The sequence below is a fragment of the Penicillium taxi genome, assembly GCF_028828555.1.
Source record: "Penicillium taxi strain IBT 34144 chromosome Unknown utg000001l_segment0_segment0, whole genome shotgun sequence".
Classification (NCBI taxonomy): Eukaryota; Fungi; Ascomycota; class Eurotiomycetes; order Eurotiales; family Aspergillaceae; genus Penicillium; species Penicillium taxi.
The window spans coordinates 3,195,628-4,133,001 of record NW_026643203.1 but is presented as its reverse complement, the minus strand read 5'-3'; the positions used below and the strand labels follow the sequence as shown (position 1 = coordinate 4,133,001).

The 937,374-nt window shown below is 46.2% G+C and overlaps 318 protein-coding genes across 318 annotated transcripts; 151 read left to right on the top strand and 167 right to left on the bottom strand.

The window, feature by feature from the left end:
* Positions 1–1,734: 1,734 nt before the first annotated feature.
* On the bottom strand, positions 1,735–3,058 carry N7495_001476 (uncharacterized protein; the record flags this gene model as incomplete). Its single annotated transcript, XM_057204146.1, has 4 exons — positions 1,735–2,150; positions 2,207–2,563; positions 2,634–2,835; positions 2,888–3,058. The coding sequence occupies 4 exons, from the start codon at positions 3,056–3,058 to the stop codon at positions 1,735–1,737; spliced, it is 1,146 nt and encodes a 381-aa protein (XP_057068219.1).
* Positions 3,059–5,488: 2,430 nt separating this feature from the next.
* Positions 5,489–6,169, top strand: N7495_001475 (uncharacterized protein; the record flags this gene model as incomplete). Its single annotated transcript, XM_057204145.1, has 1 exon — positions 5,489–6,169. The coding sequence occupies one exon, from the start codon at positions 5,489–5,491 to the stop codon at positions 6,167–6,169; it is 681 nt and encodes a 226-aa protein (XP_057068218.1).
* A 2,485-nt stretch (positions 6,170–8,654) lies between these two features.
* On the top strand, positions 8,655–10,766 carry N7495_001474 (arginine--tRNA ligase; the record flags this gene model as incomplete). The annotated part of the gene is made up of 4 exons (XM_057204144.1): positions 8,655–8,870; positions 8,937–10,231; positions 10,290–10,703; positions 10,760–10,766. 4 exons carry the CDS (start codon positions 8,655–8,657, stop codon positions 10,764–10,766), a joined length of 1,932 nt encoding a protein of 643 aa, XP_057068217.1.
* Positions 10,767–11,582: 816 nt separating this feature from the next.
* N7495_001473 (putative ABC transporter) lies at positions 11,583–13,953 on the top strand (the record flags this gene model as incomplete). The annotated part of the gene is made up of 8 exons (XM_057204143.1): positions 11,583–11,775; positions 11,855–12,092; positions 12,151–12,409; positions 12,484–12,937; positions 13,002–13,081; positions 13,141–13,294; positions 13,357–13,634; positions 13,711–13,953. 8 exons carry the CDS (start codon positions 11,583–11,585, stop codon positions 13,951–13,953), a joined length of 1,899 nt encoding a protein of 632 aa, XP_057068216.1.
* Positions 13,954–16,668: 2,715 nt separating this feature from the next.
* Positions 16,669–18,498, top strand: N7495_001472 (uncharacterized protein; the record flags this gene model as incomplete). The annotated part of the gene is made up of 1 exon (XM_057204142.1): positions 16,669–18,498. One exon carries the CDS (start codon positions 16,669–16,671, stop codon positions 18,496–18,498), a length of 1,830 nt encoding a protein of 609 aa, XP_057068215.1.
* A 1,239-nt stretch (positions 18,499–19,737) lies between these two features.
* Positions 19,738–20,865, top strand: N7495_001471 (uncharacterized protein; the record flags this gene model as incomplete). Its single annotated transcript, XM_057204141.1, has 1 exon — positions 19,738–20,865. One exon carries the CDS (start codon positions 19,738–19,740, stop codon positions 20,863–20,865), a length of 1,128 nt encoding a protein of 375 aa, XP_057068214.1.
* Positions 20,866–21,244: 379 nt separating this feature from the next.
* On the top strand, positions 21,245–23,023 carry N7495_001470 (putative methionine permease; the record flags this gene model as incomplete). The annotated part of the gene is made up of 4 exons (XM_057204140.1): positions 21,245–21,577; positions 21,639–22,364; positions 22,432–22,832; positions 22,885–23,023. 4 exons carry the CDS (start codon positions 21,245–21,247, stop codon positions 23,021–23,023), a joined length of 1,599 nt encoding a protein of 532 aa, XP_057068213.1.
* Positions 23,024–25,986: 2,963 nt separating this feature from the next.
* Positions 25,987–26,503, bottom strand: N7495_001469 (NADH dehydrogenase [ubiquinone] 1 alpha subcomplex subunit 1; the record flags this gene model as incomplete). The annotated part of the gene is made up of 5 exons (XM_057204139.1): positions 25,987–26,007; positions 26,063–26,157; positions 26,234–26,237; positions 26,311–26,403; positions 26,456–26,503. 5 exons carry the CDS (start codon positions 26,501–26,503, stop codon positions 25,987–25,989), a joined length of 261 nt encoding a protein of 86 aa, XP_057068212.1.
* A 641-nt stretch (positions 26,504–27,144) lies between these two features.
* Positions 27,145–30,511, top strand: N7495_001468 (uncharacterized protein; the record flags this gene model as incomplete). The annotated part of the gene is made up of 3 exons (XM_057204138.1): positions 27,145–27,626; positions 27,687–27,766; positions 27,861–30,511. The coding sequence occupies 3 exons, from the start codon at positions 27,145–27,147 to the stop codon at positions 30,509–30,511; spliced, it is 3,213 nt and encodes a 1,070-aa protein (XP_057068211.1).
* A 3,631-nt stretch (positions 30,512–34,142) lies between these two features.
* vosA lies at positions 34,143–36,078 on the top strand (the record flags this gene model as incomplete). Its single annotated transcript, XM_057204137.1, has 9 exons — positions 34,143–34,186; positions 34,260–34,397; positions 34,580–34,725; positions 34,816–34,900; positions 34,971–35,017; positions 35,068–35,176; positions 35,228–35,552; positions 35,606–35,728; positions 35,809–36,078. The coding sequence occupies 9 exons, from the start codon at positions 34,143–34,145 to the stop codon at positions 36,076–36,078; spliced, it is 1,287 nt and encodes a 428-aa protein (XP_057068210.1).
* Positions 36,079–36,989: 911 nt separating this feature from the next.
* N7495_001466 (uncharacterized protein) lies at positions 36,990–40,459 on the top strand (the record flags this gene model as incomplete). The annotated part of the gene is made up of 2 exons (XM_057204136.1): positions 36,990–37,115; positions 37,169–40,459. 2 exons carry the CDS (start codon positions 36,990–36,992, stop codon positions 40,457–40,459), a joined length of 3,417 nt encoding a protein of 1,138 aa, XP_057068209.1.
* Positions 40,460–42,914: 2,455 nt separating this feature from the next.
* N7495_001465 (uncharacterized protein) lies at positions 42,915–43,537 on the top strand (the record flags this gene model as incomplete). The annotated part of the gene is made up of 2 exons (XM_057204135.1): positions 42,915–42,954; positions 43,104–43,537. The coding sequence occupies 2 exons, from the start codon at positions 42,915–42,917 to the stop codon at positions 43,535–43,537; spliced, it is 474 nt and encodes a 157-aa protein (XP_057068208.1).
* Positions 43,538–46,694: 3,157 nt separating this feature from the next.
* On the bottom strand, positions 46,695–50,537 carry N7495_001464 (putative ubiquitin-specific protease UBP12; the record flags this gene model as incomplete). Its single annotated transcript, XM_057204134.1, has 2 exons — positions 46,695–47,197; positions 47,252–50,537. 2 exons carry the CDS (start codon positions 50,535–50,537, stop codon positions 46,695–46,697), a joined length of 3,789 nt encoding a protein of 1,262 aa, XP_057068207.1.
* A 2,596-nt stretch (positions 50,538–53,133) lies between these two features.
* Positions 53,134–54,386, bottom strand: N7495_001463 (putative endo-arabinanase; the record flags this gene model as incomplete). The annotated part of the gene is made up of 4 exons (XM_057204133.1): positions 53,134–53,196; positions 53,301–53,329; positions 53,392–53,570; positions 53,626–54,386. The coding sequence occupies 4 exons, from the start codon at positions 54,384–54,386 to the stop codon at positions 53,134–53,136; spliced, it is 1,032 nt and encodes a 343-aa protein (XP_057068206.1).
* A 1,116-nt stretch (positions 54,387–55,502) lies between these two features.
* N7495_001462 (PX and BAR domain-containing protein) lies at positions 55,503–57,622 on the bottom strand (the record flags this gene model as incomplete). The annotated part of the gene is made up of 5 exons (XM_057204132.1): positions 55,503–55,598; positions 55,652–56,827; positions 56,883–57,149; positions 57,205–57,482; positions 57,529–57,622. 5 exons carry the CDS (start codon positions 57,620–57,622, stop codon positions 55,503–55,505), a joined length of 1,911 nt encoding a protein of 636 aa, XP_057068205.1.
* A 1,145-nt stretch (positions 57,623–58,767) lies between these two features.
* On the bottom strand, positions 58,768–59,862 carry N7495_001461 (uncharacterized protein; the record flags this gene model as incomplete). Its single annotated transcript, XM_057204131.1, has 1 exon — positions 58,768–59,862. The coding sequence occupies one exon, from the start codon at positions 59,860–59,862 to the stop codon at positions 58,768–58,770; it is 1,095 nt and encodes a 364-aa protein (XP_057068204.1).
* Positions 59,863–62,275: 2,413 nt separating this feature from the next.
* On the bottom strand, positions 62,276–67,655 carry N7495_001460 (Armadillo-like helical; the record flags this gene model as incomplete). Its single annotated transcript, XM_057204130.1, has 9 exons — positions 62,276–63,109; positions 63,167–63,801; positions 63,855–63,995; positions 64,048–64,568; positions 64,623–65,162; positions 65,214–65,444; positions 65,497–66,469; positions 66,519–67,447; positions 67,504–67,655. 9 exons carry the CDS (start codon positions 67,653–67,655, stop codon positions 62,276–62,278), a joined length of 4,956 nt encoding a protein of 1,651 aa, XP_057068203.1.
* A 326-nt stretch (positions 67,656–67,981) lies between these two features.
* Positions 67,982–68,654, top strand: N7495_001459 (protein transporter TIM23; the record flags this gene model as incomplete). Its single annotated transcript, XM_057204129.1, has 2 exons — positions 67,982–68,572; positions 68,631–68,654. 2 exons carry the CDS (start codon positions 67,982–67,984, stop codon positions 68,652–68,654), a joined length of 615 nt encoding a protein of 204 aa, XP_057068202.1.
* A 1,027-nt stretch (positions 68,655–69,681) lies between these two features.
* On the top strand, positions 69,682–71,340 carry N7495_001458 (flavin-containing monooxygenase; the record flags this gene model as incomplete). The annotated part of the gene is made up of 1 exon (XM_057204128.1): positions 69,682–71,340. One exon carries the CDS (start codon positions 69,682–69,684, stop codon positions 71,338–71,340), a length of 1,659 nt encoding a protein of 552 aa, XP_057068201.1.
* Positions 71,341–72,665: 1,325 nt separating this feature from the next.
* On the bottom strand, positions 72,666–73,181 carry N7495_001457 (uncharacterized protein; the record flags this gene model as incomplete). Its single annotated transcript, XM_057204127.1, has 1 exon — positions 72,666–73,181. One exon carries the CDS (start codon positions 73,179–73,181, stop codon positions 72,666–72,668), a length of 516 nt encoding a protein of 171 aa, XP_057068200.1.
* Positions 73,182–79,678: 6,497 nt separating this feature from the next.
* N7495_001456 (putative protein kinase) lies at positions 79,679–81,687 on the top strand (the record flags this gene model as incomplete). The annotated part of the gene is made up of 2 exons (XM_057204126.1): positions 79,679–80,568; positions 81,486–81,687. 2 exons carry the CDS (start codon positions 79,679–79,681, stop codon positions 81,685–81,687), a joined length of 1,092 nt encoding a protein of 363 aa, XP_057068199.1.
* A 1,130-nt stretch (positions 81,688–82,817) lies between these two features.
* N7495_001455 (lipase family protein) lies at positions 82,818–84,611 on the top strand (the record flags this gene model as incomplete). The annotated part of the gene is made up of 3 exons (XM_057204125.1): positions 82,818–83,337; positions 83,396–83,525; positions 83,576–84,611. The coding sequence occupies 3 exons, from the start codon at positions 82,818–82,820 to the stop codon at positions 84,609–84,611; spliced, it is 1,686 nt and encodes a 561-aa protein (XP_057068198.1).
* A 695-nt stretch (positions 84,612–85,306) lies between these two features.
* Positions 85,307–86,427, bottom strand: N7495_001454 (lysophosphatidic acid acyltransferase LOA1; the record flags this gene model as incomplete). The annotated part of the gene is made up of 2 exons (XM_057204124.1): positions 85,307–86,021; positions 86,105–86,427. 2 exons carry the CDS (start codon positions 86,425–86,427, stop codon positions 85,307–85,309), a joined length of 1,038 nt encoding a protein of 345 aa, XP_057068197.1.
* Positions 86,428–86,781: 354 nt separating this feature from the next.
* Positions 86,782–88,656, bottom strand: N7495_001453 (putative MFS transporter; the record flags this gene model as incomplete). Its single annotated transcript, XM_057204123.1, has 4 exons — positions 86,782–87,841; positions 87,896–88,142; positions 88,208–88,373; positions 88,435–88,656. 4 exons carry the CDS (start codon positions 88,654–88,656, stop codon positions 86,782–86,784), a joined length of 1,695 nt encoding a protein of 564 aa, XP_057068196.1.
* Positions 88,657–88,931: 275 nt separating this feature from the next.
* Positions 88,932–91,538, bottom strand: N7495_001452 (uncharacterized protein; the record flags this gene model as incomplete). The annotated part of the gene is made up of 6 exons (XM_057204122.1): positions 88,932–90,092; positions 90,147–90,315; positions 90,369–90,587; positions 90,636–91,321; positions 91,375–91,479; positions 91,530–91,538. The coding sequence occupies 6 exons, from the start codon at positions 91,536–91,538 to the stop codon at positions 88,932–88,934; spliced, it is 2,349 nt and encodes a 782-aa protein (XP_057068195.1).
* Positions 91,539–91,937: 399 nt separating this feature from the next.
* Positions 91,938–92,711, bottom strand: nctA (negative cofactor 2 transcription regulator complex subunit BUR6; the record flags this gene model as incomplete). Its single annotated transcript, XM_057204121.1, has 2 exons — positions 91,938–92,191; positions 92,249–92,711. The coding sequence occupies 2 exons, from the start codon at positions 92,709–92,711 to the stop codon at positions 91,938–91,940; spliced, it is 717 nt and encodes a 238-aa protein (XP_057068194.1).
* A 795-nt stretch (positions 92,712–93,506) lies between these two features.
* Positions 93,507–96,288, top strand: N7495_001450 (RING finger protein; the record flags this gene model as incomplete). Its single annotated transcript, XM_057204120.1, has 5 exons — positions 93,507–93,699; positions 93,752–94,092; positions 94,182–94,413; positions 94,508–95,273; positions 95,325–96,288. The coding sequence occupies 5 exons, from the start codon at positions 93,507–93,509 to the stop codon at positions 96,286–96,288; spliced, it is 2,496 nt and encodes an 831-aa protein (XP_057068193.1).
* Positions 96,289–96,873: 585 nt separating this feature from the next.
* Positions 96,874–99,841, bottom strand: N7495_001449 (putative kinesin family protein (KlpA); the record flags this gene model as incomplete). The annotated part of the gene is made up of 4 exons (XM_057204119.1): positions 96,874–97,047; positions 97,105–98,669; positions 98,720–99,767; positions 99,824–99,841. 4 exons carry the CDS (start codon positions 99,839–99,841, stop codon positions 96,874–96,876), a joined length of 2,805 nt encoding a protein of 934 aa, XP_057068192.1.
* Positions 99,842–100,452: 611 nt separating this feature from the next.
* Positions 100,453–102,698, top strand: N7495_001448 (coronin; the record flags this gene model as incomplete). Its single annotated transcript, XM_057204118.1, has 9 exons — positions 100,453–100,486; positions 100,541–100,569; positions 100,624–100,683; positions 100,754–100,896; positions 100,948–100,996; positions 101,073–101,176; positions 101,234–101,695; positions 101,749–102,478; positions 102,528–102,698. 9 exons carry the CDS (start codon positions 100,453–100,455, stop codon positions 102,696–102,698), a joined length of 1,782 nt encoding a protein of 593 aa, XP_057068191.1.
* Positions 102,699–104,275: 1,577 nt separating this feature from the next.
* On the top strand, positions 104,276–104,608 carry N7495_001447 (uncharacterized protein; the record flags this gene model as incomplete). Its single annotated transcript, XM_057204117.1, has 2 exons — positions 104,276–104,393; positions 104,478–104,608. The coding sequence occupies 2 exons, from the start codon at positions 104,276–104,278 to the stop codon at positions 104,606–104,608; spliced, it is 249 nt and encodes an 82-aa protein (XP_057068190.1).
* A 1,022-nt stretch (positions 104,609–105,630) lies between these two features.
* On the top strand, positions 105,631–107,466 carry eng2 (putative GPI anchored endo-1,3(4)-beta-glucanase; the record flags this gene model as incomplete). Its single annotated transcript, XM_057204116.1, has 1 exon — positions 105,631–107,466. One exon carries the CDS (start codon positions 105,631–105,633, stop codon positions 107,464–107,466), a length of 1,836 nt encoding a protein of 611 aa, XP_057068189.1.
* Positions 107,467–107,912: 446 nt separating this feature from the next.
* N7495_001445 (putative glucokinase regulator family protein) lies at positions 107,913–110,076 on the bottom strand (the record flags this gene model as incomplete). Its single annotated transcript, XM_057204115.1, has 4 exons — positions 107,913–108,849; positions 108,903–109,273; positions 109,330–109,783; positions 109,844–110,076. The coding sequence occupies 4 exons, from the start codon at positions 110,074–110,076 to the stop codon at positions 107,913–107,915; spliced, it is 1,995 nt and encodes a 664-aa protein (XP_057068188.1).
* A 1,163-nt stretch (positions 110,077–111,239) lies between these two features.
* Positions 111,240–112,759, top strand: N7495_001444 (putative MFS transporter; the record flags this gene model as incomplete). The annotated part of the gene is made up of 3 exons (XM_057204114.1): positions 111,240–111,365; positions 111,418–111,625; positions 111,681–112,759. 3 exons carry the CDS (start codon positions 111,240–111,242, stop codon positions 112,757–112,759), a joined length of 1,413 nt encoding a protein of 470 aa, XP_057068187.1.
* Positions 112,760–112,911: 152 nt separating this feature from the next.
* Positions 112,912–113,656, bottom strand: N7495_001443 (uncharacterized protein; the record flags this gene model as incomplete). The annotated part of the gene is made up of 2 exons (XM_057204113.1): positions 112,912–113,309; positions 113,377–113,656. 2 exons carry the CDS (start codon positions 113,654–113,656, stop codon positions 112,912–112,914), a joined length of 678 nt encoding a protein of 225 aa, XP_057068186.1.
* A 219-nt stretch (positions 113,657–113,875) lies between these two features.
* On the bottom strand, positions 113,876–114,441 carry N7495_001442 (uncharacterized protein; the record flags this gene model as incomplete). The annotated part of the gene is made up of 2 exons (XM_057204112.1): positions 113,876–114,115; positions 114,202–114,441. The coding sequence occupies 2 exons, from the start codon at positions 114,439–114,441 to the stop codon at positions 113,876–113,878; spliced, it is 480 nt and encodes a 159-aa protein (XP_057068185.1).
* Positions 114,442–116,898: 2,457 nt separating this feature from the next.
* Positions 116,899–117,562, top strand: N7495_001441 (uncharacterized protein; the record flags this gene model as incomplete). The annotated part of the gene is made up of 3 exons (XM_057204111.1): positions 116,899–117,029; positions 117,083–117,181; positions 117,256–117,562. The coding sequence occupies 3 exons, from the start codon at positions 116,899–116,901 to the stop codon at positions 117,560–117,562; spliced, it is 537 nt and encodes a 178-aa protein (XP_057068184.1).
* A 413-nt stretch (positions 117,563–117,975) lies between these two features.
* On the bottom strand, positions 117,976–121,723 carry N7495_001440 (DUF3433 domain-containing protein; the record flags this gene model as incomplete). The annotated part of the gene is made up of 2 exons (XM_057204110.1): positions 117,976–121,619; positions 121,675–121,723. 2 exons carry the CDS (start codon positions 121,721–121,723, stop codon positions 117,976–117,978), a joined length of 3,693 nt encoding a protein of 1,230 aa, XP_057068183.1.
* A 595-nt stretch (positions 121,724–122,318) lies between these two features.
* Positions 122,319–124,285, bottom strand: N7495_001439 (sugar porter family MFS transporter; the record flags this gene model as incomplete). The annotated part of the gene is made up of 6 exons (XM_057204109.1): positions 122,319–122,781; positions 122,833–123,145; positions 123,205–123,590; positions 123,658–123,858; positions 123,921–123,944; positions 124,005–124,285. The coding sequence occupies 6 exons, from the start codon at positions 124,283–124,285 to the stop codon at positions 122,319–122,321; spliced, it is 1,668 nt and encodes a 555-aa protein (XP_057068182.1).
* Positions 124,286–124,837: 552 nt separating this feature from the next.
* N7495_001438 (uncharacterized protein) lies at positions 124,838–125,155 on the bottom strand (the record flags this gene model as incomplete). Its single annotated transcript, XM_057204108.1, has 1 exon — positions 124,838–125,155. One exon carries the CDS (start codon positions 125,153–125,155, stop codon positions 124,838–124,840), a length of 318 nt encoding a protein of 105 aa, XP_057068181.1.
* Positions 125,156–126,288: 1,133 nt separating this feature from the next.
* N7495_001437 (uncharacterized protein) lies at positions 126,289–127,499 on the top strand (the record flags this gene model as incomplete). The annotated part of the gene is made up of 2 exons (XM_057204107.1): positions 126,289–126,985; positions 127,045–127,499. 2 exons carry the CDS (start codon positions 126,289–126,291, stop codon positions 127,497–127,499), a joined length of 1,152 nt encoding a protein of 383 aa, XP_057068180.1.
* A 96-nt stretch (positions 127,500–127,595) lies between these two features.
* Positions 127,596–128,051, bottom strand: N7495_001436 (uncharacterized protein; the record flags this gene model as incomplete). Its single annotated transcript, XM_057204106.1, has 1 exon — positions 127,596–128,051. One exon carries the CDS (start codon positions 128,049–128,051, stop codon positions 127,596–127,598), a length of 456 nt encoding a protein of 151 aa, XP_057068179.1.
* A 7,927-nt stretch (positions 128,052–135,978) lies between these two features.
* Positions 135,979–136,748, top strand: N7495_001435 (putative GPI anchored protein; the record flags this gene model as incomplete). The annotated part of the gene is made up of 3 exons (XM_057204105.1): positions 135,979–136,101; positions 136,167–136,303; positions 136,361–136,748. 3 exons carry the CDS (start codon positions 135,979–135,981, stop codon positions 136,746–136,748), a joined length of 648 nt encoding a protein of 215 aa, XP_057068178.1.
* A 9,364-nt stretch (positions 136,749–146,112) lies between these two features.
* Positions 146,113–146,989, bottom strand: N7495_001434 (uncharacterized protein; the record flags this gene model as incomplete). The annotated part of the gene is made up of 2 exons (XM_057204104.1): positions 146,113–146,139; positions 146,210–146,989. 2 exons carry the CDS (start codon positions 146,987–146,989, stop codon positions 146,113–146,115), a joined length of 807 nt encoding a protein of 268 aa, XP_057068177.1.
* A 3,891-nt stretch (positions 146,990–150,880) lies between these two features.
* N7495_001433 (uncharacterized protein) lies at positions 150,881–151,306 on the top strand (the record flags this gene model as incomplete). Its single annotated transcript, XM_057204103.1, has 1 exon — positions 150,881–151,306. The coding sequence occupies one exon, from the start codon at positions 150,881–150,883 to the stop codon at positions 151,304–151,306; it is 426 nt and encodes a 141-aa protein (XP_057068176.1).
* A 745-nt stretch (positions 151,307–152,051) lies between these two features.
* Positions 152,052–154,313, top strand: N7495_001432 (DUF4246 domain-containing protein; the record flags this gene model as incomplete). The annotated part of the gene is made up of 1 exon (XM_057204102.1): positions 152,052–154,313. One exon carries the CDS (start codon positions 152,052–152,054, stop codon positions 154,311–154,313), a length of 2,262 nt encoding a protein of 753 aa, XP_057068175.1.
* A 1,012-nt stretch (positions 154,314–155,325) lies between these two features.
* On the bottom strand, positions 155,326–159,299 carry N7495_001431 (uncharacterized protein; the record flags this gene model as incomplete). The annotated part of the gene is made up of 5 exons (XM_057204101.1): positions 155,326–155,862; positions 156,141–158,106; positions 158,159–158,208; positions 158,286–158,888; positions 158,973–159,299. 5 exons carry the CDS (start codon positions 159,297–159,299, stop codon positions 155,326–155,328), a joined length of 3,483 nt encoding a protein of 1,160 aa, XP_057068174.1.
* A 909-nt stretch (positions 159,300–160,208) lies between these two features.
* On the bottom strand, positions 160,209–160,784 carry N7495_001430 (uncharacterized protein; the record flags this gene model as incomplete). Its single annotated transcript, XM_057204100.1, has 1 exon — positions 160,209–160,784. One exon carries the CDS (start codon positions 160,782–160,784, stop codon positions 160,209–160,211), a length of 576 nt encoding a protein of 191 aa, XP_057068173.1.
* A 787-nt stretch (positions 160,785–161,571) lies between these two features.
* Positions 161,572–162,609, top strand: N7495_001429 (uncharacterized protein; the record flags this gene model as incomplete). The annotated part of the gene is made up of 1 exon (XM_057204099.1): positions 161,572–162,609. One exon carries the CDS (start codon positions 161,572–161,574, stop codon positions 162,607–162,609), a length of 1,038 nt encoding a protein of 345 aa, XP_057068172.1.
* Positions 162,610–163,580: 971 nt separating this feature from the next.
* N7495_001428 (uncharacterized protein) lies at positions 163,581–164,168 on the top strand (the record flags this gene model as incomplete). The annotated part of the gene is made up of 1 exon (XM_057204098.1): positions 163,581–164,168. The coding sequence occupies one exon, from the start codon at positions 163,581–163,583 to the stop codon at positions 164,166–164,168; it is 588 nt and encodes a 195-aa protein (XP_057068171.1).
* Positions 164,169–164,582: 414 nt separating this feature from the next.
* N7495_001427 (uncharacterized protein) lies at positions 164,583–165,218 on the top strand (the record flags this gene model as incomplete). The annotated part of the gene is made up of 1 exon (XM_057204097.1): positions 164,583–165,218. One exon carries the CDS (start codon positions 164,583–164,585, stop codon positions 165,216–165,218), a length of 636 nt encoding a protein of 211 aa, XP_057068170.1.
* A 774-nt stretch (positions 165,219–165,992) lies between these two features.
* On the bottom strand, positions 165,993–166,675 carry N7495_001426 (uncharacterized protein; the record flags this gene model as incomplete). The annotated part of the gene is made up of 2 exons (XM_057204096.1): positions 165,993–166,164; positions 166,299–166,675. The coding sequence occupies 2 exons, from the start codon at positions 166,673–166,675 to the stop codon at positions 165,993–165,995; spliced, it is 549 nt and encodes a 182-aa protein (XP_057068169.1).
* Positions 166,676–168,218: 1,543 nt separating this feature from the next.
* On the top strand, positions 168,219–169,172 carry N7495_001425 (uncharacterized protein; the record flags this gene model as incomplete). The annotated part of the gene is made up of 1 exon (XM_057204095.1): positions 168,219–169,172. One exon carries the CDS (start codon positions 168,219–168,221, stop codon positions 169,170–169,172), a length of 954 nt encoding a protein of 317 aa, XP_057068168.1.
* Positions 169,173–170,382: 1,210 nt separating this feature from the next.
* On the top strand, positions 170,383–171,078 carry N7495_001424 (uncharacterized protein; the record flags this gene model as incomplete). Its single annotated transcript, XM_057204094.1, has 1 exon — positions 170,383–171,078. The coding sequence occupies one exon, from the start codon at positions 170,383–170,385 to the stop codon at positions 171,076–171,078; it is 696 nt and encodes a 231-aa protein (XP_057068167.1).
* A 2,042-nt stretch (positions 171,079–173,120) lies between these two features.
* N7495_001423 (ankyrin repeat domain-containing protein) lies at positions 173,121–175,562 on the top strand (the record flags this gene model as incomplete). The annotated part of the gene is made up of 1 exon (XM_057204093.1): positions 173,121–175,562. One exon carries the CDS (start codon positions 173,121–173,123, stop codon positions 175,560–175,562), a length of 2,442 nt encoding a protein of 813 aa, XP_057068166.1.
* Positions 175,563–176,581: 1,019 nt separating this feature from the next.
* On the bottom strand, positions 176,582–177,130 carry N7495_001422 (uncharacterized protein; the record flags this gene model as incomplete). Its single annotated transcript, XM_057204092.1, has 1 exon — positions 176,582–177,130. One exon carries the CDS (start codon positions 177,128–177,130, stop codon positions 176,582–176,584), a length of 549 nt encoding a protein of 182 aa, XP_057068165.1.
* An 11,781-nt stretch (positions 177,131–188,911) lies between these two features.
* Positions 188,912–190,066, top strand: N7495_001421 (uncharacterized protein; the record flags this gene model as incomplete). Its single annotated transcript, XM_057204091.1, has 4 exons — positions 188,912–189,060; positions 189,119–189,399; positions 189,457–189,534; positions 189,588–190,066. The coding sequence occupies 4 exons, from the start codon at positions 188,912–188,914 to the stop codon at positions 190,064–190,066; spliced, it is 987 nt and encodes a 328-aa protein (XP_057068164.1).
* Positions 190,067–190,876: 810 nt separating this feature from the next.
* Positions 190,877–191,306, top strand: N7495_001420 (uncharacterized protein; the record flags this gene model as incomplete). The annotated part of the gene is made up of 2 exons (XM_057204090.1): positions 190,877–191,106; positions 191,153–191,306. Coding segments are annotated over 2 exons (384 nt in total), but the record flags the coding sequence as incomplete, so codon positions are not given.
* A 2,303-nt stretch (positions 191,307–193,609) lies between these two features.
* Positions 193,610–194,602, bottom strand: N7495_001419 (uncharacterized protein; the record flags this gene model as incomplete). The annotated part of the gene is made up of 3 exons (XM_057204089.1): positions 193,610–193,775; positions 193,828–194,453; positions 194,588–194,602. The coding sequence occupies 3 exons, from the start codon at positions 194,600–194,602 to the stop codon at positions 193,610–193,612; spliced, it is 807 nt and encodes a 268-aa protein (XP_057068162.1).
* A 1,076-nt stretch (positions 194,603–195,678) lies between these two features.
* N7495_001418 (GNAT family N-acetyltransferase) lies at positions 195,679–196,317 on the bottom strand (the record flags this gene model as incomplete). Its single annotated transcript, XM_057204088.1, has 1 exon — positions 195,679–196,317. The coding sequence occupies one exon, from the start codon at positions 196,315–196,317 to the stop codon at positions 195,679–195,681; it is 639 nt and encodes a 212-aa protein (XP_057068161.1).
* Positions 196,318–196,549: 232 nt separating this feature from the next.
* N7495_001417 (uncharacterized protein) lies at positions 196,550–198,949 on the top strand (the record flags this gene model as incomplete). Its single annotated transcript, XM_057204087.1, has 1 exon — positions 196,550–198,949. One exon carries the CDS (start codon positions 196,550–196,552, stop codon positions 198,947–198,949), a length of 2,400 nt encoding a protein of 799 aa, XP_057068160.1.
* Positions 198,950–199,039: 90 nt separating this feature from the next.
* Positions 199,040–199,252, bottom strand: N7495_001416 (uncharacterized protein; the record flags this gene model as incomplete). The annotated part of the gene is made up of 1 exon (XM_057204086.1): positions 199,040–199,252. The coding sequence occupies one exon, from the start codon at positions 199,250–199,252 to the stop codon at positions 199,040–199,042; it is 213 nt and encodes a 70-aa protein (XP_057068159.1).
* Positions 199,253–204,012: 4,760 nt separating this feature from the next.
* Positions 204,013–206,270, bottom strand: N7495_001415 (glycoside hydrolase family 71 protein; the record flags this gene model as incomplete). The annotated part of the gene is made up of 5 exons (XM_057204085.1): positions 204,013–204,641; positions 204,697–205,154; positions 205,210–205,435; positions 205,500–206,031; positions 206,142–206,270. 5 exons carry the CDS (start codon positions 206,268–206,270, stop codon positions 204,013–204,015), a joined length of 1,974 nt encoding a protein of 657 aa, XP_057068158.1.
* Positions 206,271–207,281: 1,011 nt separating this feature from the next.
* On the bottom strand, positions 207,282–207,802 carry N7495_001414 (uncharacterized protein; the record flags this gene model as incomplete). Its single annotated transcript, XM_057204084.1, has 2 exons — positions 207,282–207,372; positions 207,471–207,802. The coding sequence occupies 2 exons, from the start codon at positions 207,800–207,802 to the stop codon at positions 207,282–207,284; spliced, it is 423 nt and encodes a 140-aa protein (XP_057068157.1).
* A 2,007-nt stretch (positions 207,803–209,809) lies between these two features.
* Positions 209,810–210,655, top strand: N7495_001413 (uncharacterized protein; the record flags this gene model as incomplete). Its single annotated transcript, XM_057204083.1, has 1 exon — positions 209,810–210,655. One exon carries the CDS (start codon positions 209,810–209,812, stop codon positions 210,653–210,655), a length of 846 nt encoding a protein of 281 aa, XP_057068156.1.
* A 237-nt stretch (positions 210,656–210,892) lies between these two features.
* Positions 210,893–212,819, bottom strand: N7495_001412 (uncharacterized protein; the record flags this gene model as incomplete). The annotated part of the gene is made up of 8 exons (XM_057204082.1): positions 210,893–211,281; positions 211,343–211,484; positions 211,552–211,716; positions 211,774–211,840; positions 211,912–212,026; positions 212,086–212,178; positions 212,236–212,734; positions 212,787–212,819. 8 exons carry the CDS (start codon positions 212,817–212,819, stop codon positions 210,893–210,895), a joined length of 1,503 nt encoding a protein of 500 aa, XP_057068155.1.
* A 1,215-nt stretch (positions 212,820–214,034) lies between these two features.
* On the bottom strand, positions 214,035–215,346 carry N7495_001411 (uncharacterized protein; the record flags this gene model as incomplete). The annotated part of the gene is made up of 5 exons (XM_057204081.1): positions 214,035–214,348; positions 214,410–214,464; positions 214,544–214,897; positions 214,959–215,029; positions 215,157–215,346. 5 exons carry the CDS (start codon positions 215,344–215,346, stop codon positions 214,035–214,037), a joined length of 984 nt encoding a protein of 327 aa, XP_057068154.1.
* Positions 215,347–216,620: 1,274 nt separating this feature from the next.
* Positions 216,621–217,987, top strand: N7495_001410 (SDR family oxidoreductase; the record flags this gene model as incomplete). Its single annotated transcript, XM_057204080.1, has 4 exons — positions 216,621–216,927; positions 216,983–217,110; positions 217,166–217,348; positions 217,409–217,987. 4 exons carry the CDS (start codon positions 216,621–216,623, stop codon positions 217,985–217,987), a joined length of 1,197 nt encoding a protein of 398 aa, XP_057068153.1.
* Positions 217,988–218,737: 750 nt separating this feature from the next.
* N7495_001409 (Pyridoxal phosphate-dependent transferase major region subdomain 1) lies at positions 218,738–220,095 on the bottom strand (the record flags this gene model as incomplete). Its single annotated transcript, XM_057204079.1, has 2 exons — positions 218,738–219,954; positions 220,002–220,095. 2 exons carry the CDS (start codon positions 220,093–220,095, stop codon positions 218,738–218,740), a joined length of 1,311 nt encoding a protein of 436 aa, XP_057068152.1.
* Positions 220,096–220,509: 414 nt separating this feature from the next.
* N7495_001408 (Amino acid/polyamine transporter I) lies at positions 220,510–222,220 on the top strand (the record flags this gene model as incomplete). Its single annotated transcript, XM_057204078.1, has 2 exons — positions 220,510–222,142; positions 222,195–222,220. The coding sequence occupies 2 exons, from the start codon at positions 220,510–220,512 to the stop codon at positions 222,218–222,220; spliced, it is 1,659 nt and encodes a 552-aa protein (XP_057068151.1).
* Positions 222,221–223,146: 926 nt separating this feature from the next.
* On the top strand, positions 223,147–223,748 carry N7495_001407 (uncharacterized protein; the record flags this gene model as incomplete). The annotated part of the gene is made up of 2 exons (XM_057204077.1): positions 223,147–223,259; positions 223,634–223,748. 2 exons carry the CDS (start codon positions 223,147–223,149, stop codon positions 223,746–223,748), a joined length of 228 nt encoding a protein of 75 aa, XP_057068150.1.
* A 552-nt stretch (positions 223,749–224,300) lies between these two features.
* Positions 224,301–226,001, top strand: N7495_001406 (uncharacterized protein; the record flags this gene model as incomplete). Its single annotated transcript, XM_057204076.1, has 1 exon — positions 224,301–226,001. The coding sequence occupies one exon, from the start codon at positions 224,301–224,303 to the stop codon at positions 225,999–226,001; it is 1,701 nt and encodes a 566-aa protein (XP_057068149.1).
* A 502-nt stretch (positions 226,002–226,503) lies between these two features.
* N7495_001405 (uncharacterized protein) lies at positions 226,504–229,056 on the bottom strand (the record flags this gene model as incomplete). Its single annotated transcript, XM_057204075.1, has 4 exons — positions 226,504–226,841; positions 227,829–228,182; positions 228,264–228,620; positions 228,684–229,056. The coding sequence occupies 4 exons, from the start codon at positions 229,054–229,056 to the stop codon at positions 226,504–226,506; spliced, it is 1,422 nt and encodes a 473-aa protein (XP_057068148.1).
* A 3,054-nt stretch (positions 229,057–232,110) lies between these two features.
* N7495_001404 (uncharacterized protein) lies at positions 232,111–232,440 on the bottom strand (the record flags this gene model as incomplete). The annotated part of the gene is made up of 1 exon (XM_057204074.1): positions 232,111–232,440. One exon carries the CDS (start codon positions 232,438–232,440, stop codon positions 232,111–232,113), a length of 330 nt encoding a protein of 109 aa, XP_057068147.1.
* Positions 232,441–233,714: 1,274 nt separating this feature from the next.
* N7495_001403 (uncharacterized protein) lies at positions 233,715–234,874 on the top strand (the record flags this gene model as incomplete). The annotated part of the gene is made up of 2 exons (XM_057204073.1): positions 233,715–233,997; positions 234,084–234,874. 2 exons carry the CDS (start codon positions 233,715–233,717, stop codon positions 234,872–234,874), a joined length of 1,074 nt encoding a protein of 357 aa, XP_057068146.1.
* A 200-nt stretch (positions 234,875–235,074) lies between these two features.
* On the bottom strand, positions 235,075–236,733 carry N7495_001402 (uncharacterized protein; the record flags this gene model as incomplete). The annotated part of the gene is made up of 4 exons (XM_057204072.1): positions 235,075–235,506; positions 235,567–235,969; positions 236,022–236,445; positions 236,508–236,733. 4 exons carry the CDS (start codon positions 236,731–236,733, stop codon positions 235,075–235,077), a joined length of 1,485 nt encoding a protein of 494 aa, XP_057068145.1.
* A 2,269-nt stretch (positions 236,734–239,002) lies between these two features.
* Positions 239,003–239,209, top strand: N7495_001401 (uncharacterized protein; the record flags this gene model as incomplete). Its single annotated transcript, XM_057204071.1, has 1 exon — positions 239,003–239,209. One exon carries the CDS (start codon positions 239,003–239,005, stop codon positions 239,207–239,209), a length of 207 nt encoding a protein of 68 aa, XP_057068144.1.
* Positions 239,210–239,813: 604 nt separating this feature from the next.
* On the bottom strand, positions 239,814–241,520 carry N7495_001400 (cytochrome P450; the record flags this gene model as incomplete). Its single annotated transcript, XM_057204070.1, has 4 exons — positions 239,814–240,188; positions 240,243–240,565; positions 240,617–241,250; positions 241,302–241,520. The coding sequence occupies 4 exons, from the start codon at positions 241,518–241,520 to the stop codon at positions 239,814–239,816; spliced, it is 1,551 nt and encodes a 516-aa protein (XP_057068143.1).
* A 558-nt stretch (positions 241,521–242,078) lies between these two features.
* Positions 242,079–242,356, bottom strand: N7495_001399 (uncharacterized protein; the record flags this gene model as incomplete). Its single annotated transcript, XM_057204069.1, has 2 exons — positions 242,079–242,278; positions 242,317–242,356. 2 exons carry the CDS (start codon positions 242,354–242,356, stop codon positions 242,079–242,081), a joined length of 240 nt encoding a protein of 79 aa, XP_057068142.1.
* Positions 242,357–243,820: 1,464 nt separating this feature from the next.
* On the bottom strand, positions 243,821–244,375 carry N7495_001398 (uncharacterized protein; the record flags this gene model as incomplete). Its single annotated transcript, XM_057204068.1, has 1 exon — positions 243,821–244,375. One exon carries the CDS (start codon positions 244,373–244,375, stop codon positions 243,821–243,823), a length of 555 nt encoding a protein of 184 aa, XP_057068141.1.
* Positions 244,376–244,741: 366 nt separating this feature from the next.
* Positions 244,742–246,346, top strand: N7495_001397 (cation diffusion facilitator family transporter; the record flags this gene model as incomplete). Its single annotated transcript, XM_057204067.1, has 2 exons — positions 244,742–244,990; positions 245,159–246,346. The coding sequence occupies 2 exons, from the start codon at positions 244,742–244,744 to the stop codon at positions 246,344–246,346; spliced, it is 1,437 nt and encodes a 478-aa protein (XP_057068140.1).
* Positions 246,347–246,830: 484 nt separating this feature from the next.
* Positions 246,831–252,959, bottom strand: N7495_001396 (MYB DNA-binding domain protein; the record flags this gene model as incomplete). The annotated part of the gene is made up of 2 exons (XM_057204066.1): positions 246,831–248,774; positions 248,832–252,959. 2 exons carry the CDS (start codon positions 252,957–252,959, stop codon positions 246,831–246,833), a joined length of 6,072 nt encoding a protein of 2,023 aa, XP_057068139.1.
* Positions 252,960–253,936: 977 nt separating this feature from the next.
* N7495_001395 (deoxyhypusine synthase) lies at positions 253,937–255,090 on the top strand (the record flags this gene model as incomplete). The annotated part of the gene is made up of 2 exons (XM_057204065.1): positions 253,937–254,152; positions 254,209–255,090. 2 exons carry the CDS (start codon positions 253,937–253,939, stop codon positions 255,088–255,090), a joined length of 1,098 nt encoding a protein of 365 aa, XP_057068138.1.
* A 1,043-nt stretch (positions 255,091–256,133) lies between these two features.
* N7495_001394 (putative MATH and UCH domain protein) lies at positions 256,134–259,754 on the top strand (the record flags this gene model as incomplete). The annotated part of the gene is made up of 2 exons (XM_057204064.1): positions 256,134–256,389; positions 256,453–259,754. The coding sequence occupies 2 exons, from the start codon at positions 256,134–256,136 to the stop codon at positions 259,752–259,754; spliced, it is 3,558 nt and encodes a 1,185-aa protein (XP_057068137.1).
* A 431-nt stretch (positions 259,755–260,185) lies between these two features.
* N7495_001393 (rRNA (cytosine-C5-)-methyltransferase NOP2) lies at positions 260,186–262,468 on the bottom strand (the record flags this gene model as incomplete). Its single annotated transcript, XM_057204063.1, has 1 exon — positions 260,186–262,468. The coding sequence occupies one exon, from the start codon at positions 262,466–262,468 to the stop codon at positions 260,186–260,188; it is 2,283 nt and encodes a 760-aa protein (XP_057068136.1).
* Positions 262,469–262,758: 290 nt separating this feature from the next.
* On the top strand, positions 262,759–263,523 carry N7495_001392 (uncharacterized protein; the record flags this gene model as incomplete). Its single annotated transcript, XM_057204062.1, has 2 exons — positions 262,759–262,869; positions 262,942–263,523. The coding sequence occupies 2 exons, from the start codon at positions 262,759–262,761 to the stop codon at positions 263,521–263,523; spliced, it is 693 nt and encodes a 230-aa protein (XP_057068135.1).
* Positions 263,524–264,141: 618 nt separating this feature from the next.
* On the bottom strand, positions 264,142–266,884 carry N7495_001391 (cell differentiation and development protein Fsr1; the record flags this gene model as incomplete). The annotated part of the gene is made up of 4 exons (XM_057204061.1): positions 264,142–264,401; positions 264,460–266,370; positions 266,439–266,717; positions 266,773–266,884. The coding sequence occupies 4 exons, from the start codon at positions 266,882–266,884 to the stop codon at positions 264,142–264,144; spliced, it is 2,562 nt and encodes an 853-aa protein (XP_057068134.1).
* Positions 266,885–268,114: 1,230 nt separating this feature from the next.
* On the bottom strand, positions 268,115–269,136 carry rad14 (DNA repair protein RAD14; the record flags this gene model as incomplete). The annotated part of the gene is made up of 2 exons (XM_057204060.1): positions 268,115–268,457; positions 268,574–269,136. 2 exons carry the CDS (start codon positions 269,134–269,136, stop codon positions 268,115–268,117), a joined length of 906 nt encoding a protein of 301 aa, XP_057068133.1.
* Positions 269,137–269,485: 349 nt separating this feature from the next.
* Positions 269,486–270,561, bottom strand: N7495_001389 (uncharacterized protein; the record flags this gene model as incomplete). Its single annotated transcript, XM_057204059.1, has 2 exons — positions 269,486–269,878; positions 269,974–270,561. 2 exons carry the CDS (start codon positions 270,559–270,561, stop codon positions 269,486–269,488), a joined length of 981 nt encoding a protein of 326 aa, XP_057068132.1.
* Positions 270,562–271,613: 1,052 nt separating this feature from the next.
* On the bottom strand, positions 271,614–272,869 carry N7495_001388 (uncharacterized protein; the record flags this gene model as incomplete). The annotated part of the gene is made up of 2 exons (XM_057204058.1): positions 271,614–272,402; positions 272,516–272,869. 2 exons carry the CDS (start codon positions 272,867–272,869, stop codon positions 271,614–271,616), a joined length of 1,143 nt encoding a protein of 380 aa, XP_057068131.1.
* Positions 272,870–273,247: 378 nt separating this feature from the next.
* Positions 273,248–275,298, bottom strand: N7495_001387 (fungal specific transcription factor domain-containing protein; the record flags this gene model as incomplete). The annotated part of the gene is given in 5 exon segments (XM_057204057.1): positions 273,248–273,937; positions 273,989–274,035; positions 274,292–274,340; positions 274,356–275,218; positions 275,265–275,298. 5 exon segments carry the CDS (start codon positions 275,296–275,298, stop codon positions 273,248–273,250), a joined length of 1,683 nt encoding a protein of 560 aa, XP_057068130.1.
* A 930-nt stretch (positions 275,299–276,228) lies between these two features.
* On the top strand, positions 276,229–276,684 carry N7495_001386 (RidA family protein; the record flags this gene model as incomplete). Its single annotated transcript, XM_057204056.1, has 1 exon — positions 276,229–276,684. The coding sequence occupies one exon, from the start codon at positions 276,229–276,231 to the stop codon at positions 276,682–276,684; it is 456 nt and encodes a 151-aa protein (XP_057068129.1).
* Positions 276,685–276,925: 241 nt separating this feature from the next.
* On the top strand, positions 276,926–277,927 carry N7495_001385 (uncharacterized protein; the record flags this gene model as incomplete). The annotated part of the gene is made up of 1 exon (XM_057204055.1): positions 276,926–277,927. The coding sequence occupies one exon, from the start codon at positions 276,926–276,928 to the stop codon at positions 277,925–277,927; it is 1,002 nt and encodes a 333-aa protein (XP_057068128.1).
* A 396-nt stretch (positions 277,928–278,323) lies between these two features.
* Positions 278,324–280,082, top strand: N7495_001384 (putative amidase; the record flags this gene model as incomplete). Its single annotated transcript, XM_057204054.1, has 2 exons — positions 278,324–278,355; positions 278,399–280,082. 2 exons carry the CDS (start codon positions 278,324–278,326, stop codon positions 280,080–280,082), a joined length of 1,716 nt encoding a protein of 571 aa, XP_057068127.1.
* Positions 280,083–282,040: 1,958 nt separating this feature from the next.
* On the top strand, positions 282,041–284,833 carry N7495_001383 (uncharacterized protein; the record flags this gene model as incomplete). Its single annotated transcript, XM_057204053.1, has 5 exons — positions 282,041–282,064; positions 282,115–282,643; positions 282,697–283,602; positions 283,663–284,061; positions 284,112–284,833. 5 exons carry the CDS (start codon positions 282,041–282,043, stop codon positions 284,831–284,833), a joined length of 2,580 nt encoding a protein of 859 aa, XP_057068126.1.
* A 1,122-nt stretch (positions 284,834–285,955) lies between these two features.
* N7495_001382 (MINDY family deubiquitinase) lies at positions 285,956–288,650 on the bottom strand (the record flags this gene model as incomplete). Its single annotated transcript, XM_057204052.1, has 3 exons — positions 285,956–287,134; positions 287,189–288,087; positions 288,137–288,650. 3 exons carry the CDS (start codon positions 288,648–288,650, stop codon positions 285,956–285,958), a joined length of 2,592 nt encoding a protein of 863 aa, XP_057068125.1.
* A 499-nt stretch (positions 288,651–289,149) lies between these two features.
* Positions 289,150–290,938, top strand: trm6 (tRNA 1-methyladenosine methyltransferase subunit GCD10; the record flags this gene model as incomplete). Its single annotated transcript, XM_057204051.1, has 2 exons — positions 289,150–289,235; positions 289,291–290,938. 2 exons carry the CDS (start codon positions 289,150–289,152, stop codon positions 290,936–290,938), a joined length of 1,734 nt encoding a protein of 577 aa, XP_057068124.1.
* Positions 290,939–291,236: 298 nt separating this feature from the next.
* Positions 291,237–292,073, bottom strand: N7495_001380 (actin-related protein 2/3 complex subunit 3; the record flags this gene model as incomplete). The annotated part of the gene is made up of 5 exons (XM_057204050.1): positions 291,237–291,284; positions 291,339–291,530; positions 291,600–291,874; positions 291,972–292,017; positions 292,068–292,073. 5 exons carry the CDS (start codon positions 292,071–292,073, stop codon positions 291,237–291,239), a joined length of 567 nt encoding a protein of 188 aa, XP_057068123.1.
* A 204-nt stretch (positions 292,074–292,277) lies between these two features.
* N7495_001379 (replication factor C subunit 3) lies at positions 292,278–293,690 on the top strand (the record flags this gene model as incomplete). The annotated part of the gene is made up of 5 exons (XM_057204049.1): positions 292,278–292,408; positions 292,468–292,555; positions 292,655–292,784; positions 292,846–293,229; positions 293,290–293,690. The coding sequence occupies 5 exons, from the start codon at positions 292,278–292,280 to the stop codon at positions 293,688–293,690; spliced, it is 1,134 nt and encodes a 377-aa protein (XP_057068122.1).
* Positions 293,691–294,121: 431 nt separating this feature from the next.
* On the top strand, positions 294,122–295,552 carry N7495_001378 (uncharacterized protein; the record flags this gene model as incomplete). The annotated part of the gene is made up of 1 exon (XM_057204048.1): positions 294,122–295,552. One exon carries the CDS (start codon positions 294,122–294,124, stop codon positions 295,550–295,552), a length of 1,431 nt encoding a protein of 476 aa, XP_057068121.1.
* A 350-nt stretch (positions 295,553–295,902) lies between these two features.
* On the top strand, positions 295,903–296,328 carry N7495_001377 (Clr5 domain-containing protein; the record flags this gene model as incomplete). The annotated part of the gene is made up of 1 exon (XM_057204047.1): positions 295,903–296,328. One exon carries the CDS (start codon positions 295,903–295,905, stop codon positions 296,326–296,328), a length of 426 nt encoding a protein of 141 aa, XP_057068120.1.
* Positions 296,329–297,071: 743 nt separating this feature from the next.
* Positions 297,072–299,468, bottom strand: N7495_001376 (uncharacterized protein; the record flags this gene model as incomplete). Its single annotated transcript, XM_057204046.1, has 2 exons — positions 297,072–298,926; positions 298,993–299,468. 2 exons carry the CDS (start codon positions 299,466–299,468, stop codon positions 297,072–297,074), a joined length of 2,331 nt encoding a protein of 776 aa, XP_057068119.1.
* A 314-nt stretch (positions 299,469–299,782) lies between these two features.
* On the bottom strand, positions 299,783–300,028 carry N7495_001375 (uncharacterized protein; the record flags this gene model as incomplete). Its single annotated transcript, XM_057204045.1, has 1 exon — positions 299,783–300,028. One exon carries the CDS (start codon positions 300,026–300,028, stop codon positions 299,783–299,785), a length of 246 nt encoding a protein of 81 aa, XP_057068118.1.
* A 127-nt stretch (positions 300,029–300,155) lies between these two features.
* On the bottom strand, positions 300,156–301,276 carry N7495_001374 (putative aldo-keto reductase (AKR); the record flags this gene model as incomplete). The annotated part of the gene is made up of 2 exons (XM_057204044.1): positions 300,156–300,851; positions 300,923–301,276. Coding segments are annotated over 2 exons (1,050 nt in total), but the record flags the coding sequence as incomplete, so codon positions are not given.
* Positions 301,277–301,704: 428 nt separating this feature from the next.
* N7495_001373 (DUF3431 domain-containing protein) lies at positions 301,705–303,143 on the bottom strand (the record flags this gene model as incomplete). Its single annotated transcript, XM_057204043.1, has 3 exons — positions 301,705–301,921; positions 301,999–302,584; positions 302,636–303,143. The coding sequence occupies 3 exons, from the start codon at positions 303,141–303,143 to the stop codon at positions 301,705–301,707; spliced, it is 1,311 nt and encodes a 436-aa protein (XP_057068116.1).
* Positions 303,144–306,058: 2,915 nt separating this feature from the next.
* On the top strand, positions 306,059–307,987 carry N7495_001372 (uncharacterized protein; the record flags this gene model as incomplete). Its single annotated transcript, XM_057204042.1, has 2 exons — positions 306,059–306,379; positions 306,458–307,987. The coding sequence occupies 2 exons, from the start codon at positions 306,059–306,061 to the stop codon at positions 307,985–307,987; spliced, it is 1,851 nt and encodes a 616-aa protein (XP_057068115.1).
* Positions 307,988–310,871: 2,884 nt separating this feature from the next.
* On the top strand, positions 310,872–312,596 carry N7495_001371 (uncharacterized protein; the record flags this gene model as incomplete). Its single annotated transcript, XM_057204041.1, has 2 exons — positions 310,872–311,926; positions 311,984–312,596. The coding sequence occupies 2 exons, from the start codon at positions 310,872–310,874 to the stop codon at positions 312,594–312,596; spliced, it is 1,668 nt and encodes a 555-aa protein (XP_057068114.1).
* A 1,417-nt stretch (positions 312,597–314,013) lies between these two features.
* Positions 314,014–314,770, bottom strand: htz1 (histone H2AZ; the record flags this gene model as incomplete). The annotated part of the gene is made up of 3 exons (XM_057204040.1): positions 314,014–314,261; positions 314,328–314,397; positions 314,672–314,770. 3 exons carry the CDS (start codon positions 314,768–314,770, stop codon positions 314,014–314,016), a joined length of 417 nt encoding a protein of 138 aa, XP_057068113.1.
* A 733-nt stretch (positions 314,771–315,503) lies between these two features.
* N7495_001369 (PHO88 family protein) lies at positions 315,504–316,205 on the top strand (the record flags this gene model as incomplete). Its single annotated transcript, XM_057204039.1, has 3 exons — positions 315,504–315,520; positions 315,588–315,748; positions 315,820–316,205. 3 exons carry the CDS (start codon positions 315,504–315,506, stop codon positions 316,203–316,205), a joined length of 564 nt encoding a protein of 187 aa, XP_057068112.1.
* A 1,402-nt stretch (positions 316,206–317,607) lies between these two features.
* On the top strand, positions 317,608–318,624 carry gpdA (glyceraldehyde 3-phosphate dehydrogenase GpdA; the record flags this gene model as incomplete). Its single annotated transcript, XM_057204038.1, has 1 exon — positions 317,608–318,624. The coding sequence occupies one exon, from the start codon at positions 317,608–317,610 to the stop codon at positions 318,622–318,624; it is 1,017 nt and encodes a 338-aa protein (XP_057068111.1).
* A 1,042-nt stretch (positions 318,625–319,666) lies between these two features.
* N7495_001367 (uncharacterized protein) lies at positions 319,667–320,671 on the bottom strand (the record flags this gene model as incomplete). The annotated part of the gene is made up of 3 exons (XM_057204037.1): positions 319,667–319,986; positions 320,188–320,587; positions 320,621–320,671. The coding sequence occupies 3 exons, from the start codon at positions 320,669–320,671 to the stop codon at positions 319,667–319,669; spliced, it is 771 nt and encodes a 256-aa protein (XP_057068110.1).
* A 2,146-nt stretch (positions 320,672–322,817) lies between these two features.
* Positions 322,818–326,092, top strand: hdaA (histone deacetylase hdaA; the record flags this gene model as incomplete). Its single annotated transcript, XM_057204036.1, has 15 exons — positions 322,818–323,550; positions 323,613–323,901; positions 323,955–323,968; positions 324,028–324,166; positions 324,241–324,353; positions 324,402–324,529; positions 324,597–324,804; positions 324,855–324,966; positions 325,024–325,071; positions 325,124–325,187; positions 325,241–325,333; positions 325,394–325,479; positions 325,599–325,678; positions 325,728–325,834; positions 325,886–326,092. 15 exons carry the CDS (start codon positions 322,818–322,820, stop codon positions 326,090–326,092), a joined length of 2,421 nt encoding a protein of 806 aa, XP_057068109.1.
* A 1,138-nt stretch (positions 326,093–327,230) lies between these two features.
* Positions 327,231–330,600, top strand: N7495_001365 (uncharacterized protein; the record flags this gene model as incomplete). The annotated part of the gene is made up of 3 exons (XM_057204035.1): positions 327,231–327,461; positions 327,537–329,636; positions 329,710–330,600. The coding sequence occupies 3 exons, from the start codon at positions 327,231–327,233 to the stop codon at positions 330,598–330,600; spliced, it is 3,222 nt and encodes a 1,073-aa protein (XP_057068108.1).
* Positions 330,601–330,864: 264 nt separating this feature from the next.
* On the top strand, positions 330,865–331,892 carry N7495_001364 (cleavage and polyadenylation specificity factor subunit 5; the record flags this gene model as incomplete). Its single annotated transcript, XM_057204034.1, has 3 exons — positions 330,865–330,905; positions 330,965–331,216; positions 331,295–331,892. 3 exons carry the CDS (start codon positions 330,865–330,867, stop codon positions 331,890–331,892), a joined length of 891 nt encoding a protein of 296 aa, XP_057068107.1.
* Positions 331,893–333,255: 1,363 nt separating this feature from the next.
* N7495_001363 (triacylglycerol lipase B) lies at positions 333,256–333,626 on the top strand (the record flags this gene model as incomplete). The annotated part of the gene is made up of 2 exons (XM_057204033.1): positions 333,256–333,358; positions 333,451–333,626. The coding sequence occupies 2 exons, from the start codon at positions 333,256–333,258 to the stop codon at positions 333,624–333,626; spliced, it is 279 nt and encodes a 92-aa protein (XP_057068106.1).
* A 761-nt stretch (positions 333,627–334,387) lies between these two features.
* Positions 334,388–335,530, top strand: N7495_001362 (DUF3431 domain-containing protein; the record flags this gene model as incomplete). The annotated part of the gene is made up of 3 exons (XM_057204032.1): positions 334,388–334,761; positions 334,827–335,269; positions 335,322–335,530. 3 exons carry the CDS (start codon positions 334,388–334,390, stop codon positions 335,528–335,530), a joined length of 1,026 nt encoding a protein of 341 aa, XP_057068105.1.
* Positions 335,531–336,035: 505 nt separating this feature from the next.
* N7495_001361 (putative dephospho-CoA kinase) lies at positions 336,036–336,851 on the top strand (the record flags this gene model as incomplete). Its single annotated transcript, XM_057204031.1, has 1 exon — positions 336,036–336,851. One exon carries the CDS (start codon positions 336,036–336,038, stop codon positions 336,849–336,851), a length of 816 nt encoding a protein of 271 aa, XP_057068104.1.
* A 251-nt stretch (positions 336,852–337,102) lies between these two features.
* On the bottom strand, positions 337,103–337,795 carry N7495_001360 (uncharacterized protein; the record flags this gene model as incomplete). The annotated part of the gene is made up of 2 exons (XM_057204030.1): positions 337,103–337,675; positions 337,727–337,795. The coding sequence occupies 2 exons, from the start codon at positions 337,793–337,795 to the stop codon at positions 337,103–337,105; spliced, it is 642 nt and encodes a 213-aa protein (XP_057068103.1).
* Positions 337,796–338,809: 1,014 nt separating this feature from the next.
* Positions 338,810–339,110, bottom strand: N7495_001359 (uncharacterized protein; the record flags this gene model as incomplete). Its single annotated transcript, XM_057204029.1, has 2 exons — positions 338,810–339,039; positions 339,092–339,110. 2 exons carry the CDS (start codon positions 339,108–339,110, stop codon positions 338,810–338,812), a joined length of 249 nt encoding a protein of 82 aa, XP_057068102.1.
* A 1,153-nt stretch (positions 339,111–340,263) lies between these two features.
* Positions 340,264–341,001, top strand: N7495_001358 (zinc-finger domain-containing protein; the record flags this gene model as incomplete). Its single annotated transcript, XM_057204028.1, has 3 exons — positions 340,264–340,602; positions 340,697–340,864; positions 340,924–341,001. 3 exons carry the CDS (start codon positions 340,264–340,266, stop codon positions 340,999–341,001), a joined length of 585 nt encoding a protein of 194 aa, XP_057068101.1.
* Positions 341,002–341,251: 250 nt separating this feature from the next.
* N7495_001357 (YjbQ family protein) lies at positions 341,252–341,805 on the bottom strand (the record flags this gene model as incomplete). Its single annotated transcript, XM_057204027.1, has 2 exons — positions 341,252–341,410; positions 341,530–341,805. 2 exons carry the CDS (start codon positions 341,803–341,805, stop codon positions 341,252–341,254), a joined length of 435 nt encoding a protein of 144 aa, XP_057068100.1.
* Positions 341,806–342,509: 704 nt separating this feature from the next.
* N7495_001356 (uncharacterized protein) lies at positions 342,510–343,378 on the top strand (the record flags this gene model as incomplete). Its single annotated transcript, XM_057204026.1, has 2 exons — positions 342,510–342,528; positions 342,720–343,378. The coding sequence occupies 2 exons, from the start codon at positions 342,510–342,512 to the stop codon at positions 343,376–343,378; spliced, it is 678 nt and encodes a 225-aa protein (XP_057068099.1).
* Positions 343,379–343,894: 516 nt separating this feature from the next.
* N7495_001355 (GFA family protein) lies at positions 343,895–344,574 on the bottom strand (the record flags this gene model as incomplete). The annotated part of the gene is made up of 2 exons (XM_057204025.1): positions 343,895–344,006; positions 344,066–344,574. 2 exons carry the CDS (start codon positions 344,572–344,574, stop codon positions 343,895–343,897), a joined length of 621 nt encoding a protein of 206 aa, XP_057068098.1.
* Positions 344,575–347,009: 2,435 nt separating this feature from the next.
* N7495_001354 (F-box domain protein) lies at positions 347,010–348,670 on the top strand (the record flags this gene model as incomplete). The annotated part of the gene is made up of 2 exons (XM_057204024.1): positions 347,010–347,302; positions 347,356–348,670. The coding sequence occupies 2 exons, from the start codon at positions 347,010–347,012 to the stop codon at positions 348,668–348,670; spliced, it is 1,608 nt and encodes a 535-aa protein (XP_057068097.1).
* Positions 348,671–348,751: 81 nt separating this feature from the next.
* N7495_001353 (DUF3431 domain-containing protein) lies at positions 348,752–349,917 on the bottom strand (the record flags this gene model as incomplete). The annotated part of the gene is made up of 4 exons (XM_057204023.1): positions 348,752–348,915; positions 348,976–349,338; positions 349,406–349,497; positions 349,556–349,917. 4 exons carry the CDS (start codon positions 349,915–349,917, stop codon positions 348,752–348,754), a joined length of 981 nt encoding a protein of 326 aa, XP_057068096.1.
* Positions 349,918–351,144: 1,227 nt separating this feature from the next.
* On the bottom strand, positions 351,145–352,768 carry N7495_001352 (glycoside hydrolase family 27 protein; the record flags this gene model as incomplete). Its single annotated transcript, XM_057204022.1, has 6 exons — positions 351,145–351,528; positions 351,586–351,770; positions 351,823–352,119; positions 352,174–352,464; positions 352,529–352,661; positions 352,727–352,768. Coding segments are annotated over 6 exons (1,332 nt in total), but the record flags the coding sequence as incomplete, so codon positions are not given.
* Positions 352,769–353,270: 502 nt separating this feature from the next.
* On the bottom strand, positions 353,271–357,114 carry N7495_001351 (putative inositol polyphosphate phosphatase; the record flags this gene model as incomplete). The annotated part of the gene is made up of 5 exons (XM_057204021.1): positions 353,271–353,346; positions 353,411–354,078; positions 354,131–354,390; positions 354,443–354,652; positions 354,714–357,114. The coding sequence occupies 5 exons, from the start codon at positions 357,112–357,114 to the stop codon at positions 353,271–353,273; spliced, it is 3,615 nt and encodes a 1,204-aa protein (XP_057068094.1).
* Positions 357,115–357,253: 139 nt separating this feature from the next.
* On the bottom strand, positions 357,254–357,541 carry N7495_001350 (uncharacterized protein; the record flags this gene model as incomplete). The annotated part of the gene is made up of 1 exon (XM_057204020.1): positions 357,254–357,541. The coding sequence occupies one exon, from the start codon at positions 357,539–357,541 to the stop codon at positions 357,254–357,256; it is 288 nt and encodes a 95-aa protein (XP_057068093.1).
* A 1-nt stretch (position 357,542) lies between these two features.
* N7495_001349 (CHY zinc finger protein) lies at positions 357,543–358,263 on the top strand (the record flags this gene model as incomplete). The annotated part of the gene is made up of 6 exons (XM_057204019.1): positions 357,543–357,547; positions 357,673–357,716; positions 357,773–357,846; positions 357,904–357,965; positions 358,022–358,123; positions 358,182–358,263. 6 exons carry the CDS (start codon positions 357,543–357,545, stop codon positions 358,261–358,263), a joined length of 369 nt encoding a protein of 122 aa, XP_057068092.1.
* Positions 358,264–358,528: 265 nt separating this feature from the next.
* pre6 (proteasome core particle subunit alpha 4) lies at positions 358,529–359,635 on the bottom strand (the record flags this gene model as incomplete). The annotated part of the gene is made up of 5 exons (XM_057204018.1): positions 358,529–358,853; positions 358,921–359,308; positions 359,413–359,465; positions 359,523–359,529; positions 359,608–359,635. The coding sequence occupies 5 exons, from the start codon at positions 359,633–359,635 to the stop codon at positions 358,529–358,531; spliced, it is 801 nt and encodes a 266-aa protein (XP_057068091.1).
* A 1,286-nt stretch (positions 359,636–360,921) lies between these two features.
* Positions 360,922–362,984, bottom strand: N7495_001347 (putative RNA binding protein (Arp); the record flags this gene model as incomplete). Its single annotated transcript, XM_057204017.1, has 3 exons — positions 360,922–362,555; positions 362,643–362,700; positions 362,829–362,984. The coding sequence occupies 3 exons, from the start codon at positions 362,982–362,984 to the stop codon at positions 360,922–360,924; spliced, it is 1,848 nt and encodes a 615-aa protein (XP_057068090.1).
* Positions 362,985–363,921: 937 nt separating this feature from the next.
* N7495_001346 (condensin subunit YCG1) lies at positions 363,922–367,412 on the bottom strand (the record flags this gene model as incomplete). Its single annotated transcript, XM_057204016.1, has 2 exons — positions 363,922–365,307; positions 365,361–367,412. 2 exons carry the CDS (start codon positions 367,410–367,412, stop codon positions 363,922–363,924), a joined length of 3,438 nt encoding a protein of 1,145 aa, XP_057068089.1.
* A 250-nt stretch (positions 367,413–367,662) lies between these two features.
* Positions 367,663–368,832, top strand: N7495_001345 (cysteine synthase A; the record flags this gene model as incomplete). The annotated part of the gene is made up of 2 exons (XM_057204015.1): positions 367,663–367,777; positions 367,838–368,832. The coding sequence occupies 2 exons, from the start codon at positions 367,663–367,665 to the stop codon at positions 368,830–368,832; spliced, it is 1,110 nt and encodes a 369-aa protein (XP_057068088.1).
* Positions 368,833–369,099: 267 nt separating this feature from the next.
* N7495_001344 (translocation channel protein TIM22) lies at positions 369,100–369,746 on the bottom strand (the record flags this gene model as incomplete). Its single annotated transcript, XM_057204014.1, has 3 exons — positions 369,100–369,438; positions 369,505–369,600; positions 369,654–369,746. The coding sequence occupies 3 exons, from the start codon at positions 369,744–369,746 to the stop codon at positions 369,100–369,102; spliced, it is 528 nt and encodes a 175-aa protein (XP_057068087.1).
* Positions 369,747–370,318: 572 nt separating this feature from the next.
* N7495_001343 (DUF4048 domain-containing protein) lies at positions 370,319–372,213 on the bottom strand (the record flags this gene model as incomplete). The annotated part of the gene is made up of 2 exons (XM_057204013.1): positions 370,319–370,511; positions 370,577–372,213. The coding sequence occupies 2 exons, from the start codon at positions 372,211–372,213 to the stop codon at positions 370,319–370,321; spliced, it is 1,830 nt and encodes a 609-aa protein (XP_057068086.1).
* Positions 372,214–374,045: 1,832 nt separating this feature from the next.
* On the bottom strand, positions 374,046–376,136 carry N7495_001342 (STE20 family serine/threonine-protein kinase; the record flags this gene model as incomplete). The annotated part of the gene is made up of 6 exons (XM_057204012.1): positions 374,046–374,298; positions 374,354–374,998; positions 375,056–375,657; positions 375,717–375,884; positions 375,949–376,016; positions 376,088–376,136. 6 exons carry the CDS (start codon positions 376,134–376,136, stop codon positions 374,046–374,048), a joined length of 1,785 nt encoding a protein of 594 aa, XP_057068085.1.
* A 432-nt stretch (positions 376,137–376,568) lies between these two features.
* N7495_001341 (FAD-binding oxidoreductase) lies at positions 376,569–378,351 on the bottom strand (the record flags this gene model as incomplete). Its single annotated transcript, XM_057204011.1, has 2 exons — positions 376,569–376,601; positions 376,759–378,351. The coding sequence occupies 2 exons, from the start codon at positions 378,349–378,351 to the stop codon at positions 376,569–376,571; spliced, it is 1,626 nt and encodes a 541-aa protein (XP_057068084.1).
* Positions 378,352–381,249: 2,898 nt separating this feature from the next.
* N7495_001340 (uncharacterized protein) lies at positions 381,250–382,019 on the bottom strand (the record flags this gene model as incomplete). Its single annotated transcript, XM_057204010.1, has 3 exons — positions 381,250–381,746; positions 381,810–381,849; positions 381,909–382,019. 3 exons carry the CDS (start codon positions 382,017–382,019, stop codon positions 381,250–381,252), a joined length of 648 nt encoding a protein of 215 aa, XP_057068083.1.
* Positions 382,020–383,342: 1,323 nt separating this feature from the next.
* N7495_001339 (uncharacterized protein) lies at positions 383,343–385,254 on the top strand (the record flags this gene model as incomplete). Its single annotated transcript, XM_057204009.1, has 3 exons — positions 383,343–383,757; positions 383,815–384,796; positions 385,221–385,254. The coding sequence occupies 3 exons, from the start codon at positions 383,343–383,345 to the stop codon at positions 385,252–385,254; spliced, it is 1,431 nt and encodes a 476-aa protein (XP_057068082.1).
* Positions 385,255–385,939: 685 nt separating this feature from the next.
* N7495_001338 (uncharacterized protein) lies at positions 385,940–386,959 on the top strand (the record flags this gene model as incomplete). Its single annotated transcript, XM_057204008.1, has 1 exon — positions 385,940–386,959. The coding sequence occupies one exon, from the start codon at positions 385,940–385,942 to the stop codon at positions 386,957–386,959; it is 1,020 nt and encodes a 339-aa protein (XP_057068081.1).
* Positions 386,960–387,232: 273 nt separating this feature from the next.
* On the bottom strand, positions 387,233–387,685 carry N7495_001337 (uncharacterized protein; the record flags this gene model as incomplete). Its single annotated transcript, XM_057204007.1, has 1 exon — positions 387,233–387,685. The coding sequence occupies one exon, from the start codon at positions 387,683–387,685 to the stop codon at positions 387,233–387,235; it is 453 nt and encodes a 150-aa protein (XP_057068080.1).
* A 3,468-nt stretch (positions 387,686–391,153) lies between these two features.
* Positions 391,154–394,489, bottom strand: N7495_001336 (non-ribosomal peptide synthetase; the record flags this gene model as incomplete). Its single annotated transcript, XM_057204006.1, has 1 exon — positions 391,154–394,489. One exon carries the CDS (start codon positions 394,487–394,489, stop codon positions 391,154–391,156), a length of 3,336 nt encoding a protein of 1,111 aa, XP_057068079.1.
* An 886-nt stretch (positions 394,490–395,375) lies between these two features.
* N7495_001335 (fungal specific transcription factor domain-containing protein) lies at positions 395,376–396,263 on the bottom strand (the record flags this gene model as incomplete). Its single annotated transcript, XM_057204005.1, has 1 exon — positions 395,376–396,263. The coding sequence occupies one exon, from the start codon at positions 396,261–396,263 to the stop codon at positions 395,376–395,378; it is 888 nt and encodes a 295-aa protein (XP_057068078.1).
* Positions 396,264–396,847, top strand: N7495_001334 (uncharacterized protein; the record flags this gene model as incomplete). Its single annotated transcript, XM_057204004.1, has 2 exons — positions 396,264–396,483; positions 396,540–396,847. 2 exons carry the CDS (start codon positions 396,264–396,266, stop codon positions 396,845–396,847), a joined length of 528 nt encoding a protein of 175 aa, XP_057068077.1.
* Positions 396,848–397,627: 780 nt separating this feature from the next.
* On the bottom strand, positions 397,628–398,761 carry N7495_001333 (dTDP-4-dehydrorhamnose reductase family protein; the record flags this gene model as incomplete). Its single annotated transcript, XM_057204003.1, has 4 exons — positions 397,628–397,658; positions 397,709–398,417; positions 398,470–398,489; positions 398,580–398,761. 4 exons carry the CDS (start codon positions 398,759–398,761, stop codon positions 397,628–397,630), a joined length of 942 nt encoding a protein of 313 aa, XP_057068076.1.
* A 1,717-nt stretch (positions 398,762–400,478) lies between these two features.
* On the top strand, positions 400,479–402,803 carry N7495_001332 (uncharacterized protein; the record flags this gene model as incomplete). Its single annotated transcript, XM_057204002.1, has 1 exon — positions 400,479–402,803. One exon carries the CDS (start codon positions 400,479–400,481, stop codon positions 402,801–402,803), a length of 2,325 nt encoding a protein of 774 aa, XP_057068075.1.
* Positions 402,804–403,373: 570 nt separating this feature from the next.
* N7495_001331 (potassium ion transporter) lies at positions 403,374–405,924 on the bottom strand (the record flags this gene model as incomplete). Its single annotated transcript, XM_057204001.1, has 2 exons — positions 403,374–404,189; positions 404,254–405,924. The coding sequence occupies 2 exons, from the start codon at positions 405,922–405,924 to the stop codon at positions 403,374–403,376; spliced, it is 2,487 nt and encodes an 828-aa protein (XP_057068074.1).
* Positions 405,925–408,318: 2,394 nt separating this feature from the next.
* Positions 408,319–409,362, top strand: N7495_001330 (carbon-nitrogen hydrolase family protein; the record flags this gene model as incomplete). The annotated part of the gene is made up of 4 exons (XM_057204000.1): positions 408,319–408,363; positions 408,431–408,519; positions 408,580–408,983; positions 409,034–409,362. The coding sequence occupies 4 exons, from the start codon at positions 408,319–408,321 to the stop codon at positions 409,360–409,362; spliced, it is 867 nt and encodes a 288-aa protein (XP_057068073.1).
* A 1,547-nt stretch (positions 409,363–410,909) lies between these two features.
* Positions 410,910–411,228, bottom strand: N7495_001329 (uncharacterized protein; the record flags this gene model as incomplete). Its single annotated transcript, XM_057203999.1, has 2 exons — positions 410,910–411,074; positions 411,136–411,228. 2 exons carry the CDS (start codon positions 411,226–411,228, stop codon positions 410,910–410,912), a joined length of 258 nt encoding a protein of 85 aa, XP_057068072.1.
* A 4,374-nt stretch (positions 411,229–415,602) lies between these two features.
* On the top strand, positions 415,603–417,946 carry N7495_001328 (glycogen [starch] synthase; the record flags this gene model as incomplete). The annotated part of the gene is made up of 4 exons (XM_057203998.1): positions 415,603–416,064; positions 416,127–417,489; positions 417,552–417,747; positions 417,811–417,946. 4 exons carry the CDS (start codon positions 415,603–415,605, stop codon positions 417,944–417,946), a joined length of 2,157 nt encoding a protein of 718 aa, XP_057068071.1.
* Positions 417,947–418,632: 686 nt separating this feature from the next.
* Positions 418,633–420,694, bottom strand: N7495_001327 (arylsulfotransferase family protein; the record flags this gene model as incomplete). The annotated part of the gene is made up of 2 exons (XM_057203997.1): positions 418,633–420,192; positions 420,260–420,694. The coding sequence occupies 2 exons, from the start codon at positions 420,692–420,694 to the stop codon at positions 418,633–418,635; spliced, it is 1,995 nt and encodes a 664-aa protein (XP_057068070.1).
* A 1,362-nt stretch (positions 420,695–422,056) lies between these two features.
* On the bottom strand, positions 422,057–423,172 carry erg20 (bifunctional (2E,6E)-farnesyl diphosphate synthase/dimethylallyltranstransferase; the record flags this gene model as incomplete). The annotated part of the gene is made up of 2 exons (XM_057203996.1): positions 422,057–422,980; positions 423,056–423,172. The coding sequence occupies 2 exons, from the start codon at positions 423,170–423,172 to the stop codon at positions 422,057–422,059; spliced, it is 1,041 nt and encodes a 346-aa protein (XP_057068069.1).
* Positions 423,173–423,694: 522 nt separating this feature from the next.
* N7495_001325 (anaphase promoting complex subunit CDC23) lies at positions 423,695–425,977 on the top strand (the record flags this gene model as incomplete). The annotated part of the gene is made up of 3 exons (XM_057203995.1): positions 423,695–423,792; positions 423,857–424,559; positions 424,619–425,977. The coding sequence occupies 3 exons, from the start codon at positions 423,695–423,697 to the stop codon at positions 425,975–425,977; spliced, it is 2,160 nt and encodes a 719-aa protein (XP_057068068.1).
* A 569-nt stretch (positions 425,978–426,546) lies between these two features.
* N7495_001324 (ATP dependent DNA ligase domain protein) lies at positions 426,547–429,240 on the bottom strand (the record flags this gene model as incomplete). The annotated part of the gene is made up of 2 exons (XM_057203994.1): positions 426,547–428,044; positions 428,096–429,240. 2 exons carry the CDS (start codon positions 429,238–429,240, stop codon positions 426,547–426,549), a joined length of 2,643 nt encoding a protein of 880 aa, XP_057068067.1.
* A 362-nt stretch (positions 429,241–429,602) lies between these two features.
* Positions 429,603–431,207, bottom strand: N7495_001323 (SF3a splicing factor complex subunit PRP9; the record flags this gene model as incomplete). The annotated part of the gene is made up of 3 exons (XM_057203993.1): positions 429,603–429,627; positions 429,681–431,053; positions 431,118–431,207. The coding sequence occupies 3 exons, from the start codon at positions 431,205–431,207 to the stop codon at positions 429,603–429,605; spliced, it is 1,488 nt and encodes a 495-aa protein (XP_057068066.1).
* A 268-nt stretch (positions 431,208–431,475) lies between these two features.
* N7495_001322 (ATP-dependent RNA helicase eIF4A) lies at positions 431,476–432,836 on the top strand (the record flags this gene model as incomplete). Its single annotated transcript, XM_057203992.1, has 4 exons — positions 431,476–431,506; positions 431,559–431,813; positions 431,872–432,765; positions 432,817–432,836. 4 exons carry the CDS (start codon positions 431,476–431,478, stop codon positions 432,834–432,836), a joined length of 1,200 nt encoding a protein of 399 aa, XP_057068065.1.
* A 2,336-nt stretch (positions 432,837–435,172) lies between these two features.
* On the bottom strand, positions 435,173–437,632 carry N7495_001321 (uncharacterized protein; the record flags this gene model as incomplete). The annotated part of the gene is given in 5 exon segments (XM_057203991.1): positions 435,173–435,310; positions 435,363–435,422; positions 435,483–435,526; positions 435,540–437,069; positions 437,122–437,632. The coding sequence occupies 5 exon segments, from the start codon at positions 437,630–437,632 to the stop codon at positions 435,173–435,175; spliced, it is 2,283 nt and encodes a 760-aa protein (XP_057068064.1).
* A 1,453-nt stretch (positions 437,633–439,085) lies between these two features.
* N7495_001320 (WD40 repeat domain-containing protein) lies at positions 439,086–442,060 on the bottom strand (the record flags this gene model as incomplete). The annotated part of the gene is made up of 8 exons (XM_057203990.1): positions 439,086–439,195; positions 439,282–439,407; positions 439,459–439,939; positions 440,004–440,407; positions 440,472–440,566; positions 440,627–440,812; positions 440,869–441,501; positions 442,056–442,060. The coding sequence occupies 8 exons, from the start codon at positions 442,058–442,060 to the stop codon at positions 439,086–439,088; spliced, it is 2,040 nt and encodes a 679-aa protein (XP_057068063.1).
* A 644-nt stretch (positions 442,061–442,704) lies between these two features.
* Positions 442,705–444,957, top strand: N7495_001319 (H(+)-transporting V1 sector ATPase subunit A; the record flags this gene model as incomplete). Its single annotated transcript, XM_057203989.1, has 4 exons — positions 442,705–442,980; positions 443,036–443,120; positions 443,275–443,942; positions 444,004–444,957. 4 exons carry the CDS (start codon positions 442,705–442,707, stop codon positions 444,955–444,957), a joined length of 1,983 nt encoding a protein of 660 aa, XP_057068062.1.
* A 422-nt stretch (positions 444,958–445,379) lies between these two features.
* Positions 445,380–447,941, top strand: N7495_001318 (dynamin-like GTPase vpsA; the record flags this gene model as incomplete). Its single annotated transcript, XM_057203988.1, has 8 exons — positions 445,380–445,405; positions 445,460–445,529; positions 445,609–445,703; positions 445,803–446,544; positions 446,611–447,252; positions 447,318–447,576; positions 447,632–447,716; positions 447,773–447,941. 8 exons carry the CDS (start codon positions 445,380–445,382, stop codon positions 447,939–447,941), a joined length of 2,088 nt encoding a protein of 695 aa, XP_057068061.1.
* A 2,556-nt stretch (positions 447,942–450,497) lies between these two features.
* Positions 450,498–451,154, top strand: N7495_001317 (uncharacterized protein; the record flags this gene model as incomplete). The annotated part of the gene is made up of 1 exon (XM_057203987.1): positions 450,498–451,154. The coding sequence occupies one exon, from the start codon at positions 450,498–450,500 to the stop codon at positions 451,152–451,154; it is 657 nt and encodes a 218-aa protein (XP_057068060.1).
* Positions 451,155–451,458: 304 nt separating this feature from the next.
* On the bottom strand, positions 451,459–453,729 carry N7495_001316 (MCM DNA helicase complex subunit MCM5; the record flags this gene model as incomplete). The annotated part of the gene is made up of 3 exons (XM_057203986.1): positions 451,459–453,354; positions 453,403–453,529; positions 453,593–453,729. The coding sequence occupies 3 exons, from the start codon at positions 453,727–453,729 to the stop codon at positions 451,459–451,461; spliced, it is 2,160 nt and encodes a 719-aa protein (XP_057068059.1).
* A 1,060-nt stretch (positions 453,730–454,789) lies between these two features.
* Positions 454,790–458,197, top strand: N7495_001315 (vacuolar protein sorting-associated protein 54; the record flags this gene model as incomplete). Its single annotated transcript, XM_057203985.1, has 3 exons — positions 454,790–455,015; positions 455,075–457,928; positions 457,984–458,197. 3 exons carry the CDS (start codon positions 454,790–454,792, stop codon positions 458,195–458,197), a joined length of 3,294 nt encoding a protein of 1,097 aa, XP_057068058.1.
* Positions 458,198–458,746: 549 nt separating this feature from the next.
* N7495_001314 (cytochrome P450) lies at positions 458,747–460,443 on the bottom strand (the record flags this gene model as incomplete). The annotated part of the gene is made up of 4 exons (XM_057203984.1): positions 458,747–458,903; positions 458,962–459,134; positions 459,185–460,288; positions 460,375–460,443. 4 exons carry the CDS (start codon positions 460,441–460,443, stop codon positions 458,747–458,749), a joined length of 1,503 nt encoding a protein of 500 aa, XP_057068057.1.
* Positions 460,444–462,171: 1,728 nt separating this feature from the next.
* N7495_001313 (protein phosphatase 2A regulatory subunit RTS1) lies at positions 462,172–464,617 on the bottom strand (the record flags this gene model as incomplete). Its single annotated transcript, XM_057203983.1, has 6 exons — positions 462,172–462,213; positions 462,390–462,717; positions 462,776–463,074; positions 463,131–464,084; positions 464,149–464,475; positions 464,594–464,617. The coding sequence occupies 6 exons, from the start codon at positions 464,615–464,617 to the stop codon at positions 462,172–462,174; spliced, it is 1,974 nt and encodes a 657-aa protein (XP_057068056.1).
* Positions 464,618–466,219: 1,602 nt separating this feature from the next.
* On the top strand, positions 466,220–468,265 carry N7495_001312 (transcription factor TFIIIC subunit TFC1; the record flags this gene model as incomplete). The annotated part of the gene is made up of 5 exons (XM_057203982.1): positions 466,220–466,348; positions 466,398–466,704; positions 466,765–466,842; positions 466,899–467,007; positions 467,089–468,265. 5 exons carry the CDS (start codon positions 466,220–466,222, stop codon positions 468,263–468,265), a joined length of 1,800 nt encoding a protein of 599 aa, XP_057068055.1.
* A 510-nt stretch (positions 468,266–468,775) lies between these two features.
* On the bottom strand, positions 468,776–469,915 carry N7495_001311 (uncharacterized protein; the record flags this gene model as incomplete). The annotated part of the gene is made up of 2 exons (XM_057203981.1): positions 468,776–469,737; positions 469,807–469,915. 2 exons carry the CDS (start codon positions 469,913–469,915, stop codon positions 468,776–468,778), a joined length of 1,071 nt encoding a protein of 356 aa, XP_057068054.1.
* Positions 469,916–471,327: 1,412 nt separating this feature from the next.
* On the bottom strand, positions 471,328–472,473 carry N7495_001310 (ribokinase; the record flags this gene model as incomplete). The annotated part of the gene is made up of 1 exon (XM_057203980.1): positions 471,328–472,473. The coding sequence occupies one exon, from the start codon at positions 472,471–472,473 to the stop codon at positions 471,328–471,330; it is 1,146 nt and encodes a 381-aa protein (XP_057068053.1).
* A 1,072-nt stretch (positions 472,474–473,545) lies between these two features.
* On the top strand, positions 473,546–485,262 carry N7495_001309 (histone acetyltransferase TRA1; the record flags this gene model as incomplete). Its single annotated transcript, XM_057203979.1, has 4 exons — positions 473,546–473,597; positions 473,669–473,826; positions 473,908–484,524; positions 484,579–485,262. The coding sequence occupies 4 exons, from the start codon at positions 473,546–473,548 to the stop codon at positions 485,260–485,262; spliced, it is 11,511 nt and encodes a 3,836-aa protein (XP_057068052.1).
* Positions 485,263–485,789: 527 nt separating this feature from the next.
* Positions 485,790–486,712, bottom strand: N7495_001308 (Saf4/Yju2 family protein; the record flags this gene model as incomplete). Its single annotated transcript, XM_057203978.1, has 3 exons — positions 485,790–486,304; positions 486,367–486,507; positions 486,562–486,712. 3 exons carry the CDS (start codon positions 486,710–486,712, stop codon positions 485,790–485,792), a joined length of 807 nt encoding a protein of 268 aa, XP_057068051.1.
* A 433-nt stretch (positions 486,713–487,145) lies between these two features.
* Positions 487,146–489,359, top strand: N7495_001307 (anaphase promoting complex subunit CDC16; the record flags this gene model as incomplete). The annotated part of the gene is made up of 1 exon (XM_057203977.1): positions 487,146–489,359. The coding sequence occupies one exon, from the start codon at positions 487,146–487,148 to the stop codon at positions 489,357–489,359; it is 2,214 nt and encodes a 737-aa protein (XP_057068050.1).
* Positions 489,360–490,100: 741 nt separating this feature from the next.
* Positions 490,101–491,518, top strand: N7495_001306 (uncharacterized protein; the record flags this gene model as incomplete). The annotated part of the gene is made up of 2 exons (XM_057203976.1): positions 490,101–491,055; positions 491,112–491,518. 2 exons carry the CDS (start codon positions 490,101–490,103, stop codon positions 491,516–491,518), a joined length of 1,362 nt encoding a protein of 453 aa, XP_057068049.1.
* A 6,016-nt stretch (positions 491,519–497,534) lies between these two features.
* Positions 497,535–498,935, bottom strand: N7495_001305 (uncharacterized protein; the record flags this gene model as incomplete). Its single annotated transcript, XM_057203975.1, has 1 exon — positions 497,535–498,935. The coding sequence occupies one exon, from the start codon at positions 498,933–498,935 to the stop codon at positions 497,535–497,537; it is 1,401 nt and encodes a 466-aa protein (XP_057068048.1).
* A 690-nt stretch (positions 498,936–499,625) lies between these two features.
* N7495_001304 (uncharacterized protein) lies at positions 499,626–501,388 on the top strand (the record flags this gene model as incomplete). The annotated part of the gene is made up of 2 exons (XM_057203974.1): positions 499,626–500,262; positions 500,334–501,388. The coding sequence occupies 2 exons, from the start codon at positions 499,626–499,628 to the stop codon at positions 501,386–501,388; spliced, it is 1,692 nt and encodes a 563-aa protein (XP_057068047.1).
* Positions 501,389–504,141: 2,753 nt separating this feature from the next.
* Positions 504,142–504,397, top strand: N7495_001303 (uncharacterized protein; the record flags this gene model as incomplete). The annotated part of the gene is made up of 2 exons (XM_057203973.1): positions 504,142–504,254; positions 504,298–504,397. The coding sequence occupies 2 exons, from the start codon at positions 504,142–504,144 to the stop codon at positions 504,395–504,397; spliced, it is 213 nt and encodes a 70-aa protein (XP_057068046.1).
* Positions 504,398–505,484: 1,087 nt separating this feature from the next.
* Positions 505,485–507,554, top strand: N7495_001302 (MDR family MFS transporter; the record flags this gene model as incomplete). The annotated part of the gene is made up of 9 exons (XM_057203972.1): positions 505,485–505,577; positions 505,638–505,807; positions 505,866–506,004; positions 506,058–506,148; positions 506,199–506,229; positions 506,278–506,704; positions 506,777–506,978; positions 507,035–507,459; positions 507,516–507,554. The coding sequence occupies 9 exons, from the start codon at positions 505,485–505,487 to the stop codon at positions 507,552–507,554; spliced, it is 1,617 nt and encodes a 538-aa protein (XP_057068045.1).
* Positions 507,555–507,988: 434 nt separating this feature from the next.
* xanC (transcription factor xanC) lies at positions 507,989–509,040 on the bottom strand (the record flags this gene model as incomplete). The annotated part of the gene is made up of 3 exons (XM_057203971.1): positions 507,989–508,311; positions 508,368–508,859; positions 508,920–509,040. 3 exons carry the CDS (start codon positions 509,038–509,040, stop codon positions 507,989–507,991), a joined length of 936 nt encoding a protein of 311 aa, XP_057068044.1.
* A 1,631-nt stretch (positions 509,041–510,671) lies between these two features.
* Positions 510,672–511,314, top strand: N7495_001300 (DUF4149 domain-containing protein; the record flags this gene model as incomplete). The annotated part of the gene is made up of 3 exons (XM_057203970.1): positions 510,672–510,758; positions 510,818–511,088; positions 511,154–511,314. 3 exons carry the CDS (start codon positions 510,672–510,674, stop codon positions 511,312–511,314), a joined length of 519 nt encoding a protein of 172 aa, XP_057068043.1.
* Positions 511,315–512,043: 729 nt separating this feature from the next.
* On the bottom strand, positions 512,044–514,207 carry xanB (isocyanide synthase xanB; the record flags this gene model as incomplete). The annotated part of the gene is made up of 2 exons (XM_057203969.1): positions 512,044–513,566; positions 513,619–514,207. 2 exons carry the CDS (start codon positions 514,205–514,207, stop codon positions 512,044–512,046), a joined length of 2,112 nt encoding a protein of 703 aa, XP_057068042.1.
* Positions 514,208–515,336: 1,129 nt separating this feature from the next.
* On the bottom strand, positions 515,337–516,044 carry xanA (isonitrile hydratase-like protein xanA; the record flags this gene model as incomplete). The annotated part of the gene is made up of 1 exon (XM_057203968.1): positions 515,337–516,044. The coding sequence occupies one exon, from the start codon at positions 516,042–516,044 to the stop codon at positions 515,337–515,339; it is 708 nt and encodes a 235-aa protein (XP_057068041.1).
* A 606-nt stretch (positions 516,045–516,650) lies between these two features.
* N7495_001297 (fumarylacetoacetate hydrolase family protein) lies at positions 516,651–518,004 on the top strand (the record flags this gene model as incomplete). The annotated part of the gene is made up of 3 exons (XM_057203967.1): positions 516,651–516,996; positions 517,055–517,393; positions 517,460–518,004. The coding sequence occupies 3 exons, from the start codon at positions 516,651–516,653 to the stop codon at positions 518,002–518,004; spliced, it is 1,230 nt and encodes a 409-aa protein (XP_057068040.1).
* A 349-nt stretch (positions 518,005–518,353) lies between these two features.
* Positions 518,354–520,927, bottom strand: N7495_001296 (putative C6 transcription factor; the record flags this gene model as incomplete). Its single annotated transcript, XM_057203966.1, has 4 exons — positions 518,354–519,416; positions 519,490–519,698; positions 519,782–520,034; positions 520,089–520,927. 4 exons carry the CDS (start codon positions 520,925–520,927, stop codon positions 518,354–518,356), a joined length of 2,364 nt encoding a protein of 787 aa, XP_057068039.1.
* Positions 520,928–521,601: 674 nt separating this feature from the next.
* Positions 521,602–523,258, bottom strand: N7495_001295 (MFS transporter; the record flags this gene model as incomplete). The annotated part of the gene is made up of 2 exons (XM_057203965.1): positions 521,602–522,794; positions 522,850–523,258. 2 exons carry the CDS (start codon positions 523,256–523,258, stop codon positions 521,602–521,604), a joined length of 1,602 nt encoding a protein of 533 aa, XP_057068038.1.
* A 2,071-nt stretch (positions 523,259–525,329) lies between these two features.
* Positions 525,330–526,709, bottom strand: N7495_001294 (uncharacterized protein; the record flags this gene model as incomplete). Its single annotated transcript, XM_057203964.1, has 1 exon — positions 525,330–526,709. One exon carries the CDS (start codon positions 526,707–526,709, stop codon positions 525,330–525,332), a length of 1,380 nt encoding a protein of 459 aa, XP_057068037.1.
* Positions 526,710–530,231: 3,522 nt separating this feature from the next.
* Positions 530,232–534,305, top strand: N7495_001293 (phosphoribosylformylglycinamidine synthase; the record flags this gene model as incomplete). The annotated part of the gene is made up of 1 exon (XM_057203963.1): positions 530,232–534,305. The coding sequence occupies one exon, from the start codon at positions 530,232–530,234 to the stop codon at positions 534,303–534,305; it is 4,074 nt and encodes a 1,357-aa protein (XP_057068036.1).
* Positions 534,306–534,748: 443 nt separating this feature from the next.
* On the bottom strand, positions 534,749–537,442 carry N7495_001292 (uncharacterized protein; the record flags this gene model as incomplete). The annotated part of the gene is made up of 2 exons (XM_057203962.1): positions 534,749–537,316; positions 537,371–537,442. The coding sequence occupies 2 exons, from the start codon at positions 537,440–537,442 to the stop codon at positions 534,749–534,751; spliced, it is 2,640 nt and encodes an 879-aa protein (XP_057068035.1).
* A 161-nt stretch (positions 537,443–537,603) lies between these two features.
* On the top strand, positions 537,604–538,966 carry N7495_001291 (glycosyltransferase family 15 protein; the record flags this gene model as incomplete). Its single annotated transcript, XM_057203961.1, has 4 exons — positions 537,604–537,745; positions 537,804–538,067; positions 538,129–538,747; positions 538,810–538,966. The coding sequence occupies 4 exons, from the start codon at positions 537,604–537,606 to the stop codon at positions 538,964–538,966; spliced, it is 1,182 nt and encodes a 393-aa protein (XP_057068034.1).
* Positions 538,967–539,769: 803 nt separating this feature from the next.
* On the bottom strand, positions 539,770–540,570 carry N7495_001290 (cytochrome c oxidase subunit VI; the record flags this gene model as incomplete). Its single annotated transcript, XM_057203960.1, has 4 exons — positions 539,770–539,888; positions 539,968–540,085; positions 540,191–540,236; positions 540,386–540,570. The coding sequence occupies 4 exons, from the start codon at positions 540,568–540,570 to the stop codon at positions 539,770–539,772; spliced, it is 468 nt and encodes a 155-aa protein (XP_057068033.1).
* A 2,319-nt stretch (positions 540,571–542,889) lies between these two features.
* Positions 542,890–543,968, top strand: N7495_001289 (elongation of very long chain fatty acids protein; the record flags this gene model as incomplete). Its single annotated transcript, XM_057203959.1, has 2 exons — positions 542,890–543,300; positions 543,366–543,968. 2 exons carry the CDS (start codon positions 542,890–542,892, stop codon positions 543,966–543,968), a joined length of 1,014 nt encoding a protein of 337 aa, XP_057068032.1.
* Positions 543,969–546,875: 2,907 nt separating this feature from the next.
* Positions 546,876–548,315, top strand: N7495_001288 (uncharacterized protein; the record flags this gene model as incomplete). Its single annotated transcript, XM_057203958.1, has 1 exon — positions 546,876–548,315. The coding sequence occupies one exon, from the start codon at positions 546,876–546,878 to the stop codon at positions 548,313–548,315; it is 1,440 nt and encodes a 479-aa protein (XP_057068031.1).
* A 1,489-nt stretch (positions 548,316–549,804) lies between these two features.
* Positions 549,805–553,277, bottom strand: N7495_001287 (putative nicotinamide nucleotide transhydrogenase; the record flags this gene model as incomplete). Its single annotated transcript, XM_057203957.1, has 6 exons — positions 549,805–549,836; positions 549,892–549,966; positions 550,019–550,207; positions 550,264–552,468; positions 552,519–553,124; positions 553,181–553,277. 6 exons carry the CDS (start codon positions 553,275–553,277, stop codon positions 549,805–549,807), a joined length of 3,204 nt encoding a protein of 1,067 aa, XP_057068030.1.
* An 838-nt stretch (positions 553,278–554,115) lies between these two features.
* Positions 554,116–555,040, top strand: N7495_001286 (uncharacterized protein; the record flags this gene model as incomplete). The annotated part of the gene is made up of 4 exons (XM_057203956.1): positions 554,116–554,161; positions 554,212–554,456; positions 554,509–554,712; positions 554,774–555,040. The coding sequence occupies 4 exons, from the start codon at positions 554,116–554,118 to the stop codon at positions 555,038–555,040; spliced, it is 762 nt and encodes a 253-aa protein (XP_057068029.1).
* Positions 555,041–557,229: 2,189 nt separating this feature from the next.
* N7495_001285 (uncharacterized protein) lies at positions 557,230–558,386 on the top strand (the record flags this gene model as incomplete). Its single annotated transcript, XM_057203955.1, has 3 exons — positions 557,230–557,341; positions 557,391–557,545; positions 557,604–558,386. The coding sequence occupies 3 exons, from the start codon at positions 557,230–557,232 to the stop codon at positions 558,384–558,386; spliced, it is 1,050 nt and encodes a 349-aa protein (XP_057068028.1).
* Positions 558,387–559,581: 1,195 nt separating this feature from the next.
* On the bottom strand, positions 559,582–560,366 carry N7495_001284 (uncharacterized protein; the record flags this gene model as incomplete). The annotated part of the gene is made up of 2 exons (XM_057203954.1): positions 559,582–559,889; positions 559,943–560,366. 2 exons carry the CDS (start codon positions 560,364–560,366, stop codon positions 559,582–559,584), a joined length of 732 nt encoding a protein of 243 aa, XP_057068027.1.
* Positions 560,367–561,788: 1,422 nt separating this feature from the next.
* Positions 561,789–563,360, bottom strand: N7495_001283 (DUF1996 domain-containing protein; the record flags this gene model as incomplete). The annotated part of the gene is made up of 3 exons (XM_057203953.1): positions 561,789–562,920; positions 562,974–563,130; positions 563,186–563,360. 3 exons carry the CDS (start codon positions 563,358–563,360, stop codon positions 561,789–561,791), a joined length of 1,464 nt encoding a protein of 487 aa, XP_057068026.1.
* A 1,686-nt stretch (positions 563,361–565,046) lies between these two features.
* Positions 565,047–567,071, bottom strand: N7495_001282 (uncharacterized protein; the record flags this gene model as incomplete). The annotated part of the gene is made up of 3 exons (XM_057203952.1): positions 565,047–566,388; positions 566,448–566,583; positions 566,654–567,071. Coding segments are annotated over 3 exons (1,896 nt in total), but the record flags the coding sequence as incomplete, so codon positions are not given.
* Positions 567,072–567,877: 806 nt separating this feature from the next.
* N7495_001281 (serine/threonine-protein phosphatase 2B catalytic subunit) lies at positions 567,878–569,803 on the bottom strand (the record flags this gene model as incomplete). The annotated part of the gene is made up of 5 exons (XM_057203951.1): positions 567,878–567,938; positions 568,005–568,912; positions 568,965–569,222; positions 569,283–569,614; positions 569,686–569,803. The coding sequence occupies 5 exons, from the start codon at positions 569,801–569,803 to the stop codon at positions 567,878–567,880; spliced, it is 1,677 nt and encodes a 558-aa protein (XP_057068024.1).
* An 883-nt stretch (positions 569,804–570,686) lies between these two features.
* On the top strand, positions 570,687–573,457 carry nscR (Zn(II)2Cys6 domain-containing transcription factor nscR; the record flags this gene model as incomplete). The annotated part of the gene is made up of 6 exons (XM_057203950.1): positions 570,687–570,811; positions 570,881–571,000; positions 571,050–571,310; positions 571,382–571,829; positions 571,918–572,256; positions 572,321–573,457. The coding sequence occupies 6 exons, from the start codon at positions 570,687–570,689 to the stop codon at positions 573,455–573,457; spliced, it is 2,430 nt and encodes an 809-aa protein (XP_057068023.1).
* Positions 573,458–574,565: 1,108 nt separating this feature from the next.
* N7495_001279 (uncharacterized protein) lies at positions 574,566–577,031 on the top strand (the record flags this gene model as incomplete). Its single annotated transcript, XM_057203949.1, is given in 5 exon segments — positions 574,566–574,608; positions 574,666–575,507; positions 575,635–576,415; positions 576,443–576,722; positions 576,737–577,031. 5 exon segments carry the CDS (start codon positions 574,566–574,568, stop codon positions 577,029–577,031), a joined length of 2,241 nt encoding a protein of 746 aa, XP_057068022.1.
* Positions 577,032–577,824: 793 nt separating this feature from the next.
* N7495_001278 (uncharacterized protein) lies at positions 577,825–578,628 on the top strand (the record flags this gene model as incomplete). The annotated part of the gene is made up of 1 exon (XM_057203948.1): positions 577,825–578,628. The coding sequence occupies one exon, from the start codon at positions 577,825–577,827 to the stop codon at positions 578,626–578,628; it is 804 nt and encodes a 267-aa protein (XP_057068021.1).
* Positions 578,629–578,700: 72 nt separating this feature from the next.
* Positions 578,701–579,231, top strand: N7495_001277 (uncharacterized protein; the record flags this gene model as incomplete). The annotated part of the gene is made up of 1 exon (XM_057203947.1): positions 578,701–579,231. One exon carries the CDS (start codon positions 578,701–578,703, stop codon positions 579,229–579,231), a length of 531 nt encoding a protein of 176 aa, XP_057068020.1.
* A 1,662-nt stretch (positions 579,232–580,893) lies between these two features.
* Positions 580,894–582,199, top strand: N7495_001276 (putative protein N-terminal asparagine amidohydrolase; the record flags this gene model as incomplete). Its single annotated transcript, XM_057203946.1, has 2 exons — positions 580,894–581,089; positions 581,205–582,199. The coding sequence occupies 2 exons, from the start codon at positions 580,894–580,896 to the stop codon at positions 582,197–582,199; spliced, it is 1,191 nt and encodes a 396-aa protein (XP_057068019.1).
* A 2,164-nt stretch (positions 582,200–584,363) lies between these two features.
* On the top strand, positions 584,364–585,278 carry N7495_001275 (basic helix-loop-helix domain-containing protein; the record flags this gene model as incomplete). The annotated part of the gene is made up of 2 exons (XM_057203945.1): positions 584,364–584,865; positions 584,935–585,278. The coding sequence occupies 2 exons, from the start codon at positions 584,364–584,366 to the stop codon at positions 585,276–585,278; spliced, it is 846 nt and encodes a 281-aa protein (XP_057068018.1).
* A 641-nt stretch (positions 585,279–585,919) lies between these two features.
* Positions 585,920–587,221, bottom strand: N7495_001274 (putative extracellular cellulase CelA/allergen Asp F7-like; the record flags this gene model as incomplete). The annotated part of the gene is made up of 3 exons (XM_057203944.1): positions 585,920–586,330; positions 586,409–586,449; positions 586,513–587,221. The coding sequence occupies 3 exons, from the start codon at positions 587,219–587,221 to the stop codon at positions 585,920–585,922; spliced, it is 1,161 nt and encodes a 386-aa protein (XP_057068017.1).
* Positions 587,222–588,148: 927 nt separating this feature from the next.
* On the bottom strand, positions 588,149–591,981 carry N7495_001273 (exocyst subunit SEC8; the record flags this gene model as incomplete). Its single annotated transcript, XM_057203943.1, has 6 exons — positions 588,149–589,117; positions 589,180–589,287; positions 589,336–589,620; positions 589,676–591,219; positions 591,275–591,448; positions 591,522–591,981. The coding sequence occupies 6 exons, from the start codon at positions 591,979–591,981 to the stop codon at positions 588,149–588,151; spliced, it is 3,540 nt and encodes a 1,179-aa protein (XP_057068016.1).
* A 761-nt stretch (positions 591,982–592,742) lies between these two features.
* ampp (aminopeptidase P) lies at positions 592,743–595,085 on the bottom strand (the record flags this gene model as incomplete). The annotated part of the gene is made up of 10 exons (XM_057203942.1): positions 592,743–592,984; positions 593,043–593,087; positions 593,142–593,226; positions 593,281–594,100; positions 594,158–594,203; positions 594,261–594,488; positions 594,546–594,607; positions 594,668–594,833; positions 594,897–594,956; positions 595,010–595,085. The coding sequence occupies 10 exons, from the start codon at positions 595,083–595,085 to the stop codon at positions 592,743–592,745; spliced, it is 1,830 nt and encodes a 609-aa protein (XP_057068015.1).
* A 385-nt stretch (positions 595,086–595,470) lies between these two features.
* Positions 595,471–597,890, bottom strand: N7495_001271 (uncharacterized protein; the record flags this gene model as incomplete). The annotated part of the gene is made up of 3 exons (XM_057203941.1): positions 595,471–596,091; positions 596,152–596,895; positions 597,612–597,890. 3 exons carry the CDS (start codon positions 597,888–597,890, stop codon positions 595,471–595,473), a joined length of 1,644 nt encoding a protein of 547 aa, XP_057068014.1.
* A 728-nt stretch (positions 597,891–598,618) lies between these two features.
* On the top strand, positions 598,619–599,912 carry N7495_001270 (protein phosphatase regulator SHP1; the record flags this gene model as incomplete). The annotated part of the gene is made up of 3 exons (XM_057203940.1): positions 598,619–598,690; positions 598,754–599,136; positions 599,192–599,912. 3 exons carry the CDS (start codon positions 598,619–598,621, stop codon positions 599,910–599,912), a joined length of 1,176 nt encoding a protein of 391 aa, XP_057068013.1.
* Positions 599,913–600,267: 355 nt separating this feature from the next.
* On the top strand, positions 600,268–601,391 carry N7495_001269 (Mrp/NBP35 family ATP-binding protein; the record flags this gene model as incomplete). The annotated part of the gene is made up of 2 exons (XM_057203939.1): positions 600,268–600,300; positions 600,453–601,391. 2 exons carry the CDS (start codon positions 600,268–600,270, stop codon positions 601,389–601,391), a joined length of 972 nt encoding a protein of 323 aa, XP_057068012.1.
* Positions 601,392–601,623: 232 nt separating this feature from the next.
* N7495_001268 (uncharacterized protein) lies at positions 601,624–602,856 on the bottom strand (the record flags this gene model as incomplete). The annotated part of the gene is made up of 1 exon (XM_057203938.1): positions 601,624–602,856. One exon carries the CDS (start codon positions 602,854–602,856, stop codon positions 601,624–601,626), a length of 1,233 nt encoding a protein of 410 aa, XP_057068011.1.
* Positions 602,857–603,190: 334 nt separating this feature from the next.
* On the top strand, positions 603,191–604,126 carry N7495_001267 (COG2 family protein; the record flags this gene model as incomplete). Its single annotated transcript, XM_057203937.1, has 2 exons — positions 603,191–603,205; positions 603,260–604,126. 2 exons carry the CDS (start codon positions 603,191–603,193, stop codon positions 604,124–604,126), a joined length of 882 nt encoding a protein of 293 aa, XP_057068010.1.
* A 192-nt stretch (positions 604,127–604,318) lies between these two features.
* N7495_001266 (mitochondrial 54S ribosomal protein uL1m) lies at positions 604,319–605,337 on the bottom strand (the record flags this gene model as incomplete). The annotated part of the gene is made up of 3 exons (XM_057203936.1): positions 604,319–604,411; positions 604,466–605,030; positions 605,102–605,337. 3 exons carry the CDS (start codon positions 605,335–605,337, stop codon positions 604,319–604,321), a joined length of 894 nt encoding a protein of 297 aa, XP_057068009.1.
* Positions 605,338–605,489: 152 nt separating this feature from the next.
* On the top strand, positions 605,490–607,741 carry N7495_001265 (glutamate--tRNA ligase GUS1; the record flags this gene model as incomplete). The annotated part of the gene is made up of 3 exons (XM_057203935.1): positions 605,490–605,750; positions 605,808–606,193; positions 606,247–607,741. The coding sequence occupies 3 exons, from the start codon at positions 605,490–605,492 to the stop codon at positions 607,739–607,741; spliced, it is 2,142 nt and encodes a 713-aa protein (XP_057068008.1).
* A 500-nt stretch (positions 607,742–608,241) lies between these two features.
* On the bottom strand, positions 608,242–610,082 carry N7495_001264 (glycoside hydrolase family 18 protein; the record flags this gene model as incomplete). The annotated part of the gene is made up of 5 exons (XM_057203934.1): positions 608,242–609,544; positions 609,594–609,721; positions 609,782–609,795; positions 609,852–609,914; positions 609,977–610,082. The coding sequence occupies 5 exons, from the start codon at positions 610,080–610,082 to the stop codon at positions 608,242–608,244; spliced, it is 1,614 nt and encodes a 537-aa protein (XP_057068007.1).
* Positions 610,083–610,840: 758 nt separating this feature from the next.
* Positions 610,841–613,214, bottom strand: N7495_001263 (uncharacterized protein; the record flags this gene model as incomplete). Its single annotated transcript, XM_057203933.1, has 7 exons — positions 610,841–611,423; positions 611,490–611,826; positions 611,924–611,947; positions 612,334–612,620; positions 612,683–612,895; positions 612,975–613,094; positions 613,171–613,214. 7 exons carry the CDS (start codon positions 613,212–613,214, stop codon positions 610,841–610,843), a joined length of 1,608 nt encoding a protein of 535 aa, XP_057068006.1.
* Positions 613,215–613,818: 604 nt separating this feature from the next.
* N7495_001262 (glucan 1,3-alpha-glucosidase ROT2) lies at positions 613,819–616,806 on the bottom strand (the record flags this gene model as incomplete). Its single annotated transcript, XM_057203932.1, has 3 exons — positions 613,819–615,883; positions 615,938–616,667; positions 616,725–616,806. The coding sequence occupies 3 exons, from the start codon at positions 616,804–616,806 to the stop codon at positions 613,819–613,821; spliced, it is 2,877 nt and encodes a 958-aa protein (XP_057068005.1).
* Positions 616,807–617,148: 342 nt separating this feature from the next.
* Positions 617,149–617,874, top strand: N7495_001261 (uncharacterized protein; the record flags this gene model as incomplete). The annotated part of the gene is made up of 4 exons (XM_057203931.1): positions 617,149–617,165; positions 617,270–617,300; positions 617,394–617,541; positions 617,612–617,874. 4 exons carry the CDS (start codon positions 617,149–617,151, stop codon positions 617,872–617,874), a joined length of 459 nt encoding a protein of 152 aa, XP_057068004.1.
* Positions 617,875–618,098: 224 nt separating this feature from the next.
* Positions 618,099–618,698, bottom strand: N7495_001260 (uncharacterized protein; the record flags this gene model as incomplete). The annotated part of the gene is made up of 1 exon (XM_057203930.1): positions 618,099–618,698. The coding sequence occupies one exon, from the start codon at positions 618,696–618,698 to the stop codon at positions 618,099–618,101; it is 600 nt and encodes a 199-aa protein (XP_057068003.1).
* A 195-nt stretch (positions 618,699–618,893) lies between these two features.
* On the top strand, positions 618,894–621,028 carry N7495_001259 (methylenetetrahydrofolate reductase (NAD(P)H) MET12; the record flags this gene model as incomplete). The annotated part of the gene is made up of 2 exons (XM_057203929.1): positions 618,894–618,980; positions 619,043–621,028. 2 exons carry the CDS (start codon positions 618,894–618,896, stop codon positions 621,026–621,028), a joined length of 2,073 nt encoding a protein of 690 aa, XP_057068002.1.
* A 303-nt stretch (positions 621,029–621,331) lies between these two features.
* N7495_001258 (tRNA-ribosyltransferase family protein) lies at positions 621,332–622,791 on the bottom strand (the record flags this gene model as incomplete). The annotated part of the gene is made up of 2 exons (XM_057203928.1): positions 621,332–622,497; positions 622,569–622,791. 2 exons carry the CDS (start codon positions 622,789–622,791, stop codon positions 621,332–621,334), a joined length of 1,389 nt encoding a protein of 462 aa, XP_057068001.1.
* Positions 622,792–622,957: 166 nt separating this feature from the next.
* On the top strand, positions 622,958–623,709 carry N7495_001257 (bifunctional thymidylate/uridylate kinase; the record flags this gene model as incomplete). The annotated part of the gene is made up of 2 exons (XM_057203927.1): positions 622,958–623,126; positions 623,192–623,709. The coding sequence occupies 2 exons, from the start codon at positions 622,958–622,960 to the stop codon at positions 623,707–623,709; spliced, it is 687 nt and encodes a 228-aa protein (XP_057068000.1).
* A 45-nt stretch (positions 623,710–623,754) lies between these two features.
* N7495_001256 (structure-specific endonuclease subunit SLX1) lies at positions 623,755–624,999 on the bottom strand (the record flags this gene model as incomplete). The annotated part of the gene is made up of 2 exons (XM_057203926.1): positions 623,755–624,697; positions 624,749–624,999. 2 exons carry the CDS (start codon positions 624,997–624,999, stop codon positions 623,755–623,757), a joined length of 1,194 nt encoding a protein of 397 aa, XP_057067999.1.
* A 1,287-nt stretch (positions 625,000–626,286) lies between these two features.
* On the top strand, positions 626,287–631,747 carry N7495_001255 (uncharacterized protein; the record flags this gene model as incomplete). Its single annotated transcript, XM_057203925.1, has 6 exons — positions 626,287–626,745; positions 626,783–626,831; positions 626,887–627,693; positions 627,756–627,847; positions 627,899–630,558; positions 630,619–631,747. 6 exons carry the CDS (start codon positions 626,287–626,289, stop codon positions 631,745–631,747), a joined length of 5,196 nt encoding a protein of 1,731 aa, XP_057067998.1.
* A 338-nt stretch (positions 631,748–632,085) lies between these two features.
* On the bottom strand, positions 632,086–633,246 carry N7495_001254 (1-aminocyclopropane-1-carboxylate deaminase/D-cysteine desulfhydrase; the record flags this gene model as incomplete). Its single annotated transcript, XM_057203924.1, has 1 exon — positions 632,086–633,246. The coding sequence occupies one exon, from the start codon at positions 633,244–633,246 to the stop codon at positions 632,086–632,088; it is 1,161 nt and encodes a 386-aa protein (XP_057067997.1).
* A 1,386-nt stretch (positions 633,247–634,632) lies between these two features.
* N7495_001253 (uncharacterized protein) lies at positions 634,633–635,631 on the top strand (the record flags this gene model as incomplete). The annotated part of the gene is made up of 4 exons (XM_057203923.1): positions 634,633–634,891; positions 634,944–635,282; positions 635,335–635,444; positions 635,497–635,631. The coding sequence occupies 4 exons, from the start codon at positions 634,633–634,635 to the stop codon at positions 635,629–635,631; spliced, it is 843 nt and encodes a 280-aa protein (XP_057067996.1).
* An 882-nt stretch (positions 635,632–636,513) lies between these two features.
* N7495_001252 (putative exopolyphosphatase) lies at positions 636,514–637,905 on the top strand (the record flags this gene model as incomplete). The annotated part of the gene is made up of 1 exon (XM_057203922.1): positions 636,514–637,905. The coding sequence occupies one exon, from the start codon at positions 636,514–636,516 to the stop codon at positions 637,903–637,905; it is 1,392 nt and encodes a 463-aa protein (XP_057067995.1).
* Positions 637,906–638,191: 286 nt separating this feature from the next.
* Positions 638,192–642,436, bottom strand: N7495_001251 (putative SH3 domain protein (Cyk3); the record flags this gene model as incomplete). The annotated part of the gene is made up of 1 exon (XM_057203921.1): positions 638,192–642,436. One exon carries the CDS (start codon positions 642,434–642,436, stop codon positions 638,192–638,194), a length of 4,245 nt encoding a protein of 1,414 aa, XP_057067994.1.
* Positions 642,437–648,183: 5,747 nt separating this feature from the next.
* Positions 648,184–654,860, top strand: N7495_001250 (type I polyketide synthase; the record flags this gene model as incomplete). Its single annotated transcript, XM_057203920.1, is given in 6 exon segments — positions 648,184–648,470; positions 648,502–648,823; positions 648,879–652,310; positions 652,372–653,127; positions 653,188–654,012; positions 654,024–654,860. 6 exon segments carry the CDS (start codon positions 648,184–648,186, stop codon positions 654,858–654,860), a joined length of 6,459 nt encoding a protein of 2,152 aa, XP_057067993.1.
* Positions 654,861–655,346: 486 nt separating this feature from the next.
* On the bottom strand, positions 655,347–657,643 carry N7495_001249 (uncharacterized protein; the record flags this gene model as incomplete). Its single annotated transcript, XM_057203919.1, has 3 exons — positions 655,347–656,264; positions 656,315–657,103; positions 657,158–657,643. 3 exons carry the CDS (start codon positions 657,641–657,643, stop codon positions 655,347–655,349), a joined length of 2,193 nt encoding a protein of 730 aa, XP_057067992.1.
* Positions 657,644–658,337: 694 nt separating this feature from the next.
* On the bottom strand, positions 658,338–659,865 carry N7495_001248 (putative flavin dependent monooxygenase; the record flags this gene model as incomplete). The annotated part of the gene is made up of 2 exons (XM_057203918.1): positions 658,338–659,733; positions 659,795–659,865. 2 exons carry the CDS (start codon positions 659,863–659,865, stop codon positions 658,338–658,340), a joined length of 1,467 nt encoding a protein of 488 aa, XP_057067991.1.
* Positions 659,866–660,347: 482 nt separating this feature from the next.
* Positions 660,348–664,151, top strand: N7495_001247 (uncharacterized protein; the record flags this gene model as incomplete). Its single annotated transcript, XM_057203917.1, has 2 exons — positions 660,348–660,737; positions 660,837–664,151. 2 exons carry the CDS (start codon positions 660,348–660,350, stop codon positions 664,149–664,151), a joined length of 3,705 nt encoding a protein of 1,234 aa, XP_057067990.1.
* Positions 664,152–664,306: 155 nt separating this feature from the next.
* Positions 664,307–665,657, bottom strand: N7495_001246 (NAD(+) diphosphatase; the record flags this gene model as incomplete). Its single annotated transcript, XM_057203916.1, has 3 exons — positions 664,307–665,013; positions 665,067–665,510; positions 665,564–665,657. 3 exons carry the CDS (start codon positions 665,655–665,657, stop codon positions 664,307–664,309), a joined length of 1,245 nt encoding a protein of 414 aa, XP_057067989.1.
* Positions 665,658–665,937: 280 nt separating this feature from the next.
* Positions 665,938–668,901, top strand: N7495_001245 (glutamine-dependent NAD(+) synthetase; the record flags this gene model as incomplete). The annotated part of the gene is made up of 15 exons (XM_057203915.1): positions 665,938–665,966; positions 666,016–666,134; positions 666,188–666,338; positions 666,399–666,457; positions 666,525–666,714; positions 666,767–666,792; positions 666,842–666,933; positions 666,987–667,151; positions 667,200–667,612; positions 667,668–668,002; positions 668,061–668,064; positions 668,132–668,174; positions 668,259–668,454; positions 668,519–668,740; positions 668,792–668,901. 15 exons carry the CDS (start codon positions 665,938–665,940, stop codon positions 668,899–668,901), a joined length of 2,154 nt encoding a protein of 717 aa, XP_057067988.1.
* A 993-nt stretch (positions 668,902–669,894) lies between these two features.
* Positions 669,895–671,310, bottom strand: N7495_001244 (uncharacterized protein; the record flags this gene model as incomplete). Its single annotated transcript, XM_057203914.1, has 1 exon — positions 669,895–671,310. One exon carries the CDS (start codon positions 671,308–671,310, stop codon positions 669,895–669,897), a length of 1,416 nt encoding a protein of 471 aa, XP_057067987.1.
* A 405-nt stretch (positions 671,311–671,715) lies between these two features.
* Positions 671,716–673,259, bottom strand: N7495_001243 (questin oxidase family protein; the record flags this gene model as incomplete). Its single annotated transcript, XM_057203913.1, has 5 exons — positions 671,716–671,810; positions 671,863–672,261; positions 672,319–672,675; positions 672,731–673,033; positions 673,106–673,259. 5 exons carry the CDS (start codon positions 673,257–673,259, stop codon positions 671,716–671,718), a joined length of 1,308 nt encoding a protein of 435 aa, XP_057067986.1.
* Positions 673,260–673,995: 736 nt separating this feature from the next.
* N7495_001242 (TFIIH/NER complex ATPase/helicase subunit SSL2) lies at positions 673,996–676,565 on the bottom strand (the record flags this gene model as incomplete). Its single annotated transcript, XM_057203912.1, has 3 exons — positions 673,996–676,307; positions 676,362–676,484; positions 676,538–676,565. 3 exons carry the CDS (start codon positions 676,563–676,565, stop codon positions 673,996–673,998), a joined length of 2,463 nt encoding a protein of 820 aa, XP_057067985.1.
* Positions 676,566–677,005: 440 nt separating this feature from the next.
* N7495_001241 (uncharacterized protein) lies at positions 677,006–677,659 on the top strand (the record flags this gene model as incomplete). The annotated part of the gene is made up of 4 exons (XM_057203911.1): positions 677,006–677,014; positions 677,076–677,089; positions 677,202–677,227; positions 677,301–677,659. The coding sequence occupies 4 exons, from the start codon at positions 677,006–677,008 to the stop codon at positions 677,657–677,659; spliced, it is 408 nt and encodes a 135-aa protein (XP_057067984.1).
* A 700-nt stretch (positions 677,660–678,359) lies between these two features.
* On the bottom strand, positions 678,360–678,548 carry N7495_001240 (uncharacterized protein; the record flags this gene model as incomplete). The annotated part of the gene is made up of 1 exon (XM_057203910.1): positions 678,360–678,548. One exon carries the CDS (start codon positions 678,546–678,548, stop codon positions 678,360–678,362), a length of 189 nt encoding a protein of 62 aa, XP_057067983.1.
* A 2,616-nt stretch (positions 678,549–681,164) lies between these two features.
* Positions 681,165–682,242, top strand: N7495_001239 (RNA polymerase II-binding domain-containing protein; the record flags this gene model as incomplete). The annotated part of the gene is made up of 2 exons (XM_057203909.1): positions 681,165–681,314; positions 681,379–682,242. The coding sequence occupies 2 exons, from the start codon at positions 681,165–681,167 to the stop codon at positions 682,240–682,242; spliced, it is 1,014 nt and encodes a 337-aa protein (XP_057067982.1).
* An 840-nt stretch (positions 682,243–683,082) lies between these two features.
* Positions 683,083–683,780, bottom strand: N7495_001238 (uncharacterized protein; the record flags this gene model as incomplete). Its single annotated transcript, XM_057203908.1, has 3 exons — positions 683,083–683,214; positions 683,279–683,361; positions 683,447–683,780. 3 exons carry the CDS (start codon positions 683,778–683,780, stop codon positions 683,083–683,085), a joined length of 549 nt encoding a protein of 182 aa, XP_057067981.1.
* Positions 683,781–685,507: 1,727 nt separating this feature from the next.
* N7495_001237 (uncharacterized protein) lies at positions 685,508–685,837 on the bottom strand (the record flags this gene model as incomplete). The annotated part of the gene is made up of 1 exon (XM_057203907.1): positions 685,508–685,837. One exon carries the CDS (start codon positions 685,835–685,837, stop codon positions 685,508–685,510), a length of 330 nt encoding a protein of 109 aa, XP_057067980.1.
* A 3,174-nt stretch (positions 685,838–689,011) lies between these two features.
* Positions 689,012–689,834, bottom strand: N7495_001236 (p24 family protein; the record flags this gene model as incomplete). Its single annotated transcript, XM_057203906.1, has 3 exons — positions 689,012–689,302; positions 689,411–689,599; positions 689,688–689,834. 3 exons carry the CDS (start codon positions 689,832–689,834, stop codon positions 689,012–689,014), a joined length of 627 nt encoding a protein of 208 aa, XP_057067979.1.
* Positions 689,835–690,247: 413 nt separating this feature from the next.
* Positions 690,248–694,247, bottom strand: N7495_001235 (ubiquitin-specific protease UBP15; the record flags this gene model as incomplete). The annotated part of the gene is made up of 9 exons (XM_057203905.1): positions 690,248–690,354; positions 690,407–690,536; positions 690,588–692,987; positions 693,050–693,158; positions 693,231–693,420; positions 693,484–693,638; positions 693,694–693,838; positions 694,051–694,171; positions 694,239–694,247. The coding sequence occupies 9 exons, from the start codon at positions 694,245–694,247 to the stop codon at positions 690,248–690,250; spliced, it is 3,366 nt and encodes a 1,121-aa protein (XP_057067978.1).
* Positions 694,248–695,028: 781 nt separating this feature from the next.
* N7495_001234 (protein kinase PKP2) lies at positions 695,029–696,511 on the top strand (the record flags this gene model as incomplete). The annotated part of the gene is made up of 4 exons (XM_057203904.1): positions 695,029–695,138; positions 695,189–695,308; positions 695,386–695,668; positions 695,729–696,511. The coding sequence occupies 4 exons, from the start codon at positions 695,029–695,031 to the stop codon at positions 696,509–696,511; spliced, it is 1,296 nt and encodes a 431-aa protein (XP_057067977.1).
* Positions 696,512–697,589: 1,078 nt separating this feature from the next.
* On the bottom strand, positions 697,590–698,483 carry N7495_001233 (signal peptidase complex subunit SPC3; the record flags this gene model as incomplete). Its single annotated transcript, XM_057203903.1, has 2 exons — positions 697,590–698,205; positions 698,338–698,483. The coding sequence occupies 2 exons, from the start codon at positions 698,481–698,483 to the stop codon at positions 697,590–697,592; spliced, it is 762 nt and encodes a 253-aa protein (XP_057067976.1).
* Positions 698,484–698,709: 226 nt separating this feature from the next.
* On the top strand, positions 698,710–699,358 carry N7495_001232 (gamma-glutamylcyclotransferase family protein; the record flags this gene model as incomplete). The annotated part of the gene is made up of 2 exons (XM_057203902.1): positions 698,710–698,737; positions 698,796–699,358. 2 exons carry the CDS (start codon positions 698,710–698,712, stop codon positions 699,356–699,358), a joined length of 591 nt encoding a protein of 196 aa, XP_057067975.1.
* A 213-nt stretch (positions 699,359–699,571) lies between these two features.
* On the bottom strand, positions 699,572–702,485 carry N7495_001231 (uncharacterized protein; the record flags this gene model as incomplete). The annotated part of the gene is made up of 2 exons (XM_057203901.1): positions 699,572–702,080; positions 702,331–702,485. The coding sequence occupies 2 exons, from the start codon at positions 702,483–702,485 to the stop codon at positions 699,572–699,574; spliced, it is 2,664 nt and encodes an 887-aa protein (XP_057067974.1).
* A 1,221-nt stretch (positions 702,486–703,706) lies between these two features.
* N7495_001230 (eukaryotic translation initiation factor 4E) lies at positions 703,707–704,830 on the bottom strand (the record flags this gene model as incomplete). Its single annotated transcript, XM_057203900.1, has 3 exons — positions 703,707–703,914; positions 703,970–704,731; positions 704,796–704,830. 3 exons carry the CDS (start codon positions 704,828–704,830, stop codon positions 703,707–703,709), a joined length of 1,005 nt encoding a protein of 334 aa, XP_057067973.1.
* A 1,427-nt stretch (positions 704,831–706,257) lies between these two features.
* N7495_001229 (putative protein kinase) lies at positions 706,258–709,321 on the bottom strand (the record flags this gene model as incomplete). The annotated part of the gene is made up of 2 exons (XM_057203899.1): positions 706,258–708,193; positions 708,270–709,321. The coding sequence occupies 2 exons, from the start codon at positions 709,319–709,321 to the stop codon at positions 706,258–706,260; spliced, it is 2,988 nt and encodes a 995-aa protein (XP_057067972.1).
* A 2,914-nt stretch (positions 709,322–712,235) lies between these two features.
* Positions 712,236–712,685, top strand: N7495_001228 (uncharacterized protein; the record flags this gene model as incomplete). Its single annotated transcript, XM_057203898.1, has 1 exon — positions 712,236–712,685. One exon carries the CDS (start codon positions 712,236–712,238, stop codon positions 712,683–712,685), a length of 450 nt encoding a protein of 149 aa, XP_057067971.1.
* A 2,305-nt stretch (positions 712,686–714,990) lies between these two features.
* N7495_001227 (GTP cyclohydrolase I) lies at positions 714,991–716,203 on the bottom strand (the record flags this gene model as incomplete). Its single annotated transcript, XM_057203897.1, is given in 4 exon segments — positions 714,991–715,293; positions 715,346–715,650; positions 715,706–715,916; positions 715,928–716,203. 4 exon segments carry the CDS (start codon positions 716,201–716,203, stop codon positions 714,991–714,993), a joined length of 1,095 nt encoding a protein of 364 aa, XP_057067970.1.
* A 418-nt stretch (positions 716,204–716,621) lies between these two features.
* On the bottom strand, positions 716,622–718,249 carry N7495_001226 (WD repeat RBAP46/RBAP48/MSI1 family protein; the record flags this gene model as incomplete). Its single annotated transcript, XM_057203896.1, has 6 exons — positions 716,622–716,796; positions 716,861–717,346; positions 717,409–717,870; positions 717,942–718,047; positions 718,119–718,172; positions 718,225–718,249. 6 exons carry the CDS (start codon positions 718,247–718,249, stop codon positions 716,622–716,624), a joined length of 1,308 nt encoding a protein of 435 aa, XP_057067969.1.
* A 421-nt stretch (positions 718,250–718,670) lies between these two features.
* Positions 718,671–722,909, top strand: N7495_001225 (chromatin-binding exonuclease XRN1; the record flags this gene model as incomplete). The annotated part of the gene is made up of 2 exons (XM_057203895.1): positions 718,671–720,378; positions 720,430–722,909. The coding sequence occupies 2 exons, from the start codon at positions 718,671–718,673 to the stop codon at positions 722,907–722,909; spliced, it is 4,188 nt and encodes a 1,395-aa protein (XP_057067968.1).
* A 745-nt stretch (positions 722,910–723,654) lies between these two features.
* On the bottom strand, positions 723,655–726,591 carry N7495_001224 (snoRNA-binding rRNA-processing protein PWP2; the record flags this gene model as incomplete). Its single annotated transcript, XM_057203894.1, has 5 exons — positions 723,655–725,473; positions 725,529–725,776; positions 725,848–726,343; positions 726,410–726,522; positions 726,574–726,591. 5 exons carry the CDS (start codon positions 726,589–726,591, stop codon positions 723,655–723,657), a joined length of 2,694 nt encoding a protein of 897 aa, XP_057067967.1.
* Positions 726,592–726,914: 323 nt separating this feature from the next.
* aspC (septin CDC12) lies at positions 726,915–730,342 on the top strand (the record flags this gene model as incomplete). Its single annotated transcript, XM_057203893.1, has 10 exons — positions 726,915–726,956; positions 727,024–727,037; positions 727,102–727,144; positions 727,205–727,367; positions 727,430–727,740; positions 727,804–728,312; positions 728,366–728,394; positions 729,211–729,606; positions 729,668–730,264; positions 730,320–730,342. The coding sequence occupies 10 exons, from the start codon at positions 726,915–726,917 to the stop codon at positions 730,340–730,342; spliced, it is 2,127 nt and encodes a 708-aa protein (XP_057067966.1).
* Positions 730,343–731,993: 1,651 nt separating this feature from the next.
* N7495_001222 (ACT domain-containing protein) lies at positions 731,994–733,574 on the bottom strand (the record flags this gene model as incomplete). Its single annotated transcript, XM_057203892.1, has 3 exons — positions 731,994–732,945; positions 733,012–733,412; positions 733,530–733,574. 3 exons carry the CDS (start codon positions 733,572–733,574, stop codon positions 731,994–731,996), a joined length of 1,398 nt encoding a protein of 465 aa, XP_057067965.1.
* A 1,645-nt stretch (positions 733,575–735,219) lies between these two features.
* N7495_001221 (uncharacterized protein) lies at positions 735,220–737,810 on the top strand (the record flags this gene model as incomplete). The annotated part of the gene is made up of 2 exons (XM_057203891.1): positions 735,220–735,555; positions 735,606–737,810. The coding sequence occupies 2 exons, from the start codon at positions 735,220–735,222 to the stop codon at positions 737,808–737,810; spliced, it is 2,541 nt and encodes an 846-aa protein (XP_057067964.1).
* An 893-nt stretch (positions 737,811–738,703) lies between these two features.
* ayg1 (heptaketide hydrolyase ayg1) lies at positions 738,704–740,190 on the top strand (the record flags this gene model as incomplete). Its single annotated transcript, XM_057203890.1, has 5 exons — positions 738,704–738,796; positions 738,858–738,932; positions 739,007–739,755; positions 739,819–739,951; positions 740,011–740,190. 5 exons carry the CDS (start codon positions 738,704–738,706, stop codon positions 740,188–740,190), a joined length of 1,230 nt encoding a protein of 409 aa, XP_057067963.1.
* A 316-nt stretch (positions 740,191–740,506) lies between these two features.
* Positions 740,507–742,358, bottom strand: N7495_001219 (SKIP/SNW domain-containing protein; the record flags this gene model as incomplete). The annotated part of the gene is made up of 3 exons (XM_057203889.1): positions 740,507–740,662; positions 740,723–742,150; positions 742,212–742,358. The coding sequence occupies 3 exons, from the start codon at positions 742,356–742,358 to the stop codon at positions 740,507–740,509; spliced, it is 1,731 nt and encodes a 576-aa protein (XP_057067962.1).
* A 380-nt stretch (positions 742,359–742,738) lies between these two features.
* N7495_001218 (J domain-containing protein) lies at positions 742,739–745,244 on the bottom strand (the record flags this gene model as incomplete). The annotated part of the gene is made up of 4 exons (XM_057203888.1): positions 742,739–742,888; positions 742,943–744,268; positions 744,321–744,635; positions 744,708–745,244. The coding sequence occupies 4 exons, from the start codon at positions 745,242–745,244 to the stop codon at positions 742,739–742,741; spliced, it is 2,328 nt and encodes a 775-aa protein (XP_057067961.1).
* Positions 745,245–745,741: 497 nt separating this feature from the next.
* On the top strand, positions 745,742–746,234 carry N7495_001217 (Dabb family protein; the record flags this gene model as incomplete). Its single annotated transcript, XM_057203887.1, has 3 exons — positions 745,742–745,834; positions 745,897–746,007; positions 746,079–746,234. Coding segments are annotated over 3 exons (360 nt in total), but the record flags the coding sequence as incomplete, so codon positions are not given.
* Positions 746,235–746,635: 401 nt separating this feature from the next.
* N7495_001216 (Zn(II)2Cys6 transcription factor) lies at positions 746,636–749,574 on the bottom strand (the record flags this gene model as incomplete). Its single annotated transcript, XM_057203886.1, has 4 exons — positions 746,636–747,670; positions 747,732–748,617; positions 748,688–749,513; positions 749,544–749,574. 4 exons carry the CDS (start codon positions 749,572–749,574, stop codon positions 746,636–746,638), a joined length of 2,778 nt encoding a protein of 925 aa, XP_057067959.1.
* Positions 749,575–754,967: 5,393 nt separating this feature from the next.
* Positions 754,968–756,284, bottom strand: N7495_001215 (60S ribosomal protein uL4; the record flags this gene model as incomplete). Its single annotated transcript, XM_057203885.1, has 3 exons — positions 754,968–755,881; positions 756,025–756,119; positions 756,175–756,284. 3 exons carry the CDS (start codon positions 756,282–756,284, stop codon positions 754,968–754,970), a joined length of 1,119 nt encoding a protein of 372 aa, XP_057067958.1.
* Positions 756,285–756,825: 541 nt separating this feature from the next.
* On the bottom strand, positions 756,826–758,040 carry N7495_001214 (lytic polysaccharide monooxygenase AA11 family protein; the record flags this gene model as incomplete). Its single annotated transcript, XM_057203884.1, has 1 exon — positions 756,826–758,040. The coding sequence occupies one exon, from the start codon at positions 758,038–758,040 to the stop codon at positions 756,826–756,828; it is 1,215 nt and encodes a 404-aa protein (XP_057067957.1).
* Positions 758,041–765,361: 7,321 nt separating this feature from the next.
* N7495_001213 (fungal specific transcription factor domain-containing protein) lies at positions 765,362–767,708 on the top strand (the record flags this gene model as incomplete). The annotated part of the gene is made up of 5 exons (XM_057203883.1): positions 765,362–765,381; positions 765,449–765,529; positions 765,581–766,317; positions 766,382–766,526; positions 766,823–767,708. The coding sequence occupies 5 exons, from the start codon at positions 765,362–765,364 to the stop codon at positions 767,706–767,708; spliced, it is 1,869 nt and encodes a 622-aa protein (XP_057067956.1).
* A 929-nt stretch (positions 767,709–768,637) lies between these two features.
* On the top strand, positions 768,638–770,009 carry N7495_001212 (uncharacterized protein; the record flags this gene model as incomplete). The annotated part of the gene is made up of 5 exons (XM_057203882.1): positions 768,638–768,807; positions 768,862–768,996; positions 769,049–769,372; positions 769,424–769,619; positions 769,800–770,009. The coding sequence occupies 5 exons, from the start codon at positions 768,638–768,640 to the stop codon at positions 770,007–770,009; spliced, it is 1,035 nt and encodes a 344-aa protein (XP_057067955.1).
* A 2,849-nt stretch (positions 770,010–772,858) lies between these two features.
* On the top strand, positions 772,859–775,627 carry N7495_001211 (uncharacterized protein; the record flags this gene model as incomplete). The annotated part of the gene is made up of 2 exons (XM_057203881.1): positions 772,859–773,179; positions 773,243–775,627. The coding sequence occupies 2 exons, from the start codon at positions 772,859–772,861 to the stop codon at positions 775,625–775,627; spliced, it is 2,706 nt and encodes a 901-aa protein (XP_057067954.1).
* A 1,020-nt stretch (positions 775,628–776,647) lies between these two features.
* On the bottom strand, positions 776,648–778,067 carry N7495_001210 (adenosine kinase; the record flags this gene model as incomplete). Its single annotated transcript, XM_057203880.1, has 7 exons — positions 776,648–776,684; positions 776,765–776,878; positions 776,938–777,275; positions 777,339–777,680; positions 777,736–777,886; positions 777,938–777,953; positions 778,016–778,067. The coding sequence occupies 7 exons, from the start codon at positions 778,065–778,067 to the stop codon at positions 776,648–776,650; spliced, it is 1,050 nt and encodes a 349-aa protein (XP_057067953.1).
* A 208-nt stretch (positions 778,068–778,275) lies between these two features.
* N7495_001209 (DUF1770 domain-containing protein) lies at positions 778,276–778,893 on the top strand (the record flags this gene model as incomplete). The annotated part of the gene is made up of 2 exons (XM_057203879.1): positions 778,276–778,584; positions 778,681–778,893. 2 exons carry the CDS (start codon positions 778,276–778,278, stop codon positions 778,891–778,893), a joined length of 522 nt encoding a protein of 173 aa, XP_057067952.1.
* Positions 778,894–779,576: 683 nt separating this feature from the next.
* On the bottom strand, positions 779,577–781,601 carry N7495_001208 (uncharacterized protein; the record flags this gene model as incomplete). Its single annotated transcript, XM_057203878.1, has 5 exons — positions 779,577–780,383; positions 780,446–780,814; positions 780,871–781,000; positions 781,126–781,295; positions 781,407–781,601. The coding sequence occupies 5 exons, from the start codon at positions 781,599–781,601 to the stop codon at positions 779,577–779,579; spliced, it is 1,671 nt and encodes a 556-aa protein (XP_057067951.1).
* A 975-nt stretch (positions 781,602–782,576) lies between these two features.
* Positions 782,577–783,557, top strand: N7495_001207 (60S ribosomal protein uL2; the record flags this gene model as incomplete). The annotated part of the gene is made up of 3 exons (XM_057203877.1): positions 782,577–782,625; positions 782,783–783,360; positions 783,420–783,557. 3 exons carry the CDS (start codon positions 782,577–782,579, stop codon positions 783,555–783,557), a joined length of 765 nt encoding a protein of 254 aa, XP_057067950.1.
* A 990-nt stretch (positions 783,558–784,547) lies between these two features.
* N7495_001206 (uncharacterized protein) lies at positions 784,548–785,484 on the top strand (the record flags this gene model as incomplete). The annotated part of the gene is made up of 2 exons (XM_057203876.1): positions 784,548–784,913; positions 784,981–785,484. The coding sequence occupies 2 exons, from the start codon at positions 784,548–784,550 to the stop codon at positions 785,482–785,484; spliced, it is 870 nt and encodes a 289-aa protein (XP_057067949.1).
* Positions 785,485–786,028: 544 nt separating this feature from the next.
* On the top strand, positions 786,029–786,715 carry mpt (putative DNA repair and transcription factor Ada; the record flags this gene model as incomplete). Its single annotated transcript, XM_057203875.1, has 1 exon — positions 786,029–786,715. One exon carries the CDS (start codon positions 786,029–786,031, stop codon positions 786,713–786,715), a length of 687 nt encoding a protein of 228 aa, XP_057067948.1.
* Positions 786,716–787,814: 1,099 nt separating this feature from the next.
* On the top strand, positions 787,815–789,376 carry N7495_001204 (uncharacterized protein; the record flags this gene model as incomplete). Its single annotated transcript, XM_057203874.1, has 5 exons — positions 787,815–787,941; positions 787,999–788,166; positions 788,219–788,334; positions 788,398–789,249; positions 789,317–789,376. 5 exons carry the CDS (start codon positions 787,815–787,817, stop codon positions 789,374–789,376), a joined length of 1,323 nt encoding a protein of 440 aa, XP_057067947.1.
* Positions 789,377–789,783: 407 nt separating this feature from the next.
* On the top strand, positions 789,784–791,199 carry N7495_001203 (transposase; the record flags this gene model as incomplete). The annotated part of the gene is made up of 3 exons (XM_057203873.1): positions 789,784–790,588; positions 790,655–790,987; positions 791,096–791,199. The coding sequence occupies 3 exons, from the start codon at positions 789,784–789,786 to the stop codon at positions 791,197–791,199; spliced, it is 1,242 nt and encodes a 413-aa protein (XP_057067946.1).
* A 790-nt stretch (positions 791,200–791,989) lies between these two features.
* On the top strand, positions 791,990–796,417 carry N7495_001202 (putative RSC complex subunit (Sth1); the record flags this gene model as incomplete). The annotated part of the gene is made up of 4 exons (XM_057203872.1): positions 791,990–792,097; positions 792,252–792,435; positions 792,497–796,173; positions 796,229–796,417. The coding sequence occupies 4 exons, from the start codon at positions 791,990–791,992 to the stop codon at positions 796,415–796,417; spliced, it is 4,158 nt and encodes a 1,385-aa protein (XP_057067945.1).
* Positions 796,418–797,265: 848 nt separating this feature from the next.
* Positions 797,266–798,162, top strand: N7495_001201 (uncharacterized protein; the record flags this gene model as incomplete). The annotated part of the gene is made up of 3 exons (XM_057203871.1): positions 797,266–797,302; positions 797,356–797,762; positions 797,821–798,162. The coding sequence occupies 3 exons, from the start codon at positions 797,266–797,268 to the stop codon at positions 798,160–798,162; spliced, it is 786 nt and encodes a 261-aa protein (XP_057067944.1).
* Positions 798,163–798,397: 235 nt separating this feature from the next.
* N7495_001200 (sterol esterase) lies at positions 798,398–799,984 on the bottom strand (the record flags this gene model as incomplete). Its single annotated transcript, XM_057203870.1, has 3 exons — positions 798,398–799,752; positions 799,808–799,887; positions 799,953–799,984. 3 exons carry the CDS (start codon positions 799,982–799,984, stop codon positions 798,398–798,400), a joined length of 1,467 nt encoding a protein of 488 aa, XP_057067943.1.
* Positions 799,985–800,222: 238 nt separating this feature from the next.
* On the top strand, positions 800,223–800,763 carry N7495_001199 (PET191 family protein; the record flags this gene model as incomplete). Its single annotated transcript, XM_057203869.1, has 3 exons — positions 800,223–800,247; positions 800,331–800,490; positions 800,577–800,763. 3 exons carry the CDS (start codon positions 800,223–800,225, stop codon positions 800,761–800,763), a joined length of 372 nt encoding a protein of 123 aa, XP_057067942.1.
* Positions 800,764–801,029: 266 nt separating this feature from the next.
* On the bottom strand, positions 801,030–802,581 carry N7495_001198 (dolichyl-diphosphooligosaccharide-protein glycotransferase; the record flags this gene model as incomplete). The annotated part of the gene is made up of 4 exons (XM_057203868.1): positions 801,030–801,449; positions 801,514–802,220; positions 802,274–802,384; positions 802,443–802,581. 4 exons carry the CDS (start codon positions 802,579–802,581, stop codon positions 801,030–801,032), a joined length of 1,377 nt encoding a protein of 458 aa, XP_057067941.1.
* Positions 802,582–802,944: 363 nt separating this feature from the next.
* N7495_001197 (NADH:ubiquinone oxidoreductase subunit NDUFA3) lies at positions 802,945–803,258 on the top strand (the record flags this gene model as incomplete). The annotated part of the gene is made up of 2 exons (XM_057203867.1): positions 802,945–803,128; positions 803,212–803,258. The coding sequence occupies 2 exons, from the start codon at positions 802,945–802,947 to the stop codon at positions 803,256–803,258; spliced, it is 231 nt and encodes a 76-aa protein (XP_057067940.1).
* Positions 803,259–804,400: 1,142 nt separating this feature from the next.
* Positions 804,401–804,718, top strand: N7495_001196 (uncharacterized protein; the record flags this gene model as incomplete). Its single annotated transcript, XM_057203866.1, has 1 exon — positions 804,401–804,718. One exon carries the CDS (start codon positions 804,401–804,403, stop codon positions 804,716–804,718), a length of 318 nt encoding a protein of 105 aa, XP_057067939.1.
* Positions 804,719–806,922: 2,204 nt separating this feature from the next.
* N7495_001195 (putative transcription factor RfeG) lies at positions 806,923–807,891 on the bottom strand (the record flags this gene model as incomplete). The annotated part of the gene is made up of 3 exons (XM_057203865.1): positions 806,923–807,564; positions 807,647–807,691; positions 807,772–807,891. The coding sequence occupies 3 exons, from the start codon at positions 807,889–807,891 to the stop codon at positions 806,923–806,925; spliced, it is 807 nt and encodes a 268-aa protein (XP_057067938.1).
* A 1,791-nt stretch (positions 807,892–809,682) lies between these two features.
* Positions 809,683–811,686, top strand: N7495_001194 (DNA-directed DNA polymerase eta; the record flags this gene model as incomplete). The annotated part of the gene is made up of 1 exon (XM_057203864.1): positions 809,683–811,686. The coding sequence occupies one exon, from the start codon at positions 809,683–809,685 to the stop codon at positions 811,684–811,686; it is 2,004 nt and encodes a 667-aa protein (XP_057067937.1).
* Positions 811,687–812,274: 588 nt separating this feature from the next.
* N7495_001193 (uncharacterized protein) lies at positions 812,275–814,373 on the top strand (the record flags this gene model as incomplete). The annotated part of the gene is made up of 4 exons (XM_057203863.1): positions 812,275–813,427; positions 813,482–813,539; positions 813,600–814,113; positions 814,176–814,373. The coding sequence occupies 4 exons, from the start codon at positions 812,275–812,277 to the stop codon at positions 814,371–814,373; spliced, it is 1,923 nt and encodes a 640-aa protein (XP_057067936.1).
* A 5,189-nt stretch (positions 814,374–819,562) lies between these two features.
* Positions 819,563–820,783, top strand: N7495_001192 (uncharacterized protein; the record flags this gene model as incomplete). The annotated part of the gene is made up of 4 exons (XM_057203862.1): positions 819,563–819,674; positions 819,732–820,033; positions 820,249–820,710; positions 820,766–820,783. The coding sequence occupies 4 exons, from the start codon at positions 819,563–819,565 to the stop codon at positions 820,781–820,783; spliced, it is 894 nt and encodes a 297-aa protein (XP_057067935.1).
* Positions 820,784–827,008: 6,225 nt separating this feature from the next.
* On the bottom strand, positions 827,009–827,440 carry N7495_001191 (uncharacterized protein; the record flags this gene model as incomplete). The annotated part of the gene is made up of 1 exon (XM_057203861.1): positions 827,009–827,440. One exon carries the CDS (start codon positions 827,438–827,440, stop codon positions 827,009–827,011), a length of 432 nt encoding a protein of 143 aa, XP_057067934.1.
* Positions 827,441–831,222: 3,782 nt separating this feature from the next.
* On the bottom strand, positions 831,223–835,388 carry N7495_001190 (uncharacterized protein; the record flags this gene model as incomplete). Its single annotated transcript, XM_057203860.1, has 3 exons — positions 831,223–834,526; positions 834,588–834,946; positions 835,023–835,388. The coding sequence occupies 3 exons, from the start codon at positions 835,386–835,388 to the stop codon at positions 831,223–831,225; spliced, it is 4,029 nt and encodes a 1,342-aa protein (XP_057067933.1).
* Positions 835,389–836,470: 1,082 nt separating this feature from the next.
* N7495_001189 (WD40 repeat domain-containing protein) lies at positions 836,471–838,808 on the top strand (the record flags this gene model as incomplete). The annotated part of the gene is made up of 3 exons (XM_057203859.1): positions 836,471–836,510; positions 836,589–838,536; positions 838,592–838,808. Coding segments are annotated over 3 exons (2,205 nt in total), but the record flags the coding sequence as incomplete, so codon positions are not given.
* A 321-nt stretch (positions 838,809–839,129) lies between these two features.
* Positions 839,130–840,089, bottom strand: N7495_001188 (uncharacterized protein; the record flags this gene model as incomplete). The annotated part of the gene is made up of 1 exon (XM_057203858.1): positions 839,130–840,089. One exon carries the CDS (start codon positions 840,087–840,089, stop codon positions 839,130–839,132), a length of 960 nt encoding a protein of 319 aa, XP_057067931.1.
* A 308-nt stretch (positions 840,090–840,397) lies between these two features.
* Positions 840,398–841,162, top strand: N7495_001187 (PRP38 family protein; the record flags this gene model as incomplete). Its single annotated transcript, XM_057203857.1, has 1 exon — positions 840,398–841,162. The coding sequence occupies one exon, from the start codon at positions 840,398–840,400 to the stop codon at positions 841,160–841,162; it is 765 nt and encodes a 254-aa protein (XP_057067930.1).
* Positions 841,163–842,784: 1,622 nt separating this feature from the next.
* On the bottom strand, positions 842,785–843,717 carry N7495_001186 (uncharacterized protein; the record flags this gene model as incomplete). The annotated part of the gene is made up of 1 exon (XM_057203856.1): positions 842,785–843,717. One exon carries the CDS (start codon positions 843,715–843,717, stop codon positions 842,785–842,787), a length of 933 nt encoding a protein of 310 aa, XP_057067929.1.
* A 2,990-nt stretch (positions 843,718–846,707) lies between these two features.
* N7495_001185 (sugar porter family MFS transporter) lies at positions 846,708–848,511 on the top strand (the record flags this gene model as incomplete). The annotated part of the gene is made up of 2 exons (XM_057203855.1): positions 846,708–848,037; positions 848,096–848,511. The coding sequence occupies 2 exons, from the start codon at positions 846,708–846,710 to the stop codon at positions 848,509–848,511; spliced, it is 1,746 nt and encodes a 581-aa protein (XP_057067928.1).
* A 1,869-nt stretch (positions 848,512–850,380) lies between these two features.
* Positions 850,381–851,064, bottom strand: N7495_001184 (M24 family metallopeptidase; the record flags this gene model as incomplete). Its single annotated transcript, XM_057203854.1, has 1 exon — positions 850,381–851,064. The coding sequence occupies one exon, from the start codon at positions 851,062–851,064 to the stop codon at positions 850,381–850,383; it is 684 nt and encodes a 227-aa protein (XP_057067927.1).
* A 1,485-nt stretch (positions 851,065–852,549) lies between these two features.
* Positions 852,550–854,685, bottom strand: N7495_001183 (uncharacterized protein; the record flags this gene model as incomplete). Its single annotated transcript, XM_057203853.1, has 3 exons — positions 852,550–854,180; positions 854,229–854,441; positions 854,643–854,685. 3 exons carry the CDS (start codon positions 854,683–854,685, stop codon positions 852,550–852,552), a joined length of 1,887 nt encoding a protein of 628 aa, XP_057067926.1.
* Positions 854,686–867,426: 12,741 nt separating this feature from the next.
* On the bottom strand, positions 867,427–867,991 carry N7495_001182 (uncharacterized protein; the record flags this gene model as incomplete). Its single annotated transcript, XM_057203852.1, is given in 3 exon segments — positions 867,427–867,439; positions 867,451–867,736; positions 867,802–867,991. The coding sequence occupies 3 exon segments, from the start codon at positions 867,989–867,991 to the stop codon at positions 867,427–867,429; spliced, it is 489 nt and encodes a 162-aa protein (XP_057067925.1).
* Positions 867,992–876,760: 8,769 nt separating this feature from the next.
* On the bottom strand, positions 876,761–878,692 carry N7495_001181 (uncharacterized protein; the record flags this gene model as incomplete). Its single annotated transcript, XM_057203851.1, has 4 exons — positions 876,761–876,811; positions 877,340–877,641; positions 877,695–878,047; positions 878,100–878,692. The coding sequence occupies 4 exons, from the start codon at positions 878,690–878,692 to the stop codon at positions 876,761–876,763; spliced, it is 1,299 nt and encodes a 432-aa protein (XP_057067924.1).
* Positions 878,693–879,874: 1,182 nt separating this feature from the next.
* N7495_001180 (uncharacterized protein) lies at positions 879,875–880,848 on the bottom strand (the record flags this gene model as incomplete). The annotated part of the gene is made up of 2 exons (XM_057203850.1): positions 879,875–880,756; positions 880,837–880,848. 2 exons carry the CDS (start codon positions 880,846–880,848, stop codon positions 879,875–879,877), a joined length of 894 nt encoding a protein of 297 aa, XP_057067923.1.
* Positions 880,849–881,542: 694 nt separating this feature from the next.
* N7495_001179 (uncharacterized protein) lies at positions 881,543–886,587 on the bottom strand (the record flags this gene model as incomplete). The annotated part of the gene is made up of 2 exons (XM_057203849.1): positions 881,543–886,439; positions 886,523–886,587. 2 exons carry the CDS (start codon positions 886,585–886,587, stop codon positions 881,543–881,545), a joined length of 4,962 nt encoding a protein of 1,653 aa, XP_057067922.1.
* Positions 886,588–891,838: 5,251 nt separating this feature from the next.
* On the top strand, positions 891,839–893,626 carry N7495_001178 (Zn(II)2Cys6 transcription factor domain-containing protein; the record flags this gene model as incomplete). Its single annotated transcript, XM_057203848.1, has 3 exons — positions 891,839–891,941; positions 892,004–893,142; positions 893,210–893,626. The coding sequence occupies 3 exons, from the start codon at positions 891,839–891,841 to the stop codon at positions 893,624–893,626; spliced, it is 1,659 nt and encodes a 552-aa protein (XP_057067921.1).
* A 2,057-nt stretch (positions 893,627–895,683) lies between these two features.
* Positions 895,684–900,283, top strand: N7495_001177 (uncharacterized protein; the record flags this gene model as incomplete). Its single annotated transcript, XM_057203847.1, has 8 exons — positions 895,684–897,385; positions 897,439–897,569; positions 897,628–898,273; positions 898,348–898,565; positions 898,636–899,282; positions 899,342–899,621; positions 899,690–899,833; positions 899,912–900,283. 8 exons carry the CDS (start codon positions 895,684–895,686, stop codon positions 900,281–900,283), a joined length of 4,140 nt encoding a protein of 1,379 aa, XP_057067920.1.
* Positions 900,284–900,936: 653 nt separating this feature from the next.
* On the bottom strand, positions 900,937–902,265 carry N7495_001176 (class II DAHP synthetase family protein; the record flags this gene model as incomplete). Its single annotated transcript, XM_057203846.1, has 1 exon — positions 900,937–902,265. The coding sequence occupies one exon, from the start codon at positions 902,263–902,265 to the stop codon at positions 900,937–900,939; it is 1,329 nt and encodes a 442-aa protein (XP_057067919.1).
* A 2,102-nt stretch (positions 902,266–904,367) lies between these two features.
* N7495_001175 (AMP-binding enzyme domain protein) lies at positions 904,368–906,059 on the top strand (the record flags this gene model as incomplete). Its single annotated transcript, XM_057203845.1, has 2 exons — positions 904,368–904,607; positions 904,671–906,059. 2 exons carry the CDS (start codon positions 904,368–904,370, stop codon positions 906,057–906,059), a joined length of 1,629 nt encoding a protein of 542 aa, XP_057067918.1.
* A 497-nt stretch (positions 906,060–906,556) lies between these two features.
* On the bottom strand, positions 906,557–907,388 carry N7495_001174 (class I SAM-dependent methyltransferase; the record flags this gene model as incomplete). The annotated part of the gene is made up of 2 exons (XM_057203844.1): positions 906,557–907,119; positions 907,178–907,388. The coding sequence occupies 2 exons, from the start codon at positions 907,386–907,388 to the stop codon at positions 906,557–906,559; spliced, it is 774 nt and encodes a 257-aa protein (XP_057067917.1).
* Positions 907,389–907,799: 411 nt separating this feature from the next.
* Positions 907,800–909,296, top strand: N7495_001173 (uncharacterized protein; the record flags this gene model as incomplete). Its single annotated transcript, XM_057203843.1, has 1 exon — positions 907,800–909,296. One exon carries the CDS (start codon positions 907,800–907,802, stop codon positions 909,294–909,296), a length of 1,497 nt encoding a protein of 498 aa, XP_057067916.1.
* Positions 909,297–909,736: 440 nt separating this feature from the next.
* On the bottom strand, positions 909,737–910,750 carry N7495_001172 (isopenicillin N synthase family dioxygenase; the record flags this gene model as incomplete). The annotated part of the gene is made up of 1 exon (XM_057203842.1): positions 909,737–910,750. One exon carries the CDS (start codon positions 910,748–910,750, stop codon positions 909,737–909,739), a length of 1,014 nt encoding a protein of 337 aa, XP_057067915.1.
* Positions 910,751–911,400: 650 nt separating this feature from the next.
* N7495_001171 (uncharacterized protein) lies at positions 911,401–912,746 on the bottom strand (the record flags this gene model as incomplete). The annotated part of the gene is made up of 2 exons (XM_057203841.1): positions 911,401–911,505; positions 911,568–912,746. 2 exons carry the CDS (start codon positions 912,744–912,746, stop codon positions 911,401–911,403), a joined length of 1,284 nt encoding a protein of 427 aa, XP_057067914.1.
* A 1,158-nt stretch (positions 912,747–913,904) lies between these two features.
* N7495_001170 (uncharacterized protein) lies at positions 913,905–914,633 on the bottom strand (the record flags this gene model as incomplete). Its single annotated transcript, XM_057203840.1, has 2 exons — positions 913,905–914,132; positions 914,304–914,633. 2 exons carry the CDS (start codon positions 914,631–914,633, stop codon positions 913,905–913,907), a joined length of 558 nt encoding a protein of 185 aa, XP_057067913.1.
* A 490-nt stretch (positions 914,634–915,123) lies between these two features.
* On the bottom strand, positions 915,124–916,234 carry N7495_001169 (uncharacterized protein; the record flags this gene model as incomplete). Its single annotated transcript, XM_057203839.1, has 3 exons — positions 915,124–915,532; positions 915,590–915,905; positions 915,985–916,234. 3 exons carry the CDS (start codon positions 916,232–916,234, stop codon positions 915,124–915,126), a joined length of 975 nt encoding a protein of 324 aa, XP_057067912.1.
* Positions 916,235–916,791: 557 nt separating this feature from the next.
* On the bottom strand, positions 916,792–917,533 carry N7495_001168 (uncharacterized protein; the record flags this gene model as incomplete). Its single annotated transcript, XM_057203838.1, has 2 exons — positions 916,792–917,332; positions 917,358–917,533. 2 exons carry the CDS (start codon positions 917,531–917,533, stop codon positions 916,792–916,794), a joined length of 717 nt encoding a protein of 238 aa, XP_057067911.1.
* Positions 917,534–918,565: 1,032 nt separating this feature from the next.
* N7495_001167 (uncharacterized protein) lies at positions 918,566–919,067 on the top strand (the record flags this gene model as incomplete). The annotated part of the gene is made up of 2 exons (XM_057203837.1): positions 918,566–918,944; positions 919,012–919,067. 2 exons carry the CDS (start codon positions 918,566–918,568, stop codon positions 919,065–919,067), a joined length of 435 nt encoding a protein of 144 aa, XP_057067910.1.
* Positions 919,068–920,759: 1,692 nt separating this feature from the next.
* On the top strand, positions 920,760–921,710 carry N7495_001166 (ankyrin repeat domain-containing protein; the record flags this gene model as incomplete). The annotated part of the gene is made up of 1 exon (XM_057203836.1): positions 920,760–921,710. One exon carries the CDS (start codon positions 920,760–920,762, stop codon positions 921,708–921,710), a length of 951 nt encoding a protein of 316 aa, XP_057067909.1.
* Positions 921,711–922,348: 638 nt separating this feature from the next.
* N7495_001165 (allantoate permease family MFS transporter) lies at positions 922,349–924,077 on the bottom strand (the record flags this gene model as incomplete). The annotated part of the gene is made up of 5 exons (XM_057203835.1): positions 922,349–922,581; positions 922,632–923,606; positions 923,672–923,767; positions 923,824–923,860; positions 923,925–924,077. 5 exons carry the CDS (start codon positions 924,075–924,077, stop codon positions 922,349–922,351), a joined length of 1,494 nt encoding a protein of 497 aa, XP_057067908.1.
* A 630-nt stretch (positions 924,078–924,707) lies between these two features.
* N7495_001164 (uncharacterized protein) lies at positions 924,708–926,109 on the bottom strand (the record flags this gene model as incomplete). Its single annotated transcript, XM_057203834.1, has 3 exons — positions 924,708–925,459; positions 925,528–925,901; positions 925,970–926,109. 3 exons carry the CDS (start codon positions 926,107–926,109, stop codon positions 924,708–924,710), a joined length of 1,266 nt encoding a protein of 421 aa, XP_057067907.1.
* Positions 926,110–927,114: 1,005 nt separating this feature from the next.
* N7495_001163 (uncharacterized protein) lies at positions 927,115–927,351 on the bottom strand (the record flags this gene model as incomplete). The annotated part of the gene is given in 2 exon segments (XM_057203833.1): positions 927,115–927,239; positions 927,258–927,351. 2 exon segments carry the CDS (start codon positions 927,349–927,351, stop codon positions 927,115–927,117), a joined length of 219 nt encoding a protein of 72 aa, XP_057067906.1.
* A 1,656-nt stretch (positions 927,352–929,007) lies between these two features.
* N7495_001162 (aminoacyl transferase sphA) lies at positions 929,008–930,649 on the bottom strand (the record flags this gene model as incomplete). Its single annotated transcript, XM_057203832.1, has 4 exons — positions 929,008–929,493; positions 929,562–929,704; positions 929,760–930,382; positions 930,444–930,649. 4 exons carry the CDS (start codon positions 930,647–930,649, stop codon positions 929,008–929,010), a joined length of 1,458 nt encoding a protein of 485 aa, XP_057067905.1.
* A 320-nt stretch (positions 930,650–930,969) lies between these two features.
* On the top strand, positions 930,970–932,082 carry N7495_001161 (short chain dehydrogenase/reductase family oxidoreductase; the record flags this gene model as incomplete). Its single annotated transcript, XM_057203831.1, has 4 exons — positions 930,970–930,987; positions 931,035–931,232; positions 931,285–931,576; positions 931,643–932,082. 4 exons carry the CDS (start codon positions 930,970–930,972, stop codon positions 932,080–932,082), a joined length of 948 nt encoding a protein of 315 aa, XP_057067904.1.
* Positions 932,083–932,338: 256 nt separating this feature from the next.
* N7495_001160 (NADPH cytochrome P450) lies at positions 932,339–934,780 on the bottom strand (the record flags this gene model as incomplete). Its single annotated transcript, XM_057203830.1, has 3 exons — positions 932,339–933,196; positions 933,249–934,376; positions 934,445–934,780. Coding segments are annotated over 3 exons (2,322 nt in total), but the record flags the coding sequence as incomplete, so codon positions are not given.
* Positions 934,781–935,954: 1,174 nt separating this feature from the next.
* N7495_001159 (uncharacterized protein) lies at positions 935,955–936,861 on the top strand (the record flags this gene model as incomplete). The annotated part of the gene is made up of 2 exons (XM_057203829.1): positions 935,955–936,222; positions 936,308–936,861. 2 exons carry the CDS (start codon positions 935,955–935,957, stop codon positions 936,859–936,861), a joined length of 822 nt encoding a protein of 273 aa, XP_057067902.1.
* Between the last annotated feature and the right edge of the window lie 513 nt (positions 936,862–937,374).

Sequence of the window (937,374 nt, the reverse complement as noted above, 5' to 3'; positions counted from 1 at the left end):
TCCTTTGGCATCAACAATTGCAACGGGCCAGACTGGGTCTGGCGCTTATCAACGCCCATAGCCGAGTCATTTGTAATGACTGGGTCCCTTCACCTTCGAGAGGGCGTTCTTGGCCCTTTGTAGAGTCGTTCTTCCTAGCAAGAGCTTCTTTCGCATTCTTTTCGATAGGCGCCTCCTGCTCACCTAGCAACGGGAGTGGGCTCGGTCATCTCTTCACGACACGAGTCAATCACTGTGTTTTAGAAAGAGTCAGAACATTTTTTGACAAAAATTTTCCAAGTGAAATACCAGGTGGTGTTCAGCGTAGTGGTCAGAAGAGTCCGCGTAATATAAGCTCGCCAAGTTGCAATGATCATAAAATAGAGATCTGCAGCGTGGTTTAAAAGAAGACGGACGACCCTGTCAGGTAGCAGTAAACTGTAATGCCAAGGTACGCTTATGATACCTGTCGGAAGAAGGAGATATATAAACAATCTATGAGCTTCTCTTCCAAGTTTGAAAGTCTGTAGTTTTCTTACGGAGAGTAGAGTAGGCGTCTTGGTCTATTAAACGTCCATGCCTCATGATAGGAGACCGGAGTGTTTCATTCCTCCCAGGATCAAACTGAGCCGCATGCTCAGCTCATCGGGTGGGATTAAGAGCCGATTTCAATGGGTGTTCATTAAGGTCTTTCTCGCCAACCTTGGAATCAACAAGTCCACAGTATGGAGTGACCTAGCCTGAGTAGCTGTTGAGAGGGTTTGATCGTGTGCTGTACGAAAAAGATCAGGATTATTTTCCAAAGGAAGCTGGCATGATGTGTATTTGCAACTTACAAGCTTGGATAAATGGCTTCTATTGTACTAGTCCTCTCTACCTATGTGTCTGGGTAAGCTCCAGGCATTTAAGTACCTCCGAGGAGTCCACGGGTTTTACACACATCAATGTATGTATGCATGTAGATAGGCCCCCGTGATTGAAAGAGCTAGTCACTCCCGGTAAAGGAACTGTATAGGTATGAAGCATTTAGTCGCACGAGCCAACGAGAAAGCGGAAGGATAGAGATTGGAATTCTCACATTCAGCTGTGAATTGGGGATGCGAACAATCAAACCATAGATCTGCCAGCTTTGTTTGCGAAAGCTGCGGAATGTTACCTGGGTACAATCTCAAGAAGGATCTTTACTGCCTGTAAACTTTGTGACGACGATCATAAGTACCTAGGTAGTAGCCCATTTGGAAGATTGAGAATATAACTCTCTATTTCAAGGTTGAAGTAGTTGACTTGAGTTGGATCTAAGGAGTAAAGAGTGGAGAGGGAAGATATAACCTTGGAAGAATCCACGGGTGTTCACGGCTAAAGACTTCGGGGCATCGACATGATGACGGACCTCGATGAAATGAGAAGAAGTGAAAGTGAAAGTGAAAGTGAAAGTGAAAGTATTGGACTGTGTTTTTACCACATGCAAAATTGCCCGGCGTAAGATATGTAAGAGCCTACCAGATACCTACGTGGACTGGTAGGTCCAGATTTACCCTTCAGTCACCCTTTCATTCCCGTTGATCTATTCCAAGGTTGAAATTCTGATAACAGGTTGTCATTTAATTCCTATGTAGATTGAAAGAGCCTTGTAACATCGAAAAGAGAGAATAAGTGTATGTTATTGGAGCATTAATCATAAAGATTAAGTATCAAAGAGTGTAAGATACTTGTACGAGTCAAGGTATAAGTCGTTCCAGAAGTATTGGAGCAAGTTTATGGAGACACTCGCGGTTGCTCTTCTAGATCTGACATCGCAACCAAGTCCATATGCTCAGTATCACTTCCAATCAGAGTATGTTGGGATAACTGAGGCGTTGAGCTTCTTGAACTAATCTCTGACGGCACAGCGGTAGTATTCTTTAGTGAGGGACGACTCGCTGATGAGACATTAATAGTAGTGGTGACCATAGTCGGCGGAAAAGACTGTGAATAGAAATCGTTCACATCTGTAATAGTGGGATTTGTAGACAGGTATTTCTTATACATGTCTTGGCTGCGCCGGGATAGCGACGAGTTGATGAAGTTGTGGGTAAGGGGGCGAAAAAGAGGCCACACTGGTGGGATGGACATGGTGATCAGCACGATCCATTCTTCGGCCTCGCCCCAGCGGAAGAGGATTCCAACTCCATCTACGAAAGCATATTAGTGTGAGTTTAGCATCTTGAAGATTGAAGATTGTTCTTACAGGAAGAGTCATCAGTGAGAATGAAACTGGCAGCCCATGTTCGGATTATAGCTGCCACGCCGGCAAACACACCTAATCCCATGAGGAAACAGAGACCCAATTTAAGCTTTCGATCGATCCGGAGTGGGATTAGTATGTGAATTGGAACAATGGCGAGATAAAAGTCTGACAGGACTGCAACAGCCCCGACGAAGTATGTGTAATGAACACTTTTCCAGTGCGCACATTGATCCTGGAGCAAGGGGTCCCATAATGCATGTGGAGGACTGCACTGGAGCCAATTCAAAAGTATCTGAGGAATGTTTACAACGATATTGAATACGGCAAGAGCCATCAGACTGCGGCGGATTTTGGGATCTGATAGACAGCTATGTGGTTAGTTTTGTTACTCCAAAGCTTCTTTTGATATTGATTTGGCTAGACTTACTGCTTGGCCCGATCATTTCAATTAAGAAGAAACAGACGGCTACCTTGCCGGTGGGAATAGCCATATTGAAGAAAAAGACAGTCATCCAGGTGAAGAACAGGAAATTCCTTAATTCTCCAACCTCTTCAATTGCGATAATGTGGTTTCCCAAGCCATGAAGTACAGCAATCACACCAAAACATTGAGTGACAGCTGTCAGTGTCTAAAATGTTGTTACTAAAGTTCATTTGGAGTAAATCAGACCAAGATCATACCCAAGCAACGAGAAAGCATATCAATGCAGCAGTTCCGAAATTGTTAACCTTCAACCGTACATATACACGGAGTATCATAAAGATCGTGGCGATGGCACCCAGAGTAAGACCCACGACCAGATCGCTGGGCCCCCGGCCACCATATGCAGGGTAGTGTTCATGCAGCGACATTATTCAAAGGAGTGACAAGGGTGAGAAGGAGCCATTATTTCCAGATATGAGAATCCAAAGGGTCGATCCAGCGTGTTAGAGTGGCACACATCCTTTATAAAAAATCTCTCCAAGTGCAAAGATGCAAGGCAAGTGAGGCCGTCATTGTTGCACACGACCCACAATGGGACCGCATTGCAAATTGCAAATTGCATAGTGGAGATGATGGGATCAACTTGTGCGGTATCTAGTGGGCCACTATTGAATTGATTCTTACAGTGGGCTCGCATGTTCCGTCGACCGCCGTAATTGGTGTCATGTTTACTGACCCGATATTCCGCTTAGCTATTGACTGGTATCAATTTGAATTTAACAGTCGACTGAGACCTTGCTGAAATCACTAGATCAGAGTAATTTTGTATTATTCCAGAGTCTTGAACCCTGGACCTGGATTTAAGTCCACGTGGATATGGGGATATATACCTTTTTAGTGATGAGATAAAAGAAAAAGCAAAAAAGAACTGTGCTCACTATAAATCTGCCCGGTAGTAAGACAGGAACAGCTGAACTGGTCAACCCAATTCCATGGTTAACTATGTGGGGTGTAGATTTTTGCATCATGAAACACACCTTGATTCGATTGACGAGCTTATTTAGGAAGGCAATGGGTTAAATCAAGTTATTTGAGTGCTATTGGCCATTTTTCGCCCCTAAGGAAAGTCATTGAAATAATTCGAGGGCGAAAGCTGAGGTATATGCTAAGTAGTTAAAATGAAGAAAACCTCAGAATGAGACGATCTTGTCGATCAACTCTAAATTTGGTAATTATGGACTCATTATTAGACTATCCAATTAAAATACTTCGTATTTTTCAGCTTAAGCCACTTTAAGCCTTCAGAATCAACAAGAATCCACTTCAAATTACGATGCTAAGTAGTCACACGATACACTAATTATGCTAATGCCGCGCTACTGCCCGGCTTTAGCTTAGCTTCTATAGTATGCCTCAGCTGCGATACGGTGAATTCTATCCAATTCTCGTGTCTGTACGGATTTAACGACTCTTGAGAACATCAGGCCATGGACAATAGAATTCAAAGTTTAGTGTCAAAGTGTTGATTCTTTGTAGATCTTCTCATAGATCAGAGTTACGTGACGCTGATCGGTAAGCTCCTTCCGCCGATCTAAACCTCGGTTCCTTCAAATGTTCCAGGGTTCCTTTGGATCGGACTCTCCACCTAACTATTTGGGTAGGACCTACACAGTAATAGATTTTAAACAATCTGAAAGATGAAGCACACTTCCAAGGTTGACTGCTCATATCGTAAGTAGTTGCTAACTGCAGGTGAACTCTTCCGCTATTCGTTCGAATAACCTATCACTTTGTCTTACCTGCAGTGGTAGTGCACATATGCATGCAGGCAAGTCAATCACACATGTCTTAGTACAGTCAGGTGCAGGTCAAGACTCGAGAATGTTTTTGAATACGATTTTTCCGACGCCGTCAGATACAAGGTTCTTCAAGGTTGCACTGTGAATCGCCACAACTATCATTTACACCTGCTTCAGAGAGACCGCGGAGTAACTGTTTGTCCGATAGCCCTAACGTACTACACAACCTCGGAGTTTTTCAATCGTGTGTCGTATAACTTAACATGTCATTATGGGTTCATGAGGTAAGTCAAATTAGTTAATTGACTAACAAATAGTCGGAAGTCAACTACGAAAAAGTTTTCCGTTCATGACTTCGATATTGCATAACTGTAACTAGATAATGCAGTCTCAGGGTCTCCTGAGGTGGCAAGTCTGAAACCCCCTAAAAACACCAAAATAGAAGATTTTGAGACAATAAAAGCTGGCATCACTTATTGTGTACTTCTATTGTTTTGACATGAATCACCCCAAGTTTGGTAACTGATTAAAATCTGACTTGCATCACTAAGACTGGTTACCTAGGTAATAAGTACTATCAGCTGCCACGCCACTTCGGCTTCCCACTACTCCGTAGATGCCAAAAATTTCCAAGTTTTGCTGTTCGCTGTCATTACTGTCTACAGAGGAACTATGGAGTAAATATCAAGTGAACTGTCTTTTAGTCAGGTAACTGGTGTCTCAGTCTTTTCCATAAGGGTCTACGTCATAGTTTATAGATCGATTGGAAGCTTCGATACGATCATGGTTACTTCCAGGGTTCAAAGGTCTCGGACCCTTTTTGAATCTGTATAAATCATTGGCTCTCTCTTTTGGAAGCAGCGGGTGGTCCTGCATTACGGAGTACGACTCAATCCGATCTTAAAATAAGATCCACACAAAACTCAATTGCCCATGTGCTATTTTGGTCCACCTTGGCAGCTTATGACTGAATATAAAGTACAGAGTACATCCGATTCAATTCATCATTTTCATTTCAATCTACTCCCTGAAATTTACACAGCGAGCAAAATAATAACCATGGCTTCAATTCGGAATATTTTGTTCACCGGTTTTTTGGCCCTGTCAGTTCCCGTGAGCGCTGCCTCAAGACGAGGAATCCTAAACTCCCGCTCATCAATCACTCCTCCACTTGGCTGTCCCATCCCCACATGGACAGTCAGCTACTTCAACTGGTACAACGGTTCTCACAGTCTAGACTGCATCCACAACCAAAAAGACATCAACGCAAAAGGCTGTCGATGTGGTGATAACTGGTGCGACCCCAATCCAGCTACATGCAACGGATCATTGGTCCCAGTATGCTACACTGGCATGCCAGATTACCAGCCATGGGGTTACGGCCCACCGGAGACCCTGGACATTGATTTTGCAGATGGACTAGAATGCCATGATCAATATGAGGGATTCCGTATCAAAGACATTGGCAACGGTGAAAGCAATTGCGGCTATGCTGATCGTAGCGAGGGACGCATCGTTGCTTTCTATGGATCCTCTAACTTGGCCAATTCTACTGGTCATATGGATTACACTCTTGGTGACGGGCATGCGCTCAAGTGTGATAATGGTAGCTCTATCACTTATTCTGGTAGTGTGGATTTCCCGCTGTCGTGTAAGCATGATGCGGAATTTAACGCTACTTGCACCGCGCCTGTGTTCACTATTCCTGTACTGAGCTATTCTTGGGTTGATGTTGAGTGAGGCGAAAATCATGAAGGTCCGCCGCCATTGGCACACGGGCTCGTACGGCCCTGTCAAACCGTTGTGCGAACGCTAGGATTCTACCAGTATGAGCCTGGGCCTCTTCAAATTAATCAGTACCCCAGGGCCAGGTGGTGGCTAGGATCTGGAGCGTTTAACCATGTAATAGTTTGCCTATCTAATAATATCAGTCAAAAAATCCGGAATTATCATGAACACGGAGTTGCCAACGAAAAGCTGGCTCCGAATGCCGACCATTCAAGTTACTTTCCACACAAGTAAACTGCCCATGTAAAGACACTGCCCGTAGTTCCAGAAGTGCCTAATATAGGCAAAGATAAATGGTGCGTGTCCGATTGTGGAACCTACTAAGTGGCTCCTTCCAAGGTTTGAAATATGCTATTGATTGTCATGGTACCCCAGTGTACTTTTATGTGGTATCCTGAGCATACGATGCTGAAGAATGACCTATAATCTGTCAACTGTCATTAGTAACCAACCCAAAACATCGTTGATGTGTGGTAAATGCGAGATGTCCATAGTACTGAGTCTTGTGGAAAGCTTTTGAGACTTTTTGCTTGATTTTCGAAATATTGATGGATTCATAATCGTATTAGGCCAATTTCTCATTCACATTCGAGAACCAAATCACGGGTATATCATCAATAGTTCCCTGATAGCATGTAGGGCTGAGAAAACTGTAGAATAGGAATCGCTCCTGCTGGCGTGTGCGCAGCTGGGGACAGTGATAAACGCTTCGAGTTCTGTGGGGATAATGAGACCAGTAATCTAAGGACGTCCTGTTAATCCCTTAATATTATGGTGACTGAGCTGAGTGCTTAGACTACTACCTAGGTAGTTAATGTTAGAATGAAAAACTCACTAAGTTTTATTGTTGACAATTGTCAAAGTTGTAGGCCAAGAATACGCTCGGCTATTTGGCTTAGACTACGACACTTATACTCACGAACATTCATTGTTTCCGTGGCAAATAGTGACTCGATTACCCTAGGAGAACTTGTGGTCCAGACCCCAGATAACACATGTCGCCTGATCTCGGCATGCTTCGTTCTGATCGAAACTTTGGTTGTGTTGCAATTGCAATGTGAGTCAGAGGCATGTCTTCATTGTATCTTCTGATATCGTTTATCTCGTCGAGTTCGTTCAGACATGACAAGTTTAACTTATGACTCTATCATTTTTGGCTAATCGATGATTGTTCAAATCACAGGAAAGATACGAATATACAGTAGTACATAACGAGCTGTATGCGATAATCCACACATTAGTTAAGATATGGGATAACTATATTTTCTGACTTCTTAATCACAGATGCTTTGTCTTCAGCCCATAGTGACCTTTTTCCAACTCCATCATGGTGAAGACGCGGAAAGTGAGAAGAAGATACCCTCCTGTCTTCTTTCAAGCTCACCGACAAAGATATTCATTGATGGTCATCATAGTCATAAGGACATGATAGGCATAATTATAAAACTCCATCCGACACATCATCCGTTTACACTAAAACTACCTCATGACGAACACCATAGGCTCAATTCAGCTAGCGACGGCGTTCAGAGGGGTATCGTCGGACACTGCCTCTTCCAGCTCTGCCAAAATTAAATTGATATTATGGACTAAGAACGACGGATATTAGTAATTCCTATCATTATATGAGGAAAAGTAACTTACGGTTGATTCCTCCCCAACACCTGCGAGGTCTGAGGCTGTCTTGGGATCACCAGCCCAGTAAGCACGCCGTAGAGGTGGTGGAGAGGGTGATCGCGGTAGACGATGCTATTCTCGATGCGAATGGTGGAGTTGAGAATCCTTTAATTAATATTAGCTGCTAATACTTGAAGCTCTAGACTCACTCACATCGCATTTTGTGTGGCGTGCAGAGCATCAAAACGCGCATCAAACTCTCATCCAAACGCCGATTCATGCGTTCTTCACTTTGTGCAAGCACGAGGCCCATCTACTGAATGATGCCTTAGCCTTGGTCATCCATGCTTCGCTTATTTCATGGCTCTATACCGTAATTTAGATGAACTTCTATAATCTTAGTCCTTCTTTAACTTATAGAGGATGATTGGCGCCTAGTACGAGAAGCCAAGAACACTCCCCCACTACTGGGCCTGGGAGACATCGCCTTTCGTTTCCCACGACCAAGCTTTGAAGTTTGAAGTATTCATGGAGCCATAAATTATGGATAAGAACCTAAGCTCCCTTAATCATTAATATTTACGTAGTCTGTAGTCAATAGTTGAGTGAGAACAATGAAAGCACGTGACTCACCGCCCTACGAGGAGTCATCGCAGAAAAAAAAGTTTCCAAGAGCGCAACCCCCTCTATGGGTCGTAGTTTACTTAGCGGGGCTACATTGTCACGTCTCTTTTTTTCTCGAATAAATCGCTTCTCTCCCCCGCGTGCTTTCCTTACAACAACTCTCTCTCCCCGTTCATTCCATCCCCTACCATCCAAAATGGACGCTACTGCCGCCTCTCTACAGGCGTTAACGCTCACATCAACTGAGCGTTTGTCCCAGTTCCCAGATTGCTACCCTGATCTTAACGTTATGGATTCTTATCGTGAGCATATCGCTCAAAACCTGTCCAAGGTCTCCGGTATCGATGCTGAATTGATTTATACCCGCCTTGCTTGGACCAGCACTCTTGACAAGGGTGATCTCAGTCTCCCGGTGTGTAGACACAAACTTCAATGCTTTGTTATTCACCTTGAACCCATCTAACTCCCACATCATCAGGTCCCTGCCCTGCGCCAGAAGACAAAACCTGCCGAGCTGGTCAAGGAACTCGCAGAAAAGTTCCCGGAGTCCGATCTCGTGCTCCCTCCTACCGTTTTTGGCACCCACCTTCAATTCTTTTGCAAGCCCGGTCCATTGAACCAAACCGTGCTCAGCCGTATCCTTAGCCAGAAGGCATCCTATGGCACAAACGGAAACCAGGGTCTCAAGGACCCAGCCGACCCCTCCAAGGGCCGGAAGCGTATCATTATCGAATTCTCATCTCCCAACATCGCTAAAGCGTTCCACGCCGGACACCTCCGCAGTACCATTATTGGTGGATTCCTGGCAAACCTTTACACCGTTTTGGGATGGGATGTTATTAAAATGAACTACCTCGGTGACTGGGGTAAGCAGTATGGTGTGCTTGCTATGGGATTCGCGAAGTACGGAAGCGAAGATGCCTTGGCCCAGAACCCCATCGGCCATCTGTTTGATGTCTACGTTAAAATCAACAAGTTGATCACCGAGCAGGCGGATCACATCAAGTCGCAACAACAATTGATTGCGGATCTTACAAATAAAGGCGAAGATACCTCCAATATTAAGGCTGAACTTGATGAGTACGTTGCTGCCAGCGAGGATGAGAAGGCTCGTCGTTACTTCAAGAGCATGGAGGATGGTGACCCATCGGCAGTCGCTCTCTGGCGCCGTTTCCGTGACTTGAGTATCATCAAGTACAAAGAGACTTACGCCCGCCTGAACATTGACTTCGATGTCTACTCCGGCGAGTCGCAGGTTAAGAGCGAGAGTATGAACGCGGCCCACAAGGCTCTGAAGGAGGCCGGCGTGGTCGAGGAGTCGGAAGGTGCTACCATTGTCGACTTCAAGAAGCACGGTGACAAGAATCTTGGCACGGCTGTCATCGTGCGTAAGGACGGCACCCCCTTGTACCTCACTCGTGACATTGGTGCGATCGTTGAGCGTGATGAGGAGTATCATTTCGATCGAATGATCTATGTTGTGGCCTCCCAGCAGGAGCTTCACTTGAAGCAACTCTTCAAACTCACTAAGCTTATGGGTCGTGAAGACTTGGCATCGCGTTGCAAGCACATTCAGTTTGGTATGGTCCACGGTATGAGCACTCGCAAGGGAACTGTTAAGTTCCTCGACGATATCCTTCGGGATGTCGGTGATAAGATGCACGATGTGATGCGTGCCAACGAAGCCAAGTATGCTCAGGTGCCAAACCCTGAGCAGGTATCTGATATTCTGGGTATCACTTCGGTGATGGTCCAGGACCAGACCGGAAAGCGGTAAGTAATAAAATGCGAAATATCCCATCTTTGACTTGAATTCTGACTTTTTTTTCAGCGGAAATGGATATGAGTTCAATCTCAATGCCATGACATCGTTTGAGGGTGACACTGGTCCCTACCTTCAGTATGCACACGCTCGCCTGTGCTCAATGGGCCGCAAATCAGGCCTCGACCTCACCAAGTTGGGTGAGGCTGATTTCAGCCTACTGACCGAGCCTCATGCCCTGAACCTCATTCGCTTGCTTGCCCAGTGGTCCGACGTGCTTGTTAACACAGCTAAGACTGAGGAACCTGTCACCATCCTCAGTTATCTGTTTAAGATGACCCACATGCTGAGCTCCAGCTATGACGTTCTGAAGGTGGTCGGTAGCGAGCCTGATGTGGCCCTTGCCCGCATGGCTTTGTACTATTCCGCACGCCAAGTCTTGCACAACGGCATGCGCCTGCTTGGCCTCAACCCTGTTGAGCGGTAAGTCTATCCCCTTTTCATCTCAATCTACAAGCCAAACTAATATCTCTTCACAGTATGTAAATCCAGTCAATTTTATGAGTTTCGAAGCTTAGGCTACTATTACCCTTTTTCATTAAAAAGCCCACGTTGACAAGAAGCTCACGTGACACATCGACCTTATTTAGGTGATTAAAATTCAAATGTTCTCAAGTATTTTCCAACGTGATTCCTAGTATAATCAGCATGAATATGCAGCTATATCGGCTTTCACATAAGCGATCGAGTAAGCGAGAAATTGCATGGACAGGGGTTGTAGGATGGTGGGCGCTCTGCTCCGTTATCTTCGACAATAATAACAATGAAGGTCCTAGCACGACGGAAATGAATCATGCACACGATGATATCTGGAAGCTTCAAATGATTACCTACTACATATATTCTGACAGAAACTGGTAGAAACTGACAGAAACTAACCCTGAAGTAATCACGGTCGTACGAACCTACTTTGTAGATCATGATCACCGACGGGGACCATCAAGTCTTAGTGTTCCCAGCTGGGCCACACTACTATACGAGCTGCATGAGCTGCCTCCTCATTGAATACCTAATGTACTAAGGTCAAGTCCCACCTTACGCCCCAATCTAAGATACAGCAACATGTTCCACTTGGCATGGAATTCAAGTCTGACCCCCCTTTCTCCAACTCCGCAGATGCAACCGATGGGTTTGAAATTCTTATATAACAAGGCGGGCGCTTCCCCGGGCTCCCCCGCCCTGTGTCGTGGCTTCTCCAGATACCAATTATCCATTTGTTTGCCTTACCCCTAGGCAATCCTTCTTACCGGGGCTGAGGTTGTGGTGATCGATTTGCACTAGAGTTGTGTTTTTGACTAGAAAATGGAGTCTGTTGAGCTAGATTCTCGTACCCCGGACCTGGAGGGTGTCGATCTCGAAAGAAATGAGAATGGTTTTCTGATGAATACCTCTGTGCGCAATTTTTCGTGGTCTGGACTTACTGTTACTGTCAAGGATCGGCAGACGAAGAAGGCGAGAGACTTGATCAACGGTATCAGTGGTGATGTGCTGCAAGGTTTGCTGGTCCTGGAATATGTCTATGGGTGTTCTTGGATGAGGATATGGCACCAACTAATTGCATTTGATCTATACAGGAGAAGTTGTGGCTTTGATGGGTCCTTCAGGATGTGGAAAGACAACACTGCTTAATGTCTTGGCTCGTCGACCTACCACATCCAGTAAGGTTAGCGGTGATAGCTTTGCAAATGGTCAGCATATCAATTCCGCCTCATTTGGACGCATGACTTCCTACGTTGAGCAGGAAGATGCCCTGATTGGATCCTTGACTGTTCGGGAGACATTGAAGTTTGCTGCAGATCTCTCATTACCGAGGTATGATTTCATTCTACGCTTCTATGTTGATATAGCTAATGCTTGGTAAATTCTTTAGCTCAGTGTTAAAGAGACAGCGTATGGATCGTATTCAAATGCTGCTTCAGGCTTTTGGGATTCAGAATCAGGAAGATATACTCGTTGGTACGCCGATTCGGAAGGGGATTAGTGGTGGTCAGAAACGTAGGGTCAGTGTGGCTAGCCAGCTTATCACCTGCCCGAAGATCTTGTTTATGGATGAACCCACCAGTGGACTCGACTCGACAGCAAGCTTTGAAGTCATCTCGTACGTGAAGGAGTTGGCGAGGGCGAATCGTGTATGTCTGAATGGAATGGATGACCTGAGGCGAATACATTAAAAAGTTTCAAGGCTGATATTGTTCCACGACAGATCATCGTCATCGCAAGTATCCACCAGCCCTCGACGAACATATTTCGTCTGTTTGATAAGTTGCTTCTTCTTTCGGCTGGGCGCTCGTGTTACTTTGGACCTGTTGCCAGTGTCGAAAACTACTTTCGCCAGATAGGTCATCCTATTCCAGGGCATACCAACCCTGCAGAGTTTCTTCTTGACATTGTCAGCTCGGACTTTGACATTGTCAAGGAGGATGCCCTAGCACGGGTGCAGGGGATCCTGAATGCCTGGACAAACTCAACAGAGTCTCATGCACTCACTGCACTAGTTTCCGAGCGAGATCGGAATATAGAGAAGGCTATGGATAAGCTGGTAGATGACGTGTCTCGACCGGGGGCAATCAGTATCACCTCAACTCTCCTTCATCGGTCTTTCATCAAAAGCTACCGTGATGTGGTGGCGTACGGGATCCGGATTGTGATGTATCTTGGTATGGAACCTTGGAAGGCAGGAACGCTTGCTGAAGATGGATGAATAGCTGACCTCGCATACAGGACTTGCAATCATGATGGGAACTGTCTGGCTCCGCCTTCATCCATCACAAGAGTACATCCAATCATTTGTGAATGCCATCGTGTGTACTCACTACCCTTCCAGGAACGACATTAAGAAGCAAACCTGACGCGCATCTAGTTCTTCGGATCAGCGTTCATGTCATTTATGGCAGTTGCATATGTTCCGGCATTCCTAGAAGACCGAGCCACCTTCGTCAAAGAGCGAGCAAACGGCCTGTATGGTGCAACCCCATTCGTGATCGCTAACTTACTCATCGGTCTTCCCTTCCTCTGTGTGTCACCCCCCATTGTCTCACAAGATCTAGACTTCGGACCCCTGCTAATCCCACCCCAGTCCTCATATCCATTTTGTTCTCCATTGTCTCATACTGGCTCTCCAACTTTCGCCCCACAGCCGATGCATTCTTCACCTGGGTGATGTGGATCTTCCTTGATCTCATCGCCGCCGAATCCCTTGTAGTATTTGTGACGGCGATATTCCCCAATTTCATAATCTCTCTGACATTAGTGGCCTTTGCGAACGGGCTCTGGATGAGCGTGGGTGGGTTCTTGGTGACTCCGAAGATCCTTAATCCGTTTTGGAAATACGTGTTCCACTACATCGACTATCAGGTGGGCATAGCCGTTTTTCCTTTTCACTCTTCGCTATTCGCTGCTTTAATCTACTGATCTAACCTGGACCCCGCAGGCGTATGTGTTCCAAGGTATGATGGTGAATGAGTTCTCTGAACGGACGTATTCGTGTGCCGCTGGGTGCCAGTGCATGTACACGACGGACTTGGCGTCTGAGTGTCAGATTCGCGGCACCGACGTGTTGGAGTCATATGGCTATGCTGCAGGCAGGACTGGTAAGTGGGTTGGGATTCTCATCGGTATTATTACCGTGTATCGGTTATTAGGCTGGATTGCGCTTCACCTGCACAGGACCTGACCAACATGACCTCAGTAGTGAACTGTGAGTCAATGTTGATATAGATCATCGGGGAAGACCAATCAAGAAGCTCTCAAGTGCTTGATCTCGTCTATCAGTCTGCCTGTTTAGTTTTGAAGGAATACTTCCATGTCTCCCCTCGAAGGGAATGCATATGCTGTCAAACGTCAACCTTCACCAGCCACGTAACCCTGGCAGGGCTCCTGTCACAACTATAGTTTCCCTGTACAACACTGGTGTAGATGCTATCTCGTTTTCACATTACTGAGTATAATAATCGTAAGGTCAGGATAAGATGATCACATCCTATTTGTCACTTCGGAATGATGTCTCCGAGAATCTACTCTGTAGAGAACCCTAAGTCGCGGTAAAGTTGGAAGATCCCAATTCCAAGACAATTTTCTCAGCTTTCCTCCCACACGATCCTTCGCACGTACCACATATAGCAAATAGCGGTGTAGGTCATGTCGAAATCTGATGTTATCGCGCAGTAGCGAAGACGCAAGGGGGACGCCATCTTTGGACTTTAAGCCGGAAAATAAAGGAACAAAGGGAAAAAAAGACTGGGGAATCTGGAGAATGAAGTCAGAATAGTCCTCCCATTCTTCTCTATTCATGATCTAGCCAGATGACATGCGTGTGAAGAGCTTATTAGCCCGGAGCCATGAGACTAGACTACGGCGTAAAATACACGTCGGCCCACCGAATCCATACGCCCCTCTTTTATCTGGGCCCGATCTTCATAGATCTTTCGATCAGTGGTCGAGAACAAAACAGTAGTACTTGGAGCCGCATGGGCATTGCTAGAGGGTTTACTCCGTGGGTCTAGCCTCATTGTTTTTGCCTCCTTTGCTCAGATCCCTTCCTGTTTTTTTTTCTTCCTCTTTCCTCTTTCTCTGATGTCTGAGATGTCTGAGATGTCCTTTTCCAAGGTAGTTTCTTCAACCCTCGCATTGACCTCGTGCCCATGTATTCTTATCATGATCCCACACGTGCGGGGTTGTCATCATCGAAGGCAGCAAGACGCAAGGAGGAAGGCTTAGATGTACATTATCGATATAATGGGAAATGAATGACCTGCAAGTCATTATTTCAACCAGACCAGGGTCATGGATCATTCCGGGGGCGAGGAACGTATAGTTCCCCGATATTGGCCTATACGAACGATCCACAATACCCCAATGTGGATAATATGGAGCCCTAGAGAACACCCGGGCAAAGATTCTCTGATAACTCAGCCACGGCCCGGTCTGCACTCGGGCGCAGAGTAATTCCAGCTTACGAACAACACACGGTGAAATTACATAGGATAGGAAATGGTCCCATGTACACAACTCCATAGATGGCTTGCCACATGGCAAGCTTCATTGGATAATTACCCTTTTTCTACATGCTAGCGTTATTCAATGTGGGGATTTGATGCATCAGTGGCGAGTTTCTATCTTTTTTTCCATTCATTTTTCCTATTCCTATGTATATGATGACAATTGATATCGGTTGCTACAGGTTGACATCTCCACCGACTTTTCCCAGGTACCAGGTACATAGTTATTGTATTTTCTAGAACATTCAAGATTGGAGAGACAGAAACACCAGCATGGAGCCCGAGAGATGACGTTTAATTTAAGAATTTCTTGATGGCATAGTTCCCTTAAACTATTCTCCATAGTTCACCCTTTCTGATAACTGATTGGGCCGCAATGGGATTAGTTTGGATCGGATCGGATGTGAGGAAGGATATAGACGGACTTAAGATACAAGAGTATAGTCTACTTGACTTACTATAGTTACCTAGGTACTAAAATTATTTAACTAGGTGACTACTAATTACTACTTAGCTTCTAGGTACCAAGGTAACTATCTAGGTATACTATCTAGGTAGAAGCCTAGAAGTACCTAGATAGAAGAGTATAAGGAAGTAAACAAGCCGAGGTTAAGCCAAGTAAACAGATTCTTCTTGTTGGGTACCGATTTAGAGCCTCTTTCGTGAAACACTAGGCTATTTCTTCTTTTCTTCTTTTCTTTATTTTTCTTATTTTTTTCCTATTTTTTCCTTTCTTTTTTTTTTTTTTTTCTCTCTACAATTGAAGTCCCGGCTCTTAACTTCTTCGCTTCCCCTTCCATCTCTTCTCTTCCCCATAATTGATCTCCCCTTATCATTTATCTTATTTCCACCCCTCTCTCTCACAGTATTGCTGCCCATCTTACTCCACGTCAGGCACATATAACTTATTTCTATTAGGCCATCTGCAGCTGCAGGCCTTTCCGACCACTCACGATTTCCCTCAAAACCCAACCGCTTTTCTGCGCCCGATTTCTGACTCTTGCCCAATCTCTCATGGAGACTTTGCCGTCAAGAAAGTACCACAGTCTCTTTTCCCGACAGATCTCAAACCTTTAGCCTGCCATCGCCATCGCGATCGGCAGGTCTGGTTGGTCTTGGGGTCTAGTACCGCCACAAAAATATTATTGAAATCGAAGCAGAACAGGAGCCCGGCATCGAAAGGGCCTGGTTTCCCTAGACTTCTGAGTCATCGTTACTTCTTTTTTTCTCAATTTTTTAATTTTAATTTTTTTTTCCCTGTGTGTCTACCTCACGGGTGGCTTGCTGTAAGTCGGGCAGATCTCCTTCCCTCCTGTGGGTTGCTTCGTGGACCAACCTGTTTCCTCCTAGAGACCACACCGTTCCCACCCCTTCAAAACGTGCAGCAGGCCATGTCTGGCCGAACTGGCAAGCCGGCCTATTTTGAGGAATTTGACGAGAGCTCGCAGGGAGTGGTACCCGACACCCGACAGTCGGCCACTTCCAATACTGCTGCAAAAATGACCAGGTTGGATCACAGATTCCATGAGCCGCTCATCGACGGCGCCAGTGACTCAGGTTATTCTAGTCGTACTGCCGCCACTGCCATCAGCTCCCAATCTGATCCGTCAGGCGGAAAATACCCGGGCCCTCATAAGCGAGACCTGCCCAAGCAGGCCGATCTCGTCAGGACAAGCTCCCTTCGCAAAGACCGCAGGGATCGGCCTCGAACAGCGCACGACGAGACGATGCCATACGGTCCCTACCAAGCTCCCGCTCCTCATTATGCTCCAGTGCCTCCCGCGTCATCCAAATCCCGCCGACGTGAACAACCCCATCGAAGGCCGTACCAAGGGCTCTACTACGACGAGCATTATCAACCCGCAGCCCAGGTAGATGGTCCATCGGACTACCCTCACACCTACTTCCCACCTCCTCCCCTTCCACACTCGCGCCAACGCTACGCTTCAGAGGCCATTGCCGAATACCAATCTTCAGGTAGACCCCGCTCGATGTATCAACGCTACTACAATGAGCCATCGCGGTCGGTGGGCTGGGCTCAGTATATACCCCACCCATCGTATGGCTACGAACACGCTCCTCCACCCTTCTCTGCGGCTTGGAATCATATCTCGGATCCATATGGGCCTCCTGGACCTTCGCATCACTATGCAGCGTCGGATTATGGCGCTCCTCCCCAGGAATATCCACGTGAGCGGTCGCAGTCCCATGCCAGGGAACCGACCCGCCCGCGCCGTGGTTCATACGCCCCAGTGGAATCACCAGATGTGTCCCCCGACGACTACTACGATGAGGATGACCCAGAGCAATACTACCAAGAGAGGCCAGCTCCCCGTAGAGCAAAAGATGACGAATATGACGAGGATCGACGAGAAATACCACCACCGCCCCCACCAGCTCCTTCCAAGCCCAGCAAGTCAGCTACAAAGGTCCACCAAGTGAAACGACCCGATGCGCTCCGAAAGGCCCAAACAACCAGTGCCATGCCTTCTCAGCGCCGGTCCTCCAGAGCGGCGGATACTGGCAGGCCATTGGATATGTCAGATGTGCAAGATGCATTGCCCGATTACAAAACTCGCCGTGTATCACGAGAGCCTAGACCGGAACGAGTCAACAGTCTTCGGGAAAGTCGAAGATCACAATCGTACCACGATGGCTCACGGGGTGCCCAGGTTGTTGTGGAGAACTCCGGACGGCGTCGCCAGCAGCAGCAATATCATCCCGAAAGTCGAGCCAGTATGGACCTAGAATATCGCGAGCGTATGGTCGAAAACTATCAGGCTTCCAGGAATAATCATTCCACTGCTGTGACACCTCTGTCGAGTGAGACGTTCCTCACCAAGGGGGCCGGTTCCGGCAGTGACTTTGGTAGCCAGAAGAGTCGATCTAACAGCAGCCGCGCCAGTGGTGGAACTTCCAAGGCCGAAAAGGACATGAAATTGATGGTTGGAGGAGTTGCCATGTCATTCATGGAAAGCGAGTTGCAGGGCAAGTCGATCAGCATTACCGCCGATGATACCGGTGACATGCGATTGGACATTTCCAAAGGCCACGGTCGCCGTGCTCCTAAGAAGTACGTTCCAGGTTCTTCTTACTCTGATTATACAGACGTTGCAAGCCGCCGGGAAGAAGATCCACGGCGTACTGTACGCCGCGAAGCCCGTTCTGAGCGATCTAGTCACCGGTCCGCCGGGTCCCGTTATGGACAGCGATACAATTAAGTGTGTGAACATGCTTCAATGTTTCAACCGATACGAGATTTATCCATATTCATGCCATTTATTATCTTCATTTGGATGCTGAGTGTTCTTTCTTGTTTATTTTTCTCTTTTCTCTTTTCGTTCTGCATTAGCGCTAGCTTGGCAGGTCTATCTAGATCTGCCAAAAGTTTTCTCATATTGGGTTTTCGGCATGGTTTACTCGGCGGTTTCTTTGGTTGGATTCTTGGAAAGGAAAAAAAAATTATGGGTTTCCAGCGAAGCGCCACTGGGGGCTTTAGTTGATGACTCCATAATTTTTTCTTCGGACTTGGGATGGATGGGATTTTTTATGATTTACTTGCAATTGGTCTGCGTTTGGAGCAAGCCTACACAGTGAAGACTTCCCTTCTGATGGAAAATCGATACTGTGCAAGCTCACTCCGTTACGGGTGATATGATTGTATGATTCTGATGACCTGCGATGACAATATCCGTCCTATGTTTGGTGGATTTGATACACACGTTTTTGTCATGTCAGCGTTTGTGTATAGCTTTATTTTGTGCTTGATTCCTGAACCATTCATGTTTATGTTGGATGTCTTGATGTCCTGGGCCTTTGGTCTCTTCCTGGTTACTGGTTTGTTCGCGCGACTCGTTGATGGAGAGAGATTATACCCATGTCTTTATTGTTATTCATTTACTCGTCCACGCTTCTATGTGTGGCGTTTTTTTGATACAAGTATCTGTTCTGAAGTTCCGCGGATTCCACGTCAAGGTCGAACAAGTTTAGCCTCTGTGATCAAGTTCCATCTCATTATTTTGGGAGTTTATGTAGTTCAACTTCATAGTGGGGAAAGCGGCCCCGCTACGGAGTTTTAGGGTCTTAAAATTCATGGCCTTGGAGACTGTAGGTTAGTGGATCCGTTTTAAGATGATCTGGATCTTTCCTATTTCGAGACTTGAAGAGTGTGGATCTTATTGGGTGAAATCATAGGGTATCGTTGCCGCAGCAACATTATCCCATAAACATAGCCCCCCAGCCTCCTCTATGTTCCAACCTCCCCATTTCCTATGAGATTACATTTTGCATATCTCCCATTCTTGTCTTGCCCATATGCAAGTAAATCTGAGGTGGACTTGAAAAAAATCTTTGTTCGCTTTCCAACATTCCAGTGATCGAATATCCCTTCTCACTATCTACCATCCCAGCATTCCGTCGCGTCTCGAGCCACGTGCTCTTGACTGGTTGATCCGCCCACCATGGCTCCAATTCTATCAACCAGGCTATTTTCGTACATCTCACGTATCTCAGTCGAGACTCACGATGTCAGCAATGAATCGACTCCAGACCCCACCCCGTCACCAACACTGAACAAGGTCGCTGCTCGAGCCGCCACAAACACCCATGTCTACGGCGCAGGAACTATCGACCCGCACAGCATCAAAATGCAAGGTCTGCTGGCCCTCTTTGCTCTGATCGGTCTAGGCTTCGTCCTCGGAGCCATCTGGTTCTTCTTCTGGGCCAAGAATGGTGGATTCCAGTGGCGCAAAGGCGACTGGGACGACTACAAGTCTACAGTTCTACGTCGCAAGGGCCCCGATGGCCGTACTCTAAGTAACGCAACGAAGAGCACCAAGCTAGGAGGTGGCAGTATAGTTGGATACAGTGACACTGGCTACACCTACGACGACGAAACAGCAACAATGATAACCGAGAAGGAAAAGCCCAAGCAGAAGAAAAAGAAGTTCACTGAAACAGCCAAGGAGCGCCTTCTCCGTCGAAATAAAGACGAGTCCTGGGAGGGCGAGGGTGACGACGACATGCGTGCGTATCGGGAGGAGAAGCCCGCCCAAATTGGCGGCATGAACCGTGAAGCAGACGGCACATACCACGGCAGCGACTATGACTCTTCCACCGCGCCGTCGCACTACAACCGAAGCGACATGACCGAATCACGCTACGAGCAGCCGCGCCGTGCGAAGACGAAGAACAAGAAGCGTGATCCCTCTGGCTTTTCTTTTACTGCTGGCAGTGAAGATGTTCTCAGCCAAACGAGTGATGAGCGCTACGAACGCCACGAGCGTCGCGAGCGCCGCGAGACTCGTCGCCGTGAGCGTGAGCGTGCTACTGCGCCTAAGACCGCTTCGACTTCACGTACCAGATCTCCCCCTAAGAATGACACTCGTAAGATGCCCGGTCACTTTACCGAGCCTCTTGATTTGTCGTCGAATGGGTCGCGCTCTGAGTACCAGTACTCAAATGTTGATACCGAGGACTCGGGTACTAAGAGCTACAGTCACCCCATCCCGGGCTTAACTAAGGGTTATCGTCGTGATAAGAGAGATAAGCGCAGTCGTCGCCGTGATAGTCTGGATGACAGTGATTGAGCTTACTCATCAGCCGACGAGGACGACGAGTATTTTTTTTTGTATTTGATTTTACGGATATGGATCTGGGCGGAATAGGGACATGGGTTAGGAATGTAAATAACGAACTCAGTAGATGAATAAATTTTATGATTATTATTCTTTTCTTTCTTCTCTTTTCTTTAGCATCTCGTGCGTGTGACCTTGTCAACTCCAAGTTGTGAATATGGCCGTGTGACGCGGTGACCACAAACACCTCACATTGGAGCCAAATGGCGTGCCAGCACACAATATACCTTGATTTCCAAGCAGCTGACAATTCACATTCTTCTTAATACACGACTCTAGTCCTTCATCCTTCCAAATCTACCAATGCCTCATACTAACTGAAACTGCGACCATGTCTAGCGAAAGACAGCCTTTGTTACACACAGATGAAGGAGTGGAGAACATCCAGATCGTCTCGGATCTACCCGAAGAATATTTAGAATATCCAGATGCTCTTCCGGGGGTGAACCATGGAAAAAATCTCAACTGGACCAGTGCATACATTCTGTCTGTGTCGCGAGTAATCGGCTCAGGCATTTTCGCCACGCCAGGTTCTATAGTCAAGTCTGCCGGAAGTGTCGGGTTGACATTGCTGGTATGGGTCTTCGGCTCCATTTTATCAGCTTGTGGACTAGCTGTGTCGATGGAATATGGCTGTATGCTGCCTAAGTCTGGCGGCGATAAGGTAGAAAGAAACCAAACTGTCGAATTAATAAATTGGCCCTGCTGACGGTGGCTGTGAATAGGTATACCTGGAGTATACCTACCCCCGACCGAGATTTCTCGCGTCAACTCTGATAGCAGTGCATGCCGTTGTGCTAGGCTTCACGGCTAGCAACTGTATAATATTCGCGAAATACACGCTCTTCGCCACTATCGATCATCCGACCGATTTCCAGCATAAAGCCCTTGCAGTCGGTCTGTTGACTGCCATCACAATTGTGCATGGTTGCTTTTTGAAAACGGGTATCGCGATCCAAAATGCACTGGGCTGGGTCAAGATCTTCTTGATAAGCGCCATGTCGCTAACGGGGCTCTGGGTTATTCTACTCCATTTCTTCGGCGGCGATACCGATATCTCACCGGGCGTATCAACAATCAGTTACTCCTGGAATTCGATGTGGGAGGGCTCGAACTGGAGCTGGAGCTTGCTGTCGACATCTTTGTTCAAGGTCATCTATTCCTATTCTGGGCTGAGTAATATCAATAACGTGCTGAGTGAGGTGCATAACCCTGTGAAAACGTTGAAGACTGTCGGGCCGGCGGCACTGTTCACGGCCGGTGGTCTGTATCTGCTTGCTAATATCTCTTACCTTCTTGTGATTCCGCTGGAGGAAATCAAGAGTAGCGGGGAGTTGGTTGGCGCGCTACTGTTTGAACGCTTGTTTGGGAGCCATGTCGGCCGGATAATTTTCCCTCTTGCCATCGCGGTGTCTGCAGCTGGAAATGTCATGGTCGTGACATTTGCCTTAGTATGTTCCGTCATCCGGCATTCCAATATCATCCAAAGAAGTGAAATAGAAGTTAACCGCAATATAGGCACGAGTGAATCAGGAAATAGCCCGACAGGGCTTCCTACCATACCAAAATATTCTCTCGTCTTCACGGCCCTTTGGAACTCCTCTCGGCGGACTGATAGTGCACTATGTACCATCCATCCTAGTGATAACCCTACCCCCAGGGCAGGACGTATACAACTTCATCCTGGATGTGGAAGGATATCCAGGCAATATATTCGCTCTAGCCGTGACAGCCGGCCTACTGGTCCTGCGGTATCAGGAACCAGGTCGATTCAGACCATTCAAAGCGTGGCTGCCAGCTGTCTGGCTGCGAGTCGTGGTATGTGTGACGCTCCTGATTGCGCCGTGGGTTCCGCCTCCGAACTGGCAAGGTGATGTTCACTTCTTTTATGCAACCTATGCAATCGTGGGTATTGCTATGTGAGTACAGTCGAGTCCAAGTTGAGTTGTCGCTGCTAATGACGTCATATAGTCTTGCTTTCGGGGTTGCTTATTGGTATATTTGGACTCAACTTCTTCCGAAATGGGGAGGATATGTATTGGAGGAGGCAGAAGAAACATTAGATGATGGCACGACTATAAAGAAGCTGGTTCATTCTGGACGATACTGAGAATACGTTATCCAAATACGGATACGATGATAATACATTGATATATATATATATATCATAACTGCTTACGTAGATTATATCCCTGCTGCAAGAGTAGAATGAGGACAGGAAAGTCCAGATGCCAACACGAACCGCCAGGACATTAAAAAAGCTTGATCTTCCAAGGTTGGAAACAGCATCAACCTCAGTAACATTAATCACTATCACTGGATCTGGTGAATGTATCCGGATGTCCTATTTGCATTCAAGGTAGAAGGGAAGACAACTCCCAAATGCCTCACTGAAAGCGCCAGATTGCCCACATTATATGTTGCTGTAGTCAACATGACCTCGTCCATTCGCTCACTCTAGATGTGGTCTACTCAAGTTCTACGGGCTGCTCGAGTTATGAGCTATCGAAGGGCGATAGACCCTAGCGGTGTATTTAAAAGAACCGGGTATCTCTCAGTAACGAAAACCTAGGTAAGTGGTAAGCTCTTCCACTCTACACATTTCACACAATTTTATGGCATACATCGGTATTAGATCGAGATACTCGGGTTCTTATCTAGAATTTTATTGACTGTTCCAGTTTGTGGGCTACTGGGGCAGGAGAAAAATATTGATATCATAGACGATAAAGATATGGAGGAAAAACATGAAAGATGATAAAAGATGAAAAAGAGAAAAGGAGTGACGATGAATAGAATGATGAAGAAGAGAAGGGAAATGGGAATGGGAAACGGGAAATGGGAAATGGGGGTACCATCAGAAGAGAATATGGAGTGCTCTCCACCTCAGTTCGTCACATGGGTAATGAGAAGAGGAAAGCGAAGTAATACTGAGACGTCAGAGCTGTGGTGATCAATTCTAGCTTAGGTACGTGAGTCTTGCTCTCGTCCTGTCCAGTATGGCTCTCATCATATTCATCTCGAAGAGCTAGCTTTCCTGCCCGGTCCAAGGGGCGATGAGGACAAAATACAATATAAAAGACCCGTTCTAATGGGCGGCGATAGGACAAATTAAAATAAGAAAGTGTTGAGAAAGAAGAAAATAAAAGGAAAAATAAATGAGGGGAGGGGGATTTATAGGACGTTTTTCTGCCTTGGTCACCAGAGTTCGTTGCCTAGTTTACTTCCAGATTACCTACTCGTCCAAATTAGGAAGTGTGTATGTATCAGATCATTTGGGCATGAATCACTAAGTCAGCAACTAAGTCAGCATAGGATAGTATTCTAATAGAACTTTGGAAGTTCAAGGTAGATCATCAATGCTGTTTTCTCGGAATTCTAGAATTCAAGGGCTGCTAGGCTGCAGAGAAATGTATGGTTACTGTGAAATTGTAGAGAAGTCCCAAAAGCTCAAATCACAATAGGGTCCACGGGTGCCAAAGGTTCGCAGAATACCTAGGTATTCCACCTACATATGTATGTAGATCTATTACCTACCTAGACTTACTGACATACGGAGGAAACAGTAATGTAAATAACTATGTGTGTGGTTCAAACACTTCATGTGAATAATACTCCTGCCTCAGTCATGACTCAACAAAGACACGTATTGTGATGACGTTATTTCGTGATGTTTTTAAAAGCCTCAACTGTTTTCTTCTCTACCCGCGACCACGAGGGTCACCAAGCAATGAAAAAAAAGATTGAATACTGCAGATGAGAAGTAATCTTGTTGGTAAAAAAATTCCCTGACCACGAAGGCCAGGAGCAGTCAGGTTGATAGTTTTCAACCAGCAAAAACATAATCTCGGATTCCTCCTCATTGATATACGTAATACCCATGCACTTGGATGGTTGAAGAAGAAAGAAAAATTATTTTAGGATCAGAGAGGAGACGGGACTTATACTTCCTGTCGCGCTAGTGAAGCCGCTAATCCGTATTGAGTGAATGGTCATCAAGTCACGGGATCGAGGCCAAGGGACGATAAGGACGATAAGGTAGTAGGGTCACTCAGTCAACTGAGCGATTGGCTTGGATCACGTCTCCTTCTGGAAAAGTGTAACAGTTTCTTTAAAAATAGTGGCATAAATGGATCTTCGAAAGAAAACCTTGATTGAATCTAGAAGTGGCTGTCAGAATTGGCTGTTTCATATCTATGTCCAGGGCTGCATAAGAGGTTGGTGCAGGAAGAAAAAGAGAAGGTGAGAATGAGCATTAAATAGTCCAGAAAAGTCTTGACAGAGCACAGAGTAATTACCAAGCCGGTGATAGTGTCGGTGGTGGCACCATGAGAGCGAAGTTGATGGAGAGGGCAGGGCTATTACTAGGACAGAGGGCTGGAGTTATGGGATGAACTATGTAAAGTGGCATGTATGGAGATTTCATGATTAGGGCAGTGCACGACTCCTTCTATATAAGCCCTTGGAAGGGATATCTAATTTTTCCGACTCAGTGGTCTAGACTTTTAGCCGCACAGACTTTGCATAGTATTCAATGTTTCGATGAGATATCTATATTTCATCCATATCTTTCATTCATGGATGTCATATGGATATGTCGGACGCTCCAACCTGGGCAGGGCTCCTGAGCGACTTTTTGATTGGGAATTAGGTGCATGTCTCCTCACACTTCTGCGGTAAACCCAAGCTAAATTATAGAGCGATGAGATATCGATCATAGGATACCAAGATCATGTGAATTCACGTATATAGATGTTTGAAAATGCTTGGGTGATAACTTTGAGGCCTTCCAAGGATGTGAGCTTGAAAGTGATTTGGGACTCTGGGATATCTGAATCTCAAAGGAGTCAAAGTCTCATCACAAAATCTCTGTTGATGAGATATCTATTTGCTAACGAGCATCCACTCTATCTTCCAACACTGGATTCAAAGATTTTGAGTAGGTATAGTCAAGAGAAGTAATTCATTGATATTTTACAGCACTGTTCTCTATAAATTTCGCGGTGGATATGTATTGGAATGGAAAGGAAGGATAAACGGACGAGACATTGAACGACGTTGGATTTTGAGGACTTAGTAAATCCGCTTCTCGACCTATCAAAATGGTCAGTACATCCAGGAACAGTTAGCAGAAAGCAATTGTCCCTACCTTCCAGGGGTTGCTGAGCTCGAATCCCTTTGGTGCCTGGTGGTTGCTGGACTGTCCTCTGTGTACACCAGTGATCCGGTAGTCCCGCTGCATCACTGTGTTTGCGCAACGCATGGTTAGTAACCCGGGTTTCCTGCCGAAGATAATCGTGCGGTTGAATCAGAAACTTACTTTGCTGTGAGTGAGTTAGCTAATATATTCTGCAATAGTTCCGACCGCAACCGATTACGGCCAAGGAATAAACTTACACGATCCCAGAGATCCGTGTTCCAACGGGTCTTCTTGCCGTCGTTGACGTAGCGCTTAGTGAAGTGAAGACCAACACCAGTCACGCCGAACATCTAGAGGGAATGGTCAGTCGTAGCTCTCTCGACGAATTGACGAATGACGAACGCCGATAATGATCCCATAGGGAATCAGAGCCTCGAAGGGGACACCCATGTTGTATATTCTTTAAAGACGTGGAAAAGGGCGAAAGGTGAGAGGGAATGATATATTCAATTGACCGAGTCGAGCTCGTAGCGCAGGCTAATATCGGGTGGAGGAGGGAGAGAAAGGCCGTCGGCTCAAGTCTGGAGGTCTGTGATACCCGATATGGTTTAGCGCGCCTGACTCAGCCCGACAGCGACGACAACTCCATGGCCAAGGGGGAAGCGCATCGCATTTGATTGCAATAGGGATCGCCCCCGACCGATTAGATTGCAAGTCTACGCGTCTCGTATCTATTTACCCTTTGTATTGAGCTAGTTTTTTTCTGGAGTAAGTCCTCTTCCTCCCGCGACACGTGTTTGCGAAACTCCATTCAACTCACACCTTTGTTCACCTCCAGCTAGTCCGCGCGCCGAATACTTTCTTTTCTTGATAAAGCGCACATCCACTGCTTTCAAAGCTAAGCTCACGAATACCCTTCTACTCAAATTGCGTGGGCATCCAGATGCCCCCTCAGAATCCTTACCGACGCGAGCGGGGTGGCCCTCAAGTTTAAATTGGCCGAGCCCTTCTTTGAACAACAAAAGCTTCTCGACACACGCGCGCAACCCTTCTGAGCCTCTTTCGCCCTGGCGACTGCCGTGACATTCACTATGGCGGCGACAGTGCCGCCAGTGAATGATGACCCCGGTCAACTCGATCCACATCTCGATCCACTTGCCGATCAGGTGGATAGTGACCTGGACGCCGAAGGGGAGGAAGAAACAGATATGTATGGAATGGATCAACAACTTCAGGATGCCGTTCATCGAGCCTACACTGGCGAATTGGGCGAGGAAGTAGGTCAGAGCTGGACCAATGGAGAAGTGCACTCAGTAAATGCTCAGCCAGATGGTGACAATGATGAGACCGAACCTGTTGGTGCCGTGAAGCTTCCAGATGATGCAGCATTGTCAGATGACGAAGATGAAGAGTCAGCGGACTCTGATCCCCCATTCGAAGACGATGATAATGAGAACGACCGCGACGTTTCAGAGCACAGTGAACCAGAGTCAGAGGCAGAAGAAGACTGGGAAGATGAAAGCAATGGACAAGAAGACGGAGACCTCGACATCCCAAGCCGCGCAACTTGCCTGTATGATGATCGAAAAAGACCGCCTCCAGGCCCGTGCGTATCAAAGCTGACTTGTAGTAGGTTTTGTAGCCAAGACGAGGAACACGACCCCGGTGAAGACTTTGAAGAATGGCTTTCATGTATTGTTTGTGGTGATCATTGTACGTTTTGAAAGTTTTTGAAAGTTTTGGTTTTGACGGCTTTGCGGCCCGCGAAGCTTAACCAAACTCAATAACTCTTGCTGACTCTTCTTAGCCCATCGACAATGCGCCCGTGATCAGGATGCGTTTAATGACAGTGATGACCCCTGGAGATGTCCTACTTGTGCAGGGAATGGCTTTGAACCTGACCCTGCAGAGACCTCTGAAACACAACCAAAGTCTGGGACAACACATCTTCCTAAAGAACTCTTACCTGCTCACACGGGAGCTTCAAACTCTGGATTCCACTCCATTTTTGACACCAAAATCAACGAGGATGTACTGAATAGCTCACGTTCGCTACGAAAGCGAAAAGCGTCGGACGTGGAAGAGCATGTGCCCGTTCTTCGGAAACGACGACGTCAAACAGAATTCTCCCTTTTAACCGATGGAGCAATCGATGGTGCAGATGTAAATGCAAATGCAGGCGCAGGCGAGACCTCCCCTGCTCAGCGTCCTACGCGTTCTCGTCGGGCCCGTGGTCTTGATCAAAACTGCCGAATAGTTTCAAGAGGATTTAGCAAACTCATTCTTGGATTTCGGATCGGCGGCGGCAACGCGGAAAGAGCTATCATCGCTCAAAGTCGACCGCAGCGTCGGAGAAAGAAAGCATCAAAACCCCCACCTGTACCTCAACCACCCCAAGCTCATTTTGCCCCTATCCCCCCTGTACCCTACAACTACATTACTCCCTTTCATGACCGTGATGGTGATGACTCCAAATCCAAGCCGTATGGAGGTATTTTGACCGACACCGAGGCAGACACCTCAAAGACTCTCCCTACGCAGCTTGACCGCGAAAAGTTCGAACACGCGCGCCAAAAAGCCGAAGATGAATGGCAACAGAAAGTCCGAGAAGCTGAGCTTAATGGCGAGGCTCCACCGTCAGCATCACAAAAAGTTTCAGGGCCACCTTCAAAGATCAAGTGCATTAACTTTGGTGGCTATGAGATCGAGACCTGGTATGCAGCCCCTTACCCAGAGGAGTACAGCCGGAACCGCGTGCTCTACATTTGTGAATTTTGTCTAAAGTACATGAACTCCGACTATGTCGCTTGGAGGCACAAACTCAAATGTCCGGCCAAACACCCTCCAGGAGACGAAATTTACCGCGACGGCTCCGTGTCAATCTTTGAGGTTGACGGACGGAAGAACCCAGTCTACTGTCAGAATTTGTGTCTCCTAGCCAAGCTTTTCCTCGGCTCCAAGACTCTTTACTATGATGTGGAACCTTTCCTGTTCTACGTGATGAGTGAGTACGATGATCTTGGCTGTCATTTTGTTGGATATTTCAGCAAGGAAAAGCGACCAAGCTCCGCCAATAACGTTTCATGTATTCTCACCCTTCCCATTCATCAACGAAAGGGGTACGGCAATCTCCTGATTGATTTTTCATACCTCCTCACCCGCATCGAGGGTAAGAATGGATCACCCGAAAAACCACTTTCTGATATGGGTCTTGTATCATATCGCAACTACTGGCGGTTAATTCTTTCATATCAGCTGCGAGATTTGAAAACGCCTATCAGCATTGCTGATCTCTCTGACCGGACGGGGATGACAGCAGATGATTTAGTATCAGCCCTGGAAGGACTTCGGGCTCTCGTACGGGACCCGATTACGAAAACCTACGCGATCCGCTTGGATACCAAGTACTTTGAAGAAGTCATCAGTGGTTGGGAGAACAAGGGTTACGTTCAGCTCAATCCTGATGCTTTGCAATGGACCCCGTACGTTATGGGTCGCAACAACCAGTCACACTTTGAACATGCTCCCATGCATGCCGTTGCTGCTCGGGACGACGAGGACGAAGACGAGACTGATGAAAGCCCCATGATGAATGGCGGATTTGGAGAAACAGCTGGACCACCTTCTACTGCTCATCTCTTAACCAACGGGGTGCATCCACACCGCGAACCATCTCCTATTCCAAATCCGGCTGCCGGGATTCCTCCCTCTCGCTTTGAACTGTGGCCTCCCGTTCATGTTCCCGCATCGAGGGGGCGTAAACCTGGTCGTCCTCCATCAGGCAGAAAAACCAGCCACCGGGGATCGATTATGCCAAGCACTCCGCGCACCAGCGGTCGCAACACACCGCGTCGGGGATCTGCTCTGCCAGCTTTTACCCCGATGACCAATTCACCAATGCGGCGAGGTCGTAGCGCCCTACTCACCGGCTCCCCGGCAGTGGAGGACACTACAGAAGACACTCCTCAAGAGGACACTCCTCAGCCTCAGCCCAAGGGTGTTGATACCGAGGAAGCCGTCGAAGAGAACGCAGATCCCACTCCTTCTGTTGGTTTGGATGGGGCGTTCGACAGCAGAGACGAAACGGCAAATGTGAACGGAGAAGCTGAGACGAACGGAGTCCACTCGGAAAGTCCTGTAAAAAGCCCGGTGCCCAGAACACCACAAAAGAAAACACATTTGTCGCGATCACCCGGAACCGCAACATCCCACCGATCAAAGCGATTCGAGAATCAGCAGAGCCAGAACCAGAATCCCACCAAGACACCCCAATCTGTCGGCCGCAAGGCGCTGATTGAAAAAGTGCAAGTGATGATTCCGGCCGAGATAGATTCACCTTCTCGGCGCGGCAAAAAGGCTGTGACCAAGACCAACGGGATCAGTGAGCATGCCTCGACAGCCGATGATGACGCAGATGCCGAATACGAGGCCGACGGAGACGTGGTAATGGAGACATGAGTAACCAATATCCAATAACCAATATCGCATTGCAATATTCAATTTCGCATAGGAATGGGAATGGGAAGGAAAACCAATACATACAGGGCGCTTAGTTTGAGCTTATCTTTCAATCTTTTGGCAGTAGGGCTTGGGAATGGAATCAGATTCCCATGTCTATTGCTTTTGAGCGTTTGGCATGTTTATGCCGCTCATTCATTCGCTCGGTTGAGTGTTTTTTTTTTTTTTTATCATGATTAGGATTATTAGGATTAGGATTTTTTTGATTTCTAGCCAGGAGTGTGGGTTGCTTCACTTGTGGGTTTACTTTTATTTCTTAATCGACTTCGATTTTTCTAAACCAAGTGAACAGTAAGTCTAGAAGTAGAATATAGAGTAAAGAGTAAAGAGTCCAGCTAAAACAGCCAAGTAGAAGTATAATGTATCATTACTCTGTATTCCTATAGTACTCGATCGGCAAGATCGGCCCCCAAGCTGTCAGTTCAAATGGAGTCAAGCTTGGACCTGAACCAACCCATGGATCCAAACACCGTTTAAGCATAACATTCGGCCGTGGTTCGGTACAAATTAGTGATATGACAGCGGTAGCTAAGACCCTGAAGATCTTCAATTGTACTTTCTAGTACACGCTACTGCATGGACAAGGAATTCTATGGGTCTGGTTGGCCGTATAAAGCCCTAATATTAATCCAGCGGAGACATAATGTGTTGTTCATTCCCCACGTCACTTTTCCCCTCTTAAACTTGGCTTCTGCTTTTTGAAGAAGAGTTTTCTCGTTTCATTTCATTTCTTTTTCTCCATTCCTTTTAGTCTCGGACCACTTTTTTTTTCCTTTTTTCCTTTTCCTTCACTTTGCGCCCTATCCTCCTTTCCCATTCTGCGGCTAACACGTACAATCCAAACTGATCTAGCCTATATTCTGGGATTTGTACTCTGACTTATCTTACTGGTACTAACTTAGTAGCTTGAAACTGGAAGGGAAGAATATCCATGGTGATGACCAATCATCATAGCTCGGAGTATATGATGTCGCATGTGGCCTGCACGGGATCAGTCTAGGACAGTCATAGCACATCAAAGCCCCCCCTTAATTCCTTTTCTTCCTTCTCCTTCTACTACTTACACCCCTCACTCTCGGCTCGGATAATGGTTTTCGTTGTCTTCCTTGGCCTATTAACGCACACAGCTCATCATTGTACCTGTGTGGGTTAAACCCCTCGAAGCGGGGCCCACCAGCTGAAGAATGCGAAATCATTTGGCCCCAACGCTTTACCGGTGGTAACCATAGGCATTAGATCTGACCTGAAGAGTTCACAGTTATTTGAAGTCTCTCGGTATTTGACCTCGGGAGTCTCATGGGCTCGTAGCCAGCTCGCTGTCAGCTCGCCCTAGGGAATGACACCGTCACCCGTCACATTCATGCAGGATGCAGCAAGGCAGCGCGTACCACTGTGTCTCTCAACTCCAGGCTTTCGTCACCACCTATTTAACCCCAATGAGCCCATAAGCTGACAGGTTGGCTAAGGGGGAAAATAACCCTTCTTTATAGGTCCTCGTTCGCATATTCTGATCTGCCGGTGGCTGTGATTTATGCGTACTTTTGATGAAGAGTACTTCATCAGGCAACAGGACAGCTCAATATTGCAGAATCTAGATTCTGTCGAGTATTGACGAATACTGACGAACAAGATTCGCAGGATTTCATCTAGAGTGTATATCCGATCACCCAGTCAGAGAAGCATGAGATTATACTCTCGGACCAAGGCCTCTCCACTTGAATTCTTCGCTAGATCTGATAGACAGATCCAAGATTCAAGATCGATCAATGCAGCCAACCGGCGCACCCTCACCAGCGCACGTACCCTCGTACATGCTCTCGTATCGATGGAGTTACGAGTTGAGATACCTGCATGACACAGGAAATGTGATGTGTCCAATTCTCATCTTTCATAGTCTGTACTATTGCAGTACAAAGTAGGGTTTTCGACTCCCACATACTTTTTTTCATTCCCCTCTTCTCGGACTATGTCCTTTTAGGCTCTTTTGCTTCTTCTCTCCCTTGCGCCTATACCATTACCCCTCATCGAAAGATGTCTTTTTGATTTCGCTAATATACAGGAATGCAAGGGGATTGCTCCCTGTCCTTGATATTTTGCATTCTGACATTTTGACATTTTGACATTTTGACATTTTGGCATCTTGGCATTTCTGGGGTGGGATCTCGAGATCACTTTCTCAGTGTTGAACTTTCTCTGTTGAACTTTCTCAGTGTTGAACTTTCTCAGCGTTGAACTTTCTCAGTGTTGAATTCACTCAGGGTTGTACGATATACTGTGTTTGACACTGGAACACCAGACCTGAAACTGACCTGGGGATCTTCGGATTGTGCACATTCCAACTGATACATTGATACAGGGTTTTTAGCCCCAGGATCGAGCATTGGCCTCTCTGTTGACTCCGAAACAAAGCGAAGAATTGGTATGTCTCACATACTCTCAGAACTGTCAAAGAAAGTCTCGACTCCGAAAGGAACGGATGACATAAGGAAAGCTGAAATTTGGGGTTAAAAATTGGGTTTGGAATTATTGGAATTATTACTTGATAACCGTGGAATTTACTAAAAGATTTACTAATGCTCTATTCAGTTTAGTATATCAGACATTGGGGTCGGATCTCAATATCCGGGAACCCACTTTTGACTGGAATGTTTAGACGCCGGACCAGGGACCGAGTCCACTTTTGGCGTTTAGAATTCACTTCGACGGGAAACACCTGCATTAGTCGGCTATTCTAATAGGAAAGGAAGAGGGAGGGAAACGGAAAAAGAAAAAAAGGAAGACAAAAAAGAAGGAGAATTGAGTATAAGAATCCGAGATCAACTCTCATCTTATAACCCTTTTCGGCTATCAATACAATTTCGGATCAACTGCGGACTTACTACTTGGACCTCGAACTTGGTCGATACCAGCTGAACCCTTTTCTCTAACACCCACTTTTTTTGGCCGTCCTAACCGCTTAAACCTTGCAACGGTTCGATTGGGGGTTTCTTCTTACGGAGTACCCAGGCTATCATCCAATCAACTTGCAAAGAAAAACTCTTCTAATGTTCTGTGCGCCTAAACAGGTCTTACTCTTCTTCTGATTTGTTGCAGAAAGTTGAATTTTAATAGCCGGAAGAAGAAGAAAACCTTTTTTTTTTTTTTTTTTTAATATTCGGCTGATACAGATACTGGCGGTCATTGATTACTACTCAGATCGACATCTTTGTTCGGCCGCTTGCGAACTAAAGACCAAAAAAAAAAAAAAAAAAAAAAAAGAGGAAAAAGAGGAAAAAGAGAAAATCCAACCTGACGACACCACAAGCCGTTTTCAGTTGACGCAGAACATACTAAATTGGATCCATGGGAATTCATCGCTCCTACCGTGAATCCCGCACCTTCACATCTTAACTTTCCCCCACTACAGCTTCCCCCTCCACGACATCGTGACCATCTCTCATTCTTTCCTTCTTTTTTTCAGACCCATTCTTTCTTCTATTCTTCTCGGTCCCTTTCTTCCACTATTCACTGTTCCTCGGATCCGCAGTAATCTTATACTGCGGTCTTATCATTTCATTTCCCGGTCGTCTTGATGAGTGCCGTTTACGACGCTCCTTACAGTCGCGAAGCCCAGAGGTATATATCTCTGTTTTACCGTCAGCTCTTAACTTCGACTGACTTTCCAACTGACCATGTTGATCAATTCTAGTTCTGACTTTGATCTGGCCATTCGCCAGCAGCCCGACCGGGCGCGCGTGGCCGGGGGGAAGGAGAAGGAACGCAAACCTATCGATCCGCCTCCGATCGTTCAGCTTCGCGTTCGAGAGGAGGGCTCTTATCTCGCACAGTACGTGGATTCATCCCTATCCTTTCCTCTGCTCTGTTCTTTGTCTTTTCTCTCTTTCTCTCTCTCCGGTTTTAGGTTTACGGCAGTACCCTCCATCTCTCAGCCTTCCATGTCTTGTAGAGCAAAAGAGAATGAACAAAATATGTATCTATGGATCTGTACTGACTAATGCTCCCTTTCAGACACTACCTTCAAAGTCCTTATTTTTTCATGTGCTGCAGCTTGTACGATGCCTCAGAAGATCGCCCAGTGCCTGTTTCGCCTTCAACCGCGTTAGCTGGAACCCTGGTTTCGTCTCTTCATCGGTTGAAGGACATAGACAACAGTGGTGAGTTGGACTCAAGAACATACAGTGAATCAGGACTTGAGAGATTTATACGGTCACAAAAAGCGGAATTGGAGGCTAATACTGGAGTAGATGGAGGTTTTTTCGTTTTCGGCGACCTCTCCGTGAAGATTGAGGGCGAGTTTCGACTCAAATTCACCTTGTTTGAGATGAGAAAGTAAGTGCTGGGTTTTTGGATCTAGGATGGGCCGGAAACGGGAAACGGGAAATACTGACGTGTAGTTCAGAGACCAAGTCACGTACCTGAAAACCATCATCTCGGACAGATTCACAGGTAAGGATTTCAATACATTGCAATTTATGGGTCGTGCTAACAGACAGCAGTTTCCCCTCCCAAAAGTTTCCCAGGTATGATGGAGTCCACGTTCCTCTCTCGGTCGTTTGCGGACCAGGGCGTCAAACTTCGCATTCGCAAGGAACCTCGGAACATCATGTGAGTGAATTTACAGTGAATCTAAGAGGACTTCTCTGACAGCAAGTACAGGAAACGCTCACGTCAGGATGACTTTCCACAACCAATCCCCACTCGGTCTCCAGATCGACAGTCGATCCAGATCCCTCCAGCGGCCACTGGCTACACTGGGTATCCGGCAGCGAGTCGGGATTATTCTTATTACGGGGCTCAGCCTGTGAAAAGGCATAGGACCTCCATCGACTTTGGCCGCCAAGGCATCTACGACCCGGACCAGCGGATGGCTCGGCCCATGGATGCATATGGTCAACCAGCCAATCTGTACAGCCAGCCGGGGGCATACCAGACTCCAACGATGCAGACTTATGCCACGGGCCAGGTGGTGCCTGACTATGGGGTTCGTTCGAACTACATCTCCACCCCAAATTTCTCTCAGTCTAACCATTTCAGATGTCCTACGGTCTACCGCCGTCAGCCCCAATGTCCCAGATGCCAGATCCTTCTGGTCAGGCTCGGACAAGCCAACAGGCCGCCGTGGGTCAGCTGATGACGATGAACCAGCCAGGCACTCCTGTACGGCACCCCTCCTCAAATCAGTGAACCCTCAATAAGGAGATCCTTGCTAAGTATTTTCTTTTCTCATCGCTATACAGACCCCAGATTCGACAGGAGCGATGATGGCACAGGGATATGCCCGGTCACGATACTCAAACTCGAACTCGACTAGTCCTTCTATTCTTCCTCCATTGCAACGGAACCGCTACTCAGGTCCCAACGGGAACATGCGTGGCTATTATGATCAACCCTCTCCATCGGCCACTCCAATTATTCATTCCCAGATGGTACTCGAAGGTGATCGGTATGGCACCGCGGCCGGCCCGACGGTTTTTGATCCTCAGGGGTCTCCGGACACGCCTCAGTGATGAAACTTGGTTCTTTTTTTTTTTTTTTTTCGTTCTTCTTCTTGCTTTCTTCTTCGCTCCTTTCGTTCAGGGCCTCGACGGTCCTGACCTCCCCTTTTACTTTTATGATGTTACTTTTTTTGTATTCACGTGTTTTTGGTTCCCTAACTGTCTGGATAGACTGGGGTGTTGGATATCTCGATTTTGGGTTTATATCACGGGTGGCTTGGGGGTTTTTTTCAGGCGCTGGTGGGTAGAAACAGGGGAGGTTTTGGTCTGTGATCTTGAAAAGTGAGGCTATAAAAATATCCCCTTGATGTAAATACTGGACCCGTCTGGCAGACTTAATCAACGCAATGGCTCATGCTTGTTCTTACTTCCACTCGATTTATAGCTCTACGTCCAATTGATCTCCATCTCTACACTTTTCTACTTTGGCTCACTTCAACTTTCAAATCTACTTTTACCGACTTTGAGTTTACTTCCACTTCCACCTTCATATCCACTATTATACTCTTCTCTCTCCTTATTCTTTTCCCTTCCATATCTCTCTTGCTTTCTGAATCTCTGAACTTCATCACGATTTTCATCTTCTGAGCTGAAACCCTCTCAACAACCTTGATGACTTTTATCACTTTCTTGAATCACTTTCTTGAGTCACCTTCTTGAATCAGCTTTCTCTTCTTTGCAAGAACCTGATATCTTTCCACTTCCTTTTCACGTGTCTGATATTTACTCCAACTTTGTTGTCTTTCCAGAATACCTGCTTTCCTGTTCCCAACTTGAATTTATTTTACTTTCTGATCTTCACCACTCTTGTTGTCTTTCACGAAGGAGCTGCTTCCTTGTTAACAACTTGATTCCTTGTCACCATCGTGATCCTGTATCTCTTTCTCTCTTTCTTGCTGTTTCATCGGCAACTGAGTCACATCATGGATCCTTCAGACCCCGATTTCCTTTTCACGATGCCGAAACTCGGCGATCACAATGAGACCGAAGTGACCTGCAGCTGGTCCGGCAACCTTGCCGACCCCGTCGAAGCCAAAGTCACCATCAACGTACGTATACCGCTCCCACGATTGACTCCCCCATAGCTAATTTCCTCTTCCAGTTCTGGTCCGAGCCCGACAATGAGGTCCTTATTCTAGATGCCAGCTCATCCAACATTGAAGTCGTGTCCCGCGAACTTGTCGAGCATTACATTCTCCAGAGTGACGGGGACTTTGCTGCAGAGCTTGAGGAATACTGCGCCCGCGAGCAAGAAAATGACGCTATTAAGCTTTCGCAGAAACGCTCCAGAGCTAAGAAGAGCATGGCTTCAGTTGATATTGAATCGAAGTCGGCCACCGATGAGCACGACCTGTTTATTTCCAACTCCGACACCAACTGTACCGAGCCCAAGGCTATAGCTACCGAGATCAAACCTCGTGTATCTACCTTCAGCTTTGACTCCACCGTTACCAAGCCCAGTTCTACAGTTGTTGAGATTGTTTCCAAGTCGGCCACCGATGAGCACGAGCTGTCTACTTCCAACTCCGACACCAACGGTACCGAGCCCAAGACTGAAGTCGTTGCGATTGATTCCAAGTCAGTCACCGATGAGCACGACTATTCTACTTGTAACGTTGACTCCACCGTGACCAATCGACGAATTGCCCCTATACGCAGACCTATCGAGGCTGCATTTGTCGAGAATGACCCTCGTGTATCTACCACTAACTCCAACACCACTGATACCAAGCCCAAGGCTACATTTGTCGAGATTGAACCTCGTGTATCTACCTCCAACGTTGACTCCACTGTGACCGGTCGAAGAATTGCCCCTATGCGCAGATCAGCCAAGGCTACATTTGTCGAGAATGACCCTCGTGTATCTACCACCAACTCCAAAACCACTGGTACCAAGCCCAAGGCTACAGTTGTCGAGATTGAATCTCGTGTAGCTACCTCCAATGTTGACTCCGCCGTGACCAACCGACGAATTGCCCCTATGCGCAAACCGATCAAGCCTGCATTTGTCGAGAATGAACCTCGTGTATCTACCTCCAATGTTGACTCCACCGTGACCAATCGAAGAATTGCCCCCATGCGCAAATCAACCAAGGCCACATTTGTCGAGAATGACCCTCGTGTATCTACCACCAACTCCAACACCACTAGTACTAAGCCCAAGGCTACAGTTGTCGAGATTGAATCTCGTGTATCTCCCTTCAACTTTCAATTCCAAAATTCTCAGAGTGACGAGTCTGATCAACCCATCCACCCCCGCGTAGTGTTCTTTGACGTCGCTTCCGAGTGTCTATCAGACCTCAAAACCTCCAGCAGCAGTTATGCTCCCCAACCCACCAATATCTCTCCCCTGGCCAGGTTCTCTACAAACTGTCAGCCAAGCTACTGTGGTTCACACACACCTGACCCCTCCCCTGTTCAAGAATCAGCCGATGAGGACGATACCATCTTGAAGAAAGCCGGGGAAGGCGATTCTCTTGGATCTCTCTTTGAAGAGCGAGATGCTGACACCGACGAGGGTGATTCTCTCGATTCTCTCTTTGAGGATAGAAATGCTAAAAATGATGCCCCATTTGAGGAAGCCGAGGAAGGCGATTCACTTGGTTCTCTCTTTGAAGAACAGGATAATTCCTGTGGTTTTTTCTTTGAAGACCATAAGGAGCAATCAACTGTAGTGAGCTCGAGCCGCCTTGAGAGACTCATTGATGAACACGAAGCCGAGAAGCGCAAAGCCAAGGCCGCATCCCATGCCAGTTCTAACGCCCTGGCTGTCCCAACTGGACGCCGTATTCTGACTCCCGCTCAAGATAGTGCCCGCCGTGGTGCCCCTATAAACGCAAGCCCTCCATACCTTTCCAATACAGAGCGGTGCACTGGCTCGTTCGATGATGAGAGCGACTTCGGAGATTCGCCCCCTCCTGGCCTATTTGACGGCCCAATCTCAAAGTCACTCCCCGGAAGCCTTTCTTTTGACAGCCCATCACCTCGCGGTCTTTGTGAAGATGATCAAGTTGCCTCAGTTGGCGAGTCGGGCAGCGTGGCATCTTTTGATCCACACTCTGCGACTGGACCCGTTTACACGCCCTGTCACAATGCGCTCCTGTTCGAAAACACCTCGACCGAGGTTTCTTTGGATGGGGAGGAATGGACCGATGATGATCCCGAACTCGATATCCTCGCAAAAGCCGAGTATAACTGGGAGCTGGAGGAGCTCAAATGGCCGAAGTGGACCTTCGAAAACGGTTTGCTTAAGGTCCGTACCATTGCGATCACCGAGCGTGCCCAGTGGCGCGCCGTCATCAGGCTTCGTGTGAAGATTGAGCTTGGTGATGACGGCCTTTTGGAAATTAAAATTCCAAAACTGGGCCGCTTCGTTGCCGATAGAGATAACTGCGGACTCATTTTCAACCAGGATAAAGGTCGAGGATTTCTGTACGACTCCTCTAACTTCAATGATGCCCACCTAGTTGGAAATGGGTTCGCAGGTGCGTGGACTGGTAGCGAAGGGTTGCTTCTTCGCTTCCGTGAAGTGAACAAAGATTTCCACACTCTGAAGGATTTCAAACTCATTTCTACCATTGTGGAAGAAGCCATTCCGGGTGATGGAAAGTCGCAGGCCCTTCGATACACGGCCTACTGCGCGGTCAAGCTAGGCTATCTCTTCTCGAGTGATAATTGTGTGATGACACTGTTTGTCCAGGGTGGCCCAGATGGCCGCCAGAGCTTCTTTTTGGAGGGTAGTGACGTCGGGCAACAAATCAGCCTCGCTGCTTTTGGGCTGATGTCAAAGCCCGGCGTCACGGAGCTCAAGGTAGTGTGCACTGCCGGCAATCTGGCAGGTTTCAGCATCACCTGGGACTTCAAAGAACATCAGGCCGAGCGCCACCGTATTTTCCCTCAAATAACCATGGACTGTGACCTCACTGCCGTCAATAACCACTTTGGTCTGGTCCGAGGCTTTCCTCCAGGACACACCCCAGAGTCAGTGCCCACAGAGCTTCCGGAGGAGGAATTGATTCCAGAGAAGCCTCTTCTGCACGCATCTGCAGACTGGAAGATCCCCTGGGAGTTCATCATCCAGGGGGTCATTGTCGTAATGATGATGGTACTCTGCGCAGGGCTAGGTGGTAGAGAGTATATTAACTCTCGCCCGGCCCTGCGCAAAGCCCTGGGCGAGGCCCTGATCCATGTCATTCGTGTCCTATTTGGAATTGCCTCTCCGAGGTGTGCATGCCCGGAGAGGGTCTTTGCAGACCCTGTCTTTATGGTCCCGGATGGACCGCTCTCCTTCCGGGACCGGGTGGATTATGCGCTCGGGTGGAAGGGAGGTGTGGATGGGCCGTATCATGCGGCCTACTACGCCTCTTATTTCTCCCCGGCCGCCAGGGTGTAGGGGTCGGTGACCTGAGAAGGGTTACTTGGGAAGTAGGAGGCGTAGATGGCCTACATCATAGAGCTATGTACGCCTTGCTGGTCTTATAAACACAAAAAACTTAAAATTTATTTGTATTTATTTCTATATGTCATAGGCCGAGGCCACAAAAAACATTTCGATGACTGGAGGGAGTCGTAGATGGCCCATATAATTTAGTCATCTACGCCTCATAAACCTCTTCTCAACCCCCGAGGTCGCAAATAACAGACCTCGGGTTGTTCAATACATAGTCAGTATTAATCCTTGGTATCTATTTTAGCAGAATTTCGATATTATCCAATAGTTATTATCAATTTAATGTGTATTTCGAAGTAAACACCAGGGTATAAATACCGGTCAATGCCAACTATAGTATTCCAAGGGGCCTCCTATGATCCATCCTTGGAGCCTTGGAGCGTACCAACTTGCCTAGGTAGAGTTCCTCAAGAAAATACCAAGTGTGCTCCCCCACATTCCAACCTTGTAAGCATGAATATCTTCCGGAGGCAGGATTTGATCCAGAGTGTTACCCATGCATCGGATCTCAGAAGCTCCCACCAGAGACCAACTTTGGAATCAAGTCTTATATACAGGTGGTTAAGGTCCTAGAGCTGTGCCAGAAATATGAAACTTTAGGACCTCAACCTTGGAATTAACCCAATCTCACTTCACTATCCAGTATCAGTTCGACATTGCTCTCGCTTTACCTAGATACACTTACAAATTCCAGTCTCTCATTCTCAAAATGGAATAAGAGAACTTCTCTCGATACTCTTCCTAGTTAACCTCCTCTTATTGATATTTCCACGGCCGTATCATCATTCCTGTCCGAGCTAGTGCTCACTGTGGCTCCAACATGAGCGCAAGCCATCCATACCTTTCGAATCCGAAGTGATACACTCGAAATGATGTCGGGGATTCTCTCCTGCCTAGCCTATTCGACGGCCCTATCCCCAATTCACTACCCGGCGCCACAAACACTCGTCAGAAATTGGCCTGCAACGGTCCATTGGCTCATTAGTCAGTCATATGCGCAATGTCGTTACAGACCATTCGGGTTTGATACCTTCTACATTGGAATCGGGGCCACTGTCTCCTTTGAACACTCACTCTCCTCAACAAAATCTATTTATTTAGCTTAGTCCTGGCACCTGAGGGAGTGGGACATCTTTTCCAAAACATTTGGATCTGTTAGAGGACGAATATGGTGACGAGCTGTCGGTGATTGAGCGCGGCATGGACTAGTACTATGTTAATGATTTTTCTTATTTATTTCCATATATTCAAGTATTTGTATTTTCTTGTTTCATTTCTTCTTTGATTTTTATCTAACTAATTGGGTAGGTTCCAAAATATCAATTGATGCCCAGGCGTAGATACCTACTTAGGTGTTCATCCATACAAACTAGTTGCCGAAGATCATCATGAGGTCTTCTCACATTATTTCTTATCTCATTGTATTCATGGATCTAAGATGAGATGACATTAATCAATTATTATAGATATTTGTCACTATTGCGTTCATATATTGCGGTCACGCAAGCGTAGAGCATGGAATACTTTGAAACGCCATTGCCATATGTTCATGCCTTCCTAATCGATTCCCATATTTGTTGACCTCTCTAGACTTTACATCTATTTTTCTTCTTCGCATTTTGCTTGAATTTCTTTGCAACCAGTTTTTCACTGTACCCTGATCTGCTGTTTTGTTTTCAAAATGCCTCCCGTTCGTTCGAAACGTCGCAACATCAACTATTCAGCTGCCTTCACAGTTTGGATTCCTCCCAAAGCAGGTTTGAATCTTGAGCACGAAAATTCTCGGACTGAAAAGCGGAATCGACTTCTTTCACGTTTAACCACGCGTAAGTGTTTTCCTTGTTTGTTTGTTCTTGCCATGTACTCAATGCTGATATTGCCGTTCACACATCAGATCATTCACTTGTTGGGTCAGTGGTCCTTTCAGAACCAGTTCCAAAAGATGGCTCAGATTCCCTCACACATCCTTCCCTGGATGGTAAGTCACAGACTAACTCTGAAGCACGATCTTCGGAAGACAGTTCTAGTCATCAGGCCGCTTCAATCACGTCGTTCAAACCCACACTTAAACAGCCAAATAAACCCAATCGTGACAGACTGATGATTGAGTCGAGACACTCAAAGATTCAAAGATCGAAAAATGCTTTCACTGCCGGGGAGAATCTCTCGTCTAAGCAGTCTGGGCACCTTATCCATGATGCACCTGTTGATATCCGGGGACAAAATTCACTCGGTCTAGGAATTGGTCATATTCCCATTGCCAGTTTTAGTCTTTCTGTTGAGAATCTCCAGCGCTACAGTGAGATAAATCCCCAGCTTCTTTCCATCGAGCGGAGAGGACAACGGCGATCTCGGCAACGACAGACATTTCAGCAACAATATGAGTTATATTCAAATCATGGTGGACTTCGTGGAATCCGCGTTCAGGATCTCCAACGGTATGTATATGCACCTCATATTCTGGCTCCAGCTATCAGACTTCTACGACCTGCTCCTATTTTTCGATCAATAAAGAGTGAGTCTTCTGTCAAACACTCAATTCACGCTTCTCGAATCCACTCGATCCCAAAGTCTAACCTCCTTTCAGACACAGATGATGTATTCATTGCAGGAAGTGTTGGAGAACAACCTTCTCGACAGCGTGTTGTGGCCTCTGCAGTCAAATCTCCTCCTCGTCAGAAGACTCGACTTGACACTTGGAATTGTGGTGACCTCCATGGAGTGGGGTATGGATATGGATACGCAGGATATGGAGGAAACCATTTTCATCTAAATGAAGAACCCAACTTGCCACGCTCTCTTACCACCTATGAGATGCTGACTGACATGCAACGTGAAGAGATTATTCGTTCTTTCCATGCCATGAGTCAGAAGGATATGACCCTGCTATCTGTGGTCAGTACTGAAGATCTTGCTGAGCAGAATGCACTGTTGGCAGGCTTGGAGCAGAGCCTGGATCTTTTCCCGGGTGTGAAAATTAGTGCTGAGGTGGAAGATGATTCTGATGTTACAATTATTTGAATGGAGTAAGATGATGAGATGTTTGTTGGAATATCCATGAGCTCTGTGGTTGGTCTGATGAGGATTCTGATGAATGTTGACGTTGTTGTTGCCTTTTATCTCGGCGTCTGCTGTCGTTTGGCTTTGTGTCTCAGCGTTTGGGAGATTAGGGTTCTCTTTTCACTATGCAATTATTTGCATTTATTCTAAATCTGCCAGGACACTTGGATATTGTTTAATGATATTAAAAAGTCCCCGATGGAAGACTTCCGTGTTCTGATAGACATAGTTTCTCAAAAAAGAGTTTGAATACTGTGGTACTTGGTAAGGATTAACATGCCTGACCATGATCTGATTTCACTCTTACTCTTATTCTAGGAGTCTCACTAACTTGTAAATCTTGAATCGATATGTATTATAGCCTCAAGTTTTTCTACTTAAATAATTTCTCTTCATTTCTCTGCTCTTCACCCTTTCAATGGAGAAAAAATGGTCGGCTATCCATGGATAGAACTTGGAACATTCTGCACCGATATAGCTAAGTAGCTCATGAAACAACCATAGGACCAACGAAGAAATCAATGACTCTTTCTAGAGGGCGTTTCTCATTATCAAGACCTTCTATCTGCTGAAAATAGCATTGAGGACGTCACCTCCCTATATACCAGGACGAGCGAATTGGACAGGAGAGCAGTGGGCCAAATCACTTGTTTGGACCTTTGCACCTTAGATCAAGTGAAGGAAGAGGTTACAAATTGCGAAGATAACCTTGGAAGTCTCGTGGATTCAGATAACCAACTAGTTGGCAGTAGAGGTCGGCACGGTTTTACCGATATCCGTATCCGTAACCATAACTGTAACCGTAGAATTTCTACGGTTACGGTTACGAAGAAATGCCCTCTATCCATAGCTTATATCACGTGTCTAGAACGACCTGCAGTTCTAATATATATTTCCACATTTATAGAGGTGTAAATCTCATATAATTCTCAAGTAAAAGAATTTTCAATTAGGAATCAAAACCATATACATCTCTTAACAAAACTAACTCTCTATAGTCTTACTGTTCAGAGATTGTCGACGAACACCTAGGATATCCCTTACAAAACTGAAAAGACTTTCTACTGAAACCTCAGCTGCTGGGATACCAAGGTAGTCCCTTGCAACTGCTGCCATCCTGGGGTATTGATCCTTATAAGCGTTCCACCATGAAAGCAGCCACTTAGAGTCATCTTGGTCTTCTATTAATCCTTCTACTTAAATAGGAGGTTCATCAAAATAGCGATCAAGATCAGAAGACCGAGATACTTCTTGAATGTACCTTTTCTAGAAGACGAGCCCTCATACCTGGTCGAGCAGGATGATCCATAGTTATAGAAGTAGAACTAGAGATGGAGGTAGCCAAATGGGGATATTTCTTATGAAGAAAGACCTTAATGTTCTGAATGATTCTTTGGATAACCCCATCTTTAAGCTCTTGTTCTAAAAGAGCAAATTTGACACGTGGATCAAGAGTAAGAGCTATATAATAGATATCTTGCATATCCATAAGATCATAGTATTTCCTATACTTTTGCATTTCAACGAAGATAGTAGAAGATATATCAGGACTAAGCCCTGCAAAATCGCCTTTAAAAGAAGCTGTTTCTATAAGGAGGTCATGCAATTCATAGTAAATAGGAGTTACTAGACTTATATGAAGTTGCCACTGAGAGATAAGTTGGATAAACTCATAGAATCTTGAAAGAACCATAGCAAGCTCACGAAGATTAGACCAATCATCATTTACAAACGATATCAGCTGATTCTGAACCTTATTCCAATGTTTAATATGCTCTTGAGCAAGGATAGCATCTTGAATCTTAAGATATGTCGAGTTCCAACGTGTCTCGATATCATACCTGGAACTATAAGTATATATAGGAAAGAGAGAAAGGAATCTTGCTTACCGAATGAGCTTATCAGGTAATCCATGCGTCTGATAAATGATTTGCCAATGCTGCTGTCTTTGATGACTCCTAGATACCCAAAGGGCTAGGATTCGTACATGAGCTAACGCAGAATGCCCAGCTGGTAAGCTCTTATGGTCCGTTAGAATACCACAGACATCTAAAGAAGATTGATAGTCGCCAGACCCGGCGTGGTAGGAGACTCATTCTATGAATGAATAACTATTTAGATATCAAATTAGGGACTTGGGATGATAAGTTTCTATCGCAGTATAGTATGATTTATTTAGGCGGTGGCATAATATCACGAATATCCGTAATCCGTATCCGTAACCGTAGAAATTCTACGGTTACGGATACGGATATAAGCTCTCGACTACGGTTACGGATACGAATAATCCAAAATCTTACGGATATGTATCCGTGCCGACCTCTAGTTGGCAGCAGGCATATTATGAGATAAAGATATCGTTTCGACTCGTTTCGGAATGAGAATTTCATACTTCGAGCTCAGTTGTGCCGTTTCAGATGACATTTTGACTGTCTTTGGACGTGTTGAAAGTCTTCTGCGGCATTTACAGCCGATATCTCGGCACGTGACTGTCATACTGAATGCGGTCAATTTTATGAGTGTTGAATTATTCGAACGTGCCTATTAGAAAACTTATGGCATCGCTCTTATGTATTAATAGCTCTTTTATATTCTACCGTCTTAGTCTACAGGATCCGCTGATAAGAGATAAGAAGCGATAAGTTCTTATCGCGATTCCGACTTCCATGTATGGTTTGTAATGATCTACAACCCTCCAGGTCCAGGGCTCCCTGAGTTTCCTCCCACACTTTCCAGTTTCTATAGGCAGAGATAATAGATCTAGTTGTGTATCCAGGGCAGCTAAAATTAAGTTGTAGTATGATCCATAGGTGGCGCCCACTGCGACCTCGGGATATTGTTCGTAATTTGGACAGTGTAGTACCACGTACCACTGGTATAACCTCTATACCATAGTCTTTACTTTCCAATGGTAGTACCCGTGGTCCTACATAGGTGCCTAAATAGGTACATAGGTGTATAAGATCCTTCCAAGTCTGGAAATATTAAATAGAAATGAAATGAGATGCATACCTATCCTATGGCGTTGAAAGTGCCTTGTTGGAACCAGAAATGAAACTAAGATATTTTGACGATATGGAAATTCAAAAAAATATGTCATTAACTGGTATGCCCAGATCTAATCAACCCGCAACTCCACAACAGAAAGCTCATCGCTAGAGGCATCTTCCAGCAGAGCCGGGACATCTTCAAATGAGACGTCCCCCTCCGACGCCAAAACCGAGCTATCCAACTCTTCAAGATGGTCACCAGGTTCGGAATTGTTATCTCCGACGGCGATGTTGCTGTCGTCATCTTCGAAAAGGTTATCAGTCATGGACTGGCTACCATCCGGGGAAACAGGACGGTTGAAGGTCCAGCTAGGCTGGCTGAACGCGATATCCAGAGGGTTGGAATCGGAGGCGTCTTCCCCAGGGGTCGATGGTGAGGACGAAGCTGATTCGGGTTGTTCGGGCTGTTCAGGCTGCTGGGGCTCTGGGGCTTCCTCCTGTCGGTATGCAGCAACAATTCGCTGCAACTCGGGGCCACCCAGCGGGGCGGCGGATTGGCGTCGGTAGAATAATAGGTATGCGCTTGAAGAAAACATACGCGTGGTGTCCTTCATGATCGATGCGCTGGAGTCTATAAGGTATGGTCAGAAAGTGCGTACCAAATTAAAGAAGAAAAGAAACTTACCATTGAAGTCACACCAATCACCTGTAACCCAATTCTTGGCATACGCGAAGTAGTGACCGCCACTCATGGTTCCAGAGTGGCAGTCGACGCCAATCAGGTCATATTTGGATCCCTTTTCATGGGGACCTTCAATGTATTCAGACAGATCAAGATCATTCAAGGGGAAATCGACCACTGTGCTAAGTTTTGATCGTCCTCCGCGGCCATGTCCCGACTGGGTGAAACGCTTCAGATGGATCACTAGAATATCGGGAGCATACCAAATCTCAAACTGCTTCTTGGCCTGTCGGTGCTCCTTGCATCGAGGACAGTACCAAGCATCGTCTTTAGAAAGAATCTCGTCCTTGCGAAACTCGTTCAAGCACTGGTCAAGGCTAATTCCCTGGTCTCGCTTGGCATCACGCTCAGCGCGGAGCTTGATGATTTCTGGGTCGTGAATGTACTCGATTGTAGACCAAGTAGAATTGCCCTGGCTGCTTGGGCGCTTGCTTTTGTCTCCACCAAACAATTCGTGACGAGCCTCCTCTTTCCATTCAAGAACGATCGAATCACCCTGAGATAAAATAGACTTTTGGTGAGCAGTGGCCCCAAACTCAGACTCATCGGAGTCACTGCCGTTGTGTTCATCGATGCAGTCCTCTGGAGAATCATCGATTTTGGGGGTTGGAAGGCGCGAAGCAATAAGGGGGTATTGCTCAAAAGCATTGAAGTTGCGACCATGAGGAATTGTTGAGTTCAAGTTGCGACGACGAGTGCTCCCTGCTGGGTATGACGCCATACGAGCAGCCTGTTCTTGAACAGTGACATCGAACAAATTCAGCAGTTTGGCTGGAAAAACGCTGGCCAAGGACCGAGGTAGAGTATTATCAGTCACCTCAGTTGCGTCGGTATCTTCAGTTCCCGCATTGCTGGACGGGGACATTTGCTGCACTGAAATGTTCACTAGACTATCTTCGCCATCGACAGAATCAGTCTTCACACGAGGGTCGGAGTCAGAATCTTCCGCGTTCATTATAACGGTATCCGATCCTTCCGGTGTCTGAACATCCTCGATCTGATCGTTCGTCTCGTTAAGAATGTCACGAGTTGTCATGGTGGCCACATGCTTGAAGATCTTGCGATAGATGGATTCAAGATCTTTGGCTTCTGCCTGAGACAGTGTAATGATAAATGGAAGTGCGAATACATCGCGTTTCATCTGGCTTTTCTTACCGCCACCGGCCTTTCGTCGATGGAAGATAGGAATTAGAACGGTGTCCTCCACGATAGGAGAATCTAACTCGACAATGACCACGGAGTCTTTGGCATCCACGTTGAGGTCGACAAGAGATGCAGTCTCTCTGTCCATTATCTGCCAGAACGCTCCATCGCTCAGTTCGGCACAAAGGAGCAGTTCAGGATCAACCTGTCTCTTGGAGGCAACCCAGTTTTTGAGTTCGCTGATAGGAGCCAATTTGTCGACTTCAACGGTGAAGCGCTTCGGAGCCGAAGAAAGAGGCATGTAGATAATCTCTCGGTATATCACGTTGCGCTTCTCCACGGGGATTGGCAGCGTGAGATTGCTGAAAGGATCGAACATTATGCTGACTTTGTCACACTCCGGGCAGGTCAGCGTCGACTTGTACATTCCAGCAAACAAGTCAATGATGACGGAATCGTTGCGAGCCTTGTAGTCGGTCCACGACTTGGCAGCAAACTCCTCCAATAACTTGCGATGAATGACCATGTCATCGGTGGAATCTGTTTTCTCAATATACGGCTTTTTTTGAATCCGGTTGAGGTCTTCGGAGAGACTGTCCAATGTGAACATGAGAAACTCCTGGCTGTCCTGTTGATCCCATCCCGCCATCATTGGGTTGCATCGTCCGACCTGTTCACGGAAGCGTCGAGGATTAACGGTAGGAGACGGGGAGCGGTACACATTGTGGAGCAAATGGGCGTATGCTGATGCAAAGTTGCCATTGAATCCAAGAACGTTCGTATGGTTGAGGTCCGCCTTGTGAGCGTTCTGAAGGAAATAAACGCTTAATTCTTCAACAGCTCTGAGACACTGAGTGGCGGCGTTTTGATAGCAGGTATTGCCGAGATTGTTCAAACCGGTCACACCTAAACGATTGCCACTGGGCTTGTGGCCTCCTGGGAGGTTCAGGACAGGGCTTGATTTGCCACTGCTGGCGGTGCTCTTGATCGATGGGACAATATCCTTCTTTTGATCGATGGGGATTCCCATGCGTTTCAAAGCCAAAGCCGACACCTCGCTAGTCCATTCACCACCACCTGGACCGCCAATCTGTTCCTCTAGAACCACTGCATTCGTTTCGACCAGACCTGCCATGATCAGCGTCATACGGCCGTTGTAGTTCTGATTGGATGTCTGATCCTTCACGCCCTGCAGCAGTTCGCGGTCTGTAGTTTCAGCCAAAGATAGAAATGTGTTCACGTCAACAGAAATGGTCTGGTGGGTAGACGAAAGAAGGGAAGAAGCCTTTGTGGGCGAAGTAGCCCGAGATACGGACGGAGTGCCGCTGGGACGACTACCGAGAATCTTCCACACGCGGACTTTTGTCGACATGTCAATACCAGCCAACTCCTTGACCTTTTTCAACCATTTTTGGAAATTTGTCTGGCGACCTGCCAGTGCTCTCGCGGGCGGAAGAGACTTCTCCTTCAAAGCTTGAGGAGTAAGAAGGGCGGAGGGATTTGACAACTTGTAGATACTGACAACAGGGGGATTCAATTCGTAGAGAACGTTGGAGTGGTTTCCAGTTTGGATTGTTTCATGGGCATATCGGACAATCACAGAGGATGGGCTCACCAGGCCGTACCAATTGATGATCAGGTCCCAACCTTCCTGTGGAATGATCTCGTAATCAACACCCAACTGTAAATCTGGACGCAAAGGAACGAAAATCTGGTCATGTTCATCATGGAGGTTGATATTGGTGGGATCGTCCAAGATGACGTCTGTGTTGTCGACAGGACCAAGTTCGTGGCTCAATGAATCCTTGTCAGCGAGGTGCGAATGGGTGGTGCTCCGTGCAAACACTCTGTTCAGCCACACTTTGGAGATGACGAAACCTTTTTGGCCATCCTTGAGAGGTTGTTGGCTCAAAGTAAGCACCTGAGCGACCTGTTCGTCGATGACATTAGGGGAATCCTCAACGGCGGTTTCGGCCATAACAGTATCCTTCTGCTCGCTGTCGTCGATCTCAGATGCCGGTCGCTTGGAGTTCTGCTCCGAAGACTGGCCATCTCCATTCGCAGGAGTGGCTTGTGAATCGGACATAACGAAAGAGAGCGCAATGTCTGCAGTGGCGCCCGCGGGGATAGGCGAGCGACCACTGGAAGAAGCGGGTTCAGCGCTGGGAGGACGTGACCGCAGATGAGCCGGAACGTATCGGTTCGGAGAATTGTCACGCTTTCTGCGGGGGTGGGAGGCCGAATATCGCTGTCTAGAGTAAAATCGAGGCAGACAGGGCGGCGGCGCAGAGCGGCCGTTACGTCCGCCTTCAGGGCTAATTGGTCGGGCTTCAGGCGAAATTTTACGACGCTTGGTGGGAGACGTCGTGGCGGGGAGCTGCGCGTGATGCGACAGCTCAGGGCACCGAGGTAGGAAAAAAGAAAAAAAGAAAGAAAAGAAGAGAGAATCCGTAGGGATCCTTGTTGTAAAGCGAAGAGGCTGAGGCAGAAAAAGCGGTCCCGATTAGTTTTTTTTTTATCCTATTTTTCCGAGCCGGGGATAAACCGATAAACTCCTATGTCACTTACGAGCACAGTTCGATAAAATCAAAAAAACAAAGTCGAAATTGGTAGTAGTGTGTTCGAATATTCTTGAATAGTAGAGCAAAGATATCAAAAGGGAAGAGCAATTACGGGGAGTGAATGGCTGCTACTTAAACAACATTATTTAGTATGAGAGGCCCAAAGAGGATGTAAGTTGAAGTCGAAGTAAACTCGAAGTACATATAGCCCTGAGCCCTAAATGCTCGCGGTAGAAGTGATGCGGTAGTCATTCACTTCTGGGGTTTTCATCTCAATACAGTACATATCAGAACCTTTTCGAAGTAGACGCAGATGTCAATATATCCTCAGTCCTATTGTTCATCTGTCTCATTTGATCATGTCGACACCCTTACTCCGAGAAATAATAGATCTAGGATCCTGGAGGTTGTTAATTGTCTCTATAGACTTTTGTTCGTAGATCCTTCCTTTAACTATTGACACTTGCCCAACGCAGAAAAGTACATATACTTGAATGATGAAAGGTGGAGAGCTTACAGCAAAATCATCACCACAGCACAAATCTCAAGTGTTTTAGTTCCCAATCATAGTCCCAAACATCTGGATCAGATGATATCAAAGCATAACCTTTGTTCTTCCAGGGTTATTGCTTGTCGTACTCTAGCAGAGCCCCGGTTAGACCTCGGATCCTGTGCACCAATTATAGTGGCAATTTCGAGTAATTCCAAGGTTTACTGATGCATAGGTACGGTACATGGGTACTGGAAGCCTAAGATTTCTTCTCGGTGTAAAAGATTCATATTTTACAAGACTCGAAGTCTAACACGGCATTATCCCAAGATAGATACTGCTTTCATATTCAGTCCTAATAGCTATACAAGCTTTCACTTTCATAACTCTATACATTCACGATGGAGCACCGAAGCATCCATGAATCTTTTCGAGTGAAGTCTATAAGAGAGGTATCCAGGGAAGATGCTCGTGCTGAATTGAATATGATCACTCAACCAACTGGCGATGAATTGAACTACTAATTGAATAAACGTTTCTGAGCGATGCCGTCCCAGGAGTGACAGTATATGTGCATGACACGACGAGTTCTAAGGTTCTCAATCCCCGGTATATACAAGAGTATGGTAGCAAAAATACTGCCCGGTTAAATGGGTCAGATCAGGGCTTGACTGTGGTAAAATTTAGCCACGAAGTTGGATAAACACGAGTATGTAGTGGCCTTACGATCTCTGTATCAGTAACTCGAGAGATTAATGATTTAAAGTTAGCTTCTGCGATAGCTGACGAAAAGTATGGCTGAAGTAAATCAGACATGTTTCCAGCTACCTTTGTTAAATCGCATTTCAAGGTTATTGTTGGCCCTGCTGATCTTAATGATTCCATCTTCGCTCACGAGGGATGAAAGATAGATTAATATTTCGGCCCCAGAGATAATCTTCTGTGCAAATGGCCAGAGGTCTTGAAATTCTGGCATTGAATGCTTTTCTGGTACTTGCATGTCGGCGCCAGATGTTTCTAGACTTGCGGCATACTTGTTGTCGACTGAGCCTGAATTACGAACTAACTACATAAGGGATCTGTAGCTGACTTTTAACTAGGTTATATACGTCCCAGATCAAGAAAGCGTGAAGTCTACCTAGGTATGCGTTTTATATGGAACAGACTTGGAAGGAAAGCCAGCGGATTACTTGGGAAAAGATCGAGGTTTAGGCTCGATATTTGTCTATCACGAAAATAGTCCCAGGTGGGCGGCACCCCCAGCCTCCGGGGGCCGTCTGAGCAGAGATATCAGATGATAAATCCATGGATGTGCTGTAGCTATCAATCTATACAACATCCAGGGTTTGATTCGATGTTCCTTATCTATGTACTCCAAATAACTCCAATCCATTTATGGCAATCTTTATGTACAGACAGAACGCCAATGATGAGCGAAAACGCGGGGTGACCAGATTATGTTTCCCAAGAAACTTCATGATATGCAATTAAAATATGTCAAATGAAGACTCAGATGCGGGATAGGGTTGATTAAAAAGTCGATATATGTATATTGAGCGAAAAGCTTAACATCCCAAGTTGTGGTGTTAAGGTTGATGATGTTCGAATCATTATATGTGTTTATGATGCAATCAAGCCTGTGCAACAGGCCAGCCATTGACGTACTTCAATGGGTTAAAACCAAGTACAGCATCCTGGAATATGTTAGATACTTCTAATTGCGATTTGCGAAATATTTGGCTGTAAAGGGGGGATCGACATAATTGACTCCGCAACCCAGCACAGAGTTCAAACTTACCGCGAATGCATAGCTCACTGTCCGGTTTTCTGTCGTTGGCGATTAGATGATGTCTGGGAATGTCGTGGGTGAAAACCGGGATTGAACTTACGATAGTGGTAGTAGAGGATATCGGTATCGCCACTTCTGAGCACACCTTGCCCACCTGGGGCATAGGTTTCACCATTAGAGCCGTAGACGGTGGTGCCGCCACCTTTGACGAGATCTTTCCCTGACTTGTCGAAGAAAGGGCCTCGGGGGTTCTTGGAGCGACCGACACGAATACTATATCTGAAGAGAATAGAGTGTTAGCTGAGAGAGAAACAAAGGCTATAGTCAAACTTACTCGTTTCCAGCCTCTGGAAGCTTGCCGCGATCCAGATCACAGCATCGTCCATGACTGAACCACAAGTAGTAGTATTCACCGTTGTGGGAGATAAAAGCACCCTCGATAGCATGTGCTCCAGTCTTGTCGCCGCATAGAGCAGTTGCCCTTTTATTAGGTGGGCTGAGTTTGACTGGTTCGTAGGCCAAGTGATGGGCATCGGGTGAAGTAGTGCTCAATGGGGATAGGAGGTCTTTGCTAAGTGGGACCTGGTAGATACCTGTCCAGTAGCTTCCAAAGGTCAGGTAGCCTTGACCATTGGGAAGGACCAATACGCTTGGATCGATGGCATTGGAGAAGGTGTAGGGCGCTATTTCGGAACCTATGCCTGTGCCTGTCTGGATAACCGCTCCATGGTCATACCAATTTCCTGGACCGGGCGAACTGGACGTTGCCACGCCGATAGCACTGTCTCGACATCCGGCCTTGCTCACACTGTAGTAGCAATAGTATGTTCCATCTACCTCAACAACAGTCGGTGCCCAGGGCACAGCACGATCACCCTTCGGAATAATCGAATTGGCATCAAGAACGCTGCCAACATGTCTCCATGGTCCAGCTAGGGCGGGTGCCGTATGAATGAATATATGCTCGCCGACAGTATAGAGATAGAAAGTATCGCCGACATGAATGATGTTCGGATCATGAGTATGCTGCTGAGACTGGCGTGGCGGAGGGAAATAATTGACCAACTCCCCCTTTTCTTCACTGATATCCCTCATCTGATGTAGATTCAAGTGAGAAGCGAAACTAAATGAGAAGAGACATATAAAAGCGAATAAACAGAGCATCCTGACCCAGCGACGAGGAGTCAAATGATTCCAAAAAGACTTTAAAGACTGTAAAGACTGAAGTGACTGAAAAGATTGAAAAGATTGAAATAACTGTAAAGACCGTATCGACCACACTTGTCGAGAATCATTGATTGACAGGGGAAGGGCATCATCGACTATCATAAGTGGTCCCTCTTGGCAATCATACTGGCGATGACGGTTCCAGACCCACATCTTTTTTTTCAGTTGTGACGCACGGCGTGCCACCTCGGAGAGCTGGGGTCCCTTTGTGATGCGGGGATGAAGGTCCTTGAGGCAACACAGTCCACTAGATAGCACAGCTGAGATCCGCTGGCGAGGTATTCTGCAAGGCACGGAATGCAGAGTAAAGCCTGCTGCACGTTTCTTCAAGGTGGGACGAATGTGGAGGGATCTGTAATACTAAAGATCCAACAGGATTCCGATGCGTTAAAACGTTGAATAGTTCACGTAGTATTACTCCAAGGCTGCAGACTGCAGACTGCATACTGCGTAGCTCGTGAAGTAAACCTTCAAGCTCGTAGTACAAGCACTGTAAACGGACTGGAGCAAGGGCGAGTTGAAGTATTTTGTTGAGGTCAAGATAGTCAAGGCCGATCCTTAGCTCCTAGACCCACTAGTTAAATAGACCAACGAACTTGTCTGAATCTAACCCTTTCAAGTATATATTCCTGGAATGCTATTAACCAGTTAATCTAGGTACTACCGTCGGTATCATTTACTACTTAGGTATGCTCCTTTTAGGCCGTGTTAGGTTGCAACGTGTAAGACAAAGAATAGTGCCCTGTATCGCAAGAGACAGAATCACTGGGATCTGGAGGGTAATGTCTCTAAACGATTGATAGTATCAAGCTTGAAACTATGGAAGGAGTTTAGGTTGAAATGAAGTTGAGCCCAACGGTCAGGGCCGTAGAAAAGCTACAGCGCTAGTCTCGCCAAAGAAGATGTTATACGAAAATGCCCTCCCAATAGAAGAAGATTGAAAAAAAACAGCTCAACGCCATCCCAAAGGATCTAACGAGGCCACTAACGGGCAACGATCTTATCTACCTCGTCTTTGGCCTCGGTCCAAGTCTCCAAGTTCTTCCGCGCCCAATCCAAGTGACAGCGAGCATAGGCAACCTACAAAAAGCATAGTTAGCACATAACTGGGAAACAGAGGGAGATGGGCTTACCATGTATCGCCGGAGATCGGCTTCTTTGTCCTTCTGGAAACGTCGGAGATCCTGCAACACGCCCGCGCTGGCATCCTTGACATCCTTCTCTGATACTCCCAATGCTTGTTCGAGCTGAATCAGACTTTCTTTAGTCTTTCCGATCTGATCCCGACGTGTTCGTTCAGGATCTACGTCAACAAAGCCGTGGACGGCATGGCTTATGCGACCGAAAATCTTATTCGCCACGAAAGTTCCACTGGACGTCTTTCGGTGTGCTGGAGATGTGGGTTCTGGTCGCCTGTATGCCATATTCTGAGAGGGTGACGGAGAGTTAATTGACTCGCCGTGAGTAGGCGGGAACTCTGAATCTATAGAAGAATCCCCAATGCTTCCACTTTCCCTGCTGACTGCTGATGAAGTGGACAGGGAACGCTGCGGCTTAGTACCTCGGGAGGAAGAACCCGTGCGATTGAGATACTGCTCAATGCGCTGGGCCTCCAGCTCACTTTTCTCGAGGGATTCCAGCAGCACATTTTTCTTTGCCATCTCGTCACGGGTCATTTCCTCTTGCACTCTCTTCAGGACTCTGTAACGTAGTACCCCTCGGACTACGCTAGCGAACTGGGCGCTTTCCCGCATAGGTTCGGCAAAGCTTGAGCTCAAAGAGTTGGAAAGTTCCTCGGTCTCAATGTAAGAAGTATCGGCTGCTTGACCGATGCGCTCAATCGCCGCAGCTACCGATGGCGACTGTTCAGAAAGCGAGAAGCCGTTGTAGCGAGCTCCAAGCTCCATCAAGTCTGCGGATAGAGAAGACAGGTGCGCCAAAGTTCTGCGATTCACCTTTTCAATGTTTCCTTGCAAAAGCAGTTCCAGTTCCCGAGTGGAAGCCTCAAAGTTTAGAAAGTATGGATCTAACTCTTGTTCGCTCAGTTTACGCGATTCTGGTGGGAAGCGCCCAAGAGAATCAGACGCTTGATACAGTGTTGGTGGCCCTTCTGTATTATCTCCTGGCGATGTGGGCGATGCTGCAGTCCCAGGGGAGGTGACTGCACCACCGCCAGACTTCAGCTTCGCTGACGAGGAGGGAATGGGTAGCCAGCCATGAGCTTGGGTTGGGTTTGCTGGATCGAGAGGTGGAGCTTTAAGATTGTTCTTCGGCACGGATGATGCGGGATGTGAGTGTAGGACCTCGTTCTAGATATGGATTAGCCATGCTTCGGTGGGTCGCAGGGTCATTTGCAGCACTCACCCAGCTAACATTAGGGTCGAGGAATCGCCACCATACTCCATCCTCACGAATTTCATTCATCTGGCGACACCGATTTAGAAATACGGCCAGCATACGTTTCCGAAGGTCGATAATAGCGGTATCTTCTTTGGCCTTGGTTGGTTTGGCCGCGTAGTCTGCCATGCTGTGCTTCTCTGGAATCGGGGGCACAATTAAAGTAGGGTGCAGGTTGACGAGTGTCTGTCGCAGCGATGCGAATTCCGAATAACGTCGGCGAACTTCAAGGTCCTAGTTGAAATTCGGTCAGCTTAAGTGCGGCTGGGATTATTCTCACGAAGCCTACCCCAGTTCTGATAGTGTAGACAATAAAGCTTCCCCCTCCTTCATGGTTCTTGCCGGCATCAGTAATTAAGATCTGCATATCTGGGTTCTCATATAAGATCTGCTCGATGCGACTGTCGTAAACATTCTTTCGGGGATATTCCTGGCTTTCAACACCATACTCGGCCTCCTCGGGGTCACTCAGATCATCAGAGTGAGTGATATAATCAGGAGGGTCGTTATTTGACCCACGGCTAGAGGGCGGAGTAGAATCGTGCTCATCATCATGCTCGTACAAGGCTGCCGAATGTTAGAGACATCGCTGCAGCAAGCCGGAGAAACGTACGAGGAGAAAGAGCAGCGGAGTGAAGTGAGTCCGAAATATGAGGTTCGTGATTCTCAAAGGCCCCGTAGGGATTATTATCCTCGTCGTTCCACATTCTAAGGTATTACCTAGGTATGGGTTAGGCGACACCTTAAAAAAGTGCCTGAGTGAGGTTGAAAGCTGAGAAGCTGTGGATCTTTGCGGGGGCCACAACGTCACTACTGTGTACAGTGGGCGGTAAAAACCATAGGTATAGATTGCAATCACGTGATATCAGCTGGAGAAATCGTGGAATGAATCTACTTGTTTGGAACTATCTTCAAATAAAGATTAGTCTGTTGATATGAGTCAACTAGCCACTGCTTGAGATAAGTGTCTACCTATATATTTGGTCTAATGGATACATATATTCCAAAATTAGAAGACCTCACTCATCTACCTGGTTTTAAACGTCTGGAAAACATTAACCTATAATTAAATTTGATTGAACCTTGTAGTCTTTGACCATATTGCAGGCGGCCCTAAGAAACAGGATGAAAATTTGTAGAAGAGACAAATTAAACGTCTACCTAGGTATGGAATCTGATCAAAACTTCAGCTTCAACTTTCAAGGCTAGATCTTGCTATCATAATTATGAAGCGACCAAAGATGAAACTATCAGCACTAAGTAATAGCAATGGAGTCATATCAGATGTTTTGAAATTTTTGGCATTGAAATAGGCATATAGCCAACAAAAAGCTTCAAGTATCTACTCCTAAGCGACGTGAGTGTATATGGATAGAGCACCACCTACCAATGATTATGCTAGATGCTAGACTAATGTGGGATTGATTCTCTCCAGGTTCATTATTTAAAATTGTGCTCTCAAATATGTGGATCAAGAGGTTGTAGTCCGTTTCTTGCTCGGGAAGCAACGGCGCACCTAAAAATCTAGCTCTTCATAGGTGTTGTAGGATAGGTTTCTCCGAATCTTTGCTACTTTTTTTTCAAAAGTTTCATCACATCATCAGATGAGGGTTTCAAGATCATCATCTCCATATCCAAGACCGGGTTTCCAAAATTAAAACACCAACTACGTATATCATTGCTACGTCGAATAATACCACAGAGAATTTGGAAAATGACACAATTTACTCAGAGATCCTCTCAAAATTTGGGCAGATGAACGAATTGACAAGTTTGCATTCTCTCCGTCGTGATCTAGATGTCTATTTGTAAAAGAACTCCACCAGAAGCAATGCAATGTAGATCGCCGCCCTTACCATGCTTGCTTGAAAGTTGGCCGGTTAGGGGATCCAGGCCATTCTCCGGGAACGGTTGTATCTCCATACTGGCCATGCTGAATTTCAGCTTGATGACCATTTGAGTAGTGGTTTGTGTCAATATTCCATGAATCGCCATGGCCTTGGTTATCATTTGAGTGGTGGTTCGTGTTGGTATTCCATGTATCGCCATGGCCCTGGCTATCATTTGAGTGGTGGTTCGTGTCGGTATTCCATGTATCACCATAGCCCTGCTGATCATTCGAGTGGTAGTTGGTGTCGGTAGTCCATTCACCATATCCTTGGTGATCATTCGAGTGATTTGTATCATGTCCTTGGTGGTTGTTCGAGTGGTGATTCGTGTCGTGTTCCCATTCATTTGAGTAGTTGTTTGTACCATTTCCTAGGTCATCATTCGAGTGGGTGTGTGAGCTGCTCTGCTTCGATTGTCGTGGACTCGATTGGTTACTCTCCTTCGCTTGAACCAAGATACTAACTGGGCGGCTGTTATCATTCTGCAACTGTGAAAACTGACTACTCTTTTTCTGCTTCTCATATTCCTTCTTTTTATTTTCCTCTTGGTGTCTCCATTTATTGTCCCGCTTTTGCTGGCTCTTCGTTTGTTTTTGCTCACCTCGCTTTTTGTTTGGTTGCTTTGGGGGTTGCTTGTGGCTCTGGATCTGGCCCTGGCCCTGGCTCTGGTTATTATTCATGTTCATATTACTGTTCTGGCTCTGGTTCTGGTTGCTTGTCTGGTTGTTGTTAGCTTCATTGCGCTTAGAATCACCACCATTTACAGGGCGATGAATAGTTGCCAGGAGCGGAGGCCTAGATCGATGTTTCACCTTTCTGACCAGAACCCATTGATCTCCCTCAATATGTGGTACCTTTGGACGAGCTAGGCTACCTTTGACCGTGCGTAAAGGTGGCTCAACACCAGCTTCCAGATTATCAGCACAGTTTCGAAGATGAATTTGATGTCCTAGGATAGCCCGCTTGACATATTGTCGATACCAGACGCTCGATCCAACTGCGAAGCAAATAAGAAATGCCATCGCCAGAACGACGCCAATGAGTGTATCACCCTGCATTTTGCAAGTGTACGATCGTTGAAGTGAATTTTATTCTTGTCGCTCGTCAAAACTGGATGACAGTCTCCAAGAGTAGGAAACAAGTCACTATGGGACCAGAGAATGAATAAAAAATAAACCCTGACTCGAGGAACGAGCAAAAAATTCCTGATTCAGGCTGTGGTTGAAATGATAGCTTGTTGAAATAAAAGAGGGTCACAAACAAGTGAAAGTGAAGGAAGACTGAGATTGAAAAGGTTGAGTTCCCAAAATTATGTGAGGAAAGTAGAGATTCACAAGTCGTCTCTTTACGCTAGCTTGAGAGAAATTTAGATTGAAGTGCGTGAATGAATAAGGGAATGAGAAGAAGCGCGTTCTCCAAGCATTTACAATCCAGCCCTATAAACAATATCTTGATACTATCAACAATGATGTCAAATACAGTGACATTTTTCAAGCCTCACATCTGCATTCACCTCCACTGGAGTCATCAAGCAATTAAAAAATTGAACATTACAGATGAGAAGTAATCTTTTGGGTAAAACAATTCCCTGGCCACGCGAGTCAGTAGCTGTCAGGTTGATAGTTTTCAACTACCAAAAAGTTGATCTCGGATCCCTCCTCACTGATTCACTGATTTACGTAATACCCATGTACTAGGACGGTTGAAGAAAAAAAGAAAGAAAATAAAAGAAGACGAAATGCGATTTTGATGTTCTAGTGAAGCCACCACCCACTAGTCCGTATTGGGTGGTCTGTCAAAATAGCCAAGATTGGTCTGTTTGCATGACCCACTCTTATGTACAGATTCTGTTAGGAAATCCAGTTTCATTCATTTGTGGCATTTGAATGATTGGTCAGGTTAGATTCTCAAAGTTGACAGTTATGAGCCCGGATCGCCAATAAATCTGTTTCTGGCCAGCTATACTCGACTGTGCCTGTTGAATCATATGCCTGCCATCACCCCTCCGTTACCCCTGAATCGAGCCAACTACACCAATAAGATCTGGGATCTTAAACTCCGCGATGTCAGGCGATATAAGACTAAAGGATGCTGCTCAATGGCAGCATTGGTATAAAAGTGTGAAAGACCTTGCGATATCTAAAAATGTCTGGGATTACTGTAATCCAGAGCTAGGAGGAGAGCGACTGGAGCTAGGGCCAAAACTAAAGAATTACCCTTTAAAGCCAGTCTTATCTACAGCCACAGACAACGAATCGCGAAAGAATAATGAAGCTCTCCGCCGAGACTGGAGAGGTGATGTGAAGAAGTTCAAATCCCTCACCGCTGACCGGGCCAAGACCCTGAAGGCGATTGGCAGTGTAAATGAGTTTATACTGAAGCATTTGGACTCTTCTCTAGCTGAATTAGTCCTTCACTATGAGCAGCCACATGAGCGTCTCCAATTCTTAAAGGATCGCTTTGGAAACTCCTTGTCGTATAAGTTTGAGATTTTTATGCAGTGGAGAAGAGCGACGATTACACTGCCAAACAAGGATATTGATGCTTGGTTAGAAGCATGGGAAAGCCGACGTCAGAAGGCAGAAGCAGAAGAGATAGCTTCAGCTAAGGGCAAAGAAGCAACTTGGATATTCCTAGAGCTTGTACGCGAGATTCTGCCAGTTTGGTGGCAGAATTGGCATGGCCAAATCGTCGTTGATAATAAAGATGTGTCGATCAAAACCTTGATTGATAGCTTTAAGAAGACATACCATGCCCAGAATCAAGCCAGATATAAAAGGAGCATTTACCACGCTCCAGGCACACCTTTTGAGCTAAAGGGGTGTCCCTGTGGAAAATCCCATTCTATTGAGAAATGCTATACTCTAAATCCAGAGTTAAGGCCGAAGGGGTGGGAAAACTGGGAGAAGTCAGAAGCGAAGGTTCAGGCTGCATTTGAAGCAGAACCAGAGTGGAGGAAGTGGGTTGAAAAGAGGATAAAGGCTAAAACTAAGGCTCACGCCTATTCAGTGTTAGGATATAGACCTGTGTACTAGCGTGTGTTTACGTGGTTGTTGTCCAGTAGCTGAAGGGGTGTGTCAAAATAGGCAAGATTGGTCTGTTTGCATGACCCACTCTTATGTGTATTTAGGGCAGATTCTGCACTAGTTATGAAATTCAGTTTTCATTCATTTGTGGCATTTGAATGATTGGTCAGGTTGGATTCTCAAAGTTGACATGGTCATCAGGTCACATGAACAGGATGAAGTGTAATTTAGCTGTCTAATCGTCAAATGTTGATAAAACTGAATTTTCTATCCAGGGGTGAGAATCTGCTGGATATACGCCCATTTTGGATTCTGCAAACAGTACAGACACCACCTCGTCTGTTTTCCAGGATCACATGAAGGGATGATAACACGTGATTATTGAGGTAGAGCTTCAAAACTGATATTCAATTTCTATTATTTTTTGTTGGATCTAAATCTCACTCTAGCTTCGAACCCCACAATTCAACCCCAACTCAATCCTTCTCAGCCACTCATCATGCAATGAAACCGACTTGCCAACTTGCGATAAAGATTGAAGTTGGCTTTGTAGTGTTGACTGCTCGACATCCATGATATTGGGGGCAGGGAAATCTTCAGACACTAGTGCTGAAGCAATGCTAAATATCCGTATTCCGAGGATAAATGTTTCAGGTTTTGAAGTCCAGCCGATGAGACCATCTCCTCCATCACGCTGAGCCACTGAGTTCGAGATATGGGATAGGCCCTCGGAAACCCAGCTCGAAATCTGACGAAGAAGAGTTTCCGGGTATGCACTTCTTTTCATGCGTAAGAGTGCTTGATACCAGACATCGACCTCACGCACATCATCAATAAACAGGTTCTGTTTCTCTTCGACAAAGAGAACTGTGCTGTCTTGGTCATACTCGGCAATAAGATCTGCTACCGAGATGAGATGAGTTTGTTTATCAGAGCCACTGATACGAGGCTCTTGACCAGTGAGATACTTGATCAGTCGCCTGGATAAGTGCAGAGAATCCGAGTAGTGGTCGATAATGAAGCGAGAAAGCTGCAGACTAGCATTCAGCGGACCAAGCGCGATTGCTGTGGTGGGCGAAACAGAGGAATATGATAGCACCCAGGATGCAGTATCCGCAGCGATGTCGCGTAGGTCTTCATCGTCATCATTGAGCATATCATACATGATCAAATAGATATCCAAAAGAATGGGATCGACCTTAGGAGAAGCACCTTCGGGACGAAGGCCTCGCTGGAAGCTGTGAAGTGATGTCACCGCAGCATAGCGAGTTGTGAACTCCTAGAGCAAAGTATTAGTACTAAATTAAATACGGAAAAGTTGGACGCAGTAACTCACTGTTTCCTCGGTAAGTGCCGACCGAAGCTTGATAGCCCAACTGTAAAGGTCTACTTTGAGGGATTCGAGTGATTGCCCTTCGATTGATGAGACTCGAGTAGCAAGCAAACATCCCTGAAGACGAAGCTCTGCGTCAGTTGCTTGTCTGTTCCACTGTTCAAAATGGAGCTCAGGCTGGAAGCTCTTTCCAAGATGTTCCCATGGGAGTGCGAGTTGGGAAACAGCACTGGTTTCAGAAGAAAGAAGATCTTCCAAGACGGAGGTCAGATTTGAGGCGGCCATTGTTTTCACATCCTCGGGGTACTTATTCAATAGAATAGAACTGTACAAGTCAACCAAGGGTTTTCTGTACTTCTCATTGGTGCCGAATTTCTCATGGACCTGTTCGGAGATCCAAGTAGCAACATTGACGTCCAACAATGCAACCCCATGATAAAACTCAGGAATACCGCTCCATTGAGACAATGAAAGCATCCTAAGTAGTGTACACCAAGCAACTGCTCTGCGTAGGAGAGAAGAAGCACGCGTCGTGCTAGTAAGATTCCAGCCTGCTTTGGAGGCGTCAAAGAGATAATTCAGCACTCCGTTAAGATCGTATTCCTGGACCATAGACTCAACAAATATGGCAGCCTTGTCTGTGGGTAAAGTTAGGACTATGACAAGGACTTGGACTAGGTGGCTGATTTACCTTCAATGCCCGCGTTGATACTTCGCTCCAACATATCATTCAAAATTTCAACGAGATCAGTTGCAACATAGGGAGACTTAGCGACAGGGAAGACCACTCCCAAGACATAACGTATAGTAGCCATAAGGTCATCGACATGAGCTAGTATTATTAGTGGATGCGTTTTTGTAGAATATTAGGGGAAACTGCTTACAAGCCCAGAAGACATTCGTTGTGGCCGCAAATCGACGAAGAGAATATTGAACACAAAAGACTGTTCCATGTGCGTAGTTTTCGGTACACTCTACTTTGAATTTATCAACCAAATGACGGACATCCCCGAGGATGTTTGTGCGGGTCAGTAAAGACGCATACACACGGGCTGCATGCTCCCTGATACCCCAGACAGGACTCTTTAAATGCTCCAAGACAAGGGCACAAAGTATGGTATCGTAGTTGTCAGAGAAAGATGGAATTTTCTCTCCGATTAGTTCAAGGGCTGGGAAAATGCGCTCTGTCATAATCTCAGTTCCCTCATGAGCTGCCGCCCCCTCGGAGGATGCAAGAAGCTGAGATAGCAACTCAATCAGACCTGTATACTTGGGGAAAGAAATTTTAGATCCTGGTTCTGACCCAGATTCGCCACCAAAACCTGTTCCATTTCCAGGGACTAGACGACACATCCGAATCAGCAAAGCGCGGAAGAGCATCAGTCCTGAATTTCGAAGAGTCCAGCTATTGAAATGTCAGATATAAGAGGTAATAGTTGACGAGGATCAATGAGCTTACATTGGCGATCCGAGTCGTTCAGCTGAAAGGATAAGAGCAGGCATGATAAACGACTCAGTGAATTGACCCAGTTTTGTGTTTGTGAAAATGTCCTTCAAGCAATTCATGGCGTGAACTTGCGGTAGTTCCAAATATTGTTGGTCTTTGTCATATTCGACAGGCAAGCGTGAAATATCATGAAGCTCGTTTAAGGCTTGGTTGAAAAAGGGCGAGCCGGGACTAGAGGAAAGAATGCCTGTCATTAAAGCGGGCAATCCAGCAGATCGTCGAGTAAGTTTGGCGGCGGATTCAAAGATGGTATTTTTGGCTTCTTGATACCAAAAGCGAGGTAGTTCTTGAACAGCAGGATCATTAAATGTACTACATCGCGTACAGCACGTAGCGAATGTCTGCGAGACAGTCGAGAAGGCACCTCGGTGGCGCAGTTCAGCCAGTTGGGTGAAGCTTGTTCGTCCAACATGTTCAAAATCTGAAAGCTGAAGCCCGATCTTTCCAGCTGGGGCGTATTGCTGATTGAACATTGTCGCATGAAGCAGCAAACTATGTCCATTAGTAATCATCAACAGTCACTTTGAAAAAAAGGATACTTACCTTGACTCGCGCAAAGATCTCCAGGAATATGAAAGAATATCTTTTGGTCCAACTGAAAGCTCCTCATTCAGGTCATCTGAGTTCCCCTCGGGGGAATCATCACATAGGAAAGGCTTCACTTGTTGCCAGACCTTATCGCATATGGCAACTATCCGGTCATGTACAGAACGCCAGGCGATGGAGCCTTCCTGGGTAAGGTATGAATGAAAACTTGGCATGAGAACGATTTGTCTATCGGGACAGTCAATATGATAGCTCTCAGAGCGAGCAGAAAATGTCTTACCTGAGACCGGACATATGTCCATGCAGGGGTGCCTCTTGCATAGAAGAGTTGAACAAGCCCTTGGGGCTCAAAAGTCTTTCCTCTAGCTTCTCCAAAATGGCATTGACTACCGACGCCTTCGTTTCCCACCAGCCTGAGCCAGCTTCGGGGGAATCGCTTGAAAGAGCAGCGGTGAATAAAACGTGATATAATCGAGCAACCGTGTCTGCATGATCTGCTCGACTAGTTTTACTCGCGATGCTCTCAGCTCGAGCTAAAGCATCTGTGAGACGTAGTCCAGGTGTTGGGTGCTGATCAGTTCCATCACGAAGACCTCTCATCATTATTTGTTGAGGGAAAAGGTTGATGATTGTCAGGGAGGCTTGTCGAACTTCATCAAATGGATCAAGGAGCAAATCCACCAAAAGCCGAAGAAGACGGGGCTCAAAAACATCCATTTGTAGCTGCCATCGAGTTTGAACTTCCGACTTGGGAGGGATAATACCTGCCCTTGGGTCAAGCCCGGAGTCTAGTAATAGCTTGATAGCCTTCAATGCACTGATATGGCGCGGATATGAGGCTGTGATAGATAAATCGCTTTCAAGGAAATCAAGGTATTCTCGGAGAAAGAATTTGGTCTCAGAGTCATTCATTGTCGAGGCGGGCTGTTTTTTGTCTGCTGCTGACTCCAAGACAGGCCCTTCTCCGAGAATTCCACCTTTTAGGCGGATGATAAACTTGCGCGTAAGGCTCATAATCTCCCCTCGACTATATGAATCAGAGTCGGCATGCATGGAGGGAAGTCCATTCAGAATGGCCCTAGTTGCAGCTTTGGTGAACGGCTTGGCCCTTGAGAAGGCAGTGATCAACAATGCCAGAGCTGCAACTCGAATTGTTGATTCTCGATGTAGGAGAAACTTGCCGATAATTTCGCTCTTCAAGATTATGTGACAGGAGGCACTGCCCTTTGCTAAACCAGATTTTGAAGAGTCATCTATAATTGTCAGAGTCCATTGAGTTGGAAATTGCAGAACAAAACTTACAGTCGTCGTGAACCAGATTGGCGTTCTTGCCCATTTGTAGAGAAGTGAAAAGAAGTAGATACTCCGAGTGTGCAGTATCAATCATGTCACCAGCCAGAAGACTCTTTAATGGAAGACGTTCCACAAAACAATTAAATCCTGCCGGGTCTGCAATGAATATCGGTTGAAGAATTTGGTTTGAAAGAATTTCCAAATAATCCATGTTCTGCAGCATCATATGTCTCACTGGGGACACCCAGATAAGAGACACGTTCTGGTCCGGAGTTTCCAGCTTCATCTTTTGCAAAATCGAGGCAAGAGTAGTTCCAGATGTACCGGCCATTCCTCGGTCATTTGTGTGAGTCAACAAGCCTAGGAACAAGACCCTTGCTGCAAGTTCATAAGATGGCTCGCCTGTCATATTAGCTGACTCGGGATTATGCTGTCCATAGTAGAGAGCTTCTCGGTCCTTCTCATACACAGGTACCCATTTGTTCTGGTGATCAAGTAGCCATTTCTGAACAATCAATATCAATTCGGAAGCTGTCATAGCTTTCTTTCGAATGAACATTTCAAGACACACGAGCGAGCCCTTTAGTCGAGATCGAAGCTCGCCAAGGATGAAACTTGGAAGTATGGCATTAGCAATAGCTCTTTGGACAGAAGCTCTTGTCTCCCCTCGGTAATGCTTGAGCATAATGTTGGTGAGAGAGGCCAGTAGCTGCTTCAAAGGTTTCGGCGTGACATCCTCGTACCGGGTCAAAAACACATTGAAGATTGCCAGCCACGTCTCTGAAGATAGAACAATCTGCCTTGTCTGCTCATTCTTAGAATTTACAGCAGCATCGATAAATGCAGAAACGGCATTGCACGCGGCATATGTATGCTGATGAGAGAAAGATGGTGACGACAGTGTCTTACTGAGTGACTCCCATACTCGGCTCACTTTCCTTTCGCCCAAAGTTAGCCCCATGTACCTATACAGTGCAGACACGAAAATTCTTACTCATTGTCAGTGCATGTCAGCGTGAACTTGACTAATGGGCCTTTGGCAATCTCTTGCAAGGTCTTTTCGGGCAAAATTTGTATGTTGAGGGCAATTTCCTCCATACTGGGAATACCGATACTTTGAGCGCCGTAAGTTGAATCAGCTTCCATGATTAAAACAGTCACACATGTCTTGTTTCTTATTTATCAAAAAAAAAAAAAAAAACAGTAATTGAGTGCAAATTCAGAAATATCGAATTTGATAAGCTCCCCCGCGCTGCCTGAGGCTGAAAATTCGATAAGTGGGTTTCCAAATCAGTACTAGCCTCCGGAATGGTTCAACAATTCTCCGTACCCGGACAGTCACGGGATCGAAGTTTTTGCTGTTGCCGACTGTGGAGCTGCGATCAAGGGACCATCAACTTCGCTTTCTTTCGTCGTTGTAATTTAATAATCAAGGATTTTATATCCGTTTCCTTCATCCCAAATCCTTCATAATGGCTATTTGGGACTCTATCACCGGTCACAAACAAGGCCAAACTGATTCTTTCGACTCATCCGCTGCGCCAGATGCCACTTCTTTCCTTTCCGAAGTCGCTATCCCAGATCCCTCCAGGCTTCATCCCCTGGCTGGTTTGAATCAAGATACTCTCGATTACCTGACACTCGAAGACTCCGCCCTCGATGAACTACCAGGGTCTCGATCCGTTCTCCCGTCTCGCGGCTGGTCCGACGACCTTTGCTACGGTGCTGGCACAACATATCTGGCTGGATTGACTATCGGAGGCGCGTGGGGTCTAGCAGAAGGTTTGAGAAAGACTCCGGCAAATGCGCCACCAAGAATTCGCCTCAACGGCGCCTTGAACTCGATCACCCGACGCGGTCCGTTCCTTGGAAACTCCGCTGGTGTGGTTGCTATGGTTTATAACGGATTTAACTCTGCAATTGGATACGCACGCGGCAAGCATGATGCCACCAACAGTGTTATTGCAGGTGCTTTGAGCGGTGCGATCTTCAAGAGCACACGTGGCGTGAAGCCAATGATGATTTCGGGTGGTATTGTAGCAGCTATTGCTGGTGCTTGGACTGTATGTTTTTCTCCTCACCTTAGCGTGATTGAACCCCACTAACCTAAGTCGTCATTAGGTGACTCGCAAGACCTTCTTCTAAAGAGCACTGGAATACCCTACCTTTAAATCCATCTTCCTCCGGTGTTTCCCTGGTGAAACAACCTTCCATACATACCCTTACTGATCTCCACCATCGACATTGGCGGTAACCCACAATCGCCAACCTTCTGTCTTCTACGCACGATGTATTAAAAACGGCTTTTTCTTTTCTTCTCTCCTACTGATCTTCACTCCGGCGCTCAGAGCATCCATGTTTCGCATTTCTGCATGGGTAGGGAAACGGGGTGTGCAACTGGGTTTGTACTTTTATTGCTTCTGTCTGTGTAAATAGAGAAAAGTCTCTTGCATTTTCAGGGCTGTCTCTTCGGGTAACCTTGATGCTACGTGCAAGTGACTTCAATAGAGAACTATTTCCGCATACCGATACCTTTTGGCAACCGCTTCGATACTACTGGTTTTGTATTAGTATCCCGAGTACAGAGGAACGTGGGCTAATACTGGTGACGGTCTTTGGCAGACGGACATTCGTGTAAGGCCAAATTACTGCAATCATTCTCCGGTAGATACCGTAGTCGCCGATCTTATACTTAAAACGCAACATGCCTCTCATAGCAGCTTCATGCCCACATGCAGGTGTGAAGCCAATTGACACGATATCATAGGAATAATTCCGCTGTGCTTGGTGGCACCCAGTTGCAGGTGGCTTCTCATTTTCTTACCAGTGAGAGATCAAACATTCTGCTTTGAAAGTTGTCTCCGCTACAAAGTGCATATGGCTTGTGTAACCTCACTCATTAGTATTGATGCGGGGTCTTCAGGGGCATCCTCATAGATTTCCTGTTTCCGAGGCAGATCTCATGCATAACCACGTATGCACTCGTGGCATCGATCAAGGATCTCCTCACATCGTAGTGACCCGCCTCAACTGCTGACCGCTGAAATATTGAAACTTAGCCATGACATGCTGCATATGACACAGCCCTTGTCCACAATACGAATTAATAAGATACCGACACCCCCAGTTCACAGCATTATACTTCCATCAAACATACCCCTTCACACGCAAAATGACTGTAGGCGCACACATCGAGACTGATGTTATTGTCATTGGAGGTGGCTTTGGAGGCTGCAACTCCCTCTACAAACTCCGTCAACTCGGCCTCTCTGTCAAACTGATCGAGGCAGGTGGTGCCTTCGGTGGGGTATGGTATTGGAATCGGTACCCCGGAGCCCGTGTTGACTCTGAGATGATCTCGTATCAATTCAACATCCCTGCTATCTACGAAAGCTGGGCCTGGTCAGAACGATTCCCAGGTGATGATGAGCTGCGCCGCTACTTTCAACACGTTAGTTCAGTACTAGAACTAAACAAGGATACCTTTTTCAATACAATTGTCACTGGAGTTACGTATGACCCCATTACTCAACGTTGGGCAATCAGAACCAACACCGGACTGTCTGCAACCTGCCAATACGTTATTGCTGCCACAGGGTCTTCCTACAAGAAATACTACCCAGAGTTCAAGGGGCTGCAGCAATTCACGGGAAAGATGGTCCATGCAGCCGACTATCCCAAGTCTCTAAATGTGAAAGGCAAGCGTGTGGGTGTTATCGGTAATGGTAACTCGGGCGTTCAAATCGTCCAGACTTTGGCACAAGAGGATTGCCAATTGAAGGTTTTCATTCGCACTCCTACCTTCGCACTTCCCATGAGGCAACGCGATATTCAGCCAGACGAAGTAAACATGCTCAGAGGTTACTATGAGGCGATTTTTAATCAGTGCTACCAATCCAATATTGGCCTTCCGTGCAAGAAAAACCTCCAATCAGCTCACCAGGCCACACCAGAAGAAAGGAAGGCACTTTTTGACGAATTGTGGGAGAAAGGAGGATTCGGCTTCATGATCTCCAACTACGTAGACACTTTAGTTGATGAAAAGGCGAACGGCTTCATCTACGACTACTGGGTGCAACGAGTGCGGGCCCGTATGACTGATCCTGAGAAGATGGATTTAGTTGCTCCTTTGAAACAAAAAATGCCTGTTGCAACTAAGCGGCCCAGCCTAGAGCAGAACTATTACGAGATGATCGACCGGGACAATGTAACCCTCCACGATGTAAATCGGGCGCCTATCTTGGAGTTCAATGAAACCGGGCTGATGACCGGAGACGATGCCGAAAAGCAACATCACGAGCTAGATATCATTATCTTGGCTACAGGCTATGATGCAGTTACTGGAAGTCTGCTCGACCTCTCTATCCGGGACATGAACCAAGTCTCACTATCAGAGAAATGGAAGCATGGCATCATTACTCATTTGGGAATGATGGTTCCCGATATGCCCAATCTGTTTATGGTCTACGGGCCACAAGCTCCGACATCTCTCACAAACGGTCCAGTATTCATCGATATGCAAGTCGATTGGATTTGTAAAGTGATTACAAAAATGCAACGGGATAATCTAGTGTTTATAGTACCTACGCAAAAGGCTGCCGAGGAATGGCGAGATCACGTTCATCTGGTGAGCCGGTTTACTTTGCATCACAAAACCCCGGGCTGGTATTTCGGAGTCAATATTCCTGGCAAGATTCAGGAGCCTCTGATTTACTTTGGCGGAATCCAGCTGTGGTGGAAGAGCTGTACAGAGGCACTGGAACATTTCAAGGGTTTCTCTACTCTAAGCAGGGATGTTAAACCTTTCTGTCCAATTTCTGCAAGTACTTAAAGGATTAAGTAGCCTATTACTCTACATAACCAATGTCTTCGCACTTCGCAAATGAACCCTTGGAATTGAGGCACCACCTCGTAAAGTGGGGCATGCTCCTCGAAAGAATATTCAAATGTTTTTGTTCTTCAAAAAATGAGAACTAGATAAATGGCTCCATTTTATTTGTAGAATTTGTTCGGTATTGTTAATTGCATCAAATGAGATTTGAAGATTTCAGCAAAAATTCAGTCTCCAGTCGTACCTCAGATCTGGGGCTGATCCTGGGGGGCGAGGCTTTTATGGACTAGAGACTTATAAAACTTGTATGACAGTTTTGGTTTTACCGAGCACCGGTCTCGAACCCTCACTAGTTAATGGTTGGCAGATTTACTGACTTAACCACTAGAGTATAGTGTCTTGGGGATATAATAGTAGCCAATTTTTGTCCTGATAAGCTTGATCTGTAATATCACGTGGCAGTAATTTGTCAGTTATAGAGCCCCACTTAAGGTCCACGGCCTGGCCCACTTTAATAATAGCAGTCATTGGCCGAGTAATCTATACGTTTGTATCTCTTCACACCCTTTTTTTTTCTTCTATTCTCACCCTGTTTTCCCTTTGAAATAAAAATGACACGTGACTTTTTGTTCACCAAAACGGTTCGCGGTAAATATGACAGCAATCTTTCGAGCCGAAGTATGTTATTGTCTGCCGTTACTGAATCGGCCGCTATTGGCCCCGCAGCGACTAGCCCTGGTATTAGCGCTACCTCAGCTGATGCGGATATTCCCAAGCTCTACGTCAATCTAAGTAGACCTCTATCCGATATTGAACTGTTATGCAACCTTTTACCATCGATTCTTAGGCTCAGCTTTATTTCGCTCGCTTCTTTTTAATATTTTATTTTCTCGGAATCTCTCGTCGCTTCTGTTGTGAGGTTCGTGAAGTTTCTTCCCTGAGCAGAAAATATCAAGATAAATCAATGATATATACACCTGAAATACTTAAATTATCTGTAGTAATACCCACCTGGACAGTCTTGAAGGGACCATACCCCGAGAAAGAGAACCTTGAAAGTAAGTACATACGATGAAAGTATCATCTGCCTAGCTACGAGGTAGCCTTTGAATCAATTCTGTCCTCTAGTTCAACGGCTCAATTTCTTGAATAGTGCAATTTAAAGTTAAATATGAAAATACCAGTAACGAAGAAATTTTGATTTCTTGCATGTTGAATGCAGAAGGTTCCCAGGGTTTCGTGCCACAAAATGAATATTCCTTATCAGATACGTTTCTGCTCCATTTCATCCAGACTCAGCAGTCAAGAGTCAATAGTCCTCACGCCTAGCGACACCACTTTTGCCACAAACAGCCCTGTCGAACAGCGTAGCAGTGAGGGCAGCCATTGTTGTTTCGACAGTTAGCGATAGTGCCACAGAACTGGTAGCAGCGAGAGTTTTGGTTCTCGATACCCGCAATGTCTCTCTCCTGCACGCTGTCGAGCGAAGAGCAGCCAGCTCTCTTCACAACAGAACCAGAGGCTGAATCGCTAGAAGTTTCGGCAAGTGGGAATTTCTCATCGGCTAAGGCTGAGGTCTGGCGGAAGTACTCTGTTGCGTTGTGGCTTGGGGTGAAAGAAGCAGTGATGGCGATTTCGTTTGTTGGGTTCTCGTAGACGTCGATCTTGACGTGGCTGTCCTCGAGGTACATGTCCAGAAATTGGGAGTCGGTTAGGTTGGACAGGAAGACATCGTAGTTGTCGAGGTCGTCCAAGTGGATCGCATCGCGAGCTTTGAGCGCCATGGTGAGGGTAGCCCAGAAGAAGGCGAGGATGAGGAAGCGAAGATTCAACACCGACATGTGTGTTGACAATTTATTATGAGGTAGCGATGATCTAATATTTCTCTGTGAACTTTAGATTAGAAAATAAAATTATGATATAGTAGCAACGCGTGGACTGACTTAAAGACAAGATTTGTGCTGAAGGGAGGAGATGAATCGAGTAAAGTGGGATTGTTGATGAGACCAGAGATATTTTCATTTTAGCAAGAAGGAAATGGGTTTAAATATTAATTGGGACGCGAAATCGAAGGAAATAGCAATCAAAAAACCTATCTAGTATCTGCAAGGCTCTTGATTGCGCTGACTATAGTAGGTTGTACATGTTTGAGTCAACACTCGTGTAGTACCTAAGTAGCTTTACGTACCGTTTTTTACAACGGGGTTAGCCGCCGCCGCTTTTATAAGGGCGATCAGGGTCAGACTCGCTGAGTAAATTTCAGTCTGAGCTCTCTAACGTCGAATCCGATTTCATAACACCGTTGCGATTCACTCGTAGAACGTAGGTCTGTTACAGGGTCTTGTTGGCTATCCAAGCCTATAAGAATGGTGATATCTCTTTAGTTCGTAAATCATGGAGTTTCTCTTTTATTTTTTCTTACAGGTGGCAGTTTACAATTAATACGTAGTTGCAACGTCCATTACGAGGCTCAGGAATAACGTTGACTTTAAACAATTTTCACGAAACATGAGCCAAATAAAAGCTTCTTTGAATGTAGGAAATGGCAGTCGACAATTTGAGCAAATAATGGTATATTTTATACCTCACGTGATTCCACTACAAGGAACTCGATCACTCAAACCTCGGTGAATAAACATTCTTGTGCGCTGAAGTTCAGAGATCTTGACTCCACGCCTGATATATCTCCATCAGCCAGTCGGTCAAAGTAGAGGAAAACCACACTGCGCCACAGTCATGAGGCTAATTCCATGTGATACTACATAGAAAATTAGATATAGTAGATATGATTTCTTTGAAATATGTATTTATTTATTCCCTTTATATCTGACTCATAATTTCTTATTCAACTCATTATTTCTTAAGAAATGAGGAGAATATGTCATATCTAAAAGGATAGATAGTCCACTATGAGCTATTAATTAGATAACACCACCTTCAGGTTTACTTGATACTGCCTCCCCACAGGTTTCTCTCATTCTTACTTATTTCAAAAAAAATAACATCTTCAAAATGAACTCGCAATCTCCATCCCCTCCTCAAATCGCCATTCATCTCGCGTGATTCCCTCGAAACGCTCTAACTCCCCTTCAAAACCTCTATTACAGAAGGAGATCTCTGTCTCTAAGTTCCTTACTCACGATGACCTCTGTCAATTCCTGATCACTTCTATTAATAATAGTGAGGAGATCTCAACTTTTTTTTTCAAAGACGTGGATTCTCTTTTAGGATCCTCCGCGGCTAATTTCCAAGAATCTCAACAAGAATCTCTACAAAAGAGGACGTGGTAAGTTGAGAATCCCTCTTGATTATAGACCTTTGCCTAATTTGTTGAATTAGTGTCACATGGAACTCAGTCACCCGAATCCTACAGGTCAAAATGTCCACCTGGCCTTATGACTGTGGCGCAATGTAGTTTGCCTCTACTTTGACCGACTGGCTGGCTGATGGAGATATATCGGGCGTGGAGTCAAAATGTCTGAACTTCAGTGTGGGCACAAGTATGTTTATTCACCGAGGTTTAAATGGACTCTATTAATAAATTATAGGTGTGAAATTTACGCAGGGCCCCTACCGAGGAGACGTGAAACAGCCTGATGGCTTCTTTGTGCCTTTCAATAGGGCTACCAATCAATTTTACAACTGGTATGGCCAGATTGCGCACATACCAACAGTGGTCCTCGAGTCTGGATGGTCAGAATTCTACAATCATTTATTAGAGGATCTGAATCTGAATCTTATAGGAGGGAATGGAGCTGTTCGGGTCGTGTTTTTGGCGGTATGGACTATTCGGGTCGCGGGAGTATTCTGTCGGATTGAGAAATGGGGACTAGATCGTAATGGTATCCCGTAGATGTCTGCCTCAGAAGTTGTTTTTCCTGCATCCGACCCGGCAGTTCCACAAACATTCAACATTTCATTCGGAGACCTCTTTGGCTCGAATATTACCTGGCTGCCCAACCGGCAGCCTCGAGACATATTGACCATGGATGTATCTCTATTCCGGTCTTTTGCGATTGGGGGTCTTGTACAAGTTCAGCTGCAAGCAGCCACTTAGGTCTCTGGGCTAGTACTATTAAATGAGCTACCAAATACATCATTGTTGCTCAAATTGACGCCCGCCATTTCCTACATCCAAAGAAGCTTTTATATGGCTCATATTTCGGCGTACTCCATCCTCAACCTTGCTCAATTCAATATCCTTATGAAGCCCGTCCATGAAAGTCTCGTTTAAGTAAGGGGCGATTCAATTATTTATTCTTAGATTGCTTGTATATGAAACGCTTTTGAGTCCCATGAGAAGCCAGAAATGTTAGCTGATTTAAACCGAAAGCAAAAGATATAATTGTGTAGACGTAAAATGAGGCTATAATAGCTGATGGAACATACACAATGTATTCCCCGAGCTTGCGGCCAACCATCTCAGTAATTTGGATCTCTTGGTATGTCTTTCCACTATGGACGGCAAAGCGCAAGCCAATGAAGTTAGTTCGACCTATTATAATTCTGTTCAAGAAAGGAGTCGAAGGCACTTTGAAACGTTTCATAACTATCCGCGATACTTCGAATTATCCCTACAAGATAATGCTAGACTTCAATGCTAAGGTTGTAAGAATTTGTATATGCCAATACCAATGCCAAGGTCCCAAGTTCATTCTTGACGGAAAACAATCGATGACAGAGCATTTCTGAGGCATTACTCCCAAGCTGAGTCGCTATAAGGTATATACGCTATACTTTCCCAATTGGGCAGTTCTTGCACTAGAAGCATTGAGATTTGCAGGTGTAGTCATCGCGAGCGAATGGCTTAGCGTAGGATCAATTGATATGTCTCGAAAAAAAAATATCAGAGTAAACTTAGTTTAGAGTGGAGATCATTCCTCTCCTCTACATTGCTGAGAAAGATTTTTGATGTACAGAGAATGGTGAACACAATTTTTGACTGGGGAAGCATTTAAATATGTCATATCTATATTAAAACCCCTCACGTTCTCTAAAAAATGTTCAATAGTAATCTCAGGGATTTATAAAACGATCTGGGATCCTAGGACTCCATAATTCCTGGATAATTGGCTCACTAAAAGAAATTAATCTCTCCAGGAAGTTATCGTAGTAGGTCAAGTCTAGCTCCTAAGAACAAGCTCTGTGGAAGCCAATGGTTTCCGCATTATAGTATTTTCCAAGTACCAGCGTACATTAATTGCTGATAGTAACATTAGGTCTTTGCACTCTTATTGGCGGGGCAACTTGTCATTCGCCCTCCCTCTCGTCTGATGTCTGGGCTAAGTGAAGTGCTTCCTAGGAGCTTACATCTAGGGATAAGAATTGATAGACCAATCGAATAAAATGCGCAGTAAGATTGTCTCCTGAACAGGAGTGAGGCTCTAGGATGAACGACCATTCTAGTGAGATCCGACATTTATTGATTGGATAATGTAAACAACCTACGTAGGAAGGGACGGGACTAGCGTGTTGCATTTTGTTGAGATACTTACCCAGCTCGCTTAGTGAGCTAATCATGGCGCCCACTGAGCAATCGCCGAGTGCTCCCTGAATAAATCGCTCACTGTTTGCTTCCTGAGTGTTACCTGATACTCAGTGAGCAGATGAGTGAGCTTGTAATGCTCAGACACGTGCTCAGTTGTACTCGGGAAGCAAAAGCAGCGAGGGGGTGAGCACTAAGTACGGAAGGGGATCGCCTGAAAAGCAACCTCATCGAAATATTGACCTACCTAGGTATCTGACCACTATTATGTACCGGGCAGCTGAGTTTCAAGGCTTATGCTCTATTTCGAAGGCTCCCTGCAGCTTCATAGAAAGTTACTCTGATACTCCCTAGCTAGTCCCTTTAGAGGACGTGCCTGGATACCAGCATTGGATTTTTTGGTTGGGTTGAAGCTAAGAATTGACAATCAACCTCTAGAACTTGAATGCTCCCAAAGCATAGGTCAATAATAACCCAGAGCTATCATTTGTGCCAAAGAAGCCAACGACGAATACAGAGCACCCAGGTATTCTTGGACTGAGACACATCCGGGGCTATCAAACGGGGTGAATTTTGAAGACACTTGATAGGAGGTAAACCTAGCAGCCGGCTTACTGAGTTCGCCTCTTGGCTTCAACTCTTGGCTTCTTGTTGATAATGCGTGCAAGCGTCCAGGTATGCTATGATACAAGAATGAATGTCAATGATGTCCATAGATAGCCTAGAGGTAGTCGAGTAGGGACCACGATGCTGACAGTGTTACCTAGTACCTACCATAGAGTGAATTGAAATGCGTACTATGAGGCTTGGAAGATAAGTGGCCAATTGAATCAGAGACCTCGGAATCTTATGTTATGTACCAAGCAACCTACCTAGATATCATTCATCATGCAACGGCGTAATCCACGGGTACTTCTGGATAGCAAGTGTTTCAAGGAGTAATGTGGCTGAGCGTGTTGCATCCCGACTGCTATGGTGCATTTCATGTTGTCTGCTACACCTGACTATTCTAGCTTACCATCTTTCACTTCATCTGGTGTTCTCTTATACGAGGCTCCAGAAATTCTTTCAGGTCTCCATTTGAGCCTCAATGAGGGATTACCATCGATGATTTTGCGCATTTGCATCCACGGACCCTCAAATGGAGGTGGTCATAAGACTTATCAATTGACTTTTGCGCAGGGACATCACTGATCGGGTCGTACTAACCTTGGAACATGCTGACGGCCCAAGGTCTGAGTTTTAAGTATTTTGAATGATAACTAACAGTCTGATTCGACCCAACATTCGTTTCACATATTATGAAAGTCCAAGGCTCGGAACTTAAAGACAAAGATTTCAAGGTTTTTCATGATAAAAACCTTGGAAAAGTGTGGCGTTGTAATTTAAAGGTATGAGAATAGCATCAAAAAGATATAATATGAACACTGGGATGCCCGAGAAGATGCTTCATTTCAGAGCCTTTCATTCAGGACCCTTGATTTCAGCCTTCGCTGATACAGCAGATTATTTGCATAAATAAGCTGCCAATTGCGACCAACCTTCAACGTTGAGCAGATGGAGTTTACACAGCGTGAGGCGACATCCGGGGCTGAGCGGAAGTTACTTCTTCATCATCCAAGACTGAAGGGGACGACGTGGTAGATCCGTTCCCATGTTTGGTTACATATCAACACACATGCGACATTAGCCAAGGTTCCAAGGTTCATCTCAAGCCAACCTCGCCGTGGTATCTCCGCTATTGACCCCGACGCTGTACACCAATCTCCCCCTTTATTATGGTGGTTTATTCAAGTATTTAGTACACACTGCCCAGGTGCATCTTACACAACATGGCAACCGCGTGGTTTCTCACAGATCTGGACGAAATCGAGCGAGAGAGTGTTTAACCATGAGCGGCTACACAACAGGGTTAGATCTGCGACGTTAGTCGCCAACATCCAACAAATCAGTCTTAACCAAAGTACGCTTTCTCGTACTGTCCAATGAAATCGATCAAACTGAGTGCGAGGTTGGGGGCCGCAATTTGGTTCGTGCTTGAATTATTACATAGTAGCTAGTGGATCGCAGTTCGAGAAGTCTTACCCCGGGGCCAATAGGTTAACCACGGTACTGCTTGAAGGGGTCTTACTAAGTATTGACGTCTTTTCCTTTTCTTGACCCCTAAAACAATCGACGTACTTCCAGTAGTAGACACGGTCAATTTGCCCCTTTTAAAAGTCACGGTAAGGGCGGCTTCTCAGCAGAAATTAAGATATGCAGGATATCTGGTTTAGCCCCTGCGTCATTGATTCCTCCACAATCCTTGTTTAATGATAATCCTAATTCTTTCCTTATGGGGAACCGGGATTCCTGTTCCAGATGGATTACATTCTGACTTCGGATTCTTTGAGATGTCTTGACAAGGTGAGAGTGGATTTGATCATGGTATTTACTGTGTACGCGTACCATGTATTGTTCTAGAACGTCTCATTTCCCGATCTTAACAAATAGAAATCCTGCAGGCTAGCCTAAATATAGTAAGTAATGGGAATACAATTCCAAATCTGGCGCTTCCGAATGCGGGGTGGCCCATATCAGCTGACCATCACTTCCCGTGTTTTTTCGATCGTAAACTCCTCTTTCTTAATCCCTCTCTTTCTCTCTCTATGACTACTACCTGCAATAAGAGGGATACGTTCGATCGTTGACCCTTAGAGGGGTCTTTTCACTAACCTTGAACCCTCATCCTTAACTCCTCTGGGCCATTTATCTCTTAAGTCTGAATATTTTAGAAGGTTTTTGCCCTTATCTATAGAGGGTTAAGCCGTCGCGGAATCTTCCGTTTGCAGTTTTGAACCACCCCCGGGTTCAATGGTTTCTCCTGTTTTAGAGACCAACAGGTCCAAAGATCATTGTCATTCCAGCCAGGGGCTTGTTTACAATGATGCTTGCCTCCAATCTTCCGAGTCTATTCGGACTCAGCCAATAGACATCGCTGTTTCCGAATCGAAACCCATAACGTCGCAATTGCCCTCGCTTCAGATTCGTACTGATTTCCAAATTCGTACTGATCGTCCGAATTCCCGTGAATCCGATACGCCATCCTTTGGTTTATTATCTGGCAGCTATCCTAGACGTACTCCAAGTCTTCGCGCTCTTATCGCACCGCCCATCTCGAATGCAGGCTCTTTTTCTCCCGCATCGTTTATATCATCCCCGCAGTTGAACGCAATGGCTGACATCACTCCTTTACCCTCTCCAATCGGTGGGGCTTCTCCGTGGCAACCAGCCGGCCTGCCGTCGTTGTCACGTACGTCGTCTACCGCATCCCGAAGCGCATCGAGCTTGCGGTTGAGTGAATCATCGCAAATGATTGTCCCGCCCGTCGCACGCTCTCATACCAAATCATATGCGCCGCTGGAAGAACACGGAGAACATGGAGAAAACTCTTCATCTGCAAACCAGATCCGTTATGATTCACCTTCCAATCATGCCCGGAATCGCAGTTTGAGTGATTATGCGCCATCCGGCCGCGTATCTGTTCCCCGACCAATCGCTGTTTCTGGGTCCGGCCCGAGCATGGCCCAGTCATCTAGTATTGACTCCAAGTCTGGATTACAACGCGAACAATACCTAGCTGTGCACCGTGGTATCGCCCTACCCGTAGTACGTCCTCCCAGCCCTCCTCGTAGTAGTGGCAGTGGGTATGGGGACAGTGACTCAGAGCCAATGCTTCATCGCCCAGTCATATATTCGGTCTCGTCATCAGATGAAATATACACCGTCAAGTCTATCCGTACCAAGCAGGCCCGGATATATCGCAAAATCCGAGTTTTAGGCCAGGGTACCTTCAGCCAGGTGAGCCTGGCAGCGCGTATTGAGAATGTCGTTCAAACTCCGCTCTCGCCCATGGATGAACCCAGTGATATCGTGGGCCTGGCAGCCAACCAGCAGAAGCTAGTAGCTGTCAAGGTCATCGAACTTGGGCCCGCCGGAGGTGCAGATGAGGAGCGCGTAGAAGTGTCTTTGAAGCGTGAGGTGGAAATATTGAAATCAGTCAATCACCCATCATTGGTTCAGCTGAAGGCATTTGGAAGTGATGAGAAGCGCGCACTGCTCGTACTTGACTACTGCCCCGGTGGTGACCTCTTTGAATTCGCAACATCAGCTGAATCTCGTCACATGTCACCACCTCTAATCCAGCGCATTTTCTCAGAATTGGTCAGTGCAGTCCGCTACCTGCATTCAAACTACATCGTCCATCGTGACATCAAACTTGAGAGTGAGTGTTTTCTGTTATCCATTGCTCCCTCTTTTTCTTACACGCGACAGATGTTCTTCTCACGATGCCTATCCACATCATGGAGACCATCCCTGACTGGCAGACTTACGATCGTGCAGTTATCACACTAAGCGATTTGGGTTTGTCACGACGTATCCCAGAGCCTCCGCAGAGCCCTCTTCTCCAGACTCGCTGTGGTAGCGAAGACTATGCAGCCCCTGAGATCCTGATGGGCCAGCCTTATGATGGCCGCTCCACTGATGCTTGGGCCCTCGGTGTACTCCTATATGCCATCATGGAAAACCGTCTTCCATTTGACGTTCTTCCCGGTACTCGTGGAGACCCTGCAAAGCTCCGGGCCCGGACCCCCCATCGCATTGCCCGTTGCGAATGGAGCTGGTACCGGTTTGCCAATGAAGATGAAGAATGGGATCCTGTTAAGGGCAAGGGTCTAGAAGGTGCCCGTGAGTGCGTGGAAGGTTTGCTTAAACGCAACACTAAGCGTAAAACACTCGATGAAATAGCCGCCATGCCGTGGGTGCAAGAAGGCATCAAAGTCATCAATGAACTCAAACGAGGCGACAAAGAAGTGCCATAGCGCTTCACTTCATTCACATTCAACATCTGTCTTTAATTTCTTACTGCCCTTTTTCCAGGATCCATTTTCCCACATACTTGACTTACCTTCTTTTGCACCAACGAGGTTGTTTTGCCCCTGAAATTCACCGTGGCTTACTTTATTTGGCCAAACATTTATTATACCCCATTATATACACCGGACGGAGATTCCGAAGAGCAGCCTGAAATAAGATTTGTTTCACTCAATTTAATCTGACGAGCATATTTATTTGAAAACTTGGTTTCTGTAGCATCAGCTCTAGAAATAGACTCAATGTGGAACATTTGATGATATAAGCTTTATACCTCATGAACTACTAATATGCAGGCTTTAAGAAAAGACGACATTTCTTATTATGAATGAACTATGGAGTACCCAGGTACTGTACAGTATTGATTATGATTGGTGCCATGTCATTATTATTACGGAGTAGAGTTTTCGCATAGCGAGACTAAAGTGGTAATATATCATATCCACTTGACGAGATTTTTAAATTGAGGGGCTTACAGGTCATAGCTGGAGTATCAAAATTGAAGATTCGCGATCCTACTCGCCATCAAAGGTGGACTGAAGCTATTAAAGATTTCCTTGAAACCAAGACTTAAATAATCAGTCATCCTGCCATCTATAAGATATCAATACAGCAGATCTCGGTAGTTGAGATAGAGCTACATAACTTCAATTGGCTGATTCATATAAATTATACCAGATGGATATTATGCATATTAACCTACTAATAATAGTCAATATGCGATTCAATATTCGGCAGTGTTGGAAATTTACCATTGTGGATCTAAGGTCCAGTATTCCTTCGCCCCTGATTTGTGGAGGCTATAAAACACGGGACTAAGTTCGCTAGGTTCCGGCGTATCAACGGTCTGAACTGCTTTGGACTTTGGATATGTGGCGCTTGCCTGATACGAAAGTGGGTGGACACAGTGGGCAAAGTGGGCCTGAGCTGTTGTCCTTCCATATAGCTGCTGGAAGAATGTTTCGTTATTAAGACGACATCTCCGAGAAGAAGAAAAAGCCCTGCTACACCATCTGCTTCTGCTTCAGATTCAGCTTCAGCTTCAGCTTCATCCTATGTGTAGTGCCTCCCATTTGTCATGGCTACAACTTACGATGAACGACGCCGGCAAGTCGGTCGGTCTGAAAGTATGCCCACTGCTTCTCAAAGTGCGCGGAGATCCTCTCTATACCTTAACCCAGCACATTCATCTACTGTGAATGCTCAGGGCACACAACGCCCACCATCACTCCCACCTCGCCATTCGAGTTCGACCGGATCTACGATTCATCTGCCTCGGCCGAAGGCACAGCTTTCATTAGCCCCGCAGCCAACCAGCAGAACACGAGGGCATCGACCGCTATCCGCGCAATATTTTCAGCCTAATTCGGCCTCGTCCGAGCTCGCGAGATGGAAGGCTATCACCCAGATGCATCCAGTCACAAATGTGCTTTCTCATACTACTGGTAAAGCCAATTCCACTATTCAGGAGCTGGAGGATCTGATACGGCAAAGCCTAAGTGGGGGCCCACATATTCGTGAGATCACTTCTAGAATTCTGGATAAAGTTGTTACTTTAATTGATGGCGGCTCGTTCTGTGGCAGGGAAAACGACCTTGGTGAGTTATGTTTTGATGTTGAATATCCTTCTCCGAGCCATTAACTGATATATAACAGTCGCCGCATGTTCGCTACCATTCCAATCTAATAGACATGGACGAACCATATCTGGATCAATTGACTATTTCTCTAAAGTATACTCCTATGCCAATTCTCGCATGCCTTCTCAACTACCAAACCTGAGATTGTAAGTATACAAACAGTACAAGTTGGATGACAATATTGACGACTATCCAGTTATCCCGAAATTTACCCCCTACTCCGTCTAGCAGCGCATTACTCACGCTACGTGTATGAAAAGTCAAAAGGCCAAGAACGAAACTCCTACGTGGAGTCTGATTGGCGCCAATGCACCAAAGCAATGGTGATAAAGTCGGTACCAGTAGACAACATGAACACAATCGTCTTCGCAATCCGCGGAACCCAAAGCTTCATGGACTGGGCCGTGAACGTGACAACAGCACCCGTATCACCCACCGGCTTCCTCGATGACTCGTCCAACTACGTGCATCACGGATTCCTGTCCGTAGCGCGCAAGATGGTCACATCAGTCGCTGCTCGTCTTCGCACACTTCTCCAAGAAGACCCCAGTCGCATGTCCTACAACCTCTTGATAACCGGCCACTCTGCAGGCGGGGCTGTTGCAAGCTTGATCTACCTGCATCTCATGGCTGAGTCTCCAGCCGTGAGATCGGAACTAACTTATCTGCGAGGCTGTTTCGCGCATATTCACTGCGTCACATTTGGTGCTCCGCCCATCTCACTCTGTCCGCTACCCCGCCCTTCAACATCGGTAGCATCAAAGTCTATATTCTTCGCATTCATCAACGAAGGTGACCCCGTCGCCCGTGCGGATAAGAGTTACTTTATCTCTTTGATGGATCTTTATATTTCCTCAGCTCCTAGCTCGAATTATGATTCTAGCTCTGGATCTAATTCTGGATCTAGTTCTGGATCAAGTTCTGGTTCTAGTTCTGGTGACTCCTTCGTTAATACACGCCGCAACTCCAGACAGGCCGCTTACTGGAAAGTCCCACAAGCCATGCTCTCAAACGCAGGCCAACTCGTTCTCCTCCGTTCTCACAGCCAGCCAGATTCTCGCTCGTCAAGGGTTCAAGCACTCAATCCAGGGCCTCCTCTCCCACCACGGGAAAGTGTAGAAGCATGCGGAACGACAGATACAGAGCTGCGCGGCTTCATGTTCGGTGATCCTCTTATGCACTCGATGGATCTTTACACTCGTCGAATTGAGACATTAGCTATGAAGGCTTAATTCAATCTAATCCGATCCGCATTCACCGGCACCTAGCAATTCCGAAATCATGAGGCATATTTACAAGTCTAATTAATACCCACTTTTACTCTACGACGACCAAAGAGTATATAGTTTTTACAGTTCTTAGCGAATAATGACTATGCATTTTTATTTTCATTCTCATTACAAGTGGCTTCGTCTGTAAGCTTGTCATTCATCTCTGCTCTCCATTTCTCAATCTGTGTTATTCGAAAAAGCCCTATCTCGCGATTCAGCGCTACAGAGCAATCAACACACATGCCTGCAACGAGTTTCCGGTTCTTGCCTGGAATAACGTGGCAGAAGTCCCAGTCCAAGAGCTCTTGGTGGTGGCATTTTTGTCGTTTGTAGATCGGTATGTCTATTTCAGAGCATTTTATTAGCTTGTTGCGGAGAGTGTGGCCGCATTGGAATGTTGAGTAGAGTTGGCGGCACATTTTGATTGTTCCAAGGATTGGGACTTGTCTCTTTAAGGGATAAGAAAATGAGCTACGTTTTATTGTAACGAGAAGTCTACATCTTGAGAAAGAACAATGGCTTTGTTCATAGGCAAAAGACAATGGCGGTTGCCGTCAAAGAGGGTATTATCTTGAAAGAATTAATACAGGATTCATTCTTTTAGGGATTTATCCACTAACAATAAGGAAGTGGAAAGGGTCGATTTCCCAAATCGATCACCAAATCCGACGGTTCTTACTCCACATGCGAATGAAGTCCAACTTCTCCTTAACACCCAGGCCAACCCGTTTAACGCGACCCAGTCTCGCAAGCGACTCGCCAACCTGATCAAGAAGCGCCTTCTGCGCCTCGGTGGCTCCATCCAGCATATCAATGATATTGGTGTTATAGGACGAGCCTGAGGATAGAGAGGCAGGGGCATCGAAGGCACCGGCATTGTTGACAATGCACTCGGCGATTCGAACTCGGATACAGTGTGTCGGACGGCTGAGCAGGGCCCAGAGGAAACTGATGTAGCAACCTGGGAGCGGGGTCACGACGTCGACAGGGGTGTAGCGGAGGGATACGGGGAAGATCTTTGTCTTGGTTGGAACATCTAGGAGCGAGGGGCTTAGTGGTAGGATGCCACGGCTGTTCGTTGTCGTGCATTCTGGGAAGACGACGATGGGCCGGTTTGGGTATTTTGCAACAAGCGTGTGCAGCTCTACCAGCTTTGTGTCAGGTGTAGGCTGGGTCGATGGTTGGGCGAAGGCGCGGAGAATTGCCTGGAGCAGAGAAATGCGGGCTACTTTGCGAGTGTTTGGGTACGAAGCAGTGAAAACCGGATCAAAAATTGCAGCCAAGTACACCGGGTCGATGGGAGAAGTGAATGACGATGCGATCACAGAGCCAGGCTGAGGGAGACGAGCTTTCAGGTGCTTAGAGAGGGAGCTGTAAGTTGTGTTTTATTTAGTAATTGCCCATCTAGATCAGTTACGCTTTTTTTCTTTTTTTTTTTTTTTTGTTGTGCTTACCCTCTGCGTACGCCATCAACTTGAAGGTCGATCCACCAGATACTAGGCACACCCAAGATACACCACAAAGCTGCTTTCTTGCCCAGAGCTCCTAGGGGAAGCCATTGCAGTACCAAAAAGTAGGCTAATGTTAAGAAAAGGAATAAAGGCAGGCGGAAGCAGAACAGGAAGATGCGGATAGGGGCCTGCAACCCAAGAGACTCCGTTGGAATAGGTAGGAAAGGAGCAATGCCCGATCCTAGAAGCTTTGTTAGCTGGAGTTGGGAGTGAATGATAGGATAATTCCACTCGCCTCGATCCCTGAACTGGGAAAATTTCTCCATTGCGTGTGCTATGGGGGTGTTTATGGAGGTTTTGGTTTCTAATAACATGTGGCGGCCTTTGCATGTGAGAGCCACGTGACATTATTTTATCTTATCGGGTTATCGGGTTATCGGGTTATCGGGGGGATTTCTATAGCGATCGGATCCTGCTTATTGTGGATAGCTTACTGTGGTTGTGGTCACTACTTGGAGGTAGAGCTGGAGGAGTTCAAAATGATGAATAAAAAGAGAAATGAAAGTAAGATGAAATCAAAATGCAGCCACCTAATTGCCAAATTCACCAAAAACACCCTAAAATGAACTAGTTTGGTAAGATTTACTATACAGGCTTATACTCTATCAACGCATATGCATTCAAACATCATCATCCTCAAACTCCCCTACCACAAACTCAGGACTGGTAGGTAGAGCTGGGGGTAGTTGAAACAAGAAAATTGAGACACCAACCATACAGAATAAAGTACTTGTCATCATCCAAGCAAGTCCAATCCAGAACCCACCAAGACGAAGACCAAGCTGAAAGACAGTGGTGATGGACAAGCTGGCAACCACATTACCTATAGATTGAATGATCTCGACCACAGTATATAATCGTGCTGTCTCATCCCGTTCCACGAGGGTAGTGATAATTGAGCGGGTCAGGAACACAAAGCCGGACCCCGAGGCTTGAACAATCATACTCGGGATCAGAGTGCTGATGGTGGGTGAGAGTCCTATTCCAAGCGTACCCAATGTGAGACAGAAGATACTTGCGCGAGCAAGATATAGATCTTTCTGTGTTGCTGAATGTCGTGGAGTAAAATAATGCTTCTTCAGCATGGGAAGGACGAACAGGAAGAGTGGAATCGAGATCGTGGGTCGACATGATACTAGCAGATTGGCCTGTGCCAGAGTCCAGCTGTACCGAGTCGATATATACTGAGTCAAAAACCATGACGAGCCACGGCTGAGTCGGTAAACCAAAAATGCCGTTAACAGAAGCAGCACCGACTTTCGATTCAAGATGAAGAGGTAGGGCTTCACGTAGAAGTGGAGACTAGCACAGAATTTGGCCCACAGGGATGAATGCTGTCGAGATGGATAGCTCCAAGTCATATGGCTTTCATGGTCCTGAGCGCCCTCCACATCGCTTTCGCTATGGTGCGGTTCGGGCAAGTGGGGCTTGGGAAGATCATCTTTAGGTTCCATATTTGACAGCTCAGAAAGCTCCACATTCGAAGGCTCCGGTGAGCGGGGTGGCATAACATGCTTCGTTTCAGGTAATACCAAAATGAAGCCTAGCCCGCCCAAAACAATGGCAAATCCTACTAGGAAGGGGATCCAAGGGTTCAAGGTCATCAAGTATGAACTGAAAGCGCTCGTCACAAAGTCGGCACCCATTGAGACGATGGCAAACTGAAAAAAGAGGGTTGCTCTGGGTAGAAAGATTAATTGCTGTTCAAGATCATCGCAGAAGGGGGTTATCTACCTTTCCGAATCAGTTGTCACGTCCGCCATCATCGTCCAGATGATTGCGAACGCAACAACGGGACCACCGCCAATCAGCCAGCCCAAACAAGACAGCCAGATTGCACGTAATGGAAATATATCAGAGAACCACAAGACAACAATTGTGATGATCGCATTGACGGCGAAGCCGGGTAAGCCAAGAATCAACGTGGACCTACGACCGACACGGTCTGCCAGCAGACCAAATGGAAATGCAAGAATTGCGCCTATTCAGAAACGTCCTGTTAGAACCAAAGCACAGCTCCAATGGTATTGTCCGACGAGTCCATACTCAATAAACCATCAAAAAACATATGATAGCCCTTAACAGCCGCCAGCTCAGCTTGTACTTCGGCAATCTTGCATTGATCCTCCGGCACCTGGCCAGTGGCATCAATTTTGGTCGGATCTGCTATAGCAAAGTACTGGCGACAGGCAATGTCCTCCATGATGCGTACCTTCGGCATACGTCAGCAATCATATCTATATTCAGATGCCTGAATTGCACCGTAGACACACCATAGGACCCTCAAGGAACGCAAAGCCAACCTCCACCGCTAGGATCATTAAGAATAGGGCGAGCTTCAACCGGAAGCTAATCTGCTTGGCGGTGACATTGGCTTTCTCTGGCTGGCGAGGTGGCTTCGCTTCACGAGCTACAGGGGCGGATGCGGGTTCGGGGGCGAGGAAGGGGGCATCCTCGCGGTCCTGGTCGAGCTCATGTAAGTGTTCCGGGGCCATCATGGCCGGGCATGCCGTTTATATATATATATAAGGAATAGAGAGTTGAAAAGAGGTGAGAAAGAAGGAGTATAGTTGTCCTGAAAATGTTCCGTGATAATGCGATAATGCGATAACGCGGCCAGTGTCTTGGCGCCAGATCAACTTATCAAGATCCACATTCAGGGGAAAAGAGGCCAAATTACGCGTGGATATTCTTCATGAGCTTATTGGTGTGAACGCGCTTTATATAATTCCCTTGACTCCGGACTTACTCCGTAAATTCTATGTACAACTCAAGTGTATCCCGCTTCTTCAAAGAGACTTCCTCGTGTTTGCACCACGGCTGCGAGCTCTAATAAAAACTCGTAGAGGATCACCACGTTTGTCAGGACGTGGCCAAGGGTTACGACTGAGGGCACTTCGGTCTCGCTATCAACTGCGTCGGCATCATCATTGTCCGTTACATCCGTGGATGGCAGTGCGACCGGGGGGAAGGGCGTGGCCAGTCGCTGCCGTAGAGCCTCGGCTGCTGCGGCACGGGATTCAGATGAGCCACGCGATATGTTTGGGCGGAATGATTCGCTTGTCAAACCTGAATAGTTGGCGGAATGAGGAGATCGGCCCCGGGAGACCGGAGACGTTGGCTCGGAAGATCCGGGGTATGACTGGTCCTTTGGTGTAGGTGGCTGAGATGAATCTCGGGACCGTGGCGGGCTTTGAGAAACGTCCGTTTGATGCAGCACGTCTCGTCGCGCAGCGACTAGGACATTAAAATCGGGGATGTCGTCCTGCCACTGACGCACCTGGTCAACAAGCCGCTGTAGCGCCGAGGTTAGAGTCGGTGCTGCATTGCTCGGCCATGTCGGTGCCTTGTAAGCATTGCGGATTCTGTCCAGCTCATTTGGCGGTTCTTCTGGAGCAGGAGAAGTATTGTAGAGGTTAGGATCAACCAATACCCATCCGTCCAGCGAGAAGAGATGAGACGAAGCTAGGCTCATCAGCATACCGGTGAGGGCAAGGTTCACTATGACACTGTTGGTGAAGAATGTGTCAACGCAGCTAAGAAGCCCCTCGACGATCGGATCGTCCTGCTGAATTTGTTGTGGAAGGGGAATGGCATCATCGCCTTCATCTTCCGAAACTGGAAGACTGAGACGGGATTCAAGTATGAATGTCGCGTCTGCCACGTAGTTGTCATAAGACTCGTTCAGAGTGGGCTCATTGATAATAGTCGTAGCAAGGCCCAGAAGTTGCTCAAGCTCGGCATTGAACGCACCAACGGACCGCTGCTGTGTCGGTTGACCGCGCACTGTATGGATCAGCGCACGCGAAAAATTATGGTGTCGTTGTAAAACAATGTTCAATAGCCGTATTGTGGCCAGCACCGTCTGGCGGTTTGTTGACTGAATTCCGAGCAACGCCAAGTCACGCAGATTGAACAGGGAAGGTGATGGCTGGACTTCTGAAGCCATCGCAGCCAGTACATGGAGCGATCTGCGTCGGCTTACTGACATATCCATTTGCTCCTCAGGGTGTGGAGAGGAAGCCAGCAAGAAGAGTAGGATCCGATGTACCAACTCGCCTTGCTGGATTGAGTCTAAGATTCGATAGAGATAGGTCAATACTGCTGCAGTGGAGCCTCCCGCAACATCAGACGATTCCAACAAGGAAGGATATCTGCAAAAATTCATCAGTTATGGGATCTGATCAAAGGAAGCGGGTTTCATTACAGGAGTTGTTCAAGAAAGAGTACTTGGAAGTGATCCAGAAGAGTGTCATTAACCTCGGCAGATTTGCAATGGTTGATGGTATCCTGCCAGAACAGTAGGTATGACATGAAAGCATCCATAGCTTCGCCCAAGTCGGGTATAAGGGCCGTCTCCTCTTCGGCATGATCCGAAAGTGCAATGATTCGCGGCACATTTTCGTTCGTAGACGCAAAGAACAGGCTCAAATAAATCAGTATTCTGCTTCAAATTTGATCTGACCAAACTCACCTGCCCAGCTGACTATAAAGAGCACCAAGACCAGTAGCCATCAAAGTAGCCAAGTCACTCTCGATAAGCCACTTCTCAAGGATCTTGGAGCGTGACGCCGTCTCGATAAGATATAGGAGGCCGGTGCGTGCAAAGTCACCCGCTCGGCCGTCATTGTGAACATAATCGACAAGGAGATAGAACAATGGGAATTCATCCTTGCGAGTTGCACCTGCAAACTCGGTGCCGCTTGGGGTTGCCGACTCTGATCCATCCTCGCCCAATGGGGTCACCCGCGGAACAAACCATGCGGGCAAGATGACAGGCTGCAGCCGAATATTATTAGCGATACCAAACAGCAGCTCTACCAATCTGCTTTCGGTCTCATCTGATGACTTGTCAGCCCGACGGACCAGGTCCACCAATGCACGGGCGAAAAGCCGGTTATCTACGACTCCGTCCACCTCGGCGTCAATGAGGGTGTTGAAGAAGGCCGTGGCAGCTCGAAGGATCCCATCATCGTAGTATGATAGGGCCAATTTGGTTACGGTGACAAAAATTTGGGAAGAAGCCGCGTATGCTACGCAGGGGTGTGGTGCTGGTCCTCGGGATTCATCGCTCAAGATCGAGTTGAGTCGTTCAAGGTATGTGCGCGCGTGGACGATGGACTGTTCGCCTGAAGGAGCATTGGTGGAGCGCCAAATTTGCTATATTCCCATCATGTCAGCCAGGGTCAACATTATTTGCCTGAGATCCTTACCTGAAGAGAATTACAGGCGCGCTTAAAGGTCGTTAGGCGCTCGGTGGGCGAGGAGGCCCGGGAGGTCTTTGGCAGTGAGCGTGAACCGCCGATGAGACGAGACCACTGCAATGAATTAGAAATCAGATTGATCTCGACGATGAAGGATCACGTACAAAGTCCATTCTGTGACAGCATGACCTCACGACCTTGGCGGGACGTGGAATGTGATGGGGTTGAAGATGTGGGTGGAGTCGGTGGGAACTTGGTGCTATCGTGTTGATCGCCTCCACTATTGACTAGTTACAGATTACGCAACGCTTCGACAAGAAAAAAAAGAATAAAAATAGAAAACAGAAAATATTACGTCCGAATGTGTTTCATTTGGACTTCCGTTAATTCAAGGCCTTGCCGCCTTAAGAAGTAAAGTATTCACATGAAATAGTGCTGCTAAAAGAAATTCCAAACCATCCAACGCCCCAGAAATCATGACTGAGAATACTCCGTATCTCTGTTCATCAATGCACCAGATGCCTTATCCCATCTAGGATATCGTCAATCATTTCCTTTTTGAAGAGAGATATTTATTCGCTCTCCTCCTTAGGCTTGCGTCCACCGCGCTTCTTGCGACCGTCGTTCTGGTCGCTGCTCTCATCTTCATTCTTGCGAGCGGGTTGATCGGGGACCTTAGCCATGATATCGGCGAGGAAATCAAGGGTCTCATCCTTGCTGACAGCGAGCTTGAGGTGGGAAGCTGTGATGCGCTTGGAGTTGCGCTCTTGCGCCTCATACGCAGCTTTGGTAACAAGGGAAATCATGAAAAGTTCGAGCGCCTTGGCTATCTGGGGGTCAGTAAATAATATTACAAGGATTCTGTCAATTAGTCTACACTCACAAACTGCGATCGGGGTCACTTGCGCAACTTTGCCGACATCTTCATCTGCCTGCATGATGCGTTTGATGCGCGCGACGGGGAATTTGGTCTTGACCTCAATTCCAGCGCCAGCAGGCGCAGGCTTCTCTTCGGGAATTTCAGGCGCGAAAGTCATGGTCTTGCTTTGGGGTTCTGGTACTTGTTCAGTTTCGGCCTCGATTTCAAGGTCGTCAGACGCGTTTTGGTATTGGGGCGCGTCTTGGTACTGTAGGCGGGATGAGCGACGAGCCATATCCTCAAAAGACGAAGGTGGCACGTACGATTGAGGAACGCGTTGGGGGCGTGGGGATGAAAAAAAAGGCGAAGAGTCGTAGTCGCAAGAAGCACGATGAGTCAGGGGACTCAAAGGAGTGTAGGTAGTAGTGGGTGGAAATGGGAGAGAGGAGAGATCGGGGGATTTAGGACGATAATTCTCTTCTGTCATGCTGTGGAAAATATAGACATGGAGTATAGAAGTGGTCCAAGCTCCCTGAGAAGTGATAAAGGTAGAAAACGGAGGGCGGTGGCGCCCTTTTTAAAGAAAAACGATAAATGGACCGCATAAAATACAGAATTGAACGCAAATGTCCTAATTGGGTTTAGTGTCGTGTATGAAATATAGCAGGATGTGGTAATTTGCTTGTACATTAAATACGGCGCTAAGCCTAATCAAGCATCGGGGGTACAAATATTATCGTTTGCGGTGGAAATTCTTTTTTCTCTCCTTTCTACACGCCGATGAAGTTTGATGACTTGACTATTTTGCTTTCAATTCTTTTCAATCTATCTTAATTTTGATTTTCGATTTTTAATTAAAATAGATTGAAAAGCATCGAACAATGTTATTTTAATTCTTCGTCTTTAGTATTATTCGTCCATCTTATTCCCACTCTATGATGATAGAGCTAGTCCGGAGAGAAGGAAGCTGATGAAACTTTTGAGTATCGCAGCTTCATCGATGATGGACCATAAATTACTTGATCTAATCTGAGAGTAGACCACTAGCATATTGTTATTAGTTAAATGAGATAAAGAAATATGTAATTAAAACAGACAATAATAGGATATCTTGGACTTCTACTATGGTTCCTTACCTACGTCGGCAGAACTGTTTCTCCGACCAAATTCTATATGTTGTTTGAGTGCATAATATGTACTTTCATCTCCCATCTCCTACTACTCTCCGGATTGTTCCTTCCTTTTGCATCCAAATTGAAGTCCGCTGACATGGCCGTGGCGGATGCGCCAGCTGGTCTTATGGACATTGCAAGGTATATTCGGCTCTATCGCAACTTATCTCCAACCTTCTAACCCAATTGCTAGCACGCTATCTCCGGACGACATCCCATTTAAGCTGCGATGTGCCATGTGCAGCAAGCTGGCGGTCAACGCCTTCCGCTTGCCTTGCTGCGATCAGTCAATTTGCGAATCTTGTATAGTGTAGCCCAGAACCAGTTTATCGGCGATTGCTGACTTCCTCTCCAGGTCATGAATCCCTACCAGACACCTGCCCTGTCTGCACACACAATCCCCTCACCCCCGATCTCTGTAAGCCGCATAAAGCGCTTCGTACCACCCTCAAAGCTTTCTTGCGAACCGCGGAGAAAAAGCGAAAGGACCAACTGGCAGCTGCTCCTCCACCTGCTTCAATCCCTACACCCGCAGAAGACACCGAACCCCCCACGGAGGCGCCCGTCGATACTCAAGTTGCAGCATCTGCAGAACCTGTAGCTCCTGATGTACAAAATGAGCCCCCGGTGTCTGAGTTGACGAACTTCGATGAGATAAACCCTGTGCAGGAGGGAATTGAAGGCAACGTTGAGTCAGTAGAGGCTCTCAAAGAGGTAATTACTGGTTTAAACATTGACCATTGGCCATCCTTCTTATAATATCTTGCTTATTCGATTTCACACAGGCAACCAACCCTGCTACTGAGCCGCCCGTGGAAGCTCCTACAGAGTCAAATGCGCAGTCCGAAAGCAATACGCCGAATGAACCTACCCAGCCTTCTATGCCAGAACAAGAACAACCCAGTACTAACATGATGAATGTGGGCCCTGGTGGCTGGAACGGTATGGGTTGGAATGGCAACTTTAACGGCATGAACCCGTACATGGGCAATCCTTTTAATTTTCAGAATCAAATGGGTATGTAACTGCCTGAGCAGTGATATATTTGACACTTTTTACTCACATATTATAATAGGGATGCCGACGACCGCAAATCCGGGAATGTTTGGAGGAATGAACATGGCTGCTGGTATGGGCATGAACAACATGGGCAACTTCAATGGACAGGGCATGTATGGATCTGTAGGATGGGATGAATCTCAACTGAGCATGTGGCCAGGCGCCCAAGATAATTTCAATCCAAATGCATTCGCAAATGGCTCTGGACCTCCATACGGAGGAGCGTTCGGCGGGTCTAATATGTCTTACCATTCTAACCACGGTTATCAGTCTGGTAACTACGGAACTGAGTATGGACGTGGAGGTTATCGTGGACGCGGACGTGGCTACTACAACGGCGGTCGAGGCGGTTATGGAGGCCACGTACCGGCGTACTCTTCCCACGCTCCCGATGGTGGATATTCTAACACTCAGGTCCCAAGTACGGATTTATCAACAACTGCCAATACTGAAATCTCCGTTCAAGCCGGAAATCCTACGGATGAAGAAGGTGTACCGACAAGTTCAGACTTGACGGAGGTCGGCAACCAGCAGTTGCAAGTAATCCCAACGATTGATAGCCTAGATGAGTCCACGGGCCAAGGGCCATACCATGGATACCTGGGTCAGGGTTATGGACGAGGTGGGTATGGAGGTATGGGTGGGTATCGGAATGGACATATGTCTCAAGCCCATATTAACCCTGGAGTGGAAGGTGCTCCTGCCGCACCACGCGCCATGCGACAAGGCCTACCAAATACTAGTGTCCTTCGACAGCGTGCGTTCCAGAACAAATCACGGGCCTCGGCAGGCATTAATGGACCCGGACAATCGACAAAGTAATTACAAGATGTCGATCTATCTTGGAATGTTTACTGACAAATCTGCAGCGCGGACTCTGGAACTCCACCAGACTCGACTGGAGCGCGATCTCCTTCCAAAGCCCCATCTCTGCCCCAGCGCGCAGAATCACCACCCCATTCACCCTCACAGGCCGCAACCCCCCGACCTCAATCACCAGCTCCCCAAAATATAGCGACTAATTATGATATCCGAGATCATCGTGATGAAGAAGCGGCGCGGATTGATGGTCACCTCTCTCGCTCTCGCTCTCGTTCTCGATCTCGCTCTGCATCTCAAGCTTCTTCGCGTCGAAAATCTTACCGAGATAGTGATATAACTCGCCGCAAGGACAGGGACCGCCACAGTGACCGTCGTGATAATCGGTCTGAACGCTATCGGCCTCAGGGCGGTAGTCGCAGCAAGAGCCCATCTCGAGCTAGTGAACTTCGCCGGTCTGATCGCCAGATTCTGGATGAGAACCGGCGTAATGGCCACAAAAGAGCATCCCCAGAAGCCGTTGAGCGTGATTCAGGTCGAGGCGGCAGAAGCCGTCGAATAAGTCGCGACCGATCTGTGCGTCGTGACGAAAATCGGGAACGCACTCGAGCCCGAGAGAGTGACCGATACACTCGCGATCGCCGTGACCGAGATCGAGGTGATCGAGATCGAGATCGTCCCTCAGAGCGAGACCGCCGTAAGGATCGAGGTAGAGATCGCGAGCATGGTCGTGACCGTCGCGAGCGAGACCGAGGCAGAAGAGACGATAAAGATCGCAAGCGATCCCGACGTGATCGTTCCGAGTCGCCCAATGGCGGTGATCGTTCCCGGGCCCGACGTATCAAGCGCAGCGATTCCATTGACCGGGATGGTTTAAAGACTGTTCCCTCGGAGACTGCGCCTGCTCCCGAGAAAGACCCAATCACCTTGGAACGTGAGGCACGCAACAACGAACGTATGGCGCGCGAAAAACAGCGCCGCCAACAGATATCGAACCATGGTCGCCACTATTAAACGAATATGAAAGATAGTTCTGAGAATTTGAGAAATCGTCATATCCGATGATTCAAAGCAAAAAGTAAATGTTAGGACGGATATGCCTTCACTATTTGCTTCCATATCTACGATTACCTCCCGGACATCTACCTGGTAGATAGGAGTTGGTCAAGCCTTAGCTTCCCCAGCTGCCTCAATCAACTGGGAGATTTTAACATATCTATTATCTATGATCTTTGTCGTAATTCATAATGGTCTATCATTCGAACGGGGCACGGCTTCAACAAAAACATGGTAGTTAAGAAGTTTACTAAACTTGAATCTCTTTCTTGCCATTGCACTCTTGAAACACCATTCAAATAGGAAATTAGCCTGTAGCTATGTGATGAATAAGAAAAAAGATCAATATTCATAAGTTCCATAATAAATAACACGCCAGGCAAAGGTCAACCGACCCCCCAAAGCTCACTTGTTAAACGGAGGGAATCATCCCATAACTCCGCCGGAGGTAGAGGACAGGGTCGTTAAAGACCTCTACGCCCCTTAACAAAAAAAAATCCAAACCATATGCAAAGACAACGGCAGACCAAAGAGGTATCATATTCAATCGCGGACTCGTGATTGACGCTTAGCAGTGCCAATGTGTGTGTTGTGAACTTTCGTGGCGAACTTCAAGCTTGTCAATGTCTCCGACAGGTGAGCCTGTAGCGGACTGGCCATGACAAACATGAGCGTTTTGGAGTTACCTCCGAGCGAGAATTGGAGGAGGTAGGTTAGCTAGAATAGAAGGGTTAGCTCGTTGCATGAGAAGGATTCTTTTTTATGGAAACTTACCTTGCTGTTTCTGTAGGGGATGTGTCCACCTTCCTTGCCTTGCCCAAGGGCAGAAATCACATCGCCGAGGGAACTGAGACTACGGTTGATGTTTTGAGTCTCTTTGAGACGCTCCCCTGTTGCTTGACTGTGACTAAGGCGCTCACTACCTGCCAGATCCACCAGATTGAGCGTGCCCTCGCTACGCTCTCCTGTCATGTGATTTTCGCCAATCAGCTTGAGAATGAAGACGGAGTGTGATCGGGAAGAGCGCTCGTTAGCCTTGGTGGCAGCAACGGAGCGGTTTGAATCTGCACGGCTGAGGATAGACTGGACCATCTCTGGCGATTCCAGGGTAACAGTAGTGATGTCGGTAATGAAGGTCTTTCCGCGCTGCATATCGTGGCGGATCTCATGCTTTGACTTATCAAGCTCGTCTGGGTTACCGAGAAGATCGTTCAGGTTCTCATTGTATACTTCAACGAAATTGCCTTCCATCTTGTACCGCCAACCCTTCTCCTCCAGGCCTTGGGCAGTCTCGTAGATTTGATGGACAGCGCGAGGAATCATACCATCTTGTGAACTCATCGTGTGAGTCTTACCGCTGCCAGTCTGGCCGTAGCAGAATATGCATACGTTGTAGCCATCGAGCGCACTCTGAACCAGCTGGCTGATCTCATCAAAGACCTCGGCGTTTTGGGTCGAAGGTCCAAAGACACGGTCAAAGGAGAAGGTATTATTCTTGCGGGAGATAGTACCGAGACTACTCTTCTCCTCTGGACCCAGGACATTGATCTCCTTGGCATCATCAGACGCGTCAGGGTATTGCATCGGGGTGATCACAGAGGCAGGCTCATTGTTGAGAGTTGGGCGAACACGACAGAAAACACGGATGTTGCCCTTAAGCTCTTGCACCTGATTGTGAAGCTTTCGACGAAGTGTTTCTTCCTTGCGAAGCTTTTCCTTTGTCACCTCGGTCTCGGCAAGCGCATCCATCATCCGACTATTGCATTGCTCGAAGGCTAGAGACTGTTCTTCCCGCCCACCCTCAAGGAACTCAATGCGAGCCTTGAGGGCTCGGATGTTAGATTCTAAAGTCACGCTGTTGGTGTTGGCAGTGTCAAGATTCTGGCGAACGGCGTGGAAAGTCTTTCTTTCTCGATCCAGCTCGACCTTGAAGGTGTTTATCTCGGCTTTAAGCGAAGCGATCTCGCGGGTTTTGTTATCTAGTTCGACCTGTGATCTCTGAATGTCTATGGTGGACTGCGATGTGAGCTGGTCAAGCTCTCGGACCCGCTTGAACTTCTCGTCTTCAATATCGACCTCGAATTTTCGCCGTTGTTCTTGAATTTCGCGAGCATGTTGAACAATCAGTGCCTCTCGTTCTTTCTGACTCTGATGTCGGATAGATTCCATCTCGATGCGTTGACGTCTATCCAGATCATCCATTGTTATTTCGTGCTCTCGTTGTGCGTTTTTCAAGACGGTTTCGGCGTTATTCAATTGACCCTTCAATGATTCAGTCGCAACACGGAGATCGACATTGGCTTCTAATAGTTCCTTCTGGTACCGTTCGAGCTCGGTCGCTAGGTTGAAAGGTCAGCTATTGCATATCGTATGGTTCTTTTAGACTTACTTCGACTCCTGAGAGTTTCTATAGTATCTTTGAGGACAGAGGATTCAGACCGGTCTTGTTGCATATTCAACACGACTGTATCCATCATATCCTGCATTGCTTTCTCCTTGGATGCATGGTCCCAATCGGTTCCTACATAATTGTTAAAAACTGAATAGGAAGAATCTTTCGTGAGAAACGACGCCATTGATGGAACTTTTGGTGTCCGTTCCGGAATTTTGAATGGAGGCTGACAGGGCTTTGGTGGGCTGACCAAAGGGATCCTGGCGGCTTGACACAGTCTTGCGACTGGCAAGATGGCATGTTCTGGCATCTCGACGCTCCCAGGGGACGAGGTTTGGAGTAGAGAAGGGTTTCGACTTCGGCTGAAGCTGTCTTTCGAGATCTCGAAATCCTTTTCACCAGTACCCCGGGAAGGAGTTAAGCGCCGAGCATCACGCCACAGTTTATCCGGATCCGGTTTCGGGGGAGCTCCAACGGGAGGGGAACAACAATGATCGCGAGGAATTGGGGAAAATGGCCTACCCTTTCGTTTTCCCAAGACGCTTGTGGCGCTATCTTCTGGGTGTGTATTTAATGAGGTCGCACAGCGGGGGAGCGATGTGGGATTGAGCTTGCGATTACCAATAGTCGAGTGAAGGCGGGACATTGCAGACGCAGGGCGAGCGCCATATCCGGAGGTGGCCGAAAATGAGGGATTAGTACTGCGTGAGATTGTCGAATTGGCTCTGTTCATCGTGGATGATGTGAACGAGTTACCGCGGGTGTGTGTCTTGGGTGCAGTGGCGACTGAGCGGGTAAAATGTGCTGGCTTCTTCGGCTCTGGTGATGAGGGAGCTTTGATACGAGTCGCTTCAAGTTGTGTTAGTATAAGCCCTGTCTCAGTAGTACTCCTTGCTGATGCGCTATCGTCCTTACGTGAAAGGGAAGGGTTTGCGCCAGAACCCAGCGTCGGAATGGCTGATCGAGCATTGGTCTTTGCCGAATTCAACTCCTTGAGGCCTTTTGTCGGTATGCGCGACTGAGTCAACGCTCGCGACCGAGTTTGCTGCGACAAGTCAATATGCGATGAAACCACTTGCGATGGAAGAATATTTAATTTACAATGTTTTCGTTCTCCATGTTGGAATTGCTAGGACGCCAGGTCACCGGAGAGTAAAGAATCCGGGCGAGAATGAGAAACTCACGTCCAGCCACGGTATCAATGGCCTGTTTGGGCGAATCGATAAGATGCGCAAGAAGAGGGATGGAAGGGACTTGCTGCGGAGAATAAATGAGCTCCGGTTTCTCCAACGACAAATGTATAAACAAACGCTGAGTCAGCCCGTCATATTGGACCAACTTGGGACTAGTGGTATCATATGGGTTGGTTATGGTATTGTTGTAATATTACGCTTTGTATACCTGCACGTGAGTTGGTTGGGTTGAGATGGACACGAGACCGTTGGAACATGCCATTTCTATATCAATTTCAATATCTCAACTCTTTCTTGTCAATCGGCTGAATCTTCAGGTTGACCATTCAATACAAGTTGTCATTGTATCAGAGCAGTTTACTACTAAAACACTCCAAACTCCAAGCGCGGACTCCACTCGGCCCGCTCGAACAGCAAAGGACCCAGTTCCCGCATTCTGGTTGTTCGCGGGCAGCTGCCGGATCCCCTCCTTCATCATCAACTCCTAGCTTCGTTTCTAGCACTCAATTCTGAACCCCCTTGCCCTTGGCACCAATCATGTCCGGGCGTTTTGTGCGTTCTTCCAAATATCGTAAGTGTGATGATCTGCTCATACTACTGAAGGCACCCGCTAACCGTTGAGAAGGCCACGTCTTCGGGCGTTCGACGAAAAAGGTACGCTCGACATGAAATACTATAACTCCGGGCGAATATTCACCATGAATACAGGAACAATGCTACGATAATCTTCGTGTATCGAGAAATGCGTGGGATACCAACCTCGTCAAGGTTCGTTCTTTGCGCCACTCCCCCTGACATTTTGCCGCCGTATCCCAATCTAACAATCGAACGAAAATAGGTTAACCCGAAGCACCTCGCCGTCAATTGGGAAGCTGGTGGTGGTGGCGCATTTGCTGTCATTCCCCTCGAAGAACGGGGCAAGTTGCCAGACCGTATCCCTCTGTTCCGAGGACACACTGCAGTCGTGCTTGACACCGACTGGTAAGTGGCGCTGGTCGATGAATTGGAACTTCACATTGCTCACGCTAGTAGGAATCCCTTCAATGATGATCTGATTGCATCCGGCTCGGACGACGGAAAGGTACCGTGATAACCACAAAGAAAAAGAAAACATGAACGGCAACGCAATAGGACTGCTGCTGACTTAAAGGGCCTAGGTCTTCCTTTGGCGAGTTCCGGATAACTTTACCGTCCGCCCCGATGTCGAAGTGGATGATATCCAGGACATTGCCCCTGTTGGTAAACTGAGCGGCCACTCCAAGTGAGACATCCCATGCGGTAATAGACGCTAATGCGGAAAGCTGACACCTCCCTATAGGAAGGTTGGGCACGTGCTCTTTAACCCCGCCGCTGAAAATGTGCTGGCCACGGCCTCCGGCGACTACACCGTGAAGATCTGGGATATTGAGGCTGGTGCTCCCAAATTGACCCTTGACATCGGCGACATCGTACAGTCGCAGTCATGGAGTGCCAACGGTTCTCTGTTGGTTACCACTTCGCGAGACAAGAAGCTTCGCATTTGGGATGTGCGCCAGGAACGCCCTGCACACGAGACTAATGGTCACTCTGGAGCCAAGAACAGCCGTGCTGTTTGGCTGGGAGAGCGCGACCGGATCGCGACCACCGGTTTCTCTAAGATGAGTGACCGCCAGCTGGCCCTTTGGGATATCCGTGCAGTTCGTGAACCCATCAATGGCTTCAAGACCCTGGACTCGATTTCAGGTGTCTGCATGCCCTTCTGGGACGACGGTACCAACTGCCTGTACCTTGCCGGACGAGGGTGAGTGATTGCTGGACTCTGATCAAAATTTACCATATCTAACCCCTTCACAGTGATGGAAACATCCGCTACTTCGAGCTGGAGAATGATAAGTTTGAGTTCCTATCTGAACATAAGTCCGCGGACCCCCAGCGAGGCATTGCATTCATGCCCAAGCGCGGTGTGAACATGCACGAGAACGAGGTGGCTCGCGCCTTCAAGACCGTGAACGACGGCTACATTGAGCCTGTTTCATTCATTGTTCCCCGTCGCTCTGAAACCTTCCAGGACGACATCTACTTGCCCACCGTCGGTCTTACTCCTGCTATGAGCCCCTCTGAGTGGCTGAGTGGTAAGGAGGCAATTCCTCCTAAGATCTCCATGGCCAGTCTTTTTGATGGCAAGGGATTGAAGGAGGTCGAGGGTGTACAGGATAAGCCCACTGGCACCTTCGATGCCCCTGCTCCCAAGCCTGCCGAGCCCGATATCAAGAAGACTCTTGATCCTATTGTCACCAAGGCACCCGAGCCTACCCCTGTGGCTCGTCCGACCCCATCTATGAAGGAGCAAGGTGCCTCCATGGCATCTATGGTGTCGAAGTTTGCTGATAACAAGGAAGCGGAGCCTGAGGATGACGATGACTCCAGCTTCGAGGAGGTTTCTAAGCCAGTCGAGCGCCACACACGCTCTCCCGTACAACCTTCTTCTCCTGCAATTAGCAGTTCTCCTCGCGTGAAGGAGCCCGAGACAAAGGCCCAACCCGCTGCTGCTAAGCGCGACCCCACCCCAGCTCCCGCCATCTCTGTAGGTCAATCGGAACCCCGTCATACTGTCAAGATACTAACTTTCCTAGACTCCCACCACCCCCAAGATCGAAATCACCGAGCCCACCAACAGTGTCGGCGAGGATATTGAAGAGATCAGGAAACTGATCTCCGAGCAAACCAAGTTGATTTCCTCTCAGGCCCAGCAGATGCAGAACCTCACCTCTGAGATTGAAGCACTGAAGAGCAAACTGAACTAATATATACCTAGACTTGCTCGCTCGGCATTTTCTGGTATCTCGTGGCGGATTAAGGGAAAGGGAGAGGTTTACACTCGGCAACACTGTAGGCGTGACACTATTGGTGTCTTGACTCAACGTGAAGAAAAACTACTGCGGTCTTCTGTGTTTTAGCGCATTTTTTTCAGAAAATTAGCCATTCAAAGCTGATTTTGTGGTGTTTATCCGTAATTTTCCTAGTAGCCCAAGATAACCTGGAAATAAACGCTAAAGTACTCCCGAGATCTCAAATTTCATCCCGAGGTACTTGGGCTTAGCGTCAATTTGTGAGCCTCATCAAACAGCCTTATATCGCAGATAAGCACACAAAGAACGTCATGATTATTCTATAAAAATATCCACGGGTTGACAAAGACAGAGATCAACCCTTGTTTCGAGTAGCAACGCTATCTGTACACTTCCTCCCACTTGTCCATTTATATCTGCTCAGACATCGCCGACAATGGGCCGTATTACCAAAGCCATCTACGCTAAAAATCAAGAACTCAAGTCAATATATGACCTTATTCTCTACGCCAAAGATGCAGAGTAACAGACTCGTTTTCAGAACCGGCTCTCATGGGAACTAGCTCGACATGTTGTAGACGAGTCATCTACCCAGCTCTAGAGAGCTATTGCCATGACAGGGACAAGAACGGGGATTCCATACATGGCTATCCCTTCGAACTATAAGATTTTACAACCATCACAAGGTCTACCATGAATTATCTACCTAGGTATGCAAAGCTCTGAGAGATTCGGAAGTTACTTGGATCCAAGGTTGACTATTATATATCAACTTTGGAAAATGAGCAGTAATCCCAAGGACTATTTTTCCCATTGGTCTCTTACTATTATTGATACGAAATACATCAGAGAGAAATTGATCACCTTCCAAAGCTTCCCAACATTTGATCCACAATTTCTTCCTAGCATGACAATCCTTGTGGAAGATCTAGCCAATCTCGAAAACGCCATTTCAGCAGAGGATTTAGCATTTTCTTTTCGCCGGGCAAAAATACCAGAATGCTGATATGCTGATGACGTTGCCATTAGATAGTTTGTCTCGTGCGTGAGAAGGATTAAACATGGCAAACTAGGCCATGTGTTTTAAAAGGGGTTTAGTTCGGAAAGTATGGCCCGAAGAGCTTAATTTTATTCTTTGTGCGGCTTATCTCAAATTACTGTTTCAGCCTTATTGTGTCTATATAGATGGCTAAGGGAGGAAAACATCAAAATTAAATATAATCTATTCGATATCTTTCGGGGCAAAAGGCCGACGTCAAGTTCATGTTGGGCGCCACCGGATTGGAGAGTCAAATTGTGGCGTAAATTGCCCAGGTGTGCTCCGGATTACACTTCACACAGCTTGAAGGCCTGGATGATGAATTCTGAGTTCATGGTAACCTTGGAATTCTTGCCGTACGGAGTATAGAAAAGGGCTTGGAATTTCTGCACTTATAACCCCTTCCACACAGCCCAAGCACTAATCCATACATTCAATGTTGGATTTATGATTGTTGATTCCCTCCTATTTGAACAAGATTTCTGAAATCAATATGTCCAGCCATGTGAATAGACAATCTCAAGCAAACAACCAGAATAGCAAGCTGGGTACCAACAGTCGACAGAAGGCAACCGACATGGAAGCAACACATGCCGACGGCAAGAAACAAGGTAAGCCACCATACTTCTGAGTAAAAGTTTTCTTAGCTTGAAAGACAAGTCATATGTACGAGCTAACGTTGAACTATGATTTAGTACAAGAGGGGGTGGATCAGACTCAAATTCTGCCAGACCAGATCCACTACATCCCATTGTTGGATCCCGAGACGGAGTATGAAGAGGAATATGAAGAGCCGTTAGAAATGAGCCACCACGGCCTAGCTTAATAGACAAAGAAAGATTGAATATGACAGATCTTAATCAAGAATTAGCAAAGTTTCAATTTGGCATTCTACACTATTAAAAGATCTAGATCAATTTGCCAAGACTCGGCTTGTTCACTCCACTGCGGTCCGGCATTGTTTTGATTTACCAGTATCCCGAGTCCTGCAACAACTGGAGTTTGAAGATTCCATGAAGATCTGAGGATCGGCAGATCTGAAAACCTGGGATTTGCAGATCTGTAATCTCCTTGCACTACAAGAATGTGAGGTGAAATGATCATCCTAGACAAGGAATACATTAACATTGTTCGGAGGGTACGGAGAATAGAGTATTCTAGACCGTCTTTTGTGTACAGATTGTAGCCCCTGAGTTAGTACACAGTAGTAACATGAAGTGCCTCCTGTTTCACCAATCCACTTCCGTCTTTCATGCCGAGGCGTGTTTCAAGTAGACCCACACTAAGTGCGTTTAGTGCCCGAACTAGACCAGTCACTTATACAGACAGGCCCCTCAGTTCATTGAAGGTTGAAGAATGGAGATGCATTCTGGTCTCTGATTGGATTATATTAAATTCTTCCTATGTAGAGACTAGGTTACCTGTCTCTTGCCCCAGAGGAACCATGCCACTCAAGTCCCAAGTCTAGACACAGTCGACTTCTGAATGGTCAATAGCGCTAAAAAGTACTCTAGCCTAACATTTGAGTCAACACCCAATTATGATTGGTGCGCTGTAAAGTGGAAGTAAAAAGTGGAAGTGGTTTACGACGTAAATACCTTTCAATGTCGCTGTTTGGCGCCCTTCGGTTTATTTTTTTTTCTCTTGCATTCCTCATTCCTTTCGCCTTTGTTGACAATCTGGGATTGTCCTGCCTTTCCTTTCTGAGGTAGCTTTTAGTATTTCATTCATTTACAAAGCTTCCATCCCTTCTTTTGCATCTGATCGGCTCTCTTGCCTTCAGTTGTCTGTTAATCTATCTATACCAAACACCCGGTCGTGTTTCGTTTTTTTTTTTTCTCGAAAAACATGGTTTTCTCGAAGTCTTCACGGAGCGCTGGATCGCTTTTGCTCTTGTCGCTGGCTGCACCCGCCATCGCTTCTTCATACTCGCTCGTCGAGACGTGGCAGGGAAAGAACTTCCTCGACTACTTTGGTTTCCACACCGGCGCTGACCCAACTAATGGTTTCGTGACCTATGTCAATCAAAGCACTGCCGAGAGCTCTGGCCTGTTGAAGATTACCGACTCCGGCAGTGTTTACATCGGTGTTGACCACACAACTACTCTCAGTCCTAGTGGAAAGGGTCGTGACTCTGTGCGCATCGGCACAACAAAATACTATGATCATTCTCTTGTCATTGCCGACCTTGCTCATATGCCTGGTAGCATCTGTGGTACTTGGCCCGCGTTCTGGTCGGTTGGTGAGTCGTGGCCCGGGGATGGCGAGATTGATATCATCGAGGGTGTCAACTTACAGGACCACAACGAAATTGTCATGCATACGTCTGGTACTTGTGCCTTGACCGATGAAGGTATGACAGGAGCTGTTAATGCTACCGGCTGTGGTGAGGATTTAGGCACAGTGGGATGTGTTGTGGAGGGTGCTGAGGGGAGCTATGGTACTTCCTTCAACAAGCAGGGCGGTGGTGTGTATGCCATGGAATGGACTTCTTCGTTCGTCAAGATCTGGTTCTTCCCGCGCTCTTCCATTCCAGCTTCAATCACTGCTGGTGCCCCTGATGTCACCAAATTTGGTACCCCCATGGCTCTTGTGCAGGATGGATGTGATGTCGCCTCCAGTTTCAAGGCTCAATCTTTCATCTTCGATGTCACCTTCTGTGGTGACTGGGCTGGTGGCGTTTTTGCCAAGTCCAGTTGCCCCATGGGCTCCAGCTCGGATCCTTCGCAGAGCTGCATCAATTACGTCGCCGAGAACCCCTCTGCATTTGAGGAGACTTACTGGGAAATCAACTCCGTGAAGATTTACCAGACTGGGGTGCACGCATCCCTTTCGTCGACTTCGTCTGCCTCTACTGTCTCATCCACCACTCAATCCATTAAGTCTGCTACCGCATCAGCTGTCAGTACTGAGCGCAGTGTCGCGTCTACGACACTTGAATCTTCTTCCTCTGCCTCTGAATCAACTGCCGCCGTTACCTTCAAGGTTTCCAAGACCGGTGCCCGCACTGTCACCGATTTTGTCACCGACTTCACGACTATCTGCCCCGAGACCGAGGCCGCCCACGCCACTCAGGCATCTGCGCAGTCCAGTGTTGTCCAGAGTGTAGCCACTACCCCCGTTTCCGGTGCTTACGCTCTCGGTACTTCCCCCGTTAGCACCGGTAGAATTGTTACCGATGTCGTTACCGATACAACAACCATCTGCCCTGAGACCGCCAGCGCATCCGCATCCATTCACTACCAATTCTCGCCAAATGTCGATTCAGATTCCGCCTGGGAGACCCCCAGTGTCGGCTCGGGAGCTGATGCCTATTCCAGCCGAGTTGGTGTCCCATCCTACCCAGCCGTAGTCGCACCCTCTGCAACCCCAACTGCCTGGGGTGGTGCGTCCGCAGACTACACAAAAAAACCATCCCAATCACCAAATGTGTCTCCCAGCACCGTAACAGGCCTACCAACAATAATCCCAGCCCCCGGTGTTGTTCTCGGCTCAGCCAACATCCCAACATTCTACCCATCTGCAACCTCAGCATCCGGCAATTCTGCCGCTTCAGTCTCATTTGATAGTCCCTCCAGTACTTCCAGCGCTGTTTTCAATGCAGTATTCACTGGCGTAGCGGATAAAAACTCTGCTAAGTATTCATTACTTGCTGCTGCTTTGGGTCTTGCTTTGGTTGCATAAATTGAGCATTTCTGGGTTTTTTGGCGGCTGTTTCTTTCTCGGTTTTGTCGGATATAGTCTTTCTTTCTTCATATTCATTGATCCCTGCATACTGGGCTTCGTTAGACGAGTAGACGTTTTGTGGTAGTTAGTCAATTCAATTCAAAAATGAATAGTACTTTTTCATCATTGAGATTCTTCAATTTTGTAGTCTTGTTCTCAGAGCCATCCTCATCATTCTGTCCGCAGTTTCCTCTTACTCAAATCCTATATCATGCTTGACTGAATCAACTATTCCACCGTACACTTCATGGAGTAGCTGATAGGTCTGCATGTAATCGGAGTCATCTTGATAGAAAGAAGCAGCAGATAAAGAGAGTTTTTTTTAACGATTTATTGCTAGTAAACAAAGGGCCTACATTTACCCCAAATTATACAGGGTGAGTAATATTCCATAATATTATTCTTTATAGACAAGTTTTTGCTGATCGATATGAGATGAGCGATTTCGCACCTGCCAACGCGACATCATCAACCACATGAACATTGCGGAATTCCAATCTTCTCTCTCGTAAGAAGTGCCTCAGAGCTTGTAGATATCCCTCGTTCTTCATCAAACCACCCGCCAGGACCAAGTCCGTTTCATCTGGGACAGCATAACCAGCACATCTAGGATTGGCTAGACGGCTCAATGTTTTGTTCACAAGATGTGATATTTGGCCGTTCACAATGCCATTTGCAGTCTTGTTGCAAGCTGTGAACCTCAGGACAGTCTCTGCAATACCGGCAATACAAGACTTGATGTTTCGTGACTGGCTTTGTGAAAGAATTTTGTTCAAAAGATCGATACTGCCATCGTCTACGACTTGACAACCAAGATTCTTGATGATTGCTTCTTCAAATTCGGTCAAGTCATTCTCTTTCACACCATGCATCTTGTTTTCTAGGACGGCTAGGGTGTGTTTGACTGCCTCCAGACCAATGGAGAATCCACCGCCCTCGTCGCCCAGAACATGTCCCCATCCGCCAGCACGAGCATTGCGGATATATTTTAGATCATCGGTCCAAGAGTACCGCATTACCACACTTCCTGTTCCTGCAATCAAGACAATAACGGAGTTTCCATCGCGTGGTGAGACAACGGCAGGTAATAAGTCCACGTCATTGGTCAGCTTTACGTCAACGCCAAAGGCTTCCCCAAGCTTAGGAACTAGTATTTCATACAGGTTAGTCCGATCCAGACCGGCTATTCCAACCCAGACAGAGCGAAAGGTGGCTTGAAGATATTCCTTCCAACGTGATTCCGATGGTTCCGTGCCACTCTGAATGTGCTCTCTCAGTGCATTTCTAGTGGCTGTAAGAAGGGTCACCACAACTGCGTCTACATTTGCAATAATATCAGTCCTGCAAGAAAATTGTCAGCAGGTGCTCCGGTATCAATGTATATTAAATCTCACAAATTGCATGGACCGGCATAACCATGACTCGCGGTGCCATTGGCATCAGTTACCACAGCTGCGCACTTGGTACCTCCACCATCGATACACAATACAAATTGTCTATCTGGCATTTGCGACTGAGTGAGTTTAGATCTTTTATCCAATGCTTTCGCCAGAACACCGCCAGCTAATACTAGTTGTTGCTCGCATGCCTGAACAGAATTACCCGTTTCAGCAACTAAGATAGCGAGCTTGACACTGTTGTTGCACTTGGTAAGGAGCGTAGTCAGTTCAGAGTCAGAAATGCCGTTGCACTTCATACTGAGTGTTCTCAGCATATTGCGAGATCGTTGCTCCAGTTTGAGATTTGAGGCTACCATATCAACCATCTGTGATAAACGATGTTAGTGTCACTCAGAATACCCCTGGAAATTTTGATTCGTACCATATTGCCGTAAGTTTTCCCAATTCGAATCATGGTGCCGGTACTTAGCATGTTCAGCACCATTTTCGTCGCGGTGCCAGCCTTTAGTCGTGTGCTACCAGTAACAACCTCTGACCCAGGCAGAGGCGCAATCAAGTAATCCACATTACCTGACAGGCTCATCACAGATGGAGCCGTACATAAAACACCAATAGTGAGGCATCCGAGACTTTTCGCGAAAGCAAGACCTCCGAGCACATACGGCGTGCGGCCGGAACTTGCAATCCCGATGAGACTGTCACGATCGGGGTTAAGAAAAAGACATTTCAAATCTTCAACGCAGGCTTTCTCATCATCCTCTGCGCCTTCCTGTGCTTGCCGGATAGCTTCATCGCCACCGGCAATGAGCCCGATGAACTGAGAGTGGGGAACAGCAAAAGTAGGCGGGATCTCTGAAGCATCCAGGATGCCAAGTCTATGTATTCCTGCTGTTGGTCATTGTCGGGATCTGACTATTGACTGCTGTTCAACTAACCTGCCACTGGTTCCTGCTCCGACATAGATTACTCTGCCGCCCTGAGCTACACGCAAAGCCAATGCATCAATTGCGCCCGCGATATCAGGCAGACAGGGCTCAACACTATCCGCGACTAGGTGATCATCGACATTGATCACCTTGCACATTTGCAGAGTTGATATGCGGTCGATGTTGCGAGTTCTAGGGTTCACGCCCTCTGTTTGCAGCGTGGCCAAAGTACTGAGATCCATGATGAAGATAACAATCTAAGATTCAACGACCGGAAAGGGTGGAAGATGAATAGATTCAGATTAGAAATTTAAGAGAAAATCTTCTAACATACCAGATAGACAATAGCCTCTAGCAACCACGCTAAGCAGCTAGGGTCCTAATCCCGAGTTATCGGCATTGTTCTAACCTTTGAACGGAAAAGCCGAGAAAAACATTGAAACGCGGGGAATGTTACTATAGAGTCGCATGGCAATAAAGCTGAACCATGGATCATGAGATTCACGTGGTTCAAAGTAAGGGAATGAACTTAATTTCCCCAGACGAAGGACACCTTCCCAATAAGGACATTCTGCTCTCTTGGCTATCAACCCTGGAAGATATCATGCAACTTCGACATTAGTCTGCCATTATAATGTTGCGGTAACTTCCTTCGACCCTCGCATCAGATTCCTGAATTTTTCGAGTGTGGATATCAGCTGCGTTGTCGATCAACTCTCCCGGAGTTCCGTCTTAGTGAAGCGATGGAAGCTGGCCTTGGGAATCAGACCTGTAACAGTGTAACAGTCATTGTGAATACATACCCATGGATACCATCGTCATCATAAGATCTCATGGGAACCTGTCCAAACCTGAGAAGTTAACACCTAGTCGATTCTATCTCGAATATCCCGTTCAGGATCTATGGATGAAACGGCAAACCCGAAAGAATCCAGAAAGGTCCAATAAATAAGCGTTATAGCTGGAAGAGGTGGAGAACTTTCTATCTAGATACACAGAAGCTCTGCATCTGTTATCGAAACTAGCTAACTAGATGTATACACTATGAGGGCAGATCGATACCTGGAATAGTCAATTCGCGATGGATACATTTCATAATCGAGTTGTGCCAAAGATGAAACTAGCACGATGCTACAATCTGCAGAGCACAGTGCCATTGCGGCTTGACCTAAGTTAAGAAGGAACCCTCATTTAAAGTCCCAACGTTGGATAGAGTTGTGGGAAAGCGGAGGTACTCCGCCATTTAATTGTGGCCGAAAATACAGGCATTAGCGTAGCCGAGGTCGCATGTATCTGATAACGTCGCATTTTATAAAGAGGCACAGATATTGTATATATCAAACAGCCCTCGAAAAACGAGTACTTGATCTCCATTTAGCATTTGCACTCTAGTTTCCTTTGCACTATGGAGTCGACAATCATGACTGGAGATGCTCCAGAGGACACCAAGCGGTCTACTGTATACCAGATCTGGACCCATAGCTGGTCTCAGATCATTTTGATCAGCTTCATCTGCTTCTGTTGCCCTGGAGTAAGTCTTGAAATATTTGATTCTTTTTGGTTCATATGCTGACTTCTCATAGATGTATAATGCTCTCTCTGGGATGGGAGGCTCTGGTCAAGTTGACTCTACCATCTCTGCAAATGCAACTGTTGCTCTTCTCTCTGCGACAGCTGGTACTGCTTTATTCATTGTCGGTCCAATCTTCAATCGTGTTGGTCCTCGCGTTTGTCTTCTTCTCGGAGGCTGGGCCTATCCATTATACGCAGGTAGCCTGCTATGCTACAACTGTATGTGATAATACCAGTTCCTCAAGCCCGGATCGTACTAATTGATAATACACAGCCACCAGCAACGGTACGTTCATCATCGCCTCCGGTGCATTGCTAGGTATCGGCGCATCCTTCCTATGGGTCGCCCAAGGAGCCATCATGACAACCTATGTACCTGAACATCAGAAAGGGCGCGCCATTGCCGCGTTCTGGGTTATCTTCAACCTCGGCGGTGGTGTAGGATCGCTAGCCAGCTTTGGACTCAACTATCATTCAAAAAGTGGAACCGTGAATAGTGGAACATATATCGCGCTGATGGTCATTATGGCATTTGGCTGGATCCTCGGCGTCTTTATCTGCCCACCCTTCGCCATTCGCGGGGCTCAGGTGGAAGTGAAGACAGAGGAAGAGAGGACCTGGCGCCAGACTCTAAGTCTTGCCATTTGCACAACCAGCGACTGGCGCGTGATATGCATGTTGCCTCTGTTCTTCTCGGCCAACGTGTTCTACTCCTATCAGCAGAACGTTGTGAACGGAGAGACCTTTAACATTCGTTCGCGCTCGCTCAATGGCGCGTTGTACTGGATTGCACAGATGCTGGGTGGTTTGATCATTGGTCTGATTCTTGATATGCCCCGGTTCGATCGTCGCATGCGAGCCCGTGTCGCCTGGATCTTTCTCTTCGTCACTGGCATGGCTATCTGGGGCGGTGGATACGCTTTCCAGAAGTGGTCTGATAGTCGCTTAGCCAAGGGACTAAAGCAGGATATTGACTACAAGGATGGTCACTTATCCTCAGGCCCGATCTTCCTGTACATCTTCTACGGCGCCTACGATGCGTTCTGGCAGTCCTTTTGCTACTGGCTTATGGGCGCTCGGTCGAACTCTCCCGCTGTGACGGCTATTCTGGTCGGTGCATATAAGACCTTTCAGAGTGTTGGCGGTGCGATGGCGTGGCGTGTGAATGCATTGGGGAAGCCTGCTATGACCCAGTTTGCCATGGACTGGGGTCTGTGTATGGGGTCACTCGTCGTTGCTATTCCCGCCGTTCTCGCCGTCACTTTGACTAGTGATGCCGAATCGGACCTGCCTGTCAGTATCGGCAAAGAGTCGGCTGAATCCGACGCGCCTCCAACCCCGCTGAAGAACTGACCGGTTAGGACTTTCAATGCAAAGTGAATATATCCGTAGTCGCGCGCTAATACACAAGAATGTTTAAATAACTAGTTAGTTCTATAATACACTTCGTTCTTTGTAATGCGCCATGGAAAATAAGTAGTATCTACACCATCTTCCGATGCTATTCAACGGACGCAGTTCTTCAACACAGCGGTCTCCATCCACAACTTAGTATACTGCTTATGCAGCCAGTCCATCATCGAATCAAAAGGAGGAGCGTCGGCCTTGCCCTCGCCTTGGAACAGACAGCTTTTCAGAGTAAACTCAGCCACGCCCTCCTCCTGCTTAATCACAGCACCTATCTCGAAAAGGCCGTCAGAGGGACGCACGTCACGGTGGAGAGGGGTGTCACCACAGCGCACGACGATGCGCTCCTCGTCTTTCTCAACAACCTCGAAGTGGTCGGTGATCAAAGTGCCGATCTCATAGCTGTTGGAGATGAGGTCCTTACGATCCCAAAGTTGATCGGCAGTTTCAGGGTTTTTGTTGTGCCACTGGAGAATAGCACGCTGGGGAATGTATCCTAGAAGCCGAAAGGAACATGGATGAGAAATAGAGAAGAATGATTCAACCGGTGACGGTAGACTTACCCATGCCTCCCCAAACACCAGCACAGAAAGCCTCTACCAACTTGCCCTTCTTCTCTAGAAGCTCGGGTCTGATCTTTCCTAACTCAATGCGGCGGACACACAGGTCATGGAAGGTCGGGTTTTGGTTCGGGTTGAGCTTTTTGAAGATGGGAGACTGGAAGATAGGATCGGAGGCGTCCATGGGCGTAAAGATGTCATTGCGCGTGGCACCGAAAAAGATACTTATGGATGCAGCGCTACCAGCAGCGCTGACTTTTAAGAAAGTCTTGAAGAGGCCCATTTTTGCGTGTGTACTATGTACGGAGTACAAGAGAATGAGGGGGGAGATGATTGGAAGCGGAGTTGCGAAGGAAATCGGAATAATGTCGGCAGGCTTATCGCCATCCTTATCTATGCTCGCGTGCGATTGAAATATATAAGTTTTTAGAGTCCTCTATTCATGTAGATATGAAAATACATAAAGAATTCCATAGTTATTCTGCTGACTAAAATTAAAGAATTAAAAGAAAAACAGCCTTGCCAGACTTTTCTCACTGCGCTTCAAAATGTGTATAATCTCTTGCTCATTGAAGGTTTCCTCAGACGGCTGAGCGTCAGTCATGTCGATCAGCCGCGCGGGCAGATAAACGAGGTGCTTAACACGAGGACCAGAGACAGTTGCCCTGGTATTGACCTTCACTTTGGCGTCGGCATCATCTGAACTATCAGACTTGGTCGGCAGTGCCGTCCATCTCAACCTCTATGAAGTAGCTGACAAGAAATCAATAATTCTTTATCTGCTCGGTGAAGGATTTGCTGGCTTGCTTTCGCGCATTCTTCTAAAACTTGTCCATGTCCTGAATCAATGCCTGAGTCGTGGAGCAGTGTAGTTGAGAAGCTTTGGCTTATTTTGGTGGTATGCGAAGGTCTGTCCTGAATAAACAGACCCGGGGGATTCGGATGAATTTTCTGCTGTATTTTGGGTCTCTCCTCCAATGGGGTTTCCGGGTTTCTAGTCTTCATCAGAGCTGCCGTATTTCGACGCTCTCTTTCAGAACTATGGCGCCATGTTAGGCGCAAGTTCATCATGGAATGTATTTTTGGTCCTCATATTCTGAACTGCAGCTTGGGTGCCGAGTCAATCATGTCGTCGCTGCCATCGTAAGCTCGTTGAGGCAGCTCAACATGTGTTGACTAAATTAAAAGATGCGTAAAGTGGAAGGAGGAAGGTATATATAGAAAGGAAAAAAGTATATACAGCGAGAAGCCACCTCATAGGAACACCTAGGCTCTTAATTGGAGCGACAGGAGAAATGATCGTTCGGGCCACTTTTGGCGACCAGAGTTGGTGGCTATTCAAGTAGTACAGTGAATGTAGCAGTGGGAAATTTGTCGGCCTGGCTAGAGATAGAGAGGCTGCAACTGGTAGGGCTGGAACCTCAGGAACTGAGACCTCAAAAGGGTTCAGATCTCTGCAGATGGGTATCGGGGAGAGTCCTCGTATTATTTGACAATGCTGTGCACCAATATGTAATAAGAATCTCATCTATTCAAAGGGTAAAAGGAGATAAGAAATTGATAACTTCGATGTACATACCTCGAGATATGACGTCATGAAGGCTACATGTATCAGGTGATCTTCACTAACAGGTCCGTGCGCACAATGGTTATAAACAAATCTTCTGCCGCTCCAGTTCATCTTTTTTCTTTCCTTTTTCAGCTCTCTTTGCCAATTGGCTTAGATCAAGTGTAGTATCTGTTCTTTTCAGTTTAATCTCTGAAAGTCTTCCATTGGAAGACACATTGATTATCCTTATTTTTGATAATAGCGACCAGCCTCTGTGCTTGCGCATGCTGGTCGCACTGTGTCACTGGGCTTACACTATCCCCGGTTGATGCGAACCCCTTTTTTCATCAACTGCTTCGGCTTGTCCGATCGCTTGGAGAAGAATTCGTTTTCAATCTGTCATTTTCTGTTTCAGTCTGTGAACTGATTGAACCAGTTGGCCTGAGGCGTCCTACATGTCACAGGAAACACTTAATGGGAGACAACAGGTATTTAAGCACTAGAATCACTAGTTTTATCTATTCTCAAGTCGACCACTCATGATCAGGCTCATTTTCGCAGCCTTCTAACAGTCCATGAACACCATCGCTAAGGGTGCGGTGATTCCATTATTGCCCAGTTATAATGATCAATCCAAGGCTACTCAACCGTAATCTACGATAGGTCTTGACCAGAGGCGACGAACATATGGTACAGATTCTATTAGATCAAGGTGCCAATGCCAATACTGGGCACCTAAATTGGGTACCCCACTTTATGCTGCATCGTTTGAAAGGCCTCGGACTGCACTACAGGCTGCGTTATCTCAGCGTTTCATATGGGGACCATATCTGGAGGGAGTTCTGAATAGGAGAGGTAATGCTACAAAGTAGCAGGAAAAGGATCGAGCATATGGAATAGTGGTAGACTTACTACCCGATCGAGGTGCTAGTATCGATATTCAAGATCACAATACAGGGTTGACTACATTTCCCACCCCTTTCTATCATCTCTTGGCATGGCCTATCAGAATTTTATTTTCTACCTAATCTATTATGCTGATATTCTCTCGGTAAGTGTAATGGGAGTAAATTAAGCACTTTACATCAGTGAATTACTGAAGCTAAAGTCCCCGGGACCCGCAGCTTCCTCCATACGACCAAGTCCAACACCCCAAGTCACAGATGCCATGGGAGTTCTTTCCTTGTACCAAGGTCCATAAAAGCGATACTGGTCGTCATTGTACATTGTGCTTCACTTCTTTGTTCATGAGAATCGTATTGAGACGGGTAGCTTCAAAAGGCTACCCCACATTCCTCAACCCTATCAAGACGATCTCTAATTGGAGAATTTTGGTATCGATTAAGGAATGTAACGCCAGCCGGCTCATACGACCTCAGAATTATCCTAAAACATAATCAGATCGCTATAAAGAGAAAGACAGGAGATCAATCTTAAAGAAGCTGACTCGTTACTTATTATCCTCTACAAGCAGCATTCTTCAAAACCAGAGCTCTATAATCTAGGCATCTAGGTAGGCAAAATGCCAACTACCAATTTAAATGAACCGACTATATGTTTAGTCATAAGCGGCTCAAATAACCTTGGAACCAACATCTGAGATCCATGGTACTTCTATAGGTAGTATCTGGTCTGTAGGACCTGGTACCTGTCAATTTATATCCCTAGTTGGGCTTCCAAGGTTCTCACAACATGAGGCGGTGCCGGATATAGACCTACCCACTCACAAAGAGCTCAAATACACCATTTAACTACCTGCCATCCATGGATCCGAAGATGTCATTGTAACATCTCATAATGCTCTTTTCTAAGAAACCGTATATAGTCAAAGACTCGGGTTGATTCTCCAGTCTACGGTGTCTTGCCAAAATTTGATTTCTAAATTTCATCTTCATCTACCTCCAGGACGTTTGGTACTCAAAATTGCAATATCGAATCAACAGTATCATTCGCATGGATAGTCGAAAGCCTACGTAATGCACTATCTCGCCCTAAACATTTCTTTCCTGTTGGTTGTCTCGGCTTCTTTTACCGCTGGTCAGAGTCCCACCCCAACTGCAAGCCCTACAAGCGCACCAGTAGTTGACGGAACATGTGCTTCCCAAGAGTAAGCCTCGCATTATATACACCTACCCAAACCTCAATCCTGATAAGAACTAGTCTGGTGGATGAATGTATAGCAGCAATGAAAATCGGACTCAACAAATGCGCAGAAGATAATTGGGATTGCAAATGCTCAGGCATCGCAAACATTTCCAAGTGAGTTTTTACTAACCCCGCCATACCTGATGAATAATTCCAATATGAAATGAAAAATACTTACTCGGCACAAGCTGTTATGCTGATTGCCCAGACGACCCAAGTCATTTCGCGGCCGAATTATCAAGCGAACAAATTTGTGCTACTGCGAATGCGTATGATAAAGGGTTGACGGCTGTTCCAACTACGTGGACTACACCCGGTCCTCGCGAAGCGACACCTACCGGTACTGTTGATTATGGAAGTGAAGTTACTACCACTACTGGGCCGACTCAGACAACTGTTGCAGACGAGGAAAAGAAATCAGGTGGGATTATCGCTATAAAAGTTACTGGTAGCTGGTTGGGACTTGTGGGGTTGGCAATCGGGGTAATACTATGAACCTTGGAAGGATTCAAGTGTTCTTAGGCGCAATACTGAGTAGACTTAGCATGTGTTGACCTAAATTTAACTTATTCGTATTGGAATGAACAACGTTGGAAGAGAATGGTAATAAAAACCTGTAAGAAACCCGAAATTATGAAGTGTAGTTCTCAAAAATACGAATGAACAACGTTGGAAGAGAATGGTAATAAAACCCTGTAAGAAGAAACCCGAAATTATGAAGTGTAGTTCTCAAATTTAACACGACAAGGTCAGTACCAGCAGACCCCATCTATTGATCTACATGCCCAAGCATCCCAGAGTCATAAACGTCAAATTGCAAAATATGTGCAAGAAACCAAACCGGCGGGGGGCGATCCACCCAAAAATCATCATCATCGTCATCATCGTATAAATGGCCTTAGAGCTGATTAGTTTTGATTGCATGAGTGAGGACCTGGAAGCTCATTCAATTCAATCGCGATGGTCTTGGCAGCGTCCGTATCCTGTACAGACTCCTCGAGTGGCTTTGACTCGGCTAGTTCCTCTTCCACGGCGAATCGCCAGCGATTGTCCGGACTCATAAACATGCGGAATCCATATCTCTTGTTCAAAGTTGAAAGATGGTCGCTGCGCTGAGTGTTTGTCCATGAATGCGTGCCTTCAAAGTCACGGAGCATCCGACTATGTACAATCCAGGGAATGATGCTACCGATTGACCGAGGCAGTCGGGGACCTTTGAATCGGCCTCGACGGGTCCCGAAGACGACCAAAACTACAAATGTGTCAAACACAATGATGACCAAGCCAATTATTAGTAGTGGCACTGACGAAACTAGGAACCAAGAGCTTTTGATTACAATCGCGTCGACTGCAGGGATAGGTTTGGCCAGAGGTTCGAGATAGACGTCGCGCCATAGCGAAAAGTAGGTACCGTACACCCATTGGTACACTTTTTGGCTTAATTTTATGAGACGGACAGGTTCCAGGGAGTCAAAGTCAGGATCTTCGCGCTCGTAAAGACGCGCAACGAGAAAACCCGCCCAATCGTAGGACGAGATGCTATATGAACCGTTGGAAGTCGTATTACCCACATACCTCTCTGGAATAGCGGAGAACACCTTGTTAAACTGACCGAGGCTCACAGTTGCATTGTTGTACAATTCACCCTCTGTGATGAGTGTGTTCGGAACATGATGGTGGGTGAGCACCTGTCCCCTCATGTCAAAAGTCAAAGAGTAGTTCTGCAATAGTACTTGCGGTTGACACTGCAATGCGACGGTATTATTGCTGGTAACTGGATCGGCATATAAATAGTTCCATCGAGCAACCATGAGAACAGAGGACGTACGACAAGCGTCGGTTTGATTTCCGTCCGGCGCAAGAAAGTGCATAGACAGCGAAATACCCGCGTCTTCGTTCTTGAGGACACTCATGCTAGCTCTGCACTCCGTGGAAGGGTCATTGAATAAAAAATATCGCCAGTGATGGGCGTTTGAGGTTTTATTATGGACGTAGTCCTGGCTAGGGGATAGCGAGCGGCACTCCAGATTGGATCCAATACCGAGAGTAGTAGACCTATAAGTAGCGCTGGAGTCTGGATTGTTCAGGTGAAGTGGAACGAAAGCGTGACTAGGACTCGACCAGGGCAGGATCGGAACCCCACTAGTGATACTTGTTTGGATCAAATCATACTCAGTGAATGCGGCGGCAAAGTTCGAATGTGACAAAACGGATTGGCTGTAGTTCATGGTCAAGTCATTCGTTGGGAGGGATGACGTGACTAATTTCTGAGTGAAAAGACCACCAGACACTACGGTGAGAGCCATGTTTAAAACACATGCGAAGGACACAAATACCAGTAACACATGTCTATCGCGGACAGATTTGAGAAAAACAGCGAACGGACTCTGTGAGGCGTAATTCAGTGACAGCGAGGTACGGGCTGAAGCCATTCCCCGCTGAAGATGAACCCAAGGCTCAAGGACACTGAGATTCCGGTGGATTGATGTACATAGAGAGCCAACAGTCGAGGCCACAATAGCAGGGAGGATGGAGAGGATGGCCTGAAGTGCACTGGAACTGGATTGATCAAGATGGCTGAATTTGCCATCGCGCGCAAGAGACGAAATGATCAGACACATGAGAATTGTCACTCCCGCCAGAGCCAAGAACTCGATAAGAAAGAATGGTACGAGGAGGAAATGTGGCATTGGATCAGCATGTACTCGCAGATCCTCTCCAAGCTGGACCGGTGAGCCGTCTTCCGCGATAATTTCTAGTCGATTTCCAGTAGGGTCTGAGACCCAACGACACCAGGCTTTTTTGAATATACGGCGCAGTTGACCTGTTGAAAATTGGTGGAATTCCACTTGCGGACGAGCCAAGATATTAGAAGGGTGGAAAACGTCGGCAGCAATGCTGGACATCGCACCGATAGAGCCAGGATCGCTCCGCAGAAACGTCTCCCTTGTACGGTATAGAAATAGCAGATATATGGTTGTGAAGACTGCCAAGAGCAAGATAGCCTCAGACCATAGCGCAGCAAATGTCACGATGCTGATGGCCACTTGGCTTTTAGAGCGGATTGCAGTGACATTAACTGAAGTGTGGTCAAACAGGCGGCCAACAGTCATTGAAAATGTTTGTTTCACCTCTAAATTGATCGTTTTTTCAAATTGAGCTGCTGTCATAAGGGAAGATATTTCTGACACAAGTAATGAGCTAAAATCGCCGGACTGTTCGCTAACTGCGGGTAGCTCGGTCTCGGTCAAGGTACCGGTGGAGGAGTTTGTTTGAAGAAAAATCATATCACTGGTATAAGGAGCCTGTTCAAAAAGAATTGCCTCGAAATAGTCGATGTTGAAATCATTAGATGTCAGACTGCGTTTTGTAGTTGGATGGATCTCAATAGAGAAGATAGAGCTGTTGGAATGCATGTTGACGAGAGCATCTGCTTTGTAGTAGTTGATTTCACATGCGAGGGCGGTTCCAGAGGCGATATATTTGGTATCGGATGAAGAGTTGCTCGAAGTCGCATTGACGCCAATTAACATTCCATAAATATCGTGCTGATCACACCCGGAGGAGGAGAATGCGTGTGATCGGTTGGGATACTCAATTTCCGTTGCGTGAGTGGCGGCAGGCTCCCAGTAGCGGACTTGGAGATAATCTGAACCCGGCAAAAAGACGCTCTCATAGCTGAAATCCAATCGGCAATTAGTCGCGTTACCATTACCGTACGTATCCCCAATATCAACACCACTGGTATTCCACGAGACTGTCGGATAGCCACCAGTCGACGAATTAACATTGACCAAGACTTCATCATGATTGATACTTTCGCAGGAGACTTCTGCCCAGAAGATGGTTGAATTCATCGACCAGAGAGTCTGATCGTTTGATCGAATGTCTGAATCGGGAAACTCAACAGGCACGATGGCATAATTAGAGGACCGTGTGCTTTGGACTGTTCGGGCGAAAACAGAATCAAGCTTGGCGTTTATTTGAGCTGACATCCAATTCGCTTGCGTGTCCAAACTGACCAAGTCAGGCCACGTTCTCAAGTCTTCATGCGAAAGCTGATTCACTTCACGAAGTTCAAACAGGGTGGCTTGGAGAGCGGGTAGAAGCATGCGAAGGGAAAGCGTGATCAGAGAGACCCATACGACGATCCAGTGGCGGCGACGGGCGGCATTAATGGGAGTGAGGACTGTCTGGCCAAAGTTATAATTGATGAATAAGATTATGGCTGGGGCTCCGCCCGGCTGCGACAATTGGAAATACGGCTCTAACCGGAGGATATCAAAATCAGTGACGGTCCAGATCATGTATAGGATGAGAGCGGCGATGATGGGCACATCATTGTATAGGAACGTTGCGAGGGCGGAGACATCGTCGGTATCGTCGTAGAAGGCCAGCCCTCCCATCCGGTCACTGTATCGCCGTAATCCTTCTAGCGTGAGAAATATTGTGAACATTAGACAAACGAGTGAAGCCAAGTAAGGCGGGCGCAAAGAGATCGGTCGCCATCCTTGCGATGGTCCACGGCCAGGAACAAAGGGAGCGATGAATGCTGAGAGTCAAGATGGTCAGCATCGATTCCGACGATCGAAAGAGGAGCCACTAACCCGCCCACTGTGTCTTTAAACCATTCAGCTTGGATCCATCGGCGGACATGCTAAACAGAAGGGGGCCGAGAGGCTAAAAAAAACAGAGTGCATAGTCAAGTCGCCGTTTAAGGTAGCATAACCATGATGAATCACGATGAGAGAAGTCTTTAGGATCGGCAAGCCAAGAAATCTCTGTACCCCCAGAAATTGGATAAGTTACATGACGCTGGATGTAGAGCGATTGGTTCGGAGGACGCGCGGTCTCTATGTGTGGGGCTGATCCTTGGTTTCCGACTCAAACAGTTTGAATAGAGAGAGAGAGAGAGAGAGAGGGTCATCCCTTACTTGAATTTCCTATATTATATGCTGAAATTGAGATAAATTAATCCCATGGTTGATTAAACCATAATGGGTTCCTGACCCGACTTCGGATTTTCACGGACGAGTCTTGGCATCAGGACCTGAACTATATAACTATACGAGGGCTTCAACTACGCATTCAACTTCGACTGTTTAAGGGTCAGAATGTCATTACTGTCTGCAATAGCCATACTCAAGAGTCAAATAATAAATAGCCCTGGGGAATATACGAGCATTTCAAATTTCGAGTTTGAACTGATGTTCACGGCTTCTGTCAATTTCACTAAGGGCTATCTGACTCGTCACTCATGAGTGGTTGTGCCTTTCTCTTCGGCGTCATCGCTCACTGGAGCTGCTGGAGCTGAAGATAGAACACTGGCCTCATGTATCTTACCAGCCTCAATATCGCCACGTTCAAGAGCAGTTGTCTGACTGGTCGACACATGGGTCTTCCAGGCTGGAGTTCCAATAAATCGAATACCGTTCGGATCTTCGAATATTGCCTCGGTTTCCTCTAATGTCTTACCTGCAGTCTCAGGAAACATGAAGAAGACGTGGATAAACATGGCAGCATTGAAAACACCAAACAGAATGTAAGTCTTCCAGGCGATGTCCGTGAATGCAGGTGGTGTGAATAGACCGAGCGCTGTGTTGAATGCCCAGTTGGCTGAGGTAGCCATGGCGACACCTTTACCACGTAGACGAAGGGGAAACAGCTCTGGAGGGTAAGTCCACGAGGCTGGACCCCACGTAGGCGCATAACTCCTATATGAGATATTAGCAAGCGGTTCTTCGCCTTTATTCATCAAAACTTACGCGACAAATAAGTAGGTACAGGCGATCAATCCTTTTGCAGCCGCGCCTGTCACCCTCATCGATTCCTCGGGGCTGGTACGATCAGCCATGGGCAGAACAACGCCTGAACCTCCCAGGATACCCGCGTTGGAGAACATGAATGCACACATGAAGAATGCACCAACAAGCATGGTCTTGCGACGTCCCCAGCGATCTTGCCAGATTAAGGCGGGCACTGTCATAACTACATTGATAATATATTGGATAGATGAGGCAAGTAGGTTGGCATTACCAGTATACCCTGCCATGCCGAACACATACCCGATATAGTACACTACCATATCATGTCAGCTAACATACCATCATCAGACTCTCAGGGAGAGGGTAGCTCACTCATGACATTCATGCCCGTCAATTGGGACCAGATCTGAGTGAAAATTCCGATAATGGTCCGGTTCAACATGCGTGGAGTGAAGAGATCCAAGTAGGTAACGTTTTTGAATTGTCGCTCCAACTCACACATATCTCGGATATCCTGCAACTCAATAGCAACGAAGGGGTGGTTGCGGTCGCCTTTTCCATGAACCAAGGCCAGGACTTCGTGGGCATCCTCCCAACGATCCATACGAGCCAGCCAGCGGGGGGACTCGGGGAGGAACATCATGGCGAAGAATAAAAGGACGGCCGGAATCATCTGCAGTCCCCAAGGAATGCGCCATGCTGCAGTAGAGTAGTCGTTTGACTTGTTGTTGCCAATGAATGAGCAGCCATACGAGATACTGTGCTAGATTAGCATATTTCACAACCCACCAAATCTAGCCCTGAAGATAAATTTGAGATACGTACTAGTACATTATCAGAATACCCCATGTGATTGCCCATTGCTGCATGCCCACGAATCGGCCTCGCTTCGATGGAGGCGAGATTTCACTAATATAAACCGGCACTTGTGCTGATTCAATACCAATAGAAAAGCCGTTGATGATACGACCGACGATAAGCATGCCGACATTTTGCGAAGCACAGCAGATCGTGGAACCAATCAGCCTGGACGAATAGTCAATAGCTAAAACCAAAGCATGCCCAAGTGGTGTAATGACTCAGCTTACCAGAAGATACAACCGAGCATAATGCTGTACAGGGGGCCTGGTTAGCATGGTATGTATCAAGTAATATGGGAAGGCTCTACTCACGAATACTTTCGACCAACCCTATCAGAGACAATACCCGAGACCAATGCGCCGAGCCAAGAGCCAGCAGCCATAGAAGCGGTGACACCACCCTGTCGAAGTGAAGTCAAGCCACTACAGTTCTCTTTATCATTGTATGGGTATCCATTAGGACCGTCATTAAAATAACACTTGAATGAGTTCTCTGTTAGTTGAGCCGATAAACTCGAGATATCAAACCCAAAGAGGCCTCCTCCAACGACTGAGACAGCCGCAATCACATAGATGTTCCCAATCAACACCATGGTAAGTCGGATTTGGGAAAGTAAGTCTTGTAAAAGAAAAAAGAAATGCTGAAATGCGAGTACTAGGAGGGGGATTATATAGGGTCAGCAAGGCTCTAATATTATGTTGAATATATCCGTGGACCTGGCAGGGTTACAACGCTATGCGCATAATGTGTTTCTTTGGTTTTCTTTTGATTTTGATAGGCTGGATTAACACCAGTTTAGTTCATGATGTAGTATTTAGAACTAGTAGTCTGACTCGCGACTTGCGACTCGGCTGGGGCCGAATTAATTCCTCCATTTAGCGTCTATAATCTGGGGGAAAAGTTGGGGTAATCGACCCACTTGTTCATTCCCCGCAATTTCTTTCTTAGTTCCTTTTTCCACACTGCCTTGCTTATTCTTTTTTCCTATTTTACATCTTTATTATAGTCTGGAGCGACATCAACGGATAGAGAAAATATGGGAAAATATGGCAAAAGTTTAGTACTGATAAATTGTGGCGTCGCCTGTTGCTTCAAAACACGAATTTGAAATCGCCTTCCATCCGCCATAACGGCACAAAGAGGCCTAAACCCCTCCGAATTTCAGTTTTGGGTGAGCCAGCTCAAATTCACTTCCCTTTGGCCTTGGCAAAAGAAGAAAATACGGGGAAACGACTCGAAAGGAATACGACCCCTGTCTAGCGCCGCCTGCATCATCCAATCCCCACCTGTGGTGGCGGCCGGGGGTGTGACTATGAACGGCTCGATCGACATGGACACTTACCATCTGCACAGTGCGTTGGTTCAAGTTCAGCACCAGCAGCGCTGAGCCCGAGTGCCTCTCTGAAGGGGGTGGTACGATGGCTTGAAGCTTGGAATCCTTTAAAGAGCCAAGAGAAATCATGTTGTCGTAAGGCATGAGGTACCTAAGTAGGTCCTTTGAATACGGTCTTAGATTCAATTTGTGGGGATCCCACCTCTTACCGAAAGCCCTGGGGCTTGTTTTGTAAGAGTCGACACGAAGAGTCTTTTAAGCATTTATATTGCCTTCTTGATTGCATAATAGGGACTCAACAACCACTCTCGATTTGGATTTTAATGCGGGGAGGTCGATCTTACCTGTGCTTTTCAGGGTATGCGCTTTGACGATGGAGCTTGGGGCCAACAGCCTGATGTGGCCTGAGCAACAAGCTCAATAACCCCGATGGGAAAAGGTTACCCGTGCGGTATACCGTATGTTGGTGCTCGGGTTTGTGGAATAATCACCTGCCATGTATTTGTAAAGCTATTAGGGCAATTCGGATTCAAAGAACTGGCTTAGGAATGGCTCTAAACGCGATGGCCAATGTCACACATTTCCACGTTCTACAAACTTTTCCTTCGTATTGATAGAAAATCCCGCTTGGTTAATTTTGAAAGTCTGAGAACATAGGAAATTATAGGTCCGTAGGCCCCGTAAAATACTAAGAAGCTTGAAATTTCAAACCTGAACTAAGTGAACTTAAGGGAAACCTATCGAATTGTCACTTGTCAGACTCTCCTTCCTGGGCCCAGTCGTGAGATATAGAGCGATGCCGTACTGCTAGTCGGAAAGTAAGATGGATAATGGAACAGTGGAACTAGTCCAAATATTGAATCCTGGAGGCTGGAAAGTTGATAGTTGATTTTCTCAATACTCACGAATCACTCACATTTCTAAAAGAACTGCAAACTAGTTAGTTATCAAAACCTCCGCATCGATTAGAGTTCCATAGAACCCTTCGGCACAATATTAACCCGCTTATCCGGATCCAGATTCCAGATGCTCGACTTGTCTCGTCTCTATAATTAATTTCAAGGTTGTTTCGAGGAAATTTCAATCGCTAGCTTACTTTTGAATTTTACGCCCTCACTCAGCGCTAAGCCTAAGCTCTGCAGAAATAAGGGGACTAGGGTCTACCGTCTTATGAATTACACTCGGAATTTCATATTCATTATCGACATAGGGGGTTACCAGCTATAAGTGTCCATTCCAAGATTAAGGCTATCAGAAAAGGCATGGCGAGCACTCATCCTCAAGATCGATCAATGCGGAAGATAGTCAAGTGGGGCCTGTTCGGGCTTGCATTATCTGCGCTCTATTACCTGCTGCACGACATTCTCTTCGTCTCAATAGGCATCGGCCGAAAAATCCAGACTATTGAAGAGTTTCCATGGACCTGTACCCGACTTCAACACCCTTTACTGGAGGGCTGCGAGGATATGTGGCTGGATCATCATGGCCGCAAGCTGTACGCGGCCTGCACGAGTATTGAGTCCCGCCAGGGATGGAGTCCCGGTGGCAACTTGTTCAATATCTCAGCTCGATCTCGCACAGATCATATTTCAGTGATTGATATTGACCGCCCTATGTCTGATGGGCTATATGGGCTACGTACGCTGAAATTAGATGGATTCCCGAGGGACATTGATCTTCACGGATTTGACGTCCATCGCACAGGAGACCGGCTTCGGTTCTGGCTCATCAATCACCAACCGGCCGTTAACGATGCTACTGGAGAATTTTTGGATCCAAAAACTGCTGGAGCAAATTCTACCATCGAGATATTTGACTTGGACAATTCTTCGGAAGTGCTCCAATATGTCAAGACTATTGCCAGTGACTCCATCGTTTCACCTAACAACGTCGCTGTGGATAGCGATGGGGTGGGAGCTGTCATAACTAACGATCACAACTCAAAGGTTGGCACTTTTCGTGATTTGGAAATGCTTACTGGAGGGGGAGTCTGACATATTGTCGAATCGATACTGGAGACTGCAATTTTGCTGCCAAAAATGGGTTTGCATTTCCCAATGGCATTATCAGGGGTCAGAACGGAATGTTCTATGTTGCCAATTCAATTTCCGGTGTAGTGGGCATCTATCGATTGAAAAATGGCCAATTGAACCAGGTTGACACCGTTTCTTTGGGATATCCCCTTGATAACATATCAGTTGATTCTCAGGGAAGTGTTATTGCAGCTGCAATTGCTGATTCAGTTCAATTTGTTAAATCTATGGGCAATCCATATAACGTTGTCGCACCGGCGGCGGTTTTCTCTATTCATGAAACAAGCGACGGGAAACACGAATTCAGAAAGATGGTCGAAGATAAGGCCGCCAAGGCACTTCCCAGCTCAACAATAGCGGTGCATGATGTGCAATCCCACCTTTTATTTCTCGCGGGAATTTTCTCACCATTTATCACCAGGTGTGAGAAGTACGATTAATTGTATTTCAAATAGATAGGCAATATTTTTATCATTTGGATGTATCATCGGTAATAAAAGAACTCCGCCGTGAATGAGCATTCTTCTTTCTCTCTTTTACTCTATCCATGTATCCCAATCGCCCTTGACGTTTTCGGTCCATGGATAAGACTCAACGGCCACATTCTCCAATGTCGGCAGCTGGCTTTTACTCTGTTTACACACAGTGCCTATACTGAGACCTCCATTATTCGAGTTCAACATCGCAGGCGGAATGACAATCTCCCACTCGAGCGTTGCTGCATCATCATTGACGATCCGAATAGCCGTTGTTGCATCCGCTCCCATGGCAGTGATATATTCATTGATCAGTTCATGATTATTTTTGAAATTTTCGTGGCCAGTGCCGCAATAATCATCATCATCATCATCACTGTCTTCTGCGCTATCGTCATCATCATCGTCATCGTCATCTTCCACTAATTTTGCCCCTGGCATTCTGAGTTTCTCGGCACTTGCGAAGGCAGCTGTATTGGCATAAACCATACAATACCTAATACACAGAATGAGCATTCGATATCAATATATACTAATGGAGTGGCACGCTTACCAATCTCCTGATGACGGGATCCAGTCTCCAAACTCGCGAAGCAAATAGACACCATTGCCATACCATCCCCAGTATCCTGCAGAAAGTGCTGCATCCCACGTTAAAGTGTTCCCTGCAGCTGCATATGATCTTTCTTGAGTCTGAAAAAAGTATTAGCATATCCTGCCGTGTTCCCCTGGTATGTGCCCAGGTGTATGTTTCTTACTGGATGGACAGAACGATATCCAAGCAGTGTTTTTTCACTCCAATCAAAGGCTGAGGCAAAGCTTATAAAAAGCCAAAGAGTTGATAGAAAGGCCATAATTTTCTAGAGATAATATTCCAGAGCTCAGCCCTGAAAATAAATACTGAAAACAAGATAAAACCTAGTGAGCAGTCTCACCAGGACATTTTTTGACTATATATATCCCCAAAGCAATGGGGCGATAATTCAATCTACCTAGGTAGTTTTGACATCTGGACTTGAATATTGACCTAGTTGACTGGATTGTTGAGATCAGCCTCACGTAAGCCTATCTTATTCCCGAGGCCTACAAGGTCATTACTAGCTGCAAGAACTAGATAACTATTATCTAGGTATCACATAAACAGATCATTGTTCAGTGATGTCAAGCCAGTAATATAGAGCTGACTAGTTGGTCCTTCACAGCCCTACTGCTAAAATTCAACTATTCAATTTACGCTAACAATATCCAAGAACCCTATCTTAGTTATCATCAATCCCACTAATAAGACCCATTTTTCCCATCCTGCAGGATTCACCTCGTTGTTTTACTTACTGTGTAGTAAAAGTGCTCCCATTAGTTAAGGTAAAGCTAGCAAGGCTTACAAGGCGACCCCTGTATATTACACATTATCATGTGAATTAGATTGTTATGGCTGATAAGAAGGTAAGCACTAACTGAGATGAATACCAACCCTCTAAGGCTGGAGGAACCTTGACACATATGGAGTAGATAGTGCTAGAGCTACTCCGTACAAGTAGCTATCAATCCCAAAGTTCCCCCACTCCTTGGTCATTCCAAGATTCAGGAAAGCCTCTCGAAGATTATGATTGTCGATCACTTATAGAGTATGTATAAACTGGTTGATCGTAAAATCACTCACTATGAGTGCTTAGTCATAGGTCCACTGGATCCACAAGGTTGAACCACATAAAAGCTTAGCCTCCTTTTTCAACCAATCTCCATTCTCTTCTTTCCTTCTTAGAAGATACGATTATGCTCATAAACTTTGATGTTGAAAAATACAATTCAGGTTCCTGGATATGTTTTCATTTGGTCAGCTATCATTCACTTTCTGGACAAATTTTTTCACAATAAAGCAGTTGGTGTAGAAATTGGTACTACGCCTCGCTCTCAAGCTAGAAGCTCCGGTTCTGAGACCAGTTACTTTGCTCTTTTCCCTTTTTTGGATCAGTAGAACACTTCCTTAGCCTTTTACCACTCGTTCACCTTTTTAATTCAAAGCCTTGACACTTGACTCGATGATCTAAGATTTTCTGAATATACACATACTGAATCGACATTCTTAGACTGTCTAATTTTTATCACTAGTTTTCGACTTAGGCGTTCAGTCCCTCATTCATAACAAATAATGCAAGTTGGTAGAGTGGTAGTGCAGCTCACATGCCGAAAATCCGCATGCTCCACAAGGATCCCCGGTATCTGAATTTCGGACCTTGATGTATTCTATTTAATTCTTTTTGCATTAAAGGAGATTTGATTAAGCCTTTCACAGCTTCTCTTTCGCTCTCACTCTTTTTCTTTGTTCCAAGGTTGATACAATATAGGTACATTCGTCCATTTTTTACTTAGCTCATAAAATCAAAATCCAATATATGAGATCCTCGGTCGCCAGCACCAAATTTAAATCCAAATCTGCCCAAAATCTCAAGAAAACCAAATTCAACATTGGAACATGTGGATTTAGTCTTGTGTCAAAGGCCCGATTCCATTTACAGTTAGTCTATTTTAGTCAGCATTGGAATCCCACAATGGGATTCCTCCATTCTACAATCTATACACATACACACTTTGGTACGCATACTGCGTTCTCATTTGCCCACTAGAATCCACTATTCCTTGGTAGTCGACCTCCATTTGACAGTTATGAGCCCGGTTCGCCGACAATTTACCTTGAAAAGCATATTTTAAGGGTAAACGAGACTGAAGACTGTGTCCGCGATGTCCGGCGATATAAGACTGAAAGATGCCTCTTAATGGCAGCAGTGGTATAGGCGAGTCAAAGCCGTAGCCACTGGCGGAGATGTATGGGAATACTGCGATCCAGAGCTTAGGACTGAACGACCAGTCCTAGGATCAGAACCACGCGACTACCCGATCAAACCAATGCTTAAACTCGATATGGATCGTAAAGAGTATGATCGGTTACGACAGGACTGGAAGGACGATGTAGAGGATTACAAGTTCCGTCTTTTATTCTACTAAACCAAGAAGCGAGCAATTGAATCTGTGAATGAATATATCCTAAAGCACTTGGATACATATGTTCAGAGTCTTGTTTTATAATATGACGAACCATTTATGCGACTTAAATTCTTGTATGACCGCTATGGAATCTCGTCAACAAACAGAGCCAGGGTATTCTACCATTGGCACAAATTTGCGGTTACTCCACCTGTAGCTGGCGCCGATATAGGCGCCTGGCTTGAAGAATGGGAGCATTCGCGCCTTGAAGCAGAGGTTGAGGGCGTCTCAGCTGCCAAGAATGATGATGCTGTGTGGCTCTTTTTAGAGCTGGTAAAGGATATACTGCCAAACTGGTGGCAGTCCTGGCATGGAAAGATTATAGTTGATCGCGAGCAGATCTCTATGCGTCGCCTTCTAGATCATTTCAAAACCACCTACCAGAATCAAAGACCAAAGCAGCCAGCCATCTCAAAGGGAGCGTTCACGACGTTCCAAGGACACCAGGAAACAGCTGGCTAAGCCAGTGCTCCTGCCCCTTATGCTCCTGGCCAACCTAGTGCCCCTGGTCAAGGGAAGAAAGCTCTGGCTAGAGCTCAATTCCTACAGGAGCAGAAAGCAAAACCATTTAAAGATAGGGCATTCCCATGTGGTTGTAGCTACCCTGTCGATAAGTGCTTCAACTTAAATGGTAAAGGCAGCAGAAAGCCAAATGCTGGCATGAAACAGAAGATAAAACAGGCCCTGGACGGGGATTTAGGCTGGAAACAGTGGATCGACACTAAACTGAAAGAATCCACCAACACCAGCAATACCCCAGCCGAGCCAGCCAGGCAATCTATAGCCGTAAACCACACTGCCAACTATACTACAAAACCAGTGTTTTTCGCATCTCAAACTACCTATGCTGCCGATTTAAGCGACAGTATACAGCTCGTAGGCACTGCCGAAGACCAGTTTCTCGGCCGAAATACTGCAATCTCAGATACTCTGGACATAGCTTTAGATACTCTGAACACTCTGGACATAGTTTTAGATACTCTGGACACCATTCCAGACCTCTCTAGTGCATTTATAGACTCTATATTTCTACAGAAATCAGCTTTCCTGACCTAGTCTGGTCAGGAGCTCTAGAAAGATAGCTGGGTGCTAGACATAGGCGCTAGTGCGCATGTCTGCAATAACTTAGGTGCATTCGTCAATTTCGAGCATAGAAGAGACACCCTTCAACTAGGATTAGGAGAGGTTGAAACCCTTGGTAAAGGACAATACGAAGTCAAAGGGATCCATCCAGTAACCAAGGAATCGACATCAATCATCCTGTCAAATGTCCTCTATAGCCCTGAGTTTAGATTGAATCTACTCTCTTACTGCGCCCTGAACGACAAAGGAGGCGATTGGGTGCCTTCGAAAGACTATCTTATTGATAGGGACGGGACACCTGTCCTAGCCATTCAAAGGATTCATAACCCAAATTTATTGATCGTGGAGCCATCATTAGCTAAACAAGATTCAGATAAAGAGATAGATAAAGAGACACCCGACGAGATTTTTTCGGCGGAAAAGCATGCATACATGGGCAAGGATTCCAGAAAACCACTAGAATCTAAGGCACCGACAGAGCTCTGGCATCGTTGTCTAGGTCATTTACACCATGATGCTATATAGCAGCTTCCTAAGCTCGTTGACGGAGTCGTTTTGAGCGATCAACCAGACTCAACTGAACCAGTCACTGACTATATAAATGGCCAAATACAGAGCCCATGCTCTATTTATAGTCTTACTAGAGCTCCTAGATAGATATCTAGACGTCATCTAGGACATAGGTATGGTCGATTCGGACAGATCTCTCTAGACCTGATCCAAATATCAATCGCGTATAATAAAGAGCGTTGGATTTGCTATTTTTACGTTGACGGAATCCACTTCCATTAGGTCTTCACCTATCATACAAAGAACCAGATAAATGATGCGATTCGACACTTCATTAAACTCCTGAAAAACTGGTGGAATTTACCTATTCGAGCATTCCACTACGACAATGAGAAAGCTGTAGGCCTTACTATAGAGCGGTTTCTGGCAGATCAAGGTATTATAGTAACGTATTCAATTCTAGGACATCCTGAGATGAATGGCCCAATTGAACGGGCAGGCGGTATCATAATTACACGCGCCAGGGCCCTCCTAGAGGAAGGAAAGCTCCCTATCAGCCTATGGCCAGAGGCGGTAAAGGCTGTGGTTTATATACTAAATCGTACGCCAACGAACGTAAATGGTTCCTGGATAGTGCACTAGGAAGAGGCGCGCAAATACGCTAATTCAGACCTATAGGACAAACAAACGACACTGCCAAAGTCGAATCTCGCGAACATACGTCTATACGGCAGTCTAGCTTACTACAGAATCCAAAAGATTCCGAAATCAGACAAGATGCTAAGAAGGGCAGAGATTGGATTCCTTGTTGGATATATGGCATCTAATGTCTAGAGAATCTGGTTTCCAGATTCAAGGGGTGGTCAAGTCAGGCCAGTTAGAGACATCGTTTTCGACGAGAATAGGCGATATACAGCTGATTTTATACCACATAAGCTGGTGGAGATGCCTGTTTTTTCTGGTCCTGAGCCAGTTATCCTGACTAAAGAAGAGGCTGACGACGTCCTCCAGAGGGAGATTGGAGTCCTACAAACCCACCTACAGACCAATTTATAGGAGATGTTACCTGAAACACAAGTAGTTGACCATTCATATCTATCTGATCAGGATACTAATAGTCCTGTCCTCTCTCTCGATGCTCGATCAGTTCAACAACCTGACGCATTTACTGGAAAAAGCAACCAGTCTGGTGTATCCATCAATGCCGAAAACCCATTTTTCGGCCGAAATCCTAGACCAAATACACCACGATACCCTACACCAACAGAACATAACTGGATTCCTAGGACATTCCTAGAAGACCCAATCAAGCCTGATATAACTGATGACACACCGAATTCACCAGATTCGCTAGACTTAGTGCCAAATCAAGGGGTGGGGGTGGCTCCTATAGAGCCAACTAAAGGGGATTCGCCCCTGTTTACTGCTCAAGATAGTGAACCACAATTCCGATAGATTGGTCTAGACTTAGACGAGTCGAACATTATCCCTGGTAAACATATTCGCCATCCAACCAAGAGAGATGATGCCTACTTTATATAGCTTATGCTGCGGCCAGACAAGGATCCAGATAAGCTTAAGACACAATCTAAAGCTTATTACCATATATTCTACACCAGAATGGTGCAGAAACCAGCGAGCCAGATGCATAGAGACGACCTTCCACCACCTCCGAACACATTCAAGGAGGTAAAAGGGCATGCGTTTAAAGATGCGTTTAATACTATAATATAAAAGGAGATCGATAGTCTTACTAAAAAGCACATATTCTCAGTCGTCCCAAGGCCAAACAATAGATCAAAGCAGATTCTGCCCTTGAAATGGGTATATGCTTACAAGTTTGATGAGAATGGTTTACTCCTGAAGTGTAAAGCTCGTATCTACATACGCGGAGATATGGAGTGGATATCTACTAAAGAGAAACGTTCAGCTATACTAGCCATCAAAACTATACGCATGCTATTCGCAATAATAGCTATATTCGATCTAGATATACATCAAAGAGATGCTGTCGCAGCTTTCCTGAACAGCTTCCTTGAAGATAAGGAGGTTTACATAGAGCTTCCCTCTGGCTTCAGGAGCACCAATGGCCAAGTTTGGCACCTCCATAAAGCACTATACAGATTACACATCTCACCAAAGCTCTGGCAGAAGGAGGCCTCTAGAGTCCTGTTAGGCCTAGGTCTTATACAGTTACTAGAGGATCCATGTGTCTTTATAGGCGACGGAGTCATAATATTCTTCTATGTTGATGACTTCCTGATTGCTAGCCATAAGACAAAAGCTTAATACGCAAGGCAGCTTGAATCGGAACTCGAAAAAGCATAGGAACTGACTGATCACGGCGACACAGAGTGGTTCCTGAACATACACATTATACGCGATCGTAAACAATATAAGCTCTGGCTATGCCAGGACAGCTATATTGATAGTATGGCTGCCCGTTTCGGCCTAAATAACCGACCATCAGTGGCTACACCAATGCCAATTGAAGAACTCTTATCGTATGAAGGAACTGCGTCGCCTGATGCGATCAAACTCTACCAGGAAAAGATTGGTTCAATACAGTATGCAGCTACTATAACCAGGCCTGATGTAGCTAAACCAGCCACTAAACTAGCCCAATTCCTGCAGAACCCAGGTCCACAGCATTCTGCTGCGGCAGATAGGACAATCACTTATCTGTTCCACACCAAGAACAGAGCACTTAGATATGGTTTAGGACACCATTCTGACCATTCAGAACATTCTGATGACACCTCTGACCCTGATTTCAGCCGAAATAAGGATCAGATCAACGACGCAACCCACCAATCTACAGGCACATCGGCATTAACCATCGCTAGTGACGCATCTTATGGTGACCATAAAGACCATAAGAGCTCTGCAGGCATGATATACATGCTCTTCGGCGGCCCTATAGATTAGAAGGCGTCTAAACAAAAGACGGTGACGACGTCCACTACCGAAGCAGAATTGCTTGGTTTATCGGACGCAGCCAAAACACTGGTATGGTGGAAGAGAGTACTAGTCCATGTTGGACTAGAAATGGAATACGACAATATAACTCTCGACTGCGACAACCAGAGAACAGTTGATCTGCTCACTAAAGAGGGAGCATTTGAGACCAAGCTACGTCACATAGACATACACCGCAGCTGGCTACGCCAGGAGGTGCAGGAAGGACGTATTAAGATCAGATGGGTCCCAACAAAGCTTATGGTGGCAGATGGCTTCACGAAAATCTTGCTAAAACAGAGATTTGACGCCTGGATTCGTCTTCTCAATTTGGAAGATATAAGTGAACTGCTCTAATCTAGGGTCTTACCCCTAGATTCAGAGGATTTAGAGCATCAACTGCCTAAATCAGAATATAGACTGCGTTTTTAGAGGGAATTGAGGCGATTCAACAGCCTAAATCGGCCCTGTGTTTAAGGCCAGTTTACACCTTGGAGGGGTGAAAACTGAAGGGGTGTGTCAAAGGCCCGATTCCATTTACAGTTAGTCTATTTTAGTCAGCATTGGAATCCCACAATGGGATTCCTCCATTCTACAATCTATACACATACACACTTTGGTACGCATACTGCGTTCTCATTTGCCCACTAGAATCCACTATTCCTTGGTAGTCGACCTCCATTTGACATCTTGGCATTATCACCAAATCGATACTAATCTAAATTAGGTTTAGCGTATCTGGACCCTGAGGGTCCAAAAGAAAAGGAGAAAATTCCCGTTCTCTCCGCAATGTTCTTGTTCATTTGAATTCCACCGTCCCTGTAATACCGTCTTCAATAATCCAATCATCATGATTCTGAAAACACTGGCTATATTAGCGACTCTCGGTCTCGCAACTGCACAGACCAGCGTCGTCTCGCTTTTTATCTACGATATCGACCCACAGCCTTTGGTCGCTTCTATTATTGCCGAGGTTCGTACCGAACCGACTATGACCAAGAAGATTAGAATTGACAAGAATCTGACTTTAATTGACAGGGCTCTGGAACTACCACCTTTAGCATCAATTGCCCACCTGGTACCGATGGCAGTGACTGTGGAATGGGGCCCGGGCTATACTATACCCTTGGCCCGTCAACGATTGAGATGTCGATGAGCGAGCCTCAAGAAGGATTGTAAGAAGGCCCATTTCTATTCAAAGTATTTCCCGCTGATTTTCTCATCTTTACCAGCTGGGATCACATAGGCTGCACTTCCAGTGGCACGACTGCCATCTGTACAGAGATTGCGAGTGGCACTGGCGCAAACTTCCCTGGCACATCAACAACAGCTATTCCAAAGGGAGAAGCCACTTTGTTCCCCGTTACCGTAACTGCCGGTCCCTCAGCAGGAGCCTCATTATCTACTACCGCAGACCGGACGACCCAGACACCGAGCAGCACCGATAGCTCCGAGAGGACCACTTCACAAACTTCGGATAAATCTTCAACACAGACCTCAGGAAAATCATCTGCCAGTGCCACCTCAGGAACTAGCACCGGTGGTCTCCCGCAGATTACTGGTAACCCTGGCCTTGCCTTGGGTAGCGCAGCAATTGCCTTGATGGCTGCTGCCCTTTAAAATACTCTTAACTAGTAGCTTTCCTACAAAGCTTAATTGATCGAATATGGGAAGACCTTACATTGGAGGGAAATCTTCTCTCGCCTTTATCATTGTTGTTGTCGCTCGCTTAGCGAGCGTAGATAGCTAGTCGCTCGTTACTGAGAACGGTGCTCGAGTCCTTACTGCAGTAAAAGGGAATTGGAGTTTACTGCAGTAGAAAGGAGTTGGTGAGCTTCAACAAACCACTACTCAACACCGTAGACAAACCACCAAGTGTAGTGGTCTCTACAGTACTGAATATTGTGGTTGTTGTGAAGTCTGCTTTTTCATTGATGAAAGAACTAGCTACTTATAGTATATGGGCGCCCCTCTGCTCTGGACGAATGTCAACATTCGTCCGAGACAGAAGAGACGGTGAAGACGGGACATTACTGTCGCGAATGCGCATCGCTCAAGGGTGTCGTTTACGATGAATGCATATCGTTCAAGGATGATGATATACTAATCCAGTTCCGGAGTCGCTGTCTCGGCAGAAGCTTTTTCGGCCGAAATACTTTCCGTCTGTTGATGGCCTTGTTTCTCGGCTGTCGCAACAATACCTGCTACTGCACGTACTAAAGGACGATATCGTCTCCTAATTCTAGATGGCCATGGTAGCCATTTAACACCTGATTTTGATAGGATTTGCCAAATCCATGATATCATACCAATCTGTATGCCGGCGCATGCATCACATCTCTTACAACCTCTTGATGTTGGGTGTTTTGCGGTGTTGAAACGCTCTTATAGACGGCTGGTTAGCTCTAGAATGGAGCTTGGTTTTAACCACATCGATAAAGGAGATTTCCTTGAAATTTATCCTACTGCGCATATAGAAGCTATTAGATCTGCATCTAATGCGTTCGCCGCGACTGGAATCGTGCCATTAGATCCTAATAGGGTGCTTGAAAAGATTACTATTAGGGATCATACGCCAACACCACCACCATCTAGAGATAGTGATTCTAGTCGAAATTGGACACCAAAAACACCAAAATCACAGAAGGATTTACATCGCCAACATCAAGCTCTACTCCGTACAGTTTCTCGAACACCACCATCACCCTCTAGGAGAGCATTAAATCAGATAATAAAGGGTGCTAATTCCCTATATCAGCAGAATGCTATCCTACGTCAGGAAAACACTGCTCTACGCGCCGCGCATGAAAAACAGATCAAAAAAAGGAAGCGTGCACGTCGAAGAATGGCTATAGAAGGGGGTCTTACTGTTCAGGAGGGTATGGAGCTTATTAACGCTTCAATAATTGCTCCTGAACCTGGCGATGCCAATTCTACACCCCGGAATCAGGCACCTTTTCAACAACACCACCGCCCACATCGATGCGGGATATGCAGGAATCCTGGTCATAGGAGAGAAACCTGTCCCAACCGACCGACTGGATAGTTTTTTTTTTTTAGTTTCATAGTTTCAATGGAGTTATTGGAAAAATAAATGTATAAGTGGGTCTAGGTGGCCAGCTCGCCCGGGTGGCCAACTCGCCCGGGATTTACTTTAGTCCAAAATTAGTTATATGCAAAAATAACAAACACCCACAGTTTGACAACTAGCCCTAGAGCTCGGCACGAATAATATTCGCACTCATTTCAGGTTATTCGTATTCGCAGTCGCGACCACTAGCCATTATTCGTATTCGCACTTACAGTTGATGCGAATATTCGCGAATATTCGCAGTTTTCTGCCACCGCCCAGTTATACTAGTATACATTTGTACTAGTTAGTTGAGTATATTTTTATCCTATGATAGTATTTTTTCTCTTACTGTAACAGGTTGAATCCTGGATGGGGGGTACTGGGCTCCTGAAAAATGTCGCACACGTGATATTTTTATCAGGCTTAGCGTCTTGGCGTAAATGTTTACAATCGCGTCTAGGTGTTCATCCCTATCTATACACGCGTCATTAAAAATTACCCTGCACCATGGATACCACTACCTTTTTTTGCTCGAAATGCCGTAATCCCCGTCCGACCGAGGATTTTGATCTTAATAAGCAAGGGAAGCGAAAAAGCCTTTGTAATCGTCATACGAAGAAGCGTTCTCTTCAGCGCGATGATTGGGATGAATTTACTATGCTTCTCTCCCAGCCTCAGCCTCTTAATCATGACTTTGAATTTGATCTTGATGCTTTGCCTATCAAATTTGGCTCTGAGTTTGATAAAGAGGAGATGGGAATAGCAATGCATAGTCTTTCAGATTTGATCTGGCAGGAAGGTGGATTCCGATTCCGCCATACCTCAACTGATTCCCAATATCATCGGTATAGATATCATTGCTCTCAGGATGAAGCGCATACCCGAAGCTATCAATCTAAGGTAGAAGTTGAAAAACAGAGAGATGGCCGCCGTATAGAGCGATTTCCTTGTGGAAGTAAGCTTATTATACAGCCATCCTTACTTGATCGGACCCTCCGTCTTTCTATTCAACATCACTGGCACCCGCCTTATAAAGATCTTCAAGTTCCGCAAGTCATACACGATCTTATTGACTCCCTTGTCTTGACCCATGCTCCTGCAGAGATTTCCCGCCAGGTTAGGGAGCATCCTAAAGGAAAGGAAGTGTCAAGGCACCAGGTCTATTATATCTGGCATAAGGCAAACTCAAAGAACTGGCGACGCCATGATGATCCTCTTACCTCAGCTCAAATGCTTCTAAATGAGGCAGATTTCCAGAATGGAAGGTATCAGGCCCACCAAGAGATCTTTCAAGCAGGCAACTTATCAGCATTAGGTAAGAGCAATATTCTTTTCAGCCACTAGCTTAGCTACTAGCTTAGTATTAGCTTCGGTATTGGTATTAGTATTAGTATATTAGTTTATATATTCACTGACATCGATATACTTTAGCCTTCTACCTCCCGGAGACTATTAAACCACGTCTTAATTGGGCTGAACAGGTTAACTCACAGCCTCAATTAGCCATAGATTCTACTTATGGCACAAATAATAGTGGGATGGAGCTATTTACTGTGTTAGCTGAGCTTGATGGCACTGGTATACCACTTGCCTATTGTTTAGTTGATAAGCAGAATGTTCAGCCTGATACTTATCAGAGAAGAAGAGCTGATCCAGGCGCAATGTTGTTTATCCTTTATGAGTTTCTTATAAAGCTTAAGGGGTTTGGGTTTGATCCCAGCTTTATTGCGACTGATAAAGATCCAGCAGAGATTGGAGCAGTCAGACTAGTCTGGCCAGAGGCTAAGCATCAGCTTTGTTACTGGCACGCGAAGCGCGCTATTAGTATGAAGTTGAAGGATTCTACTAAGACAGCGACGCTCAATCAGTATGATCCAGAGGCAGCTGCAAAGGTGGTTGGGAAGGATCATCTTGAGATTTGCTGGGGATCAATTCCACATAAACGGCCAAAGGTGTCACGGGGCGGGCAGGTGAATAGAATTATACTAGAACTGGACAGACAGTATTGCATTGACTGACAGGCTAAGACGAAGACATAGCTTGAAGAGCTACATTCAGACAAGGTTCTGAGTTTACATGAGGTTGCGGGTCACGTGGCCCGCACTATCTAATCAATCAGTAGTCGTCTGAGCTGGCACCGTGACAGTATCCCCCTCCTTAGAGCCGAGCTCCATAGAGGCGTAGACAGGACCTGGCTTAGACGGGTAGCGGAGGTGGAAGTTCTTCACTAACTATCCACAATTTTCTAGGTGAGCAGCAGGCTCTTCAGTTGGGTCATCGTAACCGGTCCACTTAACCACGTATTTTAGATGTGGTGTTCCCCGGCGACCATGTTTCTCCCAGCGGGAGTCTAGGATCTCCTCTACCTCCCACTCGTCGATTCCGTCGACTTCGACAGGTGGGGCAGGTTCTTGTTGCTGCGCGGGAAGCGGGTTATCGTCGGCAGGGCGTAATAAGGAGACGTTAAATACTAGGTGGATCATCATTCTAGGGGGAAGCTATAAACGGCAGGCGTACAGGCTTAGAACTTCGGTGATTTCGAAGGGGCCTAAGTTCTTCTAGTCTAATTTCTTCTAGGGGCGACGGGTCTTGATGTTCCGGGCGTCTAACCAGACTTTCTGTCCTTTAGTGAACGTTCAGGCAGGCTGGCGGTGATAGTTGGCGAATTCTTTATAGCGAGCTTAGGCGGCCAGGATCTGGGCTTATATAAAGTTCGTGATCTCCTCTATATAAGCCGCGAACCTCTCTGCATCGCGGGCGGCGGGGTGATTACTCAGGCGGACAGGCTCGAATCCAACGACTAGGTATTGGCCGTAATTAGCAAAGAACGGGGTGACGCTAGTCGACTCGCTTTATACAGAGTTAGAGGCGAATTCGGCTAGCGGAAGCCAGTTAGCCCAGTCGTCCTATAGGTAGTTTATATAGGCTCGGAGGTACTATTCCAGGATAGCATTGGCTCGCTCGGTCTGTCCATCTGTTTCCGGGTGAAAGGCAGTGGATAGCAGGCTCTTAGTCTTTAGGCGGGTCGTCAGGTGTTTCCAGAACTAGCTTATAAACTAGGGGCCTCTATCAGATACAATTATATAAGGGAGTCCATATAGCTTCTAGACGTGTTTCAAGAACAGGTAGGCGAGGTCTTCAGCGTTACAGGTCCTATGGCAGGCCAGGAAGTATTTCATTTTAGTCAAGCGGCAGACTACTACCAAGATTGCGTCAAATCCTTGGCTCTCGGGCAGGTGTGTGATAAAGTCTATTAATAGATCTAGCTAGGCGCGGGCAGGGATCGGGAGTGGTCGTAAGACTCCTTGACGGGCTTCTTAGGACGGGGTAATTCTGCGACAGGTATAACAGTTTTTGGTCCATTGCTCGACATAACAGTAGAGGTTCGGCTAGTAGTACTCGCGAGATATAAGCTTATATATCTTTATGCGACCTAGGTGTCCTATTACTAGGTTGTTATAGCAGAGTTAGGCTAGTTCAGCTTTAAGGTCGTCGTTGTCTAGGACATAAATACGTCCTTGGTATAGCAGGTTGTTCCTATCTCTCACGTAGTACGCGAGCGTGATATCTAGGTGCCGGGTTTTCTTTTCGTCTAGGGCGCTTAGGATTGACTATAATATCTAGTCTCTTTATAGGGCAGACTCGTATGCTTCCTTCACAGCGACTGGTAGTTCTAGCTATAGTTTGTCTGCGAAGCGTATACTTCTTACTATTTCTATATCAGGTGGAGGTGGGTTAGGTTCTAGGCCTATCAGGGCGTCTAGTTTCAGGGTTAGAGGGGAGTCAGGCGGTGGTAAGGCAGGCGGGGTTAGTATTCCTAGTTCTCCTTGGATCTGGCTGTCCAGGTTTTCGCGCTTCAGGATTATACGACTCTGGTGCTTTAGTCGTTCATCCCCTTCCTTAGGTAGATCTTCTGACCTCCTAGTCAGTGTATCAGGCTTCGCGCCCTATTTACCTAGGCGGTAGATAATCGTAAAATTAAAACGGGATAGGAACTTAGACCAGCGGGCTTGTCGGCGGTTTAGTAACTTAGTGCTCATAAAGTATTCTAGGTTTTGGTGGTCTATAATAACCTTGATCGGGGAGGTCGTGCCCTTAAGTTCAGGGCGCCATTCTTCGAAACAGCGTACGATAGCCATAAGTTCCTTATCATAGATTTCGTAATTATACTCAGCTGCTGAGTGCTTCTTAGAGAAGAATACAACGGGATATAGTATTCCTTTTTCGTCGTACTAGGAAATAACGCCTATAGATATATAATCAGACGCGTCGGTTTCCAGGATCACATCTTTAGTCTAGTCAAATGGTGCCAGGATCGGGGCGGATATAAAGGCTGTCTTTAGGGTCTTAAAGGCTTCTTCGTAGGCGGGAGTCCATTTAAAGGCAACATCCTTCTTTATGAGTTCGTTCATATAGGCAGTTAGTTTCGAGAAGTCTCTTATAAAGCGTCGGTAGAAGCCAGCAAATCCTAGGAATGCTCGGACATCAGTCGCGTTCGTCGGCGATTTCTAGTCCATGATCGTCCAGACCTTCTCAGGGTCCATACAGATTCCTTCGCCTCCTATAATCAGGCCTAGGAATTTGGTCTCAGAAACACAGAACTCGCATTTAGCTAGTTTCACGAATAGCCCTGCTTCGCGGAGGCGGGCGAGGACCTTACGGATGTGTCCGATATATTCCTCCCTTATACAACTATATATCAGTATATCGTCAAGGTATACGGTATAGAACAGGTCTAAGTAATCTCGCAGGGAATCGTTAATAAATCTCTGGAATATAGCAGGGGCGCCTATTAGGCCAAACGGCATTACTAGGCTCTCGTAGAGACCTAATCTCGTACGGAACGCTATCAGGTACTCCTGCCCCTCCTTCACCCAAAGGTTATTAAAGGCGGAGATGATATCTAGGCGAGTAAAGTATTTCATCCCCTTTAACTGGTTCAGGGTTTCTTTAGTCAGGGGCAGGGGATAGCGGTCCTTGACCGAGATCGTGTTAAGGGCTCGGTAGTCTACACAAAATCGGAGACCCCCTCTAGGTTTCTTCATAAATAGGACAGGCGAGGCAGTGGGCGAGGAGCTTGGGCGGATAAACCCTTTCCTTAGGTTCTCGGAGATCCATTCCTTCAGAGCTTCTAGCTCAGGGCGGGACATAGCATAGAGGGGCCCAAATAGCAGGGCCTTCCCCTCCATTAGTCGAATATCATGGTCGTAAGGTCGGTGCGGGGGAAGTCGTTCGGCTTCCTTAGGGGAGAACACATCTCCAAAGTCTTTAAATTCGTCAGGCAGGGCAGGGTCAGGTTTCGGTTATAGTATCTCGTCCAGTGTCTCTATAGATGCGGAGAACAAATGATAGCCCTTCTCGCTTCGGGCGTACGCGGCGCAGGCCCTTAGGCTTATAGACTATATATCTAGGCCTTCTAGGACAGAGGGGCGATCAGGCAGGTTTATAGGGCGGGTTTTCTTCGGGACATTATATAGGGCTCGGATCTTCGGGGCCCTACCAGGGGTGTTACAGAACTTCTGGCAGTATAGGCTATTTAGCTCGAGGGTATGGTTCGCGAAATGAATACTAGGATTGTGGATCTTAAGCCAAGGCAGGCCTAGTATAATAGGGTAGTGAGCGATTTTCGTGACAAGGAATAGGGCCTTCTTCTCGTAGTGGTTCTCTACCCTCATGTTCATTCGTACGAAATAGGTGATATAGCCCTTCTCGGGCTCTCGGCCGTCGAAGGCCTCTAGGCGGATAGGTTCTTTCAGGGTTTCGAATATAAGGCTCTGGTCTCGGGCCCAATCTTCATCGACGAACCTCTTCCCTTCTACACCACTATCTATTATAGCGTATATAGGGATCTAGGTCTCTTTCTGGGTCAGGGTTATAGGCAGGATAAAAGCGTCGGCGCGGAGGTTCTCTTCTTCGATAGAGTCTCCTAGTATAGCTACGGATAGGCGGAGCACGCGGTTAGGTTTCACCTAGTCGCGATTTAGGCCAGGCTTACTCCATTTATTGGCTGGAGTATAGAGTAGTCAGACTCAGCAGATTCAGCGTAGGCAGCGGAGTCAGCCTAGGCAGGGTTCTCTATTCGGCTAGAATATAGGCGGGCAGGGGAACGGGGGCGGGTGTCAGGTAGTAGGCAGTCCCGGACTAGATGATCCTTGGATCCGCATCTGAAGCACTCCCCCCGGTCACACCGGGTGAGCTTGGCCTTAGAGAGATCCATAGGTTCGCTAGGGCCTTGGGCGGGAGTCAGGGTCCTAGGTAGTATATTCGTTGTCGCGGCAGCTATATACAAGGTCCTTGCGATTTTCTCCCGGGGTGTACTACCTAAGGGCGTGGGTTGGCGGGCACGGTGTGTCTATTACTGGTGTTGGCGGAAGCGGTTATCGAGCGACTAAAGATAGGCTGTGTAGCTATGAAACTGGCGGGACGGAGCTGGGTTATGCAAGAGCATATCCTGGAGCTCGTTCAAGATAGCTTATGTCAGGAGGGGAGTCAGAGCTTCTTCGTGTAGTTCGCCCTCTAGGGCTAAACACTGGAATTCGGATAGGAAGGTGTTAAAGTTGTTATTCTTCTAGCGGAGCTGGTATAAGCGGTTCTAGGCATTCTGGACTCTATCAGGGTCGCCGAAGGCCTTCTCGAGATATTCAAGTATTTGCGGGTAGTCTATAAACTAGGGAACTCCGTACGAGATCTTTAGCAGTACTAGTTTATACACTTTACCAATAAGTCTCCCCGCGACATAAGTAAGTCTGATAGTGGCTATCGGGAAACGGTCCTGGTTCGCGTTCATCTTGCCATGGATCTACTGCGTAAAGCGGCGGAGGTCGCTGCGAGTTCCATCAAACTCTTTCGGGTCAGGGATTCTTTTACTAAGGGAGGTAGACCGGGGACCTAGGGTAGGAGTCGGTGCAAGTTCTCGCGTAGGGATATCTGCTAGGTTCTTAATACCTTGGGCAGGAGTGTTTTCGGTCGGGGGGTTCGTACGGCAGGCAGGGCGGAGTTCAGGATCTGATTTTTTTCGACTTCGAGCCCAACAATCTTGTTGTATAAGCTATTGATGCGCTCTTCCTGATATCTAATAACGCCCTCCCTGCGGTGCCGAGTCTCCTCGCTTTCAGTCGCGGCTTAGCGGAGGGTTTGGTTATCTTTCTCAATTTCTTGAGAGTAGCCCTCCATAGTCCGGAGGTACAGCACCCAGACGTCGGGGTGTTCTTGGACGTGAGCCAGGAATTCTTCAATAGAATCGGCGTTCAAAGGCGGTTCAGGGCGGGGCATGCTGGCGGGTGGCAGCTCTAGTATAGGGTAGAAGCTACGTAGTGTCACGGGGCGGGCAGGTGAATAGAATTATACTAGAACTGGACAGACAGTATTGCATTGACTGACAGGCTAAGACGAAGACGTAGCTTGAAGAGCTACATTCAGACAAGGTTCTGAGTTTACATGAGGTTGCGGGTCACGTGGCCCGCACTATCTAATCAATCAGTAGTCGTCTGAGCTGGCACCGTGACAAAAGGAGCATAAATTTGATGGTAAGTTGGTTTCTTTACTCTAATTATATTGGCTCTAGCTAGCTTGATTGTGAAGGGCTAATACTAATCTTGAATGCAGAACTAGTGATGCCGACAAACTGTCTTTATTAAGCTTGAAGAGAAGAGAGAGAGACTAGCTATGGACATGTGGCAATATAAGGGATGCGGGTGCGGGTGGCACGTGACGAGCATGAGTGGCACAGGCATGAATGCTAAAGCAGGCACCAGCCTGTTACAATAGCCCCCTCCTATGGGTCGTCGTCGTCGGAGGCGATGTAAGCTGGAGTTCTAGAGCGGGTTGGGGTTGGTGAACGGCTGGATCGTGGGCTAGTTAAATGGCAATCCTTTATATAATGTGTTTCGGAACCGCAATAATAACATAGACCTAGGAACTGTCGCGTATCGTGGCGTACTTGGGCACGTTCTTGGGCCTGTCTCTCGGGGACGATGTATGGTTGGATCTGAGCTGTTCTTATCCTTACTTGGTTGCTTGGTGAAATCGGGCGGGTCTTAGTAGTGTTGACTGATAAGTCCATTGGTTCGAGTTGGTTTATGAATTGACTAGAGGTAGGCTGGTTCTGGGACTGGTTCTGGGACTGGTTCTGGGGTTTCTTCTGGAAATTTGGCTGATTTCTGGGTTCTGGCTGGGTCTGGAATCTTGGCTGGCGACGGTCGTATCGTTGTAAAAACTCGATATAAGCTTCATACGAAAGGCTAAATAGCGAATCGCTAACTTGTTCGAGGGTCTCGCGAAGAGGGCGACGGAGTCCACGGTGAAGTGTGGTTATCGCGAAAAGCGCCTGGTCCACGAGACCTATACTTGCTTCATGCGAAAGGCGTTCAAATCTAGCTAGATAGGCGATGAGGCTTTCATCATCTCTCTGCCGGATATTGGCGAATCGAAGAATATTCTCTTGTTTCTCGCGGGGGTTATAGCATAGACGCTGAAAGTACTGGAAGATCTGATCGGGGTTGGCTTTATCTTGAAGATGTAACACTGATGCTTGTTGAGGTGGTTCTAGGCGATTATAGATATAGTTGAATGCTTGTCGTCCTGTAAGGCCATCGGCCTCTAACTTGGCTTGTATTGCTGGGAGCCATGTACGTAGTGTGAAGGGCTTGCCGTCAAATCGGGGTGGGTCAGGAAGATGGTAATGCTGGTTCTGGTTCTGTTGCGAAGCGATCGCTAATAACTGGTTTTGCTGGTCTGAAAGCTGCTGCTGCATCTGCTGCACAAGAGCTAAAAGGTTGGTCTGGTCCATCGTGGAAAACTGGCGGTTCGTGTACTTCTCGAAAAAGAACCGGAACCGAATCGAAAAGGAAGCTTAATAAATGTGAAGGGCTAATACTAATCTTGAATGCAGAACTAGTGATGCCGACAAACTGTCTTTATTAAGCTTGAAGAGAAGAGAGAGAGACTAGCTATGGACATGTGGCAATATAAGGGATGCGGGTGCGGGTGGCACGTGACGAGCATGAGTGGCACAGGCATGAATGCTAAAGCAGGCACCAGCCTGTTACATTGATTTCCAGATTATATATTTACTAAGATATTTGTAGGCTCCGGTCAATGTCAGTGTCTCTCTCGTGGCGTCAGGCCTGTTGAAAGCCGAAGGCTTGAGCCAACTAAAGAGGAACGGGATATTATTTTAGGCATATTCTGCCGACATTTCAATATCCACCCTCTGTTTCCTGATATCAATGGCACTCGATTTAAGCAGAATCTCCACCAGGAATGTGCCCGAGAAATGTATGATTGGTGCCGATCTCGCGATTATTACCATCTCTGGGCTTACCTCTTTGTCAACTGGTATAGAGATGATCAATGGATTCTCTGGGCTCGGGCAGCTAATCCTGAGAAGATCCCTATCCTGAAAACAACGATGATTGTAGAATCGCATTGGCGAAAGCTAAAGCATGATTATCTTCATCGTTTTAATCGGCCTAGAGTTGACCTAGTGGTATGGGTTCTACTAAGTCGTCTCGTCCCTGATATGGTCTATCAAATGAAGGCTATATTAGGTAGAGAGCAGCGGATCTTTAAAGGACGATGGAGAGAAGCCTTTAAAAGGCAATGGAAAAAGGATGCAAGAAAAACTGTTTGTCTAGATCAGATAAAACAGCATCATACAGATCCTTATCAATGGGTTTGTGCCTGTCCTGCCTTCTTACTTAGTCGATTCTTATGCTGTAAGCATATTATCTACTGTTTTAAGACGCCACCCCCTCAATTCTTTAATACTGTTTCCCGCCATGATACTTGTCCTTTTTGGCGGGATGAGCGATTAGAACTTAAACCAGAGTTCAAACGCAGTGGTAAAGAGCCTACTCCACTACCAGATTATGAAAGCGATACCTCTTCAGCATCAGATAGTGAGGAAGAAATAGAGGAGGATGAGGAAGAGGAGGAGGATATTCAAGCTCAATTAATAGCTTGGCGCCAATTCCAATTTGATACTATATCAATGGTTGATGATCAAGGAGAAAGGTTTGCAAAGAAGTGGCTTCAGTATATCAAAGGCCAAAGGGCTCAAACCCAGAAGCTGATTAATGAAGCTAAAACTATTCGGAGCATGCGGACGATGCCCAAAACTTGGCGGAAGCACGATCATCCACTAGGGGTTTATTTACAGTAGTTAGAATCGGACTTAGAAGAATTGAACTTGATTTGAATTAGTAATGCTATTGAGATTAGTAAGGCTTGGCAAATATCACGTGTGCGACAGTTTTTCGGCTGCCCATTACGCACACTTGAATCCTGGTGAACTATCACGTGGTTGTACCACGTGACCCACCAACCGCATACCTCACGATTCCATCCCGAATTGTTTACGTTCTTCGAGGATTTTGTAAACAGTATGTGCCTAGCTAGTTCTGAATCTAAGATTAGCTTTAGCCCTTCACACCTACTAGGTCTTGAGGCTCGTGTTTTAAAAAAACTACAAGTTGCTTAACCTAAATTTTCAGACATTGATCGGTATTTTGATGAAGCACCTATCCAGATTGATCCTACCATGACTAGTCAAAAGGATTGGCTATTTTTATGGTGGAATGCCCATAAAGGTGAATACCCAAGAATGGCAGCAGCTGCAAGAGACTATCTAGCTATTCCAGCAGCAGAAGTATCAGTAGAGAGACTATTTAGTAGTATCAGAGACCTACTTGGTGTTCGCCGACACTCTATGGCAGGAGAGACTATGCGAAAGATTGTGCTCCTTCGCAATGTCTATCAAGTCAAGTATCATGAATCTGATGATCAGTCTAAGTCTGTCGCTCGCTTAGCGAGTGTAGCTAGCTAGTCGCTCGTTACTGAGAACAGTGAGCTCCAACGAACCGCTACTCAACACCGTAGACAATCCACCGGTCTGGTAGTGGATTCCTACTAGTTGAATATTGCGGTTGTTGTGAAGTCTGCTTTTTCATTGATGAAAGAACTAGCTATTTATAGTATATGGGTGCCCCTCTGCCCTGGACGAATATCAACATTCGTCCGAGATAGAAGAGACGGTGAAGACGGGACATTACTGTCGCGGATGCACATCGCTCAAGGGTGTTGTTTGCGATGAATGCATATCGTTCAAGGATGCCGTGATATACTAATCTAGTTCCCGAGTCACTGTCTTGGCAGAAGCTTTTTCGGCCGAAATACTTTCTGTCTGTTGATGGCCTTGTTTCTCGGCTATCGTAACACTGGAGCAACTCTAAATGTTATTGAAAATAGAGAAACAAGCTTCATCATTTCGTGCAGAACGCGATGCTAATTGTACTAATTTAGGTGCATAAATATCATGTAGGCTGTAATTCGTAAAAGTTATAGTAGGAAAAAACTTAACGTTCGACCTAACTAAGGGTCTCTAAGTCGATTTGATTTATATCAATCAACTCCTTTAGTGCGTTTCTATACTTCTCCTTTATTATCGCATCGGCAGGATTTGATCCTCCTGCGATCCACTTAAGCTCTATCTAGCGTCGTTCATATGTTTAATATAGTGCCATGATATCGATCATAAGTCGTTTTTCTTATATAGTCCTAAGACATGTGACTATATTATATACTAAGCGTGTGTAACAGGTTGAATCCTGGTGAACTATCACGTGGTTGTACCACGTGACCCACCAACCGCATACCTCACGATTCCACCCCGAATTGTTCACGTTCTTCAAGGATTTTGTAAATAGCATGTGCCTAGCTAGTTCTGAATTCAAGATTAGCTTTAGCCCTTCACATACAAAATCCTTCCTCTAACGAGAGTAAAACCCACGACCGACGATAAGAAAAGCGCTCTCAGAAAGTATCTGATCGAGCCACATACGACAGACGAACGAATCGCTCTCGGAAAGAATCCGATCGAGCATACCAACGAATACGAAAAGCTCTTAGAAAGTATCTAATTGAGCGTCCTACGAATACGAAATCGCTCTTAGAAAGTATCTAGTTGAGCATCCGATAAACGAATTGAAGACGGAAAGCATCCGATTCAAACACGAGAAGAAAACGAATATCTTCATCATCATGACTATAAGCGAACCGTCGAGCCCACCCGAGTGGGCCAGGACGTTAATGCAGCACATCAGTCAGACAAGTATTAGTACCAATGAGAGAATTAGAAGTAGACATGTGCATGGGTTGGGTATGGGTCAAAATTCATACCCATACCCAACCCATCAGGGGTAAGGTAAACCCATACCCATACCCAACCCAACCCACGTGGGTATGGGTTGGGTATGGGTCCCATATGGGTATTTTTGATGCCTTAATGCCTGATTTTCGCCTCAACCTAAACTAAATTAGGGTAATTAGTGCCTTAGTGCCTAATTTTTGCCTCAATCTAGTACTAACTAGGTGACAAATATCACGTGAAATAAAAGTCTTGGCAAAAAGATGGGTTTATGGGCTGGGTGTGGGTTTTACTTCAAACCCATACCCAACCCATATGGGTTTTGGGTAAAATTTCTGACCCATACCCAGCCCATTGTGGGTTGGGTTGGGTTGGGTATGGGTTTACCCAACCCAATGAACATGTCTAGATAAATTGAAGGCCACTTTTATCTCGGAAGTATCGATGCCAGAAGTTTTTCAAGGAGTTCTACATTCAGCCAACACCGTTTTGAGTCACTATGATGAGGAGAATATAAACAAGGATGATCTCAAGATGATGCTAGACATGGCTATTACAGTTCTGCGCGTGCGATATAAAGATGTAGCTGGTTTTGAAACCGCTGCCTTATCAAAAGTTGCTGGATATGATCAGTTTGCAGATTATCTTGTCTTCGAAGAAAGTTTCATTAATTGGGACAAAACATTGGAAAGTATCGACGAAGCAGTTGGGTTTGACCTGACACAGAAACTGGCAAACGAGTACAAAGCCAGCATCATCAATTTTGCTCAAAATATTGAGAGTCGACTTGAGGCTGAAGAGTTCAAAACATCTGACATTATGCATCTCAACGTTGCGAGAGCTATGAGTACCACAATCACGCAGCTTAAAGAATTTGCGGATTCAGACTCGGACTCCTTCTCGCGATCAACTTGTTCATCTGATGATAACGTTGAATTCGGATACTCAGACTCAGACTGAAAAGACCTAGTTATAGATAGACAAGTTAGAGTTTCAGTTCGATATGAAGTTTTTGTCCTACATAATCCTCTCGCATTGTTATAGTCCATCAAAACTGCTACTTCATTCTTGTTTACCAAGCTCTATATCTGGTATTGGTTCAGAGATTCTGCAATGCGTGGTCTTTCGCAAGGAAAATCTGGCTATCTTAGACCATAATAATAGCGCAGACGAACGGAAGCAATCAACACATCCGGAGACCCTGTGGAGATGTTAAAAAAATACGCCGCTTTTCTGGCACCAAATACCGCTAATGGTATTAAAATGAATCTACATTAATATTACATATCTGTAATGTATAACAGCTATCCGACCCAAATGGAAGACCTACTTATTTCTCTATCAAAAATTTATTATAACTCATATTTATATCGGTCATGGCTTGACCCCCATGAGCCCAATCTGCTCTCTGAAAGGGGGTTTCAAGAATCTTTAGTACTAAGTTTTTATACGCAAAACTGGCTGTATTAAGCTAAGCTATATTAGGCTTATTTTATAAAGGCGGTAAGTAAAGCAATAAGCACTACGCGAAAAACTCCACAGGGTCCTACCGGAGTCCGTACCTAGGTAGGCGATGGAACGTACTTTGGATTTCGGACGGACTGCTCGATGATTACACTATTGCTAAGTGAAGGCATAAAACAAATGATAAATCTACCCTCTACTAAAATTTACTACTCATGCCTTTCCCCCCTCACTACCTACAATGGACAACAGCGGTAACGCCCCACTTCAAGTCCCTGGGTTTGGCAATATTCCATTATATTATGACCTCCCAGCTGAGGCACGCTTCGTGCACGGAATAGTGGATTGGATCCAAGCCCCGATTGTTACCGCCCGCGAGTTAGCAATGGTCGGCGTGATGGATCGGATAACCGATCATCCAACATGGTTTGTCGATATATTCAACCACCAAACCATCGCAAACTGGCGAAAAGAAGCCTTTGATACAACTCCCCTCATGAGTGAAATGGCATGGACCTGGTGTGTGAAGGAACTTCAAGATAAAGCGTTATTTTTCCGCGAGAATCAACATGTTCGAGTACTTGATACAGGATCATGCGTTTGTAAATCGGATACAACGACTTTAAGTGCTCTTAGCGGGCTCTTTCGACAATCTGTCCCTTCTGTGCTTATGCAGCAGCTAAATCAGGAGAGTCCCCAGTCAACAAATTTCGTCGATTCCCAGACAATCACAATCGTTGATCCATTTTTATTCCCCTTGGTGTACGGGAGAACTCTAGTCCTGGCAAATGGAGGGACTGTGGATTTAAAAAACATTATGGGCTCTTACAAAGATACTACAATTGCACCAAAGCATATCGACAGGCGAGTTCAGTCCCATAAGTTTCATGAATTTCTAGATGCCCACCCTCAACTTTCCACACAGAGGGGGTTCAAACCGTCAATTGTTGAAGAGCCATCCTGGAATTATCTTTGGAGTTCCAATTTTCAGTCTCTTCCATGCGAGGTGGGATTTATTGGGGATTCTGGAACAGACGTACGGATCACATCATACATCAATAACCTACATCCAAGTCACAAGGCCTTATACCATGCCATCGAAAAGCTTGTGTCTTTGGCAATTAAGCCGTTCAACAATTGTTTGATTCAAGGGCAGTCCGACCATTCCAAAAAAGGATATTTTGGTCAATTCGGACGCGTTCCACTCCGAATAATGACATTTGGTGTTGAATGGGAGAATGACCTTCTTGATTGGGCTGATGCTTTTGACTTGCCCTCAGAAGAGACGAAAAAGATGTACCACAAGGCCAAAAAGATAATACGCAAAAATAATGCCGAACCGTTACCCAGGAAGTATTGGTCGTTACTAAGGATCGCGGAATGGGATGTGCAAAGACTAGGCTTTGTTGCAGATAGAGAAAATGATGAGCCGCCTCCGGAAGACTCGGAACTATGGGACATGGCCAAGAAGTATCTTGAACTTCCGGAGGAATCAAATGATCCCATCAAGGTTCCAGATGACTGGGCAAAGGATGCAAAATCACTGTGGTATAGCCTCACCCAGAAAGTGGAGCGGGTGATTCGCTTTAAGCATCCTGAGCCAGGGGCCGCTTTTTCGTATGAGGACTGGAAGACCGGGCAGAATAACAAGCCAGTTATCGATGTCTGTCGCGCGAAAATGAATGATCTTGATAATCCATTTTACGGGATCTCTATTCCAAAACCCTATGATATCACTCTCGAGGAAACATTTCGAGAACAAGGTCTACAAATCATTGTTAAGATGGAGAATATTGAGCTCAGCCCTCAGAATTCTTCTTACCCTGGCAATGACTGGCAGCTTGATGGCCAGCTCAACGAGCATATTGTAGCTATTGCCACCTTTGCATATGATGTTGCGAATATTACTGAGCCTCGAATTGCATTTCGCCAGTATACTGATCTCGGAGGAAGATTCTATCACTATAATGAGGAGTCATGGGAAACTTCGAACTTCGACCTCAGAAACCTACCAGCCCGTCGACGTGGGAAGAAATTCCGAGAACGTGACGCACTGGCAGAAATCCTAGGGTTTACATGGGATGACCTCGACTATATCACTAACAGTGCGCCATTCCAGAATATTGGGTCTGTTGCGACACCGCAAGGGCGACTAGTCACATTTCCTCATGTCCTAGAGCACCAACTCGCACCTTTCCAACTAGCTGATCCGTCTCTTCCTGGGCATTATCGGTCAATCAAGCTATACTTAGTTGATCCGCACTATCGTATATGCTCTACCCGTAATGTGCCACCACAGCAGCATGACTGGTGGGCTGATGAAGTGGGAAAAGACCTTCCCTCAGTCGGTCTTCCCCAAGAATTAGTGAATGAAATTCTCCAGTATACAGATAGCTGGCCGATGGGGATGCAAGAAGCGACAGAGCACAGGCGAGAATTAATCAAGGAGCACCATTGGCGTGAGGTGGCTAAATTGATTAATCTAGGTGGTGTTGGTTTTTGATGACACTTCCATCTGTAAGTTAGAATGATTCATTTCTTTTGGAAGGGCTGGATGGGAAAAGAGTGGTCTAGCTGAAATCTCATCAAGATACTTCGATATTCACTCATACAGTCTCCTAGGTGCTTCCTAGCCTGAGATCTATACGAACAAGAGCAATGAGCATCTTTCTCAATTAACTATTAGTATCTAAGTCTTGGAACTAAATAGAATCTCATCCTCCAGTGATAACCAACCTTGGAAGCCCTAACTGCGGCTATCGTGCTTATGGGAAGATAAATACATATTTCCACCGAAATCTCTTCGATAACAACCTTGGGAAGCCCTGGAGGCTATTTGATTTGTGTTTGCAAATTCCGTCAGTAATGATATTTTAGAACGCATATTGAAAGAAAATTTATTCGCAAAGACCATAAGTTGTCGAGCTATCTTGATCCAACGTAGTGTCCCGAGGTCAGGGCCTATATACGGTTTTTTCCATGCCAGCTCTTGGCATTCCCCTTCCGTATTAGTGCTCACCCCTTCGCCGCTTTTGCTCCCTGAGTATAACTGAGCACGTGTCTGAGCATTACATAAGCTTCCTGATCTGCTCAATGTTGTCAAATAGGTGGTGGTTTAGGCTCGATTGGGCCTAGTTGGCCTGATTTGGCCTGGTTTGTAGGGTTTGCACTACCCACTTTGTATTATGTCAAGTATGGCTGAGTAAGGTGGATTCGAACAGATCAGGTGGGACTAATAGAAACAGAGTATTCAAGAAAGTTGTGTGTGTGTTTCAACTAATAGGAAATGGCGGTGTTGCCAACTATAGGATCTGACTAATAAGGCACTAGACTAGATTGGGAATCGGTCCCTTGACACACCCCTTCAGTTTTCACCCTTTCATGGTGAAAGCTGGCCCAAATTAGGGACGATTCAGGCTGTTGAAGCGCCTAGAACCCCCTACTCAACCATTCTAAATCCCTGATTTAAGGCGGTTGAATGCCAAATCTCTCAGTTCTAAGGGGGGTTATGCCCCTTAGAGCTCTATCATGTCTCCCACATCTTCCATATGCAGTAGTTTAAGCCATGCTTCAAACCTCTGACGTGGTAAGATCTTGGTGAAACCATCTGCTACCATCTGCGTGGTAGGCACCCATCTGATCCTAATTCGCCCTTCTTGGACTTCCTGGCGTAGCCAGCTGCGATGAATGTCCACATGGCGTAATTTAGTTTCAAATGAGCCTTCTTTAGTGAGCAGATCCACTGTCCTCTGGTTGTCGCAGTCCAGTGTGATCTTCTCATATTCCATCTCTAATCCAATATGGACCAGAATCCTTTTCCACCATATCAGAGTCTTAGCTGCATCAGACAGACCTAGGAGCTCTGCTTCAGTGGTGGACGTCGTCACAGTCTTCTGTTTAGACGCTTTCCAGTCGACCGGACCACCATAGAGCATACATATCATGCCAGCTGAGCTTTTACGGTCAGGGTGATCGCCAAATGACGCATCACTGGCCATGTTAAGGGCCATAGAGCCTGATTTCAAGCCAGAATCTGTGTAACAGGCTGGTGCCTGCTTTAGCATTCATGCCTGTGCCACTCATGCTCGTCACGTGCCACCCGCACCCGCATCCCTTATATTGCCACATGTCCATAGCTAGTCTCTCTCTCTTCTCTTCAAGCTTAATAAAGACAGTTTGTCGGCATCACTAGTTCTGCATTCAAGATTAGTATTAGCCCTTCGCAATCTGCGCCTGAATCTAGGCCGTCAAGGTCTATAGAGCTCTGATCTATAAGACTAGATCCATATCTAATTGCTAGATTTCTGGTATGAAACAGGTAAATCATGACTTGATCAGCTGCTGCATGGTGGTTTGGTCCTGGATTCAGGAGGAATTGGGCTAACTTGGTGGCTGGCTTGGCAATATCAGGCCTAGTAATGGTGGCAGCATATTGAATGGATCCCACTTTTTCCTGGTAAAACCGGATCGATTCAGGAGATGCAGTGCCCTCATATGGACTAAGCTCGTCAATTGGCATGGGTGTGACCACTGGTGGTCGACCAGATAACCTGAATCTGGCTGCGATACTTTCAATATAACTGTCCTGGCAGAGCCAGAGGCAGTGTAATTGACGATTCCTGATAATACGTATATTCAGGAACCATTCGGCATCCCCATGATCCGTCAGTTCCCAGGTGTTTTCAAGCTTACGCTCTAATTCTTGGGCATACTGAGAAGCAGTCTTATGGCTTGCAATCAGGAAGTCATCAACATAAAAGAATATTATGACTCCTTTGCCAATAAAGACGCATGGATCTTCGCAAAGCTGCTTTAAACCAAGTTCAGAAAGGACGCGTGACGCCTCTTTCTGCCAGAGCTTCGGTGAGATGCGCAAGCCATATAGAGCCTTATTCAGGTGCCATACCATTCCCTGTGTGCTCCTGAATCCGTCAGGAGTCTGCGTATAGATCTCCTTATCGTCTAAGGAGCTATTCAGGAACGCCGCTACCGCATCTCTTTGGCGTAGATCTAGGTCAAAGACAGCTACAATCGCAAAGATCATTCGAGCAGTTTTGAGAGCTAGTGTCGCCGACCGTTTCTCTTCTTGGGAGACCCTTTCTAGGTCTCCGCGGACACAGATTCGAGCTTTACATTTCTGCAGAACCCCATTTTCGTCGAATTTATAGGTATAAACCCACTTCAATGGTAAGACCTGCTTCGCGCGATCATTCGGACGAGATACTACTGAAAAGGTGCATTTTTCAGTAAGACCGTCAATCTCCTTCTGCATCGCGATGTTAAAGCCATCTTCGAATTCGTGTCCTTTAACCTCCCTAAAGCTCTTTGGCGGAGCAGGGAGATCATCTTTATGCCTATTTTTGGCATTCTGACTGTTCTGCACCATCCTGGTATAGAACGCCTGATCATAGACTGGTAGGTCTATATCTGGCTCGTCTGGTTGGAGCATAGCTTGTGTAAAGTATGCATCATCTCTCTTGGTTGAACGCCGTGTACGTTTACCAGGTATGATATTAGACTCGTCTAGATCTAATCCAACCTCTCGATATGGCGCTATTTCCCATTCGATTTGGGAATCAATGGCTGCCTGCATCTCTGCATCGTCGTCCTGAACGTCATTTAGGACGACATCTGGATCAGCTTGGCCAGGAATTAGGCTACCGCCCTGATCTGTATAAAGTGGCAAATCCACCTCCTGGTCCTGTGCTAGGACCTCCTCCACCCCTTGATTTGGCACTGATTCTGGTGAATTTGGCATCTGGGTGGGTAATTCTGGCTCGATTTGACCAGTTTGATCAGGATCTAGAGCCTCTGGAGCCTCTGGCGGCTCCTCTGGGAACGCCCCTGGCACCCAATCAGGTGCATTTGGGGTGGGATATCGTGTTTCCCGGGTCGTCTCTTCCCCTGTATTTGGCTCTAGTTGACTAGCTTTCTGCTGGAAACTAGCGGTGCTGCTGCTAGTTTCTGCATCGACGTCACCTAGGCTCTCCTGGGCATATATCTGCTCAGTTGGATCAGTTGGATCTAACTGAGGACCATCTTCACGTGGTGTCGGTGTCGGCTGGACACCTATTTCATCCTGCACCACCTTAGTGGCTTCTTCGTCTGTCAGGATTTCGCCTTTGCAGGAGGTTCGGCCGAGCATCGAGGTAAGTTGGTGTTCTAGCGAGTGAATAGCCCACCACAGTCGACATCTTGCCTCCTTTGATGCATCTTGAACTCTCGTATCAGTCAGACGATGATTGATACCTAGCAATATTGCAGAGTGTAGAGCCATGCAAGAAAATTTAGACGCCCTGATTATATGTGATGAGTAATAGATGTTCCGCTAGATAAGGCCTGGCGTACCTTTCGACTTGGCCTAGGCAAAGTAAATATATGGCAACTGAGAACTCTAGCTGAATTTGCCGCAGATCAGTGTTTCAAAAAGAACACTGTCCTGTATGCTCAACATCCGAGCTCTAGTAAAAAATACCCGGTCGTTATTGTGAACTTTATGAATAGTAGGGTTTGCCAACCGGCAGTAGTGACAACCAATGGCAAATATGAGATTAAGAATAGGCAGCCATTTCCGGTGTGGTTGTCGTGGTGTACCGAAGTAAAAGTTCTCGTATTGCGCGGTGAATGCTGAGTACCTTATTGCTTGGTATGTCGGATGAACAAATTCCATGTACGCATTGAAATACTCGTTAGCAATATTCCGTGGTGGGATTTCGAAAGGGTCAGTATTTTCGACAAGCAGGATATCTAAATTATCTATGTGATAGTCCATCATGGCAATAGAAGCTCCTCGACGCGAATTCTGGTAGGATTTCCGAGCATGAAAACCGAATTGCCCAAATTGGACACTCCAGTGCGTATTCTTGTCGAGACCATTGGTTGGTTCGCGATTGCTAGTTGCGATGTGATCTTCTAGATATTGCATCGAAGTAATTTCAGGACTCTCATCAAAGTGTCCGGTGTCGCGAGTGACTTTCTTTTGTTTCAAACCCTCGACAATATCGACAGCCGCTAAGGAGCCAACAGATAATGCCGAGTCAGAATCGCTGCTATCTTCTGCGAACTTCTTCTTGGTTGACTATCAGGTAAAGCCTCATTAATAGAAGTCAAATACGCTTTTCCAAGCCAAAGACTCATCCTTTTTAGGATGATCGATACATACTTTAAACAGTTTTTTGATCCGCCGCGCTATTGAGGCGTCGACCTTCCCCTCGATACCACGAAGTAGGGCTTCGTAGCATTCTGCATATTTTGACAGGAGGGCGAGATGCTTCTCGATACGAATGCGCTTGATATCTTTGTACACGCAGTCTTTGCCACAGTAAGCACATTGCCCACAGGTCGGTCTGTCACCGCTGCACTTGATCTTGCGCCGCCGACATGATTCACAAGCTCGGCCTAAGCGCCGTTGCCATTGTGAGGCCCTTGGTGTCGGTCCCCGGGGAATAGCGACTTTAGTACGAGGCGGTATTGAATCCAAGTTCTCCATGGGATTGGTACTAAGACTATGAAGTAGGCTGTATATTGTTCGGCCGCGAGTTTGAGTGAAAGTCGGATTTTAGAATATAAGGCAAACAGAGATTAACACAGATATTCAGGATGTCAAGGCCAAATAAATCGAAAGGGGGCTTTAGGTTTCATTAACGGTCTATGTTCACGTGTTTTCAAGCAGCTAGTCGTAGTATCTATCATGAAGGGCGAGTGCAAGGTGCTCAGTGCGAGGACTCGTTATTATGAAAAAAGTTCACCTTAAGCAGAGAGAGCTAGGTTCTACAGAAAGAACAGTTTTAACAATTTAACAACGGTGTCAATCTAGAAAAGAGGGGGTGTTGTTTGGACTGTTTGCAGGGTTTACAAAAATTTTCGATCAAAGGCACAGCAGCGAGATCTAGAGGTATTTGGAAACGATCAACTAAATATATATAAGTATTTTTCGTCATATTTCCAAAAGGAGAAAAAGACTGAAGAAGAAAATTTAAAGCCTCTCACCAGAGTCTGCTAGAGTATCTCGTGCTAGAGGGGTGTCATCAATCTGATTGATTGGAACCACTAAAAGCAGCTCTTTAGCATAGGCTGCCGCCGCTGCCGCCGCACACCCTTGCCATTGCTTATTCTTATGTGAGTCAGCATAGTCACATATGCCTCGAATGACCACACATGGAAAGTCATTCATAAGCCCTGCCGCTTCCATTTCTACATAGTATACACCTAAGTCCTGAGCCAGTTGATCTCGCCGTCTACCATCTTTCACCACCTGATTCGCAGATGTAATAAGTCCATAATGAATAACTGGCTCATCATGGCCTCTCGAGGGTCGAGGTATCAGTCCTGATTGGTCACAATTCGCACACGTATCATATGAATCATGATTATATTCCGCTTGGTATAAACAATCCTCTTAAATAGGCCGAGTGAAATTCGCGGCTTTACGCTGTGGTGTCTTAACATCGATGTTTGAAATAAATTCATGAACCCGGCTATCTTCTATAAGATGGTGGGCTTGTAGCGTGGCAAGAGCAGTCAGTAGAACCTTCGGAGGCCGGTTCAGCATTCCGGTCCGCTGAAATCCACCGTTGTGCAACATTGTCCCAAGATCGTATTGGATCACGCCTCCAGATGTGTCCCTTGGCTGGCTCACCACAATATCGCCGAGTCGAATATCTGCAGTGCTGCTTGGTACACCACCACCAATACCGACCATTAGACCGAAGCGGATAGAATGGAAGCTCGAAAGCAACTGCATCGCCACTGTTGCAGCTGATATAGTGCCATATGCGCCACCTGGTAGGCAGGCAATGACGATGTTGTGTTCCCCGATATTGCCAAGCATGTAGTTGTTCTGGTCGGTTGGTAGACTCGGCAGGCTTGGATGGATTACGTCCAACATCAGCTTCGCAGCGGCCATTTCCAGCGGCAGGGCGCATACCCATCCGACCGTGTAATCGTCATAAGATAGGGTGGTCCTAGCAGCCATGCTGGGTCATAATAATGATAAGTTCACGTGATACTGAAAGGCTGGTTTCGCATATGAGGGTTATCTATGTCTGTATTTGCGTCACCACGAAAACTTCGTCTTGGAATGAATCCGAAAGGTTGGGAGTAGCGGGGTTAGAAAGTGAGGCTAAGGAAGCATCATGATCTCACAGCCAATCACTTTCTCATAGTAGATAGAGATAGGCACGTTTTACATATCTCTAGCGATCAATAAGATCCGCAACGATGGACTGAGTATCGCACAGCAATCTGGTCTGTAGTCATGAAACCAAAGAAAAAAAGAGGGACTGTTGACAGATTGCCCGTTCAACTACTATGTTTGCCGTGTTTGCATGGAATCTGAAGTTCAGGGTAAAAAACTGTATATTTCATACCTGTATTTTAAAACTATGGTTTAAATTACGTGTTCAGCTACAAAACGGTATAATTACATGCTATCCATATCTGGATTAGCTGATCACATGACTAGGGTTTGAAACAGGTTCTTAATGTATTCGACATGGAAGGCAAAAGCGGTCGCTACTGTACTCGTTTAGGGAAGTACTGTATAGATCGGCGAAAGCGGTCACTACTGTATCAAAAGAAGCGGTCACTACTGTACAGTAAGATAGTCAATCGTCCCGTCCGATCAGGTGGTATCAAATCGCCAAGATAGTCGACTACTGTACAACTTGGAAAGCGGTCACTACTGTAAAAGTAGGCCGAAGAGAGACGGACGATTACTGTACTCAAAGACAGATGACCGACTCGATTTTGAGGAGCCCAATATGAGCAGCAAAAACCCGCTGCCTACTCGCCGCCACCCCTCCTCTACCTCTAAACACGCAAACCCCACCGCTCCACCCAAATCACCTACCTCACACCATCCCCACCGAGAAAAACACTTCATCGCGATCCCCTTCTATACCATCGAAGCACGAGCTCGGTCATTCCAAGGACAAGTACTCAAAGGCATTACACCGCTTCAATTGGCCCAAAACGGTTTCTACTATGAACCAATTGCACCTTTCAACGACATGGCCTGCTGCTTTGCTTGTGAAGCATTCGTACGACTGGGAAGCCTCCAGCGCGAACCTCTCCAAGGAAGACAACGACTACATGTTGACGACTGCGTATGGCAAGTTATCTACGGCGAGCTGAAACAAACTCTCGAACCTACCAATATTCTCCATCCTTCGATCAAAACATCTCCGCCTAGAAAACCAACGTCCTGCCACCATCCATCTGTAGGACAAGAACCACCCAAAAAGACAACCACCGACGCCAGCACACAGACGCTAGTCCAATCAACACCAACAGTACCCAATATAATACAAAAATCCCTCAAGATCGACCTCGAACCCCACTCTCAACCGCCACCAACCACAACCAACCTCGAAAGGCAGCAGACCCCGCCAATCGACAGTCCCCAGCTTCCTCAACCGACACCTCCCTTCGCCTCATCACCCAAAACCCAACACATAACCTATGCTTCCGTCCTCCAACGACCTGTCATATCCACAACAGAACTTTATCCTCCAACCCAAGAATCTTCCCTTCCTGTCAAACCCATACTCACAATTGAAGATCTTCACCGCCGTTTTCACAACAAACCGTCACCATTCCAGCTCGAGAATAAGCTAAGCCAACGCTCAGCTAAACGAACTCGGAACAAAACCGCATCCGCAACACAGTCACTCTCCAGATTTTTAGCTTCTGCTTTGCCCGCGTTCTCGCGGTTCCTAACAGAGATGCAGTCAAAATCGGATACTTGCTATCCGTCCCATCCGCAATTACACTATAGCCGCGCCATGAGGGCAGCCTAACAATGGGAGCGGCAAATGGCCACGATAGGCCGTGGCGAGGCTCAAAGTTCGTTTCAAGTAGTGGACCACTCTAAATGTACATACCCGGATCTATAGTTGTTGTATACTGCATATCGCGTTGGCGAGGGGTCAGTGTAAATGAATACTACTACTACTACTACTACTACTGTACTCGTTAGATTTTGAGGATTGAACTTGCGTCCATAGATGGCCTGTTTCCAAGTCAGGATTAATATTAAGAATCCACAGGATATGAATAATGAACTGACCCAGTTCACAAAGTAAGCCACTGAACGATATCCAGTGCTTTTATCACGAGCATCGAGCTCAGTAGAGTTAAGTGAAGAAACAGGCATGGCATTTGCAACCAATACAAAGCTGAAGACGAAATAGCTTAGCAAACGCATTTTGGGTTAAGATTTTACTCAGTGGTTTTAAGAAATCTGTTCAATCTGAATATAGAAATTTCAAGAGGTTCATCGTCATTTTGAAGACGTGTTACTTCGGCTTGGGGAATATCACACTGTAGCTGATATGAAATCACCTTCCACCCTGAGCATGGCATTTCTTTTTTACGGACCCACTGCCAAGACATAAGTGCGTAGCGGTGGTTGGCGAATGAAATTCGGGTTGCCCATAGCTTGTAAAGTGGAGATTTTGAGACTCCACCGCGCCGTTTTGGGTCCTTTTCATGGCTGTTAAGAGGAGATCTTGGAACTCTACCGCGCCGTTTTGGGTCCTTGCCATGGCCGTAAAGAGGAGTTTTTGGACTCCACCACGCCGTTTCAGGAACAACTTGGACATGGATTAGTCATACTACGGAGGTAGCCCTAGAGGCAGCTCTGTAGGCTTATAAACTCCCGGGTTAGTATATAAATAGGTATATCTAGGTTTATGACCGTCTAGAATCACCGAACCTTGGAATCACTGAACTACTCTTCTTATTCATTCTTCAATCTAGCATTTCAAATATGCCCCCGAATAAATCCTCAAAAGGCAAAAATTTAGGGAGAGGTGGACGGCTGCTAACACCTGAGCCCAGCGTTGAGCCTGATGCCATTGAAACCAAGTCGCCTATATATCCGACTTTACCTTCAATCAATGAAGATAATGGAAATTCTTCTCTTGAGGATGATGATACATCAATGGACGAAGCAACTGAAGAAAACGATGCCAGGCCTGCCGAGAGTGAACCAGATCCTCTCCCACAGCGGCTGATCACGATCATTCAAGAAGTATGCGTGAATTCGAGTCAGGTCTTTCAGGAAAAGTTTCTTCAGGATACACCAGATTATAACCACTGTCAGGATTTTTTTGATAACCTTAACAAAAGAATTGAAGAATCTAATCAGGAGAATGACGCCGATCTTACCGAAGGAACTATAGACACAAAAACTTTTCTTGTTAATATACGCACCTTTCGGGAGCACGCAGGCAGTTGCTATGATAAGAAAGATATCAAAGGCTGCTGGGCCGCATTCGATTCATGCTTTAGCATACTAGATGGGTTCAACAAGAGATATCATTTACCTGAGTCCTGGAACTTGACTGAGGGCTAGGCGGAGATATATTAGGGTCCTCGTCCTAGGACAAGTTCTAGCTCAATAAGAAAGAGAGCAGCGCCTTCAGAAGAAGACAAAACTCCTGGCCAGAACGATATTTCACCACTGGAATTGCTCGAATCCCGGGCAGCAGGGCAGTACAGTCGTCATAAAGGGGGAGAGGTCTTATATTGGTGGCCCAAGGGTACGGGATCACAAACTTTTGTCCGTTACGGAGACGACCCAGACACTTCAATCTTTCGTATTCGAGCTGGGTCTTACCAGCGCTACGATCCCTCAAAAGTTCCGCAGGTCTTGACCTCAGAATGCCGGGGCACAGCCAAGGTAGTGGATAAGACAAAAGCCCCGGCTCGAGAACTATGGAAGTATAATCGGGAGGATGTGATTAACATTCTTGGGGTTGCTTAGAAGATGAATGATGATGATGAGAGTGATATCGATCCTCTCTCACTTCTTCGACCTGGACGGGGTGTAATCTACCCACAAACCAAAGTTCTGGTTCTTTGGAAAGATGGCACGAAGACCCTTAAGGGAAGAGCCTTCGTTCGTCGTATTCTCCAAAAAGGCGACTACGCAATTTATCAAAAGGCCGAGGAAATGGAGAATGATTACCGGGAGCTAAATGGTGACTTTAATGAACAAGTGGTCAGTGAAGGAGATGAGAACAGTGAGAGTAGCAATACTAGCAACAACGAGAACAGTGGTAGCAATGACAGCGACGCTGATAGCGGTGCTGATAGCGACACTGAGGAGAAGAGAGACTATTATAGAAAGAAGAAACACAATTCATCGGATGAGCGGCCTCGACGCCATGGTTACAAGAAGGAAAAGCCCAAGAAGACATACAGCGAGCCACCTCCAAGCCATCATCGTACGAGGGAAAGATCCCAGAGAACGTATAGCGAGCCCCTTCCGAGCCGTCGTTCGAGCCAGGAAACCAAGGATCAGATTCTCATGCTTAAGCAACAACTCAAAAAGCTCAAGAATAAGGGGAAAGCTCCAAGACAAAAGAAAAGGCAGGCAGCAGGCCATGGTGATAGACACTAGAAGATATGATGGCCTGAAAATCAACACCATGGACACTTTCTAGGCTCATATACTGAGTATGATGCTCTACTGTTCTGCTTATGATGATCCTTTATGTTTGATATTTCTGAGATTTCACATATAAGCTGGCCTTATATATGTTTAAGTTTAGCTACTCTGCTCGAATTATCTCTTTACCACACCGTACCATAGAACACCGTTGCTATTTGAACTCCTTATATTATACGCAACTCTTCGATCAGAGTCAGATACGGCGAGTACAGTAGTTTAGAAATCATTTTAGATTCTAAATTTTCTTAGTTCATCTAATATTAGTTCATCTCACATACAGATGGATCGAAATCAGTTTCACCACTTTATATCGAACAGACTGTGGGCTTAAATTTGCGGCCTGAGGGGTTGCAAATAAACCATGAGTCTCAAGGCGCAAGCCGATTTTTATTATACTATATTCATCATATACAGTGGAAATTGTACATAAACTCCATGTAATAAAATTAAGGCAAAATGGATAATTTTGAGATCAGCGCCAAAGAAATGTTATTATATGTAATTGGCAGACTAAATACAGACCAGTCTCGTTACAGGCGATGGCCGCGAGAATCATATTCATAATTCTCCTACAGCGCGCTGTAATGTTTGTGATATATTTTGAAGTCCCTCTTTGAGCGGTGCAAGTTTGTCGTCAACCTTTTCATCGATTTCGTCAGAAACATTGATATCATAGACATCATATTTTTCTTCAATCTCATCTTGACGCCCCTCGATATCAGCTTAACGATCCTCGATGACAGCTTGGAGTTCCTCAAGGTCATCAAGACGCTTCTTGAGGTCGGCTAACTGGGAGTCTTGCTTGTCTTGCTTGTCTTGCTTTCTTATTGTGACAATCAATAAACGCTCAATTTGTTGTAATTTCGAAGAAAACTTGCTAGATGCAGAGAAAGGCCTGAGACTAGAAGGTTTATTGAAGTCGTCGTCAAATTCATTATGTCGTCTTCTTTTCCCTTAATAGAGGCGCAGATAATCGTCAGTAAATTAATTAAAGGTAAAGAAAATGCGACATCTGTAAAATGTATACACATACTTTTCGCGCCGGCTGCCTGATCCGAATCTTGTAGCGTACATGATTGGTAAGGCGGTGGACTAGCCGCGGATATCCCATCGCCGGAAGCTGATGCTTCCATATATGGTGGTGGAGTGTCTGTAGCAATCGTAGATTCCCCTGACTCAGAAGCCATGTCACCGATCTCTGGTATACTAGAGATGTGGGTGGTATATTTGTGACCCCCTTGACCACTATATAGAGTAGGAAGCCTGACATCGTCTTCCATTTTTTCTTTGTCCTGTTCATAGGGTGTGGAAGTAAGGACTTTCTGTAGCAGTCGTGTGTTTGATGAAGATAAGTGGCGGCATGACGCGATCACGCTAATTTTCTGTTGCTTGGCTAATAATGCCATAAAATCCATCTCGGTTTGAGAACGACGCTTGAAGGAGGGAGAGAATGAGATGAACTCTTTTGGTGTGATCAAATCACCAGGATTTTCGAGTTGTAACTCAATCAGCACAAGAGGGTGGCGTAGCTTCAATATCTTTTTTTGAGTCGATTACGGCGACGACAATGGGATCTTGATAGGATGGGGTAAGTGACATAATGTTTCGCCGAGAAAATTTTTGATAAACTGTTGTTTCTCGTTTTGTGTTATACTTCTTATAATGGACAATTATACTAAATCTCCATCTAACAAAATTAGGGGGACGAATGGAGATTTTTAATTTCAGCTCCAGAAAATGTCTTTTTTGGCGATCGTCAAAGAAAACGATAACGCTCTGTGCCCGAATCTGGCAATTATCAAAATAATCTTTTTCTTTCCTGACTCGACTTGTATCTTCTTCGGGCGGTGGCATGATCGACGTACTTGGTTGTTTTGAGGTTACTCTTACCATAGGATGGAAAGATAATCGGTCCAGCACCTATCTAGTATTCAGTCAGCTAGGTTTGCCGAGTTGACTCTCCCTCGCTTTTTCTCTGAGAGTTTGCTAGGGAGCCAACGAAAGACGCAATCCAGGCTCGCTACCGGTAGCCGGTAAGGGCTCCTTGCCCAAGATCCCAGGTTCTGATGGTGAGAGTGTTTGCCTGTTAGCACACACTTTCACTACACAGAAGTTGGTCAATAGATGATCAAGGGTGCGAGTGGCTAGTCAGTTGAAGCCATGAGCAGCGAGGCAAAATGAAGGGCGATCTTGGCAATATTGAAAGGTAGCAGCGACGTGGCTGGCCAGAGAGTTCCAGAGAGTCCCAGAAAGGGGGAAAGCAATGGGAATAAATGCAAACATTATAAACAAGGATGATCCTTGAATTATACGGGAAGACTCAGGTGAGTTCCCGGTACCCGATGGGGTATCTTCCCAACAGTGGCGCCTAATTTCTGAGGTGGTACTTTGGACTGGTAGATTATTATACGAGATGAGGCTGACAGCTGAAACTTATTTCAACCCTCGCTGCAAATCAGAATCCCGTTCCAAAAGCGGTCTGGGAGTGGAGTAGTATCACCTTTCTATATTAGGTTAGCGCACTTCTGTTTATAGGAGTAATGTCACCTCTAGCCCACTGAGTTGGTCATCCTTGGGCCCACTTGGGATCTATCATCACAGCTCCCGGAGGACTTGTAGTTAATTGGAAGTAGTTAATTGGAATAAAGAGCGTGGTCTTATCTTTAGACTAATCGTTGCTCCCGGTCTCTTTTGATAGAAACAAGACATGCGAGAAAGTGGCTTAACTTGGAAAATACCTTAGTAGAGAACAACGATGGACGGACGAATGAGTAGTCATCAACTCGGAAAGTCTATTTTAGTAACAGGAGACATTGATAATCAGTGATGGACTTGTGTTTACGACCTTAGAAACTACGTTCACCGCTTACGGCGGCTACTATAAAGCACCTGACATTGGCGCCTGACATTTTTGTTTACTCAACCCCTTCGAGTTGAAGATTAATCAACATGCCATTGGTTGACCTAGCTCAGCCATACCTTAACGATTCGATAAGGGAAGTTGATAAAGGCTCCTGGCTAGTCTCAAACAAACTCCTTCTTACTCATTCGTCGTCGCCACCCCCGGACAAGATACCAACCGACGAAGCATGCTGGAGCGATAGCAATGGGGGACATTTTGCCCTCTCCACTGCACCTGAGCCTCTTCCAAATTCCAAAGCCCTCACAGAAGGCTCCTCTTATATCTCAAGAGTCCACGCAGTCGACAATCAATCAGCCGTTTGGCGGGCAGGCGAAGCCTTCATCAAAGCGCATCACATGGACTATTCCCATGTTACCAGAGAGCATGCTACCCTACAGTTTCTCAAAGACCGACAGCCCCACGGTTTTGAATTCCCGGACGTATACCATCAATTTGAGACTGAGTCGCGATATTTCCTCGTTGTCTCGAGAATTTCCGGCCAGCTCCTTGAGGAGGCTTGGCCTAACATGGACGAGACTCTTCGCCAGTATTACATCGGCAAGGTAGCAAATATTTGCAAACAGTTAACGGCATGGAAGGGCGACATCATTAGTGGTGTGGACGGAAATCAACTGTTAGAGCGTTACCTGGTTAAAGGCAATAGCAAGATGGCGGATGCCCTTTCTCCACAGCAGCTTCTGAAGAATTGTACCGAGATGTCTATGGATGTCTCCCAACTTGTCTTCTATCATTGTGATCTCGGACCTACGAATCTTCTTGTCAATACCTCGACAGGCTCGCTTGGAATCATCGATTGGGAGCTTGCTGGCTACGTTCCTATTGAATGGATTAGAACAAAATTTCGACTATCGACCGGTATGGATTTCAACTATGAGGATGAGGACTTCAAAAAGGACTGGCGCCGTAGGGTTGCCCAGCATCTGGAAAAGATGGGCTACCGCGATGTCGTAGATGCATGGTGGAAGTTTCAGGACAGCTAGTAGATAACATTGTTAACTTTAGGCTCCCTTTCTCTTCATATTACGCTTTTCTGAATAACTGGCAGTGCTCTTGCATTCATCTGCGTCTCCCCAACAAGATATTAATCCAGACAAAAAGGGGATATGCAGCCTTATGAGGTGATCTGGAATGTGAAATACTTTCCATTTGTATTTATGAGATATATAACACTAATCATTGTACACACGCTTACAGCAGAAAGTCCTCGAATTCAAGACCTCAATATTCCGTGTGAGAAGTAGCAAATATCTTATCAAGGAAAAAGCAACAGGCAAGGGCAGTCCTATAACGTCAGTCAGTCCTTAAATGACTACCAAGAAAGGGGAGATCTTGAAGACTCTTAGGACACAGGTCCCAGTGTTTCAAGAAAACTTACATTTGCCATTTTACGCAGTCGTTGCGACGGGCTTGCCACAGTTGGTGCAGATCGATACACCAGTTATATTATGCGTACCACAGTGGCCACAATTGAGCTGGTTGATCAGTTCGTTCGGGATGGAGGTTGCCATTTTAAAAACAGGGGATCTACTTATCATTAGCTATGGATGCGTGGAGGATAAAGGAGCCTCTCACTTAAAAAGTACCCATGTAGAAAGAAAATATCCAAGATATGACTTGGAAGGCAGCAATGTAGTGGATCGGTCACTAAGGCAGTGGTTTAGTGAAAGGTCCATTGGGATAAGCAGGATTCCTAAGCAAATACACTCTCCTCTATATTCTCTGGGTGTTGTACCAAAAAAGCACTTTTGATCTTGACTTGGCCAGTAACGTTGAGCCGAGCGGGGAACCCTGTCAAGGAGACGCAAATACCACGACCAAAGGCGCTTCCACTATCCGGAGCTGCTGATCATTGGCTGCAGTGACGAAGGGCAAGTGAGATACCCTAGGTCACCCTGCGATAGCCAATCGATAAGATAAAAGTTGTAAGGCCACCATTCAAGATATCGCCTCGCGCTCATGCAGGGGTGAATAGATTATTACCCGATTCTGAATAGGTTTTCTGCGCAGAAAATTCAGAATCGGGTCAAGTTCGTGCATGTGATGGGATACATGTGGGAGGGGAATAGTGGACGGCCGCTAGACCCACATACCTGGACAGCTGTTAATTTACTGCCAGCGGAGATACCTATCATACATCAGTACCACCTCTTGACCTCGTTCGACTATTTACTTTCAACTCCAGCAACTACCATGGGCATCGTGGAAAGCAGACTATTGGCAGAACGCGTTCTTTTTGCTCGCGATAAAGCTGCAGAAGAGGGAAATAGCCGAATTGATATATCTCAATTCTGGAAAGACAATGTGAGCTTCCTTCATATTGATATTGATCCTCTATCCCTTCTCCGGCCTGTACGGGGTGTAGTCTATCCACAAACCAGAGCTCTGGTTCTTTGGAAAGATAAGACTACAACCCTTGAGGGAAGAGCCTTCATTCGTCGTATTCTTCAAAAAGGCGACTACGCAATCTATCAAAAGGCCGAGGAAATGGAAAGAGAATATCGGAAATTATATGGTGACTTTAGCGAACAGGTGGTTAGTGAAGGAGATAAAAGTAGTGAGAGTGACAATACCAGCGATAGCGAGAATGATGACAGCGACCCCAATAGCGACACTGATAGCGATAATGGGGAGAAAAGAGACTATTATAGAAAGAAGAAACACACTTCATCGAATGAGCGGCCTCGACGCCATGGTAACAAGAAGGAAAAGCCCAAGAAGACATACAGCGAGCCACCTCGAAGCCATCATGGTAAGAGGGAAAGATCCCAGAGAATGTATAGCGAGCCCCTTCCGAGCCGTCGTCAGAGCCAGGAAACCAAGGATCAGATTCTCATGCTTGAGCAACAACTTAAAAAGCTCAAGAATAAGGGGAAAGCTCCGAGATAAAAGAAAAGACAGGCAGCAGGCCAGCGTGATAGATACGAGAAGATATAGTGGATTGAAAACCAACACGATTGATACTTTCTAGGCCCATATACTGAGTATGATGCTCTACTGTTTTGCTTATTTTGATTCTTCATTTTGATATTTGTGATATTTCACACATAAGCCGGCCTTATATATGTCTAAGTATAGCTGCTCTACTCAAATTATCTCTTTATAGTAGTGATCGCTTTCGCCTTTCAGGTAGAATACATAGAGAAGCTGTTGCAGACCCTTATCATGTGATCCGCTAAACCTGTCAAAGGCCCGATTCTGTATTTGGCTTAGAGCATTTGAGTTAGATTATTAAACCTCTTTTCCTTATTATCCCAATAAGAGGCATGCTCAGTATTACACACATATGTAATCGCTTACTAGATTCTATTCTGATTCGCCCGTCTATATTACTGATTCAGCCCATAGTTGACAAAACCAGATAACTATGGATAGCATGTAATCATGGCCGTTTTGTAGCTGATCAGGAAATTTATACGATAGTCCTTGATATACTCTCGTTTACCCCCGAACTTTTAGACTAGAAGATTCCATGTAAACCCTGTGAACATAGCAGTCAATGAATGGGCAATCTGTCAACAGCCCCTATTTGTTTTTCGATTTCATTACTGCAGACTACCTCGGTAGGAGCCAGTAGTTGCAGGTCTGGGAAGCACCTAGAGAGGGGTGGGGGGCCTAAGCTTCGCCATGGCTGGCGGTGGTAGGCTTCACCACCAATAATATCAAGTACTTCATGCAGCTCAAGATTCTCGCATGCCCAATAGCTGGCCAAGTTGCTTCATTCGCTGACGCTGTGAGGCGGCTAGGCGGTGCACCTTATTCGCTCCTAATGACTTACTTTGGGCTGATTGCAACGTATTCCCGCGCTCTTTCCTCGTTTCCCCTCGCACATTACCCCTTCCTCTGGCTCTGTTGATAGCAGAGTTTACAGACGATCAATACTTTCGAAGCTAAGCGATATCATTTTATCTCTGCCTATTCACCTTGTCATTCACGGTACTAGCAGCGACAGCCTATGCCAGGCAGTCGTTTCTCAAATTAACATCGAAGGAACGGAGCCGGTCTTCATGGACAGAATGGCGTTCACAACATCGTTTGGTTCCTTAAATTCGGGGTCACAGATTGCTGTAAACTACGGCTCTGTCACCAATCACTTCCATCTGTTCGCTGAAGAAAGAAAGGAACTACAGAAGCAGGAGCGCGCGTCATGTCTTGCAGATCTGTTCATTGCGGAGCCCGAAGAGGATCTCAATATGCGGAGGCGGACTAAATGGCCTCGTACCTCGGGGACCTTCAACTGGTTCTTGGAATTGTATGAGCTCAAATCTTGGTTTCGACAAGCCAAGGCCATAAGCGATATAGATCAAAACATCTTATGGCTGCACGGTAATCCAGGAATTGGCAAATCCACGATGGCTATGATGCTTGCTGAAGAATTACCAAAGAAGGATTATTTTTCGAAAAGCGATAGCATTCTTTCATTCTTTTTCTGCGCTTCCGACTCTGAAGATCACAGAACGGCAACCTCTATACTACGAGGCTTTTTGTACCAAATTATCAAAAAAAACTCACATTTTATGGATCAGATGATGCCAAGATATAAAGATCAGGGAAAGCATCTTTTCACGTCGTTTGACGGACTTTGGGCGGTCCTTATGGATATAGGCCGAGCGTCCAGCAGTACCGAAATATATTGCATCGTCGACGCTCTCGACGAATGCGATACCGAATCACAAGATACATTCTTACGGCAAATTTACCAATCGTTCAAACAAGGGAACGAGACCAGTCCGGTCCCATGCAGCGTGCATTTTTTAATCATAAGTCGTCCGTACCCCGAGATCCAGAATTTTCTATCCATCTTTCAATGTGTCGATCTCGGCTCGTGCAAGGATATAGTCTATGACCTCAGAGCCGTGATCCAAGACAGAGTAGAGGATCTTGCAAGGCGGAAAAAATATACCGCATCTATCAAACAAAAAGTATCACAGATGCTCGAAGAGAAGGCAGATGGAACATTCCTATGGGTCGGCATTGTCTGTCGGCAATTGGATGATGTACCATCAAGGAAAGCGGTTGAGACGCTGCGAGCTCAACCTCAAGGACTGTATCGCTTATATCGAGCCCTGCTGAGTGCAGCGTTCGAAGACGATGATCCGCAATATGACTCAAAGTTAAAGATGTTGTTTATGTATGTCACATTTGCGCTTCGGCGCCTGACAGTGGCTGAAATAGCCGAGGCATGTCGACTATACTTAGACGAGGATATCGAAACTCGCATCCAGTTCACCCAAGAGATCATTGACTCTTCTCACTCGCTGATGTTTACCGATAAATCCTACGTGCGACTGTTACATGGGTCTGTAAAGGACTTTTTAATAACAGAGATGGATGATTTCACAGCTGTCAGATCTAATTCTGTCCTGTCACATCGTTGCATTGAGCTCATTTCTCAATACTGTCGGCCCGATCTGGACAGGTCAGTGCTAGAATCAACTTTTGGATTTCTGGGTTATTCAGTACTGCATTGGCCGGAGCATGCAAGCTTAGCCAATGGAGAATTGACTATTCAGAAAGAGCATGAAAGCTTCTTCCAAAACACTCTCGAGACATGGAAATGCTGGCTAGATAATTATAATTATGCGCAAAGAAGACGGCGTGGCTCATGGGATGTTCTAGGACTAGACACATCCGTAATTCACGTCGCAGCCCGATGGGGAATCATTCCGCTCATCTTAACCGCCCAACAAAAGGCATTAGAAGACAAAGACGACGACGGTTATTCACCGCTACTTCTCGCGACTGAACACACTCAAATTGAAGCCTTGCGTGTCTTGGTCAAGTCTAATGTGCGTTTCGACTCTCTGAACAACAAGCATCAAAATGTACTTCACGTTGCATGCAATAATTTTCGTTTCAATGATTGTACGCTGATAAGGTCCTTTCTCGACAACGGTGCCTCTCCGTATTACTGCGATGAGGAGAATATGACACCCTTCCTTTATGCACTTGGCAACCGACGAAAAAAAATTGTTCAAACTTTCATCCACAATGGCTTCAATATAGAATCTAGGATTGAGAGGCGTTCGTTGCCCGGAAGAACAACAGTGAGCAATTTGGTATACGGAATTTCTGAGCCCCGTGAAGGGAACATAGAGTCCGGACTGACCGCGCTTCACTTCTCTGCTATGAATGCATGTACAGAGATGGCCGCCATCTTACTTGGATGTGGGGCCAACCCCAATGTTCGTTCTGACTTAGGCGATACTGCACTACATCTTGGGATTAGGCCCCGACTTCTCGGCCGCAAAATTAACGATGCATGGGAGGCTGGTCAGTATGCCATTGAGTCATTGACTGACTTGATCGACGATCATGAGGGCTCAGAAGCTTCTAACATCTATGAAACCATCAGCAATCAGAGGTCACTCATCGTTGAGACTCTGTTGAAGAGCGATTCTATTAACGTGAACTTGGCTAACAATCATGGGGAGTACCCCCAACATGTGATTGACTTCTATAAACCTGAGTCAATATCTATCCTGAAAAAGCTTATAGAGAAAGGTGCTGATGCATCACAACCAAACCGCCTTTTTCAGACGTGTCTTCACCTCGCTAGTATGGCGGGAAACCTAGAAGTAGTTTGCAAGCTCGTGGAAGAAGGTCATGATATCATGCTGGAGGACTCTAACCGGCGGAGCCCATTCAATTATGCAGTCTCTGGAGTCTATCTTGATACCATGGCCTTCATGTCAAAAGCCTGCGATAATGTGCTTTCAGTGGTTTGGAGTTCCCTTGACCACTTTGGCAAAAGTCCGTTACATCATCATGTTGCGTCTGATATTTGCTCTGTTCGAGTTGTGGATTACCTTATACAGCTTGGTTGCGATGTCAATCTGCCTGACAGGGACGGGAACCCGACCTTAGGTCTATATCTAGAATCATTTCACCTAGGAATACAGAGTGATATATTTCATTCGCTTGTTCAGAAAGGTGCCGATCCTCTCTGGATCAATGAACAGGGACAAAATTTGGCACATCTCGTCATGCATCATCGGGGAGCAGATATCACGGTCCTTGATTATCTGATTACTGCTGGTGTGGATCCAACGACCAGAGATATTGATGGGAAAACATTGATGCATCATGGAGCGATTCATGGTGTTTTCACCAAGAAGCTGATGAACTTTCTTGCCTGTAAAGCTGTCTTGGATGTTTGTGCCACGGCCACAGACTTTACCTGCAAGACTCCTCTCGATTATGCGGAAGAACTGGCTCATTCGCAATCATTAAGCGAGGTGTATGATAATGAAAGATCGAAAGACTCGTTGAAGAGTCTGAACATAGCACTTCTGTCGCGGTATGATTTCTTTTCCAACGATAATTGGGAGTCAAAAGCTAACCAAAGCAGTTCCGGAGAAGCTTTTAAATGATAACTTTCGACGTACTTACGTGGAAAGCCCCCCTCAAAATCCTTTCGCAGCCTTCATTCCCGGTCAGCACGATATAACCCGCCTCAGGGTCCGAAGATGCCGTCATAATTGAGCCGGAAGATGCTGTGGACTTCGACCAGGATGATGTTCTACCTTTGCCGGCCGTAAATCTTGCCAAAGTCAGAGAATTGCTTCAGCTGACTCCATTTGATCATGACAAGGGCGAATACGCCAGAAACTGTGTCGCCTATTTCACGAGTTTTGCGAAATGTCTCACATCCTCGTCAATCTTCCAATAATGTCACTCAGGCAGACATGGACTGTGATAAATCAAGGGCATTCCGGGATCAGACAAGTCGATCATGAATTTCCATTACCGACTGAATGCGAAAAGTAAAGGGCCAATCTTGTATTTCTTCTTCCGACTGATTATCGATGCAAACAATTAGGCTATGTCAGCTTTACACGACTGGCTGTATTAGATTCTGAGCTACAATCATCCTCTTCAGGAAGAATTGCAACAGTATCTTGACCATGGTCGCGCTCTTCCTATTGTGTCTGAACACGACCTCTGGAAGCTTTTGTGACTGGCATTATCGACCTTTGATATGGTCTACTGCGCGATTGATAAAGTAGCAGAGATGGTAAAGACGTGGCTGGCTAGAGAGTTTCACAAAGGGAAAATCAATGAGAATAAATGCAAAAACTATAAATGAGGATGATCCTTGAATTATACGGGACTGTCAAGGGACCGATTCCCAATCTAGTCTAGTGCGTTATTAGTCAGATCCTATAGTTGGCAACACCGCCATTTCCTATTAGTTGAAACACACACACAACATTCTTGAATACTCTGTTTCTATTAGTCCCACCTGATCGGTTCGAATCCACCTTACTCAGCCATACTTGACAGGGACGAACCCCGTTCTAAAAGCGGTCTGCAAGTGGGGCATTAGATGAGCGCACTTGTTTCTATGAATTAATGTTTTGCGATGAATTCAATGTTTGGAGATCATGATCTAGATGGAACCGCGCCTGGCATGAGTACCTGAATCAAAGATCAGACATGCATTCCCATTAAAAAAGGGGTGCGCCAGACCCTGAGACAATGGCTTGAGTTTGTCGACTTCATTTTTCTGAGATACAGTATACTTAGTTCCCTGATCTTCGATCTTATCCATACACCGTTGCGCCAGTTCTTCCATTTCCTGCATACATTCGTCGGCTGTACTGCGGACCTCGGAATTGATATCCTCGACCCGTTCATAAAATTCGTCTTCGTGCATCTTGTAATCGGCATACAGCTTATCACGGTAATCGTCCGTGATGCCATCCAAATGCTCGTTCAAAAGTTCATTGACGCAGCAAGTTAGACTCTCCTCGATAAATTGATTTAAGCGGCACTCAATCATCTCACCGACTTCGGCAAAACTAACCTTCTCAGATTTAGTTGGCAGGTCACTATTGATATCTTCTGGAATGGCAAGTAAATGCTGGCGTCCTGATTCAACTAAAAGTTTCCGGACTAGTTCATCAGAAACACCATGAAGCTCACGTTTGAGACGCATAATTATATCATGCTTATTTCTGTCAGGAGAGAGACGATGTGTAAACTGCGAAGGGCAAATTGACCGCGGTGATAGAGAAGGGGTACTCGGGGTGTTGACTTCAGTAGGCGAGTCAAGCTTTTGATCTAGCTGTTCAAAGGATGGAAGGAGCGCCCGTTTTTTTGTTACATCATCAGGTGGAGATGGATCTGAATTTTATCAGTATGCGATTGAATGACGATAAAGTTTTGAGAAAATACCTCTGCGCCGTTTTCTAGAGGTATGACTACGGGTAGACTCGACGTAGCATGGGGGTAGGTCGAACGAGAGATCAAAGACACGACAGTGCCTCTCAAACAGATCAAGGCCTGTGTCATAAAAAGCCTTTGAATGTCGAAGATTGCGAGCTTTCAGGGCATAGGAGAAGTTGTAGAGAAGATCAAGCTGATTATCCACAAATTGTCGTCTACAAAGATGAAGATGCAAAACTTTTGATTGACATATCTTCGAGAATGAAAGGAAATTTGTGTCTTCTGGATTGGCTGGACGTATATAGTCTGTTTTAGATGGACAAAAAACGACTCCGGGCTCATCAAGGTGCAGAATCAGTGTCAAGGCTTCCGATGTATTAAGTACAGCTACGGGGAGCAAAGAAATCAAACTGGATGGAATGAGCCCATCGTTGCTTTTTGTGGCCACGCAATGATTGATTATTTCTGGACGGAGATTCAGATGCACCTGTGATCTATTGCTGAAGTCAGCGAGGTCTGCTATAATTGAAAGGGAGATGGATCCTTGTTTGGTAGTGTGATCATGGGCAACACGAAGTCGAACAAGACAGGACACATCAAATTCAGGTGCATGAACAAGGACTTTTTTTCAAGACCCATAGTGAGTTTTGGGAGGTAGTCGTCATATTGATTTGGAAAGAAGATATAAGAAAAGGATAACCCTCGATGAATCGAGTAGCCCTCCCACCCAGGCTTTTGAACAGCTTGAAGCAGCCCTGACTTGAGTTAGATATTGTGGATAAAATAGCAAGAAAGAATAGCGACTATTTAGTAAAAGTTCTTGTAGCCTGGCCACGAGTACCTGCCCAATCTAGAAATCATCAAGTGAAATCAGAGAGTCCTATGATAACACAGGAATGACAGGCCTGACGACTAGAGGTCGGCACGGTTTTACGGATATCCGTATCCGTAACCGTAACCGTAGAAATTCTACGGTTACGGATACGAATAAAATCTCTACGGTTACGGTTACGAATAAATGCCCTCTATCCGTACGGATATCCGTAATATCCGTAGCATATATCACGTGTCTAGAACCACCTACAGTTCTAATATATATTTCCACATCTATAGAGTTATAAATCTCATGTAATTCTCAAGTAAAAGAAATTTCAATAAGGAATCAATATTATATACATCTCTTAACAAAACTAACTCTCTCATGGTCTTACTGTTCAGAGATTGTCGACGAACACCCAGGATATCCCTTACAGAACTGAAAAGTCTTTCAACTGAAACCTCAGCTGCTGGAATACCAAGGTAGTCCCTTGCAACTGCTGCCATCCTGGGGTGTTGATCATTATGAGCGTTCCACCATGAAAGCAGCCACTTAGAGCCCTCCTGGTCTTCTATTAATCCTTTTACTTGAATAGGAGGTTCGTCAAAATAGCGATCAATATCAGAAGCCCAAGATACTTTTTGAGAATGTACTTTTTGTAGAAGACGAGCTCTCATACCTGGTCGAGCAGGAGGATCCATAGTTCTAGAAGTAAAACTAGAGATGGAGGTAGCCAAGGGGGAATATTTCTTATGAAGAAAGACCTTAATGCTCTGAATGATTCCTTGGATAACCCCATCTTCAAGCTCTTGTTCCATTTCCTATACTTTTGCATTCCAACCAAGACAGCAGAAGAGATATCAGGACTAAGCCCTGCAAAGTCGCCTTCAAAAGAAGCTGCTTCTATAAGGAAGATTGATAGTCGCCAGACTCGGCGTGGTAGGAGACTTATTCTATCAATGAATGAATAACTATTTAGATATCAAATTAGGGACTTGGGATGATAAGTTTCTATCGTGGTATCGTATGATCTATTTAGGCGGTGGCATAATATCACGGATATAAGTTCTCGACTACGGTTACGGATACAAATAATCCAAAATCTTACGGATATGTATCCGTGCCGACCTCTACTGACGACGAGTACCACATAGAATAAATACTGCAAAGAACGATAGGAATAATAAAGTCAAATGGGTAGGTGGTAGAGAAAGAGAATTATATAAGGGGCGGGAGCACGTGACGTAATGGATTTGTTGAATATGAGTCCTGGTTAGTTCGTATTAGTCTGAGCGTCTTGGCGTATGATACATAGAGATTCTGTGTACCTGAGCTATTGAGCGAGTGAGGATTTGTAAAGAGACTAAGATAATGCATGTGAGAAAATATCCCTTGAAAGTTGAAGGCTATTGGACAGTGATATCCCTCCTGAAACGTTAGCATACTGCATAAATCCTTGAATATTAGAAAATTATTAGGTGATGTTATCGCCTCGGCCACTGCGCAGACTTTGAGCACCGGCTCTTGTTTTCTCGTATTATGCTATGTCAAATCCAATTCCTGCTGCAGTAGAAATTTGCGGACGATGATATGAAATGACTAGAAATAATCTAAGCAGACCCAATTTGAAAGTGCAGCTTGAGCACGGGCTCCAGTTTTCTCGTATTATCACATACGCCACTGCCGCTAATGTAACAGGTATGGGATATAATCAGCATGGTTAATAGCGTTTCAGAGGAAAAATTTGCGGACGAATTAATTTCAGGGTAGAAAATTCTATTCCATAAACAGCAATGATATGGCCTCGCAGATACGGAGTCCGAAGCGAGGATAGTTATGTCGGATTCATTTCCCCATAAATTTACATATGTAAATAGGCCGCCGAAGGCCAAAAATGATGCAACACATTCAAGCTATTTCTGTTATTTTTAGATAAATAATTAAAATTCTCTGAGTAATTAATCCAAGTTTGTCTTACTGAGAAGGAAGCTAAGAACATAGAGTCTATTCAATATTTGTGAGAAGTAGAGTAAGTAGGAAGACCCTGAGCTGATGATTATTCAAACAGGGCTTGACCTCAGGTCATTTGATGAATTTCGAAAGAATGGATTCTCTCCTTGGTGTCTAGGCAAATTTGTTGTCTATTCTCATCTTATATTCTGGCTCGTTTTTGTGATTTTTCTCTTCTTAGCTATTGTGATCGCGCACAAAACTGATCATTATTAAAGGAGAGGAAACATATACCGTATTAATGTTAAGCAAGATTTGGCATCATGTCAAGCTAAGCTTAGTCAGTTTAACGGAAGATAATTGTGAGCTCGCGAGAACGATAAGCTAAGTATCAGTTCAATCGACGACGAAACGCTTCAGACGAAAAGCAAGATATGTTACTCAGATGGGAGTGGGAAAGACGATAAGATTGGCGCGACATCTAGGAACAAGTGATGAGTCATCAGTACACATGGCAGATATCAATGGGATAGAGATGGCCATCGCCAACCTCAGTAAAAGACATACCAAGACGATCATCAGGTCAATTCGCGATCGCAAGGATATATAAACATATCAGAGCACTTCAACCAGATACACTAGTGGATATCGAGATCCACTGGATCCCGGCCCACACGGGCGTACCAGGAAATGAAAGCGCAGACATCGAAGCAAAACTGGCCGCGGAGAATACTGATGGGACGGAACAGGGGTTTCCCGATCCAACAACCCAAGGAACCAGATTGATGTCAATCGCAAAGCGGGAAGTACGGGCGCAAATCAGAGCCCAGTGGGCGTGGGAGTGGGTCAAGGAGAGGACTGGAAGGCCTAACCATAGGCTTACCAAGATCCCCGCAAAGAAGAACCTCCGGATATTTGAGGGATTGCCGAAAGCTTACGCTTCGAGGCCAGCCGCTACGTGGCCAAATTCATGATCCAAACAGGGCTCCTCGGACAGTTCCGATAGATAGAAGCAGAGTCTGACTCTGACAAAACTCAACCGGATGAAGAAGAAGGAGACTACGATAACTAGCTACGAATGGCGTGACGTGGTGAAGACGGTGGGTAATAGGAACGCCAAAACCAAAGCCTGCCGAGAGGCCTAGGTTAACTACATCGAAAACATACAGAAAAACAAGAGGAAGGAAACAGGAGAGGGGAAGAACACGAGAAGTGAGAGAGGAAGACAGAGGAAGTGGGTTTACTAAAGACGTTACGGTTTAAGTGGGATTTAGGGTTGGCTCAACGACATATTTCTTTTGTATTTATCTTGACATTCTGGCATTCGGAAAGCTCTTGTTTCCGCTGAAGGAAACGCCTACATAGCCAGACGTCACTATTTAGGCTGCACTAGGTTAATAGAGTTATTGATTGATTGATTGATTGAGCTCGCGAGAACACCAATTAGAGAGGCTTTCTGCTAAGTAGAAGATTCATATTTCTATTATCGCATTACCCCCTCTATACACCTCTTCATCAAACTACCGGTATAGCCTGTTAAAAAGAGGACTAGATTCCGCAAAATACCTATAGTTTTGTCGTAAGCATATCTACTAAGAAGCAGTGGATACCATAGGGAAAGAGTTACTCACCTCACTCCTCATTTTTTAGGTGGATTACACTGAGGGCATTCCGTGGACGGTCTGATAATATTGATCCATGTCTGACCCGGACACTTCTCACCCGGTTTACACTGGCTGACAGGGCGATATCCCCCGACATGACCGCAAGCGTAGTTTAGATCTTCCCAGCGACACATCTATAGTATGTGAAGCTGTCAATGAGCAGGGTAACCTTTGAAGTTGAGCTATAGATAGCACTCAAAGGGGCCGAACCTTATTGGAGGAAGAGAATTGATAAATTTCTGAGGAAATCCGTTTTGGTAGGAAAGATTGTTGATTTCTTAGGGCTCGAGACCTGCTTTTAATATTAACCAGTCTTCTAGATCTACATGGCAATGGGGAGTAAGTATGACGGTCTATATGATCGGACGACGAGCCAAGTGGCTTGGAAAACGCCTGATAAGCTCGCATCAACAGGAAGAAGAGTCTTCTTCAAACCCCTCATAATATGAGGTGAATTTAGGATGATATGGATGCTTTCAACCAATTACTACTAGCCATCGCTGAAAATTGGAACGCAAAGATAAGGAGATATCAGGCGTGATACACAGTGGATTGATCTATTAGCTATCACAGAGTGATTTAATACGATAAAAGCTACCTAGGTACACACACACACTATGTTTCTGGGCCCGTAACTGAGAATAGATGCCTATCACCTAGCCCTATCTCGTCTTTAGATGTATTGCAATGCACTGCTCTATGAATCGTTGTAAATTATTGTAACTATCCCTTATAAAGATTTATATGAGCAAAGAGCTAGAGCTAGCTTAACCGAAGCGACATATTTCCTTTAGTTTCGAGAGAGCTAGTTTGAGACCTTATATTTCTGAACTAAGAGCGAGAACAGGGTGATGTATTACCGTTTAGAAGTACATCGATGTTCATAGGATTTCCTTTCACCATAAAAGGTGAAAAATCCTGCAGCAGAAATCCCAAAAGATATTTTTTGCTTCGACATAACAGGCAAATTCATGATATCTCCTAGTACTAGGATGAGTGAAACTAAGAGCACACTCGAAGCAGCGAAAATGTTTCTTGTTGGTGTGTGTGTGTGTGCTGAGGTGGTAACATAGATGATAAAAGCGTTGAATGTGTTTGCAGGGCAGATAGGACAGTGATATTTTCCTTGCCGGATTGTTAGCTTGCCAAGAGAAGCAGTTTGCTGTTCTAGTTTTTTTCTGTCTACTTGGCGGTGAAAACGCGGTAGGTGATGGATATGAGGATTTTATAGTGTTAGACTCCGTTGCTTCAAATAATATTGCCGGATCCTTAAATGCTAGAATGGAAACTCAGGACTGAGAGCAAAGAGTTCTAGCCAGATTTATTTTTTGTGCTAGCTCTATGCAATGAATAGTAACTGGCTGCAATGCTGTCGGATGGAGGTCTGACAAACCAATTCAGGTGGATACAAAAACGGCAAATAGGAATGGAGCAATTGTAGTGAAAGTAAGATGTGTGTGTACTACTGAATGAGGAATGGCCAAGTGGGCCATTTCAATGCTGACTAAAACGCACTAAACTATAAATGGAATCGGGCCTTTGACAAATGCCAAGGGTCAGATGACATATCAAGGTCACCTGATGACTATTGGTTCCAACAGTCAGGTACCTACCCAGGTATAAAGAACGAAGTATATGGAAAAAGAGAAGTATTCATAAGCGTCCTTAGATGATCGACAGGAACTTAAAAACAACCGGGTAGTAGAAGGATTTGTTCTCTTTAATTTCGGAATATCCAGTATGGATCGAGAGAAGTTGAAAAGGCTATCCATAATCCATATAAGTAAGAGACCCATTTCAGAGCTTCAAAATTTCTCAGCGATAAAGGCCTTATCGGGAGCGGGGTCTAGGAAGGTCTAGCAGTGATGATCCCTAGTTCCAACAGTACCAAACCTAGAACATCCCAAGATCTGATTGACTGAAAGTCTTAGAACTATCCCTCTCAAGGCCAATCCAGATATTTTCTCTATAAATATTCAAAAAAGGCCAATGAGTAGCGTAGGATTGAAACTTACTTGGAGCCTGAAAAAAGAATCCAACTCTGAATATGAGGAGGAAATGGTGGTGAAGGAAGAACAATGACTTCACTATTTGGTATCCACGTTTCGTCATTATGATTTTGGTGAGAAGTCCGAATTTGAGCCTGTAGAGGAGGAAACAGGGTAACTAAGGAATTTGGCACTGAAGAGTACATGCCGTGATGAGGACGATAAGGGAGAGGAATATCTTCTCCATGTTGACGTTCAAAACCGGTATTGGAGCTCAATCGGTCGGGAACTTCAAAAGAAGTCACTACAATAGCTTTTTATTAGCAAAGGCCCTCTTGATCAATATTCTCACTATCTTACAGTCGTCTGTGTCCTCTGCCGTAAAGCAGACCAAGCTTGACTTCATGAAATTCCAAATTTTTCCCAGCATTACCACGGGTAATTCTCTTAGAAGTCTTTACAAATATTAATTAATCTTTCATTTATAGGCAGATTATATCTTATATACCTCAAGTGCTTGTCACCTTTATTAGAATTCTAAGTCACACAGGCCACAATAGATTTGTATAGAGTAGATAGCTACTCCAAAAAAAGTCAAGGAATCTGTTCTTTCTGAAATGCTTGTTAAAATTCTCGGATTGAATCATCTCACTAGCGTCATTGGCTAACTAATAAAGAATACGAGGTGGGAAATAGCCATAGAGATGGGCATAAGTGGATAAGCGAAAGAACTGGATTCTTCGTGTGCTCTGAAATACTTCAAACTTGAATAGTAAACAAGGGCTTGAAGGGCCCGACCGAAAGAAGCATTGAGGCCCTTCTAATAAATCTAATTTCCATCAACTCCCTCCATGGCACTAGCCCCTTTGCTTGGCAAATTTTGAGGAAATACAAGAATAAGTTGGAATACACTCTACGGCCTTACATAGATCCATGAACCACCGTGCACAATCCCCCTCTTTCCACCATGATACACATCCGCAAATAGTAAATCAGAGGTTTCGACAGTATTATGATGGTACATTGTATTGTGCCTGCGAAATAAAAAAAATTTGTCACGTGCAGGATAGTAAAGTCTAAAACTTTGGCTGATAATGGTCAGAACGACCTATAAATCTTCATATCTATGACAGGCAAGTGAATCAAACATAGTTGACTATCTTTAGCATTTTCAATCGCTGGTCAAGAGGTGAAAGCACCAAAGGGTCTCTAGTAGTAAATCTCTGGTAAGGCAACTTCCTGTAGGGCACCTATAGACCAAAAATGTGAGACGAAAAGAAGCTAACTCGACAGAGAATCCTGAGAAGCGTTTTTCGGCTGTACTGCTGCAAAAACTTTCAAGACTTAGGAGGCAAATAGCACCGAATAACTTTAAGGGTTTATAGGAGGACCTAGTCAACAACCTTGAATAGAAATTTCGGAAATTGAAGACCGCAGAATCTAGAGTATCAGGTTTAATCTCCTGAATATTTGATTTCTAGATCATGAAGATATTTTCAGGAAAAAAGTGCTCTTTAACACCGACCTCTATGGATGGCTAGAACACATTGATAAGGGAAGTGTGTCATGTGCATATGAGATTATGCACTACTAAACAGGTGCTTTGCCAGAAATAAATTGCGCTTGACAGGGGTATGGGCTCTCAACCCATACCCCTGTCACCTCAAAATCTGACTATATTTTTCCCCGCTTTGTCTTTCTCGTGGACTAAACTATCACCCATCCCCATCAAACAGCCCTCCTTCCCTCTATAGAGCCATTTTGTATTAATAAAATGGAATCCAATGATGCTTTTCGATATATTGCTAGCTTAGAGACACGCATTCTTCACCTTCAAAAGATCCTGAAGCATTGGGTACATTACATCCCACAGGATGTTGTGTTGCAATATGAAATTCCACAAGAACTCGGTTCATCTCATACTCTCCAGATTCAAGCCCCTCAGGTCCTTCCGGCGGTTCATGGTCGAAAAAAAGCTCCATCAAACCCCCTCAATTCAGAAGAACTTTGGAGAAAGCCATTACGAACTTTGATCCAAACGATACCTTCTGCGGAAAAATGGTCAGTCACCATTTCCCCTCCACGAGTTTCTGTTCTGGACTTCTTATTTCAAATTGATGCTCCCCTAAATGAACGAGACTCTCCAGCAACTACTTTCCAAAATCGACACTCGGATATCCTGCAAACTCTTGGGAATTATGCCTCCATCACACAAAAATGCGTCAACGATGCGAAGTGGGCCATTTTTCTTGTGAAGTATCGGAAATTTATGCTGGCAGCGCTCTGCCATGTTGCATGCTGCATTGGTGTGGATCCTCAATTAGTGAATGATATGATGAAATTCATTTCAAAAGCAAAATCCGACCATCTTCAGGAACTTCGGCATGGGGCGGCTTGGGGGGCTGAGGCTATTGATCAGCTCCAAATGGAAAGCAATTGGGATATCAGAAGCGGTGATATCCTCTTTTATTGTCAGACTCTCTTACCTATTTGTCTTTTATGGAGCTAACAAGTCATATAGTCACACCGACCTTTACCTCTTTGAGGTATTGGGCCAAGGCAACCAAGTCGATATCAATATTCACCAACGAGCTTAAAGATGATCGATATGGTACAAGTAATGAAGTCTTGCATTCGAATAACCTCTCCGTTCCCTGCATTATCAAGTGTATATTTGGTAAAAGTGTTAAGTACGTGCAATGAAAATTTTCAACATCACTATCAACTAACAACTAGCCTCTAGACTTTCTGATGTTTGTAAATCTCTACACTGCAATCTTGACATTGCTCGGAGGTCATTTGCAAAATGGTATCTTGAGCTGTATGGATGGGATGCCATGGACGATTTAGAAAGACAACAGCTCTTTTTCCCCGTGACATACTCTCCATGTATTAGATTTGATATTGGTGCTGAAAGCCAAGGACAAAGGAATTCGGAGCCTACAAGAAACTTGACAAGCGAAGCGCGAAAAAAGGCGTTGTATCAGCAGCAGGTCCACTCCAGAACTCGCAGAGATGTCTTCATCTAATCTAGGCTGCCTATGTACCACTCCGAACTCACCCGCCAATGTGCGAATACAGATAACCCCCGACAGAGAGACCAGTCCGATCTTACTAGAATTTCCAAGTGGGCCCACCAGGACTGAGATCAATAATCATGCCGCTGACTCTCACAGACCATGAAATGGAGCCCTCGAGTAGAGATACTAACTCCGTGGATTTCCTACAACAAGAGAACCCGAGTAAGTTAAGAATGGTTGACTTGTTGATACGTCGAGGCTAATCAACACTCAGGTCAACACAATCTACATTTCACAGGAACCACTAGTATTTCAGATGCACTTTCATATTCCCTTCCGTCCTTCAATGCCATATCGGAGATTCCCTTTATACCATATTCTAACTTCACACATGCTCAACAAACGGCGTTACCCTCTGATACTCTTGACTTTTGCATACCATCATTCTCCCAAATCACAGGCATTCCATCTCCTTAAACATAAGCCTAATTCAAGGAATAATAAATTCATATTGTCTCTTTGCTCCATGTCACCACACAGATGCACGAGTTCAGAATCTCTATCAACCCACTCCATTCAACCGAGTCATCACTTATTAGTGAGATTTTGGAATCATGATTGACAAGAGATACTTGTACATTATTGTCGTGTAGATGGATTGCTGTGAGAGTACCATAGGGTTCCCGAGGGGATGCTCCGTTCGTAAATTGTATCAAACTAGTCTTCATATTCTGGCCTAAGGTCAGCTACACGCGAGCAAGAGCGAATATTGACACGATTTACATACCTCCTTTTGGAAAGGCTGAAGAAGATCTGCTGGAACGTTGCGACATAATCTCATGTTTGGCGCATCGTCCTTCGCCGAAAATTCTGCCTTCGGCAACCAGTTCCTCAATTTGTCGCAAGGGTCCTGCCCAGGTTTATTTGTAGCCGGTTGAAGGTAGGCCATGAGTCCGCTCACGAAACAGCCAATAGAGCTATAATGGAATGCGCATATGGAACGTTGCTTAATAGTGTGTGTTAGAAAGTCGAGATAATTCAGATGATCCGAATTTTTCTATTAGCACAGAAGGCGGGGTTGGGCACAACACCATGACGGAGCACGTGAACATTGAACCCCACCATGGGGCTCTCCAACTCGAAGACTTGGAACATTCATCGACAAGTATTTTTTTATGTGTTGTTTAAATATAATATCTTTGTTTTTCACGGAAGTCAACCCAGAACTATGAATTTTAACTGTGCTCAAATCATCATATACTTAGCCAGCCAATGTGCGAAGCACGTGACCCATATTTCTTCAAATCACAGGTCAGAGGACAACAGTCTGAGAGACCAGTGTCAATAACAACATAACTTTACCCCCTCCATATTTCAGTGATAAAGCTTATCACCTAGTTTTGTGTCCAAGGTCTTTCATCTACAGTTTTGAAGATGGCCGCATAGCCCTGGTTTATGGAATCTACGTGTAATTTTCCATAATTACCTATCGATTGTACCGCGTAGATATTTACGAATACAGCACAAGGGCCCCAGAAAGACACCAATATCAAATAACTAGAGCAAGTCAGGATTGACTAGAGCTACTAGGGTCTCTTCAATTGGATTTGATTTGATTCAACCTCCTCAGGGGTATGGGCAGGGGTATGGGCTAAGAGCCCATACCCCTGTCATTCCTAGTCATGTAGATGGATGAACTATTTCCTCACTCTAATCTACTCCACTTATTGTCTACATCTCATTTTACTTTTTGATCTTTGATTTTTGATAGCTCAACAAATTGAAAAAATTTGTTTCTATGCAGATTAATGTTAGAAAATACTTCAAGTCGGCTTTAGATTAATAAAACCTTTAGCCATTGAAGAGCGGCTTTTTATCAAGTGGTGTCGAGAGCCCTTTCCTGTTTAATTGAAAGTCTTAGAAAAGCTCCACATAGCCACACCGTCCGTGCGCCGGGATAAATTCTCCAACTATTTATCCCTATGATCTCCTTCTATCCACCGGGGTCTCCTCACAGTACTGACAGCTCAAATTCCCGCAATGTACCTCTTCAAGAATCCGGCTTTATCTACTATGAGGAACTTTCTATCTAGCACCGGAACCAGAACCACTATGTCGTCTCTTGCTCCTGGGAATATCCTTCAAGGTGCCTATTGGAAATACCGCATTCTCGATCCTATCAAGGGAGATAAAACGCATCTCTCTACTGTGTTCAAGGCTGAAGTAATAGCGGATGAGGACGCCCATAAAACACCTAAGTGGTTCGTTATATCATACAAATAATAAGTATGTTTTCAGGCTAATTTATCTATCATCTAGGGCGATCATCAAAGTAGTTTCGACTAGTGATCTAACTGCTATGGAGAATTTGGGCCGTGAAATTCAGGCTTATCGTCTTCCTGCTATCGCTTCTACTAAGTGCTTCCGGAAGATGTACGATATGGTCGGTAACAGCGTCATCGCATTGGAATGGCTTGAAACTACTCTTGCAGAAGTAAGATACGAGTCAACTCAATGTATCCCTTCTCTTGTTGTGCCTATTCTAGAAGCAGCGCTTAATTCCTGCGTTTTTCTCGAGGGCCATCAATACATAAATACTGGTAAAGTAGCCGTTACATATGTACATATTTTGAAGGATATATACTAATGGCTCCTAGACTATAAATCTGCTAACATCCTGCTTTCTGGTATTTGTTCTGGCTCTATTACAGCTAAAGTGGGAGACTTAGGACTCGGTAAGTAAAGATTGATGGATAGATGAAATTTACCTTTACTAAAATACACATAGTAGTTCCGATTGGTGATTTTTATAATGTCCAGCCATATGCTATGCGAGCCCCTGAAGTCTTCCTAGGCCAAGCATGCACAGGACCATCACAGGTCTGGGCAATTGCCGCAATGTTGCTTTGCTGGATTAAGCCTGGGGTGTTAGGCGCCCATGATTGCCCTGATTATTTTATCAACGATTCTTGGTGTGTGGCAAAAATCAAACAGCTCTTCCCCTCTTGGAAAATTCCAAGTTCCGACGAGCTCCATAGCCATGTCCTTAAAGCTACGGTAGAGTCTGCTCAACGTTTAAGTCAGAATATTCCAGAGCTACAGGCAATCTCACCTTTCAACGAAGAGATGAAAAATATCGATATACCACAACAGTTAAGGGATCTTCTTCGTTTCATGTTAGCGCCTAATCTAGTCGAAAGGCCCTCTGCCTCATGTGTGCTTTCATCGAGGGAGTTTCGAGAGTTAAAGAAATTATGTCTTAATTAAGCTATTATACCAGATTTTGTTCGTAGCCTGGGGGTATGGATATCCTATCAAATACACCTCACATCTCACCATTTATTAGCCCTCATGCTTAAAGTTTCTGTTGCACTTGCACTACCCGAAGTACACCTGCCGAAGCTTGCCGTTTCACTATACCGTCATGGTCTTTACTCTATAAACATATCACAATCCATTTCTAATCACAGGCTTGTTTTTTAAGCCAGATAATGAAAACAGTAATGGAAATTGAGCTTTATGGAAAACTTTTCAAGAAAAAGGATAAAAATTGAGCTCTTCCAACAAAACACCCAGCTCCCAGATAGATATCATGGATATATTTTGAACGTAAGATAAAAAAAAACGTGATAGGCTTTGTGTCTCCGCAGTATTGAGTCATTTTCAGGATCTAAATCCGGTTAGCTGTTCACAATTAGATCTGAAACTGATCAATGTGAGTGAGCTCAACAGATTTTATATATGCTTTTTTATTCAAAATTCCTTGTAAGTAATACACCAGAGCGATCCAGAATGTTATAGAATGTGAAAGGACTATTGGCCGTTTGTTCAAACAGTCTAGGTCCGACAATAAATTGATGGTTCATCTAGCTAGGAAAGATGGTTTTTTTAGGAAACCTCCCAAAGCCTTTATGCAATTATGGTTTAATTGTTCGCGAAAAAGAAGACACACAATTTTCATTCGCCTATATAAGGGAAGCCTGTCCTCTTGAGTTGTAAAAAAGCTTCTATTCATCGTGACTGGATCAACTTCATACTTGGGTATCTATTCAGAGTCTGTCTTCAACCCAACGCAGGAAGTCGGGCCTAATTGGACATACCTTCAATAAAGCTCTTAAGAAGATGATACCAGTCTTCATTGCTACCACCCTCCCAACCCGTTATCCCGATGTTATTCTCGTACGCCCAGTTGACGTCATTGCCGAGCAGGTGAAGGTAAGGGCTTTAGCCATGGTAAAGGATCGCGTTGAGAATGGCAAAGTGTTCAACGATAATGACCTCATGCGGATGGAGAGAGTTGTCATAACGTGAGCAATTATTCTGCTCCTTGTAGACTATTTTTCTGATCAAAAGGATTTCGAGCAGTCATATGCCTCACGCGAGCCCTAGCGATCCCAACATTCACTATTCTGTCCAGGGTGAGGATGAAAAAGGTGTCAAGGTCAAAAGTGGCCATATCTCTATTGATCCCACCAAGCAAACCGTATCACTCCATCACCTGACCTAGTAATGAAAGTTTGCTGACTTCAGTCTACAGCAAGCCAAGTAACCATCCCTTCGCAACCTTGGGCTATATTCTTGGGCCAGAGAAATACCGAATTTGATTGGCTCCTGTACGAAGATCTTTTTACCTAGGTATAACTGATTTCGCCGCATATTTATCCCACCTATGTCATTCTTTATCTGTACGCCAATCTGCTACTCATCTTGTTGATAAGTAGTAAGCTTGAATATGAACCAATGATTGAAAACTATTGCCTACTAGATAGAGCGGTGTATGTACGCATGTAACGGGAGATGTTCTAGTACATCATTTCAAGGTTTTAGATATAAAGTCTTATCAAACCAGATTTCTCTTGGTTTTATTATTTCCTCTTTATTATTTCCTATATCTTCTGTAATTGGATTACGATAATAATCGTTTGAACGAAGATCAGCTCATATGCCAAGAATTCTCGTTCATCTAAGCATTTTAGAATGACACTTCACTTTTACCCAATATGCTTACACCTATGATATACGTCCAGAAACAATATCAAAAGCTGTCTGCTGAGGTAATAACCTAGTTAATCGACAATAAAATTATGTCACTTCACTTTTCGGATGGAGGGATGCTATACTGCGAACTTCAAGTATGCAGCACTTAAGATGTTAGCTGACTTTGGTGTATAGGTCACAAAAATAAAACGCATAAAGAGTTATTTGATTAAAAATCATATATAGTACAGCATTTGAAACTAATAAACTACAGGGATTAAAGCAGGGTAAAACTTTCACTGTTTGTAGATATTCCAAGGTGAGGTACGATGAGGTATGGTGAGGTGGCAAGCTCCTCGAGGAAATTCATGTCATAGCCACACGACCTGGGCAGAGAACTTCAGATAGCGCGAGAAACACTATATGTGTCAGACTTCTCATAATTCTACGAATGAGGGGTCCTACCTCCTGTGTGCAGTAGTTGAACTACTTCTATTGGCTAAACTAGCCAGCTCAAGAAGGCTAACAGTGTAGACATCCATAGAAAGCTGGTCAAATTTTCGGTTGTGCTCATGGCTTCAACATGCCACCTGATTTATGAGCTATCGCTCAAAATTTTTTGTTGAGCTGCCAATCCAGGTTTAGGTATAAATATTGAAGCATGCCTAGTTTAAGAGTCAGACACTGGAAACAGAATATCAAGCTCTTCAACATCACTAAAGATATAATTCTTTGTGAGTTTAATCAATTCCCAGAATCTTCGAAATCTCTACACCTCTAAACTTAAATCCTGACCACCAGGCAGATTCCTAACCCGATTCTCTGAACCGCTACTCTTAAGTGTATAACTAATTACCAGAAGCATTCAGATACAGTACACTTGCCCTATTTTTTATATCGGTGGCCTCTGAATTAATACTTGTATAGTCTCCGCCTCCGTCATGACTTCTGCGTCCGAGATAACCGTTCCTGTAGACGCAGCCTTATGTGGAGGCTGCCAGGAAGAGAAGAACGCTTTCTGTGCATCCTGTGGTCAGTGTTTTAAATGCTGTGATTGCTCCTTCAAGAAATGAAAATAAATGATGGGAATAGGAGGCGAATAGCTGCAAGGTAATGGAGTGAGCAAGAGTTGGACTGCTTCGGCGTGGGTTTTCCCCTAGGGGGTTTTCCCCACGTTCACTTCGCGAATGCGGAAGCAGATGTATACACAAGGCAGGTTTAGCTGCATTTTTTGATCAAAGCTTTAATTATTTCAGTTGCACCCTTTAATAGAAACCTTGGAAGTTGATTTTTTTATGACCAGTTATAAATGATAACAGGCAATTTGAGATATTCTTAAATAGTTAAATTGCCTCTAGACAAGGCGACCTATTTAGTATGACTATTCTCATACATAAAGAAATATCAGTCTCCAATCCTCCAAAAAATCCGAGCGCATAAATCAAATAGACCAAGTCCACGCGAATACCTAGTTAGCGTTAGTGACCACATCGCGCTATCATCGTTAGTAGTTCTAGACCAGTCCGCAGGGAAAAGTTCAGTCCTTAGAAGAAATCAGCAACAAATCATTTCCCTGTTGTGGAGCCTTACTGAGGACTCTATGCGTGATGCCATCTAAGTTGATGAAGACGGTTATCTCTCTTTACAGAACACAAAAAGGACTGTTAAACCGTTATCATCCCTCCAAAATCATGTAATCATGTTATTGTCGATATGGAGAAGCAAGCATGCTTGGAAGCAAAAGCCGACTTGGATACTTATTATAAGGCCAGTTTGAGGTTGTTTTGCGATGTTTTTGTGATCCACAATCCCTAGATGTAAGGTTCTGTGAACTCAGGCTCCTTGCGAATCCAGAGATTGCTGGCGTCTCCGATACAAATTTAATCCCTTCAACGCACAGCGTATCTTAACATCATCAGAATGGCCTGGAAGGCAATAGGAATCATAATCAAGCCACATTTGCCTGGTTCTCGGAGATTCAGGATCTGCTGATGGTTTTCTGTGAAGTGCTTAAGTTAGACAGATTCGAGGGTCAACAAAAGCGGACTTACGCATCAATATTCAAGATATTAAAGCCGGTGGAAATAATGAGCACAGGCCGAGCAATATCAGCGATAATCTGCTTGACTGGAGCGGCAGGAAAGGGCGATATCACGATCGATTCTTCGTCGATTTCTGCGAATCCTCCTGCACCATGAGTTCCAACAATGTCAAATTTCTTCTCGGTCAAGATCTCTTCTGCGACCTTTGTATAGTCTGGGTCCTGAGTAAGTAATGGCACTGGTTCATTGCCACAGCAACGTTGAGCAATAGTGAGAGCCATCGAATGCTGGACTATACAGCCCATCACATCTTCTATATCTGAGGTTTCATCCCAATAGTCAAACTGTTTTTTTTGCCGTTCAGGGGCGGAGCGGCAAAAATCACCAAGCCCGAAGCAAAGAACTTTCTTCACAACGTTTGTACCAAGTAAATCTTGGATTAAGGCTACCAATTCCTTGCAGGTGGTGCTGTTTTGCCACATCAAGTCTTTCTCGTCAAAGACTTGCATAGGCTGTGCTATAAGCTCTCGAAAGTTTCGTGCAGTCTGATTTCTCCAATCCACAATGTAAGAGCATAGGTAGGTTTCGACTGGGCCGTCGGGTTGTGAGCTCACAAGTTTCCAATATTCTTGGTACTTGATATAGGGTTTCCTAAGAAGATTAGATTATAGGCTAAAACTGTTTCAGAATACCACACATACCAGATAGGATTCTGTACTTGGAACATAGGATTAGAAATTTGGATTATGCTTCCATCAATTCGACGGACTGAAAACCGTTCCATTGTATAGGATTGGCTTAATTGCTGTTCTATGTCTTTGAAATCCTCTTTTGTCCAAAGCTTGGTATCAGATATATACAGATCTGAAGCTCTTTGGCTACTAATCCGCCAATTCGAGCACCCGTAGTCAAGGGAGTCGGGTGAAGCGGACGTATGTCCTCGGGTTTGTGACATGGCCTCGTAGCTGTTGGTCCAGTGAGGTTGAGGAAGGAACCCACCGTGTGGTGAGTTTTCGGGAGGAAAAAATCAAGATTGTTTGGAAAAAGAGAAATTTTATCGTGCACGAGGGTCAGAAAAGGAAGGTTTGACCATCCAGCAAGCTCTGCTGCTGACTACTTTAATTAGTAAGTAAGGGATGCGATAACTAGTTGATCAGACAGAAGCGGGTAAAAGCGGTCAGACGGCAGAGACTTCGTTGCAGTCGAAAATAGGGAAAAGTTTCATTTTCTAAACACTACCCAATGGTATTTCAGAATCCAACAAAATGTGCAGTAATCATGCATTAGCTAGCTTTACTATGTGGTTATGTGCAGATACGAAGGCAGCACTGTTTCAGGAGGAATTACCATATCCAATTGTCTTGAAATATTCAAGGATCAGTACAGTAGTCATGCATTAGCTTACTCTCACCCCAATCTCACCCTGGCTCCCCCCAATCTCACCCTGGCTCACCCGATGCTCAACCTGACTCACCCGATTCTCACCCTGTTTATTGTGCACTCACCTTGCTCACCCCCGGTCGCGCGACGCTAAAGCAGCACTCACCCATTGCTCACCCCAGCGACACCCACCCGACTATTGAGCGCAGATAAGCCACACGCCGGTCAGTTAGTAGTATGGTGGGTGACCACATGCGAATCCTGACTGTTGTATGTTTTTTTTTTCTTTTTTTATATTCTGAGAGAAAAGTGCTGATGAGTGAGCTTACTTTAGGTAAGTATGGCCCTTATTTGCGTCCGTACATCTTACCCCGTCTGCTTGAGTTCTTGAGAAATACAGAAACTATTGGTTTATTCCTTATTTCTGACGGTTAAGATGATCTGATACGCGGAAGAGCCTAAAATAAAGGAGGTCGTTATCTAAGGCTGAACTGAACGCTGCATATAACGAAACGTATACCGGCCCCAGCCTCCTTCAAGGTCATACTCGCTGCTACCTATTTCTTGAAATCCGGCCTTTTTATTTAGATTATGACCGGCAGGCGATGCGTGAACCCAGCATGGAAGCTTCTCTACATCAGCTATATCGATGCCCCATTGGAGGAGCTGGGACCCTATTCCTCGACATTGGAAGCTTGGACTTGTTGCTAATGCTTGGAGCACAAGGTATCTGCCTTTCATCGAGTTTTCCTCCCATATCATAGAATCGCTGCGCATCAAAGAACTAAGGAGCTGAGCTGGCCTTTTTGGTTCTCCATTATTAGGCGTTGTGAGAGTTTTTGGCTTTCGTAATGCCTCACTTCTGTCCTGGTCGTCTTTATCCTTAGTCTGCCAGCACGCCCACCCGACTATTGTTCCCTCAGCTACGGCTTTCACTAGCTTCGATGTCGGATCAGAAAGCCAGATTTCGATCGATTTTTGCATCATTCTCTCATGCGTATTTTCTTCGCGACCATGAAGCATGAAATTTGAGAATTGATCCGTTTTGAATGCCGATGTGTGTACCCGGACAAGATCGGGGATATCATGGGTTGTCGCCAGAGAGATGGAAATCTCCATGGTTTCTTTCTTATCTTCTCGTGCGTAAATAGGAGATAATAGGATAAACGGGTTTGCAGTAGTCAATCGGAAAATGGAGGAGAGTAGAACAAAGAGTAGAAGGAGAGAAGAAGAGAGAGATAAAGGGGCTTGACTAGCCTATCTGCATAGTACTTTGTATTAAAATAGCCGATTTTTTTTCGCAAATTTCCCCGTTACTTGAATTGCGACGTAATAAAGAGCTACTAAATAGATGATTCATACTAGTATTGCATCAATTCCAATTGAAAAGCTTGAAAACTTTGAAAAATGCCTGCGAAACAAGTTGGATGTCTATAGTCGAAAGCTGGAGCTTGCCGATCTGTACTCGCGACTTTTGACTGAATGGATAAATTCATCTTCCGAGGAAGCTGCAGAGCCTGCAGAGATTCTCACCGACCAGGACACTCTGGAAGGTCAGAGATTGAGACTTGAGAAGCTCTGTGATAAGTTTGAGAGAGCAGTCTTTGAGCCTTACCAAACTGACCGAGTGGAGATCGATTCATTTCTGGATGATATTTTCCAAACGGAGCAGGCCAAGAGTTCTCTGGATCGCTTGCGCGACGATTTACGGAGGGGCCTCACTTGTATATGGAACCAGGAGGATCCTTTTGACATCGACACATTATCCAACTGCATCCAAGCTCTCAAGAGATCCGATGTGATTACAGAGGAGAAACGAGAAACTTTAAAGTACTTCCTCAACAACAATGTCGCCTTGGCCGAAATTGCCGACGTCTTGAACATGAGATACGCGGACTTGAAGAACTGGGACTGGAATGTCGGGGTCGATGGTATCCCTGTACTTCCCCGCCAACAACTCAATGGCAAATACCGGATATGTATGGATGATGATTTCCTGCAAATGATCTTTATGGAATATATCTGCGTCCAAATTTGCGATACTCTCAAAGACGCTCTGAAGAGATTCATGACTGGTTCGTGGTGGAAATTCAAGCAAGGGCCTCAGATGATGGATAGGGATACCATTAGACGAAAGTATTTCGTTGGCCCTGCAGAAGAGTATACTGTTGAGGAGCTCCGTGAAAATGATTTTCAATCCACATTCTTCATGTCATCTCTACCGGACAATTCAACAGAACATGGCTTTGGATACGACGAGGATGAGGAGACGTTCGAAGGGAAAAGTGTGAGGCAGGAGCTACTCAGAAAGGTTGCTACGGAGACCTTTTTTCGCCACCAGTTTCATGGTGAGGCTGCTATTCTACAGACGGATTTCCAGTGGTTTGGAACATCAATGCCACACAGCACCATCTACGCTATTTTGGAGTTCACCGGCTTTCCACAGGAATGGATAGAGCTTCTTCAAAAATATCTAGAAGCGCCATTGAATATGGATCAGTCATTTGAAGGGCATGAAAAGGTGGGGCCCCGAAAGCGCGGACGAGGAATACCGATCGGACACACTTCAGCAAAGTTGATTGGTGAATTAGTTCTCTTCATCATGGATTTTGCGGTCAACCAAAAGACTGGCTTACTTCTTTACCGTCTTCATGACGATATTTGGCTCACTGGCTCACCTGAAAAGTGTGCACAGGCATGGGAAGTCATGCAGGAGTTTGCCAAATTGATGGGTCTTGAATTCAACCGAAACAAGTCCGGATCTGTATGTCTCGGAGACTCAGTTGACGTTCAAGTGAGATCTCGAATGCCTCTAGGTCCAGTCAAGGTCGGCTTTTTGATGCTGAACACGGAGGGTATGTGGGTCATTGTTCAATCTCAAGTTGATGCACATATTCAGCAGCTTAAGCTTCAACTTGAGAGCTGCCAGAGTGTCATCTCATGGGTTCGCACCTGGAACAGCTGTATTGGAAGGTTCTTCAAGAGCACCTTTGGTACGCCAGCATGGTGTTTCGGACGTCCTCATGTTGACGCTATCCTTGAAACCTACAAGAAAATGTATGGGGTCATTTTTGAAACTGGGGATTGCAAAACTGGTGGGACTATCACAAAGCATCTGAAAAATATGATTGAGCTTAAATTTGGGCTCTCTGAAATTCCAGATGCGTTTTTCTTCCTGCCGGAGAAGCTTGGAGGTCTCAACTTGCGCAATCCATTTATTTCAATTTTCAGGTTCCGCGACGATTTGGATAGCTCTCCAGATGCGTACATGAAGGGATCCCTCATCCATGAACGTAAGAGCTATATCTCTGCGGCAAGTGACTTCGAGAAAATGAGTGCAAACGCTCGACGTCGCAGATGGGAATCCCTAGAGGAAGATCATGAACCGACTGAACTTACAGAAGCTTTTTTGCACACTGATAAGGAAAAATTCATTTCTTTTGATGAGTGGAGTAAGTTTCGGGAGAGTACAAGCTCCAAGTTGGCTGATCTATATCTTCAGTTCATGAGGGTCCCCTTATGTGGTTTGAAAAAGCCAAGGTCAGATCAAAACTTTCGCACAACATTGCAAAGTGTAAGAAGTGAATTTGGTCTTAGGAATACCGCAGAACTACATTGGACCCTTGCCTTCTTTGCTGATAGTCTTCTGGCAAACTTTGGTGGATTGAATCTTGTCGATAAACAATTCTTACCAATCGGCGTCTTGGAGATGATCAAAGAGAAGAAGGTGAGTTGGCAGATGGTACTTTAGTTGCATATATGTTCCAAAGATTTTACTTTTCGATCGCATTGAAATATTGAATTTGATGTTCTTCGCGCTAGGAAATTTTGCAGAAGATCTTTACAGAGTAGGCCACATGTGCATAGTGATTGATTGACCAACAGGGCTCCACAACTCTAGCCCACCTGGGTAAACCTGGGGTGGAATTAAATCGCCATTAGGCCCTACTTGATCATAGTGTCCCTCAGCAACGTGAGGTCCAATTACATCGAGATGAAGAAAGGCCTGAGCAGGTTGAAACATGAAGCTTTTGGCTCTTGTGATGGATCCCATGGTTAATGATCTATATGCGGTCAGCCAAGGTCATGTAGATCCCAAAGCCTCGGGACTACAGACTTACTGACAATTTTTTTCTCACACCCTTCTCGAAGAAATGGTAAGAGTGCCCTGGAAACAAGTTGAATACTGTTCACATTAATTGTCAAGTGCTCAGGCAAGTTGTCCCTTGTCTGTTGAGTCAAAATCTTGATATTCAAGTTTATACTCCAACCTACATGGCCTACGGGGCCATAGGCGCATGAAAAATCCCCTAAAACCGTATTTAGATAACGTATTTTACGGCAGAATGTTTCATTGGGATCCGCTTATTACTAATTGATCCCGTGATAGTACTCTCCTTATTGGTCTATCTTGATTCCTAATACATACATAAGTGGGTCAAAAGTGTTAATCTAGTTATAGGCGGTGAAGGTCCATTATTACATTACAATACTATACGTTTTTTCATGAATGTGTGGAGTTGGTTTGAAGTTTATTTTGTCGGTTTTTCTACAACATTGATTGTGAACCATTTGGATTGTTCTATTTCACATGAGTTCGATTATAATCTATAATGCTCGGACTCTCGACTCTCCACAAGGAGTTCGAAGCAAGCCCTGGAATTCCAGCATATTCGTTCAGAATTGCACTCCATAGTTAGTTTTAGCACTAATTTGCATGTGGACTCCATGAACGAAGCTTTTTCCCGTACTTTCAAAAGGCGTCAGCAAATTTTCATTTTCCGGTATATAGTAGTTACTCACTCTTTCCAGTATGAAAGGAAGGGGTACCATAGCTACAGAGATAAATCCCAGAACACTGCAAGCCCATCCAATTCCAAGTGATTCTAGCATTCGCGGAGCAGCTAGAGGCAAGGCTCCTCCAAACGAACTTCTGAAGAAAGTATTACCGGCGAATACGCCTGCCGAATATCTCGGATAAGATTCGCCAAGGTAGTTGAGGATTGATTGGAATGTCAGATAAAAGCCAGGTGCAAAGAATGCTGTGCCAATAATCGGAACAATCCACGGAGTGCTTATTAATATCATTAGCAATATGGATGAAACGAGTCATGAGAGGAAGAAATACGTTGCTCTTGAGCTCCATCCAAAGACGAATAGACATATTGGAATGCAGATAGCACCGATCTTTCCAGGAACTAGCCGTGCCTCAGGCTCTAAACACACACTGATATCACGCAATTTAGGCTGATACGAAAAGTAAAGCCAGAGGACATAAAGTGTCACCGAGATTATCGCGCCGACTAGGATACCAAAAAAGGCTACTGACAGAAATTAGCATGGAACATTTCTGGAGAATAATAAACATACTGGCCTGCTGGATAGCACTGAAGTGATAAATACCACCGAAAACTACAACTTCTGTTAGTGTTGACTGCTTTAAGCTCGGAAATTTGGAAGAATCTTAATACCAAATGGGAAAAATTCGAACCACAGGTATAGTATACCGTAGATTAGCATTGTGTGGAGATTCATAAATAAAATGACGGGATCCATGCAAGACAGCTTGAGATCATGCACAACTTGCCGAATAATCGTTGAGACGAAACTAGCTTTGGGTGCTGTCATCTCAGACTGGGTTTGGGCTGAAGGATTGCCTGTTGCTGCACGGATTCTATGTGCACGGCGACGTAAGATATTTGTGGATAGCGTTTCAGGTAGGAAGAAAAATATGAAGAGAGTGGTAAAGGCATTTGTACCGGTGATAAGCCAAAGGCTTGCTGTCCATATTTTCCAACGTTCGCTTTTATATTCGTAAGTAATGTGACTCAGAATTACCTATCCTATAAAACTTATAGTACAGCAGTACCCAAAAGCTTTATTTCTGTCGTTAGATATTATGAGTTGAGATCTCTCTACTGAATGCATATGCTTTTCTGTAGGTGTGTGTAGGTCTAATTCTTCTAAAGTAACTGAAGAACCATATTGACTGGAGCCCCACCATTCCCACTAGTCCCCTTTGGGCCTGAACTATCCTTCAGTCCGTTAGTCATCATGATACGAAAAAGACGTATTCAGACAATTTCAGACTAGTTAACATAGGAATTATCACCAAATAAGTGAGCTCTTAGAGAAAATAAACATACCGGTCCTAAGATTGGCCCACACACACCACTGACTGCATAGAGAGCAATAACATAAGGCACCTCATCTGAGTCGAAAACTTCTATCAATGTGGTGCCTCCGAGACTAATAGGAGCGCTGCCAAAAAGACCTCCAAAGAATCGAAGTATCAATACTGTCTGCATATTCTTTGCGAAAGATATACCAATATTGAACAAGCAAAATGTCAAGGAACCGGCTAAGTATATAGGCGTACGTCCAATTGAGGGTATGTTGGAAAATGGCGTGAGCTAGAAAATCAGAAAACACTGTAAGTCCAAGGGATTAGAGAACAAACTCACAATGAGAGGCCCAATACCATAGGCAATCACAAAAAGTGACAATCCAAGCGTTCCTTCGACAGTTGTAGCATTAAAGTATTTCTCAATTCCTGGAATGCTTGGAGTGAAAATTGCTGATGCCGCGTAAAAACTGAAATTCAGTAGCATGATATCAAGTATGACAAATGTTTTCACCAGCCTAGGCCAATTCTTCGGAATATCTAGGTCTTCGGGGCCTGAGAAATCAAAAAAATGCTCCAGATCAGACCTTAATATTATTTGGTCATCTATAAATTCTGATTCTGAGGGCTTTTCCCATTCCTTCATGTCGATTTCAGGATATGGAAAGCATCTGTCTTGAAATAAGTAGTTCAAACATCGCCCAAATGAGCTTTCGCGTAGAAGTGTTTCCATATTAATATGTGCAAGCTATCTGGGATCTCGGGTGATTTTAAATATGGTGATAGAATGTCCATAGCTAAATTGAAGATCGAGCGAACACTCTTATACTGTTATGTTATGGTCTCGGAATTCCGTTATGACTAGTTATTCTCGGAATTCCGTTATGACTAGTCATTCTCGGATCCCGCTGTATATGGTTAGTCATCTCATCTCTCGGAATTCCGAATATGAGCGAAGCAAGTTACAACCTTTATTCCCCTTCAACTTCTTTTTGAATTGTTCCATCTCAATCTCCCTTCTAGTTTATAATCAAATTAAATCAATATCTCAGCTCAGCAAAGAACTCTTCAATAAGGTTCAAATCGGGTGAATATGGTGGTAGAGGGATCAGTTTGACTCTAGCTTCTGAACACATCTTCTATATCTGACCAGAATGGTGAAATGATGCGTTTTCCATGACCAAATCAGCTATATAGCCCTGGAGCTCCTTATATGTCGCACAATTCCCCCCTTTCTGTTTCCTATGGCAATTTTAGATTCTAGAACTCAAGATCATCGCCGAAGATCAGCGACTTAAGACTGGTCCGCGGGGAAAAACATACAACATTCAGGATTCGCATAAGGTCACCCACCATACTACTAGCTGACCGACGTGGCTTAAGTACAACTAAGACGACGGGACGCCCTGTTTTCCACACCCTCGGGTGGTCGTATGTGATGGAATCTTAATAATTCAGGTACATATGCATATAAGCTTAGCTTAGGGAAAAAAGAAGAGACAGGTTCACTGGAATGGCTACTATGATCCGCTAAGGCGCCATACTGCATGGGCATCCGGGCAATATATCTCTAGAAGGATGTGAAGGGGCTTGATTGAGTATAAAAGTTGGAAGTCGATTCAGGCAAAATTGGAATAAATAAACGAAAGATTTCCGGGATCTTGATATATCTAGCCCGTAATTTATTTGAGAAAAGCAAAAATATGTAATTTTGAAGCCAGCACGACGATGAACCTCAAAACATCTATCCCACCAGTTGAAAACAACCTTGAGATGCTGATTCAAATTTTCTCACCATATTAATGGTCAAAACTACCTAGGTACTCAAAACGAGCTCACATCCGCTTGCAGCACCTTCTGGAAGTCCGTACCGAGGCGATTGAAGCCTTTGAAATATTAGAATAGAATGATAATCGAGGAAGGGTGTATACAAACCCCCAATAAAAGTTCGAACTGATAGCATGTTGCAATCCTCGGAGATAGAGATCAATATTTTGCTGGAGTTCTGAGTCAGATGAATGACAGTCCAGAAAATTCTTCGACAGCACTTCAAATTCGTCGGCATATCCGGTGATTAAATCAATAGTTTCACGAATGGCCGTTGGCAGACTGCCACTCCTAGAAAAAAGGATAGGTACTATGTTGTCTAAATTATCAGAGACCTAGACTTGTCAATTCTCTCTTCTTTATTTATGAGGTCTGGCACTCACTATCTCTTTCTGAAGTGAAAGGACATTGTCGGTTGACTAGGTTATTACCGAAGCAGACAGCTATTGATATCGTTTCTGTACGTATATAATAGGTGTATGCATATTGGGTAAAAGTGAAGTGTCATTCTAAAATGCTCAGATGAAGGAAGATATAGTAGCTGCCATGCCAAGATCACATGATCTTGGTATGTCAGCTGATATTCGTTCCAACAATAAGCTTACCCAAGACAATTTACAACAATATTCTGAAAGTATTTCCTAATCAACTCAAATTTCCTAAACTTTCTCAATGCCAATGGTATCACTAGACTATGTTGAATGAACAAGTAGTAAATACAGTAGTCCCCATATATGTCCGGTAGCATCATAAATACCTGTGGAAGATTTTGCAGGAAAGAAAATCAAAACACTTGGTGATAGGACACATGTATGACAGATGCAATATTTGACAAAAGTAGCAAAGCCGCAACTGAAATATAATCAAGCTTGCGCACATGCGGTCGAAGGACAGTATCCATGGCTACATGCAAAAGCACATAGACCAAGGTAAGAATTGTCCTCTGACTTGAGAGGTGTGCCATTTCCTCCAGATTTAGGTGGAACGGGAACTTGCGCTCCATACTGAATACATGTGCATGGACCAGAAGGACAATAGCCGTAGCGACAAGCAAAGGCGCATAGTCCAATAAAGTTACCTTGTCCTTGTCCTGCAATACACACATTGCCACCATTACTACCATCACCACTAGTGGGGGAAGTTGGTTGGATTGAACTGATTGTTGTTGTCACGGCAGAACAGCCTCCTGCTGGTTTAGTGGTTGGAGGAGTCAGAGCGTCAGGTGGTGTCGATGTTGGCGGAGGTGGTGTTGAAGAACCAGGAGGCGATGAGGTTTTAGAGGGAGATGAAGTAGTAGGAGGTGATGAAGTTGGAGGGGATGTGGAGCTGCCGGGTGTAGTGGGTATACTTGAAGTCGAAGTAGTTGGTGGCGTAGGAGGTTTAGTTCCAAGGGATGGAGTCGGACGACAAGTTGTAACACGTAATCCCTGGGTGAACGCACCCAGTCCTTCTGGCAGAAGTGGATCACTGGGTCCTGGTGGAAGAGTGCCAACTGCATATAGATTAGTCAACCTGTAGAATTCCTAGAATAAAAATGAATCTCTTACCGTAGGCGTTGAAGTTATAAAGACCACACTGGCAGCCATCAATGATTGGCTTCAAGCTGGTTCCCGAGAGAACGTCTTTGCCTCCACGACTGACGGAAAATACTTGAGTTCCAATATGCATCGGAACAGCTTGGGCATATGCTCCTGCTGGTGCATCAAAATTGTATACTGTGCCTCCACTATTGACTGTTACCGATGCAGGGGCCGTCAAAAGAGAAACCACGAATACAGAGTCAGACATTGACTGCCAGCCATCTGGGCGACCCTCAAAGTAGTTTCCACTACCATTATTCGCTGGCCCCATACATGTATCTGTTGCATCGCAGTTCACATCGCGTGGCGCTGGACGATACCAGTAGATTAACTCATCCTTTGTAATATACTTATCTGGGGAAGATGCACCGGCTTTAAAAGCGGCTATGAATGGCTTAGACATGTCTAACCATCCGGAATGAGGCCTATAAATTGTTAGTATCTCGTGAAGTGATGAAGTCAATATTTTTATTCTCTTACATATCATTAGCCCATCTTGATGCACCATCGTCTGTATGAGGAGAACTCAAGGGCCCAATATAGTGAGACTCGCCGTAGTCATTCCATGTTATAATCTCGATGAAACGTGATCCCAAAGACAATACCTCTCTCCATCGATTGTACCACAATAAGTCAGATGGGAATACCCAATTTTTGCTGTAAGAAACTTCTGCGCCGAAGTGGGTAAAAAACCAAGGTGAAACAGCTACCATAATATTTAGAAACTGAAACCTTGGAAAAACCCTTTCAAGGAACAAACTGAGACTCACGTGCAATATATGCTTTGCCAGACAAAGCCTTGATATAGACATCGTCACCATCTTTCACTGTGACATTTTGACTCGCTGTCGGAGCTTTATTCTCGCCATTATTGGGCCAGCCTATCCAATTCAAAAGGCCATCAACAGGCGCTATATTGGTCCCCTGAGATGGATGAAAGTTGGGCGCAAAGAAGATAGGTTTTCCAACAGCCGCACGTAATGCAGCAACATCTAATCCATCACCAGAAAACGATGAGACAAAGATCTTGTTATCGACCATCAATTGGCCTGGCTTGGAAGCGTATTTAACAATTCTCTGGCCAATTGTCGAAACCTGTTCAGGCTTCCACCAGTTGAAATCAAATGATAGAAAGACTTTCATAGAATTTGTGGCGGCAGATTCAAAAGCAAACTCAAGCTGTTGTTCAGTAAATGGGTCTGTCCCGATATTCAGTGCGAAGGCGTCAATTCCAAGTGCTTTTGCTCTTTTCATGTCGTCATCGTAATCTGCAGCGCTTTTTCTAGTGCTGGTGATTCCCATCTGTCTCTTTTGTTAGTAGATTTACATTTTGTCGACCTCAGGATCTCCAATGCTGAAAGGAGTTGAGAGCCTGGGGTGCTTCAAGACCAATTTGATGTAGATAGACTTACCATGAAATGAGAGAAGACCAGTCGATTTGGTGCATCCAAGATGGATTCATTTTTGTTCGTATGAGGAAGTACACTAGCTACTATACCCAATGCGAGCATAAAAGCCAGAAATAGTCGTTCCACAATCATTGTATCGGTTACTCCAGATGTTCCTTATTTCAGAGGTGTATGTTTCAATTTTCACTCCATCATAGAAGCGTGGGCATCGGAGATCTTAATAAAGCTCCAGCCGCTCGGAACTTTTCTTCTAGAGCATGGCAACTGATCTTCCGAGTGTAACTATATTTTGCGAGACTTTTTGGGAGGAGTCATCACATTCCTTCGAAAATCATATACCAGAAACCCCTACCGAAGTTGCTTACTCGGCGTGGCTCAAAATGACAATTTGCCTCTTAAAGCTTAAGGAAAAAGCCTTCGGAGGATCCAGGGGTCTCTAACAAGCAAGTTTGATTAAAGTAATTTCATACTTTGATTTGTAGACTTTATTCATTACATTCAGAGTGAACTGTACTTTAAATGATAAAGCAACGGCTATCAATGTACTTTGACGACATTTAGATTATCCATCTCACGACGGATACATATCAAAATATTGAATTATGATATTATACACGGACACGACACACATTCAGAGTTGTAGTGACCCGTGGGCATGGTCTATATGCTTGGCTGGTGATTGGAGACGACCCCGATTGTACTACAAGAATCTGCACATCAACGGCCACGCAAATTTGCTTGTCAGGCGGGAATGGGGTAACATCCCGAATGTAACCCAATCTGTTCGCTGACCGTCAATAATAAGCTTGGTGCCTATGACGAGCAGATTCCAAGGTAATTCCACAGTTGTTCTATGGTTGTAATCACAACAACGGAGGCGAGTCACCTCGTCACGTTCTCTACAACTCTTATTTGCTGATGACCAGCCAGAAATTGCCCAAATCACAAACTCAAATCTTCTCAGACTATGCTCATATCATACATTAAGTTAAGGAGAAAACAAGTTAAAGAACTGAATGACGTTCCGCTCAAGTATTCATGCCGGCATGAGATTACCTAGGGACTGTCACGAGGTCACTGTGTGACTATGGCTAGTTTAAACAACATGCCCTATTTACTCCGTCAATATCATTTTCATTATATTCAAAGCTCCAAGAAACACTTACGACCGAGTGGCCTTGCTCTCTTTGAGATCGTGGAGGCCTGGTCTTGCTTAATTTTGGCCAGTCGAGCCCTATTAAAACAGGAAAATCAGATCAATGTATCACATGGGGTTGAGCAGGCTTTGGATCAAATATGGGGTCAGTGAGATTTCAATAATCAAAAGCTTACTCTTCTGCTGCCTCCCGCTCAAGGTGCTTTACATGATCCCAAGCCTGCTTGACCGCTGATCTGGACGCCATGAGCGCTTTATCAGCTTCTCTCTCTGCTGCCTCAGCACGAATGACCTGCTCCCGAGCGGCTGTGATGGACGGGTCTTCTACCCTTCGATGAACAACAGTGCGATGGCCACTATGACCAACAGAAGAAGAGGATCTGGTTGACATAGATGAGTGAGATGAGTGACTTCCAGACGATCTCCGACTTCGGCTGCGATGTAGATGCTCACCGCCACTTCGACTAGACGATGAGCTAACAGTGGAATAACGATGAAATAAAGACATCATGAAGATAAAAACTTCTTAGTTGATAGATTTTGAAAAGTAGACCCAAATTATTACTAGCCTTCACTTGCTTTCTCAAGAACTTGCCAGAATTATATTACGACGTAACGGGTAACAACTCAGAGGCTTTAAGTAGGTATTTTCTATGAGATCTGTTTGAATCTGCGTAGAATCGACGTCAAGCAAGGTGTCAAAGCTTTTGGTAATCTTTTAAACTGAACCCTGCATATATTATATGATGACGTCAGTACATGGAACAATGCTCGTTATTCTATGTGTGATTTCAAGGCCTTCTGTCTATTGCATCAAATGAACCTTCGTCATTTTTTGAAATGTGAGCTTTACGCCTATAGTAAATTTGTGATTGGCTTTAATTTTATCGCGCCACTCGAGGGGTGTCAATGATTTGTACTCATATGACCAATCAAGTCGGTTCACCTGGCCGATTTTATGATCATACCCCAGTCAAGACACAGGTCAAAATTTACCGACATCATGGAGTGTAGATTCTCCAATAGAAACTTTGGAAGAATACGGTGATCTCAGGAGGCAAATACACTGACATAGTGCCCAGCTGTGTTCAAGCCGAATTTTAAATATTTCATGCTCAACCTCGGAGTAAGCTGCCAGTAAAATATAAATCAAATGGATTTTCTAAGGTAGAAACTGTCCTATTCTAGAATTCCAGCCTTGGAAATCGGTCCATCCTAGGATTGGCCAGGGTAGGGACCGAGAAGATCGGAACGAGGACCGTTGAAAAACAACGGCCTATTGTATCCGTCAAGGGCCTTAGAGGACAGAACTTTATATATTAACTTAGTTAGAATTGAACTAGTCATCTATACTTGAATAGGACATAAAAATTACCTAGGTAGTGGAATAAACTATAGGTAGTGTATCCTATAACCTTGCTTCAAATGTACGTCACACATTCAAAATTATTAGGCCTTTCTCTATTGTACCTGCAACCCTCTCTCTATCTCTCTCTCTCTCTCTCTCTCTCTCTCTCTCTCTTTTGTTTCTCAATTTAACTCAATTCTATCCATAGCAGCCGGAGTCATTCATGTATATTCCAAGTTTATGGTTTGGACTGATCCATACCTAACTTGTGGAGCGAGGCTTAGATCGGAGGGCCCTGGAAAGACATATTAGAATGGAGATTTTGACCTCGGGAGGTCCCCGAGATCTTTATATGTCGTCCACTTGCAACTTGTGGGAGTAATTTCTCATAGTTTCATATCAAAATAGTTCTTACGAAGCCTTGAAAGTTGTTTGTATGTATCAAATTACCCGTAGAATGGGCTAGCAACCATTCAAGATATACCAAAAACGAACGGGTTCAAATTTCAGAGCGCTAGTGATGTTCAGGGGTTAAAACTCTCATGGATAATTTGACTACCCAGGGGCTATGCATCTAGGAAAGTTACTAAGAAAAGAACAGTTGATATAATGTTAACTTTTAGCGTAAATATTCAACCCGCTGCACGCCAAGTCTGAAAATTTCAAATTCGGGTGGAAATGGTGGGGCCACATCTGATCGTCCACATAAACTATTTCCAAAACGGGCGCACGCGTTATTCAATTTTCAATAACCTTATTCTAGAAGGAATCAAGATAAACAATCGAATCTATTATCTCGTGTAACCAAGTGATTCTATTGGAAAACAAATTGAGTTACACCCCATACACTAAGCCATATTCTGGGTACATGTCGTGGGAGCCGCGCGGCATCTGCGTATACTACGAATCACCATTCCGGGCTTACAACCAAAATAGGATTTCAGCCCTGAATTATCAAACTAGGTACAATTTGGAATATCAAAAATCGTTAATACCAGACGAAAAAGGAAAAGTCAATTGCGGTGGGCCGGCAGCTAGTACAATGTCCACGTCAACCGACTCGTGGCCCACTGTCCTGAAAATCAAAGATTCACACTTTTAAATCTCTTCATCCCCTAGCCAATAAATACCAGATATCATTATTTAATATTCAGCGCACTAGACAAGATGAAGAATACCCTATTACTACTGCTGGCGGCGCAATGTTCGCTGGTGGTTTGCCACCCGTACGATGCCGCTGCTACAGCTATAATAGCTTTGCCTGAATCGCAGGTCACGGCTTCCATTCAATCATTGACACTCGATGACAACGAGGCCAGAAAATTTAAGATCGGGAAATACTGGGAACGAGATGTGGTAGTGGCACGAGCGACAGAATCAACTTCAAGTACAACGACCAGCTCGACTAGTACAACTTCCTCGACTAGTACAACTTCCACGACTAGTACAACTTCTTCGACGACTAGTACCTCCACTACCTCAACCACATCTTCCACTTCTACTACTTCTTCTACTACATCAACTGTCTCATCTACTACCTCGTCGTCTACTACTGCTACTACCTCTTCTTCTTCAACTTTCACTAGCTCTACGACGACAACAAATACCGCCACCACGACAACATCCACATCATCTGCGACAAGCACTGAAACTGAGAGTGCTGAGTTGAAAGAATGGAACCACAGAGGCAACATAGCAGCAATCGTTATAGGATGCTGCGTTATCATGTTGTTTGTAGGAGTTGGCTTGCTGTACTGCTACCGAGATCGAGCCAAGGCGAAGCGTATCGCAGCAAGAAAGCTTAGCGAGCAATCAGAAATCATGAAGCAGCCAATTGAGGACCCTTCAATGAAAGGTTCAGATACCTATCTCCTAGCCGACCGCCAACTACCCAGAGCGGAAAGCCCATTGTTGAATGCAGACTACAACAACCCTTCTCACCAGAGCATTCCAGGAGTCAGAGGCCATTCCTCGCCTTCTGATGTTACTGACCACGAGAATTGGCATCAATGATTGGTTTCAATGGTTGGTCGTGACTCATAGTCAGTTAATATCGATAAAATAATTCTTGTCATTACACCACTTATGATCTGTTTATCTTAATGTACATGTTTCTTCTTCCCAAGGTTCAATGTCATATACCTAGTCCCACCTCTCGACGTAGGCACAAACAATTTATACATAATAGCACTGGACAAGCCCTTATGCATAGGTATCTCTCGAATGCGTGAGCTTGTGTATGGATTCAAATTATTTCAACTCAAGCTCACCCGTAAGTATCTCATTGTGGCTATCCCAAGAGCAGGACAACTTTGCAGCGACCGAATTATCAAGCTTATCGTCCACAGAAGCAGAGGCCAAAGTAGCAATAACTGCGAGGCCACCAAATAGGATACTGACGAGAAACACAGTACTAAATGAATCAGCGTATGCAATCCTGGTTGCTGTGAAAACGGCTTGAACAATATGATCCGTAATTCCAGGAACGGCTCCAATCGCCATGGCATTGCCAGAGGATGTAGCCTCAAGAAGGGAATTAAGTGAACTTTGGGGAAGACCAGATTCCAAAGCCGCCGAAGAGATCTTTTCTGGCAAAACGACAACGACACGATTATTGAGAATTGCAACATAAATAGCCGCTGAATAACATAATTTAGTTTCATTCCGGGGGTTTTCATTACAAAGATTCGTAAAGCTTACCCGCTATAGTGCCTGCAACCTGCTTTGCTGATCCAAGAAACCCACTTGCGAGACCGATATCTTCAGGCTTGCAATATAAGGGACACATGATCAACGTTATAAGTTCTAAGTATCCTGTTGCAAGTCCGCCAAGCCCTGTGAACTATAGATTATCAGGTTAGGGAAATTAAACTTCGAGATACTAGGAATATGATTAAACTGGATCTTACCGCAATTCCACAAGCCAGTCTGGATGGATTTAGAGCAGCCATGGCCCCGGAAAAAGCCGTTATAACCACAGTAGAGATGATAAGCTGAAGTTTAGAATTCCCAAGAGGTTTCATCATGAAGCCGGCCAAGATCTCCCCCAATATAAGACCAGTTCCAGTAGATATCTAAAATTAATGGTCAGGTTTTTCGGCACATATTTTTGAAGACGGCTGTTTTCATACAGATAGCCAACCGGCCTCGATACCGTCTGTTGCGAATATTGAAGAAATTTCTTGGGGCCACAAAAGGCTACAAGTATGTCAGCTTGAAGTCTTGTGATTGACAGATCAGAAATAAGACCTTGGGAGATGTTCCATTACCTGAACGAGAAATATACCATGTTCCCAACCAGAGCAGCACATACAGTGGCACTGTATGTGCGTTGCTTGAGAAGAGACATTGGAAGTAGGGGTTGCTTGAGAGGCATAAAGAACTCTATAAGTTGAAATCAATGTCAGTTTCAAATGGAAAACAGGTAATATGGCTACACATACCATATGAAACAAAGAGAAGAAGCATCACAAGGCCAATAACAATAGCACATATAACGTGAGCTGAGCTCCATGAATAGGAAGACCCTCCCCATGCTTAAGTATTGTAAGTATGAACTTACTCATTGAGCTTTGGAAGAAATTGGAGCTTACAGAGTCCGAGCAGGAGTAAAACTAGACCTGCCCCATAGAGGGCAAGTCCAACGAAGTCAAAGCTTTTTAGCTCATCGAACTTATTGGAATTCCGCTTAGCCTCCCAGCCAGGTGGAAAGTAGCATAATATAAACAGTATCAAAGAGAGACCGCAAGTGATGATGTTCAAGTAATAGTTCCATCGCCAGGACATTTTCGTCCTGGTGATGAAAAGCTGGGCAATAAGGCCCCCAAACGCAGCAAAGGGAAAGGTCGTGATGAAGATACCACCATTGACGAGCGGCCGGACTCTATTGGGAACTAATTCTGCAATAACAAAGGTAAAAGTTAGTTGGACGGCAGCTGAAAGGCCACATAGTGAACTGCCAACGATGACAGTCGGGATATTTTTGGCAGTTGCGCACACTAAACTTCCAACAAGGCCGAGTAGCTGGCCTCCAATGAGGAAGTATCGGCGGCCAAAAATGTCTCCAAGACGTCCTACTAGAAGCACACCGACCTTGAAGATGTATTAGCAAGGCAATACTGCAGGGAAGTGAAAATATGCTTACGCCAGAGATTAAAGTGAACATTGTCGAGATCATACTATAACTTGGATGTGGGCCCAAATCAGCATTGATAGCAGTCAAACTGTTGACCTGATCTGAGTCTTAGTAATCGAGTGTATTAGTTAAATATGGAATAGAATTACCGGCAATACATAACCTAGGTACAAGCTTATTGCCATTAAGCAAACGGCGACCAAAGATCCCAAAAATTTGGTGCTGATGTAGTAGCCTTTAGGAAGCTTATGGAACTCGACCGAAGTATTCGTAGCTGTCAGCTTGGAATTTGATAAAGCACTATATGTCTCTGTTTCTGAAGACAAGTGGGGAGCTGCCATATTGTAGGGCTAAGAAATTTATTGAAGAGAGAAGCTTTTTCAGTGAATATAGAGATGAAATGAACGAGACTAGGATAAAGAGAGGGGAACTCCATATAGGTGGCTGATGCTCAAAGGAATGACTTGTTGATCATTGCAAGCTTCGATCTTTCGCAGCTTTCTTCGTACCTCCAAGTGATATATAACTCAAACCAAACCTTGGAACGAATTCTATTTGGAGGTCAGTGCATACGATCAAAAAAGCAAGCAACATACGGGCTGTAGCTGAAAATTCGAGAATTTCGGACTTTTCCGAAACCTGCAAGGAAGTTGTAGCTATTGGTGGTACTGCGAGGGAAGGCTTCACAAGGGATGAACATTGCCCAAAGCGGCTCAGGTCGGCTCTTGATTGAACATTGGAAGTATCTTTATAATTTGATGCACCCCATTTGCTCAATGAATATTACTGGATAGGTTTGGGGTATTGATTATCTCTTTATCATCAATCTGTTGATACACAAAGCACCTCGCTAGGCCGGGATCTGATACCGCAATCAGAGGACTTGAGGAATAGCGCAGCTATTCAAATTGCGGAATGTAGTTAATTAAATTAAGGCAGAAGGTTTTATCAAATTTCAATTACCACCAGAGCCAGTTATTGAAGTGGATTAGTTGGTCAGCTGGAGGTATTGATCTGTAAAAGAAAACCGAGTAAAGATTAGAATTGAATTCACCACCTGCATAGATCTTATACACGAATTGCCAAAATTTATAGTTACCTGGGTCGGTAGCTGATAGTCAATATGTATTGATTAATGAAGTTACATTACCAATGATAAATTAACATTTGATGCTAGGAATATGCAAATCTGTACGTTACATCTGCCGTGATCGATGCGGTTTTTCGTCATGTCTACTATCTACCCATGATTTACCCTCACATTCGTTGGCATGGTAAATTAGGCTCCTCAGATCCATTTTGGCTTGCCCCTACCTCGATATGTGTCCCAAATATCGCACCAGCCTTCTTTGACTCTGAACTGTGAAACAGTCCGCGGGAATGGTCTTCGTCTGGGTTTGAGTTATACAGCTCGTAACTTGCTCCATAGCTGTGTTCAGCTGATAACCCCAATTTTCGACGTAGTCCAGGATAGCGGAAGGAAACAAGAGCTTTAAAAGAAGGAAAGCAAGATATGAAAACTGCTAATTCGAGTTCAGCTGAGGACCAGTTGAGTGTTTCAACTAGATTGTCTAATAATGGTCAGTGTATTAGTTACTCAGAGCCTTGAGACTCCTCTTGGGCTACTTACACGTGCGATCCTTGAAAAATCTATTAAGATAAGTCGACCGGATGATGCTTGCCACAACTACGCTTCAATTTGTTAGTATAGAAAGTTTGTCTGACAGATTCAGTACTTACAATAGGCCCAGCCCAAACATGAATACGAGTCCTGCTCGTTTAACGAATGTCATCTTTAGTCTTATAAGTTGCGGTACCGGAAGCGTGAACAGCGCAAGATCTGTCACCAATCTTGCTGCAAAGGAGATGTAGAAAAAGGCTAGGAGCGGTAGGCATTTGCCACCCTCTTTCTCTGTTGGATCCCATGCCTTTCGAATTGGCCAGCACTGGAAAATCACAACGAATGTTTCTTCGGCGGTTTCTGAAATGACTAGCCCCAAAATGCACCATACTATTATCCTAAACCGGTTACCGGGAAAGATTTTTAAGTAGAACAGGCAGAATGAGATCTTTATTGCACAAAGTGCGTGCAAATACATTAGTTCCGTCGCAAAGTCAAGCTAAAGGCAACAAGGTAAGCGAGTCATTCTGGAAAATATTGAAAGGCACGTTCAATCTAACCTTCAGAAAAATCTCCAATTCTTTTTCACTATGAATTGTATCAATGTGTTTTCCATATCCGTATCCGGTCACTATAAATATATCAGTATGAGCAACGATTTCATGGTATTGCTGACTTTTTAGACCATACTCAATATGGAAATCAGACATTCGACAAGGGCAAATATCTGAGCAGTAAATATCAGTAACAAAGATCACTGGATCTTTCTTGAAAACACCTCACCCAGCCAACTACGCAAAAGACATCATCCAATTGTATTCCAGTCAGGTACTTCATTCGTACGAACAACCGTACAAAAAGAGCCAAGGTGGAAGCGATAATGAGACATCCATTGCAGAGAATGACTGAAAGGACTTTTGAATCATGTGAGTCTGAAGCTGTGGTCATTCTGGATGTTGTGAATTTAAAATGGCCACTGTCGGGGCTTCATCAAAAAAAGGGATCGAGATTGAAGATTAGGACACTTGATGAGCATAAACTTGTGGCATGGCCACGATTAATTGAAGAATTAAGATCAAAAGAGCCTTAGAAGCACCTTTACTGTGAAGATGTACTGGATTGTCAGGCACCTGAGCAGGTATACTTTACCGAGCCACCCACGACTCTGGGTCCTGGCAAAGCATTAATGCTCGTGTGGGAATTTCTGAAATGAAAATCCTTGCCGAGCAAGTCAGTTTACACATCCCTGGTATGTCCACTACAGCATTTTTTTAAGACTTACAAAAGTACGTATAAGAGGGATAATCATCTCTGCATCAATGTAAGGGAGTAAATTTAGACATATCTGAAACTTATGGGGGCCTCGGGACTGTGTTGGTGATGAGAAAAGAGTCCTGGAGAAAGAACATCTAGATAGACCATTTTCCAGAACCTGTAACAATTTGATCTAGTCGAGTAGGTCCACGGGTAATAATATTGGAAAGGTCCTACCTAGGTACATGACCGACAGGCTTGTCACAGGTAAACATTAAACCCCGAAGGCTGCTTCAACATAAACGTTTATTAACCCTCCATTGGATTAAAAATTAGTCATCGGATATAATGCCTATTTTTTTCAACGACTAGCCTGAAGAATAAATTGTTGTTTCAAGTGGCAATAATTGACGATTTTGGGAACAAGAGCGGAAACAAGGGTTGAGATAAGGGATAACATTCCTCTCAACGTTGACTAGAATGACACTTGAACGATAGAAGTAAGGCACTGTAACCGTGTTAGCGATGGTTGACATCACTATAAAGTAGGTAGTGATCTACTGTGTAGCTGGGGGAGATGTGGGGCTGTAAACAAGGAGGTTGGTTCTTTATACATGGTATAATTTGATGAGAAATCATGCACCCCTAACTTCGGACTGTATCCAATCATCTATATCAAACCCTGAAGGTGTATTCTGCTAGTGTATCCTGATTTGATGATTTATTTAGGCGTCAGTTTTGACAGTAATGCACTCAAACGTAGTCAGTCACCTGAAATCGGGTAGTCCGAACGTTCCGAATGAAGGAAGCTAAGTGAAGCGAATCAGATAATTGATTGCCAAACTTTTGAGCGGTCAAGAAAATTGGCCTTGCAGATGATTCAGCAGGTTTTGTACTACCTGGATACTTTATCCCAAAGCCTGATGAACAGGAGCCTAGTCAAGTTGTACAAATCATAAATTTTATCGATGGCATCGCTGCAAGATATCTACAGTGAACACCATGCTGTGGTTTTTGGAAGTTCCGGAATCAATGGATGGGCATTAGTCAACCAGTTGCTCTCTGGATATCCTTCAGCCAATACCTTCTCAAGGGTGACTGCCATTTCCAACAGACCATTCACTAACGATGAAGCCAAATGGCCCAACGACGTGCATTCTCGCTTACATATCCTCTCTGGGATTGATCTGATGAAAGGCGATGATAATGCTCTTTTAAAAGAATTGAGCGCCCAGATTCCCTCTGTCTCAACTATTACTCACATATATTATGCTGGTAAATCCCTCCTTGCGATTCATGCGGATAATAATAGCCTGCTCACAATTATCAGCATATCAATCCTGTGATGACCCATCGGAAGAATGTCGTCTCAACAAGGAGATGCTCCGGGCGGCTGTGAATGCACTTGAGATTCTTTCTCCCAAGTTGACGTTTGTTACCTTGATCACTGGAACGAAGGTAAGGGTAATCTGATTATCATAAGCTTTAGAAGATACCTGATGAAATTTGACAGGCATATGGCATTCAGATGCTAGATAATTTCCCATTTAAAGAACAAGTTCCACTGAAGGAGGATCTTCCTAGGATTCCAGCCGATTGGGCGAAAGACCTGTTTTACTATCACCAAGTTGATTTACTTCAAGAGCTATCTCTCGGAAAACCTTGGTCATGGTGTGAAGTCCGGCCTGATGTGATAGTAAGAAATTTTCAACCTCTATAAGTGAAAGAAAAATTGTTAATCTAGAGCAACTTACAGGTTGGTGTTGCACCATTTGGGAATGCAAACTGTATGGCGCAGACTATGGGTATATATCTTGGTTTATACCGAGCTCTTGAAGGCGAAGGTGCACGCATTCCATTTCCTGGAAACGAGACAACTTGGCAGCTCTTATCAACGGACTCTAACCAGGATATCATTGCTCGCTTTTGCATTTTTGCATCCTTACAGGATCGAAAGGATGTTCACACTCGGGCTTTCAACATAGCAGACAGTGAGACGCCAGCTTCATGGTCTCAGCGCTGGCCAGTCCTTGCAGCATTCTTTGGACTTGAAGGTGTCGGCCCGCAAGAGGCAAGTCCACATCCAACAGAGTACATAGATCGCCACTGGGATCAGTTCAAGGAGCTGTGTCATCAAAATGGTCTTCGCGAAGACGTTATACATAAGAGTGTACACAACACTGGATCCAGGATGGGGAGTCTGCGACTGATGAGCTTCAATCGCCCATTTGACCTTGGCAGGGCAAGAGCTCTTGGATTCACAGAGGTCATGGATGTTAGGACTTCGTGGTATACGGCCTTTAATCGTGTGCGACAAGCGAAGATCATGTTGTGATCAAGGCTCTTGGCTTATATTAGAAGTTCACTTCAGATGTATTTAACTTCACATCCATGAATATGTGCTTCAATGGGCAAAGTTGTCAGTATTGAGAAATCATTGTCTTTTTTGATTCCGGTTTCTGGAAAGGACGACCGAAAGATTTAGGACAACGGTAGTGAACTGTAAGTCTGATCTACCCACTTATAAGCTGCTCTGAAAACAACCTATCCCGCGATATGAATAGCTTTATTATACTTAGTGCGAGTCCAATATGTTACAGTTTTAAAATATCATGAAAACAACTACCTGCACACCTCATTCAACACATACTTTATCGTCATCCTAAATCCTCACCCATTTAATTGAGGTTCGTGAAGCTATTTTGTGAAGATGCCTATCTAAAAAAATTAGCAAATTATAGGCATATAACCAATAAAGGAGTATAATTATCTAAATCCCAACTGACTTAAATGTATTTAAATAGGAAAACACCTACCGATGATTAAACTAGACTATTGTGAGATCGAGTTGCCCTAGGGCCCATTCTTTAAAGTGGCGCATTTGAAATTTGGACCTAGAGGGGATCGGAGGGCCGTTTCCTGCTACTAACTACGTATATCATTAGTGACCTTGGCAATTTCGATTGATTATCTTTGAAGCTTTTTGCAGTCTTGGAAAAGGTCTGTGGACTTTTTAACAGTTATTCATTCGTCCATTCTATCTCGAAAACACCTAGGTAAATACTCTTCCATTCTCTCTATATTCCTAAACAAACTCCTGCTTTTCCAATAGTCCACATATACTCTTCAATGTCCAGCCTGCCCATTCAAAGTCACTGTCTTCGAGATATATCTGCCCGCTCAATCTAACCCACCAAGAGCCCTGGAAAGGGAAAACTGGCATGAAGGTATTATACTTGTCAATCATGATATGCTGCGTCCAATCTGTGACTGAAGTGCCAGAAGTCCCTTCCTGTTTGATTAGGCTACCTTTTCCAGAGGTTGGAATATTTACAGGGAGGAGAATATTGACCAAGAAACATTTTGTGAGCGTCTGCGCCGTATTGTCCAGTATTCGGGTTCCCAGAATATTCGCAACTTTCAATCCACCCCTGAGAGCCAATTGAGAGCAGTAGTTCTGAATGTTGGTTTCACCTCCACAAACTCTTTCTCGCCACCTGATGGCTTCAGGCACCGTTAAAAAGGCCAGGTTATCGGTAGTGCCCACGAATTCAAATTGAGAAACAAACTCGATATTTGTTTTTGATGGCTGATGATCTTCTTGAGGGACAAATCCATGACTTGTTGGTAAAGTGCTTCGCATCATTGCCTGGTTGCGTTCAGGAACATAGAGCAACGCACATCCACGCGGGGTATAAAGCCATTTGTGACAATTACTGATAAGAAAGTCTGGATCAAGAGATGGAAGATTCAAGTCAATCTGCCCAATTCCATGTGCAGCATCGATCAGACTCAATACTCCTTTTTCTCGGCAAAGTGCTGTAAGTTTCTCGAATGGAAGTCTTAGACCAGGATTGGATGCAATCGTGTCAAAAATGGCAATTCGTGGTCGATAGCCCTCCGATATGGAGCTTTTGATTGCTTCCTCAAACCCAGAAATGATCTTTGAGTCTTCAACCGGGTAGGAGAATCCGATTTCTCGCATGCGAACCTTGCCCTGGCTTGTCTCGCACATATACTTTGCAGTCTTTTCACATGCACCGTATATAATGTCCAAATAAAGAATCTCATCCCGATCATCAAATAAGATATTCCGGAATACAGTGTTGATTCCCGTGGTCGCATTCTGAACGAGGACGATAGTCGAGATAGGAATATCCAGAAAATTGCTGAGCGCCACACGGGATTCGTAAAGAAGATCGTTAAATTCATATTTGATAAAGGAGCATGGTCTCATCTCGCACTGTTCTCGGAACTCATTCGCTTTGTTGCGAATAGCAACAGGTGCAGTCCCAAATGAGCCTATGGGCTATTAGTATTGGAAAAGATAAGGAATTGACGATTCTCACCATGATTAAGGTTTCGCCATCCAGGCTTAAACGAAAAATGCTTTCGCATGTCATGGCCAAACTCAGTTGGCTCCCAAGCCGGAATAGATTCCATCTTTGATTCTCTCAGTGTGTTGAGAGAGGGAAGGAGAAGTTGAAAGGGAGATGTTTTCTATGTGATGTTCTTATCTCCCCCACATTACCAGGGTCTAGTGGCCCCCACATACCCCCACATTCAAGGACTGAATGCTACCAAACGATCCAACACCGGCGAAGTATACGAGGAGAAGACTTAGAAGTGGACCTTGTATATCAATAACAATTCCTTACATTGCCGACAAGCGACCTTCATAACCAGAAGACGCATCAAATTGACTTCGACTCGGCAATCAACCCCGCGTTTGCACCACGGAAACCCCGTGTACTGTAATGGGTCCGTGTACTGCTACTATAGAGATGTCTTTATATATTATTTATTGGCCTTCTATTTAAATTCTGATTCAATTACAGAAATATGAACAATTGAAACATGTCAGCTAGATCAGAACAGCCGCATAGATATGACATTGAAAGAGATGCTACACCATACGACTTTCAAGACGGACAGCTAGAATTCGACAAGAATTGTGCTACACGAGATACTATCGGTGGTCTACAGAGGCGACTCAAGTCACGACATGTTCAATTTCTAGCTCTCTCTGGAGCAATCGGGACTGGTCTCTTTGTCGGCACTGGTCAAGCTCTGTCACTGGCTGGGCCATTATCAGCAGTGCTTGCCTATCTCATTACTGGGCTCAATCTCTATGCTGTGATTAACAGCATGGGGGAGATGGCAACCTGGCTGCCACTCCCAGGCGCTGTTCCTGTATATGCATCTCGATTTGTTGATGAAGCGCTTGGATTCACGCTGGGCTGGAATTATTGGTACCAATTTGCCATCGGAGTGCCCATTGAGATCAGTGCAGCAGCTCTTGTTATAGACTACTGGGCCAATGATATCTCATCCGCAGTCTGGATCACTATTCTGTATGCGACTATCTTTGTCATAAATCTTCTCCCTGTCCGAGTATACGGTGAATTGGAGTTCGTGCTTGGATCGATCAAACTCACGACCATCATCGGATTGATGCTCCTCATGTTCATAATTACTCTTGGCGGAACCCCTACCCACGACCGGATCGGTTTCCGTTACTGGCAAACCCCGGGCCCCATGAACAAATATTTAAAGAATGGCTCCCTTGGTCGATTCTTGGCATTCTGGAAGGTCTTTATCCAAGCTACATTCAGTTACGGCGGGAGTGAGATGGTAGTTGTTGCAGCTGGCGAGACAGAAAACCCGCGGCGAAATATCCCAAAGGCTGTACGCCGTGTTTTCTGGCGAATTGCTATTTTCTACGTCGGTAGTATTTTCCTCGTTTGTCTCTGTGTCTCTTCGCGAGATCCCCGTCTTCTCAATGCCCTCGACTCGGGCGCTAATGGCGTTGGCGCAAGTCCGTTTGTGATTGCAATCGAGAATGGTAGAATCAAAGTACTCCCCTCCATCATCAATGCAGTCGTACTTACATCCGCGCTCTCCGCTGGAAATTCATTCTTTTACGCTTCAACTCGGATTCTCTACGCTACTGCGCTGGATGGCAAAGCACCTCGAATCCTTACATATGGAAGGTTTGGTGTGCCATATGCCTGTGTTGCTGTTTCGGCTGCACTGAGCTTACTGGTATATCTCAATGTCTCATCGAGCTCGGCTGAAGTGTTCTTCTGGATTAGTAACCTGAGCTCTGTTAGTACTCTGGTAGTTTGGTCGTCAGTTTCAATTACATACATCCGTTTTTACCATGGATTAAAGCACCATGGCATTCCAAGATCATCACTTCCTTTCCAATCGCCTTTCCAGCCTTACCTAGCATACTTTACTGTGATCTTTTCCTCAACTGTGGCATTTTTCAATGGCTTTGATGCCTTTTTCCCCGGCCATTTCAGCGCGAAGACTTTTATTCCTCCATATATCGATATCCCAATCTTTGCCTGTCTGTTTCTGGGCTATAAATTGACCAAGGGTACCAAATTTGTGAAAGTAGACGACATGGATCTATGGTCTGGGAAAGAAGAAGCTGACAGATTGGAGGCTACTTGGGAGGAACCCAGGCCTCATAACTTTCTGGGTATGTATTCTTTTGAGCCCTGGCTGCTGACTCAACATGCTAACTTTAACAGAAAGAATCTGGTTCTGGATTGCCTAAGCAAGTATTTAGGTATTTGTTTGCTAAGTTTACTTTACTATCGATTGACTACAACTTATCTGCATAAATCATCTATTAACTGATTTTAAATTTATTTTAAACTTCATCTATAGTTATTGGGGGCCTCAACGTAACTTTAAACCCAATATTAGAAGCCAAAGCGAGTGGGATCTGGAAAAGTGAAGAGAAGGAACTACGACAATGCGTATACTGGCTGACTTCCTAAGTATCCAAACAATGGCACCAGTAGAACAGAATCAATAGCAAAGCCCAATACATAAAGAGAAAATGCCAATGTAGTGACTTCAGATAAAACGCCAAATTCTTTCTAAATCTCTATCACGCCAGAGATGATACCTTCAGCGCACCGAGTTCTGTGACATTATTAGGTGAATTCCCTTTTTCCATATGATTTCATTAAAGTATGTTATCACATGAAACATACTCACCATGCAGAGAATATACCACTTTTTCTAATTCGGCCAATTGCGCGGGCTATCCCGATCATCGATACTTTTCAAGTAATGAGAATAGGCAGATCATCGTTCGGACTGGTTATCACATTCGCAAGAGTTTCACATTCAGACAAAAGCAACTGTGAATAAGAGTCTTCAGCTTTCTCCGAATCCGTTAACTGCCTGTCCATAATGGGAGCTTCCGTCTCAAGTAACGCTATATTTCAGGCCTGTAAAAAGCTTGAAGATGTATCGGCCAAAGACTCAAATTAAAAGGGCAGCTACGGCCGCAAATATGGGGACAGAAAAAGTTAGGCCGATCTGAGCCCAATACTTACATATAGCTTTCCCATGACTGATCTTGCGAGTGTCACCCATATAGGAAGATTGGTGGCTTGAGTGATATCACATTTATAAGATGGAGGAGTCTGGGACTACAGGCCTTACTAGATGGCAAAGTTTTTATCAATAATGGAATATTTTTCGGATACTCGCCCGGGCAATTACTTCTGGGGACCTAAGGAGGAAGATCATCCGAAGATGTTTCAAAAATTGACGAAATTTCAGACAGAGCCTTGGAAGACGTATGTATGCTCTTAGTTTTGAAATAGAATGACAAGCTCATTTTCAGAACCAACTAAACTATGAGCTAATTTGATATGGTAAGACGGGCAGCCACGGCAGAATATTTAGTGAGGTAAGCTGGGAAGCCAGAAGGAAATTAATAGACACCTCTACTTTTACTCGAGCCACTCCTAACTTACGTAAGTTAACAACGTATGTAAGTAAATAACCAAAGATTATTTAGGAGTATTCCTATCAATTCCCAGCCAAAACTTTACTTGACTAAAAACTAGCAAGTTTGCGTAAAAACACTCCTATTTTCTTGTTTCTGTTAGCTTAGGGATATAAAACTATTTCTTGCTGACCTATTATATCAAATGGTTCCATAACTCAGTTGGTTAGAGTGTGGTGCTAATAACGCCAAAGTCGAGGGTTCGACCCCCTCTGGGACCAAGTTTTTAGATTTTTTTTCGTCTCCACCAGAGAGCTACCAGAGCCAAGTCCAGTAAATAAATTTTCTACTTAAAATAAATTTAAATTTTTGTATTAACTATGCTCTATATAACCATCTAGGTATAATCGAGAGCTTCACGGCTGTAAAGGCCTCCAATTATCGTGCCTAGCTAGGTATATTCTTCCTGACTTTTTAGATTATACATACTGACAAAATATGAAAAGAATTAACTATAAAATTCTGATTCTTTCAGTACATATCACCTAGGCAGTCCTTTACAAGTCACTATCCTTCTCTCGTCCATCGATAGTGGACGCATCGCAGGTAATACTACCAATTTTTTTTTAATTTTCTCGGCATTTCTACTTGCAATCCAAGGTTCCAAGGGTTCTCAAGTGTATATAGTGCCCCGAGGTCCCTTTTACAGTCAACTCTCATGGCCTGCACACCCGTGAGTTGCACACATTTGTCAGCGACACACTTTTTTCCTGTCTAGACTAGTTTTGCCCCACTCTTACATATAAAACTCTCGTGGGCTGCACCATCTATGGTCTGCACACTTTTTTTCCCCTTCTGTTCGCTTACTCAGCATATCTGTCCAATCACAATGCAGGATTCTACCTCGCCGTCGCCGTCGCTCCCCTCCACCCCTTCGATCCGATCTTCGGTCGCCCTTTCAGCGAAATTACCCTATCCAAAACGATCAAATGCGACTATATCTGATGCTCAGAGAAAAGCCTTACGTATCTTTGCATTTGATACACGTCCTAAGCCTACCCAGAAAGCTTGTGCTGCATGGTTTCAAGAGAAATTCGGCCGAATAGTCGATCGTACGACAGTTTCTCGAACCCTTTCATCTCAATATAACTACCTAGATAATAGCGAAGCTGGGACTAAATCAAGAAAGTCTACCGCACACTGGCCGCTGTTAGATGAGGCTTTATTTCAGTGGCAACGACGTCATACAGAGAAGGGGTTTCCTATGACTGGACCTCTGATTCGGCTTAAAGCTGCAGAATATTGGAAGAAGATGCCGATGTACAAAGATCAGACTATGCCTGCATTTAGTGATGGCTGGTTGACTGGCTTTAAACGTCGATATTCAATCAGATGGCATACCTTCCATGGTGAAGCTGCCTCGGTCCCAGACTCGATACATCATGAGATGAAAGCGATCCAGATTATCTGTGATGAATATACACCTGAAGATATCTATAATATGGATGAGACTGGTCTTTACTGGCGTCGTATGCCTAATGGTGGGCTTGCATCTGAAGGTCGACCTGGCCAGAAAAGAGACAAGACTAGGATAACTATTGTCGTAGCATCGAATGCGACTGGTTCGGATCGATTACCTCTCTGGATTATTGGAACTGCAAAGACACCTCATGCATTAAGGGGTGTTAATATGGCTTCTATTAGATGTAAGTGGCGTCACAATAAGAAGGCTTGGATGCGACACGAAATTATGGAACAATGGTTACATACTTTTTACCTACGGATCGGTAGGCAAAGACGTGTACTTCTGTTAATAGATAATTTCAGTGCACATCTTGTAGCTCTTGAAAAGGCGCCACCGCCGTCTAATATAAGGATAGTCTTCTTCCCAGCGAACGCTACATCTATCTACCAGCCCCTTGATCAGGGTATTATCCAAAACCTCAAGCATTATTATCGCAAGAGCTGGATATATTGGATGATAGGTATGCTAGACCGTGGTATCGATCCACGTGAACGCATGAGTCTAAACTACACAGTACGGTGGTTAACACAAGCGTGGCGAACAAAGGTCAGTAATGAGACTATTCAGAACTGCTATATCAAGAGTACTGTTGTTCCCGGGTGCCGACCATCTAATCAAGATCTGACTGATCACGATCAGATAGAAAGTAACCCACTGGATCCTGAATTAAAGCCTCTTTATAATCAGGTTGTTGAAAAGCTTGCATTTCAACCAGATGCGGATGAAATATTACCATTTAATGAGTTTCTCAGCCTATCAGATGAAAATATTGATACCGCAGAGCCAGAATTAGAAGATATTATGTTTGACTTCAGTGGTGAGGATATCGACGATGATCTACCTGATCCTGACGAGGAATATATATTTGGGCCAAGACCAGAGATTCCTTCTGATGCGGTAATTCTACGACATCTATCAGATCTATCACTATGGGCTGCTCATAGAGAGGGATGCACAGAGGAGAATATGTCATCAATTGAGGCTTTAACCAAAGCTTTCAAGAAGCTTGAGGTAGATGGGAAGAGACAGAAGACATTGATGGAGATGGGATTTAAACCCAAATAGGAAAAGCTTCATGTATATATTATATAATCATCTCACGAGCTGCACACATTGGGTGTGTGCAAGAAAAAATCCAAGCCTCAGAGGGTGTGCAGCCCACGAGAGTTGACTGTACTTTCACTCCAGACTTCTCACTTCACTTTCCCATTCACTTCCACTTTTACTAACCATCCTTCATTACCTGGATACACACATGGGCAGCTTCTCACAACATCTTTTTCTTTTCTTCCACTTGCTCTTCTTCCAGCTTTTCTAATTAGTCTTCTATCTTCTAATCTGGCTAAGGACTATAGAGAGGCAGTGATTGACTAGTCGCTCGTACAATGTTAAATTCTCTTCATATTTTATGGATGACAAGTCTTGATAGTAGCTAACTGATAGCATACTATCTCAACCCATACCGCTCGAAATAAATATTGCACAAAGATACAGCAGCCAACCATGTGAATTTCTACACGGAACATCAGAAATTTGAGATCCACATGATAAATGAAAAGGATTACCGTTAAATAAAACGCATGGCTATGAGGGATGCTTCACCACCACTGCTGCCACCGACAGTGATATCTGTGCTATACGGATTCAGAATTCGGCCGAAAACATTGTTTTGAGAGTCTTCGTGTTTAATGTACAATACCGCACCAGACGCAATCAGAATCTCGACCATTTCTGAGTCGTGTGCAATAGGTAGCCTGTCAAGCATGGAGACAACCCCCAAACTTGTGTCGACACCAGTGACGCTGAAGGACTCCTTGATGCTGATAGGTAGGCCATGGAATGGCCCTACTAACTTTCCAGTGGCTGCGATGTGATCATCTGACTCCTTCTCACGAGAAAGTGCAGCTTCAAAAAGGGTTTCAGTCGGACAGCAGATCAGCTGCTAAGCTATGGCCGCTCGCTCTGCGAGTGTGGTAGTCACATCCAATGATGTATATTTTCTCTTTGCTAACTTTTTGACCATATCGGTTGCGTCATATAGTTCCGTGGCCTCAAGTTCTCTTTCTGTTAATATGCCTGATTTGTGCGGCACGTCAAAGGTCGAGTATTATTTTTCCAAGATGCAGGTATCGGTCATTCAGTAGGAATTTTGGCAGTTGCTTCAGATCGCTTAGCTTCGGCTCTCCCAATCTATAACTACCATTAAACAAATCTGTTAATTGTAAAAGGAAATGAGCCCTAATGAATGAGAAAATTTGTGTATTGAAAATCTTGGAGGAATTGTGGAATAGCAGGGATGAATTTATACAGCATTTTATTCAACCTTCAGAGGTCAACTGCTGTAGATGTCAATTGGTAGCTTCCAAGGTTTTAAGCAAATTTACCAATCACCTTCTACAACCCCGCTACCCCCTCAATCATCCCAGTTTTTTCCCCATGATAGTGTCAGTAGTACAACAATTTCTCGTGACTCAAACACCGCCTTTTGCGCGCTGATTCGGGCCTATCTTGACGTGAATCGAATTTTAAATGTTAATTAGTCAACTTATCATTTAGTTGCATAGTAATGTTCCAAGTTCTGCGGACTGTTAATCTCCGCTAATGGGAAGTAAATTTCTTTAGTGAAGAAATAAATCAAGAATTTTGGGACTAAATGGTTACCTATGTATTCAATTAGGTATTAATCTGTCATACCTGTTGTTGATAAATCAGCTCCGGAAGTTGCACAGCAAATACTAAATTCAACCACGACACCTGGGCATGCACGATGAGACTCCGTAAGGTCTTGTTCAAAAGCATCAATTAAAATTCTATATTTTATACATAAAGAATGAAATTTTCCTAACACTGCCAGTTATTGGCGTGGTGGGTAGTGGCCGAGCTCTAACCAACCCGCTGGGTCACCAGTTTGTCGCAAGACAGCCTCTTCTTGAGCATTATATTTGATGATAGAATCTGAGGATGATGCGGCACCTGTACTCTCCCCCTCGACCATCTTAGTCCCCTTGTTGCTCATGACCGAGATAGTAGTAGTGACAACAGGAGGATCGGCATTTGTAAGCTCTCGTCCAGTGGAAGCAAATTGGTCGTAGCCTTTGCCGGAATAAGGATCGTAAGGCCGTGAACTGGATGGGAAGAATTTCTTGGTCCATGGGCGAAAGAGAGGCCAGACTGGCGGGATAGACATGGAAATGAGAAGAACCCACTCTTCAACTTGACCCCATTGGAAAAGCACTCCGCTTCCGTCTGATTCGTCAATTGTCAGTAGATGCACATATTACTCGGAGAATTTCAAAAACGAATGAATGTTGAACGTGGATCGCTCACATGAAGGATCGGTGCCCAGCATGGACTTGGCTGCCCATGTTCGAATGATGGCTGCGATGGCTGCGAAAATTCCACAACCCATCAAGAAGCTCAAACCCCATTTCAGTCTGCGGTCGATTTTGAGCGGTACCAACATAGCGGCTGGGATGATGGCGAGATATAAGTCTGAGACTACTGCGACGGCACCGATGAAGTATGTATAGTATGTCGCTCGTTCTGGGTGACAATCTGCTTGTCGGAGAGGATCCCATAGTGCACTCGGGGGACTACATTGCGTCCAACAGATGATGACTTGAGGAATACTAAAAAGAACATTTAATCCGGCGACAACCATTAAACTCATGCGAATTTTGGGATCTGTAAAAGAAAAGCAATATTAGTCAATTGTATATTGCGGTACCAATTGTTCGTTTCACCTACTGCCTTGCGCATTCATTTCGATCAAGAATGAGCAGACTGCAACTTTTCCAATTGGGATTGCCATATTGAAAAAGAAGACAGTGATCCAAGTAAAGAGTAGGTAATTACCCAACTCATTTGTCTTCACTAGATCCCCAATATGGTTTCCGAGTCCATGTAGAATAGCAATGATACTCATGGTTTGAGTGACAATAGTAACAATCCAAGCTGCGATAGACCATATCAGAGCTGCTGTTCCAAATTTATTCACCCGAAGTCGAACATAGACTCGCAACACCATAAAGATAGTAGCTGTGGCTCCCAGGCCAAGACCCAGTCGTAGGTCACCTGGGCCACGACCACCATAAGCAGGATATTTCTCCTCTAGCCCCATAATGAACTTTTGACAGAGGAAATTGTAATAAAAGATGTGACATGAGACACCTGTATATAAGCGATTTGATGCAATCGGATCTGATTGAGAGTGGAGAAAAGCATCGGCAAATCTTGGATTTCTTGATGTCTCACAAAGTGGAGTTCTAGCCAGTTACAGGTCAGTGTATCACTGTGGAAGGCAAGATTCAATTGACTTGCCAATGACGTCCCACGAGGAAGTGGTCCTCGACTAAAGCTAGTGGAATCTGGGCTGAAAAATGGAGTGGAGAATATTGAAACAACTTTGGTCCGTACAGGACTTCTCCACTTCTGGGTTAATTCTATCACTTTTCAGCTGGTAGATGATAAATTTTTTAGTTATTATTAGTCACTATCTGAAGTTACCTGCCGCATATGGCCCTAATTTGCTCGCTAATTCTTTTCATAAGTCTCACACTATGTAAAATCAGCTAGTTTGAGGTATTTTCGATTAGTTGATCAAGGATTCTTCACAGGGCGGCGTTCTACTAGACTTGATCTTGGTCGGTAACCGGGAAGGATCATTAAGAATTTGAACTGCGATTGTGACGAAATTGAAAAGGAAAGGAAACATTTCACTCTTAGTCTTCTAAATTTTAGCCTTCCACGATCCTTGGACAACCATTAAGCGTCAAGGGGTTTCCACCATCTTCACAGGTTAAGCGCTGGTAGTCCCTGTCAAAATTATGTGATCGTACTTAAAACTGCCGTGACGATCGCGCGGATCGATCACGAGACAGATTATCATGTAAATCATTTTATGTCAAACGTTGATATCACCCGCTTGATCGCACCCTCTAATTCTTTAGTGATTATTTGAATGTCTCAATATTCACAATCGTTTTTGTGGTTTTACAAATGGCGTGAAGTGTAACAGAACAGGGAATACGAGAGGCATTGCCGCATACCCAGGCCGAGAATCAAAATATGTAATATTTAGAATTGGAGATTTCAAGGGTTATAGTTAAGTCTCGGCATCAAATGCATGGCAAAGCTTATTGTAAAAGCATGCCACTAAAGCTTATTGTAAGATCTTGAAGTGGGGACAACCATATGGTTAGGGTTATTGAACGGAAATTGATAACTAATTCTCAAAAGTCATTACATATTTACATAGTATGAGTAGCATGTAATTTCTATCATCAAAAAGAAGCAGAGAAATCCAAAATAAATACAAACAGATGACTAGTAGGACAGAACCATAACTATTGGCTTGACAGCACCCGTTCGTTATTCATGAACGCCCCATGAACGCCCCATGAACGCCCCACAAACCCCTCGATCGAGGTCTCGTATTACCCAAAAGAGTCAATGGGCAGAGTTTCAGCTCAGCGCCCAGAGCATCGTAGGTCGAGACAATGGACAGCCTCGGCAGCTAAATTTTTCCTAGTAGTCAGAGTAAACCCCCACCTAGCCACGCGTCAGTTACGTGTCTTACTTTTTCAACCACCATGCCACGAAATCAACCTCAAAACTGACAAATATTGGTCGAGCAGGAGGGTAGGATTTTATTAGCTATTAAGTCTCTCGGATATCATGAGAATACCTCTATTTGCAAAGCTGCTCCTAAGTTTAATTTACCCCGGGTTGCCCTCTCGCGACGAATCTCTGCACCCCGAATCGTATCAACACATGCGCCAACTCTCTTCTTTTAAATAAAACTCTTGGAGGTTTATCTCTCTAGACGCCCATAGAGCTGCTTCTAGACCATCTGATATCGGAAAAATTGCTCAGGTGCTAATTTACTACTCGCCGACTGCAAAATCCACCTCTCACAATCGGACGAGATTGGGGTTAACATATAACTGAATTGAAACTCACTACTAAAATTGTTGTAATTCTGGAATGGCAAAACGAGAGGATCCTAGTCGAAGTTATACATCAAAAGTCGCTAACTACGCAGAACTAGTTACGTCGGCAATATAAGGGTTTACTTTGTAAGATCTCATGAAGCCCTCCTACGCCGTTTAAAACAGCCCTAGAGCTAATTATCAAGGTGCTAATTCTCTTTTACAAGAGAATGCTATTCTTCACTTTTCAAGTTGTAGGGTTGGTAGGAGTTATTAGAAGCCGTTAGGCGGAATTTAGGGAAATCAGTTGTATTCTAGTAAGCAGGCTCTGGATGAAGACTTGGATTGAAGAGCTACATTTAGACAGAAGTGCTGTGTTTACATGAGGCTAAGGTCAGGTGCTACACCTTAGCATGCCAACCTTATCTAAACGGCTGACACTGTGACACCATCAGGAAACTAAGGCCATTCGCGCAGCGCATGAGGAACATACCCAAAAAGAACGCAGACAATTCTGCAATACACCATCAGTTGGTAAAATAGGGTACTATGGATGTTATATATGAGCGATAATGAAGCTTTGCATTGATCATTGTTGAGAAATTTTAAGACGAAATAAAAATTGACCTCAGTTTCAAAGTTTAAGCCTGAGTTGAATAGATCAAGTCTATTCAAACAACTTCTCTTGCTGTAATAAAATGAGCCAGGCTTGAGTTAGTTGAATCGTTGACCAAAGTGAGACGTCGGCGTTCTTGAGGTCCAAACCACCGTGGTTTAGGGATGAAGAGCTCATCCTTCTTAGTAAGAACCTTGGAAGCTTCCTCAATGGATGGACAACTTCCAGAGTTGTAGGGTCGGAGTCTTATTTGATACGCAGCATTCTTGTATCTTGGATTGTTATCCCTCTCTCGGAGTTGCCGAAATGATAGTTCAACTTGGCATCAAAGGCTTCAGATTAAGAAACCTAGGTGATACCTAAATAAAGGCATCTAGAAAAGTATATCTTATCCTTAATCAGGTGGACTTGGAGCTGGAAAAGGCGGTCTCTGATTCCAGGTAAAGTTGTACATCTCATACATCATACATATAATACTACATCTATCCATTGAAGGGTCATTTTGCATTGCAAATAAGAGTTCTCATATACCTAGATACATGAAGTGATCAATATCGGTATAATATGGAGGCATTTCAAGATTTGTTTAGCAAAGCAGCCTTGGAATCAACAATTCTATACATTATTTTCACCAGCGTCGACCTCCTCCATAGCCTCCACCACCCCCACATCCACCAGGCCGGCGACCTCCCATTCCAGAGCCGTAACGTGGTCCACCAAATCCACCACCGCCTCCCATTCTTCCACCATAGCCATATCCGCCGCCCATTGGCATTGGCACTCTTCCGCCATATCCACCGCCATATCCACTATAATATCCACCGCTGTAGTAGGTTCGACGAGGAACTGGGCCGAATGCACCCATGCCGCCCATTCCCATTCCACCCATTCCCCCGCCATAGCCCATTCCCATAGGTGGGTATCTTTGGCGGGGTGGCATTGACAAGCAGAGACCCATAGCGTATATATTTCACTTTCGGGTAGTGGAGCAAGTAGCGGTAGTTCCAAAAGTGGATTCGCGGGCCTTCGAATTCGTGTGGTTGTGTGGAGATCTTAGTTGAAAGGATGAAGGAATCACCGAAGTTTTCGGGATTATTGTCACTTCTACAGAGTAAATGATTAAGGTCTCATCTTTATAGTCGTTGTTGCGGTCATGTGCGTCATCAGTTTAGCTGATTCCATGGCTCAAGCGAACCGCTGATATGAAAGATCTCACATACTATCACCTACTCATAATGCAATGATTCAGAAAGGAGAATGGAATACACTTGGAAAGATGGTGACTGCGTCAAGCGTGACATCGAAGCTGCGGAAGGTGGGGAATGAAGATTACATACCTGATCTCACCTCTTCCACTTAATAAATCTACTTTGTAAGGAGATGCATACTATTTTTACTTAATTATATTTTATTCTAGGATTAGTTCTGGAGAAAAATATTTCGCTCTATAATTCATATTGGGGCGCAAGTTACAACGGCGACGAAAATATCGGAGGGCAAGGCTGAAGCCTTGTATCTAAGTGGACATACAGATTACACAGTGGTACGGAGTAAGTGGTCTGGCCCAACTTTTAATGAGTATCATAATCCATTTCATTCTAATGTTTTGTCGCGGATATTTACCATTCTCTCAGTTGATATATGAATCAAATCCACCCCCAAGTCAGACTTCTTTCTGATACATCATATCTAGAGGCAGACTAAAATAACCCAGTGGAAAAACTTCTCCAGACCTCGGTATTGTGTGGTATTGAAGTTTTCGCCAAGGCGCTCCTTCCATCAAAATTAATAGCGTAGGAAATACGTTAGTATACGCTACATCAGCACTAAGCACTGATGCCAACGCTATGAGCCGTGGTTTGATGATTGCATGCTGTACTTTAGCCAATCGACAGGGCTTTTTTGAGCCTCCAAAGCAGGAGTTGACGAGGCAAAATCTCAGCAGCTTTATTTACCGCTAACCTAGAACTAATTCTACGAAATACCTCTAGTTGTACAAAAATACTACTACTGTTTACAGATTCATTTCGAACCCCTTATAGATTTGTCATAGCCTTCGAATAACTAGGTGTAGCAGATTTCCTCACAATAATTCAACGCCGCTAAACCTCAGGACTTGTTAAACAAAAGATATCTTTCAAAATTCCTGAGCTTCTTATTCTATATACCAAGCTCATCATAGAACTCTTATCATCCCGAGATTCTGGAAACTGGTATTGGATCACAATTTCAATGCTCTCTTCATCCAGAATGCCCTTGCTGCTAGGAAGTGTGGTCGCCTTGGGTTACTTCTCCCAGCTGGTGGCTTCAGACTCTATCCAAAGTCATTGGACGACTCCAGATGGATCGGAATCGGATCTCTCGCAAACCTTCACTAATGGCGAAACAATTGCTGTTGCCTGGACTGGCTGGGATTCAGGCTGGACGGACGGATATATGGACGGTCAAACTGTGGCAGATCTATGGGTGACCTCATTTTCTTGGGATGCCCTCGAATATTCTTCCTTGCTCACGAGTACGTACAACTTCCCAAGAATGTAATCAGCGTTAACATCTGATTTTTCCAATGCCCTTCCAAGGTCCTAACTTCAGCTATCACAGCTAATCGAAATATTTCGAATGCCGGATCCTACTCTTGGACGATAGACATCAGTAGCTCAGCTTTGAGTAAATCAGCCAAATATGTTCTTCGATTCGGAGTCCCAGTGACAACCTTCAACATAAGTGCGGAGATGATCGATTCGCCCGGGTTTTTAGTGATTTCTGGATCAACAACTACCACTTCTTCGTCGACTTCATCTACTACCTCTACTACATCTTCCTCATCATCTACCTCTTCTTTATCGACTACCACTTCTTCCACCAACGCTGATTCGACTACGGCCACTTCGACAAATGGCACAATCACTACTTCACAAAAATCGACCAGTACTGGTCTTAGTACCGGTGCCAAAGCCGGAGCCGGTGTCGGAGGAGCGATTGCCGGTATTGCGCTAATTGGTGCTCTCGCATATTTCATAATACGCCGTATGCGAAAGGGCAATTCGTCATCTGATACTGTTCCCAATAAAGATCATGGCGATTTTACCAAGTCGGAGCTTATGCCAATGTATACACAGAGGCCTGATCAAGAATCAAATACGATGAACATGGCTACGCAAGAGCCACTCAAAGACTGCTCTGTTGGGCATCCGGAATCTGCTCCTATGTATACGCAGGGGGCCGTTCCGGAGACAGATAAAATCTATAAGTCGGAACTCGCTTCGACGGGGCCGCAGCAGACGCATCAGGAACTTTATTCAGAGCATGTTCCGCTTCCTGCTGAGTTGGGTTCGGAATATGCTGAGCTACCTGCTGAGCTGGATTCACAACATTATCCCAACCACCGATGATCTACCTATGTACAATTGGGGATCTAGCAGGGCTATAATAAAATCCTTAGAAAGGAAGATAGAGCTCTATTTTTCTTTTGTTAATTTTATAATTCCTATTACGACGTTTGGCCAGCATTTCCCATTCAACTCAAATTAAAGAGCAATTGATCTTCATGATTCTATTAATACTTTGCAACGGGGTCAAATTGTAGCCTCAATCAGTAAATGTACTTGAATTCCACGTCACCATCACCAGTACGAACTCGTCGGGTATCTTCCCTCTCCCCATTGAGTACCTGCTCCTTGATCTTATTCTGGTGCTTCAGATAAAACCAAAGTCCGATCACAAGGCACTGTGCAATGACCAACGCACCCAAGGAGAATGCGTTTCCAAGCACGTAGGGGTATGAACGATAAATCTGACCGGCAACGATTCCGGCCATATTCCCCATTGTCTGCTGGAGACCAATCTCCATCGCCCGTCTGTGTTGACCAGCCACATTGACGTTGATCCAGGTCACGTTCAGTCCCACTGATGAGTATACGGCTATACCACACAGATAAGTGGCGAAGTATTGGACACTTTTGTTCTTCACTGATAATAGCAGAATATAGCCGATGATGCCAGAAATGTTGACACCGAAGATGTACTGCGCCATTCATATCAGCTTCGATATGAGCATGATCAATTTTTCTTGTCACAAACTCACCGATGCAAACTTTGAGTACTTATCTGCGCAGAAGGCTACAGTGATGAAGACAATACCTGCCCAGATGTAAACTGGCACAGTCAGGACATTGCTCATGAGTGTGCTATATCCCATTCCCTTCAGAATAGTTGGGAGAAATGTGCTGAATCCGTAGAGTAGGATGTCCTGGCAGAATTGGATCAGTCCGGAGAGGTAAAGTTTCGGATCCGTCGCAGCGATGCGAATCTCCTCCCAGCTAAATTCTTCGCTACCCATATATCTGCGACGCTGCTCATTCCGTACACGCATCATCCATTGCTCTTCTTCCGTGAGGAAATATGCCTTTTCAGGATCATTTGGTAGTCCAAACCAGATGATAAAAGCACAGACAAAGCTGAATATCCCTTCGATCATATAAACCCATCTAGAGACTTGTCAGTGGGAATTTTGCTTTTCAAAAGACAGGTTATTCTTGCCTCCATCCTGCCTTGCCTGCAACACCATCCATCTGCAACAGGCCATATGCTAGAAGACCACCCACCGCACCTGAGATAGCGGTACTACTGAAGAGGTACGAGACACGCTTTGCCTGCTCCTCCCGACGATAGACAAGCGTGAGATACAAGTTCAAGCAGGGGAATAGTCCAGCCTCACAAACGCCCAGAATAAGTCGAGTCGCGTATAACGACCCTACTGACTGAATAAAACCAGTAAAAATAGTCGTCAGCGACCACACGATACATAAACCAGTCAGAATGTTTCGAGGCGTGAGCTTCTTCATGAGAACTGCCCAAGGTGCTTCGAATACGACATATGTCGCATAGAAGATAGAGACTGCGGTAGCAAACTGGGTGGTAGAAGCACCAATGTCTTCTGGCATATTGGCAACCTTGACATTCCCTTTTATGAATGAGCACGGGATGGACTTCAGCGGTCGGAAAGTGATGGATATCACGACATACCGATATTCGATCGATCCAGGAAACAGGTCATAAATGTGAACATGATAATTGGCACGAAGGCACAATCTAGCTTGAATAACAGCTTTGCTTCTTTCTTTGGGTCGAGTATGACATCAGTTTCGCCAGCTGATTTTTCGTCAATTGTCTCAGGATCGACTTCCTTTTCGACAGAAGGGCTCTGATTTAAGGCAGGCATGTTATTATTGAAAGCGGATGACATGGGCATGATCTTTGGAAAGATGCCAGCAACTATCAAATGAATTATCAAATGAATTTGTTGAATCTTTTCTCATAGAGCTAAGTGCTAAAATGAAGTGTAGTAAAACCATGAGATTGAAATGCTGATAATGAAAGATTTATCTTGAGATATATAGGAATGAGGTAATGAGGTATAGTGAATTATGTACTTCATGTTAGATAAAGAGGGTTGATCTTTTCTAATAATTGAATGTTATCTCCAACCAGTATCATCATTTCTTCAAAGATCTCCACCAATTTCGGGCCGACGAACCCTTGATAAGAAATCTCACCATGCATACTCTCAATCCTTTCGGTAAATACCGTCTTTTCTGGATTATTTCTATAGGCCTATCTACTTGATATCATTTCGATACTTTGGATTGGCAGTTTCCAGGGTTTCAGGATTGGCTTTGGTTGGGAAACAAGTTTCTACCCCAGACCTCTTCGGCATGTGGAGTCCGAAAGTACTAACCACGATAGGTATGTAAAGCAACACGCCACTCCAATAAGAACGGATGTTTGATTTAAAGATTGTGAAGATTATCTACAGAGTACGGAGTAGATATAACTGTTGGAATATCGGACAAACGACACATCACGAATCCCTGTTCAGAGTGCATCGCAAACGACAACCTTGAACAGTATGCATATAACTGTGATGTCCCGTCTTTACCGACTATTCTGTCTTAGACGATGGAACACATTCGTCTCAGACAGAAGAGCGACTTGTAGGATAAATAGCTAGTCCTCACCATGAATGAAAAACCAGACTTTACAACCACTTCAGAGACACAAGCTATTATAGGTGCGTAAAGCGCAACCTGTGATAGGTGTCAGAAGTGGGCGTTAGCCTATCGAATAGCTATTCCACACTTGATATAGGTGTACCGACAATAACTCATTTGAGGAAGAAGGGATATTAAAGCGGGGCATGAAAGGAAATATTTATCCCTTTCTAATCTTATTACAAAAGTGCCCCCACGACTGTCACATTTGGTCGGATTTCTCTATTGTTACCTGGAAGTCTAGGAGATAATAATATGGCAGTCACATCCTAAAAATCCCGATTACAGCCCTCTAATTTATGAGGTTATTCAGAAGTAAATAGGTGAGGTACATAGGTGGAATAAATACTGGGATGCACTGAATCCCATAGGTAGGTTCCGATGGGTTAAGGAAAATTGTTGAGGTGAGGATTGGCTTGTTTTTATTAGATGCATCGGAGCACATCATGCATCGTAAATATAGGATTCAACAACTTTGGGACTGAAGTCAAGCCTCTAGTGAATTTGGGGGCAAGGGGTTTGTTCCTCACCACTATTTGACGAATATTTCACCAACTCATAGCCAAGTAATATAGAACTCAACTGTCTATGATCTGCATATATCCTGCCTCTTGTACTGCATCAGAAATTCCGACCTATAAATCTAATTGCATTCAAGAGGTGGTTTTGAGCAACTCCTTTGGCTATTTATGGGGCAGGCTGTCTGGCATCTAAGCCTCGCGGCTAGCCCAGTTAAACTGAGGCAGACATTGTTGCAAAGACGAAGTTGGTCATTATAACAAGCCGAATAGCCGCCGGAGTAGGGACATCCAAGGTCTTTAGTTTTATCGCTCTCAGCGGGAGCGGGAGCAGCTGTTACGGCAGCGATGATGGTAAAGATGAACTTAAATCTAATTAATACAGAAAATAAAGTAAGCAAAATTGGATGTGAAGCATACAAGCTTAGATAGTTGCATTTTGAGTTTGCGTTTGAGGGCTAGGACTTCACAGTAGATTCAATTTTGGACGTTACAGATATGTGCAAAGAAGAACAAGTGAGAAAGAGAGATATATATACGTGTGTGTACATCTATGAATATATTCATACATATGGAATAGTGTAACGGCGTACAAGGGGACGTTTATCTAAGTGATATTTCCCGTTGAACGTTACGAGAACTCCAGCCGATTATGGGGAACGGACTAAGGAGTCTCTAGAATCATGGACCCACAAGGTGCAGGGGAGGCCTAGGGGGATAACTCAGATCTACATATTCTTGGTGGATAAGTTATATTCCACGCACACACTTATGTCTTCAAATAATAGCGTTTTTTCAGCTTAGTAGCAGTACCGGGCTCCATTCGGCATGTAATGTGTATCAATGGCGGGATATATGTGGCTAGCCTTTCAATCCTAGTATTGTCGTAGGTCGTTCAGTACAATCGGCGTTAGAATCTGGTGTCATGTTGTCACCATTGTGGCTACGTTATATGCTCAGTCATAGCCGGTCTTCTGGCCACAACCCACCTAATATCCCTGGCATCGCCCTATCGAATGTTGGTGCGAGACTGCATTTAGCACTGACTGCTGACACCTCCAACAGGACCTTGGCTGGGTATCATGTGCTATACGACATTGGTGTTGGACTAGGATTCGACCAGCTCAGCCATGTTGTGCAGACGGTTTTTCTGACATAGATATTGCAACTGATGTAACCTAAGTTGCACACTCTCAGCATCATATATCTTCATATCTATCCTTATCCTGCCTGGCTTACAATGTAGGTGGCGCATGGGGCCAGTTATGGTAATATTTAAAAGCTAAAACCAAACCAAACTAAGCAAACATGAATGAATTAGTCTGACCTCATCTTAGTGTGCGGAATGAGCTTGTCTAATGGCCAAGACCCTTCTATGTTGGAGACAGTCAGCAAGGGCAATTGAATAAAATTACCAATTTTAATAAAGTCTCTCATTAGAATGCTTTATGTGACGTCACTGAGACCTCGCTCTCTACTAACATACAAGGTTACCTTGAAACATCACACTTAGTAATGTCAATGGGTATTGCTCCAAGGTTACTAGATTCCAATTCCATGATTAGAGTATCTAGTGCGGAATAGAAATATCTAGCTAGGTTGATACATAGTTATATCTTATGACGCAATCTAAGGTCTTGCAACAATCTACCTAGACCCCCAAGGCAGGAAGGTTGGAATTTATTTCATTGAGTACCTGGGTATGCACTCATTGGTGCATCAATCCTGCCCTTCTGGGCGTATAAAGACTCCCGAGGTCATAACTATAAATCCTTCGTTCGGTAATCGCTTTCAGCAATCCACTGTGCCAACTTCTGAGGATCACGCGCAATAAAGCCAGCCTTGAAAGGCTTAGGTTCCGTAGTCAGCCCCGTAGGAATGGCGTTACAATCGATACTATTCAAAATAGGTCGATCACTCAGCTCTTTCGACGGGTGCATCTCAAAAGCTGTGATCAAACGGACAAATGCGGTGTAAAGCTCCCGATTCGCTAGATGCGAGCCAAGACACATGCGGGAACCTGCACCATATCCGTAGTGCGGAGTCCCAGAGCCCTCTCCGAGCTCAAGGAAGCGTTCAGGGATAAATTTGTGAGCTTCTTTGAAGTGGTCCTCGTCGTAGTCTGCGGCGTAGGCATTCTGTTATTCGGGCGTTAGTACGAGGATGAGCATCTGGGGATGGTAAGAATATACCATGAAGAAAGTGGTTCCGGCTGGGATTGTAGCCCCATTCCAAACGATGTCTTTGGTGCTCTCGCGAGGCAGGCATATGGGGATAACTGTCCAGAATCGCAGCACTTCTTTCACTAAAGCTGTCACGTAGGGCACTTTTTCCTCGATTAGACATTTTTCCCAGGCATCTCCGTCGGGATAAACCTTCAAGATCTCGTCAAGGGCTACCTTCTGGATTCGCTGTCCATCCTCTGATGCTAGGTATGCAATGGCCATTATCAAGTTCCCAGGCACTGTGTCGAGCCCAGCAGATACCATAGTCAAACAGATGGACTTCACCTCAGCTATCGATTATTGTTAAATTCGACTTCATAGCTGTACCCTTTTCAACATACCATCATTAAGCTTGGCCTCGGGGTCTTTGATAATATTCCCAGTAATGCAAGGCTTGTCTGTGCCCTTGGAAATTTCATCCTTCAGTACATCCAATAGAAATGTCAAATACTTATCGCGACGATCGCGGAACTCTTGAGCCTCATGATTCGCTTTAGGAAATATCCGCAGCAGAGAAATATAATCTTGCCAATTGTTTGACGTCGAGCGAAAGTTTGAAATACCACGCTCGACGTCGACAATTTCATGAAGAAGCTGATCATCGACATTGCCTTCGATTCTAAAGCCATAGTTGAGTGTCAGGCTGGTGTTGAGGGCATATCGCTGAAAGTACGCTGTTGGGTTGATATCAACAGTCCCATTCCTGCTGTCACGATACAATTCTTTGATACTAGTGTTAGACTCGAGATCTATAATCGGCATATACGATTGCACAGCAGTTCGGTTGAGTGCAGTAGCAGCCGCCTTGCGTCGACGCTTGCAAGACTCGTCCCACGGAGACGTGCCGATCGTATATCCCTGGGAACTGGAGACGACGCTGTGGAATGTGTGGAAAGTCGGTCGGGATATGAGGGCTGACTGATCCTTAATCCAAAGCTGTCGCACTGAGTCGAAGCTGTTTGCAAAGATGATTCGCTAACTCTGTCTCAGTAGGTTTGCAGAACGGAAATGAGGAATTTAATATACCTTATTGCCCATGCGCACTTGAAAAACTGGTCCAAACTTCTTTGCCCACTTTGCCGTCACCGTGGCATGCTGGACTCCTAGCTGAAGTAGATTGCCGAAGATGGGCACACCGGGGACTTCGGCTAAGCCTTTAATCTTGGGGACATCGGTTCGATTAAAATATCGAATGATAAAGTATGTAATCACGACCGTTGCGATGGCCAGTATTTGAAATCCCATGGTTAAAAGCAAAGAAAGAATAAAAGTTAGAGATCAAGAGTACAGGAAGGAGTGTCTATTATAGCTAGGAGTTCTGAACTTTGGAGAAGATGTGTGAAGGATGACTATGTATGGGTAGGAGTACTATTGACATGGGCAGAAGTACCATAACATACCTCGGTGAGTCGTTTTGACGGAATAAGGACCGCACCAACCAATGATTAATTAATTGCGAGCGGGGTAGAAAGTAGAACTACAAAGTACGGAATCTTCAGGTCAATTCAAGTATAAATGCGGGGAAATAAGGTTCTTACCCTAAACAAGATATGACGTTACATCTTACTTAATTTCAGTATATCCAAAACACATATCGTGAGATCAGCTCAGAGATGGCCAAGCAGTTCGGGTGCTGACAAGATTTGCCTTTTAACGAACATAAAACACCTCATTTGGAATAATATGTTGAGACTAGTCGAGATTTGCTACTTGCTCGCAGGCGTTTGAGCAATCAACCGATTCTGGGACCTGTTAAATAACGACTGTGGCTCTCTTTAGGTACTGAATACTGCTATTTAGTACTTATGTCAATGAAGAGATATCATCAGGTAAGGCAGAGAAGATGGCCTCAGGTCTGTTTGAAGTCGAGATAGCTTCATCCGAAGGAGTTTCTGGAATCTCCCCTAAATTGCTGGACTCAATGCCCTGGTACGCTGTTCCGTGATGAATATCATTAAACCGGCGGGGGATGTTATGATGAATTGGGAGGAGGGCAGCCTTCGCTGGAGGCCAAGAGAAGCAGGAATGATTTGATTCTTACCCACGTCAAAGTATCGTTCGTTCTCTTTGGCTTCCAACATTTATGATGTGATCTTTGTGTTGGCGGAGAAGGACCTGCCATAGTGCTCATTTGAAGATTGGTCAGGCTATCAAAAATGAAGGAATGGAAGGCAGTGAATTTATCGGAAATGGACCAAAAAGTGGTAATGGGTTGATCTCTAGCACTGGGTTCCCGAAAACGTTAGTCCTGATTCAATTTTCGGCATAGATAGAAGTTTGGAGGGAGGAAATTGCCGTTCAAAGAGGTGAGGAAAGGGGATGTTCAAAAAAAGAGTATAACGCTTTTAAAGATTATGGAAAATTTGTGAATTGCGGAATTGCAGGATTGCTAGCGAGAATTGTGAATAAAACGATGCTCCAATTATCTATCACTTATTATAAACAATTTCATGAAAGCAGGTGAAAGTAATCCAAGGCGCAAAAGAATTGTTGGAATGACGCTTTTTCCAAAATTTGTTCGAAACTCATAACTACCACAGACGCCTGGTAGTTATAGCTTTCGGGTTTTTACAGAGGAGTATAATCAGAGAATAGAAGGAAGACCACGTACACTACAAGGTCATAATATGGGATTTAACTATCAACCAACCTTGGTCCTTATACTAACCCTGATCTGCTCATACAAACTCCACTTATCTAACTAGTTACTTCTGAATACGTGTGTTGGAATATGGAACAAAGCAATTATGTGATCAAATCGTCACTTTATAATAGCTAGCAAACTAAGAATAAAACTGAGACTTTACAACCACTTCAAGAGAACACAAAGATATCATAGGGGCGTAAAGCGTTACCTGTGATAGGTGTCAGAAGTAGGCGTTAGCCTCTTGTCTACCATATCGAATAGCTATTCTACACTTGGTACTGGTGTACCGACAACGTGATTTTATGAAATTCATCAAAATAGACACAGTCAGGATTTGATGGGTCAAATTAAAATATATTAGCGACCTGAAAATACATAGGTAGTAAAACTTTATGTTTTCAAGCTTTCAACGGAAAAAAGAACAAATCCCCAAAGATCAGTACCAAGTCCTGAGTTAGATCCGTGCACCAAAATGGCTTACAACCTTGAAAGGTTATTATGAAAAATTGGTTCATCCTGAGGTCACCTATGAACGTACTCTGGCAGAACATTAGAAAATGACGATAGGAAATATTAGATGTTTAGGTCTCAAGGTCAGAAACTTGCAGAAATATCTCGAGATCTGAAAAACTTCAACAGTGAGAGGAACCTTGGAGATAAAAGGAGTAATAGAACTCTGCAAGCCCCGGTACTTACCTATCTATGCAGGTAAGATGGTATGTGTACGCTGAAAGTGTAAAATACCCGTGGACACAAAATTTGAAGGCTCCTACTAATGTTCACCTTCCAACCTTGGGGTTGGAATATCCGGGGACCATGGATCGGTGCAACCAAATATATGTTTGAGTAGATATCGCTTCTGTTAGATGACAACCTTGACAATCGATATTTCGGATACCTAAGGTCGATTCAATTTCGCAAGCCAGTTCCACAGAGCACCCTCTTTGGGGGATCCCTCTGGCATCCCAGATCGAATCGTCTTAGCATCGACTTTAATATCCTCTCCAATTCCCCTCCGACGCTTCCAATTGCGCTCAGTATTGGTGACATATCCATCACGCCACAAACGACCATAAAACTTCTTCGCCTCCTTCTTAGTGCGAACACGAAGAATATCATAAGTGCTAGCTTTTGTGAGAGCCGCATCGCGTTCCAGGCTCATTTGGCCCTCTGTTACTTGCACATTGACACCCAATGCACGAAATTTAGTGCCCCACATCCCATTTTCTGCTGGAGTCACGAATATTGTGATCCGAGTCGGTGCGACGGGATATGCAAGGAGATAAGCTAGTGCATCTGCGTCGACTCCACTTGGGATGGGTCCTATGACAAAGTCGTCGCCTCGTTTGATAGCTTGTTGTATTGGAGATGTGTAGTGGGTGTGGAAATAGGGACCTGGATCGATTGGTCCAGAGATGAATGCAATTTCATGACTCATGATTTCCGAAACCATGTGTGGTTCTGAGGTCATTGCGAATGTTAGATACCGGATCAGCACAGGTGATGCAGGGATTATGCCCCTTTTCACGTTGATATATGCTTATGGCGCTAGACCTTATTAAATTAGCTGCGTTGATATCATCTTATCTTCCCGAAAAAGGAAATATTAAAGGAACGCTTAGAAAACACTTTACAAAAGATAAAGAAACAAAGACATGATAACTCGACAATCGCATCTACGCAAATCACGTGACCGATAGAAACCATGTGGATCTAATATGTCGCTTACCCGTGGAACATTGAAAATCTTGAGTATCATTGAAGACCTCAATTGACACTGAGATAAAAGGAGAAAGTCAATGGCTACGACGGAAGCAACATGTCTTCCTACGTTTCTCATCATGCCCCCTCGTCGCCAATCTCACCTACACTGCGGCCCCGACAACCCACTCTGGACCTAGACCGCGATATCCTCACCACGCGCGGACAGCGAATACTAAGCTTGCTTCCTCGTCGTGGATCGAGCGTAGCATTGGTATATGACCCAGAAGATCTAGAAGCTCCACCAACGTTCCTTCGCCGTGGATCGGTCCTTATTGGACATGGGAATCGCCGCTATGAATGGTTCGTGCATCGCATGATCGGACTAAGCTCCTGAATGTCGGAAGCTAACCCCCGCTAGGCAACAATACTACCGGACCCCAGATTCGCTAAAGGGACTACGTAAACCAATGTACGCTCCGATACCGGGTCTGCTCTTTCAATTGACCTTATCTAACACACTCGCAGACGCCAGTACTACGAACGCAATAACTCGCTCATTTCTCAATATCTTTATATCGATCGTCTGTTGGACTCGTCACTTCCGCACAATCTGATTGAGGAATATAATGACGGCTCGCAACCCCACTCTCCTTCAGATAGCCCTCCTAATGGCGAGACTGGCAAGATAAAGCGCACTCCGCACAATCTCTATCGCATCCCCGATGAAACAGCTCCGCTTCTCGAGCATCTTTCGGATGAAGAACGTCCTGCTACTAATCACAGTGCAATGCTAGACATAGATTCCCATACTGGCATGTCTCCAGAGAAAGAAGAGAAGCTGATAAACTTAGCCATCCGCATCAACTTTGCCGCGAATGTCATTCTGCTCGGCTCTAAGATCGCTATCATGCTTTTGACAAGCTCCATGTCTGTCCTGGCAGGTCTGGTAGATGGAGTCCTCGACTTTCTGTCCACGGTTATCATTTGGATAACTGCTATTATGATCCGTCGACAGGACCGTAGTCGATACCCGATTACCCGGCGCCGACTGGAACCTATCAGTGTGCTCGTTTTTTCCGTGATAATGGTCACCTCCTTCTTCCAAGTAGGACTATCCTCATTGAACAGACTGATGGCCGATGACCACTCCATCGTAGAACTGACCACCCCATCCCTTGCCCTGATGGCCGGCACCGTCATCATGAAGCTAGGCTGCTGGCTCTGGTGCCGTCTAATCCCAAGTCCCAGCGTACAAGTCCTAGCGCAGGACGCGATGACAGATGTAATCTTCAACACATTCAGCATCATCTTCCCGCTCATCGGCACCTTTGCCCGCATCTGGTACATGGACAGTCTAGGTGGTCTGTTCCTCTCTATCTACATCATGTGGAACTGGGGCCAGACGGCAAGCGAGTACATCCGACGTCTAACGGGTGCTGCCGCCTCAGCTGACGACCACAATATCCTGCTATATATGACAATGCGGTTTTCGCATGTGATACAGAAGATTCAAGATCTGAAGGCTTATTATGCTGGTGATAAGCTGAATGTTGAGGTTGATATTGTCGTTGATGAGAAGACTAATCTTCGTGATGCGCATGATGTTGGTGAGAGTTTGCAGTATATACTGGAGAGCGTACCAACTGTCGATCGGGCTTTTGTTCATCTGGATTATTACGTGTGGAATTTGCCGAGTCATATGAATCAGATGGATCGGTGAGCGTTGCGTTGAAATTGAGTATGAGAGCTGTAATCTCAATTCACCCGTAGTGAATTGGAGAAAGCAACTGAGCATTACGAGGGTAAATAAGATTTTTCCTCCTTCGTCTCTTCCGGTCAAGACGATATTGATATCTTCTTATCAGGATGAAAAAAAAGGGAACACTGAGTAGTTAAACGGTTTACATGAGTTATTCATTTAGTAGTACATGCGTAGAAAAATATAGTCTCGAAACTAGCTACCTATCTTGCCAACATTATCGTTCCAAGGGATTTAAGAAACCCAATTTCCACTGCCCTCTAGAGAATGATCATACACTTGCTGACCTAGCTCAACAACTTCTGCACGAACAAACTCAAGAATGTGCTGAACATTTCCTGTAACGTACAACAACTGAACCACCTGGGCCCAGATCTTAACAATCGTTTCAAAATTGTTGACAATCATGTCTGATAAGAGACATGAGAAATAGAGCTCAGTTTGATCACTGTCGGGGTGGTTGAGAAGATGGGTTCAATGGACCCGGCAACCCCCCTTGCACTGAGCCTTGACTGTAAACACGGTGATGTCCCCGTGTGGAGCCAGGATCAGCCAGTGAACCTGGCCCTGGAGGTCGTTGATGGTGGGATGTCGATGGAGGTGCGTAAGCCATGGCTCCGGGGTGCATGGAGGCCGGCGGTGTGTAAGAGCGCCCGAGCGTCGCCAGCGAAGGCATAGATCTACCACTCTGGGTCTGGGGGAGGGGTGTGTTGTGTCCGTATTGGGAGGGAACACCTGGCAGCATCACGGGGCCGGAAATGCTCACGGGAGTGGATCGGCTCGAGTGATGCGAGCCGTTAACAAGGGTCTGGACGTGTTGCTGATAGCTCTGAGAACTAGGATGGTGAGATTTCAAACTATAGATGCTGGATGATGACTGGGTTGAGGTGGGCTCTGGTCGTGATAAAACACTGCTTGTCCGTGCAGTCGGGGAACCAGGTCGATACGCCGAGGGTTGAGGTGTCATGTCACGAGAGCCTGAAAGTGAATGTGCCTGGCTTTCAGGCGCTTGGTTGAAGACGCTGGAATATGAAAGGCGCTGTGAAGCAGATGGTGGAGGGGTTGCTGCTGCGGATGGTGGGGCAGAATGATTGCCCAAAGCAGCAGCCTGCTGTGACGGGGCAGAAGCGTAGTGCGAGAAGGGGCTCCGTGATGCCACCGATCCAGGCGAGTGTGCACTCTGTTGTGATGACCGTTCTGGAGGCTGCAACTGTTGTTGAGAGGCAGTTTGCTGTGCACGCGGGTCAAATCGAGCCATCCAGTCATTGCTCGCCCCATTCAATCTACCGGAAAGGTAAAGCTGTAATTCGGCTTCAGATGTCGTCTGGGTTCGGTGTGGGCGTCCGTCTTTTCGGGGTACAACATTAGGGTCTGCGTAATAGCCGCTGCGTCTTTTCTTTTCCTCCTCCGATGGTGGCGCATAATTGGTATAGCCGGACCGTGATTGAGGTGTAGACATGGGACCAGACGGTGGCTCGTTAGCAAAGCGCTTTCGAGGCTGAGGCTCCTCAGGCTCGTCATTTAGAATGCTCATAATGTTAGAGCGTTTAGCCGGCACTTGGCGAGGAGTCGACTCGGGGCCTGGGGTCGTACTTGGTCCTGTGTTATCCTTCACAGGAGATAAGACAGGTCGAGGTGATTGGGACGAAATACCGACGGGTTGAAGCTGACGATAGAATGCTCGTCCTGGAGCATCCCAGTGCATAGAAGCTCTCTCATCTGACCTCAGTAACTGTGAAGGGGAGCCAGGTACTTGAGTAAGACTAGGATGGCGTGAATGACCTGGCGGAATAGAGGGCTGTCCAGAGATGTACGAAGCCGTAGATAGGGAATCCATACGGGCTAAATCAGCCGCAGGGGTGTGCCGAGAGGGAATTTGCATATCTTGCACACGATTTGAATGCGGCAACATCACAGACTCCCGGCGATCATCATTGGTGAAGTATCCAAGACGAGGACCTGGCATGCGAGATGCGCCTGCGCCTCCAGGTGGGTGCATTCCAGACCGACGCAATTCATCATCGAGAGCGGCTGTCACTGTCGTGGACGAGACTGAGCCGGCTGCAGACATAGCAGAAGATGCCACAGACAGCGGCGGGTAGCGGTTACCACGTTCGCCATCGGACAGTGTACGACCGGGAAGAGAAACTGGCTGAGGGCCTTGGGAAGAAAACCGTGGCTCTTCCGCCTCGATCATCAAATCACCGTGGGGAGCAAGCGTACGGGGAACGATAGCTGATGGAGTCGCTTCGTAACGTCGTTTAGGGGCAACACTAAGCATAGGAAGGGGATCTGTTGGTTCACCACGCGTTTTCTTATCCTCAGCGACTGAAACCACCTCTTCAAAGTCTTTCTTTGCTTCAAGACCTCTCTGGTAGTAGTTTTTCACCTACAACAATTGTGTTAGTACATCAAGCTTCACATCACAGATTTTTGAAGTGCCCACCATAACCGTTGTCTTCGTTTTCATAAAATTGGAGATTCCTTCAAAGTCACGTCCGAAGTGTGCAAGCAAGCGAGGGAAATCACGCTGTTCCGGTACAGACCAATAACTGGTCGGCTGTAAAGACCCGTACCCAGACTCTGCTTGCTTTGGTGTCATGGAAATTTCGGCCTCTGTCGTATCGAACACATAAATCCCCTCTTTGCGTCCACGTCCAGCCCTTGAGCGCGGAGTTGGAACGTCCTTTTCAAGTAATTCTTTAGCAGGCGGAAGAAGACTTGTATCTACACCATCTAAGTTCAGGTCCGTCTTAGAAAATGGTGGAAGTGAAGAGTTAGGCTGCGGTTGTGGTCCCTGGGCTTTATGATCTGGTTGGGTGGCCTTGGTTTTTCCTTTGCCACGAGTACCACCACCTCTCCCACCACCACGTTTAAGGCCCGTAGGTCTCTCAACAACTTCGTTGTCCTTGGTCCGGCGACTACTGCTCATATTGTCACTTTCGGTTGTTGATTCGCCAAAAGTCGGCCCAAAGGTGGGCGCGGCAGCGCGACGTGGGCGTCCAGTGTCAGTAACTGGTGCAGGCTCATCCTCGCCTTGGAATTCTGGCTTAACCTCGCCCAGAGGAGCAATCAGAGCGTTAGACTTATTCGACTTGTTAGACTTAGCTCTCCTTTTACCGCCTGCTTTCTTGTTGACCTTCGCCTTGTACTTGATGTCTTCTTTGGTGAGATAGTAATGAAGAATGCATTGCTGGAAATTCCGGCCAGGTAAAGATTCAGCAATCTTGCCCCACTTCTTCGGATCCATCATGAAAGCATTGGTAAAGATCTTGTGCTCCTCTTCAGTAAAGTCGGTAGGTAATGGCTTGAAACCAAAGACCGCCATTGCGTTGTTGGCATCAACAACGTTGTTCACGTCTTTGAAAATACTAGCCTTCGCCACGTCCGGCTCCACCATATCGGGAATAATTGCTTCTCGAGATAAGTCAGGATAAACAGTTGCCTCTTGCATGCGCCTGCGTTCAAGCTCCTGTTGCGCAGTGATCTGAGATGCCTTGAGCGCATTTTCCAAGTCAAGCTGACTATTACCCTTGTAACGGCGGCCCTCGCGTCCTTCGGGAAGCGGTGCTGGAGTTACTGGGGTAATGGAAGGAGGAGGTGATGCAGGACCCGGGGTCATGCGAGCTTGGGCTTTTTGCTGATCCATTTCCCAGATGGCAAATCGCCAGGGTTTATAGATTGCCATGTACTTCTCCCTGAGTATCGCATTCTTCTTTGCAACTTCCTTTCGTCTCTTAGAAAGCTCTCCGAGAAATAAGTACTTCATGTCATGAGTGGAGTTGGTTTCATGACAAACATCCATATCAGAAAGGGGTGTAAGAGGCCCAGAGTTCAAGAAAGGCAATCTATCGATGGTAATTTCAGGAAGGACTGCAATAGGTGAAACTGCTGCTTGATCGACCTCCTGCGAAACAGATTCAGCAGACTCAGCAGAATCGACGATGTCTTCATCAATGACTGTCGGTGCAAACGTGACAACAGGGTCATTGCCCTGATTGATGCTTTCGTCTTTTTCCGCCGACGCAATTTGCTCCGGTACTGGTTCGAAATTCTTTTCGTTTGCGATTATTCCAAGCAGTTGAATTCTCATCAATAGAGACAGAATAGTAGGGTCTTCCAAGGGGGGTGGGGGCATCTCTGCACGAAGCTGTTGAATATCTTTCTCAAAGATTCGCTTGCGTTCGTCCATGTATTCTCCATTGAAAACCACATGCTCCTCCTCTTCGTCTTCGTCACTCATTTGTCCGAAATCAGGAATTGGAGCAGAATCTTGCTCTTTGCCATTTGGTTGAAGTTCTTTGAAAGGGGTGAATTCAATGGCAGGGATAGGAGGAGGACTACTACCAATAGGGAGCCTCCTAGATGGCGAGCCCGAAGTTTCATCTGCAGAATTAGGATTTTCAAGCGTTGAGCGTGTGATACCTAGTGCGGAGGCCATGCTAACATCCTTCTCCGTATGGTTGGCTTTGATGGTCTCATCGACAGTCTCCAGTGATGCACGTTGAGTTTCGTGTTGTATTTCTTTTGCGGGTGGAGCTGCAGGGGGAGGGGATTCTCTGTGATCATCGACTTCCTTCTTTGGCGGAGAACCAGTTAGAGAGGAAGCACGTCCGTAGTTAGAGCGAGGCCATGTCTTAATGACTTTCTTCAGGCCACGGGGTGATGAGCCGGGTCGTTGCTGTAATGCTCGTGGGCCAGTAGGAATATTTGAGTGTTGAATTTGGGGAGATATAGATGGGTCACGCGAGATAGCGCGAGGGGCAGGTGGAGATATTTGAGAACTGGGGAGAGAGGGATTGCGTGACCTTAGTTTTTCGGGAATAGGGCCCCCAATGGCAGATGAGACCGAGTGGCGCTTGATCATTGCAGCTGGAGCAGTTGGCGGAGAACGATCTGCTTGGATAAGGGCTCTTGAAGGATGAATATGTCCATCTTGGGCGTCATGCACCTCGAAACGGCTATGAAATTTTGAAGATTGTGACTGTTCAACTCCCTCTGACTTGGGCCCAGTAGCTCCCGGCTGAATCGAGGGCTCTTCGTGTTGATCCTTATCAGTAGAAAGAGACAAATCAATAGAAGGGCGCCCCTCGGAAGCGCCTTTATCAGATGGAGAATTTGCTGTGGGAGCAGGAACCGAACCAAAAGCAGGAACCTGAGGACCAGGTGGAGGGGGTGAATTTTGAACGGTGGATTCTGCATCCTTGGAGGGTTCAGAAAGGAGAGTGGTAGGCTCTGAGCGTTCGCTATTACGTCGAGTTTCGAAATTTGAGATGCTCGATATTATCGATGCCTTTCTGATCAGTTCGGGAGGGGCTTGGTCTGGTAAGCGATCAGGCATGGGAGGGCCCATGGGAGGGGTGGCACGCGGAATTGACGATTGGGGTGGTCCCAAAGGAATGCGATTTTCTGCTCGGCTCGCGGGTCGGTCTCGCTTCCAGATGTCACTAGGACGCTCACGGTCCTCTCGACCAGGCCGCCTTTGATCCCAATCTTCTCGTCTATCAAATCGATCACGTCGGTCGAAATCACGATCACGTTCCCTCTCGCGGGGATCACGGTCTCGATCTACTAGTCGATCACGATCTGGGAGGCGATCTCGGTCAACATCACGGTCTCTTTCCCGATCCGGCAAGCGTTCTGGCAGTCGTTCTGGAAGTCGTTCTGGGAGTCGCTCTGAGAGTCGCTCTGGTAGTCGTTCTGGAAGTCTTTCTGGCAGTCGTTCTGGAAGCCGTTCTACGCGATCTAGACGCTCCTGAAGGCGATCTTGTACGCGATCCTGCATGCGATCTGGCAAACGATCTGGCAAACGATCTGGCAAACGATCTGGCAAACGATCTGGCAAACGATCTGGCAAACGATCTAACATGCGATCTTGCATGCGATCTTGTATGCGATCTGGCAAGCGATCCAAACGATCCCGCCCCCGATCCCGCCAGCCATCGCGAGACCGACTCCGACGCCGAAACGACTCACGGTCATCGAAGTATGTGGGACGGCCTCGGCCTCGACCTCCTTCCCAATCTCCACGTCCACGGCCACGCATCCCACCGCCACGAGGGTGACCCGTATTAAGAGGTGGACCATCAGGGCCTCCAGAAGAAGCCGACAATATGCTGTCACGAGAATTACGTCGCATGCGGACCGGGTCAAAATCTCGGCCGAGCGGCTCTCTCATGTCGCGGAAGTCGCGTGCGGGTGACCTTGAGCGGCCTCGGCCAAAACTAATTCGTGCATCCCTAGGGTCAAAATCTCGGTCCCGGCGATTCCAGTCGCGATCCATGTCGCGGCGGAATGGCGGCCCATCGCGGGCATCTCTAAATTCGCGATCACGATCTCGAATGTCTCGGTCTCGATCTCTAAATTCACCACGGCCGTAGCCTCGGCCGCGGCCACCAAACCCTCCTCGAGGAGAGTCGACCAGAGCACGAGGGCCACGTGGAGGTTCCCTACCAAATGAAGGACTGCTGTCGTCGGGGCCGCGGGGACCTGCTGGTGGACGACGATCTCCAAAGCGTTGAGGAGAGCGGTCGCGGGAATTAAACCCAGACGATGGAGGGAATCGGGAAGACATTACCAGGTCATACTACTATGAGATGACCTGGGGTAAGAAAGATGGAAATCAGTGATTTGAAGTAGGTTGGGGAATGCAAGAATCCATACCAAATTGGGTGTTCACGTGATATTAAGCACGGGCCAATTAAGGACCCGATCGGGTTAGGGGTTTTTGGGGTTTGAAGGTGATGTTGTTGACCCGATATGATACTAATGGTGGAAAGGGGATTAGTTGTAAGTCAAAAGTACTAAGAGAAGGACTATATACGCGTTTTGTCACAAAAAGAGTTGGGAGTACAGATGAAGAGATGGAAGTTAAAGGTAAAAACAAGAGTCGGAAGTTCAATTCAGTGGAAAAGCAGAAAGTGGTCCGTGCACGACCCGTAGCCTGTGATGTGGGGGTCTAGGCTGCAGGCCGATATTGATGAAGCTTGATCTATGCATGACCTCGTCTATATATATGTATATTGTTGCTTAATTCATCATTTCAATCCCAATTTTAATAATGAAAATATGAAAATACGGAAATCTATGTCCTCTATACTCGTTGATAAAAGCAGAATGCAGGGTTAACTATAACTACGCCGAGCTTGATCTCCGATTGGCAGACTAAAGTACATTCAACCTTGGCTCCTTGACATATCAGTATATCAATTAGCTCGCTGATGGCACATGTGATATCAGAATTATAAGTTTTACCAGTAAAAATATATTTAATAATTTCAGTACCCTATTATATAATCTCACGTGGAACATTGAAGCCTTAGTTTCAATCGAACCCCTTGCAGCCTGAGGTGTCGATGTCTTACGATAACGCTTTCCCCGCCAAAAAAAAAGAACGAAAAAAAAAGATATCTCACCTTGCATGACGTGCCACTTAACAATACATCTTGGATCTTGGATGATAAAAACTCATCTATTTTTATAGATTCAATTTCTCAGTTGCACTCCGGCATTGCTTTATTTCCTTTCTCTACCTCTTCTATCCCATACAAAATGGCCCAATCTTCCACTGCAGTCCCCACGTCCGTCACGGACTCGGTCCTCCTCACCTCTGAGCCCATGCCAGAGGGAACCGCAGAAGTTCATGGAGTGGACTTTGATAAATTCCAGGGTCGTGATATTACTGTGGCTGAGCTTGTGGACAACATGACCCGTATGGGATTCCAAGGCAGTGCAGTCGCCGAGGCCGCCAGCATCATTAATGAAATGGTATTAATGTCTTTAAGCTTCACTCTTTCAAGACTGACTTAGTTTCCTTTTACCAGCGTGCTTTTCGTCACCCCGAAACCGGTGAAAAGGCCACCATCTTCCTTGGATATACCTCAAACTTGATCTCCTCCGGCCTGCGAGACACATTGCGTTATCTTGTCAAGCATAAACATGTATCGGCTATTGTGACCACGGCAGGCGGAGTAGAAGAAGATTTAATCAAATGTCTGGCCCCGACATATCTCGGCTCGTTTGCGACCCCAGGAGCCGGACTTCGTGCCAAAGGCCTCAACCGCATTGGCAACCTTGTCGTGCCCAATAACAACTACTGCGCCTTTGAAGACTGGCTGGTTCCTATTCTTAACCAGATGTTAGAGGAGCAAGAGGCTGCGAAGCTCAAGGCTCAACAAAGCGGCGATGTGGAGGATGAGCTACATTGGACTCCAAGCAAAATTACTGAGCGGCTAGGCCGAGAAATCAACAACGAAGACTCCGTGCTCTACTGGGCCGCCCGCAATAACATTCCCATTTTCTGCCCTGCTTTGACCGACGGGTCACTAGGCGACATGCTATACTTCCACACCTTCAAGTCATCACCGCAACAGCTGCGTGTGGATATTGTCGAGGATGTACGCCGCATCAACACCATGGCAGTCCGTGCGGCCTCTGCGGGTATGATCATCCTTGGCGGTGGTATTGTCAAGCACCACATTGCCAACGCGTGCCTTATGCGCAATGGGGCCGAACACGCTGTCTATGTTAATACGGCACAGGAGTTCGACGGTAGTGATGCCGGTGCACGGCCCGATGAGGCTGTCAGCTGGGGTAAGATCAAGGTCGGCGCTAGAGCGGTTAAAGTGTATGCGGAGGCAACTGTGGCATTCCCACTTATTGTTGCGGCCTCATTTGCGCGGGCAGAGCCATCGGTGAAGAACTAATGCTGACCCGAGTCACACCACGGCTTAGTCATTTGTTTCATCGCCTGATTCTTTCAGGCAGAAAACATAATGTCAGATGGACTAGCTTTCTTCGATTCTCCTCTCTATCATAGGGCAAGATTTGCTGATTGGCTTCGAAATAAAGACTTTTGCCAGTCATCTGTTTGTCTCTCCTTCCCCAAAAACCTTCGATGCATAACTAGCCATGTACTATTATTGGCGTGTTCCGGGGATCCACGGGTCCACCCCAGACAATCACAATCACGGGGAGTTTCAAGTGGCAAAAGGATATGCGGCATCGGCGATGTGGCAAACTGATAAAGGGAATATTTCAGAACATTTCGATGTGCAATTTTTAAGGTTGGATGCCCTGAACTCTTTGGTGGAGACTCGATCCACTGTCGATCAGACTCACCGCGAGTTCCAGAGCCTTTTTCATGATGGAGAAGTGATGCTAAATGATTAGGGAAAATGAACGGAAAAAGGCAGCAGAAGGATTAATCCATGGATATAATCTCAACAATTCAAAGGGGGTTCCAAGAGTGTAAGGGCTAAAAGCCGCGAATCCAATACCGTATTGAATATCCGGTCCACTCTATCGGGTAGACTCGAAGGGAGTCCGAATCCCCACTCAAAAAATGGCGAATCCCCGGACTCTTATCTTCCACTTCCTTTCTTCCTTTTTTTTTCTTCTCTTTTCTATTCATCCATCTTACTGCTCATGTGCTCTTTCTCTTTTTTTATCCTGTCTCTCTTTACCTCCCTGATCGTCTAAACTTATATACATATCATACTGCCCTTGTCTCTTAACTTCCCTTCTTTTTCCGATATAAAGGCCTTATCAGATAAGGCTTATCGCTCGTTCGTTGTATACAGTGAAATTAGCCTCGACTGCAATTCCTTATAGTTTCGTCCGGTCCTTTTCAATCCATCTCGACCGACTTTTGATTAGCAACAGGTTCGATTAGGTATAGCATTCATCGTTGGGAATCGGGGTATACTCCCTATACCGCGGTCATCTGAGACACGGGGCGAAAAACAACATGGATTCTGTCGATCAGCCTTCTCCTGCCTCTGAGACCGATACTCTGCCCGTTCAATCCCTCGAGACCTCGCGTACGTTAGAAAGCACTCCCATCGAACAAGCCACCGTCCAATCTCAAGCCCCTGGACCAGCCTCAATGAGCGAGGAAGTCGAGGATGCTTACTGGGCATCGTATCAGGAGGATACCTCTTCACCAAATGAAGAGGAATTGAAAGCATTTCAGCACACAGAATCAGACTACAGTGCCCGTGATCGTAAGTACGAGCTCAATATCAATATAGTAAAGCGGGATTCAAGGTAGCTAATGTGAACAATAGACACGTACTGGGAAAACAACTTCTTCCGGGACTTGGAGGATCCTGAATACACCCCCAAGGACAAGGTTCGTTTGACATGGAAGTTCAAGGGTGTTCGCGGCACACCAGATGCTCCGAACCGTGAAACTGTGATCCGTTCACCTGCTGCCTACGTTGGTGGATATTGGTGGCGAATAAAGTTCTACCCCCGGGGTAACAATGTCGGCTCATTGAGTGTTTATGTCGAGTGCTCTACTACTCTCCCCGAGCCTGATGAGAAGATTCCCGAGTGCGAGTTTACCGTCCGCCGAGGAACTCCAGAAGCCAACCTCAATGATAAGACTCCTGATACAGATTTTCGGACAGCGGCCACCACTGATTCAGCGGCTTGGATGGAAACTTTCAAGTCCCTATATCCCCGTGCGGCCTCGGCATCTCGCTGTACAGAAGAAACAACTTCAAGTTCTTGGCGGGTAGCGGCACAGATTGGCGTCATCGTATACAACCCCGATGAGCCTCGGACAGGTTGGATGCAGTCATCTTGTCATCAGTTCAACCCTCATAACTTGGATTGGGGTTGGACATACTTCCATGGCCCATGGGACGCGATTCACTGTCGTCGACGGGGCCAACACCGTGCGTTGTTGAACAACGACACGCTGGCATTTGATACATACATTCGAGTCGTCGACGATCCTACCAAGTCTCTGTGGTGGCATCCAAGTGACTCGGAACCAACCTGGGACAGTCTGGCATTGACCGGCTACCGCCCAATAGGAGATTCGGTCATCAACCACAGTGCCGAAGTTGCCGGACTTGCCTCATGGCTGCACATTGCCCCATTCTGCAAGATCATCCAAAGTGTTAATGTGCTCGAGCATCTCACCAATTGCGATATCAAGCCAAAGCCCTTGTGCGATGCACTACAGAAGCTGCTGTGGCGCCTCCGCTGTCGCACCCAGTCATTGCATTACGTGGATACAGACGGCATCACTTCCACCCTGCGCAATCTGGGCGAGTACTCAAGCGACGTCATTGAATTCTGGGAGCGTGTTCGCCGCACACTGGAGCTGGAACTCGCTGGAACAGAGGCAGGTGAAGCATTCGGCAAACTATTTGACAGCCCTTCACCGCACAGCGTTGCCGGGTCAGGAGACGCCCAAACAATCAAAACTTTACCAACAGACTTCAACTCCCGCATCCGCGTCCAAGCTAGCGAGGTCAAATCCACCAGAGAGGCGGTGCGCGGATACCTGAGTGACCATGAGGGTCTTTGGTCTCTTCCACCGGTTCTGCATGTGGAACTAGGTCGCCAGACCCTTGACAAGGCGCTGCGCTTGCAATTGCAGTTCAACAAAGTCGAGTTGGATGATGAGCTGGATTTGACACCGTTTGTGGCTGATACCGAAGGAAGTAAGTACATTCTGTACGGGTATGTGGTCCACCGTGGCCGCCGTACCTCTGGCAAATTCTTCAGCATCCTTCGCCCTGCCGGCCCTGGAACTCGCTGGCTGGCATTCGATGATGGCAGCGATAACCGGGTTGAGTGCCTGACACAGAAGACAGCAATGAGCTTGCACATTGGTCTCGATGAGTCCCAGACTCCAGATCATAAGAAGGGTCATGACATTCCAGTTGTCGCCATGTATGTCCGCAGTGATATGGTTTCGGAACTTCTACCTGGTCCTCAGGGACCGTGGGAGGTTCCCGAGTCATTGAAGGAATACTACGAGACTGGCAAATTTACTCAGACCCCAGAAGAGGATCTCACCGTGCACAAGGACGTTCAAGTTGAGGTGTATTCCGTCGCCAAGCACGATGAGATGAACAGCTTATTTGATACCTATGATCTCATGGCGCAGGCCAAATTGACCAACAGTGTCATGTACATGTCTGTTCCCGGATCTTGTCGGATTGCCGAACTGCGCAAGAAGATCTCTCTTGGCAAATCAACTGGTGACGAGAAAATTGGACCAGAGCGCGTTCGCCTCTGGCGCATCGGACAAACCCATGCGCAGTGCGGTCCCACCCTAGCTTTTGACCCTGTTGGAGATCTAAATGACACACTTGATCAATCCCAGGGTTTCTCTCGTTTTTGGATGGAAATAATTTCAGAGGACGATGCCCAGTTCTTCGCCATTCCCGATCCTCCGTCGGCTATCTTGGCTGATGACAAGGTTGAAGACCCTATTGTCGAGCGAGTCAGCTCGGAAACTCCCGAGCCAGTTCCAGCAGAGGCCGATGGAGATGCTGTAGCTAGCTCAAGTGTGGCTCATGACGTCTCCCTTCCCCCTGCTGTGACTTCGGCTCCTGAAATCGACGCCTTTTCCGAAGAGAGAGCCGAGCACGATGCCGTTCTCGCTGTGGTTGCAGCTCTCGGTCAAGAAACACCAAGCACTCCCCCTGTAGAGGCTTCAGCTGACACTCCCACGGTGCAACCGACAATCGAGGCACCGACCCAACCCGAAATTACCCTTCCTGTCGGGCATGCGTACTACTTCGTCCAAATCTTCGATGCAGACAAGCAGGTTCTCCGCACAGTCGGTTCATTCTTCTCCAAACTCGAAGAGAACGTTAAGGCATCAGTCCGAAAACATCTAAAACGTCCAATGCTACCCGATTTCCTCATGTGGCAACGAGTAGACGGAATAAGCATCACAGCCGTATCCCCAGCCGAAAGCTTCGGCGATGTCAGACTCGCGCATGGCTCCTGTATTATAATTGGCGACAAGATGAACAACGCAAGACGCTACAAGCTCGGCACAAGCGGACTATTCTCTAGCCCAGACCGCCTAGTCCAATACCTATGGGCCTCATCCCGCCGCCACCCAATTCGCGGATTTACCGGCCACAAGACGGTCGAAGCAAACTTCACCTGCGATTACTACAAAGGCGATTTCCTGAAAGGCCACTACCACGGGCAAGGCAAACACATATCAGGCACAGGAACCCTATACGACGGCAACTTTGTCTTCGGCCGACGCCACGGCGCAGGCAAGATGAATTATCCCGGCGGAGATGTCTACGACGGCGACTGGGTCGACGATGTGCGACACGGCCAGGGTTCCTTCACCGATAGTACGACTGGCAACAAGTATGTTGGCGGTTTTAAGGACGGGAAGCGGCATGGCAAGGGTATCACGTATTGGGAGGTTGCCGAGGATGAAGCGGATCTTTGTCAGATCTGTTTCTCGGAGGAGCAGGATGCTGTTATTGCTGATTGTGGACACGTCTGCTCTTGTGTTGGGTGTGCTAAGCAGGTTGATTTGTGTCCAATTTGTCGGAAAAAGATCACGAATGTTATCAAGATGTACCGGACATAAACTGCGTCCTTGGCACGGTGGAGTTATTTTTTGTTTTTGTTACTTTTTTGTCCTCTTATAGAGACACATATGGGCTTGGGCGAGCACGGCGGTTTGGGGGGGGGGGGGGGGGGGGGGGGGTGTGATACTATATTGATCTGAGGATCTATACTTTCATTTTATACACATTTGCATTACCACCCACTATCGGTGGATTATAGACCAATTTTATCTGCTCTTGAAATTTTGAGATTTTATGAAGCCTTGCAAAATGGCTAGCAGGTTGTGGAAGGGGTGAAAACAAGAATTGTAATAGATATTCAACATAAAAACACAGGGATATGTCCAATGCGCCAACCACCAACAAAAGAAGATGCTTTTTGACTTGACAATGCCAGAGCTAGAGATAAAAAAAATATAAAAGACGCTCGCATACCAATACCTAGGTAAGTTCATTTGCTCGACTTCTTGGATTTCTTTTCCTTCTTATCGCCCTTTGGAGCAGCCTTTTTCTCAGTCTTCTCCTCAGTAGAAGACTTCTTCACCACCTCAGGCTTCTTCTCTTTCTTTTCCTTCTTGTCTTTCTTCTCGGCTTTGGCTTCAGTGGACTTCTCCTCAACCTCAGCCTTCTTTTCCTTCTTTCCCTTCTTCTCGGCTTGGGCCTCAATCTTCTTCGCTTCAGTCTTCTTTTCTTCCTTCTCCTGGGATGGTTCGGTCGATTCAGACGCCTCATCCTTGTTCTTCTTTGGCTTATTCAAGACTCCCTTGGGGTTAAGACCCTTGCGACGGAGACGGTTACGCTCAGCACGGAGCATGCGCTCAGAGTCAGCCTCGGCATCGAAAGACTCGAAGGCGCCTCCCTCGAGGTCAACGGTGGTACCATCATCGTTAAGGATAGGAGTGCGGTCAATAACCTCGTCTTCAGTGGTACTAGCGCGGCGAGCGGAGTTGGATCCGGTGCTTGTAGCTGTCTTCTCACCTTCCTTAACAACAGGAGTGGGACCAGTCTTCTTCAGCTTGCAGACATAGAAACCGTCGACGTTCTCGCGGTGAGGGAAGTAGCGGCGAGTAAGGGCCATCTTGGCATCGAACTTCTTGCCCATGTAGCTAGTGAAACCGGGGCTACCGAAGCCACCCAGACCTGTGTCGACGATCTTGACGTTGGGACGCTTGCGCAGGACGTACTGCACAACGGCCTCGTTCTCCTCTACAGTCACACTGCAAGTGGAGTAGACGAGGTAGCCACCTGTCTTAGATGAGTGGTCCACTGAGTCGATGGCTGCGAGGAGCAGTTGGCGTTGCATGTGGGGAATGGCCAGGAAATCGCGTTCGTTCTTGGAAGTCTTGACACCTGCATCCTTGGAGATGACACCAGTACCGGTGCAAGGAGCATCGAGAAGTACGCGGTCAAATCCACCCATAGCCTTGGGGAAGGCGGTACGGGCGTCGAGGTGGGTGACAATGCAGTTCTTACAGCCGAGACGGTGAATGTTACCAATCAAACCCTTAGCACGGGGCTTGCTGGCATCGTTGGCGATAACGCATCCAGTATTACGCATCAGCGCAGACATGTAGGTTGTCTTACCACCGGGAGCAGCTGCCATATCAAGGACACGTTCGTTGGGCTGGGGAGCCAATGCCATGACGGGCAGGAAAGAAGAGGCTGCCTGCAGAATGTAGTGACCTGCAAGGTACTCGGGGGTGGCACCAAGAGGAACAGCAGACTCGAAGACCTGCAAACCAACCTTGGACCACTTGCCAACGGGCTCGAGCACAACACCGCGGTTGATGAGGGCTTGGGCGAGGGATCGACGGTTGGTTCGCAGGGTGTTGGTACGGATGACGACCGGACGCGGGGTTTCGTTAGCTTCGAAGAAAGCAAAGGCTTCCATGGGTGTGAACAGGTTCCACAACTTCTCGGCGAGGTATCGGGTATAACCATAGTAAGTGCAAATGTCGTTGAGAACAAGGTCAACGTAGTCGGTACGGGATTTTTCAGGCTGACCGAGACCCTTCAGGTCACCCAGGATACGGATAGTGTCGGTGATACGTTGGCGCAGCAATTGCAGGTCGGGAGCAAGGCCTGGTTGGCCAACCTCGTTGAAAACATCGGGACGATCACCGGAGATATTTGTCTGCATAGCATCCTGCATTTCTTGCTCGGCTTCCTCATCCTCCAGTTGCTTAGCGGCATCAAGCTTACGAGAAAGACCCTCAATGTTGGCAGCAGTAAGTCTCTCTTCGGCATCGGACAGATCCTCATCGTCAGAAAACATGGCCTCGCGCGGGTGATTCTCCTCGTCAGAGTCCATGACTGAATCTTCATCGTTCTCAAGTCCATCGATTTCATCTTGGCTATCGATTGATCCGTCACTAACTCCATCGAGATCGTCAAATTCGTCGTCCAGCATCTCTTCGTCTTCGTCCTCCGAGTCTGACATGGGCACTGGGACAGCCTTCTTCTTTTCCTTCTTTTCCTTCTTTTCAGGGGTCGCCTTCTTCTTCTCAGTCTTTGCAGGAGCACTTGCAGCAGCAGCATTAACCTTGGCCTTCTTGGAAGCGGCCTTCTTGGTTGCAACCTCTTCCTCGGCCTCAGCCCTCCTCCGCTTCTTAGCCTCGACGGCTTTGGCAGCCGATTCCGCCTCACCAGCCTTGCGCTTCTTCATTGCTGCAAACTTGGCCTCATCGAGAGGGGGCGGAGGGCCCTGTTTCTTCATACGACGTCCGACTCCCATTGTGAATGTGAATTTTGGGTGATTGGTTTTCTCTCAGCTTCATCCAACTTTTTTTTAATCTTTTTTCCTCGGCAGCGGTGAATGGCGGCAATAAATTCAAAGGCGGTAAAGCGGGAGCAACAGAATATATTCATGCCTGTTAACCAAGGCACCAATATCAACTGGCCGCTTTAACTAGAGACAAGAACAACGATACGACAAACGAACCCCATTGGAGTATCGATTTTGACGTTCTGTCTCCGCCAATATCTCTACCACCTATCTCTTTCCTATCAATTATTTTACCAAGAATGTCCGAAGTATCATTTGCCAAGTCGTTCTTGTCCGCACTGGACTCACGACCGATCAAGCTACGAGCTGATCATGTCTTCGACCCTCAGCAGGTTGGCCTTCATGTGCCTGTAAGCTAACCACCTGAAGAGCCTCTACAGCTCAATACGCATCCCATATATCCTAACCTCTATAATAAATAGTACACCCTGCCCCGCCTCCAAGCCCCACACCCGGCGATGCCCAAGAAAGTCAAGAAAGCACAAGCTCCAGGCTCATCAAAGTCAATCACCGTTCACATCAAATCAGCCCGAAACCCTGCTCTGGAATTCTCAATTATCAAGGCGCCCCTCTCTACAACAACCATCCAGGATTTGAAGGATGCGGTACGTGAGCGCATCGCCGATTCTCAAGGAAACCCTGTGGCGTTGGATAAGATCAAGATCCTATACCAGCGCAAACCTGTGGGAGGTACTGCAAAAACCATTGCTGAGATTTTGTCCGACGAGCCTGAAATGCTGGCTGGGGGTAAAGGTGTTGAGTTTGGAGTCATGATCATTGGAGGGGCCCAGGTAGTTGAGATTGCGGAGCCTCAACCGGAGGTACCACAGGCTGCAGATATATCGCCGCCCAAGCCTGCTGTTGGGCCTAGTGGTGCTGAGGTTCTACAGACTGAGGCTTTCTGGAATGATCTTCAGGGTTATCTGGAGCAGCGGTTGAAGGATCAAGAGGAAGCGGAGCGTTTGAGTATTCTCTTCAAGGGTGCTTGGAGCTCCAGTCAATAAATTGAGGGCTATAGTACTACAATAATGTATTAATTTACATATTTTATGTTACTTTAATCGTTCATAATTCCCGTGGGAAGTTTCTCAATGTTGTACACAAATATGGGGTCCTTAATAGTGAAAGTGGATATCTTGAAAACAACGCAACTCACGCTCAAAGTACCCATGAAGAAAGCCTCGTGAACCGATTTCGGGGGTCATTAAACCTGAAAATTACGAAGCAGGGGGGAAATGTCGGGTAGGGCTAGGGGATCAAGAACAAGACAAAGCTGAAGTAAAAAATCCGGGGTATGCACCAAGAAGAAATACAGCAAAGATGTGGAAATAAGAAAAGACTTGGTCAGAACGCAGGCCAAGGAATCGTCGCGAAGATGGGCATATTATCAGCGTCAGCGTCATAGAGACGCATGTAGAAGAAGTAAGAAAAACCACATAGAAGAATACATCGTATGCCAATCAGCTGGGACACCATTGCAAATGCTCGAAAAGAACTGGTCCGGCCAATCGCTCATCCGGTTCAATGGAAACATCATGATAAGAATACCCAAGGAATACATACTTTGAAAAGGGGGGAAAAGAATAGAAAAATCATACAGGGGTGTCATCTCATCATTTGGTTCATCGAGAGAAGACCTTAACCACGCCATCTCCGCCACCGCTGACAACCCAGCGGCCATCACGGCTCCAGACAACAGCGCAGACGCCTTCACCACGCATAAGTCGGTGGCTGGTCAATTCCTGACTACAGCTGCGCATCTCGAGATTCCAAAAGCGCAGGCTTGCATCATGACCAGCTGAGACAAGCTCGCGGCCATCCGGAGACAACGACAAAGCGGCAATCGCAGCCGGGTGGGCCAACATCGTGTAAGTGCATTGACCTGAGAAACGTAGTTAGCAAGAAGAATGTACAAATAAAACGAATCCACTTGTACTTACCACTGTTGGCATCGAAGAAGCGAATAAATCGATCTTCATAGCCGCTGATAATCACACCTTCAGCATTACTTGAACCAGTAGCTCCGTGAACCACTTCCTCGTCCGCCATTGTTCGGTTGGGGTCCAAATTAGCAGTTCCATCAAAGCCAATGGTTGAAGTGACGACTGAATTGACGCCGGTTGACGGAGTTCCATCATATGTTTCAAGGCTAGCCATGCCGACAATCTCTTCACCAGTCCTGGTATCATATACAAGGATAGAAGCATCTGTGAATGATACCACAAAGTTAACTCCAGATAATGACAGAGGGCTTATGCAAGTTGGCGAAGGAGAATCACCACCCCGCACAATTTGATGAACAAGGGTGTAGTGGAAGGGAGTTGATGTGGCGACACTTGGCTGGGGAGATGACGGGAAGTTGGACCCAGAAGATATCGAGTTTGCACGTCGGCTTCCACCCTGGCGACGCGATCCTGCTTGGGGTGATGAGACGAGCGGGGGCGCACTAACAGCCCAGATCAAGATGCGACCATCTGCCGCACCGGATGCCAGCAGGATACGGTCTGCACCGCCGTAGTGGCTACATGAGTCGCCAAAGACAGAGCCTGCGGTCCCTGGAAGGACGCAGAGACCCCACACGGCATCTGTGTGACCATCCAGGGTAGCCTTAGGATCAACCCGACCACGTTCCCAGACTCGCACACTAGCATCTTGTCCGCCGGAGAAGACCCATCCATCACCCAGAGCTCGACCGCCGTTAGATATGTTCTGAGAGGGAGAGCAGGCTGCCAATGAGGTGACTGCACCCACATGTCCACGATGAGTAAAGTAGCAAGTGATATCCAAATCATTGCTAGAACTCGGTCCATGGGCCCCGAATGTGCCGTAGGTCGCAGGGATGATCCATCGTTTAATTGTTCCGTCATCACTGCAAGTACAAATTTCGGGCTCCGAGGGACTGCCACCACCAGTGAATATCACTGATCGGATCACATCTAAGTGTCCACGGAGAGCAAATCGAACTTTGAAGTTACCATCTTGTTGACCAAAAGTAGAGGCAGAGTCTCGAGACTCGGATGCACTGTCGCTCTTGCGATATGATCCAGAGCTCTTTCGCCGGTGAGAGATAGATCCGCCTCGAGACGGCGACTTGGATCCTACAAAGTTGGCATTGGGAAAAGCATCAGTGTCGGGACGGTGAGATGGAATGGGTTCGAGAGCTGGTTGCTGCTGCTGCTCCTCAGGTTCATCAAAGTTCCAACCATCCATATCTTCCTTCTTCTCATCGTTCGTATTATGCGGAGAATTCTCTTTAAACCCCGCTTGAGGGCCCTGATTATCGTATGCTGAATGTTGAGTAGAGGCAGGATCATCTGAAAGCCCGTGTTCAAGTGTCTGCGCCTGCTTTCTGTGGTCGACGGCAGTTATGGGGGTTTGTTGGGGCTCCGTCTGTCGCCGATCAACAGTATTCTGGGAGATTGCTTGACCGAACTGATGCTGACCCATTACCATGCCTGGCTTTTCTGCGTACTGGCCGCCTTGTTGGCTGTTCTGTAAGGCCATCTCCCTCTCTTGCAATGCCCGCTCCCTCTCTTGGTATATTTTCTCATTAGCTTTGTGTCGATTGAAGTATGCTTCCTCCAAGTTATGCTGCTCAAGCTGCTGTGACATCTGTTGCGACATATGTTGCGACAGATGGGGGTTGCCATAACCATGGGCCAGATCCGGGTCACTGAGGTCCGGGAGTGGATGAGATGTAGGAATAACATGGTATGCGATTTCTTGCGCGCACTTAGACAAGTAGCCACGAGACTTTTCACGGCCGTCATCAGGGTCGACAGCTTGAGGATTGTGGTGTTCGGATTCTTCTGGGTTTGCACCGGCTCCTAAATTGAAAGAAGAACGTTGTTCTAGAAAAAGTAAAACAAAGATCAATTAGTAATGGTCAAGGGAACGAAGTATTCAGTACAACGCATACCCTTCAGGTAGTTGACACCATCGCGCGCAAGCTCTTTAGGGTCTTTTGGACCCTCGATCTCCTCATTATTAGAGAGCTTTTTCACATTCTCCCGCTCTCGCTTCAATGCAATTTCCATCAACCGAACATGTTTGCCAAGTGATTCGTGTAGACGTTTGCTTGTTCGTAAGTCTCCTTCAAGCCTGCCAATGCGAGATTTCATCTCGGCGCGTTCAATCTCCCAGGCATTACGATCGCGCTCGTGGCGATGCCATTCTGTCTGTAGAAAACGCATAACGCCTGTGAAGTGAGGTCAGTGAGTAATTGATATGAAAGAAACTTGAAAATAACTGACCCTGAAGCGTGTATTCAGTGCCCTGCGTGGGAACACCATTGGCGTGACCCTCGCCCATCGCCCCGGCGATTCCCCCCATACCGCCCATAGGCGATTGGGATGGCCATGACATATTAGCGAAGATAATTTAGTACTCAACTAAGACAGAGCAAGTGGCAGAATCTGTGAGTGTCAAAGCTTGAAACAGACTAAAGGCGACAAGTTTCTTTGGCTTTCTGGTTCTCCTGACCCTGGTAGTATCCACACCGCAGAAAGCGAATCCAGTCTCCCAGGGGGCGACAACAGCAGGGGAACTACGTTCCACGCTGTGTCAGCCAATAAGTAGGAGATATGAAGCCTACACAAAGTGTAAAGAGAAAAGGCCACTGATCTTCTGTAGGAAGTCCGAAGGTGTGTGTCGTTTGTTATGGGCAAGCTGGGTGGCTTTCGGGTGACTTCACTTTGGTTGGTACTCACCGCCTTCTTTATCTGGATGGTCCAGATCTAAATAGCCAACCTCATTTGACAACTTGATCATTTGACAACTTCCAAGTTTTCAGTAAACTGATATTTGATAAAATGATTGAATTTTCTAGGGTGACTGTACTGATCAATGACCATTGCTCAGCAGAACCAGGCTTTTGAGTTTGAACATTCAGTAAAATATATCTATCTGTCCAATTGCTTATTAGGGCACATTTTCGCATGGCGTCAAGTATTATTTACTTTATGAGTTTTTGGCGTTTCTTCAAAAAACTACTAATTCCATCATAGAAGAATAAATCACTGAACATCTTGTCTTTGAAGAAGCCATCCTGGCCGGGTTAATAATATTCCGGGATATGCATTAGTGAACTACATTGAATTCCTAAATCACAACTTCACTTCATAAGCCCCGTTTAACTACTGGAGATGATAATGAAAGGTGAAAGTTGAAGGTTGGAAATCGAAATGCAGTTTTATAAACTTTAGACTTTAAACTCTAAGCTTTAAAGAAAATACAGTATTTAACATTGAAGTGCCGCAGGTACAAGAATTCCATGTCAATTGAATAATAACCTTAGAATTGAAGACCTCCGAAATCCTTTCTACTGCGTTCACTAGGTAAGCAGGGAGATAAAATACCTCATATCATGGATGATGGAGCCCATAAAATAATAATTAAAGTGTAAAGCACTCAGGAAAGCCTTGCAAGCCATTCATCTTGGAAGCCATGATTCACTCTCGTTGCCCTCGATATATGCCAATTTTCATCCTTCAGATTGCCCAGCTGCCTGGCCGATCAATAAGAAATAGCCTCGGTATTTGTCAGTTCCTGCCACTGACAAAGCAAGAATATGGGCATTGCTTTCCTGTCACATACTCAGAACTCCAATTCTTCCACTTCCATACCACAGTCGACGCATGTCTTGACCGGCATACCAGTCTCTTCATTGTCCACTGCTCGGCCCCATTTGTGCACATGTTTTCGGTTACGACTCAGATCATCTCCGAAATTCCCAGAGGCGCCCTCTAGTCTACGTCGATACGCCTCTGTACGGGTACGCTTCTTCAGGTCCTTGAGTTTTCCCTGGAACTTGTCTTCTCGTCGCTTCTTTTTATCATTTTCGCGTTGCTCAAACTCAGCGTCTAGCGCCTCGGCTGAACCCCATTTTCTTTCTGAGAATGCGTATTCCTCGACTTGGTAGCGGAGGAATAGCATCATACTGTTCCATGTAGAGTTGTGCGGATTGGGTCTTTCAAGACGGGGTAAAAGTTCTTCATCACGTAGCTCGGCTGTCAAGTGTCAGTGAAAATTTTTAAAGATAGGTCGAAATATCACCCACGATCTGTTAACAAGTAATCTTCCTTCGCCTCAGTTTTAGTTAGTAGGTTGTACTTATCCGGAAACTTTTCCTTGCAGGAATTGCAAATACAACACTTGAGCTCTGCTTCCCATTTCCAATCAATGTCCACACTACCACATTCGCGACATTTTTTCTGGTTGTTTTTGTCGTCCAAGACACTCAATCCTGGCTCGTAAGGGCCCTGACGGTTCCGCCTGAGAAATTGGTCTAATTGATGTCGCTCCCATTCTTTCTGTGTCATGTGCGCCGGTTTTTTATCATCTTTCCCATCAGAAACATTTAAGGCCTTGTTGAATGGATCGTCCTCTTTTGTCAGGAACCCGCCCTTCGTATCAGTCATCTTACTGAAATCGAAATCCACATATTTTTTTGCGAAGTTACGGGCGGGCTGGATCGTATCCAAAGACCTGCTAGGATCTGGATTCTTGCGGGCATCTCGCAGGGTCGCTGGAGGATTGGAATTAGCGGCTGTCATCGAGTTGAAGGATCGCTTGACTCCTTGTGTGGATGGCGCGGCGGATGTTGAAGCTTTAGCCATTTTAGACTCTCGCTGGTCACGGATAGCTTTTGCTTTGAGGCGATTTAGTTCCTATACGGGAGTGTGAGTAAAAACATGACTGATGCCTGGCTGATTTTCTTAGGCACTTACTATCTTTCGTTTCATCTCAGGTGTAATTGGACCTCGAGGCAGTTTTCCAGGCTGAGCATCCTGCCGCGGAGGATTTGAAGGTCGGTCTGCCATTATTTCAGAAGTATAAAGTTGCTTGATGTGATGACGATTGTAAAAGAGAGAGCGAAAGAGATCATGGGCGATGTTGTCACGTGATCAGTTCACATCGACGTCATTGGTTCATGATAATCGAATTCAATTAGTTGTAAATCTGCGACTACGGCTCTGTAACAAAAGAGCCTGCATCATCGTCGCGTTCCTGACCATATAATATCTCACATACTCCTCCAACCGGAATATCCATGACCGCATCAGTGCCCTCATTCCAAATCTCCCGCCAATTAACCTTGCGATTTTGAGGGCCCATAATCTGGTATGAGGTTGCGCCTGGTTTCATTTTGGTGGCTCCACCTGGTCTTCGGCGGGCTTTTCCATCTATAACAGCGATGTTGGCAACCTCGTCGACAATATTCTCGATACTATTCATTGGGAGAGTCAGGTAGTCGGTGTTGTACGAGGCGAGCGCAATGTAGATGTAGACGATGAACATCACCAGCCAAGATGGAATGGCCAGTGACCACCAGCGATTAGGATAGTAATATATTCCGAGCTGGTGAAGGAACGGGGATGGGAGATACGACCAGAGCAGGTAGATTACTGACACAGCCTTAGATTAGTACAAATGAAGAACGCCGTGGAATGCACTGATCTATAGGTGCTGTATAAGGATGCTGGCAGAGAATTGTACTTACAGAATGCAAGCGAAGAAGCCAGGTAGAGGACAAATCCGTAATACTCATAGGTTGGGACTTTGGGACTGGCGCGGGGGACAGTAGTCGCGCGACGGGCCGACTTGGCCACGGCCGCCTCCGTATCATTTGGTGTTTCGACATCCGAGCTGTCAGGCGTCGTTGGGCGTGATGTAGTTGTAGAGAACGGGGGCCGAAGTAGAGATGTCAAGGAAGGAGATGGTGGCAAAGGCGTGGGTGGGCGATTGTAAAAGGGAGGCGCAAAGGCGTGTAGGGAGCCAGAGGATTGTCTAAATGGGTGATGCCTCTCAATTTCGTCGCCAGAGTCATCCGACTCGGAGTCAGACAGGGATGGGTCTAGAGAATAGTGTGACTGGAAATCGGCATCATCCTCAACTTCAATCTCGTTGTAGCGAGACATTATGCTCTCGTCGTAGCTTTCCGGTGCATCTTCGGGTGAGGCGAGGTGGTCGAGCAACGGGGGAAATGGCTGTTTAGGCTCTAATGGTTTCTCAAAGCTCGTCCGCTTGGTCGCACCTTTCATCCTGGTTATAACTGGTTATAATAGGAGACCTCCGAATGCTTGTTGCGACGCGCACCCTTTTCTGCCGCCCAAATCCTACATAGATCCCCACCGCTTTGTTTTGCATGACTTCCTACGATGTATCGGCTTGAAATTGTTGGAGATGTGGTATGATCATTTGAATTTGATGAACTGTGTATGCTCCAGATTAATCTTCAATCCAGAAGTTGGTTCAAGGTCGTAATCTGAATAGATATGGTTAGGAGGAGATAATGCTGAAATTCGATCCTTACCTAGTAGGCTAGGTAGGACCTGGGTACACTTTCAGTGTTGTGAAGACGTATTAAACCCGCCAAACTTCCTCATAGGAACTCGAATGAACGTGACTAATACATATTGCCCGATTGACCCTACTCAAGACACAATACATCTTTATTGGTCTACTAGACCGTAAAAATCTCCATACAAACTACCGCAGAATGTGGTGCAAAAACGGGTCTATTCGGTCTTCTTGGTGATACACTAATTCAGCTTGTTGATTTGAACATTGTCTGTGAAAAGAAACACGCTACTTCGATTAACTACAGGAAACACAGAAAAAAGGTCGTGTTACCTTTACCCAAAGCCTTCTCAGGAGACAAACTCGAAGCTGTGCAGCAAGCATTCAGAGATGATATAGAGAAGAGATATCCTAGGTTATATACCGATTCGCCCCTATTTGAACCACAATTTTTCGGATATGTACCGATTATGTGCAGTAATTCGGACGAGGCTGAACACGGCTTCGTCCGATTGGAACTTGTCTACATCACCACTGTCACCTGCAATGCAATTTCACCGTGGACGTGGACGGTTGGACAATGTGGAGATAATGACAGTAATTGAGTTCTGAGGAATATGAACAGAGCTAGAACACATCTTTTAATTGGCGCCAGCCACGGCAGTATACCTTTGTTGCCATGAGACAGCAAAGACTCGCTGTGTAGCTAGCCGCAGTGAAGGCAATTAAACCCCAGTACTTCCCATCACATCGGCTGATAATCTCTCCCGCAATAGGAGTTCCGGTAAGGACACTACACAGGATGTGTCAGCTTCACTATTATCTTTGAGAGGTCTGCTCCAGGCCTGGAGGGCTCAAACGAGATAAGGTCTATCAAATACCTTATACTAACGATAGCATATGCAGTTGCATAATATCGACCAAAAGCTTCCAGCTTACATAATTGTCCAATACAAACAGGAGCCAGGCTCACATTGCTCCCGCTAAAGAAGCCAAAGAGAAGCGCAAAGATAGCGATGATTGCCTTGCTAGACCCGGCAGGAAGCCAAAGGCAAACTGTACAAAGAAGGCAACCGAAGAGGGTGATGATCAAAGTGTTGAAGCGACCAATTCGATCAGCACAATAGCCAGGAATCCAACGACCGAATATTGATCCGGCGTTGATTAAAGATAGCAGTAGGAAGGAAAACTGTGACGATTGCCCGTGTGACAAGGCATATGAAATTAGATAGGTGAGCGGAACGAATAGCCCCCATTCCATGAAGAAAATACTCATACTTGCCAGCATGAGGGCCCTATCACAGAATATTGTGAGGTCCGGAAGGATATCTCCTATCGATGCTGTCTTGGAAGGTCTTCGTGCTCGGATGAGTAATATGGCAATGCTAAATGCCACCAAGACAACCAGTGCGATTATGCGAGTGGTCCATGCGAACCCCACTCGAACGACGACATGCTGAAAGAGTAATGGAAAAACCACGCCGCCGAAGGAAGCTCCAGACGATGCAATTCCCGTCGCTAACCCCCTTCTCTTGTTAAAGTAGTGTGCAATAATCGAGATGGCAGGATTAAACGCAAGAGACTGACTGATCCCCCCAGAAGTCCAAAAACAACCATGAAATGTGCATAGGTGGCGCAGAAGCCCAGTAATATCAGGAAAAATATTGTGCCAATACTTCCACATATGATTAAAACGCGTGGACCTTTCGCGTCGAAGATTGGGCCTATTTGAATGCCGCAGAAGAAGGCAAGGAAATTGTAAAGACCAAATATCCAGCCCACTTTTCCAGTAGAATCTTGTCGTAATTCATGGTTTTCCAAATATGCTTGGAAGATACCCACGCTGTTCATTAATCCCATTGTTCCGAAGCAGGCCATCCAGCTTCCGAGGACCACACTCCATGAGGCCCATCCACCTTCTGGATAGTCATCTTCGCTAAGCTCACTTTGATCTGGATTGCTCTGGTCTATCTCCTCTTCATAGGATGATGAGACTGTTCGAGCTGACCCTGTTTGAATTTGGGAACACTTTTTGGATGTATTGGCCATACTTAAAATCAGTGATTACCTATGTATGTATATGGGTTCGAACAGGGTCAGTGCCAATAGGCTTTGAACATTAATGAAAGCTTAAGAAGCCTTTAAAATATAACTAGTAACCTTGCGAAGCTAATCAAGCTTGCGAAGCAAAGTTGTGAAGGGGATATCCCCACTGAGTTGGTCTGTCGGACGACCCGATAATCCACTTTTGCTCCAGTTCTGTCTGATCTTCAAATGTTGAAATAGGGTTAAAATCTCCTGTTCAGGAGATCAATCCATACCTTGCCAAGACTCCCTCGAATATACATATTCTTGGACATAGTACTGATTGCTATGTGTAATATTTCTTTAGGCTACTATGACAAGTTTCAATGTCTGTTTGAATATTTAAAACTCAATATCAGAAGAAGTAGCATAAGTTTCAAGCTTTGTCGAAACCTTACGAATCATGCCTTGAATCTTCTTCGCAGAAGGAAACTTGTTCCCAAACGCCTCTAATATCTCCACAGCAAGCTCTAGATCAGTAGCAGCCCTAGGCTGGTCCAAAACAAGAGATAAATCCTCTTTCTGTGCAATAGAGGTATACATAAGAGAAAGAGAAGAGTTGAAAATAACAACTAGATTGAGCCAATTATATGCAAACCTGCGCTGGCGGTGCAGATTAGCTGCCTGTCGAATCGCCATGGCTGAGGCTTCCGCGAGAATTTTCATCCTGAATGGTTCCATGTTCGGACTGAGAGGCGATGGGCGGTATAATGTTATAATGTGGGTATAATAGTTGAGATCGAACCAGCTGGTGCATAGGTGCGGTACTTTCGATTGCAGGTCGGGTAGCGGGAATGGCATGCTCCGGCGCCAATCGAGAAGTCGTTTGTGAATGGCTTTTATTGTTTCTTCGCGTTGTTCTGCTGTCATATTTTGGCTGTATTTGGGGGAATGTACTTGGCTTCCAATATCACTGGCAATTCGTCGGAGGGCTAGGATGTGGAGGGGAACTGCCATTGTGGACGGCTCCATTGTAGACGAGGAAACGATGCCTTCTGGTTTTATATTGACATCTTCAGCATCGGAGAATGGCTATTATAGCAGTCAGAATCGAGAAACGTCACGGGAAGCGGTAAATCAGACCTCGACGGTGATATCACCATCTTGGATGGCAAAGGGCCTCCCGAGAGCTAAAGACACGACACGGTCCATCATGTAAAGCGAGAAGAAAATTCGTTTTTGCTGTTCAGCGGCATCCACCGCCATCGACTCGTACGATTCGGCTGCATGGAGACCCATGCCTGTTGCCATACGAGCTGCAACGCCCACCAAGAACCATGTATCTGCAAAATGTTTAATAAGGAAAATACTGTACACCGGGCCAGGCAGAAACTTACTGGGCCCAATCTTGTTGAAAAATGAGTAGGAAACTTGGAGCATCAATACCTCCAAGCCAGCCTGCTTTGAGTAAGTATTGTGAGCTCACAACAAGAATCTGTATAAATCTTACCAAGTCACCACACTCCATAGCTGCCTCGAAGTATGTCATAGCTTTATTAAAGAATCGCACAGGCTCCGTTTCATCCATTAGAGAAACCGAGCAGTACGTCGTTGAACCAATTGCCAAGACCATCCATATTCTGAATTGCCATAAAGATGACTGTGCAAGTGGATTCGAAGGATCGGCATACACTCTCCAAAGCACAGATTCAAATTCGCTTTTTCGAATGATCGGATAGAGTGTGTGGGAATGAGCGAAGTAGAAGCTGAGAATATAGTTGATGTGGGGGACTTCCAGCAAGGCGAGACCGATGGAATCTTCATAGTCTTCAACCGCTGGTGTTCCGAAGATGTTATTTATTGGTAAAGGACTGGTCACAGATGGGTTCATCTCGAAGAAAATGGGGCTGAAAGAAGTGTGATCGGCATCAGGTTCGTGATGGGGTTGGTGTTGGTTCCCATTGATCTCCTCGTCAAACATGAACCCATCTTGGTCCGGCGATAGACGCTGAAGAACCGTTTGAGTGAGCTTCGCTAGGGAAAGCCCTGAAGAAGGTCCTAAGTATCTCTCTGCTGCTGCCTCTAGGGACAGGAGCCTCAACTCCTCGGCCAAATCTTCAGATCTTGGCCCTGTAATGAGGTGCTTGGGAGAGGGTAGAGCAGCAAATTCTGAGACCGTATTCTTCCCATGTCGCAGGGACATGTGGTTTCCATTGCCATCAGAGTGAAGGAACTCATCTCCTAGAGGAATGTGCGTATCATCGCTCCAAGAATATACCAGATTGTCCTGTGAGGTTTGTGGAGTTAATGAAACGACAAGCTGCTCCTCAAGCTCCTTGACTCTTCGTTCCAAGCTGCGCACGTATCTACCAACTGTTAATTAAGAGGGAAAAAATGAAGTGGGTGGCTACGAACTTACGCGATCGGATATGATGCGACTTGAGTCTCGTCATCTAAAAAGCTGCATGTCACTTTGGCATGTTGGCAGGCTTGACATTGCGGAAGTGTCTTATCACAACGCTTCTTCCTCCTATGACAGCGTTTACAAGAATTCTCTGCTCTCGCAGCTGGTTCATGCATAGTAATACTAGATGATTGAACATTGAGGAGACAAAGTACAGAAGGGAATAGAGACAGAGATAAGCCTAACTGTTCTTGGCCATACTTATCGCGCTTATCTAAAGGATGATATTATGTCACGATTGACTTATTCAACCCGAGTTCATGCAACAGACCTTGAAGCTTCAATACATTTGATCCTTATGTTATTTTTTGTTCTTACTGTCACAACTTACGCTGAGACGATGGCTTCTCCTCAAGGAGAATGACATTCAGAGAGAAGAACTTGACTTGGCTGTGGGAGGCTGCGGGGAAGTACTAGACCCAACTAAGGGGCTAATTCAATCCTTTGTCTCCACTCCATGGTATTACTAAGTTATCTAGTGATTCAAGTGATTATCTACTGAGTGGGAGATCTTTGCCTGACTGAAGGTTTAAAAGCGTTGCGCCTTGTTCAGATCCCCGACTTAAGCAGCGTCATGCTCAGTGTCAACGATAGCCTTCGGGAATATCAAAGTATTGGTTCTGAACTCACTGAGCTTAAGACCGATGAAAACCAGTAAATTGAATTTCAATGACTAACATTAAAACCAAGATTAAAGACTGAAGATTGAGGATCAAATATGGAAGTTGGCAAGTCGATGATTTTCTAACTAATCGGTGTTGCCGCTAGGGGTCTGGACATATCGGAGAATCCGCCCTATTTTTGCATGGCATATTTTCTATATAAAGAGACTCAGGGAACAGATGGCATCCATTTCTCAGTTAACAGAACTGAGTCATATCACTCCAAAGACTGAAGTTCTATAATACCTACTTACATCATGTCCTCCAGCAGCCAATCCTTCCTCCTCGACCCCGAAAAGCCTACGGGAGCCATGCGATACAGCCATGCGCGAGTAGTGCAGCCTTCAACTCACCACACAATCTACGTCTCTGGCATTGCCGCAGTAAGCCCAGATGGAACCTATGAGGGAGTCATCGAGCATGCAGATGGAACCTTCACAGCCGATGTACGACAACAAACAGCGGCCGTCTTGCGTCGCATCGAAAGCATTATCAAAGGCGCGTCAAATGGCAAAGCAAATCTATACAACATTGTCGATGCGACCGTTTATATCTTGGATATGAAGACCCAATATGCCGGCATGAATGAGGAATGGAACAAGATCTGGTCCGATCGTGCAAGTGCTCCTAGTCGGGCTACTATTGGAGTTAGAGAACTCCCGGATCCTCGTTTTATGGTGGAAATTAAAGTGATTGCGATATTTGAAGCATGAATCAGGATGTATTGTTCAATTGATATGTGTATAGAAACTTTCAAGTATACGAGCACCTACTAGGGATCCAACTCCTAAATTTATTAGGAATCTTAGAACTTGCATGGACACCTTTGTCGGATGCCCCGAAACGAAGTATACTAAATGGGCCCACGCAGTACTAAAGTACCTTTGGATTTTGAAGAAGCCTAGAACAACTTTCTTACCTACATTTACTCTCATTGAACATCTCACCGGCAGAATGTCTTCTAGCCATGATAATACTGGCCTGCAATATTATGATCTGCAAAACTTCACCTTTCAAAACGGAGTGACTCTCCCAAATGTACGAATTGCCTATCGAGACTTCAACCCCACCAGCCAAAAGACAGCTGTGATACACACATGCTTCCTCGGCCGAATCAACAACACATTGAACTTTAAAACAGGAGTACTGAAGACCTACCGAGTAATTGTGATTGCACTGTTTGGTAATGGCGAATCCTCAAGTCCTTCCACCCAGACAGACTTCCCCAGTGTCCTAGACTACCAAGATTGCGTGAAAGCCCAGTATAAACTGATCACGGAGCACCTCAAACTCCTATCACTGGATGTAATGCTCGGATTCTCCATGGGAGGACAATGCACCTACCACTGGACAGCCATGTACCCGGAAGTGGTGAAGAACGCAGTGATTATATGCTCATCGGCCAAAACAAGTCTACATAACCGGCAATTCCTAGAGGGACCGAAAGCCGCACTTGAGAATTCAGTCGACTACAATAGTGAATCATGGACTGTTCACAAGCAACCTCCACTTAGAGGACTGCATGCATTTGCCAGGGCATACTCCGCATGGCTCACGAGTGCGGAATGGTTTGAAGAGCAGCTATTCCAGAAGGGGGGCTTCAACACTTTGGGCGAATGGTCTGAGAGTCGCGAGCTTATGTATGATAGTTGGCATCCCGAGAACCTACTTGTCATGGCTAGAATGTGGCAACGGTCGGATATCGGGTTATCTGTCCCAGATCGTGACGGCGTTCGTATCGATGAAGCTCTGAGCAGCTTGAAAAGTAGGGTTCTTCTCATGCCTTGTCAGACGGATCAATACTTCAAGTGGGAGGCTAGTGAGAAGGAGGCATCCTTCTTGAAATATGGGCAGTTGGCTGTGATACCCTCCATTTGGGGGCATGTTGCTGGAGGAGGTGGCAACCCAGGGGACATTGAATGGATGGATCGCAGGATTGACGAGTTCTTGAATTAATTCTAAGTATTATTCTAAGGATATCTTCTTATGTGCTTTGAACAATTGAGAACGTTATAACTACGAAAGAGGTCGACGAAGGCTTGATCTCATTAATCAAGTTGATCAAAACTTGAAAAGAGAACTAGCTAGGTTATCGAGGTAGATGCAAGTCAATGATAACGACTTAGATACCCTTACAAATTCCTAGTCAATTTTGTAGGTTATAAATAGTGATACAGCACTATCTATGAACTTGAGTCGTATCGGTGCCCCCGCACAGCAGTCGGCAGCCCCGAACTGGAACCAACCTAGATAATGAGCTCTTGTATCTTAGACTCAAAATATCCACCATAACAGTATACAATAGTATCATTAATCACTCGATCATTGCAAGTCCCAGCTCAACTTTCTACAATGTCGGTAGCATTCTTAGCGGATAAGACTCAGTATGTGCGAATCTCTAGAACATGACAATTGCTGACCGATAAGATCCAATATCTCAGTCAATGACCTGCAAGATGCAGCATCAAGTTTAGGGTTCAAGATTCCAGAAGAGGATGCCGAAGATTATCTGGTTCTGCTTCAATCCGTAGAAGCTATAATGAGACAAGTAAAGAGTGAAGACGATTACATCCATCCCGCGCTGTCACCTGTACCCACCATTAACCCGAGGGTATACTGGGAGCCCGAAGATGTCAGTAACCCTCTCAATGCATGGCGACACCGCTGTGAATTTGCAGCAGCGAGTCCGACAACCGACTTACTCCGCGGCAAGACTATCGCCATCAAAGACAATATCTCACTTGGGGGCATTCCCACAACAGTTGGGACCTTTACCGAGATTCTATGTAAAAATGGCAATCTTTCCATCTCGCCTATTGATGCTTCTGTAGTCTCGCGGGTGCTTCAAGCGGGAGCAATCATTAAAGGATCCTCCACTTGCGAGAATTATTGCGCTTCGCCGCTTTCTTACAGCGCAGCTAGTGGTCCTGTTCACAATGCCCGGATGAAAGGCTATACTTCAGGTGGGAGTAGTAGTGGCTCTGCTACCCTTGTAGCTGCCACTACTGTGCATCAGGAGAAAGGGACTTCGTTTGGAGAAACGGTTGATATCGCGATTGGCGGAGATCAGGCTGGTTCGGTGCGAATTCCTGCTTCATATAGCGGTATCTATGGCATGAAGCCAACGTACGGCCTCATTCCGTACACTGGAGCTGTACCTCTGGCGCCTATGATAGACCATCTGGGCCCGCTGGCTGCGACTCTGGAAGATATTGCATTGTTACTGCAAGTCATGGCAGGGTACGACGGGATCGACCCACGCATGACACCTGAATCACCGCTGCGACACCAAGTGGAAGACTATCCACAAATTCTCGCAGAATTTAAAAATCATAAGGAAGTTCGAAGACTAGGCTCTGGGTTGAAGATTGGGTTACTGACCGAGTCCTTTGACATCCTTGGGCTTTCAGATGAAGTTCGGGACACAGTGCGTCACTCAGCCAGAACGTATTTCGAAGCTGCAGGAGCAGAAGTAGTGGAAGTCTCTGTTCCAATGCATCGACAAGGAACTTCTATTTGGACCGCTTCTACCAGAATGTCAATGTCAGAATGGGCATGTCAAGGAAAGACGTCCGGATTTTTATCTTTTCTACCACCGCACATCCAAGCTCGATGGCCCCCAGATCAAAGGATGTATGAGTTACTCACAGCGACAAATCCAGCTGCAATGAATGTCATGCTCAGTGGACCCTTTCTCCAAAAGCACTTTGGTCCCAGCGTTGAGGCCAAAGCTCATCGTAAAGTATTTGAGCTCCGAGCCGCCTATGACCAAGTCTTTACGCAGGTAGATATTCTCGTCACGCCTTGTGCGCCAACTGTTGCGATGCCCCATCCAAAAATGAAGGCTGATGCCGATGGGCCCAGCTCTAGTATCATGGAAAAACTGTCTGTAGCAATCGGGGTCACCACCAATACTGCGCCGTTCAATGTTACTGGGCACCCAGCACTGAATGTACCATGTGGTTTCGGTTCTACTCTCAATGATTCAAGGAAACAATTGCCTATAGGGATGCAACTTGTTGGAAGACGTTGGGAGGATGCAATGGTTCTTAAAGCAGCCACGGTATTTGAAAGAGGACGAGAATTATCTCACAAAGTTGAAATTGAATGAGAAGCTCATGTATTGTATCAAAAGCAAAAGTATTAAGTAACCCCAAAGCCAAAGATAAACACCGCGCGACCTCCAAGAACCTTTTACCCTTCCAAGGTTGGTTTACAAATGTGGCTATAGTGGCCAGCTTTCATCTTATGTTTGTCCTCGAGGAAACTAGTATTTTCTAGGACTATAAAACTACCTAGGTACCTCTACGTAGCAGATTTCCCGACCATAGCCACTCTTTTTTTAGACAACCTAAGACTAGGGAAGAATAGAAAATTCAAATGACCAGTGAAATTAGAGCCAGTACTTAGATTAATTACAAGTCTTTGGGTCATACGCTAGGTTATATCAACGTAAGATCGTCATAGTGTTTAGCAAGGCCACCTTCAGTAGCAGTAATATCAGGTATCATATCCCATGGGCTAGGGAGCTTATCGAAGATATTATTAGTAATTACTATCCATAGGATAGATTCCGCGCTCTTTAAAAACATCTCAAATGATTCATGGAACAAAGATTTTCTGACGTATAGGATAGATTACCCTTAAAAGCTCAGACTTCGTCATAGGCGCGATCATCTATTAACCGATATTTTCTTCTGTTAATCTCTATTAGTATTGAGGAACCCGAGATGTTATCTCCTAAGTAAGGGACTGCGCGATTCCGAAAGTACTCCCAATTATTCACTATGCTTTCCCTTATAGTTTAGTGGTTTTCTTCCGCGCCGAATCAACCTACACGTTCTAACCGTGCTGCCTAGAGCGCGCCCCCTTCTAGTAGGTGAGTGACTTCACACATACGAAAATATCCATCTTAAGGGTAATGCTTGTACTCATCTCTAAATGCTTCGACTAAAAGGCCGTTATGACTTCGCTCTTACGGAGTCATGTGCGAGCTCAACTATATACCTTCAATTTCAATTCTACACTAAACATTGATACAAAGTTGTTGTATAGGGCTATTCACCCGTGACAATCCAATCATAAGGATTACCTGAGATATAACGCTTTCCAAGATCTCTTAAAATGGGTTATCTGATCTTTCAGGTACAGAGATCATTCTAAAATTCAACGTTGTAGAAGAGCCTCTAAACGTGGTCTCGATTCTCTATACTCCCAGTACAGACCTAGGTAATAAACAGCTCCAGAAATTGATCTTTAAGCTTGGAATATCACATCGTACGCGTCTCTGCGTCTGTGTGAAGCCTAAACTGACAGTTTAAGCCTAGTGCATGCGGCGTATGCGCTGTAACACAAGTCTCCAGCCTCCAAACACTACTCCCTTGCATCTTCCATCTTGAGAATCGAACCTCAGAGCGAGAAACTAATATCTTATACCTAGGCCTGGAGGAAGCTTTCAACATCAAACGCTTCCAAAACCTCCCATGAGTCTGTCCAGGTGTTCAGAAATTGATGTGTTGCTAAGTCGTGAGAAATCGGCAGAGATTATCATCAGTCCTTGTTCAGTCCCTGGATGAGTCTTCTGAAACAGATCATTGGTCCCAACCTCCTGGAACATGCAAGAACTAAGATCCATGCGGTCAGAGACAAGCTTGAACTTCCCACGATCATGTGTAGATCAATAGTGGGTAGTTTTGCTTTTTCGGAGGTTAGAACCTGAAAATTATGCCGATTCTTTTTACTGATTCCATTCCACGAATCAATTATCAATGACATGAAGCTTGAACAAGAAAGTTCGAATATTCGAATCAAATCTTCCTGGTACCTGACAAGTTCTTCAACCTTGTCGACTGCAGTCCGCTGTTGGATCAACAAACTGTGTATATTGCCAAGATACAGTGAACCTATCAACTTCAGGGCTGATGTATGTGTATCAAGCATGGAGTGACAGATCAACATCTGTATGATCCACTTTCCTCTTAAAGAAATTATCAATTACTTTTTAGGGTTTGCTTTCTTAGTATGCATTAATAGCCCCTCCTCCCAGTTCCTTTTAATTGAGAACTACCCATGGTCACTATGTCGAATATAACCGTACGTAGAAACGATTCATTCCAGATGGTCAACGCTCATTCAATTAATAGAATCCAAATGATGACCCGAACATCGGTTCTTCACGAGGTGACCCCTCGTCAACAACTAGTTCACTTCTCAGTGGTATCACCGGCTCCTCAGGCGGCTCCTCAGCTTCAGCATTGTATATGACTCTGCTCCCAGCATTGATCTATGCTGCATTCTGGGTCGCTCTCTTTCTCATCTTTCGACGAACTCAGCGCCGATGGTATGCGCCAAGATCTTACCTTCCTGAGCTACATGAGCATCAAAGGACTCCGGAATTGCCCGGTGGCTGGGTTGACTGGGTGGGAACGTTTTTGAAGATCGAAGACAGCCATGTCCTGCACCATTCCTCACTAGACGGCTATCTTTTCTTGAGGTTTTTGCGAGTTCTATGTGCTACGTGCTTCACCGGTTGCTTGATTACTTGGCCTATTCTGTTTCCTATTCATGCTACTGGCGGAAATGGGAACGTCCAGCTGGATATGCTAAGTTTTAGCAATATCAACAATCCCACTAAATACTATGCCAACGCCATTGTGGCACTGATATTTTTTAGTGAGTTGGGCAGATATCATTCTGCACTATCAGACTACTGATCAAACGAGTAGCTTTCGTTTTCTATGTCGTCGTTCGAGAGAGCATGTACTATGCAAACCTACGCCAGGCCTACCTCAACTCCCCATCATATGTGTCCCGCATGTCCTCCAGAACAGTCCTCTTCATGTCAGTTCCACCAGACTATAAAAATGAGAAGAAGCTGCGACAAATCTTTGGAGATACCATTAGTCGCATCTGGATCACCTCGAAATGCGACGAATTGGAGAAGAAAGTGGACCGTCGCGACAAGCTCTCTTACAGACTTGAAACAGCAGAAACAAAGCTCATTCGACGAGCAAACAAAGCGCGCAATAATGCCATAAAAAAATGTGAGTTCTATGCCGACTACTGTCTCCACTGCGAGTCATCTACCCTTACATGCATCCACAAGGTCAAACGACCTATGCACAGATTGAACTTCTTCGGCCAAAAGGTCGACTCCATTAATTGGTACCGAGAGGAGCTAGCCAGAGTGACCGAGGAAGTGAATAGTCTCCAGCAGAAACACCAAGACGGCGAAGCAAAACAGCTTTCAGCACTATTCATCGAGTTCCTGTCCCAGGCCGACGCCCAGATTGCGCTGCAGACACTATCTCACCATCAGCCCTTCCATATGACACCTCGTTTCATCGGAATATCTCCACATGAGATCGTGTGGTCTGCCCTCAATCTGAGCTGGTGGCAGCGCATTGTGCGAAAGTTTGCTGTGCAGGGATTTCTGGCGGCGCTGGTTATTTTCTGGTCTTTCCCAGCTGCATTAGTTGGTACAATTTCCAACATTTCCTATCTGACCAACCTCCTCCCTTTTCTCAAATTTATCGATCGTCTTCCAGATATTATCACTGGGGCTATCGAAGGACTGCTCCCTTCTGCGGCTCTTGTGATGCTGATGTCGCTGGTTCCTATTATCTGTCGAAGTATGTACTCATTTTGCTTTGACATAAACGAGTATACCTAAGTGCTAACCAGTTGCAAAGTTTGTGCCCGACGCGCAGGAGTGCCTTCAACAGCACGAGTCGAACTCTTTACGCAATCAGCCCATTTCGTCTTCCAGGTTGTGCAAGTATTTTTGGTGACTACCATCACATCAGCCGCCTCAGCAGCGACGTCGCAAATCATCAAGGATCCTCTCTCAGTGAAAGACTTGCTGGCCAAGAATCTGCCAAAGTCCTCAAACTTCTACATCTCATACTTCCTGCTGCAGGGGCTGAGTCTGAGCTCTATGGCTCTAGTGCAAATCGCCAGTGCCTTAGTATTTAAATTTGTGACCGCGTTCTTCACCTACTCCCCTCGCCGCTCGTTTCAAAAATGGGGACAGCTCGCTACCCTAAGCTGGGGCAACGTGTTCCCTGTCTTCACCAACATGGGCGTGATTGGTAAGTTTAATTTCTCTATATGGCGTTTACCTTTGGCTAACCTCAACTAGCACTAACTTATTCGTGCATCTCGCCGCTGATCCTGGGCTTTGCCTTCTTCGGCTTATACCTCGTCTACCAAGCATATCGATACAACTTCCTCTATGTCTACGACATCGAGATCGATACCAGGGGTCTAGTCTACCCACGAGCACTACAGCACTTACTAACAGGTCTTTACCTAGCTGAAGTGTGCATGATAGGCCTATTCGCAATAAAAGGAGCCGTGGGTCCGCTCATAATAATGTTGATATTTCTTATCGGCAACGTCCTAGCTCACATTTCCCTTAACGAAGCCCTCGCCCCGCTCAACACCTTCCTTCCTCGATCTCTAGATGCCGAAGAGGAGTATCAACAAGAGAAAGAATATTCCCGGAACGAGATGAACGAACAGCGCCGTCGCTCTAAACGCTTAGCGTTCTGGAGATGGTTCCATCCAAATGTTTACAAGGACTATGCATCACTGCGGCGGAAGGTGCGCCGTAATGGGAGCGGAGTTCAATATACAGCTGAGGAGATGAGAACGGCATACTGGGAGCCGTGTATCTCGTCTCCTGCGCCTACTCTTTGGATTCCACGTGATCAGTGGGGTATCAGTCAACATGAGATTATGAATACTGATCCTGTCATAAGGATAACGGATGAGGGTGCCCATCTTAATGGAAAAAATAATATCGAGTGGGATAGAGATGATCCTCATCTTCCGCTGCGGAATTTGAAGACGATCTACTGATAGCCCTGGCGGTTATCCTTTTGTTGCTTCTTCATACGGGGTTTATGCTGTTATGCGAGCAACGAGATTGAAATTTGATGATATAGATGAGAACTCAGAACATTGAACGAATCACATACATTTCATGGTTTTTTGCGATGATTTATGAAAACCTAAACTATTTCCAATGGTTTTCTGACCTTACCTTGAGTTAACGAGTAGCATACATGCCAATTGGAACCTTGTAATGAGACCAACGTTTCGATGTAAGTATCTGTCTACATCGTTATAACCCTAGCTGTGTTTGGTTTTATAAGGTCTGGTCAGGTTAATTCCCAGGTGCAAGAATAATGATTGTACTGATCAACCTTAGAACATCATCTACTTGCTGCTATACTGCCTTATCGTCCCTATCATCCCTTGGCCTCACCCCCGTGACATGAGTAGTCATCACTAGCGCGCTTTCAAAGTATAACTGCCGTCTCCTCCCAAATCTTGATATATTTTTTCTTTCTTCTTCAACCATCCTAGTGCATGGGTATTACGTATATCAGTGAGGAGGAATCCGAGATTATGTGATTGCTTGTTGAAAACTATCAACCTGACTGCTCCTTGCCTTCGTGGCCAGGGAATTTTTTTTACCCAAAAGATTACTTCTCATCTGCAGTATTCATTCATCTTTTCATTACTTGGTGACCCTTGTGGTCGCCATTAGAGAAGAGAGAGTTTACAGATGGGAAGATTTTGAAATTGCCGCAATATCACCGTACTTGTCTCAAATGTCAACCTTAGTTCTTTGCAACACTATTTACAAATTACTATACATTTCCCTAGGTGCCCATATGTGGTTACTTGTATAGAAGAGGTGTTACTATAGAATCCGGATGGATCCATGGATGTTAATACTTTGACTTAATCACAGCATACGCGTCTTTGTTGTGGTTGACGTAATAACTGACGTGAAATCTCTACATATGAGAATGAAGTGAAAGGGATTATACAGCGTGATAGTGGCTTCCAGAGAGGTTTGTCCGTAGTGAACGGTATTTGATCTATTTGGGTACTCCATAAATTGCATTATATCATGAAATTCGTTTCATCGTTCAAGCTGTAATCAGAAATATAGATTCACACTAGATGCGATCACATCACGATACAGTCTTTCGAGTTTCTGCGGTCGCGATCTGAATTTCGATCAGGATTGTCAGGTCGATTCTGATTCTGATATCGCTGCTGTTGCGGGTGTTGTTGTTGCGAGTGTCGGTTTCCATTTTCTGCATACTGATCTCGAGCTGCGTTGCCATATTGGGGCCGTCTGTCGGGAGGTGAATAACGTGGACCACTGGTAGCCTGTTCATAAGGAGGGGGCGGGGCATTATGATCATCATCTGGATTTATGTGCATTTGGGGTGCTGAATAGGAGCCAACGTTATTTGGAGTGCTTGAGGACCGAACATGAGGGCTGGTCATAGCAGGAGAGGGCTGATTGCGAGGGCGAGGAGGCATGGTAGGAGAGTGCTCATTACGAGGAGGGCGGGGAGGTCTAGTTGGTGGTGAAGCACGCGGACCAGATGTTTGCGGGCTTTCCTGGTTCCCGTTTCCATTTTCATTTTCTGTTCGCTCACGCTCCTCTTCCTCTTGGAATTGAAGCGATAGTGCATATGCATAATCTGCATCTGCCTGCTCTTGAGGCGATAAGCGTCCTTGTTCAGTCTCGGCAGCTGCCGCAACTGGGTCCAGCGTTGCCGCCACACTTGATGTTCGAGGGCCGGCGGGTGCATCTGAGCCTGATGGGCCGTGGCTAACGACACGGAAATCACCAGAAAGAAACTCAGCATTAAAGCCAGTGACATCTACGAGAGACTCCCATACAACTTCAGCGTGTTCAGCGTACCCAGCGTCTGTGACCAGCGTATAGAGTTGGTGAGATTGAGGATGCTTGTAGAGAGTAGAGAAATGATCATTCCGGAAAAGGATAGAGACTGAGCCCGGGGCCAGCCGCGTGCTCAGCTGTGTCAATCCGAACGGACTTAATTGAGTTGCATTCTCAAATTCGACGAAACCTTGGATTTCCTGAATGTCTGCCATCTGCTGCTCTTCCTCGGTTGTCAAAGACTCCCCTCTCATAATGCGATCTTCGAGTTCTTGCTTGCGAAAAGGTAAGAGTTGGATATCTTCATGAAAATTACCAGCTCGGGTCATTGCAGCGTGTGCAGGGCTTGACCATGAAGAAATCCATCCATGGATAATAGGTACGCCGAATGTACTGTACAGGCGAAGATCCGAGGTTTGAAGAAACGTGCCGAGAGAATCCGCAGACTCCTAGTCAAAAATTAGTTCTGAGAATTCACCCACATAGTGATTGATCATACGTACCAAAGTAAGACTGGGATTTACATTCATCCCCGTATGTAGCATGGTGAGAAATTGTGACAGGTCCTCAATATCAGGAAACTCCTGGTCAGGGCCAAGGCAAGTTATCAGTTCCTCAAAAAGAGCTTCAATCAGCAATCCCAAGGATATTTGTTCTCGTGTGCTCAGGGCTCTGACAATCGGCGACTGGGAGTTGGAGTCGGCACGCAGCACCAATGCATTAATGAGCGCAAGTAGTGGGCACGGTCCGTTTTCGTTTTGGACCAAGATGGGTGACTGAATCAGGTTTCCAGTCCGATCAGTCCAATTGATTTGCCGAATCGAATATGTTTCTGATCGTTGTTCTCGTTGCCTGGCTTCATCTGCGGGTGAGAGTTTCGGGCGCTGTATTGAAGGAGGTCGAAATTGTTGGTTATCAAGTAGTGATGAATGTGACAAAAGCCCAGATGATATATTTTGGCCATTTCTGCTAACACCATCTGATGAGAGTATTGACGGTACAACAATTTGAGTCCCTGTTTCCACGCCCAGGTTGCTATGAGTATCCAGGTCTATTAGCTCATGAGAAGTGGCTGAAGTCCCACTCGATACCGCTGAAACTGCACGACTTCCAGCCTCTGATCCTAATATATCATGACCGTATGATGGCAGCGGGCCATATGTATCCGATTGTTCAGAGGGCTGAACCACAACGGCTGGGGCATAAGTATTGGCTTGTCCCTCTAGATAAATTTCTCTGGGTGCTGAGATTTTAATCGAATGTTGCGATTCAGACGGGGATAGTTCATATGTTTGGTAATCTGGAATTGGGGGTTTAACCTGAGGTATAGAGCGCTCCCAAGAGGACTCTTCAGGCTCATCCAACAATGATAAACGGGCTGTCATGGGAATGAATCCCTCCGCTTCCAGGATATTAGCATGCGTATTCTCATGGGGATAGATGCTTCCTACATGGGCTCAGACCATCACCATTTGTGGTGATTTGTGAATTGCGATCCTTCCAATCATTCGTGTCTGACGAATTCGTTCTAGCGGCTACCGGCTTACGTTTCAAGAACGGATTTTTTGATTGAAACTGATCTCCCATTGTATTGTCATTGGTACTTCGTGATCTCAGCGGGCTCTTTTGAGGGAGCCATTCCTTCTTGGTTTCTGCCGTGCCAGCCGAGTATGGCCCGTCGAGGGTGGCTGGGTGGTCTTCTGCAGCCTCGGCCCAAGAGGTTGACATGTGGCTGGATGGCGATCCCACCGGGGACCTCTGTGCATCCTCGAGCGGCATAAGGTCGAAAGCTGGTGATGTGTTGAGGTCTGGGGAGTATATAGAATCCTCGGAGTGAATCGGATTCAGACGAGCCCGACGATGAAAGATTGGAGATTTGGAGGAAGTTGGTGAATTCGACTCAGAACGAGCATTCCACTTGCCAAGGTCGTCCAAGCGAGGAGGAGGCTGTTTCCGAAGCACCATGAATATGATGTTTAATGTGGGGGTTTCATGTATCTACGACGTAGAAGGTCTAGTCCGTTATCTGGTATGTAAGCCAGAAGGGAAAGTGGTAAAATAACTCAAGGCGGTTTCAAAAGGCAGGAGAGATCTGATAGTTTAAATCAATGCAAGAATCAAAAGAATCGAAACTAATGGGAAAAAAAAAAGCCAAGGATGGGGCAAAGCTAGTAAAATAAAGCGCCTTTGCGCTGAGACCTCAAGCTCCGCCTCGATATGATATCAGGGGATTGAGCTTGGCTACAACAGGCACCCAAATTCCGTCGATCATTCTGTCATCGTAAACAAAAAAGACTACCGAATGAGCACTAACCACGTCAAGCTGTACCGTATCATTACAATACCGGAACATTGGATGACCCGAGATCTCACCGCCACAGCTTATGATTGGCTGCTTTACATTCAAAAAAGTTGCGCATCTTTTCAGTTGAAACATTGGAGATGCAAGTTTAAACTCCAAGCCATGCATTCCTCCATTCGCCCTGACCAATATGTGGTCATACAGTTGCCTTCAGATCAGTCTCGCATTCTTAAGCTAGTCCCGAACACGTATGCTTCGCCACCACCGAATCATACATTCAAAAAGTACTAACTCGCTGAGCAGCATCGTTCAACTGGGCAAATTTGGCAGCTTCGCCGCGAATCAGGTCATCGGACGTCCTTTCTACCTAACATTCGAGATACTCGATGCCCCTGAGGCTGGTGGCTACCAGCTCCGCGTGGTCTCAGCGACAGAATTGCATGCGGAAAATTTAATCGAAGAGGCTGATGCAGACGAAGATGATGTCCAGGAATCGGGCGAGGGAATTCCCATGCGCACGAATCGCAACATCGTGGATGATGCTTCAACACAGAAAATGACGCTCCAGGAAATTGAGGAGCTGAAGAAAGAGGCAGGTGTCGCCGGCAAGGATATCGTCGCAAAGCTCTTGGAATCACACACAGCTTTGGATCAGAAGACGGCATTCTCAAAGGCTAAATATACACTCCGGAAGCGCAAGAAGTACATTCGCCGATTTTCTGTCCAGCCTTTGGACGTCAGTGTCCTCACCAATTACTTACTGTCGTCGCGGGATACTGGAAAAACGATGGAATTGCGAGACGAGCACATTGGCCTTATTGGATGCTTGGGTAACGTTCACCACGGTGGAAATGTTTCACTCGATGATATCAGGCCGAATGGTCGGTACTTTGTCGTTGATGAAACCGGTGGTCTCGTTATTGCCGCAATGGCTGAGCGAATGGGAATTTTGTACCCTCGCGAAGAGGATGATGAAATCTTGTCTGCTGTAGACGGCAATGAAGGGGAACAGACCACTGAAAATGTAGAGGTTGCTGCGAATGATGACGAAAATGCACAGTTTGCCGTTTCGGACGGCCGATTTCCTACAGAAAACACTGGAGAAGCAAAGCCAACATCTCATAATCCTCGGCGCAATCGTCCCCGCCCCATGTCAGCAACTGGGAACACATTGACTGTCGTCCACGCCAACCCCCAACCCAACCTTTCTCTCTTGAAGTACTTTGGCTACGATTTGAACAGCCCCGATGAAAATCACCCCCTCTACACTCACCTGAAGACCGTGTCCTGGTTACAGCTCGTGAACCCTTCCTTGGACCCTATAATAGCCAACCCACCCGCCGAACTTTCAGCGGAAGAACTAGCCGCACTCAAACCCAGCAAGCGTAGCTCATATAACTACAAGCGCTCACGATGGGAACGAGTGAAGACCGTGACCGAAGAAGCACGCCGGGGCGAACTTGATGGTCTCATCGTATCCACTCTTATGGAACCCTCCAGCGTCTTGAAACACCTGGTCCCGCTTCTTGCTGGATCAGCATCGGTTTCCATCTATTCCCCATACGTCGAGCCGCTCGTACAGCTCATGGATCTCTACTCTATTGCTCGAAGAACGGCCTTTATCAATCGTAAGCGGGAGTTAGAAGCTCAGCAAGCATCCGAAGATGACACTGTCGACTTATCCTCGCTATATGAGGAATTTGAAATCGATCCTACTCTACTGCTGACTCCATCACTGCAAACCTCACGTATCCGAGCATGGCAGGTGTTGCCCGGTCGGACACACCCTCTAATGACGAGCCGGGGTGGTGCTCAGGGATATCTTTTCCACGGCATCCGAGTCATTCCCATGTCAGAGAACATCCAAGCAGCAGGTACATTCCGGAAAAAGCGCAAGGTAGAAACGACATCTACGCCCGCTAGCGACCGGGACGTTGTGATGACATCCTAATACTAATCTGTACCTTTCAGGGAGTTACTCTCGAGTACCTAGATACTTGAACAGAAAGAATTGTATGAATATAACGATACAACCTGTCTTTGCTGCGTTCCATTTTCAGATTCAGAACTTTCGAATATTGTTAGAAATAATGACTGAGCATTCTTCATGCTTCAAGAACCAGAATTATCATTGAATCAGCAATGCAGGCCCGAAATCCGGCTCGGGCAGCTTTTAGCTTACAATACAGCTGATCACATCAAGGTCCATTCAGGCGCTGAATTTCAAGAAATAATATACACCGTTGCGTCTACAAGCTCTTTCCCATAAACTTTCTCTTAGTAAAGCTCAGCCAAAACTGCGGGAGTGTTAATAGTTGTACTATATCAGGAGTTACTTTGAGTCAACTTACCTTCGACGGCCCTTCTCCGCCGGGGTATAATCTAGCATGTAGCCGTGAGGCAATCTCCTGTCGAATCTGAGAGATGTACTGTCGCAAAGTCTCCGCATCCTGGCGGTCGCGGGGGGCTTCAAAGGCCTGGTTGAGTGGGAAGGACACATCACCAGGAATAGCAAAGCTTTCAAGTGAGACATTGATTAAAGCCTAGTAACGAGTTGTCAGTTTACCCCTTATATTTCCAACCATTTCCAACCATATGATGGGCAGAACTACCTTCTCGGCTTCGCGGGCATTCATAGTAGGCTTGACCTTCCCGAGGCACTCGCTGAGGAAGAGAGTTCCATAGATGAGCATACGGTCGGCAGGGCCGTTGATTTCAAAGTTACGGAACAGCACATTCGCGCGGAAGAGTGACAAGATCTCATCGACACAGTCGTAGGATTCGCTGTCGGGGGCGACGTCAATGTCGAGGGTATTGGGGGGAATTGCGGGAAGGGTGTATGCGGGACCACGGGTACGAGTACGCAACGGTAAGATAGGGAAGTTCCCTGTAGCAAAAAGAAGAGGAAAACAGTCAATCCAAAGTTGCGGGGGAAGGGGGGTGAAGAGGGGGAGTTATCGTTTGGGATGCGCGGGGCAGCGTACCAATTACGGGGGCATCTTTGTCCTCCAGGAAGATGGAGTGATATGCCTAATTAAAAGTCAGTATTGATTGATAGCGAAAAATGGCAGCAAACATACAGGCATTGTGGGTGGTATGCTAAAGAATAAGGATGCGGAGTTGGTTTAGGCAGGATGTCATTATTCGGTGGAGCACCTGGAACTCCAGCCCATTATGTACACACCGCCCGTCACTACGATTGAATCTCTTTACGCGCGGAACGCGTCAAGCTTTACTTTTCGCGATCACCTTTTTTCTACTGATCACCACCCTATCATTTGATATTTATCATGTCAGACTACGAAGATGAGATGGACGTTGATGCGCCCTCCAATGACGTGCAATTCTCTTCTGAAAATGCCAATGGGAAGAAGAGGACGGCAGCCGATCTTCCTGTCGAAGCTCTTGACAATCTACCATGGTATTCAATGATATCAACTCTGTTGAGCTATGTTAAGGGAGAAGCTGACAAAATTACAGGGTCGAGAAATATCGTCCAGATACTCTAGCTGATGTCTCCGGCCATCAAGACATTCTTGCAACCATCAACCGATTCGTTGAAGCTAATGTATTATTTCCTCTCGATTGACCAAATATATTATATGTTCTGACTAGAATCATAGCGTCTGCCCCATCTCCTTCTTTACGGACCCCCGGAACTGGAAAGACATCAACGGTCCTGGCGCTGGCTCGGCGGATATACGGCAGCAAGAATATGAGACAGATGGTGCTCGAACTGAACGCCAGTGATGACCGTGGCATTGATGTCGTGCGAGAACAGATTAAGACTTTTGCCAGTGCGCTGATCCAATAAAACATCTTGTTTGAGCGCGAACTGACTGGGGGACTTTTAAACAGGCACAAAACAGATCTTCTCCATGGCTCCGCAAGCCGCCAGTAATGAAAACCTCGCTGGGTTCAAGTTGATCATTCTCGACGAGGCAGATGCCATGACATCCACAGCTCAAATGGCTCTCCGCCGGATTATGGAGCGCTACACAGCCAACGCGCGGTTTTGCATCATCGCCAACTACACACACAAGCTTGCGCCGGCTTTGTTGTCACGGTGTACCCGATTCCGATTTAGTCCTCTCAAGGAGCAAGACATCCGGGTACTCGTGGATAAAGTCATCGAACAGGAGCAAGTTCAGATTCAACCCGAAGCTATTGATAGTCTAGTGAAATTGAGCAAAGGTGACATGCGCCGAGCGCTCAACGTTCTTCAAGCCTGTCACGCAAGCAGTATGTCTTTCGCCCTTTATTTACTCACTTCACGTGGGAGAGCGTATTAACATGAAATAGGTCAACCACTACCGCTGAGGAATGCACCAAAAGCTCCTCTTCCCGAACCTGAGACTATCACCAACGCCACTATTTACGACTGCATTGCGGCCCCACATCCAGCCGACATCCAAGAAATCATGACCACCATTCTCTCTACTAGCGATGTTACTTCCTGTCTAAACACCGTCAACACACTCAAGGCCACAAAGGGTCTAGCCCTAGCAGATATCTTATCCGCTCTAGCAGATCAATTGCAGCAGCTCGAAGTACCAGCTCAGACCCGTATCACCTGGCTAGAAGGCTTAGCTGAGATTGAATGGCGGCTGTCGGGAGGCGGTTCAGAGGCTGTGCAGACTGGAGGGCTAGTTGGTGTCGTGCGTAATGGCTGTGAGTTGATGGAGAATAAGGTTGTATCATGATTATGATCTGCTGGTTGAGTAATCTAGATTTTTTTTTTTGAAATACCATTTGCATAATATAAAACGAAAAATAGGATTGAGCCTGAGCTAGCCCTGCGCGGGGTAACATGCGATTCAAGTTCAGGGTCCATTTTCATTGACTATGCAACATCCGATCATTTATTACTTGCACTTGGGCCTTTCTTGGCCTACAGTAGTTTCCAAGTTGTGTATCACATAAGTTCTGTTCCAATGACACTGTGGCATTGACTTGAGGCGGAGAGAGGGAAACAACTCGACCGCACTTCAACCGAGGAGGCTTACTACCTTTTGCGTGGATCTTACGTTTGTCAAGGCGCATAAAAATAGGTGCAATCCCAAGCTGTGCTCTGGAATTTCCAGTTCTATACTTCATTCTGGTCCAGCTTCATCTCGCCTGGGCGCCCTTCACAATGCGCCTCTCTGAGTCCACCCTGCTTCTGGTCACTCTCTCAGTACCATTGGTAGCTGCAGAACGTATACTTGGTGCCTACATCTTCGCACGTCATGGAGATCGCACACCCAAGGTCTTTGGTAGTACCCAATTGACTGATCTGGGATATCGTGAGGTATTTCAAACCGGTACTTTCTATCACAACCGCTACATTCTGAACAGTTCAGACCATAAGATTGAGGGCATTAGCGAGTATGTAGTCAAGGCAAAGCAAGTCAACGCCAGTGCTCCCTCCGACGCAGTGCTGCAGAACTCAGCCACTGGCTTTCTGCAGGGTGTCTATCCACCAGTCGGCTCCAAGGCCATACAGACCCTGGGCAATGGAACAACTGTTGAATCACCACTGGGTGGCTACCAGCTCATCCAGATATCCTCCATCTCCTCCGGTTCTAACAGCGAGTCCTCTGCTTGGCTACAGGGATCCACGGGCTGTGATAAGGCCACCATCAGTAGTAACAACTACTATGATACCGCCTCGTATAAAGCACTGCTCAATTCCACAGAGCCTTTCTACAAGTCAATTTCGCCCACATTGAGCAAGGCCTTCACTTCCTCGCAAATGACTTTCGAGAATGCCTACTCCATCTTCGACTACCTGAACGTGGCCCGTATCCATAACGCGAGTTCGAATACTGCCAACATCACGGACGCAGATTGGCTGCAGTTAATCTCACTGGCCGGCGTTCACGAGTACAACCTCGCATACAATGCATCAGACAAGGTACGCGCCATCGCCGGTGCTGTATTATCTGGGCAGATGTGGACGAACCTCAATGCAAATATTGCTTCTAATGGCACTAAGAACAAGCTGAATGTTCAATTCGGCTCATACGGCACCTTTTTCTCATGGGTTGGATTGATGCAGCTGCCTGCTGCATTTACCAATTTCACCAGTATTCCAGACTATGCGTCATCCATGGTCTTGGAGCTGGTGACCAATGCTACAGGGACAACCTTCCCATCGAGCAATGATATCAATGTGCGGTTCTCCTTCCGCAATGGAAGTATGGGCAGCTCTGACGAGCTCACTGTTTATCCTCTATTCAACCAGTCTAGCACATCTCTTCCCTGGTCGAACTTCACAGCTCTGACCAAGGAGGTTGCTGTTCTATCTACTTCGGACTGGTGCAATCAGTGCGGTAATACGGATGGGAGCTGTGCCACAACATCTTCCGCCATATCTACCTCTTCTTCGAAATCATCTAGCTCAGGTGGTATGCCGCTTGCCGTGGCTGGTGTCATTGGTGCTATGGTGACGCTCGCTATACTCGTTGGCTTGGAGGCTCTGATCTTCTTAGTCTGTGGATTGCGGGTTGCTAAGCGGAGCAAAGCAGCCAGAGTTTGTCCTACAATCGGCAATCCTACTGATTTGAAAGTTACGAAATCGTAGATTGCTCCCGAAATTCAGCAATAATGAGTTACCAAGCCTTTTCAAGTTCCGAAAACTCAGAAAAACTGGTCCAAATCCGATATTTGCTATCCCAATTCGCTGTGATAACTCAATGATGATACACGAATCACTGTTCCCTTGCTTTTGGCCACGAGTTCCGCTTGGCATCTTCCAGGTTCTTATATGAAATCTAGAAATCAACAAGTAATTAAATCGAATTCAATATCCTTCCATTTCCTCAATGTTATGATCTAACCAATCAGAGTAGTCAGGCAGGCAAATTCACCGCCTTTTCTACATGATCAACATCAAGCCCACAATCTAAATCAACAAGTTAACCCACAGCCCTAATGGCCCGCCAACAAATCAACCTAGACCCCTACAGGGACGAAATAATCAATCTGTTTCAAAACGGTATAAGCAGTGACTCAATAAGCCGCACGCTCGAAAGCCGATATAATATACAAGTGAAAGAGCGCACAATCCAATCTCGACTTCGAAAGTGGGGTATTCGAAAGCGACACCGAACAACAACAGCAGACGAGACTCTTCACGCACGGATCAAAGTTCTTTTCGTTCAGGATAGACTTAGAGATAAAGCCATGCTGAAATTGCTTCAGCAGGATGGCTATGATATCTCCGAACGTACCCTTCGTCGACTACGCTTTCAGCTTGGGCTTTATGCTAGAGATTCGCTTGAATCTCTGCAGCTGCAGAATTCTAGTTCTAAGGCTGAGAGAGTTCTTATCATCGCCAAGCAGATCACGGCTTCTTGATCTTTTCAAGAGACTTGTGGCTGTTTTTTTAAAAGAAGAATTTCCTTATGCGCCACCACCTAATGCGACATGGTACCCTGTACTCCCCTATGCGACAAATCAATCTCCATATGCGACAACCCACATCTTCCCTTCGCGATACTTTCGACGATAATTCTCTCCACTAGTAATTCAAGACTTTTCTTGCCGCGGAATATACTTTCCACCTCCTTTTCACGACTTCTATCCGCCAATCTCTATCTCTTCTTGGAACAGAACGACCATACCCGCTCGCGACAACTTGGACATATTTGACAACCGTCTTTCCAAAATAATGCTGTGAATCCAGGGGATGAAATATTGCTTTGATCATGGACTTCGAGACCTCAGTTCTGTGAACGTTTGAATGTTTAATAGAAGATACCCGGGAATAGGCCTATTTTCCTACAAGCCTATCGCATCTCATAAACTGCTGATCCAAAGTCTACAGCATAACGCTGGATTCAACACCAAAATAATCTTTGAATTATATAGTGGCTATGTTCTATAGCTTCTCTGTTTGACGTAGACGTACTACAGAGATCAGAGGAAAGTTTCCAAAGCCGCTGGAAAAGATAAAACGCCTCGTTTAATTGGTCATAATGGATCTTAAATCCAGCCTTTCCACCCGACTTCAAAAGATACGAGAATAAGGTCTTATTAGGCTCTGCGCCCCCCACTCCCCAAAATCACATTTTCCAACGCTAAGCACTATAAAGAGCTAATCAAGTCCTCTTGCGTCGTTTGGCACTTCCCTCCACATCAGCAACCTCACTAGCATTCTCATCTGCGGTGTTTGGACTGGTAACGTCGCTATCCGTCAGCTGTTCAATGCGGCCGGCTTCTATATTTCTAGATCCCGCGTCACCGTATTCAGCGCCGTCGAAGCCGTAGTTGTATGCTGAATGATTTTGGCCCTGGCTGGGGGTATCAAAAAGGTCGGCTTCAGCTGGGATGTGGTCGAAGTCGAACAGATCGTTGGTATCCTCGTCCACGTGCGAAGTATCCATGGGATCGTCTACATTCGTGACAGGGTCGATGGAGCTGTCGCCTAGGTTCATATGTTTCTTGTCATGAATGTCTCCAATATCGGTGAAGTAGTCGTTATTGAAAAGCTGGTCGAGGTCAAGTGGCGGAGGTGGCACATTTCCATCACTGCCCAGGCCTGGAATGGTACCGTTTGGACTCAGAGGTTGGAGGAGATTGGTGAGGTTTTGGACAGAACGGTCTTGTTCGGCTTGCATTTTCACCAAGTTATCGATCTCTTGGCGAGTGTTTGCTAGGCGATTGGAGTAATTATGCGGCATTGGTGGTGGGGGTGGTGTGATTAGAGCATTGTTTGGAGAGTTTGCGGTGCTGGGATCCGCTGGGTTGGTCTCATTTGCCATGAGGCGGAGCATGTCGGCGCGTTGATTGGGAGTGAGGGGAACATTCCCATCAGATGTTTCAAGGGAAGAGAGAAGATTGGGGAACTCGGAAAAATTTGTTGGAATGCCGTTCCGCGCATTGGTATTCTGAATAACAGACATCATGTCCTGTCGGGGGAAGGCTTCGTCACCTTGTCGCTTTATGGGAGGAATTGAAGCGGTTTGCCGCGGGCTATTATCAAGAACCTCTTCCACATGACCAGACTGCGTAGCGCTTGGCTGACGAGTATGGCCACGAGAATGCATGTCATAACCGTTGCTAGCTGCAGGCGATAAAGTGTTGGCACGACTAGTCTCATCGACAACTGGTGGAGCCTTCAACAAAAGTGGTTGTTTCTTCATGGTCCTTTGTCCAGTCGGACTCGTCACGCCGTTCAATGAGCTTAATGAAAAATCATCACCCATATCAACAATGTTCCCTTGGAGATCCTGAGAAATGGCTCCAGCGAATGAGTTTGCAAGATTTTGATTTCCATCTTGCCCTTGCAGGCTGCGATTGTACACTGTTGCAAGGAATGTGAGGATAGCGTTGATGGAGTTTTCATGACGTGTGTGTTGCTCTTGGAAATTTGCCGCTTGCGCATAGAGCTGCTCGTGCTCTTTTCGTAGTCTGGTTATGGTGCCCGATATTATTGATTGCTGTTGCCGAATGGCTTGTAGTTCTCGATACACTCCAGCAAGTTGATCTTTGGGCATTGAAGAGTCGGTGAGGATAGACAACTGCTGGGGCCTAGGGCGGTTGTCCCGAGATGCAGCTGCCACGTCTTCACCATACTCCTCGAAATCAACATCATCCACATCCTCGGTCTTTACACGCGCACCGCTTTTACTCCCTTTGCTTGAATGGCCGGCTGCAGTCTTAGGTTTTTGAATCAACCAGAGCAGATCTGGATGGCCTCTTTTAAAGTATGGATTCGCGTATTCACTGGGGCTCTTATTCTTGCGCTCACTGGCACGCATGGAGTTGTCGGAAAGCCCCACCTTTTTGTGAAATCCGTACATATTAAGCTGTCGAACAAATGAGGCGTAGTTGTTATGCTTGAAAAGTTCGGGAATCAATGTCCTCGCAAACTCATCTTCATCAAGCACAATGAAAGAATTGCCATCGTCAGACCATCGAATCAATTCTGTGTTTTTTGATTCATCTAGGAAACTATACCAAGGTTAGCGATGAGTTTTGACCAAAATTTTTCATGTCAATAATTTCAAAAAAACATACCTGCTAAGCTTCTGCACAAATGGTGGAATCTGTTTGCGCTTCGCCTGCGCCTCTCGCTTCGCAATCAAGGCACGTCGGTAGAGCTCTTCCAAGCTTTCCCCCCAAGCGCCCGACTCTCCTGGTGCAAGATTCTGGCTGGGTTCATATGTTGCGGGCGCTTGCTCATATCCGCGGTTTCGCGTGACCAGCTGATTTGGCGGCTGCCGACGCGTAATTTGACTGGCGGAGGCAACTGGTTGCGCCGACAAATCCTGATTCGCTGCGTATGGTGTCGCACTGAATGCTGACGGTTCGACGTATGCGGCATTATTGACAGTGTTAGGGGCAGGATTTTGACCCCATTGCAAGAACTGGTCATTTGATAGTGTGGCGCCCGGGTTTGAGGTCTGGTAATTTGGGGCTGTGCCCATCTGTGGTAGAACTGCAGGCACTGTACCTGGGGCCGGCCTTTTGCGAGTCATGCCTTGAGAAGTCATCGTCAAAGTGACTGTGATAGGTTGGCGTAGAGAAATTTATTGCGGGGTGGAGGAATATGGGATAAATAGCTTTTCTGAGCACTACACGGAACGGGTTAGGGCACTGAAACAGCAAATTGGTAGAATAGATGATCACACATATAAAAATTCAAATGAAGTCGATCGTGATTGCCATAAAAGGATTTTTGAGTCAAAAAAGACTGGGTCGGTCCACCTAGCTCGGGCAAAAAACAGGCCGAAAGGCAGTGAGGAATCAACAACTTTTGTAGATTCTCACTCAAAGCGCAACTAGATGATGATTTTCGAGTGCAGTCCTAAGGAAACAGGAATGGGCACAGGACGAGTTGGCAAATCACGACAATGGGAGGGCGAAGGGAAGATCGTTCGGAACGACCCTGGAACGGCAGAAAACCGAGCTTGCCAAGTCGGCTGGCTGTTTGTGAGGAAACAGCAGGCGCGATCAGAGCCACAGGTGAACTTGAAAAGTCGAAGACTGTGAGAGCAAGAAATCTTGCGCTGAGTCGATTGGAGGCGATGAGGTCAATTTCAAGAAAACGCATGCTGATTGGCTGATGAGTCAGCGGCTAGACAACCAAGATCTTACATTGAGAATCAGATTAAGGATTCCATCATTTCATCATTCTTCGCTTAACTAAATGTAGTTGATACTATGAGATACTTATCCCTCTAGCTACTTGGCTCAGTCTCCCTAATTGATTCTTGGAATTCTGCTAGCAGTGCCTGCCATTGCTCTGAGTGCTCTCGTGTAAACGCCTCCACTTTCAACGGCGTGGCCAGATCCTCCACCATATGGACTTCATTCTTAGTTCCGTTTAACACCGTGATCCCTCCTAGTCCTATAACAAGCGCGTAAAAAGCCGATGCAGGGCTGATGCCAACTGAATCAGCGAGCTGCTGCACGGGTGTACTTCGAACCAGCTCGGGATTGGCTGTCAAAGTCCAGAAGCTCTGGTAAATTATCTGATTCTGACGACAAAAGGCCCGCACATCGGTATCAAACAAGGTATCGACGTAGAATCGATTCTGCACCACGGCGGGCTGGACAGTCACTTGTGGGGAGGTACATAGCTCACGAAGCACGGACAAATCACAGTTAGAAATCCCCAAGTTTCGGATTTGATGCGGCACATAGATCTCTAGTGCGCGCCATGCCTCCAAAGTGAGCTCAATTGTTGGAAGGGGTGAGTGGATGACGACAGTATCAATATATGCACCATCCACGCTGCCAGGGTCATCTAATGGACGGAGGTTGTGCAAAGATGATCTGATTGAAGCATGGACTTGCTCTGTCACTGACGTATTAGGATCATATGGCATATCATCCAGGTCCTGGGCCGAGATGGGGCTAAATTTTGTTTGCAACTGCGTCATTTCAGCGAGAATGCCACTTTCCAGGTTTCGCATCGTATGATCCGATGTGGAGCATTACTAACATATAAATCCTCTCGGCGTGTGATCCCGCCAGTAATAGCTCTACGGATTCCATCGCCCACCTGGGGCTCTTTATAATGGCGAGGTTGTGCTGCCGTGTCCACACCGCGGAAGCCGTTCTTAATCGCATTGTAGACGAGATCAGTTGTCCGATCTTTCTTCCAAGCTGTGCCGTAGAGAAAAACTGGAATGAAGGTTGGAGTGGACCCAGTGAGTCGTAGGCAATACTTTTCCCACATACTGTCCAGTGCGGGAACCATTGTCAATTCTATCTCAATTTTTGGAATTTGGTACAGAGTAGACGGCTGGAAGTTGATGGAAGTTTGGAGGTTGGAAGTTGCGGGGTTGCAACCCTTACTAAGTGATATAGGCACCACATAAATAAATACATGCCGTTATTTTCTCCACTCACCTGGGCACGTCTCATCTCAATTTTATGTTCAAATTGGAACTCCCAGGTTTGACACCACCTGAGAATTAGTGAATTGAATCATATTGATACTTGATTACTTCGTCATACACTTGTGTAGGTTGATAACCAGTAGACCACTGAGCGACTCGATATCGGCCTTGTACCCAGTGACTACCTTGGTAGAGTCTTAATTGATCCCTCGGTAGTAGTGGTATCCTCCAAGGCTGCTTCCACGGTCCATCGAAAATCGGCGTCTTCTTCAAAGTGTTAGCTTCGTTCAATGTACTCCCGAGGTCCTTCTCCTTGTTTGGTCACTGCAAGTGATCGAATGTTTTATGATCTAGTAGATTATAGTAGATGGCCCCGAGATATTCACAGTACCTGCACATGTCCAGCCAACCCAAGAGGATGCATAGCAGCCCTCTCAGCCCCTTTCATGGCAGATAGATCATCATCATAATCATCGTCGTCATCTTGGTTTTCATCATAGTCCTCCTTCAGGTCCTTCAAAAAGGCAGCCCACCTGTCAACAGGCTCGACATACTCCATATCATAAATATCCTTGTAGCATTGTGCCTTAGAAGGGCAACTATATAAACAAATCAGCTCTCCTCCCAAAAAAAAAAAAAAAAGAAAAAAGAAAAAAATCGGAGTTCAGCAACTTACGAGACAGGATCCTGCCCGAATATAATATGCCACAGATATTCAAAGACCCTCCCACTGGTCTCATCATCAAGTTCCGTCTCCATAATCCAGCGGAGAAAATTTTGATACTCGCTCAAAGGACGCGCATGCACCTGTTCCCTCGAGACAGCAAACTGCGCACAACAAGGCGCAGCAACGATTTCAGGAATATTGCTATTGTTGAAAATTTGCATCCAAGCACCCGCAAATGCGATTTCAGTCGTGCGAGCCTGATTCTGTCTGAACGGATGAACCTCATCGGGACATCCGGGACCCCAGTCGCAGCGTAGATTTGCATAGCCTGTTTTCTTGACGTAGTCTAACTGTAGGCGCTGCACTGTTAGGACGTTGTCTTGTTCCTCGAACTCGACGTGGTAGCTTTTGCGGTGTGAGTGGAGGAAGACTATGTATTGGGGAAGTTTGTTGTAGTGGTCCACTATGTACTGGAGATATATGTTGCTCTCCTTGCCTTTGTTCTGTTGGACGTGATATTCAGCTTCTTGGTCATTTACCACATAGACTGCACGTTGCCACCTATTATTCCGAGTCTGGTTAGTGAAATGCTTTTCTGTTACCTGGGTGTTGTGTACTTACTCGGGTAATTCAGTTTCTAACCAACTAGTGCTCTCCCAAGAAAACCTCCCAGTGACAATAATTCGGTCTGCAAGAGGCGAGACACTCGGTCTCGGTGGCAATGGTTTAGCACTTTCTTCACTTTTCGGAGGTGAGGGTTTCGGCTTCGGCTTGCTTTGCCTCCCAACAGGAATGCCGAAATCAAGATCTCGATCAAAATAGTCGTCCTCATCCTCATACTCATCATCCCACAGTTCCGCACCAGGAACCTGAACAGGAATCTGCTTAGATTGGAATTTGGTCGGTGATATGGGCGGATTGGTAGGTTGTAGATAAGTTTTAGTACTCTGGTAGGTGACGGCCTGTGAAGTAGTTGGGGATGAACTGCCGATGGGGACTAGTTCGATATGTGCGCCAGCGTCGTCCCGAACAAAACGTGGCACTGAATCCGCGGTGGCCTGCCGTTGCGAGTCAATTGATTCCAGATGTCCCTTCACCAGGAAGAGAAAGAAGGCAAGCGCAAAAGCAACAACAACACGGAAAGTACTCCGCATTTTCGCGCCTTGAGATCTGAGGAAGAAGGTTAAAAGATCTTGAGGAATGTTGAATTCACTTTTGAGGTTGTGCTGATGCCTTTATAGCCCCCACTTAACTACCTAGGTACGTTTGTAGAGTCCTGTCATTTTCTACTCGATTCCACTCGAACCACAAATAGGCTTAAAATTAATCTAATTTTTAGATCAAGTCACGGATGAACCATGTCTACTCCAATTTGTTCAATTTAGAGTGAAATTTGAACGCAATTAGTCAATCAGTATATTGACATGCGATTGTCATATACTCTGTACACATTTAAGTAGTCTTGGCTGTGGGTTTCATATCCGTTCCTGGGTTCTTGGCAGTCGATCTGTACTCTCCTACTGTAGTTCTACTTTTATATAACATGTACGCAGGTACCAACTGGGTAGGTCCTGTTGGATATTGAAATGTTCAGTTACTCAGCCCAACTTATCAAATTATCACCCTTGGAACAATACCCATAACCGGTGAATCTGATCTTAAAATTCAGACTAATTTATGAATCAACGGTGGCGTCAGATGAACGCGTACCTCTAGGCGACCTGTCTCCGCTTCGTTAGCGCTACTTGGATATACCTTGGTACATACATGCTTTAAAAATTGTGTCTTCTACCATCATGAACCTCGATAAGTCCATCTAGGTCACCTCGCCCTTCTCTCCGATGTATCAACCCCACATCCATTCTAATTAGTTTGGTTGATTCGTTTCGAATGAGCCAAACTAAGGTTGAGTCTCTGCAGTGTCAATCAGATTTAAATTGGTATGTCCGATGCCATAGTGTGCTCGTAAGTACACTGAACGTGTCCAAATCAATTCCTAGATTTTAGATTTTAGATTTTAGATTTTTGTAGGTTGCCTTCTAGAAAGTGTGAAGCTTCGCTCTTCTAACCTCCCTTGGTCGGATCCATCCAATTAGTAACCTCGCGAAGTACGCCACTGCGATCCACTTAGGTCGTAAGGATAGATAGTTAGTTTGAACCCAGTCTCTCAATTAATTTGTAATTTGCAATTTGCTCATTGAAATGCCCTGTCTTAAAGATGGAGCAGTCATCACGCATTTGACCTCGAAAAGGGGCTGATATCACAGATATTGTAACCCATATGGAGTACTCCGTATTTGTGATATCATGTGAACCTTCGCTTAGTTCGCTGCCGTCACTACTTTGTACATTCCTGTCGATCTTGATCAACATCATCAATTTACAGAGCTGAATTAAGATCAGAGCGAGCCGGACAAAAGACTAAAGGCTTTCCTGAAGCTTTAGCTTATATTAGTTTCTCTGAAGACCCATTTCCCAATATCCAGGCCCCTTAACCCCCACCAGTTGCAGACCGTCAGAATCTGACGTGCCCAGGGTTTTCTACCCCGTGGCTAGCGTATTCTAGCGAGCGGTGGGATCTTCCGAGCGAGTTCCGCGGTGCCGCTAGTTCAGGGAGTGCGCGGATCGTGGAGTTCCGGTGCAAGTTCCAGAATCCAAATGGAAGTGGGAGAAATCGATGGGCCGTCCCGTTCAACAAATATGGAACCTCGGACTAGAACGAGGTAATTATACTAATAAGCGATATTGGGATACCAGAGCCATCAATAATTACAAAGTAGACATGTCGGGGTGGCGAACCGAGATCAAAGTCGTTCTCCTGAGTACGCTAATACAAGAAGAGTAAAGAGAAGAAGCAAAAAGGAGGTCATAAGGGGGAGGGGTTACTTAGGTAAGATTAAGACCCATTGAAAGAACTAAAAAAAGGATAAAGAAAAAGTCAATGCAAAGAAGAAGGTTATAGATTATGTAAATATTGGAGTAAATATAGTAACTACTTAGGTACAGTAGGTCTACTGGGAGGACTTGAATCAAATTGTTTCGTGTATCAAGTAGAGTGAAGTAAAAGCCCTAGAGTGCACGAGGCGGTAAGTGGGAATATAGTAGACTCATTACATGTGACTTTGTTTCTCTCGTACAAAGACTTTCAAGGGTGAATATTCGATAGCTAAAGATAAAATTTGAGAAGCCTATCTATATTTACCTATACCTAGGTAATTACTACCTCGCAAGGGCGTAGGACCCGTAAAAGCATGACGGATAGGGGAGCCGAGTCACTGAAGCTTCCCCTACCCAGGGGTAAGTAAAGAGAAGAATCAGCATGTACTAGATAACTATCTAAGGACTGATTTGAGATTCCGAGGCTCAAAAATAAAATAAAAATGTTGACTAAATTACTTTCCTAGGTTGAAGTAAGAGCATCTAGAAGAATATATGTAGAAAATACGAATAAGAACCGGAGATCAAAACAGGGGGGAAAAGCTCGAAAAAAGTGTGGATTAAAGATTCCCTGAAGATCTCTATAAAATCTTCACCAACTCTCCATTTTTTAGATTTATTTTTTGACCTAATCTAACATTCTAAATACCTAGTATCTTACAAGTTCTTCTCTCTCAACTCCTTACTGCCCCGTTCTTGGCGATTTTGTGTGGACCGCCTCCCACTTCCGGCTTTCCAATTTCAATCCTTTTCTTCTTCCCCCCCCCCCGCTCCCTTAAGACCATTTCCTTCTTAACTGGTCTTCGAAAAGGAATATCTTCTTTAACAAGAAAAAAAAAGCAAAAAAAAAAAAGATACATCTTATCTAAACCCCTCTGCCCCCTTTTTCACGAGAGAACGTGCACGACTTTGCATCCGTGAGCGATTTTGAACTTGCGTTTTTCCCCTTTCGCCTCTCTCGCCTATTCCTCTTATTTTTATCCTGCTTCTACTCTCATGTCCCGATAGCCCCGGTATTTCGTTCGACCTTTCACGACCTACTTTTTGGTGTATTTGGATTTTTTGCATGTCCACATTCCTCGGTTCCTCGCCAAGGAATCCTCGTTCCTTAGCCATGAGTTATCAACAAGACATGTATCACGACCCTTCTGCGCGTTCCCCTGGCTCCCAGCGTCACCAACAACCCCTTCACCGTCAGCCCTCGCGCCAGTTTGACGCCTACGGTGCTATGCCTGTTAGCTTGTACGACGAACACCCCCAGATGGCCCGCTACGACACCCCCCGGCTGGAACGGTTGAATGCTCCGATGCACAACAATTCTTACGCCTATGACATTTCTGGTTCTCAGACCTGGAACCCGAACGGTTTCTCCAACTCCCAATCCCTGGGTGGTATCCGTTCGGCTTCCGCCAGCCTGAAGCCCACCTCCCGTGGTCGTGCCGGTCTCCCCACGGTGCGTTGCTAACCTGACTATTCTAATATGTTATTATCTTTTTAAGGCCCATATGCTGACGAGATTTTTTTTCAATAGACTTGGCTGGATCAGCAACCTGGTATGCCCGGCGCCTTTTCCAACCTCGGCCCTGGACCCATCCAGAGCACTGCGATGCGACCGGAACCATCGGCTTCGTCCGATGGAGATGACGAACTGATCCCAACCGCCATCGTCATCAAAAACATCCCTTTTGCCGTCAAGAAGGAGCAGTTGGTTCAGTTGATGACCGAACTAAGCCTGCCTCTTCCTTATGCGTTTAACTATCACTTTGATAACGGGGTTTTCCGTGGCTTGGCTTTTGCAAACTTTACCTCTGCCGAAGAGACTGCCACTGTGATTGAGGTTCTTAACCACTTTGAACTGCAAGGCCGGAAATTGCGCGTGGAATACAAGAAGATGTTGCCTTTGCAAGAGCGCGAGCGTATCGAGCGGGAGAAGCGTGAGCGCCGTGGCCAGCTTGAAGAGCAGCATCGTCCAATGGCTTCTGCTCAATTGCATACCCAGAGTTCGATGTCTTCGCTGACCTCGCATGTCCCGGCTACATCGCCTTCTCCTGTGTCCCAACGTGGTCAGAAACTAGGTGAGTGGGGCTGTTTACCCTGTCCGAACAGGTTGATCACTGACGACTTTTTCTCCCAAGATGTGGATTTGAATGATAGTACCACGTTGAATTTCTATTCCCAGCTCCTCTTGTTCAAGGAAGACACTGCCCGCGATTCCTTCATCTTCGCATCCAACTTGACCCCCTCTCAGCGCCGCACGGTTCACACTCTGGCTCACAACATGGGTTTGGCTCATGCCTCCCGTGGCAGTGGGGAACAACGCCAGGTTCAAGTATTCAAGGTTGCAGCAGGTTCCAATGTGAGCCCTCCCTTGTCGGCTATCCCCCCTGCTGGCCAATCCGACAATGGCCGGCGTGGATTGAACCGTGCCGCCACCATTGACTTTAGTGAGGCTCGCAACGAGGGTGCCCCCGGTGCCTTCAACACCCTCCGTGGCCAGACCTCGAGCTTCCTCGGTGTTATGGACTCTTCTAACAACTCCTACAACACCCAAAACCTCCGCGCAGCTAAGTCGTTCGCCGACTTGCGCTCCTACACCCCTTCCCCGGTGCCCTCTTCCGCGAGCTTCCCCGCTGCTATGCAGTCCAACGGAGCTCGCTTGCAGTACGACGGTACCTCCACTGGTACCTCGAACACCCCAACTCTTACTTCCGCGCCATCTGGTTCTTCTCTTGGTGTGCAGCGTGACGATGGACTGCTTGTCAACAGCCTAGGTGGACTTTCTTTGGGCACTGGTATCGGTGGCCCTAACGCGAGCCCCCGGAGACTGCGTGGTATGTTCTCCTGGGAGCAGGACAGCCAACCCTCTGCAGCTGGTACCATTGGCAGTAATCGCGGAATGGGTGTTGGATTTGACAACGCTCAGCAGGAGCGCATGCCCGTTCGTCAGCCGCGCGGTCCGACTCCTGACAAGGGTACCGGTTTCCGCCGTCAGAACGGACACCAGGCTCGTGGCAGCGATGAGCTGCGCGCCCAGTCCGGCGTTGAGATTATTGTGGAGTAGATGAATGATGCGACGATGGCGATACCACCCTGTTTATGCCAACATCTGATTTTGCCGCGAGACGAATACGACTTGTATCACGAGGCCCTTTTCTGCGAATTTAACCGGCTTACGAATTCGATGAGTCGATGAGGGATGATGTGAATGACCACCAAAAAAGACCGAGAAAACTCCATTGTTTCGCTCATCGAGCATATTTTAGACGTTTTATCTGGGGCAGCCCAGCTTGAACAACTTTTTGAATTTTTTATTTTTATTATTATTTTCGGTGGCAACCGTTGCTCTTTAACGCTCTGTGTTTTGGAACTTCTTTGCCCTGTTGATCAGTTTCTTACTCTTTACTCTTTTATTCTTTACCTTTTTTTTTATTTCCTCTACGATTGAAAGTTTCACTACTTTGCAAATGTTTCGTTCCTTGCAACACTGTCGGATCACGAATCCCGCCGCTTGGTGTATGTGAGGACATACGAAGAATGACCAAAAGACCCTGCCCCCGGGCAGGAAATACGACAACTCAGCATTTGCATATTCTTGCCTGTTTTAGTTCTGTACATGGGGGCGATATCTCTCGCATCTAATGTCTTGGCCCATTTTTTGAATTTCTGAACGCGCTAATTCCTCGAGTCGCACCTTCGCGCTCTAAGGTCCCGGCACCTGACGGTGACCTGCCCTTTTTTATGTCTTCTTCTCTTATTTTTCAACTTAAACAACACTCCTCCCCTCTTGTCTCTTTTCTTCACTTTCTTTCTGCGTCAATCTGAATGCGACCAAGATGACAAATGGCTAAAACTCTTTCGTCCGATATCTGCAGACTAATGGGGCTCATCATCGTCAATGTGAATTGATAGGTGACTCTTGAGTTCTGGTAGAGATGAGGACTGGTGGTTTGTGAAAATTCCATGGGTGCAACTTGTTTTTATTGGGAGGTGTTTCTGTTTTGTTCCTATGTCTTGATCGAGGATGGGCTTGTTCCTCGGTGCATTGTGGAGTGCGGCAGAGGGACCCGTGGACTTCTTGCAAGGTTTTTGTACTCGTTTTCTTGACTATTGTATCTTTTATTACTCTAAAATCAATTTACTAGATCTGTCAATCTTTGTACTTGCATACGTATACCCATACGGGCTGCACCTAGGCAGATATCCATGGACAATATATCCAGCTCTCCAGGGCTTATACGGTCCAGCAAGACCCCCTACCAAACCAAGATTAGAGCTACGAGTACCTAGGCATGGACAGATGGATATTATACCTAGTTATCTAGCCCTTATGTCCTTGTGTCCTTGTGGATACCTATTCATCTCAAGTGACCATGGCCAGCTCCACGGCTATCTAGGTCATCTCGCGTCCATAGGAACTTCGGACCCTGCAGCGCTGCTCCGTGTGCCGATCCCACTCGGGCACGTTTTGCCAAGTCCAAGTGGGCTGCATCTGATCTACTACTCACCTCCAGACCCCAGAAGCTGCATAGTTGGGCGTCGAACGAATAGAAACTCTTGGAACTTTTTAAACTAGTCTCGGCTTCGGTGACTAGGTACAATCTAGGTATCGTATTTTCTCTGACGGGTGGAGTTTTCTTATTTCAAGTGCCGCCACTTTCATGAGGGCACAGGCTCACTGCTCACTGAGTGCTCAGTGATTATGATTGGCTGCTCAGTGCTCATTGATTACTCATCTATTAAGCAGTCCTAAAGGAGCATTCGGCCCCACAATGCTTATTGTATGAACTACTTTTTGATGCCCTAATCATGTCGCTGTTTCTGAAGTTGCTCTATCTTTCAATTCACCCCCCTCAAAAATGGATTTAGGCATTACTCGCCATAGCCACCTCATCAAATTTGATAAACACAACAGACCGTTCAGCTTGTTGCGGAAGCATAGTCGCATATACCCACAATAATTTAACAGGAGCGCCTTGAGCTCCTCCTTAGACGTATTAGGTGGTAGGTTGCCTATATAAAGTGTGCTGTAATAGGGGCTAAGACAATTAGGAATGATCTCAAGCTCCTTAGTCTATACCCCTCCTAGGCGCCGAGAGCTGTATCATAATTTTCTTTAAGCTCATCGAGCTCTTTTGCGCGCATGCTATCAGCTTCTTTGATTGCTGTCTTTAACTTGGTCATACCCGCCTCAAGCCTACTTTTGCTCTAGGAAAGATCCTTGGTAGTCTTTTGGTGAGTTGATAAGTCGAATAGACGGATGGGACGATTTTCCTACGTATTTCCCAGCTCTGCTTGTAGTTCGATAATGATGTTCTTCAGCTTAGCATACTCCTCGGCAGTCTCATTTGCCCTCTTGTTCAACCAAGCTTGTAGGGCCTCGATATAGAAATTCTTTTACATGAGCGCTTACTTATTTTATGAAACTATATGCTTTGTTTCAAGGTCGTGGGTCGATAGCTTATCAAGTGCATCTAGAGGGCGATCTATATCAGATAAGGGGGCTTTAATTAGTTCAGGAAGTTCGAGATGCTCACTATCATTTCCCGGAGAGGACGAGGTCCTATTGTTTAGTCTTTTAATCTTAAGAAGTCGAAGAAGTATGGCTTCATTTGCTGGTCTTCGTATGCATAGGGAATCTTCATTGAGAATGTTGATCGTACTGGAATGAAGGAAAATGTAAGACGTAGAAGACCGACAAACTGCTGGATGCGTGTCACATGGATGGCGAGCTGCGATTAAACTTTCTTGTGCGAATATATCGAGGCCCCAGGCAGCGATAAAACGCTAGACATGGTTCTAGGTAATTTGGGGCAACTTCCCTCATTCAACGTTCCTTCCACGATGGCCTCCTTTTTGAGTCTATTATCTCTCATCATGGAGTTCCTTCGTAGGCTTTTTCACCAACCGGAGCCAAGTCTCCACACTGGCTGGAATATGTGTAAGTCATGCCTCTTGAAATACGCTCATTGTTTTCGACATTACTCGATTTTAATCAGTACTCTCTGGCCTCTCCTCTCACATGCTCACGGGCAGCGACTGTCCAAGAACTTGCAAGTATACTTGATGAAAACCGAGTCGTCAATGTCCGAGGGACACCCGCATCTGGAAAATCAGTCCTGGCGGGTCTCCTTCATCGGTATTACCTTGAACAGAACATCCCAGCTGTATTGATTATGGGCTGGCCGCAAAATCGAACCCACAATTACAAAGTAATCCTTGTTCACGAGGCCGCAAACGCGGGCCTTGCGTTGTCCTATCAATCGCTTCATGATGCTGATATTGTCTTTATCTTGGATGAGGCTCAGATGTCGTGGGGTGATTACGGCCTTTGGCTCGGCTTGATAAAATCTCAAAGTGGTCGTGCAGGCCGTGAAGGACCAAGAATCGCCCTGTTCTCCTCGTATGGAAGCCCCGAAGGAGGCCCGCCCGAAAACCAATACGGATCAGGAAGCCTACTTGGATTTTTCGGTGTCCCACAGCGCGTGGGTATCACTTCCTCAAGCCTCGAGGACTCTCCGAATATCTCGCTGTTCTACAGCCGGGAGGAGTTTCAGGATGTTGTCGCCCTCACGTGTCAAAATGAGCAGTATCTCAAGCTCGACCAGAGTGCTCAGGAATACCTGTTTAATCTCACCAGTGGACATCCGGGAGCCGTGGATGGTATTCTACGCATGCTGATGAAGTTATACCGATCTGAGTTAATATCGGGACGTCAACCATCGATCGAGGAGTCGCATATTAGGAAAACCTTTTGTGAAAGGCAGGTTGCATTTAAGCATTTGAAATACTCAGCAGTTCATCGCTCATTCGTGGATCCGACAAAGCTTACACCTGAGGCGAGGCATACCTTGAGGAAAGTTCTCTTCAATGGAAGTATTATTCGAGATATGAAAGACCCTGGAATAAGCACATGCTACAAGATAGGTTGGATCCATACCGAGGCCCTCGACTCTTCATCATCACATATAATTTGCGTGCTTCCTACAAACCTTCATGCCATGTGAGTACCATATTATTATAATTTCTTATCGAAGTTCTCCTTAACCAAATTGAATAGGTATATCGAGTTTGAACTCGCAGACCGACATTTCCAATTTCCGTGTGAACGATTCCCCGATATTGCGTCTCTGGCTGAAGCCACGATTAGAAGTTTCTCTCGTAGAAATCTACAAGCAACATCGCAGTCTTCGAGGACTGGCCCGGGTGCCATCAAACGTCCGCTCGAAGCTACGTACCAGGACGAGTTTTATCGGGCTATCCACCACGTTCTGGGATATTCAGCGGACATTACTAGTGAATGGTCTCCAGATGGACTGGGTCGTATTGATTTCAGACTGGGTAGCATGAGGTGGGGATTCGAGCTACTCAGAGAGGGCGATAGGCTTACCGAGCATTGCCAGAGGTTCGTAGTCAATGGCTCGTATTCGAAATGGATCACGAATGACCTACTTCGAGACTGGCTGATCATCGACTTTAGGACGTCTCGGCCGAAGCCATATATCAGTAAGTATCTCCAAGACACACCCACATTGGCTGAAATCGCTCATACAAGTATAGATCAGTCCAACACGAGACTATGGCATGTGCTCTTTGTTGACAACTTTTCAGAGGCTGAGATTTTAGACCAGGATAACAACACCATTGTAAGTCAGATTTGTCTGACCGGCTGAAAATTTCCGATGTGGTACCTGGGTACTACATATATTATTAGGTAAATTTGAATTTCTCGATTGCTCAGTCCTCTGCGTGATCATAGTAAAGTAGGCATCAAGGCACCAAGGCATCAAGGCACCAAAAAAATATTTAGGACCCAAAACCCAACGCCGCAACCCATATGTTGTCCACCCATTTGACCCAATCCATGAACATGTCTAATTGTTACTGAAGATGGCCTTACTAAATGCACTGAATACCGGACACCATCTCCGCCACCATCATCGTATAGTATTGAAAATGCTCCAAAAACGACGAAAACGTTTCAGAAGAACTAGGAGAAGTTACTCAAGCATATAGATCTTCTTACACCGAAGCTACAGAGGGCGCTTACACATCTCTGCCGCCTTTCCCGGTAACTCCAGGAAGAGCTTTAATTATGCAAAGATATAGTTGAGCATATTAGGGTTGCGCAAGAACCACTTCGCCGCCCAAAAACTAAACGACACCTTAAAAGGGCTTAGGATACTGGTGTATTATGTGCATGTGATGCAAATCGCGCAACTACAACTAGGAAAGCCAAAGAAGATGCGGCAAAAGAGAGGAAGTGGGTAAAAGAGTATATAAAAAAAGATATGGTTATGACCCATAACAGCAGGATCAGGAGGAGGTTGAGAGATAGAGGAGGAAAAGGTGGAAGATAGATCAAGAGACCATCCATCATTAGTGGCGGCGGTAGAGATATATATCTCTATATTTTGAACGGATACGGCGTGAATGCATAGAATAGGTGGAATTGATGGTTATAGTGTGGTTCTTTAAAATTGACGGCTACGATGTCTCACTGATAACCCCCCATGAGTGTCACCTGATACTCAGTGAGCAAAAGCGGCGAGATAGTGAGCACTAATACAGAAGAGCAACGCCAAGAAGTGTATGGTACATAGGTACAGAGCTGTCCAGTGGGAATACACCATGGCTATCAGAAATCAACTCGTGATATCATGCGACGCGCCTTCATGCCAGAGGTGAATGGTTGTGGAGTGTGATTTTGCCAATGACAAAGTATCTAGGTAGTAAAAAAAAGAATAATCCATGGATATCTACCTAGGTAGGTGCCGATAAGAGCCAATCTTGAAAATCGAAAACAAATCGCCATCATTGATACAAGAGGGAACTACAAGGATTAGAGACGGAATCAGAAGTAGAATTTCCCGGATATCCCCCATTTCCCATTACAGCGCCCTAAGACATAAGATAAACAAAAAAAGTGAAGCATAATAGCCAGGGGAATAGTCAGACACGCCGTGATAAAAGAGTTGAAAGAAACGGATCGGATAAGGTTATGCCTGGCATCAGCGACCATCAACGCCAGCGCATCATCTCCAGCCTTTGGCCAGTTTCCATTTCAAAGTTAATTTTCGTTTTACCCGTTTAAAGCTCGGGCTTGCCCTTTTTCTTCTGCTCGACCTTGAGAAGGAGAGCACGGTTGATGCGGGGCAGAACACCACCGAAGGCGATGGTGGCGCGGATGAGCGTGTCCAACTCCTCATCACCACGAATGGCCAGCTGCAAGTGGCGGGGGGTGATACGCTTGACCTTCAGGTCCTTGGCGGCGTTGCCGGCAAGTTCCAGGACTTCGGCAGTCAGGTACTCGAGGACAGCAGTAACGTAGACGGCGGCTATTTTGAAGGGTCCATCAGCTTATTGTTTCGACAAGGTATTGTAGGGTGATGGGTGAGTCATACCTTTGGCACCGACACGCATCTTGTTCTGGGTGTTGTTCTTGAGGAAACGCTTGACACGACCACAGGGGAACTAGAAAGAATAAATAATCCATGTTAGCATAATTCTTCATTGCCGGGAAGACAATAAATCGATGCGACCGTGAACTCATATCAGGTGAGACAGATATGCGATAAAGAAATCGTGATATTGAATTAGAATAGTTCGCATCATCTCAGCAATGAGGGGGATTCCTAAATAGACGCGTCACAAGTATCTGTAGATCGAGGGGATGGACCCATAATCGCACATCATCTCATCCACAATATAGGCAACGGTTGCGCGACGATAATTAGAAAGCACTGACCTGCAGACCAGCCTTTGCGCTGTGAGACTTCTGAGCCTTCCCCGCAGAGTCCTTGGAACCACCCTTTCCGCCAATGGACTTTCCCTTTCCACCAGGCATTTTTGAGATAATCTGAGTCGCGAGTTTGTGGAGTGTAGGTTGGATGAGGTCCGCAGGTGACCTAGTAAAAGACCTGATGGAGGGGGGATTAAATGGCGGGCGGGGACGCGTCTTGTTGATGGATGGAGAGGTGAGAAATGTCACAATCCGCTCTGTGCTAAAGTCTTGCGACCGCGGGCCGGCGCTAGTCCCAATTAGGCAACCATATCAAGGTCGCCCAGACTCCTGCAGCAGAGGCAGGCACAACGACTGGGAGAAGTAAGACCTCCAAGGTAGGACGAATCACTGGATCAGGGTTCTGTAATAATTTCAGACCATCAAATCTGCCTGAGTTAGTTCCATGAATATCAGTTATATTGTTTCTGGTGTGGAAGGTCCGTCAAGTAGAAAGCCCGTTTGCGGACCCTCCACCATAAGCTTGGTTCAATTTTGGGCCCGTATATTGGACTTAGGAATTAGTCTTGGGGTTCCATTCCATAGCTGAGAGTTCTGATAGTTAGTCCAGTGGATTGCACTGCCTATCAACTGGTTGTAGCAACCGATTCTGCTGAGGTCGAGTTGAAATGCAGTTTGATGAAAGCGCAGATGTCAGGTGGAGTAGTTTACACGTGACGGGAAGAATAATTGATCCGTTTCCATCACGCCAGGTGTTCTACAGAACATTCGAGATTTGCTATCTCTCTCCTATCTCCATCTCATTCCCTAGGCATTCACAAAGAGAATACTCGACAAAATGGTTTCCGCTCAAGTGTATGTATTCTGATCTATCGTTCGGATCCTAATAATCATGATTTCACCAACTGATCCCTCGGCGCAGTACAAACCTTGCCATCATCTTGGTGATGATGCAGTTGTCCAAGAAGATTCCATTCGAGGACCCGGATGTTCTTCTTCTTGTGCGCGGCATGTACATCTTGTCCAACGTGCTGATTCTGGGAATCTATCTCTACACGCAATCCAAGGTCAATGCGAAAAAGGGTATGTGGATACATCCCCATTAATTGAGACGTGGTCACATGTTCAAACGCTAATCTTTTTTTATATTGCAGATATGACGACCCTCAAGTACGTTGAGCCTGCGCAGATGGGCAGTGGTGAGGAGCCCAAGCCCGTGACCACCACTGTCATGGACTATGACAAGGCACAGCTCCGCCAGCTGATGCGCAGCCAGCTGATGGGTGTCGGCATGATGTGTGTGATGCACCTGTACATGAAGTACACCAACCCTCTGCTTATCCAGTCGATCATCCCTCTCAAGGGTGCAATTGAGGCCAACCTGGTCAAGATCCACATCTTTGGCAAGCCTGCCACTGGCGATCTGTCGCGTCCCTTCAAGAGCTCCGGCGGCTTCATGGCCCAGGGCCAGCCCAAGAGCGACAAGGCCTCTATCGAGGCTGCCGAGAAGAACTACCGTGGTGGTGTTAAGGAGGAATAATTGCAAAATGCATGGAGATCGAGATTCGAATCGTTATTCCTTTTTCTATATCCGCTGACTTCTTTTTGCTTCGCTGGGGTTACCTTTTCATGAAGAGAATGTCGAAGTGCTCTTGCGCTTGATTCGCTTCATCCATGCCTGAATGTACAATATCCTTAACTGTCACGCTCCGGATATCCTTAGAAGCGAAAGTTGTGTGTACATTGTAATACTTTCTTGACCCATCTTTCTTTTCAGAGTTCCTCCTAGTGTAATATGTCCGTTCAGATGTTGTTGAGTATGACTGATCGAGTGGTTCGACGAGGTTGAATATCCGAGATGCCGTAGATTTCATGACTTTGCCCAGGTGCAAAGCATGTCTCTCCATCAAACATAAGGCACGGAACTCGGCGATAGAATTCCTATCACACTTCCATCACCATCCAGTTTCTTGATTTCAAGGAAAATAGCATGTAATGAGATCTCGGTGACAACGACAAATGATCATGTAACTTCTTAGTAAAACTAAGCATTAGCTTATCCCGTGTAGTCCGGCGGATGAGATACCGGTGAATGTTTTTAGGGCGTGGACCACTTCTTATGCTGCTTTGGCCCACCGCAGCCTGTTTTCAGTTATGGAGCCACAACCTCAGAGATGTGGACTGATTTTTTCCTTTTAAAAAATAATAATAATTAGGCATCTCTAGTGTTTTCTAGTGATTCCCCAATGGCACAGATGAATATAGAATGATAGACCTTAACCAGATGTTACTAAATATGGCCCCAGTCATGTCATCATCGTTTGTGCCCCTCCTAATGCTAGTACAGCCCTAGAACTATCTAGACTTATCCTTCGTCATACCTGCCCATTATATTCTTACTTTGTCCCGATAGCTTCCCATGAAATTATCGTAGATATTATCGGAAGGCATAGATCTAGCAAAAGGATAACCTAAACAGCTCCGAGGCAATTGGGGACCTAGGATAAACCCGAGGTAAATACTGTACTCTTATTGGATAATATCACATGAGGGGTAAGTAAATATAAAAAGATTAAAAACTTCCTGAATTCCCCGGTGTATGAAACCGGAAAGGGTTGCTGGGGAAAGGTAAGCGGTAACTATCGGCAAAGCCTTCTATTTCTCCCCGATCTGGGGGTTGTGGTAGTGGTGTAGTTGTGGGTTGTTTAGCCCCATCCTGGTTGTTCGGTGTAGAAGGTGAGTGGCTCGTTGCGTCAGTCCACGGGTCTGCCCATTTCCCAAGGTTCATTCTTAACACCCCTCCTTCCTCTTTTTTCTTCCCTTCTTTCTCTCCATCATCCATCCATCAATAACAATCTTTCACTTTCAAAAGGTATTTTATCTTCATCTTCCTCTTCTTCCTTCCATCTACTCACACTTCTCTAGCATTCCTCATCTTCACAATGGCTGTCCCCAAGGTCGGTATCAACGGTTTCGGCCGTATTGGTCGCATTGTCTTCCGCAATGCCATCAACCACGGTGATGTTGACATCGTCGCTGTCAACGACCCCTTCATTGAGGTTCACTACGCTGCCTACATGCTCAAGTACGACAGCACCCACGGCCAGTTCAAGGGTACCATCGAGGTCGATGGCACCAACGGCCTGATTGTCAACGGCAAGAAGATCCGCTTCCACGCTGAGCGTGACCCCGCCAACATCCCCTGGTCCGAGACCGGTGCCACCTACGTTGTTGAGTCCACCGGTGTTTTCACCACCACCGAGAAGGCCTCCGCTCACTTGAAGGGTGGTGCCAAGAAGGTCATCATCTCCGCTCCCTCCGCTGATGCCCCCATGTTCGTTATGGGTGTCAACAACGAGGAGTACAAGAAGGACCTCACCGTCATCTCCAACGCATCTTGCACCACTAACTGCTTGGCTCCTCTCGCCAAGGTCATCAACGACAAGTTCGGTATCGTTGAGGGTCTCATGACCACCATCCACTCCTACACCGCCACCCAGAAGACCGTTGACGGTCCCTCCGCCAAGGACTGGCGTGGTGGCCGTACTGCGGCCCAGAACATCATCCCCTCTTCCACCGGTGCCGCCAAGGCTGTCGGCAAGGTCATCCCTGCCCTTAACGGCAAGCTGACCGGTATGTCCATGCGTGTCCCTACCGCCAACGTCTCCGTTGTCGACCTTACCTGCAAGCTTGAGAAGGCTGCCACCTACGAGGAGATCAAGGCTGTCGTCAAGGCTGCCTCTGAGAACGAGCTTAAGGGTGTCCTCGGATACACTGAGGATGATATTGTCTCCACTGATGTCATCGGTGACGACAACTCCTCCGTCTTCGATGCCAAGGCCGGTATTGCCCTCAACTCTACCTTCGTCAAGCTTGTTGCCTGGTACGACAATGAGTGGGGTTACTCCCGCCGTGTTGTTGACCTGATTGCCTACATCTCCAAGGTCGACGGCCAGTAGATTTCGGGACTGAGTCCAGGAGTCTTCCTTGAGGTACGGAGTTGAGGATAGTCGCTTATGTCATGCGGCTATTATGACTTACTGCCCTGATCGCAAAACCACCTGATAACGTCACAATAATGAACCATAAATTTCTTTCATGTTATAAAACATTTTCTCATTGCACTTCTAAAATTGTAGTCGATTATAGATAGTCTAGAGAAATGAGGTTAGAATAGAGTCAAAGCTCAGTCAGCTGATTTGGCACTAGTTTTTCCCCTCTCGTTATATTTCCACTGTATCGTACTTTTGTTGAATAGCTTCATCCATTCGTCCCTGCTTCAAAAGTCGTGCCACACTAAAATCTTAGGTAGTTGAAATCCTCACCTGGGCAATCGATGACCCAACTGATCAACCAAAAAAAAAAAAATAGTATGGAGCTGTGACAGTCGATAGGAGATAGGAGACAATTCTATTATTTCCTCTCTTTTTCTTCAGATAGAATCCCTAGACCCCATTCCAGGCTATTTTCTGATCAATTATAGATTCAATATTTATCAGTCTCGATGCACTCATAACCCTGATGTATTAGTATTTGCAAGGTAGTCAATATTTAGATGTTCCAACCTTGGAAGGTTGTATTGCTTCCAGGGACCTAATCTCCCCTCTGGGGGATGTTAGAAACAGACTCGTTATGGACGGTGGGGTAAACCATTTGAACAGTGACATATATATTTAACAACAACATGGAAGCAATATATAGAGTGAATAGAGGACTAAAAATTTAGGTTTAGAGTAGTAACACTGGGAAGATGTACTTCCAAGGGTTTCAAAGTTACTAGATCGAGGCGTAAATGAAATGCCTCGTGAAGCTTGAGCGGGGAATTTAGTCAAATCCGTTTTTAGATTTTGGAAATTTAGCCAAATCCGTATTTTTTACGTGATACATACTACAGATTGAATGCGTAGATATGAGATTCCGGGAAACGTTCACTATTTCTGCCCTAATTGTCCCACCGCCTGCTGCTTCCCTCCGGGGGCCACTGCCGTGGAGGCGGACAGTCTAGCCCGAGTCTGTATCCATAGGCTCTAAATCTGGTTCTATCTCTTCATATTTCATCCCTTCATCTTGAAAGCGTTGACTACGTTGCTGCTGGAGTGACCGGATAAGTGCTCCTGGAGATCCCTGTGATGTAGGCCAAGCATGAGCAACAGGAGGAGTCTGGACACGACCAAGGTGCTGAGATCGTCGGCGATAGACATCAGCCAACCGCATCTCGAGTGTTATACTATGCTTGAGTTTGAACCGCTCAAAGTCAAACGATTCCTTAAACATAACCCCTTCAAGGGACCGAACGCGTGATATCGCAACATATGTGAGGCCTAGACAGAAGTCAGGTTTCTTGATTCTCAATACTGCTTATAGTACTGTTAGCCCCTGCGCCTTATGGATGGTTATCGCGTAGGCAAGGGCCATTGGGAACTGCGATCGGCTACATGCAACCGAATTCAACGTGAAGTCCCGACGAGATGCTAGAATCGGGACAATCCTCCTCCTTTCAGGCTCGGAGTTAGGAAAAAAACCTGGGCCAGAGTAGGTGTCAAAATCAATTAGCAGAGCTAGAGGTTGAGTCAATCTAGGATCAGTAGTCGACGCCGGCCACACAATATCAGTAACAGTGCCAAATGCACCGTTTACTAAACCGTACGCAGTCCAAAGGTTCTTAGTTAGCATCACGCGGGATCCAATCGAGATGCTTAGGGTTTCTAGTAGATTCCCGGCATCATCACTTGAAGCAGTTTTTGCGGCTTGACCACCTATGCTTATAGCATCAATTCTGATCACTGGTGAACGTAACTCTTGTAGGCGTTGTATATTAAACTTGTTAACCTCATCATGGGTAGCAAAGATTCGAATTGCTGTATCAAACCAGTGAACCTCCTCTTCTGTAAGCATAGGCTGTGCACGAGTTGAAAATAAGGCCTAATCTTCTTTTATGATAACACTATTTCGTACGTGGTCTAAAGCCTGGCGGAATAGAAAGGTAGCATCACCTTGCTGGCGCATGATGGTAGTCAATTCAATTGTTTTGTTGAAGCTATGGTAAGCTTCCCGGCCAGCAATTAGGTCAATAGTAGCAAGCTCATGTGTATCGAATAGTGGTTTTGCCATAACTGGTGGTAGTTGGTAAAAGTCGCCGGCGAGGATAATATTGTAAGGGTTAGAGTCCAATGCGGTTGGGCTACCGTAAACAAGAGAAGAACTATTATGAGAAGGCTACCAGAGGACGGAGGTGTGGGTGTGGTATCCCATAGGGCTCAATTCCCCTAGGGTAAATTGGGGACAAGAACAACTCTTGAACTCCTTCAAGAGTCCAAAGACCTCAGAGAGTTAAATACATCAGGAAGTGGCAAATCTCTAACTAGCTTATCCGGGGAACCCCTACTTCCCTGACAGCTGGTTCAGCCAGCTTATGTAGAGAGTCCATTGCCTCTCTCAGCCTTCGTGCAACCCACGCCGTTACAAATATTCAGACCACCAAATGGTTCGTCGCGTATAAAGATCTCCCTACATCTTCGATTAATCCAAAACATGGTAGAAATACCAATCATAGATTTCTCGTCGATAATAAGATATCTAGTATGGCGGAAGTCAGACTATAATGATAATAAATGACTAGGTGAAAGCGGTTGATATTGCGATAGATAGACATGTTCATTGGGTTGGGTAAACCCATACCCAACCCAACCCAACCCACAATGGGCTGGGTATGGGTCAGAAATTTTACCCAAAACCCATATGGGTTGGGTATGGGTTTGAAGTAAAACCCACACCCAGCCCATAAACCCATCTTTTTGCCAAGACTTTTATTTCACGTGATATTTGTCACCTAGTTAGTACTAGATTGAGGCAAAAATTAGGCACTAAGGCACTAATTACCCTAATTTAGTTTAGGTTGAGGCGAAAATCAGGCATTAAGGCATCAAAAATACCCATATGGGACCCATACCCAACCCATGCACATGTCTAGTCGCATCTATGAAAGTGGATCTGATATACAATATTAGACGCTGATTGGTTAATCTAGGCGGTGAAATTATCACGGCAGAAAGAGTGAGCATTTCTTGGAGTCTTAAATATACGCGGGAAACCATAGCCTTGATTACGAAAATATGATTGGACAGAATATAGACCCACATCAGATCAGACATTATGATTGGACCAAATTACAATACTCAACTATCATTGGTCAGATTCTCCAACCTTGGAAGGGTGCTCCACAATTAGAGAATTTTAGCTACGGCTGGGAGAAATCGTCACGTGCAAGACCGGTAAGTAAATAGCTTGAGCGAAGCGATAAGCTATTATAATAACTTTAGAACTTCGGCAGCATTATACAGTAGATATGTAACCTCTCTTCTCTACAGGCAATAACATCCATGACTTACCCAGTAATGAAAAGAGTCAAGAGCAATTTCATCAACTCCTTTTGAGTTCAAAAATTCCTTACTATGAAACATTGAATAGAGAAGAGTAAGTGCTAATTTCAGAGGAAATTAGCATGTACTATAGTGAGCCCTAGATATCAAATTACCCTTAGATCGCCCCGGTACTGTACAAAGGATAACCGTTTGAGGAAGAAGAAAAGAAGGAAGGGAAAGAATTGGGTTTATCTAGCCCGAGTTGAAATGCATGTATTGACCTGAATCATCTGGTGTTCGTGATTGTTCGTGGCTATGGGCCTAGATAGCTAGGCTCGAGTCACGGTGGGAGACATCATGAATCTATGGATTTTTTTGAAGTAATAGTGGCTTCTCCGTACTTCAATTATAGCCTCGACGTTGATTATAGTTGTACGCTATACTTACTATAGTAGGCGGTCTGCTAGGCGGTGAGATAAAATTTGTCTGGCAGTAGGGATCGTCAACCCAAAAGGGATCCCCCAATGCTCATTGATGCATCTCACACACCACCAACTTGACGCCACTACTATATACCACACACAGTACAATCTTCAAATGCTTTAATCCTCCATAATTAGTGTTCTAATGACTTTTGACAGCTTCTGACCTTTATCTCATTCATAATTGAAGACGACTGAATAGCTGCTGGTGGCGCATCTTGTCATGAACTGTCAAAGCATCTAAACATCCTTTATAAAAAAAAAATTGTAAGACAGTTGGCGCTTGAAAACAAAGGCCCAGTTCTTACAATGGAAGGTGCCGAGGATGCCATCATGGGGGAGGATAATAATTCACACTCCCTGCCAATGATTGGGCCCCATGTTGCGCTTGAACAAACGCACGTTGAACACACAACTCGCCCTGTACTGGCGTCCTCAGCGGAGAATGAAATGAACTTTGACTCGACAATTTCTCATCCTGACTTGGAAACTCTACCTCGTCGCCATTCTAATTCCCCACTCCCTAGTTTGAAACTTGCTACGACAGTCAATCCTGCAGGCTTGACTTTTCAAGATCCACCTCAACAGTTGTTGACTATAGCAAATCCACCTCCTCACCATAACAATCGTTTGCTGCTGTCAGTTACACAAGAAGACAAACGGTACAATTTGTCAATTCCTTCCCGTGAAGAATCAGCCAGTGATAGCATGGAAGACCCGACCTCAGATTGGTCTGAAGATCATCAGCCTTCGGGGCCTCATAAAGCACTCGCGAACAAACCAACTGGTCTTTGCTACGATGTTCAGATGCGATTCCATTGCGAGCTGCGACCTTCCTCTGACGCCCACCCCGAGGATCCTCGTCGTATTGCCTCCATCTACGATGCTCTTTGCAAGGCAGGCTTAGTCAAAGACAGTTCTGTACCAGAGCAGTATTTGGCTTCTGTGCAACTTGTCGACATTCCTGTTCGTAAAGCTACCGAGAAGGAAATCATCAAAATCCATGACAAAGCTCATTTTGATTTCGTGAAAGATACCCCAAGTATGTTATCTAGCTTTCATATTGTTTGATTTTGGATGATGGATATGCTAACCGAGTCTCAGATATGTCCGAAAGCGAGCTTCTTCGGCTGGAACGAGATCGGGATTCGATTTATTTCAATCGATTCACTTATCAATCTGCTCTCCTGTCAGCTGGAGGTGCAATCGAGACATGCTTGGCCGTTGCTCGTGGTACTGTTAAAAATGCCATTGCTGTCATCCGTCCGCCTGGCCACCATGCAGAGCATGACACTGCCATGGGATTTTGCATCTTTAATAACGTTTGCATCGCTGCTCGTGCCTGCCAGGCTGAACTTGGAGACAAGTGTCGCAAGATTCTGATTTTGGATTGGTAAGTAGCCCACACCCATCGCTCATACCTCGCATTACTAACTTCAAGCCCAGGGATGTCCATCATGGTATGTCAGGGAAATATGTCGCTTGTTGAATGATTTCGTACTCACAGAATGATTTGAAGGAAATGGAATCCAGAAGGCGTTTTACGATGACCCGAATGTTCTATATATCTCCCTCCACGTCTACAAAAACGCAACATTCTATCCGAGCGATCCTATTGCAGATATGGATCACTGTGGCGAGGGACCTGGAGTTGGAAGGCACGTTTCCTTGGACGATTTGAGATCGATATTGTTTTTTGAAGGATGCATACTAACTGACTCCTAACTAATAGGAATGTTAACATCCCTTGGCCTGATCAGGGAATGGGTGATGGAGATTACATGCTGGCTTTCCAGAGAGTCGTAATGCCCATTGCAATGGAATTCAACCCGGATCTGGTTATCGGTAAGCAGCAATTGATTGCTCGAGCCTGAAATTCGCTAATTTTGATAGTTGCGGCCGGATTTGATGCTGCAGCAGGTGATCTTCTGGGTGGCTGTCACGTCAACCCTCCCTGCTACGCCCACATGACAAACATGCTAATGTCTCTGGCCAACGGAAAAGTTGCAGTGTGCCTCGAGGTAGGACTAGAAATATTTTACCTGCTCTCAAGCTTCACCAAAAACTAACCACGTGAGTATGTGATAGGGAGGCTACAATCTAAAGTCCATCGAAAAGGCTGCATTGTCAGTCACAAAGGCATTGATGGGTGACCCGCCGGACCGCTTGCGGACCACTAAGCCTACCGATGCTGCGGTGACCACAATAAACCGGGTCATGGCAGCCCAAGCTCCGTATTGGCAGTGCATGTATCCAAAGAGGTCAGACCCGCCTCCCTGGGCTGATCGCCTCCATGGTAAATAGAACCTTTGTCGGACAACATACAGAAACTAATTATTATTAAAGATGTCATTCGCCAGGCTCAGTCTAAGAGCCTGTTCAACAAGTTTAAACTTATTCCACTGCCTATCTACCGCGAGGATATTTCCACGTCGTTCAGCAACCAAGTCCTCGCGAGGTAAGTCTTGACAGGCTTCTAGCGGGCTTCAAACCACGTATCTTACCCAAATTACAGTCCCAACTACCGTGACGCTGTGCCAATTGTTGTCATCTTCCATGATCCGTAAGTGCATTGTTAAATTTTGGACCATTGGAACTGAGCTAATCTTGTATAGGCCCGAGATCATGGGGATTCCTGACCCGGCAAACAACAAACTGGAAGCGCATAACTGCTGGGTTGTATGTTTTTTTCAGTCCCTGAGAAGATATTCTTGCTAACTTATGTTACCTAGGCTGATCCCATCAGCGATTACATTGGGTGGATTGTGGGTAAGGGATACGCCGTGATCGATGTCAATATTCCCAAGCATATCACCCGTGAAAGAGTACGTTCTGTAGCACATGAATATCTTTCTCGATTTCATTGAACTGACAACGTGTTATAGTCTGCCAGCAAATACATGAGTGAGGACGAAGACCGACCCACTTCAACTGAATTGCTCGCTAGTTATTTGTGGGACAACTATATCGAGTATGTCTTCTCTCTCTCTCTCTCTCTCTCTCTCTCTCTCTCTCTCTCTCTCTCTCTCTTCAGCCGCCAAACATGCCCCAACTCTTCCTCTTCCAGACAGCTAATAAAATAACCAATAGATCCATGGACACACCGGAGATATTCTTCGTAGGAGTCGGAAATTCCTTTTATGGAGTTGCGAATCTGTTGATCAACAGAGGTATATCCAATGACGCCTTACACAGGAAAACTCATGCTAACTGGAACAGATAATCTGTATAAGCGTATTAACGGCGTCGTCTCATTCGTTGCCGAAAACCCCGTTCGTGCAATTGCGTCCCCCACCCAGACCTGGTTGTCGAAGTGGTATCGTGAGGTAAGAATATATCTAAATGGTGAATCATGACCATTGCTTACATCCTCATAGAACTCTCTCATTTTTGTTTCTCACGAGCATGGAATTTGGCACCAGGACCGGAAGGCACCCTCAAAACGCTATGGTTTGCTTCGACAGTCACCACAGGCTCTCCTCGGCAGCATGTTGAAAGAGCACAAGGAGGAGGTTTTTGCGTGGATTTCTGAGCGTGCGGATCCCGATGAGGATGGCTCTGGAGATGAAGACATGGAGGGTTAAGTCCACAATTCTTGGACCACGGGGAAACACTTCATCTTTTATTCCCCAGCCATTTGCAAGGTTGTAAAACACAATATTTTTACACAGCCTTTTCCCACTAGGTAGATAGCTATCTATTTAGCTAGTTGATGAGTAAGTTTAACTCGTTAGCCCTAAGATACGGGTGTAGAAGCCCAGCATACATATTTCATATTGCGCCGATTTATTCTATTCTAAAATATATTGATTGTCCAAGATGCAGTACTTTGATATCATACCTGGGTACTGGACACAGCCATTGTAGCCTTGAAAGTATTTGGGACTCTTCTAACCCGGGTGTACCAACTTAACTTTGACTCTAGTTGCCTTAAACTCCAGCTTTGACTATTACTCGGGGCTAAAAGCGTAATTACTATTTTTGGCTGATCTAGGTGGTTGGGGTCAGTGCCATATGAAGGGCGTCTATACCTACCTGAAAGAGTATAGTCTGCGTGGGGTGGTAGAGCCTCACTAGTATGGGGCAATAGCGGGGGATCGGACTGTGGAGAATGATTCTGCGTGTTAGTACTACATTTCTGGTCCAGTCATTTTACGGGTTCTAACTTCTATTATTAGAAATGACTCTGTCGTTTTCGCTCGGACTAAGTCGTTTGACCCAGGTGGCTGGCGCAGTCTCACATGGTTGAAGCAAAATAAGCGCTTTACGCACCGCCCTGCTTACACGGCAATATTTCAGCTCTCACCGCCCAAATCCTAGCTCGGCTGGGAGGGGAACTGCCCCAACGTTAAGACCCTTCGGATACCTTAGCAAAGGTATGCAAGGATCTCGCCACAAACATCACGCATCATCTCTGTGATAATATTTCCCTTTTTGATGCATTGTTGAGTTTAGCTGCACTAACACAACAAAGCTCTGCATCAATTGCTTTCCCCTGGCATTCTCTTGATGCCCGCAAGGTCCTCTACCGCAACAACACCGTGGTCGTGGTACAGGCGCCTTAGTTGCAATCCAACTGCCCAGCCACGTTTATTATCCCGTCTACCAGCTTCGACTTGGTGTCGCTTTTCCAGATCCCAGGCCCTCATTCTTTCCAGTCACCGCCAGTCCCGCCTATTCTCCCATTCATCCCACCATTCCTCCTCCACCAACCCTTCCATCATGTCCCAAATTCAGCGCATCACAGAAAACTTGGAGAGACCAGAGCTTGATGACCGGTCCTATCGTGTCATTCGCCTGCCGAACAAGCTCGAGGCATTGCTTGTGCATGATCCCGATACCGACAAGGCTAGTGCTGCTGTCAATGTCAACGTAGGCAATTTCTCAGATGAAGATGATATGCCAGGCATGGCACATGCTGTAGAGCACTTACTCTTTATGGGCACAAAGAAGGTGGGATCTTATTCTTGTAATCTGCTTAAATCAAGCTTAGATAGACAAGGCTGACGATGTCATCTTATGACTCAGTACCCCAAGGAGAATGCTTACAATCAGTACCTGACTGCTCACTCCGGTTCTTCCAATGCTTATACTGCTGCCACTGAAACAAACTACTTTTTTGAAGTCTCCGCCACCAATGACTCAAGTGCCCCGAAATCTTCTGGCGAGAACACACCTACCGACTCCATTGGCAGTGCTACTGAATCAGATGGAAAGTCTCCCCTGTATGGGGCCTTGGATCGATTTGCCCAATTTTTTGTTGCTCCTCTTTTCTTGGAGTCTACATTAGACCGTGAATTGCAGGCAGTGGATTCAGAGAACAAAAAGAACCTACAGAGTGACTTGTGGCGGCTGATGCAGCTAAACAAATCCCTTTCCAACCCTGCCCATCCTTACCACCACTTTTCGACCGGTAACTTGCAGACCCTCAAGGAAGACCCGCAGAAACGCGGTCTGGAGGTTCGCAGTGAGTTCATTCGGTTCTATGAGAAGCACTACTCCGCCAACCGTGCGAAGCTAGTGGTTCTTGGGCGGGAGAGCTTGGACACTCTGGAAGAATGGGTTGCTGAGCTTTTCGCCGATGTTCAGAACAAGGATCTAGAGCAGAACCGTTGGGATGATGTCCAGCCCTTCTCTGAGAAAGATATGTGCACTCAAGTATTTGCGAAACCGGTCATGGATTCACGCTCTATGGATTTGTACTTTCCCTTCTTGGATGAGGAAAATTTCACAGATGTTCAGCCGAGTCGTTACATCAGCCACTTGATTGGCCACGAGGGTCCTGGGAGCGTCCTATCGTACCTCAAGGCTAAGGGTTGGGCTAACGGCCTCTCTGCTGGTGCTATGCCTATTTGCCCTGGATCTGCATTCTTCACCGTCTCTGTGCGTCTAACTCCCGAGGGTTTGAAACAGTACCAAGAGGTTGCCAAGGTTATTTTCGAGTACATCGCCATGATCAAAGGCCGGGAGCCGGAGCAGTGGATTTTCGACGAAATGAAAAATTTGGCCGAGGTTGATTTCCGATTCAAGCAGAAGACCCCTGCTAGTCGCTTCACGAGCCGTCTGAGTAGTGTCATGCAGAAGTCTATGCCTCGTGAGTGGCTTCTCAGTCAATCCTTGATGCGCCGATTTGACTCTGAATTGATCAAGAAGGCCCTGTCATACCTGCGAGCTGATAACTTCCGTCTCGTCATTGTTTCCCAGGAGGTCCCTGGCGATTGGGACCAGAAGGAGAAGTGGTACGGGACTGAGTACAAAGTTGAGAAAATCCCACAGGACTTACTGAGTAGTATTCAGAACGCCTTAAAATCGACTGAAGCCACTCGTACCTCTGATGTGCATATGCCCCATAGGAACGAGTTTGTTCCGACTAGACTGTCTGTTGAGAAGAAGGAAGTGGTCGAGTCCACTAAGGTACCGAAGCTTATCCGTCACGATGATCGGGTGCGCCTTTGGTTCAAGAAGGACGACCGCTTCTGGGTCCCCAAGGGCAGTCTCCATGTGACGCTTCGCAACCCGGTTGTATGGGCGACACCTGCCAACCTTATTAAGACGAAGCTGTACTGTGAACTTGTCCGGGATTCACTTGACGAATATTCCTATGATGCGGAGCTCGCAGGCTTAGACTATCACCTTGCGGCGAACATTTTGGGTCTGGATATCTCCGTTGGTGGATATAACGACAAAATGTCCGTCTTGCTGGATAAGGTTTTAACCACCATGCGCGGGGTGTCCGTTAGTCAGGATCGATTCAATATTATCAAGGAGCGCCTGACTCGGGCGTTCCGTAACGCCGAGTACCAGCAGCCTTTCTACCAAGTCGGCGACTACACTCGCTACCTTCTTGCCGAAAGAAGTTGGGTGAATGAGCAATTCATCGAGGAATTGGCGCACATGGAAGCTGATGATGTTATCAACTTCTACCCCCAGCTTCTCGAGCAGACCCACATTGAAGTCCTGGCCCACGGTAACCTATACAAGGAGGATGCTCTACGTATGACAGACTCAGTTGAGTCAATTCTTAAAGGACGCGCCTTGCCTGCATCGCAGTGGTATCTTCGTCGAAACATGGTGTTCCCCCCAGGTAGCAACTTCCTCTACCCGCGGACACTCACGGACCCCGCGAACGTCAACCACTGTATCGAGTATTACCTATACATTGGTCTGTTCTCCGACGAGAGCCCTGCGATCCAAGTTGCAGCTGTTCTCCCAGCTGACCGATGAGCCTGCCTTCGACCAGCTGCGCAGCAAGGAGCAACTCGGATATGTGGTGTGGAGTGGTTCGCGTTACAACGCGACTACCATGGGTTACCGGGTCATCATTCAGAGCGAACGGCCCGCTCAGTACCTAGAATCTCGTATTGAGTCCTTTTTGCGCGAATTCGCAGCTACCCTGGAGAAGATGCCTGAAGACGAATTTGAAGGCCACAAGCGAAGTGTTGTCAACAAGCGCTTGGAGAAACTCAAGAACCTGGGCTCAGAAACTGGACGCTATTGGGCGCACATCGGGTCCGAGTATTTCGATTTCCTTCAGCACGAGACCGATGCAGCAGCCGTACGCACCCTTACTAAGGAGGACTTGATTTCCTTCTACCGACAGTACATTGACCCGTCCTCCATTACTCGGGCTAAGCTTAGCATCCACTTGAACGCAAAAGCTGGCAAGCATATTGGCGATATCACCGTGGAAGAAAAGAAGGCTAGTCTGATCGACATGCTTCAGAAACAGCTCGACATAGCTGGTATCACCGTGGAGAAAGCTACACTGGTCTCATCATTCCAAGAGCTAGACATTTCGATAATAGACCACGCACAAATTATCATTCTTGTGAAGAGCATACTACTCACAGAGCTGAACAGCTCGCAGGATAAGGTCAATCTGATTGTGGAGAAGCTCGAGAAGAGCCTTCCAGTGGAGATGAAGCAGTTGGGCTTGGAGCCGAAGTCGAACAGTGAAATCAACGGTACGACATCTTCGGAGCCTACCGTCATTACGGATGTGTCTATTTTCAAGGCCCGTCTTCCTGTTAGCACTGGGCCGGTTCCTGTGTCGGATATTACCGAGTATGAGGATTTTGATGCGAAGCTCTGAGCATGTCTTTCTATGTACGTGGGATATGGTGTTAATAATTATGGGGAACTATGGTAGAAGAGAGTAGATATTTATTCATTGGGTCATACCTCTGAGAGAAGGTAGACCATGAGTTATGATCAAATATTCTATACCAAATTACTCATTCAAGTGTTGCATATGTAGGCGGTGTAGATAGTGGAATTACTGATAACGATAAGACACGACCCCAAACATCGAAGCTTCGCGCCTCAGCTCTTCTCATCCAAAACCTCTTTATTTGTCATGGCATCATCAACCACGACAATGACTCAAAGCAGTCGACCGTGAGTCGAATGATCTCTACCCATGACTCACACTGCTGACATCTAATCTACTTTCATAGCCCCAAGTTGCCCAAGGATTTCTCTGCGCAGCAGCCAGAAACAATCCGTCTCTACCCTCTATCCAATTACACATTTGGCACCAAGGAGACCCAGCCAGAGGAAGACCCATCAGTTCTCGCTCGCCTCAAACGCTTAGAAGAGCACTATGATCTCCATGGCATGCGCCGTACCTGCGAGGGTATTCTCGTCTGCCATGAACATAACCACCCGCACGTCCTGATGTTGCAGATTGCTAACGCATTCTTCAAGCTGTAAGTAGGATTTATTTCTTAAAAAACATATCATACTGTGTGATAAGACTCCTACTAACCACTTCTTTTCGATTCTAGACCGGGTGATTATCTGCACCACGATGACGAGGAAATTGACGGTTTCAAAAAGCGATTGAATGAGAGACTCGCGCCGGTTGGAACCCAATTCACCGGTGAAGGCGTCAATGAGGATTGGGACATTGGCGACACACTAGCTCAGTGGTGGCGCCCCAACTTTGAGACCTTTATGTACCCTTTTCTCCCCGGACACGTCACTCGCCCTAAGGAGTGCAAGAAGCTGTACTTGATTCAGCTTCCCAAAAAGAGTACGCGCTCACCCAATTATCCTGAAATCCGGAGGAATCTTCTTTTTCTCCAGTGTATTGACCATTTTCTAACGTATATCTCTTCTCTAGAGGTCCTATCTGTGCCCAAGAACATGAAGCTTCTCGCCGTTCCTCTTTTCGAATTGTATGACAACACTGCCCGCTATGGCCCGCAGCTTTCCGCTATCCCTCACCTTCTGTCACGATACAACTTTGAATTTGTTGACGAGAACAACAATGTCGTCGCCATGACCCCGGGTGCACACGCAAACCTCCAGACTAAGGTCCTCGCTGGCGGCGACGATGGACAGGACACCGGTATGACCGATGTCGAGGGAGGAAAGGATTGAGTTCGTATTGTCCCTGACTCTTAACCCTGCACTCTTATCCTTGAACTCTTAACCCTGCACTCTCGACCCTGTACTCTTGACCCTGCACTCCTGAACTCTTCTCATATTTCTCGCTCATGACGATACTGTTTTACTATTTTGTTAAGCTTGAGGTTTCCAACCTCGGTTCACGGAGTTATGTTCTTACCCGATTTACTATTAGTCATCATAGCGCTAAATTCCAATACATCAATCACCACGGCATTATTTGTCCCGCAGGAGGTGACATAATTGTTCCCACTATCTGCCAGAAAGCATGTCTTACTCAGTACAACGGTTTTATAACACATTATACCTCGAATCATCCGAAGAGGGAATAAAAGGAGAACATCAGGAAATAGGAAATAAAAAACATAAAGAACAAACCAAGCACTGTGATCTGACCCTGGACGCCCCTAATTTGAAGAGGTCTAATATATCAAGTTCCAACCACCGGATCATTGGCGCGTGTGAAGAACTTATAATGGTTCTTAAGTTGAACCCGACGGAATCTCTCATCACCGAAAGCTTGAACTATTCAATCCCAAGGGCCTGGACCGGATATCAACCCTCAAATTCGAATAATGAAGGCTTGAAACTTATTGACCCAGCGTTCTTACACCTGACAGTAAAAGGTGACAGGCAGATGCAAGCTCCGCTCACATCTCAAAAAAGACAAGGGGAGGTTCCCGATATGTGCAATGTATCAAGGTTGAAACTGTTGAACTTCCAAGGTTTCCCGACAGAGTCGAAATCCCCAAAGTCGTGGCTGATAGAAAGAAAGATAGTAGTCAACATATACAATAACATATATGTCTGAAACGAGGCACGGTTTATCTATCTATAGCAAACCAGGGGCCAAGCTTGGGCGAACCTGAAAACCTTGTATAAAAAAGCCCCGGAGAGTCGTTATCCTTGGAATATGACGTGAACACGCGTGTAAAGCTGAGAATTTGTATAATGCAGGTCTCTCACTTACGAATCCTATTTTTATGTTAGGTTAGTGTCGGTACACCTATACCAAGTGTGGAATAGCTATTCGATAAAGGTGATGAGGCTAACGCCCACTTCTGACACCTATCACAGGTAACGCTTTACGCCCCTATGATATCTTTGTGTCCTCTTGAAGTGGTTGTTAAGTCTGGTTTTCATTCTTAGTTTGCTATCTATTATAAAGTAACAATTTGATCACATGACTGCTTTGTTCCATATTCCAACAGTTAGCTTAAGAGGCCGCATCGGCAACAGCCCTTTACGGGGTTGACGAGTGGGTACTGCGAAAGATGAATACCAGAGAAAAAGCCTTCTGATTGAATCACCATACAGAACCTACGAATTTGGAGACTTGGCTGGCTTCATAGCCGTCGACGACACTAATAAAGTTATTGTGCTTGCCTTTCGTAGCGCCGATATCTCTAACTGGATTGCAAATCTGGGCCTGATACTCGGTGTAAGCAGCCTTTGTGAAAGCTGTGAAGTCCATAAGGGATTCTGGAAGGAATAGGAGACTGTTATAGACCTCTTAACACTTAATATCAAGTCGCCATAGCGGTATACCCAGACTGTAAATTGGTCTTCACAGGCCGCAGTCTTGGTGTGGCTCTAGCTGCCTTGAGTGCAACAGCACTACGAAATGAAACATACACACTGGAATTGGAAGGTGTCAACACCTTGACCGACGTATACACTCAATTGGCGATGAATTCATTAGTATAATTACGGCCAACTTCTCTTTGGTAACCCCGCGTTGGCAATACATGACCGACCAAGGCAGCTTGTGGCGTGTCACTCACGTAAATGATCCTTTTCTAAAAGCACCTACCGTACTCCTTAGGTATTTATTACCACGCTAGTCCGGAATACTAGATCAAAACCAGTAGTGATGTGACCGCATCGAAGATCACAGTTGTTGAGGGCATTGGCTATACTGCTAGAAGTTCTGACTTGAATGATAAGAATATCTAGAACCATTAGTGCGGATAAACTCGTCGCGCCGGAAAGCACTCTTGAGCACAAAGCCCTGATAACTGGTAGCTAGGATGGATGTCGTCGGCCGAAATGTAGTATGACTGCCTGAGCGGCTAATTGGAGGTACCTTGCTCTTGCCAAAACAGTACATATTGAATAGTTGGGTGATTTTCATTTAATCGCAACTGTGAAGATGTGAATAAGTGGAATAATAATATGTGTCAGTATTTCTCGATTTCGTGGATAGTTTGTGTAGATAGATTAATCCACATTTATTCCCGAGCGGTAAGTAAACAGTGGTACGGTATGCCTCCAGGAATTTCTGGAGACACGTTTCAATTGCCTTTACTTGTTCAATTCTCTTTACAACCGCATTATATACTTCTTGCTCAAAAGATCCACGGCATAAAGGGCCAAATTCCCCTCCGCTTTGATCTTCACCCTTGCGACAGAATGTGCCGCTAAGCCACCGAGAATCGAACCTCTCGACTGTATCTACATTTACCACCATGTTATTCGCCCCGAGTGGTCTTCAAAGTCCACGCCGTCGCAACCGCATCAAGTCCATCTTCCTTACAATCTCCATTGTCCTCATACTCTATCTCCTTTTCTTCTCCTCATCCTCTAAGTCGACTATCCACAAGGACGAGCCCAGCTATGCACAGCGTTATGGCCCTACCCCGACACCCAAGACAGACGAACAGGCCCGTCCTATCATCCAAAAACACAAAGACCTTGTCGTAGCCAGCATGAAGAACGATGATACCTCATGGCTGGCCCAGTTTTTCCCAGACTGGTCGCGCAGCATTTACGTGGTGGACGATAAATCGGCCTCGTTGACAGTGTCGCGCAACAAGGGTCGTGAGTCAATGGTGTATTTGACGTGAGTGGGAAATTTCACATACTGCATTACCAGACTGGAATTCGCTAACAGTCCTTTCGCTATAGATACATTATCGACAACTACAATAACCTGCCGGATATCATGCTATTCATCCACTCTCAGCGATACCAATGGCACAATGACGACCCATACTATGACGGTGTCGCTATGCTAAGCAAATTTCAAGTCCCCTATCTACAGAAACAGGGATACGTGAATATACGCTGCGCTTGGACACTCGGCTGCCCAGCAGAGATTCACCCGCTAACAGATACACACCGCGACGATATACATGCTGGCGAGTATTTCAGAACTGGATTCATGGAGCTATTTCCTAGCATGGCCGTCCCAGAAAAGGTCGGCGTGTCGTGCTGTGCTCAGTTCGGCGTGACTCGTGCTAAAGTACTCGAGAGGCCGAAAAGTGACTATGAGCACTACCGCAAATGGCTTGCGGAGACGAAGCTGGGAGATGATTTGAGTGGCCGGATTATGGAATACTCATGGCACAGTAAGTTGGTCAGTCTTGCTGAAATCTAAATTTGATATTGACGGTTTTATAGTCATCTTTGGCAAGGAGCCCGTTCACTGTCCGTCCGCACAGGAGTGTTACTGTAATGTGTTTGGACTTTGTGATCTGAATTGCCCCGACAAGGGCTCTTGCGATGACCGCTATGCGCTTCCACCATTTTCAACACTGCCAGAAGGATGGCCCTTCCTTGGATGGAAGGGTCAGGCACAGGACCCGAGCCATGGTCTACCGGAATCATGAGAGCCATCTCCTAATAAAGACGCTACATATGACCATTCAAGATGCCCTTCACCGATATAACTTCGGCTGACTCACCAACACCGCCAACCTGGACAAACCCACGATTCATGAGCCCAGCAGATACAGTGTGCTGGAAAATACTCCTGTACTATAAACTGGATTGTGCTCTCGTATGAGGATATCATAGGAAATATGTTGGAAGGATCTAGCTCATGTTGAAATTTGAGCAATGAGGTCTATTTAATCATGTAAAAACAGGCATAATCTCGAGGAAATTGACGACTCGGGACATCCCAAACGTTATTGCACAATTCGCAAGATGTAATCAAATCTAAATTCCAACTTGTTACCAATATTACTTAAATAATAAATGGATCTACTTCAGTCTGATATGTTTTAACTGTGGAACCGAGGCTCTTTGTGGATGAAGGATCTCCCCGCATTTATCGGACCTTAAAATCAACTTCACGGAATTGCAAACACCAACCTTAATTCTAACTCCAAAATGCTTATAATCGGTCTTACCGGCTCTATAGCCACAGGCAAATCAACCGTCTCCTCCATTCTCTCCTCGCCTCCATACTCCGTCCCCATAATCGACGCCGACCTCCTCGCGCGTAAGGTCGTCGAGCCAGGCACAGCAGGCTACAAAGCTATCGTGAGCTACTTCGGCCCCAACACACCCGATCTTCTCCTCGATGATCCATCTACCTCAACATCACAAGGCCAGCCACTCAACAGGCCAGCTCTCGGTCGCCGCATATTCGGCGACACAGAAGAACGCAAACGCGACCGCCAAATTCTGAATGGCATCATCCACCCAGCCGTGCGGTGGGAAATATACAAAGCACTGATATACAACTACGTACGAGGGAAATGGGCCGTCGTGCTAGATGTACCCCTCCTCTTCGAAAGCGGCATGGATCTCATCTGCGGAACTGTCGTCGTGGTTGGGGTCCACGATCCGGCTGTTCAGATGGCACGACTTCGCGCCCGGGATGCGCATCTTACAGCCGAGGACGCGGAGAACAGGGTTCGTAGCCAGAGCGATGTACATGGTAAAGCTGTTCAGGCTGAGTTCCGTGGTACGACTAGTGCGCGCGGCGTGGTGGTTTGGAATGATACTGATAGGTCAGAGCTGGAGCTTGCTCTAAAGCAAGCTATGGAGAGCATCTCGGCCTCAAGTCCTAGGTGGTGGGCTTGGGCTTTGTTAGTTGCGCCGCCGGTGGGCTTTGGAGTTGCGGCGTGGAATTTGATAGTCAATTTTGCGACGAAGAGGGAGTGGGAGAAGAAGAAGAGGGAGGAAAAGGCACGGTTATGATTCTTCTTTTCTTCTTTTAATATCTGCTATCTAGATCTGAATTTACTTCGCTTGTTGTCGCCTCAATAGGCATCTATCATACCCGAGTTTAATTTGGTTTTGAGAGAACGTTTAAATAATCATGATGTGAATTCGTAATTTGAACTGCCAAGGGATCTTCATTAAACCCAAGATTGTATAAAATCGTACACTCGTAACGCCGATGGACATGCTAAAACACCAATTTCAAACAGTAGCAAAACGGGTATCTCCTAAACAGCATGCTTGCGCTTTTTCTTTTTCTTTTGGCTTGAGGGCGAAGGCATGGCTCGATTATTTGCACCTGAGATACCGACGAGATGAGCCATATGTTTCTTGTCTTTTTCTTTGGTTCTCTTGTGCCACGCCTCAAGTTCCTCCATATCCTCTGGAACTTCGTCAGTCTTGCCTGCTTCGGGGATCTTGGTGGAGTTAGTAACTATAGTGAGTGGCGAGGGTGCAGAATGGCCTACAGGTTCCTGCTTGCGCATGAAGTTACCAAAACCCCGACGACCGCCGTTCAAGACTTTGTCATCCGCATCAAGCGAGTCAGCTGCTACCACAAGGGGCTGGGATTGGGGCGCATCTGGAATATCTAGTACCCATTGGGTATCACCCGAATCAGCAGCCTGTCGCAAAGTAGCCTGGCGGCGCTTTTCCTCTTCCGTTGCAATTGCTGCTGTGATCGCATCGAGATCAGACTTTGAACCCGAAAGACTATCTTCCCCGATTTTCTTCTGGCGCTTGGATGATCCTTCAGCCTGAGCTTCTTTCTCGACTGCGGATGCTGCAGCGCGCTGCATGAACTGTGGAGGAAAAATTAATATTATTCTGGAATTAATATGGGATGCAGTTACCTTCATTGTGAGAAGGCGCGAAGACAGGCCCTTCCCTGGCTTTGCAGCCCCACCTGGAGAAGCCGGCATGGTGAAAATACGATGGTAATATTATACACGTAGAGAAGAAGCAAGAGTGACGCCCGAGGGGAAGTGAATAAGAAAATATATCGGCAGAAAAAGCCACTAAAGCTCCCCTTCCCGTCGGAATTTTTTGAATGCTCTACACCGCCTTAGGCATAATAAGTTCGAGAATCCAAAACAGAATTATGGAGTTGGGCCAATCATATTGTGGATCTTAAAGGCCTCTGTACCACGAGGCTTATGCTAATAGATACTAAACTGACGCCTCTTGATGGACTATGGAGTGTCTTTGTGCCTAAAGTAGAGCTTCTGATTAGTCGAGCCTAATTACCAATAGTAATGAAATTGGGTTTACCCATTTCAAAGCTATTCAGAGATTTCAAAAAGGCGTTCAAGAAGTTGGTGAGAGTTTAAAATAAAGATGCACATGAGTAACTATATTTTGAATGCTTCGAATTTATAACATTAAAACAGTGTCTAACCGAATTCGGTGAAAACATGTCATAGCGTCCTGATAGCAAGATATGATGTAGAAATTCCCAATTCATAATGACTATTATTTCACTCTCGTTTGAAGTTTCACTTTACTCTTACTCTCACTTCCGCCTTCTATGTTTGACTCACCTGACTTCAAGTCGACTCTTAGGGTATAAATAGATCTTCCTTTTATAACCAACTCTTGTTTATACATCCATATCTTCTACTAATTTAATCTGCAATTGCGACGAGATCACTGTGAGCTCTGACCTATCAACCGAAACCTTGATGTGTATACCAGATAGTCATATACAATGAACCGGATCCTCCGCCTATGCAACATCCATAGATTCTTCTTCACCCTTGGAAGGTTAACTATTACATCCCCTGCATTAGATCCCGCTGGAAATTTTAGCATCAGGTGACTTGGATTGCTTGAGAAACATTCATAGGTAACATCACCAGAGCACCTACCATCTACGGAGGATTTCGTAATATCAAGTCATCGGAATGGCATTGATTCTAGAGCTGCACGTTAAGGTTTTATTTGGAGGAAGCTTTAGAATTGTGAAGCGGGCGATACTCTAGCTTTGTGTTAGGTTCTGTGAGTTGCGCTTCGACTTTCTCTATCAGTATAATGCCAACGCTGGCCTTGTTGTTAGCGTAGGTGGTGTGGGTGGTGATCATTATTTCCTCCCGTCTAGACTTTGCGGCATGTGGGATAATATCCTTGCTCGGACCGTGATAATCGTCGATGTTCCACTGCCCTATCGCTAGAGTTCTGTAATTTAGTTCGAAATCAAAATGCCGGGACATATAATTAACGTCCGATGATACCAAACATTATTGCCAGCCCTTCGCATCTTACACATTCTTTGAACGTCTCTTTCATCCATCATCTTGCCATATATGGCCGTTAAAAATGAAATCACTTAGATCGTTTTGCCTAAACCTATATCATCTCCTTGAATACCGCAATTTTGATAAACAAACGGCTCGTGTAGAAAGGCGACGCCGTCCACCTGATACTATCGTAGCCACTGGGCGATCAGAGTGGGTATTAAGCCCAGAGAACAGGAAAAGTCAATATCCTCGTATTCACGAGCTGTTTGTCTACCTGAGAATGACGGTTTCTCCTGCAAGTTTTCCAGGCGTTCATCGTCCAAGAAGTCGATGCCACCGTAGGAAGGCGGTAGTTTAGTCCCCGGTCCTTGTGGCTCTCTTTTGGACTTCAAACTGATCTTGTCGCGGCACTAGGCGATTGGAGATCAAGCCCAGGTAGCAGTATAGCTTGATATCCTCGTATTCCCGAGCTGTTTCCCTACTTGGAAATGTCGGTTTGTCAAGTATTCCAGGCTTTTTTTGGGTAACTGATCGGCAACCATATTCGTCATTTGGCGAAGGAATAAATCTTACTGAGCTGGTTCAATGACATCGTGGGACTGTCTGATTTTGAGCAGCACTGCTATCTATGCTCTCATCCTCATATAAGTCCATTGTAGGAGGGCGGTACGTTTAATCCACCGTGCTTGTGGTGCTTCATGTAGAGCAGCGTATTCATTTCAATTGGAGACATTCAACTTTGGTAGAAGAGGTTATAGAAATATTAGTTAGGTATAAAAAGAAGATCTATTTATCCCAAGAGTCGACTTGAAATCAGGCGAGCAAAGCATAGAAGGCGGAAGTGATAGTAGGAGTAAAGTGGAATGAGAGTGAAACAAAAGTCATTGCGAATTGGGAATTGCTGGACATACATATTTTGCTATCGAGACGCTATTGGGACATGTTTTCGCCTAATCCGGAAATTTTTAAGTTGATTATGATTGGTTACCAGGAACTGGAATCTGATTCTATTGGCTAGAGATCACATGACATTGGTTTCTAAAACCACCTTTTGCGAGATCACAGCAGTAACATTTCCTTATTAGGGTACACCTTCCTTATCACCGCTGTCTACCATTGTACTACCTCCGTCCCCAGGACTCAATTTGCCCAGTATGATGTCCTGCAGCCGCCGCCTCTCCTCCCTGGCGTCGGTCCGCCCGCGCTTCACTGCCCGCGCCTATTCCTCGACCGTGCCCCGTCTGTCTGAGAACCGCATCCCAGCCAACGACCCGACCCCGCCTGTAGCCAAGCCCAATGTCTCCGAGACCAACGCTGTCCCTACAGACTCGCATGTGAAGTGGGATGGTCTTCAAAGCGAGGACCCCGTCAAGGCCGAGCAGATCCGTCGCATGCAGGCTCCCAACCGCGCTACCACCTGGGCTGCCAGCCAACAGCCCCGCGAGGTGGCCATGACTGGCATTCGATTTGAGCAGACTATCATGGAGACTCAGGTGGGTTGACCATAACTTATTCGACTTATGCCATTGGGCTCCGAACACTCGGAACCATATATAGGAATATAGGACTAACTCGCGCAACTTATAGCCCCGACCCATGGCCGCCATTGAGCTCATTCACAAGCAGCCTGTGAGTTGGACAAAGGAGAGGGCCGTCAGCTGTGACGGCGGCGGTGGCCCCCTTGGTCACCCCAAGATCTTTATCAACACCGACAAGCCCGAGATCGTGACCTGCGGATACTGTGGAGTCCCCTATGTATGCTTATACTTGTTAGATGAGTTAACCTGGACCGCCGCTGACTTATCTAAAAATAGGCTCACGAACACCACCGTACCTACCTCGAGTCTTTGCCGACTACCAGCTACCCCCTTAAGGCCGAAGCTGAGCAGTAGACGATTAGCATTAGATTCATTTTTTGGCGTTGATCATTCCCTTGCGTGTATTAGTTTTTTGGGCCCGAGGCTATGTACAGATATATTGATCAATGGATCTCTGCCATGCGCCTAATGTGATTGGCTTCCAATGTTGTAGTTGTATTCCTAGGGGTTGGGTCGCCTATATTGTAGCAGGCTGGGACTATACAAGTTGGACTATACAATCGACATGATCGTTCATTTTTTTTTTATCAATGACATAGAGCACCTACTCCTTCTGGCCCTGAATAGTAGCGACAACCTTGCGAGTGTGTCTGCTAGTGCGGAACTCCAGGTACCAAATGCCTTGCCAAGTACCAGTAGCCAAACGGCCGTTAGAGATAGGGATGTTCACAGAAGCACCAATAAGAGCAGATTTGATATGAGCCTAGAAAGAAGCGAGGCAGGAATAAGCAAAGATCCAACACAATATATACATGTATCAGGCAACATCTCGAGTTTGTCATGACGGTGGGGTACATGAAACATAAAAAGAAAATCACATACCGGCATATCATCATCCCCCTCGGCGGAGTGACGATAAAGATTACCCTTGCGATCAGTCGGCGCAATGCGATCCAGCGCATCACTCATATCGGCACGAACATCGTCATCCCAGTTCTCATTTAGCGAGAGTGCGCAGCTGGTGTGTTGCACGAATAGGTTTAGCATGCCGACTTTGTAGTCGCGGAGCTCAGGCAGTTCCGATAGGATTTGATCCGTGATGAGATAGGAGCCACGGCTGCGTGAAGGCAGCGTGAAGCTTTTTTGAAACCAAGACATGGTGTAGTCGCTGCAGTGGAATTGTTGTCTTGTATTTATTTTGGATGAAAATGTGACGATGAGGTGGGGAGGAAATAAGGTGGTTTTGATTGGGTGGATGATGTCATTTCAAGATATTCATACTTAGGGCTTCCTTTAGTCTTGTAATTAGTTCTTCAGGTCAAAACATAAAATTATATAATTCTAGAGCTTCTTGAAAATTTAAGACTGAGAGCTGAATGCATTTGGATTCTCATAATTAGGTGGTATTGAAGTGTGGAGTGAAAAAGATCAGCTTTTAGACGTCTATCAGGAAAGGCGTATCATGAAATGAGTTAGAGCTTTTATTGGGAAAATGGAAATATCTTTTACATCTTGAGTATATGTGTATGTATACTATACTATGGGATTAAGCTATTGCTAAGATCTAAATAATAAGGTATCTGAGATTCATACTTACGTGGTCATTTTTCATTCAATCTAGGTCACCATGAAGCAGTACGTTTCCACCTAGATGGTATAATCCTAAAAGTGATTTTCCTTGAAGTTCTATACGCATCCTCCATTTTCTGAAATTTCTAAGCTTCCAACTCCTTTTCATCTCCTTATCTCCCCAGTCCACGTTCCAAAGTACGGTATGCTACCTCCAAACACTTGATAATCAGGCTCACCACTAATATTATAATAGTATTGAAGAAAATACAGACTAAGCGATCAAGGAAATCATGGCGGACGAGCTTGATTGTGAGAAAGGTGACCTCCCCACCACCAATTCCCATCATCACAAATTCGTCAACGACGGTCCCCCTACAGTCAATACATTGACTTACAACAAGGCCAGTTCTTTGACTCTTTCACAAGAGCAGCTTAGCAAACTTCATGATATTGTACCTTTGAAATTTGCCACGACAATACAATTACAATCACCCGGAAAGTTCCAGCTAGAAGCGAAGCACCCTGTCCAATCCTGACCGTCAATTACCTCGAACCGGACACCAAAGTCTACAAGCTGCTACCTAACGACATTCTGGGTCTTTCCGGCATAGAAAGTGGTGAAAACAATACCAAGACTTCTAATCTTCTCGAAATTCCTTTTACAACAATCAACCCAAAACTCCTACTAAAGGACGTTGTGAAAGTGGTCTTGACAATCCAAGAAGTCAAGAAACTTAAGCTTCCTACTATCAAAGATAACAAAGATATCCGAGTCTGGTCTGGAAGCATCAAAGAGATGAACAACGCCGATAGAAATCTTGGTGATATCTCGAAATTGACCCCAGTTGCTGTTGGTAAGTCCCTGAACCATTTTATTGCGGACGTTGCATTTACGGAAGGACCCATCGTCCAACAATCGGATATCAAATTCATCAACAACAAGGACGAACAAGTGGGCTTTCTTTCGGGAATCCCCGAGAAAAACAATAAGCGGAAGGAGAGCGAGCTCACGAAACAGAAGGAAAACTCCAAGGGTGAGGATAGGGATACTGGCTTCGAGCATCTGTATGTGGATAAGGACAGAGACTACGCCGGTCCCTGTAAGACGTACGGTAACCTTCACCTTCCTAAACCCCCAAACAAAAAGCGAAGCAGGTAGTGGGGATCGATAGAATGTGTTGTATATTAGCAGTGTTTAGATAGGTGAGGGTAAACAAGTATTTTATGTACTCCCATTGGCCTAAAGCTGAGCTTTCTTATGTATAAGCCTTGGAATCACTGCATATACAAGCAACATGGGTTTAACAGTCTTCGCTAATCTAATCTCTATAGGGTGTCAGCGGGTTTCTTGATTAGTGAAAATATAACCAACTTCCAAGAAGAAAAAAATGAAATATAGATGACTTCATTTGCTCCTAATATGTCTGGTCTAGGTCTTACAAAAGCAACATGTACTTACAAACTAGAACTTATGAGAGGAAAGGAACTATCGGTTTTGGCAACTCTGGATCTACGCGTCACTTATGCAAGCCATTGAGTAGCATGATGAAGCATTCCAAGGTTATAATATGTAAATGGATGTTCCTTGGAAGTTGGAAATAGAACTGGACCTAGGTATACTCGCATTGTCTCGGAGTCTTTTATCCCACCTTTTAACCTCACCCCTTCGTTAAGATTATATCTTGTGGCCACCATCATTCAGGAGCCGACTGCTATTAGCCATCTCAGACCACTTAGGAAGACCATCAGAAATATCTAGCATGCGTTGTTCATAGAACACATGACAGCTAATCGAGAGTATTAGCCTTCGAGTTCATAATTAACTTAAAGAGAGAAGAAGGCATACCTGGGCTTGAAGTGATTCATCTGCTTTCGCCGGTCATCTGATGTCCCATCAAACTCAATCAATTGCGGAAAGAGCAAGCAAACTTCGTCATATTCGTCCATGATCAGAGTATGACAGAAGGAACACGAGACCTTCATGGGAAGCTCTGATTCCTGAGTATTATGAGAAGCAGAATAGAACAGCAGGCCACTACAGCCATGATCGAAAGAAATATCATCCTTGTTGAATATGGCTGCCCATTGGTATGGGGCTCCATGCATGACCTGGCAGGTGCGACAATGGCAGAATTTGGCATCTATTGGCGAATATTGTTTCAGAGAGTATGAGATTTTGCGACACTGGCAATGGGCGCTCCACTTGATTTCTCCAAACTCTCCAGGGAGATGGAGCTTATATGGGGAGCGGTGCTTCAGTTTTTCATCGGATAGAGTATGCTCGGAATGATTGTTGGTGAAGGCTGGAGTGGGCAATGGAGCACTTGTCTCTATAGCAGAGCTCATTTCAGCCATTTTGGAATTATGGATAGATATTTCGGTATTGAAGATGGGATGAGTTAAGGGATTAAATAGTATTCAAGAAGTACATCATTGTGGGAAACCAAGGAACAACGAATGATGTCAGTCCCCTTTTTCACTAAGACTGTCGTCGGGAAACCTTAAATTGACCTGTCATTCTTAGTTTCTGATCAATGGGCAAAAACATGTGAGGGCTTTTAGAATTGATCCCCCTGCTTTGATACATTATATACTGTAGAGCTTATCTAATTTACCCTGAAGAAACTATCCAGTTAACTAAATAAATAATAGTCTAACTTACTCCGTACTTACCGAGTTATTGTAGACGTCATGGGAGAGTTCAAGTGGATCCAGCGGGACGAAACTTGGTTCAACCAATCAACTGTAGATAAAAGACCCACTTGGTAAGAATCTAAAGTCACGTGACATCATAGATCGACTACCCCAGCTTTCAAGTAGTCCAAATCTTTTGCTGAACTTTTTGAATCTTAAAGATTTAATTATCTATGTATCCAGATCAAGCATCTCTCGTTCCAAGCAGAATGCGGCTATTTACCTTTATCATCTTTCTTTTTCAAGAACAAGAAGTATTCTTTTGAGGACCATACCTAGGTAGATCAAACAAAGTCACCGTGGTAGACTGGGAATTCGAGACTTCGCACCTCTTAGACAACCTTAGAGCCCTGAAAGGTTATAATATAGTGATGAAAGACTCTTAGTACAAGAGAGACCTCGAGAAGATTCCACATGAGGAAATGCGACTTGCAGTCACTTTCAAGGTTCTATTTCACTTTACTCACTTGCTTCCGTTCCGACTTTGCCTTTTCCTTATCTGACTTTTTACTTTATTACTCCACTATCACTTCATTGTCATTGACTTTTAACATCACGAAAAGAGGAGACATATATGACGAAACCCGAAGGTATATGAATTGAGTTCTCGGGACCTATTCTTCTTTACATATCTACCACTCCCACTCCCTCATCCCGAGGTCAAAGATGGCACTCTAGAAACATAAGGGTATAATTTAGTAATATACCTAGTTAGAAACTACCCCTATATCCACTATTGCTTCCATCATACATCATACGTACCACCCGTGGACCTGGATAATTCTTGGCATTCTGCCAAAAATGCCCGCCCTCAGACGGGCAGGATACCGGCAAAATCTCTGGAGTGAAAACAGCAGAGAAAATCCTCAGTTGTGGACGATCCCTCGAGCTAACCTTGTAACCTGAAATACCGAGAAGACAATCGCGCCAAGGCAAAAAAAAGCTCCTGAACTACTCGGTCGATTGTGATAGACTCCAAGTATCTTTTGCTCGGAAGATTCCACCCATTACTTGCCTAATGGCCAAAGAGTGATAGACATTGATTGTGACGATGACTATTCAGCAGCAATCTCAAGTGTTTGCAGTGCCCTCAAGGCACTTACTAGCCCAAGAAGCCTAGTAAAAAACCATTTCTACGGAATTTTTTGACGTGCTTGTTGTGAGAATCTACCAAGGACTTGGAGACTGATGAGGGGCGCAAAAGGCTGAAGAAAAAATGCCGTAACAACCTTTCTAGATCACCCACGTATGCACCAACAAAGCTAAGTGAGAGAGCCAGCAGATCCATCCTGGATTGATATAGTCGTAATTGAGGTCCGCTTGCAGAGGACCCTGAGACACCATGTCAAAGCCTTGGATGAGTAGCTGGAGGAGCAGAATAAGAAAAGTTGAATATCACTTAAAACTTTCCAGTGATGTAAAAGAGCCCACACAGTAACCGCCCAACGACTGGAAGGTTTTATCATACTAATACACTAGGTCAGTCGTGTTGAAGAAGGCTAGGCATTCAGAGGCAACCTCAGGCTTTGCTACAACATGCTTGAGGATATAAAGACTGATGTTGTGGCTAAGAAAGATCTTCAAAAATTGAGAGATGAAAATATACCAAAGACATTGAGGACGATATCACTAGCGGTCAGTACTGTATTCTAGCCTATAGCATAGAGAACTATATGGTACATGCATCGAATGCTCATCTATATCCTAGATCATTCGGCCTTCTACCTGTCAATGCAGCCTTTGGAGGCCTGATATCCGCTTTTCCCAGTTTATAGAATGCTTCTGAGGTAGAAAATTGAAGATTTATTGTATTCACAAGATAACCTTGGAAACAGTGAGTTACATACCCTTGAAACAGCTGAATTAATGTGTACTCAGGGTATTGAGTAAACATATTTCCATAATAAGCCTAGAGGATTTATGCTGTAAGTAGTGGCTTATACCAGGGTATCCCCGCTCGTGAAACATAAGAACGGTGTTTGGGCCTTGACGGCTATTGGATCAACATTTTCTTTATATGTGCTTACTCTTTCTTCCTCTTTCTTCATCCCCATTACCTGGGCAATTTTCCCTGAAGTTTGAACCACACTTTCTTCATGGGAATTCTGGAACGGCTTCGGTCCAGGCACAGTGGTAGGCATAGTGCGGGGAATGTCAGCGCGACCGAGCCTCCAACGCCGCCCCGCTTTCTCGGCCGTGATTATACCAGGGAGCTTCCACGATCTGTGTTGGCCAGGATCTTTACCTTTGTCTGTCCTCATACCAATGATTGCTCTTATGATACCTCAGAGGAGTCAATGAGTGATGGCTGTATGCTGTGTGACATGCGCGACCTCGCGTGCTGCACCCAGGTGTGCAAACGATGGTTCCTGGAGGCAAGAACACTCTTGTATGACTTCAATCAGCGGGATAGTTTATTTCACATCATTGCTAACTTGGCAGGTTTACCCATATTCGAATCGATCCTGTCCATTACTGTCAGCTCGAAGTGACTCTGGCCGCCAAGCGAAAAAGACGCTCTTTCTTCGATCGCAATGGGAATCCAATTGATGCACCCCAAGTCCGTCTGGAACTGTTGATGCGCTCTGTTCGGGAATCCCAAGGTCTGGGAAATATGGTGCTGTCCCTTCGCATGCCGTACATGACTCGTGAAGCGAACAAGGCCAATATCGCCCGCACCATCTCAGTACTGCCCCACCTTCGCTATGTCGATCTTCCGACTGGTCTGTATAGCGATGAACCATCTTGTATGGCCTTGAAACAGGAGCTGATGGTGCGATGTACCGATCTCCGTCACATGGCTTATCGCCACGGCTCAGAGGGAAGCTTTGCGCGGCTGCCAGGATCACAACTCTGGAACCAGCTAGAGAGATTAGAACTCTCCGGGCTGCAAATCGAACCTGCCATCCTTCGCAATAGCCTGGCAGCATTTCCCCATCTACGCGATCTGATTCTCGATGACATCCCAACGCTGGATGATTCCGCGCTTGCGGGGAACACTTCTTTCCCACCTCTACCCGCGCTAGAGAAGCTCACACTTCGGGATGTTCCCAATGTGACGGCGAGCGGGATTGCCTCATTTCTCTCATCGCCATACAGCCAGTCCACCCTGAACTCATTGACTCTTATTTCAACTGGTGTCCTAGCCTCGACACTGCATCAAATCCTGTCACTCTCCTCACATCTTGTGAGCCTTTCTATCGAACAAGAAGTATCACGATCGTTTCCGGACCAGAAAATCCCCGCACTCTCATCCAAATCACTGCGCCTTCTGCATTATGAAATCACAGCAGAAACTGGCTGCCCAGGACTGCCTCCAGCGACCGAGTCATATTACAAGTACCTCATAACATCGTTGCTATCTCGTTCATTACCCGCTCTTCGCGACTTGTACGTCCGAGACTCACAGTTCCCCGACACTCTTCTACTCACCCCTCCCCCACGACTCTTTGGCGAGGACGGAAGATCTCCTCGTGGACTTTCTCAGCCCCTGAATGTTTACAGCAAGGGTCTGGATGAACTGGAGTGGAATTTCACTCCATATGAACCAGATCCTATCATTGGGTCGCCTCCTGCCAAGACGCGCCCAGTGAGCTTCCAGGAAGCGCAGCTGAATAGATCCTGGGGCGGCGATTCGCGCAAGAGTGTATTGGTCGGTAATGGGTTTGGAGGCTTCCTCGCTGTGCCAGTAGATGAAGAAAGGCCCCAGAGCTCGGCTGGATACAAGCGATCGAGTCAACAGGATCTGTGGCGATAAATCAATACGGTCGGAACTTAAAAAAATGACCAACTGTCTTTATCAATTATGAATTATATTATTTAACTTTTGTATATCCAGTTAAGCCGTTTTGTTCCTAGATTCGACCATCCATTTATCAATATTCGTACCACGCCAAACCCACTGTTGGCGCAAATCTTCCTCGTTCATATTGCAGTACCCATACGTTTTACAATAGCATTCCGTCGCATTAGGACAGTGCTGCGGTGGTTTTCCAAACAAAACTTGTAATAAAGTCAGCATCAAACTTCAAATCCCAACTCTCAGAAGCCATGAATACATACTATGCCAGGCATACTCCATAATGCGTCCACTGGTAGCTGAATCCAGTTCTGAATCAAGCAACCACTGTCGAGCATGTTCATACTCCTTTCTCTCTCGTCGATGCACTTGATCCCTCGAGACGGCGAATTGGCTACAACACGGCGTGCCCACGACCTCAGGGACCTCCTCACCGGGGAATAATGCCATGAAACTATCAGGATACTGCACAGCCGTTGGATGTTGTGGATCATCAGGGCGATCGCGCAAGTATCTACCTGGTTCGAGCTCTGAAGGACAACCTATTGGCCAGGTGCAGCGTAGGTTTACGTAACCTGCCTCGCGGACGAAATTGAGATGTAGATCTTTGATTGAAATGAGGGAATCTACAAGAGACAGGTTAGATCATGACACTTGCTGGGTAGAAGTAATCGAGTGACATAGTTGGCATACCATATAGTGGGTTGTCGTTGTGCCATTGGTAACGACCACCATGGAGGAAGATCACTACATCTGGTAGCGTGGAGTAACGATCGATTAAGTAACTATCCGAATCCAATCAGAACGGCCTGAAACAGAGGATAAAAAAGATGAGATACATACGTGAGAAAGACCATCGCCTCATTCCCTTTGTTCATTGGGACCGTCAGATTGGCCTCAGTTTCTTCAGCAGCAGCCAAATCAGCACGATATATATTCGTTCTCCAGCCAGGCAGGTTGTCGTCAACCCAAGACATGTCGCTTTTAAGCATAGCAGCAAATACCAATTCCTTCTCAATCCCTTCGTGTCCATGCCCCAAGAGACTATGTCCCACGACCCGTGAGACTGAACTCAGAGACTCGCGGTTTAGAACGAACTGGTAGGAAAGAAGTAGGAAGCTAGCTGTTAATGCCAGGTAAACGAACAATCTGCCATGGCGAAACGACCCGGACTCGTTATGGTGAAAGCGGAATGGCCAATTCATGGCAGTGAAGGCATTTTTTTCAATTCAATTAGTTATGACCACAACCTTGGAAGGATATTTTTAAGTAGAAGTAGTGTTATAAGGCTGATAGATTAGAAAGGACAGAGGAAGGCTAGGAGGAAGGAGCAACGGTTATATCGTTTGATTGCTCATTTCCATGGAACCAGTGGCTTAGAAGTCCGAAAGCAGCGAACCACTCAACCATGGGAAGATCTTATCGCATTCGGTCACACGAGATCATACCCATTCATCTCAACGTTCCATGACTAATTATTGTCAATATTATAGACCAAATGTCTATGTCCAAATACGTTACGGTGCCTTGGGATTGACTATTACCCCAATCTTGTTCCTTGAAAAATGAAGTAAAGTCATAAAATTAAATCAACCATTATTTCCACGGTTTTTTAAAAAGATTCTTTACATAGCCATGAATCTTGAAATTCATGATTAAATAGTAACTAAATTTAGAACAACAAAGGCGTTTCGGGAAGGATGACATGAATCCGGGGTAAAAAGTGGACCATCACGTGATATGTAATGCTTGAGCAGAGGCAACTTCGCTAATTTCCTGCTATGTTATGAGCTGGTCAAGTAATTTTGTATGAGATACAGCGGAATTATTGTAGAATAAGACTGATTAATCAACCGCCGCTAGTTAGTTTAATGATGAGTATGTTAAAACAACTCGTACTCGAAGAGAGAGGGTCCCAATCCCGTGATCAAATGGATCTCTTAAGGTTTCAAAAATAGATGGCTTATGTAGCCGGGTCTGAATGGTCTACTTAGGTGTTCCAAGACCAAGTAGACCGGGTTTCGAGACCCCCAGAGCCATCGGCTTTTCAAACGTAACCAGCCGGCGGGTCTTGTTTATAGTCTAGGCTATAGTGGCTGCTAGTCACAGATAGTGGTTCTCTACGTTGGAATCTGGACCATATGCTAATACTAATTGTACTAGATACATTTCTAGGTATCGGGTGTAAAATGAGCGCCCATGCCAGTCTTATCAAGACATATATACCTAGGTACCTGGGCCCTGCTCATCTCTATACATCCATATCAACCTTCAGTGATCCCCACCCACGCCCTTGGAAATTTCGACACCTGGCTTCGATCGTCCTCTAAGAATCTTGAAATATCATCAAATAAGCAATAATTGGAAGGAAGCTGTTCATTCTCGTCTTTGCTTCTATCGAAAAGAGTAACTATAGACTAAAAGCTAGCTCATTAGCACTCCCCCTTCACAACTAAAACAGCAACATCATGACTTTCCAATGAGACACTATATTCATTCTTCACGCACCCCAGATCCTCATTAGACCATGCATCAACAACATCATACGCATCGCCACCAAGCTCTGGAACCTCGCTCCAGACCGCAGTCCGAGTTTCAGTCGAGTTCTCCGAATTGAGCATCAACACGAGCGTACCATTGAAGAGGGATGACGGGCCAGACCAGTACTCGGCTGGATGGTATGGGTCAAAGGTCCAGTCCGGGTTATACCCCCACTTGTATGGGCGGGCAGAGCGTCCGATTATGGGGTCTTGGTGGAAGTCTAGCAGATACTTGTTCTTCAGAATGGCGAGATTCTCATCGCTGATGCTATCCAGCTAATTCTCTTGTTAGTAGGTTTACACTGGCGGGGATATCAGATGGATTCAACGTACTGCCGTGCCTATGATCAATGGAGACTTCATGATCGCCCACAGAGCAAAGTGTGCTCGGTTCTCGGCCGTTGTGAGGTTGCCGTTGTTTACTTCTAGCATGTCTGGGTCTGGATGGCCCCAGAAGTCGACGTAATTCATCAGGAAGCTGTTCTCGTTGGCGATCTGGCCAATCCGAGTCCAGTTTGCTATTTTCAAAGGTCAGTAACTGTCTGCACTTGGATAAGAGATGGATCTCACCCGTGATATCGCCGGAAATGCGCCAGGAATTACCAGTCTTATTCCCCCAAGTATTCACATCTGCGTATCCCCAATCGCAGAGTGAGTACAAAATTGTTCGGTTCACGCTAAGAAGGGCATCCCGCATGTCCGCATAACGTGTGAAGGTCTTCGATGTCGTCCAGTCATAGCCATCAGGTGCTGGATTCGTGATATCGACACAAGTGCCATTGGTATTTATATCATTTCCATCAGGAACACAAGCGCTATATGTATCCTCCCAGTCACTGGGGACACCGCAATTGTCATATTTAAGATCTATGCGTCTTAGTATACTGGATGAAAGACTCGATCAGCTGAAGATACACTTACAGTCAATTCCCCACTCAGCAAATGCTTCGGCATCGACCTTCTCGTACCCCAGACTCGCAGGGTATCCAGCACAAGTCGTCAGTCCGGCACCTGAGAAAAGAACGATTAGTTGTTTATCCTCATGAGAGAGAATGACCAGTCTAAACTCACTGCTATAAATCCCAATCTTCAAGCCTAGATCGTGAATCTGATCTGCAAGCCCAGAAATTCCATCTGGAAAGTTAGTGATGTCAGGGATGATGCGCTGAGTTGTCGAATTGCGAACATCGATGACAGACCAGCAATCATCGACTAGAATGATATTCAAATATTAATGTCTGAACCAGCTAATTAAGATGAAGGACTCGGTACTTACTGTTGACATATTCATATCCGAGATCCTTCAGTCCGAGATTGACTATCTCATTGGCGGCTGTCAGAATAGCTGAGGAATTCACATTGCACGCGAAGGCATTCCACGAATTCCAACCCAGGGCTGGCAGTCTCCCCTAATCAAAAGTGATTTTTGTCAACTTTGGACCGATAACCATCATAAGGTCAAACAAAGACTCACCACTCCGTCCTCCCTCTCAAGTGCGCGTGTCGAGGGGAGGGCGGCTAAAAACGCCAAAGTCAAGAAATGATACATGATAATGGCTTGCTATTAGCTAAAGCTGGAAATAGGTTCTATAGGTTGCAAAATAGGTAGATAAATCTGATCCAACCCTTGAAAGTTGGGTATCAGAGACATATTAATGAGGGGAAATACCGGGGAAACCACCTAGCTTCACGGATAAATAAGCCCAGCAACTACGGAACCATGCAGATCTGCATAATTCATGCGGGGAATGTTCATAGCGTTAGACAGATCTATAGGTGGAGAAACAGAAGAACAAACAAGATACTTGGGTTACACTTCGAAGGCCCAAGTCATACGACTTGTACTCTTTTCTCCGCTCGAACAATAGTGCATTGTGGATAAATAACAGTAATGCACAGAGCTCTTAGCTCCGTCATGATGTATGTCTATCGTGAAATCGTTACTCGTACAATATGGATACATCGGCCCATAAAAAAGGGCAGATCGCATCGCTGATGCCCAAACTCAATGCCCATGCTTACTTTGCCTTTCCTAAGATCAGGGCGCGCGCTTGGCGGGGGTCAGTGCCGAGCACAGTGATGAGATACTCGATGCTAAAATAAAAGTTCGATTAGTTTTCGGGACATTCAAGAAAATTAACTAGTTAGATGAACCCACCTCGCCTCAGAAGCCAGACGGCGCTTTTCATCCTGAAATTCGAGTTGGCACGTCTCCCAAACCGCAGCCCGTTCCTTCTGGAGCACCGTCTTCGCGCGGATCTTGAAGCTCGCACTGACAGGCCGATGGTCCGAGGCATAAACCTCGTGTCGTCGGTAGTCGAGTTGTTTGATGCGGCCAAGACCTCGGTAAAGAACACGATCACACCAGGCCGGGGAGCGTTTCTTGTCACTTGTATCATATTCATCTGTACCAACGTCATACTTGTACGTCGGTGCAAATGTGATCGGCGCCTCAATAAAGCTGCGTAGCCGGAATCCCGGGTTCTTTCGTCGGGATGCTAGAAGCTGATCGCGTTCAAGGAGTTTAGAGAGGTTGTTTTGCTGGACGGCGTTGATGATGACATTTCTTGGAATAGAGTCAATTCGGTAGTTCAAATCTCCATTCAGAATGCAGATCTCGTGGTCCATAATCATAGAACCATCACCACCGCTGGCGTACTGATCAGCTCGTGATTTGAAATTGCTTTCCACGGGTAATGACTCGGCTTCCAGGATAGCTGCAATGTCATTATTTCGGTTAGCGGTCTGGGTCTGACCTGCTGCAAGATGGCAGTTGACAAAGCACATAGAACTGTCGTCCAAAACAAAGCGGAAGATCAGGGCACCCTAGGATGGCCAATTAGTATGCATAAATCATACAGAGCAACAGGCATCATACCTTGTTACCATGTAATCCACCCATTCCCCGCTTAATCTCCGATGCACTAAGGTTCTTGATATTGTGGCGTTCTTTGTGCTTTACAAAGGCACAGGTGAACAACCCGACCATATTGGAAGTGTGGATAAGAACATACGACTCATCGAGAGGCATGCATGCATTAAGAGTCTGAGTGAGATGTTCGATCCATACTCGGTACTGTCGACTCATATGCTCCTTCTCGCCATTCTCCTTCTTCTTGCTACCCATAAGTAAACTCTCTGGACAAGGATTAGTATAACATCGTAAACAGTGAGAATCATTTGTACGTACTTGCAGTGATCTTCTTATTCTCTAAGTCAACCAGCTCCTGGAAACCAAACACCACGATATCAGGCGGAAGATCCGGATTGACAGCATCTCTAATGAAATCTGACGTGCGAACACTACCGGGAGTAGAAGCTCCGGCATTCCAAGACACAATGACAGTTCGCAGTTCCCGAAAGGTGCAAAACTCCACATCTTTGGTTTGCATCCGAGCATCTGGCAGTAGTTAGAAAAAGAACTGTTTTAAAAATTAAAAGCCAGTGCACAAGGAACTTACCAAGCCAATCATCCTCCAACATACCATCCCAAAGACGAATGCACTGGTCAGTGCCAAGTGAAGTCACCTGGAGACGATTAATCGTCCAGACACTACTCGTATCCAGTACAAAAGCAGAGACGGGGCTATCATGAGCACGCCAATCTTTTTTTACAATCCAGGGATTTTTTCTGACATCGTAGACATAGATCATGCCCGTTTTGTATCCTGCCCATAGATAGTCGCCAACAAAACTAAGGCAGTTGATCTTGTAGAGGCTAACGTTGACCACGGACAAACATGAATAGTCAGTTGACGAATAAACGGTCACCTTCCCATCTGCATGGCCAAGATATACTCGGCCACCATCCTTGGTGGTATATACCCCCGATGTAACATCACCAGAATGCTGGGAGCCGAGTGGCCGCTTTAAAACTTTGAATGAGCCGTCATCGCGTGCACTAGGACGATATACATGTACATCTTTGCCGGTGGCCAGCCAAAGCGTATCATCTACAACCATGGAAAAAGTATGGCCTCGTGCAACGCGCTCATGCGGACTGTGAAAGCTGTACTGTAAATTGGGAGTGCCAGACTCATCTGGCATCCACACCAGTAGTCGACCTTCATCGTCAAGAGTCCACATATCTTTCTTATGACGCAATATTTGAATAACCTCTCGGCGAGAGGGATATGACCGCGTCGAAACGATAGAATTTGATAAAATATCAACTTCCACAAGCTCTCCAGCGCTGGTACCTAGCCAAATACGCTGACCCTCGTCTTCAAGTCCTTTTCCTGGCTTAAATGCTATTGCCAAGCTCTTTACGGTCTCACCATGACTGAGGCTCATGATTTGCTCCCCAGTTGTGAGATCCCACGCACGAGTCAAATATCCGGCTGTGCACACATATTTCCCACAAACGGCGAGCAGACGGGTATCATATCTAGTAGGAATTTCCCTAGGTCCAGTTTTGAGATAAGGAGGGCGTCTGTTAGCCTGTGAGGCGTCCGGGTAATCAGCCCGAATGGGATTCTCTTCTCCCGTGATGTCTTCTTCAGTATCTGTGCGTATGATTCGAGGCTCGACAAGGGTAGAAGGTCGGTAATATTCGCGCGGCAGAGAATGTTGGCGTAGAGGAATCCGCGGTGTCCGGCCCTCGCTCGCTTGAGGTTTTGAAGGGATTGATCGAGAAAGTGATCGAGAAATTGGCGTCATTGATGATGGGCTAGTTACAGGTTGTACTGGTCCACTCACGGACGAGAAGTCTCTCCGCCGAGGTGCTGCAGGCGACGGTCGTGGTGGAAGTCCAGGGCGCTCAATGGGGCTATCAGTTGTCGAAATCCTTTGAGTAGAAAAAGGTGGGGCTGTTGAAGTCTCTAACACCCAAGAGGATGTTAAAGGAATTTGCACCATCAAGGGTTTCGTAGCTCGAGAAGGCTCAGCAGGAGCAGGAGGGATCTTTGGGGAACCGATTGCTTGGACATCATTTCGAGTACTCGCACTCGCACTCGCCAATGCAGATCTACTATCGAACGAATGTCTAATAGGAGTGATAGGCCGTGCAGATAGGGGCGGAGGAGGAGCAGTTTTACTAGCAGATAAGACCTTGGCCGGTATCTTCTCTGGGCTGCTGGGAGGAGTACTGAAAGGCGATACGTGACCCTCAGATGAAACAGGATCTGCCTGGGGAGCCAAACAGTTTGAATCGTGAAAAGAAAGCATGGCTGGTTTGACTGGTATTTTCGGCTTATCTGCCCGGTTTACTGGCGGCGGTAACGAGATACTTTTCGATTTCCGATCCCCTGGACCCCCATGGCCGTTCAAAAACGGCGCAACTGGTGAAAGTCGCCCGATTGGACCCCCTTGCGCTCCCCGCAGAACAGGCGGACCATCATTTGGTGTTGTTGGCCGATTAGATGGATTGGGGGAGACGCCGGCCGAGACAGTCTCTCTAGAGGAATGCAGCGAGGGACTTCGAGTCAGTCGATCATTACTTTGGCGTAATGCCAGACGGTCTTGTTCCGAGATGCGCGGCGGCGAACGAGGTGACTGGACAGTCAAGGTAGGTGTGAGCTGCGGCGACGATTGATGGACACTCATAGAAATGGGCCTGCCATATCGCGTTCGAGAAGATCCATTTAACCTTCTCTGTCGTATGTTTTCCAGACCATGGTTTCGCCCCTGCCTATCCTCCGGGTCCCAGGGTGATTGTGGCCGGGGAAGATCTAGGGACGCGCGGCTGGATGATCGGAGCTCGTCGATGGGCTCAGGGGTTCTCAAAACTCGGCTGGAAGAGTCATTCGGGCTGGTACTCGAGGTAGATTGAGGATTGCGATGAGCGAGGTTCTCGAAATGGGATAGTAGGGAAGATACAGGTCTCTGGTATATGCGAGTCAGTTTAAATTCCACGTGCCACATTAAAACGGTTGCGCATTGCATACAATGGAGGCGCCATCAGCCTCTTCTGAGTCATTCTTCTCCATAACAATAACCGTAAATTCGTCGCCGAAACCGGTTGTGAGAATCGATCATAGGCCTCCTTGTTATTGCCGGGGATCTAGTGGGGGGACTGGCTTGAGGTAGGAGTGATAAGAAAGGTTTTGAGCACAACAAACAACGAAGCGAAGTTGTAAATCGTGAGCGGCACAAAGGCCGAGGAATAGGAGAAGTGAACCGTCCGAGCAACGCTATAGTGGACAGGAGAAGGTGAAGTTGGAATAAATGGCGGGGAGGAAAGTGGAGGACGATCACGGGAGAGGCTGATCAACAGGTTCCTGCGCAACGTTTCTTCAACTCCTTGAAGCCCCCATATATTAGTGAACAGTCTACGCATCTTCGTCAGCATCATGTGGTGAGTCTAATATATCCTCATTACTCAGCTTGACGCTCTTATGAGTGGAATCCCCATTACCCCTGGCCGCCCAAAAACAAAAAAAAAAAAAAAAAAAGACAAGCTAACAATCCCCCGCTTAACAGTAAACACGTCCTTAACGCGCAAGTGTCTATTCGATCCCCTTGCTGTATGATAAACGAGAGCCTTCATTTATATACAAGATAACTCATCAGTGATGAACAGGCCGCAAGTGGTTCGATTGTGCCGAATGCCACCAGGAACAAGAGTCACATCCATTGAAGAAGTCCCAAGAGATGGTATGACAGTAGATCTCTACACTCGTGTTAGTTTAAATCATGATGCTGACCATATAGGTCTTCGCGTGTAAAAAATGCAGGAAGCCCTTCCGTAAGGACGCCGCCGAGTTCGAGGAGAGGTACGACTGCTCCACCATCCACAGGGATGCGCGAGATACTAAACATTTTTGTGCAGTGACGAGTACTGTCCACACTGCGATAACCACTTTGTCCTCGAGGCCGTGACACCGAAAGCAACCCTACAGGTGGAAGGCGACGACGTGCGAATGGACAATCGGTATGAAGAAGATCCAATATTGCGGCCTTCAAAGCAGACACTAACGAAGTATTTCCAGTATGCTCAAGGATGACCGTGTTCGCGGCGATCAAGAAAAGTCCATCTTCAATTTCAAAGACCTGTCTGATCGCATGGGCTAGTGTCGTGAAGTTGCATTGGTTCTATTTTAATTTCATGATGTTGACGACCTGATGCTTCATTTTTCTTGCGCCTTCATCTGGGGTCAATTTGCTCATGGTATCAATACCCTCCCTTTTACATACTGTACAAATACGAGAGAACAAAGTCAAATGTGTAGAAACTTCGTCGTTGGATCCTCGTGAAAGGGAGAGACCAGCGCTATTGTAAATCGACACAGATAAGATACTAGTCATCCTTCACGGACCATAAGTCCTGATATCTTGCTTAATCAGTTGACTCGGCGCCGCCAGGCCGGGTGAGAATGGCGGCAGTGGTAGTCCCTGTTCGGGTCTTCTTCTTGGCCGCTTCCTCCTGCTTCTCGGTCTCGATGTTCTTGACATACGATTCGATTTGTTCGTCCGGCAGCATCTCAACACCCTTGCCCGGGGCCATGATGGCTACCTCAATGTTCTTGGCTCCCGTTTGCACAACTTCCAACAATGACTTGATGGTCAGCTGGATTGTCTGCTCACGGTCCATGTCATCTTGGTGGTTACGCTCAAGGAACTCGCGAACGGTCTTGCTGGAACGACCGATAGCATTGGCTTTCCTGTAATGGGGATAAAATCTCAGTCAGAAAACGATGTACACCAAAGTATAATGCAGAAAAACCTTACCAGGCGGAGTAGATACCAGACGGTTCGGTCTGGTACAGGCGTGGTGTAGAGTCATTCTTGTCGAAACCGACAATCAGAGTACTAATACCAAATGGACGCACACCACCACTCTGTGTGTATCTCTGCTGCACGCTCGCAATGTGCTTGGTAATATATTCAATGGTAACGGGGTCCTCGACGGTCAGACGGTGGGACTGGGCTTCTAACCGGGCCTTGTCAATCAAGATGCGAGCATCGGCGTTTAGACCAGCAAAGGCGAGGCACACATGGTCATCCACCATGGCGATCTTCGAGGGGGTAATGCGCGTATCTTGGAGCTTAAGGGCGGAACGCTTTTCGCAACCGAGGACGACGATATCCTTGCCTTTGACACCGACGGCGCAAGTTCCTACATTGTGACATCCGTCAGCATTTCATTCCACTTATCATTCCCCAGATTAATGGTAGATAAGGTGAGAAAGAGGTGCTTGATCTGTTGCAATATGCTCTTACCTCGCTTCACTGCCTCCATGGCATACTCAACCTGGAAGACGTGCCCATCAGGACTGGGGATGATTTTAGTAATTATATCCAGAGCTGGAGCTCAAAGTGTTAATGCGTACCTGAAAACTAGTCTGAGTTAGCATGATTGACTTGATGAGAACGAGGTGAAAGGGCTCTTATTGATGGAGGAGCTAGCTGGCTTACCTGAGAGAGCTCGGTCGTAGCCGGACATATTGATGCAATAGTACGAGAAAATAGACAGAAACAGTAAAAATGAATAGGCAAGGGTTTCTTGTAAATCGGAGTTGTGGAGAAAAGAGAGGAGCTGGGAAGGTAGTTGTTGCAGAGCGCGATGATGTGCCAGAGCAATGAATGGGGCCCGCGTCACCGCCCACGAAAGCCTACGGTTGCCTTGGCGCCATAGTTAAGGACAACGGCTCATAAGCTAATCAGTTCAGCAATGAAGCCACGACTTCTTTCTAATGGCTGAAAATATCAGATACTAGTCTGCTACGTCACAAAATCTGTGTTGATATTATAGGAAGGTTATCACGGTTTATCACTCATTTTGACCAAATATCAACCTCCCGAAGTTGATATGCTTGATCTATATAGTAGAACCTCGAGTGCAACTGGGCAGAGTCTACACCTACTAGGGGAAATAGGGTCTATTCCAACTGAATGAGACTGCCCACATAGGTAGAGATAGAGAGCCTGACATCAGTAACAAATGTGTCACTTATATATATATCTTGGCCAAGCCAGGCAGTAAACCACGGCAGATGTACTAGTACAACGAAATATAGATGCGAGTCACAAAAGTCAAAAATATAGACAGAACAATCTTTTTTCTTGCCCAATGCCATGTGGATGGCCTCCAAAGATGAATAACACCCTCGATCCGAAGCCCAAAGCCCAAAAGCCGGCGTAAGCGCAAAATTGAAACCCCCCAACACCCCCAACGGAGTCCGAACCAATGTGATATCCCACCCGTGAGATCAATACCGTGAATTCTCCGACGCTTGCCATGACCCAACGCAAAAAGGGAAGGACAAAAGATCTAAAATGCAGTGTAGGTCGAGTGCACAACCTAGGCTCACAATGCTTTCGCGTCCAAACCCATGACAATGGCCAAAATCCACGCCCCCGGCGGGCTCCAAATATGCCGCCATCCTGAACAAGACAAAAAGAAAAAAGAGAAAAATAAATATAAAAGCAGACCAGATCAGACCATATAGAGCTCAAGATGGAATCAAGGGGGCCAACAACCAAAATATCAAGAAGGAAAAAAAGGACCAAAGAGACAAGAAATCATCCAGAAATGAGGACGGCAGAAGAATAACCGGAATCGTCGACGCACGCTACCCGCCTGCTCCTTTCAACCCGATGCACCGGAACCGCAGAATCCCTTTTACAATGCGTATCAACCAATTTCAACCAATGCAATTTTGGTTTGCAGTATGGACAGTAAGTGTGACCGCCCGGTTCGGGCGAAAAAGTGGATAAGTCACCCTATATTTAGGCTGGCGACTTGTTAGAACCAGTACCGTTCCGACGAGAGTGAGGATCATCAGAAACGGTCAGACCACCGAGGCCAGTCGACAGGAATGCAAAAGGGTCGCTGGAGGCCTCGGAGCCGTAGAAAGCACCGTTGGAGGCGTTCGTGGAGGGGACGCCGTGGTCAGCGCCAGTGAATGCCGCCTGTGTTGCAGGGTTTGCAAAGGATGCAGCCGAATGAGAGTTGTTTGACGAGCCATATCCCGAGTTCACTTGGCCCATAGGAGGGTAAGCTCCCGGAGCATTACCCAGACCACCGGTGGGGAGGGCATAGTTGTTAGGTGGACCACCGAACTGTTGGCTGAAACCACCGAAGCTACCACCAGCGGTGGAAGCAAACGGACCGGGAGCCGGAGTGCTTGCCATTGAATTGGGACCCATGCCGAACTGAGATGGTGGATCCATCGGCGAGTTGAATGCGTTATCGGCCACAACTGCAGCGCCAGAACGAGGGGCACCGCAGCGAAGACAGTTGATGTTCTTCGCAAAGTTGTGGTAACCACAACCCTCCGAGCCACACTTCCAGTCACCAGCACGGAAGGGAACAACACCGCCGTTGCCTCCCATACCCCGAGAGTGACCCATGCCATGACCATGGCCCATGTGAGGGGGCATCATGGACGGAGGGCCGTATCCATAGCCGTAACCCATCGGGTCGGGGGCAGCAGCCATGGCCGGGAAGGAGCAGCGGAAGCATGCAGTGCGGCGCTGGAAGTTGGAGAACCCGCAAGACGGGCAAGTCCAATCACCAGGACGAGGACGGTTCTTCGAGGGAGGGAATGGTGTGAGGATCTCGGCCGCTCGGTCGAGGACTCGGCTTGAGGATGGAGAGACCTCAATTGCCTTCTCATTGAGAGCTCGGCCATTCATGCACAGGCTCTCGGCGGCTTCTTCATGGGATGAAAAAACGGCGAAGCCAGTTCCGGTAGGCTTGTGCTGGTCTGGAGTCCGCAGAGTCCAGAAAGCAATAGGCCGGCCGCCAAACTGGGTGAACCAGCTCTCCAGCTCCGATTGTGTGGTGTCGTGGGGCAGGCCACTCAAGTGAAGGACCTTGCTCCGCTCAGTGAGGAAGGCACGCACATCGGCGTGGGCATCCATCGGGCGGGTCAGGATCTCGGGGTGTTCGTGAGGAGGCTGTGACTTGCGAATCAGGCCTCGGAGAACGCGGGCGAGAGTAATGGCCTCCTCCATAGCACGGCGCGGGGAAGCTGGGGCCAATGCTTGCAGATGGAATGGAAGATTGTGCTTGATAGGGGCGGAAGACTGGACGGGCTCAACCTCGAGAGCGGCACAAATATTCGACAAAGAGCTGGGACCGAAGGGCAGCGACTCGGGATGATGAGTTTGCCAGCGCTGGTATTCGGTGCGCAGGTCAAAGGTTCGGGAGTGCTGCAGGTATGCAGGCAGCACAACGGCCTTATCACGGGCTTCACGGGGCAACTGCACGCGCAGATCCCACGAATCCAACGTCACAAAGGCAAATTCGAGTTGCTTGCTGGTGAGATGTTCCGCGGCGAAAGCGTCAAACCGCGAGATGGCATCACGGAATGTACCTGCTGAGCGGACGTGCTCCCAAGTCAAAGTAGTCAAGCTCGCTGTGGTACTAGGTTAGCTGAAACGTTTCCGGGAGGCCATGTACTTGTACGGGTATATCAATGGTCTTAGCTGATGGGAAGGCTCACTGCAGAGGGGTGTGATTGGAGTATTGACAGGCTTTACAAGGACACTTTCACGATGCAACTAGTAGAAAGAGGAAAAAAGGTAAGCTATATTAATTCGAGTTCAGTAATAGATGTTGGGGAGGGGCGAGATGTTGGCTAAAAAATGCTGAGGGGAAAAGAGGAAGATTGCGGATTGTGTGTAGGTACCTCATCACAAGTCTTGGTGTCCAACAGAATCCATCCCAATTCGATCACCTCAGCTGAATCCTTGGTGACATAGACTCCATGCTCATCACATGTGGTTGCAACGTGGATTACAACGTAGCGATCCAGCTTGGGAGTGGGAGCTGTGACGGCGGCCATAGCTTGGACGTTCCAACAGAACGACAGGAGAGAGAGCCGGGGGTAAAAGAAGGAAACGGTTGCCTCTGCAAGGAACAGCAAGAGACAAACACGACCGGGGGTGTCGTGGTGTATATAAAAAAAAGAAGGAAAAAAGAAACCCGGGGGAAGAGAGAAGAAGGAAAGGGAAAGGGGGGTGAGGAAGAAAAGAGCCAACTCGAAGGTGGAGTTTGGAAAAGAAAAGTTTCGGGTTCACGGGGGTCGGAGATTACTGATCCCAATAGAAGCAACAGCAAACAGTTTATTTAGTAGATACCACTGTAGGATAATAAGAGTCTGTGTTAAATTCCCCTGATTATTTTATTAATTTTTGCCTTCTTTGTTTTGCTGATTTTGCCTTCAAATGCCACTTCCGTGCAACCCCAGCCAGGCCAGAATCCCTGTTCCTATAGTCTTACTAAATTGGATACCGTGTTAATTTCTAGTCTAGCCCATGCTTCTTAATGTACTTTCTCTCGTTCAATGCGATGCTGGTAGAGTGGATCCCTGTCAAATTCCAGAGAAATGGGCCCATGCTTTAGAGTAGACGAGATAAGATATTATGAGCTATTAGGAGAGAAACACCTAAGTTTAGACCATAGCCCTAAAGTAGAAACTGTAACTGGCCTTTGACTCGAGATACTCAAAGGTATTAAATACGTAAAGAACTCTTGAAGGAACAAACAGTAATGGGAAAATCACGTGGCGTTGGGTATACATCGAAGCATACGTCGAAGCCCTAACTTATTCCATTCCAACGCAAGACTCATACTGCAAAATTGAAACTTCTGTACTCTTCATAATAATAATAATAATAAAAATAAGACCACATAGAGTTCGAACCCTACCCCCCACCCCAAATCCACGAAACTCGATAAACGCCATCATGAACACTGAACAACAGAAAATCATTTATTCATCAGTCAGTGACCTCATCCTTAATCACAGTACCTCTGCTAGTATCAAGATCATCTTCATCTTCCTCCATAATACTAGGCTCAATACGACGACCGACTTCAACGGAGGGACGAATCCTTCCTGTTTGAATACCGCTGTCTCCTTCATCTTCTTCCATGATGCTGGGTTCCACGGAGACATGACGACGACTTGCAGCACCAAAAGGCTCGACAGAGCGCCGAACACTCGCTGACCGAACGCTACCAGCGTCACTCTCTAGATCTTCGGTGCCTGCACGGGGCCGTACACTGGCGGCCCGGGCATCTTGGGCAACTGCAAGGATCTTGAGAACTGCATTCTTGGCCTTGACCAAGGCATTTCGACTGGATGCCTCACCAGCAAGACCCTCCTCAATCGTCTGGTCTAAGAGGTCCTTGACTTCATGAGCAAGCTGGACATTGTTGGGATCAATCTCGAGTGTCGCGGCACTTCGAACGCTAATACGGAGCTGGTCATCGCCACCCTCAGGAGCACGGGATCCAGCGCGGGTGGAAGTGGAAGGAAGTGTCGGGGCGGCAATGTAAAGTTTGCTCAAGAGTGAGAAAACTAGCTTGCGTTCATCTTTCGAGCAACGATTGCTACCAGCACTGATGCCCAGAACGCGCTCCAGGATGTCTTTGACTAGGGCCAAGTGTACCCACCCACAGGCAGTCGAGCTGGCAGTGCCACCAATCATAACACGCTCACCACCAAGACCAACAACGCGGCGCTCATCAGTCCATTCAGCTAGCATTCCAATAACACCTGTCATCAATGCCTTGACTTCGCGCTCGCCAACACTCGCGTCAATCTCACCGTCACTGTCCTCTTCAGCCTCAAGCGAATAGTGCTCCTCAGCCGCATTCATGACCCCGCGAATAATCGGTACAGACACCCGCCGCATTCGCTGAGTGTTTTCTAACCGTGAGTGACAGTAAACAGGGAAGAAATAAGCCAGGGACTGTCGGAATGCCGGATTCTCTCGTGTGCGAGGATGGAAGAATGATATCACGAGGGACTGCAGCAGTGTCTCAACAGCATTCTCGTTGTATTCTTGAATAGTGGATGGTATGTTGGGGTCTGAAGGAGTGAAGGTGTTGGTAAGGAGAAGCTTTGAGAGTGCTGTGGCGGCAGCCGACTGCACGCTGGGAGGAGCGTTGGCCTTCAAGGCACGTGAAAACACCTTGAGCAAGGGTTTGTGAACGGCTGACGGTGTCACTGTCTCGCCGTCAGATTGTGTGACGGGAGTGAGCAGCGACGGATGGGTTGTAACCATGTCACAGATGATCTGCAAGGCCGTTACCTGCAGACCGTCGTGTCCCTTGCTGTAGCAGTGGATGAAGAGTGTCATATTCTCCTCAGCGAGGTTCTATTAGTGCACGTTAGAAATGGCAATTCGCGTTCAGAGGGGCGGAAGCGGACCTTATCAAGTAGACAGCACAGGCCCAGACAGAGCAAGCCACGTTCCCGAATTGGTGCCTCGTGGCTTCGCACAGCAGGAACAACGAGATTGTTCAACATGGTCACCAAGTTAATGTTCTGCTGTAGGTGGCCTTGGACATTTTGAAGCATACACTGCGCAATGTGCAGACACTTCATGTTGACCACGATCTCACGGAGAATCTTGGCCTTAGCTTCTTCCTTATTGAAGGGTACATCATCTTCACTCGCTGGAGTCTCAGACCGGTGTCGGCTACTGGCATCATCACTGATCTCAGATTTGGCAGACACAAAGCTGTCGTCAGTGATAATTGTGTCGTGAACCTCAGCAATGGCTTCTAGAACCACACTGCAGAATTCACTCTCGGCTGCATTGTCAGGGCCGCATACGCACCTTAGCGTCTCAACTGCGAGCTTTGTACATTCCTCTGGCAATTCTGGAACGGCCAGTGACTCTCGGAGAAGGGAAAACATCTTCCGCCGGCCTACCTCATCGCTGTAATCAAGTGTGATTGCGATGTGCAGCAGTTGCTCGACGATAAATTCTTGCTCAACAGCATCGTCATCGTTGTCATCTCCCGTTTCCTTTGCGGTCTTCTTTCTTTGTAGTAAATCGGTCGTATATTTGGAAAGGTAGTATGCGAGCGCCGTAACTTCCGGCATTTTGTCATCTGCCAGGCTTTCGTACTTGCCATCATTTTCCACACGGCAAAAGTCATTGAATGACCGTAGGAGGAAAGCCGATTCTCCTGATAAAGACTCCCAGTAAGGTTCGTCGAAAACCACCGACTCCCGATAGTCAGGTCGACCCTCCCAGAAGCTGCGCATCGCCTCATGGGCAATGCCGCTCTCCATACCGGAGTTGACCACGTCAATTCTTTCCAAGAGTTCTAGCAAGGCATTTGTGTTGGGAGCCGAGCGTTGACCGGTTGCACCGTCCTCGCCACTATTGGTACCAGCGCAGTCTTCAACCCAGCGGTCGTAGAACAGCTTACCGGTAGCTTTGCGAACACTTTCATCGCGGTCTCTTAAGCCCCAGCGGAGGAGCTTTTCTCTCATAGATAGGGACAGGTGGCGAAAATCGCCAAGGGTTGGCAAAAGACGCGAATACAACGTGCGTCTTGTCGGGGCATCGAGATCGCGGGCACGTTCAAGGAGATACGGCAGGGTAACGGGGGCAAGCGGGAGATTAGTGAGAAGATTCTTACGAACATCGGCGCTAGTATCATTTTGCATAATTTCAATCAGCTTCTCCAGCAGAGCCGTAGTGTTGTCCTCGTTATCATCTTCGTCGTCATTGCCGGCCAATCGTGCAAGTCCCAGAACAGCTTGCACACGAACGGTTGATTCCTTGTCACGCATGCGCTTGAGCAAGCCCTGTCGAATTATGTGGTAGAGTTCGTCATCAATCGACTCGAGTGCATTGACAATATGGGCGACAATCTGAGTCGCACGGAACCGTACCATTTTATCTTTGGAGCTGAGAACAGGCACTATCAAGGACACGATACTGGAGGTTAGTCGCGAAGTGGGTGTCTCCGGTGCTGTGTGCATCTCCTCTTCATCCTCGGCCTTCGAAGCAAATAATTCTGCATCCTTCTCGGATGCATGGGTGAGGAAGGCATCCATAAAGCGAAGAATGCGATCACCGACAGGTTCAGATTTCTTGATAGGCAAAATTCGAAGCATGCAACGCCCAACCTCCACGTTGAACTCTCTCTCCGGAACCGATTCTTCCTCGGGAATCACCACATCCACCTGCTCCTGTCCTTTTTTCTTCTGGGCAATACCACAGCAAATTTCTTGAATTTTCCGCAAGCGCACCACCAGCTTACGGTGACCGGTAGTTGAGCGCTGCGCATCTGCAAAAATGGTACACACATCACGACGGAGGTTTGGCGATGTTTCAGGAAGCGCCGCCTCTTCGGGAATCGCAAATGATGGGGGCACTGAGGGGGCACGCCCCGCTGAAGGTTGTGCCGACGACCTACGCGTTGTCGCGGAGGTGGAACGTGCGGCGACTCGGCCGGGCATAGTGGGCGTTAGTTATCAAGGCGCAATTAGCAAAGAGAAAAAAGCATGAGCATTGCAGGACCGCATCCACAGATGAAAGCAAGGAGAGTGCGGGCGGTAAACAAACAGCCCAAACGGGGAAAGACGATAAGATATCACGTGCATGATGACTCAGCCCGTAATCGGAGTTAACTATGGATGATGTGATTGAGGCTCGATTTAAATTGTAGATTCACTTTTAAGAGGATTTTCGCGATTGATTTACTGTAGGATGTTCCGGCACAGTATCCGGCGCTTTGGTACCACGGCCATTCGTGCCGCCAATGCACCATCATACACGTCTAAAGTATCTACTGCTCAAGGTGTTGTAAATGGTCTCACAGAAGGTATGTCGACTTTCCATGCGATTGTGGAATCCTCTATTTAACGACAGCTCTTTGATCTAGCCATTGGTAACACACCACTCATTCGGCTTAAGAAACTTTCCGAGGAAACCGGATGTAATATTCTGGGTAAGGCGGAGTTCCAGAACCCTGGTGGAAGTGTGAAAGACCGTGCCGCGCTTTTTGTCGTCGAGGACGCCGAGAGAAAGGGACTTCGCCCTGGTGGTACCGTAGTTGAGGGTACTGCCGGCAACACTGGTATCGGTCTTGCGCATGTGTGTCGATCAAAAGGTTACAAGCTGGTGATCTACATGCCCAACACCCAGGCCCAGGGTAAAATCGATCTGCTTCGCCTGCTAGGTGCTGAGGTGTACCCGGTCCCTGCCGTCGCATTCGATAACCCCGAGAACTACAATCACCAGGCCCGTCGCCATGCTGAATCCTTGGAAAATGCCGTATGGACGAACCAATTCGACAACATTGCCAATCGCCAAGCGCACATCGAGACTACTGGCCCGGAGATTTGGGCTCAAACTAATGGCAAGCTTGACGCTTTCACCTGTGCTACTGGAACCGGTGGTACTCTGGCTGGTATCACTCGCTACCTTAAGGAGGTCAGTGACGGTCGAGTTAAGAGCTTCCTGGCCGATCCTCCAGGAAGCGTTCTCCACAGTTACATCCAGAGCGGTGGTAATTTGATCGACCGATCCGGTAGCAGCATCACCGAGGGCATTGGCCAAGGTCGTGTCACCGACAACCTGCAGCCTGATATTGACCTCTTGGATGGCTCGTTGAACATCAGTGACGAGAAGACCATTGAGATGATCTACCGTTGCCTGGATGAGGAGGGTTTGTACCTCGGTGCTAGTTCTGCCCTGAACGTGGTAGCTGCCAAGGAGGTCGCTGAGAAGCTGGGCCAGGGCAGCACCGTGGTAACAATTCTGTGCGACGGAGCGTACCGATACGCTGATCGGTTGTTCTCCAACACTTGGCTCGAGAGTAAAAACCTACGGGGTTCCATTCCTAAGCGCTTGGAAAAGTACATCGTGTTGCCTTAGACCTGTGTATATGTAACAAATATATATGTGAATAGTATATCAATTGAAATTTGTCTAGTCTTTTGCTTCTCGGGCGTTGATCAACCACCTGGGCAATAAATCATGACGAAGATTACCATATAATACAGATGAGTGGTGAATGAAAAAACGCCCCTTATGCTCCCATTTCACCCCAAAGATTCGCCCAGGAAAAGTGTCGTTTAAAATGTACAGATCGAAGAAACGTCGAAGTCGGACTTCGTGTAGGCTGATAAGCCATAGCAATATTTAGTCGTCAGACGCAGGCATTCGCATGTAAGCATCAATAGCAGCACTGAACGCCGCAAAGCCCGCGCAACCGAAAGCTGCCGCCTGCGGACCAGCCTTAGCACCCAGAATACCACCAGTGACACAACCAGCCGCGACGCTGTTAGTGAGATCGTTCTTCGCGCGCAGACCCTCGATACAGCACTCTGTTCCAGAGTAGAGGGCACCAACGATGCCAAAATTCTTAGCAGAAGACCATGAGCGCGCTCCCATATCCTTGAAGCCGATGCGCACTTGCTGGCGCCAGGGGAGGTTTGCGATTTCGCGACCTTGGGGTGTGAAGGATGAGTCGTAGGACATCTAGTGTGAGGTCGGGGTTAGTCATTATAACTGAAGATGTGATTTTGATTTTTTTGAATGACTTACACTAGCCATGAAGAGACCGAATGCACCGCCTAGAGCGAAACCCATTGTACCGGAGATGACGGTCTTAATAGGACACGATTCCATACCGCGTTGCATCTGCAAACAGAAGGTTAGGGCTAATTCAGGAGATCTGTTATAAATCCACATACCATCTTCACCATAGCAGCTTCCTGTTCACTCATTCCAGCCGTCTGGTTTCCTCCCATGCCCATGGGGCCTACCGGCATGCCTGATGTGTTCATATTGGCGGTAGTGATGATTCTGCTAGGATGATGGAAGGGTCAATGATTTTCGGATATTGATCGTTGTGACAAGATATCGATCCAATTCCGATATTTAGGGCCCGAGAGAAAAGGTGATAACCCTAAGAAGAGGTAAGTACTATCAATTTAGCCAACGCGGAGCTTTTGCGGAGCAAATTTATTTATTCGGGGAACCATAGAGGCCGGTTCCGCATTTATATCACGTGATATGTGAAATCTACAACGGCGATGCATAAATAACTAACGGGCATCTCATTCTCGATTGTAGAAAAAAAAGAGTCTGTATATTTGAAGTAATCTCAGTCTTTTATAAACAGCTTTTATAACAAGCCAGCAAAGATAGCCAGATGCCTTCAAAAAGACGCAATATAAAGAACAAAACGCTTTCGTGGGTTGAACAATCGTAGCCCTGCATAATACCGTTGATGCCGTGTCGTGCCAATTCACCCTCAACGGAGGCCCACGCAGACGGGGCCGAAGAAGGCAATGGAGTAAATATTTACATGAAATTGGGAAAGGGGAAGGGAAAAAAAACATTCGAGACTCAACATTTAGTCCTTCTTGCTGCTTTTACTAAGGGAAGATCGCTCCGGAGAGGGCGAAAGACTTCGCTCCCACTCAGCCATGAGATTGGAAGCGGTTCGCTGGAGCTTTGACGGAGCGAGCTTGGTGATGATAGGCCAAGGTATACCTTCAGTCACACTGGTGTCGGGAATAGAAGATATAGGGTTCCACTCGCCAAAGCTAGGGAGCGTGTTAGGAATAAAAGGGATGGGAGATGGAAACAAAGGTGAAATTTTTTAACGTACCTAGCACTTGTACGTGGACTACTACCTTGTGTTGTCGGAGAATGGTCTGGCTTGGATGACTCGAATGTCGATCTACTAGACGAAGGCGTATGTTTTGTCGGTACGGGCATTGGTGTATCCCACAAATCCCAGTTATCAGTAGTGTCGTCCTCTACTCTCGCGGAGGGTTCGGAGTGGTGATCGGGATTTTTGCGTTCTTTCGTGCCCTGCGGGGTCGTGGAGTTGCTGGGATTGCCGGAACTGCGGCGAGTGGCGAGAGGCTTCTGCGCTGGTGAATCAACACCAAATTCATGCCAGAAAGACGCGTCTATGGCCGCCGTCTCGGTTTCTTTACCAGATTTTGACTCGGCCAAAGCCCTGCCGCGTGATGATGAGGATGATCGGGAGTTGCTGGCTCCTGCGATTGATAGTCGCTCCCGACTCCGGGACACGAGGGAATCTCGTTTACGCGCATGAGGTGGTGCTAGAGAATTCGATGGTGAGGTTCGTGATTCGGTTGCGTTAATGCCTTCTTCGCCCACGGTGGCTTGTCGGATGTCCTCGAGGAATGTCCAAAGACCTTCGCGGAAATCGGAAGCCATTTGCTTGCCAGTGCGCATGAGTGCCTCGCGCGATGGGGGTGGCATGGTTTTTCGCCATTGCGCAAGTAAATGTTCGGGCACCTCACTCTCATCGACAGATACAGGCATATGGTTGGTATTCTTGCGCTCGACTGATGGTAACGTAGCTGAACGTGGGGTTCTTCCGATATGATGATCTCCATGATGTAGACTATGGCCAATATTCGAGGAGATGGACGGAGTGACCGGCGATAGAAGTGAAAGGGTACGTGTATGAGAGCCTGTGAATACACGCCGACCGTTGGAGGAAATGGTAGTGCCCGGTGTTGCTCCGGTGCGCCAAACTGATCGCCGGTCTAGCTCCCGGCTCATTCGCTCTTGTGAGCCGACTGAGCTGACACTTTGCTCTCGGCGATGCGAATTCGAGCTTGGGACTGGGCCTGAGCTTGAACCTGAGCCTGAACCTGAACCTGAGCCTGAACCTGAACCTGAGCCTGAAGCGTCTGTTCCACCAAGATCGGGGAACCGAAGCGATTGCATCGGCTCAGCGTGAAGTCTAATCTCAGCTCGTTTCTTCTTCTGCTCCGTTAGAGCCCACTGTCTTTTCAGTGCTTCGAGATCCACCTCGGCCCGCTGCAGCTCCTCCCGGAGGTCCATCACCCTTCGTTCCTGCGAAGCGATAGCTCGCAAAAAGTCGTAGCCATCGTCCTCGAGGTCAAAAGGCATCGGAAACCCAGGGGAAGGTCGGGATGAATTTGGGCCGGGAGTCATAGGTCCTGGAGAGCCAATACTTGGAGTAGCTGGCGTAGCTGGGATTTGATGCGGCACGTTGATGGGAAAGTTCAAAGTCAGACGTTTAGCATGGCGAGTAGCGGGACTGGATCGGGAAGACAGCGATGGTGGTTTCTGGTTGAGAAGTGATGGGGATCGCGAAATTCTGGACTTTGGAGTTTCCTCGGACAATGACTGCGGTTGCATTGGAATTGAGGTGTCGACTAAAGGTGTGGAAGTCTGGGACGCATCCGGCGATGAGCCTTGGGTGAGAACATCACCTGCCTGGGAACTAAAACTCTCCATGATGGGCCAGCCAACAAGGAGAGGATCAAATATTTTATTGAGAAAGGAGTATGAACATGGGAAAAACTAAAGAAGAGAAAGGAAGAAAACGAATGACAGGTGAGTCTGGACGGCTCTCTTCTCCTGAGCCCACAGCGGGCCTGGCCACGGGTGTTTCAGGGGGCGTCGACTTTAGCTGAGTTTATTTAAACCTTTTGGGGAATTTGAATGAAGATCCCACTAAGAAGGATCTCTCGTTTCTCATTAAATCAATTCTCACTGGAGAATAGAGAGACGGCTGAGGCTGGTGTGGTAAGTAAGTATTTGAGGAGTGACATCCAAGTACAATCTTTTGATGTACACCATATAGTAACATTAGGGCTAAACGATTGACATCGTTCCAAGGTTTCGCTAAAAGAACATTCTTTCCCAATGTACAGAACATGGAATTGAGGATGAAACTAGTAAATCGATCCTGATCACTCAGCATCGAAGATCGATCCCTGTCAGCGTCGACAAGTCAATCGGATCCAGAGGGTAGTTAGACTCCTATGTTTAGTCCTAATGCAAGAAACCTGAACCCACTTTCAAGGTTCCACGATGTTATTTAATCTACTCTAAATATACATAGGTAACTACCTTAATTAGGGGGTGGTAAAAATAGCCAGTGAAATCAAGGCCAAATAGTGAGATACCGGCTCAGGAGCCAATCTATCACGACTTCCATGTACTCCGTAGTACTATGCTTAATCTTAGGTTACATGTACACGTGGACAGGTACAACGTGGAAGAATCCTAGAAAGCTACTTACTAATCGACATGTACTTCAACACTTCAATCTTCCATTGCAAGACTCTAACATAGGGAATTTGAATCCATATTTCATACAGCCTTGGAACACGTACTCGGTTGTAAATCTAAAAACTACGCCGCATACTCTTACTCCATTACTCCGTACAACAACGGCCACGGTTGCCGCTACTTTCGACTCCACAAGAAACGAAGCCCCACCCGCGCCGCGTGGAGAGAGAAAAGACTCTATGTAATTACTGTGTAATAAGTTCTACTCTTGTTCAGGGGGAGCCCGATTTCCCTTATATTTTAGAGACCTCTAAACCATACTAGTCATATTTCGGAATCTACTCCGTGTATGTCTGAGCATACACATGCATAATCTCTTCAATGTTATGCTTCGCAGTTCACTATCCTTGAAGTAGAAGAGGGATTGACGTTGGCATCAGACATGGACAGATGCAAACATATTGTACATATTGTTACATGACATCTGAACATACACGACCAGCCGCTCTAAAGGCCCAGGTATTTAAGAAGTATGCGAAGGGTTACAGTGGAATTGACTGTCCAGAATTATCAAGAATAATTACATCATAGATGTGCATTCAACTCGCTCTTTGTGGACACCATAATACGTGGTATTGAAAAGCTCCCCCTTGCTGTACAAGGGCCAGGGGGCAAAGTATCTATTGAGAATGGAAAAAAAAGGCAAGGAGGCCATCCATAAATCCACCAAGCAAAAGACGTCAAGTCAGAACAGTATGTAAAAAGAGATCCAATACGGATCCAGAGATCATCAGCGGGATAAACAAAATCATTATTTCCTCCAGATTTTAACAGAAAACTCCAGAACCAGTCCAGCCCCAACAAAGGAAAATAAAATGACACGATTAATGATCGGACGTCATGAGCACAAATGTACTCAGACAATGAATGCGGGAATGAACACAAGGGGAGATTATAAACAGGCCGAAAACGCCAATATGGTCTATCCAACGATGAAGCAGGAGCATAAAAGAAGGGGGAAAGTATTGCACTTGGTCCGAGCGTGCATAGTATTAGTATCCCCAACGGTTGCGAAGTCCTTCTGCCCATCGTTGGTAGAGAACATCGGAGAGCTGTTTGGTGTGTTCCATGCCGGTCACATTTTGGCCGGGCAGATTGGCGGGAGGTGAAGTGGGAGATTCATTCGCTTGTGTCGGTTGACGGTGGCGTTTGAGGTGGGGGTTGCTTTGGGCTAGCACAAGGCGTTGTTGCTTGGGGGAGTCAGAGTCCCTTTCTGCAGGAAGCAAGGAGCAAAGGCGTGGATCACTTAGATGCTGTTAGTTTATGGCCATACAGTAGGGTTAGCTGACGAATGACTTACGATTGAAGTTTGTCATTCATGGACCGGATGATGTGGTAGAGCCCTTCAGGATCGACCATTTCCAGATCGCTGAAGGCCTCGGCTAGTCGAGATATAGCCTCACGCTTCTCGCCATCAGCAGTAGTAGAAAGTATTTCCTGACAAGAAAGTCCAACTGCTTTGCTGTATGCGCGACGTCCTAATTGTGCTTCTTTGCTGGATGTATCGATAGAAATAGGCTTAGGACTGATATTCTCATCAAATCCAGGTGGGGTCTTGATCACGGTGTTCTCATTAGGAGCTTTGTCTGACACACGGCGGAAGTGTCGAACGGTGGATGTGCTGTTTCCATAGCTTAGATCTACACCCAAAGGCTGTTTCACGCCACTGGATCGTCGCTTAGTGTTGGTACGACGAATTGAAGGTGAGCGTTCAGCACCCGGGGTTCGTCTGACGGTAGAGTTGGCCTGGTGCTTCGGAGGTGGCGGTGGTGGAGAAAGGTGCATGTCCTCCATCAGCTGGGCAGGGTCGGTATCGTATTCTTCATCATCCAATGTACTCCAGTCTCTACCCTTGGGAACCCACATACTTGGTGGTCCCTTGACGGTATCAAAGACCCAATCGTCATCATCCTCCTCATTAACCATTGACTTGGGCATATTTGTGCTAAAGATTCATTGTTAATTGATATGCCCCCTGCCCAAATGATATGAGTGTTCTTACAGGGTCTCCGCGTAGTATTTCATGTCCTTCGCAATTCCTCGACCAGCGTCCCAATCTTGCTTGCGGTGAATCAATTCCTGTAGGCCGTCGGTCTTTCCAGCACCCCGAATAAACTTATGTCGCAGCAGCTCCTTTGCACTAGGTCGGCGATCAGGGTCCTTCGTCAGACATAGGTGAATAAATTCTTTGAACGTGGCGCTGTACTGGTTACCCTCAAGTCGTGGAGCGGAATTCTTGGGAATTAGGAAGAGCACTTTCATCGGATGCGTGTTGGCGTGTGGAGGCTCGCCATTGATCATTTCGATCGCGGTGATACCCAAAGACCAGATGTCTGCCTTGAAGTCGTATCCAGCCTGCTGGATAACTTCAGGGGCCATCCAGAACGGAGTGCCGACGAATGTGTTGCGCTGTGATTTGATATTGACAAGCTGTGCCGCGACACCGAAATCTGCCAACTTCACTTTGCCTGTATTTGAGAGAAGAACGTTCGCAGCCTTCACATCGCGGTGGATTTTTCCTTCGCTATGTAGGTAGTCTAAGCCTTGCAGTAATTGTTGGCAGACAATCGCGACATGCGCTTCGTTGAATACTCCTGGTTTTAACTTTGGCTAGTCAGCAAACGCAACTCGCGCGAGAAACCGAGCAATGATCGCAGACGTACCAAATCCAGACAGGATCCTCCTCCTAGATATTCCATGACGATCCAGAGCTTGTGCCCCTTCAGGAAGCTCGCTTTGTATTGTGTAACATAGGGACTGGCGCAAGTAGCCAGGACGGAAATCTCCTGTTGTATCTCCTGGATATCATCTTCGCTGGATTCGAGATCGATCTGCAACGGCAAAAGAAGTTAACAGGGACTCTATTTCGGTTACCTGCACGTCGAGGATGCATACATGTTTCACCGCGACAATTTCTCCGGTGTGTTTATCAATAGCTTTGTACACGGTTCCAAAGCTTCCGCCTAGCAAACAATAGGGGTCGAAAGTTAGTTGTATATTACACGAAAAGAATCCAGGATTATCAAGCACTCACTTCCCAGCTCCTCCATCACTTGATAACGGCTCGCCATATCTTCTGCCATGTTTCCGGCAATAATCGGTCCCGACTAGTAGCTCCGATCAGACAAGGCGGGCAACTACTTGAACAGGACTCATCCACGGGGGCTGATGAGGTTCAAGTTAAGCTGCGAGCTGGCACTATAAACTGCGTAGCTTTTCAATCGTGCAAAAGAGTGAGATGGAAGGATAGGTCAAGGGGTGGAGCACATATAACACCAATCGTCGGCCTAAACAACTTTCTTTTGGTCTCGCATGGCAACCAGTTGACACCTGAGGAATAAAGTGGGGAACTCTAATCTGTATCGGGACTAGTGTATAATAGATGCAAGGGTCAGCGTTGAATCTATCCAAATACAGAACTAAATAATCTAATTAATGAGGAAATTATTGTCCATTCATCCAATACCTTTTTATTTGATATACTACACACTCCACTTAGATGCTTTAACGATATTTCAAATGTACTTGTAGGGGTTCATGATACCATTCTGTAGACCTTGTTAGTAAAAGTTGGAATCGAAACGCACGGAGCACACAAGGCACAAGGAGCCACTGTAAACAAGAAAAAAGAGAAATAAACACGGGAGAGAAACGGCTCAAACGGCAAAAAACAGAGAAGGAAGAAAATTTCATCATCGGACTTACCGGGTCATATACTGCTTTCAGCTGCTTCATCAACTTGAGCGTAGTGTCGTTCTGACTATACCCGATGAACTCCCGCTTGGCAAGTCCCAAGCCGTGCTCAGCGCTGATACTGCCCTTCTTCTTTTGAATCCACTCATATACCCAAGGCTCAATGGCCTTCTCCACTTCCTTGTTGTACTGGCGAACGGACACATTCAGGTGCAGGTTTGAGTCGCCCATGTGGCCGTAGCCAGTAACGGCGCGGACGGGGAAGGAGTCATCATCACCAACGAAACCCTTCTCATTCAACCGCACCTTGAGGTCGTCGACCAATTGGTACAAGTCGGCAAGGGGAATTGACACATCATACTTGTAGGTACCTCCCAGGTGGCTCAAAGCCTCAGTGATACCCTCACGCCAGCGCCAGATGGCATGGAATTGGGTCTCGTCCTGAGCAAGCACACCGTCGGCAACAATCTCCTCACCCAAGACATGCTCAAGGAATGACTCCAGCTTGGCCATATCATGCTCGGCGTTGGAGCCGCTGGTCTCAATCAAACAGTAGAAGGGGTACTCACCCTCGAGAGGGTACTTGTTACCAGTAGATTCATTTACCAACTTCTGGCTGCGGCCATCCATCAGCTCGAATGCAGAGAGAATCTCAGAGAGTTGGCTCTTAGCTTCAAGGAAGGCCTGCTGCACCTTGTCGAAGCTCTCGAGACCAAAGTAGGCAACGTTCACGGCCTTGGGTCGCGGCGGGCAAATGATAGAGACAGCAGTCACAATACCCAAAGTACCCTCAGATCCAATGAACAGCTGCTTCAGATCATAGCCGGTGTTGTTCTTTCGCAGAGTAGACAGGGCATCAACGATGGTCCCGTCAGGTAGGACCGCTTCGAGACCTAGCACAGTTCCATGAAGACTTCCGTAGCGCAGTAGACGCAGACCACCGGCGTTGGTCGAAACGTTACCTCCTATGTGGCAGGAGCCCTTAGCACCCAGATCCAATGGGAAGAGGTAGTCACGCTCTGCCAGGTACTGGTCTGCAATCTCCAAGATGACACCGGCGTCAGCAACAAGAACACCAGAAGCCGGATCAAAGGACTGGATCTTGTTTAGACGTGACATGTTGATCACTATCTCATCGAAGACAGGCACGGATCCACCGACCAGGCCGGTGTTTCCACCCTGCGGGACAACAGCCAATTTGCGATCGTTGCAGTACTTGAGCACCTTGCTCACCTCCTGAGTGCTCTGGGGCTTTAGGACCAGTCGTGTATGGCCACGGTACTTGCGCATCCAGTCGCTGTTAAAGGGCTCAATGTCGTCCGTCGCATCAGTAGTCACTCCATCAATGACAGCCGACTGGGATCCCAACAGGCCCTTGAAGAAAGTGACATCGTCCGCGGTAACCTCGGCAAAATTTGGGTCGCGCTTGACACTGGGGTATGCGTCACTGGTATACTTGACCTGTCCGGCTCGAATGATGATGGTGGCAGAGAAGTTGCGGACGGTTGCAAGTGGTGACGAGGGAAGGGCTGGGCGGAAGGAGAGGCAAGGACGAAGCACTCTAGTGCGCCGCAAAGCAGCTGAGAGGTTCCGAGCACCAGACATGGTGATGTGCGTGGCAATGGGAGTGAGCAGAAAGAGGCATTAAATTCTGCCTTAGCTTTGGAGTGCCCGCTCCGACCTCCGCTCTCCGCTCTCTACAATTCGATTGCGCAATCAGCAATTTTCGGCACTTACTACTTCATGGAAGTAGATATAATTCATGAGATTGTTTGAAACCAATATATTGAAGTCTTCAGTAACTATCAAACATTGATAACAATTATTCACGACCTTGGAACTTTATCGAGACAATCAACGGAGGCATAAGTAGATTACTCATGATCGATAATGGACATTAGGTAATTCAGTTGATGTCAAGTAACTAACCCTAATAACTACTATTTATATATTTCTATAACTAAATAACTAGGTAGATGTTATGTGTCACTTGCATTTGAAATGCAACCCCTTTTGAATGACCCGGAGAATAGGTAAGGTAGGGTTTAAAGCACAGATACTGGTTTTTTTTTTTAAGAATCAAATATCTCTCCAGGGCTCCACGTTCTAATATAGGGCTTGTAAAGACTAGACAATGGATATGGATGCAGAAACTTGAAGCCTAGATAGAGTTGGAATACAGAGGATAAGCCATCTGAGCACCAACATCAGCTGCAGCAAGCTATCCATGGATGTCCATCGGAATAATCCAATCCGTGGATGGATAAATTACTACTTGTGCTTCCAAGACTGAGCAATTAGCTCACAAATATCTTGCCGGAGGATCAAAGGGAACCAATATTTCACGCCACATTTCAACTACTCCTTCTCATCCTATATTATATTCATAATTTACACTTAAACTATCACGTACGATCACAGGGTGTGGAGAACAGAGCTTCCCATCCGCTTAGCCGTACTTAAGCCCCTGTAGAACGCGGGCAATGGTCCAAAAGCCCTTAGCACCCAGCTACTGGATCACCGATCAACCAAGTCTTCCCGTAGCCCCCGGCTATCTTGACGTTAGTTCTTCTCTTGTTTACGGTAGCTTATCCGTATTGGCTCCTAACCCTTACAATATTTGAAATATAAATGGGCATGGGATTGCTCTTGGAGTCTGAACGAATGCCCGAGTCCTTGCAAGATCTGGTAAAAAAGCATACTTCTATTAAATCACTATAGAATTGGGAATGGGTGTCAATTGCTGAGACGATTAGCCTAGTTGGTAAAGCCATTACACCTTTGATCATTTTTAAAGGAAAACTCCCCAAACTTTATGTTTTCAAAAGGATATACCAGACTGGATTTATTCTACGTCCGAAGTTGGCTTTCAACTGGGCTTGGATGGCTAAAAGCAATCTTTTGCCTGAAACATCTATATCAGACTGATATCGATTACTTACAAGGTTATGTTAAATGGCCATTACAGCCATCTTAGTATCAGTTTAATATGGATTTATAAGCAGAATAAGGTAGAATTGGTACTTCTACCTGCTCATAACAGCCATAATCTTCAGCAACTGGCTTTAGGTACCTTCTCATCTACAAAAGCTAGATATTGGAATCAGATTAATGAGCTTTCTTATGTCTGATGCTAGCAGAGTCCCGAATCTCATGTTCCCTCCAATCTGGGAAAGGGCAAAGCAAAGAAAGGCAGTGCTAACTACATTGAAGCGGAATGGCAAGTCATAGATTCTACTTAGAATGGAGTGCAACTTGACGTCGAAAGCGGCATAAATTTCATTAAAAATCCTCTAGCTACCTCATCAACTGCTTCGCAGAATTGCGTTCTGATACTACGAATAAGCTGGTATCTAGGTACATTAAATACATGGGCACTAAGGTGAAATTATTATTTGGATTCACTAGATTTCTTAGCGGAGAACTCCTTCCGAGTATGGTTCTAATTAGGAGTACCTATCACTGCAAGGTAGTGCAGAAGGTTCATTGGAGACTTGTAGCTTTGGCGAAGCGAAAAGCTATGAGTTTTAATGGAGATAAGCAAAAAACTCGGCGTACACTCAAAAAATACTGGTCCCCAGTATCCCGGCTTGGGACTATTTAGTGTTCTGTAAAATCTGTACCAATTCTTGTGCGTTAATCCCTATTAACTCTAGCATTGAATATACTTGTCATTCGCTATCAAATTAGGCTCACCAATTTTCAGTTGATGAAATAAAGAGGTTTTGGAACCTTCCGGAGCCACAGAAGGTTCAATTCTCTGTAATTAGATTATTTGGAAAGACATTGAATTGAGATTTGTCTAATGTCTAAAAAATCATAATCGTGAAGTCTTACCAGAATCATTGTTTATCTCAAAAGAATCTTCCTCCCAGCTATAAGACATAGGCCTCCTAGCATCTTTCGCCTTCAGCTTCATAAGAGAGCCTTTTCTGCCATCTTGCTCAATCTTGGGTAGGTCGAAAATGATATGCTATTTCCTCTTCAACCTCCTTATTCCATTCTTCTAGTGACCATGTTCCATCCATCAGCTTTGTAGGATCAGAATCCCAGGCAAAATTCCTCCCCGGCACATTTTTCTCATCAATCGTAATCAGTATTAGACATGTGCATGGGTTGGGTATGGGTCCCATATGGGTATTTTTGATGCCTTAATGCCTGATTTTCGCCTCAACCTAAACTAAATTAGGGTAATTAGTGCCTTAGTGCCTAATTTTTGCCTCAATCTAGTACTAACTAGGTGACAAATATCACGTGAAATAAAAGTCTTGGCAAAAAGATGGGTTTATGGGCTGGGTGTGGGTTTTACTTCAAACCCATACCCAACCCATATGGGTTTTGGGTAAAATTTCTGACCCATACCCAGCCCATTGTGGGTTGGGTTGGGTTGGGTATGGGTTTACCCAACCCAATGAACATGTCTATTTATAGGTATATAGGAAGGAAATGATTCCATCCGATCGTAACTGACAAGTTTCATATCCGTATAGGTAAATTTAGCACTTAATCGACCAACTCTACCATCTCAACTGCTCCATGGGATCGTAGGAAATCGATAATTTCTGGATTTCCTAGTTTTATGGCAAGCTGAAGAGCAGATCCTTCAGGTAATCTGTCTTCGCGTGGACTAGGATAATGATCCAATTCTATCTCTCCATAAAATGAAAATGAAATGTTCACATTTGCCCTATACTGCACCAATAATTGAACAAGAGAAAGATTGTTGTTCTTGATTGCCTGGAATAAGGGTTGTCTTAAGCGTCGGAACCAGAATATCATTTCCTCATCTGATCGCACAGAAACCTCTGGTGGAGTTTTATACTCTGCCAAAAGAATATGAGCAAAATGCCCATCCTGTTGATTCATACTTTCTGAGAGCGCAAGAATACGGAAGATACGATCTGTACCCTCGATACTGAATCTGAATAATTCCTCATCTCGTTTTTTGACCGCTATAACCAAGCAAGGATCAATGCCGGGGCTTGAATTAAAATCGGCGCCTTTATTAAGAAAAAGTTGTAATAATTCTAGATCTCTTCGATGAAATACCTCATGGAAAACACTATGATAGCATTTTCCTGCGCCCGATGGATGGTCGGGTTCCTAGATAAGTTAGATAAATATTTACATAGGATATTTTCTTCATCAAATTTTTGACTTACCATACAGTTTGATTTCTCTTCCGGGAATTTTCGACCTGCGTATCGAAGGCCCTTTCTTGGATCATTGCAATTATAAACAGCATTTGGATCAGCACCCTTTTCAAGGAGCATTTTAAGAATTACTCTTTGATCGTTCTCAGTCGCACATCTTAAGATACAATATGAGTAAATTATTCGCTAGACACTAGGTATATAGAGAGTACTTAACTTACCTTAATACAGCATTTATATCATCACGCCCTGGAACATGGTATGATAAGAGAAGCTTAACCATATCTAGATTCCCTTGGAACGTCGCAACCCAAAGAGCACTACATGGCTCAAATTTCGCTTTATTGATCGCGGCTCCTTTATCAAGTAACATTGTCATAAGCCGACTATGATTATGAATCACAGACAACGTCAGAAGAGAGAATTCAAACTCTAAAGTTTGCATATTGACATCGCATCCTAGGGAGAGGAGATACTCTACTATAGATTCGTGGCCGTACTGTACTGCTAGGCATAGCGGATGTTCGGGCGGACACTCATGAGGTAGTCGCTTCACCCTATAACGTGCCCCATATATATGTTTGATGATCCGGTCAGGTCTTCTTGGACCCTGTGATCGAGATAATGGTATATCTGCCCCAAAGAAGATACACTTCTCTAGGATATGCATCATACCATGGCGAGCAGCACAATTCAATCCACCATTAGGGTCCCTAGCGTAGAGGAGTGGGTCAAATATGATGTTAAACCAGCGGCTAACAGATGTTAGGACCCCAAGTGCTGAGACAGGTAGAAAAATTGCAATAGAATCTAAAAGCTCTGGTGGGAGTGATGAAAAAGACATAATCACTGGCACTAAGGGATAATGATGTGCTAGTGAAGATTTCGTTTCATGGAAGTCCAGAATAAGCTCTGTATTCAAAAGGAACAAGAGAAAAGAAATAAAACAAAAAGAAAAAAGGAGGAAATTACTCGTAGTTCATTTATTGTTTGGCCTCCACGTATGGGCCGATCCGGTATCCGCGCTAACCGAACACAGGGGACGTGCTGGGATGTAGAATATCCGCGAATGTGGGTTATACGAGATACGTTAGAAAGGCCTTGACTTAATGACTTCTAACTAGGCCGATAAGATCAATTTCGATTACCTACTTTAACACATATCAATTCTTCTCCCATAGAGCAGACTGAGATTGTACAATCACATGGCTGTGATCCAGGAGGTTATGGCAAAGTAGCGTAGTTTGAAACCCCTGTATTTGCCAATAGTTTATCGCCTCATTATGCATGAATTTGACCACGTGTTTACCTTGAGCGCCAGTGCTAGGCATAAAAATAAAGAGTACGTCGCGACTTCAAACTTGGTCTTCAAGCGGCACTCACATATCCATAATCTTTGTCTGATTTTACATCCCGATCGGCTTCAATTATATGAATGTGAATATGGTTCAAAAGGCTTCGAATCGGTTTTCCTGTCCTGGGTGTGAAAAAAACAACTTTCGGAGTCTGAATAGCGTCAAAACCCATTTTTTAAGTCAGCGGCACACTTTTCAGTGTCCTGTTTGCCAAAATCCTTTCAAGGATGAGATGAGTCTTATACAGCATTATCAGAAGTATAATAAGTCCACTTCACCGGGTATACGAAACTATGTCCCTCGGGTGCTGTCACCAATTATACCATCATCAAGTACAGCGTTGATACCAGTTATGCAGTCGAGAGCAGTACAAACAGATTACCAGAACAAAGCCTTGGAACTCTTCAAGCAGGGTCTAGAGCTTCCATATGGCCAAGCGTTGAACCAAGCTATTCCACTTGCTTATATTCCAGTAATAAACTCTGAAAATGGGCCTACACTAGGTAAGGGATATCGAGTATACTCATTGATTAATCTAAAACTGATTTACATTTAAACAGAAGCTCCACAGCATGTTACACCTGGAGCCACACTTTATCAAGTTATACACCCTTCAGAGTACAATCTCATCTTGCGATACCTACGTTCAAGGTGCCATTCACGAGCTCGTCTCCAGACAGAAGGATACATGCCAAACCTTGAATATGTGGAAAACAAGAAACTGCCATGGAAGGGGTCTATTAGAAGAGATGACTTTCGAGCAAGACCTCGCAGTGGATTTCAGGCAGCGGGCAGTGTTTGTGCTATTGCTATTGACTGCGAGATGGTTGGAGTCCGACATGGTCGCCAAACACTCGCTTTTCTCAGTGCTATTGATTTTTTGACTGGGAAGGTGCTCATAAGTCAATTTGTCAATCCAGAAGAGAAGGTGATTGATTGGAGATTTAAGTTTAGTGGTGTGACACAGGAGATCATGAGTGCGGCTGTTCAATCTGGTGCAGCACTTGAAAGCTGGCGAGAGGCACGCAATAAACTATGGAAGTTTATGGATGATTCAACCGTCTTAGTTGGTCATTCTCTCAACTATGATCTCGAAGTACTAGGCATATCTCATGCGAACGTTGTTGACAGTTCAGTCTTGATTGCTGAGACAGTCTTCCCTTCCATCATATCAACAAAGACATTTCCCCGTCATTGGGCGTTGAAAACAATTGCAAAGGATCTCTTAAGCTTGGCTATACAGAATGGAGAGTGCGGCCATATTGCTTTAGAAGATGCATTTGCAGCACGAGATGTCGTCATCTGGTGCATCAGAAACCCGGAGGAACTTAAATCATGGTCAGAAATCTCTCGATTGCAGGAAGAGCAGAAACTCACACAAAAAAGACAAAGACATGGTAAAGGAAAGGTCAAGGGGAAGCTACCTGTCAGCAATTCAACTCAAAACTGGAAATATGATACTGGACAAGACTATCATCCCGAAGATATTCGATTGTCGGACTACGCGGAGGAGCTTGGATGGCCTGAAGGATACGACCCTTGGTCCGATTGATGTTGAATAGCCTCGTGGATTTTCTGAATAGGAAACTTTGGAACACTATTGTCGATCAACTACGTTGAAAGGACAGGGTTCACACGTTGCACTATATACACTGGAAAAGGGCATGGTTCGTCCTAGATTCTTAGTATATACGTTGTGCAAAGTGGTGTGAAGTGTGTTCGATTCATGTAGCTACTTGAGTTCCTAATATAGTCGTTCCCCCGTGACTAGGGGGTCTGTTTGTTCCGTTCCGGGTTTATGGTATTGCGCGATTGCAATATCCATGTTCCGACAGTCAGGGACCTACTTGGTGTTCGTCGACACTCTATAACAGGTGAGACTATGCGAAAGAATGTGCTACTTCGCAATGTCTTTCAAGTCAATTATCATGAGTCTGATGATCAGTCTAAGTCTTATGTATTTAAGGATAGTGAGAAACTACTTTGATGCTAGAAATTGAAATTTGTTGGTTGTGAAACCTAGTTATCTGGAAGTAATTGATTGAATTGAATATGCATGCGTAGAAATATATATCTGAGAGATTGTGAGAATAGTCAGCTGACACCTATATTTGGCACTAATAATTACGCCTAATCAGGAATAGACTATTTTATTCGCGAATATTCGCTGTCGGTACACCTATACCAAGTGTGGAATAGCTATTCGATAAAGGTGATGAGGCTAACGCCCACTTCTGACACCTATCACAGGTAACGCTTTACGCCCCTATGATATCTTTGTGTCCTCTTGAAGTGGTTGTCAAGTCTGGTTTTCATTCTTAGTTTGCTATCTATTATAAAGTAACAATTTGATCACATGACTGCTTTGTTCCATATTCCAACATTCGCATATTCGTGCCGAGCTCTAACTAAAGTGTACTAGATTTGAACTTTAAGGATGAATTTCGAAGATCTCCAGAAAATTGCTCTTGAGCGTGCTATCGCACCTTAGACCTGCAAAATAGAACAAAAATGTGTCGACAAAGCCAATTATATTCCAGTATTTTTGCCCACAGGAACACCAAAGATAAGAGATGACTAATCTTAGTTATTCGTCATCTTCCGTTTAAATATTATAACTATTTAGTTAACTTAGTTCTACACACACACACAAAATTTCTCTTAATCACTTTGGAATTACTTGTCATGCCGCTCAGAAATTTTATCAAGCCTGCATACTCTCGTGGTGAAGAATTACCGATACCTCTCGTACCCTACGTGAGAGGCTGGAAATTTACAGTCCAGTCACATATTCCGCCCCCCCCGACGCCTGTGATCTCCAACAACCGCCTTTACACTCCCCAAGATGCTACTGAGTATGATCAGCTTGGTGGTGTGGAGTGGCTTCTCAAGAACGCCCCTCTTCCGGGCAAAAAAGGGGTACACAGTATTACTTTAGAGATTGTCGAAAATATACGGAACGGAGACAGACTTCGAGCGCAGGTGTTTGCTGTGATCGTACGAGATGCGACGACTGACACTCCTTCTGAAATACTTGAACCAGACCGAATCTTTGTTGCTAAAGTATATGATCCTCTTTATCATGCTGATGATGTTGATGTGGCTGGATTCATAAGTCCTATCAAGCTTACTGACCATGATTATACCCATGAGTGTGCTGTTTATGAGAAGCTTTCAGAGTATCAAGGAAAGCGGATTCCCAGGTTTTATGGATCCTTCTCCCTTGATATTCCATTCTTCGACAAAATACGCACCGTTCGCCTTATCTTAATCGAGTACATCCCTGGCACATCTATGGATCAAGCCAATGCAGCTGATTTTTCACAACACACTCGACAGCAAATGATAAAATCAATAATTAACTTCGAAAGCGATGTGTTTGGGTTTAAAGACATCAAACTTCTCGATCTACACCGCAGAAATATCTTGATAATGAAAGATACTCAACACAATCTCGTTTTCATTGATTTCGCAGATTGTCTATTCAATCGCAGACCTGATGAACCTCGGTTCGCCCGTTTAAATACTTTCCTCGGTCAATATATATCGCCGCTTCTTAGGTGCACGGGCAAAAGCTGGAAAGCTTTTAAATCCGACAAGAAAGAAGATAACTGGATTGACTGGGATATGGATGCATGGGTCAATAACCAGTGGGCCCACACGAAAGATACAATTACCCCAGAGATGGTAGCAAGATTTGGTTAGTATCACCAGCAATTGTGCCAAGCAAGAGCGAAGAACTTGATTGAAGAGCTACTCTACCCGAAAAGTGGGCCATGCAAACAGATCAAACAAGCCACTTCAACAGCCATGACAAGTCAGACCGCAGCTATATAGATTGGATAGCTGCAAGAATGTAATGAACTTCACATTATCAACTATCCATACGTAGGTTGACCGAGTCCACCGACATTAGCATATGGCCTGCATGTACAATCAGTGAGTGTTTTCTATAATAGATTTGGTTTCAGACCGAAATTAAATATTCACAATTGCTCGCTCATCTAGAAGATTGCTAGCTTTCCATTCCTCAACAGCGTCTGCGATCCATGCAAACAGTAATTTCCGGAAGGTCATATTCCCTCCTTCTCCGGTTTCTGAGAACAGAAATCCACGGTCGTATTGGTACCCATCGACATCGTCTGCCTTGAATTCCCACAAAAACAATGATAAGTAGTCAAACAAACCAACACGCTTCGCTGATTTACCATATTTTGCGCATTGCTTGCCCAGAATTACTGCATTATTGGAGAGAAGGGTAATTTCCCCATCGTCATTATCATATGCTCTTGCCTCCATTTCATCTGCTTCTTCTTCTGTTTCTGCCTTCGCGGTTTCGAAGTCCTTGGCATTTATCGTATGGGAGTTTTTATATTCCAATATAGCCAGGGCGTACTCATTACCGTCGGGTGTCATGACGGCCCACTTCATATCAAAGCGGGACGTCTTTTCTTTAAATTCGGAATTGCAGACAAGTCTATGACCGGCTGGAATAAGACACGCCAATGCGATATTAACTGGGTTCACAAGTACTAGGCTTGATAGCCGCACAACGTCTTCTTCAGTTGATATGAAGTGGGTATTTTCGAGGCGTGCCATCCATCCGCTCATGGGATCTTTTTTCCTCTTCCAACGGCCCGGGGAAAATGCTTCACGAAAAGCTTCTCGAAGTATTCGATTGTTCTTACGACATAAACAATGGCGGGATCTTGTGCCGCTGTTTCTCCTTGGCATGAACTCAGGTTACGATAGCCATCTGAGGTCCACTTGAAAAGGACGGGGTCCGTATCAGGCAAGTGAAGTTTGAATGAATCTCTGATTTTCGTCATCATGGAGCTGGAATCCCTATTAGCAACAAGCAAATTCATATATGGTTCATGAGTTTCACTTACAGGTTCGGATTCAAGCTTGTGTTGATGAGATTTGGATTGGTGTTCATGGATAAAAACAAGAGAACAAGTTCCCGCGACTTGAAAGTGAACGCGCTTCCTTCCCTTTTCTTCAAAAAAGTAGAGCTTTTTTACTTGAAATGCGAAAAATCTACTCTTTTCAAGCTCCAAAGTACATTATGCCTTGTAATTTAAGTATCAAAATACCTAAATTGAGACATGATCAAACTCCTTTGGGGCCTTTGATACCAGGCGAGAGAACTACCTCAACAGGCCCAGTTTTCACTGAACTCTCATCACAATACTATCAATTGTATAATATAAGTACTTAAGCTAAGAAGGAAAATGCGTAAGCATGATTATAGACGCCTATAAAGGGTTCATCACCAGCTTAAAGTGGCTCTGGGAACAGTCAAAGATAAAGCAACATATACTGCTCTATTGAATAGCAGTAAGATGCTAAAGAATAAGATAGATAAAGATATAGTACGTCATCCCTATAGGTAGCGTCGACCAAAAGTTACAGATATTCACCCGTGGTCACATAATGACCTAGCTATTAGCTCATCCTCCATAATATCAATAGATCATCTCTACCACTACCGTCTTCCCTCGCAGATTAAGAGCATGCAATTAGTCGCTATTCCGACTGATAATTGATTCTTCCCTTCTCAGAGTCCTGGGATTGTAGTCATCTTATCCTCAGTTTTTTGATCTCTATATCTTAAAGTAAACCATTTCAACTCTCATTTTGTTGCGACAGCCGAGAAACAAGGCCATCAACAGACGGAAAGTATTTCGGCCGAAAAAAAGCTTCTGCCAAGACAGTGACTCTGGAACTAGATTAGTATATCACGGCATCCTTGAACGATATGCATTCATCGCAAACGACACCCTTGAGCGATGTGCATTCGCGACAGTAATGTCTCGTCTTCACCGTCTCTTCTGTCTCGGACGAATGTTGACATTCGTCCAGGGCAGAGGGGCACCCATATACTATAAGTAGCTAGTTCTTTCATAATGAAAAAGCAGACTTCACAACAACTGCAATATTCAACTAGTAGGAGTCCACTACCAGATCGGTGGATTGTCTACGGTGTTGAGTAGCGGTTTGTTGGAGCTCACTGTTCTCAGTAACGAGCGACTAGCTAGCTACGCTCGCTAAGCGAGCGACACATTTGGCTTAAACAACCAGATGTTATATGAGTTACTCCTTTGCTAAGGCACTCTTAAATCGTTCATCAACAGTTATTTACTGTATTTAGTTTTTGGTGTTTATTCGCAATTGTTACTTTGGAGATACAGATTACTAGACAGAACGAATTCATCTCACTGTTACTCTTAATTGCTATTGATTAGATACTCTACCTTCTCAGATCATAGAAACAATATGACTAGGGGATTACTCCGGTATTGACCTAGTCAGCGCTCTTGATCCAAGGGACCTTTGACCGATTACTCTATAGACTTCGGGTTGCGAGTTTACCTCATCAGTAAGATACGTTGTTGTACTTATAGTTTAGGTCTACGGATCTACGGTGCGTAATACTAGTCCAATCTATAGATAAATACTCTGTACTCAATATTTTTATTCTAGCGCACATGTTAATAATGCATGTTCATAATGCGTAGTATAGATTCAGTTTTCTTATTGCTTGACTGTTGGAACCAATGGAATCTGGTTTACTGCAGTGAATGGACTCGGGAAGTGAATAGAACTAGTGGGATCGGGGCATATCCAATTCCATCGCGGGGACTTGGAATGAACATGCATCGAGATCCCTGTGAACCGACATCGACTTTTTGATGCTCATATGGTATAATGTCTTCTTTAAAACTCTTTACCACATACGACCATAGGGTGTGGAGAACAGGGCTTCCCGTCCGCTCAGCCGTACTTAAGCCACACGCCGGCTAGTTAGTAGTATGGTGGGTGACCACATGCGAATCCTAGCTGTTGTATGTTTTTTTTTTTGTTTTTGAATAGTTTTGCTATAATATATATACACTGAATGAATAGGAGGACCTCAGTAGATGTACGGGGTATAATGTATTTCATAAGGAGTATTCTGTACTCTGTACTCAATATCTTTATTTTAGCGCACATGTTAATAATGCATGGTCATAATGCGTAGTAGAGTTAGATTCAGTTTTCTTATTGCTCGAATTTTGATACATGTATGGTATGACTTCTTCTTTCAATCTATCTAGCACATACGACCAGGGCTTCCCGTCCGCTCAGCAGTACTGAAGCCACACGCCGGCGGTCAGTTAGTAGTATGGTGGGTCACCACATGCGAATCTTGACTGTTGTATCCATTGTGTCCTGCATTTTCAATGATAGCAGCAACTTGATTAGTGCCATAGCTTCTCTCTGCATCGAAGCTGCCTACAAATTGCACGACCTTCTTCCGGCGATCCAGGCTCAACCCCGTTCTATGGCCTTTCATCCTGGTGGTGCATGCTGCAACATTAAGTGCAGCTCGAAATGTGCTGTTGACCGAATATTTCACCACCACACAGACAGGAACGCCCAAAGAAAGTTCACTCGCGCTGAAAATTAAAAGGCCCACGAGCTTGCTACGCGCAATGTCTCCCTCGGACATCTCGCTCCAGCAAGCTTTGTATGTCTGCATAGCAATCCTTGAACGACATGGAGCTATCAGCATCAGCAATCTGGATTATGGCCAATTTTTTTTAAGATCGTATTGCGAATGAATCATTGAGTGGAAGATTGGAGGTGGGAAGCTATTACGTTGTGTATTTTGACTTAGGTGCTTTACAGACGCGCTCGGAACTAACTCACGATTTCAGTTTTTAATTGAATTTCCTACACCAAGTGCTTCGTTTGTACATAACTTGCCTGAAAGATTAGTACGAAGATCAGTACGAATATTACTTCAGAATTTGTCGTAGCATCTGTCACTCTAATTAATCGATAAATAAGTCAAATTTCACCTATATTTCCATGCTTCAATGACAAATAGACGAGATAAATTAAGAAAAGCAACTAAAATCCAAGGTTACACAGCCGTACCTCTGCATTCTCGGCCAGGAGAGGAATAAATCGGCTCAGTACCCGGAGAATCTCGTTCGCACGGTCCTGTCCCCAAATTATGTTTGGTGCTCCTAACCAAATCTCCAAGTCGTTATCACCGGGGAGAACCTCTAGTTCAACATGATTCCGGGTTCTCAGGGAGCCAATACTCAAAGGTACCCACGAGCATTTGGCCTGTCCAAGTTCAAAGCCCTTTTGTCGAAAACGGGTATTCTGGAAGGTCAGAACGCTTCCAAACATGGACTCTTTGGTGTCCTCCACAATGTTACAATACTCGACTAACTCAAAGGCCAGACTCTCTGCATATTGACGCTGGACAGACTCCATCAATTTTAGAACAGTCTGGTTGAGATCTGGTTGAATGCAAACTGCCACTCGGTTCATGCAAAGACCAACGATTTCATTGGTGGCAAGGGAGTCCAAGCTTCGCCCGCTGGTAGTTAAGCCAAATGCTACATTGTATATTCCAGTGAAGCGAGCAAGGGTCAATGCCCAAGCAACTTTCACAACGGTTGCCAGTGTGATACCCGCAGGAGGCTCGACGAATGGAATCTTGGTTTCCGCTTCTACCATATAAGAGTTGGTCAATGTAGCAGAAGCTGTGCGGGTAATATCTCCGATATGAGACATTCGAAACCCTGTCAAATATCTTTGCCAAAATTCCAAGGAATTCTTATCGACCTGGGCCCGAGCCCATTGCTCCATATGGACCGAGTATGGAACTGGTTCGCTTAATGCAAGGTTGTCATATAAGTGCTTCAAATCTTTGGAAATGATCCCCCAAGAATATCCATCGTACAGCGCGTGAGAGAGGCGAAGTATGAGAAAGGCGCTATCATCATGGCCTTGAACAAAAGAGAAATAGGCGAGCGGGACATCAAGTGGAGGGATTGCAATTTCATCTTCCTCGCAGATATCCTTAACAAAGGATAATAGGTCCCGATCAGCATCAGTTTTGTACCGCACGAGGTGTAGTTCAAGGTGCTTTAACACTATCTGTACCCACATAGAATTGTGGTTCCGGAAGACTGACCGCAAGATTTCGTGTCGTCTCAATAAAGCTTGGCATGTGGCATTCAGCTGATCTATATCGATATTGCCACAGATGCGGAGAATAAAATACTTGCAGGGTTCGTGAAGTCTAAGACGCTGACCATCAGTCACTGGAAGGATGCGGTGAACATTTTCGGGGTATAGTATATGGCGGGAAGATGCGGGAATGTTGGCTAAGACATCTTCTAGTGCGACTGGCATTATTAATGGAGCCTGTAGGGTAGTTTGTGGGTCAGGGCACCCCTGTAGGACTTGACTGTAGCATGCGATGTTCGATAGGTCAATAAGCCTTGGACTTTGGAAGATATCCATAACTTTGAATATAGTACCCTTCTGACGGGCCCTTGATGCAAGTTGAATGGCAAGGATTGAGTCACCACCAAGGTGGAAGAATGAATCATTCATCCCAATGCTCTCCGCAGGAAGCTTTAGGACTTCGGCACATACCTGCCACACCACCTCTTCTGCTGGCGTGGAAGGTAGCTGCCGTTGGTGTTGACTTCCGCTAGTGAACAGCGCAAGCTCTTCAAGGCTCAGAATCGACGCTTGCTCGCGTAATTTTCGACGATCTGTTTTACCGGATGCGGTTGAGGGTAAAAGCCGAACTATCAGTAATCGCGCCGGAATCATATAGACTGGGAGCCAATTTCGTAGCTTCTGCTCCAACATTACCAGAGATCGTTGAAGCTCGCCACAGGGAACAGCAAAAAGGCTTTTCTCGGAGCTTTGACAGGGGATATCACCACATCCATCATGTTTGACCTCAATGAAGGCCGTGAGAACTTTTGGAGAGCTCTCCTCCTGGCTTGACACTAGTTCGACAATCACACCCTTTGCTAGTGGAAATAATTGCTGAATAATGGTTTCAATTTCGCTGGTCTCCACTCGCTGCCCGCGGATCTTGATCTGAAGGTCCTTTCGACCAATAAAGCATAAAGAGCCATCTGCGGCATAGCTGACGAGATCACCGGTTTTATATAGACGAGTTCCATCTGTGTGCTCTCGGAACTGCTTCAACCATGGTGGGGGCTCAGTTATGAAGGACGCTGTGTTTGCGGCAGGGTTGTTGATATACCCCCGACCAATCCTTGGCCCTCCAAGAATCAACTCCCCAACTGCCCCAATTGGGACGAGCTTATTGTGGTCTGATGGATTAACAACCCAACAATCACCTGCCATAGGATAGCCGATATTGCGCAAATCAGATTGGGATGTAATAGAGGGTTGCAGAGTAAACTTCACACAGCCTTCTGCTGGGCCATAGACATTCATCAAGTGGACATTATCTTGCCAGACGCGTACCTCCCGTATCGACATAGGCTCGCCACTAAGAATAACGGTTTGTAGGGTTGGGAAATCCGGAGGCACCATTGTGCGAAAGACAGTTGGGGTCAAGTTTGCCCAGTTGACTTGCATGCGCGTTGCTGCATTCCCAAGATCTTCACGACGTTCCCTCTCTGACGGAACACAGACACAGCCGCCTGCTAGCAGGGTGGCTAGGATGTCGGTTATGCAAGCATCAAAAGCGAAGGATGCAAACTGTAAAACTCGTGAGTAGGGCGTTAAACGGGCTTTTTCGATATAAGTTGCCGTCAAAGAACAGAAAGCGACATGCTCAATGACCACTCCTTTTGGTCGGCCAGATGACCCTGATGTAAAAGCACACCATACCGCATTAGTTGACTGGACAGAGGAGGCTGGAGGTGTTCTGGGTGTAGAACTATGTCGCCATTTAGAACTTGGATCTGTGATGTCGATAATAGTGGCTGCCAAACGTTGAGTGGCCAATGGAATCTCTTGATGTGTTGATGTGATCATGACCCTGGCTTGGACATCTTTATACACTTCCTTCAAACGCTCAGTAGGATGAGAAGGATCCAGAAGGACAAATGCACCACCGGACTTGATGACACCCAGTACTGCCACTACTGCCAAGTGTGTCTTTTCCAAACAAATTGGGATGAAAATTTCTGGCCCTACGCCGAGTGCTTGGAGGTGCCATGCAAGTTGGGAGGATAGTTCATCCAGCTGACTATATGTCAACTCGCCATCCCAAGCACAAACAGCTGTCTTATCTCCATAGCGATTGGAGACAGAGCTAAACTGGCGGTGCACGAGATCATCGGAGCGCATCGGAGCATCTCCTGTCCACTGACATAGAAGAGACACATCTTGGGTACTGAGGCTATATTCCTCTATAATATCATTCACAGGGGATTCAAGTTCCTTCAGCATGGTTGGCAATAAGGGAAGGATTTGGGTGATTCAAGCCGCAGGTGGCAGATTTAAGAGGATTGCGTTCCGAGGTTTGATCGGCCACTTTATGCGTTTTGGGTTGACATAAATTAGCATTGAAGTGGCGAAGACCGTCACGCATAAAACGCCTTGCTTTAATTTTAATAAATATTACAGAAGGGTTTCACGTGGTAGAGTGGAAATTTGCGGCCCAAAAGCGCCCATATAGATCAAAACTAGAGAGACTAAGTGTCGGTACACCTGTACCAAGTGTGGAATAGCTATTCGATAAAGGTGATGAGGCTAACGCCCACTTCTGACACCTATCACAGGTAACGCTTTACGCCCCTATGATATCTTTGTGTCCTCTTGAAGTGGTTGTAAAGTCTGGTTTTCATTCTTAGTTTGCTATCTATTATAAAGTAACAATTTGATCACATGACTGCTTTGTTCCATATTCCAACAACTAGACATAGTATAAGACAAATCTACATCCTTCCACACATCTCTGACCCTACCCCTACATTCTCTAGACACCCTTACTGGTTCGCAGACAGTTTGGTTTTGTGTTCGTTCCTCATCTCTAGCTGAATCGACCTGTGCATTCTGACTACACTGCCTACGAGCTTTCCTCATATCACTAGGTATAGCAATCTCCACGGGTGGTGTGGCATACAACAGTCTACGGCCCGCGGAGTATAGTTGGCTGATCCACTCTGAGTAACTTCCGCGGATCTAACTCGCTCAGTTTCTACGACGATTGATGGCATCAAAAAATTTCTCGTCCCGCGGAATCAACCTCAGACATGTTTAATCAATATTATTTACAAGGATATAGTTCTAGTCGGGAGATAAAAATCAAAAGATATGAATGTTATTTTGTTCTTCACTCATAAATACTTGTTAAATTATCCCAAACACTGGGAAACATAGCGCCAATGAAATCCATATCTGGCATAAATGCCTGTTGATTGAGATTCGTTGCATCGCGAATCGGCGCTGAGCTCAACAATGTTTCAACAACTTCAGAGTGCTGGGCCAGGCATGTATCGGCTAGATCCCACCCCATCCTCTCCTTATGTGACCTTAGGGACGAAAGAAATTCGTGAGCCATCTGAAGAGACGAGTTATATGAAAGTTCAGAATGGCTGCCCGTTTCAAGAGCGCATCGCAAAAGGAATGTGGTTGTGGACGTAAATATAAACGCTGCGACAGGGCGCCAAAAATCCCCCAGATGCTCATCCTGCAGTTCCTGGACAAGAACTACAATCTCCTCAGCAGTTCTCCGAGGCAAAATGCTCTGATTTGCCAATTGCGCTGGATTTATTGAGTTAGAGCTTTGACGCCACCGATCTAGATCTATACGCTGTAGCAGTAGCTTTATAGATAAAAAGGCAAGGCGCAAATTCGATGCACCGGGAATATCTAGCTTGACACCGTGAATAATGATTTTGCGAACATCTCCTTTTAAATTCTGAACCCATTGGTCAAGCTTTGAATGGAGGTTCCAACTCAAGTCAGGATTGTCATGATGAATGTTATACACTTGTTCAAGGCAATAGTCAAGAATACTGGTGAGATCTGCCAGCGCAATAAACACCTCAAGAGCGCTTGTATCTTGAGAATTACCAGCAAAGTACTCACTTTTAGGTGGCGGTAAATCGTGTTGTAATCGGCTTATATATGGTGGGGTCCCATACGCCAAGCTTGACCTATTTTTTTTAACGTGGATCCCTCGAGCGTGTCTATCGGAGGTCTCTCGGCAGGAGGGCATATGTCAGCTGTGTTATCACATTTTGCTCGAGACGAAGGGGTAGAGCTTAAACTACAGCTCCTTGTTGTGCCTGCAACAGATATGCGGTACTGTCTAAGAAATCGCAAGCTTGATGCATTAAGCTGCCCATATGAGAGTGTTCTGCTATACCATGACGCTCCATGGGGCCCATTGGGGCGAGAACAATGGTTCCTCAGGTATTGGCTTGGAGCTGATGAAGGTAAGATCTGATTTTCACCCCCGCTGTTAAGACTCTAACATCTTATTTTAACATAGGTACCCAGGAGAAGATTCTGACTGGTGATTGGAGATGCACGCCAGTCCTGGCACCTTCATTCTCTAATCTTGCGAGAGCTCACATTGTCACAGCTGAGTTTGGCCTAGAAAGAGATGAAGGTGAATTTTATGGCAACCTTCTAAAGCTTGCAGGAAATCAGGTTACCATGAAGCAATACCAGGGAGTACCACATGCGTTCGCTCATTACAACCATCCTGAAAGAGGGCTGCCTCAGAGTTTCGAATACATTGAAGACACATGCAAACTTCTCCGAGAGGCTCATTTTGGGCCTTTGGCAAAGTTTTGATGGCGTTGGATGAGGTTGCAGCTTAAAGAAAATGCAATACCTCGAGTCCATGAAATGTTGATGGGTATCCAGTCACATAACCATATGGATGTGTCAAAGGCCCGATTCTATTTATAATTTGTCTAGTTTAGTCAGCTTGGAATGGCCACAGGCGATTGATAGAGACACCATGTTTTTTTTAGGGCGCTGTTAGAGCAAACACCGCCCTTTTTTTACTAGGGACACCCTAAAACCAAGCTTATGTCAGCCACTCTATTTCAAGAATACGCTATTCGAATGAACGATTGTCATCCGAGAAATGTTATGATCACTTCACCAGAGAGCAATCGATCAGATGTGATGTTTATTGACTTCGCTGATTGTTACGATCACATAATTAGGACATGTGACCGTCGAGGTCTGTCAAATGGAGGTCTGACTACCAAAGGAATAGTGGATTCTAGTGGGCAAATGAGAGTGCAGTATGCGTATGTGCATTACCCCCACCCCCATATGGTATGGTATTGTATGGGTATTCACGAGAGGAAAAGGCAACTTTGGAAAAAGCACCTCGGGTGATCACTCCCAGAGATCCAAGGCCTTGAATATGAAGCCGAACGGTGAATTTGATATCCATCTGGGCAGGTGAGGAGCTGCCATGCGCTACATCCATTGACACATAAATCTTGCAAGGTTGGAATCACTAATTATGAAGGTAAGATTGCGTGGAATTGATTTACATTTTGGTTCCTATACAAATATTTACGACATGGGGCACTTCCAGCCTTACTGGTTGTTCAACTATTTTTTATATGCGCCCAATTCCCGTCGCCTGATTGAAATTAGCGCCAAAGCCAAAAGAAAAGACAGGTCGTTACTTACCACCAAGCAGCAAAGTCCATGGTATGAACATCAATTCCCAAGTCCTTCAGTACCTTGGTGGACATGTGAGTATCGTACGGCCGCTGAACACCACCAGGGTCATTGCCCTTCCTGTTGCGGACCATTCCGGGAAGAGGCACTCCGAGAACTTTAGCCAGTGTCTCACAAATCTCATATTTGGTCATGCGGTCCTCGGAAGTAAACTGTAAAATACGAGGTAGCTCCTTCACCCGATCTTTCTCCTTGATATACTTGATGACGATATCCCGACAGACACGTGCCACGTCTTCTGTGCTGGTGGGATATCGTTGAGCCCAGTCATCCATGCTAACGGCAGCATTCTCATCTTGTGCTTTCATCACAGCATCAACTAAGCAATTGACAGCGCTCTCGGAGTTTTCTTTCGCGCTCCCATACAATACCGGCACGCGCAGTACCACTCCAAGTCCTGTATCCTGGGTTGCTTCCAGGACGGCGGTCTCTCCATCTCGCTTCAATTCACCGTACAGGTTTGGCGGATGAGTCTCAGAACCTACCTCATATGGCGCTTCACCCTCCACACCGGGGAAGACATAGTCAGTCGAAATGTAGATGAGAAAGGCGCCGCGGGACGAGCACTCAGCAGCTAGCGTCCGTGTGGCCTCGACATTGACCTTGCGTGCCCGTTCAGGGTTCTTTTCGCATAGATCTGGAGATCTGTTTGCGGCACCTAAAATTTTGGATAAGCTTATGCACGTTTGTTGAAGCTTATTTTGACCTACAGTGGATGACAATTTGGGGTCTAGAGATGATGGATGCATTAGTATCGAGATGATAACTTGCCAATTGCATTTTTCTTCTTTTCGTTTTTCCATAATGAGGTTTAACTTACTTGACATCGTCGATAAGGCTTTTAATCTCTTCGGTGCTTTCCAAGTCAGCTTTGAGGATCGTCGGCGGAGCTGCGCGCGAAAAGCCTTGGCCGACAGCCAGGACCCCCGAACGTTGGAAGAGGCTGAAAACTTGGCGTCCGAGAAAGCCACTAGCTCCAGTAACAAGGACGGTGGACGACATGATGGTAATTGAGGAAGAGAAGATATTTTGCTGACCGGTTTCACTTCAAGTGGTCTGGCGGGGTTTTGGGATGACGTAACTGACCGAGCTCCACTACCTAAATAGGTAATGTCTTTGCTCTTTGTTCTTCATCATGAACCTGTTACTTGTCTAGCAATTCCAACTCATTCAATTGAAATGCTGATTTTACGTCAAACCACCATCGACATATCAATCCGAGCGCTATTATCTAGGCGATCTCCAGGGCTACCATCGGCTATAACATGGACTCTGAACAAGCAATTTTGTTACGGTAAATGGTTACTGAAAAGTCCCGAAGGGGACTCGCGAAACATCTCATCCTCAGAGAGAATGAGAACAAAGAAACCTCTAGCACAGTAAACACATGACTTTGCACCCACGATATTCAAGTTTTCCTGATAGTGGACACACTCTTTGGTGAAATCGCTGTTTCCGACATCTCCGATCTTGACTGGATGGCCTCGGGCCCCTCTAGGGTTAAAACTGATTTGACTATTGATATACACCTTCAGGGCCTGCAGTGTTTCAAGGTTTGAAAAGGTTCATTTCACTTATGGTAATGGTCAGTGCATGATTGACCCGAATACTAGTCTGATATGTAGCTATCGGCTGGCCCTCACGACTGCTGAACTGCATACTGGTGAGCCCAGTCAAACACAGGAAATGCGTTTTCCAGATATCTTCAGCCCAGTAATATCAAAAATGGCAAATTACGGACAGCAATAGAGCGGCTTTGCTACTATCATTATGGCGTAGAGGTGGATCTCCATCCCATGAACTAGGCCTAATTCGGTGCGCTTTGGCCTTATTGCTAACCCAATCTTGCCTGATGGTCAATTGGAAATGGTAATATGCGCACCTAGAATCTACTTATTGAGGGCTCTAAAGTGAGGATGCGAAGATATTACAGGCCCGGTGTTTAGCCGGCAGAAATAACCTCAGGCTAAAATTAGACCTGAATGGACTGACATAAAGAACGTTAAATCTTCGATCCCCCACTTGGTGGACCATCGGAGGAACCCCGTGTGGAGCCTAGAGTGCTAAAGCACGGAGGTACTTTTCCCAATATATGTTATGACTCCGTGTTTCTAATTGCTTCAGGTTTGATGAAACTCGCTAGTGAACCACAGGAATACACGGTGGAGGATGGAGTGCCCGGAATCCCAAGAATGTAAACCCCTTGAAACCCCCGGAAACGTTCTCCCGCTCCACAACTGCTCCACAACTCTTTTCTTCCCCTTCTATCTTCTTCACTCAACTTATATCTCTGTAGGTGAGTTACTGAGTTACATTGTGATCACTTTCCCGATGCGGTTCGATTCAAGATCGCGCTCTCTAACGGATTGCCGATCTATTGCAAATCGAGCCGTCTGACAAAATCCGCTGGGGCAACTGGCGCATTCTGTTCCAACATCATACATTGGCCCCCCTTCCTTGATCATCCTACTATTGTTTTTTTTTCCCCTTTCCTTTCTTTTTTTGGTCGTATAGACCTGTAAACTCGCTCTTGCCCACTTTTCCCTTGCCATAAAGTTTTTGTGCACATGTACTAACATCCCACCACTTCACAGCCTTGCCAGTATGCGATTTGGTTTGCGACGCCATTAGAACCCTAAATTTCCGAGAATCCTGATCCTGTGACTTCCAACTTCGAGTGAATACCCTAGCCCCCCACCAAGCGACCTCTTTGTTCGCAATGGGGACTCTCTCTGATACACCACTCCCCTCGGCATCAAAGATGTCACGATACCGTGCGGCGCGAGAGGCTAGCAAGATGGACAATGAAGTGCAGCCCAAAGTACCAGTGTCCCGCCCAACTACATCCGGTACCAACAATTCCAGTGATCAAAATCCCTCTATTGCAAGAAGTATGTCGCGCTACCGGCGCAATCGGGCCCCTGAAAAAGTCGACGCTTGTGCTACCATGCCGCCAATCCCCGCTCGCACAAAACATCAGGCTGCACCTCCTGTGCCAGACGTTTCGAAACGCGCACGGGCCAAAGATGAAGAAGAGGAGCGTCTCAGGGAAATCCACAGGCTCAATGCGATGGCTCAATTGACTGGAGGCTCTCAGTCTTCATCAGACCCAACTCCGTCTCGGTCTACCAAGCTAGAGAAGCAGGCAAGGCAGCAGCTGAAAAGAGAGGAGAAAAGGCCGACTGTGCAAGCTCACGAAATCAAGAAAGATCGACAAGTGGAGACAAGCTGTTCCAAAAGTTCGCGCGCCGCAGACCAGCCTCAACGCAGATCTTTCTTCCAGAAAGTGCTGCAATCTACGAAGAATAAAGAATCGGATCAGGCACCAAAATACATAACTTCAGGTGGAGGTGGCCTTATTCCTGGAATAGATGCGCCAGTCTCTGCTGTCAATGCAGGCGAGCGCAAAGTCCTGGTACAGTATGGCGATGCCTCTACTGAGCTGGTAGTGACGCCCTTGACGACAGTCCAAAATCTTTTACATGCTGCTTATGACCTCCTTTCGAAGGATATCAACCCCGAAACGTTCATTCTTATTGAATCTTTTTGTCAGGTTGGTCTGGAGCGACCCTTGCGTCGATACGAGCATGTCCGAGATGTGATGAATTCTTGGGCTCACGATGCGGACAATCGACTTATTATCATCCCACCTTCAGGAGCAGAGGCCCTAGCTCAAGTCGACGCCGGAAATGTTTCGAGCAAAAAGCCCACTGAGACTACTGTTTATGTGTACTATTCTCGTCGTCCTCGCAAATGGGACAAACGATATGTTACTCTACGTGCAGACGGCCAGATCATGATTGGCAAGAAGGGAAACTCTACTGACATGACAAACATCTGCCATTTGTCTGATTTCGACATCTACTCTCCAAATGCACGGGCTCTAGCGAAAGAGATCAAGCCCCCGAAGAAGATTTGCTTTGCAATCAAAAGTCAACAGAAGTCGTCCATGTTCTTGTCCACTGAAAACTTCCTGCACTTCTTCACTACGAACGATCGTGCTGAAGCAGACAAGTGGTATCAAGTCGTGCAAAGCTGGCGTAGCTGGTATCTGGTTAATGAATTAGGAGCTGGTAGGGAGCCTGAACCTGAACTCCATGTCCTCAATCGGTCTATGACTCAAAAGGGTGGCCGACAAGTGAATGAACCGTCTCTGGAACGACAGGTTGGCTATACAGAGCCGCTTATCAACCAGGCGACATCTGTTGAACAGCCCCGGCCGACAACTGCAACAATAAGCCCTTTTGCTCGTCTCAAGCGAGACTATGGCCCGTCACAATCATCCTACCAGCCGCTGTCAATCGACACCAGTGCCACGGGATCTGACAACGAGAGTCCAATGGCGCGAAGTTTTGGTGCAGAAGAGGGAGAGACGGGAACCTTCTCTCCAACCGGTCTGCTCGGGCGTAACTACACCCAACGACAAAAGGTCATGCGCGAGCGAGAGAAGGAGGAAAACCGAGCAAAGGCAGATCCCTTCACTGGAATGCTATCCGGAAGTCAAAACTACTCGCCCGCGTATTCCCCAGCGCAACAAAATAGCCGCTCGAACACGATGACCCATGCCCCTGATACCCTGTCTTCCCTCGCCCACACCCAATCCACTAAGAAACAAGGGAAACCTCTGGTCGATCTCACCCCCATCTTCCAGGAAGCACCACAGCACTTGCGCAAGGGTCGCGCCGTCCATGTGGAGCAAGGTCCTCTCATCGACGCAGCTACTGGCCCTGATCACGGCACCGGGTCGGTGGCTATTCCATCTGCAACAACATGGCGACGACCAGACCACGACGTACCTTCTCAGGCCCCGCATCGCTCGAACACAATAGCTACAGCACGCCACGAGCCTGCTCCTTTAGGAGATAATATGCAACAGAACATGTTTGAACCTCATAGTCTTCTGTCGAGAGCCCGTAAAACTACCGGTGCCAGTAAACCAATTGGCCACGGTGTTGCAACTGGTGACCGTCTTGCTACTCGTCCCATGTTAGATGTGGCGCCCGAAAATCCCTTTGCTGAGGGCAGTCTTCTTCGAAAGCTATGATTAGCCCACTCCAAAAACAATATGTACCATCTGCTTTTTGTTGCGCTTCAACAATCCATACTTTGATGTACTTGGGATTGTTTGTGAGATACCCATTTATTCCAAGGTTGCTGGCAATAAAAGGAATTGACCGGAAGTACTTTAATTTGAATTTGCGATATTGCTGTCTTTTGATTATGTATGAAAACGTTTGCAAAGCAGGAAGTTGTTGAATTCTGGAGAGCTGAAAATATCTATCCAGATCAAAGATGAAATCCGTATCCATTATATCATCTGAGCTTATCGAAATTCAGGGATATTGCGCATGAAAATGCATCTATGCCGAGGTCTTTAGTTCAAATTCAAGGTTTCATATAAGGTCACGAGATATACAGTTCGAAACTCGAATGAAACTCGAACTGAAACAGTTCGAGTAAATCCATTTGATTGGTTGAAATGTCCAAAATATTAAAAATAGTTAAGCCAGATGTATATATATATGCAATATATCCACAGATCCCCAATGAAAAAACGCCAGAGCTATATAGATGTACACGGTATCCAAGGTTGAAAAGAAAGCGCTATAATATATCAATGGTCCGAATGCAAGGTTCCAGACCTTTGGACGATAGAATCTCCGTTTGTAGCAGGCTGGAAATGCCAATCACGGGTCTCCATGCCAGTAGAGATACCGTTCGCATCTGTACGTGCCTGGGAGGCTGTTCGTGATGGCGCATGACCGACAGTTTCTATTCCGCTGAGGTTCGAAGCACGGCGGCGTATACGGCGCTCCATGTCTGCTGTCTCGCGGCGGTTGAGTGCATCAGACGGAAGGAGGACGGCGCGGTCTAGAGCGTAGGGCAGACCACGGTGGCGACCACGGATCTGCATGGCAATGATGACAAGTTTGGAAACGACGTTGAACTGGCCGGAGAAAGAGGTGTCGATGCCGGGATAGCCGAACGAGAGACCGACAGTACCATATGCGGATACGACCTCGAAAAGGACGTTGAATAATTGAAAGTTGTAGTCATCTGTGGACTGCAGGCGACCTCCTTCGGCGATTGATATGATGAATAGCCCGAGGAAGACGTACCACAGGTCGAAACTTAGCTGGCGGCGCAAATGGGCGCTGATATAACTCGGGTGGTTCGAGTCTTCCTCTTGCTCGTCTTCGAAACCGTAGATGCCTAGACTTTTCTCTTCGTACACATTTGTGCGACGCACAGAAATGGCGATTGGGAAGACGGAAATATACATCATGACTAGGTAAGAGACTTGAATAGCAGGGTGGAGGTCAGAAAGGCTAACGACTCCGAAACCGGCTGTTCGAGTCGATGCGGCCTGGAAGAAGCCGGCAAGAACTCGGATGCCAGGCGGCAGTGCTGTTACTGTCGAGTCGTTCAACTGAAGGAGTTGGAAGTAAGTATACTGGCATAGAGGAGATACGGTGCTAGAGAAGTTTACTCACGTCCAAAATGATGAAGAAGATCAGATCAATACCGTTCAATGCAAACAGAATGGCCAATAGCCACCAGGTAGCATTTCGAGGAAAGAGAAGGGTAAAGCATCGACGCGGGTGGTCAAGAAGAAACTTGAGTTCTTCCCAGAGCGCAGTGCCTTGTCGCGTGAGTTTTGATAGAGTCCAAATCATAAATCGAAGCATGCACGGGAACGCCGTGTTACCGATAATGACCAGGAAACTCAAGAGCAGGAGAGGAAAAACAGCGTATTGGAAGGAGTACATGGAATCCGGTGTCAGAGTAAAACCCAGGTCGTTGAAGGCAGAGGCAGCAGTGAAAATTCCCCACCAGGGTCGACCAACACCATCTGCTCTGACAATGTCTCCCCATCGGGGTTCACCCATAATCCAACCAACCATACATACCAGGCCGAGTAGGTGAAAACCGACGTAGTAAGAGATGAGGACCACTGCTAGGGTCTTCAGGGCTCGATATTCAATGCCGCCTAATTCGTCACGCTGCTCTTCCGTTAAATCGACGAAGTTGGAGTTACGCGCTACCGTCGCGTTCCAACTCAGGTATGGCTGAGAGGGAGCTGATCTTTCTTGCGTCATTGAGCGCAGGATTCCGCGGAATGTGTTCCCCGTAGCAAGCGGTTCTATCCCGGCATTTTCATTATCATTTACATCTTTGGTGGCGGCACTTTGGAAGGTTGGTCGAGTTTCTATGCGAGGGAAAGTGCTTTGGCGGGTACGAGTCCGAGGGAAATGATCTGGTTCGTTGATGGTGATATGTGGGCCTTCGAGGGGACCGATGTGATCGTTCTCAGAAAACGCACTGTTGCGCCTGTGGAACGTAGGACTCATCGGCTGAATTGTGTCTTTATCACCGTCGTTGTCCTCGTCTCCGAGGGCCTCGGGAACTCCGCCACGGTCGTACTCGCGGGGACTGGGAATACGCAGGGCACCTTTATTCTTCCGCTGGTTTTCCACAAAGCGAATATGGTCTTCCGGGTTCAGCTGGGTAGGCACGCGAAGACTGCCAAGTCCGAAGCGACGTTCAGGGCCTTGCTCCGTATCATCCGAGCTGGTTCGGCTACTTTCGAGCTTCCCGCCAGGGGATTCGCCCTCTGAATGCGATTCTTCGTTTCGTGTAAAGGGGGATGGAGAAGGCAGTCGGCTATCTCGCGCATCACCAGAATTATTTCGAAGCACCACAATCGGCCGACCACCCACTCCCAGCTCGGCACGATGTATTTCATCGCTTTGTTTGTCCCCGGTAACGGTGTCCATGCGCGAACGTGTCGTTCGCAACGCGCGAGCATCCCGGACCACATTTTGAAACCGCTTCTCGAACCAATAAAGTCGGATGAAAACCAGAGCGCCATGGATGAAGATAGGAGTGCAAAACATAGTAATGAAATAAAGCACGATCTGCTGGTAAAGCTTGAGGCTGTTCATATTGACCGTATTCAAGCCGCTCTGAGTGGCGGCACCGGCCGCCTGGAAGAGTGCATCAGTAAAGGAGATATTGCGCTCGCCATATACAAGGACAGCGCCAATGATCACCCAGGAGAGAATGTATATATAGTGTAAGAATATGAAGTTGATATGTAGCTGTTTTAACAGTGGGATGCGCTGCTTCAATGAGCTTATATGGCGAATAAGGGAACTGAACATGATCAAGGGAAGTATACGGACGACGCCGTTGTTCCCAAGCCGTTAAGGCTGCGAAGGGAAGTGGAAAATTGGAGTGGAATTAGTTTCGGACCTGCTAGGGTATGAGTTAGCCATGACTAGGCCATAATATGATTAGGAGCTTGCCATTACGGTTGCGTAGACCAGTCGGGACTCGTGCAGGAGAAGCACGGGCAACTCCGGTGCTATGCGCACAACATTGGGCACCTGAATATTATCTATGGATCGGAATTCCAGGATACGGAAGAAGCAACAGTAAGAGGCATTAGTGAGAAACCAAATAGGAATTGCTTTGATCCGTTTGCGCCTTTTCAGAGTTTGCTTCGGAAGTGTATTGTAATTACCGTATTTAACCTGCCAAAAACGTGCGTCTTGAAAAGGAAAATCCCCGTTTTCGGGCCGAAATGTACGTGTATCGGTATTCTTTCCCCTTAATCTACATCCTAAGGATAACACCCAAGGTCAATAACAATCAATTTCAACAAAATCAATTTCCAATGGTTGTCGGTTCAATATGGAGTACATGTGTGTTAATTACATTTTTCTATTAAGGGGTTTTCTTACCAAACCAGTTGTAGTTAGTAGTCAGTTTCCCGACCAAGATTCCTTGACAAACAAGTGTACAAAGTACGTGTAATAACTCATTGAGATCCCAACTGCATCGAACTGCAGAAAGTGGCGATCGAGACTAGTACTAAAAAGTAGCCAAGGGAATTAGCCTAAAAACGTTAAACATTCCATTTTTGATACATAAACACATGGTTAGTTGCAGAGTACTTTGGCTGACCTGATTTCCATCCTATCTTATGCTTAATGTTCATCCCTGCAAATGGAGAGATTACGAGCATGTGGTAGAACTAGATTCATGATTGGCCAAGCCTACTGACGGCTAATTTATTTTGAACTCTCATATGTTCACCTGCGTTGTGAGCTATCATTCTTCCACTTACCGTGTACGTGTACAGAGTACCTAAATGTACTACACGCCGTGTCGGTTCTTCAAACACCAGTCATATACTCAGATGCCTAGGCACTTTCACGACCGCTATTGGTTGGGAACATGATTATCCGTCGGATAACCTTCCAAACAATAGTCCATATTGACAACTCTCAAATGCACCCGGACAACCTAAGGTACGACGACTAATTAGGAAAAAGAGTACTCTTGAGATGAGCAGCCCACAAATTTTGCTCTTTCCTGCTATTTCCTGCTATAGCCCTCCAGGGTTGATCTATTTATCCTCTTATATAAGCTATAATTTCAAGCTCCACTGACCTATCACTTATTTACTTCTGAATATCTTCATGAAGATGGGCAATAGCGATGAAAGAGTTCTCAAGGATTTGAAATTGATCTCGTATTGGGGGTCGAATTTTGAATCTCCTCGGTCAAGGTCAAAGCAATGCTTGACACCCTGATATTCCACAACAATGACTGCGCCTGGTGGGTCAAAATTACCGCGAATGGGTTCCTACCAGAGTCAATAACGGAATTAGGTTATCTTAAATGCCGGTCGACTTTTCAAAAGTTTGTTGAAGCAATCGACTTCGCTCGATTGCAGCTTTTAGACAATACTATGTGATGGCCGGCTGCCGTTCCAGTCGTGATAGGATTTAAATTCTAACCTATAAGAAAAGAGCTAATAGTTTTAATCATTTCGGTTGTTCAAGGGAGCATCCTTGGTTGTAGATTTGTAGTCATCGAGTGAAATCTGTCAAGGCAGAGAGAGTGATTAGACGATGAGGACGAAGTTCTAAAGGGGCGAGCTAGTTAGGCTGAGTTGTCACTTATGGTCACGTGCGATCCCTAATAAGTCCAAAATGACGAATTATTTTTAGTCGATTGACTTGTCTAGAACATCTGATGTTTTCTTTGGTGTTGTTCACACCCCACCAGAATCAAACTTTTCTGATTGGGTCGATTTTACCCATCCTAGAGCAACTAATACAGCGTTCATATAGCTAGCGACTTCACTTACAGCAGCCTAGATAGCAGCCAGCAACTTGATGGTGGCATTTTGGCAGTTAATCACTATCTATTCGACGGAATCAGGAATCGACACACAAAAAGTACGACCCAATATGTATTAGGGGTCCTAATATTCTCTGTGCGAATCCATTCTCACATACAAAGTAGGTGTGCTAAATGGTGCGGATACTAGAAACGCGATCTATATAGGCTTCGGCGGCAGCATTTCATGTTGGACGATGATTGGTGGTTTGTCCCGGGACCCACCTTACATATCCAATGCCTTATCTTATCTATTGGAGTCATTTGGGGTAAGAAGTCATCATCTACCTTTATACACCAATTGAAGATCCTTTGGTCTTCAGAATACCTAGGTATCGGATCTTCTCAAGGTCCAATTAATTAAAATGTCACCCATTTGCCGCGTCGCAATCATTCAGTGGCATATCAAGGTGCGATGATCACCGCCCCCGCACTGGCAATCTCATGACGTAGAAAGTCATAACTGATGATATCTAGGCCTTGGCCATTGAAGAAAACCACGCAAAAGCATGTGATTATATTATCCAGGCTGCTGCTGATGGTGCTGAGATAGCTGTACTGCCCGAGTATGACATTCCATTTTTGTATTGTTGTTCATAATAGTATCTACTGACACTTTGATGTAGGTACCACCTCAGCGGCTGGGCTCCCGAAGACCCCCGTTGGGCTGTTCATGCTGGTGATGCTGAAAAGTACCTAAGAAAGTACCAGGGTCTCGCCAAAGAACTAAACATTTGCCTGGTCCCAGGAACCATCATCGAGAAGCATCACGGACATGACCGGGCTGACTCTTTTTTTAACACCGCATACTTCATCTCGAACGATGGATCTGTTCTTGGCTCATACCGCAAGAAAAATATTTGGCACCCCGAGCGACCACATCTCACTTCATCAGGGCTCGAGCGTCATGTCGCTATTGATACCCCCATCGGTCGAGTCGGAATGCTGATCTGTTGGGATTTGGCATTCCCTGAAGCTTTCCGCGAGCTGATTGCGGACGGAGCTAATATTGTCATTATTCCTACATTTTGTACGTATTCATTCTTTTGTATGAAGAAAGTCGAAAACTGATCTCTCCAGGGACCCCGCATGACGCCTCTGCTGAGGCATTGCGTTACAACCCAGCTTCTGAGGCGCTTTTCCTGGACTCCACATTGACATCTCGCTGTTTTGAGAACACCTGTGGTATCATTTTTGTCAATGCTGCTGGTCCTGAAAAGGATTTCCTTGGTTTGTCCCAGGTCACTCTTCCTATTGTGGGACCTGTATCGAAAATGGGCACAGAGGAAGGCTTCAAGGTTGTGGACATGGATTTGGGACTCTTGGAGATTGCGGAAAATAACTACAAGGTGCGCCAGGACATTCAGAAAGAGGGGTGGCACTACCTCTATCGCCATAGTGAACAGTAGAGTCGGCTTGATTACTACGACCATGAAACAATGACTTATTTATTCAATTACTAAGACAAATAAGGGTATCTGGGCTGGAACATGGCTTTTCGGACCAGTGTGTACCTTGTCAATTATTATCGTAGGCACAGTCGAACGCACCTGAGCAGGTAACTCTCTGGCGCACTCAATAGGTGTTTAATTACCTAAGTAGACTACACGGATGTTAATGGCCGTCCGTATCGATGAATTCACCCGGGTGTGTGCTGATTGTTGTTAATACGTATAAATCCAGAATTCATTCAAGTACTGACTACGTGACGAGGACAGCAATCACAAAATTAGAGGCCGCTTTGTTGCGTTCTTCTTTCTACCTTCTAACCCGTGAATACCTCAACAATAACGACAACCGTCGACCTTCCATTTTATAGAACTGACTTGCCTTATCCTTTACTCACTGACACCGAGATCGAAAATTCTCCATCGTAGAAGTGAGCCAACATTTATTTTGTCAAATATGGACTCGGCGTCAATCTAATGGAGGGACAAAACGTGTTATTTGTTCGAGAGGAAACAAACTTCCCGTTCCTTAGGTCTTCGCTATCTAGTTTGAACCAGAAACAGGCAATAACTTCATCGTCATAGAGCGCATTATCAGTCAAACATTTTTTTCAGCATGGAAGCAACTTCCAATATATGAGAAGAGTATATTTGAAGAATTACGGGGCCACTTCAAAGAATTACGCCTGATTTCATCCCCAGAGTACGTTGGCAGCATCGGAAAAGACAGCTTCTAGACAAGATCTTTAAGACACAAGAACTAGATCCATGGCCAAATTGATTCTTAAGCGGAGCTTAATGAAGCAATGTTAAGAAAGTATACCTATAATGGGGGACCTCTTCAAAGATGCTTTCCCTTACACTCATGGAGATTTCCTAAGAAACGAAATAATTATCCGCAAAATCATCAGAATGGGGGAACCCGCCTTGCCATAATTGATTGGGAAAAATCTGGATGATATCCAGTGTATTTGTACTATTCAGCTGTTTCATCTCTAAAATAGAATGACAATTGATCTTTCTGGATTGGAATTGCTCAAATGTCGTTTGTATCCAAAGATTCATACTTCTAATCACTTCGCCTTGAGTTATGGTCATTATCTAGAAATAGACACGACTCTTCAAAATAGGTACCTTTTCCTCTATCCTATCTTCACGGTTGATTCTTCCATTATCTACTGGTAAACTCGGTGAGAACTCTAGGTGCCCTCGGAATGAGCCTGGCTTTGTTCCAGAACACAGCGAGAAATCCAACGACCGGCATTGGAAGTTCAATTCTCGCCGTCTTTTCTGTCCATGTGAAGCAAACAAAGGCTTCCATTTTGAAAGTTCAGGTGACGACGCGGATTTTCCATTTTCCCCATCTCCATCAAGGATTGAGTATCTATATATAAAATCTTACGAGAGCTCCAGTTGCGGAGCTTTGAAATGTCTACCAAAAATTTAGTGATGGCAAATTATACAGAGTCTTCACGTAATTCATGGCAATTTAGAAGGTCATATATGATTTAGTTTACACCTTGAGCACCGCGACCCTTGTTCTCACCCAGTGTCTTGGGTTCATGACCGCCCTTTCCGCTGTTAGATCCAGCGCCCCCTGTTCCACTGTATACATCACGTTGAGAGCCAGTCTCCTCGGGCAATGGGGCGACCTTGCGGCTTAAAGGGGCATCCTTAGAGGGAATTGGGTTAGCTCTTGTCCATGAAGAATCAATTACAGATGGGTTTACTTACAGTGGCACCAGTGCCATGGACCTTAGTTGTGCCAGCATCAATAGCATTGTCGCTCTGAGGGACTCCGTTGTCGTATTCAGCGCCGCGGACCATTATGACGGTTGTTAAGATGTGGTAGAGTTAAGGTTGAAGAGTTGGATGGAGCTGAAAATTCCACATTGGTTAATATAGTCTGCATGCTAGCCATTGGACTGCTTTCGGATTTACCTTTAATTCTCACTTAGAGTGGTTTAGTTAAGAGTAAATTGAGACGGACTTTGGCCAGCTTCTTATAATTCAAATGCTGGCTTGATATCATAGTGAAGTCATGAACCCCACAATGACTTCATTGATCGATGGACCAGATCTTCACATTCTCGATATTAATTCTCCGATGTAATGCAAGGGAAATTGAATCTTCTAGAAACAACTGAATTATTGAGTTCCAAGGATTTTATGATGTTGCAGTTGTGTAAGGTTGGAATGCTACGGCTTACTTACCCGGTTCGATCAAAACCTGACGTAGACGTAGTCTCTGGTTTTCCTCTTCTCCAATATGACTTATTAAAAACTTCCAGTTGCCGTACAGATTAGGTCTAATGAAAATCTGTTATTTACATATATAATTACCATTTTCGTGCATACTACCTTACCTCATAATTGATCTTCTCGATCACTGTTACTACTATGAATCACTGAATATTTGATTACATAAAGTAAATATAAAAAAGTCATAGATGTGAATGCCATTGACCTATCTGAGCATCAGAGACACTTACTCTTAGAATAGCATACATGACAATAATTATAGGTAAAGCAATGGGTGTTAGTTAAGCAACGAGGGTGGCTTCATGTGTACACATCTCTATAGCCACCACAATCCCGGCCGTCTTCTCTTTTAGAGAAACCCGTTCCTTTATCCACATCATCACCTAAACCTAAATTAGTATCAAGCTCAGTGCTCAGATCATCACCAGCCAAGAGCCACGATCTCCCCATCCTGAGTTTTCATGTAATATCCGCCATTCTCTTCGAAAAGACATGTATTAGGATATCGGAGGGCGACCTTGTTCAATACCCGTTCATAATAAAAGATATAGGCACAATTGAGACAATCTAGACAGGGATGAGTAGCATGGTTTATTGTACTTGAAGCTGTATTAGGCTGGGAGTACGTTCCCACTTTAGCTTCACATGCTACTCTATAAACTGGCAAGAAAGGGTCATGATTAGGATTAGAAGCTAACCCGCTGATCAGATTCCTTTATAGCTCTACCTTTCCTTCGGGCTTCCCAATATTTACTTGGCTTTGATTTGAGAATGGAAGACGAGGAGCGAAGGAGGATCCAGAGCCTTAATGCGCAACTGAAATGGAGAATAAGTTTTTTTTTATATACACAAACCCTCCAAATTGATAGCCTGGCTTAGCCACAAGGTTACTTTTTTGTTTTCTGAAAACTTTGCCCTCAAAATTACCTAGGTAATCATAGTATTGATAAATGGATCCACAGTCAGAGAAGACTGCATGATATGCTGGATGGGATGCTGTTAAATTGGAATCTTGTGTTTTTGCTTCTTCTTCAATCTTTATTTTTTTTTTTAAAAAAAAATCAACTTATACTCGACTTGAAAAGGCTCCAAGTTCGACCCACGGAGCTCCGTGGAACGACACTTATCACGATAGGGGTAGGTCGGTATTCTTATAAATACTACTGTCTACTCATACTGAGCAAATCGTGGGCTTGTAGAAACCTTTCACACCATCTGACGGATGAGATTCAGGAGCCAGCACATATTTTGAGAGCACTCTATAATAAACCTTAGATAAGTAGGAATAGATGTTATCTCAGCTGTGACTGATAGAGCAACGCTCCTCTCGTTCCAGGCCCCATTAGTTTACTTTGTCAATTGGTACTTCCTGGTAATAGTTAATAGGAAAATTCAAAAATTAAATCGCCTGTTGATGATGCTGATAGTGCTCCCTCGCAATTATTTATTTCTTCTTTAATCTTGTCCAGTTATGGTTACAACATTCCCCTATAGAGTTTTTATATGATACTCGCCGTTCTCATTGTAAAGGCGTGCTTCAGGATAATGGCCGGTTGTCTCATTTTGTCATAACGAACGATGGCAGAAGCTGGCGGATCGGTCTGATATCGGGTAAATCGCTCAGTTCGGGCCATCCTGTTCTGTAGAGTTCAAAAAATAACCTAGAAAGTGATGCTGAGGCTAATTTGATTCTTAGGATTGTATTCTTTTGCTTTTACATTTGTTAGATATTCAAAGATGCTACTATCTTAGTCTTTGTATTAAGGGAGAGTATAGAGCATACATGTCTTTATACTTCCTAGTTTACAGGTAGCCAAAATCAAAAGAACATGAGTTTAAAAGCATATACGGCTCTTAAAGGGTGAAATAATATTAGAACTAAGAAAAGTGAGAGATAGGTGAGCGCTTTAGTGGCTACTAGCGTTCATATTTTTCTCAGCCCATCTTGGCGTAAAATGAGACTTGGCCCGAGTTAAATACATGGAAACCCACGTAAGATATTAGCCTAAGGCTAACAGATCAAGTCACACGCTTAATGTCATATTCACGTAATACAACTCAACAACTTGACAACTCTCTATCTCCTCATCCACATCCTCTATATCTCCTCTTGTCTCTGTCAACTTTATTGTTCAAAAGGACTTAACTTCCCGGTGTGTCTGCGCTCAGCCCTCGTTGATGGTTTCCAATCTTGAATTTTCAGAAGACAACTCACTATAGAATTCAATCTGGGACCCGTAAATGTACCTGTGCCATTCTCTGCGAAGTGGCTCAAATCTTATGAGAGAAGATGGGAAAGGATAAGGCTCCGGTCTTATGCTTGTGTGTGGATTTCTAGATATAAGCTGGCCCTCCAACTCATGAATTTGAGCAGATAAAACGTTAATTTCCCGTGAACGAAGAGTAGAAGTATCTAAATACTGGAACGATCGAGAGTTCTCTTGACGGGTTGAAGATAGTGGTGCACGTGGTAAGCTTTCAGAAGCTGGAGCTGAATCTGGATCTGAAGTGTGAGTCCTGAAAAGGTTAAGCCAGCTCTCAGAAAGTACTGATGATCTCAGGTTCTGGATGCCGTTGGTTACCATTGTCGACAGAGGTAGTGGGCTATTCACAAAGTCAAGAGAAGGAAGACGGTGGAGATATGACCGGTGTTTACCTGAAATATCAGGCGATGATTTCAGTGTATCTCTGCTACTATGTCCTGATGACGAGGGGTCAGGATTTATTACCCTGAGGGTTTTGAATATGGCGACCTGTGGGATATCATCCTCGGTAAGAGCTCCAGTGCTGTGATCTTGAAAATCTAGATCATTAAATGATGATGCCAATGAAGAAGAAGAAGATGATGATGATCCCGAGAACACAGAGCTTTCAATTTGAACCTGACTTGGCTCAAATGGGAATCGGATAGGTTGGGCAGGCTGCTTATGCCAGAGTCGCGTCCAGATTTGATGTGATATTTTTTGGAAAGTTGTAATGAGACACTTAGGGGAATGCTTTGGTTTCACCTGAATATGTTTCCCCATGGAAAATCAGCAGAGAGAAGACGAGAAGCTTGGGGAGATGAGAAGTATATATACATCTTCAGCTTCCAATGTTCTCTTTGAGCTCACATCTGGAGTTTCAGAGTCAATTGAGTAAATGTCATGTGAGGTTAGGGACAGTCTTTGTCCGCTAAAGGCGAAGATGCGTTGATATCTGGATCCCAACCAATCACATTCGTGCACGATATACTCCGCTTCTGATGTCATTTCCCCAGACTAAAAATGGCTAAAAATGGCTAAAAATGCAACTAAAAACTTGCTCGAAATTGGAAAGTGGCGCCATTAAATCACTGTCAATTAAAATATACAGATGAAAAGAAATGAGGTTTTCAAAATAACCTTGGAATAGTCCCATTTAAGATGGTAGATAGAAATGTAACCCAAATGTAACCTTCACATCTTCATCTTCACCTCTTCTCTGTTCTCGATAAAATCAACCTGGATTCTCAATTCTGATTTCAGAACCTCAACAGATTCCCAGCCCCACATTCATGACTTGATTAGACGCAATTGCAAATTCGGAAGAAGAGCGTTGTACCATACCCCGGACAGCCACTTGTTCAGGCCAGAAAGATCCTTTCGAATCTTTTCTTTTTCCTCGCTTTAACAGTTAGTCTTGACTCTTGGTAAATCCTTTGACTTTTGATTTATCTCACACTTTTTTTTTGGCGAAAACGGTACTACCCCAGCCTTTTCTTGGGGAAAGTACCCCCGCACAGACCGAGGCCGAGCTTCATTTGCTGTCCAAGCTTCTCGCCCCGTGTCTTCGCTGTCTTCGTTGTCTTTTTTTTTTTCCTTCTTTCCTTTTCTTTTGGCATCTCTGCTTTCTTTAACTAATTTACTCTCTTACTAGAGAAAAAAAAACAGACTTGTGGTTCGCGATTTGCTATTTGCAATGGCTGAAGAGAACGGTGACGAGCCCGTCAAGCGCGATGTGCGCAACCACATCCTGTTCGAGGTTGCTACCGAGGTAGCCAACCGTGTCGGCGGTATCTATTCGGTACTCAAGTCAAAGGCGCCCGTTACCACGGCGGAGTATGGCGAACGATACACCATGATCGGTCCCCTCAACAAGTCATCCGCAGCGGTGGAGGTGGAAGAGCTCACTCCGGCCAGTCCAGCTATGCGCGACACCATCAAGTCGATGAAAGAGCGAGGCATTGAGATTGTCTACGGTCGCTGGCTCATTGAGGGTGCTCCTCGCGTGCTGCTCATTAATACCGGCACGGGTTACCGTTGGTTGGACGAGTGGAAAGGCGATCTGTGGAATGCATCTGGCATTCCGTCTCCCGCAGCCGATCACGAGACCAATGAGGCAATTGTGTTTGGATACCTGGTTGCATGGTTCTTAGGAGAGGTAAATTGATATTTAGACCGGAGTGACTTGAATGCGAAGGGTTAACACTGATATGTTTTTAGTACATTGCTCATGAGCGTCGCCGTGCGGTCGTTGCCCATTTCCATGAATGGCTCGCTGGTGTAGCTCTGCCTTTGACCAAGAAGCGACACATGGACCTCACCACCATCTTTACCACGCACGCTACACTGTTGGGTCGCTATCTCTGTGCCGGATCGGTTGATTTCTACAACAACCTGCAGTACTTTGATGTGGATGCCGAGGCTGGTAAGCGTGGAATCTACCACCGCTACTGCATTGAACGAGCTGCCGCCCATAGCTGCGACGTATTTACAACGGTCTCACACATCACCGCCTTTGAAAGCGAACACCTGCTCAAGCGCAAGCCCGACGGTGTCTTGCCCAATGGTCTGAACGTCAAGAAGTTTTCTGCAATGCACGAGTTCCAGAACCTACACTCGCAGGCGAAGGAGAAGATAAACGACTTTGTCCGTGGACACTTCTACGGTCACAATGACTTTGATCTGGATAACACTCTTTACCTCTTCACCGCTGGTCGGTATGAGTACCGCAATAAGGGTGTGGACATGTTCATTGAAGGACTGGCTCGCCTCAACCACCGGCTGAAAACGAGCGGGTCGAATATGACCGTTGTAGCCTTCATCATCATGCCGGCTCAGACATCCTCGTTGACGGTGGAGTCGCTCAAGGGCCAGGCAGTAGTGAAGTCTCTCCGTGATACGATTGAGAACATCGAAAAGGGCATTGGAAAGCGTATGTATGAACGCTGTCTGTCATGGAAGGAAGGAGAGAACATGCCAGATGAGAAGGATCTCATCACCAGCCAGGATCGAGTGCTGTTGCGTCGTCGACTCTTTGCGATGAAGCGCCATAGTCTCCCGCCAATTGTCACTCACAACATGGTCAACGATTCGGAGGATCCTATCCTGAACCAGCTCCGCCGCGTTGAAATGTTTAACAATTCCTACGATCGTGTTAAGATTGTCTTCCATCCAGAGTTTTTGAACTCGTCCAACCCAGTGCTACCGCTAGACTACGATGACTTTGTTCGTGGAACCCACCTGGGAGTCTTCCCGTCCTACTACGAGCCATGGGGATATACACCGGCGGAATGCACAGTCATGGGTGTTCCCAGCATCACAACTAATCTCTCCGGCTTTGGATGCTATATGGAGGAGCTTATTGAGAACTCTTCGGATTATGGTATCTACATTGTCGACCGCCGCTCAAAGGGAGTTGACGACTCAGTCAATCAATTGACCGAGTTCATGTACAACTTTACCATGAAGAGTCGGCGCCAGCGTATCAACCAGCGAAACCGAACTGAACGATTAAGTGATCTGCTCGATTGGAAGCGGATGGGCTTGGAGTACGTCAAGGCCCGCCAGTTGGCCCTACGCAGAGGTACAGTCGTTGTGGTTCACGTTTAATTTTTGGAAATACCCACTGACATCATCATCACTTAGCCTATCCTTCTTCGTTTGACGGATCTGAGGATTACTTCAACATCATTGGAGGAACTGAGCAGAAACTTTCTCGACCTCTGTCTGTTCCAGGTTCCCCGCGTGATCGCTCTGGCATGATGACACCCGGCGATTTCGCATCACTTCAGGAAGGTCGTGAGGGATTGGGAACAGAAGACTACATTTCCTGGAAGCTGCCGTGAGTTATCCCACATCTTGAGCAATCTTAGAAGATTAATCCTAACTCAATTCAATCTTAAAGTGAGGAGGAAGAACAGGAAGAGCACTTTTACCCACTGACCCTGCGGACGCGCAAGTCCACAGATCGTCCCCAGTCCCCACTTGACAGTATCGCGATCAACGGAAATGGGGTAAGCCAAGCCAAGGTTGAAGCGTAAGCATGCGGCCAAGCCACTATCAGAATGGGATTCAGTGTGATGTTCTTGCATTAAGTACCCGATACTTTTTCCATCTCGGGGTGGAGCGCTCCGTGTGCTCATCGATCGCCACCATGTACTAATTGCCTCTCCCCTTCGCATGCATTTGAAGCGGAAGTCATTTTGTTTGTCATGATTCTTATCCTACTCATTTATCTCTGTATCTCATAATTGAACCCTGTCAGTATCCTAAATTTGATATCAAAATCTGGCTTCTACCTGCACTAGGTAGCTGAATGCGCTGTATAACGATCAGGTTCAGATCTTCATGCTAACCTTCTTTTACCACAACCTTGGAGTTCGGAAGCACCAAAGATTGAAAACACACGAGCTTATCTGGATATGGGTTTAAACTATATTAATATTTGAAGGGTAAATCCCCAGTTGTAATATAGCTCGCGGTCAAACACCAATCTTGAAAAGCCAGAACCTCGGAACACTTAGGTCTCTAGGTAGCCCGTTATTCATAGATGGATACTTGAGATCCGATTTTGTATTGAAATATGCGAGGTAGATCCCTTGGAAGATACTTGAAATGAAACCTCGCAACCAATGCTCAACGCTGACCCAATGATTAATTACCTAGGCAAATCGCAAACGCTGGGAACCCTGGAAATGCATACATACTATACAATGACAGAAATACACTACTCATGCTCACTTCTTCGCAATAAAATTACATCATCTCGGTCTTCGGACTCGAGATTCTCGAGCTCGTCCAGCTCATTCAACTCCTCGAGCTCATCGTTCAAGTTGACAGCTTCCCACCACTCCCCATTCTGTCTGTGAGAGTGTCCGCGGCTGAAGTCGCGTCTGTGAATGATATAAGATAAATTTCGACGGAAACGCCAGACGCATAGCGCAATGAGGGCCACACCCAAGAAAGCCACTCCAAAAACCAGTGGAAGCGAGACGTGGTGTCCAGAATTGGCAGATTCTTGTTCGTCGTCTTCCTTCTCTTTTTCCTCTTCCTCATCTTTATCATCGCCCTTCCCCACCCCTTCAAATAACGCAAGTTCACTTTTCATCTTCTCCGGTTCCCAATGTAAGGAACTGCTTGCACCGAGGAAGCCACCAGAGCCATCAAGTGCAACGACTCGTAATAAGCTATATTGCGCATCTTTGGGAATGAGAATAATAGTCTCGAATCCGGTCTTGGACACAGTAGTGATGGGCTCGAATCCTGTTCGGCTGATGTCTCTTTTTGAAATTTGTCGCACAGTAGTCTTTTCTTGACTGGAATAATTACCCGCAGAACCTTGTAGCACCCAGGTCGCCACCTCAGTTGCTCCATTCCAACTAACGTAAACCTGGGTACCAGACAAGGCAACATTTGGATTCGTGCGAGGAAGGCCGATCCAGTCGCTCTTATGAGTGCGAAAGGACATGATATTTCTTGTGTTGAAACCCTGACGTGGGCCGAAGTTTACTTCACAGAGCGGTTGTCCATTAGGAGTAAACTCTACCCACACAGCATTATTCCCATAACCAAGCAGTACGTTGCCATTCTTCAAAATCTGTAGTGAGCCCTGTGAGGCACTACTGATCCTTTCAGGATGCCAGTACTGCATGCGCACTTGCACAGTCATATCTTTCTCGTTGACGTCGACAATCAATCCCCGACTCGGGTTCTCGGGTGCACCCTCCCCGCGCGAGGCGTTATCAAAGAGAGAAATTGCCCTTGTGGTGCTAGTATAGTAATCTCGCTGGAAGCGTCCATGGTGCTGCCAGCTTATATTTGACGCCGCGCCACCGGAGATATCAGTGAAGGAGCTTTGTTTACCTCCTAGTCTCCACAGAACCTTCCCAGTTCGTCCGTCAATGTACGCAAGACAGTTTAGGTATCTGGTTGAGATGAGAAAGTTCCCATGCTCGTCCTTGTCAACGCTGTTGATGTGGAACCAGTCCCATGCCATGTCTTCGCTGTCTCCGTTCCCTTCACGGCCGCGCTCGACCTCGCGAAAGGTGAAGTGATCCGATGCGTGCCATTGGAAGAGAAGTTCGTTCGTCTCAACGTCTACTTCTTGAAAGGCGCCGTCCCATATCCATCCGTCTTCTTTCCCGTCTGTCTCACGGAGGTCTGCGGGGATCTTGTCATAAACGGTAAAAAGCGCAGTGTCATCGCTAGTGATGTGAAATTCATGTAAATCCATCTGGAGACCATTTGCGCCATGGATTTTATACTTTTCCTCGTAGTGAGAATTAACCTTGAAAAGCAAAAGTCAGCAGCAAATTGACAATCATGACAATCATGTATTTGTCGTCAAATCTCACCAAGTACCCGAACCCCTCGCCATGTCCAACGAACGAATCATTTCCAGCCCAAAAGCTAAGATATTTATCCCCTTTGAAAGTACAGATATCCGCATTGAACGACTGCTTATTTTCCTGGTACCAAATGAGATGACCGTCCTGATCCAGAATCATCGGCCCAGAATGATGTACCGCATCGCCATGAGGCGCAATGACAGTATATTGCCCATCTTGACACTCCGGACTCTGCTGCCAAAAATTCAAAATCGGCCCTGAAATCATCGCGGAGTAGTACCGCTGTAATGGGAATGCGCCTTCGAAGCCATGGGCGTACCGCTCCGACTGGATTCTGTTTGGCACATCTGCGCTGGCGAAACCGCCCAGGAACAGTAGAAGAACTATTGATATTTGTATTGTTCGGTTCAGCAGAAACCGACGGGTTGAAGCCTCAGCCATGGGTTATGGGTCGAGAGGTGAGAAGGGCATATTTAAAGAAGAGACGTTGGAGATGCAAATGTTCATTCGGATTTGATGGGTCTGATCCACATGTACGCGGCCGAAGCTACGATTTATAAACTGATTGAGCTAAATAGGGGTTGGTGGGTCTAGGGCCGCAACATCCTTAACTCTTCCGGCTTTGTCGGCGCTGAACTCCGGGGTGCTTGTACCTATTATTGTTCGATGACTACCTAGGTATACACTTAACTCTCCCCTACACATACAGTTGTCTATAAATAACAGTAGTACGATGTACATATACCGGATTTTCTTGGCCAGTCCTTGGCGCACGCTTTAACGGCTATTTTGAATCGCGGTGTATAGATGCCCACTTCTTGAACAATTTGCAATTAATAATACGATCACTAATAGCTAACTCTCTAGGTACCGCCTGAATAATGATCCTCCCTTGTTCACTGATTGCAGGATAATATAAGTATAATATAGGGTTATTTGCTGAAGCATTAGCCTTGCGGGTTTCTTTAGCAAATGTGTCGGTCTAGGTGAGCCCTAGAAAGTAAGACCGAGTAAGAGAGCTTGAGAATCTTAGTTATCAAGGTTAGAATGCACCCAGCAGCACCCTTTTGAGTAACATATCAGAAAGATCCTTGAATGCTTCAGGAACCCCCAACTTCGAGCCATTTACTTGGTACGTGTTAGCTTAGAGGCTACGCAGGCAGCATGAGTTGGCAATAATGCAGAGGCGCATACTATTCCAACACCCATACCTTCTGGGAGGATTCGAGCGAATACAAAGCAAGATACATTGATCTTAGGTTGAGGAACAGCCATGTTGTAATTAGCAATCTTGGTTCGTGACCGGCTGGCCATTCTCAAGAGCAAGTGCAGTGCATTAGTTTCCTTGTTTATTTTCAGCTGATGTTCGGAGCCGTAATAATATGTTCGTTATGGCGGTGAAGGAGCATTCTGCATAAAACCGACATGGTCACCGATCAATCCATTGTAGGTATGGATATTCCACTGGATTTATCAATAATACTCCTGAAGAGGTGCATTGACGAGGTCTGGAACTAGATATTGGACGTTGAAGAGAAGTCCATGTATCAGACTAAGTAAGGCGTGATAATATCTACTGGGTAATAAGTAGCCCAGACTAGAACTTACTCAGTAAGTCTGAGTCTGAGCGCCATCTTAGATAGGAATGCCCCGTAAAGGAAATACGATCTACCTACTCACTGCCCAGTCCAACGAATCTGTACATTAAGTACTACGTAAACGCTTGAATATGCATATAATCCCGAAATATTAGTCCTGCCCGCTATCACAGCATTACCATTTTCATCACCGCACAAGTCTAATCTATTTGGTGCGCTTGTAAATCTTGCCCAGGAAGGCCTCAAAGACCTCCTTGGTGAGACCAGAGGCCTCGTCAACAGCGGCGATCTTTTCGCGCAGCTCACCAACCACCTTCTCCTCGTACTCCTTGTAAACCTTCTCGAGGCCCAACTCGTTGAAGAGCGCCTTGACCTTGGCTTCCTCAGCCTTGTCCTTGCGGCCGTACGAGGCGTCGAGCAATGCACGCTGCTCCGGTGTGCATCGCTGGATGGCCTGGTTGACAAGCCACGAGCACTTGTTGTCCTGGATGTCGGTACCGATCTTGCCAATGACAGACGGGTCGCCGAAGTTGTCGAGGTAGTCATCCTGGATCTGGAAGTATTGGCCCAGAGGGATCAGGATGTCGTGGGCCTGCTTGAGGTTCTCGGGGCTGGCTTGTTCCAGGTAGACCAGGGCCAAGGCAACGGGGAGATAGAAGCTGTAGTAGGCAGTCTTGTAGGTAACAATGAACATATACTTCTCCATGGAGAAGTTGTCAAGGTTCACATTGTCCTCGGGGGCGGTGATAAGGTCACAGAGCTGACCGAGCTCGGTTTGCCAGGTAGTCTCGTGGAACAGCTCTACAAGGTCAATGTAGGCAGGGTGGGAACGGAAGCGCTGCTTTAGAACGAGGTAGATGGCGGACTCGAGCATGAAAGCATCGTTGATGGCAATCAGGCCGACACCCTCGTAACGGTACCAGCAGGGCTGGCCACGACGGGTGATGGAGCCGTCCATAATATCATCACTGACCAGGAAGAAAGCCTGAAGGAGCTCGGTGAGCCATCCCAGAATGCTCAGGTGCTCAAATTGCTCAGCACTCAGGGGCTTCTTCAGGAGGGCAAGACCAGTATCAGGCACGGAGAGACCCCTGTTAAGCTTGCCACCAGGAGTGTTGGCATTCAAGGACTGCAAAAATAAAGCATTGTTAGTTTCCAATTTCAATCAAATTTCCGCTGAACCCATGCAATTGTCTTGTCATACCTTTTCGAACCACTCAAGTGCATTGTCGGGCAAGTTGTACCGCTTCGCATGGCCAAGGATATCCTGGACCAGCGAGGGGAAGATTGCTTCAAAGTCTTCACGTTTGGTGGAAGTCATGATTATAAATTTCGTTAGGAGAAAGGAGAGGAAAAAAGAAAAGTAAGATTTACAAAAGCTCAAGAAACGATACAATCGACACATCAATTCCCCCGCGCGAAACTCGATATAGAAGGCGGTAAGGGAGGGACATTCAATGTTTGCACTGTTTGTTGTTGACAGGTGCAGTTACTCCGCGATTGTCATTGAATCTTTTTGCATTTTATGATGCTCGGCTTCCTAGACTTACTTGATCTTTTTTTTTTTCAAAAGTCCAACTTGACTGATTTTCGACCATTATCCCAGTACTACTCTTTGTCCCTCCTTTGTCCCTCTTTCTGTTGTGGGTAAGCTCTTAATATTCAAATAGCTCGTCAACACGCGCCGAGCTATCCGTTGCGACGGAACATCTGAGAGTCGCAATTGCGCTCAACAAAAACATCCCACTGGCTGAGAGAAGTAGGGACCGCTTGACCTTACCTCTCACTGCCCTCTAAATCAATACGAGATTCACATTCAGGTACCTTGAGGTACATAATCACTATGGACTTCACAGAGGATGACATTCAAGACCTCAAACATCGGCTCGAGGAATCTGTGGTAAAATCAATGGACAGAGGCTTACATCAATCATCCAAATGGTATGTAGACACGAACCGGACTCTGAAAACTTACATGATACTGATGATTGTGTGTACTAACTAGGGCGGCTGAGATGCTCAATTCCCTCATGCCCGTTCACGGAGACAGCGATGCCGATGCCGATGCTGACTCTTCTATGGAAACAGAACCTACTCCCCCACCTGTGAATCCGTACTTAGGTCAAGAAGATCCCGTTGAAGCTGCACTCGAGGCACAGGAATTTCCCAAATACCTCCTGGCCAAAACCTTTTTCGAAACCCGAGAGTACGACCGCTGTGCAGCTGTTTTCTTGCCTCGGAAACTCCCCAAGTCTCTCAACGTTAATCAGAATTCTACACCAAAAAAGACTATAAGCAAGGGAAAGGGTCAAAGCCCTCTAATCCAAGATTCAAAGAGAAAAAACCTGTATCCGAACCTCAGTCAGAAATCACTTTTCCTCGCTCTCTACGCTAAGTACTTGGCTGGAGAAAAGCGCAAAGATGAGGAGACAGAGATGGTGTTGGGTCCTGCAGACGTGGCGCCGGTCAATAAAGCTCTGCCAGAGCTCATTCGAGGATTGGAAGGGTGGATGAATGACCGAAGTGCAATGGGTTTGGAGGATCAAGGACAAGGGTGGCTTGAGTATCTCTACGCTATTGTCCTCTTGAAGGGAAAGGGACGAAATGAAGACATTGCCAAGATGTGGCTGGTTCGAAGTGTGCATCGAAACCCTTTCCATTGGGGCGCATGGCAGGAGCTTAATGGCCTGCTTTCCTGCTCTGATGATGTCAGTGATTTTGGAATTGTTATTTTCTTTTTTCAGACGGTGATGCTGACTATCAACAGTTGAAACAAATAAGCCCAGCACTTCCGGAGCAAATCATGACACTCATTTTCCATGTCTACTGCAGTCAAGAGCTGTATCAGGCCAATGATGATACCTACAGCCTAATATCTCAGCTACAAGTCATGTTCCCTACCAGCGCATTCCTGAAGACCCAGGAGGCCATGCTTCACTATCATTCCAAAGGTCAGACCAGCAATAATAATCCTAATGATTTCCGCTCCCTAACAATTCTCGCAGAATATGACCAGGCTTCTCAAATCTTCCACGAAATGGTCACTGAGGAGCCACACCGTCTAGACAACCTAGACCACTACTCAAATATCCTCTATGTCCTGGGCGCACGACCCCAACTCGCATATCTTGCTCAAATATCGACTGATACTGACAAATTCCGTCCAGAAACCTGCTGTATTGTGGGCAATCTTTTTTCAAATAAGTCAGATCACGAGAAAGCGATCGTGTACTTCCGTCGTGCACTGACACTCGACCGCAATTTCCTATCCGCCTGGACCCTCATGGGCCACGAATACATCGAGTTGAAAAACACTCATACAGCCATTGAATGTTACCGTCGCGCAGTCGATTGCAACCGCAAGGATTACCGTGCCTGGTACGGTCTTGGCCAGGCCTACGAGTTCCTTGATATGTCCAACTATGCTTTGTTTTACTACAAAAAGTCGTCAACTCTTCAACCCTATGACCCGAAAATGTGGCAAGCTCTTGGGTCTTGTTGGGCAAAGATGGGCAACCTCGAGCGGAGTATTCAAGCCTTGAAGCGTGCTGTTACTGCTGGTACTTACTATGTGGACGACGAGAGCCAAAACCCCGGCGCAAGTCCCAACGGTCCAGGTGCTCGCAGGATGCTCGATCCAGAAACTCTTTATCAAATTGCACATCTTTATGACCGTCTCGGGAACATAGATGAGACAGTCTCCTACATGGAGTTGACTATTCTGCAAGAAACTGGTGGTGCGCTTGTGAGCGACGAAGATAAATCTGATGACGGCGATTGGTCCTCGGTATCTGAGAATGAAGCCGACAATTCTGGAGATGAGTCGGACGGCGCACCTTCAGGCTCCCACCATCGTGGTCGCTCCCACAAGCCCCGCGATGGAACCTCTTCCTCTGCGCAAAACAACGACACTCTCGGTGAAACAGTCCGTCATGGTACAGGCCCTACACCTACTACGTCCAAGGCGCGTCTATGGTTGGCCCAGTATGCCTTGAAAAATGAGGATCTGGCTCGAGCAGAGCAGTTGGTGAAGGAGCTCTGCCAGGACGGAATGGAGGTGGAAGATGCGAAGGCAATCATGCGGGACATTCGTGCCAGAAAAGAGGCTGCCGCAGGTGCTGTCTAGATCAGTCCAAGTTTATGTGCAATGTTGTCTCCATAGTGTATGTCATAAAGCGAGGCGTTTGCTCTTTATTTTAGCTAATAATAGTTACGAATTTCCCAAAGTTGAACAAGCAAGCCGTTAAATTCGGACTATTTACGCTTTTCACTAACGTAGGAAAGAGAATCGATGGATGTATACTCCCCTAATGCGAGTATTTCACTCTTTCCAAAGCTCACCCTCACGCATGCAGAATTGATGGCGTTTATATCATTACCCACTCTAGTTTTCTCGCCACTTCCTGTCACACCGCGTTTCCAGTGGAGACAGGCAAGATAATACTGGCGCCCAAGTTTCACCCAAGTACTTTCCAAGCAGAATCTAAGATCTTCCGGGTAGATATTGTGTTCAAGGATACGAGAATCCAGAAAAAAAATACTACCTTTAGAAGGGAGGTGATCTTTTTTCAAGCAAAGGATCTGGTAAACAGTATTTGCAGTCCGGCGGATATCTGGACCTAGGGATGTCTCTGCGGAGTTCACAAGGATAAGACCAAGCGCTTTATCCATGGACACGGCTTTCGGGTTTGATTTTTACAAAAAAGACCTTGAGCGGTCTGATCCTAGACTTTGGATAAATTCGCGCAGACTTGAGGATTCTTTATCCTCCGAGGGTTCAAGGCTCAATATGGTTCCAGGCATGTATATCGGGATTGTGGTCAAAGGAGACTGCAAAGTTTCCATATAGTCAAACGGTGTTTCCGAATTTGGGATAGGAGGGCCAGGTTTTGGTGGGAGTATCTTTTGCGCGGAGACTTGAGAGGGACTAGGCAGTGCTGAAGGTCTTGCCCTTATATCTGGGCCATCTGTTGCTGATTTGGAATACCTTTTCTGTCTAACATTGTGACTGGACAAATTCTCATTCTTAGTGAGTATATTTTTATTGACCATTGGTGTCTTAAGATCTTGGGATATCACCGTCTCATCCATATAGAATTCAGGGACATCATCCGTGCTGTGATTCGTCTGGCTGTGGTCGGGGATTCGTGGTCCAGATTCATGCAGGATACCAGGATTTGACGATAGTTCAATATCGTCACTCACTCTTATAGCAGAATGAGACGATACATCGTGCTCTTCCAGGTCTGAACTCGAACTGCATAAAGACGGACTGCGAGATCTCTGAACAATGTATTGATTGAGTCCATTGCCAACCTTCAGACGTTTCCGCCAGTTTTCTCTTTCTTCAGCCAAGTCTTCTATTGGCACAGACCGAGCTTCGTCTGCAAGTTGCTGTAGCTCTTGATAAGACGCTGCATGTTCGAAAGTTCGATCTGCGTGTATTTTCAAGACTCGAGGAAATCGAAGGGTGAAATATCTGGCACCAGAAGGCTTATCAAATCCACTACCCATCATCTCCACAACAAAAGGTTTCTTGAAGAGCACGTAAGCTGTCGAGAGGCCATTGTTCCCATATTGAACATGAAAGCCATCAAAGCCTTCAGGGTCTTGCGCCTGAAATTCGCCCATTTGATTGAGAGTTTGAACCAGGCTAATATGCATGCTATGGCGGCCTACTGCGTCAACAATCTTAAAGCGAGGTACAGCCTCAGACTGTACGACTTCGTCTTTGTTGAGAAGACAGCCAATTAAAAAGTGTGTCCATTTTAGTTTCCTGACAGATGAAAGAGAGCTTGCATCTCGAGTGTCGTGATAGGCACCGATTACTACGAGGTCGAGAGTGTCGCCAAGACCTGGGATGTAGTCCTTTTTCAGCTTGATCCATCTTCCAAATGAACTGTCTGTCCCAGCAGAATAGAAGGGAAAATAGGGCTCTTCACAGTCTTTCAGCAGATATCCTTCCCATCGTTGAGCAATGGCCTTGGCAAAGCTGGCCTCTAGTCGGCTTTGGCCATCAGGTCGACTAAAGTCCAGGATTTCCTGCTCGGCAATATCTGCCCAGCCATGCATCGTTTGCACTACGTCCTGCAATAACAGTCGCCTTTGCCGATGAGGTTTTCTGAGGCATACATCGTCATCCAAGAGAAGGATGTCAAAGAAAACAATCATAAGATGTTCATAAGGCTGAGGCCTGTTTCGATTAGTTAGAGATAATAATTTTCAAGATTGCCCAGAAACTTACGGTGAATCTTCATGGACTCCAATATACATCCCTGAGCGAGGGAGGAACTTTCTAAGTTTGTGAAAATCTGCGATTTTGTCATGTTTTGCGGTCCATACAAGAAGCTCTCCCTCAAGGATACAGCGATGCGTAAATTTGCATTTAGCCGTTCTGGTATTTAATGCTTTTTCCACAGTCGGGATGATACCAGATCGATCTGCTGTCGAGTCTTTGCCGCTTTTTGAGAAGATTTGAATCGTGGATTGTTTCGTGAGATCAATATGAATTTGACAATACTCACCATCATACTTTCGTTCAAGGCTCATGCGACGACCCTTGGACATCTTACAGCAGTGCTTAATACTCCGGGCTTTAAAGTACTCGGGTCGCCCGATTTTAATGCCAGCTTGTGGCCATAGGTGCTGCGAGGCAATTTGGAATAAACTCGCGGCCAATCCCGGATCACAACGCGGAGGAAGACTCCTCATCGGTGTTTCGTCAAGCATCTTCAATGCGCCTTCAAAGGTATCCCGGAGCTGAAGAAGATATGGAAGCAAAAAATGGATTTTTTGTAGGGTATAGTTTTGAGGAATCGAAACGGGGAGGTAACTTTTTAGAATCATGCGAGTAAGCCACTTAGCATCCCGACTGCTTAAACGGCGATATATATGCGCAAGGGCACCTTCAACACCAACTGCACTATGTTGGCGGCGAACTTTGGGATCGGAGAAACGACAGCGAGAAGCAATCATGTTCAGGGCTTCGTCAATATCTTCGACCATGACTTCACGGTCTGGTAGGATATGGTTCTCAGCCTGCCGCATAACACGCTCAACACATTGCCCAAGGTCTGGGCCACCAGGTTCACGCCATGCATTCAACGCTGAAAGCCGAGATGATCCTAATCCTAGGCAGCGGCCAATCACGCGAGCTAAGGAGGTTGCTTGTAGCCAGTAGACGCGGTCAACTCGTTTTTCAGGAAATATACATGATAGCAAGGCCAATTTGTCGGTATATGGGTGTTGAATGCGTTTCTCATGTTGGGAAACCCATTGGGAAATTGTTCGAATGTCCGGTTTGTTCTTTGCTGTGGTTATCGCCTTCGCTGTCCAGTTGTCCTCTAAACCAGACAACAAATCACATAAAAAGGAAAATTTGAACCCCATTCTAGGACAACACCAATGAGGGGCGTCATTAAAAATTAATTATAAGATTATATGTCTCTCAACATGTCAATAGACAATATTTGACCGAGAGGAGACTGAGAATAGGATGAGAGGATAAACGACTGTGGACCGCGTTTCCATGGAACGCGAAAGCACGTGATCTTCTACGGTCTAATCGAAATTCGAAAAAGAAAGGAAACTGAAGGGTGATGAAAGATTTTGATGATATTACATAGCGTAAAGGATAGAAGGTTATGCGCCAGACTCCGGGCCTTTTGTCAGGCTCAAGCGTGCTACCTCCAGGTCATTACTTCATGCTCCAAAGCAGAGTAGTGCTGTCTTCGATGTCGAGATCCCTCTGATTAGAGGATTCCCTGTTTCACAAGACTAGATTGGATGATTAGCATATGTAGTTCACGAGTTGATTGAGGGGGACTTACTCCAGATAAACAGTTTCTGGCATCACGTTGCCCTCATCGTCCTCCATTTCCACGACATTATCGCGGGAGGCTTGCTCCCTTTTGCGATCCTTCTCCAATTTCCCCCAAAGTTTCATAGCATCGTCAATGCTAGTAATTTCACGGAACATGTTGGCGTTAGAGGTGATGCCTAAACACTTCAGACCATGGATGTGGAGAGTTTCAGAGAAATGTTTGTCGAAAGCCCGACGACCCATGTAAACAAAGTTTCCACAAATTTCACATGAATATTCAACACCTAGACCATGCAATTTGTAAAGCCAGTATGGAATTGGCTTGCCATCCCAGGCCAAGGGCAATTTCAAGGGGTTGTAGAGCTTTTCGTCATCTTCATGCTCAGAATCTGCACCACGAGCCTCAACCTCAGGCTCAGCTAACATGGCCTCGTTATCAAGTTGGCGCTCACGCTCTGTCATGCCGTGTCGGCGCTCTACATTGGTACGAGTTGCCTGTCGCTCTTTATCGAGTTCCTGCCCCAAGAGTCGCACGAGATGCTCCCGCTGGGCGATAGCACGCTCCTTAAGATTGCTGGTAGTTGATGTAATTTTAACGGGTGCCGGGCGCTCTTCACCAGATGTACCGGCAGCTTCTCGTGCTGCGGCGGCGCGAATGTGCTTCTTGCCGGTCAAATGATTCCGATAGACATTTTCATTCTTAAATTCCTTCTCACAATCTGGACACCAGATTCCCTCTGTTGCTGTACCAGACTCTCCGTTCTGTGCTTTCTCTTCTGTCCAGCCCGGAATGGCCTTCGCCTCCCATTTTTGATTGAAATCATCTTCGAAGTTTGCAAAAAGTAATTCCAGATTCTGCAAGGGTCGCGCGCGCTTGATGAACCCTTCAAGATAACTTGCAAGTTCTCCAACATAGTGGAAGTATTTGTCTGAAAGCTTGTCTTTCCGTTTGAGATTAAAGACTGGTGGGGTCAAGGAATCGAAGATTTCGAGGTACTGCATATAGGACAGGCGAATAACGCCAGGAAGGTTGAGGTATTGGGCGTGAAGTTCGGTGAGGTCTAGGTACTTTCCGTATCCCTCTTCGCCAGAGAACATGTTGGTTATATCCGTAGTCGGCAGGTCGCCCTCCTGCAGACGGCGTTGATACGCTCGCTCGAGGTTGTCTACGGGCTCATTCGGGTAGCGCCTATGGTGATCTTTTATGCTGTCAAGTTGCTTCTGAAACTCTTGAAATTGGTCACCAGTTGAGATCGACAGCAATTCCTTTTCGCGTTGTTTGTCTTCATCCTTGTAAATCTCGAGAAGTCGCTTGGACTGTTCCTCAATTCGATCGATGAATTTTTTTAGTTCATGGTCACGGGCCAATTGGTCTCGAATCTATGAGTGCCAAATAATTGTGATTAGCTTCAAATAGGCAACACAAACCGCTGGTAACACTCACATTACGAGGTTCTAGAGCCACAAGATCCGCGATGGCTGCTTCCAACCTCTCAAGGTCTTCATGGATGAATCTCTGTTCTTCGAGCGCCATTTTGTGTGAGAATATGATAACTTTGAACTCTTCCTGCAGAAATAAGTCTAAGGTTGAAGGTTGCGCAAACTCGAAAGAAAGTTGGAGAAAGTGGAACAGCTACAGCTTTGCGGGCGGTGATGCGGGCGGTGATGCGGGCGGTCACGTGATGATACCGCTCTCATCGCAAAAGTTGTTCTGCCCTTTGGCTTATCCAGGTGCGCCAACTACATTTTCGTGGTTCCTCATCCAATTTTCCATCGCCAGCTTCTTTTTTCAAACTTTCACCATGGCGGACGGAATCGACAAAGTTGCTGAAGGTATGCGCCATCTTGGTATTGTGGTTTTAGAACGGCTCTAACAGTAGTTCAGAGCGCATGGAGTTCAATACCTCCAAGGAGGTCACTGTGGCGCCGACCTTTGAAGACATGCACTTGAAGGAAAGCCTACTCCGCGGAATCTATGCCTATGGATATGAATCTCCCTCGGCTGTTCAGTCTCGGGCTATTGTTCAGATTTGCAAAGGTCGTGATACTATCGCCCAGGCCCAGTCCGGTACTGGTAAAACCGCGACATTCGCGATCAGTACGCTGCAGGTCATCGATACTGTTGTACGTGAGACTCAAGGTATGCAAATTTGTAGCTTACCCGACGCCGGCACAGATGCTAACTATTACTGTTATAGCACTCGTCTTGTCTCCAACCCGCGAACTTGCAACACAAATTCAGTCCGTCGTGATGGCCCTCGGCGATTACATGAACGTTCAATGTCACGCATGTATTGGTGGCACCAATATTGGAGAAGATATCCGTAAACTTGACTATGGTCAGCACGTCGTCTCTGGAACTCCCGGTCGTGTCGCGGATATGATTCGTCGCCGAAACCTGCGCACCCGGAACATTAAGATGCTTGTTTTGGACGAGGCGGATGAACTTCTTAATCGCGGTTTCCGTGAGCAGATCTATGATGTTTACCGTTACCTTCCTCCGGCCACCCAAGTGGTGGTCGTTTCAGCCACCCTCCCTTACGATGTGTTGGATATGACCACCAAGTTTATGACAGATCCTGTGCGCGTTCTTGTGAAACGTGACGAGTTGACCCTCGAAGGTATCAAGCAATACTTTATTGCAGTTGAGAAGGAAGAATGGAAGTTTGATACCCTTTGCGACCTTTACGACACCCTGACCATCACCCAGGCCGTGATCTTCTGCAACACCCGCCGTAAGGTCGACTGGCTTACTGATAAGATGCGTGATGCCAACTTCACTGTCGCGAGTATGCACGGCGAAATGCCGCAAAAGGAGCGTGATAGCATTATGCAAGATTTCCGCCAGGGTAACTCCCGTGTCCTCATTTCTACTGATGTCTGGGCTCGCGGTATCGACGTTCAGCAGGTGTCTCTGGTTATTAATTACGATCTTCCTACCAACCGTGAGAACTACATCCACCGCATTGGTCGTAGTGGTCGTTTTGGTCGCAAGGGTGTTGCCATCAACTTTGTCACAAGTGATGACGTTCGTATCCTTCGCGATATTGAACTCTACTATTCGACTCAAATTGATGAGATGCCCCTGAATAGTACGTCAATTTTTTCGGAATCTCTCCTTCATATACTAATCACTAATCTAGTTGCGGATCTCCTCTCATAATTGCAACTACCCCAAAAGGAGAATTCTTTCAATGAGCCAAAAGTCACTTACAGCAACTTTGCTTCGGGCATTACTATTACTATCTTTGCTCGCTTTCTTTTCAAAAGTGCCTTCTTCTTGCTATCAAAAACTAGGAACTCCACCCCATCATTGCAGATCAATGCGAGGCCGGTTCAAGCTTGGAGGAAAGGAAATTAAAATGACCCTGTAAGAATGCAATGTCGCAAATGAACTCGAAACCATGAATCTAATAAAGTAAATCCTTTTTAGTCCAAGAACGACAAATTAAGGTATGCCCAGGCGCAATTATAATTATCAACTTTGAATATTTGACATATGGGAGCTCGGGAAATTTTGAGGGATCTGCTGCGCTTTACCCCAGGACTTTTTAGCACTAGGAGTTATGAATGATGCATCTTAATCAAGTTCTACTTTGCCGAGGAAATTTACAGCAGAAAGACTGACCACATCTACCTAACTATAAAAAATATTTTTCAACCTTGCGGTCTGTTGGAACGAATATCAGCTGACATACCAAGATCATGTGATCTTGGCATGGCAGCTACTATATCTTCTTTCATCTGAGCATTTTAGAAGGACACTTCACTTTTACCCAATATGCATACACCTATTATATACGTACAGAAACGATATCAATAGCTGTCTGCTTCGGTAATAACCTAGTCAACCGACACGGTCTATGTAAAGTATTTCCTTTGGAACTTGTCACTGTTCACCTTTGATCTTGCATTCTCACTATTTCACTTCATTCTGGCTTCCAAGCTCATCATCACTTGAGCCTTCACTCATATCCATCTCACATCTATCTCACATCTATCTCACATCTATTGGTTTATCTAATTCATTTCTATATATATATATATATATAATACGTCGAGTCTCATAACTCAGAGAAACAGCCCTCGGAAATCGTCACATACGCAAACATTCCCTGGTCAAAACTATTTGTATGCCTAAACATAAACCTAATAATGAACCAAAATTTCATAAATAACTTCATGGAGCGATGCATCATCGCAATAACAGACCAAACACAGCCAACTGGTGCAATAACTAGTGGGTAAGGTTCCTGAGCTCAATAAATAATCGAATATGATAGCAGAAGGTCACCAACGAAGATATCCTGAACTTGAATTCCATAATGAGCAACAAACTTCCGCAATGACTACTGCGCTATCTCAGATGGGGAATTTCATCTAGTTCCTAATGATGAATAGCAGCTCCGAGGTATATACTATGTTCTTTCAATCAGCAAGAAGATCATGCTTATACTTTTCCAAGGTAATGGAATGTCTATCCAATGACCGCGAGCCAGTGCACTCTCCAATGTTAGGGAATTAGTCGATATGCTCGACCACAAGTATCACGGAGGCTGAGAAGGCTACTAAGTTCATGGCTATTGATGTTTTTATATTTTTTTTTTAATTGTGAGTCACGAGTCCGCTCTTATAACATACTATCCGGATTTCAATAATTTCTTAGTGATATAGAAGATTATGCTAGTTACTTCATTTGTATCCCGGATATAGCTGCAAAAATATTGAAATTACTGAATTCTGCTCTGAGCTTGAGACTTACGGAGCTTAATACGCAATGTCTTCAGGAAAAAGGCAGGATTATCTAAAGCATAGGGGGGAGAGTGTTCGTGGCATTTGATCTTAGGATATTTAGCTTTATATGGAGGGATGTCAGAAGTGCTACTATTAACGGTCTCACGCCTGGAGAATAGTCCGGAAAGTCAAGATCGTAGCATGTAGATGGTTCATCATATTCCAGAAATAGAAAGTACAGAAATACTATGTAGCCACGCAAATTCATCCACTACTTAGTAATCTAAGCCTTTTAATCTGAACAACCTGCCTATTGCGTAGGAAGAGATCTACTAAGATCTGACGTGCGTGAAACTGAATGTATGTGTTGATGGATGTGTAAACTATGTGGGCTGTGCCAACTATATGTGTCATCTAACAAATACCCTCTCGTGAAGATTAACAAGTCCTCGTGTTAAGTAAAATAGGTATAGGCATTTCGTTTTTCGTAGATAAAAAGACATTCTTTAAGCAGGCCATAGTCAGACAGATAGAAACTGTGCCTTAAATTTTGAGGAGGGGTGGAGCTGATGGGATCTCAAAAAAGTAGTTTATAAAATAGACCATATTATATATTTATAGGGCCGAATACTTCTTTAGTTAAGATCATTACCCTAGGAGTGGACACTCCCTAGTTCTTTCGTGGCTTACTGCCACCTTATCTCAGGAAAAACATAATGAAATAGCTTTCAGCTACCGCCTCCTCCTGACAGTAAACGTGTCTAGTTAGTCATTGTTGAAGATAGCCTCAGGGAAGAGAAGATAACTCACCACATCCACCACCTCCTCCCCCTCCCCCACCTCCACACCCTCCCCCTCCTCCACATCCTCCACCCCCTCCACCACAGCCACCACTACCACCACCTAGGCCAGCGTTAGCATTGTACTGAGAGAGAACTTCGAAAGGGAAACCCACATGCTGCACCTCCACCACTGCAAGAAGAACCCACACCACCACACGAGCCAGCTGCAACACCTATTAGAGTAGACAGAATCAGTATGACGAAGATGAATCAGAGCTCTGAAAATAACCTACCTCCTCCGCATGTCCCTTGGCAACAATTACCAATACCACCCGCACTGAGATTCATACAGCTAGGATTGCAAACATAAGCACTCGAGTGGATGCCGGGGTCACACATATAAGGAGCGTAGTAATAAGGTAGAACAACACCGTGTTGGTCCGTCTTCTCCCTTGTATCTTTGCGTCGAACTCCCTGTTTCTCAGATCGCCGGAGCAGCTTTTCATAGTTCTTCTGGAGACGAAGTCGCTGAAGCAAACCAGCCTTGTCGCCTTCGGATACCCCAAAGGTAGGCCGTACCGCATTGTGCGCAGAGATATGCGGGTTCTTGTCTGGGTCTGAGGAAATATCTTGTCGAGTGTGAAGAGATTCCGCGCTGTTGCGAGCGACTGTTGATGATCCGATGCTGAAAATGCGGCCGTATAGATCTGGGACACGGACTGCTTCGCAGTACCAGCAGGTGCATTCGCTGTAGATCCCGCCGTTTGTGGCGCGGCGGTACATTTTGCTTGTCCACTCGAATGCTTCGGAGAGCCTATTTTCGTCGATCTTGTCGTCGTGATTGACGAATTGGCGGATGCCCCTGATCTCTATTGCTGTAGTGTATTCGTAGTATCTGCTTGGGCACATCTGGTGCGTATGCCATGCCAGATCGACATCCAATGTTGGTACTGCCATATTTCGTGGGTTGGTAAGCATTATTTTCATGAAGACTTCGTATTTCGCTATAAGACGTCGTGCCGTTTCCATGACAGTAGGTGAGTGAAGCCAGTCTATATTATCCATCTTCTGAACAAATGTGCCTTGGCGAATTACTGCACCAACCAGGTCCAGAGAAAATGGGCTGGAGTTATCCCAATAATGAGCCATCATACGCCGAAGGAAAACCTTTTCTCCTCCTCGTATGGGACTCTTGTAGGGGCCACTCAACTCGTGTATTTTGAATCTGAACCACCTATCTTCCAGTTTGATTTCAAGACACGCGCGAATACCATCGATATCAGCAGAGCTGCCTATATAATCAGTGATTAATTGTCGACCAAGAGCGCGAATCAGTCGTGTTGGAAAAGTAGTCGGCCTGAAACTCTTCGCTTTATCCCCCGGAGGTTGGTTTTCGGGCATCCCGTTGATACTCAATAGAGATCCTGGCATGGGTTTATTTTCGTCAAGGACTTCTAGAGCATCCTTACGGAACTTGGCTACTCTGAGCAGACCATGGCCAAATTCAGACTTGCAGTCTTTGCATGTTGCCTTGAAAGACTTATCTGCGTAGCCAGAGGCATGTTGGAACATGTCTTCAAGCGAATCTCCGATCACATCGCCACCAGTCCATTCAACTTGAACCCATTTCTTCTCACAACGTGGGCACTCAAGGTCCTTTGTTGACGGGTCGAGTAAGTTGTCCCATTTGATCTTGATCTTATTTTCGAACAAATCTTTCGTCTGCTGGCTGACAACGTATTCCAAATTGTCATTGATGTGGTTATTCACTTCCTCGAATGGGAAGCCTGTTCTCCATGCACTCAGTCTCCCATATCGAATACAATCTTCTAGATAGTTTCTGGGGTTTAGCATATGAGAATGCCAGACCATCAAAATATCTAAAAAGAAGTTAGAATATAGGTAATATTCACTCATTGGCTCGAAACTTACCAAGCGGAGGCAAATTGTCTACGGTCCATGTAATAAAGTCAACTATTTCTCCGAAACCATCAACGATTCTCTCATATCTAGCGCCATCCAAATCTGTTTGAGTCACCGATGGCCGAGACTTCGGTAGACCTTCAAACCACCACTTTGTATAGCGGTCAGCAGCGCGCGCGGTGTAAACAGCCCAGCGCTTCTCACGTATGAGAGCTTGAGCGCGGTCGAGCGCGTCAGGGTAGTTAGTTGCATCGACATCGAATATCTGAAAGAGGCCATCTTTGTTCGAGATCGTTTCTCGCAAGTCAGCGAGTACAGCCAAGAATTTCAAATGTGCTACACATTGGTCTGGCGTGACAGTGCTTGAGAGTGGATCAGATGTCGATGGTGCAAGATTCAACTTTGCTAGCTCGAGAGTGATACTTTCGTTCAAGCTATATGAAGGTGGATGATCGCTGCCGCTTCCGTTGATATCGGAAGCAATCGGTCCTTTGAGCTTATCAGCTTCTGGAACTGTCATGGTCACACTTAGGCGGTTGGTGTTGTTTATATGACAACTTTGAGAAGACTGAGACCAGTGAGTTGAATTATAAATTATCTTGGGTCATAGAGCTAATGGTAAAGTACTTAAGTCTTACTCAAGGCAGCTTCGAGGTAAGCAGTTACTGAGTCAGGGATGACGATCTACGCCTTACCGGGCAAAGGCTACCTTGATAAATCTCGTTCTGGTAAGCCTTAGCGAGGTCTGAATATACCGTAATAATGCAACATCAACGGGCATTCTAAAGTTTAAGCTACTATGAAGTGTCACTATCTGCTTATCTACTAATTAAAGAAACATTTATCTAGAATGAAGTTAGCTGGTCAGAATTAAACCGCAAGTAGATAACCGCATCCAACTTTATACCATATCTGGATCCTGCCTCGTATGGACAATCCCGGCTTTAGACGGTAATTAGAAGGGCTAGGATTATCTACGGATAATCTATTAACACGTTTCCAAGCCACGGGGCACCTGCATATTGAGCTGATATGTGGGGGAAATACTTTATCGGAAGGACAGTTTATCCGGATTGATTTAATCCGAACTATCCCCTTGACTGTCAAAATGGTAACCATTAGCGCCTTGGCGAAGCCTGAAACTATAATTGGCTATCATATATTACTAAGATATTTTTATAATAGTTAGCACTACTGTAAAGCCGATTTAAGTTACGAAATAGGTTGTAGAGCGCCCCGATCGAGCACACGTAAACATGAATTGATAACTCTAGAGTCTAAAGTTATATCGTTGAAAAAATGAAAATGAAAAGAAGAGCGGTCATGTGCGAAATCGTAACGGGGTAAGTTCCTAGCAAATGCAAATGCAAATGCAAAAAAAGATTTCAGCAGGTGGTGTACTCTGTTGGGATGATTCTCATTTAATGACCTTGGGATTATTCAAATATTTCTTTTAATAGACAGGATTTATTTACTATTTACACCTGAGAAGCATTCGTCATCTTGTATCTCTACATATGTACAACCAACCTTGGAAGGTGCGTAAATTGAAGTCCAAATTGAAAACACCTAACAATAACGCCCTGACATGAGTAGCCCAATGTATACATTGTACAGTACAACAACCTTGGAACCTTGAAGAAAAAAAATTAATGACCTCGGAATTGAACGAGAGCTCCCTAGACATGAAATAAACCAACAGTAGTTGCGCCATTCCTGTATAGATTGGATGCATCAGATGAACGGAACCATTGAACTCGACTAGAAAAATGATAAAGGCTGCAAAGGAAAACTTGAATATATAATTCAAAGTAACGAAGTCTTGCCTGACCCGGGATTAGAAGTCAAGGTGACAGTGGAGGAAGTTCATCAGACTTTCATTTCATTACTCCCCAATAAGGCTCATTCGCGACGGAATGGAAGGGAAATTGCTTGCGTGGTCATTGCATCTCAATTAGGCCTTCAAAAAGTTTCTACGTCGTAAGTGCTTCTGATGGCACTTGTTTGCGGAAATCCATTGGAAATTTGTCCTCGGCGTTCGCTTGGTATGCCTGTCGGGTGATAAATCCCAGATGGAGACCAACTTTAAAGCAATGACTGTTAGCATATAGACTAAATGATACAGGTATGGATAATAAAAGACAAACATTCGAACAACGTGGTCATCACCCGCCGAGGCAAACATGGTAGGGTCTGCTGGATTCCATGAGATGGTGTTAACACATCCTTTGTCATGCCCTTCTAGTGTCTGCACTAGTGTCCCGTTATCCTTGTGCCAAATGAAAACTCGAGAGTCTAGGGATAAGTTAGCACAGAGGTATCGAATGAAGAGAGAATAAAGCTTACCCTCGCTGCCGCTGACAACAAAATTCTCTGCTGCCCCACCAAAGTTGCTACGGATCACAAACTCACCCTGCATCTGGCCCTTGAAGCGCCGCAGCACGGCGGTTGTGTCCAAGTCGATGAGCTGAACCTCACCCTCGGCCAAGCTCACGAGCAAATGTTTCGAGTCCCTGCTAATTTCAATGGATGTTGGTTTACTTGAAAGTGACAAGTAGTAGTCCTCTTCATATGTTCTGAAATCGTAGACGTGGATCTTTGCGTCGGTTTCTGCTGCCACCAGTCTTCTGCCATCAAGACTGATTGCACAGTCTTGGACGCGGAATGGTCCTTTCCACATATGCAAATTATCACCATGAATGCTCCAATGGCAGAGCTGGCGAGTGGAATCAAAAGAACCCGTCACAAATGACTCGCCATCCGGTGCCCACGCAGCGGATGTTACTGGTTGGTTATGGTGGTCGATGGTGAGAATGCAAATGCCAGTCTGGATTGAAATAGGGATTGTTAGTCATTCATAGTAACGGGAAACAAAGCCTGAGACTAGTTACCTCGACATTCCATACTCGGGCCTTTCGGTCCTGGGAACAGGTGACAAGTTTGGTGTCATCTGGACTCCAACTTGCAAAAGCAACACCCCCGAGATGATCTGCTAATCGATGAATCACGGAAAAGCGGTTTGCATCATATATTAGGACATTCTGGTCTCTGCCTGCAGTGACCAGCTTGCTACCGTCGTGAGAAAACTCGCAATACCATACTTCGTCAGAGTGCTCGGTAAGGTCTATTCTGACCTCTAAAGGGAAGCATTCACGGTCACACATGTGCTCTGAGTAAAGTGAGGGTGCCTCGGCTGTATTATGGTATAGGCAATTATTGATCTGGCCCTGCTGTACATGATCTAGCAAAACTGCAAGTCGGTGTGAGGGAATCATGACCGAAGGAGATATGGATCCTTGGCGCGTCAGCTATAGCCTGTACAAAGCCAAAAAAAAATCCCAACATATGTCTACACTCACTGGAAAGATTCTCAAGTAGCCGTTCTCGAGATGCGCTGATTGGGCTCTCCCAATTTGCTTGATCATGAAGCAATTCTATGGGGCACATGATAAGGCTATGCATAAATGATTATTAGTTCATCATTGTCCAATAGTGCTGAGGCTGGTGCAATCACCTGGAAAGTGCGTGGAGGCGATCAACATCGTAATTCAGTGGTGTCAGCTCATCACGGAGGACCGCCAGTGCCGCATCCAGATCCCGCGCCTCTAGTAGCTCCAGAAACTTTTGTTGGCGCAAGCAGAACTTCATACGATCCATATCCGCACCAGGCGCCAATAATACAAGCTTTTCGGGGGGCTTTCTTGATAAAACGATTGAAGCAGGATCTTCTCCGCTTCGGACCAACGACCAGCTAACACGGCACTGCGGAATGTTGCAACACCCGTTGTTTCCAACTGATAGCCACTCTCGGCAGACAAAACAGCGGCCGCATCATTGTAGCCCAGCTCGTGAAGGCTCTGTATTAATATGCGTGTCACTTCCTCTCGATTATGTCCAAAGTATGTTGAGCTTGTCGAGGACGTCACAGCTCCATTTGACCGGGATTCCCCGTTTGCCGTTGTCACAGTTGACTGTCCGTTCGAGCTAGCTTTTCTTGAGGATGACCCGTTGGGAGCTTGAGAGAAGCCATTTGTGGATGATGGTCCATCAGCACGCATGGTTGGAAGGCGCCTGCGCTTGCGGGGTGGACTCTGGGCGCTTTCCAGAACTCGTGTATTTTGTGATACCGTAGTACCCGCCGTTGAGGGTTCTAGGATATCTGGACTGTTAGACCGGTGTCGACGGCGTCCGAGTGCTGTCTGGTGGATATTGATGCCTAAGGGTGATTCTAATGATGTTGGGAAAGACTGCGAGGATAAGGATAGGGAGGATTCGGGATGACCGGAGGAGATAGCTGTTTCAAATGGAAGAGGTACTAGAGGGTTGTCGGAGTCGGAGGTGAACGCTCTTTGGGGAGGAGAGTCGGCCAGGTCGAAAGTATATGGGGATCTGCACGGTCCCCTAGCTCTTTGAAAGAACCAGGTGAGCAGACCAACTTTGGGATGGTGGCGGCTAAGTAATCGCCTGGGGGCTCCGAGTATGGAGGGTACCAGGGAAACGCTGGTGGGTCGTGAAGTAGCAGTGGTTCAAATCTCTCAGTTCTCAAATTGTGGAAGAAACTGAGATTGAATCGCTTTCAAGTTCCTTATCAAGATTGGAAGTCACGAGAATGTGGGCTTTTCCCCGCAAGATGAATTTGGAAGGAGCGATCAAGTTTCACACGTCTATTACCTAAGTAGGTAATATCTACTGTACTAATCATTGACACTTGGAATTTTCCTCCTCAGAATTGGGTTCGAAGAGAGAAGACTGCCTAGTTCTTTAATTCCCAATATTGGAGCTTGGCTGATGAGTGAATCCTGAAATAGTACATAGTTATAGGACCCTAGACGACTATAGACTCAATCTTCCAAGCTTCCAAGCTTCTGCTACAGATCTACATACCCATACCTAGATACTTAGGTATGATATCACCTCATATTAACTTCGTTCTCCCCACTAACGCCATTTTGATACTATTATATCCAAGTAAAGAAGCTGCAGATGAAGTATAATCGATTCTTCCAGTATGGCAAGAGGGTAAGCCTCCAGGGCTCTATTTGATATATATGGCTCTTCCTAGCTTCTTGCTAGCTATTAATCTAAGTGAACTGAATTAATTTCAGGTATCCGTATATCAGTAACCCAATGTAAGCCCACAAACATGTAGGCGTCATACAACTCTGTCATTGACTTCCAAGGTTGAAATGAGTGGTAAGTAATAGGCAATTTATAAATAGGATTTACGATACCTAGGTATCTAGGTGATACATGGACCAGCCCTGCAGGTTTTCAGACTGTGAGATGAGCATCAAATGGCGGTAATGGATACATATTGAATACATAGGTAGTCTCACCAGTATAGCCCGTATAGAGCCACAAGTAACAAACTTTTCAACGCTCCAATACTCTTTGATCGAGTCCCCAGGTTTTAAACATTTGAATATAATTCAAGAGGTTCCATCATATGTGCTAGAGAACAGGATCAGCGCGGGGATTGGATGACCGACTTAAGGGGAAACTCCGTTTGGTCGATCATAACATCTCGTATTCCCATTTCATCATTACGTCTTTTCGCCTTTAACTTGATGTCAATTTCAGGTACTTCGGCGAATGTTAGGATTGGGAAGACCCCGACTTAAAACGCGACGTTCTCTTCTAGACTTGATTACCTGTAGGGAGCTTGAGCTCAGTCCCGCTCCACCGCCTCCGGACTCACCCACCTCCACCTCACCGACCACTCCCATCTCTCCAGAGTACATTCCTTTCACAATATCTACATCCACAATGGCCCCTGCGGAGGAAAATCCTGAGCATGGCTCAATCTTCTCGGTTTCTGGTCCCGTCGTTGTGGCCGAGCACATGATTGGCTGTGCTATGTATGAGCTGGTAAGACTCCCCAAGCTTCGAGACGACGATCGGCTATACTGATATTGGAAAATAGTGCCACATCGGAAAAGATGCACTCGTCGGTGAAGTTATTCGAATTGAAGCCGATAAGGCTACCATTCAGGTCTACGAGGAGACTGGTACGATACCTCCATAACTGAGCCACGTATTCCCCCGATCGGCCACCCTCAGTTCCCAGTTCCCACCCAGTTCCCAGTTCCCAATCCCCAATTTCCAATTTCCATTTACCCATCTGTCCCATTGCCTGTTGCTGACATGTCGCTCCTCTAACAGCTGGTTTGACCGTTGGTGATCCCGTCACCCGCACGGGTAAGCCCCTCTCTGTCGAGCTGGGTCCCGGTCTGATGGAGACCATTTATGACGGAATTCAACGACCCCTCCGCGCTATCGCCGACAAGTCTGGAAGTATTTATATCCCCCGCGGAATTTCTGTCAATGCGCTGGACCGTGAGAAGAAATGGGAGTACAAGCCCACCGCTTTCAAGGTCGGCGACCACATCACCGGTGGTGATATCTGGGGTTCCGTGTTTGAGAACAGCTTGGTGAACGACCACAAAATTATCTTGCCACCGCGTGCACGTGGTACCATTACTCGGATAGCCCCTGCTGGTAGCTACACTGTCGATGAGAAGCTCCTCGAGGTGGAGTTTGAGGGCAAGAAGACTGAGTTTGGCATGATGCAGACTTGGCCCGTCCGTGTGCCCCGTCCCGTCAGTGACAGACTCTCGGCCGATGCGCCCTTCATTGTCGGCCAGCGTGTTCTGGACTCTCTTTTCCCCAGTGTTCAGGGTGGAACTGTTTGCATTCCTGGTGCTTTCGGATGCGGCAAAACTGTGATTTCCCAGAGTGTGTCCAAGTTCTCAAACAGCGATATTATTGTCTACGTTGGTTGCGGTGAACGCGGTAACGAGATGGCTGAAGTCTTGATGGATTTCCCCGAGGTACGCTTTCTCAAATTTGAAATTAACTTACAAATAATATATACTAAACATTTCCTTACAGCTCTCCATCGACGTTGACGGTCGCAAGGAGCCCATCATGAAGCGCACTTGCTTGATCGCCAACACCTCGAACATGCCTGTCGCTGCCCGTGAAGCTTCCATCTATACCGGTATTACTATTGCCGAATACTTCCGTGATCAGGGCAAGGATGTCGCCATGATGGCTGATTCGAGTTCTCGTTGGGCTGAAGCTCTGCGTGAAATTTCTGGTCGTCTGGGTGAGATGCCTGCTGATCAGGGTTTCCCCGCTTATCTGAGTGCTAAGCTGGCTTCCTTCTATGAGCGTGCCGGCAAGAGCAGTGCTCTGGGTAGCCCCGAGCGCATCGGCAGTGTCAGCATTGTCGGTGCCGTCAGCCCGCCCGGTGGTGATTTCTCCGATCCCGTCACTAGCAGTACTCTGGGCATTGTCCAAGTGTTCTGGGGTCTTGACAAAAAGCTTGCTCAGCGTAAACACTTCCCTTCCGTCAACACCTCCATGTCCTATAGTAAATACACCACCATCTTGGACAAGTACTACGAGAAGCATAACCCAGACTTCCCTCGCCTGCGTGACCAGATCCGTGAGCTTCTTTCCAAGTCTGAGGAACTTGACCAGGTTGTGCAGCTGGTTGGTAAGGCCGCTTTGGGTGACTCCGACAAGATCACTCTTGATGTGGCCAGCATGCTTAAGGACGACTTCCTGCAGCAGAACGGCTACAGTGACTACGATCAGTTCTGCCCTCTTTGGAAGACCGAGTACATGATGAAGGCATTCATGGGTTTCCACGACGAATCTCAGAAGGCCGTTGCACAGGGTCAGATCTGGAGCAAGGTCCGTGAGGCTACCAGCGATCTCCAGAATGCTCTTCGGAGCATGAAGTTCGAGGTTCCAGATAATGAGCAGGAAGTCTCGGACAAGTACGAGAAGCTGCTCCAGTCCATGACTGAGCGCTTTGCCTCCGTGTCCGATGAATAGACTTGATTGGACAGAATATGGCGTGTGTTTAGTTGTTTCTGCATATTATTTTCCGGCTTTTTGTTATTACTTTTTCTAGCACACATTACCCTGTAGTTATGTTCAATAAGATTTCTTGTTTTGGGGCATATGCCATGATTTGGATATTAGAGCGACTATAATTCGGTAACTTAGGTAGATAATTGAAGTTAGGTCCCAACGATGTGATATAAATCAGGCGGCAGAGATACTATAGCTGCTGGGCCTTGGAACTGATTGGGGCCCGGTCCGCCACTCATCACCGCCTTGGTTCACCAACAAACAGTCTTCAACGACTACATCTCTCGTGACACGTATATTCTCGAAGCTTTCTTTTTCCTTTCGCCTCATTTTTTATTTAGTTTTAGAAAGTCCTTTGGCTTAGTGTCTAACCATTGCTAATCATGGCAAGCCCGACTTCTGGCTACTCGTGCGTAGCCCCCTGTCCCCTCACTCCGATACGGCCAAGCTAACTCATGCGCAGCATAAACGTTAATGACCCAAGCTTGATCTCGCTGGTCAACAAGCTGCAGGATGTCTTCTCCACAGTTGGTGTAAGTCTATTTCAACTCACTTCTATATGGCTTGATTCTGAACACCCCTCTGTCGACTGACACCGCTATCTGAATCTAGGTGCACAACCCTATTGACTTACCACAAATTGTCGTCGTCGGATCGCAGTCCAGTGGAAAGAGTTCAGTGCTAGAGAACATTGTCGGTCGTGATTTGTACGCGCCCCTTTTCCTTTATAACTCTTGCACTGCTGGTCACTCCATTGTGGTGGGGTGCCGTTGTCAACAATTGCTAACCTATGTTCTCATATGAAGCTTGCCCCGTGGATCAGGAATTGTTACCAGACGACCTCTTATTTTGCAGTTGATCAACAAGACTCCTAGCCCCCAAACGAACGGCGAGAAGAAGCTGGATACAACGGACAGCGAGTCGAACGTCGACGAGTATGGCGAATTCCTGCACATCCCCGGCCAGAAGTTCCATGACTTCAACAAGATTCGTGACGAGATTGTTCGTGAAACAGAGAGCAAAGTCGGCCGCAATGCCGGAATCTCGCCTGCTCCGATCAACCTGCGCATCTACTCGCCGAACGTTCTCACCCTGACACTAGTTGATCTTCCCGGTCTGACCAAGGTACCCGTTGGAGACCAGCCTAAGGATATTGAGCGCCAAATTAGAGATATGGTGCTCAAATATATCAGCAAGCCCAACGCTATTATCCTGGCAGTGACATCTGCTAACCAGGATTTGGCCAACTCGGATGGTCTGAAGATGGCACGTGAGGTGGATCCCGAGGGACAGCGCACCATCGGTGTGTTGAGTAAGGTTGATCTGATGGACGAGGGCACCGACGTTGTAGACATTCTTGCTGGGCGAATCATTCCTCTGCGCCTCGGTTACGTGCCGGTTGTCAACCGTGGTCAACGTGACATTGAGAACAAGAAGCCCATCGCTGCCGCTCTGGAGAACGAGAAGAACTTCTTCGAGAATCACAAGGCCTACCGGAACAAGGCATCTTACTGCGGAACACCCTACCTGGCTCGCAAGCTCAACTTGGTATGTCTCGGTGCATGGCAATTATCAATCAGAGCAAAGAACTAAACCTAATACTTCCTATTCTAGATCCTGATGATGCACATCAAACAAACTCTCCCCGATATCAAGGCCCGCATTTCCGCCTCCCTCCAGAAGTACACACAAGAGCTTGCTCAGCTTGGCGATTCGATTCTTGGAAACAGCGCCAGCGTCATTCTCAATATCATTACGGAATTCAGCAATGAGTATCGTACTGTCTTGGAAGGAAACAACCAGGAGCTATCCAGCATCGAATTATCGGGTGGTGCTCGTATCAGCTTCGTGTTCCACGAGCTCTACTCAAATGGCATCAAGGCTGTTGATCCTTTCGACATCGTGAAAGACATTGACATTCGCACTATCCTTTACAATTCCTCCGGTTCATCCCCTGCGCTGTTCGTCGGCACAACTGCCTTTGAGTTGATTGTCAAGCAACAGATCAAGCGCTTGGAAGATCCTAGTATGAAGTGTATTGCTTTGGTTTACGATGAGCTGGTGCGCATCTTGAGCCAGCTTCTGAACAAGCAGCTTTTCCGCCGGTACCCCATGCTGAAGGAGAAGTTCCACGCCGTGGTTGTCGCTTTCTTCAAAAAATGCATGGACCCCAGCAACAAATTGGTGAAGGATCTTATCAACATGGAGGCAACCTATATCAACACCGGTCATCCCGATTTCCTCAACGGCCACCGCGTAAGTGTCGCTAAATAATCTTATGATGTACCCAAAATCATAACTCAAGCTAACTACCTGCGCAGGCAATGACTCTTGTCAACGAGCGCTCACAAGCATCTAAGCCCACACAGGTAGATCCCAAGACCGGCAAACCTCTGCCAGCCCGTTCCCAGAGCCCATCTCTGGATACAACCGGCGAAGCTACCAACGGTAGTGGATTCTTCGGCAGCTTCTGGGCTACAAAGAACAAGAAGAAGATGGCTGCTATGGAGGCCCCCCCACCAACTCTGAAGGCCTCTGCCAGCTTGTCTGAACGTGAATCCCAGGAGGTGGAAGTCATCAGTCAGTATCCACGAGCAAGTTTCGTCCGACTACCGTTTACTAACCTTTGCCATAGAGCTCCTCATTACCTCTTACTTCAACATCGTTAAGCGGACAATGATCGATATGGTCCCCAAGGCTGTCATGTATACCCTGGTTCAGTACGTATCCTTATTATTACCCGAACCGCCTTCAGAAAGCTAACCCTTCTCTTTAGATTTACCAAGGACTCAATGCAGTCAGAACTCATGGAGCAAATGTACCGCAACAACGAGTTGGATGAGTTGCTAAAGGAGAGCGACTACACTACTCGCCGGCGGAAGGAATGCCAGCAGATGGTCGAGAGTCTGGGTCGTGCCAGCGAGATTGTTGCCCAAGTCCAGTAAAGGAAAACAGATGGTCTTCACGAAGCGCGACCGGAGTCGTCAGATACATGTCCTGTCCAGTCCATCTCCTTCCCCCTCCCCATCTCTCCTCCCTTGAAAGCTCTGCTGCCCATTGGTAATTGGGTTTTTAAGCAACCTGGAGTTTCTTGAGAGATCGGGTCTTGCCATTTGCCGTATCTTGGAGGATGTCTTTCTTTTGTTCTGCTGATTCCGAATTTGAAAGCTTTATACCGTTTTTGTCTGTCGTTCCTGAATTTCGCTTTTGGCTTTTCCAGGTGATGACCGTATCAACTAATGATTCTCTTTTGTTTTGTGCCTGCTCAACGATCTAGAAAATTATGTTCACGCTTCTTATGTTACCTCCCGGGCTATACCCATCAATGATACTTACTGGTCCGAATTGGGAATTTAGTTTCCCCTAGTAATTCCCATACTTTCGTACCTTGTCCTCCAGAGCTGTTTTAACTCCTTCATATGCAATTGACTCTAGCAGATATTAAATACCATTGAAAGGTTTGGTGTGAGTAATTAGATCGTAATATCTATCGTTCCTGATTATGATGTAAAGTAAATCACATACGACCCGTGATTACATACAACCCGTGAATTAGACCCACTTTTATTTCATCTTTTACATTATTTATCCCATAACTCCATTAAATTCAATAAAACTATGTAAATAAACTATTGAATCGGGCGCTATGGACACGTCTCTCTCCTATGCCCGGTTTCCCGACATATCCCACACCTACGTGGCCGATGGCCTGGTTGAGAAGAAGCCGGGGTTTGGTGTTGGTTTACACCATCACTATTTTCAACACCATTAATTGACGCGTCGATAAGCTGTTGTGCTTCATGGAGCGCAAGACCACCTTCAATAGCCATTCGGCGGTTAGGGCGTGCCTTTCTTTTTCTTCTCTTTTATGTTGGCTTTGCGAAGAGCGGCGATTTCCTGAGCTTGTATTGCCACATGTTGGTGTATAGCTACTGCGCCTTTCAAGAACTGGTCTAAGATCTGCTTTGTTTGTGTAGATGGCGATCGTGACACTGTAAGTAATAGAGATTTATGTTGGCGACGTATATCCTTCTGTGACATTGGTGTCTTTGGAGTATAGTTCTGGCTAGAGTCGCTGCCCCGGGATGGTGGTGGTGGTGGTGGTGGTGGTGTTGGTGTACGAAGCGAGATAGTAAGCTTTGAAAGCCCCCTTTCTGGATCAAATGGTGTAATTCCAGTAGCAGCGAACGCATTAGATGCAGATATAATAGCCTCTTCGCGCGCGATAGGGTAAATAGCTAGGAAATCTCTCTTATCGATAGAGTTGAATCCTAGCTCCATTTGAGAGCTAACTAGCCGGCCATATGATCTCTTTAAAATGGCGAAACAGCCTACATCGAGAGGCTGTAAAAGATGGGATGAATGCGGCGGCATAAATATTGGTATAATGTTGTTCTGTTGGCATGCCTGGTCAAAATCAGGCGTAAGGTGGCTACCATGGCCATCTAGAATCAATAGCCTATATCGCCCCTTCGTACGTGTTATGGTAGAGGGGATGAATAGCTTTTGTAGCCAACGAAGGCCTATTTGGTCTGATGTCCAGCCATTAGGGCTTACTTCAAAGCGCGTATCAGGTGGTAATCGACATCGTGAAACCAACGTTGCATCATGTTTTTGCCCTTGAATATGATACATAGTGGAGGCGCCCAGCCAGTTGAATTTAGACATTCAATAGCCGTAACCCATTCGCGATTCCCGGGTTGTATCTTCTCTCGTCGGCCATAATAGCTAGCTCTAGTAACGATTTTGGCAGTAGCGGTTTGTCCCATCGCGAAACCAGTTTCATCAAAGTTGTAAATGTCGTCTTCATGAATCCCATTATCGCGAATAGTCTTTTCAACTAAGATAAACCAATCGCGAAGAATCTTAGGGTCTTCTTGTTTTGCGCGCTCAAAATTGTAACGTTTTGAATAGCGAGTTTCGATTTCAGGTGTACGCTTGATGAAGTTTGAAACCCAATTTCGTCCGATTATAAGAGGTGGGTCGATTCCGCGGTCGGCGAGTAGAATATTGGCGATTTGAGCGACATAATGAGGTCTAGGGGCAGATCCACGGTCATATAAAGAGAAAATCCATTTGAGAAAAGTTTTCTCTTCAGATTCAGTCAATTTATGGCCATTTGCGCGCTTCTCGACGCGATATTTAACACCAGATAGGCGATCGTGGAGGGTTGAGCGGGGTACATTAAAGGTAGATGCAGCTTGGGTTGTATTGGTAATTTCGCCATTATTTATAGCTTTAATAGCTAATAAGATCCTACCCTCCTATTCAACCCGTTTCTGAGCTATTTGAGCATTCTTAGGTGGCATGGTGGGTGGTTGAAAAAGTAAGACACGTAAATGACGCGTTAAAAAAAATGAAATTCACGGGTCGTATGTAATCACGGGTCGTATGTGATTTACTTTAGCGGTTATCATTGGACCCTTAAAATGGGGTCCGTTAAAAGCGGTAGGAATTTCCACGGGACAAGTCTTCTATATCCTACTCCAGCTCCAGAGTCCATGGCAACATTCTCCTTTGGAGCTCAGCTCTACAGAGCAGTATCCATAGCAGTCCTTTCATTATGGGCAACAACCGCCCTAGGCTTCACGGCCCTCGACGTCCTAAACACGAACAATAACCTCGTCTCCCCAGTCGCCTCAATCAGTCTTCTCACCTACCTAATCTGCCGCATCCTCGTATATACTCAAGGCCAAAATGACTCAATCGCACACCTTCTAACAGCACCCCGCCGTTCCCGCGGCGAGGCACTCGCCATGCTCCTGTTCTGCGGAACCTGGCTGTACGAACTAGTCTACAAGGCTATGCTGATGTTCTTCCTTACTCTCTTCGGCGGAATCATGGCTACGGCTATCTCTAACGATAATTTCGAGTCTGAGTCTGGGTCGGAATCGGAGTTTGCAGCCGAATCCTTTGCTTCGGACTCGGATATGGCTGGGTCTGCTTTGGCTGAGATTGATCAGTTCAAGGAGAGCGCCGGGGTGGATCCGGTTGAGATCTTTAAGCGGATCCCTCCTAAGTTATTGGTTTACTTTGCTATTATTATCTGGGTTAACTTTGGAACAATGAGTCTTTATGTTTTGAGGCTTTCGTGGAGGTCTGTTAAGGTTGTTTTGGGTACACCTCCAGCTTCGAATTCTGTCTCCGAGAAGCAATAGTTGATTACATGAAAACGAGCCCCGGAGCTTTAGCAGAATTTTGGAAGAAGAAGTCAAAGGATCATAGACAGTTATCAGCATGGACTTTTATGTAGAGAATTACAAGATTCCAATGTTGTACAGAATAAAAAATGTGTTTAGATGTAAGAAGTTACCTACGCCGAGGCCTGATATTAATACCCCAAACTCCCACTCAAAACTCCAATGCAATCCTGGACGAATATGAAAACAAAAGAGAAGGTATCATCCATCACGTACAGTAGGTATATAGTAAACGGGTCAAAAGAGAAGAAAATCGCAACATTCACCTGGCGTCTCGATAAATCTGCGATCCACCAGAGCGGATTTGAATTGTTCCTCTCCGCTGTAGGACCATGAGAGCTCTGTTCAGAGCTTGCTCACTGTATTGTTTGGCATCTACAAAGTCACGCTTCAGGGTTGCAAGACTGGTGCTCCATCCAATTGGCAGGCGCTTCTTGAGCTCGTCCTCAACCTTGCTCGCTTCTTCCATAACCTCCTTGCCACCTTGGTTTTCGCCCTTGGTGATGGCATCCATGGTGGAGGCCAAGAAGAGTCGGATGGCCTCATCAACGTGAGCTTCAGTAGCAATTGGAGAAAGCGAAAGCTTAGCCAGGGACTCTGTGATACGGATAATGGCTTCCAGCTGACGCACTGTGATGGGAATCGAGGATCGGTGGTTGGCTTCGATCTCAGCTCGGTGCACTTGCTTTCGAATTGAGACAAAATGGGAGGAGAGCTTCTCGGCAGCCTCGGGGGAGAGACGGGGCGCACAGCGGCTACGGCAGTAACTAATATACCGCTTCATCTGCTCAACTGGGATTTCGGCCTCGACCTGCTCCTCAACACCACGACCACCCATGTGCACACCCATGACGTGGCGAGCAATTCTCTCATCACGACCACGCTCGTGCTCATCACGAACGATGAAGATCATGTCGAAACGGGACAGAATGGTGGTCTGGAAGTCGATGTTCTCGCCAGGGGTCTTCAAGTCGTCATATCTACCAAACACCGGGTTGGCAGCGGCCAGGACGGATGTTCGGGAATTGAGGATAGTCGTGATACCAGCCTTGGCAATAGAAATGGTCTGTTGCTCCATGGCTTCGTGAATAGCTACTCGATCTTCATCACGCATCTTGTCGAACTCATCGATACAGACAACACCTCCATCGGCAAGAACCATGGCACCACCTTCCAAGTAGAATTCACGGGTAGTGTGATCTCGCTGAACAGAGGCTGTCAAACCCGCAGCTGAAGAACCCTTACCGGAGGTGTAGATAGCAATAGGGGCAGCCTTTTCAACAAACTTCAACAATTGGGACTTGGCAGTACCCGGGTCACCAAGCATGAGCACATTAATGTCACCACGAAGCTTCATGCCATCAGGCAAAATCTTCTTTGAGCCACCCATAAGGAGACAAACGATGGCCTTTTTGATATCGACGTTTCCATAGATGGACGGGGCGATGCTGCGAGCGAGGGCATCGTAAAGGTCAGGGCGACGGCTCAGTTCCAGGAATTCCTGCTCCTCTTCTTCGGAAAAGACGGAATTTCCCTTGGCAGTCTGGTCTACGTCGCTATTGAGACCAACTGCGCGCAAGTATGGATTACGGATGGCGACCGCTGCATCCTTCTTGCCACCCTTGGCTTGATAGATGGAAAAAATTCCCATCACAGTGCAGCGAGATCCAGGAACCACTCGGTTAGCCAGATAACGATCGGCAGAAATCAAGACGTGTCGGGGCAGTTCACCAACAGGGACTTGATCAGGGGCCTCCTGCAGCTTGAGAACCTGCTGGTCAACAAATTGACATTTTTCATGGTGAATAACGTATGGGTCAAGAGGACAGCTTTCACCAGACTGATCACTGGGATCCTTAGGGCGAGCACAGGTTCGTGGGAGAGTGACGCCAGAAAAGCCGCCATCGACGATGATATTTTCACCATGGTCGCAACTCTTGCAGCGAATGTGGATCACGGTCGACTTTGATGAGATCGTCGAGGCACCAATGACAATTCCAGGAATTCGGACGAGGTGAGAGATGTTGGTGGCATTGAGGTCACGAATGGAGATATGTGAGGCCGACGAGTGAAGAAGGAGCTGGTGTGAGGGAAGTTTGATGTCCCGTTGGCCAGGATAGACGATTCGTTCGGTGCAACTCTTCAGCGCTAACTCAAACTAATGTATGTTAGAAGTTGTCGAGGAAGAAGAGAGAATTGCACGCACCAAAGGAATGAGATCGGCAGGCTCGGTGGTGAGCTTGTGAGCCAGTTCTTCATTATATGAAATTAAGTGGGCGATATCGATATCGCAGTAGTACTGCTTCACAAGGACATTCTGTCGCAATTGATCTCTTTTGAGTTTCCATCATCAGTAAACGAGCCTAGCCCATGGAAATATTTGAGTGAGACCGAACCGATAGATGAAAGCATTATCCAGTTGGAATTCGAGTACGAAGTCCTTCAATTTGTTTTGAATAGCAACGCGAGACTCTTCAGCGCCATTAGTGCTGGGCGCAAGAACGCTGAGTGTGTATGGTGTGCGTCGATCCATGGTGTTGGTGGAGTGGACGAGGGAGTTTGGTGGAGGGGAACGAAGAAGAAGGAGAACTTTAACAGTGGGTTTCTTTCCACGCGCTACGCGTCACGCGTAAAGTGGTATGCCATTTATTTAAGGCACAGATGTCCGTAATGCATTAAGGCATCAAGGCATCAAGGCCAGTATTAACTAAACCCAATTTTGAATCTTTGATGTAAATATTTATAGTTAGATGGATGAATCCTCAAAATTGCATGCTTTTATTTTAACAAAATTAATAAATAAGGAGAGGGCTTCTTCGTTTTAGTCCGAAAATGCAAGAATAGTATGCAAGAGATGCAGGCCCGGAGTTATCTATGAAGGCAAAGTAGCAGGAATAACCTTGACATATTTATAACTAACTAGTTAACTATCTCAATACGATTATTAGAGCGGCTCCTAAATCTTCTCTTGACAGAATAGTACATACGACAATAGGGTGTGGAGAACAGTAGGCATATGCATATTAATTATTATGGGCGAATGCAATATGACCAGTGCAAAAGCTCGATGTTATTCAAAAATTAATCAAGGAGTAGGAGGATATTTCGACAGCAATCCTTATTATACAAGAGCGCGTTAACACTTTGTGCGAAGTATGATTGTCGAGTATACTAAAGCGAGGGAAAAAGAAGAGAGCCGTGGATTGGAAACGAGAGCAAAGAGTACATTCAAGGGCAAAGGAGGTAAAACATCAAGATGATAATAAATGGACTTTACAATCTGGCTATAGATACAGGGCGGTAAATGTGGCGGTAAGTATGGCGGTAAGTCTTCATTTGGCGCTTTTCCCGATTAGATGCCTACGCATGGCGTTAAGAAACAATGCCACGCCATCACGTTCAAGCATCTTACACCCTAGGACAATCTTGGAATAAAAGCTCGGAGCTGATCACGCAGTCCTGTGTGCCGAAACCTCTATCGAGTTGTGAGCTCTGAAAAGAGTTGTTGATCTGTCATGATCAGATAAACCCGAGCTTCTCCAACAATCTACACTAGGTGGTTGGCGCATCCCCGCCGTGCGGATTTGGACAAAATGGCGCCAGGTAGTCCGCGCAAGTCAATTGACAGTCTAGCATCTGGTGCATCAACACCATCTATCTCACACTTTTCAGCTTCAGCTTCGCAGCTTGAGTCTCCCCGAATTCCCTCTCAACGGTACCCCCTGAGGAGGGGATCCACGGCGAGCTCAATTGTGAGCATTGGAGGAGTCCTAGATACCGCACAGCACCATGGATCTATTGCAGAATCTGGGAACAATGGTTCGTGTGTCATGAGTCCCTTGAAAACAAATGGATTATTGACTTTACGCCATTTGTAGCGATCTCGACTCTCCTTCAACCACCAATCGTTCGTACCGGCCTTACCCCCCATACTGCTGTGTCGTCCACTGGATACAAACCTCCATCATCCCGCGATATCCCACCAGTGACCCTGACCAACATTACCCACGTGGATGCAAAGCAATTTCAGTCCTACATCTCGCAAGTCGGTGCCCTCTACGATGTGTTCCAGCAAGCCAAGGACAGCACGAGGGAGGAGAGCCAAGCGCCCTCGGAAGCCAAATCACCCAAGCCAGAGGATATGGAGTCCCTGATGCCATGGAGCCCCGAGCGAAGATCTTCAGTCATGTCAACCAGTTCACGGCCAACTTCGCCATATGATCCCCGAGGTCGTCGACCCTCTGGTTTCCGTGGCCGTGGTCCTGCCGTAACGCCACTTTCCACAATCCCACCTGTTTATTTTGAAGAAGACTTTCACCTTGAAAACCCAAGGACCTTTGACGTGATATCAGAAAAATCGGAGGTTGTCCGACCGCCGAGGCCGCCAGTGAAGGATGATGAGAATACCATTACAGTTGCAACGGAGCCACTTAACACAAGAAGAAAGGCATTGGCATCAAATGCGATTCTTCAGGAGAAGCTTTCATGGTATATGGATACTGTTGAGATTCATCTCATCTCATCTATCTCGACTGCCTCCAAATCATTCTTCACGGCATTGGGCTCTTTGCGAGAGTTACATGCCGAGGCTGCTGATTCAGTAAAACGCATACAGGTCCTCCGCCGTGACTTACAAAAAATTGACAAGGAGATGGCGCTAGGCGGCCTCAAAATTGTCAACTTGCGAAGACGAAGAGAGAATGTACGGATGCTGGCCGCTGCAGTGGCCCAACTACGTGATGTAGTCGATTCTGTATCTCGCTGCGAAGAGCTAGTCGAACAAGGAAACATTGAGGTCGCTTCAGACGAACTTGAAGAAGTAGAGAAACTAATGAGCGGCAAGAAAACATCCAGTCGCCCCGCCGAAGAGAACGAAGGCGATATCCCGCGCCAGGCTATTGATCTCCGAGGACTCAAGGCCCTCCAGGGAGCATCGGACGACCTTTCACAGCTGAAAGAACGAATCGGGATGGGTTATGAAACACGTTTTCTCAATGATCTACTGGGAGATCTACGTGATCACGTTCAAAGTGTTTCTGCCAGTGTAACTTTAGCCCGCTGGGGATCTTCCTTTATGCGACAGCGTGGTGGTCAACGCCCTGCATCGATGGTTTCTCCATCGTATATGACGTTTGATAATAAACTACGGACTCAATTGGAAGCGCAGCTCAACGGGTTGGCAAGAGCCCACTTCACAACCCCTGCAGCAACATCATTTAAGACTGCTGTCTTGCGAGAGATGAAAGGCCTTATCCGAAAGCATTTACCTAGCTCCAGCGATGACGATAATGAGTCCATGGTCTCAATTTCTACACATGGTGGGCCCCAACGGAGCCAACAAGAGAAGTCAACGCTTCTTGCCCGTAATCTTCGTGCACTTGACTCGGCTGACGCTTACGCGATGCTTGCCAGTGTCTATACTGGCATCAGTGAATGTCTGCGTCGATTAAGTGTTCAGGTCAAAATCCTTCTGGATATAGCAAGCGGTCTTGGAAACCATCATGCGGTAGGCATTAAATCCCCACCTCGAAGTCCAAACCCGCAGAGCTTGGACAAGGCTATGGAAAGTATACAATCAGCATCTGCTATGGCCCAGGACGAGATTTTGCAGGTCCTAGACATGTCTAGCCTTCTTGGTCAAGCTGTAGACATTGCCCAGTCTCAAATCACGAAGGTTCTGAAGGTTCGATCGGAGCAGACAGCACAACTCTCAAAGGAGGACTTCTTGAAGTATTTCACCCTCAATCGTCTCTTTGCCGACGAGTGTGAGGCAATTTCCGGACGCGGTGGTACTGCTCTGAAGACACTTGTTGGTAACCAAATTCGGGACTTCATCACTCGCTTTGGTGAGTCTCAACGACACCTCATTGTTAAGGTCATGGATGCGGATCGTTGGGATGCCCGGGACTTCGGTGATTCTGAAGTCACAACTCTCACCCGGATTCTGGATGCAAGCACCAAAGACATCGACGCATGGGTGGAGGTTTCCAAAATTTGGCTGCCAAATAGCGAGAATGATCAGAGCAAATCTTCAGCGGCAGCAGAAGGTGTTGCCGCCAACGGATCTGGCAAGGAGAAGGTTCGCAGCGCTGTGATCGACGAGCAAAAATACATTTTGCCAGACTCAGCTTTGGCCACCATGCGCAGTATTGAGGAATTTGAATTCCTCATGGCGAATATGCCCAGTGTGATCCAGGATATTGCGTCTCAGCTGCTGGAAGTCCTGAAGCTTTTCAACTCTCGCTCTTCACAGCTGATTCTTGGTGCTGGTGCCACGCGCAGTGCAGGCCTAAAAAATATTACCACCAAGCATCTTGCACTTTCATCACAAGCACTCAGCTTTATCAGTGCTTTGGTGCCTTATGTGCGAGAATTTGTCCGGCGCCATGGACAAGGGAACCAAATCATGGGAGAATTTGACAAAGTCAAGCGATTGTGCCAGGAACATCAAAGTGGTATCCACGAGAAACTGGTAGATATCATGAGTTCACGCTCATCAACTCATATCAACGCTATGAAGAAGATCGACTGGGATGCGGATGGCCCTACCGCCGTTCATTCCTACATGGAGACTTTAGCTAAGGAAACCGGCACTCTCCATAGAGTGCTCAGCAAGCATCTACCCGACATGACTGTTGATATGATCATGATTCCTGTATTCAAAAATTACCGAAACCAATGGGTGAAAGCCTTTGATGAGGCGAATGTTGAGTCAGAGGCTGGAAAAATGCGGTAGGTTCTGATCTGAATAATTGCATATATCCCTGTGGTATTAACGATTCTTTAGGATGAAAAATGACATAGAGCATTTCCGAACCAAGCTGAGCAAGATCGAGGGTGCAGACGATCTGGGCAAGAAGCTACTCGACCTTGTACAAGCAAAGCACATCACTGTTATTGAAGCTACACCTACACCTGCAACTACACCCCCAGCTACAACTGCAACCGAGTCTGAGTCCACAAGTGAGACTGCAACTCAAAACTCAAATGAAGCAGAGTGAAGTCCCCGAAGACGGACTCAATTCCTGCAAGCTGTGACAAACTTTTCTTTCTCCCCTGCCTTGGTACATTCATACACAATGCCAACCTCTTACCTGTCAATTACACCTATAATCCTTTTCTCGTTTTGCATAATGCCCAGGTGGTGATTTGTTATTAATTCTCAAGCTGTACAGAAGCGGCATTGTCGTTTTCTTTCCACGCTTCTATCACATAGGACGACTAGTCGCACTCATAGAAAGAAATAGCCTGGTGTTTCCCGTGCATGATTGAAATAGAACTTGATAATATCCGTAAGAGCTGTACAACTTTGCAAATGTTCCAAGATGTCTTTAGCTTAATAGCAGAATCAGAAAATGGTCGACACTTCTCATATTAATCGTATATCAATTTTCATATCTCATAATGCTCCCAATGTCTCATGCAATCCCTTTACAATCAATCCCACATTGAAGTGGAATATTTCAGTGTTCTTCAAGGGTTCGCATATGGGATCTGATTTCGGAAATGTTAGGTTTGTATAAGTTCTGTCCCGCTCACAAAATTGGATGTCAATGCTGGGCCTCCGACAATTTAACCATCAAAGGAGGCTTCTCCCAGATATGGAATGATCTTTGGATATTCCAGCCAGATGAAGCCTCATCCAGGGTCATATCGAAGCTCCATAAAAGTTTGGCAGCAATAAGCCGAATTTCCGCATAAGCAAGGCTAGAAAGATGCAAAGGTTAGCTAGAGATCCCTGAGATCTTTGGAACCATATACTCACTTCTTTCCAAGACAGTTCCGCGGCCCGAGGGAGAAGGGTTGGAGTGCACTCCGACAATCAGACTCGAAGCGCTCATCTCTATTATCCAGCCACCTTTCAGGAATGAACGAGTCTGCTTCGGCGAAATGGTCTTTTGAGTGGTAGGTAGAGTAGTGAGCTCCAGCTACGGTGACCTAGTTCAAATTAGACTGTTTCAAGCGTCATGAAAAAGGACATTACATACACCTTCTGGAATAAAATGCCCATCAATCAAGGCGCCCCCTTGCGGTACAATCCGTGAAAGAAATCCCGGAATAGGTGGATAAATTCGCAGGCTTTCTTCAAGGGCAGCATTGAGGTAAGTGAGCTGACTCACGCTTTGGAAAGTTATCTCGTCCTTTGATTTGAATGCGCTGATCTCGTCGACTAGTTTTTGATAAGTCGTGGGGTTGGCCAAGATGTGAAAGGTGAATCCGGAGAGCAGAGTAGCAGTCGTTTCACTGCCAGCAAGTATTAAGACCCCAGCATTCGCTTTCATCTCCCGCTCAGTCATAGACCGGTCACCAGTATATTGGAGAATGTAACTCATGAAATCTGGCCGACTAGTCTTGGTCGCCAGACGACGAGCAACCTTCTCCGCACTCATATTAAAGTGATTCGTTCGCGTTTGGATCAATTTTTTCGAGATAAACTGCTTCAGGATGGGTGCAAGCAAAGGATACATTGCAAGTGGCCTCTGTATCATGGCCGCCTTTGAACTTGTGAAGGTTGTCTTAACCCACGGATGATAAAGCTTATCCCGCAGGCAGTCGAAGGGCTCGCCAAAGGCCAAGTCTCCAATTATGTCGAATGTGGTGAAATTGTACCATTGAGTCATATCTACTGTTTCCCTAGACGCGGCTATCTCTCCCTTCAATCGGTCAACTAGTAAATCAGCATAGGACTGGATCAGGCCTTCCTGTTCTCTTAGTGCCTTTTCGGAAAAGCAATGGGAGAGAAGTCTTCTTTCTCTAGAGTGGTCTGCATCATTGGCATTGATAAGGGTCGGTCCGGTTGGACCAACCAGATAGAGCTTGGGGTCTTTTGCAAACGACAAATCTCCCGATTTGCGGTGGCCGTAGATATCTTTCCAACCCTGAACACTGCGATATATGAGCGTTGAGGGACCAGTTCGCACAACATCCCCATATGTATCATGAAGATCCTTGAGCTTGTAATGATATTGACCCGTCGACGTCCAGTATATACTTAGGAGGTCTGTGCATACGGCAAGTTTTGGACCTGGAAATTTTGACAGAGGGCTGAGATATATGTTATAGAACAGCGTGCATACTAGGTAGGTCACCAACTTCAATACTTGTTAGTTAAGTGCACCCGAAAGAGCCTTCCAGCCTTGGAAGGTTGGAACATAGCATGATAAAGGGAAGTACTCACAGCAAAAACAGGAAGATAGAGGAACGGAACGACATCAAAAGTCTCGTCTGCAAGCGCCCAAGACACCATAATGAGGATGCACAGTCAAAAAGGTTCCAGAGAGGATTGGAGTATTAAATGGAACCAGCCAGATATACTTAAATAGTCTAGTCTAGCCCACAATAAGGGCCGGTTATGCATCCCTGGGCCCTAAGTGTGGTATTGATCGACAACATGATGACCGATGTGGTATTGCGTTACACAGCGATTTCTTTTATTTCACCAAGTTAGTTGGGATCTGCAGTCTTGTGAAACTTGGGAAACAGTCTCAAAATGCCCGAATAAAGGGATTTTAGCAGAGTTTCATGCAGAATGTAAGGAGCGGTATATATTTACTCAATACCGAGACTTTATGCAGAGGTTATATATGCACTTTGCATTTAGGCAGGTTTTACTGCCAGGTATGCACTGAAGGTAGGGCACCGTACTCCAAGGGTGTCAGTTTTGGTCTAGCTTACATCGTTCAAATCGACATCGAAACTTCAAAGCTTATATCCATGAATTGTTTACTTCTTGCCTAGCTTCGTATCAATGTATGATGACCAGCAAGCCCAGTTGATTCTATGGTGGGATGTGAATCAAATTGATGAATGCACATGTGCCTAAGTTTTGAATTTGAAAGTGCGTTAGACATTGGAACAGTTCATAGTTGGAATGGTTATGAATGGATGTACAGAGCTGGGCACATCCATGTATGTGTGCATCACTACTCGATAATTTACCTATGTCTACAATAGCCCTCCAAAAAGGGCCAGTGCCAGGTTTTACTATGTAGATCTTGAACAATCCCCGCTTTTCTAGATACTTACCCAGGTCCCTATCTATATACCTAGGTAGCCCTAAGACTTCTTAGCTCTATGAGATATAGTTCAGAAAAGTGCACAGAAAAGTAATTGTGCAGCTTTCTTTACCGATAACCAAGGAAACATATGCAGGGAATCCTGTTAGAACTCGGTAACACTGTCCATGTGTCCCATTGGAGGCTTTGATCATTTGTATATATCCACATTCCAGAATAGATAGGTGAACTGACGCTAGCTAGCCTGTTAGCATATGACCTAGTTATACACAAATTGTCTGAGGTCCAGGCCTTGACGTCTGAAGGATAACTATCTACCTGGGTACCTTACCCTAAGGATGAAAGTCAACTTTTGGTCGATGAGCTATCTCGCCATTTTACAGGATCACACCAAGGGGATATGATATCATGTCTCGAAATTGGTCTAGAACGAAAACTGGCAGTACATGGAAAAGCCATCGACCCTAGAGATCGTTGGATTAAAACGCCATTCACACCTATTTTCCATACCCGAACATAGTTCTAAGACGGAGTCCCAACTTGAAAGGCCCGCGATCACGACCTTTTGTGGAAGCCGATCACAGGAGTGGAAATATCAAAAAAAGAAATCCATGTACACAAAAAATTGGGAAAGAAGATGGAAGAGGTAGAGGACGCAAACGGGAAAAGTAGAGTAGAGGGAGAGGGACCGTGGAAAAGGAAGTGGTAGGGGAAGTGAAAAGGGCATAAATCCGGGCGAATTAAAAGAGGAAGAAATAAATCAGAAACACAAAAGAAAACATCATCGCAGGCCCGATATTCGCTATGTCATTGGTTGCAGAAAAACAGCAGAAGTCACCCCATCCAGCCCCATAACCGAGGGAAATCATTTGGTAGAATTGCTTCGATGCACGATCTGTACATTGATCGCACTGGTACCACTGCTGGCCGAACGTCGTCGTGCACGGATATCAGTACCGCTACCGCTGCCACTTCGTCGTCTGCGGCCACTGCGCAAGGAACTAACACGTCGTGTCTGGAGCAAAACGGACGTTTCCAAATTAGAATCACGCTGGCTGTAAAATGGTGGACATGGGCTTAGTAAAAAGGCAAAAAGAATAATACACGAGGGTAGACAACGGGGCATTTTCGAAAATCAAAAGCTCAATCTGAGCTACAAGACATGCGAGAAACTTACAGATGTGGGAGTTCCCTCTCTAGAAGGTTGTTCTTTGGTCACCTCTTCATCCTGTAGCTTCAAGGTATTCAATCGCTTTTGACTCTCATTAGTCAGAACTTCCACCTCGTCAATTGGCTCCGGCACGCTAACGTTGGAGGAAAGCGAAGGTAGAGCAGCACCTCTCTTCGCTCGTTGCTCCAGTAGGTCCCAGCGTTCCTGTCGGAATTTCTCGCGCTCGTCAGCACTGTTTTGGTGCTCAGTGTATTCATGGGAGCAATCATCGAACAGCTGTGGGTTAATTTCCATGAACATCTTCATGGCATTGTACACCATGCTATGAATGGTCCTATAGTGGAAAAATTTGTCAAAACGAGTTGAGCTCTGCAGGCGTCTTTTAGACCTACCGGTTCCAGTGTCCCTTGGAGTTCTCATAGAGCGGAGCGAACATAATAGGAAGGATTGTCTCCACGTTGTCGCTAACCAGGTTGCAAAAGTACTCGTTATTCCAAAAGTAAAGAGCGCGTTCGGCAACCTGGAAATGTGGGCTGGCAACGGACTTGGCTAACTGGCTAAACAAAGGCTCCTGCACCTTGGCGAACTCGGCCGGGTCCATGACTTCAAAAATATCTTCGACCTCGTTGAGGTACATGACTTCTTTGGTGCTATTGGTCTTGGGCCAGTATCGAAGCAGTCCCAGAACAACCTATATCTCGTCATTAGCGTATATTCTTGGGGCGAAAAAGAAATTGATATCCATACATCTTCTGTCAGCGAAGAGTCCTTTTCCAAGAACTGAACAATGCAGTAGGCCAGCTGCGGGTGATACATGCTCAAGCTTTTCACCTTGTGCATGGGAAGTAGAACTCGGGTCAAGAAAAGCTTATGCTCTTCCTTGAGCGGAAGTGCGAAACCGTTGATAATAGATCCCAGGATCTCAAGCAATTCAGCGATTCCGTTATGTCGCTCTGTTTCATACATGAACTGGAAGAAGACGTTGTTAATGGATCGTCGGATGTATGAGCGCAGATTCAAGAATTTGCCGTAGATACGGTGCAGGGTTGTCTTGAGGAAATCGCGTTCCCGGGGATCTTCTGAATCAAACAGATCCAATAACTGAAGCACAAATTGATGATCGATGTATGCCTTGGCGATGTTGGTGTTGAAATCCTGGCTCTCAATGAAGCGCAAAAAGAACTCATAAACAACCTGGATATGCGGCCAAGCTACCTCCAAAACGGGCTCATCTTCCTCCGGGTCAAAAGCCTCGCCTTGGGGTGCCAGAGGAGGGGGAATAGGTCGGAACAGATTCTTGGCAAACATCTCCACGACACGAGGATACATTGGCTCTGTAATGACGGCCCGATTGTTGGCAACGTAATCCAAAAGCTCATGGAGAGCCAGCCTTTTGATTTCCTTAGATTTCATATCTGCCGATGGGTCGCTGAAGTCGAAAATGATGTTACACTGGTCGATCTTCTGCATGAACAGTTCTTGACGTCGGTTCGGAGCCACTTCGTGGAATCCCGCCAGCTTCTCAAGCTCTCGCTGGCGCTGATCGGAAATATCAAAGCGCGACGAATGCTGACGCTTGGGGGTTCTGATTCCTTCTGAGAGATCTTTCGGAGTGGTCTGAAGGCGGTCGAAAACATGAGACTTTCTGGGTGGAGCCAGCTCGCCGGGCATCGTCTCGGGGGCACCGGGGGGAGGAACATGCTGTGAAAAGACATGCGTCAGCCAATGCACAATGCCTATCGCCGCATAATGTATGAAAACTTACTGGAGCACTGGGACTGATGATCACACTGGGAGCCCCTGACTGTCCTATTCTTGTGGGCGTTCCTAGGCCATTGCTCACAGATTGACCAGCCTGGGGTGTGAGTTGTTGTGCAGGTGCACCAGGGATACCCGAAGTTCCGGCAGGAGAAGCATCCTCAGGTGATCTGCCTCGCGCATCATTCAAAGATGTTGTGGACGAAGTCGGGGTGGATTGATTCGGAGATACGGACTGCTGTGAAGATTGAATGCCGACCTGCTGGGAAGACGAGTTGGAGTCTTTCTTCTTGGACGACTTGTTGCCGTCCTTGGCCCGCGACAACTGCTCGTGCTAAAAATTAAAAACCTCAGCTTCTATGAGAGCAAAGGGAGCCTGCCACTTGCATGTGAGGGAGTAGGGGGAGGGGGGTAGGTCGGAGCGGCGGTGCAAGGCACAGGAGGAAACTCACCACTCGCTGTCTAAATCCCTTCATTTTGGCACCTTCTTGGACAACCGCATGTACTCCGCTCGGGTTCTCGGTCCTTGTGCAGCAAGGCGCTGCACTTCAGCCAGAGCGAATCAGATGGGGCCACAAGGATGTATTGAAATAGACCTAGCAGGAGATAGTTGTAAGCATATGTTCACAAATACCTTTTTCGTCACGAAGATGTATCATGAAATTATGGAGGATTTTGAAATGGAATCCTTCAAATGGTACAGTCAAGTCTCAAATGGTGCCCAGTCCAAATGGGCTAAAGCGGGCACTGTCGCCGCACGCGCACGGGACAAGACAAGAATAATGAGGGGGAAAGAACCAGTATACAAAAGCAAAGAGATAGCTGATGACAAGACGTACCTCCTATGACTAGAGATGGGACAATTGACGTGCAAAGGATAAGGAGGACAGTTCGGGAAGCGCAGAGGTTAGATTAGGGTGGGCGTGCTAGGTCCGCTCAGAGGATCTCCGTGTCGCTTAGTGGAGCGGGAGGGGTTGAAAGTACTGGATCAACGTGATTGCAGCGGGCAAGTTGAAAGGATGGATGTGATGGAAAATCGCAATAGCGTAAATAGATGATTGATTGTATTCGAGAATTCTGGTGGGGGTGGAAGTGGGAAGAGGAAGAGGAAGTGGGTTGTTGTTGTGTTGAAGGAAAAGGCGGGTGGGTTCTCCTGTAATGATGATGGAGAGTTGAACTATACGTCTTCTTCACCATCAGTGGAGCTATATCTTCAATGATAATTCATGCTTAACTACAATATATATTTGGAGATTTTGTATTGAATTTAAATTGACTTGGAGTAATGATTAATTTTCTTTTTTATCGACGCCAGAATTTAGTTATGCGTCGCTTGGTTATGTCATCACGTGAGCGTCAGGGGTACCACTACTAAAAAATTGTTCTAATGTACTTTCGATACTTCATATTACTACCGAACATTCATAGCTTCTAATCTGGGATTCTTTGGATAGAAAATTGCTCATATTCTCTTGGACCTTGGGATACCTCTAACTCACTCCTCGCTTGATACTGTATTCCGTATTTCCAAGGTTGAGTAGAAATATACCTGTACTCTGTAGTACTTTTTCAAACCCTACAACAGGTGAGTCTTCACAAGTATTCAAATGTTAAGAGCAACAGATGTTGAAGATATTTCAGGGGCAATTGAAGATTTTGTCCTACCTAATTAAGGTAGATAAGGTCATAAACTCGCTGAAGAAGGCTACATAGGTACATAAAACGTTCTCCCATCCGCTTAGTAAGCATATCTGAAGGAAATTCGGAGTTGGAAGTAGAAGTCGAAGAATGCCTTGAATGGTCGTCAGTGGCATTGCTGACAAGGGCGGCTCTTTAAAGCCGAGATTACACACGAAAAAAATAGTTAAACACACCTGCTAAGTTTTTCGCAAAGTTCATCCAGTGAACACAGATAGCTTTGTCTCATCAACCGTCGTCACGACTCGACAAAATTCTCTACATCTGCAACACGCCAAAGCCTTGGAGGCTACTTCTCATCTGATCCTTGATCAAGTCTTGAATCTACTCAAACTACATTCCTGATCATCTGAACTGGGGATTCATACTGCCGCTGCAATATGAATCCAACAACGGCCGCCAGCTATGGCATCCCGTCTCGACGCCTCGTTAGTGTCGAGCATCCTGCTGTGGTCCGAAACATCGATAAAGCAATTGAAACGCTGCAGGGAAATTCAGGAATCTCAAAAGTAAGAAACATTCATAATTTAGCGAATCATGTATACTGACTCGCCACAGATCGTGAACCCTCCCAAGCCAGATTACTCAGCCAAACTGGTATTGCGGCCAAACGATGACTTGGCACAGCCTCTGCAGTCAACTAGCTCACAGGCGAATAACTTCCTACTCAAAGTTACTGTTCCCAAGCGAACGGGCCGCAAGCGCAAGAGAGGCTCGGATGAGCCATTCACCGACGCAGTGCCGGAAGGTCCAGAGACTACTCGGCGGCGGACTGTGAAGGCGATGCGGCGCAGTCTCCAAGATAATGCCGATTCCTACAAGCTTGACCTATTCGGAAGAATCGAGAGAACCCACGTCTTCCGAGGTCAGTATCTCCAGTTCTCGTATTTACGCTTTTGATAGAAGAAAGACTGACAATAATTAGGTATGCCGGAATTTGTGTCTTCGAGCACTAGGAGCTTGTTCACGCAAAAATTTCGCGATTATATCATGCCCTATAAGCGTACGTGGAAATTGTTACTTTTTGACGATGAGAGCAGCCAGCTGATACTATTTCAGTGGATAAATTAAAGCATTTTGATATCGAAATGACTAAAGGTGCCGATGTCAACGTGGATATTATTCCACCGCCCTCGCTCAGTCATGACACAGTTCCATTTCTCTACATGTAAGGAACCCTCTATCTTGAATATCGTTATTTCAAGATCCCCTTCAAGCGAACCGCAGCTACTGATTTCACATGTTATAGGTATCGCCAAAACCCAGGAGTCAAACAGACTCTCGACTTATCCGGCGAAATCGTCACCTGGAACGCCCAACGAGCTACTAAAATACGAACCTTCCTAGTGCCCTACGATATTCCTGTCGTACCATCAAAGCCACAGGACTCTCTTCCTCCAATTGAAACACTTGACTCAGCTCTGCGTGGAACAATCGATGCAGTAGCAGCCATGTTCGAAGAACGACCCGCTTGGACACGTCGCGGAGTGAGGAACCTATTGAAATCAGAGGAACAGCGCTATCTACTCCGACAAGCAGTACCTTATATTGGCTACATGTTCCGCTCGGGACCATGGCGCGACGCAATTATCAAGCTAGGCATTGACCCACGCAGCTCACCAGACTACCGACATTACCAAACGTTGATGTTTCGCCTGATGCCAGCAGATCAAGAGCGTGACAGCGGAAATGGTCGCCGATTCACCATTCCCCGACCGGAAAAAGATAAGCAGGAACTCACAAGTCTCGAAAAGAATGCAGAGCTTCCGCCCAAAACATCGCACATATTCACCGCCAAACTTCCATTCGCGCGCGATGGTCGTATCTGGATGCCATGCGATATCAAAGATCCTATTCTAGAGAAGATATTCTATCCACCGGATGACCCGAATATAAGAGAACCGCATATTCGATCGACGTGTGAAATCATTCAGGATGGCTGGTTCGGGAATGGAACCTTGGCTAAAGTGAAGACTATTATGCGCACGAAGATCCAGGCTTTGGTTGATGATACTGAGCTTGACGACGGAGATTTTGAGGGGCTCTTAGCCTTTCCGTCTCACGCAAATGACGAAAAGGATATTCAGCAATATTTCCATATTGATCCTGAGAAAGCTCCAGCTCAGACAATTCAATATGCGACGGAAATCCGCGCTATGATGAAGAGTGCGCCTATTTGGCGGTTGACGCACGAAGGACCGGGATCTACTGCATACAACTTCACACATCAATTGAGAAGTGAAAAAGAAGTTGAAGGAGATGTCGATCTACAAGATCCTGAGGATGAAGAGGAAGAACTGGAGCGTGCGGACATGTTGGCTGAGAGTGTTGAGGCTGCATGGGCTGAGGCCGAGATTGATAATTCGGACGGAAATAAGGATCAAGATGGGGTCGAGAACGGAGATTGGGATTTGGAAGAGGAATAATTATGGGATATCAAGAAACAGTACTACGTGCTCACAGATTAACATGAATTATCCATTTCCTCTGAGAGTTTAACATGGATATGAAATCTCAGCTACCTGGGCAGTCAATTGAACTGCAAAAGGCTGCCCGAAATCCCAATGCTAGGTGGAAACCTTGGAAACTATGATAATGATAATTGAATAGCTGATTCCAGACCATTGTACACAAACCGGTATATATTTCATCTAACTAAAAGGACATATAGGAGATAAATAACGACTTATATAACCGAAAGCAAGACACGCTCATAATTCAAACCAATAAAACCAAACCGAGCCTAAATTAGAAAACAAGGGTATGAAAAGACAGGGCATTCAATTCAACCGAAGCCATAACCAAGACACCATTTTCCCGTAACATCATCATCGTGATCACCGTAGATTGTACCAAATATCAAGAACGGATCAAAGACAGAAAACTCCAGATAGCAATGCAAATGCAAACAAAGATTAGATATATGGAGTTCAAAATCAGGAAGATTCGGAAGATTCAGAAGACTCAGGTGAGGAAGTTGGAGACGACTCGGTTTCCTTCTGCGAGCTCAGGCTGGCTTCGGTCTCGGCAGAGCATTCAGTGGACTTATCAGTACCCTCTGTCGAACAAGCAGCTTCCAAAACAGAAGCAATTGAGAGGGACGAAGGAACAAGGGTCTTTCTCAATCCAGGGACTTTTCCAGTCTCCTTCTCACTATCATCATGAACAATGAAATGGGGAAAGGAGTCAGAGTCCGCAGGAGCATAGTCTGAGGCATCGAGCTCACCAAGAGGAACACGATCCTCATCCATCTTGGAGGTCTTGACAACGGCAGCGGCAGCAGCCAAAGCAACAGTCTCAATAGAGGGAGGGAGGTCAATGCCAAGCTCAGCAGGGGGAACATTCTCCTTACCACGGCCATCCGAAGAGATCTTTCCTTCAGCGTTAAGATCAAGGTTATCAGTGGAGTGCTGCATGATATTGGTCATCTCCTCCTGCTCGGAGTCAACATGGATTTCAAAGAACCATGATGTAGGCTTTGGCTGGGGCTTCGGCCTCGCAGCTGCAGCTCGACCCTTGGATAGAGCAGTAGCAAGGGAGAATGGTGCAGCTACACCACGCTTAATCTGCTCAGTTCGGCTTTTAGCAACGACAGACCGGCCGATTGAGCGGGATGACTTGGGTGGTGGGCTACGTCCAGCTGGTTTAGGAATAGGAGCAGACTTGGGTGTGGCGATCTTGGTCTTCAAGGGGGTGCACAGACTGCGTGGGGAGACACCCAAGACCCGAGGAGAATGGGCTATACGTGAGGTCTTGAGTGGCTTGGGAGAGCCCTTGCAGATAGCTTCGTCGACATCATCTAAAGTGCGCTTGCGTTTAGATGAAAGACTCTGAGTGAGTGGATCAATATTTTCTGCATCTGTGAAGATTGGAGTTTTTTTTGCTGAGAGAATGGCATCTTTTTGTGGAGGTTTCTTGATTAGATGTTTGTTTATGCAAAATCAAAACAATGGGATGATTGGCCTACCAACTTGTTGATTTTGACGATTCAGTCTGGACTGCATCAGAGGACGGACCCTTGGACTGTCTAAACTTGCAAATGGCTGGCGAGTAGGAGTCATAGTGAGGGCAGCCATAGTGAGGGGAAAATGAAGTTGAAGCTTGAAATATTTGTTTTGGTGATGCGGCACACTAAGTGGGGGCGGTCTACACTAGGTAAGACGCGACCAACACCAGATGCAGAGATGGTAGTTTAGGAAGATAAGAGAGGTATGAACGAGAAAGCAAATAGAAATTATAAAATGAGAAGAAATAAGCCAAATAGTTTTATATATTGGCGGTTATCAAACGTGCGGAGAGGGATAGTGATGGTTGGTAGGGCAATTGTGCTATGCCAGGGCCAGAATACCTGGAATACCTTAGGACCTGGAGAGGAGTGGAATATAAAGAGAGGAAAAGGTGAAAAGGTGAATAAGGATGGATATGCTAGAACAGTCTTTTGACTCAGGATAATTTAAGATTGCGAAAAGGAGCAAGGAGGAGGGCTGCAAGTCTTATTTCAAGGTATCGCGTCTTGTCGCGTTCGCATGCAAGGCGTTTTAGAACGAGGACTATTGGATCGTACTAGTCCTAGTGTGGCATCTCACAATCCACTTATTCCTCCATTCTTACGAGCAATCTATGGAATGTAGATCGGAGGGGAAGTATTCCCGTTCCATTCTATCTATAACTACGTACAGATATAATGAGATATTCACACGGAGCCACCATGGACTATATGATAGAGGAATGCACTTGAAAAGGTCTATGAGGTGACATGCATGTGCAGAGTCGTGCCAATGCCGAATCACAATGCCTGTGCTTTGACGCGTTAGATTAGAGGTGGAGCTAAGGTATTGGGTACATGACCTGACTACCCATATTGGGTTGAATTGAATGTACTAGATACCTGAACTAACGCGACACGCTTTCGCGTTCATAGCTATAGACCCCACTCGCTAAAAACAGTATTATGAAATACCCACTGCCAGCGCATCTAGATTTCATTGGCCTCTATCTCACGGGAAATTGAAAGATGAAACTGTGAATGCATAAGCGCAGACTTTCTTGGTTTATGCATGAATTTGCGCGGCTGGTGTAATATCCTTGATATAAGGCTGGAAGAATCCGAGAATATTTAGCTATTCGCTTTTCAATCCCGCCCGATATTCAGGAAAATAGACCAGCAAGTAGACACCGGGGACTTTCAACCTGGGAGTAGTATTCCGTGTAACCTCCTGGACCAATATTCAAATGGCATCATCCCCCTGTCGCACCACGTCGTGTCTTCGGCATTTTTGGCCAAAAAATGGCCCAAGAGCCAATCCTGGGTCTTGACGACCGCCACTTCCTTCACCTTATAGAAAAAACCCAGCTGATTGTAGTGAAAACCTAGCTGATCTCAGAAATCTCTATTGGAACATTGATTTCGTAATTGTTGCTAAAAGTCGATCTGCTTTTGCCTCGATAAATATGCATGACGGCGAATTTTACTGACTCGTCGGATACCTTAAGCCTCGTCCTCAAAGGGAATGCTGTCCATTGCTCCCTGGCGTTCCACAGTACGAGCTGATGCTTGTGCTGCTTTCCGCATAGCTTCATCCATGACAATCTTGTAGCGATGTGGCTTTTCCATGTCTGTAATATCCTGTCCTGCTTTACCATCGACACGACGTTGCTCGCGCCCCCGCGCAACACCGACGGCATAGGCTCCAACAAATGTATCTCCCGCGGCAGTTGTATCTAAGACATTGGAAACGGGCGCTGCAGGAATCTCGTTGGTAAAGCGCTTCACCCCATCGCTGGGCCCGGAAGATCCACCGTCAATAGCACTGTACCAGACACCCTTGGATCCTAGTGTAATTAGCACATAGGTGACACCCAGCTTGTGGAAGTACCGCGCAACCTTCTCCTTGCCGTCCAGCCCCTCGGCATCTGGAACAACGAGGAGCAGTTGCTCCATTGGCGGGGTCATCAATTCAGCTTCAGTTTCATTTAAGATCAAGTGGTCAACAGCACTGTAGACGTCCTCGGGCAGTCCACCTGGCGGTGCAGGAGCCGGGTTGAGCATGACATCCGGGCCACACTCGATACCACGCTTTCCCACAGCCCGGTTATTCGCTTTGAAAGCCACAATTTCTCGAAGAATAGAAATAACCGTTTGAATTGGTATTTCACCCTGCATCACAATCACATCAGGTACAGGAGATGTCAGAGCTGTTCCGAGCACTTCAGACGTAGGCTGCATGCCTGTGTAATTTGCGCCAGGAGAGAACAAAATCCGATTCTCGCCTCCAGCAGACGAGTCTACAATAATCACAGCCACTCCAGTGTATTCGTTTTCAATTACGCGAACCCGAGATGGGTCCACTCCAGATTTCTCGAGCGTTGGTTTCAAGAGGGCGGCGAAGTGGCCGTCTAGCGCACCAACAGCACCGACCATCTCGACTTGAACATCGCTGTTCGCATTGAATCCATCTGAAGATGGCTTCTTTCTTGACATCCGTCCACATGCGACTGCCTGGTTTGCGCCCTTGCCGCCAGCACTGGTGAAGTAGGAGGAAGATGTGATGGTCTCGCCGGGGCCGGGGAATCGGGGTGTGACTGAAACCATGTCGGCATTGAGAGATCCGATTACTCGAATGAGAGGAGCCATGATGACGAATTTTGATTGGATTGATTGCCTCAGGTAGGTGATTCGTGTTCGTGATGTGTTTGGATTCGGTGGTCGTGTCCACTGAAGTGTGGGGTAAGCTCTGCCTGAAGGACCTTGGAAGCTGGCCCTAAATTACACAGTACGATCGAAGTCAAGATTATACTCAATAAACTTGCTCAATAAACTCGGAAACCATCCACTAGAAAAGAAAAGCCGAGGATTATCTGGATAGAAAGTTGTGGCAATAAGGGAGAGTGGATTGGGGTATATGTACGCGGGGTTGGAAATTTATCCGGTAGGTAGCCGGAGTGCCTCGGGGCTATACATTCTCGATATCTCGGCCATAATCCCAAACAGTAGAGTATTGAAAACCTTGGGACCAAATGTTAATAAAAGGTATCTACTGAACGAGTAATAGTATATCTTCATTCATTGGAATTCAATGCTCAGCGCCTGCCTAGGTTCACCATTGTAATTTATGACATATAGATGTCTTGTAATTATTGGTTATATGTGTCAAGATAATGAAAAGTATAGGCGTGGGGAAGATCAATGTGATTCCAGTCAGTAGTTATGGACAGTATCAGCGTTAATAATAAAATACAAACGCGCGGCTGATCGCTAATCGGAGCGGATTAACTATAAATTGCCTAAAGCGGCCTAGTGTTTCGTTCGGGGTCTCTGAGATAGCCCGCGTGCCTGTCCTTCTGCTCTGGGTTCAAAGCTTCGCGATTCTACAATCCCCCATCTCTTCCTTTCTTCCCTCCACTTTTCATACCCGGGTAATCTTCTTGCATCATTTCGCTGCGTTCATTCCTTCATCCTCATGGACTAAGCTTTTTCAACTTTTCGAAAATCAATGACTTAACGATTCCTGACACTTTTTCTTCGATTCTTCGGCCTCCCCCACGAGTCCGCAGAGCTTCGCCTACACCACGACTTTTTCATTTCACCACTCCAATTTTGAGGAATTAAAATTGCGCGGGTTGGAATCCAACCAGCCGGCCACTAGGCCTGGCCATTATAATAGTCCTTTTTCGTTTGGCTGGCCCTCGCTAGGGTGATCGCAAAGATGGAGCGGAACATTGACATTTACGCCAACAAGCTGGGGGATGATAAGCTTGGTAAGACATCTAGCTACATCTTGCCAACTCATCTTGACGTGTCACTCATTTGTTTTTCTTCGTGAATTTAGACATTAAAATCAGAGCAAATGTCGCGACCGAACTACGAGACAATATCGAGGCTCTATGCATGGGCACTAATTACCCTACCTTTCTAGCCAAGCTATGGCCGGTCTTTAAAACAATCTTGAAGGGAGAACCGGTCTTCTTTAGCATGTCATATGAGCAGGTGAGTTCAGATTGATGGAATGGCACTTTGCGCCATGAACCGACATGCAGTCCCAGGAAATGAAACTCTGACACTCTCTAGAAACTCCGTAACTGCATTTTCGAGACCTTACATCGACTTCCTACCGCATCCTCAGATGTAGAGCCGTACGCTGCCGATATGGTGGATTTGCTCATGCATCTTGCGCGCATTGAGAACGAGGACAATGCCGTGCTGTGTATGAAAACAATCATGGACCTAGAGCGAAACCAAGCTAAGGCTACTGCGCAACGGGTGCAGCCTTTCTTGGAGCTAATTCAAGAGATGTTCCAGACTATGGAGCAAGTCGTTCGTGATACATTTGACACTCCCAACCAAGCAACCCCCTCTGGGATGCCTTCTACACCAAACACAAGTGCGCAGAATTTTCAATCTCCGAGACCTAGCTCCCCGGCTACGTCAGTATCAGATCTTGGTCCTGAACAGGGACACTCCAGCAATATTATCCTGAAAGGCATGCAGTCATTCAAGGTTCTTGCAGAGTGCCCAATAATTGTTGTTTCAATTTTCCAGACTCACCGTACTTCAGTCGTAGCTAACGTGAAGCTCTTTGTGCCACTCATCAAGACCATTTTGCTTTTGCAAGCAAAGCCACAAGAAAAGGCACATGCAGATGCTGCGGCGCAAGGCAGTATCTTTACAGGTGTTTGCAAGGAGATCAAAAACAGAGCTGCCTTTGGAGAGTTCATTACTGCTCAAGTCAAGACAATGAGCTTTTTAGCGTACCTTCTGCGCACGTACGCTCACCAACTTCAGGATTTCCTACCCACTTTGCCGTCTGTTGTCGTTAGACTCCTCCAAGATTGCCCACGTGAAAAGTCTGGGGCACGAAAAGAATTACTTGTCGCAATTCGTCACATTATCAACTTCAACTATCGCAAGATCTTCCTCGAGAAAATTGATGAGCTTCTGGACGAGCGAACGTTGATTGGAGATGGTCTAACTGTTTACGAAACTATGAGACCCTTGGCTTACAGCATGCTTGCTGATCTCATTCACCACGTACGCGATCACCTCAGTCGGGACCAGATTCGTCGAACCGTCGAGGTGTACACAAAGAACCTCCACGATGACTTTCCCGGTACTAGCTTCCAGACAATGAGTGCCAAGCTGCTATTGAATATGGCAGAGAAGATCTCCAGGCTTGAGGATAAGCGCGAGGCGCGCTACTTTCTCCTGATGATCTTGGATGCCATTGGTGACAAGTTTGCCTCGATGAATTATCAGTTCACCAACGCTGTCAAGGTATCCAAAGCCTACAATGAGTACAGGAAGGATAGCGAGCCAGCTGCTGAGAACTATTTGGCCGAAAAGGATCAACCGCCGGACTGGGACAACATCGACATCTTTTCTGCATCTCCGATCAAGACTTGTAGCCCACGCGACCGTGGTGGAGACCCCGTGTCGGATAACATCTTCCTATTCAAGAACCTCATCAATGGGCTGAAGAACATCTTTCACCAACTGAAGAATTGCAATCCTGATGACATCCAGATTGACCCAAATAGCGTGCCAATCAACTGGTCGGAGGTTTCTTATGGATACAATGCTGAGGAGGTCCATGTTATCAAGAAACTTTTCCATGAAGGTGCCCGAGTCTTCCGTTATTACGGAGTGGACCAGTCTGCTCCTGAGGTGAACTACTCATCTCCGTTCGATTTTCTCGCTAGCCAGTACACCGCACCCATGATGCGTGAAGAAAAAGAGCTCCTGGAGAGCTTCGGCACCGTGTTTCACTGCATTGATACCGCCACATTTCACGAGGTCTTCCATTCGGAGATTCCGTATTTGCATGAGCTCATGTTTGAGCACGGCTCTCTGCTTCACTTGCCGCAATTCTTTTTGGCTAGCGAAGCAACGTCTCCCGCATTTTCTGGGATGGTGCTACAGTATCTCATGGAACGTATTCACGAAGTTGGGACATCTGACATGACCAAGGCGAAGATCCTTTTGCGAATGTTCAAGCTCTCTTTCATGGCCGTGACTCTCTTTTCTGTGCAAAATGAGCAAGTTCTCCATCCGCACGTAACAAAGATCGTCACCAAGTGTATCGAATTGTCGGTGACCGCCGAGGAACCTATGAACTATTTTCTTCTCCTACGTTCACTCTTCCGAAGCATCGGTGGTGGACGCTTTGAGCTTCTGTACAAGGAGATTCTCCCGTTGTTGGAGATGCTGCTCGAGACTTTCAATAACTTGTTGCTGGCTGCTCGAAAGCCTCAGGAGCGAGACCTTTATGTGGAACTCACTCTTACAGTGCCCGCTCGACTCAGTCATTTGTTGCCTCACTTGAGCTATCTCATGCGCCCAATCGTTGTGGCATTGCGTGCTGACTCGGATCTTGTTGGCCAAGGCTTGCGTACTCTCGAACTTTGCGTGGACAACTTGACTGCCGACTACCTTGACCCCATCATGGCTCCTATTATGGATGAACTGATGACGGCGCTCTGGGATCACCTGAGACCTCATCCATACAACCATTTCCACGCTCACACAACCATGCGGATTCTCGGCAAATTGGGCGGCCGTAACCGAAAGTTCTTGAATCATCCTCCCGAGCTCTCATTCCAACAGTTCGCGGACGACAACCCGAGTTTCGATATTCGTCTCATTGGGCCAAGTGAGAAGCGCCCTTTCCCACTTGATATAGGCATCGACTTGGCTGTCGGGAAAATCATGGAGTCTCCTAAAACGGATGCTGCCAAGGGCTCGGACGCCTACTACAAGCAACAGGCGTATCGCATGCTTAGCTCCCACTTGAAGCTTAACATTGGATTTGACAATCTGCCTGATGATCTTGCGTCTCAGATTCGACTTCATGCAAATGATCTATACGAGAGCAAGCCTGGTGCCATGGTTGACATCCTTGAAAAGTCTGAACGATCAGCATCAATCCCAAAGAAGGTGTCACAGGAAGAAACTGTCAAGAAACTTCTAAAGGCCTGTATCTTTGCGACAACTATTCCTGATCTGGCTACAAATGCAACCGCTTTTGTAGCTGACGTTTGCAAGCACTTTGCCATCGTAGAAGTTGGCCGGGCTCTTGTTCATGTTCGCCACAGCCGTAAGGGGTTCGATGTGGCAAATGGAGAGGGTCCAGTTTATCTTGATTCTCGAGTTCTTGCTGACGCCATCGTCGAGTGTCTTGCTTCTGACAGTGCCGAAATTCGTGACGCAGCGGAACAAGCTATGCTTGTTGTCAAGGAAGCGGCGGGTGTCATCTTCGGTAACCCAGAGAAGGCTTCAAAGCTTCCATTTTTCCAACACTTGGGTCGTGTCTTTTGCCATAGCTGCCACAGTGAGGACTGGTTCACAAAAGCAGGTGGAAGTCTAGGGATAAAGCTGCTTGCCACCAAGATGGACATGGGGCCCGCTTGGATCTACGAACGCCACCTCGACTTCTCTCGAGCCCTTCTATATGTCATCAAAGACACACCCTCCGACCTACCTGCATCCACACGAATCCAAGCCCAAGAGACAATCCTTTTGATTCTCAAGAGTTGTGGGCAGCTCATTCCCAAACATGACTTGACAAATGAAAAGAGTCGTTTGTTTGCCCTCTGTGGATTCTTCGTCGTCGAACTCGGCCATATGAACAAGCATGTCCGTGAAACTTGTCGCAGGTGCTTTGCAGCTCTCAAAGAAGAATTGGGCTGTGAAGTACACGAGCTCATCTCTCCGGTGAAAGATCGTCTTCTCCAGCCGATTTTCAACAAGCCATTGCGTGCTCTGCCTTTCCCGATCCAAATCGGATTCATTGATGCAATTACATATTGCCTGAGCCTACATAATGATATAGTCACATTCAATGAGGCACTCAATCGACTGATGTTGGAGTCCCTGGCACTTGCTGACGCAGAAGATGAATCACTCGCTGCCAAACCAAACGAGTTCAAAAATGCAGACATGATTGTCAACCTGCGTGTCGCTTGCCTGCGTCTTTTGTCAATGGCAATGAATTTTTCCGAGTTTGCCAATACCCCGCAGAATACTAGTCGCGCTCGGATAATCTCCGTTTTCTTCAAGTCGCTATACTCTCGGTCTCCCGAAGTGATTGAGGCCGCCAACGCTGGTCTCAAGGAGGTTCTTTCACAGACCAACAAGCTTCCGAAGGACTTACTTCAGAACGGCCTACGTCCCATTCTCATGAACCTGCAAGATCCCAAGCGCCTCAGTGTTGCTGGTCTTGACGGCCTTGCGCGTCTGTTGACGCTCTTGACGAATTACTTCAAAGTAGAGATTGGTGCCCGTCTCCTTGATCACATGAAGGTTATTGCAGATGATGCTACTCTACAAAAGGTGTCTTTCAGTCTTGTTGAACAGAATTCATCCATGAAGATTGTCGCCGCAATTTTCAACATCTTCCATCTCCTCCCGCCCGCTGCTACCTCATTCATGGAACTTCTCGTCAACAAAGTTATGGATTTGGAAAAGAAGCTTCGCAGAACCTCTCACAGTCCTTTCCGTAAGCCTTTGGTGAAGTATCTCAACCGTTACCCCAAGGAGAGTCTTGCTTTCTTCTTGGCACGGTTCAAGGAGGAGCGATTTGGTCGGTTCTTTGGACAAATACTGGCTGATCCCGAGAGTGAGGCCCTCCGAAATGCTGTGGTAGCTGACACCGAAGGATTTACTACCAATGCTTTCGGACCGGAGGCAGCAGAGAGCACAAACACTGCAGCTATTCATGGAATCTACGTTGCCCACTCTATTTGCTCCTATCCGTCAACGAAAAATTGGCTGGTTTCGCACGCGGACGTGCGAACAAAGCTTCTTACCTCAGGGAGAGAGCTTGAGCGCAAGCTTCGTGGCGACAGCTTGCCTGCTGACGAGCGCCTTAGAGTTGAACAAGCAGAAGATCAATTGATGGATATTTTCACTGCCTATTTGGCTGAAGCTACTCACGATCTCGACTTCCTCTTCGAGGTTATTGATGGCCTGTCTGCTGATGAGTTGAAGCGTACATTGGCACTGCCCAAATTCATCTTCAAGCACATAATCATGAATGATTCGATTGATTACCGTCGATCCGTCATCATGCGCTGTCTAGATCTCTACGGCCAACGTGCTTGCTCACAGAAGACTAAGACATATGCCTTCCGCAACCTGGTAAACCCAATCTTTGCCATGGATATCCAGAAGACATGGCATAGTCCACAGAACGGGCCCAAGCTCATGGACAAGAGCATGACCGAATCGATCCAGAGTCGGTTGTGGAAGCCTCAGTTGGCTGATTTGAGTGAGGAGTCCAGTCAAGCCGGAGTCGATCACTCGCGCATGGAGTTGCTGCAGTTGTCCGCTCTCTTGATCAAGTATCATCACCATACAGTTCAAGATTCTCGAAAGGACATCATCAAATTTGCTTGGAATTACATCCGCCTCGAGGACATTATCAACAAGTATGGCGCTTACGTGCTGATTAGTTACTTTATTGCCCACTACGAGACACCTTTCAAGATCGTGATGCAAGTTTATGTCGCATTGTTGAGAGCTCATCAGAACGAAGGCCGAGCTCTTGTCACCCAAGCTCTAGATGTCTTGGCTCCTGTTCTGCCCATTCGAACAACTGCTGGCAATCAAGGTGAAGCAAGGTATCCTCTATGGGCCAAGTGGCCTCGCCGCATCTTGGCGGAGGAAACAGCCAATCTGCAGCAGGTCATGTGTATCTTCCAGTTTTTGGTGCGACAGCCAGATCTCTTCTACGAGTATCGGGAGCACTTCGTGCCGCTAATTGTTCCCTCACTCATCAAGATTGCAAGCCCGCCCAATGCCTCGAATGACAGCAAGAAGTTGGCACTCAATCTGATCGGCCTCCTTTGGCATTGGGAAGAGAAACGGGTCCAGTGGATGGATGTTTCAATCGATTCCCCAAATACCAAGAAACGCACTCTGAGTGAATCACAGGAGGCAACATCTTCTCCTGCTTTGGCACCACCGGCCAGTCGAGGGCCAGGGTCTGATTACATCGTTCCTGTCGAACTTCGTGGCGCCCTGATCAAATATCTGATCACTTTCATCACTACAATTCCCGAACGCTTCTTGGTTCCGGCTGCTCAGATCCGTCTTTTGCCGTCATCGAAGCAAACACCTCCCGTGGCCACCGGTGAGATTATCGTCAAGGCTGTGAATCTTCTCCGGAAGCTTCTCTCGCCCGCGTATTGGGGAGATCTTGATATCGATCTTTACTCTAAGGTGACTGAGCCGATTCTAGCGGGCGAGAAGGCCGACAAGCCTGACGACAAGCATATTACCGCAATGGTCAATGCTCTTCAGGTATTGAGGGTGCTTATCTCTGCTCAACCCGATGAGTGGATCACAGCTCGTCTCCCATCCATTCAGAAGCTTCTTGAGAAGCCATTGAAATCAGATAACCCTGAGATCCAGGATTGTTTACACGGACTTGAAGATGAGATGGACATTTCCCCCAAGCTACCGCCCCCCGTTCGCCGCGTTCTCGAGGCAATTCCGGACGATACACCTGATGACGAAGATGCCATGGACACTGACAGCACCCCGTCGGAGTTTGGCACTTACCTGTCTGCTATCGCCACCGAGACATTGTCCGCCAGCAACTATGTTTCAAGTCTGAACACTCTTTGGACACTTTCCCAGATCAAACCGGCCGAGATTGATGCTCACATCCCTGCTGTCATGAAATCATTTTCACAGAAGCTAGCCAAGGACCATGTCGCGTCTTTCACAACCCAAAGCGGTGCACAGTATCCACCAGGGCAAAAGCCTGCAGAAGGAACTCCCGATCAGCAAGAGTTTGAACTAGGAGTGGATCTTATATACAAAACGATTGAACTCATCTCTGTCCGTATGTCTCACCTCGGTGATCAACGGCGTCCATTCCTGAGTGTACTGGCATCCATTGTCGAACGATCACAAAACATCAAGCTGTGCAGCAAGGTTCTCGGCATGGCCGAGTCCTGGATATTCCATTCGACAGAGTCATGGCCAACCTTGAAGGAGAAGACGGCAGTGTTGCACAAAATGCTTCTGTTCGAGTCACGACCCGATCAGACTATGTTGAAAAAGTTCCTCGATCTTGTTATTCGCATCTACGAAGATTCGAAAATTACTCGCACCGAGCTTACAGTTCGTCTAGAGCACGCTTTCTTGATCGGTACGAGAGCTCAAGACGTTGAGATGCGCAACCGCTTCATGAAAATATTCGACCGTAGCTTGACACGTCTCGCGAGTGCACGCTTAAGCTATGTTCTTACTTGCCAAAACTGGGATACCCTCGCAGACTCGTTCTGGTTGACCCAAGCCTCGCATCTTATCCTGGGATGCGTAGACTTGAACACCACCGCTCGTCTTCACACGGATGACTTTACTCTTTATCCATTGACTTTCCTCTTTGCTGGCGGCGAAAAAGATTCCCGAAAGTCTGATATTATGGTTGATAACCAATTGGAGGCCTTCGTTGCGGATCGTAAGCGTTTTATGTCTGAGGTCGGCGACGTGAGGGTCCGTGATTTGATTGAACCTCTTTGCCAACTTCAGCACACCGACCCGAATGTTGCATCGAAGCTGTGGACTACGCTCTTCCCGATATTCTGGTCAACCTTGTCTAAGGACGACCGGATCGATCTTGAGAAGGGTATGGTGACATTGCTCACGCGGGAATACCACCAGAGACAACTGGACAAGCGACCCAACGTTGTCCAGGCTCTTCTCGAAGGTGCCGTGCTTGCACGTCCCCGGTTTAAGATTCCTCCGCATGTGATGAAATACCTATCCCGTACTTATGATGCCTGGTATACTGCTGCGACATACCTGGAGGAGAGCGCTGTTAACCCAATCATTGATACACCTACCGTTAGGGAAAGCAATCTCGATGCATTGGTAGAGGTCTATGCTGGTCTCCAAGAAGATGACTTCTTCTATGGAACATGGCGACGTCGCTGCAAGTTTGTCGAAACCAATGCAGCTCTTTCCTACGAGCAACAGGGAATGTGGGACAAGTCTCAACAGCTTTATGAGAATGCGCAGATCAAAGCACGCTCAGGAGCTATGCCATTCTCGCAAGGTGAATACTTTGTATGGGAGGATCACTGGTTGATCTGTGCCCAGAAGCTTCAACAATGGGAGATTCTGAGTGATTTCGCCAAGCACGAGAACTTGAATGATCTTCTGCTAGAGGCCGCCTGGAGAAACATTGAAAACTGGCAAAGCGAAGGTAACCGGGAGCAACTTGAGTCCCTGATCAAGTCCGTTTCTGATGCTCCTACTCCGCGACGCACTTTCTTCCAGGCCTTCATGGCTCTCCTCCAGTACCATGTCAAGAAGGAGAACATGCAAGACTTCAACAGTGTGTGCGACGAGTCAATTCAGCTGTCAATTCGCAAATGGCTGCAGTTGCCCAAACGCATCACTAATGCTCATATTCCAATTTTGCAGCACTTCCAGCTGCTTGTTGAGCTGCATGATGCCAGCCATATCTGTGGCAGCTTGGCTCAGACTAATGAACGCAACCTGGACACTAAGTCCGCTGAGTTGAAGCTGCTTCTTGGCACCTGGCGAGACCGCCTTCCTAACCTTTGGGATGATATCAACACCTGGCAGGATTTGGTTACTTGGCGACAGCACATCTTCCAACTCATCAACGGGACTTATCTTGGCCTTCTTCCTCCGACGGCCAACAACGTGGCCAGCAATTCATATGCCTACCGTGGATACCATGAGACTGCCTGGATTATCAATCGCTTTGCTCACGTTGCTCGCAAGCACCAGATGCCAGAGGTCTGCATCAATCAGCTCAGCCGTATCTACACGCTGCCCAACATCGAAATCCAGGAGGCTTTCCTGAAGCTACGGGAGCAGGCCAAGTGCCACTACCAGAATCCCAAGGAGCTGAACAGTGGGTTGGATGTTATCAATAATACCAATCTCAACTACTTTGGACCTCAGCAGAAGGCCGAGTTTTACACCTTGAAGGGAATGTTCCTGGCCAAGCTTGACCATGTCAATGAAGCTAACGAGGCATTCGGTGTTGCTCTCTTTTACGACCTCCGTCTGGCCAAAGCCTGGTCTGAATGGGGACAGTATAGCGACCAGCGGTTCAAGTCAGACTTCTCTGACTATGAACTTGCTAGTAATGCGGTCAGCTGCTACCTGGAAGCAGCCGGCCTGTACAAGAGCGCCAAGTCGCGGAAGCTTCTCAGCCGTATTTTGTGGCTTCTCAGCTTGGACAATGATGAAGGCCAAATTGCCAAGTCATTTGAAGAATTCAAGGGTGACACGCCTGTTTGGTATTGGATCACTTTCATTCCTCAGCTTCTGACCAGCTTGTCTCACCGTGAGGCAAGGCTTTGCAAGGCTGTCCTTGTGAAAATCGCCAAACTGTACCCACAGGCTCTATTCTTCCTCCTCCGTACGAACAGAGAGGACATGCTTAGTGCCAAGAAACAGCATGATCAGAAGCAGGAGAAACTTAATCGGGCAAGACAACAGCAGAGTTCTGCTACCCCCAAGCCTTCTGTCAACGGCGACGCATCCCCTGCTCAGAAACCCCCAATGAGTGTACCTGCACCCAGCGCTTCGCCAGCCGGTCAGGCTGCCAGCTTACCAATGTCGCAATCTCCCGCCCAGGGACAGCCTTCGCAAAGTCAATCTCCAGCACAAGCCTCCCCGCTCCAGGTTCAAAGTCAAATCCCTGGTCAACATTTGCAAGTACCAGGTCAGAATGGGACTCCTCGGCCGCAAAACCAACCTACTCCTACTACGGAGGCAGAGAAGGAGACTCTCAAGAAGCCTTGGGAATACTCGGACGAGATCATGTCTGGTCTCAAAACTGCATTCCCCTTGCTTGCTCTATCTATGGAGACTATGGTTGATCAAATTCACAAGAATTTCAAGTGCCCTCCTGATGAAGATGCTTACCGACTCATTGTGGCCCTTCTCAACGATGGATTGGCCTATGTGGGACGCATGCCCGGCTCCTATGCGCAAGATTTTAAGTTGCCACCTGCAACGGAGGCTAACATCACACGTTTCGCGGAGACCATTCTACCTGCCCACATTCGGAAATCTTTCGAGGCGGACTTTGTCGTCAAAAAGCCGACAATGTATGAATACATTCAAAAACTTCGCAAGTGGCGCGACAAATTTGAAGAGAAACTTGATCGACGACCCCAGTCCGGCAACCTTGAGAGTTATTCACCGCATCTCAGCGAGTTTCGCTTCGGCAAATTTGATGAAGTTGAAGTCCCTGGGCAATATTTGTTGCACAAAGACAAAAACCAGGACTTTGTTCGAATCGACCGCTTCTTACCGGACGTGGATCTAGTGCGCGGTATTGGTGTTTGCCATCGACGCCTCAAGATTCGTGGACACGACGGTAGTGTTCATGCCTTTGCAGTTCAGCATCCAGCTGCACGTCACTGCCGACGCGAAGAGCGCATTCTCCAACTTTTCCGCATCTTCAATGGTTTGTTGGCCAAACGCAAGGAAAGCCGTCGCCGGAACCTGTACTTCCATCTCCCTCTCATGGTGCCACTTGCTCCTCACATTCGCTTGGTTCGCGACGACTCTTCCTATATCTCCATGCAAGGTATCTACGAGGATTACTGCCGACGAGTTGGCATGAACAAGGATGAGCCTGTCCTGTATACCATGGACAAGATGCGCTCTCTGGCAGAGACAAAGGCAAATGTAAGCAAAACTTATCCTTTACTCCTTACTACGCAATATACTAACTACTGACAGCGTACTCCCGATCAACAACAGATTCTCCGCACTGAGATCTTGACTGCGATTCAGGAGAAGTGGGTTCCAAGCACTGTGGTTTTGGAATACTTCCAGCAAACCTACCCTACCTTCTCGGACTTTTGGCTCTTCCGACGCCAATTTGCCTACCAGTACGCGGCGGTCGCTTTCATGACTTACGTGATGCACATCGGATACCGATACCCCAACAAGATTCTGATCTCGCGTTCTTCCGGTGACATTTGGGGTGCAGAGTTGATCCCAACCGTCAATCCCAACAAGGCAATCTTCTACAACCCCGAGCAAGTTCCTTTCCGATTCACTCCGAATATCCAGACTCTGTTGGGTCCTATCGCTACGGAGGGTCTCTTTGCCTGTGCCATGATGGCGATCGCCCGCTGTCTGACAGAGCCGCGCCATGAGCTGGAGCAGCAGCTCAGCATCTTTGTCCGCGATGAGATGATTTTCTGGGCTACCTCCCACGGACGTGGTACGATTCAAGTTCCCCAGCTGCGCGAGCTGGTCTACAACAACAGCGACATCATCGTCAACCGAGCCGTCAGCCTTGCCAGCCCGCCAGAGGGCAACCTGCCCGCAAACCAGACCACGATTGACTTGATCTCTAAGGCGGTCAACCCCACTCACCTGGCCGCTTGCGATGCGCTTTGGATGTCATATCTCTAAGTGAGATTTGAGATTTTTTCTTCTATGCTATTGCGATAGTTTGTATTCTATTATTTGGTTGATAGTATTATCCCTGCATCATCCCCGGTTTCTTTTGGATTTTTATGCTTGCTTTTAAGCGCGGCGCTTTCAACATTACGAAGATATCTTAATCTCTTCTTGCTGGGTTTGCGACTTATCGTGATACCGATTTCTTTATTAGTTCTCAGATTTTCGAGTCCGAAAATAGATTAATTACGAGAAAACTACTGTTTTACAATTATTTGAACCAGTAGGAGTATGAAAATGGTATAATAAATTTTACAAAAAAAGACAAAAAAAGATGTAAAAAGAAGTGCCTTGCTTTTGAAGCCCTGACACTGTTCTCTTTCGCCTTGAGAAGTCCTACCCAGACGCCAGTGACATAAAGCGTAAAACATTAGATTAGATGTGTTTTCGACACTCAGGCTGGTTGCACTGCTCTTATTCGAAGAGGAAGAAAAAATCATTGCAATCCAAACAACGCCATTGATATGGAGCATAAAACCTCAAATTAGAGAGGGCTTTTTCTTGATGCCCAGACTGGGGACACTGCTCTTCTTCTTTCCCCGCTTAAACGGGACGATAGGCGGCGGAGGAGGAGGCATAAGTATGGCATCCTCCTCCTCAACAAGGCGTTTGACCCGAACTCCACTGGCATCCCTGAAAGCAAGGCGGGCAGCCTCTTCGTCCTCTTTCTCCTCACGAAGTCTGCTCTCATCAACCTCATCCCGAACGAGGACTGAAGCAGCTTCATCGATATTTGACCCGTTGCGCTGGATGCGGGCATTTCGTGTACGGATTTCGTCAAGCGCATCGGCGATCGCCATCTCTCGTTTCGAGTCTTTCATCTTCTCCTCGAGTTCGGCCATTTTGTCACGCTCTAATTTTTCCTCCTCTTCATTTTCTGCGCGCTCGAGTCGTTCAAGGGTTTCCTCTTGGGTCTCGCCATATTTCTCGTCCTTGCTATCGCGCCAAGACTCGAAGTTTCGCTTGGCTCCTCTCTCGCATTCGTAATCCATGTCTGTTTCAGGGTATGTCAGTAATATGTAATATTAAAAGACAGCCAAGTTCCAAGAAGCTTACTCTTCGGATCGGTGCGAAATGTTATCTCACCGCTGCAGCGCGTGCATCGAATATAGAAGCGGATAATTGCGATGGAGAGGTATTTTTCATCAAGAGTTTCTTTTCTTGCGTTGAACTTGCGGCCACGATGAATGTATTCGCCTGAAATATGTCAGTAGAGATCATCTTAAGACTTGAAGCAAACAGAGAACATACCACAAGCGGTGCATTTCATTGGGAACGGAGCCATCAGTCGGACTGTGATCACTTTTGGGCCCTTCTTTTTGATGCCCTTGGGCTTCCGAGAGATCGCTGATGGATCGAAATCCGGCGGGTAGTACTTGGTCAAAACCTTACGCTCAGACATTGTGACGGCCTTGCAGTGTTGAGGTGGGCGAAGGGAAATGAGGGAAGATGCTAATACTTCTAACCTGATCATGATTCCACCGCCTTCCTACATGCTATCACCACGTGATTTTAACACATCACGTGATAATTCGGAAGTCACGTAAAGCTAGAAAAGTGGTCTTCCAAGGTTGTTTTTGAGCTTCAATTTTCTATTGCTTTGAATTTTCAACACTCAATTCTCTCATTTCCTCAATCTGTGAAACCACTTCTACTGACAATTGAAGAATCTCATTTCAGACTAATATCTACTTCTTTGACCGGGGTGCACGGGCCATTATTTACCGACCCACCTTTGCGATCAACAAAGGCCGCAGTGATAGACTGGCAGATTCTTCGGATTGTTGGAGCACAAGCTCACGCGCTTTCCTTCTTGTCTCTATTTTTTTTCCTGAATGGCCATGGAGCAATACCTTCGGGACTGGCGACAGGACGCGATCAACCGGAGCCAATATGAGACTGCTGTTTTCGTTGGAGACAAACTTCTGGCACTCACCAGTAGGCATCTTGCGCCAGATTGCTTTCTTAATGCTAACTCATATCGAAAAGACAGTGACGGTGATGCCTTTTGGCTTGCACAGGTTCATTTCACGACTGGTAGCTATTCCCGTGCCCTAGCTCTGTTGTCCCGCGAAGATCTTGTCTCGAGAAACCCCGCCTGTCGATACCTTGCCGGCCTCTGCTATATCAAACAGAACCAATTTGAGCAAGCACTTACACTACTTGGTGAAAGTAACCCTACCGAGTTGATTACCGACAAACATGGTCGTCGCAAGATCCCACATCTTCGTGGACAGAGCCATGTGACACTACGCAATGGCAAGACTACTCGTGAGACTACTCGTGAACGTGACGAGCGCGATGAGGAGCATGAGAGGAATATTAAGTTTGAGGCATCCATATGCTACTTGCGTGGCCTATGCTTTGCGAAGCAGAATAACTTTGACCGTGCTCGTGAATGCTATGAGACTGCCGTGCGAATTGATGTTCAATGTTTTGAGGCATTGGACCAACTAACGAAGAACTCCCTGATGACACCAAAGCAAGAGCTTGAGCTCCTTGAGTCGTTATGTTTCGACTCTATCCACGCATCCGACCCCTCTGTAGCCCAGGAAGCCGCTGAATTTACCAAAATGCTCTACACCACCCGCCTTTCCAAATACTCCTCACCCTCGATCCTGTCGAATGCGACCGAAACCCTTTCGACCCACTACAAGCTCGCTAATAATCCGGATATTTTGCTTTCTCGTGCAGAAATGTTTTACACTCAGTGTCGTTTCAACGAGGCCCTCGAATTGACTTCCTCTATAATCACTACCCATACCACCGACTTCACTGGAACGGCCAGCCAAAATATCCATCATCGTAACCAACTCGCACTTGCACCGGCAGCGTATCCACTCCATCTGGCTTGTCTCTACGAGACTGGGGCCATTAATGACTTGTTCTTGCTGTCCCACATGTTGGCAGACTATGCACCCGAAGAATCTTACACATACTTGGCCATTGGCGTCTATTACCTTGCGGTATCGAAGATTCCCGAAGCCAGGCGGTTTTTCTCCAAGGCATCTCTTCTTGATCCCCACTCAGCACCAGCTTGGATCGGGTTCGCCCATAGCTTCGCTGCCGAGGGAGAGCATGAACAGGCTATCGCGGCCTACAGTACTGCAGCACGCCTTTTCCAAGGCAGCCACCTGCCTCAACTTTTTCTAGGAATGCAGCATCTTGCTCTTAATAACATGACACTAGCTTATGAATATCTGTGGGCTGCTAACGCCATGTCGACCGGGATGGAAATAGGTGCTTCCGTCCCTACAAAGTCTCTACCCAGTCCTCTTGGTGGCGACCCCCTTGTCCTCAATGAACTTGGGGTGGTCTTCTACCATCAAAATAGCCACACAAGCGCAGTAGCGTTGTTCCGACAAGCGCTCAACCTTGCCACCTCCCTTCACTGTGAGCCAGGTGCTTGGGTCGCCACCCGTGTCAATCTTGGTCATGCTTTACGCCGCATGGGGCAGTTCAGCGAGGCACTTACTGAATTTGATGAATGTCTTCGTGTAGGCTCCGGGGGCAACACTTCTGGCTACTCTCCGTTCTTAGGTCGCAGCGCGGGTGGTTCTGCCACCGTTCCTTCAGCGTCAGGTGTTGGCGGGTATGAAGACCGAGGCCTGGTAGGCTCTCTGCACACGTCTCGTGGCCTTGTGCTTCTAGAATTGGGTCGTAACACGGCCGCAGTGGAATCTTTGCACGAGGCTGTCCGGATATTGGGCGCTCCTGGCGGTGGGGATTCTGCTGGTGGTGCTGGAATCGCTCAAACTCTTTTGGCACGGGCACTTGAAATCTGGGCTCTGGAGGGTCGGGAGAAAGACCACACCACTGGAAGGGACCGATCATCCGCTTCTGTGTCTCCATCCAAGCACCGAATCGAAGCTGCCATCGAACCGGAGACTGAGCTCGAGGCGGCGTTGGATAATAATGCCGATGAAGTCTTGCGAAGAGCAGGTCTAGGACGGACACGACGTCGACCAGCCCGGTCTTCTAACCCATCCCCTCCTCCATCCCCACATCGCACCCGTCGCGGGCAAGGACGAACCCCCAGAGCTCACTGATCATCATATTGTTTCTATTTTTTGTATGCATTACAGGTGGCGTTTGCAGGAGAAAAACAAGAAGAGTGAGGATAGGCTTCTCTTTTACTTTGTATGATACCATATTTGTTCTTAGGAGTTGCTTGGACGAGTATGCCCAGCGGACCAGTGTTACAGAATACTACGCATTTTACCCGCAGTTTACCCTCATATATCGTGAAACTTCAGTAAGACCCAGTAGAGTCCAGTAGGATTAAGCATTTGATTTTTCCTTGGGCTGATTTCCAAGATGTATCAGCCACGGGGCAGTGTCTCGGTGTCTCAGAGTCTCAGCCCTGAGTACTTTAATTATACCAGATGATGAAGGTGAAGCCGCATAGATATGATCCTTTTAAAAGCTAATCTGATCTGCGTCAGATAACTAATAAGAATCGGTTTTATTTAAAACACCAACTACTAGATAAGGCTAATATTTTCAAGTGAAAGCGTGGAAAAGAGTAAGATCCAATCAAAATGAAACAACATAGGGTTTACACAGCCCTTGACGCCAAGAAATGCTTAACTTAGACTAGGTGGATCCATGTGATCCATGTGGGCTTACGGGAAGGATGACGCCAGCCGCTCCACAATAATACTGCTTTAAGTATAAGATAGTTAGTTAGCTGCTGCACTATTTCGATAGTGACCTCCCGCCCTAAATATCCTTATTTGCCCCCTCATTCCATCTTTTTCTTTTCTTCTTCTTTAATATGTAGAGTCGGCATGACGCCGAAATATGCCTTGATACGGCCTCGGCGTGGTCTGTCGCTTCTCTTTATCATCGGATGTATTCTGTGCACTGCAATTTTCGGACTTTGGCTTGGCGTCAACTCAGACCGCGACTATATTCACCCTCTCCTCACTCAATTAATCCCTGCAGGTCACTCTGCTTGTAAGAGCTCCACGACTTTCCAATGCTCGACTTGTCTCTCCTGTCCAGATGCAGGCTTACAACAGCCCATACCCACCAGCTGGCGATATGAGTACCCGCGCGACGCCCCGGATGAAACCCTAGATCATATGCAATGCCGAGCAGCATTTCCAGGTCTATTCGAAGATACTGCCCGCGGACAGACATACTGGAATTTGAAAGGGAAAATTACGACCGAGGAATTGGACAATATCAAAATTGAGCCCGGTATGGCTCGCGCTTCGATTCACCGCGGCACATTACATGTTGTTGCAGCGCGGGCAAAGGGTGAGGACCACCGACGAAAGATTCTAGGCGTCCTCGGTTCGATCCACCGAGCGCTGGCCGGCGACAGCAACCGTGGGTCTCGTCAGGACATCGAATTTGTATTTTCCGTGGAGGACAAGGTAGACGATGTAACCAGCTCAGAACATCCTGTCTGGACCTTCGCTCGGACACCCAACGAGGAGGGAGTGTGGCTTATGCCAGATTTCAGCTTTTGGGCCTGGGACCATCCGGAAAACTACATCGGACCGTATGACCAGGTGGTAGACCGGATCCAGCGGTTGGATATTCCCTGGGAAGAGAAAAAGCCTCAGTTGGTCTGGCGGGGTAAGCCAAGCTTTGCGCCAAAATTGCGCCGCGCATTGATGGAAGCTGCACGGGGGAAATCCTGGGGTGATGTCAAGCAAGTCCAATGGTCCACTGGCTCAAATGTGCTCAAAATGGAGGACCACTGTAATTACATGTTCATTGCCCACGTAGAAGGTAAGCCATACCGCACCTCCCATTTTCAGTGGGTTTCATCTAATTGATCTTTCCAGGACGCTCATATTCCGCATCCCTCAAATACCGACAAGCCTGCCAATCCGTCATAGTGGCACATAAGCTCCAATACATCCAACATCACCATTATCTCCTCGTGTCCAGCGGACCAAACCAGAACTACGTCGAAGTAGAGCGCGACTTCAGCGATCTCTCAGCAAAGATCGAGCCGCTCTTGCACAATAACGCGACTGCGCGACAGATCGCTACAAATAGTGTCAAGACCTTCCGCGAGCGGTATCTGACACCGGCAGCGGAGGCCTGTTACTGGCGAGCCCTATTTGACGGCTATGGTAATGTCTGGAACAGAACCGTTAGCCTAGGGTCAGAAGGCCAGGATCGTGGACTAAGATATGAATCGTTCATGTTGCTGGAAAGTGCGCACATGCTCGAGTTTAAGGCCTAGGCCGAGGCCCTTCAGGGCTAGCTATACCCCGTAATGTCTATTTTTAAAGCGGTTTTTCCAACGCAGTTCTGGAAATGATTCATCTTATAAGGTGTCAAGCTTATTACTTTGTATAAATTCAAATTCTTTTCAGAGAAAATACTGGATTTCGAAAACATCCGTGATTGTGCCTCTGTTTATCTGGGCATGGTTCTAAAGTTTTATTTACCTAAATAAGGTCTACATTGGGTGTCTATCTAATATCACCGACTATTAAGAAAGGGAACGGCTATCTGAATAGCAAGATTCTTAACGGACTTAAAGACGGAGCTAGGATTCTAAAGTTGGCGAGGACTAATCTGTTCAGTCAGCTTATACTAATAATTCTCTGGATATTTATGTTATTACTAACTAGGATGCTTAATATGCTAGTATTGCCGCTTCTTCTGCCGGACTGGATATGGTGACGCCCTCTCCTACCTTTTAGGATAGTAATATCACTATTACTATCAATAACAGATCACTAGAGGTATTAAGAATAGATGTGGATGATATGGTGTTACGGAATGAACACAGGAATTGGGAGCTGTAGTGATCTGAAGTTGGTCAAGAAGAATTAGCTAGAAAGAGAAAGAGAGTCCTGGGTTCAGGAAAAACAACCTCCGAAGCCGATATCTGCGGGGTGCCATTGCGATCTAGTCCCCATTTCTCAATCCGACAGAATACTCCCGCGACCCGAATAGTCCATACCACCAAAACCACGACCCAAACAGCTCCATCCCCTCCTATAAGAATCAGATTCAGATCCTCTAATAAATGATTGTAGGATTCTGACCATCCAGACACGAGGACCACTGTTGGTATGTGTGCAATCTGGCCATAACAGTTATAAAATTGATTGGTAGCCCTATTGAAAGGCACAAAAAAGCCATCAGGCTGTTTCAAATTTCCTCAATAGGGGCCCTGCGTGAATTTCACACCTAAAACTTAATAATAGAGCTCACTTAAACCTCGGTGGATAAATATACTTGTGCCTGCAGTAGTGCTTAGAGATCTTGCCTCTATATCTGACATATCTACTTCAAGTGCCCAGTCATTTAAAGTAGAGGTAAACCACATTACGGCACATTCATAAGGCCAGGTGGGTATTTTGACCTGTAAGATTCGGGTGACTGAGTTCCATGTGATACTAATCAAAAGAATTAGGCTAAGGTCTATAATTAAGAGGAATTCTCAACTTACCGTGTCATCTTTTGTAGATATTCTTGTTGAGATTCAAGAAAATTAGCTGCGGAGGATCCTAAAAGAGAATCCACGTCGTTGAAAAGAAAGTTGAGGTTTCCTCACTATTATTAATAGAAGTGATCAAGAACTGGCAGAGGTCATCGTGAGTAAGGAACTTAGAGAAAGATATCTCCTTCTGTAATATATGTTTTGAAGGGGGTTTAGAGCGGTTTGAGGGAATCACGCGAGATGAAAGGCGATTTGAGGGAGGGGATTGTGAGTTCATTTTGAAGATATTATTTTTGTTGAAATAGGTAAGAAGAATGGAAGAAACTCAAGTAGACCTGGAGGCGGTGTTATCTAATTATTAGTGTCGGTACACCTATACCAAGTGTGGAATAGCTATTCGATAAAGGTGATGAGGCTAACGCCCACTTCTAACACCTATCACAGGTAACGCTTTACGCCCCTATGATATCTTTGTGTCCTCTTGAAGTGGTTGTAAAGTCTGGTTTTCATTCTTAGTTTGCTATCTAAATATTATAAAGTAACAATTTGATCACATGACTACTTTGTTCTGTCAAATGAGAAATTGACCGTCCAACCAGAAATGGTTGACGAAACTGGATTGTCTATCTAGGGATGAAACCCGCTTAAATACACACATTATGGGTCCTGCTGACATACGCAGCACACCCCTTAATATCGGCCCTTTGACATGTTCCATATTCCAACACTGGAGCCACTTTGAAAAAATGATTGGAAACGCGTGTTCGAATGCCAATTTTTGATGCCAATTTGAATGCCAATTTCATCGTTCAACCCATCCTAATGTCTTTAAGTCCAACTGGTTTGTGTCGACCAGGCTCTCCAATGCTTTACAACATTTAGCCTTCGTCATCGCATCTGCAGGATTGGAATCTCCTGCAATCCACCTTAACTCCATTTGCCGTCGCTCGTATGCCTGTCTAAGAGCCATGACGTCGATCATGAGCCTCTTCTCGGATGTTGTCCCTAAACCAGTAACACAGTCATATATAGACTTTGAATCTGTGCAGAGGACTAATGGTATGACTTCTCGCAGTATTTTGTTGATAGTGGTGTTTACTGCGAAGGCGATATCCAGAGTATGCGAAGTTGCGTAGACCTCTGAAGCCAGGACGCTTCTAGTAACTCTTTTACACTTGATCGAGCTCCAGTGGATAATGTTGGCGTTGATATGACCATCTTTGGTGCTGTGGCCATCTGCGAGTGCAATAACAAAGCCAATTTGAGAGCTATTATCAGCGTTATTTGCAAAGGATGCGTCTGTGAAGGCGAGTAGCTGAAGGTGTTGTCTTAATTTGACGAAGCGGAGGCCTCTGGATTCGTTCTTGATTTGCCAATTCAGCCGTTGATTTAGTCTTTTCGCGTCTTCTTTTCCAGGTTTGGTAACTTGGGCGGCGAATGAGAGGTCAAATGCAGCCTCTGGTTGATAGACTGTCGCGATATAAGCTCCTCTGGCGCGCTGAGCGATGTATGAATCTTTAGAGACTGGCCCTATAGGAACTAAAGAGAGCTTTCTATATTGAGCTTCCTGGGAAATGATGATGGCTTCTCGAGGAACTGTTTCTTTCTGAATGATGCACCCATTGAATTTGAGGGGATGCGATGTTGACAATGTTTCGCGCCCTTTGGCTACGAATTGGGCCTGTTGGAGCATTTTATCCTCTTTATCGGCAAAAATATCGTCTCCAAGAATTAGAGTGTCATCAGTCTGGAGGCCAATGATGCCAAATGGGTTGTTCGAGGACAGTAAACAAGGGTCGAATGTGGATTGTTCTGTTCCTAGCTGATTTAGGTGGTGGGAATGGTATGTCTTGAACCAATGGTTTCCTGCTTCAGGGATGCCATAAAGTGGTTTCACTACCTTAAGGGCAGTATTCTCCTGTAATCCAAATTCAGGTGGTGGTCTGATATAGAACTCTCGATTCAAACTTGTCGTGGATTGAACATAAGCTTAGGAAATGTCTCTTAGGAACAAATTGTAATTGACTTCTGTTTCCGGCCAGAGTTTCATGGCGGCGATGCAGAGAATAAGTCTCTGGCTTACTCTCTGAATCGTGGGCGCCTGAGTCAGAACGGTCTCCTTTTCCTGGTCATTATAGGCTTAAACCACTAGTCTAGACTTCTCATAAGCTTTATATGTCCCTTGGTGCTTGATTTCATCAACAAAACGTGAGTTAAATAGTCGTGCATTTTCAGGAATTGTGGTAACAAGCTTAAAGACTCCTTTTATAAGCAAATCGTCGATCTCCTTCTGTCGCGAGGCCTGAAACTGTGTCTTGTATTGTGGTTTAGACACCTTTATAAAGGTAGTTGGGATTGGCTTTAGCTCTGAAATTAGCTCTGAAATTGGCTCTGAAGTTGGCTCTGAAGTTGGCTCTGAAGTTGGCTCTGAAGTTGGCTCTGAAGTTGGTTCTGAAGTTGGCTCTGAAGTTGGAGTTGATGTTGAGTCTGGATGTTTTAGAGCGAATTCAGGGTGTCTCTGCGCGTCTAGGTATGGTTTTACCACTGTTGTTCTGAATGGTGTTGGGCCACTTGGTAAACCAATGGTGCAGGTTTCTCCTTCTACTAAGAGTAGTTTGAATGGTCCAGTCCATTGTCCTATCTTCTGAGCGTTTCCTTCTCTCTATAGTAGAACTAGAGAGTTCAGGGGTAGCCCATGAATCGCTGTTGTTATCGGCCCGTTTCGTGTATTCAGGGCATCAGAAATCGAACGTTCTGCGCGAAGTTTCTGAATCTCTGCCATAGCTTTACTAATAGCAGCTGCTCTCTGAGAAACTGAGGGCGATGGCGCATCTAGTTCGGCCATTCGAGGGTATGCTCTAAAGGTAAGAAGGGTGGGGACAAGACCATCAGGCCCAATGCTATCATTCAGGGCTTTAAAAGCCATCTGGAGGGCCATATGTTTGTCAATTCTTGATCCTAGTTCTGCGATGATAATCTGATAGACCCGCCGAAGTGGTCCGTGATATCGTTCGACCATGCCGATCGAATTATGGGCTTCCACAGGAACAGCTTTTATGGAGATTCCTAGGTTTTTGGCGTAATATTTGAACTCTCTGCTCATAAAGTTCTTGCCCTAATCATGTGTGATAATATTAGGTGGTCCTTGGTATATGTCTATCTAGCATAAGCGGATGACATCCTAGGTATGCTTTGCAGAGATATTATTAAGCTATCGGCCAGCCTGGAATCTAGTAGCTTTATTAATGATATGTAAAATTGGCTCTGATCTTCCGTTGTTTTCCATATATATAATATCGACGATGATGTTATAGTTGAATCGAACATCATTATCTTGAAGCTTAAACTGGAAACGGCCTGGCGATCTACTAAATTTCTGATAGTATTGGCAGAACTTGGTTATCTGCTCTAGAGCTTGATTTTGGATGTCGTGGCCAGATCTATAGAGGATAGACTGGAGCTTTAGAACTGATGGGTGGCCAAATCGACGATGTAGGCGGCGAAGCTCTATATCTATAAGAAGGCATTCGGTGCTGAATGATGATGTGATATAGCCTGCGACTGCTTTCTAGAGTAGAAATGGGTGGCCGAATCGACGGATAATTAGGGTCTTAAGAGTTTTCGAGACTAGGTTCGAGCTATTTGAAGAGATAATGACATTCCGAAGATTATCATAGTATACTCCAAGTCGATCCATATCTGCGAGGCAGAGTAGGAATGGCGTGTCTGCATCAACCACATAGAATTATATTTCGCTAATCGGGGTGTGGATAAGAACTATGCCGACAGAAGAGGTCGCGCCAATTCCAAATTGTACAGAAACTTGGCCAGCTGAGGACGTATTTAGATTGATATCGATAAGCTTTTGGAGGGCTTGAAATTGGCCATATCCGGCTATAGACTTGCTTAATGCTCTAGTATCGATCATTATCCTAATAAATGTGTCTGAATTATATCTCGTGGTGGCGATGGTGGTATATATAAATAGGTCATTTTTAGTGATTTCTGCTAGAGATTTGATAGCTGGAGACTGACTTTCTAGGATAATCGAGTGAAGATATGCCCTATCAGCTAGTTCAGATGTCATTGTTTCTGCTTTAAATAGTATTATTTCTCCGCATGAGGTCATGAAGTTCTCTTGTTCTTCTTCTTCTTCATACTCTCCGGAATCTCTAGAATTAGCATCATTCTGGGTATAAGGTTCAGAGATAAGGGTTTTGAATGGCTCTGCATCATCTTCTCCTTCACCATCCTCTTCTTCGCATTGCACCATATATTGTCTGAATCGTCTCTTAAAGTTGCCGGAGCCACCATTCCGCTCGAACGATTATCGATATCTCTTACGAGCTTGTTCCTGTTCGCTTTTGGTGTGTTTCCATGATCGACAATCTGGTTTATGGCAGACATAACATTTCTTCTTTGGATTCCATCTACTATCGCGTTTTTGACTATAGGAGCGCTCTTGTTCACTGTTTCGGTTATTCCGATAGTATCTTCGGTCGGTGTAGAATGCTTTATGGTTCTGAAGTGTCTCTAGAGGTCGTGAGTTTTCCTATGCTGTGATTGAAATTTGTATCTTGGTAATCATGGAATTTGGATCGTGGGATGGCTAGGCGATCGCATTTTCGCATGCTGGGACTCCTCTACACGCGATTATAAGCTTCGCGGAGAACTAAGTATCCGAACGCATCTCTGGGTGTAACCCTTGGCGTAGTTTCAAGAGTCTATCGATAAGAAGCTGGAAGTACTGGTTTAATGGCTTTCTAGGGTTCTCATTGATTAGAGATTGGAGTAAGACATTGTTCTATTCGATAAGCTTCTGGGTTTGGTGTTCAGGTCCTTTAAAATAAGCTCTTATCTGGCTACAGATCTCGTCAAATGGCTTTAAGGATAAGCCACTATTATAATAATAGTCGTTGGCTTGATCTTTAAGCATAGCTGAGAATGCCTTTTTGTATGCTTCTGGAGGTAGATTGGCCTGTTCGCAAATGTCGTAAAAGATGGCTAGCTTAAAGTCGAAGCTGTCTTCTGATCCACCATATTTCTGGTCCTTCTGGTAGGCTTTGCGGATGTTCATAGCTTCTTTAGTGTAATCTGGTTGACGACGATCTGGCTCTCTAGGAATAGTATTAAAAGGCTGGTGACGATGATCTGGCTCTCTACGAACAGTATTGAAAGGCTGGTGGCGATGATCTGGCTCTCTAGGAGCAGGGTAGAATGGCTGGTGATAAGGATCTGGCTCTCTAGGAGTAGTATAGAATGACTGGCGGTCGCTAGGAGGTGGGTTTTGTGGCTGCCGGGGTGCATTTCTGGCGTCGGTTAGAGCTGTAAAGGGCCTATAATAGGCTTCTTGAGACTCTGGAGTTCTGTAGCTAGCTGCAGCTTCAGCCTGTTGAGCCTGATGTTGTCTCCGATTCTGTTCTTCCTGTTGTCTTAGGAACGCATCTCTCTCTGGATCTTTAAAGGAGGGCACGAAGGTGGCTCTCTTAGCACTTGGATATTGGGTGGTTTGGAATGGGTTTGATTGGTGAGGAAGTGAAGAAACAATCTGTGGAGAAACAATCTGTGGAGAAGCAATCTGTGGAGAAACAATCTGTGGAGGGATCGGAGATTCTTGGCTATCGGTCTTCAATTTAGTTCCTGCTTCGTTAAGCCGATCACTGAGTTTAATAGAGATCACTGGTTTGACTTCTTCAAGGACTGCTTTAAGCTCTTGGTCTGTCCAGGTATGATACTGTTCGTCCTGAACAGCTTCATGCAGGATATGAGAGATTGGTATAGGAGGTGTCATACTGGTTGGTCGACGGATGAAGACTCCTCTCTGAATCAAATCTAGTCGCAGTGCTATCCTGAGGCGGTTGGGCAGACGATCCCAGGTTCGAAGAGAGAAGTCGTTAAACTCATCCTTGAACTGAAGCCAAAGTGTCTCATCAGTTAGGGACTCTTCGCTATGAACGAAAATTGCGGTTTCGACATATTCGGTAAGTTCTTCGAGCGAAGCTTCCTCTGCGTTGGCTAATCCACGATCAAACTTTTTGATTCTTTCGTTCCAGTCAATGACTCTGTATCTTATGGGGGATGAAGAAGTTGATTGGACATGGGGTTGGAGTTGGGCTTGACGGCGTATTGGAGATATGTAAGAACCAGGCATTTCAAAGCGTGTGTAGGCCATCTCTGGCGTCTCTGGAGGCTTAGGAGATGCCATTTCTGGAGGATTTGAAAAAAAATGAAGTCAGGTGTTTTAGTGGAAGGTGTTGCTATCCTGATCTATACTAAGACTGATCAGTGTCGGTACACCTGTACCAAGTGTGGAATAGCTATTCGATAAAGGTGATGAGGCTAACGCCCACTTCTAACACCTATCACAGGTAACGCTTTACGCCCCTATGATATCTTTGTGTCCTCTTGAAGTGGTTGTAAAGTCTGGTTTTCATTCTTAGTTTGCTATCTATTATAAAGTAACAATTTGATCACATGACTACTTTGTTCCATATTCCAACAATTAGCTTAAATATCTATAACTACTAAAAACTAGATGACGGCAAATGGACGGCCAGAAATGGCCGCTTTAGAGGTCGTTTTCGGCCGCCCATCTGCCATTCGTCCTGCCACTCACTTTGGCATTTCTAACCACACACTTTCTTCTAGAACCTGAGTGGAAAATGAGAAGAAAAAAATAAAAAAATAAAATAAAATCTCGAAAAAAAAAAAGAATTACAACCCAAAAATTGCGGTGCGATCTACTTCGCCTATAAATACTTGCTGGTCGAAGCAAACTCCTGTCCTTCGAGAAGTTGACTTCCCTTCCTTTTCCTCAACATTGAACTTCATTTCCCCCACTTGTCACTGCACGCAGCACCAGCGCCACTGGCACCACTGCCCGTGCTATTTCCTAATGGCGGCTACCGAAAAGTCTGGTAGCAGCCTTATGAGCCAATATAATATCGTTCTACCGAAAAGGCAGGCGTATGACTCTTCCGGCAAACCTATACCTGCATGCGACCAGGATCAATGTGCTGCGGCAATAAAGGGGGAGTATCTTCCCGTCGATCTAAGCTCGTTTTGGCATCAGAGAGCAGTTATCCGTGGGATTCGTGATTCACTTCAATTTGCAACAAGCCCGGAAATTCTTGAGCTATGCTCCGGCGACGATGGTCAGGCCCATCAATTTTCCCGCGCCCGCAATGCTCGCCTGATTATGAGTGATGTAATCCCCGATATGAAAAATCCTGCCACTCAGCCGTACTGTATCTGGTATCCCGACCTTGCATCAGAAGAAACATATCGCGAAGTTGCCCGTCGGTATCCGTCTATGCGGTATCAAGTGGGCCGGGCGTGTGCTGCAGCATGCTATACAGATCTCTACAAAGAATTGGACCTTTTGCCTGACGTTTCTATTGCGGAAGAATCCCGCGAAGTTGACAAAGACGCCGAAATCTACAAGATTATCATGTCCGCCCCCCCCCCCAACGATATGCTGTCATGGAAGATTTCTCTCGATCCGTTCATCTTGAAACCCCACGAACGCATGCGTTTCTGAATGGCGATATGAAGCCCCGATGGGCTTTGAGACAGCGAGTTCTCCCTGGTAAAAATTTACCAGAGACGACTGCTGATGATATTGACATCGAGGAAGATGGATTTATCGGCTTTCAAGATATCGGCTTGAAGGATATCAGCGGAATGGAGGAATATGCTGAACTGGGCCCAGGCCAGTCCGATCAACTGTGGATGCCTCTTCCGCCTGATCTCCCAAATCTTGAAAAGCGCCTTCAGACACAGATGGCCGCGTGGGAGGGCAATGCGGATCGATACAGTCGACTAATGCACCCACGCAGGCTGAGAACCAAACTTGAATACAATTGTGTTCTTCGTGGCATTTATCACAGTACAACCTTCGCCAGATGGTGGGCTTATCAGCTGGAAACAAACCCTGGACGGGCTATCCTCCCAGGTAAATTGCTCAGCCAAGGCAATGAACTGGAGTGCAGAGGGATTCGCACTGCGATTAATGCCCGCATGATAATGAACAATGATATCTCTGGCATCAACGATGACTCGGACTGCCTCCCGTGGGTCATATGGGGGCCCGTGAAGCCCTCTGAGAACACTTTAGCTGATCTGGTTCGAAAGTGTCCGTCCATGGGACATCAAGTTGCGATCACTTGTATAATTTGTGATTACGATTCGATATTCCGAAGTTTGAAGCCCCCCTACACCAGATCCTTGTATGTGGCTGCCAGGCGAAGTGAAAATCCATTCTACCTACAGTACCTTGAGGAAATCATGAAGGAGCGCAACATAACTCCCCCGGACTTTCACCGCTTCAAGAACTTTGATCACACTGCACCAGGCTTACAGACTGATCTGGAGCCTAGAGATGATCTCACTGGTCCCACTGTCAGCTACAATGACATGGAGATCTGGTATGGGCAATACCCCGGTGGAAACAAACACGAAGAAACTCGAGGTACATATGGAGGCGGACTAGCAAATCCGGGAATGGTGGAGAGATACATGTGGCTCTCAACTGAAACTGCACAGAAGTTGAAAGATGAACTTGACGCGCCCTACCCAGGTGCGGATATTGGTCTTTTGTATGACGATGAAGAACTTCGATCCAAGCTTTCACGCGGTATACAGCCCATGAAGCGGTAGTATGCAGGTTTCGATGTGTCGAATACAGTCAGTCCCTTTGATTTTCGAGTGTTATCGGCCGAGTATTCGCTAGCTGAGTTACCGATGGCAATATCGCTCGTAGATACTAGGACCAACCTTTATAATCTCAGATTAGTTCCAATCCCTCTTCCACGTACAATATAGCGCGTCGAGTACTTGAGTGTGGTATAATAATAATTTTGTAAGTACATATCAGAAGCACTAGCATACACTCTGGATCGAAAACAGTTTCACCACTTACACACAGAGAATCTATCTCGAACCCTTTTTCGAAACATACTATACCCATTGCGGTTAGTTAGATCAAGATGCTTTTCGCTCTTCTTTCAGCTTTGATGAAGAGGACTGGCCGTCCAGTCGGTCACAAATTAATCGTACTGAAAACTTTATTCTATGTCCTGCGGAAAGGGGACTGTCAGCCAACTTTGCAAACAGCCCTAGCGTTGTTGTCGATACTCAACCAAATATTATTTGAAAATTCAGTCAACTGTATATGCGTTTTGCCTAAGTAGATGAATTGGTTTCTACGGTAATAAAAAAGAACACATCTAGCTTTATCGGCAAGTCTCTCTTTGCTAGGTTTGGTAAGGTCGTGGCTCATCTATGTACATGCACGAGATATATCTCTGCAGAGTTGCCGCTTAAAGCACCGGTTCTAAGCTACGCAAGTCCGTTATTTTCGGTAGACGATGCTCTCAATATAACGAGCAGAGAAAGGAAGGGTTTGATTTTTCGTGATTTTGCAGTCAATGTGGCATGGCTGCACTCAATGGAAATATTTTGAGTGGGCTGTGGCTAAGACCCTATACAACCGCACTCAACAAGTAAGGTACATACATTGACGCAGACTCACCAGAGCACAAGATTGTTTGGTCTCAGTTTTTATCTTAACGTACAGCCAGAGCAGAAAGCCAAGATGGTCATAGCAGAGCAAGCAGTAGCAAAAAACGTTCACCCGATGCACACCGTTTTCAAGTGTTGAATTCGTGGCCGTTGATAGAGGTTGAAACTTGGATAAACGTAGGTGAATTGAATTGAGTGAATCCATCGCTGCTTCAACAGATGTAGCAAGAAGAAGCGATGCCAACACATGGCTCTTGAAAGGACCCTTCACCGCATTACTGGCCTTAATTTAGTGTGTCCCAGACCATCACCTTAGTAAAGAAGTTTAACGGGTCGCTCTTTGCAAAGGCAATGCCGATGGCCCCCGAAAACTGCCACTCAAAAGCGACAGACAGAGAAGACTTCACCGCGGTAATACAAATCAGGCGGTAACAAGACCAGCCAAGAGACCTATAAACTTGGCATCCTGCCCCGGTTCTCTGTCGAAACAATTCTCTTTCTTACTATATCCGACGGATTACGTCAAGCTGAAATCAAGGTGCCTTCCTGCAGCAGACTCATGAGTCCCTCCTCTTTAACCCTAAGCCCTTGCCGTTATTGATACCCACGGTGCACACTTAAGCCACTAAATCACCTGGCCCCCTCTACCCACTAGGTGGTTCATTTCAATCCACTGTACCCGTCTTCGTGCCTGCTAGCCAGACCATGGGTCCTTGACTGGCCACAAACCTTCCGTGAGTATGTAAGTACCTACTAGCCTTGTCCAGCCGAGCTAATGATGACACTTTTTACTAGGTCCTTGACCGTAAGAGTACAAGTGAGGCATCTTATATTTAAGTCTCTTGTCAGCCCTATACCCGTCGGCCAGTGCTGTAACTCCTAATGTCACGACCAGCCGGGTTTTGTTAGATACGACGGCCCCAAGTCAGCACTCCAAAGTATACATCTACCTGCTAGTCGCACTAATCACGAAACCTTCATGAGGCCCAACGCTTTTATGTGAGTCATGGGCCCGTACTTTGGTTCCACTGCTAACATATGCTTGTCAAACAGTGCCTTTAGCGAGTTTATCAGCTAGACCTCCAAGTATTGAGCACTGTCACCCAGAGCGCTTCCCACGCATATGTCGCCGTTCTCCTGAATGGTTGGATGTCCTGATAGTGTCTTAATCAAGGTTACTTGTGCACTTCATCACATCCGTTCGTTTGATATTCTACTCGGTGCTTCTGCCTCATAACTACCTATCGATCGTCAGCCTTGATCTTGGCTGAAGGGCACACGGACGAACACGACCTCATGGACCTGCAAGACGGAGGATGCGTTGGGTTGAAGTTGAGGTCAGCCTTGTCCTTGCACGACGATAGCTACGTTGTCTTGGCAATGTCGTCTATCGTGGGTGTAGAGCGAAAGTAAACAGAAAGTGTGTGAGTGAGCCCTCATATCATCAGACACATGCTGACTATCTTGCAGGGCCACTAAACAATACGCTGCGAGACATGATGTGCGGCGAGATTTGCACGCGTCTTGCGCCGGCGTCACCTTTGCCTTAAGCGATGTATCGCGCTTTGGAAACTATTTCGAAGAAAGTCAACGTGATTTAGATTGCTCGATCGCTCCACTCTTTCGTCTTACCCCTTGATGCCGACTGAGAACACCAGCTCCTACCCCACACCCTTGGGAAGTTGAGGCAGCCATGCGACCAATATACCGACCGACAACGCACGATGCTTGGTGAGGCGATGAAGTCTCAGTCTGATAAGCTTGGGTATCGAGGAACCCTTTCACGGCGGGTCCGGCTTCCTCATCTGTGGAGGGTATGAGTTAGAAGGATGCCGGAGGTTTATCCGATGGTGAACAGATCTTGCTCTTCGAGACGGATCTCATTCGTCATGAACCAGTCCAAGAAGATGGCCATGGAGCATTCAGATCTGTCACAAGGCTTGTCGCTTTCTGCTGATTTCCTGCCCTTGTCAGATCTAGTGGAGATTCTTGCCACTAGAGGGTAGACAGTCATCGCTTTCGACGACAGTGATTAATCTGAAGAGACATGCGGCTGTCTTGCAACAGCAGAGCGCGGGCATATCGTTCATCCACTTTGTGCAGAACCAGCGACAGCGCCAGCTCCTACGGTCAGGCGATAAGTGAACGAAGCGACTATCGCCTCCGCGTCGGAAGACAAAGTCCTTTGCGTCACAATCGCCCAAGCGTTGCGTTCCATCCTGCCTCTGACAACTACGCGAGGCATCTCCATTGGTAGCTTGCCAGTTTCTGCCTCAACAGCGCATCGAAGATCGTTGTCCAGCACCTTGGTATCGAAGAGTGATGAAATCAGAAGTACACACATACATATTTGACTACTCTGTTCCTATTTGCTTGCACGAATCCACTATTCAGCTCTCATTCGATAGGTACGTATAGCTACCTAGGTACTACCTAGTTTGCCTCGCTGCAAGACTTCAGTTTAGCATTCATTTCATAAAAGAGGCACAAATGAGAAAGAAAGTCAGTCACCCCCTGTTCACATTTACTTTTTATTGAGGTACAGACAGTCAGCTGACACATTTGCACGTAGAACTACTCACTACGGATGATTATGTTGAAAAGACAGAAAATTGGAGTACTAGAGAGGAAATTACCAAATTACCAGATCAATCAGATAAAAATTCGATGTAAGGACATATATTCTGAATACCGTTCATTAATTGACTTGGCCCTGCAATGCTCCGTTGTCTCTGCTAGGTAGTACAACAATGGTGAGTAGGGAAATGAAACATGTCAGCTTTTTCCCGAACAGCGCTTGCTAGTAGTAGAGCAGTCTGTCGTATGCTTGTTTATGAAACTAATGGCTAAATTAAAACCGGATTAACTGGATACCGGTATTTAAGTAACACCCTCATCTCCCATCGGTATCTACTAAACTAGGCAGCTCTGAGATCCGGACTTTGTTCAACCCTTGGTTTGGTGTTTTATACTTCGTGATGATTTCTGGACCGTGGATAATATGATCCGATACCAACGTATCTGAATACTTGCTCATTCAGCTATTCCACTCAATACATAGATGATTGCATCAGAAATTAAGAAAATATTTGACAATATTATCCGTGACATCTTGGCTGTAACACGTGCACTTCACTTCAGCATTTATAAGATTCTAAGTATCCGCCCACCACAATTGAATTTTCTTTTTTATTCCAATATTCTTTACCTATCAAGAGTCAGGTCCTGCATTATGGATCCTGAGCGCAAGGGCAACGTCACCGCGATTACTCAAGATGTTGACTTCGTCCAGGAGGATGTCCAGGCAAAAGTAGCAAGGCCACTGGTGAGTTTGGAAATCCAGTGTAAAAAGATCGTTAGTCCGCTCTCTGACTTGATGAGCTAGTGGGCACTCATTGTCCTTACTATTTTATCTTCTACCTTCCTTTTCTCTCTCGACAACACCATTGTTGCCGATGTCCAGTCCCCCATCATCCAAGCCTTTGGGGAGGTCGGTAAGCTTAGTTGGCTAGGCGTGGCTTTTGTGCTTTCGGGCTCAGCTACTATAATAACCTGGTACGTCACTTGGTACACTTCGTGAATGGAGATTACTGACAAGTGTGTTCAATTACAGGGGCAAACTCTACGGAATATTCAGCGCCAAATGGCTGTATCTGACATCGGTCCTCCTCTTCGAAATTGGCAGTGCTATTTGTGGTGCAGCTCCGAATATGAATGCATTCATCATCGGTCGTGCTGTTGCAGGTCTAGGTGTAATAGGACGTCGATCTCATAAGGCGGGGATGAAAGAGCTGACAATTCTTAGGGAGCTGGGATGTATTTGGGCTGTCTAACCTTGTTGACCCTGACTACATCGGTCTGTCAACGTCCTAACTATATGGCACTCACTGGAATCAGTAAGTGAATCTGACACCTTTGAGGAAGAAGATTACTTACTATGAAATAGCGTGGGGAGGTGGAACTGTATTAGGACCTGTGTAAGGACCACCGAGGCTAAGTTTGGGTACAAGCTCTAACAATAACAGGGTCGGCGGTGCATTTGCGCAGAACAAGCATGCAACGTGGCGCTGGGCCTTTTATATCAACCTATGCATTGGGGGTGTTTTCACGCCAATATACCTCTGGTTTCTGCCGCGTGGAGATCCTCAGCCGGATACCACACTGAAGAAAAGATTTCGACAAATCGACTACTTAGGAATGATCCTTAATATTGGTGCATTTACTTCTTTAACCATGGCTATCAATTTTGGTGGAGATCTTTTCGACTGGGGAGCAGGATCGGAAATTGCCTTGTGGGTTGTAGGAGGAGTTCTCCTGCTGTTGTTTGTTCTACAGCAGAAACTCAAAGTCGGTACAACGGCTACTGAGCGAATCTTCCCGGCCGACTTCCTTCGAACGCCTCTGATGTGGCTGCTGTTTATTTGCATGGCCTGCGCCTCGACCTGTATATTTGTAAGGTTCCACCTGGGCAAGGTTGGCCCTTGACAGTGGATCTGGGAATCGTATACTAATTATCTCGACCAGATACCTACTTACTACATCCCGCTGTTCTTCCAGTTTGTGAAGGGCGACTCACCCCTAACTGCTGCAGTGAGACTTCTCCCATTCATCTGTCTAATGGTTGTCACCGGGTTCTTAAGTGGCGGGTTGATGTCAAAGTTTGGATACTACATGCCGTGGTATGCCATTGGTAGTGCTATGACATTGGTCGGCGGAGCTTTGATGAGTGAGTCACACTATTGTCTCCCATATAATGGTCAAAGTCTTAATAATAGGATACAGGCACAATCAACGAAAACTCCTCGAACAGCAAGGTGTATGGCTACTCCATTCTGATAGGAGTAGGCTCCGGAATGTTCATCCAGACTTCATTCTCAGTGGCACAAGCCAAAGTACCCAGCTCCAGATCATCAGATGCTACATCTTTCATCGCATTGGCTCAAAACCTGGGCATAATGCTTGCGCTTGCCATCTCAGGTGCCGTATTTCAAAACACAGCTCTCAACGACTTGCAGCGAATACTTCCCAATATTCCACGGAATGAGCTGCGGGGGGCGATTGCCGGAGTTGATAGTAGTCTTCTTACGCGGATACCAGCTTATGTTAGAGGTCAAGTGCACCACGTTGTTGTTCAAGCTATGAGCCGGACTTATTATCTGGTTCTTGTAGCGAGTGCTATGGCGTTCCTTGTATCCTTCTTTATGAAGGTAAGTTTGTTCTTTGTTATATCATCGTTGATAATTTATGGCTAATGCAGGAATAGCGAGAAAGAATCTTCATAAAAGGTGCTGCTGCTATTTAAGAGTACTGTTAGCCAAGTCGGTAACGAAGAAAGGATGCGTACATACCGCTGGGGTTCTGGGTATGTTGAGAAAGGCAATTGTTACGAGTCAGCTGGGCTCCAATCTATCTATGGATGCCGGCTAATAGAGTTGTGGTTTGATGAAGGCGAAGCACGTGTTGGCTCGGCATAGGTTTTCTATTCATTTCTACTTCATCTTTACTTGCTTCTCACGGTAAACAACATTTTTTGATAATTAAATTCTTGGATAACGCTATGCATTTCATCAACTATATGAATACTCATGCGAGTTCAAAGTACTTCAGCCTCCAGATATCATTTGCGCCTGACCCATTGCCTGTTCTCAATGTAGATTCTCCATATTCATCACCTACCTTACCATAGAGTTGTCTCGCATGAATATACACTGAATCCGGAGATTATCAAATTCGCCATCAAGGGAAGATTCCACACGGAGAGCCGATTAATTTGTTCAACGGGTAGTCAGGAATATAAGATCTAGGCACGTTCCATGTTCTCGAATATGTTTGAGCAGAGGAGATACAATTTGTACTGGGGTCTTGACATTGGCATGCCATATTCAATGCATTCAGAGGTGTCGGGAAGTAGTCCCTCAGGCTGCTGCTTCCTGGCCATATAGCTGGACTACCCAAGCTCGAAGTAACTGATGTCGTAGTATCTGGAGGAACAACGACAATGATTTTTGATTGAGGCGAAACTGAGCTCAAGGCTTGAAGGATTTGAGGCAAGGATGTTTCTAGTAATGGACATCAGCGCCAGGGCTATGACTGAGGTCTGGAAAAGTGATCTCACCTGTTGCAACGTAATAAAGGGATTGATTCGTTGATACTGAAGGGAGGTTTTCCGATAGTGGCGAGCAGTTGCTTGATAACGAATCGTGAATGGAGCCTTCCTGGCTGCTCGCAGTTGGCAAAGGGAAACGAGGACTGTGGATCAGATCCGGCATAGAGGACGCTGGGAAACTTGGTTCGATATCAAATGAACCCCCATCACTACTATTCAAGGGGCTTCTAGGTAGAGTTGAAGATTGAGTAATGGCCGGCTGACTAGACCACGATGGGGAGGAAATTGTACATTGAGGTATGAATTGCGAGCACTCCGCAGGGAGAGGGGAGGGGTCATTTGAAATGCTATTAAAATCGGCATTTGAATGATATGAATGCCTCGTAGGGAGAAATGGAGGAGTGTATGTCTGATCCCAGCCATTCAGTGCAGCACTGGCTCTCAACTCATTCGCAATGACTCGTTCCTGCAGCTTTGCGATACGATCCCTGATCTTGCGGCCTGTTGAAAAGTTCAGCCTTGTACAACTCACGAATCAAATGATTATTTCTATCTACTCACGGTGATTTCTTTGAGAGAGACGATTCTGTAGTCGTCGTCTCTCGAGAGGATCCTGCTTCTGGCCAGGGCTTTCTTCGCTCTTAGGCGACTCAGAGTTACGCTCTGACACCGTTCTCTCCATTTTTTGACTTTGCTTCATTTGAAATACGATATTGTAAAAGCTTTCAGATCTAAAAATCCAGCATTCTCCTGTAATCAGCTTGGGAGATATCGAGTTGTTAAAGAGCCAACTTCGGCAATGAGATGCCGATAAGCATACGTTTATAGTACGCCTCTATCTCACCCATGCGCATTCTTCGTGAAAGAAGAGCTTCCAATCTCACTGTGACACGCACTTGTGCAACAGATTCCCCGGAGAGGTGGAGGGTGTGGAGAGGCAATAAGTCGGTCTGAAAAAAGGACAAGAGATAATGGTCTAGGAATTTAGCCGCGTGATAATCCCAGTGATTTAACGTTTCTCAACTGGGCTAAAACAGTGGAGAAGAGTAATCGGTGATTGACTTGGCTTCTTTCTTTAGCAAAGTTTGGTTTCACGAGTAGGGAGTGATCTGAGCCTAGTGTTGTGGTGATCCAGATTCTAAGCCTCTTTGAACTGGATCTCCGGCTACCAACGGTCTGGGATGTGGCGTTGTACATAAGTAGGACACAATGAGGCCTCGGACGTCCCTTTGGCCACCTTTTATGGACTTATTGCGGTGAGAGTTGTACGACCTCGCATCAGCTCATTAGCCTGGCTCTGATTACCAAGAGTTCCAGACCGCTGATCTTGAGAGTATGAGCCCCAGTCTGTAAGAAAACTGGTATTATTCTCACTGCTCAAGCATTTTCCAGAGCTTTCCAAATTTGATGATATCAGAACTTGCTCTATACCTGATATTATGATGATGTGCAGTGGTATAATCCTAATCCGACGACAAAGCCTCAATACATGCTTCTAACCGCCAAATGACCTGCCCTTGCCAAGCTCAAAGCTTACAAAAATAGTGACGATTCATCACAAAGCACTGACTGTACTCAAATTTCATTTCGAAGCTACATTCCTCGTTGAGATATGGAACCTTGAGCTCACCTGGGCATCTACAAGATTACGAGACCTCTATATTCCCCGAGAACTAAGCCAAGGAGTTAGATTTGAATTGAAGGAACGCTTGGAAGATGTTTCATATCAACAGAATCAAGTACATTCATATTTGAAAAAAAAAGAAAATGCTTAGATTGGCGAAAAGAATGAAGTCAACCATCAATCCTAAGATTGATCTCAATGTCCTTCAACATTTGAAAGGTCAGAAGTATGATTCCATAACCTTGTCTATACCTCATAGAATGTATTCACGGCCTCTCATCATCACACCGACTATTGTCCATACCTAGATACATGTGAGATTATGGTATTCAAGAAAAGACCGACCTACATTGTGCTACCAAGGCCAGGGACTTGGGTATCTGAGGGTTACTGTTGATGTCTATATCTGCTATATCATAACAGGCATTATCTACATAAGTGCTTACGGATTAATTAGTAATCTCGCAAAATAAATAATAAGCTGGGTAGCCTTGGGGTGTTGGGAGTCATTTCAGGCAGCCAATATTTGGTCCGGGGCTCGTTAGTTCGTCGGTGCAACCTTCCTTCATCATCACCCCGAAACCATCCCCCAAACTCACCTCGGCACCTTTGAAAATCTGAGCAACCATCACATTGGGCTGCCAGGTACCTATATCCAGACACTTCAAATTATTGATAGCTCCAAAGACATGGACGGTATCCTCAAGACGGTCGGCAACCTCCTGCCTTACCACCTTCTTTCCTACGGTACTTTACTAGGACTTGAGGTATTCCAGGTCGGTTTTTATTTCCTTTCTATACGTATCATCACAAAGAGTGACTCAACTGTTTCTAGAGTTTTGTCAACACCAAAATATGCTTCCAAGCACTCCCGATGCGCGAGTTCATCACTCTTCAGAAACGCCTATTTCCTGTCTATTTCAGCTGTCAGGTTGGATTGGCTGCAATCACAGCAGCAACGCATCCGCCCTACAGTCTCCTGTCGCTCGTGAAAGATCCATGGGGCGCAGGCCCGCTGGCAGTTGTTTTGACGACCGGTTGTTTGAACAGGTATGTTTACGGCCCGAGTACTACGACTACGGCACTAGTACGAAGAGCGCTTCATGGTAAGTTCCGGTCCCTTTTTGATGCCTAGCCAAGCACAGTCCAACTGATATGTGTTTGAACGTAGAAAAAAATGTCGACTCAGCGGATGAGGATGGAAAAATTCACACTGCGAATCGCAAGTTCGCTGTGAATCATGCCATGTGCATTCATCTGAACGCGATTGCGCTTGTGGCTACAGTCGTCTATGGCTTTTCGCTGTCTTCTAATCTCCTTGCTGGATTTTAGCCGTTGAAAAATAGCTCAAAACATAGAGTTTCTAATTGGTCAGCTTGCTAGGTAGCATGAATATGAATGGATATAGATAGATGTATCCGAAGGATGATGCATGTTGTTGCTTGGAAGTTTCCGCGGAAACCGCGGACTGCACAGGATTTTGGAAAATGCATCAAATAAAACCAAAAAATGAGAATGAAATATCACGTCATGAGAAAATTACCAAACTTCCAACTTCGGAACTTTCCAAATTTGAAAATTTGAAAATTTGAAAATTCATATCCACGGATAGAGTGATCCCTTTAGATTGCAGGTGTACAACCTACCTGGAGTTCACTACCTTCACTCACACCCAACTCGGGAATCCTCAGGAGACAAGATCAAAGAATCCAAAAATCCATCTTCTCGTGGTGCAGACAACTCGCTAACGCCTAGTAGCTGAGTTGTAGGAAACGTACGTGTGTACTAAATACAATTTTAATTTATAGACGGGATTTCCTGGAAGTCACTAGTTACCGATGATATTGATTCAAATATTCAAGATTTTGACAAATGAACGTATTCTATTCAAGACTAGCCCGTAAGCTACTCTCACGCAAATTTAGTGACAGTCTGGCCTGCCAAAAGATCAACTAACTAGTTGATAGACGACTGGCGACAACATCTGAAACAATCTGGTAAAGAAAATACAAATAATCCTGAGGTCATAAACGGCTAATCCAATCTGAGCTCAAGAAGTATCTAATCGAAATGAATGCGCCATAATTCCCGATCACAGTCATTGATATATCCAGTGCGCGTATGCAACATAGCGGTATTATCGCTGATCAACAAATCACCTCTTTCCCACTCGAAGCGAAGACAGACACGATGGTCATATACACCGTGATCAATAACTTGCACCAAACTGTTATCGTCGTTCTCAATAGTCACTTCACACGTCGAAAATTTGGTCTTGGTGGAGTCCCATGGCTGGTGCCAACGCATACATGGTAGACCGGAGACAGGGTGTTTCACTGTAAGAGGAAGATTTTCCATCTTCGCATCCCAGAATCCATCATTATCCATGCGCCAAGTGATCTTTTCAAGACGTTCGGCTGTCCATGGTAGCGGGAGATACCGGAAAAAGAGCCGAGAGCTAGCAAACAAAGTGAAGCCACTCCCCTTGGGTGCTGTGGCGGGACAAGTGAAGAATTGGTAACCAGGTGGATGCTGGACTTTCTTTATCTCGCCGGTCTCTGGATCTGTCACATCCTCGAACTTAAACATGCCGTCAAAGTGCATGGGCATGGCTTCATTCGAGGTGACATTGTTGCCCATTTTGTCAGAGCGTCCAGCGTCGCGGACCTTCTGGATGATACCAAAGCTCCATGGGAGAATGACACCCATGTCAGATGCTGCTTTGACATATAGATCTTCTTCTAGGGTCTCTGCAAAGCCACGAAGAATCACAGGGGACATTACGTTGGACAGCTTTCGGACCTTGTGCATGGGGATATCCCGAATAGAGGGTGGGGGGTTGACCCCGTCGATGTCGGCAGGGCTAATGATAAGACCGCACGGGTATAGATGCTCAAATTTAACGGAAACTCCATCCGCAGACCAGTTGAAAAGATCCGATTTCTCGCGGAAAAAGTATGGCTGTCCGTTCTTGTAGATCAAATCATGCGTCTCGCGCACATCTTCGGCATGGGTAGTTCGATATGATCCGTCAAGTCCGACAGCCACAGATGCATGCCATGGTGTAAATCCCAGAGCTCCACGCTTCTGTGGAATAAGAGACACTGACAGTTTTTTTTCACCGGCTGATTCGTGGATTGATAGTCGCACGTAATCCTTACGGTTGGCTTTGATGGCAGCCGCAAACATTTTACCGCGGACAATCATCTTGCGGGCAGTTTGGGAGATCTGTTTCTCTCGTGCACGCTTGGACATCGAAAGATTCTCTCCTTGATGGGCAAGATCCTTCGTCAAAAACTTGATATACCCTCGATATGTGAGACAGGTATCGTTGTCGGTCTTGATTGCCACATCGGCATCAAATGTCGGGTCGCCGAAGACATACGTAAGTTCGCGACGAAGACAGGAGGCATGGGAAAGATAAAATGCTTTTGCAGCTTCTGGAGTTTCGTGCACAAACCATGGATGCTCCAGTAGCTCGAAGAGGCGGATGAATTTCACATGGCGGAAGTCTTTCTCCACGGCCATTCGTCGTAAACCCTCACCATACTCCCATACAGTCTCATCTGGGACACCAAGAATATCTGAAAAAGATTAGTAAAACCATTATGAGTGGTATTGAGTATATTTACTTACCATTGTATACCAATCCATCCGAGCTGATGTATACATTGGCGCCCGGTCCATATACCTGAGCGATGTTCTCACACAACCCGTTCAGATGAGCAAGCGCCAACTCCTCGCCAAAATCAGGCAAAGTACCGAGTACCTTGTCACGCCCATTTGGAGATTTGAATGGAAAAGCTGGCAGGATCATGCGAATAGGTTCCTGCTTCCCGACCTGTTCAACGACAGTGGAAACAAAAGACTCGAGCCCTTTCCAGCAGCCACCATTTTTCTCGTAGTCAACACCATAACTTTCAATTACTTTTAATACCTCAACGGCCATGTTGCGAGTTTTGGTAGCTTCAGAATCAATAGTAGGAGTGGCGGTGCCATTTCGAGAAATCTGCTCATATGTCGTAGAGGCATTGCCGTTTGCGGAAATGCCCTGGACCTCATATTCCAAAGATTCGGAACGTGGACCCACGTGTCCAGCAGAATTGATCGGTGCCTGATCGACGAGATCGGCTGGGATTTCTTTGGAATGAACGATTCCATTCTTGGTGGGTTCTTCCACGTATAGGACCGAGGCCATGTCCGCAATAGGCGCTAGAGCAACCATCGTGACTGGAGTAATTTGAATTACACCAATTGTTCCTGAAGTGTTTCTAAGCTTCCAGCTTTGGAATGGTGCGATGATAAGTTATCTGAGAAATGAAGCGGGTATTGAGTGTAACAAGATGTTGCTTTCCGTGTTGATTCGGCTTTTTTAAACCGTTCTCGAAAATGGCACAACGACACATTATATACAGAGTCCTGAACTCACAACACTTTCCAAGACGGTTCTTCGAGCAGCTACAAGACTCAGCCGGATGACTGTATCATTTACAGCGGACTCAGACATCGGACGTGATGTTGAACCTAGAGAAGTGGAGGGATGTAAGTTCATTTGCCCTGTACAACTTGGCCCAACGTCTCCAGTGGCCGTGACTGTCTTGCTTAGCGAAGAACCAAGGACAACTAATCATCATGAAAGGAAACAAAGTAGGACTATCCAGGTTTGCACGGAGATACATGTCTATCATGACGCTAGACTTGTCAGATTCGTCCAGGATATCAAAGTGACATGATTTAAGGTGTCTCGATGGTGTCAGCGAAATTCGTATAAAGGTCCGGGATAACGGAATGTATGGCACTCTCCACAATTCTGCAAGCCTAGAATGTCTCGAAGTAGTCTTCTCAGATGACTAGATACAGACGGACTTTACCGAGAAATCTTCACAAGCCTCTTCGGGTCGGCTCGACAACCTAGCTTGCAGAGTAAGAAAGCTAAACTTAGACTATTCACGACCTTGATGGTACCTCGTGTTAAGTGTAACAAAGGTCATATGAGCACTCGCTATAATAATTCTTATTCAATTGACTCTGGATCGGTAAAGAAGTCGTTATTCTACCTAGAAATTGGCTTAGACAAAGTAGTTCGGGATTTGCTCAGGTATCAGACGCAACGTGGTATAAAGTATGAGTCAACATCCATGGATGTCACGCTAGTTACATAGATACACAGTAATCTTATAAATGGATTGGTCTAATTGAGACGCCATTGACATGACAGACTTGCATTGAGGGTGTACAATTTAGAATCTTACATCCGATTGACTGGTAATTTTCCGGAAAGTAGGTACCGAGCCCTGAACAGGGGGCTAATTCAGATAAACATTTAACCATATACCTAGATATATCACTAGTAGCTATTTTAAGACCCAATCATACTCCATGACTCGGGCCACAAACGCTGCCATCTCTGCACCAGCCAGCTCGTGTACAATGTGAAAAGTAGCGTCGAGACCTGAGCTAATCCCTCCAGCTGTAATGACTTGTACAGCATTTCTCGGGAGATAACCCCCATTCACGTAGCGTTTGTGCACTACATTCGTTGGTGGATCGCCCTTGTCTTTCTTGTCGTTGAACCTGGCACATATTTCTCGAAGCGAATCGACAGCTCGGTGGTGAGTAGTAACGGTCATCCCAGACAGAAGGCCCGCACCGCCAAGTAAAAAGGCCCCAGTACAGATAGAGAAGAGAATTCGGGGTCTCTGGGAAGATGGCAGAGGTAGAGCTGCGAACTTGCGGATGAAATCCACTTCTGGCGAGTTATTCTCGAGAAGAGGGCTAACCACAGAGGGTGGCCCTCCAGGTACAACTAGCAAGTCGTACTCCGCAAGATTCTCAGCGGCATCAGCCAGCATCTTGTCAGCCTTTACTGTCAAAGAGCTAGCGGCGCGGATAGTAGAAGTCTGGGCAATGACTTCAATTGCAAACATTCGATCAGGATCATCCGGATTGCGGTTATGCAGGACATGACACAGGACCTCCATTGGGCCAGTGAAGTCAAGAATATCAGCCCCATGGAAAACCAACACTCCGACCTTGTAGTATTGTTTTTCAGTAGAAGACATAGTTTTGAATATACTCGTATAACAGGATGTGACTCTAGAACAGCGATATTCAAGTTTACTGTTTGAGGATAGAACTTATCAAGGGAAGAAAGGCAGATCAGCTTGAAGACATCCAAATACGAGATGAATTAAGTGCCACCATCTGGCATCACACCGAGACTGTCCTACATTTAGTTTCTAGATATGAGCCGATTTGAGGATATTGATGACACATTCAAGTGTAGGGGGTCATTATCTGGTCTATTCTAGACGGTAAAGCGGTGAATGATTCTGGTCCACTGTTAGCAGGGGATCCCTTGTATCTCCACTTTATGCTTGACTAAGGCCTAAGGGTATCTCAACTACTAGTAAGGTCGAACACTTTATTATCTTTCCAGAAGGCAAGCCTGGACTTAATGCTTGTGATGAAAAAAATCATGTACTCCGAGATGGAATTAGGGCTTTATGGATTCGCATCGATCCCCAGGTATCAAGCCCGCTCTACAACTTCGGTATCCGAAGGCGGGGGATGCATATTTCCCAGCTGCAGATGAAATAGGACCTCATTTAAATCAAATCTCCCGACTTCTGCAACCTGTCAATTGATTCATTTTAGTAGACTTCATTATGACATCCCCCGAGTATAGCAGCCACTTCTCTATCGCCAATATCCCATTTGGGGTGGCATCCTCTAAGAATCATCCCCAGCCACAATGCGTAACTAGGTTGGAGAATACTGTCATCTTCCTTTCTGTGCTACAACGAGCTGGTGCTTTTTCTCAAATCTCCAGCCTTCCTCAGGGTGTCTTCGACAAGCCATCACTCAACGACTATGCTGCACTGGAAAAGTCCACCCTGCGCGAAGTACGTAAAGTACTTGAAGTCGTGTTGACAGAGGCACTTCCAGCGGATAGCACCGAGGAAATTGGTGCCGTTACTCTTCATCTTCCCGTTACTATCGGTGGCTTTACCGGTATGTGCCACTTAGTACTCGTCTCGGGTGCATGGATCTGACCCTTCGACCATAACAGACTTCTCATGCAGCCTAAACCACATGAAGAATGGCCGTCGAGCTATTCTCGGTGATGACACTCCACCGCCTGGGTTCTTTCACTTCCCAATCGCGTACAATGGACGTGCCAGTACGATATTCCCCTCTGGCACTCCGATTACTCGGCCCCATGGCCATTTCTACGATCGTACAGTGTCATCAGAGCAGAAACCTGTTATCTACGCCCCGTCACGGACAATGGATTGGGAGCTGGAGATGGGTGTGATTATCGGCAAAGGAGTGCCCCAATTGCAGGGATTGAATGCGAAAGATGCTGATGAACATATTTTTGGCATGGTTATTCTGAATGACTGGAGCTGTGAGTCCATCTTTAGTGCTGCGGTTTCAGGGCTTTGGGATGGGTACTAACCAGGTGCCTTTTCAGCGCGTGATATTCAGGGTCTTGAAATGGTTCCTCTTGGCCCGTTGAACTCGAAAGCTTTTGGTACAAGTATATCTCCATGGGTGATCACCCTAGAGGCTCTGCAGTCGTTCAAAGTACCGGGTACTAAGCATGAGATTCCCATCGCCAGTCACCTTGAGGATGAGACTGAGTCTTGCTATGCAATAAATCTGCAGGTAGAGTGGATTGTCGATGGCAAGGCAACTGTTGTGAGTCAGTCGAAGGCACAGGATTTGCATTGGAATGGACGTCAAATGTGTGCACATCTTGCAAGCACTGGAGCCGATCTGCGGACTGGGGATATCCTAGGCACTGGAACAGTCAGCGGTATGACTGATGGGAGTCTAGGCTGTCTACTGGAAATCACCAAGGCTGGAACGGAGCCTGTGGCCTTAAGCGATGGTTCGGAACGGCGCTTCTTGCAAGATGGAGATGTGGTTCGTATGACAGGTGTTGTCGGGGAGCCTGGCTCTGGTGTCGGATTTGGGGAGTGTGTGGGCGAGCTCCTACCAGCACGACGTGTGTAGACTCCCGAGATTTCCAAGGTTGGTAGTCAAATCTTCAGGCAATCAATGAGAGCGGTTTTTGCATGTCAGAGGTCTCAAAGCAACAAGTTTAGGTCTTAGAAGTAGTTGATCTGTAAACCTTGGAAGCATCATATTCAACAGAAGCTGGAAATAGACAATAAATAGACAACGTAATATCCACGAGTTCATTACCAAATATGTATCCTTTTTTTCCAAATTACCCCAAAACACGCTTTGAAATCTCGCAATGTCAAACGAAACAAAAAACGAATGTGACCTGGTAAAATGCTCCGATTTTCCATGTAGTATATGCGATATGAAACAACATGATCAATAAACCTCATATCTTCTAGTCCCAAAGGGGTGGATGAATATATTCCGATGCACGATCAAGGAGGTTGGGTATTGACCACTCGCCACTTCCTGAGCTCTCTGGAGTAGGAGGTGGGAGGGAGCTAACACTAGGTGTCAGGGCTGATGCTGTTGGAGGAACAAAGCCGCCGTGTGCAACGTGAATGGAGTTCTGATTAAGCTGTGGTGGGTATGCAGCAGGACTTCGTACACTTCCAGGCCGCGGCGGCAGATTCCCAAATGCTGTGAGAAGTTTCTGCAAAGCGCGATGGGTTTTGGCTAGCGACTTGGCCCACTGTGAAGAAGTTTCCGGGGCATTGCCCGCAGGGAAATTTGAGTCGGTGGTATTTGTGGCGCCTGTGATTGGATCGTAGGTGGTTGGAGAGGTCATGTTGTTTGTGCCGCCATTGACTCCGTTGTTGCTATATGCCTGTTCACTGCTGGCTCGTTCGGCAATTATACCTTCCAATTGTCGTAGAAGTTCCCAGACATTCGGATTGGACTTCGACTCTTCGACAACAGCTAGAAGAAAAGCGGAACTGATTGCTCGTTGTAACGCAATCCAGGATCGGGATGCGACGGGGCTGATGTTGTGCATTTCAACATAGGCCTCTACAGTTACCATCAGGTTAGCCACGCAGTCTTCGCGCATACTGGAATTGCTCGGGCCAGAGGTATTGGCTGTCAGCTTGAGTGCAGGTCGACAAAGCTCGGAAGAGAAATAGGAGGAGTGGAGTTTAAGCACAACACGCTCCAGATGATCTTTTGATGTCGTACACCATTGGCTTTCCCGCAGATATGGCTTGGCTTCGTTCATGACTTTTTGAATCCTTTCTTTGTAGCCCTGGAAGTTTTCAAAGGTCATTTGTGAATGCGCACTGAGCATTCGAGTGCGAACAACTTCCAAAGCCAATGACATGATGCGGGAGAGGGTTTCAAAATAAGTGAGATCACCCGGTCTATACCCATCTAAGTATGCGATATCTGGCTGGCTCACCGCTGTAGTGGAAGGGCGGTCATAGGAAAGCGAAAAATGGCTGTCTTGCCATGCCATAGACCACCTACGGAGAAACTTAAGTTAGATACGCGATTTAAGACCCTCAAAAAGAGGGGAAGCAATTCAGGTACCCTTACCAAGTGTGTCGCCGACGGTATCGCTCAGCTGGTGAGAATCTGCTTGATTCCACATGCAGGCCCAGCGCTAAGCCCATACGAAGAGTCATGCCCAACAGCACATATGAGATTCCAGGATTCATGTTATAAGACAATACATTTCCAATGACCAAAAGCGTTTGGATGGCTTCAATTGTGGGCTGGGATAGAAAATTGGTCATGCGAAGACACTGATAAGAACAGCACACTCAAATCAAATCAAAGTCAGCAAACTTGATCAGCAGATTTGCTTTTTCTGTCACTTACCATATACCTGAGAAGTCAATTCTCTCTCCTTGCTGCCCATGTTGGATGACTGGCAACCAGATGCTAAAACGGCGAACAATAGGCCCAAATAGGCGACGCTTACTCCAAATGGTGGTTGTGCTGCGTTGGCTTCCTTTCGGTAAATTCCACCAGATGCTGCTCTGCTCTGCATGAGTAGCTCGAGTGTGTTCTCAAAGGCTTCGACATCTTCAAGGACGGGGTAAATGGCTCCTGCGATGTCCTTGTAGTAGAAAAAGAACCTGGGGTACAATGTTAGATGACGTCATCATCGAATGATAGAGTAAAAAACTAACTCTCTGCATTGTTGATCAATTGGAAGTGCGCTGCAGACAGCGCTAATATCAAACGATGACATATCTGTCGACCACAGGTCAACAAACGGATAAGTTGCTGATTCATTATCGAGTCCTAACTTGGGGAGTATTCCACCCTCGAGGAGTGCCTGGAGTTGATCGGACCCCGACTTATTGTTCAATATATACGCCAGGACCGATCGTGATCCTAAATGGACGGTACCCTGGCCAAGAGTGTTCGCCGCATGAATGCCCTCGCGTTCGGGTGAAGCATTCTTTGACCGGGAACTTGCATCCCCACTCTGTACACTGCCGGAGTCTAAAGCAGCGGGTGTTTCCTCGGCCCGTTCAAGACCCATGCGCAAAGACGATATGGTGGACTCCATTTCGCGCAGGCGGTTGCGTACATTGTCCCATTCGTCACGAGCGATTGATACACGGGCGCCTGGGGTGATGCCACTGTCGCGAATCGGAAAGGGCTCTGTTTTCACATGTGATGGGGTTCCCTCGTAGCTATAGGTTGCTTGCTCTGTCATGGATGATGCAGAAGCAGCACCAATTGGGCTCTCCGTTAGAGCCTGTGACCGCTTTTTGGAGGGTCTTTCGTAGGAGCAGAGATCAGCATGATCACGCTTGACACATCCATCGCACGGCAAGTTTCGATCGCACTTCACCTTACGCGCATGGCACGGGTAGCAGGCTTTCGGTTCTCGAGCCTTGCGCTTCGTGCGAATTATGGCGTCCACTTGAGCCTGGGGCAAGTCGGAAACGGTTTTGTTAGGCCCAGACCCTATTTCAGCCGGAGAATATGAATTTGACGGAGGGTAAGGTGATGCCATCGTGTAAGGATTCTCTTCCGGTGTTGATCTTCTTCTGTTGGGCTTGTCGGCGTCAACTAGTTAGTGTGCGGCCGTCACGGATTTAAGCAGGAATTTAAACGCGATTCGGGAACTTCTGCGGTCAGAGACCTTTATATAATGTGAATTGCTCGAAATTAATATATCCTTCTATTCACTCCGGTTGAAACGGCATTGTGGGCAAGATGATTGTTTCGAATTACAGAATTGATTGGGAATGGCGAGCGAGTGCCCTCGTCGATTCACGTGACCTAGTTATCGTCTATCAAGAATCTAGAATTCAACAATCGCTAATCTAAGAAATTCACATTTTACCTTGATCATTGCAATGCTGGAATTTGAATATTTGATGCAAATTGTAATTCATTAAATTTAAATTTTATGTCTATGAAATAAGAATGGGTATGTATCTAGATTTTAAGCCGTTCTCATGCGATGCATCCAATCGTCAACGTTCAGGCGTCACAAAACAGCAGGAAAACACACAAGGGAATATAACCATTAAAAACCACACAAAAGCAACACCAAAAACGGAACCACCAAAAACGGAATCACCAATAAGGATATGTTGCTCGGAGAGAATCTCTGCAAACTTAGGCATCACGCTTTTGCCTCCCCTCGATATCTATTAGTATTTAAATTTTAGGCTTTGTAATCTAAGCCTTGATAGCCTGCTCCTCATCATCACTGAAAGCGAACCTGGAGAAGGAGCGAATCTTTGCCCCCCAGAAGTAGAAGACGTATGGGATGGCACAGCATGCCAATGCAATGAAAGCGAGTAGAGAGCTGGCCCATTGGTAACCTAAGCGGTTGTACATCTGATTGGTAAACAGGACAGTGGAGGCACCCCACATGGATCGGATGAAAGTCTTGGCTGCGAGAGCAGATGCAGCCTGGTGCTGGTAGGTGTCAACCAGGTAGTTGTTGGCGGAGTTGTAGAGGAAAATGAAGCCAAAACCAACGGGCCATCCTCCCATAGCGGGTCCAAGCCAATGAACATGAGGGTAAGAGGACCAGGCGAAGATGAAGAGACCAATAGGAACTGACCAGCAAGAAACCATCATGGGAATCAGACGCATCTCAGCAGGGGGCTTGCCATTGTACTTGGCAACAAGAGTGAGGTAGTTCTTGTTGACTATTGGAGCACAGGCGGCACCCATAAGTACACCGACGGCCAGGGGAATGAACATGAGACCAGTCTTGGAGGCACTCCATCCCTTGCCATCCTGGTAAACGATGGGGAAAGCAACGAAGAACATGTACAGCAAACCGTAAAGAACAGACATGTAGATGGAGATCAAGAAGACGATGGGCTCGAGGAAAAGGAGCTGGAAGGGGCGCCAAAGGTAGATGCTCAGCTTCTGACCAAGAGGGCGGGGGTCAAGCTCGGCTTCGGTGGTGTACTTTTCATCGTTCTCGGCCTTACGGAGCTTGGCAGCGCGCTTGCGGAGGAGGATGGGGGCATATGTTTCGGGGACAGTGAAAGTAACCAAAGCCCAGGCGCAGAAAGCGAGAATAAGTTGCAGCCAGTAGAGCCATCGCCAACCGCAGTTATCGAAGAGGTAACCACCAACAAGGGGACCAATGGCAGGGCCCATGAAGGGAGCAGCACTGAAAGCTGCCATGGGAACACCACGCTCCTCGTTCTTCCACATATCTGCCAGGGTACCACCGACCAAAGTCATAGGGGCACTGAAGGCAATACCGTCGATCAGTCGGCAGACGATCAAGGTACCAATGTTCTTAGAAACAGCACAGGGAATAACAAAGATGACAGCAATTCCCAGAGTTATAGCATATAAAGGACGACGTCCAACCATCTCGGACAGGGGGGCGAAGGCCATAGGGCCTAGAATAATGTCAGTCTTAGAATAAGATGTATACTTATATACGAATAAACTTACCGACGCCAAATCCAATGACAAAAACGGTGACAACAACCAAGCTGACCTCCATTGAGACATTGAATGTCTCTACCGGACCAGGAAGACCGGAAGTGATAACACTACTGCAGAAAGCGACGACGAAACAGGTGAAGGCAACAACCATTGTGCAGTACCATTTATATGCTTTGGACCAATTCTTTGGGTTCTCGGGATCATCGATGTGGAAAGTGACCAGCTTCCATTCCTCCAAATTGCCGGTGACATTGGACTTGATAGGTTTGATGATTTCTCCTGCTGCTGTCTCTGTGGTATATTCTTCAAGATCGGCATCGTCGGTGACCTCTCGGACGGGGAGGTCAAGATAGTCAGGTTGTTCGAGAACGGGCCCAGTATGGGAGCGGAGCTGATTTGAGTGGGAGTTCTCCATGGTTTTAGGTGTGGAACCAATTGAAGTGGAACAGTGCCCAGGCGTATATTGATTGATACTTAGTGCCCAGTCGATTAAGTATTAAATAAGTAACACAGAAGTGTCTTTGAGTTGACAAATATATCGACCAGGACGAGATCAGGCGTTTATATAACCACATGGCATTCCATGGTTAGACTTGGCGTTCCCTTGAATTCTGACTATTTGGCCTCAGGAAAGAATATGCAACCAATGAATACTCTGAAGTCCTACAAATTTGATCTCGGGAACCGCCCCACATAAAAGCTACACTGCCGCATTGGGAAGTAAATTGTGGATAGGCTAGCTTGATATGGAAGTATGCAACGAGAGTACCGATCGAGGCGGCCCGCTTTGCTCAGCTATGACATCGCCTATCTCACAATTATTTGTAGTGGATTGAATCAATGGTTCTACTTTGTAGTTATTCCCTTCTAGAAGAACTCATTAAAGTTTGATCTACTGTGTCAACAAAATCTTCAATTCAAAGTTCTAACTAGTTATGGAACACAATTTAGGTACGCTACAGTCATGAGGTCTAGACTTGGAATGAAATAGTTAATGATAGTGGTAGGAGTAGATATGACGACTGGACCACATTTTGATCTTGGCGTGATGTGATATACCAAGTATTAGGCGTCAATAGTTCAAACATGGTGCCACATATTCTACAAGCGCCACGAGTTCAACGGGAAAGACATGTGTTACATGATCCCCCAGGAACCACAGAGGGGCAAGCCGAGAGCAAATTCCACAGGAATGTGTTACATGATCAGGAACCATAGAGGGGCAAGCCGAGAGCAAATTCCACAGGAATGTGTTACATGATCAGGAACCATAGAGGGGCAAGCCGAGAGCAAATTTCACAGGAATACATGTTTTGAAGGACTATACTAGTATACAAATTAGTATGGTCTAGATGGATAAATGGGTGGGTCTACAAAATCAAACTGTGTTTTTGTTTCACCTAGAATCCACTGTTATTTGAGAATTAAAATCCCAAACGAGCCGCCACCACAGGCGAGCCGCCACCCCAGAACACCATAGTAAACGCGAAAAAATTGAATATCACATCTCAACAACCATAACCCTGATATAATTTAAATATCCAGTGAGGAATAACGATAAGAGTTTTCACACAGAATCAGTTCATTTCAACTAAATTAAATAAATATATGATGGTGGTATCATAAATTACGGTGTAATTTATCTATTTTAGCTTTAAGTACACTCTACTCGATCATTTCCTAATCCTTCTTTCTATATATTTATTTCATCAACTACAAATAATCCGAATTCAAGATTTGGAATCATTTCAACTGGTGGTTGTTGAAATATGATGTTCAATTTTCTCGAGTTTACTATGGTGTTCTAGGATGGCGGCTCGTTTGGGATTTATTTACTTTATGGATTAAATGGTTTAGTAGTCTTCGGTGAGTCTTCGGTGAGTCTTCGGCGAGTCTTCGGCTCTTTCGGCAGCCCTTAATTTCACTGCCAACCAATTACAGTCAATCTTCAATCCGGAGTATGCTACCATTTAAGGGGAAAACGGTTCTTCATAAGGTTTTCCGTTCTTTCCAATCGCGGAATTTCTCGATCTGCGGCCAACCTCAGTAAGGAAAATTCTGTGGTCTAGACCTGAAATCCTCTGTTTATGGGTCCTACTCCAGATTTCAAACTTGAACTCCATGGGTCTTTTGTGACTTGTCAATGGTATGAATTACGGGTAAGGCTACAGCATAGATGTAGCCCTGCAGGGATTGTGGCTGAATGTGTTTCGACGTGTGGCTGAGAATCTAACAGCGTGCCGGACCAGTAGATTTGGACGTGGACCTGAGATGACCTACCTAGGTAGTTAGGTAGATAAATTCACCTGGGCAGATACCGGGCCTGACCCTGAGGTGACATTAAGCAACAGCGATGACTCCAATATCCAAAATATGCACTAACTCACCTGGATAAAGCCCTCAAAGGTCGAACTATTTATATGTGTTTTCAAGGTTGTTAACTATCTAAGTATATAGATGATTCAAATGTTCAAAATTCCAGTTCTTTACAAATCCATCATATCTAGCACGCTGCTGGTGTAGTTCCACAGCACCGTTGAGTAGTCTGTGCAGAAAGTGTATCCCGTATAATAGGTGCTCTGCTCTCCCTGTAGTGCATATAGCTTCCTATAGAATCCATCTCTGACGTCATCAACAGACACGATAAGCGTTTCTGGGGAATGGCTTGCAAAAGCCGCGATTTCGGGCTCCGCTGAAGTGGAGAAGGTGCCAGCCGTGCTCATACGTTTGAGATCAGACCTGATCAGGTCCCTAGCTTCCTCGGCTGTAAAGTTGCCTTCGGCCACAATCTTAGCCATGAAGTAACCCGGAACACCCGAGTACTCAAAGGCCCAGATAAACGGTGGCAGCGGGAGACTACCAGGCTGGTTGTTCGGATCTGTGTTGACGACGTTGACGAAGTCAGGAATATTGGTATTGGTGACCGCAGCAGCATAATAGTTTTTGTGACCCCATTTGGAGAATAGCTCGGATTCCTCTGTGCGAAGATCAAAACCACTCATGCTATCAGTGGTAGGAGGGAAAGTGACCAGGAGCTTCTTTGCTTGAATGAGTTTGCTAGTTCCATCGGTGCTCTGGATGACCATCTCCACGCCGGTGGCATTGCGCTTCATTTGGGACACGGTTGTGTCGAAGAAGATGTTCTCCTTACCAATGTATTCAGTTGCTTGGCTGAATAGCTGCCCCGTTCCATTCTTCGGCCTAATGTACCCACCATTCAGCAGTGCATCGATATGGACGATGCCAAAGTTCTGGATGACATAGATCAACGGGGCTTCAAGAAGATCTCCCACGTTCTCGGCGAAGGTAAAAATTAGCTCTAACGCCCCTTGCAGGGCATGCTTTTCAACGAATTCTTTGAATGGCCGGAGAAGGACCTCGGGAACTGGATCTGGGAGCGTGTAGAGTCCAGTCGATAGATAGTCGAATTGTTCAATTGCAGCACGATAAAGAACAGCTGCCGCAACAGTCTCCAAGATGTCTGCACCAGGTGCCACTGTCTTACCCGTGTTGAAATTGACACTGTGAGACAGGATGGTGCCAGGGAGAAGGATTTCATAGTCAACATTAAGTTGAGCGAAGAAGTCCTTGGTTTTTGCGTTGTTGAAATACCCTTCAACTCCGTAATTGATATAGCTTCCGTTGGGGAGGTATAACGTCTCAGCATGACCTCCCAGAGATGACTTCTTCTCAACAAGCGCTACACTGTGCCCTTGTCCATTTAGCTGGACAGCAGCGAACGTACCGGTGGAACCACCTCCAAGAATGGCGACATCACGGGTAATGATATCTTCAGCCTTGAAAGCTCGGTGTATATGCGTGGCAGCTGCCGCCGCTGCCAAGTACAAGAGGCTTGTTAGATACATGTATTATAATTAGGTCAACAGTGATGGTATCGTGCTGCACTGGATAATTAATTAAGTTAAGACCTGCCTGCAGGGGGCTCATATCATCTTGTAATTATATGCCAACAAATCCTTTCGACCCATATTATATGCTGATCAGGGGTAAGACTTCCCGCTACCATTATGTGGCTTTTCTTTACTTCTGAAGTCACCAATCAGTTTTATTAAAAATTAATAAGCTTATTGATTTGGAACGTAGAAATGAAGTTAGAGACTAAGAGAAAATATTACGGAGAGAGAGGGGGGGATCTATCCTTGATCAATGATCCACAAAGGATTTCAGTGAATCAATGGCAATTAACCACCGAGGCTGGAGGTGAGATTTTCAGGGCTAGATCCAATTTAATTGTGAGATTGCTCTTTCTAAGGCACACTAGTTAGTACTGTGTAGCAAGTATGATTTTAACTCCCAGATCTTGATAGTTCAATATGCTAAGGAAAGACCGACCCACTTGGATCTGGAAGCCTAACAAACTCCGTGTAGGGTATTCCGCTAAGGTGGCCCCTGAATAAGTAGAGTGAGTATTTGTAGAGTTGGTAATTTGATATTTTCTCTGCCGATGTTTCTCTTTACAAATATCTCCAGGGCTGTACTATCTCCACGATGTTTATTCAGAACAGGCTATTGTCGCCCATAAATTTGTATGAAACGACAAGAGAATTTATTTATCTTCTTTATACCAGTTGGTAAGGAGATAGGCCCAGAGATGGTAACAGTTGCGAGACCGACACCAATCATACATCTCTCGAGCACAATCTTGATGGAGATGCTTCTTAAATAGAATGCCATTGATATCAGGAACCAGAAGATGGAGATTACAATGTTGGCAGAATATACCTGAAGTGACGTTACGCTCCTCTTTGGTTCTGACCGAGTACCGCGTGAGGGACACTGACTAGGGCCTATATTTTAACACTAGTACATGCTTAGATCAACATAGCCAAAATGATCTGCTTTTGATCAATATAGGTAAAGTATCAAGATCAAACTCAAAGTCCTGGTTAAGAGGTTGATTCATTAGTTGATTCCAGCTCAAGAGATGTGTAGTAACTTTATCCCAATCATCGCACTGAGAGAACACTTCTTTATATGACGCTGGCAAGTCTTCTTCCTCTTCCCTTGCTTATTAAGTTATTAAGATCAAGTTAATCAACAAAAATGTGATTATGGTAAATAGAGCGAAAGAAATGTACTTGATAGTAGTTGTATCCGAATCAGACTTAAAAATCAAAGGAGTTGTTTACCTACTTAAATAACTATCTAAGTAAATATTTTAAATATTTATTAAGTTAAATACGTTGTGAGACTAGATTTCGATTATTTAGTAACTAACGTGCGTCACGGTTGACCGAGCGTCCCGGTTGGCCGAGCGACACCTCAAAATATTTACCCCGAAATCGACCCTCCTTTTTCTAACACCAACAATGCCTCCAATTCGCACTCAAAAATCGAAAGATTTGGAGCAGCAGGAGAGTAAAGTCTTATTAGCAATTCAGGCTATTAAAGATGAACGATACTCCTCTGCTGCTGCCGCTGCTCGCGCCTTTTCAGTTCCTGTCTCAACTTTGAAAGCGCGAATCCAAGGTCGCAAATCGAAGGCCATAACTCGCCATTCTCGCCATAAATTCTCTAAAGGTGAGGAGAAATCGATGGAAAAATGGCTCCTTGATATGGACGCTAGAGGATTCGCTTTTTCGCATGAAATGTGCCGAAATATGGCGAATCTGCTCCTCCGCGCCCGCGAAATTGTCCCCTCCGACACCCCCCCTAAAGTTGGCAAAAACTGGGTGACAGGATTCCTTCAACGCACCGAATCTCTTCATACGCGAAAATCTCGGGCGCTTGATATCCAGAGGGCGCAGACAGAAGATCCACAAGTCATCCAAGGGTGGTTTAATCTCGTCCAGAATATAGTCACAAAATATGGTATCCTTTCAGAGGATATCTATAACTTCGATGAGACTGGATTTGCGATGGGTGTTATATCTTCAGAGTATATTATATGCTCCTCAGATTACCATGGTAAACGAAGGCTTCTTCAAGCTGGAAATCGAGAGTGGGTTACTGTTATTGAGACTATCAACGCCCAAGGTGTTGCGCTTCCGCCCTATATCATCCTAAAAGGGAAACATTTTATGGAGCGTTGGTTTGACCATCTACCCCCTAAATGGTCACTAAACACTAGCCCAACTGGTTGGACTACAAATCCAATGGGTCTAGATTGGCTGAAAAGCCACTTTATACCTAATTTGGTCCAGAAAGGGAGATATATTCTGTTGGTTTTAGATGGTCATTCTTCGCATCGTACGCCAGAATTCGACCAACTATGCGCGGACAACGATATTATTTGTCTATGTATGCCAGCTCATTCATCCCATCTATTACAACCTCTTGATGTAGGATGTTTTTCGGTGCTTAAAAAGGTATATGGAGGCCTGATTAGTGCTGAAATACAGAATGGAGTGGATTCTATTGATAAGGATGATTTCCTCCAAATCTATCCTTATACACGCAAAGCAACATTTAAAGCATCTACTATAGTGAATAGCTTCAGGGGCGCTGGTTTAGTACCCCTGGATGCTAATCATGTTTTAGAAAAGCTGAATATCATGGTCGAAAACCACCCTCAAGACCCCCCTTAAGACCCCCCCTCACGACCACCCTCAACGCCCTACTTCTTTAAGCAGCAGTGACTTAAATCGGCCTTGGAGCTACTCAAAAGTCCAAAAATCGAATTCTGCTATCAAGAAAGAACTCGAATCTTCCTCAGGAGCTTTAACTTCACCTCTAAAACGACAAATTTATCGGTCGCAAGATGCGCATACTCAGATGGCGATTCGGATGATGATGATGATGGAAGACCGTATTCAGCGATTGGAGAATACTGCGAAGAGAAAGATAAAAAAGAGAGCGGCTAGCAAGAAGCACAGAGGCCATGAAGGGAGTCTTCGGAGTTTGGAGGAATTGCAGCAAAGCGTGGTTGCTCAGGAGAATGGTAGAGTTGAATATATATCCCTAGAGGATGCTCCTGGACAACCTATAGAAGATGTTCCATTGCCTACTTTACCTACTATTAGGCGACTCGTCACCTGTTCAGGTTGTGGAACCAAAGGCCATATATATACCCAGTGTCCTACACGCGTTAAATAGATAATTAATTCATGTTTTGGTGTTAAAAGTTGATGTTGAAAATCTTAGATTTTTTAAGTTCCAAATGCGTCGCTCGATCAACCGGGACGCTCGGTCAACCGTGACGCACGTTAAATAACAATTTTGAATTTATTAGTAACAAGGCTTGGCAAGATCGAATTCGATTTGATAGGCACGTGACCCCATGGATAAGCGGCCGTAATCGGCTTAGGGCGGGGACCATTCCGTTTTTTGCAAAAAAAAAAAGTCAAGAGTCATCGCGGGGAACCTCTTTACTCAAGCCAAACTTGAGAGGTCCTCCTTTTCTAGAGGGAGGCTTTTACTTCTTCACCATGTCTTCCACCGATTCATACCTTGCCATCCCGGGCTCGGTGGCGTTCTCCCGCTCGCGCGGAAACGCCATTGCTGCCAGTCTGGGTGTTAAAGACGTGCGGGCCCAATGGGTTCATTACGTGCATACTTCCCAGGCCTTGGGTGAATTCCAGCGCTCTGTCCTCGAGCAACTACTTCAATATGGCGACATAACCGATGTACCTCCCACTTTCACCTCTGACGACGGTCAATTCGATACCTTCTATATTTTCCCCAGAACTGGAACTATCTCACCGTGGAGCTCCCAGGCTACTGGTATTGCACAGGTATGTGGCCTGCGTCAGTCCGTGAAGCGTATCGAGCGAGGAATGAAAATTTCTTGTCTTCGTAATGGAACCGAGGACTACAAGGCCGGATATATGGATCTCATTCACGACCGTATGACCCAAATCATCAGCAATGACGAGCCTGATCTGAACTTAATGTTCTCCGAACACGCTCCTCAACCTCTCAAGACTATCTCTTTGCAAGGCAGAGACAAGTCCCCAAAAGAAATCCTCCAGGAAGCCAACAAGGAATTGGGTCTTGCCTTGGACGACTCTGAAATTGAGTACCTGGCTGAGGCCTATGGCCCCAACGGAGCTATTGCTCGTGACCCCACTGATGTCGAGCTGTTCATGTTTGCGCAGGTCAACTCCGAGCATTGCCGACACAAGCAGTTCAATGCCTCATGGGTGATCGACGGTAAGCCAATGCCCAACAGCCTCTTCGCTATGATTCGCAACACGCACAAGAAACACCCGGAGTTTACCGTCAGTGCCTACAGCGATAACTCTGCTGTTATTGAGGGTAGTGAGGCTGCTTTCTGGGCTCCCAGCTCAACCACTGGGGAGTGGACACACACAAAGGAATTCGTACACTTCTTGGCCAAGGTTGAAACCCACAACCACCCTACTGCCGTTTCTCCCTATCCAGGAGCTGCAACTGGCTCTGGTGGAGAGATCCGTGATGAGGGAGCTACCGGTCGTGGTTCTCGCCCTAAGGCGGGTCTTTCAGGCTTCTGCGTGTCTGATCTCCTGATTCCTGGGCTGAGACAACCGTGGGAGCTCGATGTGGGCAAGCCAAACCACATCGCAAGCAGCTTGGACATTATGCTCGAAGCACCCATCGGTAGTGCCGCCTACAACAACGAGTTTGGCCGACCCATCACAACTGGTTACTTCCGTACCCTTCTTACCGAGATTGATATCGGCAATGGCCAAAAGGAAGTGCGTGGATACCACAAGCCTATCATGATTGCTGGTGGTGTCGGAACTGTCCGTCCTCAGCACGCCTTGAAAAACCCTGACATCGTCAAGCCCGGTTCTTATCTCGTTGTGTTGGGCGGTCCCGCCATGCTTATTGGTCTTGGAGGAGGTGCTGCTTCTAGTATCACCTCTGGTGAAGGTTCAGCTGATCTTGACTTTGCCAGTGTGCAGAGAGGCAATGCCGAAGTCCAGCGCAGAGCCCAGGAGGTGATCAATGCATGCGTCGCTATGGGCGATGCCAACCCCATTAAGTTCATCCACGACGTTGGTGCAGGTGGTCTGTCCAACGCTCTCCCTGAGCTTATTCATGACTCTGGCTTGGGTGCCACTTTCGAGCTCCGGGAGGTTGAGAGTACTGACAAGAGCATGAGCCCCATGCAAATCTGGTGCTGCGAGGCCCAGGAGCGATATGTTTTGGCTGTTGGAGAGGAGGGCATGAATAAGTTCACCGCTATTTCTCAGCGTGAGCGCTGTGGCTTCTCGGTTGTTGGCCGTGGAGGTGCTTCTGAGGAGGAGAAAAGACTTATCCTTCTCGACCGGGATTCCAAGGAGTACCCTAAACCCATCGACCTGCCCTTGTCTGTACTATTCGGCAAACCACCACGTATGACCAGAACTGTGGATTCGCGCAAGCTGACTCTGCCTGCTGTGGATTCCAGTCTGACAAAGTATCTTCCTTCGCTCTCGTCGAAGGTTGAACTGGTCAACGAGGCTGTTAATCGCGTGTTGTCGCTGCCTTCCGTCGGCTCTAAGTCCTTCTTGATCACCATTGGTGACCGAACTGTGGGAGGTCTTACTGCCCGCGACCAGATGGTTGGAAAGTGGCAAACCCCCGTTGCTGATGTTTCCGTGACTGCCACCTCGTTGCTTCAAGGAGTCAAGACTGGTGAGGCCATGGCTATGGGTGAAAAGCCTACCCTGGCTCTCATCTCTCCTGGCTCTTCAGCACGTATGGCTGTTGCCGAGTCTCTCATGAATCTTGCTGCCTCCGATTTGGTGGACCGCCTGAGCCGTGTGAAGCTTTCTGCAAACTGGATGTCTGCTAGTAGCCACCCTGGCGAAGGTGCTGCTATCTATGAGGCTGTTGAGGCCATAGGTCTAGATCTGTGCCCTAAGCTCGGTATCAGCATTCCCGTTGGAAAGGACTCCATGTCCATGAAGATGAAATGGAAGGATGAAGCTTCGAACGAGGCTAAGGAAGTCACAGCTCCTATGTCTTGTGTAATCTCTGCCTTTGCCCCGGTTGGTGATATCCGCAAGACTTGGACCCCAGCTCTCCGTGACTTTGAGGATGTTGGAGAGACTGTGCTCATGTTTGTCGACCTTTCCTTCGGTCGCAAGACCCTTGGCGGTTCTGCTCTTGCTCAGGTCTTCAATGAAGTTGGTACCGAGTGCCCTGACGTTCGCGACGTTGACATCTTCCGAGACTTCTTCGATGCCACCCAGTGGCTCCAGGAAGCCGGCATTGTCCTGGCTTACCATGACCGCTCTGACGGTGGTCTTCTCACCACTCTCGCTGAGATGATGTTCGCCGGTCGCTGTGGTGTCGAGATCATGCTGGACAACATCTGCTCCTCCTTCCACACCCAAGACGTTATCCAGTGTCTCTTCAACGAGGAGCTTGGTGCCGTCTTCCAGGTCCGCAAGCAGGACGAGATCAAGTTCCGCTCTTGCTTCGCAACCTGCGGTCCCCCTGCCGGATTAATTCACAAGATTGGTCGTGTCTCTGCTAAGCCCAAGCAGGACCTTGTCATTTACCACAAGGCTTCTCTGGTATACCGTAACACCCGCTCAAACCTCCAGCAGACCTGGGCCAAGACCTCCTACCACATGCAGAAGATCCGTGATAATGCCGAGTGCGCTGAGCAGGAGTACGAGAACATCCTTGACGACGTTAACCCCGGTATGTCGTGGAACCCAAGCTTCGACCCCAAGGACCGTGGACTGCCCTTGATGACCAGCCTCTCTGCATACTCTCCCTTCAACAACAAGCCTCGTGTCGCCATTCTTCGTGAACAGGGTGTGAACGGCCAGGCCGAGATGGCCTTTGCCTTCCAGACTGCCGGCTTCGCTGCCGTGGATGTCCACATGACTGATATCCTCTCTGGTCGCATCTCCCTGGCTAGCTTTGCCGGTCTCGCCGCTTGTGGTGGCTTCTCGTACGGTGACGTCCTCGGTGCCGGCCAAGGTTGGGCCAAGTCTGTGCTACTGCACGAGAACACACGTAAGGAGTTCCAAGCGTTCTTCGAGCGTCCTGACACTTTCGCCCTTGGTGTATGCAACGGCTGTCAGTTCCTATCTCGTGTGAAGGAGCTGATCCCTGGTGCCAACCACTGGCCTAGCTTCGAGCGCAACTCCAGCGAGCAGTATGAGGGCCGTGTCTGCATGGTCCGAGTCTCTGACCCCGACCCGTCCAGACCCAGTGTCTTCTTCCACGGCATGGATGGCTCTGCCATGCCCATCGTTGTCGCTCACGGCGAGGGACGCGCTTCGTTTGCTCATGGTGCTTCATCCGCCGATTTCATTCGCGAGGGTCTTGCTCCCGTCCGCTACCTTGACAATGCTAGCCTCAAGCCGACCATGCGTTACCCCTTCAACCCCAACGGCAGCCCTCAGGGTATCGCTGGTGTGCGTAGCCCTGACGGTCGTGTTCTCGCTATGATGCCTCATCCCGAGCGTACCATTATCAATGGTGTTGCTAGCTACCTGCCTCCAAACGCTGAATCTTGGGGTGAGGTCGGTCCTTGGGGTCGCATGTTCTTCAGCGCCAGACGTTGGGTGGGCTAAGTCTGATCTTTACTTGTTTTATATTTGGCTCTTTGCTACGCTATCTTTTTTTTTTTTTTTTTGTCTATAGTCTGGGTTTCAAGGGAATGGAAGGGTAACCGTCATGTTGAAAAAGCATTTACGAAACAGAGTATATTTTCAAATATTTTAAGCAATGTTATGCTCTTTTTCTACAAAGATATATAACCTTGGAAATTTACACATCAATGCAGTAAATTTTTCCTGTTGAATTGTATGATTATAACGGATTATTCCTTTCTGAGGTTTCCGGTCGTAGTATATGCAGGTATATTCAAAAAAAAAAAAAAAAAAAAAAAAAAAAAAAATTAAATTTGAGAGTTGTCACCATAGATTCGTAATGGCATTTAGCCTATCATCGTTAAAGCAAATTGTGCAACCCGGACCTCACTTCCAAGGTCATATCATGGCTTAAGATCCAAGTTTTACCGCCAGTCTAATCGATAAGCCAAGATATTCCAGCTATGCAACCCATCCGCACGCAAAACACCCTTCAATCCGTCCGCCACGAAACTCATCAGGTAGTCAGATTCATGCTTGACTTTCCGCATCTGGTGTTCATAAGGTGACTCGCGGAATGAGATTGTCAGCGTCTGCTCAAGGTCGTGATCCCCATCATCCGAATCGTAGTCGGAATCATCTGGATCTCGCTGGCGTTTCGGAGGATGCAGTGCAGCCGAAGCTTCACCGGGCATTCCGCCGGATCCAGAGGTCTCTAGCCAGCGTACCGTTTGCAGATCTGCAAAACGGATGCAAAGATCTAAGATATTTATAATAGCCTTGTGAATTGGAGCCAAATTGTCTGAGAGTAGACATTGCTCTTCTAGCGAAGCCATGTGGGATTGGTGTGCGGTAATCATTGCATCAACATCTTCTGCGCTGTTCAAGGCTGAGCGCAGCGCTTTTCTCGTAGTAGTGATGACCGGGTATGTGAGATGGGAATAAAGAGAATCAAGGAACCAGAGAAGTTGGTGATGAATCCCGTGCACGAGACTTCCATCTTCGTCATGTACTGACTTTTGGCGCGCTCCTCGAATACGTTGTCGGACTAGAGCATATTTTGCGCGTCGAATCTGTGTCAGAAATGTGGATATGCGCCGGTACGAATAGATTTCATTTTGAGTGATAATATTCGCCACTGGCCAGGGAAGCACGTAATCAATGGAAATGTTCTTGAGGATTTGAACAGTCCGCTGGTCCTGGGGGTCGCAGGACGAAGAGCTCTCGGAGCGCACAACCAACCTGAAAGGTTCAATAGAAGGCATGACGCTGAAGGCCGATCTTGTCAATTCGGTCAGTAGAAACTTGTCGTCCCAGGAGCGACCACTATCCATTAGATCAAAGATTTTGGCGTCAATCGTGCCAAGAATACTCAAGTCTTTTCCAAGGTAGACATGTTCCAGTGCCTCAATGGCAGACCATAATCCACATTTTTCACCCAGTTCTGTTTTTGACAGGCTAGAACTGACTGAGTGGTTCATATTAACTAGACTTTCAAAAGCGGCCTCGACCAGCGCGGAGAATGGGGGCGAAAATGGAGAAAAAGCTTCCACTTCCATTTGATCAAATATCCTTTCCGACTCCTCGGTTGACTCCGAAAGTTCGGGGATGGCGTTTAGGTGGCGCAACAACACCATGTTCTTGCCAGTAGCGAAGACCTTCTGGACGCAGGGTTTCAAAAATCGAGGGGTATTTTGGCCACGAAAACCCTCATCCAGTATGTACCAGTCATGCCACAGTGTTCGCAATTCACTATTCTGAGGTTCTCTTCGCACAAAGAACGCACTGTTCAGAGTGTCAATTTGGCCATTCTTCATCCATAGCTGAACTGACAGGGTATATGTTTTGAAGCAAGAAAAGAAAAGAGTTGTCAGCGCATTGAATGCATTCTCATCGCCAAGGGCTTCCAGTGAGCATATCAAATCATATATTGAGTCTAGGCAGCGCATAGGCTGCTCATTCGAGTTTTGGCTCAGCCCGAGAATCAGATTTGACAGCAGCACCAAATCATGGCAATGCTGGCGAACGTCATCAAGTAATTGAAGCATGCTCACAGTTGAATCCGGAGAGAGATAAGCGCATTGTGCTTGAGAAAGAGTCGCATCGAACTTGAGCAAATGCTCCTCGAGACCCCGGCAGAAAGTCTGCATATAAGGGATGGTTTGTGGAACCCGGGTAAAGAGCCGCACCACATCGACTTTAGTCCCGATCTGAGTAAAGAATTGTAGAGTTGATGAAAGGGCTTGGTTAGAAAAATGTGCAACTTTATAGCTGCGATCCACCGCAATTTTGTTATCCAGGCGCCAGAAAATAGATGTCGGCAAGCCTTGCAGCATGAAGATCGTTTCTCTAGCTAATTGCAGTTCTGTTATTAGTCGAGGAGAATTTTCCATTCCCCGGGTGACTGGAGCATGATTTTCTGGTTTCCAAAATTGCGCCCTATCTATAGACTCAATTAGAGCTTCGTCTTTTCCAGACATAAACACATCGTCCGGAATAGTGTATTCCTTTTCCTTGTCGTTAAGTGTTTGGGGCGTTTGAGGAGTTTCTTGGTAAGAAGATGAATGACTGGAGACAGATAGAAGATCATCTTCAGATGAGTCGTCGGCAAAGTTCACCTCTTCCCAGATGTCCTCGTTGCTGAAAGCAGTCCCTTGGCCATTCAATTCAGACCATGTCAACGATTCGGACTCTGGTGCTTCTTCAACCGGCTTTTCAAGTTCGTCAATGTTTGAAAACAGAACAGGGCGATCCGAAAGCTGCAACATCAAGCTCAGTGACTCTGGTAGCCATGATGATGCGCTGCGAATATCCTCTAATTCCTGGAGGCAGCCGCTAAGAGCATCAGCTAGTTCATCCCGATTCAGGACTTGGAATTTCTCTTGTAAGCCATCTAGCTGACGAGCAACTTCAAACTGGTCAGTACGACCATGCGCTCCAGGCTTTAGAGCTGCCTCCACTCGACGCTTGAGGTTCTGGACGCGTGGAGATTGCTGAACATCAATTAGCATGAAACTTGGAAGGCGAGGGAAAAGAAAAAAAAATACTCTCTGCTCGGGCGAGACCTGGGCGACAGCTGTGATCAGATCATCAGTCAGTGAGCCCAGGATCGCAGACATGTTGGATGAAAGTATTGAAGCATTCAATGATTCATGTAATGTGAAAGTGAGAGCCAACTGGATGACGCGCGGGCGCTAATCCCAAAAGGGAAATGTGGATTATGATCTAAAGTTGTACTTTCACTGGACAAACTCCCCTCCCCCCTTACAATCTTCACAAAATGGCAATTGCACGTCCGATTCGAATGCTGGGTGCAGCATGCATCCTGATCACATTATTCCTCATCTTCCAACTAAGACAGGGCTCTAACAGTACCTCTTCTAAGCTTGTCCATGGCATGACCAGGGACCCTCTTCTAGATCGTGAGTGTCTTGCCTCTCCGATCTTGACTCCATACCCCACATACTAACCCCAGGATAGCAACGGGTGAGCCAGCTGGGGAATTATGGCGCGCCGACGAGCACGACTACAGTCCTGAAGCCGAGAAATCCGCTCGCACTAATGCCGCCCTGATTTCGTTGGTTCGCAATGAGGAACTCCACGACCTCCTTAACACTATGAGCGACCTCGAGAGGACCTGGAACCACAAGTTCAACTACCCATATATCTTCTTCAATGACAAGGAGTTCACCGATGAATTCAAGCAGAAGACTCAGGCTGCCACGAAGGCCAAGTGCCAATATGGTACGTGACCCTTTTTTGAGCGGTATAAATGCATGGGCATGACTGACCCTTTCGCTTGTAGAATTGGTTCCGAAGGAGCACTGGGATGTTCCGAGCTGGATCAACATGGACCTTTTCCGCGAGTCCGCCCAACTGCTGGAGGAGGAAAATATCCAGTACGCTTCAAAGGTATCCTACCATCAAATGTGTCGCTGGAACAGCGGCATGTTCTACAAACACCCGGCTCTTGACAAGTATCGCTACTACTGGCGCATTGAGCCCAAGGTTCAATTCTTCTGCGATGTTGACTATGATGTCTTCCGCTACATGGAGGACAACAACAAAACCTACGGCTTCACCATCAACCTCTACGATGCGCCTCAGACTATCCGTACTCTCTGGCCCGAGACCAAGAAGTTCCTAGCGGCAAACCCTTCATACCTGAGCGACAACAACATGTGGGAGTGGATTACAGATGACAAGGTTCGTCCTGAGCACACTTCTGGTGCCAACGGTTACTCTACCTGCCATTTCTGGTCCAACTTTGAAGTGGGTGACATGGATTTCTTCCGTGGTGACAAGTACGAGGCCTATTTCCAGCACCTGGACCGTGCCGGTGGCTTCTACTATGAGCGATGGGGCGATGCGCCAGTCCACTCTCTCGGCGTTGGTCTGTTTGCAGATGCAGCCAATGTGCATTGGTACGTTTCTGATCTCACTGTAACATAGATAGACATCCGACTTACTTTTTTTTTCTGTTTAGGTTCCGCGACATTGGATACAATCACATTCCCTACTACAACTGCCCCAACTCACCCAAGTGTAAAGGCTGCACCCCTGGCAAATCTTACGCTGGTGCAGACTTTCTCCAAGAAGAGGACTGCCGACCTACTTACTTCAAGTATGTTGGAACACACTGAGTGACAGACAGAGAGCTAATTGCCTCGACTTCTGTCATTCCATGACTCTATAACCTTCGCATCACATTTGCATACCCGGTGAGTATATTCCTGACAGGTAGTTGGTTAGGTACCTGGCGTTTTGAGCGTACAAATAACTTGATGAATTCTGTGATTTCCCGGTTCTAATTATGTCATGGTTTTTTTTCCTTGATTTTTTCTTGACAAAATACATTCTGGCTGCTCTGGATCTATCACAGAACCTTAGCAGATCTTCTCTGTACCTATATTGATCGCACATGGGCAATCTTCTGAGGTAATACTTTGTTCAAAATTGATGTTGAGTTTCGAAGAATTGTTTTTTAACTTGGAAGAATGAGAGTAACAGAACCGAGGGTACATAAAGATGTCAATGCCATGATTATCGAACACCACTAATAAACCTCCTTGTTAGAAGAGCAATGTTTGCTCTCCGATAATTTGGCTTCAATCCAGCAGGACATTATCAATGTTACTCCAAGGAGTCAACCAATACATCAAGACGTGTTAGCGAAGACCTAGAAGAGTAGGTTTCAAAAGTTGTACAGCGGTAAACAAGGTGAAATGAATTAAGTACCAATTAGTACTCAAGAGACTATATTCCAACAACGACTGCACTAACGGCACAGGAGATTTCTAATGTATGATACAGCGTCCTCTGTGCCCGATCTGTATCTCAGTCAACGAGAAGGTAATATGCGTGATCGGCCATCCGCGACATGGGAGTTGAATTTGGGTGCTGAGTGGGGGAAATTGGTTTCAATAGAACAACGATCAACGCTAATTTACTCCTCGGCGGGGAAGAGCTCTTCCCGGAGAGCGACACCGAGCTCCAGGCGCAAACCCTCAAGAGCCTCGAGATATTGCTTGTACTGTTCCTTGTTCTCGACCTTAGCCTTGACACCTGTTATAATACGTATGGTTAGTCTATACATCCAATTGATATCGACATTTGATATCTGAAGTTGGTGGTGTGCACATACCCTCGAAAACACGGACGGCGGTGGGGTAGTCGTTGACACGACGGGCGGCCTTAAGGGCGGCAGTCAGGACCTCGACGGAGGGGACAAGATCGTAAGCGAAGCAGTTGTTCAGGTTGCGCTACAATTAATTGTTTAGTTTAAGTTTAGACGTAATGCTGATGGGGCACTGGCGTCGGATTTATCCGAACGGATAGATGATGCGTATGCCAATGGTTAGTCTTACCTGCAGCTCGAAAACATCCTGCACACCCTCAAATTCCTTTTCAAAGCTACAATTAGGACTCAAAGTCAGCAAATCATATTCTTTTTCATTCAGCACAGAGGATCAATGATGCGGAATCCGGCAAGCGCCTGGCAGGCGCTCTGCCCAAGGTTCCGACCTCTCCTTCAACGATTGCAGAGGCTATGGATATCGTACCGGGCAGAGAACTCCTCGAATGTCTCGTCCTCGTGACCGGAGAGGAGCTTGGAGGTAGTACCGAAGGTACGGGCGCGGGCAGCCAGAGTAACTGGGGTCTGCACTCGGGAGACAATCGGAGCTCGGACGAAAGTGGTAGGTCGGACGGCGCGGGTCGCGATACGGAAGATAGAGAGGGAGGACATGTCTGGTCGATAGATTGGAGACCGAGGTCAATTAATGGGAGCAGAGTTGAGGGGAGAGTGGATGGGTCAAGAAGGAGAGGGAAGGGTCGTTGTTGTAAACGGCTGGATTTTGCGGGTGGTGTGGTGTCGTTGCCTTAGGCCGCATTAAAAATAAGCTGAGTCATCATCCGATATGCCCGATCGATAGTAAATTCATTGCTATGATTGGTCAGGATAGGTGTCACATCGTCTCCAGTGAGTATCATTGGTCAGCCTGTACATGGCATGAGCGTTCGTTCTTTACCCAAAATGAACATAGTTCCTAATATATTTTGTTATTAGTGGCTATACCCCCAGACTGCCAACTGATTGTGATCCAATAGGACATGTGGTATTATATCCTAGTATACCAACATCCATCTTGCAGATGTTCAAACCTTCCAATGAGGCCATACTTGAGATCTATAATCTACTATTTCGTGAGATCAAAGGAGCCGCCCAAGCTTGGAATCGGGCTTCAGTTCAACCTTTCAGAGTTCTTGTCCACGGCTTATACATCTACCTAGGTCGTGCATGTGGTCGGTTCAATCCGATATTCTCTGCACTAGGCTCGCGTGTTGCTTGCTGAAGTGGTCTGAGTTGGCGAACCAGTTGTTGCTCTAAGTTACTCGAACCCATCACACCATCACTTTGACGTTCATATTCCTTGCGAGTGATGTTAAACACGTCTACTGGGATGGAGTAGAGGTCTATTGTCGCTCGCTTGGCGATATTCGAATATCTTGTCTGAGAACGGTGAGCTCCAACGAACCACTACTCAACACCGTAGACAAACCACCAAGTGTAGTGGTCTCTACAGTACTGAATATTGTGGTTGTTGTGAAGTCTGCTTTTTCATTGATGAAAGAACTAGCTACTTATAGTATATGGGTGCCCCTCTGCTCTGGACGAATGTCAACATTCGTCCGAGACAGAAGAGACGGTGAAGACGGGACATTACTGTCGCGAATGCACATCGCTCAAGGGTGTCGTTTGCGATGAATGCATATCGTTCAAGGATGCCGTGATATACTAATCCAGTTCCGGAGTCGCTGTCTCGGCAGAAGCTTTTTCGGCCGAAATACTTTCCGTCTGTTGATGGCCTTGTTTCTCGGCTGTCGCAACATCTATACTATCATTGTATACGGTGACTACTCTGAGACCCCAGCATTAAGGTTGTATCGGTGACGACCTCGGGATCTCAGGATGAAATTCTTCAAGGCTGCCCCACTCTATGGCTGCATAATGGGGTGTCTAAATGCCCAGGTAGTGAATTGTTAACCTCTACCTAGATAGCTTGTGTCTTCTGTACTCCCAGGTAACAGCCATGGGTTTGGCCTGGGCAAGTGCTCCGAGGCTCTGAGAGGCCTGCCTATGTGAATAGTGCGATTATCACTGTGGATGAGGTAATAATGGATCGATTCAGCCCATTGCCACTACCTCATAGACAAAATTGACGCTGCTGCCAATTCCAACTTCCAGGATTGAAAATGCTGCACCACCCGGGGACTGGAGGTGCCCTACCTACCTAGGTATAGATCAGAGAATCACAACATTGACAACTGAGGTATCGTTGGAGAGCTGTGATGGATAGAGCCTTGGAACATTACCTACCTAGGTAAGTAGTTTTGCATATGAATTCGTTATCGGGGGCCGAGGTATATATTTATGGGATCTGGACAGGTGTAACCGGTGGACATTGTCTTGCCTGAAGGAAAATCCGGCGTATTTCAATTTGATACACATGGGCGATAACTTCGAAGGTTACATAGAGTAAAATCGAAGGAAATAGACGTATCTACTCTGTAGACAAGTCCTAAAGCCGAAAACAGCTGAATTGTGAACTAGTGAGCATAAAATTGCTTCACAACCTTGATACATAAACAGTGAAAAATACAATCAACATTGGGGGAAAAGAATAGAGGTTTACCCGGAGATCGGATCAATTCATAGAATTGTGTTCATTAGAACCAAATTAAAACTGATAAAAAAGCACAAAAGTAGGAAAGAGCGACCCTCGGTAATCCACAGTGAATTTCCCCCTTTTACACAACATACGCTAGTCCCAATTGGGCCATGGGTAGCGGGCGCGCCGGCCGCAAAAAAGTAACATCGAGCCAGTTCTCCTGTTTCCTTCCCTTCCTCTCAACTTCTCTTCTTTTCAATTCCTTTTCTCTTCTTTGTCTCATCCTGACTGCTGTGTTGTGGTCTGAGATATTCAAGAAGCTTTCGCTTTTCTTATCTCCCAGTACTGTCTCTTACTGCCTCTTTTAATTTCCATTTGCTTCAACACAATCCATCATGGCGTCTGAATTACTGAAGAATGTGCCCCTCCCAACTATCGATCGGCCATTTGGTATTCACCTATGGCCCATCTTCGATCAGGCTGTCGAGAAGGTCATGGGATACCCTGCTAGCGAGTTCAAGTTTGTTGAGGGCTCCACCCCTCTGTCGACCTTCAAGGAGACCGCTGCTATCCTAGTCACCTACTATATTGTCATCTTCGGCGGTCGTGAGGTCATGAAGAACCTTCCCGCATTCAAGCTCAACACCCTTTTCATGATCCACAACTTCCTCTTGACTGCAGTCAGCGGTATTCTCCTGGCACTTTTCGTCGAGCAGCTCGTGCCAACCCTTGTCCGTGGTGGTGTCTTCTACTCTATCTGCGAGCACGAGGGTGGATGGACACAGCCCCTGGTCATTCTGTACTACGTGAGTATCGCATTATCCATAGAAAATTATTTGAATTGACGCGACTAACAATATGCCCCCTTTAGCTCAACTATGTCAACAAATATGTCGAACTCCTGGACACTGTTTTCCTGGTTCTCAAGAAGAAGCCCTTGACTTTCCTCCACACCTACCACCATGGTGCCACTGCCCTTCTGTGCTACACTCAGCTCATTGGTCTGACCGCCGTGCAATGGGTTCCCATCACCATCAACCTCCTGGTCCACGTTGTCATGTACTGGTACTACTTCCAGAGTGCCCGTGGCATTCGCATCTGGTGGAAGCAGTACATTACCATCCTGCAGATCCTCCAGTTTGTCGTTGACCTCGGCTTCATCTACTTCGCCTCTTACACCTACTTCTCCTCCACCTACTTCCCCTGGGCTCCCAACATGGGCAAATGTGCTGGCGAGGAGTTTGCTGCCTTTGCCGGTATGGGTATCATCACTTCTTACCTGTTCCTGTTCATCTCCTTCTACATTGTCACCTATAAGAAGGCTGCCAAGGTTGGACGCCCTCGCCGCAACACTGGAAAGGACACTCTCATCGACATGCGCAACTTTGAGATCCCATCCCCCGCTGGTACCAAGACTAGCGCCACCGCTAGCGACCGCTCAAACGGCCCTGTCACCCGCTCTCGCAAAGCTTAAGTGATCTTACAAGCGAGGGGGTTTAAGCTTGACTGTTTAAATCCCTGGAGTAAGGGTTGGTGTAATAATGGCGCGATTCACTGATGATGACGAGGCTTCGAAAAATAAAATTCTTCGCACATTTTTGCGGCTCCGGTGTTGCGGAGCAAGAGAAGAGTGGAGCAGTAGCTGCTCCATGGTTAATCCATTTTTAAATCTTTTAATGAACGACCCTTCATGATGCCAGGCTCAATAGTTATGGGTTGGTGGTCTACCGCGGCATATGGGTGCTGGGAGGAGGCTGTATCAACGGCGCAGTCTGGAACGAGATAACTTCTTTTCTTTTTCATACGACCTGTCCGGGGGCAGTCTCCTTTCCTGGCTGTATTTTATAACGTCATCTTCTTCTGTCTATTGTTGCTTTTACTAGCCTGCTAGTCGCAGGCCCCTTTTCGACTGCATCCACTTCACTGTTACGGTACTTCGAAATTAGCTGCTCATAATATACAAAATGTAATCCATTATGCGAGTCTAAAGGCCTTCTCTTCAGTCAACAGTGGCTGGTCATAGAGCAAGGAAGCTGATTATACTTCGATTGAGGCTGGTATCATGATCGCCATATGTGCTTCCAAAGTACATATTTCCATAATTCAGATTAATAAACAATCTTGGGAACAAGCAGTGGATAGAAACAAGAAGTAATGGTCCCAGCTCTTCATGTAAACAACAAACACTGTTGATGGGGAAACTCGATGAGCGATATCACATCACTTCCGCTCAAAGTCTCATGCAGGAACCAACCTTGGAAGCTGGTAGATCCGTGCATGTTGACCTGTGCAACATTGGACAAACAACGCCACAAAGTGACAAGTCCAGCCTGCAACGAGGAACGGTGATCTGCGCTATTTCCTACTCCACCCAGAATCTCTCGCCGTATTCCAAACTGTCCTCGACAACAACAAGTCCAAATTGAGAGGTCCACGCGGAGATATGCACCACTTCCACGAGTGAAGAATCAAATAAGACCTAGTTTTGAGATATAGTACCTTATTTGTGGTTTGTCGTTGCTAAACTACCGTGTACTCGATTCACATTACTTCGAGAGAGGATAATCAATACCTTGCGTGTACTCCAGCGTTCGGGTAATTTAGAGAATTAAACAATACATTTGACGATTCTAATGTTTGCGCTAGGGCCATGGCGAGGCTAGGAAAGAAAATTGAAGCGACATAGTCGCGAAATAGACGGCTGCTGCGTCCGAGCTTAGGGCTAGCTCATCTCATGGCATGGTGTTCCGATATGGACTGGATTAGTTTCAAAGCTTCGAAACCACCTGGCGTTTGTAGATCGATATTCGAGCTGTCAGGAGATATGAAGATAAGTAGCAGTCCTTGCTCAATGGAAAATGCAATAAGAGAGTAATCTTTGAGCTTTGGAAATGTATTGGGTGTGCAGTCCACGGGTATCACTATTACCTACTATCTTTACTCGGTGCAGATGATAGATAATATGAGTAAATTAAGCTCCCATTATTGAGCCGATATTAATCAACTAGTTCTTTAAAGAGGTATGAATGGAACAGAAGTCGCCGATCTTAGCCATGCAAGGAGGCTATTTCCAAGGGGTTTTTTTTTTTTTGTATGTAATTTTAGTCGTTACTGCCCAGGTACCAAGTATTCCTCAGAAGTTAAACTGTTCCTGCATTCTGAAGGAGTAGGATTATACATGCGATGCTTGCTAAATGACCGTTGGTATTCAATGCCTTGAAGGATCAATTCTTACATCAGATTTGAGCCTGGTTTCTTCATGTCCTTGAACCCCCTGAAGCCCTCCAGGGCTGGTCCCAAGGTTCCTTCCAAGGCTCAAGGGTATGTAAGTAGGTAGATGTGGGTATTACCATATAATTTTCCGATGAATGATGTGGTAATGAAAGTACTTTGATCGAGCCCTAAATAGGTAGTGTATTCTAGGGTGTTTGGCTTAGCGTGTTTGAAGTAAACAAGCCCAGGGACCGGTATAGAACGGTTAATTTTCAAACGTTCCTCCTTTCTTATTCTTCCTTCCATCTAATAATAAAAATAGTCTTAAATCTTTCTTCCTACCAAACTTATGACATGAATCATGTAATCTATAGCCGCCACTAATTTCTTCGGCTCCCGTAAAGCGCCAATGATACATCGTACCCAGCGACACCCAACGCTAGCTAAATCGCCCTTCAACCAACGACAGCTCAAAGTGACATATCAGATCCTGTGAAAGCGTTACAAGAAACCGTATTGACTTTACAGCCTTGCGCGCCACGATGTACATGTTCACAATGGCTTATACAAGGCCCACCGAGCAAGGGTGGACAACCCCCCTCCTCTTTTCCCTCCAATCATCTCCGCATTTAACCTACTTTTCCTCCCCAGCTGAAGATCCAATATTGTACATTTGCATTAGTTTGGCGTCCAATACCAATGTACACTCCTGCAGGAAAAAGCAAATCATTGAAAACTCATTTGGTCTACACGTGGACAGGGATCCAAGTCCTGGAGGTTGTCCCCTCCTGCATATAACACTAGAAGCGCTCTGCAGTACTAAAAATGTCCCTTCCCCTCTGACAGGGAAATCCAGAACTTGAAGGGTTAGATCCTTCATACTTGACACTTCGTCATCGGTTGATTTTTTCCCCTAGTCTTGCCCTGTTCTTGCCCTGGTTCCTTCCCGCTCTTTAAAACAATTCTGTTGCCCGCAGAATTAGATCTGCATATCCTGAATCTAAGGATTAAGAAGCTAAGGCTTTTTTTAGGTTTGATTGATCTATTGGGGTTTCAGATTTCCAGATTCGCAGGTCGAAATCGCTTTTGCTGTGACTTCCTCTTCTACTACTCTACCCTGAATTGTTTGAACCAGGAACACAATTCGTTGATTAGATACCATTATTCCATGGAGATGTTCGAGCCAAGTGATTCACAGTTCCGCCACTTGAGCCGACAAAGCCTTCAGAAGCGATACGAGTCTGATGAAGAAGATATGTCCGAGTCAGATGCCGGACACGACTTTGTGCCCTCGCTGGTAGGCTCACAACAAGCCGCCGAAGCATTAGACTCAGACCTCAGTGCCGATGAGAACCCTCTCAAATATCCTGATTCAGACCGAGAGAAGAATCTACGTGCTCCATACCCGGCTAAGCGGCCACGACCAGTTTCTATCGACACCGTCAAGAGGAGCAGTGACACCACTTTTGCCGAAGACAATTATGTCTTTGACCCAGAAGGTGAATTGATTCTCGAAATTCCTTCGCCGGACAGCACTCCCGTTCTGGCATCCGGCATTCTCATACGGCCGACCATATATGTCCAACCCGAATCTCCTCCGATCAGAAGTACGTCACGAACTAGATCCTCTTCACCATCATCTATATTCTCTATGGAAAACGCCGAGATCCAGATTGCTAGAAAGATTACCATGATTGAACCACCAAATCGGCCACTATTGGTTTTTATCAAGTCTAGAGCAAAGAGCGCGAAGACTAAGCCCAACACACGCTCCCGGGGTAACACTCGAGATCGCGACTCTCCTATCTTTATGGGGGAACATCTACTCGATATCCCATGTCAAGATCTGAAGCCCACAGCCGCTCGAGATAGAGCACTCGCAGAACATGAACAGGCCACTGTAAAACTGATGGACAAGTCTCTACCGCGTGAGATATCGCAGTCAGCACAGGCACTCAGTGCCACCATCAATCGCGTATCAGAAATCCCGGACACATTTTACCTCCCACCATCACCGCGCATGCGACCACAGCCAGATTTCCAATCTCGTTTACACGCGTCGGGCCTCGAGAAGCCCCAAGCAGATTTTGCCCGCCCTCGAAGACCCACGGAATCATCTAGCCGGCGTCCGGCGTCGATCCGTAGCAGCAGCAACAGTAGCGTGCAATCCTACTCATCTCGCTCCACATCCCCATTCCCAGAAGATCCACACCATGGATACGTCCCAGAAAAGAACGACTCAGCCTCCTTTACCCGATCCTGTAGCCCCATCTCACTCACCTCCACAACTTTATACCCAGCTCAACGTGCCCCCACGCCCAGTCACAGCGTTTCTAACCTCCTTACGCACCGCCCACCCATGATGCGCCGCATGACACGCAAGCACTCTACCTCGTCAAGCGTTCACTCCATGAGCAGTCTCCGCTCAGAAATGGATATGAGCATCGCTCCTGCACCCTTACACCCTCAATCTAAAAGTCCATCAAAACATGACTTGCATATCGTGCGGAAATCAAGTCAGTCCCGTCATGCACGCCACAGTAGCTCTAATCATACGAGCCGGGGGTTTATGGGACTTAAACTGGGAAAGAGAGCTTTCAGAGTCTAATTAATCTTGGGAAGGGCAATTTGATTGATATTCGAGTTTCATGGCGGATTTTTGTTTTAGTTGGGTGTTCTTACTCTTATCTTGCTAGTATTGATAATCATTTTGAAAACACTCCTGCTGATTCTGAATTTTGAAGCACAGTACTCGCTTCTTGATGCTTTTTGGCATTACATCGGTGTTGTCGTCTTCAAAAAAAAAAACCGGCCACGACTGAATAAACTCATATCTCGTATCCGAGAATTCTTTAATCGAGATTAATCCTTCTCATCATGGCCAGATCTTCATTATCCTGAGGCTCGTTAATGTGCTGCATAGGGCTTCTGCTTGTTCCAGGAATTCGACAAACTCAGCCATGGTGGAACTTGACGCACTGCCAATGCGATATTGAGCTCGACACGCAGTTCGGTCTCAATTCAGTAATCAAATTGTTAAGCCTGCTCGGTGGCTGTGACCTTGAACTCTTTTTGTCGCTTTCCTCGATCGTTTACTCACTCAGACTTTAATTCCTGTATTCAATGAAATATCATAGTAGTTTATCTGATACTTTGGAGTCTGTTCCAACTAGGTGTTCGTTTCTATGCTCAGTGTACGCAAGACGAAGGAAGGTCTGATCTAATCACTACAAAGAGTTATCTAGCCACAATTTTAGAGCTAGGCCTAATTAGGCCAGAGCTAGTCCTGAATAAAGCTAGCGGATATCATTTCTACTTCACCTTCTAATCTCATTCTCCACCATGGGACACCTAAAACTATCGATAATTATGAAGAATATTGATCTATTTTGAGAATTGTTGGCCATTAGAGCGAATTCCCCTAAAGACTAGATCGACGACATTACCAAGCTATTTACTTAAAAATGATAATGCCGGTCTTTCGGAAGTTCCACATACGGTTGGACGCTGTTCTTGTTACTACTTGTACGAGGCTTTCTCTGCATGAATAACCCCTCTACAAGCTTTGTCGAAGGCACCTTGGGACCTTTGGTAAGAATGCACATCCTATTGGATAATCCATATGCCCAGGAATCGAATTAGGTTCATGCAGGTCTTGTTGGGACACTGAATCGGAGAATATTGTCGGATTCTTCCGGGTTGCACGACAGTCGGGGCATTTCCTATACTGTGTAGCCTCGGAAAACATTGCTGATCGAGGCTATCAGGTTGTATGAGACTCCGAGTATATATAGATACTTGTGTTCCCGGCTTTTCTTTGCCCAGGCTCTGTTTTCTATTTATAACCTCTAGGTAGCATCTGATCCCAAGGGAAGTACCTGTGGACTAGAATATTATTATCTAATGATCTAGTACCGAAATAATTCTCAAGATAGGCCATCTATCTAGATCCTCTCTCCGAGAAGGAAGTTTCAAGTAGTGAAGGTGCAAGGAAGAGGTGTGATAAATGGAAGAATAAGATTTGGAAGCTACGGTAGCCTACAGATACAGCACGTAGTATTACTAAGTAGCCATCCATTACTTCCGATATTTACTGCCTACTTTTGTGACTCCAAGGCAGCTTTGATGGCTATAGAAAACTCGAGTTAGCAGACTGGATCAAGTGGATATAAGGAGGGTCTTACCATCACAGGATGTCTTAGCATCGCCAAACAGCATTCTAGTACCTGGCATGAAGAACATGGGGTTGGGGACATCAGCTTAATCAAAATGTTAGCTAGATCTGACTTGATAAGTTTCAATGAGACTTACCGTATCCACTCGACATGCCACGCTTCATGACAATGACTTCTTTACTCTTCCAGGCATGCAGGACAGGCATTCCGGAGATTGCAGAGTCAGGCTCCATAGCAATAGGGTTGACTGTATCGTTTGCACCAATGACGAGAGTGACATCTGTGTCAGAAAAGTCGTCGTTGATCTCATCCATTTCAAGAACAACTAGAAGTAGTACATGGTTAGTGTTTGGCTGTAAAGACAGTAGAATAACAACTTACTATCGTATGGTACGGATGCCTCAGCAAGAAGCACATTGCATTGACCAGGCATGCGACCAGCGACGGGATGAATGGCAAAGCGGACCTTCACGCCCCGAGACCGCAAAATACTTACGATCTCGGCGAGGGCGTACTGCGCTTTTGCAACAGCCATGCCGTAACCGACAATAATAATCACACTTTCGGCTCCCTGAAGTGCCTCCACGGTATCGTCAATACTTGTTTGCTTCACTTCTCCCTCAATCTTCTTCTGGGACTGTGCTGGGGCAGAATTCCCGCCAAACAGGACATTTGTGATAGATCTATTCATGGCGACACACATAATGTACGACAGGATAGAGCCGCTGACTCCAATGAGGGATCCAACACTCGTCAACAGTGGGTTATTGAGCATCAGACCCTCGGCAACTAGTGCGAATCCAGAGTAGGCATTCAGAACGGTGATGACAACAGGCATGTCCGCACCTCCGATGGCTGCTGTTGTAGTGTATCCCTTTAAGAAACTAAGAATAGTACTGGTACCGAGACAAGCTGCTGCAATGCCGGGATTTGCGGGTGCCATGGTTACGAAAACTCCCATCGTTGCGATATTGCTGCCCAGCAATGTTGAGTTGACGACATGACGACCAGGGAGAATTGTTGGCTTAGAGGACATACGACCGGCTAGTTTTAGGAACGCCACGATCGAACCGGTGAAGGTTATTCCACCGATTATGACACCCAGGTATGCTGTAACCATGTTCAGAGTCGAGATATCTTCAATTTCAGCCAGTACGCTGCCGATGCTTGTCATCACAGCAGCCAGACCAACGACTGAATGCAGCGCAGCAACTGTCTGGGGAAGACTGGTTGGGGTGATCCGTCCACCTATCAACGTTCCTACCACAGCACCTACTCCAGCAACGGTAAGAAATTGCGTCAAAGTCTCTTTCGAGAAACCCACTGCGGCCAGTGAGGCAAGAATACCAGTCAGCACTCCCAGAATGCCGAGGATATTTCCGCGACGGGCAGTCTGCTGCGAGGCAAGGGCAGAGATAGAGCCCATGCAGCAGATTGTGCTGATGAGGTATCCAGCCTGAACCAGACCAGACATTCCCGTGCTGGCAGCCGCAAGGAATCCACCACCAAATACGAGTGCAGGCACAGCATATAACCATGGATACTCTGGAGGATCAGTCGGTCGCTTGAACATATCTAGCATACGTTTTGACACTACGAAGCCTCCAGAGACATTGATAAAGGCCAGAAGCACTGATGCTGCACCAAGATATTCGGGGAAAGTGTGAGGAACGAAGCCGCCACCCATGATGAACAGACCGCCGATGCCGACCATACCAGAGATTGCATTGGTAACACTCATAAGTGGTGAGTGTAGCGCAGGAGCAACACCCCATACGGCACGATATCCAACCAGTCCTGCGAGACCAAAGGTCATCATGTTGCCCATGAAGATTGGACCTGTCGCCTTTCCAAGAGCCAATGCGGTGCCCATTGCTCCAGTGAGGAGCGAAACTTCTCGGGTTACCTTTTTCAATGGAGTAAGGGCCACAACTTCCTTTGGCCTCGCAGCTAGTACCTCAGCCTCTGGCTTGGGGGCTGGCGGTGCAGCAGGCGGTGCCGGTGGAATAACTTCACCGTTAAAGACGACGATGGAACCTCGAACAACCTCGTCTTTGAAGTCGATACCAAATGACTTCTCCTCGGGGGCCATTGATAGAAGGTACTTGATGATATTGTTGGAATACAAGGTCGAGGACTGAGTAGGTAGACGGGACGGAAGATCGGTGTAGCCGATGATAGCGACATCTTTGTAGCGAGACAGCTTTCCAGGGACAGTTGCTTCACAGTTTCCTCCAGCCTCAGCGGCAAGATCAACAATGACTGAACCAGGCTTCATAGCAGCAACCATCTCCTTGGTAATCAGCTTGGGTGCAGGCTTTCCGGGAATTAAAGCAGTCGTGATGATAATATCAACCTCGCGAGCTTGTTCCATGAACAGTTTCATTTCGGCTTCGATAAATTCCTTGGACATTTCCTTCGCATAACCACCGTGACCCGCACCATCCTCCTGCAGATCTACCTCGATGAATTCAGCACCTAAGGATTGAACCTGCTCGCGCACAGCGGGGCGAGTATCAAAACCACGAACGATAGCACCCATGCGACGAGCTGAGGCAATAGCACTGAGACCAGCTACACCAGCACCTATGACAAGAACTTTACTAGGGGGATTTTTCCAGCAGCAGTGACTTGACCAGTCAGGAATCGACCGAAGTGATTTGAAGCCTCTAGAACCGCTTTGTATCCTGCGATGTTGGCCATGGAGCTAAGGGCATCAAAAGTCTGGGCACGCGAGATACGCGGGATGCGATCCATAGCGAAAGAGGTCACGCCACGAGCAGCAAGTGCGTCAACGATAGACTTGTTCTGGGCTGGGTACAAGAAGGAAATGATCGTGGAACCTTTGCGGAGAGCGTTTACTTCACTGACTGAACCATCGGCCGTGGGAGGTCGAACCTTCAGGACAATATCACTATCCGACCAGACAGCATCCCGATCAACAATGGTCGCGCCGGCTTTCTTGAAAGCGTCGTCCAGAAACAGTGCACCATCACCAGCACCGCGTTCAATCAACACTCGCGAGAAGCCTTTCTTCAGTAGAAGAGTCACGTTCTGGGGAGTGATTGCCACGCGGCGCTCATCTTGGTATGTTTCTCGGGGCACACCCACGGTCAAGTCGGAGTATGAAATAGTCGGTACGGAACTCTCAGCCGCGGTTGTTGATGCAAAGCGCTGGGAGACACAGGACCATTTAGGCAGATTCTTTCGGGACGAAAAGGCTGTTTGACGAGCTTGAGAAACTGAAGGGTTCTATTTTTAGCAAATAACGTATATGTAGCCCGAATTGAAAGCTTACCAGCTTGCGTGCCTGACAGCAACAAATTCCCTGCGCATGCACTGGGAACCGTGAGACACGGGCGCAGCGCTGATCGCAGGGATCTCGGAACACTCATGGTTTACGATCTCGCGATAAAGGCGGGTTGCATGTTAGGAGATGAGTCTTCAATCTTGTTTTCAAGAATGCAGTAAGGGGGATAAAATAGCTAGGGGAAGATGAAAACGGAGGGAACACAAAAGAAAGATTCTCGGGGTGTTCAAGTCCAACTAAAGCGACGAAACGTTGTTATTAATCTCCTATTTTTTTTAATCTATAGTACCACGTAGTAAGTATCTCTCAGGCCACGCCATCAGGCCACCATGACTTTTCGTACAAAAACAAGATTACATACTTTGCAATCTTTTTACCTCCACATCTTTATTTCCCCGCGTGGAAGTGGAGAACCCGCTCTTCTCCACAATCTCTTTACTGGTTGATACTCCTTATACTACGGAGCATACACTTACTTCGACAGCTTAACCTACCCTCGTGAAGTTCATCTGTAAAACCAGAGAGAAAGAAATCATCACGACTTCTGCAGCGTACCTGTGAGAATGTATACATCTCCACATAATCAGACCACCGACCTCAGAGTGGGTCACCGGTCAACCGCAACAGGTGAAGGAGTTGAAATTTATTCGAAGACGGTTAGATTATTCTTTGAACCTTTAGATATATGATGTAGATCAGATACATATATAGGGCATAGGTTTACCTCGGTATGCAGATGCCAACTGGGCCAAGTATACTAGCCGAACCTTCCAAATCGAGAATATGCAGTCGACATTTGAATGCGGGGAAACAGCCCTAAAACTCTTCTTCACCTCTTCACTTTTTGCTCTTCTCTATCTCTGTCCATATAATCAGCTTTTCTCATTCCTTATTTCCAGCAGCCAGTACCTACTCTTCTCAACATGTCTCAAGGCTCAAGACTGCAGGGCAAAGTTGCCCTCATCACCGGTAGGAAAGCACTCAACTGCTCCTTATGAAGCATTTCTCATATTACATAGGTGGAGGCTCTGGTTTCGGAGCTGCTATTGCGAACAGATACGCCCAAGAAAGCGCCAAAGTTATCATTACCGACATCAACGTCGAAGGAGGAGAGAAAATAGCTGCATCGAGTCCCAATATCATTTTCCAGAAAATGGATGTTACACAGAGAGAAGACTGGCATACTGTTGCTAATTTGGCATTTTCTGAATATGGACGGCTGGATGTTGTGGTGAACAATGCTGGTACTTCCTACAGGAACAAGGTATACTCTTCTCTGCCTAGTGGCTCCACACAAGTCACTCACATTTGTATAGCCTACCGAGGAGGTGACGGATGATGAATGGGAGAGAGTATTCAGAGTCAACGTCAAGAGCATATACCTTTCTGGAGCAGTCATTCTCCCGCGCATAGCTGAGCAAGGATCAGGCGGCTCAATGATCAACATTTCGTCAACAGGTGCTAGTCGTCCTCGTCCAGGCCTGGTATGGTACAATGCATCCAAGGCTGCAGTCACAAATGCAAGTATCCACAATATACAACAGATGAGTTTAATTACTAACTCCTGTCTTAATTGCCCAGGCTACTAGGGGTCTTGCAGTAGAGTATGGTCCCCATAATATTCGTGTCAACAGCGTAGCGCCATTACTTTCGGGTACTGGTCTATTTTCCACGTTCACTGGTATGGAAGACACACCAGAGAACCGAGAGAAGTTTACTGGGAATGTTCCCCTGGGTCGTTTGACTGAGGCGGATGATGTTGCCAATATGTGTATTTACCTTGCTAGTGATGAGGGAAGCTTCATTAATGGCACAGAGATGGTGGTGGATGGAGGAAAGTGTGTTTGAGACCATCGGGCTTACTAAAGTCCCGTGCCTTCAAAAATGGATATTATATTCTCTCAGTTATGAAAAGAAATAAAACTTAAGATAATGAAATGTACCCGTTTCGACGAGAAGATTGCTAAATTTAATAACCTGAATCATTTGCCTGGAACCTCGGCTCAGCTCCGCTGCATAGATAGGGATGGAGAAATCCCGCTTCCTTACACTAAATCTTCATGGGTCAGAACGGATAATCAGAAGAAGAGAGAGAGCTCAACTATTATTCACTTCATATCATAATACCTTACAGAATTTAGATAAAATAAGTTATTTCGGATTGATGAAGATCACGGACTAACTATTAACCGATATTCAATTTCAACCAAACTAGCGCCTTGGCGAAAATCTAAATGAATAGCTTATTACCATTTAATAGCTAAACTATAATAGGCTTAGTTCTATTATCTAATTACATTCTGTTTACATCTGTCATCTAAAGGCTGGCGTATGGCATGAAAATAATCCCAACAAGGCCTTGTATCAGACCTACATAAAGGAATCTTACAGGGTTTACAGCCCTAACGGTTCGAAATCACCTTAGAGGAGCCCCTGAGCCTGTTGCGCGCAAAATTTACAGGATATCTGCCTCTGTATCCTCTCCATTTCCCTCTTTCTCCCCTCTTCAAAAAGCTCATTATAGAGCTGTACCAGAAATTCAAGCCGGGTTATTGGCTGTAAGCCCTCTTTTGGCGATTTATGGATTTTTGTAATACAATAAGCATTTATACAGAATATATCAAGAAACCAATAGAAGATCACCCACCAAGAGCGAAGAGTTGATTTGCCTGATCAAATTCTCCCATCTCATGATTATAATCATTGGTTAAACCAAGGATAAGAAGAGCTTTTGTGGGCGAATCCTTGAAAGACTCTCGGGCAATCTTCGCTCTTGTAGATGTCTTTGCTAGTCGTTTTTGTGTTATCCAGTCTGAAGCATTATGGATAGTATGTATTGGCAACAAAGCTGTAACAATAATATTATCCTACCACACAAAAATAAGACCGAATCGACAGAAGCTCTAGATAAAGCGTTCTAGTTCTGGGCTTTTTGACTCCATTGGTATATGAAGAGCCTTTGGAAAGACGCCCTCTAGATGTCTTTGGTCGTGTCGTCCCACAGGCACCATTTGTATTCCTCTATCTCGAAGATACTGGAATAATTGGATAGTTGTAAAAGAATTATCTATATGGACCATATCTATCAGGACGTTCCTAGGTTTGGAAGAGCTTTTTCAGTCAATTGAATAAACTATAATACATGAGAGAGAAGCATAGAGAAAAATCTTTTCATAGCGCCTATCATATTCTTACCTCCACTAAAGTCTTTGTCGGTTTGCCCAAATCCAGTATAGTATATATCCCTGGTCAGCTATAGTAAATAGCTTATAATCCTAGGGAGTCAGTCCGCTCCAAGGTTTATCAGGCATTTTGAATAAATGTTGAGATCACCGTAATCTGCGAATCATAGACTCGTCGACGGCGACTGCAATATTTCAAATATGTCTCTCGAATCCCAGAAGCTAGCGGCTCTAGCTTATACCACCAGGACTGATTTGGCTTTAGATGTATCCATAAAGCCTCTTAGGTAACAGCCTCAGGATCAGGGTTAGGAACATAGAAAACCCGCTTAATTTGTTGAAAACGCTTTTATCTCAAATAATTCGGAGGTAATTGGTATGGGGACATCTTGGACTAATACATCTCTGCTTATGGAGCTTGATAGATACCAATATATGTCCAAATCGCAATAAATAGCTTAACCTCAGAGGGTGTAGGGGATAGATACATTGAGTGAAAGAAGCCAGGCAAGTATCGTGCAAGACCGCAGATATCACATTGGAAATTTCTAGAGAAACTTCACGATCTCACTAGCTTTTCAATCTATCCTGACCGGTGGATAAATCAGGTATCAAAGGTGTCAATCTTTGATTTTAATTAACTAGGTAGTATCGATCTTGGTAGAATAGCTTGGTTGCGTCATACTTCCCATAGATCACGGACCTCTATCTCCACCCCACCTAACTTCAACCCCGCATCGGTTGGATTATTAATTCAATTTCAAGAGATTACAATCAGTTGATTCTTAAATTTTGGTTCTTCATTCCTTACTTGAACTTCTTCTTTTAGAGTCTTATCTTCAGTCTTCGCCCATCATGTCTGATCCACTACCAGAAATGCTCTATCGCCACCTTGGCAGAACGGGTTTAAAAGTCAGCGTGATATCTCTGGGAAGTTGGCTCACATATGGCGGCCATGTCGGGAATGGTAAGCCCCTTTTTCCTGCCAATTCGAACGTGCGCTAACTCGCATAAAGAAACCGCTTTCAATTGCATGAAGGCTGCATATGATGCTGGTGTCAACTTCTTCGATACTGCAGAGGCCTACTCCGCCGGACAAGGCGAGGTAGTGCTCGGAGAGGCAATCAAGAAGTTTGGCTGGAATCAGAATGACTTAGTCATCTCTACTAAGGTACGTCTTTTTTCGCTAAACACCCATTTGCGCCACGCCATTGACAATCTGCAACTAGATCTACTGGGGCAGGGCAAATGCTGCCAACCCTGATAAGCCACTGAACAACAACGGCCTCTCGCGAAAGCATATCATCGAGGGAATGAACGCTTCTCTCAAGCGATTGGACCTGCCATACGTGGACATTGTCTACGCACACCGTCCTGACCGCGATACGCCGATGGAAGAGACTGTTCGTGCATTCAATTATCTTATTGACACTGGGAAGACTTTCTACTGGGGCACATCCGAGTGGTCAGCCAGTGAGATATCAGACGCATGGCGCATCGCTGACAGACTAGGACTTGTGGGTCCTGCCGTCGAACAACCGCAGTACAACCTCCTCGTACGCGAGCGTGTTGAGAAGGAGTACCGCTGGTTGTATGAGGCTCATGGCCTTGGTTTGACCGTCTGGTCCCCTCTCAAAGGTGGCGTCTTGACTGGCAAATACAACGATGTAACTGCTCCACCACCCGGTTCGCGTCTGGCGGAGTCAGAAGATCGCTATGTTAAGAATTTGCGCACCACAATCAACGATGATTCCTGGGCCGAGAACTTGAAAAAGGCTGCTGCGCTGAAACCTATTGCTGAAAAGCTGGGTGTCTCAACTGCACAGTTGGCTTTGGCTTGGGTTCTGAAGAATCCTAATATCTCTTCAATGATCACTGGTGCTTCGCGGCCTGAGCAGGTACTTGATAATGTACGTTCTTTGGCTGTGGTGGATAAGTTGACCGATGAGGTTATTGAGGAGATCGAGGCTGCCGTTGGTAACCAGCCTGCTGTTGAGCTGCGGAGGTTTTAATTTTCAAAATAGATAGTTGTGAACATGACAAAATCTCAAGACCTTGATTTTCCTCTCAACCATCGATGCTCACAATCCTGCAGTCCAAAGTTACTCATTGAATACTGGCATTTATTTAACCCAGTTTGTTTCACTTCATCCGAACTATATCGTGTAATGTAACATTCTTCACTTGTAGCCCTTAAAGATGCCTACGTATATGAAGATAATGAATGAAATGAAGTTAGGGGGTACTCTTATTCTTAATTACAGTTCATCTCAGTTTGTTTGGTATTATTAAAGGCGCAGTATCATATTTGATTCCAAGGTTCTGCTATCTCACAGCATAAACAGCATCAATTTTTGTATCCAACAGTACCTAAAAAAACCTATAAAATAGGGCATTGAACCTTGCAGAGCTCTTTGATCGAGTATATGTAAATTTGAAATAGACATTACAAGATCTGATCGCTGAAAGGAAATCGAAAGAATAAAAGAAGAGCGACCTTGAATCGTACTAGAGCATTATACGCGCAACAAAAAATTTGTTAATCTGGCCCGATAGGATCGGCCTAGATATAGGTTAGCGAGTCCAGAAATTGGGGGCAACTGACGGGTGTACCTTGGGGTAGATAGCTCGGCTGTAATCTCGTATTCGTATTCGGGGTGTTCGGCGACGGATTAACCAACTACACTATCGGGCTCAGGACATCAGTATCTTCGAACTTTTGAATCATATACCGGTCAATAGTTAATCCATTTTCCGAATTCAATTAGTTCGAGCTTGAAATAACGATACTCTTGTCCCTTCCCAGTTGTACTTTTCTTTTCTCTCTTTCACGTTCATTTCAATGATTCGTTTTAACAGTTACCTATGTACAGGAATTCACTGGATCCTATTGGAGCCAGAGGCTAGAAGTTCATAAAGTCACAACTAAAGCAAAGTCTAAAGATATGTATCCACTTAATGGATCTTTCAACACATTTATGGATTTCATTTGTCTATCTCCATCAACTCATTTTACAACCGATTCACAAATATAGAGCAAATTCAATTTCCATGTATTAATGCATCCACTTAAACTCTGGGAGCTGGCCACGTTTTAAATTAAACTGCTGCACATCAACGAACTCCATCTCCTTGCCAACCGTGATATCTCTGGCAGGTCCAATTTTCAATAACAAAGTCCTTCGGGGGTCCACGGCCCACGGGTGTTTAAGCCATCGATACTTTTTTCTTCCCCTCGTAACCCCTGTCACATCCAATAGCAGGACTACCAGGCTCATCTGAATATATAGCAGTCTCCATCGGGTCCTCACATTGACAATAATGCGTTTCAGAAGAAGATTTTTCACAAACACCACCTGTGGCTGTAGCACTGGCACAGTAATCATTGGTGCTGGTAGATGTTGTCATTCCTGGTGGACAGGAGCTATAAGGCATGCAGAACATCTCTACATTAGAGGCACCATCTGCAATTGTCATACTGTACCACTGATCCGGAGCACACGAGCAAGAAACAGCTAGACATAGGTTAACGAAGCTCTTTACTCGCAGGGAACTTGTATGTACTCACCACCGATGACAGTGGACTCTCCACCAGACAATCGTCCATCGAAGAGTGTCGAGGTCGAGTATGGCATAGCGCCATTTAAGCACTCTGTCGTAATCCAGTCTGCATCTACTGGGAAGCAGGTTGACTGTTCCATGCAATGATCTGGATGCCAGACAGAGGGGAAGAAGCCCTTACCACACTTGATTGGGGGTTCTGGTTTATGACAGAAAGATACCGAAGTTCCCATGGTACAGTCTGTCGTGTGAAGGATTGTTGACCCATCAGAGCAATGAAGACGTGGTGCTGTAGTCACGGTTGGTGCAGCAACTTCTGTCACTGGTGGAGAAGCCTGCTCTATCTTACTGACAAACGTCTCGCGTGGGAATACCGACGCGGTAGCAGTGAAGACGAGTGAAATGAACGCGGTGAAGTGATATGAACGCATTTTGGCACCTCAGCTTCCAATTTTGGTAGATATGAGTATGAGACCTGAGAGGAATGGCTTTGAACAGAGTAAAGAGGTGTGTTATGTAGTAGATCGAGGCTGGACTGAGAATCTTGAAGAAGTAGGAATTGACCGCATTTTATACTTCAATCGAGTGCTTTTCTAGCTACTACAGCGCCACCTGTGTACCTGGCTATTGCCTAGGTCGGGTCCAAAGTCATATCTCGTAAATATTCTAGCTGCTATCAACCAGGTGGTTGCCTTGGACACCAAAGCTACGATAAATTACCTCAATATCACCACATGTAACCCACAATCGCGACAATACTGATCAAAATGATGATTGTCACACCAACTGATAAAAATAGCAGAAATGAAGCCAGCAGTTAGCTGGTGAGTTTCATTTTGAGATCTTAAACTAGAGTCGGGATACCTCTAGATGCTGAGCTGCCAGGGCACTGCTCGCAAGCTCCTCCCATATCCCTGTCGGCATTAACGCGATACAACCTTTTGATTGATAAATGGGGTCTAGACACTTTCAATGATATTGATAGTCGATAACCTTGAAGTCCTTTCAAGGGAGCTCGCTGTTAATCGTGGCAGCGCGCGTGTTCCACGTTACATGTACTTTGGTATCAAGATAACTACCTCTACCATACAAATTAGTCCATAGTTGCACGTTGCTCTTGGGCAGTTTCTGTCTGTATTCTAGATTTACCAACATCCCCGGGCCATTCGAGATACTCGTTCCTTTTGAAAAAGTCAGAGGAATTGATTGGTTTCGAAAACTTGTCAAGACTGATGAATTTAAAAATTTAAGAATCTGTTGGGTGATTTTCTTACTGCAATGTCGAGTCCTGCTTGTGTCTCATCCGTCTTGCATTGAGGTTGCACGACAACAACGCTCAGGTCCAGCTCTCGCCCGCTGACTTATGATTTGGTCTGAGACATCAGTTAAGATAGTCTGAGCTGCTGTGTGAAATGAAATAGCTTATTGTCTCAGCATCATACGAGGTGATCCTGGATCTCACAGGAGTCTGGCCTTGGCTATCTCCTACTCAAGGTATCATTTTAAGCCTCGGGGAATACTTTAAGAAAGCCGGCTGGGGCAGATTACAACTGTTTTATCGACTGGATCAGCCTGGATAATGCAGTCCAATTGCTTATGGCTAGGACAGTTTGAAACATTGAGCATCACAAACATCATCATTCAATATCACTGATGGAACCTTGGAAGCTATAAGGAAGATAATAGCTCGATGGGTCTAAATTTACTGTATTATTTTATCAACCATGTTACAAGAATAGAAAGTTCTGCTTGCAGGAAACTGGACGTCATAAGAACGCAAAAAAAAACATGTGCAGAGGTCCGTAATACGAAAAGGGATAGGTTTCCGCCCAGCGTATAACCATCAGCTCGTCTTAGTACTTGTCTCGTCTATGATGCAGACTGCGCGCATGCCTCCGCGCATGGTTGTTGATAGTGCCGATTTTTTCATCGGCGACATTGTCCCGTTCAACATATGATATTGTGGTGGCAGTCTCTGTAAAAGTAGTCGTTGTCGAGGAAACTGCGTTTAAGCCGCCAGTTTCTGTAGCATATGGAATGCCGCTTTCGTCGTCGTACATGAGGATGATTTCCTTTTCGATAAAGATAATTTCTTCAGTGATGGTATCTAAGTAGGTGGAAGCGACAGGCGTCGGCGTGGGAGTGGTCGAGGTCGATGTAGATTCAGTTGTCGTAGCAACTTGTTGGTCTATGTGGAAGCTGACTGAAAGAGAAACTACCGCAGCAGCCGTAGTAGAGATCGACATGTCCGCTTGCATCGCGTATCCAGGGCCCCATTCGATAGGCATATTACCCGGCAAGCCGTCAGCATGCATATAAGTGTTTTCATGTCGAATTCCAGCAGGCAAGTCAATGGTGCACTGAGTCTCATCTGTTTGGGATTGGATATCGAAAATTTCACAGTCTTCCACAAGGCCAGTGTCACTTGTGCAGGAGTCAACGGCATCTTGCAGCACTCCATCCTCCCATCCGTACATAAAATCGCCATGGTAGCCAAAGCCAGTCGGGTCGCCATTCGCAAGTGTAAAGTAGCCGTCCACGTCCTTGAAAGCGTACGTGTCCCAGATGGTTTCGAAGAAGAGCGAAACAAGCCGTGTCTCGTAGCCCTCTGGACAATCACCAGTCATTACGAGATCGGGATACGCAACGTGAGATTTGTGGTCTGTAGAGTCGACATCCTTTCCGTTCCAGCAGGAGGGGAACATCAGCTCCAGACGAAGTCCGTCTGTGCACTGTTCGTCGAGGAAGGTTTTGTTTGGCATGAAATGGCGATATAGGGAGCCCTCGGCGGTTTCCTCATAGTTCAGGCAGTTGAAACCAATAGCTTTTTGGCGAAGCGCCGCCTGTGTCAACTGATCACCTGTCCAATCAGACTTGGGGGGATCGGGAATTGGATAGGTGAAGTTTCGCTGGAAAGGATCTCCAGCCAACATACGGAAGTTATCTGGAAAGGCGGTGATATTATCACCGTAAAGGAGATAGTATCTAAGAAGGAGAGTTAGTAACCTATCTGGAACAGAGAGTAATCAGTAACTTACGCAAGCATACCTCCAACCGCTTCAACAACTTCGGCACTGCCATTTGTATGCATGAAGTATAGCGCAGGAGTCCAATACGCCGAATTATCTTGCGTCACGGCACAAGACGTGCAGCTCGACTCACGCAGAGAGGCCATATCGGAATTCATGCCGAAATCTATAAATAACGATTAGGATCTCGGTATTGGGTTGATAAGTGCGGCAAAACTCACTTCCTGCCCCGTGAATTGAATGCACATGAGACGAGATCTGGCCTGGGGACACAAGAGGATCAAGTCTGGCAAGGCCAGCTGTCCCACGGCAGGGCAGACGCCAAAAGGCAGCAGTAAATGCTGGGAAAAGAGTGAAGCAGGCCACCAGAGCGGCATTCAAGCGAATGTCCTGCATTTTGCTATAGCTAAGCCGCGTCTACGGGCTTTAAGGGTAAAAAAAGAGTAGCTTTTTCGAAGGAAAAAAACGACTGCCGATGACTCGCCAGGAGTAACAGCGCGATCAGGGTTGTCGTATTTGGCGTGAGAAAGAAGGTAATGACCGTAAACAGGTCGGGGATGTCAGTACTGTCAACATATGGATGTCAGTCTAAACCTGGGGTTTCTTGCATGAATAAGATGCAGAACAGAATAATTGATGACGTGGATGCCGTAGCTTCTTGCCGTAGACTGGGATTCTGTCCAATCAAGCAGTACTGAATGTATCTCATTCAAGAATATGCTAGATCGGTGGCTCCCTTCGTGGGTAAGAATGTAGGTAATCCCTTGCTTTGGCCACCCAGGTCCCTGAGGGATAGGATTGGATTGGAAAACAAAGGTACATATCAGGGTATGAAACTTACGACTGATCGTTAAACGAGTCTCAAGGTTATCTCAGTCAAAAATGAATGTGATTATGTCGATCAAGCTTTGGTCCCTTGTATGTGAGATCTATAACAGAGAAGGACGGCCATCAGCAATTAAACACCAATGAGGGAATTGATAGCATTAATTACCTCAACTATTGACAAGGGAATCAGCTAAAGTCTTCCAATCAAACAAGTCAAAAGGCAGATAAACGAAGGGCAGCAAGTCTCTGGGGCAAAGCGGGCACCCTGTAGGGCTAAAGAAAAGAATGTGGTTGAAGAAACGAAAGGCAAAACAAGAGCAAAAAAGAACGGAAAAACGTGCCAAAAAGATATAGAACTCAAGCGTCAAAACGCTCAAACGACTAAAACGACTAAAATTACTAAAAGGGGTAGTCGGGTTGGCCTCCACCGGCTGCTTTGGTCCTTGTTGACAAACCTGACCAATCCCTTCATATTCGGATATTAAGATCCTCCTAAGTTTGCCCTGACTAGATCAATGCCAATAGTTGGGTTCATCTTGTCGGTTGATAGGCGTAAAATGTCCACTATGGGTTTTATTTGGTGGGTCTCAAGCTGTTCCGAAAGGCTTGTCAGATTTGATTAATGAGAGGACGCCAATTAGGACTGCCGCTAAGAGAATCTGTTACAGCTAAGAGAAAAAGAGGACATGTTCCTGAACTAAATAATTAGTCAACCCCTCTCTCGGATATCTCCACCCATCTTGAGCTCGGATTGGGCAATTGGGTATCAACCGGGGCGTATCTTGAAACCATCAATATTATCAGGGGCTATACCAACGACCGAAGTACTCCCTACTTCGTATATCTCACCTCTTGATCTATCATCAATAGGAGATTGCAGTCTTTCAAGTATCAACATTAAACATGTTTGATTCCTATTTTATTAACTGTGATCGTGTGATCGGGCGTTGGGCTTAGAGTATAGCTCGTGTCTGGAGATGAGAGAACTCGACTATTGTAAGACAAAGGCTGTTTGATAATATTAAAGCCGACACATACAAACCCGAATCTCAAGCCTTGCGGAGTCGATCGTGTGACTCCGATCTATCGCTGATCAGGATCACTCCCCAATGCGCTTGAAACTGAAGTGGACCTCGAAGAATTCAATTGGTTCTAGGCTCAAGTTTTGTTGGTAGATAGCAGAGTAGATTTACATTGAAGCGTCTATTCTAGGATGAGAATAATTATACAGACTAGATCAAGGCGTAGCCTATATCATACCTTGATATCTTCCAAGGCTTTTCGAGCACGATCTACTACCTCCCGTGCCCGATTATCGGTTGAATCTTCCACATCCTTGCCTTCACGCGCGATCTGTCGCAGAAAGTGTTCGGTCTCCCGCAAAGACGCTCGGCCCTCTTCAAGAACCTCTTCCTCCCAGAAGTCGCGGGCGACGCCCCATTTCTTCTGCTGACGACGCATAGAGTAGATAAGGCCGATTGCGGCCAAGGTACATGATTCATATATGGAGGCAGAAGGCACGGAGAAGTAGGTGAGAGCGGAGAGTGCTGATGTGAGGGTTGTGGTAGAAACGCTGAAGAGCACCAGGCTCTGGGCAAGGGCTTGAAGGGATGGAACAGTTGTGTTAAGCAGTTTAGTTCGCATATCAGGGATCTGGGTTGGCCAGGGGGGCGGAGTAGACTGGTCAGGGGTGGATTTTGTGGTAGGTTCTTCTAGCAAACCAGCCTGCTGGTACTTGCCTGAAGTCCAGATCACCTCTTGCTCTGCTCGTCGAAGCAACCTCTTCTCTAGTATCTCGGATGTGATCATGCTCACATCATCAACACGCCAGAAGAGCTTCCACCATGCCAGACCTCGCCATCTTGGACTAGCGAAGCCTGCTTCAAGGGAACTACGGAGCTCTGAATGGGCTCGTTCAGCCCAAGCCCCAACGCCGCGTTCAAGCTCGGACCGAACTTCTTGAGGTACCATACCTTGTGTTTGGGCTAGGATCGCCTTGGAATTTCGAGCAAGAACTCCTTGATCGGCAGCGTCGAGGAGAGACTCGATCAGCGGAACAAGGGCCGGGTTCAACACTTGCTCCTTGGGTGACGCGAGAGATGCAAGCCAGTCAATGACTGGCTGCACACCACTACTATTCCACCCACGCTCATACTCGATGGCATTTTGTGCCGAATCACGAATTTTATTCAAAGCAGCACTCGCGCGTTGGATATCCACGAAAGAAAGGCGGTCACTGCTGCGCTTTGAGCCCGTTACGGACAGCTCAATAGCGCCGCGCACTGAAGCTGCCTCGTTCTTCAGGTCTGAACGGCCTATCAGGGTGCTGAATGCCAGCAGACCGTCCACCCCGGTCCCGCAGATGATACTTCGATGCACAGGGTAACGGACGACATTGTGCCGACCGGAGTGTGATGTTTGGATGGTGACTGTGGGAACGAGAAATGTTTCGGCAGAGAGTGTAGTGCCAGTCGAGTCAGATTCGGAGCCGATTGAGCTGACAAGGAGCTCTAGGTTGCCATTCTTCAAGATGGGTGATCGAATAGTGATAGTGGGTAGAAGGTCGTTGTTAATATTTTCGGAGATTTCTCCATATCTGCAAGATTTCACCCGTCAGTAGATGTCATTGTAGCTTGAGTGAAAAATACTCCGTACCGGATCAATAGTCCGCGCGAAGGATCAGAGTCATAACCTTCAAGGAAATCCTCCCAGTCTTCTCGTGGCCCTAAGGGGTCAGCAAGGAGCAATCGCACTAGCTTACGTGCGGAATCTGCGTTGTCTAGACCAAGAACTATCAACCGATAAACAATTAGTGTTTTACCGCGACGACGAATTGAGTAACCACAGAAAGGAACACACACCAGCGACACGGATTAGCGGCGATTCGGACTCTAACCCTCTCAGAGCAAGTTGCAGCCGACTGAGATTCACTTGTTCGATTGAAGCCTGTTTGACACCACTAAGAGCATTGTGGAGAGCCTTGAGCCGTGGCGGAATAGTATTTCCAGCGGTGATAGCTGAGCTTGTATATGAGCGGGCGACGGACTTTGAAGCCGATGTGAGGAGGCAACCGCTTCGTCTTGTGGATGTGGTTTGGTCAGTGCTGATAGTGGCACGCGTTGTGAGCGCTTGTCGCCGGATTGCGCAGGACGGGCAGTAGAATGCACGGGCGCTGCCTAGTGAGCGTGCCAGTCCTTTATTGATCGTGCTACGCATTCTTTCTGGCATTGGAGCGCTGTAAAGCGAAGACTGATGGTCGCGCCCTTGTAAGTGAAGCGAGGCTCAACTTTCCCCATGGTTAATCACGTGGAAGAAAATTATATATGCCTGAATATTAAGGCTTAAATATCTGACCCACTATGTGGAAGTATATAAAATGCCTAATTGGGACGAGACAATTTTGAGGTAATTTCGAAGTGTCAGTGGGGGTATAAGTAGTCTCTCCATCATGTCTTTTCTTTCATATTTCTTGCATCTATTCAAGTCTGTCTTCCCATAGCTTTCGACTTCGATATCTAACTTAAGGTCTTGACTTTCCAACATTTTAACTTGCGACTCTCAATTCCAACTTTCGACTTTTATAAATCCACATCGACCTTTCGACATCGACTCTCTCGATCTGACCAACTAATTCTAGGCGTGGGGTACTTCAAGATTCATTGGTATTAGGCCTTTTGAAGATCGGACCATGCAACTTGGCGGTGGCATGCCTTTATCTTTTCTCTTGCTCGTGGTACAAAAGCACAACTGCTAGAACACCATAAAAATGTTGTCTATGGAAACAGTCATGCGTCTGGCAATTTCCCTTCACTTTCCCTATCCTGGTATTCTAAGCCCGGCGAGTACGGATAACATATACATAGTACAGTAAAGATACAAATTGAAATTCGGTCAAGATTCATCGTGAAGTCAATTACTTTTCCAATCAAATAAGATTATTTAGGTAGTCTAGTCCTACCCTGATTCAGTTTAATAACTGGGATAGAATTTGGTATTGACTATTTGGGGCGTTCGCTGGAGAGCAAAGAGGAAATACATAGAGATCGTGTCATGATATCAATTTAATCAAGGCCAAACAGTCATTCCTAGGCCTCTTTGGAATCGCGTGCGTCACGCTGGCGGCGGTTGCGACTGGAACCGGCAGACCTTGAGTTACAAATAGTTAGCTTTTGCAACAACCGAGCTCCCTTAGTATCTATTTGAAGATCTTACATGCTGATTCGTCGAGCGACTGTGGCGAGTCCGGTGTCGTTGGCAGCTTCCTGCTCAGCACGCTCCATTGCTAGACGGCGAGTCTCCTCGCTTGACCGCAGGACTTCCTCCTGGCTAGGAGGCAGATGTTCATTCTGGATATCGACCTTTCGGGCATCCTCAAAGTTATGAATAGCCTGCTTGATACCTTCGGCACCGAGCATGAGAGTACCGGGAGGAAGACGACCGCCACTTGCGGTTTTCAGCTCACTGACACTCTCGGACTGCTCGCGGAGCACCTGGAACACACGAGAGATACGACCGATGGCAAGAATTTTGTTCTTGATGGCGCGTCGCCGGACTTCGATGGATTCGAGTTCCTGTGCCGAGGCAGGGGAGGATGTAGAGGGGCTAATGGCGGAGGGGGTTTCATCATCCTCCAGTTCTTCCTTGGAGCAGGTGTTAAGAATAGCAATCAGCATATCGGTAATTTTTTCACCAACGAACGGCAGGGACCAGGTAAAGACGTCCATAAAGTTCGGCAACCAGTAGGGGTGAGGGGTGCAGTTGAATTGCCGAATGTTCATGACGTTATTTTCGTACTTAAGCACTGCGGCCTTGTTGTTGTAAACATCGAGATAATTAGGTGCGCTGAAGATTGTCATAACACTAGGGAAACCGGTGGTGCGTGTCTTCCTGTACATGCGATATCCGGCATCCTGGGCCTCGTGTGCTCGAATGATCGAGAGCAAGTTGTTCTTCTCCAAGAATGCACAGGCGGCTGGGTAAGAGAAGAAATAAGAACAACCGCGAACGCTGTTATGAACGAAGAAATCGCCGGTCTTTTCTTGGCCGAATTCTTCCAGGGGATCGGCCCAAAGAATATCGCACATCAAACCGTGAGTGGGGGGTTCCCGGAAACGATCAATCTGGAGATATGTTAGTTATGATTGGGATGGGCATTTGTGGAAGAATGCTTACAGCTTTGATATCTTCGAGAGTGTGAAGCTCCGGGCTGAGACCACCGTGGATACAGAGAAACTGCTTGTTCATAACCGCCGCCAGCGGCAGAGAGCAGAAAGACTCGATGCAAGCCTCGTAAATCCGTTCGCTGTACTTGTGCTTGCATTCCAACTTGAAGGTGAAGTAGTCCGTAAGGTGACGACATTCGTGGTTACCGCGCAGGAGCCAGAGCGAATCTGGATACCAGATCTTTAACGCCCAGAGGTACAAAACACACTATAAAGATCAAACTGTTAGAATGCATTCAGCGAACAGATCAAGGGACAAATAACGTACCTCAATACTAAAGTATCCACGGTCGACGTAGTCACCCAAAAACAAATATCTGGTTTCGGACGGGTCACCGCCAACTTCGAACAGCTTCATCAAATCATAGTATTGTCCGTGAACGTCACCGCAGACTGTGATGGGAGCATCCATTTCCAAGAGATTGGGCTCGGACCTGAGTACCTCTGTGCCTGCGTGAATAATCCATAGTGCCTGGTCCTCGGTGAGACGACCTTCGCGATACAGATGCTGCTTGAGATACGCAAGGTTGGGCTTGGAGGGATCATCGGGAGACCAAAACATGTCATCTGGGGGAGTACTAAGAGCTGGCGCTTGAACCTCTAACTCATTATATTCAAGTCAACGATCAAATTGCGAGGGAAAAGTAGTGAGCATAGCCAGCGTTCCATACCCTTTACTACCCGCTCCATTGTAGACACTTGCGAGCCATCTTCCATTGTATGCAACGTGAAGTCGATCTCGGGGACTGGCTTCTTTTCGTTCACCGCGCGCGCAAGATTGGGATTCATCTTGGGCGTGTTGGAATCTGAATTATTTTTCAGTCTCAAGGATTGGGGAAAAGGGGGGTTGAGAGGGGGAGCGCGGTCGTGTGGCGGGGTTCAGCCGTGGAGTAGAGGTCCCACAAGGGGTGAGAATGATGAGATCAATGAATGTTCTAATGGTGGTAAATCTGAAGCTGCGATGGAAAGAAACCAAAGACAGAGAAGTAGAAATTGAAAGTCGCGTGTGGGTGATGAACGATTGAAGTTGGGAAAATAGAAGTTAAGCGGGCTGGTGTGGACACTAGTAATGTATACGAACGATCACATTTCGGTTCGTCGATCCCACTTTATCTTTTAAAAATAGGAATCAAATTATTGACTCAGGGGCAAGAATTACTACTTAGCTGAATTCTGAATATCTGTTCAAGTTCACCTTGGATACAAATTGTAAACCTTTATAGTTATGATAAGTTTGTTAAGTTCCTGGCCTCAGGCCACCAAGGGAGTCCCTGAATTCAAATGCCGTACTTTTCACCGCCCTATTCTACTGAAAAGAAGCTCTTTACTGAGGATATTCAGCAAATCTTTCAATGAGCCGGCTTTAGCTGGTCCATGGCATTACTGTCAGAAACTACTTCCAATTGTTTGAATCGTATATCTATATAAAGACCCGATTAAGCTCTCTACAGTATATATAAGGACTTCTTTACCTATGTATTTCAGCTTCAGAAATATACCTAGGTAAGCAACTTTTTTCTCACTATACCTAGGTACGTACATAAGTATGGATATATATTTATATATATAAGATCAAGCATTCGCAGAAAATATGTAGCTTTGTAGATACATTGAATAAACGACCAAAGCAACATTAGCTACTGTGGTTAATCTACTATCCTTCATAAACATGATGCATGCTAAAGGCCAGCCAAAATTGCTCTATTTTGGCAACGAACTTCCAAATGATGATTTAAATGATCTGTTCCGCCGCCTACTGCAGCATAGCAAAGATCGGCGGTTTCGACTCCTGAATGCGTACCTCGAATAATCAACGCTGATTTTGCAAGACGAAATTGCCAAACTTCCACACCATGTCAAGAGTAGGGCACCATACTTTGACAACATTCTCACCTTGTCCGAGCAAGGGTATCTAAGGGAGCTGGGCCTTGGGGCAGCCATGGAAAGCGCTTTTCTTCTCATCTTGCAGCTAGGCTTGTTCATCGGGTAAGTATGGCTACTACGACCTTTAATTTGTCGGTACTAACAACCGTAGACACCACGAAGCTTCTGACAGCGAGTTGAATATCCTGAAGCATCAGAGTGTAGCTTCTGGCTTGAGCGTTGGTCTATTTTCTGGAGCCGCCATAGCATTATCTACCACTCTCGCAGAAGTGGTGAAAAACGGAGCCGAATGCTTAAGAGTATCCTTCCGGCTCGGTGTGTACGTGAACCAGTTCTCTAGTAAGCTCGAGGCGCCTCAGACCGATGGCATGCTTCAGAGCTGGGCACATGTTGTGACGGGTCTGACGGAAGAGTCCGTAAGGAAGAGTTGATGCGAGTTATCGAAGATTTGGTAAACCCCGAGCTCTCTAAGGTCTTTATCAGTGCCGCAGATAAATCTTCTGTGAGCTTTAGTGGGCCGCCATCGCGCATCAAGTCAGCCTTCCTACAGTCGAGCGAGTTGCGATACTCTAAGTCTCTGACCTTACCTGTTTACGACGGTCTCTATCATACGACACATGCTTATAGCCAGGATGACGTTCGTGCTGTCTTAGACATCTCGAGCTCCATGATTCCCGCATCACGCCCGGTGCACATATCGATAATTTCATCGCGAGCGGGGACGCCCTTCACCGCCACCACTGCTGGAGAACTATTATCCGAAATCGTCACAGAGCTGATTTCGGATACCATCTATCTAGATCAAGTGTTGGCGGGCATTTTACGGCACATTGGAGCTGTCCCGGGAATGCAGATATGTCGGATCGATTCCTTCCGCACCTCAGTTATCTTTAAGGGTATTCTTGAAGCGATTGCCGCAGAATTCCCTGAGGTAACTATCGACAAAAATGATTTAGTAGAGTGGATGTATAAGAATTTTGGTCCTCGGCGCCGTAATAACCCATCTAACTCTAAGCTAGCCATCGTTGGTATGGCATGTCGCATGCCGTGTCTATCTCCGAAATATCGACCCAATAATCAAGATTTTGCATCGACCCAGCCTGAGCAAGTGGATGATAGATAATGGCCCTTATCTTACAGGATTGTCCGAAGGGAATATTCCCGTCAGAGCGTTGGAGTTTGCGGTTTGTTACGTGACCACCAACAGCATGACTGAAAAACAGTGCCAAGCTGAGTTCCGGAAGAACAAGTCTAGCATAGTGGCAGTGTATCGGAAGATGTGCGAAGACACAATCGAGATGACAGGGCTGTTGACAACGCGCCATATGGTAGTACTGCAGGCATTTACTCTGTACTTAGTAAGTACTTATTTTTCTTATCTACGCCAGTATAATTATCCTTTGATGGTGGTTCACCTTATAGGTCGGTAGAAGATCCGAAGAAAAAGGCACGGCCGTTTGGATGCTCGTTACCCTAGCGAGTAGACTCGCCAGTGCTATGGGCCTGAACCAAGAGCCAGGAACTATACTCCGAGTGGGAGAGTCCTTCTTCCAACAGCAGATGCGTATGAGACTATGGCTTACCATCTGCCTCATGGACCTCCAGTCATCTTTTGCACAAAACTCTGAGCCACTTATCAGTTACCGAGATGCCGCTTCGGCGATTGGTTACGTTGCGCAAATCAACGACTCCGAATTCGACATGGACACCACACAGGCAGTCTCATCACATGAGGATCTCACTGATATAACCTTTGCTCTGATCACATATCATGTTCAAGTTGCCGGTCGACTATTAAATTTTGACTCAACAGAATCCAGCGCTTCAGGTGCCACTAGCACTACCAGCAACGACTACTTATCCTCAGCTTCTGTTCTTTCCCTCGCCTTTACCTTGTTGCATTACTGCGACCCTGAGTCCTCCCCGTATGCTTGGTTCACATGGCACAGCACACCTTTGATTGTGTCCGAACTTCGAGTCTCCGAGCTGCTTCCATTTAGATGCGGCTTCATAGGTAGTCAGATTATACTACTACGAACAAAGGACGATAAAATTCTGCTGCAACGAGCACTAAAGAACCTTGAAAAGTCGCAACTAATACTTTCCGACTCACGAAGTGACGGCTTCCGTTGGTATATAACTGTACCATGGCTTGCACTCACGACTGCCATTGTGGAGTGCAACAACTGCACCGATGTGGGGCTTCTCCTTCGGGCATGGCCGGTGATCGAAGCTTCGTACCAGCATTACAAGCCTGGGATATTACAAAATAGCCAAATTTCTCAAACGCCCTTAGAGCAACTAATGACTGAGATCCGTGATAAGCTTGCTCCAATAATTCAAGGTGCCACCTTGTTCGAGAGCAGTCAGGGTTTTAATAGGGTTGGTGATTCAGTTAGACTCCTACAAACAGCTATAAAATCTCGCGTTCAAAATACTGGCATCTCTATTGATCCATCACTGGATAGTGGTTCGCTGTCTGAAGTGCCGCTTGGCGGACTGGGGCAGCCGTTCGTACAGCAGAGTTGGGATTCTCCAGAGTCATCGAATAGTCGGTGAACCGAGACCACCAATTCAGCCCCACATTTCTCGCATGTGGCCGCCGTCGAGACATTGTTGAAATCGCACTTTGGACACTTCATCTGTTTACTAGGTTTGGAAATGAAAGAACGAATAGGTTTCAGTTGACAAGATGTATTGGTCATCTGATAATGGTGATTGGTAAGCTCTATTAGAGTAAGTGTAATCTCTGTAATGTACCTACCCAAAGACAAAAGGGGGAGAACTTGCAGGAAACGCAAGTTGTGGAAGGATGCAACGATATGCGTTCGACGGTTGAGTAGGCGAAGGTGAAGTATGGATAGATGGGGCTGACAACATGGGTATAGGTGGGGTAAATTGGGTAAACCCCGGCCCGACCCGTAAATGGGTCGGATTTGGGTAAATCATGTTTAAGGCAGATGACTGAGCTTACAGACATACCTTCCACACTGTCAGTTCAGAATCTAGTCCCCTAATCATCCAATCTGTCTTTGATTAACCCACTATTCCACCCTTGAGAGCACGATTTTGCTTCTCTAATTCGCTTGTGGGACCTCGGGAAGTCTTCCTCAGCTGTGAACGTTCAGGTCGGCACGATTCATAGTGGTGCGATTCCCAGGTCTTTGTAAAACTCCATAAACAACCAGTTTCGACATTGCTCGTTCCAAGAAGACATATTTTCCTCTTTGTTTTTTCAGCAGCGAGAGTAATTCACCAACAGCAGAAACTTCTAGTCTCACCCGCTCCATGATGACAGACCCTTTAAGTGTTACAGCTAGCATTACTGCTCTTCTTGGCTTGACTACTTCATTGGTGAAATACATCAATGATACAGTAAATGCATCGGAAGACAAGAAAAAAATTATCAGCCGAGATACGCGACACCACCATTGTCCTTGCGATGCTGCAAGAGCTAGTTCAGCCTCATGCCCAAGAAGATCTGCTTCCCGCGGCTGGTAGCCTTAAAGCTCTCGCTAGAATTATGGCTGGCCTCGAAAAGACGCTAGTTTCTCTGAATTTAAGGTTGAATAACAGTGATAGGAGGTTGAAACTCAAAGGAGTTTTAGCTTGGCCCTTTCACGAAAAGGAAGTGCGCGAGGTCCTTGCGGCAGTTGAACGACATAAAATGTCGCTTAGCCTCACATTGCAAGATATTCAACTGTGCGCCCGTAATTGCCTTCCAGTGATAAGACTCTAATATTAATTATACAGGAGAACGTCTCGAGAAATCACAAAGAAGATCAAGCATTTACAGATCGATATTAGTCAATTAGCTATCGCAAAAACCGGTCAGTCAAGTCTAACTATTATACATTTCTTTAACAAAAGAATGGTTCTAACATACGCAGAGTTACAATTGGATGAAGCCTTGGAATTGCTTTCCGCACCTGACCCGTCGATTAATCATAGAACGGCATATGAACTATATGAGCCAACTACCTGCGCGTGGCTCGTGAACTCCGAACGCTTCAACTACTGGCTCAACTCACCTTCTATTCTCTTACTCTCTGGAATCCCCGAGTGCGGTAAAACTATCCTCTGTTCTGCAGCAATTGAACGTGTAAGGTCCTACGTGATCGGAAAATCGGGCGTTGGGCTTGTGTATTTTTATTTTTATTTTCACGAGGAGCAAAAACAAAGCGTGGAAGGACTTCTGCTTTCGTTCATCATTCAGTTGGCGTATCAACAAGAGAAGCTCACTGTTCAGTTTAGATCGCTTTGTGACGATTTCAAAGAGCGCCGGGGCAGGTTGCGTGGAGAGAAATTGTTGAACGCTCTTCATGCAACCATCGAGCAATTTAGCAGAGTGTATCTGATCCTAGATGCATTAGACGAATGTGGTGAACAGCAAGAGGTTATGAGCTTGATTGCTGATTTTTTTCGCTCTCACGCAGGATTTAGTATACTGGCCACAAGTCGTGACACTACGGAGATCAGTCGTTCCGCTCTAGGAAAGGTTTCAACGAATGTCATCTACATATCACTCGACGATGTGAATATGGATATTCGGACCTATGTGGTCAACTCTTTATCGAGGGATCCCAAGTTGCGAGAGCGGCCGAGTCATGTCAAAGCAGAAATAGAGGCCGCATTGACTTCAGGTTCTCATGGAATGTGAGTTGAGTTTGATTTATCTCACCTGCTAGGCTATTTCTCATAACGTTAGGTTTCGATGGGTGGAATGCCAACTACAGTGTCTGAGATCCTGCCTTACCCTCACCAGTGTTAGAGAAACTTTGCGATCGATGCCAAAAACGTTGGCGAAGACTTACGATATGATACTTGCGAGAATAGATACGCATTTCCAGAAACCAGCGTACGAGGTGCTTCAGTGGTTGGCCTATAGTGTGCGACCTCTCCGACTAGCTGAAATTACAGAGACACTGATTATCAAGCCTGGTGCCATAGCTCTGTCTGAGGAAGACAAGCTGTTTTCTGAATTTGATATTCTCACTATTGGCTCCAGTCTTATTCGGATATCTAACGGTGATGAAGTGCGGCTTGCACACTACTCTGTTAAAGAGTATTTGATGTCTAGTCGGCTCAAATCAACGACTTTGTCCCCCTTCCATATAGCGGAACTACCGGCAAATCAATACCTGGCTCATGCATGTGTCACTTATCTACTCATGTTGAATCGGCCTGAATGTCTTTCGCTGGAATCATTTGCGAAGCTCCCCCTTCTCAACTACGCTGCAACACACTGGCAAGACGCAAATATTGCTTTCCAGGCAGGCTACCGGGAAAAATCAACAAAAAATTTACTTTGTGACATCTTGCGGCTCATGGATCAAAGTCAAGGCTCGGCTTATCTTAACTGGCGCCGCGTCTCCGATCCGGATGACTGGAATCGGTGCGACCTATCAAAAAGAGCGCAAGATGTCCCCAAGAGCCTCTATTACGTGTCTTTCCTTGGTCTATACATTGTCACAGAAGCACTCATAAACCGAAGAGTTGATGTCAATGCACGAGGAGGTCTCTTTGGCAATGCGCTCTAGGCAGCCGCGTTCCAAAATCACTATCAAATTGTCTGTTTACTCTTACAGAACGGCGCTGAGATTAAGCTCAATGAAGGCCTTCATTATTCGGCCCTGAATGTAGCCACCGTGAACGGAGGTGAAGCTAGCTTCCGTATTCTGTTGGATTTATGCTTCGCAGGAAGATGCAATGACTCTAAGATTGTTGGCAGTAGCCTGGTTGCGGCGGCCGCCTCGGGGAACGTGGACATTGTGGCGTTACTTTTAGACCATGGTGCAGACGTCAATTTCCGAGGAAAAATTTAGTAGCCCTCAACAGTATCCTTGCTGGCAGTCCAATCGCTGCTGCCTCATTTCAAGGCCACAAGGATGTTGTACAGCTATTGATAGCTTGGGGGGCAGACGTCAATGCGAAAGGGGGCCGCTACGGCAATCCATTGCAAACTGCATCACGGGCAGGTTTTGATTCAATTGTGGAGCTTTTTTTAGATTATGGCGCTGATGTTAATGCCCAAGGGGGCGTTTATAAAACAGCGCTCCAAGCTGCCTCAGCCGGCGGCCATCAAAGCACAGTCACACTGCTCCTGGAGAGAGATGCGAATGACATGCGCTAAAATACAGATGCTGCTCAATAAAGTCCTCGAAAAGCCTCGGAACACTCGAGCTAGGGCGAAAATATCTTGGGCATATGTAGGAAGTATCTAATATCGCTGATCACGATAGAATTTGGACACTTAGACCGGTGTTGTACCGCGAGGAGACTAGCCGGTTCGTCTGAACCCTATCCCCTATCCATCTATCACGCCTACATTCATCCATGTAGATCAGATGGTATAAGCAGAATTCCAATATGAGATAACTATAGTCATCACGCAAATCAGGATTCCGTCACTTGGCTTTTTGTCGAGCATTCTTCTTTAACTACCCTATTCGATACATGGCGTCGCTGTTCGTGGATTTAGCAATAGATACGTCGAATTTATCTAGGAAGAACAGTCACATCTCAGAAAGGTGTGAATCAGGTTTCCTAAGTAGACCGCACAAGGCCTCTAATATGACTGGAGTGATATTTCGCGAGCTCACCCATATCACCAACTCTTCCAGGTTCTCTATGCTCGTTCCAAAGGGCTGTCGACGGTCATGTGGAACTATACGACTTATAGCCTTTGCTTTATTTAGCCCTTTTCATTTTCAGACTTTCCCTTATGTCTGTAAACGAGCTGTTAATCTTAACTTAGAATTTGTAGGGGTCATCATGACCTTTTCATGACGTTTAGTAGGAGTGAAATGCTCTTTCCTGAACTTGAACTTTGCGTATCCTTCATCTCACCCTGAGATTATCTCTTCTTTTGCATTCTGCATGACTTTACTCCGAGTTTTCAAACAACCCTCGAGTATCCTTCTACCATGAAGCCTCCTTATATTCGTTCTGGCCGAGACAGCGAAAAGGCCCGCGGACAAGCTCGAGTGTTAGCATGGCCGACTGGGAAGAAGCGCTCACAGTCTTACAATCTGGTTGTCTGTGCAGCAGATAAGATCAAAGACTCGTGGATTTTCTCCGACTTTATGGGACTTTGCATGTCGTTGATGGAGCAAAACGTTAAAGGTGACTTTTTGTCTTGTTTTCCTGTCAGGTCATACTTCGCAGTAGAGTCTTACGACACAATCAAATTCGGCACCTTTGGGGCAAGTCGCACCGAATACGTTCACAAGTATTCAAGAGAACAATTTGAGCGAGGTCAGATTTGGTGGAGGGATGTGAAAGCTTCCGAGGTTCTGGGTAAGATCCAGCGCTGGATAAACCACAACCAGAATTTGTCGCAGAGTGGAGATGTGGTGAACATTTTCTTTGGGGGACATGGTGATCAAAAGCTTGGATTTGCTTGCGGCAATGGCTTTTTACACCAGGCAGTTCTAGGCCAAATGTTGGCGCATTATCGGCCCGGCGTTCAGGTCAATTTTGTCCCAAACTTTTGTTTCTCTGGTTTATTCGTTGAGGCCCTGAGATCAAACGACATTGCGAATTGTCATGCGGTGGCATCTTGTAGCCCCATGGAGCTTAGTTGGTCCCAGAGTCGAAGTGCGAGCGGTCGATACCGGAGTGTCAGATTTGCCAAAGCCTTCCTACAATCTCTCTCCCATATCCCGAAACCCCCTGACAGTGTTCCAAGTTGGACTATTCATGAACACGAATCTTTCCTTCTCCAGTAAATGACGCGTAATATTACGCCGCACAACCTTGTCACAAAACCTCTATTTTGGTCCAGCGACGACAGAAACCCAATGTTACCGCTGAAGGATCTGTATTTTAGAGACATAGTGTATGTTTCCTCGGACCAGCTATCGTCTGGTCGTTGTCGTCGGGTGGAATGGCCTACCAGCTCGTTATCCCTTTGCGAACTTCTCAGTAAGCCGATAGATCTTTCTAAGCAGTCGTTTCCAAAGGCTGTAACAGACTTCATTCTTTCGGAAATGCAACTTTGCAATACCCAAATGGGATGCCCTGCCGATATGGCAGTTTTCGATGAGATGTATACTCCGACTCCAGACTGGAGAGCTTTGATCCGGAATTTATACTGGCGAGCGCGTCGTCAGTCAACAATCTGGGACGTATATCTGATGCTAGCCAAGGAAGGGTTTGTGAGTGCGAGTGCGCTCACTCTCCCAATAAATTTTTGGTCTCCTTCTGCTTCCGCCGGTCATGTCTGGACAATTCTAGCCTACTTTTCGTTTGTCGGAAGTGATAAAATCTCAATCGCCAACGACAAAATCCCCCTACAGACAACATCATGGGAGAGCGATCTCACATGGTAAGTTTATCCCATCTTCTAGGGTTTATATACCACATATTTACTAAATCTTCCTGATAGGCTGGCAACCGTTATCATTAGGAGTGGTAAAGACTTCCCGAATCTATTCTAGAGAATTATAGACTGCGGGTACCTGGGGACATTTGATTCGGCAACTTTTGAGATGGAAAAGCAGTGGCAGTACTATAGAGAGGCCGCCCTGGTTCAAAGTCCTTTAGACTGTAAAGAGATATTATCTTCAGATGGTAAAATTCCGCCAGAGAGAAACACATTTGGATTCTGGCTTCCGCATGGCGTTTGTCTGGAAGATGCCAATGGCCTTGGTGACTATACTACGAGATTTGATAAGATGGAGCGCATCTTCTTAGAAAGTGAGGGCTTAGAGTCAAGTGAATGAAATCAAGTACATTCTTTGTCCCTCACATAAATTCACAGAATATCCCAGCAGAATAAACAGGGGAAATCCTGAGAATTAGCGACGCCTAGGTTGGACCTATCTTAAGTTCTCCGTAAACCACTATCATTGTAACTCGGAACTCATTTGAAAGTAAATTCCGCATTACTAGGCTTCACTCAATTTCTGGATAGGGGTAGGTATACTCGGAAAAAAAAGAAAGAGTACATGTAACAAGGTTGGAATAATCAAGCACACCTTGAAAGAGTGAAGAGCAGAACGGGATACAGTTATTACAATAGTACCTAGTGAAGGAAACATCGGGACCTTGCCCAGGTGGGAGTAATGAAAAGGAAGTGTTACGCCTTTTATTCACCGATCTGGCAGCAGCCTAAGATTTGTGGCATGCCGCATGCGATGAACAACTTCTGCCAATCGGTCCGAAGCCATAGAGAGATGCAAAGCAGGAGTTCGCCATACTCTAGATGGTCTACGAAGCCAGAGAAAGCGTTATCCTTTATTAGATCATAGCATATCATGTACATAGAAATAACAATTGCTCCGTTTCCAAGCGCTCACTCATTTGTTGGCACCCACAATATAGGACCTAGCCCTCTAACTCTCGCTCCTCACTTGGATACGTATAAGTGTTTCTTAAATCAGACTCACCCGTGGACGTTTATTACGGCACTCCAGGGCTTTTTTATCTAGGTAGTTGGTCTTTATCTAACGACCTATGAATACAGCCATATATATATAGGTATGTTCCAAGGCTGTTGGTTATTTGGTATTGGTTTATAGCGAAGGCCCTGGGGGTACATTACTGGCCTTTGACACCTGAGGATTAAAGCCCGTTCTGTATTGCAAGAAGGACCAGGAAGTGTATTGGCAGAGCAATGGAACTAACCATTAAGGCACAAATAAGGCATCAATAACTTCCTAATCAGGTTATCAACTCAAGGTGGATTATCAAATCGGCATTTGTATCTCCACACATTCCCGAGGTCCATTGAGTATTCAAGGTTCCAATTCAATAAGCTACAACGTTGGAAGCTGTTCAAGAGTTCACCTAACAACGGTCAATACCCTGGGTCTTGGCATCATTAATCCCATAGCACTGTGGCCACTGCACTTGGCTCTGCCCGCCTGGGACCTAGGATAGCGGGACGTTATATCAGCACGGTCCATCTCACACCTCACACATCTTTAGGCGAAAGATTTCATCTAAACTTCTCACCTCATAAGAAATTCTCAACTTCGCGACGACAGGCTATGAGAATCGCGACGCTGCAATTCGCAGCAAAACTTGGCGATGTTGACGGCAATATTCGAAAAGCAAATGAGCTTCTGAAAACTGGCAAGGTCAGTTCGCTAGATGGAACAGTTGGTCTGCATAAAAAGGGTTCTAGGATCGATGTTGAGGTATTGCGACCAGATCTTTTGGTGCTGCCCGAAATGGCTTTGACGGGTATGTACCTACCCAGGGGAAGCACTTGAGACTTGTATCTCCGAGATAACCCCGGATACTTTATCATGCATGCATCTTATTGTTGAGGAGAACCACTGGACTGACTTCAGATTAGGATATAACTTCCCCTCACTGGAAGAAATAAGGCCATACCTGGAGCCTTCCGGCAAGGGACCCAGTGCCGCATGGGCGCTCGAAACAGCCAAGCGCCTACAGTGCAAAGTATGCGTGGGATATCCCGAGATTGAAACCAGCTCTGAAGAGGGCGTGAAATCAAAGTACTACAACTCCCTCCTTGTAGTGGATGAGCATGGAAATGTGGTCCACAACTACCGCAAGAACTTTTTGTATTACACAGATGAAACCTGGGCCACTGAAGGGGACGTGAAGCGGGGATTCCACGAGCTATCTTTCCCCTCGCGAAAAGGCAGGATTGCATCCGCTACTATGACAGACCTCGTGGGTGATACTCACCGAGACACAGATGCAGGTGCAGGTGCAAGCGCAAATAAACCCGACTCCGACGCGGTAAAAAACCAGGCAGGGAAACGAGTGGCGACATCATTTGGTATCTGCATGGATATCAACCCTTACAAGTTCGAAGCCCCGTACTCAGATTACGAATTTGCCAATCGTGTCTTGAACTCCAAGTCTCAGTTGGTGATTATTCCCATGGCTTGGTTGACTCTTGCTAGTCGTGAGGAGTTAGATATGCTGGATGGAGAACCTGAGATGGACACTTTCAGATACTGGTTGATGCGAATGATACCTCTTTTGACACAAAAGATGCAACAAGAGAGCAATATCGACGATGCAGATCCAGGCGGAGAAAGGGAGGGCCAAGATACCGATACGAAGAAGGTTGTGATCGTCTTTGCGAATCGGACCGGAGAGGAGCCAGCGGCAGATGATACTAAGCCACCAGCGCGATATGCGGGGACAAGTACAATTGTTACGATAATACAACAAGGGTCACAGGCTCCAGAGGTGGAAAATGCAAAGATTCTTTGTTGGGATCTACTTGGGGCGACGGAAGAAGGTATTTGTTTTGCGGATATCACGGCAGACCCAAAAATGGTTTTTGGACTTGGGAAGAAGGGGGACGAGTGAGACTATTTGCCCAGGTAGTCTGCAAATGTTCCAAAGTTCTGTTTATAGAAATGGCGTGGGCAGTATGCATTGCAAGCGGTTGCCTACTTCAACCTTGTCTTTATCAGGACTAGTTACCCAGGTAATTTTTGTATATAAGTAATTTGATGATAAGATCCCTAGATATAGCCTTAGAGGATATGTAATGAGATAATGCATTCATGGATGCATTAAATGCAAGCCAACTCCGGGGCCTGCGCATGAACAAGTATAACTTGGAGCCGGATCCGAGATGGAGATCGTCAAGTAGTTCAAGGTTACTGCACAACATTCATCCATCTTAAAAATCCAGGTCTTATGACCAGGTCGATTCTTTTACACTAAAAGGATCTAGACAAAACCGGTGCAACCAAAACTCATCCTTCCAAGCCCAGGCTGCATGTGATGATATAATTTCCCCCGCTCTGGAGTATTTTGGTGTATCAAGTACGCCACTATCTAGCTAGCTAAGTGTACTAGCTGACTTTCCAAGATAGCCTGGCTACCCAGCTAGGTACTCATGACTTTCTAGAGGCTTTAAACCCCCAAAATATACCAATTTATCGCTTATATAGTCGCCATATCAGTTCCAAAGTTGCTCTACGTTACTTTCACCTTGCCGCCATGACCTCGGATTCCGTCACTTTCGCACGCAACACATTTGAGTGTAAAGTTATAATTCATAAGTAACTTACATTCCTCTCATATTGCTTGTTTAATGTTCCGAATGGAAGCAAATGCTCATAGTCCACTCTTTCCCAATCAGGCAATATATGGTCCGTGCATTTATAGCTCTTACACGTGATTTAATACTATCAATCAGTGGCATCAGACAGCCACGGGACTACTACACATGACTGTCTTGATTATCAAGGAAATTTCAAGAATTCCGAGGTTTTATTGTTTCAATAGATCTTGTCAATATATAGAGACTGTTAAGAGCAAAATCAGATATTTTCCGCTCGTCACACCATCTAAGATCTCGTTGACTAAGCCACATCAGGTGACAAGCGATGTCATTGTGCGCATTTGGTCTATATAGCCAACCGTAGTTCGTACCCTCCTCCTCCCTTCCCACGTGAGTCCCTCCTGACTCGGATGCTTGACTTGATCCTAAATTACTCTCCATCTCCTTCGCCCATGAAAAATCTCTGGATTTCTTTTTATTATTGACCTGATTTCGGCTCTGGCTATCCATTCTTCCAATTTTTTCTGTTTCCTAATTTGGGGTTCTTGATTCGATAAGTTCGCGTATATCTCAAACAACGTGACTTCGTCTGTTGTTGTAGGCAGGTGACTTCCTGTCAGGTGATAGAGGATCATCAAAAAAAAAAAGGTATCGTCTCCATCAGTCCCTCTCCTCTCTCTCTACTTCCCACACCTCGCGTTACCATTTCCCTTGAAAGAGTTGTCTTGATGCTGTTTTCCCTTCACCCCCTTCCTCGTCGCCTCGGTCGCCCGACTTGAAAAGCGCGTCATGTCTACGCGGGCCTCGGGTGCCTGCGGTGTGATCTTGAGCCTTATCTGAGTCAAGTTAAGGCCTGGGGATTATATTACGATGCTGTCGACTGTCAAAGGCTTCAGCAATGATGACCATGCTTGATCCCGATCGTCCGACAAGCCTTTTCACCTCAATGGGACGCGTCGGGTTCAAGCAGGTGATCTGACCAAGACTGGCGCCTGCTGTATATCAATGTTGTTAAAACAACTTTGAACTCTATTGATATTCTACCCTTCACATTTCACGCCGGCGCTCGTACAGATACATGCCTCATGTCATTGCATTTCTTCTTATCCCAACATTTCTTTCCCCATCATATTTCTCCACTTCCATCTCTTCGCTTCCTCTTTCCTTCAATTATCGCATACCCTTCGCTTATACAAAGTAAGCTTCACACCACTCACTTTTCAGTCTAATTCAATCCACTTCTCTTCCTTTCCTACCTCCCAATATCTCGTGCTACGTGCGCTTCACTTCTACGACCCCCATTTGTCAGTTTCACCTCACTTCTACTTCGCATCACACTTCCACCTCCCCTCTTCGAACACCAAATGCCCTTTTCTCCTGCTTTCCTCCTACTTACAATTCTGAAATGTGCGCTTTCTTCTTCCTTACTAACTTACCCAATAGCCCTTACTCTCTACGATGTCGGACCACAGCCCTGACATGAAGCGTAAGCGCGAGGCCTCGGATGAGATCGGCCATGATATTCATCGCATGAACCGTTCCTCCCATGGCAGCAACGGCAGCATGACCGATAACCAGAATAATTTCGCCCACAGCCTGAGCAGCTATGACCATGGCCTTCCCAACACTGGATCGGAGCTCAATATTGACCAGCAAATTCTCCAACATGTTGGCCCTCAGAACGGCATGACCGACGATAACACACTTACAGCCAAGGCTGCCCTCGCCCACAACTCGCAGCACAAGTACCCCCCACCTCCCGACAGTGGATTTGACGCGAACATGGCGCCCGGTATTAACTTTGGTGACGAGATGGCCCCCCCATCGATGGTTGGAGCCCATGGCCCCAACTCGACTGCCGCTGCAGTGTACGCCGCTCGTGAGGCCCAGAGTATGGCCCAGAAGCCACAAGTCGGCTCCCCCGAGTGGCACCTAGTCCGCAAGAATAACCACAAGGAAGGTGCGCGCTCATCTGACTAGTGACCATAATTTTCATTTTGCAGACTTATGCTGATTTAACATTTTACAGTGGAACGTCGACGCCGCGAGGCTATCAACGAGGGAATCAACCAGATCGCTAGCCTGGTGCCCAACTGTGACAAGAACAAAGGAGCAATCTTGCAACGTTGTATTGAATACATTCACCAGCTCCAGTCAGACAAGAAGAGCACCGAGGAGCGATTTGAGGCACACAGCCTCACGGCCAACCATGCCATCAACGACATCAGCGCTTCGAACTCTAAGCTCAAGGGTGAAGTCAACCGCTGCAATCAACTGGCTGCAAAGTGGCTCCAGCGCTGCCGTGATGCCGGTCTTGAGTTCGACGATTACGATGATCTCGAGGAGTTGAAGACGTATCAGACTCTCGACTAAGTCCGTTCAATCGACAGAAACGGATATCTTTTATTCTGAACATAACTCGCCCATGACTATTACCATCTTTCATATCTTACTTTTCTCCCTTTCAGTCTCATTCCCCCGCTCTCCCGCCCTTGCAGTGGGCCACGGTGGCTTTTCGTTTCATCGTTTTAGTTCTATGAATGCTGCCAGATTCTGACGGAAGCGGGCATCTTCTGAGATATGGGCAAATAATTGCTCTGGTTTTTCCTTTTGGGAGGCGCGATTCGGGGTATTAGTTTTTTATTTTTTTTTTTATTATTCACCGCCAGGCCATTGAAGCCATTCATTTTTTTTCTTTCCTTCTAATTTTTGGGCTGGCGAAATTAGGCTAGGTGGGAAGCCGCGGAGCTGGGGGTAATGCCATTGATTTCTAACGACAATACGAGTCCTGCGTAATTGAATAAAGTCCAGATGCATGGATTGTAGGTTCGTTCTAAGGACTGGATTACCGTTACCTTGGTCGAAAATGGTAAAGAAGACTGCGTCTGCAGTCAAATGTAATGTAGAAGATAAATCGGTGGAATATAGAAGATAAAAGATACCATATCTGTAACGTCCAACCTAGGAAAGTCCTATCAGAGAAGTTCATAGATAGCCCCATAAACCTTTGACTCTCAAAGATTTGAGCTAGCTGTAGTCTCAGCTTCAGAAGAAACCAAGACATCCTTGACAACCACGACTTTACCAGACTTGCCAGTAACGCGCACATCAACAGTCTCAGTACCGAAACCACTCGAATGCTCGAAAAAGTTGTAGTCTGTGCGAGTGGTGCTCTGCCAAGTACTACCGCTATCAATGCTCACCTCCAGCGCGGTAACGGCTTCATTGGCATTAACAACTTGCATGGAGAACCACCACTGAGAAGTGCCGCTCTTATTCTTCAGCTTCAAGGGGGTGTCTATGTCACAGGAAGTATAGGCCCATTCGATATCGATGATGCCAGTTTCTAGTGCTGAGAGATCGGCGAAGGCGTCTTGGAAGAGATCGAATTGGTTTGCGGCACATGAGGGACATTTATCTACGATCTTTTTTTCATGTCAGGAATTTCGTTCTTGAATTGGCTGATTGAGATGAACTATTTCATCCTGGCAAAAGGAACTTACCATCGCCTTGAGTGTGTTGCCGTCCGGTCCTTTGATAGACACTTTTTTAATAAGTTAGTAGATGATATCAATAGTTGAAGCGACTCATTTTGAGTGTAACATACCACATACTCCGCAGTTCGCAGAGATATCCCATTGCGCCGAAGATAGGGCTGTGCCAAAGGTACCGCTAGGTAAGGTATATCCTGTAAAAGAGCAGTCCCCCGAGTCCAGGTTTCCGCCGTAGTATGTGGCTTCACCAGAAGTCTTTTCAGAAGAGGAAGTCGAGGTAGAGGAAGAAGAGATGGCAACAGGAGAGCTAGTAGTGCTAGCAGAGCTGGTCGTTTCAGTGGTAGAAGTTGAGACAGCAATTGTTTCTTCTGAAGAGGTAGCGTGGGCGAGATCATGTATAACGATAGGAGACTCAGTAATAGCTGGGGCCGAGGTGGTAGATGAAACGACTGCCTTAGTAGTAGTCTCCGGGACAGTAGTCTCAATAGAAGGCCTAGTCGAAGTGGAAATAGAAGAAGAAGAAGTAGCAGCTGCTTGGGGATTCTCCAGGGGAGCAGGACTAACAGTGACTGGAATCGAAGATGATGAAGTAGTAGACTCAGAAGTCAATTGCACGACAGACGAGAAAGAACTTGAGCTCGAGCTTGAGCTGGTGGTGATTTGTTCCAAGACTGTGCTGGAAATCGTGTTCGTCACGGTGATATAATATACACTCATAGCATATCCTGCAGGGCAGGTATCATGCCCATTGAAGTGCAAGTGGGGATGAGAAGCAGCGACGCTCAGAATGGTGCCCAGGAAAGCGAGATGTTGGAACTTCATTGTATTGAAGCTTAAACTGTTTCGAGATACTCAAAAGATGATTATTGAGTTTAGGAAATTGCAATTATCCACAGAGTTTGCAAGGTAAGTGAGTGAGTAGAACGGTCAAGTTCGTGCAAAAGATGAGAGTGTTCTGTTGAAAGAAGAAAAGAGCGGCTGGATATCAAATCCTGATTTAAAAGGAGCAGCACCGTCGAAGACAGGTGAGAGAATAGAATCAGTGGGAGATGAAAAGGATTTCAATTGGGAAAGAGGTTACAAGGACTTTAAGATATGATCGAATTGGATAACTATCTAGATTGCGGCCTAGAACCATAACCGGCTCCTGTTTGTGTCATCCTGAACTAGAGAGCATGGAGATGTAATTAGGTAGGATTTTCAAAGGAAATTAGCATCAGTTTAAAATGACAGTTGAATTTCAGCTCACCAACAAGTTTAGTAGCATCATATGGATAGAATCTATCTGAAACATCGCTAGCAGTTGGTTAGGGTGTCAATGACTCGGGGATGACCCTAATTGGGATGCATCCGTGCTTAGTTCGATTGCCTTAGGGCTTTTCAATGACAGAATTAATTTGTAGATTTTAATTAGATTCTCGGTAGAACTCTGAGTCCTGTTAGAGTAGATGTCTTCTAATAAATAATATTATTCGTTGTAATTCCGTCATTAATCAATTTGAATAGGATGATTCCTTGAAAAACATGGAATACGGAAAAGATGCTAAGAGGAATCTGGTTTTGGATTTAAAGGGACGAAAGTGAATATACTTAGGTAGGTAGAATTCTACTCCCTATAATCTTTCAATAGCTATCATAGGAGTCAGATTCAGGGCCCACTTACTCCGTACAACATCTACAGCTTCACAATTTATAGATAGAAAATTAATCGGGATTGAAATAGCTGATTAATCATACACAAATCTACTATCAAACATCCCACATAACCTCATTCAGTCGCAGGAGTGAATCAGCACTGGCCTTCTTAGCTGACATGAAGTCCTCCCGATTCTCAGTACCGCGGGGCCCGCGCAGAATTTCAGAGAAGCAAAGGTCAACCAGAACCCGGAGCTCATCGTACGTGAACGGCTCACCATTGCCAGCAGCTAAGGCCTTATTGCCTTCTGCGGCAAATGCTTCTTTCTCTTCTTTCGCGTAGTCTAACGCCTTTTCTGCGCCCTCCAGGAACCAATCCAGGAACTTGGCACTGCGCGGCAAAGCCACCACCTCCTGAGGTGTCAATTCAGTAGTGCCTGTTGATTCGGCCGTCGGGTCGATGATGATGTTCTTGAGATTCTGCTGGAGGACCAAGACATCAAGCTGTAGACGGAGGGCGCCATTTTCGTTCATGGCCCCGATATAACGCGTGCAGGCTACAAAAATTCGATCGATGAATCGTGCTAGACCTGAAGCTATAAACCAATGTTCATTAGGGCCCAAATATGTCGAGATGTTGGTGTCAAATGCGATTAAATCGCTGTTCAATTGCAAAATTGTTGGGGATGCCGCTGTCGGTGGGTTCATAATGATGTGCCACCAGCTCTCTGTACTTGGAGTCGGCGTGGCGGGTTCTGAATTTCGGACATTGCCAGGGTTTGGTCCCGACATGGTCCTCGTCAGAATGTGAATGACTCCGCAGCGAATATCCACGTGTAATGTCAGAAGAGCATTTGCTCCAAGCCCGTGGAGCGATTGCAGAGTCTTGTCAAAGGCTGAAGCTGTCTCTTCATTCAGCGGCAGATATACTGGAGTACTGACACTATCACGCTTTGGCTTCATGGAGCCATATAGTGTCCACCGACGAGATGGTCGACCATTTGCTGTAAAGCTTGACGAGCTTGGGTCTGTCGTTGGGTCGATGACGAAGCGAATTTGTGCTAGATGACTTGCGAGCCATTCCTAGTGGAGAAAGAGAAATTGTCAGCAAAGGGGACGAATGCAATAGATATGATATCACTCACCATACTGTTGTACAAAAGTGAAAGGGCGACAACAGTCTTCGGGTCAGATATAATGTCGTAAGGCTCTAGCGGCACTGTATCAGTTCGCTTTAGAAGTAGATCGGTTTCCTGTATTTGTTAGAAACGACTTCAATGAATTGAGACACTGGAACTTACGGTGTCAATCAGAGTTTGTTTCTTTGCAGGGTCTCCATTCCAGAGTTCTTCGACAACATTGTGAATGTCGCCGGATGCTGCGAAAGCAGCTGCAGCTTTCAGACGTACTTCGCCTCCGGAATTGTGAGCAGACACCTTTGTGACCATTGCTTTGTACCAGCCACAGCACTTGTCGTAGTACGTGAAAATCTGGTCGATCAGAAGCTGAGTGAATGCCTGATCATGAGGAATACTGGAAAGCATCTTGCTGAATTCCCGCACAATTGACATGAACTTGACCGTGCCCTGAAGGATTTATTGTTTAGAATAATTGATAAATGAATTTGAGATTGTAGCTTACCTTGAAGATAGGACGGGGTGAGACCTGGGACCATTGGGGATCTTCCGTAAATGCATCAGCAGTAATAAAGCTGAGTGTGCAGAGATCTGTCACGGTCTCATCTAACTGTGGTAGGAAGACATTGACCATGAAGTCGTCAAGGAAGGTGGTCAGCGTGCTCGTGGAAATATCTGAATCAACGGGAACAATATCCTTCAAACGCTGGATGAAGGACAATGAAGGTGGGAGAAGAAGTCTCATGTTGAAAACGCTTGGGTCAAGGAGAAGCTTATGACCAGTCCCAGAATTACCTTGCCGTGGTTGTGATGCATCGTTTGTCGATGCTTTTTGTCTTGTTTTAGATACTAGACCGGGCACTGAGGTCTTGAGAATCTCATCCAGCTCATTTTGCTCGGCCTTCATTTCTGAGTCCTGGTCGATTTCAGATAGCTTGAACATTTTTTTGTTCTTATCCCGATTGTTTGTGTACAGGTTCTTCTGGGCAGCTGCCTCCTCGCCTCTGTTCCTGAACGAAGTTTCTCCATCAGTTGCAAGGTAGTCATGCAATAAAGACCTAATCTCGCTTTGCAGAAGCTTCCACAACTCTTTGAACCCACCCAAGAGTGCTTGGCTTTTGATGATGCCTTCTCGTTGCACAATGCCAGCAATAGCGTCATGGAGCACGCGATGACCCTCTGCAATGGCTTCGAACTTAGCATACAAAGCCCAAAGATATTCAGATATGACATGTCCTCGTTGGTCAATCTCCTCTGTGGGCAGATTGGACTTCAGCTGATTATCATGGGAAGAGTAGGTTCGGTTTGGAGTGGGATAACGGGCGTCGACTTCGGCATTTGTCTTGTCGACAACTGCGAATAACTCCACTGGAAGGCGTTGTTCAATTCTATCAACTGCTGTATCGAGATGGCCCATCTTATTCAGGGACTCGATCAACAACTGAATATAAGAGAATGTGTCGGCCTCAGGATTTCTGGAAGTATCTTCGACCATCGGGGTTGATGCATCAAACTTAGCCAAGAAAGTATAGACAGGTCGCTCATATGAGCGATTACCTGTCCAGCTCGTGGTAGTCATATCTCCCTCTCCAACGGGTGCCTTCCACCGATCTGAGCAATAAGGAGATTTGAGGTAAAGGTGATCATGCAGCTCCTCAACCAAGATGTCTATAATCGATGACTCTTGATTGTTGAAGTAAGCCCGAACATCGGCCAAAGCGCCAATATCCTCCAGCTCAGAGCGCCGAAGTAATCGGAGTCCAGTATGCAGCACATCCACCGCCGTGAGAAATCTTTTATCGGAAATTGTCGATTCAAGTTTCTCGGGGAGGGATTGAATGTCCTCGATCTGGGCAAACAACTGAAGAAGATCATCGTAACTTTGAGAAGACGTCGCCAAACCCTTCAGCTCTGGTTTCGTTGACAGCAACCCTGATTTGGCCTCTTCCAAAAAGCTTCTCAGGTTGCGCACTCGGCCTTGTGAACTCGAAATATTTGACTGGATCTTATGGTAAGTTCCGATAGAACTATTAAATCCCTGATGATGTTCTATTAAAATAGATGTCAGTATTAATCAATTGCGGAACAGAGGGAAGAGACAAACCGTTAACAATGGCCTTCAGTGTCCTCTGAATCTGATCATACATATGAATGAAGTCCAGCTCTCTATCTGCTTTTCCCAACGTACTAGTATCCATCAAATTGAGAGCAACATTCACAGGGATGCACTCGGCCTCCGTCATGAAATCCCAATCACGCTGGATCGATTGCAGAACCTCTGTATAGACAAAAACATCGTGAGCAAGAAGAATATCAGAGATAAAGAAAGCGTGCAGATTATCGTAACTAACCTTCGACAGATTGTATGTCCTGCGAATTGCTTCCCTTTGCGGCCACAATAGATTCATTCCTGTCCCGACTGCGACTATCCGGAATTCGCGAGGCATCTCTGGATTTACCATCCCTTGAAGGCGGATATCTCCTATCTGACTCTCCATTCCTTGGTCGTGATCGCGACTTAGATTGGGATGCCGGTTGTCCACGGCCTCGTTCCGACCGATCTCTCCTGCGCTCTGGGGATGGACCAGGTGAGTGGGGGGGCTGTTGTGAATCATCGTAAAATCCACCATATCCGCCAGGTCGGCGATCTCGGCTTCCTCCCCCTCCACCTGGTGATACTGCTGGACTTCCAGCACTTCGACCACCATACCCATTCACTCCTAGGTTGTTGCTGCCATAACCACCATCACTATCATACCGACCGGCATCGGAGTGACCATTTCCGTAGCTGTAACCGTTCCTCCCACTCATTCCCAATAGTCTCTGGTCGGCTCAGCCAGGTGTTCCGCCGTTGTGGGAAAAGATGACGTTCCGCGACAAGGGGGGCAGCGGGCAGATCAAGTGTTGAGAACTCCGACTTCAAATACTTTTTGCGCGAAACAGAATTGTCGGAATGACAGCGATCATTCTTCTTGCAATTGTGCAATTTCAGGGAGTTGAGTAGAAGTAATGCGGATATGCGAATATTCCAACGTTCGGGGTAAACAACAGGACCAGTGCGGGATGGATGATGTGGTCGAGGCTCCACATAAGCTTAGTACTGCATTCCACTGCTAAATAACTAAGTTAACTCTTTATTACCCACTTAGGTAATTACAGACTTGTTATGTTACTTAATTGAACACTGGTGGCAGGAGTAGGAAACAGTTAATGATTTATTCTAATCACCTCTCCAATGTTGCTACGTATCACTCTCTTACAAGGTTCATGCTGGCGCTCTGTAGAAGATACTAAATCCTGATTTAAAGAGCTTTACGTGTAGGATTGATTCAGAAGAAAGTCCTCAGAAGGGATAATAAGATTGAAAGTAATCATCTCCCCCTTCCCAGTATCCATAAAGAGGAAGTTCATAACAGAATATTTCCGATTCAACTCATCCCTTTGAATAAATGAAGCATCATTTCCCAGATGTCGCCATGGAAGTCGTTGACGGTTTTGATTTCGGTGCTAGTGATAGCGAAGGCTTGATCAAGTTGTGCCCAATTGGGTCAAGTTTCCATACCATCCTCTGTTTAAATTGGCTGGGTCTCACGCTCGAGCCACTTTCGGCTCAACTCATCCTCCTTGAAGAAGTGGTGCGTCTTATCCCAGATTTCAGTATGGTAGTCGTTGACCCATTTGATTTCGGCGCTGGTTAGCAACGAGGGCTCGATCAAATTGCGTCCAATTGGGGTCATAGTAACATGTTCGAAGCCCAACCATTGCTTGTTGGCAAATTTGTGGAGAGTTTTGACCTCCCGAGCCATGACGATATCTGAGAAGGGATAATTGTGAGCATGAATGAATGAAGAATGGGGTTGGGGAAAGCTCACTCTCAATTCGGATGCCGAACTTGCCATCCTCGTAGTACCCGGGTTCTACAATGAGAGGTTAGTAATAGATTAAAATATGAAGAAAATATAATAACATACCATCGGAGATCACATTTCCAGCGGCGATTGGAACTTCGGCATAGTGGGGACGGCTACCGATGCCCATAGGTCCTTCATGAACATTCTGATAGGAGTTAGAGACTCGGCAGTTTCGAGCATAAACGAGAGAGCGACTTACCAGATAAGAGCCGACGCCATGACCTGTTCCATGCAAGAAGTCAAGACCTTCTTTCCAAAGATACTGACGAGCAAGAATATCAATCGCAAAGCCAGTGGTTCCCTTCGGGAATACGGCCGTGTCGATTCCGATAAGACCCTTGAGAACCAAAGTGAAAGCGTACTTCTCAAACTCAGTCGGTTGTCCAAAGTGGAATGTTCGGGTAGTATCAGTCGTTCCGTCATAATACTGGGCCCCAGAATCACAGAGATAGATGGCGTTAGGGTCAATGATCGCACAACTACCTTTCTCGGGCTTGTAGTGTATCACGGCACCGTTGGGGCCAGTGGACGAGATTGTATCAAATGAAAGACCAGCAAATAGTTCGTGCTTCGAACGAATGGCCTCCAGTCTGTCAGCGGCATCAACTTCGTCCAATACGGTCTTCTTGTTGACAAGCTCATTTTCCAGCCAAGCAAAATATTCGGTCAAAGCAGCGCCATCTCGGACATGGCAAGCCCGCATTCCTTCCAGTTCAACCTCATTCTTTACAGACTTCGCATCTCCGATCGGGCTGCGAGCTTCTTCGACATCATCACCCAGGCTGTGACTGAGTGCCCATGATGTCTTATTTGATAGTAGAACCTTCTCAGTATATTGATCCCGGGCCTGGCTCCAGGATCTGGAATCTTGAATGATGGTGTCGTACGGCTTTAGGGTAACATCATCTCCAAGATGAGCCAGTATTTCGGGTGTACTAAGCTGTTTCATGTCGCCATAAATCGTTGCAGCAGTCTGGGTAACGACAGCATAGGCAAAGAACACGGGATTGTAGGGAATGCTGGGAACAGTTAGTAAGTGGTGAGCTATGAAACTTGAGGGCAATGTCTTTGCTTACTCCGATCCTCGCAAGTTAAAAAGCCAGGCAATCTCATCGAGTGTAGCTAGAGTAGCTGTCAGTAATATTCAATGAATGCGCATAGGTCGAAAAGACCACATACAGATGATAATTCCAGCTCTCTTCCTGGTCTCAAGTTCCTTGCGCAGATCAGAAATCTTTTCCTGAAACTTTTTGCCAGCATATTTCACTGGATGGACTCTCAATTTTTCGCAAGGGCGTTGAGGACGATTTACACCCCAAACCACGTCAATCAGATTTTGCTCCACCATTACCAGTGACGAGGATGCGCCGTCTTTCCCGAGTTTATCGATCAACTTTCTTGCTCCAGCTGGGAAACAACATGTTAGTGCTCAAGGCACAGCTTCCTAGAGCTCGACCAACTTACAGGCAGTGATCAAGGACGGATCGACACCGACAGTCTTGCCAACTTGAGCTTGCTCAAACGCCCTATAAAGGTCTTAGCTTTCATAGTTCCACACAGAAATTCCAGATTGTGTAATTCAATACCAATCCTGCCACGTAGGAACACCCTCAACTCCGGCCTTGAGCAGAGTCCAATTGCTGTCCAGTTGCTTCGCAGCCTGGTTGAAATATCTTCCATCAGTAGACAAAGCAGCCTTGCTTTGAGAGATTACCGCAGTACCGGCAGAGCCTGAGAATCCCGAGATAAATTCTGCGATTGAAGAAGATTGTGAGTCGCGGATGTGAATCAATATGAATCGATGCTTTTTCTAACCTCGGCGTGCGTCACAAGCTGCAATGTACTCGGATTGGTGGGCATCTTCCGAAGGGACGACTATTCAAGAAGAGTAAGAAAGTATCATGGTATTTGTGTAACAGGTTACATACTGTAAACATCGACCTCATGTTTCTTCATGAGCTGCCGCAACGACCATAGCCGTTCGGTAGTGTCCACGACCTCCATGTCAACGATAAAGCGTGGACGGGATGTGGCGAATAGCCGTAAATGTGACCTTGGCGATCGCAAGGATATCCAGGAATGGCGGATGGGGTGGGAGAATAGCATGGACAAGGCGTCAGGTGAAGCTGTATGATAAGTGATAACGAGCTCAAAGCCGCGGCTTGGACTCCGCCTGCGGGACATTTTGTTATGTTTGCATTGAACGACCCCGACCTCAACCCTCTTTAGATCGAATGTTTACATTGGTTTAGTACTTAGGTAGTACTTATCATTAAGAGTTGAATAGTAATAATTCTGTGTTTTGAAATACATGATACAACAAAAAGAAATGGAAAAGCGCCATATTGTACAGTTTATACATCTTAGCCGTTCTTCAGGGCTTAGGAAATCACTTGCGACTAGCCTTGTTTTTGTGCCTCTGAATATCTTGTTTGGCCTTTCCCTTCTGCTGAGCGAGGGCTCTCATATGCTCCTTCCGGAGTGCTTCATTGCGCTGATCAATCTCCCGCTGGTAATTGAAGAGTCTGTTTTTTTCATACTCATCCGCCTCCCTCTTTTGCGATGGAGTGAGACGAGGTGGGGGTACAGTTGAGCCATCAGCATTCTTAGTCGGACCTCCACCTACCATTTCCTGGACCTTTTCCTGGGCCTGAGTTGCAGCACTTTGGAAGACAGATTTGCCATCGCGAAGCTTGCGGTCGACGAAGCTCAATTGTTCATTCTCGAGCTCTTTAGCTTGTTCCTGCAAGAATTGCTTGGACATTTTCAAAGATTCAGGGGTTGAAGGATTGGCGTGTATGACAGTCTGGGTAAGATTCATCCACTTGCGGAATCGTTTGTCATTAACCAGGTAGGTTTGGCCAAGAGCGAACGCGCCAGTTCCCACAAAGTATAGTTGAAGTGCACTCGAGAAATTCATCATGAAGAGGCCTGAAATAGTTGGCATAGCAATCTGCATGATTTTCATAACAGGACCATTTACAGCCGCAGAGCCTGTCTCGCCACCTCTCTGTTATGGTCATTAGCGGGGAATGTAATATTAAAGAGGATGGACAAGAGGTATACAAACCTTCAGTGTTTGATAGAGGCAGGCAGAAGTAAGCAAAGGAAGCACATACAGTGGATCAGCCACTGTCAAATCCTTTAGCCACCATAAAGACTCCTGAGCCAAGCCCGGGACTGGCAGAGATGCCATGCCATTAACGACTCGGAACATGCCAAATGCAAAAGGAATCTGAAGCATAGGAACGAGGGATTTGTACATTTTAATGCCATGCTTTGCGCTTATATCTTTTAGCTCCAACTGCTTCTGTTGCGTTGCTAGCAGATCTCCTTTAGTCTTGGCAGCTAACCACTCTGCTCGCACTGGGTCTGTGAAAGGCTTGGCGTTGTTCATTCTAGCAGCGTTATCGGAACTATTGATCATCGGCTTCAAAAGTGCAAGACGCAGCAGAATACCTGTGGCAAATATACTAGCGTACCACGGCATTCCAGTCCATAAGTGTATATGTTCTATCACCCACTGCATCACAGACGATGGACCAATGCCATATGATAAACCGAGTTGATGCAGGTATCCAATTCCTTCAGGAATTGAGGCGGGATCGAAGAGCGCGGGATCATCGAATTCTGGAAGTTGGCCTGGCATATCGGGGAGGGATGGTTTCTCGCTGGAAGAAGTAGAGTTGAAACGGATTGCAGCCGGGCCAATAGCCGAGGGCGCGGCCCATCGAAAAGGATTGCCAGAAATACTCGAGCCTAGTTGCCCGCGTTGTGTAGGAGCGCGAAGGCTTCGTGATCGAAAGGTAGATATCTGAATGAATCTGTTAATTTCCGAAGGACACTAAGAGTTAGGGGGACCCAACCGATCGAGAGGACCGAGGAATGGCAGTCAATCTTTGCCTGGCAAGAAGAGTTGCGGCACTGGGCCCTTTCAGACCAGGAGCACCAATCATTGTGGTTGAGTTGAATAGCCGGCGTGATTAAAGCAAATTCCGTGGTCTTCCTACGTTGACAAGAACGCTTTTTTTCTGCCGTTTCTGCCGGGCGGAGAGTGTTGGTAAACAGGGATTCTTCAGACAGCTCATAGTCAGATAGTTCATAGTTAAATAATGGACTTAAGTTATGTAAAGGCTGTTAGGTGGACTTTGTGACTAGTAGTAACACGAAAATTTAAAATTAAAAGGTCCAGCCCTCCAGAACGCCGCCGGGCTGTCTATGTACATGCGATTCCCTCGAGACAGGGCAGATATCAGTCCAAACAACATACACCGGTTTGGAATTTTCCCGTATAGATGCAGGTCTTGAACAGGCAACTTAAATAAAAGACCACCATCATTGATTTATTCGAGTGATGTAGTGTGATTCAAGCCCGCAGCAGATACGCGCCTCCGTTCTGAGGGGAGCTCTCGCATCTCCACTCCAGGTCCCGCCGCATGAGCCCGACGATGTGTAGGGAAGATCTGAAGCGGAGTAGGTGTTAATTAGTACGGAGCTAGTTATAGTACATCCATATACTATGAAGCATACCTTGGTGTTTGACCATCCTAGACGGAAAGCCGCCTCGTGAGCAAACAGCTCACCGAATCCCAACATTAAACCGTTAACAAATGGGAGTATCAAATTAATCGCTGCGCCACGGAGGACACCCCAGATTGAAGGGGTCTTGTAGAGAATCAAAGGTGAACCGGATGTAGAGGGAGCTGATGAGGACATCTCTTGGTTGGCCGAGTAATTTTCTGAGTCTGAAGGGACAGTAATGGTTGAGTCGTAAAGCTCGATTCCTGGGTTGGTGGCATCGGAAGCCATGGCTGATATGTGATTGAATACCAAATGGTCAGACTTTGTAGCCTTTAGAAGAGATTCAGGAACCGAGATTGAACGGAACAGATTAATGGTGTATGTATGTACGGAGTAAGGTAGTTCGAGGTGCTCTTCCCTTGTCGCGGCACCTGGCAGGTGGCTTATGTCATCGGTCAGTGGAATCCACTGAATGTTTTAAAGAGCTATTCATCTATAAGTCATTCAATCGAAGTTCTCTGATTGAGGGAGAGATTAGACCACGATTTAGTAAATTACGTCGTTTACTCTCAGTATTATGAGGTGGTATCCAGGTATAATGGTAACCGTCAGAATTGTGAATTTGCGCGAAGTCTTCCCTCTATAGTTCGATGTAAGTACGGAGAAGGTTTTAGGGGTTTAGCCTTAGAGCTTTCTTACAATGTTTAATTTCTAGATATCTGAATGCTCATTTCGGACTTTCTATCATTTCAATTGACCTGGAATACAAATTTGACATTTAATACCCTAGACTTGATAATGGTCGTATTATCTTCCGCCTCAGGCATAAGTGGAACGGAAGATCTTCTACTCCGGCTGACCAATTGCAGTGACGTACCTAGCTAACTAGTCAACCCGTCAATGTTTAGGTTTGTGATTGAATCTACCTTGTTGTCAACAGATATCAAATAACCTATAACTCCCCTTCCCCTCGGTTTCAACTTACCCACAATAGCGGTATTCTATCAAACGCAAGCATGGATAATTCCGCACAGCACGATGAGGTCGTGTCCCAGTTCTGTGCTATGACGGGTGTTCAAGCATCTGAGGTAAGTTATTTGCATTTGCTACCCCGTATGTATGGGTCACTAAGCTCAACTATTCTGTTCCAGGCCCAGAGGTATCTTGCTGCCAGCGAGTGGGATATCGAAGCAGCTGTAACCGAATTTTTCACAGAGCAGGACGAAGCCATGCAGGATGCCTCTGCCACTGGCCACCGACTAGATACAGACAACCCTTCAGATACAACAAAAGCTGAAGCAGCAGCTCATCAACCGTCCTCTTCTGCCACGGCTGGGTCTTCGTCGGCACATAAACGCACAGGGCCTACCAAGAAGTTTGCGACAATGGGAGACTTCCAATCACACAGTGGTGCCGATTCATCGGATGACGATGGTTCAGATGATCAGGATTTTTTTGCAGGAGGAGAGAAGTCCGGCCTAGCTGTGCAGAATCCAGATGAGTTGAAAAGGAAGATCCTCGAAAAGGCCCGGAGGTAAGACCCCCATCGATTGTTATAGTGTATTGATTTTGAATTAACACCTGTATAGAGCCCAGCCTCCAACTCAAGAGGACTCTCGGTCACGACCCTCGCACTTTACTGGTACTGCTCGTACACTTGGAGGCGACGATGCCCCTAGTCGGGTTATCCAAGACTCCACCAGCCCAGTGCCTCCCAGTCCGCAGCGTGTCCAGCGGACTCTCCACTTCTGGGCTGATGGGTTTTCAGTCGATGATGGCGAGCTTTACGCGAGTGCCGACCCACGTAATGCCGACATCCTAGAAGGTATTCGCCAGGGCCGTGCTCCCCTCGGGATTATGAACGTTCAAGCCGGACAGGAGGTTGATGTTGAACTGAAACAGCATGAAGAAAAATATTCGAAGCCCAAGCCCCAGTACAAGCCGTTTTCTGGATCTGGTCAGCGTCTCGGCAGCCCGACCCCTGGTGTCCAAGGTCAGGTTTCTACAGCTACCTCTGCCGCCGCCCCATCTTCCACTGAACCACCCAAGCCTGAAGTGGATGAGTCGCAGCCTATTGTTACTATTCAAATTCGTTTGGGTGATGGCACCCGCATGGTCTCCCGCTTCAACACTACGGCCACCATTGGTGATGTATACGGATTTGTGACCTCGGCTACCACAGACAGCCGAGACCGCGCATGGGTTTTGATGACTACGTTCCCCAGCAAGGAGTTGAATAACAAGTCGGCCGTGTTAGGCGATCTTGCAGAATTCAAGCGCGGTGGCGTGGTCGTTCAGAAATGGTCCTAGAGTTTAAACTTACTATTCAACCCTTTCATTTCTCACAGGACTTGTCTTGAAGGCGAAACCTGCGGAGATCACGGCTTATATGCACGCTTTATGACGGATTAACTGCAGCTGGCTATCGACTTTCATTTATTGGAAATATCATTAAGAGGCATTTCCAAGGCTGAAGGGCTTGAGTTTAGAAATAAAAATATCATAACAACTTTATATTAGTCGAGGTATTTCTACTCCGTATAGCGTGAAAATCCGAAAGTGTGGAGGCAAGATTGATAAGCATCCCGAACATTGGCTCCCCACTTTGCGTCAGACCTACTTCTCTTGTCTTCTCTATCATTTTCTACCGTTCAACCGTATAAGAATGCCTCTCGACGGAGTGAAGAACATTGTGCTGGTAGGTTTTACCAATCCCCGATCATGTCAGAGCGGTAGCAAAAGTACCCAACAGCAAATCGAAAGAGAAAAAACGGCTTACCCCTCCAATCACTATATCGATAACAAAAGCATGAATGTTCTCTGGTATTTGCTAACCAACTTACGTCGCAGGTCCTCTCCGGCAAAGGAGGCGTAGGGAAATCTTCCGTCACCCTCCAGCTAGCAATTGCGCTCTCTCTCCAAGGAAAATCCGTCGGCATTCTCGACATCGACCTAACGGGCCCTTCAATCCCTCGTCTCGTCGGCCTCGAAGATGCAAAAATCACCCAATCGCCATCCGGCTGGCTACCTGTGCCAGTGCACGATGCCATATCTTCACCAACAGACACTGCAACCTTATCAACAGCACCACACACCCGCGGCTCCCTCCGCTGCATGTCCCTGGGCTTTCTTCTCCGTGACCGTGGCGACGCAGTGATTTGGCGCGGCCCTAAAAAGACTGCCATGATCCGCCAATTTTTGTCAGATGTCTCCTGGGGCTCAACAGACTACCTGCTCATCGACACGCCTCCTGGCACGAGTGACGAACACATCGCGCTAGCAGAACAGCTACTCACCCTCTCCACGTCAGATGCTAAGGCCGCTTTGAGAGATAATATTCCTAGACTCAGTGGTGCGGTTTTGGTTACTACGCCTCAAGCGGTTGCTACGGCTGATGTGCGCAAGGAAGCCAACTTCTGCGTCAAGACGAGTATCCCCATTCTTGGAGTTATTGAGAATATGTCCGGTTACGCGTGTCCATGCTGCGGGGAAGTGAGTAATCTTTTCTCCAGTGGTGGAGGAGAGGTTATGGCCCAGCAATTAAATATTCCATTCTTAGGCAAAGTGCCTGTAGATGTGAAGTTCGGTGAGCTCGTCGAGGGAAAGATCGAGGTGGATAGTGATTCGGACGCGGAAGAAACAGAAGAAAAGAAACAGGCAGAGGAGCCTGAAGATCCGGATGAGAGACCACTCGTTGAAAAGTATAGCGAGGGCTGGTCATATCCTCGTTTTGAGGAATTTGCGAAAATCATCATTGGGCAGCTTGAGGCAGATGGGTCAGCTCAATAATTAGTTCTCTGAACTGTTTATAAACTGCATTGGTCTATGGCGTTGCTTGTCTCTATACATATGACGAAGATGAACCTGTAAGGACACAAATGATTTGACGAAAATTTAGATTAATAGAAATAAATTCAGAGATCATTACACATTTCAATATCATTATCATGATCATAATCATAACTCAGTAGAGCTGAGAGGCTTGAGCTGCCAACATGTGAAGGACAGTGGAAGGAGAGGCTTACGTAGCTGGAGAAGCAGTGCTGCTAGCAGTTGGTCGGTCCAGCATCGCTCTTAACCGGCTTTCAGCTGATTGGATAGAACCTGGCCCATCCGCTCGAGCACATCTTAACCAACTAAGTAAAAAGCGAACAGCTTCCAATATATTCCGACGAGCATTGGCGGGAAAATCAGGGGAGAGAGTAGGGTTTGTAGGAAAGGACCAAGATTCGGTCTCCAGGCGGACGTCATCATCTTGAGCCTCCAAGTGCATCTCCGAAACAACAGCTGGGGTAACAACTTTTTGAGAGGGATTTGCAGCAACACGTTTCGCCAGCAGACTTCGGCTAGAGTTTTTCGATTTCGATATGCACTCACGAGTGACAGTTGCAGATGATGGAGTTGTTTCTAGTTCAGGGACTAACTGATTTATTAACGCCGCAGGTGCATTGCTTTGCGTTTCTGGCAACGTCGAGCCAGGTTCGTTACGTCGTTCAAGCGCAGAGGCAGCCTGTCGGAGGTTCTCAAGATACCGGTAGAAGGAGAATGGATGAAGATTTTGATCAGCATCCGTGAGATCGGGGTTATTGTCAAAGAGGAGAACACCCTCATCGGCTTGCCGTTCATCACTCGGGCTAACTTCTTCAACGGGAACTAGGCCGCCTGCAGGAGCTCGAATTTCCCCGAGAGGTGCAATATGACTGCCATATTCATTGGCAAGACTCAGCTTGCTTCTTCCACAGATCTCGGCAATGGTGTCGAGTGTTTCGCGTATATCAGGCTCGATGGCCTGCAATATACTCTCGATGCTAAAATCCTTATCCGTTGGAAGTGGTAGATCTGGTGGATTAGGAGCCGAGGTCTTTGACCCGTTCAAGAAGAACAAGCGCCGCGGTGACATGGCGGATAATTTACGATTTGCGACCTGCGCAGGTCTAGTATACGCTGTGACGAGAACCGGCTGCGTGAGCACAGGACCAGAGCCAGAGCCAGAGCCAGAGCCAAGGTCGGTGGGCTGGTCTTCAGGTGACTCGGGTGGCGGGTTTCCACTTATTTGGTATAGAGACACCAAGCGATGTACCGTATCCAATCTGCCAGCTGTGGACTCGTGGCGGCGCCTGCTTGTGCCGTGCGAGCGGCCTGAATCGCCTACCGAAGGTGCGTATGACGGAGGCAATCGGGGCCATCCTTGTCTAGTAAGAGATGATAATGGCTGGCGACTGTCTCGTCTTGAGCCGTGAGCGTTTGTATCCATGACTATCGCGCGCAAAAATAGATACAAAAGCTCTTTGAGTCAATGCAGGACCGCGCGCGCAGACCAGGTGAAACCCCGCTTATCACAGTATAGTGGGGGTATACGTACGGATCTGCGAGGTACTTATGAGTAGAACAGTATTCAAGTTGCATGCAGTGCATATTCTTCTCTTCCTCTGGCAAAATCTGATCTTATATTGAGAGAGGCCGAGGAAGGACATTCTTGTAGTGAGAGAGATTCTGCGTTGTCAAGATTGACAACACTTGCCAAGACATCCACTGACACGTTTGGTTGAGCTCCCTACTTCTACTTCCGCTAGCCAATCCGACACACCATGAATCGATTTGATGTATGGAATCTTCACCCTCTGATAAATTGCCTGAATCTCATTTAATTTCGTTAGTTTGGCGAATCCGATGGATCTTCCTCAGATCTCGACGAGGACTCGTCGAGCGTCCTTCCATTTCCAAAACCCTTAAGCCGTGTCTCCTTCCTATCAAATGACTTCGATGCTGCTACTTTTCTTTCCTCCCTGACGAACCGCCATCAGAGTCTCGAAGACCTGCGACAAGAGTTGCGTGGCTTGGAGCAATTGTTGAACAAGGAGTTGCTAGATCTGGTCAATGAGAACTATCAAGATTTCCTCTCCCTGGGAACCGCCCTTCGAGGGGGCGAAGAGAAAGTCGAGGGAGTGAAAGTGGGCCTTCTCGCCTTCCAACGAGATGTGCAGGCGATTCGCGACAAAGTCGATGCTCGGCGACAGGAGGTAGAGGAGTTATTAAACGAAAAAAGGCGACTACGAAGCCACGCAGATATCGGGAAAGAATTGCTCGATTATGCGGACCGAATTGAAGAGCTGGAGCACCAATTAATGATCGAGGACAAGTCATCTCCGAACGATAGTCCCGCTGAGGAATCAGACGAAGAATCAGATCTATATGCTAGTGATAGCGATGAATGTGAAGATGTGAGATTGGACGATGGCGCAACACCTGTGTCACTGAAACGACTCGAGCGACATGTCCAGAAACATGTATTCCTCAATTCAATCGCTGCGCGAGTTGGCGAGCACCATCCTTTCATACTTGCCCAGCGGCCGCGCGTGGCGAAGATCAAGTCCACAGTGCTCATGGATTTAAAGTCTGCGTTGGAACAAGCCAGCCATGCTGGTAATCAGCGCGATGCACGAACAATGGGAGTTTTGCATCTCTATGAAGTAATGGGTGAAGATGTCAGTGCAGTGGCTGCGCTGAAGAATCTGAAGATCTAAAATCATGCCTCTTTTACACCATAAGGGGGTGGGATGCTGGCTGGAGTTGCATAGCGTTGGCGTTCAGGGTTGGGGGACCCCGGGAGTCTCTGTTCATTACAAAGGATACTATGATACAAACAATACACCAAATACTTTCCTAATAAAACATATAGCTGTACACGCCAAGGGAAATTTAAAACAGTAGATATTTTACAAACCGGTCAAGAAAGCAGTCTCAGGGGAGTCATCGGTCTTGAACTCTCCGTTCAAGCTGAAGCCAGGGCCGTGACTCGAGCTCAAGACCTAGTAACGTTAGATGGGGTTGTCAAAAACAAGGAGTGGACATATTCTACTCACAACTTCATAGACCTCTTTATTGATGCGGTCATTGAGACCTGAAGCATCTTTCTTGATCTGCTCAATGGTTGTGCGCAAGTTGTCACGCAACTGCTCCGGAGAGAATCCCAACTGTCCGATCGGGAGGCGGATGACAGCATCACGCTCTCGGTAAACGGTACCTCCGCGAAGCATTTCCACACGCGCAGCAACATCTTCCACGACAGTACCAGTCTTAGCACTTGGCATCAGACCACGGGGACCGAGGATACGACCTAATGCAGCTTTGTTCAATGCCGGCAAACTATCCGGATGAGCAAGACATCGGTCGAAGTCGATTTGGCCAGCCTTGACAGCTTCAAATACCTCGTCTTCACCAACGAGAACTGCTCCTGCCTCAATTGCTTCCTTTGCCTGCTTCGACCCGGGGGGACAGATGACACAGATACGAGATTCTGTTTGAACGGCGTGCGGGAATCGAATCATGTTCCGAATAACAGGGCCGTCTTTTCTTGTTCGCATTCGAACGTGCAATTCATATTTCACCGCGGTGAGTTCACGGCCAACCTCGAATGCTCGGAGATACCTGCAAGAACAATGTCAAAAATTGAACGGGGCAAAGGTTCTAAGGACAATATGCATGCATAACAAACATACCGCATTGCATCACAGAGAGCAAATTGCTCCATGTCCTTCAAGTTCTTCTGTTGGAATTCCTTAGGCCCTCTCCGATCCGGTTTTGGTTGACTCTTGCCCTTGCCCTTGTTCTTGAGACCTCGGACCTGCTGAATTACCGAAAAAACGGGAACAATTGGGTACTCCCGGATAGTTGGACGACATGATGAGATAAAGCCGCGTGCTGCGGTAGGCATCAATGTACCATAGGACGACATGACTGGAGGGCGTTAGGCGGACTAGATGCAGTAGCAGAAAACAATTGCAGCCGGCAAGCTATCGGTCTCGGAGAAATATACAGCCGGGCGGCGATCTTGATAATAAAACTGCCCCTCCCCACCTTCTTCCAGTACACACACAACTCAGCAAAATGACTCAATTCACTTTGACTGTGGCCACTCGTGCCAACCACTCGGCACTGTTGCCTGTGGTGCTTATTGCGACCTCCGTCAATCAGGCTAGCCCTAGCCCTGTCATCAACATCGTTTATGAGGACACTACTCTTCTGAGTGATGGAGACAAGACCATTCTCCAGCTAACAGCTGGTTCCAAGTCAGTGTTTGGCACTCAAAATGCTATCCAGGAGCTTTCCGCTAGCTTCCCCTTCCTTTCTGGCAAGGATACCAAGCTTGTAAGCTACCACCACAATTTAATGTGATAATGGAGTCATACTAATGAAATTGTTTAGGAGAATGATTGGCTGTCTCAGTTGGAAAGCCTGGTTCCTTTGGACTTCAAGGTCATCGAGCCTGTCCTCCAGCGCCTAGACACTCACCTCCTTCTCCGCTCTTTCGTCGCCGGATACTCCCTCTCTACCCCAGACATTGCCCTCTGGGGTGCTATTCGCGGAAACCGTATTGCTATTGCGGCCCTGAAGAAAGGTACACTCGTGAATTTGACCCGCTGGTACACTTTCTTGAACGAGTTGTGCCCTTGGGCCGCTACTACCACCGAATCCTTGAGCGCCGCCGCCAAGGAGAAGAAACTGGCCAAAGCCAAGGAGGGTGCCAACTACGACATTGCTCTGCGCAACACCGACAACGGTGTCGTGACCCGTTTCCCACCTGAGCCTTCGTGAGTATTTTCATCTCGCATGAAACCTAGATCTGAATCTAAATGTTTTACAGAGGTTATCTCCACATCGGCCACGCCAAGGCTGCTCTTCTCAACGACTATTTTGCTCACGAGAAGTACAACGGTACTCTTCTTCTCCGATTTGATGATACCAACCCTTCGAATGAAAAGCAAGAGTTCGAGGATGGCATTGTGGAGGATCTTGCTCTCATGGGTATCAAGCCCAACAAAGTGTCATATACTAGCGACTATTTCGACGAGCTCTACGACTTCGGCATTACGATGATTAAGAACGGATATGCGTACGCCGATGATACTGACAAGGAGACTATGTCAGCTCAGCGAATGGATGGCATTCCCAGCGTGCGCCGCGAACTCACCATCGATGAATCCCTGGCCCGCTTCGAGGTGATGAAGAAGGGAACCCCCGAAGGTCTCAGATGGTGCATCCGCGCCAAGATTTCTTTCGACGATAAGAACAAGTGTATGCGCGACCCTGTCATCTACCGCTGCAACCCTACACCCCACCACCGTACTGGCTCAAAGTGGAAGATTTACCCCACCTATGACTTTGCCTGCCCTATTGTTGACTCGATGGAGGGTGTTACCCACGCTCTGCGTACTATTGAATACCGGGACCGTAACCCACAGTACCAGTGGATGTTGGATACACTTAAGCTGCGCACTGTGCAGGTCTGGGACTTTGCCCGTATGAACTTTGTCCGCACTCTTCTTTCTAAGCGCAAGCTCACCAAGCTCGTGGAGAGTGGTGTTGTCTGGGGCTGGGATGACCCTCGTTTCCCTACTATCCGTGGTATTCGCCGTCGCGGTATGACCATCCCTGCACTCCGCGAGTTCATCCTCAAGCAAGGTCCTTCCAAGAACGTTACCTTGTTTGACTGGACTCTTATCTGGGCTACCAACAAGAAGTACATTGACCCCGTTGCTCCGCGTCACACTGCTATTACGGAACAGGATACTGTCAAGGCAACTGTCACCGGTGGCCCAACTACCCCATACACCGAGCAGCGTGCTAAGCATGCCAAGAACCCCGCCGTGGGTGAGAAGACTGTTGCCTTTAGCTCTTCCATTATTCTGGAGCAGGAGGACGTGAAGCTCTTCAAGCAGGACGAGGAGATTACACTCATGAATTGGGGTAACGCCATTGTCCGCAAGATCTCCACCGATGCTGCCACTGGTACTATCACTGGCCTCGAGCTGGAGCTGCACATGGCTGGCGACGTTAAGAAGACCGAGAAAAAGGTCACTTGGCTGTCTACTGAGGGCCAGGAGTTGGTCCCTGTCGAGCTTGTTGACTTTGACTACCTATTGAAGAAGGATTCGCTTTCCGAGGATGACGTTTTGGAGGACTTCCTAAACTACGACACCGAGTTCCGTGTGAGTGCTTTTGCCGACTGTAACGTTGCCGACCTTAAAGTCAGCGATATTATCCAGTTTGACCGCAAGGGATACTACCGCGTGGACCGTGCCGCCGCCCCTGGTGTTCCTGCGGTGTTCTTCAACATTCCCAGTGGAAAGTCGAAATAGATATGCTTCCTGATTGGGAACAAATTGTAACTAAATGAAAGGTCAACCAACAACAAACTTTTTCGTTTTCGACAATGTTACACCAATTGTCCAAATTGATTCATTACTTTACGATCTTGAGATTTGCATCGATCTATGTTCGATTTGACCTAACCCTACCAATTCTTACGTAGATATATGGTTACATTTTCGTGTTGCCTTCACGTGACCGATATGGCCCCGCTTGGATGGCACTGAAGAATGACAAGAGGACAAGATATTTTGGCTCAGTCATGACCAGAATGATTGATTATTATTATGGGTATCAAGGAAAGTTGAGAACATATGAAAGCCCAGAAAGGTGGAGTAAAAGAGAGAAAAGGGATGAGACATAGTTCAAACAAAAAGTGAGTGTGGAGGTTGATTAAAATTATCACAGGTGGATTCGTTCATAAGGTCACCTCAATATCTTGAATATGATTCATTTCCAGATGACCATATTTCAGTACTGAAAAAAAAATTTAACGTCTAATACGATTGGCACGACGGAGATTGTTGGTAAGGCCATGAGTAACGCCATCAGCAACGTCCTCGACAATACCGTCGGCTTTTTGGAGGCCATGAAGCAAAGCAAAGAGATCAGTGCCGAGAACTCCGGCTTTCGAGGTATTAGTGTTTTGGGGAGCTGGTGCAGAGTCGGTGGGCGTGGCATTATCAGTCGAATCGTCGCCGAGGTCGGTAACATCGTCATCAACAGGCGGCGCAGGAGGTGGTGCTGGGGCTGCAGGAGCAGTGGGTGCAGCAGGAGCAGTGGGTGCAGCAGGAGCAGTGGGTGCAGCAGGAGCAGTGGGGGCAGTAGGAGCATCAGGCGCGACAGGAGCAGTAGGCGCAGCAGCAGTCGCGGGCTGAGCCTTGGAAGTGGTGGTAGAAATCGGCTTGGTCGTTGGTGCAGTGGGGGCCGCAGTGGCGGGCTTGGTTTCGGGGTCCTCATGACCACTGGACGAGGAGCCAGACCCAGAGGAGGAGGAAGAGGAGGACGGCGAGCCGGGTGCATTGGAAGAGAGCGAGGTATTCGGTGAGTTAGTTTTCGTAGAAGAAACCGCGGTCGACGCCGCGTTGGACGACGACGAACCGGAATCACCGTCACCTAATGACTTGCGCAGACTTTCAAGGAATCCTGAGTTGGCGTACGCCTGAGTGGTATCCCACAACATGACGCCGCCGAAGCTTTCGTATTTCTTAGTATATTGAATGACCTCGTCCAGTTTCGATGCCGGAACGTATCCGGTGCTGGCAGCGGTCGTATCGGCCGGCGCACCGATCAGTACCTTGACGTTTGGGTTCTTGGACACTGTCTTGGCCCAGTTGTCCCATTCTTCGAAATTGTACTTGGAGCTCGAGGGATCGGTATTGAAGTTGTTCAGGCCACAGTAGTTGTTATAGAACTGCACCCAGACGGCGTCGATTGGAGCCCCACCATTGAGGATATCCTTGTCAGCCGCATCGGGGTATGGGCACTGCGGCGCAGCTGTCAAGAAGTACTGTTTGCTGGTATCCGTGTCCATCAAAGTGCGGAGCTCGTTGGCGAAAGGAGCCATGTACGTGACGGAGGCTTCGAAGTCAAAGTCAAAGCCATCAAGGGTAGCATTTCCAAAGGGCCGCAAAGCCTTCGAGCCCTCCTGCTCTGGGCCAAATGTCTCCCAGATGAGCTTTGCGCCAGCTTTCGCATCGGCCTCGGACTTGAAGCCACCTTCACTGTAAGTTGCTCCGCCGATGGACAGGATGATAGTCTTCCCCTTCTGCTGGCACGTCGTGATGTCCTCACTATCAGGATGTTAGTCTGGCAAGTCCCAGTGTTCCCAGTTATACTTACCCGATTTTAGGACAGTTCTTCAGCTGCGTTCCATCGAAAATGGTACAATCATTGCTGGTGACCGAGAAATCAACCTCCGGGGCACCACCTGGTCCATTGACCATCATTTCAAATGCCATGGGAATAACCTAGGTATGGCTGTTAGTATGTCAGACCATAAGTCTCCTGTTTCCGGGAATGACTCGTACATCAATGTTGGCATCTGCAATAACCTCGTCAGTCTCATCCACAGATATGAAAGGTTTATGTGATACTCACTTTCACAGTAGTGAGCCAGAGGCTGCTGCACCTCGCCGCCATTTCCCTGGAGAGAGTTTTGACCTTTCATCCCTGTTAGCTTTGCTGATCTACTCTGGTTTCTTCATTTGGCAATCACAACTCACCCCAATAGACTGCGATGTTAGAAGAAGACGCCAGGTCCAGCTTGGCCTGCACAGCTCCCAAGCTGGCCGCAAGGACTGACAAAGGAAGGTAATAAATTCGAGGCATGCTGACAATGCTGTAGTATAGGTCTTGAATATTAAGGCCTAGTAGTATTAATGAACGTATATGGTCAGGCTATTAAATTAGTTGGGCAATGAACAACCCTAAAGATCGCAAAGACGCAGGTCGAAAGTCGAGTTCGGATACTTCTCTTTACTCGAAGGCCAAGGCCTCCAATAAATAACGCAGCAAGCTTTACTTTGCAATTCAATTTGCATACCTTTCACAAAAACAAATCCCCTCCCCTTCGGCGATATCCCATGTTGGGCCCACAGCGTCCACTCCAGTCGCTCATCCAACAAATTTCCGCTCATTCTAAACGGGTACGATATGCGCATTTCAAATTGTTGAATATTTCATCTTAAATTTCTAATTGGATTATCATGAGTGTCCACTTGGTCGGGGTACATTCCAGTATCGTTGTCAGGGAGCTTGGTTGATCTGGGAATGCAAAACATACGAGAAGCACAGGATTCACCCGGAGTGACAGTTCTAGGCCAAGCTAAGGACATTATGTATTCCAAGATTGTGAGCCCAAGAATGATACTATCGTCATGGCTATCTTCCATAGCTCTGCAAATCCGCTTTGCTCAAAATTTACATCCCTTGTCTAAGGTCAGAGATATGTATAAACAGACGCCTACTCGCTTCCTACCTGCGTGGACTGCCTTTCTCTTCCAAGGTTCCTCCTAGAAATGAATTTTATCTGGACAGTAGGTACCCGTAAAATAACATTAAATATTCAATATTGGTATTGAGATTGTTTATCTCGAGATTCCAATGACTCGTTGAATAGCCTCAGTATTGTCCATGGCCGAATCAATAACATCTGCCACCTTGAGGACATCCACAACTCCAGTGATAACCTTGCTATCGACTCCTCGGGTGGTCCCTGTAAACTTCACATCCTTGAGCCACTCAATTGCATCTTCTTCGATGTAGTTGCAGCCCAGCTCGCCTGTACCTAGCAGCTTCACGACCTGGGCGGTATCAGCTTCAAAGTCCTTAATTCCTTGATCTAGAGCCTTGAACAACTGCTCCAGCTTCTCATCCTTTTCCGGGTCGGGGAAGTAGGACGTGGATGCCACAATCATCCATGATGGCCAGGGCGTGAATATCTCTCCAATTTTTTTCAGAGGGGGACTTGGCTTCTTAGTCGTTGGGTGGAAGTAAGGCTTCGTGGTAAAATGTTCCCACATGAAGAATTCAGCCGCTGGGTCCAAAGATCCACCCTGGCCAGTCACTCCGTCGCGCAAAGCCCCGAAAGGTCCAAGAGGAACGGTAGTCAATGAGTCGGACTTCCAGCCTTGTTGTTGAGCCAGGACAAATGACATGATGTGCGAGCCACTGTAGATATAAAATTAGCAAAAAGTGCCCTCTGCTACTTTCCTATGTGTTAGAATTAATGCTTACCTGCCCAATCGGCTAACTCCAACTCTCTTGCCGCCAAGATCTTGCACTCCAGTGAGTTCCTTGCGTTCGTTACCTGTGACAATTGCCCAGCGCAAAGGGTTGTCTACCCAGTGGCCGACAACCTTGTATCCTCCGTCAACATTCTGGACCTGCTGCTTTCCAGCCAGACCAGCTACCCAGCCTTCAGTCAGACCAATGCCGATATCGATCTCATTGCCGCGTAGAGAAGTGATCATATGGCCCGTGCCGGACGGGAACGGAGTCAGATCGATCTTGAATGGAAGCGAAGATACTGCGGGACTGCGTAGGGCGAGATGGAGGGGTGTAAGATAGTGCTCTATATCCAAGAGAAGCCTTTGTTAGTCTAGTCCTAGGTAATCGACGAAGTCGCATAATCAAAGCTGATGATTGTATGCTGAAAAGTGAAAACTTACCAGGCACATAGCCGATACGGATGACTGGCTTAGTCATTTTTGTCCTAGTAAACCAACTTTTCTAGGTCTTGAATTGATTGAAGATCAAAAAGTCAGACGTCCAGTTGCTTCCATAGTTGGGCCGAGGTGTGGGGAAAGTGTCGCGGGGTAGTTTCGGTACAGCGAAAACTCGGGACTTACCAAAAAGGCATCCATTAATGTCGTGTCATTCAGAATTATATGTCTATGTCTATCGTTGCTATGCTTCTGTGATAATTATCAACATGTATTTTAGGACGCTCAAATGCCTCCTCAGTTCATGCGGATGTCTTTTTCAGCTTCCCATCGGCCGTCATGGTTTTTAGGGCTATGTGCAATTGCGCCCCGAGTGAACATCCAGTACTGGAAGCCTAAGTATAGATCACACGCACACTGGAACATGCCGCACATCTTGAAAGACCATGGGATGTCCCCCTGGCCATAAAAGAAATAGCTCATCTTCATCACGTCGCCCAGAATCCAGGACGCAAGAACAGACACCCGGAATCCCTTACAGGAACCAGACCGCTGGTTGGCCAAAATCTGAGGGACAGGGAGAATGGCCTCAACAGCGAGACCAACATAGCCCAAAAGTGCAATGTAGTCTTGAGAGGCGGAGATCGGGGTGAGGTGTAGCACGAATAGTATTACAACAAAATAGCCCAAGAACATCCAGTATCTGCGAAATCGGGTTGGTCAGCCTCTATCCCAACTTTCTTCATGATCTGTTATAAAACTTACGGGTTGCTAGCCTTCCATTGCCAGAACTCGTAGGGTCGCGAGAAGCCACCCGAGCTCGAACCGCTGAAGGGCGCATGCTCAATTCCATTTTTCGCGCCGGAGGCTGGCCGGTTATCCAAAGCAACCTTCAACAGAGTGAGCTGCACTACAATCATGACAATGGCCTGCGTGAATAACGCCTTCGAATAGTATTCCCCGAACCAGTAAAAGACCCTAGCGCAGGGTCAAAAAACCGCCCATTTGTCGATATTTTCCTATATTTTATATAGGAGTTGGAATAGAGGTGGCTTACTTGAGGATTGACGCCACAAGCATGATGAGTGGAATATCTAGGGAGAAGCCAGCCGAGCTTCTACTTCGGTGAATAGCAAGAATCTGGTCGGCATAAGAGGTAATAGGAGACGAGACGAGGCTATTTTTCGGGATTAGTATAATTTCATAGGTCCTAACTATTTTTGTAAGCCCGCTCAAGGCAGTATCAGACATACAAGAGAGGTGCGCCATATTCAATGGCAAGCTGAACGAGATACATGATAGGGATTGGGGAATATGCGGAGTACAATCCAGCGAGTTAACGTGATCGTGTACTTTTGGAAGATGGGGATTGTCGGGTGACTTGGTTGATCTCGTATAGTAACACAGATAACCGTCACGATCAGAGACAGGAAACTAGCGAGTTTCGAGATTCCAGTGAATGTTTAAAAACATAAAGGAGAACGCGACGCAAACGGCTGTTCTCCGGAAGGATTATGTCATCCGCTGATCGATGGGCCCCGTAATCAAGTACTAGAAATCAAGCTTTAGCTGCAGAAGAAACACTTCTACAAGTAGCAAGGGTATTCGTGCCTCAACCTTGGAGAGGCTTGTTAGAAGCCTCGGCAGTTTCTCAGTTTCCATGGAGAGTGGTCTTCCAAGTGAGAATAAATCCACGAAGTGCTTGCAACATAACCTTGGGAAATATTGAGAGAGTGGACCCCGAAACGTGCCCCTACTTCAAGTCCTGGAGGTTGCAGGTCACTTGAAAATACAGCGAAATTGAGAACAACAATTATGAAATTTACGCTGTCAAATTCTGTGATAGACTACCCCTAACCATGTATTGCACATAATTCATCACCAAGACATGAAACGAACGCTCAGAACTCTATGCGCCATGTCTTTCCAATACCAACATTGGGATTCTTGACAATAGCGTAAGACGCCTTGCCACCCGTCTGCTCGTAGTACTCTAGCGAGGTCGTAGAGCCAGCTCTGGCCCCGTCCTCGATGATAGTGACAGTACTCTTATCCTTCCACTCCTGAGGTGGGTCAATGATAACTACACGCTCAACAGTGACGCCAGCCATACTTTTAACATACTCGGCGGTCTTGGAACCCTTGGTGCCGAGCTCCTCAGACGAGAGGACTGAGTTGCGGAACTGGAAGCGACGGTGTATGTAGCCGCCCCGCTCATAGTCAAACGTCTCTCCATCGTCAACGTAAAGGGTTCCTTCCGACTCGCCGTTCTTATCCAATGTCACAACAAAGGTGTAAGGATCCCATCTCATGAGAGCGCTGCTACGGCGAGGGCGGTCTCGGCGTGGAACGATGTGTCCACCCTGTATCAACAGAGGTATTTTGTCCTCTGGAGCGGGGACAGTGTGATGCTTACCGGCACCCTGGTAGACGGTGAAGTCGAAGTAGTCATAGTATTTCTCATCGTCGGCGATATAGATGTCAGTGGTGATAGTGTTTTCGGTAACAACAGGTTTCGCAAGAAGACCAGTTTCACCAAGGTAGAGTTGATCATCGATAGCAAAGCCCTGCTCATCATCGGGGAAAGCATAGTACTGAGGGCGAACAATAGGCGTGCCGTTGATCGAGGCCTCGTGGAATGCGGTATACCAGGCTGGCAATAGTTGGTACCTCAGGCGAATTGCTTGGGAGATAATGGTTCGGTGTGGCTCACTAATCAAGTAAGGCTCACGACGACGAGTATCGATGTGCGCATGAGCGCGGAAGAAAGGGTACCATATACCGGCCTGGTACCACCGTGTGAGGAGGTCCTTATCGGGATTGTGGAAGAAGCCGCCAACATCAGCGCCAGCAAATGGAAATCCGGCAACACCGTTAGTTAGGACCATGGGCAGAGACATTGCAAGGTGATCCCAGGTGGCTTGGTTATCTCCAGTCCACATGGCAGCCATACGCTGAGATCCTGCGTAAAACGATCGAGTCAAAATAAAGGGCCGGCGCACCTCGCCCTTCTTGCGCTCCAGCATTGCCTGGTAGGTAGCATTGACAAGAGTCATACCGTTCACGTTGTGAACGTCACGGTGCTCCCAGTTATCAAAGTGAAGGTTGTCCTTTGGCATAGTTGTTTCCGGGCCGTTGAATACAGACGGCTCGTTCATGTCATTCCAAATGAACAGGTTAGAAAGCGAACCCTTGAATCGGTCGAACTTGTGAAGACTGCTCCACCAGAGGTGCGCAGCAGGGTTAAAGCAATCGACCCAGTTGGATGATCCAGGCCAGCACCATCCATCGTAGACCTCGCCGTCCTTGTTGAGCACAGCGAGGCCCTTGCTGTTTAGCTCCTGTGAAACAAAGTAATCTTTTTTGTTCTTGATGTGGGGATCAATGAGGACCACGAGCTTTCTCTCAGATTCGGCAAGCTGTTCTTGCATACCCTTAGGGTCGGGGAAGGTCATTGGATCCCAAGTGAAGTACTTTCGGTCATCGGTATATTCAAGATCTAGCCAGATCACATCGAACGGAATCTGGTACTTGTCGAACTTGGCGTCTACTTCTTTGACATCTTCATCAGTGACATAGTTCCAGCGGCATTGGTGGTAGGCAATTGCAAATTGCTGCGGCAATGTAGTATAGCCAGTCAGTTCGCCATATGTCTTGCTAATATCTTGTGGCGTGGGTCCAAGGAAGATAAAGAGGTCGATCAAGCCAGACTCCGAGAACCAATGAGTCTGGGTATCAATCTTGGAGTTTGCACTCATTGAAAGAGGATTGAAAGATGCAGACTTCTTGACAATATCAATCCACGTCTCCGCCGCATTGAGCCAGAAAACACCGACGGTAGAGCCCTTGCGATGAGCCTGCATCAGGGGAATTGCTCCGTACAAAGTCATGGGACTGTCGAGCTCATACTCAAAAACATCGGCATTATATAGCCGGTAAGGGTCTTCGTGGTTTCCATCGCCACCTCTACAATATGGTTAGCTTTAATACAGAAGGCGTAGTGGTCAACGGCATTCGTACCTCGTTTCTTTCAAAGAAAGAGAGTCTGCGTGTTCGGGAATTCCGAAAACATGGTTATAACCAGGGAAAGTGATATCTAGTCCAACACTCTCAGGACCACGAGGCTTGGAGTCAGTGTTGCCACCAAAGGTTTCTTCCCACCAGGTGCTCTCGTCCTCTCCAGCCTCTTCCTTGCCTTCCACCTTGGGTCGCCAGTGTTCCATATTAAAGAGACCTTGATGGTTTAGCTGCACATGGGTCTGACCATCCCGTTGGAACTCAACTTCAAATGGTGCATGACGGATGATGGCTTCATATTTGTCCTCCGGTCCGTACAGAACCTTGGTGAAACCAGTCTCTGTTTGTGCGTTCAATGTAGCCGACTTGCTCACTTCCAAGCCCCCAACGAGGACCCACTTTTCAGTCTCGTCATAACGCTTCTTGTTTGCTTTGCTGTCATGTCGAACTTCAATGTCACCCTTCATGCGCTTCTCCTCATCGACAACCAGGCGCGCGGCACCCGATTCCAGGAAAGATACCAACAAAGGCAGGCGGACCTTCACGTTCGTGGATGTGATTTTAATTAAAATACCAGACAATTGACCGTCCTTGAAGTGTATGGTGGCTGGGTCAAGCTCGTAGGGAGAGCTCCAAGACGCACCCTGGGCAGAGGCATTGTCGGCGAGGGCTCGGTTTCGTTTACAGAAGCCTGATTGAGCACATGTTTTGAAGTTCTCATGCTTCACAGTCGCTGTAAATAAGAAATTAGCTCATGGCTTTCCTGAGTTGTATTGAAGAAGGTACTCACATCCAGGCACTACAATGCATCCTATAAGGACCAAGAGGGAGAGCAATAGTGTCCAGCAGGCGCTGGGCCCGCTCCTGGCCATGATTGAGGGCTAGAAGCAATCAGAGACCCTCAACTTAGAGTCCAAGATAGTTGTGAGGAAATAGTGTAAGAAGAGTATAACTTCCTTTTACAACTCGGAAGCTTCAGGCCCGCCAGGCTGGCCTAAGTGGAGAGCTATATGGGGTAAGACACCTTGACACCTTAGCACCTGAAATATAAGGCTGCAGTCCGCCTTAAGGCAACAAGGCAGCTGAAGAAGCCCCTCTGTGGCGCCCACCAATCAGAGTCAAACAAGGCTGAACGAGTATTTATTCTCCCTTCTCCCCTCCTTCTCTTTTGCTTCTCAACCCCTTACCGATTCATCAATCTAAGATTCATCAAAATGGCCGACGAGCAGACGTAAGTCAAATATCCTGGCCTATAGCAATTCTTTATTCACATGATCTTCTTTTTTATTTGACCCCTCCTTGCTTTTGACGGTGAAGCTAATAAAGCTTTGACAGTTTCATTGCCATCAAGCCCGATGGTGTCCAGGTATGCATTTGATGCTCTACGTACTGAGAACATGGATCGTTATTGGTACTATCATCAATTGAGCTATTTCAACTGACTAGGAATCTTCTATAGCGTGGACTCATTGGCCCCATCATCTCCCGCTTTGAGAACCGCGGCTTCAAGCTCGTTGCCCTGAAGCTGACCTCCCCCAGCCAGGCTCACCTTGAGCAGCACTACGCTGACCTCTCCGCCAAGCCCTTCTTCAAGGGTCTTGTTGCCTGTGAGTATCCGTCACATCCGACCTGCCGAGTTTTTCGCCATCAACAGCAGCTAACTAATTTCACCAACAGACATGCTCAGCGGCCCCATCTGCGCCATGGTCTGGGAGGGTAAGGACGCCGTCAAGACCGGCCGTACCATCCTCGGTGCCACCAACCCCTTGGCCTCTGCCCCCGGTACCATCCGTGGTGACTATGCCATCGATGTTGGCCGCAACGTCTGCCACGGTTCCGACAGTGTCGAGAACGCCAAGAAGGAGATCGCTCTCTGGTTCTCTCCCTCCGAGGTCCTGAAGTGGAAGTCCGCTCAGGCCGCCTGGGTTTACGAGTCTTAAATTTCTTGGTCCTGAGTGGTTTGGCCATATGAATGACAGTTCTCATCTACAGCATAGAGCGGTAGCTGAAGAACAGCTTCATTTGCCTTTCATAAACAAACAATATAACATCTCATGAACTCTGAGAAAAAATAATTTCTTGGTATTTATATTAGTGGAGTGAAACCTATGTTTCAGTGGCTTAAAAGTGTATGCCTCTAGACTTTTTTTGGTTATATTTATCTTCAGCTTTTCCCTAGTACCCTTTGAATAGCTTTCGTGGTCGGGGTAAGGATTGTCCTTGCAAACCAAGGTGTTGCCCAGACACTAGCTATTATTCGCACAGGTATTAAAGCCTTCGTAATCGCATAAGCTGTGGCGAACTCGAGTATTAATCGCACACCTGCGCGCTCTTTTCCAAGTGCAGAAGCTTCATGCTCGGCAACGGTTGTGACGTCTGCTTCATCGACCCAGCCTTTCTTCGCCAGCCAGCGTCCAAACCGTGCAGCTCCTTCATCAAAGGCATTGTTTTCGTCAGATCCAGTTACGAGGTCTGGAATCCAGTTGTTATAATGAAACGCAGCGACTAGACCAAATAGTGGAACAATGGCAGTGATTTCGTGCAGGATCAAGAACGAAGTGACATGAGTCACTGGTGCTCCCAGCAACGGGGTTGTGTATGTTCGAAGAAAGAGTGGCAGGCGGTCATTGAATCGGCGTAGGCGAGATTGGGAGTTTGTTGGGGAAGGAGGTGGAGGAGTCGACAGGCCTCGACGTGACGGAGCCTTGAGCGATGTGGCTTGAAGTCGGAAATGACGGAGGAACAATGAAAACGTAGACTTCATGATGAACTGAATATCTCAATGCAGAATGGACTTTAATGCGAATAAGTCATCGTTAAAGCCGATGATGTACTGTTGCGGGTAAGCCGATCATCGGCAGAGTCTACACTTTTAATTCCCGTGACAATTTAATCAATGACGCTCCACTTCTAAATCTTCTTCACCTCCCCCCCATCTCACCTCCTAACCATATAAACAATGGAGAAGATTACTGAGAAGATCGCGGCATTGCCGCCGGACTCAAATTACTTCTCCCTGGAATTTTTCCCTCCGAAAACCAGGATGGTGGGGTAACCCCGCGGTCGGCGAGAGCGATTAAATTGCTAACCATAATGGCTATTTTTTAGGGGTTTGCTAACCTTTCTGCTCGTCTAGAGCGTATGGCCCAGGCTCTGCGTCCTCTATTCGTCACCGTAACCTGGGGTGCAGGCGGAAGTACAGCTGCCCGTTCCCTAGAGCTCGCAGAGGTCTGTCAGCGACAGCTACAGTTGACCACAGTTCTACACCTGACTTGTACAAACATGAGTCGGGCTTTGGTTGATATGGCTCTGGAGGAGGCCAAGGTACTCGGCATTCGCAATATCCTGGCACTGCGCGGAGATCCACCCCGCAGCGAAGAATACAACATACATGGAGAGGATGATAGTAACAAGGATTTCAATTTTGCTGTGGATCTTGTTCAATATATCCGCAAGACACACGGTGATTACTTCTGTCTTGGTGTCGCTGCATACCCGGAAGGTCACCCGGCCGATTCCTTCCAGGATGTACAGGATCCCAAGCGTGACTTGCCCTACCTGGTTGAGAAGACCCTTGCTGGGGCAGACTTTATCATGACACAGCTCACATATGATGTGGAAGCCTATCAAAAGTTTGAGGATATGCTTCGCAACCATGAGTCTGGTGTCTTCAAGACTATTCCTATTATCCCGGGTTTGATGCCTATCCAGAGTTACAAGAACCTGACTCGGGTCACAAAGCTGAGCCATGTGCATATTCCCGATGCGATTGCCAAGCGCGTGGAAGAGGTAAAATATGACGATGATGCGGTCAAGAGGGTAGGTGTGGATATTGTTAGTGAAGTAGTTGGTGGTATCAAAGAGCTCAAGTCCCCCTGTCCACGCGGATTCCACTTTTACACTCTCAACTTGGAAAAGACCGTTTCGTTCATTTTGGAGCGAGCTGACTTGATTCCCCCTTCCACTGAAATGGGCGATGAGTCTGCTGTTGGGGATATCGATGGTCACCTCTCATTGGACAATGTTCCCACTCGTTCCCTAGCGAGACGTCGAGCCTCTTCTATCAACTCGCAACCACACAACCGCGTCATTGTGGATAAACTGTCTGCAGAGTCATCACATAACTCTGTGCATGAGGCTACGGCTGGCAGTGCTGGCCTACCCGCAATGCCCCCTGGTCGCGGTACAACCCTACAAATTTCAGAGGGTCTGGGTGCTCTCGGCCGCGAGGCTACTTGGGATGATTTCCCCAACGGTCGATGGGGTGATGCGCGTTCGCCTGCATTTGGTGAGATTGATGGATACGGTCCATCGTTGCATGTCACTTCTGTGGTTGCCCGTAAACTCTGGGGCCACCCAGTGGATCACTCTGATATCAACACTCTCTTCCGGCGACATGTTTCCGGAGAGCTATACATGATCCCTTGGTCGGAAGGTGGAGCTGAAGAGGGCAGCGCTGGACTAAATCCTGAGACGGAATTGATTCGACCGGAACTGCTCAAGCTTATCGATGGCCGTGGCTGGTGGACTTTGGCCTCGCAGCCAGCCGCTAACGGCGTTCGCAGCGACGATCCCATCTTTGGTTGGGGCCCTCAGAGGGAGGGCTTCGTTTTCCAGAAGCCCTTCGTTGAATTCTTCTGTCCCAATAAGGACTTCACAACCATCCTCAAGCCATTGTTCGAGAAGCACGGCCACGAAAAACTGACTTGGTTCGCAACCAATGGCAAGGGAGAGTTTGAGTCTTCACTCCCCGTTAGCTCAGACGATGTTGACCCTGAAGAACTCAACCCTGAGGGAGGCGCCAATGCCGTGACCTGGGGTGTATTCCGAGGCAAGGAAATTCTCACACCAACCATCATCGAGGAAGTGAGCTTCCGCGCCTGGGGTGAGGAGGCTTTCCGTATTTGGGATGAATGGCGCCGCATCTATCACCGTGGCTCTGCCACAGAAAGATTCCTCGATTCCTCCAAGGACGACTCCTGGCTTGTTTGTGTAGTTGGACAGCAGTTTGGTGCTGGTACCGAGCATGGCTCAAAGGAGGAAGAGGATGAAGTCAAGTGGATGTGGCGGGCTTTGGCAGGCGAAATCCAGTAGGGACTTCTTACTCCTAGCTGTTTCTCCTTATCTAGGTAATATACCCCGTAACCAATTTTTCTTTTTAAAATTTTCAAGTCTTGCACCATCAATAAGCGATGGACAAAAGATTTCGGGATTTGTACAGTACTGTAGTTCTATTCAATTTTCTATCAACACAGATATGAAGAGTCATCATAAGTAAGGCATGAGCAGATACCTAGGTATGCCTAGTTATGCCCTAAGTAACATTAGAATATAAAAATGGCTTCTATCTAGAAGCAAAAGCTCTTTCGAAAGATGGGGTAGAACTAAAAGAAGAGATTATGCCTTCGCTGCGAAGCCGTGGTGTTCGAGCCCTTCGGCATCCGTATCAGGAGTAGCTACGGAAGACCGAGATTCAGCCAACATTTGCTGAACATCGTCAAGACGACCATAAACACGAGGCGCACGCTTCGGCTGATTAGGACCCGCAGCAGGGAGTTGGTAACCACGAAGTCGGGGCCCTTCACCAGTCGGTTCAGGCAATGAGGCCTCGTAGAAACGATTAAACACCATTACATCTTCTTCAAAAGAGCCCCGCTGAATGCTTCCTCGCACTCCTTCAAAGAAGAGATCCATCATATGATGGTTGTGCAATTGGAGAAGTGCCCATGAAGTCATCTCTTTCGCAGCAAGGAGGTGGTTTAGATAGGCGCGGTGATGCTTTCGACAGGCAAAGCATTCGCAGCCTACGCGCAAAGGCGAAACATCCATTTTGTGCTCTGGGGACCACAGGTTAATTGCCAGAGAGTGCCGTTGACTTCCATCTTGCTGCACGGGTGCAGGGAAAGTGAAGTCGAACGCCAATCCCGCGTCAGAAGATGAATTCACGAACGGGACAGTGAGAAGATCTGCGCCGAGGGATATTTGGCGCAGAAGATCGTGAGGTTCTGAAGGCTCGCTGAATAGTAGACGGGGCAGATAGCCTAGGGACTCTGGAATGAAATCAAGAGAATCAGACTCAAATAGAGCCAACCCAGAAAGAGAGTCTCGGAATTCGTCCTCCAAATCATCCAGGTATATTGTCTGTTGTGCATTGTCTAGCGGTAGAACTGGCGCAAAATATGCGGCCTTTGTCGTCGTGCTTTGGCTGTACAAATTCTCCAGCGCATGGCGAGTATATGCATGTGTGCGATCTACCATCTTCTCCCGCCTCTTGACACCCGGCTGCTTCCCGTGTGTAAGGTCAGCAAATCCAACGACAATATCGGGCTTGAGATTTTGAATCGCCTCAATATAATCGTGTGCTGTGAGCTGTTGGAAACCAAGTGAGGTGAATATCGCAATCGATGTATTGGTATTGTCCGGTGGGCATGTAATTGCTGGAAACCGGCGAGGCCCTAGTATCAGAGGCATATCACCAGATGCACATATAAAATTTCTCAATGGCGACTCGTCAACTGCGACGGACATTTTATATAGCGCGGCGGGATGCTTCTTTTCAATAACTGAGAGCATGTCAATTATACAGTGTTCGAAATTAAGGTGAGAGGTGAATTTCTTCAGGTGGTCCACGCACAGTCCTCAAGTCCAACATATAGACCATTAATGGCAGTCTCTTTTCTCACTACATCTTGAGCAATGTGTGGCACAGCGCCTCGCGATGTGGATGGTATAAAATGAGGTGTGGATATTGTCTTGCGGCCGGTGATAGCCAATGTGCCCACTCGAGGCGCCAGCACAGGCGCTGCAGGACTTAAAATGTTGAAATTCATGTCGTTGAAAGACGTCTCGAGGTCCATGGCGGTGTTGATCCGTTAGCTTCACGCATAATCCTTCATTTCACGGAGAAGTACTCCGCAGCCCCACACTTAATGTCTTTGTCACGTGATATAAGAACCTCCCGTCTATTGCTTGATCGTAGCGAGAGCAATTTATTTGATCCCGACTTGACAAACAGTTTCAAAAATGCATTCAATTGATTCTGTCAGAGGTGGGGATGTAGAAAAAAAGAATGAGAGGGGAACCTTAATTGTTATCGAGGGGTTGGACCGCGCTGGCAAATCAAGCCAGTGCGAAATGCTTCAAGAATACCTTAAGGCACAAGGAAAAGCTGTCCGATACATTCGATTTCCAGGTCAGTATCTATCCCTCGAGTTTATTATACGCGTAAAAGTTTCATTGGTTCTGATGCCTGTCCAGACAGGACCACGCCCATCGGGAAGCTCATAGATAACTATTTACGCGGTTCGACCAACCAGGACGACCATTCTATCCACCTCCTTTTCTCTGCAAACCGCTGGGAGGTCGCAAAAACCATTGAAGCAGATATTGCCAATGGAACCACTATCATCGTGGACCGCTATTCATACTCCGGTGCGGTGTACTCGGCCGCCAAAGCAAACCCCACACTTTCACTCGAGTGGGCCTGGCAACCCGAGATCGGTCTTCCTCTCCCAGATATATGTTTGTTCCTTAGCATCTCTGCCGAGGAAGCAGCAAAACGTGGTGGGTACGGTGCAGAAAGATATGAAAATGAGGCAATGCAGAAGCGCGTTCGTGAGCTCTTCAGCACTTTGTTCCAGAAGCAAGAAGATATTTCTATCATCGATGCTGGAAAAACGGTCGACGAAGTATCACATGATATACAGGCCGTCGTTTCAGGCTGTATGGCCGGCGCAACTGGCCCTTTGGGAACTTTAGGGCCCCTTAAGAATTAATAGCTCACGATTTTGATTTCAACGAGTTCTGCATATGACCGCACTTCATCCCAGGTCGGAATTTTCAGATTGACTGTCTTCGATAACGATCTCCAGTCTTGTTGATGGAGGAGGTGAACTTTGGCGGCCTCCATAGTCCGTATCCGATTCTAGATTTATCGTTTCCATCCAGTCATCGTCCAACAGAGGATCATCTCGGGCCAGCATAGGCGGCAAATCTGGCAGTTGAGACTGGCTTGCACTCACAGACTCAATATAAGAGTCTCGTAAACGCGTGGCCTTCTTCGGACTTTTGCTAATGTTTTTGCGGTCCCGCCTTTCTTTCTTTCGCAAAATTGCCTGGACCTCCTTTTCATCTCTAATGCGAAGACATAGTTCCCGCATCATTAGTGGCCATGACACGACCTCTTTGCACGCTGGACAGACCCCCCGTGTTGGAATGGGAAGCTCTATTTGGTCCGAAGCTTCGAGGAATTTGGTAGATAAGCACCTAAGATGATTTGTGCCACGACATGATGTCTTCGGACAGACCACTATGTGTTCAGACGAGGGTTTGATAGGTCCCATGCATGTTTGGCAATGTAGATCCTCTGCGTCCTCCAGAAGAAACATCGACTTTTCAAGGTAAATTTCGATCTTAGAGTAGTCCACGCATATATTTTGGATGCTGCCAACGGCGAGATCATCTTCGCCTTGCTCAATACAGTCTCCGTCGAGAATAATCTTACTTAGTGGAATGGAAGCATGCACGCGTTCATTCCAAAGCTTCCACACGCGGTAAACATCCGTAGAGAAGAAACGTACTCGGAGGGGCCAGCTGTTAAAGAGTGTTGATCGGAGCAATGAATGCACGTCCTCCAGATGAGCTTTCAATGATCGCCTCGAGCGACCGCGCGACTTCGCCTTGGCCGCTTTTGAGTCGGGTTTAGGGTCAGTATCGTCCTCTAGACCAAAGTGTCGCGACCTATCTGGATGTTGCCAGGCCCATCTGTTGATAGAAATTAGTTCATGCACCTCATTTGAATCAAAGGTCGCTTACTCAAACTGAAGAGCTCCAATCCGACTCATAAATCCCTCGACGACAAGGGTCATTTCCCATGGTCTTAGTTTGTCTTTTGCAGTACGCTTGGCACCACCCTTGGCATCTCCATTGTGTTGTGCGAGCCGTCTGACTGGATTCGGCGTTGACCCGATATAGAGGGAAGCATGTCGGACAGTTGAGCGGAGGAGGTAACAGCAGTAATATGCAGGGATAGGCTTTGATTCCTCTTTATTAACCGGAGCCTCCATTGAATCTCCACTATTCAATGTTTGAAAGTTCCATGTAAGTGGAAGGTCCTCCGCTCATTGGCAGAGTCGGTGCTTTACGGGAGATGGAGTTCAGCCTTGTCTGGATCCACTACAAATGTAGGGTGATCACATGATGGTCTTTAATGCTATACTTTGAATGAAGGAAATAGTTGAATATTATTACCAGAAAGTAAACAATAATCTCAAGTCATATTTGGGCTTTTTGTCGTAGAAGGTGAACATAAGCTCAATCCAGGACACATGAATTCAAGGGTAAAGGAAATGGCCCTTAGATCCAACTTTGGGTCGATCGGGTCGATCTGGAGCCCCAAAGGGGCCGAAGCACGGAGTACAGAGTAAGCTTGATGAGACGTCGTGCTTTGATTATCCACACCAAAACAACATCTAGGGCTTGGTTCGAAAATTTGTTTCAATGTTTCATACTCAATACTAAATACTCAAAGTAATAACTTACAGTTATAGTATTTAGTTCACTCTTGTACCCCAATTCTTCAATTTCCAAGGACATTAGTTTACTTTGGTTATACTTTGGCATTATTGAACTTGGAATTGATGTGTCACAACGAGCCTTCAACCACCAAGTATATGATACCGGGTACCTCTCATAAATATATATTGAACATAGCGATGAACCGGGAAATGATAATTCCCTGAATCAATAATAGAAAGACCGTATGATGTGCCCCGTTTTCAGTGAACATATCGGTGACGGTATAATTACAGCATAAGTCCTTGAATACCGGGCGATTCGACCTCGAACACTCCAAATCATTTACGATAGTACTTCCAGTTTACCATACCATACCGTTCGCTACCATGACCACGCAAATAGAAGGTACGAGTCACCCACAGGTATTTTTTCTATTGGTCAAATACGCAAAAGTGACTTTGACTGTACTTTCAGCCAAACCCGAAGCTTGCAATCTCATTCCTCCACTATCAAATCCATCCTTCTTTCCTTCTGGCTAATTTTTAGCTATTTCATCCCCATTACCTACTATCATACTTCTTTCTCCACTCTCTCTCTTTTTCTCCCTTACTCCATACTTCTTGTTTCCCCCCACATTTCTCCGTCTCATTCGAAGAGAACACCCGTTCCAGTACTGTTACAGGGACCACCTGATCCGCCCTTGTTTTCCAATTTCATCGTCAACCCCAATGCGCTCGTCGCATTACCAGTGACCTTTTCTTCAGTACCGTCCAACCCACGAATAGGCCGGATTCCTCCCCTCTATCTTTTTTCGATAACTTTCTCGACCTGAAGAGATGGCGGCTCCGGCCTCTACCGAAGCTCCCTCGATGACTAGCCAGTCATCGACGGCTGGTCAGCCAACCCGTTCTGCCAGCACTCACCCGTCACATTCCCACAACGTGCCCTTAAGCGCTCGTAGATCAGAACCGCTGGATTTAACAACTGTCGAGCGCCGCGGTCTACCCAATGCCCCCCGTGAACCAAACAAGCGCGTTCGTCCCCATGGCTTGCCCGAGGCTCCAACATTTCGTCCCACAGAAGAAGAATTCAAGGACCCCGTGGCATATATTCAGAAGATTGCGCCTGAAGGACGGAAATATGGTATCTGTAGAGTTATTCCACCAGATAATTGGCAACCAACTTTCGCGATTGACACAGAGGTATTGTACCCTTCTTTTGATCTTACTGCTGATTTGATAAGCCCTGCTGAAACGGGATTTCGCATGGAAAATGCCATGCAGCTGCTTTGTTTTGTATGGATGACTTGCTAACTATATGTTTGTTATGCAGCGATTCCATTTCAAGACTCGTCGGCAGGAACTAAATTCAGTCGAAGGAGGTATGAACCCCCTATATTGAGTCCCAAAATTGTCGCAATTGCTGACTTAAGCAAGGAAATCGCGCCAATATGAACTATATCGATGGTCTGGCCATGTTTCACAAGCAGCACGGGACTAATTACAGCCGCTTACCCAGTGTTGACAAACGCCCTCTGGACCTCTATAAGCTAAAAAAGGCGGTGGAAATACGAGGAGGGTTTGATTCAGTCTGCAAGACCAAAAAATGGGCAGAAATTGGACGTGACCTCGGCTATAGTGGCAAGATCATGTCCTCTTTGTCGACTTCGCTCAAAAATTCCTACCAACGCTACCTACAGCCTTATGAAGAGTACCTTGCTCGCGCTAAGCCCGGAGTGCAACAACAACTTGAACTCGAAAATGGCGGCCCATACACCCCTTCTCCACGCGACTCCCCCTTAAACAAGAAGTCCATAGTAGACGAAATTGGAACCCCTTCCAAGACCCGCGAGGCAACTCCGACAATGCGCATGGCGCCACTACCGACTCTGAATACTCCGATGGAGAAGCTTCCTGACCAGCCCGCTTCGTCTGTTGAGCCTACACCCCCTCCACGGCCTACACCAACAGGATTTACTACTGTCAACGCCGGCGGTGTAGCTGGGTTTACTGCTGTTAATCATTCGCCTGCATTCACACCACTGAACCTTGGTCCAAATATCAAGAACGAGACAGAGAATGGAACTGCGACGCCTAAGAGCGTGTCGGAACACCCTGAGACCCCTGTCACAAATGGCCATAGTGAAGGATCTTTTAAGCGTTCTATTAGCCACGAGAGTACTTCACAAGGCGAAAATGGTGATGATGGGGGCAGCGGGCGGCGTAGCAAGCGCCTTAAGAAAGGTAAGCATGGACCATTAATTACCCGTCATACCTGATCTTTATCTGACCTAGAGCTTTTTTAGATGCGCCTCCAACTGTTGCAGGGTCACATATGTCTTTGCTACGCCCTGCACCACCTAAGGCTCGAAAAGACGGTGTACAGCAAGCTAGTGAGGTAAGTTTTTGTCTCGGCCAAGGCCTGCCAGACGACACTAATCATTGCCAGAAATGCGAGGCATGCGGCAAACCCGACGATCTGTCATCAATTCTTGTATGTGATAGCTGTGAACTTGGATATCATGCTAGCTGCCTAGACCCGTCTACTGCAGCTGCTTCCGAATTCGATTGGCACTGTCCCAAGTGCCTGGTAGGCACGGGTGAGTTTGGATTTGAAGATGGTGGTGTGTACTCTCTGAGGCAATTCCAAGAAAAGGCCAACGAATTCAAGAAGCGATATTTCGCTTCTAAAATGCCATTTGACCCAGTTCTCAACACTCATCGACGTGAGACCGAGGATGATGTGGAGGCTGAGTTTTGGAAACTTGTCGTCGACCTGCATGAAACTGTGGAAGTTGAATACGGTGCAGATATTCACTCTACAACGCATGGAAGTGGATTCCCCACTATCGAACGCAATCCCCTTGACTCTTATTCGTCCGATCCTTGGAATTTGAATGTTCTCCCATTCTATGGGGATTCACTTTTCCGCCACATCAAATCTGATATCTCTGGCATGACTGTCCCTTGGGTTTACGTGGGAATGTGTTTTTCTACTTTTTGCTGGCACAATGAGGATCATTACGCCTATTCTGCTAACTACCAGCATTTCGGCGCAACCAAGACATGGTATGGAATTCCTGGCGCAGATGCCGAGGCATTTGAAAATGCTATGCGGGAGGCGGTCCCCGAGTTGTTTGAAGGCCAGCCGGACCTGCTATTCCAGCTTGTGACATTGATGCCACCTGACAAGCTGCGGAAGGCTGGTGTTAACGTCTATGCATTAGATCAACGAGCTGGACAGTTTGTTCTCACATTTCCCCAGGCTTACCACGCTGGTTTCAACCATGGATTTAACTTTAACGAGGCCGTGAACTTTGCACCGGCAGACTGGGAGCCATGGGGAGCTGCAGGCGTCGAACGCCTGCAGACCTTCCGCCGGCACCCTTGTTTCTCCCATGACGAGTTACTCTTCACGGCTGCTGCTCGAGACACCACTATCACGACAGCAAAATGGCTAGCACCTGCCCTGGAGCGGTCCTGCAATCGAGAGCTTAACTACCGCGCAGCATTTCTCGCTCGTCACCGGGATATCTCTCCTCATAACTGCCGCCTTGGCACCGATGAAACAGGTGAATGTCAGCTAAAATTTTTGGTGGAGGAGGAAGATCTTCCGGAAGATGATTACCAATGCCAGTACTGCAAAGCGTACACTTACCTTACCCAGTTTCGTTGCCACAAGTCAGGCAGGACCACATGTCTACTACATGTGGAGGCCTTTGACTGCTGTGGTGAATCTTTTTCACAGAAATTACTTGGTTCGGGTCACACCCTGCGCTACCGTGTGAGTGATGGAGATCTCAAGTCATTAGTGCGAAAGATCCAGGAAAGAGCCAACATTCCAGGAATTTGGGGTGAGAAGCTCAACAAGACCTTGGAGGATGAGCCAAGGCCCCAGCTGAAGGCTCTCCACAGTTTGCTCAGTGAAGGTGAGAAAATCCCATACCACCTGCCTGGCCTCCAAGATCTTGCGGCCTTCGTCCAGCGCTGCGATAAATGGGTTGAAGAAGCGAACAACTACATTACCCGGAAGCAACAAAACCGCAGAAAAAATGAGAAGGCATGGCGTAAGACCAGCACCAAGGCGGCGCAGCTGGACGATCGCGACCGTGAAGTCCGCAGACTGGAGAATATCTATGCCCTTCTGGCAGAGGCTGATAAACTTTCCTTCGACTGTCCACAGATGGCTGCCTTGGAAGAGAAAACCCGCGAAATCGAGAAATTCCGCCAGGACGTTAATGCGGCCCGGATGAATCCCCATGTACGATCGGTCCAGGAAATCGAAGAACTTGTTGAAGCCGGCCGAAATTTCAACATCGAAATCCCTGAAGTTGAACAATTGGAGCAGAAACTGCGACAAATGAAATGGTCTGATGATGCTGCTCGCAAGCGGGAACAATTTCTTACTCTTGCCAATTGCTTGGAACTTGTTGCCGCTGGAGAAAAACTAGGTCTCTCTGATACTAACGAGAATTTACTTCACCTGAAAGAACTCGGTCGACATGGTGAGGCCTGGGAGGCCAAGGCCCAGGAATTAATGTCAGTGGAAGCTGTGCATTACCAGCAGCTGGAAGCTCTCTCAGCACAAGCATCTCGCTTTCCAGTCAATCCCGAAACTCTAGCTGCCGTAGACGCAATTCTGAATAAGCAGCGAGAAGCACAGAAACGAATCCAGACGCTCTATGAGAAAAGCAAGGATCCTGATCTGCGCAACCGACCCAAGTACAAGGATGTTCGTGAGCTCACAGAATCTCTGGAGCAACTGAATAGTCGACCAATTGGTGCCGTCGACCTGGAGCGTGAACAGAAGCGTCACGAAGACTGGATGAGAAAGGGCAAGAAATTGTTTGGCAAGGCGAATGCACCCCTGCATATATTGAAGTCTCATATGGAGTACGTGGAAAAGCGGAACTCCTATTGCTTTGATTTGGATGACAGCTACCGGCCTCCCGTTGAACCTTCTTCTCGGGATAATACACCAGATGGGCTGCTTGAGAATCCCAACCCCAACAATGTATGGGGTCCCAAGTCGCGGAAGCGGGATGTCTTTTGTATCTGCCGACGTTCAGAGGCAGGCATGATGATTGAATGCGAAGTATGCCATGAGTGGTAAGTAGAGTTAATCCCAAAATCTGCAATGCTTAGGGAATACACACTGACATAATCTAGGTACCACGGTAAATGCCTAAAGATCGCGCGTGGTAAGGTCAAGGAATTTGACAAATACACTTGTCCCATCTGTGACTGGCGCCAGAAGATTCCTCGTGACGCAGCTCGCCCCAAGCTCGAAGATCTGCAGGACTGGCAAGCAGAAATTGCAACTCTGCCTTTCCAGCCGGATGAGGAAGAGGTGTTGGATAGCATCGTCAGCCAGGCTACTGCTTTTCGAGATTTCTTGCAAGGTTTTACGAATGCCACCTGTACGACCACCGAGGAAGTGCCGACATTGATTTTCTATTTGCGAAAGATAGAAGGCGCCGAAGTCCTTTTGGCTTATGAGACCAATTTTTTTCGCCAGGAAATTCACAAATGGGCGCCGGTCGCTCCAGAGGCTCCACCGATTTTGGAGCAGTCTCTGTCAACACGAAAGCCTCGTCCGACTAAGCAGCAAAAGATCATGGCACAGCTTGGTGTTGAACGCCCTGAGGACCTTCCGGAGCATCTTCGCGCGAAAATCGTCACGCCAAAGCGGAAATCAATCGATGCTCAGGCTCAAGGAAGCCGAACTACATCACTACAGCCTGCACCGGAAAATGCAACTTCAAACGCTCCACCTACTACCGGACCAACGCTGACTCCTATGACTGACTCGAACCCCACCTCATATCCCTTCTCTGCCAATTATTCCTTACCTGCCAGCGATTCAACGCCTGCGTTTGCCCCTACATCTACTCCATTTTTACCACATGCTGCTGCTGCATCCCAGTCTCCAACTTTCTTAGCTCAATCTACAACACCTCAGCAAAAAATGGAGCCTTCTTTCTTCAGTCCGGACCGCTTTGATGCCGATCCCCAATTTGCCAGCAGTAGTCCTCGGCAAAACTTCGATGATGTATTTGCAGAGATGACTAATGACGAATTTGTTGAGCCTGAACCCGAGACTATGGAGAATACACATGCAAACGATGCGATGGAAAATACACATGCAAATGAGGCCCTTGAAGCATTGAATGCCAGTAATGGCAGCAGTCGAGCTGCCTCAATTCATGAAGACCCGACTCTAAGTGTCAATGCCCAAAATGGTAGTCAAGAAGAACCCAATGCGAAGGAGAACGACGAGGAGGAAGAGGAACTTTGATTCTTCTATATTGCTTAATTCCCATACGTTTATCAGTCCGGTTTCTTCGTTGTCCTGATCTTTATCACGGTTTTATTTTCAAAATATGTTTTATTTCTTCATCTTCTCCACTGCAGGTTAGCTCTCGAAAAATGGGAGTAGGGCCCGGCGAGCCCTTGGAGTTTTCCTAGCGCTTTCTCTTTTTATATTTACCAAGGTCACCATACCTGTTTATGAAAACTGGGTCTATATCATTTCTTACCGTGTATTATTATTACCTATCATCTGGAATGCAATTCTGTCCATCAGGGACCTTCGGATTCACTACAATTAGTAGTGGATGGTCACTAATATTAAACTCACGCATAAGCACCCAGTGCAGTTTGTCCGCCCGTGTGAATAAATAATATATTAACCGTGTCCGAGTCATGTTCACAGGCCCATGTACTGATCTCATCCTCTTTGGTCAACTGCAGCATGCATCTCGCGACTTTGGCCGTATACACTGGATCGAGTATAAGCCCTTCCTTTTGAGCAATAATTTCCAGTGCCTCCTTAGAAGCCGCATCTAGAACCCCATACGCAGTCCCCACAAATCGATCTTCAAGGCGAACATCATCCATGCTGATATCACTTTCGTTTTCTAGCCCAATCATCAATCCTGCGCTTTTGGCGAATCTCAATACCCTCTCCTCATGATATGACCGTGGCTTCGTCGGAGAATTAAGCACACCGATTATATTCCGCGAGGGAAGCCGATCAACAGGCCCAGATGCCATACGTAACTTCTCAATCATCTTAAATCCAGCAATTAACCCACCGACAGTACTCCCACTCCCGCAAGCAACGAATATATAATCAAATCGACCAGACCCACCAAGTTGTATTTCGGATTCCTGTGCCACGATCTCAAACGTGGCACGCGCGTACCCAAGCCCACCAAGCGCATGTAAACTCGCACCACCAGGGATCCAATACGGATATTCTCCTTTCGCGCTAAGTTCCTGAAGGACAGGCGACGCATCTGCGGCAATTGGATCGCCTTCTTGACAAACACGCACTTCAGCGCCGAGGAGACGGTTTATCTGCACGTTGCCGGAGCGCATGAATTCTTCCTTATCTCGTGCGGCACGAAGACCACCGCCCGTACCACGGTGTAAAAGGACCAAAGCTTTGAGACCTAGGCTTCTTGCCAGAGCTGCTACCTGCACAGTGTGATTACTTTGGATCGCACCTTCTGTGACGAGGGTTGTGGCTGGACCTGGGAGGCGAGTTTCTGTTGGATGGTTTTCATGGTAGTGGTACTTTGGTGAGTTGGACAGTATGTCTGGGACTATATATTCTAGCTTGCGGTATTTATTCCCGGCGCAGGCTAGTGGCGCTGATTGATCTTCGCGCTTGGCGAAGATTGATATTCTTGGGTGGCTTATTGCTGGTAGTGGATGGATTGGGGATGGATGCGAGTATAAGATTGGATGTCGGGGGGTTTTCGCAAGGACTTCTGGGTATGGAAGCGTCATTTTGCTCAATTATAAATTCCCGTCGGTGCTTTGATATATCCAGATATCTTCGTTGCTTGAACGGGGGAAACGAAGTTCTTCCTGTGGAAATTGGTACCAGATAGTTTGAAGATGTGATCAATTGACAGCAATGCAAATTTGAGAATCTGATTGAAGAGCAATAAAAATGGAACTAGGTACGTTCTAGCAGATTTTCTTCCCCAGTGGGGCTTTCTTAAGTCACCGCCGCTTTAATGAGCTCAGACGTGGCTACAGTTCAGGTAGAGACAGAAGATTAGCTACAAGATTACGTTACCTAGCGTCAACGGGTGATCATTCTGCGCTCAGAGTCAAGCTCAGTGAGTAAATTTCAGTCCGGGTTTAGGCTCGTTTCTCGTCACGTGAGATGCCACACTGCTTAATGAGCGTGATTGGCTGCTCCTTAAGTATATCATTTTCAAGGGAGGTGGTTTGAAGTATTCTCAAAAAGAGTCAAGACTCTACAGAGACTCTGAATATCAGCGAAAATGGGTGGACTAGCAATATTATAGGTGTAAATGTTGACTATTATATACATAGTGCCCAGGTGTAAACCAGGAGAGGATATTGTGCACGGTATTATAAGACGGTAAACTGGGCCAGATAAATGTAGATTAGCCTGGGATACAAAAATCAACCCTCAAGGAGTCCCTCAAGGAGTCCCTCAATAAGGATAAGCTGGCACAAATACATATACTACAGTGCACTCTCTCCTATTCCTAGATTACGGAGGACTCAGAGCTATTTCTCGGATCAAAGAATTGGTTAAAGATATCTTACTCTGCTAGGACGCGAGGTTCCTTTTGTCATCGCAATGTGAACCATCTTAGCTAGAGACACGCTGCCCAGGTGGATTATTCTAGGACTTCCCCACCATGTGCAAGAAAAACCTGAACAGGTACCCCAGCAGTCACCAAGTGTTCTTCTGGATAGTATTCTGTCCCGGAAGAGTATGCGTCTCCTGCAAGTGCCGTGATGGAGTCTTATACTTCACCCAGGGCACTAGGCCCAATTACCCGATTTCCTGTTCCTGTATTCTTCTACACGATTTTACATTATATGAGGTATTGTAAGTCGTAGCCGGGTTTTGTATAGAGTAGCGAGCAAAAGTGTTTACATCGGGCACTCAGTTGGGACTGATTTGTATATATTCTATTTTTGGTCTAGTGTCGTACCTTCTAGGTCTAGTGTCAATTCTATAGAAGGAAGTAGTAGACGTAAACACCACGTCCATAGGGTATTCCATTCTTTCTCAAGCTCTCTTGCCCTCTCTCATATATTATTCAGTTCCCCTGGAGCTTCATCTTGACCACTTACTTTCATCTTTCATCTGTTGCCCTTGGAGTTCGGTTTTGACCTCTATCGAAAATGAGCGTCAAAAGGCTCAGACAGAGCCTTCATGAGCTGGCCACCAGTATTAATGACTGTGACGAGAAGAAGATCACCTTTGATCAGCTTATTGCACGTGCGTGTAAGTACATGACACACGGAAGAAAAGAGTACGGCACACTGGCCATCGGATCTCTCTCGGTGGAAGAGGTTCAACAGTGTCTTAAGATAAAACCGACCAAAAACGACCTGGAGCTGCAACAAGACATCCAACCGCTCCCTATGGGCATCTCATTTGGTAAGTACCATCATGATCAAAGATCAACTAAACTTTATCTCACTCAAAAAAGATCACGTCTTGAGCAGTACTCAGAAAGCGTTCGCTATGAGCAACGAGTCCGGGATGCGACTCATTCTGAATATCCTTCTGACCAATGCCCACGACCTCGTATCGTCTCTTCCAGCTCCCGGTCGTAAGCTGAGATTTGGAACAGAGGGTGCATGGTCATACGGGCCGGTCACTCTGAAGCGAGAGGGCGAGCGGGAAAGAAAGTATATGCTGAGTGGTCGTCCAGACTACCATCTGTGGTACGGATCACAAGCCGACACAGCCGTTAACGTCGTTGTGGTTGAGGCGAAACGCCCAGGCTTAGCCGGGTTGGGTGTCGGCCAGGCCCTCGCATATATGAGTAAGTACTCCTAAAATCTTTAATTTAACGCTTGAGGGTCTAATTTTTACAGGTATTGTCCATAATATCCGCAAGAGAGACAAGAAGAAAGACATCAAGGTCTTTGGATTGGCCAGCGACGGGGTTGTATGGCATTTTCTCAAAATCAATGAGAAATCCGAGGTACGTTCTCCTTTTATCTTTCCCAAAGACCTTATGACTTAGACATCAATAGTGGAGTGAGAAACTTATTGCCATCCGCGACCGAGAATACAAAGAAGTGCTCGGAGTTCTTGTGCACTTCTTGCACCAGGCGGCCGTTATGTCACCTGGCCACTCGCAACAGTCAAGTGGCCAGGCCGATGAATAGTCTGACTCAGAAAGCACGTCTTATCCCCAAATCACCATTAGAGAGTAGATCTAGCCTTGTGGCTAAGCCCCAGTGCCCAACTCCTCGAGCACTGGTCTATTATACCTTCTCGTGGCAGAACCACACCCCGGCTTCCACGCCTCAGATGCCGTTCACTTCATGGCCTTACACCAACCTTTTCGCTCATTTCTCCAATCGCTACAGTTGTTATTCTCGCTTTCGATTTTTCTTCTCGTATCTCTCTGCGTCCTCATCCTTGCTATACCCTCACATTCTCTTTGAGGTTGACATTTCGGCCCCGCTCACATTGCTTCACAACATACAGAATCGTCCCATTTTCCCTTGCCTGGCGTTCTTATATCATTCATCGATGCATTATCTGTTTCCTCGCTTGATTGATATCGTTAGTGTGATTCTTCTTTATGATGAATGAACAAGAGTTTATTTTATATGATGGACTTCAGAATTAAATATAAATAACCTCAGGCCTATCGTAGGCTTTGGGAGAGGTATTGACCAGCAAGCTTGGAATGCCAGGTCTATTTGTCGTACGAACTTGAGGTTCCTCTCTTGTGGTAATTAAGGATAGATAGACCATACGATTTCACCGGTCGTACGATTACATAACGGTCACTGATCTGCTCTTGGTGTTCAGGGCTTAGGGTATTGGCTCAGTTCTACTCAATGAGCAAAAAGCGGCAAGCACTGAACACCAACACAAAAGTAGAAAGCCAAGAAATGGGGAAGAAAATCATCATACATGATGATAAGTAATGCCGTGACGTCGGCGAAGGCCAAGGATAACGATAAGGATAACGTAATTCTCGATCACCAGAATAGGGCGCAATCTTCAATCTTCAATTCTTCTTCCAATCACCTCCAATGACTCTCCTCCAGTTCCTACGGCAAGCACGCCAAGTGCACCTCCAATTTCTCAAGGGTTCATTGACAGAACCCCCCATATATGTACTGGGAAACCCTTCTGCCGATCTCGACTCTATCATTTCCGCAATCGTGTTTTCATATTGCGCCAATAATCGCTTGCCCTACGCAACTCCTCGACCTCATGTACCGCTCCTAAACCTGCCGAGTGTGCCAGCAGGCTCTGAGCTATACCGATTGCGGCCAGAATTTATAACCGCATTATGGCTAGTAACCAATTTCCCTGCACTGAAACCCGACGAGCAGTTTGAGAACTCGCTCAAGTCTGCGGGGAAACTGCTGTCTGAGCATATTGTCACGATATCAGACTTCGCACAAAGCCTGAAGGAACCATCGACTCCCAATGAATTATCTGTAGACTCAATACTGGTAGATTGGAATGCCTTACCAGAGCGTACGGAGGGGCAACCAGGTCGTGGGTCACTGAGCGGGCTATCAAAGTTATCTTTCCAAGTAGTGGGATGTATCGATCACCACATCGACGAAAATTTTATTTCTGGTTGTCGAGATCTCCCTCAAGGCCAACCGGTCATCATCCAGCCCGGTCCGGGGTCCTGTACGTCTCTAATTGCAAACGAAATGCGAAAGCGTGAGCTCTGGACCGCAATCACAGGGTCGTCGGATGAATTAGTGCAGGTTACCAAGCTTGCTTTGGCCGCAATTTTGATCGACACCTCTAATCTCACTGCGAAGGGGAAAGTGACTTTTGAAGATGAGGAGGCAGTTAATTTCTTACATAGGCAGGTCCAGAACGCGGATCCTGAGTGGGATATGGAAGCCTTTTACGAAAAGGTTCTTGCTGCAAAAAATAATAGCCTTGACCTACTTACTTTGGACGAGGTCTTGGATCGTGACTTCAAGGACTGGACCGAGACAACCTGTTCATCAGGTCAAAGGGTCAAGCTTGGGTTTTGTTCTTCGGTGAAACCAATTCGTTGGCTCGTGCAAAAGGCAGGGGGCCCCCAGCAATTACTCGATGGAGTGCGCTCATTTGCAGTTGCTGAAGGTAGAAAGCTGGATGTCGTTGTCGTGATGACTTCCTTTACCTCAAAAGCCGGCGAATTCGTCCGAGAACTGCTCATTTGTGCGCCTAACGGTGATGATGTCGTTGTTTGTGGGATTGAATCATTCATCACAAGAGCTGGTCCTGAGCTTGACTTGGTGGACTGGTCGGCCTTGGATGGTGAACTTGTTGATGTGGAAGACGAGAAGATCCGCTCTTCACTAAATGGACATTCAGATCTTTGGAGACGACTTTGGATTCAAAAGAATACTACTGCAAGCCGGAAACAAGTGGCACCTTTGCTGCGAACAGCATTCGCCCAACTGTAAACTAACTGACTACGTACGGAGTCTTGCACAATTGCAACTGTAAATATTTTATTACAGATACACTTAAATATTACATGATTCAAGCTAAACTATTCTCACAAAAAGCTATTAATGCCCTCCAGAACGCCAAAGACCAGGCAAATGTGTCTGCAAATGAAAACAGAATAAATATGCAAACTATGCAATACTCCAAGCCGACCTGATGCAAATGCCTTGGATATGTAGACCAAAAATAAATAAACAAAATAATTAGGAAAACGCAGACTTCAGAATGTGGTGATTATAGTTAAACACACTCCCACTCACAGAACACACACCACCGTGCCACTCGATCAGCAAGGACCAGGCCACGCCAAGTTCCTCGTTCACCAATTTTGATCACGGTCTCCCAGACACTGCCCTCAGCAGTACCATCAGCTACCGAATCACTTTGATTGTCATTGGCCATCATGTGGTCAGCCTTTCTTATGAGGCGCAGAATCTTGCCAGCTGGAGACTGGATGGCCAGTTTAGCAGGCTTTTCGCGTCCTCCAGCAGACTTGGTTGACGAAATCGCCGAGGTTGAAATAGAAAATTCGTTTGAGCCGCTCGACACGGTGGATACACCAGCCGTGCTAGAAATCATGCTCAATGCACTGGCTGGACGAATGACGGCCAAAGGCGAGGCGCGCTCGTTGTTAGGGTACTCATCCTTGGGTAGCGTGGGAGGAGAAGCCGGATGTTGTCGAACATTGAAAATGTAGGTATTGTTGACTGCTAGGCGAGCGCATTGCGGTTGCATAATATACAGATCATGGCGTTGGGCATGCGGCGTGGGATGACGGACCACAAAATCGTAAGGTGGATTTTCACCGGTGTGGAAGATCGGAAGAGCGAGTGCCAAGGGATGTGGAATATCTTTGTTGGAATGCATCAGGCCTTTCTTGCCAGCGTACACCTTCAGTACACCCTGCCCCTCGTCACCGGGCAGTACAGCCTTGATAGTGACTCGCTTTTGACCCCGGAACCAATCTGGCTGAACCAAGGCACGTTTTCTCACGATGTCGCCACTTTCAAAGCAGTCGCCGTCCGCATCGCGCGCAAATGCTGGAGATTCTACCTCCGCAGCGCACTCAACGTCAGATGGAACTACAAGACAGATCTGAAGGCACTCTAGCCCATCGATTCGAATCAAACTAGTGTCATAATCCGGGAACTGGGCGTTCAGCTTGAAAAATTGTGGACATACTGGGGGCAGAGCCAGTAGCACATCGGGTGAGATTGGTGGACAAATATGCTGCTCTTCAGGATACATAGGCACATGGGTATAGCAAATGTCAAGTGGGCGCGTCAGGAAGTACCAGCTTTCTGCCTGTGAAGAATTGCTCGTCACAAATTTAGTCCTCTGGGGATTGGTCGGGTTCGCCAGTGCACAGTCCATAAAGCGCCATTCACCATCAACTAGAACAGCGTTCCACCAGTGATTAGGGTGGGACAAACTATCCAGATCCAGCGCTTCTCCGGGGCTCTTGAGATAACCGTGGATAATCTCTGCATGCAAACCAACAGCCGTACACATCTCACTGACCAAAACGGCAATCTCCTCTGGGCTGCCCCGCTTTGCTTGAAGAACTCTTGCCAAGTCGACCTCAAGATCATCGCCAGGCTCTTCCCAAGATATTTTCTCACTAACCCATGTAAAGATTGCGCGTAGGCGTTGAACGTCGCTTTTATAAGGCCGGCAGATATGGGTCTGAGCGAGACTGATAGGATTGGTCGTAGGCGGAATATTGCTGATAAAACGGGCACTCTTGTCGACCAGAGTCAAATTTGGGAAGTTGAAATTTGTAGGTTCCCCAATCGGCAGCCCATCAATGCTCTCATCACCCTCCGCGGTAACATATAGCTCTTCAACTGAATATATGACAGGATGGTCCATCATCTGACATCGTTCGGCCCTCTCAATTCGCTCGTTTCGACTCGGGGAAGATGCCCGGATCACATCTTGACGAACTTTAACCCAGCCAATTTTGCTGTCATGTCCTAGATCCCGGCTAGTTCCGCGATTCGAACGTGGGGTGAGTGGTGAGGCCACATCGATCGTCCTATTACCCTTAGTTGGGGAGCTGGAACCGGCTCTACCAGCCGAGATGCTGCTCCTGGCGCTTGCTGCACCTGTTTTAGCAGAGTCAAATATTTTCTTAAAAAACCCTTGCTTTTTAGTTTTAGGAGTCGATAGACCACCAAAAACTCCCACAGAATCTCCAACGTCTTGATCTGTGGATGACCATGGGATAGCAGATGAAGCTCCCTGACGTGATGTATTGTGACTCGAGTGATAAGAAACACCTGTCATTGGAGTTAATGGTCTATCCATATCATCAGCGTCGTCAAATCCTCGAGAACGGAAAGTGTCCATGGCTGTATTTGGTCTAACGTGCCCGCCATTTCGTCGAGCATAGCTACCTGCACTCTTTGCACTAAAGCCACCTGCAGAAATACCACTCATCAAACTCTTGCTTGTTTTATCCGTGCTAGTGGTCAATTGAGTGCCAATACTCTGCACACCACTCGAACTTGTGGCGCTTGACTTGTTGGTGAAGGAGCGACTGAGACTGTCTCCACGAAAGTCCTGATTAGAGCGGCGGGTCTGGAGGTGTGGAATGGAGTCGTGTCGCGTATTGTATCTAGAATGCTTTGGGGGAGGTGGAGGAGCTTGACCACCAACTGCATCATTATCAGGGCGGTTCTGATCCTCCAACTGCCGGAGGCGGCTCTCCATCCTTTGCACGTAATTGTTGAGCTGAGGAGGTCCATCCATGTAGTGATCATGTGAGTACACATTACCCCTACCCCCCCGATGATGATCCTTGTGCCCATCAAAGCCCATTGATGTTGTTGGGCGGCGTCTGTTACCAGGTGGTGTCTTGTCATCATCGTACCCATTCCCTGACCAAGGATTGTTAAAGGATGGTGAGTGAGCACGTTGTGGGAATGACGAAGGAGGTTGGCGTGGTAAGCCCATGTCCTCTAATGAGGTCATGACGTCTTCCATAGCATCTCTCAATGGAGATGGGGTATTCCCATTCATGTCCGATCGTGCTGACCTTGCACTGGGGGATGGGGTTCGCGCTAGTGCCACGTAACGGTCATTCATGTTGAGAGGAGCAGGAGAGTGTGATTGTCGAGGAGGCCGAGAGGATACAGTGTTGATTGCCACTCGGTGCGGCGGAGGTGGGGGAGGAGGAGACTCCTCGCGCTCCTGGAATTCCTGTGGAATGGGAGACCTGGCTCTTTCATGTGGCATTGGCGATCTAGCACGATCGTATGGCATTGGAGATCTCGCTCGCTCATGTGGCATTGGTGATCTAGCACGATCGTATGGCATTGGAGATCTCGCTCGCTCATGTGGCATTGGTGATCTAGCACGATCGTATGGCATTGGAGATCTCGCTCGCTCATGTGGCATTGGCGATCTAGCACGATCATATGGCATTGGAGATCTTGCGCGCTCATGTGGCATAGGCGATCTAGCACGATCATATGGCATTGGAGATCTCGCGCGCTCATGTGGCATAGGAGATCTAGCACGATCATATGGCATTGGAGATCTCGCGCGCTCATGTGGCATAGGCGATCTAGCACGCTCATATGGCATTGGAGATCTCGCGCGCTCATGTGGCATAGGAGATCTAGCTCGTTCTTGGTAATCCATTGAAGATCTGGCTCGTTCGTGTGGCATGGGGGACCTAGCACGCTGATGAAACTGCAGTGGAGATCTCTCTCGGTCTTCAATATGTTGTAACGGTGAGCGATTTGGTATTTGATATTGAGATCGATCTTCTATCATTGACCGGCGGTTATGTAGATGTATCGGTGATACATCTTGCAACTGCATTGGCGAGACCTCGCGAGATGACGGACGAGACGATGAGAAGCTGTTTCGGGACAACATTGTAGAGGGAGAAGTTTCTGGGTCCACCGATGCACGGGGAGAAGTGCCATGCGACGAGGGTCTGGGGGACACAGACGAGGGGCGAGATGAGGATCCGCTTTGGTTTTTGACTGCAGTTGCATGGGTGCGTAGGGGCTTGACACTTCTGTGAACACCGCCTCCATCTCTTGGTGGTGTTGCAGGAATCAGACTTTTTTGAGAAGTCGTGCCGGTTCTGCTCTTGTACAGTTCTGACGATGGAGAAAGGGCTTCTTTATGCGCTTGGAAGGGCTTGCGAAAAACCGTCTTGTGCTTCTTGGGGGCGGAGGTTGGGTTGTTGATCGGCGAAGAGCCGGTTTGAATTACTTGGCTTGTGTCACGGCTGATAGGAACAAAATCCTCACTCATGAGCTCCACAAAGTTTGATGGGAATAGTCCAACTGCACGCCTATCGCGGCGTAGACGACCCATCCACCATTGTCCATCACCTGCATTTAAGCACTCGATCAAGTCGCCCTCAATAAATCCCAAGTCTCCTTTTGCTTGTCCTCCCCAAGAGTACACAGCTCGACACCAACACGGAAACCGCGATGGCAGCTGAGGCGCATTGGATGCCATCGCGATCGGATCAGGATGATGGTCGCAAATGCCAAGAATAACTCTCCAACACGGAAATTTCCTCACACTCTCACACGCGGGGCGACAAAGTAGAGTTCTGTCGAGAAATTACGAAGATCGGTAGATTTGGGGGTAGTCGTCACTTGAGTTTTGAAGTCAGATGGCGTTGCAACAGCAAAGGCTTAGGTAAACAAACATTGTAAAGATGGCGGGGTAAGAGCGCGGGTGAAGGTGGAAGAAGGGACCTTCTAGCGCAACACAAACGGGAAGGCAGGCAGGTTGAAATGAATTAAAAGAGAAGATAGGTTCGGGCGACTCAGACGGTGAGGCCCGAGCTGGGGTCTTGTTTACGTGGTGTCCCGATTAGGACTAGTGGCGGAACTACTTATCGATAAGCTTAATTGGGGGTCTTTTCCCTTTCTTTTGTGCAGTATGTATTCCTCTTGACGGTGTACATGGTAGCCCTACATATAAATATACGAGATATATCCTATTCCATCACTGTACTATGGTGATATCTCAGAAATTGCTGAAAGAAGAAGTCTATGACCGGGAGTGATCCATGGTTTGGTGATATGCTTCCCGAGGTCCCTGGCAACCTCATCCCCCACTATTATTTAACAAAACAGACTCCTAAAAATCACGATCCAATGCCATTCAAGTTGAGATATTTCAAATCGGGGCCTTGAGAAAGTCTATCTTGCATTGTAAGCAACGTCTGTGGACTACAAATGATATCTATAGGCTCTTTCCATGAAATATCCACTCTTCATGATCTACTGATCTACATAGCTCCTTAGTCCCAAGTCTTGAATTTTCAATCTCACATTTTGAAACCCTGGAAACTTAGTCGCACCTAAGACCATGCACCTTTTTCCCTGAGCTCAAGCGCTGGTTTGAATGTTGATTATAGATGAGAGTATTACCTGGTAGTATCCTGGGCAGAATTTTCTTACCTGCCCACCTCAGCAAGTGGGAGTTTGGAAGTCCATTAGAAGCTTAAATCCATCTAGAAGCAGGGGTATATTTATCAAACAACAGCCTTGCAAGAAATACCAAGTCAAAATTTGTCAACTTGTTTCAAATATCCCCAATTAAAAAAATCCTATCTGTAACTATCACAGCTTTCGAACTGCCAATCTCCAGTTTTCTCCACAAAACCCTGCTCCGTGCGTTTCACATCCCTCCAGGATTGTACACTAATCAGATTAGTGTTATTGCATTCCAACTAAAAGGCCCGAACAACCTGGTGATGAAGCTCAAGAGAATTCCAGCTGCTAGCATCAACTCCCTTGAAGCCCCTTGCCGATCGCGTCTATATATAGATGCCTGCCATCCAATAGCGGCTCAGGCGCATTCCCGGGGGTTGGAAGACGAAATTTTATCCTGTCCAGGTGTCTGAGCTGTCTTTGTCAGGCCCCGGGGGTAACCTTGGAAATTGATTCATCATGAATCCTCAAGCTAAGCTTATATGGATGTTCGTGGTCTCCAACCGTTGGAATATGGAACAAAGTAGTCATGTGACCAAATCGTTACTTTAATAGCTAGCAACCCAAGAATGAAACACAGACTTTACAACCACTTCAGAGACACATAGATATCATAGGGGCATAAAGTGTTACCTGTGATAGGTGTCAGAAGTGGGCGTTAGCCTCTTGTCTACCATATCGAATAGTTATTCATACTTTTGGTACTGGTGTACTGACACCAACCTTCCAAGGTCAGAATGATAAAAGGTGAGAATATCAACGAAGACCCGGTCCGTCTGACAATCCCTGAACATAGCGCGCTTGACCTAGTGGTGTGCCCTAATCAGTGATCATAATTGGGTCGTTCATAAGCGATTTACGTCTACCCAACCTTGAAAATAATGGACAGTCGTTTGGATATACGCAGGTTCTTAATGGGGGCCAAAAACGATGTTATAGCTTTTTCGATACTTGACATCGATGTGGCGTCTATAAGTGACGACCTCTCCTTTGGGTCAGGCACCTTTTCTCATTCTGAAAGACGAGATTCCTTTAATGTTATACGTTCTTTGGTACATTATGGGTCAAAAATCTGCCAACAATTCCCGCGTGTTAGCGCGTTTTGATCACGTCGCGTAAGCCCGCTCTTTTTCTCTTAGATTTTTATACCTACCATGGCTCCATTTGACACTGAGATTAGTGGAAACCGTGGTAGAAATCAAGAACTTTATACTGACTTACGCGCTGGCATTCTCTCTGCCCTTGAAAATGTTGTATCGCCTACTAAACTTGCTGCTAAATATCTATGACTGTAATCGTAGCACTATCTATCGATGCCACTCGCAACCGCTATAAGGCCACAAAAACCACTAAATCTCGCTCTAGAAGTAGATGTCCGCCTATCTATAACGAAGCTGCCAGAAGATGGGTATATCTAAAAGCGCGTCGAAATCCATTCTGGAGCTATGGATGACTTTCTGCAAATACCAACTCTTACCCTCTCGATCGACTTTACAAAGAATCTTCAAATATTATTACCTTCCTAAATGACGTCAGAATAATAAGATTCCTCTTGGCCCTCGTCTTGCTAAAGACCGACTTGAATTAGCTCAAAAATGGCATCAGGATGTGGATTGGAAGAAATGGATCTTCTCGGACGAATATTCGGTTCAAAGAACGTCAAATTCTGATATCCAGTGGGCTTGGATGTGGAAATCGGAGACTTATTTAAGTCAATTTGTCAATCCTAAAGCCCATATGAAGGATATCTCTTACATGGTATTGGCGTGTATATATATTGGTGGTCGTTGGTAGTTATGGAGAGCGATTCTAGGTCTTAAGGTAAAGAATTTACTAGTAAATCCTATATTAAAGCCCTAAAAAAGGGCCTTGTACTACACCATGAGGATGACAATATATTTCAGCAGGATAATGCTAAAATTCATACATCAAAGGAACCAGGAAGGTGGTTTCGACGTTGGGGGATTCGTCCTGAAAAATGGCCTGCACGATCGCCTGATATAAGCCCAATCGAGCCATTTTGGTGGCTTATAAGATGTAAATTAAGGAAGATGCACCTCGAATTAGTAGAAATGAACGAAACTTTAGCCGATTGGGCCTATTTAAGGCCTGTATTTGCGAGGCTTGGAATGCCATTCCACAGGCGACGATCGACAGCCTAATTAGGTTTATGCCACGCAGATTAGCAGCTGTAGGCAGAGCTAGGGGATATTATACTAGATATTTGTTGGAATATGGAACAAAGCAGTCATGTGATCAAATTGTTACTTTATAATAGATAGCAAACTAAGAATGAAAACCAGACTTTACAACCACTTCAAAGGACACATAGATATCATAGGGACGTAAAGCGTTACCTGTGATAGGTGTCAGAAGTGGGCGTTAGCCTATCGAATAGCTATTCCACACTTGATACAGGTGTACCGACAATATTGAATAAGATATTATTATCCTGTCATTTGTCAATTAAAATATGTAATTTATATAGCTATATCCATAATAATGATAGATTTCAGAGTTTGAAGTCATTATATATATTTGGGGTGGGTGGGACTAATTCTCTACTGTCGGCAGACTTTTGACTTATAACGTAGCACAAAATATGTTTTTGCTTTACTAGAGAGTCCTATCGCTAAGATCTAGTCAATCTAGGGGGTTTCCAGTAAGTATATTTCCCAGATCGTATGGTCAACTCTCTGGATTAGTGGTGAAACTAAGCTTAAATCATAGAAAGGAATAAGTCTGTTCCCTGCGGTGTCTATACCGCTATGTTCTAATAATATAGGCATGGAGAGATTAATCAACATGTGATCGATCTGCTTCGGAGCATACAACGTAGGATAGCTGCCGTGAAAGCAGATAGGGGCATCACAGTAAATATCAGACCATTAAGTAGCTAGAATATATCTATTATACGTGGCTGATTTTATAATGATTTAATTAGTCAGGCTGGTTGAGAATATGCGAATTCTTGATATATGGGAGGGAACATAACTTATGAGCTAATACTGTATATATCTAGCTAGCCTGGTTTATTTCAGCTGCTGGATAGATCAAATCTTCAATACTCGAAGCCCTGAAGAGCCGGGTAACTTTAGATGTCCACACTCAAGTGGTCACTCAACTTTCCTGACAGGAATCCATCCTCAGGGATGGATGGGCAGCCTGCCCAGATGATTAGGATACTCCAATATTGAAAATAGTGACCTTGTAGGACTTGCATCGTTCTCATTCAATATCCTTCTGTCCGTAGTGTTGTATTCATTGGAATGTTTCAACTTACAAGATTGGATAATTTAAAATTGCGTCACCAAAATCTTAGTCAGTATCCTGTCAAAAGATGACCAAATATTTCAACCTTGGAAGAGACTACTGCTCTTGTGAGGTTTCATAAATATCACCTGATCAGTTACTTAGTTAGTGAGGTAGCTATTTAGATAGTCTTGGTAATAGCTTCAAACCTACCTTGGTATATGTAAATTGTATGACGACCTCCATCTGGGCAATAAAATTTATCTACTTTGTTGCCTGCCCAGGTAAGGACTCCAGAGTTTGAATGGCAAAGTACTTTTGAAGTCATGACGTGTTGTATAATATATTTCCCAAACTCCTTGCATGATACATTCCAAGACCGGCAGATCTACATCAAATTACTTAGTTTGGAATTAATCGAGCTAATACCAGGCAGCCTCAATGGCGGATAAGCGGATGCATACCTAGACAAACTTCTGGAACATGTCTCCTGGAAGATAAGCTCATAACAAACCCAAGCTTTCAAATGGTGTAACTTCCTACTTAGGTTGGTAGGAAGGCACTTCGGTACAATATGATCTCAAGCTAATTTCAACTCACTGAACTCAGCAGCAACAAGGGTCAGGCACTAAGTACTAAAACAAAGATCTTGTCAGGGGAAGAAACAGTAGAGGAAATCACTAGTGTACATCGATTTCAAAATTTCGACTTGATAACCACTTATTTGACGTCAAAATTCCCAGGAAATGGATAAAATGTAATACTGTTCTATTTTATTCCCCGCATCAAAGATATAATCATAACTTCTCTCATTATACGAGAAACAAGGTAGGTAGGGCAACATTATCACGTGATCATAGATGCAACCTTTCCGAAAGCAGCGACCGATATCTGTCATTGCAACTATATTATATCATTTCTTGCACGAGAAACTTTTTCCGGCGAGTAGATTACTAAAGTGGCACAATAACCTTGAGCTAAATCATTAACACAATTTGTTGAAAGTTCTTTTTGTCTGGATCCTTGATTGTTTGTCCGGAAACAGCAGAAAAGAAGTCCAAAGAACCTCGCATTGATTTCTGGTACTTTTTTTCCATCCATTCAGGAGATCAAGGGCCCCATGGAAATCACAGCACCTGACTCATTGGTCAATTTCCGTAACTTCAGCCCCATAAAGGAGAAAAACATATCAGGTCTTAGACCTAATACGAGCTCTGACCACAGTAACGGTTCCATCCTCAAGCTCAGTAAAACCTGACGTACTGTAATCGAAGTAGTAATGAGACTGAGATTAGCTCCACTTGTCCAGAATCTTCCAAGGAAGTGAAAACTTTCTATGTCGAGTTCCATGTGCCGTTCATAGCTAGGTAGTGATTCTGTTGAGTCAATGCCGCCCCACTGCCAGTAAAATTGTTGTGATATAAAAGAAGATTCCCACGAGTTGGCCAAGGGCTGAAACCTTTTATTTAGTAGAGTTCTAGCCCCTGGCCTGTATCAGGGCTTAGTATGGACGGCATAAGTCGTGTCTATCTCTTCGGAGATCAGACCGCTGATTTCGACTCCGGTCTTCGCCGCCTTGTGCACGCCAAAAATGACTCCCTACTGATAGCTTTCTTTCAAAAGAGCTACCATGCTTTGCGTGAGGAAATCAGCAAGCTTCCACAATCTGAGCGGCAGATGTTCCCTCGCTTCACGAGCATTGTCGATCTCCTGAAAAGATACCGAGTTTCAGGACCAAACCCGGCCTTGGAGAGTGCATTGACAACTATATATCAGCTTGGCAGCTTCATCCAGTAAGTCATATCAAAATATTATCATATCCAGTGAATTTGAGGGACTGACAGTTTGTGACAGCTATTACGGTGACCTTGGCAACCCTTATCCTTCTGGATCAGAGAGCTGTATCATCGGTCTTTGCACTGGCGAGCTTGCTTCAGCAGCTGTGAGCTCATCCAAGACTGTGGGAGAACTCATTTTGGCTGGTGTTGAGACTGTTGTTCTGGCGCTCAGACTTGGAATGTGTGTTGTTAAAGTGCGAGAACTCGTTGAAGAGAGCAGATCAGTTCCTCCAAACTGGTCTGTTTTGGTATCAGGAATCCGAGAACAGGAGGCACAGAAGTTGATCCAGCAGTTTAGCGAAGACAACGTAAGTTGAGCAACTGGCTCCATTAAGAGTTTCAAATGGCTAATATTCATCACAGGCGCTTCCTCGGGTTTCCTGGCCTTATATCAGTGCTTTTGGCATGAGTGGTCTCACTATTAGTGGCCCTCCAAGCGTCTTGGATCACTTTATCGACAGCCACCTCTCAAAGAAGTACAAGCCTGTGAAGGCCCCCATCCACGGACCTTATCATGCTCCGCACCTTTATGATGAGAAGGATGTCAACAGAATCATGCAATCTTGGCCTAGCGAGAAGTTCGCAGCCTATGTTCCTCAAATTCCCGTTTTCTCAAGTGCAACTGGGAAGAGATCTGAGGCTGCAAATCTTGAAGAGCTTCTCAAAAATTCGCTCGAGGAGATTCTTTTGCAGCAGCTTTGCTGGGATAAAGTCGTTGACTCTTGCACCTCTGAGTTGACATCATCAGCCACAGAGAAATGCACTTTGCTACCTGTTTCTACAACTGCTACACAAAGCCTCTATTCGTCCTTGACGAAGGGCGGTATCTCAAAGATCGAGGTTGATAGTGAAATTGGTGATGTGGCAAAAGACCCAGAGGGATCCAACCAAACTGGCCGTGCTGAGCAGTCTAAAATCGCAATTATTGGTCTCTCCGGTCGATTTCCCGAAGCTCAAGACACAGAGGCCCTTTGGGATCTTCTTTACAAGGGACTTGATGTCCACCGTGAAGTTCCGGCTGAGCGCTGGGATGTCAAGGCCCATGTTGATATGGAAGGAAACAAGCGGAACACAAGCAGAGTTCAGTATGGCTGCTGGATCAATGAGCCCGGCTATTTTGATCCCAGATTTTTCAACATGTCCCCCCGTGAGGCGCTGCAAGCTGATCCTGCTCAACGACTTGCTCTTCTTACCGCTTATGAAGCCTTCGAGATGGCCGGTTTTATCCCGGACAGCACCCCATCCACTCAGAAAAATCGGGTTGGTGTGTTCTATGGAATGACCAGTGATGATTACCGTGAGATCAACAGTGGCCAGGACATTGACACTTATTTTATTCCCGGCGGTAACCGTGCTTTCACACCTGGACGTATCAATTACTACTTCAAATTTAGCGGCCCCAGTGTCAGTGTCGACACAGCCTGCTCTTCCAGTCTTGCGGCAATTCATATTGCTTGTAACTCCCTCTGGAGAAACGAGTGTGATTCTGCCGTGGCAGGTGGTGTCAATATCCTAACAAACCCTGATAACCACGCCGGTCTTGATCGTGGCCACTTCCTTTCGCGAACTGGAAACTGCACCACTTTTGATGATGCTGCCGACGGCTATTGCCGTGCTGATGGTATTGGTTCAATTGTTTTGAAGAGACTTGAGGATGCCCAGGCCGATAACGACCCTATTTATGGTGTTATCTCTGGTGCATACACCAACCACTCTGCTGAGTCGGTGTCTATTACTCGTCCCCATGTCGGTGCACAGGCCTTCATCTTCGATAAGTTGCTCAATGAGGCAGATGTTGATCCCAAGGATGTCAGCTACATTGAAATGCACGGCACCGGAACTCAAGCTGGAGACGCGGTAGAGATGCAATCCGTTCTTTCTACTTTTGCACCAGATTACCGCCGTGGACCGACCCAGTCCCTTCATTTAGGTTCTGCCAAGTCAAACATTGGTCATGGAGAATCTGCTTCTGGTGTTTCGGCTCTAGTCAAGGTCTTGGTGATGATGCAGAAGAACATGATCCCTCCTCACTGTGGTATCAAGACAAAGATCAACCACAACTTCCCGACTGATCTCCAAAAACGTAATGTGCACATTGCTATGGAGCCCACTCCATGGAACCGACCGGAAGATGGCAAACGCAGGTCTTTTATCAATAACTTCTCAGCGGCCGGTGGAAACACAGCGTTGTTGGTTGAGGATGGCCCTTTGCGCGAGCGAAGTGGAAAAGATCCGCGGTCTGTTTATCCCGTCACACTCTCTGCGAGATCTCAGTCTGCCTTGAAAAACAATGTTGCTGCTCTGATTCAATACATCGACAAAAACAGAAATCAATTCAGTGTCGATGAACACAGCCTTCTTGCTAGCCTATCTTACACCACCACCGCTAGGCGGATCCACCACCCATTCAGAGTTACCGCTACTGGATCTACTCTGGAGGAAATCCGCAACGGCTTGAACTCAAGTGTAAGCCGTGAGAGTATAACACCCTCTCCTGCAACTTCTCCTGGAGTTGGGTTCATTTTCACTGGCCAGGGTGCTCAATACACGGGTATGGGACGCCAGCTGTTTGAAAATAACATGCTCTTCCGAACTCACATTGAGCACTTCGATCGTCTTGTCCAAAGTCAAGGCTTCCCATCAATTCTCCCATTGGTTGACGGAAGTGTTCCTGTTGACCAACTGAGCCCGGTTGTCACTCAGCTGGGAACAACTTGCATTCAGATGGCTCTGACCAAGTACTGGATCACTCTTGGCGTCCAGCCCTCATTTGTCCTCGGCCACAGCTTAGGTGAATACGCTGCTCTGAACGCCTCAGGAATTCTCACTACCAGCGATACTATTTATCTTGCTGGCCGCCGAGCTCAGCTTCTTACTGAGAAGTGCCAGGCAGGTACCCACGCTATGCTGGCCGTCAAGACGTCGGCAGTTCAGGTAAAGCAATACTTGCAAGATGGCGTCACAGAAGTGGCTTGCATCAATGCACCCAGTGAGACTGTCATCAGCGGAGCGAGTGAGAAGATTGACCAGCTTGCCTCCAAGCTGACAAGCGAAGGTTTCAAAGCCACCAAGCTGAACGTACCTTTCGCTTTCCACTCTGCTCAAGTTGAGCCGATCCTTGAGACCCTTGCGGAGGTTGCAAAGGGAGTAACTTTCCATGAACCCTCGATTCCATTCGTGTCGGCTCTTCTTGGCGATGTGCTGAAAGAGGCCAATCCAGAAGTTATGGGTCCTAGCTACCTGACCCGACACTGCCGAGAGGCTGTCAACTTCCTGGCAGCTCTGGAGGCCACTCGTCACGCCAAGCTTATGGGCGAAAAAACAGTCTGGGTTGAAATCGGCTCCCACCCTGTTTGCTCCGGCATGGTCAAGTCCACCTTTGGTCCCCAGGCAACCACCGTTGCTTCTCTTCGCCGCCAGGAGGACACCTGGAAGGTCCTGTCCAACAGCTTGTCGACTCTCTACATGGCTGGTCTTGATCTGCGCTGGAAGGAGTATCACCAAGATTTCAGCTACATGCACGAAGTCCTTAACCTTCCTGCGTATAAGTGGGATCTGAAGAACTATTGGATCCCTTACACCAACAACTTCTGTTTGCTCAAGGGTGCACCTGCTGAACCTGTTGCTGATATCCAACCTGTTTCAACCTTCCTGACCAGTGCAGCACAGAAGATCTTAGAGACCAGTGGTGACAAGACAAGTGCAACTGTAGTCATCGAAAATGACATTGCGGACCCAGAATTGAACCGCGTGATTCAGGGTCACAAGGTAAATGGTGCTGCTCTTTGTCCATCGGTAAGTTTCACCGTTCCTTCTATCAATGACTAGATTTTAGTACTAACCTAGCCGAATACAGTCTCTCTACGCAGATATTGCCCAAACTTTGGGTGAATTTTTGGTTGAGAAGTATATGCCCGAGTGGAAGGATCGTGGGTTCGATGTTTGCAATGTTGTGGTGCCAAAGCCCCTTATTGCCAAGGGTGGCAAACAGCTGTTCCGAGTCTCTGCTACAGCCAACTGGGGCGATGAGAGTGCTCAACTCAAGATTTGGTCTGTTACCCCAGAAGGCAAGAAGATTGTCGACCACGCTACTTGCATGGTCAAGTTCTTTGACACTGCTGCCGTGGAGGCTGAGTGGAAGCGAAGCACTTACCTGATCAAGAGAAGCATAGAGCATCTCAAGGAAAGCACTGAGACTGGCCAGGCTCACAGGATGAAGCGCGGCATGGTCTACAAACTGTTCGCTACTCTCGTTGATTATGACGATAACTACAAGTCCATCCAAGAAGTTATCCTCGACAGCTATCAGCACGAGGCTACTGCTCTGGTCAAGTTCCAAGCTCCTACTGGAAACTTCCATCGCAACCCATTCTGGATTGATAGCATTGGTCACTTGTCTGGTTTCATCATGAATGCCAGTGATGCCACTGATTCCAAAAATGAGGTCTTTGTCAACCATGGCTGGGACTCGATGCGTTGCTTGAGGAAGTTTGACCCTAACGTCACCTACCGCACATATGTGCGCATGCAGCCTTGGAAGAATTCAATCTGGGCAGGTGATGTATATCTGTTTGATGGGGATGATATTGTTGCTCTGTACGGTGGAGTCAAGGTAAGTCAAAACATGAGGGACCACTTCTCCATGAATAAGTTTACTAACATGTGAGTATAGTTCCAATCACTGGCACGAAAGATTCTGGATGTTGCCCTTCCACCTGCCGGTGCTGATGCACCTGCTAAGACTGTTGCTAAAGCACCTGTCAAAGCTAGACCTGCACTTATTGATGTACAGAAGTCGAACGCTGCAGTCAGCAAGAGTCCAGCTCGGGTTGCGGTTTCGCCCAAGTCTCCTGGCTCATCCCTTGCCGTACGAGCGCTTCAAATCCTAGCTGAAGAAGTGGGACTTTCTGCATCTGATATGACAGATGATCTGAACTTCGCTGACTATGGCGTTGATTCTCTGCTCTCATTGACTGTCACTGGTCGCTACCGCGAGGAGATGAGTCTTGACCTTGAATCATCAGTCTTTATTGAACAGCCTACGATTAAGGACTTCAAGCAATTGATGGCGCAAATGAGCCCCTCTGAAAGCAACAGCGACATCTCAAGCAGTGATAACGACTCCTCCTGTGCGGCATCCTCTACAGATATCTCGACTCCTAACTCGAGCGGTCTTAGCTCGCCTACCAATGAAAAGACTATGACCCTCGAACAGAGTGACAGCATGAAGCAAATTTGTGAGATTCTGGCCGAAGAGATTGGCATTCAACCAGGGGAGCTCGAAGGAGACTCAAACTTGGCTGAAATGGGCCTAGACTCACTCATGTCACTAACCGTCCTGGGCAAGATCCGTGAGACTCTAGACCTTGATCTGCCTGGTGAGTTTTTCATTGAGAATCAGACCCTCGATGAAATTGAGACCACCCTTGATCTGAAGCCCACTGCTCCTTCTCAGCCCATCAGACTACCTGAGCAGATCTTGGCCGAGGCTCCAAAGGTTGCGTCTAGCTTAGCAATTCAACACCCCCTGCAACCTCGATCCTGCTTCAGGGAAACCCCAAGATAGCTACACAGAGTTTGTTCTTGTTCCCTGACGGCTCCGGATCTGCCACTTCGTACGCTTCAATTCCAGGAATCTCGCCGGATGTCTGCGTGTATGGGCTGAACTGCCCCTACATGCGCACCCCCGAAAACTTGAAGTTCAGCCTGGATGAGCTCACACTCCCATACGTGGCCGAAATTCGCCGCCGCCAGCCTACTGGTCCTTACAATTTCGGTGGTTGGTCAGCTGGAGGTATCTGTGCATACGACGCAGCTCGCCACCTGATCTTCGAGCAAGGCGAGCGGGTTGAGCGTTTGTTGCTTCTCGACTCACCCTTCCCGATTGGACTCGAGAAGCTTCCTCGTCGCCTTTACCGGTTCTTCGACTCGATTGGTCTGTTCGGCGAGGGCAAGGCCCCTCCCCCGAAGTGGCTTCTTCCTCACTTCCTGGCCTTCATTGACTCCTTGGATGCTTATAAGGCAGTACCTTTCCCCTTCAACGATGAAAAACTCGCGGAGAAACTCCCGAAGACTTTCATGGTCTGGGCCAAGGATGGAGTCTGTAACAAGCCGAATGATCCTCGTCCAGCTCCTGCCGAGGATGGCAGCCCTGATCCTCGAGAGATGCAATGGCTGCTGAACAACCGCACCAATCTGGGCCCGAATGGATGGGACACTCTCGTCGGACCCAAGAATGTGGGCGGTATCACGATCATGGAGGGTGCAAACCACTTCTCTATGACTCAAGGCGAGAAGGCAAAGGAACTATCGGCGTTCATTGCTGGTGCAATGAGCACAGTATAGAAATTGCATCATAAATCTCTACTTATACAACACAGAATGTCTTGGAGTTTGTTTTTCACGTTTTTAATTACTCATGTTTTTTTCTTTCTTTTCCACATCCGCTATTCGGATTAATTTCGATCAATTTGTCATAATATCGATCTTTCCCAATTCACTAACAACTCTCATTTACTTGGGCCATTATTTAATCTAAATAAAAGTCTGACTTCTTGAAATTTGATCTTAGAAATTGTAGATGCATGGTGATTGAGTATTCCAGTAATAATACAGATCTGAGATCGCTAAATGGAAGTAGAGCGAAAAAGGTAAAAAATGAGAATATTCATTATTATATGAATTATTCCTTGATTCCGTGAGTTTCTCTACATCGCGTTGTTGATTTGCTAAATTGATACTCGCCTTAAAAGAAGACGCTACCCTTGAGTCCGAACGCTGCAAGTTGAAAGAGGAAAATTGGAGACGCACCTCAATCCGACAACTGAGTACTCAAGAGCTAAATCGCAAGGTGCTGCCTCTACCAGGAAGTCCGCCACTTCCATTTCCACCCAAGCCGGGACTAGTAGGACGACTTCCAGCAGCCCATTTGGGGCTTCGAGGTGCGGTACTGGTGGAGCGAGTTGACGGACGATTCTTGCGAATCTCCCGAAGTTCCTCTTCCTTCTTTTGCAGGAAATCATCACGCTGAGCAAGTGTAATCTCTAACTCTGAGATGCGGGCAATATAGGCGTCCAATTCTGCTTTGTTGCTGAGTTCACGGACAGCGACAGTATTGCTCGAAATTCTCCGCAGTAGGTCCTCATTTTCTTTTCTAAGAGTGCGAGCCTCATTTCCAGCTTGAGCAGCAACATTGGAGGCGTTCTGATATTGCTCGCGAGTGTATTCGGCTTGATGACGTTCGTAGTCTGACTTGCGTTCGAGACTGGAGTTCTCCTTGGTAAGTCGACGGACTTCTTCCCGCGCCGTCTCCAGATCAGCAAGTGGTCCGGGAACGGACTTCAATTCCAGTCGAGCTCCTTCAAGCTCACGATTCAGTAGTGTTCGTTCATCTCTCAGCTTGGAGATGTCTTCTTTCGATCTGTCTGCGAGGGATTTCAGGGATGCTACTGTCTCCAACAGCGAATCGCGCTCCCGTCGAAGCTTGTGCTCACTTTCGGTTCGACTTTCGTAGCGATATTGAAGATCATTCATGACACTCTGCCAGTCCTGGAGTTTTGATTCCATGGCGACCAGTCTAGCCAAGTTTTGAGCCTTTTCCTTGGAATAGAAGTTTTCCATTCCATCCATGCGTCTCCGGAGAATTTGATTAGTGTGGTCAGATGGGTTGATAACATCTGTGTCATTCGTTGGGCTGATATCGCCAAGATGTACACGTTTCGTCTTGTACGCTTCGTGCTCATCATTCGACTGCCTTAATGTTAGTCAAAAGCAAATAGATAGAAAAACTGTATACCTACAAGCGAGCGTTTCAGTGTAGATGGTCGAGGCCTAGTCGATGATATTGAGGCCTCTTCTGCCTCATAGGGAATGAGAGGTAGGGGTTTAATCGAAACCAGTGGCCATGGTCTAGAGCTGTCTGTGAGATAGCCAAAAATCTCCGCGACATTCTCGTGCACGTCAAGGGCGCCATCTTGAATATCACCCGCCGCATAATGGAGGCAATCTGTGAAATGAAGAAGGGCCAAAATGCGATCACACTGGGGCATATCTGGCAGGCAGCGCTCAATGTGTTCACATGTATTGGCGACAAGAAGCCAGATTAATGGAAGAGGATCTCCGTTTCGAGTATATGTCTGTCGGATATGCACCACTGATGAACTCTTGGAATTGAAGGTAGCATCGAGCAAAAATATAGCAGAAGGTTCTTTGAAAAGATCTCGTACGCTGTCAGTCGAATGAATTCCGAAGCTCAGAGAGCCTTTAACCAGAGATATTTCCACGCTTCCACCGAGCTCTTCGCGTGGCCGAGTGTATTCAAATCCTTTACCACGTAAATAGCGCTCGATAAGATTTTGCTTGTCGGTTCCATGAATTGCTAGAATGATGTGGAGATTATGCATGCTCGCGATTTCGATGAAATCTCTCAGAAAAAGGAATTTGGCACTATTACTCTCAGCCCACAAAGCCATATCCTCAAGATTGGTGTCTCCATCCGTTAAGTGTCGAGAAATGTTCAGATCTGGATGGGTTGTTACGTTGCCCAAGGCTGCTATGACCTTCTGTATCTTCGACTGCAGATGCTTTCGCTATGAAATTAATATTAGAACAGTGCTCATACTTGAGCTCGGATATGAGCTTACTTGGTACTCATGAACTGGGGTACCACTGTTAAACGTCTCCAGGAAACGCTGAAACCGCGGAGCAGCATGTTTCAAAACATTTTCATAGTCAGACTTGACTCGAGAATCCATAGGAAGAGTGACAGCAAATTCACCTGGACCAAGACGGACAGATCCTGGTGGTATCTCTCCGATGCCCTCGAATGCACTGGGCTGAATGGTGAGAGTCAATGCACTGGGTCGAGTATCTTGACCGCTGCGGGCTGAATGCAAAGATAGTGGTGGTCCAGAATGGGCATGATCCGCTGAGGTAACATGAGATATAAAGATAGAGTCATCATCGAGTCGTCTACTAAGAGATGCTCTTTTGGGGAAAGGTTTGGGCACAGCAAATTCAGGAGCTTCAGTAGCCTCTGCTGCTTCAATGTCACCCGCAGAAGAGGATGTCTGGCTTGCGCTCACACTTTGAGCCGGAGGTCCCAAATGAAGGTCTTTATCGTCACCCATTTTGGGCCTTGAAGATTAGAATTGTGAAAAGATGACCTTGACTAGATTCGAGTATGAGTTGAATGCGGCAGAATGCCCTGCAGGCTTCGGAATGCCGATAGCAGAAACTAGTCTGAGGGAAAGTACTAACAGAGCAAATCAATCTCTTACCAGTGATGAAATCAGTGTTCGAAATTAAAGAGCCTTCGATGTAAAGCAAAGATCAGTTGTAAATCAACGGAATTTAGAGAAGGTGCTGAGGTAAGTTACGGTATAGGATGGCAACTCTTGTGGAGATGCCACCGCCTCACGTGGTGATAAGCATCGAGCTTTTATCTTATCTCTGACCCACTTTCGCCGGTACTACGTATTGAAACGGGGAACGCTCATAGGCAGTGCAGTCAGAATGCACAGGTCGATTCAACTATGAAGAGACGTCGGAACAACTCATACAATGGTGGGAATGGAACTCTATGATAGAATGTCCAGAAATGGAGGTAGATGTAAGCATGACCTTCTAACTATGGGACGAAGTCCCTTCTATTCCTCTCCCGGCATTACTTTGACCGTCCTACACACCGCCTTCTTAGAATATCGTACTATAAGGGTGACCTACTACAGGATAAATTTCACAAATAACTTGAATACAGGTCCCTGCTGTACTATCTATCGATCAAGGCTATTCCTTCTCAGTAGATGCTTAGTGAACACAAATTTAAACAGCACCATTGACTTGGTTCCGTTTCCAGGCATCAAAATCAGTTCCAAGCTCTTCGATCGTCTTGATATCACTTCGCTGCTCTCCAAGCTGAATAAATGCCCGTCTCATCTCAGGAAAGGTTTCTCGCATCCACCGCTCTCGATCTCCCCAATAGCTTCCATACTTCCCATTCCCGTTATTGACCAATCCTGGACGAGGCTCCGCCTTTGCTGCCCAATCATGTAAAAAGTTCATATGATTGACATCCGCTGGGAATTGAAGCACATGAAATGCTTTCCCTTCACCTTTCTGTACGATTTCAGACTCTTCCCATTTTTCCATATGCGCTTTTTTCGGAAGTTGTAAGCGACCAGACAAGACCCTAGAAAATACAGCTGCTTGGTTCTCTGCCATGGGGTACGGTATCGCCTGCTGCAGCAGCTCAGGAAAAATAAGTGTAGGATGTTCTGTGTAAAACATATGTTGATACACGTTTCTCGTTCGCCAACCATCAGTCACAACAGAAGGCTGGAGAGTCGAAAGGAATGGATAGGAGTATAAATATCCCGTGCAAAAAACAATGGCATCTATTTCGTCCTCGATGTGACCATTGGCAAATCGTATAGCTCGGTCATGTTTCTCCGGAGCTAAAAACTCGACGATCTCCGGGTGAATAATTCTGTCTGATGGTGCAGATACTGCCAAGTAGGATTCGGACTGCTGCGACATCAAAATCTTGCCCTTGCTGACCTCACTAATTTGAGCACCGATGTCAAGTCCCGAGGCAGCGCCTCCTACCACTACCACCTTTTTTCCTCTGAAAATTTCAGGTGAGTCGTATAACTTTGAGTGGGATATGACCCCTGGATAGGATTTGTCCCAATCTTTGATTCCAGCAATATCTGGCAGGTACGGAACAGCGAAGCGGCCACTTGCCACGACCACCGAGTCGTAGGTTTTAATGGTGTCGATACCAGTATGAAGATTGGTGGTTTTCAAGTCCCAGGTACTCAACTTAGAATCTCTCAATTTAACCTCCTTGACTTGAGTCTGGAATTGGATAAGACTCCTGATGTCGCTAGCATATTCATCGAGGTATTCCTTCACAGTGTTGTGCTTTGGGAATAGCTGGGCTTCTTTTGGAAATGGTTTGTCCGAGTAACGCATCAGTTCCTTGGGAATGTTGGTTTCAAGTCGATCATATAACGGAGAAATAAATATTGCCTCTTTCGCGCCCCCAGACTTATTTCCCCATATCGGTTTCTCTAGGGACTCGTGGGGAGTCAGTTGGGGAGCTGTGGCCAGCTGCTCATTCTTTAAGGAACTTGGGGTATAGTTCCAGATTCCTCCAACGGAGCTTCTTTGCTCAAATACATCGATTTGCTCGAAGTATTTCTCTTCCAATAGATATCTATGAAACAAATTAGTTTACTTCGATATGGATATGGAATTTTGGAGGTATTTGGCCATACTTGACGGAAGCAAGACCAGAAGGACCAGCACCGATGACAGCTAGGCGACGAATTTGGTTGTTGAGCGGCATTATTGATAGAGAAATATCAGGCCACTGCGAGGGGTTTTGTTTTAGAGAAGCAGTGGATCCAAAGTGGAGTTGTTGCTATAGCTCCAATAGAACTTGGGTTATCATTGCGCCAACTGGGAATTGTTGAAGAATAGACAGTATTAGATTAAACAAGCTTAACCTGTAGGTGCTATTGTAGTAGCTTAATTCATTCATTCAATTCTATATTAAGAATTAACCGAATTAAACATATAAGTAGATCAGTATTTTATCGTAAATTCCGTTTGGTAAAAACGAACTCGGGCATGCAATTCTAGCTTAATCGACGTAACGTGACATTGGTATTACCAACGCAATCTTCACCAGTCAACGAGACCGGCGCTCTTTGTCCTTGTCTTTACTCGCGTTGGTCTCTTCCACCGTTCAGTAGCCACCGTCACTTCGTTCCTTATATGTTTCTGACATGCATTTTATCGCGAACTATTGATGTTGGGAATATCGGCATGATGGACGCAACCTATCAATCTCCGACCAATTCGTTGCCGCCCTACACCAAGGTCCCGATCGCGCAGCTGTCCCCTACCCTTGACCAACAGGAGGAGAAATGTATCAACGCAACAGTCACTCTCATCTGGCCCTACTCTTCAGTGACCAAAACCCTCAGTCTCCTACTCGCTGAGCCAGATTCCCGGCTACGACGATCGCATGGACAAGTAAAGGCAATATTCCATGATCACGTCGCTAAAAGGATTGCCGAATCACATATTGGTATCGGCGATAATGTTTGTCTGGCATTGAAGGGCGCGAGGCTCTCGGCCAATGATACAGTGTCACAAACCCCTGGGAGATATATTGGATGGGATATTCACTTCGAGACTGAGCTGTCAATTGAAGTATGTTGAACTCCAAATCCCCAAGATCAAGCCGATATGCTAAAAGTTATATTATAGATCACCCAATCATTGAAAACTCCAACCACAATTGTTATCGAGCAGAATGCCACTGACGCGTCTGATCCGCCCAACACACCCAAGAATCCAAGCGCCGAAAATTCGGAACCACTAGGCCAAGCAACTTGGGCATCAGGTTCTCCCGCTTATCTGAAGTCCAGCCCTCGCTTTCTCTTTGGAGGACTTGGTCATTTGTACAGTCCATCATTGGAAGACGATGGATTTGTGCCTGGAAAGGGTCGAAAACGTCCGCGATACAGCCTTCAAAGAGATGATTGGCATATTGTAGAGGAAGCTTTCAGTCCGGAAGAAGAATTAGCCCCTCTCGACTGGTGGGAAACTTCCTTGGATGAGCCATCAGGAGAAGAAATAATTAGCGAGGACGCTTCTAAGAAAGATGACTCCCGCTCTAACAACGACATCGACATCCTCGACACACCCGATGCGGAGATATCCGAGGCTCACGGCCCATCATCTCAAGAACAGCCCCCCGTCTTCATTAAGCCTTCACTTAAACTGACCGGAGACATTTTCGGGAACCAAGTTGTGCAATCAAACAACGCGTCAACCGAGAGAGTTGAAGCCAGTCTTGAGAACCCTTTACGATCAGCTTTTCCCCAGCCTACAGATACGCCTCAGCTACGGCCAATCCCTTCCCCTGCGCTTCCAATTCCCTCACCACTCATATCCACCCAAAATGGCTCACAGGAATACTTTTCAAGCTTCCACGCTGTCTCCCAGTCGCAGAGTTTACCATCAGTTTCAATGGATGCGAGCACGGATCACATCACCTCAGAGCCGAACTCTCTAGTTGAGACGCCTCCAACATCTCAACCGCAAACGGTAATGGGTTTCGCAGATGTTATGGAGAATGTTCAGCAAAATGATGGACACAGCTTCCTTTCGAGGCTGTTCGGTCCTCAACATGTGCCGCCTACTATCTCATCAGATAATTTAATGACTCCTGCATTCTCACCAACTTTCTTCTGGCCAAGCAATTTCGGTACATCTTCCTCTGAGATAAAGCAAGAATCTGTCAAGCCTGGATTTGAAATGTCCCAAAACGATCCACCGCCCGCCGCAGGCTCAGCAGAAGGTGAACATAAGGAAATTGTTAGATCCATAGAAAGCGAAACGGCCTACGATGATGACGCAGTGGAAAACGACGAGTTCTCAACGAATTCTCAAGGACAGGACAGCGCTGGAGCAATAGATGATCACTCTCCCATTGATGTGGTCATGGCCGAAGGTGAATTAGATGATTGGAACTCAGAAGACGTTCAAAGTGAAGATGAAGCTGCGGAAGAATCTCAAGTTCAAAAAAATCAGGATCGGTCTCAATCTAGCTTCAGTGAGGATGAGGGCTCAGTCACAGATAACGACGATGTTCATCATGCGGAGAATATTGCAAGAGATTCTATATTGCAATATGATGATGAGGAACGTGCAGGCGAGGAAGTAAGTGAACTGGAATATGACGACGAAGAAGCAGAGGACACGCACGAAGAATACGACGAGGATGTGGATGAAGAAGACGAAGTGGAAATGCGTGAAGAAGATGATGAAATTCAATCAGAAGCATACAGTGATGAGTCGGAGGCATCGGATCTGCCGCAATTACCACCATCCCAACCGGAAGTGATTCTACTCGACAGTGATAGTGATGATGAACTGGCGTCAGATCAGCCACCTTTGACGCACCCTCTACTCCAAGAAAGCAAATCGGACCGCAGATTGTCAGATATGTACGTTCATTCAGAATCTGGCGACGAAGAGGCGGAAGCGGAATGGGATGTTGATGGAGACTCGCAAGACGAATCTTTGGGAGATGAAGAACCTGAAGAGGGCGAAGCTGAAGACAGTGAATCAGATGATGAACTTCACACCAGTAAGAAAGAAGATGACTCCTCGGTGGATGTATTGACTCAAGATCAATACTTGGCTACACGCACCTCTCGTGAGCCTTCAGCAGAAGAAGGGTTGAATCAGACAACTGTAGATGCCGGCGCATCAACACCAGATGATGAACTTGTGTCGGATACTGGCATCAAAGCCGCAGTAGAACCTGATTCAATTTCGTTGGATTTCAATGAAGCAAGCCCCTTGCAAGATAGCTCGATATCAGAGGACAGCGACGAAGGAAATTTTCTTACTCCATCACAAGGTATCATCACATCCTTAGACGATGTTAGTGATCGAAATCTGAACGATTCAGTTTCTCGTTCAGAGAGAGGAAATCTCAGTGACTCGGAGCAGGGAGCAAAGAACCCTTCCGCAGGAATTGATGATCCGCAGCTTTTGACACCCGATCCTACCTATGAAGCGGCCCATGACTCCCAGTGGACTTTATTCGAGAAGAAAACGACAATCGTACCCACCTCTGATCTTGAAATGGACACTTCTCAACCACCGTCTATGGAAGGTGCTAGCCAAGCCGATCTGGAGTTGGCTCCTTCGCCGCTTGAAACAGATGGATTAGTGCCGAAAGATTTGCCCGGTCACGAGCTTGCCGCTGTTGTAGCAACCATAGAGTCCGATGAAGGGGAACAAAAACCAGACCATGCTGGCGAAGAAAGCAGCACACAACAAATCGCTCTGGTCGGCGATCAACCATCTCCTAATCGTCATGCCCATGGATTGCGCAGTAAACTGTCTTACTTTGCGCCTCTTGCGGCGCTTATTGACCATTACAATGCTCTGGTAGACACCATTTCTATTGTTCATGACATATCCCCAATCGTCCGAGCTACTTCCGGTCCCAAAGATTGGTATATGACAATTCAACTCACCGATCCAACCATGGCAGGAACTGTTCTCCGAGCCCAAGTATTTCGACGCTACAAAAATTCATTGCCCTCAGTGACAGAAGGCAATGCAATTCTATTGCGAAATTTCAAAGTTCGGAGTTACGAACATACAGCTATTCTCGTCAGTGTTGAAACTAGCTCGTGGGCCGTGTTCGATGGCTCAGGTCCAGATGCAAAGATATCTGGGCCCCCCGTCGAATATGGCGCAGAGGAGCGAGCCTATTCCTCTGGATTACGAAAGTGGTACAATGAAATTGGCACATCCATGATATCGGACCAGCAACTTCAAGCATCCATTGCAAGGGATAGCCCTGATCGACAGGTTACTCCTGGTAGTGTCGCATTAAGCGAAGCGGGTAGTTTTGATTCCAATCCGCGCTCGCGGGGATCGACACGATCTCCACGAGGCTCACGACGATCACGGAAAAGCAATAGGAGAATAACGATTCACGAACTGCGAGACGGCACGCGTTACACTGAGGTTGGATCTCCCAGCAGCAAGGAAGACATCCATGAGCTACGTGATGGTACGGTTTATGCCAATTTGTGAGATTGATCTCATTTTGAATCATGTATTCCATAGCAGTAGCATAGCAGTGGGTATTATAACAATGTACCAGGTATAATTATCTCTATCACTATTCTCTACCGACGTCTAAGTTTAGATACCGTTCAACGTTCACCTGGGCATGATTTATGTACACTTCACATCTTGGATATCTTATCTCCATGGAAGTAATCTGCACTAATCGCGGCGGCTATCAACTGGTTCGCGATAGCAGTCCTCGGAGGCAGCCGTAATCCTCCCTCCTTATATTCGGGGCCAGCAACGCCACCCAAATCGCTCACACCAACACGCAGAGCCTCTTGCACTTCCTCAACTGGGAACCAACGCGCGTCCTCCAATTCGGGATCATGCTCAAGGTTAATCTTCTCATGCGCCGGGTCACTCACCTGCGCAATTGCACCAATCATCAAGTTGGCCGGGTATGGCCAGGGTTGCGACGAATGGATGACGACCCGTGACAGGGTCACACCAGCTTCTTCCCATACCTCTCTCCGCACAGCATCTTCAATTGACTCTGCCGGTTCAATGAAGCCAGCCAGGGTCGAGTACCAGTTCGGTGGGTACCGTTTATTGCGGCCGAGTAAAACCCGCTTACCATCTGCAGACACGACAGCCACAATAATAGTGGGATCGGTACGAGGGAAATTCAGGTTCGAAAGCGTAGTGCGGGTAGTGCATGCAGGACGCTCTTCGGACTGGCCTTGGGCAACTCGGGCTGCGTCTGTCGGCGGGCAGGTACGCTTGGTTCCAGCGTTTACAGACAGCGTAGGATTGCCACAGGTTCCACAGAAGGTATTGCGGTTGTTCCAGTCAGTCAGAGCACGGGCCTGTGCGTAGATAGCGGCTGTTGTATAACATGAGCCAATATTCTTTTTTTAGATAATTCAATGGACATACCTTCATCCGGGCTAAATGACATGACCACCCTTGCTTGGAAGAAAGAGAGCCCCTTCTCCTCCATGGTAGAAATTATATCCTTGGCGGCTGTCTGTTGAGCATCAGACCCCCTAGGTGTGATATCGAGAGCAAAATATGGAGAACCCGTGTAATTTTTCCATGTTAAGCCCTCCTTGCGGCTCTCGTCCAGACCGAGAAAGATCAAGATTGGGTTCGTCTTTCGCGAATCAAAGCTCTTAATCAGGTCGTCCTCAGACTGGTCAAATAATTCCTGCGACACAAGCTTGCGTACTTCGTCATACTTGGCATAGTACAGCTCGGCTGGGGAGCGGGTCAATGGAGCGAGGTTGTTCAGAAGCACGAATTGCGCAGTTGGGTGCTTCAGGGCCGCAGAGATAAATGGATATTCAGAGCGAAGGAAAGACAGTCGGTTGATAGGAGAACCTAGGGCTTCGGTTAGTCTTGCTTCCACAATGTTCAAACAATAGACCTCGTACTGGAGAAGTAGTTCGCCGTCTCTTTGCCAAAGCGTCGTGATAGCATAGATTCGGCGAGCATATGAGCCGGATTAGGGATTTGAGAAACACTCATTCTAGTCGATATTCTTTTATATACGGTATAGACTATTGACTCTGAATAGTCTCATGAATTGCAAGGCTGTTAACCGGAAATCCCCCACGATTTATCAGCATTGCGTCTTGTATTTTTGGTACAGAATCTTTCACCGGAATCACGCCGATGAGATTGAAAGAGGGGTATAATTACGGTAATACAAATACCAAGCGGGGAAGACTCCCCACACACGTGACCTCATAAGATAGGCCTCTTTCTGCAACTTTGATAGCTTCATTGTACACCAAAGTCGATCACCATGGGGCATCTAATCACTTTAGCAACATGGTAGGTCTTTTAATTGCTTGATAATGAGCTTCCTATACTAATTTGTTAGCTCTCTCAACCAATGGGCCCTTGATTTTGAGGGCAACGCGGCCCGCATTATCGAAAGTGTCCGGCTAGCAAAGGAAGCTGGCGCAACTCTGCGCGTTGGTCCTGAGCTGGAGATCACCGGTAAGCTGGTACCAAAGTGATCCCAATGGAGTGACTGCTAAATGATTTTGTAGGATATGGCGTTTTGGATGGATTTCTTGAGGGTGACACATTCCTCCACTCGTTCGAGATGTTGGCCCGCATTATCGAACACCCAGACTGCCAGGATATTGTCGTCGATGTCGGTATGCCTGTACGCCACAGGAATGTCAGATACAATTGTCGGTAAGTGCTGCTTCGGTGTATATTTGTATGTCTGAGATGACTCACATATCTCTCTATCAGCGTGATTTTCTATAACAAGAAAATCGTTCTCATTCGGCCCAAGATGTGGCTAGCCAACGGTTCGTTTTCATATTGCTATACTTGAAGGATTTTTGTCGTATCCTAATATTATTTTTTCTGTTCAAGACGGCAACTACCGAGAGAACCGACACTTCACGCCGTGGCAGCGTCCCCAGGAGGTGGAAGATTATTATCTCGAATCGATTGTCGGCAACATTACAGGACAATATAAGGTCCCATTTGGTGATGCTGTGATCAGTACCAGGGATACCTGTCTGGGTCTGGAAACTTGTGAGGAGCTGTTCACTCCTAATGGGTATGTCGTTTTACAGTCCTTATGAGTATATCCCTTCTGACTTTTGAACCAGACCCCATATTCCCTACGGCCTTGCTGGTACGTCGCGTTTAGTTTACATAATAATCCATTCAGTTGACAAGTATAGGCGTGGAAATCATTTCCAACTCTTCCGGAAGTCACCATGAACTCCGGAAGCTCGACACCCGGATCAACCTGATTACTCAAGCTACAAAAGTGGTACGAACTATTTATGCCCCGACACTGCTCCTAATTCATCTAATTCTCAATAGAGCGGTGGTATCTATTTGTATGCGAACCAGCAAGGCTGTGACGGTGACCGTCTATATTACGATGGTTGTGCCATGATCGTCATCAACGGTGATATTGTCGCACAAGGATCTCAATTCTCATTGAATGATGTCGAAGTTGTCACTGCAACAGTAGACATTGAAGAGGTATGAAGCTATAATATTTACTGATTTTAAGATGCTAAATCTGGCTAGGTTCGAACATATCGATCCAGTGTCAGTCGTGGCATGCAAGCAAGCAAGCAAACGCCCTACGTCCGTCTTGACTTAGACGTTCGGCTTTCCCGCCGATTGGAGGAGGCAGAGCCTAGCTTGATAATCTCTGAACCGATAAAGCCTCGAATCCATTCACCTGCAGAAGAGATTGCTCTAGGGCCAGCATGCTGGCTATGGGACTACCTTCGACGGTGCGGTGCTGCAGGTTTTTTCATCCCTCTCAGCGGTGGCATTGATAGTTGCGCCACATCTGTGATTGTGTTTTCTATGTGTCGACAGGTTCTCAAGGCTGTCAGAGAGGGCAATGAGCAAGTGATCAAGGATGTGCGTCGGCTCTGTTCTAAGCCAGAAGATTCAAACTGGCTTCCTACCAGTCCACAGGAAATATGCAAGTAAGTTTATTCGGTGTTACGATGTTCTGATATTCGCGCTAAAACTTGATCATAGTGCCATTTTTCACACAAGCTACATGGGTACTCAAAACTCAGGCCAAGAGACCAGAGATCGTGCCAAGCGCCTGGCGGCAGATATTGGTGCATACCATATCGACTTCAATTTTGACACTGTTGTGACTTCCATCATGAGCCTTTTCGCGGTTGTCACCAACTTACAGCCACGGTTCAAGGTCCATGGAGGCTCTAATGCTGAAAACTTAGCACTTCAAAATGTTCAGGCTCGACTGCGAATGGTTTTGGGCTACCTATTTGCGTCAATGTTACCGACTGTCCGTCAAAGACCTGGTGGTGGCGGTCTATTGGTTCTCGCATCCTCGAATGTAGACGGTATGTCAATATCCACTCTTCCTGCAACATGTGACGCCTTTACTAACTCAAATATTAGAATGGTACGTGCCTGGAGCAATTCAACTAATATTCTAATCAATTCTGGAGTCTTCTAATACCCCATCTTAGTTTACGAGGTTATTTGACCAAATACGATGCCTCCTCGGCAGATGTAAGTTTCATGTTTTTACATGCACACAAATTTTTTTACATGCACACAAATTATGAGTTATGTTAACGCAATGTATCATCACAGTTGAACCCCATCGGTTCAATCTCGAAAGTTGATCTGAAGAAATTCATCTGCTGGGCCGGTGATGACTTCGATCTTCCCATCCTGGAAGAATTCATAACCGCAACCCCAACTGCCGAGCTTGAGCCGAGAACAGCAACATATGTGCAATCCGATGAGGCTGACATGGGTGTTACATACGCAGAACTAGGCACATTCGGTATGTCCCAATTCACTTCATCTCAGTACATCTATCATCTTCCCCAATGCTAATTTCAACGCAGGTTATCTCCGAAAGGTTGCCAAGTTGGGCCCATGGTCGATGTATGAAAAGCTGCTTCATATGTGGGGCAATGATTTCAGTCCTCGTGAAATCTACGAAAAGACTCGACACTTCTTCTACTATTATTCCATCAACCGACACAAGATGACGACTATTACACCAGCATATCATGCAGAACAATACTCTGTCGATGACAACCGGTTTGATCACCGGCAGTTCCTCTGTAAGTAAAGCTTCTTTGTTTCCTCTCCTGGCCTATAAGCTAACTATATAGACCCGTCTTTCTCGTGGGCCTACAAGAAGATGGAGGACAGCGTCAAGTTCTGGGAGTCCAAAGGTTGGACAAATGGGAAGTCCCAAAAAAAGAGTGTCAAGGCAGATTGATAGACCTCATTCGCTTTCAACGTTTGATTTTGATGTGTACGTAACTACAAGAACATAGAAGTAATCATTATTCAATTCAGTTCACCTCGCTAGCTTTCTCATTAGTGGTGATCCATGAGTGCCTAGATACAATATATATATGTCCGCAGCCAATCAACATTGTGACCTAAGCTGTCATATCTAAACACTCTGGTTGAGCTCGTTGGGGGAAATCTTTATATCACTAATCTTCTAAGCCCCTTCCTTCAGAAATACACTCACACCATTCCAATGTGGAAGTCTATACACTACCTTATCCTTATCGTCTTGACCTCGATCTCGTGACATGAGTAGTCATCACTAGCGCGATTTCATTTCTAGGACCTATATCTACCATCTCCTCCCAGGTCCTAATATATTTTTTCTTTCTTCTTCAACCATCCAAGTGCATGGGTATTACGTATATCAGTGAGGAGGAATCCGAGATTATGTTTTTGCTGGTTGAAAACTATCAACCTGACTGCTCCTTGCCTTCATGGCCAGGGAATTTTTTTACCCAAAAGATTACTTCTCATCTGCAGTATTCATTTTTTTTCATTGCTTGATGACCCTTGTGGTCGCGGGTAGAGAAGAGAGGTTACTACAGCTGTGAGTCTTTTCAAAGTTGACCTTTAATATCACACGTCTTTATAGTGGCGAGCGCATGAAATTACGTATGAAACTCTCTAGGGCTCTTCTTCGGGATCATCAATGGACATTTCTCTTCACGCCAGGGTAACCGAATGCTCTTTACTGTAGGTTATGGTCTGTCTGTTATAAACGTCTTGTGCATCACCATAAAGAAAACAAAAAATGGCGTCAAATTATTGTTTCTTTTTTTTTTTTGAGGTAGCAAAGTATGGATGCCATATTAACAATTTTTTGGCCTAGGTACAAATGGCGCTAATTAAAAGCCGAAAAGTAATGAAGTCAGGGGTCAGGGGTCATCAATTATCATAGAGGTCATCTCTGAACTTATTCGCGCCAGAACCAGCCATTCTTTGACTGGCTGCCTGAGCCATCTGACTTTTTATGTTCAGGGTGGGCATTCGTGAGTTCGGTAGACGAGTCAGTCTCCTCAGTACCATCATCATACCGCTTTGTGCTGACCTTCTTGATCTGGACTGAGCCATCAGGCAGACGAGTACGTTCTGTTCGTGACATGGTCGAGATAACACGACGGCTTGCAGTTTCTGACTCGGCGATATCGGTGCTCGATACTGCAGGTGTAGTGCCCAATGCTTCTTCTGTTTCAGGAACAGTCCTGCGGTTCCCACCTGAGACGGCGTCTATCCAACTCTCAGCCTCGTAGTCTCCCTCATATTCAGTTTGTGGTGTGTTCTGGAACCTGCCCCGGAACCTGTCCATTTTGTCTTGTTTTGCCTGTCGTTCAGCGAATAGAGCGCGGAGTAGAGGACTCGTATTTTCGATCACGTCCCTGGATATTCCACGTTCTAGTGACTCGATATCCTGTAGGAAGCGCTCATACAACTCCAATTCTGTCTCAGCTTCGCGCCCATTCTGCGATTCCTCTTTTGGTGTTCTTTCCCTCAGCTCCAACCGTGGAATAGAATGATTGTACTCCCCATCAATCCACTGATCCCCCCAGCTGCGACGCTTTATCATCTGCCTGATCCACTCGTTCCCGCTTTCGCGCGTTGTCTTTGGCATTAAAGCATCGCGTTCGAGCATGGGCTTTCCATTCTGCAATCGGAGAAGATCTTCAAAGGCTTCGCGCCACTGAGGCTCAGATGTTTCTTTATCCGTCTCCGTTCGCACAGAAGACATGAACACGCCATTTTCGCGCCGTGGACGAAGGCGCGTCTCGCGCTCAAGATTCAGCGGGGAGTACGAGCTGAACATCAAGTATAAAACGGGCCAAGTCGGTGAGAATTCCCTGACCATGTCAGAGAGGAGGAAACTAGGGTTTGTGTGACGTGATGGCGAGCCGGGAGAGAAGAAGTCCTCGAATCGATCAAGGAGGGAGTGGAGGCCAAAGAATTCATTGCTATGGATTCCTTGCAAGGCATCTTCGGTCCATGAAGTCCGCGGGGTGTTACTTTTCTTCTCGCCATATGAGTTTTCCTCTCGATCTCCCGATGAGCTGCTTTCATCTCGATCTTGTGAGTAGTCGCGGTCTCCCGCGGGATCGGCACTAGTCGTACCGTTCCGCTGACGGTAGGCCATACTTTTGTAGCCTTTATCGTCAGTAAATATAGTCCAGTGGTCGCTGCGTGGAGGCGTTATTGAGGATGGGAGGCCGGTGATGGACTGTAGTACAGACGAGACTTGCTCATCGGCAAAACGGCAGATCGCAACAAACGGGTTTGTCTCGTCCTGTGGTGAGTTTGAATCATGGCAATTATCTTTGTTGTCTCTATCTGCAGGCATTGTATCGAGTGTAGAGATTGCAGGTTTATAATGGAAGCATATGAGGAATCGAAGAAGCTGAGGAGCTGTTGTTGGGGTGCCCCACTTCGCCACGTGAGCTCATTGACCACTTCCTGATTCTCAAGGTTCCTATTACTAAGACTACCATGTTTTCTAGATTCTGATTTTCCTGATCTTGATGTTATTCAGCTCTTCATCTCAAATAGAAAATAAATGGCATTCCCCACTAAGTCTGTGGCTAAGTGCCGCTCATCCGAACCCGTTGAGAAAGATCATATCATGGACCCACTGCGGCTGAACAAAATCTTACTTTGACCCCGACTGCGTTCCGTGAAGAATACAAGAAACATTTGTATAATTAAATTTGTCCAGAATACATACTTATCTTAGTGCTACCGTAAATACTTACAACCCTGCGCGTTCTTTTACATTCTCCCAGGCCCCATCGAACCCAGTGGACCGAATCCACATCAGGTTGTTATCCACAGTCGAGTCAACAACTGCCAACAGATCAGCATTGAGAACAAATGAAAAGACTTGTGTTGCACTCACCCATATTTCCAATCCGAAGCCACATATCACCATGAATCATCAACTCCTGCTTGTCAGATAGTCGACACAGTTCCTCTCCATGAGCCAAAGCTCGTGCTAGCTTGACGATGTGTCCATCGTCGGCTGGATGTATCACACATCGGTGAAAGATAGTCGACCAGTCGTTTTGAGCAGGGTATTGACGAATCTCGTCTATGAAAAGATTAGGCAAGCCTTGTGATATATATAGCCAAATATCCAGGCGGCCCTTCCACTCGAGCAACCGGAGCTTGTTCCGACTATCCAGGGCCGGGAGGTTTGTCAACTTGGAGAAAAAGATAGACGCATTGACAGCATGAATCAAGTAGAAATCAAACTTGATATCTTTATCCGCACGCTGAGCAGCGCTGGTATAATACACTAATCCAAGTCCCAGGTCAATAAAGCAGCATTGATTCGCTATACGATGATTCTCACCAGTTGTATTGATCATTTCTGCTACCCGTTCCTCCATTTGACTCTCGGACACGGTATACTGGGCAGCATACTCGAGCATCTTCTGCTTACCGCGAGCCAATACCCCATCTTCAGTCTTATTCTCGTCAGACCGATGCACACTTTGTGCCAGAGTTTCATCGCCGCGGACTTCATTCAGAAGATTTAGCAATGACTTTCCTGGCTTCCCAATCCCACCAGCCAGCTTTTCTGCAGGCAGCAAGAAATCCCTGCCAAAATCTTCTTCGTGGACGGCTGTCTGGGCCAGTGCCTGAGCGACAATGGCCGGCTGGTTGAATTCCAGCCCGAACCCTAGATGGATGAGGGGGTGAATGAGCCCTACATAATCAGCTAATGCTCTAGGTATGAATGTTGCAGATTGGGTTCATCATACCTCCAAACAAGCGACATAGCATACTCTCTGATCTTTCATCATCAGTAAACAAATATTCATTCACAACTTCATCCACTCCCTTGGCACCAATCTCCTGCTGGAAAAAAGCCAGAAAGTTTGCGTAATGCTTCTCATTGCCACAGAACTTCAAGAACTCAGATTTCTCATGCATGGCCTCAACGATATTCTTATCAGTTTTGCGGACTGGTATCTGGTAACTCTGGTTACGCTTATAGGCAGCCTGTATATCGTCCGGACTCGCTCCAAGTGCATACAGACTGAGAAGATGATGCAAAATATGATCTATACAGCCTTGTCAGATCAAGATCAAGATCATTCTATACAAACTAATTCAAGCAGGTCCCGATGACATACTGTGGAATCCTAGATCATTGAAAAAAACATGATGCTTTTCCATGTCCTCCTGCAAGATCTTGCTTGTAAATTCTGCTGTGTCCTCGCGCACACCAGAGCTATAGATGCCTGTGTCCGCCACAGGCGACAATAAGATCTTTGTTGCGGTAGCCATGATTCCGGATTGGACTCGATAAACGGCACATATACTATATTTAAAAAATAGAGCGGCGGAAGGCTTTATACCCCAAGGATAACAGCGCAACTTTCCAAGGTTAAAGCAGATGATAATAACAGAGGGAACACCACTCGCTGAATAATCGGTGGAGCCTAGGATTACAAATATCAAGATTACCAATCAGCTCTATTAGGGTTCTGACTAGTTAATAGCTATTGAAGTTCCCCGCTTTAATACTTACGGGGTACATTGCTAATTCTTATTTTAATTTCATACCGAGTGTTTACTGATTATGATTGGTCATAGGATATTTAAGTTATAGGGATGCTAACGGTGAATTGGTGAATTGACGTTCGTATTCGCCCAAGACATGGTTGAATCCAAACCAACCCAAGAAAGATTATATTTATAAGCGCCCCACTTATGCATTCTAGTTAATTAAATGCCTTTTTCACATTCAATCTATCAATTTATGTATTGGCGTCATATGCTAGCGCTCTTCGAGCCCGTTTTTACGCCCGTAATGCGGCTCCCGCTTATTTACTTCATGATAAAATTCGCCTCCAAGATGCTCGGGTCAACAAAGCCTTGGGATGAAGTCCTTTTAAGGTGAAATTCTGTTATTTGCAATATGCTACATATGCACGAAAGTTCAGATTCACATTATTGAGTTCATTTAATATTGAGATAAATAGTCACTCCCTTATTCCGCCTCGAAAATTCCACTCGACCATTACGCCGCTGCTTCCCGCTCCTTCTTCCGGCGAATGCGCTCTCTCTCCATTTTCTTGAACAGTGGATGGTGATCCTTGATCTGCTTGTTCTTGCTCTTGTTGTACTCAATGTAAGCCATGTCATCTCCGCCAGCCAAACCGCTGAGGGTAGCTGCAGCACGTCTTGCAGTCGGCTTCTTGCCTGTGCGTTTGCCAGAACGCATAGAGAACAGGTCATCATTGACCTGCTCCACGTCCGCTGAAGACTCGTTCTGTAACATAACCTCTTGGAGAAGCTCACGACGTTCAGCGCCAGTTGAGTATGATAGCCCCTCAAAGTTGTCGATACCCTGTAAATGGGTGATGACCTTGAACGCGTAACCCTGGTCGATCAAGAAAGCTTGTCGCTTGGCTGAGTAGACCATCTCGCTAGTATCCTTGGACACGAGCGAGTAGAAGAAAGCGTTGAAGCCCTCGTCGTTACGACGCTTTGCTCGCAGAATCCGGCCCAGTCGCTGCGCCTCTTGACGACGCGAACCGTAGTGGGATGAAATCTGGATCAGACAGGTAGCTTCAGGCAGATCGAGAGACGTATCACCGATCTTGGACAGGAAAATAGTGTTGACTTGCTCGTTATGTTGGAAATTTTCCAGAATACGCATGCGCTCATTCTGCGGTGTTCCACCATAGATGTAAGCCTTGTTCAGCTTGAGTGCATATTTCTCAAGGGCGTAGACATTGTCCGAGAAAACGATGATCTTGTCGCCTCGCTTCTCGTGGAAGTCGATCAAGAACTGGCATGCCTGGAATTTGCGAGGGTTCATGATGTAAAGCAGTGCTTGCTTTCTCGAGCTCTCCCGCAAATACTCGGAGTAAAACTCTGTCGTCATAGGACACCAGACCTCGGCACACTGGACCTTGGCGATATGACCCTGGGAAGCAAGTTCCATCCAATTGGCTTCGTATAGTTTAGGACCGATCAAAAAGTTCAGATCCTTAATCTTGTCATCCTCACGTAGCAATGTTGCGGTGAGGCCAAGCTTGCTCTGTGCAGCAATGGCAGATGTGACTTTACGGAACATGGACGCCGGTACAACGTGCACCTCGTCAAGAATCATCATACCCCATTCTCGAGATTGAAGCCAGTCCATCATTTTCTGAGCATCATAAGAGCGGGCGCGAGTTTGCGAGACCATGGAGTATGTTGAGACAATAATTCCGGTAGATCTCTTGAATTTTTCTTTGTGGTCCGATGTAAATATTGCGATATCGCTGGGGTCGATAGTAGTCCAGCGTAGGAACTCATTCCGCCATTGAACGACAGACATGGAGCTGGTACAGAGAACAATTGTTCCCTTCTTGATGGTTGCCGCTGCGGTGATACCCACCAGGGTCTTGCCAGCACCGCATGGAAGCACAATAATACCACTCTTTGCACGTCCGTTACCAAACATCTTACTCAGACTCTTCTCCTGATATGAACGAATCCGTGCAGCCGGCTTGAGATCCATATCGAGATTGGGATTAACTGTATCTCCCTGGAAATCATACTCTTCCAAGGCTGGACATCCGATGGCCTGGCAGCGGGCCTTCACCACTTCAACACCCGTCGGTGGAATTTCGAAACTGTATGTAATGGCCTCCTCACTGTCGTCCTCCCCGATGTCATCGATACCGTAATCCAATGCTCCTTCCAAATTATCATCTCGGGGTGGAGCAGATGCTGGTTGCTGATTGCCAGTCTCTCTCACACCAGCTGCATCTTTTGTACCGGGAATAACAAGTGCTCCCATCTTCGGAGCTGCTCGTTCAATAATTCCTTCATTACTCTCGATTCTTTGCGGACCGATCACTTCGTCTTTCAATAGGTGTTGCAGCATCTCGGGATCTGACGTTTCCACATAGTAGTGGTTGTGTCGCAGAACCATCTTGATTTTTCCATAAGATTTTGTGAATTCGATGATGAAAGAACGAATGCTTTCAGGGAGCGGGGTTTTCGACAGACGGTCCAAGAACTCCACAATATCCTGAGGCTTCAAACCAACCGACACCGCAGCGTAAAGACTGTGGCCCGTGAGGCGATATTCGTGTAGGTGGGTCGGGCGCGAGAGCGGTTCCGCGATAGTTGTGAGAAAATCCTGCGCCTGGGATGCAAGTGGCGAGAAGCTCTCAAGGGTGATCGTGCCTTTTACCGGCTCGATCCATAGAGGGCGATTATAGTGATCACGTTTGAGGGAGAGGTAAGAAAGGTCTTTGTAGCCGAATCTGGGATCTGTCTTCTCGGCATGTGTCTTCTTGCTATGTGCCTCCAATGAAAACTTATTGACGACCTCTGCAATCAAAATCAGCATGCAATAAGCAATTTGAACACTGGAATGTACTGTACCTTTCAAGTTGTTCTCCTCCGGTGGCTCTTCATGATCTGGATCCGAGTATTCATCACTGCTAGAAATATCCATCACATCTGGAACTGGCGTAGGTCTCTTCGAAGTTCTGCTCGACCTGCCACCTACAAGAACTGTTAGTAGTCCGGCATCTATCCACGAAATCTGGAGTATGTACTATCAGTGGCCTTGCGCTTGGGAGGCATTTTGCGGGGATTTTTCGGAGCTTTGAAATAATTATAAGGCGTCTTAGAGTTTAACTTTGAGGGATTCGGTCCGATAAGGAGAACAACGCCTCTTGGAAAAGAGTATTCAAGCCTTCATGCCAGAATATGCCGAGCCGCAAGAAACAGGCGGCAGGCGCCGACTGGTGTATGCGACCAGTCTTTTCTGATAAGAAGCTGCAGGATATTCGTTCAATATCGTACTATTTACGAAGAAGATGGTGGGAGCTTCGAAGCTGTTGAGGTGAGGTCAGAGATGTTAGTTAGAAATGGATTAGTTATGGATTACGGATTAAAGGTTATAAACCTGAGGCACCAACGGCCGACTTCCGGCCGATTCTCCGGAGTTTGCGGCCAATGCTGACGTAGAGGAATTTTTAGCAACTTCAACTCTTCACACTCAAAGCTCTCATTTTGCAATCATGAATACAGTAAGTCTCCCTTTTTTTACTTCAATTGACACCTCATATTCTAACATGAAGCTACTATCAGATCAAATCCAACTGGTAAGCAAATTGATGAGCTCATATTTAAATGGTGGGCCCATATTGGAGATGGGCGAACGTCAAAATAAAAAATAAAAAAACGAGGCTAACCGGGGATGATTTTTGATACTAGGATTGGATGGGGCTCCCTTTGTATCGGTAAGCACCCTACTTCTGCAGCATACATGCCTTGACACCATCAAAACATGCAACTGATCAATATGTCCCCCAGCTTGCGGCAGTGCCTACATCTTTGCAAAGAAGTCTGTCAATGCGGACAGACAGAGCCGATTTGAGGCCGATATCAAACGCAAGGCCCAAATGAAGGCCATGGAGGATGAACATAAGCGGCAGCAAACTGGCCTTCCTACCTCGACTCCAATTCCAAGCGATGACTCCAGTCTAAAACGAGCAAACATGGCGGCCTTCCAGAATGCTGTCGATGATGCAGCTTCGCCCAGTGCAGAGGCATCCCACGACCCTGCCGCTACTCGACACGAACCCTTGACTGACAAAGATCGAGTGCTGGAAAAAAGTAAATACGAGGCTGCGGAACCGTTCCGTCCCCCTCGTGGAAACCGATTCAGTTAGATTTCAGCTGCTTGGGAATTTTCTGCCGGTGCCATTGTACAGATTGTGTATATCAAAATCGTCCGGACTGTTCATTTCTTGGCCGAGTGCTCTTGTTATAGATCAATATTAAGCCTCCATGGTTTCTTCCTAGGAGGATTTTGTATATTCATCTCCTCGGGCCCAACCTCCAGAGCTTGGAATATTAAGGGCCAATGAGTCTACAGGTATATAGGATGTACATCTCTTGACGAGGCCTATCTATAAAGAGTACACTAATATACCTAGATATTGTATGATGTGTCTCGTTTTAGAATTCCATGTAGCTATCGGATAAGCTATCGATAGTCTCGCTATCAAATTCCCGGAAGCGTCTCGCTGTCAGATCCTCATCGGATAATCCAGGGGTCTAGCGTATATACCCCGATATCCATTGATGCGATTAAAGATAATGATATATCAAAATAGAAATAAAAGCAAAAAAAAATAATAAAAAAATCCAATCAGCGCCGTGTCCCCCAACACCTTCAGTATGCGTGGGTCCAAGAATTGACGCCTGCGCCAAACTCAAGGATCCAATGTAAAGTTCAACAAATGAAAAGATCGTAGAGGCGTATAAAGTTGTATAGATGCTTAACGAGCATGGAAGCACAGAGGAGGGTTCAGCCTTGTCGAACGTTAGGTCTGCTTACTCGGAAGTATATACTTAGGTAATGCACACTCACTTATTGTCTGGGTGAGTCAAGTTTCTCTGGCGCGAACTTTCAATCGCAGGAGGGACAAATGGCAATACAACTCCGGTGACGATGCAGGACATGGCGACAGCACGTGCGAGTAGACTGTCTGGAGGTGTACGATGGGCAGAGAAGTGCCGAACAGAAGGGCGGACCATATGCGCGACAATGGCCATGATGAAGATGGATCAAATTGTTCAGAATCGAATATTGAATTTTTGAATTTTAGGTATATTTGGGGGTTTGAGGTTTGAGATTTGAGATTTGAGATTTGAGATTCAAGATGGATTTATTTCCAAAAGAGGGCTGAGAGACAGAGAAAAGGAGAGATCTGAATTTATATAAGAAATGGCGCAACATACCATTTGTATGCGGGGACGCTAACATGGGCTGATTATCATCTGGGGGAGTCACGGCACACCATGGTGGGGTCTTTAATCGACAAGTGGGCCATTCTTCCTACAAACTATTTCCAAAGAGGGGTTAGGCTTCACCGTCTAAAAGTGAGATGATGCGGGTAAATCAGCATCCGTTCTCCACGTATATACGAATTCAGTAGGCCCCCTGTAGTTCTATAATAGTTACCCGACGCCAATCCCGGCTAAACTTTTAAAAGTTCGATGGCGTTCGTCATTGCCGGATTTCTAATGGCTTGGTAATTGCTGAAATACGATTGGTTTGGTCTTTGTGACGTGCTTATTCAATTCTTACTTCTCCTCTCCTACTCCCACTTTGATACGAGTGATACTCGTAGACTAATAGATCCGCGAATAGAATATCGGAAATTAGCCTCGGCGTCCCGAGGGCTTTGGAATGAATTACTTGCCGATATTACTCTTATCTTCACTTTTACACTACTTCCAAGGCTCCAATCAGGAATTATCCAGGTACCTAGGTACTATTTTGTACATTTTCCCACTCTCTTGTAAGAAAGTCCAGAAGGATCGAAACCCTTTACGATGATGAACATTAACCGGACGACCTTGGATAAGTAATTATCTCGGGTGTGAATTTTTCCGAAAAATGACCTCGAGGATAGAGGAGTACTCATTGTATCTATGTACCTGATATCTTCTAAGGTTTCCCTTCGACCCTTATTGAGCTTTTGCTCGGCTGGTAATTTTGGAATCTTAGAACTTTTGAGCTTAGGTACGCAGCTTATGGACTACATACGTATTCCCATGAGACTTTCTACTTGTAGCCCACCCTTTTGTCCAGGCTATCAGGACCTATCAGAATATAAGAATTCTTTCATTGCCCAAGTGCCAATGACTTCCTATAGATCTACTTTTAAGTGTTATCGGTATCGGTGATAGCCGCACAGATAAAGCTACGGGGTCCTCCGTGGTGTTCACAGTTCTTATCGTTCTATGTAAACCTCCTACCCTTGGAAGTAGGGATAATGAGTCTGATCGAGAGCACACATTTTTCAAGCTTCTAGGGGCTCAATATCGCCGAGATCTGTACCTAGATACTTTCTTCGTCTATAAGCCCCAGGGCTTCTATGGTTCTGATACATATGTATATTAAGGTTATATTAAGGATCGAGTGTCACCACGATGGGTGTTCAATTTTACACAGGTCAAATGATCTTGTATCTCAGAGATGAAGAGAAATTTCAAGTTTGAGCTGAGAGCTGAAAAGGTCACTCTACAAAGTAAGCTCTAAGGATCAAGCATATGATCCTACAAAAGATGATGCCGCCATCATTCCGTGGCAGTGAGTCTGTCAGATATCTTCTTATCAAAAGTGCGTACATACCAAACTTACTATAGCTATGCCTCATATCTATTCATCTGTGTGTTGATGTTGAGTGAAACTGACGGAGTGATTGGCTGAGAAACATACATCAAGAAGGGGATAGGACATCCCGAAAGGCACTTATAGTTCCACCATCATACCTAGGTATCTTTTACTAACCGATATCCAGGTCGAAGGGCCCCAAATTGGACACGCAATAAGGCTTGGGCGTGGGGAGATTTAGCATCTAGCTACTCGAATCAAACATTGGAAGGTGTCAAAGAACGCATGCCAACCACACGATCTCTGGCAGAAATTGGGAATATAAATTAGAGATTCCAGGTAAGGAATTGGAAAGTCTATGGTAGACGCATACTAAAGGTAAATAGGTTATTTTGTTATAAGTCGTCATCGACACAAGTCTATGCTGGTGATCTGGATATGGTGAATATTTTCCTGTCTTATTAGAAGAAGAAAAAAAAAAAAAGTGCCAGAAAAAAAAATCCGCTCGGGCGGAGTCGAACCGCCGACTTCCAGATGACAATTTCCATTACAGTCTGGCGCTCTAAACCAACTGAACTACAAGCGGGATTGTATGTTGAAGTCAGCCATATTTAGATATATAAATGTAAATAAATGCCAGCCTCGGAACGCATTCCTCCAGTGATCGTACCTCAAATCAAACTGGAATGGGTTGATTACCTAGGTTTTGATTCTATCTCTGAAATATACGAATTTCGAACTTATCTAGATCTGAAATTTCTGAACCCTTCAATAATGCCTAAATCTTAAGATTTGACCAAATCTGAAATCTCTGAATAGTTTCAAAAATGTCTACCTAAATAAATATCGGAAACCAGTAAGAAATACTCGGTAGCTCAGATCATAGCTATGCTTGGCTGCAGACCTGGAACTGCTGAACTACACGTGACATAATTTACAATAGCAGTGCCAAGATACAAACCATATCACGTGCGACAAGACTCGATATACAATCGCTTGTCGCAGTCTAGAAAGCTTCCTTCTAGACTTATCAACCATGCACCGCCGCCATGGCGTCCCATCAGCTGACAATTGCGAAGGCCTCATTCTCCGCAGGTCTGCTACATCCAGACCCAACGTCCGTCACACGGGACGAAATTAGCTCTTTCCACACCTCGCTCGACCGTGTCCTCTGCCATTGTACGCCGGCAAATATCCAGGTCTTCTTCTCTTCATCCCTCCGCAACTTAGATTATTTCTGCTAAAAATGTCCCATATATACAGAGATGCAAAGACTGGCTTCAAGTTTATGTCACCTACTCGCCTAAGCGCTCAAATGGATTGACCAAGTACTTGGTTGCCCTAGCTGGCTCTGACGCGTCGCACAGCCAAGCATCGCCCAAGCGTCTCCAGCTCCACGTCCTTTATCTGATCAATGACCTGCTACATACTAGCAAGTACCATTCAAAAGGAGGCAAGGAGTTTTCTGTGATCAACGAGTCACTCAAGCCATCCATTGTCGACCTGTTTGGTCGAGCAGGCGCCTACAGCCTAGAGAAACACCCTCGTCACCATCAACGGCTTAGTGATATTGTGAAGATCTGGACTGAAAATGGATACTTCAGCCCTGAAATCCTGGATCAACTACCAATCGTAGTGAAAAACGCCGCTTTGCTTGAGGCGTCGTCAAATGATGTCATGGTCGACAACTCTGACCCGACCAATAAGCTCTCCGCGAGAAACGAACCATTTGTCCTGCCAGCTACACATGGCGATCCCACCATCGCTTGGTACGACTTGCCCGCCGCCAATATCCTCCCGCTCCTCACACCCAACTCCACAACCTCCATTCGCCCGGAGATGATCCGGCCGTTGCAATTGGCAGCAGGGCCTGCCAATGAGACGCTAGTGAACGCCGTCAAAGGATTTATGGAAGAGGTTGACCAGATCTACACCACGGGTGATGTGGTCATTGGTGGTGATAACCCCGAGTTGGACTTACTTGGCCAGAAGGTCGCTCGTGACGAGATTTCCAAGGAAATTCTACAGGGTGATACATACTATGGGTGGTCTCGTGAATTTTCCCAGCGAATGAAAAAGCGACAGAAACTCGGGCAAGCTGAACGTCGGCCTTACGATCAGTACTAACCGGATTCAAGAAAGGAACCATATTCAATAATTAGTGTGTAAGGCTTTCAAAGCTCTGGGTCTACGCACGCGCACCTGGGAATTGATATGAGGGCCTTAATATTTTTTTTTGGAACCGGGTTTTCAAAATATTATATATTTGCTGGATCCTAGAGGCGATAATCAAGGACGAAAACAATGTTCTTACTTCGTCACTCAATAACTATCATTTTTCCATATCTATCTCATCTTCGTTTAGCTCAGATTTCCACATCTATCCACAATGAAACCCATGCTCCCTAGCCTTGGAATGAAATATATTATTAGGTGCGCCTGCAAAATTGGGCAGGCCGACTTGAGGTCGACCCTGGTGATGTTATTCCAGAATTAAACACCCTTCAAATTCAACTATTAGCGCTGGAAAACATATGGAGTGCCTACCTGCCAGCGAAACCTTGGAAGAAGATAGATTGCTCTTGAGCATATTCTCGACTATCTGACTATTTCGGAAGACTTGATCTCAATCTTTTGGAATGACGGAAGCTTACAAGAAACGATGGCATTACAAGATATCCAGTTACCGTCAAGCACCATGAGCAGTTGATGTAGTGACTGTCCAAGAGTGGATGCCTGAGTGTTTCATCAAGTCACTATTTTGAAATTATCTGATAGAATGAATGAATGAATGTATGGGAAGAAATGAAACAAGTAAAAAACCAAAAAATACTAATTGTATACAAAAAATGCCACGAGACCAAGGCATTATGCCAGATTCGTGCTAGAAGGGAAAGATATCGTGTATGCTTCCAGCTTCTCGGGAAACGACACAGCAAACCACCGTAATGCAAAATTGTAAGTCTTTCATTGAGTGACTGCATCCATAATGTAGTTCGCTTGAGATTCATCATTAGCACCGTACCCGAAAGTCCGGTAGTATTCCTCCTTGGCCCTCTCAAAGGGCTTGCAGGCGTTCAAAGCGTTGTTCAAAGTTGACTAAACAATCATTAGCGTCACATCACATGCCTGCTACCCATCCTCAGAAGGACCCTGAACATACTGATTTCTGGTTTGTACAGCACATAGGGTTATATCCATGACCCTGGCAAGAATTTGGATCCTCATTTGGCTTCATATCTTTGCCTATAATTCCGAAAATAAGTATAAATTCCCCTATTCAAGCACTGAAGCTTTTCAGCACAATGCACCGAGTGGATATGACACGTACATTCAAATGCGACACCAGAGTTGATCTGTATTCCATTCGTCCACGGAAGAAGGTCGCCCACAGGCTTCAGGATATCCTTCGATGTTTGCGCCAGAGACGTACAGCATCGCTTGTACTGTTTCGTGGGACAAGAGTATGGACCGACTGGAGTTCCATATTTGGAATTTAGAGGTACTTTTGGCGCAAGCACGAGTTTGGATACCTTTGTAACCGATGATGAGGCCGGGAAGTCTGGTATCGTTGTAGTTGGGGCGTCCTGGGCGATGGGGATAGCTGCAGCGATTGAGAGGATCGTTGCGAGCTGGAGGTAAGTGAAAAGCATTTTCGAAAGCATATTTGTAGTTCCTTTGATTGGATCTTTGTTCTTCGAGTGTATTACAGAAGTTGACGAGGTTGTAAAATGAATAAATTTGAAAGGGCGCGATTCACGTGTTGGTACAGAGCACTCCGAAATATAGGAACGGTTGGAAGAATTGAGACGTGCTGAACCTTGGAAGAGTTGAAAAAGAGTGTCAAGGCGATGAGCCTGGGAATATACTGATGGATAGAAATGAGCGACTGGAGCTGGAAGAAATTAGTCCGTTAGGGACATGAAGGATGAGTTGGCGTAGGTTTACCAGGTTGTGGCATGAACATTGACCTCCGGAAGCTGGAAGATTTCTAGAAAGGAGTCCAGGATGGAATCGGTACAGTCCCTTGGGTTGATTCAGCCTAAACACTGGGGATGTTCTTCGGAGATTAATTCTGATTCAGAATATTGGCGTTATTCCTTGTTTTTCTCCCTTGGTACGCTAGTGGCCTCGGATTCCGGAGCTTCCAAGGGCAGCGAAAAGGTGCTGAGCTCATGGGGAATGTAGATAGCTATATGTTATTACAACTGGTGCTAGATATTTTGCTGTTTGGTATGTAACTGCCTATCAAGGAAGAATTTCGAGTTAGGGCTAGCTTACTGCAACCGGTAGATTTCATTTTCTAATCCGTTACTTGTGGATCAGCCATGGCTGTCCCTTGTACTGCAAGTTCTCTTTAGCTGACCATTAGATTATACAGTCCATCAATGTACCTTTCACAATTGCAAATTGTAATGGAAATTTTACATTTATTTTTATGCAAGGGGAGGGCCCTTGACTGAAGAATGTGAAGCTGATCCCCCACTCCAGGGCAGAAAATGGAGGTAGACAGAAGGTAAATAGAAGTCTACCGTCTGATAGAGCTGTGAGGTGAGAGAGACAACCTTGGATGAAGACAACGATAAGTACGAATACGACGAAGATTTTGAGGTAAGGTTCTACCAGCATACAAGCTTGGAAGTAGCGAGCGGAATCCATATAATAGGCTCAGATAGTCAGATCAATTTGGTACAAAAAAGTCGTGGCGGTAATTTTAATTTCAAGTAAGTGACACTGTCCTCGGCCGTGGCGTGATTTCATCACAACGCACATACGGCAATTTATCATGAGAAAGGGAAACAAAAACCCGAAAATTTGTGGGGCACTTTCATTGATGCAAGGAGCATCGTACAAGCATCGCTTTTCGCAGAATGAAGATGCCGTAGAGAAGATATAGGAATACATAGAGCTTTGGGGCTCTGGTAGAATGGCACAGGAGAACGTGTGTAAATGCAACTGCTCTTATGTCAGGTTGGGCTTAAATGACCTAAAGATCGTATGACGAAATGTTCAGAAGCCGTCGAGATTCTTGAGAAAAAAGGGGGCTGCAGGTCTGTATTAAGATTTCAATTCGGAAAGGTAGAAATGTATGGCGAGAGGGGTGATATAGGAGTGGTGTGTTATCGTCGGGAAACACAGGAAAACAAAAGCCAAAAGGCTAAAAAATACTTCATCACTAGCGCGCAAAAGTGCAAGCACTCGCTGTAAAAACTCCACTCATACATCAACGGGCGAGTATGGTCGTACGCGGTCTTATTGATGCCGGTGTCATCGAACTCTATAAATAGTGTCGAACAAGCCTCGCAGTCGCGCCAGAGAGATGGAGCTGCCTATTGAGGTTAACAGATAGAACAAGAGATTAGGTTCCAGTTTCAGCACACCATATGAGTGTTTAAAAGCCGGTTGACTTGGCATTATGGCCGGAATTCTGAGAATTCTGAGCATCCTGACGTGCCATTGCCTCAGCGGCAGCTCCCGCGGACGTGGGAGGAGGACCGTTCGCCTGACGAGGAATATCACCATTGATAGAAGAACCACTATTGCCACTGTTTTGGCTACTTCGGCTGCTATTACTGTGGCCTTCCATATCCACAAAGGAAGACATCTGTCGATGGGTATACTCCAGCATAGTGCGATTATAGTCTTCTAGAGACAGAGGTTCAGAGTTTCCAGCCAGGTGATCAGCCGAGTCTTGGAACATAGGGATGGTTGTTTGAGACATGGTCTAAATTAATTGGTTTCGTTGTTAGTTACCAATGTAGAGGTCAACAGCCAAATATAGGTTGTCAAATGTTTGGGAAGCGGGCTTGGGGTTTGTAGAGTAAGGAAAGATATAAGTAGGTGGGGAATGGGCCTACCGACCTTTAGTAAGGATCAACAGAGCTTAGCTTAGGGTAAACACAGTACCGAAGTACAGAGTAGAACGGGAAAGATTAAAAGTGTGATAGACTCAGTGGAAAGGCGATGTTTCAAATTGGGCCGCAAATCAGTCAAACACAGTGACGTATTGGGTCGTATAGGGTCCAAGATGGGAAAGGTTTAGGGGAATAGTAGGTGTATCAAATCTGGAGTCCTATTGGAAGTTCTTGGTTTTATAATAGAGTCCGAAAAAAGGAGGGGGCAGTAAGATTGTGAATGTCATTAATGAAATCATGGGTTGATTGATGAAGACCTAATCAGTAGATGATAGGTTCATCAGCTTTTAAGCAGAAGAAGATCGGAACGGAGAACTAAGGTCCAGTGACATCATTGGCTGAGGAAAAGGAAAGCGATGAGATGCGCCACTGCCGCATCATAAGAACGACGTTCGCTGTCATTATTTGAAAATAAATTAATGATTACCTCCACTTGGACTAGGACCACCTTTCGAGGATCGAGGATCGGCGGCATGAGCTCACTGTTCACTGCTCATAGGAATGTGCATCAATTTGGATCATGGGTGATAGCATATCCCCTGCAGATCTTTTCGCCTTACGATTGCTATCTGCCAATAAGATGAATGGTGTAAGGGTCTATGAACGACGAGGCCCATTCTGTGTTCGGCACTTGTTACGAGAGGATTCCTTGAACGGAAATGGATTTCCACCAAGATGGGCACGAAAAGGGGATATCATGATGTTTTTTTTTTTCAACGTTCAACATCTAAACTTGTAAAGATAGATCTTACCTATGTCACCTCATTCTCATTTGGACATGAGAACTGTGAGTTGTACTGGTGAGCTGTTGAAAATGAGACCTCAAAGTGGACCAAGCCATGTCGTCATAGCCAGTTTCGGGGCGATCCGATGGAATGAGATTTCTGTAGCCCAATAGATGACATTAGATGTATGTATCTGACCAATATTGATACTTTAATTCACTGAGTTCTCGGGCCGATGCATCGAGCATCCAAGTAACAAAGCATGGTGTATTTATTTAGTAGTTAATTAATTGCGGTTTATCATGAGCCTGAGGCACTAATGGCACCTGACGTCACCAAGCCCTATACAATGAGCAATATACGAATTCAGCTGAAGCTACTACGCACCGCCGCAACTATGTACATTCTTGCGTGTAATACGAGTGGCTCATATTGATCCGCATTCAGCAACGTATATTCCCCGGATACAGATACGAGATGCTGTAAACCGATCGAGGCTGATATCTGGGTATGTGGCGACTAGGGCCATGTGGTGGCAAAGAACGATACGATGTAGTGGATACAGTGTAGCGTGCTATGTGGGACATTTCCAGGACACTAGCGAAACTCAACAATGCCTATAACCGAGTCTCCAGCAGAACCATACATGACAGCCGGTTCGGGACTTGCAGACCCAGGGTTCGACTCGCCATTAGCGGGGAGGCAAAGAAGTCCCACATATGCCTGAATGTACATTAGTTAATACCTCTATTAATTTCTAGTGGAATTAAGCAGTATTAGGTTTGGTTCGACGAATATCTACATAACTACTTAGTCAGAGGCGACGCCGGAGCCTTTCCGATATCAGAATCAGATGTGGACTACCTACCTAGGTAGGTAATAATACTATGATAATCCATTTGATCCGAGACATTTCTATATAGAGATAATCGGTGGGTCTTTGCATAAGTGCTTTATCAATATAGCACGAAGTTTGCAATTACACAGCACCCAAGTCCGACAGACTTCGGGAGTCACAGACCCACAGAGATTTATCGAACACGAAGTAGGACTCGACTATGTCCAGGCTCAGGAGGGACGATGGGCACCGTCGGATCTGAGGCGATTTTGGTAGTCAAAAGAGACCTTTAGTTTCTCATTTAACAGTGTATACCCCAGGGGTCTGATCACACGGCCGATCGTCATCCTCGGTACCTACTAAGTAGGTAAACAATTGTAGTATCAATGCCCCACAGCATCATTATCATACCTATATATGTGCATGTCAACAATGAATTGGGTACGGGCCAGACATGACAAGAGCCCAAGTCATGAAGTTAATCTACCATAGCGCAGATGCATCACATTGCATGCTCCGTAAACATCTGGGCACCCGTCAGAAGCAAAAGATATGCGGCGATGTACCGCAAATGACGATCTTGTTGTTACACCGAGGACGTTGCTATGATATCACAATTCCACTTTTTTCGTTCGTCCAGCTCTTACTCCGCACAAATAAGCTCATATAACACGGCGGGTAGATGGGACATGAAGTCATCGTGTATAGTCTGACATATGTTTCAATTCAGGCTCTATCAGTGTCTCGTCATGGTGGGACGTCACTGAGATTGTTCTTTACAGTGAGTTCATTGTACACAGTGAAGAAGATGGCTGGGCCGATTAGTCCGGTCGAAACCTGTTTGTCTGAATCATTGAAGCTACCTAGGTAGGTCTAGTATTGCGAATGTTGACTGATCGAGCATGAGAGAACAATTCGTTCACTGTACACAAACTTCGATCTCATCATGACGGGGCGAGCCATCATGACCAACCTCAGATGATAGACCGTCTAGACTACCTAGGTAATTCGCGATATGTTAAAGACAACCTTGGAAGCGTGAATGAACGATTTTAGGCAAACGAATCACAATTATGTATTCACCTTGAGCGTTGTCCCTTCGTTACTTCATCCCTACACGAATATCTCTTCTTCGCATTTCAGAAACCAATGAAAACTCAGCTGCCGTATTAAGATGCAATTGGGTGATAAAATTGGGTCCAAGGATTCATAATTCTACATAGTATAAGGAAAGAGATGTGATCCATTGGAACAGCATGCGCCGATCTCGATGTTGAGGGTAAGAAAAAGACATACATCGTATTATTTTGACTTTCATACTCATCACACGTAACCTAATCAAATAATCAGTAACTGCACAAGTGAAAACTAATGCCCAAAGGTGACTTGAACTGGATTAGACAAGAGAATGTGTTCGTTTAAAACGTACCTTTCCGTGCGCCCTGGAAGAAGAACCGCACGACAAAGACCTGCAAGCCGGCCATCGACACCATCATCAGACTCTCGATAACGCTGAAGTTGAAGATCCGACGCTCGGTGCTGCGGACAGTACTGAAGTTACGGTTTTCACGTGTACGGAAGTACTTTTGGTTGCGGGAAATGGTGGACAGCTGTGCGGAGAGTTTGTAGATGGATTCCTCAAGACTGGAAGTTTGTTCGGGGCTAGCGCCCTGGCGAGAGGGGAGCTGAGCACGCTGCTCGTTCTCGACCTGAAGATAGATATGTCAGTGATATTCAGATTAATTACAATATTGATTGGGGTTATTCAAGGCGGAGGGAGGTGATGGGGACCTGTTTTCAGGGGAAGTATGACGTACAGCGATCTCGAAATCGACCATCTTCTCGGCGAAGGTTGACATTTCGTTATTGAAGCAGAACGTGTACTCGCCAATGCTCTGAGCAGTAAACACGAAGTCGCCCTGTCGCTCCTTGGTGCCCTCCAGAACGACCTTATCTCCAGGCGCAGTCACAACAAAGTCAACATCGAATGAACCACCGGATTGGACCTAGACAAGACCGGATAGGATATTAGGAAGCTGCTAGATAGATCGCTGTAATGCGCGCAGTGGCACATCAATTGATTTGTTCACTAACCGCAAAGTAGAATGCCACCTTGGCATTGCTTTGGTCAACATTGGTGAAGAAGCATGCCTTCTCGTTGGCATCGAGGCGATAGGTCAAGGCAGTGGCTGAGATGCAAGAGGCCAGAGAGGCCAGACAGGCCAGAAGTGAAAAGCGCATGGTGGAGAGAGGATTGATGTCAACTTTCAAGAGATGCGCAGTCAGGAGTAACAATGTTGTCCATTTGGAGAGGTCCGCATGTGCTTATGTCAGCGGTTTGTTTTGCTCGAACTAGTTATAGAATACGTACGGATACATAACTACAGTCAAATCTACTTACAAGCTCAATGGCAAAATCTATTTGACCCTGTCCGATCTGTATTGTATTTTAATTGCCTTCATATTGAATCCTCTATAGAACTAGGCACTATGGATGGCGGAGCACAAACATAACGATTATGAAATTGAATTGCATAAAATGTCGAGACCAGCATAAAAGGAAAAAGGCATGCTTGATGTGTCACTGCGAATGTAATTTGCAGCTGAGCCCCGTTCACAAATTCCCCCAAACCCAGAGCGCCCTGGAAATCACTTCATCGAATGAAAAAGCTTTCGCTCTTTCCCCAAAATCCGCGGCTCTTGCTTTGATGGTCAAGACCCAGATAATCATCAGCACCTGCCATGTCAGAAAGAATATCATCTGGAAAGTGGTTAGTTGATGCGGGGAATGATATGGATTCGAGATCACTCACCATCCTCAATATATTTAGTCGCAGAGAAGGAGGCTCGGGGAATGATGGCGAACTTGATCTTCTCAAAGGGCTTACCCTTAATGCCGGTCCGCTTTGAGAGACGCTCCTTGGTCTGCTTGAAGATTTCACCCTATTTTGGGGTTAGCATTCTCTGAAATAAAGACCGATTTTGATGACCTACTGGCTTCACAACAAACTTGAATGGAACTCCATGGGGCCGACTGGGTTCACGGTCGAAGTTGTAAGCACTGATCATACGATCACCCTCTTCAATATTCAGCTCTTCAGCAGGAACTCGCTCAGCGTAGAGAGTGGAGTATTCATTGATGCTCGACACGGTTTGGTTCTCCGAGAACTCCCTATTAAACTTTCCACCGCTCGCTTCGAACAGTCGAGTCTCATTAAGCACCTCATCAGAGAGATTCGCCTTCTTTTGCAACTCGGAGAGTAGTTCAGCAACAGTTCCGTTACGGGCCACAAGAACCTCTACTTGTTCCTCCTTTGTGATGCCTTGAGGAAGCAAGGTCACCCTGATGCTCTTCTTTTGCTCGAAGTCGCTCAGGCTCATATCCAAAACCTCGTAGTAGAGGGCATCCGCACGGTGCATAGTGTATCCATATGCGCCATACTGTCCAGTGAGCGTCTGAGCCAGAGTGGCATTGTTAGCGCGCTTGATGAAAGATTTGGGCTTGCCGGTGCTGGCCATCACGGGAGCAAATCGCAAGTGAGTGGGCTCAATATTCAAGTGATCGGCAACCTTCTTTGAGTATTGATCATAAGTCATCTTCTTGCTGAGGGTCAGAGTAAACTCTTCACCTTCTCCGGTTTTGAGAGGAGCAAAGGTGACATCCATGCGGTTCAAAAGATGATCATAGAATTGGCGAGCGTCGCTGTACATGGCCGATGCTTGCACCTCAGAGTCCTTCACTGTTCGTTGGAATGTAATGATGTCACCATCCTGGATCTCAGACTGTTGGAAAGTTTGCTTGGGTTTCATAACGTCAATCATATTGTGCTTGATTTCTTCAAACAGTGTGAATTCGGTGCCTGCGGGCCAATCCATGCGAGACAAGATGATGGATGACAAGTCAGCCACCTTCTGGTTCTTTCGGACATATACAGAGGCTACCCCGCTCAGGTTCTGGGCCACAACGTCAAAGTGCTTCAGGAAGATAAGGACCGAGTCATTTTCGGGCCAAGGAGTCGGCTTGCCGTCAGAACCCAGCGGTGCGACCTCCATCCAAAGGCGGAAGAGGCCGCCCTTGGTACCGAATTTGGCGTAAGCTTCTTCGACAGTCATCTCCGGATCATTAATGATTTGGTCAGGGCGGGTTGTCTTATTTTGGCGGTTGACCAAAAGCCAGAATCGGATGGCATCAGCATTGATACCCCGTTCTTCGGCAATCTCATTCGCAAATTCACCCACCTTCTTCGAGCGAAGAATGCGGTATTGAGTCGGTAGAGCTGGGTCCTCGGCAGGGAGGTCCGAACTGGTCAAATCAAAGCCGTGATGGGACTGGAAAGTTTGCTCAGTCAAAATGCCAACGTTCATGTACAAATGAGCCTCCTCCCGTTCCTTTTTGCGACGCAACATCTCTGTGCGATCCTCGGCCAGGCGGGTTTCTATGTGGTCTGGGACATCTTCCTTTTCGATCGGGAGAAGAATATCATCTACTCGTGTCTTGCGGATGTACACCAGCATGTAGGCGTTCATAGATCTCTTGGTAGATAGTTCTCGGGTGTAGGGTTGACGAACATTAGCGGTTCCGTTAGCACCGTTAGTTCGCTCATATTCACCGCCGTAGTTCTCCTCTAGAACTTCCTTCTCGGTGGCGCGGTTCACACGATCATCGTCAAAACGGTACCAGTGTCCGTCCTTGGTAGGTTTCAAGAACGCATAGTAGTGCCCGGCATCCAAGCCACCGCTGTGCACAAGGACACCATGCAATTCATAGGTCCAGGGCTCAGACATATCCGCATTTTCGGAGAGGTAGGGTGCCGCATCAAACTCTAAGGGGAAAACGTGTCGGTCGTTGACTTTCATCATCGTAAGCAGGTTAAGGTCGTATTCAAATCGTTTCAAATGGAGGTGCAAGACGGGTGGGAAGCTTTCAAAGATCACACCCTTCTTCGCGTCTTGAAGGCCGTACGGGGGACCCGCGTCATACTTGTTTTCACCTTCTAGGGTTTCCACCTGAATATAGTCGCGGAAGCTGTCATCCAAAGTTTTGTTGCCTCGAACGTTCAGCTGAATGTCCCAAAACTCCTCCACTCGGGAGGACTCAAAATCCACATTGATGCAAGAGATGTATGTCTTGGTCTTGCCAACAAAGAGATCAGGAAGTGCCTTCTCGGCTACTGTACCCTTCATCTTCTCCTCCAGTCGCTCCATCAGCTTTCGGGACAATTCCTGAACATCTTGTTGCTCAAATGCCTGTCGAGAGTCCCAGCCAAAAGATTTGGTGAGTTCAGTCGTTCCAACTGCTGAATCGTTGGTTTGAAGGTTGTAGAACAATCGCTGGAGGGTCCAAGCACTGTTTTCGGTATTGGCGTCATCTTCAGTGGGGATCTGATACACAGCCTGGAAGGAGTGTGGGAGGTCAGTATGCATTACTAATGAAGATAGACGTTTGCAACCCTTACCTTGCGAAAACCATTAGTGAAGTAAAGCGATTGCAACAGAGAATTCAAGTAGCAGGTTGCGCCCTGGTTGCGAAGACCGACCATGCCAGTCTCCTTCTTGGAGTCGTAGCTGGAGATCTGATTAGTATCTAAGACCACAGCCCTAAGAGGGCCGAATTGAATTGGTGTGCAGGAAACTTACTTATGGAAGGTGTGCCAGAGAACTCCAGTGGGATCCTTAACGACGCGCACGTACGCGGTGATGATGGCCTCATCATCTTGGACGAGAGGCACTCCCTTACCCTCAAACGGATCACTGAACGCAGCGCGCAGGTCATAGAACTTGGTAAATCCCCAGTCACCTTCATCGGCAGTAAATCGGTGCATTGCGACTGTTTATTGGTAATCATAGTCAGCCCTTATCTCACGTCATACTGCCAAATGATCTCACTTACCATGAGAAACGTAGATGGATGGATCCTTCACATTCGACATGACCAATGCAAATTGCACACACGAATACCAATCCTTCGGAGGCTCTTCCCACGCATGTTCCAAGTACAGCGAGGTATGTTGTGAGTTATTTCCATATGGGAAAAATAGAGTGCGCCTAAGTCTGTCTTTAGAACTTAAGCTTATTTGAATTCCGGGGAAGTATCACGCACCATGGGGACCCGCCGCAGTTGAAGACCGGTCCGTGCATCTTGCGGTCCATCTTCCTCCAATCCTTGATATGCCATGTATGAGTGACCTCGTCTTCGACCTCCAAGTCTGGGTTCTTGGGAAGGATGTGTGCCATCATCGCCGCATCTATAAGTTGAAAATATCTCGGTTAGCGCTATCTGCACCTAAAAAAAAAGTAGAGCCTCCCCCGCAATGGCAAGCTAGATCCAAAGCTGAAAGATGATGTCCATTTTTTAGTCGCATCTATATTCTCATCAAGACATCATTCTCGTCGTGATATTGCCGAGGATCTTGCCGGGAGTGCGGAGAGGAGGAAAAAAGGACGCAGGGAAACGTACGATCATTAGCAGACGGCAGGGCTGAAGGCTCGTCAGATCCAGAGTTAGAAACGACGACGACATCGGTCTTTTCATCAGGGTACTTTTCATAGTCGTCGATAAGCATTTCGCTTTCCGCAAGCTGTAAGGTTATTAGATCTGCAATGACGACACAGGCGCGAGGGGCACGGTCGGCGTGTGAAACTGACATTTTCCATGGCGAAAACGCCCTCCCGATCAGTCGGAGAACAGTATTCGGAGAGAGTGGAATAACGAAGGAGTGTGAGGGACTTAAGTGTGTTGGGGGAAGAATCTATTGTCTGCAGAGCAGCAGAATCCAGACGGAGCTTAGCGGTGGCGGAAGTTGTAAAGTTGGAACCTTGAAAGCTCGACCGTTTTAATTTTGGGTGGAGTAAGAGTGAGGAAGAGAATAGAGAAAATAGTCAAATAGAGTAAAATTACTAAAATATGGGGAAATCAATAAGACTGACTGAGAGGTGGATTTGCTAATTTCTTGGCTTTAATTAACGTGGTGTCTAGTAAATCCTGTTTACTCTTACTCGTCTACTCACCTTGGATGACTATCATATATCCCGTTCCCATCAGATCATGTTATATTGTATGATAATGACTTATTTCTCTATCAGTTTCATTCCTAATTCCCATTCCACAGATCTAGGGATTGGACCTTTTCAACCCCCAGGGCTGTTACCTTAGGAAGCCACAACTCAAGAGTTTATCTTCAGAATACATAAGAAAAACCAGCTAACTATAGAAGCAGAAGATCGTCACAACTCATGTTATCAATTTCATCATATAGCATGACGGAGAAATCTCTTATAGAAATCTCTAAAAACAGTAACTCAACCGTATGATAGTGTCGTATGCTCTCACCGCCCACATGCTGAAGAAATGGGAAGCTCCAAATGCTTCAAATATCATTCCATTTCCCCCTTTGTTTTCTTCTTTTTCTTTTAATCCAAACCTATATGGAGAATTATGCTGTCAAGTCGTCCAGTCCGGTGCTGGTCCACCTTGCGACGGGCTTCAAACCGTTCTTACTCATCGCAACAACCCCCACCCTGGCGGCCGGCCTCTGCTGTGGATGAGTATGCTCAAGCTTTCCTTCTTTTCGATTTGAATACTGACAGGTCCGTAGATGGGTTGAACGTCAGATACGTCCTATCAGTCTTAGGCAATTGACCTTCTTTGGCCGCACTTTGACCGAGCCACGGCTTATCGGCTCTGCCAACTATGTGCGCACGGAGCTACCCATTCGGTATGTTTTAATTGAGTATTTGGCGTTTGGGTATTCGGGCCTGGGAATGAAGTGTTAACTGACAATTCTTGTGATAGTCTTGCGCATCGAATCCGAGATATTCAACAATTGCCCTATGTTGTTGTTTCCAACCCACATCTATCTCTTGTACACGAATTGTACTATAAAGCCTTCGAGAAATTCAGAATGGTACCCGAGATCTGTACTTTGGACGATAATGAGCGCTTCTGCGAAATCCTCCGTGAGATGCTAAAAGCACACTTGGTAGTGATCCCCAATTTAGCGATTGGGGTCTTGGAATGCCGCGACCTGGTACCGTCAAATGCAATGGACAGCTTCATGAATACTCTCCTACGAGCGGTATGTTATATCCCCTGTTGAATGAATTTGGAAGCCCTTGGCTAATGTGTTCTGGAACAGAGAATCTCCAGGCGCGTTATTGCCGAGCAGCATCTGTCCCTCACGGACAACTTTAATGCGGATTGGAATTTTGCCGACTCGCATGAGCGCAGCGACATGAACTCAGACTTTGTAGGTGAGGTATTCCTCAAGTGCAAGGCCAATGACGTCGTGGAGCGATGCGGGAAAGTTGTGCAGGATATGATGCGTCAGACCTGTCAGCCCAGTCAAATCCCCGAGATCCACGTTCAGGGTCATTTGGACGCCACCTTCCCTTACATTATGAGCCACTTGGAGTACATCGTGGGCGAACTTCTGCGGAACTCCATGCAAGCTGTGGCTGAGAAACACCAAGACTACTCACAACCACCACCCCCCATCAATGTCCTGATTTGTGAAACAAACCAACATGTGATAATACGGATATCGGACCAGGGTGGTGGTATTCCGAGAGAGACCCTTCCATATTTGTGGTCCTTCAGCAAGGGACCGCAAATACAAGTGCAACTCGACAATCTCCTAAAAGTGCCTGTCATGGCTGCGACCATGCAGGAATTGACCGTATCGCAACGCAGAGTGGGCGTAGGATTCCGTGAACTGTGGCTGGACACGCTGACATCGCGACCCCACGATTTGCGTCTCGGTCTAGGATTGCCTATGGCCCGAGTGTATGCAGAGTACTGGGCTGGAAGTTTGGAGCTGCATAGTCTGGAGGGTTATGGCGTGGACGCCTTCTTGCAGATCTCGAAACTGGGTAATAAGAACGAGCAGGTAACCAGCCGTGCAGCCATCGATGCTGTATGACTTTTGTGAAAAAGTGAACTGTTTAAATTTATTCAGGTACTCTCACCATTCTGCAATTCAAGCCCTGAGTATATTTATGCTGGACACTTGAATTGTGCAGAGGTGTAGCAGTGGAAATTGAAATTGAGATGTGGTGGTGGTCAATCCTACATCCACACTTGGGAAGTGCAAACCCCGTGCCTTCTGGACCTTCTTTCCTCAATCTACGCAAAGTCCACCTTTTGATCAAAACCCTTTACACTTGCTCTCAAACACTCGCAACCATGAAGCGTATCACCCGCAACCCCCCTCCAGATGATACTACTCCCCTTTACATCTATCTTGCCCTCTTCGCCATCCTTGTCCTCAGCTTCGTGGCAACCACCGATCTCAAGCGTTTTATCAGATCTGCTCCTCGTTAGCAGTAACCTGTCTCTCACCTCTTGAGACCATCGTGACAGGCATGTTCGGCGTCTTCTAAGGCTAGCATGACTTGATAATTGCGACTGTATCCTGTAAGTATTTATCCCAATGCTTGTAACGACTCGTTAACGACACGATTGAAACAATCCTCGACAATAAGAACAGTTCATTAACATATGACTCAGCATCACATCCATTATCACGACAAAATCAAAATCGGTTACTGTCTGGTGCCCTCAAAGCGCCTACAGAGCTCCGACTTGAAGTATCTTGAGCCTTGAAGAATGGCACGACTCCAAAAATACACCCTACTATGCCAACTCGATGAAGTGCCAATGACTGGCTGCTGTTAGATGTTTCTTTTTTTTTTTTTTTTTTTTTTTCTATGATAATGATTCACGCATCCTTAGACTAAAATGATAGAAACTTGAACCATGGGGGTGATCAATATTATTTACAGACTTGGAAGTTATACCGTTTACATCTCGTCAACTAATTATGCATATGTGGATAGTAGCTAGGCAATGCGTAGCATACCTGAATATTCCGAACTGGTCATTGCCCAGGTGAGACCCTGGTCGAGGATAGCGTACGAGTACATTCATTCAAATGTTGTATATATTGCGCCTTTTTTACATCCATAATGATGTGTGCATATATCTTCAGTCTCTCAACTCTAAGCACTCTGTGCCTCTTGCTGCTGTGCAGCTTCTGACTTCTTTACCTTCAACTCCGGGAAATCAAAAGCCTCGCTCTGCACAACAGTGCCCTCAGTCCGAGGCACAGTTCCAGACCCAGGACTCCACCACAATGCTCCAACCCACGGCTGCACATTCCAGCCAACAGAAAGCGTCACATTTTTACGTCCCGCTAACACACCAGTGATATCGCTGATCTGGTATTTACCCTTCTGGCCATGCAATCTCAGAACACCAGGCGTTTCAGGCGCCTTCTCCTTCTTGACAGTTTTAGACTTAGTGCGTTTCGAGGGCCGCTTGCCTGAAGATGAGGAGCCAGTGATAGAAGCTGGAAGCAAGGCCACCGCTTTTCCCTTCAGAATGTCCCAGGAATACGGAGACTTCACGTTAGGGATGATAACATCCCAGACCACGGCCTCGGAGTCACGGAGCTGAGAGTCTGCATTGTCTGAGGACGAGTACGTCGCGTACACGTAGACGAAAAGTTGCTTTGTGTTCCAGTTAAATAGCGGGGACAGATCTGCGTCTAGGTCGAACCGGATCTGGGCATACTCTTCGCGTTTGCTGGAGTAATAATGCGGCCGGCCTTTGACACTAATGCAACACAACGAATCAGTCTTGGACTCGGAAAGGATAAAGTGTAGAATCCAAAACAATCGCATTCAAAATTCTGCTTTTGAGCTTTTGTTGCATAGCTTTGGTACCATATAGTAGACAAGCACTTACACGTTAACGTTCTTCAATGATACGGAGGCTGTTGTGCTATCTGTTGGGAACAAGAGGGTCGATAATGCAGCCAGTCCAGCGACCGCTAGGGCGACAGTGGTGAAGAAGCCGAAGACGGCCTGCGCGCGGTTTAGAGAGGAATGCATTGCGCGGTTCGTTGAGAGGTAGTGACAAGGGCGGATGAAGCCAGCTAGTAGTTATCAAACTCCCTTATCGCGATAAGTTATCAAAAGCTTTATCTTTGAGCTGGCGTCGCTGAGGCCCCAGCTTCTATCTATCTTCCGAGATCTTACTTCTTTTCTATTGTTTAGACAAAATACTAGATTCTCCGGGGCTCACCATTCCACTCTACCGCAGACTCAAATACTCAAAATGGGTGATCATGTCCTCTTCTTCTATGGTAAGATCTCCAAGTCGCCTTCAATGACAAGCTCCACACCCTATACCCACCCAAACAGATGCTAAAGAAAGGACAGGAACATTAATGGCCCCACAAATGATATACCGTGTCATATACGGCCGCCCAGATCCGAAGCAATGGCAGAAATCCCGGCTACGCTTCCAACCAGCTTTGCTACATGGTTACCAGCGTCATAGGGTCCGCGATGCAGACTATCCGGGTATTGTACCCGTATCAGAAGCACAAGAAAAAGACCAGGCATCAAAGTCATCATTAAAGACATCCGTGCTAGGCACAATCGTCTACGGACTCTCAGATGCCGACGTCCAGCGACTAGATCAGTACGAGGGTAGCGACTATGCCCACAAGACAGTCTGGGTTCGAACTCTGCAAGATTCCCAGCACGAAGAAGATCTAGCGGGATCCAGTGTCGAAAAAACGTTGCGCCATATTTTGGATGCGGCTGGGACTGAGTCTATGGAGGAAGGGGAGGAGATCGAGGCTGTGACTTATCTCTGGGTTTCGCCGCGGGAAGAGCTAGAAGAGGCTGAGTGGGATTTTGAGCATTTCAAACGGGAGAAGATGTCATGGTGGATTGGAGCGGATGAGAGTGAGTGGTAGCATGATTTAAAGATCTTGCTATACAGCCCACGGGTGGAAATAGCGGAAACTTGGAAAGATTGGACTTTAACTTTCATGGTTTGAATAGCTTATTCAATATGAGCTAGATAAACTAGCCGTAATCTATATTATAATCCTATTGTTCCGTTGTCCTTGGGAATACTTCGACGATGTGACGAAAAGGAACAATACCGAATATCAACTATAACGCCATTAGGCCAAAACTGATCCCTCACCTGCATAAACGACAGATTCCACAGGCGAATCCCGTGGCTCCACCTTGGGTGGCTCCGCATCTTCTTGGACAGGAGTGGGCGATCCCAAGAGAAATGAGACGGGCTGACGATCAACCATTGTGACCTTCATCTCTGTCGGCTCACGTTTGCCTTTTCCTTGTTCCTCATACATATCGTCAAGGAACTGGCGCAGTCGGTTTCGAAGTATACCGGAGCGCAACTTGGGCCAATCAACTTGGACATCCATCTTTCGCTGAAGAGTTTTGGTGATAAACACATCTGGATCTTGAACAAACTTCTCGACGTATGCCATGAGATAGAGGCCGCAGTCGGAAAAGTTCGGCTGGAGTGGAATCTGTCGAGCGCGCATGCCCTTCATTTGGTTCGGTTCAATGAGAACCGCACGCTTAGAAGCCGCTTCTCTGCAAATGTATGCGCGCAGTCTATTGATGGTGACTGTTCGATTGGTATCGAGAGAATCGAAAGTAATAATCGTTGGATTTACTTTCAGGACCTTCTGCTTTCTCTTGCGACTTGAGCGTGTTAGGCTGGCAGATGATTCTTCTAGGGCGTTGTGAACTTTCGGGTGAAGTTCTGTAGCAGACACTTCGGTTTCAGGAGCTTCGGTCTTTGTTGAACTGCTGGAGGGAACGTCAACCTGGGACGCATTGACGGGTTGCTCCTGGTCTTTGGGTACTGGCGATTCCGGTACTTCCAATGAACTCGGCGCTAATTGAGGCTCAGGAGTCTCAGGTACCAGTTCAACTTCGATTTTCGGCTGACTCGAAAGCTCATCCGTCTCTGGGGCGACAGAGACTTGCTCCTTGTTGCCATCTTTCGCCAGGCTGGATAAGATAGGAAGATTGCAAATGATAGCAATGTACCAATGGGCGGATTGATTAATGGGCACGAGGATGTAGTCATAGCTGAAGAGGTCAACGTTACGTGTCCACTTCTCAACACCGCTGTAATTGATCCCTTGTTCACCCTCGGTAACTTTTGTGAGTGTATCAAAGAAGTAGGAGTTGAAAAAATAGACTCGCTTCGCTGCTTCCTTGTTATTGCGCTCCAAATGGTCTTGAAGAAAGCGCAGGTAAAACCCGATAAGGTTGTCATTGAGGAATTCACCCTCGCGCAGCCGGTCCCGATCTTCCACACTAACTTCGAACCTGTTCTTTCCAATCCGTGGATAAACCATGGGCTTCTTCCATCGCTTGCGAAATTTATCTTCGGGTGATTTAGGTCCATCTGAAGAAATTTGTTCCTTCTGAGTGTCAGGTGCATGCTGTGCTGATGATCGTGTTTGTCGCTCAGGTGTCTCCACTGTGCGGTATTTCTTGACAGGAATGCCCTCAGATCTATGGTTGTTCCTTGCACGGGCAATCTGCTGTACCATTTGGCGTTCATGATACTGAAACGTCTTGTCGATAGCATCCACTTCTTTTGTGATGAATTTGATATTGAAACCAGCCAGCGAGCGTCCAAAGGCAAGCATGTCGTCTCTTGTTAGGAACTCAATATCCACCGGGTTATTGGGAGAGTCGTTCGTATTCGCCAAAGCCAATCTCGCCTTGTGACTCGGATCCTCTCCTTCAAAGAACTTCAAAACGCTGCGGATGGAAATATCGACACTCTCATGGAACGGACCCACAATATCTTCGCCTAGAACAATCTTTTCATGATCAACAGCAATTTTCACACTTCCTGCCGATCCGTTGTCCTTTTTGATAAGGCCATATCGAATTGAACAGATCTCGAATTTCACGTGGTCAGATCGACTTTGAGTTGCATTCAGATTGCGCTTGACCTTTTTAGGTACATTTCGCGAGGATTCGAACACAGTTCGTTCAATATCTGACTGGGGGCGTTTCTGGGAAGGTGACAAGAGTTTTCCAACTGGAGTTTTCTTTCCGTCCAGAAACTTTGGTACGGGTCGAGTAGTCGTCTCACCCTGAAGCTCATCAAAACTATCATTTGCATCGAAAACAGATGGGCCACTCTGCTTCGTCTTCTCCAGGATCACTGGCCTTTCTCCAGATGAAGTACTCCTTACTTTGGGTGTACCAATGCTATCAATGGTAATGATAGAATGGGCGTTGGGCGATGATGTTTTTGGAGAGTAGCTAGATCGGCGTTGTTGGACAGCATAGGTAGTGAACTTTTCTTCATCAGAAGGATCACATAAGCGTCCACGCTGGGCTCGAGGGTTTCGAGAAATCTTCATATTTTCTTCTACTTCCCGATATTCGCCATGTCGAGAAATTGGGCCGTTTGTTTTTTGGAAAGTGGAAATTTGACTGGCCAGCAGGTGTCGAGAGGGTGGGGAAGTTGGGCCCGCATTGCTATCTCCAGTCAAATCGAAAACATTTCTATCCTCATGGCGCGGCCGTTTGCTGGGCCGATTTGAAGGTTGGAATTCTTCACCCTGAGAAATAGCTGTCAAGGAGCTCAAGGTAGTTGGGTTCCCGTTGGCACGAACGGGCCCACTGTCACGCGAGTTATGCGAAATTCTATCAGTAGGTCTGAAAGAGGATGAAGACTATCGAAAATATCAGATTGCAGCTCCAACCAAGGTTCCATAAACGTTGGGGAACTTACGCCTGGTGCTTTCTTCGATCTTAAAAAGGACATGCCGGGCTTGATAACCACAGCACCTTTGTCTCTATTGCAATATAATTGGTTAGTCCACTGATTTGTACGATTGGGGTGATTCTCAGAAGAAATGAAAGAACATACCTGCATTCCCTCACATTCGAGCCCAACAAGCGAGCCTCATCTTGACGGGCTTGAGCACTGAGTTCCTTATTCCTGCTCAACATTTGGGGCGGGTCGCCCATTCTGCGTCCAATATCGTGTATCAGTTTGTGTGAACTGGAATCAGGTGGACGCATGTCTATCGTGTGGAAGGCTGATGTAGAAATTTCGAAGCAATATGAGGATGGAATTCTTAAGGAATTGAAGAAATGTGAGTAGCCGTGCAATTATAGTAAAAAGGAGTAACGAGGAAGGAGGATGAAGAAAAAAGAGGGAGTGGAAGTATAAGGGAGCGGGTATAGTAGTAGGGTTAGAAGTGGAAGTAGAAGTGGAGGTAGAAGTGTAAGTGTAGAAGTGTAAGTGGAGAAGTGTAGTGTAAGTGAAGTGTAAAGGTGGAAGTAGAAGTGGAAGTATCCAAATCAGGATACATGAAGCTACTTCGAAATAGAAATGATTGCGGGGTGCAGCATGGATATTAAAGAGGACCTAACATACCAGCACAAGAGCAATGGTATTGAACCCAGTATCTAAGCAAATTTCAGGCTTCTTCTTGTCGGAGTTAATGTCGGAGTCAACGCCTAGCGCAAACTAGCTGTAACTTAGGGTTGTACAGCGCTTGAAGGGGTTAGGAACAATGACGTTCAGATGGTTCGTGGAGGTGGACGGGTAATAAAGGGCTGGCGTGATCGTTGTAAGCGTCGTAGGCGTTGTAGGGATAACTTTCCAAATAGTCAAGATAGGCTATCAAAGAACGGCATTCACAAAGGACCCCTCTGCGTCAGGGCCATGCTCGGCATTGGTCCCATCGCGCCAGGTTCTTGACTGCTATATTTTAACGCTTTGTCTATCTCCGATAAAAAAAAGGCGGTGAGTGCGAAGTTATTTTAGCCTAGTTTATCAGGCAATAAAATTGAATATACATCCGTGAAGTGAAAAGTCAAGACTACAGAATATTATATGGCAATGGCTGCAGTAGAAGATTCAAGATTACCTAGATATGGGCTGGGCCCTTTCCAATGATTGATTGAAGCTATAGAGACATAGGTTACCTATACTAGGTATGGTAGAACTAACAGCCTTAGACCTACAGCTGCAGATGCAGTAGAATTTTCAGCATAAAAGAATATAGATAGAACAAACATCATAAGCTCGAAGGCAGATAAAAATGGACGAAATAAGCCTGATTGAGATAGAACTCAAGAAATTAAAATCAAATCAAAACCGCTGAGTTCGCCTCGATGCCCCACCGTCCCTCCTATACCCAAACGCGTCCCAAATGAGTAATTGTTGTGCATAAAAAGTTCCTTTTTTTGTCGGCTTTACTGTACAAGGCTCAAGGCCGCATGTCTGGACTGGATTCACGGGGTTGCCCCCTTGACTTTGTCTGATTCATCATGGCCGGGGGCACGTCGCCGTTCCGTTGCTAGGTGATTAGTGGGGTTGGTAGAGGTGGCTTTCTCATGACGAGCCTGATCAATGGCAGAGCGCTGAGCGATGCTGTCATCGTGACTCTTCCAGACGATGTTGGTGTCCAAGGGGAAAGCGAGCAAACGCTTGATCGTTTCTCTGTAAGCATGTTAGTACAGTTACAGATTGATTGGATACTGTCGTAGGAATTTACCTGATCTTAATGTTGCGCCCACCATCTATCCGGGTCCAGACACTCAACACATCCTCACCACCCCGCACGCTCAACACGGCACCACAGACTTCGTCACCAGCCTCTGCGAACTGATCACCTACCATTGCCAGTAGCAGGTCCTCCCAGTACCTATCAGCCACACCCTTCTTCAATCGAACGATCCACTTGCCACCCTTCTTGTTGGCCTCATCTTCCCAAACGGGTCGAATACCGTTCTTGAAGATGTGGTAATCCGAAACAGTGGGAAGGAGAGATGGCCGCTTGAGGTGCGAGTATACTGCCCAGAAGCTCTCCACTGAGAATATAGAAGCAAGTGGCACGGTGGATTTCTCGTAGTCAGAGTATTTGGGTGTGGGTGGACGGTACCAGACAATCCATGTCGACTTCAACGGATGCTCTCCAGGACCGGAAGCATGGGGGTTAGCCAACACTTTGGTGCTGGCTGCCTTCTCCTGCTCCAGTGTCATCTCGCGCTTCTCTCCAGGCGTCTTCACGTCCGACGAGCCACCTGGTGTTTTGGGTGCGCCGAACGAAGCGAAAGCACCTGACCCCAGACCAAAAGCGGAGGAGGCATTGGTAGATGGAGAGGATACACCACCTGACATTGGTGATATTGCGTTAAAGGGATTGGAGCGTCCGTGGGAGCTATCAGGGCCGAATCGTTTCGATGAGCGGGGCAGATCGGCGCGGGCATTATCCTTTGCGTCGGTTCCAGACATTGACAAGGACAATTTGGAGGAGCTAAAATGATAAGAATAGTATGTCAGTGACAGATGTCATCATCCAAAGGAAAGGTGGCGCTGACTTTGCTCGACGAGTCCACAGGTTGGCATTATCCATTACGATGGGTGAGGCGGCCGGAACCGAGGTGATCGAGGTTCCGGTGCGAAAAAAGAGCTCGGAAAGTTGAGAAGGCACGCTATAGATAGATTCACAGAGGTTCTTATAGGTGATGTGTAAAAGAGATAGGTTAATTTTCACGAGAAAAAAAGAGTAGAGTAGATGCGAGTTGGTTAAGCGGAGGATTGCAGAGGATGGTTGGTGGAGAATAGGTTGTATAGAATTCCAGCTGGGCGAACAGATAGAGGTGAATAAGTTAAGAAAGTGTAAAAGGAGGATATCAAAGAAGACTTGTGGGGTGAGGAAGAAGAAAGAATAGAAAGAGAAAAGGTCGTTGAAGCGGGATTGGACGACGGTTCTGGTATTGGAATTGGAGTCGAAAGGACCTGAGGCAGCTCCACACAACCAATCATCATTCGGCTCGATTAAAAAGGGAACAACGTTCTTCCGATATTCCCTTTTCTACCGCATTTTTTTCCCTCTATTTTTCTCCTTCCTTCTTTACTCAAGACCACCAACTCAAATCAACGATGGGGCGTTTGTTCTTCCTACTGCTCTAGCGTTTCCGATGTGTGTGTCGAGATTAATCTTCGCATCTAAAACCATCATCACGAGGGCTCATTGAGCTTCCAGGACAAGTTGATGACCTGATTGACGATACATCCCTCATCGCCCTTAGCTTCTTTGTTAGGGTACGTCTATATAGTAATCCAATCCAAATTTATTATATACACCTTCTATACCTTGTATACTTCATACTACCAAGATGATGATAATCATTTGAGCTCTCTGGTAATCCGAACTCAACCGCCTCACTATACATAAGTGCTGGTTGAGACTGAGTTTATTGGCAAAGTCTGATCTGGATATGAACACACATTGAATCATCTGAACTTCGAGAGACATGAGCTAACTCGCTCTACAGTGGTATATCTAGGTACTCGGTTGATGCTTCACGTTTCACTAGCTTACATAGCACAAGATTTTGATAGCAAGCATGAGTTCGTACCTAGATATCAACCCGCCTGGGCATTCTTCCTCATCAACTTATAAGGGCTAGAACCTTGTCCCTACCTGACACTCTGAAAATACAGACCGAGAATCAATTAAAATTATACTTAAGTAGCCTAGAGATTCGCTAATATGTAACGGTTGATTCAAATTTCGCTAGGTATTGTTAACCAGATCAATCCAACGTGGAGCTACCATTGGTGCCTGGTTTGGCTCGCTTATGGTCGCGATCACTTGTTGACACAGACGCTTCAGCTTTGCGCTTTTGTATGTCCTTTTGCCCCTGCTGTTCCGCACGTCGGGCCTCTTTGCGGAGTGCTTTTGATTCGAACTCATGCCAATCCCCCTTGATATTTTCAAGCCTAGATGATATTCAGTGAATGATTCCCGAAAGGAAGGATTAATAAAATGGAATCTTACTCGGTGGCTTGCTGAGGACCTGGTTCCTCAGCCGTAAAGTAGGGATGTTTCAGTACATCCTCGGCACTGGGTCGCTTGGCCGGATCATACTGGAAGACCTGCGAGACCATGTCTAGTGCCGCTGGGCTCAGTACATGTCTGTAAAAGTCCTCGAAGATTCGTTTCTTGCGTTCGGTTGGGCGCATCAACTCAAACCACGGCATTTCCTTGTAATTCGACCACTCGACCAGAGTTGGCGTACCCAGTGAATCAAATAGTTTGTCGAGCTGACTGAGCTCACCACCCTCGCCAGGGAAAACAGCCTTTTTAGTGAACATTTCCATAAAGACACAGGCAGCACTCCACACATCAACAGCAGGGCCGTATTGGGTCTCGCCCAGAAGGAGTTCAGGAGGCCGATACCAGATTGTGATGACACGATTTGTGTAGTCGGTTGGCTTCTTTGAAAAGAATCGAGCAAGGCCAAAGTCGGCAAACTTCAACACGCCAGTGTTGCTGATCAGGATATTTGCAGCCTTGATATCGCGGTGAAGGACACCGCGACCATGTAGGTAATTCAGACCTTCAAACAACTGCTTAGCAAGGTCTTTCTTGTGAGCAACATCAAGAGTAAAGTTGGGATGATTGATCAACCCAGTCAAGTCATGAGAAAGATATTCAAACACCATGAAACATTCGTTCTTCTCCACCATAACTTCCAGAAAGCTGACCACATTAGGGTGCCGTAAGTGCTGCAGAAGCTGGATTTCTCGCAAAGCCGTAACAGGAAACCCATCCTTTTCGCCTTCCATGCGGATCTTCTTCAGGGCAACTTCACGTCTAGTGTAGACATGGATGCCTTTAAACACCTTACCATATGTACCTGCGCCAATAACAGATTCATTGCCAGGCTTTCGATAGTAAACAGAGTCCGAATTAGCAAATTCTGCTGGCAAAGTAGGGCGAGCTTTGTAGCGAATTATCTTCTGCTTTGCTGGCTCGAGGGCAGGTTCTCTCGAAAATTCAATTGGTGATTCGGGTGTGAATCCTCTGCGGCGATATTGCTTGAAATCACCCCGGTCGCCTCGGGTCCTGCCCCCTCTACCACGATCACCCTGCCGCTCAAACGGACGGTCATCTCTTCGGCGACTAGCATCACGAAAGTCTCGCTGGTCTCGAGTATCTCTGCGTTCTCGTCCCCGGTCTCGCCCTCGATCTCGTCCCCGATCTCGCCCGCGGCCTCCCTCACGACGGTCGAACCGCGGTGGAGGTACATAGGTGGGCATTGGTCCATTGGTCAATCGATTTCGAGGAGTGGGTGGATCAGCTACACGAGGCGGCTCACGAGCCTGCATCCGCTGTCCCATATCAGGCACAATACGAGGCGGTGGACCTGTTGTAGGTTTCTTGGCTTTCAAAGTAAAACTGAACTTCCCACCTTTGTCTGCAGGTGTAGCAGCAATTGCTTCGCGGCTTGTGGACGGGATGGTTCGAGTATCAGACTGACCATCGTTATTTTTAAACGAGTGGTATTCGGCTCGGTCTGCAGGTACAAAGTTGCTATCATTTCCTGGCACGTGGTCTGGTTCATACCCTGCTAAGGGGATTTGCCTAGAGGGAGATACCTGCAAATCAAGTGAATGTGAGTTACGAGGACTCTGTTGTCCGTCACGGTTCCGGTCAGATTCAGTCCAATGAGAGTTACTAAATTTCCTCCTTCCACCACGGTGAGAGACGGTACTTTCAAAGGCAGGAGGAGGACCAGAGCCCGAAAAGTGACGGTTTGAGTTCTGGGCTATATAGTTTGCCTGAGTTCCAGAGGGACCATCTCGATACGAAAGCTGCTCAAAGCGATTTCGAGGCATCTCAAATTGAGCCTCATTGACAGAGTTGATATGTCCCTGGGGGAAATTTTGAGGGAGGTAGTTGTCTTGCAAGTTAGGTGACGCGTGGCTGAAGAAATTTTGATATTAGCCCCCAATCAAGGTGTTTTATTATAGGGTGACTGGATCTAGGAAAGAACACTCACGCGTTGCCAAGATATGACGACCGTTTGTCCCAGTTGCCTCGTCCACCTGAGTAAGGAGAACTGGCTTGAGGGGATCTGCGGGAGTTGGGTGAAATATGAGGTGAAGCTGAATATTGCGCCGAATCACCTTGCTGTCGCTCAGGACGACGCCTGCTTGTGTTTCCTTGAATATGCAATGGGTCACCACTGCTCCCAGGTCTATTAAAGGTACGTCCTTGGTTTTCATCGAAGCTTGGGTGTCGTTGAAAAGGTGATTGGGGTCGATTTGAGCTGCTCAAGTCGGACTGAGCAGGTTGGTTAGATACCGTTGGCCTAGAAGAGTATGTAGACACCCTCGAGTCTGCAGATCTTATGGAGTGACGGGATGGAGATCGATAACGCGAATCCTTGTCGCTGTATCCTTCCCTACTGGGGGATCGAGAGTGTTGGTTAAGAGGTTGATGGAGTCTGCGACCTCGCTCAGGAGACCTGTCATAATCACGATGAAAATCAGTGCCACGGCGGTCTTTTCCACGGCGGTCACGTCCTCGACGAGAAGACTTTTGATGAGAGGAACCTCGGCCGGAAAACCGACCTCGATTTTTAAACGAGGGACTTCGGTCACGTTGGTCTGAGTATTTAGTGGATGATCCACGACGATGAGGAAATGGGGCACGTTGATTGCGAGGAGACGGGCTACGAGTTCGTTTCCGTTTTGGTGGCGGCGCAAATGGAGAATCATCTCGCCGAGAGCTGTCTCTATTCACGGCAGAATTTGAATTCCAATCACTGCGTATGTCCGCTGGTCGGTGGGAAGAGGACATCCCAGAAGGAAAGTCGGTAGATCTGTGTGGCGGAGATCGATCCAAAGCTGAATCAAAATTGGATTGCCGGGCTGGCGACCGTGGGTAATGAAATTGGTCAGCTGAGCGATGGTTCCCTCTTTCACGACGTCTTCCTCTGTCGCGATGAGAACCACGACCTCTGCGCCTTTCTCGATCCATGTCACGGGGATTGCGATCAGGGTCGGCCCCCCACTGGTCTAACATAGGACTCCTACGAGACCCAGCCATAAAGATGTCGCCGGCAGCATCTGGTTCTGGGGTATTAAAGGGAGGTGTGTAGGGCAAAGTATAAGTAAGGACCAAAGTTGAGTAAAATGCCGTGAAGTGGAGCCCGTACGATGTCCTGTTTCGTTCGGAAGTCTGGGTTTTGATTTGGAAGTGCTCGGACTTGTGGTTTTTCCGGCTTCGCTGTGAAGGGGAAATGGTTGATACGCACCCTATGAACTCTCAACAATATTTGTTGAATACTTTGGTATTCAGACAGGCTGAGAATTCTACTGTGGTCAAATCTCTGACTTCTTTTCTTTTTCTTTTTTTTCTTTTCTTTTTTTTTTTTGGCGCGGACTTGGTGGACTTGGACTTGAACTTGAACTTGCCCACCCCCGGCTCTACAACTTGATTTGATGGAAACCAGCCACAGCCAAGGGGTTGCCTTTCTGTTCAGGTCTTTGCCAGAATTTCACAAGGTGCCTCTCTTTGAGCCTGTTTGCACATAGATACTTTGTGTATCGATGTTATGGCTGTTGTTAGTGCCCTGTTGAGGCTGTTCCTCTTGTCCCTGGGCCTCGATGTAAGACTGGGAATTCCCAATGACAATCTATCTATATACTGCATAAAACGCCAGACAAGAAATACCAGCGTGTAACAATCCGGATATGGAAGAAGCTGATCAAACTCTCTTGGGCCGATAATCAGAAAAAAAAAAAAAACGACACCTGTCGACCTCGGGATGTATATGTCACTGTGGATGCAGGGCAATGGCATCAACAAAGAGATGCTCCATCAGTAGCGGAAAAAGAGAGGAAACCAAGTTTATGACAAGAACTGGAGTGATTTTGGCCGGTTAGACTGCGTTGATCTGCAAGATTGTTAATATCTCACTTGAAGTGGTAAGTAAGAGGTGTAAGCTGGCTGGTAAGCTGATTCATCGTTTACAGCAGACAGAAATAGGCTTGGTAGTTATGTGTGCCCGAAAATATCAAACTGCTAGGGTATTTTCGAAGGAAGACTCTTTCGATGCCAATTTGTGTCACTTGATCCCACTTAGCTTCAAGGAAACCCGTTGAATCATTTATGTGTGTGTACTTGACTCCCAAGGGTGCGGTGCAAGGCTACTTTCCAAAGTTGGAAGCTGTTAGCTGTGGGACGAACTATTTGATCCAGTGTTTCATGAGCAGAGCAGTATTAGAATCTCGAAAATTTAAGTTCAAAAAGATCAGAATTGAATCTGGTCGGTCGAACATTTAGTGGGTTGATTTCGCGATCAACCCCTAATCCAAACAACAGAAATCTTGGAACAAGATTGTGGACTTTGCTTGTGGCTTCCAAGGTTAGATTTTGAACATTTCCACTGCCCAGGTGGTTGATATACCTGTAGATAAAATGTGTGAAGAGATCCATCATCCGCTGAAACTTAGGTGATCGGGTACGGGTAAACCATGACATGATGACTTGGACTTCAGAACAATGGCGCTTTGGGAATAAAGAGTTGATAAACAGAAAACATGCGAGAGTACAAATGATTGGAAAGACGGGATTCCGAAGTTCCGGAGTTTGCTCATTAACTGGAGCGCCACATAGGACTGTGAAGCGAGTACTAGATCATTTAGGAGGTGGTGTTGATGTCGTCAGGCAGCGATCGCTGCGGAGTATTGTCACGTGATAACACGTGCGGGCAACTAGTAACAAATCTTCAACTTCGATATGAACGATACAGTATGGTTTACCCTATACATAATCTATTCCATTACATATATGATATTTGCTCTACTCAGATCGGTTGTTTGGCAGATATTAGACTATTGTTTGTTATAATATATAGACCTTGGACCCGTGGTAAAGCTCTTTCAGAGCGACTTAGGGCTTAAACTGGCAGTGAATGGTATTAATACGGATGGTTTGAATTTTTGAATACTTGGGACATGGTAAACATTTGAAAGCACTTCATCGCAAAACATCAAATCCTCCAAAAGAATAAAAATACACCGTTGAAACATATCAGATTGCTCACGACATCCTCCGCAGAACTAAAGGCTTGGTGCAAGGGATAAATTGATTCAGAGATCGATTTTTCGTCCATGAGACCTAGCCAGTCAGACATGGAGTCGTACCGTTATTCTCTTCGTGGCAAGGAGTATTTTTGATGCCAGGGGCAGTGACGTGGGGCAGGGGGTATGCCGACGACAGAACAAAACTTTCGGGCATCCTCAATGTGGCTAGCATCAGTCATGCGGAATTCACGAAGGCAAGCCTCCATATACTCAGCCCGAGCGCGGGAGATTTCAAGCATTTTGGAAGGCTTGACAAATTGGTAGCCTCCATTGATATCATCTTCTGGTAGGGTGATTCCAGCTTGGGCGACTGAAGTCATGGCGTGATCGACCATCTTTGCAATTTTTGTGCCGATTTGACCGTGGGTATCAAGGGCGTTCGCCCATCTTAGAGTATCCCAAGCCATGGCGACAGTAGCTTGCATGTAATCAACGTTGGCGGTATTGAAATTGGCGGGATCGTTCTGGATAGCACTAGATAGGGCTGCGCGAGCACGGGTTTCTCTCTTGAGAGAATTATCACGGAACATTTTGGTGATCTCATAGTGTCGATCACTAACAAAGTGCCATACCTCGCAAGCGTGCCAAAGCGCTTGTAACGCGTTGAAGTCACCTAGGGCATCTTGAAAGGCTTTTTGAGCTTGTCTGACGGCATCTGCGGCGCTCGAGACTTGCGCGGCGGCCATTATTTCGGCCTTATATCGAATGCCACAGCGACCCCAGAAGACATTACAAGAATGAAGAGCTGGATGGGCATAGGAGAAAAGGGTACGGGCTTCAGTGGGATAAACACCGGCAGCATCAGCCTGGGTTGCATTAGCTAGGGTCGCCATAGCTTTGCTGGCATTAACTTGAGCATTGACTCCGGCATTATGAATATTGTTAAGAATGGATTTGGAGATGGATCCAAAGGTGTGGGCAGCATTCACATAACCGGTGTTGGGCAAATAATCCTGCTTGGTGATGGCGACGACGACGATGCTGTCAAACTTCTTGATAGCGTCTTCAATGATTCGCATGTTGGTTATGAGATTGCTCTGATCAGGGCCACCCATCTGGCCGGGCCCATCGGGGTTCTCGGGCAGAGTGACAGAGTTCCAAGGCCTGCGATTGCCATGGAACCATGGGTCATTAGGCAGAGCTTCAAGAGTACCATTGAATCTCGCGGGTGGAATGTAGGGGACAGTCATTTGACCAGCCCAACTCATCTTCATATGAACAGGTCGACGGACTCGCGGACGTGTACCCGCTCGAATCTCGTTATTAACCCGTTCAGTACTGAGCATGGGCTGAAGACCCTCCAATGGTATGCCCGCAGCTAATTGAATCTGAACGAGATATGCTTGAAGAGCCTCTTCTGGAGAGTACTCTTTGGTCCGTCCGACTGGATATGTCATGATAGAAATGAGAGACCAGCGCCCCTCATTAGCAAATTCGCGGTCATTTTGAAGAATTTGGGCAAGGAGGCAGTCGAATTGGTCCCAGTCCTCGGGTGGGCCTAGATTGACTTGGAGTAGATCCACATCAACCTGAACGCCACGGATGTGACAATTGAATCGAAACGGGGTTAGACCTCTCGGAAATTCTTTATCACAAGGGCGTGGACTTCGGGAATTTTGAGCCAGAACTGTTGTCTGGAGGAACCTTTGGTAGTCCTTCATGATCTTGCCATCATAATTGTGACGCAAACAACGAACTTCAAAATGATTAGGGGTCCCAAAGTGGTTTTCAATCTCAAGAATCGAGTTCAACTTGGTATCAGAGTGAGGTACGGTTCCATACTCACGCTTCATCATTTGATCGGCCTTCTTTATGAGGGTATCATAAGGCCCCATGCTTTCTGGGACTTCAACACCATGATTCCAGGACAAGGTGTTCTCGACAAAAGCTGAATAACAAGCTTCCTGGAGCTTTGTCTTCTGTTTACAATCAGGATGATGGACGTCCAAGATTGCGGAAAATCTTTCAAAACGTTGAACAAGAAGATTATGGAGAAGATGTTGGCGATGACGAAGGCGAGAAGCGGGATCGTTTAGCTTATCGGTCTCCGGGATTCCATTGGGGGAGATGGCTTGATGGCATCATACAGAATCATATCCAGATTGAAGTTCCAACGACACAGTTCAGGAAACGCCCGGGCAAACGCGTAGCGTCCAGTAACTGTGTTTAGCAAAGACCGGGTAAGCTGATTGCTCAACGCCCAGCTAATCGCTGTAGTAGGAACTGGCTCATCTATCTGAATGCTGAGTATCTGAAAAATTTTAGCCTGAGAATTCAGATGAAGCCGTGGAGGCCGAGCCTGTGTAGCTTGAATAGCTCTTACAGCCTGAGGGTTTAGAGGAAGCTGTGGAGGCCGAGCCCGTGCAGCCTGAAAAGCTCTTATAGCCTGCAATACTCGAGCATTTGGAGCCTGAGGGTTTGGAGGGTTCTGGGGATTCATCACGAATATTTGGCTGCATGTGGGAAGAGTTATGAGGTCAGAATTTCCTAAATAATATCCAGAGTACTGTTTGAACTAACCTGAGTACACCTTGTGAACCGCAGTTGCAACAAGAACTTTGGAACTGATAAAGGTCGATGTCTGTCATAAGTAAGAAGAGTGAACACAGCTTTATGATCTGATTCACTAAGCAGATACTGGGAGCTAAGAAATTGCCATACGTACAGAATCTGGAGTGTTTGAGATTGATGGCTCTGGAACAAATATTCCGGAAGTTGCGCGTGGTCCTATGAAAGCTCGAATCAATAAAATATTAGAATAGAATGGGATTGAAAGAGAGAAGCTGAAGGGAGTTTTGAAAAAGAAGAGGAAGTTGTTTGTTGCTGTGACAAGTTGTGTGTTTTGCTTACATAGAACGTGAAATGGAAGAGCGTAAACTAGGTAACTAGATATTCTGATAGCAGTCTATTTAAAACAGCCCTCGAGTTAAAGCTTTGTGAACCTCGAAAGTACCTAGTTAATACTTGTGTCTAATAGAGATCCTATACATGCCATCAAAAGCGTACTCGAGCTTCCAAGATTCTTACCTATCTCGAAACCATGGAACTACTTTGTTTCTCCACAGGGTTATATTTTACTTTTCATGAGTTATCATATTATTTTAGAATTGATCATTTTAATATATCAAAGCGTACATAGCATCCGATGGGAATGAAACCATATACAAAGGAAATAGTCCAAACAGGCATCTTAAGCATAGAGTGAAACGTCAATTGTTGAAACAACCTCACCAGCTCCGCCAGGAGGGGACCAAAAGGAATCCAAAAAGTGTGTAAACAAAATAGAATCATATGAAGGTCATGAGAATTTTCATCCTTCAGCGAGGTTTTTATGAAGCCGGGTTGAAAAGGGTCTTCGTCGTGGTCCCTGAGGACGATGAGGTCACAAAAAAGGTGTAGGGTGTTGGCACCAGAAGAGACATGTGTTGTCTGTTTGCTGCCGAGGTATATTCAAAAAAGAAGGGGAAAAAACACAAAATCAGAAACGCAAATGCATGCTATCGCATGAGACTGAAGAAGCCATCAAATAAACCTGTTGAAAGGTCACCACCAAAACTCCAAATTCGTAACATTACATGCGAGCTCAAGATAGAGCTAGAAAATACAACACATAATTGAAGAGATGAATTATTTTCGGTTAAGGAGCGTCAAGAACTCTTCCCTGGTCTTGGCACTAGACCGCATGCATCCTAGCATGCAGCTGGTAGTTGTAGTGCTGCTGACCTTCTGCACACCACGCATGACCATGCACAGGTGGGAAGACTCCATGACAACTCCAACACCCCGGGGCTTGAGGACCTCGGAGATGGCCAGAGCAACCTGCTTGGTCAGGCGCTCTTGGACCTGAAGTCGACGGGAGAACATCTCAGCGAGGCGGGCCAATTTGGAAAGTCCGAGGACGCGGCGGTCAGGGATGTAGCCGATATGCATCTACCCCACATGGTCAGTACAGTTTCAGAAGTAATGGCATGGACAAATTTACCTTTCCAGTGAAGGGGACCATGTGATGTTCACACATAGAAAAGACATCAATATCTTTCACAATGACCAACTCGTCATGGTCTTCGTGGAAAACTGCTCCGTTCACTAGGTCCCGCACATTCTCTTCGTAGCCCTTGGTAAAATAGAGCATAGCCTTGGCGTATCGTTCTGGAGTCTCACGAAGACCCTCTCGCTCTGGATCTTCTCCAACACATTCGAGAATTGTCCGCACAGCACCCGCAAGCTTCTTGACGCGCTCTTCATGTTCCTCTGGTGTCGACTCTAATCGCTGGCGTGTTCCAGGACCTGTGCAATTTTTAGAAGGCAATTCCCATGCCATAGATTTAACTGAGTCACTTACAAGGCCAACTAAGCCCGTCAAAATCAACGGGTGGGTTCATTGTGTAAGGGCTGGAAGGACGGCTAACTGTCGCCGGTGGGGTCAATGGACCACCTTCATCTCGAGGATCACGAGGAGGTGCATTCAGGGATACTCTGCCACTGTAGGGTGTCAGAAAGATAGTGTAAAGTTGTGGCAAAGTTTGCCGATAACATACCGGAGTGTCATTGCACTACTGGCGACCCCCGCTTCATGAGTAGTAGGATCATCAGCTGCAGTTGGAGCTGGAGCTGGAGCTAGAGTTGCCTCGTTCGAAGATTCAAACTCAACAGGAATACGAGGAGTAAAGGATGACTTGATTGAAGAATTGAGGCTCTCCCGTTCACGAGCGTCGCGAGTACGGGTACCAGTGCCCGAACCCGAGCCCGAACTGGAGGACAATTGTAGAGGGGAACTGCCGTTCAGCATATGGGAAGGAATGGCTGAAGGCTTAGAAGGTGGGGAGGATCCAGATCCCATGACAACGAGATGGGCGTTGATAAATTGGACAGTTGGAACAGTCAAATGGGTGCGAATAGTAGAACCTCGTTGAAATCAAATCAGTAACATCGACAATGATGACCCTACTTTTTTTTGACAAGACAATCCAAAAAGACGCTAACCTTTTTTAGATCAACAGCCCCTCATTGCATGACACCGCCTTGAGTTCTGACCAATCACTATCCAATATGGTGGGGCTCTGTCAATTCTCCACTGATTAGGTAAGAAATTTGGACAGGGTTTCGGAGTACGGAGTATCTTCTTTAAATACCTGCAGCAATTGAAGTAAAAAAAAAAAAAAGACATAATATTCCGGTTCCCCATTACAAACTATATGTTCGCCTGCACATACTAGGGAGAATAACTAATAACGGAAATAAAAAATTGACATAGCAGATCATGCCTCCAGCTCCTCCATTGGAACATCCTCCAACTCCTTGCCCACAATTGCATCAGCTACTTTCCACACTTGCAACAAATTATCCTCAGCAGCTGAGCAAAGAACCCAGGGGTCGTTGAGATTCCAGCTGAAGTCAGAGATACGGTTGGTGTGACCACCATGCATAAAGAGACTAGAATCAAGCAACGTTAGATATACCAAAAATGACAAGTCGGGATAGGATATTGGACACTTACAGTTCCGGGGGTCCGTCCTGCGCATCCTCGGGGGTCTGTTCCTCTCCAGCTCGGCTAAGGTCCCAGAACAAAATCTTGCGGTCGTAGCCTGAACTGGCCAGCACAGACTCCTCAAAGGGATGCCAGGAAATTGACTGCACTGAATCCGAGTGGCCCTCCAGTGAATGAAGCTTCGTCTTCAGATTACGCAAATCCCAAATTCCAATGGTGTTGTCTGCCGAGCCAGTGGCCAAAATAGTCTCTGCGGCCGGGTTGAATGAAATGGAGTTGATGGCATCACGATGCTGGCCCTCAGAAGAAGCAGCAGCCCGAGTAGTATCGGCTGCACGAACATCGATAATCTGGAGGGTGATGTCGTCGGACACTGAACCAATGAGAGAAGAGTGGAGAGGATGATGCTGGACATCATTAACGATCGAAGAGTGATGTGTGTAGGTGCGGGTAGGCCGAAGTGCCTTGTTGCCCTTTGTGTATGTAGTGAGGTCCCTGGATATGGGTTAGCTCTCAATGTCTTTTTTGTAGGAGCATTCCGTCATTTTACCACTTACCAAAGACGAACTGTCTTATCCTCACTACCTGTAGCAAGGTGACCGGCCTCGTGAGGGTTCCAGCTAAGCCCAAATCCCTCAGCTTCGTGGCCCAGAAGCTCCATCTGAGGGTTTACAGTTCCGGTGGGAATACTGGGGTGCTTTGAGCGATCCCAGATCATCACCCGACCATCTGTGCACATCGTCGCAATGATATTAGGGTTCTGAGGCTGATAGCGAGCCTTATTAACCTCCCCTTGGTGATCAATCTTCTGGGCGATCTCAAACTTGATCTCCACCTGAGGCTTCTTAGGACCTCCACCGTAACCACCAATCTCACTCCTCTCTTCGTCGTAGTCATCAGGATTGGGCGCATCAAGATTGGGTAGCTGAACATGCGCGATCTGAAGATAATTTTGAGCATCGCCTGCGGTATGAGTTCCGATGATAAGGCGGTGCGTGGAGTAGGGCTTGTCGGGCACTCTGAGTTAATGATATTGGTTAGCTTTAGCTCTGAGAAAACAATATAAAGAGGAGATGGATCGATCACGCACTCTTGCTTATCTGGCAGCCACTGAGTGGTGAGAGTGGGCCATTCGAGTGCTGTGCTGAGGATCATATCGTAAAGAAATGGCGCATTCTTTTTCCAAGTCTTATATTCTGTTCGGAGATAGGAATGTGAGCTATACTGATCATTTTTCCTGGCGAATAATGGTTTGGTGTATATATACCTTCATTGATGATCTTTTCGTTGCTATGCTCCTGCTCCTGTTCCTCTGTGGGAGCTTCGACAAAATCAGTTTAGGATTTCCCATGGAGAATTTCCCAAAGACTTACGGTTCTCATCTTCGTAAGACTGCATGGCAACCAAGTGGAAGTACAAATCTGAACGTCAAGGGTAGTTGTAGTTGTCAAGTGAAGTGGAAAAAAAGTGCTTCGCAATCGGCGAGATAGACGCGAAAGCCAAACGAGCGCGTTAATTGACGCTAGTCTGTATTTGGAATCACCTCCTTGGCAATGACTCGAATCGTGAATCTCAACTATTGACCACTCTAACCTTTACGCTCCTTTCCCACACTAGGGAGATTTTTCTTTCTGAATTTTTTCTTTTTGCAAGTTCAGAGTATTAGACCCCCCGCTTCGCACAACTGGAATATCCTCCCAATATCCTCTCATTTACTGAAGAGTCGAATCTCAACCTCCCACCTCCCACCACCACCGCCACTAACTTTCTTTCAATTCAAGTTCTAATTTGAAGATATTGTTTTTGTAATACCTTCATCATGGGTGTTCCAAAGTTTTTCCGTTGGCTTAGTGAACGGTACCCTTCCATCTCAGTGTTAATCGCGGAGAGTCGCATTCCCGAGTTTGACAGCCTGTATTTGGACATGAACGGTATTATCCACAACTGCACACACAGTGATAGTGACTCGCCAACCTTCCGTATGACTGAGGAGCAAATGTTCATTGCGATCTTCAACTACATCGAGCATCTATTTGGCACAATCAAGCCAAAGAAGCTCTTCTATATGGCTGTTGATGGTGTTGCCCCGCGTGCAAAGATGAACCAACAGCGAGCCCGCCGTTTCCGAACAGCCCTAGATGCCGAAGAAGCAAAGGAAGCGGCTATCTCCCAAGGGCTAGAGATGCCCAAGGATGATGCTTTCGATAGCAATTGTATCACACCAGGTACTGAATTTATGGAGAGATTGACACGACAACTGAAATATTTTGTCAACAAGAAGATCTCGGAGGACACAAACTGGCAGGGCGTGGAGATCGTGCTTTCAGGCCACGAGGTGCCCGGCGAGGGCGAGCACAAGATCATGGAATATATCCGAAGCGCCAAGGCACAGGCCGATTACCATCCTAATGTGCGCCACTGTCTTTATGGCTTAGATGCTGATTTGATCATGCTGGGTCTTCTCAGTCATGACCCACATTTCTGCCTTCTTCGTGAAGAAGTAACATTTGGTCGCCAGACAGCGAAGAAGCCTACGGAACTCGAGCATCAAAATTTCTATCTCCTACACTTAAGTCTGGTTCGGGAGTATCTTGAGCTCGAATTTCAGGAACTCAAGGTGGAAGGGACTCTTGGTTTTCCCTTCGACATGGAGCATGTGATTGATGACTTCATTCTCATGGCATTTTTTGTTGGTAATGATTTTTTGCCTAATTTGCCGAATTTGCATATCAACGAAGGTGCATTGGCGCTGATGTTCAAGCTCTACAAGGATGTACTGCCAAAAATGGGTGGCTACATCAACGAGCAGGGTGTTATCAATCTGGAACGGTTGGGTATGCTTGTCGATGCAATGAGTAGCTTTGAACATCGTTTCTTCGAGGCTGAATACTCAGATAGCCAATGGGTTAAGTCAAAGAAGAATCAAGGTGACAACTCCCTCGAACTGCAGCGGAAACCAAAGGACATGACCATCACTTCAGCTCAAAAGGAAATTCTCAAGATAGTCAAGACGTATGTCTTGAACCGGCCTAGAAAGGGATCCGAGCTCAAGCCTTTGGATTTCCCTGCCGTTATACCAGCACGCGATCGTAGCTTTGTTGAAAAGCTTGCTGATGAACTTCGGGTGCCATGGTCCACCATCGAGAATACCCATGGTGACCGATTCATGAGGCTCGAGTTGCCTCAGACACAGAATGATGACAGTGACAGTGACGATGATGGTTATGATGAAGAATCAACCTTGGCTATTCAACGTATTATTCGAAAGTACGAGAAGGCCAAACTTCAGGAAATTACCCCAGAGGAAGCACAAAAGGCAGCAGAACAGAAATACGATGCCAAATTCCTGGAATGGAGAGATAACTATTATCAATCTAAATTTGGCTGGGGACTGGATAATGAGGAGGAGTTAGCAAAGCTGGCGGAGAACTATGTGCAAGGATTGCAGTGGGTGCTGTTCTACTACTACCGCGGCATTGCCTCGTGGCCTTGGTTTTTCCAGTATCATTACGCCCCTATGATTTCTGGTACGTATTGAAACTTGATCTTTCTGTATCCTTTTTCTGACTCTGAAATAGATGTGAAAAAAGGTCTTAAGGCAAACATGGACTTCCGGCTTGGGAAACCCTTCCGCCCATTCGACCAGCTGATGGGCGTCTTGCCAGATCGGAGTAAGAAGATCGTGCCCAAGGCATATTGGGACCTGATGACTTCTCCAGATTCGTCTATTATTGACTTCTATCCTCGTGATTTTGATTTGGATATGAACGGCAAAAAGATGGCATGGGAGGCTGTGGTGAAAATTCCATTCATTGATGAGAAGCGGTTGCTAGATGCACTCAAGACGCGGGAACAGTTCCTCACACCTGGTGAACAGTCAAGGAACTCCTTCGGAACGAGTCTGAAGTTCACATATTCTACGGGTACCGATTTCATCTACCCCTCGTCTATGCCTGGCGTATTCCCTGATATTCCTCATTGCCATTGTATTGAAAACATCTTTGACCTTCCTGCCATGGAAGGTTTGGAGCCATATAACGGCCTGATGGATGGTGTACACCTGGGTGAAGCGGCTCTGGCTGGCTTCCCTAGTCTCAACACACTGCCACATCACGGCCAACTGGGATTCCATGGTGTGCAGGTCTTCCAGCAAGAAAGCCGTAACGAAAGTCAAGTCATTACGCTTCTGGACGCATCAAGCCGATCCAGTGTCGAGTTGGCAAAGAAAAAGCTTGGTCAGCGAATCCATGTTGGTTACCCGTACTTGCAGGAAGCCCTCGTTGTTCGTGTCTCAGACGAACTATTTGACTACATCCTCCCGCCGGGTGAACAGCATGTTGTGTCGATCCCACACACCCCTCAACAAATTGAACAGTTCAAGAAAAAGGCTCAAAAGATTGAAGGCACTTATAGCAAGCGACTAGGTGTGATCATTGGAGATGTCGAAGCTTTGGTCCATATCCAACCGTTGAAGGGCATGATTAAGACCGATGACGGAGCCACCATCAAGGAGTTTATGGATATACCCGGACAGGAAACTGATTACGCCGTCCAAGTGATTGTTGACGATGTTATCAATCCCGATGAGCGCTTCATTGAGCGTACAGCTTTGCCAATCGAAGAAGAGTTCCCGATAGGTTCTCGTGCATTCTTCTTGGGTGACTTTAACTATGGACGACCTGCTTATATTTCCGGCCACGCTGAAGGAAAAGTGGACGGTTTGGTCGCGTCGGTCAAAGGCCGTGAGCCTGAGTTTGGGTGGAAACGTGTCCAAGAGGCCGAGTCGCACTGCCCTTACATGCCCTCATACGCTATTGCGCGTAGTCTCCGTCTTAGCCCCTTGGTACTCTCCAAGATCACATCTTCCTTCTCCGTTGACATTGATGGCACGCGTGTGAATTTGGGCCTCAACCTGAAGTTTGAGGCTCGAAAGCAAAAGGTTCTAGGATATTCCCGCCGTGGAGCCAATGGCTGGGAATTTAGCCAGAAGACAGTGGATTTGCTCCAGCAATACATGATCAATTTCCCCGAGTTTATCGCTGGCATCCAACGCAATCCACAGAACGATCGTTACACCCCCACCGACTTTTACCCGGAGGATGTTGCTCTCTTGAAAATGAAGGAAATTCAGAAGTGGCTCAAATCCATTGACGCCAAGGGCTTTGCACGTGTTCCTCTCGACGCTGAACAGTTGGACTCCGACATTGTTCATTTGATTGAGCAAGATTCAGATGCAGTTACTCAATCCATGAAGTCAATGCAGCCAAAAAAGGTCCGTGGAGTTCCTCGCAGTGCTCTGCTTCGCCCTGCCGACGCTGAGCACCGCCTGGGCAACCAGAATTTCAAGCTTGGTGATCGGGTTGTGTACACGCAGGATTCCGGCAAAGTACCTATTGCCACCCGTGGTACTGTGATTGGTTTGACTAGAACCTCACGCACTGTTCTGCTTGATGTGGTTTTTGACAACTCATTCATGAGTGGTACGACACTTGGTGAACGTTGCTCTCCCTTCCGAGGACAGACTGTCCTTGTTTCGTCCGTGCTGAACATTTCCGATCGTCAGTTGGTCGCCGGCTCCCGCGCCGCAACAACTCAGCAACCCCAGCAGCAACCTGCGTCCTGGGCGGTTTCTGGATACGGTGCTCCCCTTGGTCCTAACGGACAAGGCCAATTAACCAATGCCCCCGCTCCTCCGCCCTTGCGAGGATCATTCCGCGGTGCTGTTTCTGGCCATCAGGGCGCTCCTCGAGGAGGAGGCCGAGGTGGCATCAAAAATGGGCAGACTACCACCCTTCCTTTCCATCCTCGTGGCAATGGAGGTCCTCCGCGTGGTCCACGTGGCCGAGGTGCTAACAACAATCGCGGAGGTCAGTTCCACCGAGGTGGTAATACCTCTGTTGGGAATGGTGATTCCAGGGAGGGACAATTCCGTCCTCAGGATTACTCCAATGTGCCTCCACCAGAAGGATTGTATGATCGACCTAGCCGAGGACGTGGCCGCGGCAATGGCTTCCGCGGTCGAGGCCGTGGTCGTGGTGCTCCTTCTGACACCAACTAATTGTTTTGCTAAAGCAATGCCTCAAATTCACTATGAATGAGGTATGGATTTCATCCCGTTAAGGGTTCAATCGTTCACTTGTTAACATGCAAGCAGGGCTAAATCCCCAAGGAGATCAAGGAGCGGACCCCAAGTCTAGCAACAAAGTTGATAGATGATGACATTTCAAGGTGAGATCTCAGTGCTTTCTTAAAGCCCAGAATTTATTCTAAATTCATGAAACTGATAGCCTTCAAAGTCCAATAGATACTTTCGCGTATGCCAAGCCACTTATCCGTTTACAAGTAATCTACATTTCGGACTGCTCTGTATCCATTGGGAGGTTTTGCCGCCAAATGTCTTCCAATATTGGATGGTTTATCATATCATAAGAGTTTTTTTCACGATATCCAGGCATGAGTGGGGATAGGTCCCATTCACCTGATGTACTTGTTTTTCTTTATGACTACTTGATACCTCTCGAGGTCTGCAAATCAGCCTCCTTTGAACCTTGGAATCGGCTAGGTAGGTGTTCTATCACAGTGCTCTATTTTTGCTAAGGTTATGTAGCCTGCAGAAAGCCCTGTAAGCTTTAATGAGTTCCCAAATTCTGTAAATCAAAATGTTTATTGAAGCTGGGAAAAGAACTTCCTCTATACCTAAGTAGGCACACACTTTTGATTGGGGACTAGCCTTTCCCTCCCTAATATACAAACGCCAGGCGCAAGATGCAAGTAGATATACAAGCAGGAGACTTTTAAGAAATTTATTCCAGGCCGATCCACTCGCCCTCATCATCATTAGCATCGGCCATCTCATCATCTCCCTCCACATCACCAGCTTCCACGGCTAATAATGTGGTGGCTGGCTTCTTCTCCGTCAGAACGGGCTTTGACAGAAGATAGTTCAGGTCGTAGAGGTTCTTCTCCGTCAGACGCTTGAGATTCTCGCGGATTTCATCCACAGCACGCTGGACGGCACGAAGCTCGGGTGCAAATGTTCCTGAGTTTTCTTTGAAGTACCGTCCATGGCAGCTGAATAATGACTCAATCCACATCAGGTTGAATTCAAGATGGGGAGTCTCGTCGGCCGCATGTGCAACAAAGCGCAGTAGGCGAGGGAGGTACACGGTAGGCACGGCGCGGACCACATGGGGGATATCGGAAGGCGGAATTGCCTCATACACAGCTCGGAGCAACTTCGATTCGTTGAGGCGGAAAGCCATGATCAGGGCTTTTAGGAATGTGTTCTCTTCGTCATTAGTACCAGTTTTGTGCGCTTGCTTCGCGGCATCGAGTGTAGCAAGGATAGTGGACGGGGTAATTGTGATGTCCAGATCGAAGGGATCAAAGACAAATTCAGTGTCCAGGCTGTAGATGAGAAGGCCCTCGGTAGACGCAGCGCAGAATGCCCGCCCTGTGGGAGCGAAGTCAACCGACATCACTCGGACTTCGGGTCGAGTAGTACGTACACCAGCATCGCCACGCTTAGCACCAGGTAGGTTGCGGTCGATACGATCTTCCTTATCAGATGCCTCGCCAGTTTCATCGATGAGGGCACGAGGGCCAGCCTCGGTGAGATCACGGCTGTTCAGGAATTCCTGGGTACCATCCAGAGAAAGGTTCATGGAGACGGTGTATTTCTTGATCAATGATCCCGTAGTCACGTCATACAAACAGATGTATTTGCTGTTTCCTCCAGCCAAAATACAGCTGCCATCGGCACTGTAGGTGATACGGTTAAAAGACTTGGTTCCGGCAGCGTTTGCTGCGGTACGACGATCGGATATTTTCCGACCTCCTGATACATCGCGGCGTCCGTCCACGCCTCCTTGCTGGACAGCATCGGAGACCAACCAGAATGAAAGCTGGCCATCAAGAGTAGAGGCCGCAACTTGCTCGCCATCGGGACGGAACGCGACACTCAACACGTCTGACATGAGCTGGAGCGGTTCGCTAGTCTGAGTTCGCCCGAAAATGCTCCAGATCCGCACTGTGCGATCCCAGCTGCCGCTGACAAGATGGTTACCATCGGCAGCAAAGGAAAGGCTAGAAACGGGACCTTCGTGACCAGATAGCTGGTCTAGCAATTGGCCAGTCTGCACGGACCAGACATGGATATCAAAGGAGTCTGGAGAACCGGCGCAAACAACCTCACCGCTGGGATCCACAGCCAGCGAGGAAAATGAGAGTCGAGATGGCGCAGTGAATGTTCGGAAATTACGGTAGCGAATCAAATCCCAGGCACGGATCGAACCATCCAAGGAAGCTGTGAAGAGAACGCTTCCCTTTTTAGCGAACTGACATGCGGTTACTCCGCTAGTGTGTTCAGTGAAGGTCACAACACAAAATCCCGACTTCACGTCCCAAACTTTGACTTTACCATCGTCGGCAGTTGTGACAATTTTCTGGCCGTCGGGGGAGTAAACCAACGAGTTCATGGAATCCAGATGGCCTTGCTGCTTCAAGATGTAGGATTCGGACTGCCATTCCCACACCAACAGCTGGCCATGCTTGGACGATCCGAAAGCTAGCCATTCACCAGTTTTATTGATTGTCACGACGTCAATATTGCTCTGAGAGACACTAGTGGATATTACGATCAGTAAGTAGCCCGAATAAAAGTCAACAATATACATACCTCAAAAGATTGATCGTGTTGAACTCCGGCAAGTCATACAGTCCGAAAAGACCGTTTGAGAAGCCGACGACTAGTAAACTAGTCGGTGCGTGGAAGGCAGCACAATTAACTTTGGCGTCGTTTTGCATAAAGAAATCCTTTCTCACAATTCTCCACTGAGCTTCTGCGATTTCTTCTTCTGTCTCTGGGTCCATCTTTGCAGCGAATTCCCAGCGGAATAGGGCTCCATCTTGGCTGACGGTATATATCTAGTTTTTTTTAAAAAAAAAAAAGAAATTAGAAACCAGGGCTTAATTAGAAGTTCCAGCGAAATACTTACCGCTTCTTGCTTAGCATCGAAGTATGCGGCAACGACACCCTGTCTATGGCCTGCCAAAGTGGTTGGTTCGAACCCATCCTCCGGGTCCAAACTCCATACTCGCGCAGTCAAATCCCGCGAAGCAGTGAGCATGAAACGCGAATCGCTCGACCATTCAATATTCCGAACAACATCAAAGTGGGCAGCAAGATCACGGTGAAGCACGAAGGGGGCGAACTCAATTTCGCCATTGGTTTCGGTGCCAGGCGTTGAGGGTGTCTGCCAGATTTGCAGACGCCTACCCACACCTACAGCAAAATGCCGACCAGAGGGCGAGAACTTCAACGCTGTAACGCGCGACTTGAAAGAGAAGTGATGAATAGCAATGCGCCGGTGGAAATTGGTTAGAATTGCTCGGCCAGTCTCGTCTACTGTCAGCAGTAAGTTGCCTTTAGGTGATAGATCGAGGTGATCGATATTTGTGCGATGCGAGAAGGGAAGAGTATAGGAAGTGTTGCTATAAAGGTATAAAAATCAGTTCTTGAGTTCTCAGATACTCAAAGTATACGACTGCAAGACATACTGTACAAGATCGAAGACTGTCACTCGATTGCCCACCGGCGAGAGCAAACAGGTGCCATCGGGAGTAAAGAGCAGGTTGCCCTTGCGGTAGACCGTTCCCAAAAGGTTAGAGAACTAGATGAAGCATGTCAGTGAAATTCATATAACAGCAAAAATCATACATACCTTAAAGTCGGTCTTCATGTTTCCCACTGCGACAGCTCAATGCGCTCCGTCAAAAATTCCTCTTGATCGTCAAATCAATTCAGCGATAAGACTCCCGGATCATCATTGGTCCTATTCCGGGCCTAAATAGGGCTAGCTCATTGCACTAACCCCTGATAGGCAAGGCCAGCTATACTCCAGAAACGAGATTCAGGGGGAGTAGCAACATTCAAGTGTATCGCCTTCCCCTTTCCGTATCCCCCAAAGGCACCACCACTTAATCTTCTTCTTTTGCCTGTCCGCCTTTCACAGGGTATCCACGTCACTTTCTTCTTCCCTCGTTTTCACCCCCTAATTCAATCATGTCGACCACAGAGACCGCCTCGCCTATTGGCATTGCCAATGTAAGTCCCTTGAGTCGTTAAAGGCATCGGATTGCATGATCACTAATTCACGGGTTTTCTTTTTCAGCTCCCCAACCAGCGGTGTGTTTATCCAGAGAAACCGGTCAGAATTGCTAGCAAGGGGAAGATTCTAATGATTGCCTAGACACAAGATTGTCGCGAAGCGGGGTGCGGCTTTCACAATTATGGTGTGTTTGAAGATTTCAATGCCTCGGCGTGGTTCTCGTCACTAATCATGATGATTTCAGGTCGCTGGAGAGTCTGGTTTGGGAAAGACTACCTTCATCAACACCCTGTTTTCTACCACCATTAAAAACTACGCCGACCACAAACGCCGTCACCAGAAGCAGGTTGACCGCACTGTTGAGATTGAGATTACCAAGGCTGAGCTAGAGGAGAAGTTCTTCAAAGGTCAGATCGGCAATTTCCGTTGGCATTGTCTTAGTGCTGATCGTTGCCCTTGTTTATTTTAGTTCGCCTGACCGTTATTGATACCCCCGGCTTCGGCGACTACGTCAACAACCGTGACTCATGGCAGCCAATCATCGAGTTTTTGGACGACCAGCACGAGTCCTACATGCTCCAGGAGCAGCAGCCCCGCCGTTCCGACAAGATTGATATGCGTGTCCACGCTTGCTTGTACTTCATCCGCCCCACCGGACACACCCTGAAGCCTCTCGACATTGAGGTCATGAAACGCCTGAGCTCCCGTGTTAACTTGATTCCCGTCGTTGCCAAGGCTGACACTTTGAGCCACGCTGATTTGGCCCGCTACAAGGAGCGAGTGAGTTTATGAAATGGGCGGTTTTGGCAACAATTGGAACGCCCTAGCTAACAGGATTATTAGATTCGCGCTGTTATCGAGGCCCAGGGCATCAAGATTTACACCCCTCCCGTCGAGGAGGATGACGAGCACGCCGCTACCCACGCCCGTAGCTTGATGGCTGCTATGCCTTTCGCCGTTATTGGTTCCGAGAAGGATGTCAAGACTAACGACGACCGTATTGTGAAGGGCCGCCAGTACGCCTGGGGTGTTGCCGAGGTGGAGAACGAGGACCACTGCGACTTCAAGAAGCTCCGTTCGATCCTGATCCGTACCCACATGCTCGACCTTATCCACACCACCGAGGAGGCCCACTACGAGGCTTACCGTGCTCAGCAAATGGAAACCCGCAAATTTGGCGAGGCCCGTCCTCGCAAGCTCGACAACCCCAAGTTCAAGGAGGAGGAGGAGAACCTGCGCAAGCGCTTCACCGAACAAGTCAAGGTCGAGGAGCAACGCTTCCGCCAGTGGGAACAGAAGCTCATTTCGGAGCGCGACCGGCTCAACAAAGATCTCGAGGCCACCCATGCTGCGTATGCTTTGACGGATATGTCTGTTTTAATAATCATTGCTAACCTCATTCTAGGATCAAATCGCTCGAGGGAGAGATCGAGGGTCTGCAGTCCGGCACTCGCAGCCACGGCCGTCGCTAAGTTGGCCGGGTTTGTTTTTTTCAAAACTGGAGCAGTTGAACCAGCTCCTTCGTTGTTTTCCTTATTTCAAGTTTCTTACGGTTCCTGCGGGTCGAAGGGTGTGCACCTTCACATTGACTGGCTGGTTTATTTTTGTACTGTTATATCCCTTTTACCATTTGGTAGCTAGCGATGGTGTCTCTACATCCTTGATAATAACTCTCTCCTTCACTCTGTAGCACGGAAAATACAGAGTTAATTGATTTTTGATATCAGTGGTCTTACGTAGATAGTGATATGATATCATGTTTGTAATACCTAGTTAGATCGATTAATCTATGACCTTGAACTACATTCACATCCACATCCATACTAAACGGGTCAATATATATTACGTGACCTATACAATAATGTAGCTATCTAGAAGATAAAGACCTCAGGAGTTAGTTGGTTTTTGATAATTATATTAGCTTTAAATATCTACTGATTTATACTTGTACCCACCGCATTCATCTGGATTGGATCAACGCTTGTTGATATGATGTAGTTATCTTGAAGACCGTTCTTAAGTGTGGAGTAGGCTGGTCTCCACACTCAAAATATAGCTTTGGTCCGAGCACCTCCCACGTCAATTGATTCCTAATCTTTTAATACTGCCCACCCAACAAATCTACAACATTCAAAACCCCACATGTGAATCAACCAGTTGACCTTGGAAGCTTCCCGAGGTCACGTCGGCCATGCCTCCAAACCAATTCCCAACCAAACATCTGCACACGATAAAAACACACAAAGGTAGATCAGGATGGTTTCGAGAATTGCACTGGTGTTAACCTTCAGAACTTGCCAGGCCCCATCAATGCGGTGACCTTCTCCAGTTCCCCAGGCACATACGTGCTCACAGGATCATCAGATCGGGCTATTCATCTTTCGCGCGCTATCCCAAATGATGCAGAAAAATATCCCACGGCTATCGAAACCACCACCCCGATCCAACGGTACGAGGCGCATGGATACTCCGTCCTCGACTTGGCTGTAGCCGCAGACAATGCGCGATTCACCAGCGTGGGAGGTGACAGATCAGTACTTCTTTGGGACGTTGAGCAAGGCATAACGACCAGGCGCTGGACCGGACATACTAGCAGAATTGAGGCTGTTCAATTCGCAGGCGAGGGCGATTCCGTAGTGGTCTCGGGTATGACTTTAGAAAGCCACCATTCGGAGGAGATTTACTGACCCTTCACGTATCCTTACAGGTGGTGCAGATACCAACATTAATCTATGGGATACTCGCTCCCAATCCTACAAGCCTATCCAAACACTCTCCGATGCAACCGATACTGTCTCATGCCTACATGTCCACATGCCAACATACTCCATCGCTAGTGGGAGCTATGATGGCCATTTGCGACTCTATGATGTCCGTATGGGTACTATGACGGCCGACGTTCTGGCTCATCCAGTGACAAGCGTTCGTTGCTCGGAAGATGGCAATTCGCTGCTCGCTTCTACGCAAGACAGCCACATTCGAATGATAGATCGCAAAGATGGGAAACTGCTCGCAGCCTTCGGACCGAGCCAAGACAAAGAGCAATCCTCGACAATGCACGAGCCCAATCCTTATGTCTACAAGAACACCGAGCTGCGGATCCGGTCCGTCTTTGCTCAAGCTGGTTCGATTGTTCTGAGTGGAGGCGAAGCTACCAAAGGTGATCGTCTCGGTGCTGCTGTCTTTGCTTGGGATATCCTGAGTGGAAACCTTGTGAGCACGATACCAATGGGTGAAAACGTTCAGGTCGTGAGCTGTGTGGCTTGGAATCAGACAGGCAGCTGGGCGGGTGGATGTTCAGATGGTACGCTCTTCCCATTAGTGAAAAGAGAAAAGTTTCTTGCTAACATGCTGTATAGGTACCGTCCGGGTCTTTGGTTAAACAGTTCAACGGTTAATAGTGGAAATATATCACTTTAATATCACCCCAGAGTTTTTAAAGTCACCTGGGTTTTTCGAATGATTCGCCAGCCTATTCTTATGGCCTATATCATATGCACATACACCCCCTGCTTAGGTGGGTGGCGCCTTTTGGAGATTGTTCTACACAGGCATATCTTCAGCCTCGAAATCTCACTCCAGCGTTGCATGCATTCTAGCTCAAGGTTGAACTAGATTATAACATCGCTCTTTTAGCCAAAAAGTGACCAGCCCATCAAAATCTGACCTAGGTAGTCAGTACCTGGGTATCCACCTTGTTAACTGAGTGAATTGAAGTAGTTCTGATAGCTATCTCCCATAATCGACCGGGAATAGGTAATTACATGCAGCCAACTATGGAACGTTGGGAAAGCAAGCTATGGGTACCCTGCTGCTGCCCTGTTACCGGATACAGTGCTCTCAAGTTCACCCAGTCCTCGTCCAAATTTCACCCCACTCATTATCTCCCGATAATATCCCACAATTGAGTCATTTCTAGAAACGGGGCAATGAAGCTGGCTCCACGGCCCATCTTCTGGAAAGCGATACGGTAAAATCCGAAAAAATGGGCCCGCTTGCCCACGCCCGGCTCTTTATTCTGTGCTTAAAAATCGTCTCAATTAAAAGAGTCTTTTGCCCGACGACAAATCACGTTAGCGCGGGCTGCATATCGCCTTGGTTCACGCGTTCATGCAGTGGATTGTCGATTGTCGATGTGACTCTACTTGATACTATCGGTGTACAGAGTACGAAGTACCCCCGTGGGCCCCACCAGTGATACAGATAGGACGAACGTTCTTCGAACAAGAAGTACGGTAACGACTCGGTATCAGTCAAGTCTGACAGCAATATGAGTTGTGGCAGGCCACGGAACTCTAGATATTATCATGAGAGCTTTGGATTGAGATGAAGATGCACCAGATAGTCTATAAATGACCAACAGCCGAATTTTATATCCCCATTTGGCTCTACTCTGCAATAATCAATTCCCGAAACAATGCTTATTTTGTTAAACTGAATTCGTAAGTTCTTCAAATGTTCAGGCATAATGCATTGTCTGGAGCCACATGGGCATTACGGCCCAATTTAGCGCCTCAATCGATGAACGTTTTGCGGTACCCAGGTGGAGCATCTACCGTCGTTTTTTCTCATTGGCTCTCTAGCAGATTGTGTTGGTCGACGTTCAAATGATTCCACTTGGACAAGTTCTAATCGAGTGGCCTTGTCACACGATGCCTACCTGATATCCCTTCATGTTGTGAACAGTGACTCCCGAGGTCGTTACTCCACCTGGGCACGTTTACAGTGCCCCTAGATACTGTACATCTACATCATGTAATAAAAGCCAAATACCCTACCAACCGACAACGTATATTTCAAGGCTCCATAGATGCTATTCATTGATGAGTGCCATACGCTAGCAACAAAGACATAATCTTAGAATGAGGCATGCAACCTTGAAAGGCATATCTCATACAGACATAATCCTTATCAAATGCAAAAAGGTGTAGGAAGAAAAACAAAACTTTTTGAGCCCCTTCCTCGCGAGGAGGCGAGGGGAGAAAATGGACGTATAATGAATGTACCGAGGCAAGGAAAGAAAAAAAATGTATTCAAACATTGTGATCGGTATCTTCAACAGCAGGGGAATCCTGCCTTTTTTCCGCTTCGAGGGCATCAATGGCCCGCTGGAGCTCGTCCTCTCCAACGATAATCGTACCAGCGCGGGCTGTACTCAAGAAGCTGATTTCAACGGCATCGGCTGATGGATCTACCTCAGGTTTAAGGTGATGAGTAGCCGGGGGTTTGTGAACGGAGGATCTCCTTCTTTTCTCGAAGCCGCGAGCTAAGCGTGTACCGACAGTATCAAAAAGCGCAGGGACAGAATTGATGACGCTACTCATGACCTTACTTTCGGGGACATCGTTACTTGGTCGTGAATGGTTATCAGTTGCTTCGGCGAGCCGGCCTGCCACGCCGCAGACGATGCCTGATGCTTCCAAGGGGAGTTCGCGTAGATCTAGTATAATCGGGATCAAATGATCTTCTTTCGAGCCGAGAAGAAGTCCTGAGCCATCTTCGAAATCCTCGCCTGGACGGGCAAAACGGGGAAGCAGCCGTTTCTCTAGGAGTAGTGATGCAGCTGGGTCTAGGTCTGCCAGGGTCAGGGAGAGGAAGCGCGGATTGTCAACTAGGAGAATAGTGGCTAATGCTTCACGTAGGATGGACATTGAGCTTTGTTGGCAGTTGTAAGGGTGGTGTGCAGCGCACTGCACTAGGTGGATTGTGTCATCTACGATAGGGAAGATCTGGCGATTGCGCAAATTGGCGAAAGTCCGAGTTTGGAGTTCTGACACTGTTGAGGGTGGTGGCGTAAGAGGGGGGATGAGATCGCTCAGTGGTTTCTCTGTACGTGGTGAAAGAGGGCTAGTTGGGTTGACAAAGGCCGTTGTGGCATTCTGGAACTGGAAACCGCGGTTTTCTAGAGCTGATACCACACTAGCTTTGCTGCGGAGAGGGACAAGGATGTAGTCGGAGAAGTAGGTAGAAATGAAAAAGATGGAGCTGACGGCATATTAGTATAAAAGTCTTCGGTACCTCGGGTCAAAGACTCAGGAATGTGACACATACATCCCCGCCATTGCTAGTGGACTAGTTAGCTCCAGGACACGTTTGCCAGCCTCTAATCCTTCCCCCAGAACCTGCATGGCGATGTAGTCATTCGCGCTTACAACTATCTCAAATGGTAGCTGAGCATTCAACTGATTGATCTCATGGATTGCAGGAACGAAGTGCTTTTCGACAAGGCGTCTGGGACATATGACTGAGACCTCGACTGGAGTGATAGAAATGTTAAGGAATGCAGGCTGCTGATAAGATCCTGAATATTCGTCCACCTTAGAACCGTCATCTTTCATATCTTCGGCCTCATTCTCTCGATGTGAGGTCTCGTCGTAGATCAGGCCCAGAACCGATTTGAAGAAAAAGGGGTATAGTTCTAGAGGAATATGCACCAGCGCCAACCTCTCTTCCTGTCATATCGTCAGCACTTGACGTCCGAGCACTTGTATATATCGAGCAGTGGACAAGCCATGTAGACAAGATAGCTACCTAGGTAGAATGGTGCACAAAAGCCACATTTGACTTACCACAAAGTTGACCTGAGCATTGATCAAAGTCAAAGACTGATCCATTGTCGAACTGGAGCTTTCCCCAGATTTGAAGCCTTCCAGCTTATCAGAAGAGGGTGGTTTGATGTGGTGAAAAGTGAATTAAGGTGCTTAATTTTGATTTCGAACAAGGATTTACCTAGGTTGTTGCTGATAAAATTACGCCATTGCGATGAGGATGTTAAGAGTAGACATGTATTGCGTCAGAGTGGGAAAGAGAAGAGAATCTGGAGAGTCTAGAATCTCAAGGGGGGGGAAGTTTCGATTATAATGGAAGTATAAAAAAAGGACTCAAGGACTCTGTCTCTTCCACGTCCTGACCAAATCTCTTCACCTATTTTTTTTAAAAAAATCTACTTTTTCCCTTTTCCCTCTTCCCCACTGTCTTTCCGTATTACCGTCTTATCGCGGTTAGGGCGCCCGCTTCCGAATCCCCAATACGTACTTTGGCTCGAAAACAGTTGAAATGTTATGCATTTGTACCTGAACAGTGTGGGGAGTCAGAGAGGGGAACCCTACCTGTTCAAGCCGATGCTAGTACTCTCTGAGAGTATGAAGCATCCAATAAGCTGTTTTCAATCTCACTGCATGTTCTATGATCGACCGGAATATACTAACCGGCAATAAAGAAAATATACCTAATTATATCGGTATATCGGAATGTCCTATCTTTCTACTTCAATACTTCCGACACAAGCCGAGGGCGCTGCCTCCACGTACTTTTGGAGAAACGCCCCCCCCCCCCCCCCCCCGCTTGCTTCAATTACTAAGTCTTATTCGAATCCGGAAAAGTCGATCGACCGATAAGGATCGATTCTAAGTGGATCAACTTATGACAAAAAGATATCAGTGGATGCGCACTATCCTTCGGGCTGATACGTGGCGAACATAGTGACCTCCGCTTTGGGAAAAGTGTTCAAGCTCAGCCTTGATGAGATCTAATGTTGGACAGCAATTGGTCGATTGAATGGAAATAAAGCCCTTTCTTTAGTCACACTATCTGAGCACGGACAGAGCTCCGACCAACCAGATCTATGGGTCTGATGGTCTCTGATCTCACGAACCCTTTGCAACCAACAACCCGTACTGATATCACATCACAGTCATCACACTTCACATGATGTACAAAATATACTTAGCTAGTACTTACTACTTGGTACTGGTTATCTGATTGCGATTTACTGTTTTCAACCTTTTCAAAAAGATGAATGCCATCCCTTGCTTTCAATTTCCGCTTCCATACCTAGTTGGGTGCGCGATGGCATACCAGACCACGAAGCCGTTCATCAGAATGTCTCGAAGGGGAAAATGAGCAACAACAGACTCTGTTTTAGGCCCACGATGCATATCAGTCCCTTTTGCGCTTCTATTCCTTGAAGGCTGGAGTTGTAGGAAGTATGGGACAGACATAGCAACCCCTGGCGCAGATCAATATGGCACGCATTATTAAATCGTGCGATTTCCACGCTTGGTTTACTTGATGCTATTCAACAACACCGACACCGACATTCGCTTAATTCGCCTATCGACTTTCGTTTATTTTTCTTCTTTCCCCCTGCTTTTTGTTCCGTTGGACGTTTCCCATCGGCTTGCTAGTTTATTAGAAGATTTAATTATCTTTCTGAAGCAGGCAAGTTGATTGTCATTCGCTCGTTCGACGATTGCCATAATGGCTAAGTTTAGTTTTCTTTTACTGGCTGGTTGGGCTGTAAAGTTGGCTGCGGCAAAGGATGTATACCTCGACTGGAACGTCACTTGGGTCAATGCTGCTCCTGATGGATTTGAACGTCCTGTCATTGGCATCAACGGCCAATGGCCATGCCCTCAAATTGATGTGGATGTCGGTGATCGCTTGATCGTCGACGTGTACAATGATCTAGGAAATCAATCTACAGGTATTCACTGGCATGGCTTCCACCAGTATCATTCAGGTGTCATGGACGGTGATAGTCAGGTTACCCAGTGCCCGCTGGCACCTGGACTTCGCATGCAGTATCATTTCGATGTGAGTAGTATTGATACGAATATATCAAGGACATTGGCTAATAAGCATAGATTAATCAAACTGGAACTTACTGGTACCACTCGCACAACATGGGACAATACCCTGATGGTTTCCGTGGTCCATTGATCGTGCATGATCCCAAGGCACCCTTCCAGTACGATGATGAATTTACCATCACTCTGACGGACTGGTATCATGAACAGATGGCCGACCTTCTGGCGGACTACCAGTCCGAGAAGGATGGAGCCGCCTTTGATGGTCATGAGCCTCTACCGCACTCAGCTTTGATCAATGATTCCAACGAAACTAAGATCAAGGTTGAACCTAACAAGACCTACTTGGTTCACATTGTCTGTGTTGGTAATTGGCCTGGTCATACTTGGGTGTTCGATGGTCATGAGATGACAGTAGTCGAAGTTGATGGCGTCTATGTTGAGCCCTATCTCGCTGGTGATAAGTTCTTCCGCATCGCAACTGGACAGCGCATGAGCGTTTTGATCCACACGAAGAACGACACTAGCCAGAACTTTGCTATCTGGGACACCATGGATATCAACATGATGTTTATCTTTGAAAACCGTACTATCCCCGATGGCTACAACCCCAACGCTACCGCGTGGCTTGTGTACGATGAATCGAAGCCGCTGCCAGCAGCCCCTGTTTTTTCAGAGTTCGAATTCATTGACGATCTTGACTTTGTCCCTCTGGATAAGGGAGCCCTTCTCGAGCCTGTGCAGCACCAGATCATCATCGACTCTTTCTCTGCTAACATTGACGGTATTCCTCGGTTCACTGTCAACAACAAGACATACTTGCCCCCGAAAGTTCCCACCTTGTATACTGCCAACACCATTGGTCCCGAGTTTGCTTCCAACCCCGATGTATATGGCCAGGTCAATCCATTCGTGGTCAAGTATGGTGAAGTCGTTGAGATTGTGATTAACAACCATCACGGCAACTTGCACCCGTGGCATTTGCACGGCCACGAGTTCCAGGTTCTGCAGAGATCAGCCGTTGACGGAGGTTATTTCACCGGTCAATATGTCAATGTTTCCCAGACGCCTGTTCGTCGTGATACAATCATGGTCCAGAACCATGGCCATGTCGTTCTTCGTTTCCGTGCCGACAACCCTGGAGTTTGGCTGCTTCATTGCCATATCGAGTGGCATGTCGAGGCTGGTCTGATGGCAACCATTATCGAGGCTCCAGAGACTTTCCCCGGAACTCAGCATGCTCCTCCCAAGAGTCACTACGATGCCTGCGCTGCCTACCCTGATCCCACCAACGGCAATGCTGCAGGAAATGCGGGGCTTGATTTGACCGGTCTTGATACTAAGGTCCCTACCGTGGATCATGGCGCCATGTATACCCCACCCTCCCCTACGACATCTGTGTCTACCGAGGATGATTCTACTTGGGCTACACCTCCCCCTGCTTCAACAAAGACGTCTAGTACCACTGAGAAGGTCCCGCCTACTCTAACAACTACCACGTCTAGTGCTACAAAGCAGGCACCACCCCCGCCTGCTCACACCTCTTCATCCCTGCAGCCTGCGGCCCCTCAGTCGATTACAACCCAGAAACCTCATGGGGCCAAGCCAAGTGCAACTGAGCCTGCTACTCAGGCACCTGCTCCTAAGCCTACTACAGAGGAAACCCCCGCGCCCAAGCCGACTGTCTCTCAACCTGCCCCTGAGCAAGTAGCTCCTAGCCAACCCAGTGCTAACGAGGAAGTTGTGCCCAAGCCAACTGTTGTCCCTAAGCCTGAATCTGAAGGAATTGTTCCTGTTATTCCTACAGTCCTAGTGCCGTTTGCTACTGTTCCTAATCCCAAGCCCGTTCAGCCTACTACTTCCGACGAATGGGCTTTCCCCACCGCAGAGGCTGCGACACCAGACGATGGGAATTATGGAGTTGTTTCTGGTTATCCTGATTTCAACGGTGTGCCTCAAGATGCTCCCGAGGGCGAGACTATTGCCGCAGACTCCGAGGAAACCAAGGGACCATCGTCTCAATCGCAAACCGATAAGAGCCATGCCCAAGATGGCGACACCACTGCTGATTCTCAAGATTCAAAGGGAAACTGGCCTTCTCCCAACACGGATAAGTCCGATGCCCACGTTGGCGGCGGGCACGGTGATAAGCCCATTCAAGCACACAATGAGGATACCAAGGGACTGTGGCCTAACGGTTATACCAATGATGGCTATGTCGTTAATGGTGGCCACAAATACCAGACTCATGACTCTGGGTAAGTTTCCGAAAATCTTCATTTTCAGATTGAGTCCTGCTAACGCTTTATGGCTCAGCCCGCACGACTTGCCTAAAGAATACCAAGAGTTGGAGCAGCACGAGCACCAGCAATAGACTAGATTTGCATGTTGGCCTGTACATAAACGCTTTTTTGACATCCCATCCACATTAGGTGGCTTTAATTGTAATACGAAAGACTTTGACCTCAACCAGAATTTCATTGAGTATAAATTATATTTCTGTTTATCTACGCAATAGACATTCCGATTCGTTATAATCTCCCATTGTCTATCCACATATTTAATTAAGTTTCCACATGCAGCAATCAGCACTCCAATAGTCAAGATGCCTCAGAAACCGCCATAGCCATCACAGAATTATGTTATATGTATTTTAGTCTCTCATTGATAAAAGGAGCTCAGGAAATGGTTCATACAAGAAGGTATGCAAACGTTAACCGGCTCGTTTATGGATGAGGTTGCTAAATTTGTCTACCTGATATCAATCGCATGCCCTCCCCCGGATCCGGAATTGCCATATCTGTAGCTAAAGACCTCAAAACGGCGATTCAAAACATTACTTAACCCAGTGAAAACAGCTCCTCAATGCCGATCACTCCCCATTCCGAATTCTGGCAAATATCTTGAAGCTCTGCACTGCCAGTGATTCTTGGCCTCGTATTATTTACTGCTTGCATGCATAACCACGTCACAATGCTCTCAAGTGCTTGCGGGTGCATCTATTTTAAGAACGGTCTCAATCGAAATATAACAGATCAAAAGATCCCCCGCAATTATTGTTTTACTATTCCTCTCCACTTGCTTGACGTCTTTGCATACCTCACCTCACACCACCACTTACACCGTAATTCCCAATACTAACACTCTTATTCATCATGGCACCATGGATGATGGGAGAGAAATTCAACTCTACCTACCCGCACAAGGGGTCTATCAAGGCTCTGTGGGAGACAAAGTGGAAGTTCTGCGTGCGTTGTTCAATTCACGATTTAACCGTTATGACCGCTAACCCTAACTCCTGCCCATCAGAGCCAAAAATCCATCTACCCATTCCACGATGGATCCTTCGAGGACTTCGAGCCTATCTTCGAGAAACTGATTGCTGTAAATCTTGTCTTATGCCTACAATACCAAACAAAAAAAAAACAAAAAGCTAAGAAAACTAACTCCCAACGCAGGAAAACATCAACGATCCATTCACGAACGAGTACACCAACACCTTCCTCCCAATCGTTACCAACTTAGAGGAAGAAGCAGCCAAAGCCCTAAAGGCAAACAACCCAAGCCAAGCATCTGACCTCTACCGCCGCGCAGCAGTAGTCCTCCGAATTGCTCGCTTCCCATACGTAAGCCCAAAGACGCGCCCAGACAACGCCGTCAAGCGCGCAGCCTTCGACCGCCAAAAGGATGTATACCTGAAAGCAGCCGCTCTCTGGAAGCCCGTCTTGAAAGAAGTGATAATCCCACACTCGCACGCCTCCGGCCTGGATGGCGCTCAGATCCCGGCCTACGTGCGTCTGCCCGAGGAAGCCAGCGCCGGAAACCGTGTCCCTGTCGTGCTGCTAATGACTGGTTTGGACGGGTACAGACCCGATAACAGCCAGCGAACGCACGAGATCATCAACCGCGGCTGGGCAACTGTGGTCGTTGAGATCCCTGGCACGGCAGACTCGCCTGCTGACCCTGCTGATCCGGAGTCTGCTGATAGGTTGTGGTCGAGTGTGTTGGATTATATAGCTTTGCAGCCTCAGTTTGATACGAGTCGTGTTGCGGCTTGGGGACTTAGTGCTGGTGGCTTCTATGCTATTCGGGCTGCTTGTACGCATCGGGAAAGACTTGTTGGCTCTGTGGCTCATGGGCCTGGCTCACATCATTTCCTCGGTAAGGAGTGGTTGAGTAAGGTGAATGACCACGAGTATCCGTTTGAGTAAGTTGATTCTATGTGTAATCGGTTGGACTGACGATGAATGGCTGTTGACGCTTCTTACAGGATCACTGCTAGCTGGGCTGAGAAGTATGGCTATGCTAACAAGGAAGATTTCATTGAGAATGCGCAGAAGAAGTTCTCTCTTGTTGAGACGGGAATCGTTGATCAGCCCAACTGCCGTCTGCTGCTGCTTAATGTTTGTTTTACTTTCCCTTAATACCTACATTGATACCTAGGTACTGACGTGTTTTGCAGGGCGTTGATGACGGCGTTGTCCCCATTGAGGACTCTATTGTTCTCTTGAACCACGGCGGCCCCAAGGAGGGCCGCTTCTTCGAGGGCCTGTTGCACATGGGATACCCTCACAGTCTGCCTGTCGCTTACAAGTGGCTAGAGGAGGTCTTGTCGCCCAACGAGCCAGAGATCAAGAACTAGAGTTCCAAGGGTCCAAGGTTGTTAAGAGAGAAAAGATACTATACACTTTTAGACAAATTCCATAGTGTAGAGAGTTTTGAAATTGAAATTGTTCTTGATTTTGTTACAAGAGTTCATTGTGCTTCAACCTAGATTGATAATAATTGAACGTACATGGTTATTGCGATTTACCTTCCAATCGCTAGGTAAAATTTTGTAGTTAAAAAGTGAACACCGAAGCACCCGCAATGCACAAGAATACTAACCTTAACCTAACCCCAAGAAGTATACCACCTTGTCGATGATTGAAAACTTCGCATTAAGAAAATTTATCGATTTAGTCATCATCGACTCGGGCACGCTTCGATCCACGATCGTCCTCGGTCTCTTGAATGCCGTATCGCTTAGTACCAGTCGAAGCTTCGGCAATCATCTGATCGATACCGAATGGGTCCGCAGTATCCTTTTCGAATTGAACAGGCCCATGGCGCTCCTAAAAATAAGAGCAATTAGCATATCAAGGTGTAGTTAGTTTGGATGTTGTAAGGCCTACCTCGGCATCAGAAGCACCACGGAATCCCTCCTTAGCCCGTCCCAGGACTTCGAAGCGACTGGCCTTTTTTATTTTGTTCATCTCGGCCTCGCCTCCATCGCCGTCATCGACGTCGGCCTGGGCACGCGGGCGGTAGATACTGTTAATAGCGTCTTGCGCAGCAAACAATGGCTTGTCATATGGGTTGTCATCATTGAAACCAGTGCTCATACCACTAGTCTGGTTGAACAGACGGGAATCCCACATAGTTTCGGCGCTTTGAGTAGGCTTGGCCAGTCCCAAAGCAACCTTCTCGGAGATATCACGGTTTTGCTCACGTGCCATAGCCTGGATGCGACGCTCCGTACCCATACGGGACTGGCGTAGCTGCCGCTCATTCTCCTGTCGTCGCTCACGACGCTCACGCTCGCGCTCTTGGACCTCTTCGCCATCACTCGGGCTAACGGAGCGATCAGCAACACTGCGACTGGCACTTCGATCGCGAGAATGAGACCGGGAGTCGCGGACACGGGCACGGCTGGGTCCAGAGCGATCTACACGGGCCTGCTGAGCCAATTGTCGAAGAGTCTCTTCCTTCTGTGCCTTCTCCTTTTCTGCGAGTTTGACCTGCATCTGGGTTCGGAGCTGTACCTCCTCACGGGCGTGTCGATCGGCGGTGAACAAAGCCTCGGCGAACTGGGCGAACTTGTCGTTAATTGTCACATCGCTCATTCCACGGCCATCTGCGGCGAGACGCTTGTCTAGAGGGACTGTGAAACCCTTAGGATTCTTCCAATTCGAGATGGGAGGGGGAATTCTCCAGGCTTCTTGATCCGCCGCTGTGAGCTTTCGTGGTGGTGACTGCATAACTGGCGGCGGCGGCGATCCAGGACCGCGAGGAATCTTCTTATGCTTAAATTTGGGTGGCTCCATCGGATCGATCTCCTTTGGCACGATTTTGATAATCCGATCATTCTTGTGAGAGTTATCACCCATCTGGTTGGCTGGGGTATATCTGACAAATGTGGGATCTGCTCTTTTACCACCGAGTGCACTTTTGGGTTTCTGTGCTTGCACAGCGCCGTCGACCAAAATAGCCAATGCGGCCTTAGTCTTTTCCATCTGTGCATGAACCTCCTCCTCTGAAGGTCGGTCGAGTGAGATCTCTCCCATGTTCACCCGCTGTCGCAGTGGGATCAAGTCCTTGAATGAAGCATGGATAATTTTATTATCGGTGTGGCCGCGGCGCGCGATCGCGTCGTATTTGACCTTGCCAGTCGCATCCACCTGTACCGCAAGCGCATTTGACTTGGACGCTGCTCCCTTTTTGCCCATATCGAGGGGGTATTGTGCCAAAGGAATCTCGGGGAAAGCACCTCCGTCACCAAAATCTTCAGGGCCTCGTGGGCGCCATCCTGTGCGGTTTCCATAGGGAGGAGGGCCAGTTCTCTGAATCAGAGAAACTCTAGTTAGATTGAATTGATATAATTCCATTAGTTAGAAAACTCACCCGTAAAACAACTTGGCTTTCATCGATTTGGTCGGCGCCGACCACACGAGGACCACGGGGTCGTGCATGTGCAGGCAGCTCTTCTTCCTCGCCAGTATACTTAGGCTTTGGTAGGGCCTTGTTAAGCCCTGATGCAATGGAAGACATTGTAAAACTTATCGCAAGACAAAAGCTGCCTAGTGGAGGTAGCTGGATAAGTAGGAAAGTTGAAAGTGATGCGCCTGAATTGAAGGAACTGCGCAAAAGGTGCGTCTGCCTCCACTTACGCCAAGACCTTCTATAAACGTCCTATTTTCATTTCGTCTTTCTTTCCTCAACTTTAATTCTTTATCTACGGAAAAAAAAAAGATTGTTTTACGTTTTGAAAAACATTTGAGTTTGTATTAATACATGTGTGAATACCTTTCGCTCAGACACTGCTTTCGAGGGAGTATGAGAAGACTTTAGTGTGGCAAATACCTGTATAGAAGTACAATTACAGGAGCAGATGTCTCCAAATGTTAGCTGAGATTGAGTACAGAGTGCACTCAAGAAGATGTAGTGTGTGTACGCATAGGACAAGCTGCACCCTCCTTATCGCCGACCTCCACGTAGTGTTCACGACCCTGGAAGGTATACCAGATCTTTAACCGTTTGGGGAGCAGCGGTGCTGGGTCATAGAATCCGAGAATTTGGAACTGGAATTTTTGAGTCAGCATACATAAAAATGAAGCAGGGAATTTTCATCTTACCTTGACTGTGTTTTGGGGAATTATTAGTTGGCCTCGGTCCACCAACGCAGCCACGGGGACGGTCACATCAATCACTCGGGGCTCGTTGAAGCCCGGCTTGGCCTTCTTGTTCTTCGGGGGATAAAATCCGTACTCCGCCCTGGTGACAACGAAGCCACTCTGTAGCATTTCTCGATCTTGCCGTCTTTGCACTTGGTCGACCATGAGCTCTGTGGCCTGTAGGGCTTCCTCTCGTTTCAGAGGAATAAGCTTCTTCAGCTCGTTGTGACGACGGGCAGCGAGCTGACGACGCTTCTTCCTGTTGCTTGGCCTGATGTACCCAAATTCAAAGGCACAGTAGGCGAGCCAAGGGATGACAGCCCCTAGAACCGCTGCTTCGTGGACAGCCTTGTCGGCAGGACAAAGCACAATAGGAAGACTGATGCGCTGACCAAGTCGACTCCAGTGGATGTTCATGGTGATGCCGTTCCCTGCGAACCCGACACCAAGTCCTACTTTGGTGTACTCGCCCACTCGCCTTGTACCCTTGACAGACCAGCTAGGAGATTGGCCCAAACTAATGACGCTGGTGAATTCTATTCGCACAGCTCGCTCACTCTCCATTCTCGGCATTGGATAGTACCCTTCAGAACTCCATTCGGACTTGACAGGGTCATCGGCTGGTGTGCCAGAGAACACGTTTCGTCCATACATTAGCACAAAGCCTCCTCCTTCTGGGCTAACGTGTAGGTGTGTTCGGAACGACGCAGCACTGCGATCAATAGCTTGCTTCTTTTTCTCGAGCTCACGCAGGTGCTCGGCATTTTCTCCGTCTTCATCGTCATCGTCATCGACATCAGTATCAACTACCAGCGCAGGCTGACTGGGCATAGATATAAGGCCAACTTGCAAACTGCTACCATCATCTTCAGCGGCAAAAAATGTTGCTGAAGACATCCCAAGGAATCTGAACCGGTCGAGAAGAAGGTCAGGCCAGCCAAAAGACCCACTGGACCATTGAATGAAACCAATCTTTCCCTTTGCAACTTCTTTAGTGGCTTGCAGCTCAATTGAAGGTGGAAGTTCCAATAGAGAATGTTTGATAGTAGTAACGGCCTTGACTTGAATAGGCTTAATACCAGGAGCTGGTTGAAAAGCCCGATAGAAAGTTGTCTGCAGCGCCGGGGCAGGAAGGGCAGTCAAATTAAATGAGATTTGAGAGTCTTTCAGGAATGAAAGAGGGCGTTTGTGCCAGATGCCCTTGATGCCGGCCAAACCCTGAATATTGGGCGTCACCGTAGCACCAAGGGTGATGTTTTGACTTGCTAATAATGGAGGTCCAGGAATCTAAATATATCATTAAAATTGACTCTTTGGTCGGAGTGAAGTGGAAACATACCAGCTCCTCTGTTTCTGAACCATCTTCCCTTTCAACAATATACTTATGCGCTGTAGGCCTAACGTTCCCCACGATACCGGCATTAAAAGTCACCTGAATAGGATCATCTTCTTCCTCAGTTTCATTCATTTCAGATTGATCATTGTCCTCCAGTTTCTTCGTTGCGTGCAGAAACTCGGGCAGAGGCAAAGGAACCTTGAACTGATACGCGGCACCAAATGTTTGCAGTTTAGGCCTTGGTATGTGCAGTGTCACATCTCGATCCTCATCCACATCTATAGTGTTCGACGCGTTGAGCATAATGGTGATAGTGCCCTACAAAGCCAGGATTTTGGAATAAGCCACAGTTCGCGATTCAAGGCGTTGCAAATAAGGGCAAATACATACCTTACTCGAAACCATGCTCTCTACAGCTTTTCTTTCGCGAGTCTTCATCCGCTTCACAAACCAACGTCGAAATTCATCGGGGGACATAGCTTTGATACCGATGTGCTGTCTCTGCGCCTCGCCTCTAACACCCATTGCACCTGCGGCGGACCATTCTCGCCGTACACCTTCAGCTCCCAGTAAATCATATACAGTGCGCTTCTTGTTGTCAATGAGTGTGTCGTACGCTTCTTGGATGCGTCTAAACTGTTCCTCAGCTGCATGGCGCAGGTGCGGCGGTTGTTTGTCCGGATGGAAACTCAGAGAAAGGGTGCGATATGCGGAGCGAATTTCAGAGTCGGTCGGCGCTGGCTTTGAAGATAGGCCAAGTAAGGTATAATAGTCGACTTCGTCAGAGTTGTCCGTGTCCGCAGTCATGTCGTAGCTTCCATCGAGTCCGTCATCTTCCACATTTGCGCCGAAATTCCGGGCCACCTCGGAGGCGTTGTCATCGAAGGAGGATGTTATTGAAGCATTCTGATTTGTCCAGTTGGGCATGATGGGCTTATGAGGGCAAGCAAACGGCCATTTCCTCTGTTGAGTGAAACGTGGTGGGATGACAAGGTCAACTTCTAGTTAGCTATTTTCAGTACCTGATTACTAAGGTGTCGATAGGAACTTCAAGCTCAAAATCGATGTCGAATTTGTAATATAATTTATGGTCGAACTATGTAATCTAAATACGGGCGCTAGTCCAAATATGGTAATCAGCTCGCCCAAGTAAAAAATTCCCTAATATACTAAGTACATAAAATCCCTACTGTACATAGTAATTTCCGATCACAAGTTCAGCGAGCTGGGAGTGATTACATCATTACAGACTGCTTTCGAGGTATGACGGATGAGACTATATTTGTTTGCAAACCCTTTGCCACACAGGCCATATTCGAAGCGTTGTCGATGAATCTGGAATGTTGAGAGTTGAGTAAAGAAATGGAAGTCTCTCCTCGTTTTTAATTGTCTTGAAGTTGGATTTAGCACTCTAAACTAGTCAGTCAAAATTAGAGGGCTCCAAGCAGATATTTGATAAGGATAGCTCACTTCTCTTCCAATTCAAAGCCAATGTGGCCCCTGAAACCATACAAGACGTAGATTCCGCCGTAATATAGACAGGCCTATAACCAATTGCAAGGTCAAAAGTGCATGAAAGATCTGTGATAGCTTTATGGACCTGGGAAGAACATGTTATTGCCCTCCCTCCTCAAAACCTGATCTCAAAACTGCAATTGGCAGGAATGATCACTCGCCCGAAGGACTACAGGTAAGCCCAAGTCACTCCTTACAATGAAGTTCATTTGGTTGATGACTGACATCAATTCTGTTATGATAAAGGAAGGAATAACACAGGCATTTGTCGTAGAATTCCAGAACACGGATGGCCAAGTCTATTACTTACAAGGTGATCTAGTCCATCGTGTTTTCTCTGGGGGTCTTCAAGGTATTGTTGAAAAGGTGCAAGCGGTTGACTTTACAAACCGCTCCTTTTAGATTTCCATCATCTTCATTTCATATATCAAATGAAGAATCCATGTCCATTCGCTTCTTCCACAAAAGATATAAAATACTGATACACCTGCACGGGCAGGTGTCTATAAAATTTGAAAGTAAGCCACTGAACAACTTGAAGATATGGTCATGAAGTAGATAATAATACAGGGCCACCTAAATACGGAACCTTGGAAAAGGAACCCGTTCCCTTTCTGAGGTGATGCAGAGGTTGCTTATGAAGATTCACTTTTGAAGCAATCAAACCACCGTTATAACTCCATGTCGTAAAAAAGTCAAAGAAATATAATCAAAGAAAAAGAAACCACACATTCCTTACTTTTGAAGGTTGAAAAAAGGTTGAAAAAGTACAGTATAACGAAATGAAATATAAAAATTCATATTTAACGGTCTCTCATCCAAGCAATGCTGTTTTTTGAAACAGCAATACCTTCGATATTCATAGCCCGGAGGAGAATCTCTCGCGGCATTGAACCGAAGAACAGATCTTCGTCAAGAGCACTCGGGGGATGAGAGGAAGGTGCACCCTCGTGGATCTTCGTCTCGAGAGATGGTCCATCCACAGCAAATCCAATCTTATCTTGGATGCGACTGCGATCATTGAGACACTCGACCATTACTTCTAGGCGTCTTTGTATGGTGTTGACTAAAACCAGAGAACTGTCCCAGTGACGACCGAGAAGACGGACCATACCGAGAGCACCCCTGATAGTAGAAATGCAGTCGGGTAGTTCCACTAGCATGCCAGCAGCACTGAGCAAGTCAGCAGCTGAAAGAATCACGTAGCCCAGGAAGGGGCTTAACATGTTCGTGGTAGGAGTGAGATTTTCGGCTGTGATTCGGGAATACTGTATCTCGCTCGCTTGGAAAAAAGCAAGAGCGATCCTCAAAATCTCCACGGCGTGGAAGCGGGCTCGGTGGATGTATTGGACCAAGACCTCGGACCGGAGACTTGAGTATCGTGCATGTCTGTACAGCTTCATCAAAGTGGCGTGGTAAAACATGTGAATTGAAATAAAAGCATTTGATTTCTTTGTCTGTATCGCTCGTTCCAGATTGATGGCTGAAAAGGTTAGATGTTCTGGTATTCGAGTTTTCCAGTCTTCTGTTCGGTGGGTGGTCGTTGTATTAAATTCCTCTGCGAGTCGGGCGTAGCCATCGGATGGAACATGTGCTGAACGGAACACATGAAGGGAGACATCTCCCCAGATTGACATGATCTGGATCAAAAATGCCATGTGACTGAGGGTGGAACAATCCTCATCGGGCGAGGTAGTCGCCTGGTTAAGAACGGACTGGAAAAATGGTGCCGTTGCATATTGTTGCGCTTCATAGATATCTTCTCGGCATGGAAGTCTGATCAAAGCTGCCTCGGATGAAATGAAAGTGGAGGAGGCGGAGAAGAAGCTTGAGACTCGCTAGAGACAAGTTCAGTCAGTTCTTTCTCTTTCCCTTCCGACTCAGTCAGTAGCTACTTACATCCAAGATAAAGGCGACCCAGTAAGTTCGGCGACGACATTCAATCAGAGCATGTGGGTGAAATCCATAGTCACAAGCTTGAGCCTGATCTACAACTACACCTCCAGACTCGACATTGTACCGAAGTCCACAGACTGCTCGCCCTGCTGCGCCAATTGAATCCCATGAACCAACTAAAAAGCCCGTAGCATAGTATAGGAGGCTCATTATCAGATGGCTCTGAGCCAGCTGCAAAGATACCGTATGCTGACTTCTCTGAATGGCAAAGCGTGCAATTCGTGAATATTGCTTCAACGCCACAATTCGATCTGATCGGTCGGAGAAGATGGAACCCAGGGACATCATAGAGTAAATAAGCATTTTATCTTCGGCAGACTTTGTACGGCATGATTTCAACCACAAAATGAATCGTGTGTGGGGAAAGATGTAGTAGAGGCCGTCATTGACGCTAGAAAAGAAGGATTCAACATAGTGGAGAGTGTTTTCTGGTTCTGTTTCGTATGGATCGATGTTCCAGGAGCCTGCAAGCGGGTCGTGAGGGTTCGTGTCTCTGATATCTCCTAGAATATCTGCGTATTCGGGTTGCCGGTTCTCGGTGTGATCTAGCGTCCGCGCAACTATGTTATCAGTGCCTTCGGATAGACGCGGAGCTCTATATATCCGTGCTTTGAAAGTCCTCTCTGCATCTGGCGTAGCCTCAAGTCCGGCTTCTGCAGATGGTGTATGTATTGGCCCTTCTGAAAGAGGTGAGTGACCGCTAGTCCCTGGGAGTGAAGTAGGACTATGCGATACTCGAGGTATGCTATAGATCGAAGTGGAAGCATCCGAAGCCGTAGGAGCAATGGGTGGATGTGAAGCTCTTTGGAACGATCGGCTTCCACGAGGGCTGGATGAAGGTCAGCATTATACTTATTTTGCAAAGCTTCGGTTGGCAGCTCGAGGGGAATGCTACGTACGCGCTCTCGAACCGGCATTCACGACCAGATTTTTGACATTGTTCACATTTGGGCAGGTTTGGTTGACATTTGATCTTTTTCTCACGACATGTCAGGCATGCTTGAGCAAGTCGCTTTCTTGGCTTTCCTGCTTTAGTGATGCCCCAATTCGCATTGACCGCGACACCGTCAATTGATTTCGGAACGTGCGAGCCATCCGCATAGACGTAACAGACTCCCTCGCCCTCAACAAACCGCTCATCTATCACATGAGGAAGTGCAGAGGTTCCCTTGGTATCAGGAGAAGAAGTTTCTTCACCGAGAGCCTTTTCATGAAAAGGTGCCCCATGATAAGGGATGCGATCATGCTGGAATGTTACTGCGGGATCGCTTCGACTTGGTGTGTGATGCTTCATGTCTCCTGGACTGTGCATGGTCACCTGCGATAGTGGTGGAAGTGCGCTAGTTTGGCGCTGCGGAAATGATTCTGGTCGGGGCTTGGCTCTATCTTGCACAACAGCTGAAATTTTGGAAGGGAGACCGGGATCCTGTTGGTGATACGAAAAAGCATTCTCACGACGGTCTTGGCTAGGTGTCGGGGTTCTATATGGCTGATGGTAAGACGGCGATGAACTCGCGCCAGTGGGTGTCAATAAAGATCGGACAGAAGGAAGTAATTCAATCCTCTGAGATGATTGAGTGTCTCTTCCCGACTCGGGATTTTCTCCCTGATGGCGCTGTTGTCGGAATGCATTCGAACCAAATTGCGCATTTATGGATCCTGGAGGTGGCGGCAGCTGGTATGGGTTATCCCCAGATTCTGATAGATTAGCTGGGCGCTCTAGACCTGCTCAGTAGGTTATCGGTGGTTACATACGACCAAATGGGCTACCATAGTAGCCAGACATGATATAATTGTCGGAAAAGCAGAAGAAGAGAGGGGAGAGGGTCGTTTCGTCTGGACAATATCACCATCTACATCACCATCTCAAGTGCCGATGGAGAGTCTGATTTCCACTATCTCTGCTGACAAAAGACTAGCACCTGCCTGCAATGATAGAGCGGGTTTGGAGAATTGATTGATTTGAGGATCCGGGGGAAATGACCAACGACCGGAAACCCTGGACAGTATCTAGAAGTTAGACGGTTTTAGCAAGAAGGCTATTTTATTGAATTATTCCAAGCTCACCAAATAGTAAGATATGGAAGAATCGTAAGGCAATTGAATAGACCCGGTCCAGATGCATACAACGAGCAACCCCGCAAAACTCCAAATGATCTGAACTCGAGATGAAATGAAAGATGGCAATGGGCTTGGGTAGATTCGAGTTCACAAGCAAAGAGAAAAGCCGAGAAAGCCAAGTCCTGTCAGATTCAAGTCTAAAGTAAATAATCACCGACGAGAATCGGATCAAACCAATATTGGAGTTGGAATAGGTTTAGAAACCCAGCATGTCGCAAACGGGCCCTAGGTATTCACAGCTTTGGGTACATGTTCAAGATACCAGGGTGGCTGCAGGCCCGTACTTTTGCATCAGCGACAAAAACCAGAGGCAATTGCAAACATTCAGGGAAACGAAAGCCGAGAACAAGTCGTGAGATGTAAAGAGGTTCAGGAGACCTTTTGACAGACCAAATTGGAAAATTGACTAAAGGAATAAGCGCAAATCTAGTTCCGTATTCAACTAGTTCCCGAGAACTATCCACCACGGAGATAATAGATTCGGAATGGATTCCAGATGGCAGATGCTGGCGGTTCGAACTAGTACAGGAGAAAGCTTGGAAAGAAGGTGGCCAAGCTAGTTCGCAAATGGATGGACAGAAAGAATAGTTGAAAGTAGTGTCTCCACTAGGTAGGAGGAAAATGATAGCCGCGGTGGCCAACTATAGAAGAGAGATGAATAGAAACAGGAAGGCAAAGAAATTAATTTTTTTTTTAATAAAAAAAGAAAGATCTCATATCAATAAGGGGAAAGAAGAGGAAGAGAGGAATAGAAACAGAAATAGAGGAGGGTCTAGGGCTGTAACTCGTACTCCCGTAGAGTCCGTACACTAACTGCTTGTATAATTACAGTTCCAAAAGTACTAGAAAAAACAGTTCTTAATTTTTTTTATAGAAGGTATTTAAGTATATTTTTATTTAAACGATCGACAGGATCGATCTACACTCTTCTGGGATTAGCAAAATGAAACAACACTCCTGTAATTCTGACCTGCAGGCGGCTCTCACTTAGGGCGCGCCACCAAAAAAGCCCAGACACGAAATTTCAGATTCAAGTATTTTATACGGATCGTTATTTACCGGCAATTGAGATAATCTCAGTGGATTCAAAGCTTTAAAGGAGAGTAGGTATGACAGAAGTGAATCTTGGAATAACAAAATGATGATAATAATAAACTGTTTGCCAGGGTGTTCCACTGGAACTTACGTCAACGTGTATAGATCTTACCATCTACATCTAACTAGTACTTTTGGAGCTGTTGATCTCGGTACTATCATCGGGAAGAAGCGCCAAACTTTTCGGCTGAAGAAACTCTCGCGGTCCGGAATAGTTACCAAGTTACCAGTGGCTCCCAGTGGGGTCAGTCCTCGGCCGGATGGGCGGAGTCTAACCATGAAGTATCAAATACTCATTTATTCCCTACTCCAATGAGAGAGGTGGAAGTCTTCTTGACTACTTCGTATTGGATTTTACGTTTCGGCTCCATTCCTGTTTTAACCTGTTGAGCCCCGAATAAAGAGGCAAAGCCGAGACCCCTCTGATAGTCAACTATTCGACCCTCCACAGTGGATAACGTTCATTTCTTGCGTCTCACCGTGAATCCCTACTAGTGCTATCGGTGGGAATATACTTAGTTTGTTGGTTATCTGATATCACTTAAAAAAATACTTGTAGATTATTTCAAGGTTGCTGTGATGCATCAGTTCATTCTTGGCTACCCAACCTTGGAAAGTACTTTTGCGACATCTGGTTACTACCCAGGTACTCTTCTTCTATAGCCCTGTCTAGAGGAAAAACGCTTTGTTTGATACCTATGTTATGGGGTCACCTGAACTAATCAAAGTAAAGTTGAAGTCCATGTATCCCCAGTTATCCACGTATTTTGTCTCAAAAGCTTGACCATCCGATATGCACGTTGAATGTGATCGCCACCTATTTTGTCCGGCCTTCGTGACTTGTCCCCATTTAGTAAAAGGCACCTGGGCAAAAATAAACTATAAAAATAAAAAAAAATCCTTATAAGTGGATGGCGAAGTTTACCGGCAATTGATGAATAGAGTCTGGGATTTCCGAAGGCCGAATACGTTATGCACAGGGCAGTTTCAAGATATCACACCATTGGCTGATCCATTGGACCCAGTTTTACTCCGAATAAGTGCCGACTATAAGTGCTTTTTCATTGGAGGAATCAAACAACTTTGGACGTTGTACTTGAGGTATCCGGAGTACCTACGGAGGTACTAAAGTATTTATCTTAGTACCTAGTAACGAGGGGAACAGCAATTTCCACCTGGACTCGGAGCAGCTTTGCGTCCCATACAAATTTGTCTGAATCCCTGCTCGGATCAATACGAAAAGGACACATTGCATGCAGGCAACTAATGTGAATCCTTCATCTTAAAGTAAGCCAGGAGAGTGGTGGAGACTGGATAAACCCACAACACTAATGTACTGCAACTCTGCTACTGCATAACCAGGATCTACTTTCAAGGTTAGTATGTTTTGCATTGCCTTTGGCCTTTTTTTTATTTCTTTCCTCCCAAAATCTAGAGCGTGGGGTCCGTCCCGTGGTCGCATGGCTGAGACATCTGTTTAGACTGTTTATTTTTCGTGATCGGTTAATTGAAAGAGGACCGACATCTCCAGGGCTCCAGGGTTCTTCCGTGATCACTTGAAGTCGGACGTATCCATTAAGAATCTCAATCCTTTCAACTTCAACCTTATAACTTCCCGAAGGTGTTCTTGACGAAGACAAAGTGAACTAAGCCCGATTCAACTGTTCTCGGTCACGTTACCTTTGAATATCAATTCCAGGTTGTTCCTACTCACTCCGTACCCTACCAACTAACCTTGGAACATCTGCTCATAGCCGAGATATCAAACAGAACGATGAACCTGTGTCAGTGGTGACAAACCTAAAGATATTAATTATGGATTGTCTCTTCCAAGTGATCCCAGACCCGAACATGTTCACATTGCCGATTTCCCAAAATATTTCCAACCTTAGAAGATTCATCCGCGTCTGTGCTTATTCTCATCGATCTGGATTCTTACGTGTCCGAGCCCGGTATACCAGGTGATCGTGTAAGATACGATCCCCTGGGGTATATGCATCTGTGCATCTCACCTGGACACTTTATTGGATGATCGTTACCAGAGTAATCATGGGAAATATATCGGATAATAATAGATTGTTCTAGAACAACTTCCATGAGAACCGAAGCAGAACATTTCTATTCCAAATGACAGGTTTGACACATGGCATCGTATTCGCCACGGTTGTCAACTTTCAAGATTATTCTCCCGAGGTCGGCTTGAAAATTCCAAGGCTATGGATAAACTTCTCGCTGCGCAGTTCCAGCCACTTGGGCATGCATGATGCTAGGCTCTTTCACCACGATTGCCACCGTCAGATCTATTGGATTTGTGCGTTGATGACAGGTCTTATTTCTCAATTCTTTCCGTTGGGCTGATTCAGGTGGATCTGACAGTCGTGGGCTGACCATCCGTCTTCCCTCATGGCTGCCTCGACAATACTTTCTGGAAAGGGTACCTACATCGCCACGTGCCTTCCTACCTAGGTCCTGATATTGCCACTAAGATAGGCTACCCTACGAGGCAAGTAAGTTAAGCGGCTAGGTAGGTTTTTAATTGGGTAATCTATGATTTCCCATCGGGCATTTGACCTCTAGCTAAGTGGCTATTTCAAGCAGCATTTCTAAGTCGCGTGCCATGATATTCCTGAGATCCAAGGTTGGTCTTACCTTAGTACGGACTTCGAAATTTACCTAGAGGGTCTTTATTGACTAAGTTCAATAGCTAGGTAATCTACCTACCTATTTGAAGAAATTAAATAGAAGAAAATAGAAGAAAATAGAAGAAAAATATGAAAGACTTAGCAGTCACTTGACCTCGAGTCATTAAATATACTTGGAAGAAATATACTTGAAAGAAAGGTTAATTGGCATCTTGAGAATTATCGGAATGGATTAGAGAAGTTCTTTAACTTCCACTTCTTTAAAGCCCTCGAACAGACTCAAAAGAGAGCTCTTTGTTTCTCATACCCAGGGGTTCTATGCCCAGCCCTGGATGGTAGGCAGGTAGGCAGGTAGGTATGACTGTTCAGTAGACAAGCATCCATGGATATAAAACCGCGCCCCGCCATCGATCCATGTTCATAGGCAGGTGTTTAAGTAGTCAAGCTAACCATCCCGAGGTTTAAACAAGAACATTCTCGAGGTCATTGGAAAACCTCATGCCCAATGAAGGTACCTAAATAAGCTCTATAGTTAGATCATGACTCTCAGCCCATCGTCGGCGCCAACCCTCAAGGGATCAAGCTTCGGGATACTACGCTTCAAGAGACACAATCTCAGCCAAAATTTCCAGAAGATATAACCGTAAAGACAACCTCTTTTCGATGAGCTGTCAATTTACGATTGGCTCGTGATGATTCGTAGCGTGAGTTTGACATAGCCCGCAATACCCAAGGGCCTGCCCTCGTACGAGACCTCAAGAGCTAAGTACCTCAACAGGACCGCGGGAATAGTGGGAAGAGAGATATACGTAATCATTTCTAGTTGGTGTTGAAGATATCCATACGTTCATTTTGGAAGTCCATGTTGAAATTGCAGATTTTAGGAACCTTCCAGGATCTCAAGAGTGAACCTTGAATAGTACCCAGGTGTTAGAGTGTTCCATTCCACGAGCGATGGTGCCCCGAAGTAGCACTAGGTACCTACTTAGGTAGAGATACCTGTGCATCCATGCCCAAGTGTGGACGTGGTAACATTAGAAGGTTCCGAGGAAGGTCGGCTGTCAGGTACATCCATGGAAGTCTCTTTAGATCTTTTCAATGATTGGAAGAAAGAAGACCCCCAACTTGCCAGGTAGGCCCTAGGTTTACACGTACAATACACTTACCAGATATGGACATGAAGGGAAAGGATAGAAAGTAGAACCGGTCATATTATTACGCCAACCCATGGGTATTTGCAAAAAGGCATTGATTCATTTTTGCTCTCAAACTAGTACCATTTTTCGAACGTTAAAAAACATATTCCATATAAGGAACACGCTTACTCCTCAGTGAGAGTCTTAAGGAAGGTCTCGTTAGCACGCTTGGGCTTCTCAGCCTTAACGGTCTGCTGACCCAGCTTCTGCTTGGAGTAGGCAGCAGCGTAGGGGTTAAGACGGAGCATGACCTGCTTGTTGCGCAGAGGGTTCTTCTTCTGGACGTGGGCACGCTTGGTACGAGCCTCACCCTTGGGGGCGCGGAGAACGGACTGAATTTCAGAGGAGTTGATGAGACGGGCCAAGTCGGCATTGGCAACAAGGTTGGAAGGCAGGAGGTAGTCCTTCTTAAGAGCCGAGGGGGTGGTGGTGGTACCGTAGACCTTGTCGAGGGCCTCGAAAGCGGAGGAGGTCCAGACGAGGAAACGACCAACGTGACCACCAGGGGCAAGCTGGAGGAGGTTCAGGGAGAAGACAGACGAAGTCTCAACACCGGGGATGTTGCGGAAGGCACGGACAAGCTCCTTGCCATCGGTCTCGGGGTTGTAGACAACCAGGGGACCGCGGCGCTGGCGGAAGCGGCGGTTACGGAGCTTACCCTTACCAGCACGGATCTTGCGGGACTTCTGGACCTTGACAAGGTCCTCACCAGCACCAAGAGCCTGGAGGAGGGCAATGGCAGCCTTGGTCTTGGTCAGAGCACCAGCGGCGAAGGTCTTGGACTCAACAACGAGGGGAACCTCGGGGACCTTGGCGACGCGGTGACCGCGGGCGAAGAGCAGAGCGGGAACGGAAGAGGCAGCGAGAGCGGAGGCGGTAGCGAAACGGCGCTGGCCAACGTTGACCTTCTGGTGCCACTTGCGCCAGACCTTGGTGGGAGCGAACATACGACCGGAACGGCACTGGTTACCAAAGGCAGCCTGACCGGCACGGTGAGTACCACCACCAGAGACACGGGGGATACGAGCGACAGCACGACCTAAGAATAATTGTCAGTCACAGTCCTTTGATTGAATATTTTCTCTGGAGTGGAGCCCAAAAAAAATCTTGCTCCCCGTCGATTCGATTGCATCCAAATTGATAACCAATCTCGAAATAAAGATGAGGGAAATTTAAACGTACCGGTACCCCAGGACTCAGCAGAAGTCTGCTCACCAGCCTTCTCGCTCACAGCGTAGGGCTGGCGCTTGTTCTTGGCAATACCAGTGTGAACCGACCTGTAAAGCAAACCGTCAGTATTTCTACCCAAATTTTCACTTCGGAATGGCGTACTGGACAATGTCCGAACGAATGGGCGCATTGAAGACGGAGGGAAGGGGGAGGGTGGCCCCGGAGGCCTTGCCCTCAGCTGTAGCGATCGAGACGGTCGGGCGGGAGGCCATTGTTGTCGTTCGGTGTCGATGGTGAGGTTGAAGACCAAGTGTTTCCTAGATCGGGAGGCTCAGTGGAATTTTTCGCTTGGTGAGCTGGTGGAGCTGTGGGTGCGGGAAACCCTAAGCCCTTCCCTAATTTGGATTAATGTATATTCTATGATTATGTAATAACAGTCCCACTCATCCCGGGGTCTTGTTGAAAAGTACTAAATATCTACATTTAACTAGTTATGCTGCCACCTCTCATCATGTAACTAATCAGTGCTGACAATTACGAAATATACTCACCATAGAGATGGCTAACAACTAGCAGCTTGAAGTCAGACCTTTACCACGGTATTATAATGCAACATTCAGATTTACAGCACACCATTTAAAGAGCATCACATCCCATTTCGTAAAATACGCACATTGGAATAAAGTGGAAAAAAGAGTGTTTTATTTTTAAGTGTCTTCACCTCGAGCGAAAAAGAAGAGAAGAAGAATTCAAGAAGAAAACAACAAGAAACAGAAGTGCCACGTCCTACGCCAGCGCAGGACATATACTCCTTTACAAATGGTGAGACTCGCGATGAATTCGCTTGTGGAAACGCATATCCGAGATTCTGCGATCTAGCTTGGCAGCGCTTATGGACAGGTTTACGCTTTTGCCATTGTTGCACTCGATACCCGAAGCCAGAGCCTCAGCAGTGGACCACTGGCCGCTTGCACAGCGCTGGAAGGAGCTGCCTGAGATACAATTCCACTCACCCTCGGTGCTGCAAGAACCACTTAGAGCACCTATGCTAGAAGTGCTGGATGCTGAGGCTGAGGCGGCAACAGCCTGCGAAGTGCTAGTTGCTGTAATGGGCACGAAGACCGCAGGAGTGTCTGTCTCAACGGAGGCTGCGATGGAGACTGAAGTAGCTACTGTGTCTTGGCTGGAAGCTGTAGTGGCAGTGCTAATTACAGCGGCTGTTGCGGTGCTAGAGCCGGAGTCAGAATCGGAGTCGGAGTCGGATGCTAACGAGTCGCTGCTGCTGCTGCTAGTGGTATCGCCAGAACTGGCAAAGGTAGCGGTACCAGTGCAAGCCGCAGCGCCAACCTTTGCGAGGTTGATAGCTTCGCCGAGATACTGAACAGCCGATCCAGGCTGGGGGAAACGAATATCGACACCCTCCGGGGTTGTGCAGCCATTGACGTTGGCGATGAACATAGGTGGATAGTTGGATGAGCGTTTTTCGACTGGTTTGACTTGAACTTCACGCTTAGAAGAGCCTTTGGCTTCGACCGTGACGGGAGCGCAGTTCATGTACATCTCGCGATTGCCGACACGGTTAAACCATGTCCAAGCAAGAGTGTACTTTCCAGGAGTGAAGCCATCGGGGATGGTGTAGTTGAAAGTATCCGGATCAGTCATGCTGGCGCCACCTGACAGGTTTCCTTCGACGTTAGCCACACAGCCACCCTCATAGGACTGAATGACCTTCCACTCTGTGTCTTTCGAAGGTGAGAGATCACTGGTCAAACTGATTTGACACGAGCCACCGCCATGTGTAGCACTGCCCTCGAATGTCATGGTCTGGCTTTCTCCAATGACCATGACATTTTGCTTGGTAATTTCGTACGTGTCCGAGCGAAGCTTGCAGGGGAAATCGCTTCCATCTGCAGCCAGTGGAGAGTTATTCAAACTGTCCTTGCCATAGGGCACGGGGTTGGTCATAATCATATGAGCATTGGCGATAGAGATGCCAAGCATGGCAGCCAGTATCAATTTGACGAACATACTGGTGATAGGAGGTATTTTTGTTCTGATTCCTGATTCAACGAGAAAATTCAATGGGTTGATATCCTCTTCGTACCAGACGAATGAGAGAGGCAAAAGGAATGGATATTGGTAGTTGCGATAATAATTGAAAAGAAGCTTCCAAAGCTCCTGTTCTATTGTGTTAGTCTGTTGTAGGAGAAAACAGAAAAGAGGAGAGAAGAATCTCTTAAATCATTGCAAGATTACCCAGGTGGAGGGAGGAAATGGAAGTAATTAGAAGTATAGGCATTCACTTCCATATTGAAACGCCAAGACAAAAAATAGTTATCAATGAGACAATAAGAAACATTGAACAATACCTTTGATTGTGAACAACTCTTTTGTTCTTTCAGATAAAACGTAAAGGTGTAAAGACGTAGGGATGCTCTGCAACCCTCTATTGTTTTGTTGTGAAGTGTGAAGTATGAGGTCTCTTTAAGGAATGACAGACTACCAAAGGATGGAATAGCAATACAGGTCCAGCCTGTGAGAGGATTCAACCAGAAAACAAGAAGTAGGATCAGGAATGAGGATGAAAAAAAAAAAGGAAAGTAGGGTTGGCGCTGAAGACTTTATATTTTATGCGTACTCGGCTACACCGTCATACTATACGTATAGAAATCTCAGTCTATTCCTGCAGATGTCGTAAGTCCAGTACAGACTTTCCACGGCAGAACTAGAAGCCTCCAATCAATTGAATGCCTATAACGGTTGACTCCTCTCCATCTTGCCTTCTCGCGATCTCAGAAGCCACAACTTCCCACAAGAGGGGCACTTGTCACTTGGGCACTTGTCGAAAGCAGTGGATGTTTCATGCTCTACATGTTAGGAGAAAATTAGGACAAATTTGATCAAGGGCGACAACTCCAGCCAATAATTGGCTCGGAACCTGGTGGGCAAATTTTCGATATGTTTGTTTTGAGACTCGGCGGCTGGAGAAACGCACCAACCACTGTTCATGAAAGAGCCTTTTAGTTAACAACAATGTCGCACTAAATTTTTTGACCGTGCCTAGGGCGTCATGTACCTGACCATCTAAGTGGTGGTATTGGCTAGCAGTATTAGCTGCACATTAGCGCCTACGTTTCCCGTTAGCGGGTGGCCAGCGAATCAGTTGAGAGAGAATTCTTGTTTCAGATTCTAGACACAGATCAGATTGACGGATTCTGATTGGTATGTTTATTGGTTTTAACTATATGGATTCACCGTGAGGTTTTTCTGTGAAGTAATCGCTCAATTTTGTAAGTGATGGGATGGGATGATGGGATGGTGGAGTATTGCTAGTAGGGCGCTCTTGGGCAATAGTTACGTTGTAAAATACGCTTCTTGGGAACTAAGCTACTCCGTTAACAGTTGAATTCTTCTAGCAATGAGATACATCATCTTCAAATGTTAGTACGTTTATACGAGTAAACTCAAATATTGCACATGTGTTCATGCTATGGTTCTAAGTAGGAAGTACCGACAGTACTGGATGTATTCAGTGTCAATAGTCCCACTTGAATAGTTCAACAGCAGCCCCAATTGGATTCACATTGAACTATAGTAAAACATGTTTATAACGAGTTAGCAAAATCATTCGTTAAAGTTCTCGTATTAGCAGAGTTGTGGCATGTGACAAGATAGTATTAGTAATCCAAAAAAATTAACTGAAGTAAATCCCATACGAACGGATCACCCAGAACACCATACCAAACTCGAAAAAATTGAATATCATATCTCAAAAACCATAACTCCGATACATGACTCCGATAAGATTCAAATATTTGGTCATATATAACGGTAAGGTTCCTCATAAAGAATCAATGGATAAATTATAGCGGTACCGTAAGTTACGGTGTAATTTATCTATTTTAGCTTTAAGTACACTTCACTTAATGACTTCCTAATATTTCTTCCCATATACATATTTTCTTGACTAAAAATAATCCAAATTTAAGATTTAAAATGATTTCAATGTGTGGTTGTTGTGATATGCTATTCGAGTTTACTATGGTGTATTGGGTTGATTCGCTCGCCCGTGTGATCCGTTCGTGGGATTTACTTTAGTTCTATGTTATTTAGGTAAATACCTGTATATATAGATATTTACGTGCAGCTACCTAAAATACTACCTAGGTATCCAAAATGTTTTTGTATATCCCTCTGCTTCCAGCCTGATGTCTTTCGTCTCTCTAGCTCCCTCTCATATCGATTAAAGTCACTTATAATATAGCAATCTCCATGATTTATCCTTCTGTTGGAACCAATGGAATCTGCTTTACTGAAGTGAATGAACTCGGGAAGTGAATGGACTCGGGAAGTGAATGGACTCGGGAAGTGAATGAAACTAGTGGAATCGGGGGCATATCCGATTCCATCGCGGGAACTTAGAATGAACACACATCTTACCGCATAACTTACAACATTGTAGTAATAGTGCATCGAGATCCCTGTAAACCGACACCTTCAAATGAGTGAAGTATTTGCAACGCGCGAATGGCTTATGTACTGGAGCCCGTGGTGCTTCTAATAGCTCCTCTCCCTCTTCTTCTCCATCCTCCTGAAATGAAGTCAAAATCATCTTGAACTGTCTTATATATGGGAATGATAAACTTGTAAAGGGTGAGGTCTAATGTATAGTATGTATCCGTAAGCCAAGAGAGGAGTTGTATAATAGGCCCTACCTAGGTAGACACCTGGGCAGAGAAGATATAAGTAAGGGTGGTTGAAGATGGATCAACAGTATATTGAAGTCAATACAGTAATTAATCCTCGAAGGATCCCTTCAAAGTTCAGTAAATAGCATATGGTTTATACCACGTAAATATGGTCTCTTGAACGGGGGCACAGGAATGGAAGGGACTCGATACGCCAACCATCGGGCAGGCCGACGGCTCACTGACATAGTGGTCTTCCACCATCCAGTGGGTATAACGCCTGCTGATCTGTTGACCAACACATTTTCCCACTGATCTCTATCAGTTTTTGGGAACCCGAGATGTTGTCTCCTCACGCAATGGAGTCTGTGATCTATGATTTCGTGGGTGCTCTCGCAGGAGCCGGTCCTGGATACCCCAGGATTCTTCTGCAACTCATGGTGGTTTCCTTGACCCAGGACTATTCAGCCCTAGCGAGAAGAGGCTAAAGATCTATCTCTAGTATTAGCTATATCATGTGAGAGTACCTTGTTCGTACACCTTCTAGTATTACTTAGTATCTAAGATATCGAGCTTCCATGCTTTAATACCCCACTGAATTGTTTTGAAAATATTTATACCTAGTTGCCACTGGATCATTGTCTTGATGGAGTTCAGATATTACATATTGAATCCAACGGCCCTTCTAGCATGTTTTCTATATATTGAGTATACCCTGGTTAAATGGCTACAATCGGTTCATTGCATTTGGTAGATGGCATATAACTGTTAAGGGTATGCTTGCACTCATATCCAAACGCTTCGACCAAAAGACCATTATGATTTCTCTCTCACGAAAGCATGTGCAAGCTCCACTTATATACCTTTAAACTCAATCCTACACTAAACATTGATACGAAGACATTCTGACATTGTATAGGAGATATCCACCCGTAACGATAATTAGTGTATTATGTATTTAGTAGAGATATACTACTTCTGATGGCATTGACTCAAGTTTCATATGCAGAATAATTGTCTCAAAGAAGACAACTGTTCTTGTCGCTCGCTTAGCGAGCGTAGCTAGCTAATCGCTCGTTACTGAGAACAGTGAGCTCCAACGAACCACTACTCAACACCGTAGACAAACCACCAAGTGTAGTGGTCTCTACAGTACTGAATATTGTGGTTGTTGTGAAGTCTGCTTTTTCATTGATGAAAGAACTAGCTACTTATAGTACATGGGCGCCCCTCTGCTCTGGACGAATGTCAACATTCGTCCGAGACAGAAGAGACGGTGAAGACGGGACATTACTGTCGCGAATGCGCATCGCTCAAGGGTGTCGTTTGCGATGAATGCATATCGTTCAAGGATGCCGTGATATACTAATCCAGTTCCGGAGTCGCTGTCTCGGCAGAAGCTTTTTCGGCCGAAATACTTTCCGTCTGTTGATGGCCTTGTTTCTCGGCTGTCGCAACAGTTCTACTAATATAGAGGGTATATAAAAGTAGAATCAAGAGTAGGAATGAGAGAGACCTACCAGCAGAGCCATTCTTCGAAGATTACACTATTCATTCAAGATCTTTTGTTCGTTTGATTGGGACCCATCGGCGAGGCGTTTTGGACCGGTGAAGCGATGCTTGAGCATACCTAGCGAGTTTTGTATAGAGGAGCCTTTTTTTTCTTACGAATTAGTGTAATAGTTATAAGGAGGTTTCTTGTTGTTGATATGGCGGAATAGAATCTAGCCGATTTCCGCTTGTGAAAGTCTGCTCCTCTATAGTGACTCCATATAAACATGTTTTACTGTACCTGGTGTGAAGGGCTAAAGCTAATCTCAGATTCAGAACTAGCTAGGCACATGCTGTGTACAAAATCCTTAAAGAAACGTAAACAATTCGGGGTGGAATCGTGAGGTATGCGGTTGGTGGGTCACATGGTACAACCACGTGATAGTTTACCAGGATTCAACCTGTTACACCTGGAGGGTGTATTTGTCTAAGTCCGACTCCATCCCACTACTATTCGTCCCATATGTAAATGTCGGAATATTGACGCGTCTTACTGTTTCATATACATATACTTTGTAAATGTATCGTTGCGGGTTGTAAGAGGTGTGTTATTCAAGTCCACTCCAAAACTGCCAAAAGTAGTTCCCCATTCATTAACTGACAAAACCAATTAGGTGCCAAAGATTTACTGCAGTAATACTGCAATAAATCTGGGCTCCACTCATGATTGAAAATCACTTTCAGTCCATCGTATCAACAGTAAAATCCGTCGCTAATTGGGTGGCGAGTTTAGCCTTTCCGCTCGATGGAGAAGTAGTTTGATGGCATCAGGAAGAAGGATATAATATACTATATACATGTATATATTAGCAATAAATACTCATATCAAGATAACTAAATCAATGCCTAAATCAATGCTCTTACCTAATGCTGATAGGTTACCTGATCTAAACTAAATACAAAACGGTAAGCTTGATACTTCCCAATCTGAGAATCAATCTCACTTAGAAGTATTTAAGCTGAAAAAGAAGATCTTCATGACGTCGTCAATTATTTGAGTTCGCCTTATGCTAGATAGTAGATGCTCTAAAGTATTTCACCACTGAACGGGTCACACTACTGAACGGGTCAGTTTGACCCACTTATTTTTATGAATCCCAATAACTCCATTATTTACTATGTAATATAGTAAAAAAAAACTACTGAATGGGCCTACTAGGACAGGTTTCCCTCCTATGTCCAGGTGTCTTACATATCCCACACCGGCGTTGGGTTACAGGCGCCCTTACAGGCGCCTGGCCCTCTTGTAAATTGGCATCATTAAGTTTAGGGCCACCATTCGACGCGTCAACCAGGTCTAATCCCTCCTGAATTGTAAGACCCCCTACTACTGTTAATTGACGATTCGGACGTTCTTTTGTTTTTTCTTTTTCTCATGGGCGGCGCGTAAATCTCTGTTTTCCAGGCGTAAGAGAGCATTCTCTTGATATAGGTAATTTGCACCCTTTACTATCTGGTCTAATGCTCTCTTAGATGGTGTTGGTGGCGTTCGAGATACAGTGCGTAATATAGCTTGGTGTTGACGTCGTAAATCTTTCTGCGTCCTAGGCGTCTTAGGTGTCCAATTTCGACTTGAATCGCTTCCTATAGAGGGTGGTGGTGGTGGTGTATCGACGCGCATAGTAAGCTTTTTTAACACCCTAGTAGGGTCAAGTGGCACGATTCCAGTTGCAGCAAACGCATTAGAAGCAGATGCAAATGCTTCAATACGCGCAGTAGGATATATCTCTAGGAAATCTCCTTTACTAATGTGGGAAAAACCAAGCTCTACTCTAGACTCAACCAGCCGAGAATAAGAGCGTTTTAACACCGCAAAACACCCAACATCAAGAGGTTGAAGAAGATGAGACGCATGCGCAGGCATACATAATGGTATAATATCATGCTCCTGGCAGATTTTGTCGAAATCAGGTGTTAAATGGCTACCATGGCCATCTAAGATCAGAAGGCGATACCGTCCTTTAGTACGAGCAGTAGCAGGTATAAAGAGCTTTTCAAGCCAACGGAGCCCTATTTGATTTGATGTCCAGCCATTAGGACTAATCTCAAGACGCCAATTAGGTGGTAAACCTAGATCAGGAGCAAACCAGCTCTGCATCATCACCTTACCCTTAAAGATAATACAGGGTGGAGGTGCGTAACCAGACGCGCCTAAACACTCTATCACAGTAACCCATTCCCGGTTACCAGGCTGTTTTTTTGCGCGTTTACCATAATAACCAGCTCTAGTAACCACTCTCGCGGTCGCACATCGTCCCATCGCAAACCCAGTCTCGTCAAAATTATAGATATCGTCGGTGGTGATACCATATTTTGCGATCGTGTTTTCAACCAGTTTGAACCAATTATTGATCACATTATAGTCCTCTTGACGCGCACGTGTAAAATCGCGCGGTGTTGAATAGGTCGTCTTAAGTTCAGGTAAACGCGTCGCAAACCTAGTAACCCAGTTTTTACCGATCGTAAGAGGAGGGTTGGTTCCGCGGTCGGCGAGTAGGATATTAGCCATTCTACCAACATCTTTAGTTCTAGGAGCACAGCCGCGATCATCTAGAGAGACGACCCATTGAAGTAATGAATCCTCTTCAGATTCAGTCAGTTTAGACTGCGGTGGGTGTGTTTCAAGACGAAATTGGACACCAGAATGGCGGCGTTGGAGGGTTGAAAATGGTATATTAAACATAGCTGCAGCTTTACGCATTGATGATATATCGCCATTCTTGTAAGCTTGGTAAGCTAATAAGACCCTATTCTCCTGATCCTGTTTGTCTTGGACATATAGAGCATTTAGGGGGGGCATGGTGGGTAGTTGAAAATGGAAACACCAGACTGACGCGTAAAATTGGTGGGGTGACCCGTTCAGTAGTGTGACCCGTTCAGTGGTGAAATACTTTAATAGATTGGTAATTTATGAAAGGGGGTAACTAGTATGGAGTACCGAAGTCTCTTATCTTCGCTCCGTTTGCGGTGGCAAATTCAATGACGCTAACCCCAAAGAGGGATGGTTGGAATTCCTAGTGGCCGTCTTCATAGAAGTTGCTCTTCCCATACTTCCTAACTACACGTCGTCGCTGCTTATCAATGAGCGAGTCCTCCAGAGTCGCCCTGGCATGCGAGTCCTGTCGAAGGCGTAAGAGAAAGGTATTCAACCAGATAGATGCCCTTGGTTGAACGACTGCTAATACGAAACCTTGTAGTGTGATGGGTGTCATCCTGTATGCTCCTGGTGTCGTCAAAATGGCGCCGATTGTCGGTTTGTCACTAGATCTAAAAGGTCCGTTTCTATATATATCTAGGGAAAAACTGCTGACTGTGCTAATCTATAACAGAAGAAAGTACGATTTGGGTTACATCACAGGCCTGGAAGACCAGGTGGAGCTGCTGAAGGAAGAGGTGCGTCGACTACAGGGCCTCGGTCCCACCGTATCTGCAGGGCCTCATTATGCCGATGTTTTCGCCGATCAGGAGGATGCTCCGCCAGAAGGTTTTGCCGATGAGGACCGGGCAGAGAGTGAGGCACTGGAAACGTCACCACCGTTCTTGGGCAACTCTTCGGCAGTCGATGATATTAGCTTGTTGATGTGGCGCCTCACTGTGCATGAAAACGGAGAGTCATCATTCATCGGGCCCTCAGGCAATTTCTGTTTCCCAGACCCGCATCACGATGTCTTTCAGTCGCTAGAGGGAGCCAGGCCATGTCCAGAAGAGCCACTGGAACCCCAACCATTAGCTCATGAGCCGAATATTTCGAAAGAGTTGATTCATCTCTTTGTGAGTTACATCAATCCGGTTCATCAATTTGTAGATGAGGAGACGTTAGCCATATTACAACATGATATGTCACCCAGTATGAAATTGCTTCAGTATGCGATCCTGAGCACAGGTGCGCTTTTCACAGAGGATCCGCAGCTCATATCCTATGGTAATGACATGGCGATCCATGCGGAAAATATTTGCTTAAAAGTCTGTCACCAATACCCAAACACACGAACGATCCAAGGATTGCTTATATTATCATGGCGCGAACTCACACTGGAACATGACAATATGACCTGGCTGTACAATTGTACGTACGCTACGACAATTCTGCCTTGGTGGACTTTTCTTGCTGACATCACTATTCTCGATAGCTATGGCCGCGAGTATTTCGTTGCACCTTGGCCTTCATGTTGCCTCTCTTACCACAATCAAAGTTGACACAAGCTCGAACACGAGTGCTGTTAAGTCCGATATAAGTCGTATCAGGACTATTTGGGCATTCCTGCTCCTGGATAGGTGAGTGGACAGAGATTTGCATCTATCTTCATCCCCTTGGAATGAATTAGCTAAAATTTCAGAGTCGCAACCTCTCTCCTAGGCAGACATTGTATGATTCCATGGAGACGTGTACGGGTACCTCCGATCTTGAGCGTTGCTGGATCGAATCCATCACGTGAAGAAATTTTGTTCGATGCTCACTGCTCGCTATGGTTCATTCATGATCAATATATGGATCAAATGTAGGGGATCCTTTATGCACCCCCCTTTCACAACTAAATCATGCACAAGAATGTTAGCTGACAGTCTCGAAGCTATTCTTTCGAATTCAAGGACCTGGAAGACACAAAACGTTATCGTCTACTCATGGAAGCACGTGGCCATCTCCTAAACCTTCGCCGCCAATTGCATCCTACTCTACAGCTTCGAAAGGGGAGCAGTACATCAACTGTTCTCTTGTTTCATATGTCATGTAATATGTCCTACCTCCTAATCCATCGACCCTACTTGCAAGAGCCGCCACAAAGTATGCCATATCGACTCGCCCTACGATCAATGTCGGTCGCGGCGGCGGCAATGGTTCGACTTGTCCGCGACTATCAGAGCAATTATTTATTAACCACCGCGCACCCAATTATGATACACTGTGTGTCGACAGCTGCGGTGACGCTTCTTCTTTTTTCAACATCAACGCATCCCACTACAAGGACTCAATCTATTGGCAAATTTCGAGTCTGCTTTGGTGCACTCGCGGGAATGCAAAATCGATGGCCACGAGCCCGAAGAGCAATAACACTCTTACGAGACTTGGCCTTGCGTTGGAATACTGTAGCAGCGCTGCCTCTACAGTATAGCTTCCCTCTCCCCGGACGCTTAACTGCCGCAACGGATCATGACTCGTTCGTGTGGGATGAAGCAGCTGATGCATGCACGATAGACGATCTGTTGGTTCCTGGGGAATCTTCAAAAATTCCACAGAATTACTCTCTGGATTCATCAGACCCTCTAAGCCAGGAATCTATTGATCAGCTAAATTTTGAATACTTTGATAATCCTCGTGCAGAAACTACGGGCATTATTGGTCTGGGTGATGTACCACCCTCCACTTCCCATCTTGGAGATATTGATGAAATTTTGGCGTTCTCGGAAAGGGCAGCAGACGAATTTGCTCAAAATTCCAACTTCTGGAATTTTGTTTGAATCGGATTGTTGTTATACCTTCAGCATTTGAAAATGTCCGCCATTACCTAGTTATCGATCCTAGTTGTTCATTTTATTCCCAGCGTAGAATCTTTGATGATATGAAGGAGTCCAGCTCGTAAGTGAATTACGTTAGTAGTATGTCAACGACCCCGGAAAGTTGTTGACGGTTCCCCACCACAAAACCTGAATTTGGAACCCTCTCAAATCCCGCCTACCCGAAGTTGACAAGACCAAGGCGTAATAGTTAAGTACGGCTACTTAGTAAGTAGATTTGGTCCATATTATTTTATGTTCGATACGGGAAATGATTCAAAGATTGGACCGCCAAATATTCTATGCATAAATAACTTCTTTTCAATCTTCTTTTCTCTCATAGCTTGAGACAGCAAAAGAAACCCTGCATGGATTGTCGTCTTGGGTCGGATCTTCAAAGGTTTGCACTAGTCCAGAAACAGACTTAGCGGCGGGCGTTTAAATGCCGCCGCTGATACGATTAACTAGTCGATATCTACTTACTCTGATTAGGCCTGATATCTTAATTACCCAATGTAAATCAGGATTTGCCGATAAAGGGTAGATCATTGCCGGCAGGGGAAAGCTCGAGCCAGATGCTTTACCTTGCTATCTAGTGAGTAAATCATTCGAATTAGGCAATACCAGAAATAATTAGATGGATAACGGGAAATCTCGTATCATGTTGGCTTTTTGGTTAATGATATTTTTGCCAAGTGGGTTCAATCCATGGAAGTCTTGCCGGAGACCCATTCGCTCTATTTTACCCGAAAATATTGCGGCGAAATGTGTGGGTTGATCTGAGTATAAAAGAGACATCTCAACCCCATACAAACCTTCCTTTGTAGACAGCATTCGAGTTTCCATTTCATACTTGTTTCTTCGAAAACCCATCAGTTTCCGAATTCGAGGCCATGTTCAGATCTGTATTCTCTGCTTTTATTCTCAGCGCTTGCATTGGTGCATGTGTCAATGCTAAAACGCCATTTGTTGATAAAGAAATCAAATACCGGAAGGAGAATGGATTCTATTCTCACCTCGACCCCGAGAAATTTGTCGTCGCTGCTGTCAGCGCGCAGTCCAAGTGAGTCATTTATGCTGCGCTACAGGAACTTGAATATTGACCAAATTTGCATAGTGAGAACTCGGATGGTGGACTTTTCCAAAGTAATTGGGACATCAATTATACGACGGACAAGGCCGTAAGTATCATCAAGCAGGCAGCCGAGGATGGCGTGGGCCTTTTGACCTTTCCAGAGGTCTGGTTTCCAGGGTAAGACCATCTTCCTTATCAACCGTGGCTTTTCCAGTCTGATTCATCTTAGATATCCATTTGGCCTGACAGCCAATCCCTCGCTTACGACCAAGTACATCAATAACTCGCTGGTTGAAGATGATGCCAATTGGAAGAAGCTTGTGGCTGCTGTTAAGGCCACCGGTATCTACCTCGCTTTCGGCTTTTCAGAGCGCCAGGATGATTATCTCTACATGGCTCAGGCTCTGTTTTCACCTGATGGTGAGAAGCTCATTCACCGACACAAGCTCCGGCCTTCTGGAGGTGAAAGAAACTTGTGGAGTGATGGTCTCCTGCACAGTTTCAAGGTTGTTGACACCCCCTATGGTCGTATGGGAATGCTTGAATGCTGGGAGTAAGTTGATCCATCATATCTTTTGCTACTGCAGTATACTCATATCAACAGGCACTTCCACCCGTCCATGACTTTCCCCATGCAAGCTCAGCTGGAGGATATCCACATCGGAGCTTTCCCCTACTTGAGCGATCTTCAAGCCGTGGACAACAAAACTGATTTGAGTGTTGTCGACTCTACGAGTGTCAACATTGCTTCACTACGAGTCTACTCAGCTACGAGCCAGGTCCACAGTGTCTCTGCTGCGGTTGGAAGCTCTTTCATCTTTAACACAGCGGGAAACATCATTGCCAATACCAGTAGCACATCGGATGCTTCGTACTGCAAATCTACTCTCAACACCACGGCCTTTTTGAACAAGACATACGATGCAAGTATTTTCGCACTCCACTTGGAAAATTGCTCATTCTAACTTTTGGCATTATAGATCAATGGCGAGTTCAGTTATGGCATCCTCAGCGAGCTGTATCAGTCATACCCGTCTTACATCCCCAAGCAGACTGGTACCTTTGTTTTGCACAAAAACAACACAATCCAACAGCTTGAAGAGTATGCTGCTAGCAACACCAGCTTCTTCTCTCCCGAGCCCAATTATCCCCCGACTAAGAACTCTGTTTACTACGTTCCGCCCAACTAGAGAGAGGGTACCTAACAGTGACCTCGGGATGTTTGGACTGTCTTGGTTTCAATTACGACTCTGATACACTCTGATCATTCATGCGCCTGTTTTTGTCTATATATATATATATATATTTATAATCTCTTCCTCTACACTTCTGGAGTTGAGACGGATTCTCGTTACACTCTTGCATATCTTGAATAGAGTTGATAGAGTTGATGGTAGCATGACAAAAAAATGGTTGTTTATGTGAATAGACTTAGAATGTGCTTTGCAGGGTCCTAATAGAAGAATGTATTTTTTTTCATATTCAGAACCGAAATATCCCGAAATATCCCGCACAGGTTATTATTACCCATTACTACGTTACAGTAAGATTATTATTATTATTAATTTTTTTTTTTTCGGTTTACAATCTTTCTGTCTACACCATGAAAACTATACCAAAATAGGTATCAGCCATAAATAGAAGAAAATCCAATTGTTATTGGAACCTGTACTTGCGGAGGACCATTTGACGATTTGATGGCGGATGGCGGATGGCGATAGATTGCCAGCTTCCAGACCTCGGAAGCCTTAAACCCCGAACACCCCGCAATCGCAATCCCCGCAAACCCCACACGAACAACGTCTCATCTCGACCGCTACTCATCATAGCCGAGCTCGTTCGTTCCAAGGAATAGTATTAGTGTTACTCCACTTTAGTCTAGAATAGTTTTCATTACCAACCTTCAGGAGTCGGCGACTTGGCATGCCCGCCAATCGGCCAAACGCTTGTCTACCTTCTACCCAAAGAAGACTGCAGTAGGTAAAGTAAATCACATACGAGCGGCGCACACAACCAAGTGGCGCATCTAGAACACCATAGTAAAATCGAATAAATTAAATATTATATCTCAACAACCATAACTCTCATAAGAATCAATACTGGGTGAGATAAAATAATAAGAATCTTTATAAAGATTTCATTCATTTTAAGTAAATTAATTAGATGGATTATAGTGATACCATAAATTATGATGTAATTTATTTATCTTAGCTTTAACTACACTTTAATTGACGATTTTATATTCCTTCTTCTATATTTTTATTTTATCAACTATAAATGATCCAAATTCAAGAGTTGAAGTCAATTCAACGGGCGGTTGTTGACATATGATATTCAATTTGTTCGAGTTTATTATGGTGTCCTGGATGCATGTCTGCACCGCTAGTATGTGATTTACTTTAATCTGTTGTGTTTAAAAACACCACCTCCTCAATCACCCGTTCCCTTCGCCTCAACAGTCAACTCCTACTGCCGATTCCAGTACACAGACCACCGCTGACTCTAGTACAGAGTCTCAACCCCAATCAACATTAACTGCACCTACTGTAGTGAAGGAACATTCTCGACTCCCGTGTTAAACTGCTACCCGCCATACTAGACCCAGAATCGCAACTATCCCAACCTCTCTAGCCGATACCGACCATCATTTCCTCGCCCTATAGCCAACAACCAACCTATGCCTCTATTCTTCAGCATCCTACCATACCTACACTCATGATCAAAGATCTTCACCGCCGTTTTTCGTAATAAACCGTCACCATTCCGGATCGAGAACAAGGGATGGAACACTTGGTCCATCAAACTCGTAACAAAGCCGTATCCGCAACACTGTCACCGTCCAGATTCTTGAATTTGGCATTGTCCGCGTTTTCGCGGTTCCTAGCAGAAATGCAGCCAAATACGAAAATTTGCCGTCCACCCATTAAAGCCGCGCCATGAGCGCAGCCTAACATCTCAAACAGCAATAATGCCACGACAGGCCTTACTAGGTGAGGCTTAAAGTTGGCCTCTCAGGAATTTTGGAATCATCTCCGTGGACCCAATAAACATGTAATTAACAAAAACGTTGTAGCATATAGCTTAGCAAGGGGGGGTAAAAAAAAATCTACTACTGGGATCTTCGACTGGGTGGCAACTGCTTGGGCCTTGACCGGGTGGCAATGATATTAGTAGAAGGGGTGAGTGTATCAGCCGGGAGGAATCGAGATTCCAGACCCAGATCCAGATCCCAAGGATTCTAATGCTTACTGATCGGATCAGGGCGCTCATGGGAGGGGCTGAGCACTAATACGGAAGAGGAACGCCAAGAACTGGCATACTGAGTACAGAGTACAGTGCGAGTGATAGTCACTGGACTTCTCATTAATCTAGTGAAAGTCGGAATCCCAGCTCCAACCGATGAAAAGTTGGGTCCGTCATTGGAATCATGGTGAAATGGTTTGAATCTCCGGAATTCATGGAGATTCCGATCATGTCTCGCCCATTTTGGCCATAGCTAGTAGAAAGTGGCCCGAGAATCTCTCCTGCCAGTTCCTCTTTGGTCTTTTTCCGAGTTTTGCTATCTTATTTCTATCCTGTCAGCAGCAAGCTGTATCATTGAATGGGTGTTTCGATTCGGAGTCTTGAAAGGTGAAAAGTCCAATGATAATATCATATTATGCGATTAATAATGTGAATCTGATATTGGTATAATTAGCAAGTTCTCGAGATATTGAAGAGGTGTTGGCTGGTTGAAGTGAAGTGAAGTGTGAAGTGAAGTGTGTAGTTGAAATGCCCCACCAATCAGCGGTCGTCGGCACAGGGGGGACCGCGCTTTTACTCCACGCTTTTTCAAGATTCAGCTTTGTACTACTTTCTCACCACTATTGATCGCCAATGACTGATGGCTTGTTCACTGCCTCTGCTTGAAGTCCTTCCTGCCTGAAGTCATCTGACATCAACGGTGGGGGGACCTCCCATCGAGAATATGACATCCTCATTTCAGGATGTGTGGCAGTAAGTTTTTGTTTCCCTTATCAACTCGAAATTATTCGACTACATGAGTTCTGACATATCACTTGCTGCTAGTAATGCGCTTGACGCCGAAAGAGAACTACTACGATGTTTAGCTGAGAAGGAACCGACGTTCGCCGAGATCTCGCACTTCCTAACAACGTCAGTACCCGATTGCTTGAACCAGTGCGCCCCTGGCCTGCGCTTACATGGACAATTCATTAGATTCCGCTCCGCATGCCAGAATGCCATCCTACTCAACTTTGAAATGGCTCGCGACCTCGACATGGAGGATCCCGATGTCGAGAGTCGACTCTGGGATGCGCACGTGAAACTCAACAGTCGGTTTCGCAAGCTGCTCTCTCGCGTGAGTTGTCGCCTACAAATTTACTCGTCTTAATTGTTAGCTAATCAATGTCACAATGTTTAGCATCGCGAAGAGAACTCGAAGAAGAAGCCGGTAGAGAAACGGAAGCTCGAGAAGCATTACCTGGACTTCATCAAATCAAGCCAGCGATTCTACCGGGGCTATATCCAGCACTTATCGTCGCATTTTGGCGGCATTGTTGAACTGGATAAAGTTGCGCGCAAGTTCAATTTTGAGAGTGCGCAAATCTCTAAAACCAAGCTGCTTTCGCAATGGTTGGGTACTGACAATAAAACTCCCCTAGATCTCTCTGCATATCCTTCGTCTACGGTTGCGCCTGAGTTGCGCAACCGAATCCTCAAGTCTTGCCATGCCACCCTTAATCGACTTGGCGACCTCTCTCGATACCGGGAGACTGAACTAGCCAGCAAGGTCCGCAATTGGGGACCCGCAATTGGATATTATGACTTGGCTTTAGCGATTTATCCTGCATCGGGCGCATCGCATAACCAGCTGGCAGTCATTGCTCTTGTAGATGGCAATCATTTCCGGGCCACGTATCACCTTTACCGGGCACTGTCTGCCCAGGAGCCTCATCCCTCGGCCAGGGGAAATCTGGAGATTGAGTTCCGGAAAGTCATGAATGCGTGGGCGAAAAGGGAGCTGATTCGACCTGAGGATGCTAGAATTCCAGGAAAAGCGTTGTATTCCTGGTTTGTCTATCTCCATGCCCAATGCTACAAGGGAAACGACTTTCCCGAGCTTGACGAACTCGAGAGTGAGGTCATGAGCCAGCTTGCAGTTGAAATCAGAGAGCGGTCTCTTGAAGGAACGCTTCAAAAGATTTGCATGGTCAACATAGCTGCGGAAGCCTTTGCCCGAGCCCGGTCAGTTGAAGAGCCTGTCTCGAATGCATGCGTCTTCTTGCAACGGATCAATGTGAAAACGTTTTTCACATTGCTACAAATCCTTTTGGTTGAATTAGAGCGCTTCGCAGTTGAAGACTCGAGCAACAAAGATTCCAAAAATGGTTCCGACAAGGTTACCGTCGTCGCGCGTCGGATCATGCCTGCGCTGCGGCTTTACAGCTCCTGGCTTGGTACCACTAGCGACCTCTTGGTTGCGCAGAAGGAAGAGAAGGATTCTTCTCTGTCAATTCAAATCCAAGAATTCTGGAAAATTTATGCAGGAACTTTGACCCTCTTAGCCTCGACATTTGACATTACGGGTGATGTCACAGACATTGACTATCTGCTTGAAGAAGATGAGGAAAGTCTTGGCTTTGCCCCTCTGGGTGATGCAATATCTTCGAGCCGAATTACTGGCGACGATGAACAGCTTAAGCCTCGGATGACCGACCCGGGTGTCGAAAGAAGTCATCCTAACATGGAAATGCTTTACAGAGTCCGTGCGTTCGTGATCGACGGCCTCTATCTGGTCGTAGGAAAGAAAATTCCTATTGCTCTAGTAGATGACGAAGAAAAGAACATCTTCGTTTACCAAGAGGAGGGACTGCCATCTCAGTTTTTCTCAAGCCCCCCTGGTCGTGAGAACACTCTCTCAGCTGCCAACATTGAACGAGAGGACATCCCGCAACCTGCTAAGAATCCAAACTCAGTTGGAGAAGGGCTAAGCATTTTTGGTGGTTCCCAGTCTGCGTCCGCATCTATTTCTGCCAACATGTATCGCATTGTTGAAGATATGGAGCGGTTGGTTGAGTCTGACACGTGTGAGGACGCACCGCCGGTTTCTGATCAATTCGCCTTCATGAACGACCCTCGAGCTATGGCTGCACCATCTGTGCATGTTAAATCGTCTACCAACAGTTTCCCTTATTCCGACTTTGCTGCTCCCATGGCTCCCCCTGGGCTTGGTCCGCCGGTCGTTAATGCTGCAGACTCTCTCCGTGCATCCGCACCTCGGTCTTTTACGCCCATGCCCACCATTCCTAGTATTCCAAGCATATGGAATGACACATCCGCAGGCCCACTGCGAAATGGTCCATCCCCCAGAACTCCCCCGGGTCTTGGCCAACAGCCTCCTCCGCATGCGACGAATGGTTCGAACATAAACGTCTCAGAGCTATCCCCATCCCAGCAGCAGATTGAAAGTGAGCTGCGCCAGTACAATTTGAGAAATCAGAACCAGCTCACGGGCTCTCTCGATGCAAATGGATCAATGGCTTCTTCGTGGATGCCACCACCTGGCCTACCCACCGCACAATCTCGTCCTATTTCTACCACTTGGGATCGCGATCCTTTGGCCCCCATGACACTTGGCTCGTATTCTAATGCCACTCCAAACCAGTCATGGGCCAATAATGCGTTTATTGCCAGCAGCCTGGCATCGGGTGCTGGAAACTACAACTCTCCATTTAGCGGCAACCGCAAGTCAAGCACCCAGCTTGGTGCAATTGGTCAAACTCCTCCATGTGGTCAGGGAGGCTGATCACAATGTTCGCCCGCTACTAAACCAATAGCATGAACCACAATAGTGCACACATACACCGCTATCAGATGAACGACAGATGGTGAATTCCATTTCGTATGCACAACCGGAACTTTTTCTAAGCCACCATTTGCAATAGATGTCTTTTTTTTTTTTTTTTGATGCAAGGCTCATGGAAAGACATGAATCCATTCGCTTCGATTCAAATCAAAGACAAATTCTGCGACCCCTGCCTCACCAGCCTAGTCCAGTCAAGGAAAAAGCAATTGCAGTTTGCACATACGATGGAGCTAATTCATCCTCCTATTTTCCCCTCATATCCACTGTGGCAGTTCTCTTGTCCCGATCACGACACATGCAACTGCGCGTTCAACACGCCACACAGCAGAATATCCAAAGATCCATTTCTTATTTGGTTTGGTTCTATCTTAGCCTGGAAAATAACTTTTAGCGTCTTTTTTTATCTCCTTTCTGTCTTTTCTCACACGACATGAAGTCTACCAATGACCAGCACTTTCGCCCCTTTTTTCTCCTTTTTCTTAGCCGTGTTTCTTTTTTCTTTCTATTAGGAATGATATGATCATGGTGGAACGTTCTGATGATCCAAGGAATCTAGTGGTTGGCTGATATGCCCTACCACTTCTTAGGTCATTGTTTACTTTAGTCGGAGTCAGAATGAATAGCAATGCTACACGTCTGAGTTTCCGTTCTTTCATCATGAAACAGTAATAGAATCCTATTCTATACTAATTAGGATTTGAAAATTGCAGAAGTGTAAAACTGTATTGCATTTCATCACATCGTTGTTGAAAACGGGGCACTTTTCACGGCGCAAGTTATGGTTCCCCATGCTCCAATTCAATTTCTCGAGGTTAAAGTCGAGAGCAGAGTAAGATATATAATAAAAAAATCAAAATAATTTGGGTATAGAGGGTTGAATCATCCAAAGTTTTGAGGTGTATGTTGAATCAAAAGAATTTAATTGCACCAAGATCTTCCATTAGGAGATATTTTGTTGAATTACGAGCGGGAGTAAGCCTGCTTGGGGGAGGGGAAGCTATAGAAATTACATATTAGCCATGTCTCGTTGTGGTTATATACCCATTGCTTGGGAAGATGTCGAAAATGGAAACTTACGAAGGACCAAGCTCCTGAATGCTCTTGCTGGCCAACCACTGACCCATGTCAATGGAGTCCTCGAGGGGCTTGCCGGAAACGAGGCCGGCCAAGAAACCACCGGTGAAAGCATCACTGAGGAATAGAATTAGTGAAATGAATTGCGGTTTCATAAAGTATTTGGAAATACTCACCCAGCACCGTTGGTGTCGTTGATGGAGTCCTTGGAGATCTCGTGGACCTTGAACTCCTTCACCTCAACGTCACCGCTGACAGAAGCGACCGCGACAACAGTGGGCTCAGTGCCCTGGGTGACAATGGCAGTGCGGCCACGCTGGGTGTTCTTCTTGGGGAGGAGGGCGAGCTTCTTGGCAATCTCAACCACATCCTCGGTGCCCCACTCGTGGGCCTCAGCATAGGCACGAGCCTCGGTCTCGTTGCAGACAGTGTAGTCAGTGTAGGGCAGGACACTGTCGAGCTGATCCTTGAAGAACTGACAGATGAAGGGAGCAGACAGGGAGAGCATAAAGGGCTGGAAGTTTCACATGGTGAGAAAAGAAAAACCCTATGTTATAATGCGAAGGAAACAACTAACCTTGTTCTTGACAGCAGCCTCTTCAGCGAGAGCCAAGATAGCGGGAACGCAGACAGTAAGGTGGAAACCTCCAACAAAGTAGTACTGGGCCTTCTCGACGAGGGACCAGATCTGGGGCTGCTTCAAGTGTTCGAGCTTGTACTCGTTGGCAGCGGCAAGGTGAGTGCACAAGCTGCGGTTGTGTCCAGTGATGACAGCACCGCACTTGCCAGTAGGCTGGGTCTCATCGATACGGTACTCGGTGTGGACACCAGCCTCCTCACAGGTGCGCTTGAGGGTCTCGCCGAACTTGTCGTTGCCAATGCAGCCAATGTACAGAACTGAGTTCTCGGGGAGTAGGTACTATAAACATGGTCAATACCGAATCTAGAGCAGTTGATTATTATGTCGATCATACCTGAGCACCACGGGCAGTGTTCTGGGCAGCACCTCCAGGGATCAGCTTAGCATCCCGCTGGATAAGCTCATCGTAGATTCCCATGTGCTGTTCCTCAGCGAGGATGGCGTCGTTGGCCTTAAGGCCATACTTCTCGAGAAGAGCCTCATCACTAGAAACTCAATATCAGAATATAAGCTTTAATTGAATGATAGTTTCATACCCTTGAGCCTGGATGTCTACATTGAAATGGAGCATGTCAGTAATTATACTAATTAGTGTTGCTAGGTGAGGTACTAACCGAGGAGAGGGTTTTCCAAGCACAAAAGAGGGTAACCTTGAGCAGCAGCCATTTTGAAAGAATTATCTAATGGGATTAGAAAATTGAATTGGGGTGGTAGAGTAAAAGGAGGGGAGAAGCAGAACAGAAATGGAGGGGTCGGCAGAATTATGAGGGCGGCTATTCCGCCAGATTAATGTCAGCTCCACATCTGCATCAACAACCACCTTGACATCTCCAGACTCTAACATTTGTCCCCGCACCAAATCATTTACTCCATCATGGTCGATAATGTACTAGGGATCGCGGAGACTATCCAAACAGCCCATATCGTACACAATCCCGACGTTTCTCATGACATCAACCCAGCCACCGCAGCTTCGGAGAAGCAACCTGTAGTCGCCGTGCCAGAGTCGGACTCCGGCAGTCTTGATTCAGACATTGTCAGCCCAAGAAATGTCGTTCGACCTATACGCCGACGTCAGACACTTCCCCCTCTGCCAGATCTACGCTTTGAACAAAGCTACCTCCACAGTTTGAGGGATGCCGACAGCTGGGGAAGGGTAACATGGATCACCGTCAGAGATCAAGTAGGAAACCCTTCTATCTCACTGGCGAGAGGAGAAATCCAGAAAACAGTCAATTAAATCAATTAGATCTAGAAAACTAACATCGTTCCTCCTCAGGTTCTCCTTCCTCTCATCCAAGGCACCGTCTGGACACTCGCTCTCTCCGGTTGGCGCTTTTGGAACCGTAACGCCTCGCTCAGCGGCGTGACACTGGGCAGCAAGATTCGCAGGTGGTGGTATGGAGTGAACAACTGGAAACTTCCCAAGGCCTGGTCCAAGGACAAGAAGCTAGCTCAGCAAGTTGAAGATGTGAGCAATCCATTTCTATAACCGCCGGGCAGGTACTTTTTAACAAAGCCTCTGGGGCTGACGATGATTGGAGTTTTTACAGTTTTATCAAGCTCAGTTCTCCTCGGCTGGGTCGGATTGATGTCGCCAGCTAGGCTCAAGAGATTTGAGACTATAATCCGCTCTTTTACTAGCATCGTTGGCGTTGGATATATGGAGTTGCGGCTTTATCGATTTATCACTTTCTGTTCTATGTCCAAAACTTTAGATGGACTTCTCTTTCCGAGTTTCCCTCAGAAATTGAACATAATAATTCCAGTAGGAACTTTGGAACCTTCCAAGGAGCATTGTCAACTAAGCATTGAGCTCCTCTCCCGGACAATTCCTTCAATATCTCTTACATACATGCATTCCAACCGGTTCTTCCAATTTTTTTCAAATTACCTCTGCATTAAGCAAATCTTCGATACAATTGGGTCAATGAGTTAATTTCATAGCAAAAATAAGGATACATTTGCTAGTGGGTTCGTTTCGCTTCAATATCCCAGTCAAATGTAAATAGTCCCATAAGAAGCTAACTGAGAAACTCTCAATGTTTGATCGCACTTTGGCCAGATGTGCAGGGCAGTCCTTGGCCAATTTCACAAAAGCAAAGAATATACTTTACTTGCTAAAGATGCGTTCAGAATTCATACTCCGGTCATTTCAAGCAATATCTCTCGGTCTCACTGCTGAATCGCGCTCAACCCAGGAACGCTGGTTAGCTCAACCTGGGGTTTTGGGGGCTGCGTCTCTTGGGTCTCATGAACGGTGAAAACTGGAGGCGAGAGGACAGAGGGGTTCGTCGGTACCGTTGTTGAAGGTATGGATGAAGTTGCAGGTGCAGTCGGCTGGCTACTATCGCTCATTTGAACGTATTGCGTAGGAGAGGCTTGGGTCACCGGGTTCTGGGGGTCACTTGGCGTTTCTCCCTTGCCAATTCGAAGCTGAACAACAAGACTGGGATGTTCCCCTTCTTGGACTGATTCATCCTCATCATCTTCGCCATCATCACCATCATCACTGCCCTCGGGGTCATTTGCATCGTCTTCGGCATTCCATTCGTTGCCACTCTCTTTCCCACTAGATTGAGATTCGTTATCATCAAGATCATCGGCACCATATCCGGAGTAGCCATTAGGGCGAGTTGATGTGCGAGTTCTCTGCGGTCTACCGTAATCATCTCCCTCTTCGTCTTCATCCTCGCGCTGTCCGGTAAGTAGGGTCTCGCCATAGAGACCCCCCGCACGAGACCTGATTTGCCTTCCACTCGCGGTAAATCGAGGACGTGAAGCTTCTTCCGCAGTCGCAGCCACAGGAACATTCCGTCCCGATCGTCTGGAAGGTGGTTCATCTGAAAACATATCCTCATCTTCCGAGTATGTGTACTTCAGCTTCTTCCCGCGGGTGCGACCTTCATACATGGAAAATCCAGGTTCTGGGCGTGTAAAAGCGGCCTTGCGTGCAAGGCGGTAGTCGCGTCGTTTGCGTTTCTATTGATATGATTAGCCCGCGTTCCTTTGTGACTACCCAGGTAGATCTGGCGGCGACTTACATCCTCTGAAGCTTCAAATCGAGGAATGGCATTTCGGATCCGCTCACTGAGCTTCTTGGAGTTTATGCCTTTCTCTTCCTGGAGCTTATCGGCAATTACTTCCATCTCTGGGATGGTTCCAGCGACACTCCACCAGTTAACATTTTTAAGGGCAGGATTGCTCTCTCGGTATAAGCGAAAGCTAGTATCATCCTGCCCTTCGATGAGCCAGTATCGTCTTTTTAAGCTATCGCGACCCCAATGTTGGACTGATAGTGGCTGGTTGAGGTCATCTTCATGGCGCGCTTGCTTGTAAGACTCCTTGATCTTGGCCTGGATCGCATCAGATGAGGAAAGAGACCAGATAATCAAACATCTCAAAAGTTCGAGCTATGAAAATGTTAGAATTGTATCCAAAGCTTCAAAATAATATGGTCTTGACATACACGTTCTTCTGGCGACATAGTGGTGAAGTTACGGCCCCCATGGAGGGGGTTTTTACCCTCCCATGTCTTAGACCACTGCGAGTGATGTGTGTGAATCGCTTCTTCCAGGGGCCGAGTGAAATGATTACGTCTATAAATGCGAGGTAATAAGTTAGCGATCGGGTCTGCAGTCAATTGACCATCGGTAGGCAAAAGCGCGCGTGATGGGGGTGTTCGCGCGGAATTGGTCTACCTAGGTATCAGGTGGCGACATACTCAACATCTTTCTTTCGATTCAAAACAAGTCCCAGCAATGCGCATAAGAGTCGCTCGATGTTTTCGCCAGGAGGAGACTCCTCGACACCACTCTCGACGTCTTGAGGACCGAAATTTGGCAGGCTCTTCGGGAAAGCTTCGTGGAAACGCGCGCGGAACATGACGATGAACTATGCATTGCGACAGATCAGAAACTGGGTTTTAATTTAAACCAACGCGTAATTGACGTGGCCAAATGCGCCTTGAAATGATAAATCCATATAAAATAAGAATAAACTCACAGGGATGGTAGGGTTGTCGGCCAGGACATATTCATGCGGTGGGGATGGCTCCCGTTTCGGCGGCGGAGTCTCTGACTCCTTCTTCTTCTTGAAGTACTTTGCAATACCGAGGGGCTCGTCTACAGTCATGGCAGCTTCGTCGTCCGTTGGAGGTGCCGATGATAAAGAAGATAGGTCAGAATCTGAGGGGGTCATGTTGGATGTTGGTGAGGAGTAGGTGGAAAAGAAAGTTAGACACCGCGCTGAAGGTCACTTCCAGAACATCACCTCGGCAGAATGATTATCAACTCCCTACGCTCTTATTACACTGTGACTTATTGGTCAATTTTCATATCTGGGACAATTCTAGGAATTCAGAAACAACATAGTATGTATTTAAATTGTATAGAACCGTAGTCAAAGAGTCTGTACATGAACTACAGATTACATGGAGTTCATTTGCGCTTAGATGACCTGGGAGGCTCGGACCGGACTCCAGATAAAAGGAGCTATGGTTCTTAGTTCATTCAGATGGAAGCGATGGACTTGAATCCGAGGTATAAATGCGCCTTTATATGATGCTATCGATATGCCTCCTGGTAGCTGTCTATTTGCAGGATGGTGAAGCTTCTTCAAGCCAGAGCGGAGAGCGATAGAATGCAGCTTCGAATGACGGTAAAGGAGTTTAAAGGGAGTTTGGCCTGAATCCACGTTCTTCAATATGCGGAGTCGGTCGGCGATGATGACAATCGTTATCTTACATGTCATGTGATGATAGATAAGGGCAACATTTCCGGGCTTTCAACTTCAGCTTTACTTCAGATTGAACGAAGTAGTTCTCGACAGAATAGTTGTAATTAGGTTGAGTAATGAAGAATTTGCAGGAATATCCACACTGTTAGACAGCGTTTGATTTGCCTGTATCTCTACGTAAACTCAGGAAATTCAGACACATTGTTTCTATAAGAAGTTCGAAACTTATGTAAGCCGATTGGGCGCTAATCCCAATTGGGCTAGGTTAGCGACCGCACCCTAAAGCCCACACATTCCAATCTCCGACGGTTTCTCATCTCCCAACGACAAGCCCATCTTCAAGTCGAGGTATGCTTTTTTTCCACCACACGTCGCCTGCGCCGACTTACGACGGTCATCAATCAATACTAACGTAGCTTCTCTCCCAGACAAGCCGCCATGGGTCGTGTCATTCGCAACCAGAGAAAGGGTCGTGGCTCTATTTTCAGTGAGTGCGACCACTTCAAAAATTCCATCCTGGATCGAAATTCTTTCGGCGCTGCATTAAAACAGCGAAGACAACAGAGAACGAAATAGGAATTGGAAAAAAAAAAAAAACCGCAAGATGGAATTGGATTACTGATTTCGATATTTTTTCCTTATAGCGGCCAACACCCGTTTGAACAAGGCCCCGGCTCAGTTCCGTACCCTCGACTTCGCCGAGCGTCATGGATACACCCGTGGTGTCGTGAAGGAGATCATTCACGACGCCGGTCGTGGTGCCCCCCTCGCCAAGGTCCAGTTCCGTCACCCCTACAAGTTCAAGATGGTTACCGAGACCTTCATCGCCAACGAGGGCATGTACACCGGCCAGTTCATCTACGCCGGTAAGAACGCCGCCCTGACCGTCGGTAACATCCTTCCCCTCGCCTCCATGCCCGAGGGTACCGTCATCACCAACGTTGAGGAGAAGGCTGGTGACCGTGGTGCTCTTGGTCGTACCTCCGGTAACTACGTTACCGTCATTGGTCACAACCCCGAGGATGGCAAGACCCGTGTCAAGCTCCCCTCCGGTGCCAAGAAGGTCGTCAAGAACACCGCCCGTGGTATGGTTGGTATCGTCGCCGGTGGTGGCCGTACCGACAAGCCTCTGCTCAAGGCTTCTCGCGCCAAGCACAAGTTCGCTGTTAAGCGTAACTCTTGGCCCAAGACTCGTGGTGTCGCCATGAACCCCGTCGATCACGTAAGTTCAGGCCTAATATGTGTGTCACATCAGCATCCTAATCAGCATTCTCTTTCCAGCCTCACGGTGGTGGTAACCACCAGCACATTGGTAAGGCTTCTACCATTTCTCGCTACGCTGCCCAGGGTCAAAAGGCCGGTCTTATTGCCGCTCGCCGCACTGGTCTGCTCCGTGGTACCCAGAAGACCAAGGAGTAAGTGTGATAATTTGTGGAGTTTTTCTTGCAACGGGTTGAAAATGGACTTCTGCTATGAGACATGTGTACTTAGGCGGCTGCGGATAAACATCCCATACTCCCTTAGCGAATTAAGGTTGTGGCCACCATCCTTTTTCTTGTCGAGCAAAATAAAAAGGGCGATGGAATGAGGTCCGGGGCCTCATAGTGAAGGGCAGGACGGAATTCAAAAAAGCCTGAGGGCTCTAAATGATACACCTTTTATTATTCAAAGTCTGATTTCATCGCCCGTAGATCTAGACGCTAGACGTGCATGGTTTTACTGCTAGCTACATTCCCTGATGGCTCGTTCATGCATGGGCTAACCCTGGAGCACTTACGTCCACGGGTAGGGCTGCATACATGTGGCTCAGGTACTTGCGATTCAACGTAAGAATATTTCAGATACATCAGTATCTTGCAAGGTTACGTACGCCCTATTCCTGTCAATCGATTGAATTGGATCTTTCTGTGTATAACTTTTGAATTACCCGGTGGATTTAGCTTGAAAGGATCAAGTACTCCTTCTTGTTTCCAATAGAGCCTCCAGCGCTCTTCCTGAAGTCGGATAGGCCACAGCTCTAATCCCTCTGGAAGTCTGGATGAGCTGATAAGTGCTTCCAAGTTTGGAAAGATCCATACACTACAATCTACCTATGAAATCACCTGGGCACTTTCGGAGGTTTCGATCTGACAACTATAGATAGATTGGTGGGACGATTCCAAGGTTCGAAAGACCGTTCCTTCAAAATATAGATTCAAAATAGGTATTTCGCCCAGGGGGCCAAGGGTTCCTTCGCCCACCTATCTACCTACTTACCTACCGATCTATTGGGTAGGTAGACGATTACCTCGGTACCTCATACTTTTTTTCAGTAGCAGAGATACTTAAAGTACCTATCTAGTTTCAAGGTTCCAAGGCTCCTCCACTGTGAAGTTTGTTCATCCGGGTTTTCAGGTCCCAATCGCCAAGATGATATGGTTTCATTGTCTACTATTCTATTCTACTCTCCTCTTCTTAGGAAGCCATGCCAATTCACTCCCTCGTGAGAATCTTCAAGCTCGTACATTCGGAGAAGCCCTGACCTGGGACAAAGCGAAGGGAAAGGGCAAACAGCTGGATACTCAAATGAACGCTGCATCAGCTGTAGCCAGCGCATTCACCAAGTATGAGGATTTGGCGACTTGGGGCTGGAAAGATAAAGTCAGAAAGCTTGATGTGACCTCGTCCATGTTTAATTTCCTTAAGAAGGCACCCTACCTGTTCGAATTTGCTCAATCGCAGCGGATCCGGTGGATTCACGACAGAACTGTGATTGTTGATGGATTGGAATATGGAGTAAGGCTTCCAGTGCTTACAATAGTCAATCCAATGTCATTGATAGTTTGATCTAATGACTTCTTAGGATACTGGAGGATACTTCCAAAATATCTACAACGTTCTCGACATGGCTATCATTGCAGACGACAATGACAGTCCCGAAAACTCATATGACCAGTGTCCGGACGATATTGTACATCTAGTCAAGCTCAAAAAGTGGTCTGATGTCACATTCCTGGAGTGGCAGCATTTATGCAGCAACGACGGACTTTCACCCAGTCGTCTCAAATGGGTAATTCGAAGCAAAATCAACAGCTACGACACATTATCGATTATAGAGGATGCTTTTGATGAGAAGAGTGGGTTTGAAGATTGGAAAAAGTATGAGAACGGTGTTTCTTTCAACCGTGGCACCGATAATTTTAATGCTTTGCTTGGAACTCCTAACGCTTCAGGGACAGCTTATATGCTTATCCAACATAGGGCCCAATTGGGGAAGAAGAGAGTCTCTAAGATCACAGTGTTTGGTCAGAAGACGGCCGCAAATGAATGGATGCCGGGAATGCTAATGGAGCTGGAAGATTGCTAGGATCTTCCAAGGTTCGGATCTTAAGACCTGGAGTGATCATAGGTAGATAAGTTTAAATTGATGACAACTGCCTGTATTAAATCTCCCGAGGTCGACTCATCTAGATACCTAGTGCACCTACCTAGGTAGTAAATTCTTCGTCCCAACCTCGGAACCTTGGGCCCCAGGAATCCTTTGAAGTTCCATGCCTAGTTGATGTATGTGGTAAGTGTATCTACTTGCGGACACGAGTATATATTTGTGGACATCAGTACCTGTAGGTACCTAAGTAACTAAGAATGCATGAGAAGAAAAAAAGAAATAGTACAACATAGCCCTCATCTAATCCCGGAGGGTTAACATCCGATTGAATTACAGGCGTGTCAACATGGTGCGTTGTACAGGTAGAAATATAGAATGTCTACGGGTACTCCGTTGACCTCAATATGACCAATCAACGGTACCAGCACTGGATATGGAATATTTGCCACCTCTATGTCTTTCCTGCGATGCCTTGACCCAGTAAATGTCCTCCAGGGCTTGATCACTCATGAATGTATTTGCCATGAGTCCAAACCCCCCACAGAAGATCCCCCGCATCCGCCAATCCAGTGGCACACTCACATCGGCAGAGCGGTGGCAAGTTGTGACCAAGCGCGACGCAACAATCAACAACTTCGTCTATGCCGTCCTGACCACAAGAATCTATTGTCGCCCCTCTTGCCCCTCCCGCCTCGCCCGTCGTGCCAATGTACAATTTTACGATACTCCTTCACAGGCCGAAAAAGCAGGCTTCCGACCCTGTAAGCGCTGTCGGCCAGAATCAGGAGGCACGGCGGCTCAGAGCAACCCCCAGAACTTGATGGTTGAGAGAGCATGCCAGGATATAAAAGATATTTTAGGGAGAGGGCTGAAACCACGATTGCAAGATCTGGCGATCCAAGCAGGGTTGACCCCAAGCCATTTCCATCGTGTCTTTAAGAAGCGCATGGGCGTTACGCCTGGTCATTATGCCAATGCCACCCTGGTCTCTATGAATTTACACTCCCCGCCGGGATCTTTGAGTGCTGTTACGTATGATGCTGAAACACCGGCCCTTGGTCTGAATGAGGTAGATGAAGTTTCTGATTTATCTGTGGGGAATATGTTAGATCCGGGTGGCCATATTTCTACAGTTACCATGGAGGCGTGGAATGAGTTTGACGATTTGTTGGCTATAGAGGAGTTCTTCTGGGATTGGGACTCCTATTGATCCTGAAATGATCTTGATCTCGTTCGAAATGAAATCATTAATAATATTTATCTAGGTGTGTACTAGTACTAATGCGAGAAAAGCATGTACGGCCGTACACCAGTGTGGATCTCTAATGAAATAAGCGTCCGACCAAGCCCGCAGCGAGGGATGGTCCCTGCAGAGAATAGTTTATCAGTTGAAAATAGTTTATTAGTTGAAGATTACGCCATACTTCAAACCCAGGGTGAAACATGAAGACATGAAACCTGTTCTTTGTAGACGTAGTGGCTATGTAGATATTGAATGGCAAAGAGCATATCGGAAACACCTGGATTATATTGATTGGTGAAACAATAGACACTGGAGATGACCCTTGTAACTGTATAGTAAGTGGCGAGAGTAAAAGGTTCCAGTTCCAAGTAGATAAATATAGCATTCGGGCTTCCTGGTCTTCCAATTGGAATTTAGTCCCCACCGTCGGCCCACCAACGCGTGTCACTGCTTAATCCAGAAGGCCTGGCCATGGTAGAATACTATATGGAAAAGGTTCCAAGGTTGGGTTACCTACGTAGAAAAGTGGAAAAGTAGAGAAAGTTTAGATGAAAGACTTTGGCTGACAAAGTATCTATGGGTAAGCAGGAGGTTGGTCAAGAGCCTAATAGTAAGTAATCTGCATCGATCGTAGCGCATTCCTCAACGATCGACGTTTGAATGCGCTGAAACGCAATTGGATGGAAATTGGAGAAACCCAAGTCCAAGATTTTTAAGTAGGATGGAACTTGGTCTTAAATTAAACAATTTAATTGCCCGTTTCTTCTCTTTCCCTTCCCAACCTCTTCTGTCTCCCCCCAGAACTCCACAGACCCTCTCTCATCCCCACCCCCCGGGATTGCCTCTCTTTTCTGAGCTGGTGTTTTTTTTTCTTTGTTTATTGAAAAAAAAAAAAAGAACTCATTTACTTTCGCTTCTAAATCCACTCCACTTCAACTTTTGAAGTGAGACTTAACCCTTTCAACTTTACTCTACCCCAACCCGCCCCCAATATTCACCTACCCTTTCACCTAATTGTCCAAGTCCAACCACCCACCTTGCATTGTACGTCGATTTCATCTTCACAATGTACGTGAACAAGAGAATTGGTCGCTTTAAGCAGTGGGCTGGAGAACGTATGGGCGGAGAAGTCAAAACAAACACATCCAATGACTTCAAAGCTATGGAAACCGAGATGAGCGTGCGACATGAAGGTGTGACATCAAATGCCAACGATTTATCACATTACGTCAACGCTAACATCAGATAAGGCGTGGATCGTATTCACAAGTCTATGACGGACTATATGAAAGCTATTGCTAAGCGCAGCGAGGGAAGCGATAAGGAAAAGACTCTCCCTATTGCTCACTTGGGAAGTAGCATGGTCAGCCATGGAGAGGACTTTGACGGTGCATCTGAATACGGACAATGTCTCACCAGTAAGTTGAGGTGGCTCTGCCATATATTGGTATTATCTAATTGTTCCGATAGTGTTTGGAAGGACCGAGGAGCGCATTGCACGCGCACAGGAGAGCTACATTGCGCAGGCCAATTCAAGCTGGCTCGAATGTCTCGACCGATCAATGACCCAGATGAAAGACTACCAGGTACGATAAACTACCGACTGACAGAAGCCAGTAAGTGTGAATCGCAGACTAACGGTATTACAGACAGCTCGAAAGAAGCTTGACAGTCGACGATTGGCGTACGATACCTCTCTTTCCAAGATGGAAAAGGCTAAGAAAGAAGACTTCCGCGTGGAAGAAGAGCTGCGGACCCAAAAAGTTAAATACGAAGAGACTAACGACGATGTGATCCGTCGCATTCAGGATATCCGGGATGCAGAAGTGGACAACATTATGGACCTCGGATCATTTTTGGATGCTCAGCTCGAGTACCACGATCGTTGCCGAGAAGCGCTTATGCAGCTGAAAAACGAATGGCCTGGAATGTCCGGCCAAGGCCCACCCCCCTCGCGTGGCCAGGACCGAGCCCTGTCAAACGCTAGCAATTCTTACCAGGATCGCCATGCGCTTTTGCAGGAGCAACCGTCAAGTGTGACTGAGACCCGAGCTCCTATCCGCTCGACCAGAGCCTTGTCGACTCAGTTCTCTGAATCTCCTGTGAGAGATTACCCAGCCAACAATGCGTATTCTCGACTCATGCTGAATCGTACCTCGACCTTCGAGGGACCGGCACAGCTACGCCAGGAGCAGCCTCCGGTTGCACCACAATGGATCCAGCGAACCAACACCAGCGATAGTTGGACTGCACGTCAAAACAGCAACTTCAGTGGCCGTTATCCAGTTGATCCTTACGCAGACTCCGAGGAAGTTAGCTCTTACGGTTCTTACGGCCGTTCTAGCCCTGAGCGTGGATACAGTGGATACAGTGGTCGCTCTATCTCTCCCACTACGTCTCTTGATAGCGGTGTGTCCTCTCGACGTCCTAGTGGCACTAGTAGTGCTGGACTTACTACTGGGAAAAAGGGTCCCCCGCCGCCCCCACCTTCTCGTGCAAAGGTATGAAACTTATAAGCTCTAGCTCTAAATCACCTAGTCTATGCGATATGCTAATCCACGACTGCAGAAGCCCCCGCCTCCACCGCCCATGAAACGGACAACAACATCGACTATGCTGAATGCGTAGAAATATGATGTTGACATGGGGTCTCAACTTTTCAACATTTGGGGGTGTCAGGAGTTCGGATAGTCACAACCTTGCATGTTTTTTAATATCTTTATCGTTTATCGGGGCAACCAGTGATATCAGGGATATCAGGGAATCAGGGGGTCTGGGATATCAGTTCATTAACATCGATTACTACTCCGTAATATGACTATTTCTTCAAGTTACTCTTTATTTAATAAAGTAAGAGTACTGTAGGTGGTCGCGTATAGACCTTAACATTTCAAATTGTATACAGTCATGTGACTAAAGTAAATCGTTCCAAGGATAGCAGTAGCAATGCCAAGAGCATCGTGTGTTTGGGTGTGCACCACCGGTTCCGACACTTTTGAATATTATACTATTAAGAGCAATATCCTCTACCCACCATGCCTAAAATCGACGAATCTACTGAATCCCGTCTCTCTAAGGCATGCGAAGCTGCTAAACGCGAAAAGAAACCAAATATCTCGAAGATTGCGCGCGAATATGGTGTCAAACGAATCACCCTCTATGACCGCGTTAAAAAGGGGGCGACTGCGAAATCTCAACAAAAGCCAGTTAACAAGGCTTTGAATGATATCCAGGAGGAAGCTTTAGTACGCTGGATCATTCAGTTGAATAATTGGAGTATGCCGCCAACACCGAAGCTAATTGAGGCATGGGCAAATCGCTTGCTTGGAGATTCTAGTCCTGTTGGTCCGAATTGGGTATATCCCTTTATTAAGCGTCTTCCTGGAGAGCTAAAACTAGCTCCTAAGAAGAGAAATACTAAGGAATTGAAGCGAATTCAGGCTGAAGATCCAGCCAAGCTAGGTCATTGGTATGATCTACTTGAATGCGTCCTTCGTGGTGTGCCTTCGCGGTTGATCTATAACTTTGATGAGTGTGGTTTCCGACCCGATGAAGATAAAAATCAGAAGGCGGTTAGTAGAGTAAATGTTCCTGATCTTGCTGAGACTGAAAGAGGTGAAAATATCACTGTCGTTGAGTGTATTGCTGCTGATGGCTGGGTAATGGATCCGCTTTTCATCTTGAAAGACAATGTTTTTATGGAGTCTTGGTTCGATGAAGATCTACCACCGAATATGGTGGTAGGAACGTCCCCGAATGGCTGGATATCTGGTGAAATGGCTTTACAATGGCTAGATTCTTTTATTAAGGCTACGAATACACCTGATCGTCTGAAGAAAGGTATATTTTACTTTTGTTCTTACTATTATTCTTACTATTATTATTACTCTTATTCTTTATATATAGGAGAGAAGCGTGTCCTTATCTTTGATAGCCATGGCTCGCATCTTACTCTTGAATTCCTGCAAAAATGTGAAGATCATAAGATTATACCTTTTGGTTTCTTGCCATATTCAACGCATCTTTGCCAGCCACTTGATGGGAAGCCGTTTTTAGCCTACAAACAGTGTTTTCGAAGGCATAATAATGATATCTCTTATTGGGCTGGCGCGCCTATGATGAAGACTGAGTTTCTACGGGTAATTCAACCTGTACGACAGAAGGCCTTCAATCCACGAATCATTCGAGACTCTTTCAAAGAGCGTGGTATCTATCCTGTGGATAGTAATAAGGTATTAAGTAAGCCCACCAGTGGGATATGATATCTAAGAATATTATTATTACTGAAGGTAAGTAAGCTCCCTAACCAGTGAGATGCAATATCTGATCTTATTATTACTATTGAAGGTGGCCTTACTAAACGCCCTGAAGACCCAACACCTTCTCCGCCACCATCGTCGTCCAGTATTGAACATACTCCGAAAACCATAGCAAAGCTTCAGAAGAACTAGGAGAAGCTACTCAAGTATATAGATCTTCCTACACCAAAGCTATATAGAGAGCTTACAAATCCCTGCCACTATTCCCGATTACTCCAGGAAGAGCTTCAATTATGTAAAGATATAGTTGAGCATACTAGGATTGCGCAAGAACCACTTCGCCGCTCAAAAACTAAATGACAACTTAAGGGGGTTCAGGATATTGGTGTAATATTTGTACGTGATGCAAATCGCGTAATTACGACCAGGAAAGCTAAAGAAGATGCGGCAAAAGAGAGGAAGTGGGCAAAAGATTACAAAAAAAGATATGGTTATGAGCCACCACAACAGGATCGGGGAGGTTGAGATGAAAATAGAGGAGAAAAAGATGGAAGATAGATCAAGAGGACCTGTCCATCCTTCATTAATGGCGGTGATAGAGAGATATATACTTTATTTTGAACGGATACGTCGTGAATTTATAGAATAGATGGAATTGATGGTTGCACCAAACACGGACATGTGTGGGGCGCGAAGACACTGCTACATGACTAAGCCATATACACGTGACTTCCAAGGAAATCTCCTCTCATTAGTCACCGGACTCCCACGCGCCATCCCCAACATCGCCTGTCGCTATCTCCACCCTTTGACCCAAGCTAATCTGCTATTCAACACCCGCCCCCTTTTATATCAGCACGCGATCGGTAATATCCAGGTGGAGCGCATTCATTTTTTGGTCCACCTTCTGTCGCGATCACTGCGGTTAACACCCAAGACTTGTCATTTCGACTTATGAATTGAACCGTCGACGCGCTTCAATATGGCTTCGCTGCAATCGGCGCCTAATGCGGCGCCTGGCGCTGTACAGGTTCCAAACCTGGGGAGCATGAAGAATTTGGATCCTCAGAGAATCCAAAACATGGCTAGAGTAAGACTACATTCCCCTTGGTGCCATCAGTAGACAGCACCAACTCATCCATTTTCACTTCCACTTCCACTTCCAACACCATGTTAATCATATCCTTTCTACTATACATCTCATTTATTTCTCTTACATGTCAATCTTAATAACAATACTGCAGCGATTCAAAGCTTTGCAAGCACAAGGTGTTGGCCCTGACGACCCCGAGTTCGCTGAATTTAACAGAATCGGCCAAATTCTCAGCTACCTTCGGAATCAACAGACTATTCGCAAACAGCAAATTGCTCAACGGCAAAATTTGAATGGTACTTCAGCCAGTGCGGCCGCCACCAATGGTGCTCATGGTAAGCTTTCTACATTCTGTCGCTATTTTAGGGCTCACGACTGAAAGTTAATTCAAAATAGGCCGCTCTGTATCCTCATCGTCTACTGGTGCCGCCCAAGCTCAGACTCGCACTACCCCAGTCTCCAGCGGAACCATGTCTGAGGCGCAGTTTAAATTGTTTGAACATCAATTTTTAATGGCTAACATGGCTGCTAAATGCATTCCTATCACTCCTGAACACCTACGGAAACATGAGGTTCTCAAGGCTGCTGTGACCCCGACACCCTCGGAGATCGTCTCCGCTGCAGAAGAAATCGTTGAAAATGCCGAAAAAGCGTCCATTGAACCCACCAACGGCAGTGAAAACACTGTCCCATCCAAGGACCACTACGAGCATTTGGAACTACCCCAGCTCCACGACAAAATTAGTCTGTTGAAGCACCGTGTCCGCAAAAACCGCTCTCAGTATCCAGCCTTGCGGCCCTATGGCGTCGACGCGCAACAACTTCATGATCAACGCCAGATTGTGTTGTATCAGCGCACAGAGGCCGACAAGAAGCGGCTAGATGAGCTTTCAGCCAACATTGGCGTCTGGGATGCCAGCAAAAGCGATGCACCCACGCGCGATGACTCGTTGAAGCTTAGTATTGAGATCCAGCGCCGAAAGCTGCGTTTGATGCCAATGCAACAAAAATTCAGAGGCAGCATACTTGGTCAAATGTCCCAGTATAACACAAGAGTGGTTACTTCTAACCATCGTCGCATGAAGAAACCGCATGTACGAGAGGCACGTGTTACGGAGAGCCTCGAGAAACAACAGCGGGATGCTCGTGAGACGCGTGAGAAGAAGAAGCAGTACGACCAACTTCAGGCCATCCTCAATCATGGTGCCGAGCTCAAGAATGCGGCCCTCATGAATACCGTTCGCGTTCAGAAGCTCGGTCGCATGGTGCTTCAACATCACCAACATATCGAGCGTGAAGAGGTGCGACGCAAGGAACGCAATGCTAAGCAACGTCTCCAGGCTTTGAAGGCCAATGACGAGGTTACATACCTGAAGCTTTTGGACCAGGCCAAGGATTCACGTATCTCGCACTTGCTCAGGCAAACCGACAAATTTTTGAAGGAGCTGGCAATGTCTGTTAGAAAGCAACAGCGCAACCAGGCTGAGCGTTATGGCGAAAGTGACGAGATCGAAGAAGAGGAACCTGAGATTGCGGACAGTGACGATGAGGGTGATGGTTCGGAAGCTACCTCTGGAAAGAAGAAAATTGACTACTATGCTGTTGCTCATCGTATCCAGGAGGAGGTTACCGAACAGCCCTCAATTCTTGTCGGCGGAACTCTGAAGGAGTACCAGCTGAAGGGTCTGCAATGGATGATTTCCCTCTACAATAACAATCTCAACGGTATCTTGGCAGATGAGATGGGTCTCGGTAAGACCATTCAGACTATCAGTTTGATTACCCACATCATTGAGAAGAAGCATAACAACGGGCCCTTCCTGGTTATCGTGCCCCTCAGTACATTGACCAACTGGCACCTCGAGTTTGACAAATGGGCACCGTCTGTTCGCAAGATTGTTTACAAGGGTCCACCCAACGCTCGAAAACAGCAGCAGCAGCAGATCCGCTGGGGCAATTTCCAGGTTCTTTTGACGACTTATGAGTATATCATTAAAGATCGACCTCTTCTTGGCAAGATCAAGTGGACTCACATGATTGTTGATGAAGGTCACCGTATGAAGAATGCCCAGTCAAAGCTCAGTAATGCGTTGTCGCAGTACTACGTCAGCCGTTACCGTTTGATCTTGACTGGTACTCCTCTTCAAAACAACCTCCCTGAACTGTGGGCTCTTCTGAACTTTGTTCTGCCCAACATTTTCAAGTCCGTGAAGTCTTTCGATGAGTGGTTCAACACTCCGTTCGCCAACACCGGTGGTCAAGATCGAATGGATCTGAGTGAAGAAGAACAGCTTCTGGTCATTCGTCGTCTTCACAAGGTTCTTCGTCCGTTCTTGCTTCGTCGTCTCAAGAAGGATGTCGAGAAGGATCTCCCTGACAAGCAAGAGCGTGTCGTCAAGTGTCGTTTCTCTGCTTTGCAGACTAAATTGTACAAGCAGCTCATGACTCACAACAGGTTGGCTGTCAGCGATGGCAAGGGCGGTAAGACTGGTATGAGAGGTCTCAGCAACATGTTGATGCAGCTGCGAAAGCTTTGCAACCACCCCTTCGTCTTCGAGCCTGTTGAAGATCAAATGAATCCTAGTCGTATGACCAACGACTTGCTTTGGCGAACAGCTGGAAAGTTTGAATTGCTTGATCGCATTTTGCCCAAGTTCCGTGCTACTGGTCACCGTGTCTTGATGTTCTTCCAAATGACCCAGATCATGAACATAATGGAGGATTTCCTCCGTATGCGAGGCCTCAAGTACCTCCGTCTTGATGGTTCCACTAAGTCAGATGATCGATCAGACCTTTTGAAAGTTTTCAATGAACCTGGTTCAGATTACTTCTGCTTTTTGCTTTCCACCCGTGCTGGTGGTCTTGGTTTGAACTTGCAGACCGCTGATACCGTCATCATTTACGATTCCGATTGGAATCCTCACCAGGATTTGCAAGCCCAGGATCGTGCTCACCGTATCGGTCAGAAGAATGAGGTCCGTATTTTGCGACTGATCAGTTCCAACTCTGTCGAGGAGAAGATCTTGGAACGTGCGCAATTCAAGCTTGATATGGACGGCAAGGTCATCCAAGCCGGAAAGTTCGACAACAAATCCACCAACGAGGAACGAGACGCTCTTTTACGAACACTACTGGAGACTGCAGAAGATGCCGAAGCAGCTGGAGACCAAGAGGAAATGGACGATGACGAACTAAATGAAATCATGGCTCGTTCTGAAGCTGAAATTAGTGTCTTCCAGCAAATGGACAAAGAGCGGATCGCGAATGACAAATACGGTCCTGGTCGCCGTTTCCCTCGACTCATGTGCGAAGAAGAGCTTCCAGATATCTACATGCAGGAAGATAACCCCATCACTGAGGATGTCGAGGCTGAGGTTTATGGCCGTGGAGCTCGTGAACGAAAGGTCACCAGATACGATGACGGCCTGTCTGAGCAACAGTTCTTAGATGCCATGGAAGGTCTCGAAGAAGGCAAGCTCACTCTGGAACAAGTCATCGAGAATAATGAGCGTCGTACGGCCGACCGGGCAGCCAACAAGGAGCGCAAGAAGAAGCGGGTCTCAGGCGCCCCTGAATCTTCACCGGACCCATCGATTGAAGAAGCCGAGACCCCCCAGCGGAAGCGTCGCCGTGGTCCTGCGCCTAAGCGCAAGGCCGAAGAGATCAACGAAGAAAACCCACAGCCTAAGCGCAAGAGAGGTCGCCAGCCGAAGATTCCAGACACTTTGTCTGGCGCTGATCGTGCTACGTTGAACAGCATTCTCAATAGCGTGATGCAGTCCTTGAAGGATATGGAGCAGGAAATTCCGGCTGAAGGTTCTGATAGCGAAGAAGGCCCGCTTGTTCGTGCCATCATTGAGCCTTTCATGAAGCCCCCGCCTCGCTCCCAATATCCCGATTACTACCAGTTCATTACGAACCCCATTGCAGTTGAGACAATCGAGAAGAAGATCCGACGTGATGATTATCAGGGTCTGAAAGAATTCCGTGACGATATCCATCTGCTTTGCCAGAATGCCAGAACCTACAACGAGGATGGCAGTATTCTATTTCAGGATGCCAATGACATCGAGGTAAGCTACTCTCCTTTTTTCTCTTCTTCATTAATTGATACTAACTTTTGTACAGAATAAATGTGTTACAGAATTGCGCCACTTGACTGAGGATCACCCCCAGTTTGCCAATTTTGAGGGCCAGTTAACCGGTGCTGATACACCTATGACTGTCGGTACTCCTAGCCAGCAGAAGTTGAAGCTCACCTTCAACAACGCCAATTACGACAGTCCCATGGACGGAGTTGACTTTGGAGACGAGTAAACCGTCATTCCCTACACCCTTTCATTTCTTCACTCTTAGCTTCTCACAAAACGATGTTACCGTATCTCTTTCTTGACGGAATTCGAACGTTTACTCCTTACGTGGCGGAATGGCGTTTAACTTTTGCTTTTTTTTTATATTATTTTCGCTGGGTAGGTTCTGGGGTTTGGCTCAGATGAAAAATATTCAGCAACTATCAATTTCTTATCGCATATCAATTTTAATATTCAATTGATCAACCCTATCATCAAGTTCGCTCTGTAGTCTTGCCTGAGATCAACTCACTACCTAGATTCACCTCACTCCAAGATTTACTTCACCTGGGTGAATGTTTCATAAAGTCGCTTCTCCGGGCCAGGGGTGTATAAGAAAGACTATTGCACCAGGTAAAACTCACCTTCCTCAACACTCTCACTGCATTGCTACAACTCTCAACCACCTGGGTAATACTGATGTTCTTCCACTATTAGTATTAGATGGATTTCTGGACTTGATACTCAGCTACTCTCTATACTCAGCACGTGGACCAGTCTACCTAGTAACCTTACGCCCAGATTGGTTATAAATAGAATACAAGTCTAGAGTTAGCTCTGTTGGCAGTTTTCCAAGATCTCGCTTTCCTTGACTCCCGAATGGCTCACCACTTGCGGGGCGACCCGAGTGGGTCTTGCCCTAACGCAACAACCGTAAATGGACCACTCAAACGGAGTATAAAAAAGATAACATATCATACATATGCACGATTCTCTGAGTCGACACGAAGAATGAGGGGTAATATACGGATATAAGACTAACCCCTCCCTGGAGAAAGATAGATGACTACATTCTTTTCCATTCACACCTTCGCCATGTCTAACAAAATTCTCGCTGGGAAAGTTGCAATCGGTACGAAGCACCATTAAACCCTAACATTATTCTAAACTGTTAATATCATACAGTGACTGGTGGTAGCCGAGGAATCGGCGCAGCAATCGCTCTGAAATTTGCACAGCAAGGCGCAGATGTAGCAATCAACTACGTATCCGCAACAGCCGAAGCAGAGGCGACAGTTGCAAAGATTAAAGCTTTAGGAGTGCGATCCATAGCGATCAAAGCCAACGTCTCACAGGAAGAAGAGGTAGCTGCCATGTTCACGACGCTCATGAATGAGTTCGGCCGGCTGGATATTGCCGTGAGTAATTCCGGCATCGAATACTTCGGCGATGTTCTCGAGGTCACGGGTGCGGATATGGATCGTGTCTTTGCAATCAATGTTAAGGGCCAGTATTTTGTCGCTCAACAGGCTTATAAGTATATGGCGGATTTTGGTCGTGTGATGTTGACTTCGTCTATCTCGGCTATTAAGGTGAGATGATATACCTTACTTACTTCATGATTTCGCACTGCTTACTGCGTGTATTCAGGGTGTTCCTCGTCATGCTGTTTATGCTGCCTCTAAAGCTGCTGTTATGGGTATGACCAAGTGTCTTGCTGTCGACTTTGGCTCACGAAACATCACTGTCAACTGCATCGCTGCGGCTGGCGTTAAGACCGACATGTATGACGAAATGGCAAAAGAGTATGTTCCTGGTGGTCGTGATATGACCAACGAGCAGATTGAGACCATGCTGTCCAAGTGGTCACCTCTAAATCGAGTTGGCGTTCCGGAAGACGTGTCGGGTGTTGCATCTTTGATTGCTAGTCCTGATTCGCAGTGGCTGACTGGACAGACGTTCTCAGTTTCTGGTGGTGCTTTCATGGCTTGATCGTTCTGCAACTTGGCCATTCTACAGTTTTACCACGGACTAGATCTTAGGGGTATGTGATGATAGAAATTACATTCATATTCAATCTATTGTTGACATAGTTAGGCACAGCCACAGCCCGTAGTGTTGGCCCCTGTATACCAATAACTCAAGCTTAGTGCGTATGTGATGGGTATGCAGTGTAATACTGCAATATGAAACTCTAAATAACGATAAAAAATGGTACAACCTAGCCTTAATGCACTCCATTGACTAGATCATTATGAGTGTTGCAATGCTGCCTCGGTAAAGAGCTATTAGAAGCATGAGTACTGATGGATGGGCGAGAAGGGGACTGCTCATCAGCTGCAGGGCTCTTCGGACCATAAGTCTCAAGAGCCTCAAACACATGGCCGAAAACCTGGCGGTCAACATCTGCAGCCCACAAGAAGTCAAGGTGCTCATAAGTTGGAATCCGCTTGGCGACCGTATTTCTCGGTAAAGCTTGCAGCATGACATTGATGTCAACCAGACTATCGCAGTCGCCGTACAGCAGGACAATAGGTGTCTTGATAATTCGGGTAGGGTATTTAACTGGCTTGTAGAACCGTTCGCTGGCGGCAATGCTAAACGGGGCATAAAGCTCATCGTCGTAGAATTGGAAGTTTTTATTGCGAATTATTTGAAACCAGTGTACGACGCACTTTGTACTTGTAAATGAGAAAAGGTGCATGTAAGCAGCTAGCTTCTGTGTGTGGCTGATGTTGCGACAGCGCCAGTTGAAAAGTTTGGTTAATGCAGTATCAATCAGGCGCACGAAGATAGGCGGGTAGAGAATAGTCTGCCACATTGTGGTTGATGATAGAATGCTGCGTCGACCGAAAAGAAGGAAGAGGAAATCTGGAGATGCTTTGACGAGGGAATCAACAATGCGATTACGAAGGCCAGAGGGGGCCATTGCGGGTGCCAAAGCGACAAAAACATCGACCTTTTGGTTCAGCAATGGGTGTATAGAGAGAGTAGCGAATGCTTGTGCAGTTCCCTGGGAGAACCCAATATATGAAAGCGATGGCTGGTCTGTCACTCCCAGTATGTACTCTATGCTATTGGGAATGTCATGGAAGGCAAATTGATCGATAGAGAAGTCCCAGAACTCGTTCGAACCTGGCGAGTGCTGGATGGATTTCTTTGCGTACTTGTTGCCACGGTTGTTACCCAGCCAGACATCATAGCCTTTCTCGACTAGCTGGAATGGCAGACACCGTTGTTCATCGGTCAAGGCAACCCATACTTCACTGGACATGAGCAGACCATGATGGAGATAAACAACTTTCTTAGTGATACCCCCAGCTCCTTGGTTCACTCGCACTTTTTCTTCACCTTTGCGGTACGCCAACCGGTGAAGTCCAAGTAGATACCCATCAGTGGTCTGTACGATATGCTCCTCTGCCTCGTATCCAAACAAGGCGCATATCTCAGTAAAGTCCGAAGCTTGGGCTACAGAAGCAGCGAAGATTTCCTCTTTAGTCCGATTATCACGCGACTCAAATGGAAGGAAAATAGTGAAAAGGGCCTTTGATTGGCGGTAACAGAACTGGATGATAGGCGAAGCTAGTTTGTATATCAGTTAACATATCCCTATGAAAGCTCGGTATTATCAACTCACGAAGACAAGACGTAATTAGATGAATGATAGTCTCAAGAAGTACTAAGACTAGAGAGCCAAAAAGCGCAAGGTATTCATACCTGGAAGGATGAAATTAGATCACTTTATGAGTTTGATAAGGGGTCTTATATGGATCCAAGCATACCAGAATAACCTCCCGATAAATGGAACAACCATGTATACGATTATGCAAGTCTCAAGTAAGATTCAGTAAGCTGTATCAGGGTACTCTTGTAATTGGTAACTGACGGTAAAACAGAAAAAGAAACAGATCAAGTCAAAGCTCTCGACGTCACCGTGAAGGGAGACCCGCTTACCTCATCCGGGGTCAACCAATCAACAACAAGTGGAATGATGCGCCCGAATTTGCCGCAAGAGAGTCAGCAGCGTTGTTGATTGATCTCCAAAGCCAACAATGCCCAGCTCATGTAACGAGATCAGTAAGTCTCGCCGAAAAAACCTGTGATACTTCCCCCCACATGTGCTCTAAGGCGACTTCGAACCCCCCAATTGCCCCTAATAGCAGCTGACAGTATCGAAGGACAGGCACTGGCCCAATGCCTGCAGGAGTCTGACTGCATCATGGTCCAGCGGCACTCGCCGCGTGAATGCCTGAGCTCTCCTCTCGCCGAGCAGCTGCCTACAAAGTGTCAGCAGCTGAGTAAGGGTTTCAGCGAGTGCAAGTGAGTCGACTATAAGTCATAGTCATTTGGTCCATGCCGAATGACAGGAAATGGAAATAATGGCTAATATGGGTGCCTATTGATAGACGTGGAATGATCGATATGCGCAAGCGGTTCCGTGGAAACCAGTCCATTGCTTTGTCGAAGCAGGATGAAAACAATAAGACTGGCAAGTCGGACCAACTGTATGCTGGACGGCCTGCGTATAATTCCGTGAAGGAAATCAGTGGTGACGAGGTTCAAATGGACCCTGAGAAGACTCGTGGACTGTGAGCATTGTCAATTGAACGGCTTCTTGTATTTTTATTCGATGTAGGATACCTGATTAACATACGCTGGCATGGAATGGAGTTTTGTTTGACTATTGCCCAGGTGGCGTGATCTCCATTCCTACGCAATAAAGTCCTTCCTATACAGCAGAGTAGTACATGGTGTATGGCATGGCATTTATACGCTAACTATGTAGAGAACATCTTGATTTTATATGTGGAGATATTCAAGGGTAATGACAACAAAAAAGTCCATGTAGTATAATTGGACTACTGCGTCTTCTTGGTCTTATCAACCACAGGGGCTGAGTACAACCAGACAACGACAAATGCCAGAAACCCTCCAATGACCGACCAGAGTCCGGCGATCCAGACCCAGCCACCGCTGATGGCCCAGCTGCGCGGGTACTCGTCGTGAGCAAAATGGCGCACGGTCACCTCGTGCTTCTCCTCAATGTTAGTGAGGAAGGGTCGCTTGAAGTTGACACGGAAGGAAAAGATTCCATGCTGGTCCGGGACGATAAATTGGGCGCTGTACACCTGGCTAGTCTCGGTCTGGCGGCTCGGCTGGAGGGCCAGACGGTGGAAGGGCGACAGCATGCTGAATTCCAGCTGCAGCTCATCATCACCAGAGATCTCGAAGGGAACCCACTTGTCATAGACGTACTCGGAGATCTCGATGTTGAAGACCTGTATTATGAGAAAAGGAATTAATTTGGTAAAGAGTAAGCAATGGATGGTTTAAACTACATACCGTCTCGTTCTTGATACGGTAGATCTTGGGGTTCAAATCTTCGGCAGAAACCTCGCCATCAGTGGCCAGGTGGTGTTCGATAGTTCCAACCTTCAAGACACCGGTCTCCTTGAAAGCCCATGCGGTCAATTGCTTGGCGAACTCGCGATTCACGGTGGGAGTCTTCTTGCCGTTGGGGGCCTTGACAGAAGCCTCGAACCACTTATCCTCTAGTGATTCCACAGATCCTAGGACAACGAAGCGAGCAGAGTTACGGGACTGCATAGCCGACACAATGTTCAGCTGGGAACCAGTCGACTCGATCTCGTCGGCTGATGGGATCTCATTTTTAGGGTTATAGGAATAGGCAGTGGCAGGAGCTCGCAGAATGGGCGCAAGCAAAGGACTGTCGCTGGACAAGGTCTGGGGAGCTACTCGAGGAAGAGCAAGAACACCCTCGCCATCGAAAAAGGACTTGACGTCAGAACGCAGTGGTCCCGGACGCTGAAGAAGAAGGACATCATGCTTCTCAGCGGCTGAGAGAGTATCGTAGTTGAAATGGTCGATAACGACAGCGGAACGATCATTCAAGAGGTGAACATCGACTTCGAGGAGGAGGGAGCTGATAGAGCTGGAGGTCGCAGACTTGCCAGAGAGGGCGAGGAGAATGTTGCCGTCCTTGTCAAGGAAATCTAGGATGTGTTTCGGGGTGAGGGAGGGGCCGAGTCCTTTTGAATGTGGTCAATTGATATCTAATGAAGTTAAAATAAGTGCTGCCCACCTTTTGACTTCGGTGGTAGAACCAGGAGATGGTCGTAAGCTCTTTCACCATGTTGGAAGAGGGACAGCTTGTCGCTCTTGGGTCCTTCAAATGTCAGGTCGTATCCTCGAGCTAATGAGAGTCAGTATATAAATTTAAATGTATTCGGCATTGGACAAGAAGCAATTACCTTCCAAATCCGCCCACAGGGTTGAGTAAGGGCTCTTCTCGCTCTCGTCCAAAACTACCAACAAACGGCTACCAGAGCTACTCAGAGCATTTACCGCGGCCAAGAAGCTGCAGAGAAGCAACGCAAGGCACCACCGCATTTTGGAATAATTCCGCTCAGCGGGATGGTGACCAGGTTAGTTCAGTTAGAAAAAGAAGGGAAGGGTGGTGTGTTGAAAGAACTGAAAGTTGTATATAGATCACTAGAAAGGGCGACGTGTTTAATGGGCCAGTGCCAAGACTTGGAGTCTGCGCATCTCCGAACATCCAACTTCACTTCTTTCCCCACGCTCGATTTTGATCCCGCTTCAATCTCACCACAACCTACTCAGCCACTGAGCGACTGTATTCGTTTCCAATCCATTCTTTCTTGGATTGTCATATACTGCTTTTCGGACGTTGAATCCGCTCCGCAGTCGCAAACTCTTCGTTCCACCGTCGTCGCCCGACCGCATCTCGTCACCATGTCCTCCCCTCAATTCTGGTCCACTCCCCTCCGTTACATTCGCTGGGCCTCTCACGAGAAGCCTGCAATTCTCTACTCTCTGATTATCGGTGGCATGGGTCCCGTTGCGCTGTTCAGTCTGCCCCCGATCCGCCGGGCCCTCGGCGATGTTGATCCGGAGCCTATTCCCCTCACATATCCTAGTAAGAATGACCTTCTAATTGAATTTAATCGCGTATCAGTGCCTCCAGGATTCTAGACTAATCATGATTTCTAATGCGCATAGTTCCGACTGGTCCGCGGGTGATCCCTCAGGGCTACGACGACGAGTAAGAGGACCAAAGGGAACAATTTTCGAGTGCGACTGCTTGTCTTTTCAGTCTTGGAGTAGAATGGGGCTCGATGGAATTGTTGAGAAAGTGGAAGGCCTGCACAACTGGGATTCACAGCATGATTCGAGCAATGCATGTTGAATAAAAGCTTTCCATCTCCATGAAGAGGCGTTTTGATACCAATCTCGTTTGCGTGTATGGTCTCGGAGCTGTTGGATTTCGAGATTATTGCGCTGCCGTGTATGTTCTATGTTTTAAGAGATCATATATAACCGACTGAGTCGCTTTCCTGTGTTCGATATGTATAAGTGCACCTCACTTGCAGGGCATCTGAAGACAAGTTGAGCACAGACTTGGAACTTTGAGTGTAAGAAGTCGCAAGTACCCCTAATAAACCAGGCGACTTATTCTACTGTTTACATTGGAGGCGCTCGCATCGGGATCACGTGTCTTCCGGTCTGACTTCGTCACATTTTCCAGATCATATAGTGACGAATCATCTTAATTCAAGACTATTTCCCAACTGTGCCATAGTCAAATAATATTTTTCATGAATTATGAAACAGGAGGATGTAATTTTTATATCAGAAACAGAGATTAAATCTTGGGGAACTATATCAACTTCTTCACGAAAAAGCGCTCGATCACCCACTTGAGTTATGCCATTTATAAGCTGATTAGTATCATATTGGGACCCAGATCTTCTTAGCCGTGAATAATGACAGCTTGGGGAATCCTAAAAGATAGAAGGACCAGTCTTGGAAATAAACTGACCGAATAAGGACTAGGCCTTCCCTCTACTATACTTCTTTCCACTTCGAACCATCATCTTTTTCGATTCACACATTCATGATTCAAATTCATCGTTTTTCTTATTATTCTTTCCTACATTGTGCCTATTTTCGATGACGAGAGTGAGACTTGCAACCTTTCCCGCTGGAAGTGGACGAAAATTCTCGAAACCAGATATCCTTTAGGGATGGGTTCCCGCTAACATGTTGCAAATGGAACATAAGTATTTTAATCAAACCTATTATATATGAAGCACCTAACATTTATAGGATCTGGATGGAAAGGAGCTAATGTTCTTGACCGAAGCCCGTCCCGCAAAGCGCTTTCTATACTTACATCTTTTGTCAGAATATGGATAATATGGAATTTACGAAGAAGGTCGAAGCTGAAAGGGATTTCTGGTCCTCACCTGGACCATATTTACGCAAGTCAATGCTTGTAACCCTTGCCAGGAACATATCGGGCTGTGAACTTCCACTCGTATACGAACACAACACATTTGACGACCCAGATCATCCAGACCAGGATGCAGATATTGGATCCAGCTTGACCATTGCGGATGACATCTACAATGCAGTGGTAGATTCCACTAAGAGTGTGGAGATGATGCAGTCTTCTGATGTTGATGAAGAGGATGACGAGGAGGAAGACTCGTTCTGGTATGATTAAACTTGTTCGGCGTTTTATTAAGCAAACCACGTATATTTTATTCTCTTTCTTTAATTAATTGGTGATGAAACGGGGCTTACAAGGCACCCTAAGTGGTGAAAGCACTCATAACCACCAAACTGTGCTGGTTAATGTTACTCTGCGGACATTCTTCTCTCTAGTTCTCTCGGTTCTCTCCGCTCCGCAGTCTCCGAGTGCATATATGTTTCCTCTTCATCCTTCTCTGACACTATTGCTTATGATATCATCCGCAATGTTCAAGCTGGATTCAATATCTGCATCCTGGTCTGGATGATCTGGGTCGTCAAATGTGTTGTGTTCGTATACGGCGAGTGGAAGTTCACAGCCCGATATGTTCCTGGCAAGGGTTACAAGCATTGAATTCTGTAAATATTGTCTATATGAGGGGGCCAGATTCAGACTTCTTCGTAAATTCCATATTATTCATCTTCTGACAAAATATGTATGTTATAACGTTAAGTCCACCAAATGCAAAATATTTATCAATTCTTTTTCAAAGCCAAGTTTAACCACCACAACCTGTAAAATTTATAAATATGCTTGGGTGAGATTCAAAATCAAAGATCCAAATATAATTCAAAGGTCAATGTAACGCCGTAACCATTTCCCCTGCTGCCGACATACCATCTAACCTAAGCTCCCGCATCCAGGTAAATAAGTTGAGGTTATGCCTACTTAGCTTGATGGAGCGCAGCGATGGCCAATTTAGTCTTATTGTAGCGCAGCTAGCAGACCATTGCGTCTCATTCATTTCTCAATTTATGGCCCTTTTTTGTTTCTCTTTAAAATCCCAAATTTAGAAGTATATAGTACATGCGACCACTTGGTGTGGAGAACAGGACTCCCCTTAAGCCACACGCCGGTCAGTAGTAGCATGGTGACCATATGCGAACCCTGACTGTTATGTTTTTGTTTTTGCTATTTTGGTGAGCTGTCCTAACATTGAATTCTAGTTTTTTGAACTATTACTAACTGAAAATAGTGTGAAGACTGGCTTTCTGTGAGGACCAAAATCCGGCCTTAAAAGAGGTGAATAAGAGAGAAAACTGGATTTGTAGAAATCCCTCTATATGTAGCCAACATGTTTGTTATACAGTTCATCTTGGTTTCGACATTGAATAATCACCTGTAGACTTGGAATGAGCTGCGTCCCACTGGATAAGCCCGTAGGGTTGACTCCACGTAGGGCAGCTGCTGCCCAGGTGACTTCTTAATCTAACGGCTGATGCATGCCCAAGGCGCTTACAGTAGAGATTAGAAGGGAATCATGAGACTTCCAGGTCATAAACCAATCAATTGATCAACATCAAAACGTCTCGGAATGAAAAACGCCGATAAATGCTCATATCTACATGTTGTTCATCAGCGTCGCTTATCAAAGCAGTCTCATCTCGTCTCGCCCGTCTCCAGGGCCCATTTCAAAATAAACACAAACACGAGCATGTCCAACCTAGGACAGCTCGAAGAAATGTGCTCCAAACATTGCTAAAGCAAACAAATCCTGTACACCGTTGAAAAAGAGAAAGAGGAAAAAAAAACGTCACTCGCAAGAAGCACGAAGTTCCCAAGTCGAGTAGGTATCCGGCAAAATAATTAAGGCAGACAGATAAATATAGAAGTGCAAAAAATATAAAAGTGCAAATCCCAAAACCAAGCACCATATAAACCCCGGTTCACCGCATAATGCTCCTACACTCTCCTATCTGGTCATCTGCATGATAGTGCAGGGCAATTAGAGGATGCTGCCCATATCCAGATACTCGGAGTCACGGACTTGGGCGGTGGTGAATGTTTTCCAGTGGGAATCCGGTCCATTGGCAAAGGAAAATGGTATTCAGTCCAATGGATTGTGCAAAAGATTGGACCCAATTAGGTCTCACGTACTCGATATTTTGAGGTTCCATATGGACATTCTCCTAGTATTTCCAGGGAACCAAAGGGCCTCAGGTATGAGATCCAAGGGAGGAGATATGTCTGACAAGTGAGGTAAAAGGTGAAAGTGAAGTTCGTGTTCAGGAGAAAGAAGCTGTGGTCGTCGACATCATGGTTTCTCAGGAGACTTAATTTTTTTTTAATCATATACCAAGGGGATAAAGCCGGGGGATTTCATCCACTGGGCCATAGTAGGAAGAAGAAAATTCATCATGCTTGGCAGAAGTCAACTTATGGGGTCAATCTTTAATTTACCGCCGACGGTGAGGCTCTCTTTCTCTGGTAGGTTGGGGCCTACTGCGCTCAAATTCCGGAGTATATCTTGGCTCCATTCCTATCCGGGGATCTGGGGCAGTAGTGGGAGGATAAGTCATCCCGCTGGTCTGGGGAGGGTAATCCGCTTCATTATCATAACCGGGTCCCGGGTACCTGGGGGCATTTCGGCCGCCCTCGTAACCATAGCCAGTGGTGGAGTATGTGTATGATGAAGGGTGGATGTCAGCTGCCGTTACAATGGGTTGAGAGGGACCAGAGTAGGAGACTTGAGGAGGAGGGTAAGGGGCTGAGACATTTCCATATGGCGAGTGAGATGTGGGGTAAGAGACAGGAGGTTGGTTGTAGGGATTATTTTGGGATCCTCCATATGGGCTTTGGGAGTGAGCGTAGCCGCCGTCCATATATTGTACCGGAGCAGCACTGAAAGTAGGAGGGGAAGGCCCCGGTTGTTGGCGAACCTCATGGCGAACCTCATGGATGGGAGCTGGGGCATAGCTCGATGACACAGGGTTAGGAGCATCTTGAGAGTAACTTCCTCTAGGATGGCCTAGGTCAGCCCGACGGGAGACGTCTGCTTCCCAGCGAGAGGAGTCATTCTTCAAATCAGCAATCATCTCCTGTTCCGAATAAGATATTTAGTTAGAGGGGGGTCCTGTCGTTCGGCTGGTCCGGTAGTTTTTAATAGTTCATTTCACTTACTGAGGTGAGATTCCGATAAGCTCGGATGAAGAACCCTGGGCGACCCTGTGGATGGTCAGTTAATTCGCTCCGAATAGAAAAGAGAAAAAAAAGAAGAAAAAAAAAAAAGCATAGAAGGGACGGACATTGTGGTTGCCGGGTCTCACAAGAGCATCATTTCCGAGGTAACGACAGATATCTGCTTGAATGACCTCCCGGCTAATTCCATCACCGGGGATGAAGTATTCATTTTGACGGCCTGTCATTATGTGTCCTGAAGGAAGGGATGCGAGATCGTTTTTAGAAGATCCTCAAGGCCAAACAAGAAAAGAAAATCCGGGGCAGAGAAATCCGTGGAAAGATGTTGTGATGTGTCCGTTATATTGGGAATGTATAATTTTCTGTGGTTTCTAATCGACAAAGGGTCCAATGTCGATACGTCTGAGTAATTTCGAGTCCTTGGGAGAAAGAAGACTCGAACAGTCCAAGGAAAAAGTGGCCACAAAAAAGCAATCCGGTCGGAATAGCAAAAAAAGAAAGAAAATGATGTCCGTTCCAGGTGGGAATTCAATAATCCGGGAAAATCCTAAATGGTTCCTTTGTAGATTCCGGCAAAAGATAATCCTTAAGAGTTTCGAGCAGACCGTGAGAAACCGTGAGACAGAATCAAGTCTTTGCACGGCGAGAGTTCAGAAGGGAGGAGAATAAGCGTTCAAGGGTGTAAGGGAAGCGAGATCCTCCGGGGAAAGAGGTCTTTAGGTTGAGTCCTAATAGTTATCCAGTTGTGAGTTGAGAGAAGAGAGAAAAAACTTCCAAAGCTAAGAAGTTTGAAGAGGAAGAAAGGGAAGAGAGAAGGGGGGCGAAATAGCCTTAGTAAAGTGGGCAGGGCGAAATTGGGCCGTCCTCTTGGGCTGGTGCCACGACTACTCCACTATCAAGGCCAAAACAGCATGCACGGTCGAATCAGGCTTAGTTGGGGGTAAAAAATCAGAGGAAAAAAAGTAGAAAAATTGGGAAAAATTGGGGAAAAAAAAAGAACAACATTACTGTACTACGATGTTCCCTGCCTGTAGCCGCTCATAGCGAAAACCCAGCCCTGTTTAAGAGGCGAAAAAAGGAACAAGAAAGGAGCTAGTGAAAGCCCGAAGAACTATAAACCCTAGTTCTTTAAATTGCCACTTTCATTTTTTGATATGGAGGGTACGGAGTAGGGGTACGGAGTAGATCCCCCATGAACCTTGGAAGAATCTTTCCCAGCTTGGATTGCTACTTAGTCTGTGCCCTTAAGGTGTTCAAACTCCACCAATTTATACTCTAATGCCCAAATCACGGCACGAAGTACGGAGTAGATGGAGTATGCGTGATACTTTATTTGGGTACCGACTATACCTAGGTGGTTGAATTATGGATTTGAACCACCCTCGATGTACTACTATGTACTTCAAATATAAACTTTTGGATATCCTGATTCCTGACATGAACTCGTGAGCAGGATAAACAAGGGATCTCCTACTGAAAAGAGGTAAGGGCTGCGACCGTTGCCACCTGGCCAACAGAGTTGGGCAGAAATGGGCTTGAACGCTTTGGGCACACATAACAACTCCCATTGGCTGCTACCGCTGGAACACATCTCGTTTTGTATTATGTGGTCTCAAACCTCCCTGATCCTGCAGTGTGATCCTGCATGATCCTGTGAAAAAGAGCCCATTTGCTACGACTCTTAGATTGCCTTGGAATTCGGCCGGGGTTTGTACCGAGGTTGCTTACGGCGTATATGGTTGAACATTTGAGGAGAATATAGGTGGATTCAAATCTTCACCTCTCTTTCGTGCTGTCAGTCTTAGCATTGGGGTATCTTTTTTGTTCCCCTAATCTATCTGGAGCAGTGTAGTCCGTAATTCAGGGGTGTTTGTTTATTTGATTATCTCGGTTGGAAACCTGAGGCTCCAAAAATGACCACGTGTTCGCGCTAACCTACTTTAGGATGTAGGAATATCCCCAGATCGGCGCGAACAGCTTCCTACATTTAGGGTTTCCCAAGTCGCCATGACGCTGTCATGTCATCTGCAGATCCACTCAAACAGTTCCAAGATACCGTAAAACGCTCCCGCTACACTTACCGCCAGTTCCAACTGCTACGTCAAGGCTCAACGACCTCTCCTCTCCGCGCTATAGCACACATCGACCTCGATGCCTTCTACGCACAATGTGAGATGGTGCGGCTGGGATCGCCTCGAGATGCGCCCCTCGCAGTGCGTCAGTGGGATTCGTTGATTGCGGTCAACTACGCCGCCCGGTCTTATGGAATCACCAGAATGGTGAATTGTGCCGAAGCTCGCAAATTGTGTCCGCATATCATTCTGCAGCATGTGGCAACATTCAGAGAAGGGGAAGGCGGCCGGTGGGCGTATCGTGATGATTCATTCAGAAACATCATGACCGACAAGGTTTCTCTGGACCCGTACAGAGCTGAATCGCGAAAGATTATCCAGACGATGAAGGAGGAGTTGAAGCGGTGGTCCATGAATGACTCAGACGAGGAAATCAATCATCTTACTCAAGGAATATCTGCTGGGCTGGAGAAAGCTGGTATCGACGAAGTCTTTGTTGATTTATCTCCGCTGGTCTACCGTGTTCTACTGCAGAGATACCCTGAACTCCGAACAATCGCTGATAATGAGAACCGAGATGCCGAGCTTCCTTGTCCACCCAGCACTGCCCTAGAATGGGTACCTGAAGATTTTCTGATAGACCTAGTTCCAGAACGAGAAGAAGATGATCCCGACTGGGATGATATTGTCATGCTGGTAGCGGCAGAGATAGTCAGGTCAATAAGGAAGTCAGTATGGGATAAACTCCACTACACCTGCTCTGCTGGTGTTGCTCGCAACAAAATGATGGCAAAGTTGGGAAGTGCCTGCAACAAACCAGACAAACAGACGGTGGTACGGACCCGAGCAATCCAAAAATTCCTGGGTGGCTACAAGTTCACCCAAATCCGGATGCTAGGAGGCAAACTGGGTGATCAAATCACTTCGTTATTTGGGACTGAACAAGTCAGTGATCTTCTCAATGTGACCCTCGAGCAGCTACGTGCCAAACTCGATGATCACACAGCGACTTGGCTTTATGGAATTATCAGGGGAGAAGACAGAAGCGAAATCAACCCTCGAACGCAAATCAAGTCCATGCTCTCTGCCAAGTCCTTTCGTCCGAGTATCAACTCGGTGAATCAGGCAGAAAGGTGGCTACAGATCTTTGCAGCCGATATACACGGTCGCCTAGTAGTGGATGGCGTGCTTGAAAATAGACGTCGCCCTAAGGTGATCACTCTGCACCACCGGATCGTGCAACACCAAGCTCGATCTCGTTCAATGCCCATCCCTGCTTCGAATTCAATCGACGAAAATTTATTACATGAACTTGCTCAATCTTTACTTCGTCAGGTAGTGGCCGATGGAAACGCGTGGCCCTGTTCCAACCTATCACTCAGTGTTGGAAACTTTGATGATGGCGTAAGCAAAAATCGGGCGATTGAAGGATTCTTACTCCGGGGCGACCAGGCAAAATCCTTGAGCCATGCGCCAAGGCTTCGTGAGACCGATAGTGACGGTCCGGCTGAACAGCCAGAGAAAAAGAGGAAGACTAATGAGGGCATCAAGCGTTTCTTCTCACAACCACTTCAACCTGATATTTTGGAGGCACCGGGAGAGAGCCCACAGACACAGTCAGAAACAAAACCACAGTCAGAACAACAAACTGAAGCCTTGGCCAATGACTTCGCTGGTGCCTTTGAAGAATCGGACAATGGTGCATTACCCTATTACACTTGCACCCGATGCTCTAAATCTATACCCGAGCTAGACATAGAAGAGCACGATGATTGGCATTTTGCCAAAGACTTACAAATTCAGGACCAACAAGAAGTTAGGTATGCCCAACAGCAGCAGCAGCAGCAACGTGGGGTCAGCAACACCAGAGGATCTAGTACTCGTGGCAGAGGGGGTCGGAGAGGTCGTGGTAAGCCAGAGAAAGGACAGAGGCGACTAGCATTCCAATAGCTGCTGGACATATCAGTGGTCAATAATAGAATGTACCAATATGTATCACATTAGTATCGGCCCAACGTTTATATCAAACGTCAATTTCAACCAGGGAGAGAGATCCACGGTTCATGTAGCTCCATGTATGGTTCGACCTATCTCAGACTTGCCTTAATCCATGGATCGCCGATCTATAGAGTAAACAACCATTAGAATGGATGAATGACAACCCGTAAATAATAAATACTGTTCAGACCAAAACAAGGCCTCAGAGCGGAGTACTAAGTGATAGTTAGCCGCTCTCATAGTTTCTGTGGGTGACATCAGCATACATGCCGCGGGGTACTGCGCCCTCTTTAAGTTCGCATACTCTCCCTTCATATCCTTACATGAAACCATACCTCCTCCCAAGTATCCTATCGGCTTCTGTCCAAGATAATTATAGGCGAAACGCTCTGTCTCATCACTGTACTTTTGCGACGAGTTCGGTATCGAGGCAATCAAGTCAAATTGAGACAGATAGCCCTGGAGAGATTATCGCAAAGTCCAGTCTCCCAATGATAAAGATCTTGAACCCCCGTAGATTGAATACCTTGCATAGTCAACATGCCTCGTCGAACGTTACCCCGCGAGTACTATGATGGTGAGAGCTTTGAGTTCGAACGTGAGCGCGATCGTGATCGTCACACCCGATCCAGACGAAAGGATCGCAGATATAAAGAAGATCTAGAATATCTTCGCAGGCAATCAATGCCTCCTGTGGAGGAGTTGGAGCGTTCGAGAATCCGAGAACGACCCGCCAGAGATCTTGTACGAGAGACGAGAGATCGGGGACATAGGGTTGTGAGAAGATCGAGAGAGAAAATGAACGAGGTACTGCCAGAGTTTGAGCAGGAAGAAGTATACGGACGCGAAAGGCCACCGCGGCGGAGTTATCGGCCACAGGCACTTGACGAGGAGTCCGTTCTTGATGAAATAGACTATCGTGGGGAGCGACGGTATTCTCATGACTTTGAAGAAGATACTGTTTTTGGCGAGAGAGAGGTTCGCCTTGGTAAGAAAAAGCATCTTGAGGCTGAAGAAGATCTCATTATTGATAAACAAGAGACTCGTGGAGAAAGACGACGTCGTCCCCGAGAATCTGAAATGGAGCTTGATATCGATGAGAAGGAAGTGCGCCCCGGTAGAAGATACTGGCCTCGTGAACGTGAACGCGAATCAAATGAAAATCTTATCATTAATGGTAGACAGCGTCGTCGAACATCTCGTGTCTATGATAGTGAGGGGGATTTCAGGCCATACAGGGCGGAGTTTGAGGCGGATGATGAGGTCTCTCACAGGTCATCAAGACATTCGCGAAAGCCCCGCATGCGAGAAGATGAACGTGACGAACTTATTGTTACTGAGAGAAAAGATAGACTGCCTCTTTTTAAACTCCATGATGATAAGTTATCACAAGAGGAGCTCGTGATGCAATGGAAAGACCGACCATCAGCCGAGGAAATTAGTCAAAGATCATCAGAGTCTGAGCTCACAGAAGGAGGAGATGATGAGATCGATGAAGAGACAAGTCTCCGATCCCAGCAATCAAAATCTCAACGCGTGTTCAAAGGACCTAGAGAGATTGGTCAGCGTGGGGCTCAGCGACGCCATAATCACCAGGACTCAGATAGGGAGACGTTCATCTTTCGCAACAAACGACGATCATCACTCCAACCCATTCGTGCACCTCCCCTTCACGATTTAACTACACATCGTAGTAAGTCAAATTATTCAAACATTAAGTCTGGGCTACCTGCTGATGATATTTCAGCTCCCCATATTCCTAGATGCGAAGTTTCTTCGAGTTCTAGCGCAGATGAAGCAACTCTGTGAGTACCCCCACTTTGTTTTCCTTTTCCATTCTCTTCTGAAACTCACATTTACTTTAGCAGTCACGAAATCAGACGAAGTAATGACAATGTTATAATCGAAGAACATATTGAAGAGGAACCTTCGTCTCCAATCAGAGGCCTACCACTTGGCTTCCCGGAGGTGGAGATGGAGTCTGTGGTATTGCACAAAAATGATCACCCCAAACGTGAACTCGATCTTGAAGTTGGCGTAGGGAATGACAGGATAGAGGTTCAAGAGGAAGTGTCTGGCTCTCGCTCTTTGGTTGACGAAGCTTTCAAGGACACAGATGAATGGTCAGTGATTCACACACCTTCTAAGGATGATGCTATCGAAATGAGCGGGGCTCTTCAGGTAGTTGAGGTTGCCCCTCGTGACTCTCTGGAAAAGATTGAGCACAGAGGTCACATTGCTGCCAAAGTATCGGAGCCACGGAATGAGTGCTGGACCGAAATAACCAAGTCTTTGGTCGTTCGGGAAGCAATTGAGCGGCTTGGGTATGAATTTGAAGAAACGAGACTTTATTACTACATCTTCTCATTCCTTCAGCCGGTATGGATAGCTCTCTGAGACCCAAGGATCTGGTTTCTCGTGCTGACCTAGCTGCGCTATAGGCGGATATTGATGAGATTGTGGAACTCTCTGACCGGATTCGACGGTCTCGCCGACGACTTATTAAGGAGATTCAACGTGAACGAGAACCGATACCACCACAGCTCACTCCTATTTCAGACCACAGACCACCTCGTCGCCGGGCTGGAGATGATAGAAGAGGTAGGGAGCGTGGATGGACCTTCGATTCCAGGCATTGATAAATGACTTGAGGATCCAACAACAACTTGAATCGACAGGTTTTCGAGCCATTGGACTTTCAACGCAAATTTGAAAGTATCGTCTGTTTCAACTTCACTGGCCATTACGATATTTCAGACATCTGCCCTGCTTTAGTTGAGAACCGGGGTAGCTGCGCATGAGCCATTTTCCTGGATCCAGGTGATATCCGTTTGGTGGAGAATATTAGCAAACTTGTCAAAACCGAAACGTCCTCTCTGTAAGGATTTCGGCAACAGGTCCTTGAGGTCTCCCAGCTGAGCAAAGGCCCAGATTGATCCAGTAAAGTGGCTTCTTAGAAATAAATCTCAAGTTTATTGACCAGAGAAATTCCATATTGCTGATCAGTTCAACAAGCTTTTTAATATGAGCATACACATATTTTGGTGATCAGATCCCAAAGCCCCCTCCTGAGTAGTGGGCATGCATCCGGGTTGGAGCTGCCGCCTCATTTGTCACGGAAATGGAAACGCCCGCTTCCATGTCCTGATAAGTCGCTATGTGCTGCTTAGTCGCAAGTTTACGTTGACAGTGTTTACCATTACGCCGGCGACGTAACGTGAAGCTGTTCCCCTCCTCCCCTCCTCCCCAACTTCTCGTCAATCATGAACTCATTTTTCCAATCACTCATTCTTTGTTCGACCAACTTCTTCGCATCCAATAACAAGAATTTCAAGCATTATTTCTTCCTCTAAGGATTTTTGAACACTCAGCCCATCAGTTTCGGCTCCCAGTTTGCCGCATATTGATCCTCTTAGTGCGCTGTATGCTACTTTTTCATGCCAACTCCCAAATTTTTAGTCGTTATCTCTTCTTATTTCTCTATCATGGAGGAGAGCATTACCTCATTCACGGAACACGTGGGCACATTTTCCTGGTCAACGAACTTGAGGGTTATCTGTCAAAAAGGCTCTTTCCAGATTATTCTGGGTCAACCATGCGACATTGGAGAGCTCAAAGACCTGCTCTTGACAATCCGTACAGGAAATTTCGATTTTGATAAGTTGCCAATCTGCTTCACCGGTTGGCTATAAGCTAGAGCCAGGGAAATAGCTCGCGCAGAGTCACCCCGGGCTAACAACTATAGCAAGAGGAATGCATGTCATATGGAGATGGCTAACAAGGAGGCCACCTCTCGCAATGGCTTTAAGTGTGCCTTGGAAGGATAAAGACGGTCTTCCGAGTTGCTCAAATCCTCCCTGATTTCGCCGCCCTGGATAGATGCTGGCTTGGATTCAGTGACTTTTATGTATTGCAGTCACAAGTCAAAACAAAATGTTTCCTGACGGGGCAACAATTAGTCGCGATGGAACAGATAAGTTTTCCAATCCAAAACGATCTGCTTACGAAGCAATCTCCACGATGTATGGAGCTAAGGTCTATTTGCACTGCGTCCTATACTCGAGGCGGAAGATCCGACTTGAATCGTGGTCGAATTCCAATGGCTCCCCAGAGCGTCGCATGATGAAAGTGGAGTTGTTGATCTCAATGTCCTATCTGATTTGTCGAAGGATGAGATCTGTATTGATGACTTAGACAAGAAAAGCCCAGACAAAAAGAGCCCGGACAAGACGCGGCTCATCAAGACCGGTGATCGTTTCATAAATTGATCCTTTTTTTGCAGAAGCCTTCTCAAAAATTTAAATATACCGATGAGAATAGCTACAACGAGCATGACTAGATCGATGATGATGACCCCAATATCAACCTCCAGTCGGACTTCAGCTTTTAAATTGACTTCTTGAACCGCAATATCAGCTGAATTAGGCGTTTAGCTCTCTATACGAGACTGATGATTACATGTGGATGGCATTAATTTTAGTGAGATCATTGGGCTTGGGCTGGAACTGGGTTTTATGAAGTGTGGTTGTTCATGTCGGCCTTGTAATGCTTGTGTCCCTTGTCAGGGTTCCCCATATCTTCAGTTAAATGCAAAGACTTTATTTTACTCCTCACCGTAGATATTGGTTCAACCATGTAATTCTTTCATTATCCAGGCCTTCCTAGGTATAACTCTCTATTCTCTCTTCTTAAGACTCTATAGTTACTATATATTAAATCCTGGAGCTTTTGTGGTTATACTCCAAAGGCAGCTTCAAGGTTGAAAGGCTCTATACTCTCACAGTTAATGTATCTATCTTCATCTCCAAAAGGAGGCTATTGAATGGCCCCAGTATTTAATGTGTCAACCAGCGCTATATTTTTTTTCTGTTTGTAATGCAGATATAGTATCTGGACGAGGCTCAAGTGTACTACGACTTAAACTTATCAAGTCCCGAATATTGAAACTCTAGGGTAATAAATTGAATTCTAGTCAAATGCCCCAAACGACACCTCACAATATTTTCACTTCCTCTTTTTCCTTGACTCTATTTTCATCAATTTAACTCACTGGTGGTGCTAATCTAGCCCAGTGAATGAAATAATTCGATGGGTTTTCAGCTCTGATAACCCAATTCGCGCCTTGTTCACATAATATCGAGCTCAACTATCAACACTTCTTGAAATTGAAAGCCCTAGAGTGAAGATGAAACTTAATTTAGTAGAGCGCGGGCTCTGTAACTTTGTAACTAGATATTCTTGTGTATCCCAATGCGCTATTTTATTATTTCAAGAATTTGTGGTACATAATTGCTCATCGCTCCATCCTCGCCAGCCTAATCTGTCGGACGTCGAGACTAGAGAGTATGCCGCTGAATATAGCCATGAACTCGGGACCTATTACCGGTGGGGCTCGGCTTTGGCTGCGCCTTCTCCTGCAAGGACATCTGCACCTGGGCAGCTTCATTGCCTGTGTCCCAATGCCTGGATTTTATTGGACGCGAGCGTTTCGTGTCATACCACGAAGGCCTAATACAGCTGGACTACAGCGACCTTCAGGGCTGCCTAAGTCGTCTTCTAGGATAGAACTCTGGCTTGATACCAGAAAACACGGCTCGATTAGAGTGGTCTTCGTGTGACGACAAAGTCTAGATTACCCCTTAAAATTCAAATCGCTGATTCGTTTAAACACCCAACGTCTACCGGAGAGATATCCGCATTATGCAGATGATGATAAGGGAGCAATCCCGTTGTGGAATCTCAAAGGAGATCAAGCTCTGAAGGGCATGTCAACCTGGTCTTCTTGATCACCTCCATTCCCGGTCCCATTATGCTTCTCTAAAGGGGATGCCGAGACTTTGAAAAGTGAAAAAAGTGGGAAGTCCTCGATTACTTAGGTAGGACTTCGGACTTCGGAGTATTTTATTGTGAGGCGGAAAACCCATAACCTCGAAGTGATATTGAACATTGGAAGAAGACATTATCTTGCGTTATCATTATGCGTTACGCAATCCAATTTTTAGCGTTGAATCGAAGTCCTTTCGATCGTATGAATTATTATATATTTAGTTTCGGGAGCAGTACTCCTAACCAGGGCTAAGTAAGCCACAATCCACAGATTAAGTCCTTGGGTACTTCTGTGCCACCATCTGTACTACGTACTACTGAAATAAAAATAACGTCAAAGCGGTAAGCCAACTGTCAATGGCATCTAAGGACTTGAAGTTAATGAACCGTGCCCCTGAGAATTACAGTACCTCCTGTTGCCACCCGGACTTGTCTCAGCCATATTAATGGAATTGAGTGGGTCCATGTACTCTCCACTGATCAGGTACCGAACGGCATTAAGTGGTTGATCAGTTTAATGGAACAGGGGAAAAGATGTCCAAGGTTCGACGAGTCACTTTGATTTTAACGTATCCAAGGTTCAAGGTAGGTTGTGATGTGTATGATACTTGATAGTGAGATCTGCAGGATTTCGATGCAAGTGGAAACCTCGGAACCTTGGAATCTTGGAAATTACCTGACCTGAGATTACCTAAGCACTGAAATGATGCATGTTTCATCGGAGTCGATCGATCGGGCTTAATATTTGAAGGATTCCGCCCTTTCATTCTTTATTTTTTTTTGTTTTATCTTTCCCGAGATTCATAGGGATATTTCTAATTTCTTACTCTCTTTTTCTACCTAGGCAGTCTCTTACTCTAATTACTGTAATATACCCTAAAGGTGAAAGCCATATTACATATCATTATCGGGTACGGATACTCCCTATTCATACTCCACAGTGGAGGTACGGAGCAGGTACATCAGATGCATTATGACCCATCAGGGCAAACTTGGAAACCTGCTGGGTACGTGTAATTCCGAGTTTGACGCGTGAATCCGTTTTCCGTATTGATTCTTAGTCTGGGCATGGAAGAAATAGGAATAGTTTGGAGGTACTATTAGGGCCGATGATGTATGCTTATACGTACGATGCACAAAAGCACTTATTTAATTCTAGGTAAGGTCGAGAACCAAAACATATTACAATAGGTAATAAGAACTCACTATTGAACTTCTAGCATTTTACTAGATTCCAAAAAAAATAATAAGGTAAGAATTGAGACAGTCTTTGCATATCCACTAATTACGTATACGTGGCTTGACTAGTCCGTTACGAGATAGTGTTGTACTATCTGTACTATGTAAAATAAACAAAACAAAAGAGTTGGAATGTCGACTATTTTACCTGGAATTCCATGATACGGTACCTGAATTTTGTGGATCCATTCAGGTACGAGAAAACATGTTGAATACCCGAGTACTAAGATAATAACAATTACACAGTACAGTAAAATGGTAAATCGGTGGAAAAGTACTCAGTAAATGATGAAATGTAATGTATCCACTCAGGCTTTCCCAGTTTATCTCTAGTAGCGGCATTGCCGGGACAAGACTACACACCCCGTGACTTCCAGCCCTTCTCCTCTTTTGCAACTTTTCCCTACATTCTACCACAACACACCCCTACCTAAACACACAACAAACCCCTGGAGGGACAACCGATCAACCTTCAACACGAAGATTTTACACAGTATTCACGTCAAGGATTAAGGGTTAAATGGGTTATCAGCTGGCATTGAATCGTGTCTTCCGTCTCTCGATCTTCACTGAAATTGACCGCCCTCCAGTCGCCATAATCTAATTTTTCTATCGTCCTTCAATCGTCATCTCCACTTCACTCAACCATTTCATTACATTACATCTGAGGAGAGTTGGGACCACAAACCAAAACAGAAACACTCACTTCGAAAACTGGGCGACTGGTGTAAACAAACCCACCTCGGGTGGTTTTCTATCCAACATGCATCTCTCTTTGTTGGTTACGGCCTGCGCTCTGTTTGCTCAACCTTTGATGGCCGAAAATGTTCTGACCTACTGCGCTACCGAAAATACCGGTGCCTCCCAAGCGTCAAGTAAGCTATGAAACATTGAGATATCAATATTCCCTACTAATCTAATCCCTACTCCAGATTACAGTGACTTCCAGTCGAACGGATTGTGCGAAAATCATTGTGCCAGCTACGGTCTTGGAGTCTTGCAAGGGAAGCACTGCTGGTGTACGGACGTCGCTCCCGCTGTGGCCGACAGGAAAAGTGTTTCGGATTGTTCTACCGGTTGTCCTGGCTACCCTGCAGATAGCTGTGGTAGCTCTTCCAAGGGCGTTTTCGCGTATGTCGCGGTCTCTGGCAACGACGACGACGTCACAAGCACAGCTACGGCGTCTGATTCTACTACATCCACATCGACATCATCAACCACATCAACCTCTTCTGTAAGTTCCGCTCTTTTGTTTGTCCCACACCTCCCATCAAGCTACTTGTTTGCCTTTGGCCCGTCTGTTGTACTCCATGGAATCATGGTTTTGACCACCGGCATAGACACAGACGTCGACTAAGATCACCGCTACCTCCACTCCCACCCCCACGATCGTAACAATCCACCATATCAAGTCATTTTCGCGTTCGCATCACTAATACAGATCGATAGACTACCTCCGATGTCACAACTACCGCCCAATCCACTGTTGCCGTCGAGACCAATGCCAGTGGAGAAGTGAAAACCGTTACCGTTGCAGCGTCGTCCGCAACCTCCAGCCTCGATCTTTCATCCGCCAGCACTTCCAAGAAGGGACTTGGCGGAGGCTCAATCGCTGGTATTGTCATCGGCGTGCTTGGAGGTCTCGCCCTTGTCGGCGCTCTCATCTTCATGGTCTTCTTTTATCGGAAGCGAGCGCGTACTGCCAGTCCTGTTCCCAGTCAAGACATGACTGACCGCACCAGCCAAGGCTCGAACTTCTCCCGCGGCGTTTTTCCTCAAGGCGCGACTAGTCTGGGACGCAAGGGAACTTTCACCGATGGTCGCCTTAAGACCACCATCTATCCCAACGGTCCTCGCGATAGCAGTGTGTCGCTGCAAGATAATGAAGACTATTCGCGACCAGTCCTCCGGGTATGAATTGCTAACCTGAACCCTTCATCAAACTCAATGCTAACAAACTTACTAGCTTACCAACCCCGATTAAATCCGCATCGGATCATCACCCTCGTTTCTTCCCTTTTTCTGACCTTGCGTCCCTCTTCATTAATCTTGCGCTATCTTTGCCAACCCATCTGCGTTATGATACCCAATCGTCCCTTGGTCTTTTTCATTCTTTAAGGTGATAGTTTGAAGAAAATCATGGGGTGATACGTGACGGATTACTCAATTTCTCCATTATTACACTCAACCCTACCATAGCTGGTCTTCGGAACCCGAAACAGCATGATCCTCATTCACCTAACTGGACAACGTCCGACACCAGAGACGAGATTATGAGCGACAGAATACTTACTTTGCATACAACCATGGATGATGCCGCACCAAGCGATTTCAAGAGTACATAGACCATTTCCCCCTCTTTCCTTCCTGCTTCATCTCGATCTCTTATTCTTAATTTCATTGGTCGCTACTCCCCCAGCCTCCCATTTTCCACTATTCACCAAACACACTGTTTGAATTGGTTTCTGCAATGGCGTTACTACGGTGTATTTAGAAGTGTCATCAAAATACTTTGAACTTGAGTAACGATAATTTACATTCGGACTGCCTGGGTGCAACATTTCAACGTAGGACTTTCAGGCGTACTCAGATAATTGTATTCAATTATTGTCTGGTTTTGAACTGGTCTAGCGAGTCATATTAAGGATGATGTGGCCCAGTTGCTTTCTCGACGGCTACTTCCAACCATTGGACAGCATATATACGTTGATGGATTGATTCATACATATCATGACAAGAAATTTGATAACGCCAGTTAAAAAAAAAAAAAAAAAAAAAAAAAGCGGTATGTTTACCTAGACACATTCCAAGGTTCGCAAGGGTTGGCAATGGTTGGCAAGCAGCCTCGTGAGCCTTGTCTAATTTAATACACTATGTATTGATACGACATCTGAAAATTGCAACCTCGTCGAAGCTCAGCAATACCAGGCATAAACCCAGATATGATAGCCCAATTCATCTAAAAAGACCATCTAGATATTCAACCTCCAACAAATAAGTGGGTACAAGAATCTACACTGAACCCCCGAAGTTTCAAGCTGTTTGTTGAAGGGCTTGATACCGAGGTTATGGCTAAGGAGGAATCATTCATACTAATGAGGACTTTACAAATATTGACAGCGATTGGTGAAAACTGCTGCTTCTAGTTCTGCTGGCAATCATCCATGTTCTGATGAGGCTGTGGAGAAGGGGATGCTCTCCAGTATCTAATTCTATCTACTCATTCGTTTAATGACCTACGCTTAAGATTAGAAGCAATGCTGCGTCGAGAACAACGCATGGGGCTGCTATCTAGGTACATGATAGTAGTCACTTAGTGAAGGTCAAGATAATGAAACCATGATCCATGTTCCAAGGTCGTTCGTAAACACATCCAAAACATCTTTGCCCTCACGCTCAGACCTCCGTACGTGGTCAGTTCTTGTGATGTTAGCTATACAGGGCTCTCTCCACTGATAGTAAAACCCTTCAAATGTGGCAATTTCGCAACCACAATATCCCCGTCTTTCTCAGATGCTTTGACTCTTTGCTTAAGTTCTTAACGCTGGAACATCACACCCTGCTTACCAAAATAAGTATTTCTACATCAGGTTCGCTGTCGAAACCAAGACATAAGCCCCCTAGATCTGGAAGGTCGAGATGATTTAGATCTTTGAGTGCACTCAGCACATCTAGCACAGCCTGCCAATCTTATAAGCCATCGTAATACATCCCTATCCTTGGGTTATTTATTATCTAGAATCTCACTTTTAAGCCACCACTGTCAAACCACGTGTAGGCCGATGCGGCCTACAGAGAGCCTCGAAGCTCGAGGCTTTTTACTTGGGGCATGAATCCATCGGTCTCTATAACAAATTGTCAGATACATCATCCCACTTATCGTGCCCAGGTGGATTTGAAGCAGTGCTTGGGCTGGGAAGAGGAAAACTTACTGGAGACCGGTGACGCCTATCCATCAAGTATATGTCCACCAACCATAGCAAACCGCTTGAGTTTAGGTGCCGATACCGCGGCTTGAACAAGTAATGGACCCGTATCAAGGCTAGAGTAGCATTTATAGCGACCATTATTCTCGAGAGAGTACTTTCTCAATTCGGACACATACCAGATAATGACTAGAAAGTCCGGGCTCAAGGCACTTGATATAAAGTATGCCCTAGCTCGTAACGTCATATATATCACGGCGAGAGGCATTCGTTGGGCCTGGTAGAGTTTATGCATAAAATACACCGTCAACTCGTAAATAACCGAAACAGGGATTTAAACCATTGCATAAGTGCGGTCGAACGGGCTACCTGGTTCAAACGACCCTTCTTACGCATGGGTATACTGTGATCACTAAGGTCACCGCGGTGAGTCGATGGTTGTCGGCTCACAGGGATCTCGATGCACTATTACTACTACGTTGATACGTGGAGGAAGTGTGTGGTAAGATGTGTGTTCATTCTAAGTTCCCACGATGGAATCGGATATGCCCCGATTACACTAGTTCTATTCACCTCTCGAGTCCATTCACTGCTGTAAAACAGATTTAATTGGTTCCAACAATGATCCAGATGATGATCGTGAGCTAGTCTGGAACGTAGCTTCAGCATGTTGTTAACGATGAAGATTCCAGCTTCTTCAAACGGGATCGAGACAAGGCTGTGAGTCTGTGACAGTGCTCCGGTCGCATAGCGTCGTCCGCAGCGACGGTAAGTGGCTTAATATGATGTGGGGTGGCTCAAGTGGGCGTTTAGCTGTCATTGACTTGGAGGACGTGAAGTGGTTGAAGCGTCCTCGAGCTCTTGAACCAACTTCTGGAAATATAAAGCATAATCGCGTTTAGGTGGAAAATCAGACAAAGGCTCCGTCAAAGCACAATTACTGCCTACTCAACCACTAGGTCTGCTGTGTGAGCTGACTTGACTTCTACATCGTTAGCTTAAGGGCTGGACGGGGAAGTTCTACACAATTAAAGATTCGCTGTGCTTGTTTTTTTGGGTACGATTGACTCGGCAATAGACTATCTACATAGGGTTGGAGTAACTTGGCATATGTTCACAATATGCTGGGAAGGCAAAGACACAGCCTCAATAGAGTTAACCTTCAGCTAGAAAGATTTAAAGATTATGGAGCAGAGGATTGTCAATTTGGACCGAGATTAAAATGCGCCTAAATAGAAAACTCAAGTAAACAGAAAGAGAAAGGTAAAGAAAAGAAGAAGCAAGGTGAAGGACTTTTGTTTACGGCCTTTCGTTTCCCATTATCGGATGCTCATATTCTCGTGGGATGCCTAACGAAGGAAAGAAATCTACTTAAATGTACATGAGAGCAAAGATGATGAACGAGAAGACCGAAAAATCGAAGTGGAATTCTATAGTGTATTGAATCATTCCTCGTCGTTCAGCTTTATTCCAGGATGAAGGGAATTCACCAGTTGGGACATTATCAATTTCATCACCTATAGCCACAGATGGACCTAGTCTCTTGTAGACAGGCATCTCAAATTATAAGGGGAAAAACCAGCGTACTCCCAATTGATGATAGCTTTAATCTTTCATGTTTCTAAGTCGACAATGGCTTTTTGTTGAGATAAATCATTGTGACAAAAAACGCAATCCGGACTTCCTACGACTTTTTGTGGCCAATCTTCTATTTCTGTACGGCCATCCACCCACCAAGGAGGCAAAACTATTCCAGAAAGGCTGCCGAGTTTGTTGTATGTAAGGCCGTTAAAATATATCCGATGAATTGTGGTAAGTTAGTGAAAGACAAAACTGACTATATGAATGGTCGTAAGATGTTGGAGAAGCTCGGTTTCCACGACTTTTTTCTGGTTTACAGGAAGTGCAGCCATAGAAGAGCCTTCAGCATACTCAGTGAACACAAAATAGGAGTCGTCAATCTCAAAGGTTCCATATAAAGTTGAAACCGGGATATTGCTGACACGTCGAATAAATTGCAGAGCCTCAGTCTCATTTTGGAGTCTTTGTTTACCTACACGCGGAGTGTGTAATCTTCCTTTATAGGAGGGGACAATCTCCGTAGGTCGTAAACTTCGTTTAATGAAGAATCTATCGTGAATATAATACTCTCTTTCCGCAATTTTGGCAGACCAGTCTTGAGTCGAATGTTTCTGATCTTTGGAGGTCATCTTGGATTTTGGAATCTGAGAAGCTAAAGGAGAGATAGGAAAGGATATTTTATGACACAAGGAAGAGGGGTATACACGTGTGGGGAGAAGAACGACCCTGCTGGATATAGAGCTTTTTGCGCGCTGCAGACTCCGAGACTACATCGCAGGGATTTACACAAGTTCTTGAGCCTGGAAACTAGTAATGAGTTTATACCGATACTGAAAGTGTTGTATGTACGTACTGGACTCAAAGCTTGTGGTAACTACAGTGAGTCTCCGGGAGCTTTCCCTACAAGTCTTTTTCTTAGAATACAGGTTTATCTTTCATACTTTCAATAGACCTAGCTGTTCCAAAATTCACGCCTGAAGATTTAGAGACATCAATCTTTCGAACTGATATTACCCCTCGCCATGAACTCTGCTTTCTTAATTATTCAGAGCTGGTTTTTCCGTTCGAACCTGATTATTTTACTGTTAACTCTCTTTTCCATCAGGATTGGCTCCAAACAATGGAACATTCAAGTGATCATAAACTTACTTCCCTAAGTTTGACCCTTCAAGTATATCTCAGGGAATCAACAGAATGCAAAATTGAGATTCGAAAGGACTTAGATCAGAGTTCCGGACATGGACACCTTTCGATGTGTTGTGGAGTAGAAGGTATTCACCCACGACTACTATTTGTGTACACTTTCTGGTCTGGTTATTAGTCAACTGCTAAGCATAAAGATATGATACCTGGTCATCATCGGTGGAGGCGTTACGAGAGGTGCATATATAAGAGAAATCCTACGATAAATCATGAGTTGGAGGAATTTGCGATGAAAAAAAAAGAATATGATGTTTCTTTTCTTAGGAGGCAAGACGAGTCTGTTCATAAATGGCTTTTGCTTATTCGGTGGGGATACAGAGAAAGACATTTTACGGGATTGGACTATATCATATCCTAATTAATGAGCCAATTAGAAGTTTCAAAGTAGGGGACATGAGTACATCCTAGCAGTCTTCTTGAGTAGATGCCAGCAACCTTCTTAGCTTAAATGAAGCTCATAATTCCAAAAGCTCTTATTTATGAGCTATATATTAATTTTAATCTTAAGTTAGACCATATGGTATGAAAGATGTGACACGGTCGTAGCGTCCTGAGGTTTACGGTGAATGCTGAGAGTAAACACCGCTCAAGGATAAAAAACCCGAAGTAGGCCCATGTATTACTCTGGCATACTTATTTTATTAACATTAAGCTTACTGAACCAGAAAATATCTAATAATGTCAGAGGCGCTTGGGTCAGACCAAGAAGATCATGGCAACAACTTACTCTAATGGCAACGACATAGCCTGGTGAAGACGCTGGGTATTAAGAACACCAAAAGCCACAACTTACCGTGCATCCCTGGACAGATATACATTACCACCGCCAAACAACAAGACGAAAGCGAGAGGAGTTGAATACCGAATAGTAGACGAAGAGCGATGGAAGTGGGATATAGGGAGGGCATTTGGGCTTACGTAGGATTTGGGCTACGACTCCATATCTCCTTTGTAGCTACTCTTAATGTTCTGGCGCTCAGAATGCCCTTGTTTCCACCGGAGGGAACGCCGTGTAACTATACGCTACTAGTTAGGCTGCATCAGGTTAATAGCGTATTGATTGATTGATTGAGGCTACGATCTAATGCGCATCACTGTTTTCTGCATCATTTTACTTCCGACGACGACTCTTAAGTAGTAGAATCATTTCCTGTCAAGCTTCTGTTTACTTCGTTCTCGTGTCCTCCGTGCCGTCTATTATCGAGGGGGCTGTTGTGCAGCTGCTGTGAAGCTGTCTGCTATGCAACCCTTATCGGATGATAAGGACTCGTCCAACTTCTTCGGTTTTGCCAGAAAGCTACCGACAGTGCTTTCCACTTCGGGATTCATTACGTCCACTTTCCTCTCCAGAAGCTACTTTCTACTCTTCAACATGCGTTCATCCAATACGAGATCACTGTCACCCCTGGCAGGTAGCGAGAACGAAAATCACTCTCCCGTCAAGACGCTAGACACTACGTAGGAGATTAAATTAATATTGGGATCGGCGCATTTAACATTCAATGTCGTGCACACACTCCTCGAATGATAGTAGCAACGCAATAGAATGCAGAAATCATGACCAGCAGAGCGATTTCAGCTGGAAAGAAAAAGACAGGAGCGTCTGAAATTGGATCCGTCCGAGAATCAAATACTCTCAAGTGTTGGGAAAGAATTCGATATATAGGGGATTCGAAGCCGGAGTCAGAGTCGATTGATGCCCGTGACTTCCCATTGAGCTTTGAGCTGGGCATGAAGCCAGCTTCGCGTAGAGCGGTTAATCGTTCTGAGACATCGACATCTTGATAAGGATAAGGATAGGGCTTGGCCAGGTGCTCAATTTTTGCATTCTGATTGGTTGGTGTGGATTGTGGTGATGAGATCAAAACTGGTAAAGGAATTGATGCGACGAGGCTGCTGAATAGCAGCATCAGGGGTATTTGGAACTTCATTTTGTGTATAGGGTATAGGCGTTGATCATTAATGTGAGGGCGAAGTATTGCTCAGCTGGACGTTTTCAATTTCCGGTATAGTGACGGAAGGCCGATAAGAGGAAGTCACAACTGAATCACTGGGAAGACCCGTGAACAACAAATATAAGGACGATTCGAGGTTACTCAGGTGAAACACAAGAATAGAGTGATCAGGATTATAATCATGATTTTAAGGGAAGATGGGAGATGGAAGATGGAAGAAAGAGGGAAACCCTGGAAAGATAAGGTCGACTAGTGGTTGTTTGCGGGGGTCACGCCTCGGGATTGAACTGCCGGTCGTGTACCTTGACTAGCACTTGTTTAGTATTTATTTCCATAGTTTCCAATGTTCCTGGGTAAACATGCAATAACCTTGGAATTATAACTGAGATCAATACAGCATTTGAGCCATTTCAAAATAAAATTACAGGGTATCTATGGCACAGTTGAAAGGATTTGAATTGGATTCAAGTACGGAGTACACGTCCACGCTTTTTTCGATGTCGATAGCGAAATACCAACTGAAAGCATATTTGAACTTTCCAAATGATAATCCCAATTTTGGAATACAAAAGTGCGCGAGTAAGTGGTTCAAGGCTTTAAGCAAGAGGTAGGAGGTGGGGCTAGATTCTCCAGGGCTTCAAGTTGTCATTCTTACCTCACCACTAGGTACTATCCATACTCCATGGAGGCTTCTTGCAATGCGATATAAAAATCATCTATTATCAGTGCTTTTATATATCTAAGAGACTTGTATTAATCTATCATAGAGAGAATCAGAATTATAAGAAGGGCAGCCAAAGCAGTAGTCACTGAAGACATCGTAATAGATAGCAGAGGTGGCACCGGTGTACAAAAGTCTCACGAAACTAGTAGTAGAGGCCCTGTCAGTGGAATTTGAGCTGGTAAATGTCAAGCTAGCAAGAGTCAAACTCTTCTGGACATAGCCTGAGGTCGTCAGATATCAGGACAGCAGCTCTAGAAGAGATTTTGTCGCTAGAAGAGACCTCAATACCAGCACTAGATGTTTAAACAGTGCCGCTCATAGCGCGGGGCGTGCTTATACCCGGAGTCTGCGGCAAGGTTGTAAGAATCCAGGCATCTGAAGAGATGGAGGTTATGATAGAAATATGCCTGTGAACTTGGCCAGATAGAGCATTGAGATTATACCTAAGTCGTAGCCCTGGAAGTAAAGACCTGTCCTTGGAACTCACCTTGGCTTTATTACTTGATAGCTCAACGGCAAGAGTATAAATTGGTCCACTGGTGGTAGAAGATCAGGCCGGACATCCATTAGCTTTATGACTCGTCAATATTTTCTCTGGTCCGACCTGCCCTCTTAGGGCTATATGTCAACTTAGAAAAGAGGGGGTTGTTGCTTGTATTGTTTGCAGGATCCATAACGGGCGTATATTTAGTAGCTTTTCATCCCTAGATCGAGAAATCTGTTTCGTCAACCATTACGATTGGACGGTCAAATTTCAGGTTGACATTATGAGTATTTAACGTGACAGCCTAGCCTTTAAGCTAAAACGGCGTGGGTTCAGTTGGAGTCAAGTTGGAGTGGAACTATTGGATCCTCCAAAGGCCCCATAATCTCTATCTTTCGCCCTTGGCACCCTTCATGCCCTTTCAGACTAAAACAACTTGAACACACTCGACTCTACATTGAAAGACATTTTGTTCTCTCTTCGATATTCAGACTACCATTCATCGCACGCTCTTCTTCTTCTCCTAGACTACTATGTTCTCGTCGCTTCTGCGATCTCTCCCCAGCAGGTTTAGTACCGCTTGAACAGAAACCACTCTCCATGGAAAAGCGGAGAGAGAATCTTTTCTGCAATTTCTACACAAAATGCTACAATTGGAGCCCGGTAAGTGTAGTTTAGCCAAAGAGCTAGCGGAAGACGAATGGATACATAACCATATGTAAATAGAGCAAAAATAACTATATCTAGATCAATTTATGGTGTTTTGGTGGAAAATTGTCTTGCTTGAGATTATCTTAGATATTTCCACCAATAGATTGACTGTCGGATTACATCTATCGTGGGAAATATACTCAATACTTCATCCTCTAACTGGTATCATTGGGTTCATCAAGAGTTCATCAAGAGTCTGTCCGATGAGCAAAGATAATAGCATTCTGCTTCAGTCATATGCATAATGTTGCATTCAATGTTCATCTTTCGCTTTGAAGCAATGAAATTCATATGCATGTTTATTGTTTAACAAAAGGGTGGACTACAAATAATTCTGTCGAGTAGCTGCTCGGCAGGAGCGGGGACCTCAGCAACTTTTTTCCAGGGTACTCTCACTATTTTGCTCCAGAAATTAAGATTAGCAGTACCACCAGTTCTTATTCCTGCGCCTCTGGGAAACTATGTGCCCCAAACGGCTTAGTCCAACGTATTCATATTGTTATTGAGCTGCCGTTGCCAGATGGGAACAGTTCAACCGCCCTACTGACTGAAAAATTCAACAAAATCGAGTCAGTTTGGAATTTTCTACAGCTTCAGTACCACATCTAACTTCTTATAGTTAGGTGAGCATTACGTTCCTGGACATCCGTATGGTAATAACCCTAGAGTCGAACCCCAGAGTCGAGCCAGGATCCACACAATTCCTCTCGCATGAGTGGATGGGCCTGTATTTTTAAAAGACCAGTAATCATGCTATCAATAAAAACGGTCCCATATCGTTCACCTCTAGCTCTTCTAGGACTTGCCTACGTCCAGATTTCTCTAATTCTGGGACCTTATCGCCGTCTCGACACCTGCAATCCAACGACTATAGCACCATCACTTTGACAATCTCCTAAACCAGAAAGGGGCTATCGGCTTATTCCCGTCTTGTTATACGCTGCTCACTCAGTATCCCAGTTTGTTTGGGTATTGACCATGTTGCCTGAATTTAAGCCTTCTGCTGGGGTGCACGGCATTCACGTGCCAGCTCTGAATGCGTTGTACTATGAGGCAAGCTGCTTTTCAGCCTTGTCGAAGCAAGACTAGATCTGGCACTAAGTGGTAGGTGGTAGGCTTTTTTACTATCATTTCCACGCATCTGTGTTCTTTTCATTGCTGATAATGGCTCATGCAGAAAATAAAACCCGCATTCTTCGATAGACTCAGTGTGTTGATGAAGAAGCATAGCCTTCCATTAATTTGGAAGATAAATCTGAAGAACTTCCTGGTCATGAGCTGGTAGCTTTGAAAATGGCTGTTTGGAAATGGCTATTTTCATATTGTGAGCTAGAGTATTTTGACGAAATAACCAATGGTCGTTTATGAACACACTTAGAGAGTCTAGAGCTGTACAGGACCATGATATAGACCGTAATACAGATGAGCACACGATTTATGCTTTATAAAATAAATCATCCACCTGAAATACTCTACAACTCAAGCGGTGCCTAGTTTGTAGCTATCTATTTATGTAGTCATTGAATAAGTGGCGTAATTCCCTACGCAGCTGGGCAGTGCATACTTATCTGCAAAGTTAGGGGCATAGGGCTCGGCATTCTATTTCGCGCAATAGATATTCTAAAGAATACTATTTGTAGGCTCCAATCCAATCTTAGATACCCAGCAGTGCAGGCAAGTCGCCGTGCGCAAGAAAAAAAAGTAAGAAATAAAAAGTGAAGTCTGCCGGTCTCTGTTCATCCCTATCAGTCCCCTAATACCTAGTATCCAGTCGCTTGGGACTGAAACCCCTCATCGCACGAACAGTTGGAAATTTAAAAAGAAGTATGAAAAACTATACTAAAGATCGAGGAGAATCACAGGTACCCAGCCCAAGTCAACGAGGTCGTCAACTCCGGTAGTGACAGGCTTCAAGTCGTCAACTTTATCGATGGGCACTTGGTTCAGACCATCACCTTCATTGACTGCCATTGGAATCGAACCGCCAAATGTACCGGGTAGTAATGGGCTCGGACCTCCAACTTCACCATCAAAAAGCACAGGATCATCCATCAAGTTCATAGGAGAGCGATCTTGACCGTTGTGCACTGGCAGGAGAGAAGCGCAGAAGAACAATTGCTCATTAGGTAAATCCATTATATGGCTAGCTGTGTTGACAGGATTCGGGTTCGGGAATTCGGGCAAATCATCGATGAGCTTTCCCTTAGATTTAGGCTGTTTAGCAATAGCCATCGACTTGTGGAATGTCGACAGTCTATCAAATGGGTTGGGCACTTCGGGCGTATCATCCTGGAATGGAAGCTGTGATTGATTATCCTTGGGGCTGGTATCCTGGACTTTGATTTCCTGCTGCTTGGCCTCCTGTTTCTCAGGCCTGTCCAACTCAGATTTCTGGGACTTATGCAAGTGGATTATGGGCTGGGAGTTATGATCCAACTGCCAGGCCTTTGCAGCCGCTTTCTCATATGACTCCACGTGCACAACTTTAAGCGGGACAAGCACCCTGGGCCCGGTCGCTTTGGAAGCCTGAAACTTAGCCAGAGCCTCTTTCTTCAAGAGCTCATCATTTTTCTGGGCGCCACCTTGGGCAAAGTCCATCCAGGCCTTACCACGAGAACATGTTGGGTGATAGCCGCTATTCTGGCGTGAAGGTCTACCTCTCTTGGGGCCAGCCTGTTTGGGATCGTTTCGGGTATGGTGCTGTTGGTGATCTTCTTGAGTAGGGCCCGGTGCTGTGCTACGCTTAGGCTGAGTGTGGCGTCCTCTCCGAGTGAAGCACTGCTCTCCAGTAGGGCTCTTGTTTTTCTTTTTGCGCTTTTCTTTGCCGCCTTGGATAAAGAGATGGCGTCCAGTCCCAACATAACCGAACGGACTGAGTTTCGGATTCTCTTCGGTGGAGACTGAATTCGAAACGGGACTTGCAGGTCTGCTCCAGAGGGTGACAATTTGCATCTCCTCGGGGTCGATAGTTTCCAAAGTACCATTTCCGCCACATTCTTTCGTGCTCTCCCAGCAGACGCATTCATGATCGTGTGGCTCCGTTAGCCCGCAATAGGTGTGACAGCAACGAAATACGAATGTGCATGGCGGTGCGGATAAAGTATCGCTGCTATCGCCAGTATCGCTGCTAATGCTGCTATCACTTGAACCAATTTTCGGGAAACGGGGTCTACCACCCGGAACTTCATTGAATTGTTTGCAGCCCGGGGGCATTTTATCAGTAATATGGCCTCTGTTGGCCAGGATGGAGATAACTTTAAGCCACAGAGGACTGTGTGCTTGAACAAAGTTCTTGTTGCCGAAAATGAAAAACCCACGCTTGGCTCGAGATATGGCAACGCAAATTCGGTTGTCCTGTGAAAGGAACCCAAGTGACGCATTGTTGTTGTTTCGAACAAGAGAAAGCAAAACGATATCATTCTCTTCACCCTGATAAGAATCGACAGTAACGATGTTGGGATTCAAGTGATTCGTGTAAGGGCGAGATTTGCACAGCTTCCAGATCGTCTTTCGCTGGGCCTCATAAGGAGTCATGATGGTAATTTTTATTGGTGAGACCCCTTTCTTCAGCAAGTAGATAAAGAATTCCACCACCATTTCAGCTTCGGCTTCATTTAACTTGGATGCCAGATCATCACCTGTTTCAATCCAACGATGGTTAAAAAAACATGCGCGAGCCTTTCCCATTCCGGGCACAGGATCGTACTCGGTGACTGATATATGGTCGTAGAGTCGGCCGTAGATTGGCTCCACAAGCTCCCGTATCTCTGGAGCCATTCGACGCTGTTCACGAAGGACAGAAAATGGCATCATGTTTCCAACAAGGCGCTCAAACATGGACATATCTAAATAGAACGGCTTCCCAGTGAGATCTTTTACCTCGCAGACACCTTTCAGCTGGAAGTGGTCACCCACGAGGATCAGTTGCTGCAATGATTCAAAGCATGCCGCGGCTACTGGAGCTTCCGTGACTTCCGCTGCTTCTTCAATCAAAATAACCCGAGGCTTAAGGCTAGCAATGAGGCCTCGGTATTTGCTCAACCCGGTAGTTGTCAGTGCAACAAACTTCGCGCCTACGAGGGTTTCATGTTCAATTTCCCATTTTCCAATCCGAAGGGCTTGAGTGAGCTTTTTGTAGCGACCGGCCATTTCTCCAAACTTGGCATGGAGAATTTCGAAAAGTTGACGGCGCAGCAGATTGTAAATATTTCCGCGTGCCTCGTGTGGGACTCTTCGTAAGTCAGGGCACTTAATGTATCTAAGAATAGATTCGTCGGACATGGGCTCGCCACCCTGTCCGCTGAATGTCTTCTTCAAGTCCACGGTTATGCCATGAAGACGGTCGGATTGTTGCAACTCTGTCTGGCCCGCGACAAGCTTCTTGAACTTCATATACTCCTGATCAGAATCCAACTTTTCGGAAGATGAGAAATTGGATGCGTCTTCCTTGGGATGGAACTCAAAGACCTGGTTCTTGAGCCAAGCTACCCATGGGTTGTTATATGACGGCAGAGTTATGAGTTGTTCCTTTGTCAGTAAGCCATATTCAACAAAGACAGAAGCCGCAATAAGCTGCTCGCCATTGTCTCGGAAGGACCTGAAAAACTTCACAATTTGTTGTTGAAGATATTTCATTTCCTTTTTGGCCGGACCAAGAGATCCACCGCTTAGCAGTACCTGCGGTTGCGACTTTTTTACTGAGTTCAATTGGTGCTTGCGGATAGCGAGGTTAGAGCTACGTCCTCCCATTCTAACGTAGTTCTGCTCAAATTCGGAGATGTGCATGACAATCTGATCCAGAGCATGATTAGTCTGCGCAGCAATGATCACAGGCGGATCACCATTGGTCATTTGCGACAAAATCAGTTTCATTGTGATAACAGAAAGAAAAGTTTTACCAGTTCCTGGTGGTCCTTGAACAATTGAAAGCTGTCGAGTCAACATTTTGTGGAGAGCCTTCTGCTGAGAAGAATTTAGTATACCCTCCATGAGATGAGCGGGCATATCTTCAATGACGTTAAATTTCGTGTCTTCATCAGCATCAGGAGTCAAGCATCGGAAATCCATGATTGGATTTTCCTTGACATACTCCGGAACGCCAACGTCGGGATCCAAGCGACAAACATGCTTACTGAATGGGAACCTAGTGAATCATGATTGTTAGTTGTTGGATTTGTGCTTCCGAAGTTGATTGTAATGCTCACTTTTCTTTCGAAAGCTTCTGGAGCGCAACCATCGTGTGTCTGTTCGATTCATAATACCCAGAACGTGCCTCTACTAGGATCCACTCCTGTTGAGAATCAATGATCGAATCCTTATGATCAGGAATAAAGATATCGATCTCTGCAGGAGACTTGTTAAGGCCTTCGTCTGCACGTGCAGCAACGGTGGCCACTATACACTTGCTTGCAAATGAGTCTTGAATAGGTGATAATGCAAGCAGAGATCCAGGAGTAAGACGAGGAGAGCTGTCCCAGCGTACATCTTTACCGGCGCGCTTTGTCGAGAACTGCATGCGGAACCCAAGTCCAAGATCTGACAAGACTACCTGGGTGAGGTACACCTATATCCAAGGTGGTAGAGAGTCAGTCAATCTTTGATTATAAGTAGCATTTTGGTTCACTGTCAGTGAAACTCACTTTCTCATAAACCCAGAACTCGCTAGTATCTAGTGTCTTGGGATTTTTTCGGACCTCGACAACGGCCTCTCGGAGGGGAGAGACTGCCTCTTCTCGGATGAGATTAAAATACGTACCTAAGTAGATATCTGCAGATTGCCATTTTCCAGTGTTCTTGTTGAAAGGAAGGGTGATTCCCTCTCTCTCAAAGCCCAAGATCTCATCAGTGGCGGGATACTCTGGCATCAAATTCCATCTTCCAGGTGGATCTGGATCTGTGCTATATTTCTCGGCATTTTCATGATCCTTGTCAAAGTAGTTACGAATAGCCGGATTCGGCACTTTTGTGAACGGGGCCTTCTTATCGGACTTGGTCTTGTCCTCCATGACTGTGGCTGATGAATGCTGGAGGTTGATAATTAGCTGAAAGTTTCAAAGGAACAGGGTTGCGCAGAAAGAAGGCTGTGGAGAAAGAATGTTGTGGAGGGTAAAAAGTTCTAAAGTGAGGTTGACTTGTTTATAAGGCAGTCAACCCTCAATGCTCTCCCCGAAATTAATTGAAATGCATACTTTCAAGATCGATGGAAGCGTATTGAATTAGAAAGTGAGGCTGCTGTGAAGAAAGGAAGAAGAGAGGAAGAAGAGTTGGAAAGTGAGGTTGATACCTAGGTAAGGCAGTCAACGCTGAACAGCTGAAGTTAGTCTGAACCCAATCCATACTTTTGAGGTTGATGCTAGTGCCTGAGACTGTAAGAGGCGAAGTATGAATGACTCGGAGATTAAGGGGGTATGTGGGATGGAGAGCTAGAAAGTGAGGTTGACTGTTTGCGCTTCACTTCACTTTTATACCTCGCATGAATGCTTTTCCGCCTGCGTTCCTGTTTCTGCCTTATATTTAAGGCTTCAGTAACCTTAAATTTGACCACACGCCGTTTAGCAGAATACGCCGTATCGTCACTCTCACCTCGTGTGACCGTTCCATTTCCTAGTCAGATCAAATTCGCATGTGACTGACTACTTGACTGGTATTTAATGATATGAATAGAACACCTTGACTGTCTAACTTGCTATCTTGAATCTTCACTTTTGAGCGAATCAGAGTCGTTTGTGGAGGTGTGGGCTTGATCTAACTAGAATGGATCTATTCTGCCAAAGGCGGTGTGAAGCCTAACGCCTCATACTCTATATCTACAATACTAATGACAACATTAAAGTACATTTCTTGACGGGAAAGCGAGATCAATTTAAGATTGACTGTCTAGGAGACTACCAACAGTACTGGCCTAACCATGCTTAAAACTTTGAAGCTTGCTTTGAAACTTTCTGTAAAAAATAGACTTGACTGCTATAGTAGAGCGGTATGCTAAGCGGTGTATCGGGAACCAATCAACGGTTTTGACAATCAACTTCCTCATTTCCCGCTCTCACGGCAGTATTACCAACGAAGCTATTCACCCTAGAACAATTCAATGGCGTCGCTCGAGGAAGAAGAGGACCGTGACCTGGCAGGTAAGTGAATCTTGCATCTTCTGTTTTTTCAATTACTCAGAATGCGTGCATGGCCCACTGACCACTGCTTGCAATTAGGTTCTCAGGATGGAAGCTCCGATAATGAGATTGATGATAATATGCGCGATGTGGATGATGGAGACGGCGACCCTGATGCGGACCTGGAGGTAGATCAAGATCAGGATCAGGATCAGGATCAAGAAGATCAAGATCAAGACGGGGAAGATGGGGACCAAGATGCTGATAGTCCCTCCAACGCAAGTCAGACATCAGAGGGCGCTGGCATGACCTCTCAGCAAAACCAAGATATCGCAAACAGAGACTCCCCTAGAAATGGAGATAACGGATATTTTTCAATTTACCACCCAAGCGTACGCCCGGAATGCCTGACGGCAAAGACCTATGACATTCTTCCGACCACAGCTGCTCCTCACAGTACCTCAGTCAATGCAATCACTGCGACTGCCGATATGCGCTGGGTATTTACTGGAGGTTCCGATGGATATGTGCGCAAATTCAACTGGGCTGATTCGATAAACAGCAAGCTAATGTTGACTGTCGCGCAAAGACACCCATTCGTCGATAGCGTTGTCAAAGCTGGTGTATTGATGACATACTGGGAAAATATGGACGGAAACAGTTTGTCGCCTGTATATTCTTTGGCTTGTCAAAGTGAGGGTCTTTGGCTACTTTCTGGATTACAATCGGGTGCGATACGGCTTCAAACCCTCCGGCACGACGAAGGTAAAGAGGTCGCGCTTCTACGTCAACATACTTCGGCAGTCTCCACATTAAATCTGACATCGGACGAACAGTCGCTGCTCTCAGGTAGCTGGGATAAGAGGGTACTTGACTGGGATTTGAATACTGGGCAAGCTCGGCGTGCTTTTGGAGGCAGTGCTCGTCAAATCTCAGCCCTCCAGTTCAGACCAGAGTCTAGTCTACCCGTGCCGCAGGACACTATTGATGCTTTTCAGCCAAATGGTACATACTCTTCAAATTACCAAGCCAACGGAATCGAAAGCTTCGACTTCACAGAGAACCCCCCGGAATTTGGAGAAGCAGGCGATGTCGAGAACCCGCAGGCGGGCTCGCCAGCAGACTCACTTTTTGGTGGGGCTGATTCACTATTCGGGGATGCTGATGGTGCAGCAGCGGATAGTGGAGTGCCATCTGGTGGTGTTATGTTCGGAGTAGAAGAGGATGATGAGTTTGGCCGTGCAATGGCCCATGGTACTCTCGATGATGCTGATGCTGACGCTGACGCTGATGCTGATGCCGATGCTGATGCTAATGCCTATGCTGATGCTGATGCTGACGCTGATGCTGATGCCGATGCCGATGCCGATGCTGATGCTGATGCTGATGCTGATGCTGATGCTGATGTTGATGTTGATGCTGATGCTGATGCTGATGCTGATGCTGATGCCGATGCCGATGCCGATGCTGATGCTGATGCTGATGCCGATATCGATGCCGATGCCGATGCCCCGGGGGAAGTTGACACAATGATACCAGAAATTGAATCTAGGGCAAACCCGAACTCACTACCCTATGATTCAAGTATGGATGTTGATGGCAGGGCTGACACGAAACCAGAGGTATCTGACATTGAAATGACAACTGCGCTCGCACAGTCAGCTGAAAGGCTACCCAAAGCAGAAGAGATGGAAACCATTTCGCGAGGTCAAGACCCAACCCAGTCAATGCAGTCGGAACATCATGGTACTGGAACAGATACTACCTTCCTGGCAGCATCTATCGACGGCACAATTCGGGTGTGGGACAGACGTCAACCTGACCCAGTTGCTCGAATAACTCCATCCCGGAACACACCTCCATGGTGCATGAGCGCCTGCTGGTCTCCGGATGGGAATTATATCTATGCTGGACGACGAAATGGCACAGTTGAAGAATACAGCATGCATAAGAGCCTTCGGGATCCCGTACGCACGTTCAAGTTTCCTCAGGGAAGCGGCTCAGTAACAGCTCTCAGAGCTATGCCTAATGGCCGCCATCTAGTTTGGTGCGTATATTTTACAACCGTCCCATATTGACGCAAATCCTCTAACCTTTTGCAGTGCCTCTCATGATATTTTACGTCTTTATGACCTAAAACACGATCAGCTCTCTCGGCAGTCAACAACGCCATTCCTTATTATCCCCGGACATCGGACTGGAACAATTTCTCAGCTTTATGTAGACAACGCATGTCGCTTCATGATATCAGCTAGCGGTAACCGCGGCTGGGAAGGACACACTACCGAAGTTATTCTTGGATACGAAATAGGGCTACCGGCGTGAGTTGAGGATCGGCATTGAAATTTTTCTTGTCGCCAATTGTGATACCCGTGGACCATGTACGAATTGCACCAATATTAATTGGAGGAAGATTAGGAATTTTGATGTTCTAGCTCAAATTCTATGACAGCCAAACCCCATAATTTAAAACCTATCAAATGCCGTATTTACTGTGTGGCTATAATAGTACGTTGAAGTTTATATCACTAAGAACGACTGTGAGATGCCTTGAAAAAACGCCACATCCAAACTGATATTGGAAGTTCCCCAGATATTGGTATAAAATGGAACAAAACATTACTCGTTACTGTTTGGATTTCAATAATCTTCAAAATCCAAGCCGTCGCAAACTTCATATTGCTGGGTTCGCCAAGTTCCAAAAAGAGGGTTTCCATCCCACTTGACGTGTCCGTCACGATCATTGTCAAAGAACACATAGCCAGGCGCCTCACTATTCTCTGCACTGAACCTTTTTGTTCCCATGACAAGATGACCAAATCCCGGAAGATTAACATTAGGGATGTGGGTCCGGGCCTGAACATTCCCAGTTGCAACGTTGTTGACCGTGATTAAGTAGGCTGGTGGCAGATACGTGTCGCGATCTGGGCGAAGCGGAGTAGGGATCCATGCTTCGTTATTCACAGAGTCGGGTCGATCTCTGTCGAATACAAGTGGCAGTGGCCGAGATAGGAGAATGTCATCGAGCTTCTCCGTATCCAGAACTATGCCTGGTGTTTTCAGGTACAGCACACTATCATACTGCATGAATTGGACTTGACCCAAGCGCAGCAGCTTGGTGTTTGTCGGTTCATACCCCATGGATGTAGCTGCAGTCATGTCTATTGGCAGCAGCCAGATGCCGTACTTGATGCTAGCAGCTCGCAAAATTGCTAGCGCTGTGGCTGCAGGCTTGCTAATCTTCGCTGTAGACATGCGATCCCATTCTTGAGGGTACATAAAGAGGCGATCGTGTATAGCAGAGCCATTGGTGGCGATTTGCTTGAAAAAGAGAATTGCAGAGCAAATGTCGGATGGATCGGGTTGGGATAGCAGCTGGAGATAGGCATAGTTTCCACGTGGCTGCATGGGGCTTTGGAATGTTGATCCTAATGACCCATGTCCTTGTGAAGCCCGTTCAGGGGGTCGCAATGCAATTTGAATGCTTTTTACAGACTGTTGCTGTAACACATATCCTGCCAGAAACAATAATATGGTAAATAGGGCAATCACCCCCATCGACAAGATGGCGGAGACTGTCGAGGAAGTGAGTAGCACCATGTCCAGAAGGGGTCTGACATTAGAGATATGAGATGTGAAGGATATCTGAATGGACCAGGACAGATTCCGAATTGAAACGCCACATGCATGACGCCACTGAACCCTTTCAGCTCTAGTGAAATACGTTTCAAGTTTCAAGTTTCCGATTGTTTACTGCATTTGCGTTGACCGAGCGACTATCGATAAACAGTTAATCCGCGGTCTTGGCATCCTTAACGCTTTGACCACTTTTCACCTTTCGCTTTCCTTCAAGTCTCCAGAGTCCATCGCGTCACATACACACCCCTGAGACCGTCGCTGTTTTCATCATGGCTACTCACCGTGCTGATGCTAGCCAATTCCTCGATACTCGAGGATACACCGGTCCACTTGTGCGCGGTGTCAACCCCGCTACACTTTTTGAGAAAGCCGTACGAGATCGCATCACAGACTCCTTCTACTTCAAGGAGCAATGTTTCGGTTTGAATGCAGCCACCCTTTGTGATCGTGCAGTAGAAATCAGCTTTGTTGGTGGTACATATGGTGTCTCAGAGAAACCTTCGCCATTTATTTGCCTCGCCTTCAAGCTTCTACAACTCCATCCGGATCGAGACATCGTCCTCGAACTCCTGAACTTCTCCGACCCTGGTAGCGATGGTGATGAGGATGGCGATAATGCCGAAGATAGTGTGATCAAATCTCGGGGCGATTTCAAATACCTGCGTGCACTGGCAGCATTTTACGTGCGACTCACCTTCGACGCGGTCGATGTCTACAAGACGCTGGAACCGCTTCTACTCGACTACCGAAAATTGAAGCGCAGGATGCGTGATTCCTTCACCCTTACATTTATGGATCAGTTTGTGGACGATCTCCTCACCAAGGACCGTGTATGCGGTACCAGCTTGTGGAAGTTGCCTTCACGAGAACAGTTGGAAGATGCTGGGTTGTTGGATGAACGAATCAGCCCGCTGGAGGACGAACTGGATGACCTTGACGAGGATAGTGAAGAGGAAAAACGAGACGAGGAAGAACGAGATGTCGATCGTGATAGAGATCACAGTGTCGATCGCGGAGACGAGGGCGATGATTGAACAATTCTACGTGTCTTCTCCTTCTTCTCTTGACCATTCCCTGGAAAAATCCCAAGCCGAGTCATATTTACACCGATTATTGTCCAGGTTGTGGAGACCTTCCGACAGAGTGTAGGCTATCAGTCATATACCCATGCTGAACTGATACAGGCCCTCAGCAACTGATATCTTTGGGAAGTAAACATGTGCGAAGTTTGCCCACCACCATCTAGCTGCTCCGGAAATTGACGTTTCAACCAATTTCTAAGTCTACATTCGTCTGGAACGAATACAGCTCTGCTACGAAAAGCTGTTCCAGGCAGATATTATTGCATATTTCACGTGTTATTCAGTGTATTTCAATCCCAAGAGTCCCCTCTGGTAGCCAGAGGGGCAATTGAATGACTTGACTCATGAGCAAAGTAATAACTTCACTACTTCTACATGTGGCGTTTGTAATGAGGGCACTCGCCGGCGATTCAAAGTTTTTTGTCGCAGCAATGATTGCCCTAGGGTAAGAGACGGACGAGTCTTCAAAATTATCTTTGGGTCAGGCTTTTGCTCCGGTTTTCACCAGAAAAATCGACATTGGCCTTCCAACCTTGAATGTTTCCAAGGTTCCATCTGGAACCAACCTTCGAAGTTGATAGTTCGCTATGCACTAGAGCCCTGGAGTAATGGACGGAACTTTGGGACCTTGGAAGGGCAAATAGATTTCGAAGGTTGCACACTTGGACACCTATTATATATGCCTTAAGGCCCAATGACTACAGGCTCTCTAATCATTCAATACTTCCAGAATACTAAGGCTGCTTTCAACATATTCTTAGCCATATTGTGGGTCAGCCATGACCTCAGTTGCCACCAGGGTTTTTCTTGCTTCATCCTATTTCCACCTAGACCACAATCTTAATCCATGATAAACGCGATTTTAATTCCCTAACATGGTGGCGAGCCCGAGGAACCATTTTGAACTTGAAGTGGCAGCTCTGAAGACCATATATATAAACTCGGATGGTAAGGATCCCTTACCCGGAGGGGCTAGAAGAGGAGATGGAAGAGAAGCAACAGATCATGTGGGAAGCTAGCTTATAGGGTAATATCAAATGTGAGCCTTGGAAAGTGAGGTTAAAAATGAAGGTGAAGATGATAGTGCTAAGAACCTCTGGGACTCAGAATTAAGAGCGTCCAGGTGAGAAGTTGAGTTCCAAAATTACTTCCAAAGTAGGCACCCCTGAGACTCAGGATTTCTACACAGCCTTAGAATACATATAGGTAGCTTTAAAAGTTACTGATTTCTACGAGTATCTGGAAGCAAAGATATGGAATATATTGTCCGCTATTGTAAGTTTTCAGTTAGGTTTACTCTCCATAACCTTAATTTAACATCTATCTCGAATGTGAATTATAAAGGCTATACTACAAAATTCACACTTATTACCTCAATTGATGACATCTTTGTCCAAAACATCCTACAATATTCTCTCGTCATTAATACTTCATTCAGGGGCATAGGGGCTCCCGAGGTTCGGTTGGAATCAATATCCACTAGGTAAGCATAGTCCACCTATACACTAGATGGAGGCCAAAAAGCTGGTAAACCCAACATTCCAAGGTTGGAAGGTTGTATAGGAAAAATTCCCTCATATTAAAATAGTACCATCTAGTATTCCTAGAGGCCATTCCAGCCACTCGCTCCACGAGGGACCCAAATATTGGAAAACGGATCTAATGAGAAATTGACCGCCGTCTTGAAACATCCACGATTGCCGTCCGGTATGAACAAGGGCTCCATAATATGCCAGTATTACCAAAGCTTCCCCGTGCCGTGCCGATAGTAGGTCAACATATTCACGGGGAACAAGTACAGGCCACGCCGTCAGAGCTGTAAAACCTCCACTGTAGAAACTATTCGCCTTGACTATTGTCATCACAGAATGTAGCGCTTGAATAGCCTGTTTGTATATCTCCTGATTAGACGCCTCTGTCTCGGAGGTCTGGATGCGTTCAAGTAAGATACGACAATTCGGTCCTAGCTCGGCATCCATCGGAGGAAGCCGAGAGCCCAGCTCCAATAGGGGTTGAAGGGTGGTATTCTGGCAAATAATTGACCATCTTCCCTCGGAAGCGATTGTGCGAACGCCCCGATGTAGTCGTACGTACTGCAAGAAACGATCTAGGAACGCCTCGAAGCTATCTTCACGAAAGACCAGCGTGTCGCAAAGCATGTGCAGACCCAGAAATGCAGCAAATACAAATACAGACACACAATTCTGGTCATTAATATGGGGAGATTGCAAGTTGTACTGATTTAGCGCATGCATCTGAAGTTGAGCCGCATGATTTCGATAAAAATCGCGGCGTTCGGGCTTAACAATGCTTAGATGCAAAGCACTATAAGCAAGCATTTCGTTCATGAGATAAGGCGCATCTAGACCGAAGGATAGCAATTCGGCAAAGAAAAATCCAGTGGTCGTAGCGTTGTCAGTCCACGTGGAAAGTTCCGAGATCCCGTTATGGAGAAGTTCAACATGAAGCATATTGACCGGGCCATTCTCGGTCATGTGAGCCGACATTGTGGGTGAATCCAGAGCAGGTGATCCAGTAGCACTATTCAAGCTAGTGCTTCGGGCGCCTCGCGGCAAAGGATCGCTCACAAATTCACATTTCCGGTCCGAGGATATGCAATTGGAGCAAATCGGTCTTTGTTCATCACACTAAGACTTAGCGAAGTCAGCGGAAACATTCTGTTGATCATGGGTCTTACCCAGGTGTGATTTTCAGGGCCATGCCTTCATGTGGCGGCGTTTGCATTCCCTACAGCCGTGGCGAGACTTTTTGTGTGTCCTGCGCGGCATACTGCCAATTGATCCGGAAAAAACAGGATTTGCGAAGTTTTTAGTATATTGCAAGGCTACTCCCTCGAGAATAGTCAGATATGAAGCCGATCTGCCGATTCGTGTGATTTTGTGAAACTGATCTAACTTCGATGATCAATCGAGTTTGCGGTAGGTACGAATGTGGTATGCACAGACCATTTCTCCACTTGGGTTCATATTATTGGATGATATTAATGACAGGTCATAGTCAGCACCTGGGGATAGTTAATACTAAATTTACCTTGTAGATAGAATAGTTATATGAGGAGCTGTCATAGTTGAAATAGTTATTGAAATATTTAGCTACATAGCATGTATAGTTCCATGAAAGTTCAGGGCTATCATGAATTCATAAAAACAATTCCCACATGGTCTATCTAAGGTGCTTTGTTAGGCTCTTAAATTTTTGAAAAACATCCGGGGAAAAGTATTAAACGAGATGTGATACTCCGCACTAGCTCGGGTCCAGAACTGTCAAAACACATGGAGTTAAGGGTCTCAAGAGAGTTGATCACACCGGGGACTCAAATCGGTTAGGTATTATCCCCAGCTTAACCCCGGATGACTAAACAGAGTATGGGGTGATGAGATTGCGGAGAAAGGAGGATTAAAATTTCCTAGTTACTCTAATCTAGTTGGATTGAACATTTTGCTCAAGCATGATAAATCAAAGTCATAATATACTCGACACTTACCAACTACATTATGTCCGTCGTTCAGCTAATGTGGAATGCCAAGAATGAGCAATATTGGCTTTCATGACTCGTGCTGACCACGTTCCATGGTTGGGCAGCCAAGGCGCCTTGTCCCGGATGCTTAGCTGATAATTAACATGCTACTTGATATTTACTCCTCTTAATCAGGAGGTCCAAGCCACTGACTTAAGTGAGTAGGAGAGGAGTCTCCCCACCATTCATCTCATCGCGGCTAATATTCGGTACTCCCCAAAGCCACGGACAGTTCCAGCCTATTCTTTGATTGGCTAAGAGGGCTGACAAGAACTGGCGGTCCAAGATTTCACGGGAAACCGGCATTTAAGAGACTCGGTTAACCGATTAAGCAATCATTATGTATGTTCTATAATAGGTGGTGCTTAGGTCTAAAGTTCCCCAGATCTCCAGATTTTCCCAGATTTCCTGCCCCAGTATTTTGTCTCACCGGTAGTCTGGAACTGGCAAGGTGTATTAAGTATATGAAAAAGTGACCGATCTCCAGATTTCAGATATCTAGACCCCATAGAAAATAAGTAAATAGTCGGGCAACGCGTCAACCCCGTTCCCCGTTCCCGTTCTCCGTTTCTTCCCCCGTGTTCCCCCGTCTCGGTTGAGTCGGTTCCCCGAGTAAGACTCCATAGTGGGTTTTTACCCTAAGACCTAGTCACTTAATTAGATGCCGACACTTTCAACGGCCATGATCCGAAAAATCATCCCATCCCCAGACTATAAGCCTCGTGACGAAGGAATCTTCGTTCCTGATTGCCATCTTGGTTTCTCAAGTCGTATGAGTCAACAACCCGACCTAGATCGGATCCTTCCGATCTAAACATAATTTTCTCCAAATAATTTCTGGAGGTTCACTCCTTCCTTTACGCCCCCACTATGAGGGAGAAAACTTACTTCGCTGGTCATCAAGTGGGACTGTGTTATCGCGCACTGAGATGATGCATCCACAATTAGCCCTGAACTTTTTCGTTTTTTTTTTTTTTTTTTTTTTTTTTCACTTTTCCCCTTTTTTCAAATCACATGGTCTAGGGCTTAGCCATGTTTCCTGGCCCCTTTTTAGAAAGACCTTTGTTTATAGAAAAGGAAGAAGGAATACAAAGTACGATGTACTAGGCACTCTACCACAACCCTGTTGCCTTCCCTTTTTGGCCCCTCAATGTAGACATTATCTATTAACTAGATACCTAAGTACTCACTCAAAAGCATATTTCAAGGTTGAGATAATGCTCTGACTGGACTGGACAATATGTGCGTCAAGCGGGGTAGACACCTAGCCCCCGGGGTTGCATTGCAATTGAGCTGCATGGCTTGCTCGCCGTCGTACTTCACCATAAGCACTAACCCCGGAGACATGGATCATAGACGTGTTAGGGAAAGGATTTTATCGTAGTCGCAGAGCCAATAGTAGCAGTTCCCGGAATGAAGGCTTGTTTGTTACCAAGCTCAGCGCCAGACTTTGACACACAATTGACTATTTTGGGACCCAAAAGATTCTGTGGCGCTCGCTAGCTTCCGAATGTTTTATATTATGTGTTTCGCACGCCCGGAGTATACCATTGCCGATGCTGGTTTCTTGCCGACACTAGCCAACTATCGACCTAGTACACTCGTTGGTTCGAGGCTGGCATATGGATTTACTCTGGGCGGGGTCCCCCACATGGTATAGTAAGCCATGGGATTGGGGCAACTAACACAAATCATGTGCTTTACCAGATTTTCATGGTCTGGGGGAACATGGAGTCTGGAGTACGCATGCCCTCGGTAGTCTGATCCAGGACGCTAGCCCTAGAAAGAAAATAACGCGGGAAAAAAAGGATAGAAAAAGGACAGGAAAAAGGGTTATAAAGCCCTATATAAGGTGCTGCATCCTGCCCCCGAAGACCAGGGTTTCTCAGATTGTGATTCACATCTTGTGTTTTCTTCCTCTACCCTTTCCCATATCATCTCCATCATATTTTGCTCAAGATGGTGGCGGTAACCAGCCAGTCCGTCGTTGGCCGTGCCAATGCGGAAAAAGCCCACGGTCTCGTGGGTATGCTGAAGAACCCCTATGTCTTCATGACTTGTTGCTTTGCTTCCCTAGGATGTATTATGTACGGTTACGATCAAGGTGTGATGAGTCCTGTGCTGGTCATGGAGAACTTTGAAAACCACTTCCCTGAGTTCATGGGATCTACCACTCAAGGTTGGCTGGTCTCAGCTCTGGAGCTGGGTGCATGGCTCGGTGCTTTGATCAACGGTGTCCTCGCAGATCGCATCTCTCGAAAATACGCTATGAAAGTTGCTGTCATCATCTTCACTCTCGGTACTAGTCTGCAGTCCGGTGCTCAGACCCCCGCCTACTTGTTCGCCGGTCGTGTCATCGGTGGTATCGGTATCGGAATGTTCAGTATGGTTATTCCCCTTTACCAGGCCGAGATCGCTCCCCCAGAGCTCCGTGGATCTCTCGTCTCCCTTCAGCAATTATCTATCACCATCGGTACTGCCATTGCCTTCTGGCTTGACTACGGCATGCAGTATGTTGGCGGTGTCCACTGCAATCCCGAAGGCATCGACAACCCATTCCTTGCCGATGGAACCTACAACGCTGCCGCGAACCACGGACACACCTGCTTGGGTCAAAAAACTATTGCATGGCGTCTGCCCCTGGCCCTGCAGATCATCCCTGCTTGGGTCCTGTTCTTCGGCATGTTCTTCCTCCCCTTCTCTCCTCGTTGGTTGATGATGAAGCACCGTGAAGAAGAAGCAATTGCTTCTCTTTCTAAGCTGCGCCGTCTCTCTCCAAATGACCCTCTTCTCCGGGCTGAGTTCCTTGAGATCAAGGCTGCTGTCATGTTCGACGAAGAGACCGAACGCGAGGCCGTCGGCTCTGGCGGCCGCTTGGCCCCATGGAAGTCCCTCTTTGCACCCAACATGCTCAAGCGTCTGGGTCTTGGATGCTTCATGATGATCTTCCAGCAGTTCACTGGTATTAACGCCATTCTGTACTATGCTCCTCAAATCTTTGCTAGTTTCGGATTCTCATCTACTACCCAAACTCTTCTGGCTACTGGTGTGACCGGTATTTTGCAGATCATCTTCACCCTGCCTGCTGTGCTCTACCTCGACAAATTCGGACGTAAGACTTTCCTGATTACCGGTGCTATTGGCATGTTCTGTTGTCACATTGTTGTTGCCGCCGTTGAGGGTACATACGAGAACTACTGGGACCTTAATGAGGGATTGTACAAAGCACAGGGCTGGGTCGCCATTGCTTTCATCTGGCTCTTTGCCATCAACTTTGCTTACTCTTGGGGTATGTTTCTTCCACTCTCTTTCTTCATTTTCAAGATTATTAACCGCCAACTCTATAGGTCCCGTCACATGGGTTCTGGCCCAGGAGATCTTCCCCAACAGCCAGCGCTCGCGCGGTGTCGCCATCGTCGCCTCTACCAACTGGATGTTCAACTTCGTCATCGGACTGACCACCAAGGACATGCTGAAGTCCATGAAGTACGGAACCTACATTTTCTTTGCAATCTTCAGTGCTGGTGGTGGTATCTTTGTCTGGTATTTCGCCCCAGAGACCAAGGACAAGACCTTAGAGGAGCTGGATGTCTTCTTCGGTGGCAGTGAGAGTGGTATTGCTGAGGCCGATCGTCTCCGCATGCAGAGAATCAATGAGGAGCTTGGTCTGGCTGGTGTGGAGAATGTTGGGGACCTGAAGACAGCTCTTGTCCATGAGCCCATTGGCGAGCATCATGAGGTCATTGACTCCGAAAAGAACTGAGTCAAGCGCTGTTTTTTATTCGCATTTGATGCCATCATGGAACACGAGCGATAATTATTTATGAATGTTGTATGTAATTAGTTTGTTGAGATAAGATTGTATTCAATACACTCTCAAAATTTAATGTCTTTTTCTGATGAATATTTCCAGTATAATTTTCAAATGTGATGCCGAGCCAGTAGTTCAAGTAGTATGACCACGGTACAAAAAAGATGAAAATAAGAATGAAAAAAAAAAAAAATCAGAAACCAGAACCCTTGGAAGGATTAATCTCGGACATAGTGAATAGAAATTAGAGTGGCAATTTTTTGAGGGAGAGATTGAGACATCGCTATTCACGCTTCCGGCAAATCTTGCAGAAGATTATTCACTTTCGTACTGTAAAGCCATACTCGATTAACAACAATGCAACATTGCTATTTGATTCAAAACTTCAAATCAATCGCTCAAGAGAGACCAACTCAATTCATAGGCTTGTCCTTGTCTATACTGTAATTCCTTTACATAACGATACTGCCTATAACGATTTTTCCCCTACTATGATTATCGCTAAATTTCATAGTTATACAAAGGTTCTTAATCAGCCAAATTCACGAAATTGTCTGCTAAAATATCTCACAAAACGCCTTCCACAACATGTCAGCCTATCTTCTTCGCACAGAAACCCCTTCTACGAGCCCATAAGTGTACAAGTGCTTCCCGCACCCATGAGGAAGCTAGAGAGTGGTTCTTTAGCCAATTTAAACACCCTGTCTCACCATTTATCTCTTAGATCTTTTCAAAATGATACAAGTACCTTGATGATATTGTTAAACAGGATTTTAAAAAAGAACCGCCTTCATCGAGAGAACTGGTCAGAGCTTGAGGAAGCGCTTTTCACGTGGATATAATAAGCTAAAGAGTAGATGGACATCTCAGGATCAGTTATTCGAGAGGAAGCAGCTTTTCTGGGAAAGGCATCTTGTAACGGCGTGGGACATTACAGGAGATATTTACAGGAATACTCTACAGAATGAGACCCTTGTAATTGAGAAAGGAAGTGGGAATTGACTAACGGCCCGGGATCATCCAAGTCAGTGATGAGCAATTGACCTTGGGACGATAATGAATATCGGTTTCAATGGAACTCTTGAAGGGCTCCTTCAAGGATTAATAGATGTATTGGCTTCAACATATTATTGGTCCACGTTCAACCACATTTCCTTATATCTTCTCTGTCGAGGGCCAATTATACAATTCCTCTCCCCGTTTACGGATCCATAACTAGGTACCGTACGTTGCTATTACTTTAAGAGAGCACTTGAGCTAGATCAATATAGATCAATATCAATATCCATACCTTCAAATTTCAGCAGTTAAGTCTGATATCACTAAAGATATGAATCATCTATGAGATCATTATTCAGTCATTCACAGCCCTATAGAAATCCATCAATTCATAGATCTATAATATAAAGAAGTTATAGATAAAACTTAGTCAATTAAAGAGATAGTTTTATTGCAAATCTAAGGCTCAAGCTAGGATGATGATGTGTAAGAAGAGGATATTTGACAGATCATTGAAGAGCAGGCGCTAGTTACATCATAACAAGCGCTAGAGCTACAAGTACTCTATTTATATAAAGAAAAGTATGAGGCGACCCTAACCGGATTAGGGCTCTCCACAGGTAGGAAGCAGAGATCAAGGCAGAGTTAGTTCAAAATGGACAGCAGAAGGATATTAGGAGCTTTTTGTAAGGGGTTTAGATAGTAGATTACAAGTTCCTGGCTTTAACGATATCCTGGGTATAATGATACAATCCTCTTGCCAATGATGTATATATTGTTATGTAAAGGAATTACATTACTATATGAGACTGACTATATATGTCAATCGACTGTCAGGAGTTGCTCATAGAAAGCACCATATTTATGAACACGATCACGAAGATGAATTTCCAGAATCCAATGCCGCTTGAATCCATCCCGGCCAGCCGTGTTCATAGTGGATTTATTTCCCTTGGCGACGTATAGAGAGATTCTATCCTGAGGGATTCTCTCATGGGGAAAATGTCCAACCAGATGCCCAGCAATATCGGCACCGAAATCCCAGCCATCCTGCGTAGCAGCTTCGCACGCAATATCATATAGCTGTTCACCAGACATGTCAGGATTTTCCCTGTACTTTGCCTTGACGGATTTCCAGATGGGTTCAAGTGCGTCCCGGAGCTTTAACTTGTGCTCATCGGTTCCGAGAACATAGGTGCGTCCGAAATCAGCTTCCCATTTTTCGAAAACTGGACCCAGGTCAACTACTAGGATGTCGTTTTCTTCAATCACACGATCTGGAGGGTTTTCTGAGAAGGGCATCAAGGTATTTGGACCGCTGCGAATGACTCGCTTGTGCCAGTGAGTCTTGATGCCGTACCGGTCAAATCCCAGTTGGTAGATTTCTTCGTTCAAGGTCTTTTCAGTGATACCAGGACGGATGAGATCGCGCTCGATCTCTTCAAAGAGCGCCACGGCTTTATCTTGGGCATCCATGAGGTTGGCTGCCCTCTGGCTTTCAGTCATGATGTCTCCCATGGTAGAATGGTATAAATTTTGTATAATGATTGAATGATTGGTGATACAGAGCAGTCCTCTTAGGATACTAGATAGCCAGGTAAGATGCCTGTAAAAGGAGTATATATTCGAATTGAAAAACCAATATGAGTCAGTAATGAGGGGAATCCTCGTAAGTACACCTATGTACTGTTTTTCCTCTGCCGACTCTTGGCGTTCCCCTTCCGTATTAGTGCTCACCTCCTCGCTGCTTTTGCTTACTGAGTAGAACTGAGCACGCCCGGGAATTGATAGGGGCACCCCAATTATTAGCCCTTGAAGTAAATCCCATACGAGCGGATCACCCCAAACACCATAGTAAACTCGAAAAAATTAAATATCATATCTCAAAAACCATGACTCCGATAAGATCCAAGTATTCGGTGACATAACGATAAGGTTCCTCATGAAGAATGAATTCAATTTAAGTAAATTAGATGAATAAATTATAGCGGTACCATGAGTTACGATGCAGTTTATCTATTTTAGCTTTAACTACACTTCACTTAACGATTTCCTAATTTTACGTATATTGCATTAACTAGAAATAATCCAAATTCAATATTTAAAATGATTTCAACTTCTGATTGTTGAGATATGCTATTCGAGTTTACTATGGTGTATAGGGTTGATCCGCTCGTATGGGATTTACTTCAAGGGCTATTATGTTTTTGATGGGGTGGGTGGCTGACATAAGCTTGGTTTTGGGGTGTAGTAAAAATTTTGGGGTGGCTGTATCAATTCCCACGGATACAGACAGCCATTTACCCTGATCATCCAGGCTGATTCAATGCAAACCATGCAAACATAGCAGGTTGAATGGGCAATCTGCCAACAGTCTCTCTGTCGGGAGCGACACTCGCTCGTTGAACACAGTAGGTACGCTTGTACGTACGTGTTGCTGGAGTTGTAAAGTGTGTCTTATTCCAGTCTATCTATTCCTGAACTAAAAGAGACTCCTCTGCCCCACTTGGGGCTGGCCGGTCCAATTAGGAGTGAGAGTATCCGTCCAATCAGAACGGATACCTCAACTCCCATTGTACCAACACCCTCTTTGTATCTTCGGTTTCATTACTGCAGAGCACCTTGGGCTTTTCAGCGTATTTGTCCCGAACCAGATTGCTTTGTAAGGCTCTATCGACACCGTGCCCATCTCTAATATACGAAGATGACTGGCTATGAGATCATGATACCTCAGCCTCACTCTCCAAACCCGCTACTCACAAATTTTGTTCTATAATCCTAAGTTTCCGTGGTAACGCGTGTATCGACTAAAATGTTCTTTAATCCCCGTGGCTGGATCCATGGTCGAGTATCCGGGATTTCTGGTCACTGAAGCTGTTTAGTATATACATGTACCAGCTTTGGTATTTTATAGTATTTGGTTCGGTCATTGGTGAATAGAATCAATGAATATATATTGATGATTCGTCGCTCCCATCTTTTGAATGAGTACTATGATCTTATCCTAGCCCTCACCCGCATGTAAATTCGCTTCACCTTATTAAGCTTGCCATAATGATGTCGGAGGCTGCTGAGAGAGTTGACGGTCTCAAGGGTTGATTTGTGGTCTGATCCGAGCGCTTTCTCGTACCCAGCTAGCGCCCGCATATACATCTGCTCGGCCTCGTCCAGCTTGCCTTGATCACTATATAGAAGCCCGAGATTGTTGACGCTGTCAAGGGTCGATGTGTGGTCTGGTCCGAGCGCTTTCTCGTACCCAGCTAGCGCCCGCATATACATCTGCTCGGCCTCGTCCAGCTTGCCTTGATCACGATATAGGTTGCCGAGATTGTTGACGGTCAGAAGGGTCGATGTGTGGTCTGATCCGAGCGCTTTCTCCTTCCCAGCTAGCGCCCGCATATACATCTGCTCGGCCTCGTCCAGCTTGCCTTGATCACTATATAGGTTGCCGAGATTGTTGACGGTCAGAAGGGTCGATGTGTGGTCTGATCCGAGCGCTTTCTCCTTCCCAGCTAGCGCCCGCATATACATCTGCTCGGCCTCGTCCAGCTTGCCTTGATCACTATATAGGTTGCCGAGATTGTTGACGGTCTCAAGGGTCGATGTGTGGTCTGATCCGAGCGCTTTCTCGCACCCAGCTAGCGCCCGCATATACATTTGCTCGGCCTCGTCCAGCTTGCCTTGATCACGATATAGGTTGCCGAGATTATGGACGCTGCCAAGGGTCCATGTGTGGTCTGGTCCGAGCGCTTTCTCGTACCCAGCTAGCGCCCGCATATACATCTGCTCGGCCTCGTCCAGCTTGCCTTGATCACTATATAGAAGCCCGAGATTGTTGACGGTCAGAAGGGTCGATGTGTGGTCTGACCCGAGCGCTTTCTCGTACCCAGCTAGCGCCCGCATATACATCTTCTCGGCAGTAGTAAGCTGAATTTGATCTTGAAGCAATTGTGAAGTAAATAATAATTGATCAAGTTGATCGGGTGTAGGATCATAGATCGCTTCGAGAAACTGTTGATTTGCTAGTCGTGTTGCGTGACTAGTTAAGCGGGAAAAAACTACATTTCCCAAAAAATCTGTGTCGAATTCTCTCGTAGTCGCATTAACGCAATCTATAGCAAACCAGTAATACTGTGTGTTGATAACCTTATTAAGCGCGGCTAACGTCCAGTCATGAACGCAGTTATGCATACTCCATAATCCTGATGATGAATCAACTTCTAGAAAGTACCAATCAGTTAAGACCCTCATGACTCCCCGGAAAGATAAATCGTCTGTGAGCATGTTATATAGCCATTCTGGAGACCTTTCTGTTAGACCTTCCGAAAAAAGCTCATACCAAAGGCCCTGGTTACCAAAATAGGCCAAGAGTTTGAGTAGCTTTGCCGCATCTAGGTCTTTTTTCTTTAGAGAGTCGTATGAGATATCCCATGTCGTATAGAGTGTGTGTTCACGATAATCCTGGAGCTCAGTAGGGCGATAGGGATCAATGTTCCAGCGTTTTTCATATTCTTGTAGGTAACGCTTGAAGGTAAGAGGAATGTGTTGAAGATACGTCCCAGCAGTAGCTAAAGCGAGAGGAAGACCTCCAAGTCGCTCTGCGAGGAGCTTTGCATAAGGATCTGATAGTACTAGTTAGTTTGTTTTATGAGATAGACTAAGTGACATACCAGTTCGAACATCTAGTCGTTTTGAGCGGGTTTTGAGGATGGCAAGGCTGTCTTCAATGTTTTGAAAAGCTTTAATATTAAGAGTTTTGGTGCGTCCGTTAACAATATGTTGTCGCCGGGTCGTGACGATAATAGCGCCTTGAGAGGCAGGCGGATAGTAGTCACTGATATTGAACTGGTCTGAGTCATCGTCGTAATTGTGAAGGGCTAAAGCTAATCTTGAATTCAGAACTAGCTAGGCACATGCTATTTACAAAATCCTTGAAGAACGTGAACAATTCGGGGTGGAATCGTGAGGTATGCGGTTGGTGGGTCACGTGGTACAACCACGTGATAGTTCACCAGTGTCAAATGGAGGTCGACTACCAAGGAATAGTGGATTCTAGTGGGCAAATGAGAACGCAGTATGCGTACCAAAGTGTGTATGTGTATAGATTGTAGAATGGAGGAATCCCATTGTGGGATTCCAATGCTGACTAAAATAGACTAACTGTAAATGGAATCGGGCCTTTGACACACCCCTTCAGTTTTCACCCCTCCAAGGTGTAAACTGGCCTTAAACATAGGGCCGATTTGGGCTGTTGAATCGCCTCAATTCCCTCTAAAAACGCAGTCTATATCCTGATTTAGGCAGTTGATGCTCTAAATCCTCTGAATCTAGGGGTAAGACCCTAGATTAGAGCAGTTCACTTATATCTTCCAAATTGAGAAGACGAATCCAGGCGTCAAATCTCTGTTTTGGCAAGATTTTCGTGAAGCCATCTGCCACCATAAGCTTTGTTGGGACCCATCTGATCTTAATACGTCCTTCCTGCACCTCCTGGCGTAGCCAGCTGCGGTGTATGTCTATGTGACGTAGCTTGGTCTCAAATGCTCCCTCTTTAGTGAGCAGATCAACTGTTCTCTGGTTGTCGCAGTCGAGAGTTATATTGTCGTATTCCATTTCTAGTCCAACATGGACTAGTACTCTCTTCCACCATACCAGTGTTTTGGCTGCGTCCGATAAACCAAGCAATTCTGCTTCGGTAGTGGACGTCGTCACCGTCTTTTGTTTAGACGCCTTCCAATCTATAGGGCCGCCGAAGAGCATGCATATCATGCCTGCAGAGCTCTTACGGTCTTTATGGTCACCATAAGATGCGTCACTGGCGATGGTTAGTGCCGATGTGCCTATAGATTGGTGGGTTGCGTTGTTGGTCTGATCCTTATTTCGGCCGAAATCAGGGTTAGAGGTGTCATCAGAATGGTGTCCTAAACCATATCTAAGTGCTCTGTTCTTGGTGTGGAACAGATAAGTGATTGTCCTATCTGCCGCAGCAGAATGCTGCGGACCTGGGTTCTGCAGGAATTGGGCTAGTTTAGTAGCTGGTTTGGCTACATCAGGCCTGGTTACAGTAGCTGCATACTATATTGAACCAATCTTTTCCTGGTAGAGTTTGATCGCATCAGGCGACGCAGTTCCTTCATATGGTAAGAGTTCTTCAATTGGCATTGGTGTAGCCACTGATGGTTGGTTATTTAGGCCGAAACGGGCAGCCATACTATCAATATAGCTGTCCTGGCATAGCCAGAGCTTACATTGTTTACGATCGCGTACAATGCGTATGTTCAGGAACCACTCTGCGTCGCCGTGATCAGTCAGTTCCCATGCTTTTTCGAGTTCCGATTCAAGCTGCCTTGCGTATTGAGCTTTTGTCTTATGGCTAGCAATCAGGAAGTCATCAACATAGAAGAATATTATGACTCCGTCGCCTATAAAGACACATGGATCCTCTAGTAACTATGTAAGACCTAGGCCTAACAGGACTCTAGAGGCCTCCTTCTGCCAGAGCTTTGGTGAGACGCGTAATCTATATAGTGCTTTATGGAGGTGCCAAACTTAGCCATTGGTGCTCCTGAAGCCAGAGGGAAGCTCTGTGTAAACCTCCTTATCTTCAAGGAAGCTGTTTAGGAAAGCTGCGACAGCATCTCTTTGACGTATATCTAGATCGAATGTAGCTATTATTGCGAATAGCATGCGTATAGTTTTGATGGCTAGTGTAGCTGAACGTTTCTCTTTAGTAGATATCCACTCTATATCTCCGCGTACGCAGATACGAGCTTTACACTTCAGGAGTAAACCATTCTCATCAAACTTGTAAGCATATACCTATTTCAAGGGCAGAATCTGCTTTAATCTATCGTTTGGCCTTGGGACGACTAAGAATGTGTGCTTTTTAGTAAGACTGTCGATCTCCTTTTACATTGTAGTATTAAACGCATCTTTAAACGCATGCCCTTTTACCTCCTTGAATGTGTTCGGAGGTGGTGGAAGGTCGTCTCTATGCATCTGGCTCGCTGGTTTCTACACCATTCTGGTATAGAATGCATGGTAATAAGCTTTAGATTGTGTCTTAAGCTTATCTGGATCCTTATCTGGCCGCAGCATAAGCTGTGTAAAGTAGGCATCATCTCTCTTGGTTAGATGGCGAATATGTTTACCAGGGATAATGTTCGACTCGTCTAAGTCTAGACCAATCTATCGGAATTATGGTTCACTATCTTGAGTAGTAAATAGGGGCGAATCCCCTTTAGTTGGCTCTATAGGAGCCACCCCCACCCCTTGATTTGGCACTAAGTCTAGCGAATCTGGTGAATTCGGTATGTCGTTAGTTATATTAGGCTCGATTAGGTCTTCTGGGAATGTCCTAGGAATCCAGTCATGTTCTATTGGTGTAGGGTATTGTGGTGTATTTGGTCCAGGATTTCGGCCGAAAAATGGGTTTTCGGCATTGATGGATACACCAGACTGGTTGCTTTTTCTAGTAAATGCGTCAGGTTATTGAACTGATCGAGCATCGAGAGAGAGGATAGGACTATTAGTATCCTGATCAGATAGATATGAATGGTCAACTACTTATGTTTTAGGTAACATCTCCTGTAAATTGGTCTATAGGTGGGTTTGTAGGACTCCAATCTCCCTCTAGAGGACGTCGTCAGCCTCTTCTTTAGTCAGGATAACTGGCTTAGGACCAGAAAAAACAGGCATCTCCACTAGCTTATATGGTATAAAATCAGCTGTATATCGCCTATTCTCGTCGAAAACGATGTCTCTGACTGGCCTGACTTGACCACCCCTTGAATCTGGAAACCAGATTCTCCAGACATTAGATGCCATATATCCAACAAGGAATCCAATCTCTACCCTTCTCAGCATCTTGTCTGATTTCGGAATCTTTTGGATTCTGCAGTAAGCTAGACTGCCGTATAGATGTATGTTCGCGAGATTCGACTTAGGTAGTGTTGTTCGTTTATCCTATAGGTCTGAATTAGCGTATTTACGCGCCTCTTCCTAGGGCACTATCCAGGAACCATTTGCGTTTATTGGCGTATAATTTAGTATGTAAACCGCAGCCTTTACCGCCTCTGGCCATAGGCTGATGGGGAGCTTTCCTTCCTCTAGGAGGGCCCTGGCGCGTGTAATTATGATGCCGCCTGCCTGTTCAATTAGGCCATTCATCTCAGGATGTCCTGGAATTGAATGCGTCACTATAATACCTTGATCTGCCAGAAACCGCTCTATAGTAAGGCCTGCAGCTTTCTCATTATTATAGTGGAATGCTCGAATGGGTAAATTCCACCAGTTTTTCAGGAGTTCAATGAAGTGTCGAATCGCATCATTTATCTGGTTCTTTGTATGATAGGTGAAGACCTAATAGAAGTGGATTCCGTCAACGTAAAAATGGTAAATCCAACGCTCTTTATTATACACGATTGATATTTAGATCAGGTCTAGAGAGATCTGTCCGAATCGACCATACCTATGTCCTAGATAACGTCTAGATATCTGTCTAGGAGCTCTAGTAAGACTATAAACAGAGCATGGGCTCTGTATTTGGCTATTTATACGGTTAGTGACTGGTTCAGTTGAGTCTGGTTGATCGCTTAAAACGACTCTGTCAACAAGCTTAGGAAGCTGCTGTATAGCATCATGGTGTAAATGACCTAGACGATGATGCCAGAGCTCTGTTGGTGCCTTAGATTCTAGTGGTTTTCTGGAATCCTTGCCCATATATGCATGCTTTTCCGCCGAAAAAATCTCGTCGGGTGTCTCCTTGTCTGTCTCTTTATCTGAATCTTGTTCAGCTAATGATGGCTCCATGATCAATAAATTTGGGTTATGAATCCTTTGAATGGCTAGGACAGGTGTCCCGTCCCTATTAATAAGATAGTCTTTCGAAGGCACCCAATCGCCTCCTTTGTCGTTCAGGGCGTAGTAAGAGAGTAGATTCAATCTAAACTCAGGGCTATAGAGGACATTTGACAGGATGATTGATGTCGATTCCTTGGTTACTGGATGTATCCCTTTGACTTCGCATTGTCCTTTACTAAGGGTTTCAACCTCTCCTAATCCTAGTTGAAGGGTGTCTCTTCCATGCTCGAAATTGACGAATGCACCTAAGTTGTTGCAGACATGCGCACTAGCGCCTATATCTAGCACCTAGCTATCTTTCTGGAGCTCCTGACCAGACTGGGTCAGGAAAGCTGATTTCTATAGAAATATAGAGTCTATAAATGCACTAGAGAGGTCTGGAATAGTGTCTAGAGTATCTGAAACTGTGTCTAGAGTGTTCAGAGTATCTAAAGCTATGTCTAGAGTGTCTGAGATTATAGTATTTCGGCCGAGAAACTGGTCTTCGGCAGTGCCTGCGAGCTGTATACTGTCGCTTAAATCGGTAGCATAGGTAGTTTGAGATGCGAAAAACACTGGTTTTATAGTATAGTTAGCAGTGTGGTTTACGGCTGTAGATTGCCTAGCTAGCTCGGCTGGGGTATTGCTGGTGTTGGTGGATTCTTTCAGTTTAGTGTCGATCCACTGTTTCCAGCCTAAATCCCCGTCCAGGGCCTGTTTTATCTTCTGTTTCATGCCAGCATTTGGCTTTCTGCTGCCTTTACCATTTAAGTTGAAGCACTTATCGACAGGGTAGCTACAACCACATAGGCATGCCCTATCTTTAAATGGTTTTGCTTTCTGCTCCTATAGGAATTGAGCTCTAGCCAGAGCTTTCTTCCCTTGACCAGGGGCACTAGGTTGGCCAGGAGCATGAGGGGCAGGAGCATGAGGGGCAGGAGCACTGGCTTAGCCAGCTGTTTCCTGGTGTCCTTAGAACATCGTGAACGCTCCCTTTAAGATGGCTGGCTGCTTTAGTCTTTGGTTCTGGTAGGTGGTTTTGAAATGATCTAGAAGGCGACGCATAGAGATCTGCTCGCGATCAACTATAATCTTTCCATGCCAGGACTGCCACCAGTTTGGCAGTATATCCTTTACCAGCTCTAAAAAGAGCCACACAGCATCATCATTCTTGGCAGCTGAGACGCCCTCAACCTCTGCTTTAAGGCGCGAATGCTCCCATTCTTTAAGCCAGGCGCCAATATCGGCGCCAGCTATAGGTGGAGTAACCGCAAAGTTGTGCCAATGGTAGAATACCCTGGCTCTGTTTGTTGACGAGATACTATAGTGGTCATACAAGAATTTAAGTCGCATAAATGGTTCGTCATATTATAAAACGAGACTCTGAACATGTGTATCTAAGTGCTTTAGGATATATTCATTCACAGATTCAATTGCTCGCTTCTTGGTTTAGTAGAATAAAAGACGGAACTTATAATCCTCTACATCGTCCTTCCAGTCCTGTCGTAACCAATCATACTCTTTACGATCCATGTCGAGTTCAAGCATTGGTTTGATCGGGTAGTCGCGTGGTTCTGATCCTAGGACTGGTCGTTCAGTCCTAAGCTCTGGATCGCAGTATTCCCATACACCTCCGCCAGTGGCTACGGCTTTGACTCGCCTATACCACTGCTGCCATTGAGAGGCATCTTTCAGTCTTATATCGCCGGACATCGCGGACACAGTCTTCAGTCTCGTTTACCCTTAAAATATGCTTTTCAAGGTAAATTGTCGGCGAACCGGGCTCATAACTGTCAAATGGAGGTCGACTACTAAGGAATAGTGGATTCTAGTGGGCAAATAAGAACGCAGTATGCGTACCAAAGTGTGTATGTGTATAGATTATAGAATGGAGGAATCCTATTATGGGATTCCAATGCTGACTAAAATAGACTAACTATAAATGGAATCGGGCCTTTGACAACCAGGATTCAACCTGTTATAATACCCCCCTCCTATTCTCCTGTTTTCCGGGGTCCATTCGAAGTCGTAATTAGTCTGTATTGTAGTTCAAAGGTGTCGAGAGCTATATAGTTTTCCATTGCGTCGATAGGTTCCCATGTCAGTTCTGCGTATCCTCGCCATTTCACTAATGCTTCCCTCCGCGATCCACGTCCAATTTTTCGTGTCCTTGCTTGTAGGATCTCTTCAATTTCGTATTCTAGATCTCCTTCGACTAACAGCGGAGGCGGTTGCGAATCGTCCACGATTTGTGACGGTAACGGGTCCGTTGCCATGGGTCTTATTAACTCAACATGGAAGACAGGATGTATGCCGCTTGGCATATCCAGCTTCACTGTATGAGAGGATGGCACTTCTAGAACTATGTATTTGGCGTGAAGCCAGTCTAGTTTCTTTAAAGGCCGTATTGTGCGTATATTCCGTAGGTTTAGCCATACTTTATCGTTGATATTATAGACTGGAGCGGCTCGTCTTGAACGATTCGCTTGTTCCTGTTGGCGTTCTTAGGCGATAGCCATCGCTGTATTTGCCTAATCGGTGGCGTCTCGTAGCTGGTTCGTGAACATTTCCGCTGCGATCTCTGGTCCTCTCTCTGCTTGGACTTCTATCACTTCGACTAGATCGACATGGTATCCGTGTGTGAAGAAGAATAGAGATAGTCTAGTAGAGGTTGCGTCTTGGTTATTGATCGCCATAGCTACGATAGGTAGTAAACTTGCCTAGTCGTCCTATACATACATAGTAAAGGCGCGTAGAATTCGTTCGACTTCTTGATTTGCGCGTTCCGTAGCTCCATTAGTTTAGGGGTGGAATGTGGTAGATAATCGGCGTCAAATCTTTAGCTTTTCGCACACGATTCGCCAGAACCCCTCTACAAACTATGGGCCGTGGTTACTAGTGATCGCTATCAGTAAACCATGATATATATAAATATGCTTCATAAAGATATCTACAACGCTTTCCGTAGTAATACTATATATATCTATTAGGATCACTCCTTTAGATAGCCGATCAGTAATTACTAGACAATTCGTCGCTCTTTCTTTCCTAGTGGGTGGAAGTTCTATGATGAAATCTATGGATAGTTCGGCCCAGATTCGTTATGGAATCGGTAACAGTTTAAGTAGGCCTTGCTTCGAATCTCTCTAAATCGTGTTTCGTCCATAAATGGTGCAATTCCTTAAGAATCTCTATACATTGTTCGTCATTCCTGGCTAAAAGAATCTACGGGCCAGTATTATATAGGTTGCGTCCCGTCCTAGATATCTAGTTATATAGGAATCGTGGACCTTCTAGATCAAGGTTGTGCGTAGTAGTTTATTATCTAGAATCTATGTCCTTTTCCTAAAGCGTAGAAGATTTCGTTTATCTAAGTCATACTCGGATAGGCTTATTTTCAGGTTCGATTCGGCAGGGATTCGTCGGTCTCCCTTTTCAAGTGCGAGTGCGAACTACTAGTATATTTGATCTTCCTTCCGCGTGTTATTCCATGCTTCCTATGTTTCTGCTTCTTTAAACATCGCCACTAGTATATCAAAGAGTATACAGGCGGCGGGGTGGCAGGGTCGACCCCGCCACCCTACCACCCGACGAACTTTTCGTCTTATCGGCCAATAAAAACTCTGTATTTCATTTTTTGTGGGTAATATGATACATCATAATAAGTTTGTCGGGGAGCTAAAAAAAAAGGTCGTCGGGTAGTGGTAAATAGCCATCTTATGTGGTAATATGCAAGATTTGACTTATGGTGCTTCAACCCTACCACCCCGCCACCTAGCTTCAATTTTCGATAATTTACCAGGAATTTGTAAAATGTTTCTTCCTTCATTCAACAATAAAACAGTCAACTCAATTCAGATTTTGATAATATAGATATAATTATTAAAGGAATTCCCAAGAATAATACTTTGGAACTGGTTTTAGGAACTTATTATCATTTTTTGGAGTTTTCATCTAAAATTATAAAATTTCATAACAATATATCTATATCTGTATATATATCTGTAGACTGTATCTATTTACATCTCAGTCCTTGCAAATCGATTCCTATCTTTTACCATCTTTTACTGATCCTTACCATTATTTACTAGATTTTATGATTTCTTGAAACATATCAACTATTATCTTTCCAAATTAAATATAATATCTTTATAAATCTTAATTTTAAGGATATCTGTATAAAAATAAACATCTTAAATAGTCTTTTCTTAAATCACTTGATATCAAAAACCTTAAAATTAAAATATTAAGCACTAAGCACTAATCACTAAGCACCATTATACTACTATTGTAACAGGTTGAATCCTGGTGAACTATCACGTGGTTGTACCACGTGACCCACCAACCGCATACCTCACGATTCCACCCCGAATTGTTTACGTTCTTCAAGGATTTTGTAAACAGCATGTGCCTAGCTAGTTCTGAATTCAAGATTAGCTTTAGCCCTTCACAGCCATAATTATAAAGATTCTTAAGAAAGTGAAGGCAAACAGAAATGAAAAAAAAGAGAAATCTGTATAAATAGAAGAGAATTTGTGGGTTCATAAATTGAATTATGAGAGATCATATTCTTAGAAATTAAGCGATATATATAGAGAAGTATAAATAGATAAAAAAAGCAAATACCTAAATCTTCAGTCTAGTAAATAATGGTAAGGATCAGTAAAAGATGGTAAAAGATAGGAATCGATTTGCAAGGACTGAGATGTAAATAGATACAGTCTACAGATATATATACAGATATAGATATATTGTTATGAAATTTTATAATTTTAGATGAAAACTCCAAAAAATGATAATAAGTTCCTAAAACCAGTTCCAAAGTATTATTCTTGGGAATTCCTTTAATAATTATATCTATATTATCAAAATCTGAATTGAGTTGACTGTTTTATTGTTGAATGAAGGAAGAAACATTTTACAAATTCCTGGTAAATTATCGAAAATTGAAGCTAGGTGGCGGGGTGGTAGGGTTGAAGCACCATAAGTCAAATCTTGCATATTACCACATAAGATGGCTATTTACCACTACCCGACGACCTTTTTTTTTAGCTCCCCGACAAACTTATTATGATGTATCATATTACCCACAAAAAATGAAATACAGAGTTTTTATTGGCCGATAAGACGAAAAGTTCGTCGGGTGGTAGGGTGGCGGGGTCGACCCTGCCACCCCGCCGCCTGTATACTCTATATCAAAGTCTAAAGGTGGACTTGGTTTAGTGCTATTATTATAGATCGTTACTGATTCGAAGAGTTTCCGGAAACGATTCGTGAGCCTCTTATTAGAGATTCCTTTAGGTTCGTCTTGTCCTCGCCGGGATAGAGTATCTGGTTAGATCGCCTGTTTCCCGGGTCGATATCGTAGCTTAAAGTCGAATTCGGCCAGGATGTCTGCCCATCTTATTTATCGTTCGCTTAGATCCTGCGCCTTATGAAAATATCGTAGATTTTTGTGGTCTGTTAAGACCACAAATCGCGGGACCATCTTTAGCTCTAGCTTCTATTCCTGTAGCGCATAGATAATAGCGAGTAATTCCTTATCGTGTATCATATAATTAGTCTCTATAGGTAAGAACTTACGCGAGAGATAGGCGCATGGTCTTAGCGTCCCATCTTCTTATCTTTAGGATAAGACTGCTCCTATCGCCCATCTAGATGCGTCTGTTTCCACTATTATTTCGGTGTCTTCTCGGAAATAAGCCAATATTGGTGCAGAGATAAAGAGGTCCTTTAGGGTCTCGAATGATTCTTGTTTCTCCTTGTCCCATTTAAATATTATATCTTTCTTTGTCAACTACACCAATGGTGTAGAGACGTCTACGAATCGTGGTATAAACGTCTGGTAGAAGTTAGCGAATCTAATAAAACCACGTACTTCTCGGATATTAGTAGGTGCTTCCTATAGCTTAATAGCTTCAACTTTCTTTAGGTCTATATATAGACCTTCTCTAGCTTATATGATGAACCCTAGGTATTTTATAGAGCTCTATTCAAATTCAGATTTCTCGATATCGTATTAAAGTCCAGCATCTCTTAGCTTTTAGAGCACCTCGCGTACTTTTCGTCTATGATCCGTGATCGATCCGTCGGAGTAAATAATGATATCGTCCATATATACTAACACAAACTCGTCGAGAAATTCGCGTAGAACTTCATTGATATACTATTAGAAGGTTGCGGGAGCGCTAGTCAGGCCAAAAGGTATAACTAGCCACTTATAGAGCCTATATCGTGTTCGAAACGCTATCTTCCATTCTTCGCCTTCCTATATTCTGATCTTATAGAAAGCCGCTATGATATCGAGTTTAGTAAACCAGCGAGCCTTCGACATGTTTCGTAGTATTTCTTGAATCAGAGGTAGGGGGTAACAGTCCTTAATGGTTATAGAGTTTAACCCTCTATAATCGATATAGAATCGGATACCTCCACCAGGTTTTCGTACTAATAACACTGGTGAAGCTGCTAGCGATTTACTGACTTGTATAAATCCTTTTCCTAGTAGATCGGTAAGAGTTTTTCGTAGAACTAATAGCTCTTCTCTATTCATTCTATATAATGGCCTATAAGGTGGTATCGATTTATTACTATTTCTATCGCGTATCAAGGATATCTTATGATCGATCCCTAGGCGATGGCTCGGAAGCTTATCTGCTTTCTCCTAGCTAAAAACATCTAACTAAGGGAGATATTATGGGGGAAGTTTAGCTCTCAGATCGGTGAATTTCTTAGGTTATAGCGCCTTATCGATATTATCTATAGTCATTTTAGCTATTCGGAGGTGGTCCGGCGACGAAACGCTATCGAATAGTTCTTTGATTTCTCCCATAGATGATTGCTATACTTTCAATCTCTTTACTTTTGTTGGACCGATTAATGGGTCGATATGGTTCTAATAACGAATACGCTCTCTATTTCTCGAATAGATATCTAAATACCCTCGTTTCGCAGCATAAACTCCGTCGACATCTTTTAACCAAGGCGTCCTAAGTATCATTTCGTCTAACTATCTTAGAATGATATAGGCAAAGACTTTCTACTATTATAGTCCATTAACATCAAGATCGAAGTATATAGCCTAAGTGATCCGTCCTTGATTCTTAATGACTCTATTCAGGATTCGTGGTGGAATCGGGATACATAGAAGGTTAAGAGATTACACTAGGTGTCCGCTGATAGATATATAGCTATCGCTTCCGTTATCTACTAAAGTCTTCGCGAATTAAATTCTATTAACTCTAGCATCAATATAGAATAACACCTCTTTCTTTAGCAGCTTCTTAACCCCCTTCTGCTCCTGCTTGTGGTTTAGTGTAGGAGCTAATCTTTTCCCGAATCATTCTCCGCTTCCTCTTCTTTAATCGCTAGCGAATACTCCCTTCTTTAGGGGTGGCTCGATCTTGGTTCTTCGACTACTATATTCTGTACCACCACTTGGTTCGGATTCCGTGCGGGTAGTAAAGGGCATACGCTTTACCAACAGTTGTCTCGACCATATTGTAGACATCTCTTTTCTATATAGCGACGTTGGAGTTCTTCTTTCTCGACCTATTTTACATATTTTCCTATAAGATATTGATCCTCTTTACGAACCTATCCCTTTTCGTTCACGAATCGGGACAAATTCGTCTATATGGTATTCGTGTTTATTGTTAGAGTCTAGTCCATCCTATCCTCTATAGCTGTGGTTGATTAATCTCTTTAGATTCGCTAGCGAGTAGATAACTAGCGTCTGCCTAATACAATATTTAGTATCTCACTATTAGTGTCGATTTCGTGGAGCCGTATGATAAGACCTATAAAATCATAGGGAACACCACAATTCATAAGCGAATTCGTTATATCTTCGTTAAGAGCATTTAGTAAGAGTTGTTGTTTTACTTCGTCGTGCTATTCGGTTGCACCAGCATCTACGAGCTCTCTTTCTAACTAGGGAAGGAATCGTGAAAAAGGCTAGTCGGGCTTCTATTTAAGCTAATATAGACGCCGAGCTGCTCGTGACCGAGCGTTAGGGTCCCTATACATCCTCTCAAGATATTCTAGAAGCATATATAGGTTACCTTCGCTTCGTTGTGTCTTCATAAACATTCCGGTGTTCTTGGCGGCCATTTTCTCTAGGCGGGAAAATATATAGAGGAATTGCTCCTATAGGGTACCGATGGCAGCTCCGTCTACTAGCAATTTGTTCTCTATCGAGATTCTCTAGGTTGGCCAATCAGAGATGTTTCCTATATATATCGCGGGGTCGGGGAGACGAGGGCGAGGTCGTCGAATCTGGTTATTATCGCTGGTTGATTCGATTGGTATCCCTTATGGTTCCGTGGGTGGTTCGGGAGCGGCTCGCTCCTAGGACCGAACCACTAATTCTTCGAGTCTTCTAATTCTCTCATCGGTACTAATACTTGTCTGACTGATGTGCTGCATCAACGTCCTGGCCTACTCGGGTGGGCTCGACGGTTCGCTTACAGTCATGATGATGAAGATATTCGTTTTCTTCTCGTGTTTGAATCGGATGCTTTCCGTCTTCAATTCGTTTATCGGATGCTCAACTAGATACTTTCTAAGAGCGATTTCGTATTCGTAGGACGCTCAATTAGATACTTTCTAAGAGCTTTTCGTATTCGTTGGTATGCTCGATCGGATTCTTTCCGAGAGCGATTCGTTCGTCTGTCGTATATGGCTCGATCAGATACTTTCTGAGAGCGCTTTTCTTATCGTCGGTCGTGGGTTTTACTCTCGTTAGAGGAAGGATTTTGTATGTGAAGGGCTAAAGCTAATCTTGAATTCAGAACTAGCTAGGCACATGCTATTTACAAAATCCTTGAAGAACATGAACAATTCGGGGTGGAATCGTGAGGTATGCGGTTGGTGGGTCACGTGGTACAACCACGTGATAGTTCACCAGGATTCAACCTATTACAGTAATTATCGAAAATCATGAGCCAGCTAGGATTTTTCGTATCAGAAAGCCAGTGGTGCACACGTCCGATCACCTCCTTGCCCTCTAAAAGCTTAGAGTCTTGTACTTCAAAAATGATGCCTGCAATTGACCGAAAACTATCTATAATTGTAGCTTCGCTTGTTGCATTAAGCCAGAAGACTGAGCCATAAAAATCAGATTGCGACTCGGCGTAGGTGAGAGCAAGTCGAGTCTTGCCGATGCCACCCATCCCACCGAGAACTAGGCATGGTTGACGTTGAGCTCCATTTAAATGCTCTTCCATTTGATTAAGCTCAGAGACACGGCCAATAAAAAGCTCTCGTGCGATAATTGGTGCTTTCCGGAGACAGAGACCAACAGGCCTATGGAAGCCGAAGTCCTCCTTCTGCTTAATATCTAATAATAGTTAGCCGGAATATTTAATCTTGGTAAACATATCTTGAATCATACACACTGCTTACCGAAGTTCTGGGTCTCCGCATTCCATTGATTTCCATTGCTGTTGTTGATATACTGCCTTCCGCTATCGCTGTTGCTGTTGTTTATCTGAGTTCTTGTACCACTGTTCAGGGGATGTGACGGTATTTGAAGAGATTTTATTCCTTTTAAGAAACTTTTGCGTTCGATGTTTTGCTGCGTATCGGCAGGCATGATCGCTTAGCGGTTGAAAACAGCTTTAATACCCTTAGTGATCAGTTCATGAGCGAGTTGTCGGAGAGCTGACTGAGAGAAAGGCGGGGTAGGCTGTCTGCCTTATAAGGTGGCGATGCACCTTCCTCGTGATTGATAGAGCATGCATGCTAGCGCCATAGATACTACATATTCATGATTAAATTATCTAATATGATATATCATGCGTCCATAGTTCTATTTTCAGGACCTCTATCAGCACTAATTACTCCACAAGCGTTGACACTTGCGGCAGGTATACTGATAACACTTTCGATGACCGCAGCCGCCGAACGCGCAACAATATTACGGAGTTATTGTTATTTCTATCTACCTCGTATTTTCGCTTCTGATTTGATTAGCGCTGGCACGGAACTCAGGCACACACTAATGCAGGAATATGTAAGTGATCACGCCTAAATATCCAATGAATAATCAATTCATAAGTGTGTTAGCCGGTACGCCTAGGGATCCTAATCACTTAGGTAAGGACTGTTAACCTATCTATAAGCAGCCACATCATTTTTGGTTAAGAACTGCCGCCCATTCTTCTCCATCAAGTATTCTTTCGCTGTCAAAGATACCGCTTTTGAGCATCCGACATATCTAGACAACTTCCATTCCCTATCGCTATAACCTTCAAGAATGGCTGAAGTGATTGGCACCATCTCTGCGGTCATTGCACTTATCGAAACTTCTATAAAATTTATGATAGTGCGAAGAGAGATATGTCGCTCGCTTAGCGAGCGTAGCTAGCTAGTCGCTCGTTACTGAGAACAGTGAGCTCCAACAAACCGCTACTCAACACCGTAGAAAATCCACCGGATGTAGTGGATGCTACGATACTGAATATTGCGATTGTTGTGAAAGTCTGCTTTTTCATTGATGAAAGAACTAGCTACTTATAGTATATGGGTGCCCCTCTGCCCTGGACGAATGTCAACATTCGTCCGAGACAGAAGAGACGGTGAAGACGGGACATTACTGTCGCGAATGCACATCGCTCAAGGGTGTCGTTTGCGATGAATGCATATCGTTCAAGGATGCCGTCATATACTAATCTAGTTCCAGAGTCACTGTCTTGGCAGAAGCTTTTTCGGCCGAAATACTTTCCGTCTGTTGATGGCCTTGTTTCTCGGCTGTCGCAACAAGATATCAAATTATCTGAGATATTCGAAACGGTTCGACGACGGCTCCCTGTCATTCTCCAGACCCTCGCTACATGCAAAGAAGACCTCGAAGCTCGAAAAGACTCGATTCCCAAAGATGTTTGTGAAGCTCTGGACACTACACTTTATATTTGTCAAATAAAAGCAAGAACTTGGTGGAAATCTTTCAGAAGGTCGTACCCGGCGAGAGTGACACAAGAGAACAGCGATATTCGAAAATCCTTCGTAGACTCGGTAAAGGGAACAAAGTCGAAGAGCTCATGCTAAGTCTTACTAAAGAGGTTCAGCTCGTGACTAATCATAATGCGGCCAAGTCTGCCAATCAGAGCCAAAATGCAGAACTTAAAGAAATTATGGATGAGATGAAGTCTTTTATCTCTAGGCCAGGAGAAGATAACTCAACAATGAATTTCAGTACCGGAGGTGGAGCACAGACGAATAATGTCCAACACGGCAGTGGGAACTTGTATGCAAACAACGGCGAGGGAAGACTGTTGCGACAGCCGAGAAACAAGGCCATCAACAGACGGAAAGTATTTCGGCCGAAAAAGCTTCTGCCGAGACAGCGACTCCGGAACTGGATTAGTATATCACGGCATCCTTGAACGATATGCATTCATCGTAAACGACACCCTTGAGCGATGTGCATTCGCGACAGTAATGTCCCGTCTTTACCGTCTCTTCTGTCTCGGACGAATGTTGACATTCGTCTAGAGCAGAGGGGCACCTATATACTATAAGTAGCTAGTTCTTTCATCAATGAAAAAGCAGACTTCACAACAACCACGATATTCAGTACTATAGAGACCACTACACTTGGTGGTTTGTCTATGGTGTTGAGTAGTGGTTCGTTGGAGCTCACCGTTCTTAGACAAGATATTCGAATATCGCTAAGCGAGCGACACTGATCAGTTCTTACTCTTAGAGAACCTTTTCTCACTCCTAATTTTGTTTATAGATCAGGGAACTAAGAACCCATCCTTTTCTTTGATCAAAGACCACCACCTCCATCATCCCTTTTTGAAACCTCCACCATGGCTACTCCAGGAAGGCCCCCCGACTCAGAACACGACATAGAACACCTAAACCCAAGAACTCCTATGCGATAACATCCAACACCCGGCCAATACCCTATCTCCCTAACACCTCCTATACACCTTACACCTCTTGATGAGATCAAGGAACTATTCAGACCTATAGAGGAAGAATAGAAGGAGAGAGTCGCACAATTCGACCAAAGAATGAATAAAGATCCTAATAATGCCTCACTCCTTAAAGTTGCTGAGTATATCGAGACTGCGATGTTCCTCTATATATAATAGAAACTTTTCAGACGAAGACTATGGTACCACTTTATCGCTGACTTCAAATTCTTTCCTATAGAGATATAGGAAAAAGTTCCTATATAACTGAAAGCATATATTCGATAATACCTTATATAAGGAGGAGTATATATTAAGCCATCGCTCCTAGACGAGCTAAGCCAAGTACTCTTCGACCTCGCGTAAACACGTGAAATATATAACTAGACGATGGATAAGATTAAATAATCTCTTATTGAAGTTATTCCAAATAACCTAAATCAAGTTAATATAGAACTTAAAAGGATCAAGGACGAAATGCAACAATCAGCGGAAAATAACGAAATACGATAACTATAATAGGAAATAGAACAAGAGGACACCACGTCAATTTATGTCCGACCAACTCGAATAGATAACCCGTTTTCTACTTAAGACGCCCGGCACCAGGAATATACGTAAGGAAACCTCCGATATCCGTTATTACCAGGACCTAGAGAAGTCACACCAGGAGCGGAGTATTATATAAAACTTCCACTAAGCCAAGATCATAGTAATAGAGGTCCACCACCTTTTCAACCAGATTAGGAAACATAGAATAAACAACGACCTAAAAACATATACCTAGAACCATAACCAGACCCGCAACGAATAGATTACTCGAAGGAAGTAATAAATATCCGAAAAACATACAAGAAAGAGTAATAGTATAGTGGCTTAGAGGACTCATTCAACCTGAAACTCGCTATCTTTAAAGACATCTGCCGATACTCTGGTTTACTACTAGAGGCATACAAAAAAGCGCTTTTAGCAATGTTTACCAGCTAAGCCAGCGAATTCTATTATACCTATAGCTTATCTTTAAAGTCCTTTACAGAAACATATAGTCGAATCAAGGCATACTTTAAGAGTCTACTTTATATGACCTAGAAGATGGTCTAATAGAACAATATCTCACTCTCGAAAATAATCTAAGAAAATCCGTCGTAGATAATCCTATAGTATTTTAAATAAATAACTGAATAATTACTTAGAATTCGTCTAGCACTTAGTCAATATATATAAAACAAAGAAGGATTTACGTAAAAGCTTAGCATCTATTACCAAAATATCCCGGCTTATCAAAATATACTTTCTATACCATAGTCTGATCCGAACGTGATGATTATAAGTCTCAAGACATTAATCGCGGCCTACGAAAACGCGCGCTAAAGGACTCAACAATATACCTAGGACATATTAGATAAAGCATGGATTACTAATCGAACCTTCCATAAGAAATAGAGACCAGATCGACGGAAGCAGGTTACCTAGAAAAGAGACTCTTTATCTTCACGAGCTAAAGGAAGATACTAGGTCGATAGAAAGACAGAATACCGATCATGGGACCATTCACCAGAGGAACGCGTAGTAGCCAGGAAACGATATCATGAACAATTCACTAGAAATAATGGATCTAGAGATTTTAAACGATAGTTTCGACAATATATGGTTATATATAAAGGTAAAGAACTCGATATTAAAGCCTTTAAAACTACTATTTCAGACTCTAAATCTAAACCTAAATCAGAATCCGAATCCGATGAATCAAGTAATAATAATAATAACTCCGAGACATTCCTAACAATATTTAGGCCGGTGCTAATATCAGATATATAGATCTAGCATAATTAACTCATGAATCAAGCTTATCTATATAGAATAAGCCCTTATATCCAAGAGTCTAAGAGCGATCTATTTATATACACTACTACCACATCGCGGTATAATTCAGACATCTTTTATAGTATTCTGATCGATATAGGCGCATCCCGAAACTCAATAACTAGGTATAGTCAATTTCTAGCTTTATAGAAACTAGAACCTAGTATCCAACTCGATAAATCGACCGCCGGATAAATCAATGTTTAATTCAGCATCGGGACTAGTAGATCAATCGGATCAATAGATATCAAAACACCTATAGGAATAGTTTAATTCCACGTCGTGAATATAGATACGCCATTCCTATTATGCCTCGCTGATCTAGATCGTCTAGGGATCTATTATAATAATTTATAAGATGTCCTAATAGGGAAGACAGGCCTTCGGATACCAGTAAAACGACAATTTGGGCATCTATTCCTTCTCTAGAAAATAGCTCCTATATATATTATAGCATTTGTTCAAGGATCTACCGAATATCTGTTAATAGATACTAAGTTACGCAGAATTCACCGACGACTAGGGCATCCTGCCGTCGCCCGCCTTGAAGCAATTCTGAGTAAAGCAGGATATAAGGTAGAGAGGAATACGCTTAAGTATATCACCAAGTTTTACGAACATTGCCAGAAGTTCGGGAAATCACTAGGACGATTCCGATTTATCCTTCAAGATAAGGACGGCGACGCATGTTTCAATTATAGCATCATTATTGATATAATAAGTATCGATGGAGATCTAGTTCTTTATGTTGTCGACGAAGCCATAAGCTTTCAAAGTAGAAGATGGTTATAAAAAGGAAAAGGCATAACAGCTAAACATATATGGGAAGCATTACAACTCTATTAGATCGATGTTTACCAAGGACCCCTAGATAATATCATAAACAACGCAGGAACCAATTTCGATAGCAAAGAATTCAGATATCTTGCAAAAACTATAGGAACCACAGCAAAGATAGTTCTAGTCGAAGCGCATAATTCTGTGGGAAAAGTCGAGCGATACTATGCTATAGTACAACAAGTCTATAACATCATTAGACAAGAGCTTAGTGACTCTATAGGAATAGGGGAAGCTAATGTTGATAAGGAACTAGCTCTCTAGATGATATAGAAAGCGATCAACGACTTGGTCGGACCAAATAGTCTTATCCCTACACTACTTGTTTTTAGAGCGTTTCCGCGACTCGCGGAGCTAGACACCCCATCGCCAATAGTTATATAGCGCGCTACAGCTATTACAAGAGCGATGCAGGAAGTCAAGAAACTATAAGTAAAACGACAAATTCAAGACGCCATGAACATGCGAAATAGACCTATCATAGCTGCTACACAAGGATTGCCACTAAATTCTCCTGTTCTTGTCTAGAGAGAAAAGAAGAAAAAATGGACAGGGCCATTCCCACTACTCTTAATCGACGGAGATATATATGTTATCGATAGCAGCGTCAAAGGCCCAAGATCGTTCCGGATAACTATCGTGAAGCCATTCCTAGAAGAAGACCAGCAAACCAATACGCTACTAGACGCATAGAATAATGGTATATAACATAATAGTCCAGATACACAGCCTAATATATAGCCTAATATATAGCCGTATAAGGATCCACCATTTAGCGTCATCATCAACAACAGAGGCAGGAATTTATAACAACCAAGATATACACAACATCTGAAGCGCCAAGAAGACGAAGACATAGATAAAGAAGATTCGGAAGATGAAATCAATACTATCTTCCTGAACACCCTAACACCAGACTTTCGCGCCTCTCGATAAAGCGAAATCAATAGATTACTAGCTAAAGGAGTCTTCAAATTCATGCCTCGAACAGAAATGCCTAAAGGAATTCGACTCTTTAATTCCAGGTTCGTCGATGAGATCAAAAACGCAGGAATAGATTAAGCGAGAGAAAAGTCACGACTCGTGGTATAGGCATATAATAACCATAGAAAAGAATTTGTTCTAACCTAAGCACCTACGATTCAATATGTTAGCTAAAGAATAATTCTATCTATCGCTGCGATGCGAGACGATTCAGATTTATACCTTCGTGATATCTTATAGGCATATATACAATCGATATCAGACTTGAACTAATAATTCTATATGCGACCCCCTACTAAATTTGGTTTACTAAAGGACACCGTCCTAAAAGTCTTAAAGCCCCTTTATAGAATCCCGGAAGCAGGCAATCATTAGTTTCAGACATACCATAAGCATCATCTTGAAAAGCTAGGAATAGAGCAATCCACCTATGATGCATGCCTCCTCTATAGCAAGAAACACTTTGGAATTGTTGGAATATAGATAGACGACACTTTAATCCTCGCGAATACTACATTCATTAAGAAGGAAGAGGACGAACTATAGAAGGCGTAGCTTCTATCGAAACCGCTTTAAAAGCTTATAGAGGTCAATCCACTTGAATTCAACGGCAGCATCATCCGAAAAGGCAAAAACAGGATTATAATTTCGCAAATCGATTAATACCGACGCCTAAAGACCATCGCCACCAAAATTGTTTTAAAGGATGTATATATCTCTTAACACGCTCGTGGAGCTTATATCGCATCAGTTTACTAACCAGAAGCCATATATGACTTATCCTTTTCAGCTTAAGTCATCAACCTAAAAAAGGAAGATGCGGAGAGATTAAATAGGCGCATCTAATAGCAAATCGATAATCAAGCGAGAGGACTTCACTTTATTAAGCTTCAAGAAGACACGCTACAGCTTATCGCATTCGTTGACGCATCATTTGCAAGAAATCATGATTTAAGCAGCTAGATCGGATATATCATCACTATGGCTGATGGATATAGACAAAACCAGGTCATTAATACCAATATCCTATACTGGTCATCCATCAAATATCATAGAGTCACTAGGAGTGTGCTCGCCGCCGAGCTATATACCATATCACATAGAGTAGATATCGCTTTCGTAGTCAACCAAACCTTAAATAAAATCCTGCGTGCGGTGGAGCATTTACCCAGAATTCCCCTAACACTCTATATAGACTCACGCTTAGTATACGATATAGTCACACGTCTCGGGACTACATAAGAAAAACAACTTATGATCGACATCATGGCACTACGTCAAACATATGAACGACGCTAGATAGAGCTCAAGTGGATCGCAGGAGGATCAAATCCTGCCGATGCGATAACGAAGGAGAAGTGTGGAAACGCACTAAAGGAGTTGATTGATACAAATCAGATCGACTTAGAGACCCTTGGTTGGGTCGAACGTTAAGTTTTTCCTACTACAACTTTTACGAATTACGGCCTACATGATATTTATACACCTAAATTGGTATAATTGGCATCGCGTTCTACACAAAATGATGAAGCTTGTTTCTCTATTTTTAATGACATTTAGAGTTGCTCCAGTATTGCGACAGCCGAGAAACAAGGCCATCAACAGACGGAAAGTATTTCGGCCGAAAAAGCTTCTGCCGAGACAGCGACTCCGGAACTGGATTAGTATATCACAGCATCCTTGAACAATATGCATTCATCGCAAACAACACCCTTGAGCGATGTGCATTCGCGACAGTAATGTCCCGTCTTCACCGTCTCTTCTATCTCGGACGAATGTTGACATTCGTCCAGAGTAGAGGGGCACCCATATACTATAAGTAGCTAGTTCTTTCATCAATGAAAAAGCAGACTTCACAACAACCACGATATTCAGTACTATAGAGACCACTACACTTGGTGGTTTGTCTATGGTGTTGAGTAGTGGTTCGTTGGAGCTCACCGTTCTCAGACAAGATATTCGAATATCGCTAAGCGAGCGACAAAGACAGTATGTTGGTGAAATCCAAAACTTCGGTAGGGACTAGGGGTCGTCCTTGTGTACCAGTGGGATTTTAGGAAGGGAAATTTGTTCGGCTAGTTCTGTAGGAGATAGTCTTCTGTGTTCTGTGCTGCTTTGCGTTCCTATACAGATTATTTAGCTTCACTTATTTTTGCTTGACATATTTAGTGCTTCTTTCAATGCTGTTCAAGACATCCGCTAACGTTCACTTGTAGTGGTGAAACAGAAAGAAGACTTAGTTCTGGCCGACTCGTTGGTATTTGGCTAGGTCAAGCGCCTTATGTCGCTCTAAAGCTCTTTTTCGGTTGAGGTTCCGAGCCATTCTGTAGTGGGGAAAGAGGTGAGTGGAGTGAGAACGCTTTATGCAGGGCAGGGTTGATGGAGGCTCTATACCGCTTATCTCTTTGGTTATAGTATATAATTCTGCCTATCACATCTAAAGTGGGGCATAGAAAGATCAATACATATGATTAGCGTAGTTATGAAGTATCTTTAAAGTGCTTTTAAAATAGTTTCACCTGGGCTTTTTGAAGAGAAGCGCATGCTTTATCAGCTGGGCCTCGTTAATATGCGGTTCCCTTGCTCATAAACATCTGCCAAGCAGGTCATTGTGAAGTTGCTATTGAAGCCGCTCTTGTCGTTCCCTTTTCTATCGCAATTGTTGATATTTTTGTCTTTGTTGTTATCCATAAAAATCGTGCATACATCGTTTCATTCTAGCGGCTGCATCTCTTCGAGTCTGAACATTGGCTCGGTCAGCGGCCAGCAAGTAAATTAGCGAGAAGTGGCGTCATTACCTCCATCACCTCCATTAGCAACACCCTCATGGTGAATCCGTGCTAGGTCTGCTCTTTTGGTTGGTCATAATCCTCGCCCGCTCAGATACTTGAAAATCAAGATCGTGGCTGTTGATATGCGGATTTTCAGCCTCAACGAGAACTCTTGCCTCTCTCTGCCATATTTACCTCACTTGCATGACATTTCTCTTGGTCGTCAAACAAGGCACATTTGTTTGTGCCTAAAAAGTGTGTATAGCAGCTGGGAATAGACTTGGAGCATATGTAGCATTGTTGATGATGGCAGTTGGGACAGGACATCTTGTTGCACCCCCCCCCCCCCCCCCCCCCCCCCCCCAAACTTGATGAATGGTTTATTGCAGTTGTTGCATTTTCGAATCAATGCTTCGGACATAGCCTCTTCGATCTTGTGGCGTTCATTTCGTGCCGCCTCCAAGTACCCACACGAGTAGGGTGTGTGTGAGTTTTTTGACACTTTCGGCAGCTCAATATTTCGCAGTCTGGATTTTTACATCGAAACTCCGAGTCAATCTCAACGTCTGGGCATACCTGCTTATAGTCACAGAATGGACAATTTACCACATCATCAAGACCAGCTTCTCTTATTTCCTGGTCCCGTTGCAGTGTGAGGAGCCTTTCAACGAGCTTTTTCTGGCCTGGTACGAGACGTAGTTGGACTTCGGTAAACCCACCTCCACAGCCAGAAGGGCAGATAAGCTTGCATCGAGACCGTCCAGCTTCGGAAGCGATGTAGTCTATAGCACATCCAAAGCATGTGTAGTGAGTATCCTCACCGTTGCAAGAGATGGCCCGGTTCAGAGGCGTCTCGTCGAAACACACTGTACTATACTCAAGTCAGCTGACCTGCAGTGTCAATTCGCGAGAGGGTGACAGTCATACCATTCAGAAATGGCACCCATAACCCTGCAGTCAGCAGTGTTCACTTTTTCTGATATCACTTTTCGCAGGTCGTCTGCCACCTTGGTGCGGGCGTTCCTTGCCGCATTCAACTCATCTTCTAGAGCTGCAATATCTGGAATCAAGGCGCCATACTCGATAGCAATGGCAGAATATTGTCGGTTAGAAAGTCTCCACTTGGTGTCCTGGGCCCGAGGTTTGGGTTGCTTATGCTTTGCTTCAACAAGAGCCATACTGGAGGGGTAGAGGTGACCTTTGTTTTGCGATTGGATCTTTCGGATAAACTGAGCTGGGATTTTTGGAAACTCGCTCTTCAGTATCTCCAAACTGATGAGGAAGTTAGCTAGAATTACCACAAAGACGAGGGTGAAAATCTCACATGGCGTTCCGTACTCTACCAAGTATAGCTGGTCGATCAGTTCGCGTGTACATTTGTTTATGATCTTCTGCTGTTAATTCTCGCAGCGGTTGCTTTCCTTTGTTACCCCGCTCCTTTGGATATGACCTATTACTCACGATCTCATCTAGGACTTCATCAAATGGAAATACGCCAGAAGTTGCCTTACCAATATTTGATTGGTAAAGCGTGGCGACGTAGTCGTGAGCAATATCCGGAAACAGCTCGAGAATTTGAGCCAAAAATTGCTTTTCAGATAGGCCTGTAGGCAGTTCCGACTCTGAAGTCTGATGGGGGCCATTGTCGAAATTATCACCCTCGTAGAGATTATCTTGAAAATTATCATCATCCACTAGAAGGTTTCGGTCTGCTTGCGGGTCAATGTCATGGTTGCGATGAGGAGCATCATTAGCTCTATTGCTAGTCGCAGGGCCAGGTTGAGGGTCAATTTCCTCATCAGAGTCGAGTAGCTCAATAGGCTTGCCACGTGTTCCCATGTTGTTTTTTCGTGCCCCTTTTCTGGCAGGGGCACGCGTATCATCGGGCTCATGAAGAAGAGCACGCTTTTCCCCCATATTGTGGTCAACTGTTCAGAATGGTAAAATTGAGGTTGAAGAATTGTAAAAGCAGTGGTGAGAGCCTTGGTAGTAGCTAAAAGCTAAAAATGGAGTGGAAGAGGAGAATTTCCAATGTGCGATCACTGAAATAGACATGATTATATCTAATACGTTGATATGACGAGTCGATTTAGAGTAGGGTACAACGTGAGAGTACCAGAATCCGAGGGGAATCAGGAATCTGATGTCAAATCCATGATGTGCATTCGAAAAGGATAGAATACAGGAGGTCAAATTAAGGTGCAGTCATGAAGCATTAGTTAAATAAAAAATATGAACTAAATAAATATTTAACTAATTAAATTAGAGAAGCTGATTTGATTACTAAGCGTATGTTTAATTGGTTTTTATGTAAAATCATGTCTAGCCTAGAATTCAAGTGCAGTCTAGATGACAGTCAACCCGACATTTACTAACTTACTCCCAAGGCTCCTATCACTTTCAAAGTTTCTACTCTACAATGCACATCATTACTATAAGATTGTCTAGCCATTTACAAGTCTTTTGCACATCGCTCCGCTGGCCGTTTGGGTACTGCCGCAGTCAATATAAAATCATGCTCAATTCCATGCTTAATAACATGTTCATCTATTTTTGGTAGGTAACTCTCCTCTTTTGAGAACATTCTTTTGTAGACTACTTCTTCGCTTGATACTGGTCACCTGAAACCAATGCGAGAAACTAGTCACTGGAATCTCCGACACTTCCATTTTCATTTCAGAAAGTTGTAGGTGGTAGATACTCTTTGCCTTGAGAAGCAGAAAGATATTCTCTAACTCAAGTATTTCTTTCGACCATAGATTTACGACTTTTTCGAATTTTCGAAGTAGAAAATCGAGTTACTTGAAAAAGGGTGTCGCATAGTATTTTTTTTTTCCAAGAACTAGCTAAAAACCTATGCTTGTGGATCTTATGAAAAAAAGGAAAAAACAATAAAAGGTGCGATCAGGGTTATGCGAACTGTAACAGGTTTCGTAAAACAAATGGTCCCCAGAGAGAGAGAGAGAGGCGCTAGGAGAGGCTAGGAGCGGAGGTGGTAGAGGCGACAGAAGGTGGAGTGACGGTAGTAGCGCGGAAAGAGGACGTCCAAGAACGAGACGGAATTCGAGTTAGGTGATTTCAGAGGTGGTTGGGGAAGATTTAAACAGCCGGTTGGAGGCCTTGAACCTCTAACCCGGATTCGCAGATAATATCTCGCAGAGAATGGATATCAAGAGGGAGATGGTCGGCACCATCGCACCCTGCTTCCACGACAGAATTAAAGAGATCTTCTCTCTTCAGGTATACTGGCCGCTCAAACGGTCCACGCACAGGAAAAATGTGATTGGAGAACTCCAATTGTGCCAACCCAGTAGTATCTCTTCCCCACTTCTCCAAGTTTCCCTTAACACCAGGCCTTGTAGTGAAGAACTTCACAATCAACACTTTCTTTACATTGGTGCCGACTCCCTCGAGCCAAAGTTTGGCGTCTCTTTTTAAACTTGCGTGTGATTGAGACATCCCGACTTCGATAACAACGGTTGGATGAGACCGCTTCGCAAGCGGGAGCCCACGGGGACAAATGAACGTGTCCGGTTCTTTAGAAGAGCCGACGAAGGGGGGATAAACACATGTAACCTTTGGCGAAGATCCCAGGAGTAGTCGAAGATTTTCGCGGCCGGTTAAGAGCCCATCATGCTCCCACTTGGTCAGCTGTTGATGGAGCCACATATGTGGAGCATCATGGGTATAGGACGGCATCTTCAAAGTAACTTCCCTGTCCTCCAGAAAGAATCCTTTTCGCACGCGAGGATATCTCTCGTCCAACAGGTTCAGCAACTCACTGCCGAGTTCGGGACTCACATCAGTCAAGATAATGAAGGATTTCGCGGACTGGGAGAAAAAATCGGCTTTTTGGACGATTTCTAAAGCTTCTTCGTCGGTTTGGGCGTGACTCAGAGAGATTTTCCAGTCTTGTGCATCGATTTCAAGATCATCAGAGTACTCTGTACTCCGTACAACCTTCTGTCTCAGCTTGGGCCACTTCGATCGCTCAGGTGGCACGACCCTCCCACTAGTGGCCTCCCATTTTTGAGCCTTTTCGGCCCTTGAACAACATTTACTGGAGGGTCCATTTGATCTTTTATGCCATAAAATAAACGCGCATTGTTATTTACGGATTTACATCGGAGCCCTTACTAGTACCTAGCTCCGGTCTCACAAGCGTTTTCCTTCTCCCGCTTTCTTGTGAACTACTTTTAATGGCTCTAAACCTGGGACCACATATCAAAATTATCTACTGTCGAATATTTTGTACCCTCTAAAAGCACCTAGAATAAGACCAGGTAAATATCAAGTAGTGGTGGCATACAAATACCTTCCGTTTGCATATTAGAGTCAACCATGGGCTAGTTAAGTATTTGAGGAAGTTTGATACGGAACTACGGCCTCGGGAGGAGGGTTACATCAGAACTACAGCGGTGGTTCTTGATCGTGATAGAAATTACGTGAGGCCGAAAGAAATACTGTATTTGATGATGGTTATCATTTTTTTTAAAAAAAAGAAAACAAGTTGACTGAGTCGATATCTGCATTATTTAATCATGACAGAGGTAAGATTAGTCCTCTATTCAGAAATATAAATAAAAGATGATAGACAAGAAAAGAACAGATGCCGTGGACGCCATCAGACGCCATCAGAATAAGTAAAGAGCCTCCCAGAAAACATTTGAACAAGACATTGGAATGAAAGATCTCCCTTTTCCAAACTCTAGACAAGGAAATAATCAAGAAACAAAATATTATGTACGCGATTGTAGAATCAAACACTCAAGAGTCGTCGACCAGACGCTTGGAGATCCAGGCTTTCTTGGCACCCTCTAACAAAGCGTCAATATTACCGCTGTTCTCGCACATACCACGGAAAGAACCGTCGGTGGCGTTGATCAGGGTCCACGGATCATCGAACTCGACGACGCGGCCGTGGTCAAGGACTAGGACTTTATCGTAATCGATGATTGTTTGCAGACGGTGTGCGATTGTGATGATTGTGCTGTCGTGAAGCTCGCGAAGAGTTTCTTGAATCTTGGCATCAGTGGCATAGTCGATGGAGGCGGTGGCTTCGTCCATCATTAGAACACGAGGTTTCTTGAGGAGAGCGCGGGCGAGACAGAGGAGCTGGCGTTGACCTTGTGATAGGTTGGAGCCGGACTCTGAGACTGGACTCTCGAGGTTATGGAATACGTTCTTGTTTTCGACAACTGTGATTACACTGTCGTTGACACCGTCAGCGGCGTTGGAATCGATGAATGTGCTTCCTGTCATGGGAGTCGTGTTGCCGGATACATTGGGCCCGATCAAGTGTACCCGACGGAGGGCAGTGAAGATTTCCTCGTCACTGAATAGACCGAAAGGATCAAGGTTAGTGCGGATGGTACCGGTAAACAGAGTAGGATCTTGCGGCACAATTGTGATAGCTTCACGGAGATCACGCAACCCGATAGAGCCGATGTCAACACCGTCAATCAAGATATTACCCTTCTCGGCCTCTAACCCCCGGAAGAGCGCCAATGCCAAGGAGCTTTTACCGGCACCAGTACGACCAACGATACCAACCTTCTCACCTGCCTTGACAGAGAAGGAAACCTCCTTCAGCACAGGATCGAGGTCTGGTCGGTAGCGGGTAGTGTAGCTAGAAAATTCTACGGCACCTTCAGTAGGCCAGCCGGTCGTCGGGCGATTCTCCAGGATAACAGCATCTGCCTCTTGGTCAACCTCGAGATACTCTTTCACGCGCTCAACCGAATTCATGTTTTGTTGGACTTCGGAATACAGTCGGACGAGCCAGAGAACATTCTCTGTGAAGGTCACGGCGTAGGTCAAGGAAAGACCGGCGGCACCAGCATCTATTTTGCCGACATTGAGTAGGACAAAGGTCGCGGAGAAGAAAGAGACAAGAGCACCGGTCCAATCGACACGCAGTGCAAGCCAGCGATTACTTGCCCAGAGATAGAAATGCGGCCGGTTGTAACTATTGATACGGCGGTGGTTATCGACAATGAAACGTGGTCCATCACCATAAGCGCGAATAGTGACAATACCGTTGAGAGTTTCACCGAACTGCTGGTAAAGAGGACTTCTCTGCACAGACTCCAGGCGTTTGAGGTCTCGGGAGCCATTCAAGTAGACTGCACCCAGAGCGGTGTAGACCAGGGTAATGAACACGCCTGCAATCAAGAAACCTGGAGTGATGATGGAAATAAGAATAACAATCATGATCACAGAGGCAAGACTGTGAAGCATTCCGATCGCCACCGGTGCAACCTCCTGATCAACAGACTGCACGTCCTTAGAAAAGCGGTTCATGAGCTGTCCGAGTGGTGTCGAGTCGAAGAAACGGAATTTCGCGCGCATCACAGCCTTGAGGAGACGGTCATGGATCTTCCAAGATGCGTGAATTGAGCCCCAGAACAGCACACCCTCGCGCACGAGAGAGATGCCGATATACAAGAAGCCGAGCAGGGCATATATACCCAAGTAGTAAGTCACATTGACTTCACCGTCAGGTGTAGTACTAGAGGACTGAATGCCGAGTTGTGGTGGGACCCAGCTGCTCATTTTTGACACACTACCAACGTTGAAAGTGGGAGGCTTGAGATGCGAGACAGCAGCGTAACGGCCGGAGTCATCTTGGCTATTGACTTTAGTTTGATAAGCGTTGGCCCATTCACGGATCCAAAGGTTGGTGGACACCGAGCCTAGTTGTTGCAGGGAGAACACGGAAATCGCCACGACCCAGTAGTACCAGTGGCCCATCGCGCGCAGGTACATGCTAATGGTGGACCACTGGACGTTTCCTTCTGATTTGCCTTCTTTCATTCGGTCCTTTTCATCCTTTTGAATTGTGGCCGTTCCATTGGGGACTCCGTTCGCAACCTCTGCGTCCTCAATTTCTATAACCGAGGGCGCGGAGCTAGCTCGAGAGCCTGCTTGTGACTTTACGTACTCCTCACCTAATGCGCCAGTAGCGGCAACATCCTCAGGGCGACCTTGAGCAGTAATTTTACCATTATCCAGTACCACAACGTGATCGGCACTGGGTGCAGTGAGGGAAACATTGTGGGTCACCAGGATGCAAGTACGACTGATCATCAGCGGACCAGTCAGAGCTTGACGGAAAATATGCTTTGCAGTATGGGAATCGACAGCAGAAAGACAGTCATCCAGCAGTAGGTGACGGGCACTGCTGTACATGGCACGGGCAAGAGAGATTCGCTGCTTCTGACCACCAGACAGACTGATGCCCTTCTCTCCAACGAGAGTCTGATCGCCAGCATCCAGGATCTCAATGTCACGCTCGAGAGCACAGGCCTTCAGAACTGCACGGTAGCGCTTCTCATCATAGGGGGTCGCGAAGATGATGTTCTCCTTTACAGTATCGTTGACCAACCATGCTTCCTGTGCGCAGTATGCGATGCTGTCAATAAGGCCTGTTTCGGGATCAACTGGGAGCTCTGCACGACTGGCGACACCTCCTGGGAGATAGACACAACCCTCTATGAGCCTCATTTCACCGAGAATTGCCATGAGCAAGGATGTTTTTCCAGAACCAGTGGAACCAGCGATGATACTCAGACGACCGATAGGAAAATCGACATCAACATTGATCAAACGGAATGAATTCGACTCATTGGTGGAAGAGGAGGTCTGCGACTGAGGCTTGGTACCCCAGGACAGAGTCGCATTCTCCAAACCGATTCTGGGAGGTCCATCAGAGACGGAGCTATCATGTAGCTGAATATACTTTTCAGTCTCATCTTCGTTAAGATACTTGTCTACTCGGTCTAAAGAAACCTTGCATTCCTGAACGTGTGCCACCATATCCGCGAGTTGATCCAGGGGCACGCGCAGGAGGGAGAACATAGACAGAGCCGGGAAAGCAATTGATGGGGTCAATTGCTTCTTTTCCACAGCAGTATACAAGAAGAATGACATGAACGTAATCAAAATGGGCGTTCCGTACCAAACAGTAGCAGCACAAGACCAAAGGACGTAGCGTTTCCGCAGAGCCTTCAACTCTCCCTTACGCTTTTCATTGACGATATCCTGGAATCGCTGCTCCCAGGCGAAGTACTTGATGATGCGGATGTTCTGCAGAACTTCATTCGTCGCATGAATACGGGCGTCGGTGCCCTTGAGGATCTGGTTCTGAACTTTGTTGAACTGGCGGGCGATGAAAAGATTAATGGGTAGCATCATGACCATCAACACAATACCAGCAAAGGAGCTAAAGCCCAGAATTCTATAAAGAAGTGTGACTGCCATAATAATTTGTACTGGCACACTGGCCCACAAGAAATGAAGATATGCGCCGACCTCGCTTACTTTGAACGAATCGATGGCCATCAAGTTGATGATGGTACCAACGTTCGCTTGCACATCATCTTCCTCGCCCTCGGCCTTAGGCTTGGGCACAGCCTCCTCGGCGTCTCCATTTGCATTCTTATTCTTTCGCCCAAAGGAAAAGAAGCCCTTCTTCTTTTTGGCGTCTTTGGGCGCAACTGGCTCTTTCGCATCATTTTTAGCAGCATCCGTCAAAGCACCGGCCTTGCGTCGAAGCGCTTTGGCATAAATTTCACCAATGATGATTGCGCGGATTTGGACACCCATCTTACGACCAATGTACAAGGCTTGACCATCTGCAACGCCTTGAATGATGGCGGAGGAAAATAACAGGATAGCATACAGCCAAGCCGCATGAGCAGTAGTCGAGCTCGGGTCTTCCACGTATTTCAGGATGGCCATGAGAAGTAGACTGGGTACGAAGACAAACATGTTAGCAAAAATGGTCCAAGCACCTTGCTTCAAGATAGTTCCGGCAAAGTAGCGGACGAGCTTCCAAGCCAAAGAGCCCTTCATCTGCCGTCTTCGAAATTTCGACAGAATGCCGGCTGCCTTCTGAGAGGGGGTCAGATTCCAAACATCCTCCAGCTCTAAGGGTTGCTTGTAGCCCTTCCAAATCAGGGGGTCGAGCCAAGAGAACGTCGCGAGTGATAAGAGACTGGCCGTAGGGTAAGGCGGGGGCTCCAATCCTTCCTCGTGCTCCACAAAGACCGCCTTGTTGCCACGGCGAGTGACTAGGGAGATGATAAGAAGAACTGTGCCTAGGGCGAATCCGATGCTGCTCAGAGTCAAGGATTGATCTGAAATCGGATGGATGATGGCGGATCGGAACACCATGATATTGAAAACCCATTGAAGGCCATACAGAATGGTGGTATGTGCCCATAGTTGTGAGGCCGAGAAGAGATTCCGAATGGACATGAGCAAACGAAGCAGAACCAAGAACAGAATATAGCCCCAAGTAACCAGACCTGCCGTTGCAGGGATGGATCCATGGCGCCCCCAACCCTTTGTCGACAAGATCACTACATACAGAGCAACTTGACCAATTAAAGCTGCGATTTCTAGAGCGACAACTGCGTTTTCATAGCGCGGGCGATCCACCTCGATTGATAGCTGTTCGCTCTGGACGGCTTGCTGCAGAATTGGGTCCGTTTCGTCTTCGGGGGAGCCATTGAGGATTTCATCTTCGGTGGCGTTTTCCGGTAGGAGCTTGTAGGCGACAACACTTTTACGGGAGATGACAAAGGTACGAGCGGTGTGGAAGACGATCAAAAGCAAAGAGAAGCTGCATGTCACGACTGGGAGCGCGACTTGCAGAACACTACGTATCACATTCTGGTTAGTGAAACGGTCTCACAGGCAACAAATCCTGAATATCAGTGGAGAAGGAATATGATGACTCACTTGCGTTGAAAGCAGCGCGATAAATCGTCTATAGCCCAGACAGGGCCCTCGCAGTGAGGTAGCATGATTTGCGAGGACTGCGTAGAGCCGATTTGAGATGTGAGATCAATCGACCAGTCCCCTTTTTCCAGCAATAAGTCTATCTGTACTTAGATAGATGAAGCAAGCGATAAAAAAAATGCGATTCTAATAATTAACCTATCATTCGAGCGCAAATGGCGAGCATTGCCTGAACTGAAACCGGCAATGGAAGATTGGGGATGAAAAGTGGAAGTTGTCCCGGGCGGCCACTTTTTCTTCTTGTCAAGTGTTCCCGATAAGAATTTCACTGCTCAACTTTTTGCCACAAATAGTTGGGAAAGCAATAGCAGAATAGATACAAGGATGAGTAGATGAGAAGAAAAAGGTGGGGGGTGCAAGGATTGTCAATAATCAACCCGTTGTTCAAGTGACTTAATTTGAGCTATTGGGAGATATGTGGATCGGAAGTCACTAATACGTACTCTGTATTGAAGAATCGAGAACTCCGCGTCTAACCAAGTTAGGATCCCGCTTTCTAGTTCACCAAAAATTAGATGTTTCAGACTTTGCTAAATCATTAAATGGTGTAATGATATTTGTTCAGAGATTCAAATTTTTGGTTATCATATAGAATTGACCTGGTAAGGAATCAGCATGGATTTGAGCGCATAGAACGCTGTAGTGCTAGTCACGTAAGCGATTTTAAACTTCTTGATCAACCCTTACTAACTTAAGCACGTGATCGATTAGAAATGAGCTCATCTCAAAAACTAATGCAAACAATGCAAACTAATGCAAACTAAGCAAATATAATGAGACAGTGTCAAAGGACCGATTCCAAGTTTAGTTTAGTGCGTTATTAGTCAGCTCTCATACGTTCTTTACTGCAGCAAATTTTACTGCAGCAAATACACACACATATTTTTGACTACTCTGTTCCTATTTGCTCGCACGAATCCACTATTCAGTTCTCATTTGACAGACAGAATTCTACAGGCTCACTTCCCGCCATTTCTTTGAGTGTTCGAACCGTCATATTCGGAGTATTGGGAGGGCTGAGTTTATGTTGAATGCCTTCGTTGACCACATGACCGTACCGTACCGTAACTTGTTGGTAAATTCCCTAGTGTCTGTACAGATTCTATATATGGTTGCACTGAATTGAGTCTTGACCCATATTGATAGTCACGAAAGACTTTGATGGATCCTTTCATATCCTTGCCCTTAGGAAGACTAGGTTTGGTTGTATCGTGTGAAATCGTCGATGAAAACAAGGAAGTATCGATAACCGCCTAGAAAAGACGCCTAGAAAGGTAGGAAGTAAACTACTGAGATCAGTATTGATGAGTTCAAATGGCTTAGCTGCTCTTTCTTCAGGGTTCCTGTTATATATGGTGTGCTTGTTTCTACCCATTCACGAATCACATCGGGGCATTTGCTTTGGTAGTTAGATTTTGGTAATATTCGACACGTCTGTATTATTGAAATGTCTAAGTCGTTGATTCCAGATTGTGACCAGGTGGTAGTTATTGAATTTGGCATTAAACGTAGACGTAGATTGAGCTAGTAAGATTAGATTGGATTTGCCTTATAGTGATAAACAGTCTCTCGTCATGTCGGATCCTGCATTGCCCACTAGCAAAGATGACTTCTAAATAACCTTATAACGTCTAATGAACGCGCAGATATTAGGTTAGTGCCAAGTTGATGTATCTACTAGACTTCCTATAAATCAATAGAGGTTAGAAATATCCGAATATTAAGTGTGCCACTTCTAAGTGCTTTCGCGTATGATCCGTGACCAGTCCTGACTTAACAATGTTGGTGAAATCGGTTGAAGTGCGTGAGATCTGACTTTGTATGAGTCATCGGGTGACCGGCTCCAGAGTCTAAGAAATATTCATTCATGGATGATGCACTATAACTTGCTACATGAGCGAAGCCATCTTCAGCCTAGGTATAGTTCGCATCGGCTCGTGATGGTGTTTTGAGTTGAGCTTGTTGATGCAGTCACTCCATCATCTGCTGTATAAGTTATGCCATGAAATATTCGAGATAGCCGTTCTTGATTTTGCTTGTCTTCCTCTTCACATCGTTGAACTCCAAGCAGTTTGATTTAGTGTGTCCTCTTCTTTCACCGTGGCAACAGTGGATTGGCCGCAGGCTATAGTTTTGGTTATTTCGGCTGCTCGCGTCGTAGAGCTAATATCAGGAGCAGGTTCTGTGTCTTCGACGACCCACTGCTCCAAGGCCCGTGAGTTGAAACTTCAGCATCCAATCTCCAAGAGTGATAGTTTGTTAAAATGAATGGAGAGTGCCCTGATTCATTATCAATTTTGAGCAATAAGGGCTCATAACCTGTTGTAGCATGTGTATATGAGTTGTATTGTTGTGGAGTTCTGTGGGTTACGACCCACACTATCGATCAACAGTGCCGTACCTTAATCAACAAGTTAGAGCTTAGCTCTCAACTCTGCGCAACTTAGAATTATCATCAGACTCATAATACTTACCTTTATAGACATTGCGAAGGAGGGCATTTTTCGCAGTCTCATTTGTCATGAGTTTTATAAGAATAGCCCGTTCTTCTGATTAATCTTAGAAGAATCAATCCGGAATGGCGCTTCTTCATGAGATCAGATTGATTAGGATCATCAAAGAAGAAGGCTAAGGGGTAGTACCGGAGTATTTTTCATATAAAAAGCCCCTAATATACTTCATGATTGGTTCTGCATCCTTGCCAAGATCTTTCCCTAATAGGAGCGTTTTGAAGTGTGCATCAAGAAAAAGCACTTTATATAGGCATCTTGATGATCTATATGAGCATAATAGTTGCTAAAATTAAACATCCCAAATTTGATAGTAGCAATAAAACTAGCACTAAGCCCATAAAATTCTTCTTCATCAGAGGTAGTATGATCAAGCAGATTATATAACTCATGTCCAGGTAGATTGATAATCCTAGAATCCTTTGAAAGAAATCTTTATAAAAATCCACGGGTCCTCAAAAGAAAGATTTTTCATAGTTTCCAAGGTTGGGCGGTGTTTAGTGAAGTCCATTAGCTCGTTATTTTAGGCTTCAGATCATGCTTACTTTGGAAATCATTCATTTGAGCTGGGAGCTTGGTACATGAAATCTCAAATTTTAGGAATGAGCGGGTAGCAGGAGCCCTGGATTTACATAGCGATTTATGGAAATCGGCCATTTGGAAAGGCTTCTATAGATCTGGAGTAAGTAGAAGACATCGGGACAAGCTTGCCGCTCAACGCTTAGTTTAAATAAATCTTGGTATTTCCTGCCTGCCCGAGTGGGATCTGTTTCCTCAACGCTCTTTGGTATATTAGGTACTATATAAACCAGGGCACTCTCCGAGCTTGTTACAAAAAAGAAATATTTACAGTTTTCATTATGCCCCATGACTTTAATTTATGTTACAGTAAACCTTGGGGCGTGTTGCAGATATTGCAGATGCAGTGTTACAGTTCGAGTTAGAGCTTTCCATGGATAACCTTGCAAAAAAATCAAGCATTCCAAGCTTGGAGCGTTGAAATGCTTGGTACCATAAGGATTTATAATAGCTCACAGCACCCTTGTATATTGAGACTAAAAGTAATATCTACCTGGGTTCTTGAGGTCACAACATCTGAACTTTTCAAGCCCAGAGGCTGGAATATTTCTGTATACTTAGGTACATCCATAGATTATCATGAGAAGACCTGAAGTACTAGATAGGCCTCAGTGTGCATCAGCCCTGATTCGCCACATTACTCCGAAGCTTTTCAACTGCGCTCAGCGCTAGGTATAAACCGACATAATTTTAGATTCAATCTAGCTGCTTTGACTTCTGAAGACTAGAACTTCTAATTGTGGACAGCTAGCAGCTAACTAGTTATCATATGACGCCATATGTGAATTGTTTCTTGTAGATAGACCTGGATACGCCTCCAAGCCATGGCCAACTTGGCAAGCACACCAAGGTAAAACTGTGTCTGCTGTAATCACTAACTCTGGAAAGACTGGCACTCAGATATTGAACAATCATAGGTCATGGAGATTCTAATCTTGTGGAGACTCAACTTCTCCACTCGAATGCCGGCACTCCGACTTAGTGCTTACCTACCAACCTTAGAAGGATAATCACGACATCATGTGTACGTGGGAAAGTATGCATGTTGCATGCCTATCTAATCATCATATGGATCGACATTCATCATCATGATCATTCGATTCATTCTAAAGTTCCAGGGCTCTGTAATCTGCAGCCTGATGCATACGTTATCCCAGTCGAACCGATTATGTCGTCCGCATATCTGACAGACATTAGCTCCGATAACCCAGTACTTGTTTATCTTCCAGTCAGATATTGACCTGATTCATCATCAGGATTATTCGATCCATTCCAAAGTTCCAGGGCTCTGTAATCTGCAGCTTGATGCATACATCATCCCAGTCGAACCGATTATGTCGTCCGCATATCTGACAGACATTAACTCCGATACCCAGTACTTGGCTATCCTCCAGTTAGATATCGACCTGATCAGAAATATAATCTAATAAATACGAATCTTTACAGCGAGTCGTGCAAGATAGGGAGGGTTACACGGCTCCTAGAGTGGGGAAATGTAAGAGACTTTCAAGGTTACCAATATGGTACTTCCTTAGAAGGTCTTGAAACTGGCTGGTAAGAGCTATATTTATAAGAAAACAGACAAAAGTGATGAGGATGTAACCACCTGGGCAGAAATATTTTTTGAAAAGCAAAATTACCTGTGTACCTGAGACTAGTAGGTAGTGATTCATTCAGAAACAGTTCCCGAGGGCGGCAGAAAGAGAGCTTCTGGATTTTTAAAGCCATCGGGCTACCTATCTAGTAGGTAGTTGATTATACGAGCTTACTTCTTCGGGGCTGTATCTCGCCAAAAGTCCCGAATTCTGACTGTTCAGGCGTGCCTAGGCGGGTCCCAGGTTCAAAGGTACTACTACATGCTGACAGTGAAGATTTGAATTGTTTGAAAAATTCTGAAGAACACAATGAATTAATTGTAGTTTGACTCCTAATATACAATAATTACACTTAAATATGTTGATGCTATTGAAGTATGAGGGTAGATTCATGCTGCGTATAAACTCTAAAACTTCGCCAAGACCCAGGGTTTTTGGCAAATAGTGCGCCTCTGGTCACGTGATTGACCGATAAGAGCTAGCGGGTTTGCGGGGATCATCTGCTTTTCTCCAATCCATAGTTTCTTTGAGTAACCATTCACATTGATTTTTCAGCTAGCCTTTTCAACGTCATGGACTGGAATAACTACAATGAACACAGCGATAATCGCAACTCTCCTGACACGACGGATGCTGAATTTCGCTGCGGTCTCTGCAATAAGGCCTATAGTCGCCGTACGTCGTCTATCTGCATATGGTATATCTGTGGTTTTGCAAAGTATTGACGAATCCAACAGGGGATCTCCGGGACCGGCATCGACGTCGTTGTGCTAAAACCTTCGGTCAGGAACGCGCATCTAAGCGCAAGTCATGTGAAACTTGTGCCCAAAAGAAGTTACGCTGTTCATTGACCCGCCCAGCTTGTAGTCGATGTGTTCAGATGGGCACGGCCTGTCACTATCCTAATACATCTTCAGCATCTTTAATACAGGGAGACCAAGACACAGGCTCGGAGCTGATGACACCCTTAGAAGTAGCTCTGGAACCGACACCCACAGGTTTTACCCCCGGTATTCCCGTCTCAACCATGACCTTGGCTGGGGATGGCATCGCCTGGAGTCCGACAATCAATAATATCGGGTTTATGTTTCACCCGCTCGAAGATGGAGCGGGCTTTTCTGGTCAGGCTACCTGGTCTGACCCATCATCAGGCTTCCTAGGTGACCATCTCCACGGCCAAACGCCACCCTTCTTTCTTGCGCCGCAAGACAAATCCAAAGCACACCACCCGTTAGATAATTCGTCCTTATTACTTTCGGGAGACCCGTTAGACGTCTCTCTACCACCTTTATCCTCATCGGCGGGCAGTAGTAACGGAGAGCCGCCCGCGGGACGCGACGACGCAGAGATCTCTAACTCCGGTGTCTCCTGGGAGAATACAGGTATATTTGCTAGCTCCTTTATCCCAGACCTATCCCCTACAGCACTGCGAGACGCAGCCAGTCTATCGCAAGAGCTTTTTAGCATTCTGCGCGAGTACCCGCGAATGATGCTGCAGCCCAACTTCTGGTCCCCCTTCATTCACCACCGTCTATATCGGTGCTCAAAGGACGGCATGGCCGAGCCTCTCGGCATTGCCTTGGCCTGCGTATCGGCCTATTCGAGCTCTGTCGAGTCTAGCTTTGAGTTCGTTGACAACATGATCAACTCGCAACGGGAGCGGCTAGTCCGCGAGTTTCACCTTTACAGCGACCGCCCAGAAACCTGCCTCGCCGCCCTACATGCTGTTTGTGTATATCAAATCTTAGGACTATTTGGGGGGCCATCCGTAGACAGCCCCAGATCGGGTCATAACACACCCTCCAAAGATGGGAGTGAGCGACGTCGCGAAGACTCGGGTAAGGCCGCAGAACTTCACGGTTCCTTTTTACTGAAGGTATGTATTAGAGTTTCTCATCCCCGTTGCTTAAATCTTCACCACTCATCCGTTGATCGCTAAACAGATGACCCGGCGCCTCTGCAAGCTGCACCAAAAAGCTCTCGGACGAAATGAATCAGGCTGGCCCGAGTGGAAATTTGCTGAATCTCTCCGCCGCAACGTCTTCTTCGTCCACCTCATTAATATACTTGCCGCCGAAGCCCGGAAGCTGCACTATGACTACTTTGAGCCTTTGAATGAATTAATGATTCTACAGATGCCCCTTCCAGCACCGGAGTACATGTGGCGCGCCTGCAGTGAGGAGGAATGGCGAGTTGCCCGTGAATACGCCCATTCAAACTCACATAATTCGTCTACCCTCCAGGACTTAATAGATTTGGACCGTGCGGGCAGTTTGAATGTCGCTTCACTGCAGCCTCTAACAAGGATAATTTTGGCATGTCATAAGATTCGGCCTAAGCTCAGCGATGGAGAAGAATAAATGTACAAGAATGAAAGGTCGATATTAGAAGTAAATTATTTCTCTTTCATTTCCACTTATCGTATTTCGTTCTCTTACTATTGTGAGTCTTTCAATAAAAGTCTAGTAGTTAACTATGAATAGCTACCAATGGCCCAACATTTTCGTAATCTATGCGAGAGGGCCATTTTTCGCTCTTTTGCACGATATCACGCCCAATTTCCCGTTTGGTTTTAATATGCATCTTCGAAGGGTTAGTGGGAGATCAATAGATGTAATGTCCAAGAACTTTTAGAGTCTGCTACCAGTACCGCGACACTGATTTCCACGGAATGGAGACCTATTGGATACCAATTACAGGGTTGCTTTTATTGTGCTGCAAGGGAGAGAAAATCTTGGATATCCCTCTGCGCTTTTATACCCCTTGGCACCAGCGGTATCGACACACCATTCAAAGAGGTTATTGAATCCTTGATCAGGGTTTTCCTCGTAGCACTGCAATTGCACCGAATGAGAACTTCTAGCTCTGAAAATAACTCCTCTATAGGATTCAAGTCGGGAGAATGTGGAGGCAGGTACACAAGTTTGACACCGACTTCTGAACAAATCTGTTTCAATTGTTTAGAGTGACGGAAGGATGCCTTATCCATGGCCAACAAAGACTTTGATTCGGCTATTTTCCATAATGCTGGAGAACTTGCTCAATGAAACCTTTAAAGACGAATGAGTTATGAGCCTCGGAACACTTAAGACAAAAGACAAAACAATACCATCCTGAGCCGATGTAGGTAATACCTGATACCGTTGATGACGATGAAATTTGCATACTTGAAATGGTGCGGTATCTAGAAGGGACTAACCCGTTCGCCTACAGCCTATTTTCTTATCACGTCCAGATTCATCCATATAGACAAGGTGATATGAATGGAAATTTGAGATAAAGTGGAAATACTTATCACGCAGGTCTTGATTGCGCTCTCGGGCCTTGAATTGGGCAGTCTTTTTGACCAGCCTTTGAATGCAAGAGTGCGGCTAATGCTAAATTTTGACGCTTGAGCGTCGAACTTATCCCACAAAAAAATGGCCAGCTCGTCAACATACAAGTTCGGTGTCTTGAGCAGCTAATCGCAAAGAGCTTCTAAAATGACTACAGTAATGCTCTGTGATCGACCTCCTTTATTTGGAAGTGCTTTAACGCTGCCAAATGTCGTATATTGGAAGAGATTCTCAAGACTATACGCTTGTTGCAGCCAGTATGTGCCATATGCGATGATTACAGATAGTTCTCCGCTATGGATCATGTCACCAATAAGCTCGTGCTTTGCAGCAGCTATATTTGGCACCATCCTGGTGTGGTACTGTGGCCACTTGTGATTAACTAGTTGTTGAGACTAATGGGCAGTTATGGCGGGTGTTCGATATATTAAAGTTGGAAGCTAAATAATACACCCCACTTCAGCATTACTAGGGAACTTCGGATGAACTCCCGAGGTTCCTACTTGTACTAGTGTGGCTTAGTCACAATGGTCAGAGAAATAATAAGTTAGTATTGGTGACACCAGTTTCGAGACATAATGTACAAATGAAATTCCAAACTGCATGTATTATCTGAGATTTATACATTTGAATAGACAAATATCTGTAAAGCCGTGCCGCTACTAGGTACAGCCATGCCCGTACTAGTTATGAATGATATTGGACTTACTCATCCTCTATGCGCCATGTGAGTGGCTCGGGGGAACGTGGATATCACATGATTTCTATCTCGGAAGGAAATGGCCTTGATGGAGCAATATTGCTTTGTCAGGGGTAATTACTACTGTTGAGGAGGAAATTGAACAGGAGATCGGAAAGGCTGGGACTAGACATATTAACAGAGCTTGGAAGAGCTCCTGCGGATCAAAATGGTCGACTTATGTATTTACATATAGCTCCCTCCTCTCTGTATCCTAAATGCTTGCAGCCAACAAGTGGTATTTTTATTTTATTTCTGTGTCCAGAGTATGATTTGTGCTTGTAGAGGCCTTTAGGAACCAGTCAATTGAGTTCTGGTATTTCTTCACTTGACCTCAGCCACTATGTCGGAGACACAAGAGTCCATTTCTTCCTCGCTCCCAGATACGAAAGAAATCGCACCTAAGACCATCAGTGAAGACCATGGTGCCGTCCGTACCCTGATCGAAAAGCAAGGTTCCGGCAATGCGCATCTAACACATGTTCCCGTCAGCTGGCGCGGGCTGAGCGTCTCTGCCCCAGACACTGGCCCGGTGACTGTCAAGACGCTTCCTCGGGCCTGCCTGAACACATTTGGCATTGACCAATTCAACTTCGTCAAAAATATTTTATTCCCGAAGGGGTTTGGGGAGACCAAGAGCCGGAGTCTCCTAGAAGATTTCACGGGAATCGTGAATCCAGGTGAGATGTTGCTGGTTCTGGGTCGTCCAGGAAGTGGGTGTTCGACGTTCCTGCGCACTTTGGCCAATCGAACCTCCCTTGAGGTTTATGGGGACCTGAAGTATGCGGGTATCTCGGCGGACGAGTTCGGAAAAAGCCATCGTCGTGATACGATCTATTTGCCTGAGGAGGATCAACATATTGCTGCCTTGACTGTGCGTCAGACGTTAAGGTTCGCTCTCCGAATGAGCCTGCCATCAGGAGCACGCCATAGCGCAATGGTCGAGGAGCTAGTCCAGTCAATGGCGCAGATGTTCGGTATCGAGCATGCATTGGATACGCCTGTCGGTGGCTCGTTCTTTCCCGGTGTCTCTGGAGGTGAGAGAAAGCGTGTGTCTATTGCTGAGGTTCTCGCGGCCGGATCTTCGGTGCAGTGCTTCGACAATTCCACACGCGGCCTGGACTCGTCTACCGCACTGGACTTCGTCAAGGCGCTCCATATGCTCACAAAGGTGGGCGATCGAACCACCATGGCAACCTTGTACCAGGCCGGAGAGACCCTGTACAACTACTTCGATAAGGTACTAGTCATCTACGAAGGACGGCAAGCCTTCTTCGGCAAGATTGAAGAGGCCCGACTGTACTTCGAGGATCTGGGCTTCGTGCGTGCAAAGGGCCAAACAACCGCCGAGTTTCTCTCCTATGTCACCGATCCTGCCCATCGTGAAGTCATTCCGGATAGCGTGGCTGCGAACATGCACACGGCGGCCGACTTTGCGGACTTGTTCAAGAGTTCTCCACACTACACCAGTCTAGTCAGTGAAATTGACTATTCGCTATCCCTTGGTCACCCGCAGGCCGCCGAGTCAAAGGGAACCGCATCATTCAACCTGTCCTACCCGCTGCAAATCTGGGAGTGTCTGTTGCGCGAGGTCCAGCTCGCGCGTGGCCAAGCCATTATCTACTATGGCAAGTGGATCGCCACCATCATTTTGTGTCTGATTATCGGAAGCGAGTATTTTGATGTCTCAGCGGATTCCCAGGGTGCGTTCACCCGTGGGGGTCTGATATTCTTCTCCCTGATCGTCAATGGCTGGCTCCAGTTCCCAGAGCTCTTTGATGCGCACACAAATCGTCCAGTACTGGAGCGTCAAGCGGCATTACACATGTATCGACCATCAGCAGTGGCTCTGGCTCGAGCGATCATTGATGTGCCGCTGATCGTATTCCAACATTGTATCTTTGTGATCGTATTCTACTTTCTGGCAGGGCTACAGGTCGAAGCGGGAAAATTTTTCTTCTTCTTCTTCGTGCTAATCTTGTCGACTCTTTGCTTTAGCAATTTGTTGCGGATGTTTGCATACTATGTGCCTACTCTAGATGATTGTAAGTACCTTTTTTTTTCCTGCAGACTGATTCTGATATTAACATTGGCATAGGCTTCCGTTTCGGCGGCACTGGCTCGACTATCACGATCTTGTTCTCTGGTTTTCTGGTACCGACCAAGGATATGAGACCTTACTTTGGCTGGCTGCACTACCTTAGTCCAATTAATTATGCATACGAGAGTGTAAGAACCCTAGGAACATGTGTGTGATTTCACAAAAGCTAATGCAGGGCTGTTCCAGGTCTACGTTAATGAATTTGACGGCCTCAACCTCGACTGCAGCGGTAATATGGTTCCCGATTTTACCGGTGCTAACCCAGACTACCAGATCTGTATGATTACCGGAGCCAAAGAAGGTCAACAATCAATCCCCGGTCTACAGTATGCTGAAGCCAACGGGCTATTACTCGCGCATAAATGGCGTAACGTGGGTATCCTCTTTGCATTCATAGTTGCCTACGTCATTATAGGTATGATCGGCAGCGAGTTTATGCGCTTTACGCCCCAGGGCGGGTCACCCATCGTCTATACCAAGAAGAACCAAGCTCAGTCAGACTCACAGTCAAGAGTTGATGAAACTGTTGAGAAAGATGTTGAACGAGAACTGCCTGGGTCAGGTGTTGATAACGTGCAGCTTGGTCCTGCCAAACATAGTGGTCCCTCGCTGACCTGGAAGAGCCTGACTATTGACATTGGTGAGAAACGCATTATCAAGGGCGTGACAGCGTATATCCGGCCAGGTGACTTCGTATCAATCTGTGGTGCCAGTGGCGCTGGGAAGACGACAATGCTCAAGGCTTTGAGTCAGATCAATGTGACTGGCGAGGTTGGAGGAGAGCTGTTATTTGGAAATAAGGCACTTGGAAAATCATTCAAGAAAGTAACTGGTTAGTGCCAAATCTCTCTTTACCAGACGCATGGATGGCATGATAAAGATTGAACAATACTGATATCTTTCCAGGGTTTGCACAACAAGCTGATCTCCATGATCCAATGGCAACTGTTCGGGAAGCACTGGAATTTTCTGCTCTCTTGCGTCAACCTGATATCTATTCGCGTGCCGAAAGGCTCGCCTACGTGGAGACGGTCCTTGAACTTCTGGATTTGAAGCACATCGCCCACGCCCTTATTGGTGATGAAAACTCTGGACTGGGGGTTGAGATAAAAAAAAGAGTAACGGTGAGTGAGGGGTTTCATCCATTCTCCGTCCTAGATAAATAGAGCCATATACTGATTAACATTCCATTAGATTGGTGTGGAGCTCGCAGCTCGACCTCGCGTGCTTTTCGCTGACGAGCCAACCTCCGGTCTGGACTCCGAAGGTGCAGCCAACATCGTCAGGTACCTGCGCAAACTCTCCCATGCTGGCCAAGCAGTACTAGTGACGATCCATCAACCATCTGCTCTGGTCTTCTCAGAATTTGACAAGCTGCTCGCTCTCTCTCCAGAAGGAGAGCAACTGTACTTTGGTCCTACTGACAAGGTGCTGGATTACTTCACCCGCCATGGATCCGTGCCACCCCCCGACACGAATCCTGCAGAATTTATTCTTGAGGCTGGTGGCGCTGGCATTAATGCCCGCAAAGATACCAAGGGAAGACAGTGGGCCAAGCACTGGGGCGAGTCTCCTGAAGCGAAGATTGTGTCAGAGGACATAGATCGCATTAATAAGGACTACAATGAAGGAGACAACGGAGTAGATGAGGAGATCGGCCATGGCGAATTCAACTCCTCTCTCCTACTTCAGTCTTGGCTTCTCACTGTCCGAATGCTGAAAAACCAGTGGCGGAACCCGCCATACATTTACTCGAAGATTTGGGTGCACATCATCCATGCGATCTTGATTGGTACAACTGTCTACCAGCTAGGAACATCTCCCAGCGATCTTCAGAATAGGTAAGCCACACGCATCGACCTAGGAAACTATCTGTCAATACTAAATGTAATTAAACCAGAATGCTGAGCGTCTTCTCCATTGTTCTCTTGGTGAATACGATCGTCAATACTGTCCTTGCTCGGTTCTTCTTCGCTCGTCTTCTTTGGGAAACTCGTGAGGGTCCCTCATGCACATACAGTTGGCAGGCACTTTGCACAGCGAGTATTGCAGCCGAGATGCCCGGATCTCTGGTATGCTGTGTTTTATACTATGCCATCTGGTACTGGCTTTGCGGATTGCCCACTGGCGAGGCAGCTGGTTACGTCTTCCTGTCTTTTTTGACTTTCGAAGTGTTTGAGGTAAGCCGCATACGCATCCGTAGCGAGGACCAAAAGCAACTGTTTGGCTGACTGAAATGATTCCACAGGTTCTCTTCGGCTTATTTATGATTGGCATGAGCCCTGACCTTGGCACAGCCGGCAACGTTCTTGTTTTCTTAGTTTGCTGCGTCAACTGGTACAATGGAATAATCGTTCCCTATGAGCAAATTCAGGTCTTCTGGCGATACTGGGTAAGTCATCATTTCTATTACTTTCAGATAATTCAACTAGCGCAAGTGACGGAATAAGTCCTAAACTCAAAATAACAGGTGTATTGGCTTAATCCTTTCACTTACTTTTTCGGCGGTCTTGTCACTGCGGTCATTGAAAACCAACCCATCGTCTGCAAAGAAGACGACCTCTATATCCTTTCCCCGCCGGACAACGAAACATGCGGCTCCTACCTCTCCTCATGGGCTAGTTCTGCACAGGTACAAGTCCTGAACCCATCCGCAACCGAGAACTGCCAGCTGTGTGAGTACATCACGGGAGATCAGTACCTGAAGGGATTCCGACTAGGTAATGGAGAGGACGGTGGGATCTGGGGCGATTGGGGTATCTTCGTACTGTTTACGTTTTCAAGTCTCTTTCTAGTTTATTTTGCGACATGGGCGACCAAGGTGCATAAGTGGAAGAAATGATAAGTTATCCCAAAACACCCTTGAAGATTGCGTTGAATGGAGGGAGCTGGTGAATGGAGTATATTTCTGTTATGTTTGAAATTTGGTCTTTTCAAATACTTTTTTTCCAGTGTTTATTTTGTCTTTTTCTCTTCCATGATTCAGTAATGCTCTTAAAATCGGTCAGCTCCAGGCTGGGTCGTCTTTTTATTCAACTCCTTGAGGATCACCAGTATCAGATCGATTAATGAACCATTACCATTAATAGTCCAAATTCTGCCAAGCTCCGGTAACAATGGATGTATCTGTAGATCTTTCACGAAAATTCCAATTTAAAAAGTTTCTGATGCTACTGTCAGGAGAAACTTGAGTATGATTGTGGATGATAAATTAGGTGGTTGAAATCTAGTAATCTCAACGTTAAAATTTCCAAATTCCAATAAAAAACAATCCATGAGTAAGTTTGCTAAATAACACGTGCAGAATGAGATATACATATATCAATAGTCTCCACCCATCGGGCAGATTTCTAAGGTTGGATGCTGTTTCCATTGTTCAGGCAAGCAGCTTGAAACTACACAAATAGATACAGAAAATCCGAAAGACTATTGTAATTTAAAACTCGGGAATGAGACCTCGAGAACCCTTGGATATGATATAGCAAGAATCCTGCTCTAATCTTTCGTCTGGTCATGGCAGTTGCGCACAAAATCTACAAAAGATCTGACCACCTTCAAAGCCTGGAGGTTCGACAGCCGTGGGTCACACAATGAACGATAGTTGAACGCCAGTCTCTGCTCCGATCTCAGTTTTGTGTCGTCCAGGCACTCGGTAACAAACTCCCCCGTTTGTTCCAGGTGCAATCCGCCCATAAAAGAATTGTTGTTCCGGTGTGTCTGATAAGTCCTGGTGAGCTCCTGCAGAATACTATCGACATGGCGTGTTTTCACACCGTCCTTTGTTGTTTGTGTGTTGCCATGGCACGGGTCACACATCCAGACAGGACAATGGTAGGTTTCCTTCACAGCTTGAATGAGGCTCGGCAGCACCTTTTCAACACAATCTGCTCCCAATCGCGTAATGATCGTGATACGGCCGATATTGTCCTTGTTTTCGGGATTCGGACATAGAGTATCCAACAGCTCAACTAAAGTTGGGCCGTCCATGGTCGGTCCGACCTTAACGCCGATCGGATTCCGAAGACCACGCATATACTCAACATGAGCTCCGTTCAACTGACGAGATCGTTCCCCAATCCAGACAAAGCTTGCGGACGTGTTATAGCGACTGTGCGTGACAGCGCTCTCGAAGGGCAAGTGTAGCGCCTCGTGAGATGTGAAGATGGTTCCCTCTGGACTTTCGAATGGGTCGACAGTCTTCTCGAACAGTGTGTCATCTATACCGGGGGTAGAGGGACCGGTTGCAGGCGGCGTTACAGGTAACTGCCTTTCCTTCATCAAGTCAAGAGTTGCCCGTGCATGAAAATAACCAAGTAAAAGTCGATGTGGATCGGGGCACCGCTCACCAATTCCCGCGCCGTTGACATTGTGGCCGCGGAAGGCATGTATCTTCGTCCCGTCGGGGAGGATCTCCCACGGGTTGGATCGTGGTTTGGCGTATTGGCCAGCTATACGTCCCACCGTGATTACGGGTAGATTTAAGCCTTGGGCCACCATCTGCGACTGCTCTTGGAGTAGCTTGACTTTCTGGTTGATAATATGCGGTCGAACATCGTGGAAGCTCTCGGCACAATCGCCACCCTGTACGATGAAAGCTCGCCCTTTTGCTGCTGCAGCAAAGTGTGAACGAGCAATTTCTATTTTGGCGGGACTAACAAGCGGAGGTAGCGATGCAATCGTGTTGCAGACTTCGTGCACAGCAGTTGAGTCCCCATATTCAACATTTTGTGCAATCGTGTTCATCTTGGTCCATGACTGGGGGGTCCAGGGACGCTGAAGAGGACTAGCTGAGTGGGAGTCTGTTGCAGTCGATTCGGCTGCCATGGCTCTCACTATGGTCAACAAGTTGGCAATAGCTGGATAGTATTGTAGAGTCTTATGAAAATCAAGGCTTCTGGGCGGTGACCGTGAAGTGGTTTCACCCAATGTGTCTCTATTTGAAGGCTTTTCTCAGTCAGATACCGGGTTACAGACGGATATCAACCTCTTGCTCCACTTTCTCTTAAGTGAGTATAGGCATATTGTCCCACACCCTTCAGGACTAATGGCTCCAATTATCACACGAATCGTCTATCTGCTCAGTCTGCATGGCGTTATCATCGAATTTGAATGGCTGACAATACTTGTTAGAGTACCCGGTGTCTGATCAAAGTTTCGGAGAGAAGGGTTGCCACTGTTTGTTAGTCCAGTGCTGATCTAGATCCGAATGTGCTGTTTCTTGCCACTATACTCGCGTAACATCTCCGAGGATTCTTCAGAGATAAGCACTAGGAATCTATAGTGGTGGAGATAAATTTGGATCAATGATACCTTGCAAACGCGAGGTATTCTTTTCTCCTCGACGATAAGCCTTGCTGCAAGTCACCCTCTCACATCCGCATTCAGAATGAATGCCAACTACTCAGCATATTATGTTTAACCAGTTACTTCCGAATCAATCGGGAAATTGATGCATTTCTGCCTTCAAAGTCCGACATTGATATGATTAGTGTCCTTTCCCCGGTGTGGTGTTTTAGATAGATTCAAAGTAATGCTGTCTTGATAAAGAATATGCTTGTTTTGGGTGTTTGCATTCCTTCGTGCATTAACAAGCCACAAGGCTGCATACGGAGTGCATCAAGTACTGCAAAATGCCCTTTGACAGACCACATGGTGGACATGATAGGCTCCATACCTATGCTTCTGCAGTAAGTAGATCCTGCATAGTACGTGGCAACCACAGTACCAATAATCGACCTTAGAGATCGTTGCCCAGGTACTTCGATAAGATATGCTTACAGCTAGTCAGTCTGAAGTAATCACCGGCAATAAATAGCCCTAGGAAGTCGACTACCGTGGTAGCTTCATGCGACAAGCCTTGACTGCATTTAAGACGCTGTCTAAGTGTTGCATTTCAGATATCACATAGATAGATCCATAGATGAATGCATCAAAAGATCACGTAAGCGCTACTGTAAGCCCCAGAGTTATCTTTTCTGTCATCAAAGTTAGTTCATATCCTTATACGACGTAAGCGCTGCCTCATCTTCGGACGAAGATGGCTTTGATTTCGGAAGCTAATGGGAAGACGTAAGGATGAAGTTAGTTCAGAGATTCCTGGACTCATTTCATCACAATCATTTCGTTGTGGCAGTCATTAGAAGGAGTTTAGTTTAAGCCATCATCTATTTTGAGCTTCGAGGAAAGGAAAGTACCTGGGTAGCCTGATGACATTTGGACTCTGAGGTCCCACCTAGACAAGAGTATTCAGCAGTTTGCAGATGACATGATATTCGCCCATAGATGGATCCACCAGATAGAGTAGCGAGATGAGCAAAAAGGCTAGAGGCTTTACTCTAGGCTTTCTTTGCCGATCAGTACTCCGCGAGACTAGATTAGACGAGGCATTCAATTCAATAGGTGCTATCGGGAAACCTTCGCCAATACTAAGTAACAAAAAGTACCGACCGGACTTGGCTGGCCCTGCGTGGCACTAAATTAGTCTGTATGAGACAGACCTACTAACGGTATTTACCAGCTTTTTAAAATGCCGCATGAGTTTGTCTTTCCAAGATTGTCTGTTATTGGGTCCTCGCACGTTTCAGGCCTTATCTGGAATGGAATGGATGCCGAGAATATCCAAATCTATATCAGCTTATCGATATCTTAGTGGACGCCCTGAGTAGGTACAGTCAGTGACAGGAATTTGAGAGAATATTCTCTCTTTACCAATCAAGCGTTGTTCCCTCCTCATTATCATCTGTTGACTCAGGCTCATGCAATGCCCATGTGTGAGAGTTGGGCTATTTAACCTTGGAATCTATTCTCCTGTCTTACCCCGGAAAGCGATACACATCATTCAACATTGTACCATCTGGGTATTGTCTAAGTAGATTCAAACAGGCTCATCCCTTCTTGAGTCTATTACCAATTGCAATTTCTTCAATATGATTTTCGACTCGAGACTTCCTCTCCCTCCTGTGCCGAGCACGGATGCCTTCTCTTATATCTTTGGTCAGAGCAGGAGGGAATACCCTAAGAATAGGGTGCTTTACCGTGTTGATGGTACAGACCAGACACTCACATATGCCCAATTGAAGAAGAAGAGCCTTCAGTTTGCAGATGCGATACACAAAAGATACAACCTAGAGCCGAACGACGTAGTTGCTATTCTGGCAAAGGACAAGGTGGGCCTCTCCGAGTAGCCCTCACACTAGGTCTAGCAATTTTGCACTAACTATACTGGCTAGATTCAATATCCTATTGCCTACTGGGGTGCCGTCGCTGCTGGAGCGATGGTAGCTCCCATTCCTGTTCAGAATGAAATGAGCGAGACAGACGTTGCTGCTCGGCTCGTGCAAGCAAAGGCCAAACTCTTCATCACTGACTCTGACCTTCTTGCTCTGTCAGAAGTGGCGTCCGAGCTTGCCGGCTGTATCTCAATCCTGACGTTGGACAACAATACCGAGGGTTGGCCGATTCTGGACGACCTAGTTCAGACGGGAAGCGCGGACACACGGGTTTTCGAGCTAAAGACCGCACAAGAAGCCGACGAACACAATTGTTTCATCAATCGGACTAGCGGATCAACGGGAAATATGAAGTCGGTTCTCACCAGTCACGCACACTATATCGCGACAATGGAGGGCACCATTGGCACAATTCCGAACGACACAAACCCCAACACTGACGTGTGGGTGTCTCCGCTCTCACTGGGGTTCTTTATCAATTCCAAGCTGCACATCGGGCTGAACATTATGCTCGGTATCCCCGTTGTCCTGATGAGGAAAACGCTTGACGAGACCACTGTCGATGTCATCGCTCGTCACCGCATTACCTTTTTGTTCATTACTCCCCCGATTGCTGCGCGACTTGCTCGTGCTAACCTGAGTGAATGCGATGTCAGCAGTGTCAAATGGTTATTGACAGCGGGTGCTCCAATGCACGAGAACCTCCGTCAAACAGTCTCGGACCAATTTGGAGGCGTCCATATGACTCTTGAATGGGCAACCTCTGAGACAATGCTCCTTGCCATTCAAGTGGACGAGTCCTCCAAGCGCCCAGGTTCCAGCGGCACCTTGGTGAATGGTATCCAGGCTAAGGTTATCGATACAAACACTGGGAAGGAGCTCCAGTTCCACGAGGAAGGTGAGATCTTGGTACGAAATAGGATTGCCAATTTCAAAGGATACAAAGACAATGACTTGGCGAACCTCGATTTCGACGGAGAAAGATGGTTCCACACCGGCGACTACGGATATCTTGATGAAGGCTGCAACGTTTATATTGTTGACCGTATTAAGGAACTTATGAAGGTCGGAGAGGGATACGGGAGCCATGTGTCTGCTGTGGAGATTGAGTCGGTGCTATTTGAGCATCCGGTAGTATCAAGCGTCGTCGTTGTCGGGGTCCGTAACCAAGAACTGCAGGTTGATGAGCCGACGGCGTTTGTGGTTTTGAAGGAGTCTTTCCTCAGCGAATCAGCACAGACAATAAAGGACATTGAGCAGTATGCTGAGTCAAAGCTGACCGGACTGAGGCGATTGACTGGAGGAGTGTATTCCGTGCCGAAGTATCCCACGACGGGATTCAAGATCAACCGGAGGGAGTTAAAGCGTATGGCTGCTAGCCGGAAGTAATAGTGGAGGGCGCTGATAGATAAACCTACCTGATACTTCTTCTTTTTACTTTTCTACTTCCCAAATTCATTGCTGTGTGCCTCTAGATATTTGCCAAGAATGGCTTACTTTATGTATGCCATGGCCCGTGGCATTTGATAGCCTGTTCATAGCATACATCGTCATACATCGTCATACATCGTGTTACCGAGGCTTTAAAATTGTTTCTCGTGGTCTGGTTTATAATATGGTATGTGTAGATATCTCCTAATATGTGAAATTATGATAATTGTAAAGTTTCTAGGATTTTATACTACCTAAATATAGAAGAGTCTATGGGAAGTTCACAGCGGCTTCCGTCCAGAGATCATTCTCAACTCTGGAGCATACCCAATCTCCTTGATCTCCTCCACTAGGCGATCCAGGAAAGTATGATACTCAGTGGGCGTTTTGGCAACACCAGGGATGCCATCCTCTGTACAAGATAGAAATCAGCAAATGCAAAGAAGGAAAACAAATCAGGAATAATACGAACCACCCATCCGACCAGCCAGATGCCGGAAGCTCTCCACCCAGAGCTCAGCCGACGAGTTGCGGTCTTTTTCATTATTCGCATTTGCTCCGTATCCAAACTGATAAGGGACAGTCGTCACATCTTCGTACCCAAGCTCCTGCAACATATCGGCCAGCTTTTCACCGACATAGATGTCCATTCCTGCAGTCGAGGTGGACCAGATCTGGGTTAAAGCCAGTTTGTGCTGCTCGGGGTGGGTCTCCCATAGCTCTGGGAAGATCCATTTGCACTCAACCAACTGGATGCGACCGCCGGGCTTCAAAACATTTCCAAGGTTTTCTAGAACACGAGGCCACTCGGTTTCCTTCAGACCCCAGACCAAGAAACGCTGGTTGATGACGTCGAAATGGTCTTTCCAGCCCCAGCTCTCAGGAAACTGCTGGAGAAGGTCATGCTGGCGAAGATCGAGATGGGGATTTGCCAGGAACAAGTTGGAGCCAATGTCAATTCCGTGCAGACCAAGCTGTTTGTAAGGGTAGTCACTGGCCAAGTCAAGAAGCCAAGTCCCTAAAGAATGTCAGATACTTAGCTAGATATGGTATTTATGGGCTCTGTTATTGCTCACCGTCTGCACAGCCGCTGTCAAGTACCTCGAGGGGCTTGTTGGACTCTGGCAGGGCAAATCCCAGCAGGTTGCCATCACAGCAGATTTTGGTATGTTCATGCTGCCTCTTCAAGCGGTCAATTTCGGAGATATGGTGGGGTAGAAGGTACTGGCCCTCCGTTCCACCAAACACCTCCTCCCTGGTCGACGTGGATGTTTCTACTGCAGCCATTGTTCTCCCCGCTATAGATTTACTGATGAGAGGCAGGTAGATAAATCGCAGATAAAGAAATGTTCGCGGTGCCTTTTTGTACAAATTCCTCCGCGGTCGGAGGCATGAACACTCTTTAGTTCTTCCTCCGCGGACTGAAGATATCGGAGCTTTCAATTCAACAACTATCGATAACCGGCCAAGTCTTACATCATGACTGCATTGCCTCTACTTCTGTGACCGGAACGGCTTGACTGAGGAAACAATGTGTTGCCATAGATGGTAGCCGGAGATGGGTGGTCGCTATTGACCAAGCATCTGCGAACTGACCACGATCCCCCGAACCAGATCAGGAGACGTAATTATTAATCAAAGGAAACTAGGTGATGGTCATCGTGTTGGTAAAAACAGAAAGACCCTTTCCCCAAACTCATGAGAAAACTTGAGTTTGTGAAGCTCCTGCTTATCGGTTTCCTCATCCTCGGAAATCTCAACGCAACCATGATCAGACCCGTCGCTGAAAGCGCTATCTATCGCCTCCCTGGCCTGGGGGGTATACTGGCTGGGCAAGCCATAAACCCAAAGCCGGAAAGCAGCGCTCGCGATAAGCCCCAGCCACACGCATGGACTCTGCGCTCTGGTGTGTTTACCCCGCGCCAATTAGTTGAGGGGTTTGCTCCCCTTCTGGACACTGTTGTCTACCGTCTGGGCGAGGATCCTACAAACACAAGACCCGCCCGGGCACTACTCCTCGACAATGTTGCGTCCAACTTGGCTACCCACACTCGCGAATCCACCCTGCCCTTCCAGAATGATGTGCCTGATCTCTCGCGCAGGGAGGTGAAGGAGCAGGCCGAACGAATTGGAAAGACCCTCGTCAAGTGGGCGCGTGAGATCTCTCATGGCCCCTTCGAACAAAACCTCAATATTCGTAGCCCATGCGAGAATCATCTACTTATACCAGTGAATGTCGAGCTCATGTTCGGCCGTCGCAGTCAGCCGCACCTGATGCAACTGTTCAACGAATATATGCACCAGATGGTGCTGCTTCGCGACGCTCTCCTTCCATTCCGGAACTTCGAGGAGGTCTTGATTCCCATTGACGGCAAGGCTGCGCGGGGCATTCGTCATCTGGAACCTAGTCGCGCGCAGTTCCTGACAGGCCTCGTTACCAAGAGCGTGACTCAGGCGTCGGTGCTGGCATACACTAAAGCGCTTCTGGCGCCAGATCTACCCCGGACCGACACTGGAGGTTATGGCTTCCAGTATGAGCATGGCTCCATCCTGCCGGCTATCCTGAGCGGCGGAGACCATTACCACTTGCTGGAGTACGTCCCTGCCAAGCTTGACCCATCTCAGAAGAACATCCTATTCGACTACGAATTCTCAGATTACTACACTGCCCCTCGTCCTGAGATCCCTGCTGGATCTCAGACGCAGACTGAAGATCTACTCAAGTTTCCCGCCGAGTCCGTATCTCCTGTGGTCCAGAATGCCAGCCTGGGTCTGGTGCCCTCGACCAAGTCCACTCCCGTACGTCAGGTGGAGCTTCGCCTCGAGTTTAACAACGGAAAGTGCATTGGCATCGACGTTGGCCAGATCGCTCGTGGCCACCGCTACTCTTACCAGGCTCTCCCAGGCAGCCAGGCAGACCTCTCAGCCCAGAACGCCACAGTCCACTCAGCCCTAGACGTTCTTTTGCACCCCGACAGTGGTCTTATCACTGCAAAGCAGGGTGGTGTTCATATTATCCCGACCGTGGAGCCAATTGTCGCTCTCGCAACTCTAGGAAAGTTATATCCAGAGAACGTTGTGCTCTTACCGGAGGATGGTGATCTTGGCCAGACTGAGAAGGCTGGTAAGGGATTTGAACCTAAATTTATTATCTGGGGTGGTGTGAAACATGGTGGCCTGAAGGGACGCTTCTGATTCAAACATATTCATTCCATCCGGGTATTGGGATTCTTTTGATTATCGCCTTTCATAGTTTCTTCTATCATGAGGTGCGTTCCTGGTACAATAAATGGACTTTTTTGCTTTCTCCTTATAATCCTGATCATTTGTAATACTATGCGCGTGTCAAATAAACACAGTTAAGCGGCTTAGGTGATATGCTACCTTCTAAGAAATCGATTAAACTACCCTGAAGTTGAATTTCAATGTACAATATGCACTCATGTTTCGATATTAGTTCGATAGCAAGCCTTATGTTCCTAAGCTCAAAGCTAAAAATGATTTTTTTTTGGTATGAACATCAGAAAATATCACATCAATTAATTCATCTAGATAGCAAACTGGCCTTGGGAAGCCTCATGAAATACAACGAAAACAATTTGCGAACAGGTCGACATGAAATATACCCCCGTGAATCAAGCCGCCACCGCTTTGCGGTGCATATCATCAGACCATTTCTCTGGTAGCTTTCCCTCGTCCAGAAGCCTCGCCATGCGCTCCTTAACATGCTTGCCAGCGACAACAGCTTCATACTGTTGAGGGTAGTCGGCGGCAATACACTCTTCCAAGGGTTTAATTACAGCATCACGGTTTGGATGACCAAACCAGGCGATGGCGTATCGAGCGGGCACTACGTTCGTCACTGATCCATCCGCCAGCTGACGAGTCTCGACAGTGGGTGCAACAACTCTGTGTTCGGTGGATTTCAGGCGGTTGTTGAACCAACGGGATAGAAGATCCGCCACATTCACAATCGCATGGCCTGGAATTGGAGGCGCATCACTCCATTCCCCTTGCTTATTGCGCACCTGTAGCCCACCGACTGAATCATTGAAGAGCAGCGTCAGAGTACCAAAGTCCGTGTGAGGCGCTGATCGCACCCGTCGATCAAAACTCTCAACACTAGTCTCTGGGTAATAAAGGAGGGCCGTGTAGGAATCCTTATCCTGGACTGAAGGGACGAGTGTCTCCCGGGGCAATCCAACCTTCTCCGTCAGCGCACACAGAATCTCCAGATGCATCTTGAAACACTCCTCAAAGAAGCGCGAGCAGTCCTGGCGGAACTCAGGCCAGTCTTCTGGCCAATGGTTGGGACGTGTGGGGTCTGCATCATTGCCCAGTCCAAAGGCTTCCTTCTGGTCAGCAGACTCGGGATGGCTAGCTGTGCGGACAGGTTCGAACCATCCGCGGAATGCTGATTTCTCGCCACCTTCGATGGCTAGTTTCTGTTCCTCTGGCAGGTCAAAGAGTTTGTGGACGTGGGAGAAGATGGTTTTCATGAAATCGTCAGTGAAAACGTAACTCTTGAGATATATGAAGCCGACCTCTGTGAAGGACTGAAAGAGTTTGTCTTTCTCGCCGGCAGCAATTGTGGCATCGGCCGAAACAAGCCGAGAGTAGTCAATGACGGGGAACATGAGGTCCGCCATGGTATGTACAGTGCGTAGGTCAATTTATTCTTTGATATAGAGACCCCTGTGTCATAGACGGTAGACCAGCCCTGTACGATTGATTTTCTTATATGCCTGCTGCTGCGATTAATTCTTACCCGGCCAGGAAGATTGCCGTGTTCCAAGATTGAGAGGACAGCAAGCCTGTTCCGAAACGACATCTGACACACCTTGCAATCACAAACCTATGCAGCTTCATCCATTCAATTCCGGTATTAGTTGGCTGACGTCCTCCGACAGCAGATCGTTCCGGAGTTGGCTGTCCTTGGACGCCGAATCTTGATTAAATTTGCGTTTCACTGAGAATGTGCCGACTTCTTTATCTTCCCCAGGCTGACAGTTAGGTCTCACGATGCTCCAAGATTGCCCATGTGTGGCGCGAATTCTCCAAGACTAGTCTAGTCTGTGGCCACCGTCGATGGATGGACGATCTGGATAGATAATGAACATGCTAAATCAATTCAAGATATTTTTACATAAATAGTAAAAAATAGAAACATAGCTAAAAATCTGTATTCATTTCCTATGTCTTTGATAGAATTGAAGACAGTCCTAGTCTCTCTTCTATACTACTAGCGTCGTTTTAGCTGATTACCTAATGTGGTGTCCTCTTGCCCAAACGACGTTGTTCAAGATTTCCTTGCCTCCTCAGCAAGTTCGTGCTCGATAGCGGCAAACAGAAACGCGGTGGCACCTTCTAAATCATTGTAGGCAATTATACCGTCGATATAAAACTGAAAAAGCGTCGGTATCAGCACTTGGCAAACTCAGAAGCCTCGTGAAATACTCAACTCACCTCGTAAGAGAAGTTCCCACCCAGTCCACGGACTTGCACTGTGCCGTTAAATCCTAGTGTGCCCTCTGGCTCATACACGACAAACTGATCAATCAGTCCCTGGAAACCATTTGTCGCTGAGAGACGAATTGCTGCTTGATCCTCTGCGTCCTCTATGTAGCCCAAACGAAGACCCTTGTACAGGGAGTAGACGAACATCCCTGAGGCACTGCTCTCGACGAAATTACCCTTGCGGCCAGGCTGCGACATTACCTGCCACCAGGCTCCCGTGTCAGGGTCGATGGCCTTCGCTGCAGCCTTGACCAAATCGACATACAGAGTGTGCAACCGGGTCCAGAGGTCCGATCGGTGCGATACAGGCAGCAGCTCAAGTGTATCAACCAGCGCCATGGCCATCCACCCGTTGGCACGACCCCAAATCTCAGGTGTAGCGCCGGTCGTCGGATCAGCCCAGGGTTTCTGCTTTGTGTCATCATAACCCTGCGCCCACAGGTGGGTGTCCGTGTGCTCGCAATGGGTTTGGAAGAGTTCGAACTGGCGGAGAACGTCGCCGTAGACGGCGGTTGCATTGCCGATATCCACTAGGTTTGTATGGCGAACCAGGAACGGAGCCAGCATGTATATCTGCTCCACAAAGGCCTGGTCGGGAGTATTGGGATACTCGAGGTCTGGACGAGACGTATCTGCTCGGTACCAGTACATCCCCTCTGGGGTGCGCGGCTGCGTATTTAGGCTCTGGCGCAGTTGCTTCGCGGCGTGCAGGTACTTCTCATCCCCTAGTGTTTCGTGCAAGTACAGCAGTCCATGCCCCAGAAGCAGGTCATCGATGATGTGCGTATGTTCCAAGTCGTAGTATTTCAGACGGCCGTCTGGGCCTAGTTCCGCCTCAACGCTCCGTTGCAGATAGTTGAAATAATGGGCTTTTGTCTGTTCGCTGGGGACGTGCTGTAGCATTCGCTGCAATGCCAATTGGAACATGCCGTGCTTGAATACAGTAGATGTCATGGTGTTGGGCTTAACCTGTAGGGCATCGCCGCGACTAATGATACTATCAGCCATCCATTGTGACCATGGCTCCTGCGCTGGTACGAGGGGTATCTGGGACGAAGTAGGTTGCGAATATCCAATGCTGGCGAACAGCGCAGTAGCGACCGTGAATCCTCTGAAGCATAGCTTCATCGTGACTGGAATTTTCAAGTTTCAAGTTTATGAATAGATTCCAGTGTTACGCCAAATCGATTGGTTTTTGAGGCAAAAATCAGTGAGGAAAAATAGAGAGATACAGAAAATATCACGGGATCGGGAGCTATAGATCTAGATGCTTCATGGATCAAAGAGATCATCTCCGAGAATGACAGCCAACTCCGAGCGTATCGGAAGACGCAGAAGATGCAGGACCAGGGCTTATGAACACGCACTGCTTCAACTGCTGTCCTTCAGGATTCAAGATTTGTCTAGTTTCGATGAACCAATCGTCTGAGCAGGAGTTTCTTCACACAAGCACTTACTAATTGGTTCTAATGGAAATCAACCTTGGAATTGTTTTAACTGGGTATGTACTGGATATATTAACAGATCCATTACTACATATAATTGCAACTATATATAATTACCTAGTCATTCTGGAGAAAATCCATTGAAGCCTCTCAGTTGACAGGTGTTTTTGAGTGGTAGAGATTCCGACTATCCGATACCGTCAGGATATATGATTGATGGTAGATAACTATTAATCTGTTGTCAATTGTTTACGGAAAGCGGGGCATATGCTACGCACTAATCTAAATATAGTAAGCGGCATTATACACTTTGACGTTGTCAAAAGAAATTGGGTTGTATTTAGAGTAGATTCCGCACTAGGAAATTCGGTTTGTGGCATTTGGATGATTGGTCTAAATATCACCTTAGCTCTTGATACTTGACGAATCTTGCGTTTACATTTTCTGAACCCTGGTACTGGACCCTGAGACTAATCTTATTTCTTCCTCTCAGGATCATAAAATGTTTTACTTTTGATTCCATGTAATTTATATGCTATAAGTTTAACGCCTTCAGTTATGATTTATAACTAAATACCTTTATTAGTTATCAGAGATATGACTAGCTGTGTCAACGGCTTGTGTCCCTAAACCAAAAAAGAAATCAGATACAAAGAGTGAATATAGAAGATATATCAACAGTATGGGTAATAATAAAACGACTAATTATTGAAGAAGGCTTCAAGACTCGGCCCTACCAGAGTGCTAGTTACAGAAACGCATAAGGATCATGTGCTATACGATCACTAAGCCAATAATGTAAACATGATTCCTCCCGTGCTGTGATCTGACGTTACAGACGTCAACCGAGTTGACTAACGCTATGGTCTGTGGTCTGACGGTCGTCATGTGCAGGTAGCTGTCGAGCTAGACAAGAGCTTTTGCTTGTTTTCGCTGCGACGACGCGATGACCACGCCAGGTATTGCCAGAAGTTGACTTAAGACCCCGACGGCGCTTTAACCATTCCACATCCTCCAAGTCAATCACAATTAACTGGCCACCAAGGTCATCCCACAATATATTACGCCACTTACTATTATTGTGGACAACAGCGTGCGATCAGAGCACAGTTAAAGCTTTCTTACGCTCCTGATCGAAGAAACTAGAATTCTCATCATTAATTATATACTGAAGTCGCGTCCCTGACCAGCTCAAGACCATCATATAGGACATTACTTGACCATGGTACCAATACCTGACCCGTGGCTGAAAGGATCCAAGACAGACGGGTATCTGATTTCCTTGCAAGCTCCTAAGGTTACGATAATTTTTCGCCTCCACTTGAAGGCGATGCTGCTTCTCTATTGTGGTAGCTTTAATGACCACAGTATATCCGTGTGATAGAAGGATGGCTTTAATAAAATTACCCGTCCGACCACAGACGTGGAGTTGTTCGAAACCATGGTTTCGGTTTCGGGTAAGTTGATATTGAAGCCGGCATATGAACTCTTGTGGCCCTATAAAGTGTCTCTGTCCGCCATGGAGGTTCCAGTTGGGGCATTTTTTATCCAGGGGTTCTCGGTTGACCATGCCGCGGATGCCTATTAGGTATATTAGCTAGTTCTTCTATAGTTTTATCAGCTGCTGAGACGTGCAGGCAATTGTGCAGTAGGATTGTGTATATTGCCCGTCTTCTCGAGAGGTCTTTTTATCTTCACAACCCGCTTGTGTGCTTTCGCTTTCCTTATTATTGCCTCGGCTGCGGCACGACGTGCGAGACGTTGCTATGATGAATGGCGAATGCGATTCTTCATCACTGCCGCTGCCTTTGGTTAACGAATTCTCCGGAGTGGCTGGTTTACAGCGACCATAGTATCGTGTGTTGTGTGTCTTTGGCTCTATTTTCCAGTGCGAGGGCCGATAATTGGAAGTTAACGGGTCTTTACGGAGGGTCTCGGGAATTTTTTTTTAGCACATCTAGGTATTTGACCTTCCATGTCTTTAGTTTGTCGAGTGCCGCATCATGCCACTGTTGAGATAAACCTCCAGCGGCCAGCGCTTGAAGGGTGAATGCAAGCAACTAACCGATGGCGGTCCATTGGAGGCGCCATTCATCATCCGCCTGCACGTCCTGATTCGGGATACACATAAAATATTGCACAACTGTGGGATGATCCTTCGGGATTTGAAGAAAAGCAAAAGCCTCCCCTGTGCAGATGTAGCCGTATTGAACCCCACTATCGATCATATATGAGAATATCTGAGTGACCACAGCGGCGACGAGGTAGGTGGCATAAAACTCAAACGTATCGCCTTCCTGGTCAATTATATCGCGATCCAGATCCATCTGGTGTAGACCCGCCACTAATTCGGGGATTGTCACTTTATGCGGCGCTTTGAACTCCACTGCATACGCTGGTATTTGTCGTTCATCAGCCACGAGATGCACGCAGAACTGGTCGGCGCGCCGATTACGTTTTCGCGTAGTGCTGTCCCTCTTTTATCTCTGCATGGCTCCTCTCCCCCTTCTTCTGCCTCTTCTATGCCTAGTGTTCGCTGGTCTTTGGGGTGTCCGCGCATCCCGGAGATTCATTCGCTCTAAGATGTTCTCTAGTAAAGTTTCTGATAGGTTCGCGCGGTCATAGAAGGTGACTCGGCCCTGGATTCCAAACTCATGTCGAAGAGGTTCATCACCTAGTAACGCCTCAAGGACTTTTTCAACAAAGTTACCCACTGTGTCTCGCTCAAAATTCCGAAGAGACGCTTCCGAATAGATCGGCCTGTTCTGGATATTTGTAGCGACATATTCGGTTTGCTCATCAGAAGGGAATAGTGGGCGCGAGGTAAAGGCATTGGTGCGGTCTAATTTCCTCCAGATTTGCTGTTAAAGTTGGGGGAAGTCAAGCCAAGGGACAATACGCTTAGGATAAAGTCGGTTGACTGGGCCAGTCGCGTCGCCCTGTGTCGTGAGTCGCATCAGTCTCAACCTGAATCGCTTGAGACAGAGAGTTGTGGCAACGATCAAAGAGGTGAAATGGTGTGTTAGGTTCGAGTCGCCGTTCAGCCTCTCTCTGGAGGCGCTCTGCTTCTTCTCGCGCTTTTCTCTCTTCCTCCTCACGGCGCTCTTCTGCTTCTCGCGCCTGTCTCTCCTCTTTAAGCTGGCGCTTTAGCTCGGCGATTGTTTCTTCCATCCAGCAAATAACTGAATGATACAAATTGAAGTCAACATAGTAGGGAGTTCGCTGTCTGGTGCGAGGGAGTGGGCTCGGCCAGGAAAGCGCCCAGCCAGCTTACTCTCCCCCGTAGCTAGAGTCGCTTCGTGCCCCAGGCACAAAAGGCACCAACACGTTTTAGCCTTGTCTGTAAGTTGAAACCTCAATACGAGCATCAGAAGGCTCCATTAAGTAGACGAATCCTCACTTTCAGTAATTAGCTTGGACTAATCAGCCGCTAAAAATCGTTCAGCCTGATTTATCGAGCACCGACTCCTTCCAAGGTTGGAACCAACAGGTATAGATGTTTTTTCTTCAGAAGAATCTCTTTTATATATTGCTCTGCCCACCTGGGCAAGTGCATTTGAAGTCCACTATAGCGGCCGATATTACAAATATCATAATTCAAGTCTATAATCAAGATTTTTGGAATGAAAATAGTCAATTCAATCTGGCACTGATGATGATCATGAAAAAAGGATACGGTCTAGGGTTTTGCTCATCAGAGGTGCCTTGGCCCTTATGCATTCAGCATATCACCAGGAATATGAATCGATAGTCAACTTGGTAAGAGCACGTTCACACTTTAGTTCCTCCAAATATTGATCGCCCCCGAGGCCGAAAACAAAATAATACCGCCAACTATTCACCGGTGTGAACCTCATTGCGGTTGTGAAGTCCCAGTACTCAGGACACCAACCAGCTGATTCCCAGTCGATAAAGCCTGTGATTCGACCGCCCTTCACTAGAATATTATGGGATTTCAGATCACCATGTGTAAAGAGAACGCGATGCGGAATATTCTCTATACTTGTAGCGAGATCGAGAGCTTCAGTATATGCCGAATCAGATGCGAGGTTTGCTGCCCAAGAAGCTGATCTTAGGTACGTGTTAAATTCTTTCTCGGAATCAATTGGGCCGGCAAAGTGGTTGGGAATACGAACGCTCCGAATAGTAGTTCCCGAAATAATGTGTCGTAAACCCGGCCTAGCTGTTGTCCAGGCACACGAGTCATCAGAATCGAAATTGGTGCGTATAGTGTGTCTGGATGGTCGCCATAGCATATCACGCACGGTACTGTAAAACCAGCTGCTCTAGCGACTTGCATAGCGAGGACCTTCTCCAGCCGAGTGCCATCGGACCATTTAAGTACAGGCCCAAATGGAAGCTGAGCAATTTGATTATCATATTCAATCCCAACCCAGGAGCAGTATGATCGAGAAACTGTTTGTAATCTGCAATGCAAAAATCTAAAAGACGACGCGGTTTGGGATTCATCGGCTGAGGTGTTGGTGGGATTTTTTCAGTGATAGTGGCCGAGTGGAATCAGGCCAGGTGAAATCGGGCAAGAGGATGCGCGGGATAAACTAAGGTGTCATTGTAGCTGAAGCGAAGTTATGATCTTTTGCAGAATGCAGGAAGGATCGGTATCTGAAGAAAATAAGAGTTGACAAAGAAAGGAAGAAGAGAAGAGAAAGCTCTCTTCTCTCAACTATCTGCGCGTGGCACTAGGCCCGATACGGTCTAGCCTGATCTAGAGGCTCTTTTCATAACAACAGCCTCTAGCTATTGTGATTCATTTCCACTTTCTCCGTCTGAATCTAGAAGCAGTTAAAGTCCAAGCTCCTCATCTCACTAAATATAGAATTGGAACACTACTCCGTATTTGGATTGTACTTTATAGAACTTCATTCGCCCATTGACCCACTGGTCCCGTCATGGCACGGCACGGGCCGCCCGTGCCTATTATCCAAACGAAAGCCCAAGAAAATCAGAGCCTGTCAGAACATATGTATCATTACGTTGGTCTGACATTGTAGCATGGAGTGCCTCTACCAGCCTTAGTAAGCAGGTCACGAAGACTCCTCCATGAGAGGGTATATATACCTGCTCAGTATCTAGTTATGAATGACACACTTCATACGCCGTACATCCACAACTATCCATACTGGTGTCCTTGCCTAATTAGGTTTAGTGAATCCGATGTCGTGCCTGAGGCAATAATATTCTGCCCATGGATTTCCCACGTACTTAGCCAATCAATCAGTCGTTAATATTTTCTGCCCTCCAAGTTGCTGACATTGTGTTGGTAGCCTTGTTTCTGAGGCTACATGTTCCAACAAAATGGGAACAAGAGCAAGACTTGTAATCATTCCTACAACACACACTGGCAACCGAAGAAGGTAGTACCCAATTTGATTCAAACGAATCCCATCATCGACTTACACTTTTCATCTCGAAACCTTCAAACTCTGCAGCAGCATAGGCAACGCGCTAAACATCACAGAAATATCATCATTGCCATCAATCATGTCTTTGTCAACCCTCAAAGTCAACAGTCTTTACGTCGTTCTTTTCATCAGAGCTGACCCGCCACTTCCGGATGACTTCCACTGGGCTTTTTACTTTCATTGCAGCGAAACTGGCGGCACGAAATACCACATCAAGAACCTGGGAAGTGGCTGGATGCCTGATCATGCACCTAATACTGGGATCTTCAAAGAATTCCTTCTGGTGGGACTATTTAAAGTCGCCAATATTCCAGTCAAAATGGAAAGCTTGATGGACGAAGCTATGCGCACTTATGATTTCCAATTGATTGAGACAGAGATCAAGACTTGGGGTAATCTTAATGCCACAAGTTCTTCGCAAAATGTCCAGCCAAGACCTGTTGGAAGTTCACTCTTATGTGAGCTTAATTGACTTAGTGAGTTCTCTGGTTTAAATCCGATCAACGCAATACTAACATAGAATAGGCATAGAGATTCGCCCAATGAAACCTCATTCATATGACCTTATGACGACAAAGTGAGAAGGAGGAGGATGGAGAAGGAGAAATGATGAAGTTAATGGGATATGGAACACGGATATGGTATTTTCATGGCATCAATTAATTCAATCCAGTCTCTTTTCATGAACTCTCAAGGTTCTTTGTCACATCATAACGCTTTTAATCCACTTATAAACTCATTAACACCGATTCTTGTGCTAGGTCCATAAAGAAACTTCGACAGTAGGTCTTGTTTAGCCTCAGAGTACTTGCTCTCCCCAACCCTCTTGATCACAATTTTCTTAACATTCTCCTTACTCAGCTAAACTTTGTGCTCAGAGCTGTCTTCAGAAACAACGAGCTCTTTCCAAGTAATCCAGGACTCTTGAAGCCAATTAGTATGTCCTGCAAGCCTCCAAGTCATTTCCGTCCATATCAATCCCATTGAGAAGATGTCGACTGCCTTCGTATATGACTGAAATCTCATGATTTCTAAAACACCATGGAAAATGTTAGCCTGATGGGATATTCATCAGAACTCATCGGGGTTAAATCGGCATTTAAACTGCGACCAGACGCTATATACCCCTCACCCTAGGGAAAGTTTTATCGCTGCTTTAGGTCGAGCTAGGTGCTAAGGGCTTTTAGACTATTTTCCGCGTTCCATAGGTGGCTTACGTATGGCTGAGCGGACGGGAAGCCCTGTTCTCCACACCCTATGGTCGTGTGTGATAGATGTACAAAAAGAATGGGTTATACCACTCTAGAATTAAGGCTAGATAAAAATTTGTGCACAAGATTAATGTATCAAGTACAGGGTGCCCGCAGCTCATACACTTACCTGGGAAATCTCGTTTAGATGTTTTGGTTCCCATGTAGTGTTGACGTGCCTAAATACATTGGCCGTGATGCAGTCCTCACTAATCAATTATATTATAGGATCCTTGAATGTCTTACCAGGGTATATTGCTCCGTAGAAGCTTTCTGTTCGATCTTGGAAGGGCTTCGAGGTGTATAGCATACAGGATCCCTCGAAGGCTCCAATAGTCTTTGAGAGATTTTCAGATATCTAAGTACCTCCAACGTGGCGACTGGGCCGGAACTGGTCCGTAATATGTTGAGGGCTTGAACTGGCTTAGGTATTTAATGGTTCAACGGATACCATTTCCAAGGTTATGATTGGCTGTTAGTGAGCTAGTAGATGGGGAGAATGGAGTCAATATGCTTGTCACCATTTTCATCCCAATCTTCAGGGGAGCAATGCCTCTCTACCATGACTGGAAATCTTGGGAGTCAATTGAAGATGAGCACTGGCGAAAAGTTTCAAGAAACGAGTTCTTTTTTTTGAAAATAGCCCGACGTCTACAAAACTTAAGACCTTATCTACTAGCTATATGATCTGTTCATTTTAAGGTGGGGTTGCTAACTACACATGTACTGTGCTGTCAATGCGTAAGTAATACATGATTTGTACAATTTTTCCGCCAGATGCTTCCGGGTAATTAGTTTCTTCGCTTATGCATCATTGGAGTGAAATAGTAGCTTTTTATTGGGAAGAAATTGATGCCGTTTTAACCGGATAAGCTTCTCATAGAGCCTAGATATTAACCATTAGGCATTAACATTCCTCCTGTACTTGCGGGCTTTGCCTAGATCCCGCCGGACGCTAAATATCCGTGGATATCTATTAACTATCGATAGGCATAAAGTAATCGCAGTAAGAGACTTCTCGAGATGAACGAAAGTTTGTTTTCATCAAATCAGAAATCTCAAATAGATGAACTGGATACGTGGTCTCCTATCCAGCTCGCCGCTGCACAAGGAGACTTATGCCAAGTAAAGCGGCTCTTAACTCAATATTCAGTGGACCCCAATGAGCCCCCTAACGGTTACTATGGGCAGACATCCCTTCAGGCCTCTTCATTTAATGGACATCTCTCTGTTGTTCAAGCACTTTTAGCGGCCGGAGCAGATGTTGACGCTCCTGGAGGAAACAACGGGGGCCAGACAGCGGTTACGTTGGCCTCGAAAGCGGGGCATCTAAACATCGTCTGTCATTTGGTCTCTGCAGGGGCAGATATCAATCTCCCAGCCTACAGATATTCGGGACAAACCACTCTTCAAGCAGCGGCTGAGGAGGGTCATATTGAGTTGGTACGATGGCTACTCAAGCACGGCGCAGATGTAAATGCGTCTCCCGCTAAGACTCGAGGCCGCACTACGCTCCAAGCTGCTGCATCTGAAGGGCATGCAGCTATTGTGGAAATTCTTCTCCAACACAATGCCCATTTGAACGCCCCTGCCGTAAGGTGGAGTGGCCTGACGGCTCTCCAAGGTGCGGCTTTAGGGGGTCACAGTCGGATCGTCCGTCGATTGCTAGATGCAGGAGCTGATGTGAATGCCCAAGGCTCACATTTCAACGGATATACAGCGCTTTCAGCAGCGGCAGAAGGTGGTCACTATGAAATTGTACAGATGTTGCTAGATGCCAACGCTGATGTCTCTCTCACATCGGGGAATAAAAATCGGACGGCAGCACAGATTGCGAGCTCCCGAGGGCACGGTGATATTGTGCAGTTTCTAAGACAGACTACACAATCAGAGTGTGAGTTTCGTGAATTTCGTTTGGTGCCACTAGAAAAACGTCCAACCCATATTCCATCCAGTCAGGGCTCCGCTGTATGACTACAGCTTCAAATTCCCGAGGTCCTGACCCCCGTAACTATCTCCAATAAGCCATAAAATTTATTATAAGAGTCTTTCATAACACTTTTCAATTTGGGTGCCAGAACATTTCTCAAAAGGCAAATACCAACTGGCCTCCGCGGCTCATTATTAAGAATTGATAAAATGTCGTGGAATGAAATCACACAGACTCGGTCTTAGTTCGCACCTCGCTTTTATCGTCACAGAAGTTCTCATCAACTACTTCAAGGACATAATTGTATGGCACCATTTCATCAATACCAGGAGCTGGGAAGAAGTAGTTATTAATGGTGTCATAGATGAAGCCTCCGCAAAGTCCAACGAGAAAGGAAAGACTGAATATACGTGTCCAGGCGATATGAGCCTTAATATCAGATAAAGAGCACACAAATCCGGGCAGTGATATCCAAATAACGAGAAGCCAAGTCAAGAAGGCTCTCCAGTTGAATCCATAAGTGTACCGATAGACGGAAGACTTATCTCCGACATAAAGGTGTGGGGCATTATACTTGCCGCGACGAACGACCAAGAAATCCGAGATGAAAATGGGCGAGATGTAAATTCCAAGTGAGACTAAATAACTTGGTAGATCTGTTATAATCTTACACTTAACTCTGTTACAGTGCATATACCAACTCTGGATTCTGCAAATCCGTCAAATCCTTGAATTCTGATAAAGGCACCTTCTGATAATCCGGATCCAACCGTATCCTCTCCTTCTCGGCATTCCGAGTCTGATACCAATACCGAATCACCAGCATGTCGACCAGGCACGCGGCCCAGCAGCAGCAGATGGTAATCTCAGCAGGAATGTACCGGGGCGCGTCCTGAGGACGGAATGTTTGAGGTCCTATTCAATACAGTTAGAGTATTGATTCTGCTGAGCTAGTGCATACTCACCTATGATATTTCCCACACAGTATGCGATCATGTAGATTGCCGCGACGGTAGTCTTTTTCGTCGAACCTGCTACATTCGTCGATACAAAGGACAGCAAGGCAACAAATGCGGTCGGACTGGCTTGTGTGAGATAGAACGCAATCAATCTCCCGACGCTGTTGGATAGAGGCAAAGATACAAGTAGTATGGCACCTAGCAGTCCAATCGCTAGCCCAATACAACTGATATAGACCCGTTGATGATATCGATCACTGAGGATCCCGCTAACAATTAAACTGATGGCCTGTACGGCACCACCGGGGATGCTGTACAGAAGCGACTCAGCAGCCGTGTATCCCGAGTTTTTGATGATCTGGGAGAAAAAGTTGGTAATGCCGCCATTCGGGATATTTCCCGCGCAGGCGAAGAAAGCAAAAGCCCATGTCATGGGGTCGAGAAGGGCTTCCTTGAATTGAGACATCTTGAAGCTCTTATTGCCGATTCCTTGTTGGTTCTGACGGATGCGTTGCACTGCGAGAATCCGATCCTCCGGACTCAGGAAGCGCACATTCCATTGGTTGTCTGGCATAAAGTAGAGGAAGACCAGTCCGATGACCACAGTGAAGCAGCCTGTCGCCAAAAACAAGATCCGCCATGGCTCAATGATTGTGACCTGATCCTGTGTCCCTTTGGCGATGCCGTAAGCTAACAAACCACCAATAATCATCGCCACGCCGTTGAAACCGAACCAGATTCCCGTTCTGGATGCCTGCTCGTGCTTTGTGTACCATTGCGAGGTGAAGAGCGCGAATCCAGGTGTCACGACCGCTTCGAAAACTCCCAGGAAAAAGCGCACAATGGCCGCTCCTCGGAAGTCCTTCACGGCAGCGAAACACGCTAGCGTCGCTCCCCAGAGAATGATGTTAAGCGACGAATACTTAGCAAGCGGATACTTTTGCAGCAGCCGGCTACTAGGGTACTCTATCGCGAGGTATCCTGAGTTATGCCGTTGTTAGCCTGTGAATAAGTCATTAGATAGTCCAACATAGAACATGGCTTACCGAAGTAGAAGATACTCCCAAGCCATTGATACTGATCGCCAGTCAGTCGTATATCAGACTGGAGCCCCATCACACTAGCATAGGAGAGGGTGGTTTCTGGGATTTGAATTAGCCTGCTAATTTACTTGAGCATGAAATTATCCATCTCTTACTGTCTAGAAAGTTCAGCCCATAGATAGTACATAGCAGCTAGAGTTGAGCGGAAAGATTAGCAACCACCGAGGAAAACTACGACAAAGGTGAAGCGACGCACTGGAAGCAGATTACGATCGATGATTTTCAACAACCGCGCATTTGTCTCTTTGTCTAAGTCTTGGACCCCATCCTGCTCCCCAGCAAATGCTCGCATAGCCTCATCCTCTTCCTGCACCGGGTTGGGAGGAGTGATTCCCTCTTCGAAAGTCATTGGAAAGACTCGTCTTTAGATTGATTGGCTGATTGATATCACGTAAGTGAATTTGAGCAAGTCACAGACGTGGACGACAACATCTGTTAAGTAACTAGCTACGGCCTCGTAGGCGTAGCTTCGGACTTTGATGGTCAGTAACGAACGCTCTCCGATTGGAAGAGAAGGTACCGACTCTGAAGCTATCATGAAATCAGCTTATCTGTTCTCTTGAATATGCACATTATCCGTTAGTCCTTCGGCTAGTAGTCCTGCAGAATCCGATCGACGGCGACAACTGGATCAACGCCAAGTTCTTTGAAAACGTAACTGTCTCGGCTGATCATTTAATTTTAGGGGCGTTAGTCACGGACATTTGTCCCCGGATGTTCAGTTACCATGTCCATTCTCACATCAGCGGGCTAGTAGCGGATAAGATTATCATTTCTTCACGTCCCCATACCCCGCATTTTCAGGGCCCACCAACAGTGGGTTCAGATGAGGAGAGGTGTGAGAATGCACATAGAGACAATAATTTTGTTATTGTAACGGAAAGTATCAATTTTTCAGTATCAAATAGTAATTGATGCCCAGTATGGAGGTAGTCTACCTCTCAATGCTTATTTCTACAAAGCTAATCGCCTTGGTAGATTATACTTTAGCAAAGAGGGATGGCCCGGCCTTGAAAACTCGCGCAGCCACCATCCCCACCATCGCGACTCCGACACAACATCCACAGAAAGTTTGCAAAGCCGGCCATCCTGCTGCTTTCAGAATGGCCCCTGCACTGGGAGTACCAGTGAGGAGGCCGGTGGCTGCAAACACGAAACTCATCCCCATACGCACGCCAACCACGCCCAGATTAGGTGAGAGACTGACCAATGTCGTCGGCGACAGAGACACAAACGCGCCGCTGAAGAATCCATACAGGCTGCAGAAGACGAACAACCCTTCCACTGTGTCGACCCAAATCCACAAGAACGCGAGGAGTGAGGTCGTGAAGCTACATACTATGAGCATGTTGAATGGGCCCGTCTGGTCGGCTAGGATATTGGGGATGATACGTCCTAGCAAGGAGGCCAGATTGAGAGTTATCAGTGCGTAGGAGGCTGTGTCTGATCGCAGAATGCTATGTTCAATGGCATAGTTCTGGACGAAGAAGAATGGGATATACATGCCCATGAAGGCAAAGAGAACACCGCCGCTGTAGAGAGCATAGGGGGCTTCTTTGAAGGCAGAAAGCTGCAGGTACGCTCGTCGGGTTGCTGGGATGATGCGTACACGCATTGTCACCAGGGAGATGGATTGGGTGAGAAGCATGATCAGAGCAAGGAGTCGCACTGAGTTGGCGAATCCTAAAGAGAGCTCAAATCGCTTGAAAAGGACAGAGTAGACAATGCCTCCTATTTGCAATTCAGTATAATCATTATAGAAAAAGAGATGGGAGCACGGATAGGGCGCAAACGCGTACCGACACTGCCGCCGCTTGTAGCGATTCCTGTCGCTAACGAGGCATGCTTCTTGAAATAGGTGCTCAGGATGGCCACGCCGGGGACAAACAGGCAGCCAGCACCAAGTCCTGTGCAGATGGCCTGAGCCAGTAGTAGCTGCCAGTATTGCGTGCAGAAGCTAACCATCAGCGTGCCGACGACCATCAGAACCGTCCCAGTCACGATCAGGGCTCGAAAATATCCCGCATCGTAAGCGGGCCCCGTCAGAACGGAGATGAATATTAGAAGAAAAGCCTGCAGCGAGCCAATCCAAGAGATGGCAGCTGGACTGGCATCAGGAAATAATACTGTTTTGTAGTAGGCCTGGAAGCCTCCATAACAATTGACGATTCCCCTGGGAAATGGGAGAGCCTCAGCATCAGGATTCAAATGCTATTCCACAGGATATGGTACTAAACCTACCAGCAATTAAACATGAGGAAGAATGACCCTATCACTTGACTCCATGCTTCCAACCCACCATCAGGGATTGTGGAACTGTCAGTCTTCACCGAATCGCGCTGGTTTTCCAGCAATGGTTGTCTTTCATCAGTTTGGGTCATGATTCAAGATACTGTAAAACTCGATGCAAGCCAATTATTCGAACCTGATGCTAGAGGATTAGGACGCGGCAATGATAAAAAGATAATTCTTGAAATGTACATTTGGTTGGTATCGCGGACTTCTAAGCATAAGTATCAAGCATTGACGCTCGGTTCGGAAATGCAGTGCCATCCATCTTGGTCCGATCCCTCATTCTCCGAGCCCCTGACAAATCACACTGAGGATAATAGCTTAATCTTTATTTTGCCCTTTCTTCCATTTCAATATACCCTCAGGAGTCAGCCTCAAAGAATCCATATACATTGTATTAGTAGATAGTCCTGCTCAACCCCAACACACTATAGTGGCGCTCCGTATATTTCTTGCTCAATTATGTTCATATTTCCATGAAGCAAGTCAATTTTGTATTTTATTAGTATATGAGACTTATTTAACCGAACCAATTCAGGGTGTAACCATTCTTAACAAGGTGTTCTGTACTAACGCTCATTAACCAATACCAATCGATAAAACCCAATAACATTGTGGCTGTCCCAGATAGCCGAGCCGAGGCGCATATACCTTGAGGGAGAATTGTTGACGAGTTCTGACCCGTATAATGACATCCATATTTTATCCAAATCTGTGCGGGATTATTGGAATCTCCAGAGATTCGAAGTGTTGCGTGAGCACCCGAGTGCCCTCAATATACATGATGGGTCAAAAGTCTGCCAACACTTCCCGTGTTTTAGCGCTTTTGATCACGTTGCGTAAACCCGTTGAGGACAGACTTTCGATTTACAACGTAGCTAGAAAATGGAGTATCCATGAAAATAGAATCTCCAATCATCGTCTCCGTAGCAAGAGAGAGTCCTTTTAACTTGAATGGTGGAGCCGGGACAACCGTGTTTTCAAATGGCGTTTTTGAATTCTACACCAGGATTCAACTTCACCAATGCGACATCAGTATAGCTCAGCTCAATGGCCACTTCACCAAGGATTTTGTTAGAGTTTGCGCAATATAATTAGGCGCTGAAGGGCCAGACAGGAAATCCATGAGAAGCAACGGACATATACTCATGACCAAGATGATCCTTTAACAGCACGCCAGCAGAAGTTTCCATTGTCCATCCCTTTTCGGGATAAGGCCCTTAACTGATCATTTTACATAGTCGTATGCTTTCGTACACTGAATCATCAGGCTCAGAAATATCAGGCTGCCGCATACGCTTCGCTGAAAAATTTGCCGGCCTGTCCATCATTTCTCCAAAAGGTAAAAGCAATTGCAGCGAGCGACTGAAATGGAAACTTTAGTCATCAGATCTCCGCTTGGTCTTTGTAATTTTCGAGAACAATGATCAAGAGGTGCCCCCATGACTGGATCTCCGTGATAGGAATATCAGTTTCTTCAAAAAATTGACGCTCCAAATCAAAGATCTGCTCATTATTTCCCTCTCGGTATCATAGGTCGAGGTGTTTTGCGATGTCAATTCGAGTACGAGGGCGGTAGCGCATCGCTGCCTCCATGGTGATGTGATATGTGGACCGCTATCGTTCTGGTCGATGGTCAAGTAACACTCCACTGATCTTCTTTGGCTATGTCTTATCAGGAAGTTTTTCAAACTGGAATACCAGGATATGGTTATCAAAGTCAATTTGAGTTGGATTAGAAAAGATATTCAAGAGAGTTCCTAAATTTTCTTCAACACGGAACTTTACAGATCTTCACGCAAGTCAAATGGAAGAATCTCGTGAATCGAAAAGGGTCTGGATGTCCGTGGATAGTGAGTTGGCCACCTGCAACAAAGCTGGTTGCAGAGCCTTGATAGAGATTAGGAGGGGCAGAGAGAGGTTGCGGGAGTATACTGCTGTTATTGGCTGGGGAGAAGATGAGGAAGTTCTTCAGAACGTTCCGCTCTGGAGTTGGAATCTTCTTTTGTAGAATTCTTGGAGACAAGTCACCCAGAGCCCATCAATGGAGGTAACTGAGACAAAATTAACCATCTTGTCTGAAAATGTGAATTTTAGAAAGGCACGAGGAATAAGGAAAAGAAAGGTGGGGACCGAGTTAGTACTGTACAGTATCAAGATACGTGTAATTTAGTATTTTTTTACCATACTACCGCCTACTATAATCTAAACTGTGAAATTTGAATACTGTAGTATTCGTAATATATAGAACTTAGCTTCTAGCACTCGCGTTTCTATTTTGTATTCCTACATCCTCTCTCCAGAATATTTTCTTCATCAAAATCTTTAGCCCCGACGATTTTTCATCAATATTAAATACGGTAGACAATGCTGTTTTTACTGGCGAGGAACTTCAAATCCTTGAAGACGATCAGATTCTTTTCCCCCAACAAGATGCCGCCGGCAAGCGAAAAGTGTCTGCCGCGTTCATTCCGCCAATAAGCAGTTCAGGATCCAAAAGTTCAAGTTCATCATCAAGCTCAGTGACACTATAGATCCACGGGATTAGCAGCAGCCCTATGGTATTCGAAATTTCGACCGAGAGGAACAGCATTGCGACTGTTAAGCTCATGGGCTTCCAAAGAGTCACTTCGGTTGATATTTTCAACCAATTGATGGGGTGGTCAGACCCCCATCAAAACCTCTAAAATCTCCTGGGCCATGCACAGGCACAAATACGGGAAGTTGCTTGAGCCCATCCCTTTTACGTTTAACGAAGAGATGAATGTCTTTGGCAACGACCGGGATTAATCATGCATTCAAAAGATTGCCGTCAAACATGCAGCATAATCCCCACCATAATCACTACTGATGGCATATGTGATCTGCAATCGATAGTATAGGATGTGACTGGGACATCCAATTCTAGGAATTGCCGATTTAGTAACTCCGGTCAAAATTACAATAATACTAAAGAAAAGGTGGATCAATCTCAAGATAAGCGAAGATCAAGCAACTTCCACTTCCTTCGCATAGATGACACCCTCATCCATAGTCGAGCTTGCAGTCGTAACTACTCGAGTGAGCCAATCCATATCGACACCTTCTGATGTAGCCATAAGGGGCTCAGCACCACGCTCCTCCCTCTTCAGCATTAGCTCGGCCCATTCCGTAATCAACCCAATCAAGCGCTCGACCTGCTTAAACGTGTTATCTGCATGGAAGATAACGCGCGTTCTTCCCTGGCTCTTTGGAGCAACTGGATAGTCGATAGGCCAGACGCAAAAGTCAGCAAAATGGCAATGAGCGGAGAGAAGATGGTTCTCAAACCCGCGGTGATTGATGGGGACAATGTGGGTGAGGAGCCGTCGCTGCTCCCAGTCTTTGGCCAGTGGGATAGAGAGAATCCCGGCTGCCTCTGCACGGATGTAATTTGGGTGGGCAAGAATGTTTTTGAAGAAGTATCTCACGAGGGGTTGGATACAGTTTTGCCGCTATAGACGGGCATGTCAGTACTAAGGCTTATCTTGCTTTTCAGCAGGTTTAAAAGAGTGATAGTTACCATTAGACCTAAGCTGGATTTGAGGAGGGCGTATCCTCCTTTAATGGCAGCCAAAGCCGGAAACGAAGGAGCTGTCGAAAAGATCAGACAGCGGGCAAAATTGAGGAGCATGGCTTTGATCGTTTCGTCACATAGGACAACCGCTATTCATTTTAGCTAAAGTAAGTAATGGGAAATAAAAATTAAGAAAAAACTCACCTCCATGAGATCCTAGTGCCTTGCTGAAGGGATGCAGTCGGATAGCAAAGCTCTCCTCTAATTCCAACTCACAGACAAGGCCTCTGCCTTGAGGTCCCATTAACCCAGTACTATGCGCTTCATCAATGAAGAACTGGAAGTTTCCAAGAGGAAGGATATCTTTCGCAGCCTGGAGCAGATCTTCCACTGGGGCAACATCTCCGTCCATACTATACACCGATTCAATGGACACAAGAACCGTGGATTTTCCAGAAGATATAGGCGGCAGAGTCCCATGGAAATGAGTAAGAACCTCACCAAAGGACTTTAGACTGTTATGCTGGAAAGACCTACGGGTTGTCGCACGACTAGTCCGCATCCCCTCGTGGATGCTGCCGTGCACGAGTTCATCAAAGACAATGACGTCTCCAGGCTGAGGTATCACCGAGAAAATGGCAGTATTAGCATCGAATCCGCTGTCGAAGAAAAGAGCAGTCTTCGCGCGGTGGAACTCTGCAATCTCTTGTTCAAGTTCCTCGACATACGCATGGTTTCCGTCCATGAGGCGTGAGCCACTGCTCCCCAGAACAAAGTCGGGGTTTTTTTCCAGCTCTTCTATAAAGGCCATTCGAAGCAGACCAGACCTATATCACACATATCAATGAGCCGCTTTCAGTCCCATAGTTGAGAGAAGGGTATATATACTTGGACAGCGACAAAATATCGCAGGAAGAGAAGTCCACCACTGGGCGGGCAGGAAGCAAAGTCAGCATTGTCTGATCCATGCGGCGCTTGTCTAGGACTTTCTCTAGGTTCTGGTAGAATGCGGGAGCGTCTTTCATCTCGTGCGCCTTAGGCTTTTGAGCCTCCAATACCTTGGCCATCATGAGAAGTCCTGAGTTGTTCGCCATGTTGGTTGCTTCGGCTCGCTTCTCTGACTTGAGATGGATGATGTTGAAAACCAGATTATAATTGTTACACACTCTTATATACTTGTACCTGACATATTGGAGAGTCCGGAGCGGCAGCGGTACAAACTTAGGGCCAAGGCGGAGCGGCAGCGGTAGGTACAAACTTAGGGCCAAGGCGGAGCGGCAGCGGTAGGTACAAACTTAGGGCTAAGGCGGACCGACGGGGAAGGGAACACAGTAAGACGGGTTCCGCCGCCGCTACTTAGACCGTAGAGCTCAGCTGCAATTTTTCAAGACAAGGAGGCAAAGCACAGGTCATTATGGATTTCTCTGGACAGGTTAGTATTTCTCACCTCAGAACGAATTCAACAACTGACAGAAGCAGACTATCTTTATTGGTGGTGGCTCGAAAGGGCTGGGCTATGAGCTCGCTGCACTACTTATCAACGCAAATGCCGCGCATATAGTCCTTTTTGCGCGGGATCAGAAAAAGCTCGACATCGCAAGAAATTCCCTGGAGAAGTTGACTAAGAAAGATCAGTTGATTCAGACACGATCTGTCGACCTCTCAGATCCAGAGCAGGTGAGAAGTCTCTTTGAGCAAAGAGTCACAGCACACTAACGTGGCTTTCCAGATTTCTGATGCCTTTCTTGCCTTTCCCGAGCCTGATTCTCTATTCTGTGTCGTAGGCGGCGCGACAGTCGAGCTAGGCTACCTGATTGACAAAGACCCCGAGGATATTCGATCATGCATGAATACGAATTACTTCACCGCCGCTTTCATGGCTCAGGCCATGCTACGGATTTGGGTCAATACAGAGCCGCTTCCGCAAAGAGACTCTGATTGCAAGCCACGAAGCCGACATATAACATTCACCTGCAGTGTTGCAGCATTTGTTGGGGTCCCGGGATATATTGCCTACACACGTATGCCCTTTCCTTCCTATTGACCTGTTATAAGAAAACTAAGCTCAGATAATTACTCAAAAATAGCCACGAAATGTGCGGTCCGTGGGGTTGCGGACACTCTCCGTCAAGAGGTCCTCCGTTACAACACCGCCGCCGTGAGCTACAAAGTCCACTGCGCTTTTCCAGCGAACTTTGTGACTTCTTCCTTCATCGAAGAGCAGAAGTACAAGCCTGAGCTTACCAAGCGCATAGAGGGTACGGATAAACCTGTGTACGAGTTGATAGAGAAGACGCCTTCACCCACTGAAGTGGCGCGACGGATCTTGAATGGTGTGGTTAGAGACGAGTATGCTATCTGGTATTATTTTGAGAGTTCTTTTCTGCTGAGTAACATGCTTGGTCCAACCCCCAAGAGAGGCTTTGGAATTGTGGACTCTTTGCTTATGGCTCTGGCATGGATTGTTTGGCCCTTCGTTAGGAGACAGCATGATAAGTTATGTCGAAATGATGGTATAGCCAGTTGAACTTGAGTCGATCGTTTTATGGGCGCATTAAAAACACGTATCGATGTATTTCCCATTGCCTTCCATAGTAACATAGTAACAGACTGTGAAACTATGAGGTCCTGGAGACCTAATCTTATTCCTCTCCTGGGGCTTGATTGACTGGTACTTGACTGAATATCATCAAAGTCAAATGAAGAACAAAATGAAAAGATGTATTAAACGTTCATCACTGTCTAAGCATAAGAAAGTCCCCAACTGCATACTCCACAGCTTTTTAAGCAAAATTATCCACTGCAAACCTCCCCCTATTCATTTTTGCCAGCCAATTCTGATACTCGTTCTCACTACTTTCCTCCCCATTCGCCTCAGCGGTAGACATATAGATCCTTTTCGCCACCGCGAGAGCCGAATTTTTTAGCGCAAGCGGTCCACATAGATAGAAACGCGCCCCATCTCTATACATACCAACAAGAGCCTCGCGCTCATTCCACAATTTATCCTGGACATGCTCTCTACTAGGGAGTCCAGAATAAGCATAACGCACAGTGACAATCCCTGCTTCTTCCCATTGATCGAGTTCTGGCCCATAAAGTTTGTCATTCGTGGGTGATTTGCACCCAAAGAAAAGAAAAGCGGGCGCAAGTTTCTTTCCTTGTTTGGCACGACAAGCTCGTTCCTGAACAAACGCGCGGAATGGAGCAATTCCAGACCCAACGCAGATCATCACCATTGGCGTTGTTTCTGGAGAATCCGGGAGATTGAAACCGGGGTTTGATGGCCGGATGAAGCAGAGGATTCGTTGGTCCGGTTTTAGGCCACTAATGTAGTGTGTTGAGATGCCGAGGACTCGCTTTTCCTCTGCTGTTGGTTCTAGATTATCTACAATGGACACGCTTAGAGAGCATGATCTTGTGCACTTCAAGGGAGAGGAAGAGATAGAGTATGGCCGGGCTCGAAGAGGCTGCAGCATGGAGACGAAGTCTGCGAAAGATATCGTGGATGAGGCAGCATGCTCTAGAAGGTCTAAAATGCTGATTCTCTTGTCCTGAAGAGAGGTTGCTGAGGGGGCCTGGTGGCAAACCCTTTCTCGCTCTGATAAATGAGGGGTCGATAATGTGATCTGTTCCAGGTTCTGTGGGATGTTAGCGTTCATAATAGAGTATAGTTAGATTAGGAATTCTTACCTTTTGTGTGGCAGGTTGGCAGAGCTCAACATATCTGTTTAAAACCTCCTCCACGGATATTTCTGTACCAGTGGGTAATAATGTTGATAGGCCACCAGTAACTTTCATGTATGTACCTTCCATAAGAGAGAAACGTCTCATCGCCCTTTGCACAATGACTTGGGGGTTAATTGGTAGGATATGCAGATAATCACCGACTTTGTACTCAGCATTAGGTGGAAGCGCAAGCTCAAGGTGTCTTTTTGCTTTGACCTCCGGTGCTGTGAGCAATCCGTTCTCTATCACGGAGGCTTCAATGAACTCCTGCTGCTTGAAGGTTTGCCTCAAATGGTTGGCGAACTCAACCCTTAACTTGCTGGGCAAAGGTCGGAGCTCTGGAACCTTATATCTAGTTTGTAATGCCGGCCATAGTTGATTCTTGGACCAATCTTCCAATGTCTCTTGCACAGCCATTGAGGACACATCAACCAGCCCTAATTCAAGCAAGCGTTTGGCTCCCGCATCACTCAGCAGTTCGTCAATAAGTTTCGGGATGCGGTGGAATGTCGCCGCCCAGTCGCGATTTCCACAGCCAAAGACTGCAAACGAGACTTTAGACAGAATGGGCTTGTCGATAGCTTCCAGCCACGAAACGAAATCGGCCGCATTGGCAGCTTGCTGTCCTTCATAGCTAGCTGTTAGAATAATGACCGGCCAGTTAATCGGTAGCTTGTCTAATGCTGAGTTCAACGGTAGCACTATGGGATTGAACCCATATCGGGAGGCGTCACGGCTAAAATAGCGAGCCAGAGACTCGCATGTTCCGGTATTAGATCCATAAAGAACGGTGATGGGCTTTAAGTTATTTTTCGCAGCTTGGGTTATCGTTGATTCTGCGCGAGGCCTCTTTTTAGCTTCCTGATCATTAAAAAGCTGATTGGCGAGCTGCACAGAGTCGATGCCTGGTTTTAGTTTCACGCGGAGGAAGAAGTCCGCTAGCCGCAAAGTTACAATCTGGTCAATATTGAGTTCATAGTCGGGGTCATCCTGGTCGACGTCGAAGTTTTGTGCGAGCAGTGCGGTGATCAATACCATCTCAGTCATAGCAAATGGTCGACCAATACAGCCACGAGCGCCATTTCCGAAGGCCTTAAGAAATGATTATAATGAGTACCTGGGTACTAAAGATTAATAAACAAGAAAATATAAAGGCGTACCTTCCAGGCATTCCTCGGCAGAGCATTTAGCTTATCGTCTACCATTCTTTCTGGCCTAAATTCATCTGCATCATCCCCCCAGACGTCTGGATCTCGATGAATGGCGGGCAGGAGAGCAATTATAGTTTGGCCCGGCATCAAAGAAAACTTTTCCTTGCCAAATATTGTGGGATTTTGTTTATCTTTGGGTTTGAAAGCGATGACAGGGATAGTCGGCCACAACCGGAGCGATTCGCGAACGCAGGCGGTTATATAGCGGAGTTTAGAAATAAAGGCATTGGACAGTGGATGACTATGGCTCACAACTTTGCTGGCGCTAGCAATGGCCCTTGCGATCTACTTATATGAATCCTCGATGTGCCGATCCGGGGTTCGGCTTCCGCTTCAGTAACATTTCTGTTTCTTTCCCTTTCCTTTAGAGCTTGAATTGTCTGGCCGGATCTGATGATTGATGTCGTAAACTCTTTCATTGCCTTGCTCGGGAAACATATTTGCATTTCAGAGAGTGCTTCCGCATTTTCTCCCGTCTCATCTTGCACACTTTGATTTGATCTGACGGTTATAACAGAAAGAAAATAGAGCGATCTCATTCAAGGGTAATTCTTACTCGGTGTATGAGATTTGCCCTATGTCAAGATGACAGTAAACGCGGTTGTTGGAAAAGCCATCATGGGGTTTAATTGGCTAGACTATCGATTTATTCTTCTTTCGGTGTAATGGCGGAAAGAAGGCGCTAAACCAAGTCTTATTATAAAACATACCTAATGATCCATGACTGACGCACATAACGAGGATTACCTGCTTTTAAGTCTCAATTGGCCGTTCTTTCTTGTCTTCGTCATGCAATTGTTGTGGAAATCAGTTATTACTGACTATCAAGGTACCTTTGCTGGCTTCTGTCGGAGGATTTCTTAGAGGTATTTTAATATCAGGATCTTGACACATTCAATAAACTAACCATTAATACGTGTATTTCTGTACGCACTAGAATGCTCATTACATTACAAGGCGCAATACTGCCATAGTACGGCTCTTTCTCTCGGTGACGTTCCTTGTTCCTAACATCTCAGGTTGTAGAATCTCCATATCAAAATAAGCTCCCGCGACTCGATTCCAAACCCGCTAGACAGGGGCTTATGCCGGCACATGTACCTCAACCTCGAGACAGGCACAGTAGAGGCTCAGCGCAAGGGAAAAAGGCTTGGCACAAAAAAGTACAAGAATAACCCACGTCTTTAGTTCGCGTAACCGCAACACTTGTTGCATATTACCCGCCGCACTAATGCAGGATCTATCACACCCTAATGTGTAATTTGTGTCAGGCCTAAACCACACCAATTAGCGACAGTTAGCCTAAGAGAGGGCCCTGTTACCTCTAATATCGTTCGCTCACGGGAAGTTGATTGGTTATCTGAAGAGAAAGCTAAATAGAAATGGAGAGGAAACTGGGGCTATTATTATATGAATGTAGTTGTGGCCCCAAGCTCTCTTTGCCAAAACTTTTGCATCAATGTCTGGTTTTTGGACATCTCAAACTCACATGGCGACACGAACAGCTCTCTTTCTGGTAGCTCTCGCCTCTTCGACGATTGCAGAATGTTACTGGCCCAACGGCGACACTGCTGTAAATTATGTTTCCTGTCCTGATAGTAAGGTCTGCTGCCTGAAAGGCGAGGCCTGCCTCTCGAATGGTATCTGTTACGCGGGGAGATACAACATTGCCTACCGCGGTGCCTGCACCGATTTGTCATGGCCGATTGGCTATTGCCCCCGGGCATGTTATACTAGTACGTATTATATATCACAGCAACTTACGGGCAATTCTATTCAAAGGCTAATAGCGTACTTCTCTGAAATTTACAGCAATCACAGACCAATGGGCTAATCTCTTGACATGCTCTGGCACCGCGACAGGTAATTTTACTTGCAGTACTGCAGTCGATGGCAAGACTGCCTGTGAGCAGAATATAGAAACATGGACGTGGGAGGGAGACTCTGGTGTCAATGTGACTGCGGCTCAGAACGGCGTCTTGTCTACCTCATCAACCAACACATCATCTTGCTCTACGAACAACTCTTCCAGCTCTTTGGGCGATTCTTCATCCACTACGTCTTCAGCAAATTTCACAACATATACCTCTGAGTCAGCCTCAAATAAAAGCGCCTCGAATAAGTCAGAAGTTGGACTTGAAGTAGGACTAGCTGTGGGCCTAGGCGTACCTTTGATACTGGCTGTGTCGGTCTTAGCGTTCTACTGCCTTCAAGTGCGACGCCGATCCAAGGCTACTGGGAATACCCGAAACGAACTTTGGAATGTAACTGAATATCGTTCGAGCCCGATGATAACGACTCAGGGAGTATCTAATCGACTATACGAATTAAAAGCAGAGAGCGATCCGACGGAACTACATGGATAAGTGGTGAGTGGGACAGCCTAGAAATGTTACTGTCGGTTTCTAAGGATATCTCAGAATATCGCTCTGACGTAATTAGCTAGACATGGGCATTGGGTTAGGCCGGGTCAAAAATCTTAACTCAACTCAGTGATCCTCATAGCTACTAGCTATCATCTGTGAATTTTTTTTATTCTAATAAAATCATATAGACATGAGTATGGGTTTGGCTGGGTACAAATGTAAGGGTTGAGTTCCAATATGCGGTATGGATTTGTAAACCGAGAGAAAAACTGTATATTAGGCCTTAGGCGCAGGAAATCTCATTCTCAAATACCTTTTCCTTTCCAAGCCGTTACAGGGTGCTAGAAATGCTATAGTATGGACGAAAACATGGAACATGCGAGCATAATATGTTAAGCTTTCCTTGAATTTCCTTCAACTTCTTCTCTGAAATATCATACCCAGCCTTTGATATAGTATGTATGATCTATTAAGTGAATAATTGAGAGTCTTAATACAGCTTTACGGTCATTG